The 1,153,433-nt window shown below is 46.1% G+C and overlaps 1 protein-coding gene across 5 annotated transcripts; it reads right to left on the reverse strand.

Annotated features, from left to right (window-relative positions):
• Window positions 1–239,771: 239,771 nt before the first annotated feature.
• On the reverse strand, window positions 239,772–961,784 carry TBX4 (T-box transcription factor 4). 5 transcript variants are annotated; one of them, XM_085649426.1, is made up of 9 exons: window positions 961,423–961,784; window positions 688,647–688,802; window positions 548,173–548,267; window positions 436,557–436,676; window positions 382,050–382,197; window positions 303,909–304,061; window positions 267,570–267,658; window positions 244,065–244,309; window positions 239,772–241,157 (listed from the first exon to the last, which is right to left on the reverse strand). In XM_085649426.1, the coding sequence occupies exons 2-9, from the start codon at window positions 688,797–688,799 to the stop codon at window positions 240,532–240,534; spliced, it is 1,629 nt and encodes a 542-aa protein (XP_085505552.1). In that variant the 5' UTR covers window positions 688,800–688,802; window positions 961,423–961,784; the 3' UTR covers window positions 239,772–240,531. The 5 variants fall into 5 exon arrangements, with proteins under 5 accessions (XP_085505552.1, XP_085505551.1, XP_085505554.1 ...); XM_085649425.1 differs by lacking the exon at window positions 961,423–961,784 and adding an exon at window positions 825,984–827,103; XM_085649428.1 differs by lacking the exon at window positions 961,423–961,784 and adding an exon at window positions 825,659–825,792.
• Window positions 961,785–1,153,433: the final 191,649 nt, after the last annotated feature.

Here is a 1,153,433-nt window from a genome sequence, read left to right on the forward strand (position 1 = left end):
CATTCAGGGGGCTGTAAGTCAGGGGCTAATGCAGGTTTCTTTTTTTTTTTTTTTTTTGGAAAACCTTTATTACAGTTTCAGAGACATACAAATATGGGCCTACAACCAACAGGCCGGCCGCTAATGCACAGTGTAAACCTAGGCACAGCTTAACATTCACATCGATGAAGCAACAAAAGAGCTACCGGAGTGCTAATCAACGCAGCCGGCCGCAGCCGCAGTCCATAAACAAGCAGAGAAAGGTTTCGTATTTTGAAAAAACGAGAAAACATCACACACACACGGCAAAGGGGGTTAATGGCAATAACATGTGCTCCCCGATCAAAGGAGTAAACAAACCCAAGGAGACAGAGGGGGGGGGGCCAGGCAGAAGAAACCAAAGTCGCATGTCGCAGGAGCATATAGGAATGCGCGGGCTAGGGAGACAGAGCAGCATCCATCTCACGCGTCTGGGGCGGGGCGCAAATACCTCCACGATAGGAGTTCCAGGGACCCCACACCTTAATCCACTTCCCAGGCTTGCCTCTCGCCACATACACCGTTTTCTCTCTGAACATACACCAGTCCATGTGTTCCTTCCACGCTGAGACCGTTGGTGGCCTCTGGGAGCCCCACAATTGCGCAATGTCACGCTTCGCTACCATACAGCCCAGAGTCACCCACTGCGTCTGCATCACATTGTAATCAGTCGGCTCCCAGACATTCAGCAAACATCTCCGTGCCACCGGCAACAAGGCAACATGCGTGACTTCTTCTAACACCGCATGCACTCTACACCAAAACCGAGTCACCTCCGGACACTCCCACAGGATATGGAGGAAAGTCCCCAGTAGTCCACAGCCTCGCTTACACAGACCATCCACCGAATACCCCATACGCATCAAACCAGGCCCCGTGACGTACACTCTATGAAGTATCTTAAGCTGGACGAAACGCAAGCGGGCCGGGATAGCCACCTCTTTCGGGGAGGCCACCGCTGACACCCAGTCCTTGTCGTCAAGTTCCACACCGTCGGCAATCCATGTCTCCCGCAATGAGGTCAGCAAACCCATTCGATCATTGATAAGCTTCTTATAAATCAGCGAAATGGTGCTATCCGGCACATAGCCGTCCAATACTCTGTCTTCCAACGGGGAATACTCTGGAATAGCCGCCACGTCCGGGAACACGGAACACAAGGCATGATGAACCTGGGCATACCGAAAGTATTCCCTATCGTTCAACTGATATTCAGTTTTCAGCATGTCGAACGTCTTAAATTTACCTTTCGTCCAGAGATCCCCTACCTTGCTGATACCAATCATATCCCATTTCTCAAAGCCTTTCGTAGTACACAGATAACCCAAACGCTGGGAAGCGTACAATGGCGTTGCCCGAGTCAAGCGATCCCTCCACCCCATCGCCGCATTTGCTGCATGCCACACCTGCACCGCGACCCGCGTCGGGCCAGTCACCCGCGCATCAAGGGATTCCGAGTATAGTGCTCGATTATAATCCCCGCTTGGCAATAACAATTTGTCCATCTCAAAAGCCGGGTTCAAAGCAGGCCCATACATCCCGTGATTGATAGCAGCCAACTGGGAGGCCCAATAATATCGTTTAATGTCAGGGAGAGCGATCCCCCCATCATACCACGGTAGGGTTAGTTTAGCAAGAGCAATCCGCGGCCGCCCATCCCAAAACAATCGACGCTGAAGACACTCCACCTCCCGAAAATAGCGGGCCGGCACTACGTCCATAGTGTTCTGCAGGGCGTACAAAAAGCGCGGCAGCGACATCATTTTGAACAACGCCGCCCGGCCGAGCGGCGAGAGCGGCAGCCGCCGCCAACCCGCCACATCCGCCCTGAGGCGCTGAAGGGGGGGGAGAAGATTCCGTTCATACCGGGCCACCGGGTCCAGGGTTATAAAGATTCCCAAATACTTGAACCCCGACTGCGCAACCTGGATAGGGCACCCCCGTGGAAGGGGGGGGGCCTCCCCGGAGAGAACGTACACACAAGACTTAGCCCAGTTAATGACCAATCCGGAGTTGCGACCAAAGGAGCTCAACACATCCACCAATACAATAAGCGATTTGCGCGGAGATGCAAGATACAAGAGGATATCGTCCGCATATAGGGAGACACGATCTTCGTATTCCGGCGTCCATCTAAGGCCACGCATCGAGGGGTGCCACCGCAGCCACTCCGCAAGGGGCTCCAAACAAAGCGCAAAGAGAAGAGGCGACAGCGGACATCCCTGTCGGGTGCCCCTACCCAAAACAAAGGGAGCCGACACCCGTCCGTTGACCACCACCTGTGCCAGTGGGTTATCATAAAGCAATTTCACCCAACCGATAAACCCCGGGCCAAACCCAAACTTCGCCAATGCTGCCCAAATATACGGCCATTCCAAGGTGTCAAACGCCATGGTAGCGTCCAGGGACGCCAAAATGGCCGGCTCACGGATGAATGGCGCTCTAGCAAGAACGCCATGCAATCGCCGCAGGTTCAAAGCGGTATTGCGATGGGGTATAAAACCGGATTGATCTTGATGAATCAGGTCGCCCACAACCCGGATCAGGCGATTGGCCAGTACCTTGGCAAGGATTTTGGGCTCCGCGTTTAACAAAGAGATAGGCCTGTAAGAAGTACACCGATCCCGCGGCTTCCCTTCCTTATGGATAACAACAATAGTAGCAAGACGTTGGTCAGGAGGGAGGGAACCCGCCGCCTGAGCCTCGAGGAACATGTCCCGGAGATACGGCGCAATCTTATCTGGGCGCAACTTATATAATTCGATGGGAAGGCCATTAGGACCCATGGCCTTACCGGAGGCAATAGAGCGAATGACCAAAGCAATCTCATCCGGCGACGGGGCCGCATCCATCAATAATTTATCCTCATCAGATAGTGATGGCAGAGCAATGTCTGGAAGCAGTAGTCGAGAGTCTTCCTCCGATCGCTCTGAGACCGGAGAATAAACCCCGTGAAAATACTCCGCAAAGCAATCAACAATATCACCGGGGTCCGTCACACGCACACCATCCACCCTCTCAACATCCGGCACCACTCGACTCGCTCTCTCCTTCTTATCCAACCAGGCAATCAACTTCCCGGCCTTATCCCCCATATCGTACAAATGCCCCTGTTGCTCCCTGCTCATACTCCTAGCAGATTCGGTAACCAGCGCCTTGTAGTCGGCCTGCTTAAGCGCCAGCACATGCAGTCTGTCATCCGTAACACCTTGCTCCAAATCAATCTCCAACTCGGTGATCTCATTTTCTAGCCAAACAACCTCCTGTGCCGCGCATTTTTTGGTATGGGAAATGAGAGACAAAGCCTGGCCCCGGAGCACCGTCTTAAAGGCCTCCCAAAGGGAGATGGCGGAAGACACCGACCCCACGTTGTCATTAAAATAGTGTTCCAGGGACTTAACCAGGTCTGCACGGATCGTGGGGTTTCGTAGGTACCAGGGGTTGATCGGCGCCACCCTCCCCTCCGCCCCCAAGGCGATATCTAGGTGTAGCAAAAGAGGGGAGTGATCAGATATACCGCGTGCCAAGTGTCACACTTCCCCGATCATCCCAGCTTGGGCCTCAGGCACGAGCATATAATCAAGCCTCGACAGACTACCGTGGGCCCCAGAGTGGAAGGTATATTGCGCTTGTCCAGGGTGTTTCAACCGCCAGCAGTCTAGCAGTCCCAGGGTATCCAGAAAGCCCCCCAGCCAGTTCTGGGCCCGAGGGAGGTCCCTAGGGGGGTGTCGATCCTCAACTCCGGAAACCACCGCGTTAAAATCCCCCCCCAAGACCAAAACCCCCCCCGGAAGCCCAAGTAGCAGGCGCCCCAAATCAGCAAAGGTGGCCGTCTGCAAGCCCGGCGGCACGTAAACCGTGACCAGCGAAATCAGCTTACCTTCCCACCTCCCCACCAACGCAGTGTACCGCCCTCTGTCGTCATGGAGCACCTCATCCACCACCAACGGGAGAGAGGTCCTGACTAAAATGCCCACTCCCCTCGAGCCAGAGGTGAAACCAGAATGGGCCAGAAGGCGATATCCTCGTCTGCTCATGGCATGGAAAGAGTTCCCTATGAGGTGCGTTTCCTGCAGAAACACGATGTCAGGCGAAATACGTTTCAAGAACTGCAGGACTACCCCCCGCTTTATCCTGTCCCCCAGCCCGTTCACATTCCATGAAAGAAGTCTCAACCCCTTACCCCCCATCCCTCCCAGCACAAACTATCCCCCTCCCGGAGAGCACAATTATAATAGCACAACAAAAAACATTACCCCGCCTTGTGAAACAAACAAACAAACCCCAACCCCACCCCATCAACCCCAACAGAACTCCCCCCTCCCTGCACCCCTGCGTGAGCCCGAACAGCCCCCCCAACATGCAGTGTGCCTGTCGCCCCAATATGAAACTCACTACAAAAAGGACAAGAAAAACCCCAGAAGGAGGAAAGGGCCCCAGCAAGCCCCCCGCAACCTCCAAAGACCACGGGGCAAAGAGTTACAAACTGGAGTCCAGTGCAGCCACAGGTGCAAAACGTTACCAGTCCAGTCCATCGAAAGGATCACAGTTCCATTCCTACTCCGTCAAACCCTCTCCGCTCTCCGCCATCCGACCTTCCCGACCTCGACTCCTGGGTAGGGCATCCAGCCACTCTCCCACCGCCTCCGGCCGGTCGAAGAAGTGTGAGCGACCATCTAACTCGACCCGCAGCTTAGCCGGGAATAGCATCGCATACTTCAACTCCATGTCTCTCAAGCGCCGTTTGATGGCCGAGAATCCCATCCGTTGCTTTTGAACCGCTTGCGTGAAGTCTGGGTAAAAGCTAACATTAGAGTTCTCAAATTTTACTGGCCCAGCCACCCTCGATGCCTGAAGGATAGCGTCTCTATCCCGAAAATTAAAAAGTCGGGCAATGATAGGCCGCGGGGGGGCACCCACCTTCGGCGCACCCCCTGGAATCCTGTGGGCCCGTTCAACAGCGAAGAACTTGCTCAGCCCTTTGGGTGCTAGATGAGTCACCACTAGATCCTCCACAAAAAGATCCACAGCAGACTCCTCCGACCGTTCTGGCACCCCGATAATACGGACGTTATTCCGCCTGGCCCTGCTTTCGGAGTCCTCAAGGCGACGATCAGTCAGGTCACTGGCGAGCTGCAACCTCCGCACCGTCGTCTGCAAAGCGGCCACATCCACCGTTAGGCTCGACGCCGCTTGAGTCAATGAGTCGACCCGGTCATTAGTTTTGGACAGGTCTGCTCTGACCAAAGTGACATCAATCAACACCGAGTCCAATTTATTAGCCAAGGTATCAAATTGCTGGTTCACCATCGCCTTCATCTCCTCAATGGCCCCCATGACATCCAGCAGAGTCAATTCGGATGATGCGCCCGAGGCCTCCTTGGGCGGCTCAGGCGATTTACGTGATCCACTAGGGGATCACTTTGGCTGCGCATAGCGGTCCATATTGTTGGCCTGGGAATAGGCTCCCCTCCGGGTAGACTTGGGTTTCAGCTTATCGCCGTCCACTCTCGTCGTCATCGTCGGCGACCGCCAAGGTCAGCACCCTCCAGCACCCGGAGGAAGGCCAGGACATCAAGGCCACCAACTGAAATAGGCCCGTTTACAGTTCAAGAATCAGGCTATGCACTCCGTCCTTAGCGCTGCACACCCAATGTCCCGACGTCAGTTTCCGCAGATCAACTCGAAACCGAAAGTGAAAGCACGGGGTCCGGAGCTGGCCCAGCCTGGCATGCCGCTGTTGTTCACTTCGCACCCGTGCACTTCACCAACTCGAGTTCGGGACCAAGGCCGAAGAAGGCCGCAAAGTTCAGATCGCCACAAAACCGGTTCCCGGAGTCCAATTTCGATTTGGAAAACGAGTGGCACCTTAGCGCAAGATCATAACCAGAAGCCCATCGAGAAAACCAGGATTATGACAGGATAGACGTGGGAGGTTGCGGAGGCCCTCGGGAGCCACAAGCCTACGCGGCCATCTTGGTTGCGCGCTAGGCTCCTCCTCCTAATGCAGGTTTCTTATTGTTTATTATACAGCATAAATGGGAACTTGGGTATAATATGTAAATGAGTATACTTTGATATAGTGGTCAATAAGAGTTAGGCGACTTTTAGGAGGAGCTATGCGAAGAGTTATCTTCAAATTTGAGCCTTGCCTTGACTTCATCTATTACCAGAGGAACATACCGTATTGCATACACTTTAACTTCAAACACTCATTAAATCCTACCATGGAAAAAAACGAGAGATCATAGCAAATTTGAATAGAAATCAACTTTGCCAGAAAAGAATGAAGCTGAAACGAGAATATAAATCACAATTTTCTTAGTTCTGGGCTATGATAAAACGAAAAATTATGGCTATTTTTTTTTCATTTCTGTTGCATTTCTCTGCAACATCTTCCTCACACTTGGAGTAGGATACTGAGCTTCAGAATAGATATGAGGGACGACAGCGACCACCGACCACTTTGCTTGGAAGTAATAGCCCAGCTATTAAGAGACGATCAATCTGACATCTGTATGCAAAATGTATATCCCCTAGTAGGAAATAATCGAAGATCTATCAAGTGGCCTAAGGTCACAGGCAATATAGAGTTAATGACAAACATCTACAACACCTTCACTGAGGTAGTGGGTGCCCACCTGGAGATAAACGCTTTGCCTGCAACAGCAATGCACTCCACTTTGGCCGCAAAGCTAGAGCCTCTTCTCACTAAATACATCGTGAAGAAATCAAAATCTAACTCTAAACTGGGACCAAAGGTAAACCCATGGTACACAACAAAATGCAGGAGATCCAAGACAACCTTACTTGACACCATAAAGCGGGGAAATGCAGACTCAGTAAGGAGGGCCAGGGACGTCATAGGAGAACATTGGCCACTGCCAAGAGGGATTGGGAGGAAAATAGTTGGCTGGACCTCTTGCAGGCAGCAAAAACTAACAATTCAGCTGAGTTCTGGAAAATCATAGCATGTGGGGGCAAGGACCAAGTAGCTATGACGGAGCATTATTTGGACTAGGCAGTCTGGACAGAGCACTTCACTGCCTTGTACTCTAGCTTCCGGCCCACTGTAACTTCGAGTGGAGACAGGGAGCATGCAAATAATGAAGGGGACAGTGGAGTGATCGCTTTCTCACTGCAAGAAACAGAATATGCCATAGATACCATCAAGCCAGGGAAAGCACCGGGACTAGATAGACTCCCCGGAGATCTATTTAAACACGATAAAAAGCTCTGGGTCCCATATGTCAATACCCTCAGTAATGCAATAACAGCAGGCGCCCCAATACTAGAAACGTGAAAAGGGGGCAAAATTGTCCCTATCTACAAAAAAGGTAGTAAACTCAAACCTGAAAATTACAGGCCAATCAGCCTGATAGACGTTTTAAAAAAGATCCATGCCAGACAGTTATTAAATAGGCTTAACGACTGGATAGAGACTAATAATATATTGTACCCACACCAGGCAGGATTCAGATCATGCACTAGTACAGTAGGTCAAGTCTTTAGACTTTTGTGCATTTTCTGGAAATATAGGAAGGGCTCATCTATGTGGAATTTGTCGACCTGTGGGCAGCTTTTGACCTCATACCTAGATGCGTCTTATGGGACTCATAAAAAAAAACAAAAAGCTCCCCCCAGCCTAGTAACCCAGATAGAAAGGCTGCACAGCGGAAACTATGCTAGAGTCCGCTGGGAAACTTACAAAGCCAATCCCAATAGACAGGGGAGTGAGACAGGGTTGTGTACTCGCTCCCACTCTGTTCTCACTCTATATTAATGACGTGGCAAATTATTTGCAAAAGCAAACACACAACCCTCCCAAATTGAACGGAAACTTGGTACCAGCGCTGCTTTTTGCAGATGATACCATCCTGATATCACAAACTCCAAAGGGGCTACAAAAGATGAATGATTTTAATGGATATTGTGTCACAAAATGACTAGAAATAAATGCTAGTAAAACCAAGTACATGTCCATAAACCCACATAAGGGTTTTAAAAATTACTTCATGTTGGGCAACCAAACATTAGAACACGCTACAAATTTTACTTACCTGGGCATATTATTAGAGTCCAAATTAGTTTGGAAACAGCAAGTAAACCATTCAGTACTACGGTCAGCTCAAGGGACAGGGGCAGTCCTCAAGAAGTATAGTATGTCCACAAGCAAATCAGTGACACCAGCACTCGAGCTATGCAAATGTAAGGTCCAGGTGGCAGCACTGTATGGGTCAGAGCTATGGGGCACTAGCGACGCCAAGCAATTGACGACTGGGGAAAACAAATTTGTGAGGAGCCTACTGGGGCTACCCCCATCAACACCACTTATCCTATTGTTCCATGATCTAGACATAAAAGTGCATAGGGCATCTTACAACTCTGTGACCATTGCTCTACTGGATACGGCTGTGGACAACACCAGAACTAGTAGCATACAGAGAAGGTTTAAGTGAATTACTTGCCTCACCTTCTCTTGGTTAAGATTTGTACAGAAATGGCTCATAAAGCTAGGTCTCGGATCATATTGGACTAACCCACACCACTTAACACCCAGCTGTAAAGTTACACTGAAGAGAATTTATTGGCAACACATATTGAATGCACTCCATTGTGACCCGAGACTGGGAAGGTTAACATCTCAATTCCTTACTATTAAACCAAGTCCGATCCGCGAGGATTTTCTTGACAGTTTACAGCCGCACCTAGCAAGAACTCTATACCTAACGTTAAGATATAATATCTTACAGATCAAGAGTCACACAGCAAACTGGGGGGGCAAGGAAGATGGCTCTCGTACTCTATGCATTACACATGCTCTAGGGTCTACAGAGAACGTAGCACATATTTAGTTTTTCTGTCAGGCCTATGAAAGACCAACGAAGAAATGGATCCGACCGCTATGTAATACAATGGGATTTAGAAAGCATCAAGAGGCACTACAGACAAGACGGAGGTCCTCATCCTCGGCTCCACCCCTTCTGCCTGGGACGACTCCTGGTGGCCAGCCTCGCTGGGAACTGCGCCGACACCCACCAACCACGCACGCAACCTGGGGTTCATCTTGGACTCTTCTCTGTCAATGACCCAACAAGTCAACGCTGTCTCCTCCTGCTTCAACACCCTCCGTATGCTTCACAAGATCTACAGATGGCTCCCCTCCGAAAGCAGAAGGACGGTCACCCAGGCCCTTGTCACCAGCAGGATGGACTACGGCAACGCCCTCTACGTGGGAACCACGGCCAAACTCCAGAAAGACTCCAACGCATACAAAACGCCTCCGCACTCCTCATCCTCGACATCCCCACCACAGCCACATCACTGCCCACCTGATGGACCTGCACTGGCTTCCCGTCAACACGAGTATCACCTTCAAGCTCCTCACCCACGCTCACAAAGCACTCCACGACACCGGACCAGCATACCTCAACAAGCGGCTCACCTTCTACACCCCCAACCACCAGCTTCGCTCCGCCGGCCTCGCCCTCGCCACCGTCCCACGCATCCACCAAACAACCACAGGCGGCAGATCCTTCTCCCACCTCGCCGCCAAGACATGGAACACCCTCCCCATCCACCTTCGACAGACCCAGGACCTGCTGACCTTCAGGAGACTCCTCAAGACTTGGCTGTTTGATCAGTAGCTGCTCCCCCCTCCCCCACAGCGCCTTGAGACCCCCATGGGTGAGTAGCGCGCTTTACAAATGTCTGATTGATTGATTGTCTGATTGATTGACTAAGGGTACTGACAACTAGCACCGCACCACATGTCATATTTGCCTTATCCAGATATTTGTTCAGCAGGATGGACTACGGTAACGCCCTCTACATGGGAACCACGGCCAAACTCCAGAAAGACTCCAACGCATACAAAACGCCTCCGCACTCCTCATCCTCGACATCCCCACCACAGCCTCATCACTGCCCACCTGATGGACATGCACTGGCTTCCCGTCAACACGAGGATCACCTTCAAGCTCCTCACCCACGCTCACAAAGCACTCCACGACACCAGACCAGCATACCTCAACAAGCGACTCACCTTCTACACCCCCAACCACCAGCTCCGCTCCGCCGGCCTCGCCCTCGCCACCGTCCCACGCATCCACCAAACAACCACAGGCGGCAGATCCTTCTCCCACCTCGCCGCCAAGACATGGAACACCCTCCCCATCCACCTTCGACAGACCCAGGACCTGCTGACCTTCAGGAGACTCCTCAAGACCTGGCTGATTGATCAGTAGCTGCTCCCCCCTCCCCCACAGCGCCTTGAGACCCCCATGGGTGAGTAGCGCGCTTTACAAATGTCTGATTGATTGATTGTCTGATTGATTGACTAAGGGTACTGACAACTAGCCCCGCACCACATGTCATATTTGCCTTATCCAGATATTTGTTCAGCAGGATGGACTACGGCAACGCCCTCTACGTGGGAACCACGGCCAAACTCCAGAAAGACTCCAACGCATACAAAACGCCTCCGCACTCCTCATCCTCGACATCTCCACCACAGCCTCATCACTGCCCACCTGATGGACCTGCACTGGCTTCCCGTCAACACGAGGATCACCTTCAAGCTCCTCACCCACGCTCACAAAGCACTCCACGACACCGGACCAGCATACCTCAACAAGCGACTCACCTTCTACACCCCCAACCACCAGCTCCGCTCCGCCGGCCTCGCCACCGTCCCACGCATCCACCAAACAACCACAGGTGGCAGATCCTTCTCCCACCTCGCCGCCAAGACATGGAACACCCACCCCATTAACCTTCGACAGACCCAGGACCTGCTGACCTTCAGGAGACTCCTCAAGACCTGGCTGTGTGATCAGTAGCTTCTCCCCCCTCCCCCACAGCGCCTTGAGACCCCCATGGGTGAGTAGCGCGCTTTACAAATGTCTGATTGATTGATTGTCTGATTGATTGACTAAGGGTACTGACAACTAGCACTGCACCACATGTCATATTTGCCTTATCCAGATATTTGTTCATAGTGGGACTGATAAGGAAAAAAGAGGGACTAAAGCTGTGATGCACCAAAGACTAATGTACTTTCTGATGTAATAAAAATACTTCTGGTCACTTTTACTTCTTATTGAATTGGAAAAATGTTTTTTAAAAAAAATTTATTGTTTATTTTTATAAATTGTATACAATCATATATGCTGCTGCATGGTTAACCACAGGTGGCAAAGATCATTAGTACATTGTGGTTTATGCGGTTCTCCCCTTGCTGGCTAGATGTTTAATAGAGAAGTAGGTGCAGGCGGAAAGGATAGAAAAGTCAGAAATGAGAGAGAGAAGAGGATAGGACAGGCATAGAGAGAGATATACATTCTTGGCTTAAACATTAGTGCCGATATGTCAACTGCAGTTCGTTTTATCTCCACTCGAGACCGTCAAGCTAGTTTCCAAGTCCACACGGTTCGTAGTTTTGCAGTGCCTTGGGCCATGGATCATTACAGTAGGAGTTCTGGTCGGTTTCCTATGGAGGTTCGTAGGGGTCTAGGGACCTGTCCAGAGCTTCCCACAGACCCCTTGTTGACGCTTTCCAGGGGGAGTGTTGCAGCGCCAAGCGGTCCGCTCCTCTGATGTGAGTGACCCAGTTGATCCAGCCTTTGTAGCTAGTTTTGCTAGTGTCTTTCCAGTTGGTTAGTAGCAGTTTGACCGCAGCTGTCAGAAGTAGGTCCATTAGTTCCCTCTCTCTCTCTGAGGAGAGATCAGTACGTAAAAAGGCCGTGGTGAGGGAGGCAAAGCCTCTCGTTAGGTTGCATTTAAACACCTTGTCTATGAAATCAAATACCCTTCCCCAGAACACCTTGAGTGTTGGGCAGTGAAAGATGAGGTGCGCTAAGTCTCCCTTCTCTGTGTTCTAGTTCCAGCTGAGGGAGTCTTCCCTAAGGCCTAGTGTGTGTAACCGGTCTGGGGTCCAGTAGGTTTTGTGGAGAAGCCAGAATTGTGTTTGTGCTAAGACTGGGGTGATCTTGTTACGGGTGGCCGAGGCCCACAGAGTTTTCCATTCATGGTCGTTTAGCGGGGGTGGATATGTTTATCTCTGTATTCGGTTGTTTTGGCGTTGAGTTTGGTGGTTTTAGGGCGCAGTAGTTTGTATATTTGCGAGACTTGATGGCCTAGTTTGTTGATGTTTGCTACATAGCGGAAGATCGAGGGTTGGGTGCTGGCTAGGCTTGTCTTTAACAGGGCTGTTTTTATCTTTAGGAATCTATTTAGTTCTATATCCTCCAGTTGGCGGGTTGCTTTCAGGTTGGCGAAAGTAATGGGGGATGTCCCCTTCTTGAGTTGGTGTGGGTAGGATATACCTCTTCTATCCATGTCTCGTAGTTAAGGCTTTTCCCCTTATATTTGATCTTGCTGTTAGCCCATAGCGATTCTGACTTGGACCCTCTAATGCTGATCTCCATTTTCTTGTCGACCTTTAGGAGTGCTATTTTAGTGTTTTTAAATAGGATTATATTCGGATGGTCATGGCCCTGTACCAAACCCCTTCAGCCTGCATTACTGTAAACGGCTCACTATCACACTATCAGATCCCTTCAAACTCGAGCAAGGAACCAGACAAGGTTGCCCACTCTCGCCGCCACTCTTCCTTCTGACCCTCGAGCCCCTCATTCAGTACATAAAGCTAAACGACACCATTAAGGGGGTCGATATCAAAGGGTCTGTAGTAAAAGTTGCTGCCTACGCGGATGACATTCTGATAATAACAGAACGATAAAGGCTCTAATGTCCACAATAGCGGAATACTCCAAACTATCAGGGTATAAACTAAATAATGAAAAATCAGAATGTAAGCCACTAAACATCTACTGCACGAAAGACATGCTGGGGGAGTCGGGCCTGACATGGCAGACAGGACATATCAAATACTTAGGAATTTACTTTGGTACCGACCTGATAAACACCCTACGCCACAATGAAAAACTACTACTAGGAAAAGTAAAGAACCTATTAGAAGCCTGGTCACTGAAGTTCATAACATGGTGGGGGCGAATTGAAACTTTAAAAATGATGATCACGCCATTGATAAACTACCTGATAAGCATGCTCCCAATCCTCCTCACAGACGATTTCCACCGGAAAATCGATAAGATGTTCACCAACTTCCTGTGGCACGGAAAGAAGGCTAGGATTAGTATTAAGAAACTGAGGCTAACGAAAGCCCAGGGGAGGCGAACCTAGCAGACTTCAAGGTTCTCCAACTAGCCTTCCTAGCTAAACAAGGAATGCAATGGGTTGCCCCGGCACCAGACTACACACCGGTATGGTTACAGGTAGAGAAAGCCATTCTGAACAACCTGAACCCACTAGCCCTACTAACGGCAAACACATACCCACACATGGGCAAAAATGATTTTATGCAATTTTTTAAATGCAAATTTACTGGGGTGGTAAACGGAAAGACTCAGTGATGCACCTACAATATTTTAAATTATCTTAACTGAAATTCCTGATTTTAGATTGTATTACGAATGATTGTATTTCTATGAAACCTTTATGGCCTTTGGTGGAAATAAAGTATTTAAATGAAAATGACTTTTGCATATCAGACTGAAGAATCGTCCATCATTAAATCATACCATGGAAAAAAACGAGAGATCATAGCAAATTTGAATAGAAATAAACTTTGCCAGAAAAGAATGAAGCTGAAATGAGAATATAAATCACAAATTTCTTAGTTCTGGGCTGTGATAGAAGGAAAAATCACGGCTATTTTTTTAAAATTTCTGTTGCATTTCTCTGCAAAATCTTCCTCCTCAATTCAGGAAAGGGCTTATGATGGAACTAACTCTTATATTTTTAATGCGAAAAGGCATAGGGCCCGATTCACAGAACAAACTTAAGACAAAATCCTAAACTTAGTACCATTTTGGTATTCACAGAATGCACTTACTACTTCTGGTATTCACAGAATGAACTTACTACTTTTGCGATTCACAGAATAAACTTACTACTTTTGCTATTCACAGAATGGATTTAAGACTACTAACTTTACGTCCGCACTCGGGCCGGAAATTCCGGCCCGGAGGCGGAGCTTCCGACTCGGAGGCGGAGCTTCTGGCCTGGAGGCGGAGCTTCCGGCCCGGAGGCGGGGCTTCCGGGCCGGCGACGGGGCTTCCGGGCCGGAGGCGGAGCTTCCGGGCCAGAGGCGGAGCTTCCGGCCCGGAGGTGGCCAGGCCAGTGGCGGAGCCCCGCCTCCGGGCCGGAAGCTCCGCCCCCGGGCCGGAATTTCTGGCCCGAGTGCGGACGTAAAGTTAGGAGTCGTAAATCCATTCTGTGAATAGCAAAAGTAGTAAGTTTATTCTGTGAATCACAAAAGTAGTAAGTTCATTCTGTGAATACCAGAAGTAGTAAGTGCATTCTGTGAATACCAAAATGGTACTAAGTTTAGGATTTTGTCTTAAGTTTGTTCTGTGAATCGGGCCCATAGTTTGGAAATATGACAGATTAAGTTTATTTATTTCGAATTTACACGCAGGCTCTTCAGAATGGTAAAATATGTGAATCTTTCTTTTGGCTGTGTGACACTTCACAGAAATCCCACAGGAGAGATTTTCCTTGCTTCTGCCTTGTCTGCTTCTTCTAATCATGATAAATGGCGGAAATGGGAAACGGTTTTGTGTTGTTTTTCCAGGAGGGGAGGTTTCAGTGCTGTAGCTTGCACGCAACTCATAGAAAACCGTTCTGCTTGATGCTGATGCATCACTTGTAAACTGTATAACGTTCAGGCATTAACAAAAAAGAATGCTCTGGTGTTCTTTTAGGCAAAATTGCACTGCAGAATGAGTGTTTCTTCTATTATTCAGTGTTTGTTCTCCTGGGGGCGTTGGTGCTAAGGGAGTGTAGCCCTTTTACCCACAGGTGCACTATATACTTGCTTGTGTGGTATTTCTTCATGTGTGGATTTACAGACACATAGGAGCGCTCTCACTGCCTGGTCCGCAGGCATGACATGCCCTATGGGGACATGGCACAACATCACACAGGAGCATCCATAGGGCCGCCATCCTCGGCAGCTCGTCCAGAAAACCCGCCATGTTAGTGTCACACTGGTGAAGAAATCACACATACATAAGGTTTTATTTACACAGGCCCCTTTTGCAGCAGGGTAAAAATGTAACTATTCTCAGCCAAGGCCCTCTGGCATACATATGATCATTCATATTAATTCCACAAAGTCAAAAACCTACTTTACTGTGCATTAGTGGACCACTGGTTTTAGAAACCCGCGCCACATAATGCTCAGTTCCTTATAGTAACCTGATCTGATAAACGCGTAGGTCTTTTGAGTGAGATCCTCTTTGTAAACCCTACACTTTACTAGCCGTACAGAAATTGTGTTTAAAAAATTTTCTATTTAGAAAACCTAAGTTTGAATATATGTACGTATGTATAAGATATTTCTATAGCAAGAACCTACCTAAAAAGCAGCGGAGCACTTTAGAGGGTCAAATATGTGTGTTTGAGTGGTCGCGCTGTAGAGCGTCAAATATTTTTGGGTGACAGACCAAGCAATTGTGCGTTTGACTGTCTGTGCACTCACACATGCATCCAGTTATTACACGTTTCGGCTGTCTATAATTTTGGCCAGTCCTGAAAAATCCCAGCCACAAAAACAGTGAATGCAAACTTTGGTGCACACTGGAGGGGAGGGGACAATTGTTGCAGGGGTTATCAAATATTCCATATTAAAATCAAATCTCAGACATTTACTGTCAATAAAGAAGTTAAAAATTGTTAACAGAAAGTAGCTTACTTAATTAGATACGCAAGGAAATATTTTTAGGGAATGATGAAATTCATTTTGACATTTTTTAATACATACAACAAAAATAGGTTTCTTCAGACCATGTGCTAGATACAGATATTTGAACAATAGCGGCAAGGATCCTGAATCAAATTCAGATAATACATTGAGCATCTGATTGAATGAGAGTTTATGAAACGTTTTCTGAAGTGCTTCGGTCTCAGGTTTAGAAACCCTGGCACGTTTTCCAAAATTTGAGACAAAAATATATAACTCACATAGCTGCTGTGCCCTGGCATTGGATACTGCTAGACGAAGTCTGGAAAATGCGAAGAAATTATGGAAGGTATGTACAATGAAATGGCACAGTGCCACAACCAATTTTGCTGCGCTGAGCTGTACATTTAAAAAATACAGAGATGCACCGCATTGACAGGAATACAGAATGGATCAAAAAGCAACAAGGTGACTTGGTTTCATTTATATGGGCATGTAAAGGACCAAGAATAGCTTGGAAGAAGTTGCGGAGAAGGTTAGAGAAAGGAGGAGTGGCTCTGCCGGACTTACTTTTCTATTCATGGGCATTTCTGCTAAAAAAGGAGAAGTGTCTCTTTAACTCTCCAAACCCCTTTATGATAGGAGGCTTGTGGTCCACAGTTGCCAATCTGGAGCCGGGAGGGCAGAAGGGGTTTATCTTAAAATATGCCGACCCAATTTTTTTTTAAAAGGTCAGGTTTAAGATTCTGAGGGGGCTAGCAGAGACTTGGTCTAAAGTAAGAAAAATCTTGAAAATTCCCTATCACAGTTTTTTAGCCCCCATCTGGGATAGTCCCAGCTCCCCTGAGTGGACAAAAGACATTCTTGCCAAGCCTCTTATGGAAGGGGGACTTTATCAACGGGACCAGATAATAAGTGATGGGGAGCTTATCTCCTGGGAGAGTTGCAGCGAGCTTACAAATTTTCACCTATCCAGGTTTAAATATGCGCAAATGCAAAGTTGGTTCTCCGACCCATCAACAAGGATAGGTGGACAAAATGATCTAGAGTTTAAGCTGAAGCAGCAACCGAGTCAAAAGAAGGAATTAGTGACCATCTATTGGCTACTGGTGGAAATCGAGGATGGCGATTTTACGCTGCCGGTGGAGCTGTGGGGAAAATACTTGCCGGAATCATCGCTGGAAAAATACTGGCAAGTATCTATCGCTATGCTTTTTAAATCAGTTAAACCCGCGCATCTGAGGAGAAATCATCTCTTTTCCATTCATAGGGCATATTGGTCACCCTTGAAGCTGTCAAAGTTTGGGAGGAGAGATGAAGTCCCCTGCCCAAAGTGTGGTAGTACGAATGCTGACGACGTCCACATGTTTTTAGAATGTATACATTTGCAAACCTACTGGAGCGAAGTGAGTAAGGCACTGTCTCAAATAGAGCCTGAGATAAAGCCTACTAAAGGGCAGGCAAAGTTAATCTTTTACGTTATACTTTTGGCGCGCAGGGAAATTTGCAAGCTATGGGTGTCCCCACTTTCTCCTAGTTTGCACAATTTGTTGGCCTCGATTAAAAATATAGCCACCATAGGTAGGAAGAGTCCAAGAGATGTTAATTCTTGGCTTCCCTTCTTGGAATGGTGTGATGCTCTAAACGATTATAGCTAGGTTTTTTAGAGGTCCTATGATTACGCCTTACCAGCCTCACCAGACACTTGGGTTTGGGTCCTTGCAGTTTTTACCTGCTGGTTGGATAGTCTGAGGGAGAAAGCAGACAAACAGACAAGAGGGTAGATGGAGCGTTGAGTCCAAGGGCCATCAGAAATCTCGACCTCCCCCTCTACTCATACCGACCCGATCTTATATAAGGCATATGAGAGTACAGGTATTCAGGTGCCCGTCAAGATGTGCAAGTAGAAGGACGTCATTGTTTTTTTTCTTTCCACTAAAGAGGCTTATGAGGGCACAAAAAAAAGGAATAGAGCGCATCCCTGTGCTCTCCCATGCACCGGCACTAAAAGAGCAGCCGTGCACCAACGCATGCATCCTTGCAAAGTTGCCTGCATTGCAGGGATAATTGTGCTTGTGCCTTTCCTGCACAAAAACAATCATTAATGGCGTTTTGCTCCTTCTATGTGTGCTGCAGTCATAGGAAGAACAAAAACCAAGGAGAAGTACTTCTCCTCGTTGCGCCACTCTAACGCCTCCCCTTGACAGGTGTTGGTTTTTGGCTCTACCTCAGATTTACCAATCTTTATAAATCTGAGGCAGTGTCAAAAAGCCATGGGCGTTGTGTGGAACACCCACAGCAACATCCATGACACACCCCTTTAATGCGGAATACTACGTGAAAGAGGGCCATATTTGCAAGGCCATGTGAAGTGGCTTTGCGTGGCCTTGTAAATATGGGCCAGCACACAGCGCCACCAGTGCGTAAAAAAATGACGCTCTGGTGGTGCTAGGGGATTGTAAATATGCCCCTTTGTTTTTGGGCACATTTGCAGTTTAAAAGTCTATTTTATCCACAGGACCAAAACCACACACGCACATATCTGCTCTCACGCTCATTACATGCCTGTGACTTTGAATGCATAAAGGGCTCATGCAGTAGACTGTCTAAGGTGCACATACTGACAATAGTGCTGAGAAGTGCATTTGTATAATTGATATGGATTCTAGGCCACGTAACTATGAATGTACGTGTGCTCAGTAGTTTTGTCACTAGAAGATATGTGGAGAAGATTATGTTCTACTAAGGTGGGTAAAACAAGTCTACCTGGTGAAGGTTGGTTTGACACACAGGTAGTAGCTGTGTACCTACATGACATAGACTGTCAGTGTTTTTATTCTTGTAATTTAAGGCAATCCCCAAGCATAAAACCACGCATTTAGTGAACCTTTATATTAGATTACCCGAAGTTAAACCTAATTCCTTTCCTGCTGAAAAGTACATGACGTTTACATCAATTTAAGGAAAACAGTTGTTGGTATTAAATCAAGCTAAGTTCACCATTTGTTACAATAAAACACACCTTTTCAGAAATCAGAAATTCACCTTCCTATAACCTATTGTTGAGCATTTTAAGCCACAGAGGGAAATCATATGTACATTAACTATCACATTCTGAAATACACTCCACTAAGTGAAACAAATACACCACTGAACACACCGCCGCTTAAGAAAACCTGAAACTAATTCAAAACAGACCTTCTGCCACTTCGTACCCGACCTAAAGTTAATAACATTGCACAAACGAAGCTGATTCAGCATCTGAGCTCGGAACAAGGTCTCTCTGTATCATATCACCAGCATGATACCGAACAATCTACACTGCAGCAACAAAACTACACAAAGCAAAAAGATCGTCGGTAAATATACCATAGCCCGGCATTTTCAAAAATATCTGGCTTTTATGGATCTCTCCTCAGCCTTTGACTTTGTAAATAGATCACATCTATGGTCAGTGCTTTTAAAGTATGCTTTTAAAGTATGGGTTGGACGAGGTTTTAGTTCATTTTTTAGCTTTTTTGCACAGGGACTCGAAAGCACGGGTGAGGATTGGCAAGGATGGGGAGGTCTAAGGGAACATTAATATCGGTAGAGGGGTCAGGCAGGGCTGCATACTGGCCCCTCTCTTGTTCATTCTGTATATTAATGATTTACACAATGTTTTATCGGAACTTACTACCGATGTTCCAAAAATCAAAGGCAACATACTCCCCGTTTTATTAAATCCAGACGATGCGGTCCTAATGGGCCGCACCCCAAACGCACTTTGCATTTTAGTTAGTATGAGGCTTTGTTGATTTTATGGCTGGCCTAGATCTTTGCACTAATTGTAAGAAATCGTTTATAATCTGTTGTGGTTCCAAAAAGCACTTTATTCACTCAATTACCTCAGGACCTGAACACCTTTTATGCACTCGCACTTTTCCGTACTTAGGACTAATGTTTTCAGACATTGGTTCTTGGGAAGCTCATCTGGCCCATAGAAGGAATACATGTCTCCCGCAACCAAAAAAGCCTGAGGTAGTGTTATCAATAATTAAAATTTATAAAGCACAGTGCATACCCATGGCTACTTATAGCGCTGAAGTTTGGGGCTACGCAAAAAGTAGCATTATCCAGGGAGAAGAAAATCAATTTTGTCGAAAACTTTTGGGGATCCCAATCCTTCTCCAAATTTTATTTGCCATCAGGAATTACAGCTGCCTTATATTGAGGATTACATTAGGTGCCGTCCGGCCATATTTTGGTTAAAAGTTTGGCAAAATTCGGCAGGGTCACTAACTAGAGAAATTATAACGGATTGCCTTAAATGCAGCAAGGGTGGAGACATACCGTGGCTGGCCGCTGTCAGAAATAGCTTGATAAGCGTGAACCTTGATCACATTTTCCTGAACCCAAACAATATGGAGGGTAAAACTAAAAAGACTCTACAAGAGGCCCTATACAACCAATATAGTAATTTAAGATACGATATGGAACTTGTTAAGCCCACAGTTACAAGGTATATGTCTTTGGCACCTACCAACTGCCCTCCATCTCATTTGCCATCCAGCTATCTCCTACTGAACTTAAGTCGCTGGGAGAGAAGCTTGTTGTTCCGCCTTAGGGCAGGCACCTTAAAATATCTATTGTGCTTTCCTATAGGCTTTAATATCAACCTTGGGCAATCAGAGAAACCAATCAATACTACACTTTTTATTTTTGTGTGATTTTTATTTGTTATATACTAAACAATTCTTGATCCCTTTTTTTTGAGGCAACTACTACTGCTGACTTCAGAATAGCCTACATGGAAATTCTTAACCTTTAAAGTGTAGACTTAACCTTTAGAGTAATCTCCTTTCTGCAGGTGGCAGTTCGTTCACGCGTCTCAATGAGCACCCCTTAAAAACATCAGATTTTACATGATTACATTTAGCTGTTATTTGTTGTGAACCATCATTTTTAACCCCTTCCCCGCTCATGACGGAACTGTTCCGTCATGAGCCACGGTTGCCGTGTGCTCATGACGGAACGGTTCCGTCATGCCACGACCGTTGGCGGCCGCTCCGCCCACGCGGCGCTGTTTCCCCGCCTGTGCGGGGGGACAACGCAACTGGGCGGAGTCATGACGGAACCGTTCCGTCATGAGCACAGCTCAACCGTGGCTCATGACGGAGCGGCTCCGTCATGAGCACAGCGCCACCGCGCTGCCCCCCCGCACCCCCCAGCGCCGCGGCGGAATTCCCGCCGCGGCGAAGGGGTTAATGTTTGGTGGCACCCAGTAGAAATCTTTGCCCAGCATATTATGGTTTATCAAATTTTGCTTATACTTGTACGCACTTTAATATAATATATTTATGCTGCTATTTTCCCACTGTATTTTAACATATTGCGTTGTGCTGTTACTTGTTTGTCTCCGATTGTCCGCATATTAATCTAATTTGTTATTTGCACCTATCACTCTATGCTGCTATTGTCAAGAATAACTGAGCCACTTAAAGGAGTGGTCGTCTTATATTATGTCGCTCTGTTATAATATGAATATTTATAACTCCGATTAGGCTATATATACAAGTCCTTGTTATTTATTGTCATTTATTGATTTTTTATTGAAAATGTTTTTAACGTGACCTGTGCTTTTATGGATATTACGTATCCGAATAAAGATTATTTGAATTGAATTGAAATTAAAAAGATGCAAAGTAAGTTACTAGCATCGGTACAACCATTCAAGTCTAACAATACATAGTTGTGAATCTATTACAAAAATCAAGAGAAAGAAATGCTACACAATAGAAATTCAGAGGGAGGTAGTTCAGACAATTTGAAAGTGGCATAAATCGGAATGGTCTTGTGAATGCTACTTTAATAATGGGGAAAGAGCTGTTCTGTTACTTATACCTAAGTAAGATAGATTACAAGTAATGTCTTGCAACTCAAAATGAGTGTGAACTGATGTAAACTTAATTACTTCTAATTTGGAAATGTTGCATTTAATTTCATTTTACTAATGGTGCTATCAATGATGTCATTGTGTAGTAATGCTGTCACATGTGACTGGTATTTGTTTGGCGCACAGTTTGTCATTGCAATTCAATTAATTATGTTGTATAGCTGTTGATAGGTTTGATATTCCTTCACCAACAAAACAGTTAAAGTGAACTTATGGGCACCTTGATAGGCAGTTACAGGCGAGACTGCAGAAAGGAGGGGGTAGGTACATGGCTGTTTGTTGTGTTATGTGTCACCAGCTTTTGGAAGTACTCTGTAGCCTGGATACACTCCCAGAGTTTATATGTGCAGTGCATTTTCTGTTCCCCAATGTCACCTGGTGCTCTTTTTCATCCCTTCCCCTCCTTGACATGTGTCCCCTGGTCTGTGTGTAATCACATTTTCACATGGTCATCTAGGGTGCCAGAAAATCAAAGTGCACATTGCTTTCCGCATCATGTGGGAGGGTGGTCTGTGACTTGTGTTGGTACCTTGCCTGTGCCATGACCTGTTCACTAAGTTGGGGGTCCATATTTGTTGGCACTGATGATGAGTCTCAACATAGGAGTGTGAGGTTTCAACTGAACACCCTTGCACCATGCATGACCAATGTTGTGGCCTCAGACATGATGTGCATGAGTGGGAGATATGCATAGTGCCATGACGGTTGCTCATGGTACAGTCAGCTCATTCCAGGAACACGGAGCAGTGTGCCACTACAGTCCCCTGAGACACCCTGGCCTCCTAATCATGTGTGTCATCCAACACTGTGCACATTCTCTGTGGGTTCAGCATAGGTCTGCCTCTGTGGCATTGTTCCCTGGCCTAGTTTATATTTTTCCAATGTGTGCTACATGTGTCCTCTGGACAGGGATACACCATTTGGCTTGTGCATACTCACACTGGGCAGTGCCTGTGTGGCTATTCACAACAATATGTTGATGGTTGTTTGTCACAAATATATTATGCCAGCCCCACGAGGTGATGTTGTGTCAATGTAGCAATTGTTGCTGCACAGTTTTTGTAACCCCAATTAAGAGGTGTCACTTCTTGATCTGTATCAATCACATTGACTCAGGTATGGGGGGGTTGTGCGGGAGAGGCCTACGTGGGCACCCCTGATTTTTCCTTGCCAGGTCTGACCTGTGTGTGAGAATTGGCTGTACAAAGAATCACCGTGCAGTGCCCCTGTGATGGTGGCCAGTGCTTAATGTTCGTGCTTTGCAGCCTGTGTCATTTAAAAAAAACCATGATTCCTGCTCATACATTTTTGGCACCTGTGTGTGGTTCAGATGCAACCCAGTTTGGTCTTTGTGTGCTGACATCTGTGTGGACATTCTGGCTTGCCACGAGGGTGTATTCACAGTACAGCTCTGATTTTTTACAACCCAATTGCAGGCCCATTAGCTTATGCATTGTCCTGGGTTTGGACATGTGTGCCACTTCACATGACAGTAGGTCATATGTGTAGCCACAGGGGCATCAGGTAACGGATGGCCATGTGACAACTGACAGAATTCAAGTTGTTAGTCAAAAAATATTGTACCTTGGCACTCACAGCACTTGTCAACAGTTCTTCATGTTTTAAATGTGGTAATTTGATGATTTGTGTTAAGAACACTAATGTGCCTGCATGAAAGATGTCTCCCAAGGAAGTGCACACCGAACGACATTTCCACTTTCATGGAACACGCTGGCACCTTTTCAAAGAAGCCACTGTTAGAATTAAATGGTGTTGCAGATTCTCCATATACATGTTCCCACAGTGGTCTTGATTTTGTGAAACTCCTTTGTTGTTGGTGATACAAACTAACGAGTGTCAAGACATCAAGACCTCCGTGGGCCCATGTATATGTACTTTCTGCAACACCATTTATTTCTAACAGTGGCTTCTTTGAAAAAGGTGCCAGCTTCTTCAATGACAGTGTAAATGTAGTTTTGTGTGCACTTCCTTGGGAGACATCTTTCATGCAGGAACATGAGTGTTCTTTTCACGAAATGGCGAATTGCCACATTCAATACATGTCGATTGTGTAAAGTATTGTGAGTCCCAAGGTACCAACATTTTTTCGTTTTGTGTTCCAAAGTACTTACAGATCTCTGAGTGTGGTGACACCTTGAGTATTGAGGTGTGTTAGTTTACCTTGGGTGCACGACTACTGTTTCTTTCAGGGTAAACAAGAGGTGGCATGACTTCATTGTATTGCTGTGCTCACCTGTTCACAGACACTAGCTTCTCAGTGTATTTCTCATTCAAGTTGTGGCCTGGTGTGGTTTTTTTTTCCTTGTGTCCAAGTGGCATAGTGGGTCTACCAACTGGGCTGTACAGGGCTTACATATGTGCGGAGTAATCTAGCTGTTACTCATGATGCATTGCCTGATATGCACTGTGACCTTTTGTTTTTGTGCTCATGTGTCACATGTAAACAGGTGACTGATGCATTTCGGTTTCTTCTCCTTGCCCACGGCATCATCATCCCAAACAGATGGAGACACCTGCACGGACCTGGAAGAGGGACCCAGCGACAGTGCCACCATTGCTGTCGAGTCCGAGGGAGCCAGTGGCACGGAGGGCGAGTGGAGTCCGTCCGAGGACCTGTCTGGAGGCGATAACACCTACGACGCCGACAGGTCCGACGCTGACTTCCTCGAGGAGGCAGAGGCTGCTACAACACCTGGCAGCAGCCCCACATCTGTCCCCGCCTCCTCCGTTACCATCTCTGCCCTCCCAGTTGCTCCCGTCCCTTCTGTCCGTGCAGAGGCCCACCATGTCTCCTTCGGCCCAGGCACCGCACCCCCTGCCCCTGTCACCCCTGCTGCCCTCAGTGAAGAGTCTGTGGACGTGCTGCGACAGTTGCAGGTTGGGCAGGCATCGGTGCTGACTGTCCTCCATGGCCACACTAAACTGCTCACACAGATGTTGTCGTTCATGGAGGGCATGTCAGCAACAATGTGTGACCAACGCAAGATTCTGCATTCCATGGACTCTTCCCTGACGGCAGCAGTTACTCTCCTGAGCGCTCCATCCCCCCCTACCCTGGACCCATCCACACTTCCCTATCCGATACCTGCCCAACGCATACCCAGACAGTCACGAGCACGCACCCCACCAGACACAGGCATCACACCCCCAAGTAAGGCGAAGAGCACACCTCCTGGCACGCACACTCAGGGGGATGTAGGCACACCCACTGGGTCTGGGGACAGATGACATACAAGCAGCCACAGTCACAGTCCGCAGTCCTCACAACCCTGTCCCTCCAAAACCACTCCCCTTGGCTCCCCTGCCAAACGCTCACCCAAGCAACTCTTTCTGGCTGAGCTGGACCTCGCCCCCGCTGAGCCACCACCCCACAAGCGGGAGAGGAAGACCCCGGGCACGGGAGTTGAGTCCCCCACCACGTCGACCCCCTCCCCCAAGAGCGATGCACCCCATCCCTCGCCCACCACACCCTCCCTTGACCCAGGGGAATTCTCAGGTGCAAGGGTTGTGCTGGATGTACTTGCAGCGGTGTGCAGCGCCGAGCTCGCCTCCACCTTCGGCGCTGACCCAGCGCCGAGCTTGCCTCCACCTTCGGCGCTGACCCACCCCCTGTGGTGGAGACGTCCACCCCTGCACCCACCACACCTACCCTTCCCCCTCCTGTCCCTGCGGTGCCTGGTACTGCCACAAATGATGCCCCACCCCAGTCCAACGAACCTGGAGGTTCATTTGTGCAGGCAAGCTATGGGTAGACGCGGTCCCCTACGTCCCCCCTTGGACTTTACATACGGACTGGCCATTGGCCTGTGTAAATAGTCTATTTGTTGAATTGTTTTTTTTGTGCTGAATAAAGCCTTTTGTTTTACTTTCAACACTATTGCATTTCAGGTACTTGATGTTGGTGATGAGGCTCCTGGAGTTGGTGTTCTGGTAATGTGTTAGGGTTCTGAGAAATGTTTTTGTATGATGGTCATGAGGTGGACCATGGTATATGTGTGCCATCACAATGTCTCAGCAAAGAATCATTGGTAGTGTGTGTTCATTTTGTTTTGAGACATTGTCCCAAGGAGTGTTCCTTCCTCTGTGACACCTGACATCTTCCCTGCAAACAGTTGCACAATTGTTGTGCTGACCTGTGTCAACATTTCCTTTGTTGGTGACGGATCCCTTCATCAATGGCCATGCCTGCTCACCGATGTCTCCTGCTGAATCGTCTGTGCCATCCTAGCTAGTCACTGTACTTGTGTTTTGAGTATGTAGAAATGCCTTCAGGGACAAATTCTCCCTTTTCAGCACTATGCATGTGTGTAATCACGGCCTACCACACAAATAGTACTTGTTATGCAGGGTATTTGGGGCACCTGACTCACAATTGTGGGCATTGTATCTAGGGGAATTCCACCCTATTCCTTCCATGAGAGACAACATCTTGGTGGCTGGACCAGCACCTGGACATTCCTATCACTCCTGGGATGTGCGTGACAGTGTGTGTTCCCTTTGGCTATCTTAGTTTTGTAGGCAGTTACATGACTATACAGCCTTGTGGCATGATATCAGGGTGTGTATTGTGCTGCATCCGCCATGGGTGGGTATGCATGTGTTATTTGTCCTCACACCCACATGTGGTGTGTCATGCAGTGGGTGAAAGACATCCATCCTCCTGGGAGTGGGACACTGCTGTCAGTGATGTGTTGTTATAGCACTATCATCATAGTCCAAAGTTAGGGACGCGTCCATACCACCATGTAGGTGTGGTCATCTGATAATGATGTACACCCCCCCCCCCCAGTCTCTGTCCACTGCTGGGAGTCCTCTGCACCCACCCCCATGTCTCTGTCCACTGCTGGGAGTCCTCTGCACCCACCCCCATGTCTCTGTCCACTGCTGGGAGTCCTCTGCACCCACCCCCATGTCTCTGTCCACTGCTGGGAGTCCTCTGCACCCACCCCCATGTCTCTGTCCACTGCTGGGAGTCCTCTGAACCCATCTTCATGTCTCTGTCCACTGCTGGGAGTCCTCTGCACCCACCCCCATGTCTCTGTCCACTGCTGGGAGTCCTCTGCAAACACCCCCATGTCTCTGTCCACTGCTGGGAGTCCTCTGCACCCACCCCTCATATTGCAGGCCACTGCTGGTAGTCATATGCATCCACCCCCATGTCTCTGTCCACTTCTGGGAGTCCTCTGCACCCACCCCCATATGTCTGGACACTGCTGGGAGTCCTCTGCACCCACCCCCATATGTCTGGACACTGCTGGTATTCATCTGCACCCACCCCTATATGTTTGTCCACTGCTGGTATTCATCTGCAGCCACCCCCATACGGCTGGACACTGCGGGTATTCATCTACAGCCACCCCTATATGGCTGACCACTGCTGGGAGTCCTCTACAGCCATCCCTACATGTCTGGACACTGCTGGTATTGATCTGCAGCCACCCCCATATGGCTGGCCACTGCTGGGAATCCTCTGCACCCACCCACCCACCCCCTTGGAGCAGTACACTGCTGGCCTGGACCTACACACACACCAATATGAAGGTAACATGAAGGGCCAGACCATAACCCCACATTCATGGCGTGTGTACGCCTCGTATCACTATTGTACTGGTGCCGTACGGGTACGGGTGAAACGCACCGTACCCCCGCATTCATTGCGTGTGTACGGCCCGTATCACTATTGTACTGGTGCCATAGGGGTACGTGTGAAACGCACCGTACCCCTGCATTCATTGCGTGTGTACGCCCCGTATCACTATTGTGCTGGTGCCGTAAGGGTATGTGTGAAACGCACCGTACCCCCGCATTCATTGCGTGTGTACGCTCCGTATCACTATTGTACAGGTGCCGTACCTGTACGTGTGAAACGCACCGTACCCCGCATTCATTGCGTGTGTATGCCCCATATCACTATTGTACTGGTGCCGTACCTGTACGTGTGAAACGCACCGTACCCCCGCATTCATTGCGTGTGTATGCCCTGTATCACTATTGTACTGGTGCCGTACCTGTACGTGTGAAACGCACCGTACCCCCGCATTCATTGAGTGTGTACGCCCCGTATCACTATTGTACTGGTGCCGTAGGGGTACGTGTGAAACGCACCGTACCCCCGCATTCATTGCGTGTGTATGCCCCGTATCACTACTGTACTGGTGCCGTAGGGGTACGTGTGAAACGCACCGTACCCACACATTCATTGCGTGTGTACCCCCCGTATCACTATTGTACTGGTGCCACTAGAGGTACGTGTGAAACGCACCGTACCCACGCATTCATTGCGTGTGTACGCCCCGTATCACTATTGTAGTGGTGCCGTAGGGTACATGTGAAACGCACCGTACACACGCATTCATTGCGTGTGTACGCCCTGTATCACTATTGTAGTGGTGCCGTAGGGATACGTGTGAAACGCACCGTACCCACGCATTCATTGCGTGTGTACGCCCGTATCACTATTGTAGTGGTGCCGTAGGGGTACGTGTGCAATGCAACGTACCCCCGCATTCATTGCGTGTGTACGCCCCGTATCACTATTGTACTGGTGCCGTACGGGTACGTGTGCAACGTAACGTACACGTCCACTTCCGTTGTTGCGGTACGCAGGGGTTGCTGGCCACGCCCCCCCAAGTGACCAGACCCTGGTGGTAATGTATGGGCTCCATATTATAGGTTTGGCTTTGGGTATGGGGTATGTTTCCTGCCCCTCACCGCCACCCTGGCCCCTGGGTGTTGTTCTCACCTTCTGCGGCGTGTGCGTCGGTTTCGGTGCACCAGGTCGTAGGCTAAGAGGACCGGGATGACATGTACGATGGGGTTCATGGCGTGTACGTCGCTTACCGGGGCTCCGTTTCTAGGACTCTGCTTTTACGGCTGTTTTTGGCTCCAGTAAGAAAAGAGCCGTACGGAGTGCCGTAGGGACGAATCGTACTTGCTGGGCCGGAAACCGCTGCTTAAATACATCCGGATGTTGCGTACATGCTGTTCCGGATCTTAATCGTTGTTTTTTTTTTACCCGTACGGTCTATTGTACGATTCGTACGGAAATAGGCTTTCTGTACGAATCGTACTTCCTAGTTTGTACGGAAAGTTTACCGGGTATGAGTCGTACGGAGAAAACGCTGCGTCCAACGATTCGTACAGCCTTTTTCTAGGATTGGAATTGGCCCCTTTATAATAAAATACAATAACTATTAATATTACTAAGTTAATATATATATATACAAAAATGTATGTTTAATTTTTTTATGTTACATTTATTATTTATCATTTTTTTAAAAACTTAATAATTCTTACTATGTTTTTATTAATTATATTTAATTTTATATTATTTTTAAGACATTTTTAAAAAACGATATTTTATACAACGATATTTTAAACAACGATAATTTGTTTTCGATATTTTTGTACTTACCTTTGTAAAGATAGGATGTCGATATTCTGTCCATCGATATTCTAGACTTGCTAATCATGTAAGTCGATATTCGGTCCATCGATATTCTGTCAGTGATCCCTCAGGGCGGCATACATGGGGAGGCGCACAAATTCGCTCCCAACCCGGACTTCAGTTATGCTTCAAGTATGGCACACAGCACTAATGGCACTGGGTTGGCGGGGTAAGATCACCCGAGCTACCGCGCTGTAGGACACGGCAAAATTGGACAGCAGGGCTTCAACAAATGGGACCTAATAGACCTGTCAAGAGTAGGGGACCTGGGCACATGGGGAGATGATATCCCTTACAGATCTACAAAGGGACTACCAGTTAGCACACACAGAGGCATATCGCTATCTTCTGATTAGTCACGCCATAGGCAAGACACTGCCAAAGGAAGAGGAGCTTCCAGAGTCCTCCCCACTGTAGGACAGGCTGCTGGATGATTATACAGCAAGAAACGCGATCTCATCTAACCTACTGCAAACTGTTATATAACTCCCCGGAATTCTTGATTCAACTCAGAGCAAACTGGGGGCGGGAGGGTAATGTGGGGAGTTTGGAAGATGATGAATGGCAGGAAACAATTGCATCCTCAAGGGAGGCAATTGTGCGCTCGACTTGTACTAATATTTTACACAGGCCCTAATATGCCTGCAAAACAATGGTTAAAATGAGCAGGACTGAGTCGGTGCAGTACCCTAGAGACTGTGGCCAGGAGGGCACATTTATCCATATGATATGGTGCTGCCTGGCGCTCCAGAATTATTAGAGGGCGGTGACGGCCTGTCTTATAAATGTGTGTGGGGGTGCAAAGTCAATATCGGTTAAGAGGTGCCTGTTAAATATATGGATGCGAAACAGACCTGAACAGTAAGCATCAACACTAGGTGACGCCCGGCTTTATGGTGCCCAAACGTAACATAGCCAGGATGTGGAGGGCTGAGTCCCTGGAGGAGTGGAAAATAGACATGGATTGGTGTAAGCAGGCAGAAAAAGAGGTATACGAAAGCAGAGGCTGCCCAAATAAATGGACCACAATTTGGGGGAAATGGAATGAATATAGGGGAATGTAATGTGCACCTATTGACTAACTTAATACTATTGCGCTGTGTTAAAAGAACATGTGTCATGTGGCTGAAAAATGCTAAAGCTATGTACTACGATACTTGTTGTCATCGCAATTATGTTTTCAATCTTTTTTTTTTTCACAACAAAATGTTATTGTTGACAGCCAAGGCAAAAGGAATGCCTCACACGGCACCTATAATACACGTAGGTGATAAAGATGGATATCAACATTTTCAGCATGAGCATGACAATGGTCACAAAGAGAATTATTCACAAAGAAAAATATTAACAACAACAGAACAAAGAACTGCGCCACGTTGCTTCCGCCAAACAGAGAGAATTGTCGCATATATATGCAGAGTGCGTTGCACCAAGAATCACATCTAGCATGTATATAACACATAATCCAGTGCGCTTTATTCACAGCAATAAGTCTGCAATATCAGGCGGGGGAGGAGGCTCTAGATATAGACCTCTATAGTCGGCTCACCTCTTCCAGATCTTATAATGTAGAAGGCATCCCCTCGCTTCAAACACAGGGATCTCCTGGCCCATACAGAAGTCCAAACCCTTTATCCATTCTCCAACCAAAGGCCTGGATTCCTCCTTCCAGGCTCGGGCAATGTCCCTTTTTGACAACGTAAGGCCTATAAATAAAAGGTAACGTTTGTACCTGTTGCCACCCAGGTCCTCTGTAATACGGAGCATGGCCAGCTTTGGACAGAAGTGTAAACACTCCCCTCCAGAACCTCAATAGGGTAGGTAGGGCAGGACCACACAGTATGTAGGAAGGTACCCTCCATTCACCCACAGCGTAGACAATATGGAGATGCAATAAGCCCAGCATGCCACAACCTGTGTCTTGTGTAGTAAGCTCTTTGGAGATATTTAAATTGGATAAGGCGAAGGCGGGCCGCGATAACCGCACTACGCTGGGACTCCAGAGCCTCCACCCAGTCATCTTCCTCTAAGGGGCCCAAATCTTGTTGCCATGCCTTTCTGGTTCTACTCAGGGTGGTAGGTGTATTGTTGATGATCGCAAGGTATATTTTGGCGATCTTAGGGTCTCCCAACTCCCCCATAAAGACTTTAGCTTCAACAGGGTTAAATTCAGGTAACTCCGTAATGCGGGATATATAAGGGGTAAAGGCATGTCTGAATTGTAAGTAGCGGTAGAATTGTGTGCAGGGCATATCATATTCTGTTTGCATATCAAGGAAGGACTTGAGGGTACAGCCACGCATAACCGCCCCCACTGTGCCTATTCCAACAACCCCCCAGCACCAAAAGCCAGGCAGTCATGCCAGCTCTGGTAGTTGCCCATTATCCCATAACGGAGTTTCCCTGGTGAGCCTCCTCCACCAACCCATCTGGCAAGGCACAGACTTCCAGATCTTGAAGATGACAGCGGTGGCAGGTGGTAGTTCTTTCAACAGTGCCACCGAACAAAGCGCCATGTGTAAGGCAGTATCTCCCAGCAGCCAACGTTCTACAGCATACGCCGGGTCCCCACGATCACCATACCACCATTCATTAAGGACTAGGAGGTGCGAGGCCAGGTAGTACGCAAGAACGTCCGGAGTAGCCACACCATCGGAATAGGTAGATTGGAAGCAGGTCCTCAGCGCAACCCGCGATGCACCACCCCCCGGGCAAGAATAGCGTTCAATTGACGGAACCATGTCTGCTTGATCGTGTAGGGTGATTCTGTTATTGATAAAGAAGGCGGTGTTGATGGTGACCTCAGCTAGGCCTACCAGTGCAAGGGGTTCGCCCTTCTCTGCACAAAGTCCTCAGACCAATAGGAAGAAGTTGGCACAGAAACTGGAATAGAAAATACAAAGTTTAATAAACCTCATGAGGTGGAACCACATTCATACAGCACCCTGTGGTGCTGAATGAATGTAGCACACAGAGTAGAAGAACCATAGGTCTTTTATACCCACACAGGGGCTCAAAAAGAGGGCGGTACAAGCACACATAGGAGAATTACATACATAGATGGTCATACAGAAATGCACAGTCAACAGTAAAGGAGGAGCTAGCAGTTGCTGACTCTGGTAGAAACAACCTGACAGCTACAGGTTAAAAACAGATGTATGGGCAGTTAGATTCTTCTGCACATGTGCAGAGTAGCAGAGTCTAAGTATAGCCAGTCCTTTAAACAGAGCACAAGGGTAAACAACAGTGAAGAAGGAAACAGCCCTTGGTGAGCACATGGCAGACAAAATGGCTGCCAGAAATGCAAAATGGATTCCACAAAATTGACAAGATAGCCTCTAAATACCAGATGGATTCCACTAATGCTAATCCAATCACAGCCAATTTACAACAGCAGGGTAGGGAAACCATTTTAAAAATAGATGATCTGCCAAAAAGAGACAAGGGTATAGGAGACCATACACACGTCCGGTCGCTTACCTGTACCCACAGGGGGGCGAGGTTTTTGTTCTAGGCCACAGACTTGGACGCCAAGAGGAAGACACCCAGGTATTTGAAGCCATCTGGAACCACAACTACTTCCTGCGACCAGCCGCCCAACCGATCCCCGCCCGCAGCGGCCACAGAAATGATTTCCCCTGATTCATATACAAGCCCGAGGTCTCCACATACAGTGCTATGCGATCGGAAATTCCCGGTGTCCATTCAAAACTGCGCATCTGGGCGTCCTCTCGAATCCAGGCCGCCAGTGGCTCCATGGCGAGCGTGAAAAGATATGTGGAGAGTGGACAGCCCTGGCGTGTCCCCCGTCTAATAGGAAAGTGCCTAGAAGCCGAGTCAGCCACCCTAACCTAAGCAGTTATATCTGTATACAGTAGGCGAATAAGCTTCAGTAACCGGGGCCCAATATTTAGATGGCTAGCAGGGCAAAATGATAAGTCCAGTTAAGGGAGTCAAAAGCTTTATTCACGTCCGCCAGAAGGAGCGCGGCGGGGCACCCGAGTCTGGCAACCACGGCTATAGCATTGTACGCACATCTGATATTATGCCGCGTGGCACGACCCGGCATAAAGCCTGCCTGGTCTGGATGAACCAGTTCCGTGATGTGTGGGACTAAGCAAGTGGCAATCACCTTGGCCAAGAGCTTGGCCTCTACATTGAGTACAGAGATCGGGCGGTAGGACGAGAATTGTTCCGGGGGGCATCCAGGGTTCAAAAACAAAACAATTTCGGCATGCCGCCAGTCAGGAGGAAGACTACCACTCTCTACAGAAGCCTCAAGAGCAGCTAAGTACGGTTTTAGGAGTTGCGGATGGTGTTTCTGAAAAACTACGCTGGGGAAGCAAGCTGGCTCCTTACCCGCTCGCATGCTGAGCAGCGCAGTCAGCAGTTCCCTAATGACAAAGGAGCATCTAGTGTGTCTCGCACCTCAACGGATAGGGCCCGAGGAGGAAAGTCATCTATAGATTGCTGGAAGAGTGCCGGGAGCAGGACCTCGTGGGGGGCATTTAAATCTGCGAAATAAGTGACGAAACAATCAGCAATAGCAGACGGGTCTGTAAGAGCGGTCTCATCAGGGTCACGTAAACATGGAAGCATCTGGGGGAGCAGCGTCTGTTGACATAGGCGATGCAACAAGGCACTCGACTTATCTCCCCACTGGTACACCCAGCTGCAAGTGGCAAGCCAGTACAAACGGGCTTCATCGAGGAGATCTTTGGCGTATGTCTGCTGTATAGTCACCAGGTGTCTGCGCGCAAAGCTTCCCTCTGAGCCCCTACATGCACGTTCGAAGTCGATTCACTGGCCCTCAAGTTGCATTAATTTGTTGCGGCGCTGTCAGCATCGCGCCGTACAAAAGGCAACACCTACCCTCCTGAGGGTGGGTTTCAACACCTCCCATAAAATAACAGAAGAGGCAACCGAGCCCGTATTTAAGGAGAGGTATTCTGCAAGCGATTTATGGATATGTGCTCTATATTCAGCGTCTCGTAGCAGCAACGGTGACAATCGCCACCGAAACTGGGAGTGCCTGGGAACTAGAGATAGGAGAAGGGAAACCGGCGAGTGATCCGATAAACCCCGAGGGAGAATATCGGCTGCGAGCAATCTATGGTTATGTGCCCCTGAGAGAAAAAGGTAGTCTAACCATGAGAAGGACTCGTGTGCGCCGGAGAAAAATGTGTATGCACCCGTAGTGGGGTGTAAGGTTCTCCACGAGTCAATCCATCCCAATCCCTGCACCAGTGGTAATAGTTTAGAATCCTGGGTCCCTGTCATACGAGCCGTGGCAAGCCACGTATCTTGCAACAGAGAAAGAACATCGTTCCGATCTCCGCCAACTAGGGTCAACCCCGACGGGAGGTCAGTCCAGAGTGTCGTTTTTTCGACAAAGGACCACAATGGGGAGGGAGGGGGGGGGGGGGTATAGACACTGCCCAGAACAATGGGTTCCCCATAAAGAGTCCCATAGATCACGACAAATCTACCCTGGGGGTCCGACCACGTCGTATGATGAACAAAAGGGACACAGCGGTGTATAAGAATCCCAACCCCCGGGAGCCCCTAGTAAATCCCGCGTGATAGATATGTGTGAAGCCAAACCTCCTCAAGCAAGGTGTCTTGGTTCCCACTAAATGAGTCTCTTGGAGAAGGAGAATGCCTGCCCTATGGTGCTTAGCTTGGCACAGCACTGTTCCTCGCTTGATCTTATCAAGCAGGCCATTTATGTTCCAACTAAGGACTCGGAGCTCCCTATTCCCGCCCCTATCTAACTCCGGTGGCATGGCTGGCAATAACGCAGAGGCACAGGAAGAGCGATGTGAATGGCAATGACAACTCCTAGGTCACACATGGCAGAGATCATAGTGGCGTTAACAAAAAGCAATATCAAAACCCGCATAAAATTCCCAACCACCCCACCCCAATACCTCATTAACATAGAAGTATCTGTCACGGCATGGTCTAGGCCAGAACCCAAACAGGGGGTAACAGCCAGGAGCAGCCAATGGATCCCCTGCACAAGTCTCCTGCCTATAGAGAAACAAAACAACAAAGGGTCAGAGACTCGTAAGACAATGGAAGCCTGCAATAGAAATATCTCGTAAGTGACACAGAGCACACATAGTTACAGTTCTCAGAGCTATATCATTCAGGGCGCTGAGAGTTCTGGTTGATCGTCAGGGAGTCTCTTATTGGACTTGTTGCGAGTCTTGGATCTCTTCTTGGATCGTGATCGACGTTGCTGTCCACCACCCTCTCCTAGGGGACCATGCCCAGGACCACTAGATGATGAGTCGGAGTCAATCCTTGGTGGAGTGTGGGGCTTAAGCCGGACACTCTCCTCAAGCCACTGAAATACCTCCTCCGGGGACTCAAAGAAATGGGTGCACGATTCATATATCACTCGTAAGCGGGCCGTGTAGAGCAGGGAGTACGGGAGTTTAATGTCCCGAAGGAGAGCCTTAGCCTCTAGAAAGGACTGCCTGCGCTGCTGAACGAGTCTGGTATAATTGGGGAATATGAGAATGCACTGCAAGTCATAAAGAAGGTAGTCCCGCGCCCTTGCCTGTTGAAGAATCACATCTCTGTCCCTGTTGTTAAGAAGACGGGCGATGATAGGGCGGGGGCGGGCGCCCAGGGGCGGTTTCTGCAGCAACGCATGGTGAACGCGCTCCAGGACAAAACATGGAGAAAGTGATTCGGCAGTGAGCCAGCTCCTGAGCCATGTAGTGAGGAATTCCACCACATCCGTTCCTTCGCAGCCTTCCGGGAATCCAATAAAGCGAAGATTATTGCGACGGGCACGCCCCTCCGCATCCTCAACCCGCGTTGCCAGACCCCGCGTAAGGGATTCAAGGGTAGACACCTTCTTTGTCAGCGTGCCCACAGTGTCTTCCACATTCGATTTGCGGGATTCCGCCTCCGTAATCCGCTGCACCGCATTGCGGAGATCCTGCCGAAGCCAACATGACATTTGCGCCCACCGCACCTATCTTGGATTCCAATGTTTCCCGCGACAGTGTGATCGCTGCCAGCAGAGTCGCGTTATCTGGCATTTGGGTGCCTGAGCCTCCCAACGATGGCCCCGAGGCCACAGCCCCTGGAAACTTGTCCATAGTACATTGCTTGGAGGATACACCAGGCTGCTTAACCTTGGCCATTATGGCGACTCACAGGGCCAGAGAGGGCAGACCAGCCGTCCGGGTGCTGCAATTTCTCTTAATATGCGCCAAGGATCACGGGCTCTGGGAGCTCAGTGTAGCAGCCACGATGGAAAGAAGGGAGAGCAGACCAGGCGGGGTGACCATACCCACAGGCCGCACCAAGCCTATGCTTGCCCGCTTCTACGAGCAAGGCAACCCCAGCCGCCCCTATCGGGTGTACAAGCACAGCTCCTGTCGCACACTACAGCTGATGCGTCAAAAGTATGCAATGCCTCCCAGTCACCGGTGCCAACTAACGTATCTAGGAGAGGGCATAGCAGCAACACAATACATAGAGCAGTGTGGAAGGGCACCAGGAAGAACAGCGTCCGCACCCGGCACCACCAGCCAGGTAAGTCTTCAAGTAGGCATCTGAGCCGTGCAGCGGCCTATTCAATGGGCGGCAGCACAGAAGTTGCAAACAGGCCCAGACCCCGGCAGACGGCCCCGATGATTCAGGGGCTAAGGTGAGTAGTAATCCCTCTGGGGCATATACCAACAGCCCTCAATGTTCACACTCCCAGCTCTGCAGCCGAGTCCAGCCCAGACACCAGGACCCGCAGCCAAAGTCCTGGCGCCAACTCATCGCCGCCCCGTACCAGGCAAGGACGGGTCAGAGCTGCGCAGGCACCGCCACACGGCCCAGGACGGCAACCCCACTACGGCACCCAGCCGCCACTTACCAGGTTAGCCGCAACGCCAGGGCGAGACCGAACTCCACAGGTGCGAGCCGTCTGCCAGAGCTGGGGCTCCCAATGCAACATCCGCAGCTCCACTCAACAGGCTCTGGCCGCCTCCACGTGTCTCCAACAGGTGGGCCTCTAGGCAGGGAGGCCCGCAGCAGCAAGCATACGGACCCAATCTGGAGGCGGCTCGATGCCTCCGTTATACCCCTGCAGCATCCACTGTCATGCACTAGGCCTCAGCCGCCCACATCCGCAGCCGTGGCGTCACCATCCCAGGTCCCATGCAGGATACAATGGCAGGAGCCCACGAGGTGGGAGCGTAGTCCGTCTCTGTCAGGAAACCACTCCGGCAAGCCCCCATCTCGGATCACCGGCCAGACGAATGGAAGGGAGCTCTCACCGCCACTCTCCGCCAGCTCAACGTAGTCATAAGCTCCCGAGGGGGAGGGCACATGGGATGAGGGATAAGCGTCGACAGGGTAGAAGCACAGCCCACATGCCCTAGGCCATCACGCCGCCGCCACACAGCAATCCCAGGAGAGCAGACCCGAAAAAAACACTACAGCTGCAGTAGGCACTCTTCGACTGCATATGAGCTCCGAGATAGGAGATTAGGCACTCAAAGGCAGGATAAATAGCGGATTAAGGGCAGGCTGCCGGAGCTGTGCTAAAGCACGTACGCCATGCTAGACAGCTAAGCCACGCCCCCGATGTTTTTAATCTTTAAAATAAAAAGATTTATATAAAAAAAGTACCGTATATATGATTCCTAGTTTCATACTTGAATTTTGTGCTTATACATTCACTACATTTTTACTGATTTTTGCAATTATTTTATAACATTTATCCAGCCCTAAACTTCACTTGAAGTAAATCCTTTTAAATATAACAGCATGGATTTCTTGTGTTCGCGCACTGGCGGTGAAAGGCTGGCAAAACTTTCAACAACCATAAGCAAATATGCCTGACAGTCTCTGGCATTATCTAATACCCAGTACGCAATATCGCCAGTTATGTTGAGGGGGATCATAACATGTCTTTTACTTTCGCTCAGAATTATCTGGCTGGCTCAGACCTTTTTACATAATGCTTGTATAAATTGAACAGGGGTCTGAATACGGTCATGAAAAAGACAAATTTGGACACTGAAAAGGTGGAACATTCATTGAACAGTGGACCTTTGTGCAAAAAATGAGATTAGTCGTCAACCTGCTAATGTTTAAGATTATGTTATACGTTGAGGAGACTGCATTTTGAAGTGACTTGTTACTATTTTCATAACCCATAGTGCTATGATTCTGGAGTTAAATATTAAAGCATAGATAGCTCATATTGAAATACATATTCTCTGTTTGTAGATATGTATTATTAGGTATTACCACATGATGTTTTCTTATTTAGCAATTTCTCTTCTTCAATTACTAGTCTCTATATTTGTTTAATTGTAATTTGAGTAGGGAAATGTTTAGTAGGATTTAGTTATTGCCTTCGTAGAAGTTTGTATTAATTTAGGTTTTCTGGCATTTTTATTTTGTTTATAATTTCAAAAAAAGGGCGAGAGGCAAAACATATTTGTTCAAGTCACCTTGGGAGCTTTGAGTATTGTTTTTTTTCCTTTTGCTAGAGGCTGCTCGCATTTTTAATTATTAATTGAGTCTTACTATTTTCATCAGAAATATGTTTCCCTAGATGGATGGCACAGATAAAGGTGCATTGTGTACACTCAAACACATTGCTGATATGAATCAGCAGTCAGAGAAGTCTGACTCTTTTTCAGGTGAAGTGGGAGTGTGCAAAGGAGGAAACACAGTTTAGTGTTCAACATGTGGAACAGTCTGAGGTGAGTGTTTCGTTGAAATTGATCGAGGCGGTAAGCTGCTCTTTTACTGCTTCCTTTGACCATCTCATTTCCCATTTACCCACATGATATAGAGAAGGCCAGGGTATATCTCATGGTGCTGATGTTTTCTCTTGTGCTAGCAGGGAACAAAGAAAGTGCTTAGTTAAGTGTAAGTATATCTCTGAGCCACCTCGGAAGGATGATGATCTGATGCCCTTTCATAAAGGCATCACCCAGAATTCCAGAGGAAGAAGGGAATAGTAGTTAGTTTTCTTCAGGATCCCTTTTTAAGCAGACAGATGATCAAGTCTGCTTTCATAGGAGCCCAGTCAGAAGGGGTCCCAGATCCTTCCAATCAGGGAAATGCATCTGAAGGGGATTACAATGGTTTCTTCGTCCTCTGGAAAATGTAGTCCCAGGAGGGTTCAAAGGGGAAATTTTAGATTTGTTAGGGCAGCCTTTCTTTGATCCCAGCAATATTATTCATCCTAGGCCAGGTGAATGTATCTCTTTCCTTCACATTGCTGATTTCACAAAAAAGTGAATAATATGCCCGATAGAGAAGCTTAATAGAAATAAACTAAAGTTGGAATGGCAAATACCAATCCTTCCAAACAAGCTGTCAGTAACTCCTGGCATTAAACCTACTATGGTAGTCTTCAAATAATGGAAGGATCCAAAGAATTGGATTGATAGGGCTTTGAAAGTCTACCAGGACTAACTTCTGGACATTCTTGGCCTGCTTACTTAAATAATGGGGATGACTGAAGAGGCTGCTGCAACCAATGAGCCTCTAACGTTTCCTGTTCTGGGGGTCTGGATATAAAGATCTCTACATTCTGCAGAATATGAATTCTACTCTTTCTGCGAAAGATAGAGAATCCAAAAAATCTTTGCTAATGTGCATTAACCCAAACTGGTGGAGATGGTGGACAAAGCAATGGGAGCTGCCACTGAGAGTCATCCCTTTGAAGATAAAAGTTTTAAAGGAAATCTCCACTTATGAACAGGCCTTCACGTTGCTGGAGAAAGCCCAGCAGAATTTGAAAAAGGTCTTCGCCACCCAGGTTTTTACCGAAGCTGTCAGAGGCACAGCCCTCTCTTGCAGCTTCCAGCTTTCACAGAGTTTAGACTTTAAACCAAAAAATTTAGGGGAGGCTGTTTCTCCCAAAGGGGGGGAGAAGGTCAGTGGCATGGAAAAGGTCAAAGAGGCAGGGGGCTTTGCCGCTAGATCAATGGTAAGTCGACAAACTTTAACTCTTTTTTCCCCAAAAAATGTTGGATAGCAGACTCACCATTTTCTCTTCCATTGAGAAGAAGCAATTTCAGACCCTTGGATTTTACAGACGGTGAAAAATGTCTAAATAGAGTTCTATTCTCCACCTATTCAATTGGTTGCACCCACCCTTTAGTCTTGCCCAAAGTAGTGAGTGCTCTAGTTTCAGAGTAGGTCAGGGATTGTGGAAGAAGGGAGCAATAGTTTCAGTATTACCAAGGGTTCTTGAGCAACTTGTTTCTGATGAGGAAGGGTGCCAGTGTTTCCATCCTGTAATAAATCTAAGACTGTTTAATGGTTTCATGTTGTACAGACATTTGAAGATGGAAAGGGTACACTCCATGAGGGATTATCTTTTACAGGCGGCTGGATGGCGAAAATACATTTGAAAGACTACTATCTGTCAGTTCTGATCTATCCGAGTCAAAGGTGTTTTCTGTAGTTCTATTGGCATCAGAAAAAATGTTAGTTCAATGTTCTCTGATACTAACTCTTGTTTGTCCCGTGGTGTTTTGCAAAGCTTCTGGAACCTGTCATAGCACTGGGGTATTCCATTAGTTGTGCACCTGGTCATGTTGGTTATGTCGCAGAGCAGAAACAAATTTCTCCGATACTAACGCTTGTTTGCCGCGTGGTGTTTTGCAAAGCTTCTGAACCCTGTCATAGCACTGGGGGATTCCATTAGTTGTACACCTGGTCATGTTGGTTATGTCACAGAACAGAAACGAACTGCAGGTACAGATCGGTTGGATTGTATTGCTGTTGCAGTAGCTGGCGTTTGTGATAAATCCAAAGAAGTCCGTGTTAGTATCAATCAGAGGGTTCAGTTTCTGCATGAGTCAGCATGCATGCAACACGGTATAGAGTCATAATATCGATGTTTAAATATCAATATGCCATAATATCGATGTTTAAATATCGATGTGACACAGTATCGACCTTCAAGAATATCGTCGATCAGAATATCGACATGCAGGTAAGAAATGTTGTTTTTCTTAATATCGAAGTTAGTAATATCGTTAGTCAAAATATAGTTGTTAATAATATCGAAAAAAAATTAGTGTGCTGTATTTTAGTATATGTGTTTAAAGTATAGTTTATTTTTAGAAGGAATTAATTTTATGTTAAGTCATTTTTGCGTATTTTAGTTCCGTAGCGGGTTCTGGGTTTATAGGGGAATAGGGTGGGAAGTAATTTAGTTATAATTACTAAATTAATAATTGTAATTAATTAATATTTTTGTACTTAATAATGTATATTGTTAATTGTGTTAATTAATGTGTTATTAATTAGTTATTAATTGGTTATTAATTATTTATTGGTAAATATGTTAATTGTGTCATTTTTTGAGGAGCGGGTTGTATGTTTATAGGGGAGTAGGGTGGGATGTAATTTAATTATAATAATTAATAAATGTATTAATTATTATTTACGTATTTAATAATTTCTTTTGCTAATTGTGTTAATCAATTTGTTATTACTTAGTTATTAATTATTAATTGGTAAATATGTAAATTGTGTCATTTTTTAGGAGCGGGTTGCGGATTTATAGGGGAGTAGTGTGGGAAGTAATTAAAATGTAATACATTTTTTATATAATATTTAGTTATGGCTATTTTATTGTCTTAATAGTGTGAATTAATTTATTACTGATTGTTTTTAATTTGCTTTTTATGTTAATTGTGTCATGTTTTACAATCTTGGTGGTGTCATTACTAGGGGGATTTGGTGGGAGGTAAATTATTTTTTATTATTTAAGTATTTGTTAATTAATGTTTATTATTTTGCTGGTGTGGGAATAGTAAATTATTCTACTCCGATATCCAACACTTCGCCTACTGTTGCAATTGTTGGAGTGGGAATAGTAATTTTATCCCCTCTGCTATCCAACACTTTCCCTACTGTTGCACTCGTTAGAGTGGGAATAGTAATTTTATCCCCTAAGCTATCCAACACTTTCCCTACTGTTGCACTCCATGGAGTGGGAATAGTAAATTATTACCCTTCGCTATCCAACACTTTCACTACTGTTGCACTTGCTGGAGTGGGAATAGTAAATTATTCCCCTCCGCTATCCAACACTTTCCCTACTGTTGCACTCCCTGGAGTGGGAATAGTAATTTTATCCCCTCCGCTATCCAACACTTTCCCTACTCTTGCACTCCCTGGAGTGGGAATAGTAATTTTATCCCCTCCGTTATCCAACACTTTCCCTACTGTTGCACTTGCTGGAGTGGGAATAGTAAATTATTCCCCTCCGCTATACAACACTTTTCCTACTGTTGCACTTGTTGGAGTGGGAATAGTAAATTATTCCCATCCGCTATCCAACACTTTCCCTACTGTTACACTCTTTGGAGTGGGAATAGTAATTTTATCCCCTCCGCTATCCAACATTTTCCTATTGTTGAACTTGCTGGACTGGGAATAGTAATTTTATCCCCTCTGCTATCCAACACTTTCCCTACTGTTGAACTTGCTGGAGTGGGAATAGTAATTTTATCCCGTCCGCTATCCAACACTTTCCCTACTGTTGAACTTGCTGGAGTGGGAATAGTAATTTTATTCCCTCTGCTATCCAACACTTTCCCTACTGTTGCACTCTATGGTGTGGGAATAGTAAATTTTTCCCCTCCGCTATCCAACACTTTCCCTACTGTTGCACGTGCTGGAGTGGGAATAGTAATTTTATCCCCTCTGCTATCCAACACTTTCCCTACTGTTGCACTTTGTAGAATGGGAATAGTTATTTTTTTCCCCTCCGCTATCCAACACTTTCCCTACTGTCGCAGTTGCTGGAGTGGGAATAGTAAATTATTCCCCTCCGCTTTCCAACACTTTCCCTACTGTTGCACTCCCTGGAGTGGGAATAGTAAATTATTCCCCTCCGCTATCCAACACTTTCCCTACTGTTGCACTCACTGGAGTGGGAATAGTAATTTTATCCCCTCCGCTATCCAACACTTTCCCTACTTTTGCATTCCCTGGAGTGGGAATAGTAATTTTATCCTCTACGCTATTCAACATTTTCCCTACTGTTTTAGTTAATGTAGTGTAAAATGTTGTTTTAAAATTAAATAATTATTTTAATATTTTAATTATATATATATATTATTTTTATATTTGTGTTACAGATGTGTGTATATATATATATATATATACATATATATATATATATATATATATATATATATTTATAATTTTTATTATGTTTCGGACATTTTATTTAATGAAATAATTGTTAGCAATATTGTTAAGTAAATATATATAATAATTTTTATATGTGTATGTTTAATTGTTTTTTACATCACATTTATTATTTATTATTTTTTTACATTTTTTAATAATTCTAACTATGTTTTTAATAATTATATTTATTACTTAATTTATATCATTTTTAAGACATTTAAAAAAATGATATTTTGGACAACAATATTTTAAACAACAATATTTTGGTTTAGATATTTTTGTACTTACCTTTGTTGAGATAGGATTCTTGATATCGATATTCTGTACACGATATTTGTGTACCTCAATATTTCTGTCATCGATATTCTGTCAGTGATCCATGCAACACCCTCCTGGGTGTTGATAGGGGGCCTTGGGTAACGTGTCACCCCTGTAGGTTCCAGCTGGCTGGCCTATTCTTCAAGATGAGGCCCGCGAGTGGTCAGCGGGTGCCGCAGTTCACGAAGAGCGCAGTCTCTGTGTGGTCGTTGCCATTCTATCAAGACCCCCCAAGCTGGCCCAGAAGCACCGCCTGCGCTGCCGCCTTATGCTTTAAAGAGCCCAGGGTCGGGGAGGAGGAGGTGCACTCTGCTTCTTGTGTTGGAGTGCAGCAGAGCTGTGCTCAGCCTTAGGCGGGGAGACGGAGGGCATCCGCGGGTGCACCCGCACTTGAGTTGCACTGCAGCAAGGTCACGGACGGTACAGGGTGCCGGACTGTGGTCTGGATGTGCTTTGTTGCGGTGGAGCGGCGATCGGCGCCCCCACCAAGACGCCAGGCCCAAGGATCATTTTAGCACAAAGCAGGCCCACCAGGGCCTGCCGACACGCACATGGCAGCTGCTGGCAGTAGGTACCTGGGCCCCACGCCGAGTTGGTGACGGCGGACGCAGGTCCCTGTTATCTAGTAAGCACTCCTCGTGGCTCTCTGGTGCTGGCCGGGGACAGGTCTCTCCACAAATCTCTGGGCCCTGTGCTGAGTGGAGATGGTGGCTGGTTGGGAGCACAACACTCCGCAGCTCCCCAGGTCCCGCACTAAGTGGTGCAAGCAGCCGCAGTTGCCCGTTCCCTATAGGCAGTCTGTTACACTTGGGCATCAGTTGGGAGCAGGACATTTCGCAGGTCCCCGGGCCCTGCGCCATGGTGACGGCTGGGAATAGGACACTCAGCAGCACACAGCAGGCTAACGACAGAGCGTGAGCACGAGGGCCTAGCCAGGCTGCAGCTCACTTCTGGCTGCCTGCCAGACTGATGTTTCCACACATCGAAAGGGCATCATATGGTGCATCTTAGATGTGCGAGGCGCCTGGGCAATCTTCCGGCAGGAATTCGGCGGGATGAGGAGGATGATCACAGGATGAAAGTTGGGCCTGCCATGGAGCTCCGTGTTATACGTCCGATGCTGTCGCCATCTTGGCCACACCCCCGACCTTCGCCTTCTTGATGCCTTTCTGCACAATCACAAATTCAAAATGCTCTCCTTGTCCCAGGTTCTCTCTGCTTCACTGGATGGTGGCACTGGACCTGCTAGATGCTTATTTTCACCATCCCTGTCCTGCAGGCCCACAGATGCCACCAGTGGTTCACTATCGGCCACAAGCACTTTCAGTTTGTTGTGCTCCCTACAGGCCTTGACAGTGCCCCTTGAGGATTCACAATGGTGATATCGGTGGTCCATGTCCATCTTTGGAGGTTAGGAGTACCAGTCTTCCCCTACCTTGAAAACTAATTGTTTCTGGCCGGCTCGCCACAGTTAGTTATGGGCCACCTCTAAATGACTGTGAACCTCCTTACAACTTTGGGGTTTCAATCAACCTGTCAAAGTCACACCTGACTCCTTTCACAAAGTCTCCCCTTCATCTGAGCTATATTAGATATAGTCAGCTTTTGAGCCTTTCCTCCAGACGTAAGTGTAGGACTTTTGGATTATAATGCCAATGTTTCAGTCTCTGTCCTAGGTCTCAGTGAGGATGGCTATAAGGCTTTTGGGCTAACTAGTCTCTTGCATCCTGCTCACCGACTATGCCAATTGGAACATGCAAGGTTTGCAGTGGGACATGACGCCTCAGTGGGCCTAGCACCAATGGGAACCTGTCAACTTCTATCCAGGTGTTAGATGGGACAGCAAATGACCTGCAGTGGTGGCTGCCCAACCGCAGTTGGACTAGTGTCAGGCCTGTATTTCTGTCACACATAGAGTTGATAGTGGGAAGGATGCATCACTAATGGGTTCGGGAGATCATCTTGGAGAGGTGAAGATCAAAAGACTCTGGTCTTCGTCGGACACCTGGTTCCACATCAGTTTGCAGGAGTTGTGGGTGAACTGCTTGCCAATGAAGTCCTTCCTTTCCTCCTTTAATGGAGGACGCTCAAGGACAAAACCATCACTTTGTGGTACTGCAACAAGCAGGGCACGGTGGGGTCCTGGGTCTAGCTCCAAGAGACTCTCCGCCTCTAGAGCTGGCTTAATCATTAGGGGGATCTCTCTGGTTGTACACCGCCTAGTGATATCTTTAAAGATCAGCGCAGACAAACTCAGCCAGCGGTGCCTAGCGGATCACAAATGGTAGTTATACCTAGAGGAGGCACAGTGTATCTTTGAACTTTTGCATGTTGCAGTTCCCAAGAAATCTCTCTCTTGGAGATGCATTCCATCTAGAGTGGAGCACAGTACTCATGCATGCCTTCCTGCTGCTACCTCTCCTATCCTGCGTTCTGAAGAAGTTCAGGAACAGCCAGGCCCAAGTCATCCTAGTGGCACTAGACTGGACCAGGAGAGTGTGGTACCCAGTGCTTCTGGGCTTGAGCATCCCTCCTCGGGTCAGGCTGCCACTTCGGGTGGCTCTCCTGTTGCCGTAGCAGATCTGGGTTGTGCACTGAGCCTGTGCAACTTGCATCTCCATGTGTGGAGATTAAGTGGTGACAGTTGATCTCCTTAGACCTTCTTCCCAGGATAGTTGATGTCAACACAGCAGTCAGGCATTCTATAGCGAAGTCTTGGTATACTGGATGCTAGGACAAGTTTGTGGCTTGGTGTGGTACTTGTCAGTTGGACCCATTGCAAAGAAAACTGTCGGATGTGTTGTTCTTTGCTTTGCTTTTAGCCCGGCACAGTCTTGCTCTGGGCATAAGGGAAGGTTATCTCTTCGCCCTTTTGGTGTTTTGACGTTTGCCGGACCAACCGTCCTTATTCAAATAATTTGCTGTCATGCGTTTTCTAAACAGTTTCCAACACATTTCCACCCAATCCCATAGTGAGGCTTAAATCTCATTCTCGTGTTTCTAATGTGTACCCGTTTTGAGCAATGTACAGTTGTCCATTGCGTCTACTGACCCATAACACGATCTTCTTGGCTGCGATAACAGGTGAGTGAACTTCCAGGCCCTTTCGATTCACCCTCCCTATTCCACCTTTTTTCACATAAACTAATGTTAAGAACTCGACCTGCATTCCATCATGCTTCTGACCTTCTTTGCTCTGCCTCGTCCCTCAAAGTGGAAGGGACACTCGGTTTTTACATCAGTCATCCCAGAGAATATCAGGTGGTTGAACAGCTCTTTGTGGGTTTCTCAAGGGCGAAGAAGGGCATTGTGGTCCAGAAATGGACCATCTCTCGATAGATAGATTGTCTGCATCAGGATCTGTTATACATTGAATGAGAAGCAGCCTCCAGAATGTCTAAAGGCTCACTCCACTAGAGGCAAGGTTGCTATCACTGCGTTGGCACATGGAATGCCTGTTGTGGATATTTGTCAGGCAATTATGTGAGCTTCAGAGCACACTTTCACGAAGCATTACTGCCCGACAGTTAGGTATGTCGAAATGGGCGTAATGCCCACTTGCTCCTGCAGGACTTTTTTAATTTGAGCCGTTCCACAAATTCACCACCTTGGGAGGTACTGCTCAGATATCTATTCGAAAAATTGAGGAATCTGTGATTACAATTATCCATCAGAAGAACATGTTTCTTACCTTCGGTAATACTGTTATCTGGTGGAAACTCTATATTACCACAGATTCATCACCGTCCTCCTACCTCTCCATTCTGTGGCACGATCTCTTCCATCAAAAAAAATCCCAAACTAATAATTAGCAACTGGCTCGGTCAGTTTGCCAATGGGTGGTGCGTCTGAGGGTTTGGAAAAGTTACTGAAAGAAACTGATGTCCTTGTGCATGGGTGGTGCATATGTGCGGCTCTGTGCGCCACTACTGAAGCAGAATGACGTTGACGCAGAGTCACACTGCTCCACTTACTAGCACACAGGAGCGTGGCTTTTGAGTTTTTGAGTCTGGCGCATGGGAAAAATTGTAATGGTCAGGAATCTGCAGTTAGATAGAGTAGGCTCCAGAAATGCCCAGACGTGGGTCCCGTGCTCACTACGCCACTGGAGTCAAGCTATCCTGGCTGAAGAGGGGTGAAACCCCGAAACCGGTCCTAGGATGCTTGATTCCTGTCCAGGGAAGACATGGCTTGGCAGTTCGGGCTGGACTGTTCCCATGAGGCACAGGGTCAAGACTGATTTGCATATGGCCATGTCTGAACTGGGGTGGTGTGGTGAGCAAAATAACAATGGATTAAACCCAGATCTGTGACTGGGGGTGAATGTTTTGCCAATGTGCAACATTTCGTCCATCATCTTGTGTGTTTTGCTGTTCGCCCTATGTGGGAAGGGTATGCCCAGACGTGGGTCCCGTGCTCACTACGCCACTGGAGTCAAGCTATCCTGGCTGAAGAGGGGTGAAACCCCGAAACCGGTTCTAGGATTCTTGATTCCGGTCCAGGGAAGACATGGCTTGGCAGTTCAGGCTGGACTGTTCCCATGAGGTACAGGGTCAAGACTGATTTGCATATGGCCATGTCTGAACTGGGGTGGTGTGGTGAGCAAAATAATGATAGATTAAACCCAGATCTGTGACTAGGGGGGGAATGTTTTGCCAATGTGCAACATTCCGTCCAACATCTTTTTATTTTTATTTTTTTATTTTTATTGATTACACCATTGCACAGTTAGCACATATCATCGCACAATCTCCAATAATAGATTTAAATTCTCATAAAGCATTACATATCATAACGTTTCAAAACATCCTACTTATTTAAAAAAAAAAGGTTGTTTCAACACCTGGTAACTCAAATTTATCCCAGCTCCCCTGAAATTATCCTATCAGACCCAAACCCTCTTTCCATTTTATAATGGGGTCCCATATCCTTAATCCCAATTTTCTCCCTATTCTGCCTTTCCGGGCATATATATTTTTTTCCAAATTATAAGTAGATAACAGGTTAGCGAGCCAGATTTGCATTCCTGGGGGATTTTTATCAAGCCATGCCCTGGCTATACAGAGCCTAAAGACTGCCATTGCGACAAAGATGAACTCTCTCTGAATAATATTGGTGTCTGTGACTATCCCTAATAATATTTCGGGGGGATTTAAACTAATCTGGATATTCAGGGAGGCATCAAGAAACTTCTCTATATCTTTTAACACTGTTCGAATTTGCGGGCAAACAGCAAATATATGGATTAAGTCTGCATCAGAGGAGCTACATCTTGGGCATGTGATACCTGCCGTACCCCCCCATTTTGCTATCTTTGCTGGGGTGAAATATAGCGAGTAGAGGGTTTTATACTGCTGTGACTGCAGCGGCGCTGAGCAGAGGAGAGTACGCCCTAGATCCAGTGACTCTTTAAACCAACTAGCCTCACCTGTCAGCTTATCTGCCCACTTTTTACTATACTTATCCATATCGTCTGGTTTCCCTGCTAACAGATTCGCGTAAAAACTCCTAATAGAGCAATCCCCCCCTAATCTTATTTTCTCCAGTATTTCTACCTTACCAAACCCAATCCTACCCCCTGCTTATTCCCCAGAAAGCTTCTTAGCTGCAGAAACTTAAAAAAATCCCTCCTATCTAAGCCAAAACTGTTCACTAAGTCCGTAAATTGAAACACCTCCTCCGTATTCCTCAGGTCTCCCATCTGTACTACCCCCTTCTCCATCCAGCCCGCCATTGTGGTATCCCAGAAAATCTGTCTTGGGAGGGAGACATTTTTATACAACCTAATGTATCTGTTATACCGGCCCAAACCAATTTTTTTCCTCACTGCATTCCATATCTTAATTGCGGCTTGGACTGTCTTAAACCTGGTTCTTTTGTAATACGCAAAGTCAATACATTTAAGAAAAGAATTCTCCACCTCTGGTCCCAACACTATAGAATATATCCTAGATGAATCGTTTAGTATTCTAACGTCCAAACCGCCCCCACCTAACAGCCCACGCATATATTGCAGTGCAGATGCCCAATAATATAGTCTGAAATCTGGAGCTCCCCAACCACCTCTCTCTCTAGGCAGAGACATAAAGCGATATGCCCTGTGAGTCTTACCATGGGCCCAAATAAATCTGTTTAACATATTATCGAGATCTTTAAACCATTTCGCCTCAAACCATAACGGTATTGTCCTATAGAAATACAAAAATTTTGCCAATATTAACATTTTTATAACATTGGTGCAGCCCACTAGAGACAAGTGCATATTATTCATTCGATCCAGATCCGTCTTAAATTTTACCATCAGGGGCGCCAAGTTCTTCTGTATCAGTAAGTCTAAATCCGCTGTAATTACAACCCCCAGATATGTCGCTGAATCAGTGACTCTTTGATCATTGAACACAATATGTTGGTTACATATTATTTGCGTTTTGGAGCTGTTTAGGCTGTACCCCGATATTTGCCCAAATCTTTGGGCTTCAGATTCAATTTCTCCTATGGCCATACTGGGGTTGGGTGTCAATATGGCCACGTCATCAGCATAAGCTAAAGACTTTACCTCACATCCATTCAGACTTATTGGAGGAATCCTTACATTGCCCTCTATTTTCCTTATCAATGGATCCAGATAAAGAGCAAATAGTAGTGGGGAAGATGGGCAGCCCTGTCTAGTCCCTCTCCCTATGCTAACTGCTGCCGATTTACCCCTATTGACTCTGATCCTTCCTGACGGATTCTTATACAGAGTCTACATTGCGGTTATAAAACTATTCCCCAATCCGTTCCACTTGAGTGTTTGCCATAAGTATTCCCATGAGACCCTATCGAACGCTTTTTCGGCGTCCAAGAAAAGTGCCGCGATAGGGTCCCCCAGTACACCAGCCGCATCAAAAGCTGTAATCACCTGTCTAACGTGTTGTGTAGTACCTTTTCCTGGAATGAACCCATGTTGAGTATGACTTACTAATCCCTCTATTACCTCTGCGAGTCTCATTGTTAGTATCTTGGAGTAGACCTTAGTGTCTGCGTTCATCAGTGTAATAGGCCTGTATGACCCTGGGAGTGTCGGATTTTTTCCTTTTTTTAAGATAACAATAATATCCGCCTCCCCCCATGATTCTGGGATCTTGGTCCCCTTCTGCGCTTCAATCATGACATTAAACATGTCCATTCCCATGGCTTGATAAAAGACTTTGTAAAACTCCACCGGGAGCTGGTCTGGACCGGCTGCTTTACCTGCTGGTAGCCTAGTTAATGCCGTGAAGAATTCCTCAAAACTAAAGGGGGAATCCAACCTATCCTTTTCTTCCGTAGATATACCCGGAGGAGTAATATCGCTAAGATAACTTTGAGCCTCACTTATAGATCCTCCCCTACCTCTGGTATATAACTCTTCATAGTACTGCCTGAACACTTCCCTTACTTCAGTCGTTTCAGTAACCCTAATTCCATTTCCATCCGTAATCTCCGCAATATCTGATGCTGCTAGTCTCTGTCTGGTACGTACTGCTAATAAGCGGCCTACCTTCTCGCTTAATTCGTAAGCAACTTCCCTCTTTGTTAAATAATTCTCTGCTGCTTTTTTTGAGATGCATTCTGCCGCCTCCGCCCTAAGAGCCACTATTTTCAATAGATGATCTTCTATTGGTGCCTTTTCTCTTATATCCCGGACCAGTTCCTCCTCTGTCCTCAACAACTTTTGGTAAACCTCCTTAATTTTAAGTCTTGCCTTTTTCTGGGATGAAAACACATAGCTCATCGTCTCGCCCCTAACCCCGGCCTTAAAGGCATCCCATACTACTCCCAAGGGAGCCGTACCTTTATTAATTTCCCAATAGGTCCTAATCCAATCAGTCATGTAGACCCTATATCCTTCATCCTTCAAAAGGGCTCTATCAAATGACCACTGCATATCTTTCCGTCGTATCTGACCCATTCTTATAGTTAAAATCAAAGGGCTATGGTCTGAGACAATATGAGGTTGTTTTTCTATTTGTGCCTCAGCCAACAGGGGAATTGAAATCAAGAAGTAGTCCAATCTTACAAGTACCTTATGAGGGGCGGAATAAAAGGTACTACCATCAATACCAGGGTTCAGCTTAATCCACGGATCGACCAAGGAATTATTTGACACCATATCTGACAATGCCCTATGTGATCTCTTTTTCCTCCCTGCGTAGATCCTCCGTGGCTGAACAAATGAGCTACTGGGATCATGTATATTAAAGTCCCCGCAGCATATAATTGGTTCGGGCCATAGTGCCAACTCGGTGTCTAAAAATTGAAAAAGATCAGGGTCATCTTCTGTCGAAGCATACACAGAAACTATGGTACATTTTTCTCCCTTTAAATTTATTTCCACTATTACCCACCTACCCCATTGATCTTCCATTTTCCTTATCACCTCCACATCAGTGGATCTCCCAAGTACAGCCACCCCCCTATGCTTCGTCCCTTGCTTAGTATTTGCTAACACAGCAAACCCTAGGTGGTCCAAAAGATAGCCCTTAGAAGCTTCAACATGTGTTTCTTGGAGGCAAACCAAGTCTAGCTTGAATGTCCTAAGTAATTCCGCCACCCTAAGTCTTTTACCCGGGTCGTTGAGTCCACAGATATTGATAGTAGCAATCCTACAAGTCATTAAAATACATCATAGGATTTATCCAACTCTGCATACCTTACTTGCTCTATCACTTTGCTGTAAAGGTGTATCTGATACATATGGTATGTCCTCCTCTTTGTGTCTAGTACATATTGTATAATGTGAACTCCCTGTGCGATAGGTTGTGCTCTCCTGTGCTGCTTCTTAGATCCTACCTCGCTTTTTTTTCCCTTTTTACCCCTCTTTCCTCCCCCTAGCCCCCCTACCTCCCCCCCCACCCTCCCTCTGTCCTCTACCCCCCTCCCCCCCTTTACTGGCAAATAGGTCCGTGAGACCTATGTGTAGCCGCGGAAGCGGACGTGGATCGCTCCTCACTCTCCCCCCAATACCTGACCCTCCCATACATCATATACCCCTCCACAATATCTTTATCTTAACTGTTTCTCTTTTTGTGTGTGCTACCCCCTTACCAATAATCCATCCGGCGATGTAGCTATATCTATAAGCTTCCTCTCCCAGTGTGTACACCCCTTTTCATCATGTTCCCAACCCTTAAGAATTAAACATTTCTCTGACTTCTCAGCCCCTTGGTTTCTCAGCCCCCTTTCTGTGTTTTAATCTCCTCTAGGAACTGTTGGGCCTTGATCTCAGAAAAGAAGATAATCGTTCTACCCTTGGAAACTACCTTAAGCCTTGCAGGAAATAAGAGAAACGCCTCAGACCCAAGAGCCTGGAAAGGTTTGATAAGCTGTCTGAGTCTCCATCTTCTCTCTACCGTTACATGGCAGAAATCTGGCCTGGCGAAAAAGGTGTTTCCCTCAAAGGACCTTTTCCTATCGGGTCTAGCCTTGTCAATAATTTCCTCCCTGAGCAGATAATTCCCAACATATATCAGGATGGCTCTGGGATATGCCTGTTGACCTGCCTGCCCCTCGCCCCCTTGGGTTTTTCTGATGGAAAAAGGGAATCTGTGGGCTCGTTGAATCTCTTACTCCCACTCCTAATTTGATTCAGGGAAAGCACCTCTCAGCAAGTTAACCATAAAATGCATAGTGTCGTCTCCCTCTTTTCCTTCCGCCACCCCCAAAATGCGAATGTTATTCCGCCTCTGACGGTTTTCAAACTCCTCCAGCTTCCATTGTAAGTCGCTAGTCAGCTTTTCCTGCTCCAATTTGAAATCCTGCCATGCCCCAAAGTCATCCTCCAATTTCCCAGTCCGCTCCTCGACCTCAGTCACCCTCTCGACGATCCCTTCATAAAGTTTATTGACCTTCTTGAGGGTATTGTGTATTTTTTTTGTGGCTTGTCTAGCCCTTCGACTTTCCGACCTTGCTTCCCCTTGCATCTGCTTAAGTGTGGCGCAGATCATGTTAAAGGGGGCCAAATACTGCGCAGAAATGGGGGTATTATCTAAGAGCTGTGAGTTACCTTCCTCTGAGTAGGATTGGGACGTTGCAGAATAGTCCCAAGCTACCTTCTTCCCCCCTATTGTAGGTGATTCCGATCTTTCACCGTGCCTTCTGCCCTTTACCCTTCTCTTTTTCTGCGTGGTCTCTTTCATAGATGAGTTGGATCCGGAGCTTGTTTCTCCGCCTAACTCCCCCTCCTCTGAGGTGACATCGCTTGTCTGGGAGATATCCGTATCCTCATTGAGTGAGAAAAAACATTCCCCATCAGCTGAGGCTCCCTCTCTCTTTTCCAACTCCATAGTTTTGCTATCTGCGGCCGACTCGACGCTCTTTCCTGCTGAATGGAGGCTGGTGGCATCGTTCTTTGTTTCTTTCCCCTTTTTACTAGCCATCTCAGCTTCTAACTGTCTAAGCGCTTCCATCATGTCCGTGTTTCCAGCTGCCCCGGGTGTGTATATACCGCCAACTGCATCCAGAATTAAGCTTTTACTAGGCCCCTTTGTCATTTTCAAACCACTGCAATTAGGCGATGTGGGTTGCATTACCTTGGTCGCTGTGGCTCCTGCGTTACCTTCTGTGTTAGCTCCACCACCGCCATAGCTACTAGCGAGCGCCGCTGCTGAGACTCGGGGTTGCCTAGCTACGGATGCCTCCGCGCCGGGAGCGTCTACCGTTGCGTCCTCGAGGACGTTCAGACTCCCGGGTTGCTCCGTGTCCGGCTGAGGGCCTTTCCTGGATATGAATACCTCCTTGAGGGTAGGCTGCCTTAATGTCGCTTCTTTACCTTTGATTGTGCCTTGATTTATTCCTGTAGAGATGTCTTTCACGGACTGATCCGTAACTAGCCCGGAGCACGGTCGATCAGTGCTTTCTGCTAGCGTTGAGTCCAATTTTGAACATAACTCAGCGTTCTCCGCTGCCTCTGCCCCTGGTTTTGTCATTTTCTCCAATCTCCTCGTCTTCTGCGCAGGTATTACCTTCCGTATAGCCCCTAGCCCCCGCTGTTGTAATCCCGGGGGTGGGTCATTGCTATTTCTTTTAGAATCTGCATGAATGCCTCTATCACCCGACTCACGCTGATTTGCCGGTATGTCCTGCTGCGCTTTTGTTTTATCCCTCTCCTTTTCTTTGTTGGTTTTCGTTAGCCGCGCCGGCATTCTCATCAGTTGAGCACGAACCAGAGTTTCCCACTTGGTTAATCTTATGAAAAACTGGGTGATTTGAGCTTTAGAGCTAGGATATTTTGTGCAAATCCTGGTCAGACCTGCCTGGAGCCAAACAGCCAAATCCATGGGAGAAGTATATAGTCCTTATACAGCAGCCATCAGGTATCTTGGGAAGAGAGGTCTGGAGCGACTTCTCACCACAACCTCACGGCGGCCATCTTGCCTCATTCCGTCCAACATCTTGTGTGTTTTGCTGTTCTCTATCTCCCACAGGACCTTCATTTTCAGAGGCTGAGTTTGCCGACTTGACTCCGATGCATTCCCTGCCAGCCCTGCTACTTCCATGGACCCGGCTCATGATAGAATTTCATCACCAGAGCCTTCGGCGCTGACACACCCATTCATCGAGCCTCTGATGCCGACTTCGACCATTCCAGAGTTCCCGACCCCGGGATCGGACCTGTCAGCGTTCTTCCATGTGATGCATTCAATCATCACAAAGGCCTCAACACCATCCACTGCACCTTCGGGCAAGGCAACCCCATCGCTTCTGCCACTTTTCATGCCTTTCTAACCAATGTCCTTTGGCGCCACACCCCCAGCATCAATGTTTCAGTATTTTGACCCGGCACTTTGTTCTCAGCGCCACACCCAATGCCATGGACGGCACCGTCCCCACCTCAACTACCACCTCCACCTCCTTTCCTTTGGCTCCAGACACAAGGCAGCCAGTGCACTGTAGAGAGGTCCAGAGTTTACTTGAAGAGAAGGCATGGATTTTGACCCTGTGAATTATTTCTCTGGTGGTCACCCGGATCAGGATCCTTTTGAATTTCAAGGCCTGTCCTCGGCCAGTGGTTTAGATACCTCACGAGAGTTGGCTTTCAACGAATGTCCTCATTGAGGTGTTCTTGCCCTCATCAGCTTCTTCGGAACCCCTACTCCCCTTCAATGATGTAGTACCGGAACCTGTCATGGCGGCACAGGAGATAGTGGTCAATCAGCTTGTTGCCCACATTATCACTCGCCCTGGCAATCCTAACTTCCTTTTCATGCACCCTTCGCCAGAGAGTTTGGTCATCCAAGCGTCCTGCTCAGAGTCCCAAGAGGGAGGTGCCTTCCTTACAGCCTGCTCTGACAGGGAGTCAAAACAGTTGGAGGCCTGAGGCAAGAAGGCAGTTTCTGCAGGGAGTATGGCCTTTAAGACTCTGAACGCCATCTGCCTTTTCACTCGTTACAACCATGCTTTGTAGGACATGGCCCAAATGATTCTCCCTCATGTTTCTGTCGACATGAAAGATCATTTCCAGGAAAACATTGCCAATGGCCAGAATGATCTCGAGATCAGTGGGCGCTGGTTTCCGGAAGAGCAGGTTTTTCACATCAACCTGCTGGAATGGCGGGCGATTCAGCTGGTGCTCAAGGCCTTCCTTCCATCGTAGGTCAGTCTGTCCAGATCTTGATGGACAACCCGACTGCAATGTGGTATGTCAATAAGCAAGGGAAAGTAGGATCTCACCTCCTTTGCCTGGAAGCAATGATACTGTGGTCTTGGGATAACTGCTAACGAATCTGGCTCACCGCCAATCACAGAGCGGAGTCTCTAACAACGTGAGCAGATTACAAGTAGCGTCTTCTACCAGATGTAGTCCAGGACATCTTCGCCCAGTGGAGCAGCATTCAGGTGGACGTATTTGCCTCCCCTGAAAATATTCACTGCTAGCAGTTCTGCGCCCTCCAGTATCCATTGAGCAGAGCCTTAGGGGCGATTTTTGAGTTGAAGTGGAACTTTCAGCTGCATTACGTGTTTCCCCCATGCCCTTGATTCCTTGAGGTCTCAGGAAAATTCACCAAGACAGTGCCCAAGTCATTCTCTTTGACCTGGATTGGCCAAGAAGGGTGTGCTATGCGGTCCTTCTACACTTCTCCACATGTACCCCACTTTGCCTTCCACTATGGCCGGACCTTCCCTCCAAGTTGGGGGGAATGGTTCCGCACCCCAATCTCCAAGACAACCACCTACATGCTTGGTTATTGAGTGGGGACAACCGAGCTCCTTTTCAGCTGTGTCCGGAGGTGATGGACATCCTCGTGTCTGCACGTCACCCCTTGACTTAGTCTGCTTATTCCTGCAGATGGGGAAACTTTGTTGCATGGTGTGTGGATGATGGTGTGGAACCCTTGCAGACCAAACTAACTTAAGTGCTGCCCATTGCGCTTTCCCTTGGTCAGAGGGGGTGTGCCGTTGGCACTATAAAGGGTTATGTAGTCGCCTTGTCTGCTTTCCTCTGTTTGCCGGATCAGTCATCCCTATTCAATCGCCTGTTGTCAGACGTTTTCTTAAAGGCCTGACCAACCTTTTTCCTCCAACTCCCATTGTGGTCCGTCAATGGGAATTAAATCTGGTCCTTACCTTTTTGATGGGGACTCTGTTTGAGCCCCTTCAGAGTTGTACTCTTCATTTGTTGACCCTCAAAACTGTGTTTTGGTTGCCAGCACTTCTACTAGAAGTGTCAGTGAATTACAGGCTCTTAGCTGTCGCCCTACCTTCTTTTTAGATAAGTCGGTGTTGCGAACCAGGACTGTTTTCCTCTTTAAGTTGACCACCCGTTTCCATCTTCACCAATTCATTACTCTTACAACCTTCTACCCTCCATCTCATCCTACGAAAGAGGCGGAGTGGTTGCATAAGTTGGATCCTCGGCGGGTGGTTAATCACTTCCTCAAATGCACCGAACAACTTTGGTCAGGAGAGGAGCTATTTGTTGGCTACTGTGGTGCCAAAAAAGGTAAGATAGTACAGAAGAGGACTGTGTCTCGGTGGATCGTCCTATGCATAATGATCTGCTTCTTAGCCAAGAAAGACCAACCTGCAGGAATTAGGGCCCATTTCACCAGGGCTAAATCGACCACTTCTGCTCTTGATTGGGGAGTCCCAATTGGAGAAATCTGTAAGGCGTCCACATAGGCTTCTCTGCACATCTTTGTAAAACACTACTGTCTGGATTCAGAGGTGCGCAGGGACGGACACTTTGCCAGATCCGTCTTACAGGATTTCCTTGTCTAACCATCCATCAACCCTCCTCCTGGACATGGTATTACTGTGAAATCTGTTCTACATGTGAAGAGTCTGCATGTAGAAGCATCCATCAGAAGAAAAAGTTACATACGTTCTGTAACAATCTTTCTGGAGAATATTCTATCTACCTGCAGAGTCATCACAGACTTGCCCGCGCCTCCCAGTTTGATGGATGTGTTAGAGGAAAAGTTAATAAGATTCCATATTGCATTTTTTTTTGGTACTGCAAATTCTTCATCAATGTCAATCTGCCCTCTTGCCTCGAAGGCTTCGGAAAATGTAGGGTAACTGATGCTGGCACGCTGGGGCTGTGTCTTTATGACCTCGATATTGTCACCTGATGTCACCTGCGGCACTGAGTACAGCGCCCTCTACCGGCGACATTGTTGCTTTGAAGTTTTCTTGTTATATTGTGACACCTGGGGAGTGTTCTACAGGTGAGGAGTCCGCAGGTAGATAGAGTATCCACCAGGAAGATTGTTACTGCAGGTAAGTAACTTTTTCTTATAGAAGACAAGTCATTTGAAACTTTGAGGCCTCTGATGTGTAACACATGCTAATAAAGAGGGGTGTGGAATTTAATAAAAAATCTACTTGTCCATGGGGCAGGTTGCTTCATAAATCTACTTGTCCTCTAACAAAATCCACTTGTCCCTTTTGTGCCATGTAATGCAGCGAAAAATTATGGCAGCAGTCTCATTATATAAGAGCTCTGAAATAGCCTCTTTGATTATGCCAGGACTCCTTCCATAGTAGGGTTTGAATACTAACAATTCCCTGTTAACATGCATGTTTTAAGGGTTTTCACTAACTATTCTCTAATTTTTTCCCATACTGAGAAAGGCTGGAAATGTATTCCTGACAATGGCAGACATCAAGGGGCTGATTAGGATAACCACACCGACCGCTGTGTTAGCTGAAATTAACCGCCCGCAGGTACCACGGCAAAACCGGCGGTCGGATTAGGATGTCCTGCCTGAAACACCCTACTGCGGTGATCTGATTCCAGGATTCACCGTCGGAAAAGCTGAAAATCTGTCCGCGGCAGTCGGATTTCCTGCGGAAAGGCCAAAGACTGCCGTTTATCCAGCGGTCACGAACACATGGAGCTATCCGCAGTATTGCCACCGCCCGATTGGCCGGATTCTCCGCTGCGGTGTGATGGGCTGTTTGAGGCATCGTGATATGACCGGCGGTCTTCACCGCACTCCACACGACGGTCCTTCTCTATTGGCTCCGTCTGCTACCGGTGCAGTCTGAGATTTCTGGCGGAACCACAAACACCGCAGAGGACGGGAAATGGGCTATTAATGCCCATCATAATACGGCGGTTGCAATGACCACCGATGGAGTGCGGAAAACGGCATTTTCCGCCGCCGCCAGCGCGGTGGTTGTGCCTCTGCCCGCCATCCTAATGAGCCCCCAAATGTCTTCCAAGGTTGGGAAAAAAGTGGTTGGAAGGAAAGTGAACTTGCAAAGACTCAGGTTTTTGCCTGAGCAAATCTACACCTGCATATTTGCTCATGCTAAAATGCAGTTCTTGGCCTACTTCTGCAAAGTCTTATGAATTCACGAACGCTGTATATCTGCACTTGATGCAAGGACATGGGTGCACTTTTGAAACTTTTTTAATAATTGGGCCCCTAATTAGGTCTGGTGTTACCCATGACCTGTTGTGTTTGTTACAATTCTGTCTCTGTCTACCGGCTAGCTTCACTGTGAGTGACAGCATTCTGTTCTTTCACAAGGAGCATATCGAAACACAGTTCTTTTGTTCAACGCCAGGAACTACTGTGGCAATGTGTGCTTTTTGAGACCAAAACTATTTTTGCTTTTGCCGATGTTTGTTATAATGGTGAGGGCCCGGCAGCACCCACGCTAATAAGGTTTTACAAAAACCATGCCAAAACAAGTCACGCATTGGCAAAAGCAAAAGGCTGACCAACAATTCCAGACCTACTGGCTTTACCAATGCTTGTTTCTTTTTGTTTCCCATATTCTTATTAAAACTGCTTACACTAATTTTCTATTATGAATATTTTAGGAAATACTGACATACATCAACATATTTTACTAAATGATGCTGCAAAGAGATGGTACCTAAAATTTGACAGTAGTTTAGATACAAATATTTGCGGAAGCTCGAAAGCAAGATTGAGGATTCTTTGCTTTAAAAATAAAATTTTCACCAAAAAAAAGCAAAAACATTTTGCTAATCAGAGAGCATTCTGGGAGCATTATACTCAGCTTCATATTGCTAAACATTGAAAACCTGTGAGTACATTTTTGTACTGGAATCACTGTCAGTAGTGCAGTCTTACAACATTTACTTAAGAGCGCTCACCCGAATAATAAAGGCTTTTCATTACTGAACCATAAATACCAGTTTGAACAGCATTAACACTTGGACACAAACATTATCTTAACTGCAGGCAATGCCTTTCCCTGATCCGTAATGTGGTACTGTAAACTGGCAGCCAAAGGGTTTGTGCTGTAGAGGGTTGGGCCTATTTGCCCAAAGGACAAAGTACACATGAAAACTTGTTGCCCTTGACCCCAAACAATACGTCTCAGGCGTCGGGCTATAGAAATTCCACCTCCCTGTCAATTTTGGGTCCAGTTGGAGCCCAGCAAAAGTAGATAATTGCACTTATTGAAATCTTCTCATGCTGGCTGTTGTAAAAGTGGTGGACAGGGCTGACACCGACTCTTTGTTGAAATTTTAAGATCATATGTTTTCTTAAGAAGGCATTCCATCGACCATTTTGAGTGTTAACGGCATACAATGTTTGCCCAACAAGGCTATGTGTTATTGTGAGAGACTGGAAGGGAGGTAGAAGACAACACCACTGCACATCCCCACTGGGAATGAAATGATTGACAGATTCATCTGTGTGACCAAATGGACAATATAGTTAGCTATGAGGGGAATATGGATTGGAAAACTCAACTCACCACAGCTATATAGGTGCGTAGGGTAAACAGGCTTATTTCATTTCATTGCAATGAGAGGACGGAAGCCACGTACTAAAAGCAACCCTGGGTACAGTGCCTAATTTATTAAAGAATAAGTGCTGGGGTCCAAAGTTGTGCTTGGAAGCCATTCCAATGGTCGACGCTATTGTAGGTCAAATACGAAGGCTGCATAGTCTTGATTCAACCTCATTCCTCTTTAATCCACAACTCTTTACCTTACCCTTGCAGGCTATTTTTCATCCCTGCTTTCATCCTTTGTCACTTATTTTCCATCTTTTTCTTCCTCCTCCTTTCCCCCTTTTGTATTTTTCTCCCTCTTGCTCTGGGACAAAGTCTGCTGAGGCAAAGTAAGTACCAGTTTCCAAAAATGAGTGCCTGTGGCCCCACCTGCCCCCACTGGTTCAAATTAAGCATTGCTTTGCCAGGGTGGTTATCAAATCGGTGGTTGAGAATTGGTCTGCAGAAAAAATTAGTAAGAAAATAAAAAAGACAAAAGTTTATCAGATTTTGACTTTAAAATTGGTGCTCGACGTGAGAACATTCGGGTTGTGCATTGAGTCAGTTAAGAAGCCTGGTAGGTGTCTTAAGGGGGAGAGACAGTTTTTGTAACCCAAGAACGAGGTGGACGTTTTGCAAAATTCAGTACGGCTAAGAGTTGGCAAAGTCTGGCATCTTCACCTTATTACAAGTGGGTATGATGACAAATGCAAAAGGGTGAGTCAGGAAATGGTTTACTTGATTTTGGGATCCTTAATGGTGTGGGTGATGTGGTAAATGGTTTGCATGGTCTTAGTACATAATGTTCCCTAAGGAATCTGGAAGGTAACAAGCAGTGATATATGATTCACTGCCTTTGATTGAAGATGGGCAGGAAGGGAAGGCAGTACAATCACAAAGCAGCATGACGTGTGAGTCAGAACACTTTGAGCAGGACAGTGGTGCTACATGTAACAGACAAAGCAGAAGGCCACTAAAGTGGTGTCAAGATGTATGTGGAAAGTAGGAAGCATGTTTATTTTCATCAATCCTAATCTTCAATAGTCCTTCATCATTATTTTTATCTGTATATTTTCTTGGTTATTTTTTTTTTCACCCTGTATGTTTATTTTTTGTTATACACACGTACTCAACTGTGTTTATTGCTTTTGCAATTCCCTTGTTATTATTGAGGATGTGTTATGAAGATTGGGTTGGTAGAACACAGCTGTATTCAATATGAGCCATGGCATGGAAATTCTGGGGAAAAAGGAACAAGGGGTTCGGGAAGATTGGAGATGCGGTACTGTCCAGGTTACCAGATAAAGCTATGTTCTTCCTCACAAGCTGTGTACCCTTTTGTGAAATTGTACAGTAGAATGATCAATGGTTTCTGCAGTATGGGTCATTCTTTTTCCACATTGAAATTGTGTTATTTTAGGTTTAGTAAGAGTGCAGAGAAATAAGTATTTTCTCTCAGGATTATTTATACAAAGGACGGCGATGTCATAGGTGCCTCTGTGATGTTATGTACTTCTGGATTTCTAGCATGTTGACCTTATCGAACTTTTGAGATTTTCAAGCTTCCTTGTTTTATCTATCAAACTTTTATTTGATTGTGTTTAAATAACTTTGTTGCTAGAGTTTAAAGTAAAGATGTGTTCGTCAGAATCTTCACCTCCCTGTCTTTATTAGAATCCAAACCTCCTATCACGATAGTGGGGGACATTTAACATTGAGTGCACTGGAGCATGAAGACGTCTAAAAGAGTGAGGGTTTCACTCACTGCCCTCTACTGAATGCTTTGATCTTGCGCAGCTAAAAACCTGTTTTGTTTATCCCTGTGCTCTCATACCTAATTATCCTTTTCTATCCTCAACATTTAGATACAACAGATGATGCTGATATGGTTTACACTACTTATTTTAATTTTTATATTTAAAGTTTCAACATCAGATAAGCCCACAAGAAAATAGATTCTGTTGTAGTGATGTTCCATTTATATTGGACCAACACAAGTAATATACAGATAAACATATATGGAACCTCTTGGTGCCACAGATGATAAAAAATTGCAACTTTTACCTCAAGATCTGAATGTATGGGGGCAAAGAAGTGTTTAAACTAGGTATGTAATGTTATGTACCCCAGCCTATTGTTGTGATAGTGCACCTCCCGAGAGCCTCTTTGCCCGTGCTCCTGCAGGTGCACTGGCAAACCCATTTCTTCCATTGCAGGGTCCATACACACTGAAAATGAGAAAACGGCCTATTTCATATAACACAGGAGCAAAATATGTGGCCCTCCGTGTGCCCAACTTTTATTTTATTTAGTATAGGTTAAATGTGTATTGTTGTGGAGAGCTAAATGATCTGACCTGGAAGTACTACTGTACAAGCTATATGCATATTTGTCCTTTACTACACACATTCGTAATTTAATCAAACAATAGAAAAACACATTTCCGTCAGCTAAAACTGGAACCAATACACACATGGAGCTTGAAAATCCAATCCTGTATCGCATTACCGTGCTGGCTCAAAGAGAAAGAAAGACGAATCGCTGGTCCTGCAGACACAATCCAACCCTCCACAACGCTGGCAGCGCCCGTCTAGCCCGATGTTGATCCAGTGTCACGATGACAAATTAAAATGTACACAATGAGCGTCCAGAATAGAGAATATTAGCCCGCACTGATACATCTTCATCATCATCATTCCGGAGCAGGCCGCGCAGGGGTGCGCTCTGTAAACATGGCGCCGCGTCCCCGCGCGGGCCCGCGCGCACATGACGTATCGTCTGCATTTGTGGGGGTCTTAAAGTCGCCGCAGAGCTCTTCCTGCTGGAACGTTCCACCAATGGATCTCCGAGAGGCTCCGAGGGAACCCTGAAAAATTGCATTTTAAGTAAAATGGCGTAGCTTCTTGAAGCTGGGAAAAGGTCCGGAGTTCAAGTTTGCATCATGGGAAAGTGTAAGATTTATATAATAAAAAAGAGAAGGGGCGGAGGTCACATCTCCAGTGACTTTTAACAAGGAGCGTTAATAATAGCCTTGCAGGTCTGGGGTGCTCACTGAAAGGCAGCGAGATGGATTTTATGTAGTGAAACGTATAAGAATTATGTCTGGGTCATAAAATATGGAGAAATATTCTTTAAGTTGCCCCGTCGGAAGTGGCATGAGGTAACAACATAAACGGGGCAAAAAGCTTCAATTCACGTACACCACATAATCCGCACAACCTGGAACGCTGATGAGTGACTTCGCAGCACTCGGGCAATAAGAAGTGGTTTCTGCTGTCCCATGTGCCTCATAGATCCCAAGGGTCATTCAAAGTTGGTGTTGGAGGTGTTTTAGATCCAAGTGACCCTTAGGTGTTATTGCGGGGGATATCAGTATTGCGCAGTGTCAGAAGAGTGCTGGCTAAACAAGGAGCCCTTGTGTTGACCATGTGACCTGCCTGTGGTCTGCACACAAACTGAAGCGTTGTGGAGGCTGATGCAGCGCAAAAGACTAGGGGGCAGATTTATGTTTCCTGGCGCATCCCTGCAAATCAGCAGGGATGCGCCAGGAAAGATGTGTCACGCAAGTTTACCCTTGCGCCACCACAGATGCGCCGCATTTACAATGCAGCGCATCGTGGCGCAAGGATAAACAGATGCGTGACGCATCTGATGGCATAAGGGCGGCGCATTGCTGGAGTCGTGTCGCAAGCACGACGCAACTCCAGCAATGTTTAGGGGCTGCCCATACCTAACATGCTGCGTCATGCCTTACGCCTACTTCAAGCAGGCGCAGGGTTTTGACGCAGCAGCGTCGGAAAAGTGACTCAGTGAAATCTTGTAGATTTCACTGCGTAACTTTTCTGAGGCTTTTCCGATGGAACGCCCACCCTGCATACATTAAACCTGACGCAGGTTTAATGTGGCGCAGGGCTTTACACCGTGACGCATCTCCATAGATGCGTCTCGATGTAAATAGGACGCAACGTGGCGCAGGGTTTACGCCGCCGCTGCGTCACAAAAGTGACGCAACGGCGGCGTAAAAGTGGCGCAAGTCTAACATAAATCTGCCCCAAGATTTACATATTCTCCTTATGTCACAGATTCGTTTTCACAACAGCTCATTCATACACTCATTCATTGGTGGGGACCATAACACCAACACACTTGTCATTCAATCAAACGTACTCGAATCTGTACACAGGAGGAAAAAGGCGCTGGACATGTGGGTACCTTTTTACCTATCAGGATTAAATTGCTTTACATTATATACACATTCTATATAATACAACTTCAGAATCCTGACCTTAACATCAAGGCACTCCACTACTTGGTCGATGGACCAATTAGTTGGACTGGTTTATGGTGAATTAGAACCAGCTAAGACACAATTAAAGCCTAGGAAACATTTGATATTTTCTGTAATCAATTTAAGAACCACAAACTCATTTCTTTTTAATTCAACATTTTTGTTTATCTTGTTTAATTAAACTCTTAAGTTGGCATTTATTTTCTAGAGCTCGCTATTCTATCGGTAAATTCATTCAAGAAAATTATGAACATTCAGAAATTACTTTTAGACATTAAATTTAGAAAAGTATATTTAATCTTTACCAATTTAGAGATGAAGCAAAGTTCAAATCAAACAGGGAGTTATCAGCATTCTCAAATGAAGGCTCCCTCGAACGGACAGTCCAGTCCTCACCAAAGGATAAAACCGGCGTACAAAATACAGGATACCGCGTAGAAAAGTTCAGAATTTCAGCAAAGTCCGAACATCAATCTGGAGCATGGACCAATTCCACACTCAGACTGATAGCATAGAATTTAGGAAAACACAAAGAAATAACCCAAAGATATATGCAGCCACGACCGCGACTCAATGAGAAAAAAAAACGAACGCTGCGGCAACCAACCCTTCCAACTCCTCCGACCCTCAATGATTGATGAGAGGGCTTTTTATATCTTTTTCTGTCTTACTTCATTCTAGATTTTGGGCAGACCAAATGTTCTGGTTGGACAGTTCGGGGTTATCAGTGGTTTTATTAAAATTTGCCCAGTGCAAACTAGTTTTCCATAGTGATTTTTCACAAAGTTCTCAATTTGTAATTTTCTGTTTCGTTCCCAGGCAGGGGAAAAGTGTCTGTATCCTATCCCAAGGTAATAGGGTCCCACGAATAGGTCCTCTCTTTGTCTCTTCCTTGATTTTCATTTGGTCATCCTTTGGCTGGTGGTCAAGTCCTTACTTTCGTCCTTAGCAGAAAGCACGATGTCAGGAGTTCAAGCTACCGTGTGATTTCAAGAGCCATCTGGGCATGCGCAGAGGTCATCACATGTACATGGTAGCATCTGCTTCAGAGAACGCCATCTCGGGTACTGCGGCTTAAGTAGTCCTGAATGCCGACTTAAGCAAAAATAGACATAACAGTAATTAAAATATAGAAATGAAGATGCCAATGTTTAAACCCACACTAATCCCATTATATATTAGTGTTTTCCTAGCTGTAGCAACATTTAAAGCAATGATACTTACCATTTGAAGATTTTTAAAGCACAAACAATCACAAAGCAACATAAATCATGCAATTTTACTATTTCACCACAATCTAAGGTTAGTTTGCATACCATAGTTAATTAATTAATTGTTCTGCCATGCAATTAGCATTTCAGTCCCACGTGTATCTCGTGTTTATCAAGGTGCAAAGGTTGATTAATACATTTTCACTGCAAACATGTTATTGCAAATTAATTTTTAGAATGATTACGTAATTAGTTTCATGCAAATTAGAGGATGTATACAAAATTTTGTTTTACCTGCTCCATCAATCCCCCCTTTGGTGATTTTAAACATCACCACTACTCACTAATTTCACAAAATTTATCTACGGAAATGGTTTTATTCAGTTCCACTTGCATTTGTTAGTTTAAATCATAGTGTTCTCCATACTGTCCTCTTTTGTTTTCTTGTACATATTTTCTTCCAATTCTTCTAATTCTATTTCTTCTATCTCTCTTTCTCTTATTTCTTTCTCTTTCTTTTTCTTGTTTTCTCTTTTTATCTTCTTTTGTAATTTTCTTCTTTTTATGCACTAACATCCTAATCTTAATATTAATACTAAAATAATCACAAAAGTCACAGGTATCAATATTTTTCCCACAAAGGAGCTACCTAATGTTGTTAATAAGTTCTTAATAGTGGAAAAACCCTTACCAAGTTTCTCCCATACACCTTCAACCTCCTTTGGAACAATTTCTTCATGCAATTCAGTTATATTGTTAATATATTTCTTTAGGTTCTGACTTTCGTCAGGAATATAAGTACAGCAATGTTGTACTTTCAGCATTCCACAGACTCCTCCCTCTTTTGACAATATAATGTCAAGGGCAAGTCGATTTTGCATTACCGTAGCTCTCATGGCAACCATTTCAGTATTTACCTTTAAGAACCCTCCACCTGTTCTTGTTGATAAACGATCCACAACTGTAGACAATTTCCTAATTTTATGTGCATTCAGTGATATTCCAATTGCTGGTATCAGTGCTCCAAAAATATCCCCAATAATTTCTGACCAACTCTCCCTCCTTCTACGTGTTAGCTGTCTACCTATTCGTGCAATCCGTCATCTCCCCTTTCCACATGAAATATTTATGGAAAGACCAGGCCTAAGTAACAAGTCCCGTACCAATGGTCCTGCAACCTATAATAAGCTCTGTTCCCACAGATGTAATATATTCCAGGGAATACCGGATCTTTTCCTCCTTTAAATCCCCATCCTCCCATGATTTTGTATAAGTCATGGCACTCACTTGCACCTACAAAATAATTATCATATACAGTATTATCTCTACTTATGCATAACTTCCCTTTCTGGGGCCAATCTAATAAACCATTGCTGGATTTGTTTCTCCCTTTGAATGATTTTCCTTTCCAACATCCCAAAATGTTGTTTCCATCTTTTCCCCAGACAACTTCTTTTGCATTTTATCTCTCCTCTCCTCTACCATGTTCAGGAAAGTTTTCTCTTCTTTTCTTAAACTACAAGTAAGGTTATTCTTAAACACTTCCTCTAAAGTTAATTCTCTTGTTTCCAGGAAAAATTACCCTAGTGTTTTACCAGGAATCACCTTGTTTAGTTCAGGAACTACAGGAATCTGTGAGAAAATATTATCTATACCAGTGTAATAGTATTCTAATTTCCCTGTTTTATAAAACAAACTGGCTAAGACACTACAAGTTATCCCATATGTCAAAGGACGGTGATGATAAGTGACACCTTCTGATACAGATGCAGGTAACTGCATGCATACATAGCAGTCTCTAACGTCCATTGTTTTTACATATTCATACAATAATTTTGAAAAAACATTGTTAGAAAAATTATTTATGGACTTATCTTTGTGAAATTCTGTTCTATCTGCCAATTTTGTGACATGACTGTCATCAGCCTTTTCATCATTAGTTCCATTTACTGTGTGTCCTCCTATATTTTCAAATGTTACTCTAAATCAAATCGTTATTGCTAATATAATCCACACAAGCATTGATAATCCTGTACAACAAAAACACATTTTACACCATCCCCGGAGAAATCCACATGTTGGATTTCTATTTTCATTGTTTGCCATTTTGGTAATGAGCAGTGTCTTTTGACTTAGCCTCTTTTCTTCAACAATTTACTATTGTCTAAACCTAAGGCTTTAGTTGCCTACTTGGTTCTTTTCTGGTCATGTGTCTAGTCCAGCTTATAATTCCTTTCGATTTCTTTTTGTCACTCAATCCATGTATGAATCGTCCTTATCCATAGGTTCACAGTCTTTGTTCAGAATTTCCTGATCATCCGTTTCTTCTCTAGTGTCAGACAAGATAACTCTCAGGATTTCTGAATCTTCTTCTTCTTTGTCCACCTCTTGCACAGTCACTCTTAGACTTTCTTGACTATCAGCTTCCTCTTGTATATCAGGAAGTGCCACATATGTCCATTCCAGTGACTTGTACTTCGAGTTTGGATTCTTTATCCTCTTTGTGCTTTGCAAGTGCTTCTGATCCGTGTCCTTTTGTTTCTCTTGACTAGACACTTCATTCACTTGTTCAGCATTATTATGCTTTATTCTGGTTAGTCGGTATCTCAACCTCTTAATTTTGTTGGGCCAAATATCTTATTTCAAAGGCCTTTTTAATTTAGATCCTTTCCTTTCTCGCTCTGTTTTCCAAGCTCTTTTCCTCAAAATTCTTCCACCTTTACTTTCTGCTTCACTTTCTTCGGATTTCACCTTCTTTGGATTTTATCCTCAAGATTTCAGGTTCACTGTCTGTATCTATCCCTCCTCGTGATTCTTCTACACAATATTACTGCTGACTATCTGTCCCTTGTTCTACCTGTGTGTGTTGGGTCCCTACACCTCCTCGGGGTTCTTCCACAATTACTTAACCCTCACTCTCTGTATCTAATTCCTCACCTTCTATCTCTATGATTTCGGGAGGAATTTCTCTTGTGCTTGTACTCGGGATTTCTTTTCCAGAGATTACTTGTTCAGTTTTTCCAGTATCATGATTTATTCTCTCATGTATTTCTACTGGTTTGATTGATTTTATTGTTGACCGTTCGATTATTTAAAACCATTACAGTAAGAAGCTAAAATTAAAACCCAACCCCCCTTACCCGCCCACCCGTCCCCTCCCCTCCCATGGCCTCCTGTGAGATTTAAAAACCCCATTTCCATCAGTCAAACTTGTATTGCAGGGAACTTTCTGCCTTTAGTCCAGGAACTTAATTTTAATGTGGCGATGTACCATTCATAGTACTTGAGATGGCAGCCAAGGTCTTTTTTGCTCATGAATGTTGCAGTGACACCTTGTTGGCGCATTAATCTAGCTCTGACTTTCATGGGCTTGCGGAAATCGATTATACTCTAGCGTCAAGTGCTTAACCAATCTGGTAAGTAAATTTTGTCGCTCTTGCCAGGTGGTGTGTTTTTATTTCAGAAAAGCACCAATCTGATGCCTCCTTGCAAGTTCTAATGCCAAGAGCTCTGAAAATGGGATGAAGCAGCCTCTGTCGGTCGCAGGTGAGTTTGGGGCAACAGCATAGTAAGTGAAGCTAGGATTCCCATTGGTAATTGCATAGGCGGCATGAAACGGCGCCATCTTTTCGTGCCCATGCTGGATTGAAGTCCCCAATTCTTAGTGACGTTAGCCTCATAAAAAGGATTTTTTGCGTGCCTGGACCCCTAGTGCTTCTCTTAGATATGGTTGGGCTTTCCCCAAGATGTAAGATTCGTCCAATGCCTTCGTACAGGTGTTGTGTCGGAGTGCAGTTAGATCCTTTTCGTAAGAGATGGAGCGGACCTGCCGTCTCATGATGTTTGACCAAGCCTTAAGCGGGATGTCTGTTAGGGACGGACTGTTGGAATCTATGTTTAGGGTCTCTGTTGCTTTACCCAGCTTGGTAAACCAGGGGGAGTCCGCTTCTCTGAAAATTGTTGCAAGATGATATTTGAGAGAGTTGTGCGGTACTTTGAGGACTCTGATATAGAATTTTTTTCATTTCCCTGGAGGGCCAGTTCAGGTCTACCAAGGCCTAATTCCAGCCGTAATCTCGTGTTCCTTGCATTCCTAGGTGATTGCAGCTCAATCTTGTGGGCTTTGACCTGCGCTGCTGCTATAAGTTTATCTAAAGCTCCTGGAAATGCCAAGTGACCGTAGTTAACGGCCAGGATTAGTTTTGCCCTGAGGACCTTCAGCAATGGGTCTGCTGTGGGGCTGGTCAAGCGTTGACTCAGGCGTCTCATTGATAAAATTACGCTGTTGATTTTAGCGGTTAGATGTTTTGAATGAGCTGCCGATGTTGCCCTCTCGTTTAACCAAACACCAAGATAGTTATAGGCTATAGTGGTCCCGATTTGGTGATCTCCCAACTTCCAGACTGCTTGTTTTTTGTGCGGGTATCTGCCAAATATCATTATCTTTATTTTGCCTTGATTAACTGTCAGGTGATTCTCCTTGCTGTACTCCCACAGTTCTTTAAGTGCTGTTTGGAGGCCCACTCTTGTGTGGTCCATCACTACAGCATCGTCTGCGTATTGTAGAATTGCCATTCTCGCCGTGCCCAGTCTTGGTGGAACTAGACTTGCCTTTTTCAGGGCTCCCCCCATATCTGCCGTATAAAGATTAAATAATATGGGGGCCAGGACGCAGCCCTGCTTCAGTCCATTGTTGGTTACGACTTTTGCTGATAGAGCTGTGGGACTTCATTTGACTTGTACCCAGGTCCCCTCGTGAAGGGATATGATGGCTTTCAATAACTTGGGAGGTACCCCTCAGGATAAAATTTCCCCCAAAATTTTGCCCCTATCGACTTAATCAAAAGCCGTACTGTAGTTAATAAAACAGAAGAACAGCGGAGGGTGCCTGACTTTCACAGCACGTTTTGAGAGGTAGGCCAGGGCCATGATGTTATCAGTTGTTGCACTGTTTTTTCTGAGGCCAGTCTGAATGAATGGTAATATTTTGTTGTTATTAGCCCAGTCCTCTAACTCTATCAGTAGTAGTTTGGCAAAAGCTTTGGCTTCTACATCCGGCAGGGCTACTAGCCTGTAGTTTGCGGGGTTAGAGTGGTTGCCTTTCTTGTGAATGGGGAAGAGGATAGATCTTTCCATGAGTGTGGAATTGTTGCCGTCGCATATGAAAAGTTGTATAAGGGGGTGAGGACTGTGGAAAAGAATGATTGGGCTGTTTTAAAGGCCATGGCTGGAATGCCGTTTGGGCCTGGCGCCCCGTCATTCCTCATTTTCCTAATCTCCCTCATTATTTCGGCTTCCGTGAATCCCTCGTCCTCAAGCATCCTTTGTCCTCCCTCTTCTATGTGCCTGGGGAGAGTGGCTATGTGGAAGCCCGTTTCCCGGATGTTCAAAGGGTCATGCTCGGTAGCTAGTGTACTTTTGGTATATAATCCCCTTACGTACTCTTCCCACTCGTTGCTTTCAATATTGTTCTCCTTGCTCCTAGGTTGAGAGCTCAGGCGATTAATGTACCTCCATAGTTTTGCATTATTCTTTTCCTTTAGCAGGGCAAATACTGTGATACTTTTTGTTCCATCTCTTTCCTCTTCTACTCATCTACTTTCCTCCTGAAAGCGGCACTTAGTGTTACTATGGAGGCCCCCTCTGCCGATGTTCCTGTTTTCTTCCTTCTTCTAAGTGCCTTCATTAGCGCTCCTTTACATTGTCTCAGGCTCTTCGATGTTTGTTGGTTCTTTAAAGAGTGAGCCTTATGACAGGGTTTTTTTTACGGGGTTTTTTACCCAGCTTCCGCCATAGGTCTTCTGTCACTTCCTCCCAGCAACCAACCACCTCTGAGTCGGTTTCCCGTGATCCCCGAGCCTGCCACGTTAGTACCCACTCCTGCATTTTCCCTTCGAGAGAAGTTGACCATTTTATTCTTTTGATATCTCTGAAGCGTTCGTCCCCTGTGGTTTCTCCCATCATTTTCTGGAGGTCTGTAGCTTCCATACCTAGTTTGAATCTTGCACATAGAGGCCTGTGGTCACTTTCCCCTCTATCATCGACCTGGAAATCTTCCAGCCTCTCCGCCGTTTTCTCGTTGATTGAAATATAATCTATGGTAGATATATTCCGGAAAGATGGTTTGGAGTACCACAAGGGTAATCTTAATTTCATCAGGAAGTGGGTTGAGTGGAGTTTAAGATTTTTGAGAAGACAAAGCAATGGGCCTGCCTTTTGCTGTTTGTTTTGTTTTCCCGAGGCATTTTCCAAGCTTCTCAAGTTAAAGTCTCCTGCGATGATTACGTTTTAGTGCTCATATTTTATTAATATATCTTCCAGCGTGTTGGTAAAAGATGGCATACTGGCCGTAGTCAGAGCAGGGTTGATATAGCAGTTTATGAGCAACAGATTAAACGGCTGGTGGCCCTCCCTTAACCCGGCAACTGTCATTGCTTGCAGGTCTGGGGAGTTTACTCTTATTTCTGTGGGCTTGAGTTTTCTTGCGTGGCTTATGAAGATAGAGAGGCCCCCCGATGGACGTCCGAAGATGTTTTTTTTTTTGCATTAATCCGATGTTCATGAAAGCCCACTATAGGTGTCGAGGTCATTGACCAAGTTTCTTGACAGCAGATAATGTCCCCTTTTGCAAAGTAGTCCTGTACTTCCTTGGTCCCTGCTTTTTTATTTAACCCTGCGATGTTCCATGATATGAGGGTTAAATCTTGGTGGAGGTCTGAGATTTGGCCTTGGTATTGATCTTCCCGCACCAGCGTTATCCTCCCTTCTCTCTCAAGGACTTGGTTTTTGCTAGGGGTGCTGTTGCCGGCTTTCACTTCTTATTGGCTGATTCGTTTGACCCATTAGCACTCTTCGTAGGTTGTCTCTTTGAAAGATAGAGACATTTATTGGTGTTTTAGGGCATTCATTGGTGTATTCTCCTCGGTCCTGTTGTGGATGGTGCCTTTCAGGATTGATGTGGGCCCCTGCCCCTCTGTTTGAGGTATGAGGACGAAGGGGTAATTAGGTTGAGTGAGTTCTGTTACTTCTATGCCCCAACTAGCGAATTGTTGGGCTTCACCGATGACTGCCTGTTGGAGGGATTGCTCGCAAAAGCCCAGAATAGTTGAATCGCCGTGGCTGTCTCCTTGTGACCTTTTGAACTTTACCCACTCTAGATTTTCCGAAGTGATCTGAGATAGTGGTTTAACATGGCCAAAGAGTTGGAGGATATTAGTTCTGTTTAAGATGTCGTGAGGCCCTGTCATGTGGTACCTGGGGGTGAGCACCACCTCGTAGAATGTGGATGGGTCCGCAAGATTACATGTTTGTATGACCCCTCCCATTGCGTTTGCTGCTTGATTTCGAACTATGGGAGGGTTTGATCAGGGTTCGCCAATGTTCTTCATCATCCACCCAGTTGTTATGTCCCAGCGTGCTAACTGTGTGCTTTTGCTCGATCAGTGGCGATGTAATGTGCTCCATAGGGCCTTTGTGACCCTCCAGTTGAAATAAACCAGTGAGCCTTATTTGTGTGGCGGCATCCTCCTTACCCATGCTGACACTCTTTATGGTTGCTGTTGATGATGACACTGCGGGGTGTGGTAGGTCAGCCTGGTCCGTCTGGTTTTCTTGATCCCTGCCTTGTATAATTGCACCGTCCCTTTCTTTTTCTTCGGCTTTTTCTTTGTTTCCTGATACGCTCTGGCTCATGATCTTCTGTTTGGGATTAAAAATCGGGTATAGTGGTAGTGAGTTGCTTTTCTCCTCAAATCTATGGCTATTCAACATTGCCGGTAGGATGGATCTTCTTTTCATTTTTGTTTTCTTCACATGTTTCTTCAGCTTTTTCTTTGCCCTCCTTGTTAGTGGTGCTTCTGTTCTGGCTTCTGGTTTCCCCTCCATGTTTTTTTCCTGTTCTTTGTCTCATATATTGCCAGAGCTTCCTCTGTGTCGCTCTTTGTCGGGGATGCCAGAGTAACTTGTTTGTTCTTCTCGTTCTCTAGGGTTTTTATTTCCATTACCCTTGCTCTGATGTGTTCGCCCTTGAAGACCACTTTGAGATTGCCTTTTTCCAGTGGCTCCATTATTCCTGGTGTTTTTGACGATTCGCCCCTGCTCTTGGTTAGTGCCACTATGTCCCCCAGAATTTCTGGCAATTCAGCCCACTTGTCTATTATGTCTGCGATTGAGCTTGTCCAAGCTATCATTGTCTGAATATATTTGATTGTTGCCTCCAATTCGTCCAGTTTGCGGCCCTGCTTCTCTAGGCACTGGGGTATTGATAGTAGAAGGTCAACTTGGACCTCCATATCAGGGCCTTGGCTATTGATTTCTGAGCTTCTCTAATGGTTGTCAGAAGGGAGGTGTCTTCTTGATCGTCTTGCTCGTCTCGGTCCTTTCGATCTGTCGATGGGGGCGTCACTGCTCTTTCTTTGCCGTGATTTACTGCCAGGACCCCTCTCCCGATACAGAGGGGAGTAAGTTCCAAAGGTCTTTCAATTGTCTCCTCTAATTTTTGTAAAAAGGAGTTGGTGAAGTCTCCTGTCTCTGGTGAGTCGAGGTGTCGTCGTCCAGTAGATGAGAACTTTGAACTTAGTTGTGAGGTGTTGCACAGATTGCATAGGATCTTTGCCCTCGATGCCTTCCGACATGTCTTCCTCCTGGGGCCGATGGATCAAGGCTTTAATTGGTGAAAGGCTGTGTATCAGGTCATTGGGCTTCATTCCGATCTGAGCGACTGTTGTGACCCTCCCGGGGTCGGAGTTGACCCTCCTTTCTTTATATGTTATGCTGTTTTCATCTGCGATTAGTATTTTACACCCGCTAGAAGGGGGTGAGTTTTGATCTCCCTGTGCCCATGTATCCCGTTCCTGGACCTGGTCCTGGTCCCCTTCATTGGGCAGAAGGTTGCTTCCTCTCCCAGATGGGGGCCTTTTAATATCAAGCTTGATGAGTGCCTGACCGGGTCAAGGTGCTTGACAGTTGCCCACGGTGACCTCTTCCGGCTCGGCAGGCATACCAGTGGGTGGTGAGCTGCCCGGCGTTTGAAAGTAGTGAGTGATGGGCCCTTGTTGACAAGATTGTAAAAGGGGGCTCACGGTGTGCGACTCTTGTCTAGCGTTCTGAGCCGTGCTTCTCGTGACCCTAGATGTTTGACCCTTGGGGACTTCTTTATCAGAGCCAGAGTCAGTGGCCCTCCTCTTTGATTTGAGTAGTTTTCCCTTGAGCATTGCCCTGGTTCTGTCTCAGATTCAGAGCTTGTATCAGAAATTTAAAGTCATCTTCTTAGTGGTATATTTTCTTGTCCAGTAATTTGACTTAGACCCTTTTCTCCTGCTTCTGAGTTTTGTCTTGTTCTCGTTTCTTCTGATTCTGATTTGGAACTGGTATCTGATACTTCCCGTTGTTCCTCTTCAGATTGATCTTCCAGATTTGGGACTCGAAGAGTGTGACTGGCATGAATCCAGTTCTTCACCCCTGCACACTTCACAGCAGTTGTTGTTGTGTTGTTGTCAGAATCACTTATCGTGGTCTTCCCCAGCGTGGAACCAGACAATTTCTTCTGTGTACTTTTGTGCGGACCCAATCTCCAGGACTCAAGTCATGAGCTGGCTTCTTTTCAAGAGTGGTCGCATCTGGTCTAACCTTATTAAACACAGAATGTACCATATCAGCCAATCCTTTGCAATAATCCAAGACAAAGTCATCAGATATAGGCAGCAGTTTGTTGACAGTAATGAAAACATGTCTCATTGCTCTACCCATGATAATTTCATGGGGGCTCAGACCAGTTTTCCTATCAGGAATTGAGCTAATGCTCATCAGAACAAGAGGCAAGACATCTGGCCATTTTAGACCTGTGGCCAAACACATTTTTCCCAATCTGTTCTTTATGGTGCCATTCATTTGCTCCACCACTCCAGAAGCTTCTGGTCGGTAGGCACAATGCAGTTTTTGTTGTACATTCAATGCTTCACAAATCAATTTTATAACTTCATTCTGGAAATGTGTTCCTCTATCTGTTTCAATCGCTACTGGGAAACCAAACTGTTATATTTCAATACTAATGAATAAGGAACCTTTAGTTATCTTAAGTTCCACATTCCAGTTCTTGGAGAATCTTATTGTAGAATGCTGTACTTGAGAGCAGTTGCACTGACTCTTAAGAAGAGAACAACACTTTTGTTGCTGTGCTTAATTATATAGAAATAAATTATAAAACTTATATCCTGGACAGCGTGTTCTTTATAAGTGGCGATGAAGGGAGGAACACCAATCTCAACAATACTGAAGCACAGAAGATTTGTGTTCAAGAACCACGATGCAGACATACATGGATTTGATATACGAGATTTTGTTAAGGAGAAAAGAAGAAACTTTTTGAATGAACACGGAGAAAATACGGTCAGCACGCAAGAAACCGTGAGTCTGAAATACTTTAAAAATAATTTGGAAAGGAAGTCGCGATGGAAGAATCAACGGTAAACCATTACCATTACTAAACTTTCAAAAGTAATCATCTTTTACGGTGCGCGGATCGGCAACGTACTTGTTTCTGGAACGTGCGCACAGAATCTCCGACTGGAACGGAGCTGAGAGAGCGCCATTATCCGACAAGAGGTAACTGGAACTTCTACGTACGTCATCACGCAGAGCAAAGGATTGTGGGATGCGTGATGCCTACTACACGACGTAGCGGCCATTTTATGTTTACATAGTTACCTCCATAGCAAACATTACGCGCTGAAGATTATTACAGCTCCGTTCTTCATTGGGATTGAAATAGATGGAAAAAAATGCTCCAAATTTAAAAAATAAAAAGAGTAAGTGTTGGAATTGACATAGGCTCATATTATGATCTTAACTGCTGTCATTTCACAAGGAAATTAATATTAACCTTAAAAAAAAAAAAGGGGGGGGTGAAATATTTCTTTAGTATTAAATATTCAGAATTACATTAAAACTTAAGTGGTTATTTTACATGCATTATCTACAATATATATTTTAAAAAAGGCGAAAAATGCAGTTTGACCCTCCAGCGAAATTCTTACAGTCCAAAGGTGATCCTCCACTACCGTGGTCAAGATGGAAGGAAGAATTTATTAATTATATGAAAGCTATTGATGGCGACAGAATGGGTGCGGAAAGGAAGAAAAGTATTCTTCTACATTGTTTAGGCTCAGAGGGGCAGATGATTTTCAGAGCTTTACCTGAAATTGTTATTGGTGAGAATCGAGAAGCTACCAATGTCTACAATGAAGCTTTATTAAGAATGGAAAAGAAATGTAAACCTACTCGCAATATAGCCCTGAATAGATTCAAGTTTTATACAAGGAAACAAGAGGAAAATGAGACTTTTGATGATTTTCTAACTTCATTAAGAATCTTGAGTGTACATTGTAATTTTGGAAATATGACGAGATGATAAGAGACCAAATTATTGTTCATGTCAACTGTAAAAAGACACAAGAACAACTATGGGTCATGGGGGATCCCAAACTAGCAGAAGCCATTTCCACTGCAAAAGCCTTTGAACAAACTGAAAAATGGATGAATACTGTAAGAAACGTAAATAATAAGACTGATAATCCAGAAGAAGTATGTGCACTCAAACGTCAATCTGATCTTAAAAATGATTTTACCAATTCTAACTCCATACACAATTCCAGATATGATAATTTTAAAAGATTTGAAAGAAATGACAAGAATTTGATGTGTTACAGGTGTGGAAGCAAAAATCACATGGCTTCGTTTGGGGGATGTCCAGCTATTAAGAGAGATTGTAAAAATTGTTGCAGAGTTGGACATTTTGCAAATATGTGTAGGGACCAAAGGAAGTTCGGTGTGCGACTCTTGTCTAGCGTTCTGAGCCGTGCTTCTCGTGACCCTAGTTGTTTGACCCTTGGGGACTTCTTTATCAGAGCCAGAGTCAAAATCGAGCAAGAATATCATGTTTTTTAGAAGGGACTACAGGAAGTCAGGATGACAGAAGAGAAGATATTTTGCACCAAAATAGAGGGTTTGTTGTCTCTTTGTTTGATAACATTGCCAATGTTAAAGATCCAGATAACATGTTGAGTGCCTATGTGTATCGTTAACATTTCAGGTGTGAGCTTAAATTTGATGGCTGATTCTGGTTCTCCATGGACCATTGTTTCTAACCAATATTTCAAAGAAAAACTTAATGACGTTTTTGACATACAGAGAATTTTACCATCAGATATTAACCCGCTGAGCTATGACGGTTCTCGCATTGATATGGTAGGCTTCTTCCACACTGAGTTAAGCTTCAAGAACAGGAGAGCTTATATACAACTATATGTTTCTGTCAAGGGCATAAATGTACTTGGTTGGAAGGATCAATATAAACTTGGTATTATTTTAAATCTGAGACTTAAGGATCCTGTCACATTAGATGAGTCTATGACCACTGATCATATTTCAGTCACAACTTGTGAAGACATGGGAAGTTTTTTAAAGGACACCTATAAGGACGTTTTTTCTGACTCCTTGGGAAAATTAAAGGATTTCTCACATCAGATCAAAATCAAGTCAAATGCAACTCCAGTCAGACAAAGGATCAGACCTGTGCCCATCAATGTTAGAGAAGAGTTAAAAGACATGTAAAATGAGCTGGTGTCAGAAGGGATTATCGAACCTATTGACTCTTCTGGATGGGTTTCGCCCATTGTTCTAGTTCGCAAACCTGATAAAAATTGAGATTATGTGTGGATTTAAGAGCTTTGAATTCAGCTATCGTTGTAGACTGTCACCCATTACCGAACATTAGTGAAGTGGTGTCTTTATTAGAGGGTGCAAAAAAAATTTCAACGTTAGATTTAAGGTCTGCGTACCATCAAGTTCCACTTACTCAAGAATCAAAATCCTTAACAGCATTCATCACTCCGCAAGGATTACTTCAATATACAAGAATGCAGTTTGGTTTGGCCTCAGCGGCATCGGTTTTTTCAAAGGGTCATGTTTAACATTTTCAAAGATATTGACAATTTCGTAAAATGTTTTCAAGATGACATTTTAATATTTTCCACTAATGAGGAACAACACCTTAAACATTTGACTGAGGTTTGTTCAAGACTAAAACATAGTGGGTTGACACTCAAGGCACACAAATGTAATCTGTTTAAAAAAAAAATTGAATACTTAGGTCACACTCTTACTGGAGATGGGGTCATACCAAAAAAATCTAATGTTGATAGTATTCTAAATGCACCTGCTCCAGGTAACAAAGAACAATTATTGTCCTTCGCGGGCATGTGTGAATATTATAGTCAGTTTGTATCAAATTTCGCATAAAAAATAGAGCCCTTGAGGAAACTTTTGAGACAAAAGACTGTTTTTGAGTGGGGTAAAGATCAACAGGTTGCTTTTACTGTTGTTAAGCAAGACATTGTAAATGCACCCACTTTAAAACCTTTCTGTATGAACAAAAATTGCATCATCACTGTTGATGCAAATTTATATGGTATTGGAGGGGTTTTGTCTCAAAAGTGTGGCAATGAAGAGTGGAATGTGTGTTTTGCATCAAGAACCTTAAACGAGACAGAAAGACGTTATGCTGTCATTGAAAAGGAGTTACTAGCGTGTGTATGGGCTATTGAACACTTTAGAAACTACATATGGGGAAGCAGATTTACCTTAAAGACAGATCATAAACCTTTAGTTAATATTCTTTCACCAGGTGGAGGTTGGAATGCTACTGCGAGAATTGCTAGATTAACTTCAAGGTTACAGGAATATTCTTTTAATATTGAGTTTGTTCCAGGTAAGAAAAATGTCACTGCAGATTTTTTGTCACAACATCCTTGTCAGAGTGAGAAGAAAAAAAAAGATGATGATGTAGAAATTGTCACTTCCATTCAAGACCTGGTTGTTGGTGCTTTTGCAAGGATCTCAGAGAAGAAATGGAAGTCTGGTGAAGAAGAAGATTCTTTATGGAAAACTGTTAAGAGGTATATAGTAGAAGGTTGCCTACAAAAAAACATATTAGTGAGGAACTCATGCCTATGTATCAGGTTGCAGAGAATTTGGAATTGGAAGGAGATCTTGTTTACAAAAATGGGAAGTGTGTGCCACCCTTTGGTGTCTGTGAAACGATTCTGAAATTAGCACACTATTCCCATCCTGGTATGTCAGCCATGAAGCGCTTGATAGGATCATATTTTTGGTGGCCAGGGATGGATCGCATGGCAGATCGCACAGTGAGGGAATGTGATATTTGCATTTTTAGTGAAAAAATGCTTCAACTTAATGTTCCTCCTCTTAAGAATACAGAATGGCCTGATGAACCGTGGAAGAAATTAGCGTTTGATATATCTGGCCCATTTATGACCCTTCCATCAGATTCAAGGTTTGCATTAGTTTTAGTTGACTATCATTCCAAGTGGCCAGAAGTAAAATGTGTCCCAATCTCAACAACTAATGCAGTTTTGGAATTTTTCAAAGATATTTTTGCTAGGGAAGGTTGTCCTTCAACCATTGTAACTGATAATGGTATTCAATTAATTTCTAATGAGATGGAGGAGTACCTCCAATGTCACAACATAAAGCATATCACTACATCCCTGTATGCACCCCATGAAAATGGTCAGGTGGAACGTTTCAATCATGTTCTTAAGTCTTACATTTCAGAGGTGGCTAAACAGAGAGAGGATTAGAAAAACCTGTTGAGGGAAAGATTATGGATGTATAGGATTACCCCACATTCCGTAACAGAAGTAAGTCCATTCCGACTGCTAAAGGGAAGAGATCCTGCTTCTCATATTTGCCCCTGGTGGTTGAAACAGAAATGTAAAAAGATTATAACTATTGATGTGGATCTTTTTGATACTTCTCAAAGGATTGAAGAGAAACAAAATAAGCGTAAACTGTGGTATGACAAAAAGTGGAATACCAAGGAACATAATTTCAGTGTGCGAGATTTGGTTAGAATTAAAAAAACAGGTTTTGTGGGTAAGTGTATGAGTAAGTTTTCAAAACCCATTAAGGTCACTAAAGTCTTTAGGAATAGTCTCATTACACAGGATGGCAAATTGTGGAATGTTAGACGTGTATCTCTCTGTCCTGCAGATTATAACATCAAGGATAGGTTAAGGATAGGCAACAATTCTGGTTCACATTTGTTACAAACTAAACTATCTGACACCACCATTCCTCCTGATGATTCTATTGCTGGTAGAGTTAAAGACTCTACACGTACTAAATTTTTACCTGCGAAGTTACTTGATTTTGTAAAGTATATTAGTTTGGAGTTATGTTACACTTTCTTTCTTCATTTATAAAAAAAAGGAAGATATGTTATATTTCAATACTAATGAATAAGGAACCTTTAGTTATTTTAAGTTCCCAAGCTCACCACAGTTTTCCTTCCTGGGTTAAATTGCTGGCATATGAGACAACTCAGCTATAAGCCAAAACTTTGCATTATACCAGGTCTGTTTAAAAAGTCTAATCATGGCATCCCTGCCTATGTGGGCCTGCCCATGGTACATCCGTGCCATGGTACAGATCATGCTATCAGGCATTACTGGTCTCCATCTCTGTAAACCCAAACTCTGTCTACTGCTCGTTGTGTACATCCTGATTTTATCCACTGTTTCTTCTCCTCTTCCCTGCCTCTTCCTGTTACTGTCTCACTTCATCCCAGGTACTTACGGTGTTAGTTAAAAGCAAGGGACATAAATCCATTTCCTTTTCCCTGTTACGATTTAATGAAGTCTGATTTTGTGCACAGTACTGGGCTAGATCATTGGCAAATTCATTGCCTGCTGACACATAATCGGTTCCTTTCCTGTGTGTGCTACATTTTATAACAGTGATCTGTTTAGGCAGCTGTATCGCCTCAAGTAATTTTCCACCTATTTCTGCGTTTCTAATTGGAGTTCCACTTGACGTCAAGAAACCTCTTTGGGACATAATTTGCCTAAAATCATGCACCACTCCAAACCCATACTGGCTGTCAGTAACCACAGTGACTCGCAAATTCTTTCCCAACTTGCATGCTCAAATCAGTGCAAACAACTCAGCAACTTGAGCAGATCGTACTCCTCTCAAACAAGATGCTTCCAACACAGCCGCTACAATGCACACAGCATATGCAGCACTCAAAATCCCTTCTCCAGTTCTTACGCATGACCATCCACAAACATTACACAGTCACTCTCTTTCAGAGGCACATCTTTTATGTCCGTACGCGGTTTGGTACAAAAATCAAGCACTTGCAAACAATCATGATCAACTTCATCTTTCACTTCTGCATTCACAGCATCAGGTAGTAATGTCGATGGGTTTGCATTAGTGCATCTTACAAGACTCACATTTGTAGCACCCAAAATCACCTTTTCATACTTAGTTAGACGACTATGCGTCATGAAGTGAGTTTTACTTCTTGTCAAAAGGATCGCCACATCATGGGGAACAAACACTCTCACATGGTATTCCATTACAATTCTTTCACTTTGTTCCAGACTTTTACAGGTGGCAGCTACTGCTTTTAAATATCCTGGCAATGCTATCCCACCATTCCAAGAAACATTCTGACTTCTCTCTGTGTCATTGGGGCTCTCGATCCTTTAATGATTTTAATTCTGTCCATTGTTACTTTTCTCAAGCCCTTTTCAATCTTATGACCTAAGTATTGTACTTCTTTCTGACAAACCGCAATTTTGATGGTGATTCTTTAAGTCCTCCATCTGCCAAATGATTTAACAGTGCAACTGTGTCAACCACACATGCTTCTCGCGTCTTCGATGTCACTAATAGGTCATCGATGTGCACTGAACTTTCAGGCATTTTTAAATCTTCCAGTGACTTCTTTAGAATCTGATTAAATATAGAAGGACTCTCTGTATACCCTTGAGGGATACGGCACCATGTCAAAATACGCTCACCTTTCCAGCCACAAAGGGTCCTGTCTGGTCTACCTCTAGAGTTGCGCCAAGTACGCACTCCTCTACCTCTCCTAGGCACTGTCAATATCTCTCTTCTGACTCACTCTCATCGCGCTGCAGCCAATACTGTGAAATGGCACCAGCGCGCGGTAGCTTTGTGACCTGTTCTTTGTTGTAGAATCCAGTCTCATTACTGTATCTTTGAGGATTTACGTTCTGTGGAAAAGGTGGCTTTGGCACCTGACACTGTTGGGTAAAAACCTGCTGCGGTCGCAGCGGTTGGCATCTCACCTGATTCTGCACCTGTGGATTTAATGATGAATTATCACCATTAGCTATCGGTGGCAATTTACACTCGGATTTCCAATGCCCTAAGTTTCCGCAATTATGACATGGCCATTTCTTTTTAGCTTCATCTATGCTAATCTGTCCTTTTCCAATATTAGGTTTTGGTTTTGCTTGCCCTATTCCATTAGCTTGTTCGATTAACTGGGCTTCTTGTCACTCTGCTGCCTTAACCTGTGCCCACATTGCCTTTTCTTTCAACTTACGCTGTTAGGCTTCAATTTCATCACTAAAATATTTTGCATGTCGTAACACTTCGTCTATCTTTTTGTTTTGCCAATCTACTGATTGCTGTTTAATCATTTCACTAACTTCAGGCCTTAAACCATAAACAAATCTGTACACAAAATGACTCAAATCCTTTTCACTTAATTTCTCGTCTTCACTGTATTGTTTAAAAGCCAACAGTAACCTTTCGTAATATGCATGCACTGATTCCTTAGCCTTCTGGTGAGTTCTGTCAATCTTTACCCAATCCGTTTCTTTCGGAGGTACTTTATTTTTCAAAAAAGTAATTACCTGATCATATTTTTTCATTACTTCTGGATCGGGGGCTCCCGTCTTTGGATCCCTAGGATACTCTTGTGTTGGCCAATCTATTGTAATCTTACATTCTGCCCATAAATCTGCCGGCACAATTATATCAAAAAGACCATTCAGCTCTATCCATAACACCTTTGAAATTTTGACAAACCTATCTACCTGTCTGTACCATTCAACTGGTTTTTCTCTCAACCTCGTAAAATCGTTTGTAAATGACAAAATATCCTGTCTAGTCCATGGAACATGTACATATCCTCCTCCAGGAATTTCTCTCATGGGACATTCTGTTACCACTGGCTCTTTATCTCTCATGGGGAAAGCTAGTGAGGCCTTGTCTGTAGTTTCCTCTCTCCTTCTAAACCATCTACTTTTCCATTGATCCACATCACCCCATTTTCTTAACAATGCAATCAATTTTTTTATTTGGGTCAATCTCCCTGCAGTATTCAAGTTTTCAATATCCTTTTAAAAAAAATCTACCCTATATGGTTTCTGTAATGATCTTATTTTTTCAAAAATCTATTCCCATTTCACTCGCTGTCTCTTCTAACTTTTCATGCAAAGTTATGCTTTTACACAAAAACATGAATTCCTCATCTTGGTATGCATTTCATTTTTCAGTTGGAATTGTTCCTACAATTAACTCTTCTAAATTTACTTTTAATTTTGCCACATCTAAAGGTTGTGGTTCTGTATCTTTTTTCTGCAAACCTCGTAACCAATCACTTAATTCTTCAGATGTTGGTCCTACAGGGGTTGTCGCTATTCTCATTTTATCTGCCATTCTCTCTGGGGTTTCGGTTGCTGATTCTGTTGCCATAGGTGTCTTACTTGCTGGACTTTGATTTACCGTTACATTTTTAGGGGTACTTAATCCTGATATTCCTGCAGTAACCTTCCACTCATTTTCTCCTGAACTACTCCTTTCTTTCTCCTTTTGCATACTGCCATTATATGGGACCGTTAAACAATGCTCACTATCCTTTTGTTTATCAAAAGCAGGTATCACTGGTCCTATAGTTACAGGTACAGTCACTGCTTCCATATTCTTTGTTAACTCTCTAATCTTTTCAGTTAATTCCAATATAGTTCTAGCTAATTCTGCAGATTTTTTTGTTTTCAGTTCTTACTGTCTGTGACATTTCCGAATCTTTAAATGGATTATTTTTCCCAAAATTATTCGGAATTTGTCAAAAATGTTAATTCGTTACAGTCTCCTGTAATGGTGCACTTGGCGTCACCAACGCAGAATCCTGCTGATATGGAGTTGTTTTTTTAATAAAACATGTCCTCCAGCACTTCATCCTCCGATTCACTCACTCCATATCTGTAACCTTCTGTCCCTGTGTTATTTCTCTTTTCTTTGAATTTTCTGCCACTCATCTCTCCAGCATTTCTCAGAGGAAACACACCATCAGTCATGCTTGCATTTCGCCATCTTCTCATTCGGTCATCATGACTTTCTTGACCACAATGTCTACCAAATATATAATTATACCTTCTCCCACTCCGATACCTTTCCCCTTCATACATCTCTTCTTCCCATTCAGTCAAAGCCTCAAATTGGGTAGGTCTGGGTTTTGGTTCCAACCTCATCATTCTATCTCTTAAATTTCGTAGTACTGGCAAACTAAATGAACCATTTTCCGGAAATGCTAACACTCCATCATCTTTGGTATACTTTGCCCAATTCTCCAGCCAAATACATGTATGATAACCATATTTCGCTACCATAAAAGATGCAGGCGTTTTCGGTGGAGGAAGTATCTGCCCTTCCCTAGTTACAATCGGCTTATCCTTTTAAAATAGGTCTTTGAATTTTCCAAATCATGATCTTTTCTCTTTCTCAAATGGATCGTAGTACATCATTTTTATTTTTAAAGTTCTTAATCAACTAAGCTCTGCAAATCACTTCTTCACGGCTTCTCCGTATTCTGACCAATCCTAGTGTGATTCTCACTAACGCACCAATCCGGAGCGTCTACGTCACTCTTGTAATTCTCCAATCCCAGCGCGACTCACACTAACGCACCAATCCTTAGCATCTACGTCACTCTGGTAATTCTCCAATCCCAGCGCGTCTCACACTAACGCACCAATCAGTGAAAGCTTTGTCTTTCTACAGCTGACCAATCCCAGCGCGGTCTTTCTGACGTCAGCCTTTCTCCCTACTCCTGCTCTTGCTGACCCCTACTTTACAAAATGTTATCGGCAAACTTTTCTTGCATTTCCTTTAATTAAATCTGTTAGTAACAACATAAAACATCTCCATTGCCTGTTTCGCTAAACCAAAGAGATAGCCTTGTTCATTTACACAAGAATTCTGTCTTTCCAGTAGGCAGCGCTTCCCTCTATCCTACCACAGAATTTTCCGTTATGCTGATAAAGTAGCACTTCTCTCTACCTTACCCTTCTATCAAGCAAGATGCAAACCTGTTTCTCTGGGGATAAAACACATGTGGAGACTACACTGCTCCTGAGAATTAAGGCCAGAGTTTCACAAGAGAACCTATTACTATTCCACTCACATACATTCACACAGAGATTTCCCTAGCATAACACAGTTCCGTGTTATTACACTTCTTGAAACCAGACAATGTTCAATTCCCTCTGACTTCTCTTGCCACATGAATCCACTTCCTACTTTCCGGAAGCTTCAAATTTTCCAACTACACTTAACATAAACAATACTCAACATAAAGTGTTAAACATAAATCGATAATCACCAAACCAATATAATAATAACCGTCAATCTGCTACCATGTAAAACTGATGCAGCGCGAAAGACAAGATTTATATATTTTCCTTATGTCACAGATTCGTATTCACAACAGCTCATTCATACACTCATTCATTGGTGGGGCCCATAACACCAACACACTCGTCATTCAACCAAACTTACTCGAATCTGTACACAGGAGGGAAAAGGCGCTGGACATATGGGTACCTTATTACTTATCAGGATTAAAGTGCCTCACATTATATATACATTCTATATAATACAACTTCAGAATCCTGATCTTAACATCAAGGCACTCCACTACTTGGTCGATGGACCAATTAGTTGGACTGGTTGATGGTGAATTAGAACCAGCTAAGACACAATTAAAGCCTAGGAAACATTTGATATTTTCTGTTATTAATTTAAGAACCACAAACTCATTTCTTATTAATTCAAAATATTTGTTTATCTTGTTTAATTAATCTCTTAAGTTGTCATTTATTTTCTAGAGCTCGCTATTTTATCGGTAAATTCATTCAAGAAAATTATGAACATTCAGAAATTACTTTTAAACATAAAATTTTGAAAAGTACATTGAATCTTTACCAATTTAGAGATGAAGCAAAGTTCAAATCAAACAGGGAGTTATCAGCATTCTCAAATGAATGCTCCCTCGAACGGACAGTCCAGTCCGCACCAAAAGATAAAACCGGCGTACAAAATACAGGATACCGCATAGAAAAGTTCAGAATTTCAGCAAATTCCGAACATCAATCCGGAGCATGGACCAATTCCACACTCAGACTGATAGCATCGAATTTAGGAAAACACAAAGATATATGCAGCCACGACCGCGACTCAATGAAAAAAAACCAAACGGACGCTGCGGCAACCCTCAATGATTGATGAGAGGGCTTTTTATATCTTTTTCTGTCTTACTTCATTCTAAATTTTGGGCAGACCAAATGTTCTGATTGGACAGTTCGGGGTTATCAGTGGTTTTATTAAAATGTTCCCAGTGCAAACTAGTTTTCCATAGTGATTTTTCACAAAGTTCTCAAATTGTAATTTTCTGTTCCGTTCCCAGGCAGGGGAAAAGTGGCTGTATCCTTTCCCAAGGTAATAGGGTCCCACAAATAGGTCCTCTCTTTGTCTCTTCCTTGATTTGTATTTGGTCATCCTTTTCCTGGCGGTCAAGTCCTGACTTTCGTCCTTGGCAGGGAACACGATGTCAGGAGTTCAACCTACCGTGTGATTTCAAGAGCCATCTGGGCATGCGCAGGGGTCATCACGTGTACATGGTAGCCTCTGCTTCAGAGAACGTCATCTTGGGTACTGCGGCCTAGTAGGCCCGAATGCCAACTTAAGCAAAAATAGACATAACAGTAATTAAAATATAGAAATGACGATGCCAATGTTTAAACCCACACTAATCCCATTATATATTAGTGTTTTCCTAGCTGTAGCAACATTTAAAGCAATGATACTTACCATTTGATGATTTTTAAAGCACAAACAATCACAGAGCAACATAAATCATGCAACTTTACTATTTCACCACAATCTAAGGTTAGTTTGCATAACATAGTTAATTAATTAATTGTTCTGCCATGCAATTAGCATTTTAGTCCCACGTGTATCTCGTGTTTATCAAGGTGCAAAGGTTGATTAATACATTTTCACTGCAAACATGTTATTGCAAATTAATTTTTAGAATGATTACGTAATTAATTTCATGCAAATTAGAGGAGGTATACAAAATGTTGTTTTACCTGCTCCATCAAGACCATTTTGCCCCCCAGTGCACGACCCTCGAATCACTTTGCTGCATGGATGTGGACGTCATGCGTTTGGGTTGCCACAACAAAATTGATTCATCACTGTGTTAAGTGGTCAAAACATGCCTCATCCAATGACTTGTGGAGCAGTACCACTTGGGGCAGCTTTTTTTCTGTATTACAGTGAATGTTCGTAGGCCTTAGGTCTGTTCTATTGTTAATTGCACTGCCCGTATTGTTTTCTCTTTTGCTGTCTGTGACTGCTGCTGTCTGTCTTTCCCCTGTGCCTGTATTCTTTCCTATACCCTTCTTTCCTTCTGTTCCCATCGTCACCCCCGTGATCTGTGCCCTCTTTTTCCTTCTGTGCCCCCGTGATCTGTGTCCCGTTTTTCCTTCTGTGACCCCGTGATCTGTGCCCCGTTTTTCCTTCTGTGCCCCCGTGATCTGTGCCCCGTTTTTCCTTCTGTGCCCCCGTGATCTGTGCCCCGTTTTTCCTTTTGTGACCCCCGTGATTCTGTGCCCTTGCCCCTGTGTCGTCCACCGCTCACGTTCCAGCTGCTCCGTCCCATGCTGCCCCGCCCCCCTGACTGTCCATTCGCTACCCCTACCTCCCGCCTCCCAGCTGCTGCTCCCTTCCTCCTCCCCATATATGGCGGCTGCGCAGCGGACGCGCCGCTGGCATGCCAAAGGCGTGCCTAAGGCAAGCCCGTCTGCGCCCGTCCGCGCCTGGACCGCGCCCAGCACCAGGACCACTGGCCCCCGCGAACGTCATGACGCCCGCCTCTGCTACGACTCCAGCACCCTCCACGCACTCAACGCCGGCCGATCACGCACCTGCTGCCTGGCCGCCCCGAAGCGCACCCAAGGACCCTTTTCCTGCCAGAACTGCAGCTTCACCAGCATCCGACCCGCCAGCCCACCTACCAAAGAACCCAACCACCTCAGATGCATCGTTCTCATCACCCGCTCCGCACGCAAACACCCCGTGGAACTCTGGGACCTACTGGACTCCAACACCCCAGACGTCACCTTCCTGACGGAGACCTGGCTGAACCCCTCCTCGGCACCCGACATCGCCATAGCCATCCCGGAAGGATATAAAATCACCCGCAGGGACCGCACCAATGGAGTAGGAGGAGGAATCGCCACTGTCCACAGGAACTCTCTCAAAGTCTCAACCAACACCGACGACACCCTCAGCACCGACGAAAATCTGCACTTCCAGATTCACACCGATCCCAACACCACCCTCAGAGGAACCCTCATCTACAGACCCCCCGGACCACGAGCACAGTTCAGCGACTCCATCACCGACCTCGTCAGCACACACGCCCTCGCCTCCACGGACTACATCCTCCTCGGGGACCTGAACTTCCACCTCGAGAACAACAACAAAACCAACTCCTCCACCCTGATCGACAACCTCGCCAACCTCAGACTCAGACAACTCGTCACTACACCCACCCACTCCGCCGGCCACACGCTTGACCTCATCTTCTCCGCAAGCCCCCACGTCTCCTTCAACCACACCACGAGCTCCAATGGACCGATCACCGCTGCATCCACTTCACCTTCCGGAAACCCACCACGCATCACCGCACCCAACAGATGCCGTGCCACTGCTGGAGCAAAGTCACTGTAGACCAGCTTTCCACCTCCCTCGCCCGGAGCCCACCCACAGATCTGACTGACCCCGACACCGCCGCTCGCAACCTCAAACAGTGGATCAACGACTGCGCCAACACCCTCGCCTTCCTCAAGAAGCCCTCCAACACCCACACTAGCAAGAAAGCCAGCTGGTTCACCGAAGACCTCCAGGCCTCCAAACGAACCTGCGAAAACTCGAAAAAACCTGGATCTGTGAACGAACACCGGAAAGGTACACCTCCCACAAGAACGCCACCCGCAGACACCGCCACCTCATCAGATCTGCCAAAAGGACCCCTTCAAAGACCGCCTAGACAACAACGCACACAACAGCAAAGAGCTCTTCAACATCGTGAAGGGACTCTCCAACCCCAGCTCCAACACCAACGGCATCCGACCTTCAAAAGACCTGTGCGACTCGCTGGCCACCTTCTTCCATCGCAAGATCGCAGACCTCCACGACAACTTCAACGCCGGCGTCACCACCCCGGCAACCACTGAGACCCCCGCTCCCACGACCACCACCCGCACCAACCGCCTGATCTCCTGGACCAACATCAACGACACCATCAAGATCATGAACTCCGCCCACTCCGGATCCCCGGAAGACCCCTGTCCACACCACATCTTCAACAAAGCCAGCAGCACCATTGTACCCCATCTCCGGAAAACCATCAACATCTCCTTCGAGACAGCGACCTTCCCGGAGAGCTGGAAGCACGCAGAGATCAACGCCTTACTCAAGAAACCCAAGGCGGACCCCAAGGACCTCAAGAACATCCGACTCATCTCCCTTCTCCCGTTCCTGGCGAAGATCATCGAAAAGGCCGTCAACAAACAACTGACCAGCTTCCTCGAGGAGAACAGCATCATGGACCCGTCCCCGTCCGGGTTCCGCAGCAACCACAGCACCCAAACTGCCCTCATTGCCGCCACCGATGACATCAGGATCCTGCTAGACAACGGAGAAACCACAGCCCTTATCCTCCTGGACCTGTCAGCCGCCTTCGACACGGTTTGCCACCGCACACTACGAACACGCCTCTACGACGCCGGAATCCAAGAGAAAGCCCTGGACTGGACCTCCTCCTTCCTCTCCGGCAGAACACAGAGCGTCTGCCTCCCCCCTTCCACTCCCAAGCCACCGAGATCATCTGCGGCGTACCCCAAGGCTCAGCCCAACGTTGTTCAACGTCTACATGGCACCACTCGCCCACATCGCACGACGGCACGACCTCAACATCATCTCCTATGCCGATGACACCCAGCTGATCCACTCCCTCACCAAGGACCCCCAAACCGCCAAAACCAACCTCCACGAAGGAATGAAGGCCGTCGCCGACTGGATGAAGAACAGCTGACTGAAGCTAGTTCTAGGGATGATTCAGAGGTCAAACCTACACCTATATGAAGGTGAAAGTGATTCAGAGACTGGCATAGATAATTGTGAGACATCCATTTACTTGCATATACAGTTATACACACACCACCACACTTACTTCTACAGAAACTTACACATACTTAGTCTTTTAAACAATCACTTACAGAAACACATACTTATTCATACAGGAACTCTTCCAATCTCTCACTCTCACATATACTCACTTATATACACCAATAGTCACATATACTAGTTTAAAACATATGTAGTTACTCATAAAGACACTATTGAGACAGTCGTTCACTCACTAACACACCCATGCACACACTCATCCACCCATACAGTCCTGCACACGTGCTGTCTTCAACACATACAAACAGTGAGTCACTCATTCATGCACCTATGCACTACGTAATACCCCCCACCGAACCATACAGACACTCAGACACTCATACTGATACTCAAAAAACAACTAATAACCTATATAGACACTCATGTAGCTACTCACCAACCCATGCAGCCACTTATACACAAAGTGAGAGACTGATACAGATATTTACATATTTAAACATTACTCACTAAGCCATGTATTCACTAAGATACACTTAATCAGTCAGTTATACAATCAATTTTTCAAAAACAAATCATCCATTTAGACACTTATATACTCATTTATTCTTCCATCGACCTTGAGATATACATATATAAAACTTATGTAATTTTCAGAAAAACACACATTCACTGGGTGATGTCATCAGTGATGTCATGAGTGATGTCATTTGAGATGTCATCAGTGATGTCATGAGTGATGTCACTGACCATGTCATGAGTGATGTAATATGTAACGTCATCAGCAGTGCATTACGGGTGCGCGAGTTATAGTTAGCTGAACTAATTATAACGGGGAAATTTCAATGGTTTTGTACGAGTGAAAAGTCCAGCTAACTATAACGCCCCTGAAACCTATGTTTTTTTCAGTGACTTTCTAAGGCTGTTTAAATGCTAATTCCTAACTATAACGTGCCTGAAACCTATGTTTTTTTCAGTGAATTTCAAAGGTTTTTTAAATGCTAATTTCTAACTATGCCTACAGAGATAGGACATGTGAAGAAAGAAGAAAAAACGCACAGAAAGAAAAAAAAGAAATGCAGAAAGAAGCAACAGAAGTCCTCAAAGACGAAGAAAAGTGCAGGAAGAAGGATAACGTGCAGAAAGAACAAACAGAAGAGCAGAAAGAAGCCTTGTTGCAAAATCATCCTGTACCCTCAACTTTTTCAGACGGATACTGGTGGTAACTGAGTCTGACTAACCAGTCCTAGAGCCAGTGCTATGTTAAAATACAATCAGAATACAGTGAAAACACCTACATACACTAAGGAACACTATGCGTTGGGGTCCCCCTGTGATTAGCATGACCTCCTCTGTAAGCCCCTAGTATATAATAGGGCAGGGGATTAAAACTACCTCTTAAAACGCGCGACAGGGCGTGTTTGCACACGTCACCTCATGCCCCGTCCCCTCCCTTCACCACTGTGTAAACGCGCCCTGTGGCCGTTCTAAGTTGAGAGATTAAGTCCCCTTGAACCCTAAGGGTCCCTAGGGTCAAACTAGCCCACTAGGTACCTCCAGTAAGCGCCACAGAGCTGCGTTGCATAGAGGTGTAAAAAGGGGCGTGGCCTCAGAACACCTGTCTGCAACGCAGCTCCCTGGCGCATACTGGAGATACCTGTTGGGCTAGTTGGCCCTCAGGGACCCTCAGTATTGAAGGGGAATTAATTCCCCAACTTACAACTGGCCAGGGGGCGCCTTTGCAGAGTGCTGCAAGGAGGGGGCGTAGCCTCCGGCGCGATGCCGGTTTTTTATTTATTTTATTTTTTTAAGAAGGAGGGCTGTGTGGCCCCCCTTCTTTTTCTAATTTATTGGCCCTGGGGACCCCATCCCCCAGGGCCTGCACCCTAATTTTTTTTGTTTAAACAAATTAATTTGGAAGGGGGCCGCATGGCCCCCCTCCCAGGGCCTTAATTGTCCCGGGGACCCCAACCCCCGGGTCATGGCCTTTTTTTTTTTTTTTCTTTAGGAGGGGGGCTGCGTTGGCCCCCTCCTCAGGCCACTTATGGCCCCGGGGACCCCATCCCCCGGGGCTGGCCTTTGTTTTTTATTATTTTAAAAAAATATATGTTTATAGAAACACCTAGGACATGCTGGACAAACCGTATGTACCTATCACCATGACGATTTGCGTGATATTCATTAAAAGGCGACTATGCATACAATGAATCCACGTGGAATGTATTTACACCGCTAGTGAAGCTCTGACATGTCTGATGCCCTACCGTGCCTAATCCCGGCTCCCCCGCCGGTTGGTACTCTTCAAGTAGACACCCTTGTCGTTTATTTATACAAACATGGGTAGCTATTGACGGGCACATTTAATACACACGCACACCAAGCCATTCAAAGGGGATTTGACAAAAATTCGACTAAACTATGCAAGAAACCCCCCTCACGGTTAATAACACACACATCCACCGCCGGATGTGTAATACTTTTTATTTTACTCTCTGGAAAGGAGATGAACCTCACTTGAGAGTCACAGCGTGTTCCTGGCTGAGCCCAATGCTGTGTTACACCCACCAGTGCCCGCCGAGTGCCACACACCTCTGTGTTGTACTCCATCAGCTAGTGCGTATGCTATGACACTCTCTAGCCCAAGTGCACTGTAACACCACCCCTTGAATATGTCATGCCACACTTGCCTTCGCACGGGTTATATTGCCCCATCTAACGTGCCTTCCTCGATGCACAACGCTATGCCATACATATTACAATCTGGGATCCATATCTTTGTCACAGTGCATATGCAACGTTACACTCCCCAGCACATATTTTATATTACAACTTTAGAGACTAGTTAGGTTACACAACACTGCCCTGTGCATATTACACTCCAAGGCGCATATCGCATAGCACGCGCTAGTGCCTGTGCTATCTCGCGCTCTCCAATGAATCTGTCATTGCGCACAATGTATTGCATATTATATTTCACACCCCGGTTCATCTTATATCACACTTTTTGGTGCATAGTTTATACCATATACTATATCTAGTTTTCATTTTCAATCGTGCTCTCAGGTCTATGTTCTATATAACACTGCGTCCACCTACCCTTTTCACGGGCATTACATTTTGCGATGGGGGGTGGAGGGTCAGGGGGTGTTTCTGCCAAGTGAGCCCAGAGTCACAGTCACAAACGTCCTCTTCTTCCTGAATAAAAGTGAGATTATGCTGCATACTTGTTCATATTTTAAGTAGTTCGCACAGACACACATTTTAAAAACAATAAAGTTCCTAATACCCACCTTCTCTGAACATTTAGCTTGCTGCCCCATCCACCTCCTCCCTATCCTCTGTTGTCGGAATCCATGGACTAGCCTCCTCCCTCTGATGTGCTGCCACTGCCCTCCATTTAGCATGATGTACCAGTCCACTCCAACTGCCCTCCATTGCCCAATTCTATGGCCCATCATTGACCTCCTGCTTAGCCTCTGTGCTTAGCTTGCTGCCCCTATTCTCCTTCCCCCTGCCCTCCGATGTCTTTATGCATGTCCCTGCTCCATCCTTTTTGCCCACCATGTTCCATGGACCTGCCACTCCTATCTACTCTGAGTGTTCTGTTGAGCTGCCACTCCCCTCCCACCTGCCTAGCATTGTCAGATGACTGTAACCTGTCCCTGCCACCTCCACCCTGCCTGTCCACATGCCATGCCCCTATCCCCTTCCTCCTGTCCCCCATGGTCCATTTTCGAGCCACACCCTTCTGCCCTCCCTGGTCTCTTGTGCTGCTACTGCTCCTCCTGCCTGTCCCGCGTGGTCTGTTGTGAGGCCCCTTCCCCTGAACTCTTTTGTCTGTGCCCAGGTCCTGACCCTCCCTTCTATCCTCTATGGTCCTTTGTGCATGCCCCTGCACCCTCCTTCTTGCCCATCATAGCCATTGTGCTGCCACTAACCCTCCCGCTTGCCATGAATGGTCTTCTGCGCTGCCACGGCCCCTCCCACCTTCCCTGTGTGGTCAGCTAGCTGCTCCTGACCCCCTCCCACCTTCCCTCCATGGTCTGTGTGTATGCCATCATAGTCTCACTGTTGCTTTCCATGGTGTGTCTTGTTTCTAGTGCCCATCCTGCCTGACCTCCATGGTCATCTTGCCGCTCCTGCCCTGTGCCCTTGCCCCCAGCCCTCTGTTTCCATGTGCAGACCCCTATTCCCTCCCTCCTGGCTTGTCTGTTCCATTGTAATGCCCCTGATCCGTCCCTCCTGCCCTTTATGGTCTGTTATGCTGCAGCTTTCTCTCCTGTCTGTCCATTATGGTCAGCTAGCTACCATTGCCTCTTTCCCCTCTGTTGTCCATGTGCATGGTCCTGTCCCCTCCCTATTGCTTTCTATGGATTGTTGTGCTTCACTCCCGTCCCGCATGCCCAGTGTGGTGTGTTGTGCTGCTGCAAACCATGATGCTTGCCCTGTAGGGTCAGGTTGGTGCACCTCTCCATGTCCCTCTTGTCCTCTGTTATCCGAGTCCATGTCCCTACCCCAATTCCTCCTGCCTACCATGATCCAATGTACCATACTTGCGAACATTTTGAACTTGGTAAGAGGGAGATTTTGAAAAAATACTGGGGTATTGATTTTCCCCTTTGAGTTACATTGAAAAAGGAGGAGATTGTAGACAGGAGACAGATCAAATAAAGCCCATTTGAGCTTAAAAACATTGGATGTTTCCTGGCTGAAACGGGTCTGTTGGCATGTATGGTTGTACTACCACTGCCTCTTCCTTCTGTCCACAATGGTCTATTATATTGCCACAGCCTCTCTTGCCAGTCCTGTATTGTTGGTTTGTTGCCCCTGCCCCCCTTTCCACTGCCCTCCATAGCCTGTTGTGCTGCCACTGCCCTTCCTGCCTGCCCAGTGTGGTCAAATTGTTGCCTCTGCACTCTCCTACCTGCCTTCAATTTTCAGAGTCCGTGCCCCTGGCCTCTGCCTCTCAACAGTATCCCAATGAACAATTAGATTGCTAACATTCTATATTTATTACAAAAGTGTGGAACGCCTGACGTCATCTTGATGTAATCAAAACTGTAATACCTAGAGCATTTCCTTTAGATATTACATATATGAGAGGGTCTTATTTGCATCAAAATTATGGTTAGTGCTCTAAAAAACTAAAATGAGGACATATTTTCTGAGTTTTCAAATAGCGACAAAGAACTTTTAAATTATTTGTAATCTTTATCTTTTTTTATCCAGTTGACCACTTGATTAAATGTTGCACTTAGGGGAGAGGATGTGGTGTTACTTCCAGAGCTGCAGACTTTGAAACTGGGGAACCAGGTTGGAGTTTCTGCTTCAGCTCAACATTCTGTGATTCTGGTCAAATCACTTAATCTCCCCATGTCTACAACCAAAATGAATTTGATCTTCTGTGATGTAACCAATGCTCATGTAAAGCACTCCAATATCTAACAAGTCTGCACTATATAAAACTACAAAAACACAAAAAATAAGTGTTTTGCCCACTTCTGTCATTGGGCTACATGTGGGCTACATCTGGGTGATATTTGTGCTGCATTTGGCCTCTTTTGTCTTTGGTGGCCATCTTGAGAGATTTATTTGTTATGAAGTTTCCTAATTTCCTCATTTACTGCAGTCTGCTCAGTAGGAAATGCTTTCAGTTTTTTACTTTGATTCCATCAAGAAGGTATTCAGATATGTCACACATTTGCCATAAATTCTGAATGTTAGCACTCTAGTTGCTCATTAGATCATTGTAGTAAAGCTACTGCTCACCACGGAAGTCTGCTGCTGGTATTAAAAGTGCATGTTTCAGTCTGCATATCAGAAATTTTTCATGAAATAGAAGAGGATTTGAGAAGTCACTCAAAATGTGCCCTCATTTTTCTTTCTGCAGCACTAATCATAATTTCTATGGCAAAATGAACCCCCTCATTTTGCTCCTTTGTAAATTAAATGTTTTAAGTGTTACCACTTTATTCCAATCAAGATGGCTTCAGGTGTGCCATACTTTTGTCATAAGTAAGACTGTTAGCGCTCTAGTTGCTCTTTAGAACACTCTGGGAAGCTGCAGTAGAACACAAAGGAATCAACTGACAGTCTCTGCCCTTGTTGGATGTACATGTTTTACTGAGAATGTCAGACTTCATTCTCACATGACTGAGAAAGATAATGTGAATTTACAGAAAATATGCTCTCAGTTTAGCTTATAGATCACCTTCCAAACCTCTGTGGGAAAAGCATGAGAAAATAGTTTTCTCTCAAACATGATTCATGATATCACAGCAGAAGGCTTTTTCACATGGTAAAATCACCTTAGAACACACCACAATTCCTAAAATGAGTATGGTACCATCAACAAATGATTTATAATGTAACTAAAGTCTTAAAACCTTCTATTAACTGCAATGCTTTTTAATGAGGTGCTATCATGTATATTGGTCCCAAGATAGCTGCCAACAGTTCTTGAATTCGACCCGCAGAGTGAATACCTATTAGGCCTCGACATTGAGGTCCTGTACACGAATATCCCCCAGAGAGAAACCCTGAGAGTTCTTGAAGACTTTCTGTATGCTGAAGATTGAGAATACCAAACCCCCTAGGTCCTTTATCTTGAACCTGGCAGAGATCGCTCTCACAAAAAAACCTTTTTGAATTCAAGGGCATTTTGTGTCTGCAGACCCACGGGACATCCATGGGGAGCACATTCACCCCTTGTATGGCGGGTCTGTACGTTGGGGCCTTTGAAAATGAATACATCTATAATGAGGACAACATATGCTCTAACAACATCGGACTATGACGCAGATACATAGACAGTGTTCTAGTGATATGGAGAGAAGATCTTTCAACTGTTAAAAAATTCCTGTTGTGGTTGAATGAGCACAACCCTCTACTGCATTTTACATCTAACATCACAAAAACTGAATGACCTATCTTGGATCTGGTCATTGAACATAAGAATGGAGTGCGCTCCATCTGTGTTTACCACAAACCCACAAATAAGAACTCCCAGCTCTCTTATGATAGTTTCCATCCGAAATCTTTAAGAGAAAATTTACCAGTGAGACAATTTTTCTGCCTACGACGCAATTGCACTGACAGAATGGCCTTTAATGATGAAGCCACCATTCTAACCAATAAACTCCATAACTGGGGCTACCCGCCTAGGGTTATCAAACGAGCCAAAAAGTGAGCCCTTAATACGAACAGAGAAAGCCTCTTGAAAAAAGCCAAAAGAACACCAAATAAGAACAGCATATGCGTCACCACCTTCAACACAGCCTCTGATCATATCAAACGGCTATTACTCAAGAATTGGAATATATTGAATTCCAACGGTCTTGATCTGGAAAAACCATTATTCTCCTTCAAAAGGAGCACCAACCTGAAGGACTTATTGGTGGACATACGACCTACCATGGAGAAATGAACTGGAACCACAGACCAAACATCACTGACCCCAGTGGTAGGACACTCGAGATGTGGTTCTTGTAATGTGTGTCATTTGGCGAAGGCATCTAAAAGTGTGGATGTGGGCTTAACTTACCCATGGGAACAAAGGGTCCACGCAAACTGTAACTGGGAGAAGGTGATTTACATGATCACATGTCAATGTAATAAACGTTACATTAGCATAACAACTAGGAGGGTAAAAACTTGAACAATGGAACATAGGAGTACCATCAGATGCCATAAGTTACATACGAAATTCACAACACACTATCTAGAACAATATCACTTGGTTAATGATATCTCATGGACTGTGCTGGACAAACCCAGAATTTACTTTTCTACTAGTGATAAGAAGAGAACACTCCTACTGAGGGAACAGAAATGGGTGTATAGACTTAAAAGTCATATATCGGGACTCAATGATGATAGTCCCTGGAATACCCTGAACAGATGAGGGGCACTTTACCTTTGTCCTCCTCACTGTTTTGGGATTGACGAAATAGACTTCCCTGTCGCACGAGTCACTTCTAGTGAGCAATTTGACTCCCACGTCCGCAGATATGTCTGCCCCACCACCTATACTTACATTATAGTCACAGCAGTGCTTGGCTAAGGGGGTTTGGTACTACCTGTATACTTGACCCTTATTCCTCACTGAGTCTAAGTGTTTGGTAGATTTATTAATTTACTTATTGCGACCTTTGTCCCTCACTGACATCAGGTAATCATGACATAACTTACGTTTCTGCTGGCTATCTATTTACCTGAGCAGACTTTCTTTTTCAACCAGAGTCTTTTTCCCTATTTAGTGCACGGAAACATTTTGGTTCTAATAACCTGGATGAGACTATCAACCATTTTCCATTAGGAATTGGAGGGTAGCACACATATTGGATGCTCCACGAGTCCTTAAACATGACTGCTTTAGTGCACCCCCTTCTTTCATAATGAAAGCACATTTGCCTTGGATTCTGTTATTATTTTTTTTCTCTTCCCCCGTTTCAATAAAGCTAGTCGAACATGTAGAAAGACACTCGCCGATCACGCGATGACGTCAGCGACGTCCTTCACTTGTGACTGGAACTGCACCTGTATAAAGGGATGGGCAGCAGAGAGCCTCACCACCTTCGCAACGAGGATCTGGAAACTCTCTGAGCGGTGTACCCACCTTGATGTAGTAAGGAGGAAGGGGAGGCGGTTGACGTTCTGGTTTTATTTGAATTTAATTAGTTTTAACATTCCTACATTGATCATGGTAGCTTGGAAACTGGTTCTTTCGCAGGGGCACCGCCAAACAATTCCTGATGGCTATGGCATGACTTTGGGCTGCCGGATATACCCTTGTAGCACGCTATGGGTTTTAGACCTTCTGTCACCCTCATGATTTGTCTGGAGGTCGTATACCAGAAACAGGAACATTTCCACTCTTTTCCTGTCAGTTTCAGTTTTTTGATACAGTTTTTCTCAGGCACTTTTGAGAATCACGCTGGGGTGCTTAGGAGACTTCCAGGCACATGCATCAAACATGCCATTTGCGATTCCTTATTAGCGAAAAATAAGGATTCGCTAATAAGGAAGCACAAATGTCTATGCATGTAGGAATCGCTGAGAAAATAGCAATTCCTACAAATTTGCAATTAAGGAATGGCTCCCCATTCATTCCTATGGGCCTAGTGGCCCATAGGAATGAATGGGAGATTGCATGCACAATTTGCGAGTACCAATAGGTTCTCGCAAATTGCGCATGCAATTTCAAGGGTGAAAGAGTGTCAAAATGACATCCAGTTGCACCCCTGAAATAGTGATATGCACCCATGTTGCGCACACACATACCACAAGGGCATGTGTGTGCGCAACATGAAACTTTGAAAAATGCACTAAAGAGCATTCTTCAAAGTTGTTGCAAATTACCATCAAGTTCAACTTCATGGTAATTTGCACCCCCTATTAGCAAAAAAGCTATTCTAAAGTGGTTCTTGCATTGCATTTAAGGAATCGCAAATTGCGATTGCTTAAATGCAATCGCAATTTGAGAAATCGCAAATAATTGCGAATTCTCATATTGCGAGTGACTTTAACCTTGATGCATCACAAATGCCCTTTTTGCGGGCGCAAACGGACGATTTTTGCGAATCGCACCATTTGCACTTGCAAAAATGGTTGATGCGTGTGCCTGTATGTACCATTTTTCTGTCTCCATATTTACACCATGCAAGTGATTACTCATACTGATAACGTCCAGTATAAATGAATATACATGTGTTTGTTTCTCCTTCAGAGTTTGACTACAAGGGGTCACCCCCACACCTCGCCAGTTCTAGAGACTTTAGCTGTGAAACTCGGTGAGTCCCCCCTGAATTTGATGTAACTACAGTAATATTTAGATGCTTTTGAATGGATGATTCTCTGGAACTTGTCATATGGGTATTGTGGATGTGTAGAATCTGCACATTGTGTGTTTGTGTCCAACTTGGATTACATTGCTCAGATTAAGGTCTACAAGTACCAATGGGCGTTTTTTTGTGTGACGCATGTTGTTTTGTGTTACAAGAGGGCTAGGTAATACCTCTCCCGATAACCTTTAGACAGTTGTGTCTTTGTATATATTAGTGATTACTCTTTTCTTTTACTCTCCTTTTGTATTTCACAGAACACAATTTGTTTGTTGATCAAGGTATCTCTACATTACTAGGAGCATTCTCCACAGATACCGGAGGTAGGATTAGATGGGCGCCGAAAGGTCCTGATGAATGCAGAGTGACCCCTTCTTTATGGGCACACCTTTCACTGCAGAAACATGTTGACACTTTGGCAATAAAGGAGGGGTAAAGGGGACATGAATTTTCTCCTTTCACCTCCATCCTTCACGTTTTTAATCTAGCCAGATGGCCCCTCAATAAATTTGGCAGTGGGTACACATCTGAGCTAGTTATAACTTTCACTGGCTGCACCTTTTCTTTGGTGACACCAACACATTTCATTGTTTGTATTGTCTTCCCCTCCCTGTTACTCCACCCCAGGTGTTGGTCTGCGCGGGGTGTCTGTAGCACGCCCTATGATGAAGCATGTCACAATTTTGCGAGTGAAGGCAGTTTTTCCACAGTGAACACGTGACATTGTTTTCTATGTTTTTTTTATATATATTTGAAAACACAATTATATAAACTTCTTCCTTTCCCTACTCCTCGGTGTGTAATTTAGATTTCACTCGCACATAGCCATAGAAATTCAGCAGCTATAGATACCTAAGCTAACTATAACTTACACCCCGGCAATGCATTGCTTATGACCTCACATATTACATCACTCATGACATGGTCAGTGACCCCAATGATGACATCTCAATTGACATCACTGAAGACATCATCCAGTGATTGTGAGTGTTTTCTAAAGGTTTATGAGTGTTAAATATATATACTAAGGTTCTACAAAAAATAATTTTGTATATTTTATCTACTACTAATTAAGCCTGGGCGGTGCACTATGCTCCGCTCGCGGAGTTTGCGAAGTTTCGGTAACTTCGCGGTTCGCATAGAGCGCAAAGTTTTTGAATACTACGCAATCTACAGCGTAGCGTAGTTGATTTTCTTCCTCGCGTGCTCAATATGCGTTCTCGCGTGCGCGTGAACGACTTACCGTGATTCTGCGTTCGCCGGCTCGATTTTCTATCCGTTTGCCTTCGCCACGAGGTTTGGAATCCGGCCGCATGATCCCGCGAGACTGTGCGAACGCGAACACGTCATTCGGACGCGCTATCTTCCTTCTGGCGGCAGTGTTGGTAAGATCGCGTTCCCAAACATGCAGAAACTACAATCTGGCAAAGAATATCTCTCGAGCACGATAAAACCTTCTCGAAAATGATCATGTTGCTCAGAAAAACTCCTCAGATTGTGATTTGGCCGTAGTCTTTTGTGCAAGGAGTCCTTTTTTTTTTTACTCTTTTTTTCAAGAGGAAGGAAGTGCCCCTGAGTCTCCAACTTCCTGTTCCTGTCCAGCAGGCTCCTCCCAGTGCTTTGTCCATGTGCTGTTCACTTTCATTTGGATTTGGAGCTGGAAGGATCACTTTTTGTGTCTGTCTGCTGCATCATATCATTGGATTGGATTTATTTGAGGACTTTTGGATTTGAGATTTCGTTTTACAAGTAAGTTGGAGAATTGGTGTACGTTTGTTTGATTGGGGCTTGTTTGTACCTACAGTTTTCTGGGATTTTGATCGTTTTTAACAATTATTGTTGTGGGTGGCCTGTACTTTCAGTAGGGGCCTAGTTGTTTTTCTTAGAAATTTCAGCCAGTAGGCCCAGAGGTACCCATGGGTCCATGTTTCTGTGGTGTCTGTTGACTTTAAACATCATGTAGGGCATGGATGGCATAGGATTGAATTGCTAAATGTGGTTGTGGTGTATTTCACTGTTTGGGTGTGTGTGTTAAATACCTTTGTTGAATGTGTGTGTGTGCTTGATGTGTAACTTCCAATCCTTTCGTAGCCCTGTGGATTTTCGTTTTTGCATTTTTGTATTTAAGCTGTGTTGTTTAGCAGGCCTCCTTTGTCTGGTCATATATAGGCCTGCTTCAGTTCATTGTTTTCCATGGCCTGTTTTGACTGTGAGTGACCATGTGGCTTGGGGCCATTTTGTGGTGGTAGTTTAGTAGTGTGCTTCTTTTTCCATATAGGCCTGCATGTCTTTTCTTTGTTCCCCTTGGCTTATGCTTGTTGTTGTTGTGGCCTGGCCATGTGGGTGGCGGCCATTTTGTGAAGACAGGCAGTGTGCTTTTGGCATAGGCTTGCATTGTCTGTCTTCCATTTCTTTTTGTTGTGGGTGGCTAGCGGCCATTTTGTGGAGCCATCCAGGCAGTGTGCTTGCTTTTGCCATAGGCTTCAGTTCCAAGCTTGTGACCTAGTCTGCCAGTAGGCCCAGAGGTAGTCATCATCAAATCATGGGTGCATAAAAACAGTTTCTGTCTTGTCTGTTGAATTTTAACATCATGGATGGCATTGGATTGAATTGCAAAATGTGGTTTTTGTAGTAGAATTTCAGTTTTTGGGTGTGTGTTAATTAAATAGGGCTTTTCAGCCAGTAGGTAGCCCTAGGAGTTAAGCTCGCGTAGTTTTGGCAACTCTGCACAGCGCGACAACGTGGACTTACAGTTTTTGTCTTCTTCGCGCGCACAATATGCGTGTTCAAGCACGCGATAACGTCTTTTTGTACAGTTCGCGATGCCGAACACGCAGAATTTGCAATCTGGCGAACAATATCTCGCGAGCAACATAAAAGCTTCTAAAAAATTATGATTTTATTCATTTTGCTAAAAAAAACTCCTCAGGTTGTCATTTGGCTGTAGTTTTTGGAGCATGTAGTCATTTTTATTTTTTTTACAATTTTTTAAAAGAGGAAGGAAGTTCCCCAGAAACTCCAACTTCCTGTTCCTGTCCTTTGTATTCACTTTCTTGTTATTGTGGTGGGTGGCCTGACCATGTGGGTGACGGTCATTTTGTGAAGCCAGGCATTGTGCTTTTGCCATAGGCCTGCATTGTCTGTCTTGTATTCCTTTTATTGTTTTTGTGAGTGGCTTGGTCATGTGGTGGCGGTCATTTTGTGGGACCAGCCACTGTGCTTTTGCCATAGGCCTCCAAGCTTGTGGCCTAGTCTGCAAGTAGGCCCAGGGGTACTACTCATCAATAATCATGGGTGCCTGAATGTTAAAGAACTGTTTTTGTGTTGCCTGTTGAATTTTAACATCATGTATGGCATGGATTGTATTGTAAAATGTGGGTTTTGGGGTGGAATTTTAGTTTTTGGATGTGTGTTAATTAAATAGGGCTTTTCAGCCAGTAGGTAACCCTAGGAGTTCAGCTCGCGGAGTTTTGGCAACTCTGCACAGCGCGACAACGCAGACTTACAGTTTTTGTCTTCTTCGCGCGCTCAATATGCGTGTTCGCGCACGCGATAACAACTTTTTGTAGAGTTCGCAATGCCGAACACGCAGAATTTGCAATCTGGCTAACAAAATCTCGCGAGCAACATAAAACCTTCTCGAAAATTATGATTTTGTTCATTTTGCTAAAAAAACTCCTCAGGTTGTCATTTGGCTGTAGTTTTTGGAGCATGGAGTCATTTTTATTTTTTTTATAATTTTTTAAAAGAGTAAGGAAGTTCCCCAGAGACTCCAACTTCCTATCCTTTGTATTCACTTTCTTGTTATTGTGGTGGGTGGCCTGACCATGTGGGTGGCGGCCATTTTGTGAAGCCAAGCATTGTGCTTTTGCCATAGGCCTGCATTGTCTGTCTTGTATTCCTTTTCTTGTTTTTGTGAGTGGCCTGGCCATGTGGTGGCGGCCATTTTGTGGGATCAGCCACTGTGCTTTTGCCATAGGCCTACAAGCTTGTGGCCTAGTCTGCCAGTAGGCCCAGAGGTACTACTCATCAATCATCATGGGTGCATGAAAGTTAAACAACTGTTTTTGTGTTGTCTGTTGAATTTTAACATCATGTATGGCATGGATGGCTTTGGATTGAATTGCAAAATGTGGGTTTTTTTCTGTGGTATATTTCACTTTTTGGGTGTGTTAAATAAATGCCTTTTTTTGTGTATGTGTTGTTGTTGCTCTCTGATGCTGCATCCATCTCATGTGAGGCACAAATTTAGGGCAAACAGGCTCCACTACATTTATGTTTTTGTTCTTTGCTATTCTGATTCTTCCTGGGTGTACACAGTACAGTACACCAGGAAAGCCCTGGCCTTGTTGTCAAAGTCTCATAAATGGCTACACTGTTGTTGTTCACTGACTTACTAAGATTTAATAATTGTGACCACCCACCACACACTAAGAAGTTATATATTATATTAGTTTGATTGTACTATCTTTTGAATAATGTTCTTCTGGCTTTTTTGCTTTTAGGTGCACAAAAGACTGAGGAGGAGGTGTGTCGTCATCGCCCATTGTGGTGCCAGACAGACGTCCTGCTGCTGTACATGACGTGATGTGTGAGTGACCTGACCAGCTATCTCTGCATCTTGTGCAACTGAGTGCTGCTGACATCTGAAGAAGATGCCCCCAAAGAAAGCAGGTAGCAGGTACTCCAGTACCAAGAAAGTTGCTATTGAGAAGAAGGAACAGAAGAAGAAGGAAGTGTCACTTAAGTCTGGTATGCCGCCCAAAACCTTTTTTGGGACACCAAAAATTACGCCTCCAGCAGCGGTGTCCGGGGGCCAAGCTAGGGGCAGCACCTCCGCATCAGTGGGTCCAACCCACCAACCCAGGCCCAAGCAGATGAGTGTGGAAGAGGTAGCCAGCCTAATGGTGGAAAGCAGTGATGCTGAGCCTGACCTAAACTGATCGCTATCTCAAAGTAGTACACAATCAACGCAGGAGGGAACACAGCAGATAAGTGGTCAACGACAACAGCCGCAACCACCGCCCGCAATAGTAGTTGTTGTTCCTCCTGAAGTAGGGGCAGTTCAGGAAATTGAGCCTCATGCAGAGGAAGAAGAGGAAACCACACATTCAGATGTTCCTTTGTCTTCCAAATCCCCAGCAAGGAAAAGGAGGGTTAGTCCATCAAGTTCTTCGCCAAGCCCCCCTTCTGATGATCTAGTTGCCACTTGGAAGCCACAACCTGAGTCTGAGAGGGAGACACGTCCCAAGACCAGGCTAGGGAAAAGGAAGGTTCCAGAAAGCCTTACACTTATGGAGGTTGATGTACAACAGCAGGATGATGAAGATGATGAGCCAGTCATCACGAACATCACTCCCGGCCCGAGGAGATGGAGACCAACATTATTACCCTATCCAAAATGGCTGCGAGGGATGTAGCACGCATACCTCCAACACAGGTAACACCAACACGACCTCCATCTTTCATATTTACATTAGCAAAGGGCCGGCAGCGTCCTACATCCAGCACAAGCACCACCTCAGCAGAAGTAGGTAGTGGTACTGCACAGAGTCAAATTCACCGCACACCCTCCAGTTCATCCGGCATTGGAAGTGGCACCTCCAGCAGGAGACAAAAGTTAAGCTCCCCAGTGTGGGACTTCTTTTCGGGTAGCGAAAAGGAGGAGAACATTGCTATATGCTCCATTTGTCATACCTCTGTTAGTCGGGGTAAGCTTGGTACAAACTATGGTACCGGAGGCCAAATGACCCATCTGAAAAAACACCACGCAATCAACAGTGAGGACCACCTTTGTCACATAAAAACTGGAACCATTGCTGTTGGTGGGGATAAACAAGTAGAAGGTCCTCTCACGGTGGAACAGGAAGAAGAAGAAGAGGGAGACATTCTCTCTGGTAGTGGTACACAAAGTAGCCCTGTCCCCAGCACTGCAGTGGTACCGCCCACATCCTCAGCAACATCTCAGTGGCACCAGAGTAAGAGTCAGCCTGAGACACTAAGGAGTACTGCAATGAAAAAAAGTGCGACGTTGAGCCTAACAGAAAGGAATACCACGCAGCCTACCATTCTTAGCATGTTTAGTAGGCCGGAGGGGCAGTACGAACGCAACCACCCAATAGCACGTTTGTACAATGCGAAGCTGGCTAAAATGTTAGCACTGGACCTTCTCCCTTTTTCTTTTGTTGAAGGGGTGGGTTCTCTGGAATTTGTGACAACCATCTGCCCAAAATGGAAGGTTCCCAGCCGCTACTATTTCGCCAGAGTTGCTGTTCCAGCACTACATCACGACGTGCTGGAATTGCTTGGAAAAGCCTTAAAACAGAGTTCAGAGTATCCACCTGACAACCGACATGTGGACCAGTTGCCAAGCCACTGATTGCATGTGCATCGCTGCACACTGGATCTCTTTTTCGGGTGTTAGAGATAAGATATCTGCAGGTATTGACACTGCTGAGATTTTTAATGACAATCGCAAACATGCAACTGTAGCCATGTTTGCTATGGAGAAATCTCATACTGCTGCAAACATTTTGGATGAGTTTAACAGCAAGGTCTTTGAGTGGCTGCGACCAAGAGGGCTTAACATTGGTTTTGCTGCCACGGATAATGGCAGTAATGTAGTTAGGGCCATGAAAGATGGTGGCTATTTCAGGGTCCCGTGTTTGGCACAATGCATTAACATTGTTGTTTAAGACTTTCTGAAAAATGAATGCAAAGTCAGCAACTTACTGACCACCTACAGAAGAATATGCACACATTTCAACCATTCTTTTAAAGCCCGGAAGCAGCTGAGGGTCATTCAACGTGAGCATAAAATGCCAGTCAAAGCACTCATCCAGGAGGTGCCAACATGTTGGAACTCAACTTATTACATGCTTGATCGTCTGTTTGAGCAGTACATACCACTCAATGCTTATGTCATGAAAAGATCAGGGGATCCTACTGTGAAAGGCATGACCGTTGAGATGGCCCAATGGGACCTCATTAAATGCCTGACAGAGATGCTACTTCCTTTTGAGGTCTTCACACGTGAAGTCAGCAGGGAGGACTGTACTATGGGCCAAGCTATCTCATTGTTGCACATGCTGGAGCAAGAGCTGAAGGAGGTGTCTGAAACGTACGCAGGTGTGGATGACAAAGTAGACGCATATTATTTGGCGGACACCTTAGCCCTTTGCATATCTGAAAATACATGGATTCAAAATAACATTGTGTCACATCGACATTACATTACTGCCTCAATTTTGGATCCACGGTACAAAATATTTCTGAACAGTAATGCAGTAATTCCTTTTTCAGAAGTGGATGTTGCCAAGTACAAAACTTTGATAGCTGATGAATCAACTGACTTCAAAAACGAACGGCTCTTAATTAGAGGCCCGCCACCCCAGGCCAGAACAAGTACTACAGGGCATCCAGAGTCAAGTTCTACTTCAGAGCCTGAGAGCAGTGCGTTTGCCTCCTAGCAGTCACCAACACTACCAGCAATAACATCAACAACAGCACCAACAGGATCATCAGCCACATTAAAAAAAACGGCAACTGATTGGTTTCTACGGAAAGGGTTTTGTAAGTCCATTGCTGATGCAAAGGCAAAAGAGGCCAAGCAAATCGGAGCACCCCTGAACATTGAGCGGATGGTCCAGGCCTATCTGGATGACACAACAGAGGTCTTCATGGAGCAAAGCCCATTGGTGTATTGGTATGGGAAAAGAAGCCAATGGCCAGTGCTCAGCAGGCTGGCGATAAAGTATCTGGCTTGCCCTGTCGCAAGTGTCTCTTCTGAGTGTGTTTTCAGTGCTGCTGGTGCCATTGTAACTGTGAAAAGGACCAGTCTCTCGCCCAAAAGTGTTGAGAGGTTAACCATGTTCAAAATGAATCAGCACTTTATATCACCGGAGTACAAAATACGTGAATCACAGCAGGAAGAGGAGAGCGACTTCGATGACATAAGTAGTGGGTTACATGACCTACTTCTGTCCGAACCACCAGAGTTTGAGGACGAGCTCCTCTTCCCTGACAACTAGGCTTTCAAATTGTTACTTTCTTCCTTCCTTTATTTGTGTGTGTATCTGTCTTTCTGGTTCAAATCAAATCACAACAAATCCATCACCACCGTCTCCTCTTTTTATTTCCCTATTGGAGTTGCACGTCTGTGCATTTAACTGTCCACTCCACTCCTCAGAGCCCTGCTCCATCTTCCTGACTCGTCCTAAATACATTTCCAGCAAGCCAGACATTGGATGGAGATGGAGAATAGTACAATAAATGTTGCCTCTAACAGTCCCTTCATAAGAAGTGAAACGTGACTATAGCTATCTTTTGTTTTTGTTTCCGAGCCGAAACTTATCACTGTCAGAAGGCTAGGCATCTGATCTGACAGCCAAAGAGAAGAGCAAGACAGGTAATGATTAATGAATGATGGCATGCATTGCATTGGATGCTTGCTTACTCAGAGCGAATGTGCATGAAGTCGAACTATACTAGTTAATCTACAAAGTAAAAGTGACTCAAGTGACAGTCAATGTTTCCTTGTTGTTTAATAACCACATTGTACTCCTACTACTGCAGGTGCAGGCCAATATCCATTGCAATTTTTTAATATGGAATATAAACTTAATCGGAGTCACTACAGACTGAGTTGGTGTTGGACAACACGTACCACATGGTCATGATGATGACCATACTATCTTTGCACACAGTCAGTCAGTTGGATCGGAGATGATTAATGGAATAACTACGTTTCATGAACTGGCATAAAAGGTAAACACAACAATTCAACAAGAACCACAGCAGACCTAGGCTACATGTCCTTGTAGTGGTGGAGTAGAGTGTAGTGGTGTGACTGACAGTGGCGCATTGATTTAGAGTTGACACAAGGTATCCAAGCCGCCTCAGTCTGAAAGTGTTCTCTCAAGAGTCTTGTCTTCTCTTCTTGCACTCCACCGTAATTGATGCTTTTTTTTATTCAGTTATTTTTCAATCCCCTTTTGTTTTTCCATCTACACTTACAGGCCGGCCTTTACCCTGTGCTATACTGGGAGAAACAACTCACACTTACCTTAACAATCCGCATCATGCAGGCAGTGGCACCCAAGATTGATGTGTGGAGTGTCCATGGAAGGGAGGACCAAGATGAATGACGAGATGCAACTCCACACTTGGACCAGGATAATACAGTAACTTTAGTATCATTTATCAATCATCTTTTAATTTATTTGATTCCTTTTTTCTCTTCAAGCATTACGACTGTGTGTTGTGTTGTTTGTTTGGTAATTGATCCCTACAACTATTTTCTAATTTAAAAGTAAGCCTGGTACAGCATGTAATTTGGGCCTCTCGGAGGGCATACAGGCAAGGCAAATGTCATATTAATATACTGCTGCCCTGTACTGTCTAATTGTGTAGTAGTAGTTAGTAGTACTACTCATTAACCATCAAGTTATCTTCATCATCATGCATGCATTTCCTTTTTCTCCCTTTATAGGTTTTTTTTTTTTTTTTTAAACCTTTATTTGACACAATAAATATATACAAATATGGGCCTACAACCCCAAGGGCCAGCCGCTAGTGTAAAAGGGTTACTAATGATACGAATTACATATCGAGTGCAGTTATTAAGACATGAGCGGGCCACACACGAACAGCATACAAATGACCCCAATACCCATCAGATCAAGAAGAAGGTTTTGTTTTCTGTTTGTTGAAACAAAATAAACAAAATTAAACACAGACAAGGCAAAAATTCCGCTATCGCAAGCATGTGCTCTCGTAGGTGGGGACAGTAACAATAATGCAATATAGTATACCCCAACTTGCGTCGAGGAAATCGGGGGGGGGGGAGGAGGAAAGCCAGCTACCAATCATATAGCCCAATAAGGACCGGGAACATCACAGCTAGGGGGACAATGGTATGTCTAATGTGACCTCCAAGGGGGGGGTGCAAATGTCCCCGCGGTAGGAGTTCCACGGGCCCCACATCCTGCCCCATGCCTTAGGTTTGCCTCTAGCCACATACACCGTCTTCTCTCGGGACATACACCAATCCATATTTTCTTTCCACTTCGACACCGTGGGCGGCCTATTGGAGCCCCACAACTGTGCAATGTCCCTCTTAGCAATCATGTTGCCTAAAGTAACCCAGCGCTCTTGTGCCACACTGCAATCAGTCGGTTCCCATACATTCAACACACATCGCCGAGCCTTGGGATACAGCGCCACACCCGTCACCTCCTCCATTACTGCATGCACCGCAGCCCAGAAACGCGCCACCATCGGTCACTCCCAGAGGATATGAAGAAAAGTACCAATAAGACCACAGCCGCGTCTACACAAACCATCAACGGAATATCCCATATGGAGCAATCGAGGGCTGGTAACATAAACCCTGTGTAGTATCTTCAACTGTACAAATCGAAGGCGAGCCGGTATGGCCACCTCCCTCGGTGAAGCTATAGCGGCGGTCCAGTCCTCATCATCTAGTTCCAGACCATCGGCGAGCCAGACCTCTCTCAGATGCGTGAGGAGGTCTGCACGAGTGTTAATCAATTTTTTATAAATCAGGGAGATGGTACTATCAGGGAGATAACCATCAAGTATGCGATCCTCCAACGGAGAGGACTCAGGGATAGCCTCAGGATTCGGGAAAGCCGAACGCAGTGCATGGCGAATCTGCGCATTACAAAATAATTCCCTGTCATTCAGCTTGTACTCCGTCTTAAGTTCTTCAAACGTCTTAAAAGCTCCCCTCGCCCAAAGATAACTCACCCTAGAAATGCCAATCATATCCCATTTCTCAAAACCCTTTGTCCTCCACAGGCCGCCCAACTTGTCAGAAGCATATAGTGGAGTCGCACGAGACAAACGGCCCCTCCAGCCAGTAGCGGCAGTGGCACAGTGCCAGGCACGTACAGCTGTGTTCGTGGGACCCGTCAAATTGACACCGCCGGACGTGGAATAAAGCGCTCTATTGTAATCTCCGCCCGGCAACAGTAGTTTATCCATCTCGTAGGCAGGATTCATAGCCGGGCCATACGTCCCATGATTCACCGCCACCAGCTGGGACGCCCAGTAGTACCTCCGAATGTCATGGAGAGCTATGCCCCCATCATACCACGGGAGGGTCAATTTAGCGAGAGCAATACGCGATCTTCCACCCCAGATCAGCTGTCTCTGTAAACTCTCTACCTCACTAAAATACCGCGCAGGCACCACATCTAACGTATTCTGTAATGCATACAAGAAACGCGGAAGAGACATCATCTTGAATAAGGCCGTCCGGCCGAGCGGCGAAAGTGGAAGCTTCCGCCAGCGAGCAACATCGGCCTTCAGCCATTGGAGCGGGGGCAATAGATTCCGAGCATAACGAACAGCAGGGTTCAAGGACATATAGATGCCCAGATATTGGAATCCAGAATGCGATATCTGAATTGGACACCCGCGGGGGAGAAGAGGGGGATCGCCCACAAGCACATACACGCAGGATTTCAGCCAGTTAATAATGAGCCCGGAATTGCGACCGAAGGAGTTTAACACATCAAACAATACAATCAAGGACTTCCGCGGGGATGTAAGATAGAGCAGAATGTCGTCTGCATAGAGTGACACACGATCCTCAAAGGTCGGTGTCCATCGAATACCTTTCAAAGATGGTTCCCACCGCAACCACGCTGCAAGAGGTTCCAGCGCAAGAGCAAAGAGAAGTGGGGACAAGGGGCAGCCCTGTCGTGTGCCTCTACCAAGCACAAAGGAGTAAGACACTCTACCATTCACCACCACCTGGCCAGCGGATCCTCATATAGCAACTTCACCCATCCGATAAACCCAGGCCCGAAACCAAACTTAGCCAGCGCCGCCCAGAGATAAGACCATTCCAACGTGTCAAACGCCATTGTGGCGTCCAAAGACGCCAAAATGGTAGGCTCCTGTAAAGAATCCACTCTCGCGAAGACTCCATGGAGGCGCCGCAAGTTCAGAGCGGTGTTCCGATGTGGAATAAAACCAGACTGATCCGGATGAACCAGGTCTCCGATAACTTTAATCAGGCGATTAGCCAACACCTTGGCGAGAATCTTTGGTTCAGCATTCAAAAGCGAAATAGGTCTATATGACGCACAGCGATCACGTGGCTTTCCCTCTTTAGGAATCACCACAATAGTTGCAAGGCGTTGATCGCGGGGAAGGGAGCCGACATCTCGGGACGCAACAAACATCTCACAGAGATACGGCGCCAACTTATCAGGCCGAAGCTTATAAAGTTCAATCGGAAGGCCATTGGGACCAAGAGCCTTACCTGAGCGGACAGAGCGAATCGCCAAAGCTATCTCATCACTTGTCAATGCGGCATCCATCAAATCTTTATCCTCGTCCGAGAGGCACGGCAACGCGATATCTCGTAGCAGTAGGTGAGAATCCTCTTCAGGTCTATCAGAGACCTGAGAGTACACCTCACGAAGGTGCTCCGCAAAACAATTCACAATCTCCTCAGGTTCCGTCACACTCACACCATCGGCACGCACAATCACCGGAACCACTCGGTTGGCACTCTCCCTTCTCTCCAGCCACGCAATCAACTTTCCGGCCTTGTCACCAACATCATACAGGCGTCCCTGTTGTTCGCGGCTCATGAGCTTAGCAGCGTCAGTAACCAGCGCCCTATAATCCGACTGCTTAAGGCGGAGGGCATCTAGCTTGTCACTCGCGACACCCCGTCCAAGATCCTCCTCCAACTCGGCTATGTCAGATTCAAGGCGTACCACCTCCTCATTTTTACGTTTCTTGGCTAAAGAAATCAAAGAGAGGGCCTGCCCACGTATGACCGTCTTGAAGGCTTCCCAGAAGGTTACAGCCGAAGTGACCGACCCCTGATTTTCTATAAAATAATGGTCCAGTGACTTAATCAAAAGAGCACGAGATTGGGGTTTCGCAAGTACCAGGGGTTAATCGGCGCCACCCTCCCCGCCGCCCCCAAGGCAACCTCTAAGTGTAAGAACAGTGGGGAGTGATCTGAAATGCCTCGGGCAAGGTGTGTAACTTCCCGAATCATCTGAGCCTGGGCAGCCGGCATCAGCACATAATCCAATCTAGATAAAGAGCCGTGGGCGCCAGACAGAAATGTATATTGTGTTAGCCCCGGGTGCAGCAACCTCCAGCAGTCCATAAGCCCCATAGTGTTGAGAAAGCCACCCAACCAAGAGTGTGCCCCGGGGAGGTCCCTGGGCAGATACCGATCCTCTCTCCCCGATACCACAGAATTGAAATCGCCACCCACAAGCAGAAGGCCCTCCGGGAGTCCAAGTAACAACCGCCCCAAATCGGCAAAGGTGGTAGTTTGCAACCCAGGGGGGATATAGACAGAGACCAGCAATAAGACCTTCCCCTCCCACCGGCCCACCAACGCAACGTAGCGTCCCCGCTCATCGTGTATGACGTCGTCAACTTCTAGTGGGAGAGAAGCTCTGACCAGAATACCCACTCCCCTAGAGCCAGAAGTGAAACCAGAGTGAGCGACCAAACGGTCATGGCTTGGCAGGAATGTCCTATTAAATGCGTTTCCTGCAGTAACACTACATCGGGAGAAAGACGCTTCAAGTACTGCAGCACCACCCCCCGCTTCAATCGATCCCCTAACCCGTTGACGTTCCACGTCAACACACGTAATCCCCTAACACATCCCGATGCGAATATTCTCCCATCCACAGCGAGAACACGAAACAGAAAACCAATTGCCTTGTAGAAAACTAAAACGACCCCCAGCCCACAACTCTACCCCCACCCACCCAACTCCCGTCACACACCCCCCCACCCTGCACCCCTGCACAAGACCATTCAGCCCCCCCAACTTGCAGTGTGCCTGTCGCCCCAACATCAACCTACTCTGCGAAAAGAAAAAACCCCTAGGAGGAAGAGTCTCACCAGTTACCCCGCGACCCCCAAATTTATGAAGGAAAGAGGATACAATACAAAAACATCAAACCAAAGTCTGAGGTGAACACAATCCTGTCCAGGAGTCAGCACTTGTGTGTTCACAGTTTTCCCTCCGATCCGCCACCCTCGTCCGCGGTCCGCTCCTCATCATTACGGTGACGTTGCTGAGTGTCAAACCAGTCCCCAACCGCCTCGGGTCGATCAAAAAAATAGGTCCGTTCTGCTAATTCAACACGCAACTTGGCCGGGAAGAGCATAGAATACTTTAAGCCCATGTCCCTCAGTCGCCGCTTGACAGACACAAATCCCATTCTTTGCTTTTGGACCGATTGCGCGAAGTCTGGGTAAAAGCTGATATTCACATTCTCGTACTTCGTCGGTCCATTCACACGGGAGGCCTGCAGAATTGCGTCCCGGTCCCTAAAGTTAAAGATCCTGGCAATGATAGGTCGCGATGGAGCCCCCGGCTTCGGTTTACCTCCCGGGACTCTGTGGGCCCGTTCAACCATAAAATATTTACTTTCGGCGCAAGTTTATTCAAGATCAGGTCTTCCACAAATAGAGCGGTCGACTCATTCTCCGATCGCTCCGGCACACCGATTATGCGCACATTGTTCCGTCGAGCCCTACTTTCAAAATCCTCCAGTCTCTTGACAAAGAGATCGTTGAAGGTACGCAGGTTGCGGACCTCGGTCTGTAGGCCAGACACATCTGTTGTCAGGCTTGAAGCCATGAGATCCAACGATTTGACCTTCTCATTAGTTTTCAACAAGTCCGCTCTAATCAGGTTGACATCGATCAACACAGTGTCCAGTTTGTGGGCCAAAGAATCAAATTGCTGGCCGACAGCAGCTTTCATAGCATCAATGGCACCCATGACGTCTTGTAAAGTCAATTCCGTCGAGAAAGACGAGCCTTCCTTGACCCCGTCCGGAGGTCCACTTGATAAACCGGGGGATCCCTTCTGTTGGGTGTAGCGATCCATGTTGTTCGTTTGAACATAGCCACCTCTCCGGGTCGTTCTAGACTTTTGCATTTCGTTGTCCGGCCGGCCTGTCATTACACAGCGGGACCACAAAATCCAGCGCAGCTGTGAGGCGCAGGGATCTCCTTGGGGAGGCCGCTCCAAGCAGTGGCTGGCAGCCCCCTCAGGCCAGCAATCGCCGTCCAGTCCGGGTACAGTCCCTCTGTGAGCACCCGCCGCCGAACTCGCGGAGGAGAATCGAAAGTGAAACTAAAGTGGCCAACTCTAAGATCTAAACCCGTTGTTGTTCGACTGCAACTCGGGAACAATGCCAACCTGAGTCCGGGGCGGCGTCACGGAGTGGGCCTCAATCTTGAAATCCACATATGTACAGTTCCTGAAGTCCGATTGAAATTCCGAGAACGAGAATCACCTCATCATCCGTTCGCCCGTGTTACCCCTTCAAGATCACAGGATAGTGATCAGGATAGACGTGGGAGGCTGCGAGGGTCTCGGGAGCTCTGTGCCTACGCGTCCATCTTGGTTGCGCGCTAGGCTCCTCCTCTGATCTATCTCCCTTTATAGATTTATTGGATAATGGATCATGTTCGTCTTCCAAGATTGTGTTTTACTTTTGTTGTGTCCATGCGTATTGTTTTTCTTTGTCAAACCTTTCCCCAAACCCCCCTTCCCATCCATTCATCAAACCCTAACCTTCTTCCCCCGAGCTGTGTGATTTATATTGAGGTGTGATGTGACTACATTAAATGTACACCAACAATTGATCACATGCTTTCTGGGTTAGATGTGGTGAAAGCAATACTAATTCAATTTCAAGGCAGGGCAAGGATCTTCTTCTGCTTGCCAACCCATGCTCAGTCTATGTACAAGTCAATTTATTTTCCAAAGGGACCCACCTAATCCATCATAATTAATTGCCGGCATTAATTGGACTCATCATCAACATCCTACCACACAGCAGTAAAGGTTACGAATTACGATTGTGTTAAGTGACTCACTCGACACAACTACAGTTCGTACCTTCTTGTACTAGGCTGTCCCCACCACCATTATGTTTTATTTTACTTTAGCAGTTGCAATATTGTTTGTTTGGCAGTCTTCTTCTGTACTGTACTTTACTTTGTTCGTTCTACTACTCCTCCCACATTCTCTCTCAGGCAAGTGCCAGTGTCTACTACTACCACCACAACCATGGTATCTTCTCCATTCTCTTGGGAAACCATGCAGCCATTGCTGTGCCAAACTTAATCATCATCAATCACAGGTAAGATAAGTTTGGTGGGGGTTATAATGGACTAGGAGGAGAGACTGACAGTACTAGTAGGACAAATAACTCAGTAAGGGGTACCGCATCTATTTGTTTGTGTGTTACAAAATCGGCAGATATTTTAAATCAAACACTGGCTGCGGGCCTGCAGCAGCAAGGAAACCATGTGACGTAAATTTGTAAAACAGTAACTCACCCACGAAACATTAACATCGTATTTTTAAGTATAAATGTAATTTATTACCCGAACAAAAATAAACTATCCAACTGTGACCTGACCCACCCCTCTCACTAACCCCAACCAATGTCCAAAACCCAAAAGTCCAAACACTGTCCATAAACCCCAACGCCCAATACCCACTCACCAACAAAAGGAATTAAAAAGGGGCAATCCAACGTGGTCCTAAATTCGGCGGGATTTGAGGTGTTTATCCACGAGGATCTTGACCCGCTCCTCTAGGTGCTCCTCCAAGCGTGCCATCCGGAGGAGCATCTGGCGGAGAAATGCCCTGCAGTTGCATCCAGGGTGGGGAGCAGCAGTGCTAGATGTTATAGAAGCGCGGTGGTGGGCGGCTGCCTGACCGTGGCGCCGTAATACAGGAGGCGGGGCCTGGCTGGGGCCCGGGGCATTGGAGGAGGCTGCAGCTGCAGCCGCCTCCTCCTCCTCCTCTGCCTGAGCCACCAGCCGCCGGTACTCTTCGCAGATGGCCTCCAGTTTCCGGCGCCGGGCCCTGGCTGCCAACTCCTTCCGTGTTGGTTTCTTTTGGGAAGGAAGATCTATATCAAGAAAGAAAAATAATTTTGTAACCAATACTCTTAGCAAAACAGTAACACAAAATTAATTCAACACATAGTGGCACAGTAGCACTAGCAAGCACAGTACATAACATTGGTGATAAGTATCTATCCTCCCACTTCCTCGGCCTCTAACATTTGTGGGAGTTTCAGGCATTATACTAGCACTATGGACTCCAGTACACACCAGTCGTCTTCTTCTTATCTCTAGTTTAGCGAAATTACATAACCTTGTTGTAGCCGGCATGCCAGATCAGTCAGATAAGCTTGCACCCAAGACAAACATACGAGTCATGACGCAGACTCACGTTAGTTTTATTTACTACTACTGTCTGCAGGTGGGGAAGCTCATATTTTTCTAGAACGGGTGGCACTGGCCATACTCTCTCTGTTACATGAGGGCAATTGCTCAATTTCACTTTTACCCTGCCCTGGGTACTAAAAAAAGGCAGATTATTTATCTGATCCAATGATCATTGCTTATATATGGGAACACAACATAAGGTCAGTAGCGGTCGGTGATGGGAGTGCTGCCGGGCGGTGATGTGGGGAGGGGCAGGGTGGGGGGTAGTAAACTATGGATTACGGACAATTACTGGTCAGTAAACATATAAATAAATAAAACAAATTTCGTTGCACGCACTGCATCGCATTTGGCGGTGCAGTGCCAACAATGAAATTTGTTTTATTTATTTTTATGTTTACTTACCTGTATTTGGCCCTAATCCATAGCTTACTACCCCCACCCTGCCCCTCCCCCTCCCCACGTCACCGCCCGCCAGCACTCCCACCACCGACCGCTACTGCATAAGGTACTTTGTTTTCATTGATTATGTAACCAACAGATAGGCCACCCTTTGCAGGCTGGCTGACACAATCGAAAATAAATTAACATAGGTAGGGAGTGGTCCTCGGAGTCGGAGGAAGGCGCTTGATAATATATATATATATGATGTGCTTGCAAACTACTCTGAGTCAACTTTATTCTGAAAATACTACTTATGTTCCCCTCCGCTTTGCTACTTTGGCGCAGTTTCTTTTACATTCTCTTCAAAGTAAGACTCTGCATCCAGTGACAGTCTCCACCTATGCTATCTATGATGAATACATCCATGCATCCATCCATTAAAAGTAAATGTCTATCATTCTTTTTTATATATCTCTTAACAAACCTTAGTGGGTTTCACCAAAACCCACCCATGCGTCCGCTCCTTCCTTGCTTGCCTTGGCTTTGAGTTTGACCCAAACACCGCTGATGATTCTTGCTATCTAGTATCCACCCATACTGTGTCACCCACCCAGGCAGGCCTCTTCTTTCACCTTCCACCCATCCTTCAACAACCCATGCATCTGATCTGATTCCTATCAGCCACCTATGCATGCTTCCAACGTATCCTTCTCTGCCAGTCATATTACATCTTGCCCGTCCTTCCTCCTTCCACCCTTCTTTCCCTCTTTGTTCAACACATCCATCAAGGTCATCTGATCTGACTTTTAGTCTTCTCCATAAAACTTTCACAGTTGAGTTGGAGTCAGATAGAAGAGGCCATTGGTTACTCAACTCGTGCTGCTAATGCTATTGCTAATGCATTGCTAATGCTAACTAAAGTATGTCTTCTTCAACCATTGTATAATGTTCACTACAACTTAATACTTAATAAGTCTCACAGTACAGTGAGTGAAGTGAACACCCTTCCAGCTAGTAGTAATGTCAATAAGTAATTAATATAACTTACCACTGCCCCCCACTGCTGCTGGCTCCCCCCCCCTGTAGCTCCTGCAGGTGTCGCATCTTCTCCTGCCCCCTCTGGAATGGCTGCATCACCATCGCCGCTGGCCTCGCCGCCACTGGTGGTTGGTAGTACGCCTAGAAAAAACATTACACATTTTTAGATGCCTGGATACCTCCCCCTATTTTATTCATTTTCACTAGGAAGATTGAAAAAAAAGTTAATACAACATACATCATCACTAGTCCAAATCGGGTACTAGAGTAGAGTCAGTAGACAGACACTAGTAGTGTTATGGTCCCTAGGGTCATCTAGTCCTACTCTACTGTTGGAAATGCTAGGAAAGTTAGCCTGAGCCATGTAACCATTTTAGATTCATCATGTCTACTCTTTTGTGTATGTTACCTCGCAGCTTGTTGTGCAGTAGACGCCTTTGAGGCCACATGAGTGTTGCGTACAAGTGAAGAGGTCGAAAAACAAGCCACTTTGTTATGGAGTTCGGTTAGTCTGTATTGCTTAGCCATAACATGTTACACTTTTTGGCATGACTACGAAATGCTTGCATAATTGCATTATACTATCTAATACGCACCATTTTTCTCATAATAGGCGGAAGATTCCCTTCTACAAACCAGAGATTTGCAGAGCTTATGATGCATGTAACCAGTATTTCTACGTTCTACGGTGAGGGGTCTCCCAGAATTCACACAGATATTTTGTCTTCTATCATGCACTTGTAAATGTTTACTGTTTGAATCTTATGCATTTTGCTGTTGGAGCTGGCTGTAGTAATTTCATAGAACAACATACAGAGCTTGTTATTTGAAAATAAACCTTTTGAACTTACACATAGACTCTGTGGTATTTGGTGTGGTGGGTTGGACTTACACGAGTGAGTGAGTGAAAGGGTGTTATGTTCTGGGTTGTGTAATCATTGGGTATCTTCGTGTGGGGGTTCGGGACCTAATGAGACACTATAGCTAGTCGATCAGGGGATTGTGGGTTCTGACTGAGGTGTGAGTAAGGTCCAACCTCCCATCACCAACATCCTATTGTCTTGTGCATAGTTCTGTATGTGGCTGAGCAGAATCCCCACAACAGTAGTAGTAGTATGTACTATCCTATCAAAAATACTAGTCAAATATCTGGTTGGGCATTTTGTTGGTGGGAATTCTCAAAGCCTCAAGATTAAGAGGACTAGAAGAGGACAACCCAAAGGACAGGACCCAGTGGCTAGAGCTATTGGTCAATCTGAGTTTTATTCAAAAGAAAACCTTAAATATAGAGTGGCCAACTGGGCAAGCTTAGCTACAGACAGACTAATAGTAGTAGTACAGAGAGCCATAGCAGAGGCAGTTAGTAGGAACTTAGAGGCAGGGATAACCAGAATTTGGAAACAGATAGTCAAGGTCAAAGAAGCTTTTGTAAAAAATAGAATTAGGAAGTGGAACCATAATTAATAGTTCGGAAAAAATAAGGTGTAGTAAAAGTTAGGGAAATATAATTGTTAGTATTAACCACTGGAGGACTTACTGGGACCAGCAGCAGGGCCCTCGGTAGAGGAGCGGTCCTCTGGTTGTCCCGCCGACTCGGACCCCGTCTTCTTGCCCCTGGGTGGTGCTGATCATGTAAGATATAATAAAGAAAGAGACAAACATTAAGGAGTGCTGTGAAACAAATAAATCATTTAAAAAAACGCTCAAAAAACATTTTAGGAAACAACAATTGCAATAAAATTGACCTATCTAATCAGATCGACTACTGGCTTGCGGGATTCACAGACCGTCTACTTATTTATGAACACTAATCCAGTATTCCATAATCATTCTGATTCCAGAATACTAACGAAGCCTAAGTACCACCTGACCTAGACCACCTATTCCAGACGGGCCAATTGTTCACTAAGTCTGCATTTCCATTTTTTTTAGCCTTCAAAAATAAATGCATAGATGAGATGGAGGACACATGCATAAATTCGTGCATACACCAAATTGTTGGTTGGTTGCGTCTGATGTTGTTCTGCTACTGACTGACACTGCTAAGCCTACCACTCACTAAACAAACTACAAAAGGTTCCACGGAGGACTGGGTTAAGCAGCACTCAGTGACAGAGGAGGCGTCACGCAGACCGTAAAAAAATTATGACCTAATGCTAACTAAACCTAGTATCCATCCGCCACTATTTCACAGGAGGACAATAGAAGGACTAGAGTCTATCTAGCAATAGCATTACCTAACTTCAGTTCTCTAAAGTAAACTCTTACATTAATCAGCCCAAGCTAGCGCAAAGTTGCAAACAAGTAAGAGTAGCGCCGAGCACCTGTGTGTTACAATCACAGAAGATTTTGAAACGTAATTTACCTGCAATGTAAGCAGCAGTAATATTGTTATTCATCAAGAAATTATACACAATACTTATACTACTATATATTAGCTACTCACCAAGCCCCACGACCTCGACACCTAGCAGGTCCAACAGGTCCTGCTCCCGATCCAGGATGTCTGACCACCGGTAGGCCAGCTGGTTATGGGTGTGCCGGACCCCTGAGCAGCGAAACACTGCTTGGCGCACCTTCGTCCACCGACGGTGACGCTCCTGGGTAGGGTACCCGGTGCCTGGCCTGCCGCCTGCTGCCAAGGTCAAGGGGAAGTGGCGCTGGATAAAAAGAACTAGGGCGGCCACCTCTGCCTCGCAAAAAAGCTGCCGGGCCTACACCCCTGCAGGGCGCATTCTGCCTCAAGGCAGGCAGCTCTTGGGCGCAGGCGCCTTGCCCTTGGAGCCGGTAGTGCTGCTACCCTTCGCCATGGTTCTGGGGTGTGTGGGAGGTGGAAAAGAAAAGTTACGAGGAAAAAATAAAGTTAGGGGGAAGAAGTAGGTGGTTTTAGAAAGAAGTAATATAAAACAGAAAAGTAAAAAAAAACACAGTAAAAGAAGAAATAAAATGCAAAATATAAACTTAGGGACAGAGAGAGATAGATGATAAATAAAAAAAGTCAGAAAAACTGTGTAAAAAAATAAGGATTGCAAAGATTGAGGGAGGATAGAAAAGTAGGCCCAGAACCATAGCAAGATGGCCGCGCCCATCGCGACCGCATGGGTAAGTTCGCGTGATATTTCCCTGTTTCCCCGCAAACACGCAATAATCGTCGCAAACAAGTAAAACGCGCTCCCGAACATGACATGCGCATTGCGAACACGCTATACGCGACCCGGAACAGGAAATATGGCATCGTGAGCGGGCGGAACAATTGAAAAACAGATAGCCACGCCCATAGGCGACCGCATGGGTAAGTTCATGAGATACTATCCCCCGAGCACCCAAACAGTGCTCAAACACGCACAACGTGCTCCTGAACAAGAATAACGCATCGCGAACGGGCGCGCTGTTGGAGCCGGCCTCGTGGCGTGGTCCTGTTCTCCCTCGCTCAGCGGCACGAGGTCCCATGCACCTCGAGGCTCCTCCCTCTTGGACTACACGTCACTCCACGTGACCACCTCCGTGACCTTGCTCTACCCGGCCTCGGTCCCAGCGAGGCCCGACATCGAGGCGCCCAACCCTGGCCCGGGGGATACCACGTGAGCCCTTCCCACTCCCGGCGGAGGGCAGTATCGATGGGACCCCCAACCGTCCTTCCACACCTAGGTGCGACCGCCCCACAGCTCTCTGGGGCCTGGCGCCTCTCCTGCTGGGCGTCTGGCCGCGCCCTACCCGGCCTCTCCGCCCTCCTGGGCGCAAGGGTCCGGATATCAAAGGGCTCAAGACCTATATCTGGGGCGACCCGACAACAAGAAGTCAGTAGTATCCTGGAGTCGAGAGCCCTGCTGATCGGATCGCGACTGACCCTACGGAGAAAGACTCTTCCTGAAACTACCTGCTGAGCCCTGCTGACGATGTCGCGGCTCCAACGTGCTTACAAGACCTTCACGAACTTTTGGGGCCCTGCTGACGCCGTCGCGGCCCGACCTTGTTGCAACAGACCATCAGAGCCCAGCTGACCTCGTCGCGGCTCGACCGAAGCGGACCTACCACCGGAGCCCTGCTGACTGTGTCGCGGCTCGACCCAAGCGGAACTACCACCCGAGCCCTGCTGACGCCATCGCGGCTCTCCACGTCCGAGCCGCTCTGAGACCAGCATCCAAGGTCTGTCGCAGAGCCTCCCGTACCTGGTTGATACTAAGACTGTCCCGCTACCCTATTCCTTCCAAAGACACTGAGACTCTTATTGGATCTCTCGATCCCGCTGTACATATTGAACGTGCTCCTTTTTTTGTTATATATAAAGAACCAAGATAAGCAACCGATACGGAGTCCTGTGTGGTGGTGTTACGGGGCCTAGTACGATTATAGGAGAAGGACCTCTCCTAGGAGGCTTCTCAGCGGCGCTCGGCTATAACTTGGCGGTAGGAAGGTGCCCGGAGTAGTCCCTCCGACTCCCCGGTGGTCCTCCCTCCAACATTTGGTGGCCAGCGACGGGATCCGAGCCAGACGCAATCGTACAAAGCAAGTAACGCACCCACTACCTAACCAGATGGTAAAAGAAAAAGGGAACCATGGATGGCCAAGAAGCAACCGTGGCCGCAACCTTCCAGCTGGAAAAACTGGAAGAATACACCCACAAAGAACTAAAACAATTTTGCAAAGACAAAGGGATCCCAACCACAGGATTGGGCACCAAGGAGGAAATGCAGAAAGCCCTGAAAGCCTGGGCCGAAGCCGAGGCCACTCCACCCCGCACCGAAGGGACCTCGGCCCGGGACGAAAACCTGCCGACCACAACCCCGACAGATGGGGGGCAAGCCATCCCCGAAGCCCGCCTATCCCACGAAGAAATACGAGAACGGGAGAGGGTCCGGGCACACGAAATGGACCTCGCACGACTCCGGCTGGACGGTGAGCTCCAGCTAGCGGAGAAGAAAATAGCCCTGGAGCAACTACGGCTGCAAGAGGAAATCGAGGAAAAGAAACGGCATCGGGAGCTCGAAGAGAGACGGCTAACCCTCGAGCACGAGAGGAGCCTCAAAGAACTCGAACTGAAATCTAAAACGGGGGAGACCAGCCCCCCCGGGGCCCGGGACGCCCTACCACTGACCGAGCCAAAGGTTCATATCCCCAAGGATGTCGTCAAAGAGTACTACAAGAACGACGACATCCAGCAGTGGTTCCGAGCCTACGAGGTAGCCATGACCTCCCATCGGGTACCCCGGAAGGATTGGGGTGCCGGCCTATGGGGGAGGTTCCTCAGCGAGGGCCGTGATGCCCTGCTGCAACTCCCCGACGCAGTGATGACCTCCTACGATCACATGAAGGAAGCCCTACTCACCCGCTACGGACTATCAGCCGAGATGTACCGGCAGCGCTTCCGGGACTGCAAGAAGCTCCCCGGTACCACCTGGGTCGAGTACGTGGACTTCTTCAGCCGGGCTTTTGAAGGGTGGATAAAAGGGAGCAAGGTCACCTCGTACAAGGAACTGTTCGACCTTATTGTCTGGGAGCACCTCGCCAACAACTGCTTTGTAGAACTAAGGCAACACCTCCTGGACAGTAAGTTGACCGAGCCCCGGAAGCTCGCCGCCGAAGCAGACCGATGGGTCAACACAAGGGTCCCCCGGGTCCCCGTGGGGGACTACCAACGGAGTACCACGGGACCCCCTCGCCAGCGGGGCGGAGGAGGGGGGTCCCACCGCAGCTGAGACTTCCCGGCCGGACCGCCCAGAAGCCCGCCACGAGGCCAAGCCGCCAACCACACGTCCCCGACCCTGGGCCGAAGGGGGACCCCCATCGCCCGACCGGGACCCCGACCACCAGTGACCTGCTTCGGCTGCCAGCAGACCGGCCACTATGCGAGCGACCCGGCCTGCCCCGTGAACCGACGAAACGGGACCGCTGGGCCCCCTCCCCGACAAATAGCCGTCGCTTCCCTGGGGGAAGGAGAAGAAGAGGAGGAAAAACGCGAGGACGGGTCCCCCGAGTGTGAACCAGCTGCCATGTCACTCGTCTGCCTGGGCTCCCGAGAAATGGTGCCCCGAGCGGCCATCCCAAGCAACACCCAGAAGTACCAGCAGTGGGTCACCATCAACGGACGACGGGCAGAAGCCCTCCGGGACACTGGAGCTAGCGTGACCGCTGTCCGCTGCCACCTAGTGACCCCCGAATAAATCCTGCCACATGTCCTATGCCCGGTCCGGACCGCGGACAACACCGAAAGCATGTGCCGGATGGCCAGGATCCCCTTCGAGTGGGGAGGAGTGTCCGGCACCCTAAAAGTGACTGTCCGCGACGACGCCCCCGTGGACTGCCTCCTGGGGAATGACCTAGAGAGCTCCCCCTGGGCCCAGGTGGAGCGCCGAGAGCATCTGGGGATGCTAGGGCTGCCTGAGTGGGCCTGCGCCACCACCCGGTCCATGACCGCCCAACCCGCCGCTGCCGCGGCCACCGACCAGCCTACGGGCCCAGAACTAGCACCCTCCTCCGGCGCGGAGGAACCCGACGATGAGGCCGGACCGTGCGAACTGTCTCCCGACCAGGCCGCCTCCCTCAGCGAGATCCCTGAGCTGGCTCAGTGGCGCCACGATGGGGGCCCCACCCGCGAACAGTTCCAGCAGGAACAGAAGGCCTGCCCGTCTCTCGAGGGGGCCCGACAGCAAGCGGCCGCCCAGGCCTCGGGGGACCCCACGGGAACTCACTGGGTCTATTGGGACAATGACTTACTATACAGCGAGCAGAAAGTCGCCGAGCTGGGAGCCGGCCGGGGGTTGGTGGTTCCCCTCCGGTTCCGGGAGTTCCTCCTGAACCTGGCACATGACGTGCCTCTCGCCGGACACCTCGGGCGGGACAAGACGTACAGCCGTCTAGTGACCCATTTCTATTGGCCCCGAATGAGGAGAGACGTGGACCACCACTGCCGGTCCTGCCAGACCTGCCAGGCTAGCGGGAAAACTGGGGGTCGAGTTAAAGCCCCCCTCCAACCATTTCCAGCCGTCCACACCCCGTTCGAACGAGTGGGGATCGACATCGTGGGGCCCCTCGACCCCCGAACCGCCCTAGGACACCGCTTCATCCTGGTACTGGTCGACCACGCCACCCGATACCCGGAGGCCATCCCACTCCGCACTGTGACAGCTCCAGTGGTGGGCCGGGCCCTGATGGGCATCTTCTCCAGGGTGGGGTTCCCCCGAGAAGTGGTGAGCGACCGGGGTACGAACTTTATTTCAAAGTACATGAAATCCCTCTGGCAACAATGTGGGGTCACCTACAGATTCACTACCCCTTACCACCCCCAGGGGAACGGACTGGTTGAGCGGTTCAACAGAACCTTGAAAGGGATGATCCAGGGTCTGGAAGAGCCCCTGCGGAGGAGGTGGGATGTCCTGCTGCCCTGCCTCCTGTTCGCTTATCGAGAGGTACCGCAGAAATCCCTGGGCTTCAGCCCCTTCGAACTATTGTATGGGCACCCCGTCCGAGGGCCCCTCAGCCTGGTCAAGGAGGGCTGGGAGGCGAATGTCCCAGATGCCCCCCCCGACGTCTACCGGTACCTCCTGACCCTGCGGAACCAGACTCGGAAGTTCCGGGCCCTGGCAGAAGCCAACCTCGAAGCCAGCCAAGAAGATATGAAGCGCTGGTATGACACAAACGCCTCGACCATCGAGTTCGAGCCAGGCCAGCAAGTCTGGGTCATGTCACCCGTGGACCCCTGCGCCCTGCAGGAGAAGTGGACCGGGCCCTTCAAGGGGGTTGAGAGGAAGAGCCCCGTCACCTACCTAGTCGACATGGAGTCCCCGAGGAACCCCCTCCGGGTTCTGCACGCCAACCGGCTCAAGCCCCACTTTGCCCGAGCTGAACTAAGCCTGCTGCTGGCTACTGATGATGGGGCGAAAGCGACTCCGAGCCCCTGCCCGACCTCCCGGGGTCCTCGGGCCAAGACGGTTCCTTGGAGGGAGTCCGCCTCTCCGACACACTGACCCCAGAACAGCGCCATGACTGCCGGAGGCTGCTGCAACCCTTCGCTGCCCTCTTCTCCCTCACGCCCGGGGTGACCCCCTGGTGTGTACACGACGTGGATACCGGGGACAGCCCCCCTGTGCGACATCGCGCCTACAGAGTGCCTGACCGAGTCCGGGCCTGCATACAGACCGAGGTCACCAAGATGCTCGCCCTCGGAGTCATTGAGCCCTCCGACAGCCCGTGGGCCAGCCCGGTGGTCTTGGTGCCGAAGGCCACCGCCCCCGGTACTTCTCCGGAACTCCGATTTTGTGTAGACTACCGGGGCCTGAACGCCGTCACCAAGACCGACGCCCACCCCCTGCCCCGGGCAGACGAGCTGATCGATCGCTTAGGGGCCGCCCGCTACCTAAGTACCTTTGATCTCACCGCTGGGTACTGGCAGATCAAGCTCACTCCCGGCGCCCAGGAACGATCCGCCTTTTCCACCCCCGATGGGCACTACCAGTTTCGGGTGAAGCCCTTCGGTATGAAGAACGCCCCAGCGACCTTTCAGAGGCTGGTAAACAAGGTCCTGGCCGGGCTAGAACCCTTCAGCGCGGCCTACCTCGACGACATTGCAGTCTTCAGCGACCATTGGGCTGCACACTTGGAACACCTCGTCAAAGTCCTGGCCGCTCTCCAAAGGGCCGGGCTCACAATTAAGGCCAGCAAATGCCAGATCGGTCAGGGATCTGTGACCTATCTGGGCCACCAGGTGGGGAGTGGCCAGGTAGCGCCCCTCCAGTTGAAGGTCGATGCCATCCAGGCGTGGGAGCCCCCCGCAAACCAAACCGCTGTCCGGGCCTTCTTAGGCCTCACAGGCTACTACCGGCGATTCATTAAGGATTATGGCAGCATTGTGGGCCCCCTTACGGAGCTCACTTCCAAGAAACAGCCCAAGGTGGTGCACTGGACGCCCCGCTGTCAGACCGCTTTTGAAGCCCTCAAGGCGGCCATGTGTGCTGCCCCTGTGCTACAGGCCCCTGACTACAGCAAGGGATTTGTGGTGCAGACCGACGCATCCGAGTACGGGGTCGGGGCGGTCCTCTCCCAGATGGACGCCGAGGGCCTCAACCGACCTGTGGCCTTTATCAGCCGCCGACTGCTGCCACGAGAACAGAGGTGGAGCACCATCGAGCGGGAGGCCTTCGCTGTGGTATGGGCTCTCAAGAAACTCCGGCCCTACCTGTTCGGCACCCACTTCAGGGTCCAGACTGACCACCGGCCCTTGCGTTGGCTCATGCAAATGCGGGGCGAGAACCCCAAGCTGTTGCGATGGTCCATCTCGTTGCAAGGGATGGACTTCACCGTGGAACACCGGCCCGGCAACGACCACGACAACGCTGACGGCCTGTCCCGATTCTTCCGCCTCGGTGAGGAGACCCCCCAAGAAGATGGGTGACTCTCCCTGCCTTCAGCTGGGGGGGACGCGTGTTGGAGCCGGCCTCGTGGCGTGGTCCTGTTCCCCCTCGCTCAGCGGCACGAGGTCCCATGCACCTCGAGGCTCCTCCATCTTGGACTACACGTCACTCCACGTGACCACCTCCGTGACCTTGCTCTACCCGGCCACGGTCCCAGCGAGGCCCGACATCGAGGCGCCCACCCCTGGCCCGGGGGATACCACGTGAGCCCTTCCCACTCCCGGCGGAGGGCAGTATCGATGGGACCCCCAACCGTCCTTCCACACCTAGGTGCGACCGCCCCACAGCTCTCTGGGGCCTGGCGCCTCTCCTGCTGGGCGTCTGGCCGCGCCCTACCCGGCCTCTCCGCCCTCCTGGGCGCAAGGGTCCGGACATCAAAGGGCTCAAGACCTATATCTGGGGCGACCCGACAACAAGAAGTCAGTTGTATCCTGGAGTCGAGAGCCCTGCTGATCGGATCGCGGCTGACCCTACGGAGAAAGACTCTTCCTGAAACTACCTGCTGAGCCCTGCTGACGACGTCGCGGCTCCAACGTGCTTACAAGACCTTCACGAACTTGTGGGGCCCTGCTGACGCCGTCGCGGCCCGACCTTGTTGCAACAGACCATCAGAGCCCAGCTGACCTCGTCGCGGCTCGACCGAAGCGGACCTACCACCGGAGCCCTGCTGACTGTGTCGCGGCTCGACCCAAGCGGAACTACCACCCGAGCCCTGCTGACGCCGTCGCGGCTCTCCACGTCCGAGCCGCTCTGAGACCAGCATCCAAGGTCTGGCGCAGAGCCTCCCGTACCTGGTTGATACTAAGACTGTCCCGCTACCCTATTCCTTCCAAAGACACTGAGACTCTTATTGGATCTCTCGATCCCGCTGTACATATTGAACGTGCTCCTTTTTTTGTTATATATAAAGAACCAAGATAAGCAACCGATACGGAGTCCTGTGTGGTGGTGTTACGGGGCCTAGTACGATTATAGGAGAAGGACCTCTCCTAGGAGGCTTCTCAGCGGCGCTCGGCTATAACTTGGCAGTAGGAAGGTGCCCGGAGTAGTCCCTCCGACTCCCCGGTGGTCCTCCCTCCAACACACGCCAAGCAACTATGCATGCTTGCGTAGCTACACATAGCTCGCGTAGTGCAATGACATCTTCGCTTAGCTTTGCGTAGTGCGACTACGTGAACTACGCCCAGGGTTACTACTAATGAGTGATACTATTTCTATCATAGATTATGTGAGTGACTATGGGACTGTGTATCCTTGTTTGACTGGGTGTGCGAGTGACTGGGTGTATGAGTGGTTGTATGGGTGAAAAAGTGAGTGTGAGTAGCTGTATGTGTGAATAAGTGGCTGTGTGAGTAGCTGTATATGTGAGAGAGTGGCTGTGTGTGTAGCTGTATCGGTGAGTGAGTGGGAGTGTGAGTGGCTGAATGGGTGGGTGTGTGTGTCTGAGTGGTTGTGTGAATGACTGTATGGGTGAGTAACTGGATGTGTAAGTGGATGTATGGGGGCGTGAGTGGCTGTTTGATTAACTGAGTGGGTCTGGGAGGGGTTGTATTGGAGAGGGACTGTATGAGTGGCTGTATGGGTGAGTGAGTAGACGTGTGAGTGCTTGTATGGATGTGTGAATGGATATATAAGTGGATGTGTGGGGGTGTGAGTGGGTCTGTTAAGAGGCTCTATGGGTGAGTGACTAGGTGTGTGAGTTGCTATATTGGTGAATGAGTGGGTGTGTGAGTGGCTATATGGGTGAGTGTGTGAGTGACTATGGGTGAGTGAGTGGCTGTGTGAGTAGGTGTAAGGGTAAGTGAGTGGCTGTGTGTGTGAGTGAGTGGATATGTGAGTGGTTGTATGGGTTTGTCAGTGGGTGTATGAGAAGTTGTGTGGGGGTGTGAGTGGGTGTGTGAGGGTTTCCTTTTATAACATCAGTGATACCATTTGAGTTCTCATCAGTGATGTCACTGACCATGTCATATGTATTACGGGGGTATAAGTTATAGTTACTAAGGTAACTATAACTGCTGAATTTCTATGGTTTTGTATGAGTGAAATCTGAGCCCAACTATAATGCCCCTGTAACCTTTGTTTTTTTCAGTGAATTGCTAAGGTTTTTTTAAATTCTATTTCCTAACTGTAATGTCCTTTTAACCTTTATTTTTTTCAGTGAATTACAAAGGTTTTTCAAATTCTATTTTCAAAGTATTCTGTCCCTGTCATTTCTTTAGTTAATTTCTAGGGTTTATTTTTAGTACTAAGTATATATTACAATATAAGCATACCTAAAATAGCATAACATTTTAAAAATAATTCCAAAGCCAATCACAGATCTACTTACTTTCTGCTGAAAGTCATTACCTAATTTTAGCTACCTGCATATTTACACCATCCAATGTAATATGTTCTTTTTTAAATTAGATGCTGTACTCTATTTCAACTGCCTTTCATTTTGAAAACTGTCTCATTCAGTGCCAACCTTCTCCTGTGTGCTACTCAGCCTTGCCTTCAAAATGGTTAGAGTGTAGATTGTGGGTCATAGCTTTGTGCTTTGGGCCAGAGAGTGTGCTAGAACGAGTTGCATTGACAGAGACTTGGGTTTGCCTAATGTGGACAATACTTGGGTTGGCCAGAGAATGTTAAAGAGGCATCAATTGCTGCCTTTAGTTGAAAACATTATGGATTGCCAACATCCAGACTTCATGACTGTGCACTGTGGTGGCAATGACCTAGGCACACTTACAGGGGTAAGACTAGAAATCCTAATGAAGGATACCTTTTGTCAATTAATAGCACTTTTCCCTCACACTGCCTTGGTGTTCTCCATTTGCCAAAGGCAGAAATGGAAGTGGTTAAACACATTCTGTCAACAGATAGACAAAGCCAGGAAACATGTCAATAAAACAGTTTCTGAATTCCTCGGAGACCATAACATGGGCTCTATATAGCATCAAAATTTACACTTTGACATGGACGGTGTCTATAGAAGTAATGGAGTTCATTTCACAGAGAAAGGCAGCAGGGTGTTCATTAACAACTTGAAAGACTGCATCCTGTTTTATGTTTAGTTATCATCTACACACAATAAACACAAAGGCTCTTCTATGAGCCACCCATTTTCCCAAACACTGGTTTATTTTCTAATTAAATCCCTTTTTTAATTTCATTTTTGACTTTGCAAAAACGTTCTGAACCCACAAAGCAAAAGCACATATTAAGTACACCCCAAGATAGTTAGGATTTGCGACTATGTGATTAACTCTGTGCATCTGCCAATGGCCGTGTGAGTGTGAGAATAAATGTCTGAGTGGGTTTGTGACTGGATGTGTAAGTGTCTGAGTGAGTTTGTGAGTGGCTGCATAAGTGTCTGAGTGAGTCTGTGAGTGGGAGTATCTGTGAGTGAGTGGGTGTGTGAATGTCTGAGTGGGTCTAACTGAGTGCATGGTGTCTGAGTGGGTCTGTAAGTCACTGTAAGAGTGACTGAGTAGATCTGTGAGTAAGTGTGAGAGTGTCTTAAAGAGTCTGTGAGTGGGTGAATAAGAGTCTAAGTGGGCCTGCCAGTGGGTGTGAGAGGCTCTAAGTGAGTCTACCAGTGGGTGTGACAGTGTTTGCGTGGATCGGTGAGAGGGTGTGAGAGTGTCTGACTGGGTCTATGAATGGGTATAATAGTGAGTGGGTGTTTGAGGGTCCTAGTGGGTGTGTGACTGGGTGTATGTGTGTAACTGGGTTTGTTAGTCAATATGACAGTGTCTGAGTGGGTGTGAGTGCTTTTGTGGGTCTCTGAGTGGGTGTGTAAGTGTCTGAGTGGGTCGGTAAGGATGTGTTAGAATGTCTGAATGCATCTGTGAGTGGGTGTATAAGTGTGAGTGTGGATAAGAGTGTCCCAGTGGGTCTGTGAGGGGGTGTAAGATGGTCTAAGTGAGTCTGCAAGTGGGTGGGTGTGTGTCCGAGTGGGTGGGAGAGTGGGTGTGAGATTGTCTCAGTGGTTCAGTGTGTGCGTATAAGAGTGCCTGAGTGGGTGTCTGAGTGTGTGTTTGAGTGTCTGAGTGGTGTGGAAATGTACTGTTGCATTCCGCTTTAGGTGTCCGTATATCGTTTTTCCTGAAACATATCCTTATATAGACACAATTCACATTGCCCTTTTATAGGCATAAGATCCCAGTCCTTATTTAGGCATTAGCCATTGTTAGACCTGTCAGCCCTAGGGTGGTCTCCCCCTACATTTTTTTCCCTTTTTTTGCCTTGTTACTGACCGCCATTTTTGTTGGACATAGAACTCTGGGCGCCTTACCGCTGCTAAACAGTGCTGAGGTGCAGGTGCTCTCTCCTAACAACATGGTTGCCACAGGCTCCTGCTACTGCGGAGTGGCCACTGTCCTATCTGCGCAATAGTAGTTGGGATGAGGCTGGAACATAATGCTACTGTAACCTTGACTGTCCCGCCTTTTGTCACCACAGAGTCCCCAGAGCCTTCTAGAACCTTCCAACCCCCCTCCTAGGTTGGCGCCAGAACTTGCCGCCATTTTGGTAGGGTCACCTGATCTAGGGGTATAAAAGTAAAGGAGGGAAACCTGACAAGTCAGTTGGGGCACTACTGGACCTGAGGACCCTCCGCTGGAGTATAGGCTGCTGAGCTAGGGAGAGGCTACACTACTGAGGCTGATTGATTCTATGACCTGCTGCCCCAAGATAGATGGGTGATTCTGCCAGCTTGCTGACCTTGCCCTGTGTGAGGGGAACCAGGGATACCAACTCCAGTGTGCCTGCCCGGGACTTCCATCTTTCCTCCCCCTGCAACTAATTCCTGCAAATAATAGCTGCCATCTACTGCCAGCGCCAAGACTGGGAAGCGCTAGGAACCTCGCACCGAAAGCTCCCCAACTAGCACTGTGATCCCTGAGTGCTGAGGAACCTGCGAGCGCTACTGCTGCTGGGGACCACAAGGTAAAGCGCTGTGTCACTCAAGCGCTATATTGCTAGGATCTGCCACTTTCTGCTAGCGCTGTGCCAATTAAGCGCTGTCCCGCAAGAATCTGCCTCTTTCTGCTAGCACTGTGCTGGCGCGCTGCTGTGTGCCCAGGACCTGATGGTGCTGCAATTGCAACTGGAGCCGCACCTCAAGCGCTAACGCTGTGCCCCCGCGCTTTGCCCTGTAGAAGTGCTGTATGCCGAAATAACCGCCGCAGCCCAGGGGCCGAGGAGGGAAGAAGCGCTGTGACCCTGGATGCCGCTGAGGCCCCCGAAGCCCAGGGAGGGCCGCCGCAGCTGCAGTGAAGGACGCGCTAGGGCTGGAGCGCGCGAGAGAGCGTTGCTCGGCAACCGGGGCGCCGGCAGCGTCATCGGGCGAACCCCCAGGAAGCCGCACACCGATTGGCTTCCGGGTCCCGAGCCCGACGGAGGCCCGGAGCCCATCCAGACCTTCGTCAGAGGGGCTCCGCTGTGAGTGGGAGTCCCCAGATCAGCTTCCCTGTATTGGAGAGCCCCGCGGACATCTGGGAATCTTGCTGCCCTCTCCAGGAAAGAGACCCGAGGGAGGGGAGCAGCGGGCTGCCTGGAGAGGGGGCGTCACCCGGTGAATAGGCCGGCGCCACCTGACTTCTGCAGCTCCACCCTCCATCACTGAACCGGTGAGTGCGAGGGGAAATTGAGGCCTACGCCCCGCCGAGGCTCCATCCATTGCATCTGCTGTCGTGTCCTCGGGGGTTCTGCCACGAGCCTCTGCCTTGGGATTGTCAGCTAATGTGAATGTGATCTTGCACTAGAACTGCTACCCGCATGGCATACTAGACTGGGCCTCAATTCCTGTGTACCCATTCAAGGGAGCCTGGCTACCTGTAATGAATATGTGGATGGGGCTGGGTGCTGATATTGAATATATGCCGCCGGAGATAAGTTAATTATTTGATATCACACCTGCATAGGACATGTTACCTTTAGTCAACAGGGCCGTAAGAAATGTTACCTTGACTGAAGATGTGCATCAGAAATGTGGCCTTTATTGACCAAGTTCATAAGAAGTGTTGCCTGTATTACCTGATGTTGTAGAAACCGTTCATCCTGCACTCTGTGCGGACTTTGCAGTTGGGATCCTGACAAGACATAGATAAAGATACTTGTTTTTGTCAATGAACTTGAAGTGGTGTCTATTGCGTGTGCTTTACTGGGTCAGTGTGAGTGTGTGCTTACATTCTAAATTATGCAGAAAGGGTTAAACCTCTCTACGAATTAATCAAACCTGATTTTTCAACAATACATTGGAAACAGGAACACACAGACATCCTGCATTTACTCCAAGCTAACATGTTAGCAACAAATCACTTACAAACATGCGTAAATAAACGCAATTTAGTGATCTGAATAATTTCGGGTCAATACGGATTCACCTATTCAACATTTAATAACGGTGAAAAAGTACCAATAGCATACAAATCACATTTGTATACACAAGCAGGAATGCGCTTTACTTCAACAGAAAAAATACTGACAGCAGTTCAAGCCGCTGTAGCAAAAGAAAGAGCTCTAGCTCAGGGGAAACAAATTATTGTCGTGACTCCAGTACCAACCTTAGAGGCAGTTACAAAAGCGAGCATTCCAAATGCAAAAGCTTCACATCCTAGATGGATGCAATGGGTTAATTCTCTTGCTGCAAGATGTTGAATATGTTTTTGATCCTGATTTAAAAACACAAGCGTTCCTGCAATATGAACATGAATGTCCTCTGCCCACTGAAATTCTGCCTCTCGATCAGTATGAATTTATAATTTATACTGACGGATCAGCACAACCTGCTACAGGGAGTAAGCAAGCTTACAGTGCAGCGTGCGCAATCGTTAAAGGTCGCATGCGCGATGGTAACTTCCGACCAATGGTCACTAAAACTCTTGTCTGTGATTGGGCGTAAGACAGCCTGATTGGGTATGTGAGGAGTGTTTGAAAGTCTGGGTAGGTGTGTGACTTGGTGTATAATTGTATGCCTGGGTCTGTTATTGGGTGTAAGACAGTCTAAGTGAATCTAACAGTGGGTGTGATGGTTACTGAGTGGCTCTGAGGGGGTGTGACAGTGACTGAGTAGGTCTGTGAGTGCGTGTATGACTGTGAGTGGGTCTGAGAGTGGGTGTGACAATGTGTGAGTGGGTCTGTGACTGGGTGTGACAGTGTCTGAGTGAGTCTATCAGTGGGTATGTGAGTGTCTGAGAAAGTCAGTCACTGGGTGTGAGAGTGAGTGGGTCTGCGAGTGGGTGTGACAGGGTCTTAGTGGGTCTGTGAGTAGGTGTGTCAGTGTCTGAGTGGGTCTTTGACTGGGTGTGAGTGTCTGAGTGGATTCTTGAGTGGGTGTAAGAGTGTCCCAGTGGGTCTATGAGTGGGTGTGAGAGGGTCCAAGTAAGTCTAACAATGGGTCAGTGACCAGGCGTGAGAGTGTCTGAGTGGGTGTGTGATTCGGTGTATACGTGACTAGGTATGTGAGTGGGAGTAAGACAGTCTAAGTGAATCTACCAGTGGGTGCAGTGGTGTCTGAGTGGCTCTGTGAGTGGGTTTGAGTGTCTGAGTGGGTGTATGAGTGTCTGAGTGGGTCTGTGAGTGGGTGTGACAATGTCTGAGTGGGTCTGTGACTGGGTTTAAGAGTGTCTGAGTGGGTCTATTAGGGGGTTTGACAGAGTCCAAGTGGGTCTGTTAGTAGATGTGTGAATGTCTGAGTGGGTCAGTGACTGGGTGTGAGAGTGTCTGAGTGGGTTTGTGAGTGGGTGTAATAATGTCTGAGTGGGCCTGTGAGTGGGTGTGATAGTGTCTTGGTTGGTGTGTGAATGGTTGTGTGAGTTTCTGAGTGGGTCTCTGAGTGGGTGTGTGAATTTCTGAGTGAGTCAGTAAGTGGGTATGAAAATATCTGAGTGGGTCTGTGAGTGTGTATATAAGTGTGAGTGGGTATATGAGTGTCCCCGTGAGTGAGTATGAGAGGGTGCAACTGAGTCTACCAGCGAGGGTGTGAGTATCTGAGTGGGTCAGTGAGTGGGTATAAGAGTGTCAGTGCTTCTGTGAGTGAGTATGACAGTGTCTGAGTGGGTCAGTGAGTGGGTACATGAGTGAGTAGCAGTGTAGCTCTGTGAATGTATGTATGAGTGCCGAAGTGGGTCAGTGAGTAGCTGTGAGAGTGTCTGAGTGGGTCTGTGAATGGGTGTAAGACAGTCTGAGTGGGTATGTGAGTGGGTGTTTGAGTGTCTGATTGGGTATGTGACTCAGTATATAAGTGTGTGACTATGTCCATGAATGGGTATATGAGTGTCTGAGTGGGTCTGTGAGTGGGTGTGGAAATATCTGAGTAGATCTGTGACTGTGTGTGACAGTGTCTGATTGGGTTTGTTAATGGGTGTGTGAGTGTCTGAGTGGGTCAGTGACTGGGACTAAGAGTGTCTGAGTGGGTTTGTGAGTGGGTATAAGAGTTTCTGAGTAGGTCTGTGAGTGAGCGTGACAGTGTTTTGATTGCTGTGTGAGTGGCTGTGCCAATGTCTGAATAGGTCTCTGAGAGGGTATGTAAATATCTCAGTGGGTCGATAAGTGGGTCTAAGAATGTTTGAGTGGGTCTGTGAGTAGGTGTATGAGTGTCTGAGTGGGTCTGTGAGTGGCTGTGATAATGTCTGAGTTGGTCTGCAACTGGGTTTAAGAGTGTCTGAGTGAGTCTATGAGTGGGTGTGACAGTGTCTGAGTGAGTCTATCAGTGGGTATGTGAGTGTCTGAGAAAGTCAGTCACTGGGTGTGAGAGTGAGTGGGTCTGCGAGTGGGTGTGACAGGGTCTTAGTGGGTCTGTGAGTAGGTGTGTCAGTGTCTGAGTGGGTCTTTGACTGGGTGTGAGTGTCTGAGTGGATTCTTGAGTGGGTGTAAGAGTGTCCCAGTGGGTCTATGAGTGGGTGTGAGAGGGTCCAAGTAAGTCTAACAATGGGTCAGTGACCAGGCGTGAGAGTGTCTGAGTGGGTGTGTGATTCGGTGTATACGTGACTAGGTATGTGAGTGGGAGTAACACAGTCTAAGTGAATCTACCAGTGGGTGCAGTGGTGTCTGAGTGGCTCTGTGAGTGGGTTTGAGTGTCTGAGTGGGTGTATGAGTGTCTGAGTGGGTCTGTGAGTGGATGTGACAATGTCTGAGTGGGTCTGTGACTGGGTTTAAGAGTGTCTGAGTGGGTCTATTAGGGGGTTTGACAGAGTCCAAGTGGGTCTGTTAGTAGATGTGTGAATGTCTGAGTGGGTCAGTGACTGGGTGTGAGAGTGTCTGAGTGGGTTTGTGAGTGGGTGTAATAATGTCTGAGTGGGCCTGTGAGTGGGTGTGATAGTGTCTTGGTTGGTGTGTGAATGGTTGTGTGAGTTTCTGAGTGGGTCTCTGAGTGGGTGTGTGAATTTCTGAGTGAGTCAGTAAGTGGGTATGAAAATATCTGAGTGGGTCTGTGAGTGTGTATATAAGTGTGAGTGGGTATATGAGTGTCCCCGTGAGTGAGTATGAGAGGGTGCAACTGAGTCTACCAGCGAGGGTGTGAGTATCTGAGTGGGTCAGTGAGTGGGTATAAGAGTGTCAGTGCTTCTGTGAGTGAGTATGACAGTGTCTGAGTGGGTCAGTGAGTGGGTACATGAGTGAGTAGCAGTGTAGCTCTGTGAATGTATGTATGAGTGCCGAAGTGGGTCAGTGAGTAGCTGTGAGAGTGTCTGAGTGGGTCTGTGAATGGGTGTAAGACAGTCTGAGTGGGTATGTGAGTGGGTGTTTGAGTGTCTGATTGGGTATGTGACTCAGTATATAAGTGTGTGACTATGTCCATGAATGGGTATATGAGTGTCTGAGTGGGTCTGTGAGTGGGTGTGGAAATATCTGAGTAGATCTGTGACTGTGTGTGACAGTGTCTGATTGGGTTTGTTAATGGGTGTGTGAGTGTCTGAGTGGGTCAGTGACTGGGACTAAGAGTGTCTGAGTGGGTTTGTGAGTGGGTATAAGAGTTTCTGAGTAGGTCTGTGAGTGAGCGTGACAGTGTTTTGATTGCTGTGTGAGTGGCTGTGCCAATGTCTGAATAGGTCTCTGAGAGGGTATGTAAATATCTCAGTGGGTCGATAAGTGGGTCTAAGAATGTTTGAGTGGGTCTGTGAGTAGGTGTATGAGTGTCTGAGTGGGTCTGTGAGTGGCTGTGATAATGTCTGAGTTGGTCTGCGACTGGGTTTAAGAGTGTCTGAGTGAGTCTATGAGTGGGTGTCACAATGTCTGAGTCGGTCTGTTAATGGGTGTGTGAGTGTCTGAGTGGGTCAGTGACTGGGTGTGAAAGCATCTAAGTAGAGTTGTGAGTGGGTATAAGAGTGTCTCAGTGGGTCTGTGAGTGGGTGTGATAGTGTCTTTGTTGGTGTCTCAGTGGGTCTCTGAATAGATATGTAAATGTCTGAGTGGGTCAGTAAGTGGGTGTGAGAGTGTCTCAGTGGGTCTGTGAGTGGGTTTAAGAGTATCAGAGTAGGTCTGTGAGTGGGTGTGAGTATCTGAGTGGGTCTGTGAGTAGGTATGTGAGTGTCTGAGTGGGTCAGTGACTGGGTATGAATGTCCCAATGGATCTGTGAGTGGGTGTGAGAGGGTCTAAGGGAGTACTGGTGGGTGTGGGTTGGTAAGTGGGTATAAGAGTGCCTTCCTGCATCTGTGAGTGGGTGTAAGAGTGTCTGAGTAGATGTGTGAGTGGGTGTGAGACTGTGTGAGTGGGTGCGTGACTAAGTGTATAAGTGTGTGAGAGGGTGTAAGATGGTCTAAGTGAACCTACCAGTAGTGTGACAGTGTCTGAGTGGGTCTACGGATAGGTATAATCGTGTCTGAGTGGGTCTGTTAGTGTGTATATAATTATATCAGTGGGTACAAGAGGGTCCCAGTGGGTCTGTGAGTGGGTGTGAGTGTCCAAGTAAGTCTACTAATGGGCGTGTGAATGTCTGAGTGAGTCAGTGAGTGGGTATTTGAGTGTCTGAGTGGTTCTGTGAGTGGGTGTGATACTGTCTGAGTTGGTCAGTGAGTGGCAGTGTGGCTCTGAGTGTGTGCATGAGTGTCTGAATGGGTCAGTAAGTTGGTGTGAGAGTGTCTGACTGGGTCTATGAGTGGGTATAGGATAATATGAGTGGGTATGTGAATGGGTGTTTGAGTGGGTGTGTGACTGGGTGTATAAGTGTATGTGATTTGGTCTGTGAGTGGCTGTAAGACAGTCAAAGTGAATCTACCAATGGGTGATAGTTTCTGAGTTGTTCTGTCACTGGGTATGACAATGTCTGAGTGGGTGTATGAGTGTCTGAGTGGGGTGACAATGTCAGAGTGGGTCTGTGATTGGGTGTGAGAGAGTCTGAGTGAGCCTGTCAGTTGGTGTGTGAGTGTGACTGGGTCAGAGACTAGGGTGAGAGTGTCTGAGTGGGTCTGGGAGTAGGTTTAAGAGTGTCTGAGTGGGCCAATAAGTAGGTGTGATAGAGTCAGTGAGTCTGGATAGGCATGTGAGTGGGCCAGTGACTGGGTGTGAGAATGTCTGAGTGGGTGTAAGTGTCTGAGTGGGTCTGTGGGTAGGTGTGAAAGTATCTGTGAGTGTGTGTGTAAGTGTTTGAATGTGTCGGTAAGGAGGTGTGAGAATATCTGAATGGGTGTGTGAGTGGGTGCATACGAGTGTGAGTGGGTATAAGAGTATCTCAGTAGCTCTGTGAGTGGGTGTGACTGTCTGGGTGGGTGTATAAGTGTATGAGTGGGTCTGTGAATGGGTGTGACAATGTCTGAGTGGGTCTGTGACTAAGTTTGAGTGTGAGCGGGTCTATGAGTGGGTGTGACACAGTCTGAGTGGGTCTGTTAGTGAGTATATGAGTGCCTGAGTGGGCCAGTGACTGGGTATGAGAGTGTTTTTGAGTGGCTGTAAGAGTGTCTGAGTGGGTCTTGAGTGGGTATGACAATGTCTTGGTGTGTGAGTGGTTGTGTGTATCTGAGTGGGTGTATATATTTCTGAGTAGGTCAGTAAGTGGGTATGAGAATATCTGAGTAGGTCTGTGAGTAGATGTATGAGTGTCTAAGTGGGCCTGTGAATGGGTGTGACAATGTCCACGTGGGGATGTGACTGGGTTTAAAAGTGTCTGAGTGGGTGTGACATTCTGGGTTTGTTAATAGATGTATAAGTATCTGAGTGGGTCAGTGAATGGGTATGAGTGTCTGAGTGGGTTTGTGAGTAGGTGTAAGAGTGCCTGAGTGGGTCTTGAGTGGATATGACAGTGTCTTGGTGTGTGAGTGGTTATGTGTATCTGAGTGGGTCTCTGAGTGGGTGAGTACATTTCTGAGTGGGTCAGTAAGTGGGTATGAGAATATCTGAGTGGGCCTATGAGTGTGTGTATAAGTGTGTGAGAGTATAAGAGTATCCCAGTGGGTCTATGAGAGGGTCCAAGTGAGCCTACCAGTGGGGGTGTGAGTGTTGGAATAGGCCAGTGGGAAGGTGTAAGAGTATCTGAATGCTTCTGTGAGTGAGTGTGACAGTGTCTGAGTAAATGAGTGAGTGGGTATGTGAGTGGCAGTGTGGCTCTGAATGTGTGCATGAGTGTCAGAGTGGGTCGGTGAGGGTTGTGAGAGTGTCTGAGTATGTGAATGGGGGTAAGACAGTCTGAGCGGGTATTTGAGTAGGTGTTTGAGTGCATGAGTGGGTGTGTGACTCTCTATATAAGTGTGTGACAGTGTCCGTTAATGGGTGTATGAGTATCTGAGTGGGTCTGTGACTGGGTGTGACAGTGTCTGATTGGGTCTGTTAATAGGTGTGAGTATCTGAGGGGGGCAGTGAATGGGTGTGACAGTGTCTGAGTGGGTATAAGAGTAGCTGAATAGGTCTTTGAGTGAGAGTATCTGAATAGGTCTTTGAGTGAGTGTTTTTTTTCACAAGTGAGAGAAGCAGCTCAGTTTTTATCTGATTTTATCTTATACCCCAGGTACCCTAGGAATAAAGTATAGTGTTTGGGTATACCTGTAGGTATTTTTAAATATATCACCCATCTGGTTCCCTGCATAACCAGTAAAAACATTATATAAGAACTCCAATAACATCTTTGGTTGAGTCCGCCCAGGTAGTACCATCTTACCTGGGTGTGGAAAAACGCCAATGATGAAGCATGTCACTATTAGTGAGTGAGGCGTCTTCTCCAATATCTTTGGATACTCCAACACCCATAGCGGTTATGTACCAGGACGAACCTTTTGTGTAGGATCTTTGAGTGAGTTTGACAGTGTTTTGATTGGTATGTGAGTCAGTGTGCAAGTGTCTGAGTGGGTCTCTAGTGGGTATGTAAATACCTGACTGGGTCGATAAGTGGGTATGAGAATGTCTGAGTGGGTCTGTGAGTGGGTGTATGAATGTTTGAATGGGTCAATGAGTAGGTGTGATAATGTCTGAGTGGGTCTGCGACTAGGTTTAAGAGTGTCTGCGTAGTTCTATGAGTGGGTGTCACAGTGTCTGAGTGGGTGTGTGACTGAATGGGTCAGTGACTGGGTGTGAAAGTATCCAAGTGGGTTTGTGAGTGGGTGTAAGTTTCTGAGAGGTTCTCTGAGTAGGTGCAACAGTGTCTTGGTGTGAGTTGTTGTGTGAGTGAGTGGGTCGGAGTAGATGTGTAAATGTCTGAGTGGGTCAGTAAGTGGGTATGAGTGTCTGAGTGGGTCTGTGAGTAGGTTGAAGAGTATCTGAGTGGGTCTGTAAGTAGGTGTGACAGTGTCTGAGTGACTCTTTGAGTGTCTGAGTGGATCAGTGACTGGGTGTGAGAGTGTCCCAGTGGGTGTGAGAGGGTCTAAATGAGTCTACTGAATGTCTGAGTGGGTTGGTAACTGGGTGTAAGAGTGCCTTCCTGGGTCTGTGAGTGGGTGTAAGAATGTCTGAGTGGGTTTGTGAGTGGGTGTGAGTGTCTGAGTAGATCTGTGAATGAGTGCATGAGTGTATGAATAGATCTAGGAGTTGGTGCATGAGTTTCTGAGTGGATCAGTGAGTGGGTGTTAGAGTGTTTGGGTCCATTATTGGGTGTAAGAGTGATTCAATGGGTATGTGAGTGGGTGTGTGACTGAGTGTATAAATGTGTGAGTGGGTGTAAGATAGTCTCAGTGAATCTACCAGTAGTGTGACAGTGTCTGAGCGGGTCTATGGATGGGTATATTCGTGTCTAGGTAGGTCTAATAATGGGTATATAAGTGTATCAGTTGGTATAAGAGTGTCCCAGTGGGTCTGTGAGTGGGTCTAAGAGTATCCAAGTGAGTCTACCAGTGGGTGTATGAGTGTCTGAGTGGGTCAGTGAATGGGTGTGAGTGTCTAAGTGGTTCAGTGAGTGGGTGTGAGAGTGTCTGAGTGGGTCAGTGAGTGGCAGTGTGGCTCTGTGAGTATATGCATGAGTATCTGAGTAGGTATGAGAGTGTCTGACTGGGTCTGTGAGTGGGTGTAAGACAGTCAAAGTGAATCTATCAATGGGTATGAGAGTGTCTGAGTTGCTCTGTGACTAGGTGTGACAGTGTCTGAGTGGGTCTGTGAGTGGGTATGACAATGTCTGAGTGGGTATGTGACTGGGTATGAGTGTTTGAGTGAATCTATCAGTTGGTGTGTGTGCCTGGGTCACAGACTGGGTGTGAGAGTGAGTGGGTCTGTGAGTGGCTTTAGGAGTGTCTGAGTGGGTCTGTGAGTAAGTGTGAGAGTGTTTGTGTGAGTCTGTGAGTAGGTGTGTGAGTGGGTCAGTGACTGGGTATGAAAGTGTCTGAGTGGGTTTGTGAGTGGGTGTGAAAGTGTCTTAATTGGTATGTGAGTGTCTGAGTAGGTCTCTGAGTGGATTTGTAAGTGCTTGAGTGGGTCGGTAAGTGGGTGTGAGAATGTCTGAATAGGTGTGTGAGTGGGTGTATAAGTGTACAAGTGGATATAAGAGTGTCCCAGTGGGTCTGTGAATGGGTGTGAGAGGGTCCAAGTGAGTCTGTCAGTAGGTGTGTGAGGTCTGAGTGGGTCAGTGAGTGGGTATAAGGATGTCTGACTGGATATGTGATTGGGTGCATAACTGTATGGCTGGGTCTGTGAATAGGAGTAAGAAAGTTTAAGTGAATCTCCCAGTGAGTGCAATGGTATCTGAATGGCTCTGTGAGTGGGTGTGACAGTGCCTCAGTGGGTCTACCAGTAGGTGTGTGGGGTCTGAGTGGGTCAGTGAGTGGGTGTGTAAGTGTCTGAGTTGGTCAGGGAGTGGGTGTGAGTGCCTTCTTGGGTCAGTGAGTAGGTGTAAGTGTGTGTGAGTAGGGATGTGAATGGGTGTGACAGTGTCTGCGTAGATCTGTGAGTGGGTACATGAGTGTTTGAATGGGTCGGTGAGTAGACGTGAAACTGTCTAGGTATGTGAATGAGTGTAGGAGTGTTTGAGTGGATATTTGAGTGGGTGCTTGAGTGTCTGAGTTGATGTGTCATTGGGTGTATAAGTGTGAACGGGTCTGTGAGTGGGTGTAACACAATCTAAATAAATCTATCAGTAGTGTGACAGTGTCTGAGTGGCTCTGTGAATGGGTGTGACAGTGTCTGAGAGGGTCTTTTGATGGATGTAGAAGCATCTGAGTGGATCTGTAAGTAGGTGTATAAGTGTGTTATCAGTGGGTATAAAAGTATCCCAGTGGGTTTGTGAGTGTGGGTGTTAGAGGGTTCAAGTGAGTCTACCAAAGGGTGTGTGTGAAGTGAGTGTGTGAATGAGTGGGTGTAAGGGTTTCTGAGTGGTTCTGTAAATAGGTGTCACAGTGTCTGAGTAGGTCAGACAGTGGATGTGTGAGTGGCAGTGTGGTTGCGTAAGTGTATGCATGAGTATCTGAATGGGTCAGCAAGTAGATTTGAGAGTGAATGATTGGGTCTGTGAGTGGGTGTAAGACAGTCTGAGTGGGTATGTGAGTTGGTATTTGGGTTAGTGGGTGTGTGACTAGGTACATAAGTATGTGGATGGGTATAGAGTGTCCCAATGGGTCTGTAAATAGGTATGAGAGGGTCCAAGTGAGTCTATCAGTAGGTGTGTGAGTAGGTCAGTGAGCGTGTATAAGAGTGTCTGAGTGGTTGTGTGAGTGGGTGTGACAGCGTCCAAGTGGGTGAGTGAGTGGGTGCATGAGTAGCAGTGTGGCTCTGAATGTGTGCGTGAGTGCTTGACTGGGTCTGTGATTGGGCGTAAGACAGTCTGAGTGGGTATGTAAAGAGTGTTTGAATATCTCAGTGGGTATATGACTCGGTGTATAATTGTGTGACTGGGTCTGTGAATGGATATAAGACAGTCTAAGTGAATCTACCAATGGGTGTGATGGTGTCTGAGTTGCTCTGTGAGTAGGTGTAACAGAGACTGAGTAGGTATGTGAATGGGTGTATGACTGTCTGAGTGTGTCTGTGAGTGGGTGTGACAATGTCTGAGTGGGCCTGTGACTGGGTGTGACATTGTCGAGATGAGACTGTCAGTGGGTATGTGAGTGTCTGAGTGAGTCAGTGACTGGGTGTGAGAGTGTCTGAGTGGATTTATGAATAATATAAGAGTGTCACAGGAAGTCTGTGAGTGGGTGTGAGGGGGTCCAATTGAGTCTACCAATGGGTCAGTGGGTGGGTGTGAGAGTGTCTGAGTGGGTCTGTGAGTAGGTATGACAATGTCTGAGTGGGTCTGTGAGTAGGTGTATGAGTGACTGAGTGGGTCAGTGACTAGATGTGAGAGTGTCTGAGTGGGTCAGTGAGTGGCAGTGTGGCTCTGTGAGTGTATGTATGAGTTTCTTAGTAGGTTTGAGTGTCTGACTGGGTCTGTGTGTGGGTGTAAGACAGTCAAAGTGAATCTATCAATAGCTATGAGAGTGTCTGAGTTGCTCTGTGACTAGGTGTGACAGTGTCTGAGTGGGTGTATAAGTATCTGAGTGGGTCTGCGAATGGGTATGACAATGTCTGAGTGGGTCTGTGACTGGGTATGAGAGTGTTTGAGTGAATCTATCAGTTGGTATGTATGCCTGGGTCACAGACTAGGTGTGAGAGTGTCTGAGTGGGTCTGTGAGTGGCTTTAAGAGTGTCTGAGTGGGTCTGTGAGTAGGTGTGATGGTGTCTGAGTGAGTCTGTGAGTAGGTGTGTGAGTAGGTCAGTGACTTGGTGTGAGAGTGTCTGAGTGGGTTTGTGAGTGGGTGTAAGAGTGTCTGAGTAGATCTGTGAGTAGGTGTGAAAGTGTCTTAATTGGTATGTCAGTGTCTGAGTAGGTCTCTGAGTGGATGTGTAAGTGTTTGAGTGGGTCGGTAAGTGGGTGTGAGAAGGTCTGAATGGGTGTGTGAGTGGGTGTATAAGTGTACAAGTAGATATAAGAGTGTCCCAGTGGGTCTGTGCATGGGTGTGAGAGGGTCCAAGTGAGTCTATCAGTAGGTGTTTGGGGTCTGATTGGGTCAGTGAGTGGGTATAAGAATGTCTGAATAGATATGTGGTTGGGTGTATAACTGTATGGCTGGGTCTGTGAATAGTTGTAAGACAGTTTAAGTGAATCTCCCAATGAGTGCAATGTTATCTGACTGGCTCTGTGAGTGGGTGTGACAGTGTCTCAGTTGGTCTACCAGTGGGAGTGTAGGCCAGTGTCTGAGTGGGTCAGTGAGTGGGTGTGAGTGGCTTCTTGGGTCAGTGAGTGGGTGTAAGAGTATGTGAGTAGCGGTGTGAATGGGTGTAACAGTGTCTGTGTAGATCTGTGAGAGGGTATGTGAGTGTTTGAATGGGTGTAGGAGTGTTTGTGTGTGTATTTGAGTGGGTGTTTGAGTGTCTGAGTTGGTGTGTCATTGGGTGTATAAGTGTGAATTGGTCTGTGAGTGGGTGTAACACAATCTAAATAAATCTATCAGTAGTGTGACAGTGTCTGAGTGGCTCTGTGAATGGGTGTGACAGTGTCTGAGAGGGTCTATGGATGGGTGTAGGAGCATCTGAGTGTGTCTGTAAGTAGGTGTATAAGTGTGTTATCAGTGGGTATAAAAGTATCCCAGTGGGTCTGTGAGTGGGTGTGAGAGGGTTCAAGTGAGTCTTCCAATGGGTGTGTGAGTGAATTGAGTGTGTCAGTGAGTGGGTATAAGGGTGTCTAAGTAGTTATGTGAATAGGTGTGACAGTGTCTGAGTAGGTCAGACAGTGGGTACATGAGTGGCAGTGTGGTTGTGTAAGTGTGTGTGTGAGTATTTGAATGGGTCAGTGAGTAGATGTGAGAGTGTCTGAATGGGTCTGTGAGTGGGTGTTAGACAGTGTGAGTGGGTATGTGAGTGGGTTTTGGGTTAGTGGGTGTGTGACTAGGAATATAAGTATGTGGATGGGTATAGAGTGTCCCAATAGGTCTGTAAATAGGTATGAGAGGGTCCAAGGAAGTCTATCAGTAGGTGTGTGAGTAGGTAAGTGAGCAGGTATAAGAGTGTCTGAGTGGTTGTGTGAGTGGGGGTGACAGTGTCTAAGTGGGTGAGTGAGTGGGTGCATGAGTAGCAGTGTGGCTCTGTGAATGTGTGCATGAGTGCTTGACTGGGTCTGTGATTGGACGTAAGACAGTCTGAGTGGGTATATAAAGAGTGTTTGAATATCTCAGTGGATATATGACTTGGTGTATAATTGTGTGACAGGGTCTGTGAATGGATATAAGACAGTCTAAGTGAATCTACCAATGGGTGTGATGGTGTCTGAGTTGCTCTGTGAGTAGGTGTAACAGAGACTGAGTAGGTCTGTGAGTGGGTGTATGACTGAGTGGGTTTGTGAGTGGGTATTTGGGTTAGTGGGTATGTGACTAGGTATACAAGAATGTGGATGGTATAGAGTGTCCCAATGGGTCTGCGAATAGGTATGAGAGGGTCCATGTGAGTTTATCAGTAGGTGTGTGAGTAGGTCAGTGAGTGGGTGTAAGAGTGTCTAAGTGGTTGTGTGAGTGGGTGTGACAGTGTCTAAGTGGGTGAGTCAGTGGGTGCATGAGTAGCAGTGTGGCTCTGTGAATATGTGCTTGAGTGCTTGACTGGGTCTGTGATTGGGCGTGAGATAGTCTGAGTGGGTATGTAAAGAGTGTTTGAATATCTCAGTGGGTATATGACTCGGTGTATAATTGTGTTACTGGGTCTCTGAATGGATATAAGACAGTCTAAGTGAATCTACCAATGGGTGTGATGGTGTCTGAGTTGCTCTGTGAGTAGGTGTAACAGAGACTGAGTAGGTATGTGAGTGGGTGTATGACTGTCTGAGTGTCTCTGTGTGTGGGTGTGACAATGTCTGAGTGGGTCTGTGACTGGGTGTGACATTGTCGAGATGAGACTGTCAGTGGGAGTGTGAGTGGGTCAGTGACTGGGTGTGAGAGTGTCTGAGTGGATTTATGAATGATGTAAGAGTGTCCCAGGAGGTCTGTGAGGGGGTCCAATTGAGTCTACCAATGGGTCAGTGGGTGGGTGTGAGAGTGTCTGAGTGGGTCTGTGAGTGGGTATGACAATGTCTGACTGGGTCTGTGCGTAGGTGTGTGAGTGGCTGAGTGGGTCAGTGACTGGGTGGGAGAGTGTCTGAGTAGATTTGTGAATGTAAGAGTGTCCCAGTCAATCTATGAATAGGTGTGAAAGGTTCCGAGTGAGTCTACCAATGGGTCAGTGAGTGGGTGTGAGAATGTCTCTGTAGGTGTGTGACTCGGTGTATAAATATGTGATTGGGTGTCTAGGTGGGTGTTAGACAGTCTTTGTGAATCTATCAGTGGGTACGATGGTGTCTGAGTGGCTCTGTGAGTGCATGTGATAGTGTCTGAGTGGGTCTGTGAGTGTTTGAGTGGGTCTGTGAATGGGTGTGACAATGTCTGCGTGGGTCTGTGACTGGGTTAAGTGTCTGAGTGGGTCTATGAGTGGGTGTGACAGAGTCTGAGTGGGTCTGTTAGTGGGTTTTTTAAGTGTCTGAGTGGGTTAGTGACTAGGAGTGAGAATATCTAAGTGAGTTTGTGAGTGGTTGTAAGATTGTCTGATTGAGTCTTGAGTGGGTGTGACTGTGTCATGGTTGGTATGTGAGTGGTTGTGTGAGCATTTGAATAGGTCCCTGAGTGGGTGTGTAAATATCTGAGTGGATCAGTAAGTGGGTATGAGAATGAGCGGGTCTGTGAGTGTGTGTATAAGTGTGTGAGTGGTTATAAGAGTGTCTCAGTGGGTCTGTGAATGGATGTAAGAGGGTCCAAGTGAGTCTATCAGTAGGTGTGCGGGGCCTGAGTGGGTCAGTGAGTGGGCATAAGAATGTCTGAATGGATATGTCATTGGGTGTATAACTGTATGGCTGGGTCTGTGAATAGGTGTAAGACAGTTTAAGTGACTCTCCCAGTGAGTGCAATGGTATCTGAATGGCTCTGTGAGTGGGTGTGACAGTGTCTCAGTGGGTCTACCAGTGGGTGTGTAAGTGTCTTGGGTGTATTGGTGAGTGGGTGTGAGTGCCTTCTTGGGTCAGTGAGTGGGTGTAAGAGTGTGTGAGTAGGGGTATGAATGGGCGTGACAGTGTCTGCATAGATCTGTGAGTGGGTGCCTGAGTGTTTGAATGGGTCAGTGAGTAGACATGAGAGTGTCTGGTATGTGAATGGGTGTAAGAGTGTTTGAGTGGGTATATGAGTGGCTGCTTGAGGGTCTGAGTTGGTGAGTTATTGGTTGTATAAGTGAATGGTTCTGTGAGTGGGTGTAACACAATCTAAATAAATCTATCAGTAGTGTGACAGTGTCTGAGTGGCTCTGTGAATTGGTGTGACAGAATCTGAGTGGGTCTGTTAGTGGGTGTATAAGTGCCTGAGTGGGTCAGTGACTAGGTGTGAGAGGAAGTGAGTTTGTGAGTGGGTGTAAGAGTGTTTGAATACTTTTATGAGTGAGTGTAACAGTGTCTGAGTGGGTCAGTGAGTGGGTGTGTGAGTGGTAGTATAGCTCTGTGAATGTGTGCATGAATATCAGAGTAAGTCAGTGAGTGGGTGTAAATATCTGACTGGTCTGTGAGTAGATGTAAGACAGTCTGAATGGATATATGAATAGGTGTTTGAGTGTCTGAGTGGGTGTATGACTCAGTGTATAAGTGTGTGACTGGGTCTGTGAGTGTGTGTAAGACAGTCCAAGTGAATCTATCAGTGGGTGTGATGGTGTCTAAGTGGGTCTGTGAGTGGGTATGATAATATATGATTGGGTCTGTTAGAGGGTGTGTGAGTGTCTGAGTTTGTCAGTGACTGGGTATGAGAGTGTCTGAGTAGGTTTGTGAGTGGGTGTTAGAGTGTCTGAGTGGGCCTGTGAATAGGTATGACAGTGTCTTAGTTGGTATGTGACTGGCTGTGCGAGTGTCTAAATGGGTCTCTGAGTGGGTGCATAAATATCTGAGTGGATCAATAAATGGGTGTGAGAATGTCTGATTGGGTCTGTGAGTGGGTATGAGTGTCTGAGGGGGTCTGTGAGTGGGTATGATAATGTATGAATGGGTCTGTTAGAGAGTGTGCGAGTGTCTGAGTGGGTCTGTAACTGGGTGTGAGAGTGTCTGAGTAGGTTTATGAGTGGGTATAAGAGTGTCTGAGTGGGCCTGTGAATGGGTATGACAGTGTCTTAGTTGGTCTGTGACTGTCTGTGCAAGTGTCTGAATGGGTCTCTGAGTGGGTGTATAAATATCTGAGTGGGTCAATAAATGGGTGTGAGTGCCTGAGTTGGTCTGTGAGTGGGTATGATAATGTATGAATGGGTCTGCAATTGGTTTTACATATCTGAGTGGGTCTATGAGTGGGTGTGACAGTGTCTGAGTGGGTCTGTTAGGTGTGTGAATGTCTGAGTGGGTCTGTGAGTGGGTGCGACAGTATCTTGGTTGATGTGTGAGTGGTTGTGTGAGTGTCTAAGTGGTTCTCTGAATGGATGTGTAAATGTCTGAATGGGTCAGTAAATGAGTATGAGAGTGTCTGAGAGGGTCTGTAACTGGATGTATGAATATCTGAGTGGGTCTGTGAGTGGGTGTGACAGTGTCTGAGTGGGTATGTGAGTGGGTATACAAGTGTTTGCATGGATGCGTGAGTGGGAGTTTGAGCATCTGAATTGGTCTGTGAATGGGTGTGATAGTGTCTTAGATCTGTGAATGAGTGCGTGAGTTTATGAGTAGATCTATGAGTGGGTACATGGGTTTCTGAGTGGGTCAATGAGTGGGTGTGAGAGTGTCTGACTGGGTCTGTCAATAGGTGTAAGAGTGTTTCAGTGAGTATATGAGTGGGTGTTTGAGTGTCTGAGTGGGTGTGTGACTGGGTATATAAGTGTGTAAGTGGGTATAAGATGGTCTAAGTCAACCTACTAGTGTGATAGTGGCATTGAGTGTGGGCGAGACAGTGTCTGAATGGGTCTATAGATAGGTGTAATTGTGTATGAGTGGGTCTATTAGTATGTATATAAGAATATCAGTGGGTATAAGAGTATCACAGTGGGTCTGTGAGTAGATGTGAGAGAGTCCAAGTGAGTTTACCAATGGGTGAGTGAGTGTCTGAGTGGGTCAGTAAGTGGGTGTGACAGTGTCTGAGTGGGTCAGTGAGTGGCAGTGTGGCTCTGTGAATATGTACATACGTATCTAAGTGGGTGTGTCACTAAGTGTATAAGTGTGTGACTGGGTCTGTGAGTGGGTCAATGTTAATCTACCAATGGGTGTGATAGTATCTAAGTTGCTCTGTGATTGGGTGTGACTGTGTTTGAGTGGGTCTGTGAGTGGGTGTATGAGTATCGGAGTGGGTCTGTGAGTTGGTATGACAATTTCAGAGTGGGTCTGTGACTGGGTATGAGAGTGTCTGAGTGAGTCTGTCAGTTGGTGTGTGAATGTCTGGCTAGGTCAGAGATTGGGTATGAGAGTGTCTAAGTGGGTCTGTGAGTGGGTTTAAGAGTGTCTAGGTAGGTCTGTGAATGGGTATGACAGTATCTAAGTTGGTCTGTGAGTGGGTATATGAATGTCTATGTGGGTCAGTGACTGGGTATGATTGTTTGCATGGGTTGTTAATGGGTGTAGGAATGTCTGAATAGGTCTGTGAGTGGGTGTGAAAGTTTCTTAATAGGTGCAGGAGTGTCTGAATAGGTCTCTGGGTGTGTACGTGTTTGAGTGGGTCAGTAAATGGGTATGAGAATGTCTGAGTGGGTATATGAGTGGGTGTATAAGTATATGAGTGAGTATAAGAGTGTCCCAGTGGGTCTGTAAGAGGGTCCAAGTGAGGCTACCAGTAGGTGTGCAGGGTCTGAAAGGGACAGCGAGTAGGTGTAAGAGTGTCTGAGTGGGTGTGTGACTGGGTATATAACTGTGTGACTGGGTCTGTGAATGGATATAAAACAGTCTAAGTGAATCTACCAGTGGGTGCAATGGTATTGGAATGGCTCTGTGAGTGGGTGTGACATTGTCTCAGTGGGTTTACCAGTGGGTGTGTGAGTGTCTGAGTATGTCAGTGAGTGTGTGTTAGTGTCTTCCTGGGTCAGTGAGTGGGTATAAGAGTGTCTGAGCGGCGTATGAATGGGTGTGACAGTATCTATATAGATCTGTGAGTAGGTGCATGAGTGTCTGAATGGGTCTTTGAGTGGAGCATGAGTGTCTGAGTGGGTCAATGAGTGGGTATGAGAGTGACTGGGTATGTGAATGGATAAAAAAAGTGTCTAAGTGGGTATGTGAGTGGGTGCTTGAGTGTCTGAGTGGGTATGTGACTGGGTGTATAAATATGTGAGTGGGTCTATGAATGGGTATAGATGATCTAACTGAACCTACCAGTGGTGTGAGTCTCTGAGTGACTCTGTGAGTGGGTGTGACATTGTCTCAGAGGGTCTATGGATGGGTGTAAAAGCATCTGAGTGGGTCTGTGAATTGGTATATAAGTGTGTGAGTGGGTATAAGAGTATTCCAGTGGATCTGTGAGTGGATATGAGAGGTCCAAGTGAGTCTATCAGTAGGTGTGTAAGTGTATAAATAGGTCAGTGAGTGGGTGTAAGAGTGAGTGGTTCTGTGAGTGGGTGTGTGAGCGGCAGTGTGGCTCTATAAGTGTCTCTGTAAGGGTCTGAGTGGGTCAGTGAGTGGGTGTGAGAGTTTCTGACTGGCTCTGTGAATGGGTATAAGACAGTCTGAAAAGGTATGTGAGTTTTTGAGTGTCTGAGTGGGTCAGTAATGGGGTATGTGAATGTCTGAGTGGGTCTGTGAGTGGGTGTATAAGTGTGCAAGTGGATATAAGAGTATCCCCTAGGGGTCTGTGGGTAGGTGTGAGAGTGTCTGCATGGGTTTGTGAATGGGTGTGTGTATCTTGGTGTGTGATTATCTTAGTGTGGGAGTCTGAGTGGGTCTCTGAGTAGATATATAAGTATCTGAGAGGGTCAGTAAATGGATGAAAAAATATCTGAATAGGTGTGTAAATGGATGTATACGTGTGCAAGTGGGTATAAGAATATCCCAGTGGGTCTGTGAGTGGGTGTGAGAGGATCCAGGTAAATCTACCAATAGTTGTGTGAGTGTCTGAGTGAGTCGGTGAGTGTGTGTAAGGTATATGTTTATATAACTGTGTGACTGGGTCTGTGAGTGGGTGTAAGACAGTCTAAGTGAATCCACCAGCAGGTGCAATGGTGTCTGAGTGGTTCTGGGAGTGGGTATGCCAGTGTTTCATTGGGTCTACCAGTGGGTATGTGAGTGTTTGAGTAGCTCTGTGAATGGGTGTGAGTGCCTTTCTGGGTCAGGGAGTGGGTGTAAGAGTATCTGATTGGGGATATAAATGGGTGTGACGGGGTCTGATTGGATCTGTGAGTGGGTGTATGAGTGTCTGAGTGGGTATATGAGTGTGTGCATACGTGTATGAGTAGGTCAGTGAGTGGGTGCGAGAGTATCTTACTGGGTCTGTGGGTGCAATGTTATCTGAGTGGCTCTGTGAGTTGGTGTAGCAGTGTCTGAGTGGGTCTGTGAGTGGGAGAATGAGTATCTGAGTGGGTCTGTGAGTTTGTGTGACAATATCTGACTGGGTCTGTGACAGGGTGTGACAATGTCTGAGTGAGTCTGTCAGTGGGCGTGTGAGTGTCTGAGTGTGTCAGTGACTGGGTGTGAGGGTGTCTGAGTGAATCTGTTAGTGGGTGTATAAATGTGTGAGTAGATATGAGTGTCCGAGAGGGTCTGTGAGTGGGTGTGAGAGGGTCCAAGTGAGTGGCAGTATGGCTCTGTGAGTGTCTGAGTGGGTTGGTGAGTAGGTGTGAGAGTGTCTGACTGGGTCTGTTAATGGCTGTGTGAATATCTGAATGGGTCAGTGACTGGGGGCCCAATTCACAGAACTAACTTAAGACAAAATCCTACACTTACTACCATTTTGGCATTCACAGAAGGCACATACTTATTTTGGTATTCACAGAAGGAACTTACTCATTTCGGTATTCACAGAAGTTAGGAGTCCTAACTTTAGGACTCCTAAATGCCTTCTGTGAATACCGAAAGTCTTAATGTTAAGATTTTTCACAGTTTAGGAGTAGTAAAGTTAGAACTCCTGACTTTAGGACTCCTAAATGCCTTCTGTGAATACAGAAAGTCTTAAAGTTAGGATTTTCCTCAGTTTAGGAGTAGTAAAGTTAGGACTCCTAACTTTAGGACTCCTAAATGCCTTCTGTGAATACCAAAAGTCTTAAGGTTAGGATTTTTCTTAGTTTAGGAGAATTAAAGTTAGGACTCCTAAATTTACTACTCCTAAACTGAGAAAAATCTTAACTTTAAGACTTTTGGTATTCACAGAAGGCTGTTTAGGAGTCCTAAAGTTTAGAGTCTTAACTTCTGTGAATACCAAAATGAGTAAGTGCCTTCTGTGAATACCAAAATGGTAGTAAGTTTAGGATTTTGTCTTAAGTTAGTTCTGTGAATCGGGCCCATGATGTGAGAGTGTCTAAGTGGGTTTGTGAGTAGATGTAAGAGTGTTTGAGTGGGTCTGTCAGTGGTTGTGACAGTATCTTGCTTGGTGTATCAGTAGTTTTATGAGTGTCTGAATGGGTCTGTGAGTAGGTGTATAAGTGTGTGAGTAAGTATAAATGTGTCCCATTGGGTCTGTGAGTGGGTGTGAAAGGGTCTAAGTGAGTCTACCAGTGTGTATGTGAGTGTCTTAGTGGGTCAGTGAGTTGGTGTCACAGTGTCTGAATGGTTCTACCAGTGGGTATATAAGTCTCTGAGTAGGTCGGTGAGTGTCTTCCTGGGTAAGAGAATAGGTGTAACAGTGTCTAAGTGGGTCTGTGAGTGGGTGTGACCATGTCTGTGTAGATCTGTGAGTGGGTGCGTGAGTGTCTGAGTGGGTCTATGAGTAGATACGTGAGTGTCTGAGTGGGTCTGTGAATAGATATGAGTGTTTGTGTGGGTCTGTGAGTGGGTGTGACAGTGTCTTACTTGGTGTGTGAGTGATTGTGTGAGTGTCTGAGTGGGTATGTGAGTGGGTGTTTGAGTGTCTGAGTGGGTGTGTCTGGGTGTATAAGTGTGAGTGGGTCTGTGAGTGGGTATAAGACGGTCTAAGAGAACCTACCAGTGGTGTGACAGTGTCTGAGAGGGACAATGGATAAAAGAGTGTCTGATTTGGTCTGTGAGTAGGTGTACACATGTATGAGTGTCCCAGTAGGTCTGTGAGTGGGTGTGAGAGGGTTCACGTGAGTCTAGCAGAGATGATGCATTGGTTCTGCTGTATACACAGATGGGCACCTTCAGGCCTACATCCAAGGGTCCAGGACTGAGGTGTCACCACTTGGCAGGGTAGGACTCAGATGGCAGAGTGCAGGTGCTGGGTTCAAGGTTGTTGGAGCCTGAGGCTCTAGTCAGGAGTCCAGCCAACTAGTCCTTGGAGTTACATGGGGGTCCTGGGTTCAGCAGATGCAGGTCAATCCTTCTCACCCAGTCAAGAACGTAGCAGGTCAGAAGTCTTTCGGAGCAGCAGTTCAACAGAGTGGTAGTCCTTTCAGGCAGCACAGTAGTCCTTCTCCCTGGCATAGTATCTACAGGTCCAGAAGTGTGCTGAAACGTTGGTGTCTGCGGTCCAATATTTATTCCTGGTTCTTTCCTTGAAGTGGGAGAAGCTTTTAGAGGTTTTCCTGTGAAGTCCACAGGCTTCCTGCCTTTCTTGCCTTAGCTCCAGACTAACTGCAAGGGGTATGCAGCCCTTTGTGTGGCAGCAGGACACAGTCTATTCATGTGTAAGTAAGGCTGTACCCTGCTTTGGTCTTCCATCCTGCCAGTGATGGCCCATCCAAGCACACCTAAGCTTTGTATTGTGTGTGGCTGTGTAGGAGGAATACACAAACCCAGACGGTCATGTGACTCAGAGGCAGGCTACAAGCACTAAACAGCTAAGGCAGGAAAAAGCCAACTTTCTAAAGGTGGCATTTTCAAAATTGTAATTTAAAATCCAACTTTACAGAGGATTTTTATATTACAATTCAAAAGACACTAACATAAACTGGTTACCTGTTCCCGTTTGGAAAGTAGCGCTTATTAAATGCAATAAGGTAACTCCAGTGTTATCCTATGGAAGAGGAAGGCCTTGAAGTAGCGAAAAAAGATTTTAAGAATTTTTCACTACCAGGACATGTAAAACTTAAATCACATGCCCTACTTTTTAAATCTGCTGCACCCTGCCATCTGGGCTGTCCAAGGCTTTCCCTATGGGTGACTTACATGTTTTAAAAAGGAAGGTTTGGGCCTGGCAAAAGGGTTATTTTGCCAGGGTGAAAAGGCAGGTCCGAGACATGTTTAAAGGGCTACTTAAGATGGAGATACAATAAGTGCTACAAGCCTACTTGTAGCATTTCATTTAGAGGCACTGGGTTACATGTAATAACACTTTACCAGGGACTTATAAGTAAATTAAATATGCCAATTGTGTTTAAGTCAATGTTACCATGTTTTTAGGGAGTGAGCACATGTGCTTTAGCAATGATGAAGGGCGTCCGACTCCTAAGGCCAGCAAAAACAAGATCAGCAAAAATGGAGGAGGAAGGCCAAAAGTTTGAGGGAAGACCACCATAAGGCTGACAGGTCTAAAACCTCTTCACTGCTAGAGCTACACTCACCTCCCTGTGCTTAGCTGTTTTTGGATGTTAGTGGTTTACATTTAAACTTTCTAAACTTTCATAACTTTTGTTCCACAAAAGGTACCAACTCCAGATTATCCACATCAAGTTTGCATCTGTTTTTGCAACACCCTGGGCATTCTAACGGTACCAAGAAGGCTTTGTAAATTTCCCTGGGGGAACCAAGAAAAATATTAAATAAAGCAACATTTTGGTTGTTTTTGTGCCGGAAAAATTGGAAAAAGTGCTCTGTAAGAAAGGGTATTTTTTCCCCTAAGAATGGATTCAACAGGAGATTTGCTGTGCTAGGATCACCATCTTTCCACATTTCATGAACAAGCAGACTTGTATAAAAAAAAATTTTTTACTACCCCTTTTACATTTGTCCTAATTTTTGGGGTTTCAGCCAACTTACAGTTTGTGACGGAAACAGGTATGAACTGCATGGAGGATAATGGAGAGCTATACATTTCTGAAAAGTGGACAAATATCTGAATTCAGCAAGGGTTAATTTGTGTAGATACCCCAAGGTTTTCCCAAAGAAAATAACAGTTAAAATAAAACAATTATGAAAATAAGTAGGAAAAAACTATAATTTCTGAATAAAATTTTCATCTGTAACTTCTTGTCACTATGGCTGATTTACAAAAACGATATACCACTACCTCCAACAGACCCTTTTGGTCACTGGGATATGTAGGGTTTTTAAGATCTCAAAAAGCATGCTATAACCAGAGTCAACAACTGAACCGCACCTTACAATGATTTTTCATTGTGCTCTGACTATACAGCAATTCATATAGTAAAATATAGAGAGTAACAAATGGGTATAAAGGAAACCTATGTATTTCTAAAATGTACACTAGATAATAAGTTTAGTAATAGTGGTTATATGTACAACTCTGAATTTGTGGTTGCCAATACAATCATGTGATTTAGATGGCATTTTTCAACATGTAATCTTTATCTTTCTTGCACTCTGGCTTACATTTGGAGCCACAAATACAGAGAAATACCTTTTGGTAATAACAAATGTTCCACTATTCTGTATTCCCACAAGTCTCCTGAAAAAAATGGTACCCCGCTTGCGTGGCTAGGCCTAATTCCTGTGACACAATACTCCCCAAAACACGACCTGAAGACATCACATTTCATCCAGCAAAATCAACACCATTTTACAATGTTGATAGCTGTGGATTTTGGGTCCTAGCTCAGCCGCCACCCAGGAAAACCTAGCATACCCAGACATTTCTGAAAATGAGACATGCAAGGGAGTCCAGGGTAGTGTGACTTGTGTGGTTCTCACAAGGTTTTGTTATCCGGAAGCCCTTGCAAACCTCAAAACGTGGCTAAAACGCACACTTTCCCCACATTTCTGTTAGGGAAGGTCCCAGAATTGGTGAAGATTCACAAATTACTGACTACCCACCATTTCCACACGTCTCCTGAATAAAACAGTACCCCACTGGTGTGGGAGGGTCTATCGGCTGCGACAGAAATGTGTCCAAAACAAAACATGGACAGAAAGCTTTTGCACTCAAAATAAAAGTCAAATCCTTTCTTGCAATTTGGGTAGTCGCAGCTATCATCCAGGGAAAACTATCAATATCAGATATTTCTGGAAACTAGACACCTGGGGAAATCCAGGATGGTGTTTCTTGTGTAGATCTCATAAGGGTTTCATAACCACCCAAAAACACACATTTTACTCACACTTTTGTGAAGGAAAGTTCTAGAATCTGTGTAGATCAACAAGTTTTCAATATAATTGGTACCCCACTTGTGTGGTTGGGCTTACCTTCCAAGTGTAGGAAAGGGCCCTGTTGGAGCCGGCCTCGTGGCGTGGTCCTGTTCCCCCTCGCTCAGCCGCACGAGGTCCCATGCACCTCGGGGCTCCTTCATCTTGAATTACACGTCACTCCACGTGACCACCTCCGTGACCCTGCTCTACCCGGCCTCGGTCCCAGCAAGGCCCGACATCGAGGCGCCAACCCCTGGCCTGGGGGATACCACGTGAGCCCTTCCCACCCCCGGCGGAGGGCAGTATCGATGGGACCCCCAACCGTCCTTCCACACCTAGGTGCGATCGCCCCACAGCTCTCTGGGGCCTGGCGCCTCTCCTGCTGGGCGTCTGGCCGCGCTCTACCCGGCCTCTCCGCCCTCCTGGGCGCAAGGGTCCGGACATCAAAGGGCTCAAGACCTATATCTGGGGCGACCCGACAACAAGAGGACAGTTGTATCCCGGAGTCAAGAGCCCTGCTGATCGGATCGCGGCTGACCCTACGGAGAAAGACTCTTCCTGAACCTACTTACTGAGCCCTGCTGACGACGTCGCGGCTCCATCGTGCTTACAAGACCTTCACGAACCTTTGGGGCCCTGCTGACGCCGTCGCGGCCCGACCTTGTTGCAACAGACCATCAGAGCCCAGCTGACCTCGTCGCGGCTCGACCGAAGCGGACCTACCACCGGAGCCCTGCTGACTGTGTCGCGGCTCGACCCAAGCGGAACTACCACCCGAGCCCTGCTGACGCCGTCGCGGCTCTCCACGTCCAAACCGCTCCGAGACCAGCATCCAAGGTCTGGCGCAGAGCCCTTCTGTACCTGGCTGGTACTAAGACTGTCCCGCTACCCTATCCTCTCAAAGACATTGAGACTCTTGCTGGATCTCTCGATCCCACTGTACATATTGAACGTGCTTCTTTTTTTATATAAAGAACCAAGATAAGCAACTGGTCCGGAGTTCTGTGTGGTGGTGTTACTGGGCCTAGTACGATTATAGGAGAAGGACCTCTCCTAGGAGGCTTCTCAGTGGCGCTCGGCTATAATTTGGCGGTAGGAAGGTGCCCAGAGTAGTCCCTCCGACTCCCCGGTGGTCCTCCCCCCAACATTTGGTGGCCAGCGATGGGATCCGAGCCAGACGCAATCGTACAAGCAAGTAACACACCCACTACCTAACCAGACGGAAAAAGAAAAGGGAACCATGGACGGCCAAGAAGCAACCGTGGCCGCAACCTTCCAGCTGGAAAAACTGGAAGAATACACCCACAAAGAACTAAAACAATTCTGCAAGGACAAAGGAATCCCAACCATAGGATTGGGCACCAAGGAAGAAATGCAGAAAGCCCTGAAAGCCTGGGCCGAAGCCGAGGCCACTCCACCCCGCACCGAAGGGACCTCGGCCCGGAACTAAAACCTGCCGACCACAACCCCGACAGATGGGGGGCGAGGCATTCCCGAAGCCAGCCTATCCCACGAAGAAATACGAGAACGAGAGAGGGTCCGGGCACACGAAATGGACCTCGCACGACTCCGGCTGGACGGCGAGCTCCAGCTGGCAGAGAAGAAAATAGCCCTGGAGCAACTACGGCTGCAAGAGGAAATCGAGGAAAAGAAACGGCATCGAGAACTCGAAGAGAGGCGGCTAACCCTCGAGCACGAGAGGAGCCTCAAAGAACTCGAACTGAAATCCAAAACGGGGGAGACCAGCACCCCGGGGCCCGGGACGCTCTGCCACTGACCGAGCCAAAGGTTCATATCCCCAAGGATGTCGTCAAAGAGTACTACAAGAACGACGACATCCAGCAGTGGTTCCGAGCCTACGAGGTAGCCATGACCTCCCATCGGGTACCCCGGAAGGATTGGGGTGCCGGCCTATGGGGGAGGTTCCTCAGCGAGGGCCGTGATACCCTGCTGCAACTCCCCGACGCAGTGATGACCTCCTACGATCACATGAAGGAAGCCCTACTCACCCGCTACGGACTATCAGCCGAGATGTACCGGCAGCGCTTCCGGGACTGCAAGAAGCTCCCCGGTACCACCTGGGTCGAGTACGTGGACTTCTTCAGCCGGGCCTTTGAAGGATGGATAAAAGGGAGCAAGGTCACCTCGTACACTGAACTGTTCGACCTCATTGTCTGGGAGCACCTCGCCAACAACTGCTTTGTGGAACTAAGGCAACACCTCCTGGACAGTAAGTTGACAGTGCCCCGGAAGCTCGCCGCCGAAGCAGACCGATGGGTCAACACTAGGGTCCCCCGGAACCCAATGGGGGACTACCAACGGAGTACCACGGGACCTCCTCGCCAGCGGGGCGGAGGAGGGGGGTCCCACCGCAGCCGAAAATTCCCGGCCGGACCGCCCAGAAGCCCGCCACGAGGCCAAGCCGCCAACCACACATCCCCGACCCTGGGCCGAAGGGGGACCCCCATCGCCCGACCGGGACCCCGACCACCAGTGACCTGCTTCGGCTGCCAGCAGACCGGCCACTATGCGAGCGACCCGGCCTGCCCCGTGAACCGACGAAACGGGACCGCTGGGCCCCCTCCCCGACAAATAGCCGCCGCTGCCCTGGGGGAAGGAGAAGAAGAGGAGGAAAACCGCGAGGACGGGTCCCCCGAGTGGGAACCAGCTGCCATGTCGCTCGTCTGCCTGGGCTCCCGAGAAATGGTGCCCCGAGCGGCCATCCCAAGCAACACCCAGAAGTACCAGCAGTGGGTCACCATCAACGGACGACGGGCCGAAGCCCTCCGGGACACTGGGGCTAGCGTGACCGCTGTCCGCTGCCACCTAGTGACCCCCGAACAAATCCTGCCACATGTCCTATGCCCTGTCCGGACCGCGGACAACACCAAAAGCATGTGCCGGATGGCCAGGATCCCCTTCGAGTGGGGAGGAGTGTCCGGCACCCTAAAAGTGACTGTCCGCGACGACGCCCCCGTGGACTGCCTCCTGGGGAATGACCTAGAGAGCTCCCCCTGGGCCCAGGTGGAGCGCCGAGAGCATCTGGGGATGCTAGGGCTGCCTGAGTGGGCCTGCGCCACCACCTGGTCCATGACCGCCCAATCCGCCGCTGCCGCGGCCACCGACCAGCCTACGGGCCCAGAACTATCACCCTCCTCCAGCACGGAGGAACCCGACGATGAGGCCGGGCCATCCGAACTGTCTCCCGACGAGGCCGCCTCCCTCAGCGAGATCCCCGAGCTGGCTCAGTGGCGCCACGATGGGGGCTCCACCCGCGAACAATTCCAGCAAGAACAGAAGGCCTGCCCGTCCCTCGAGGGGGCCCGACAGCAAGCGGCCGCCCAGGCCTCGGGGGACCCCACGGGAACCCACTGGGTCTATTGGGACAATGACTTACTATACAGCGAGTAGAAAGTCGCTGAGCTGGGAGCTGGCCGGGTGTTGGTGGTTCCCCTCCGGTTCCGGGAGTTCCTCCTGAACCTGGCGCATGACGTGCCCCTCGCCGGACATCTCGGGCGGGACAAGACTTACAGCCGCCTAGTGACCCATTTCTATTGGCCCCGAATGCGGAGAGACGTGGACCACCACTGCCGGTCCTGCCAGACCTGCCAGGCTAGCGGGAAAACTGGGGGCCGAGTTAAAGCCTCCCTCCAACAATTTCCAGCCGTCCACACCCCGTTTGAACGAGTGGGGATCGACATCGTGGGGCCCCTCGACCCCCGAACCGCCCTAGGACACCGCTTCATCCTGGTACTGGTCGACCACGCCACCCGATACCCTGAGGCCATCCCACTCCGCACTGTGACAGCTCCAGTGGTGGGCCGGGCCCTGATGGGCATCTTCTCCAGGGTGGGGTTCCCCCGCGAAGTGGTGAGCGACAGGGGTACGAACTTTATTTCAAAGTACATGAAATCCCTCTGGCAACAATGTGGGGTCACCTACAGATTCACTACCCCTTACCACCCCCAGGGGAACGGACTGGTTGAGCGGTTCAACAGGACCCTAAAAGGGATGATCAAAGGTCTGGAAGAGCCCCTGCGGAGGAGGTGGGATGTCCTGCTGCCCTGCCTCCTGTTCGCCTATCGAGAGGTACCACAGAAATCCCTGGGCTTCAGCCCCTTCGAACTATTGTATGGGCACCCCGTCTGAGGGCCCCTCAGCCTGGTCAAGGAGGGCTGGGAGGGGAACGTCCCAGGTACCCCCCCCCCGACGTCTACCGGTACCTCCTGACCCTGCGGAACCAGACTCGGAGGTTCCGGGCCCTGGCAGAAGCCAACCTCGAAGCCAGCCAAGAAGACATGAAGCGCTGGTATGACGCAAATGCCTCGACCATCGAGTTCGAGCCCGGCCTGCAAGTCTGGGTCATGTCACCCGTGGACCCCTGCGCCCAGGACAAGTGGACCGGGCCCTTCAAGGTGGTTGAGAGGAAGAGCCCCGTCACCTACCTAGTCGACATGGAGTCCCCGAGGAACCCCCTCCGGGTCCTGCACACCAACCGGCTCAAGCCCCACTTTGCCCGAACTGAACTAAGTCTGCTGCTGGCTACTGATGATGGGGGCGAAAGCGACTCCGAGCCCCTGCCAGACCTCCTGGGGTCCTCGGGCCAAGACGGTTCCTTGGAGGGAGTCCTCCTCTCCGACACGCTGACCCCAGAACAGCGCCATGACTGCCGGAGGCTGCTGCAACCCTTCGCTGCCCTCTTCTCCCTCACGCCCAGGGTGACCCCCTGGTGCGTACACGACGTGGATACCGGGGACAGCCCCCCTGTGCGACATCGCGCCTACCGAGTACCTGACCGAGTCCGGGCCTGCATACAGACCGAGGTCGCCAAGATGCTCGCCCTCGGAGTTATTGAGCCCTCAGACAGCCCGTGGGCCAGCCCGGTGGTCTTGGTGCCGAAGGCCGCCACCCCCGGTACTTCTCCGGAACTCCGATTTTGTGTAGACTACCGGGGCCTGAACGCAGTCACCAAGACCGATGCCCACCCCCTGCCCCGGGCAGACGAGCTGATCGATCGCTTAGGGGCCGCCCGCTACCTAAGCACCTTTGATCTCACCGCTGGGTACTGGCAGATCAAGCTCACTCCCGGCGCCCAGGAACGATCCGCCTTTTCCGCCCCCGATGGGCACTACCACTTTCGGGTGATGCCCTTTGGTATGAAGAACGCCCCAGCGACCTTTCAGAGGCTGGTAAACAAGGTCCTGGCCGGGCTAGAAGCCTTCAGCGCGGCCTACCTCGACGACATCGCAGTCTTCAGCGACCATTGGGCCGCGCACCTGGGACACCTCGGCGAAGTCCTGGCCGCTCTCCAAAGGGCCGGGCTCACAATTAAGGCCAGCAAGTGCCAGATCGGTCAAGGATCTGTGACCTATCTGGGCCACCAGGTGGGGAGTGGCCAGGTGGCGCCCCTCCAGTTGAAGGTCGATGCCATCCAGGCGTGGCAGCCCCCCGCAACCCAGACCGCTGTCCGGGCCTTCTTAGGCCTCACAGGCTACTACCGGCGATTTATTAAAGATTATGGCAGCATCGGGGGCCCCCTTACGGAGCTCACTTCCAAGAAACAGCCCAAGGTGGTGCACTGGACGCCCCGCTGTCAGACCGCCTTTGAAGCTCTCAAGGCGGCCATGTGTGCTGCCCCGGTGCTCCAGGCCCCTGACTACAGCAAGGAATTTGTGGTGCAGACCGACGCATCAGAGTACGGGGTCGGGGCGGTCCTCTCCCAGATGGACGCCGAGGGCCTCGACCGACCTGTGGCCTTTATCAGCCGCCGACTGCTGCCACGAGAACAGAGGTGGAGCACCATCGAGCGGGAGGCCTTCGCTGTGGTATGGGCTCTCAAGAAGCTCCGGCCCTACCTTTTCGGCACCCACTTCAGGGTCCAGACTGACCACCGACCCTTGCGGTGGCTCATGCAAATGCGGGGCGAGAACCCCAAGCTGTTGCAATGGTCCATCTCGCTGCAAGGGATGGACTTCACCGTGGAACACCGGCCCGGCAACGACCACGCCAATGCTGACGGCCTGTCCCGATTCTTCCGCCTCGGCGAGGAGAACCCCCAAGGAGATGGGTGACTCTCCCTGCCTTCAGCTGGGGGGGACGCGTGTTGGAGCCGGCCTCGTGGCGTGGTCCTGTTCCCCCTCGCTCAGCCGCACGAGGTCCCATGCACCTCGGGGCTCCTCCATCTTGAATTACATGTCACTCCACGTGACCACCTCCATGACCCTGCTCTACCCGGCCTCGGTCCCAGCGAGGCCCGACATCGAGGCGCCAACCCCTGGCCTGGGGGATACCACGTGAGCCCTTCCCACCCCCGGCGGAGGGCAGTATCGATGGGACCCCCAACCGTCCTTCCACACCTAGGTGCGATCGCCCCACAGCTCTCTGGGGCCTGGCGCCTCTCCTGCTGGGCGTCTGGCCGCGCTCTACCCGGCCTCTCCGCCCTCCTGGGCGCAAGGGTCCGGACATCAAAGGGCTCAAGACCTATATCTGGGGCGACCCGACAACAAGAGGACAGTTGTATCCCGGAGTCAAGAGCCCTGCTGATCGGATCGCGGCCGACCCTACGGAGAAAGACTCTTCCTGAACCTACTTACTGAGCCCTGCTGACGACGTCGCGGCTCCATCGTGCTTACAAGACCTTCACGAACCTTTGGGGCCCTGCTGACGCCGTCGCGGCCCGACCTTGTTGCAACAGACCATCAGAGCCCAGCTGACCTCGTCGCGGCTCGACCGAAGCGGACCTACCACCTGAGCCCTGCTGACTGTGTCGCGGCTCGACCGAAGCGGAACTACCACCCGAGCCCTGCGGAGGCCGTCGCGGCTCTCCACGTCCAAACCGCTCCGAGAACAGCATCCAAGGTCTGGCGCAGAGCCCTTCTGTACCTGGCTGGTACTAAGACTGTCCCGCTACCCTATCCCCTCAAAGACATTGAGACTCTTGCTGGATCTCTCGATCCCACTGTACATATTGAACGTGCTCCTTTTTTTATATAAAGAACCAAGATAAGCAACTGGTCCGGAGTTCTGTGTGGTGGTGTTACTGGGCCTAGTACGATTATAGGAGAAGGACCTCTCCTAGGAGGCTTCTCAGCGGTGCTCGGCTATAATTTGGCGGTAGGAAGGTGCCCGGAGTAGTCCCTCCGACTCCCCGGTGGTCCTCCCTCCAACATTTGGTGGCCAGCGACGGGATCCGAGCCAGACGCAATCGTACAAGCAAGTAACGCACCCACTACCTAACCAGACGGAAAAAGAAAAGGGAACCATGGACGGCCAAGAAGCAACCGTGGCCGCAACCTTCCAGCTGGAAAAACTGGAAGAATACACCCACAAAGAACTAAAACAATTCTGCAAGGACAAAGGAATCCCAACCACAGGATTGGGCACCAAGGAAGAAATGCAGAAAGCCCTGAAAGCCTGGGCCGAAGCCGAGGCCACTCCACCCCGCACCGAAGGGACCTCGGCCCGGAACGAAAACCTGCCGACCACAACCCCGACAGATGGGGGGCGAGGCATTCCCGAAGCCAGCCTATCCCACGAAGAAATACGAGAACGAGAGAGGGTCCGGGCACACGAAATGGACCTCGCACGACTCCGGCTGGACGGCGAGCTCCAGCTGGCGGAGAAGAAAATAGCTCTGGAGCAACTACGGCTGCAAGAGGAAATCGAGGAAAAGAAACGGCATCGAGAACTCGAAGAGAGGCGGCTAACCCTCGAGCACGAGAGGAGCCTCAAAGAACTCGAACTGAAATCCAAAACGGGGGAGACCAGCACCCCGGGGCCCGGGACGCTCTGCCACTGACCGAGCCAAAGGTTCATATCCCCAAGGATGTCGTCAAAGAGTACTACAAGAACGACGACATCCAGCAGTGGTTCCGAGCCTACGAGGTAGCCATGACCTCCCATCGGGTACCCCGGAAGGATTGGGGTGCCGGCCTATGGGGGAGGTTCCTCAGCGAGGGCCGTGATACCCTGCTGCAACTCCCCGACGCAGTGATGACCTCCTACGATCACATAAAGGAAGCCCTACTCACCCGCTACGGACTATCAGCCGAGATGTACCGGCAGCGCTTCCGGGACTGCAAGAAGCTCCCCGGTACCACCTGGGTCGAGTACGTGGACTTCTTCAGCCGGGCCTTTGAAGGATGGATAAAAGGGAGCAAGTTCACCTCGTACACTGAACTGTTCGACCTCATTGTCTGGGAGCACCTCGCCAACAACTGCTTTGTGGAACTAAGGCAACACCTCCTGGACAGTAAGTTGACCGAGGCCCGGAAGCTCGCCGCCGAAGCAGACCGATGGGTCAACACAAGGGTCCCCTGGAACCCCGTGGGGGACTACCAACGGAGTACCACGGGACCTCCTCGCCAGCGGAGCGGAGGAGGGGGTCCCACCGCAGCCGAGAATTCCCGGCCGGACCGCCCAGAAGCCCGCCACGAGGCCAAGCCGCCAACCACACGTCCCCGACCCTGGGCCGAAGGGGGACCCCCATCGCCCGACCGGGACCCCGACCACCAGTGACCTGCTTCGGCTGCCAGCAGACCGGCCACCATGCGAGCGACCCGGCCTGCCCCGTGAACCGACGAAACGGGACCGCAGGGCCCCCTCCCCGGCAAATAGCCGCCGCTGCCCTGGGGGAAGGAGAAGAAGAGGAGGAAAACCGCGAGGACGGGTCCCCCGAGTGGGAACCAGCTGCCATGTCGCTCGTCTGGCTGGGCTCCCGAGAAATGGTGCCCCGAGCGGCCATCCCAAGCAACACCCAGAAGTACCAGCAGTGGGTCACCATCAACGGACGACGGGCCGAAGCCCTCCGGGACACTGGGGCTAGCGTGACCGCTGTCCGCTGCCACCTAGTGACCCCCGAACAAATCCTGCCACATGTCCTATGCCCTGTCCGGACCGCGGACAACACCGAAAGCATGTGCCGGATGGCCAGGATCCCCTTCGAGTGGGGAGGAGTGTCCGGCACCTTAAAAGTGACTGTCCGCGACGACGCCCCCGTGGACTGCCTCCTGGGGAATGACCTAGAGAGCTCCCCCTGGGCCCAGGTGGAGCGCCGAGAGCATCTGGGGATGCTAGGGCTGCCTGAGTGGGCCTGCGCCACCACCCGGTCGATGACCGCCCAACCCGCCGCTGCCACGGCCACCGACCAGCCTACGGGCCCAGAACTATCACCCTCCTCCAGCACGGAGGAACCCGACGATGAGGCCGGGCCATCCGAACTGTCTCCCGACGAGGCCGCCTCCCTCAGCGAGATCCCTGAGCTGGCTCAGTGGCGCCACGATGGGGGCCCCATCCGCGAACAATTCCAGCAAGAACAGAAGGCCTGCCCGTCCCTCGAGGGGGCCCGACAGCAAGCGGCCGCCCAGGCCTCGGGGGACCCCACGGGAACCCACTGGGTCTATTGGGACAATGACTTACTATACAGCGAGCAGAAAGTCGCCGAGCTGGGAGCTGGCCGGGTGTTGGTGGTTCCCCTCCGGTTCCGGGAGTTCCTCCTGAACCTGGCGCATGACGTTGTTGTAAATTAAAGCAGAATGTGATTAAGCATTTACTGAAAACATTAATGCTTCCCCTTTAATCGTGTTTTCCTCCTTATGTTGGCCGAAGTCCGGACTCCATTTTGTATTGACATGCTGCCACGTGCTCACCACGAGGAGAGTCCGACCTCTGTGTTAGTTGCTCTTGTAATCTGCCTAGCAACAGTTTATAAATAGTCCTCTTGTCCATCTGGCGCATGCCCAGACTTGACCACATCTGTTATAATTAGCTTTGCTTGACCATGTGTTTTCGCGGGCCCAAGGAATGTGTTAGCTCCGCCCATGTATTGATTCAGTATCAAGAATGACCCTAAATGGTAATGTTCTTCGACTTCATGTGGTATCCACCCACTTATGAGCCCCTCTGTTGTGTATAAAAGGGGACTGTGTACGCAAGTTCGGTGTGCTACTCCTTGCAATACTGAAGAGTGTTGTGTGGATTGTAGGACCACCCTTAAGGGTTAATAAACGTTGTTTTTGTACTTTGCAGTTTCCGTGCCAACTTCCTTATAGATTTCGTTACAGAAGAGCGAACCCTTGTCTCTTGCGGGCCTAGCTGGGGCTTGTATTCATCAATTGGCGCCCGTCACGTGGGGCTCATCGGCGACTCGGATGCTCAAAGGACTGGTCGCGACGAAGGTGAGGAGTTTGGCCGGGGACGTGATCACTGCCAGCGGCGTCTTAGCCCTGGCATCCCGAGGTTTTTCTTCCTTCCCTTCCGAGCTGACCATCTGGGTGGCGCCGGTCATCGACTGAGACCTCTTCTGTCGGTCCTGCCGTGAGAGCCGTTTGGGCGATTGTGGAGCTTGGCAGTTGGAACCTGGACTCTTGATTGGTAAGAACCGTTGTACGGTACTTGCTCCGAGTTTTGAAGCCTGGTCTGGCTATTTGAGTTTGATTGATGGTGACTAGTCATATTTTGAATTTGTCTTTGTGAAAAATATATGCGTTGCAACACATATAGGCAGGTAATGTGGAGAAATTTCTCCGGAGCTGTGTAAACTTGGAACGGCGCAACGATTAAGTGCCATTTTTCTTGATAATACTGCATATTTTGCATTATTCCTAGCATGCCTGCTTTTAGCGCACTCCGTAAGTGGTGCTGCTGTTTGGGTAACCGGTTGAACCTCGAGGAATCTGCTCCAGCTCCCCCAGAAGGGACTCCTAATAGAGATATGTATGTGAAGCATGGTCTTTCTTCCATAATGTACAGCACGTTATGGAGGAAATATACTAGGAAGGATCCTGAGTTGCGATGGCCTTTGTATGGATCGTTTGATATACGTAAGATTGAGTATGTGGAACAGTGTATGTGTAAGCGACGTGCTCGTCAGGATATGTTTGAGTGTGTGCGATTATGGGTGAAGGAAGTGCGTGAGCGAGAGAAACGTGAGAAAGCGCTGTTTGATAAGGAGCAACGAAAGAATGATCATATGCGAGCGCAGGAAGCGAAGCATCGGGAGGACAAAGAGCAAACGGACAGACAAGAGAAAGAGCGTAGGCTACAAGTTTCGGGTCAATATGTTGTTCGCCAGCCGCTTTATCCTGTCCTTAATAATCCTGATGATGATTTTTATTTGCTAGATCGCTCTCCGCCCCCTTATGTTGGCGCATCCGCTCCGCGGCCGCAAGATTCTGACCCGGCTTCGGGTAAGGTAGACACACGGTCCATGCTGCCGGCCGAGCAAATGGCTGAGCTTCGGCAAATTTCCTTCCGTGCGCTAAAAGGCAAGGTATCCATGGAGGAATTATTTCAAATTTGGGGGCCATGGCAGGAGAGAGATAAAGTGTATTTTCTGGGTCATTTCGCGGATGAAGTGATTAATGCTTTCCGAAAATATTCTCATGTTTTTGAGCCTGACGAAGTGTCTTCGGATGCCAGAGCAATACGTAACGGTGCTTTTTCTCCCTCTAAGGCTCCTGAGGCGGCTCGGCGGCTGTTCGCCTTGCGGGACGAGGTGCTGGCCCTTCGAGAGAAAGCACGCCAACGAGCGGAGGAGGAGAAGCGGTCGGATTCAGTTGCGGCAGGGGGCCACCCATCCACCTCCCAGTCAGATAAGGATAATGTAGTGCATGCTAAACCGATGCGAGAGGCGGCACCTTTGTATGTTCCTCCTAAGGGAGCAGGGACTAGCTCGGATGTTAACTCCGCCGATGCAAGGGGATATTTTGTATATAATTGGGTTTATACTCCATGGCATAGGGCCGATGTTATGGCATTAAAGAATGCGCTGCCTGACCCCCGCAAGAATCCAGCGGCCTTCTATGAAGAAGTCGAGGGGGCCTTGAATTCTTGCATTATGACCTTAGCGGATATAGACCTGTTCTTTGGCCTTATCCTACCGCCGGATACGTGGCGCTCTGTCCGGAAGGTAGATGATGCGGTTGCCTTCAAGGCCCGGTGGTCTGACCTTGAGGATGAGGATAGGGAGCGGAAGCCTGCACAGAAACCACCCCAGAATATTCTAGATCTCCCTGCTGCTATTGTGGCTAAATTGAAAACAATAATCCCCCCTAAAAAGATTGACTGGAATATGTTAGCGGCATGTAAGCAGAAAGTTGATGAGTCAGTTGCAGATTTCTTCACGCGCTTCGAAGAAACGTTCCATGACTTTAGTGGCCAGTCGCTTACCGACGACACAGGCCGCCACCTTTTCGCGGACAAATATGTGGCCAATCTGCTGCCGGCAGTTGCGGCCCGGTTAAAAGCGAGTGAGAGTTCTTGGTCCTCCGCGACACCGACGGCCCTTCTGACCATCGCTCAGTATTATGAGCGTCAGGAGCACGAGGCGAAGGGCCAGGAGGAGAAGAAATCGAAAGATCTCAAAACCAAAGTGATGTTAGCACAAGTATATGGCCCGCCCCGCCGGGGTAATAATAATAGGGGAAGGGGCGGAGCTTATGGTCCCCCTTCGGGCCGATCTGATTTGAATAAGAACCAATGTGCGTACTGTAAGCAGTTGGGCCATTGGGCCAGGGAGTGCCCAGCATTGCGTGCTTCGCGGCAGGGGCACACTCCGGGTGGCCAGAGAGGTAGAGGGGGCTTCTCGAACTTTAGAGGGAATTCTAACGATAATGTCCGTTTCGACACTGCTGGACAGCACCGAGATAGCTCAAACGTTTTCGATCGCCAGCATCAGTATCATGTATCGGACATCGATCACTCGGGATATCATGATTCTCAGCATGCATAGGAATGCGTAGGATGGGGGTCCGAATCAGTTGAGGTGCCGGTCGATCAGACGGGTCCTTATGTATCGGCTGAGGTTTTAGGTTCTACTGATCAGTTCCTAGTGGATACAGGAGCGACACGTAGTGCATTGTCTAGGTACTTGGTTCCGGGGGCTCCCCCATCCGGCTCAATAGTTACATCGGTAGGGTTTGACGGTACACTCTCCCGAAGCCCTCTTTCACAGCCCCTTGCGTTTAAAGTTGATTGTTTTTCTGCGCCTTGTCCGTTTCTGCTTGCTCCGTACACACCGGATAACATTATGGGCCTTGATATGTTAAAGTACTTTAGGGCTACAATTCGTTGTTCCCCTGAGGGTGTGAGGGTGATTTTAAATGACAACTACCCCCGATCTGGGCGGATGTGTACGATCTCAGAGGATGCGTTGTTGGCTACCCTCCCCCAAGCTTTATGGGCGACTTCGGACACAGATGTCGGACAAATGGTGATTCCTCCGGTCCACATTAGTGTTCAGAAGGGGGCGGTGCTACCACGCCTCCCACAGTATCGTATTTCCCAGGAGGGCGAGGAAGCTCTCATACAGATTGTGCAGGATTTGATCGCAGTGGGAGTAGTGGAAGAAGTTCCCTATAATATCTGTAACAGTCCGATTCTCCCAATTTTGAAAAAGGACACGGATGCAAAAGTCTATCGGTTTATAATTGATTTGAGGGAGGTAAATAAGATCGTGATACCTCAGTACCCGGTGGTTTCCGATATCACGACGTTGCTTACCTTGGTCCCGCCTACGGCGACCGTGTTCTCAGTGATTGATTTGAAAAATGCCTTCTTTTCTATTCCCATTCACCCTGATAGCCGATTTCTTTTTGGGTTCACATTAAACAATAGATCTTATCGTTTTTGTAGAATTCCCCAAGGCTATACAGAAAGCCCTAGTATTTATAGTCAGGCCTTGAAGCGACAGTTGGATTCCTTTGTTTTACTCGAGGGGGTCGCCCTCATTCAATATGTCGATGACATCTTGTTGGCGGCTGACACCCTGGAGTTGTGCGAGACAAGCACGCTATCCCTACTTTCCTTTTTAGCATCCCACAATCACAAGGTCTCTAGGAAGAAGTTGCAATTCTGTAGACCAAAGGTGACTTATTTGGGTCACCTTTTGTCTAAGGAGGGGCGTGCACTCACACCAGATCGTATCCAAGTAATTTTGGACACACCAAGGCCATCCACGCAGAAGGATGTGCGTGCATTTTTGGGTCTTGTTTCTTTTTGTAGACAGTGGATATTGGGGTTTTCACACATAGCTAAGCCATTACTAGCGCTCTTGACAAAAGACACGCCTATCCCAATCCCTTGGTCAGATGAGTGTGATGCTGCTTTTCAGCAATTGCGACAGGCCCTTTGTTCAGCACCAGTGTTAGGGACCCCTGATTATACAAAACCCTTTTCGTTGTATGTGCATGAGAAAGATGGATGTGCATTATCAGTTTTAGTACAGATGCATGGTGATAAGCAGCGCCCTTGTGCATACTTTTCGGCTGTGCTTGATCCTGTCGCCCGAGCATTGCCGGGGTGTTTTCGCTCGGTTGCGGCGACAGCTGTGTCAATACGGCAGAGTGAAGGAATTGTATTGTCCCATAAACTGTTGGTGTTAGTTCCCCATGCTGTGGATGCCCTGCTTAATCAAACAAAGACGCAGCATTTGACCAGTGCCCGTTTAACGGGATATGAGCTGACGCTTTTGGCTCCTCATATTACGTTAAAAAGGTGCGTGACATTAAACCCGGCCACATTGTTGCCATACCCCGAGACACAGCCTGAGGCACAGAAAGCGCATGATTGTATTCTTGTGACTGAGGAACAAACAAAGGGTCGTATTGATCTCCAGGATACGCCCTTTTCAGATGTAGATGGAGAGTTGTGGGTAGATGGATCATGCCTGAAGCTACCAGATGGTACGACTTCAGCAGCATATGCAATTACCACGTTACAGACGATAGTGGAGACAGCACGCATACCGCAGAAATCAGCTCAAGCGGCGGAACTGATAGCGTTAACACGAGCGTGTGAGCTTAGTACAGGATTATGTGTGAATGTTTACACAGACAGCCGCTATGCCTTCGGAGTAGCGCACGATTTCGGCCTACTCTGGAAGGAGAGAGGGTTTCTAACGTCACATGGGGTGCAGATAATGCATGGGGAGTTAGTCCACAATCTTTTAACTGCATTGACATACCCAAAGAAAATTGCCATTGTTAAGTGTAGTGCCCATAGGAAAGTAGTTGATAAGGTTGGAGAAGGGAATGCGTTAGCGGATCGAGTAGCACGGGAGACTGCGATGCAGCCCGGTACTACTGCCATGTATGTAGTGAAGTCACAGGTGGAGAGATGGCATGATGCGAAGGAGGAAGTGCGAGAAATACAAAAGACCGCTTCTGACAAAGAGCGGGAACAATGGGCTAGCGAAGGAGAACTGGATGACGAGGGTTGCTGGAGAAATAAGCAGATGGATAGATGGAAATTACCCACGGCTTTTGTACAACCTATGGTCCAGATGGCACATGGGCTAGCACATGTTGGAGCTTCCGCAATTGTGAAATTGCTTACCCAAGTCTGGGAGCATCCAGAGATTGCTAGCACGGCAAAGAGGGTGGTGCAGACCTGTATGATCTGTCTGAAGTATAACCCAGGGAAAGGCACGCGAACTCCAGCAGGAGGATTTGCGACACCCACTGCACCCTTTGAGGTTCTGCAGATGGATTACATCCAGCTTGAGCGCTGTAACAATTTGAAGTATGTTCTAGTAGTGGTTTGCGCCTTTAGTAAATGGGTCGAGGCGTACCCTGCGAAAGACAATACTGCAATGACTACAGCGAAGCTATTGCTGAAAGAGTTTTTCCCCCGATACGGCGTCTGTAGACTTCTGTGGAGTGATAATGGCCCTCACTTTGTAGCAGATGTTATAAAGTATGTCTTGAAGGGCCTAGGCATCACCCAGAAGTTCCACGCCGTGTTCCACCCTCAGTCTGCAGGACTAGTCGAGAAATATAATGGTACACTGAAGCTTAAGATCGCCAAAATTCAAGCTTCAACGTCTTTGACTTGGCCAGATGCTTTGCCACTGGCGTTATTGTCAATTAGGTCGGTGCCACACTCCCGAACCGGCCTTACACCCTATGAGATTGTATTTGGACGCCCAATGAACATTTGGGGTCCACCAAGGCCTAAGGCTGTGTATGATGTACCTTGTGTGATGATGAGTGATTATCTGGCACAGTTAACGGATAACTTGGTTTCTATTCATCAACAGGTCCGAGAGGCGCTCCCTGATCGGTCTACTGGTGAAGGACATGGTCTCCGGCCCGGAGATCATGTGATGATAAAGGTTTTCGACAGATCGAACAGTTTGGAGCCGAGATGGGTCGGACCTGAGCAAGTCCTTCTTGCAACGAGGACGGCAGTGCGAGTCTCGAACAGGAAGAATTGGATCCATTCCTTGCACTGTCGAAAGGTACCGCCCGGATTGGTGGAGTCTGCCGTGCTGACCGATCAACGAGAAGTCCTAGCAGCAGAGACAGGCTGTGCTGCGGGGCCAAACGACACTGAGGAGCTCTTTTCGGACCACACGACTTCTGGAGGAAGGCGATATCATCTGCGACCAAGGAAGTGAGGTTTCCAGTACCGGGACATACTGTCAGAACGGCCCTTGGGTTAGTGAAACGGAGAGCCGATGAGGCAAGGGGGGGGGATCAGCCCTGCATTAGTGTAGCGACACCCGTCTTGGCCCGCTGGTGAAGAAATCAACCGCTGCCCAAGGGGAAGAGTTCTGACAGACTTTTAGTTTCAGGAAGACATCAGGGTATTGTTTCCTTTGACATGGAGAAGAAGAAAATTTTTTGTGCGTTGGGGTTCATACTAACAGTAGCTATCGTTGGTATAACCACATGGTTTGTGGAGGAGGCAACTCCTGCCCGAGAGACACTTGTGTTGACGACTCCAGTGCCTGCGGAGCACTACTTTTACACATTGCCATACCAAGAGTTGAAGCATCGACAATCCTATTTGAATAACACTTTCATTCAGATGCTGCATCACACCCACGTTGCTACGAACGCTACGAACTGTTGGATATGTGGGATGATGCCAGCCCATCAGAAGAAAGGAGGTACGCCATTCATACCACTTCCTTTCTCTCATAATGGCTCTTGTAGAGCATGGTACACTCTGTTGTTTGCCACTCGAAAACCGACAGTGGGACGATTGCTTTTCAGACTTAATAAAGAATGCCATCAGGACAAGAATGGATATCCACAAGCGAATGGGACAATTTGGGAATGGGAAGAGTACCGACCGGACAATGAATCCATTCCCTATATCTTTACGAATACCAGAGACACTGTGGGGAAGGAAAAATTTGTGATCCAAGTGGCCCAAGCCCAAGCGGACCTGTGTGTCCAGAGTGTGGGTTTTATCCCTGTTGGTGTCAGTGATTGTATAACTGTGTTAAACATTGATGGGTTAAATAATAGCACCTTCCTAGCATCCCATAATACCTATTTCGTATGTGGAAATAAAGGTTATTACCGTTTGCCGGCTGGGTGGTCTGGGGTATGCTATGTATCATTCCTATTACCTCCTGTATTTCTAGCACCCGCGTCATATCATAAGGATTTGAAGTTGTTGAATAATGTGACTGTAAATAGATATAAACGAACTTTATCGATTGATGATGTGGATCAAACTGATACCAGTTTGCAACAGTATATTGATTTCAACTTAGGACTGTTTTTCTTTGTTGGAGCCGCTCTGAATAGTAGGAAGATCCGAAGATTAACAAGAGTGGTAGAAGCTGTGACTAATCAGACTGCTGCTGCTCTTGGGAATCTTACGGAAGAATTACAGATAACCAGGATTGTTGCATTGCAGAATCGTATGGTATTGGATGTGATGCTAGCTGATCGAGGAGGAGCCTGTAAAATTATTGGAAGTAGCTGCTGTGTGTTCATCCCTGATCATACGCCATCCGTTTATAACGCCATTAATAAGCTGCATAAAATAGCAGCTGAAATCCACACGGAAAACGGCACTTGGTCCTTTTCTGGATGGTTTTGGGCGTTGGTTACTGCCTGGGGTTGGAAGGTTCTAACTGGTCTCTGTATTATTGTAGCAATTCTGTTCCTTTTTTGTATGTGTATTCAATGTGGACCATTGTGCTGTTCCGTATGCATTTCATTTTGCATTCCAGATAAGAAAGCTATTGCCGATGTTGCCCGCCAGAAGGGTCTAGCTAAAGAGGTTAAAGGAATGATGATAATTGACATATACGATGATTATTCTTGGAAACCGGATGTCTTCAGTAAATGCTGAAAGGGTCGTCTGTTGTAAATTAAAGCAGAATGTGATTAAGCATTTACTGAAAACATTAATGCTTCCCCTTTAATCGTGTTTTCCTCCTTATGTTGGCCGAAGTCCGGACTCCATTTTGTATTGACATGCTGCCACGTGCTCACCACGAGGAGAGTCCGACCTCTGTGTTAGTTGCTCTTGTAATCTGCCTAGCAACAGTTTATAAATAGTCCTCTTGTCCATCTGGCGCATGCCCAGACTTGACCACATCTGTTATAATTAGCTTTGCTTGACCATGTGTTTTCGCGGGCCCAAGGAATGTGTTAGCTCCGCCCATGTATTGATTCAGTATCAAGAATGACCCTAAATGGTAATGTTCTTCGACTTCATGTGGTATCCACCCACTTATGAGCCCCTCTGTTGTGTATAAAAGGGGACTGTGTACGCAAGTTCGGTGTGCTACTCCTTGCAATACTGAAGAGTGTTGTGTGGATTGTAGGACCACCCTTAAGGGTTAATAAACGTTGTTTTTGTACTTTGCAGTTTCCGTGCCAACTTCCTTATAGATTTCGTTACAGAAGAGCGAACCCTTGTCTCTTGCGGGCCTAGCTGGGGCTTGTATTCATCAACGTGCCCCTCGCCGGACACCTCGGGCGGGACAAGACTTACAGCCGCCTAGTGAACCATTTCTATTGGCCCCGAATGCGGAGAGACGTGGACCACCACTGCCGGTCCTGCCAGACCTGCCAGGCTAGCGGGAAAACTGGGGGCCGAGTTAAAGCCCCCCTCCAACCATTTCCAGCCGTCCACACCCCGTTCGAACGAGTGGGGATCGACATCAGGGGGCCCCTCGACCCCCGAACCGCCCTAGGACACCGCTTCATCCTGGTACTGGTCGACCACGCCACCCGATACCCTGAGGCCATCCCACTCCGCACTGTGACAGCTCCAGTGGTGGGCCGGGCCCTGATGGGCATCGTCTCCAGGGTGGGGTTCCCCCGCGAAGTGGTGAGCGACAGGGGTACGAACTTTATTTCAAAGTACATGAAATCCCTCTGGCAACAATGTGGGGTCACCTACAGATTCACTACCCCTTACCACCCCCAGGGGAACGGACTGGTCGAGCGGTTCAACAGGACCCTAAAATGGATGATCAAAGGTCTGGAAGAGCCCCTGCGGAGGAGGTGGGATGTCCTGCTGCCCTGCCTCCTGTTCGCCTATCGAGAGGTACCACAGAAATCCCTGGGCTTCAGCCCCTTCGAACTATTGTATGGGCACCCCGTCCGAGGGCCCCTCAGCCTGGTCAAGGAGGGCTGGGAGGCGAACGTCCCAGGTACCCCCCCCGACGTCTACCGGTACCTCCTGACCCTGCGGAACCAGACTCGGAGGTTCCGGGCCCTGGCAGAAGCCAACCTCGAAGCCAGCCAAGAAGACATGAAGCGCTGGTATGACGCAAATGCCTCGACCATCGAGTTCGAGCCCGGCCAGCAAGTCTGGGTCATGTCACCCGTGGACCCCTGCGCCCTGCAGGACAAGTGGACCGGGCCCTTCAAGGTGGTTGAGAGGAAGAGCCCCGTCACCTACCTAGTCGACATGGAGTCCCCGAGGAACCCCCTCCGGGTCCTGCACGCCAACCGGCTCAAGCCCCACTTTGCCCGAACTGAACTAAGTCTGCTGCTGGCTACTGATGATGGGGGCGAAAGCGACTCCGAGCCCCTGCCAGACCTCCAGGGTCCTCGGGCCAAGACGGTTCCTTGGAGGGAGTCCTCCTCTCCGACACGCTGACCCCAGAACAGCGCTATGACTGCCGGAGGCTGCTGCAACCCTTCGCTGCCCTCTTCTCCCTCACGCCCGGGGTGACCCCCTGGTGTGTACACGACGTGGATACCGGGGACAGCCCCCCTGTGCGACATCGCGCCTACCGAGTACCTGACCGAGTCCGGGCCTGCATACAGACCGAGGTCGCCAAGATGCTCGCCCTCGGAGTCATTGAGCCCTCAGACAGCCCGTAGGCCAGCCCGGTGGTCTTGGTGCCGAAGGCCGCCGCCCCGGTACTTCTCCGGAACTCCGATTTTGTGTAGACTACCGGGGCCTGAACGCAGTCACCAAGACCGATGCCCACCCCCTGCCCCGGGCAGACGAGCTGATCGATCGCTTAGGGGCCGCCCGCTACCTAAGCACCTTTGATCTCACCGCTGGGTACTGGCAGATCAAGCTCACTCCCGGCGCCCAGTAACGATCCGCCTTTTCCACCCCCGATGGGCACTACCACTTTCGGGTGATGCCCTTCGGTATGAAGAACGCCCCAGCGACCTTTCAGAGGCTGGTAAACAAGGTCCTGGCCGGGCTAGAAGCCTTCAGCGCGGCCTACCTCGACGACATCGCAGTCTTCAGCGACCATTGGGCCGCGCACCTGGGACACCTCGGCGAAGTCCTGGCCGCTCTCCAAAGGGCCGGGCTCACAATTAAGGCCAGCAAGTGCCAGATCGGTCAAGGATCTGTGACCTATCTGGGCCACCAGGTGGGGAGTGGCCAGGTGGCGCCCCTCCAGTTGAAGGTCGATGCCATCCAGGCGTGGGAGCCCCCCGCAACCCAGACCGCTGTCCGGGCCTTCTTAGGCCTCACAGGCTACTACCGGCGATTTATTAAAGATTATGGCAGCATCGTGGGCCCCCTTACGGAGCTCACTTCCAAGAAACAGCCCAAGGTGGTGCACTGGACGCCCCGCTGTCAGACCGCCTTTGAAGCTCTCAAGGCGGCCATGTGTGCTGCCCCGGTGCTCCAGGCCCCTGACTACAGCAAGGAATTTGTGGTGCAGACCGACGCATCAGAGTACGGGGTCGGGGCGGTCCTCTCCCAGATGGACGCCGAGGGCCTCGACCGACCTGTGGCCTTTATCAGCCGCCGACTGCTGCCACGAGAACAGAGGTGGAGCACCATCGAGCGGGAGGCCTTCGCTGTGGTATGGGCTCTCAAGAAGCTCCGGCCCTACCTTTTCGGCACCCACTTCAAGGTCCAGACTGACCACCGACCCTTGCGGTGGCTCATGCAAATGCGGGGCGAGAACCCCAAGCTGTTGCGATGGTCCATCTCGCTGCAAGGGATGGACTTCACCGTGGAACACCGGCCCGGCATCGACCACGCCAATGCTGACGGCCTGTCCCGATTCTTCCGCCTCGGCGAGGAGAACCCCCAAGGAGATGGGTGACTCTCCCTGCCTTCAGCTGGGGGAGCCGGCCTCGTGGCGTGGTCCTGTTCCCCCTCGCTCAGCCGCACGAGGTCCCATGCACCTCGGGACTCCTCCATCTTGAATTACACGTCACTCCACGTGACCACCTCCGTGACCCTGCTCTACCCGGCCTCGGTCCCAGCGAGGCCCGACATCGAGGCGCCAACCCCTGGCCTGGGGGATACCACGTGAGCCCTTCCCACCCCCGGTGGAGGGCAGTATCGATGGGACCCCCAACCGTCCTTCCACACCTAGGTGCGATCGCCCCACAGCTCTCTGGGGCCTGGCGCCTCTCCTGCTGGGCGTCTGGCCGCGCTCTACCCGGCCTCTCCGCCCTCCTGGGCGCAAGGGTCCGGACATCAAAGGGCTCAAGACCTATATCTGGGGCGACCCGACAACAAGAGGACAGTTGTATCCCGGAGTCAAGAGCCCTGCTGATCGGATCGCGGCTGACCCTACGGAGAAAGACTCTTCCTGAACCTACTTACTGAGCCCTGCTGACGACGTCGCGGCTCCATCGTGCTTACAAGACCTTCACGAACCTTTGGGGCCCTGCTGACGCCGTCGCGGCCCGACCTTGTTGCAACAGACCATCAGAGCCCAGCTGACCTCGTCGCGGCTCGACCGAAGCGGACCTACCACCTGAGCCCTGCTGACTGTGTCGCGGCTCGACCGAAGCGGAACTACCACCCGAGCCCTGCGGAGGCCGTCGCGGCTCTCCACGTCCAAACCGCTCCGAGACCAGCATCCAAGGTCTGGCGCAGAGCCCTTCTGTACCTGGCTGGTACTAAGACTGTCCCGCTACCCTATCCCCTCAAAGACATTGAGACTCTTGCTGGATCTCTCGATCCCACTGTACATATTGAACGTGCTCCTTTTTTTATATAAAGAACCAAGATAAGCAACTGGTCCGGAGTTCTGTGTGGTGGTGTTACTGGGCCTAGTACGATTATAGGAGAAGGACCTCTCCTAGGAGGCTTCTCAGCGGCGCTCGGCTATAATTTGGCGGTAGGAAGGTGCCCGGAGTAGTCCCTCCGACTCCCCGGTGGTCCTCCCTCCAACATTTGGTGGCCAGCGACGGGATCCGAGCCAGACACAATCGTACAAGCAAGTAACGCACCCACTACCTAACCAGACGGAAAAAGAAAAGGGAACCATGGACGGCCAAGAAGCAACCGTGGCCGCAACCTTCCAGCTGGAAAAACTGGAAGAATACACCCACAAAGAACTAAAACAATTCTGCAAGGACAAAGGAATCCCAACCACAGGATTGGGCACCAAGGAAGAAATGCAGAAAGCCCTGAAAGCCTGGGCCGAAGCCGAGGCCACTCCACCCCGCACCGAAGGGACCTCGGCCCGGAACGAAAACCTGCCGACCACAACCCCGACAGATGGGGGGCGAGGCATTCCCGAAGCCAGCCTATCCCACGAAGAAATACGAGAACGAGAGAGGGTCCGGGCACACGAAATGGACCTCGCACGACTCCGGCTGGACGGCGAGCTCCAGCTGGCGGAGAAGAAAATAGCCCTGGAGCAACTACGGCTGCAAGAGGAAATCGAGGAAAAGAAACGGCATCGAGAACTCGAAGAGAGGCGGCTAACCCTCGAGCACGAGAGGAGCCTCAAAGAACTCGAACTGAAATCCAAAACGGGGGAGACCAGCACCCCGGGGCCCGGGACGCTCTGCCACTGACCGAGCCAAAGGTTCATATCCCCAAGGATGTCGTCAAAGAGTACTACAAGAACGACGACATCCAGCAGTGGTTCCGAGCCTACGAGGTAGCCATGACCTCCCATCGGGTACCCCGGAAGGATTGGGGTGTGGGCCTATGGGGGAGGTTCCTCAGCGAGGGCCGTGATACCCTGCTGCAACTCCCCGACGCAGTGATGACCTCCTACGATCACATGAAGGAAGCCCTACTCACCCGCTACGGACTATCAGCCGCGATGTACCGGCAGCGCTTCCGGGACTGCAAGAAGCTCCCCGGTACCACCTGGGTCGAGTACGTGGACTTCTTCAGCCGGGCCTTTGAAGGATGGATAAAAGGGAGCAAGTTCACCTCGTACACTGAACTGTTCGACCTCATTGTCTGGGAGCACCTCGCCAACAACTGCTTTGTGGAACTAAGGCAACACCTCCTGGACAGTAAGTTGACCGAGGCCCGGAAGCTCGCCGCCGAAGCAGACCGATGGGTCAACACAAGGGTCCCCTGGAACCCCGTGGGGGACTACCAACGGAGTACCACGGGACCTCCTCGCCAGCGGAGCGGAGGAGGGGGTCCCACCGCAGCCGAGAATTCCCGGCCGGACCGCCCAGAAGCCCGCCACGAGGCCAAGCCGCCAACCACACGTCCCCGACCCTGGGCCGAAGGGGGACCCCCATCGCCCGACCGGGACCCGGACCACCAGTGACCTGCTTCGGCTGCCAGCAGACCGGCCACCATGCGAGCGACCCGGCCTGCCCCGTGAACCGACGAAACGGGACCGCTGGGCCCCCTCCCCGGCAAATAGCCGCCGCTGCCCTGGGGGAAGGAGAAGAAGAGGAGGAAAACCGCGAGGACGGGTCCCCCGAGTGGGAACCAGCTGCCATGTCGCTCGTCTGCCTGGGCTCCCGAGAAATGGTGCCCCGAGTGGCCATCCCAAGCAACACCCAGAAGTACCAGCAGTGGGTCACCATCAACGGACGACGTGCCGAAGCCCTCCGGGACACTGGGGCTAGCGTGACCGCTGTCCGCTGCCACCTAGTGACCCCCGAACAAATCCTGCCACATGTCCTATGCCCTGTCCGGACCGCGGACAACACCGAAAGCATGTGCCGGATGGCCAGGATCCCCTTCGAGTGGGGAGGAGTGTCCGGCACCCTAAAAGTGACTGTCCGCGACGACGCCCCCGTGGACTGCCTCCTGGGGAATGACCTAGAGAGCTCCCCCTGGGCCCAGGTGGAGCGCCGAGAGCATCTGGGGATGCTAGGGCTGCCTGAGTGGGCCTGCGCCACCACCCGGTCGATGACCGCCCAACCCGCCGCTGCCACGGCCACCGACCAGCCTACGGGCCCAGAACTATCACCCTCCTCAAGCACGGAGGAACCCGACGATGAGGCCGGGCCATCCGAACTGTCTCCCGACGAGGCCGCCTCCCTCAGCGAGATCCCTGAGCTGGCTCAGTGGCGCCACGATGGGGGCCCCATCCGCGAACAATTCCAGCAAGAACAGAAGGCCTGCCCGTCCCTCGAGGGGGCCCGACAGCAAGCGGCCGCCCAGGCCTCGGGGGACCCCACGGGAACCCACTGGGTCTATTGGGACAATGACTTACTATACAGCGAGCAGAAAGTCGCCGAGCTGGGAGCTGGCCGGGTGTTGGTGGTTCCCCTCCGGTTCCGGGAGTTCCTCCTGAACCTGGCGCATGACGTGCCCCTCGCCGGACACCTCGGGCGGGACAAGACTTACAGCCGCCTAGTGAACCATTTCTATTGGCCCCGAATGCGGAGAGACGTGGACCACCACTGCCGGTCCTGCCAGACCTGCCAGGCTAGCGGGAAAACTGGGGGCCGAGTTAAAGCCCCCCTCCAACCATTTCCAGCCGTCCACACCCCGTTCGAACGAGTGGGGATCGACATCAGGGGGCCCCTCGACCCCCGAACCGCCCTAGGACACCGCTTCATCCTGGTACTGGTCGACCACGCCACCCGATACCCTGAGGCCATCCCACTCCGCACTGTGACAGCTCCAGTGGTGGGCCGGGCCCTGATGGGCATCGTCTCCAGGGTGGGGTTCCCCCGCGAAGTGGTGAGCGACAGGGGTACGAACTTTATTTCAAAGTACATGAAATCCCTCTGGCAACAATGTGGGGTCACCTACAGATTCACTACCCCTTACCACCCCCAGGGGAACGGACTGGTCGAGCGGTTCAACAGGACCCTAAAATGGATGATCAAAGGTCTGGAAGAGCCCCTGCGGAGGAGGTGGGATGTCCTGCTGCCCTGCCTCCTGTTCGCCTATCGAGAGGTACCACAGAAATCCCTGGGCTTCAGCCCCTTCGAACTATTGTATGGGCACCCCGTCCGAGGGCCCCTCAGCCTGGTCAAGGAGGGCTGGGAGGCGAACGTCCCAGGTACCCCCCCCGACGTCTACCGGTACCTCCTGACCCTGCGGAACCAGACTCGGAGGTTCCGGGCCCTGGCAGAAGCCAACCTCGAAGCCAGCCAAGAAGACATGAAGCGCTGGTATGACGCAAATGCCTCGACCATCGAGTTCGAGCCCGGCCAGCAAGTCTGGGTCATGTCACCCGTGGACCCCTGCGCCCTGCAGGACAAGTGGACCGGGCCCTTCAAGGTGGTTGAGAGGAAGAGCCCCGTCACCTACCTAGTCGACATGGAGTCCCCGAGGAACCCCCTCCGGGTCCTGCACGCCAACCGGCTCAAGCCCCACTTTGCCCGAACTGAACTAAGTCTGCTGCTGGCTACTGATGATGGGGGCGAAAGCGACTCCGAGCCCCTGCCAGACCTCCAGGGTCCTCGGGCCAAGACGGTTCCTTGGAGGGAGTCCTCCTCTCCGACACGCTGACCCCAGAACAGCGCTATGACTGCCGGAGGCTGCTGCAACCCTTCGCTGCCCTCTTCTCCCTCACGCCCGGGGTGACCCCCTGGTGTGTACACGACGTGGATACCGGGGACAGCCCCCCTGTGCGACATCGCGCCTACCGAGTACCTGACCGAGTCCGGGCCTGCATACAGACCGAGGTCGCCAAGATGCTCGCCCTCGGAGTCATTGAGCCCTCAGACAGCCCGTAGGCCAGCCCGGTGGTCTTGGTGCCGAAGGCCGCCGCCCCCGGTACTTCTCCGGAACTCCGATTTTGTGTAGACTACCGGGGCCTGAACGCAGTCACCAAGACCGATGCCCACCCCCTGCCCCGGGCAGACGAGCTGATCGATCGCTTAGGGGCCGCCCGCTACCTAAGCACCTTTGATCTCACCGCTGGGTACTGGCAGATCAAGCTCACTCCCGGCGCCCAGTAACGATCCGCCTTTTCCACCCCCGATGGGCACTACCACTTTCGGGTGATGCCCTTCGGTATGAAGAACGCCCCAGCGACCTTTCAGAGGCTGGTAAACAAGGTCCTGGCCGGGCTAGAAGCCTTCAGCGCGGCCTACCTCGACGACATCGCAGTCTTCAGCGACCATTGGGCCGCGCACCTGGGACACCTCGGCGAAGTCCTGGCCGCTCTCCAAAGGGCCGGGCTCACAATTAAGGCCAGCAAGTGCCAGATCGGTCAAGGATCTGTGACCTATCTGGGCCACCAGGTGGGGAGTGGCCAGGTGGCGCCCCTCCAGTTGAAGGTCGATGCCATCCAGGCGTGGGAGCCCCCCGCAACCCAGACCGCTGTCCGGGCCTTCTTAGGCCTCACAGGCTACTACCGGCGATTTATTAAAGATTATGGCAGCATCGTGGGCCCCCTTACGGAGCTCACTTCCAAGAAACAGCCCAAGGTGGTGCACTGGACGCCCCGCTGTCAGACCGCCTTTGAAGCTCTCAAGGCGGCCATGTGTGCTGCCCCGGTGCTCCAGGCCCCTGACTACAGCAAGGAATTTGTGGTGCAGACCGACGCATCAGAGTACGGGGTCGGGGCGGTCCTCTCCCAGATGGACGCCGAGGGCCTCGACCGACCTGTGGCCTTTATCAGCCGCCGACTGCTGCCACGAGAACAGAGGTGGAGCACCATCGAGCGGGAGGCCTTCGCTGTGGTATGGGCTCTCAAGAAGCTCCGGCCCTACCTTTTCGGCACCCACTTCAGGGTCCAGACTGACAACCGACCCTTGCGGTGGCTCATGCAAATGCGGGGCGAGAACCCCAAGCTGTTGCGATGGTCCATCTCGCTGCAAGGGATGGACTTCACCGTGGAACACCGGCCCGGCATCGACCACGCCAATGCTGACGGCCTGTCCCGATTCTTCCGCCTCGGCGAGGAGAACCCCCAAGGAGATGGGTGACTCTCCCTGCCTTCAGCTGGGGGAGCCGGCCTCGTGACGTGGTCCTGTTCCCCCTCGCTCAGCCGCACGAGGTCCCATGCACCTCGGGGCTCCTCCATCTTGAATTACACGTCACTCCACGTGACCACCTCCGTGACCCTGCTCTACCCGGCCTCGGTCCCAGCGAGGCGCGACATCGAGGCGCCAACCCCTGGCCTGGGGGATACCACGTGAGCCCTTCCCACCCCCGGTGGAGGGCAGTATCGATGGGACCCCCAACCGTCCTTCCACACCTAGGTGCGATCGCCCCACAGCTCTCTGGGGCCTGGCGCCTCTCCTGCTGGGCGTCTGGCCGCGCTCTACCCGGCCTCTCCGCCCTCCTGGGCGCAAGGGGCCGGACATCAAAGGGCTCAAGACCTATATCTGGGGCGACCCGACAACAAGAGGACAGTTGTATCCCGGAGTCAAGAGCCCTGCTGATCGGATCGCGGCTGACCCTACGGAGAAAGACTCTTCCTGAACCTACTTACTGAGCCCTGCTGACGACGTCGCGGCTCCATCGTGCTTACAAGACCTTCACGAACCTTTGGGGCCCTGCTGATGCCGTCGCGGCCCGACCTTGTTGCAACAGACCATCAGAGCCCAGCTGACCTCGTCGCGGATCGACCGAAGCGGACCTACCACCGGAGCCCTGCTGACTGTGTCGCGGCTCGACCCAAGCGGAACTACCACCCGAGCCCTGCTGATGCCGTCGCGGCTCTCCACGTCCAAACCGCTCCGAGACCAGCATCCAAGGTCTGGCGCAGAGCCCTTCTGTACCTGGCTGGTACTAAGACTGTCCCGCTACCCTATCCCCTCAAAGACATTGAGACTCTTGCTGGATCTCTCGATCCCACTGTACATATTGAACGTGCTCCTTTTTTTATATAAAGAACCAAGATAAGCAACTGGTCCGGAGTTCTGTGTGGTGGTGTTACTGGGCCTAGTACGATTATAGGAGAAGGACCTCTCCTAGGAGGCTTCTCAGCGGCGCTCGGCTATAATTTGGCGGTAGGAAGGTGCCCGGAGTAGTCCCTCCGACTCCCCGGTGGTCCTCCCTCCAAAAGGCCCAAAATGCAACATGGACACATCAAAACTTTGCACTCAAAATCAACCCTTATTTAGCAATTTGAGTAACTCTGGGTTTTGGGCTAGCTCAGCTAACACCTAGGGAAACCTACTAAACCTAGACATTTTTCAAAAGTAGACATCTCTGGGAGTCCAGGATGGTGTGGCTTCCACAAAGCTTTCTTTCCAACCATGCCATGCAAACTTTCTTAAAATTACAAGCTTTCCTTGTATTTCTGTGATGTAAACTTCAGGACTCCTCAGGAATTGATAAAAGTCCTACTATCTGGCATTCCCCCACTTGTCCCGATACAAATGCTACCCCACTTGTGTGCCTAGTCTGAGTGCCTGCAGCAAGAACAGATCAAACCAGATAATCCCACTGGACCCTGGTTTAAGCTGCTCCTGTTGCTTGCACTAGACCACAAAGGTAAGATAGTGTTTTAAGGTTTGACCCTTTTTGGTAAGACTCCGATGGTGTGAGAGAGCTAGACTGGAGAGGGCCGACTGGTGCACAGGGCCTGGGCCTGGAGTCACGAGGCAGGCCACGGTCTGGAGTAGCTCACGAAGCAGCCAAGGTCAGTCTGGGGCTGGAAGAGCCAGCAGAGATGGCAGTCAAGCCGTGCCCTGTGGATCATCTGACTCCTCGCCCACCTCCCCTCCCATACTGACACAAGAACATTTTCTTGCCCGGGGTGAATGGCGCTCCAATCCTGTGGCTGGTCTGTGGAAACAGGCTTAAGCTGCTTGGTGCACCAGCTAGAGGATCGGCAACTGAGCCCAGTGCACTGTCCCCCAGGAGAGGAATCATGGCCCCTAAGAGAAGAGTCACTGGCTGAATGTGTAGAAATGTGTTAAAACGAGCCAGAGGTATGAAATACTTCCACTCCAATAGGAACTACACTGCCTCTCCACTGTAGGAGGATGCAGTGGGGGGACACAGCATAACGAGGAAGCAGGCTATATCCTGCAGTGCAGAGGCGCAGGTATTTTCTGCTAGTCCGCGGGAGAAGCCTGGAGAGGTGAGTGGGCAGTAGAAATACGAGGCCACAGGGGAGAGGAGCAGGAATGAGGTCAGTGAGTGCTCTTCAATCTCCCACCTGGTAGGTAGTGGGGCGTACAGTGCACCCCCATCCTTTTTTTGGCTACCACGTTGAACGGTGGAGAACCATGGGCTGAGGAAAGGGAGGTAAATTGACCCAAAATAACAATATGGACTTATATGCAGTGCAATGTGGCAGCAAAACTGAAATGGTCCAGATGAAGGTGGAAGCCCTGGGAGATGCATCACATTAGAGGGCTTAAGAGCCAGAACCATTGTTGAGGGAAATAATGACGGCCATCCATGAGGTCAAGAAGTCACTAATGCCCAAGATAGACCCAGTCACAGATGAGGCAAACCTCTTGCGTGCTGATGTGAGGAAAATAATTAAAAAGGCTGCAAACACAGAGAAAACAGTAACCCACCTAAAAGATTACACCAAAACCCTCAATGCCACATTATAGAAACTACAGAAAGAGAACGCAGTGATCCAAGCACGCCATGAAGACATGGAACGCTGCTCCAGAAGGAATAATTGAAGGGGGATGAGTGCTGAAAAGTGCAAAAAGGCGTTTGTGAAGTTTTTCTTGAAGACTTCATCTTCAACACCCTACAACTGAAAGATATTTTGAAGTTTTTCTCAATAGAGTGAGCACACAGAGCTCCGGTGCCGAGGCCGTACAATGCGAACAACGATAGCACACATTTTCAGTCATATAGACAGATGCAATCATCCATGCGGAAAGAATGCGGGAGCACCAGCAGTATGAAAATAGTAAAATACGCATTTTTGATGACTTTACCCTTTAAATGCAGAGGCTCAGCTTCTGAGAAGTTAAACACATGCTGCGGGAACATGGAACACATTATGATATATCCTACAATAAATACTAAGAGGCATTGTTTAAGACAAGCCGTGCACTTATCCGACACCGGAGGAAGCCTGGGGGTGGCTTGAGGAGGGGTGGTGCCCAGTGGATAGGAAACGGGCAACAAACAGATGAGGAGCGAGGCCCAGACCCCAATGCGGTGGTGGATTGAGGAGGGGGATGCCTGCTTCAGATGCAGCGGTGAAACCAGGGAGTTGGGACAGGCCACTGAACGACCAGGGAGGGAGTGACATGAGCCCCAGAGAACACAGACTTCAAACCAAAGAAGACCGACGGGAGTAATGACGACACAGGGTATGTGGGGAAAAAGGGAAGGCAGATAAATGACGGTGTTTGCCTGTGGTGCACAGGCTGCTGTCGCATTCCCTGGCTCTGGAACTGGCGTCCTGCATATGACTCGCTGGAAGGCCAATTTCCATCGTCTGCAACGGCTACTAAAAGAAGTTACTGAGAATTGCATTTTCCTCCATCTAAGGTTGACCGTGACTCTGTTGGCCTAAGGCAGGGGTCTTCAAACTGTGGGGCGCGACCCCCAGGGGGGCCGTGGAGTGATACAAAGGGGGTCGCGCCTTCCCAGTCACACTTCTGCCCAGGCCCAAGGGCTTTGTTCAGCCCCCCCCCCACTACACTTCCCCCGTCCTGTGTCTCAGCCCGGGCTGCTGCAGTGAAACTTGAGCTGCTGGGGGCTCAGCTGGGCAGTGTCTGGATTCCTATCTCCGCACCCCGTGTTTTTTCACAGGTCTTTAAAGACCATTTGCATTTTAACATGCCTTTGTAAACTGCTTACAGAGGCTTAGGTTTTTTTGCTGGTTCCAGTACCCCCTGGGTCCCCACTGTGCCTATTCCTTACATTTGGATTTTACATTCACTGCCGTAGTGTGAGAATGCATTTCATGGAAAGGAATACAAAGTTGGCTTCCTGGGGGCGCCCTGAGTGAAAGTTTATTGTGCTTTTGAAGCACCTGCTGCAGCGTTTCTTTCCCCGGCAATTACCAGGCCTCACATAAATGTCAAGATAACTTGTGTGATTAAGTATCTTCCTGGAGAGAGATCAGAATGTTGTATAGTTGAGGTTTTGACTTAGGTGATGTTAGTGCAGAGGGTTAATATGCCTGCTGCAAAGAACGTGTACCAAGTAGATTACAGAGTGTGTATGGTGTGAAGAGATCAGCGGGTTACTGCTTTCAAAAGAGACATCCTTTTGTTACTTGCAATTTATAACTTAAAGTCCTAATAGAGAATAGTGAGCTATTAACTTTCATCCTAGAACAGCATGCACACTACAAAGAATACATTATTAGACCATTGATTAATGTTGCAAAAAGGGTTAATTTGGCTAGAAATCAATTCTTATTATTAAAGGAAACTCCCAACTATGCTGTTTCTTTTTCGACTCTGAGTTTGTGCTTCTCCACACCAAGCACTCTTAAACTATACTGCCTACCAGTATGGATGACATGTGACTCCTATACTTTTAGTCCTTTGGCTTATGTAACATTTCCTATACACTGATTTACACACTTATGATTGATTGTCTCTGTGTAATGTGTGTGTGATGCAAAGTGCTCGGACACCCTACACTGGTATGAGTGGCACTATATAACTAATTCAATGCATCTGAGAGTGTGGGGTTATGGAGACTTGGTCACTGTTAAAGGGTGCTAGTGAGAGAATCCGTGGTGGGGGTGGTCATTGTGGGGGGCACCAAAAAACATGGTCGCACAGGGCACCACCAGCACTAAAGCCAGCCCTGGGAAGTATGCACAGATAAGCGCTGATAATACCTCTTTAGGTGACTGCTTTTTTTTGTACCGACTGGGCCACCAAAATAATCTGCTGGCAACCCTAACCATAGGACTGGAAGTTTGTTGCAGGATCAGCACATTATTTATTTCCTTCACCCCCGACCCCCGATTAATGCCGCAATAGTTTAACTTAGATATTAAAGTCTACGCCCCCGTCAATAACATGCTGAGTTACTTCATGGGTCTCGGAATGCACCCTGCATTCAGACAACTCATTCCTCATTCTCGCCCTTTATTGTCACGCTCTCACCTTGCACTCACAGTGATCACAATGCACTCACACTGATCACCATGCACTTGCACCATTCACCTGCTCACCTTGCACTCACAGTGATCACTCTGCTCTCAAAATGCACTTGTCATGCTCACACTATACCTCAACCTGCAGTCACACGAGTACACTACTCATCCTGCACTCATGTGACACTTCACTCACCTGTCCCCCTCACTACTCAATATGCAACTCACTCAAACAAGCCCATCAGTAATCATACATTCATTCATCCCATTCTGAACTTGCATCCGCACCCAAAATGAGAGAGGGCAGCAAGGGAGTGAGAGAATTTGATTGAAGAGGTCAGGGATGAGGAGAAATGTGAATTGCCGAAGAGAAGTATGGACACGCAAGAAGTGAGTGTGATCCAAAGGTGAGGGCTTCTGTTAGAACAAAGGGGAGATGTGAAAGAGTAATGGGGGGACTGGAGAGGTGTAAGATACAAATACACAAAAATTTGAATGAAGAGACGAGGTGAATGAGAAGTGCTGAGGGGCACGGGAGGTGACAGGGCCAGAGAGGCCATGAGATAAATGTGAGAGACTGTTAGAGATGAGGGCAGTGAAAGGACAGAATGGCAAGAGGTGATTAAAGGTGAAGTGAGAGGTTGAATGGGGAGAGTTCAGAAGTTGTAAAAAGGGGTGAAAGAAAATGACCTGCAAAGTGAGAGAGGGATCCGGGGTTAGGAGAGGAGAGAGGGATGGAAGGGAGGGGGTGAGAGGAAAGCTGCATGGGTAAAAGGCTTAACTCTACACAAAACCGCCAGGGTTTTAAGGGACCCCTGCTTCTTCCGGTCAGGGCCAGGTGAGCTTCTAATGTGGCAGCACGTATTGCTGCAGAGTGGAAGGCCCTTCACAAAGGTTGACTTGAAATCTTTCTGATCATAATTGCTGTATTTTGGTTATAAATGGGTACTGATTGGGTGAAATCTTTCCTCAGCGTTACTGTGTGTAACAAATATCAAAATAATGAAGCAATGCTATCCCAAAATACGCGGCATCACATAACCTTATTTACATTTTCATCCCACGCAATTTAGTCAACAGGTTTAGACATTTTTGTCAAGAGGGGGTGTGAGAAGTTGGCCTGATGTATGATGTCACTAGTTATAGTGTACACCTTATATCAGTCCAAATACCCTTATGGTGATTGGTTGTAAAGTCAACCTTATAGACCAGCTATCCTAGTGGTAGCATGGACAAGAGCAGTCTTAGGCTAAACTCTGAATGGCATGTGAAGCCAGCTGTGATACCATATATAATCCCTTGAATACCAAATGAAAGGACACCACAACAGATATATATATAAAATAAAGTGTATTTATTCTAAGCAAACCCTCAGCACTCTTTATGAGATTAGAGGTAAGTACAACACAGTCTTATTAATGCATACAGTAAGTCACACAGGTAAGTAATACAGTTAGGCCCTAGGGGCCACGCAAACCATATACTAAGTAAGTGGTATAAGAACCACTGTCACGGAAATAGAATAGGCCTAGGCCTAGGGAATCGCTGGAGCTACACTACACTAGCGTTAGTTAGGAAGTGGGAGGCCCACGGGATTCGTGTGCAGAGTGGAAACACTCACGCGTAATGCGTAAAAGTCAATAGCAATAGTACAGTTTAGAAAACGGTAGATTTAGGACACTTCCGGAGTAGCTAGGAAGTTGAGACTTGAAAACTAGACACTAGGATAGTCACTATCCTGATGAGCACCGGAGTACCCAAGTTACCTAGCCCACAGGCTGCGGGTGCATAGGGGTGAAGATGCGTCGTTTTCGTCGTCGACTCCTATGGATGCCTGAAGAAAGATGCTGACAGGCAGTCAGGGGAGAGTGTCCGGTGGATCCCAAGGCTGGGATCAAGAAGAGAAGAAACCTGCAAGCAGAAGGGACAGAGTCAAGGTCACTAGCCAGTGACCACGTGGAACCAGGAAGGAACCAGGCGATGTCGTGAAGATTGCAGGTGAAGGTGAAGCTTGTCGCTGCAGCCAGGAGGACCAGGAAGCGTCGAGGACGACCAGGACCCGGAGGCGAGCTGTCCCACGAAGGCTCTTGCTGTCGGCGGCGTCGAAGTTGGACTAGGACTCACCAAGCCTTGGCAAGCGGAACCCACGAAGAACGAAGGACTTGCTTCTGGTGCAGACCAGGAAGGTCTGGGGTGCTTCTTCTTTGCAGAGAAGCGGGAGCCAGTCTGGAGGAGCCAAACCAGCGCAGAAGATTTCAGGGTGCGTCGTCACAAAGGCCACTAGCCAGCGGGCAAGCAACCGGACAGACGCGGCAAGCAGGAAAATGCTGAAGGGCCCCACGCAGGACTCGTGGAGTGTGGGGGGCTGGTCTTCGGTGCAGATGGTGCTTGGGGTTGGGGCTTCTCAATCCCCGGTGCACAACTTCGAGGGTACCTCAGAAGCTGCGCTGTAAGTTACTAGCCACTTTTCCCAGGTAGCCGGTCGCTCGTCGCCTCCACGGATCTCAGCTCTGCTGCAGATGTGGATGAGGGTCGGAGAAGTCTGGAAATCAAGGCTCTGGTCGGGCTCTGCAGTCGGTTCCTCGTAGAACGGTCGCAAAGCAAAGGGTAGTCTCTTGATGGTGCCTGTTTGCACAGGGTAGCCACTCCTTGGCTACAAGGGAGATTCTTCAGTCTTCTTCTTTCGTCGAATGTCGAAGGTCCAGAGTTTCTGTTCAGTTTTGCAGGTTCAGGATAATCTCAAGTCTTGAGGCCCAACTCCCACTCTTATACTAATCTGGGGGGCTGGGATACCTGCTAGGTCACGCCTTAGGGGTGGGACCTGGGAGGGGGTGGTTACACCCACTTCCCTTTGTCCAGTTTCGCGCCAGAGCTGGGGCTGGAGTGCCCCAGCGCCGGTTTGAACTGGACTATGCAAGGAACACCTTGTGTGCCCCAGGCATGGCTCATTCCTTTCAGCCCACCCTGCCCCAATACACTAAAGGCTGTCTGGGGAGGTGCTAGCACCTCCCCAAGCAGGAAACCTATTGTCCAGGCCTCCCTGGCTGGGATCACTCCCAGCAGCAGGAGGTCAGACTTGTGTCTGTGGCAGCAGCATCCATTTTGTGATGCTGAGGCTTTGGTCAGAGGTTACACAGCAAAGTAGGATTTTAACATGTCTCTCCCTCTAGAAGGGAGGAATAATATCCTCATCACCAGGAATGGTATGGGGGTAGTATTCCAAAGTGTTAGACACCTTACACGACATGTTTTGATACAGCCCAACCATAGTTACCATAACCGTTTAAGAGTATAAGGCACTTTAAGAGTATATGGTAGGCTATATCATAGAACAGCTATAAGGACATGGTTCCGAAAGCTGCAGACAGGCTCAGCTCATGCTAGAGCACCATCTCACATGTTACCAAGCACTCTGCCTCCAGGATTGTTAAGGCCTGCCATAGGAGTGACTGATAGGTACACATGTGTCTATATATAAGGGTAGATATAGGCATACTATATCTAAGCAAGGGGTGATTACACGACCTTGCCCCAGCTGAGTGATCAGCCAGTTGTGTCTGATTGGAAGGCCAGACCAGGGGTGGCATAATACATGCTGCAGCCCCTGGGAGGCCTAGGGTACACCTATGCCCTGGGTACCTAGGGTACACTGTACAGGGTCCAATAAGGTGATCCTTACCAATTGGTTATGTACCTAGGGTACATGGAGTCCATTTTACAGAGAGAGCAGACAGCCTGAGACCCTGAATGGCAGGATCTCTGGCCAACTAAGTCGAAAAACCAGCTAGACACTAGGCAAAAAGTTGGGGGTAACCATAGTCAGATATCCACCTTCCTACACAACCCCCCCCCAAACGAAAGGAGATAAGGCTGGCCTTTACAAGGTAAGCCTCTATTGCCTGAGTGGCCATATAAGGAAGAACCAGCACTGGCATGGTTACCCCCTGTCTCATGGTCCACTAAGCAATCCCTCATCCTAAAGATATCATAGGGTCTCCACCATAGGGAATCTCTACCTTTGGTGTGTCTTTGCAAAGTAAAAGGCTGGTGTCGAGATGGAGTACTGAAGTGAGTGTCCTCAAAGTGAGGCCTCAGCTTCCTCCAATCATCCTCCACCATGGATGCCTTTATTTCTCTAACTGAGTTGCACTGTGCTCTCAGGGTCAGCCTCTGGCTACCTAAAGCTGGAGGCTGGGTCCCTTTTGTGGGCTTACTGGAGGGACAGGTCAGGTTTGGGGCCCTAAGGTCCCATGTTTGCCTGTGCCCAACAGAATCCCTCTGGGGGAGGTCCCTAACTACCTGTGAAGGGGATCCCTCAGGAATGTTTTTACCCATCACCTGGCTAGGGCTACTAGCCAGGCAATCCTCATTCTTTTGATGGGGGGGTTCTTGTAGACAGGGGCCCTCTTGGGGTCCACTGGCCTCCCTGACCTCTGCAGCCCTGGGCTGACTGAGGCAGGGTAGAGAGAGGCAGGCTACCTGCACCAGACTGGGTCCCACCTTGGAAGGGGCCACTGACATCAGAGGCTCTGCCAGGACAGGCCTGGCTACCTCTGGGGCAGTTCCTTCACAAGGGGTGAGGTCAGATCCCTGAGGAGGCTGACCTTTTCCTAATGTCTGGGGAGAGGGAGACTTTTCTTCCTCCCCACTACTCTCTGTTTGTGTGGAGTGATCCATAGTTTCAGGCTTCACTACACCTATATCAGTCTGAGTATGGGCTGAGACCATTACAGCCTTGCCAACCTTTTCAGGAAGGCACTCAGTTTGTGTTTGAGCTGTGACTGTCACAGCTCTGCCAATTTCTACAGGGAAGTCTGTCTGTGCCTGGGCTGTGGCTACCACTGCCCTTCCAACCTTTTCAGGGAGGAAAGCTACTTGGACAGGGGTTGTGACTGGCACAACCCCACTACCCTTTTTGGAAAGGCCTACCATTTTAGAATGGGTGTCTTGTTCAACTCCAGCCCAAGCTGAGAGTTCTAAGTCATTCCCCAGCAAGCAGTCCACAGGCAAGGTTGGAGACACTGCCACCCTTTTAGGGCCAGTGACCCCCCCCCAGCTGAGACATACCTCTGCCATGGGATGACTGTTCTGTTTGCCATCAATGTTAGTTACCTGGTATGAGAAACCAGGCAAAAGCTGCTCAGAGGGAACTAGCCTATGGGCCACCATAGTGATGCTAGCTCCAGTGTCTCTGTAGGCCTCAGCTTTTCTACCATTGATGAAGGGTTCCTGTCTGTACCTACCCAAAGTGTTGGGACAGGCAGTGAAGTTGGCAAACCCCATGCCACCATCACAGACAAGAGTAGCTGCTGTAGGGGAATTGGCTAAGCCAGAGTCCCCCTGTGTTCCCCAAGAAAACCCAACCAAATTTTTGGGGGCACTCCCACCACCTGGGGGATTACTGCTGACAGTAATAGGTGGTGTGACAGGAGTAGTTGGAGGAACAGTTTTGTTTTTAGCCTGTGGACAACTGCTGTCAGTTTTCCAATGCCCAGGTGTTTTACACACATGGCAGTAAGGCTTTTTAACTGTGGTAGAGGAGGGAGCTTGAGACCCACCACCCTGTGTGGAGTTTTGGGGCCCTGAGGAAGATTTCTCTTTTGCTTTATCCCCCCCCTTCTCTTGAGGCTTGGTGGTATCTTTCTTTTGGTCACCACCCTGATTTTTAGGCCTAATCCTGGTCCTGACCCATTTATCTGCCCTCTTTCCCAATTCTTGGGGAGAGGTCAAATCTGAGTCTACCAGGTGTTGATGGAGAAGCTGGTTCTGACAATTATGAAGGATCTGCTCCCTCATAATCAAGTTGTACAATCCTGTATAGTCCTGCACCTTGCTGCCATTTAACCAACCTTCCAAAGCCTTAGTGGCACAATCCACAAAATCAGACCAGTCCTGTGTCTGTGTCTTCTGGGTGTCTCTGAACAACAACCTATATTGCTCAGTGGTTAAGCCAAACCCATCTATCAGAGCACTCTTCAGGACTTTGTAATTGTTTGCATCCTCATCACTGACTGTGAGGAGCTTGTCTCTACCTTTGTCAGAAAAGGAGAGCCACAAGATAGCTGCCCACTGACTTTGGGGTACCTGCTGTACTTTGCAGGCCCTCTCCAAAGCAGTCATCCATTTGTGGATGTCATCCCCATTCTGATATGGGGGGACTATCTTGCTTAGGTTTCTATGGTCATAAGACCTATCCCTATCTCTAGGAATGTTGCTGCCACCAGTGGGTTCTGACCCACTTAACTTTTGTTCTCTAGCCAGAGCAAGCTTCTCTTTGGCAAGGGCAAGTTCTTCCCTCTGAATCCTCAGATTAGCTTCCCTCATTCTGGCTTCATGCTCCTTTCTCTCATGGGAAGTCATTCCCCTGTGAGAGGAAGCATTAGAGATGTTAGAGACATGGGAGTGGATGGATTCCCTTGAAGGGGATCTGTCCCTCCTGCTTCTCTGTGTAAGCCTACTTGGGGGTCTGTAAGGGGGGACCCCATGCAAAATCCCATGTAAGCTTAGGTTAGCCTGGCTAAGTCTTCCTACTTGGCCCTGGCTGTCTACCTCTTCATCTGAAGTCTCCTCTGACTCCTCTGTGGTGGGTAGACCCTCCTCTGTACCTAGGGTACCTGCCTGAGATGCCCTAATAATGTCATACTCCTCTAGGAGTTGTCTTAACTGAAGGAGGGTGGGGTTTGCACCCTGTTTTATTCCTCTGGAGGTACACAAGTGTCTCATCTCCTGGAATGTTAAGGTATCATATCTAGAGGGGGTCTTTTGCAGACCTGATCCTCCTGAGGGAGCATCTACTTGATCTCCTCTCAGAGACATGATCTAGTGAGGGTGTGGTGTGTGCACCTACCTACACTAGTTGTATCTACTAAACCTCTCTAGTAGTTGTAGTCAGGGTGTGTTACTCCCTTCAACCTACAACTACAAAGTCCAGTAGGACTTAAGTATAATAATCTATGTTATATGTACCTAGACAATATCTGTGTGATCTTTCAATTTAGTATCTCAAGATTACAATGGTATTACAACAGCAAGCTCAGATCCCAACCGCTGCTCACCAATGTGAGAAGTTGGCCTGATGTATGATGTCACTAGTTATAGTGTACACCTTATATCAGTCCAAATACCCTTATGGTGATTGGTTGTAAAGTCAACCTTATAGACCAGCTATCCTAGTGGTAGCATGGACAAGAGCAGTCTTAGGCTAAACTCTGAATGGCATGTGAAGCCAGCTGTGATACCATATATAATCCCTTGAATACCAAATGAAAGGACACCACAACAGATATATATATAAAATAAAGTGTATTTATTCTAAGCAAACCCTCAGCACTCTTTATGAGATTAGAGGTAAGTACAACACAGTCTTATTTATGCATACAGTAAGTCACACAGGTAAGTAATACAGTTAGGCCCTAGGGGCCACGCAAACCATATACTAAGTAAGTGGTATAAGAACCACTGTCACGGAAATAGAATAGGCCTAGGCCTAGGGAATCGCTGGGGCTACACTACACTAGCGTTAGTTAGGAAGTGGGAGGCCCACGGGATTCGTGTGCAGAGTGGAAACACTCACGCGTAATGCGTAAAAGTCAATAGCAATAGTACAGTTTAGAAAACGGTAGATTTAGGACACTTCCGGAGTAGCTAGGAAGTTGAGACTTGAAAACTAGACACTAGGATAGTCACTATCCTGATGAGCACCGGAGTACCCAAGTTACCTAGCCCACAGGCTGCGGGTGCATAGGGGTGAAGATGCATCGTTTTCGTCGTCGACTCCTATGGATGCCTGAAGAAAGATGCTGACAGGCAGTCAGGGGAGAGTGTCCGGTGGATCCCAAGGCTGGGATCAAGAAGAGAAGAAACCTGCAAGCAGAAGGGACAGAGTCAAGGTCACTAGCCAGTGACCACGTGGAACCAGGAAGGAACCAGGCGATGTCGTGAAGATTGCAGGTGAAGGTGAAGCTTGTCGCTGCAGCCAGGAGGACCAGGAAGCGTCGAGGACGACCAGGACCCGGAGGCGAGCTGTCCCACAAAGGCTCTTGCTGTCGGCGGCGTCGAAGTTGGACTAGGACTCACCAAGCCTTGGCAAGCGGAACCCACGAAGAACGAAGGACTTGCTTCTGGTGCAGACCAGGAAGGTCTGGGGTGCTTCTTCTTTGCAGAGAAGCGGGAGCCAGTCTGGAGGAGCCAAACCAGCACAGAAGATTTCAGGGTGCGTCGTCACAAAGGCCACTAGCCAGCGGGCAAGCAACCGGACAGACGCGGCAAGCAGGAAAATGCTGAAGGGCCCTACGCAGGACTCGTGGAGTGTGGGGGGCTGGTCTTCGGTGCAGATGGTGCTTGGGGTTGGGGCTTCTCAATCCCCGGTGCACAACTTCGAGGGTACCTCAGAAGCTGCGCTGTAAGTTACTAGCCACTTTTCCCAGGTAGCCGGTCCCACGTCGCTCGTCGCCTCCACGGATCTCAGCTCTGCTGCAGATGTGGATGAGGGTCGGAGAAGTCTGGAAATCAAGGCTCTGGTCGGGCTCTGCAGTCGGTTCCTCGTAGAACGTTCACAAAGCAAAGGGTAGTCTCTTGATGGTGCCTGTTTGCACAGGGTAGCCACTCCTTGGCTACAAGGGAGATTCTTCAGTCTTCTTCTTTCGTCGAATGTCGAAGGTCCAGAGTTTCTGTTCAGTTTTGCAGGTTCAGGATAATCTCAAGTCTTGAGGCCCAACTCCCACTCTTATACTAATCTGGGGGGCTGGGATACCTGCTAGGTCACGCCTTAGGGGTGGGACCTGGGAGGGGGTGGTTACACCCACTTCCCTTTGTCCAGTTTCGCGCCAGAGCTGGGGCTGGAGTGCCCCAGCGCCGGTTTGAACTGGACTATGCAAGGAACACCTTGTGTGCCCCAGGCATGGCTCATTCCTTTCAGCCCACCCTGCCCCAATACACTAAAGGCTGTCTGGGGAGGTGCTAGCACCTCCCCAAGCAGGAAACCTATTGTCCAGGCCTCCCTGGCTGGGATCACTCCCAGCAGCAGGAGGTCAGACTTGTGTCTGTGGCAGCAGCATCCATTTTGTGATGCTGAGGCTTTGGTCAGAGGTTACACAGCAAAGTAGGATTTTAACATGTCTCTCCCTCTAGAAGGGAGGAATAATATCCTCATCACCAGGAATGGTATGGGGGTAGTATTCCAAAGTGTTAGACACCTTACACGACATGTTTTGATACAGCCCAACCATAGTTACCATAACCGTTTAAGATTATAAGGCACTTTAAGAGTATATGGTAGGCTATATCATAGAACAGCTATAAGGACATGGTTCCGAAAGCTGCAGACAGGCTCAGCTCATGCTAGAGCACCATCTCACATGTTACCAAGCACTCTGCCTCCAGGATTGTTAAGGCCTGCCATAGGAGTGACTGATAGGTACACATGTGTCTATATATAAGGGTAGATATAGGCATACTATATCTAAGCAAGGGGTGATTACACGACCTTGCCCCAGCTGAGTGATCAGCCAGTTGTGTCTGATTGGAAGGCCAGACCAGGGGTGGCATAATACATGCTGCAGCCCCTGGGAGGCCTAGGGTACACCTATGCCCTGGGTACCTAGGGTACACTGTACAGGGTCCAATAAGGTGATCCTTACCAATTGGTTATGTACCTAGGGTACATGGAGTCCATTTTACAGAGAGAGCAGACAGCCTGAGACCCTGAATGGCAGGATCTCAGGCCAACTAAGTCGAAAAACCAGCTAGACACTAGGCAAAAAGTTGGGGGTAACCATAGTCAGATATCCACCTTCCTACAGGGGGTCCTTACGCCTCAAAATGTTGACAGGGGGGTCTCGGCATCCAAAAGTTTGAAGACCTCTGGCCTAAGGTGTGCATCACACCCCCCATATGCATCAGCATAAGAGTAACTTGTAGATACGGCTCTTGTGTAACGGACAGGTGCTTGACTCTCGTTTCCCCTCTACATTGAGGCGTCGAAACTCAGTGCGATATAGCACAGGACTGTTCCATCGCTCTGACTGCACCAGGCACCGCAACCCCTAGACGAAAGGGCCATTACATGTGTTCTACAGTGTGTGCAATATGTGATACAAACAATTTGCTTGTAACCATATCTTCCCCGTGATGTAAGCTAGCTTGGATACATAATGGGTTGCAGTAGCTAAGGGGCATATCAACAACAACCGGCGATAATTATCGCTCAGCGCTCTTAGCGTGAGGATAATTATCGCCGGCTAGCGTGAATTTTTATCGCTGAGATAGCGTGCTATTAGCAACGCTTATCTCAATAGCGATAAAAATCTACACGCTAACAGGCTAACGTGAGATTATCGCTGGAAACCCAGCGATAATCACACGTTACCTTGTTGATAGGGACAGGCAAACTTAGCCATGATATCCTCCTTCCATAGGATATCATGGCTAAGTCTGAAAATTAGCAGACGTAAAAGAGCAGCGTTAACCACGGTTAGCGCTGCTTTTTTTGTCTCTAACAGGGTTAGCGACATTCTTGATAATAGGAGAAATGTCGCTTAGCGACATTTCTCCTATTATTTTACTCTGGAACGCCCCCTTTGCATCTCATTAGAGATGCAAGGGGAAGCGTAGAGTAAAAGGGTGCTAACATGCAAATTTGCGTATTAGCACCCTGTTGTTGATAGGGCGCTAGTTTTATCTCTGCTTTTTTGGCTTTTAAAGCCAAAAAAGCAGAGAAAAAAGCCCTTGTTGATTCTGTGGCTGCTGGAGTACTTTGCATAATATCTCCAGTTGGTTATTTAGCTGTTTTTTCAGATTCTGGCTAAATTTAGGACAGTTGGATTGAAATCACTGCCGCCTTCTCTGCGTAACTGCTATACTAAGCTAATAAACCTGGGGGGCATTTCAACAAGGGCTTTATCTCTGCTTTTTTGGCTTTAAAAGCCAAAAAAGGAGAGATAAAACTAGTGCCCTATCAACAATAGGGTGCTAACATGCAAATTTGCATGTTAGCGCCCTTTTACTCTACGCTTCCCCTTGCATCTCTAATGAGATGCAAAGGGGGCGTTCTAGAGTAAAATAATAGGAGATTGTCGCTAAGCGACATTTCTCCTATTATCAAGAATGTCGCTAACCCTGTTAGAGACAAAAAAAGCAGCGCTAACCGCGGTTAACGTTGCTTTTTTACATCTGGTATTTTTCTGACTTAGCCATGATATCCTATGGAAGGAGGATATCATGGCTAAGTTTGCCTGTCCCTATCAACAAGGTAATGTGAGATTATCGCTGGGTTTCCAGCGATAATCTCACGTTAGCCTGTTAGCGTGAGGATTTTTATCGCTATTGAGATAAGCGTTGCTAATAGCACGCTATCTCAGCGATAAAAATTCCCGCTAGCCGGCGATAATTATCCTAGCGCTAAGTGCGCTTAGAGATAATTATCGCCGGTTGTTGTTGATATGCCCCAAAGTGCTGTAGTAACGTAACTTTTTACGGGTCAATATGGTAAAACGCCAAGCTAATGATAAATCATCTGATATGGGCAAAGCAAAAAAGCAACCAAAGCATTCTGCAGAGAATTGCACCCTTGACGAAATAAACGTATTAATCGAGGAGGTAGAAGGGTTGCTAGGCTCAAAGATGAAGGAAACCAAATCAGAGACGGGGTGGATGGGGGACCTTAAATCATTCTTCAATACATTTGACCTATGAGCAGCCTCGGGTTGGAGCAGCCGGTCAGTGTACCCACACACTCGGCCAGGCATAGATTGGATGGGGTATTTTCCGACAATGGCTCGTTATCCTTTGCTGACTCATTGCCACTCACATGGTCGGATCATCACGCAGCGTTCAAAATAAAAGTTGCAGGCTTTCCCACGAGGTCCGCAGTGCCCCCTAATTCACGAAAAATTCACCCATTGAATAAAATAGGCTCCACTAACTTTGCAGAGGTTCGTACGGCCTCTACATCGACCCCCTCCACAAGCCTAGATCACACCGCCACAAATTATCACTCTGGGCTAGGTCTGGCTATTAAACAGCTAGCTCCAGAAAAAATCACAATGAACAGGAGAGCCTCTCTGTCGCAGCCCTGGTTCTCGGACAAACTGAGAGAATTTCAACAGGCCCGTAGGAAACAGGAGTGGAAATGGAGGCTCAATTACGCTAGAACAGAAAGAAAACATAACAAACGAAAAATTGGCGAATAAAAAGCCCTAATTTGTAAAGAAAAATCAGCTTATGTTTATTATTATTATAGAAAGATTTTAAAACGCAGTTACCCCATTGGGGTTTCTCAGAGCTACATCAGGATGGGTTTTTTATAGATTTATTACATTAAAACAACCATGCTATGAAATGTCGTTATTGATGGACAGTTTCTCACAGCCTCCGGGATACCGTTCCAGAGGTTTGCACCCTGGAAGGTGAAGAACCAGCCTCCCAAACGCGTGCGTTTAAATGGAGGAGCAAAGCACAGGGAGCGTTCACTAGAGCGTAGTGTCCGAGAAGGTTTTGAGGCTTTCACCAGTTGCTGTAAATAACCTGGACCCCTCCCTGCTTTAGCCATGTGTACATAGCACAGCGTCTTGAGTCGAATCTGTTTTTCTATTGCTAGCCAGTGTAAATTCCGTAGGAGGCCTGACGCAGAGGAATTCTTTGACATCTTAAAAAGCAGCCTTGCTGCTGAGTTTTGGACTACTTGCAATTGTTTGAGAGCAGCATTGTCTACTCCTAGATGTAGAATGTTGCCGTAATACAACCTCAATATCACAAGTGCCTGAATTACCATTCTTTGATCAGAAATTGGTAGTAGCTAAATGATTGTTCGCAGCCATTTTAAGATGGCAAAGCACGTGGTAGCTAGGTGTGTCACCTGTGGTGTCACCTGTGGTTTCATCGTCAACTTATTGTCCACCATGATGCCCAGATTCTTTGCCTTTGCAACCGGTAGGGAACCAGACTTTCCGGCTAGTGTTTTGGGCCCCACAGGGACCGATTATTTCCTAATACCAGAACGTCTGTCTTCTCTCCATTAAGTTTGAGCGACTGATTGTAAATCCACTTCGCGACCAGCATCAGTCCGGAGTTCAGGGTCGCTGCATTGTCTCTGTGCAGATGACAGTGAAAAGATAATTTGGGTATCATCTGCATATGAAAATAAAGTGAGACCACAGCTTTCCACTACGTCCGCCAATGGGTGCACATAGATATTAAATAGAACTGGATTTAAGGATGATCCTTGAACTGCTGAGGTCAGTGGTTGTTGTTCGGAGGAGGCTATTACGAGAACACCTGGAACGACTGGTCTCTTAGAAACAAAGGGGCTTATTTACAAGTCCCTTGCGCCACTTTTGCATCATTTTTAGCATAGGAAATGTGACGTACAGGTGGCGCAAGGGGCTTGTAAATAAGCCCCGAGGTCTTTCAGGAAAGGGTCGTTCCCTGCAATCCCAACTCAGTCAGTCTTTCCAGTAGAGTTGTGTGAGACATAGTATCAAAGGCTGCACTGAGGTTGAGTGATATCAGTGCTGCTATCTCGCCTCTGTCCAGGAGCCCTTTAAGATGATCTGTAACTTTATGTATCAAATAAAAATGGCAAAAAACTCAAACACTGAAGACTCTGAAAAGACCGATAGTTAACCAACTTCGTGTGACTCTAACGCATCTTTCTTTGTAGCAAAGGTGGACAACATTCATAATGTCTTCACTGCAAAGAGTACACCGGCCCCTTCACCGTCTGGATGAGACGATCCAGAGGAGAAATCAGAAGGCCCACCCGGGTGTCAAAATAAGAATGCTGACATCGATTCTGATTCAGCACTCCTCTCATCTTTTTCAACCCTATTGGTTGCTCAAGTTCTGGAACTTTTTGTATCAATAAAATCAGGATCCCCTTAGGACCCCTGTCCTCCAAAATTCGCGCAGCTGGCTCCCATTGTATTAGCCAACCAACTGACAAATATTTTCAATGAAATGATCAGCCATGGCTAATTTCCGAAGGCATGGAAAATAGCAACCATATGGCCACTACTTTAAAAACCGAACTTGTCTCCTTCAGATCCAAATAATTATAGGCCAATTTCACGCCTCCTCTTCCCTGGCAAGATCACAGAGAAGATGCTGAATAAAGAATTGGTAACAATCCTTGAGTCTAACCATCTGCTGGACCACGCACAGTTCTACTTTAGGGGTGAATACAGTACGGAGTCTGCCTTGATACTTGCCTCGGAAGAGCTGAGAACTATTCTAGTATCAGGATCAAATACAGACTTGATCCTGTTGGATCTTTTGGCTGCATTTGATACCGTCAACCATGTTTTATTGATTGACCAGCTTCTTTCTCTTAGTATCAGGAGCTCTGTGCTGGCCATCTTAAAATCCTTTCTCTCTGAGAGAAAACAATTTGTGGCCTTAGATGATTTCCTCTAACACCTTCTTGCCACCATGTGGGGTCCCACATGCCTCATCATTGAGCCCTATGCTTTTTAATCTTTATGTTACCCTCCTGGCAACGCTAAACCAAACATTTAGGATTCTCATTCATTAGCTATGCAGGCAACACTCAGATCGTTGTATCAGTGGCACGTCTTTTTTCATTCTAAACATTTTGAGGATAATTCTTCCATTTATTCAGCAAGACATGCAGAAACTGGTAGTTGCCACACTTGTGCTTTCGAAACTTGATTATTGCAACGCACTTTACGTTACTTTACAGCAGAGACTTATAACCAAACTACAAGTCCTGCAGAACGCTGCTGCGTGCATTCTTCTTAGGATCCCCAAGTATCAATCTGGGTCTCAAGCATTGGCTCAACTCCACTGGCGTCCTATTCTTAAGCGCATTGACTTCAAAGCACTTTATTTTGCGTTTAAAACATTTAATGGCCTTGGCCCAGAATATCTGAAGCAGAAATTTATTTGGTACCGCCCGACTAGAGTCTTGTGGTCCTTCTCAGCCAACAATGTCATGGTTCCCAAAGTTAAGAGAGCCTACTGTGGACGCAGGAGCTTCATTCACTCTACCGCCAAAGGATGAAACTCCCTTCCTCTTTCCCTGAAGAAATGCACAGGTCTTCTTGCTTTCAGAAAAGCCTTGAAAACATGTCCTTTTAACCAATTGTTTTTTACTTTCCCCCTGTTAGGATCCCCTTCATTAACTTCCTTATTTTCCCGTTTGTTCTCTTCACACCTTTGGGCAGTAGTGCGCTCTACAAAAATATTTTTCATTAAATTTCATTACCACTTTATTGAACTGGTAATAGGTAGATAAATATATTTGAACATTTTTGTATATTTTTATAGCAGTTTAAGGAGAATTGTGCACTTTTAAAGAAAATGTTTAAGTAGCACAGGAATTTTTAGGTATTAGCAGGGTACTCCTTAGACTTTTTTGTGCATATTTAAATATGTTAGAAATTGAAAATACACTGTAGTACACTATAGATGTAAAATATAGTGTATTACAGTGTATATGTATTTTCTTAACACATTTATTTTGTTTAATTTATGTTTAAGTACAGCGGTACTCCCGAGGCAGTACCACGGTACTCTGTACATTTTTTTTTAAATATAGAGAAATATACAAATATTGAGGATTTCAAATTGTGGGCTGAGGTAAAAAAATATTTTAGTCTTGCGGGCAAAATTCAAGTCAACAATTGCCTAAAACAAGGCTGCATTATTGCCCCATTATTTTTTCATTTACACATTGCCGACATTGAGGAGACCCTGAAGATCTCGAGGGCTTGTTCCTCTCAAACTGAACAGACTTCGAACATCCATCATTCAGTTTGCAGATGACACTGTTCTCTTGGATTATACAAAAATCAGTCTCCAGTATACCTTAAAAAATCTATGTATGTACTGTGAGAACAACCAGTTAGAGATTTATTACAAAAAGATAAAAGTAATGTCCTTTGGTTCACAAAAAATAAAAGATTTAATTTGGTGTGTGGAAGGGCAAATACTCGATCACCTTTATACTTACACGTATGTAGGTGTTACCTTCCACACCAAAGGTAGCCATAGAGGTCAATTGGCAAGCCCAAAACAAGGCAATTGCTTTCAGATCTGGGATGCTAAAAGTTTAGATGGGCCATCAACCATGCCCCTTTTAAATGTAATGAAAACCAAATGTATTCCATCATTAACCATTTGGATGGAAGCTTTCCCTAACATGTCTTATATATGGTTTACTAAAGAGGAGAGAAAATGGTTTAGGGCAATATTCAATCTCCTACTCCTTGTCGGATTCGGTTCCGACTGACTCGCAGTCGGAGGTTCTGACTGACCGACCGATTATGATGCTTTTGAACACCGTTCGGAAAGTCTCCCATTGACTTCAATGGGAGCCTGTGTTCCGATCGACAACACAGCCTCCCATTAAAAAAAAAAGGGTGGTTTTTAACAACCTTGCATCCTGTGGCAGGCACTCCATGGTGCCTGTCACACTGTGCAGGGTTCTACGTGGCGGTCCCTTTGGTACCCCCATGGCCCCAACCAGAGGCCTCAGGATGAAGGAGGGCCTGTTAGGGGCACCCAAAGTCAGTTTCCGACAGCCTTTTCGTGTCGGCGGTCCGAGTAGGAAAGGATGTCCGAATCCAACATCATATGATGTCGGTCGGAAACACGGTCTGTAGAGCTGTTGGATTTGGCTTCGACGGACTCGGAGTTTCTGAATGCCTTGTCGGACTGATTCGGAATGACCGAACGGTTACCTTTCCATCATAATCGGTTGGTCGGATAGGTTTCCAACACGGCCGGAAATATAGCTTCCGACACAGTTTAGGAAAATCCAAATGCTGTTCGGAGCCTTTCCGGCCAACATCGTAATCAGGCCCTTAGTTTCCCATTGCTATAAACGCATTTTTCACCTAATTATTTTTAATATTGCTTGTTTCCTTATCTTTTACTCCATGTTTTAGGATAAACTGTCCCACACATTGTAATACTTTTATTAACTACATACTATAAACAATATAATTAGGCTAAAATGCTAATTTGCAGAAAGTGGAACTTGGTTCAATCTGCTTCAATAGAAGATTGGATTGTTGAGCTGACTATACTGAAGAGGAGCCCTTGGGAGTCTATAACAATCATGAATGTTTGTATGAAGAAATTTGTAAATAACTGCATTTCTTGGATATGTAACATACACACACGATCCCCTATGCAGAATTATTATTTATGTATATTTTCTTCATCTTCTTTTTTGCCTAATGTATGTGAATTATGTTTACCTTTATGACCTATCCAAACTATTTACACATTGTGGCTTAATGTTTAGTGGTTAGGTCTAGGAATATAGGTGTGATCAATGATATACCCAAAGTGGTGCTTTGTTTCATGTATTTTTGTCAGCCTTCTTCTATAATTTAAAAAGCAGCATGGAACTGGTCACTTACGCAAATTATTGGACTTCATTTGTCTTATGAGTCTGAACTACAGCAGTGGATGCATAAACATTGTAAAGGATAATAGCTGAAAGTATTGTATTGACCAGCTCTGCGTTTAATATTGCTATTAATCTATAATAGAGTTTACACATTCGCGCACTCTCTCACCCATGCCCATTCACAGGCATTCGTCTTTTTGGTAGAGCTTCAGCTGAGAACCGTATCAGTAGTTGCTGATTGCTTGTGGAGCAACCTGATTGGCTGCTCCTCTCTCAATACTACAATTAATGTTCTAATGTAATGCCAACTGTGTTTATCATTCTGTGCTGAAATAGCACGACATTTTAATACTTGACTAATTGCAATGCTTGACATCATGAGTCCACAGATAGCAACATCTTGATTGGTTAATACTTGCTCCCTATCCTTATGTAATTTCTGTGACTAAATAGAATGAGACTCCTGGCCTGATTATTTGTTTGAGGAATGGGTTACTCCATCACAAAAGTGCATTCTCTTCTTTGGTACTTGTAATGAGGCAGATGTGATATCTATCCCTTTTTGTGACGGGGTATACCTTTCAGCAAATTCAAAATCAGACCCATAGCTAAGTACTATTTACCCTACAGATGCTAGTGTATCACTGTCTGTTGTGCACAGGGAGGAAACATGTAATCTCATTACAAATGCATATGGGGTTCAAACAAAAATTAACAAAACATACACTTACACTATAACATTGGGATATTACAGGAATTTTGTGTGGGCAATACTGACCTGACAAAATAGTGTAGCCAGGTTTTTGGTTTTCAGTTCAAACCAATTAAAGTGACAAGCCCCCACCCAGGGAGTATTTGCCTTTCAGTAGAAAGTGGAAAACACTATTTTGCTGCATTTTATTCTGATTTACTGCCCCAGGTAGCAAAGCTGTACAAGTACAACCTCTATCTCTAAGCACTTTTCTGTGATGGATGCTTCGGTAATGACCCACTACAGTTAAGTGAAGCCATTAAATATGCACTTGTGACCATCTGCAAGAGCTGTGAACTCCTAGGACTTATTTCTACAGGGGTTCTGTGAGCCTGGTTAACCTCGTATGGATTGGCTCATTGTTTACTGCATTTTGCTGTGTAGTTGCCAGCGGGCTCCCAGTTCAGCTCTGTGCAGGGTCTCAATCCAGGGTATGCAACACCACCATGATGTCATCCTCCTTCACTGAAAGTGGGATGGCCTATATTTTTTTAAAGCTCAAATATCAGGATTGTAGAAACAAATCTTACTGTGCATACAGATTGTGAGAAGCTGGCCTGGTATATGAGGTCCAGTAATGTAAGTGGGCACCTTGCACCAGTCCAGACAACCCTTATGGTGATTTAAGTAGTTTTAGACAACCTTAGAAGCTATCTAAGCGGTAGCTGTGGAGAGCAGCCTTCAGGATTAGTCCAGAAGGAGTGTAAAGCAGCTTGTTTTTACCGGAATGCAATCGTATAGTATAGATTAAGTGAAAAGAACTATGTAAATATGTATTTATTATATAATACTCTCTAGTATGTTCAAATATCTCCTACATGGAGATAAACAGAGTACACACAATACTTTAACAAATAAACACAGTAAATAGCACATACTACACAGTGGACCCGGGGGGGGACCAAACCATATACTAAGAAAGTGGTATAAGAACCATGAATCGGGTCAAGACAATGTCGAGAGGACATAGAAGTGCTGGGGACCCAGGAACCACCCAAAGTAAGTAGATAGGGACCCCACGGAGAGCGTGTGCAGTCTGGAAAAATGACCGTGTGCTTCGTACAACTATACGTGCAAGTTGCGGTTGGATTTTTAATGATTAAGGACCCTTCCCAGTGGACCCTGAAGAAATCCTGTGGAAGTCAGAAGGTTGGAGAGCTACCCTTGGATACCCTAGTACCCACGTTACCTACGCCAGGGAAGCCAGGTGCATACGGCTAAAGTGGTGTCGGACACCGCAGTCGAACACAAATGCAACCCACGTAGGAAGTGAAGAAGGAGCAACGTCGGGACCAGCAAGGTCCAGGGGACTCACCACAAGCAAGGGAGTCAGGGAGGCCCTGAGAAATCAGGGGAACCCAAAAGAAACAATTGTGACCCTCAAGTGGACCCACAGGCCGGAGGCACTGGAGTCACAAGAGGACCTCAAGCAGCTCACCAAGAGATGCAGGCCTCGATGTGGTGTGGCTGAAGATTCTGGTCACTGGAGGTGCTTGAGGTTGGGGCTAATTGGAGCCCGAAGATCTTCTTGGAAGGAAGCCAACAAGCCTTTGAAACTGCAAGTTGAAGCAGTGCACAGGGGTTCGGTTATTGCAACCCCGACGAGGGATACTGGGCTTAAACTTGGTGAGAGGGCGGGGCAGGCCTCAGGAGCTGTGGAAAAACACCACCTGTGTTGCAGAACATTACGGAGTCTGACGGAGCTCAGGATCAGCAGACCGGTTGACTTAGTGGTAGAGCCTGCAAATGCAGGGGAGGAACTCGTTCACTCCAACGGAGATTTCTTCAAGTGTCTTTGATGCTCCACAGGCCTTTGAAGGTTCCTGTATGATGCACAGGCCCAGACGATGCCGCAGACAGGAAGGGAGACGAAGTGAGGCCCAAACAAAGTCCAGAGTTTTATCCCATGACAAATCTAGGGACCTACACCCAGGTAAGCCCTTAAGTACCCTAGGGAAAGGATTGGGAAGATTCAAGGGACCCTCACAGTGGAGGGTCTGGACAGGGGGGAGGTTACTCCCATGTCCTTTGCCCAGTTTCACGCCAGAGCGGGAGCCAACGGCTCCCAGGATTGGTTTGAACTGGACTATGCACAGGGACACCAAATGTGCCCCTCATGCAGACTGAGTGGCGCTGGCAAGAGGTGGTCACACCTCCCTGTGACAGGATGCCTATTGTTCTTCCTTCCCCTGCTCGAGCTTGGCTCAGCAGCAGAAGGGCAGAATCGTGTATCTGGTCGGCAGCAACCATTTTGGGCTGTCCGGGTCATGAAGGTTGGTACTGGGAACACTGAGAGCCAAACAGAGGGCTCATCCAGTGCTTGGAATCATACCTCCCACACCCTTTACAGTTTGGGAGGTATGATTCCAACATGTTTGATATCAAACATGATAGATTCGTTGCAGCCAGTTTCAAGATGGTTATCATGTAATTACATGGTGCCCCTCTATATAGTATATGGCTGCCTCACTGACAACCCGGGAGAATGGACGTAGGCTGCAGGGGTATCCTGCTCATGCAGGGGCACCCTCTCACTTAGAACCAAGCACCCTGCCTTCAGGATTGTAAAGGCCTTCCAGAGGGGTGACTTATAGGTTTTAAGTGCAGTGACTCTAGATATAGGATACCTATATCTTTAGTAAGTGGTGCAAGCACCAACTTACACAGGCTGCAATGGCAGGCCTGTAGTTACATTTTGAATGGTCTCTCATGGGTGGCATAATACATGCTTCAGCCCATGGGAGACCTCTGGGGTACCTATGCCCTGGGTACATGGGTACCATATACTAGGGATTTTTAAGGGTACCCTCATATTCAATCTGGGGGGTACCTAAGTACTGAACATAACAATTTAGGCAGAAAGCAGATAGACTGGGGTCCTGATTAGCAGGTTCCCAGTCAAACGAGTTAAATACAGCTTAGCACCAGGCAAAAAGTGGGGGTAACCGTAGAAACAGATCCTACTTTCCTACCCAACCCCCTCCCCCCCAAACGTAAGGAGATGAGACTAACCTTGCCCAGTTGAGTCTTCATTTTCTAAGTGGAAATATCTGGAGAGTCCATCTGCATTAGCATGGTTACTCCCAGGTCTATGTTCCACGGTATAGTCCATCCCGTGTAGGGAAAAGGACCACCTCAAAAGTTTGGGGTTTTCACCCTTCATCTGTTTAAGTCATAAGAGGGGCTTATGGTCTGTCTGAATAATAAAGGGAGTACAAAACACGTATGGCCTCAACTTCTCCAGGGCCCAGACCACAGCAAAGGCCTGTCTCTCTACAGCTGACCAACGTTTCTCTCTGGGGTCAACCTTCTGCTGATAAAAGCTACTGGTTGATCCTGGCCCTCTGCATTCAGTTGTGACACCACAGCCCCTACCCCCAACTCAGATGCATGTGTTTGAACAATGGATGTTTTAGAGTAGTCAGGACTTTGTAGGATTGGAGCAGTGCGCATGACCTACTTAAGGTCTTCAAATGCTTTCTGATAGCTAACTGTCCACTTGGCATTTTCTTTGATGTAACATCATTCAAGGGAGTCACTATGGATCCTTATCCTTTGACAAATCTTCTGTAGTACCCAGTCAGTCCCGAGAAAGCTCTGACCTGAATCTGGGTAGTTGGAGCAACCCATTTCATTATGGTCTGGATTTTGCTCTGTAGTTGTTGAACTTGGCCTCCACCTACCAGGTGGCCCAAGTACACAACCTTACTATGCCCTATCAGGCACTTAGTAGCCTTGATAGTGAGGCCTACTTTCTGCAGAACCTCCAAAACATTCTTTAGGTGGACCAGGTGATCCTCCCAGGTGGAGCTAAAGACAGCTATATCATCTAGATATGCTGCACTATAGGCTTCCAGGCCTGTGAGAACTATATTCACCAAAATTTGGAATGTGGCAGGTGCATTCTTCAAGCCAAAGGGCATTACAATAAATTGATAATGCCCACTAGAGGTTGAAATGCTGTTTTTGGTTTGGCCTCCTCAGCTAGTCTGATGTGCCAATAGCCAGCAGTAAGGTCAAATGTGCTTAAGAACTTGGCTGATGCCAAAGTGACAATAAGCTCATCTGCACTAGGAATTGGGTGAGCATCAGTCCTAGTGATGCATTGAGTCCCCTGTATTATACACAAAACTTCATCTCTCTTTTTACACCCTTGGTGTGAGGTTTAGGTACAAGGACTACTGGGCTAGCCCAAGGGCTATCTGAGGGCTCAATCACTCCCAACTCCAGCATCGTTTGGACCTCTGTCCTGATGCAATCTCTGACATGGTCAGGCTGCCTGTAGATTGTTTCCTTGATAGGTAGACTCTCACTTGTGTCCCCTTCATGGGTACACCAGGTGGTTTGGCTTGGAGTCAGAGAGAACATATGCCTGTATTGATTGAGGACCTTCCTGCAAGAAATCTGCTGCTGATCAGTGAGGCTGCCTGCCAAGGCCACTCCATCTACTGAGTCATCATTAGGGTTTTGTGAGAGGAGATCAGGGAGAGAGTCATTCTCTTCCTCCTGGCCCTCATCAGTTGCCATGAGCAAGCCCATCTCAGTCCTGTCAACAAAATGTTTTAGCCTGTTCACATGAAGTACCCTATGGGGACTTCTGGGGGTGCCAAGGTCCACCAAATAGATGACCTTATCCTTTTGTTCAGGTATGGTGTGGAGTCCACTCCATTTGCCTTGGAGAGGTTCTGAGGCCACAGGCTCCAACACCCACACCTTCTGGCCTGGCTGGTAGACTGTCATGACAGCCTTTTGGTCATGCCAAGCTTTTTGGAGTTCTTGGCTAGCCTCCAGAATTTTACTTGCCTTCTTCATGTATTCAGCCATGCGGTAACACAGACCAAGTACATAATCCACTATGTCCTGTTTGGGAGGTTTGAGAGGTAACTCCCATCCCTCTTTCACCAGATGCAGCGGACCCCTAAATGGATTCCCAAACAGAAGTTCAAAAGGGCTGTAGCCAACTCCCTTCTGAGATACCTCTCTGTAGCCAAAGAGAAGGCAGGGCAGAAGGACAGCCTATTTTGGCCTAAGCTTTTCTGGGAGGTCCATGGTCATAGTCATACTCTTTAGGGTTTTGTTGAATCTTTCAACCAACCCATTGCATTGAGGATAGTAGGGTGTGGTTAATTTGTAATTCACTTCACACGCTTTCGTCATTGCAGTGATATAACTTGACATGAAGTTTGTACCTCTGTCAGTTAAGATCTCCTTAGGGAAGCCCACTCTGGAATAAAATCCTAAGAGGGCCCTTGCCACCACAGCAGCTATAGTGGTCCTAAGGGGAATAGCTTCTGGGTATCTAGTGGCATGGTCCACCACCACTAGAATATAACTGTGCGCAGATGCAGTTGAAGGGTTCATGGGACCAATAATATCAATCCCAACCCTCTCAAAGGGAACCCCAACCACTGGAAGTGGAATTAGCGGGACCTTTGTGATGCCACCAGACTTGCCACTGGCTTGGCAGGTGGCACAGGAGCGTCAAAACTCCTTAGTGTCCTCAGACATATGGGGCCAGTGTAAGTGAGGGACAAGCCTGTCCCAAGTCTTACTTTGCCCTAAGTGTCCTGCCAGGGGAATGTCATGTGCAAGGGTGAGCAGGAGCCTCTAAACATCTGGGGTATAACCAACCTCCTGGTGGCACCAAGCTTGGGGTCTCTACCCTCTGAGTACAGACGTCCTTCATCCCAATAGGTCCTATGGGACCCATTGACATTCCCAGCAGCCTCAGCAGCAGCTTGCTGTCTGAGGGGTTCAAGAGAGGGGCAGGTCTGCTGCTCTAAACTCAAATCTGCTTTGGAAGGGTCCCCTGCCCCCAAGAACTCAACTTGATCAGGTTCCAGTTCATCTGGAGCAGTTCCTTCACAGAGACTCAAATCATCTCCTTCTCTTGGAAGGCACCTGGTCCATTGCTCCAGGATCCAGGGCCTGTTCAGTGGAAAGCTGTTTGCTGGTCACAGCAGACACACTTGCAGAAATACCCAACATTTCTGCATGAGTCCTGAACTCTACCTCAGCCCAGGCTAAAGTTTCCAAATCATTGCCAAACAAGCAATCTACAGGTAGGTCTGAAGATACTACAACCTTTTTAGGTCCAGTTACCCCTCCCCAGCGGAAATTAACAACTGCTAAGGAATGGTCAGTCCTGACATTGTTAGCATTGGTCACTTGGTACATTTGTCCAAGTATGATTTGGTCAGGAGACACAAGTTTCTCTGTCACCATTGTGACACTGGCCCCTGTACCCTTGTAGGCCATTGCCTCTTTTCCATTAATCAAAGGCTGTTATCTGTACTTGCCCGGGTTACTGACACTGACTAATAAGGTGGCGATATCTATGTCAACATTACAGACCAAAACAGCCTGAGCTGGAGTTCTGACTAAGTCAGAACCCACCTCAGAACCCGAGGTTAACCCTACTATTCCCTTGTTTCCTGTACCACCACTTGTACTTGTGCGAGGGGGAGCAGTTGCCTTAGGGGCAGTGGTAGTAGGAGTATTCCCCTTGGCTTTTGGACAGTCAGCATCTTTTGTCCAATGCGTTTTCACGTTACAAAAGAAACACCAAGGTTTCTTCTTGCCTTTCTTGGATGATTGTGATTCCCCCCCAGATGCAGGTTTTTGGGGCCCATAAGAAGACTCTTTCTTGTCTTTGCCCTTGTCTCCACCCTTATCCTGGTATGATTTTGAAGAATCCTGTTTCCTCTGGTCATCACTATTGCTCTGATTTTTCTGCTTAACCCTGGTTCTGACCCATTTATCTGCCTTCTTTCCCAATTTTTGGGGAGAAGTCGGATGTGAGTCCACCAGGTTCTGATGCAAAAGCTGGTTCTGACAATTATTAAGGATCTCCTCAGTCATAATCAAATTATACAATCCTTGGTAGTCGTGCACTTTACTTCCAAGCAACCAATCTTCAAGAGCCTTAATTGCACTATTCGCAAAATCTACCCAGTCATGGGTTTGTTCTTTCTGGGTGTCTCTGAACTTAATCCTTTATTGTTCAGTGGTTAAGCCAAACCCATCAGTGAGAGCACTTTTAAAAACTGTGTAATTATCAGCATCCTCTACTCTAACAGTGAGGAGCTTATCTCTACCTTTGTCAGCAAAGAAACACCACAAGATAGCTGCCTACTGCTCTTGAGGGACCCTCTGAACTTTACAGGCCCTCTGTAAAGCAGTTGTCCGTTTGTGGATGTCATCCACAACATGGTAGGGAGGGACAATCTTCTTCAGTTTCCTATGTTCAAAGAAATGTTCCTTAACTCTAGGGACACTGTTGCTGCCATCATGGGACTCTAGTCCCAACTTTTTCCCAGCTCTCTGGACTTCTAGGGACTCTCTATCAAGGGCCAACTGCTCTTGCCTGAGCCTAAGCCTAGCTTTGTCAAGCTCATGGAGTTGGTACCCCCTATCCAAAGAGTTCATTCTCTTACTAGAAATGGAGGTCCCTACTAAATGTCTTGAGGCATTGGATTCTGCAGAGGAGGATCTAGACCTCCTTGGTCTACTCTTCACCTTGCCAGGAGGATCAAATGGGGCATCCTCTAAGCCACCTGTGTTCTCCTCTGGGAGGTCTGAATTGTCGAAGTGAGAGTCGTCAGGTTCCACCTGGTCAGCGTTAGATTCTAGGTCAAAGATGGGCTCCCTTCCTGGCCTTTCTTCATTCCCTGTCCCACCCACTCTTTCCTGTTCATCTGACCCACTGGTTTTCCAGAGGTTATCTAACAGTAACACCTCTAGGAGGCGTTGAGTGTTAGCTCCTTTGCCTCTTTTCAACTTTCTAGAGGCACACCATGCTTTCAGTTCTTGGAACGAAAGTTTACTGTATCTAGTAGTCAGAGAGCCACTGGCATCCACTTTGGAAGACATACTAAGTGTGGTGTGGTGTTGCACCTACCTAACCTAGTGGGAACTAAACTCTCTGAGGTTGGAGAAAGGGTGTGCTATACCCTTAACTACCCAACCCTAAGTTCAGTAGAACGTACTTATTCTAAGATTATGTTATATGTGCCTAGTATTGAGGAAAAGTTTATATAATATGAACATGAGTGCAGACATTTTTTTTTTAATCCACCTGACTTTGTACAACTATTGAGGAATTTTCCATGCACTTCTGACATTGTACATTCTTTTATTTTTTCCTCTCCATGTCATTGGAAAGTACTGAGTGGCTGTTACAATAATTACACTTTGCTAATCATTTGTGTTTCTCTGAGATGGAAAGTCATGCTGGTCTTTTTCCATTCAATTTGCAATTAAGCAATGGCTTGTGGTCACTTATCTTGAAAATGTAGTGTGGTTAGCTACTCTTTTTTATATGTATAACTGGAAGGAATTTTCCAATGGATTAGGGGGAGGGAAGTGAAGGGGTGTAGGCAGACTTGTTTAAAGTATGATATAAATATGAAAGGAGAATTCTGTATGTGGTCATTCATTACCTGCATGGAATAGCTTTTTCCTTGTGGGTCTTGCATCCGTTCAAGCTTGAATAAACTAAAAGTTTTACCTCCGATTCCCTGTACTACTTTTGATTTAAAGTGGACAAGAGGTGCAATTTCTCAAGCGGCGCCCGAACGTGGGGTCTCTACATGGGTAATCCAACACATTTATATCTGTGGCTGAGGTGACACGGCCCGAGGCTGAGGGATCGCTTGGGCCCCTGCTAATGAGACTAGTTTCTCGCAGCTGCCATCTGAAGTCCCGAACTGCTGTCCCTCGGCAACAGGATCTCCCCGGCAGAGGCTCCAAACTGGTCAAGCGAAAAGTGCCTGAATTGCAGAGTACAGAGAGTCAGACGTCTTCAGCAAATACCTGGTGAGATTGTTCTGAGTTATTTTGTAACAGGCGTTTTGTATTATTGATTAGTTATTGGTATTGCACATTTTATTGCATTATATTTGTTCGGTTTCAGGTTGGACCTGATAAATAGGCCTGTATTGATTGTATTGGCAAGTTTTCTCATTGAGATGATCTTTGACTTTAAAGCACAATGAGCAAACTAATGAAATATATTTCACGGTGTCGTTGCTGTTTCATGAGCCCACGCCTGGATGAGTCCCAACCAGTCCCCTTTGAGGGTAGTTGTGCATGGAAGATGATGTCAAAATATGGGACAGGTGTGAACTTGTGGAACAGACTATGGCATTGATATACTAAGGGATTTAAGGATTGGAGCTGGCCGCTGGACGGTTCATTTGATCTAGATAAAATTCAATATTTGCAGCAATGTTTGTTTGAGAAAAAGGTCTGACAAGCAATGTGGGACAGTTTTAATAAATGGGAAAAAACATGCTACAATGTTAGTAATTAAAGAACAAAAAGAGAAAGAACGAGGACAGAAAAAGGGAGTATTGCAGAAAGCCAAAGCATATGATCAATTAAAACAAACTGAAGTATTGAATGTATGGACAGAGAGTTTAGAATGAGTACTAACAAGACATATGTGACACAAGAGAAAGTACATGTGGACAGGGATGAGGTATTAGAGAGACTATTGGAGAATCCCCCACCATATGTCCCACAGGTTCCCATACCTGCTGCACAGGCACAAAATGTACCACTACAAATGGGTCAGCAGGGACATGCACCTCTAGAACCCATTTTAAATGTACCAATCCTTCCTGCTCCATTGCCAGGTCAGCAACTGCCTGTCCCACCCAGACCAATACATAATCCGTCTGCTGTTCAACACCAGTCACAAGCAGGACACGCGATACCTGCACTAAATGTTTTTACTACCCCTCAGGTACAATTTTTAACAAGGCTAGTGACTGGATAAACCCCTTCTGCATCCCAATCTGCTGGAAATACGCCTGCAGGTACTCCACCTTTGGTTCACAAGCATAGTGGTAATTTGAGAGATAGGAGTGGGAATTGGAGGTGCAGACCTAATACTAGATATGGATCACAGAGAGCTGATCCAGAAGAGTTAAAAAGGATAGCCCATAAATGGATGGATGACATAAATAATGCCAACATGAATACTGTTATGTTAACTGTAAATATGTTTGATGTTTTCAGCAAAACTTACTCATTCAATATATGACTGAAAGGATAGAGGACTGGTGGACATGGTGTAATAAAAATACCACACAAGAGGTGTTACACTTGTGGCATGATGCGCAAGGTCACATGATCCCTTACCCAGATGTCCCACGGGCTATTGTACATTGTTTGCATTGGGGTGTTAAGGTTAGAAGAAAATATCAAAAAATGAATGGGGAATATCCCATGAGAGCACCCCTGCTGCTGTTGGTGTTCCTGTTCAGAACCCCATTCCTCAATGTGTTCATACTCCGTGGAGTAGGTATGAATTAATGGCAATAAAGAAAGATTTGCCAGACTTTAGGAAAAACCCAAAGGGATTATATGAAGCCTTTGAATCAGCCACTAAATTATCTAGTTTTTGATGCCTTACTCCCCAGAGAAATATGGAATGGAATACGTAGACATGATGATGTAGCGCACTTTGGACATGCTTGGGTATATTTTTAAAATCTTGACACACAGAGAAGACCAGGAGACGAACCAGATCAACTTATACTTGATTTACCTGATCTTATTATTGCTAAATTGCTACGAATAATACCAAGGGAAGATGTAAATTGGGATAAAATAACAGCTTGTAAACAAAAACCTACAGAAGAAGTCTCAGACTATTTCACTAGGATGGAGGAAATTTCCAGGGCTCATAGTGGTCAGGATTTGGCAACTGTCACAGGGAAAAGAATGTTTGCTGACAAATTTGTGAATAATGTAATGAAAGAATTAGGAGAGTTGATCAGAGAGCACCTGGCAACTAAAGAACCTGTAGATCTTTTGGTAATGGCTACATATTATGAGAATTACCGGAAAATAAAGAAAGAAAAGAATGATAAGAAACTGAAAGAATTAAAAACAAAGGTTTTGTTACAACAAGCAGTCCCATATAGGGGAAGACAAAGGGGAATGGAAAATGTGAGGGGATGTGGACGTGGAAGAGGGGCTGCCAGAGCCTCATCAGCTCTTGCTCAGCAACACAGAGCAGGATTAGGCCAAAATCAGTTTCCCTTTTGCTTTCAAGAGGGTCATTGGAAGGATGAATGCCCTAGCCTAGAGGGCCAAGCAACTGTGGCAAGAGGAAGAGGTCGTTCAGTGCCAAGGGGTACAGGTAGAGGTGACACAAATAGGCAAGATTTCACCCAGCGTCAGAATGACAACAGACGTCAGAATTATTTTGATAGTCAACAAGTTGACAAAAGTTTTTATACTGAAGATTATACTGACATTAATTACAATACCTTTGAGTATTGACAATAGGACAGCAATGGAAAGAGTGGAAAAAGGGTCATGATTCCAGTTAATCAAGCAGGTCCATATGTCACCATGGATATAGAAGGGGAAGTACGCGAATTCCTTGTTGATATAGGTGCTCTTCTCACCTCTGTGGCTCATGACCAATTTCCAGGGGCTCCCCTCTCTGGCACATTGAATACATCAGTGGGATTCTCGGGTATCCCCATCCAGAGCCCCATCTCCAAACCCCTAGATGTTACTAAAGATCCCTTCACCACCTCTGTCCCATTTGTGCTTACTAAAAATTGTGCTGAGAACTTATTAGGTCTGGACCTATTGAAAAGACTGAATGCTAACATATATCGTTCACCTGATGGTGTCTTTCTATCAATAGCTTGTGATAATTTTAGCAAATGTTTTACACTGACAGATGTAACTCACCTACCACCTGAATTACAGGCAATTGATAAAACGGTCTGTGTATCAGGAGATAAAGATGTTGGTAAAATGGACATAGATCCCATAGTAATCACTGTTAAAAAAGGTGTTCCCTTACCCCGCATTCCTCAATACAAAATGTACCGGGAGGGAGAGGACGGTCTCAAAGAGGTTATCTCTGATTTAATAAATGAGGGGATAGTAAAAGAAACAGAAGGAAGCCCATGTAATAGTCCTATACTTCCTGTTCTTAAAAAACCCACAGAGGGAATCCCTCATAAATATAGATTAGTGATTGATCTTCGAGCTATAAATAAAATTGTAGTACCCCCAATATCCTGTTGTTTCTGACATGAATTCTATTTTTAACAGGATTCCGTCTTCAGCCGAATATTTTACTATGGTTGATTTAAAAAAATCATTTTATTGTGTGCCCATTGCTAAAGGAAGTCAATACCTTTTTTCATTTTTAACCAAGGGCGCTCCCTAAAATGTAGACGCGCTCCTCAAGGGTATACAGAAAGCACTAGTATATATAGTCAAGCTTTGAAAAAACAATTAGATCTTTGTACCCCCTCAAAAGGCTCTGTAATACTCCAATACATTGATGAACTATTAATTGCCACAGATACAGAGGAAGGTTGTAAGGAAACAACAGTTAATTTGTTACATCATTTAGCACTCCTAGGTCATAAAGTGTCCTTATCAAAAATGCAATATTGTCAAGGAGGTTGCCTATTTAGGTCACCTTCTGTCAAAAGGAGGGTAGAAGACTGCACCCACAAATAATTGATTTGGTACAGAAAATGAAACATCACCAGACCCAATCTGATGTTCGCGCCTTTATAGGCATGACTTCCTTGCAGGCAGTGGATACCTAATTTCGCTTTAATTGCAAAACCTTTGTTTGCTCTAACATCTAAGAATATTAGTAACCCACTCCAGGTGAATGTGAGCATGCTTTTCAACAAATAAAAAACGCTTTATGCAATGCACCTGCTTTGGGTAACCCTGATTATTCTAAGGATTTTTTTTTATTTGTCCATGAGAAAGATGGCTGTGGTCTATCATTTTTTTTAACACAATCTCATGGAGGGAGGAATAAACCTTGTGCTTATTTTTCCTCCACATTGGATCCAGTAGCTAAGACTTTGCCAAATTATTTGCGCTCGGTAGCAGTTGCAGTCAAACAATCTGAAATATACGTTCTAGGTCACAATTTGACATTTATTGTACCGCACGCTGTGGATGTGCTACTAACCAAAACTCAGACCCAGCCCCTGACCAGTGCACGTTTAACAGGCTATGAGTTAACATTTTTTGTTCCAAATATCATTCTGAAACATTGCAATGTTTTAAACCTAGCCACAATGCTACCACTCCCCAGTGATTCAGGGGAAGAACACCATGATTGTGTGTTCACCACTGAAGAAGCGACAAAGGGACGGGTAGACCTAACAGATACTCCCATATTTGACCCACAGGGAGAGTTGTTTGTGGATGATTCATGTTTCACATTACCAGATGGTACAAACACTGCTGCATATGCTATCACCACTTGGTAGAGTCATGTAAAATACCGCAAATGTCAGTACAAGCAGCAGATGTAATTTGAATTAAGTAAAGATCTGATTGTAAATATTTATACTGACAGTCAGCATGCTTTTGGTGTTGCCCACTCATTTGGGCGATTATGGAAAGAAAGAGACTTTTTGACCTCACATGGTAGTAAGATAAAATATGGGGAGTTAATAGTAAAATTATTGGATGCTCTGATGTTACCAAAAAAAGTTGCCATTGTTAAATGCAGTGCCCATAAAAAGTTATTGATGAGGTAGGTCAGGGAAATGCTTTTGCAGATGAAACAGCCAAGCAAACAGCCAGATCTAAATATAGCTTAATGTATGTTACACGACCAGCTAGAGGGGTCCCTGAAGTACCAATGTTTAACAATACTTTAGAATGTGTTATAGAGATACAACAGGTAGCTACCATGGAAGAGAAAGAGGCATGGTAGATTAGATGATACAGGATGTTGGATAGATCTGTCAGAGAAACAAAGATGGATGCTTCCTAATTGTTATGTTAACGCTATTGTTACTAGGGCACATAACCCAGCTCACATTGGTGCCAAAGGAATAGTGGCAACATTAGACCACGTATGGTTCGACAAAATGATTCCCAGGGTGGCAGCGTCCCATGTCAAAATATGCATGATATGCGCTATTTATAATCCAGGAAAAGGCACCCCAGTCCCGACAGGCCATTTTGCACCTCCAGATTTGCCCTTTGAAATCCTGCAAATGGATTTCATAAATATGGAACGAGTGGGCAAGCTTAAGTATGTCTTAGTGGTGGTTTGCACCTTTAGTAGGTGGGTGAAGGCTTACCCTCTACGAGATAACACAGCCCTAAGTACTGGAAAAATATCCCTGAAGGAATACTTCTCAAGATTTGGTTTGCCAAGAGTGCTCTGGAGTGACAATGAGTCACACTTCATTGGCCAAGTGATGGACCTGGTCTGCAAGGGCTTGCAGATAAGGCAAACATTTTATGCTGCCCACCATCCACAGGCTGCAGGCCTAGTGGAAAGATACAATGGTATCTTGAAAGGAAAACTGGGAAAGTGTGTGCAGAAACAAGATTAAAATGACCTGATGCTTTGCCCATAGCTTTTTTTCAATGTGCAATACTGAACACTCGAAAATGGGTTTAACCCCATTCCAGGTAGTAATGGAGAGGCCTGCAAATGTGTGGGGTGTACCAAGACCTAGGAAATTTAGTGAAATTTAATATCCTCTGCTTGTTGATTATTGTGACCAATTGTCTAAAGAATTGCGTTTGATTCATTCACAGGTGAAGGCCAGTCTCCCTCCTCGTCTTGAAGGTTCAGGTCATAATCTGAAGCCTGGAGACTGGGTCTTCACCTGTCACATTCAGAGGAAATCCAGTCTTGAGCCACACTGGAAGAGATCGGTTCAAGTGCTACTCGCCACTCAGACTGCTGTAAAGTGCATGGGACACAAACATTGGCTGCATGCTCACCATGTTAAGAAAGCTCCATCACCTTTGTTCTATGATCAACGTGTGAAGCAAGGAATTCCTCCACATCAAGAATCTTTTAATGATGGTGAGCTGATTGAAGAAGGAGCAGTAGAACATCCACTGCTCAACTTCACTCCTGTTGAGCCCAAATTGATACCAATACCTCTATTTGAGCAGCCGGATTGTGATTCGCCTAGGTATAATTTGAGACCTAGGACTGTCAAAAACACTTTGAATGAAAAAACTATTGAAAAAACTATCTCTGGAGAGATAGCAACCCATGCTGGTGGTGAAGACCGCCAACATCTGGACCTGTACATAAGCTTGCCCGTGAGGCTTTGATGTAAAGGACACTGGGAACTCTTGATGTTCTTTGGAAGAATAGATAGGGATTTTTTAGGAGGTCTTAGCCACGTTACTTTGCTCTTGGCTTTTAGGTGCTTTTGATTTGGTTCTCTTTTTGGAAAAGAAGAGAAAAAAAAGAAGAATGGTCTGAGTATAAAGACAAAATATTAGAAGCATCACTCCTAAAGAACAGGTATTTGTACATCACACACAAATAATACAATATGGGTAAGACTAGGAGTATTGAACTGAGACGGTTTGGGAATTCACCCTCTAATTCATAGCAGGAGGAAAAGACTCCTGTTTCTGGTATACAACAATTTTGGACCAAGAAAGTGACAATTATTGTGTTTTTGTGTCTTATGATAATAATATTAGGAATGCTAGGGTTGTTCTGGTGGTTAGAAGAAAACCACCCAGTCTCTAAATCAGTAAAATCAGTCACCACACCAATACCAGAGCATCAGTACATAACTCTTGCCCCTCATAAGCAAGCACACCGCTTGCAATATGTGAATAATACATTCATTCAGGTTTTACATAATGCCCATCTTGGATATAATGCTACAGATTGTTGGATATGTGGTTTTCTGCCATCTTCAGTCAAAAGAAAGGCACCTCTTATTCCTCTAACTTTATCCTATGAAGTCCTGCAAATGGATTTCATAAATATGGAACGAGTGGGCAAGCTTAAGCATGTCTTAGTGGTGGTTTGCACCTTTAGTAGGTGGGTGAAGGCTTACCCTCTACGAGATAACACAGCCCTAAGTGCTGCAAAAATATCCCTGAAGGAATACTTCTCAAGATTTGGTTTGCCAAGAGTGCTCTGGAGCGACAATGAGTCACTCTTCATTGGCCAAGTGATGGACCTGGTCTGCAAGGGCTTGCAGATAAGGCAAACATTTTATGCTGCCCACCATCCACAGGCTGCAGGCCTAGTGGAAAGATACAATGGTATCTTGAAAGGAAAACTGGGAAAGTGTGTGCAGAAACAAGATTAAAATGGCCTGATGCTTTGCCCATAGCTTTTTTTCAATGTGCAATACTGAACACTCAAAAATGGGTTTAACCCCATTCCAGGTAGTAATGGAGAGGCCTGCAAATGTGTGGGGTGTACCAAGACCTAGAAAATTTAGTGAAATTTAATATCCTCTGCTTGTTGATTATTGTGACCAATTGTCTAAAGAATTGCGTTTGATTCATTCACAGGTGAAGGCCAGTCTCCCTCCTCGTCTTGAAGGTTCAGGTCATAATCTGAAGCCTGGAGACTGGGTCTTCACCTGTCACATTCAGAGGAAATCCAGTCTTGAGCCACACTGGAAGAGATCGGTTCAAGTGCTACTCGCCACTCAGACTGCTGTAAAGTGCATGGGACACAAACATTGGCTGCATGCTCACCATGTTAAGAAAGCTCCATCACCTTTGTTCTATGATCAACGTGTGAAGCAAGGAATTCCTCCACATCAAGAATCTTTTAATGATGGTGAGCTGATTGAAGAAGGAGCAGTAGAACATCCACTGCTCAACTTCACTCCTGTTGGGCCCAAATTGATACCAATACCTCTATTTGAGCAGCCGGATTGTGATTCGCCTAGGTATAATTTGAGACCTAGGACTGTCAAAAACACTTTGAATGAAAAAACTATTGAAAAAACTATCTCTGGAGAGATAGCAACCCATGCTGGTGGTGAAGACCGCCAACATCTGGACCTGTACATAAGCTTGCCCGTGAGGCTTTGATGTAAAGGACACTGGGAACTCTTGATGTTCTTTGGAAGAATGGATAGGGATTTTTTTTAGGAGGTCTTAGCCACGTTACTTTGCTCTTGGCTTTTAGGTGTTTTTGATTTGGTTCTCATTTCGGAAAAGAAGAGAAAAAAAAGAAGAATGGTCTGAGCATAAAGACAAAATATTAGGAGAAGCATCACTCCTAAAGAACAGATATTTGTACATCACACACAAATAATACAATATGGGTAAGACTAGGAGTATTGAACTGAGACGGTTTGGGAATTCACCCTCTAATTCATAGCAGGAGGAAAAGACTCCTGTTTCTGGTATACAACAATTTTGGACCAAGAAAGTGACAATTATTGTGTTTTTGTGTCTTATGATAATAATATTAGGAATGCTAGGGTTGTTCTGGTGGTTAGAAGAAAACCACCCAGTCTCTAAATCATTAAAATCAGTCACCACACCAATACCAGAGCATCAGTACATAACTCTTGCCACTCATAAGCAAGCACACCGCTTGCAATATGTGAATAATACATTCATTCAGGTTTTACATAATGCCCATCTTGGATATAATGCTACAGATTGTTGGATATGTGGTTTTCTGCCATCTTCAGTCAAAAGGAAGGCACCTCTTATTCCTCTAACTTTATCCTATGAAGGGTCTTGTAGTGCCTGGTGGGAATTGAATTTAGCTTCTTATATCAAAATTACTAATAAAGCAGTACAGAGCCTGCTTCGGGATCACCTTTGTTATCTATGCTAGCCGGATGCTGTTAGAATCTATGGCACTATGGAGGAGAAGGAGGAATTTACAGGCTATGATAACTGCTCTATGTTATTATCCTTTAATGAGAGAAAACTGTCCAAGGTGGCTATGATAACCATACCTGTGAATTGCATAACGCCCCCTTTTGTGTTCAAGGAGAAGGGCCCCTTGCTGTTGGGAATAGTATTTGGTCCCATACAGTGATAATAAATTGTACTCGTTTTCCATCATTTGTGGCTTCACAAAATTGCTCCTGAAATACATCAGGACACTGGAGACTGGACTTGGTCAGGTTGGTTTAGAGAAGTACTGCTCACATGGTGTTGGAAACTATTAGTGATAGCCTTGGTTATAGGAGGGATTATTTTAGGGTGCTGTCTATGTGTCAGTTGTCTTCCCATACAGGGACATAACACAGGCCCCCGCAGCCCCCGCGATGCGGGGGGGCCCCAAGCTCCAGGGGGCCCCATGAGCACAGCACTCTGGCTGCAGGGCTCCTGATTGAGCCCGGAGGGGGGCCCCCAGGGGCCTTGCAGGGAGGCCCACTCAAGGTTCTTTACGTCAGTGTTCCCATATGTTGCAGTATGCTCCTTTCAGCCTGCAAGCCCCCTTCAGTTTCTATTCCACAACAGAATATGCTCATGATGCAAGAAGAAGAAATATGGGATTTAATGAACATTAGTGTTAGTGCCCTCACAGATTAGCCTTCTTACAAAAAACCATTTGTTTCTTATTTTCTCTGTTAACAATCCTATAATGGAGAATATCTGGAAATGAAGTACTGTCATAATATGAGGGGCCAAATCAAATTCTCTATTATTGATTCTCTAGGTTAGTGATAGCAGGCAATTGGTAAATGTTGAACTCATGTTCTAGGACCAATTGAGGAAAAGATTATATAATATGAACATGAGTGGAGACATTTTTTTAAATCCACCTGACTTTGCACAACGATGGAGGAATTTTCCATGCACTTCTGACATTGTACATTCTTTTATTTTTTCCTCTCCATGTCCTTGGAAAGTTCTTAGTGGCTGTTAGAATAATTACACTTTGTTAATCGTTTGTGTTTCTCTGAGGTGGAAAGTCACGCTGGTCTTTTTCCATTCAATTTGGAATTTAGCAATGGCTTGTGATTACTTATCTTGAAAATGTAGTGTGGTTAGCTATTCTTTTTGTATGTATTACTGGAAAGAATTTTCCAATGGATTAGGGGGAGGGAAGTGAAAGGGTGTAGGCAGACTTGTTTAAAGTATAGTATAATTATAAAAAGGAGAATCTGTGTGGTCATTCATTACCTACACGGAATAGCTTTTTCCTTGTGGGTCTGGCATCTATTCATGCTTGAATAAACTAAGGGCCATATTATCAAGAACGGTGCAAAAATTAGCGCCGCTTTAGCGGCAGGAAACTGCTGCTAAAGCGGCGATAAGGGGTTTGATAATATGCCCTAGAGAATTCCAATAGAAGCTCAGGTTTGTGGTCCTTCACACCAGAACCTGGGCTTCTATTGGAATTCTCTAGGGCATATTATCAATCCCCTTATCGCTGCTTTAGCGGCAGTTTCCTGCTGCTAAAGCGGTGATAATGTTTGCGCCGTTCTTGATAATATGGCCCCAAATGTTTTACCTGCGATTCCCTGTACTACTTTTGATTTAAAGTAGACAAGACATACGTTTTCTCAGTATTAGTGATGGTTTTTCAATTAATCAACACAAAGATTTATCTGGTAAAACAGTGCAGGCTTGAATCCCAACCTCTGCACACCAATGTTAGAAGCTGGCCTGGTATATGATGTCCACTAATATAAGTGGGCACCTTGCACCAGTCCAGACAACCCTTATGGTGATTTAAGGTGTCTTAGACAACCTTAGAAGCTCTCCAAGGGGTAGCTGTGGTGAGCACCCTTCAGGCTTAGTCCGGAAGGAGTGTAAAGCTTGTTTTACCAGAATGCAATCTTATAGTATAGATTAAGTGAAAAGAACCACACCAAGTATTTATAAAAATATGTATTTATTATAGAATACTCTCTAGTACGTTCAAATATCTCCTACACGGAGATAAACACAATGCACAAAATACTTTAGCAAAGAAACATAGTAAATAGCAAGTAATACACAGTGGACCCAGGAGGAACCAAACTATATACTACGAAAGTGGTATAAGAACCAACACTCGGCTCAAGATAATGTCGAGAGGACGTCGAAGTGCTGGGGACCCAAGGAACCACCCAAGGTAATTAGATAGGGACCCCACGGACAGCGTGTGGAGTGTGGGAACACAATTGCATACTCTGTACAACTCTACATGTAAGTCGCAGTTAGATTTTTAAAGACTAAGGACCCTTCCCTGTGGACCGTGAAGAAACCCCGTGGAAGACAGAAGGTTGGAGAGCCACCCCACCCGTGGATACCCTAAAACCCACGTTACCTATGCCAGGGAAGCCGGGTGTATACGTGCGAAGTGGTGTCGGAAACCGCCATCAAACCCAATGGAGGACTTCAGGAAAGTGCCGCTGTTGCTGAAGAAGAAAGTGTCCGGTAGAATCTGAAAGTGGATTCTAGATCAGAGGTACCTGCAAGCAGAGGGTACGGAGTCTATGTCACTCAGGAGTGCCCAGGAGACTTGGAAGATGAATGCCCTCTGATGTCGGGTGTTGCAGGATGGGTGATGATGACCTTGATTCTGCAGCTGTGAGGACCAGGTGACACTGAGTAGGACCAGGAGCCGTGCATGAGCTGTCCTACGAAGGATGTCGAGTGCTGAGGGCTCGGTGTCCGGCGGGAGAACCAACAAGCCTTGGCAAATGCAACCCACACAGGAAGTGACCAAGGAGCAACGTTGGGACCAGCAAGATCCAGGGGACTCACCACAAGCAGGGGAGTCAGGGCAGGACCGGAACAATCAGTGGAGCCCAAAAGAAACAAGTGTGACCCACAAGTGGACCCACAGGCCGAAGGCACTGAAGTCACAAGAGGACCTCAAGCAGCTCACCAAAAGATGCATGCCACGACGCACACGATGCGGTGTGGCTGAAGATTTTGGTCACTGGAGGTCTGGGCTACTTGGAGCCCGTAGATCTTCTTGGAAGGAAGCCAACAAGCCTTTGCAACTGCAACTTGATGCAGTGCACAGCGGTTCGGTTATTGCAACCCCCACAAGGGATACTGGCCTCAAACTTGGTGAGAGGGTAGGGCAAGCCTCAGGATCTGTGGAAAACCACCACCTGTGTTGCAGAATCTTACGGCGTCCGCAGGAGCTCAGGATCAGCAGACCGGTCGACTTACTTGAGATGCTTGCGAATGCAGAGGAGTGACTCCTTCACTCCAAGGGAGATTCCTTCAAGTGTCTTTGATGCTTCACAGGCCTTGGAAGGTTCCTGTATGATGCACAGGCACAGGCGATGCAGCAGACTGGAAGGGAGACAAAGTCAGGCCCAAACAAAGCCCAGCGAAGTCCAGAGTGCCCAAACGGTAGAAGAAGAAGTGGTGTCTGATCTGAATCTTAACCTACTCTCAGCTAAGCCCTTAAGTACACCAGGGAAAGGGTTGGGAAGATTCAGGGGACCCTCACAGGGAAGGAACTGGACAGGGGGGAGGTTACTCCCATGTCTTTTGCCCAGTTTCACGCCAGAGCGGGAGCTAACGGCTCCCAGGACTGGTTTGAACTGGACTATGCACAGGGACACCAAATGTGCCTCTCATGCAGACTGAATGGTGCTGCCAAGTGCACCCACCTCACCCCAATACACTAAATCCTGTCTGGGAGGTTGTCACACCTCCCTGTGACAGGATGCCTATTGTTCTGCCTTCCCCTGCTCAAGCTTGGCTCAGCAGAAGGAGGGCAGAATCAAGTCTCTGGTTGGCAGCAACCATTTGGGCTGTCAGGGTCAAGAAGGCTGGTACCGGGAACACTGAGAGCCTAATGGAGGGCTCTTCCACTGCTTGGACTCATAGCTCACACACCGTTTACGGTGTGGAGGTATGATTCCAACATGCATGATATCAAACATTATGGGATTCATTGCAACCAATTTCAAGATGGTCATCGCATAACTATGCGGTGCTCCTCTATATAGTATATGCGGGAGGGGTGACTTATAGGTTTTAAGTGCAGTGACTGTAGATATAGGAAACCTATATCTTTAGTAAGTGGTGCAAGCAACTTACACAGGCTGCAATGGCAGGCCTGTAGTTCCATTTTGAATGGTCTCTCATGGTTGGCATAATACAAGCTTCAGCCCATGGGAGACCTCTGGGGTACCTATGCCCTGGGTACATGGGAACCATATACTAGGGAAAGTGGCAGAGTGCACAACTGTTTCATACATATTTGATCCTTCTTAATTCTTTTAGTTTGTAAGCGTGCGAACCAGGAATCGTGAACTGCCCAATCGCGTGTGTAAATATACTTAAGATAATGTGGCGTCGTTACTCCCCAATCCGGTCGCACAGCGTTGCTTGATGCATAACATTAATACTACAATTAATCCACTTAGTCGAAAGTTTTATTCAAATTTTATCCACAACTTTTCATCAGTTCATCATTGTTCATCCGGTCACATGATAGATACTTATGGTTACATATTGTCCTTAATGCTGTAGACATGCCTCCTGGACTTATCTTAAAACATGGAATGTTACATAAGTATTCCTCCATAGATAATCTTTGTCACCCAATGCATTTCGGGCCTTTTTCGGCCCTTCGTCAGGGGTTATCTACAAATTTAAAACTCTTCTGTTAGACTCTTTCTTACATTATTCATGCTGATAAACATTTATTCAAAATGAGAAGAATGTGAAAAGTGCAAGCCTCAGTTCGCTCCGTTCTCAACGTTTTGCCCGCTGAATTCAATGTATTTACCACTAAATTAAATGTCCGATCTATCTTCCCCTCAACCTTCTTTCGTTTTTTTACCATCACTTTATACACACGCTACTCAATTCACATATTTGAAAACATTGTTGTTAATCCAAATGTCTCTTTTAGTCAGACCTGCTAAAGCCAACCCTTACCTTGAGCAAACTTTTTGGCGACTGGTTTCATCCTGTTCTAAACCATTCTGAATGCCCGACTGTCTCACTGTATTTCACACACCTGTGTCACGCCCCGCCCCTTCATACTCATTTCCTCTCCCTCTTGTGCTGAAAACTACACAGCCCAGAGTGCACTACGAAAACATTTAAGTGAACCCTTTTATTTCCTGTTCTGCCGCCTGTGCTTCAACTTGTATGTTATACTTTCTCGTGGCTTTTATTTAATTTGTGTCATGCTGTTTTAAGTGAGACTCCTTCACTCCACATTCTTCCTTTGTGTTTAAAACCACTTTTGATAAAGTCTGTTCTCTGAATTCACTACATTCCCTATCCCCTGTACTTTCGCTACGATGTATGCCTTCCATTCCTAAGCACGCGTCACCTAACACTGTTTGTGTTAATTTTAAACATATCGTTTTGCAAACATTTCAACATTGAAATTCCCCGCCCACTTAACCGCGGTCACAATCTACACAAATTAATAATATACATTCAAAAAAGGTCAACAATGAGTCCAATTGATGATAATCCATTTTGCTTTAAAAATGTAGTTCATAAAATTCTTTATCAAAGAAAGGTGTTTTGGTCGTCTACCATGTAACAATATAATTTTTGTAAAGTTTATTCTCTGTAGTCTATGGGTGCAACTCGTTGGGCAGGCAGTATAATGATACTTCATCAACAAGAAAGTGGCAGAGTGCACACCTGTTTCATCCACATTTCATCCTTCTTAATTCTTTTAGTTTGTAAGCGTGCGAACCCGGAATCGTGAACTGCCCGATCACGTGTGTAAACATACTTAAGATTATGTGGCGTCATTGCGCCCCAATCCGGCCGCACAGCGTTGCTTGATGCATAACAATAATGCTACAATTAATCCACTTAGTCGAAAGTTTTATTCAAATTTTATCCACAACTTTTCATCAGTTCATCATTGTTCATCCTGTCAAATGATAGACACTTATGGTTACATATTGTCCTTAATGCTGTAGACATGCCTCCTGGCCTTATCATAAAGCATGGAATGTTACATAAGTATTTCTCCATAGATAATCTTTGTCACTACCATTTTGGTATTCACAGAAGGCACTTACTCATTTTGGTATTCACAGAAGGCACTTACTCATTTCGGTATTCACAGAAGTTAGGAGTCCTAACTTTAGGACTCTTAAATGCCTTCTGTGAATACCGAAAGTCTTAAAGTCAGGATTTTTATCAGTTTAGGAGTCCTAAAGTTAGGAGTCCTAACTTTACTACTCCTAAACTGAGAAAAATCCTAACTTTAAGACATTTTCGGTATTCACAGAAGGCATTTAGGAGTCCTAAAGTTAGGAGTCCTAACTTTACTACTCCTAAACTGAGAAAAAACCTAAGTTTAAGACTTTCGTTATTCACAGAAGGCATTTAGGAGTCCTAAAGTTAGGAGTCCTAACTTTACTACTCCTAAACTGAGAAAAATCCTAACTTTAAGACTTTCGGTATTCACAGAAGGCATTTAGGAGTCCTAAAGTTAGGAGTCCTAACTTTACTACTTCTAAACTGAGAAAAATCCTAACTTTAAGACTTTCGGTATTCATAGAAGGCATTTAGGAGTCCTAAAGTTAGGACTCCTAACTTCTGTGAATACCGAAATGAGTAAGTGCCTTCTGTGAATACCAAAATGGTAGTAAGTTTTGGATTTTGTCTTAAGTTAGTTCTGTGAATCAGGTCCAATATGTTTAAAATGAACACGTACAGTGTTAGATGACACGTACATAGGAATGGAAGGCATACATCATAGCGAAAGTACAGGGGATAGGGAATGTAGTGAGTTCAGAGAACTGACTTTATCAATAGTGGTGAAAAACACAAAGGAGGAATGTGGAGTGAAGGAGTCTCACTAAAAATAGCATGACACAAATTAAATAAAAGCCATGAGAAAGTATAACATACGAGTTGAAGCACAGGCGGCAGAACAGGAAATAAAAGGGTTCACTTAAATGTTTTCGTAGTGCACTTTGGGCTGTGTAGTTTTCAGCACAAGTGGGAGAGGAAATGAGTATGAAGGGGCAGGGTCGTGACCCAGGTGTGTGAAATAGAGTGAGACAGTCGGGCACTCTGAACGGTTAAGAACAGGATGAAACCAGTCGCCCAAAAGGTTGCTCAAGGTAAGGGTTGGCTTTAGCAGGTCTGTCTAAAAGAGACATTTGGATTAACAACAATGTTTTCAAACATGTGTATTGAGTAGCGTGTGTATAAAGTGATGGTAAAAAAACGAGAGAAGGTTGAGGGGAAGTTAGAGCGGACATTTAATTTAGTGGTAAATGCATTGAATTCAGCGGGCAAAACGTTGAGAACGGGGCGAACTGAGGCATGCACTTTTCACATTCTTCTCATTTTGAATATATGTTTATCAGCACGAATAATGTAAGAAAGAGTCTAACAGAAGTGTTTTAAATTTGTAGATAACCCCTGATGAAGGGCCGAAAAAGGCCCGAAATGCATTGGGTGACAAAGATTATCTATGGAGGAATACTTATGTAACATTCCATACTTTAAGATAAGGCCAGGAGGCATGTCTACAGCATTCAGGACAATAGGTAACCATAAGTGTCTATCGTGTGACCGAATGAACAATGATGAACTGATGAAAAGTTGTGGATAAAATTTGAATAACACTTTTGAATAAGGGGATTCATTGTAGCATTAATGTTATGCATCAAGCAACGCTGTGTGACAGGATTGGGGCGCAACGACGTCACATTATCTTAACCATATACTAGGGACTTATAAGGGTACCCAGTATCCAATCTGGGAGATATCTAAGTACTGAACATAACAATTTAGGGAGAAAGCAGATAGACTGAGGTCCTGATTAGCAGGATCCCAGTCAGACTAGTCAAATACAGCTTATCGCCAGGGAAAAAGTGGGGGTAACCATAGAAGCAGATCCTACTTTCCTACACAGATGACTTGAGAATCAATACTGCCCCAAAAAGTGCTGCTCCCAACACTCATTTTTTTTAAACATATTTTATTTTCTTGGTACATTACATGTGCAAAAATTCCCATTTTAGTACCATACAGTGCTGTCCCTTCGCCTTATGCTACCTGTTTCCTTTGCATTTGTCATCCCTGAGTGTGCATCTGTATTTGCAGGTATTTTCTGGTTGGCTAATTGTGTTTGAAATTCTCCCCAACTCCCGCTTCCCTCCCCCTCACTGCAGGCCATTTAGAGACTCCACTTCCGCTAGTTGTCGCTTTCCTTGCTACTCATGGGCTACCTGTGTAGCCTTCATGTTTTCATCCCCTTATCCCCCCTAACACTGTCTGCCTTGATATGTTTATAAGTTAATCTCCCCGGGTTCCAGCTCTGGGTTGCCCTTTGGGCCCTGTCTCCTGGGGCTTCCCTGTTTAGAGTTCGCCGTTGGGGTGGTGTTACCAGATTCCTGGTCGTTGCCTTTCATCTCTTCCACCAATGCCTCCCATGCCTGGGCCCTCTATTCTGCCTAGGCCCCGTCTTGCGTCCCTCATTGGAACTCTGCTCTTGCAGCCCACCCACTTCTCTAGCTCCCACTTCCACCTGGTGATGCTTGGGCCATTTGGTGCTTTCCACCTACTGGTGATTTCCCGCTTGGCTAAAATAAAAGCCAGGTCCTGGAATTTGGCAGTGGCTTTGGTCTTGGTTGTGTGTGGGAACATGTTGAGCGGGCAGTGTGCTGGTTTGCATAGTACTACTCTGTCCGTTATTTGGGCCGTTTCCGTCGTCACCTCCTGCCAGTAGTGCGCCAAAGCCCACATCATGTTGATGAAATCCGCTCCCACTTCCCTGCACCTCGGGCATTTTACATCTTCCCTATGAAAGTATCGATTTATTAGCTCTGGGGTAATGTACTCATGATGCAGTTTGTAAAAGCTAATCAGCCCAAATTTTGCGTTTCTGGACACCTTTGGTGCCCTTTGCAGTATGTTTTCCCAGTCTTTGTCCTCCAGGGGGCGTCCTAGATGCTCCGCACAGCGATTTCTCAAATCATCCAATAGCTTAGCAGAGTCTCTCCCGATCGCCCTATACAGACATGTGACTGCCTTTATGATGCCCCGGCTACCCCTATGTACTCGCATGAGGCGTGCCGTGGCAGTTCGGGAGTACCCATCAGGTAGTGTTGTTGCATCGCCCCCGTGACCGCCCTGTGGAGCTGAAACAGGCCCTGTGGGATGTCCCAGTCAGCACTGAATTCCTCAAATGGAAGCAGTTCTCCGTCTCTATACAAATCCCCTACTTTCGTCGCCACTGCCTGTACCCATTCATCTAATCCTCCCCATTGTCCCCCGAGTGGCAACACCCTAATCGTTATTAGTGGCACTTCCGGTGAATATGGGTGTCTCGCCTGCGTCCTCTGGAGGCATCTGCTCCATTACCGCTGTATCACTCTATGCTCATTGGTATGTATGTGCTGTGGCTTGGCGGTCCTCATTAGTGTGTGGAGTAATCTATCCATCTCCGGAGTGAACGGTGGCACCCCATTTCTGAGGAAATCCTCCCTGCTATCCATTGGGTGAATCTCTGCAGCTGCTCTGCCAGGTAGTAAGCCTCGAATTCCGGAGTTGCCAATCCTCCCTCTGCCGATGGCTGCTTTAACGTGGCCAGGGCCACTCGTCGTCGTCCAGTCCCCCATATGAAGGCCGAGAGGCACGAGTCCAGCTCCCGGAACCATGCCTTGGGGATCCACACAGGCAGTGTGACAAAAAAGTACAGCAGTCAGGGGAGGGCCACCATTTTTAGCAAGGAAATTCTTCCCGCCACAGAGATAGGGAGCTTCCCCCAGAATCCCATGCTGTCTTTTAAGGCCCTCAGTGCCCCCCCTCTAGGTTTCCTTCTTGTACATCCTGGGGCGAGTTGAAGATCCTCACTCCAAAGTATCAAAGGCATCGGGGCTTCCACCTAAGGTCCCTCAGCCCCTCAGGAGGGTGTCGGTCTGTTACCATTGGGAACAACCTGGATTTATGCAAGTTTACTCTGAGGCCCGAGAGAGTACCAAACTCCTCCTTCATATGCCTGGCCCCATGCAGGTCCTCCCCTGAGTCTTTCAGGAACAGCAGGAGGTTGTCAGCGTATAATGCAATATGGTGTACTTGTCCTCCCAGTCGTAACCCCCCTGTATCTTTCACCCACCCTTGCCACACAGGCCAACGGTTCCACAGCCAGGGCGAATAGCAGGGGGGTGAGGGGGCATCCCTGGCGAATGCCCCTCTCCACCTGGTACTGTTCCGAGATCGTGTAGCCCATGCGTACCCTAGCCGTTGGGCCTGCGTACAGCAGTCCGCTGCTTCCAACACTCATGTTCTTAGTTGTACATTATGATGGTAAAACATCATGCCTCTAGAAGCCACAAAATCCTCTTACAGAAAGATCAGAGCCCATATCTGAACATGCCTAGCGCCCATGCACAGGTCCAAAAGGGTTCCATCACCGGTTTTACCGAAACTGTACTACCTATAATCATATAACTTAACTCAGAAAAATCTATGAGTTAGTGTATGAATTGCACAGAGTAAAACTCTGAAACATGAAGAAGCAACCACTGTTCTGTTTTAACAAGTACATGCATCAGACAAAGCAGTTTTGTAACCTGGGCACTGATAAACATAATACAGCCTTAGGATACCTAAATTCAACATTGATACCAACTGCCACCACGCCAAATTAAAGCTTGAAACTTGTGGTGGTGAACCAAGGCTTGACACTTGGCATCGTTACCTTTGCAGACCACAGTGTCTGCATTTAATGGAAACATATTGAGCCATGCTCTGTCTTTCCCACTAGATGAAAAAAGCGCTTTAAAAGTACACCTTGTTCATAACCCAAATGTAAAGTGCTTTGTGCAATACCCACAAATGGCCAGCAGAAACACAGCCCCCACGCTATCAAATAAAAAAATACTCACTTGCTTACTTGCTTGGTAAAAATAAATGTTTAGCAGCCCTCGCATTGATTTTCAAATAATATACAATCATTCAGCGGAACTGCAGGTCAGCATTCATTAAATCTGGTACTAACCTTGAGATGCCCACTGGAGGGTTTTAAGTTGTACAAGAGTTGCAAGTTTGGTAACACCCCCCCACTGAGGGGAAATAATTGGCATTCCGAAACTACGAGTCCCAACATGCAGTATAATGAAAACTTACCGAAGCGGCCTACCGGAAGGCAACAATGATAATTGCTATGCAAATAAAAGGACCGGAAAGTTGAGTGCTGAAGCCAAACCAAGCCTATGATCAAGGATCGGAAGGGTCCGAAACGCGTTAGGCTGGGACACTTATCTTCAAAGTGAAATGCCAGACCTCCAGCTAAAATAAGTGAATATCGTCACCTGCAGGGGAGTGGTCCTGTGCTTTGGGGCAAACATGGAGGGGAGATATTGCGGCGATTCCGGCCGTTCGAGACTGCACCAGCTCTGTATGTGACTTGTATATCACAGGTTCCTATTTTAATTAAATACCTCCATGCCAATAGGGCACTGACAGTGTGATCTGCATTCCAGCAGAGTACTGGAATTAAAACTTAAAAAAATGAAACAATTACTCTCAAAATACCATACTATAGACATGTATTTCTAGTGAAAAGGAAATATGTTTCAATTTAGCACTGTTTAAAAAGTATTCATTTTGCCAAGCACTTTGAATAAAAAATAGTAATCTGATTACTTTACAGGACAAATAGATTTCAGTAACATGTTGCCTCTTGGGGAAACCTGTGATCATGATGGGCAGCCCTGCTCATAGGTGTTGCCATTCTCTTACTTTCCACATTAGAATTTGAATCCTTTTTGCTTTTCACAGATGCCCATACTGTTTTAGCTAGCTTCTTCCAGAGGAAGCATACATGTAGACACATTCACCCACATATACAGCACGTATATTTTTTTCTACTAAACAAGTTTTAATTTTTATATCAAGAGGTGTGCGAAAAACCAATAGAAAACTTTGAAAACCCATGTAACATTTATTGTTAATAAGTAATTCATTTGTAAAAGCAAAGCTGAGTTTGACACGTGGCCTGCATTCGTGATATATATTTATATATATATATTTATATATAGATTTATATATAAATAGTTATTCAGCATGCAAAAATTGTAGTGATTCCTCATGTTTGGCAAACAAAGAAATTCACACCGGACACCCATATCGAATGCTGATTTTATGTTAACTGTATCAGGCTGGACGAGCCTATTCTTCAGTGGACTTAAAAAAAACGTTTTCAATATGTTCAATTTGGCAAGACTGAATTCTTTGCAGAATTAGTTTCAATGAACTCATTGTTCTTGTTACATATTGCTTTAGGAGGTTCACATCTATGCGTCCATTAATTGCAATCCCTTAATGCATCTGGGACATGTTGATGGTCTTGCAGAGAAGCAAAAGTCTTGCTCATCTTGAAGAGAATAGCAAATATCCCATCACTTGTGTAAGTGTTGACACGTACTCCATACTACGTTGTAGAAATATTGATGTTGCCTAAGTTTGGATCTGAATGCCATGTCCCTTTCACCAAACCAGGACATGGGAAAGCTGCAGTTGCAGAACTCGGTCTGTTTCTGTCCTGTGTTGTACAGTCGACTGCCATAAGCATGTAGGCAACAATCTCACACAAAAAAACACCTGAACATGGAGACATGGTTCTGAATATCACATAATCAAATTTCCAAAAATCGGACTAAAACTAGACACAGATCGTTGTATAAATATGATCTGGGGATTTACAGTTAGAATGTGGATTGTCGACCTCCCCCAAAAACTGTGGGGCGAAATATTTTGTTAATAAACAATAGGTTCTCCCAGGCACTTTATGCAAATTTCACTGGCTCACAGGCTACCCACAGGCAAAAGGCACAGTAAAAGTAGCGAACTTAAAGGTGATAAATGGCCGTATGTTCATGGAGGGGACAGTCATCCGTCCGGCCAGTTTTCTACAGTTCCCATTCCGGAATGATACTGCAAAGAGGATTCTCTGGACAGGGAAAAGCTCTGTGCATAAAGGAATTCATTGGTGGTGTTTAAGTGGGGGGAAGGTGCTTTTCTCTCGCACAGGGATGGGTGAACTCTTTCCCTAGTGAAGGAGGATGGAGGAACCCTTTCTCGACCTTGAGAGTGGGGGAGCTGGTTGTAGACGCTGTAGGGGGAATCACCTGGGGGCTGCGAGCTCTGGCCTGTGATGGTGGGGAGACGCGGCATCATGGTGGCAGCAGTGAAGTGGGTGGGGAAATGCTGGTAGGGCACGGCTTCCATTGTCTGAACGCTATAGCTGGTGTAAGGCGCCACAGAGGTCCACATGTTACAGCTCAAAGGAGGTGGTGGAGGAGGCGGCAAGTCTTCCACGGTGGAGACGCCTGCGATGTCTGGTCCTGAGCTGGAGAACATGCAGGCTTCCCTTTGAGCCACCTCGCTGCGGTAGGATGGGCTCAGCATCTGCTGCTCATACGGAGGTGGAGATCGGAAGTAGTGATCATCACCCACCGAGGATGTAGCCTCCAGATAGGACCGCTTGCAGGAGAGATCCAGGTGTCGTGCACTCTCTGTAATCAAATAGCACATCTTCAGGTTTGGTAAATGCAATATTTTTTTCATATACTTGTATTACATACTTGAAAGAATACTGATCTATTGTCAGTTGTTACAATGCTGGTGTCACTTGAGGAATCTAAATTCATACGCAATACTAATTTGTCAATATAATTCTTTATGAGTGCTATTCAAACACAATATATTTTTGTTTGCATAATTAACTAACTTTTCAAACACCAACATGAAAAAATAATCAAAGAATTTCTTATAGGTATTCAGTAGAAAAAGTCAAGCCAAGTATTTTAATTATCAATATTTTGTTGCTAAGTTCATATTGGCACTGCTGATGCAGATTGTATTTTATCTGGAAGAAATGTATTAGCAAATTTCTCAACCAGGGATGCCCTATAGACAACAGCATCCTCTACCACAAAACCCTTAACAATGACAATGAGCTTGTCAACTACATTCTAATGGACATCCAAGTTGGCACCAACCTTATGAATGATAAAACCCGTGGTAAATGACCCTGCACTTGTCAGCTGCAAACATGTTGATGACTGATACACCACCAATACAGAGGTATTCACCAACCATGTCGTTCCAGGCCCCTCAGACCCAACAACCCCCTCCACCACTCCATATGAGCTACAATTGCTTCCAGCTGGACCATGTATTTCACCAATTAAGGATACATCACAAATCCAGGCCCACATTTTGTAAGAGGCTTCTTCTGAGAACAACAGATTTAGGAAGAAGAATAGGAAGACAACTTGAATGATGCTGAAGAGGAGGTCAACTACTTTGTACTGGAAGATAAGGAGCGTCTACAATGAACAAGAGGAGGAGACATTTTATTACCTACATCCTTCTTACTATAGGCCATATTATGACAATGCCCCAGAAAATATGCAAACTCCATCTTTGGTGTAGGTGCCTCTGCATGCCCTTGATTTGTTAAGAACAATGATGCAGGCTGTGCAAAAGCGCTCTGCGGCAGTTAGCTATCACGTATGAAATTTTAACCTCAGTATCTGCGGGGATTTGTCATACATTCCAGCAACAACCTAGGGCTTCTCCCTTACAGATGTACCACGTGTAAACCAACATAAGGAAAAGGGGAAGGGGTGACAGGAGAAAGAAGATAAGGAAGAACAACAGCAACAAATGAGGGAAAAGCCCTTTCATTTCATCTCAGTCACAGCTCAACCCTAAGGGGAAGAGCTGGGTGGTTTTCCACCATATGACACAGGTAAATTTAACAGCCTAATAGAGAGACTCTTTGGTAAATTTAATTCGCCTTGAAAATAAATCGGCAAAGGGCAATCAAGGCTATTCCCGTTTAGGACTGTAATTAGTAAGGCAGCTCTTGCAAATGAAAAATTCGGCCACTTACACAGTCAATAGCATATTCAGGGAAGAGATGGAGAGCCCTGGCATGTATTCTAAACTAAGCCAAAGGGGACTCTGGTATTATATTCACTTTTCAATGTAGATCCAAGGCACAGGTGATTCTGTCTGAAAAGGGGGGTAATACTAATTTTTAACAGTTGGCTAATGCAGCCATTGGCAAGAGCAGCTAGTGGCACAGTGCCTCTGTTCATCCAGTGGTCTAATCTAAAATCAACATGATGGCAATCTTTGTTTGGCAAGCATATCAATGAGGCATTGCAAGCCACCGTGGTAATAGGAACATTCATTGCAAGTCACCATGACAATATAAGCATGTCATAAGCTTTCCCTTCACTACAAAGGAAGATACCAATACCAGACCTCAAGGAAAAGGCAGTTGCATATAAACCGGGGCTTGAGGCAGTATTGGTAACTTTCCTAAAACAATGGTTAGCAACAAGATACCAAAGAGGTTAGCCAAGATCACAGGCACCTAGTACTACCACAAGCCAATGAGTTGTATCTCTAACCAAATCACGGCAATTCACATGACAGAAGCACATGATTCCTTGGGACGTTCCCCTCTCTCTGCCATGTTGTAGTGAAGCAGGATTGTGAATCGTTTGGGTTTTTAGTAGGACGCTACGTCCTATCAAAGGATGCTAGGCACTATTCTCTTTGAGCATTCTTTGGAATTTGTCACAAAGATTCCACTCTTGTCACACAAATCTTCAGTGTTTCACTAACTGATGATTCCAAGACGATGCCATTGAAATCTTTCAATACCTTTAGCTGACACTACTGCCTGGACATGCATCACAAATGAGAGACCACAGTAGCACAGGCGGTGCTGCACAACGTCTTTCATTAAGGTGATCCTCATTCCTCCCATCCGCTTCATGCTTCAAATTCTGTTTGGTAACTACAACTGAAGTATGTTAATCTTAGTATAATCCACTGCAGGGGAAGAAAAGGTTAGCTGTGTGTTGGTCCTCCATCATAGATCTTTATGCAACCCTTCCTACTCATCTTTTCCTTGTGCTGTATTTGTCACTTGCACCTGCTGGGCGATAATCGCTATGCCTTCAGTGCATTCGCTGGCTCGGCAGATGCACTGAAGACTTTCGGTCCTACTCAGCAAATGTTTCGGTTAAATGAAACAAATCCCTAAGTGGCTGTTGGTCAGCAATTAAACCATCATTTTTTAGCAGATGTCCTACCTCTGCCAACTTCTAAATAAGGCATTGGGTTTGGTGGCCCCAACAACAAATTGGAAAAGCATAGGCAGATGTTCATGGTCTTTAAAGATCTTTCCGTGTTGTAAATTCTTATCTTTACTTCCCCAAAAATATGGACTAGCCACAGGTAGTCATAGCTGTGGGACATTTTGGAACTTGAGATAAAGGCGAGTTACATTTTTAAAAAAGAAGGGTGGTTTAACATAAAAAGTTTTTGGGGATCTTTTACATATGGGTTACAGAAAAAACATATTGTACAGTACTGTAGTAAGTGCCTAGATTGCTTACCCCTTCTTTTCAGGCAATGGTAAAATAGTCCTGAATCTCGCTGGGCAGCAAAGCTGTTGAGTGGCAGGTCCTGGGCATCTGAGGCAGCAAACTGCATATGGGCTCCATTCTCGTACTGGTAATGCTGCAGGCCCTGGTGGTTTCCATGCAGTGAGTTCAGGTCAGCTTTGCCCGATAGCTGCGCATGATGGCTGGACACCAGCCGCTGCCTCATGATGCTTTTAGAAATCACTGGATACTCCTTGCTGAAATGCAGGAAACACAGCCTGGTTAGAAATTGTGAACTCATTGAGTTGAGGACAAAGAGCATGTTCTGAGGAGCGAAGAGACCTGATAACATAGGGTTCAGCACTTGGGTAAAGAGTTTCTAAAACCATGTCATAAGAGCTTGAACTAATGGAGGGGTTCTTGTCAATCAGGGAAAGCTATTTTAATTTGATACTGTTTTAGTCTGGGAGTCGGTGGAGGCTTTTCAAGAGAGGGTTGGCTAATTCTATCTTTTTTTTTAAACCTGTCCCAGTCTCTCTCGATGGTGCAAAAGACTCCATTTTGAACTGCATCTAAATGTTTAAACAGATCATACAATCTGTTTCAGTAATCCTGACCATGTACACCATAAACACACATAATGGTCCGACGGAGGTACACAGTCTCGAGTATATGATCTACTGAATGTGCTGGTGGCCGGCAGCTGCCTATGAGGGATATAGTGTTCATTAGAGAAGTGCTGTTGAGTGCCTGTTTTGTAACCGGTGTATGAGTGGTCAATATTTTGGGGGGATGTTCTACTTTATTTCTGTTGATTGAACATGAAAATAATAAAAAACCTCTTGGACATCTATGATTTTACAATGGGATTACCTAGATAAAAGGTTGTAAGTGCTAAAAAGTGAATTTTAATAGGATGTATAATGATGGCTGCTTAACTTGGCAAAGCGCCCGCTAGCTCATCCTTCCTTGACGCACACGCACTTTAGACTTATTGAAGAGCATAATGCCCAAATGTGAACTTTAACACAATGCATAATGATGGCTATTAGCACTGTTTTATCCATTGAATTATGTATATGAAATTTTTATTGTTATGTGTATGCAATGGTTTTAATTAATCTTACATAATAAAATTATTTACTTACGAATTTACTTAGATAAAAGTACATTTTCAACGTAGTGTCACAGGTTAGTGTTGGGACCTTACACATGCACTGCATGGGATGAAACATAAAATGAAGACAAATTTATGCAATGTATCATATATCATATAAGACTCACTGCTACCTTGGGAGTCTGCCGTGTAGGTGGACGGGGAGAGGGGGTCGCAGATTAATACAAAGTAGCCTTTTAGCCGAATGCACTGGGCTATATTGGCTTTTAAAAGCCTGCTTCTGTATTATTGGCCAGGATTTCTGCTGTACATAAATGGCTAGTGCAACCTTCTGCCGTGCACTATAATGATATTAGAATATTTTGTTATATGAGGCTTAATGTCCGTCTTAAAATCATTCTCTAGGGAGACACAGGGGATTTCAAAGTTCTGTGGCTCTTGGAAGATTTTCCTTCCCTTCTTTCATAGCAGCTGATGTCATTCATGTCAGTTTTTGCCATCCTGCTTACACCTTTGTGGGCGGCCCCAGCTGGAACTGACTTGAGAAAGACTTGAGGCAGGAGTTGTGGAAAGAAGGAATGAGTATGCCTCTCCTTAGTCTCTGCCAAGTTAGGGTTGCCACGTGCCCAGATTTCGAGTGACCGTATTTATAGTTCCAAATTCAGAGGCGCGGTTTTCAGCAATTTTGTTCAGGTTTCCCACTGTTCCTGTGGACCTCGGTCATCTTTATCTTCGCAAAACACCCATGATTAGTCAAAGAAAATAAAAATAGGCCACAGGCCACTCTGTGTACAAGGGTAGTGCGTAATATCTTTAGCCAACAAGTGGCTCATTGTGTAGATGGCAGCTGTCACTTGCAACTGATTACACATAGGACTCTGCAGTAAGTGCATTACCTACCTGAGCTATATTTTCCCTGGGAGCCACTAGATATACATAGATCTTTGTAGCAGGTTCTTGAACCCTTAGCTTCTGGGTCATTTTCATACTGTGGTAACCTTATGGCACCCGTATGGGTGGATCATCCATTGGGCACCAATAGCCTCTTGTCTTTTAGTCAAGGGGACTGCTTTAGGCCACTTCTTTTAGCAGCCAAGGCTGCAAAGTGTTTTAGTTTCATCATAACGGATTGCTAAAACACTTTGTTCAATTCTTATAAAATTTAACTTTTTCATTTTTCAATATTTTTCGACATGGATACCCTCCACGATACCACACTCTGTTTACTTTTCTATGCAAACTTCAATTTGTAAACCCCAATGCATTTCGGATCAAGCATATCCTCCTTCAGGAGAATTAATTCTTATAAAATTAAACTTTTTCATTTTTCAATATTTTTCGAAATGGATACCCTTCACGATACCACACTCTGTTTACTTTTCTATGCAAACTTCAATTTGTAAACCCCAATGCATTTCGGATCAATCATATCCTTCTTCAGGAGAATTTTTAACATAATCCCCAGTCATTTTACAGATCAAACAAAAATATATATATGCCTTAAATACTGTTCTAATGCCTAGATTCATCAACATAACTTCGGCAATACCCGTGAATAAATGCAGTTAAACCTCAGTGGTGGTTTTAAAACTACATCCGTATGAAAATAAATTAACCAAATCACTGCGTTTTTTATTAGTTGTTTGTCCGTGTGTCTCAGTTAAAAAATAAATTCCCCTTTGCATCTCTCATTACTATGAACCGCACCACATGTGAATATTTAGTTAAACCAAAGAGTGCATGTGTACTCAAAATACACCTGTTCATTTTTCAATATTACAAATGGTAATTACAATATTTACTGCTCAAAACTAAAGAATTGCAATCTGCTCATTTATAGTGCGGAAATCGGCAGCGTGCAACCCGTGGAGTGCAGACATCTTCGGCAATAGCGTCTAGACGCTCATATTAGCCCTAATACCCAGCTCGGACCACATGATGAAGTGCTCCCACTATGTACCATTTTGAAGTGGTTAGTGACTTGTAACGTACTCCAATCTGGTGTTTCAGCGGTTGCCATTTTAGAATGGTTAATACACCCTCTATGTGTGCAATATACAGAATTAAATGTGGATATATGTAGTGACTACACTTATGTATATGTCATCTTTATAAACTGACAAATGGCACAACATTATATAAGTGTGGTGAGTTCGGCATCCTGACTGTTGTATGTCAGTCATCTCAGTAGAATTCCTACATTTAAATTAATATACCCAGACAAACTCTTCTTTTTCATATATTCAGATCATTAATATTGCATTCTGATAAGAACTCATATCATTTCGAATTGAGGAGCTCTAACCCTCATGTTGTTGTTTTTTATGTTTTTTTCCCCCAGATATGATAAAAGCCTCCAGCCAGTCGTAGCTCGTATATAAAAAACAACATCAAGGAACAACTGCACCCTCCCATTGTTATAGGGCCCTAAAGTGGATTGTGGATAGATACCATCCGTTGTACTGGTATTACATCTTCAAGATTACTACAGAAATGACGACAACACTTCTTCTCGAAATCACCATTAAATAAACAATGAAGACAGAAATCCATTAATAGATGCTTAAAACCTTCTAACTGTGCAAAAATGGCATCTTTACAGTGCAATCGTACTTCCCCTTGGCTATAAGGGCCTAAAGTGCAAAGTGCTAAGGTGCTAGATTTTTGTCAATATATCCCCCTTGACAAAAACAAATTCCGGACTTTCATCTATAAGGATCCAAAGTGCGATGTGCTAAAGTGCTACATTTTTGTCAATATATCCCAATTATCAAACAAATTCCAAACTGCTAGAAATGTTTGTTGTTGCCCCAACCGGTTTAAAAAACAAAACAATATGAGGGTTAGAGCTCCTCAATTCAATGCACTTTAATGTAAATAGTGTTCGTAATTATGTGTATTAAGAGGCAATCAGGTAATTATGTGTATTAAGAGGTGGAGAGGTGTGGCTCACTGGTTAGAGGCGGCAGACCCGTAAGCAGAGGACAGCCTGGGACCAGGGTTCGATTCCCGACGCGGCAGGGTCGTGGACCAGGGTCAGCGGGCTCGATAATTCTCGCCTCGGTGCCTACTCCAGTCAGGGACCACACTCGGCAACTCTGGGCATTAGCTTGCCTCATCTTCACAATGGCCCCCCCAGACCGCCGGGGATGCTTGGTCGCACCTTAGAGATACCCATTAGGGACCATCTCTCAGGGTGAGCCAGGACGGGTTCCCCAGCGGTCGAAGCGCGGAGATACTCCTTCGGGAGTCGATTCTAGCGCTATATAAACCCACAATTAAATTAAATTAAATTAAATCAGTATTCAAAGCATTTTAATAAATATGGGGAAAACTCATTGTAGTGTTTAAAAGCCAGACTATTAAGTAGTTCTTAATGTATACATGGCTTTGCTAGACTCATGTGGCATGCCGATTAATTTGGGCATGTTCTTCCAGGTTTTACGGGTTTCAGATGACAAATGATCAAGAATGTGTATCAGTTTAAAGTGTGGATTTGTTTCTTATTCCTGACGATCAATTTTTATTATAATGTTGTTATGTCCTTTGCTCTGCTCTACAAAAATAAAAATCATTTTTAAAAAAGAGCTCATATCAAATAAATGCAATGACACAAGCCCATATTCCATTTTCTTGCAAACAACTAATTAAAAAATTCTAAAAAAACAAAACATTTCTATTCAGTTATAGAGGCCCTTAAGTTGTATGGTGTCCAGTTTTTTCATCCAAAATATTTCTATTTGTAATAATTATCTGGTGGTGTCCATGCCCGGTCTTTTACCACTATCTGGCTTCCAGTGAAAGAAAGAGTCAGCTTTAAAGCCCTCTGCGTCGTCCACAAGTCCCTGCAGGGGAACGGGCCACTATTAATCTCGACTATGATCCGCCCCTACAAAGCGAGTAGGAAACACCGCTCGGACGAACTTCACTTAATTGAAGTCCCAAGAATTAAGAGGGCCAAAAGCAGTGGGCGACTTTTTTCCCTCAACGCAGCCAAAGTCTGGAACGCGCTGCCGCTACATCTTCGCAGGGAACCCAGCCACCTTGTTTTCCGAAATCAACTGAAAACACTTCTGTTTCCCTAAGTCTCTCCGTCTCTGATTGCTAGTCATGCTCAGCGCTGGGAGGCCTCCGGGTAGCCATGCTCTATACAAGTGTACTTTTCATTTCATTTCATTTATCTCCAGGATTTGAAAATGTAACTGTGATACGCTGCGTCTTTGATCAGACCAATGTGTTGCCAACGTTGATTTATTCACTTTTCTTCGGATGTTACTTTTATGTTCTGAAATCCATATTTTTTATTTTCTTTCCATTTTGTTACAGATGTCACTGAACTAAATATTTTCTTTGTTTTTTCTTTGGCTGTCAAGGGTTCCCGTATTTGTTAAAGACACTGAAAAGGATCTGTAGGTGGTCAGACCAATCTACAGAGATGGGTTCACTGGTCACTAGGTGTGGCATTCTGAAAATCATAATGTCCAGAGTGGAGCCCTTGCAGTGTGTGGGCTTCTGGCAGTGTTGGTTGAGGTCATTGAGAAATGCAGCAAAGTTGTCAAGAGGATTATTTCTTTCGGAGCAGCAGTGAAGTTTGGCATCACTTAGAAAAAGAATATTGTCTGAGCTGATTAATTTGGCAGTAAAGAATTCAATGCGCTCTTCAATGAAGGAGTTGGTTTGTCTGGGTTGGTTTTAGATAACGTTTTTCATAAAGTTATTAGTGACAGCATGTGAGGAGACTCAAGCGATAAACATTCGAAGGATTGGAAGCGGGTATTATTGTGTTGCTTGGAGCTTAGTGAGTTTCGGTGAATGACTGCTAGCCCCACCTTGTCTGCCTTCCCAGTTGCATATCAAAATGGAATAAATGGGAGACATGAGGAGGGGAAGCACACTGTTTGTAGTATCGTTGAGCCAAGTTTCAGTGAGGACCATGATGTTGATGTAGTATTTAGTGTTCGTGTCTGAGATCTCGAGGCAGTGCTTGACTGCCAAGCAGCAGTTGTACATCATGTAAATGAGGGAAGAACTGGAGTGTTTATGCACTGGTTGTCTGAGAGGTACAGTGGAAATTAGTACAATATTGGGGGCATAGGTTGTAATTTTGGGTGAATGTCTGGTATGAATCATGGGAAATGATGGTGGGGACAGGTAGACCGTTTTGTTTTTTGCCGGTGGCCTGAGTGTCAGAGGATTTGGTGCTTTCTTAACTTTCTACACGTTTGCTCAGGTCATTATCTTTGACTGTAGAGTTTGTCTGTTTGGGTCTGGGAGAGCGGTTGTTCCTGCGGCTTCTGATTGGAAATGACCTATTGTTCTGTGCTGGGTGTTATGAGTACGAGGTGAGACATATAAGCGTGCTACTGACCCGAGAAAAGGCCTAAGTCAGGAGGTCTATTTTCACCATAAGATGCAATATAGAAGAAGGGAGTTCCTTGCAAGGAGGTGAACTGATATACAGAGCAAGGTTGAGGCTTGTAATATTCTTTAGTGATATGCTTCAGACTGAGCTTGTGGTTTTTCAGAGTCAGGAATGTGAGGTGTCGATTGTTGGGTGGTCGAAGTGGAGGGGTAGAATATGTTTGGAAAGTCGAGATGGGGTAGGATACAAGACAGAAGTGATGGGTCTGAGAGTGGGAATGATATTGTCAAGCAAGGCCATGATCTTGTTGTTTGCTTGGAACATGATTTTCCCATTTTTGTGATGGATATAATGCAAGGTTTTGGGGGAGGCTGAATGGAGAAGTACTTTTCACTTTTCGTCCAAAGGGAGTACTTGACATTGCGGTGCAACTAAGTTTTTTTTTTAGGGAGATGGACCATAGGTCGGTGTCATGAATGAAGAGGAGGAAGTTGGTTTTGAGGGCACCTTTTTGCATGCAGTGGTACTGGTCTGCAAAAGGAGTTTCTGAGAAGTTTCTAAAGGTTTTGTTTCATGTTTTTCCTCAATTATTTAGAGAGATCTGGGGGAAATTGTGATCCTGAAAGCATTTCGAAGTCGATGGGGCATTAGGTAGTGTCAATGCCACGGTTAGGAGGTGTATGGAAAGAGCCAGGGCCCAGCATTACTTGTTGTTTTCTGGCAGTGGGCATACCGACACATAGCCTTGCCCTGTGTATGCTAAACAGTGAGGTCCTGCATTTTTTGTATGAGACCAGGATTATTGGAGTCAATCTGACCAGCACAGAAACCTGTGTAGAAGTCCTAATATCTAACCTTCCCAGTGATAGACCAATCAAGCAGGGGTAATTATTGTACACTTACAGTCGCAGAGCACTGAGGCACATGGAGGGGAGCTAAGATAGCACTTTCCATGTGCTAAAATCATGTAAATCTTGGAGCCAAGGGCCCTGTAGTGATGACACAATAGTAGTCTTCTTTCTGTTTGCCTGATTTCTAGGTAATGCGGATATTAATGGGTCTTGAATATAGATTGGCTTTCTTAATGGGGAGCTGGGCATTTGGCCTTCTTTCTTTAGTTGATAGGCCATATGCTGAGCTTGGCAATTGCCCTTTTTAGGTCTCTTCGAGACATTTAGTGAGTGGGTTTTAAAAGTGCAACCAGAGGCTTTTGCTGGCCTCAAGCTTGCGGACACGCGCGCAGCCGCCAGCTTTCAGCGCCTGATCGCGATCAGTTTCACTTTCGCGCGCACACAACTCCTGCTTCTCCCCCACCACAGATTGCTTTCAGATCACTTTAAAGTTTTTTATTTTTTATTTTTTTCAGTTACGTTGTTATGATTGGCGTTAGTTCGCGGTTCATAATTGGCTAATTAAACCTCAGTGTAAAAATCTTAGTTTTTATTTTGAAACTTAAGTGCGTAAAAAAAAAAACTACGGACGGGTTTTCCTTACCGGCACTTGAAAGAAGGAAGAGGATGTTAATGCTTGTGATTGCCTCGTGCATTCTAATTGTGTGGTGAATGTTCACCTGCTAAATGAGCCATCCCGGACTGTTGCAACTCTGGGTCTGAACTCACAGACCACAGTGTGGCTGACATCTGGTGTTTGCTATTAGAGTTTTTGCGTAAGGGTACCAATGTTTTCGGGTATTACAATCTTGGATATGTGTGGGTACTTTTTAAACCTCATCTTTCACATTTGGAAAGTAAGTGTGCCATAATTACTCGTACTTTCGTTTTTCCTTCCCTCTCGGAGAAGACATGCGGCTATAGCTTAAGCTGGATGAAAGCTTGAAATTGACCACTTAAGTAGTGCTTCCTTTGCAACAATAAATACATAAGTGCAGGGTCTAAAGTTTTTCTTTCAAGCCTTCTGTCGGTGCCGTTGCATGCTAAGGTTAGAGAATACTGAGGCTGTCGAGCGTTGATTGCACCTCATGCTATTTTCTTACAACACACTACACTTCTTGTCTGTTATTCTCACTCTTGCATGTGCTTTTTCATCCCTGCTTTCGGCCTTTTCACTATTTTACTCTTTCGCCGCCTCCTTCTTTTCTCCCTTTTCTACCTTTGCCTTTCTTGCTCTGGTTGAAAGTAAGCTGATAAACAATAAATTGCGACCCCCAAAAATAAGTGCTGGTGACCACGATCAGCAACCGCCAGCACAAATGAAGGACAGCTCGAAAGTCATTAGTATCTCCCTAGTTAGTGCTGATGACTAGGGCGTCACTATGTTGGTTACACTTACAGAAGCACTGCTCATCGAACCTGGTTTAGGGAGCAGGAAGCGATGCATTTAATCCTCAGGGCATGGCATCCGTTAGCTTTGGGCAGCCGACTGGCTGGAATATTTGTTGTATTATATTTTCTTACTACTCACCCCTTAGGTTTTTGGTTGGCATATTTGCTTGATTGTTTTCCTGGGGTGCCCTACTTGAGCTTATGGTTTGGATGTTTGTTTCATTCAGTTGTCTCAAGACTCCTCCATTGAGAGGCGCGCACCAATGGGCTGCATCTTGTGAACTAGGCTGGTGCTGGGTATACATCAACCGTTTTTTATGCTTGCTTGATCCCAAAATTTGGTGACCATTGTACACATAACACAACCACCATCTGCCTGTTTTTTGTCTATTTTAAAACACAAATTTTATCGGGTTTTTGCCAACAGTATCACCCAGTCGGGCCAAGTACAAACATCTTATGCCGCATGATGAAATGTGTATCTTTATCCCCAACAAGGAGACCAAAAAATACATACACTTGTGCACAGTGAACTTCTAGTACCCCCTCCCCCACCCCGATGCAGCTTCCAAAGTCTCATACAATTGTGGTCTAATGAGTCTGCGCAACCCCCTGAACATCCTGACCATATTGTCTTATTTCGGCATCCAATAATTTTTTTGTCTATTTTGATTTGTCACCCCGACCACTGAATATATTTCTTCTATAGCCTGTTTCATGTTCGTCTAAAATGGGAATTCGAGAGTATCAAGGGAATTGTGTACCTAACTAGTACAATTGAATGAGAGGATTGTGTACTTAACTAAAACGATCAATTTGTGAAATTTATTTTTTTCACTGACTAAAAATATGATTCTGTATACGAAATAGAAAGAGTTGCCAAATACTCTGCTATTGTGATTTCATAGTGAATTGGTTGGGTGCATCTTGGGCTGGTGCACCAGTTCAGCAGTTGAAAGGTGTGTGAGTTTTCATTGCTTAGGCCCATGATGGAGTTGACCTTAGAATAAGGTGTCTCAATCGTGACACATGTTTTTTTCCCCAGAGCATGTGCTCTTGCATCTTCTCAAGGATGCTCATAGTCATAACTCTTCCTGTGAGATATTCACTTATTCTTCCCAAAGAAAACCATTTTTCATCACCCTTGGTGCTCCAAGACATTGACGTAAAACAAAGCTATCCATATATTTGAAGCCCACGCTTATGTCTGTCCTTTCCAACAGTGGCTGGCAGCCCGATTATCCTTCTCTATGTACATGGTGTGTGGCACCACAATGCGCTACCCATCCTAAACTGATCGTACGACTGACTGTGTATGCGGGTGCTCTTCAAGTTCTAGCTCTCTGTGAAAACCCACATGAAAGTGGTTATTAGGACTAGCTTCTGTCAGCCTAAAGCACAGTTTCCCTTTCTCGCACGGGCGCATAGAGTCCAGGCCGCTATCACACTTGTTCTGCCCCATTTGAACTATACTCCAAGTGGCTGATAAACTGACTTTAATAAGCCAAGAATGCTGCAGCCAAATTGCTGCCATCAATAACATGTTATGTTATGTTAGAGATTTATAAAGCGCCTGGTTACTCCAATTCGGAGTGTCCCCGCGCTGGATTCCAACTGAAAGCCTGGTGAGAGAGCCAACTAGAAGCTGACTAGTGCCCTAATGATTGTCTGAAGAAAACAAGTTTTCAGATTTTACCTGAATAGAACTTCAGAGGGTTCTAGTCTGAGATTTAGAGGGAGCAAATTTTAGAGTTTGGCTTCCAAAAAACGAAAACACCTGCCACCTAGACATACTCTACGAATTTTAGGGATTACCGTCCAAACATAAAGCGCAACGTGTGTATGAAAGCACACTTTCATACCTTGTAGCATCTTCTTGGTGCAGTATAACAGTTCTTAACCAACTCAGTGCCACTCCTTTTGTTGTCCTTGGAAGGATGAAAGACAGAGTAGACGTGCCGGATTTCGACCTCTGACCATAAGGTCATACATAGATCTACCTCTCTACCTCTACCTCTACCTCTCTACTTCTCTCTACCTCTCTCTACCTCTCTACCTCTGTCTACCTCTCTCTATCTCTCTACCTCTCCCTCTCTACCTCTCCCTCTCTACCTCTCTCTCTACCTCTCTCTCTTTACCTCTCTCTCTCTACCTCTCTCTTCCTACCTCTCTACCTCTCTCTACCTCTCTCTACCTCTCTCTCTCTACCTCTCTACCTCTCTCTACCTCTCTACCTCTCTCTCTCTACCTCTCAACCTCTCTCTACCTGTCTACCTCTCTTTACCTCTATATCTCTCTCTACACCTCTCTACCTCTCTACACCTCTCTACCTATCTACACCCCTCTCTCTACACACCTCTCTCTACCCCTCTCTCTCTACCCCTCTCTCTACACACCTCTCTCTACACACCTCTCTCTACCCACCTCTCTCTACACACCTCTCTCTACACACCTCTCTCTACACACCTCTCTCTACACACCCCTCTATACACGCCCCTCTCTACACGCCTCTCTCTCTGTCTTTCTACACACCTCACTCTCTCTACCTCTAAGTGGCAGCCGGAGCCTGATAGCACTGCTTGTCCTTTTAAGAAAAAAAACAAGCATTGGCATAGCCAATAGGTCTCGCCTTTGGGCCTTATAAGTGTTTAACCATGCAACAGTTAATGTTGTTGCACCAAGGATATTGTGCTGCATAACTAAATACTTATAAGGTCCCAAAAGCGAGACCTATTGGCTACGCCAATGCTTGTTTCTAAGGTGGATAGTGCATGTTCCAGGGTTATGAGATTATAGTAGGTAAGATGGACACCACCTGTGTAGAAAACACCTCTGTGTCTAATTAACTGAAGGATTCGCTTCTGAGCTGGGTGGGGAGTCTAGAGATGGGAAGCAGACAGGCCGATGTGGTCATTGAGCTTTCCAAGCCACAAACTGCAGCAGTGGAGCAGGGCCAAAACCAGCCTACCTGCTTTTTGAGATTGGTTCTAGGCCTCCTGGCTCTAAACCTCCCTTGAGCCTAAGACCCAGATCTTCTCACTTGCCCAGCTTCCTGGGTCAGCCAGGGGTAGATTGCGGTAGCCAGGCTCTTTCTTTCAGTGTGGCATGGAGGGATTTGCTGTGATGCTGTTCAGTGGTGGCCGGAAGATCGGGGATGCCCATCTGCAATGGTCGAGCATCATGGGCTGCGGGCTGTGAAATCTCTGCATGAGGGGATGTCCTGTGGTGGGTCACTCCGTCGTTCTTTGCTGGCAAAACAGAAAGATAAGATGGATGGTGGCCACAGGTTTCTGTCTTCCCTGGGTTACATGGACGTGGTTTGTGGCACATGTAGGGCTGACAGGAGTAAGGGGCATATCGGCTCTAGTCTCTGGAGAGAGCACAGGTCCAGGTTCTTTCTGCATTTGTCGGTCCTGGTGCAGGGACAAATCGATTCCTAGGAGAGCCGTCTGGTTCTCGAATGAAGTGTGTGTCTGGCGACCGGGGTGTTTTTTCTTTCTGTAGAACTTCTGCTTTCTTTGTGATTAATTTCAGTTGGTGAGAGGCTTTGGATATCCCGGGCCTGAATAGGATTTGAATCAATGGTGATCCTCAGCCTATGGAGCTCATCACAACGTTGCTCTCTCGTCAGCCATCTTTACTTCATCGTGATATCCTGATCACTGTTTGAGTGTGTGTTTGCTTGTTTGTCTGCACACGTTTGTGTGGGTGTATTTGGGAAATGTTCCCACTGCCCCTCCTCAGTTTTTTTATATTGACCACAAAAGCATTGCATGCAAAATTCGAGACTAATAATTAATTAGATTGTTTAAAAAAACAGGAATCCCTTTTTCAGAAGATTTAAGACCCCTGTCTTTCCCTGTTGGTGCTGTTGCTGTCGTTGCTCTTTGCCCCTGTGTTCCTTTAGTTCCGCTATCCCCGTTGCCCGTTTTTTTCTCTGTGCCCACCTTCCTTCGTGTCCCCTGCCTCCGTTTCCCGCCGCTGCGTCCCTGCGGCCCTGCCCCCTTGCCTCCCATACGCCACCCCGCTCCCGCCTCCCAGCTGCTCCTCCCTCCCTCTGCCTCTCATATGGAGGCCGCGCGCAGCGGCCGCGTGCCCGTCTGCGCCCGTCCGTGCCTGGACCGCGCCCAGCGCCAGAACCCCTGGCCCCCGCCGGAGCCAGAAACCTCGACTGAGATACGACTCCGCAGCCCTCAATGCACTCAACACCAGACGGCCACACGCCTGCCACCGTGCCACCCCGAAGTGCACCCACGGACCCTTCACCTGTCAAACCTGCAAATTCACCTGCCTCCGAACCTGCCCCCTGCCAGCCGGATCAAGCAACAACAACAACCACCTCAATGCATCCTCCTCAACACCCGCTCCGTCCACAAGCACGCCATCGAACTTTAGGACCTCCTCGACACAACAGCACCAGACGTCGCCTTCCTCACGGAAACCTGGATGAACGCTTCCTTGGCCCCCGACATCGCCAAAGCCATCCCGGACGGCTACAAGATCACCCGGAAGGACCGCGTCAACCAAACCGGAGGAGGAGTCGCCATCATCTACAGGAACACCATCAGCGTCACGACCAACGCCGAAGACACACTCTCCACCGCCGAACACCTACACTTCCAGATTCACACCGACCCTAAAACCACCCTAAGAGGAACGCTCATCTACAGACCCCCAGGCCCACGCACACAATTCAACGAAACCATCACGACTTCATCAGCCCGCACGCCCTAGCCTCACCAGAATACATCCTCCTTGGGGACCTAAACTTCCACCTAGAGAAAAACAACGACGACAACCTCGGACTCAAACAACTGGTGAGCTCCCCCACCCACCTCGCTGGCCACACGCTTGACCCCATTTTCTCCGCCAGCAACCACGTCTCCTTCAGCCACTCCACCGGACTACACTGGACCGACCACAGATGCATCCACTTCACCTTCAAAAAGAATACTTCCCACCACCGCACGCAACAAATCCCCCGCAGATGCTGGAGCAAAATCACCACAGACCAGCTCCTCTCATCACTGAGCCAGAACCCGCCAGCCGACACCACTGACACCAACGTCGCAGCCCACAACCTGGCACAGTGGATCACCAACTGCGCCGACGACCTCGCCCCACTGAAGAACCCCCCAGGCAAGACCAGCAACAGGAAAACCCCTTGGTTCACAGACGCCCTCAAAAAATCAAAGAGATCCTGCCGAACCCTCGAAAAATCCTGGCGCCACGAATGGACAACAGAAAACATGACAGCCCTCAAGAACGCTACTCGCAAACACCACCAGCTGATCCGCACCACCAAAAGGTCATCGTTCAAACAGCGGCTAGACAGCAACACCCACAACAGCAAGGAACTCTTCAACATCGTCAAAGAGCTCTCCAACCCCAACGCCAGCAACAACGACATCACACCGTCACAAGACCTCTGCAACTCCATCGCCACGTACTTCCACCGCAAGATCGCAGACATACACGACAGCTTCGGACCCCAAGCTCCGCCTCCAATCACCGACCCAACGACCCCCACCACCACCCTCAACGCCTGGACCCCCATCAGCACTGAAGACACCACCCTCGTCATGAACACCATCCACTCCGGCTCCCCCTCGGACCCCTGCCCCCATCATATCTTCAACAAAGCCGACACCATCATCGCACCCCACCTCCGGAACGTCATAAACAACTCCTTCACGTCAGCCACCTTCCGTGAGAGCTGGAATCACGCAGAAATCAACGCCCTTTTGAAGAAACCCACAGTGGACCCCAAAGACCTCAAAAACTTCCGCCCTATCTCTCTTCTCCCCTTCCCGGCTAAAGTCATTGAGAAGACCGTCAATAAACAGCTGACTGCATTCCTCGAGGCAAACAACTCGCTCGGCCCGTCCCAGTCCGGATTCCAGGCCAACCACAGCACCGAGACCGCCCTCATCGCAGCCACCGACTACATCAGGACCCTGATGGACAACGGAGAAACAACCGCTCTCATCCTCCTGGACCTCTCGGCAGCCTTCGATACTGTATGCCATTGCACCCTAATAACCCGCCTTCTCAACACTGGGATCCAAGGAAAGGCCCTGGACTGGATCACCTTGTTCCTCTCCGACAGAACCCAGAGAGTCCGCCTCCCTCTCTTCCGCTCGGCGGCCACCAAGATCATCTGCGGCGTACCCCAGGGCTCCTTGCTCAGCCCCACCCTCTTCAATATCTACATGAGCCCCCTCGCCGCCATCGCATGCAAACATAACATCAACATCATCACCTATGCCGACGACACCCAGCTGATACTCTCTCTCACCAAAGACCCAACCACCGCCAAAACCAACCTCCAGGAAGGAATGAAAGACATCGCAGAATGGATGAAGCTCAGCGCCTGAAGCTGAACTCTGACAAGACGGAGGTCTTCATCCTCGGACAATCCCCATCCGCCTGGGACGACTCCTGGTGGCCCTCAGCGCTGGGCGTCGCACCGACACCCTCGGACCACGCACGCAAACTGGGATTCATCCTGGACTCCACCCTCACGATGACCAAGCAAGTCAACGCCGTCTCGTCCTCCTGCTTCAACACCTTGTGCATGCTCCGAAAGATCTTCAAGTGGATCTCCACCGAAACCAGAAGGACAGTCACCCAGGCCCTCGTCACAAGCCGACTGGACTACGGAAACGCCCTTTAAGTAGGAACCACTGCCAAACTTCAGAAACGACTACAACGCATACAGAACACCTCCGCACGACTCATCCTCGACATCCCTCGCCACAGCCACATATAAGCCCACCTGAGAAACCTGCACTGGCTCCCCATCAGCAAGAGGATCACGTTCAGGCTCCTCACCCACGCACACAAAGCGCTCCACAACACAGGCCCCGAATACCTCAACAGCCACATCTCATTCTACACCCCCACCCGCCAATTCCGCTCAGCCAGCCTTGCCCTCGCCACCATCCCAATGATTCGCAGAACCACCGCCGGAGGAAGACCGTTCTCCTACCTGGCAGCCAAGACATGGAACTCCCTCCCCGCACACCTACGAATGACCCAGGACCATCTCGCCTTCAGGAGACACCTCAAGACCTGGCTGTTCGAGCAGTAGCAGCACCCCCCCTCCCTTCAGCGCCTTGAGACCCTCACAGGTGAGTAGCGCGCTCTATAAATGGTCTGATTGATAGAAAAAAAGCACCTTTCAGACGGATGAAGCTGTCAAGTGTCTTTCTAACAAGAGTTTTTTCAAATCTGTTTTCATTCGTTTAAAAACCAAAGAACAATCATGACATATGAATTGCACAGGCAGGTAAGCACTTATACATTGTAGGCCTTAACAGTGGAGAGAAAAGCATTATAGATACCATTCATAGTATCAAGTTCCAGGAGATCTATAATACACCAGTCGAACACATAGGTAATTTGTAACAGTATAGAGAATCCATTCGTGGATACCCAAACAATATATATTTTTTTCCTCTGTCTCTTAGTCAGTGTACAGGCGATGTCCCAATAATGTGTATCAGCGCGGCTATGTCGTATTGGTAATATCAATCGGGTGTGCAAGGAGATACAATTTGAGGGGGTCCCATATGTCTCTGGGCCTCAAGGCTAGTGGTAGCAGTTCCGAATATGTGAGTGTTTGATCTTGCCAGAATAGCATATCTTTGAGCCATTCCTTAAATTTAGGGGCCCTGTCCCGACCCCACGGACATGCCACCTTTTGTTTGGCCAGTAGCAGTCCTAGGGAAATGAAGCGCCCGAATCCCACCTCTACAGTCTCTGTGTAGTTTAGAAGTGCAGTCAATTGTGTGGCTTGGATCAGGAGAGATGTCATTTGTTGTAATGCTGCAAACACCTGTTTCCAATATTCTAGGATGCTGGGGCAACTCCAAGCAAGATGCAAAAAGTCTGCTTTATCCACCCTGCACCTGTCACAGCGGTTGCTGTTCCTCAGCTTGTATCTACACATTTTAACAGGAGTGAGATAGAAGATAGATACGATGTAAAAATTTATAGTGTATAATACGTAGGCGGCAACTAGCTGAGACCTGTTCTGTTTGTTTACAACAGTAGAGCCATTGTTTTTCAGTAATTGCGTGGCCCAGTTCCGTGCCCCACTTCTCCTGTACCTCACTGCGTAGCGGGCTTTGCCTGGTATAAATATTATGGTAGAGTGTAGATACAACATGCGAGACCTGCTCAGTACTCACAAGCGTATGTAATGGAATGAGCATGTTCGGTTCTTGTGGGTGTGACGGTGTGTATTCTCTAATGCCTTGGCGTAGCCTAACATATAAGAAAATATCCATAGGGGAGGGAGTAGATGTAGTGAACATCTGCTGCATGGTGTGGAATTTCCCTTTCAAGTATAGGTCACCCCATTTATTTATGTCAAATTTAGTTTGGATTTGTTTAAAAAAAACTCAACTGTAACAGCAGCATTTGTGGATGATAAACCAATTGAAGTTTAGGGGAATATAACATGGGAACATGCATGTGCTTGGCTATGCGTTGCCATGCTTTTACTGTGCATGTGACTGCCGTAGGGTTGGACTCACGAAGATGGGGCATGCTTAGGAGGGCCCCCTCTAGAGGTATAGGAGCAGCCAGCCACTGTTCCACCGCCACTTGCGGCATGTACTTAGGTGGATGGAACCAGTAATGGGCATAATGGGCTTGTACACACAAATAATAAAGTTCCAAATCTGGCACATCAAATCCCCCCGAGAATAGGGCCTAATAAGAACATCCCATCCAAATGTAGGTTGTTTACCGCCCCATAGCAGTTTAATCAGTTCTGTGCGCAAAGTTTAAAAAAAGTATCTACTGGGGTTGAATGGAATATTCATGAATAAGTACAAAAGTTTGGGGAGAATAACCATTTTAATGAGGGGAGCTCGGCCTGCCATAGAAAGGGGAAGGGCGATCCATCTCGTGACACTACTAGCGATTTGTTCTAGAGTTCTGCCATAGTTTAATCGCATTAGCTCCTCCCGATCCAAGGTATTTCACCTCCATATCACACCATTCTATTGGGAAGTCAGGTTCGAATGATATAGAATGCGGTAGTAAGGGGGGACATTTGAGATTTCTTCCAATTAATATGTATACCCGACAGTTCACCAAAACGGACACATTCTCGCAGTATGGGGTTTAAATTCTGCTGAGGGGCTCTAATGTACAGAGTGATATCATCGGCGTAGAGGGAGATGAGTATGGGACGCAACTGGCAGCTTGGAGCTTTGTGGTGTAGTCTCACTTTGGCAGCAAGTTGTTCGATTGCATGAGCAAACAGGAGCGGGGAGAGTGGGCAGCCTTGCCTAGTGCCCCGTGTGATGGAGAAGGGTGAGGAAACAGCCCATTGATCAGAACCCTGGCTACGGGAGAGCTATACAGTAATTGTATCCAGCCTAGAAATCCTTTGGGGATGTCCATATGTTGCAATATGTAGAATAAATGATCCCATTCAAATGAATCGAATGACTTTGTGGCATCTAAAAAAACAGCTGCACGTGGAAGGGTGGAGTCAACATTGTGCATGATGGAGAAGAATGTACGGAGACTGGGGGATGTCGCCATTCCCGGGATGAAGCCAGCCTGATCCGGCAGTACTAGTTTCTCCATCAGGAGGCTCAGCCGATTGGCAAGTATCTTGGCAAGTATTTTTGCGCCATTATTGATTAAAGAGAGCGGCCTATAGGAATCACACGCATTTGCAGGTTTATTTGGTTTTAGGAGGGAAGTGATGAGCGCTTCCCTTATAGAGCACAGGAGAATGCCTGTTTCATGTGCTTCTTCGTATACCTCTTTAAGAATAGGTATCAGTTGGTGTATGTATGTTTTGTAAAATTCTATTGGAAGGCCGTCTGACCCTGGGGCTTTTCCAGACTGCATTTGCATGATGGCCGTGCATATTTCATCCGTCTCAAAAGGTGCCGAAAGTAATTCTCTCTGGGTATCCCCAACCATCCGATAGCGACATCTTGTAGGTAGTCAGAGAGGTCTAGTGGATATTGTCTGCGTGTACTGTATAGATGTGTGTAAAATGAAGTGAAGGTGGCTAATATTCCCCACTGTCTCTATATCACACCCCATCTTCATCCGTTAGTTCCGCAATGTAATTGGAGAAGCAAGGTTTGCGGATCCCTTCTGCGAGTGCCCTGCCTGGACGTTCCCCTTCACCATATCTATGCGCTGTAAAATATTTCCCTCTGAAACGTGTCTCCCTGTCTGCAGTATCTTTGTAATTCGAAAGCGTATCTCTGAAGGTTGCCTGAATTTCACCGTTAACATAATTTCCCATTTCCCTTTCCAGATGCTTAAGCTCTTCCTCCAAGCGATGCAAATATCGCCGAATATCAAGCAAAACACCAAAGCTTTTGGCCATGCAAAAGCCACGTATAGTGACCTTAAAGGCCTCCCAAACTACGCCAATATGTGTGACACAGCCTATATTTCTGTGAAAGTTGTCAGAGATTTCCTGTTCTAATTCGGATTTAGAGGCCTCATCTAGTAGCGTTTCCGGACTAAGCCTCCAACTTCTGGGGGCCTAGTGTACCGTAGGTGGGGATAATGTCAAGCAAACCAGTCCGTGGTCAGAGTACGTCCTGGCTAGATGTGTGGCGTCAACTATCCATGGGCCAACACCCCGAGTGACCACCCAGAAATCCAATCTGGCCGAGGAAGAGTGCATTATTGAGTAATGTGTTCCTTCCGCGCCCTCTGGGTAAACGTGCCTCCAGGCATCTATGAGGCCGTTATCAGCCATCATATCTAACAGTATACTATGGGACTTAGTGTAGTGGTGTGGGAGAGGATTATATCGGTCTTTAACGGGGCTTAATACCGTATTAAAATCTCCTCACTATATCACATGTGTAGAGCCTATTTCAAGTATCTTCCCCCATAGTGTGGTAAAGAAGTCTGGGTCATCTGTATTCGGACCATAGCAGCATACCAGTGTCACAGAGTGTGACTCCAGCCTGCCCCAAATCATGCAGTACCTTCCGTTTTTATCTGAGAACATGTCCTCCAGGATGAACAGGGAATTATTTTTTATCGGGCTCGCAGTGCCCCTAGAGTATGAGGAGTAGGACAAAGAAACTCTATACATGGCCCATTTGTTGGCAAAAGCCAGGGAGATCATAGGGTTAAAGTTGGTTTCCTGGAGCATAGCGATGTGTATACAGTGTCTATCTAGGTAAGACTGGATCTGCATGCGTTTACGAGGCTCCCCCAGTCCCCCGACGTTCCACTTTAAAAGGCGTATCTTCAGAGTTTCGGTATCTTGAGTCATAGGGGAAGCATTAAATGAGTGTCATTAGAGTGTATATAGCGTCCACTGCCTAAGGTGCACTGTGCATGGTTTAACAAATCATTCCGTATAAACATGTGTCTGAAAAGATTGTTAGCAAACTTTCCCAGTCCCCATCCCTCCTCCACCCACAACAGCAACCCCAACATGCTGGTATTTAGACACCCTCCACCTCCTGTAGAACATAGCGAAGCATAAAACTCTTAAAGTCCCAAGTTGCGAGGGGAACGCCCTTTAGGGGGTACAGTAGGGGGCACACAAGGTTCCCTCCTCCCATCAGCTGGTAGCTGGACCAGACTTAGTCCAGAGTGGGGGGGAGAGTGTAGCCCAGCTTAGTCCATGGGTGGTCCCATTAATTACAATATGTTGTCATTTCTTTCCGCCTCCCAAAAGTCTCTGTTCATTTCCATGCTGGCGAGGTCGATCCGGACAGAGCATCTTGTGACATTCGTGGAGAAGACTGTCGCTTAACACGCTTAAGAAAATATTCCACCTGTTGCACAGTAGTGAAGAAGTGTTGCTTGCCCTGATGCGTGATGCGCAAACGTGCAGGGTATAGTAGGGCATAGTCAATTTGTGCCTTGCGTAGCTTCAACTTGACTGGGACAAATTTCCTTTGCGCCTTTTGCACTGCTGGGGTGAAGTAGAGGTATATAGTGAAGTCATTTCCCACAAAATACAAGCGTTGTTTCTCCCAGGAAAACTTCAGGGCAAAGTCGTGGTCCTGATAGTTTAGGAACCGTGCGATAATCGGGCGTGGCTGAGTTCCCGGGGGAGGCCTGGGGCCTAATGAGCGATGTGCTTGTTCTATGGTCAAATGCTGTGAGAAGGCCTCAGCTCCAAAGGTGTCACGCAGTAGGCGTTCAATGAAGTCCTCCATCCTTCCAATGTTTTTACTTTCTGGCAAACCTATAATGCGTACATTATTATGGCTACTGCGGGCCTCCAAGTCTTCATTTTTGCCGGCGATGACCTTTAGGATCTTATACATTTGAGCAACGTGTTTTTGCAGTTGGGTCGCGTTGTCTTTGCCGTCCGAAATGAGCCTCTCCGCTTCCACTATTCTCTCTTCATGCTTGTCCGGCTTGTGGACGATGGAGTCCATTTGAGTGTTCATGGAATCCATTTTGGGCTCTATAGAGGTGAGGCTTTGTTGCATTACAATAATGAGGGCTTTGACATAATCGTCTCAGGAGGTCTCAGGGTCGTGTAGCCTTTCCGCCCCTGCATTATCCAGTTCATCAGCACTAGAGCAAGTGGTAGTTTTTCAGGCTTCAAAGGGCAACTTTGATTGCTTGCCGTCCATTTTCCCCATGGTGGATCTCATTCAGAATGACAATGAACACGTCGTGAGTTCATGTACAATACTCCCGGCACTCAAAGAGACTGCGAGCGCCAGGGGCGCAAAAGTATCTGCGAGTCCAGCAATGAGCAGTGTTTCCACACTGCCAGGCGAGTGCGTCCCAACACTTGCTGCTTTCCAGACTGTTGTGTGCTCGTATGTCAGCCTGGTCCTGTGGTTACTTTATGGTGCACCGCTTGATCAAGTGTGCAATTGATTGGGAATGCACAGATTGTATTGGTGGGCCGGGAGTAAGTGCACAGGCTCTGGGGCACAATATAGTCTCTGGTAGACGCCACTGCACAGTCATTTACCCCGAGCTGTGGGTGCGAAAAAGGGTATGTCGCCCGCATTAATTTACAACTGTTAGCACCATGTGGGGAGACATGCCATCGCGTATATATCAGTGCCACTGTATGTAGAACAGGTAATAACCTGGAATGTCATGTTCAGTTGTTGGGGTCTTTCTGATTAAATGTGCCCTCAGGAGCCACCAGGCTCGCTCCGCGTTTGTCCCCTTTCAACTCAGTGTCCAGTAGAGCGCATTCAATCTGCAGCGCCGGTGCACTCACGATCTGCCACCTCGCCAGCGGCCGCGGCAGCACACGCCAGGGCCGCGAGAACCGGAACAGGCGCAGGCCAACACAGCGGGGGCTCCCTCAGCGCCTGACACTCGGCAGCTTCTTAACATCACCAGCGCACAGGAGTCGTAACAGGCAGCAATAAAGGGGATGAAAGTTCCGGACTCACTTGTGCGCTGGTGCGGTGCCAAGCAGTGCGGCCTTGCCGACGCGGCCCAGTCGCCACGTGGGCACCGGGGGCTAAATTGGTAGGAGGAGCCGGTGTGGCGTTCCACAGTGCACAGCAGCAATCTCGCGGCGCCAGGACTGCAGGTGCCTACACAGTCCTGGGGTTCCACGGGTCCGCAATTTCGGTCGTAATGGGTTGCGGCAGGACTCACAGGCACGCGACTCGAGTCTATGCTAATGCAGGTAGTCTTGGGCAGGATATTAGCGAGGATGTTGCTGCTGGGCTGCCAGAGTCTCACGGCAGTGTGGCCATGTTGGTCATGCACCACCTAGCGCCCCTGTCTTTCTACACAGAAGCACTCCCTACATTAGATTATTATTCATTATTATTCATCGTTGTTGTGACTGTTATATGTATTTTTATCATATTTAATTGTGGCAATTACAATATAGCATTTATTACTAGTATTATTTCTTCAACTGCTTTTGGAAATTGTTTTATTATTAGTGAATTAAAAAAGTCAAAATTTGAAGAAAATATCAATTTTGCATGGTTGCATAATTATAAAATTAGACACAATTAGGTTGAAGGAAAACTTTTGCATCATTCTAGTATCTAGAGGTTGAATACATTGTCCATAAATATAAATTTCTAAATCTCACTTGTAGAAAACACACGTCTGAAGTAACCCCGGGTGGAGCTGGCGTAGTGAGACTACGTGGAGGTCCACAGAGTTGGGAGAAAACTATGTGTAAAACTCCGCTTCCCTCCGCCACCCGCCTCCACCCCCCCATTAAAAAACAGTTAAAGATTAATTAAAAATTAAATAAATACACACTTATCTGCACTGCGGCGTCCCCGTGCTGTCCTCTTCGCCATCTCTCTCCTCCGTGGAGTACTTCTTGAGAAAACTCATTTCACACAAGACATCTTGTGAGAAATGCGCGCGCATGCGCAGTTCTCTCAATATGTACTCCACGTTGGAGAGAGATAGCGAGGAGGAGGAGGGCAGCCCGGGGACGCCGCAGTGCAGGTAAGTGTGTTTTTATTTAATTTTAAAATAGCTTGTAACTGTATTTTTAAAGGGGGTTGGGCAGCTGGCTAACTCCACTCCGCTGCAGAGTCGGTGTTTTACCCTATACTCCGAGTTCCCAGCGGAGCGGGCAAATCTCCGCACACTTTGATGGCGGAGTGGAGGATAACGCCCAGGGTTAGTCGGAAGTTCACTTTTCCAAATGTATAATTAAATGTTGATGGATTAAAATTAATATAAATAAGCCGCTGCCACCTTTTAACGCTCTCTGTGTCTGTTTAACATAGATTATGTGTGTTCGATGGGACTTCTTTGATCAGTATTATACTCACCTTTGCAGACGTGCCACGCGCAGGTCACTGTCATCGCTCCCCCTGAAACCTTTGGCAAATGGGTTGTTTTCAATTTTCAGCTGTGTAATCTGCAAAAGAAGACATATGCATAAGTGAGAGCCAATGGAGGGATAATTTTCTCATGACCTTGAAGAACTCTCTTTCAAGAGGTCTAAGACACCAAGTTAAACTGTAGAATGGGGTACTTGGAGTCGAGAAGACGTTTGGAGCTGTGTGGGTTGGATTTCTCTTTGTGGAGGATGGGTTAGGATGACATATCTCCTCCAGTTCCATCAATCATTTTGGTACTAACCATAAAACGGCAGGAAGCTGCTTCTCGGGGCTATCCTTTTATCATAAGCGACCGAAAGATGCAAAAGAAATGCTGTTCAAAGTTAGGATTTAAAAAATATTTGGTCAATAAGAAACAACAAATTTTAATCAAAAATTAGTGCTCTGCTGTTCCCGATAGAACCCTGTGGTGCAAAGTGGTTTTGCCTAAAAAATATTGTACAGAAAAAAGAATAAATATGAGCTCATTATAAACATTGATTTATTACAAAAGCAATTTGCAAATAATTTATTATTGCAATTTCTGCACACCAGTCATGCTAAAACAGTGGTACCAAAAGCCAGCATTGTGGTTCACAGAGTTAACACTCGCCTCTGACAACTGCTGTGATCTGTGGATAATGAGTTTTAATCCTGGCAAGGCCACGGCAATATTCCACCCGTCCAAGGTGGATAAGTGGAAAAACAACTGATTTGTGGAAGTGTTATAGAAAGAGCTCGGTTAAAAAGTGAGCATTTCCTTTAATCAAAACAAGCAATCAGCCCAAGTCAACAGAAGTTCTTGAATCGCTTCAGGGTTTATGCTGTCTTTTCTACCGGCCTAAGCAAACTCAAACCACAATACATTCCCACCTGTCTACTAAAGGCATTTTTCAAGATAGAAGGATTGCTCCTAGGGATGCCCTTTTTTTGGCTGATGGGTCTCTTCCAAGCTTGGCCTAAGGATCGTTTTTCTACTTTTTTAGGTCTCAGCTACATACAGCTTCAGCTTGCAATACATTACATATATTTACAGTGGGTTTTAGCTCTGCGTCTGGCTCACGATTGAATCATTCTATTGCCTACCTCACTTTCCTGCTCCGGACTCAATTGCTTTCTTCCTATTCGTGTATTTTTACCGCACAGGAACAATTTGGTCTCGGGGATATTTATCAAAATGTCACGCAGTGCAGCAAGACATCTTGCTGCGCTGTGTTACGTGACAGGAAGAGGGCAGCAATGAGCCATACTTAACATTATATGGCGCATTCCTGTCCTCTTCTTGCATTGGAGCACTGTATGCTGCCAAGCACCAACACAGACACCCTGACACCATAGTGAAAGGGCATGGATTGTTTTTGTGCAGAAAGAGGCACCTGGAGGCTTTTTAGGTCTCGCTGAGACAGCGAAAGCTGTCTCTTTGAGACATTTTGTAAGTGAGTTTTTAAAGTGCTTCCCCTGGCATAGAGCTACAGTGCACGAGGCGTGCACGCGCGCAAAGCAGCCATATGGCTTTACGTCGCTCTCCCTCATAGCCCCTCTCCGCCTCCTTCCCTGCTGCTATTTCACACCACACTCCCGCTTCTCTCCCCCACCCCCCACCATCGCGTCTCGCGCTTTGTTCATTCTCCCCGCCCCTATCGCGTTTTGCGCGGCCAATGCTCGTTTTTCATTGTCATTGCGGGCAGCTTAAATTGCACAAGCGCGGTCCGCTTCGGCCGCGCTTGTAACATTGTGACTTCTTCAAAGAGCTTGTTTAAATATGCTCCGTCCTCGCTTCACGGCTGGCCGCGGCGCTTTCCATTACAGTGGTACCGGTTTGTTGTATTTACTGTAAAGTATTTTAACACGGTAGGCGTTATGTAGACTGTGAGCACTACTTTCGTTATTCCGTTTCTCTTACTGCAGGAACGACTGCTTTGGTGCCTTCTTTTACCCCCCTCCCTCTTCCCTACCTTCCCCGCTCCCGTTGTCTGTGCTTTGTTAATCACCCCACCCTCCCGCTTGTATCTCCGTGTTGGGCAACCCCCCTACCCGCACTTCCATGTTGTTTGGCTGGGATGTGCGATCTTGCGAGAGGCGCGTTCATTTCATAACATTCAGGTGCCCCTGGGGCACCCCCCAGACTGACTTTGCAAGTGTCAGGGGCCGTGGTGCAGGCCAGGTGATGGGGCTGCTGCTGTGCCATGCGCCGTCGCTGCTGCTATTAAGGTGCTGCCAGCGCTCCTTTCAGAACCCAGCCATCACGGGCCTCTCCATGCCCCCTCGCTGACTCACTGCTGAGGATCACACCTCCAGAGCAGCGACGGCATCTCCCCAGCCATCATGGGCCCCTCCATGCCTGCTCGCTGACTCACTGCTGAGGATCACAACTCCAGAGCAGCGCCGGCATCTCCCCAGCCATTATGGGCCACTCCATGCCCACTCGCACACTCACTACGGAGGATCACACCTCTGGAGCAGCGCCGGCGTCTCCCCAGCCCTGTCAGCATGTCAGCTCCCAGCAGATCAAGGGCCGCAGTGGTCTGTGGTGCCGAATACACCGGGAAATAAAGGAATGGACACAGGGGTTACATTTCTACTCAGGCTCCAGGTCCTGTGAACGTAGAGTGACTTCACTGCTCTGAGATTTATGTAATGTTTCACTTTGCCACCCCCCAAAAAAGTTTAAAACTTTTTAAAAGTGTTGTATGCTGGCAATGTTGAGAGCTTGCGGCGTGTGTAATTTTGATGAGAAACGATGCAACATTCATTTTTATGCTTGAGAATAGCTTATTTCATAAGCATAAACTTTCAACTAAACGTGCACAGCAACACTACATGAGGTAATTACCGTCTTTTGAGAACTTAGACAACTATTTAGAGAATTTGAAAACGGGAATAATGCAATCGGTCTCGCATTTCATTAAGTTAAAGCCATTTGCTTTGCTGTACAATACCATTAGCAAAGCAAATGGCTTTAACTTAATCAAAGGCGCGACCTATTGCATTTTTAACACTTGAAACAAAGCATGCTGCTTCTCTTGGCCGGAGACTGGCACCCCGCCTGAGATCACTTATGGCCCCCCAGGGGGGCTCTCCCCCCAGTTTGAAGGCCTCTGCTCTACACACTCTTGCTCTAGATAATGAATTCTTTCCTTAGGCTTCAAAGATCTTTTTGCAAGGGCGGACTTGGCATGTCCTGAAGACATGTTTCAGTTTCCCAATGCCATGTGTTAGGGGCAGGGATTACTTTGTAAAAAATAAATTAAAAAATAGGCAGGTGTTCAATTTTTTTCTTAGGCGGATGCCGCTCACGTCCCCTCGACACCCATCACCTTCTTACTTCACAGCCCGCATAGGGCATGCCAAAACAAAAGCGAGCAAGCCAGTTTCCCACAAGGGGAGTGGTGTCTACCACCAAAAAGTTTTCCCCAGGTGCTTTCCATATTTCGAAACATTTGTAATTCCTTCACACACTTTCTCAGAGAATCGTAATCACAGTTGGCACATATGTGACCATCACTCTATGCACTCTGAAGAGAGGCAAAGGATTGGATGCCCATGCAGCAAAAACACCTTTATAAAAAGCATTTGCAATGCAATAGGTCTCGCATTAACACAAGTTTGAGCTATTGACATTGCAAATAACAATGCCTTTTATTTTTGTTTTCTTTTTAAAAACATAAATAAAAGGCATTGCTATTTACAATGTCAATAGCTCAAACTCGCGTTAATGCGAGACCTATTGCATTGCAAATGCTTGTTCCTCTTTCTATGTGTGCTGCATCGCTATGCCTGCCCTGTGTAAGCGTACCATTTTGACGCATTCCAAGGTGTACCACTCATGGGAAATCTGGGAATGCGACAAAATCCATGGGTGTGCCTTGGAACGCCTCCCTGAGGCAGAGTAACTCAAGGCAGCAACTTGAGCTGTCTTGCGTTACTCCAGATTTACCAAGCACCGCAGGGATACACAAGTTGGCCTTGCGTGGCTTGGTCAATTTCAACTAGGTTTTGCGTCGCCCTTGTGTTACCTTGCGTGGTGCAAGGGCAAAGCAAAACTTTGATAAATATGGCCCAAAGTGTTTTGACTGGATGATTTTTATCTTTCTACTGCATGCTTAAAGAGAATATATTTTTCTTTTGTTTTGAGCTCTCCCTGGGACTGCATGCCTTTCCGGAATCTCTCTCCCATTTTTCTCTAGCTCCTCTCTTCTCCCTGAATGTTCTGTTTTCACCCCTCCCCACTCAATATTCTTGTCCTTTTCCGCACTTTAAAATGAAACCCATTTCACGATTACTGGCCAGACATGTGCATGCGTATTTGCACATGAGTTGCCATGCCACTGCCAACGAGCATTGGCAAAGCGAATAGCTCGGACATTTAAAGCCAAGACCCTGTGGCTTTGCCAATGCTTGTTTAAAAAAAGTTTTCTGTGTGCCGGAGAGAAATAAATGGTCTTGTATTAGCTAGAGCAGAATTGAGTTGAATACATTACCCAGACTTTCAAGCCCTATATAAAACAGCAATCACTTTTTTTATAGTGGTTCATACCACGATTATGCCATATCTAAGCAATGTAAATAAAAGATTTTACTATTACACAGATTTTACCCTAGACGTCGCCTTCCTGACAGAGACCTGGCTAAACCCCTCCTCGGCACCCGGCATCGCCATAGCCATCCCGGACGGCTACAAGATCACCCGCAAGGACCAAACCAACGGAGTGGGAGGAGGAATTGCCATCGTCCACAGGAACACTCTCAAAATCTCGACATACACCGATGACACCCTCAGCACCGCCGAACACCTGCACTTCCAGATCCACACCGACCCCAACACCACCCTCAGAGGAACCTTCGTCTACAGACCCCCCGGACCCTGACCACAGTTCAGTGACTCCATCGCTGACTTCGTCAGCACACACGGCCCTCGCCTCCACAGACTACATCCTCCTCGGGGACTTGAACTTCCACCTCGAGAACAACACCGACTCCAACTCTTCCACCCTGATCGACAACCTCGCCAACCTCGACTCAGACAACTCGTCACAACACCCACCCACTCCGTCGGCCACACGCTGGACCCCATTTTCTCAGCAAGCTCCCACGTCTTCTTCAACCACACCACTGAACTCCACTGGACCGACCACCGTTGCATTCACTTCACCTTCCAGAAACCCACCACACACCACCGCACCCAGCAGATGCCTCGCCACTGTTGGAGCAAAGTCACCGAAGACCAGCTAACCACCGCCCTCGCCCGAAGCCCACCCGCAGACCCGACCGACCCCGACGCCGCAGCCCGCAACCTCAGACAGTGGATCGACGACTGCACCAACACCCTTGCCCCGCTCAAGAAACCCTCCAACAGCCACACCAAGAAGAAAGCGAGCTGGTTCTCCGAAGATCTCCAGGCCTCCAAGCAAACCTGCCGAAAGCTAGAGAAGAACTGGATCCGCGAACAAACACTGGAAAGCTACGCAGCCCACAAAAACGCCACCCGCAGACACCACCACCTCATCAGATCTGCCAAAAGGACCTCCTTCAAAGACCGACTAGACAACAACGCACGCAACAGCAAGGAGCTCTTCAACATCGTGAAGGAACTCTCCAAACCCAGCTCCAACACCATCGACATCCCACCCTCGCAAGACATGTGGGACTCGCTGGCCACCTTCTTACACCGCAAGATCGCTGACATCCACGACAGCTTCAATGCCGCGACCGCCCCAGCAACCACCGAGACCTCCACCCCCATGACCACCACCCACACCAACCGCATGATCTCCTGGACCAACATCAACGACGATGACACCATCAAGATCATGAACTCCATCCACTCCGGATCCCCGCCAGACCCATGCCCACACCACATATTCAACAAAGCCGGCACCACCATCGCACCCCATCTCCAGAAAGCCATCAACATCTCCTTCGAGACAGCAAGCTTCCCAGAGAGCTGGAAGCATGCCGGGATCAACGCCCTACTCAAGAAACCCAAGGCGGACCCCAAGGACCTCAAGAACTTCCGGCCATCAACAAACAACTGACCAGATTCCTCGAGGAGAACAGCATCCTGGACCCGTCCCAGTCCGGGTTCCGCAGCAATCACAGCACCGAAACTGCCCTCATCGCCGCCACCGACGACATCAGGACTCTGTTAGACAACGGAGAAACCGCGGTCCTCATCCTCCTGGACCTGTCAGCTGCCTTTGACACGGTCTGCCACCGCACACTACGAAACACGCCTCCACGACGCCGGTATCCAAGAGAAGGCACTGGACTGGACCACCTCCTTCCTCTCCGGCAGAACACAGAGCGTCCGCCTCTCCCCCTTCCACTCCGAAGCCACCAAGATCATCTGCGGCGTACCCCAGGGCTCATCAGCCCAATGCTGTTCAACATCTACATGGCACCACTCGCCCATGTTGCCCGACTGCACGATGTCAACATCATCTCTTACACCGATGACACCCAGCTGATCCTCTCCCTCACCAAAGACCCCCACACCGCCAAAACCAACCTCCATGAGGGAATGAAGGCCGTCGCCGACTGGATGAGAGACAGCCGACTGAAGATGAACTCGGACAAGACGGAGGTCATCAGCCTCGGACCCACCCGCTCGGCCTGGGACGACTCCTGGTGACCGACCGCACTAGGAACAGCTCCAACGCCCACCGACCAAGCATGCAACCTAGGGGTCATCCTCGACTCCACCCTCTCCATGACGTAGCAGGTCAACGCCGTCTCTTCCTCCTGCTTCAACACCCTCCACATGCTCCGCAGGATCTACAAGTGGATCCCCACCGAAACGAGAAGGACGGTCACCCAGGCCCTCGTCAGCAGCAGACTGGACTACGGAAATGCCCTCTACGCAGGAGCCTCGGCCAAACTCCTGAAATGGCTCCAACGCATCCAGAACGCCTCCGCACGCCTGATCCTCGACATCCCTCGCCGCAGCCACATCACACCCCACCTGAGAGACCTGCAGCGGCTCCCCGTCAACAAGAGGATAACCTTCAAACTCCTCACCCACACACACAAAGCACTCCACAACACTGGACCTCAACAGCCGACTCAGCTTCTACACCCCCACCCAGCAGCTCTGCTCCGCCGACCACGCCCTCACTACTGTCCTCCGCATCCGAAGAGTGACCGCCGGCAGCAGATTATTCTCCCACCTCGCCGCCAAGACATGGAACACTCTCCCTATCCGCCTACAGCAGACCCAAGACCTACTGACCTTCAGAAGACTCCTCAAGACCTGGCTCTTCGAACAGTAGCAGCATTCCCCCACCCCTCAGCGCCTTGAGAACCTCACGGGTAAGTAGTGCGCTCTACAAATGCTTTGATTGATTCATTGATTAGCAGTCAGTGGGGATAGAATGTTTAATGTGCTTTGCTGGGATATAAACATGTGCCCTTCAGATCTCTGTATGTCTGTGGCAAGCGATGAACTCACTCAGACATCCAAGCGGATATTAAAGCCATGAAAACTACAGAAACCATTCATTCTAAATAAATGAATGGTCTCTCACCGAACACCTCGTGGCCTTTTCATTGAGACTTCGCGATCGGTATGTAGCCTTTTAGCAACCGTGACAAGCACCCAGGCACGTTAGGCCTCCAATGCAAGTAGCTGATTATTAGTTAGGACATTTCAGTAAATTCCTGAGGTCAGCAAGTAATGTGTTTCTGGGCATCCAATGCCACAGTAGAAGGTACAAGAGGCTGTGATCAGGGGTGCGTCCTTCTTCAAAAATAACTTGTATTTGCTCTGCAATTAACAGTTGTTAATTGGTTAATGGTAAGAAATCCTAAAGACTAAGGGCTAGTCCCAGAGGGAGTGCGGAGTACATGGAGTAGAGCTCCCGAGGTACTGTTATAAGTACCCTCCTTACCTGCCTTTGTGAATTGGCCCCAAACCATATAAAATGGGAATGTTCTGCAAATAATCATCATATACTATTGGGATACACAGAAAGGGCTGCGGCCTCTTTGATTCGTCAGTCATTGGGAGTCAGGCATTCCGAAGCCTATTCACGAAGCCATGTATGAGCATGGACTAGAGGGCTCTGCTCCACCCCGCTACTTACTGTACTCATACATGCTTTTGTAAATCGGCACCACTAGGTCACTGCCCCCCTCCCCAATGAATATGTTGGTCTTACTGCTTACTCCTTTACCTGGAGTAAGACAACCCCTCTCACAGAGAACTCCCTGTGCATAAGGTCCCTCTCACCAGCGCCGCTTCAGACATTTCTAAAGGATTCCAAGACAGCGGAACCTCGTGAAGCTCTTCATGGCAGAAGTGGTTTCTGCCATGTGTCCCTGCAGTGAGCTTCGGCCATGAGAGCGTCCAACATGACCCGTGTGTTTGCTCCGTGTGCACATGCTGGCGTGATATCCGAAGGATACAGTGGCGCTGTCTCGCGTGCTGTGCTTCTCCCTCAAGCTCACATGGCTCGCAGGAAGCTTTGGACACTAACATCGCGGTGTTTTCCTCCTCGACTAGTTCAAATCATCGCATTCTCGGGGCACAATGAGGCAACCACGTGCATGCCCGTCTGCTCCGGAAGCCTCTGCACCCGAGTTTAGCCGCCCTTAGATTACGGGAAACCACGCCTCTTGCAGAGAGTGGCAGGGCTGGGTCTACAGCCCTTTTGGCTGCTATCCCCCTCCTCATTCTATTAGTCACTAATGGGATCATACAGACCTGGCATATGTCTTGCGGTGTCTTTATGACTTAGCTTGAAGCTTTAGTCTATGTTTATTTCATATGCGGGGCCCCGAGTAGGAGAATAAAATGCCTGTCTTTCAGATTCCAACCACAAGGAAGGCTCTCAGCTGCAATTTTATGGTCACATTCCTTGTGTGTCTCGCTGAATACATATGCTGTAATTACTTTTCACTTCAGATTTATGAGTGAGCTTTTCTCGGCCTTATTAGATTTGCTGGCTGCTCTGAATGACATCTTAAGAGTTTATGAGTTCTCTGAATCATTAGTTACTCTCCTGGTCAAAGTTGCGAGGATAACTTTTAAACAATGTGCTTTCAAGCTTCTGACTGCTTCTCACCACTCTGCGCTTTCATGTTTGATAAAGATTTGTTTGCCTGCTATGCATTTCCTGTTTATTAAGCTTCCAGCCAGTCTAGGATTCTGGCCTCCTGTTCTGCTGTAGGCCAGTTCTTCTGCCCGTGGCCTGCTGCCTCGTGGTCTTGACCCGATCTATCGTCTAGTACCCTATGCCCTGCTGCCACGCGGCTTGGTACCTCCCTTTATGAGAGAAGCAATACTCAAGCTTTTGGATGACCAGCACTGATGCAAAGGTGAACCTTCTTGCTTCGGGTGGTCTTCGAATCTGTAGCTGGCTTCATTATATAAATGCTTTGCTGAAGGCAAGACATTGCAAGTCAGTGGTTGCAACTCATTGGAAACCAAGCCAGACATCATCAGGTCATTATTACTTCCCACTGCACTTATGCTTTTGTTTAAGATGGAAACTTTACACCATCTCTTTCTTCCTCTGCATTGCCTCATATCTCTTTCTTCAACTCTCTCTCGCTCTCTTGAGATCTGTAGTTTTTCAAGTTTAAAAGAAACAGTGAAATGTTTATAGCATCATATTGATGAAATATTGCAGAGATTTCTCTGTTAAGTGAACATCTGAAGCGATGGACCTCTACCCCGTCTCTATCATGTATTTGACTACCTCTGGCGTGATCAGAATAGAGTTCAAAACCTGGGAACTCCTGCATCTCTTTCCACTTAAGACATATGGCGTCCAGCCCTCTTCATGCTCTCCCCATGGACATTAATATTTGATTAGTACATTTCCTGATGCAATCGTCAAGCCAGCAGCACAGCCACTCATATACCTATGCATATGCCCCAGAGTAAGCGCTTACGTTGCTCCTACTAAGCTTACGGAGGCCCGACCTCTGGATTTAGTAATTGCCAAATGCCCATGAAACACTAGAGAATCATCTCAAACTTAACTCATCAAAAGCTGAAATTCTCACCTGTAGACCCTGGCAAAATCACAGCCCTCTATCCTTATAGCCTCTATAATTGGCACAGCCGCAGAGAACATTGAATGAAGAAAAAAAAAAACTTAGTGTAATCATACACTCAAGCCTCTCACTTCAATCCCAAATTAACAAAGTGACAAGAGACTTGTTCTATACAATGAGGATACTGTGACTTGCGTTCCCTTACCTATGCCGGTCAAACAGGATACAGGCATCACTTGCCTTCGTGATATCCCACCTAGACTATGCAAATGGGCTGTACGCAGGACCCTTTAGAAAATTAAGCAGTGAGAAACAAAAAATCCAAAATGAGGCAACAAGGCAAATTCTTAACTTAAATAGATCACACTGCCCTGGCTCTCTCAGCTTTTTACTGGCTACCTGTGGCAAAAAGAATATACTTCAGAGCTGTTTACATTGAACAGAAGGATATCCATAGGATGAGACCACATTTTTTATAGTTCAAAACTCAGTTTATAAAAAAGGAGAAACCTAGGTCAAGGACATCCCTACCTTTAATCATCCCCCTTATACAAAATATTAAAAAACGTAGGTGGAAGCTCTATCTCAGTGCAGACATGGTAACGTTGGAATATACTCCTCGAGGGCTAAGAACCATCAATTAGCATTGAGAATTCCAAAAAGAAATAAAGAGCTAGCTTTTCTCAAACAAAGGCCCTGATTGATTCTCAAACCATAGTGCGTGACAGGTCTGAATATGCTCCATGTTTTCCTATCCTCACATTCCTGCCTTTACTACATGTGAAGGATGCACGTACATGGCGCTGCTCCAAGTCTGAAGCACACTCTCTGTAACTCACACAACACTAGTCTTCCTCGCTCTCCATCACAAAGGGTCCAAACATCTCTCCTCCCTCTTCAGCCGGTACATTCCAGGCAGGTCACTCAAATCCTCTTCAGCTAGGAAAGCATCTATGCCCAGGTTCAGGAAAGTCAGATAGAGCGGTCGGTCCATCTCTTGGGCTGCTGCCAAGTTATGGGATTCCTTGTCTGCCCACATCGCTAGACTTGACTCCTTTGCTTGATGGATTAACTCAACAACCTGCTAAATACCTTTCATATTACATTACTCATTACGGGCCCGATTCACAGAACTAAAGACAAAATCCTAAACTTACTACCATTTTGGTATTCACAAAAGGCACTTACGCATTTCTGTATTCACAGAAGTTAGGAGTCCTAACTTTAGGACTCCTAAACTGAGAAAAATCCTAACTTTAAGACTTTCGGTATTCACAGAAGGCATTTAGGAGTCCTAAAGTTAGGAGTCCTAACTTTACTAATCCTAAACTGAGAAAAATTCTAACTTTAAGACTTTCGGTATTCACAGAAGGCATTTAGGAGTCCTAAAGTTAGGACTCCTAACTTCTGTGAATACCGAAATGAGTAAGTGCCTTCTGTGAATCCAAAATGTAAGTAAGTTTAGGATTTTGTCTTAAGTTAGTTCTGTCAACAGGGCCCTACATGTTCTATGACATTTTGATACCATCAATGCAACATCTGAAATGACATCATTGATGACAACACTTTGCATGGCGGGGGTACGAGTTATAGTTACTTTAGGGCATGAGTTACAGTTACTTGAGATAACTATAACTGGTAAATTTAGGTGGTTTTATTTGGTTAAAATGGAATTTTTTAATTGGCATTTTCATCAAACTATAACGTCTCTTTAAGGTTTGTTTTTTCAGATATAGGCAAGTCAAAAAATGCTTTTTCAATGGAAACATGGTCCTAACTATAACTACCTACTGGGGACGGCCAGTAGGTAATATGTATATATTTATATATACATATTACCTACTGTCTTTGATGTCGTTTCACGAAAATTAATTAAATTCTCTGAAAGAATTCTCATCGGTAGACTTGTTGAGCGTGGAAAGTTTCGGGGTGATCTGTCAAGCAGGGGCTGATAAAAAATAGAGTTAAAAAAAGGTGCATTGCCCATGTTAATTCCTATACGACTTGTCAATACGCCTACAGTCGGAACCGCTGGACGGAATTACACCAAATTTGTCAGAAAGCTAGATTTCGTTACGCAGATTCCGCTTTTTCTTACTTGGTGTAAATCTGTTCAATAGTTTTTGAGAAATTTAAGAAAATACAGTTAGTGATATCTGTGGCAGCGATAACTTTGCAAAAACTAACGATCTTGTACAGGTAAATGCAGAGATCTGATTGGCTAGAACACTTCAACCAGGAGTGTTGGCAGTCATCTCGACTTGAGCCCTGTCCAAAACAAAATGTAAAAAAAAAAGAAAAGGGGCCAGGGTAGGAATACCCGGACCCCATAAAATTGGTCCAGGGGTCCCAGAGGGACCCAACATGCCAAAAAAGCATTTAACAAAACCAACAATTGCTGCCTAATCGCAATAATCGTGGCAAAAAATGTAAAAACAAAAGCATGTGTGAACACCCGCACTTGATTTTAAATAACTCCCAGGTGGGCAAGGTCCCGGCGACCTATCATAAAAGTAGGAGGGGGGCTCACAGGGCCCCCGTCCTCAGGCTTATCAAAGCCCCCGGGACGCCACCTCCTGAGAGAATTGGTTATTATGTATGCAGGGGGTGACCACGTGACACCTCCGGACCCCGGGGACCGCCACCTCCTCCGGGCAAATGTTTATAACTAATTTGGGGGGGACCACGCAGCCCTGCCGCAGCCCCAGGGAGCGTCACCTCCCGGGGTAAATGTTTCTTTAGAAGTGTAGAAGTGTGGGGGAGTAACATGGCCTCCCCGTAGTCCCAGGAACCAACACATCCCGGGGCTAAACTTAAAATTAATGCGGGGAAGCATAGGACCTCTCCCCACAGCCGCGGGGACTCCCAGTTCCTTGGGGCTAATTATAAAATGAATCCAGGCACACTGCATGCCCTCCCCGCCGCCCGGGGACCGCCACCTCCCTGGGGCTGAAAAACATTAATTTAGGGGGTCCATCACGTCCTGTGGCTCACCACATCCGTGGGGCTAAGTTGTATATTGGAAGGAGGCCATGCGGCCCCCTTCGTGAAGCAATACATGGGCCTGGGGACTTCACCCACCAGGGCCACCACTTGCCATGTACTGGGGTGCTCAAAACCAGTGAAATTCATCAGTTATAGTTACTTGAGCTATAACTATAGCTTACGCGCCCACAATGCACTGGTTATGACCTCAAATATTACACCACTCATGATATGGTCAGTGACATCATTGACAATATCTCAAATGACATATGTGAGGTCATAAGCAGTGCATTGCGGGGGCATAGGTTATAGTTATAGCTCAGATAACTATAAGTGCTGACTTTCACTGGATTTGTACGAGTGAAATCTGAGCGTAACTATAACGTCCCTTGAACCTTTGTTTTTTTCAGTGAATATATATATATTGCCACAACTCAAATTATCCGTCGCCTGCTGCCGACAAACGAGAGCGGACCCAAAGATAAGTGCAAATTTTCTTAGTTAATTTGGCGCATACAAGTCTCGCCATTATATATATATATATAAGTTGTGTGTGTACATAGTATATATATATGTGTGTGTGTGTGTGTGTGTATATATATATATATATTGTTCTAAAAGTGATTTTCTTTTTGTACAAAATAGCTCTTCTGTCCTTATTGTGCCTATACTGTATATAACTGTACTACATACTGTTTCTAGTCTCAATCATCACACCACCTACTATGAGCTAGGCCTCGACTGCCACGTCTAACTATCCTGGAGAATCAAGAAGATTTTGGAGGTCATCTTTCTGTTACAGGCTGAGTACAAAGTGTCCTGGCTTTTAGGGATTAAACTCAATCTACTTTTGACACCGGAAAACAATGATTTGTATGTGAAAAGACTGGAGACAGTTTCCAAATGACCTCAGAGCAGTGGTCATTCAAGTTTCATAAGCTTTTTTAGTCCTCTGTACTCGCTCATAAAAGTCCCCTGGTTTCTTGCTTACCTATAATAGCAGTTACAAAATATTTTATAGTTTTAAAAAAAAGATTCAATAGCTGCAAGTGATAATATACCGTAAGGGTATCCTACTATAGAGATGTGCTTTGCTGTTGTTAGTTCCTAAACAGGCCAGAAGCGGAAAAATTATGTAAAAGTTGCATTATATGTCTTTTATCAACCGGGACGAATATTTATTAATATATCTGTCTATCAATTTATTATGTAAGCACTCTCCAATCATAGTTCGGAAATCATGTAACAAAATTATAGTCTTATTAATTCAGAATCACACATTGGATTGACTAGTACTCGATATCAAAGCATCCTGTGTCCACACCTAGCACCTTAGATACTCAGGGCCTGATTTATAATTTGAGTAGACGGCCTGTCCTCCGCCAGGGTGATGGAGTAAATGACTCCTCCGTACTGACAGAGGGGCCACCCGCCAAATGATGAAATGTCCGCTGGCCCAGCAGAAATTTCAAGCATTGACAGGAATCACCTTCACGTTGAGTTCTGCCAGTGCACTGTAATGTTGTCATATGGCTCCATCAAAGAAAGTGGGATTTTCTTATTGAAAATAAAAAAGACAATGCCCTCTCACCATGGGAGCTTCCTCCCATGGCAAGGGGGGCTCTGTGCACTTCTCTGTGCCCCTTACCACCAGATTTTTTCTGGTGGTGATGGACATTGAAAAATGGCTATAGGTCTGACCATCTAAATTAGGTGGGCGAATTTATAGCCAAACCTCCGATGGCCCGTACTCCGCCAGGCCATCGGAGGAGTTTGACCATGCCAGAGACAGAGTGGTCTCCGCCATCATCAAACTATTGTCTGCCCGAATTTAAATGGTGCGGAAAGACCATAGTCTTGGCTGGTAAGGAACTCCGATGCTGTTGCGACGGAGTTCTCCCTCCACCACGATATAAATCAGGCCATCAGACAAGCTCCTGCCACCAGGTTCCACATCTTACCACTGGACCACGTTCCTGCAAATATTATGCATTACCTGGAACTACACTTGGTACTACACTAAACTTAGTTTCTATGACTAAAGTTGAAATGGCTAATAAGTTAGGCAGGACAGGGACACCTAGTAGGTGAGGAATGGAGATGCTTAGGGCCCAGAAACATCACCTCTGTTTTCCTTCATTAAGTTTAAGGCCATTTTGCCTTGGTAAATATGCTCTTGCAGTCAGATTGGAATCTAGTTTTTTAAAAGTCTGTCACCGCAGGATGAAACTGGGTGTCGCCAGTGTATGAAGAAAAATGTAGGCCCTGGCTAAGGAGTAACGTGAAAAGATGTGTAGTAAGTTCCCTTTAGAGTCCACAATGGTTCTCCCTTATTTTAGCCTAACAAACAAGTTACTTACCTTCGGTAACGATATATCTTCTTTTTTTTAATTACATTTTTTATTGAGCAAGGCATTCGGTACAGAGAATATATAATCTACTTCAGATCATTAAAAATAAACATTTTGATGAATCAGATACGATAACTTCTAATTAGCGATATACAAACTAAGTAGCCTAAAGTGCAGCAACCCACATGGTTGCAGTGATTCTAAAGTGCAATATCAATTAAAGTGCAAGTGCATTTTTATCACAAATAACAGCTATCATTCCAACATCAAGATCGAATTATTATTTTTATTTTTTTAAAACAATATAGCTGAAGCAGCTGTTATCCTCACTAATCCAGAATAGCCGTAAGTCGAACATCTAATAAAGTGCAATTGTGAAATAAGTGCAAATGCTTCTAAAATACAATGCCAAGTGGCTATAGCATCAAAAATATAAAACCAGTGTTAAAGTCCCTCTTTTAACTTTTCTAAATCCATAAAAAACTTCAAATTTGTTTCAAATTTTCTAATAGCCCCAATCCATCTAGCATAAGCTTCTTAAAATTTTCGAGACCTCTTCATTTTATTGAACCATTTCAAATGGGAGGGGGCTTCACTAGATTTCTAATTCTGGAGAAATAAAGAACGGGCTACCGTACAAGAAATGAATAAAAAAGCTTCCTCGGCCCCTGTTAACCTCATTCTGTCCCTGCAAAATCCAAATAAAACTGCCTCGGCCTCCACCAAAACAGTCTTTCCGATTATTAATAAAAAAAAATTGCCTCCCAAAAGGGCCTCAACGGTGGACATGAAAAAAAGATATGGTGCCATCCGCCTTCCCCGTCAGCCTGGCAACTGAAGCACTTATTCTCCACTCCTGGAAATCTTTTTTTTAAAGTGGCCGGAGTTAAGTAGAAAAGCCACCGAGATAAGAAGGACGTCCTTTTAAAATTTGCAGCACGCAACGATTTACTTCCTAGAAGACACAGAGCCTCCCAATCATTCGATGAAAAAGAACATCCTGTCTCACGATCTATTTTGCCAAGTGGCTCTCTAGCACAGAGGTTTGATCCGGTTTATATAACAACCAGTACCAGTTCCCCACACCACTCACTCTCACCCCATAAAGGGCTATCACTAGTTGATTTGGAGCATCAAAAATGGCACTCGTGTTTTTTAGAAAGTGAGCGATTTGCAGATATTCAAAGAAGGAGGGTTTTGGATGGTTTTCCGCCCTTCCCATTACCTCTGCCCAGAAAATCGCCCTGTTTTGAATTATAAAATGTCTTAGCTCAAATAGACCACAGCTTTCCCAATTATTGATATGTCTTAATCGGAACTGGAGGCCAAAGCTAGCAGCTTCTCTCAACTTTAAGTATTGGAGACCAGAAGAGCCCGTCTTTTTAAAAAACAACTGGAGTCTAAAAATAAGATCTTTCAAAGTCTTATACCTAGTTTTTTTAGGAAGTTTGGAAGTTTTTAAAAACACTCGGGTTTGTGAATCCGATTCTTGAATCATTCTATCTAAAAAGAAGCTATCTTTAGTACAATTAGATCCCATCAGTCCAGACACTAGGTCTAGAAAAGCTGCTTCGTAGTAAGTTCTCAAATGAGGCAAAGCTAACCCCCCTTGTGCAATGGGTAATTGAACCACTGTCAACTTTACCCTTGAAACTTTCTTTCCCCAGACACATTCTCTAAATAAAGTTTCTAACTCTTTAAAAAAAGACATATTTATTTTGATTGGGACATTAGAAGAGAGAAATATTAGCAACGGAAGTATAGACATTTTAATTAAGGAAACTCTACCCACTATCGATAAGGGGAGTATCAACCATTGTTCCAAAAGTTTCTTGATTTTCTTAAATAATTCAGTTTATATAGCTATTGGTACTGGCTAGACACATATATCCCAAGATATGTAATGGGATCAAGGCTAGTTGCTTGCATTCTTAAACAAGATGGAAAAGAATTTACATTTGTATTAAGGGCAAGAACTTCGGTTTTATTTGCATTTATTTTATAACCACCAATTAACTCAAAGTTCTTGAATTCCCTTAAAACGATTTCAAGGTTATCTTTGTCCGGAGATAAATATAAAATTATGTCATCTGCAAAAAGTTTCAGCTTAGACATGCCACAAATAGGTGTTTGAATAGCCGCATTATTTCGTATTTTAATTGCAAGAGGCTCTATAAAAAAAGTAAAAAGCAAGGGCGAAAGCGGACAGCCCTGTCTGGTCCCACGCTTTATTTTTATAGTCCCTGCTTGTTTTGAATTTATAACTACCTGGGCCGTGGCCCCCTGATAGATATTGCGGAGCATTTTAATAACCTGAGCAGGGAAGCCAAACCGTCCAAGGGCAAAAAACAGGGTACTCCAATTCACTAAATCGAAAGCCTTCTCGGAGTCGACCATAACGATACTTGCTGGGATAAAATTTGTATTAAAATAATCCAAGGCATGTATTAAAAACTGTGTGTTTGCCGTCATCGATCTACCCCCAATAAAACCAGTCTGATCACTATGAATTGTCTCTTGGGCGGCAAACAAAAAGCGCCCTGCCCACACTTTCATTAAAATCTTATAATCTGAATTCAGAAGACTGATGGGCCTATATGAATTAACATCCGCCGGATGTTTGTCTTTTTTAACGAAGGATACAATTATTGATTGTTTAAAACATGTTGGGACCAAACCTCCCTCTTTTATATAATTAAATCATTTCTTCAGGGGAATAATCAATTCTCCTAAAATTCAATAGGGAAGCCATCTTGTCCACATGCTTTTGCCCCAGCTGTTGCTCTAATGGCAGCCATAATCTCGGCTGATTCTACATAGGATCCCATTATACTGATCCGGTTGTCTGAGAGTTTAGGAATGTTCATATTCATGAAGTATTCCTTGATCCGCTCTTCCACCGCAAGTTATTCAGTCGAATAAAGTTGATGGAAATGTGCCAATTGTTTTTTGTTTTTATTAGAAGTATCTTTTCTTAGGTCCTGAATAAAATTAAAGTCCCCTCAACAAATAATCTGGCCGGGGGCTCCTATCCAAAACTCATTAATTTGAACCAGAGCTGAAATATCATCCAGCACAGGACCATAATAATTTATAAAATTCAAGATCTTCCCCAGTAGCTTAATAACCACCCATATCCATCTCCCATATACATCCCTATGTATTTGTAAAAATTCCCAAGGGAGTTTTCTGGAAAAAATAAATGGCCACTCCTTTCATGACTAAACCTGCCGATGCAAAAAAGGCATTAGAGAAGAACCTAGGTATAAATAACTTAGGGGAATTGCTTTTTAAATGGGTCTCCTGTAAAAACAACACATGGGGATTAAATTATGTCAACCATCTAATAAGAGCACCATACTTCTTAGGATTTAAAATTCCATTAACATTAACTGATAGGATCTTACAATTACTAGTCTCTATTCTAAGATCTTTAAAGCTTTACGTTGTATGTTTCCTTTACCTTTTGCTCTTGCTCTTTTTTCTGCAATAGACCTAATCCCACCCCAACCCTTGAAAAAGAAACCCCACCCCCAGGAATGTGACGAAACCCCTACCGACCACGCTATCCACATTCCGCCCCTCCCCTCTAACCTCATGGGTGTCATGGATTTACACCCTAAGTGACACCGCTGACCCCAGGACCCCCCAGCAATACAATACTTTATCACTTTGTCGAAATCAGATAAATGAAATAAGACTAGGCACTAACGAGGGATCTATTACTTGCTAGTACTGAGGATCCACACAGCTTCCAGAAACTACTAATATGTCTTCTGTTACTGGTATTATATCCAGAGAATTGTGGTCCCATTACCCTCAATTTTCAAAAGTTGAAAGCATCAACACCCCTCCATTGACCACCGTCTTCACCACTAGAAGTCACAAGTACTTACAAAGGAGTGAAAGGTGAAAAGTGAGTGGGCCCCTCACGTACGCACCACCAAAGAGGCTGCCAGCTGTTTCTCACTGGTATGCCCACGTTTTCTCATCATTGGATGCCCACTCACAGGAAACAAAAGTTTAAAGACCAGTGAGGAGAAAAAAGGGAACAGACCCCAGAAGGAACCTGTTTCCATCAAAGAAAAGTAAAGAGAACAGAGAGAAACCCGTGTATTGCAAAGAACAGATGTTCGATGCAACAATCTTTAAAATTGAGTTAAAGACTCCCGTGATAGTCACCCTCTTTATTCAGATCGGAGAGCCTACTCAAAATTAAAAACACTGAATGTTGTAAACCTTTGTAAAGGAGGCCAACATGTTTCATTGCCACTTAACTGTGTTCTGGCAAATTCGTCAGTGCAAGGGTTTCAAACACCTCACTGGATATGTATATGTCAGTTGCAGGAGGGCTGTTGAGAAATAAAACCAAAATCAAACCTGTCTATTTCACTCATAAATGACACACTTCAACCACTTGTGATTCTAGTCACCTATATAAACACAGCGAATATTGTTGATTAAAATCAAAAGAGTGTTTACCATGCAGAGGCGGAGGGCATTCGTACCTGCCTCTACTATGCCACTCAGGGTTCGATTAAATATTTTACCCCTGGTATTTAAGGCTGCATTTCTGTCAGCTAGTTAACCACCTGTGGAAAAAGAGACAACCATCAGATCGCGTCTAGATATAGTGTATGTACATCAACCTTCTTCCGTTATAAAATCCTCAGACCTGGAGCTCCCCCACTGATGTTCAAGGGTTCATTCCGAAAAACGGGTCGTATTGACCCCTCATAATCTCCAGTCATCAAACCTTCTTCCGTTATAAAGTCCTCAGACCTAGAGCTTCCCCCACTAATGTTAAAGGGCTCATCCTTAAAAACGGGTCGCATTTGACCCCTCACACTCTCCAGTCTACAACGCTGGTATTCAAGCCAAAGCATCGACGCCCTGTATATCTTTTACTGCCCGGATGATACGCCCCGCTGGTTGTGCCCCCAATTAGCACTGAATGTCAGCCAACTGTCCCGTTTAGACCTAGCACCCTCTTTATACATGAGAATGTCGGAAAAGCCCACTCGCACACTCCTCACCGCAATCCTCAAGTGAAAGCGCCGTATCTCGTCCCTGCTTCACCTTCCTCGTGTGGAGCCGCATCTGATATTTACCGGGCTGTGACACGCCCCTCTGCCGCCCCACGCCTCACGTAGCACGGATCGCGCTCCCATCGAGCTGTAGTGCTACACTGGCGGCCATCTTAGAATGTACACGGTGATGTTAGAAAAGGGGTCTTTAAAGACAAAAGGAGTTAGGCCGAAGCATGGAAATTATAATGTTGTGGGTGAAAACTAACATAATGAATATATATGTATCCTCTGGTCTATAGAATTGTTATACTACCTTAAGCCCGGCACACACAAAGGTATATTAGTGACAAGGGGGCATAAAAATCTTAATACAAGGATGCACGCTAATCAGTGATATTGCATCCATCAGGACACTAAAGTATGCCGGCTGGTCTGCAGGGAGCCCATGAACCGCCACAGAACAAACAAAGTGTATGATGCCCCTGGTAACTCTGGTTATATGAAAACATGTGAGGTGTCAATTCAGTTATCTCAATGAAGTCACAGTCAACAGGAGACCCGCCAGTCCCTGCCGTATTTAAACATATGTACCCTAAGTCCAGAGGACATAAGATGTTACTGTTATCATTGAGATAACTGTATTGACACCTCACATGTTTTCATATAACCAGAGTTACCAGGGGCATCATACACTTTGTTTGTTCTGTGGCGGTTCATGGGCTCCCTGCAGACCAGCCGGCATACTTTAGTGTCCTGATGGATGCAATATCACTGATTAGCGTGCATCCTTGTATTAAGATTTTTATGCCCCCTTGTCACTAATATACCTTTGTGTGTGCCGGGCTTAAGGTAGTATAACAATTCTATAGACCAGAGGATACATATATATTCATTATGTTAGTTTTCACCCACAACATTATAATTTCCATGCTTCGGCCTAACTCCTTTTGTCTTTAAAGACCCCTTTTCTAACATCACCGTGTACATTCTAAGATGGCCGCCAGTGTAGCACTACAGCTCAATGGGAGCGCGATCCGTGCTACGTGAGGCGTGGGGTGGCAGAGGGGCGTGTCACAGCCCGGTAAATATCAGATGCGGCTCCACACGAGGAAGGTGAAGCAGGGACGAGATACGGCGCTTTCACTTGAGGATTGCGGTGAGGAGTGTGCGAGTGGGCTTATCCGACATTCTCATGTATAAAGAGGGTGCTAGGTCTAAACGGGACAGTTGGCTGACATTCAGTGCTAATTGGGGGCACAACCAGCGGGGCGTATCATCCGGGCAGTAAAAGATATACAGGGCGTCGATGCTTTGGCTTGAATACCAGCGTTGTAGACTGGAGAGTGTGAGGGGTCAAATGCGACCCGTTTTTAAGGATGAGCCCTTTAACATTAGTGGGGGAAGCTCTAGGTCTGAGGACTTTATAACGGAAGAAGGTTTGATGACTGGAGATTATGAGGGGTCAATACGACCCGTTTTTCGGAATGAACCCTTGAACATCAGTGGGGGAAGCTCCAGGTCTGAGGATTTTATAACGGAAGAAGGTTGATGTACATACACTATATCTAGACGCGATCTGATGTTTGTCTCTTTTTCCACAGGTGGTTAACTAGCTGACAGAAATGCAGCCTTAAATACCAGGGGTAAAATATTTAATCGAACCCCGAGTGGCATAGTAGAGGCAGGTACGAATGCCCTCCGCCTCTGCATGGTAAACACTCTTTTGATTTTAATCAACAATATTCGCTGTGTTTATATAGGTGACTAGAATCACAAGTGGTTGAAGTGTGTCATTTATGAGTGAAATAGACAGGTTTGATTTTGGTTTTATTTCTCAACAGCCCTCCTGCAACTGACATATACATATCCAGTGAGGTGTTTGAAACCCTTGCCCTGACGAATTTGCCAGAACACAGTTAAGTGGCAATGAAACATGTTGGCCTCCTTTACAAAGGTTTACAACATTGAGTGTTTTTAATTTTGAGTAGGCTCTCCGATCTGAATAAAGAGGGTGACTATCACGGGAGTCTTTAACTCAATTTTAAAGATTGTTGCATCGAACATCTGTTCTTTGCAATACACGGGTTTCTCTCTGTTCTCTTTACTTTTCTTTGATGGAAACAGGTTCCTTCTGGGGTCTGTTCCCTTTTTTCTCCTCACTGGTCTTTAAACTTTTGTTTCCTGTGAGTGGGCATCCAATGATGAGAAAACGTGGGCATACCAGTGAGAAACAGCTGGCAGCCTCTTTGGTGGTGCGTACGTGAGGGGCCCACTCACTTTTCACCTTTCACTCCTTTGTAAGTACTTGTGACTTCTAGTGGTGAAGACGGTGGTCAATGGAGGGGTGTTGATGCTTTGAACTTTTGAAAATTGAGGGTAATGGGACCACAATTCTCTGGATATAATACCAGTAGCAGAAGACATATTAGTAGTCTCTGGAAGCTGTGTGGATCCTCAGTACTAGCAAGTAATAGATCCCTCGTTAGTGCCTAGTCTTATTTGATTGACTGATTAGTGAGTGGAGGGCGGCTAGGCACATACCCTCTCAAGCTCCTTTTTGTATTTGAGGCACTGAGCGGCGGATCAGCCGTGAGAGCTTTCTTTATATTTTTGTAAAAAATTACTGTTTATTGTAGACACATCAAACCACTACAGTGGAGCTTTGGTGATTTTTGGACACCTGCTAGCTGGAAGAGCACCTGTGGAAATTTTTGATAACATTACCTGCATCAGTGATGGACAGAAATTGCTTGGCGTTCTCGGATGACCAGATCGCCGCAATTTTATCAGGTCCATCATTGTTCCCTGATTCCTCCTTTACAAACATAAGCTCAGCAAGGGAAGAGTGGGAGAAATTGAGCAACATCAAGAAACGTCAGGTGAGGGTGGCCCTTCATGGGGCCCTTATGACAGAGTATCTCCGTGCTGGAGCAGCTCCTGCTAGTCTGCTGGTTAGAATTGAACCACGCATTTTTCTGGAGGACAAGAAATTCAGATTAGATTGGAGTTACATTGCCAATAAATGCACAAGGGACTGGCTAATATTAATTATTAACACTGCAAAGAGACTGAGTGACGAACTACTAGTAGAGATTCTAGAACTAGAAGAAAACCTTAAGAAAGACACCACAATTACAGACGCAAAAGAGCAGTTAGCACGCATTCAAGAAGATCTGGCGGATTATAAGCACTACATGGTCAATCAGAAGATCAAAGGTTTGAAGAGGAATCTCGAGAGATACACCCATGAATGGGCTTTCCCCTATGTAGACGATAAGCACTACCAACAGGGAAGTGAGACTGTACCACAAACTAGCTATTGTGGGAGGAGGGGTGGCAGAGGAGATCAGAAGAGGACCCCTTATAACTGGACCTTTGAGAACACCTCCAGCGAAGAGGAAGAGACTGCACAAGCATCTAATCAAGGGGGAGTGCGCTTTGATCCTCAGGTTAAATCTAATGAGGATTTGGGGGCTCTAGTACGTTCTTTTTTAGGACAGACCAACAGAGGCAACAGAGGGGGAGGTCAGAGAGGCAGAGGGCGTGCGAGACAGGGGTACAATCAAGGACAACAATGGCCCATGTCCTCCCCACGGATAACCCGCAGCCGGGGCAGGAACCCGGTGTAAACAACATAGTGATGAACCTGTCTAACTGTGTATTAACATCTAGTGAACTGCATGTTCTTAACAAGGGACTTGGTTATGTGCCCACTCCACGTCATGACGCCTTCAAGTGTAGAACAGAGTTTCATGAAACGATGAGAAAAATTAAACTTAAAAAGTTTTTTGCCAACAGAGAATTAGAACCTCAATCCTTGTTTTCCACGAATTTAAGACGCCCCTCCCAGTTCTGCCCACCCAGTTCGTCAGCTAGCCCTGAGGTGACAGTATTTGAACAAAAGGTGTTGGAAGAAATCTCCACCCTGGAACAACTTGATCAGCAGGAACGTGCTTTTAGTAATATGAGCCGAGATGACTGGGTTGCCCTTAAGTCACTTCAAAATAACACCTCTATAACCATAAAGAGTGCCGATAAGGGTGGGGCCATTGTGGTGATGAATACTTCAGATTATGATTTGGAGATACGCAGACTCTTGGGTGAGCGGAAGAATTACCATCCTCTCACCAGGGATCCCACTCATGAACTTATGAATATAATCACCACTATGGTGGCGGATGCCAGAAGTAAGAACTGGATCACAAGTAAGGAGGCAGATTTTCTTGTCAACACTAAACCTAGAACACCTGCGTTTTATGTGCTTCCTAAAGTACACAAAGCCCAACGGCCGCCCCCTGGACGGCCGATAGTCTCGGGCATATCTTCCATTCTTGAGCCCCTCTCCCAATTTGCTGATTTCTTTTTACGCGAATCAGTGCTCAAACAGCAATCATATGTGCAGGACACTACGGATATATTGAATATCCTGAGTAGTTTCGAGTTTGATGCCACACAGCAGTTCCTAATTACAATTGACATCGAATCCCTGTATACCAACATTCCCCAGGAAGCCACGCTGGTGGTAGCAGCGAGGGCCCTGGGGAAACAGGAGTGGTTTTATGATACGCCCCAAACGTTTGTGCTTCAATGCATTGAACTTGCACTCACCCGGAATTACCTCTGTTATAAGGATGAGTTATTCCTTCAGGTGTCCGGTACATCAATGGGCGCTACCTTTGCGCCTAGTCTGGCCTGCATTTATGTGGGCCAGTTCGAGGAGCTTTTTCTGTACCAGGCGTCTAATCCCTTCCAGAGACATATATGTCTCTGGAAGAGATATATTGACGACGTAATCTGTATCTGGGAGGGCACTGAAGAGGCCCTCTTGCAATTTTTGCACTGGCTTAATAACCTTGACCCCTGTCTTCAATTCACCTGGACAGTGAGTAATGAGTATGCAGTATACTTAGATCTTGACATCAAGGTGCAGGGAAGCAAGCTGTCTACGACGGTTCATCAAAAAGGGTCTGACAGGAATTCCCTGCTGCATTACCAATCATATCATCCCAGAGCACTACGGGATAACCTTCCGGTTGGTCAATTCTTTAGGTATCGCCGCAATTGTTCCACTCTAGAGAGTTTTTCCCAGCAGGCAGAGGAGCTTTCTGGTAGGCTAAATTAAAGAGCCTATCCCAAAAGGATCATCAGCAGGGCACGCAAAAGAGCTTTGAATACTCCACGGGAGGCTCTTCTAGAAAGAAGCCAAAAGGAGTCAGCTGAATGTCTGACGGTGGTCATGACGTACGATCCCCTGGCCACCAAAATAAGACAACTCATCAGGAGACATTGGCCATTGCTATCCACTGCCGATTTCAGAATGCCCCAACCCAGATTTGCATTCAAACGTGCTACCAACTTAAAAGATAAGTTGGTACATTCACGCTCACGAGTGACCCAAGGGAGCTCCTCGATCCCAGCCGGTCACTACCCATGTGGGAGTTGTTCGGTTTGTAGTCTCACGGATAAAACTAAATCTGTAACACTCAACAATGGAAAAATCTGGTATTTGAATAAATTTTCAAATTGTAACACCATGAATGTTATCTACAGACTAACATGTCAATGTGGGCTACACTATGTGGGCCTCACAACAAGGAAAATCAAAATTCGAGTACAGGAACATCTAAGTACGATTAAAGCGGGGAAATTAACCACCCGCCTGGTGCAGCATTTCTTTGAAACTAAACACGACATACAAGCTTTAAGATGGGTAGTTCTGGAAAAGGTAGTGGCCAGTAATGACTGCATTGAACAAATCTTAGCGACTAAGGAAGCACGCTGGATTTTTTCTGAGAAAGTTGATCAAACGGGGCTCAATGATCGCATAGAATGGAATAAGATCAGCAGGTAAAATATCCTTCATACTTGTAATCAACAGTGCGGGTTCTGGTATGGGATGGTGATACCCCTACAACAGTAACATCTTATGTCCTCTGAACTTAGGGTACATATGTTTAAATACGGCAGGGACTGGCGGATCTCCTGTTGACTGTGACTTCATTGAGATAAATGTATTGACACCTCACATGTTTTCATATAACCAGAGTTACCAGGGGCATCATACACTTTGTTTGTTCTGTGGCGGTTCATGGGCTCCCTGCAGACCAGCCGGCATACTTTAGTGTCCTGATGGATGCAACATCACTGATTAGCGTGCATCCTTGTATTAAGATTTTTATGCCCCCTTGTCACTAATATACCTTTGTGTGTGCCGGGCTTAAGGTAGTATAACAATTCTATAGACCAGAGGATACATATATATTCATTATGTTAGTTTTCACCCACAACATTATAATTTCCATGCTTCGGCCTAACTCCTTTTGTCTTTAAAGACCCCTTTTCTAACATCACCGTGTACATTCTAAGATGGCCGCCAGTGTAGCACTACAGCTCGATGGGAGCGCGATCCGTGCTACGTGAGGCGTGGGGCGGCAGAGGGGCGTGTCACAGCCCGGTAAATATCAGATGCGGCTCCACACGAGGAAGGTGAAGCAGGGACGAGATACGGCGCTTTCACTTGAGGATTGCGGTGAGGAGTGTGCGAGTGGGCTTATCCGACATTCTCATGTATAAAGAGGGTGCTAGGTCTAAACGGGACAGTTGGCTGACATTCAGTGCTAATTGGGGGCACAACCAGCGGGGCGTATCATCCGGGCAGTAAAAGATATACAGGGCGTCGATGCTTTGGCTTGAATACCAGCGTTGTAGACTGGAGAGTGTGAGGGGTCAAATGCGACCCGTTTTTAAGGATGAGCCCTTTAACATTAGTGGGGGAAGCTCTAGGTCTGAGGACTTTATAACGGAAGAAGGTTTGATGACTGGAGATTATGAGGGGTCAATACGACCCGTTTTTCGGAATGAACCCTTGAACATCAGTGGGGGAAGCTCCAGGTCTGAGGATTTTATAACGGAAGAAGGTTGATGTACATACACTATATCTAGACGCGATCTGATGGTTGTCTCTTTTTCCACAGGTGGTTAACTAGCTGACAGAAATGCAGCCATAAATACCAGGGGTAAAATATTTAATCGAACCCCGAGTGGCATAGTAGAGGCAGGTACGAATGCCCTCCGCCTCTGCATGGTAAACACTCTTTTGATTTTAATCAACAATATTCGCTGTGTTTATATAGGTGACTAGAATCACAAGTGGTTGAAGTGTGTCATTTATGAGTGAAATAGACAAGTTTGATTTTGGTTTTATTTCTCAACAGCCCTCCTGCAACTGACATATACATATCCAGTGAGGTGTTTGAAACCCTTGCCCTGACGAATTTGCCAGAACACAGTTAAGTGGCAATGAAACATGTTGGCCTCCTTTACAAAGGTTTACAACATTGAGTGTTTTTAATTTTGAGTAGGCTCTCCGATCTGAATAAAGAGGGTGACTATCACGGGAGTCTTTAACTCAATTTTAAAGATTGTTGCATCGAACATCTGTTCTTTGCAATACACGAGTTTCTCTCTGTTCTCTTTACTTTTCTTTGATGGAAACAGGTTCCTTCTGGGGTCTGTTCCCTTTTTTCTCCTCACTGGTCTTTAAACTTTTGTTTCCTGTGAGTGGGCATCCAATGATGAGAAAACGTGGGCATACCAGTGAGAAACAGCTGGCAGCCTCTTTGGTGGTGCGTACGTGAGGGGCCCACTCACTTTTCACCTTTCACTCCTTTGTAAGTACTTGTGACTTCTAGTGGTGAAGACGGTGGTCAATGGAGGGGTGTTGATGCTTTGAACTTTTGAAAATTGAGGGTAATGGGACCACAATTCTCTGGATATAATACCAGTAGCAGAAGACATATTAGTAGTCTCTGGAAGCTGTGTGGATCCTCAGTACTAGCAAGTAATAGATCCCTCGTTAGTGCCTAGTCTTATTTGATTGACTGATTAGTGAGTGGAGGGCGGCTAGGCACATACCCTCTCAAGCTCCTTTTTGTATTTGAAATCAGATAAATGACAAGCTGGCAAGCACATCTTTCAATTAAAGAAAAGAGACCCCAATTGTTACCACATCTCAAATCAACATTTGGGCCATCCTTCTAAGCACAAGAACCTTGCAAAAACTCCCCCCTCCTCTTTTTTCTCCCCCCCCCGCATCTAACTATTCCTCTAAGCCCGAGATCCTTGTGAGATCTATTTTAATAGTGCCTGAGCTTCTTCCAAATCAGAAAACATAAAAAATTTCCCCTTGACTAAAACTTTCAACTTAGATTGCTGGGCGATTGATGCTTGAGCGCCGTTAGCTTTAAACAAATGGAGGATCTTAACAAACTCTTTCCTTCTGCGCGCAGCAGCAGCAGTCATATCAGAAATAATACAACATTTATTTGTTTCATTTACTGAAAACTGTCTCTGCTGAATAGCATTTGTCAATATTCTTTCCTTCACTCGAAAATCTGCAAAGTTTAGCAGTATTGTTCGTGGCATCGTAGAGTTGGGGAAAGGATGGGCTGGAACTCGATGAGCTCTGGTAATAGTAAGATCTCCTTCATACTACGGGAGAACTTTCTGCTTAATAAAAGAATTGACCCATTGCAGGGTTTGAGGGCCTTCAATACCTTCCGGAACCCCAACTATCCGGAGGTTGGATCTTCGAGAATGATTTTCAAGTTCCTCCAGTTTGTTTTCCAGATAGCTCTTATTTTTACTGCCATTTTTACTTCACCAATTACCATGGTCATCTGGTCTGCTAATACTGAGATTCTAGCTTCCGCCTCCTGGAGTTTGATAGGAAAGCATGACATTGCTTCTTCAATTTTCCCTAGCCGTTGGTGCAGAGTGGCAATTTCCGCTTTCTGCGTACTCTTCATCTCGCGAACTTCATCCAATATTAAGTTCAACATATTCTTGATATCCAATTGATATTCACCGGCTGCCTCCATAATTAGGCAAGGATAATTTTTAGCTCTATCGGTACCAGGAGAGCTATTTCTGACCATACTATCCTTATAAGACATCTGGCAACCTGGCAGGGTCAAATCCTGTGATGACGAAAAGGGTTGTAACTTAGATTGAAGGATTGTCGTGTCAACAGGGGTATTTATTACAATCTCTACTTTTGTCTAGTGATTCCTGTAGTCGGGGCTCGCTTGTGACGGGAACAGTCGTTTCCATTGATACAATTAATGAAGCTGCCTACTCATGCCTAGGATTTTGGCCCATACCAGCCTCCAAAACTGTCAAACGTTCCGGTTCCAAATTACATTGTGATTCCTCCCGATTGTTAGATGCCAAAACTAAAACTGATACTGGCAGTGCTGGTATTTCTGAGGAGTCTTTAGAAAGTTTCGGAGCTAAACCAGAGCTTGGGCTTAGGAAGGATGATGGTAGGGTAGCTTTCTTCAAGAATAGGGAAAATTGCTTTGCTTCTTTTTTTTCCTTAGGGACCTCTGCCAGCGAGTTGTCTTGTTGGGGCTCGGTTAAAATAGCTGCGGTTTCGGACATATTTGTTTTATTGACACATGATTTAACCTGTTTCGGAGATGTAACTGGAAGCAGGTCGTCGTCCGAGCTCTCAAGAGAGCTGTCAAGACCACATGAGTTGATGTTATCTTCCTTACTAGCCAGCCGGGCCAACCGGCCTGCTTCTTTTGCTTGGGCTAGTCGCGTTTTGGCTTTAAGACGGGCAGCGGCGTCTGTTTTGGCAGCAACATTTAGATGTTTCAGAGGTTTACCAATTTCTCAGCCTTTCCTGTTCTTAATTACCTCTGGCTGTAATGTTCTCTCTTTTTCGTCTCCTTTTCTTTTTTTTCCCCTTTTTCTAGCCTTTAGCTGCCTTACCCTGCCTTTATTCGCCTTAATTTACAGCTCCCAAACGCTGTCACAAGAGGCCCCCTAACTCGATATTGCCTATTAGATCATCTGCTCCGTAAGATATGACCGTCTGCAAAAAATCCAAAGATTCACCAAAGCGTTCTATTTGTCTCCTTATATGTTCAAACAACCTTCCCTGCAATGCCTTCTTCAATTAATTGTTTCTTCCATCTCTAACAGGCAATCTAAAGGCATTACAGGCGGGAGGGGACCAGCAGTAACTTTGTATCTTAAGGCGGAGGACAACAACCAGCAGCCAGCAGTGTACAGTCTTCCTCGGTCCATCACAGCGAGCAAAGTAGAGGGGCAGAAGAGCCAACGCTGCGTATGAGCGAGGCAAGGCAGCAGCAAAGCAACCACGAAGAAAAAAAGAAAAAAAAAAGGCCACAATTTCACCAATGTCCGCCTCCACCTCACCTCCTCCACAACACTGCCAGGACGACAAAGCCGCCGCTCACTGATCCAGGGCGCTCGACGGACCACCCGTCTGAACACACAGCGCCGTCCGCCGTCCGCCCCCGAAATCGGCAAAATCAGCCGCAAAATCAGCCGCCTCTCAGAGGAAACGCATCCAGAACAGAAACGCCGGCCCGGCGCGAGCAGCCATTGCCGGGGGGTGGGGCCGCGGGTCACCTATGGCTATCTGGAGGCGTGGTTCTCCATAGCCTCTCCCTCCCGCTTAGAGGAGCGGTAACGATATATCTATATTAGGTATGGATTCCTCACCACAGAATTACCCCCAGGCGTCAGAATGGTTTTGGAGAATTTTTCTTCAGCAGTACCCCTGCGCCTCAGTAGGTGGCGTTGGTTGACTCCACCTTCGTCATTAGCGTCGTGGTCGCCGGAATGACGTTGCAGTATCTACCGCCCCTGCTTGCTGACGTCAGTTCTTTACACAATATTCCACGCCAGAAGCGCAGAGCCATGCAAGACACTGACCACTGGTGCACAAAACTAGGGCCCTGAAAGGGAGTCCCTTACGCTAGAAGTCGGTTCGCAAAATGGGGAGGATGGGTGAGGTGGTGAGGAATCCATAACTAATATATGTCTCTTACAGATATATCTTTACCGAAGGTAAGTAACTTGTTCATCTGAAAGAGACTATTAGTTATGGATTCCTCACCTTAGAATAGATATCCCAGCAATACCAACTCCTGAGGTGGTTCTGCGAACTAAGTTCACACCAGAAAGTCCTGGAGAACTGAACGGTCAAAGAAACTGTCTCTCTGGACTTGGCTGTCCAGGCAGTAGTGTTTAGTAAATGTGTGCAATGAAGCCTACATAGCTGCCTGGCAGATGTCATGAAGGGGGACTCCACGTCCCAAAGCAGTAGCGGCTGCCATCGCCCTGGTGGAATGGGCACTCAACCCCACTGGAGGTTCCTTTTTTGCTAAGGAATAGCAGATTTTGATGCAAAGGACGACCCATCGAGAGATGGTCCGTTTTTGCATGGCCCGAACTTTCTTGGCACCCACATAGCCAACAAAGAGCTGGTCATCCACCCGGAATTGCTTTGTGCGATCCAGATAGAACGAAAGTCCACGTTTTGGATCCAGACGGTGGAGTCTCTCTTCCTCTTTAGAAGGATGCGAAGGCGGGAAGAAGGTGGGCAAAGTGATGGTCTGTTCTATGTGGAAAGAGGTAACCACTTTGGGAAGGAAAGAAGGCCTAGTGTGAAGGACAACTTTGTCTGGATGAACAGCCAGGAAAGGAGGTTTGGAAGAAGGGCCTGAAGCTCACTCACCATGCGAGCAGAGGTGATGGCAACCAAAAAGGCAGTTTTAAGTGTCAGAAGTCTGAGAGGATATTTATGTAGCGGCTCGAAAGGAGCGCACATAAGATAGGTCAGAACTAGGTTTAAGTCCCACTGGGTATAACCAAAGGAATTTGAGGATACAAGTGAGTAATGCCCTTAAGGAAGCGATTTACAATAGGGTACTTCAAAAGAGAAGGCTGGTCAGGAAGCCGAAGAAAAGCCGAAATGGCCGAAAGATAGCCTTTTAGAGTGCCCAGAGCAGAGCCCTGCTAGGCCAAAGAAAGAACGAAGAGGAGAACCTCTGAAAGGGGATCCACAGCCTTTGCTGCGCACCATGCCACAAACTTGTTCCATCCACAGGGAATCACTGACAGAATATCGAAAGTCAGAATATCGACCTACAGAAATATCGACGCAAGAATATCGAAGTCAAGAATATCGAAATCCTATCTACCTTATGGTAAGTACAAAAATATCAAGAAAAAAAATATCGATGTCAAAAATATCGTTGTTAAAAATGTTGTTTTTTATTTAAGTTAAAAAACAATGTAAAATAAAGTAAATAATACATATCATTAAAATAAACATAGTTAAAAATATTTCAAAATGTTTAAAAATTATAAGTAATATATATATAATGTAAAAATAAATTAAACATATACATATAATATATAATCCAAATCCAAGCCCCGGTAGCTCTGAGCTTTTCCATGGCGGTCCCGGACGGGCTCCGGCTGCCCTCTCTTATCACAATGCCAACTCTCCGTTATTCAAGGAAAGAAGTCCAGGACACCCAGGAGTGCTTCTTCAAAGTTTATTAAGGCAAGGTGACGCCTCACCAACGCGTTTCGCTTATAGCTTGTTCACGGTATGGCGAAATCTCTATTGCACCCTCTTTACATACAATGTTATAAAAAACACAAAGGTAGGACTAAATTAGACTGATATATTCATAGGCTAACTTGGGTTCCATTTTAGAGTGGTTTTCAAAATCAAATAAAAATACCAATATCATTTATCAGCACATTATTTGCATGTGGATGAAGTACGTAAACTAAATGCATTTGTCCAGCGCTGCAGTTCGTGAAACATTTGAAACACTAATATATATATTGTGTTTCACTACCAGTTCAATTTGGCCCCAGTGGGCAAATCCATTGTATAATATCTAGCACTTATATAGAGATGTCAACTAATTTTAGCCATTCATTGCGGCAATAATATACCAATCCATATTAGATACATCATACTTAAACATTGTTAAGTTATTAAAACAATGGACAAGGAATCAGACAGGAATTATGCCCAAGTGGGCTTTTAGTAAACCTGTGCGAAAAACCAATTAAAGAGCCTACATCTAGGAACAAACAAATATATATATGCAGTTCCAAATCCATACATTAAATTACTGGACGCCGTCCACTTGCAGTTCTGGCATAGGCCTTTGCTAATTGTGTAAAAATTAAAAGAGGGGATAAAAAGAGACAAAGAAACATCTTGTTTACTTTGTGCTTCTCATATCAATATTCAAATTACCAGCATATACACAATGGACCTAAGCAGTTGGATATCATCAAAAAAACACTTTGGGGCCGATTTCGATCTCGCTCGGAATAGCTCCGAACGCGATCCGGACGGGAAAAGTACGAGCCGTACGCGTGTTTTCCGACCGACTCGTACAACTGTACAAGCAAGCAAGTACGATGTGAGAGACGTGAACACGCCTACCGAGACGTTTCCGGGTCCGAATCACTCCGTACATGTCGTTCGTAAGAGAACCGTGTCGTGCAATAGAGGCGATTTCCGATCGAGCCAGTACGATGCACGATTTGGACAGCCGGATCGAGACGGAGTTTCCGACTCGTAAAAGCTCTGGGAAGAGAAATTCAGGGGTCCGCGCCGGACCCCCCTTCACCTGTAGCCTTATGAGTCAGTCACAGGGGGGGACCCAGGGTCCCCCCAACACGGTGCAGGTGAAACAGATGCGTCCCCACTACAGGGGGCACCCTTTGGTGCAACATACCTTTTTCGTCAATGGGAGCCTATGTACGCATCATATAACAGGCTCCCATTGACTTCAATGGGGTTCCGAGCGACCCGTGTCCATAAGCGCATGTTTGCATCGTACTCGGGCGTTCGGAGCCCAGGATTGTGAGTCGGTCGGAAAGCACTCCAGATCCGACTCAGTTGGAGGACTTTCCCAACGAGATCGGAATCGGCCCCTCAGTGATTCACTGAAACCCAGAGATTCACTGAAAAAAATGTGGTTAGAGGGAAGTTATGGTTAGGATTGGTAGTAACAGCTTAATATATAAAAACTGCATGTAAATAAACAACACAAAGCAATTGATAATACTATGTCCATAGTTATCTCATTGTGGTGCTATTGGTAATGTGATATGTAATCTGACTTGTATGCTCATTGATGACATGCACAGTCCCATCTGTTACATCGTAGGTGAGATCATGAGCACTGCGTTTGGTGTGTGAGTTTTTTTTTGTTAAAGTATTTTATTGATTTTTCCAACCGTCTCATCAATAATTCACGGGTACACACAGTAACATCGTGTATGATGCCCAATCGGCAATGCACATATCAGGAGAAACCATTCTCCAACTTTTACTACCCTAACCCCATCCCCTGCCTCCCTCTCTACCCCCACCCCCCCCCCTCTGTCAGCATGTTGGTGTGTGAGTTATGGGTTGCCATGATTATGAAATTTCCTGATTTACCTAACATGTTGATAACATGTGACAACATATAGTGGCATAAAAATCAAAAACATTCCATAGTGTGGAGCAATTCATTTATTTGTCATATATTTTTGTCCATACAATGCTAGTAACTTCATTTTATAATTGATATGGAATGGGTATATATATATCGCTTACTCTCTTTGATGAGGTGCTGTAGTGCTTTATGGCCGAAACACAGACCTGCGTCAAAGGAGCAGTAATCAGAGGGCTTGATCCAGTATCTAGCTCTTAAATGCCCAGGCATGCTCCTTTTTATCCAGGGATCCCAGGGGCCGTATTACATAAAGTGCCCCGGTGACATAACGGGCAAGCACGCCCGCTTTGTGCACTCTGGAGCACTTTTGTATTACAGAAGGGACCGCAAACACTTCTGCTGCCTCCTCTGTAATACTGATAGTGCTGGCGCACATGTAGCACCAGCTCTATCTCAAGAAGGCATTTCCTCATTTGCATGGGGGCGTGACCTAATGCAAATGAGGATATCACTTTGTCTCTGTGCCAGCGCCATATTATTCACGTGGGCGCAGAGGCAAACATGCCTTTAGCAAGCTCACTGAAAGTAGGCCACAGAAAGATGGTGTGCTTTCAGTGCTTCTCCTAAAGGCTGTGCTCTAGAGGGAAGAAAAGGGGTTCTATTGACCCCCCCAGACGTCCTCTTGCAGGCAAGTTTAGTCACTTATTGCACCCACTTGCAAGAGGATCTCCAATCCCTCTTGAAAATGCACGCGGGTGAAACAGCCGCTCCGTATTTCACTTGAATGCACTGCACCCAGGGCAGAGCTAGTTCAAGGCTGCCCTGAGGGCAGCGTATTCGCTATAATAGGGCGCTCTTTCCCTGTTTTACCATGTGCCCCTGTTTTAAGGCATGCAGTGGAATAAAGAGGGAACGCGGGTCCTTATAGTCATAGTGGCCCAGGTCCTTTTCAGCAACTTAGTCCACAATGACTGTTCAAAACCTCAGATGAGGTAGGTCCAAGCTCTTGGTCCTCAAGATGTAGTCACTTCTGGAAGCGTAGGAGGACAGCTATGGTTCTATGTAAAGTGCCCTTTATTATCTTTGTCGAGCTCCTCTAGGAATGATTACAATTAAAACATATTCATTATGTCGTTCAACAAAAACTTTAAATAGGTCAGTATTATAGCCTTACAAAAATCTTAAAAAACAGAGCCCCACCATTTATCATTTTTCCACGAATATCATTAAAACAGATAAGTATATATTATACAGAATATTAGTATTCTTTTGAAAATTCTTCTACATAAATAATATGTCACAAAAAAGCAAAACGTATTATTTCTTCATCCTGGTAAGATTGGCAACATTTCTAACATTTCGTGCGCACAAATGCAAAACATGTTTACTCTTCACAGCCCCTTGAATATCCATCTTCTGGTCTTCTGCACAGACACGTCCTTCTGTCCAGCCTTGCTGTGTTGCAATTCCATTCTCGCCTGGATAGGTGGCAGTGACTCATTCAAACTAGCAGTATTTGCATTTCTGTCTTATTAAAAATAGATTGTAGTGCTCATGTACTGCCAAGTAACTGTAAAAATATCTACATTCATTCAACTAGATTGACTGCTATGAAAGTAGCTTTACCTTATGGTTCTGATAGGACGTCACAGAGATGAAGGAAGTTTCTGGAAACACGTGTGTACAGAAGGCAGTGTTTTTAGAGCCAAAAGCATTGTTTTCATCTGCTTTGACGATGTGGAGTCGGGGCTGGTATTTGTGCATCGAATTTAGAATGATCTGTGAAAAAGAAAAAAATGTAGCTTTAAAAAATATTATTTGCATCATATTTGCAATTCAGTAATAGAGCAAAATGGAAACAGCAGCTCCTTCATCTGTATCTGAGTGAAACCAGATGTGTATTGTTAGGGCCTAGCCTGCGAGTGCATGCATGCAACTCGCGTGCAAGATACTGTTGTATCCAAAAAGGGCTTCAAGCCCGCCCATTGTTTTACCATTTTCTGGATATAGGTCCCTCTTCTTTACAGCCTCCTTAATGGGCCAGTGCAATCATTACTGTGGGGCAGGGGCCAAGCGCAGAGTGATTCAAGTTAATCTGTGCCCGTCCGCTGCGCCCGACCTGAGTGGGGTACTATTTCTTCCCCCGTCCAACTCCTCCAGCCGCCTCCATAGACTTGCTCCTTCTTTCCCTTGTTATATGTGCTGTTGGCATCTCTGCTCACTGAGGCGGTTGCTAGGTCACTAAAAAGCGAGGAGGTTATATACGTGAACTGTCACTGAAAAGATTGCAAACTCTCTAAACAAACGAGTCTGGTGAGAACAGGCGGGTGCAGACACTTTACAGTAAGAGCCACCGGGTAACTAGTTAATAATGGGGAAAAACCTGACATGGAGAAGAAAAACTTTCTTCATGCTTTTTTACAGCTGCGCCCGAGACTGGCATGCTGCTGCCTTTCTTGGCATGTGGAAAGCTGCTTCTCCTGCTGCAGTGGAACATATATTTTTATGTTTAAAAAATACGATTTTCTGTACCAACCTGAGTGTGCTTGGGACATTTACAAATCAGTGTCACTTTTGGAGTAGGATTTCCACAAAACAGAATGACTGTGGGGCGTCATGGTTCCAGTCGGGTCGTTTACCAAATGTTTGTATTCTGGAAGTTGTCGTTTTTTTCTGATTTAATTAGAGTAATTCATTTTCAATCATTGTTCTGCTGTCCGTCAGCGCCATCTGGACACTGATCGTGGGACCGGCAGTGTCATTGTTGGGGTACTTGAGTGGGACCACCATGGGGATGGATATGAAGCTTGGTTGTCTCGTCTAAGAGCATTTCATATAGTCCTTTTTTTTCTTTTTACTTTGCATTCTAGTAGCATAGCTCACGAGCGCCCGTGTCTTCTATATCCCCCCTTCAGAAGTGAAATAGCCCGAGCTGCTAAGTGCTCATTGCCCTGTGATCCCTTCACCCAGTACTGGTACTTTAGGCAATGGGACTTTGCATTCTGGGACTTGTAGTTTCATCGTTTCAGGTGGCAGATGTCTTTTAATTTAGATTATTTGTACTGCACACCTTTCCTTTTAATTGCGTTAATGTATCTATGTTTCTTTGGCTAGGGAAGAATGCATCAGTCCACCAACTCAGGGGCCCGAACGTCTCAGTACGCTGCTGGCACAAAGTCCGGATTAGCTTTAGGTGTTACATGTGTGAAGTGGGACCACATAGCAAAAAAGTCTACCCTCTATTCATTGTCAATGAGAGAGTGAGAGGAAAGACAGGAAGAGAGGACAGTGAGGTGAGAAAAATATGGAAAGAGCGAGTGAGTGTATAGTAAGATCAGGACTACGTGAATTATCTGATTTTGCAGCTACTGCATTTTCTGCATAATTTCAGATTTGACAGATTGTTTTTCTATTGCTGGCGATAGAGCGGGTGTGAGTTATCTACACAATCCGTGTTACACACCCTCCGTCTGACATACAATACAAATTAAAAATGCCATGACGCGGCCAGCACTTTTGAAAAACCTTTCAGCCGTGCTGCTTTGCAACATGGCTAAAAACATTGGCAAAGCTAATAGCTCGCATAGGCAAGACCATTTGACTTTGCCAAATGCTTGTTTTTTTCTGTAGTGAAGGTTTCTAGTAAGAGCAATTTTGATTAAAAACACAATCTATTAGGAGCAATTCATTCCAGTACAAAACGTGTTGTTTCCCCTCATAATACAGTGTATGAGATATTTTGTCTAGTGATTCTCTGTATATTTTGTTGCATGCTTTGAAAAAAAATGTGGGCCTGTTTCAGTTTTGTTTTTCTAAAAAGATGCTGTAGAGTAAGGTACATAAAAAACTGTACTGGGGTCTCCAAAAAGAGTAACATCCCGAGTTATTGTTGTTGGCAATCACTGGCGGCCCTTGCGGGTCTGCACTTGTTCAGGGCAAGCTTTGAATGCCTACAAGAACAAGCCAATAGGTCTGGCCTATGCTTTGCCACTATGCTTTAGCCATGTTGTACACCAGCGTGGCTGCTGTTCAGCGTGGCTAAAAATTAATGGGGTAAAGGAGAGTGGTGTGGAGTAGAGTGTCGTAGAGTGGAGTAGAGTGTTATGGAGTGTTGTGGAGGGGGTAGAGTGGAAGGGTGTAGTGTGGAGTAGAGTGTCAGAAAGTGGAGTGGCATAGTGTCGTCAAGTGGTGTAGAGTGTGTTTACAGTGGAGTAGGGTGGCATAGAGTACCTTGTCGTAAAGTGAAGTGGCATGGATTGGCGTAGTGCAGGAGAGTGAAATGGCATGGAGTGGAGTCGAGTGTTGTAGAGTGGAATGGTGCAGAGTAGAGTGGAGTGGCATAGAGTGTCATAGAGACGAGTGGCATAAAGTGGAGTCGAGTCACGTAGAGTGGAGTAATGGAGTGCAGTAGAGTGGAGTACTGTGTCGTAGAATAGAGTGGAGTAAAGTAGCATGGAGTGGCAAAGAGGGAGTTGTATAGAGAGTCATAAAGTGGAATAGTGTTGTAGAGTGTAGTAGAGTGGAGTGACATGTGGTGGAGTAGAGTGTCAAAGTGGAGTATCATAGAGTGGAGTGTCGTAGAGTGCAGTGTCGTAGAGTGGCCTGGAGTGAAGTGGCGTAAAGTACAGTGGTTTTAAAGTAGACTGGCATAGAATGCACTGGTTTTGAGTAAAGTAGTGTAGAGTGCATTGGGGCAGAGTGCAGTGACAAAGTAGAGTGGCATTCAGTGCAGTGGCGTAGAGTAGAGTGGGGCAGAGTAGACTGCAGTGGCGCAGAGTGCAGTGGTATAGAGTAGATTGTTTCAGAGTAGTGAAGTGGCTCAGAGTGGATTAGTGCAGAGATGTAGCATAAATTGGCATAGAGTGCAGTGGCATAGAGTAGAGTGGTGTAGAGTGCAGTGGTGCAGAATACATTAGAGTGGTGTGTAGTGATGCAGAGTGTAGTGGCATAGAGTGTAGTGGCATAGAGTGCACAGGCATAGAGTGCAGTGGCATGGAATAAAGTGGTGCAGAATAGAGTGGTATAGAGTATAGTGGTACAGAGAGCAGTGGCATAGATTACAGTGGTACAGAGTAGAATAGAGTGGCGTAGAGTTCACGGATGTAAAGCACAATGGTGTAGAGTGGCGTACTGTGCAGTGGCATAGGGTGTTGGAGAATACAGTATAGAGGTGTAGAGTGCAGTGCTGCAGAGTAGTTGACATAGAGCGCAGTAGCATAGAGTAGAGTGGTACAGAGTAGAGTGTGGTAGAGTAGCGTAGAGTAGAGTGCAGTGGCACAGAGTTGCATACAGTGTAGTGGCATAGAGTGGATTATTTCAGAGTAGAGTGAAGTGGCGTAGAGGGAAGTAGTGCAGGGTAAAGTGCAGTGCCATAGAGTGGTGGCATACAGTAGAGTGATGCAGAGAAGAGTGTCATAGAGTGGAGTAGCGTGGTGTAGAGTAGATCATTTCAGAGTAGAGTGGCACAGAGTGCAGTGTTGCAGTGTAGACTGTCATTGAGTGCAGTGGGGTACAGTAGAGTGGCATAGAGTGCATTGGTGTGGAGTGCAGTGGTATAGAGTAGTGTAGAATAGAGTGGCATAGAGAGCAGTGGCGTAGAGTACAGCAATTCAGTTTAGAATAGAGTGGTGGACAGTACAATGACATAGAGTACAATGACATATGGTGCAGTGGCGTAAAGTATTGTAGAGTACAGTAGAGTACAGCACTGCAGAGTAGAATAGAGTGGCGTACAGTACAGTGACGTGGAGTACAATGGCATATAGTGCAGTGGTGTAAAGTGTTGTAGAGTACAGTGGCGTAGAGTGCAGTGGTGCAGAGTATATTGGCATAGAGTGCAGTGGCGTAGAGTGCATTGGTTTTGAGCAAAGTGGTGCAGAGTGCATTGGCGTAAATGTAAATGTTGTAGACTTGTAAAGCGCACAGCTACCCCAGCAACGGGGCGTCCCGGCGCTGTAGACCGCTGGGGAACCCGTCCTGGCTATCCCTGTGAGATGGTCCCTTTCTGGGTATCTCCAAGGTGAAACCAGGCATCCCCGGCGTCTGTGGGGGGCCGTTGTAGAGATGAGGCAAGCTTAATGCCCAGAGTTGCCGAGTGTGTTCCTGGTTAGAGTAGGTACCGAGGCGAGAATTATTGAGTCCGTTTTGACCCTGGTCCACGACCCTGCCGCGTCGGGAATTGAACCCTGGTCCCTGGCCGATTCTCTGCTTACGGGTCTGCCGCCTCTAACTAGTGAGCCACACCTCTCAACTGGAAAGGAGTGGCATAGAGTTAGTACCTTTTACCTGGTTCCCACCAATCACGGGCTCACACACCCTCTCTACACAAACCCGAATACGTCCCTGGCCCAAGCTCCCCGTAGAGGATTGGACTAGTGAGTTAGAAAAAACCATACCAAATCAAGACCCGACCCAGTCGTAGCTAACAGAAGTTTATACACCTGGATTAAGAACTCACGCAACTTTGTGTTACCTAAAAAATCAATTCAGAAGGAAAGTGGACCTAACAAATCTGCATGGTTTTCCACTGAACTACGCCTCCTGAAAAAGCAATGTAAAAAATTAGAGAGAACGTGGAGATAAGATTTCTCACCCCATAAGAAATCACAATACAGAGCGGCCATCGCAACATATAAAGCAGAAATAAAAAGGGCCCAGGCCGCCTATTATGAGGAAAACATTTAACTATCAGCCAATTCCTCCAGAGAAACGTTACTAACGCAAAAAAAATACTAAAAGTCCCCGTCCCCCAGTGGCACCAGACTTATCCGAACGACGCTGTAATGAACTTGCTGAATTTTTTTCCACCAAAGTTCAAAACATCGTCAGGTATCTCCCCCAACTGGACTTTGATTTAACATCCAAGCCCTTGGACTCTGAACCATATGAGTGTAATTTTCAGCTTGAGACATACACCCCGCTCACCCAGGAATCACTCCTACCCATTTGTTTTTCTGTTAAGAGTGGGTCACCACTTGACCCAGCACCACCGAACATTCTGAATCTGGTAGCACCTACAGTCTCCCCTCCTATCACCAACTTGATCAATGCTTCATTAGCATCTGGATAAGTCCCACAAGACTGGAAAAAAGCAATGGTAAAAGCATTACTAAAAATGTCTCACTTGGACCCAGCTAAATTGGGCAACTACTGCCCTATTTCGCTCCTCCCCAGAATCAGCAAAATTGCGGAAAAAACTTCAACAAAATACTATCTGCATTCCTTGAATCCCACAAACTGCTCCACCCCTCACAAACAGGCTTCCGCCCCTGCTAAGGCACAGAAACTGCCTTGTTAGCCATGGTGGAAGAAGCTAGAAAGATTCTCGATTCCGGAGGATCCTCTGCCATAATCCTCCTCGACCTAAGCGCAGCCTTTGACACGGTGAACCATCGCACTCTGGTTCACCGTCTCAAGAAGGTGGGAGTGGCAGGTACGGTCCTATCATGGCTCCAATTCTTCCTGGAAGAAAAATACTTCCAGGTATTCGAAGGCGACATTCTAACCAAACCCTTCCCGTTGCAGTGTGGAGTTCCCCAGGACTCATCCCTGAATCCCACTCTTTTTAATGTATATATGACCCCTTTGGCGGATATTGTATCCCCCTTTGGAATCCATATAGTTACATACGCTGACGACACTCAGCTGGTCGTAGCACTGAACCAGGCTGAACACTCACCCACTGATCTCCCTTCTTGTCTCTGGGAAGTTGCTAATTGGATGAGCCTATCTCACCTAAAGCTCATTGGTGACAAAACTGAGCTTATGCTGCTTGGCAACCAGTTAAGTTTTAAATCTAGCACCATGTGGCCAGTCTGCATGGGCCCGGCACCAGTCCCAAAAACCGAGATAAAGAGCTTGGGTATCTGGTTAGATCAAGACCTTACCTTCAAAGCCCAAGCCAGGAAAACTGCCGCCGCGTGCTATGGCCTACTCAGAATGACCCGGAAAGTACTCCCCTTACTTCCCCGCCAAGCTAAAAAGCTGCTGATCCAGGCCCTAATTCTGTCTAGGTTAGACTATGGCAACGCTCTCTACCTAGGGGCCCCCATCTCAGTAGTCGCAAAATTGCAGATCGTTCAAAATTCGGCAGCTAGATTGCTTACAAACAATCGCTGCTCAGCAAAGCCCGCCCTACGCTCCCTTCACTGGCTTCCGGTATAGGAGAGAATTCACTTTAAAGCTCTCTGCGTTGCTCACAAGTCTTTAGGAGGAAATGGGCCACCCATTATCAAAGCCTTGGTCAAACCTTACAGGGCCACCAGAAGACTCCGCTCCGACGACCTCCACCTGGCAGAAGTGCCCAGAATCAAGAGGGCCAGAACGGGTGGCCGTCTCTTTTCATACAATGCTGCCAAGCTCTGGAACTCCCTTCTGCTCTCCCTTCGTAGGGAATCTAACCACCTTGCATTTCGAAACAGCTAAAGACCTGTCTTTTCACATAAGGGTCTCCTCCTCTTGGCCGTCGCTGCAGCGCTGGGATGCCTCCGGGTAGCCATGCGCTATATAAAAGTCTTTTTCATTTCATTTAATTTCAGTAGATTGTCTCAGAGAAGAGTGAAGTGGTAGAGTGGCGTAGAATGCAGAGTAGATTAGAGTGGCATAGAGTGCACTGGCATAGAGTGGAGTGGTACAGAGTAGAGTGCGTTGGCGTAGAGTGTAGTGGCATGGAGTGCAGTGTTACAGAGTAGAGTGGCACAGAGTCGAGCGGCGCAGAGTCGAGTGACGCAGTTGAGTAGTGTAGTCTGCAGTGGCAAAGAGTGCAGGGGTGCATAGTAGAGTAGAGTGCATTTGCATAAATCAGAGTGGTGCAGAGTAGAGAGGTGTGGAGTGGCGTAGAGTGAAGTGGCACAGAGTGGAGTGACGCTGAGTGCACTGGCGTTGAGTGCGGTGACACTAAGTGCAGTGGCGTAAAGTACATTATTTCAGAGTAGAGTGGATTGGTGCATGGTAGAGTAGAGTGGCGTAGAGTAAAGGGGTGTACAGTGCAGAGTACATTAGAATGGCGCAGAGTGGATTGGCATAGAATGCACTTGTATAGAGTGGAGTGGCACAGAGTAGAGTGCATTAGCGTAGCGTGCAGTAGCATAGAGTTAAGTATTGCAGAGTAGAGTGGAATAGAGTGGAGTGATGCAGAGGGGAGTGGCAAAGAGTGCAGTGGTGCATAGTAGAGTAGAGTTCATTAGAATAGAGTAGAGTGGTGTAGAGTAGGGAGGCGTAGAGCGAAGTGGGGTAGAGTGGAGTTGCGAAGAGTAAAGTGGTGCATTGTAGAGCGGAGTGATGCAGTGTGGAGTGGAGTAGTGTAGGGTGGAGTGGTACAGAGTAGAGTGTCGTAGAATAGCGGAGCATAGCCTGAAGTGGCGCAGAGTGGCATAGAGTGCAGACAATACATTTTCAATTAAAATGATCGTTACATTTGCACAGACATGCACTTTTACTGATACAAATATACAGCATACAAACGATAATGTGTTGAAATGTAATCACCTAGTGTATTTATTTGTTTTAATTGTGTTAAAATATTTATTTATATCTATTTGTTTGCACCACACTTCATTTGTGCTTTTTTAATTCTGATATATTCTGAAATAACTGCACATTTCATTCAGACATTAAAATGTTGTTGTGTGCTAAAAAAACATAACATCCTACAGCGTTCCTCAAGCACACCCCCAGAAGACAGCATGATTGTCACATAAATTCTCTCACTTTGAAGTCAGAGAAAGAAAAATAAATACCAAGCTCCCTAGAAGATAGAGTCTGACAGTTGACCTCTGTCTTTAAATGCACAGTGAATGTGACAAGATGGGAACAAGATTTAAAGGCCTGTTTACGGAAATTGAACACTGGTGAAAGAATGCAGTAAAAGGAGTTTGGTGCAAGAGAAAGGACAAACCAATCTGGACAGCCTAAAACAAATAGCGACAGCAAATAGAAAGCAAGCAAATGTGAGTTACAAACAACAAAGCCAATGGTAACCAATGGGAGGGATGCATTCCCAGGGAAGCTTTTCAAATGTCCCCAAGATGTCGTCAGCAAATCAGCCAGCTGCACTGTCTGGAAAGCTTCGACCTAAAACAGACAGAAAGTCTAGAACTAAATGTCATTTTACATTTCACAACTCCTGCGCTTTGGCACTATGACATAGAACACCATTATCTTTTTTCAGCCCACAGCATGTTGCATTTTGGGGCTTGTAAGTTTGCTTTAAACACTTTCATTATGGGCTCAAAACCCCAGTATGCAAAATTGGTTAAATGTGTTGTGCAAGACGTGGAGCACTTGTCATCTTGGTTTTAAATTTTGCACAGACTACCTCTCCATTTTAAAAACTGCTTATTAGACGTGGAAAACAAAAAGTAAACCCTTCTCAAATATTTTGTGAGGGGTTACTCATTCACTCACATCATACAATAAACAATCATTGGCAATGTGGATCAATTTTTTTCTTTATGCGTAGTGGACGTTTTACACCAAGCTTCACAACACAATACCGGTACAACATGGACAGCGGCAGCGCAACCTTCCCTAACATAACCAATAGGTTTCACCTCTGGGACCGCATAAGTGTTCAGCCATGCAAAATATTATCCTGGGTGCTGTGCTGCCAGGGATTGAAGACCTATTCAATTACTACACAGTGGGTCATGCAGTCTGATTCAGGAATACATGCTGCCCTCAGGAAACATTTATGGACACATTCCAAGGTTTTTTAACGCACAGACAGAAAGACAAGTGCCTTGATGCAAGCCAACAGCACTATAACATTCTGTGTGCAACTGCGTCACTAGAGGATTGAACATCCTATAAAAAAAGAAGTGAAGTACTTTCCAATGGCAGAGACGTCACATGCCTCCTCTCGCAGGCCTCTAGACACCAGGCGTCCTTCTCCAGAGTTTTCTATTCAAAGCACTGCTCGCATCATCTGTCTACCAGCAAGCCACCAGCCCTGCCCTCTGTCCCAGCCCCCTGGGTATAGGAGCACTGGACATAGCAACAACAACAAATGTCTGTTAGAGAAGAAATAATGAATAAACAGGGCCATCGTCGGCATTACTTAATCTAAAAAAAACAAAAAAATTAAACGGAACTTGTGTAATGAAACTGCCGCTTTTGTAAAGCACTTCAATACCTTTGGGTCAGTCAAGTTCACGCTCTATAAAAATGTCCCCAAAAATGAATCGGACATTGTGTAATATAACTAGCGCTCATGTAAAGCGCTCCAACACTTTTGGGTTGCTCGTGTTCAAATCATATAAACAAGCGTCAGAAAAAATGCAACGGGAATTGCCCAAGCCTTGCCCTTAAGTGTGCTGCAAAGTTGGGTGCTGAAGGTCAGGCTACCAAGGCTCGTTAAAATAAAAAGCAGCAAGGGGGGAGGGGTTTGGGGAAATCCTCGCACTTTGAAGTCAGAGAAATTTAAAGAGCCACCCTCAAAAATAACATCTAAAGAGTCTGACATTTCAACTCTGTATTTGAACAGGATGGGGACATTAAGTGACGGGTGTCGAAGCTGAACCACCAAAGATGGGCAAAAAGTGACACAAGCAGGAATCAAAGAAAAAGTAGTCCACCAAATGAACACATAAACTCAGAAGCGTAATGTTAAGAGTAACTGGGCAGTGCTCTGTGGGAGGAAACCAAACACAAAAAGGAGGGACAAAAAGGAAGGATTAACAACTAGCATGCAAGTATTTTTGAACGACAATCGAAGGGAGGAATAAAAAGGCAACAAGAGGGCTGTAAGCCCACAGAGTGAATATAGCATGTCTCGAAGAGACAGCGCATGAACTGCCTAGGCTCGATCTAAAAATGGGTGGAAGTAGTAAAAGGAACTTCACACGATTTTCTCACACGTACAGAACAGGTACAACACAGGAAGCTAACACACTAATGAGGGAACGAGAGGTGTTAAAGTATGATTATAATGAACAAACATACAAGAAGTACAAGACTCCTGCAAGTAACAGACAATCCTCTTATAGAATTACCATACATTCATGTACTTGCATAGGATGATGAACTCTCACCTACCTAGTGCTTCATCAGTGGATTTCATATCTTCTACTGGGAAGCATTCAAGTGTACTACTGTTCACTGGTTGTACAGTTTGTCAACTATGGCTTCTCTAGTTTTTCACTTTTTATCAGCATTTATGTTCTACCTTTACTAAATTGTCGGATCTAAATAAAAATTGTCTGATCTATATTAAAATTGTATGTGGGTGAGCTAATATGTGTTTTACTGGTATCTCCTTACTACAGGATTAAAAACAGGCAGGCCAATCAACAGATTACTTTTCTTTTCCACAAAATATGTTTCGGTGCTCAGATATGCCATTATTCACCCAGATGTCTTTCACAAGAAGGCAGGTATCTTGCATCAAATACCGTGAAATAATCACTGCTTCAAAGGGCATGTTCACCAGCCTCAGAAGGGGGCGGGCGATGGTGCAAATTTCCTGAGGTCCCACTCTTTAAAAAAGTCTTGCAATTTGCTGTTTGTAAGGCTGTCATGTTTCGCATGGTAAGTCATTGTAGTCTGCGCTATGAAACAGGCATGCCCACATTGTCAAGAATACTAGTCTGCAGCACACTCTGCGTTGAAGCTTATCTGGAAAAGCAGCTCCATGATGGCTGAGGAGAATAGCTCTTAGCTCAGCCTGAACCTTCGCCCCCGCTACGAATATCACTGACTGCTGCTCTATTTATAACTTTTACATAAAAAAGGTGTATTTCGGATTGTTTCACTTTAGTACTTTACATTATATCACTGGTCTAAATGACCTGTATTAAAATGACTGAACTACGCCCTTTCTCCTGTGACACATTTATTAATGACTTAACCTCATCGCTGCTTATGACGGAGTGGTTCCGTCATGCGCGTCGGTCGCGCTGTGCGTATGACAGATTCACTCCGTCACGACCCCGCCCGCTCAATAGAACCTTCAGCACGGCACGGTAATCCGCGCCGCGCTGAAGGGGTTACGTTGTGTTGTTTGTTCTTAGTAAGTCTTTAGTATTTTTAGGAATATAGCAACATTATGATCTAATAAACCCTACACGAGAAGGGTTGTTGTACAGAGTACATCCTGAATTATTTCAAGGTGCTCTCAACATGAGAATTATTGTGCCGTTCAGATCCTGGATGGATATCAAATCCTTTCCCCCTTCATCCCAGATGACAATTTTATTGGTGGCCCAAGAGGCAAGTCGGGTGTCTTGTGCCTTCTATTCAAGGCCTTTATTGTTGTTATAAATAGAGCAAAATTATGGTATATTAAACTATATACATGAGAGGTTTTTGTACAGTGCGCCTCTTAAACTGAATTATTTCAAGGTGTTCTCAATTGTGATGATCACTGAAAAGGAAGCAGAGGGAAGAAAAGTAATTGTCCAGGGTCACAAAGTTTGGTCAAGCTGGGAAGCTGAGATTGAAACCATGATATCTGAGTCAGTGCCCCACTACCAGTTTTGCTCTGGGTCCAAAAAAAGCTAGTGACTGAACTGGTCAGGTAATGTAAGTGTATTCAAAATATCTCTTGGTTTTTGTGAGATGGGACAACTGTAGTTGAAACACCTCGCTTCACAGAACAGCTACACCTTGGGCAGAAACAGTGCAAATATCCCTCCTTCAGAAGACAGGTGTAGCTAGGCTTGCATCAACACAAGCAGGTTACAAACCAGGCAGCAGCAGTGCAAGCTTCACTGCCTCATCGACTAGTGACAGCATAGCAATACAAGCGTCCCACTCTCACAGAAGGCAGTAAATGCGTTCTTCCATTTCCCGCCGAACAGATCCAGCAGTGCAGAGTAGTACAAGCTTTAATTGCTGACAGAACATGTACACTAAAAGCGTGAGTGACATGTAGCTTAAAGACAGATCTCTAGAGTGGGTGCTTAGCTCACTGAGAGTAATGTATAGGAGGATGTGTGAGTGAATATGCGAGTTCTGACACCATTCTCACTTCCACTTTAACATCCTGAAAATCCTGCTGCTGTCACACACAGACCTAGTGTTTTTGTTGATTCTTCTTTTTCATTGATTGAGAAATTGTAGTAGCCTAGTAGGCCACTGTTATTTGGAGAAGCCTCTCCACAGTTTAAATAACTATGCTCTAGACAGGCACACAGGTGCCAACCTTTTCGAAAAGGTTTTGAACATGTGCGCATCAGGCTCTGTGCATTCCCAGCCTCTGTACTTCACCTGTTCAGAACGTTGAGGTCCTCTGTTGTGGGGGTGGTGACAGTGAAAGTGAGCATGAAAGAGAAAATGTATTGTAGACAGATGGTGGACAGCCCAGGTGACATGAGATGTATTGTTATGTTATGTTATGTTATGTTAAAATAAACTTATATAGCGCACAGCTACTCTAAAAGAGTGTCCCGGCGCTTTCCACAGGCGGCTCCGTGTGTGATAACATAACAAGAAAAGAAAACGAATACTGAAAGAAAAGAGACAGACCCCGCAAAGAAAAACAGTTAAACATTAAAAAGCCAAGTCTTCAGGCTCTTCCTAAATTGGAGTAGATTCGAGGTGCTGCGTAGCGCCAATGGCAGAGAGTTCCACAACTGGGGTGCCTTAAAGCTGAAGGAACGGCCCCCAGTCCGCGCCTTCCGCACACGTGGCACCACGGCAGTAAAATGAGATTCGGACCGCAGTGAGCGGGCAGGACGATAAAGGTTCAATCTACGCCGAAGATACCCAGCCCCTAAGCCAAACAGGGCTTTATGCATCAACGTAAGGGATTTGAACATAATCCGCTTACGGATAGGCAGCCAATGAAGACTCTGCAGCAGCCCAGAGGCTCGTGACCGCCTATGCAAGCCAAAGATGGCGCGGGCAGCAGAGTTTTGTGCCACCTGCAGGCGTTGGACCAGGTAGTCCGGGAGGCCAAGAAAGAGGGCATTGGCATAGTCGAGCCGGGACCCGATGAGCGCCTGTACTGTAATCCGCCTATGCTCCGCAGAGAGCAATGGAAGAAACTTGCGGAGCATCTTCAGAATACCAAAGCAGGTTCCGGCCAGACCCAGGATGTGCGCTTTCAGTGATAACTTATTGTCAAGTTTGACGCCAAGATTTTTAGCGACCACAGATGATTGAGCCGGAGGGCACATTTCAGATGGCCACCATTGCCGCCACTCAGGGTCGGTGACACAGCCGAAAAAAAGGACCTCCGACTTACTAGAATTGGCCTTCAGGTTGTTATGCTGAAACCAGTCGAATACCCTGCCCAAACAACCCCGAATACTCTCTCCATCAAATGGTTGATCTTTACCACAGGTGAAGAGAAGTTGCGTGTCGTCGGCGTAGGACACAATCTGGGCCCCGAAAGCCTCCACCGCCGCCGCCAGGGGGGACATAAAGATGTTAAACAGTGATGGGCTCAGCACAGAGCCCTGTGGAACCCCAACCCCCAAAGGCGGCATCTCGGCGGAGCTCTGGGAGACCCAGATCGTCTGGCGGCGGCCTTCCAGGAAAGACGTAAACCATTTGAGCACCGTCCCCCTAATGCCGATGTCGTGGAGCCTAGCGAGGAGCGCAACATGGGGGACGGTATCAAAGGCCGCCGACAGGTCCAACATGACTAACATGGCCTTGCCACCAACATCCAAGGTCTCTCTGATAATCTCGGAGACCTCCAACAATGCCGTTTCCGTGCTGAAATTGGGACGGAAGCCGGATTGGGAAGGATGGAGCAGATGGTTAGACTCAAGAAAGCTCGACAAGACGCCATGAACATGTTTCTCGGTAATCTTGGCCAGTGCCGGGAGAAGTGAAATTGGCCTATAATTTGGCCAAAACCTCGGCATCAAGGCCCGGCTTTTTCAAGAGGGGGATCACCATCGCCCTCTTCCAGGTGGCAGGCACCCTTCCCTCCCTCAGGGAGGCATTGAGGATGGGGTTAACCAGGGGATTCACCACCGCCGCCATCCCGGCCAAGAATTTGGCAGGGCATGGGTCAAGTGGCGAGCCGGATTTAAGGCTGGTAAGCAGCGCCCGTGACGCCTCGCAGGTGACTGCTGGAAAATCTGTCAGCACTGCGGTAGGCATGGGCGGTAGCTCACGTTCCGCTCCGGGGCCACATCCACCATCCTCAGGTCTCTCCGAGAAGGAGGCCTGAATTGCCTTGATCTTATTAGTGAAAAAGCTGGCGAGATTACACGCCCACGTCTCCGATGGCACTAGTGGAGCTGGGTAGGACCTGGGGGTCGTGAACTCCTTCACCACCGTGAAGATCTCCTTGCAGGAGTTCGCCGCCACCTCAATCCTCTTGGCAAGGTATTCTTTTTTGGCATCTAAGATGTCCCGATGATAGGCCTTAATGGCCGCCCTGTAGGCGAGTTTGTCCACCTCGTTGTACTGACGGCGCCAGGCCCGCTCAGCAACCTTGCATTGGCTACGGACCAGCCGCAGCGCCTCCGTGAACCACGGCGCAGATTGCCGTACAGCCGTAGGCCGAGGGGCTGCCATTGGGGCAAGATCGTCAAGCCTTTCAGTCAGCCACGACTGCAGAGCCTCCGTGTCTCTATCCAGATCACCCGAGAGAACACAAGGATGTTCCGCGAGCGCCTGCTCCAGCATATCAGGTGTCACTCTATGGAGCGCTCTCGAGGCCGATCTAGGTAGCATGGGGGCGATGTTATCCGGCCGCCCATTCTCACACACAGAGAACCTGATCAGCCTATGATCCGTCCAGAGCACAGACAGAGTCTCTACATCGTCAAGCGGAACTGATGAAAAAACTTGATCGAGGGTATGCCCTCTCTCATGCGTAGGGCCTGACACGCAAGGTAATAGCCCCAGAGGAGATGTAATGTCCAGCAGTTTGGTAGTGTCCGGGTCGCTTGTGACATCTAGATGGAAGTTGAAATCACCCGCCACTACACAATGCTGTGTCGTGAGCGCCAGTGAGGGATTGAAAGGTAAAGTAGTGGTGAAGCCCTCCTGAATATGAAGGATGGTAAGGTCTGGAAGTTAAAGGGTGGATGTGTGTTTGTTGGGGAGGTTATGACTGGTATTGTGTAATTGCGTGGCCATCAAGGATTAAGTCATCAAAGATGGGTGATGATGGTGTGAGCCCGGTCTTCTGTGAAAGAAAACATCTGAGTTTGTGTTGGGGATGAGATCAGTAATGTTGGTTGGCTGTCCGTCGGCTGAGTGTATGATTATTAGCAATAGAGCGAGGTAGGAATACTGTAGACATGGCATTGTGTGTATTTTTTCTGGTGATGTGGATGAATTTGTTTGGCAATGACATTTGCCATGTGTAGGACTTGGCCCTAACTTTTAGCTTTCCCCCTAGACCTTTTTCTGACATATTGTTGCCAACTTAGATGCTTTGGACACTTTGCCACTGCTAAACAGTGTCAAAGTGTAAGTGTTCCCTGTATAAAATAATGGTAATTGGTTGTCCATGATTGATATGTTTGCCTTACTCAGTGAAGTCCCTAGTAAAGTGTACTTTGTGTGCCAGGGATGGTAATGCAACAGCTAATAGTGGGCCCGCAGCACTATTTGTGCCACCACACAAGTAGCCTTAAAAAGGGAACTCAGGCCTGCCATGTTGTTTTGTCAAGTGCATTCACTTGCGAGACCTTATCCTTCCCTTTCTGTGTACATCAGACACCCCTATGGTAAGTCTAGGGTACCCCCTGGACATGGTGCAGTGCATGTGAAAGGTAGGACATGTACTAAGGTGTGTGTCATGTCCTGACAGTGAAATAATCTCCATTTAGTTTTTCACTGTTGAAAGGCCACCTTGGCCATAGGATAGAATGGGAAGGCTGTGTAATATATTTTCCAGCCTATCTTCCTAAAAGCTTAAGATGGAAAGGTGAAGTTTAGTATACTTGAACTCACAATGTAATAACACATCTTTTTATGTAGGTGGTTTTTGCATTGTGTGTTGAGAAGCCACTCTTTTAGAAGTGGCTGAGTTTTTGTGCTCTAACATTTCTGTGTGTCTCTGCCTGGCTGTGGATTGACTGTCTGGATTTGAAAGCAATAACATTTGGGGAATGTCTTGACCCAGGGGAGGAGGTGAGACAGCAACAGGCTGACCTGCATCTGGAGTATAGGGGGAGGAGAAGCCCTTAGAGGTGAAGAGGCCTGGGTTGCTGCTATAAAACAATTGGCTCATCTCCTGCTAATTGATTGAGAATCCAGACCCCCACTAATCAAAGAAAGAAATGTGTCAGTGGCAGGGAGGCACCCAGAACTGGTTTGAACAGGGGTCAGTGCCCCCTGAAGCACAAAGACTTCAAAGCCATTGAGGGGTATAACTATGAGAGCTGCAGCCCCTGTACTTTGGAGAATGGCTTGCTCAAGTGTGAACAAGACTGGAGCTACTTTGTGGTCAAGAGGACCTTTGCCAAGGAAGAAACAACTGAAGGGACTGAAGGATAGGACTGACCCTTGCTGTGTGATCTGGGGTTGGCCTGCAGTTTGCTGTTTCAGCCAAGGAAAGGCTAAAGGGACTTTGCTGTGTGCTGTGTACCCCTGCTTGAAGGACTTTTCTGTGTGATGTGTCCTGAAGAACTATCCCCAAGGGCCTGAGGTGAGCTGGCTCCCTGTTTGGAAACACAGGAACATAAAAGTTTCTAGGAGAGTCGCAGCTGCGCTGTGGGAGAGTGCCTGTTGCAGTCTGAGACCCTCGTAAGAACTGCCTGTGATCATGGGCGCCTGGTGTCCAAGTGAGTCTCAGTGACGCTGTGTGTGTGTGCTTTGTGCAGCACTGAGACCTTCAGGAGGATCGACCTGTGATCGGGGGCACCTGGAATCCAAGCAAGGATCTGCGACGCTGTGTGTGTGTGCTCTGTGCAACCTGAACCCCGTTTTGAGATTTGTCCAGTGATCGTGTGCACCGGAATCCAAGTGAGTCTCATGGATGCTGTGAGCGTGTGCGTTGGGCACAGCGAGACCTTCGTGAGGATTTGCCTTGTTATCGTGTGCATCGGAATCCAAGAGAGTTTCATCGACGCTGTGAGCATGTGCGTTGTGCACTGTGAGACCTTCGTGAGGATTTGCCTTTTTATCATGTGCACTGGAATCCACGTGAGTCTCATTGCCGAGTTGTGCACCGGGAGACTTTCGGGAGGATTTGCCATGTTGTTGTGTGCACCGGAGAAAAGTGAGTCTCAGCAACGCTGTGCGTGTGATCTTCGTGCAGCCTGAGACCTGTGTGTGGAGTGCACAGTGATCGTGCACCCGGAGTGAAGGAAGACTCAGTGATGCTGTGAGCGTGTGCTTTGTGGCAGCCTGAGATCTGTGTAAGTGGAGCAGCCGGCTCCAGCCGCCATTGCCATTTCACAAAGCTGCTTGGAGGCCCAGCCACTGGACGAGGAGAGGAGAGTGGGTTTGCGCCCCCCAGGTAATGTGTGTCTACTCCTGGGGCGGGGCGCGGAGGGAGACGCTCTATGCCTCTCTCTCGTGTTGGCAGCACGAGCCTGTGCTTCGGCTCGTATTGCGGCCTATATTGCCAAAGGGAGTGGCGGTACAGGGGCCAGAGTGCGAAGCTGCACTGGAATTACATTGTACTGTGTTGGGGGCAACTGTGAGAGGCTGACTGCAGGTCAGAAGAGGAGGCAGAGAGACCGCCTAAGGCCCGGTTATTGGGACCTGAGTGTACTACGTAGTATTCCATTTCTGAGAGTGGAGTACTTGACTGACGTATTACACATTGCAACATTTCTGTAAAACGAACTACTTGTCGTATGACGCATTGCCTTGTTCCTGCATAACGAACTAACTGATTAGCGTATTGCGCATTGCATTATTCTTGCATAACGAATTATCTGATTAGTGTATACGCATTGCCTCATTATTGCAGAACGACATATCTGGTGGTTGAATTACGCATTGCATTGTTTTACCTTGCAAAGTGCCTGATTGTTGCGTTATGCATTGCATTCTTTTCATTGCAGAGTGTCTGATTGCCACGTTACGCATTACAGTATTTTTACATTGCAAAAGTACCTGATTCTAGCATTACGAACTGTATGACATGTGATTGGGAGTACAGGAGAATGTTTAGAAGTGCTCATTGACATCGCCAGAATTTACAAGGTCTGGCTGGCCTAACAGCCGGCCAGTAGAAATATTACACAACCTCATATGCTGGTTTTATGTCGTGTGGTCTTATCGTATATCTTTTTACATGAAGTTTATACTCATTTTATAAAACTTGTGTGGAGTCTATTTGTGGTGTCATCATTGGATTATTGTGAGCGTGGTTGCGAATACTTTACACATTTGCCTTAAAGATAAGCCTGGCTGCTCGTGCCAACCTACAGAGGGGGTGAGCGGGGCTATCTAAGAAGGTGACCTTTCTTTCCCTGACTTTGGAACTCGGGTCCCTACTTGGCCTAAGGTACCTACCTCAGCCAACTAGGGATCCCGGGTCTAACACCATGATTGCTCAACAAGCTTTGGTCCAGACACTATGACTGAAGGTGAACCTTTGAAACACATCACAACAGACACTGAAGCGAAGGGTGGCCTTGAAGTGTCTCGCTGCCTATTGCCTTATAATAGGTAGTTCCTACCAGCTGCATGGACTTGATGACGTTTTGGAAATAAAATTAAAATCAGATGTTAGAACATTTTAATGAAGCTTTTTGCATTTGTTGGTGCTCTCCCTCGATACCTGCCTTGTAATCCCAACTTCCACACTTAATGAAACTTGGGGACCCATACCAAGTAACCAGCATCCTGTGCATCATTTCGCTTATCTGTCAAAAATGGGACATTTATAATTAGGCTGCCATCAGCTATTTAGTTCAGTTTACAAATCACTAGAATGGTCCCAACATGGGCACGTGCAGTAATGCTTCGAAGTTCTTCAGCATTGTTGGTATTCTCGTGTGCCTTGTTGGCCGCATCAGTTTTGTATTTGCATATCATTCTTACTATGTTTACTTATGTGTTGTACACTCTTAATTAAGTTCCATGTTTTACATTCAGCAGTTGAAGTTGCGTGACTCTCCTGACGAAGGCTGGACGTTAGTGCGTGAGCTCGTGCAATAGAGTCTATACCTCTACCAGTTCTGCATCTTCTTGGTCACTACAGCCGTCCCCAGGGGAGACTGCCTCTTAGTGACGGTCTTTCTGTACTAAGTACATGGTGAAGGACCAGCAACATGTCAACACATCTCCCCATGCACTGCATCTATCTGCTACAGTGCCATGAAATCATCAAAGACCCACCATCATTATACCTTTAAATGTACCCCTTCCCCCTCAGCAAACTTGGAGATGGAGAAGCAAGCCTGTCTAGCCTGCTTCATACTTAGTGATTACATTCAATATGTATTTACAGGGTAGCAGTCGACTGCCAATCCACTCATACACCCACAAACATGCCATTATAGCAGTACACCCCATTGCCTACTATAACACACACACACACCCGTTCAAATATCAATACACACATCACACCAGCATAGTCTTGTTACACACAAACACACCCCATCACAATGCAAATTAACACACACTATCACACCCCATCTCACATTGGTCCACATGTGTCAAAATAAAACAAGTTACTTACCTGTAACTACAGTTATCCAGTCTTGGTATCTTTCATAGATTCACATGCCTGAATCATTCCCCGTCGCCGAGGCGGGAGACCCACGGTAAATACAAAAGTAGTTCCAAACCATAATAGTAGTAGTAGGCCCCAAAGAAAAGGCCTGAGGCCTAGATCTTAGCAGCCTATCTACCTCATTATGCCAAAAGAACCAAAAAATTGGTACCAACCAATCAGCTATCAGCACCCTCTAGAACACTCTCAGCAGAGCCAGTTCTCCTCAGCTTTACCTTAGCACAAGTGGGAAGTAAGTGTCCCAAAACATAGAGAACTGACTCTACGGGGAGGAGGGTGGGTGCATGTGAATATATGAAAGATACCAATACTGGATAACTGTAGTTACAGGTAAGTAACTTGTTTTCGTATCCAGTATTGGGGTATCTTTCATAGATTCACATGCCTGAATCAGAGTAGCAAGCAGTATACCAAGTATACAGTCGTTTGCGGATGGTGGGAGACTAGTGCTGATAAACTCCCAATTGCATCCACAACTTGTTAACAAAAGGTATAAGAAACGAAACTTTAGAATTCAAAAAACATTTAACATACACAGGGAAATGAAACATGCACCGTAATAACATTCTATGTCAGACATGCCATCATTGTAGAAAATGTCAGCGTCATGAAAAAATGCAAGCCATAGATAGCATTTAAAAGACAGAAAAGGTACTTGAAACTGACCTCAAAGAAAAAGATGACGTAGGACAGCTTGTCCAACTGCTGCATCATCCTGATGTGTAGATTGAAGGCAGTAATGTCTCGTGAACGTGTGGACATTCTTCCATGTCACAGCACGACAGATATTTTCTCAGGTCACCCCAGCAAACAACGCTGTAGACGCTGCCACCGTTCTTGTGGAGTGGGCCTTGACTTTCCTTAGCAATTACCTGTTAGCCTTGTCATGGCAGAAATGGATTGTAGATGCTATCCATCTGGCAATTGTGGCTTTTGTGACTGCAGTTCCCAGAGTAGTTTGGCCGTAAGCCACGAACAACTGGTCAGATTTTCTAATGCTCTTTGTTTTTTGAAGGTAGAATTTTAAACATCTTTTATTATCAAGAGAATGTAAGGCTCTTTCCGCTGGTGTAGATGGATTTAGAAAGAAAGTCCTTAATTTTACCGGTTCATTGAGGTGAAACGGTGATGGTACTTTAGGTATGAATGTAGGATTAGTCCGGAGGGTCACGTAGTCCTGAGTGAAATGTAGAAATGGTTCCTTTATAGTGAAGGCCTGAATTTCACTCACTCTTCTAGTGGATGTCAGAGCCAGAAGTAAGGCAACCTTCCAGGTGAGGGATTTGAGTTCGGCCTTGTGGATCTGCTTGAATGGGTGTTTCATTAGTTGCGTTAAGACAGTGTTAAGTTCCCACTCCGGTGGAGGAAGCCTTACCAGAGGAAACGCTCGGAAAAGTCCTTTCATGAATTGTTTGATCAAAGAGGATGAACATAAAGAAGGAAGTTGAGCACCCTTTCTGAATCTGGAAAAGTGCGGCTAAATGGACTCTGACTGATGAGAAAGTCAGCCCAGACCTTGCCAGATGTAGCAAATAAGAAAGGATCTGTTCCGCAGGATCTTCCACCGGGTGAACATTGTTAGCCTCGCACCAACAGCAAAAACGCTTCCATTTTAGATGGTAAGTCTTAATTGTGCTGTAAGCTCGCAATTTTGTCAATATGTCACGATAGTCCTGAAGGATGTTAAGGTCCTTGAATTCTAAGAAATCAGGAGCCATGCGTGTAAATGTAGAGACTGAGGGTCCGGGTGAAGCACCTGACCTTTGTTCCTCGACAACATTGTGGGTGTCGGAATAAGACGGATCGGCTGGTCCTGGGATAATAACAGAAGCTCTTGGAACCAGTACTGGCGTGGCCACCGGGGTGCAATCAGGATGAGACGGCAGCCCTCCAATTTCATCTTGCGTATTACCCTCTGGATTAGAGGTATTGAGGGAAAAGCGTAAACACAAATCCCTGACCATCGCATGGACAGGGCATTCCCCCTTGATCCCTGTTTAGGGTATCTGCTGGCGTAATATCTGCATTTTTTGTAGTTCTTCGTTGCAAACAAATCCAGTGCCGGCTTGCCCCAAGCTCGGAACACCCTGTGCACTTGATTCTGCTCTAGCTCCCACTCATGGCAATCCGATTGGGACCTGCTGAGCGTGTCCGCCAGGGTATTTTGGAGACCCCTGACATGTTCTGCTCTGAGGGTTATGTTGTGGAGTGTGACCCATTCCCACAACTCCTGAGCCTCTCTTGACAAAGTTGCCGATCTTGCCCCTCCTTGCTTGTTTACGTAAAACATGCTGGTGGTATTGTCGGTCCGGACCAGTACTGATGAACCTGCAATCCTTGGAAGGAAAGCTTGCAGGGACAGGAACATTGCTTGCAATTCCAGGCTGTTGATATGTTGTTTTTTGTACACTGGAGACCACTTTCCTTGTATTTGTAAATCTTGGAGATGACCTCCTCATCCTTCCATGGAGACATCCGTTGTGAGAACAAAATCTGGAGTATCCTGTATGAAAGTGAGTCCTTCTGCTAAGTTGGGCATCCATGACCACCAATGCAGAGCGTTTTTCATGCGTGGTGTGACTCTGAGGATGTCGTCGAAGGAACCCACGGCCTGTTGCCACTGAAGGTGTAACTCCTCCTGTAGAGGTCTCATTCGGAGTCTTGCCAAAGGGGCGAGATTTATTGCCGAAGAGCACATTCCCAGGAGTGAAGCAAACATGCGGACAGAAACTGACTTTCTTCTGGAAATCAGAATTGACAGTTCTTGAAGACGAACCTGTCATTCGTGAGATAAGAATGCCCTGCACTGGACCGTATCCAGCAGAGCTCCAAGAAATGGAAGGACCTGCATCGGGCGTTACTGAGATTTGCTCCTGTTCACAGTTAGCCCCAGAGAGTTGAAAAGATGAAGAGACGTTGTAATGGCCATCTTGACTGTTCGTTCCGAAGGACCTTTCATTAACCAATCGTCCAAATACGGGAATACTTGGATTCCCCGGGATCTTAACGCTACTGCTACAGGAGCTAGGCACTTTGTGAAGATCCTTGGAGCCGATTTTAGTCCAAACGGGAGCACTTTGAACTGATAATAGGCGCCAGCCACAGTGAAGCGAAGATATTTGCGATGTTTGGGATGTATTGGGATGTGGAAGTAAGCATCTTCCATATCCAGAGAAGCCATAAAATCTCCCTCGTTGAGACAACCTAGAATCTCTGAAAGTGTGACCATGAAAAATCCTTGTTTTTTGAGGAATCTGTTCAGGTTGCGAAGGTCTAGAATCGCGCGCCATTCCCCTGATTTCTTTTTGATCAGAAAAAATCGAGAATAGAGACCTGTCCGTTTCTGATGTGATGGAACCTTCTCTATTGCATTCTTGAGGAGCATTGTTAAAGCTTCCTTGAATAATAAGTGAAGACGAGGGGGAGGGGGTCCCTTGGGCGGAGTGGTGGGTGGCTTGGTGACAAATTCTACGGTATGACCGTTGTTCACCAGGTCTAGAACCCATTGATCTGAGGTAATTTCTTGCCACTTGTCCACAAATGCTGAAATTTTCGCGTCCACAGGAAGGGGAATAGGTGTGGTAGGTGCCCTGCGGAGATCACTGCTTTCTGTTGGCGTCCCGCCCGTGATTTTGAGATCGTCTTCGACCGCCCTGATGAGAGAAACCAGATGTGTTGGATTGCCTGTATAAAGATTGGTAATTTTGTCTATATTGGGGCTGGTATTGTCTGTTTTGCTGGTTTTGGTATCCTCCTCTAGAGGAAAACCCCACGCCCCCTTGCGCCTCTGAAGGTTCCGCGTTTGTACTGCAATGACCCCAATGATCTTGCCGTATCTGTATCAGTTTTTATTGCCTGGAGGGGTTCATCGATGTGTTTCCCGAACAACGATTCGCCATCATAGGCCATGTCCAATATTTTCGTCTGGACTTCGGGTCTGAAAGTGGTGGCCTTTAGTCAACCCTGGCGTCTGAGTACTGCCGCACCAGCCAGCTGGCGAAAATTTGGATTGGTCCATGTCTAGTGCGGAATCTATGGTTTCAGATGCTGTGCACTCTCCCTCTAATAGAATTTTTTTTGCTTCCTGTCTCTTGTCTTCCGGAATGAGCTCAATAAGTCCAGCCATCTCCGACCACATTTGGCAGTCATAACGCCCTATTATTACTAGGGAGTTAGCTGCTCTGATGGAGGCAGCTGCCATTGTCGAAAACCTCTCGCCGATCAAATCAAGACGACGCCCTTCCTTGTCCGGCAGTGTAGTAATGGTTGTTGCCTGGTTCTTAGATCTTTGCTGGGCAGCCTGGGAAATGACCAAATCTGGTCGAGGATGGCCAATGAGACAGGATGGACTATTGGCAGGAGCACGGTATTTCTTATCTATCCGTGGAAGCACTGCTGGCACAGATGCAGGAGTTTTCATGATTTTGATCCCTTCTTTCCAGATGCAATCAATTATCGGGACAGCCCTTGAAATCTTTCTGGATTGCTCCTTAAAATCATGTAGGAAACATTCAGTTTGTTCCACCGTGACAGGCAATTGAAATCTAGCAGCAGCTCGCTGCATTAGATTATGAAATCCCCCTATATCCTCTGGGGGTGAATCAGATGGTAGAGGAGTTGGTGGTGAAGGCATAGGGATAATATAAGAATCCCAAGGATCTGCCGGAATGGTATCTGGAAGTTCACCCTTTTCAACTTCCTCTTCGGAGGACGTGTCCTGACCCTGATGAGGGTCTTGAGGAGGGTCTGGAAGCTGAGGCGTTGGAACAGGAGCAAAGGAAGGCAAAGGATCCGGAACCGGCACAGGTGGTGGTGAACTTGTGGAATGACTTGCTATGGGGGAAAACGCTGTCTATAATCTGCTAGCATGGCTTGCAGGTCTTGTATTAGAGTTGGAGGCAGATGGCTCATCTCACTCTGGCGAGGTTGTCTATGGTAAACTCTGTGATGTGGGACGACAATGTCCTCTTGATAATATTGTTCTTGGTAATCCTCCTCCTCCTCATCATCCTGACATTTGATGTGTAGCTCCGAGGGATGATGAGCTATCCCAAATGGTACTTCATCCTCTTCGTCCTCGTAATCATCATCCTCTTCCTGCACATATGTCTCCAGGAGATGTGAGGGAGTAAGCAGTGAAATATTGCTATATTCGTGTCTTTGAAATGATTTGAGCTGAAAACTCCTAGATGAAACAGGTGTTGAATGAGTAGGAGCCATAGGCAATGCAGGTGCCGCAGTCGGAAAAGGTAAATCCACAGTCGATGGAATTGTCGTTGACGGGCTCTCCGTCGATGGATTCGTCGTCAACGGGCTCTTTGTCATCGTCGTCGATGGGATCGTCGTCGACGGGATCATCGTCGCCGGGCTCGACGTCGACGGAATCTTCGTCGACGGGACCTCGGTCGACAGGCTCGACGTCGACGGGACCTTCGTCGACGGAACAGTCGGCGACGGGGTAGTAACCAGCTGCGTTTTCGTCAACGATACTACTCTCGTCGACTGTGGAGGCTTCGTCTACGGCAATGTCGTTGATGTGGACTTCGACGCTGACTTCGTCGACGAGGTCTTCGCCGACGATTCCTCGACGACGGGTTTCTTTGACAGGATAGTAATCCTCGTCGACAGTATAGGAGAGGTGATAGACGTCGTCGAGACAGTCTCCGTCGACGTAGGAGCAGAAGAAGTGACAGAAATCATCGACGAAGGAGGGAAAGCCAGAGATTTTGAAAGGCTTTTACTCAGAAGTCTTTTTAGAGTCCTTGAGAGCAGAGTCCTGAGGAGAGTGCGCTGACCCAGAGGAGATGGGAGGAGTCCTCTGAGAAGGGCCAGAAGTAGAGTGGGAAGATTTATGGTGTTTTTCCCCTCGCTTGAAGAGCTGTCCTGAGACCTAGCTCTCTTGCTGGAAGTTGAGGCTCTATCATCCTCTTCAGCCGAAGAGGATTTAAGCCATAACAGCACTCTCGCTTCCCTACCCTGTGAGTCTTATTAGGGAAGGTCCGGCGAATTTTGCAATCTTTTGCTTCATGTTTAGGGTAGAGGCAGTAGATGCAGTCCATATGCTGGTCATCAACATGGACTCTCTCCTTGGAATAAAGAAGAAAAAACTGAGTTGCACTCAGGGAGACTCCCTTCCACACGACGTGCAGTGAAAATCTGAGGAGAACTGGCTCTGCTGAGAGTGTTCTAGAGGGTGCTGATAGCTGATTGGTTGGTACCAATTTTTTGGTTCTTTTGGCATAATGAGGTAGATAGGCTGCTAAGATCTAGGCCTCAGGCCTTTTCTTTGTGGCCTACTATTACTATTATGGTTTGGCACTACTTTTGTATTTACCGTGGGACTCCCGCCTCGGCAACGGGGAATGATTCAGGCATGTGAATCTATGAAAGATACCCCAATACTGGATAATAGGATTTTGCGATTACCAAATAGCGATTTCTACCAAATCGCTATTTGGTAATCGCAAAATGCTAAGTATGTAAAGATTCGCCAAAGATTTGGGCGATTTCTTAATTTTACCCAATAGCGATTCGCTAAATAGAGAATCGCTATCAGGTAATATTACTCTATTCGTTCCTATGGGCTGAAAGGCCCAAAGATGCGATTGGTTTTGCATTAGCTAATTAGCGATTATCTAACTGGTAATCACAAATTAGCGAATGCAAAGCCAAGGGTGCCCAGAGGCCTAAGGCCCCCCCTGAAGCATCCCACAAAAACATTATGTGCACTTGTAAAACGCACACATACCCTAGGGACATGTGTGAGCTACATGGCACTTTGAAAAATGCAGTTTTGTGCATTTTTTAAAGTTTTCACATGGTTACCATCGACTTGAGGTTGATGATAATTGCATTTTCCTAAATGCACAGTTTGCATTTGGAAAATGCTTCATACATGTGCTTACAGAATCGCAAATTGCAATTATTTAAATTTGCGACTGCAAAGCCTTTCATACATCACTAAAGGCTATTCTGCATTCGGAAACAGACGAATTTTGCGATTTGCACTGTTTGCAAATGCAAAATTGTTTCCTACATGTGGCCCATTAACATTTCCCACCACACACACATATTGTCACACACAACCAATACCATCACACACCACATTCCATAACTTCTACACACACACACTCAGACCATGAGATATCACACTCACGACGTCACACCAACACACAGAAAGAAGCTTGCACTGCTACTGTCTGTGCCACTGCTGCTGGTCAATACCTGTCCTATAATGTGGTTTTACTATGGTCGCTTGCCCTGCTGCTCGCCATACTGTAACTGCATAATGCATTAGTGAAGCTAAAATGCTTATGGTGGGGCCAGGCACATGCAGAAGACACAGAAGCAGCATCTGCAGCTGAAATCAGAGAGAAAGCATGTGGGCTTTGAGGATTCATACCTGCCAGAACCAAACTCCGCTACTGTAACTGCTTTTTATATCACTAAAGCAGAGTTTTTTTTGGTTTTACTGTTGACATTTTCCAGACATCCCAGAAGAAAGATTCTGGAATTTCCAACATTTTTATGAGCTGTGCATCGGTTTCTGTTAACCATTGGGTTGCCATGTTTCAGTCAGAAATCTTCACCTTTGATGCTTCCCCACCACACTGTTGAAATCAACATAACTCATTAGAATGTATTTTCAGCGGCAGGGAAGAGTCTTTAAAGTGGAACAATAAAGTAACTTGTGGTCAGGCAGTGGAGTCAACGGTAAAGCTGTGTCATTGAAACGAATATAGCAGCTCTTTTTGCCTTAATTTTCCTTCTTCACGTTGTGCAGGGTGGGCTTTGTGCCCAATTGTTTTCTGTTGCCTCAGTAAGCCCCTTTGGTTGTCAATAACCAGTTGGTAGGGTTTCAGAAGCTGGCCTTAAAAGCCCTTCTTTGACTCCTATAGAAGAGCCAGTCCCCACAGGGGACTCCAGTGGCCAAGAGTTAGTCTGTGCTATTGCAGAAATGTTCCACTTATTTCTAGCCAGTGATGGGGGTCACTGCTATAGTTTATCTCTATCTGCGGTCATCTCAGACTTCTATAGAGTGCATTCTATTTTTAAAGCAGATGAATACTAGAATTTGCCTCAGGGTGTTTTTTCTTGAATTAAATGCCTAGCTCTTTACAAGTATACAAAAAAGTATTACTATGTTCCAAAAACTTACAAAGCTACAAACAGCCATGGTTACATTCATAATAAACATACAATACCAAACAATATCTACTAAAGGACTGCTTCTGAGTAGTGCACATTTCTAATGCATTCATGTCCTATTAAAGATGCTGAAATACTGTCTGTGGTAACACACATATTAAACCACCCCAACACCTAAAACAATCTTGATTATCCAAGTAGCCAAAAGAAAGCAGTAAACAACTCTCATGTCTAATATACTATGATAAAGGTCTAATATTACTTATGTACGTGATATTCCATATGTATATTATATATTCACTGAAAAAACCATAGGTTTCACACATGTTATAGTTAGCTGGACATTTCACTTGTAAAAAACCAATGAAATTCCCCCGTTATAGTTAATTCAGCTAACTATAACTCGCGTGCCCGCAATCCACTGCTGATGACTGTAGGAGAGTAGGGTCTGCAATCCTATGATCACCCAGATTTTTTGCTTTTGCTTCATTGGTTTATGACTTTCCCCGGCTGTGGGCCTGCCAATCAGACCCACAGCCTAGCAGTTCTCTCTCGAAATTAAACACATGTACATTAGGTGCATCCACCAATTGGAACTGGGCCGCCTTGTCAGTCCCTGTCTCAGCATACCACAGGTATCCAGGGCATCGGTGTACCCAGGGCCTACCAGGGGCTGCAGCATGTATTATGCCACCCCTGGAATGGCCGCCCAAATCTGACACAACTGGCTGCACGACAGGTGGGGCAACGTGGTGTAATCGCCCGTTGCTGTAGGTGTAGTATTCCTACACCTAACCCTAAAATGGACACATGGATTCCTATCAGTCACTCCTATGGCAGGCCTTATCAATCCTGAAGGCAGAGTGCAGGGAATCATGTGGGACGGTGCTCTGGCGCGAGCTGAGCCCGTCGACGGCTTGCGGAACCAAGTCCTAATAGCCGTTCCATGGTGACGCGGGCCAACTACTTTTAAATGCATTATAATCCTCGCGGTTATTTGCTAACTTTGGCATCGCATCACCTACACATGTCGAGTAAGGTGTCATACGAATTGGAATACGAACCCCTCGCCAGTTCTGGCGACGGGGTTAGCATTCCCCCCTTTTAGAGGGGCACGACATGGAAGTAACCTTGAACCCCGGTTAAAGTTGACTCAAGCCTCAGCATCACAAAATGGATGCTGCCACCAGACACAAGTCTGACCTCCTGCTGCTGGGAGACCTTCCAGCGAGGGGAGCTTGGACAAAGGGTTTCCTGTCGAGGGCGGTGTTAGCACCATCCCAGACAGGGTTTGTGTATCCCAGGTAGGCAGGGCTGAAAGGAAGGTGATTGCCAGTGGCACCCCGGTGCTCACTGTGCATAGCCCGGCTCAAACCAGTTTCGGGGGCACACCAGCCCCTGAGCTGGGGCGAAGCCGGACAAAGGAAAGGGGTGTAACCACCCCCCTCCTGGCTCCACCCATAGGTAGAACCTAGTCACGGGCCAGCCCCTTTTTCTTAGAATAAAGGTAGGAGCGAGTCCCCTTCCCAAATTGGATAATTCTGAATCTTGAACTACTTTCCACGAAAGGAACTCTTGACTATTTCTGAAGACTCTCCCTTGTGGCTAAGGAGTAGCCACCCTGCACCAGCAGGCACCACCTAAGCGCTTGCGGGGTGCTGTAAGTCTCTCCTACGGATCAAGACTGCCCAGCTCGACGAAGCCCGAGTTCCTGCCATCTCTGACCTTTTACCTACCTCATCAGCCCAGCTGAGAGTCGTAGGTGTGACGAGACCTGCGGGACCGGCCATCTTCAGAACCTGCACGACGCTTATCTAGCACGCCCACCGAGGGACCCTCGAGTGAGTGCACCTAGGGTTTGAGAAGCCCTAACCCTGAGCAGCTCCAGCACCGAAGTCTGCCTCCCCAGCATCCCCGAGATCTGCGTGGGGGCCCTTCCGCTCCTTGCTGTTCACCGCGTTGTTCGACCACTTGCCGACCGGCTTGTGGCCCTCTTCACGACGCACCACGTTTGTTTCATCACTAGTCTGGTTGCTCCAGACTGGCTCTTGCTCCCCTTCAACAGAGGAGTACCACGGACCCTCCTGGTCCACTCCAGACGCCATCTTGACTCCACCGCGTGGGCTTGCCACTGCCAAGATCCGCTGCCCCATTCCTGGGCCCAGCATCATCGACAGCAGACACCTGCTTGGGACAGCTCGCCCTCCATCTTGGTCGCCGCCGCGCCTCCTGGTCCGAGGAACGGCCGAGTCCAACGTCATCCACTCACCTGGTCGAGGTGACTTCAGCCGGTACCCTCCTGGTGCCCACACGATCGCTGGCTAGCGGTTGAGAACTGAGTCCCCTCTGCTTTCAGGTTTCCTTCATCACCGATCCAGGTTTGGATCTCGCTGAACATCGACACTGGTCGCCTGCCAGCAACTCTTCTTTCAGGCTCCTGAGACTACAACGAGGACTTCCGACATCTTGCCGAACCTTCCACAGCCGCAGCCTCTGGGCTAGGTAACTCGAGCATTTCGGTGCTCCATCGCAGGTTCGCTTTACAAGTGTCCAGTTCCTTTTACGTTTAGTCCCACTGATCGGATCACTCCGGAATCAGTCACTTTAGACTTTCTAACTTCTCCTCTTCCACTTGCAGTGTAATGGTTTCGTGCCCTCGGGCATTTGTGTAAATTGTGCAACCAGAAGTATTTTCCTAAGAGTTTTGTATTGTGCTTAGCTCCCTGACTCATAAAGAGCCAGGGTAGTCTTGTTATAAATAAATATCCTTTATTTTCATAACAACTTGTGTGGTGTCCTTTCACTTGGTGTTCAAGGGGTATATGTGATGGTAAACAGCTGGCTTAACACGCCCTCTAGAGTTTAGCCTAAGACTGCTCGTATCCACGCTACTAGGATAGCTGGTCTATAAGGTTGACTTACAACCAATCATCAATAAGGGTTGTTTGGAATGATACACAGTGATCACTAGAATAGTGAGCACTACATATCAGGCCAACTTCTCACAATGACGACACATATTACATCACTCATGACATGGTCAGTGACATCACTCATGACATCACTGATGACATCTCAAATGACATCACTGATGACATCACTGATGACATCATCGATTGAGTATGTGTTTCTGAACAATTTTAATATGTTTAATATATATAGGGAAAGGCCTGTTAAAGAATAAGTGGGTGCACAAGTGTGTAAATGGGTGATATTCTGTGGTGCGTAACTGACTCTATAAGTGAATCATTAAATGTATCTTACTGCAGACTAGTGACTAAACTGTGTAAATGTTTGTATGTGTCTGTATGTTGGTGTATAAGTGGCTGCATGGTTTTGTGAATAGCTATATGAGTGTCTATATGAGTTATTGATTGCTTGTCTCAGTATCTGTATGGGTTCCTGAGTGTTTGTGTGGGTAGGGTGTGTGTTACTCTGTGACTAGATGTGTGAGTGGGTGATTCTATGGGTGCATGGTTTTAAGAGTGCATCTGTGATGGACTGTATGGTTGACTGAGTGTATGTATGGGTGTGTTTGTGATTGAATGTATATCTCAGTGGTACATTTGTGACTAACTACATATTTGAAAGGCAGTATATATGCGTGTAAGAGTATATAAGTGGGTAGATGTGAGAGTGTGTGATTGTGAGAGTGACTGTATGGATGAGTGTGTGCTTGTATCAATGATTCTATAAGAGCGTAAGAATGTGGTACTATTTTTATGAGTAAGTGAATTTGAGTGTGTATAACCGCATAGGTGAGTAAATGGGAGTGTGATTATTTGCATGACTGACTAGGTGTGAGAGTACCTCTATGGATGACTGGTGGTGTGTGAGTGTCTATATAGGTGTATAAATGCATATGATATTCTTGTATGGAGTGACTGTAAGTATGAGTGACTGTACAGGTGAATGAGTGGAGGTGTATGTAGACCTAAGAGTTAATAAGTGGGTATGTAGTTATTGGTATTGCAGTATGTATGGTTTTGAGAATGGAACTCTGAAATTTTGAGTCGGTGTATCAAAGGTTATATTAGGGTGTGAGAAGATGTGGTAATTTATCACATGGATGACGTCATCAGTGATGTCATCAGTGATGTCATTTGAGATGTCATCAGTGATGTCATGAGTGATGTCACTGACCCTGTCATGAGTGATGTAATATGTGACGTCATCAGCAGTGGATTGCGGGCGCGCGAGTTATAGTTAGCTGAACTAACTATAACGGGGGAATTTCATTGGTTTTTTACGAGTGAAATGTCCAGCTAACTATAACATGTGTGAAACCTATGGTTTTTTCAGTGAATTTGCAAGGTTTTTTAAATGCTAATTCCTAACTATAACGTGTGTGAAACCTATGGTTTTTTCAGTGAATTTGCAAGGTTTTTTAAATGCTAATTCCTAACTATAACGTGTGTGAAACCTATGTTTTTTTCAGTGAATTTGTAAGGTTTTTTAAATGCTAATTCTTAACTATAACGTGTGTGAAACCTATGGTTTTTTAAGTGAATTTGCAAGGTTTTTTAAATGCTAATTTATGAATGTATTATTATATTTTTTAAATATTTATTTAACAATAAGCTACCTATGTACATAGTTATAGATTGACTTTATCCTGTAATATGGAATGGCTCAGCTCTTTTTTTATTTTTTTTATTTGGATGAAGTTGAACAGCATAGTTAATATCTTCTATAAACTTATAAACACTTTAAAATATATATATATATTTTTTTAACGGTTTTTGACCGTGCGCGCACGGTGCACGCATGCGTACGTGCTCCGTGTGCGCATGCGTACGTGCTCCACGTGCGCATGCGTACGTCGTGCGTGCTCCATACGCACGTGCTCCGTACGCGCATGCGCGCGTTCTCCGTACGCGCGTGCCGCGTGCTTCATACGCGCATGCGTGCGTGCTCCGTGCGCGCACGGTGCCCGCACGGTGTGCGCACGGCAAGTCATGTGATTTCGAAACAACACTTTTCATTGGTTTATAGTAGTTTCAGGTCATGTGATTAAGAAACAACACTTTTCATTGGTTTATAGTAGTTTCAGTTCCAGAAACTTCCAACACCACACCCACTCTCCTCATTATTTCTTCTGATTCCCTGGAAGAAAGAGCTGAGCAGCTTTTCCAGTACTCCAGTACTTGAGAATGGCAGAGCAGCAGTCATCTTCTGGGAGTGAGCAGGAGACCCTTGTGAGACAGAGGAAACAGAAAGACTCTTTTATCTGGCAATTTTTTAGATTTCCAGAGGGGCAGAAGAAGGTGAATGCTCCAAAAGTCACCTGCACTATTTGTGGTGTTGTCTTATCAAGAGGAGATCCTAAAAAGAAATACTCTTTTAGTATCTTCACTACGATCAGGCACGTTAAAGGAGTACATCCTGTGGCTTTTGCTCGAGCTGCTAGAGACAACCCTCCAGCAGCTCAGCCGAGCACATCCGTAGCAGCTCAGCCGAGCACATTATCGGCAGCTCAGCCGAGCACTTCATGTGCGGCGGCAGCTTCACCTGCTTCTGTTCCTCTGGATATACACCCTCTTTTCAAGAGGGTGCATATACGGTGCAATGCGTGCAATGCTCTTCTCTCTTATGGGGACACCAGCATTCCTCTAATAGAGAGCAAGATACAGCAGCACACATGCGGCACCCTATAATTTTTTTCATTTTTTTGTTCCTCTGTTCCTCAATTAACACAACGGCTCTTTTTAGAGCCACCTAACATCTAAACACTTAAATTTGATTTTTAATTCTATTTTTTTTATGATTTATTTACCGCCGTGTGCGCACCGTGCGCGCACCCCGTGATTTTTTAACAAAAAATAAAATGTTTTTTTCACCCTTCAGGGTCCTTCAGGGACCCCCTGACAAAAGCTAGGGGGTCAGGAACTCTGTACCCTGCCCCCTATTGACGTTCTCCACCTTTCTTTTTTACTGTCACACACAAAATGGCGGACAACACTTCCTGATTTCGACGATTCGAATGTTGACTGACATGTAACCACCAATCACAATTACGCTCGCGCACGTTAAGGTGCGCGCACGGTGCACGCACGGTGCGCGCACGGTGCGCGCATATAGATATTTATGTACTTTTAACTGCAATTTTCTCAGGAACTACTGAACAGATTGACACCATATATGCAAAAGGCACATCCCTGACCTGAGGACTACCTCTTTGCCCAATTTCAAGTAATTCTGTTCAGCCGTTCGGGCTGTACCTTCGACTAAAGGTCCTATGGGAAAATGCATGGGGAAAACGCGTTTTGGGACCCCCCTTTTTTCTCAGCCCCCGCTTGACGAATCACCCCGAGACTTCCAGGGTAGGAGCTGAGTGGAGCGCCCTATTAGTTTTGAAAATTTCGCAAGGATCCGTCAACCGGCGCCAAAGTTATTCAAAATAGAATTTTCAGATTTCCTGTGGAAACACGGTCCTAACTATAACTATCTACTGGCGACTGCCAGTAGATAATATATATATCTATATATATATATATATATATATTTTTTTTTTTTTTTTAAGGCTGAAGTAGAGAGAACACAGAGCAATGCACCTAAAGACACCAACTGCCTGGTTCTCAAAGAAAATGGATAAATCTAAAGCTACGTGTAGCTCACACCTACGTACTGGGGTAGATCATTCATTTTCTGGGAATTTGTAAACATCCCAGGAGTATGTCTAGAAGGTTGCACTGGTTGTAAGTTTCCATGCATTCTACTGGGAATGTTGTGTGACATTTTTCTGGGCTGCCCTTTCCCAATATGGAATTGCAAGTGCAGTATAACTCCACATAGGTGGAAGCCAACCCGTGGTGCACGAATGTAGTTTTGTAATTTTTCATTTGTTTCTCTATTGGTAAAACATTTTTTCCCCGTTTAGAACCTCTTTTCCTTGTGCCTCCCATAAAGAGCATGCAATCCACCCCTCTCCTGACAGCAACTCAACGACCAATTCCATGGTGGGATCAGATAGTAGTTTGAGAATGCCCACAAACTCACAGGTTTTTGGGCATTCACAAACTTTCAAGGAAAACCATGCTTGATCCACACACTCCCAAACCCATGCGTCTGATTTATGCCAAGGAATTGTACACAGTATTTGTAAAACTTTCTACAGGAGTATAAGAATTTACGCCTAAAAGGTATCATTTTGGATGCCTCGTGGGTGTACGTTTACTGCAGAATATGACTTTGTGAATCAGGCCTTGGGTGAGCGTATTTTCTATCACATATTTGTGTTTGTGTCTGTGTTTTACAATTATGTGTGCGAATGAGTGTGGCATTTGTGTGAGTGCTTAAAAACCTCTGGAGAATGGTACAAAACAACATATAAAAAGAAGTTATTATTATTATTAGGGTACATGTTTGCAGAATATTTGTGGTGTTGTGTGGCAATGAATGTAGCTGTGTATTTTGTGATGTATGAACGTGTAGGAGTACTGGTGTGAGGTTATGGTGGTCTGATGTTTGGGGTGTGTGTGTGCATGTACTGTCTGTGTGCTGGAGACGACATTACAGTGTGCTTGTAAAATTGTGTTTCACATTTTTGATATCGTTATGAGGCCGTGTAGCAAGGAGCATCTTGTACATACTAGCTGGTCCAAGTTACTGTTTTCTTTTTAAGTTTTGTAAACACTGCAGAGTTCATCTGCTATTTCCAGGCAACAAAACTTGAATTTATTTTAAATGCATTAAAAAGAGAGCAGGGATATCAATGCCCAGACGTGAAAAATAAAGAAAAATCCGATCGTGTCTGAATAGCTCGAGTCAGGTTGTTCATGACATGGTGCTAAAAGCAGAAACTCCAATGCTATGTACATTAAGACTAGAATTTCAACTCGTTCCCCTAAACTAATGGACAGTCACTGCCTGACAAGCATACTAGAAAACTAGGAAAAAGCAAAGCACAGTACAATGACATTTTAAAGGCTCGTGGTCTAATTTAGAGAAAGCAGTAAGAGAGGACCTAACAAAAAATAACAGTTTCACTGCCTGCATCCCTGGCTATGTCACCTCCGCATTCCCTGCAACCCGGTAGTGGACATGACGCCTGCAGCGATTCCTGTGTTTCCGCTCTTTTTCTCCACCAGAGTTAGAAGTTACTACAGTGTGGTCATGGTGTCAGAACACTGTCCAATCTAGGCTGACATGTCTGCCACCATATTTTGGCAGTGTTACCTCTGTGAAAAAATACATGGAAATGACGGCAGACTCTTATGGAGAGAAAAGATTCTGTTCATAAATTGGTGAAACACTTAACCCCGCCCCCAAGTATGTTAGGTAGGCTAATTGTGTGGGCACTGATAGAGTATCCCCATCTTTGGGGGCACATTTCCGGTGCGCAGATTTGGACACAGTACCCTAAGTTTGGTGGTACATTCCAGGGCTTAGATTTGGTTTGGAAATTCCGGTAGCAGTTATAGTCACCAGTGGATTTTCCACCAGATGTTTTCTTCCCAGATTGGTTCCATTAAAGCTGGTATATATTGTTTGTTGGGATATCTCTGCAGCCGAGGCAAAACACTTTATTTTTCACTCTTTTCTTAGTACTATTTATGATACCAGAAACACAGTCAAAACACATTCAATAGGACAGTGGGATAGACGTTCCGTCACATTTACAGATGGAATGTCTGCCAATCAAACCTCTACTGGCTCTACTGGCCTAGTTCAATGTGAGGGTAATCTGGAATCTGCCATACATAGGCAGGTGACGCCCCTTTTCCCACTCTGTCACTCCACCTCATTTAGAGAAGGGGTTCTTCTGTCAGAAACCCCAGTTCCGTGGCCCATCAGCTTCAGGGCCACTAGTGTTTCAACATTAGAAGCTCCCCTCTCCCTAGGGTAGGCTTTTCGCTGCTGATTTCTCCTAACCGTGATCAGCTTTCAAGACATGATGGTTACAAATAAGAAAACAGCAGAATCGCCCCTCATGTACTAGGACCAACGACCATGAGCTTTAGCAAAGGTTGTTTTTTTCCAGAAACAAAACCTCGCTTTGAAGACTTGTTTCTTAAAAATAAAAATATACCGGTAGGGCCACCTTGGTAAGGCGCCCAAGCTGGCATTACATTTTTACCATGCCATATTCAACAAAAATACCTCACAACAGTGGAGAACTCTTACTGTGGTAGGTGGCCTGCAGGTATTTGGCAGAGGTAGAATCTCAGCTACCCTAGTGGATTGGCAGAGAGATGGCAAAGTATAAATGAGGCTATAAATCAAGCTGTCAATGTCAGCAATATCGACTGGTGCACTGGGGTCACGTATCTAATTAGAAGGTGTCTGGCTAGTCCAAATGAGAGTGTTTGTAAGCTGCTAAAACTGATAAATCCTAAGGGTAAGTCCATTAATACCAGAATTAAACTAATTTGTCAAAGCTACGAAAATGCTTGTGCATAAAAACAGTGGTCTCTAGTAAACCCCCAATCTACAAACATAGCATTAGCAATATTGACTGATGTGCTTGGGATAAGGTAAAGAATTAGATGGTGTCTGGATGGCCCAAGAGAGGGCATTTATGAGATGTATTACTTCTCTACTCTGGTGTAGGTGAATATATGAACAGGGATCGCATATTTTTCAGTGTGAAGATGCATACAAAGTATCAAACTGTCTGGCTCCTCTGCAAGATCTACTGTTTCTGCTCAGACATTTCCTTCATAATGTTTCTATATAACTGTTTTTTCCCCATATCATGTATAGTTATACAGCAGATTCACAGTATCTTGAGAGGATTTGTTTACTGTAGCTACAGTCGTTATATCACTTTTTCCTTGACAGCACAGCTTTGAGTTTCCAGTTGTGGATGCTTATTTGAGCAAAGATGGTGTTTGGGAGATGTAGTCTTTATTTGATTCGATTGAACTAGGTGGACTAAAGCACCTAATAAACAGAAATATATCATGGGAAAGTTCAGGACTAAACTAAACATGGTGTCTTGCCGACATGGCGTCGTCTAGTACCCTATGATCAACAGGCCTTTGAGTAGTCTTAAACTGACCACCATTTCCTAATAAAGTCACCAGTCTATTCCCAACCTATTTCTGTCCAACCCTTTTTCTAGGTCGAGCCTAGGCAGCGCGCATGCGCAGTTTTGAAGACATGCTATATTCCTCTGTGGGCTTTAAACACGCCCAGAGCTTTTCATTGGTCGTTTTGTCTGTATTTTGAAACTCCTTTGGTGTGGTTGGTGAATAGTTAACATTTTCCCTGCCTTTTGGCTGTTTTGCTCCTGCACTGGGGACTTCCCATGCTAAATGGATCCTTTCACTATCGGCCATGTGTTTAGCTTTGGGGCACTCCTTTTTAAAGATTTTATTTAGCCTTCGTTGCAACTCTAATGCACTTTGTCTAATCTCGCAGCAGCAATTCCATTTGAGCTGCTCATCGAAGTCCCGTTCCTTGGACGCAACAGGTTACAAATAAGTCATATTATACGGACACACTTCTCTGCACATGCTCCCCCCTTTTTGTTCTCTCGCACCGTGGGCTTCTCTGTAGCCCCTGCGCTCCATGATGTTGTATATTTCTGTGCAGCTCACATCCGTATTGCCTGCTGTGGTTCTCTGCCCTCTCTCATCCCTCTGCTTTCCCTAACTCAAAAAGGGAGAAGAAATGCATGTACAGAAAGGTGTAGTGCGGAACGAGATAAACCACTAAAGAGAGAGTCGGGGGAATATATAAACGGCAACCCTACTACCCCCCCAAGCAAGATAATCCAACCACAAAAGAAGTAGGTTGCCTTAACCAACATAGTGAGCCAAATCCCAAAGGCTGGATGCGGATGCTGTCTATTGCAGGTCACGTGGGGCCTTTCAGCCCAAGGAGGACATAATTAATGGAAGAGGATGCCTCATACACAATATGGTGTCATGCTTCATCATAGGCATCCTCTCCCCACCCTGGTAAGATGGTACTACCAGGGAGGACTCAACCTCCGTGAAGACTTGGCGGTAGGAGGGAGTTCTTACATAAAACTTCCAGGATAAGATCGGGATCCAGTTTTATCAAACATACCTTCAGGTGCATTGGTTATCACCTTTATTATTGAGGACCTGAGGTACAGTAAAAACAAATCGAGTGATGGAAACCTAAAAGAATGATGACTCTAGTCCATCTTACAGTCTGCCAGCATGTTTCTGCCCATACGAATAGTCTACTAGGTCTGGGGCATTCATCAGGGCTGTTGGATCCCGATTACAACAATACTGGGTGTCGTCCGTTTCCCTACATGCCAGTGTCAGGGAGTACACCTAAGATATAACACAAATGAGTCCTACCCGGGACACTAATGCGCAATTTGTCTTACACCTGCATATGGAAAATCAAAATACAAAAGTGGTAGACCCGGGATCCCTGATTGGCTGAGGTAGGTACCTTAGGCCAAATCGGGACCCACGGTTCCACGTCAGGGAAAGGAAGGACACTTTCTGAGATAGCCCCCGCTCACCCCTTTGGTAGCTTGGCACGAGCAGCCAGGCTTTCAAGGCAAATGTGTATAGTATTTGAAATCACGCTCACAGCAACCGAATGATGACACCACAAATGTACTCCACACAAGTTTCATAACGAGTATAAATTTATATAAAAAGATATATGATAAGACCACATGATATGAATCCAACATATATGTATTTGTAATATTCCTCCGGGCTGGTTGTTAGGCCAGCCAGCCCTTGTAAGTTCTGGCGATATTAATGAGCACTTCTAAACGTTCCACTGCAGTCCTAATGCAATGCTGTGCAGTTCTTAATGCTAGAATCAGTCCCTTTGAAATATAAAAATAATGCAGTTCGTAATGATAGAATCAGGCACTTTGCAATGTAAAAATAATGCAATGCGTAACACTAGAATCAGGCACATTGCAATGTAAACATAATGCAATGCGCAACGCAACAATCAGGTACTTCGGTATGCAGAAACAATGCAATGTGTAATACACTAATCATGTAGTTCGTTATACAGGAATAATGCAACGCGTAATACACTAATCAGTTAGTTCATTATGCAGCAATAATGCAATGCGTAATACACAAATAAGGTAGTTCGTTATGCAGCAATAATGCAATGCGTAATACACCAATTAGCTAGTTCGTTATGCAGCAATAATGCAATGCGTACTACACCAATCAGGTAGTTTGTTATGCAGAAATAATGCAATGTGTAATACGGCAATTAGGTAGTTCGTAATGCAGAAATAATGCAATGCATAATACACCCCAGCACCGATCACGGTGCCTTCAGCGGTCTCTACGCCACTCGTGCTGACTTGCAGTCAGCCTCTGTCAACAGTTGCCCCCACACGGGTATAGTGTATCAAAAAGTGCAGCTCCGCACTCCGGACCCGGTACTGCCACTCCTTAGGCAAGTACAGGCCGCGACACGAGCCGAAGCAGAGGCTCGCACTGCAGGAATGACCTCACTCTCCTCTTCCAGCGACTTGAGCCTCCGATGCAATCTTTGCAAATTCTGAGCAGTGGGACTCGGACCCTCCCTCGACGAGGTTGGTTCGAGGTCTCGCACTGGCAACGGCGGGCTTAGGCCGGTGGCTCAGCTCCTCCGGGGCTGCCAGTCTGGGCCGCTGACGCTACGAAGATCTCAGGCTGCCACAGGGCACACGCACAAAGCGTCGCTGAGGGTGCCCGATCAAAGGGCACTCCTCACGAAGGTCTTGTGGTTGCACGAAGCATACGCACACAGCGTCGCTGGGACTCACTTTAACTCCGGGTGCACGATAACAAGGCAATCCTCACGAAGGTTTCAGGCTGCACAAAGCACACGCACACAATGTCGCTGAGACTCACTTGGACTGCGGGTTCACGATAACAAGGCAATCCTCAAGAAGGTCTCAGGCTGCACAAAGCACACGCACACAGCGTCGCTTAGACTCACTTGGATTCCGGGTGCGAGCGATAAGAAAGCAATCCTCACGAAGGTCCCAGGCTGCACAAAGCACACTCACACAGCGTCGCTGAGACTCATTTGGATTCCGGTGCACACGATAACATGACAATTCTCACGAAGGGCTCAGGCTGCAAAAAGCACACGCACACAGCGTCACTGAGCCTCGCTTGGACTCCAGGTGCCCACAATCACAGGGCACTTCTTACGAGGGTCTCAGGCTGCACGAAGCACACGTACACAGCGTCGCTGAGACTCTCCTGGAAACGTTTGTATTCCTGAGTTTCCGCAACAGGGAGCCAGCTCACCTCGGGCCCTTGGGGATAAGTTGCTTCAGGACACAGCACAGCAAAGTCCTTTCAGCCTCTCCTTGGTTAAAACAGCAAACTTCAGGCCATCCCCAGAATACACAGCAAGGGTCAGTCCTTTCCTTCAGTCTCTTCAGTTGTTTCTTCCTTGGCAAAGGTTCCTCTTGACCACAAAGTAGCTTCAGTCTTGTTCAATCTTGATCAAGCCATCTCTCCAAAGTTCAGGGGCTTCAGCTCTCATAGTTATACCCCTAAATGTCTTTGAAGTCTTTGTGTTCAGGGGGGCACTGACCCCTTTTAAAACCAGTTCTGAGTGCCTCCCTGCCAGTGACACCTTTTTCCTTTGATTAGTGGGGGTCTGGATTCTCAATCACTCAGCAGGAGATGAAACAATAGTTTTATGGCAGCAACCCAGGCCTCTTCACCTCTAGGGGCTACTCCTCTCCCTACACTCCAGATGCAGGTCAGCCTGTTGCTGTCTCACCTCCTCCCCTGGGTCAAGACATTCCCCAGATCATATCACTTTCAAATCGAGACAGTCAATCCACAACTAGGCAGAGACACACAGAAATGTTTAGAGCACAAAAACCCAGCCACTTCTAAAAGAGTAGTTTCTAAACACACAGTGCAAAAACCATCTTCATAAAAAGATGTGTTATTACATTGTGAGTTCAGGCACACTAAACTTCACTTAAGCCTTTGGGAAGATAGGCTGGAAAACATATTACACAGCCTCCCCATTCTGTCCTAAGAGCAAGATGGCCTTTCAACAGTGAAAAACGAAATGGAGATTATTTCACTGTCAGGACATGGTACACACCTTAGTACATGTCCTACCTTTCACATGCACTGCACCCTGCCTAGGGGTTACCCTAGACCTACCATAGGGGTGTCTGATGTGCATAGAAAGAGAAGGGTAAGGTCTGGCAAGTGGGTGCACTTGTCAGAACTACATGGCAGTTTAACAAGCTGTGCGCAGGCACTGCAATGGCAGGCCTGAGTTCCCTCTTTAAGGCTACTTGTGTGGGTGGCACAATCAGTGCTGTAGGCCCACTAGTAGCAGTTGCATTACCAGCCCTGGCACACATAGTGCACTTTACTAGGGACTTTACTAGTAAGGCAAACATACAAATCATGGACAACCAATTACCATTACACTTTATACAGGGAGAACTTGCACTTTGACACTGATTAGCAGTGGCAAAGTGCTCAAAGCATCCAAGTTGGCAACACCATGTCAGAAAAAAGGTAAACCAAAAGGTTTAGGGAACTTTAGCCAAGTCCAACAAAAAGTAAGTGAGATAATATTGATGTGCTGAACACACACGCCAGAGGGCATACTTTAGTGAACCCCATTACTCTGAATGCAGACATCCTTTCGTGCTTTTAAGCCCTCCCAAAACATGCAATTAAGAACATTTTGTGAATGTGGGTGGACAATGCAATAAGGATCCTCCCTCTCATGTAACATGGGGTATCGCTACATAATTATTAAGAGAGGGCTCCACATGTCCATGCTGTACATATTAGTCATTGAACCTTCTAAAAACTGATCTCGGGATTCGATATCCAGCATTTTGAAACTGTGTCAACTATAATTATTAGTGAAAATAATGGTAGAACACCTACTTCTTAACCTAGGCTTTAGGGGATACCAGAGACTCGGTCAAACACTAATGTAGATTTGTTACAAATAAGGAAGGATAACATAAGTAGAACAAAATTAATAAAACAACTTATAAGGTACAAGAACAACAGGAGTTTTTTTATCATCCTTGTTTTTCCCTATCGATGAACGATTATGGCTGCTGTAAAGGAATACATCCATGGCAGAATTACATATGGTAGCTTCGAGTGTTCACCCAAATGGCGGCTAGGGCTCCATCTGCCAATACTGTGTTGGCATAGGAGACCTGAGCAAGGAGCTCGTAAAGGACCCTTGCACATGGAAGCCCATCAGCCATTACTAAGTTGCGCAATGCAATGGCTCATAATTATAAATGTGTCATAAGGTAACTTGCGCATTGGTTAGATCTGTACTAGCTCTAGAGGTAAGTAGGCAGATACGCCGCCGGTTCCTCAGGCAGACTGATAACCTGCCCCGTTAGCCACTTATTACTGTATCTCCACACATCTATATGTTAAGGCTCGGCTAGTAGATATTATAATGGTTCAGCATGCAGAATGATCGTCTAGGGGCACCTAAACTAGGGGCCCACAAGCTGTAGTTAGATTCGAGCCAGCGTGTGATCAAAAGGAATACTTGCATGCCATCGAATCAATCCCAGATATATTTAAGAATAAAAGTAAACAAATCTTTAAGTGATTGTATAAGGCAGGTACATACAGCCAACATTTAAAGCAAAGCATCTATCAGCCCAGAGAGCCAAACTTCACTGCAAGGCAACCAAGGGGCTTGTGGTCGGTATACAAAAACCCCAAAGTCAGGTACACAGCCCGCCCCCAACTCCTTACTTCGTCAGAGGGCACGCCACGCTGTAGCACCTACACCGATCTGCTCCATGCCGCTTGGTACACTGTTACCATAGCAGGGATTGGCTAATGTACTTCCTGGATGCGGGGTGCTGGCATGAACGTGAGGGCGTAGCCGGATCATTGACGACGCTGGCAATGTAGGACGTGCTAATACTCCTGGTGTCTGGGTAACGTAGTTTGATGGAAACCATCATTCTACTTCTAAGCCTCAGATCATAAGGGCATGTAATGATGGGTCGAGTGACAAAGCAGAGGACCTGAGGTAAGGGGTTTTGTCATCACAAGCCATACATTCCTCTTGTAATAAGCAGCATTGGGACTCTACAGTTGGTTATACCGGTACCATGTAATAAAGAAGAACTTATGATGATTCCATAGTCCTCATTGGGAGGAATGTAAGCACCGATTTACACATTTTAAGTCACCTATTATATTTCAGTGATAGAATTAACTTATCAACCCACCAGTAAACTTTCCCATGGGATATCATCACTGAGTCCAAACCAGTCTGTGCGGAGCCTGTTCTCCCATCTCTGCTCAAAGAAGAGAAGGGCGTTTGTCATGTCCGTGTTATTTTGTGACTGTTTTTCCACAACAGACCACTGTAGATGCTCGGCATTGTGGCGTTTCTTGATATAGTGGGCAGTCAGCTTGGCAGCGTCTCTTTTGCACCTAATTAGCACAATCAATAATTTCCGAGGAAATTCTTTCTTCTGCTTGAAGAATTTTCAATGCGTCTGCTCTAGATGTTTCTGGTATAAGGTCTATAAGAGATGATATGTCAGACCACATTTGGCGGTCGTAACGGCCCAAGATAGCTAAAGAATTGGCCGTACAAACTGTAGTTGCAGCCATAGTGGAAAACTTCTTGCCAATACCATCCAGGCGTCTACCCTCTCGGTCTGGCGGTGCAGATAATGGAGACGATGGGTTTCTGGATCAACGCTGTGCTGCCTGAGTAATAATGGAATCAGGCTTTGGTTGCATAATGAGACAAGCAGGTGAATTTGCAGGGGCTTTGTATTTCTTATCTAGCCGCGGTAGCAGCTGGAATAGAATTAGGATTTTGCATGAGCTTGAGGCCTTCTGGCCAAATAAAATCGATAATGGGAATAGAACAGACTTGTTTTTGAGGTTGATCTTTAAAATCATACAGGAAACAATCTTCCTCTCTGGTGGTCATAGGAAGGTGGAATCTTTTTGCTGCTCTTTCCTTGAGTAAATGAAAACCACCAATGTCGACTGGTGGAGAATCCAGAGGAGCTGGAGCAGCGGGAGATGGTGTTTGGATTTGATAGTTGTCCCATTCAGAAAGAAGGGATCCGTCATCCAGCTCACCCTCTTCCTTGTCACCGTCATCATCATTCTCGTCATTGTCCTCCTCTATGATTTGAGGAACATCATGATGTTGAATTCTGGTCGCCGACGTAGGTGTGGCAACTGATTCTCTAGTTGGAAGAGGTTGTGGAGGTACTTGCGGCGTTGGGGAAGCCTGCACAGAACGTGGAAAACGGCGGTAGTAGTCATCCAACATGTACTGGAGGTTGGAAATAAGACTTAAAGGCATCTGTGCCATAGGAAGTTCCTGCGCAGGTTGTGGGTCACAAGTAGAGAAATCTTCCTCTTGTAGGTCATCATCATCATCAGAGTCCTGACATTTTATAAGAAGTTCAGAGGGACTGCGAGCAGCCCGAAATCTGTCATCCTCAGATTCCTCATCGTCAGAAGAAAATAATGCAGCTGGAGGTTGAGAAGGAGCTTGAATTGGCATTAGGGTATCCAAAGAGGAATGTCGCCGTTGAAGCAAAGAGCTTGAAGTCTTCAATGGTACCAGATCCATGGATGCAGTTGTAGCCGTTATCGTTGATGATAAACGTCGTTGTTGAAACACCGTCGACGACAAAGCCACTGTCGACGACAAAGCCACCGTCGACGACGAAGCCACCATCGACGACAAAGCCACCATCGACGACGATGCCACCGTCGAAGACAAAGCCACCGTCGAAGCCACCATCGACGACGAAGCCACCATCGACGACGAAGCCACCGTCGACTAATGCTTTTTTCTATGTTTGCTTGCCATCCTCGACAAAGTCAAACGCATTGTAGACAAAATAGGTCTCACCTTAACAGATACTAACGTCAACGGTGAAGATGCCGACGACAGGATCATAGCTGGCTTCATAGACACAGAAGTTGAAGTCGTCGACGTAGATGCGACAACGGCAGCTCTCGTCGACGATGGAAGCGTTGATGAGCTCGTCGACGAGATAGGCAGTTTTTGAGGTAAAAACTGCGCAGATGGAGTCTTTGACGCCTGAGAATCAGATCTCGGGGTGTAAAAGGTGCAGAATGACTCAGAGGGGGAGAAATCACCCCTTTTGAAGTTGAAGGTTGGATAGTGGGCTTATCCACATGATGTTTCTTCACCACTTTAGGTTTTGGAGAAACCTTTTGATAGTCACTTGTCCTCTTCAAGGATGAAGATGTTTTGATTGATGACACACTCTCCACATCTGAGAGAGGATTCTCTGATGTCTTCAACTTCTGTAGCCACAGAAGGAGACACCCTTCTCTGTCCTTTAGAGTCTTCTGAGAGAAGGTCCTACATATCTTACAGTCCTTTACCTGATGTTCAGGATATAGGCAATAGATACATTTTTTGTGAGGGTCTTCAGAAATAAGTCTCTGTTTACTACAGCTTCCACAAGGTCTGAAGAGGGATTTCTTGCTAGTAGACATCATAAAGCTAACTTTCTGAGAAGAAATGAGAAGAAAAACTGAGCAAGCTCAAGGAGACTCCCTTCACACGACGTGCGGTAGAAAATCTGAGGGCCTGAGCCTCTGAGGAGAACATTCTAAGAGGGTGCGGACGCCTGATTGGCTGGAATTTGGACTAAAACATAATGACAGTAATATGTTATAGAAATGACAAGCTGTCTACCCATAAAAACTCTATGGTTTTACTTTCTTTTATGCCTATATTGGCTTATGTTATTACTACATTGCTATGTTATGTACCGTGGGACTCCCACTTCGACGGCGGGGAATATTTAAGCATGTGAATCTATGAAAGACACCCCAATACTGGAGAATAGCCTGTTGCACTCCTGTCTATACATTTCCTTAGGGAGGATCACAATCACCCCTCCCTTGTCTGCTGGTTTGATAACAATTGACTCATCCTCTGATAGCATTCTGAGGGCCTCTAGTTCTCCCCTCTTGATGTTTTGAAAGGCATTTTGGGGTGTCCTCTCAATGTCCTCCAGGCCTGACGTACTGCCTTTTCAAACGCCAGCACTACAGGTGACATGGCCGAGTTTGGTGGTGTAAAGGTAGGCTTACACCGTAAACCTTTATTCTTCTCTTCAACCGGTTGATGAATGTTTTGAAAAAAGACTTTCAATCTAGTCTTACGCAGGAATTCAAACAGCTCCTGTTGGAGTTGGAATGTGTTGGCTGAGGGTGTAGGGACAAACCCAAGACCTTTGTTCAAGGCACTTGTCTCATCACTACTCAACGTGCATTTGCTCAGATTGATGATGATATCATCACTAATGTCTAGGACATGCTTGTGCCTAGTACCTCTTCGCGGAGTGTTGTCACCTCTTGTGGAGTGTCTCTGTATTGCCAGGTCACTTCTTTCCGTTTCCCCCTTCCTCTCGCCCTTCCTCTCTCTAAACAAGCATTTGCAATGCAATAGGTCTCGCATTATTAAAGTTTGAGCTATTGTCATTGCTAATAAGAATGCAACACCAATAGTTCAAACATTCAGTAATGCGAGACATATTGCATTGCAAATGCTTGTTAACTCTGGGAAGAGTTGCGAAAATGCAAACTGCGTGTTGGATTGTTCTAGATGGTATAAAATCTTGTATCTGAAGATCCTTTATTGAAGACAGATTCATGAGAGATAGAAAGAGCCATACAATACAGACCCTGTAGGCATAGCTTTTCCTAATTCTGGCCTGTTTTCTGGGCATGATTCCACCTGCGTTTTGCAGATGAATAAGTACCTGAAAATAATAGGACTCTTGCAACCCCGTTTCGTACAAAAGCAAGAGTTTGCGGATGCATCCAGGACTTCAGGGTCCCTGGACTAAGCTCCTAGTAGTTATAATACGAAATATTTCCTAGTGTTGTATAAGGATAACAGTTAACCACTTAAGATCGCAGTCCTCAGTGAAAAGATGCAATACAAATTAAACAACATCCCTCATCCAGGAGATAAGTGCACTTTGTAACCTGTGCCACCCATGCAGGCCGCTCTGATCTACTTTGGTTTTAATACTGTAGTGCAGTAATTTGTAATATATTAGAATTTAAAACTTACACTGCACTTTTTCACTGTGCACTCTTGCATTTTGTGTTCAATAGTATATTTACACCACATTCAGAAACAAACATTAAATCAAACTACTGAGCTGTTTAAATTGAATGGGATATGAAAATGTCTTGCTCTTCTCCTTGATCCCTTTGACTTTTTGACAGACTGGTGTATATGGTAGTTGTAAAGAGCAAAGCTAGCCAAAAGGCAGCGAAGCGCTGACTGTAATGTGCAATGATGGGGTCTCCATAGCAACAGCGGTATATTGGTGATGTTACAGAGAAAGGTGTGGTTTACAATGCCACTTCTGCAAGAGGGTAAGGACGACGTCACTAATGAGGGGTTAGGAGGCTGGAGGATAGCCCACTCTTTGACTAAACGTAAACAAATGGACTGTTGAAATTAACATATAATTGTGATGACATCACTGCTCAGCTGTAATATGTCTGGAACACATGGACATGTCATCAGGGAGTTAAACGTGTCATTAACCAACTATTAAGTATAATAACAATAATGGTTGGAAATAAAACTTGGTGTTAAAAGTATTTGCCCCAAGATAAGGAATCGTTGACTTGACAAGCGAGAAAACATCACCTTAAAGAGACTCCATACATAGGGACGCCAGGTGCAAGGCCGCACTGTGTTCACCCCTGGTCATGGAACCGGCCCTGAAGAACTACATCCCAACCCTCTCAGACTTTATAACCCCCAAGTGCAACAAAAAAAGAAATAGAATGCAAAGTCTTCACTAGATTCGCCCTTTGAGATTTATCTTCCACAAAACATCACCAAGTTATTAAAGCAAGATGGCATCGCTCTGTGGTGCATACAGCCACTTCTAAGAGATGGAAAGGCCGTTGGTGGGGGCTTGGGGTTCAAGCACCCTGCTGCTGAATGCTTCAGTGCGCAGCATACTGTAAATCTCAGTGTACCCCAGAACGGGGAGCTGCCTTGAGTTTTCTGGTTCTCCATCACACAACAAGCTTGCGCCTTTAAACACACGTTTCTCTCACATAAGCTCGCCCTTTTCCCCCCCTTTTGCTTTCGCACATGAACAGACCGTTTTGCTGTCAGTTGTCCTTACTGATGAGTGGCTGCTAAGCTGGTGTTTCAGTTTGTTTCTCGCTGTGCTGCCTCGGAACATCTGTCGAGAGTTTTATGTGCTGGCAAATCCCGGGAACAGAGACCTCCCGACTCTCCCTCCCCATTGGCACATGGCTGCAGCGATCCTGGTAACAAGCACCGGGTCAACCTAACTCGGTGGACAGGATGCGAGAGGAACACAAGACTTGAATTCCAAACAGATCACACACACAAGAGCACCAGGGTGGACAAAGCTGTGCCACTGCGGTCATGATGGGGAGACCAGAATTTTAAAGCAAAAAAAACGGGATCTTTTACAACCAGTGGTGCGCGCGCACCACAGAGGAGCGGGGGCGAGGAAGTGCGGCAGCGAGGTGAACGCGCGTAATAGACACCGATGGGAATGGGCAGAGCAAAGGCGGGACATGCGCCCGCCTTTGCCCAATTGCGTGACTTCTTTTTTTTTTTAAAAACACGCTAAAGCCAATTGCATCCGGCGAAAGTAAAACCACACGTACAAGCGTGTGGTTAGCTTTCAGAACCCCCTACATGAGGTCTCACGCTGCGCGAGCAATGCTGCGCACTGCAACGCTAGGCGCGAGACCTAAAAAGGGGTCGGGTGTTGGTGGGGTAAAACCACTGCATAGTTTGTGGTGGGTATCAAGGCGCTGGTCCAAAATTAGGAGGGGCTCCTTAGTTTGTGCCCCATCCCTAGGGGGCCTCACTCCATGGATGGAAAGGTCTTGTCTGAATATTAGAATTTGGGAAACCTCTCTGTCTATTGAGCCCTCTCTGATTTTATCTCTTCCCTCTCCTTTGATGGGTCTCTTCACAGTATTCCCAGTCTGAATCAGATGAGGTTCTCCAGTATGATGACCCCTCAGAGTCTGTCTGTACTTTGGGGACAAAGTCTGCCTTTGAGTATGGATACACGGACTCATGGGAGAATTTTTTAAGATCTTTTTGGAATTTGGAGATCTTATGTTGCGTAAGATATTCCCTAAACTCCCCCAGTGTTTTGTCAGTTTCCTCAAGTTTATTTTTGAAAACAGTTAAAGTCAATCCAGATTTTAAATTGTGCCCGCATGCTTTTATCTGGATCAGTAAAGCATCAGAGTGTCTCTTGGCAGTTCTAATGAAAAGAATAAACCAGTCCAGTCTTAACGAATAGCGGTTTGAAACGGCTGCCTTTCTCAGCAGTTGAAATAGGAACCAGTCAAGGTGGTGTCATAAAAGGAGGGGCATGGCTATGATCAATGCATGAAGCAGCCTGCATCGGGTGCTTCCCTGCAACGGACAGCGACGGCACGGGCAGATTGGAACCTTAGTCTAGTCTCTTTAACAACAGCTTGGAGAAAAGGCTGCGTACCAGACTCAATCCTACTTACTCGGGACATAAAACCCTCTCGGATACTTCAATACCCATGACCATCTCACAAAAACAGACATATTTTATATTTAGGGAACCGAACCCACCCACTTACCAGGGGCGGTGGGTGAGACTTTAAAGTGGTGGGGCGCAAACGAATTAGCATACAGCACCGTAGCGAGCGAGCGCAGCGAGCGAGGCCGAACCCCAAAAGGGGGGTTTGGGGGGGTTACCCCCCCCAGAAAATTTTGAAAAAAAAGAAGAAAAATCGGGCATTTTCAAGCAAATTTGAGAAAGCAGGAAGGTTAATAAAGCAATTGTGAAAGTGCAGTTATTACATTAATAGATGGCATAACATAGGTAGCTGCTTATTCAGTATTACCACAGAGCTTCATACATTCTGTCCTATTATGCTCAGGTGCTGAATTCAGACTATAAGACTCATGGAAATCTCAGCTCTAAGAGTAGAAGAAGTTGCACAGCAGTGTAATTGGAGTAAGTGGGGTAGATTGGAGTAAGTGGGGTAGATTGGAGTAAGTGGGGTAGATTGGAGTAAGTGGGGTAGATTGGAGTAAGTGGGGTAGATTGGAGTAAGTGGGGTAGATTGGGGCGGAGTGGGGTAGATTGGGGCGGAGTGGGGTAGATTGTAGTAGACTGGAGTAGATTGGGGTACATGGGTGTGAAGTGGGCTAGAGTGGGGTGGGGTAGACTGGAGTTGAGCGGGGTAGACTGGTATATTGGAAAGGGGTAGATTGGAGCGGGGCAGAAAGGGGTGGGGTACATTGGAGTGGAGCTGGGGTAGTCTTGAGAAGAGCGAGTGGAGTTGGGGTGAAGTGGAGTTGGGGTAGACTTGAGAAGACCAGAGCGGGGAAGGCATGGGGTGGGGTAGTTTGCTGTGGAGTAGACTGGAGTGCAAGATTGTGGGAGAGTGGAGTGGGGTAGATTGTAGTAGAGTGGAAAACATTGAGAGGATTGCAGAGAGGTAGATTGCAGTAGGGTAGATAGGCAGACTGGACTGGTGTAGATTGTGGTTGAGTGGATTGGAGTAGATTGTAGTGATGTAGATTGTAGTGGAATGAGGCAGGTTGGGGTGGATTGGCCAGGAGTGGAGAGGGGTAAAGTTGGGTAGACCCTAGTGGGGTAGACTGTAGTGAAGTGAGATAGAGTTGACTGAAATAGATTAGTAAAGAGTGGGGTGGGTAGAGTTAAGAGGGTCAAATGGTGTTGAGTGGCTTAGATTGGAGTGGCATAGAGTGGCATGTCAAAGTCGAGGGGCATGTCTCTGAATCAAAGGGCATAGACTGAAGGAGAGTGTTGCAGAGTGGAGCGGCGTAATGTGGAGTATCCATCGTGTGGTAGCACACTGCCTTTACAGACAACACATTTCCAATTGAAATGACCATAACATTGGTACAGACATGCAGATTTTTAGCGCATAAATGATAATGTGTGGAAATAGCATTGGCTAGTGTATTGTGTTTTAATTGTATTCAAATATTTGTTTCCAGACTCCAATACAAAAATTAACTTCATTATCTATTTATAATTCTAATATAGTGTGAAATATCAGCACTTTTCATATTTGTTGTGTGCTAGAAAAAACCCTTTCCATTTCATAGCAAGATTTCACATAACTCTCTCACTTCGAAGTCAGAGAAAGAAAAGTAAACACCAGGCTCCCAGAATGAAAGCGGCTGACATTTGACCTTTGTATTTCAATGACCAGCAAACGTGACAAGAAAACAAGTGCAAAAGGGTAATAGCTCAGTTCATCACCCAGTGAGACAACTGCAAAGCAGAAGCTAAGGCAAACACAGGCAATCACAGATATTGAAGTGCAGTGTCTCACAGTATGCATAATATATCAGAAGCCCACTAGGAAAGGTGCAATAAAGCACACAATACTAGAGATTCATTGTCGACAATCCTAGAGTCACGGAGTAAGTCATTTTGATTACGCTGCCATCAGATTGACCCTAATCATAAAGTGTACATTTTGAATGAATCCCATTCAGCAGAGATTTAGAATATAACATATTTGACACATACCTAATCCAGTATAAAATATTCTCTCATTCGCAAATCTAAGAAAGGTACCTTAAGACATGGAAATACATAAATGCATGATATATGTATTGTATCACAACTAAAGCATTACCCTAAAGTGCTTAAGTGCAATCATGATTATGCGGTGTCAAAGTGTATTCTTCGCTTCTAGCCACACCTTCGCATGACTGCTCTCAGTTCACCAGTCTGTGTGTTTTAATTACTACAGGCCCCCCTGCTGTCCCCGCTCTTGTTAAGGACCCTTGATGCCACAGTGGAAGAATACATTTCAGGAACAATACAGAGCTAGGCAAGCAGAACATTAAAAGAGTGCCGAGCCAGAGTCCAGGCAGTGCTCTGTGTGGTGTATAATTTGCCATGTAAACATATGCTAAAGGCTCAAATTTTAAAAAGGTAGATTTGTTTAACTTGGATGCGTTTTAGTTCAGAGACCTAGAATTAATTTCTGCATGGACTGGAATTTATGAGAAGTTATTGGTTCTAAATGTCAACTTTGAAACATTCATGCCTGCGAGGACGATGCTTTTAGTGAACCAAGAGGCAAGTCAGCCGTCATGTGAACACTGCATAGGTTTTTATAACATAGGGGGTATTATTAAAGTCTTTTAAACAAATGAGGTTGTTGATGACACATCCTTAATTGAGTTTTAAGGTAGGATGATAACAGAAAAGAAGGCACAGTGAAATAAGTTAATGGGCCAGGGAAACACACATTTTGCCAAGCAGATATACCATTTGAAACCAGGTTTCTTGGTTTTACGTTGCAACATTTAGCCTCTCGATGAGGCGGCGTAGTGACAAACATAAGTGTGTGGGTGACAGAAACCACAAGAAGACTTGGCGTGAAGTTCCAAGAACACTTCTTTCAGAGCCAGAGCTCAACATCTGGCTCTGGCCTTCAAAGGCTCACCTACCTCTACAAAAGTAACTTTGAAATATCCAAAATACTGACATTTTGTTGCAGGATCAGCTTCACAATCATTATAATTATAGTTCCAATTACACCTAAACTGTCAATGACGGTTTCTTCCTGTCGAGGGATGAATCCTCCTGCATGGACACAGCTCCACGAATGACCCTACACTCACACTGGTCACGATTCCCCCAGCACTCGCACTGGTACTTCGGTTACGCATTTCTCACACAGCTCATCTTTCACGCTTCCCGTCCTGAGACAAGACCACACTGGTCACCCAGTTCTCACATGGGCACCCTATTCACCCTGCACACACTACTCACCCTGTACTTCCACAGGCATACCTTTCACCCTGCACTCACACTGCTCACTCCGTGTCACCCAGCACTTACACAGGCACACCTAACACAGCATACATTTAATTACCCAACTCTCGTGAAAGTGTACATACTTTGAATATCTGTTCTTCCTGCATTAGTGCATGCCTACTCTCCGTAACTAAAATACCAGTGCAAGAGGGGAAGAGTGCGCTGAGGAATAGCACAGGAAAGAAGACTGAGTGGGAACCAGAGGTGGCTGAGTGGGAGGTGGGATTAGTCTTAGGCCCTGAGGAATCAGCCAAAAGGGAGTAGATAAAGCAGGCAAAGGCTGCTGGAGGGCAGCAGCACAACAGATGAGGTTCAAGCACTGCAACTGTGGCTGTGAGCTTGTGTGGGAATCGAGCAGGGACTGATCGTTAAGGGTATAGCGCAGGTGGGGTGGAAGAAATCCCATGCCCAACACTGAGCCCCAATGGATTTCATAACGACCACTATGAAGGAAGGAATAGGTCACCTACAGCCACAAGTGCTGTTTTGCAGCTTTTGAAGAAATGATGTAGACCGGCATCTAGGCTGGTTTTCATTCTTTTCCTTTAATGCCTTTAGTGCGGCATTTCTACCTGCACACACTGTGCCCTTGACTTCCAATGAAATGTAGAATTCAGTGAATAGTGATTAACGGACTATATAGACTTGGGTGGCACAACGAGTAAAGTTGGTCACTCTGAATACATAACCTTTCTGGTTGAAGGCATGTGCCAGACCCAGTTTAGGGGCTGAGCCACGGCCATAGGGCAGGGGTGGTTCACCTCAGATCTCCTGTAATCTGTCCTACTATGGCTTCGCAAACTAGGCCAAGTACAACCCCGTCAACACGAATTTCGGTGGTACCGCTGGTGAACAGCCACAGGCTTCTCAGGAAAGTAGGGCAGGGGTGTACAAACTGAACGCTCCGCAGCACAAAATTGTAGGTCCAACCCACTGCTTTAATTTGATACGAAAAAGGACTTTAATAAACACTTAAAACGGTATATGACAGCAGTTACAAATCAGCCGGCCCAGCATTTCCCCATGTTTCCCCAACCGATCCTACCTGTGTGTCCTCAGTCCTCAGCCACCGTCCAGTCCACGAGTCACGATGACCACGAGGCTCAGGCGACGCGCACAAAGTGAACCCGACCGTTACCGGATCCAAGCAGCACGCTTACCTTACGTCAAGCTCGGCATCCAATCAGGATTGCCCCTGCTCATGCTGCGCGGTGACCGGCCAATCCTGGCGCAGTGGCGCTGCATGCAGCGCCAGGATTGGCTTGGAGGGCACAGTGACTGCTCGCCCTGTCGCCCTTTTGCTGCCAGCGCTGCCGCCAGCAGGTCCTGCACCCCCCCCACCCCCCCTACTAGCTAATGGGGCCGGCCTGGGTGCGCATGCTCGGGCAAGTTGCTGCCCGAAGCATACATGCGGGGAAAGGGGGAAAAAAAACGTTTTTAGACCTGTCAATCATCCGGCTTCAAATCAATCACCACACCAGCCAGCCCGCCCCCCTGCACACTCCCGATAAAGTCGGGTGCTGCCCGGCGCCGCCGGAATAATGTGCGCAGTAAATGGTAATTTGGACATTATATTTTAATTATTTAACGCGGGTATTATTTAACGCAGGTCCAAGCAGCAGGGCTGGTGGGGCTACGCCCCTACGCCCCAATGGACGCACCGCGGCTGCCACTTACGGAGACGACGAAAAGAAACACCGGCAAAGAAACATGCACCTCACTCAGAGTCGCTACACTTGTATGGGGCATCAGAGCCAATAAGAAATGTAAAATTGCTTTTTAGCCAATCACCAGCCAAGGAAAATCTCTGTGGACTCTCAGTCAATAAAAAGCTAACAGAGCTAATTTAGCCATTCCCACAATACATGGCTCTTCTAATCAATGCAAGATTGTAACACTCCTCCAACTAGAGGCGATCGATCGGCTGTGCGCGTTCCACTCCCCGCTTCTTTCCGCTTTGTTTATTGGGCGAACTCCGTCTGTTAAAATAGTAATTAAGGACAGCGGATATCCACTTTTGGAATACAGTTCAGTCTAGGGAAATTGTTGACAGGTGGTCACTGCCCTGACCGAAGCATGGTGTTCCTTAGTTTGTCCCCTTGCATCCAGAGCAGAGGCCCGGACCGGCACGGGCAGGTGCAGGAAGTGCTGAAACATCCCCGGTGAGCCAGAAACATGGAGGGACTGTTCTTGACCTCTGATTTCTGGGCCATGCACCGCTCGCCCTTCATTTGCAGTTTTAGATTGCTCTCTTTATCATGGCTGGTGAAGAGGAACTGAAACTGTGTGTTTATTTACCTCTTCAAAGTTGCATGTCACTTTAAAGAGTGCATTTAAATGTGTAGTGCATTCCATGCTTCACAGTAGGATATGACAATTTACCAGAGAGAAGGTGTACTGTGCCTTGTGCTTACAGTTAGTAATAAAAATCGATTGTGTTAGTAGCATTGCATTGGAATTCCTAGTGTTTGTCAGCTGCTGGTCAGCGTTACCTACTTTCGTTGATTTAGAGATCTATCTCGTTTGAATTTTAAAATGACTTTATCATATTTTCATTATATAGCTTGGAAGCCCATCTTTGGGTGTGTGTGGCCGTTACGAGTGGTACGTGAAGTAACAGTAGATGTTGAAGCACCCAGAATAATGTGCTGCATGGCTAAATACTTATAAGGTCCCAAAGGCGAGAGGCCAGTGCTTGTTTTCCCCTCTTACTATCAGGCCTTCTTTCCTTTGTTGCAGAAGTAGTGTGACTTGAACGTTCGGTGCTGAGCCCCATTGCTGTGCAGCACTGGAGATGCCAAGTCGGTGAAAGGCTGAGCATGGGCATGTCCATCCTTCTGCTCCTCACCCGTGCATGTGATGGGTAAACGAGGGGCCTGCAGCGTAGTAATACTAGCACATACCACTTGCTAAGACAGTCCTGTACTATTTATATATAACTCTCAATATTCCTCATTTGGCGGCCTACACAGTTTCAACAAAGACTTTTGCAACAGGAATATAAACGTGCTGTACTACCTAACCTCACTTTAGAGTCCCTAATAATACTTGTATTTCCTCCAGGCACTGCCATGTTTGGCAACTAAGGGGCTTCAGATAAAAGGAGATTAGGCCCTCATTCTGAGTCATGTGGTATTTCTGTGGAAGATATTGCTACACCATTGCAGAATTTTCCAAGTGCAGGAACCTAATAAGTTTCCACACACCTTTTCTTCCTGCTGAATGGAGGAGGAAAATATGAAAGGAAAGGGTCCCAGAATCAGGAACCGCGCGCGGGAATGTGGGCCGTAATTCCTGGTCCCAGGCCCGTGCCCAGTAACTCGTAATGGCCGGTTACTGGGGGAAGATACAAGCAAGCGGCTCTGTCAACAGCCACCTCAGGGTGGGATTGTAAGTGATCTGCCTGCGGCCAGACCACGTGGTCACTGAGAAGCCAAGATCAGACCTCAGGCCCCTGGCTCTGCAGAGGACGCCCATTCCTTCTTGTTTCTAAAAGTTATACTTCTGTGCACTGCTTTGTATACATTTTGCAATATGTTCTTTGTCAGACAAAAGAACAATAAATCTGCATCGCCAAGATTATGTCATCTCACGACATATGTAAAGGGATGACTGATGCTTCGCCCTGAACGCTTTACAATTAGTCTTCAACTTGCTTTACAGCAGCTTTGAAGAGAAGCGCATTGGCCTCTGAGGGTGAAGCCGCCACAAGTGGCCCTTCTGGCCGCCGAGGGGTTGCAGTAAAACACGCCAGGGTGAAGGACCCGTGCGATCCATTCAGTTCATGCTCGGCACGTCACCCTTCAGCTGTGGCTACCTGTGTACATGAACCGAGGGATTCGGAAAGGCCGCAGCGACAGCTCCTGTTCTGTCAGCGCCTCCCAGATATGAGATCACTTTCTGGAGGCAGCAGTGCTTGTTTCCCAAGTCCATCCATCCTCGCGAGATCCGTGCACGAGGATAAGCAAACTTCTCCTGCGCGCGGAGACTACATCATCCAATTCGAAGACATCGTTTGTCTGCCTTCTATGTCTAATTCTGAATCGCACAGTCAGCATTAACAGTTTTAAAAAGAATAAGCTTTGTTTATCTTCAGTTGAAATATACACAGTAAACAATAATTGCTATTTATGTTGACTATCTATTTGTCTTTTATTTTTTATATGTATGTTAACATGTAGAAATAAATGTAGCACAGAGCTTTACAGAAATTAATGCAAGATAGGGGTGTGCAAAACTCTCGTAATTACACAAAACGATGTAAAATTCTGCAAAAAAAATCTTCGTCTAATGCTATATTTTATCGTGAAATGAGGAACTTTTTCAGCGTAGGAAGCCCAAAATAACACAAGTTCAATGAACAACAAATGCTCGCCTTGTTGCCGTGCTTCTGCAGTAACATTTTGTGGCAAATGTGGTGTCATTACGCCATGTTTAGAAATGGCGTAATTATGTGAATTTAACATAACAAGCATAACATTCGGGGCCATATATACTACTAAGTGGCGGAGCGTGTCGTTAGCCTCCTGGGCTTACCAACACGCTCCGCCACTTCTGAAACCCAAGGCTGCACCATATTTCCAAGAATGTGGTGCAGCCTTGAGTTTCCCCCTGCGATGGCGCAAAGTTCCACAAATTAGCACCAACGCAGGCACCCTTGCACCAGTGTGCAAGGGTGTCTGTGTGCAGGGGAGGTTTGTTTATGTACAGGAAGGTGCCCCTTCCTGCACATAAACAATCCTAAAAGGCCACTTTGGAACTTACATGTGTGCTGCTTCGTGCAGCACACATGAAAGTTACAAAATGGCATTTAAAAAAAGGTTCGTTTATGTAAAGGAAGGGATAACTTCCTGTACATAACAAATCCATGGCATTTTGCTTTTTCCATGTGTGCGGCACAAGGCAGCACACATGGAAAAAGCAAAATCGAGGAGAAATAATTAATTTCTGCTCGTTTCGCCATCTTAAGACCAGGGTTTTCCTGGTCTTAATTTGATGCTGCCTCCTATGTATGCCATCCTTGTACATAGGGGGCAGCGTCAAATCCAATGGGTGTTGCGGTAGAACGGCCACCACAACACCCACTGCACGCCCCTTTCACGCTAAGCATAGCGTGAAAGGGTGCCTTATCTACAAGGCAGCGTTAAGCCACATTAAGTGGCTTAACGCTGCCTTGTACATAAGGCGCAGTCCCTATCGCCACAGGAACGTCATAAAAAGTGACGTTCCCATGGCGATAGGGGCTTGTACATATGCCCCTAAATTTGCAAAATCATATGACATTGCTCCACTTAAATGGAAATTTTGCCCATCGGCACACGATCTACTAGCACACGAGCAATTCAAAGTTCGGGTGGGGTCCCTTCCCTACATCTCATTGAGATATCTTGGTGGTTAGGAATTGAGTCAGGCGCGAGTGCTGCAGGCTCATGACGATCCACTGCCCTTTCAGCTCCCATCTCCCAAAAGTTGCTTTCCGTAAGCCTTCAATAATTTCCGGGTAGCGAAAGCACAATGTCCCCAGTCAAGTATGGTCCATACATGACTAGGAGGCAAACTACCAAACTTGGAAGCTGCAAAAGTAGGATGACATACTAATGAAGACAAAAATAAATACAAAAAGAAACGGTTGTGATTCCTAGAAGCTAGTTTGGAGCCATGCCTGCTGCTACTTGACAGACATTCACTCATCATCACTATGATCCTCCAGAAGAGCTGGCTAAGTATGCAATATTTCTTGTGTTTTTTAAGAAAACAAATTAAGAGAATGCAGTGGATGCCAAGGTGAGCATATAGAACGAAGGTTACTACTAAGAGAAGAGTTTGCAAATATTCTCACATTTTTGTTAGCTTTACTCAATACAAATTCTATTGCATTGTATTGTATTGCACTGTACTGCGACATTTATGTAGCGCTTACTATCCCTACATGGGGCACTGAAGAGCTTGCCTACATGGGATTTAGTTTAATTTCCTACCTCCATTATTTTCTATGGAAGGGTGTTGCAGTACCAGTGACTGGACGTGTGGTGCTGGTTTTACAACTGTTTTTCAGTAGTAACTTACACTCTTATTTGGTAAATAAGCAAAAAGTACTAAACTTACTCAAAGGTGTAAATTACTCAAGAGTGTACGTTACCTTTGTAAATCAGGCCCGTAGTATGTAGCTAGTTGGGACCTGCAGAGGTGGACTAGATTCGATTCCTCCGTTTGGCCAGCAGTATGAGGCAGATCTTCTTTAGTTATACCATAGGTGCTCCGTTTGTGATGGCTGGTACAGTGCTGTGTAAAGGGCAGAATCCGTAGCAGATATGTCTCATGTGAGTGTAAGAGGATTAAGCAGTATAAGAGAGTTATGGAGCCTTTAGGAACATCAGTCGGCTACCGACCACTGAGTGTTATGTATTAGTATTTTTGGGGGCTAAAAGGTTTATATATGAATTGCCATTATTATGTAATACTCAGACTAGCCATAGCCTATCCCTTCATAACTTACCTGGATACAGAAATTACTTCGCTAGTCTGACTGTTCCATATCTGTGGGCTACAAACTGTAGATTATACTCAAAGGTGTGTTTATTAGTCTGGTTTTATTCCAGGATTGTGAAATGATGTATTGTGATATTAATTCCATATGCTTTCAGAAAACGTGACAGTCATGCAGTGAACTCAGCCCACTATCAGGTTACCCACCCACTAAGTCACCACACACCTGCATTCACAGTGCAAGCAGCGCCTCTCTAATCAACTGCCCTTTTGAGCCATAATTCTTTGGCATGTGCACATACAGTATTCAAGAATCGTGTACTCTGACATCAGAAGCAGATTTACACATTTGAACAGCACCATTTGCCCTTGTATACTACATTCCAAGCACTCTGCATGTGCAGGTGCCAGAGGAAATGGCATTTCTCCCCAATATCCGCTGCAGGCCTAATCCTTTCTAATAGGAGATATTTGTGGGACTTAAATGATACATGCAATGTACCTCATGGGGGAAGGACGCCACCTCACGAAATGGCTGTACAGAGGTATTAGAGCACATACTGGGACCTCCCCACTGACATACGTACGAAGTGGGCCTTGAGAAGGATCTAACTGACAAAGAATGAAATATGATAGTAGAATACCCCCAAAAATGACCCCATAATGCCAAATTCAAATTCATCTAATATATGATATTGCACAGGGCATACATACCTCACTCCGCACCGTCTACAGCGAATGTTTCCTGCCACGCAACACCACTGCCCTAGCGGAAGCCGATATGCTACACATGTTATGGCTGTGCCCGGTGCTCGCTGAATTCTTGACAGCGGTAACCAGAAACGTTAACTCGGCGACTGGTTTCCCAGTACCGAACACAGCCGGTAGACGGTAGTTGCCTTCTGGCTATGACCCGGCGTTCCAAAACACACAAAGAGCAACTTTGTTTTATTGACCTAGCAGTGCTAATGGCTTAACGCTCCCTAACAATAAGGGGGAAACCAGCAAAATCTCCATCAGTTTACACATGGCATAGAGAGGTGGTGCAATGGGGTAGTGCAGAAAGTGCTGCTATCCGGCGCGAGGAAGCCCGTGGGCTGCGCAAAACATTAATTTCGATGGACTGGGACACAATCATGTAAGCTTTTAAGGCACTTGAACCTGCACCTGTCCCTGCAGCACAGGATGAGTAGATGTCTTTATTAGACCAGCCCCCCACACGTACGCAGCAACCGTGCACATAGCTATGCAACACAAAGTTACCACATAGACATGTCCAGCCTCTAGGCAGGGAGGGGGGAGCAATAGCCGGCGCTAGTTGACAAGATTATGTGTTAGCAGTAGGGCCAGTAGAGTTGGGGAATGGGTGGGAGGGGTGGGATAAGTTACGTAGTTTTTTTTCTTTCTTTTGTTCTGCTCCACTTCCTGAAACTTTACTAGTGCAGTTATCTTGAAATGGGAATGTCCTTAAACATGCAAGAGTTCAGAGGTCATACCCCAGCAAATTTATGGAACTAGTATTGATATTAACAAACGGTAACCAAGAGGATGTGTATCTCAAGAGAAGCATCAACCCACCCATGTTAAACCCAAAATGTGGCATATCTATGTAACAGAAAAGGGTTTGCTTGCAGAAGGGAACAGCACAGTGCTTAATTTGAGCCTGTGGTTTCCGGTGCTCAGCACCGGCACTTAATCATCAACACCGGCGCATCAATGCTGAATCTAATTATTCCATGTTTTTAATGAACATCTCTATTCTTTAGTGACAAAGCTTTTAGGCCATACACACATACAAATGAGGGCAAAGTTCTCTAGACCTGTCAGAAATTAGAGTCTCTTCAGGATGGAGCCGAGCATGTGGGATTCCCAGGATCCTATAAAAGAACCTACCAGCCTTTATTCAGTGCTTTGCAAATGTTTCCAGAAACGTTCCTGAAGATCTCAGCCAGTGCATACACCTACTGGTTTTCAGCCTTTCCTGGGCTCGCTCATCCCCCCTTTGATCTTCCTTATTCTATTTTATCTTTGTCAGTCCTCTTTGCTCCTTTCATCCACCTATGTTTTCAAGCAGCCTCCTGCTTCAACGTTGGGATTCATTTGATTTCTTTGGTTTAAATTGGTCCTGCTCAGCAGTAAGTCTGCTTCTAACACATGTTCTGGTACTGTTACCAATATTTCTTACAACACTGGTTTATCCAGTGAATATTCCTTTTCTCCATTTCTGACTTTCATGAAGGATAATACCTTAAGCACAGTTTACGCTACAGTCATCCTGATGCTCAATGCTGTTTCTCACCAGAAGGTATTCTTAGTCTTGGACTGGGGGCTGCCAGCCTCTGCTACTTCCAAGCCTGATATTCTAGTGCAGCAGAGTTTTTCTGGGAAACGGCCCCTACAACGCGGCCGTTTCCATGCATTACCATAACCATGCATGCATTACAATGCATGTGTGGTTACCACGAACAGCCTTTACCACGCATAACTTTACTACGAGATACGTAGTAAAGGCATGTGTGCTAAAGGAAAAAAAAGAAAAGGGGGGGTTGGGAGGTCTCCCCCACCAAAAAAAAACAAAAATCGTGCGATTGACAAGGAGGGGGGGGGGTGATTGGGAGAGTGGGGGGGGCTGCCCCCCCCAAAAAAAGCACCTGTTTCCCGTCGCGATGTTGAGAAATGAATAAAAAAAGAACATTCATGAAATAGGAACCTGCACTTACCACGAACAGAAGACAGGAATTCACAAACATCGGAACGATTTCACAGGATACAGGACCGGAATAGCAGCAGAAGATTGAGAATCTCAAGCGAAAACCTTCTTCCTTTAAACGCATGTTCGGCTTCAGGTCAGAACATACTTCATTGAGTCCTTTTTCGCTTTCTAGGATCATCGCAGATGCATTTTGTGGTTTGTTTTAGAGGTTGGTGGAAGTCAAGGTCTGATGTAAGGCATGGAGCTGACGGGTAAGGACATTTACTTTACTTTAAATTAATTCTTTATATATGTTAATGGAGGATAATTATGAATACAATACGTTATAGAAACTGATTTTAAAAACATTTCAAATCGTGACTAAATTTGTATTTTAAAATGTAGTTTTGAAAATGCCAAGTGACCTTATTTGAAAGGAATTTCAGCCATCTTGCTTGGGGACACGTTTGTAGAGGGTCACTGAAAGTGACGAAAGAAAAACGTTAAAAAAAGTTACGTGACATAATTCAACCAATCAAAGTAATTAAGTACATTAGAAGGGAAAACGTGGTTTTAAGTTTAGGGACTAATTTGCATTTTAAAAGTAAGCATGGTAAAATGCTGCGTTGTAAAAAGCTGCGTGGTACTGCCACTTGCGAAGTAACATTTGCGTGGTTTTGCCATGCGTGGTAATTGTTTGCGAAGTAAAATCATACAATCAATTTTTCTGGTAACGAGAAGGGTCATATGAAATCTTGAGGAATCCTTTATTATTAGGCTTCTTTCAGTCAAGGGATGTGCCTTTCTCCACACTTAAGCAGCAGCTGTGCCACTGTTCTAGGTGTATATGACTGTACACCTGCCTTTGTGTGTGAATATAATAAGGACACCTCACGTCTCTCATCAGAGAGTGTTGAACCGGAGCACCATCTCATGTCTGTGGAGCAAGGAAGAAAAGGGCAAGTAACACAAGTGGCAGCGGCTCCTCTGAAGGCACAGAGATATCTAAATATGGGGAGGCGCTCACCATAAATAATCCTCTTTGTCCTCTCACCTACAGATTTATTGTACTGTAATCCTCCTTTATGCTTCCTGTTTGCTGCACTTGGTCTGGGTTCTATTGCTGCAACATGATTCTGACAAGCATCATTTCAGAGAGACACACATTGTGTACCCTCTGTTAGCAGGGGTAGGGACCTGCTGAAGCCTCTTTGACAGCCTTCGGGGAAATTATCTCAATTAATGAGTTGAGAATGTTATTGATCAATTTATCCTTGACCATGTCCTTTTCTGTTTCTCAAAACTCTGTAGCCCTTGATGAGAGAGGCAAGGGCTAGAGGACAGAAGCGGAAAGGGTCAAGGGAGGGTGTGAGATGCACGGCTGCAGAATGTTTTCAGGGGATACCAAGGGTGGTTGGTGATACCAAGGGCTGAATTTTTTTAAATCCCTAGATTTAGGATCTCCAAGGTAAGGCCAATGCTCCCTAACAGGCATCTCATTTCCACACAAAGAACGTGTAGGGACCAAAGGTAGAAGCGGTGAATGATATAGCCTTCAGGAAGAAACTACACAGGCACAAAAATATCCTAGTAGAGGTGGTTTGAAGCTGAAGAACATTGCCTCAAGAAATCCAGCACAATATTCTGAGAACAAGACTGGAGTACCAGGAAACGGGTACGAGCTCAAATGAAGACACAAATTACAACTGCGTTAGAATGCAATAACTTCTTTCCTCGCTGACTTACATATCTAAAAAAGAGGCAATGACACACAGGAACAGGAAGTCTAAATCCACTACGATGGACTGAAAAATCCTTGTGAAACTGCTGTAGTCTCCATCTTAAATTGGTTTTTTATTTTAGTTTGTTAATAAAACCTGAAGTAACACCGTTCTAGAATCTATTGACCTTATTTATACCCTCACAGCTCTTTTATGTGACTTATTAGTAATCTACAAGTCCAAACCACATCCATTACACTGGTCTCTCTTCTGAGACCCGAAATGCCATTACATTGCATGCTATAGCACCGAGTGCGCCACTAAACACAATCTGATGTCCATACACTAAATGCGTCAGTTGACCAGAGCCACTGTTCAGTGAAACCAGAATGTTTTTGCGAAGGCAGCTTGTAGCCATCTGACTTGTGGGGGAACCCAGCATGGCAATAGGTTCGATCCATACTGGTAGCCAAAGGCTGCCAGTGTAACTCTCATAACAGGTGGTGCAAGCTGGGCAGTCCCACACCAATCTACTGCACTTAATACCTATCTGCCCCAGCAGTTCTCTGACAGTCAAGATGTCCTTTGCCCACTTGATGCAACACCTCAGTATGCCCATTGAGTCCTCGGTTGAAACATGACTCCCTGGAAAAACCATCCCACCTGGAGGAGGAGGAAAGGTGACCTCAGTTTAATTTGAGCCCATGGTTGCCGGTGGGTGCCACCAGCACTAATTTTGGGGACTGGCACTTACTTTTCCATATTAGATGTTCCCAGAGAGCAAAAGAGGGAAAAACGCAATTCGGAAAGTCAGAGGAAGAGAAAGACTGAAAAACAATCACAAAGGGAGAAAGTTGGAACCTGGAAGAGACCACAGAGTTCTGCCCAGGAGCTTCGACCACTGGCACTCTTTATTTAAAAAACTAAGGGCCTTACTAAGAGTTCAGCAGTCTGTGAACCGTTGTACCTGTGTCTAACCGCTGCAAGCTTGATGGTCCGACTGCCGTATTACGAGATGAGCGGATTGCTATTACAAAAACTGCTGCTGAATCGCTAACACCGCCAGCACACCGCAGACCAATGGGGTTGCAGTCAGGAAAAAGCAGCTGCAATAGGGCGGTACAGAGGACTTTCACAGCTGTCCGTATTATAAGTTGGCTTTCCGAAGAGCCAACCGCGGCGGTGGGACCGCCAGCTTCAAGTTGGCAGAAAAAAAGGGTTTGGGGTGCGTACTCGCCCCTTTCCTGTTCTACTTGTCAGAGTTCGACGTGGATCCCTTCCTCCAGGTCCCCCCTTCACAGCAGCATCTACGCCCCAAAGAATACAACCCTGTTTGCGGCAAAATAAAGGTAAGTTCATTTTGTACCATATACTCAATGCCTGGACTGCCCACATATGGGCTAGTCTCCGGCAATAGGTAGGTGGTATTTTTTCACATTTAATATGCATATGTGTACATTTAACACGTGTATTCGAAATGTACACACAAGCATTGATAAATATGGAAAACCATTGCCCACCGCCGCAAGACCGGCCACAGGTACATAGCGGGGCTCACTGTCAACTCGTAATACGGTGGTCGGAAGACCGCCAGTGCTGCGGTCTTCTAGCAGCTGCGGTTTTCGGGCAGACAGACCACCAAACTCATAATCAGCCCCTAAGCACTGGGTGACCTGTACCCTTAGTGCTGATGATTGGTTGGATTGAAACTGAAAGTGGGCATTAGGCTATTGCTCACACACTGAAGAAGAACAGAGACGTCTGAGAGAAGAGAGTGATGAAGAGAAGCATGGGAAATGCAAGAGGCACATTTGACCATAATAGCCAGCACTACTGCATCATTTTACCATAGCGCACAAGGACTTTTTCTGGCACACAAAACCTTATTGTGACACTGGTGACACAAGCAGTGTACTGAGTCCCTTTTGGCATAGAACCTTGAGCTGTGTATCAAGTCAAAATCAGCCTGTTGATAAACCAATTCTAAAAATGTATTGCCTCTCTTAACTAGGCACCTGGACTGAACCCATTGGGCCTTAACTGAAATAAGCCCAGTCTGATCGTTTTTCTGTCTGTGAGTCCCCTGGAGCTGGCGCTGCTCATGGAGCCCGAGCAACGAAAATCAGGCCCTTCACTGAAGGTGTGCAGGAAGCCATAAACTGTTGGAGTTCTCTGTTGTGGCTACATTCTTACTACAAACTCGTTTCTGGCTATGCATTTGTTTAACATAAATGCTTGAAATCTGTATCACCGCTTTCTAGACTCGATTTGTAAAGGTGTATGGTAAGGTCGTGTAATATTTTGTTTAATTAAGGTAACTGTCAGAAGCAATACAAAATCTAGATGAATAGTAGAAGATATTTAGAGAAATCTAGAATATGTGAGAAGATTAACTCACTGTGTCAAACTGAAGATGTGCGGCCAATAATTAGCAAGGTGCAGTGTGCCTTGTATCATCAGGCCACAATTGTTAGCAACTGGCAAAAAATAAATAAGAGGCCATAATGTAACCTGCTAAGTCTACGCCTTGGGTTTCTCCAATTGTAATTAAGTAAAATAATAAGATTCGCCTTTATATCAATTTTTGCTCATTGAACAAAAACGTGGGTGGATTGCCATCCGTTGTCTTAAAATCAGTAAAATGAGGATGGATATGGCTGATGGGTGTTTTTTGCCTTAGATCTATGCACTGCACACCACGAGATTTGAACTGATGACGGATGAGACCATTAAATGTGTCTGCCACAGCAGTGGGGGCACTCTAAAGTTTGAGGATGGTCTCACCTCTTCATCAGCTGTTTACTTAACATAGACGCATGTTTGGTGCCTCCTTTCACGATGATATATTGAACTTCTGTACTATGGACCACGGTACAATGTCACATTAAGTTATTATTGCAATGATTTGTAGAAGAGAGCTATATATGAAGGCATTATAGATGCTCCACTTTGCAACCAATTGAAACATGACTAGGGTGTGTGGGCACTGTTTATGCAGGCATTGGGATTGTTAATAAATCATAGCCAATACTATCTTTAATTCACACCTCTCAAATCACTTCCAGATGAAAATTTACCAGTAATTGAGGAAACACCTTTCAAAAGAATTCAGCAATTCAATGAAATCCAGAAGCCTGAATTCGGAAAAAATTAGACTCACAGAATTAAAACTACACATTCTTGGGTTTAAGAGTTGGCAAGAGTCTCAAACATCCTGGATAGGTCATACAAAGGAGGACCGAGCAATATTGGGTGGGTCATGTAAATTAGCATACAGTCTGCTGCCCGCCACTCTATGCTTACTTTATTGTAGTCTGACAAGGACTCAACCGTGTTGCTTTTCGATATGTTTTCTAAAGCAGCCAAAATGTCTATTAGATTGTGGAAAATTCAAAACTGTTCATGCTATATAGTATGGGTTAGCTGGGGTGTGATGACATGTAAATCGTGTCTGCTGGACCATTCGTCAGCTGTGAGATCTACAAAATGAAGTTATTCTGTCATTGTTTGGACATTAGCTTAGATGCCCTAATTAGCTAGTCATTTGCTCCGCCACACAGTTCCATATGTAAACAGCAAAGAGTGACATGCATTTTTTAAATATTCCATACAGGTTGTATTGTGTGTGGATTGTGCTCTTAACCGAAGCATGACTTCCATCCCTGTTGGGCAGTGACTGGGCACCAATATGCAAACACACTTAAAAGTACTGATGGGATGCATTTGAAAAATAATATTTATGCCAGAGCTACATGGCCTGGTAGATCATTCTAGAACCTGACATAACTTCAAGCAGGACTACTATGGAAGTGAAATATATTCGTATGCCAACCGTTCTCCTAAGAGCCTGTGTTTGGAGCTATCATATTGATGACATATGGTGGACCCGTTTCAATGTAATCGCGATGCAAAATTTCTATCTGACGTACTACTCAAATAAATCAATAAAAGACGTTTTTGAAAACAGTCTAAATGAATCAAGCAAAAGTGCTCATCCTTCCTCACAGTCAGATCATAAAACATCTCTTTACCTTCAAGAAATGATACATTCAGAAAACAACTGTATAGAATTACACCAAGCTTTACACAAGGAACTGCCCTTGCTTAGTTTGGTACAAATCCATGCAGTCATTTTTGAGAAATAACTGTTTAGAATTCTATTTGTCTGGGCATGAAGAGGTTAAAATATAGAGCTATCTTGACAGTTGAAAGGGTGTATTTTTGATTTGCCTATAGTCTTAGCTCTATTTGATGACTTTGTCATGAAATCTGGCAGATGATTAGCGTGTTTAGTTTAATCATGGTATTTTAATATTTGTGCAGAATTGTCAGGGGTGGGCACAGTTAAAAGATTGAGGGTCAAAAAGTGGAAATTTGTAAATAACTGTGACATTATTTGATGAATCCACATGAAATCTGGCAGACATTTGGCATACTTAGTCTTCTGTGGTTATGACAAGTTTTGTGTAGATCAAATTGGGTTGAAACATGTTTATGTGCTAATAACTAATGTGCTCCTATATAAATAGGCATGAAATTTGGCAGGCTGTTAGCATATTGGGTCTAGTGCATGAACTTCGCGTTTCATGCAGACAAGGGGGGAAAAGTTGGGGAAAAAGTTAAATGGCGGGGGACAAACAATGATTTAACTTTGACACAGTTCTACAGATCTGCACAACACGTGGCAGCCACTTTTCACATTCAGCAAACTCTTGATATTTCGAGTTCCATGCAAATCTGTAATGGGGTGGTTAAAAAAGCAGAGTTTAACCCAATTTAACTGTCCTAGAAATGTTTCCTCCCAGCTACAGGAAAACACCCTTAACGGGAGTTTTCCAAACTTGACATGAAACCAGTGCTTTATTCACAGAAGTACGTTTGCTTTGTTTGGAAATCAGTCAGTAGTGTTTGAGAAATTAGCATTACAAGAATGTGTAGGTGGGCTCTGTGGACGGACCTCAAACCTGGTTTCATAGACTCCCTGTGAACCGAAATAAAAAAAAAAATCCCTCCCGTGGTCCAGGAAGCCTTTTGCTCCTGCCATCCATTACAGGTCTGTGGTAACAAAGTAGGGTCTGCAAACCATTAATAATATTTTTTTAAATACCATCTTAGGCCCCAGGCCAGACTGTGCACAGCGTTTGGCCTCCCATGGAGGGTTGAACGATGCAGGCAATCCCTGCTATGTACAGCCAAAGGGCCTGCGTAGCAGAGTTGGTCACCACTGAAGGGTTGAGCACAGTACCAGGCCTGCTGTCCATGGAGCAATGCCAAAGTCTGTGTGTAACGGAATTGGCTGCAACGGAATTGGATGCGCATGGATTGTTGGGTGCTGGGTCTGCTCAAAGGCCAACCTCCATAGAGCATTTCTGAATGCTATGCACAGTGGGACATGGTCCCCCAAGGAGTATTGGGCACTGAGTCTGGCTGAACACCAGGCCCGAGGTTAACCCACACTGTGAACGATCAAAAGCCATGTGCAGATATAGATGGAAGTAAACAGCAGGTTAACTACAAGGAACAGTTAGGAGTGGTATAGATTAGTAAAACCCACAAATTCTCTTGCCACATAGTCCTAGGGCCCGATTCACAGAGCTAACTTAAGACAAAATACTACCATTTTGGTATTCACAGAATGCACTTACTACTTTTGGCATTCACAGAATGCACTTACTACTTTTGGTATTCACAGAATGGATTTACGACTACTAACTTTACGTCCGCACTCGGGCCGGAAATTCTGGCCCAGAGGCGGAGCTTCCGGTCTGGAGGCGGAGCTTCCGGCCCGAAGGCGGAGCTTCCGGCCCGGAGGCAGAGCTTCCGGCCCGGAGGTGGGGGTTCCGGCCAGTGGCGGAGATTTAGCCATGGCCAAAATCTCCACCTCTGGGCTGGAAGCTCCGCCTCTGGCCCGGAAGCCCCGCCTCCGGGCCGGAAGCTACGCCTCCGGGCTGGAATTTCCGGCCCGACTGCGGACGTAAAGTTAGTAGTCGCAAATCCATTCTGTGAATACCAAAAGTAGTAAGTGCATTCTGTGAATACCAAAAGCAGTAAGTGCATTCTGTGAATACCAAAAGTAGTAAGTTTAGGATTTTGTCTTAAGTTAATTCTGTGAATCGGGCCCCTAGTGTTCCTGATAATGGTAAAGCTCTGCAGGGTGGTTTGTGGACTGTCATTATGGTAATGAAACCCGCATTTCACCAGGAACTGAAATGTTCATCCTCCTCAGCTCTTTCCTGGAAAGTTTTAGGGTGATCTGTCAAGCGGCAGCAAAAAAAGGGGATTCCCAAAACGCAATTCCCGCATGCATTTTTCAAAGGAAAATTGAACAGCAATACTGCATAAATGGCTGAACGGAATGACACCTAATCTGGCAGAAAGATAAAGTTTGATACATAAAGCATGCATTTTGTGATTTGGTGTAAATCCGGTCTGTAGTTTTGAGAAAATAAGGTTAAAGAACGTTATATTTCTCGACGATTGGGTTCTCCTGCAATCACGCAACTTCAAATAACAGAGCGAACTGCACTGGTTAGCCAAAGGGTCTTTTTTCCTGTCGGCTGCCTCGCTCCAGCGGGAGCAGAAGGCTTTGTGCTCTGACTGGCTGGTTGCAACATAAAGAGAAATGTTGCAGGTGCCTTTTCAGGACACGCGTACTCGGTCCCAGTGTCCTGAAAATGTAAACAATAAGCTATAACGGGACACGGTAGGGGTACCCTCACCCCCTAGATCTTGGGGGGGTTCATAGACTCCCCAGGCCAAATCTGAAAAAGTTTTTAGGGGGTTTCTGCAATCCAGTGGGTGTCCCACAAGAGCCAGAGCAGAAAAAAACAAAGGTTAAAGTGACATTATAGTGAGGTATGGTAATAATATCTTTCTTTGTATTAAGAAAAATTCTGAAATTTACTGGAAAAAAACAAATGTTAAAGTGATATTATAGTTATGTATGGTAATAATATCTTACTTTGTATTACAAAAAACTCAGAATTCACTGAAAAAAAACAAAGGTTTAAGTGACATTACAGTTAGGTGAAAATGTCAGCTTAAACATAATAGTTATTTCAAGTAACTATAACTCACGCCCTCGCCGTGCACTGCTTATGACCTCACATAATACAACACTCATGACATGCTCTGTGAAATCATTGGTGACATTACTGATGACAAATGAACTGATATCATTGACGACAACACCGTGCACAGCGGGGACGCGCGTTATAGTTACTTAACATGGTATGTTGTCCTGTCATGTATACCTGTGTTAACAAAAGGTTTTTAACAGAAACCATGATGAAAGGAGTTACAGTGGAGAAGTGTGGCTCAATGGTTAGAGTGGCAGACCTCGATGCAGAGCACTGGTCCGGGACCAGGGTTCGATTCCCGTCGCGGCAGGGTCTCGGGCTATAAATTCCGCGGACTGGATATTCTCGCCTCAGTGCCTATTCTAATCATGGGTCCCACGCTGCAACTCTGGGCAATAGATTGCTTAATCTCCACAACGCCCCCCCCGCGGCGGGATGCCTGGCTTTCACCTTGGGGATGCCCAGTACGGGTTATCTCACAGGGAAAAACCAGGACGGGTTCCCAAGGTAAGCGCCAAGATGCCCAAGGGTAAGTTGAGCGCTATATAAGAACACATAATAATAATAATATTGACAAATCACTTTGAAGAGACCTCCTAACTACTAGGAGAATTGTTTCCTGTGCCAAGAAATGTTTACATGCAATGTGTGAGGCATTAAAAAGTGTTTTTCTCATGTCAATTTTGATACTGTGAGAATAAACTTCACCACTGCAAGAGAGGCACTAATATACTGCCGCGATCAGAACTGCCCATCATGCCCTAGTCGCTTTCTGAATCATCCAGCGCTTCTCCTGACGAGCATGGGAATGATGTAAGTAACGGGGCAAGTCCACGAGAAGAGACGCCCCAATGGAATCAGGCAGCATTCAGGACAAGATGCTGTGCGAGCAAGCATTGTTGTTCCGAGTCATGTCTGCATGGATTTTGAATCTTTGAGTTAGCATCACTTCAAGTTCCTAGTTTGGATCAGCTGTTTACCTCATATGACTCATGTATAAATATTGACATTGTTCTGGCACCAGCAAGTAGTTTGGACTCTGAGACTGAATGTTATTTAAAACTATTGTTTATAGGAAATGATCTTTAGGTTCAATCAGACCAGCAGCCATTCGGGCTGGTGATTGTTCTGATGAATAGCGCCAATGTAGGACGGATCACGTGTGTGAATAGACTATATTACTGTATGTTTCAAAACCCTTTGTTTTTTTGTGTTATGGTCGTTTGAATTATCACTGTTTGCATAGAGATTTATCTACAGCAAGTTGGATATAAGGTATGAATGAAGGATATCGCATACTATAGGGTTACTTTAACTATGTTGAATCTGAAATAGGGTTTTGAAAAAGTGGTTTCAGTGATCATTTCGGTAACCATTGTGTGTACTCATAATAGAACCACAGTAGGAGAATATTGCATAAGGTAACTAACAGAAACACACTATTTGCCTACACAAAGACTACCTGGACCAGGAGTAAGTCCAAACAAAGGCGTACAAAGTTCAGAGGTTGAAGAAGCTGGAAGTTAGCAGTGTTGTGCTTTTTTCTCAATACCATCCCCCTTATGTTTTTTTCTCAATCTCAGTCACCTTTCTCCCGCTGGTCAACCCATACCATAAATTCAATATTGCGAGTACTGGTTCTACTGGCAGGGACATGGGGTTCCATTGGCATTCTCTCATTGTCGTTCATGCAGAATGAAGCACCAAGCTGAATGCTTATTTGTTCTTAAAATAAACTAACATATGATCTTTGCACTGTAGTAATAAATGGATGTAAGATATAGGTACACAGCTTTTTGATCCTAGCCACCATAATTATTATATATACACGTTACAATATACAGCATATGGAGATGTGCTTTTGTAATTATTTAAGGGTACTTCTGTCATCAAATTCAGGAAACAATGGTCCATACCCAAAAAAGAAGTAGTGCAAGGGTTTTTCAGATACTGCTGGCAAAAAAAAATGTTACCGATGTTGAATCTTGCCCCCAAAAGAACCATATTTGCAGTTCCAGCTGCAACGTAGTGCTCCTCCTCCACCATCATGAACCTGGCATGATTTTATCAACAAACGACTTTTTTTCAACGCTATTGTGAAATAGTGGGTGAGAATGGCTAAGAACATAATCTTGTGGAAATAGAAATCTTCCTTTAAACATATAATTGAAACATGGCTCATGGGAATAGCTTATTGGCACAAGCTGAAATATATTGTTAAAACTGAGAGTTCAAATGGACCTATTCCATATTACTGAGACGTATATGATATGTTATCAGTCACTCATCACTTTACTAGCTCACACATTCTTTCCTTCTTCTGTTTGAAATGTTTTCTGGGTATTGTCCAGTCTATATTTATTAGGAGTAGAGCCATTAGGTATAGGTTTGATCACATTCAAGTCGTGTTCTACTTCATCCTATATTAATAGTCATGTACATGCTAAAGATTTTATGTCAACACCAGAGGAGATCATCATGTGTTACTCTTTATTGCCACTCCTGACAGCCCTTTAAAGAATACAAAACTTTTTCTTTTTAAATTAACACTAGCACTTGAATGCTCCTCCTCTTTGCAAACCCCTTCGCATTTAAATCCGTGTCCTCTTTTAAAGCATCTCCTTGGCAGCTAAACAATTGAGCATTTTTTTTTACCATACAATCTGTACCTTGTTTCTTGAGTTTAGGTTCAAGAATGATCTGGCAGTTATGTGGTCTTGAAGGAATCTTTTAGGTTAACATGAGGAGTAGGATTGAGCATGTTTTTGTAGGTTTTTATTGGACCATACATAGCGTCTTACATTTTTGGGGACTGGAACAGGCAATGTGTGTTAGAGGAAGTATCTTTTTACTACTATAGGGATTTATACTAAGTGTGGTCAGTTAATAAGATGTGCATTGGTATTAAAAAAGGAGGCGGTGCATGACAGCACGGCCTGTTGGTGAAATGCCTTACCATTTCAACAACTTGCGCAGGTGAGGCAGCGGTTGATTCTGTAATTGTCTCAAGTGAGGGCTTCAAGTAGTGCATGTACAGAACACAACAGCGTATGCGAGCATGACGTTTTGGACACTAAAGATGATATTCAATAGCCACTGGGTATAATTGGATTCTTTCTTTTGATGTAAGAGGCTATTCCTTTTCAACATTGCTACTGTATGGAGCATGATCGACCAGCAGGCATGTAATTTAATTCAATATAACGTTGTGTTATAATTCACATTATTACAAATGTGTTAAAGGCAATGATAAAGTCCAGATCCGATGATAGTAACGGAAATGTTATTTTTTTATTCCATTTTTGTGAAGTCTTACATGCAATGAGAGTGGATAGCATCAGGCAAGGTGGGCAAATGTAACATAAAGGATGGATAGAAGACAGAATGGTCTGCAGTAAAGTGGAGAACTTCTGATTATTTACCTTTGAAAGAGCCAGGGCCCAATTACGACTTTGGCGGTATGGGAAACGGGCCACCACGCCGTCGCCCCTCTCCCACACCGCCAAAGCTGTGAGAGCACCGTCCTCCAGATTATGAGTTTTCTGGCATCTGTTGGGCGTTTCCTTGGCGGTCTCACGGCAATGCCTCTGAAATAGGGCACTGGAATGGGAGTGTCAAAGGCAGTTCCTGCATGGCATGGACAACCGTGCCTCCCTGCATGTACCCCATAACCCTAAGGCAACTGGGGGCCCTGTAGGCCCCCCTTTGTTTCCTCTCCGCCACAGTTTTCTTGGCGGTAAGACCATCATGAAAACTGTGGTGGAGAGGAAACTCGTAATATGATAGGCAGTTCTGCAGCGGCACTGCCAACCATATTGTGGTCTCAAGACTGCCGCAACACTGGCAGGTATCCCATGGTGGTCTGATCCCCCAACTTGCAATAGGGCGGTTGGACCGCCGGTGCGGCGCTGCCCGCACTGCTACTATGATTACGGCGGTCCATTAGGCCACTGTAGTCATAATCAGGCCCTCAGTTCTTCAATAGTTTGTCTAGATTTGAGGTGGTTTGGGGTGGCCTACCTGTGCAACAGGCAGTGAGATCCATAGCTTGGATCCCAGCAGAGAGGAGGCTCTTCTGTCTTTGATGACATACCCTGCTTTGAGTAGCTCTTCTCATCAGAGGGAATATTCTGTTTGGGCTGTACAGTTTTGTAATTTGTAGAGATTATTTACAGATATATACGGACACCCAGCCAGCCATAGCCCAGTTCTCTGCTGCCCTTGGTGGAAGAGGACCATCCAGCATATCTGACAGCCCCTCAGCAGATACATTTTAGGCAGAGCAGTTTGCAGAGTGGGTGCTGTCTTTTTCTGAAAACTTTGTTGTGTTTCTCAAACAAGCTACCCAGGCAAGGTTTTGTTTTAGAAAAACATTTAAGCAATGACCCTGATGTGCAATTATTATTCTCCCTGCATGTCATGGCCATTGATTGATTTCCCTGCAGGGTACTGCCATGGCGTGCAAACACGATGACCATCACTGTGACGGATGGACGGATGGACGGATGGACGGCCATGGCGAATCACCACAGGTGGAATCAGTTGAGGCTATGCCATTGAAAACATTGTGGTTCCCACAATCCTCCAAACTGAAAATGACCTCCTAAGTCTTTTGGGATACTTTACACGTGGGCCTTTGTGAATGGTCAATGCTGCTTAACCTGATAAACAATACTTTCAATGAGAATTACTGACAAAATGTAGCCAGTAAAGAGTAGTTAGTTTGCGCAACGTGTTGTATACACACAATTTGGATCAAGAATCTAGCAGTTGCATTGTGATCTTGTTGTAGTCATTGGAGTTGGACAGTCTGTGTGGCCTGTGAGAGAAAACGATATCTGCAAACAACATACGAGTGGCTTGACCTCCATGGGCACCCAGCAGGTATTGAGTCCCCAGCACATTACAGGAACACGCTGCTGGAAATCCAGCCCACTCCCACACAACCCTGCCCACTGGGTACACATCTACACAGTGCCAGGAACCAAAGGTGTGTGTGTTTTTATTAAAGTTTGCTATGAACAGTTGTTGAGATTTATAATTTAGGAATGTGGCTCAGTGCAGCGCCAGGTGCTTCCCTTCAGGGGCTGACCAGAGGCAATGAGGGACGCAGATTGCAGTGAGATTGTACATGCCGAAGAGCGATCTGTCACCCTTTCATCAAAGCTGCACCACAGTAAAAAAAATAAACTGAATGGAGCTGTATATACAGCGCGGAGCCCCACTCACTGATCAAACCAACCAAGGAGCGGCTCCAAATGTCACCCCTTGACTCCACCACACAGGTTCTTTCAAAGGCCCCGGGCTGGAGGTTTTCAAGAAGTACTTGACCCTTTCAACAAATCAGGGCAATTACACAAATAGAAAAATCCTGAGAACTTACTGCTTGTAAGTATTTAAGCAACAGATGGACGCGTACCTCTCTCCTCTGCTGAGGAAATGCTTATGTCTGAAGGGTGCTTTCATCAGACAATAGTTTTCAAAATGATTTGGCCAGCCCATCCCCTTTTTCATTCCAGTTTTATAAAGTCACTCTTCATTTTTCCATCGAAAATGCATTACACTGAATTTGGAACAAGGAGCAAACTGTACAGTGGGGATTTCTGTCTGACACATTTACTCCCTTCTCTGTTTGACCCCAATCACTTCATCTTTTTGGTGGGTTTGTGATTTTAGTGAACTGAGAGACTACCCTAAACACTAGAGACAGAGACGTTATAAGGAATGGGCAAAGTGGGCAGTTGCCCAGGGCCCCCGCCTTCCAAGGGACCCCTAGGAAAATGAACTTCTCTGTGTTTCACATGTGTCTATTTCTCCAGCCCAGCACTAAACGTTATAATTCAATACTTTTTGGAATCATAGGGCTTGAATCAGCCGAAAATAGATAATAAAATGCAAAGTTGTCCCGTAGAAGGCCCCTTAAAATATGCCTTGCCCAGCATGACACTGACCTGAGGAGTAGTGGAAGCACCTGTTTTTGAACCGTGCCCAGTATGGTAGGAATCACCTTTAGAAGATTAACTAACTCACGCACACGCAGACCACACACACACCTGTTCTTTTATTTTAAAACAACAGTTTAATATGTTAGTTCGCAGTTCACTGGGTTGCCCAACTTTCGGAACAAGAGCATTAACTCATTTCCTACAGCTAAACTCTAGTGCTCTTCCTTGCCATCCCCATGCCCAGTGTCTTACATGTCCGAATGGATCCAGGTGGTTGTTGGTCAGTTTCAGCTTCTGAAATGAGACAAGCTGACGCATCCAGTGAGCCCCAGTTGCAGGTGAGTCTGGATGGACGTAGAGCCTTCCGGGCATGGCAGGCTCGGCCTTCCCGGCAACCATCCTGCAAAACAAAGGAATTTGGTACCTTTATATTTGAAAAAGTGCACACAAGGAACTGAATCGTCTCTTGATCTTTAAGTATCAGGTCTTGTTATTAATCAGTTCAAGTATTCCTCTTTTATTAACCTCTTCCAGAGGACAGCTGAACTGGACCAGCAATCTGCACCATGCCAACTAATCTCTGCAACAGGCACTCATTCTGCTAAGCTATGGTACTGGCCAGTTCGTAATTGAAATCTGGCCTGTCACAGGGCGATCTGAGAGTACAAACTGTGGAAGCTTCACTGAGACTTTTTTTTTTATGATCTTTATTGGTTTTCAACAATTTGTACAAATAATATACGTTTGGCGATAATCATATGCAAGCATTACAATGACAGTTGCTTAAGTAGCATAGGTGGGATGTCAAGGATATCTAGTACAGTGAAGGTTAACACTTTGTTAGCATTGGTCATCTTACAAATTTGCAGGAGAATTTATAATCATTCAAGTACATAGGAAAAGGAATTTTCGTTACTTCATAAACCAATCGAACCATTAACTGTATATGAGTGAAAGAAGAAAAAAAAAGCACATAAGATCGGTCTCGTCTGGTTGGTCCGAGTGTAATTTCGGTTGCTGGTGGTGTGGGTTCTCAGAGCTTCATATACGCTTCACTGAGACCTAAATTAACTTTCAAAAATTAATTTTATCCGACGGCTCACACAGTGGAAATTTGGTGCCAGCCGACTAGATGTTTTGGCTGGACGGATGTACTGACCCAGGCCACACCACTGTGGTCCACTCAAAAACTAGGACTTTTGTGTCATCAACCAGGATTTGATAAATGGGACACAATTGGAATCTCCACTATAGGCCATCTAGTGAAAAAGGGCAAAATCCTTACATTTGGGGAGTTAAGGGAGAAGTACAAATTAGCTCAGGGGGAGGCTTTTCGCTATCTGCAGATCCGTCATGCCCTTGCAGCATCACTCTCGGACATAGGGAACTTACCAGAATCGTCCATTTTGGAGGATCGGTTGCTTTCAGAACCGATCTTAAACAAAGCTATATCACTAACGTACCGAAAATTATGTAATAATTTGCCAGACCCGTTCCACACTCTCCGAGACAGGTGGCAAGCTGACGTGGGGCACATTGAAGATGAAGACTGGTAAATAGCACTAATGTCCCCAAGAGAGGCAGCTATCACTCTTCGTCTCCGTCTGATCCAACTAAAACTTCTACATAGAACGTATCTCACTGGGGTCACACTAGCAAAAATGGGAACTAGACAGGATACACTATGTCTGTGTGGTTGTCACCAAGAGGCAACCTTTTACCATACCATATGGGACTGTCCACTAATACGACCCATATGGGAAAAGGCAACAAAACAAATGCAGGACGAACTAGGGAAAAAGATAACCCTAACACCGCCAATGGGGCTCCTTAACATCTGGGAGGCGACTGACCTTACAGAAGTGGAACAGCAACTGGCTACTCTGGGGTATACCTTAGTGAAACGTGCAATAAAAATGCAGTGGGGCATGGCGGAAGGGCCATCGACAAGGATTTGGGCACGCGACCTAGATAAATGTATGATTGCAGAAAAAAAGGTATTTAAGTCTAGAGGATGTCCCAAGTAGTGGGATAAAAAATGAAGCAAATGGAAAGCACACCAAGGGGACTTGTGGATCTCCCCGACCAACGAAATGGAAATGTTAAAGCACAGTGAGTATTCTTTTGAAACAAATGACTGAATAACCACACAATGTCATGTATTATGTACCTGATGTAACAAGGCTGCAGTGTATGAATACCAATGCCTGTGAATTGAAGTTTTGAAACCAATAAAAAAATTATTACAATTTTTTTATTATTTCATAAACAAATTTCTATACTCTGACTTTTGCAGCAAATAATGCTCGAAAGAAAGCAAATAATCTTTAACAGGAATTACCTGCCAATCAAATATAAGAAATCATCTAGGATAGCTAGAAACATTCTCTCAGTTGATGTCAATCAGTGATAAGTAAAGGCAGCCCACCAAGATATCTCCCCACCTCTCTGCAACCCCTCACCCTTCAACTTAGTCAACACACGGACGCATTGCAGATAACTAAGTGAGATACAGCATTTAATTGCTTTCAACTCCAGTGCAGAATAGTTTGGGTGTTTTGCTTTTAAGGTTATGTTCTTACTCATATCTTACATTGTTATGTCTGTTATGTACTGTATGTTTTCATAATTTCAATAGTGCATACGTGTGTAAAAACTCCACGATTCCATACATTTATTTCCAAATCACAAAAAATCTGTTCTAATGCCAAATCTTTGGAAATGCAACATTGAGTGGTAACACAGAATACCAAAAGAAGACACACTGCCTTATCAGTCTCTTGCACTTAAGGGTACTACTTTGTATTGTGATGTGCGCCTTATGGAAGAGCAGAATGCTGTCACTCACACGGGAAGTTAGCCAGTGGGTGAAGTGGGCTGACCCATCACCCTATGTCATGTGTTGTAGTGGTCAGAAGAAAATGTGAATGTTACCATAGCAGACTGATGGATGAAGAGGGTCAGCTGAAAGCCCACATTTCATATACTTAATTGTAGTGAAATCAAAAGGTTTGGCTAAAAAATACCTATATATTTGTTTTTTTAGCTGTTCGAAGAAACAGTCTTATGTAGGGGAAAGGTGATTTATAATTGCCTTTGATCCTCATCACATGTAGCTACTCTTATTATAAGCATTAGCAAAGCAAATAGGTCTGGCTTTAACACAGACTTGCCAACTCATACAATGCCACCGTGTGTTACATGATATCAGCTCTCCTCACATAGTCACACAGTGAGGAACTGATATCACATGGAGGGAGGGAAAACACCTGGAAGCCAGTGCACAATAGTGACCTTTCAGTTGTTTTTGGAGGCTCTGAGTAGCTGATGTCAATTAAGAAGTGTGAAAACATCCCAGGACATCGGTGGCAGCAGCCTTCGCAAGGTTTTGTTCCTTTTTTTTGGGAGTAGGGGCAATCGACGGTGCAGGGTGCCTCTTACAGAAGCAGTTCTCTGCAAGAGGCCCAGCCCCTTTCACAGCCACCCCTCTCCTCACCCTGTGAAATGTTTTACTAAGTTGGCAGGTCTGTCAATGTGTGAAGACGTAACCATGGGCATTAAAAAATGCTATTTACATGTATGGAACATATAAATGGGGATTATCAAATAAAAGCCTTCCCGGTTGGATTTGCCAATGCTGGGAAAAAGAAGCAAAAGGATAGCTTACAGCATAGAATGCATATAGTGGATAAAGCACTAATTGTGACAATCAGCATGACTGTTTAGGCAGCCAGGAGATAACATTCCTCTGCTAGCTGCTCAAGTTGGAGTGCACTGGCTCTGAAATGTTGGAGGACCTAGACTAATGTGTGTTGAAGCTGTGTAACTTGATAAGTTTGATAATAGATATGAATAGAATGATGTCATAGTGGGACTGAGGGGGGAACGTAGCTTTTTGAACCTTTGACATTTGTGTTCATGGTACTCCTCAGTGGGAAGATAAATTATTCTTTGATTTCCAGGGCATAGGCACAACATATCTGGAAGAGAAGTCTAATGGTGTGTTGGATAGGTGATTGTCAAATCTTGGCTTCCTAGAAGGTCTAATAATACATATTTTGTAGTGCTTTGTTATAAGGATGATGCAAGTGGAACAGGGTGGCTAAACCCAGAGGCATTTTGGAAAAGATATCTTTGAGGTATGGTACCGGAATATCATCTGACATAAATATTGTGCCCTAAATATTGTATACAAAAATATTGCCATGTTGGGGATAATAATAGAAAATATAAACGCAATGTGAAGATATTTTAGTAAACTATATTTGGAACACTATATTTATGTCGAGCGATATTTCTGTAGCTCAAAGTCTAACATAATGCCATTTATGGTAAATACTGGAAACAAGCCACCAGCAGTGACAAAGTGAAGAGTGTGGTGAGGGATGTGTCTAGAGGGAGGCTTTCTGGTAATTGTTTGATAGGCTATTAAACCTAGTTGATCATGATAGGGAGTTGTAAGAACTACCATAACGGAAAAGAAAGGCTTGTAAGTATGGAAAAGGCTGTGAGACAAAACAATCCTAGTGAATTCGTCTCCTCTCAACCCGAGGCCGCCTAAAACGATTTTTCATATTTATAACCTATGGTCAGGGGCCTTAGCGCGCCCACACCACCAAGGTTCACCTTTTTCCGGTCCTGACGAATGCCTCATTAATGATTACACATAGGCTGAAACATGTTGACCAAGCACTAGTGGATATTGCTGAACAATTTATTTAGTCATTTTATCCCACACTCTGTTTTTATACATGTCTGATTGGCTATTAATAAAATTAATTTTGTGACACAATCAAGACATTTTTAACTCACTTTCACTGAACACACAAAAAACCATCTCCGCAGCTATTCTGGCGTCGAAGCACACCAAGGTGGCATTCGGCCTCTCCTGGTGGGGCCCGATGATGAAGCATGGCACCGACCAGGTTGGTGAGTGATGGCTTTATTAAGAACCTATTTGGATTCTTTACTTGTGCTCTATTCATATATTTAATAAAGAGGCATACTCTTCTGTTGTTTTTGAATTCATTGCTTGGGGGATTAAGAGTGTTCCTCATACAATTTCCCTCCCTCTCTTGTAGTTTTTATGATGTGAGACGAAACAGACATACTTGCCAACAATCTTTGATCAAAAAGAGGTAGGATCAGGTTTTAATATTGCTATTTGGCATAATGAGGACCAGAAATGATATCACATGACCTTTTTCACTGTGATAGTATCAGTGTGCACAGCATCATGAGTAAGGATGACTTGGTCCGGCATGAGGGGCTGCTGTCAGGCCCGGCAATCACACCACTACTGGCAGGAGCTCTACTATATAAATCAAACACTGCCTATGGCAGCCAGGGGGCCCCCTGGCATCCCTCATACACCATGACCTGGTTTGCACATCTGAAGCCTCTTTTTCGCTACTCTTCCACCTTTAGCGGTACTCTGCCATCACCCCTGTTTCATGTACTGGCTCAAAGAGCAATGGTTTAGGCGTGCGGCCTTTGGCTGCAGGCTCTGGTTTTGGTTAAGGTTTTGTTGTTTGATACCTGTTGTTTTCATTCCCATTGCTCGAGCGACAGTTATTTACTCTTCTTGTAGGCTGGAAAGGATGAATGGTAAGGGTACTCGACTATAACTCCCCCTTCCTTCACCACACAAATTTGGAATTTCCCTATGGCCACTAAACGCACCATGTGATTTCTCACACTAAATGTACTGGAGATATATTCAGCAAACCGCTGTTACTCAGTATATCCTTACATTAAAAGACAACAGGCATACATTAGTTTTCCACAGGATACACAACTCACCAGCGATGAACTACAACACCTTAGTAGGCGATGGAAAAGTACGGTCCACAGCACATCATTTTCTGCATTTGCACGGGGTGCACTGCTAAGGATACGCCCTGGTACCCACTTTCAAACCCAAAATATAGTCATCGATAAAGAGGGTGGATTTGTTCTTGTTGTGGGCTGGTTAGACAGGGAGCATGTCCTTCTCGGTTGTATTTACAAACCAAACTCATAACAAAAGGGTTTCTGGACAACTCAATCAAGAGTCCTAGCCCAATAGGTAGGTATCCCATTGATACTTGGTGGCAATTATAACAACATACTGGATGTCTCTCTTGACCGTTCACACCCCCCACTCCTTCATGTCCCAACTCACCAATATTCAAAGCAGTTCTCTGATTGGGCACAACTGTGGCCCCTTTGTGATATATGGAGAACCCATAACCCACACCTATGTATTTACTGTCATTACCTTACCTCACACAATCTTTATGTCCGTTTAGACCGTTTTATGAGCTCCCAGAACATAGTTCCATGACACCTCCACTCAGATTATTTAGGTTGTCCATTATCAGACCATGCCGCACATACTGTAGACATCGAGTGGGGTACTCCTCACCCACCGGTTCATACTTGGAGTTTATCGAAAGGTATGATGGACAACCCAAAATGTTGTGATACCCATGATAGCCACAGAGCTTAGTACTTTGAGGAAAATCAAGGCACATCCCCAATCATGCTGTTGAATGGGATTCCTTTAAAGCTGTCGCTAGGGGCTTCTGTATTCAAAACATAGCTGGGGTTCGCAGGGAGTTGACTAGGGCCCTCTGAGACATGGATAAGGCTGTGACTGTATTGGATAACTGCCCTCTTCTTGATGCCATGATGCGCCAAACCCTGATAGATGCCAAGAAACAACAAGCTGGCTTAGTAGAACGCCACTGCTGTTATAATCACATAGAATACACAGCTCGCATACATGCTGCAGGGATAAGCCCTGTTGTCTTTTGGAATGGCGGCCCAATGGGAAACTTTCCTGAATGACGGAAATTTCCCAAGCCACAGGCCTAATTTTGAGATCCCAATCAGCTATACTATAAGCATTTAGCTCATACTATGCCGCGCTATATAAGGTACCTCATGTTCTACTCCCCTGGCACAATTAGACATTTCCTAACACCCTCCCCCTGCCCACTATCAATGCTTTGCTACGAGAGGAGCTAGACAAACTCATCACTATGGCTGAGGTTAAGAAAGCAATACATGACCTTGTGTGTAATAAGTCCCAGAGATTAGACGGGCTTCCAACTGAATAGCACTATTGGGTTTCTATCAGCCTGGCCCTACATCTAGTCGAGGTGTACAATGACGCCCTCACCACTGGTGCGCTCCCAGCTTCTCTCCAGGAGTCTCTTCTAGTGTCCCTATTGAAGCCTGTTTGGGAGTCCACTTGCCTCGCCTCCTATTGCCTTGTGGCCATTTGGGCGTCGATTATAAAATACTCTGCAAAGTCCTTGTGGATCGGTACTTGAGAGCACTTCCTATCCTCATCCACCTCGATCAAAATGGATCTGTACCTGGATGCAACCCATCTCATAATATTAGACGTCCCTTCTATGTGATGGATCAAACCTCACTGCGATACCAACAGGCAGCATTTCTCATACTGGACCTCGAGAAGGCCTTTGATTCTTTGTCTTGGGAGTACCTAATTCAGATCCTACGGGAAGCAGGCTTGGACCTTCGTCTGCTGACCTATACAAAACCTCCGACATTTATGGCGCTCATTGGTCTCTTGATTTCATCCTCCTTTCTAATAGGTCGAGGTACACGTCAGGGCTGCCCACTTTCACCTATCCTATTCACAACCGCCATGGAGCTCATCGCATTCGGAGGGTCAGCAGTGGGGGATTCTCCTAGACTGAACCACACATGCCGTGTCACTCTATACGGTGACTTGTTATTAAATATTCTAAACGCTTCAGGGGACATGTCTTCAATATCAATTATTTTTCAGGACTTTGCAGAAGTCGCTCGTCTCCAGATGAACTGGGGAAAATCATGTGCTTTTCCATTTTGCAGTGATGCACCCTCACAGATAATCAAAATAGGAGATACTCCGCTAACCTGAATGACAACTACAGTCCGTTATTTAGGAGTTCATCTATATCAATCCCAAAAAAGACTTGTTTAAAGGCAACCTGAAACGAGCCTACTTAGCTCTTAGATCTCAAACCCGCTTCTGGCAGCGGCTTCCCCTTGCATTCACAGACAGGATAGCACTTTTAAAAATCATTGTCCTCCCCACCTCCTTTATTATTTTGTAAATGTTCCTGAGTTCCCACAACGTTGCTTTTTCATCGATTTGGATCAATTGTTGGGGGGACCTATTGTAGCACGATGGGAGGCATTGTGTGGCTCTTCAAAAACTTCAACTTCTGATGGGTCAAGGAGGGCTTGGGGCACCATCCTTTGAAATTTATTACCTAACGGCACAGCTCTAGTGGGCATCCTGATGGCTGGCAGGAAATAACCTCTATGAGACAAGCACGGGAGACGGTCCTCTTCCAACCTATATAATACGCCCGCTCCTACATCTCACCAGTAAGATACATCGCGCCTGGTCCCTACATGGGTGGATCCCACGAAAATGTCTAAGTAGGGTTATCCAGCTCATGAGCAAAATGACCCCATAATTCTCCAAAATCCCTCTCCAGGGCCTACCCAGTGAGACATACTCTTTACCTAATGGGGGGGAGTTCGACATCTCATCACATAGCTATTCAAAGCTTTTAGGGTAGACTCAGGCACTCCTCTGGTTCACCTTCGACACCTTTGAGAGGAGCACTTAACAAGACATCTCCACAACAAAGAATGGTCTAGAGCGCTGGTTCCCCTGAGGCTGTTTTGAAGAACGCTTTTTTAATAACATCCAGTATATGATCCTTCATAGGGCATATCTTACACCCTCTCAATTAAATCGTATGTTCCCCACAACAAATTTCACTTGCCCCAGATGTCTCACCCAGGTTTCTTACCTTCAGCATATGCCGTGGTACTGCCCCAACATAGCAAGCTTTTGGCACGCTGTACATACTTCATTAATCATGGTCACCAAACTCACCACATTGAATTCATGGGAGACTACCACTTTCGGTATTTTCCCCAGACAAAAGAATTGCAGGGTGAGGGTATGCTTTGCCAACCTTGCCCTCCTGTTGGCAAGTGTTCCCTGGCTCTTTCCCAATGACATAAGGCATTACTCAGATGGGGTGAGGCAGAAAGTTCTGCTCTGCAATGGGAGAAGGCCTGTCGTATATGGCGACACACTGTAGCTAAAGCCTGGGATATCATGCTCAAACAGTACAAGGAACTGGCTGAAGAGGACCCCCTTCCCTCACCATCCCTGATTTAAAGGCCTTTGGTCCCCTGATACTGTCCCCCATCACAACATGTCAGAGTTCATACCCGCTCTACATACCCCCTAATTTCTGTTTCACATTATTATACTGTTGTCGCTTGTGCTCCATCTGGTTTCTCCTTCCAAGTTCTGTAAGTAGTCCCCCATTATTCATTGGGCTCCCCTTATCCTTCTAGGACACATAGGGTGACATGACAGCACGCAGCTGAAGGATTCTGATATTTCTTAGTATTACGAGCCTGTGCATTTCAATGTGTTGCGCAAGCTGAAAATCACATTCTATTGTTACTTGCTATTTGTTTTACATGCTATTTGTGATGATCCTAAAACAGCTCTGGTTTCTTTCATGTATCAAAATTGAAATGTACCGAAAGAATACTACCTATTTTTGTTCTTATCCTGCAGTAACTGTTAATGTCTATAGTTGATAAAAGCAAATACAAGGAGATGATGGACGGAGCGCTGAAACTTTTCAGACACTCACCACCAGTCACAGATCTGGGTTGAATCCATCATCGTTCTTTAGCTCACTTTGCAACCCCTGTGCCTCATGGGAACAGTCCAGCTCGAACTGCCAAGCCATGTCTTTCTTGGATCGGAAACAAGCATACTGGGACCGGTTTCGGGATAACAGCCCTCATCAGCCAGGCTAGCTTGAATCCAGTGGCAAAGTGAGCAAGGGACCCACATCTGAGCATACCCTGCCAACTTAGGGCAAACAAAGCAATCACAAGGAGATGATGGACGGAGCGCTGAAACTTTTCAGACACTCACCCCCAGTAACAGATCTGGGTTGAATCCATCATTGTTCATTAGCTCACTTCGCCACCCCAGTTCAGACACAGCTATATGCAAATCAGTCTTGACCCTGTGCCTCATGGGAACAGTCCAGCCTAAACTGCCAAGCCATGTCTTCCCTGGACCGGAAACAAGCATCCTGGGACCGGTTTCGGGCTAACAGTCAATCAATCAAGGGTTTGTTGAAGCGCGACTACTCACCCATAAGGGTCTCAAGGCGCTAGGGTGGGGGGGAGGTGCAGGTTCCATTCCATCAAGGAGGGGGTCTGTCGAAGAGCCAGGTTTTTAGGTTTCTTGCAAAGATGGGGAGCGATGTTGTCTGTCTGAGGTGGAGCAGAAGTGCGTTCCATGCTCTGGCCGCGAGGAAGGACAAGGAGCGGCCTCCCGATCTGGCCTTTCTGATGCGGGGGGCCCAACGAGGAGCAACTGCCCGATGATGAAGCATGACACCTCTTGGGGTGTGTGAGGGCAACAAGAGACAAGACACGTTCTTCCCCTCATTTTGTGGGTCCATTTAACTTAGAATCTTTCCCTCTTTTTATCTTTAAGCACTAGGGTATCTGTTTGCACCCTATTGTTGGAACAGTGTCCTTTCATTTTTTGTTGTATGTAATTTTGGGAGCACGGACACTGGACCATTAACTGGCTCTCAGGTCCCCCCCTCTTTTTGATAGTATTAATGCGTGAAATTTGAGTCAGCTGTTCAGGTATGCTGGTCCGGTGCTGTGTAGGGCCTTGTGTGCATGGGTGAGTATCTTGAAAGTGATTCTCGCCTCGACGGGGAGCCAGTGGAGTGTGCGCAGGTGCTGGGAGATGTTCTGGATGTTCTGTAGCTTGCGGATGAGGTTTTTGTTTATTCGGCGTAGAGTGCGTTGCCGTAGTCGAGTCTGCTGGTGACCAAGTCTTGAGTGACGGTCTTTCGGTGTTCGAGGGGGATCCATTTGAAGGTCTCACGGAGGAGGCGGAGGGTGTGGAAGCCAGAAGACGAGACAGAGTTGATTTGGCGGTCCATTTTGAGCTCCGAGTCCAGGATGATTCCCAGGTTGCGTGCGTGGTCCGTGGGGGTTGGTGGGTTTCCGAGGGCGGAGGGCTACCAGGTGTCGCTCCAGGCGTCGGGTTTTGGGCCCAGGATGAGTACTTCTGTTTTGTTGGTGTTTAGTTGTAGGCAGCTGTTTTTCATCCATTTGGCAACGGCTTCCATGCCTTCTCGAAAGTTGTGTCTGGCGGTGTTGGGCTTGTTGGATAGGGAGAGCATGAGTTGGGTGTCGTCTGCGTATGACACGATGTTGAGTCCGTAAGTTCTGACGATGGGGGCGAGTGGTGCCATGTAGACGTTGAAAAGCGTCGGGCTGAGGGAGGAGCCCTGGGGGAGTCCGCAGGTGGTAGGTGTAGGGTCCGAGAGGAAAGGGGGGAGTCTGACCCGCTGCGTCCTGCTGGAGAGGAGTAAATCCAGTAGAGGGCCTTATCCTGGATTCCTGCATCGTAGAGCCTGCGTATTAGGGTGCAGTGGGAGACTGTGTCGAATGCCGCTGAGAGGAGGATGAGGGCTACTGTCTCGCCTTTGTCCAATAGGGTGCGGATGTGGTCTGTTGCAGTGAGGAGTGCGGTTTCCGTGTTGTGGTTTTTTCTGAAGCCGTACTGGGAGTTGTTGTGTTCTTCAATGAATGTGGCGAGTTGGCTGTTGATGGCTTTTTCGATGACTTTCGCTGGGAATGGGAGCAGGGAGATGGGTCTGTAGTTTTTGAGGTCGGTGGGGTTCACCAAGGGTTTCTTCAGCGGGGGGTTTGACCTTGGCGTGTTTCCAGTTGTCGGGGAATGATGCGGTCACCAGGGAGCGGTTGATGGTTTGGTGGAGCATGGGTGCGATGGTGTTGGCGGCTCTGTTGGAGATGTGGTGGGGGCAGGGGTCCGTGGGGCCCGTGAGTGGATTGACTTCATTGTCTTCAGTGTGTCTTAGGTGGTGAGGGCTGTCCAGTTGTCAATTGCTGGTTTCCAGGCGTCTGGGGTGGTTGGTGAGAGTTCAGTGTGTTGGTTGACTTTGTCGAAGTTGTCGTAGATGCTCTTGATATTGTGGTAGAAAAAGGTGCTCAGTTTGTCGCAGAGGTCTTGTGAGGGAGGGATGTCGGTAGACTCGCTGGTGGGTTGGGCGAACTCCTTGATGATGCTGAAGAGTTCCTTGCTGTTGTGCACGTGGGTGGTGATTCTGTCTTCAATCGTTTTTTTCCTCGTTTCTCTGATGAGTTGATGGTGAGCGTTGGTGGCGGCTCTGAAGTTGTTGTGGGCTTTCGTGGATTTGGTGTTCCTCTCCGCCTTTTCGAGGCGGCAGCAAGTGCGTCTGGACTCTCGAAGTTCAGTGGTAAACCATCTGGCTTTCTTGGCGCGGGTATTGTTGTGTTTCTTGAGGGGGGCTAGGGTGCTGGCACTGTCCGAGATCCATCTATGCAGGGTTCAGGCTGCAATGTTGGGGTCGTCGTTTTCTGCGATGTTAGGGGTGGAATTGTTGAGTGAGGAGGTGAGCTGGGCGTCAGGGATTTTGGTCCAGTTTCTTCGTGGGAGCAGGTGCTGGTGTCTGTGGATGGTGGGTGTTCTGAAGGTGAAGTGGACGAAGCGATGGTCGGTCCATGGGAGTTCGGTGGTGTGGCTGAAGGTGATGGAGTTTCCTGTAGTGAAGAGGGGCTCGAGGCTGTATCCTGCTGAGTTTGTGTGCTCGGTCACGATCTGGCGTAGTCCAATGTTGTGGAAGTTGTCCAGGAGGGATGTGGTGTTGGGGTCCAGTTGGTTGTCGAGGTGGAAGTTGAGGTCTCCCAGCAGGGTGTAGTTGTTGGATGCGATGGCCTGCGGGGAGATGATGTCCGTGATGGAGTTCGCGAAAGGTCCGCGGTATCCAGGAGGTGGGTAGATGAGGGTACCACGGAGGGTGGCGGTGGGGCTGGCCAGTATCTTGAAGTGAAGGTGTTCCATCAGTTCTGTGGGCTCGTCGTGGAGTGTGCTCTGGCGGAGGCTGGATTTGTGCACGATGGTGATTCCTCCTGTCGGGTGGGTGGGGCAGTCCTTCCTGGAGATCTTGCATCCTTGGGGGATGGCGATGCCATGTCCAGTCCTGAGGTGGTGTTGGTCCAGGTTTTGGTGAAGAACGCTACGTCCTGGGTGGTGCTGTCGAGTAGGTCCCAGATTTCGGTGGCTTGTTTGTGGAGGGAACGGACGTTGAGGAGAATGCATTGCAGGGTCTTCGGTTCTTTTGTGTTCTTGCGGGCAGGTGGCGCTGGCTCTGTGTTCTTGGCGGTGCTGCAGGAGTGCCGGCAGCGGTAACAGCTGAAGGGTCCGTGGGTGTCGGCTGGTGATGCTAGCTTGCAGTTGTTGTTGCGGCCTGGGTTAAGTGAGTGGAGTGCCGCCGGGTCATAGCATTGGCAGGGCAGAGGTCCAGGGTTCCTGGTCATGGTCGCGGTCGGGTCGCAGACGGGCGCAGACAGGCTTGCCTTTGGCGCACCAGTGACGCGCCCGCCATTAAGAAGGGGTCGGGGAGGGCAGGACAGCTGGGAGCGGGGAGGGGAGCTGGATTGGGCTGGTCGCGCTAGGGGGAAGGGCCGCGTGGGCAGCAGCGGCGGGGAATTCAGGGATCAAGGAAATAAAGGAAAGGGGGAAAATAAGCAGAAATAAGGCACAAAAGAGCAGAGATGAAGAAAAGTGCAAAAATAGAAGAGGGCAGAAAAATGGTTGAAAACGAGTGAAAGAGCAGAGCGAGAGGAAGGAGACAGAGGTCTACCAGACCACCAGGGATGAGGCGCAGGGAAACCTGCGGGTGGAGGAGGGCTTCGATCACCAACACACGAGAGTGCAAGTGCAGGGGCAGGTCTCACTTAATGGTGGAGCTACGAGGGAGGGGGAGCAATTTCACTAACAATGAGTCAGTGGTCTTGCTCGCCTGTCCCGGTAGCCGCCACCATTAAGTAGGGGTCGGGAAGGGCTGGACAGCTTGGCGGAGGGAGCGGGGAGGGGAGCTGGACTGGGCCAGTCGCGCTAGGGGGGGAGGGGCCGCAGGGGCAGCAGCAGCAGCGGGGAAATCAGGGATCAAGGAAATAAAGGAAAGGGGGAAAATAAGCAGAAATAAGGCACAAAAGAGGAGAGATGCAGAAAAGCACAGAAAGGTGAAAAATAGAATTGGGCAGAAAAACAATTGGAAACGAGTGAAAGAGCAGAGCGAGAGGAAGAAGACAGAGGTCCACTGGACCACCAGGGATGAGGCGCAGGGAAACCTGCGGGTGGAGGAGAGCCTCGATCACCAACACACGAGAGTGCAAGTGCATGGGCAGGCCTCACTTAATGGTGGAGCTGAGAGGGAGGGGAAGCAATTTCACTGACAATGTGCCCTCATCAGCCAGGTTAGCTTGAATCCAGTGGCAAGGTGAGCAAGGGACCCACATCTGGGCATACCCTGAAAGCCCGAAACCGGTCCGAGGATGCTTGTTGCCAGACCGGGGAGGACCTGGCATGGCAGTTCGGGTTGGACTGTTCCCATTGGGCGTGAATGTATGACATTGTTCTTCATTCTGTCCATAAATTGTTTTTTTGCACTTGTCACCCCGAGTGGGACAGGTATGCCCAGACGTTGGTCCAGTGCTCTCCATGCCACTGAAGTCAAGCTATCCTAGGCTGCTTGTTTCCAGTTCAGGGAGGACCTGGCATGGCAGTTCGGGCTAGACTGATCCCATTCGGCGCAGGGTCGACTGATTTGCATATGGCTGGGTCCAAACTGGAATGGCATGGTGAGCAAAAAAACGATGGACTTAGGCCCAGATCTCTGTACTGCGGTGAATGTATGACATTGTTCTGCATTCTGTCCATCAATTGTTCTTTTTGCACTTGTAACCCCGAGTGGGACGGGTATGCCCAGACGTGGGTCCCGTGCTCTCCATGCCACTGGAGTCAAGCTATCCTGGCTGATGAGGCTGAACGCCCAAAACCGGTCCTAGGATGCTTGTTTACAGTCCAGGGAGGACCTGGCATGGCAGTTCGGGCTTTACTGTTCCCATTGGGTGCAGGGTCAAGACTGATTTGCATATGGCTGGGTCCAAACTGGAATGGCATGGTGAGCAACAAAACTATGGATTTAGGCCCAGATATCTGTACTGGGGTGAATGTATGACATTGTTCTGCATTCTGTCCATCAATTGCTCTTTTTGCACATGTCACCCTGAGTGGGACGGGTATGCCCAGACGTGGTTCCCGTGCTCTCCATGCCACTGGAGTCAAGCTATCGTGGCTGATGAGGGCTGAAAACCCGAAACCGGTCCTAGTATGCTTGTTTTCAGTCCAGGGAGGACCTGGCATGGCAGTTCAGACTGGACTGTTCCCATTGGGCGCAGGGTCAAGACTGATTTGCATATGGCTGGGTCCAAACTAGAATGGCATAGTGAGCAAAAGAAATATGGATTTTGGACCAGATCTCTGTACTGGGGTGAACGTATGACATTGTTCTGCATTCTGTCCATCAATTGTTCTTTTTGCACTTGTCACCCAGAGTGGGACAGGTATGCCCAGACGTGGGTTCAGTGCTCTCCATGCCACTAGAGTCAAGCTATCCTGGCTGATGAAGGCTGAAAGCCCAAAACCGGCCCTAGGATGCTTGTTTCCAGTCCAGGGAGGACCTGGCATGGCAGTTCGGGCTGGACTGTTCCCATTGGGCGCAGGGTCAAGACTGATTTGCATATGGCTGGGCCCAAACTGGAATGGCATGGTGAGCAAAAAAACGATGGATTTAGGCCCAGATCTCTGTACTGAGGTGAATGTATGACATTGTTCTGCATTCGGTCCATCAACTGTTCTTTTTGCACTTGTCACCCAGAGTGGGACAGTTATGCCCAGACGTGGGTCCCGTGCTCTCCATGCCACTGGAGTCAAGCTATCCTGGCTGATGAAGGCTGAAAGCCCAAAACCGGCCCTAGGATGCTTGTTTCCAGTCCAGGGAGGACCTGGCATGGCAGTTCGGGCTGGACTGTTCCCATTGGGCGCAGGGTCAAGACTGATTTGCATATGGCTGGGCCCAAACTGGAATGGCATGGTGAGCAAAAAAACGATGGATTTAGGCCCAGATCTCTGTACTGGGGTGAATGCATGACATTGTTCTGCATTCTGTCCATCAATTGTTCTTTTTGCACTTGTCACCCTGAGTGGGACGGGTATGCCCAGACGTGGGTTCCGTGCTCTCCATGCAACTGGAGTCAAGCTATCGTGGCTGATGAGGTCTGAAAGCCTGAAACCGGTCCTAGTATGCTTGTTTTCATTCCAGGGAGGACCTGGCATGGCAGTTCAGGCTGGACTGTTCCCATTGGGCACAGGGTCAAGACTGATTCACATATGGCTGGGTCCAAACTAGAATGGCATAGTGAGCAAAAGAAATATGGATTTTGGACCAGATCTCTGTACTGGGGTAAACGTATGACATTGTTCTGCATTCTGTCCTTCAATTGTTCTTTTTGTACTTGTCACCCTGAGTGGGACAGGTATGCCCAGACGTGGGTTCAGTGCTCTCCATGCCACTAGAGTCAAGCTATCCTGGCTGATGAGGGCTGAAAGCCCGAAACCGGTCCTAGGCTGCTTGTTTTCAGTCCAGGGAATACCTGGCATGGCAGTTCGGGCTAGACTGATCCCATTGGGCGCAGGGTGAAGACTGATTTGCACATGGCTGGGTCCAAACTGGAATGTCATAGTGAGCAAAAAAACGATGGATTTAGGCCCAGGTCTCTGTACTGGGGTAGATGTATGACATTGTTCTGCATTCTGTCCATCAATTGTTCTTTTTGCACTTGTCATCCCGAGTGGGACGGGCATGCCAAGACGTGGGTCCTGTGCTCTCCATGCCACTGGAGTCAAGCTATCCTGGCTGATGAGGGCTGAAAGCCCGAAACCGGTCCAAGGATGCTTGTTTCCAGTCCAGGGAGGACCTGGCATGGCAGTTCGGGCTGGACGGTTCCCATTGGGCGCAGAGTTAAGACTGATCTACATATGGCTGGGTCCACACAGGAATGGCATGGTAAGCAAAAAAACGATGGATTTAGGCCCATATCTCTGTACTGAGGTGAATGTATGACATTGTTCTGCATTCGGGCCATCAATTGTTCTTTTTATAGTTGATAAAACCCAATAAAAATTGTTTAACAATCAATGTACACTGCATCATGACAGTCAGGAAGGATACTCCCTGGTCCTATGCATGTTGTAGAGACAGTGGCTGGCAGTAGCTATTCTGGCTACATACCAGTTTTAACAATCTTTCACAAAGCTAATAACTCTAGCCATGACAAGCTGGTGCAAAGGTTACTTATTTATTTATTTTTTATTGCAAGCATATGCCACAAAAATCACAAGAAAATAAAGGAAAACAAGCATGTGCTTAGCCATGGCAACCATAAGCTTGCAATAATAAAATCAAATTTAAAAATGATTTTGCAATCACATATCTTTTTAATAGGACAGTATGGATGTTCCCTGGTATGCAGGAGATACTGAAATCCTTTCAACTTTTGAATTACATCACAAAAACATATGATTTTTATTGATACACAGAAAATGTGCTATTGTCTTTGAATTCCAGACCTACTAGAAGCACTGATGTCACAGGGCTGTTGAACCACACTGTAAAATGTTGTGATAAAAGGCAGAGGCCTCTTGAGGTAGGGGTGGGCAGGTAGCAGCTCCATGCTTTACTGTGCTTTCTCGAGGTCAGAAATCAGCACAGACTGTTACTCAAAAACACAGATCCTGAAATAGACATTCCCTTTCGCAAATATTAAATTGAAAGTGCTTTACAGACACAGGGCCTGGTCTAGAGCTTGGTGGAGAGTACTCTATCCGTCAGGATGGAGGAGGACATTAAACCTGACACACAATGTCGGCTGGCCCAGCGGTCATGGCCGATTCTGTCAAGGTACAAAAAGTTTGGTGAATGCCTGCGTCGAAAGTTATTCACCAAACGTTTACCAAGTTTTTGTTTTTCAAAAACAAAGTCCGTAAGCGAGAGTGTGTTTGTGAAAAACAAAAAACTAATGGTACACACACACAGGGAAGTTTATTTTCAGTCCCTCACTGCCCACTCTAAATAGGGTGGGCGGTGTAATGCCCTTCCCCTAGTGGTCCCTACTTCGCTGGAACGTAGGAGGTAGCTTTACATCGGTGCAGCCAATAGGGGCTCAATCGGTGAAGTACTCTGTCTGACAAACTAAATTATCCTCACAATCCTGTTGTCTTCACTTAAACTATCCATGGTGATATTTAAAGTGATATGAAAAAGCACAGTCCCCCCTTCACTTTCCCTCACATCAATACCTTGATTTCCAGTCAGACATCAAGACACTTTTAGTTTAATTTCCTAGCGATGCTTCTACATTTAACTCCTGTTGCCTTCGCTAACCATTATTTTTATTTATTTCCCTGCAGTAGGGGCATTGAATTGTAGGAGCGGTAGGTTCAGAGGCTACTATTTGTATGCGGTGGGAGTCAGGGCTCGAGTCGGGGTACCACGCGGGTGGACGGCGTCCCCCAACTTATTTTACCGGGAGCTCGATAACTGGAGCCATTGGAGCCACACATTCACTCTTTGGCATCTCTGGGACGAGATAGGAGCTCATTCAGAATGTGCTGGCTTCTCTGATGCAATCGCATCTAAGGGGTGAGCGAGGGGAGGCAATGAGTCTGATGGTGCAAGCCACCTTTCGTGACGTCACTTCCTGACGTGAAGTCAGCGTCCCCCCACTTCTTTTTTAGGACTTGTACCCTGGTAGGAGTGAAGAAAAAGCAGTAGCCTGCCCCGTAAATCAATATGGTTGGCAAGTTTGCACACACATATACACAAAGGAGGGCAACACAGGACAGACACAGATCCATGAATGCAGTCAGGTTGCAGATTTAACAGGTATCTACAAAGTGTTTCCACATTGAGCACTCTGGACCATCAGACAACTTTCTAAATGCTGTGGCTGATTTCACGTATCATTCTGGGCAGAGATCATTTAAGAAAGACCACAAGCTAAAATTTCTCAAGGATGACTACCAAGATGGCCTGCAGTTAAGAAAATTCCCTTTCAATGAGTCTTCTTGAATTCATAGTAACAGCATCACTGCACACTACACATGATAGGGAGTCAACCAAATAACTTAGTAGGATGGAGAATCCAACTGGACTGGAAGAAGCCTTAAAGTCTAAATATTCTTCTTATTGTCATCACTCCGCTATAGGGTGGAAGACCCACTAAATACTCAACTCTAGCTTGAATCAGATGTTTGGCTCTGACTTGGCCTAGGTCCTCTAGAGATCTTGGGCTAAAAATGGGCCAAGCTTTCCTAGAGCTTGTCTCATCCCCTGCCTCCTGTAGGCACTCACGTTATTCTAAAAGCCACCTGGGATCTGCAGAGGAGGGGCTTGGCTTTGAATTTTGGTTACCTCCATAATCAAAATGGTAAACGTCACAGACAATCCCCTCGCTGCACATAAGGGAACCTCAGATTTAAGAGCCTTTGTTTGATGATTATGGGGCAATCATCATCATTGAAACTGGATTTGGTTATTAAAAACCATTTGAGTGCACAAAACATAAAAAACAATACAATAAAACGAGTACAATTCCTCAGAATGAGGCGTAATAAAAAAGCAGTGCAAAGCTCAAACGTCATAAAACCAAAGGTGAGAGAAGAGCACAATGTTGGGTTATCAGATAGGACAGGTGGCTATACAGCAGCGTATAAGAACTAAAGTGCAAATGCATGTGCGAAAATACAGGAAAGTGCAACAGTATTACAGTTTAAAAGAGTTTATGTTAAAAGATTGTCCATTTTTACCATGCACTCTGAAGATACTTCATTACAACATGTACGGCTAGTGGGTCTTGTCCTTTTTAAAAGCGAACAGCACAGAAGGCTGATCTAATAGGCCCAACTTATGACATGCTATGATAAACCATTTGGAGTGGCTTGCTGAGTCTGCTGGTCTCGTTATAATAAGAGCAGACACAGCATACGGCCGAGCTCCCGGTGTTGGCTAACCAAGTGCTTGAAAATGCTGCAAGGGGAGGAATGAGTAGCAACATTTTAAGTAAAGGGATATTGCGGAAGCAAGGCAAATGGTATCTAAAGATTTTTCATAAGAACGAGACACTTTAAAAAGTAAAAAGGGGGGGCGTAGCTTAGGTGCCCAGCGTAATGGCCGCACATCGGTGAGGCTCTGTGAATCTCCAGGCCCTGCCAGTTAAAATCCGGTATAATATCCGCGCAACACCCCACAAGTGCATTAGAGGTCCAAAGAATACCAGCGGCAGACAATCCAAGCCACTGCGAAGAACGAGGGCGTGTTAAAAAGAAGAAACACGTTGCGGCCTAACAGCACCAGAACGCCTCAGCCCAGAGGCGCAACTAGATCCAAATTTCGGGGGGGGCTGAGCAAAAATTTCGGGGGGGGCTGAACTTTAAGCAATAGGCAGAGTGGAGCTGCAGGGGCTCTTAGAAGGGGTGAAACAACAGCAAGGCCTCATTAACATGCAAATGGTCTTTTTAAAGACCTGTGAAGTGCTCGGGTGCGGCTTCTTTTTTGCCCGGGAAGATGTCTCATACCGGGCTGCCACACACGACGGGGGGGCTGAAGCCCTGTGAGTCCAATGGGTGTTGCGCGCCTGCCTCAGCCTCAGGTAGAAACTCACGCCGCGGTACACTTCCAGCAGTGATTGGCCCTGTGGCGACGGCTGTGTGTGTGGTGCCCAGAAGAGTACCTGTGCCTATATCCCCCTAGCAGACGACCCTGAAAGGTACAATCGACAAGGAACCAAGGACAAAAGGGTGCGCACTAACCAAGAACTGTGTGAGGGCGGAGACGGGCGTGGGGCGGCAGTAGGCCTGTAACGATCAGAAGGAGGACGACGGGCAACTTCTGTAGATCATCGGCCACACCGGGACAATAGAGTAAAGGCGCACAAAACTGGGAAAAAACAAAAAAAACGGAAGGGACATAAGCTGTGCGATTAGCAGCCCCTGGCGGGGGGAGATGACGGAAGGCTCATCGCAGCAACAGGCAAAGGATCCCAAGTGCCCTGGGTTAAACGAGACCACTCGCTTCCTCAGTGGAGGAAAGCGAAGTAAGGTTCAATAGTAATCCCGCAGGGCAGGACACCCATTCACCTCCATTCGGCCTGGATCTCAAGAACTGACCAGTCGCCTGGCAATCGGACTGGGCGTATTACAAAGGTTCGTGTGGACCATATGAGACTACATGGCAGTAGGCAGAGGAGGGCCTACTCCTAAATTTGTATCAAGAAAAAATCGGGGTTCACCCAAATCACCCTCCTTTACCTGGGCGAAATACTAAGCACAACATAGAAGCAAGTTGGCAAGGAGGAAACAATGTCTATCTCTTAACGTCTAAGGAACTCTATATTTCCTTTTGAACAGTACACAGTCCTGTTGTCAATTCTTATATATTAATTAAACAGAGTCACATACCACAAGCACATTTTTTATATAAAAAAATATTTTAGTTATCTTCATTAGTTTTCGTTATTAGTTATACAGATTCTTAGTCAACAATATTTTAACAATCTTTTTTCTTTCAAACAGCTAAACATAAATACAAATAGATACACATCACAAAAATATATTCTTGCATTCCTACACCCCCTACAAAAATAGAAAGCAATGGTCGCCTCTTAAATAAAGGAGATCCACTCATGAGGTAGTCAACTCAACACACGAGGTAATGATCCCTCTCCAAATAACAAATCATAAGTGTGCATTCACTAATAAGAAAATAATCTCAATTATGTTAAGACTCCTCTTATAAAAGACTGTCGACGTGTGCTCGTTTCGGCCTCGTACTCCTTCTTGGCCTCCTCAGGACAAGGGTAAGGAAACCTACAGGAACACAAAATGACATGTAGTCCTAACATAATTACCACGAAACATACCCAAATATCAAAATACTCCTGTCCAATCACTCTATGTCTCCTACCGCAGACCACCGCACCACTCGTGAAGGATAATCTAAATCAAAAGACTCTCACCCACCAAGGGCCCAGTGACTAAATACATTCTTATAACACAAGTATTATCAAAGGATCGTGCTACTGTGCAGACTTTCGTGTGGTACCAAAGTGTTGAACAAGTCCATGCATAATTATCTTGGAGTCTAGTGTCAATAGGTTCTACTGTATGAGCCAAATAAAGTCCTCATAAACACTCACTTCTCGTAACCAATCCAAGTGCCCTGCAAACAGGGCTCCGTCCACAGACGGTCTCAAAATCACCCGGACGCCCACTGCAAAATATAGAGGGCAACTCTCCGTATAAGTAACCAGAAAAGTAGAAAAGTAAACCTAGTGCGTTCATAAGGTTTCATATACCATGACACTTACCTTCGTTACTTAATTATCTCAACAATCGACGGGGTGTCACTCAAAATACAGATGCTCTCACCCAGCTAGTTGCGGATTATTATGCTGCAAATATAAACATAATAAATTTGTATCTGAGGCTAAAATTACCGTATTCTAAAATATCGCCTCCGCGCCGTGTCACAGCCATCCTTACCTATTTCCTACAAATGGGCGCTGAGATACGGGGGACATTCCGCCTGTGTCGAAGAGGGATGTATGACATTACAACGCAGGTTTTTACCACGCGTGCAGTTACATCGCATGCGTTACAACGCATGCGATGTTACAACGCTATGCCATTCCAATGCAAGTCTTTACATCGACTTGCGCTAGATGGCGTGCTAACATTAAAAAAGTGTAATTTACTATTCCAACTCCAGTCCACTTAACAGTAGGGAAGGTGTTGGGATAGTAAACTACACTATTTGTAATGTTAGCACGCCATCTAGCGCAAGTCGATGTACAGACTTGCGTTGTAATGGCAGAGCGTTGTAACATCGCATGCGTTGTAACGCATGCGATGTAACTGCACTGCGTAGTAAAAACCGCGTTGTAATGGCTGTTCCCCGTCGAAGAGTGGCAAACATCAGTGACTCAACTGCCTAGTGAAAAGAGTGGAGCCCACAATACCCAGACACTTGCGGCTGGGACAATATAAGAGCCCTCTGGGAGAACTCCGGCAGGCCGAATAGATACATCGTCCCAGGCGCGAGCGGCGGGCTGTGTTCACAGGGACTCTCACTGGGGACTAACCCCCCCGGCGGTCATATCAGGTGCAAAAGGGCCAAAAAACACACTCCAAACCAAATTGTATTAGTTCACGTCCCAAAAGTTGGCAGATTCAGATTCAGCGCAGAGGGGAAACGCAGCTAAAGTAGATCCTGATAAAGGGGACCCGACATTAAAAGATGTCATGGACGCCATTGCAGGTGTGCGAACATCGTTGGAACACAGAATGGATTTAATCACTATCGAGATGATGCTGATGAGAGCAGACCTGCTGAAGACAAGCGAGAAAGTTAAGGCCATAGAAGCGACCACCGAGGAGCTTGGTGAGGAGACCAAACAAATTAGACAGGAAATTAAAGAACTCCAAATTGACAGAAAGCAAGCTTGACGACTATGAGGGTCGCCTGAGGCATAACAACGTGAGAATAATTGGAGTACCTAAAAAATCAGAGGGCCCAGCTGCAGATCTCTTTGTGGAGGATCTAATTATCAATGATTAAAGGAGGAGGAGTCAGCGGCCGAATGTCCGCTTGGAGCTGATGCCCTGTGTTGACCCCGCGTACTTCGCCCAGAGTGGCACTCCATCGCATCCAACCCTCACAAAAAGTTATGATTCCGTGATCGGTAAATACTCGGACCAGCAGCAGGGTTGAAAACGGCAGGTCTAATGGACCCGGGAAGTCTGTTATTGGTTGCCAAGATCCCCGGGGCCTGGCACACAAAATGGCGCCTGAAGACAGAGAAATCGCCTATGACTGGGCTGGAAGTCAAGCAGCCTTGACGGCCTAGACTGACCACTGGAGAAGCCCCCGAGACGATCAGGCAATAGTCGCTGACCCCATTTGCTGCAATGGTCCTCCTCTGGGCATGCCGCCTGAAATGAGACCGCGCCGTGGAGATATGGAGCCAGCCGAAACAGTGTATCCGACGCCAAGCAGTGAGTTCACCCGGGAGCAGCAATGCGGTGCTGTGAACCTACTGGCCCCCACCCCCTTGTAACTGAAGTTTGGAGACCCGAGTAGTATCTGGAGCAAATGCAGGATTTTGTTCTTATCGACCGGGGACCGTAACACTCCCGTGGTTCTGCATGCCTGTCCGGGAGATCGGGGAGACTAGTGCTTCGATCGCCATTGCAAAGCGATTTGCTCCGATGACTGGGGGAGCGGGATACTGACCCTTGACCACCCTCTGCCCCCCCTTGCCTCACGATTGTCGGGATAAGGAGCACTCTTTAAGTGCCGGCGGAGTCCGGACAGGGATAACAACGGGTAGCACCCCTCTCTGACTCCAAGGTTGTGACCAAGGCAGGGACTATCCCGTCAGAGAAGAGCTGTGGGAGCCGCGAGCATTGGAGGGCCGTGAATAAAATCGAAGCTGGAGCTGGGCATATTCCACCAGAGTGCAGGGGATGCAACAACACGGCCACAGCAAAGGAGGTTATAACATATATCTTGGCCCACCTGACCCCAAAATGGCAGACGTCCTCCTTCACTCAGGAGGAGTTCAGGAGGCTTCCCTGTTGTCCCATGGTGATAAGGAAGACGAAAGTAAGGCTCCCTGTAATGTCATGTGCAGATGTGAATTGAAGGCACTGGATCAGCGATACAGGGGAACACATAGCCATTGCCTGACCTTAAGATGGCCACCATGTGACATTATTTACTCAAGGGGTCCTCCATCTCAGGCACTAATCGTACCTGATTGGCACTCATTGTTTAACCACAGCCCTTATCTGCCATATAGCCTTAGGCTGTCTCAGACGGGATGGAGCTGATGCTGGGGCCCGATGCTCTGGAGTTGCTGCAAGATTCATAAGTGGCCGTACTCTACCCCCCAATTTCCCTAAAGTATGTCGCTTGGCCTCCTCATTTTAAGGATTTCTCCCCCGGGACCCATTTTAATAAATCTCAATAAGACGCCGAGATGACCCAGCGCGTGTTGGCACTGGACCAAGCGACTATATAATCCCACCTGGGTTATGGTCCCAATTACACTAACCTATTAGGCGCCCATGAGGTACTTTTCTTCCACTGCCGGTCTACCAGAACTGATCTGCTTCCCAGCCGCCTGTTTCTACCTCCCTCCCATATTCCCTCTTTCCTCTATTGGGGATTTGTTCCTCTATGTTTAATTATGCAACTGTAACTACCTTAATTATGCAAAAAGGTTATTCTTGCTATTCCTGACCGCAGAAACCTGAGTCCTTCCCAGAGGCTAGTCTATGGTGACCACATGAACTAGGTTCTGCTCCCCTCCCAGCACAGGTTAGAAACCTTGGGGTAAAATACAATGCTCATCTCACTTTAGAGCCCCAAATTAAGTCCTTACCTGCTACTTGTTTTGCTACCCTTAGAATTCTTAGAAGCAACAGTAGGAAGAAGGGAAATAGGTCTATAATTGATGAGAACCTTAGGATCAGCCAGCGGTTTTTTTAGCAGGGGAAGCAGTAGCGTGTGTTTCCAACAAGCAAGAACTTCACCCAATTCTAGACAGTTATTCAGCAACTCATTAATGACAGGGTTAACCACATCAGAGTCCAAATGTAAAATAGCCAGAGGGCAGGGGTCAAGAGGAGATCCCGACTTGCAGCTAGGCAGTTCCCGGTGAGCCTTCTAAGGAAATAGAGTGAAACCTTGTGAGAAGATAACCTGAATGAGTGACAGCGGAGATGCCCACATCAGATAAAGTCAGCAGTATGAATTGATCATAGAGGTTTTGAATGTTCTTATGGAAAAAAATCAGAGAGATCTTGGCCGAGTTGCAACGAGGGGGAAAGAACATTCAAAGAAGAGAGAGAGTGTGAATGTGCGCAAGAGAATAAATTAAATGTGCGAGAAGGAGTATATGGCAGAAGGGGGCAATCTTAGAGCATCACCAGTGATACCAGTCACACATTCTCTTTTCTAGTTGGCATGGCTAGTGTTGGGTTCTTTTATAAACAACAACTGATTGACCTAGCCTACTACGTTAATACAAAGCTCAATAATTGCTTCTATTACTTAATTCATATTTTCATAAATTGCTATGTCTTTACACAAGTTACAGTTTCCACTTTCGGTGGCCGATTGTAAGGAGTGACACCCATCTGTGGCTCCTCTGAAAGAATTCAAACTACAGTTTGACGCATGCTAAGAAGCATACGTGACTCGGTGCATAACTATGTACATTCCAAACTTCCCTGGAATTCACACCGAAGGGATACAGATCGGAGGCTGCAACAGTCATAGATTCCCATGAGTAATGATATCTGTAAATATTTACACATAGCGAAAGGTAGTAAATCGTTATTTCTGCATGTGGAGGTGAGCGTGCCGTAAGGATGAATCCCTTCCCGTACATCTTAAACTATTTTGGGTGTGTCATCTCATTTCCACCATGAATACAGATTTAAGATCTCAAAGAAGGTGATAAAGGACAGCATCCTGTTCGGTTCACCTCACTCATGCTGGTGCAAATTACGATATGGCTGGTCTGCTTAGAGCAGCCCCTTGAAGAGCATGCCTTCCAGCATTTTCCTGTACTGGGCAACCATCTACAGGCCCTTAGATTGATATGTTCCTGCAGCAACAGGATACAAACGTTCTCTTCCACTACATAGGCTGTGATAGCTTTTTTCCTATGGTAAATAAATACCTACTTATGAATAAAAGTTATTTTTCATAAATCCTCTTAGGAAACAGCTATATTAATCGGCCACATACAATTGTGATATTTATTAAAATATAATTGAATGGTGAGCACAGTTCTTCTTTAGAATACTCCAAAGCTTATTTTATTAAAATTTGCTTTTGCTCAGCCTGAGAACAGGGACTATGATTAATTCAGTTCTGCCAGGCGCTCCCTTCTCTAGTGACACTAAATAACGTTTAGATGGGCTGTGATTTACCTTTCGTTGAAAGAACGATAGATTGGCCTGTGGCAATCGTCTGGCAGGAAAGCAGGGAAGTGGAACGTTTTCTAGGAAGGTTTACTCATTTTGATAGGACAGCCCCATGGTGGGAATTCAGTGCCCACACAATGACACAGTGGCCCAGCCACACTCAAATACCTGAGAACAGTTTTTTCTGGGATTGTTTGCAGTAAAGCAACAGGAAGCACTGAAAAGAAGGCTAGTTTGGCTATGGGAATATTCTTGGGATTAGATTAGGAGGTCGCACCAATCACTGATCAGTGTCCACGATATGGGAGACTTCCCATCTCTTTCATTACGCGACAAAAACTAAAACTAGACATGTAGTAAGAGCGAGAACGTGCTGTCTGAAGCTCTCTGTGGAAGTACTTCCTCACTAGTAATCAAGAACTGGAACTGGAAGTGCTTCTCAGATGTCAGACGAGCTCATCATCTGTGATCCCAGAGGCATAAAGGATATGAAGGGCATATTTCCATAAGAACCAGAAGACCAGTGGACATTGGGACATGTACTGGAGTCCTGGCTGGAGTGAGTGGTTGAGCCTGTCTTCAACAGCTTTTGGGGACCTGCTATCCTATAAGCTTCACAGTGAGTAGTGTAAAGGTGACTGGGGAAGGGGAATCCAGCATCTGAAGTACTGGAGACTCCTGTCTGTGGTGCTAAGGAGACATTCAGGACTTATATCTGTGTCCCTGGAAGGCAGGGGACACCATTGAAGAACTCAGACCAGAGATACAAGACTTTGGCTAGCAGGAGTCTACCACCTCCGCCGTGGGAGGGACTGTAGCATGAGCCCCCTCATAAGATTGCTGGGAAGACTGTAAACATTTGAGTATGCCAGAATTAAAGGTCGCTGACTGTGCCACATGGCATCTGTGAGGCAGAACAGTATTTCACACATAGACTAACATTGATTGTTATACCCTCAATTTCCGATGGGTTAATTTTTACAACTTCCTCTATCCAGTGTTTTCTGTTTAGTCTTGTTTTGCTCATTACATTGTTAAGTCTTGCCTACAGTCAGCTTTTAGCTCTCTGTTGCCTATTGCGCACAAACCAATAATGACAGCAGACTTTGGGTCAGCCCATTGCTTTTCATGTGTGGGCTTTCTTGTCAATCTCATTTGCTTGCTACTATTTGATGGTTTTTCTTACTCTTCTTGGGCTTCCCCTGGAACATAGCTTCTTTACCATCCTTGGTGTGCGCGGTGTAGGTGGCAGTGTCCAGGATCACATTTCTTAGAATGACCTTGAGCACAATGCTGGTCTCCTCATAGATGAGGCAGGAGATGCACTTGACTCCTCCATGGTATGCTAGGCTGCAAATGGTAGTCTTGGTGATGCTCTGGATGCCATCTTGAAGCACCTTCCTGTGTCTCTAGGTGTCCCCTTTGTTGAGACCCTTTCTGTGTAACAATTTGGCTGGATAACTTGTACCCTTCCATTGCTCACATTCAGGTAACTACTTTTTTCTTTTGCCTTTAGCACTTTATGGGGGTGGATGTGTTTTCTTGCTCTCTTCCCCATTTGTAGTTTCCCCCTCACATAACAGCCTCCATGCTGCTGCAAGATCTCTTCTCGAATACTCGGGCGTGGTTTAGGGACCATGTGTTTATATTGTTGTTGCCCACCTCCTGACTTTCCAGAACTCAGACTGATGCTTCTTCCCACAGCTGATGGTCAACAAACTCTGCAACTACATGCCCTACCCTACCAGTACCGAGCAGCACGCGCCTAACAAATGGCATGAAAGAATACTGATAAACTGCAACAGAAAACTAAATCAGGCACTGACATGTGCTGTTTAATACAGTCAAACCTGTAGAGCCCTCACCAGCCTGGGAGCATGTAACACACCACGCCACATACGGAGCTCTGGTTTCCACGTCTTTATTCGTCAGCATGCAACCATTTATAGAAGGCACTGCATCACAAACTTTATTAACCAAATCCAGCCACACCCATTATATTATGTAATCCTTGAAAGGAGTCTCCCAAGGTCCACTAGAGTGTTCATGCACATAAACTCAGGATACATTATCTCCCTCTTTGTTAAATAAAAAGTATGAACAAATATATACTGTTGGACTTGGGGGTCTCTAGTTGGCACAGGTATGCACTTGTGACAAATAGGGACCCTCGTCTCTAGTCAGGGTAAGGGGGTACACTCCCAAAATAACCCCTGCTCACCCCCTTGGTAGCTTGGCACGAACAGACAGGCTTATCTCAGAGGCAGTGTGTAAAGCATTTGCGAACACATACAGTAATCAAGTGACAACACTACAGATGGACACCACACAGGTTTTATATAAAAAATAAGTGTTCTTTATATAGATATACCACAAGACCATTAAACGACAAAAATACACAATACTGTTACTTTAGATGCTAGAATTTTGCTTAGTTCTCTTTAGTTCTTAAATGTGACACTTTAAGTCAATGTACCTTTTAGATGCTACACGCAGTGCAACGAAAGTGTTGCAACGATGTTGATGCGATGAAGATATTGGTGCAAAGAAATAAAGATGTGCAGATCTTCCAGATGCGATACGCTTCTCCGATATTGCGAGAAGACTCGATTCGATGCTTCAGCTGCAGCGGCGACACACTTTACGCGATGCGACGACAGCGGCCTTGGCAGCGGCACTCTTCTCTGACGTTGCAAGACGCTTCCGCTCGCTGCGATGCTGCAGTGGCGACATCCCTTTATGCGATGCGACGACAACAACTCCGATGGCGGCACGCTTCTCTGTGGATGTGAGGCGCTTTTCTTGATGCGGTGCAATGCGACAACTACGATGGCTGCGATGGCGACACGCTTCTTCCTCGATGCGAGACTCTTCTCTTGATGCGGTGCAATGTGTCAGCTACGATGGTTGCGATGGCGACACGCTTCTTCGGCGTTGCGAGACACTTCCTGGATGATGCGAGACGCTTCCGCTCGATGCAATCCTGCAGCGGCGACACACTTTACGAGATGCGACGACAACAGCTCCTACGGCGGCACGCTTCTCCTTCTTGAGTTGCGCTTCCAGCTCCTTGCGACACGCAGTCTCTCAGAAGGCCCAACAACAGCAGCAGGCACTTCCAAAGAACTCTGGGGAGCTGGGGGGTGAAGTCTGTTGTTCCTGAGACTTCAGCAGGAGGCAAGCTCTTTTACAAGCCCTTGGAGATCCTTCACAAGTTGAGCAAAAGTACACACAAACTTCCTTTCTCCTCTCTTTGGCAGTAGGCAACCACTGCAGGCCAATCCCCCAGTTTCAGGGATAGTTCCTCCTCAGCTTCTTCTTGGTTCCTGTCATCAGCAGAGGGTTCTTCTTGTTTTCCCAAAGTGATCTAAATTCTTGGGATCAGGGTCCCAATACTTATACCCCAAAATCCTTTGTCCTCTGAGGTCAGAGGGGTCTTTGCCTTGTTCAAACTGGTTCTGGTCAGTCCTGGAACACTTTGTTTACCTGACTCCTTCTTTTCCTTTCAGAGTGCAGGGCAGAGACATCAGACGCACCACAGGAGGTGGAGCCAGCATTGTGGAGGGAAGGCACAGCCCTATTCAGGTCTCAGGTGCAACTCCTTCCACCCATCTAGATGCAGATCTCTCTATTCACCACTGGGACACCTCACCTCACCCTGTCTCCTGGAATTCCCCAGCCCTGTCTCTCAAACTCCAGACAGGGAATACACAGCCTAGCAGAGGCAGGTTTGAATGGTTAGACAAGAAAATGCCTTCTTTCTAAAAGTGGCATTTTCAAACACAGAATGTTAAAACCATGCCACACACACCAGGGCATGTCCTACCTTATCCTTACAATGCACCCTGCCCTTGGGCCTACCATAGGGGTGTCTGATATGAAGAAAAGGGAAGGTTTAGGGACTGGCAAGTGGGTGCACTCGCCCAGTCACCATGACAGTACCAGACTGCACGCAGGCTCTGCAATGGCAGAACTTAGACACACTTTTACAGGCTGCTTCTGTGGGTGGCACAACCAGTGCTGCAAGCCCACCAGCAGTATTTGGATTTACCAGTACTGGGTACACCTGGTGCACTGTACTAGGGTCTGACAGGTAAACCAAACCAACCAATCATGGAATCACAAATCATACATCAATTTACAATAGGGAGCACTTGCACTGTGGCACTGGACAGCAGTGGTACAGTGCCCTGAGCAACTAACACCAGCAAAAACATATGAGGCAACAGCGAAAAATGGAAGGGAGACCCACGCCAATGTGCCAGGTCTAACACGTGTCCCCTCCAGCTGAAATGTGGGGAGAACTACCCTACCTCCTGGGAGTTCTCATCACTAAGGTGGACAATCTGGACAGACCATCAGCATTGGCGTGTTCTGTACCGGGTCGATGTTCCACCGTGAAATCCATCCCCTGTAGGGAAATGGACCACCTTAACAGCTTTGGATTCTCACCCCTCATTTGCATCAACCATCGGAGGGGCCTGTGGTCTGTCTGAACCCAGAAGTGATTCTCAAACAGGTATGGTCTCAGCTTCTTCAGGGCCCAGACCACAGCAAAAGCCTCACGCTCAATAGCACTCCACCTCTGTTCCTGTGAAAGTAACCTCCTACTGATAAAGGCTACAGATTGATCTAGGCCCTCCTCATTCATCTGTGATAGAACAGCCCCCTCACCATGCTCTGAAGCGTCTGTTTGCACTATGAACTCTTTGGAGACGTTGGGTGCCAAGAGCACGGGCGCTGTGCACATAGCAATTGTTAAGGCCTCAAAAGCTTTCTGACAGATGTCAGTCCAAATCACTTTCTTTGGCTGCTTCCTGGAAGTCAGCGCTGTCAAGGGTGCAATAATGTTGCCATACCCCTTGACAAACCTCCTGTAGTAACCCGTGAGTCCTAAGAAGGCTCTCACGTCTGTCTGGGTTTTGGGCGGCTCCCAAGCCAGGATGGTTTCAATCTTGGGCTGCAGGGGGGCCACCTGGCCGCTCCCTACCTGGTGTCCCAAGCACACCACGGAACCCTGCTCGATCTGGCACTTACTCGCCTTGATCGTGAGGCCCCCTCCGCAGTGCCATCAACACTACTCAGAGGTGGCGCAGATGTTCTTCCCAACTGGCGCTGAACACTGCGATGTCATCCAGGTAGGCGGCCCTGAACAAGTCCAGTCCAGCCAACACCTGGTTGACCAACCTCTGAAAGGTGGCAGGGGCATTCTTCATCCCAAAGGGCATCACCTGGAACTGGTAGTGCCCATCTGGTGTGGAGAATGCGTACCTCTCCTATGCCCCATCGGTCAAGGCGATCTGCCTGTACCCAGACGTTAAGTCAAACGTGCTGAGGTACCGTGAAGCCCCTTGCCGATCTATCAGCTCATCAGCTCTGGGGATGGGGTGTGCATCAGTCCTGGTGACTGCATTGAGCCCTCGGTAGTCCACACAGAACCGGAGTTCGGGTGTGGCACCCGGCGCGGCAGCCTTTGGGACCAAGACCACTGGGCTGGCCCAAGGACTGCTAGAGGACTCAATTACCCCTAGCACAAGCATCTTGGAGACCTCCTCTTTGATGCAAGCCCTTACCTTGTCAGTCACTCTGTAGGCCTTGTGCCTCACAGGTCTACTATCCCCAGTGTCCACCTCATGGACGCACCAATCAGTGACACCAGGGACCAGGGAGAACAGATCAGAAAACTGTCCCAGCAACTGGTGGCAGTCATTCTGTTGCTCAGGGGTCAGGGTGGAAGAGAGGTTGACACCATCCACTGACCCATCTTGCTCTCTGGCATCTGTTGCCAAGAGCATGCCCACTTGGCACCTCTCCAAGTGGGGCTTCAAGCGGTTGACATGCAGGACCCTCAAGGGGTTCCTGGGAGACCGCAAGTCCACCAAGTAGGTAACGTGACTCTTGCGCTCCACAACCTCCAAGGGGCCGGTCCACTTATCCTGGAGCGCACAGGGCTCCACTGGGGCCATGACCCACACCTTCTGTCCAGGCTGAAGCTCAACCAGAGTGGCATTCTGGTCGTTCCACCGCTTCATCTCCTCCTGGCTGGCTTCCACATTCGCCTCGACGAGTTGTCTGAAACACCTAGTCTGGGTCCTAAAGGCCAGCATGTAGCTATATACATCCTGGGGAGGTTTCCTGTGAGATTGCTCCCAGCCTTCTTTGACCAGACTTAGAGGTCCTCTCACTGGGTGTCCATAGAGAAGCTCAAAGGGACTGAACCCTAGAGATTTCTGTGGCACCTCACGGTAAGCAAAGAGCAGGCATGGTAAGAGGACATCCAACGTACGCCTCATAGGTTCCTCAAGACCCATTATCATGCCTTTTAGGGTTCAGTTGAATCTCTCAACCAACCCATTTCCTTGGGGGTGGTAAGGAGTGGTGAACTTATAGGTTACACCACACTCCTGCCACAGGGACTTCATATACTTAGATATGAAGTTAGTTCCCCGGTCAGACACTACCTCGCGAGGGAATCCCACTCTGGAGAAAATTCCCATTGGTGCTCGTCCCACCACGGGGGCCGTCACTGTCCTCAGAGGTATGGCTTCTGGGTACCGGGTGGCATGGTCCACCAAGACCAGGATGAACCTGTTGCCCATGGCTGTCTTGGGGTCCAGTGGCTCCACAATGTCAATACCCACCCGTTCAAAGGGGGTGCTGACTACAGGGAATGGCTGGAGAGGAGCCTTGCACTTCCTCCCACTCTTTCCACTTGCCTAGCAAGTCTGACATGTCCTGCAGTGAGTGTCTGAACTCCTGCGCATTTGGGGCCAATAAAAATGGGTGACAAGCCTTTCAAAGGTCTTGTCCTGCCCCAAATGTCCTGCCAATGGAACATCATGAGCCAGCCCCAGTAGGAAGGCTCTGAAGCGCTGGGGTACCACCAGCACACGGGCTGACCCAGGCTCAGCAACCTTAGGCTCTGTATACAGGAGATCATTCTCCCAGTAGATCCAATGTGACCCAGACTGATCACCTGCTGCCTGGTCTGCAGTCTGCTGCCGCAGACCCACAAGAGAAGGGCATTCTTTGTGCTCCTTGCAGAATTCCTTCCTGGAGGATCCTCCTTCTTGCTGCCAATGGGTCAGCTCAGGCAGGTCCCCCAGTTCGGCTACCAGTTCCTCTGTAGGATCCAGGGCATCCCCCTCAGGGTCTGCTCCCTCCTGGACCGTGGGAACTTCGGGGGCAGGTTTCCCATGCCCCCTGCCTCTACTCTTGACGGCAGGTACCTGGGCCTCCCTCTCAGGCTCCAGGTCCTCTTGAGCACCTTTACTTGCTGCCATTGACTGGGTGGTCACACACGCCCAGTCAGGTAAACCCAACATTTCTAGATGAGCACTTCGCTCCACCTTCGCCCAAGGGGAGCTCTCCAAGTCATTCCCTAACAAACAGTCAACAGGCATGGCAGGCCTCACAGCTACCTGAAGAGTACCAGAGACCCCCCCCCCACACTCAAAGGGAACCTGAGCCACCTTGCAGTGATTCTCTGTGTTGTCAGCAGCAACAACTGGGTAGAATGCTCCAGGGACAACCTGCTCTTGAGACACCAGGTGACACTTGACAGCTGTTACACTGTCTCCCGTATCTCTAAGAGCTTCCACTCTATGGCCATTGATGGTCACCCACTGCCTGTATTATTTAGTGTTATAAGGCAGCTGGGTCCTGGGGACCACCTCACAGTCTCCTAATGAGACAAGGGACATCTCTGTGGGACCTCACCCACCTTGGGCACCCATCTCCTCACCCAGGCCTACACTAGCCATCTGCCGGGGGGCTGCACCAGTGGGTGCTGGTTTTCCAAACAGGCGACACTTGGGTTCATTGGCAAAATGACCCAGTTCTCCACATTTGTAGCATTTTGGGGGCCCTCTTTGAACAGGTGGACCTGTCGGGCCCCTGACGGTTTCTGCGGGGGAGGCTGAGAACCTTTCCCTTGGTTCCATTGGGGATTACTTTCGGGCCTCCTATGGAACTCCCACTGTTTACCCTTGTCCCCCCACTCTTCTGCTGGGGACCCTGCCCACTCTTGGCTGAGTCGCCCACGTGACCCTTGTGGAACCTGGTACTGACCCAGCGGTCCGTCTCCTCAGCAAGCTTCCTAGGATTAGTCAGCCGGCTATCAATCAGGTGCTGGCGTAGCTCAGGAAAACAGTTAATTGACAAGTGCTCCCATGCAATTAAATCAAGAAGTCCCTGAATATCATCAACTTTGCTACCCTTCAACCAACCATCCAATGCTTTGCAGAAAAAAGTGACATATTCAACATAGGTACTGTTTGCTATCTTTGTGCAACCCCTGAACCTCTGTCTGTACATCTCAGGGGTCAAACCATATCTAGACATCAATGCATCTTTCATGTGGGGATAGGAATTATAGACATCAGAAGGCAAGTCTAGCAGTGTGTCCCGCCCCTCACTAAGGAACCGCCCCCACAACCCCGCTCCCCAATCCTTCTCAGGTACCCGGTGGGAAGACATGGCTACCTCATAGGCCTTGAACCACTGCCCAATATCATCATTTAAAAAAAATTCCTTCACCACATCCTTAGGGATGTACACTCTAGATTCCACAGGCATTGATGGTGTGCTGCCACCAGAGGGAGCAATATCTAAGCTTTTGGCTTTCAACACCAACTCCCGCAAAACCTTTTCATGTTCAAACTGTAGCTTCTTCTCTTCTAGGGCTAAATTTCTACTTTGCATTTCAAATTCTAACTGCCCACTTAACTTGAGCTTGGTCAGCTCCATTTCGTGCATCCTGCAATCTTTTCTATCTGCCAACTCCTCTGGAGATAGACGTTTACCAGAATCACTGCTACCGGCAGGGGAAGGGGTTCTCCTTCCTCTTGGACCCACTGGGCCCTTCTAGCTGCTCCTCTGCATTATCATCATCAGTGGCATTCCTTGCTTCTACCCAGGCCCTCAGCGCCTTGTAGAACTCTGCCTTATTTTTACATCCAGTAGTGGAAACATTAAATTTCTTGCAGAAGAATTTCAGCTGTTGTACTTTGTAGCTTTCCAGTTTCTCTGCTTCCCACCCCCACTCATTATCAACAAAGACTATGGATGCTGCTTTCTCCACCATGGTTAAGCTTGGCAGTACTCAAAAATAGAAAGTCCCAAAAATAAATCTACCAACAAGTATTGGTTGCGTTATAGTCTGCACTCACTAAGTAGTGTTCACCAATCACTGTACCGGAGTCACAAATGCAAGTCCAGAATCCTCACCGCTGACCACCAATGTTAGACTTGGGGGTCTCTAGTTGGCACAGGTATGCACTTTGTGAAAATTAGGGACCCTCGCCTCTAGTCAGGGTAAGGGGGTACACTCCCAAAATAACCCCTGCTCACCCCCTTGGTAGCTTGGCACGAGCAAACAGGCTTATCTCAGAGGCAGTGTGTAAAGCATTTGTGAACACAAACAGTAATCAAGTGACAGCACTACAGATGGACACCACACAGGTTTTATATCAAAAATAAGTATTCTTTATATAGATTTACCACAAGACCATTAAACGACAAAAATACATAATACTGTTACTTTAGATGGTAGAATTTTGCTTAGTTCTCTTTAGTTCTTAAATGTGACACTTTAAGTCAATGTACCTTTTAGATGCGACACCCAGGGCAACGAAAGTGTTGCAACGCTGTTGATGCGATGAAGATTTTGTTGCAAAGAAATAAAGACGTGAAGATCTTCCAGATGCGATACGCTTCTCCAATGTTGCGAGAAGACTCGATTTGATGCTTCAGCTGCAGCGGCAACACACCTTACGCGAAGCGGCCTTGGCAGCGGCACTCTCCTCCGACGTTGCGAGACGCTTCCGCTTGATGCGATGCTGCAGCGGCGACACCCCTTTACGCGACGCGACGACAACAGCTCCGACGGTGGCACACTTCTCCGTGGATGCGAGGCGCTTTTCTTGATGCGGTGCAATGCGACAACTATGATGGCTGCGATGGTGATACGCTTCTTCCTCGATGCGAGACTCTTCTCTTGATGCGGTGCAATGTGTCAGCTACGATGGCTGCGATGGCGACACGCTTCTTCGGCGTTGCAAGACACTTCCTGGATGATGCGAGATGCTTCCGCGCAATGCTGCAGCGGCGACACACTTTACGAGATGCAATGACAACAGCTCCGACGGCGGCACGCTTCTCCTTCTTGAGTCGCGCTTCCAGCTCCTTGCGACACGCAGTCCCTCAGAAGGCCCAACAACAGCAGCAGGCACTTCCAAAGAACTCTGGGGAGCTGGGGGGTGAAGTCTGTTGTTCCTGAGACTTCAGCAGGAGGCAAGCTCTTTTCCAAGCCCTTGGAGATCCAAGTTGAGCAAAAGTACACACAAAGTTCCTTTCTCCTCTCTTTGGCAGTAGGCAACCACTGCAGGCCAATCCCCCAGTTTCAGGGATAGTTCCTCCTCAGCTCCTTCTTGGTTTCTCTCCTCAGCAGAGGGTTCTTCTTGTTTTCCCAAAGTGATCTAAATTCTTGGGATCAGGGTCCCAATACATATACCCCAAAATCCTTTGTCCTCTAGGGGCAGAGGGGCCTTTGCCTTGTTCAAACCGGTTCTGATCAGTCCTGGAGCACTTTGTTTACCTGACTCCTTCTTTTCCTTTCAGAGTGCAGGGCAGAGACATCAGACGCACCACAGGAGGTGGAGCCAGCATTGTGGAGGGAAGGCACAGTCCTATTCAGGTCCCAAGTGCAAATCCTCCCACACATCTAGATGCAGATCTCTCTATTCATTACTGGGACACCTCACCCTGTCTCCTGGAATTCCCCAGCCCTGTCACTCAAACTCCAGACAGGGAATACACAGCCTAGCAGATGCAGGTTTGAATGGTTAGACAAGAAAATGCCTACTTTCTAAAAGTGGCATTTTCAAACACAGAATGTTAAAACCAACTTCACTAAAAGATGTATTTGATCATTCTGAGTTCAGGCATACTAAATTCGAATTTCTACCATGTTCCCTGAGTCAGTTAGGATTATAAGATGTAATAATCAAACTGCCCATTCTGGTCTTTGGAGAACAGGTAGCCTTGCAATAGTGAAAAACGAAAATGGCTGTAATTCACTATTAGAACATGCCACACACACCAGGGCATGTCCTACCTTATCCTTACAATGCACCCTGCCCTTGGGCCTACCATAGGGGTGTCTGATATGAAGAAAAGGGAAGGTTTAGGGACTGGCAAGTTGGTGCACTCGCCCAGTCAGCATGGCAGTACCAGACTGCACGCAGGCTCTGCAATGGCAGACCTTAGACACACTTTTACAGGCTGCTTCTGTGGGTGGCACAACCAGTGCTGCAAGCCCACCAGCAGTATTTGGATTTACCAGCCCTGGGCACTCCTGGTGCACTGTACTAGGGTCTGACAGGTAAACCAAACCAACCAATCATGGAATCACAAATCATACATCAATTTACAATCGGGAGCCCTTGCCCTGTGGCACTGGACAGCAGTGGAACAGTGCCCTGAGCAACAAACACCAGCAAAAACATATGAGGTAACAGAGCAAAATGGAAGGGAGACCCACGCCAATGTGCCAGGTCTAACATATAGACATTACAACTCTTCGAGCCTTCCAGGTCTACTTGTACGAGATAGAGGATGGGTGCCTTCATCTGACATCTCTAGAGAACAGTTGAATGCTTGTCTTGGGTAAATTTGCCTCACTCTGGTCTGGAGCTGATGAACATTGAGGCAAAGGTTTAAACCAAGTCCCTGGTTATGGATTTTCCAGGTTGTTGGGCAGTTATCATATGTCCTTTGCTTGCCACTACTCTTAGCGGTTCAGCATCAAATCAAGTTTCCGTCTTGCATGTCTATTTTTGCTGAACAAAAACTTGGTCTCCTTTCTCGAAAACCGTGTCTCAATTATGTCTACGCTTGTCAGCGTAGGCCTTCATTTTGCACTTGCAAAAGATGTCATTGACACAAATCTCATCCGGGTCTATTGACCGGCTGGTGGACCATTGAGGTATCTTCGTTCCACGAGCTCTCCCGAACGGCAAGGTGGCAGGACTGTCATAGAATGTGGAGTGGAACGGTAGGCATGAAGGGCTGGGTGCAGTGCAGACTTGAGGTTGATTCCTTCCAGTGAAATCGTTCAACAACGTCATGCGCCTAATGTTTGATGTTCAAATGATTAAGAAAGTCTTTGAACTCTCTGCTATTGAAGGGTGGACCGTTGTCACCCCATGTTGTGAAAATGTCATCCAGCCTTTCGATGACTCTGTCATGTGTGGTTGATGATAGGTCTTCCACTACAAGAAGACATGAGTACTCATTGACAAATACCATGAGATGATGTCTGCTGTTGAGAGGTCTGAAGAAATCAACAGCAATCCTCTCCCAAGCTTTCTTAGATAATCATCAACACGCGGTAACCCCATTTGATCCCTGAGGGGCCCTTTTAGTTGCAGCAATGCCATGATGTCCTTTGTGTACCTGTTCAATAACTTGCTGCTTTCTGGGATAACTATTCTTGCCCCTTGTAGTATGACACCATCATGTGCAACAGAGAATTCTTCAGAAACATTTGTGAATTTCTGGTATTCAACATCATATGTAAGAGGTCAACTATGCTTCCTCCAGAATTGTTTTGTAATAATTTCCTTGAGCTTAAGTATGTCTTTATCAATATTAGTAGCTGTCAGAATGTGATCAATAGAAGAGCTTCAGATCAACTTGACTTCACTTTGAAATTGATGTAGGCCTCATCCGCTTTGGACGTTGCACTATGACGCTGTAGCGGAACTTATGAAAAATAGTCTGCAGCGTTTAGATCTTTCCCCAGTTTGTGCACAATAGTGTAATCATAATCCTGCAGAAGCAACCCACAGCTCTCGATGTGAGTGGGCATCTTGGCTTTTGGATTCTGAAAATGGTGAGCAATGCTTTATGATCTGTGACAAGGGTGGAATGCTTTCCGTACAGAAACACTTGTAAGTGATCACACACCCATACTACCGCTAAGCTTTCTTTCTCTGGTTGAGAATAAGCATGTTCCGTCTGAGATAGACTCCAGCTAACATAGGCCACAATGTGTCTCTGAGCATCAGGTTGTCCATTATGTTGGTCAAGGATCGCTCCCAACCCCATGGAGCTTGCATCCACCACAATATCTATTTGCAATTTTGGATCAAAGTGAGCCATTTCAGTTGCATTTTCACTTGAGTGTTTTATTTTCTTGAAACTTCGGTCACATTCAGATAACCATTCAAATGGAACATTCCTGCTTGTTAGTTCTCCTAGGGTGAGATGAATGAAAACGTGGGTTTGCGATTTCCTAATAGCATATATTTGCGATTCGCTATTAGGAAATCTCAAACTGCAATGTACTACAGTCTGTTTAACATTGCTTGCAATTCCCAAATAGGTTGCACGGGACCTGCCTCATTAATATTCATGAGGCACGTTGTAATCTGAACCCATTGGGAATGGCCTGCACTCCCAGGGATGGTGGCATGCAGGGGTCAGCAGACCACAATGACTGTAATTGCTTTTTAAGTAAAGCATTTTTTATTTGTTTTTGTAATGCAGCTTGTTTTCCTTAAATGAAAACGGGATGAATTTCAAAAATAAAAATGAACAGCTACCTTTTCATTTTTTAAGAGCAGGAAGTGGTCCATGGGACCACTGCCTGCTCTAAATAAATGTTAGCGCCCACATTCACAAAAGGGATGGAGTCCCTTGGGGACCCCTTACCGTTTGCAAACTGGTTATCACCTCCTTCACGGAGTGGGTAAAATTTGAATGTTTCACTCACAGTGAAAAAGTACCAGGAGCTGCCATCCCCAAGAAGGATCGCAGCATGGTCACATCTTCTGGAGGGTAAGCAGATGACAATGCCTGTACCCTTTAGGTGTCAGAAGTCACCCCCTCTTCAGAGAAAATATGCCCAAAGAATTTAAGTCTGTTTCTGTGAAATTCGCACTTCTCATCATTTAGTGTGAGTCCTACATCAGCATGCAGACGGTACACTTGTGTGAGTGCTTTGCCATGTTCCTTTCATGTAGCCCCAAACAACAATATATCATCACTGTAATTAAAAGCATGTGTGACAGGCTGAATTATTTGATGAATGACATCTTGAAAGATTTCTGCAACTGACGACACACCTAAATGAAGTCATTTATATCTGAACAAACCAATATGGATTGAAAAAGTAGTAATATACCTACAGTTTTCTTCCAGTTCAAGTTGATGGTAACCTTTGTTCAGATCAAGGCTGGAGAAGACTTTGATGCTATTCAGCTGTGTGATCATGTCTGCAATGTGTGTACTTGGATGTCTTTCTCTTTCGATTGCTTTGTTGACCTGTCGCATATCAACACAAATGTGCACTGAACCTCCACTGTCCTTTTTGGCATCACCACAATCTGTGAAACCCACAGTATCGTACCAATAGAGCGTTCGATTATGTCATTCCTTAACAGTTTTTCTAGTTCTTTCTCAATGGCTTCCTGTAAGTGAAAAGCAATTTGACGGTGTCTGTGTGGAATGGAGCGAATATCTTCATTAATGTGAAGCTGCACCTTCATTGTCTTAAGTTTCTCAAGTCCATGAAACAATGTCGGGAATTGACTCACCATTTCAGAATGGGCATCAAGGTTTTATTTTCAATTAACTTTATTGGTTTTTGGGCAATGTTACATAACCAGTGTAGTGTGGAAGTCTCACTTTAGTACATAGTGTCAAGTTCCACTGCTCAGTTTCTATAAACAAAGATATAGATAGGAATTTCAAATGCAGTACAGGTGAATCACATGTTATTCACAGCAGTATTTGGCAAATTGGAAATAATCAAACAAGAAACATGTTTTACAGGATCTGGTCTGACATGAACAAGTAAGTAAGATCCCAGGATGACATCAATAATAGTTACAACTAAGCATCATTGGTAATATGAGTCAGGCAGCTGTCCATATAACAACCCCAAACAGTTTTTTTTAAATAAAACTAACCCCCCAACTTACCCTCGCTCTTGTGCATAGTCTCCGTTGCTGATACAACATAATGCCATGATAAGTGGTGTGGGGGTGCCCGTGAAATAACCCTCCATAATCTAAGGTGTTTCTATTACTCATTTCAACCATGTTAGATTGTATATAGTACTTCATGTGGGCCCGCCTCTGGGGGTGGCCGGACCCTATGGCTTCCTCAAATTGGACAGCATGGCCAACCAAACTCGCAGGCCATTCTCAAGCGTGTCATCTTTACACGTGTCACATGCGTACCACTTCCGCAATCGCTCACTCAGAAACATCGTTCAACCATGCCAGATATGTAGGGGGTATTGGGCTAAGCCATCTTTTCGCTATACGGCTCTACACAAAGACCAAGCTGAGGCAACAAACTTTCTACAAAATTCTTTTGAACAGGAGGAGGAAGCAGGCCCAGTAACACCTGATGGATCTCCAGTGGCACTGCCCAACCTGAAGCCCTATTCAGATTAGGTAAAATGTCCTGTCAGAATGGGTATAGGAAGTGGCATGACCATATCATGCATATGAAGTGGGCTGTTGGGCCCCATAGCATGCACAGCAGTCAGATTGGGTAGGGTATATAGCGTGCATGGTCTGCAGGGTAAGATATGTTTGATTTATAAAGTTATATTGCAGGAGCTTGAATCGTGCATTGGAGCTAACCGTCCGCACTCCCTTGTATATTTTTGGCAATTACTTAGCCGCAAGAGGATCTCCCAGTATTTCCTCCCATTTGGTCTGTACATTGAGTGGCAGGAGTGGCAGATAATCTCAGAGCGTCCTATATATATGGGAGATTAGTCTACGGCAATGGGCATTCAAGTTTTAGTTAAGAGAAATCAGTCCTATGTCAGCAGCAGCATTGAAACTTAATAAACACACACTCAACAAAGTACCTGGGAGTACATGAATCGGCGCTTGCACTATTGTTTTCTTGTGCTGCATGGTCTCCACAAAGAATCCCTTGCTCCGCAAGGATGTAGTGTCATGATCTCGCCCGCTTCCTCGCTCCCGACGAACGGAAGCGAGGCTTTCCACTGTACGAGACTCCTCCACCCTACCGGCTCCAAACAGAGTAGCGGTCTAGTGTCTGAGATCGACTCTGCCACTGTCATTGGCCGGCCCGCACTTCTGGCGGGTTGCGTACTTTAATCCCACAGACGCCCACGCCTGCGCTTCGGATTCTTCCACGGAGCTTCGCCGGATACGCAGGAGCGTAGCGAAGGCTCTACCCGCAACCAGACCTTCCGTCTGGACCGCGCATGGGCGCCTACAGCTGCTGCTTACCGGGACTCGTGTAGAATCTCCCTCGCCTTTGTTTACCCTCCCAGCGCAGGAGCGCTGTCATCGTTGCTTCTCCGCGACTCGTGCGACGGCACGGAGTCGTACTCTCCTAACCCCCTCAGCGCATGCACGCTTTCACCCTTGGCCATTACCACGACTCGTGCGACGGCACGGAGTCGTACTCACCTTGCCCCTCCTTCACAAGCGCAGGAGCGCTTCCACCCTTGGTCACCCACGAGCACTTCACCACGGACCTTTCCACGATTCACCGTACCCACAGTGAACAGCGCAGGAGCGTAAGCTTCTGTCACACTGAAGCCTTCTCTCGCTTCAAACACTGGAGTGCTTGACGACTTGCCTCATCTTCCCTGCGCAGGAGCGCCACCTTTCAGGTAACAATTGCAGGGAGCGATAGCCAGGGTGTTAGTGATTGCGTACCAGTGCTTGTGTCTCCTTCCCTTCCCTGGCACCGCGCTTACCCCTATCCTTTCTGTCATCATTAGGTGGGATTCGCGCCAGACCCAAGACCCCGAAAAATCACGGGAGGTGCCCCATCACGACACCTCACCCTCACCTGCTTCTTGGCAGCCTCCCCCAGTTCCCTCTCTGGCCTGGTTAGTGCACTCGGTCCTTCCAGGAGGAAAAGGGTCCAGGAGGGGGTTGTCCTTGTCATCCCTGTGGGATTTCTCCACAACAGCAAGGTAAGAATTGTGGGGACCGGACAGAATCCGAAGCCCACGTATATATATCCCACCCGGGTAACATGGACAACCCCGACGTTACCTTGCAGGACATAGCGGCCATGTTGGTTAGCATCCAAACCGAGAATCGTAGTCTGAGACACGACCTAACCACCCTACAAGGTCAAATAGGTGCGGGGAACATAGGGCCCTGGGGTCCCTCTTCCACACGCCCCCGGCAAGAAGGAATACTAAGGCCTCCTACATTCAATCCGGGGGGCCCCCCGCCATCTCTCTCGACTGCTTCCGCCCCCATTCAGGTCATAGCTCAACCCACCGCCCAGCTGGCCGCACCAGAACGTTTCTATGGGGATAGCGCGAAATATAGTATATTCCTTAACCAATGCCATCTGCACTTCATGGCCAGAGCATCGGCCTTTCCTGATGACGCCTCCAAGGTCGCATTCGTCCTATCGTATTTGGGAGGCGACGCCGCGCAGTGGTCCATTCCATTGGTAGAGAACGACGAACCTCTTCTATACAACTTTCCGGTTTTTAAGGAAACCATGCGTCGTATGTTTGCCCGCCATACATTCGTGCAAGCGGCAGACAATGAACTACTCAATCTAAAACAAGGCAACACCGACCTACTACATTACATTACCACCTTCAACCGTCTAGTGGTGGAAGCCCGTTGGCCAGATTCGAAACAAGTGTCGGTGTTCTATAGGGGCCTAGGTGAAGAGTTGAAAGACCTCATTTCGCAAATGACCGACCCACCAGAAGAGATAGGCCCATTCATAGACATGGTAGTAAAACAGAACTATCGCCTACTAGAGCGGAGAACAGAAAAAACCAAAGGAGGAGAGGCCAGAGTCCCTGTGTATAGAGACATACCAAAACCCCGTGATAACCCTGAGCCTATGCAGATTGGGGGGATCCGTGCCCCCTTGACAAAAGAAAAAAAGGAAAAAAGCCGGAAACAGAATCTATGCCTCTATTGTGGCAAAAGCGGCCATTTCGTGCGGGAGTGTCCTGCAAAACCCCGCCAACCCAGAGAGAGGACTTCGGCAGTTCTCCCGATCACCCGAGGAGACAGGTTGGGAAACGGGACATCCCAGTAGCGAACGGGGTCTGTCTACTGGGACTGTTGGCAGAGGAAAAACAGACCCCAACCCTTTGTGCCAACCACAATCACATGGGCTTGCCGGTTGTCTTGCACTCATCGATAGGCCCATCATGGCACGTCGTAGCCTTGATTGACTCAGGAGCAACCGGAAACTTCATCGATGCCCAGTACATGACGGGCCTGGGCATGCAAAAACGAACCAAAAGCAGGCCCGAAACGGTGAAAGCAGTGGACGGCACGGATTTGACCTCAGGACTAATCCGATACCAAACCGAGGATCTGGCAATGGTGCTGGAAAATCAGCACACAGAGACCATCGCCTTTGACATCATCGATGCTCCTCAGTTTCGGCTCATATTGGGCCTTCCCTGGCTGATTCAGCACAATCCCCTGATCCATTGGGCAACTGGCAAAACCGTTTTGGACTCGGTCCATTGTATTCGCTATTGCTACCCCTCGGAGAAGAAAACCATATCGAGGGAGGTCCAGGCTTGTACTCTGCCACGGGATGGAATGGGACTAATTACACACCAGACAGTACCCAAGGAATACCAAGACCTGGCTCCCGTATTTGACGAACAAGGCGCTAACACCCTACCTCCACATCGCCACTTCGACTGCCGCATTGATTTAATACCAGGGTCCACGCTTCCCTGCAGCCGTGTTTACTCCCTCACGGAGAAGGAAAATGAGCATCTTCGCGCCTATCTCAATCAGTACCTACAGAATGGGTTCATTCGCCACTCCAAATCTCCTGTCTCTTCCCCTCTCTTCTTCGTGGCGAAGAAAGAAGGCGATCTACGCACGTGTATTGACTTTCGGGCGATAAATGCCATAACCATTAAGAACAGGTACCCCTTACCGTTAATACCCGACCTACTGGATCAAGTGAAAGATGCGGCCATCTACACGAAGCTGGATCTACGAGGGGCCTACCATCTTGTCAGAGTCCGTGAAGGGGATGAGTGGAAAACCGCCTTCCGAACGCGGTATGGATTGTTCGAGTATCGGGTCATGCCCTTCGGACTCTGCAACGCCCCAGCCGCCTTTCAATATTTCATTGATGAGGTGCTAAGGGGATTCATCGACAAATGCTGCATCGTGTATATCGATGATATACTGATTTACTCCACAGACATGAAGGAGCACCTTCAACATGTACGGGCGATACTCCAGCAACTACAGCAACATGGACTGTATGTGAAGCTAGAAAAGAGCGTATTCCACACCACAACAGTGGAATTCCTGGGACACATCCTCACACCAGAAGGCGTACAAATGGACTCCAGGAAAGTCGACGCCATATTACAGTGGCCATCCCCAAGCTCCGTGAAACAAGTCCAAAGGTTCCTTGGATTCGCAAATTACTATCGACGTTTTATTGCAGGCTTTTCCCGGATTGTTACCCCCATTACTTGTTTGTTGCGAAAAGGGACACGTTTCCAATGGAACGCCGGAGCGGAACGGGCCTTCCAGGACCTAAAAAACAGGTTCACCTCAGCTCCGATACTGAAGCATCCTGATCCAAACCGCCCCTTTATTGTGGAGGCCGATGCCTCACAGAACGCCGTAGGGGGTGTCTTATCACAAAAAGACAGCAACACCAATCTACTCCACCCAATAGCCTACTATTCCCGGAAACTACAACCAGCTGAATGCAACTATTCCATTGAAGATAAGGAGCTCTTGGCCATAAAAACTGCGTTTGAGGAATGGCGACACTACCTGAAGGACGCCAAACACACGGTAACAATATTCACCGACCATAGAAACCTACGGTTCCTTCGATCAGCCAGAGCCTTAACAGCGAGACAGCTACGATAGACGCTATTCTTCAACGAATACGATTTCCAGATCACCTACCGTCCCGGAAGGGAGAATGCCAAGGCGGACGCCTTGTCCAGACTAGAGGAAACCGAAGACCAGGCACCCACCACAGACCCAGTACCTGTCATTCCCAGCCGATGTTTCCAGGGGACGGTGACCTCATCCTCCCTTTTATCCCAGCTGCACCACGATTTACAACAAAAAAGACCTAAAGATTGGATCGGAAACATCCAAGACCTTACAGAACAAGATGGATTCTTGTTGAAAGGAGGACGGTATTATTTACCTCTACCTACCCACCAACAACAAGCTCTAGTTCAATGCCATGATCACCCCCTCTCCGGTCATCCTGGATACCAAAAGACCAAAGACCTGCTGCAACGACAATTCTGGTGGCCTACCCTGAACCATGACACACAGGCCTACATAGATCGCTGCATCATCTGCACACAAGGAAAGACGACCTCACAACCCATAGTAGGACTACTGCGGCCCATTCCTGTTCCCCCATGCCCGTGGCACACGGTCTCGATGGACTTCGTAGTGGAACTTCCTAAAACCACTATGGGATACACGACTATACTAACTATCGTAGACCATCTAACAAAAATGGCACATTTCGTACCACTACAACGCCTTCCTTCAGCTGCGGAATTGGCAACCATTTTTATGCAGAACGTGATACGACTACATGGAATCCCGTCAGTACTGATAACAGACCGTGGAACTCAGTTTGTGTCCAGGTTCTGGACGGAAATCTGCTCTCTTTTGCACATGGAAGCCCGTTTGTCATCCTCCTATCATCCCCAAACGGATGGACAGGCAGAGCGAACAAATCGTACCATGGAACAATACCTCCGTTGCTTGCTGCTTTCCTTGGACTCAGAATGGTCCAACGTGTTGTGGATGGTGGAATACGCATATAACAACAACAAACACACTGCCATCGGGGTGTCTCCGTTCTATTGTCTCCAAGGGTACCATCCCAGAACGACCCCCTGGGAAGAGGCACGGACCTGTGGAATTCCTACCATACAGGAGCATCATGCCTTCCTCCGTACCATATGGCAGCAAGCCCGATTTGAGTTAGCCAAAGCCAAAGAAACGTACAAACATCATGCAGACAAACACAGACAAATTGAACCCACATACGAAGCGGGGGATAGGGTGTGGGTGTCCATCAAGAACCTCAACACGCAAGGGCCTAAGAAACTATTGCCCCGTTACATAGGTCCCTATCCCATAACACGGGTTATCAACCCGGTGGCCATGAGGCTATCACTGCCTTCTCACATGAAAGTTCATCCCGTCTTTCATGTCTCTCTCTTACGCCCTGCCCATCCTGACAGCTTGATAGCGGAGCCCTCTCCTCCGGTTCCTGTGGACGACCACGTGGAATACGAGGTGCGGGCCATCCTTGACTCCCGTAGGACAAAGGGGAAACTCTATTACCTGGTGGATTGGAAGGGGTATGGTCCTGAGGAACGCTCCTGGGAACCCCTTTCGCATGTCCGTAACGCACCTGCCTTAGTTCGTGCCTTCCATGCTCGGCAACCCCTGAAACCCCGTCCTGTTATCCCTCTTTGAAACACGGGTGGGGCTGTTTTAGGGGTGGGTGCTGTCATGATCTCGCCCGCTTCCTCGCTCCCGACGAATGGAAGCGAGGCTTTCCACTGTACGAGACTCCTCCCCCCTACCGGCTCCAAACAGAGTAGCGGTCTAGTGTCTGAGATCGACTCTGCCACTGTCATTGGCCGGCCCGCACTTCTGGCGGGTTGCGTACTTTAATCCCACAGACGCCCACGCCTGCGCTTCGGATTCTTCCACGGAGCTTCGCCGGATACGCAGGAGCGTAGCGAAGGCTCTACCCGCAACCAGACCTTCCGTCTGGACCGCGCATGGGAGCCTACAGCTGCTGCTTACCGGGACTCGTGTAGAGTCTCCCTCGCCTTTGTTTACCCTCGAAGCGCAGGAGCGCTGTCATCGTTGCTTCTCTGCGACTCGTGCGACGGCACGGAGTCGTACTCTCCTAACCCCCTCAGCGCATGCACGCTTTCACCCTTGGCCATTACCACGACTCGTGCGATGGCACGGAGTCGTACTCACCTTGCCCCTCCTTTACAAGCGCAGGAGTGCTTCCCCCTTGGTCACCCACGACTCGTGCGACGGCACGGAGTCGTACTCACCTTGCCCCTCCTTCACAAGCGCAGGAGCGCTTCCACCCTTGGTCACCCACGAGCACTTCACCACGGACCTTTCCACAATTCACCGTACCCACAGTGAACAGCGCAGGAGCGTATGCTTCTGTCACACTGAAGCCTTCTCTCGCTTCAAACACTGGAGTGCTTGACGACTTGCCTCATCTTCCCTGCGCAGGAGCGCCACCTTTCAGGTAACAATTGCAGGGAGCGATAGCCAGGGTGTTAGTGATTGCGTACCAGTGCTTGTGTCTCCTTCCCTTCCCTGGCACCGCGCTTACCCCTATCCTTTCTGTCATCATTAGGTGGGATTCGCGCCAGACCCAAGACCCCGAAAAATCACGGGAGGTGCCCCATCACGACACCTCACCCTCACCTGCTTCTTGGCAGCCTCCCCCAATTCCCTCTCTGGCCTGGTTAGTGCACTCGGTCCTTCCAGGAGGAAAAGGGTCCAGGAGGGGGTTGTCCTTGTCATCCCCGTGGGATTTCTCCACAACAGCAAGGTAAGAATTGTGGGGACCGGACATGTAGAAGCTGACCCGGTATACACTTTTGTTCTTGTAGGTGTGATACGTGGTATCAGAGACAGGTCTTTGTACTTTCTTGCTGGCATGATGTTTATCGATGCACCATTGTCTATAATGAAAGTTGTAGGGCCCCATTCACCTTGAGCGTGAATTTAGGACAATGTCCCAAGGAACTTTGTAGCTTTAAGTGGTAATTCTCTTCAGACTTGTGTTTTTTCTTGCAAACGACCAATCCTACATGCGCACGTCGATCTGTGACCTACATCTTCATCGCACATCCATTTTCCTCATTATCACTCAATGACATCAATGAACTGCTGGACGATGAATATGATAACGATCAACTTCATTTTGTTTCCATTTGCCTTAGTTTATGTTGCCATTTGGCCTTCTGTGAGTGGCTTGAATGCTTCTGGAACTTTCTGGTGTGCATCTTCTCGTGCTTTGTGGCCCACTTAGTTTCTCTTTCGCTTTGCAAACTGTTATGGAATGGTTTTCCTTCCCACAGCCTTTGAATATTTGTCCGATAGCAGGACAGTTACCTTCATGTGGAAAGGAGAATCTGCAGTGGAAACACAATTTTCTTTTTCTTCTGACACATCGCTCGGTGGGCCTCTGCCTTGTGTTCCTGCTTACTTTTCATGATTCATCCATGTGTATTTTGGTGCTTTACGCTGTTCAACAGCCTTCATTCATAAAGGCATAGAGCTCCAACACTGTTGAAGCCATATCATTACAGACTGCAGCTAAAGATCCTTCTCAGATGTAACATAAATACAAAAAAATACCACAGTTCAAATGGTGAACTAAGGCCTTAAGGTACCATAAAGTTCAGAGTGTTCTCCAAAATGCATCTTTTGTTATGTTTTGAATACCCATCTCATCTTTAGATGGTTTAGTATGGTTTCCGAAACTATGAACTATAATTGAGCAACAGTGGTTCAGATGTACAACCATTAGGAATACCAATTTCTTAGTTGCAATTATCTCCAAATCGCAATTAGTAAATCAGTATTTCTAATGTACACATTTTTGTATTCCCAAATAGCAATTCCTAGTAGGTAACAAATCAACTTACCTCATAAATATTAATGAGCTAGGTCACAATTTTCAACCCATTAGGAATCGCCGCCGTCACTGGGATGCTGGCCTGCTGAGGCCAGAAGACCACCATGTCTGTGATTGCTATTTATTAAGGAAATCTTTTTTGATTAATTGCAGCCCACTGTCCTTAAAGGAAAATGGAATGTGTTTATAAAAGAAAAAAATGAAACTTTGAAGTTTCATTTTTTAAGAGTAGGCAGTGGTCTTTAAAAATACTTTCACAACATTCTCTAAGGGGAGGAATGCAAAGGTGAATGGGTTACCACCACTTTTAGGGCTAGATGTATGAAGCATTTTTGCATTCACAAATGGCCAGATTCGGGCTGTTTGAGACCGCAAAAATGCCTTTTTCTGAGGTACAAATCCCAAATTGCCATTCGGTAACTTGTTATTGAATAGCAATTAGGGTTTTGCGGTTCGGTATATGGAGGGGTGTGTTAAGGGTGTCCCTTCTTAATACCGATTGCATTGGTATGTACAAAAGTTTTGCAACCAAAATGCAGTTTCAAAACGTTAGCAAAACGCTAGCAATTTACCCCCAACTCAAACTCAGAGGTAACCCATTCGCAAATGGAAAGGGGTCCCCAAGGGGCCCCTTCCCATTTTAGAATGGGTGGGAAATTATTTTTTAAGAGCAGTGTCAACTCTTAAAAAATGAAACTTCAAAGCTTAATTTTTTTCTTTTTAAATGCATCATGCTTTCCTCTATGGAAAACTCCATGAGTTTCATCTACAAGGAGTAGCGATTTCCTAATTGCGATTTGCAAAAAAACACAATTAGGTAATCGGTATTCCTATTTCGCACATCAAGCCCTCAAAATGGTGGTAAAGTATTGCGACTGGAATTCGGTCACAAAACAGTAATACATACCATACTGATTCAGTATTTGGAGTACCGAATCGCAAATGCAAATGCAGATTAGATGCATTTTGTACATTTAAAAAAGCATTTTTCCAGTCACAAACTCAGACCGGTTGCGACCAGATAAATGCTTTGCACATCTGGCCCAATGTGCTTAAGGCTAAATTATTAAGTGACACAGTAAATGGCATGCTACTTATGTGGGTAGTGTTTTTATCTTCACCCACAGTCACGTTAACACCCTGCCACTTTCCTTCAAATAAAGTATTTCTTAGGAATTCAACAAACACACAGCAATATCTGTATTTCAAGTTGCAAAAGTATGTAATTAGATTATATGACTAGTAAGTAACTAAACACCTAGACAAGTATGTTGCAGCTTGCTCCCAGTTACTTTAACCCCTTCGACGCGCTTGACGGAACGGTTCCGTCATGCACGTCGGTTGGGCTGTGCTTATGACGGAACCATTCCGTCATGGCCCCGCCCGCGCACGGAATCTTCAGCGTGGCGCGGAAATCCGCGCCGCGCTGAAAGGGTTAAAAAGTGCTCTGGTATGCATTTTATAAATACTCCCAATTAAACACATACACTAAAAACGCTTAAATAAGAGACTATGATCTAAGATTCTCCATACACTCAGCCAACCAAAATCTATTTCACTTCCACGGTATATGGTAAAGTCGAATGGTATTTTGTATTTACAGTAACCATCTTTGTAACTCTGCACCCCCAAACCAAGGTAAAACATATATCATTGAAGAGAAATTGGAGAAAAAAATCTTGCCTTTAAGCTACCACCTCTGAGATCAAGGATTGCCTAGAAAAGATACAGAATGGCATTTATAGTTACACAGCCAAGTAACAGAGCAGCTGGTGTGGTAGTGGCAGCTCCTCCCCACCAGCCAGGGCAGCCCGCCTCATTTAAAATTGTCCACTCTGGTCACTGTTCATTCTCGCACCTGCATGATGGGAACTGCTTCGATGCTATGCTGGCATGATGGACCTGCCCCTGTCATTCCAGAAGAAGGATTCCCAGAGCACGGCTCATCTTCAGAAATTACAAATTGAATGCCCCCATGCGTCAGGAGATTTCTCTCACCACATGGGGGAGCTTTGACGTTTTTCTTATAAAATGATTATGATGGAGGTCATAGACAGAAACAACAAAGGCTGAAATACTGTAAAATGGCTGCATTATGTTGGGTAGCGGCTCCAACTTGATCCCCACCTGCAACAGCGCTGCGGAAAGAGTATTTCCAATAGCAGGGAGGGCAGCGACTTTGCAATCAAAAACACTGCGTTACCCCACATGCTGAAGGAGGCAGGGGCCAGAGAAGGTGGGAAGATGGGACGTCTGACCTGTTTTTTTAACAGACGCCCTGCACCGCCCCCGTCTAAATCATGCACACAGTCTGGGTTGCTGCACTGCACAGGTTTCAGCACCAGGCCTTTCTGTGACTAGCAGGGTTACCTCAAAATAGAGGTAAAAATGTACAACATATTAATGGTGGGGCTGGAAGTACATCCAGAATTTGAAATAAAATGTATTGGCCCGATTAATTTCGCCTGATGATTAATTATTTTAGAAAGCTTTGAGAAAGATAGTGATCGTCTAAGATATAAAATTAGTTATTGAAGACACAAAATAACCTAAACAAATTTGCCTACCCCTTGTCACCGTTTTGCCATATACATATATTATAATAACAAACTTTTGATTAATTGAATTTAGAAGTGATGATTTACATTTAGCAAACTAGGAACTTTATTTTTAGATACATGATCAGAATTAAATTTCGGTTGGATTATCCACTTTGTGTGATAATCTTAATTCCTGATAGCGAGAGTGAACCCTTTGGTTCTGATGCACAACACGCATCAATTTTGCATTTTCCTAGTTATTTAAAGTCTGCCTCAGTTCACTGCCTTAATTGTCTAGCCTTGAGTCAATATTAATGGGGCCACTGGACTGGTCCAGCTGCAAGACCACCGACCACATGAGTAAATCTTACGATTTCCCCAGGCCTACCGATTGCCTTCTGCCCTATCCTTTCAAGATCATGTCCTGTGTCTGTGTCAACCTTCCGTTACTGTTTCCCAAATTCAAAACTGTGGATCTGAATTTTCATGCCATGCTCTGTCCAAATTGCAGCTGCCGCTGCTAATTGTATGGCTTACTCATCATGGAAGACATTCGTCTTTCTAGCACCAACCCAGGCGTTCACCTCTTGGAGGCATAGTCTCGGGTGTCTTATGTGTAAAGGGAGCCATAACCACATCTAATGAGACGCAAATGTGAACGGACTATTCGCTGCCAGAATAACTTAGCCCATCTCCTTTGCCAAAAGTGATTTTCCTTCATTAAGTCTAAATTGCTTTAGCTGGACACCAAATCAGACTTTGCCATAGCTTGATTAAGTAGTTTGGCATTGCTTACTGCCAGTGGCAGTGGGGCATTCTCATGCTTCGATTAAATGTTCCGCTTCAAGTATGTTGTTTAACCTCTCGTTTACCCTCGTGGGTTTACATTAGTTCTGTACAACTCTTCTAAATCTCAAACTTACTGCTTTTTCTTGTTCATGAAGTGGAAACTGGGATAATTGACACAAAAAGCAAAGACATCTGGGAAAATAATATTCTTTTAGACCACACTTTGCACTGGGACAAACTGACCTTAAAGCATCCCATTCGATGGCAACCTTTCCAAATGGGATCAGGAGAATGATAAATAGAGCTCTTCAGTGCTGTCCATTGAGGGATCATCTGGTATGTTCTGCAGGCACAACTGGCAAGGAGAAATCCTCTGGACCAAACTTTAAATACATTGATGACACCATTGAGGCATAATGTGCTTAGAAGCCCTGATGTAATGCTCAGCTTAAAATTTGAATTTTAGGGAAGAGGGGACAAGATGTGCTAATTGAAACTATCCAATCAGGGATTCACGTTTCCTTTGGGTATTGAAATCTGAGTAAAAGTATAAAGGAGGTCGAAAATAACCCGGCTAGCATAATCTTGCATTTATCACTGTAGCATAACAAGTTAGACGAAGTTTGAACTCAACACCAACTAAAAACTAAAAAATCCATGTAAAACGTAATATTTTGTTATTTGGGAGCGCCTTACCATTTGTTGTCACAGAATTTGTACCGATGATCATCCGCTGGAACAATGTCGATCAATAGAATGTACTTGGTCTTGGGGTTCATCCCTGTGACTTTCACCTTATAGCTGGGGAACATCCTCCTTAAAAAAAGAAAAGAGTTCTAAAGTAAGTACGAGATGTCGTTCCAACGTAAGGGCAAATTTAGCTCGATCATTGGAGTCAGCACCATATAGCATAGGTTTGCATAAGATACTAATCTGCACTGGTTCATCTGCCACCTTTCATGTCACTGAAGGGATGCTGTGTTATCCAGAAATTATGTTATTCAAGTATTCAATGACTAATTTGATTTTTACAACCAAACATAGCCCTTGCTTCTGCTGCCAAGAGCTTTGTTACTAATACAAAATGTCAACATCATTAGTCCATATAGTTAAGGTAATATGGATATATCAAGTAATATATGGCTGCATACAGGATTGGGGTAATTTCAGTCCAGCGTGAGGTGGTGTTGGGCTCCCACATTGAAAACTCCCACAACTAGGATTATTGTCATTTGCTTGTGCATATAAACAGCAGTCAAGGTATGGTTAGCATTACAATACTGTGAACTAATGCCCCACTGTATTGTCTCCATGGATTCCCCCACTTGCCTCTTAATGTTGTTGAAAGGCTCATTAAAAACACATCATTTTTAAATAATTCCTGAAGAGTAGGGATCAGGTAGAGCTTTCATAGAAGGACTGCGAGGGATGTATGACGTTACAACGCATACATTTACATCGCGGTACACTACATCGCGGTTTTGACAACACAAGTCGTTACAACGACTTGCGCTAGATGGCGCTCTAGGACAAGGAATAGGACTTAGGAGTAGTATAATTTACTATTCCAACTCCAGTCTACGTACAGTAGGGAAGGTGTTGGATAGTAAATTATACTATTCCTTGTCCTAGAGCGCCATCTAGCACAAGTCGTTGTAACGACTTGCGTTGTAAAAACCGCGATGTAATGGCATCGCGATGTAATCCCCGCGTTGTAAACGATGTTTCCCGGCTGCGAGCATTTCAAAGAGGATTACTCCAACGTGATATATCTGGTTCCCGGGACCACGATCAGACGTTGCCTAAAAGGTTAGGGGAAATGTCCTACCTCATTTTTGTTCCTTACCTAGAATCCATAAACCTATGCCACCAATCTGGCTTGGAAGCACTACTGAATTTACCACATTGTCTCCACATTTAACCTTAAGCAATCTCCACTGCTCAAAGATATCACTCAGTGGCACAGCTCAGCGCCTAAGCAATAATGGTTGTAACATTAATAACATAATCAAAACCATTCACTTCACCTTCCAATCATCACTGAGACCTATTTCAATGGTGTTAAGGTCATTGCCTGTACAGACTTTTACTGTTGAACTATAACATGCTGTGCAAAAACCGAGCTGTAGCAAGTAGCAGCAGAGCAGCATTGGTTGTTTCAGGTGTGATAACATGTAAGGAGACGTTAGGACCACGCTTTGACCATTGAGGCACATAGTGGGTCGATCAGCACTTCTTTCATGACCACAGTCAGGAGAACTTAAGGAACTGTTGCACATATAATCAATATTTAGCTGCTTCTGCGTTCCAGGGGTTCTGAGCATCTCTGCTGATGGCCCTACCAAGCCCTACAGAAGTGTTTCTACAGATAAAGGCTGCTTTGTCCTTACATGTTTTGCTAGTAAACCACCTACAATGGCAACGACAAACTTAATTTAAACACTGTCACACATATACTTCTCTCTATTACCATCCTTCCAAGATGTGCTCTGGCCAGGATATGCAATGCTTTAAATATCATGCCATGAATCAAATGCGGCCAGTCTAAGTCCAACAAAGCCTAGACCAACACATTATTCGGACATCCTTGGCACTCTGAACGATCATGGTAGGTCTCTGGAAAGGTGATGATGGAAAATCAGTACTCCACTGACTGCATATCCTGCATCATCCATGATAGAAAGCTATAAGCTTGACGTTCGTATATCCAGCAAAGCATATCTTTAGATTGTAATTGCTGAAAAGTACTTAAACAAATTGTTCCTCACAATTAAATCTTCATCTTTAAAGAGAAATCACTCTAAACCAACCCCTATGTTTCTGGCCTTATAGCAACAACTAGGCATTATTTTCAACTGACATTTGAATTTCACTGGCCAAGTGACACTTCTCCCGCTCTCACTCGACATCCAGCTTATCCCAGACTTTCCTTTCTGAGATCTACCCTATTCTGAAATCCAATGATGCAAAAGGCTTAAGTTATGTATCACCCCCTGTGACAGTTGTAGCTCCAAAGTGACTGAGATCAGCCTCTTGTTATTATTCTCCTTCCTGGTCTGACATCTACTTATAGTCTCAGAGAAACTCCCTCAACCTTACGCATGCAGTGATTACCTCGTCCATGAAAAGCTTACCATTGCATTATTTAGTGTCCTGTAACCTCCAGATCTAAACCTCTGTGCGGTTTCACCTCTGAAACTATTGTCAGTGGGCAGTTCTCCTGCTATCCATTTAGCATTCACCATTTTGCTGCACTGAAACCACTCTCAAGTCATCATGGAATGCACTCACGGACAGAGAAGAGGGAGGTGCATATATCCTAATCATGCTTGACTTATACACAGCCATCCTTACGGCTGAAGAGAGCATCTTTCTACCTCGACCATGGCACTCCAAGGGCATCAACAGTACAACTCTGCAATGGACCATCAGAATTGAGATCTATGTTCAGGATCAACATGGATACAGGTCAGGATCAACATGGATACAATGCTTAATTTGTAAAAGAATAAGTGCCGGGTTTGCTCCAAAGCCTGTGGTCAGTATTATCGAAGGCTGGGGTGCCAAATGCTGAGGTTGCATGATCCTGGTTCCATCTCATGCCTCTTTCTTCTACCACCTTACACTTTCTACCACTTTATTTCACCCTTGCTGGTTTCTTGTTCAGCCTTACTTTCTAACATTGTCACTGTTTTTCCCTCTTTCTCTTCTCCCTTCTTTCACTTTTTTATGTTTTTCTCTCTCTTGCTCTGGATCAAAATCTGTTCAGGAAAAATAACTTCCTGTCCACAACAATGAGTGCCAGTAGGCCCCACCCGCAACCACTTGCTCAGATTAAACACTGCATACAATATGTGCCTGGTGAGTTTGTCTGACTTAATCAGGGACATTTTTACATATTTCAGTGCGAGATTACCATGCCTTCCATGAGGGTCCGGCATAGTAGGGTCACAACTGGAAAGGCAATCGGAAGAGCTACCTTAAAATAAGCCGCCTGTCCAACTCCATTTCCACTGAGGCCACATTTACTGCATGATTCCTCTTGAAAGAGGAGACCATGCTTATTAATTATAGCGAATGTCCCTTCTTCTGAATCAGATCCTTACAGTCTCCCTAAAAATGACTCCAATGCTAATCAGTTTTTTTCTTTGACTTCATCATATAGCTGTACTTTAGGAGTAACTGTCCATATGCCAGCAAGACAGCTCAGATGTAATTTTTTTTTTTTACTGAAAAGGATTGCTCAGTGCCCTAGTACATCCACATCTAAAGAAAGACATGCAAAGAAAAATGCAACGTTAATCTTCATGGCAGCTAGTTTATTAAAGTTTTCATCAGAATGCACTAGTGTAATATTTTGCTAGTGCATCTTCTACTAACGAAATAAATTAAGCATGCACCAGGATTCACAAAAAGAACTGGCTCAAGTGAGAAGGGACAGACACATTTCGCAAAGAGTGTTGCCTTTACTATACAGTCCGTACAAGCACCTTGGTGTATGACTTCGGCATCCGTATCCATTGGTCCCCTGTGACCACATGGATCAGGGACGATGGCCTGCCAGAACCAGCAGACTTTTGTTAGTCAGTCCTGATCCTTGTAGGGACCCTCGTCCAAACATCTCAGGTAGTTATAAAATAGATCAGTACTTCTTTGAACAGTGAAGAACTAAAGAACAAGTTACTTACCTTCGGTAACAATGTATCCTTAAGAGACATACATAAATTATAGATTCCTTACCTTAGAATAACCCCCAGGTGTCAGACTGGATCCGGAGAAATTTTCTTTGTAGCAGTACCCCTGCGCATCAGTAGGTGGTGTCGGTCGACTCCGCGTTCGTCGTCGGTGTCAAGGTCGCCGGAATGACGTTGCGATATCTACTTAGATGCCGCCCCTGCGCTCTGACGTCAATTCTGACACGAATTTCCAAGTCAGTTCGCAGAACGTGGAGGATGGGTGGGCCGGTAAGAAATCTATAACTAATGTATGTCTCTTACAGATACATCGTTACCGAAAGTAAGTAACTTATTCATCTGAAAGAGACCATTAGTTATAGATTCCTTACCTTAGAATAGATACCCCAGCAATACCAACCCCAGAGGTGGGACTGCGAAATAAGTTCACACCTGGAGAACAAGTTCAGTCCTGGAGAACAGAACGGCTGAAAAAGCCGACACTCCAGACTTGGCTGTCCAGGTAGTAATGCTTATAAATGTGTGCAGGGATGCCCATGTGGCTGCCTGTCAGATGTCAACCAGCGGAACGCCACGTCCCAAAGCAATGGTAGCTGCCGTCGCCCTGGTAGAGTGGGCGGGAGTCCTACTGGAGGTTCCTTTTTAGCCAAAGAATAACAGATCTTAAAGCATTGGATGACCCATCGAGAGATGGTACATTTGTGCACTACCCGACCTTTCTTGGCGCCCACATAACCCACGAAGAGTTGATCGTCCACCTGGAAGTCTTTAGTGCGGTTAAGGTAGAAAGACAGCGCACGTTTTGGGTCCAGACGGTGGTGTCTCTCCTCCTATTTCGAAGGGTGGGGAGGCGGAAAGAAGCTGGGCAATGTGATGGTCTGACCTATGTGGAAAGAGGTAACCACTTTGGGCTGAAAAGAGGGCATAGTACGGAGGACTTCTTTGTCCGGATGGACAGCAAGAAAGGGAGGTCTGGAAAATAAGGCTTGAAGCTGACTCACCCTGCAAGTAGAGGTGATGGCAAGCAAGAAAGCAGTCTTCAAAGTAAGGAGACAAAGAGGACAATTATGTAGTGACTCAAAGGGAGCACACATAAGATAAATGAGGACAAGACTCAAGTCCCACTGGGGCATTACGAAAGGAGAAGGAGAAAAGAGAGGAGTAATGCCCTTCAGAAATCTGTTAATAATTGGGGACTTGAAAAGAGAAGGCTGATCAGAAAGGCAAAGAAAGGGCGAAATGGCCGAAAGATAGCCTTTAAGAGTGCCCAGAGCAGAACCCTGCTGAGCCAATGAAAGAATGAAGAGGAAAACCTCTGAAAGAGGGGCAGAAAGGGGATCCACAGCCTTTGCTGTGCACCATGCCACAAAATTGTTCCATTTACAGGCGTATACCGTTTTAGTGGAGTGTGCACCTGGCAGCCAAGATGACATTACAGACTTTGGGAGAAAGGTCGAAAGCTGTCAACTGTCGTCGCACAATCTCCACGCAAGGAGGTATAGACTGGACAGGTTCGGGTGGAGGACCGTTCCCTGCGGCTGCGACAGAAGATCCTCCCAAAGAGGCAATCTGATCGGAGGATCGATGGCCATGCTCTAGAGCTTGGGGTACCAGACTCTTCGTGCCCAGTCCGGAGCCACAAGAATTACTTAGGCCCGTCACACTTGATCTTCTTCAGCACTCTGGGTAGAAGTGGTACAGGTGGAAAGGCGTACAGGAGGCCGCAATTCCACTCACGACGAAAGGCGTCGCTGAGCGAGTGCTGCCTTGAAAACTCCAACACGCAGAACTGCTGACATTGCGTGTTCTCTTCTGTGGCAAATACATCTAACCAAAGCTCTCCCCACTGCTGAAAGAGACCTTGCACCACCTCCGAGTGAAGACGCCATTCATGATCCATCATGCACCGGCGGCTGAGTTTGACACCCCCTGGCGTTCATGGAACCTGCTAGGTGTTGAACCACTAGGGATATGCCCTGATGTTCCAGCCATGTCCAAAGGCGAAAAACCTCTTGACATAGGGTCCACAACCCCACGCCGCCCTGTTTGTTGCAGTACCACATGGCAGTGGTGTTGTCTGTGAACACCTGCACTACTCTTCCTTTGACAGAGGGAAGGAATGCCTGCAGTGCAAGACGAATCACCTGGAGCTCCAGAAGGTTGATGTGGAGCCTGGACTCCGCCAGAGACCAGAGGCATCTGATCTCCGCCTCCTCCATGTGGCTGCCCCATTTTAGAAGTGACGCATCCGTCACTACTGTGAAGTCTGGTTGGGGAAAGGAGAGGGATCTGCCGCTGACCCAATCCTGGTTCGTGAGCCACCACTGCAACTGACTTGCAGTTCCCTCGGAGATCTGGACAACATCGGAAAGATTCCCCTGATGCTGCGCCTACTGGAACTTCAGGTCCCACTGCAGAGCCCGCATATGCCATCTGGCATGATCTACCACGAGGATGCAGGAGGCCATGAGGCCCAGCAGCCTCAGGGTCATTCTCGCCGAAATCCGGAATAGAGGCTGAAACATCGGTATCGTAGCCCAAATTTCTCGGACTCGCTGCTTGGGAGGATAGACCCGAAACCGCGCTGTGTCCAGACCGCTCCGATGAAAAGGAGCTTCTGAGAGGGAATGAAGTGCGACTTCAGCACGTTGATAGTTAACCCCAGCGAATGCAGGAGGTCTCCCGTATTCTCAAGGTGGGAGACGACAGCCTGGGGCGAGCCCACCTTCAACAGTTAGTCATCAAGATTGGGGAAGACTGGAACCCCTGATCTGCGCAGATGTGATGCCGCCACCGCCATCACTTTCGTGAACACCCGAGGGGCGCTGGTAAGGTCAAAGGGGAGCATGGTAAACTGAAAATGTTCGTAGCCTACCGTGTACCATAAGTAACAGCGGTGGGCAGGCAAGACGGGGATGTGAAAATAAGCATCCTGCAAGTCCAACGCTACCATCCAGTCTCCAGGGTTGAGGGCAGGCAAGACCTGAGCAAAGGTTAACATCTTGAACTTCTTCCGGAGGAAGCGGTTGACGTCTCAGAGGTCTAAGATAGGACGTAGGCCTTTGTCCTTCTTGGATACCAAGAAGTAGTGGGAGTAGAAACCATAACCTACTTCTGACAAAGGGATGGGTTTGATAGCTTCCTTTGCCAAGAGAGCCATAACTTCCTGGTGGAGAAGGGCCAAATGATCCTCCGACATACGATGGAGTGTAGGTGGCATAGAGGGAGGGGTAGCCTCGAAGGGGAGGGAGTAGCCCCTTCGGACTCTCATCAAAACCCACCTGTCCGACCTAATATTGTGCCAGTGGAGGAGGTGATGGCTGATCCTGCTGCCCACTTGCAACTGGTGACCCTAAAAGATCAAACTAGGAAGGTTTGGAGGCTGCTGCAGAGGGGGCATTGGTGGACTGGCCCACCCTTTGGCCCCCAGACAAACGACGCTCGGTCCCACGTCCCCGGCCACACAGAGGCTGGGTAGCTTGCACATCCCAATGGCTCTGGGTGGAACATGGTGGGGCACCCCTTCCGTAGCTTCGAAAGAGGCAAAAGACAGACTGCATGGGGCAAGAAGTGGCTGTGAGGCCCAAGGATCTGGCCGTAGCCCTAGAGTCCTTGAAACGCTCGAGCGCGTTGTCCGCCTTGTCACCAAACAGGCGATGGCCATCAAAGGGCATGTCCGAAAGGGTAGATTGGACATCCTCAGAGAAGCCAGACATTCTCAGCCAGGCATAGCACCTCAGGGCTACCAACGTGAAAACCATTCTACGCAGTGAGTCAGCGGTATCCAGCCCACACTGGATGGTGAACTTTGCTGCATCTCGACCCTCAGCAACAGCGTGGGTGAGCACAGCCCGGGCCTCCTCCGGGCACTGTGGCACCTCAGTCAGGAGATTAGTCCTGACAGCCACTGTAGGACGCTCGAGGCCCAAGGCCTCAGCCGCCCTACGCAACACCACAGCGTAGGAGGCTCCCTCCTCCGAAGCCATGGTAGGGGGAGAAAGCATACCAAGGTCTGGGTTGCATCACCCAACTCCTCTCTCCAGTCAGGTTCCTTGAACTGATCTGCTAAAGGGCAATAGACCCCTTCTCACCCTCCTGTGGCTGCCACTGAGGGTGGTAGGGAACGCCAGGAATGAACAAAGGGACAAAAGTACCCTCCGGCGCCAGTACCGATGTCGATTGACCACATCAAGGGTGAGGTTGGGTTCGACATCGGTTGGGGCACAACCTGCGTTGGGGCATCATCACCAGAATCGGTGCCGGGGAAGGTACCATGAGGTGGACCGGCACCAATCTGGATCCAGGCCTGGATCCATAGGGGCCCTAAGGCGGCGGGGCTGGAGCTGCCGGCATCAAAGGCCCAGGGCCCTCAGCTGAGGTTGTGGGGCCCAAAGGTGCGCCTGCGGAGTCAGGCTGCCCAAAGATGCTATGCAGCGCTTTGCAAAATTGACTATGCTGGGTAGGGGACGCTCTGGGAAAGGGAGGGAAAGCACGGAGCCATCCCAGGGGGCTCCAAGAAAGGAGCCAGAGAGTGACGTCGCTCCGGGTCCCGCGTCGTGTCGGCCGATGGACGGGGAGAAGGTGAAGAGCGATGATGCTTCTTTGCCTTCTTCTTGTGCTTTGACTTACCCGAAGAGTGCGAAGACTTCGATGACGAGTGGTGATGGCTCCGCGACCGGTCCTGCGACATTCCCCTCGAAGGTTAGTCAAAAAGCGACTAAGGGGCACGCTCTCTTGATCTGCGCTGGCTGGCGCAGAAAAAGAATGAACTGACGTCAGCGTGCAGGGGCGGCACCTAAGTAGACACCGCAATGTCTTCCCGGCGACCACGATGCCGACAATGAACGCAGAGTTGACCGACGCCACTTACTGACATGAAGAGGTACTGCTACAAAAATATTTCTCTGGATCCTGTGTGATGCCTGGGGGTAATTCTAAGGTAAGGAATCTATAACTAAGGGTCTCTTTCAGATTTGTGTGATACTGAATTCATGCTGGGGTGGTGCACTACACAGGAATTCAGGGTGCCATGACCTATCCATGCTAAACTCCAATGTGTCGGCTAGTGCATTGCAGCATGTAGGAGTGAGATCCTGGTGAATTCCCTGCAGGCTAATTCATTGCTGTGAATTCTCATGTTCACTGCAGCCATGATTCAGGAGTATTCAAACCTCTGTGCAGTGTTAGTATGAGACTGGTCGTTGTGACCTCCCATCATGCTGCCCTACCCCAGTAATTGCTGCAGCTCTGAAAAGGGGCAGCACCAAACATGACCTGCCCTAGATAGCACCCAAAATGAGCTTCAGGTGTACTCCCAACCTCTGCTATGCCCATCTACCCTCTCCAGGAAGTAGAGGACAGGCAGAAGAGTGTTGCTTCTGTTAATCCCTTGCCAGGAGGAACCCTTACCAGCATCTGCTGTGTTCACTGTAGGGAGTTTCTGCAGTGGCCAAGGGATCCCAGTGGTCAACACACCAGTCCTCTTGGGAGCATTCAATGTAGCTCCATTTCACCTAAGTGAATAAGAAATGAGGGACAGCTGAGCCAAAAGTATACTCACGTTCCATAATCTTTTTGCATTGATGTGCAAATTCTTGTATTTTTTTTACTTCCCCAATCCTTAGATGTGTATGTAAATGTTGTGACTGAGTTATTGAGGTTTTACACATTTTCAAAAATTACAAGAGGCATTTATCGTGCTTGTGCATCCGCAGTTCCTTAATGGATGTAACAAAGTATTTTATTATGAGTTCCTACTTTGGATACACAAGCTTCATGCAAAGGCAATATTTGAAATACAATGGTAGAGTAACTACTTTTGTGGAATTAATGATGTGTACTGCATGAATCGCCCACAGTGATTAGCGGCTTCAGAGAACAAGCCTCCCTCCGCCTGCCTGATTAGTCTCCCCGTAGTATCAGACTCGCCCTTCCCCCATCAGCTTTGTATCAGTGAATAGCATCAAACTGAATGCACTGGTACATCTCTTACTGAAAGCACATGAAGGCTTTGATCGAGCCTCGCAGTGCATTTATGTTTAAAAAAATCATACTGATGTCACATCTAGTTCAGGCAGCATGGTAAACGGAGGTCAATTGCTTCCTGCTTGCCTTCCACTGAACCATTAGCCCCCACACACGTCTATATACTGTGCACTATGCATTAAACCCTCAGTCTATAAAGGAAGCAGTGATTTATAGTCCAGAGTTTGCCTTAATTGACAAACCCCACTTTATCAAAACACCTTCAAAGGCACTAAAGAGCCCTGGTTTTAGAGGGGCTTAGGGATGAAAGATCACGGATGCTGCTGATCCCCTGTAAGGAAGCCTGGCTCTCCAGGTCAGCCTACAGACAGGCAGGCGGCAGCCAATTAGGTACTTGAATATCCTGCCCATCTGAACTATGCCTGCATTAAACATCTCATAAACCCGGGCCCAATGCCTAGAGACAGAAATACTGAGCAGAGAACTGAGGTTCACCAGTTCACAGGAGTGAACTTGGTGGGCTATGTACCAAGTTGAAGTGTCTGAACAGAAAAGGTCTGAGTCCCAATTTCATCCAGGCTGGATTATTAGTTTAGCAGAGCGCGACCATGGTTTTCCCCCCGTGGGTCCTACCGACTGCAGTGCTTTCAAGACACTCGAGCACAACTGTAAACCGTGGCAGCTATTCACACATTTCCCCTGTTCTTGCCTGTCTTCTTTGGTCAGCTATACACCAGTGTGTTAAATTTAAAGTGTATTTGTGGTGCACAGGACCTGTAAAGGGGACACACTAGTCAGCCTGGTGAACAGGTTATAGCATTATATCCCCGGCAGCGAGCTTTGATCAGCTAACCACGTTGGGGTCAGGTCAGTTCATTCTATAAAATGTATATATACAGGCAGACACGCTTTAGGGGTGCAGGCAGTAAGGTTGCAGAAATCCTTCCCACTGCGCCTGTGTCAGTAATTGCTGTTAGCGCTCAACAAATTGGCAGTCATCAGTAAGTCAGTATTTGAATATGACTTAAAGCCAAATGGTATGCGGAAACTCTTTGAAACTAATAAATATAAAACTCCAAGGTGTGAGACTCAGTTTGGGTGAACGTGGGCATGGAGATTTGGCCAATTGTGAGATGGCACTCGATGGTGGACAGGTGGACTTCAGTTGTCAGTACAACTCTCATTTTCCTGTGGCCTTTTGACACTCATGACAGAATTCGGGGATTGGTGTTCCAGGACGAGCACGCTCCAAAGTGAAGCAAGGTGAGAGCAGGGTGCCAGTGGATGTGGTGGTGGCAGGCAATGAGTGTGGCAGCTTTCACTAGTGCTCCAGTATTTTTAACCTGGAAAACACATATGAAAAAGTTCAGCAAAGAAATCCAGACCAGGCAGGATCTGAGCCACCCTCTATGGCCTTTGCATCATGCCATGCTGTCAGACAGATGATGCACTGTGTCAGAAAGATGAGAGCTGTACGGAGAGGCGAGGTACCAGGGGATATAAAACAAAAAATATCTTGATACTTCAGTCAAAGAGCTTATAAAACCACTCTGCCTATTGTACTGCAATTCGCCACTGTAAATAGGGAACTGTATTTTTCATGCCCTGTGAAAATGTGCAATTGAAAGCCATGAACCAGGAAATCACATTTGACGCCCATCTCTGCTCAGTTCCCCAGGCCAATGCTGTGGTCAAAGTCAACAAAAACTTGAAACAAATACATAAAATCATTGAAAGAGTGACTGAAGAGACCAGTATAGCGTAACTGTTGGACCTCAATCCTCAAATGATTGTGTTATGTTATGTTATGTTAAAATGAATTTGTATAGCGCACGTACACCCAGAGGTTTCTTGGCGCTTAATTGTCATGATAGAGCGCAGAGGAAAAACTAGTTGCATGAGAGTGCAAACAGCTGTGTTTTCAAGGCCTTTCTGAAGCTTGTTAATACTTATTAATGTATCAGCACGTGACTGATTAATTCTTAACCTTTTGTAGTTGCGGCACCAACCTGGTGCACGCTACTGTATCGCACTCTGTAATTGACGTTTGATTTGGTATGCTGCAACCTTGTAGACAGTGTGTGTGTTAATGGCCGACACTTTTGGCTAGCAAGGCTGTACTCCCTCTTGAGCCGTTCTGAGAATACGGAGCACATTTGGCAAACTCATTTCCATTAATCACTAGGACTTTGACATTGTTGGTCACACTTATCCTCAATTTCCAAGAAAGGTGTGAGCGTGGCTCGAGTTGAGCTATATATAAAGGGATCACATATGGGCACGATGTCCAGACGTACCCACACACAGCAATCCAAAATATGGACTTCACTTTAAAAAGCTGAGGCGCCTCCTGGATCACTTGGCCAATTTCTTGTAGAACTCGCTGTGAGGGTGGCACAGGTCCAAGCCCACCCGAGCTGCACAGAGCAGCCAAAGAAATCCACCTAGGACATACGAGTTCTCAGAAGAAACCTGTCATCATCTTAATGATGGTGCACAGTCTACACAGCTCGTTTGTTTGAAGGCTCCAGGTGGAGCCACTTACAAAGTAGCACAAAACTATAACAACATTTGTCAAAATCCAACAATAAAAGTTGAGATTTCCTTTTCACGCTCAAGTGAATAGAACTCATGGCAGAATCTAATAGCACCTGTGTTATGATGTGCAGACGTTTAAGCCGAATTGTTTCTCTTCACATCCTGCCAAGAATCTACAAAAGCATTTTACATATTTTCTGTTTGTATCTTTTTTAACTGTAACTTAAATGCATTTATATTTCAACATTCGATCGGCATTTTGCACCACCAGCAATTTTCAATTTTGCGAAAAAAAACAAGCAGAAGCAGTCAAGATGGACATTATCTACACAGACACCATGACAAGGATATGAAATTGTCCCTTATATCTCTGCTCTGTAGGTTGACCTGTCTAGAAGTGCTCCGGATGTTTGCAGATAAAAACACGGAGGCACGAGATTGTAGAATACAATTATGTAGGATCAGAATTCAGGACTCTGAGCTCCACAGTTAACACCTTAGTCACCCCACGTTAGGTGCACATTTTGGCTTATAGGAAAGTGGCAGCCCACAATGTTTGAAAATGTTGAGATGTTCAAGTGTAATCTCTGAGATTATACCCATCACAAGGACTCCTTGTTTATCTTTTCTCTTTAGTGGAATTACATCAACACTTTACTTCTGTTTACTCGGGTTCCCTATAACCGGAGACTTTGGCAGATTGCCTTCTTTTTGGGAAATTTGTGGGATGATTTTGGTGCTGTTGGATGTGGAACACTAAATTATTGCAACTATGGGAAGGTGTTGTCTTTTGGTCAAGTTATCAAATGAGAAACAAGTAGATCTAAAATCCACTTCCCTTTTTAACCAAATTGTGAGAGCCCAGAAAACTCCCTTTTGCCCATGTACTCCAGTTCAATAATATTTTTAGTCCTTCACATACCAGCAGAAAAAGGACCACAGGAGCACAAGAATATACATTCTGACCAGTACTCCCTCGACGGTGCTCGGTAGTGGGTCCAATCTAGCTAGTAGGTTAGAGACTGATTCAAATATTAGCCAAAGGTATGAATGTGACCAGCCTTTCAAAAATTGATGTCCATCCTCCAAATAAATTGAAATCATAGGTGCCCAAATCGCTCCATTTCCAAGGCTACTCCCTCTGAATTCTCTAACGCAAAATACCTCTGCCTCAAACCCAACTTGAAAAGGCAGAAAATGTCTGAAGGCCCACCTGATCCACTCGCCTATGGATCCTTCTATGTTGAACTTTGCTAAACCTTCTGCTTCCCTACCCATTTCTTCACAGTAACTGTGTTCTCTGAAGAGGTCCTACGGCTATTCAATCATATTACAAAAAACACAAAATAAAATTATTTCCATTAAGCCTTGACCTAGCCTCCAAGACTGCAGTCAAGGGTACCAGCTAGTATTACTTTTTAGAATAGAAATTTGGAAACAGATAGCAACCCATAGTGAAAATCCCTCCTATTACATTTTCAACTGGACAGGTGTGTCAAAATCGGTATCATTGTTTGCTCAGAGTCATATTTTTATTTTAAGAGGCTGTTAGACCTTACAAACTTTGGGTTTTCTTCCCCCAAACTCCTCTCTTATTTTTTCTAATCTCGCTTTGGCTGGCCTTAGGACTCTGTGCACTTTACCACTACTAACCAGTGATAAAGTGCTTGTGCTCTCTCCCCTAAACAAGGTAAAATTGGCTTATAACCAACTGGCATATTTAATTAACTTGTTAGCCCCTAGTAAAGGGTACCACATGTACCCAGGGCTGTAAATTAAATGCTTCTAGTGGCCCTTCAGCATTGATTGTGCTAGCCACTTAAGTAGCCCTTCTAAAAATGCCTCAGACCTGCCATTGTAGCCTGTGTGTGCAGTTTTGAAACTGTAATTTTGATCTGGCAAGAGTAACCTCTTGCTAGGACCAAACCTTCCTTTTTAATACATAAATAAGTACCCCCTAAGATAGGCCCTACACAGCCAAGGGTGCACTGTATTTAAAAAGTGGCACTTGTACTTTTAAGTTCGGCATGTCCTGGGAGTGATAAATCCTAAATTCGTTTTCCAATACTGCAAGGCCGACTTCTCCCTTAGGATAACTTTGGGTTGCCTTATTACATTTCATAAGTGATAACTTTACATTGGGAGCATGTACACAGGTCGAGTTTGTTGTCAAAAGAATAGTAATTAAAGCACTCTTTAATGGTAAAGTCGGATTCTTAGTCACAATTGTGAAAACACCACTTTTAGAAAGTTGATATTTTTTTGTCCCAACCATTTGATGTCTGCTGCCTGTATCCTAGGTCATGCGACTAGATGTAGTTGATAGTTGGTCTTTGTGTATCGCTCCCAGACGGTGAGACAAAGAGAAGCTAAGTGTTGGCAGGATGAGCCACTCTGAGTTAACGAGGGGTAGGAGCTGTCACCTATCACACTTGCACAAAGGGTTTGACAATGGTCTATTGTGACCCTAGACAATCTGGGAAGAACATGGAGGCAGAGAATTCCAAGTACCTCTGGGGGACGGGGGAACCTATAGAAGCTTCTCTACTTCAGAATGGGCACCAGGTATTGGTGCCCATTCTAAAGTAGAGGTACTGGACGTCAGACCCCCAACTCTTCAGTACACATCTGGATCTTTGAAAGATCCAGAAGAATTACTGCTGTGTTGCTCTGCTGCAAGAATGACTGAGTTAAAGACTCGACTTGCATCTTGAACCCAGGACCATCAGAATAACTCTAAGTGCTAGTTGGCTGGCCTCCTGATTAGAAGCCTCAGGGACAGATAAGCTTCCTCCATCTTCTTCCCAGCATCTGGACTCTTCCAGCTGTGAATACTACCCTTCCAAATGGTCCCACCCCAGTCCTAGACCTTTAGAAGTGGGCCTGAAGGTGATCTACCAGCCCTAACTGTGTTCCCAGCAGAACCGATGCATCGGAGCTGCAGCATGACTTATCACCGACCAGAAAATCCATATCGGAGTATCTAGGCGATGCATTGCCTCATTAAACTCCGCATCGGGACTACTGCATGGTTTGTCTCCGGCACAGGACTTTGCACCGCTGCCCACAGCCTTCCAGAAACCGCCACTGTGAAATGCATCCTTGACGCAGGCCTTCGCATCGCAAGCCACTCATTGATGGCATAGTTGAAGACAACACAGGACTCCACATCGCAAACCCCGCCACTTCTTCTGAACTGGCCAGTGCACGATGCAACTAAACGCAGGACTTCACATCGCAAGCTCCTCATCTGCAGCATCCTCAATGACCACACAGCTTTGCAGCTCCTAGGAATCGCACTGCGGATCGCGTCCTCAACGAGGGACTCTGCATCACTCCGCAACCTGGATTTAAGGTACTCTTATTCAGATGAATACCTGTTGTCAGCCCGTGCTCCATCGCGGTCAGTCTGAACCTGTGACTTTGCCCTGGTCCGGTGCATCCAGATATCCACAGTTGGCTAGTTGCACTTTTTGGTACTAGTTTCACTTACATTTTTTAAATTACATATCTCTGGTTCTGTTGATTGGATTTTTTGTCTTAAATTATTTATTAAATTTTACTAATGTGGTGTGGGTTTTTCTTGTGTTGTGTTTCACCTGATCGCTGTTTGAAATGCTGCATAAATAGTTTACAGATTTTTTCTAAGTTGACAAGTATTGTGGTTTCTGCATGAGTGGTGTTTCAACCCACCAACCATTAACCCAATTTCTTACAGAAGTCATTAGATATATATAACAGAAAGAATAATAATTAAAACAGGAGTTTTTGATCGGACAATCACAAATCAATGTACTCTTTTATAAGGCCTTTCGTTCCTTTTGGTTGTTTATCTTGCTTTAACCCCATTTTGCTGACATTTGCTTTTACATTTAGGCCACTTGTGAAAATAAAAACAGTGTACCTTTTACTATTTGCATAGGACCTCTACTCAACATTGTAACTCGGCGATCATTCTTGAGGTCTTCGTGTTTTTTTTTCAAACTTTGAATGGTCCAGGTTTTTTACAAATGCCATAGCTTCTATTCAATGGAAGCTGAAAATCATCCAAAAGGATTAGGTCGCCTTTTTTTCAACAGTTGAGACAAGGCTGGCCACTGAAAACCCTGGACCATTCCTTTATCACTAAAACTTCTCATACCAAGATACTCTAGTTACATATGAAGCTACTCTTCGGGTTTGCACAGGATGGAATAAACACTGGCAGAGAGTGGGTCTCAAAACTACCAGTGAGATGGAATCGACAACTATCCTGAGCCAATGCTGTTCACAGACATGTTCTTGATAGTGTAGTCAAAGGATGTGCTTGGGGTTCTATGGAAAACATGAGGTGCGCTCCTCCCACTGGTGTAGCTGAAAAATGGTTGCACTATGTGCGAAATATTTCAGCGTGCAGAATTACATAGCATAGGCGACTGGCTGCCCTAGCCCTTTGTAGGCCGTGAACATGGTGGCACAGTGTCAGAACACGTGTACACTGCCAATCAACATCAGGCTTTTGTAAATACCCTAGAAGGTATTGGTGAGGAGGCAGCACAATATCTTACTACAACCCCTCGTATGAGGAATCAACAGGGGTCATATGAACAATTTGTAGACAAACTTTCTGATCCCCTACTGAGGACACATTACAAGAGCTCTGGATTGTAGGGCTGGTAATACTGCGCCTGGTGTGACATACTGTAGCTATTGGTAATTCAGGGTTCTATATTGCTGGGGGATCACAGTTCGAGCCCCTATAGTTATCTAAGGAATAAAGAATAGCATAATGAAATCAGTACTACTTTAACGATTTCTGCATCTTAACTTTTAATCTTTTTACTTTTAATAGGGAGGGATGGTGAAGCTCATTTGCATCTGCTGTGCACTTTTAAGGATGCATCACATGGTACAAAAGTGACCTCTGCAGCAGTGGGCCAAAAGTCAAATGAAAAGTAGGTTTGGTGGAAAGTTTGGTGAAGTTTTGACCCCTGTTTAGTGCCATGCACACTTAGCGTAATATGGCCTTTTGGTTAGGGCTCTCAGGACCAACATTCAAAGATGTACTTCATTGTGGACTTACTGTGAAAAAGAGGAAGAGACAAACCCAGGAAAATCATCTCCTCAGGACCCTGAAGTAGGAAGTACACACCCCCCACCATATATGTATCTGCACTCACCCCTACTGTCCTTGATTAAGAGTTACAATGGTGACGTCTGATTGGTCAGGTCCATAAGAGTACTACATTTCTGCATTATCGACACATTATTAACTCAAAAACGTGGCAATCACCAGTTAAAACGAATATGAACAAGCCCACTCAGTCTGTCTTGAAAAGATTTTCTGATTTCAAAATAAACAAAAAAGTGAGAGCAGTGTAAAGGTGTAGGCTGAGAAGAAGTAATTTATTTTGTTTAGAATTTTTTTTTAAGATGGGTGTTTCCCTTAGAACTGTATCTTATATCAAACATGTTATCTAAAATGTAGCATTGTCAACTGTTCGGCAGCATAGAGTCTACCGCGTATGCCCTAGTCTCCCTGTGTACACTCTTACCTCACTTTCCGCCTATCTGAATAGTTCCTGACTACCTCAGTCACTATCGCTATTCAACATCAAGTTGACTCGGCTGGCTGGTCTCGTTATGTTGTGCCATTTAAACTTCATAATTTCAGAAGTCACCAGTGCTGCCCGATCTTCATTAAAGGTTGATGTCCTAGACCTGTTAAGTGCTAATTGAACATCAACCGATTTGCAAACAGGAATTCATTTTGCAGCAATGACTGATGCAGACAGTTATCAGTCGCATTGCAAAGTGTACATTTGCAGAGGTTTCAAAGCCTCCTGTCTCCTCAATATTACTGATGCGAGCAACATTTTCGATTCCTTGTGAGTGCCTGCAAACGCATCAAAGGATGCTTGTGGGGGACAGCAGACACGCCACCCCAGTGCTTGCAGTCTCTGAACAGCCCTTTCCCTTAAAAAGAGCATGCGCTCTCCCTCGCACCACCCTGAGAACCATGGGGACAGGTGATTTTTGAGAAGGGATTGTATCTGCTTTAACGGGTATCTGCAAATGCGGTCGCAAACCATTGACTCATTTCATATCAAATTGCAAAGGATGGAGATGCTCTTTACAGGCCCCTTTCCACTGTGATTCAGTAAGGGTTGAAACGTATACGCTGTGGATTGGAAAGCGTTTTCCAACCCACAATGTCACTTTTGTACTTTTCAGCATACTATTTTGAGGTTGCAGAGCCTGTGATTTCGCAAGTCGCATGCTTTGGGACAGCAAAATAGTTTTGAGCATTGTGCCCAAGTTATCAGTATATTCTGTTCTCTTATTCCTCGATTTCTTTAAAAACAGTGCCAGGCAATCATGATTCCCTGAAATATATGTCAATCAATCAATCAATCAATCAATCAATCAGCATTTGTAAAGCGCAGCACTGTCACCCATATCTGGGTGTTGAGGATGCCGTGTCTCCACTGAAAATCCAGGTCTTGAGTCTCTTCCTGAAGTCCGCTAGGGCAGGTGATGTTCGGAGGTGTAGGGGCAGGTCTTTTGAAGTCTTAGCGATGTAGGAGAAGGAGCAACCTCCGCGACGGCTGTGACAGATGTGGGGGTATGGGCGAGAGAGGAGGAACGCAGGTGTCTGGTGGGTTGACGGCATTTCAGTTGAAGGTTGATGTAAGATGATCATGGAGGGCTTTGTAGGCATGCGTGAGTCTGTGTAATCGATAGAGCATCATTTCTTTCCCAAGCCAGACTTTCTCAACACTTTTGTTATTTTCCCTTTGCTGTTATATAGTGACACATTCTTAGAAAATAGGTCAATGTTTCGCTAAATGGAGTATGACACATACACTTGTCTTCGTCACTTAGTATATAAACTATTTGATATCTTTATCACTAGGATCATATTTTTCCTGGCCCTGGACAATGGGACATTCAGTTCAGAGCTATCACAAGAAGATCCATCTACACAATGAACCACATTCCTCTTGTCAACAAGAGATCAAACACAGACTCTTCACTTATCAAGCTTGTCTGACAAACTCACCACTTAGCTAATGTGGGAATATTCCAAGCACACTGTGAACATATTCTGATATGCGGGAGGGCATACTATCCACGTCTGATTTTGCACAATGGTGATTTTGATTCGGTATGCTATCCTTAACCAGAAGCATTGTACTTCATTTACCCCTGAGGTTCATAGACTGGAAATAAACGAATTCATATACCGACTCCTGCCCAGAAAATGTGATCGTATGATAGCTCCAAAGTGATACCCTCATGTGAGATCATTTCCAGTACCTTAGCCATCACTAAAACTGCCATGAAAAACATACAACCTATTTGACAAAGAGTAAACATAGGCACAAGGAAGAATCACAGAGGGCACAATCAAAAGAGAAAAAAGCAACGAAGGTAATAATAAAAAAGACAACTCGATACATTACAATATTTTTAACTGTTAATTTTCCAACTAGGATTGGATTTGGCCCAAGAGGGTCACAAAGTAATTAGTCAAAAGATTTGACACAATATTGCTTTTTCCTGTGTGAATTTTTTTTTCAAACGCATAGCAGCACCAAAGTGAATTTACAGAGCGTTCCTTCCAATTGTGTGCAATGTTGAGCCCTTCAACTGTAGTGATAATGTTATTAAGTGGAGAACAAATCTCTTCATCATACCTTGTCCCTAGCATTCAGCTCGGTCTTAAAAACAAAAAAAAATGAGATTCGAAGACTATTACAGGTATGCAGGTTTTGAGTGTAAATACTATAGTTTCAAAATAAATTAGTAAATTAATAAATGGAGGGTACAGTATAGTCCTTTTAAAGAGTTAAACTGTGCTGATATCAGAGTTTTATGTTTCTCAATCCGATCAAAGTGGAAGGCTGGAATTGCTATTTCATTTGCATCCTACACCCACACCACAACCTGGCCTCCTTCGTTATATCACCAGCTCTGCACGTCATTTTGAAGTCGGTAACCACTGAATGACTGCCAGAGAAGCTTCTACTGTCTCTGTTGGCAGCCTATCATTGGAGGTATCCTGTCTCCCACATAGCTGCTACTTAATTTGTAATAGAATGAGTGCTTGTGCCCAAAGCTCTACTCAGAAGCCCGCGAATGGCATTATTAAAAGTCGGCCTGCCAAATACCAGGCTGGTAATCTTGAATCCCACTCACACCTCTTTAATCCACTTCCAGACTCTACTGTTACTGTTAGAAGGAAAATATTAAAATCATATGCTCTTTCGTTATAAGATTTAAGATAGAGCCAAAAAACCCATAAGAACACATCAAATGTGAACTGGATCACTGGGAGCTCTCCTGTGACATACTACATGGGAGTAGGCCCCTGCTTTTGAAATGTTTGTATTTCAGATTGCAACAAGCTCCGATATACTCTAGCACAGGTGTGGTTAACATGTGAGTAAGGTTTGTGTGGTTAACATGTGAGTAAGGTTTAAAAAGGGTGGTACGTCCCAGGGCAGGAATTCTGAGGAGACAGGGCAGGTCAGGAACACGCCACGTTACGGATGGGGGCCGAAGGATGGGAGGGGGGACTGTAATAGTGACCATGCGATGGGGGGGGGTGGGAACCGGGAGGAGGGGGCAGGGGGTCGGGAGGGGGATAGGAGGGTGGGGGGATAGTTCAGGTTTGAAAGTAGGTGTAGTATGTTCTTCGTTTAACAGTAAAGCAAAATGGATTGTGCTGTTGTTATTGTGATACATCTGCCTGGCTGACGTACCTGGAGGTCAGGGCTCAGCAACTGTAATGCAATCATTTAATAAAATTTGTTTAAAAAAAAAAAAAAAGGTGGTACCTGAACCAAAAAACACATTCGTATGCAACGGAGGAGGGCACAAAGGGGTCGTCGAATCACATTGTTGCCATTTTAGGGATTTTTCTCATTCTGTTTCTCACATCTCTCTTCGGACCACTAGCCACACTCTGAGAAATATTCACAATGCACCGTCCAGCCTCACCCTGCCGGATAGTCTGCTTAGGCACAGGAGTATAGCCAGAACTCGCCCCACCTGCAGGATGGGCAGGTTGAGTATTGCTGCTGGAGAGGTGTTTTCTCTTAGTTGGCAGGCCAGACGTCACCAGTGCTTATCCTGTGCTAATCCTATTATTGCTGTCCTCAAACTTGGATCTGTTTTCCTGTATTTGCCTGATGATAGGGGCTCCGGAGGGGGAGGTCCATGAAGAGTACTGAAGGTGCAGCGAGGCACGGACTATGCTTTCTTTCATTGACATGTTTGTCCGTGCCACTCATTCCCCCTATCACCCCGAGCTCCTCACAGGACATCTATGCACAGTCACAGCCGGCGGGAGCCCGGTGCTTTGATGCCACTGGTTGATTGGCCTGATCCAGGCCATCGTTGGAGGATCAGAGGGGCAGTCAGCCATGGGCTGTGGAAGAACAGAGGGGCAGTCAGCCATGGGCTGTGGAGGAACAGAGGGGCAGTCAGCCATGGGCTGTGAAGCGTGCCAGTGTGCATACATCAACAGCCACCAGGCGCCTGTTTCTCTCCATCTTTGTAACAATGTTTGTGTATTCAGTTCCATTATCTCTGTGTTTTACGTGCAGTGAGGAAGGGGGATGTGCAGGTGCTCTGCTACTCGCAGCTCTAACATGTGAATGCGTATAATGTTTTTGCAGCAGGGGGCGCTAGGCTGAGCCACTGTGAATAAGGGTAGCTGGTCGGTGGCTTTCAGCAGCCCACCAGTTTCCATTTCTTGCCGGGTGTCCCCACAAGGAAGCACAGAGCCCAAAGTGAGTTTGGAGTGACATAGTAAGGACACCATTGACAACAGCAGCAACGTCGTCACTGCTGAGTCAAGTCAAGTGTTTATATTACTTTGACTTTGCTCAGTTCTCTTTGAAAAACAATCATAAGTAAAGTATCCGCATTTCGTATAATAAGCAAAAGTTCCGAATCGGCCAAGTCTACATGAAGGCAAAAGACACAAAATGACATTGAAATACTGTGCTTAATCGATAGGAGCACACGTCATGCAGACTAGCATACATAATGCCTGCACTTACACGGATTAAGCCTGCTCGATATTTGGCTCTGGAGGCTATGAACGTAGGAAAGGGTACATGACGTTCCGTGGTGCCAATAACATTTCTAAGCCCTGGATCTGTTACAAACAAGCATTGAAATCAGCAATTGTGAAGCAGACTCATCAAAACAATATAATTAAAAACAGTGACATGAACAAAGTGAGACCAACATTACTAATGATTTTTTTTAATTTTAGAGCGAGTGAAACGTTGTCTTTATAAATATATTTGCAGACAGTTGTTATTTTTCACTTGTGAATTATGGAGCTGACACCATCTGACATGCTCATGGCAGTCTGTGCGATGGAGCCCAGATGAAGCAATAGGCCTGTGTTCTATGTATCATACGTAACAGCCTGCAGAATGTGAAAACATTAACCCACAAAGCTATCTTACGTAAAATACAACATCAAAGACATACCTTGCAAAAAACAAGCATGTGAAACTCCTATGAACAGTAACTCATCTACTGGTGCAATAACAATTAATTTGTGAACATATTGTGTAAACACTGCAAAATACAGTCTCTGGCAAGTTTTTGTGGCAGAGAAAATTATAAACACTGATAGCCACAGTTTTTGAGAATTTGGGAAAACACTGTAAAATGCCTATTGGATTTCACGAATAATAAACACTAAAAACAGGAAAGCCCACACATCACCCTCCCAATCAGGCGAATAGTAGAGACACTTCAAGACTCTTGTATTCTAGAGTTCCCTCAAATGTAATGTACTCAGAGGCAATATTTTCACTCCCACCCTGGCCCTTGCAGGTTTCAACAGAAACACCTGAAGGTGAGTACAACTTCCAGTGGAAAGCTCCAACAACAGGATGCGCTTCCATCTTTGACATAGTGTTATAACTGGTTTGTGACATGCCTTTAAGGCATCTTGGAATGGTGAGTTGTTTAGTGTTCTTTGTTGTTTCACCCTGAGTGAGAGTTTTGCAGTGGTCATCTGGAGAGCCAGGGCCTTATGGGTCATCGTTACATTTTTGGTGACAATTAGGCCTGCAGCTCAGGATACCGCAGCCTAGGAGGTGATGCAGAATTATATGCTGAAGAAAGTATGCAGAGGAAAAAGGACAAATACGCATACTGTAAACACATGACATACTGCCTGTCTTAGAAACTGGTCAGATACAGTGTAGAATAGAGGAGCAGCATTGCTTACAGCTTGCAGCATATTGTGGATCCACCATGATCAATTTAGGGTCTCTGGCAGACTCCGGCATAGGATAGAGCTGATATCTATGTACAAGGCTGCACAAGGGTGCACTGTCTCTGGGACACTCAGAAATTAAACCATGTTACAGCCACAATGAACCTCTGTGCACCAGATCACTGAGCATGAAAAGTTTGAAGCAACATTCAGATACTAACCAGCACACTGACACGCACTAACACTATAGCCCTTCGTTATAGAAGCAGGCAGATGACTACAGGAGTGATCCTCTAAGTGCAAGGACATCCAAGGGGAAGGACACTCTAATATGTTCGATGTATCTGGCATAAGAGGATCCAAACCTCGTAGAAGACATTAGAAGAGAGCGCCTTAGCAGCAAGGACTAATGCATAAGAGACACTACCTGTGTAAGGCTACACCTGGAGGAAATTACTAAAGGAGATAATGTACTCTTGAAGGTTTTGTTTAAAATAAAAGGAGGAAAAAACAAACACTAATTGTTGTAAACACATAAATGAGCACAGAAGAAAATATATACATATTTCTATGTTTAGAATAATATGGAAAATCATACTATTATTATTCCCCCGCCATGTTTTTTATGCAAGCAAGAAGGACATAACTGACCAAATGTGAGCGGTTGGAATTTTTTGAGAAATACAATGAAGCACTAAAAGGGCAAGACTTCAGACCATGGCTGAAAAAAATCTTCACTGTTAACTACTTTAGGCAATGAGGGTCAACATATCTTCAAATAATTACCAGTTGTTGCGAAAGATAATGGCCAGCTGATTTTAAAGACACACATCTATATAACCTAATGGTGGTCGCCAGTAGGTAGTTATAGATAGGAAAAGGGTTTTTTGTTTTGCCATTAACTTTGTTGCTGTTTGAGGAATCTTCATGACATTTTCTAAATTAGTACAACGCTTAGCATAGCTGCTGCTGTGATGAAAGGTTCAGGGTGATCCATCAAGCAGGGCCGAGAAAAAGGGGGGGATCCCAAAATGCATTTTCCCCCTGATAATTCCCACAGAGATTTTAGACACTGTTATAGCACACACGCTGGACGACTGGTGTGATTGGTTGTAAATCCATTCAGTAGTTCTTGAGATATTAACTGTAACCAAATTTGTATATCTAGGGATGCCGAACTTCCGCAGATACGCGCACCAAAGCAGGTCCCTGATTGGCTGGCCACAACCTGAGAGAAAAGTTGCAGCCACCATTTTATATCTCGGGAAACGGTCTCCGAGGCTGAAAGGTTGCTTGCATACTAATTGAATGGGTCAGGTGAGAGCTTTCTTGACCAATTGTATATGTTATAAATTAGGGGAAAGCATGTTTAATGGGCAGTAAAATGCCAGAAATATTTTTTTAAGCCATCCGTGAGATCTGTGGATCCATTGGGGGGCTCAGCGCGCCACCCCAGGGTAATCCACGATGGATCTGCAGATCTCGCTCACAGCCAAAAAAATATATGTGTACTCTCACATTCTCTGTGACACCCATACAGACACTCTCACACCAATTGACACACCCATACAGATACTCTCCCACTCACTTACATTCCCATATAGACACTCTCATATCCACTGACACCCATACAATCTCACATCTACTCACATACCCATACATACATTGCTGCAACCACTCTGACATCCAGACACTGTCACAAAAACTCACACACCCAAATAGACACTCTCATGCCCACTCACACACCCAGTCACAGATCCACAAAGGCATTGACACACCCACTCACAGTGCTATGCTTGCACTTTCACACCTACTCAGAGTCCCACACAGGCAGTCACACACCAACTCACAGACCCATGCAGGCACTCATAGACTCATTCACAGACCCATGCAGGCACTCGAACACCAATTCACAGACCCACTCGGACACTCAAACACCTACTAACAGACCCACACAGCCACTCACAGACCCAATTAGGCACTCTTACACCCACCTATTCACAGCCACTCACACACCCACATACAGACCCACACAGGAAGTCTCACACCCACTCACAGGCATTCACAGACCCATTCACAGACCAACACAGGCAGTCAGAGAGCCACTCACACACCCACATAAGCATTCACATACCTACTTACAGACCCACATAACCACTCACACACTCACTCACAGATCCACACATGTACTCTCACACCCACTGACAGAAGCACACAGGCGCTCACAGACCTACTGACAGAGCCACACAGGCACTTACACACCCAATCAGAAATCTATGAAAGCACTGACAGTACTACTCACACACCCACACAGGTACTCACAGACCCACTCACAGACCTATGCAGGTACTCACACACCTACTCACTGACCCACACAACCACTCACAAGCCCACAAAACCACTCACACACCCACAATACCACTCACACACCAACTCACAGACCCATACAGTCACTCACACACCCACTCACCAACCTATACAGTCCCTCACACACCCACTTTCAAAGGTTACAGGTTAAAGTTAAGAAATAAAATTAAAAAAACCTTTGAAATTCACACAAAAAAATAAAAGATACAGGGACGTTATAGTTAGGCTCAGATTTGACCTGTTCAAAGCCACTGAAATTCAGCAGTTATAGCTGTCTGAGCTAACTATAACTTAGGCCCCTGTAATGCACTGGTTATGACCGCACATATTACTCATGACATGGTCAGTGACATTACTGACGACATTTCAAATGACATCACTGATGACATCATCCAGTGAGTGTAAGTGTTTTGAAAACGTTTCTGAGAGTTAAAGATAAATACTTAGGGGCTCATTACGATGGCGTAACGATCACCACCGCCGAGACGGCGGTGGCGACCGTTACGATATCGTAATAAGAAATACCCCCCGCCAGATCATGATAGCGGTGGGTATCGTGGCGGATGCAAAGTCCATCTGCCGCTTTTCCGCCGGTCGGCAACCGTTTTGATTGCCGGCTGGGCAGTGCTGAGCCAGTAATATGGAAGCGTACCTAGCAGGCACCAGCAGCCATATTATGATGTGGGCTGTAAACAGGCCCTTCCATGGCGGCGATGCCGCCATGGAAGTGCTGGCAGGGATTGGCTTTGGGGGCCCATTGCGGGCCCCTGGGGGGTATGGGGTGCACTTGGGGGGTACCCATGGTACCTCCCTGCTGTTCCCTGCACCACCTTGAAGCACCGCATGGGCCTGCCACGTGGTGCAGGGAAATGCTGTGCATGCCGTTTTACTATTGCGGATGGTGCTGCAGCCAGCAGCACCGTCTGCAATGGTAAAAGGTCAGGATGCGCCTGCCAGTATGGCGGGCGCATCCTAATTGGGCTGGTGGGACCGCCGCACATCTGGCGATTGGTCCCATCACTGTCATGGTGGCAGGCGGACTGATGGTCGCCTGCCATCATAATGAGCCCCTAAGCTACTGCATATTTTAAATTACTATTCTTTCTGTACTACTGATGAGTGATACTATTTCTAACATATGTCATCTCAGTTGCCGTGTGATTGTCTGAATCTGTGTGTGAGTGTGGCTGTGTGAGAGGCTGTATGGGTGAATAAGTGGTTGTGTGAGTAGCTGTACTGGTGAGTGAGTGGGTGTGTGATGAGCTGTATGGGTGAGTGAGTCGGTGTGTGAATGGCTGTATAGGTGAGTGAGAGGCTGTGTGAATCTCTGTATGGATGAGTGAGTAGGTGTGTTAGTGACTGTAGGTGAGTGAGTGTGCGAGTGACTGTATGGGTGAGTGTGTACTTGCATCAGTCAGTGACTGTACAGGGGAGTGAGTACATGTTAGTATCTGTATGACTAAGTGAGTGGGTATGTGGGTATCTGTGGGTGAGTGAGTGGTTGTGTTAGTGGTTGTATGGGTGAGTGAGGGTGTGTGTAAGTAGCTGCATGGGAGAGTATAGGAGAATAAATTAGGGTAAGATTATCTGTATGGGTATGTGTGGCTGTGTGAGTGGCTCTATGGGTGTCTAAGTCAGTGTGTGAGTATTGTATGGGTGAGTGACTGAATGGGTGTGTGAGTGCCTATAGGAATGTGTGAATGGATGTGTGAGTACTTGTATGGGTCTGAGAATGGGTATGTGAGTTGTTGTGTGGGTGTGTGAGGGTGTGAGTGGGAGTGTGAGGTATTATGTGGATGATGTAATCAGTGATGTCACTGACCATGTTATAAGTGATGTAATATGCGAGGCCATAAGCAGTGCATTGCAGGGGCGTAAATTATAGTTAGCTCAGGTAACTATACCTGCTGATTTCACTGGTTTTATATAAGTGAAATCTGAGCCTAGCTATAACGTCCCTGTAATCTTTGTTTTTTTCAATGAATTTCTACGTTTTAAAAAAAATTCTATTTCCTAACTATAACGTCCGTGTAACCTTGGGTTCTTTCAGTCGCCAGTAGATAACTATAGTTGTGGACCCAGATACCATAGGAAAAGCATTTTTTTGTTTTACTAAAAACTGATGCAGTTTGACGAATCTTCACAAAATTTTAAAAACTAGTTTGCCACTCACTTAAGCTGCTGTCCTTTGGGGTGATTCGTCAAGTAGGGGCGTGAAAAAGGAGGGGGGGTCCCAAAATGCTATTTACCCATGCAATTTCCTATAGGAATTTTAGACCCAACAACAGCCTGAACTGCTGAAAGGAATTACATCAAATTTGTCAGAAAGCTAGATCTTGGTCCAGAAAGATCTCTCTTTGTAACTGGGTATAAATCCATTCAGTAGTTTTGGGGTTAATAAAGAAAAAAATGTATGTGTATAGAGACACGTCGGTTCCGCAGATCCGACAGATCTCATACTGAGATATGATTGGCAGCCACCTCTTCATCCAGTAAGTGGAGCAGCCATCTTGGGACTCGGCCCGAGTCCCATAAAATCGCAAAAAAAAAAAAACAACACAAGGGGGCAGGGTGGGAATACATGGATCTCTTAGGCCTGGGGCCAAAAACAATTTTTTTTTTAATTGATGCGAATTTGCAGAGGATCTGCAGCAAAAAATTTAAAATAAAACAAGCATGGTATCCAGCGCTTGTTTCTTTTTGCCCCTCGGGTGGACCAGGTCCTGGGGGGATTCATAAATATTAAATGGGGGAGGGGGCATATGTGGCACCCCTCTCCAGTCCGATTTTAGCACCAGGGACCCAATTCCCGGGGCCTGGGCAAGATTGAGAAGGAAAGGGAAACCAATAGCCCCCTTTCCAGGCCGATGTCAGGCCCTGGGTACCCCATCCCGCCAGGCATGCAGCCCCCACCCCCTCCTCGGGTCGATTTCGGCCCTGGGGACTTCGGTGGAATAGCAAAGGAAATAGCATTAAAATACCATAGAAATTCACTGAAAAACAACAGTTACAGGGACATTATAGTTAGGAAATAGAATTTAAAAAGCCATAGGAATTCACTAACAAAAGGAAGGTTACAGGGACATCATAGTTAGGTTCAGATTTTACACACATAAGACCATACAAAAATTGAGCAGCTATAGTTAAAGTTATCTCAAGTAACTAGTCAGCAGAGCACCATGCCTGTGACCACTTTTCAGTAAAGTATTTTCTTTTCCTCTTGAAGGAGATGGGCTGCATTTAAAAAAAGCTTTTTCTTTAATGTTTGGAAATCGTTTGTTTGAAAGATGGGTGCGGCCCCCTGGACCACATCTTACACCCAAACAAACTTGTTTTTATTTTCACAAACGGGAAGGGTTCCCCAGGGACCCCTTCCTTACTGCAAATGGGTTTCTGCAACAATTTAGGAGTCAGTAACTTTTCAATGTTTTGCAACCGGATTATGGCAGCAAAACATTGATAAATAGGGAACCAAATTGGTATTTGAAAGGGACGTCAAAAACACCCCATTCTAATAACAATTTGGGATCCTTTTTGAAACACATTTTGTGATTCAGTAAAAGTTTTCTGAATTGCTATATATGCGTAGAATATAAGGAAAAGGGGTTTTGCATTCGCAAACTCTCTGATTTACTGATTCAGAGGGTTTGCGAATGCTGAACCCTTCCTACATCTGGCCCTATGCTGCTGTGTTAACATATTTCCAGACTTGGAGTTTTCTTTCCAAACCAGTGTAATTTAGTTCTTTAGTTTCATGGCAATTATCACGTCTGGAGTCATCAATTTTATTCATTTTATTTGTCTGTGAATATTAGAGAGAAACTCATAGTTGGAGGCCAAAGCCATGTTTCAGAGGTCTCAGCATTTCCTAGTAAACAATTAAAAATTGCCCTACTATCATTACTAAGAATGGTAATAAAAATAAGTATATTTTCAACATTTTTCTGCACATAATTGAAATTAGGTGTACAAATACCTTCATTTATGAGTATAAGCTCTTGTTTAGTTTTGATAAAACACAAATTTTCACTCGCTAAAAAGATTTATTTCCAGCATGGTGTAAATGTATGCATGAGTAAATATTCTCACAGGGCCAGATTGCGGATAGTGCATGGTGGTGACGCCTACCTAAGTAACACCAACAAACCTACAAGTGTGACACACACTTTCTGAGTCTGAGTCTACTACTGAAGATTTGCTCCTTGAAGAAACAGAAAACGGGCAGCCAGTGCACATGCCCCTGTGCATTACATTTCTCACATGAAAATGGACAACTCTTGCATTTGTAATTGGGGAAATACGCATGTGAGTTCTATGGGATATCTGTGACAGGCAGAGCTTGTCAGCACTACTCTTGGAGTTATTTTCAAAATCTAAAAACATTATAAATTTACTCCAAGTATATCTCCTGCTTCTTTTGCGATTCCGGCCAAATAGTTGGCATCATAATATAATAATGATACTAATAATTATAATAATCTAAAAGCATGTGTTTTAAAATAAATATGCATACACATAGTTTATGATTGTGGCGGGATTATGTCCTTGAATCCATAGCTAACAGCTGTAAAGGGGGGCATTTCCCAATTCATTTTATGTATATATCCAGCAGCTACTAATCCATGCAGAATTTTAAATCAGAATATTTTCACACTGTGAAATATTAAGGGGGGGATGTTTGATCATCTAGGTGCTATATATTAAGACTAAGAAGCATTTTTCACTGATCCAAAGGCATTTCTGTTATGAGATATTCTTTTATGTGTGCAAATGCTAGCTCCATTGCCATTAATGAGGTCAGGTCATATCATTATTGCAGCATTTTGCTGCTTGCATGATAAGGAATGTAGAAATCAGATTTTTCTCCAGCCCATATAGCTGATCATTTTTGCACCATTGCAACATTGGACACTAATGATTGTGAAATAAGTGCAAAAATATTCAAGGTATTTTTTCTGCTTACTAACCCCTCTACAAGTTGAATTAGGAACTCTCTCGTATGCCTTATGTCAGGCTATGTTAGGTTGTGTCTAATTTGTTAGCGCCAAGAACCCCTATGCCACCCTTCCCCGAAGGGGAAGTTGCAGTGCTTTGTAAGCTTAATAAAATAACACAGCACTACAGTTTTTAAGAACGAAGCATGTTAGTCCCTTAAGAACCTATGTATTATACTTATTTTGTATAATTTATCCCGCATTCATAATAAGAAACGGAACAAAAGGATTTTGACTTAAACTTACCTTCATCTTTCACATTATGAACGAAACTATTTGTGCAATCCCTTACTACGTAAACACACAAAAGAGAGCAATTGATTCATTTTTTTTAATGTTTGCCATAGTACAAACATATTTATGTAACATGTACTGCTCAATTCCTGATTAATAAGATGCAAAACTATGCAAAAGATCATTTGCACCATTATTGTAAAGCAATAAAGTTTAAGTCTGGCCCATGGCCACCACATAGTACTTTATTAAACGTTTTTTTATTTCAGAATTAAAGCAAAGGCAACAGCTTTGGCCATGTGCACACTCAATGAGCAACATTTTAGCTGTTTGTATGTCATTTATTGTTAAAAAAAAATACTGTCTGTCAGAAATATCATGCTCTAAATATCGTTTAGAAAAATGTTGTCCCATTGATTGTAGATTTTCTATATTTAACTCCAATGGGCGGTAGTGTGATTATGATGTTTTAGTACCATCCCACTTTACTCCTGCGTAAGCGAAGCCAGAGCTTGAAAGACCCTGAGGAGGAGCATGGAGGGGTCCTGAAAACTCAGAGATAAAAGCACAGAGGTCATCGGCAGAATGATTAGAGGTAAGTGGAAACCAACAAGGTACAGAATTCCCAGAGTCTCGACTTCCCCCACGCACCCACCCGAGTTAACAGCTGCGCCATTCACCAACTGTGAACAGGCCAGTATAATGGCAGTGATGGAGTTGAAACGGGACTCAGGACGAGAAAGAAACAGAAGGATCAAGCAACCAGGAATACAGGTGGCCTGAAAGCGAAAATGTGGTATTAGCATGAGGAGGGAACCCACAGTGGCCAGAAATGGAGGTCCTTTCGGGCTCAGCAGCCAGTGCCCCTGTGGCAGTGCCCAAGTGGTGAGAGGCACTTCAAACTTGGAAAAATATAGACCCACATTGCGCAGTGGGTGGCATTGAGATATGCCACTGACAAAGATTTTTTGGTTCTGTCCATGAAGGGTGGGAAGTCAGGCTTTAGGGAACAGGCTACATATTATTCTCCACTGCCACTCATAGCTGCCCGGAATGGCACTGCCCATTCTTTGCCTGCCTACCTGCACTTTAAAACGGTGACAAAGGTTAAACAGAATTTTTCAAAGTCTTTTACTTTGCAACTTGTCACACCCTTAAACCATATTTTACTTCTGTGGCAAGTGCTACACCATCAATCTGCTGATTTCTATATATTATATATAATTAAAGATATCTGTGTAGCAAATTATTGTCAATATTATGGTCTTGTTGCATTTCCTTAACTAGGGAGTTCCTCTATGTAGGCGCCAAGGTTACCAATTAACTATGTAGAGGATGCTTAGTTACCAGGTTGTTGGGCTAAGTGTGACCTATTTAGGTATGGACTGGTGTTGGCGCTGATGGTCTGCTAAGGGTCGTGCATCATGTGGTATCTGAGTACAAGTGTACTGGATGATATGGTTTGTTCCAGATGTAGATGACAAGCAATCCGATTTAGACTAGATACACAATTACCATGGTGTATGGATGAGGTTGAACTATGTCAGCAGGTATTAGAGGTTGTGTGTGATGGCATGCAATGCGTCCTGGATCTTGTCACATACGGTGAAGCCTTAGATACTACATGCACATGTACCAGATTAAGGTGTTTGAAGCAGATAGCACGCAAGCTGCAGTCAAATAAATGAGTTCCTGCACAGGTGCTTGGATGAAGTGCTTCCCATGCTGGATTTATCTGGTGTCCTGTGTGGTGGTCTACAAAGTGTCATGGACTGTAGTGTGCACACTGTGCCACTGGACGAAATGCATACATATGCAGGCACATTGAGGGTTAAAGAAATTGCTAGTTGTGTGCCACTGCTGTGCTTAGGGTAGCCTTCAAATGTTATGAATTTCAATGTACGCTGATGTTTGAAGCACTGGCGGCCAGAACAAACAAGCCGCAGTTTTATGTCTTACTTACATTTAAGATCTTCTCCGTTCTGCTTCCCACATCCATCAGATAACCTTGCCTAGCTCTGGCAACACACAGGACATAACCTTTAACACTCAACGTCTGACAACTTGACTTTCACACCAGGTACTGACTAATGGTCACAAACCTAACTAATCTTTATAGAAACTTTGCCCCTATGTAGGTTTTAGGTAACTGCACACTGCTGTTGTTTGACTTTTTAGAAGTGAAATGTCTTATTCTCTTAATGTCTGCGTGCTTCTCTTCCCTGCCTACACAACTGTGTGAAGCTCTGCATGGTGCCTTGAGTGATCTGTAGTCTGTCTTTCCCTGGTTTAACGTCTTTGGATGCTAGCCAATTTTCTTTTGATTGTATGTGCTATTTTAAAATAAGTTTGTTATAATATTAAATGTAATGTATAATAATTTAATGTTGTAAATTTGAAATAATTAGTTAATATGATCATTTGTAATGTTAATTATACAGGAAATATTTATTAGGTAAGACGATGATTTAATCAATGTTTTTATTTTTTAGGATGTTTTACGTTGGAGTAGGGATAGTAAATGTAACCCCTCTAGTGTCGAACAGCTTCCCCAAAATGGTTTAGATTGGATTGGGAATAGTAAATGTAAAAACTTTAGTGTCCAACAGCTTCCCCTAAAGGGTTTAGATTGAAGTGGGAATAGTAAATGCAACCCATTTAGTGTCCAACACCTTCTCCAAAATGGTTTAGATTGGAGTGGGAGTAGTAAATGTGGGCAATGTATTGCCCAACGCTTTCCCTGAAATGCTTTGAGTTAGATTAGGCATTTATTGTTGAACGCCTTAAACAAAATTGTTGAGACTGTAGTGGGAATAGTAAATGTAAACCCTTAAGTGTTTAACATCTTCCCTAAAATGGTTTAGATTGGAGTGGCAATAGTATATGTGACCACTTTAGTGTCCAAACATTCCCCAAAATGGTTTATATAGGAGTTGGTTTTGCAATTTTCACATACTTAATTCATATTTATATTTGTTATAATAATAAAGTTACATAACACAGTTTGTAATTTTTACTTATTTTTTATATGTATTTAATATATATGTATAATTGTTTTATTATATATACTTGTACATATAAGAAAAATATTTTTATAGTTAAATAAACATTATTTTAGTACAGTTTTAGTATTAAATACTGATAATATTTTTTAACATTAATACCGTTGTTATACATATAATTTTTATACTATTTTATATGCTTTTTTAAAAGATATCCTAAATAATGCTATATTGTATTTATAGTACTATTTATTTCATAATTTAAATAATTGTTTAATATTTTGATATCACTTTTTTAAAAACATGTTTTACATTATTTACACATGTTAACCTGCGTCGGCCCTTTCCTACGGACCCTGTACAGTTCCTTGCACTGAATCAAGCTCTATTGACAACATTTGCCAATCTTAAAGCCAAGATGCCTCCTCGTATTGAGGGTTGGGGTCTAAGATTACAAGAATACAACTACACAAATGTTCACCATGCAGGGAAAGATAGAAATCCTGCTGATTATATTTCAAGAGTGCCATTACAATGCCCTGGAACCCCAACTAAGACAGCTGAAGCCTACTTAAATTTCATTGTAAAATCAAGTACACCAGCTAATTCCCAGACCATGTCATAAGAACAAACTGTCACTGCTACGAGCCAACATAATGACATGCTGAATCTGAAAAACATTATTGATCACCAATCTTGGAAACAGCACTCTCGACTGCTCACCAGTGACAGTGAGTACTTAAAATTCAGAAATGTCAGAGATTAACTGTCTGTAACTCAGGAAGGCCTCATCTTGCGACGTACACAAATTGTCATTCCAAAGAGACTACAGCAGCAAGTAATTGAAGTAGCCCATGAAGCAAATAGAGAAATAGTTGCCAGAAAGAGATCTTTTCGAGAAAGAGTCTGGTTTACTCATCTCAATGAAAGGTTTGAAAGAGAGTTAAAGGCCTGTCACTTATTCAACTATTTCTCATCTCATCTTACTCAGCACCCAGTGGGGTAATGAAAGTTGAGGGGGCCCCCCTGCCATGCACATGGAGGGGCCCCCACTCCAGATTCAATCCGGATATAATGCGCCTGAGTACTGTGCTGACGGGGTCCCCTGCAGCTCGGGGGCCCCCTGCACCACGGGGGCTGCAGGGGCCTTTGTTATGCTCCTATCAGCACCCGTTAAACAAGTCATAATTGCCTGACCATGCTTGGGAGAGAATTGCTGTTTATTTATTTGGTCCTCTTTAGAATGGACATCATTTAATGATCATTGTTGATTAATACTCCCATTTTCCACTTATAGAAGATCTTTTATCCATCATTAATGACAAGATTATTGAAAGATTATATGGCATCTTTGAAACATGGGGTGTCCCTGTGATCCTGAAATCTGACAAAAGCCATCTCAACATAAAGCATCAAAAAGTGCCCCTCTTTGACTCAGGCCAATGGCCTGGTAAAACAATTCATTAGTACTCTAAAAAAAGCTTTGCAGCGTGCTGCCTTACAGAACCTCGACCTCAAGGTTGTTTTGAATACCGCTCTTGAAGCTTACTGATCGACCCCTCACTCGACTACAGGGGAAAGCCCTTCAACCATAATGTTTAGGAGAGCCATGAAGACCAAGTTACTTCAATGATCCAACCTCAGATCAAAGACTGAGAAAGACATTTGCACAAAAGATTCTGGTCACAAACGGAAAATGAAAATCTATGCTGACAAGCGACGTTATGTGAAAGATATCATTTCTAAGAGAGGCGATTGAGTCCTACTTCGACAATCCAGAAAACAAAAATCTGATGCTGCTTTCGAGACTCATTACTGTCACAACAACCAAAGGACACATGATGACTGTCCAAAGTCCTGGGAAGTCCCTTACCGCTGATTCTTCTCACTTCGGAGATGTGGCTCATTACTCACCAAACGTTAATGTCACCGTAGAGACTGGGTCCAGACAGACAGTTAATGATCCTGCAACTGCTGTTGATTCCACCTCACCTATGCATATCACTGACACTTTGACTGCCAGATCCTGGGTTCGGATGAACTGATCTGGACATGTGATCGAAGCGCCATAAAGGTTTATTGAAGAGTTATAAGTGCATATGTATTTGCAATTATTTGTGAATTAATTTATTTTGTTTATTTATTTAGTGTAAAAAGTTATAACTTTTGATTTAACAAAGGGGGAGACGTAGTGTTGTGTAAATAAAGAATGACAAATCTCTTGGTTCCTGATGAATTTCGTAGACCTGTGACTTAAGTGTTGGAGGGTAATGAAGAGAATGCAGGTTTCGAAAGTTGAGTTTTTGGTAACACGCTGAAGACTAAAGACGTATATAACTACTCTACGTGTGTGGTGTAGTCATTGGCGAGCCACGAGTAGCTGGTCTGGGCAGGTCGCTACACCACCTACAGACAATAAAACCAGCCTTATACCTTCTACTGCCATTATAAACAGACTATAAAAGATGCCTTTATGAACAAATAACTCCCAGTTTTTCATTCTACTGTGTTCACTCCACCTACCAATACCTGTGGAATTCACTATTACGCTTGATTTTTCTCTCATTTACTTCTGTATCACCATTTTGTGGAAAAGAGCGAAGGGGTTAGAATATAGTAAAGCAGAGAAGTCTGTATGAAGTGAAATAGATTCCCAGACCTATGTCATCGCAGTCATTGCGTGTCAGCGATATACGGTCTGGCCCCAGAGGTCGATTTTCCTATTTATATTTCATTTAAAAAAAAGAACCGAAGGGCACCAGAGTAATCTTCACAAAGCTCTAAAGAAGTTACCTAATACAAAAACGTATCTTCCTTAAATTAATCGTAGGGTCAAAGATAAAAACCTGTAAACACAACACGCATTTGACATTCCAAAAATGTAATGTAGCCGAAAAATACGTGTGCAGTATTTAAAATAGGAAAGAAAGCTGCAGCAGATAGATCCACGCACTGACAGTTATGAATGAAGACGTATCAGCGGCAAATCAGCCGTTACCGTATTTAAGGTCTCATGATCCTGGGCCATATTTTTTGCTTGTTTTTGCATAGAGAAAAAGTCCAAGCTGCTAAAGTGGCAGGACTCGTATAATTGTTAAGTGCTTTTTTAATGGCATTTAAAATTAAGCTGCGGCATATGGAGCTCATAGAGCGCCGGCCTGGCCTCTTTTATAATGTTTCTAAGGATCAACCTCTTAAATAAATACAGAGAGCCGAAGAACCACCATGTAATATACACAGTTTGAATTCTGAAATGATAACAGAGACAAGAATCGTCTGAGAGGCGGGGCGCGCGCGGTGCTCAACTTGCAGGAAGGTTCCATATCTCGCAGAGGCGCGCGGTCCTCAGTGAGACAGCGGGCCGCCTCGCGCAGCCGGAGGGCAGCTCCAATGCGCGCGCTCTGAAGGCAGGAATCACGGACCATCGGCCGAGCCAGCCGAAGGATCCGTTGTCACTGCTTAGCAGGAGACCTCCCGAGTGATGCCTGCCTGGCAAGGGAAAGCGGGCGGCGTGGAGCTGCCCGGGGCTGCTTCGGTTTAATAGTAGTAGCAAAAGCCTATTAATCGCAGTTTAAGCTTGTGAGACAGCCGTCAGTGGAAAAACCGAGATTAATATGTTTTTTTCAATTTTTGTACCTAGATAGTGGAGATGGCTTCTTTGGTTCCGTGGGAGAGAAATACATATTAAGTCTACGCTTTCAGTTTCCACAAGCGCACTGAGTTCAGAAGGGGGCAGAAGGACAGATGCGCCCAGCCTTCTATCATGAATCACATCGCCCTGCTGCAGAAGTCTAGGAGGGTGGGGAAAAATGCGCGATAGATCTTTTCTCATAGAGGCAGAGGAGTAACACACATGCCCCCGCGGGGGGGGGGGGGGGGGGGCAGGGCTCGGCTGTAAAGCTGTGAAATATGCACTGGCACAATTTAAAGCCTGGGGAGGCCGACGCGTTTCTCCGATCAGAAAGTAATTAACCCGTAACATTTTCTCATTTACTGTTGCAGGTTGACATGGCCCCCTTAAGCCTCTTGCTGATAATAACTATTGTAAGGGGACTTGGAAAACACAGCAGGAATTTGATGGCACAGGACGGGGGGGGGGGGGAGAGATAACAAGGGGAGCAGCAGAGAAGGCATGCACGAGGAAGAGAACAAGACAGGTTAGAGAGGGAAAAGCGGGGAAGGGAGAGGCGGCGAGGAGAGGGGGGAAGAAGACAGCGAAAGTGAAAAGGTGAGAAAGACAGCTAACAGGTGATGAGAAGACAGGGATGTCCAAGAGTACGAAAGAGGAAATAATAATAATAATTATCCACATTTGTAAAGCGCGAACAATCACCCGTAAGGGTCTCTAGGCGCTGAGGTCCGTCGGGAAGATTAAGCAAGCTATTGCCCAGAGTCACATGGTGCTGGGCTAATCTGCAGCCGGCGATCGAACCGTGATCCCCAGATTCGGGCGTCAGTCTCCCTGGCCGTGGCGCCACACCTCTTCCCTGGAAAGGTTACAAAGAAAGAGGGAAAAGGAAGTAGAGAGAGAGACTAGCAAGATGACTAGAAAGACGAGAGGAAAGCGTCAGGAGAAAGAGAAATGGGGGGGGGGAATTGAGGTGGTGGGGAGAAAGTGAAAAAATGAGGGAAAAGAGGGCGATAGGTGAGTGGAAAGCGAGGGAATGAAAAAGAGGTGAGAAAGAGGGAGAGAAAAAGAGAATATCAGATGTGAAAGACAGCAGCGAGAGGGGTGACATAGAGGTGTGAGAGAGAAAGTGAGTGAGAGAGAAAAAGAAGCGAGGACTGAGGGGAAGAGAGCCAAACAGAGAACAAGAGAGCTAAGAGAGATGGATGAGAAAGAGACAACTAAGAGGTGACACAGATAGGGTGACAGAAAGGAAAGTGATAAAGAAAATGAAGGAAAGATGATGATGAAGGTGATAAAGAAAATAGAGGAAAGATGTCCCGAGAGTGGGTAGGATAGGTAGGAGATGAGAGAAAACAGGGCATGGCACATTAAGAGAGTCCATGTCAAGGAAAGAAGTGAGGCAGGCCAAGGGGAGATGACGTAAAAAGCAAGAGAGAAAGAGAGAGACAAAGAGAAAGTTGGCAATAGGACAACAGCGAGATTAAGGGAGAGAGATTTTGAAAGGAAGAATGACAGGGGTTAGAAAGTATATTCCATTTGCCCGAGCCTTTAAAACCAGTGGTTTGTCATGCTTCACTATGGCTGGAACACCCCATATTGCAAAGATGCCATCTATTCTGTCAATGACTCGTTATTGCATCAATCAGTCAATTAATCAAACAGCATTTGTAAAGCGCAACACTGTTACCCCTAGGGGTACATTGGTGCTTTGTCTCCATCAAAGAGAAAGGTCTTTAGTCTCTTTCTGAAGTTTGCTGGCGAGGGGGCTGTACGGAGCTGGAGGGGAAGGTCGTTCCAGGTCTTGGCAGCAATGTAGGAGAAGGAGCAGCCACTGCTACGGATGCGGGTGGTGTACAGGAGCGCAGGTTTCTAAAGGATTGATGGAAGTTTAGTCGATGGTTGGAATAGGCAGGTCCTAGGTCATGGGGGGCTTTCTAGGCGTGCATGAGGATCTTGAACTGGCATCTCTTCTGGATGGGGAGCTAGTGGAGGTCTCTCAGGTGGGGGCAATGTGGGTTCATTTGGGGAGGTCTAGGAAGAGTCTGGCTGCAGCATTCTGTCTGGTCAGGAGTATTCTGAGGAGTTGGGTGGAGATGCCAGGGTAGAGTGTGTTGCCGTCGCTGAGGCGGCTGGTGATGAGACCCTAAGTGAAGGTCTTTCTGGTGTTGGTTGGGATCCATCTGAAGATTCTGCAGAGCATGTGGAGTTAGTGGAAGCAGGAGGAGGGGACTGAGTTGACTTGTCGTTTTATGGTCAGTTGGCTGTCGAGGATGATACCGAGGTTGTGGCATGGTCGGTAGCTGTGGGTGTAGGTCAGAGTTCTGCAGGCGACCAGCTTTGGTCCAAAGCAGAGGTTTCCTTCCCATAGATCAGTACTTCAGTTTTGTCAGAGTTGAGTTGGAGGCAGTTGGTCATGGCGTGCGGAAGTTGGTTTTGGTGTTGGACGGGTCCTCGGTGAGCAAGAGGATCAGTTGAGTGTCATCTGCCTAAGAGATTATGTTGAGTTCATGGGATCTGACAACGTCTGCGGAGGGGGTCATGAAGAGGTTGAACAGGGTGGGGCCAAGGGATGATCCTTGTGGTACTCCGCATATGATGTCTTTGGGTGGAGAGGTGAAGGGAGACAGTCGAATGCTCTGTAGGGTCCTATAAGGAAGGAGGCGATCCACTTGAGGGCGTCTTGCTTTATGTCTATTTTGTAGAGTCTGTTGATGAGGGTGTTGTGGGAGACGGTGCCAAGCACTGCGGAGAGGTCGACGAGGATCAGGATGGTTTTGTGCCAGGAATTTGGTGAGCTTCTGGTTGATGGCAGTTGAAAGTAGACAAAAGATCTTCAATTAATGGAAATAGTGACTACTCGTCCATTGTCACCAGCAGATGATATCCATTGTCGAGTGGAGAGAAAAAGTCAAAGGCTAATCTCGCCCATTCATGCTTTGGGAGTTCTGAGATGCTCAAGGTGTGGTGAGTGTTTTTTGTAGAAAGGCAGTTGCATAGAAGACAGGCCTTTAGTTCCTTTTCAACCCTGTCATCAAGATAAGGAAATCAGACTCAGTCTCGGAGACCTCATTTTGTGGTAATATGTCCTTAATGGGTCATTTCAATTATTTTCTGTCAGAGACTCTCCGTAATCAGAATTCTAGACCCTCATAGGATAACTCCTTCCTGAGTTATAAACAGTTCATCCTTGACATTTTTTTATTTTTGATATTCACCATCACTGGTGAGCGGTCAAGTGTGTTGGTTCCACGACTGATGTGTAAATATATCTTTCATCTTTAACATGTCCCTATCATGACTCATGGCAGTGATAGTCTGAGCTAACGAAATGGCAGCTGGTGCGTTTGATTTTACAGCAACATTGATATAGGCCTCAGCTGTCTTGGAGGAGAGTACCGTGACCTTGTATAGGTGCTCTAGAAAAGTAGTCAGCAGGGTTCTGATCCTTCCCTGGACAATGCACAATGATATCATTATTCTCTTGTAACCGTAGTCCCTGTCATTCAATGCGAAGAGGCATTTTAGACTTTGGCTTGCCAAATATAGTCAGCAAAGCTTGATGATCAGTTACTACAGTAAAAGGCTTTCAATACAGGAATACACAGAAATGTTCACAATCCCATATCACAACAAAGATTTCTTTTTCAGGTTGTGAGTAAGCACATTCTGTATGGGACAAACTTCTACTTCCATATGCCACAATATGCCTCCGAGCATTGGAGTGTCCACTGTGCAAGGATAGCCCCTAATCCGACTTGGCTAGTATCAACAACAACCTCTGTATGAAGTTTCAGACTAAAGTACGCCATTTCCATAGCACTTTCAATGGCTTATTTAAATCTTTTAAAGCTTTTCTCACATTCATGTGACCAATGAAATGAAGCATTCTTTTTCATCAAGTCTCTCAATGAAGCACTTACAGTGGCAAAGTCTTGTATGTATCTGGAACAGTAACTGGCCATGCTGAGAAATGAACGCACCATAGAATCATCTTACGAGATATCAGCATTTGACAGTTCTTGTACTTTAGCAGGATTTGGTGCAATACCCTTATCAGAAAAGATATGGCCAACAAATTATAGCTTTGTCTTATGGAACTCACACTTGTCTATATTCAAAGTCAAACCTGCTTCAGCAAGTAAATGACATACTTGTGCAATACTTTATCATGTTCTTTTAGTATAGCTTTGAAAACCAATATGTCATCGCTGTAATTGAACGCATTCATGACAGGCTGTATAATACGTCAAATGACATCTTGAAACAGTTTGGCAGCGGATGACACACATAAGCTTAGTCTTTTTTATCGAAACAGACCAACAAGTGTAGAAAAGGTTGTAATGTACCTGCAATTTTCTTCAAGTTCATACGGATGATAACCTTTATTTAAATCAAGGCGAGAGAAGACCTTTGCACCATTTAAGTGCATTATCAAGTCAGCAATATGTGGACTCGAATGTCGTTCTTGGTCAATTGCCTTGTTTGCCTGATGGATGTCAACGCATATACGTACAGCTTCTTCACTGTCCTTTTTAGGCACCACCACTAATGGAGAAACCCATGCTGTTGGACCAGTTGAACGCTCAATAATGTCATGCTTAAGTAACGCTTCAAGTTCCTTTTCTTCACCTTCTTGCAAATTACAAGCACTTTGTCTATATCTGTGATCAACAGGACGGATGTCCTCATTAATGTGCAATTTTACTTTCATAGTCTTAAGTTTTGCCAAACCATGAATAACGAAGGGAACCGACTTACTATTTCGTGGTGAGCATTCATGTTGTAGTTCACGGAAATCAGTCCCATATCAGTGACTGTGCTGAAACTGAGTTGACAGGCACTTGACACAGTGCATTGAAGAACATGAATTTGTGTTAACTGATGTCGCTGCTTGACTTCGGGGGGATGTCGAGCGTGGATTCTGGGATGGTCTGGTCGCCATTTTGTCTTCGCGCCGTGAAGCACTTGCCCTTTCCTTTGCTTTACAAACTGTCACAAAAATGGTTTACCTTCCCACAGCCTTTACATATCTGTTCAAGAGCGGGACATTTGCCTTCGTGAGGAAACAAAAGTCCTTATCAATTTGTGCCCTTTAGCCTTTTGTTTTGGCTTACTTTTCACACTTATGACAGATTTGTTCTGGGAACCTCCGGCCTCCATGTCAGCAGCTTGTCTATCCACACGCTCTTCAGCTCTGGCAGCCATTAACACTTGCTCCAGCCTAAGAGTATATCTCAGCATCCATCTGAATGAATCTGACAAGCATCTGTCAATAACTCTCAGACGCATAGCTTCTTCATCATTAAATTAATTGAACTTACAATGTCTGATGAGTATGTCAAGTCTCTCCACAAATTCATCAATGGTTTCACCAACTTTTTGACATACTTGGTTGAAGATGTATCATTCGTAATCAACATTTGGCAATGGATTAAACTTGAGATTCAACATTTCTTTAATCTGACAATATGTGATGTCTTCATCAGTTCTTCGCATTTTCTTGATGACTTCTTTTATACCATCAGCAGAAAGATTTTTATGATATTTGATAACTTATCAGTCGCTTCAAGTGCATCAATGAAATAATCAAATTTCTCCATCCGACCAGTCCATCTATCACCAATATTTTTCTTTTTTGCAGTCTCAAACAGTATTGTGATTTCAGGAAATCAGCAGCATTGTAACCAATCCTGGGAGTGGTTGATACTGAGAGTGGAGCTCTCTCCATCTCCCTCGATGGTTTATCTTGAATAGGTTCATGTGAGCCACCTCTCGGGCTTTGAGATGTGATGGTCTCTGCATCATCCTTGATGACTTTTGAAAAGATGACCTCGGTCTCTGCCTCCATTGAAAAAGCAGCATTTCACTATACCAAAGATTTCAGAGTCTTTGGTTATTGTCGCATACCTGTCCAGCACAAACCCTGTGCTTGGTCTGGGTTGCGGTGCCTGGCACTGAGATCATACCGACTCACTTTACTTCAGATTAGTAAATAACTGTTTTATTCTTTGACGTCTCTTTGCGTGCACTTTGTCTTTACCAATTTTAAATTGTAACGTTATCTTGCAACTTGTGATTATTAATAGCTGCTCTTTGAAAACTTAGTTGTATCTGCCTTTGCCGTTAATGCTCCTGATTACTTATGACTGTATATTGCGTAGCTGCTCGGTACCTTTATGTACGGTCTGACTAGCAGGTTATTGGTTACCAATATGTAGATTTCTTTGCAATGCTTTCCTTGTTTTCAACTTCTTTACAGCGACTGAAGTTGGTTGCGCTTTAACTCCACATGCGTTATGCATCAATTCCATACTTCGACTGCAACACATGTGGCATGCATGAGGAGTTTGCTTGGACCACAGCAAACTCTCTAGGAGAGCACTGTCGATCTTCAGGTTACTTATCCCCGAATTCATCGTCAGTTGTAGCATCTTCCCCAGCCAGGGTACCCACCAATGACTTCGCAGCACACAGAGCATAATTTTACATATCTTTATTCCTCTGCGTGTGACTGCAAACTCAACATTCTAAACCAGCATCCCACTCTAACACTTACGTCACAGTTCTACGGAGTCCATCAGGAGCCAAAAGGGTTCCATCATTTCTAAGTCACAAGACACTACACCTATGAGTAGTTATTGTGTGATTTTGGATATTTCTATGGGGAGCTAAACATTGTTTTTAGAAAGGAATCTCTGCATCTGCTGCCTGCGATGCCTTCCATTCAGGGATGCGGTAGAGCACTGTGGGGCGCAAGTTTAAGATGTGATTATCACATCTGTACAGATACTCTCCCTTTTTGAGACATATTATCTATTTACACTAAGCCTTTTCAAGTTGAGGGCCTCAGGCTGATGCCAAGACCATCATCCATGCAAGCACAAAAAGGCCCAATGCTTGTGTTTATAATAAAAGATACAGCAGGAAAGTGTATGTGTATTCAGTGTTGCACTGATCTTCAGTCACCAGTGGGCTACCCTTTATTATGCTACTGGCGAGGGGACATCACCTGAAGTCAAAATGTCTGCTGGAGAAGCTGAGGATTTGCTCAAAAGAGCCCACAAGACTGCCTGCTGAGAAAGGGGAGGAGAGTTTCTGTCTCTGCAGAAGGAGTCACTGTCCAGGAGGAGATGCCCATGTGCTCCTAAGGAAGGGAACCCCAGAGAAACCTGACAGCCCTAGAGATTGTGTCAGGTGACCCATGCAGTGAAAAGGTTCCCTCCACCACTGGCTGAGTGGAAAGTCCAATCTGCCTAGCAGCTGATGCTGCCTGAAGATATCACCATGAGATGATTCATTCTCAAGTCCACAACTATGTCTGCTCAGCGTAGGCTGGGAGCCATTGAAGAAGAACTTGGGACTCGAAAAAAGTACACATCTTCTAGACAGGGGATGTGGATCCACTGTCTCAAGCTTCAGAACTGGTTTGGGTTGGTTCTCTTTCAAGTTTTCACCTCAAGCTGCTCATCTGGCACAACCGTTATGTAAAATTATGCTTTTCACAGCAGATAGCACTGGGGTGTCTCCAAACAGGCGCACCCCATAACATGAGCACACTGAGGTGTGAGGTTTCTCCATCTGGCTGTCATCCGCCTTCCTGAAGCAGAACCAGATACAGACAAAATGGCAGACCTGACTTAGAAACCTCCTAACCATGAACAGCAGAAACTGTAGTCTCACCCCTACCAACTAACACATGGCAGTGTCCAGGAAGAACTAATCAGCAGACCCTTTTATTATTTTATTTATTATTATTTTATTTGTTTTCATTCAAATTTTGTTATTTCTATTCACATTTTGTTGAACTACCTCTGTAAAGGTTCCAGCCAATAGCGAATCCTACTGACTTTACCACAGGCGTAATTGTGAACAAAATTCGTAAGGATATTGGTGTACTGTTGTATTCACATTACCTTCCAAATCTATCAGTGGCTCGATGTACATGTTAAAGAAATGCGGAGAGAAGGATGACCGTTTTGGCATTACGAAACTGGTCAGTGATGTTAGGAGAGATTGACACCAATGTTATCTGTCATCGAATTATTTGGCATTAAAACTAATAATGTTTACATCTTTATGTTGTGAACAAGATCTCACATAAAACCTAATTATTAGGCTGATTGTAGTTTGCGGCGTTTCTAGGTCTGTAACCTTGTGTAGTTTTTCCATGCAAGTTAGTCCTATTTCCTTGAGAGCGCTAGTTGGCACCGAAAATTAATTTGCCGCCACCTCACTAGTTAACTTTAAAACTGTTTTTCTTGTGATTTTGCTAGTTAGAATTTTTTTTGTTTTGTCTAAACAACTTAAAAGGGGTGCTTGAGTCCAGAAATAAACGTGTAGCTCCAGATGCATAACATTTGGCAGACTACATCTAATTACCTTAGCTTTTGCACAATTTATGGGAAGTTTGTGACAGAAAAGGTAGCATTTTTGCCCAACTCTCATTAAAATCACACATTTCTACAGAAGGAAATTTCCCAAAACCAACTGGTTTGCAGCCTACAGAGAAAGGTGGATCTCTCCCACATTAGGGTTCTGAAATGTTGAGGGGTAAATCTCTTTGGCCTTCAATACAAGTGACCCAGCAGGGGATGAGATTGTTATTCCACCTTTTGAAATCACAGGGAGTGGAATTAAAATGGTGTGATAACTATCACCTGTGCGATAACTAGCGCCTGTTACAAGTTGTGCTCTTTAAAATGGGGCATGACATTCACATTTTGCTGATTTATGCACAAAAATCTACATGTACTGGTATTTACCAGCCATTTTTAGTACATTTTGGCAAGTTTGATCTGCCAAAATTCACCTCAGGAAAATTGAGAGAATGCAAAATTTAATGTGAAACTCGTGATTTCGATCCTTGAGCAAACAGGTTTGTGCAGAGATCAGAAAACAGACGGCCAATGAGGTCAATAAAGTCTTCCAAAGCCCTTAGCATTGTTTTTAAAAGCAGATCGGCTAGTGTACACCTTAGCACAGGGGATACACACTCATGAATTTTAGGATGCCAACATGTGACTTACATTCCCTACATCATTAATCATTATTCACACCAATTCATATTTTTCTTTGAATTGCCAGTCAAGGTGTTTCATAATGCTGGAAAACACAGTTGCTATCCCTGAACTAAATAAAACACACTAGATTTACACTGGAAGGATGGAAGTGTTGTTGAATTCTAACTTATGGCCTACACATTGCACATATACCTACAGCAAATGTGTTAACAAGCATTGCAAGTTTCAGAGTTCTTTATGATAAAGGGATGTCATGAAGGTTCTCGGACCTCAAATGCTGATCCAGCTTGAACTTTCCAATCAATGCAAGTCACCGGATAGATATTTTGAGGGAAACTGAGCACTGTTTGAATCAAAATGAGGGTAATATGAGGGCTGAACCCTTCAAATGAGGATCACATCCTTATATTGCATATTTTGCATATGCCCTTTGCTGGTTAAACCTCCTTTAATTTTTCTATATGCCAACGTCTATTTTTAACATTATATGAAGCAACTCATAAAGTGAGGACCTGTGCCACATACAACTCTGTGAGTGACTGGGGGAGTTTTAAAATATATCCATTTGATGGCAAACTGCCTCTGTATGGTTTGTAAAGCTGTGGTTCATACGAGGCAAAAGCCGGATAGTCTTTTGGTTGAGTTTTGTATCCCTTGAAATATGCAAAGGAGAAATGCATATACCCAAGATAAAGTTGGTAATTTTAGTCCAAAAGGAGGTTGATGATCCTCTGCACACATTGCTGGAATCCTCATCTGTGGGACCAAGGTGAGGTTGGAGCTAAGATTAACTACTAGGTTTTTGGCACTGCTGACTGGTGTAGGAGTGTTTCTCAGTTCTTGTACTAAAAAAACTTGGGGCATGGTACAGTTTCCGCATGATGGATTTCAATCTTAGTCGGGTTACATTTAATGTGGTTTTAGCTTAGCTCTTAATTAACACGATGCAAGGCCCTAGAGAGTGACCACTGGTGTAAATTTGTTTTTACAACTGGAGGATGATTTGGATGTCATCCGTGTATTTGTAGCATTGAGGTCATTATACCATGTGATAGGCTGAGATGGGCATTGGAGAGGAGCTGAGCTATCATGCAGCCCTTGGTGCACCTGAAAGGATATTCATCAGTGAGGAATGTAAAGAGGAGCAGGAGACGATCTGTATACTCCCAGAAAGAAAGAATATCACCCCTGTTATGGCTTTCCCCTGGATGCATTGTGTTACATTCTACCGAATGAAGCAGAAAGTTCCAGGAGTATGAAAACTACTGCCACATCCCTATCCTTAACTTGCATTTAGCAACCCGTCGGTAGTTTACGGAGGAACAGGTGTGCAGACCATGTTTTTTGTGCAGGATTTTCCTCATGTAAGAGGCTTGTAGTCCTCTGGGAAAATTAGTTTTTTAGTGATTTGCCAAGTATAGTCCTCATAACAGCAGCAGTTAAAAACAGGGGAACAAGTGGGATTCTGAATTGCTGCTGGTATCAGCTAGCTGCAGGACGTGGGGGCTCCATGAAGACTGGTCTGCTGGAAACACCCTTCATTTCTCCGCAATCTAAGTGGTTGATCTGGGGCCTGCGATCTCAGTAATTCATATAGCTCCTTGGCTTTGTCTAGGAAGTGAGGTGCTAGTGAGCCAGCAGACTTTAGAACCGGAATGACATATGTTGTGTGATTCTGTTGGATTCTTAATTTCAGAGTAGAGATGACTTTGAAATTCTTCATCAAAATGCAAGATATTCTAGGATACTGCTGGAGCAGTAATTTAGTTTAATTTTCCTAATGGACATCTTCAGATGCTGCAGATATAGTATATTGTGCGGCTGATTAGTCCCATTCACCTTGTGCCATACAATACAATTGAGCATCAGAAGCTAGCAGCTATGAGTGTGGCTGAATCTATTGTGGGTCATTTTAGTGGATAGGTTCTAGATATTAAGCACCCGGCCTCTATACATTAAGCACCCAGCCTCTAGACTCCCAGAGGAACCAGTGAAACGAAGGTGGCAGTGTCAGCCATCCACAATACAAATAGCTGGTTTTTAGACCGGCAATGCATTCCGAAGCGAGTATGGAAGGGGCCAGTCCTTCACCCAGACCACTAAAAGGTTTTTCCAAGCACAGCTGGGATTCATAGCTTTCTGCACAGTAAAATATCTGCTCTTTGTTGATAATGGGGTATCATATCAGTTTACAAAGTGTGCACGCCAAGCTAGTTTATATTGTTCATAATATTGTCCTATATTGCCAATTAGTTGTTCTAGTAACATTATATGCTTCGAGGCCGAAGGATGAGTGGTTTGTGAATGTCACCAAAACCTTAAGATGGCAATAGAGAACCATAATATTTTATGCATTGTGTTTTAATGGTACAGGTTTATTTTGTGGCAGTTAGCATGAAAATAATGTTTTTTCAATCGGGGAAATGTTTAATGAAAACATAATTTAAATCAATATTTGACTGTTTGTAGAAAAAGACAAGACATATACTTAATTCTTAGTTAAGAATGTAGACTTTGAGGAAAAAACAACCTATGCTTTGCTAAAACACATTCTTCCTGTAGGAGTGAGAGACAGGTGACACTATTCTGTGCAAGGTACAGCTAACAATCCACACTGATGAATGAAAGAATGAAAGAATGAATGACTGATTTATAGGGAACACAGCTAGTCCAAGGAGTGTCCCAGAACTATAACCACGAGAAGGGTATTGCAACTATCCACTAGAGTGATGCAAATAGGTGGGCCTTAAGTACTTTCCCAAAGGACATTTTATGGGAAATGGTACAGAGTGAGAGTGAAAGTTGATTTCAATCTTTGCTAGCAAGGACCATTAAGAAGCGTCCCTCTTTCCTAACCCAATTAGATTTCAGTACCATGACTAACAAGGCAAGGGCAGATGGAAGAGTTCTGGGTGGATGGTAATGCACAATTCTACCGACCAGATACTGAGGGCCGCGCTTGTAAAAGGCCCAATGAATGAGAGTAAAAGCCTTAAAGATAATAATTTTCTTGATAGAAAGACAGTACAAATGACAAAGCTGATGAGAGTTAGACTCCCGCTTGGGCACGTCCAAAATAAGGTATGCAACCGCATTTTGTATTACTTAGAGCTTTTTAATCCATCTTTCTGATACGCCGAAATAGAAGATATTCACAATATTCACATGTACTGGAAGTTATCAATGAATAGACAACGTTACTATGAGCTGCTTGTTGGAGAATATCCAGGAACTCTCTGATCGAGTGGAGCAAGGAAAAGCAGGTCCCCACCACAGACAGAATCTGGGTTAAAAAGAGTGTTTATCATCTAGCCTAGTTTTAAGATTTTTGACGATTGATATGGGTGCTGGTCGAAGCAAAGTAGGTTCAGCACCACAGACAGACTCTGGGGTCAAAAAGAGAGTTTATCATCTAGCTTAACTGCAAGATTCTTAGCGATTGATGTGGGTGCTGGAGGGAGAGGGAGGTCCTTAGGCAAGCAGGTGTTTAGGCAGTGCTGCCTCACTTGTCCAAAAAATCATTTGCAATGCAATAGGTCTGACATTCACGTTTGAGCTATTGGCATTGTAAACGACAATGCCTTTTATTTATGTTTTGGGTTTTAAAACATAAATAAAAGGCATTGTCATTTACAATACTAATAGCTTAATCTCTCGCAAATGCAAGACCTATTGCACTGCAATAAAGGGCCTTCTCGACCGCTTGTTAGATTGTAAATATCAGAGGAAGAGACCGGCCTGCAACGTCTTCAAAGTAGTGATAAATAGTGCAGTGAAGAAGATGTGTAAGTGTTGTAAATTACACAGACACAAAGTGTGAAGTAAGAGTTACATATGATCTGAGCTGTAAACACAAGTGCTCCAACACCTTTCGCTCCGCGATTACACTGTCGCGTCTGAGGAGGAAGAGCAGGAGCGGGGGGCTATTTCCTGCCCTCTTCGTGTTTTGAGTGTGCAGTGTGGCATTGCGTAATGTCATTCCTATTTTTGGCCTGATAAAAAACACTCCAGCTGTAGTAGGGCCCTGGCTTCACCTCCTGGTGAAGGGCGGGCTGTGCCTTATGGCAGGCATGGAGAAAGGGAGGGATGGTCTCCGTTGCAGCTCTGGCTTGTACAGAGCCACAGTTATTACTAGTGAGCGAGAGACGCTGAGGTGGTGGTATTGGTGGTGGTGGTATTGGTATTGGTGGTGGTGGCGGTGGTATTGGTGGTACTGGTGGTGGTGGTATTGGTGGTGGTGGTATTGGTGGTGCTGGTATTGGTGGTGGTGGTATTAGTGGTGGTGGCATTGGTGGTATTGGTGGTGGTATTGGTGGAGGTGGTGGTATTGGTGGTATTGGTATTGTTGGTGGTATTGGTATCGGTGGTGGTGGTACTGGTATTGGGGGTATTGGTGGTAGTGGTATTAGCGGTGGTTTTGGTATTGGTGGTGGTTTTTCTGGTGGTGGTATTGGTGGTGGTAGTGGTGGTGGTGGTATTGGTGGTGATGATATTGGTGGTGGTGGTGGTGGTATTGGTGGTGGTGGTATTGGTGGTGGTGTTGGTGGTGGTATTGGTCGTGGTGGTGGTATTGATGGTGGTATTGGTAGTGGTATTGGTTGTGGTGGTGGTGGTATTGGTGGTGGTGGTATTGATGGTGGTATCGGATTGGTGGTGGTGGTATTGGTGGTGGTGGTATTATTGGTGGTGGTGGTATTGGTGGTTGTGATGGTATTGGTGGTGGCGGTATTGGTGGTGGTGGTATTGGTGCTGGCATTGGTGGAATTGGTGGTATTGGTGGTGGTATTAGTAGTGGTATTGGTGGTGGTATTGGTGGTGGTATTGGTGGTGGTGGTATTGATGGTGATGGTGGTGGTATTGGTGGTGGCATTGGTTGTGGTGGTATTGGTGGTGGTGGCATTGGTGGTGGTGGTGGTATTGGTGATATTGGTGGTGGTGGTGGTGGAATTGGTGGTATTGGTTGCAGTGGTGTGATATTGGTGGAGGTGGTATTGGTGGTGGTATTAGTGGTGGTATTGGTGGTAGTATTGGTGGTATTGGTTGTGGTGGTATTGGTATTGGTGGTATTGGTGGTGGTGGTATTAGTGGTGGTGGTGGTATTGGTGGTGGTGATAATGGTGGTGGTATTGGCACTGGCGGTGGTATTGGTATTGGTGGTGGTATTGGTGGAGGTGGTATTGGTGGTGGTGGTATTGGTGGTGATGGTGGTATTGGTGGTGGTGGTATTGGTGGTGGTTGTATTGTTGGTGATGGTGGTATTGGTGGTGGTCCCGGTGGTATTGGCGGTATTGGTAGTGGTATTGGTGGTGGTGGTGGTATTGGTGCTGGTGGTATTGGTGGTGGTATTGGTGGTGGTGGTATTGGTGGTGGTATTGTTGGTGGTATTGGTGGTGGTATTGGTATTGGTCGTGCTATTGGTGGTGGTGGTATTGGTGATGGTGGTATTGGTGGTGGTATTGGTATTGGTGGTGGTAGTGGTGGTATTGGTGGTGTGTTGGTGGTGGTGGTATTAGTGATGGTGGTATTGGTGGTGGTAATGGATTGGTGGTGGTGGTATTGGAGTTGGAGGTATTATTGGTGGTGGTGGTGGTGGTATTGGTACTTGTGGTGGTATTGGTGGCAGTGGCGGCTCCGCAAAGGAGTGCTGCAGGGCAGTGGGGCGGGCTGGGGAGGGGCAGGGTGGGGGTAGTAAACTCCGGAATTGGGCCAAACAAAGTTGAGTAAAGAAATAAACAAAACTAATTACATTGCGCGCACTGCAACACCCAATCGGCGATGCAGCGTGCATTGTAATTCATTTTATTTATTTATTTCTTTACTCAACTCTTTTTGTCCCAATTCTGGAGTTTACTGCCCCCCACCCTAGTCCTTCCCCACCCCGTCCCACCGCCCTGCAGCACTCCCTCGAAAAGCTGCCACTGATTGGTTGTGGTGGTATTGGTGGTGTTGGTATTGGTGGTTGTATTGGTGGAATTGTTGGATTTTGTGGTATTGGTGGTGGTAGTGGTGGTGGTGGTATTAGTGGTATTGATTGTGGTGGTGGTGATATTGGTGGCGGTGGTATTGGTGGTGGTATTGTTGGTGGTGGTGGTTTTGGTGGTGGTGGTATTGGTGGTATTGTTGGTGGTGGTGGTTTTGGTGGTGGTGGTAGTGGTGGTATTGGTAGTGGTGGTATTAGCACTGGTGGTGGTATTAGTATTGGTGGTGGTATTGGTGGTGGTGGTATTGGTGGTGATTGTGGTATTGGTGGTGGTGGTATTGGTGGTGGTGGTGGTATTTGTGGTGGTGGTGGTATTGGTGGTGGTGGTGATATTGGTGTTAGTGGTATTGGTGGTGTTGGTATTGGTAGTGGTATTGGTTGTGGTGGTATTAGTGGTGGTGGTGGTATTGGTGGTGGTGGTATTGGCGGTGGTATTGGCACAGTCGGTGGTATTGGGATTGGTGGTGGTCGTGCAATTGGTGGTGATGGTATTGGCGGTTGTATTGGTGGTGGTGGTATTTGTGATGATGGTGGTATTGGTGGTGGTATTGGTATTTGTGGTGTTGGTAGTGGTGGTATTGGTGGTGGTATTGATGGTGGTGGTGGTATTGGTGGTGGTATTGGTGGTGGTGGAATTGGTGGTGGTATTGGTGGAGGTGGTATTGGTGGTGGTGGTGGTATCGGTGGTGGTGGTGGCAGTGGTGGTATTGGTGGTGTTGGTGGTACTGGTGGTGGTGGTATTGGCAGTGGTGGTGGTACTGGCGGTGGGGGTGTTATTGGCAGTGGTGGTGGTGTTCGTGGCATTGGTGGAGGTGATGGTGGTATTGGTGGGTGTGTTGGAGTTGTTGTTAATAAAACAGGCTTTTGAAAACAACCCGTCAGCTGGCTTTAGTACAGATGACATGTATTGTAATTGCATTTATATAGCACTTACTACCCCTGACGAGGCATCGAAGCGCTAACACAGATGTGCTGTTGTCAGCTTCAGCCCATAAGCACAGGATTATGTGCTACCTGGAATTCACTTGACTTAATTTGCTAATCATGTCTAGATCCATTTACTTGGGTGGGGGGGGGTTTGAAACAGACACAAGATAATGCTGGGTTAAAGTGATTGGAAGCAGGTGCCCGTGTTACGGGGGCAGCCGTGCTGCTTAAAGAAACACAAGCGGTTTTAGCTGAAGCAGCGCATGTCCAGCCTGCAGTAAGAGAAACTCAATAAAGTAAATAGTGCTTACAGACTAAATAACAGGTTGCGTGAAACAACTGAAATAAAGGGGCCAGTCGCCATGGGAGGGTACAAATGAAGACAAGGCCATACTAAGGCGGGACTAACGAGCCTATTAACGAATCCGAAGGCAGCATTTACGAAAGACAATGACACAAGCCAATGAAAAATATGAGAGGAGAGTGGGCGCGGCTTCTCTCCCATACTCTACTACAGCAGTCTTGTAGAGCGAGCAGTGCATGTGCACTGCCGCTGGGCTCGACCTAAAAAGGAGAATGGTTCTCACACACCTAGTGCAGGACATCCATCAGACAAGATCTGAAGATGCTAAATGTGTCTATGGAAGAAGGAACAAAGGTGAGGAGCAGCTGGGTATCATTGGCATATGAAATGGTTACCAAGCCATATGATTTGATGAGTCATATATATTTTGAATACTATTGGGTTCAGGGAGGAGCCCTGTGGCAGCCCAAAAGCTACCCGCTTGCTCGACGAGGCATATGGAGAAAGGCATATGTCCTGCTCTCTCCGTTCAAGGAAGGATGTTAGCCAGCACCAGGAAGGGTCTCGAGTACCCACCTCCATCAAACGTTGTGAAAGGATTGAGTGTGAAATGTTATCAAACTGATTGAAACTAGAATGTTCCGGTTTTGTTTACCTTTCCTGAACATTTTTTTTCTTGAGCAACCGATGGATGGGCTAGGATTCTGATTCCAAGTTTAACACGTCCCATAACAAAGGTCCCAGTACACTGAGTACTCTTCTTTCATACGTCGTTAATCGAATCAGTTTTTATAAAACAGTATCAATAATATTGTGCAGTGAGACAATCATTGTGATCATCCGCGGTCAACATAATCTTCTATCCAGAGTTCCAGGACATAAGCAAGGTACAAGCAAAAGCACAGATGGCAAATTTTTGAACAAGGAAGGCACAGATTTCCGAAAGCCAGAAATCAAAAGCATTCTGGTTCCTAGTAATCCGACCATTTGCTATTTCAAAACACTTTTCTTTCCTGACTACTTGCAAATTGTATTTTAATATTAAGAGTTCTGTAAAGCACAAGGTTGGCAAAAAGAGAAGTTTTCTTCAAATTCACCAAAGGGACAATTTTACTTATCTGGAAACAGCTTATCTTTTGCCTCAATGGCACTAAATTTGGCATATATGGAGCACAAGTCAGGTGTATCAATTATCAAAACCAATGGTACTTATTTTTTCTCAAAAGAATGAGACCTAACTTCACTTGTATGTACCATGACTAACTATATATATATATATATCCAAATGAATGTTGCTCGAACAGTGAAGCGCCTCACACGATGTCTTGTTTCAACCTTTATTGATCGGAAGGCAGCAGGAAGCTGCACCCCTGCTGACTGGGCAGGTCTGGTCATTCTCACGTTGAGAGCACCACCAAGAACGACGTTGCCTAATCGGATGGCACAAAAAAACAAGAAATACGGCGCCACGATGACCCAGCAACCTGAAGGATTGTGTATTTTGGAAGGTGCGAGTTACAGTTGCTACCACAAAAGGTTTTTACTCACCTGAAGACCACATTAACCAGAATGCACGGTATGCATACGCCCATCGGGGCGGGCTCATGAACTTTAAAACTAGCACGAGATGCAAAGCAGCTGTCTCTTTCCCCCATTAGCCTGCCATTGATGAAGGGAGAATTGCTCCGGAAACGCGTTTGTCAGGAGGCTTTAAAAAACTGTGCAGGGACAAGTGCGCTGTGATTTCCTGCTGCCTTCCGATGAATAAAGGTTGAAACAAGACGTTGTGTGAGGCGCTTCACTGTTCGAGCAACGTTCATTTGGATATATATATAGATATATATATAGATATATATATATATGGCTGAAAGCTTGCCTGCCACTTCTTTCCACACGAAATAAGGCAAGAGTAGACCCAAATTATTCGCAGTGATGATTTATTCAGCAATCACCATGTCACCATGACACGTTTCGGCCGGTAAAACGGCCATGATCACATGTCCTGTATGTCCACATATGTATGTATGTATGTATATATATATATATATATATATATATATATATATATATGTATGTATGTATGTATATATATATATATTATCTACTGGCGGTCGCCAGTAGATAGTTATAGTTAGGACCACGTTTCCATAGGAAATCCGCAACATTCTATTTGGAATAACTTTGGCGCCGGTCGACGAATCCTCGCGAAATTTTCAAAATAGGTGGGGCGCTACGCTCCGCTCCTACCCTGAAAGTCTCGGGGGGATTCGTCAAGCGGGGGCTGAGAAAAAAGGGGGGTCCCAAAACGCGTTTTTCCCATGCATTTTTCCATAGGACCTTTAGACACAGCTACAGCCCGAACGGCTGAACAGAGTTACTTGAAATTTGGCAGAGAGGTAGTCCTCAGGTCAAGGAAGTGCCTTTTGTAGGTCTGGTGTAAATCTGTTCAGTAGTTCCTGAGAAAATAGCATTTAAATCAATATATATATCTGAGCCAGCTTACGGTGCGCTTACCGTGCGCTTACGGTAAGCTTACCGTACGCGTACGGTGACGTGCGCGAGCGCGATTCTGATTGGCTGTTAGATCTTAGTAAACATTCGAATCGGTCGAAACCAGGAAGTGTCGGCCGCCATTTTCTCTCTCGCACTCTGAGGGGAGTGGAGGAAAAACAAAGTCCGAAAACTGTAAAAGCGGCTTGATAGACAGCTCCCAACCACCCAGTCATTGTTATGGTGTCCCCAAAGAACCCAAAACGCAAAAAATGTAAATTTTTTTATTTTCGAAAAATCGCCGATTACGCTTACCGTACGCGTACGGTAAAAAATGTTTTTAAAAAACCCAATATCCACGTTTTCCTTACCCCGTGTGCAAAAGGTGCCCGAAGGACAACTTTAGTGCATGGCATATCGTTTATAAAGACAATCTGTAGTTAACCATTAACAACGATGTGCCTAATACGGCCTCCGTGTGCGGACGGTGCGCGAAGCGCATCGTGCGTACATGGCTCATTTAGCGTAACGTGGGCACGCGGTGCGCGTAGCGCACCGCGTGCCCACCGTGCGTGCACGGCACTAACTGCATAAAGTGGGCGCGCACGCCACGAACGGCGTAAAGTAACTTAGCATTTAAAAAACCGTACAAATTCACTGAAAAAACCATAGGTTTCACACACGTTATAGTTAGGAATTAGCATTTAAAAAACCTTGCAAATTCACTGAAAAAACCATAGGTTTCACACAAGTTATAGTTAGCTGTACATTTCACTCGTAAAAAACCAATGAAATTCCACGTTATAGTTAGTGCAGGCAACTATAACTCACGCGACTGCAATCCTCTGCTAATGACATATGTGTCTTTATGAAAAAAAAATATTTGTAATATATGTATAGCTAAAAATTTATGGAAGAAGACATGGGCAAATAAGTGTCTAAATACAGTATTAGCATCAGCAGAGGATTGCGGTCGCGTGAGTTATAGTTGCCTGCACTAACTATAACGTGGAATTTCATTGGTTTTTTACGAGTGAAATGTACAGCTAACTATAACTTGTGTGAAACCTATGGTTTTTTCAGTGAATATATATATATATATATATATATATATATATATATATATATATATATATATATATATATATATATATATATATATTCAAGGTACTTAGATTTAACGAATAGTAAATCTATACTTCTATACATGCTGTTACCTTTCGCTGTTTTGTCCCTCAATATTTTGTCCATGATATTAGTGTGCCATGTATTCTTGTAGTTGATATTCCAGTGTACAATCTCCCGGCCCATTGCTTAATTTGAGCTGGTGGTTTCTGGTTTTCTGGTGCTCAGCACCGGCACCTAATTTGTCTGCCACATGGTTGCGCTGTCTTGTCACTTCTGGAATGAGAACAGCAGCAGCCGTTTATTAATTAAATTTAGATTTACAATTACTTATACCTGCCTCCCAAGCCATTCTTATAGCTTTAGGGGCCTAGAATAGTGTGAATTGTCACACTTGTACGAGTGTGATGGTTAGTAGCTGTGTTTGTACTGTCACTGGCAGCTGGCTGGGGCAATGTGTGGTGCAAGCTGCAGTGGCCTCCCGACGAGAGCCCCAGCACTTATTATTTTACAAATTAAGCACTACTCCTGCCTCAGTATTGAAAGCATACATATCTCAATGACACTGCAATACTTGCCATATATCAGCCAGCTTATAATTTTAGTTTTGGCCTAAAAGCGTTTCTAACCAAATTCATATTGTTGAGATGGAAAGGGGTGGGGGTGCAGTGGTATTGCCTGTGGTGGCAGGCTGTTAGTGGTGTATTGGTCTGGTTTGAAATTTATATCGTCATGCCCACTCCTCACATTCTGGTTGACAGATGTATGGCACACCAAGAGATAGCTTCTTACTGTTGGGCCACTCTGCGTCATTGACACAAATAGGTAACACTATGAGATATCATTGTTGCCCCATCTGGAAAAGATTGTTACCCATCAGGTGAGCCCAGTAGGCATATCTCACACAGGGAGCACCATCATGGGAGTGCTGGAGGGTGGCACCATGCGGTTTCAGCAAACATCCAATATGCTGGTAAAGTAAGGGATATGCCAATCTGTCATATATATGTATATCATATATATCAGTAGCAGAGTCACCCTACTGTACTGCACCGCCCAGTCTCATTCAATAACCACACCCTTTCATGGAACAACTCCAAGCGGAAAGTCTATGTCATAGAGCCAAAAGACATCATATTTGACAAATTCTTCAACAAATAAGCACGAATAAATGATTTATACAAATGTTGAAAACTGGAATCTTTATACAGTTCTAAAGCTTGTGAAAGCTTCCAAATCCCACCCAATAAGAACATCAGGCTGCATGCATGACTTCAACAGAATGCATTTAGCTATGCCCCTGCCCTGTGAGGGAATGCTCTGCCTTCCGAAGAGCCAGGCTGATAGTTCTGTTGTCTGAAGTGGAAGAAGCCCGAGCATGGGTGATATGGAGCACTCTTAGGTCCAACGTGTTTGATATGTTAATAGAGGTATCGAACCAAAATGTGTTAATTTTGGACATGATGGTTCAAGTGATAAAAACCCGTCTCTGGTGCCCGACATCTTATACAATTTGAACAACTGGCTCTGAGACCTAATTTTTGTAGCCCTAATGGTATGCTGTGGATGCATTGCAGAAATTTAAAAAGGATCAAACAGGATATGTTGTTTGGAGCAAGAGCTCTTGTTTGTCCTCAACAGAGCTTCTAATCTCCTTCAGTGATTTGATGGGATAAGTCCACCAAGCCATTTAGTGAGCCTGTAACAGAGAAGATATCTAGTGCAGTATGATCTGCTATGACTTTAATGTTTTTGTATTTAATGAGCTGCCACCTGGAAAAGGATCACCTGCCTTCACCATACCCATGGAGTGTAGCCAGATTATAGTTTTGCTCGCCCGATGGAAAGCGATAAGGGAATGTCAGATGCGTCAACAGTTGTGCTGGGAAATACAGTGTTCTAATGTAGAGTCCATCCCATGCTTGAATTGTGCGCACCCCTGTGTTTATTGTTGCAGGTGCATTGGGAGACAGTATGTGCTAGAACATATGACAGTGGAATCGAGGCCACCCATCCCCTTCTACCGCCATGTGGGGCCTGTAAGTAGGTGGACTGTGCCAGTAGTCTATGAAATGTGCCTTTGCACTTAGATAATAAAGCTCGAACCATGGGGTGGTAAAGGTCCTCCGTTCATATGAGAGAGTAAGTAGTTCTCTTATGAACTTGGGATGTCCTCCTGCCCAGGACAGCGCAACCATAAGTGACCTAAGGAGACTGAAGAATTGCTCGGAGCGAGAAACTAGCTGCCAGCCATAATGAGAGGAAAAGAGCTCCAGGGCATCTCAGACATCTGTCTGTAATCTCTGTGGAACCGGACAGACAGTTTTTCTGCACACCTGTAGAATGTGGGTAATCCGCTATGGACATTTGTGAAATCCAAATACTCTGGGTAACCTGATGGCTAAGCATGCTGTCTGTAACATATCTGTAACCAGATGGAAAGTGTGCTACTTGAGTTATCTATTTGTAATACAAGTATGATCTGTGGGATAGTTGGTGTCACAAAGAGTCTTCTGTGGTGGACCTTCTAGACTGGCATCCTGGTGCACAGTACCTTAAAAGATGAGAAGAAAGAAATGGGTGTAGAGTGACAGAAAGAGGCAAGCGTCTTTGGGCCTGATTTAGAGTTTGACAGACGGGTACTCCCTTACAAATGTGACAATTAATCCGCCCGCCGGTTAATATATTTTGCAGATATACATACAGTGACAGCGACAAAACAAACGATGCCATATCTCTTTACTTGCCGTAACTACAGAGTATGCTCTAACAATGAGCTGAGTTATCATTGGGTAGTGGCAAGCGTGTTCCAGTATGAGGTCACCAGTTAATATGAGGGTCTTAGCAGGGGTGGCAACAAGCCTGAGCAAGGGTAAGGGTATTGGAAGTGTGGGTTATGGGGATTTGTCAACTGGGGATAATTGGTAGCCAAAAGGTGGGGGGAGGATCATAGATTGGGGGGGGGCAGTGAGTAGGGTGGGGTGTAGGGGAAGGAGAGATGGGAAGGGTCACAGTATCCAGGGGGCTGCAGTAGTTGTGGAAGGTTCCCCGGGGGATGGTGGATAGGCCCTTGGGATCAAGCTACTGTAGAAGGCGAGAGAACCCAACTACAGAACCCCCTGGGCTCCTTCTGGGGACCCTCAATCATACCTGCTCTATGGGCGCTGGGGGTGAGGTAAGCATAGAGATGTTAGTTGGTGAAGATGTTTCTATGGGGGCTGGGGGGTCTGTCAGTCAGGACAACAGGCTCTCCCAGATATGGACCATCGGTCAGAGGCCCCTTGTCTCAACCGATCAGGGCGATGGGAGCTTCCACCTAATCGTGATGGATTATTTGGCCACAATGGGGGACAGGTTAAAAAACAAGTCACTGTATTGCAGTTTTTGGGGCGTTTGAAGATTTTCAGGGTTCACGCCTCCCATGTGTCAAACTCTCCCACCTCCATGACCATTTCAAGACAATGGAGCACATCGTCCAAGAATAGGCGAATATGAAAGAAGTATCGTAGGATATGCTTTAGACCTGCGGCAGGGTTGGAGCACCTGGCACACCCGGGAATATCCAAACGATTCACTGGGAGGAGAGATAGCTCTATGGAAGACATACAGTTGAATAAGCTGGAGGCAGGCGTTCATGGAGACCTTCTGGCTCCCACCTGGGCCCACTACTTCTCATGAAGGGCTCTACCAAATTCCGCTCTCACACCTCCCAGAGGGTCTGTAGGAAGGTCTGGGAGTGCTCTGTGAGGGCTCCAGAGATCCAGCTGATCAAACGGTGACTACTCCCCATGGGATATAGTGTTTGAAGGAGAGAGTGAGTCATGGGTTTATTGGCCGAGCCCCCCAAAGATCACGAAGTGTGGAAGTCAATGCAGCATAGAGCAGGCATTGGCCTTCATGAAGTCCAAATTGGTCTTTCAGAACTGTATAAGGTTGGGACTAGTCATGTTAGAACAGGCCCCCAAGTGTGATCAGCCGAGCCTGGGCCAGGGGTGCAAGTGGTGGGTGGTAGCATGGCCATCAAGGTGCAGAGACCCAGTAGGGGGACAGCCACCGCGTATGAGGTTCCCTAGGCAAGTAAGCTGTTGCACTTTGTGTAGATACTGAAGGGTCACTCGGAGCAAGCTCGCAGGGTCTCGTGAGGGCCGGGCCAGGAAAGTAGTTGCTGAAAGAGAGGCACCGGGGTAGTGGGGGATGGGACGCAGCAGTGTATGCAAGGTAGCCACCCGCTAACCAAAATAACATCCACTATATTTGGGCCGCCCAAAAATAATGTTGAAAGTTGGTGGCCCGAGGCCGCCCCACTCAGGAGGGTGTTACGAGAAGGCCGGAGAAGGCCATGTGCCTGGCTATCTGTGCCATAAAAGGGCTCCTAGGGGAGTGTGTAGTCCTCGGAAAAATGCTTAGGAGAGAGTCATTGGACGGTTTGTAAAATAATAAAGGAGGCTGGGAAGCATCGCCATCTGGGAGACGGCAATCCTACCCATTACAGATAGGGGGAGCGATTTCCAAGACACTACCTGAGAATGGAGGGTTGTCACCACTGCTGATAAATTGGCATTTAATAGGTCAGGATGGTATAGCTTACCCGGATACCTAGAGCTCTGAAGGAAGTGGGTTCGCAGCAAATGGTACCCTCTCTTAGTTCGACATGTTGCAGGGGCGCCGCCGGGGTCTGCGGGAAAATGCGGAGCCATCACGACGCTCTGAAGTGAAAGTGCAAGGCAGCAGAGGTATCGAGACAGCCAAAGCTATTCTCACGCGAGGTACTGCAGAGTTCAACCTTCGGCAATCACATGAGTCAGAAATGTAATCCGGTGACACAGGGCCGTTCTACCTCCCAGGAGCCCTGGAACAGACAATGAGAGCAAAACAACCAAAGCCGCTCTCTCTACTGTTTATTTAATTTCATTCAGTGTCCCTTATCTATTTTATATTAGCACAATGTTTGCGAAATGAGCTGTGCAGGATAATCGCCTGGTGGGGGCTGGCCTCCGTCCGCAGAATGTTAACTCCCTCACTGACCACACAGACAGTCGTGGAACAGATCCAACTTTTCCCTCTCCCGCTTCTCACATTTTTCTACCCCTTTCCATCTTCCTTCTTTCTGGCCGTTTAAACGCATTTTGGCTCTAATTGCACTTCTCTGTCTTCTGATTGCCTTTTTCCATAATTCTTTTTCTTTTTCACTCTTTATTTCAACCAGCTTTCATATCCCCTTGTTCCAATCCTTACTTACCTTTTTTCAATTTTTCTTTCTCGTCCCGTTTTTTTGTTTTTCTTGTAATTGTAATTGCATTTACATAGCCCTTACTACCCTTGACGAGGCACTGAAGTGCTTTATGGCGAGAAGCACCCTATTCCAGATCCCTTCTGTTATTCTTTTGTTCGTTTTTCTGATTGTTTATACTTTTACTATTTGTTTGTCAAAAGTTTTCACTTGTTTTGGTTGTTCATTCTGTATTTAATCGTTGATTTTTATTTCGTCCTTTAAATGTCTATTTTGTCTTTTTTTTCTCTCACTCTCTCTTTCTCTGACTTCCTCAATCTTTATTTGTTATTCTTTATTTGTTTCTCTTTTCTCTTGCATCATTCTCTTTATTTTAATAGTTCTTACTTTTTCCATGTTCATTTTATTCACTTACTAGAGGTCAAGGAGTTTTGTATTGTCTGTAGTCTCTTCAGGAGGTGTGAGGTGATTCCTACGTAGTGTTTGTAGTCCAGGCTGATGGTGACGAGGGCCTGCGTGGCGGTCCTTCTGGTGTTGGCTGGGAGCCACCTGAAGGTCTTGCGGATCATGCATAGAGTGTGGAAGCAGGTGGATGAGATTGTGTTTACCTGTTTTTTCATGGATAGCTTGCTGTCCAAGATGATGCTGAGGTTGCAGGTGTGGTCTGTTGGGGCGGGAAATGGGCCGAGTTCAGCAGGCCACCAGGTGTTGTTCTATGGCGAGGTGTTGTTCTTAAGATGAGGACTTTCTAGTTGCCGGGAGTTGCGTTTGGTGGATTTCAGCTCCTTTTGGAAGATCCTTTGGATTTGGCTGGTTTGGCGGGGGGTTTGTGTCGGCGTATTCTGTGATCCGCTGGGAGAAGATCTTCGCAGCCTGTTCTGGGTTGGATGTTGTGCCTGGGAGGTGGGAGTTGAGAGTGTGGTTCCACTGGTCTTCTGATATCTTTTTCCAGTTTCTGCATGTGAAGCCCGTGGGCATGGTGCCAGCGTTAATAGATCCTGAGATGCTGAAGTGGACGCTGTAGTGGTCAGTCTAGGTGAGTGGTGAGACATTGGTATACTTGACTCTGTCACTGGATGTGAAAATGGGGTCGAGCATGTGTCCTGCGATGTGGGGAGGGTTGCTGACAAGTTACTTGAAACCAATGTTGCTCATGCTTTCTAGGAGGTCAGTTGGCTTTGTGTGGCTGGGGTCGTCGAGGTGGAAGTTAAGATTCCCTAGGAAGATGTAGTGCTCGGAGTTAATGGCGATTAACAGTAGCGGCTCCTGGAGGGAGTGCTGCGGGGCGGTGGGCGGGGCGGAGGAGGAGCAGGGTGTGGGGTAGTAAACTACGGCATATGGCCGAACAGAGGTAAGTAAACAAATAAATAAATAAAACAAATTTCATTGCGTGCGCTGCCTTGCCAAATGCCATGCAGCGTGCGCAACAAAATTTGTTTTATTTATTTATTTGTTTACTTACCTTTGTTCGGCCGTATACCATAGTTTACTACCCCCCACCCTGCTCCTCCCCCGCCCCACCGCCCCGCAGCACTCCCTCCAGGAGCCACTACTGGCGATTAAGACAATGAGGTCAGGGATGGTGTTGCAGAAGCTGAGGCGAGGTCCTGCTGGTCTGTAGGCGAGGGTGCCTATGATGATGCTTTTTCCATCTGTGTGGAGTTGGAAGTTGAGATGCTCTATTATCAGTAATCTGAGGAGGTCGTGCAGCAGATGGTGTCCTGGTAGATGCTTGCAATTCCACCTCGGGGTTTGTTGGTTCTGTCCCGGTGCATTATCTTGTGCGATGGCGATGGCCGGCATGGAGGTGGAGTTCAGTCAGGGCTCGCTGTAGAAGATGACGTCCTGGGTGAGGGACAAGATCTTGTCCCAGATCTTTGTGGCGTGTTTGCTGAGAGATTGAGCAATTGGAGTTGTGCCGTGGCGGTCTTGGTCAGCGTGGTGGTTGCAGTTATGTTTGTTGTGTTTTCAATGTTGTTGGTTGCTTTGGTGTTATAGGTGAAGCAGCAGTGCTGTCAGGAGAACAGTCCTCTGGTGGTGCGTGGAGATGTGTGGAGCAGTTGTTGTTGTAGATGTGCCCGTGGTCCAGTGTTTGGAGGTCTGTGGTGGTGTAGCTACGAGGGGTGGAAGAGCCAGGGTTTCTGGCACAGGGAACAACCCAGGCACGGATGAGAGCATACAGGAGTGCCTTTGGCATGCCCACTGTGCAGCTGTGCTGTGGCCTCCATTAAGTAGGTCCTGGGGGGAAGTATCCACACAAGAACACCTTTGTCATAAACTCTGAACTATTAATTCCTAATAAGGAAGATCCGGTGTTAAGGCATGGGGCACTGAAGGCTATTGTATATTTTGATTCGGGTAGGTTTGAGGTAGACTAGCCAGAACTACTGCCCTTGAAGTCTTCTGAGACTTACTGAAAACTCCTTTGATCAGATCTGTCATTATGTGCCACCTCCTGAACTCCAGTCACCGGGGCTTGTGACATCATGCCTTTTACTGCGACACTCAGCAGCACCTCAGACCACAACTGCTCACCCAGCCTTTCCTTACTTACTCCTTGGAATACTAAAACGCCCACTTAAAAAAGAATCCCCCCAAGAAGTGCCTTGGGATCAGAAGTAAATCCATACCTACTGCATCATAGGCAGTGCATTTGTGAGAATTTATCTCCTTATGGATCTCGATATGAAATGCTGTACATGTGATCAACAGTAGTAGTAGTGGTCAGGAAAAAGGGGTTGGAGAGAGGTGGGTGAGGGCATAAACAAACTGTGTGAAAGCAGGAACTGAAAAAGTACACTACCATAACACAGATTTAAATACCATTGTAATGAACCTACTATCCCACTTAGTGCTGGTAGGCATTGATGTATCATGGGTTGTTAGACTCAACAGCCTTTGGTGTGGTATTCCCCCAAAGCTTTTGCTTTATCATCTCCTGTTTGCTGAATTTCGATTTGGCTTCAAGACTCTGCACACTCTTCCACTGCTAACCAGTGCTAAAGTGCTTGTGTACACTCCTTTAAACATGGTCAAATTGGCTTACAACAAATTAGCACATTAAATGTACTTATAAGTACCTAGTAAAGTAGTACTACATGTACCCAGGGACTGTAAATTAAATGATACTAGTGGGTCTGCAGCACTTATTTTGCAAACCACTTAAGTAGCCCTTTAAAACATGTCTAAGGACTGTCAGTACAGCCTGTGTGCCCAGACGTGGGTCCCTTGCTTGCTGTGCCACTGGGTTCAAGCTAGCTTGTCTGATGAGTGGTAATACCCCGAAACCGGTCCCAGGATGCTTGTTTTCTTCCCAGGGAGGACCTAGCTTGGCAGTTTGGGATGGACTATTCCAATGAGGAACAGCATCAAGACTGTTATGCATTTGGCCCAGTCAAAACTGGAGTGGCATGGTGAGCAAATGAATGATGAATTTAACCCAGATCTCTTGACTGGGGGTGAATGTATGATTCATTCAGTATTCCGTCCATCATTTGTTTGTGTAACACTTTTAGAAAGTTGCAATTTTTTTGTCCTAACCTTTGGTGCCTGCAGCCTGTGTCCTGGTTCACATGACTGTGAATACTTGGCATTTGGCCTGTGTATTCATCCCAGACAGTGAGACAAGCAGGATGGACATTCCTGACAGAATGGGTGGGGCAGAGCTATTCCCTGCCCCACTTACATTTCAAAGGGCTGCCTCCAGTATCCTCACAAAGGAACTTGACGCCAGCCTTTTGTCACCCTAGAACTTCTTGAAGCCAGGGCAGGGGAAGAAAGGGGAAGGAAGGACATTTCTAGAACCAGATGTGTGTAAATATTGAACTTCCTTAGGCACTCATCAGTACACTCCTGGACCTGTGGTCAATGCAGAAGGACTGCCTTGCTCCCCAGAGGACTGCCCTCCTGCTTGAGGTCTGCCTTGTTCCCTAGAGGACTGCCCTGCTGCTTAAGGCCTGCCTTATTCTTCAGAGGACTGCCCTGCTACTATCAGAGGAATGCCCTGCTGCTTGAAGCCTGCCTTGTTCCCTAGAGAATTTCCATGCTGCTTGAAGCCTGCCTGCCTTGTTCTTCAGAGGACTGCCCTGCTACTCAAGGCCTACCCTGCTCTCTGTGAAGGAAGACTGGACCAGCTCACTTCCCAGGCTAACCTGAGTGACTCCAAGGGTCCATTGGCCGACCTCCTGTTCTGACCTACAGGGACACATCTAACTCCAGAGGCCTCCCTGAAACCACTGCTGACGTGCTGCAACTGGCCCTGCCTGGACCTGCCACTGGACCTGCCTGAGCCCTGCTGGCCTCTGCTGGAGTGAGTTCCTGATCCCTAAAAGGTGCCTCCCCAGGTCCTGAACTCTTGGCTAGCACCAGTTGAGCTCCACCTGTGAAATCCCAAAGTTTTAACTCTTCCTTTAAGAAGGTTACTTTTTCAGTAGGACTAACCTGGTCCCTCTATCCATCCCGCACTCCATCACGGTTGGCTTAAACTTGTGATGTTGTCCTTCTCTAGCATGACCAGATACTAGCAGTTAGTGCTTCCTGCTTCTTGGCGCTATTTTTACTAAAACCTTTAAAACTGAATATCTCTTTTTCCCCTTATTGTTTTTTTTTTTGTCATTTTAGTCTCTTTTTATTAATTAAAATGTTCCCTATTTTTCTAAATTGGTATGGGAGTTTTATTGTGTTGTGTTTTAACTTTATTACTGTTTAAGTGCTGCAAAACTTCTTAACACATTGTCTCAAAGTTAAGCCTGACTGTTTTTGTGTCATGCTACCAGAGAGTTAAACACAGGGGGCCCGATTCACAGAACTAACTTAAGACAAAATCCTTGATCTGGCTTGATCTGGCTTGATCTGATCTGGCTCTCCTCCTTTCTGAGGGAACGCACTCAGGCGGTCCGGTTAGGCGACTTCACGGCCACTCCCCTTCCTGTCACTTGCGGTGTTCCCCAGGGATCCTCGCTCTCCCCCTTACTTTTCAACCTTTACATCTTTCCTCTCATCTTTGCACTACAGCAGCTGGAGGTCACCGTCTATAACTACGCGGATGACCTCCAGCTCATCTTTGATCTGTCCCCTTCTCCTCTCTCGGTCTCCAATTTCCAGTCAACCCTGACATTCATCAGTGACTGGATGAACCACAACCACCTTAAGCTGAACCCGGATAAAACCGAGCTGGTTCTCACCGGTGGTTCATCCAGTCCCTGGAACTCTCTCTTCTGGCCCCCTTCTCTTGGCCCTGCACCGACCCCCTCCACCACGGTCAAAACACTTGGTGTCAAAATAAACAGCCAACTCACTCTCCACTCACAAATCAGTTCTGTGGTGTCCTCCTGCTTCTTTTCTCTTCGCACTATCCGCACTGTCTCCCGCTTCTTTTCCCCCCAGGCACTTAAGATTATTATGGCCGCACTCGTGATATCAAAATTGGACTACGCTAACGCTCTTTATCACGGTATCCCCGCTTTCAGCTTGCGTAGACTCCAGACCGTTCAGAATCAAGCAGCTCGGCTTGTGTACGGCCTCCCTCGTTATCACCACTCCACCCCCCTTCTTAGAGAGCTTCACTGGCTCCCCATAAAGGAACGGGCCCTATTCAAGATCGGGTGCATGGTCTTCCAGGCCCGCCAGGGCTCCGCCCCTGCCTTCATCTCCTCACTAATCAAGTCCTATTTACCCACAAGAGAACTTCGATCTTCCTCCAGGTCCCTCCTCCAGATCCCTCGCTTCACTCGCAAAAAGTGGGGCGGGGCTAATTTCTCCACCCTAGCTCCAACCTTCTGGAACTCACTTCCTGACCACCTCCGGTCTGCCACCCAGTATCTCCCCTTTCGCAGAGATCTGAAAACGTTCCTTTTTAACCAAGCCTTCCCCATTTAAACCCCCTCAAATTTCCCTTTCTTCTTTCCCTGGTCTTCTTGTTTTCACCTCAGTTGCCGATCTCCCCAGCGCCAAGAAACCGCAAGGTGTATGCTGCGCTTTACAAGTATTTTAAATTAGAATTAAATTAGAATTAGAATCCTAAACTTACTACCATTTTCGTATTCACAGAAGGCACTTACTCATTTTAATATTCACAGAAGACACTTACTCACTTCGGTATTCACAGAAGTTAGGAGTCCTAACTTTAGGACTCCTAAATGCCTTCTGTGAATACCGATAGTCTTAAAATTAGGATTTTTCTCAGTTTAGGAGTCCTAAAGTTAGGAATCCTAACTTTACTACTACTAAACTGAGAAAAATCCTAATTTTAAGGCTTTCGGTATTCACAGAAGGCATTTAGGAGTCCTAAAGTTAGGAGTCCTAACTTTACTACTACTAAATTGTGAAAAATCCTTAATTTAAGACTTTCGTATTCACAGAAGGCATTTAGGAGTCCTAAAGTTAGGAGTCCTAAATATACTGCTACTAAACTGAGAAAAATCCTAATTTTAAGGCTTTCGGTATTCACAGAAGGCATTTAGGAGTCCTAAAGTTAGGAGTCCTAACTTTACTACTACTAAATTGAGAAAAATCCTAATTTTAAGACTTTCGGTATTCATAGAAGGCATTTAGGAGTCCTAAAGTTAGGAGTCCTAACTATACTACTACTAAACTGAGAAAAATCCTAATTTTAAGACTTTCGGTATTCACAGAATGCATTTAGGAGTCCTAAAGTTAGGACTCCTAACTTCTGTGAATACCGAAATGAGTAAGTGCCTTCTGTGAATATCAAAATGAGTAAGTGCCTTCTGTGAATACCAAAATGGTAGTAAGTTTAGGATTTTGTCTTAAGTCAGTTCTGTGAATCGGGCCCAGGTTAATTAAGTGAATTTTGTGGTTCACCTTAACATGGATGGTAGTTGTTGCTTGAGAATGGTCTTCACCCCTTTGCATCAAAAATCCAATTTCCTACAGGGGTGATAACATCAAGGAACAGGAACTTCACAAGTGTGATGGCAGCTGGAGCTCTGTGCCCCAGGCCATCGCTTTTTGGGGCACAATGTATCTGTTCCAAAAACACAATGCAACGGTACAGCCACATCACTAAGTGGTAAGAAACACTGTGTTTTCCCTTTACCACGCAAACCTTTTTTTTAAGCACACAGTGCACCTTTGGTTACAGATCAGAGAGGGGACCCGTAAAAGCATTTGCTCCGTGCCACACAAAAAGCCTTCTGACAAGGCTGCTAAGGATCATTTCTGGAACTTCGATGGTATCCTGGATAGCACACTTCATGCTCTATGTTGCATGCCCCAACCACCTGACTGTAGCAAGTCAATATCTTCATTCTGTAAAGCCTGGCAGTATCCTGCCTGCCCAGCCATGGCCCGTGCAGGTAACAGTGGTGAGGCGGGGTGGGGGGGATTTTGATAGATGACGATGAGGGAAAAATTATTGTTTATTTTATTTTCCCTCGTGGACGTCTGTCGAATCCCTCTCCAACCCGGCCCACCGCTCTTACCTGCACAGGCCGCTGCTGTGCCTGCCACAAAAATGAAAAACTGATGAGTTTAATCTAGCTTGGCTCTTTTTCAGGAGGAAAGGCCCAGGACACCTAATTTCGAAGTCGGACCAGGAGCAGCTTCAGGTGAAGTTTTGTAAACAGTGGGTGAGCCTCAACTGTACATCCTCATGAGGAATCCAAATTCAATTTGTGCAACTCTGACTCCCAAACTAGTGGTTAAGAATCTGGGTGTAAAAATTTACAATGAAAGTGCACGCTACTTCTACCGTTGGGTCATGCTTTCATGTGCTTGATCTTCTTTAGAAGGTATTCCCCATTTTGCCTCTAAATACGTGGAAAATACTTATCCAGGCACTAGTATTAAGCAGCCTGGACTATTGCAACTTCCTGCTGATCTCAGCAAATGAAGCTTCTTTAAACAGGCTGCAAGTAGTTCAGAACACTGCAGCTCGCCTGGTATCTAATCTTCCTCCTCGAACAGCCTCCCTCCCCCTTCTGTGACAGCTACATTGGCTGCCTGTGCAGAAGCGGATTAGGGTTAAGGTCTGTTGCACTCTGCACAAATCTCTGAATGGCAAATGCTCTAGCTATTTAGCGGAGAAACTTACCCATTACATGCCACCCAGATCTCTCCGATCAGGGTCCAAATCTCTTCTCGTTGTTCCACGCTATAAAAAGTCACGGTTAGGGGGTAAAGCTTTCTTCCACCTGGCTCCTACTTTTTGGATTACACTCCTTGTACATCTGCGACAATGCTCTGATCACTTACAGTTTAGAAGACTCCTCAAAACCCTTCTATTCTAATCTGTTTCTTCTGGGGCTGGCAGTAGCAATCCGACAGCGCGGAGTTACCCCTTGGGGGGTGATTGAGGTGCTTTACAAACAAATAAATCAATCTCAAATCAAATCAATGAAACTCTTAGCATCTTGGTAGCCAGGATTATGTACCTGTGCTAGCCCGCTATAAGGCGTGGAAGCTTTGAGTGAAAGATGATCCCTGGTGAAGGCAAAACATGCAGTGATTCAGGCGTCACAGGTGCGAGCAAGTGTCCAGGTCTGTCTTCACCCCACGCCCACAACAATGTCTGACGCCCACCCCATCTATACCCTCTCGGTTTCCTCCATTCAGCACTTCTCAGACATGTCAAAAGAAATCGTTTTTGCGGCAGCAGAAATATGGCATTGAGTGCCGAAGGAGTGCAGTTTTATGCAGTGCTAAACTGATGCTATGGTACAAAGGGGGAACCTCGGATAGGGCAGTTGGCTGCTTCCACGGCTGGAAATCATGAGATGGGTTTCAGCACAGGTAGCCCCTAAGGAGCAGCACGCACATTTCAAACAGGCACATGAGTCCTTTGCTGCTGCAAAGAAAAAACGCGCCTGTGAATTCTGCCAGGTCCAGAAGGATTGCAATATTACTTGACTTTCTCTTCAAAACCGTCTGTTAAAGCTATGGTTTTTTTTAGCCACGACTTTTAGAAACTGTATTGTAAAGTAAATTGTTGTGCTCCGTCTGAAAATCAACATTTCTTGAGGCTGAACTGCCACGAAACCGCGGCATAAAGCGTTGGGACCAAGCTCGCTAAATGACCTCACTCAATGCAAAACGTTGTAGTTACTACAAAATTCTCAAGGGATCATTTTAGGCCCTAGACCAACCCCTGCTTTATGTACAGTTTTCCCACCAAAGTGATGCATGAGTCTTACAATGCCTTCATCAATCACAGACAAGGTTAATCAGTGTTGGAGACATATAGGAGCGATTTGGTTGACTTCCCAGAGAATAGTTAAGCCGAGTGAAAGGCGGTACTGGCCTAGGCCTTTTCAGTTTCTGCTACTCAGTAAGGCCTTATCATCCTGCTGTGAGGTGGTTCTGTGTGTATATCAGCCTTTCTATAAAGAAATGCTTGCCATTTTGGTCCTGATGCCACCACCCATCCTTTCACCCCTTCCTTCACACAGCTAGGATATTTAAATGTCTCTTTCAAATCTCTATTTTAAACCTCCACAGTAGTCCTATTCCTGAGGTTCTTTAATGTCTCCTCTTTACCACCTCTACAAGTATTTTACTTTTTAAACATAATTTATTGGCATTTTTATTTCTTTTCACATATCAGTATACATCCATTTAAACATCACTAGCACATCACTTGGTTGTTCCGCAGCGTACTCGCTACCTAGTTGACAATAGTTCCTGGTGTTTGTACTCTTCACTATTCATCGTTGTTCGTTACTAGGGATCATATTCCTAGCAATGCTATTCTCCTGATTTCCGTTAAGAACTGTCCCTCCCCCCAACTCCTCAACTAGTCCCCCCTCCCACCCCTGCGCTGCTGTCGACTAAGAAATCTATGGTGCTCTGGTGTGTGTGCGTGGTCTGGATCTTCTTCTACTATGGCCAGGTGTGTTGGGCCGTGTGCTTCTCTCCAGGGCTACTGGTTCGACCTATCAGTGCATTCCATGATACTCATGCTGTCCCCCCTCGGGGCCTACTTGGGCCAGGCTCACAGGTCGGGACGGTCCCTGAGGTGTGCCAGGCGCAGAGTCCTGTTCCTTGTTCCTTATGTCATAGAGTATTGTTCCCCACGCCTGTGCCCTCTCCAGCCTCCCTATTCCTCGTTCCGCATTTCTGAGCAATATTCTGTGCTCACAGCCTGCCCATCTTGCTAACTCGCTCTTCCACCTGTCGACCCCAGGGACCGCTGGAGCCTTCCACCTGCTGGTCAGTTCTTGCTTCGCCAGTATGAAGGCCAAGTCCTGAAACCTCGCAGTCACTTTAGTTTTCGCTGAGTGGGGGAACAGGTTGAGCAACGCGTGGTTTGGTGTGCATGGTACCACACTTCCTGTGAGTCGTGCTGTTTCCCGAGTCACTTCCTGCCAATATATGTCTAAGTGTGGGCAACTCCATATCCGCAGCGCGGGCAGCCTGCATCATCCCTATGGAAGTATTGATTAATTCTATCTGGGGTGATGTATGCACGATGTAAGGTATAGAAATTGATCAACCGAAATCGTTCGTTACGGGATACTTTAGTAGCCTTCTGAAGTGCATTTTCCCATTCCTTATCCTCCAAAGGGTGTCCCAGGTCTGTTTCCCATTTGGTTCTCAGCCCCTCCAGTGGTTTTGTGGAATCCCTCCGAAGAGCTCTGTAGAGGCATAAAACCGCTTTGATCACACCGCCCGCCAGGGTAATGTATTCACATGTGGAGTGTGTGGGTGGTTCTGTTCCCCTCTTCCAGTGTCTGCGCATGGCCCCCGTGACAGCACCATAGACTAAAAAGTGCCCCTGAGGGATGTCCCAATCCGCGCGAAATTCCTCAAATGTGAGCAGTTCTCCGTCCCTATAAAGATCACCTATTTTGGTCACTCCTGCTTGCAGCCATTCCTCGAGCCCCCACCAGTGCCCCCCATGTGGGAGCGCCTCAAGTAGTGTCATCGGCATCTCAGGTGAATAAGGGTGCTTGGTCTTTGTTTTCTGTAAACATCTGCTCCAGCAGCGCCTCAGCATTTTGTGCTCAGAGGAGCATACCCTTCGCGGTTTAATAGTGCTCATGAGTGTGCTCAGTACGTCTGTTCTATCCGGGGCAAATGGCAGCAGTCTACGGTCCAGGTCAAGGCTCCCCGCCACTCACTGTGTAAACCTCTGAAGCTGTCCTGCCAAATAATAATTCTCCATTTCTGGGACTGCGAGGCCCCCGTCAATTGTCGCCCTCGTCAGCGTGGCTAGGGTAACCCGTCGCCTACCAGTCCACCAGATAAAGGCTGTGATAAGAGAATCTAGGGTGCAGAACCACGCACTGGGGATCCATATGGGTAGCGTGGTGAAGAAGTATTGCAGTCTAGGAAAGGCTATAATTTTTAGTAAGGAGATCCGCCCCGTACTGATAGGGGCAGGCTCCCCCAGAAGGCCATACTGCCCTTCAATGCGCATAGGGCCCCTCCCACGTTTCCTTCTTGAACATCTGCCAGGGTGTGGTACACTTTCACTCCTAAGTATCTGAAGCAGCGGGGTTCCCACGTCAAGCCATGTAAATCCGCTGGGGGCGGGGTATCCCCTTTTATTGGGAATAGTTGGGACTTCTGCCAGTTGATGTGCAACCCCGATAGGGCCCCAAACTCCTCCATCATGTCTCTAGCTCCCCTCAGGGCAGTCGTGTCATTTAAAAACAGTAAGAGGTCATCCGCGTATAGCGCTATATAATGTGGTTGATCGGCTAAATGCAGACCCTCATAGTGCATCCCCCTGCTACCTCTACAAGTATTTATACTCCTGGGATATCTAAATGTCTCTTTCGTATCTCATCTTTTCCCCTGCACACTATTCTTACTCCTGGGGTACTTAAATGTCTCTTTTGTATCTCTACCATTGTCACAGTATTCGGACTCCTCAGATTTTTGAATGCCTCTTTCGTATCTTCTTTTTACCATGTCTACAGTATTCATGTTCCTGGGATATTAAAATGTCTCTTAGATAGCTCCTATTTACCATCCCCCCTCAGTATTCATATTCCTGGAGTATTTCAATGGCTCTTTCATATCTCCCTTTTACCACCTTCACAGTATTCATACATCTGGGGTATTTAAATGTCTCTTTCACATGCCCTGTTTACCATCTCCAAAAGTATTCACAATCCTCTGGTGTTTACATTTCTCTTTCATTGCTCCTCTTTTCCGCCTCCATATTAATCGTACTCCTGGGGTATGTAAATATCTTGTTCATATTTCTTCTTTATCACCTCCATAGTTTTCATATCCCTGATATATGTAAATGCCTCTTTCATATCTCATTTCTATCACCTACAAATTATTCGTATTCCAGAGGACTGTAAATGTCTTTGTCATATCTCAAATGTATCATCTTCACAGTATTAATACTCCAAAGTTGTTCAAATGTCTCTGTCATATTTTGAATAAATGAATGAATGAAGGAACAATTCTAAAGCGGTTGGTTACCCGGGGGCATCCCAGTTCCTTCACAACTCGTAGACTGTGGACAATAAAGTACATCCATCTCAATCGACCCATCGCCACAAGCCTGTTCTGCAGCCTTTTATCGAGGTTTTCAACCTATGTCTGGGCCCAAAACCAGCAAATTGTTTCTGCCAATATTTATCTGCAAAATTGCCTTGCAATAAGACCCCACTTTACAATATGCTAATCAGTGCAGCTGAAGTTGTGGAAAGTGGTGTGGGGTACCACTGGAACTTAAACTATATGAGACTTGTGTTCTTCTAACAAGTCCAACAATAGACCCAAGGCTTTCCTCCAACTGCACAAAAGCATCCCCAACTCTTCAACATCAAGAAGAACAAAGCGATTGATTTAGTAGTAGTAATAACAACAACACCACCACCAACGAGCATTATTATTATTTAATCATATTGATATGTATAGGCTATTTGTTTTTTCTAACCCTTACAAGGCCTAAAGCAACTTTTGGGGGTGTAGAGGGGGAGGGGCGAGGTTTGGGGAGGGAGAGGTGTTATAAACTTTAGGGTGGACAAAATTAAACACAGTACCTGCCATTGATTTGCCTCTTTTGTCTGTGACTCCACTATGGTTTAAGGAGTCCAGTCTGTAGCATCAAAAGAGCCAGCACATTAGAGGCACTGTTGTGTCACAAAAGAAGAGATATTTGGAGTCCACTCAGGAGCGATGGAGTCCCCACCCACTGCTGGTGCAAATAGAGTCTGCCCAAGAGCCACAGAAGTCCCATCCACTTGATGTACCCTGGAGCAAGTGGGAGGGGCTGTAGGGACACTGGAAGATTGTCTTTTTCTATGTGCTCAGGCTGGCGGTTTCAGTAGGGAAACCCACTGAAATCACAAGCCCACCATGCCGCGAAGAACGGAAAGACAGAACATGACCATGCTGAATCTCCTGTTTTTCTTCCAGCAGCAGCCACGAGCATTACTTCTTCACAATGCAGATACATTACAAGCGAGAGGGATCCACGAGTGACCCAGGGTGACCTTCTCCCATCTTATGATCCTCTGTGGAGGTAGGCTAGGGCCAGGGGACTTCCACCACACTCAATCACAATGCACCTGCACAACGTCTCTTACCATATAATATTAATCAACATAATACTAACACTACTCCTACTAATTATTATTATTATTACCGTTATTACAAGTGATATTATCACTATTACTTTTTTTGTTATTCTTCTTTCTCTTTGTGTTTTTGCTATTATGTTAGTCCTGTTATTATCACTAATAACACCACTGCTGCTATTACTAAAAATAAATAAGTGTATGGCAATGATAATGTCATTATTGGTATTTTTTCTCAAAGCTGCTAGTATTAGCAATAATAAAAACAGCAATGATAACAAGAACGATGATCATAGTAGAATATTACCTTTTTTATTGTAATATATAGTTCGGTTAGTGCAATGAAAGATAGGAGGACTTGGCGAATTTACATATTTAAACAGGACTAAACCTATCAACATACCTTTTCTTGTGCTCATACCGCAGACCCAAAACTAAAACGTCTCTCCGTGCCTGAATAACTGGTGACTTTACGTCCTAACCCGAACTTATGTTATTGACCAGGACGGATAAAAGCCCGAGCTGGCCCAACCTGGGCTCGAACTTGTGACCTTCAAGTTACACAAACATTTGAAATAAGTTATCTGACCTGATTAAGGACCACGAAGAACGGATTTATTTTCTTTTTCCATCCACGAAAATCTTCAAAATGTTCTCCCACATGTTGGACATTTATGAATGTCATTTTCAAACACCGTCCAGCTGTTTCTCTTCACCTTTTCTTTTTTAATGGTCTTTGCTTTTGATCGATTCCCTCGTGCAGAAAATGCATTAGAGATGAAAGAGAAACGCGCCTCTCCACTGCTTCTTCACATGAGGGTCCTACAAATCCCCAGCCTTCCCCGGGCCCGGCCCGGGTCCCCTCCATCTCTTATCAGCCACACTGGCCGGCAGTGATGCTCTGTATACAGAGGGAGACAGGGCAGGGAGCTTTGAAGTGAAGGCCTAGTCCATGCCCGCGCCCGGCCTCGGAACAGCAAACAGAACAGGTTCAGCAGGAGTTCTCATCGCTCCCTCGTTTTTCAAACTCAATTTCACTGTCACAAACACAAGCAACATTGAACTCACAGCCTCGTGGAGAGATAGGGAGACGGCGCTGATGGCTGCACCGCGGCCTCTTGATGGGAAGGTCAGACGAGAGAAGCAATTTTCTCTTTGTGGGGTTTACATTCAGCATTGTTGGCAGGCCATTATCGGCTTTGCTCCATTGGCTATCACACATTAAGAGGAACTGAATACCCTAACTTCAGGCATTTGATATTATTTCCTTCATGAGGGATGTTCGTAAAGTATTTGCTGTGGTTTTGGTAACCTAATTCTAGAAGACAGACGATGTGATTGCTCATTTTTCATACAATGTGACTAACTTGTATTTAAACGTGCCCATTTTTTATAGATCAAGCAACTAGAGGCCACGAGATTAGGGGATTTCCCCAGGGGTAGACCCACACACTTCATGTAATTCAGTTCTTTCTCCAGGTTCCCACATTTTAGACCCTTTTTTTACGCCTCACCACTTTCAAATGTCACCAGCCACCACTGCACATAACCATTAACTGCCTCTCAGGGGTGGAGAACCATTAAACACCTCTCAGGAGAGGAAACTGGTAGCTATCTGAGTCTTCTGGTGAAACCCAGTGGTTTCTCCTATGTCCCATCTTTTCCAGCTGTTCAAAGCAGTTGATAGGCTGTCAGCATCTGTTCATTATCACAGTCATATCTAGTACATAAGCCAAAATCCAAAAGCTTAAATGTGGAAACTAAAAAAGCGGTGGCTTTTGATTCTCAGACAAGGTCCTAGGATGGATGGAGATATGAGATTAGTAGGTAAAGTAAAGTGAATGTCTCATTGGTGAGCAGTGGCAGCTTCTTTTGTGGACATTGACCCTAACTTGGTCCTAACACTAAACTGACTGTAAATGTAAATGAGAGTATAAGTCCACCATACTTTGAGAATAGCATATTAACCTCTACTGGACTGGCCGCAGCTAAGGAAGTTGTCATGCCTTTCTATTCGCCTTAGTAATTCGAGATCAAGTTATTTTAGGTGTAAGAATAAAGGATAAACTATATGAAATGGTATGGAAATATCTTGAATCTTATTGTTTTAATAGGAATTTAACATGAATATCTATCTTGTAGTTAGGACTGATGTTAGTTGAGAAATCTTGTGAGTATCCAATTGGAATGTGGAATAAAGCACTCCTAGGGTGTACACATGTAATTGGTTTAGATCGTAGTTCGTCAAGGTAAATGGTGCAGGGTTGGTAACCCTTCTGAACACAAGGGTGTGTATTGGTTAGCAAAGCGATATTTCCCTTGGGAGTAACGTCCCCAACCTTGCACTCCTGAAATGAATTTCAATAAAGTTTTGTGTGGTGATTTTCAATATATTCTTTTCTTTATTTGAAGTTTTTCATAATTATAATCACTTGTTCATAATCAATTATTTGAATTAATTCCATACTATTGGTTTCATAGTATCAATGTATGCCCAATGCATTTCGGGCTTAGCCCTTCTTCAGGGGACTTTTTCTGAAAGTACAAGGATAAAGATAAATAAACTAAACACTTGAAATTATTATTGACATGTCAAACATTGATGAGGAGACATTTAAAAATGCTAGAATAGAGGTCTGCCTGAAGTTCACTGTTAAGGCCCGTGGGTAAATGATGTGTGCTTCTATACGTATTCAGAGAGTCAATAAATGCGTGTTCATTGCCTTTTGTTAATAAAGAAAGTTCTTGTGCGTTTAGTTGTGAAAAAATACTCTGCTTGAAAAAATGTTCAAAACAAACGATAAAAGTGATATGTGCTATGAAAAGAACACTCTCTCGAATGCTGTGTATCTGGTTTTTCTGACTGAAAGTAGCCAGTGTGGTTTACATGATAATATTCAGCTATTTAAAAAATTCCTCGTGTGCTGTTTTTCTGGCGTGTTGAGCGATGCTCGCATTCTGTTTTTCTAGCGTTTCAAGTGGTAATCTAATGGCGTGGTTAACGATTGTTATTCAATGACTGTAAAGTGTGCTCGTACTAACAGAATGAAGTGGAAGGTGTGTCTGACCTGATTAATGGCTGTCTTCCTTACATTTCAAAAACCAAAGGAAATGATGGACGGAGTATTGAACATTGCAAGCACTCACCCCCAGTCAACTGATCTGGGTTTAATCCATCACCATTCTTTAGCCCACTCTGCCACCCCAGTTCAGACATGGCCATATGCAAATCAGTCTGACCCTGTGCCTCATGGGAACTGTCCAGCCCGAACTGCCAAGCCATGTCTTCCCTGGACCGGAAACAAGCTTCCTAGGACCGGTTTCTGGCATTTCAGCCGTCTTCAGCCAGGCTTGCTTGAATCCAGTGGCAAAGTGAGCAAGGGACTCACGTCTGAGCATACCCTGCCAACTTATGGCGAACAAAGCAAAAACCGAAGGAAAGGATGGACGGAGTGTTGAACATTGCAAGCACTCACCCCCAGTCAACTGATCTGGGTTTAATCCATCACCGTTCTTTAGCCCACTCTGCCTCCCCAGTTCAGACATGGCCATATGCAAATCAGTCTGACCCTGTGCCTCATGGGAACAGTCCAGCCCGAACTGCCAAGCCATGTCTTCCCTGGACCGGAAACAAGCTTCCTAGGACCGGTTTCTGGCATTTCAGCCGTCTTCAGCCAGGCTTGCTTGAATCCAGTGGCAAAGTGAGCAAGGGACTCACGTCTGAGCCCGAAATGCATTGGGCATACATTGATACTATGAAACCAATAGTATGGAATTAATTCAAATTATTGATTATGAACAAGTGATTATAATTATGAAAAACTTCAAATAAAGAAAAGAATATATTGAAAATCACCACACAAAACTTTATTGAAATTCATTTCAGGAGTGCAGGTTGGGGACGTTACTCCCAAGGGAAATATCGCTTTGCTAACCAGTTGAGAAATCTTCCACCCATGACATACATGAAAACGCAGATAGCAATGTCATATCACACAATTATTACATTTTTACAGATACAGGTAAAATTAGGATCAATGTACTATTATTTTTAAAATATTTTACCTATTTTTGTTGTGCTTATTTAAAATTACATCTAATCGGAAGAAAAGTTATTTGAGATTATTATACATCTTCTTTGCCTCTTAGAGAAAATATAGAGCCCGATTCACAAAAGACAGTGCCAGCTTTCCAGGTGTATTTCAAGAATGTTTTGTGAATTAAATTTTTTGCTGCTGTAACTGTACATCATGTACAATTACGTTTGCTGGCACTTTTTCCACAGGGAATATACTCTTGTCTGTGGAAACCCCCTTCCTCTTCATCCTGCTCCAGAATTAAGGGCGTTCCCTTTCCTTTACCTCCATGTAAATGTCAGAAAAGCGAAAATACTTGTATTCAGATCACAATATTTAATTGAATGTACACAATATAAAAAGTATTTAATAACAATTGTACAAACCTACAAAACAGGCATTTCACAATGAATACATCAAGTTTAAAAAAAATCAAAAGCCAATTCTTGGTGCAATCATAACAATAAATACATTCTCTAGAATGTGACTAGTACAGCCATTGTGCAGTAGCATCTCTCAAACCTATCTCGGTGAAATAAAGCTTTTCTTTTGAATTTAGAACTGCCTTTACCACTTTCTGGCCTAAAGTACTAAAGTATTGCAAAACTTCAGCACAATCTTCAAAATTATAACCTAAGCTCTCATAAGAAATGTTTTGTGACCGTATTTTCTAAGTTCTTAGTTTAGTGGACATGTAAACAAAAATGTTTAATTATTTCTAGAAGGTCCTCACAATGTAAACATTTATCTGAGCTCCCATGACCAATTGCCCACCTAACAGCAGTCATAGCAACTGAAAACAATCAATTTCTGAGTTTTACATGAAGTTTGAGTTATGGAAGGACATATGTCCAATTGAAAAAGGATTCTCTTCCTGACTTACAATGTCTATCTCAAATTCTATTATTTTGCATCTATGCAATTTGCCAGTCATCTCCTCCTAGTCCATTCCCAAACTTGGGTCTTAACAATCAATGAGCCCCTTCCCTTCCTTATAGGCTTTACAGTACTTGCCATGAGCAAGATTAGAGTTTGTTTTACATACTTTAACAAAGGTAAAAATCAGCACATCAGAACTCCACAACCCCTTAAATTCCCTCTTATAAAGTCCAAGATGTATGCTTCACAATATCCTGGTCCTCAAAAGTAATGGCCTCAATGCAACCTTTAGTTCAAATAATCTGATTTATTGTTCACGTTTGAGAGGAATAACCAGTGTCATCTTGGGAAGGGCCAGGAGTTGTTCCAATAACGAATTCTCTTATTTGTATAAGTGTGGCAGCGACCATATAACTCTGCCCCAAAGAACAAATTACTTGGGCTTTATAACAGATCAACATACTCCCCTCTTACCAACTTCTAATTTAAAGTTAATGTTGTCGCCCATCTACATGTGAATGTTTCAGATATGCCTGTGTCTGGTCAGTACATAAAGCAGAACTAATACATCTGATGCCCAGATAGTCACACCAAGCTTCTTCATCTTTTTGAGCAATGGCTTTTTGGGTATCTATGATTACTGTTTTTGTTTCGACAGATTGACCTTGGGTCTATTTTCAAGGTAAATTGTATTAAATAAACGTAAAAGATTTTGCGCCCCCCCCCACGATCTTAACACGAGTGAGAAAGAAGAACTGCACCATCCGCAAAGACTAAAATAGAGTTAGGACAACTCACCCAAATCAAGTACCCTCATGGTGTACTATTTACACATCAAACAGCAAGGGAAAGTGCGCAGCTTAGTCATCAACTATTTACAACAAATATTTGAGTGGATAACCAAAAGGTATATCTACAGTTAATTGAGAAAAAAGCATAAGGAGTGATTCTGCCAAATAAATATGTGCATAGGTAATTCTTTTGTGATGTGATTGTGTAAATAAGTGGCATAACACCTGTTTTTTAAGGGCAAAAACAAAGTGAGTTCTACCTTTCTTGATATGGCTGGGAAGCAGAAGGTCTCATGCTCTGTAGGTACTATTGGATAGGTCAAAGTTTCTACATGGCTGGCTGATTAACTCCTTCAGCTTGCGATGTATAAAGTATGCAAAAGAGATTCTGTATCATCAGGCATTTCTGAGAATGTTAGTCAGTCAGTCAACACTTGTTTATTTAGATCATGGCCTTTAAAACACAATACAAAAGCTTATTTAAAACATGTTAAAATTAAAATTTAAAACATGGTAAAATGAAATAAAAAATCTGTCAGCATTCACTAAAAATTATTCCTTCTGAACATGTCACATCCAGAAAATTCATATTAATTCTAAGTTTGTTCTGAGTTGCTTATTAAATACTTCAGTTAAATGTGTTTTAAACATCTCTTTCTTAGGTCTATTAACCATTTACAATCTAGAAATATGTGAATATAATTATACTTTGTTTTCAACACACATTTACATTTTCTATCATTTACTGCAATTTCATTCAAGACTTTTGTGCACATATAATAAGGGTTCAATCCAATTCCAAGCAGTGCTGTGCAAATATAATGAGGGTTCAAACCAATTCAAAACTTTAAGATCGCATTTCTCAATTCAGCGTAGGGTAAATCTTCTATATTAGGATAAGTACAGCTATTTTGCATAGCTCTCCTATATGTTTCATTGAAGATTTACTATATAAATACTTTACATCTTTAGTCCTTGAGCACATTTTAGTGTAGACAATGCATTTAGTACATTTGTATTTACTACATATATTGATATATAATTGATATATATTATCCCTGTTATTATGTTTCGTATCATTTAAGCCCATCATAGGTCAATATCTATAATCCCCTCTCTACAACAAGTAGCAATTTTGCTATTTATACAGCTTTGCAATCTTCCCTACCATCTTAATGTATGGCAGCAAGCAAGTAGAATCCATGCTATTAGATCAGTCACTTTGATCACTGATGATTTTGCTTGGGTTACAAGGTTGTTTTGCATTTCTAGCTGATCACACTGATATCTGCCAGCCAAAAATAAAATCTCAGCTCCACATTGTAACTGAGGTTGTAACAATTCTTAGTAAGCAGCTAGTACTGATATTAATGGTGGACCACCATAATCCTTGCTAAGCTTTTTCAACCCCACATCAGATGAAGGAGCTTTAGCTGTTTGGGTCTCAATATCAGTGTTCCACTGCAAGTTCTTGCTGAACCACATACTGAAGTACTGAGAGAGACACGCTCTCTCACATTTTTTTCCCTATACACCACAAAACGTTGGTGTGGCTGGAGCTTAATACCATTATTTTCGTTGTGCTTAAATTTATCACCCATTTCTATTCATACAATTCAAGTTAAATTGAACTAAATTCAACTGATTTCCTCGGTAGTCCTAGTCCTATTTAGGTCATAGCAAAGATTACAAGATCATCGGTATAAAGCAGACAGGGACATGAGATCCGTTCATCTTATGCCTTAGGTATTTATTTTTCCTAAATCAATGGGCAAATCTGCTAGGGTAATTAAAACAACAGTGCAACCAGTACATATCCCGGTCTCAAGCCATTTATGACCAGTAGCCTACGTGGGAGGGTGTCAACATTGTCAATTTCCACTTTTGTCCAGTTACCGCTATTGAAGTCCTTTAATATTAACGTTAAGCCCTTGGGATCTGTAGTTTGATTAACATCACCCATCATTGCTTCCTATCACTAAGTCAAAGGCAGGTCTAAAGTATACAAAGCAGCAATATAGATTAGCCCTTTGCTGCACTGTTTATGAAACCAGCTTGTCTCCTTGTATTGTACTGTGCTCCTTATTTTCTCCTGGTGATTGATCAAAAATATGATCATTCACATTTCAAATACAGTACATTATCATTAAGAACAATAATAAAATGTGCATCAATATAAAAAACGTAAAAAATGTTTACAATACAGTAAAACAGGCTACTAGATTTTTGTTTTTTGTTTTTTGAAATCAATGTACATGCATCTGAGAAATACCACTTAACCTAATTAAAATTATGGCACAAGAACATGTTTGCTCATTTTTAGCCTTTTCCACCATGCAAACATTAAAAACCTCGAGACAGCAAATACTAGCCAGCTTGTAGTATCTGATTTAAATATACGTATTGCTTCCAGTGGACAATTAAAAGATAAAATACGACATACAGGGGCCAGCCAAGTTCAGCATAAAAGTGCTTGATGGTTTCGGGGGAAATATGGCATAGAGGACACAAAGGATTTACAGACATGTTTCCCCAAGAGCTCTTCAATGCATTCAAAGGAAGAGTTCCATATCTAAACTGAACATACAGGGCTCGTGCCTGGGGGGGGTTCAATATCATCCAAAAACCCTTCAAAAGCAAATACTCCTTTGACATTCAAGAACCCCGCAGTCAAAGTGCCATGTCAACCCTTTCTGAGATCATTAGATCCCAAAACCTTTTTTTAACAAGGGGGACCGTGAGTTTGGTCATAGATCCTGGATCCTCCCAGAGTTGCACCATTCCAATTTTTAAAAACCAGAGCTTGATCTTACTAAACCACTTGATGCGGCCTGTTTGATTATGCAGGGCAATCAGCTCTACCATTGCCTCCCTCAGGGGCACCTGAGTTTTACTTATCCACACCCTGATCCAAAATAAGATTGACCTCAAAGTGGCATAATGATCTATAGGTTTTAAGCCAAGATCAAGTCTAAGTGGCAATAGTGGTGTATTCACTGGGAGGTTAAAAATGGCTCTGATAAATTTATTTTCAGCACAAATTAAGTCTGTCAGGTTTTCCAGCCCCCACAGTTCGGCCCCGTACAGGGCCGCACCTAGGCCCTTAGCCCTATGGATTTCAATAATGGGGGATATTGGCCGAAAGGGGGAAGCTCTAGCCCTCTGAACTATAGCACAGTCAACATGCTGGAGAGTCGCGATGCTCTTTTCTATCTGCGGAGTCCATGCCAGCCTATTGTTAATACGGATACCCAGGTAGTCAAAAGAACTAACCCGCTCCAAACTGTGCGTGCCCAGGGTAAGTTTTCTCTTATTTGATTTATATGGGTTAAAAATCATTTATTTAGTTTTTAGCCCATTTATTTCTAAACCCTTATCTTTACAAACTAAGGAAAATGTATTTAGGAGATTTTGAATACCACGTGGTGTTCTGGCAATAAGCAGTGTGTCATCTGCAAAAAGCAGGCAAGGCACTGCCTTGCCAGCCAGTTTTGGAGGGTCGCCACTACAGTTAAAAACTTCTCCTATTAAGCCATTGATATAAAGGATAAACAGTGTGGGGGCAAGAACGCATCCTTGACGAACGCCCTTCTGAACAGCTATGGCGTTTGTCAGAGTGCAATATTTCTGGCCCCATAATTTGTTCTTGTTGTAAATCATACAAAAGCAATAAATGTTCTTCATTTATCCAAGTAGCGAGTCTTTTGGGAAGTCCTTCTTTATAGGGAGAACCATTTGTTTATTCCACAGGAGTAGAGAGCTTTAATGAAAATTGTAGTGGGAGATGATCGCTCCCATTTTTGGGCAGAATTTTGAAGCCTACAATTAAATCAAAGAGCCAAGCGTTTAAGCACATGTAGACTACTGGACAACATTGACTGACATTAATAAATGTTTGTCTTGCAGGACTATCAAAGGGAAATCGACCATAATAGAAAACATTCCCCGCGAAAATAAGAAATTTAACATATCAGTGTCTCTCAATGAGGTTGAACAATATAAGAAAATGGCTGGCTTTACGGTATTAGTAGATAATATATCCTTATAGTAGTGACTGATTTATTGAGTGTTTAAGCAATGATTCAAATCTCCAGTCATTATAATAATACATCAAGGGTACATATTAAAAATCTTAAACAAGCCATCAAAATGTAGACTGTTTTTTTTCTGTACATCTGTGGTTTGGTTGGATTTATGCATACATTAGATGGTTGACATTGGAATTGATTTTATACAAAGTGATAAGAGTTGCTATGGCGCAACTGCTTTTGGCATTTATCAGTGATATATTACTACCAACTATGAAGGATATAAGAGTCATAGGTCCTCCTGAAGGTCGACCTAAATTGTTAGATAGAGCACCTTTGTGCATTTGTGAAACCCTTCTACCTCTGAAGTTACTTCACACAGCCAAGTCTCCTGAAAACAAATGATCATATAATGTAAATGGGTTGATTTAAAACACTCTAATTCCTTTAATTTCTTAAATCCATGTATGGTTGTGCCAAGATCTTAAATTCTAATTCACTCCACTCAGTACACTCTTTTCCATATCTGAATCAGTTTACTCTCTGGAGCAGGTTAATCGTTTTTCATCTCTATAAGTATTATTCCAGCATTCCATCTTTTATCTTGATATTATCACCCTTAGAATATCTTTATTTATAAAGGGGACGGGATGTGGCACAGCGGCCAGAGCGGTAGACTCAGGAGCTGGGAATCTGGGTTCGAATCTCAGCGTCGGCTCAACATCCTAGGATTCTGGGGAAATCAGTTAATTTCCCCATGCCAATGGACAGTACCTGGATACCCATATGGGTGATAAGTCGCACTATATAAATCTCTATATATATATTTAAATAGAACTCCAGATACACACACACACACACATATATATATATATATATATATATATATATATATATATATATATATATATATATATATATATATATATATGAGAAGAAAGAGGGTGCCCCCAGGTGAGCCGCTGGTGGTTTGTAGAGCTGAACCCCTTGATGAAGAGCGTCTGCTCGAAACGCGTCGGGGACGCGCTGGACTCTCCCTACTCCCCCTGAATCCATGCTTACCTCCTGTGTGTGCGGCTCACCTGGGGGCACCCTCTTTCTTCTCACATATGCGGCCGGCCCGGTCGCGAGCTGCACTGCCGCTGATGGGAGCGGATCCGTTGCTGATGATTTTTGGTGGATACGGAGCGGGAGCTGTGTGGTGGCATTAGAGGGAGCACCTGGCTGAGCAACCATACGAACTATCTATACTGCAGCCTGCCATGCGGCCCACTTGGGTAACGGCGTTTGGACTTCCAGTCCCAGAATTCCTGCTATAGGCTCACCTGAGCGTGCCTTTAAATTGAAATAAAAGAAGGACTGGAATGATGCCTCGCTGGTGGTTTGTAGAGCTGAACCCCTTGATGAAGAGCGTCTGCTCGAAACGCGTCGGGGACGCGCTGGACTCTCCCTACTCCCCCTGAATCCATGCTTACCTCCTGTGTGTGCGGCTCACCTGGGGGCACCCTCTTTCTTCTCACATATGCGGCCGGCCCGGTCGCGAGCTGCACTGCCGCTGATGGGAGCGGATCCGTTGCTGATGATTTTTGGTGGATACGGAGCGGGAGCTGTGTGGTGGCATTAGAGGGAGCACCTGGCTGAGCAACCATACGAACTATCTATACTGCAGCCTGCCATGCGGCCCACTTGGGTAACGGCGTTTGGACTTCCAGTCCCAGAATTCCTGCTATAGGCTCACCTGAGCGTGCCTTTAAATTGAAATAAAAGAAGGACTGGAATGATGCCTCGCTGGTGGTTTGTAGAGCTGAACCCCTTGATGAAGAGCGTCTGCTCGAAACGCGTCGGGGACGCGCTGGACTCTCCCTACTCCCCCTGAATCCATGCTTACCTCCTGTGTGTGCGGCTCACCTGGGGGCACCCTCTTTCTTCTCACATATGCGGCCGGCCCGGTCGCGAGCTGCACTGCCGCTGATGGGTGCGGATCCGTTGCTGATGATTTTTGGTGGATACGGAGCGGGAGCTGTGTGGTGGCATTAGAGGGAGCACCTGGCTGAGCAACCATACGAACTATCTATACTGCAGCCTGCCATGCGGCCCACTTGGGTAACGGCGTTTGGACTTCCAGTCCCAGAATTCCTGCTATAGGCTCACCTGAGCGTGCCTTTAAATTGAAATAAAAGAAGGACTGGAATGATGCCTCGCTGGTGGTTTGTAGAGCTGAACCCCTTGATGAAGAGCGTCTGCTCGAAACGCGTCGGGGACGCGCTGGACTCTCCCTACTCCCCCTGAATCCATGCTTACCTCCTGTGTGTGCGGCTCACCTGGGGGCACCCTCTTTCTTCTCATATATATATATATATATTATCTACTGGCGGTCGCCAGTAGATAGTTATAGTTACAACCTAGTTTCCATAGGAAATCTCAAAATTCTATTTTGAATAACTGTGGCGCCGGTTGACGAATCCTCGCGAAATTTTCAAAACTAATGGGGCGCTCCGTTCAGCTCCTACCCTGAAAGTCTCGGGGGGATTCGTCAAGCGGGGGCTGAGATAAAAGAGGGGTCCCAAAACGCATTTTTCCCATGCATTTTTCCATAGGACCTTTAGACACAGCTACAGCCCGAACGGCTGAACAGAATAATTTGGCAGAGAGGTAGTCTTCAGGTCAAGGAAGTGCCTTTTGTAGGTTTGGTGTAAATCTGTTCAGTAGATTCTGAGAAAATAGCCTTTAAATCAATATATATATCTGTGACAGCTTACGGTGCGCTTACCGTGCGCTTACCGTAAGCTTACCGTACGCGTACGGTGACGTGCGCGAGCGCGATTCTGATTGGCTGTTAGATCTTAGTAAACATTCGAATCGGTCGAAACCAGGAAGCGGCGGCCGCCATTTTCTCTCTCGCACTCTGACAGTGGTTTAAAAAACAAAGTGCAAAAACATGGAAAGGGGCTGTTTAGACAGCTCTCAAGCACCTAGCCATGTCGAGGGAGTTCCCAACTATCCCCCAAATGAAAAAATGCAATTTTTAAATTTTCGAAAATTTCGCCGATTACGCTTACCGTACGCGTACGGTAGAAAATAATAAAAAAAAAAAAACTATCCACATTCTCCCCTCCCCGTGAGCAAATGGTGCCCGAAGGGCCCCATTTGTGCATGGCATATGAGACATATACAAAACATATTTTTTACCTGTCACAACGATGCTTATCATATGTCCTCCATGTGCGCACGGTGCGCGAAGCGCATCGTGCGTTCATGACCCATCTAGCGTAACGTGAGCACGCGGTGCACGAAGCGCACCGCGTGCTCACTGTGCGCGCACGGTGCGCGAAGCGCACCGTGCGCGCACGGAACGAACTGCGTTAAGTGGGCGCGCATGCCACAAATGGCGTAAAGTAACTTAGCATTTAAAAAACCGTACAAATTCACTGAAAAAACCATAGGTTTCACACACGTTATAGTTAGGAATTAGCATTTAAAAAACCTTGCAAATTCACTGAAAAAACCATAGGTTTCACACATGTTATAGTTAGCTGGACATTTTACTGATAAAAAACCAATGAAATTCCAATGAAATTCCCCCGTTATAGTTACTGTAGGCAACTATAACTCACGCGACCGTAATCCTCTGCTGATGACATATGTGTCTTTATGAAAAAAAAATATTTGTAATATATGTATAGCTAAAATTTAATGGAAGAAGACATGGGCAAATAAGTGTCTAAATACAGTATTAGCATCAGCAGAGGATTACGGTCGCGTGAGTTATAGTTGCCTATGGTTTTTTCAGTGAATATATATATATATATATATATATACTATCAACCTTTCTCAAGGTCTGTTCTGTTTTTGTTGTACTTATATGGTTTGTGCACCTGAAGGACTCCTAAACCTGCATGCTTTTTAAAAAAGTGTTAGGCGTACATACTAAGGGGCTTATTTACAAGCCCCTTGCACCACCTGTACGTCACTTTTCCCATGTTAAAAATGACGCAAAAGTGGCACAAGGGGCTTGTAAATAAGCCCCTAACTATGTAATTTTATCTTCAGGTCTCATTTTTATCTCTTAGGCCAAACTTTCATTGTTGGCCTTCACGTGAGCCTATTTTGCTATTAGGGAGTATAGCAGAATCTTAGAAACTTCTCTAAATTCTTGGTGTTTGTTGGAAGTAAATGCTCTCTATGAGGAGCAATTAATTAATGCCTGTAATATCTGGGAGTGATTACGTGGATTTATTTTTCCACCTCTCTTGCCATCCCTGACTCTATTGGCAATTGAACCAGAGGTTTTTCTGAGCAGATTTATTTTCAGAGATGAAATTATTATTCACCCTCATACTTTTCTGTGTTTCATATAATAAAATCCCTTGTTTTTCAGGGATATGGTTAGAGCAGTCAATATTATTCACTCTCCCTGAATCCTTACCTTTGTTTACTGTCTCACTAAGGAAAGCATACGTGTATTTATTTATTTTTATCTCGGTTGCTATTGTTGTTAGATGATATGTGTGTTTTGAGATGCCATTGTTCAACACTGTCGCTTCAAAAATTCCCTGTAACGTATTCTGCATTAGCATCACAACATCCAACACTGATTACAATGGTGATGCTGACGTTTTCAAGTTTAATAGGGAGTGGGGGTCACCTGTATCAAATGTCACTCTATAAACATGGAGATAATTTTCCTCAAAATTCATAACCTGCTCTATCATCTATTCTGAAACTACTCCATCTCCATTCATATTAATACTGTTTAAGGTTCCCTTTGCAGGTATATGATCTCTGGATCTAAATGGGTCTTCTATAAGCCACAGTGATGATGATAATCTTGAGTTAAGGCTCCTGGGAAAATCTATCCTAAACTCTATAAAGGCAACACTGGTATGGAGAAAGTTACATTCTCATCAAGCATAGCTCTTACGTCCTTCAGTTTATTGATTGCATTTGTACTTGATGTTTCATTTATTTTGACTTTCAAATTTTTGCCCACAAAGCTTTTTACTGATCTAACTACTGGCAACAAATTATCTGTCACAGGAATATGAGCTCCAACACCAACCATACTGATCGCATTACCTCATTTGAGGGTTTGTTCCGTTCTCAAAATCTGTGGCTACACACATGCAATTTCCTCTTGTGAGAGAGTTTGAGTTTTGGTGATGCTTATGTTTTTCTCCTATCAGGCCTTTTCTCCTTGCACACTTTTAGTGGTTTTGATAATTTGGTCCTGAAGGAAAGCTTGGGTATGGTTCTCCTATACCTGGTAAAACTGGGTGTGTTAGAATTGACCCTCTAGCAACCAGACAGTGGAATTCCACGAAGTATTTCTTCTCTGAGTGATTCATAATCAGCTCCAATGCGAATGTGGTAGTCTTGAAAAGTGTTCTAGTACCTAGATCGAAGTTTTACAACACAAATCTAGCAATACATTCAGCTTGGATAGATTGCTTGAGGAATCTAATATGCAAAGGAAACTTTGCCCTGATGTTAACTTTCTAGACGGGAGGTGGTAGCGAGCCTTCCTGCACTAAAATACCACCACCTGACACCAGCTACAAGGCAGTGGAGGAAGAAGGGTTAGCACCCATCAGATCACAATTTTCTTGTCTATAACGCTGTCAGTTGCCTGCCAAGCCTCTGACATGTAGAAATGAGATGGCATATAATGTCAAGAACACCCAAAACACACACAAACGATTATTGCAGAGAAAGTACAAAGGGGTAAATCAGGTACATTACAGCTAGCTACTTGCACTATCTTTATTCATTTTTATTTTCTATTTGCTAATGTTAACCAAATATAATTGAACAGTTCATCTATGAACTTTCATGTAATTATCATATTTATGTCACCCCCCCATGACGGGAGAGGGACACAACCAGAGGAGATCCTTCGCAGACCTTAACCAGTGCCCCCCACCATGCTAACTTTCCAGTCCTCCTCCCTACCCCCGTCCCCTGCAAAGCAAGTACGAATGGCTTCCCATCAGCAACTCCTTGAGGCCTCTGTCGCACCGGGGGGGGGGGGTGGCTGGGGGCAGGGACACCTCATGCTGTGACAGAAGGAGCAGCCCATCGTCATTATGCCTCTGGCAATGAGCCGAACTGAGGTGGGTCAGGCTCAGTATATGGATGCAAAGGCTGTAATAACAGCCTTTTAAGCTGTGCACTTGCAGTGGAGACAGGGATGGCCCTGGCTGATTGGACTGCTTAGTCCACCCCATATTAATGGTCCACCAACTGACCTTGGCAACAGGCCCATTCACCCATGCCTGATTGCCCACCTTGCCAATCCAAGCCTGTCTCCCAGTGAGAACCCCTTCCTCCATGTCTTAAGGTACATTCTTCTGCTTCATTATTACTGCCCAATTGGTGAGCATGCTATCTCTCTATTATTGTTCATTGCAGTTTTGCTAAATTCAATTATTTCATCTCAAGCAGATGACTCTCAGTCAAGTGACCCTTCATTTCAATGGTTGCAAGCCAATTCATTGTACTATATGATCCGTATGCTTTAGTTTGCCCTACTTTATACATATCTTATTGCTGCGTCCTATTTAGTGAAAGATGCAGACACTGTAATGTATTTATTTTTTCACTATATATTTTGCGGATGCGTTTGAATCCCACTTATGATAAACCATCTCCTTTATTGTGCCCTGGGACCAAAGTACATATATCTTGTACCCTCTACGCAACCCTGTTTTCATTTTTTGTGTCTCAGTCCTGATGTTGACTCTGACAAATCCTTTACTCATGGGCTAAAATGTCAAAATACCCCATATCCTGGACTGTCTCTATGAGGCTGATCTACGGAACAACTTAGTGCATCTAATTTTCTTATAAAAAGAACATAGGTTTAACCAAAAATATTGACAGCCAATGCTTATATATTTTTGTGCAATTATCTGGTGAGTAACTTTTTTAAACATATTTTTTATCACTTGAACCTTGAGCTGTTTCACTTTGCACCTTTTTATAGCACTCGTGTTCCATGTGAAATGTGTGAACTTTGAACTACTGAAAATGTAAATACCCTGTTTTCACTTTTTCTGTGTGCGTATTGGCCTCTAGTTTATGTAATTTATTACAAATGGGATTTTAATCACCGGATCCATTACTGGGTTTAGGATACTTAAACTTTTTTAGGCATATTGAGGTTAACGGATGCGGCTTCAGATTTCTTATTTTTATATTTTTAACTAACTCCAAAGGACCACTTCTTTAATATTACTTTGATTATTCTTACGTTCAACCTGGCATCCCCAGCGCCTGATCACAATACCTGCTAGTAAGAAGAATCTTCATATGCTCAAGTACAAGCTTCCAATGTCCTTCAGAGATTGCTAGTTTACACCATGGCCACTATAAATGAGACAGCACAGGAGTGTGGTCATTTGGAGCTTAGTGCAGGAGGCGCAGTAAACTCCCCACTATTGAACTTTGATCTGCTGTACTTATGTTTTAAGTAGGTGAAAAGCTATTATTGTGTGGCTATTGCAGAAGGGTTGTCAATGGTATGAATGTCGTGAAGAAATGTTTTTTGTGTGTGTCTTAACAAAAACTTCTCACAGTTATTATAAAATCAAGCTTTCTTCATATTATATGAAAAAGAAGATGATACTATGATATTATATATATATATATATTCACTGAAAAAACCATAGGTTTCACACATGTTATAGTTAGCTGGACATTTTACTGATAAAAAACCTATGAAATTCCCCCGTTATAGTTAGTGCAGGCAACTATAACTCACGCGACCGCAATCCTCTGCTGATGCTAATACTGTATTTAGACACTTATTTGCCCATGTCTTCTTCCATTAAATTTTAGCTATACATATATTACAAATATTTTTTTTTCATAAAGACATATATGTCATCAGCAGAAGATTGCGGTCGCGTGAGTTATAGTTGCCTGCACTAACTATAACGGGGGAATTTCATAGGTTTTTTATCAGTAAAATGTCCAGCTAACTATAACATGTGTGAAACCTATGGTTTTTTCAGTGAATTTGCAAGGTTTTTTAAATGCTAATTCCTAACTATAACGTGTGTGAAACCTATGGTTTTTTCAGTGAATTTGTACGGTTTTTAAAATGCTAAGTTACTTTACGCCATTCGTGGCGTGCGCGCCCACTTAACGCAGTTCGTTCCATGCGCGCACGGTGCGCTTTGCGCACCGTGCGCGCACAGTGAGCACGCGGTGCGCTTCGCGCACCGCGCGCCCACTTTACGCACGCACGCACGCACGCACGGTGGGCACGCGGTGCGCTACGCGCACCGCGTGCCCACCGCGTGCCCACGTTACGCTGGATTGGCCATGTACGCACGATGCGCTTCGCGCACCGTGCGCACATGGAGGGCATATTATGCGCTTCGTTGTGCAAGGTAGACTTTTACATTTTAAATTGGATATATATGCCATGCACAAATGGTGCCGTTCGGGCACCATTTGCACACGGGGTGGGGAGAGTATGGTTAATTTTTTTTTTTTAAACTTTGAAATTTTCGTTTGAAAACATATGCCCTGCACAATTGGTGCCCTACAGGCACCATTTGAACACGGGGTGGGGAGAGAATGGTTAATTTTTTTAAAAAAAATACTTTTTACCGTACGCGTACGGTAAGCGTAATCGGCGATTTTTCGAAAAAAAAATAAATTGACTTTTTGTCCTTGGGGGTTCTTCGGGGACACCTTCATCAAGGCTAGGTGGTTAGGAGCTGTCTAAACAGCCCCTTTACATGTTTTTTGCCTTTGTTTTTCCTCCCCCCCTCAGAGAGCGAGAGAGAAAATGGCGGCCGCCGCTTCCTGTTTTCGACCGATTCGAATGTTTACTAAGATCTAACAGCCAATCAGAATCGCGCACGTCACCGTACGCGTACGGTAAGCTTACCGTAAGCGCACGGTAAGCGCACCGTAAGCTGGCTCAGATATATATATTGATTTAAATGCTATTTTTTCAGGATCTACTCAACAGATTTACACCAGACCTACAAAAGGCACTTCCTTGACCTGAGGACTACCTCTCTGCCAAATTTCAAGTAACTCTGTTCGGCCGTTCGGGCTGTAGCTGTGTCTAAAGGTCCTATGGAAAAATGCATGGGAAAAACGCGTTTTGGGACCCCCCTTTTTTCTCAGCCCCCGCTTGACGAATCCCCCCGAGACTTTCAGGGTAGGAGCGGAGCGTAGCGCCCCACCTATTTTGAAAATTTCGCGAGGATTCGTCGACCGGCGCCACAGTTATTCCAAATAGAATGTTGCGGATTTCCTATGGAAACAGGGTCCTAACTATAACTACCTACTGGCGACCGCCAGTAGGTAATATATACATATATATATATATATATATATCTCTAAGGGCCTGATTTAAATCTTGGCGGGACTACTGCTGTCCTGCGTCGATCCCAAGTACTCCGGCAAGCTGATGGTGGTAGATGTTGCGGCAATAGACCGGAGAACGACGCCACGGAGGTCTTCTCTGCTGGCTAATAGTACTCCGTCACCATCATGCCGGCGGGTTTGCGTCGAGCAGATTTAAATGTTCCAGTTGTGCTGTGCTGGAGGTGTCCTGGCGGGGGTGTCCTAGCAGAGTGAGACCATGGTGATGTGGAGACAGGTAAGTGCTACTCATCATTATCATGCTACACATATATGTTGTGAATGTGTCATAATGTATATGTAGGTAATGTGTTATGGACATTTTTGGCACATATTGCATGCCACAGAAACTTACACACACTATTGGTATTGGTCCACAGGGACCACAAGCACGACACCCACAACCATCAAAACAACAATATATTTTATTAAGTGTCAATACAGACATGCTAATTTTACCTTGATGAGTAGGAAAATTAACACAAATGCATTACACCTAAGAAGAATCTTGCATGTAAGAACAATAGAGAAGTACACGAGGCTACAGCATGTCAATACACAATACAGAGGACAGTTGTACAAGTAGCTTACCGTAGATCTCGGCGACAACAGAGTCATTTAGCATCGTATTCGAGTTAGCGCAGCAAAGGAGGGACCTCAATGATGAGGTACAAAAGGGAAACAGAAGCGGGACACAGGAAAAAAGGTACGCTTTTACTTTATTTCCTTAGATTCTGCCAACTCGAAGTAGGAGGGATTTCCGCCGCAGTTGCCACGGTGGAAAGGTATTGTATTGTATTGTAATTGCATTTATATAGCGCTTACTACCCCTGACGTGGAGTCGAAGCGCTTTTTTGGCGACACTGTAATCGGGATGCTGGGAATCAGGGCTGGCATCCCGCCAACAGTCGCTTTTGCCTATACCACCGTTGGCGCGGTTGAGAATTCCTGGCGGACTTCTTAAATCAGCCCTCCCTGAATTAAAAAACTGGGAACTAGAGAGAGAAGTCCAACGAGCCCATCGGTTCCCCCTTACTCAATCCAGGAAAACACTGAATCAATCTAAATTTCCAAGGGCAATGCTGGTGTTCTTTGGAAATTTTTTACTCCGAGAATCTATCTACGACTTAGCCCGCCCTACAAGCAAGAGAGAATACAATGGCACTGTCTTTTTTGTTCGACCAGATTTTGCTCATGCGACTGTTGAAAGGAGGTGGAGGCTGAGGCAGCTTTTTTCCCCTTTTGAGCAAACTGGCGCAAAGGTTTTCCTACAGAACCCTGCCAGATTGAAGATAATTTTTAGGGGCTCAACCCGCAGCTTTACGAGCGAAATACAGGCCGAACAATATCTTAAAGAAATCTCAGAGACTGTAAAGAAGAATGCCGGTAAATGATCAAGAGGGAAAAAAGAAAAAAAAAATACACGCAGGGCTGGAGGGGCAGTTGCACTGAGGCGCCGTGATCAATCGACGCCCACACCTGGATCCGACTGGATCAAGGATGCCTCAAGGGGGGATGCTTCAAGGGGTGGTAAGGGAGGGGTGGGTGGGTCTCCGGGGGAGAAAAGGGGGGGTAAAATCATCATCAGAGAAAGAAAGGGAACAGAAATGGAGGGAAAAAAAGAAAAATGATGCACATAGTCACAATTAATGTATGTGGTTTAAATGATGCAAGAAAAAGAAGAGAATTGAAAGAATATTTCAGAACACTGCAAGCTGATTTAATCTGTGTTCAGGAGACGCACATAGAGATCTCGCAAAAATATTTATTGGAACAACTGGGGTATAAAGTACTGACTTGTACGACTCAGGGCACTAGAACACGCGGGGTTGCAATATTAGCACGTGGAAAAAAGATTACATTAAAAAAACAACAGGCAGATAGACATGGTCGCTGGGTTTTAGCGGATTGCCAAATTCAAAATTTTAATTTTACTCTATGCTCTATCTATGCACCAATAGTTGATGACCCTGAAACTTTCATTCATATAAATTCTCAATTGCCCAATTGGCCTCTCCCCATAATACTATGTGGCGATTTAAATATAAATGGCCTCAATGGGTTGTGGAAAGAAAATCCTGCAAGATTTATTGGTAAAAAGAAGAAAACCCACAGAGCGCTAATACAGCTCATGCAGGACAATGGGCTGATCGATATTTGGGAACATATAAACGGAGGGGGAGGCTGCACATACTATTCTGCCCCCCATAAAACTCTAGCCCGGCTAGATTATTTTTTGATTTCCCCCTCGATGATACCGATGGTGAAAATTAAAAAAATGCCTAGATTGATGTCAGATCACAACCCGCTCTCCATGGAGATCTCTATACCATACTCACAGAACAGAATAAATAGCTGGACCTTTGAAAGAGCTTTGCTACTGGATGTAAATTATGTTACTTACATGGAAATTTGGCTAAAAGAATTTCTGAAAAACAATAGGGGCACAGCATCACCGCAAATAGTATGGGATACTATGAAGGCAGGTATTAGGGGGGAAACCTTAAGTTACTCTCTTAGACGGAGTAAGCGGGAAAAAGAAACCTTAGAGAAAAAGATAAATCTAGTAGCAAAGCTAGAGGAAGAACTGGTAAGAAGTATAAGAGAGAAAGAGGATGTGACAAAAGTAATGCAAAAACTAGCCTTGGCTAAAGCAGCAGTGGGTGAAGTATATGCTGAAAAGGCAGCTGGTAAATATTTGGCCAGGAGGGAAGAGCAGCATGAATATAGCGAACAGGTAGGACGAATCCTAGCGATTAGAACCCGGCAGGCTGCCACTCAGGGGCAGATAACAGAAATGACTACGGAGGCAGGGACAATAGTAAAAACACCAAAGGAGATCTGTGCTGTATTTCAGAATTTTTATAAGAAATTATACAGTCAGAATAATGGGGATCCAGATCTAGCGAAAATTGACGAATATTTAAACTCTGCCTCCCTAGATAAGCTTACAGAGGAGGATAATAACTCCCTCGAGATCAACTTTACCCCAGAAGTACAAAGAGCTTTTAAGGATCTCCCATCAGGAAAAGCAGTGGGACCCGATTTTATACCGTTAGAATTCTATAAAAAGTTCTATTTAATCTTCGAAGCAGACATTAATCGACTCATGGTTCTAATACAGAATGGTGCTGCACCTCCGGAGTCTTGGGGAGAAGCTTTAATGGTAGTGTTTCTAAAAAAGAATAAATGCCCTACGGATCCTGGGTCATATAGACCAATTAGCTTAATGAATAGTGACACTAAGGTCTATTCTAAAATCCTGGCAAACAGGCTGAGCTTGGTAATTGGTAAGATAGTCTCACCCTGGCAGCACGGGTTTATACCAGGGAGGGGCACTGCCGATCACATCAGAAGGGTCTTCGCGCTGCTGGATGGTACTAATGTCTCACGAGACCCTATGTCCTTAATATTGCTGGACGCTGAAAAAGCTTTCGATAGGGTCTCGTGGGACTTTCTTTGGGCAATAATGTATAAATATAATTTTGGGAAATTATGTGTAGGAGCATTAAAAGCCCTTTATAGAAGCCCGAGCATCAGTCTGAGAGTGGGAGGGGAGCTGAGCGAGGCAATAAAAATCGAGCGTGGAACTAGGCAAGGATGCCCCTGTTCCCCTCTACTATTCGCCTGTTATATAGACTCATTTATTAGACACATAGAAAAAAATAAAAACATTTGTCCAATAGTGCTGAATGGATATGAGACTAAAATATTGGGCTACGCAGATGATTTAGCAATTACATCATCAATACCAATAATAGCGATAGGGGAAATCGAGAATGAGGCAAAAAAATATGGACCTCTATCAGGGTATAAATTAAATCAAGGAAAAACACAAATAGTGGTAAATCAATTTGCTCCGATTAACGATGAGAGAGTTGTAGAGTCCGCGGTTTATTTGGGAGTTACTATTACATCTGACCTATCTCAGGTTGTGGAGGAAAATCTGACCCCAGTAATCAAAAAGGCAAAATTAGACTTAGATAGGATGGACAATTTACGTTTAACAATCATCGGTCGCTGCAATGTTATAAAGATGGTGTTTTTGCCTAAAATTCTATATTTATTCCGTACAATTCCTTTATCATTTTCTAACAATTGGTTTAAGGAAATAGAGGGGATTTGTAATCGCTTTATATGGGCTAAGGGCAGAACTCGTAGAGCCATAAAGAGGTTGGCACTCTCTAAAGACCGGGGGGGCCTTGCAGTACCTGACTTTAAGGCATATTATTTTGCGTCAGTCCTTCAGTATTGTAAAGGACTTCTCGGCGGGAATACGAAAGACATCTGGAGGGGTAGGGTTGGCATTCCGGATATATATGAGCTCTTGATTTGGGACTCTAATAAGGGACTTCTCACATTCAAGGAACTAAACTACTATAAAAGAACAAAATTTAAGCTGTTGGGGGCAGTCATATCGGTTTGGTCAATGATCCGGAAGAAAATTAAATTAGGGAGAATGAACTTCTATACCCCTTTATATATGAATGAACTCCTCCCAGAAGTATTCCATGATCAAGTGATGAGGCGCTGGGATAATCTTGGGGTTAGTACAATCGGCGATATCACGGATCAGTCAGGGTTAATTTCATTTGAGAGGGCACAACAGCTATATAACTTGGATCGGAGAGATTTTTTTAAATACTTACAGATAAGATCGGTTTTGCAGAGGAAACAGGCAGGTAACTGTAAGTATGCTAGGGTAGATCTGATGGAAATTGTTCAAGATGATGAGGGATGTTCAATCTCTCAACTCTATGGTGTATTGTGCGAGTATAATGAGGATGATAGAGGAAAGGTATTTGATAAATGGAGAACTAAACTAGATTTAGCCGGGAATGAGGGCGAAAAATCACTTCGGCTTGGAAATTCTATCCTGAAGGTTGCAAACCTGCAAGCACAATACTTTAAGACTTTACATGAACTATATTATACACCACATAGAATAGCTCGTTGGGGTGGTACTATTGGGATCTTCTGCCCAAGATGTCAGAGTTTGGAGGCAGACACGATCCATATGTTTGCAGCATGCCCTAATTTAGATCCCTTTAAACTAGCTATAGAAAACTTCTTTAAAGATGAATTGGAGATTTCAATTAAATTAACTAATGAGATTATGGTTCTTGGAGTGGCAAAGGAGGGACAGGAGATACCCCATCAAGAATTTTTGTTTATTGCTATGACGCTGAGCCGGCTTTGTATCGCAACGGTATGGAAAGACTCTAATCCCCCTTCGTTTCAACAATGGCTCTCAAAATTATTAGCTATTTACACCTTAGAGAAATCTTTATATGAAAAAAAAGGAGCGAATGCAAGACAGCTTGGGAAACGGGTATGGGCCCCAGTTGAAAAATGGAAACTTAAACTAGATGGTTAATCTAAAGGGTGATAAGTACATGCTTCTTCTTTCAAGTAATTATAATTAAATTATGTATTGCATCATGTTGTTAAATTTAAGTGATTAAGCTGCAATTGAAGGATTTCTGTTGTATTAGATATATATGTCAAAGCAATTAATTGTTTATACTTTATTTTTCTGATGATGAACAATAAAAATATTTTAAAAAAAAAAAAAAAAAAAAGAGAATTCCTGGCGGAGTCGGCGGGATTCTGGCGGTCTTTCGTCTATGGACCAGCCAACATCTAAATACGGCAGGCAGGAAGACCGTTGAAAAAGTGTCCACAAACTCCTTCACCCACGAAGGAAGGCGCGCTCACATGATTGGTAATATTTAAATCTTTTATTTAGCATTTCCATCGGACATCGCACCTGATGCGTTTCAGTCTCAGCAACCTTTCTCAAAGGTTATAGTCCGGCATTACCATCGTTGCAAAACCTTTCCGTCCCAACAGGTTGCTGATTTTATACTGTTGGTCCCCATTGGACCTCCTCGGTGGTGTTACTTTCACTGCATTGTGGGACTTGTGGTTTGCACATTTCCAACCCTCCAGTGGGTGAATGCCTGGTCTACAGATATCCGTTTAATTATTATTTTCGTGCTGTTTTTCCAATCATGCTCCCTCGCAAGCCCACTTTGAAGGCTGCGCGGACCCCTACCTCGGCTGGTCCGAGGTGGCTGCCAATACCCCTGTGTGTCTTCCGACTGCAAACAAACTTGGTCCAATGCGGGGCATTATGGCGCTCTTGTCGGGTGGTGCGTCCTTTTCGGCAGGAACGAGCCGATATTAATGTCCACAAACTCCTTCACCCACAAAGGAAGGTGCGCTCACATGATTGGTAATATTTAAATCTTTTATTTAGCATTTCCATCGGACATCGCACCTGGCGCGTTTCAATCTCAGCGACCTTTCTCAAAGGTTATAGTCCGGCATTACCATCGTTGCAAAACCTTTCCGTCCCAACAGGTTGCTGATTTTATACTGTTGGTCCCCGTTGGACCTCCTCGGTTGATGCTGTGGGGTCCATAATAACCTTCTGTAGTTGTAAAAATTAACACCTTTGTTTTTAGTGATAAGAACACCTATTTCTGAACCTCCACTGTATGTTAGTCTACACCGCGTCATCACTGTTTTTTACACCTGTGTCTTTGCTTTCGGTAAAACCACTCAACAGATGTACTAAAAACAAAGGGAAAGAAGAATTCATTCAAAAAAGGCATTGTTACCTTTTTTTTACATGAAGACAAAGTATGAGACAGTGAAGAGATCGTGAGTGTTATTTAAAAATGATTTCACCTTATAAATAACTGTCTGCTTTGGCAGTGATCTGACTCGCATTACATGTATGAGTTCCTGGCTTCATGACATCTCCTGCAGCACAAGGCACGCCTTGGAGGGAGCCCAAATCCCACACTGTAATCTTCATCACTTACAAGTAATTTATGGTCAAGTCCCTTTAGTTAGACTAGTTTCATACAAATTTCAGCAACCATCCCAGGAAAAAAACAAAGGGTTGCTTTCAATGTTGGGCACCAAGACTGAATTCTTCATCTCAAAACTGTGACCAGACCCATAGCTCGAGTGCGGGGCCCACACGCCCTCATATATTTACAACTCCATTGGCTTCCATCAACTCCTGAGCAGGCTTCGAATATCTTCATATCAAAGGCCTTATAGAAACTGCTGTGTACCTTGCAGGCAAATCTGATACCTAATTGAACAAACTATAGAGGACGGGCATGTAGAGTAGCTGCTCACTACGACTGGAACACGCCATTCTGTCACTGTTCCCTCACATCTGAGCAGCTGCTAACACTCTAACACGGGAAGCTAACACAACTCAGTCACTCTCCTTTAGCCAGGCATTGTTAACCAGCTGGGTAGTGGCAGCGAATCTAAAGCTGGAACTGTGTTCCCGTGTGGTCTCTGTGACTAGTCTTCCTGTGTCTCAGTGCAGAGAGACACATAAAGTCTCCTGACGTTCTGTGCACATGGCCTTTCAAAGAGCGGCCCTTTCTTCACTCTTCGGTGCAATCCGACTTCAAGTAATAGACTTCATGGCTAACCAATAATTCCTTTTGTCCACGTTTTCCTTTGCTGGCAGCAGGTGTCGGAAGACTAACAGAGCACAGCTGGAATAGCACACCAGGGCTCCAGGCAGATCAACCCACCAGGGAATGAAGATTTAACTTGCCACTTCATAAGTTGCATATAGATGAAAGTTGTGACATTCTCAAGCTCTGTCTTACAAAGATCTGTAGCTATATGCATGTTCGGTAGCAATGTCTTTCTCTGTGTGTAACTACAATTAAATATCCATTTGTATACTACACACTAACACACTATTGACTTCATTTTTATACCACTTTACTTTACACTTATGCTTTTTCCAAGCACGGTAAATAACAGGTGTTGCTATTCCTAAATGTAATTGAGTAACAGGACCCTCATTATCCCTTTAGATGAGGTAATAGTTACATCTGCTACCGGATGGAGGGGGGGATTCAAAATTGTGGCCGTGTTACATTCTTTAGTGAGCATTCTAATCACCGGGGTATTGTGCCAATTAATAACCCTATTGTTGCTTAGTAATAAATGTAAATTCTGTCCTACACAACTCATTTTACCAATCTCAGAATTTTGAACGCTCGAGTTGTCATTCAGATTATATGCTGTTTTATTTATGTATTTATAACGTTTTATATAGCACGAACATGACCCTTGTGGGTAGCAGAGCGCTTTCCAATGTTCAAGGCGACATGTATAAAAACATCATCATCAACGACAGGATATGGTATAGGAAAATCCCCCGTAGAGACACCTCAGGACCTAGCAACCACAACAACTCAACAAAAAAAAACATAGGCTGTGAGAAAAAAGGGATAAATCGTGTCCTAGGGTATAGTTTATGCGTCTACTGGAGCTTTGTTCATCAATATCCTTTTAACGTCTTTCTTGAATGAAGCAGTTGAGGGGTGCATTCTGATTTCAGGGTGTAGTCGTACTTTTCCACATGTATAACTTGGGACATGCAGGTTACATAAGGATCTTGGCAAATGTATGAATCCACTAAGTTATCTTACATGCAGTGCTTTTTAATATAACAGTGGATATATTAATCGACTGAGTTAACATACATAAAGTGCTCTGTAGAAGGCACACTAATCATCTCAGCGGCTTCACCAGACAGCAGGCATTGCTCTAACTTGTGCTCGATAATCAGCTTTCTACCCTCGGACTTGTTGGATAAACAGTAGGGCCTGCAGAAGGTTTCTCAACAGTCTAAGCTATCTTAAAGTGGAGTCTGTAGGTGGCACGTTCAGTCGGAACAGCCTTACTTTCATCTTTCCCATGTCAAATATTTAGGGACAGGGTTTGTACAATGAATGCACCACCAGCTGTGTCTGAAGCACCTGCAAATACCAACCACCTATGAGACATGCATCACAAGCAGTGCATGCAAACACCCCCAGTGACAGATGTGGGCACTTCTTCAGGAGTCGTGGGGCAGACAGGGGTAAATGGGCTCAAATTGTAATAATGAAAGTCTTTTGCCACTGGTACCCACTGGCATACTATCATATGGTATCAAACTATCAACGAAATACTTACTATTAACGAGGAGGCAGCTAGAGCTGGTCCTTTCTCTCATTGGTTGTGTAGTACAAGGTAGGACTTTGGCACTCATTGGGTAACTAGAAGGTAATGCTCGTATATTACTCCACTGGGTCTCGTCTACCCTGGCCAAAGAATTCCTGGCTAGGCATAGTGTGGAGAGCCACAAGCAACAGTTCCCCAAGGGATTTCAGTGAGTGATCTGAGCCTAGCGCCAAGCCTCTTAAGGCAAATTAGTTTATCAGATAAATTCTCGGAATGCAGTTGTGCCCCGTCAGCACTGAGTAGCCACAGGCTCTATATCTTCTTGGCAGAAAACTCGCAAGGTGCGTTTGTGATTTCTGTGGGTGCCACACGATTACAGGAGCTTCCGCTTCTAGGGACACTGCAGAAACACCAGGTTCTTAAGTCCTGCCACACACCTGGAAATACAGGTTATTCTCTGGGTAACACGATCAGCTTCCAGTTACCCCTGACTCAGCTCCTTGCATTCAATCTCTTTTAGGCACCTCCATCACCCATCCTCAGTAGCCAGTCAGCTCCTTCCTTTGATGCAAACCTCAGGCAGTGCGTATCCAGGCAGGTTGCAGAACTTTCAGGTTCCTCTTCATGAACCTGGTAAAAGTTAGTTGGTAGTCAGTGACTCCCAAACCTGGCACAAAAAATAGTTTTTGTCAGTCTCCACTGCTGAAGGACCCAGAGTTCTGATAAAGAAAGCATGGAACCATGGCTGATGGTTCCATACTTATAACAAGTTAACAGGCAAAGTTTGTGCTTTCCAGCCCTATGACATGCTGTAAGCAGTTCTTGGCTTTTGCTTATTCCTCCAAGGCTGGTCCAGCCAGAGTTCTTCAGATGTTAGCAAGAAGGTGGATGAACCAGAGTGGTCTCCTCTCAAAAGAGATGCAAACCTGGGCAGAAAGGAGGGGGAGCCTTCTCCACTTGACTACCTGTTAACTGGCAGGTATAGGATTTCTATGGACCGATGGAGCAGGAAAGGACAGAAACTTTTCCTACACTTCATTGTTTCCGCCACTCCACACATTAGACTCTGGTACACTCCAAAGGCCTCAGGAAAGCCTTAGAGAAGCCCCTCAATCTGCATTGCTCTCTGGCAGGCTCTCTTTAACCTCCCTCTTGTGTACTACACTTGTGATGCTATTCAAAATGGAATCCTTGTTGTCACAGTTACGCACAGCACGTACACTCTATGGTCACACTGCCACACGTGTACATGTTAACCACACATTTGCCATGCACATGTAGTGAAAAGCCTGGCTGCAGAGGACTTTAAACAGGGGAGGACAGTAGTCCACTCTTCACAGTGCGTGTGACATACTCAGTAAAGAAGGCCTCACATGGCATGCCCCTCTGGACCACAGAGCCCAGGGATGGGTTTCACTCCATGTGGCAACTGCCCCTCAGTACACACTCGTGATTCTCAAGGGTGCTGCAGCCTAAACATTCAAAAACCCATGGAGAACTCACTATGGGGAGCTTACGGGAGGGGTGCACACTGCTGAAAGCCATGCAGGACCTTTTCCATCCCAAAGGCAACTATGAGAACTGGATTCATTGCTGCAGTACAAGCAGGCGCCTCCTCCTGTACTCTACCAAGCAATCTCAGCAGTGAATCAGTTTGGACTTTGGACCAATGACCAACACCAGCACACATCACAACCACTCAGCCCTGGGAGTTGCTCTAAATGTTTTGTACAGACTGGAACAGCTACAGTATGTAGTTAAATACCCGCCACTCGAATCAGTCTTTCTCCCTATCATTTTCTCTCTTCCTTCAATATTTCTATTTCTCTTTTCCTCTCTCCATCCCTCTATATTTATTTCTCCTCATCACAGCTTTTCCCGTCATTATCTCTCTCCCGGTCTTTCTTTTTCTATCTCCTTCAATTTACATTGCTCTTTGTGTGTGTGTGTGTCTCTCTCCCTCGCACTTTTTCCTCTCTCCTCTCTCTCGCTGTCTCTTCCTCTATTTGAATTCATTTGTGTACCCTTTTGGGTCTAAAAGCTTTCTAAATATGGAACACAACAGAACTGAAAGCTTTGTCAATTTCCACGTAAAAAACATGAATTAGAAACATGCGGGATACTCTTGAGCCCTCATGCAACATCCAGCCTTACGGAGCCGGTAAGTGGTTCGTACACAAGTTATAGAATTTGACTTTAGCCAGGGCATTAAGTGGGATAATAAGTGGAGGTCTTTAAAATGGGCACTGCCAAAGGAGCATAACTAGGAATTCTTTACAAGCAGCGTGGTCTATTTAATTAAAGGCCTAAACATGTGAACTCGAATCATGGGTTTGATACCACCTGCCACCTGGCCAGCATTGGTGAGCCTATATATGTCTTCTGTTATTGCATCTAGACTTATCACACAACAATGAACACATAAACTTAAAACAAGCCAGACCTCTTTGATTAGCCAATGCTTGCTAACAATGTTTCATATTCAATATCAAATGCACGAGCAATAACAATTATATTGTTTTGAATATCTGGAATTTAAATGTTTCAATTCTGACAAAATGAGATGCTGAACAATTGTGGAAATATGAGATTGTGAATTAAATATATTCTTCTACTTCTTTGATGTATATTTACACTTTTACTCTGTATGTACTTCTTTAAGTCCTCTCTATGTTGACATCTCTTCTATAGGAGACGGTGCCGTCCGGTACTGCAGGGGTCCTTTGAGGAGTTTTTAGCGTTTTTTTAAACGTTTCACTACTTTTAAAATTGCTTTTATTTTTAATTACTTGCTGCTATTGGGGCTTTGGTGTTCTGCAGTGCTGCCTCCTTGTTCCGCCGCAAGCATTTCCTACTCAATTATTGCGGAGGGAGGCAGACACCATTCTGGAGTACACACTTCCGGTTTTCCAGAAAGGAGGGGCAAGTGGGCAGATAGCGGTCTAGTGTTCCTGCTAGCACCGCTATTTATCTCACATGTGTACGTGAACGCGCAGCAAATGCGCGCAGCGGGTGCACCAATGGCAAGCCCGTCTGCGCCCGTCCGCATACGGACAGTCCACGGCACACTGGCCGTCTTAACACAGAGGAATCTAATACTATCTCCTACTCTGCAGAAGCACTTTGAAAGCTTAGAAAAGGTGAGAGTTATTGTCATTGTGCACGTGCTATCTTCCCCTCTGAGAGTGGGCAGGCACACTCACGCCACACCTGCACCTCGTGTGGCTACTCATGCCCTTCTGTTTAAGTCCATCTATTAATCATATAGCTGGCAAATCTAAAAACTTATCGGCCACCACCACCATAGGAAAAACAGAGAAGTACAAGGAACTACTGGTAAATGCTTGCTCCCTTATTAAAAACAGAGTGGAATTTGCGACGTTAATAGAGGAGTTTGAACCTGATTGGTTCTTTACAACTGAAACTTGGGCTAATATAGCCTCAGGACCTGACCTAATTGATGCTATCCCGGATAACTACTCTATCCAAAGGGTAGATAGGGTGGGATGCCTGGGTGAGGTGGGGGGGGGGGGGGGGGGTAAGAATTGATTTTAAGTCACAATTTAAATGCCTCATTGAGTCACGATTGAATCCCCACACCTGTGAAGCCATTCACTTCAAACTCATTCTTTCAGCCACCTGAGCATTTGGAGGGCTGCTGATTTACAGGCCCCCAGGACCTAGAGCACCGTTCCTTCAAGAAGTAAAACAGCTTCTAGAACCAGTTATAGCAGAGAGCTGGCTGACTATCATGGGGGACTTTAATTTTCACCTAGAGGAGAGGGACAAACAAGATTCTAATGCTCTTTTATAGATGCTCTCTAGCATCGGTCTGCATCAACTAGTAACAGCTCCAACTCACAGAGCGGGGCACACACTGGACGGAATCTTCTCCAATGATCTAAGAATCACCTATCAAAATACCAAACCTATTTGTTGGTCCGATCATAGTCTTTTTATTTTTCCCTCTCATCTATAGCTGTTGACCACAGAACCCCTCACCCCCGAACAGATCTAGAAGCTGGAAAGGAGTCTCGGCTGAGACCCTAACCAACACTCTAAATAATACTCCCTGCATAATCCAAGAGGATCCTGATCTTGGGCTGATGCCTTTGCGACATGGCTGGAATCTGTAGCTAATATACTGGCACCTTTGAAGTTACATGCCTGTAAAAAAAGTCGTCCTTCCGCCCCCTGGTATAATGACAGACTCAGACGGTTAAAACAAGGCTGCCGTCGTTCTGAGCGAGCCTGGAGAAAAATCCTAGAGGAACAAGAAGGAACGCTATACAAATCATGTATTAAGGAATACAAACTTGTACTGGCGGAAGAAAAATCCAAATACTGTACATATAAAATTGAAAACTCATCTTCCACTAAAGATTTATTCAAGCTAGTACAACAGCTCTTGACCTCTCAACTCACAGCAGAACCAGAGATCTCACAAGCGTTCTGCAACCAACTGGCCACTTTCTTTCAATCTCAAATCATGGATATTTACACAGGCTTTGATCCAAACTCCGGATTGTCCACTAAGACACCGGTATCCAGCAGGCTTACCTTTGGGGTGCCTTTGGATCCCTGTATCAAGAACAGAGGTCTCTCAAAATTCTCTGATCTCTCGCCCCTACTTGTTGCACAATGTCTCCTGAGAACGCATGCAGGATCACCCATGGAGGCTTGTCCACCAGCAGTTCTCCATTTGGCAGCAAACACCATAGCAGAGCCCCTCTGTAAACTCATGAATAATGTGATTCTATCCGAAATTCATCTGCATAGTTGGAAACAAGCCATTATTAGGCCTCTTCTAAAAAAAACTAACCTAGATCCAGGGGACTGTGAGCATTATCGGCCCATATCCTCGCTTCCTGTCCCTGAAAACATCTTGGAGATGCATCTCAATAATCAGCTGATGGAAACTGCAGAACAACAATCATGGCTTCATGATTCTCAGTTCGGATTTAGGAAACACCATGGTACTGAAACTGCTTAAATATCTGCCACTGATTATATCAGGTGCACTGTAGTTGAAGGACAGGGGGTGGTGCTGATTCTCTTAGATCTGTCAGCAGCATTTGATACCATATCACCTATTTTGCTTCAGGACCGACTCCAGAGTCTTGGTGTCTCTCATCAAGCACTAGCCCTCCTGTCCTCATTCCTGACAGGTAGATCTCAAAGGTTGAAACTTCAGTATTTTCACTCGGATTCCTTTGTCCTACCTGTGGAGTACCGCAGGGATCTTCTCTGAGCCCCACACTTTTTAATCTATATGTGGCACCTTTAGCAACCGTGATTCACTCATTTGGATTGGAGGTAGTGTCATATGCTGATGACACACAGATCATGGTTACTATCCCCAAAGGCTCATGCTCAATGTCAGAAAAAATTCTCGGGTGCATGACGAAAGTGGCAGAATGGATTTCTGTTAACTTCTTGAAACTTAATGGGAAGAAAACAGAAGTAATGATATTCGGATCAGGGACATCAAAGTGGAACAGCAAGTGTTGGACTCAATCCTTAAGATGCTGTCCTGTCCCAAGCAAGAAGACTAAGAACCTTGGAGTTCTGTTGGCTATTGAACTTAATTTTAATGTTCAAATGAACCGTACCATCACTACGTGTACCTGGATCCTAAGGATGCTTAAAAAAATCTTTCTTCTCATCCATCGACCAGCACGAATACAGGTAGCACTGGCCTTGGTAATGTCCAGACTCGATAACTGCAACTCACTATACCTGGCCACTAATAACAGTATCCAGTACAAACTTCAGGTGCTGCAGAATACACTGGCAAGACTTGTTCTGGAAATTTCCAGAACACACTCTGCCGGGAAGGGACTAGAATCCCTGCACAGGCTCGCTATCGAAAAACGTATTAGCTTCAAGTCACTCTGCATGGTATACAAGTCACTCTATCTTCCCTACCCGTCAAGATTAAAAACAATGTTCAGCTGGCACTCCCCCAGTAGACTCCTTCGATCTTTGCTTCAAATGCGACTGGTGGGACCAAGAACCAAAAAGAGGAAATGGGGGGACAGAGCATTCTCGGTGGCATCTAGCAAACTTTGGAACTCCCTTCACCTTGCCCTTAGGGCCATTCCACTTCTTTTACCAATCAGAAAGGCTCTTAAGACCCTTTTTTTGCGGCCTAGCATCTATCGGGGGTAATTTCCTCTTCAATCTTCTGCTGTACGGCCGGTCTCCAGTACCTTGATGCCTTAAGGTGATTGTTGCGCTTTACAAATTGCAAACCAAATAAAAAAATCTAGTAAACACACACACACACTCTTCCTGCCGGTACTGAATTTTCTGTGTCACTCCTTCACACTCTTTCTCACAGAACCACAATTACATTTGGCACATATTTGACCACCACTCTGTGCTCTCTCCGAGGCTACAGACTAGCAGAGCACGTAGTCTGAACATCTTTATGAGCCAGTGACAGACAGTGTGAGAAACCACAGCTTTGAATTAATCTCACCAGTTGCAGAAGCCAGAATGCAACAACGAAGGTCAAAGGTAATTTCATTTCAGTTAATAAAAACCATATTATAATGTATATTGTTTTATTTGTACAATATATTATGATTTTTATTAACTGAAATAAAATTACCTTTGACCAGAATGCAACAACAAAAATTATTAAAACAAAAAAAACGTAAGCAATGTAGAAGATTACATTGTGAAATTATTTTTCATTAAATTTCATAACAATTACTCAGAATTACATAAAATTTCACATAATGCTCTTGACTTGCTAAATTTCTTAGGATTTCGGGGCACATTGAAAACTTTGCTGAGGCCTATTCAAAACCAACATAGTTTAGAGAACAGAACAAGAGCAGAAAGAAAGAATAAGTCAGCAGAAAAGATAACACAAGATATTTCCACCAACCTGCCCGCTTTGGTGATGATCATTTCTGTGCCGGCTTCATGAAACTTCTTCCATAGTTCTTTCTCGTGAAGGTACACTTTGATGTTTTCTATGGTCTAAGCACACAGACAGAAAGGGGGCATGAATCAGCTAGACGTCTTCTGCTGGTTCAGCAGGATTCACAATCAGGTCACATCATTTCAAAGCATTTTGTTCACGTAGAATTCATAATATGCGTTTTAATCTTAACCATGCACTGTGAGCAGGACAAACATAGAAAGTGCTATATAAATACTGATACAATACACTAGAACGCTGGCAGGTAATACCGATTGACACAGACTATGGAAAAGTGCACTAGCCACAGGTTTGTTGAAATTGGGACTCGGCCAGTAAGTACACGGATCCATTTATATATGTTAATTGCAACAACAACAAAAAACCTTATTCCTAATTCCCCAGGTCCATCTAGTCTTCCAGTATTACTTTCTGTTGCAACACTGTAGATCATACTGCCACAATTAAATTTGCATTCACGCTGGGAGTACCCTTTTTATGCCTTTTTGAGTTCTGTGGTCAGTTTGCCCTCACCCCTCATGTAGGAAGGAGGTTCAATTCCATTTCCATTTCCAAGCTTTATTTCGGTCATTATAGACCATAAAAGCAGAAGATAAAATACATAGATCACTGGATTTGGGCAATAAAAACATCAGTAAACATTACAAAATGTAACCAGGATGCAAATGGGTTAGTCAAGTTTCATAACAGTTAAAAAGATGTCAAAATTTAAAAGGAGGTTAAAACAATGTTTTTTTGAATTGATAGTGTTAAAACAGTAGAAAATACAAAAAGGACATTTAACATATGCGGCGGGAGTTTAAAAACTTATGGCGCCTATGCCACATAGAGTTGAGGAAACAAGACACAGCAAAAACAATCGGAGGATGAGTGTCAGTTCTCAAAACTCTAAAGGCCTCCAGACACTGCTTATACCCCATGTTCCTGCATAATGGTAAAAGCCAATACCTCCTGGCTGCATTATAGCCAGGACAGAAGAAGAAAACATGACTGTTACAGCAGGACATCCAATGGGCGAAGCTTTTGACCATTTGCTTGTAAATGCATGAACCGGCAGTGAACCCAATCTGAACTGGATATATAGTTTCCTCGACGTGAATGGATGAACAACATCAAGAAAAGACTCAAATAGATACTGGTCTTTAAAATTGAGGAAGTCAGAAGTTAGCCGGCCTAGTTTTATGCTCCCCTGAATTTCAGCAAGTCTAAGCAGTCTGTAAGCTGTAACTAGTTCTAGCCGTGATATTGTCGGGGACACTTGCTCAGGGTGGGTCCATAGGCTTGGCCGACCTAATCTAAAGCACAGGTCTTTTATGTGTACAAACCAGGATAGTTTTCCCTCCCCTGGGAGTCCCAGAATCGCCTTGAGTTCCGACTGGTAGGCTGTTAATTCGGGGGTCGCCCATAGTCTACGCCAAAAAGTCAAGGGTCCTCTATGGGTCTAATCCCGAGATCCATACGTAAGAGGATGAGAGGGGTGCTTGGCGGTAGACCCAAGAGCTGCCTCATAAACTTGTTCTCAGATTTAGCCAGTCCACCTTCAGGAAGATGACCCCAGAGTTCTGCCTCATACATTATGGCACTCCTGATTTGGACTTTATAAATCTTAGCCAGCGGTCCCGGCTGTCTAAATGGTGAGTTCCTGTATGATTTTACTATTCCCCCAGCCATCTGTGCTAGCCTTAAGCCTGCCTTTTCTTGCTGCGGGCCCCATCGAAATGTTTCAGACAGCGTAACACCAAGATAATCAAAGACAGCTACCCTCTCTAGCTGGGTACCATTTAGGGAGGGATTTGGGCGAGATGTTTTGCTTGGGTTAAAAACCATTTGCTTGGTTTTTGATTTATTGATCTCCAACCCCCTATCTTTGCAAAATAGAGAGAAGCTGTCAAGGATCCTTTGGATGCCCATGGGAGACTTGGATAGTAACAAAGTGTCATCCGCAAACATCATTGCTGGCACCTTGTCACGGACCAGCTTTTAGGCATCATTGTTAGCTACCTCATTTAATTGGTCCACCAGAGCATTAATAAAAAGACAGAACAGTGTGGGGGCCAGAACACACCCCTGCCTTACACCTCTATTTACTGGGAAATGTGGGGTTAATTCCCCATGTTTCCCGTATCTCACCTGGGCAAAATTTCCAGTGTGCAGGTGCTTGATCAAAGACAGCAAGTAGGGCGGAATGCCCATTTGCTCTAGAACCACCCACAGTTTGGCTCGGGGTACCAAATCAAAGGCTGATTTAAGATCAACGAAGATCAAGTAGAGGCTCCCACCCTCTATTGTCACCGTCTTCCAATATAATAATTGCAGCCTGAAGATTTGGTCAATAGTAGATATGTTTTTACGAAAACCAGCCTGGTACGCACTCAGAATTTCGCACTCGCCCACCCAGGACTGGAGACGCTCCAGAACAATCCTGGCAAACAGCTTCTGGGTTACGTCAATCAGGCTGATTGGCCTGTAATTAGTGGGCAGGAGGGGTGAGCACTTCTTTATACTGGAAAAATGTCAGCCCCTAGCCAGGTGTCCGGGATTTTCATGCCATTTAAAATGGCATTAAATATTACCCATAGATAGGGGCCCCAGATATGGGGTTGTTCCCGAAATAAATCCCCAGGGATCTTATCTAAACCAGGGGCCTTTCCAAGGGGAAGCTTCCCAATTGCGCTCAGCACTTCAGTCAGAGTGAACCCTACATCATTTTCAAGAGGATTCCCTACTGCAGTTGGGAAAGTTCCCTCGATGGGCTGTATAGTGTCCTGTGTGGAATACAGCGATTGGAAATTAAGTTTTCAGGCGTCTGCAGCAATGTTCGGCTCAATAGGTGAGTTCCCTGTGGAGCTATCTGTACGAACCAGGATCCAAAACGCCTTCATATCCCGGTTGGTGAGTGCCTGTGTGATTGCATTCCATCTTTCAAACTCCCAGTTCTTTTTGGCTAGCTTTATACTATCACTATATAGAGCCCTCTTTGATTTTATCAGGGATCTATCTTTGGATTTTATAGCCTCTATAAGGGCGCCCTTTGCCATTCGGCAGGATTTATTAAACCAAGTGGATTTAGGGCTCCTCTTACCCTTGGAGTGCATCAGGGGATTGAAGATGTTGGCCAGGCTAGTGGTCAGATCCACATGTATAGCCGTGAGTTGGGCGATGGTATCAGGAGAATTAAGTGTCTGGGCAGCCTCCTCCATTGCCAATAAAGGTGAAATAATTAAAGAATAAAGGGCAGCAGCCTTGCCTGGTGACTTCTTCAGGCTTTCCCATTTAATTTTCCTTCTGTTATTCACTAGTATTAAGTTGCTGCCAGAGGGGGAGCTAGTAATTGAGGGATTGTGAAGATCCGGAAGCTTAAGCTCAAGTACCAGAGCATTATGGTCGCTGTCGTGTCTCAGCAAGACAGCAAAGTCGACAACCCAGTGCCATATGCTTGTTTCCACTAGGATATAATACAATAAGGATGATTGCCCTGGTCTATTAAAGGTAGGCTTCCCTTGTTGGTCTGACTTAGTACGACCATTACATGCCCTCAGTGCGCGAGTTAGTGTTACTGCACTGATCTGGAGAACCAAGGGAGTCCAGGCCTTTACCGGAAGAATTTGCGGTTCGGGGATTAACCAAAGGGAATCCTCAACATTAACGGAAGAGTCAGTAAGAAGGGCTACAGGCTCAAATTGACAATTAAAATCTCCTCCTATAACCATCCTAGTATTCAAGGGAATTAGTTCAATAAATGTATTCAGCATATCTATAGTTGAGGATTCCTGTGCAAAAGTTACCGGGCGTGAATAGATGTTAATAAAGGCAATTCTCGTCCTGGTAGAAAAAGTAAGGAGGGTACACTGGATGTCATCACATGAAGTGTTCAACTGTTCAACAGTACAGTCCAGATGTGTAGCAACCCACGTGCCTAAGCCCCCCGATGGTCTGCCTCTACCCCCCAGAGTGGCTAGGACATTAAAAGTTGCATAGCCCCTCATAACAGTGTCCACTTTTGCCCAAGTCTCCTGGAACATACACACATCATAATCTTGTACAAACTGTCTCCAGTCAGGGGTTTGAAGTTTATTTTTAATACCAGCGATGTTCCAAGTCAAGACCCTCAGTTTGTGGCCTGAGATCGACATTACATCATATACTTTATGGCCAGAGGGATTAGGGGTTTGTGTAGTCTCTGGCTCAGGCCCAGGGTCAGATGCACCCACTTCCACTAGGGAGCTCTTCCTAGCCATACTTGAAGTTATAAAATCAGGGATAAGAGCAGCTAGGTTGTTCAACACATCTAAGGTAGCACCATCGTAACCTTGAGGTCCCTGATGAGGTTCATGTTGGGACTCCCCTGGTGCATTTAGTGACACACCAACAATACCCTGAGGCTGTATCCCAATGTTTTTCGATTTAAACTCTCCCCCATAACCCACGGCTAGGAGTAAGATCAGATGGTATCATGAGTCAATCCACCTCTTCAAGGGCCCCAAACCTATTTGCTACTGCAACATTGTACTGGATTATGGGGAATTGGCCTAGTGTTGGATGGAATTGGAACCAGTGTGTTGGAACTCTAGTGCAAGGGGTCCAGGGTGGTGGATAGTTGCAAGAATAGAAAAAGTCCAGGGTGTGTGGCTGAATTCCTATAAGCGGTGTATAAGAACAGGAGAACTGATCAGCCAGAATTTGGACTGTCTGGAGATTACTAAAATTGATAACTATACAGTCTCCTTTGATTGGTTTGGGGTTCTTACCAACCCAACCCACTCTTCGAACTAGTAATATCTCACCTGCCCTGTCATAGGGAAACTGTCCATGCCTGGTGAGCCAAAAAAGGCACTTATTCCTCAGTTCCAACTGTGTTTTTCTTTGGCCTGGTTTGATTTCGGGTACACCGGTTAAAGCTATAACATAGGGGAGTGAGGCTGGGGGTAGATCTATTGTTGGAGTGGCCGATAAGACAGGACCTGAGTTCTCACTCTCTGCAGGGTTAGGCCTTTCCCTGTCTATCAACTGGTCAGAATGGGCAAGTCTGCTTCTACCTGGGCCTTCATTGTTAGGAGCGGGACGGAGCTCATGTTCCCAGTAATGAGGCTCCTGGGGCCAGGAGTTGTCCTCCGTATTTGGGCCTGGTGGGTGCCAGGTTCCTCACAGTGAGAATGAGTGTTTCCCTCTTGCACAGTGCTGCGAGCCACTGCCTTGACAGCACTCGTTAGAGCTGGACAAGATGGAGCGCTGGAGGGGCCACATCTATCTAAAGGTCACAACATCTCCCCCTTTGTGGAAAGAAAGAAAGAAACCAACGGGAGAGAGAGAAAAGAGAGAGAGAGAGACAGAGAGAGACAGAGATAGTGTTTCGTTTTCTGACCCCCACCATTACATTTCCTCAATTAGTCTCTTTGGCCTTGTGCTCACTCTCTTTGGGCATAGCCTTTCCGTGCCTTCATTTGGTACCTCTTCTTGTCTCTCGCTGTTGTGTGTCATTCTTCCCCTGCTGTCCATAACTTCCTCTTTGTCATGTGTTGCGTTGCTCTTGGATGCTGTATCTCCTCCGTTCTCATCTGATGTCTTGAGCCCCTTGAAATGTGAGCTATTTCTGGTGATCCGGTAGGGACCTAAGGAAGCTGTTATCATTGGCCCTTTGACATTTATTATTATCAGCGGTTCATCTAAGAACGGGCTGTTTGATTTTCTTGACTGACGTTGGCGCACCAGCACTGAGTCCCCTTGCTTCAGTTGTGATGATGTGGCATGTCTCCTGGCGTCCGCATATAGTTTCATTTTGTTTTTCGCTTCCTTATCTCTTGCTGCAATGCTATTGTGTTCTGGTGGTGCGCTTGCCTCTAGCTCGGGCAATCTTGTTCTGCTTGTCCTCCCTAGCACCAGTTCTGCTGGGCATCGTCCCGTGGAGCTGTGAGGGCTGTTTTGGTAGTCCCTTAAAATTTGGCAGAGTGCCTGGCCTACAGATATTTGTGCCGGTTTTGCTCTTTGGACTGCTTTCTTGTTGTTTCCCATAAATCTTTCCACCATGCCATTTGCTTGTGGCCACAGGGGCGTTACCTTCCGGTGGTGAATGCCCAAGTAGGCCATGAATTTGCGATACTCCTCTCCTGAGAAGGGAGGCCTATTGTCTGTCTTCATTATTTGTGGGGAGCCCCAGGCTGCAAAAATGTAATCCAGTATCGGCAATGTTGCAGTGGCTGATGTTGACGAGACGTGTCGTACTATGGGAAATCTGGAGTACACATCAATGAGCACTAGCAAGTAGTTGCTAGTGTCCAATGGCCCATAGAAATCAGCTGACAATGTTGTCCACACTGCCCCTAGAAGCTCTGACATCTGTAGCTGCTCCAGCTTTGCAGGCTGTCCCGTTATTTGGCATAGGTGACAGTTTAGGATGGCGTCTTCCACCAGTCAATCTAAGCCTGGTAACCATACTCTTTCCCGTAGCATTTTTTGTTGTTGCTACTATTCCTCTGTAGGACTCATGTGCCAGGTTTACAGTCTGTTGCCGCAATGCTTTTGGCATAACTATTCTTGTTCCTCTTAGTATGATTCCTCTTTCCGTTTCTGAAAGTTCCTCTTGTATGTTTTTGAATGCCAGCATTTCTTCCCTGCTCACTCTTTCTCCCAAGGGGCTGTTGTTGTTTACGTGTCTCCATCTTTGCTGTCGTATTGTGTTTTTTTTTTTAATGTTTTTATTTATTTAAACTTACAATCAAAGAAATCATGAATACATGATACAAATTGGTTGTTGGGCAATAGCATTTGGTGTAGGGCAAAGAATATAGCAACTGTTCCTCTGAAAGAGAACATGAGGTTAGAGTCAAGTGTTATATACATATATGTGCTAAGGGTCACATCCAAACTTATCCACACTTATCAACAATAGGTCAGGTATCACAATTTTCAAGGATCTTTCCCCGATCTTCCCAGTGGCAAGTTCAATCCCTCCTCCTCCTCACCCAGTTCTCAGCCATAATATTTTATCCATGGCGCCTGGATCTTTCAGAATTTTCAAGGACAACCCCTCGCTTTGTATGCCACTTTCACCGCAACGATATACCGATATAAACATATTCTCCATTCTTTGAGTGTAGGGAGTCGGTGGGCACCCCAGCACCGAGCTATGTCTCTTCTGGCTACTACCGTCCCCAAGTTAGCCAATATGAGTTTATGACGCGGCAGGTTCACATCCGTGGGGATTCCTAGTTTGAGGAATCTTGCTTCCAACTCAAGTTGGGCTTCCAATATATTGTTTAGTTCCTTCACTATCTTACTCCAGTATGTTTGAACCCTACTGCACTCCCAGAGAGTGTGTATAAATGTACTGCATTCAGTGTGGCATCTGAGGCAAATCAATTTATCTGCTCTCCCCATAGAGTGTAGCCTTGCTCTGTCAAAGTAAGTCCTGTGCAGGATTTTATACTGAATGAGCCGTAATCGTAGTTTAATCGCCACTTCACGTGGGTGGAAAAGGGCGGCCTCCCAGTCAATGTCTTCCATTGGGCCAGTGGTGAGTTCCTATTTAGCTCGAAGTGGGCCTAGGTTGTCAGGCATATTGTTAATTAGTATTTTATATGTCAACAAGATGGTTTGAGTCGGAATCTCTTCCTGCAAAAGTCTGCCTTCTAATGGGGCATATTCCGGCAGTGTCTCTGTGTCTAGTCCCTCTGCTTGCCAGGCATGTTTCAGTCTGAGATAAGCATAGGATTGAGTGTTGTAAAGCTGATATGTGGATTGAAGCGAGGTGAATGGGGCCAATGTGCCTTTCTCTAGTACATCCCCTATTTTGGAGATCCCTATTAGATCCCACTGTTTAAAGCCTCTCAATTATCGGATCTCGGACAGTTTAGTTCCCTCCCATAAAAGGGTCTCCCTTGTTGGTTTCATGTCCTATTTCATTTGCTTCTCAGCACTTTTCCACACCTCTAACACTCGTTGCACTGCTGGTAGGAGCTGACTACAGCCTTTACCCCTGTATATATAGTATAATTGTGGGCGTTCGCGGAATTGTAACCTTTCCAACCTGTAAGTGGGGTGGTCTCTCAGAGTGTGTTTCCATTAATTAATTCCAATGAGATGGACCACTCTGTAGTAGGCTCTGATACCTGACAGGGGCAGACCCCCATTGTACGGGTTTCACTGTACCGTTTGCAGCGCTATTCGTGGATGGGCCCCGTCCCATAGAAGTAAGCGTAGCTTGCTGTTGAGGGTTGTGAACATGGTCTCTGGTATTTTGCAATAGGTATTTTTCTAAATATATAGCAACTGAGGGAGTGTGATCATCTTGTACATAGCGGCCCCCCCCCCCCATGATCATCAGGGGGAGTTTCCTCCACCTCTTGACATCTTCTTGAAAGTTCAAAAGAATTTGTCTGATATTGTACTCTAAGTTAGTTGCTACCTCAGTGGTAATATGGAGTCCAAGATAAGTGATCCCCTCTGTGGACAATCGTAGGCAGCGCGGATAGGTTTGGGGCTCCACCACCCTGCCCACCGGGTAAAAGGTAGATTTAATCCAATTAATCTTGTATCTGGCGTGACGGCCATATTCCTCAAAGATTTGTAGCATTTTGGGGAGTGTCTCGGCTGGGTCTGTAACATATAATAAAATATCATCCGCATATATCGATATGCGTTCTTCCTCTAAAAATCGGGACTCGTCTATGAAACCACCCAGTCCTTGGCGGGCTCGAACTACACAGGCCAAAGGCTCCAATACCAATATGAGGGCAAACAGTAGGGGAGACAGGGGACAACCCTGTCTAGTGCCTCGTTGAATCGGCCAACTCATCAAGATGACCCCGTTGACCCGGACTTTAGCCTCAGGAACATTGTATAGAAGTGCCAACCATTCCCTAAATATTGGACCAAATCCAAACTTTTCCAAGCTGCATCTCATAAAGGGCCAATGAATGGTATTGAACGCCTTCTCGGCGTCTAGTGAAACGAGCAGATGGGGGCTATCCAATTAGCCAGTCGTCGTAGGTTAAAATGTGTGGCTCACTTTGGCATAAAACCGGATTGGTCTCTATGTATCAGAGGGGTAATAACTGTCAAGAGGCGCATCGCAAGAATGCTGGCCAGAATCTTTGTCTCAATGTTGAGCAGATATATGGGTCGATAGGACCCACAGTCTTCCGGAGGCTTCCCTGTTTTATGAATTACCACCAGAGTAGACATTCGGAGATCTTTTGGGAGAATCCCTTGTTCTTTTGATGTCTTAAACATATTTAGTAAGTGTGGTGCCAGCAGGCTACTATTTAATTTAAAAAATTCTCCCGGGAGTCCATTTGGGCCTGGGTTTTTTTCTGACTTTTGGCGGCCAATGGCCTCTGTCACGTCTTCAAGAGTGAGGTCTCCCTCTAGCCTGTCCCTCTCCTCCTGGGAAAGTGAGGGAAGCTCAATTGAGTCTAAGTATTGGGTTATCTGTGCCTCATTCGTGTGTGATTTCGCTGCATATAATTCCATGTAGTACCGTGCAAAGGCCCCCGCTATATCTTTAGATGTGGTGTGCGTATTTGTTTGTTCTTTAATGGTCATTATCCATCTCGACTCAATTTCTTTCCTGCCCAGCCACGCAAGCAGTTTTCCCGCCCTGTCGCTTGTCTCATATAGCCGATGTTGGACTGCCAATTGTTGAGCCCTCACCTCTCGAGTCGCTAGCGCATGATACTCCCTTTTGGTTATCTCAATTTGGCAAAGGGTATGTCCAATTAATATACAAAAGAGGGACGATGGGCTTTTGGCAAGGTCCAGCACATGCGCCCAGAGTCATGAGTAAAACAAGCAATATGCTGTTCCTGATAGTTTAAAACTGAGTCAGTTAAGGGGATCTAGAATTGCTCGGCCATGAATGGTTCAGAGGTGGGAATCCATTTTATTGGAATATGGGGCCCCCACACACCCAGATGGGTGTCATGCCTCATCATCGGGCTGCTCCTCGTCGGGTCAGCGCTGCAATACCCAACAGGCTGCCAATGAGGGGCACTTTGGCGGAGATCTTTTTTCCAATAGCCGTTTGGTACCATTGGGGTGAGGGGCCTTGTGAGTGAAGATGGCAGAATGTGTTAGGTAAGTGAATTAAAACAGGGTTGGGAGTCCTGTAGCATAGAGGTGGGTTTCATTTGCACATATGCTTAAAATTTGCAGGTAGAGAAGTTTTAAAGCATGGGCAAAGTGGACTCTGGCCTATTTCTATCCTCCCCCCCCTTTAAAAGGGCCATCTCATTAACCTTTCAGAAAAGCCCCACTCTGTCTAGAGTTTAAAAATAATATTTTTTGGGGGGACCAGGCTGTTTAGCTAGTCAAGCCCCTGCCTGAGCAATGGTGTAAATTAAATACCTATTTTATTCTGGCTTGATTCAGCAAGTTTTACTCTAATTTTTAAAAGCGCCCAGGCTCAGCCTTTCTGCGTTGGCCTTTACCTTTAGTCAGCATGTGACACTTACTGTGCAGTAAAAATTGGCATGGTGTGGTCTCTCCGTGAGTGCACCTTCCTTTTGGACCTGCTGCTAGGTAGTGTGTTCACCTTGCTACTTCCTGACTCTAAATATGTTAGCTCATAGCACAGGCAGTGCAGTAAACAAAAGCAACCATCAGCACAAACCCAAATGGCTCTGACAGACTAGCTACAGAGTTACAACATAGATTGTGGGTAGAAGGTTTGGTCGGACCACTAGTCTTTCTGCTTTCCTGGCAGGTAGGTCATGTGTTAATGTTCTGTGCAGTGTACTATGCTCGCTCTCTTTAATTGCACCGTCGGGGCACTGACGGGTCGGTGCGATCACAGCCTAACACTACCTGGCACAGAGTTCCTGTTCCTTACAGAGCAAGGACAGGAGTGCAATAAACAAAAACAAAAAAGGCACTCTCTTTATGGACAGGTCCAAAAGGTGAGACACCAGTTCACAGAGCCACATGCAGCTGACTTGTTCAGACTGATCATCTTTCTGGTGCTTGCCAGCCAGAGAAAAACTGTTTGCTCCAGGGTTGGGCCCAGATATAGCCTGACAAAAGAAGACGGTTGTCAAGGAGCCCATTAAAGTGAATGGGCTGAAAGTGGACAGAAAATTCAGAGTTGTTCTGAGATGGGGGCCCCAAATTATGTGTGACCTGGGCCCTCAAAAATCTTTAAGAATCCCCTGTTTGCAGGGAGGTTTGCCTTGCATGTTGAACATTAGAGATGTGCGTTTAGTAGCAGTTTAGGGTGTACAATTCACAGGTGGCTTTGACTCATGTGCAGCTCAAGGGATTAGGACTCAATCTTTAGCAGCGCATGGGGGGAATTGGCTTTTGCTTTATGCTGAATGCTCTCTGGTGGGATTGACATAACACCTATACTATAAAATGCATAGAATGATTTAATTTTCTGTGCGTTTGACTATGAGATTTCCTTTTTCCTTATGCTCTACAGTTCACAGGCAGGTTTGACTTGAACTCTGCCCAGGACAGGAAACAACCATTACAACACAGTCATACATCGCATGCCATTACAAAGTGGGTTTTACAACGCATATGCCATTATAACGTAAAATTGTACCACGCATATGCCCGAACAACGCATGCCATACAACGAATTTCGTGGAATGGAAGAGGCGTATGCATTTTAAATGTAAGTGTTAAGTGTTTGTATATACAGGTGTGTATGGGTTTTTAGGTTGGGTATGAGTTTTTGGGTGGCAAGGGCATGTTTAGGGTGGGTATGGGTTTTGGGTGGCAAGGATAATTTTAGGATTTAGGGTGGGCATGAGTTTTTGGGTGGAAAGGGTATTTGTAGGGTTTAAGATGGGTATGGGTTTTTTGGTGGCCAGATTAATTTTAGAGTTTAGGGTGGGTATGGGTTTTTGGGTGGCAAGATTAATTTTAGGGTGGGTATGGGTTGACGGTTTGTGGGGTTTAATGGAAATTTTGTATATATATTCAGAGGGCTGCTGTCGGGGGGTGCCCTGATAGTGTTGGTGCACCTCCTGAGAGCTTCTTTGCAATACGGGGCGGGCGCAGAGGCAAAGGGATTCCTCATTTGCATGGGGCCATGTCTCCATGTAAATGAGGGAACACCCTCTTGAGGAAGTGCTGGCGCGGTATGTACACCAGCACTTTCAGTATTACAGAAGGGGACGCACAAGCGTCTGCAGCCCCTTCTGTAATATCAAAGTGCCCCGGGGCGCGCAAAGCGGGCGCAAACGCCCATTGTGTCCCCAGGGGCCTTGTGTAATGCTGCCCCTAGAGTCCATCTCAATTTGTTTTTGCCTTTGCAAAATGATCTACCTCTACATGTTTCCCATCATTAGCCTTTCTTTTTTTTTTTATAACTCTTTTTATTGCAAAAAAAATGGCATGACATGGTTACAATGTGACATTTCACAGGTGACTAGTAACATACTTGCAGGCAGTACATCCATATGGAAGTAGACCCGTTGACATAGGACCGATATCAATGATAATATGTAGCTAATGCGCAACATCACTATCTCCCCCCAACTCTGGGTGGCTCACAGATGTCTCCCCGATAGGAATTCCATGCCCCCCATATTTGTGACCATTTTGCCAGACACCCACGGGATTCGTATATGGCTTTTCCGTTACCATACTCCAGTCCATATCGTTAGCCCGATCGGCGGTGGTCTTGGGGCTCTCCACAGTCGTGTAATATTTTGTTTGGCCACCATGAATCCCATAGTAGCCCAGATTCTCTCCTTGGCAGTCAGATCAGTGGGATCCCAAATGTTCAATAGCACCAATTTAATGTTACACTGCACCCGTTTCCCCAATACCTCTTCCATCATGAGCACCACGCTCCCCCAGAACTTCTGAATCCCGGCACACTCCCAGAGAATATGAATGAAGGTGCCCTCCTGCCCACACAGTCTCGCACAACGACCATCTTGGGTATACCCCATACGGACCAGTGAGGTCCCTGACAAATACACCCCGTGGAAAATCTTTAATTGGACCAATCGGAGTCGGGAGGAGATGGCAACCTCATGGGGAGAAGCCACCGCAGCCCGCCATTCCTCGTCGTCCAGACTCGCCACGTCGTTGTCCCATTTACCTCTCAGAAGAGTCAGGGGATCTGTCATGTTATTAATGAGCTTTTTATAGATAAGTGATATAGCCTTTTCAGTCAGGTCACCGTCTAGGATCCTATCCTCGAGGGGGTAGGAGTTAGGCAAGATGGTACCCATTGGGAGAGCCGTGAACAGGGCGTGTCTAATCTGTAGATACCGGAAATATTCTGTTTTTGCCATCTCGTAACTCAGCTGAAGTTGGGAAAAGGGTAGGACTGCACCCGATTTCCAGAGATCCCCAACCCTGGAGATACCGATGAGATCCCATTTATCAAAGCCCTTATAGTGAAACAGCTTACCCAACTGATCACAATGCCAGAGCGGCGTGACTTGGGTGAGTGTGCCCTCCCAGCCCAGGCTCCTATTTGCGTCTTTCCACACCTGCATGGCATGTCGAGTCGGGCCAGATAGAGCGGGATTCAGAGACCGCACGTACAACGCACTCTCAAAACCACCTCCCAGGAGGAGCCATCTGTCGATCCAAAAAGCCTAGTCGTCTTGCGGTCTATATTGGCATTGGTTGATGGCAGCGAGCTGTGAGGCCCAATAATACCTTTTGGCGTCTGGGAGTCCGATACCCCCATCAAACCAACCTAGCGTGAGTTTATGTGTGGCGATACGGGGGGTTTACCCTCCCACAGCAAATCACGAACTACGCTATCAAGTTCTTTAAGTACGAGGCAGCAACTGGGAGTGGGGTGTTCTGCAGTGCGTACAAAAGTCGGGGAAGAGACATCATCTTAAATAAGGCTGCACGTCCCAGGAGAGTCAAGGGCAGTGACTTCCAATGCTGAACATCAGACTTGAGACGTATCAGTGGCGGCCGAAGATTGTGGTCATAGAATTTAGAGAGATCTTTGGAAACCCATATTCCCAGATATTTGAAGCACTCCTCAGCCTCTGACAACTGGCAACCTCGGGGGAGTGAGGGACGCCGTCCGTAGAAAACATAAAACACTGACTTAGAACAATTAATTGTATACCCTCCCGAAAACTCAAAAAATTACTAAGACCACGTTGAGCGACGCTACCGGGGAGGTCAGATAAAGCAAGATACCGTCCGCGTATAACGATATGCGGTCCTCCCAACCGTGTGTCCATCTAAGGCCCCTAATGGCGGGATCCTGACGGATCCACGTCACCAGCAGCTCCAAAGCCAAAGTAAAGAGGAGCGGTGACAATGGGCAACCCTGTCGGGTGCCTCTACCAAGAGAGAAGACGGGCGATTTCCGATTATTCACGACCACTTGAGCCAACGGTTGATGGTACAGAAGACGCACCCATTTAATAAACTCAGGACCAAAGCCAAATTTATGAAGCATAGTAAACAGGTAAGGCCACTCAATAATGTCAAAAACTGATGCGGCATCCAGGGATACCACAACTGCATCCTCCCTGATCGTGTCCGCCCGGCAAAGTACTCCGTGGAGCCTGCGGGGGTTGAGGGATGTATTTCTCGCCGACATAAACCCTGACTGGTCGGGGTGGACCAGACTGGTGAGAACCCGGAGCAAGCGAGTGGCAAGGACCTTCGCAAGGATTTTAACTTCGCAATTAAGCAGTGAGATAGGTCTGGAGGACGAACTTTGGTTAGCGGGCTTGCCCGCCTTAGGGATTACGATGATATTGGCCAGTCTTTGATCTTCAGGAAGGATCCCTATCTCTTTACTCACCCTATACATATCAGTGAGAAACGGGGCTGTCTTATTTGCTGTTATCTTGAATAACTCAATGGGAATCCCGTTGGGGCCCGATGCTTTTCCTCCTCGCAGGTCATGCATGGCTTTTTCAACTTCAAGTACTGTGATATCTAAATCAAGATCAGAGCTCTCCTCCTTAGTGAGAGCCGGCAGTCTAATATCACGTAGGAGAGAGGAAGCCTCCTCCTCAAAGTGTGTGGTACAGGAAGTGTAAAGTGAATGGTAGTACCGACCAAATGTGTCCGCAATGTCCTGTGGTGCAGTAATGCGGGTTAGGGGATCCGTGACAATTTCAACCACCACACGCCGCGCCCCCTCTCTACGATCCAGCCAAGCCAAGAGCTTACCTACCTTAACTCCTACATCATAGATCCTACTTTGTGTAGCTCGGAATTGTGCCTTGGCCGCATCTGTGGCTAGGTCAGAGAACTCCTTGATTTTAATACGGAGGTTCTGACGCACATCTTCCGAGTCTTGCAGCCCTCTGTGCGCTCAAGATCTAAGATTTCACCCTCTAATCGTACCATATTCGCAGCTCTCTCCTTACGCTGTCCAGCAATTTGACTCAACACAAACCCCCCAAATAACCATGTTATAAGCTTCCCAAAGTACCACAGCGGAGCTGACCGAACCCAAGTTCTCCTAAAAATACAAATCAGACTCACTCAGAACCTTCTCCTTGATGACAGGGGTCGTGAGATACCAGGAGTTGAGCGGCGCAACATGACCGACCGTGGGTTCGCCCACCTCCAACCAGCACTGAACAGGGGAGTGATCTGAAATTCCCCTAGCCAGATGTTGAATGTCCTTGACACAATGAAGGTGGTGCGTATGTGTGAGCACATAGTCTATACGTGACATACTACAATGGGGTCCCGAGAAGTGGGTGTATTGGGGCTCGCCGGGGTGCAAGCATCTCCAGATATCCTCAAGGCCCATAGACCCCAAAAAACTATGAATTTGTTTACGAGAGGGCGGTAAGTCTTTCTGGGGCCAGTGGTCTAGGGAATCAGAGACGATGGAATTAAAGTCACCCCCAATTAGTAGCCTCCCATCCGGCAGGCCAAGGAGGAGATCACCGAGATCAATAAAAGCCTGTGTGTGTAAGCCCGGTGGTTTGTACACAGAGATCAAATGAAGTGTGGATCCCTCCCAAGTCCCGGAAATGGCAGCAAATCTACCCAGAGGGTCAGTTCGGATCACATCCACATTTAAGGGGAACGATTTACGGACTAGGAGGCCCACACCCGGAGAGCCCGAACCAAATGCTGAATGAGCTACTAACTGGAAGCCCCAGCGTGACAGTGCCTTACAGCCGTTGCAAGCAGATAGGTCTGTTGCAGAAAAACTATGTCTGGTGAGTGCTGCTTTAAAAATTGAAGGACAACCCCTCCCTCGTTTAATTTTGTCGCCCAGTTTGTTTACATTCCAGGATAGTAAGGTAAGTTTCTGTCTACGTGTCAAACCCATTATCCACTCATAATGATGTACGATGCCCCAGTAAGGAGCGCTGCGTAAGGTGTATGCGGAGAAGAGCCGATATGTCCCCCAGTTCTCTCGACAGTGAGGACATCCAGAACAGTGAGCCTATGTCTGCTTTGGCGTGTAACTGGTTACATAAGTCATGCCTAAAAAACAGCACAATCACAACACAAAAACAAACACAATTCCAACCCACCCGCTCCATCGACCCAAAAAACATACCCAACGCCCCCCTCCCTGCTCGATGGCGCAAAAAAAAAACGCCCCCCAAACTAGCAGAGTGCCTATCGCCCACCCTCCCAAAGACCTACGGGTTCGTGTAGCCTAACCGAACACCCGTCCCACGGAAATTATTAAATGAGAATTACATATAAACAACATAAAGATACTAAACACCACATCCCATGCCTAGAAAACATTAAGGCAATTGTATAGGAGCAGTGGGAAACCATGAGATTCATGGAGAGCCCAATCTGACAAAGGCATCAACAAAAGTCTGGCTCAGTACTGACAAGACGTCCGGTGCACCCAGAGGAGTCAACAGAGCATCACAGTCTTCTGGCAATACATAGACCCACACCCCCAAAAAGAAGCATACAGACCAGCTAGCCAGCACCATCCGCCGCGTCGATCTGCTCCCGGGGTGACGTACCACCATCAGAGTTCCGGGCATCGCCACCTGATCCCGCACCCCGGGAGTGGTTGTTCTTTCAGCCAGCCTTATGCCATCCATCGAGCCAGTCCCAGGCCTCCTCAGGGGTAGCAAAGAACCACGTTTTCCCCTCTGCTTCCATCCTCAGTTTGGAAGGGAAAAGCATAGCATATTTCAACAAAGCGCCTTTTTTACCTCCAAGAAGCTACGCCGTTGACGCTGCACCCTGAGGGTCAAGTTCGGGAAGAAGGTGATGGGGCTGTTCTGAAACTACACTGGGGGAGGTCGATCGGGCACACTGCAGGATAACATCCCTGTCTTGGTAGTTGAAGATCCTGGCAAGGAGAGGACACGGAGGCACCAGGCTGTGTACTGCCACCCGGCACACGGTGCGCTCGTTCCACCGAGAAGAAGTAAGAGAGCCCCTTCGGTTTAAGGTGGATAGGGATCAGTTCCAGGTCTGCAGATGGCCCCTCCGCTCGCTCCGGTACCCCAATAATGCGAACATTGTTGCGTCTGGAGAGCCCTTCATAGTCATCCAGCTGCACCTCCAGTTTTGAGGCGTGCGCCCTTACTTCTTCCATCTGCCTCTGTAGTGTGGACGTGTCCTCAATAAGTGACGTTGTTTTAATTTCCACGTCTTTCAGTCGCGAGTTCATGGAGCGCATGTCTGCCCGAATAAGGGATACTTCGGTAGACACAGTATCTATGCGCGTTTCCAAGGAGGTACGGACCTTCGTGATGGCTTCAAGTATATCCTGCAGCGTTGGTTCCTTCTGTTTCCCACCAGCCTCCGGTTTGTCTGAGACGGCCGCCCCTCCTTTTGGGCTGGCACCAGGGCCCCTCTCCCATACATACTTCGATAGCTTAGTCTGGAGGGCCGCTTTAGAGCTGCGCCCGCCGGCCATGGCGCGCGCGGCCCTGACAGGCGCAATGCAGGCCTAAGATTGCAGGGAGACTAGTCCCGCAGATGCCTGGTGTTAGAATCCGGGTTCTCTGGTTGGCACAGGTAGGTACTTCTGACAAGCAGGGAACCTTTCCTCTAGTCAGGATGAGGGGTTATACTACTAAAACAACCCCTTGCTCACCCTCTAGGTAGCTTGGCGCAAGCAGACAAGGCTTATCTCAGAGCGTTATAGGTTAAGCATTTGTGAACACATACAGTAACCAAGTGACAACACTACAAATAGACACCACACAGGTATTTATATTAAAAATAAGGTTTCTTTATATAGGATTATCACAAGACCATTAAACGTTTAAAAATATACAATACGGTTGCTTAGTTGGTAGAAGATTGCTTAGTTTCTCTTAAGTTCTTAAATGCGACACTTTAAGTCAGTGTACCGTAGATGCGACACGCAGGGCAATGAAAGTGTTGCAGCGATGCAGATGCGTTGAAGTTCTTGGTGCAAAAGAAATAAAGACGGGATCTTCCAGATGCGTTACGCTTCTCCGATGTTGCGAGAAGGCTCGACTCGATGCGTCAGCTACAGCGACGTCACCCTTGACGAGATGCGACGACAGCGGCCTTGGCAGCGGCACTCTTCTCCGACGTTGTGAGACGCTTCCGATCGATGCGATGCTGCAGCGGCGACACCCCTTCTGCGAGATGCGAGGACAGCGGCTCCGACGGCGGCACGCTTCTCCGTGGATGCGAGGCGCTTTTCTGGATGCGGTGCAATGCGACAACTACGATGGCTGCGATGGCGACACGCTTCCTCCTCGATGCGAGACTCTTCTCTCGATGCGGTGCAATGCGACAGCTGCGATGGCGACACGCTTCTTCGGCGTTGCGAGACACTTCCGGAATGATGCGAGACGCTTCCGCTCGATGCGATGCTGCAGCGGCGACACTCTCTGCGAGATGCGACGACAGCGGCTCCGACGGCGGCACGCTTCTGTTCCTTGCGTCGCGCTTTCAGCTCCTTGCAACACGCAGTCCCTCAGAAGGCCCAACAACAGCAGCAGGCACTTCCCAAAGACTCTGGGGAGCTGGGGGTGAAGTCCACTGGTCCTGGGACTTCGTTCAGGGGGCAAGCTCAGTTCAAGCCCTTGAAGATCTTTTCAAAGCACAAGTTGAAGCAAAGTCTTTAGCAGTCTTTCTCCTCTCCTTCAGCAGCAAGGCAACCACTGCAGGCCAATCCCCCAGGTCAGGGACAGTTACTCCTCCTACAGCTTTCCCAGTTCCTTCTCTTCTGGCAGAGGTTCTTCTTGTTTCAGCAGGATCTGATCTAATTTCTTGGGAGCAGGGTCCCAATACTTATACCCCTAATTCCTTTGTTCCTCTGGGGTTGAGGGGCCTTTGCCAAGTCCAAACCAGTTCTTGAGCACTCTGTTGACATGACTCTGCCTTTCTATTCAGGGTGCAGGGCAGAGACATCAGCCGCTCCGCATGAGGTGGAGCCAGCATTGTGGTAGCAGAGCACAACCCTATTCAGAGCCCAGGTGTACTCCTCCCACCCATCTGACTGCCAATCTTCCTATTCACCACCAGGCTGCCTAGCCCTGCCCCTCTGGGTTTCCCCAGCTCTGTCACTCACACAACCAGAAAGGCAGATACACATCATAGCAGAGGCGGGCTGAAATGGTCAAGCAAGCAAATACCAACTTTCTAAAAGTGGTATTTGCAAACACAGAATATTAAAATAAACTTTACTAAAAGATGTATTTTATTATTCTGAGTTCAGGCATACTAAACTCGAATTTCTACCATGTTCCCTGGGTCTGTTAGGATCATAGAATGTAACAATTCTAACAGCCCATTCTGGCCTATGGAGAACAGGTAGCCTTACAATAGTGAAAAACGAAAATGGCGGTAATTCACTATTAGGACATGCCACACACATCAGGGCTTGTCCTACCTTATGCTTACAATGCACCCTGCCCTTGGGCCTACCATAGGGGTGACTGATATGAAGTTATGGGAAGGTTTAGGGACTGGCAAGTGTGTGCACTTACCCAGTCAGCATGACAGTACCAGACTGCACGTAGGCTCTGCAATGGCAGACCTTAGATACATTTTACCAGGCCACTTCTGTGAGTGGCACAACCAGTGCTGCAAGCACACTAGCAGCATTTGTATTTACAAGCCCTGGGCACTCCTGGTGCACTTTACTGGGGTCTGACAGTAAACCAAATAAACCAATCATGGAATTCAACCAACATATACATTTTAAATAGGGAGCACTTGCACTGTGGCACTGGTTGGCAGTTGCACAGTGCTCTGAGCGGCCAACACCATAAAAACACATGAGGCACAGCGACAAAAAGTGGAAGGGAGACTCACGCCAAGGTGCCAGGTCTAACACCTGTCAATCACAACCCCCAGGCCTCCTCCACCAGGGCCCAGAGCCGCGCGGTAATGCTGTAGGCGAAGTTCCAATGGTGAGACGTAACTCCTTATTAACACATGCGTTGGATCGTGTGTGCCAGGCCAGCTCCCGCCCTTGCTTACCTCCAGGGCAGCAGGGTCCAACCCCCAATGGCAATGTCAGTCCGCAGGCCCCTCAGGGCCAAATATGGCCGCCAGGATTCACAGGCACCGGTTCCCACTATCAGCTGAGCGGGCGATCAAGCACCCGGTGCAGACTGTGGGACAAGCTCCTCCCTGCATGCACACGAGGGGCACAACGCCACAGCAGGCCCAGAGATCACTGCACGCGGCGGATGACTTCCCGGGTCCTCAAAGCAGCAGCGCAAGGAAAGGCACTGACCATCCCCCACCGGCACGTCGTCCCGCTCCTGCCGGGCAGCTCCCCACAGCCTCAGGGCACAGCGCCCTCAATTCCTCACTCTGTCCTCCCCGTGGGACAGCGCCGAGCAGGGCCGATCTCCAGGTTTGTTTCCCACGGGGCCCCCGAAGATAACCAGAGCAGCCGCTCCGCCGATGATCGGCCGGGCCAGAGACGAGAGCCGCGGCGTGGGAGGGCCCAGGCTCCGCTGCAGGTCGCTGCCACCGATACTCCACCACGGCGTTCCGATCTCCGTAACTACCGATCGGACGCTGCTGAAACTTGGTTCCCCTGCTCCCGTGATGTAACAAGGTGCTCCGGCACTATGTCAAGCTAATCGTCGGATATCTATGTGACGGATATTCCCTTGGACGTGCACGCTCTGACAGCGCCGCCTCAGCAAGCAGCCATTCCTCTCTGCGGTTGGCCACGCCTTTCTTAGTGTTTTGTTTTGTACTTCCTCTGAAAATTCAGTGCTTAATGCCCTTTCATTATGTCTTATGTGCTGCTTTGATGTCTTTTCCAAGCTTTTGTAAGTGTGAATGCATTTGATAACATTTACGTAATACACACCACACTAAGAAGCAACAGAGTGCATTACATATTTTTTAAATGTTTTTCTCCAATCTGCTTGACAACGTCTAGCTTACATTTTTTCATCTTCCAATTTGTGTTAAAACGAAAATGGCCTATGTATTTAAATATTTATTATCTGTAAAAAAAAAAGTTACATCACAGTGATTATGGACAATCCTGTCTACAATTTCTTTTTGTTAATTTTTGAGGCAAAGCTATTTGTATTGTAATGGAAATATTTTCATCCCAAACACCATACCACTACTATGATCCCCAAAATAACCATTTCTAGACTCTTGCCTCCACTACCCCTCCTTGCATCATAGCTCTTTCGCTATGTAGATCCCCCAAATAAGCCTTTCTAAACCCTTCCCTCTAACTCTTTCCCCTCCACCTCCCCTTTACTCATCCCAAACCCCCTCCTACTGCTATGAATTCCCCTCCACCCCCATCAAAACGGGGGGGGGGGCGGGAGGGACAGACAAAAAAAACTTCCTAGACCCTTCCCTCTTCTATCCCCCACTATTCCTTTTCAATCCAAGTAACAGACTAACATGTCCACTGCTCAAATTAATTTCATATTTCCCTATACTAATTCCCCACTAACCCTGCGTGGGTTCCAGAGTAGCATGCTACCCGTCAAAAAGCGCTTCAACACCTAATCAGGGGTAGCAAGCACTATTCAAATGCAAACATTCCCTCTTCCATCCCTCCACTATCCTTTCAATCCAAATAACAGACTAACATGTCCACCACTCAAATTAATCTCATATTTCCCTAGACTAATTCACCTCTAGTCTTGCTTGGGTTCCGTGGACTATGCTACTCGCTGAAAAAGCGCTTTGATGCCTCATCAGGGGTAGCAAGCGCTACATAAATGCAAACCTTTCCCTCTTCTATCCCTCCACTATCCTTCTCAATCCAAATAACAGACTAACATATCCACCACTCAGATTAATTTCATATTTCACTATACTAATTCACCACTAATCCTGTTGGATTCCAGAGTAGCGTGCAACTTGCCCAAAAAGCGCTTTGACGCCTCATCAAGGGTAGTAAGCGCCATATAAATGAAATTACAATACAATACAATACTTCTAAATGCGTTACACTTGTTCCCTTGTTTAGGCCTGACTGCTCGAAGTCACAGATACCCAGGGTTGGGGCAGTTTACCCTGACCATAGTGCTTGACAGATGGCCGAGCACAGTATATTAAGGCCAATGGGATCCCACTGTTAAGGGGCAATAGCAGTGTTTAATGTGTGCCGGTGGTTTCCGGTGCTCGGCACCGGCACTTAATATGCATTTTTTCTCCCCATTCCGGCGAGCTCAGCATCACCCCAATGCCAGAGTCTACCTGTTCCCCGGTATTGGCACTCCAGCAGGATCATCATCACATCGCTGCCAGCAGCTGCATATGTCCCAGTACTGGCTCCGTGACTAGAGATGGACTGGTGCTTGCGTCTGGCTGCCTGCTGGCACCGAGAGGCCTGGCTGTATGTAAGTGCCAGCGCCTGCCCCCCTCATGCATCCCAGGTGCGCCCCTTTTCCTTACATCCCCTCCAGCCCAGCACCAGACACTAAACGTATGTGTCCCCCTACTTCCTGCCCTGGGCATTCAGGGCCCAGTTCTACCGGCCCGAAGAGATATGAGGCGTCTCTTCTTCACCCCCTCCACTCTGCGGTATAAAGTCGTGATCCTTCCCACATGCCTGCTACTCAATCTGTGTCAAACTACACGCTCCTGCTGTCTTGTCGCTGCAGTTAGGGGCCATATACGGCATGACGTCATAGTGAATTTACAGTGCAAGGGACATCCACCCCGGTTTTCACAAGTGTGCATTTGTATCTTCCAGACTTCTCTCGCAAAAGTTAACAAATGTTTATTCCAGTCGCCTGCCTCTGGTGATAGAATACAAAGAGGCGCGAGACAGTATTAGATATGGCACATCTTAGCTCTTAGGTGGTGGTGAAAGCACCCAGTACACAAATATGCAAAATTCAAGGGCGCCACAAATACCGTTTTTGAGCACTGGGACTTAGTGGGCAATAGTGATGTTTCGAGCGGTAGTACAAGCTGTAGCACAGTCTTTGCAGCTCCGTGACAGCAAATGAACGAGGCTGTGGCCTTGGGCTTCAATGATTTATGGGGGTGTTTCGTGGTGTTTACTGTCCTTTGTGTTTTTAACATTTTGTAAGCATATTTGTCCGGCCTGTCGAGATTATTGTAGACTCTCTGTTTAAGTTATAAACTTGTACCTGTATCACACGTTTGTTGCCAGGTGGTTCCCCGCCTAACTTGGTTCCCTCAACGTTGTAATCCTCTTGCGCGCCACTGCACCACCCTTGCACACTTCTACCCTGGCTTTGTGTTCCACAAATTAGGTGGGGACCTCTTCAAGTCTTGACAACTGAAATATGGATAATTTGTGTGTGGCCTTATTTATAAAAAGTCACTTTCAAATGTAACCCTTTTTTCCAGAGACTCTTGAATGCGTGAACGGGGGAAGCGTGGGACTCTCGCGATGATTTACTCGTTCCCTTAACTCGAGTGTTAACCTCTTTCAGCCTGTTATACTCTCACAGCAACGACCAGTGCTGCGTTCCTTCTCAGACTCGCAGGCAGGCAGTGATCTCCCCCCTTCCACAGCGTGACGTCACCCCACCTTTCCCCTGAGGTGTAGAAGCACAGACTCTGGCCCGGGCACACTTTCCCAGCAGTCAGCTTTCACTGCAGCTGCTCGCGCTGCTTCAGCCTGCCTGAATGAGGCCCACACTGTCCTCTCCTCTGCCTCGCAATGTTTGTAGTGTTGGGTAAGCCTGCTCTGCCCTTGATAGCTCTGCACCTGTTGAGTGAATAACTGGTGAACGAGCACTGTTGCTGTCCATGGTGCACCTATGCCTAGCTTCAGAAACCCTGACTGGGGCCCCAGGTGCTGTGTGTGTGTGTCCTCTGTGGAAAGGACCTCTTCCGGTCGAGAGGGCAACTTTCACTGTGCTGGGGAAACTGCACTGTCCCATTAAAAAGTTAGTAGCCCTGCCTACATTTACTGGCGCGTCTCTCCCTTCCTTCACTCTGTGTGCATTATGACTGTTTAGGAGGGTAACAGGGATTTGACTCTGACCATTCACTCCTTGCCAACTCTGGTGAGACTTTCCAGTGCCTATATTCTCCCCAACATAGACTATAAGGTTATTCACAGAACACATTGATTTGTGGCAGGCCGAATATGTAAAATGTGCTAACACCTGCAAACACAGGCAGGCTCAAATGCACACAGACTGTTTGTACGATGTCGCTGTGTAATCTGGTGGGTGGCGCTTCAAGTTTGAGGAATAAAACCTGGGCACAGAGACAGAAGGCAGAGAAATGGACAGGATGCACAATGACGAGGTACGAATCTTGTGCATTTCTCCATTCCTGTGTTACATGAGTTAACACCTTATACGTAAACCTACTGGCTGGGTCACTGGAATTATATGGCAGGGGAGGGTCAAATTATGTGGCAGGGGTGAGTAAATTATGTGGCAAGAAATTAAAAATTATGCCGCATTATGTGGCACATTTTGTGATAGTATTACTGAATTATTTTGTCATTTTTAAACTTGTTAATACTATATGGGCATTAGTTGCACCTAATTAGTACCAATTTAACATCCAAATAAGCAGTAAGCTACAAAAAGTTGCACAGTCAACCTTTGCAAAGCACTTTCCACTGCGCTGCAACACGTGTCGCTGTGATTTTACTAACTTTTGAACTGTTTGAGCTAGAAACAAAATGTTATCTTTTGATACAATCTGCAGATTATGCAGCAGATGATGGATTATGTGCCAATTGCGGCAACTCTACAATTATGCAAAAATTGCCATGGCCACACAATCACATAATTCCAGTGGCCATGCCTGCTGGCTTTGCCAAAGTTTCTGAAGCCTTGCTTGGAGGGACTAGCCTGAAAGGATTTGCCATGTATGTTTCTGTGTTCACACAAATTAATGTATTAATCAATGTATCGACTTGGAAACTGTATGTGGCATAGCAAAGTCCCAGCATGTTTTCCATAGTTCCTAAAATAGCACCAATGCTTTCATAAAAACAAGTACAGACAACAAATCATGAACAATATAGGATGAAAAATATTACAGTAGGAATATCAAATTCGCTCTCCTCCTCGGCTGTTTGGCACAACAGATCCTGATTCACACTGACTGTCTCACTGCCATTGAAGGGTAGGCAGCAAGCCTAATCCACCTTCAGAAATTCTGTGATCGTGCGGTCGTGCTATGTTTATCACCATGTTTAAGCCGGTAAAGGGAACGTACAGTCATGTTTTTTGCGACTGTAAGGTATTCCTAACACTCACTTGCAGTCCCGTGAATTGCATGACCAAAACCCCAGGTCAACACACAATTTGTAAGTGACTCAGTCAGTCAATAGCTTTTATTCAGCTGCAACCATAAAAAGATAAAAACATCAGCATAAAAGCAGGAAAAGGTACAATTAATCAAGCAATCAATGCAACAGTCTAACAAAAAGGCAAAATCTTAAAGGACACAAAATCATACAGGTATCTAGATAGAAATAAATAACGCATAAAAACGTATCACTTTATATCAAAACAACGAAAAGTAAATTAAGAATCCTATTTAAAATATGTACGATAAAAACAGGGGACTTTGCCCAGAAAAATAAGGCTAAAAAGTCGTGGGCTCTAAAATGTCTTGCGACGTTTTTCTCTCCTTATCCTAGGTGCTTGTCCAAAATAATTAACTAATAACAGCGTGGCAAATAAGCTGCAACTCCAAACGCTGTAAAGGTTGCAAACTTGAAATGTGAGATCTAAGACCATATGAACACAGTATAGGGCGTAAAAGTTGGTGCCTCGGTCTAAAATAAAAACCACAGAAAACATAAAGTGAGTAAGAGATTGCTTTGAACTGTTGTCGCAGGAAAAGCAGGGTAAAGTAAAAAACCAAGTACCCTGAGGCGTGAAGGCTACTAGAAAGTGCAAAGTGCCTACTCTGAAGTGGGTCAGATAAAATCTGAGTTGTTTTTTTTTTACTCATAATACATATGATTCTATCCCTTCATTGGGTTTTATCTCTATGCATCCACAGACTGAGTTCATGGATTGACTGTTGGAAAACCTAAAATGATTTCTATATTTGTAATAGAGAGATTTCACCAAGCTGTTTGAGTTATTATCAATTTAATTTGGTAAATAAAACAAGTCTGGAATATCAAGGTCGGTGAAAACTCTCTTAACATAACCAGGGGATAGAGTCCATGTGATCTTGCCTGATGCAATCTTCAAGGACTAATCAGAAGAATTTGGTTTGGGGAGAATACCTCATATTGAGCCATTAAATGAGGGGTGCAACCCTCACTATATTCTCCAAGAAAGGTAACCCAAGTTCAAGATGGACAATAAAACTGGCGGTGCTCTTAGGAGATGCTAGAAGCCTGCACAAGTATCTTCTAGACTTTGCAAGCTCCCCCGATGGTATAACCACACACATCAGCCCCATACATACCCAGGGAAAAGCATTTACTTTTATACTGTAAAATTAAATTATTTATAGGCTTGTGGCCAAGTTTCCTTGAGAATACGAATATTGCATCAACTGCCCTGGCGAATTTACAGGCTCTCTGAGTCAGAATCTTATCCCATCTCAAATTTTCCTCTGACATAATGTAACAGTAATTTAAGTTCTGCACCTTGGAAATTGGGGTTCCACCTATATTATGTTTATGTGAACGTGTTTTTTATGGACCACAGATTATAATATATGATTTCTGGTGGTTAATTTTTAATTTTAGCTCCCCATAAATTCATGAAAGGGGTCAAGTAGTGTCTGCAGTCCATGAGCGGTGTAGGCAATTAAGACTGCCTCAAACGCTTAAAGTAAAACGGAAACTGGGGAACTCTCTACCATTGAAAGTTCCTTTCCTCTTGTCACCAGCACTGAATCAAGGGAATTATTATAAAGAAGAAATATAAAAGGAGCTAAAATGCAGCCCTGTCTGACGCCCTCTACTGGACCTAAAAGATGGGGTACATTCTCTGTTTGGAGTGTATCAGACCTGTGCAGTCCTTCCCCATACAGCCGTTTCAAGAGGTTAATCAAGGAGTTTTCAATGCCTACCTTGCCCATCATAAGCCATAGCTCGTCTCTATCAACCAAGTCAAACATGCTGGAGAGGTCCATAAATGCCATATGGAGGGCACCCCCCCCCCTCCACGCTTTCACACATCTCCTGTTAACAGGAGCAAGTTCAAGGTTTGCTCAACTGTACCAAGTACTGGGCGAAAGTCGCATTGCGCATTAGAGTACATTTTTTTTTCTACCGAGTATTCCAATTTTTGAAGGACTACCCTTCCTAAGATCTTCACCAATGAGTCCAAAAGAGAGATAGGTCGGTAACAAGTTGGTTTACTTCTATCCCCCTTTTTAAAAATTGAGACACTAGCAGGCTCCTTCCATGAGTTTGGAATCTCTCCTCTAATTACACCTGAAATACTTTTATTAACAGGGATGCCCAGAATGTAGAGTTCTGTCTAAAGACATCTATGGGTACCCCATCTGGGCCCGGCGCATTACCAGCAGGGGACTTTGAAATGGCTCTAACCACTGCGCTTACTTCAATAGATTTACTTAAGGCTGATGGAAGATTCAGTGTGCCCAAGTACTTGGGGTATATGGTCATGTCCATGGCTAATCTCTGAAAATGGCAAACCCACTCCTCATCGTGAATATGTCATTCTGTTCTGGGTTGTTTATCATCTGAGAAAAAGGGCCAATTTATGACTTCCAAGAGGGCCCTAGAGTCCCTTAGTTCTGAGGCCGCTTGGAGTCTTCCTATGCCTTCCTTCTTAGCTCCTGGTTTCTCTCGTCTAAAGTTGACATAATATAAGCCTAGCCTGCCTAATGTCCTCAATATTGCGAGGTGAAGCTTTAGTAACCACTTTTTAAATGTTTCAGAGCAGCGGTTCAAGCAATGTTTAACCATTTATAGAGGGTTTAATCCTTTTACGCTTTGTGCCAATTAGATTCTCAAAATATTTGAAATGGTTTCAATTACCCTATTTTATATGAATGCCTTTGTTTGAACAAAGTTGTAGATCGAGGGAGCAGCTAGGCATTTGTGATTTAACCAGGGGGCATTTTGAACCCACGGAAATAGGGTTGTGATCATTAATATTGGAAGAAAAAATATAAGTATCCTGTAAATATGTCACTAAATCTGATGACGTAATGAAATCGTTTGTGGAACCTTTACCTTTACCTGTAAAGGTTGGGGGGTGAAACTGTCCCTCCTTGAAAAAATCAGAGTTAAAAGGTAGGTTTTGTTTAAGAATAATTTGATTCAATGCAGCCCCATATGGGGTATGTATGAAATGTGTTAAACTTTTCCCTTGCCAGTCATTGACTTCATAAACACAATCTCCCCTGAGAGGCCAACACAGAATGTTGAAATCACCCATTCAAATGGTAGCCCCCCTATCCGGATGTCCCACATAATAATCTACAATAAAACAAGACAAAAGCGGACCTTTGGAAGTGGCAGTCCCTCTTGCTCAATCCCTTGGGCTGGAGTACCCTCGTTAAAATGATGGTACTTCCCCGGTTCTTGTATATTTACAAAATGTCTCCCTTCATCTTCCGGGGAGCTGGTTCCGTGAACTTGACGATATCCTTACCCGGTTTCTCTGGGGGGGTGGGAGACCACGTATGTCCCTGGCGCATTGCCGTATACCTCCCTATGACGGGGGCATGGGAGTCACCAATCTCCACCTGTACTACCTGGCCACGAGACTCATAGTGATCCATGATTGGTTCGCGGGCGGCTGGTCCGATCCGGTGTACCAGGTGGAACTTCGCTCGATGGGGGTTCCCTCAACTCCAGGCTTACTTATATGGAGCTCCTATACCCCGGGATCTCCCCCCAGTCACCAGGACAGTTTTCCTGGCTTGGCACACGGCGTTGCGCCACAGGAAGTGGGACCGGAAACTCACTAGACAGATGCCTCTGTGGTGTGGTACGTGGCTGCGGGAGACCTTGTCTCTTTCGGACTTTAACCGTTGGGACAGCATCTGGATCTCGCTTCTCGGCGACCTCTGGGTGGGGGACCATATCAGATCCTTTGAGGGCCTGCAGCAGCGCTTCTCCCTCCACCCCTCCCAAGTATACAAATACTTGCAACTTAGACATGCGCTATGCGTACACATTCCGTCTCCCATCTCTCTCCCGGAATTCAGCCCTCTACAAGCCCAGGTGATGATAGGGAATTTGGGTAGAGGTGGGGTGTCTCGGATCTACCGCTTATTGGTGAATAACGGTCCCGCTTCGTTAGACTCCCTGCGTGGCCGTTGGGAGGGGTGGAGGGGTGGTTGGGCCCCTTGGAGGATGCGGACTGGAGGAACGCCCCTATGGCTCCTAAAACGCTGACGACCTCCTCTAAGCTGAGGTTAGTCCAACTCTATTACTTGCACGTGGCATACCTCACCCCTGCGCATCTCTACAGTGCCCGCCTGCGCTCCTCACCCAATTGCACACAATGCGATCATGCTCCTGCAGACTTCTACCACATGGTCTGGCTATGTCCGGTCCTGGCGGCGTTTTGGGCAGGGGTGGAGCTGGAACTTACACTGACCCTGGGGTGGGAGGTCCCACATGACCCGGTGCGCTTGGGGGTGCTCTTGGGGGTGTTTGACGGCCTAGACGGTTCCCGAGCAGATAAGCGCTTTCTCGGAACGGCGGTGGCAGTGGCGAAGCGGGACATTACGGCACTCTGGTCCCAGGCCAAGCCTCCTAGTGTCAGGCGGTGGAAACGGGGGGTGGACTGGTGTGGGACCCAAGAGGAATCCCTCTTTGAAGCTCGTGGTTGTTCTGAACTTTTCCAGAAGGTGTGGGGAAAATGGTTCAAAAAGGTTGCGGATGTGTAGGCTTCATGTCCCTTACGTGCATTACTTTACCCTGCTGTATGACTTATGCTCCTTTGTCCCTAGTTGTGTGGCTGTCGACTCTCGTCTTAATGTATTTGATTCTGCTACCAATGTATTGTTTTGGTATGATTTTAACTCAATAAAATTGATTATCAATAAAAAATAAAATGATCCAAGTCATCAATTATTTCAATAGGAAGATTAGTACAAATAATAATAATAATTAATTAAAACATCTAAAATACAGGGAATAACAGGCGTACAATTGACAAGGAGTGCACAACAATTATTTGACTTTAAAATGTCTAATTCTTGAAGAGATGAGAACCCATAGGTCCCCCTTCGGTCTGCCTGATGCAGACGGCGTGACTGCTACACACAAAGTTTGAAATCCGTTTACGTGTAAAGTTTTGAGGGCCCAAGACTCTTGGCAACATACCACGTCATGATTATTGACTATTTTCAGCCAGTCCTCATTGTCCATTTTCTTGCTAACCCCCACTATGTTCCATGACAAGAAGAAAAAGCAGCCTGCCCTGGCGGCTTCAACTTGAGCACTAGTTCTATTCAGCATCTCTCCCCTACAAATGTTGGAACCAGCAACAGGGGGGATAATAAAGAGGGTGTGCGAGGAACCAAAGGAACATCCAGTCATTCAATATTCGACAAGATTGAAAGTACTGCACAACGGTGTTCATGCACAAAAGGGATAGTAGATTGAGCAGCCAGGTTAGAACCCAGTCTAGGCCTTTTTGTAGCCGTAGGTGGTGAACTAGACAGCTGGTAGAAAAAGCCAAAAGGTACAGCACGGACCTTACCCAAATTGGCCACTAAATGGTCCAGTCTATGTAACAATAAGTTCACCAGACGTGGATTTCTGAAGTTCACCACTGCACATTCACCCTTTGAGGTTTTGGGTGAGTAACCAAGCCACCCAACCCTCCGAGCCATGAGAATTTCATTGACTAAGTCAGTTGTCCAACCTGAACTGATCTTACACCAATAGACAACTTTATTTTTCAATCCCTGCCAGTCTTTGTGCATGCCTGTGCCCACAATGGGGGACACCTTCTGATACGCTCAGGACTTATTTGCAGGTAGGCTTCGTGCCCTCTGTTTGCAACTACGTTACCCTTAATGCTAGAAGGCTGATGATGTTGGATAGTACTTTGTTCATAGGTGGATTTCGAATGATTTGGATGTAAAACCGTATGGAGTACCACATGGCGTACAGAGGAAGGCAGTAGCTGGCCAGATAAAGTAGGGTTGAAATCCAAATTTTCATATACGGAGAGGGCTTTTGACGTGCGTGGCCTGCCCAGTCTGGGAGTAGGACTGACAAACATGATGAAAAAAATCTGTTAGGGCTTGTACTCTGTCCTCCAGAGCTGGTTAGTGACCGAAACCTAGTGAAAACTCCAATTGCGCCTGATGTTGCACAGCCCTCAGAATTAAGCTGTAAATGTAAGAAGGATGTTGAGGACCACCTGCCCTGTCTTTCATCCTGGGCCGAATGCTCATTCGCATTTCAGTGGATTGAGAGGTGCAAGGTCCTGCAGTTCCTTAGGAAAGTCAGTCCTGAAAGGCAGCCTTACAAAGTTCTAGCACCTAAGAAAAGTAGAGCCAGTTCATGTCTAGGCGTTTCTTCACATCACAGAGAGGGTGTCTGTGGCTCAGTTTGTAACAACCTCAGGTACTTTCAAGTAGCAGGAAGATGGCTTGTCTTTTCTATACCAAAGGTGGTGTGTGCTCCTTATTCAGATTTGCTCTCAATGTTTGGATCAGTTACATTTTGCTGCAGTCAGTTATACACCCTATTTAGGACGTCTAAATAGGCCGGGACTGCTTTAGGTTTGCTTGTGTTCCTGGTCAGAGGGGACCTGACTGACCTGGCCTGGAAGTGTTCAGGCAGCACTGTTCCTATTAGAGCAGGACCATGCCTGATTTGCATATGGTAGGTTCCTGTCTGAGGTGTCTTACCATGCCTGATTTGCATATGGTAGGTTCCTGTCTGAGGTGTCTTACCATGCCTGATTTGGAAATGGTAGCTTCCTGTCTGAGGTGTCTTACCATGCCTGATTTGGATATGGTAGGTTCCTGTCTGAGGTGTCTTACCATGCCTGATTTGCATATGGTAGGTTCCTGTCAGAGGTGACATAGAGGGCAAACAAATGATGGACTGGAACGTGGCCTCAAGTAATTAACGGTGGCCGAGATTAAGTCAAGCAATCCACCCATCACAATATTGTTTTTCTCCTTGTGGACAGATAAACAGCCATACGGACCAGCGACTTGAATTAGTATTAAGCTGCTTCCTGTCTCTCAGACTGGGAACATTTCTCTATAAGTAATACTGATGAAATGGCTACTTTTACCATTCCTTTATTTGCACGATCACTTTTGGCTATTTCACTGTCTCTGACCACATCTGTGTTGTACGAGCAAGTAGTTTATGTAACCGAGGCACACTCTACCTTTCATGCTCTCCTACGACTGAAATAGGCCAGTCTGCGCTTTAAAAAAAATCTAAATAAATATTAAATTAAGCTGAAACCCAGATTTATATTGTTTTCACTCAGATCTAGAAGCACCTGGAAAACATTTCTACGAGGAATAAGCTATAGCAGGTTGCATGCAGTTCTGGAGAAAATGGAATGGCATTCCCAAGACGTCGAATCCTTCGTGATGAATGCCTTTCATGTTGAAAAATGTTCCCTGAAGCCCTTTTCCAGAATCTTTTTTCAGAGAAATTCCCCGTTTCCATTAATTGGGGTAAAACCATCTGTTACACCTTCTTCCTTCTTGCTGTCTACCCTTTATTGGCCTTGTGTGTTGGAGAGGCCACGCTCATACCCTCTCTTCTCTGTTCTTCACTTCTTCCTTCTCGCTATAGCCACATTGGATTCCTCCCTTGTTCCCTCCGCCATGTTTATTTTTTCCACAGTCCTGATCTCCGCCTATATACTCTTTTGCCTCTCCTTTTACCTACAACCCAATACCTCTCACTCTACCTTCAGTCTAGAACCTCTACATCTACCATTATTTTACCCTAGTACCTACTCCACCGACAGCCAGTCGGATCCGCGGCTTGATCGTACAGCTAAGGTGCTATACATGGCGGAGAGCTAGTAAAGACCATATTCAGAGAAGAATTAATTAGTTCTCATATCAGGTCTGCCTCTGTTATATTTTTCGAGGTCTTCATGTTTATTTATCATGTTTTGATTGTTTTTGGTTTTTATATTTTCACTAGACTTTTGAAAAATAATTTTCTAAAAAATAACGCCTCAATAAAAAGTGTTACCATTTTGCTATAAAATAAGAACACTAAAAGCGGCCGATCACTGTTAGTATGGTTTGAAAATGTCATTCATTAACACTTCCTCATCTATAGCAACAATTCTGATGTCCGCTTTCTTCCCAGAGCTCAGAATTATAATCACGTTTCACAAAGGCCACTTGACCCAACTTGGCACTCAACATCTCAGAATGAATATTTTATATTTGTGACGCTTTAAAAAGGTATATGGCAGATTTATTTTCAGAGATCCTTCGTACAGACACCTCACAGATACGTCATGGACATAAAGATGGGGCCAGATACTGCTGAACTCTAGTCCAATGATTTCCCAGAAGCCCTTGGAGCAGACATAGATATATATAGATTTTGGCAAAAGAAGCAACTCTGCGGAATAATTTACCACTTCTTCTCCGGGAAATTAAATCCAAAAACGCTTTTCAAGAAGTTCATAAACTATCTCCTTCGTGCAGCGTTAAAGAAAACCCCGTGTTTTTCTCATTCTCCAATAACATTTTGATTCTAACCCGTCTTCCTTAAACCCTGATGAAGAGTCTGCAGGAACGCATTTGACAGGATAGTCACAGATACAAACTCCCTATGGACATACATTGGGGATGACCAGCCTTGCCTTTGTTACCCCAGGCACTGACTGACCATCTTATGAACCTAGGGGCATATTAGCAAGGGCAATATCGCCGCTTTAGCGGGACCTTTCCTGCTAAAGCGGCGATAATTCTATCGCCCTATCAGCAAGCTGTCGCTAACAGCAGTTAGCGACAGCTGACGAAAGTGACCGGTTTGGGTGCCGCTTTACATGTCAGCGACATTTATCGCTAATGACATGCAAAGTAGGCGTTCCCGACCAACAGACCTGGTGAACAGCCGCTAACAGGCCTATCGCCTATTAGCAAGGAGGCTCTGGCCCTGGTTAGCGGCGTGAAAAGTCGCGCTAACCGGGGTCATCGCCGGTTTTTTAACACCTGCTATTTACCTGACTTAACCATACCTAACATGGGGGGAGGATTATGCTGATACGACCACAAGGTCGTATCAGCAAGGTTTTCCCCCTTCCCAATGCAACATCGCTGGTTTTGTTGCGATGTTGGCCCTTCCCTCCCGCTGGAATATTTATCGCCATAGCGCTATTTGTTGCTAATACAGCGTTAGCGTGGCGATATATTCCAGCGATAGCTGGCGATAAAAAATTTCACACTGAACGCGCTCTGCGATATTTATCGCAGTTTGTTGCTAATATGGCCCCTAATCATTAGCCGTTGAGGAAACTATTTCAACTTGCATTCAGCTGAAATCAGCGCAGAACAGGGGTCGGGCTGAAGAATTTTAGACATAGCTGCTCACCCTACCCAGCTGGGCTCAAACTGCTTCGTTAAACTGTATGTTTTTCTATGAGCGCTCTCAAGTAACCGAAAGGCAAACTGTATTGGAACTAAGGGGCATATTATCAAGGGCATTATCGCTGCTTTAGCGGCACTTTTTGCGATAAAGCGGCGATAATTTTATCGCCCTATTAGCAAGCCTGCGCTAACATGCGTTAGCACAAGCTTTCTGGCGTTAGCTGCCGTTTTTTTAATCGCCTTGCATGCCAGCGATATGTATCGCTGATGACATGCAAGGTAGGCGTTACTTACCTAAATTTCATGGTAAAAATCGCTAGCAGCACTTCGCTGTATTATCAAAGATGACCCGTCATACAATAATTCGTGCTAACCCCGATGTGCGCAGGTGCTAAAAACCTGACTAAAGCCAGATACCCATCAGAAGACCCACAGACATCAAAGAGGTAGGGGCATATTAGCAGGTAAGGGCGATAATTATCGCCCGTGCCAAGTATCTCTTTGATGTCTAGGTATCGCCCGAAAACCTAACGCCTCTTAGCGGGAGTTATCGCGCCCTTTCCCTGACACTATCGCCTCTCACAGTGTTGATAATACGTCGGTAAGAAGCCGAAAATTATCAGGGCAAGGAGGCGATAACAAAACTCCCTATACTTGGCACGGGCGATAATTATCGCCCTTACTTGCTAATATGCCCCCAGATGAGTAAATAAGCTCTCGTGGTGATTACTCTCATATTTAGAGTAAAATCGGGACTTTCAGGGATTCCCAATGACTCCCAGGAAGTAGACCTGTGTATTTCCTAGAACACTCCAATGCGCAAAATTTATGCATTCAAGAATTTCCACCAGATGAAACGCCTACTTGCATAAATAAAGCAAATGTCCATACACACTTTTATTGTTATCTCTCTACAAAGAAAATATTTTTCCTTTGGGAAAACACCTTCCATTGCACTCCTAAAAATGTGGGTGTATTATCATCCATACCCTGTTCCACTATGAAAAGGCATTTACTCCTCACGTTCATGGGAGTAAAATGTGTAGTTTTACCCCATCCAAGAACACTCGCAATCTTGTCCTTCAACTTTTAAATGCATCAATTTCAGACTACTGGCTGAGGTTACACATTTGAAAGTGCACCTCACGAATATAAAATTCCACCAGTCCTTTGACTCAGAATGTGGAATAATTTATATTGACAAAGTACTGCTATATAAACTTAAGTGCTACTCAATTGTGGGTGCATGGCTGTGAGGGCCAAGATGGCGGACGCCTAAATTCGAACCTCTGCACCGGCCTGACAAAATCCTGAAAAACTAGCACACCTACGGGGACCATCGGAGCTTCTGAGGCCCACGGACTGTTTGGGAGCCACTGGACTGCTCCTGAGGGGGTACCGGAGTGCGGGAGGTGGTCAGCACCCTGTGGCTGCTGGCTAGAGAGGGATGCAGGGACGGCCCGACTAGGAGGCACCTTCCCCCCCTCGGGTGGCGAGGCGCATTGGGGAACCCAGGAGGCATAGCCGATTCGTAGATGCCCACCACCGGTTTCTTGAGGTGACAGGGGGGTGGTGCAGAGTGCAGTAGCCCAGACAGGTGGCGCTGCCTGGGGACCCGGCAGTGGCAGAAGCAGGGCCTCCACCATGTTGACTCTGCAAAGCTACCGGAGTGGCTGGGATCGCGTGGGTGAGCCCTGGGGACCCTCTTTGCCCACTCCTAAACTGCTCAGGGACAGCGGAGTGGAGTGCAGTGGACCGGCTAAATCAATCAGAGACCCTCACAGCAGCAGTGATCGGACCCAAGGCATGGGGCTTTGGTGGGATGGCCGAATCAGCTGAAACAGCGGCAGAGGCCAGCCAGGGTCCCTTGGGAGCGTTAAGCCGAGGCCTAAGCTTTAGCAGACACCAGTATCACAAGGGGCACCCTCTCCCTTCAGATGTGAGCGCTTGGTCAGACCTTGAGGTTACCCTCGCCTGTGGCTCCACATGGTTGGAATAGAGGACAAATGTAATGATCGTACAATTGACTTTTATAGTTTGAGTGGCCAGCCGTTGCTGGGCTGGTCTAGAGCCGGGGAGTTGGGATTTCAGTTTTATGTTTTTCTTCTGGTTGATAGTCTTGGGGGAGTGAATGCGGGAGGGAGGGATGCAAGGGGGGGAGAGCGGGGACACGACATAGCCACCATGACATCCCCAGACACACTTTTAAATTCATGACATTGATTAGTAAATACATCTGGTTGAGGGCCAGCTGTGTGGAAACAGGTAGTGCTGGGGAGGGTGTATGTGCTGAACCAGGACCACGCCCCTTTCCTAAGTTCCCTTTTGACGCAAGTAAGCCATTTGGCTAAGGGTGCCTTGTTCCTTTGGGGTGACTTTAATTGTGTCCATGATACTACACTGGACTGATCAACACCCCCCAATGTCAGAGGTGCAGGCCCGGAGGAGGGCGGAGGGCTTCAAAGAATGGATGACACACTGGGACATGGAGGATGTGTGGCCCACGCAGCATGCACTAGACAGGGAGTACTCGTACCAATGGAGCATGTGTCAAGTACACACTAGACTAGATCGTTATGTCTGTTGTGGGGGTTGTATCGGTCTGTAACATACCTTGACCACATGCTCTCTGATCATAGTCCACTCCTGCTCTCATTCCAACCAGTTGGCGAGCTCTCCAAGATATCTACTTAGCACATGCAATTCGCGGCCCTTATGGATCAGATAGTACAATACTTTAATACGAACACTGGGACAGCTTCAAGTAGCCTGATAGAATGGGAAGCCTTTAATACAGCGGTTTAAGGACACTGTATGGGTCAAACAGTGGGCATATGCCGGAAGCTATATCTGGAACTCACACGCCTTGAAGAAATGCTCCAAAGGTTAGACAATACCCAGATGCTCTCACTCGCCTGTTAGATCCAGGGAGCAATATAATACCACACTGGAGCATCTCAGGTACCATAACTACATGGACTACATTGCTTGCGCTCACAAGGAGGAGGGAAGACCTGGGAGGCTCGTGGCCTGGTTGATACGCCCGGAAAGCAGGGGCACATCCATCACCTGAGTGTAAGCCCTGTGGGGAGACACATATACTCTCCCACAGAGATCAACTCGGCGTTACTGGACTATTATGTGCTGCTCTATAGACCTAACTGAGACCCCTGTTGCCCTTCTGGACCATGTGGCACTCAGAGGCCTCCCGGAACCGAGTCCAGGAAATAAAATCTGCTCTCAAGAACATGGCTACTGGCAAGTCACCTGGACCAGAAGGGCTCCCTTTAGAATTCTATGCTACATATACTGAGTTGCTGGTGCCAAGATTAGAAACTCTGTATAAAGACGCCCTTGAGCTGGGGAGACTTTGGGACTCAACAAGAGACTGCTGTTGCTGTTGCCCAAAACTAAAACCCCTGATGCCGGTACAGCGAACTTCAGACCCTCTCCATGCTGAGTTCCGATTTCAAGGTCTTGAGTGAGGCACTATCCACCCGGTTGAGGCTGTACATGACGACTCTGAAATGTTCAGATCAAAATGAGTTTATCCCTGCATGCAACACCTCCCTCAGCATCCGAAGACTATAGCATTGTCCACAACCAAGATCGGACAATCCACCCCCAGGCCATGATCATGTCAGTAGACCTAGAAAAGGTCTTTGATACCGTGCGGTCTGACTTTCTGTAGGCAGTCATGCTTCACGTGGGGATGGGCAAGATAGGTGAGACTGCTGTACACCAACCCCATTGCACGGGTAAAAATGAGTAGTACGGCTTTGGACCCCAATGACATCTTCCGGGGAACAAAGCAGGGATGCACGTTGTCCCCAATCCTTTTTGCTACAGCGCCTTTGGTGGAGCGAATCCAAACTGAGCACCGGGCTTGGGGGCAACACGGTGGAGGGGAAGGAACATATCATCTCTCTCTATGCCGCCGACCTGTTGATTTATCTGAAAAATGGGGAGGAGGACATTCATTTTGCACTGTAAATCCTGGAGGAATATGGGGCCTTCTCAGGCTATTGCAGGAGTTGATCTGGGACGGATGCCAACAAATGGTCCCAGGCCAATTTATTACATATCAGGAGATCTTAAGGATGGTCCGTGATCTCTGGGGGTAGAGGGACACAGAAGTATCGACCCACGCACTTCTACAAGTACTGCTGACGATGGGGACAGGGAGGCAGCTGATTACATGGTTCTACCGGGCTCTGAACAAAATGTCTAGGAAACCTCTGAAAGCCCTTGTGGGATGTTGGACTACTGAACTGGGTTAAGAAATCAAGGACAATGAGTGGGGGCAGTTACAGCGGTACCACCAGAAAGTGTCTCTTAACACCCAACCTCAAATATATTCAGTACAACTACACTCACAGAACACACTTGACGCCACACAGGATCAGGGAAATATATGGAAGTAAACCTAGGCTGTGCCCCAGATGTGCGACACTAGACGTGGATTTTAGACACATAACATGGGGATGCGCCCACCAACGGGAGTACTGGGGGGCAGTCTTCAAAAAACCTACAGTGACCCTGAGCCCACCCAAGAGATTACGATGAAGGTCTGTCTTTTGGGTGCCTTCCCCAGAACAAAGCCTAAAAATGTAGGGAACAGATTCTTGGGCCTGGTGCTGATACTGGCAAAGAGGAGAATAGCCATGACCTGGTAATCAACGGGGGGCCTAGAGTTGAGACATGGACAAGGGGCATAATGTTGTGGGCTCATACGGAGGAGGGAGGAGGCCCGTGGGGGTCCGCAGACATCCCACAGCAGACCTGTGGTTGGAGGTAGTGGATGAATGGCAGAACCCATTTGGAAGGGGAGACTCAGGCAGAAGGACCCCGCATGGAGGGTAGAGACATAGGACAAGATGAGCCTTCTGGGGAGAACCTGGGAACTGGAGGGATATAGAGAGGTGCGATGAATGCCCCTGGCATGTAGGTGAGAAGGCACCCGCGAACAACTCCCTCAGGGACGGATGTGGTTAGACATGGGGAAAGGAAGGAACAGGTGGTCTTGGGGGTCTTCCTCCCTCCTCCATCACTGTTTCTTTCTGTGTCCCCCCCCATATTGTTGTGGTTCCCCCCCCCCCCCCACACTGGACCCGAGGAGGGAGAGGCTACACCGCTGCCCACAGCACTGGCAGGTACCTCTTCCGAGACGTAGTTAGAAGGTTATAGGCATTCCTACAGGATAGTTTGGTAGTTTTCTACATAGTATACACTCACACTTGAGAGCTGGTTGGCGACATCACAACACAGAGTCCCAGGGGAGACTCAGGCACAGGCAATGAGAGGAGGCAGGGATAAAACCCACATGCACCCCCACACACCTTTGGGCCACAGTGGCCGTTCAAAGCAGTCTATGACAGATCAACCCATGGGTCACACAAAAACAGGGACCTTGGCAATGGTGGTGGGTTGAGGCGACACACGTTACAGACAAAGCCGGGAATTTGTGTATTATGATGTGGAATGTTATGACATGTCTTTTCTACGGAATGCCAATTAAAAGACATTTTTTGGAAAAAATACCACTTAGGGGCCGATTCCGATCCGGGTCGGAAGGGCACCGAACGCGTCCGGCCGGAAAAACTACGAGCCGTACGCGTCTTTTCTGCCCGACTCGTACAGCTGTACGAGAGAGCCAGTACGATGCGAGCTACATGAAAATCACCGACCGAGTCGTTTCCGGGTCCGAACCACTCCGTACGTCTCGGTCGTAAGCTAACCGTGGCGTTCAATGGATGCGATTCACGACCGAGCCAGTACGATGCACGCGTCGGACAGCCTGTGCGAGCCGGATTGTCCGGCTCGCGAAAGCTCTTGGATTCTGACTTCGGGGGTCCGCGTCGGACCCCCCGACACCCGCAGCTGTACAACTCGCACACAGGGGGAGACACATGGGACTCCCCCACACAGGCATGTACGATGCAGATGGCACCGACGCATACCCACTGTAGGGGGCGCACTTGTTCGAGACGTACCCATTCAGTCAATGGGAGCGCATGTACACGTCGTACAACTGGCTCCCATTGACTTCTATGGGAGTCCGACCGAACCGAGTCCAACAGCATACGTGCGCATCGTAATCGCTCGGTCGGACTGTAGGGGTCCGGCTCGGTCAGAAAACACTCCGGGTCCGACTCGGTCGGAGTTCTTTCCGACCCGGATCAGAATCGGCCCCTAAGTTGTATTAAAAAATTGGAAATTGAACCCTAATGATCATGGACATATCATATTAAAGTGCCTAAATGGATATCTATATTCACAATTCAAACGTTTAAACACTTCTAATCCTAAAACATTTGATGTAATGATTGTTCTCTTTTCTCACCAAACAGAAGCACTTATTTTCGATCTTCTAGATGGGTCTTTCTGTGTCTTATACTGGCTGGTTCAGTAGCTAATGACTGACAGACTGGCATCAATTTACTTTCATTAACATATTTATGCACTTATTTATATAGTGCGGCCCTCCCCACATGGGCAGAGAGTGCTTCACAGGAACAAGAATAATGATACAGAGAGAATGAAACAAAAGTACACATAAGCAATGTGCAGCTAAGAGAATTTAGAAACAACTGATAAATTAGGGGATAATTTAGAGGCTCATTCAAAGCAGAAAGTGCTTCCCGTCAGTTCAGTAAAGCCAATGGTCTCCACTCTCCTGGTGGAGGAAAGCCCAACCTATTGTGAGCTTCCAATCTGCCTGGTGGGAATTGCACTTCCTACAGAGTAACAGGCAGAAAAACGTGTTTTTCAAAAACAAATGCACAAAGTGGGAAAAAAAACAAGCCAGTAATCGTCATGTCTCGCACCAGGTCACAGATTTCTATTGGTGGAGCTAGCTGAGGCTCCCCAGTGGAAACATTTCGGTTGCCCCACCATTACCCAGAGGTGAGGTATTTTCTGGGTGTGGTAAATACCTCATATTCCAAGTTTTTTACTTGGAAAGCAGGCATAAGATTTGAAGTGGTTGTTTATAACAGTGATGGGAGCTGATCGATTTTGAAAGTGGTGGGGCATAAGATCAAATAACTAATTTAGCCATGCGAGTGAGCGAGTGTTTGAAGGCTCTCCCCACAAGAACATTTGCAAAAATCTATCAGGCACATGCATCAAAAGAAAAACCGGTCGCAAACAAGGGCAGATTCTCAGAATCTGCCCCTTTGCGACCGGTATTTTTGCATTTGGGATGTATCATCCTAAATGCAAAAATCGCAATTTAAGTAATCTCTAAATTGCGATTACTTAAATTGCGATTGCATTTAAGGAATCACAAATTGAGATTCCTTAAATGCAATGCATTAAATTAAACAAATTAGCGATTTCGCTAATAGGGTGCACAAATTACCATGAAGTTGAACTTCATGGTAATTTACAAAACCTTTGAAAAAAGCACTTTTGTGCATTTTTCAAAATTTCATGTTGCGCACACACATGCCCTTAGGGCATGTGTGTGTGCAACATATGTGCACAGGTCAATTCCAGGGGTGCAACAGGGTGTCCTTTTGACACCCTTGCACCCTGAAATTGCATGCGCAATTTGCGAGTACCTATTGGTACTCGCAAATTGCGCTTGCAATTTCCCATTCATTCCTATGGGTAGGCCCATAGGAATGAATGGGAAGCCATTCCTTATTTGTGACTCGCAATTTGCAAGTCGCAAATAAGGAATGTGTAGGAATCGCTATTATTATAGTGATTCCTACATGCATAGGATTTTGCGACTCCTTAACTGCGAATCCTTAATATTCGCAATTAAGGACTCGCAAAATCCTAGCTTGATGCATGTGCCAGTATGTATATTGGTGCAATTTCCAGTGCTATTTCTGTGATAAATGGACCAAAATTGCAGGTTCAATTACTGGTATTCCAAGCAAGGCGCACAGTGCTAATGACTTAAGCCTTTAAAAAACATGAAGTCAAGATGTGCACTGTATAAAAAACGCAGTTACAGCCGGTGTAGTTAAGAGCGGTTGGGCGGGGTAGGGGGGAGTTGACAGACGACAATGATTGGAAAAAAAAACACTTGCGCTCCCCGCATCGCTCACTCAGCGATCCGGAAGGCGCAAGGTAAGTGGGTCCTTTTCTTTTTTTTCCGTTTGCCCTCATCGTCTGCCAACAGCCCCCCACACCCACCCCAACCCCACCCCACCGCTCTTACCTGCACTGGCTGCAACTGTAAAAAAGGTTTCCCTTTTGGAATAGTGCACATCCTGAGGTATCGTATTCAAGGAGCTCTCGAATGTGCTAATTAAGTCATTAAAAGACACACAATTGATGAACGGCATGCAGAACAAATCAAAACATTCACCCCCAGTCGATAGATCTGGGTTAAATCTATCATTCTTTTGCTCACAATTAGGGGTGGGCGGAATTTGCGGAATTAACCTTCGCAAATTATCGCGAGAATGTTTAAAATTATCGCAAACAAGCAGAAATATCGCGAAGATGCGGAAGTTTTTTTCCGGCATGTTCGCGAGATTTTCTGCATGGTTGCGGGTCGCCAACTTACCCATGTGGTTGCTTGCGGGCGCGGCCATCTTGTTTTGAGTTGTTCTCGCGGTGCATGATCGCGAGAAGAAAGACGTGGTCGCGCGACGCATGACGTCACTGCGGGCGCGAACTGTCGCGAGACAGCGCAAATGGCTAAAAACAATACAACATCTCATGGAGAACGCGACCGGATCAAGAAAACTTGTCGGCGAACGCAGGGATTCAGGTAAGGCGATCGCGCGCGCGCGAGAATGTATCATTTTACAGCGCGAGCAAGAAACAAATTATCGCCAAGCTGCGGAAACCGGAATTTTTGACATTTTCGCGCTCTCCGCGGAACGCAAAAATGGCAAATTATCGCAATTTCCGCGAACGGAACGAAATTTTTGCCCAGGCCTACTCACAATGCCACCCCAGTTTAGACCTGGCAATATGCAAATCAGTCTTGACCCTGTGCCTCATGGGAACAGTCCAGCCCAAACTGCCAAGCCAGGTCCTCAGTGGACCGGAAACAAGCATCCTAGGACCGGTTTCGGGGTTTCACCCCTCTTCAACCAGGATAGCTTGATTCCAGTGGCACAGTGAGCCCAGGACCCACGTCTGGGCACAGTGAGCCCAGGACCCACGTCTGGGCATACCTGGCGCACTTAAGGCGAGAAAGCAAAAGACCCACAATTGATGGACGGAATGCAGAACAAATCAAAACATTCACCCCCAGTCGATAGATCTGGGTTAAATCTATCATTCTTTTGCTCATCATGCCACCCCAGTTTGGACCTGGCCATATGCAAATCAGTCTTGACCCTGTGCCTCATGGGAACAGTCCAGCCCAAACTGCCAAGCCAGGTCCTACCTGGACCGGAAACAAGCATCCTAGGACCGGTTTCGGGGTTTCACCCCTCTTCAACCAGGATAGCTTGATTCCAGTGGCACAGTGAGCCCAGGACCCACGTCTGGGCATACCTGGCGCACTTAGGGCGAGAAATCAAAAGACACACAATTGATGGACGGAATGCAGAACAAATCAAAACATTCACCCCCAGTCGATAGATCTGTGTTAAATCTATTATTCTCTTGCTCACCATGCCACCCCAGGTTAGACCGGGCCAAATGCAAATCAGTCTTGACCCTGTGCCTCATGGGAACAGTCCAGCCCAAACTGCCAAGCCAGGTCCTCCCTGGACCGGAAACAAGCATCCTAGGACCGGTTTCAGGGTTTCACCCCTCTTCAGCCAGGATAGCTTGATTCCAGTGGCACAGTGAGCCCAGGACCCACATCTGGGCATACCTGGCGCACTTAGGGCGAGAAAGCAAAAGACAAACACTTGATGGACGGAATGCAGAACAAATCAGAACATTCACCCCCAGTCAATAGATCTGGGTTAAATCTATAATTCTTTTGCTCACCATGCCACCCCAGTTTAGACCTGGCAATATGCAAATCAGTCTTGACCCTGTGCCTCATGAGAACAGTTCAGCCCAAACTGCCAAGCCAGGCCCTCCCTGGACCGGAAACAAGCATCCTAGGACCGGTTTCAGGGTTTCACCCCTCTTCAGCCAGGATAAGTTGATTCCAGTGGCACAGTGAGCCCAGGACCCACGTCTGGGCATACCTCGCGCACTTAGGGCGAGAAAGCAAAAGAAACACAATTGATGGACGTAATGCAGAACAAATCAAAACATTCACCCCCAGTCGATAGATTTGGGTTAAATCTATTATTCTTTTGCTCACCATGCCACCCCAGTTTAGACCTGGCCATATGCAAATCAGTCTTGACCCTGTGCCTCATGGGAACAGTCCAACCCAAACTGCCAAGCCAGGTCCTCCCTGGACCGGAAACAAGCATCCTATGACCGGTTTTGGGGTTTCACCCCTCTTTAGCCAGGATAGCTTGATTCCAGTGGCACAGTGAGCCCAGGAACCACGTCTGTGCATACCTGGCGCACTTAAGGCGAGAAAGCAAAAGACACAAAATTGATGGACGGAATGCAGAACAAATCAAAATATTCACCCCCAGTCAATAGATCTGGGTTAAATCTATCATTCTTTTGCTCACCATGCCACCCCAGTTTAGACCTGGCAATATGCAAATCAGTCTTGACCCTGTGCCTCATGAGAACAGTTCAGCCCAAACTGCCAAGCCAGGTCCTCCCTGGACCGGAAACAAGCATCCTAGGACCGGTTTCAGGGTTTCACCCCTCTTCAGCCAGGATAACTTGAATCCAGTGGCACAGTGAGCCCAGGACCCACGTCTGGGCATACCTCGCGCACTTAGGGCGAGAAAGCAAAAGACACACAATTGATGGACGTAATGCAGAACAAATCAAAACATTCACCCCCAGTCGGTAGATCTGGGTTAAATCTATCATTCTTTTGCTCACCATGCCACCCCAGTTTAGACCTGGCCATATGCAAATCAGTCTTGACACTGTGTGTCTTTTGCTTTCTTGCCCTAAGTGCGCCAGGTATGCCCAGACGTGGGTCCTGGGCTCACTGTGCCACTGGAATCAAGCTATCCTGGCTGAAGAGGGGTGAGACCCCGAAACCGGTCCTAGGATGCTTGTTTCCGGTCCAGGGAGGACCTGGCTTGGCAGTTCGGGCTGGATGTTTCCGTGAGGCACAAGGTCAAGATTGATTTGCATATGGCCGGGTCTAAACTGGGGTGGTATGGTGAGCAAAAGAATGATGGATTTAACCCAGACCTCTTGACTGGAGGTGAATGTTTTGATTTGTTCTGTATTCCGTCCATCAATTGTGTGTCTTTTGCTAACTCAGTCATTAGCACATACGAGAGCATCTTGAAATAAATGAGTTCAGGATATGCGCTGTACAAAATATGACATAAATATATTGCTCAATGTCACCAAGCCGTGTCCTTGGCTCACTGTATTAATGCTGTATTAGTCGACCTGTAACAAAAAGAACATGGCAATCTGACCACATACGACAGTCAAAATATAGAATTAGCTGGAATGTTCCTCTAAGATGTTGTAAAGACTGACTAGGCAAATAACCCTGTGTACCACATAAATGAAACAAGCGCACTAGAGAGCTCTGGTTGGAATGCGGCAAAGAGTGCCACTCACTGATTGTGTTGCTTCAAAAAATGGCACTGAGTGCTCTACGAAACTTACTTTTAGACTTGGCTGAAATGCTGAATTAAATGCTATTTAATCTGGACATAACTGCTTTGGCAAGGGAACTATTATCAGCTGCACACTGAATAAAGCAGCATGAAAGGATAAAGAAAAAGCGCGTAAACCATTTTATATTTGAAAAATGCAAATCAAACACCATCGTTAAAAGGGCATGCATAGCAAGGTTATACATTGGAAAAAGAATCCTCTGACACACCTGTTGTAAAGCGCGTTTTGGGCACTGGTACTGAGTTTGATTTTACAAATCTTGTTAAACCCACCCTTTCCCAATTTGCCACAGGGTGGCGTCAGGAAAGCTTTCTTACTCCACCTCACCCAATGGCAAATTGTTAAAGGGTGGGTGTTTGCTTGAAGCCTGTGATTGACAAGCCGTCCCGGGACATACAGAGTTGATGCCATGGAAACCGGGGCTGCTTCCAACCTGATGCTGTTGTACGTCATTAGATGGTGGTCTCTTTAGACCCCAGAGAAGTGCAGGCAATGACTGGTACTAGGTCAGCCCGACCTGCTCAAATTAAAACAATAAACATGAGTTAGCACATGCGCACCAGTGCCTGGCTGCTTGCCCTGACTCTTGTGTCAGTGAGAACAAGAGAAAGGAAAGGCAACCAGGCACTGAGGGCATACCCGGCATATGCTTTGTTTTATTAAGAATAGGGAATGTTTTGCGGATGGTAATTGCTTAATTACCATTTTGCTCTAAGCAATTACTGTCTGCATAAATTACAAAGCTGGCAGCTGGTTGGGCGGTGCCTCAACCCTCTCAACCAGGAGCCGCTGCTTTACAACAGATCATTTTGCATATTTGTCTTTTCCTCAGATAGTTGCGCCAGGTTTAAACTACCTGCATTTATCAGGAGAACACTGTGAGGGTTTGATAATTATCATACAGCGCCTAATACATATAAATATGCAAACCCATTTTTACATGAGGAACAGAATTTAGCCTTGAACTTGTATTCAGGCCTTAGTCTTTTAAACAACTTTGAACAAGTGGATTTTCAGGTTTTTGGGGACAAAGAGCAGTTTGGTGGTAAGTCCGAGAACCTCTGTAGGCGAATAATGGTCTTCGCACTTGACAGACAAAATCTTGATTCAGGGCTTTCATATGTTTTTATTTTCTGAGTGTACGCTTGATTTACTTATGTTTGGCATACAGGTAGCTGTGTAGACTCAGATGTAGGGATTTATGGATAGTGCAAGCTGATCTGAAATATATTCTGGTTTCAAGGGGAAGCCAACGAAGGTAATTTTATTCTATTCCAATTCTGTGCCAAACTTATATAGCACATAGCTACCCTTAGGCATCCCAGCACTGATAGTGTGGCACAGACCAATTAGAGGAGTTTAAGAGGATCTATTCTGGAACAGCCAGGGCTTCACTAGCTTCCGCAAAGGCAGTTCTATTTTGGCTGATCTCAGGAAAAATGTGAGGCTATTTCAAAGCTCAGCTGCATTGTAGGTGAAGGAGCGACTGACACATCTTGCTTTCTGACCCTGGGTACTGTGGCAAGATGGGCCAAGAAGGATTTCAAAGTTCTCCCTGGGAGATGAGGATATAGCAAAGTGCGGGAGATTGGAGGCCCTTTATCAAGGAGTGCCCTATGGGCAATACAGAGTGATTTAAATGTTATCCTTTCGCCACCGGGAGCCAGTGAAGGGAGGTGAGGGCTTGTGCGGCACATTGATGTCTATGTAGGTGGAGTAGGATACAAGCAGCGGAATTCTGAACCACCTGTCATTTTCTTATTGTGGCCTTTGGGGCTCCCAAGAAAAGAGAGTTCCTATAGTCCAGGCGAGAGAGGCTAATGGCCTGGATCACCAACCTCTTCGAAGTAGGGGTAAGATTTTTCATAGGATTTTCAATGGACCATAACATATGGAAGCAAGCTTAACTGCTTGTGTGTTAAAAGTCAAGGACTTATAAAGCCACATACCAAGATTCTTTATGGCTGTTTTTGGGGTGGGAGGGGGCCTAGACAACTTGACCACCTCAAATTTGGCAAGGGGATGAGATTATTACCAAGAGTCATGAGGTATGATTTACCTCAGATTAACCTAACGCATGAGCTATTCATCCAGCCTGCAACTTTTTCAAGACAGGTGTCTAGTGCGTGGAAATGGGAGGTCGGGCTTTGCGTGTGAGAGAAGACCAGTTGAGTGTTATGCCAAAGGGGTGGACAACATCTGAAAGTGGCCTCATGTATGCAATAAAAAGAGTAGGGCTCAGAGACAATCCCTGGGGTACATCACATTCAAAGGGGAAGGTATCTGATGTAGAGTCTCCATCGAAAACCTGAAAATACCTGTTTTACAGAAAGGATCCGAGCCAGTCAAGCGCAGGTCCAGAGATTCCAGAATTCTGTAATCTTTCAGCACAAGTATTGTGATTTACTGTATCAAATGCTGAACTGATGTCTAGGAGGATGATGGCTGCTGTGCCTCCTTGGTCTAGCAGTTTCTTAGCTTCTCCACCACTTCCAGAAGAGCAGTTTCTGTGCCGTGGTAGGGTCAAAATCCGGTCTGTGTGGAATGAAGGATTTCATACTTTTCCAGGAATCCAGACAAAGAAAGGTTAACATGTTTTTCTACTATTTTGCTTATCCCTGAAAGTAGGGAGATCAGACGATAATTTCCACAGTCAAGAGGATACAAATTAAACTTCTTTAATAGTGCTTTAACCTTGGCATATGTCCATGCCACATGGACTAATCTAAAGCCCTGGTCAGGGAGAGGTCCGCCATTTCTCGGAAAGTAGGAAGTATCTGATCGGCTGCTTTAGGTAAGGTACGTGGTGGGGCAGGATCTTTGCGCGAGCTGGATTTAATTTTACTCAAGATTTCTAAGAAGCTGTCTCACTTCAAAGATGGAAAGACACTGAGCATAGGAGGGTTTAAACCCTGCATGTCTACCCTATAACTTGGATTGCAGATATCCACAGATGGTTGGAAGTAGGATTCAGATGGTTCAATTTCTTGCTGCCTTTCAAAAGTCAAACTGCAGCACAGAGAACGGTTTGAAGGGAGCCAGTGCTTATTTTACCAATGCTGCTAGCAAACCAAAAGTTAATTATTTCGTATTTTCAGAATAGAATCTCTCTTGGAGTACACTAATGGATTGTTTAGGTCAGAATACCACAGAATAACATGAGGTAAACATGTTTCATTCATGTTTCCATAGACATCACTGCAGATGCAGAAACATGAACCCTCCTTGTTTATTGAAATTTCCTGAACAGCCAAACCAATTTTCTTTATGACTGTTGGTGGGATTTGAAGGCAAGTTTCAATATATATATTTGCATAATTCGCAGCTTTGAGTAAGTCCCTGTGGGTATGAAGTGCGTCCGCTGTGGATGTTCGATTATTCATTATCAAAATAGAAAAATAAAATTTTGGAACAAAACACGTTTGGAGAGTTTTGTTCTTTATGGACTACTTCTACACTGAACTGATTGAATTGTTTGAAGGATTACTTTGTGCTCAGTAATCTGATGAGCATTGAATGTATTATGTTATAATGACAGGATTGGATCTTGAGGTAGCTGGATCCACAATGTATGCAGCAGTCCAAAACATTGGAGTACTAATCTTGAGTCCTGGATCACCTATGAGTACTAGCTACTACTGTACATCATTTGCATAGAAAATAAATCCCCATCTAACTGGGCAGCTGCAGGCAAAGAGAAAGCACACTTTGAACCAGCTTTATCACCAAATAGAGAGGAACTATTTTTAGGTAGATGTGAAGAATGTGCATAGGCTTTGTGCAGTTACTGAACTTGAAGGGAGCCAATAGGCAAAGTAGGCTGACCCATTGCCCCATGCTGTATACTGTGGTGCGGAAGCAACACGTTAATGACAGTTTAAATGACCAATGGACAAGGCCTGGTGACCAAAAGCGCCTCTATGTTTATGCATCATGCTTTAATTTGTTGTAAAAACAATATTAAGGCATGACAGCTCAAAGGCTAGCAGGACCCTAGCAGTGAGGTGCCTGAGAGCAGCCATTGCTATTGCCTGCATCATGGCAAGTGGAAGGATACCATGAAATGATCTCAGCAGCCCACCACAGTGATGAGATCTTGTTTTTTATAGAGCTTCATGCCATACTTCTGCGCTCTACCGTTTCTAAGCACTGTAAATAACAAGTGATGTTCATTAAGGGAGATAGGAGCCAGCGAAAGATGCCAGAGCCTGGCAAACCTGCTGGTCCACTGACGAACTCACAGACATGTACAGTTCCACAAGCTATCCTCCTGGCCGCAGCCACACGACAAGGTGGCCAGAGACATCTTAAAGGTGATGTGTAGCATTTTAGAACCCCTGCTCCCAAAATGAAACAAAATAGAATGAAAGGTAAATGCAGCAATAACCATATAATTATTGAGATAAGGATTGGAGAAATAATACCGAAAACCCCTCTCCTTCGTCCTGGCCCTATAGCGACGACACTACCAAATACCAGCTGACACTGCCGCAGCACCAGCTTACTCGCAGCAAATGTGAGTTTGTGTGCACAATACGCGTCTGTGCCATGAACCCTTGATACAGGCCTAAGTAACCAGACCCTTAGAACACGTTTGTTAAAGGACTGGATGGCGTGGCTGGCATTGGTGCCTTTTTTATAGATGAATAAACACATATATAAATCACCGAAAATACAGACTCTTGAAGCTGAGTCGTGGGAGCCAAGTATCCACATTTCAGACTTCTAAAAGATGATATGGCTAATTTAAAATAAATACATAAATATATATTTCTTTTTGCTGTCCTGTAAATCATTCAGGGGTCAAGTCCTACATTAGGCTAGACTTCTGGCAACTGATAGCGCATTCTGATCCATTCTAATAACAAACTGTTCTCCCTGGAGTAATGACTATTACAGAATGAACATTTTTAACTGTGCTAGTAAAGCACTCTAGTGCTTTGCGGGGCGCGTTCTGTGCTGCATAAAAAGTTCAAATATGTAAGTCACACATTGAAGCTATTGGAAGTTCAGTATGCTGGAACCTCGTTCATTCAGTAATCCATTCTTTGAAGAGGCATGAGACGATGGGAAAGAGTGAATGAAGTATGCAGGCTTTTTAAATACTAATAAAAAAATCTTGAATATCTATGTAGAATGAACATATAAATCGAGGCTCTGGCATATATATATACGGATGTATATGGTGGCTTGTATATCCATGCTTGACACTCTCTCAATATGTCTTTTGTATAGTCTTTACTGGACCGCGGCTCACTCAGACTGTGCCTTCTGTCTTGATGTGGCCCCCCATTTAACACTTACACACCCCTTGCTTGGATGTCATGTGTGGGTAGCCAAGGGTAGCAGGGGCTTCCTATGTCTTGCCCTTTGTTACCTCTACCGCTGACCTTGGTGCAAATGGTCTCAGTGTCATGAACTCAAAGACATCTCTTTACTGACTGTTGTTTCAGCTTTCCCCCTAACTCTACAGCAGCCCGTTGGTGTTGTGCTACACATGGGACAGGGGTCTACTCTGCTGCAGCATTTGGGTTCCAACGGTACATGAAGTCACTACGTCTACCACTAACATTTGGTGAATCAACACCAATGGACCCTTCCAGAAGATCCTCAGTTCACCTAGTAGCCCTACCACTTCACTCTTATGTCTGCATCAGAGTTGCTGATATCAGTAAAAGGTCTCATTCTGGTTCCTCTCCTGCCCCGTCCACTCCCTGTTTTTTAGGCTTCAATCTGCCTTGTACTCTACTTTCAACATCTCATTTCTGTTCTTTTACATTTTCCTTGCATAACTCTGACTGTTTCCGATTGTCCTCTTCTCAGCTTTGGATTTATCCTCAAACTCTTCTCAGGTCCCAAATCGTCCTAAACTGAAATCTTGTAATTTGCCACCCCCCATCCTTCCTTCTGGCTTTGGACTTCCATCTCCTTGCACACTCGGTGCCACCTTTCTCTCATCTCTCCCCTGTACTGCCCTACCTACATCTTCTGCTTCCATCGCTTTACTGCTACTAACATTTGTCCCTTTATCGCTTAGAGCTGCTGCCATATGCATCTTCACCCAGAGATCCAGACGGTGGAACTATACCCAACAGGAATGGTAGAGAAAGGAGGGATACGAAGGCTGGCTCTTCCTTGGTTGCTACATTTTTGCGTAGTCAGCGTGTTAGTATAATATGAATATATTGCAATTAGAGCTGAGCGAAGATGTGAAGAGTATCTTCTCAAACAATCTTTTTTTCATTTAAAACTATTTTTGTTTCATTTCAATGAAACTGTAATATAAATGTGATGCATAATGATCACAAAACATTTCAATTGAGCATATGATGCATCTTCACCAATCTAATCTTAACACTGATTCTTTTTATAACATTCATATATAAAATACTTCATTGTAAATCAAAAGCACAGCAACTCCTTATTAAATCTTTAGATGTATCCGATAACAGAAGGTTTCATTTTTCATTCTCTTATTCTTGATTTTTTTTGTTGACTTAATGACAAAGTGAAACTTTCAGGCAACAGCTAGTTTACGAAAGGGAAAACTGTGCATAAAAGGCTTCACTTGTAGAAAGCAAATTCGATTGCAAAAATGTTCTTCCAAGAACATTTTCTTGCAAAATGTTTTTGCTGGGCAACTTTCCTCACAAGAAGTTGATCAATGCTGATAAACTCTGTAAGCTCCGCAAAGTGAAAAGTTTGGCAACCTTGCTAGACTTGGAGTGCCATGCTCAAAACTTTGAAGAAGCAACTCATTTTCATGCTTTCTAAACACATCCTCTTCAGTCCTACACTGAAAACGCATTTATTCATGCCCTTGAATGGAGTAAATATCCATATGTTTTTAGGATATGAGCACATCCACCTTTTTACGAGCTGCAGTGGGTTGAAACACTTTTTCCGGTAGGCCTGCCAAGAGACACCCACAACCCCATTCCTAAATCTAAATTTGCAACTGCAGAAATTTCTTCATACTAGCAGAATTTCTGCATTTGCAATGCCACTTGCAAGCATAACATTCCACCATTTCACAGTCTCTAAAAAAGGATTGGAACTTATCATGGTAACCACGGAAAAGGGATTTTTTTGTGCAGTCAAGTTGAATTTAGGTGTGCAAAACATTTGAGAATTGGGCCCTTTGTAGCTAACATGTGCACATACTAGCCCTAGAGAAAAGCTATGATTTCTTTCCCAGCTGGAATAAGGACCGCCTTCTTCAATGTTCCTTTAACTTATATCTTCATAAGTAAACACTGATGAGTTGCAGATCACAAAACATTAATGGGCCTTTTTGAAGTCTGTCAGTTTTTCTGCTTGGTCTCTACCTTAACCCCATAGTTACTGATAGCAGAGACATCTGTAACTCTGAGGGGTCAGAAGTTCTCCTGATTACGGTATTTGGGTTTAACATGCAGGAATTGGTGCTTCCTCACTGGTTCCCCAGATGGTATTGTTCTTTCAGCAGCCGAAGATTCCGGGTGAAATACTCCTGAGCTGTGGTGTTTCCTCTGATCTCATTATCCTGATGGGGCAGGTAATCCTAATGTGATCTGTAACTCCTGTGATCGGCTCCATCAAGACTAACGGGAGCAGCAACAAATCATAAAGACTTCTGCATTCTGCTTAGGTCCCTATACAAGGAAGGCCCTCCTTTTTTGAGATCAGTAGCTACTCCTTATATCCCTGAAAGGTCCGTGAGATCTTCCTCAGCCAATCTGCTGCAGGTCCCCAAATGCAGGAGATCTTGCTGGGGCAGACGCTCCTTTTCCCACCAAGCCCCTAGGCTGTGGACCTCTCTCCTCTTTGGCCTTCGTTGGCTACCATGCAAGCTTTCTTATGGCAGGTCATTGACAGCCTGGCTCTTTGGCAACTAACCCTCTGATGATCACGTCCACATGATGACTGTTCCAGCGATAGGGAGGCCTTATGGTAGACATGCACTTTACAAGACCTTCAGAATAGAATAGAATCATGAATGTGGCCATCAAAACGTTCTGAGCCGTATCTCTGTTGCCCAGAAAAAAAGACAAATAGTAGTCTAATACTTCACCATCCAAGTAGCGCCTTCAAAACTCACACCTTTTTGGTGTTCATTTAGGGGCAGATTCCGATCCTGTATTTTTTTTCCCGTACGACTCGTATCCGTATTTTTTTACGTACGAATCGTACAAGTACCGTACAAACGGTGAAGTACGATTCGCACGGGAAAAATACATACGAATCGCCTCGGGCAAAGTCTACGAGACGTCCCCAGACAGTTTTCCGTACGAGTCGTAAAACTGAAGTCCGAGCGCACAAGTCCGATCCGTACCGGCGTTCCGAATGCACAAGCGTATGGAAAACGTCCCGTACGGAGCGAACTGTGTACGACCCCTACCCCGGGTACACTTGTGCCCGGGGTACGAGTCGTACGGCCCCCCACCCAACCCCTGTATGTACAGACCATACACCCCCAAATGTACGCGCCGTACCCCCACCCCACCCCCCGTATGTATGCACCGTACCCCCAGCCCCATATGTATGCACCGTACCCCCACCCCACCCGCGTATGTACGCGCCGTACCCCCAGCTCCGTATGTACGCGCCGTACCCCCACCCCACCCGCGTATGTACACGCCGTACCCCCAGCCCCGTATGTACGCGCTGTACCCCCAACCCCCCTATGTTATCACGCCGCGTACATACGGGGCTGAGGGTATGGCGCGTACATACGCTGGTGGGGTGGGGGTATGGCATGTACATACGGGGCTGGGGGTACGGCGCGTACATACGTGGGTGGGGTTGGTGTACAGCGCGTACATACGCGGGTGGGGTGGGGGTACGGTCCGTACATATGGGGGTGGGGGGTACGGTCCGTACATATGCAATGTTGGGGTACGCACCGTACATGATGACACGTATGATGTGGGTGATGGCGTGTACGTCGCGTACCGGGCCCCCTTTTCCTCATGCATCGTGGCGTACTTAGCTTTTCCGGCACTTTTTGGCTCCCGTAAAAATATAGCCGTGCGGAGTGCTGTGGGTACGAATCGTTCTTGCTGGTCCGTAAAACGCTGCCTGACTCCGTGAGGACGTCGCGTACGCGCTGTCCAGGATCGGAATTGCATGTATTTTTTTGCCGTACGGTGTTTTTTACGATTCGTACGGAAATGGTATTTCTGTACGAATCGTACTTGCTGGTTTGTACGGTGGAATTCCCGGGTACGAGTCGTACGGAGAAAACGCTCCGTACGACCATTTGTACCCGGGTTTTACAGGATCGGAATCGGCACCTAAATTGGGATTTTTAAAACTATTTAGTGATTTACAGTGCACACCAAACTAATTATACAAAATATTGTTTGCCTAGCCATCTGAATCATTTGAGACCTATATTAACGGGTACTTTACTAACAAGCTTTCAACTTATGCATCACTTGACATTTCATATTTTTTATTTTTACACTTCTATTAAACCTTGAGTATTTGATTGCTGAAAACTAATTTCAGGGGTTCAACAGCTAACGACTTATTTGTTTGAGAATTGAAATCAAAAAGTTTTCAAAGAGTTTTACAAACCGTATTCTACACTGTGATTGGCTTAATTAAAGATGCAGGCACTCATGTCACATCAAAGGGAGAACATTATTCTTTTAGGCCATCTACATTACCCTTTGGCCAGTTCATTACATTTTCTTTTCTTCTAACTACTCCAAAAACACATGTGCTCAATATTGGCTGACTGTTTCTTATGGACCTTCTCTTTCATCAGCTGGGGCAGAGCTTCACTACTGAGCTAATATTTCAAATACTTCAAAACCTCCAACCTGATAAACAGGGTCCATTGATAAGTGTATAATCCAGAATGGCATTTCTACCAATATGAAGAGGAGCATACTTTCAGGTTGAGATATGATATAAGTCTGAACAGAAAAAAACAAGAAGTGTAGAATTTGTGCAAAAAGTAAAGGATCTGTTTCATAGTAAGACTAAAAATAGTATGTAACATTTGTGCAAAATGTAGAGTATCAGTTTAACAGTAAAAGTAGTTAAATTTAGTTCCTGCTCACTTAGAGCTCTGCCATTTATCCAACTCCTCTGCCTTCTACATCCCTCTTTTGTGTGTAACTTCCTCAAATAATGGGCTTTTTTCCTTCTTCAATATGTACTTTCTTAACCTTGTCCTGATAACTAAATGTGGTCTAACCTACGGAAGCTGGCAAAATGGTATCTCTACAACTATGAGACCTTCTGAAATGTATAGAATGTTGCACAATGAAGGTAACACAAAGGAATATGAACTATATTGAAATTCATGTGAATTGAGTTGTAATGAATTACGATGTACTCCAATTATATTAAACACTTTGAAATACGTGACAATAGATAAAACGAATATGCTCTCTGCTTAAACAAATAAGGCTTGTTTAATTGAATATGGTCCACATTGAAATAAATACGACATACACTGAAATTATTATAATATGTATTGAAATAAATATGACCCATCAACAAAGAAATATGGCATGCATTAAATGAAATATGGCCTATGCTGATATAAATATGACCGTAATGAAATGATTAAGGCATGCATTAAAGACAATAGAACCCCCAATGAAAATATTTTGACGTGCCATAGGACTCAAGCTGTATCTCACTAATGAGACCTAGGTAGTGCTAAACTGGTCCGGGGTGGCTTGTGTTCCCATCTAGAGGGGACCTGGTCTTGCAGTTCAGGCAGGACTGTTGTTTTCGTATTAGAACCAAGATGGATTTGTATATGGCACAGTGGGAGAAAAATTATGGATTGGAATGTGGCCCTGAGTGATTGCCAGTGGCTGAGATCAATTCAAGCATACCTTCCATAACCTTGCTGTTTTTGCAGTAGAATGCTGAAATCCGAGCAAAAGTAAGAGAAGATGAGGGGTGAAACCCCAAAAATGGAGGGAGTAATCATTTAAAATAGCTTTCAAGACCCAGTGGTCGGAGGAAACTGTCACATGAGCCGGGTAGACAAAAACAAACACTTCACCCCTCGTGATCTTATATGACCAATCAAAGAGGAATCACAGTGGCTTGGCAGCAACAGACACTGAAGAGGATGTCTGATATATGTATAACCTCTGCCACAACCTCATTCTCTAGAGACAGGAAAAGGCTGTGTGGGTTGTTGTAAGGATTGCTTCTGGTTATGGGCCAGGTCCAAAGAGAAGCTTCAAAATTTCTGGCACAGGGAGTGAGTGATAGTCCTGCTATCTTTGAAACGCTCCAAGGCTGAGTTTGCTTTTTCTCAGAACAGCATGGAACCATCAAATGGTAAATCCATCAGGGATGCTCGTATGTTGCCAGAGAAACCTGTAGCTCGCATCCGGGCACAACACCGGAACACTACATTGATGCCCGCAGCACAAACAACACAGCCCTTGGTGCTCAATCGGGCCCGTAATATGTGATTGGCCACATCCTGGATCGTGCACCATCTGGGTGAATAAGTTCTGAATCTCATTGGGTAGAACAAGAAAACTCTAGCTTGCCATATCCCAGAGGGCATATGGTGCGGCATGGTTCAAAGTCTATGGTCTTTGCAGGGGACACACTTCCTAGCACACAGTCAAAACATTTTTGGGAGTCACTGAACATTGATGAAAAGTTCAGGCATAAGCTCTGGATCTGTGTCAAAAAAGGAAAACACAGAATCTAACATCTCCTCTCAGGGGTGGAACCTATACATGGTTCTGAACAGCGATTTCCAAGATGAGGTGGAACTATTGTCGACTCCAAGGGTGCCATTTACTAGTGTGGGAAAGCAATTATAGGAAACATTTCCAGACCCAGTCTGTGTCACGGGGTAAATAAAAAGTTAGAAGTATGCCTTTACACCGGCAGCTTCTTTTTCACCATTACGCTCTTCTCAATTGTCATGTTTAATCTTCAACCCTCATCCCCCAATCCTCACCCCTCTCTCCTTATCCTACACATCATCCCTAATTCATCATCCATTATCTCCCACTCCTCAACTCTCATATCTCATCTCATTCCTCATCCGTCACCAAGCAGTTCAATCAGTAGAACCAGAGATATACAACTGTGAACATTTCTGTGAAAATAGCATCAAAAAACACAAAGGCCCAACTGTGGATATCTGGTTGTGCTGGGACAAAGTCATAAGTTCAGGTCTACAGCAATGGGGTGTGGACTGGCTACATGGACCCAGTTAGGCCAGCTGAACAAAGTACCTTAAATCCTGGTTTACGGAGTATTAGAAGGATCCTGATCGAAGATCCGTCACGCAGCCGTAGCGATGCGTTACTTCTGGGGTGTGGCGAGACTGCGATATGAGATCCTGTGTCATCGTCGAGGATCCCATCGATGAGGGCTTGCGATGCGAAGTCCAGTTTCGAGGATGTGTCGCGCACTCGGGACGAAGCGCAGGTTCAAAGGTGCCGAGGGGCTGTGATGCAGGGTCTGTCATTGCAGCTGAGGCTGCTGTCAACGAGAGATACAAGGGCCTGCGCCTAGGATGGGTTGTGCAACGGCAGTTCTGAAGAGGTTGCGTGCTGCGATGCAGGTCTTTACAACGGGTCTAATCCACATAGCAGCAGAGATGCATCAGTTCTGCTTCAGGTTTTGCCGCAGAGGAGATGTGGTAGTTACGCTTTGGATCTAAAGCGGCAGGTAGAGCACCCTGGGCTAACTTCCAAGGGTCCAGCACTAGGGTGGCATCACTTGGCATGGTAGACTCACAGATGGCAGAGTCTAGGTGCAGGGTTTCAGATCAGGAGGCCAGCAAACCAGCCCTTGGAGTTACTCTGGTGTTCTGGGTTCAAGAGATGCAGGTCCAGTCCTTCTCACCTGGGCAAGAGGTCAGCAGGTTAGCAAAGAATGGCAGCAGTCCTTCAGATCAGCGGACCAGCAGAATGGCAGTCCTTACAGCAGCACATCAATTCTTCCTCCTGGCAGGGTATTCACAGGCGCAGAAGTATACTCAAGAGTTGGTGTTTGAGGTCCAGTACTTATACCCTTTGAAGTGGGGAGAAGCTTTTAGAGGCATGCTTTTGAAGTACACAGGTGCCCTGCCTTCCTGGCTCCAGACGAACTGCCCTTTGCAGCACTTTGTGTGGAGAGAGGACACAGCCTATTCAAGTGCAAGTGGGGCAGTGCCCAGCTTCTCCCTTCCATCCTGCGAGTGATGGCTCATCCAAGCACACCTATGCTCCCTATTGTATGTGGCCGTCTGGGAGGAATACACAAAGCCCAACTGTCAACTACACCTAGTCATGTGACCCAGAGTCAGACTTCAGCACCAAACGACTAAGGCAGGAAAATGTCAAATTTCTAAAAGGGGGATTTTCAAAATTGTAATATGAATCCGACTTCACCATAAGTTACGATTTTTCATTACAAATTCCAAAGACACCAAACATGAACTTGATACCGGCTCCCATTTGAAAATTACATCTTATTAAATGTAATATGGTAACTTCAATGTTATCCTATGGGAGAGGTAGGCTCTGCAATAGTGAACAACTAATTTAAGAGTTGATTTTACAACCTGGACATGTGAAACTTGAAAGTACATGTCTTGCTTTTCAAATACAATGCCCTCATTGATGTCCAGGACCTACCCGAGGGGTGACCTAGGTGTATTAAAAAGGAATGTTTGGGCCTGGCTAAAGGTTTATTTAGCCAGGTTGAAAAGGCAGTTTAAAACTGCACACAGAGGCTGCAATGGTAGGCCTGAGACATACTTAAAGTGTTACTTAAGTGGGTGGCACAATCAGTGCTGTAGGCACACATGTAGCCTTACATTTATAAGCCCTGGGCACAGATAGTGCCAATTTACTAGGGACTTATGAGTAAATTAAATATACCAATTAGGTATAAGTCAATTCTACCTTGTTTTAAAGAGAGAGCACAAACAATTTTAACATGTGCAGAGTCCTACGGCCAGCAAAAACGAAGTCAGCAAACAGGATGTCTGAAGGCAAAACGTTAGAAGGAAAACCACGCTAAGAATGCCAAATCTAACACTCATGATCCGTCACTCATCATCCCTCACTTCTGGTATGCAACCTCTCATACCTCAATCCTTTTCATCACTCTTCATCATTCACTGTCATTCTTTATTCCTCATCTTACTCCTCAACCATCACCTATCATTTTGTTTGCCTATTTTCTGAGTGCTCTTTGCTCATTCTTTATTCATCTGTTCATATCTCACCTCTCATTCCTCATCCTTCACTGCCTCAAGCTTCTCTTGTTGCATGTTCATCCAAAATAAGCTCCTCACATCATACATACTCAAGATCTGGTTGCCTGTATGCTATCGATCCAGATGCCTCAAACTCCTAATATGGCACTCCCTTCATCTCATGCTTTTCAGCGCCTGTATATGTACCCAATGCATTCACAGTTTGCCTATATGCCCCCAAGTCTCAGTCCTCTTATACAATGTACGTGTACACGTCTACCAGTCTACATATGCATGCAAAGCTCCAATACCCATCCTGAAAGTCCATGAGTCTCAAGCTTCTAAATTTTTATGTCAATATACCATAAATTACTCCCTGCCATGTGCCTGAAAATGCTCACACTATATGTGCATGTTCACATGCTCCTCACTCTGCATGCACATTAGCACCTAGCACCTCATATTCCATATTCTTCTGCCTTAAGACTTAAGATGTGTATATGTGGACCCACAATGCATGTCAATGTGCCCTTGGTACCGCATGCTGCATGTTTATAGGACCTAAGCATGAAGTGCCTTATGCTCCTTGTGCTTTATTCACATTCATCACATTGTCTAATCATAAGCATCATATTCTCCACACAACAGTTCTGATTATGAGTAGAACAGAAATTAGGTACAGTATTAATGCGTGTAATATGTCAATTTTCTCCTGCTAAATATGGGTACAAGACCTGAAATTATAACTTTTTTGAAGGTCCCATAGAATTAGGAACACTGACCAAGATTACCACAACCGTTATTTTTATATTTTGAATTACCAGTCAGCATAGCATGTGAAATCCTTGTTCATCCTCAGAGGCACAATGCCAGTAGGAATTGACATCAAAAGCCATTTAGCTAGCCAGCGTCACTGCCGGTGTGTAGTTAGACCATCTGACTACATCCTAGTCACACAAGCACCATACAGGAAGCAGATTTCACTGCTGAAAGCCAGCCTCAAAAAATACATTTACTGGCAGCCATTGTTAACCATACAATCGATTTCAACCCTTCACTACAAACAGACATCTACAGCTGAAAACCAGTACGCCATCTAAAATGGCCTCTAAATGCACCAAATTCAGTGAGCCTAAACTACAGATAATGAATGAGGAGCCTGGACCAACAAACCATATGCACCAAATGTCTAGCGCCCAGGTTAAAACGATTAGCAGCAGATAGCTCAGAAAGTCAATGTGGTGTTGTCTCATCGCCAGACAGTGGAAGTGCGCAAGAAGAGGTTTCAAGACCATAGGACATCTAGGACCTCCTCTCAGAACACAGGCCTGGGAGTCTTGCAACTCGGAGAAGAACTACACCCTAGCTGAAGTTAACCACCCAAGAAGGAGCAGGTTCAGAGCATAATCTGAATAGTATTGAGGACGCACAAGGTGGTGCAGAAGTAGGAGAAATCGAGGATTCCTGGGAGTGCCTGGTATACATTGTCTGTACTTAGCCTAGCACAAACCATACTATAGGTAAACATGACATGTGCATTAGAAAACACTAATTCCATGAGACATACGTATAATACCTTAGTGTTGGAAGAGTGCCCAGAGCTAGATATGTAGTTGCATCTATCAGGCACATCACAAATATGATAACCGAATGAGAGACAAATGCCATGCCTCAATTGAAAGCTTCAGAGTCATCCATCATATGCAATGTTCCCTAAGACTGTGAGGGCTGGTAACATACAGCAGCAATGTAGTGCCTGGAAATATATCACTCATGACAAAAAGGGCAAGCAAGGTGGTGGTTGACAGTCCCCTGAAATGTTGAAACACTGCTCGGATGTACCCCTATATTCAGACAGCAGTCATGGCATCGTGTAATAATTGTTGCATGCTCTTACTTGCTATCATTAAATAATTCCTACTACTGTTGCCTCCAACTCTACATCACATTGCACCTCATCTGAAAACCGCTGCACCAACTGCTTAAAGCACATCAAACATAGATGCCTCTGGGCCTGGATGCACTGCACCAACATGCATCCGGTTCACAGAGTGGAAGGTTCGCCAGTGCTAAAGTATTGAGTGTCAGTTCAGTGTCCCAACATTCATCTACTGCTACCAAGCCATAATAGCAGTCAGTGTTGCTATCACCTAAGGAAAGGGAGGTATGGAATTAAGAAGATGTGCCAGTGCCAGGTGAAGAGGTGGAGGCCTGAGAACCACATGTGGGTGTTAACATACTGTGATGCATTGTATTAATGCAGTGTCTATTGGAATACCTGCAAAATTGAACATTTGTCTGGTACATGAATTTAAACATCGACATTTGCGTTTACATACCTTGACTAGGTGCTCTCACAGTTTGCGGAGTTGAGACAACGTTCCTATAGAGGTTTGCAATGGTTTCCACCTGACTTAAGCAGGAGGAAGACGGGAGGAATTTCATCGTGTCCCTCTGGTTTTCCCACATCTTGTCCTACAATTGAATCTTTTTTTTCTTCATGCGATTTTCCCACTTGCAGTATTGCATCTGAATTTATCAGTATAGTAACAGTAATTCCGAACTCAGGGAAACTGGCTAAAATACCACATTACGGTCAAATTGTTTATTGGAACACATGCAGCTGAGCAGAGTGACATGAATGCATGAAACCCTTAGTAGTGGTAATTCCACTATGCCTGATCTGTAACCGGGCCCCTAAATTTACTTGTGTAACATGTTCTTACACTCACTATCTCTTTGCTGTCTGCATGATCAATCTACTCACACTCTGTTTCACATACCACAAAGTCCCCAGGCTCCATATACCCAAACGCCTCACACAACCAGACTATGGGCCCGATTTATATGTTGGCGGGAAGGAAACTCTATTGCAACTGAGTTTCTTCCACCTAACATAGTGGTCAGTTTTCTCAGTTTAATTTTGAGTGGACCATCAGTTGGTTACAGCAGACTACTCCATCTCTATCATGGCCAGCCGTCTTCGGCAGCCCGGGGAGTAAAGGTCATTGCAGAAATGGCTACCTGTCCACCCACCCATTTTAGATGGGTGGACATTTAGGGGCTCATTACGATCGTGGTGAATCGGCCACCGGTAGCCTGCTGGTGGCAGGTTCACAGCCAAATTGTGGCCATTCCCCGCCTGCCAAATTATGATGGCATAATAATCAACAAGGGAGTCAGGCCCACTGGGACAAGGGTCGGGTAGGGCCGTAAATTCAACAAGACAAAAATGGTTACCCGAACCTTTACATTACTTCCAGCATCGTTTTTAACGCTGGAAAGATCAACAAACCAGAATTTTGTTTAGTCCGGTTTTTATTTACCCGTATTGTTTTATCAAAAATTCATTTATTTTCTGAAAGTTTATACAGAGAAAGACATGTAATCATATCAATAAAGAAATACATCTGTTATTCAAAAAGATTTCTTTTAACAGCTGACTTCACATAGTACGCAAGACACATTTAAACATTACACGCAATGAGACCAAACAAAAACTACTACCAACAAAAGACAGAAAAAACGAAACTCTTAGTTTACACTTACTATTCACAATATATAGTTCATTAATTTTCATAATCATCTTATTACAATCAAAGGGAACAATGTTAAACAGAGGGGGGAAAAACAGTAAGACTCCCTCAAACTCTGGAAGTGTTTATTTAAGGTTCCTCAATGACAAGAATGCCAACGCGTTTCGAGTCCTAGTCCTAACGATTCAAGGACTCTCATCAGGGCGTCTGAATGTCTAGATTCGCACTGGGCTTCATTCTTGGGTGCAATGATGGTTTTCTAAAACAATAATAAACTGAATTCTGCTATTAAACGTGCTCCCTGAACTCTTTTTTATTACAACGACAACTTTCACTGTCTAAATTTTTTACAGAAATGTACCTGGCATGAAGTGATTGTGAAGTCCCCAAGTGACAACTCTATGTTGGAGACCAGCGGAAGTGCTCTTTGGACCCTGTCTGGGTGAAGTACAGCTTGGTTGCAGTGTGCTTTAAAATCTCTACAAAATAAATTGGGATACCTCCATTGTTTCCACACGATACTAACCAAAAGTAAAAAAATGTCAGGCAGTTTTCTGGCGGACAGGAATTGCGTCCACCACGGGTCCGCCACAGGCAATCGTTCGGATAGCCTGGCGGACCCACGAAGCATACCTAGAATGGTGGCTAACAGGCACCGTCGCACAAGTTACTTACCTTCGGTAACAATATATCTGTAAGAAACATTAGTTAGTGATAGATTCCTTACCTTAGAATTACCCCCAGGCATCAGATTGGATCCTCCCGCTATACTAATGACCCCCTATGTGTTTGTTTTCCAAAAATTGTAATACAATAAACGCAGGACGACACTGTCTGATCCCTAAGGATTTTAAAATTGTAACAATCCACGTTTTCCTTAATTTGTCATAGAATCTACAAAATAAAACAACATGTATGGTTGATTGTTCTGAGTAGTTATGGCAAGGACACAAATGCATTACTCATGACCAGTCATTCATGTTTAGGAATCTTACAAACTTGTGGAAAATCCCAAGTCTGAATCTGGTCAATAAAAAACCTATCATAGCCACTGGGTACCATTGCTAAATATGGTTGAATACTAAAAGTTGTTAAAATCATTTGGTTGGACAACACAGTGGGCTTTGTGATCTCTGCCGATTATCTAAGTGTGTCTAATAGCATGAGGCACTATTTTTTTTAGCTCTTTTCTTGTGATCGAGGACATAGTACTAGGCTCGGTGCAGTAGTTTAAATGGCCACGGTCACACATGAAGTCCTGAACATACCTTAGCGATAGGATGGTTAGAGCCCCTTCCAATTTTAAACTGTCCTTTAAGATGTCCTGATTAAGCATGTTTTTTGTCCATGACCAAATCCTATGCCATAAAAGAATGAGCTCCATTTTTATAAGGTCTGCGATGTATGGCATACCCAATTCAGAATGGCAAACATGCGATGATATGCTACTCGGGGTTGCCAGGATATACCTTAAGAACACGTTTTCCATTATTTGTAAGGGGTACACATCGACAAAGCCGCAGACCCCTGCCCCATACATGGCCGTGGAGACACATTTTGCCCTATAAATCTGTATAAGCTCTACCGGCGGCCTTCTACCCAGCTTTCTTGAAAAATTAGCAAGGGCAGTTGTGGTCTTTAAAAAAGACAGGTTTTTAGCTAGCACCGCTTGGGACCATGTATCATTCTGATCAAAAAGTATACGAAGATATGAAAATCTCTTAGTAAACCCTATCTTCTGTTCATCTATATACATATCCCTACACTTTTGACTGCCATGACCACACCTCATGATAAAGGTTTTCGAGGTATTCACCCTAAGACCAATGTTGCACATAAAAGCTGAAAAGCTATTTAAAACCCTTTGCAGTCCCACTTGAGTGCGCGACATCAGAACTGCGTCATCCGCATAGAGGAGAGCAGGTATTGGACGTCTATTTGGGGGAGGTCTTGGCAGTCCTTAACCAGTGCTTCGCCCACGCCATTAATATAAAGATTGAAAAGAAAGGGGACTAGCACGCAGCCTTGCCTTACCCCCTCCTTATTGGCAACGGGGAAGAGCACTCACCGTTAACACCGAATCACACTCTGGCCTTAGCATCACCATATAACTGTTTAAGAAAGTGGATAATTTGCTTTTCCACCCCTAGGCCCTCAAGGATCTTCCACAGCTTGCTATGCCTGACACAGTCGAAGGCTGCAGTGAGATCCACAAATGCTAAAAACAACTTACCCTTCTTCACCTGAGTTTACTTTCCTATAATAATGGTTAAATTTAAGATCTGTTCGACGGTTCCTAGGCCCTCACGAAAACTGTACTGTATATCAGAGATAACCTTGTTATCCTCGGTCCAATCCTGTAGCCGTTTAAGGTTAATTTGACCTGCCAATTTTACCAGGGAGTCTAATAATGATATTGGCCTTTAACAGCCAGGATCCTGACGATCCCCTTTTTAAAAATGGGCACTATGATCGATTCTGCCCAACTAGTTAAAAAGAGGGAGAAACAGCTTGCATTGATTACCTTGGTTATTAGCGGGCCCCATAGTATCATATTTGACTTATATAAGTATACAGGGACCCCATCGGCCCAGGGGCCTTACCACCCAAACTTGCTGAAATAGCATGATTTACTTCATCCAGAGTAAACTGGAGGTCAATATATTGAGTCAAGGGTACCAGGGCATCATCCCCATAGTGTTGGATGCCTGGAGCATCGACACTCACAGCACCATTATACATCGTGGAGAAGTGCTCAATCCATTGTTCTTCTGTGATGGCTATTTCAATGGTCTCCCGAGTCGGCGTGGACGAAGTGTAGGATTCAACGTGTCCTATATCGGGGATACATAACACTGCACTACTCAGTGTTATAATCCAGCGCCGACGCGTTGGAGCCCTTGATACACCACTACGGGGTGCATTAGAATTTTTCAACATAAGTAACCACTTATTAGGGTGCTGTAAAAGTGGTAAGTGCTGTAGCAGCTGCTATCACTACCAGTAAGTGTGTGAACTTTTTTTGTGGTCCTGATGAATTGCGGTTAACCAAACCGATGCAAGAAACATGTTGACCAGTGTAGCGTAAACCTGACACCTTTACTGCAGGGATACGCGTTTTTTTGTTTTAATCAAGAGTGGGACCTTCTCTATTAAACTGCTGTTATTTTGGGCCACCACTACTTGTTTTAAAAATTCCACTAGTACACACTGCACTTAGGGCCCTCACCCACACTACACCAACCGGCATCTAAGGAAAAAAGATCTCCATCAAAAGGCGCCACAAAGGTCGCCGATCGGGGATTGGGGCGCCGCCCCGATTTGGAGCAGACCTGATGATGAAGCATGACATCTAGATTGCTGGATGTGTGAGGGTCTTTTTCCTGAAGGAGGTAACTCCTCCTGACTTACATATCACTATAGGCCTCTCTCTTATCACATCCATGAGGAACAGCATACATCTTTATACCTGTATTTCAATGGTCAGACCATCTACAGGTGTCAATAAGGAAGTTTTCACTGTTTTCCAAAAAGCTGAACTATCTTTAGATAGAAAGGCATCATGCAATGCTATCCAAACGTTCCTTGAGCGCTAGCCTATAAGCCCCTCTAGCCGGTCTGATATCGCTTGGATTTCTTGGAGTCTTACGTATTTCATACTTTAGATTGGCATAGGCTCGTGTACACTTAGAGTCAAACCACCCCTGTTGTTTCCCTTTTTTGCTGTTCTGAACAAATAGGGCCTCCTTTATACCTCCCGATATTTCTTGAAAGGAAGTTAAAACACTGTCAGATGGCGCTGTTTTACTCAAGCAATCATCAAAGGCTAATTTACACCTACTTATCACCTTTTTTAATATTTCTAGGGGGATACACCATCGACCAGCACAGGGAGTAACCATTTGTATGGTCAATAGTTAGGTTTTATGCGACGTGTACAGTTTCATCCCCTATACCAGATGGTCTTTTCGGCAATGAGACAGTGATACTCAATGGAAAATGATCACTCAATGAGTTATCATGTGTAGTAAATGATTGAAGTCTGCATGCGTGACTATTTGAAAACAGTATATAATCTACAGTGGAAAGGCAGCCTCTTCCATTAAAAGTATAACTCATCGGAGCAGGCGTAACACATAGCTCATTCGCAAACCCCAAGTCAAGACCAAATATCACTTCATTATATAGTTCCCCCAATTTTGAGTGTCGAAAGTGAGTATTGCTAATCCCATCCTCATTTGTAAATCCACATAATTTCCCACCATCATTTGAGCATAATGAAGAATTAAAATCACCTCCCAAGATTATAAACATGTCCTTTGCATTATCATTATAAATTGTTTTCAAATCATTGCATAATTATTTCACAACTACTCCAATTTGATCCGGAGGAATTTTATTGTAAAATGTTGTCAGGGCAATACAGTGCTTCCTATAAACATAGATTAAACTCAGTTGGAAATAAGTCTCTTCTATATGCATTTCTATTTTTTTTATGTTCATCCTATTAGAAATATAGGTGCATAACGCTCCCTTTGCCCTTCGACAAACCGCCTCAACAGCTGCGGTGTGACAAGTTTTAAAACCATTAATGTGTATTATGTCTTTTACCCTGGTTTCCTGAAAACACATTATATCTAAATTCAAAATAAAGTCACACCATAAAAGATTAGTCAACTTTGATCGTATACCTGAGATGTTCCAGAAGACCAGGTTGCAAGAGATACTGTGAATGTTACATCAGGGCTTTGCTGCTGCGATATTATTAGGACTTAGTGCGCAGTTGGTAACTAATCCCTGATCTAAATGTGTGGGTTTAATAAGTTTAGAGCGCACAATCAAATTACTAGTGCCCAATGACTCTTCTCTGGGTTTAGGATGAGCTGGTAATAAAGGGTGGTTAATTATATCTTTTTGTGCCTACTCAGGAGTGGTTCCACCTTTGGATACATTATTGGACCTATTACTGTTGAGGTCATCCTTAGGAGTACGGTAAGGGTCTTTAGGATGAATTAGTCAGTCTATATCTTCTAGGGTGTTAAAAGTATCAAAACGATTACTAACAGGGACCCTGTACCTGTACTGCGTATTACCTTGATAGTTCTCCACAGGGTTGGTCCATAGTACTTTTGGGGGTTGGTAAAAATACCCTAGAGGTAAGATATTGATTCCATAGTAGAGTAATTGCCAGCCCTATCAAGGATAGACTGCACAATCCTTCTAAAAGTTAAACCCACACAATCACCTGCTAGGTGCTTGTTTGTTTTGCCGACCCATCCTATTCTTCTAACCATTTTAAATTCCGAGAAGAGAGTGTCAGTTAGGCCAGTTCTGGTGCTCAACAGGTGTAGTGACTTATTCCTCAGAGCTGTCCAGTGTTCAAGGGCGTGGGGAAGGAGAGGGGGGACAATTGAAAACACAATCGTATAAGGGGTTACTTCTGGCGGAAGATGCAGGGTCTGATTTGGATTTATAGTAACACTCAGGTTAGGCCTTTGAGAGTTTTGTGTGTTAGTATCTCTCCCTACATCACCCAACAATGGTATCCGTATATTTGGTGTGGGCCTGTTAGAGGTGTTAACAGCCTGTATACACGGGGTAGTGGGGCCTACTATACTAGGCAAATGCCCAGTATGTTCTGAGGATTGTAGGAAGGGCATTTGCCAATGACGAGCTACAGCTTCAGCAATGCTATTATTGGTACTTGCGTAGGCCCCTGTTCCCAACACCAGATTTACCGAAGGCCCAGAACCCCTGCCAGGGCGTATGTCCTGGGAGACTGGACAGGTATTTATAATCAGCCCCTCCAAGTCTGTCTTCGATTTGAGATCGTTTTTGTGACACTGCATCAATTAGAACAGATATCATAGTCTCAAGCTTTTTCCAGAAGTCCACATCGTTCAGTCTTGGAGGTAATAAGGCGAGTTCATTAGTCCTCGGTGCTAAACCGGACCCCAGTTCACGGTCTCCATCTCCAGTTATAGCTTCGCTACTCATTACTATTGTGGATTTTTATTTCTGTTTCTGTTTCTGAGGACCCCGACCCTTTCTTTTTTTACATGGTGGCTCACTATTGCTGTCTCGTCTAATTTTAGCCACCTGGCCCAGTGTAACTATATTGGGCCTGGTTGCTAACTCAGGGGGTGAAGAGATTTCAAGATCTGACGACGTATGTTGTATTTGTAAGACTTGGAGGGGAGGATCTTGGGGATTATTGCCCGAGGAATGACTGATGAGTGGAGACCGTTTCTGCATAGACAGAGGCTCCATTGAGAGCTGGTGCTCCGTTACCTCTATCTCATGAATGAGGACTGACTCAGCCCTCATGAGAAATGCATCAAGTGTCCCCACAACTCCCGGCCCCCGCTGATCATTGATAGTCTGTCGTTTACTCATTTTGGCACCCCTTATAGTGTTAATAATAACAAGTGGCACAGTACCTCATAAAAATGGCGCTTAATAATCCCGGGGTCCTAATATTAGAGGGACGGCCCAGCCTCTTCCGGTCTCGGATTGGTGCAGACGGGCCCGCACTTGGCCCGGGAGCACCCGCGCACGTCCCGCGCTGTGGGAGCCCGTGCTGGAATATAAAGCACCTCCTGGCGCTATGGATGGCGTTGGCAGCTTCTTGCTACAGGGTGGCCTGGCTCTTGTGGTTCCGGTTGCAGCAGAGGCAGCAGTGGCAGAAAGGTCATTACGGGCGTCCCGTGCTGCGGAAGCCCGCGCTGGAATTCACATTCATTTGGACATGGGCCATTTTTATTTTAACAAGTTCCATATTTATTTCAGCACATGTTATATTCATTTTAACACTTGGCATATTCATTTTAAAACGTGTTATATTTATTTCAACCCATGTCATATTAATTTCAAAACATGTTATATTCGTTTTAAGCCACGTCATATTCATTTCAATGCATATTATATTTGTATCACAACATATTGGGGTCGATTCCGATCCTGGATTTTTTTTTCCCATACGACTCGTATCCGTATTTTTTTACGTACGAATCGTACAAGTCCCGTACAAACGGCGAAGTACGATTCGTACGTGAAAAATACATACGAATCGCCTCGGGAAAAGTCTACGAGACGTCCCCGGACAGTTTAACATACAAATCGTAAAACTGAAGTCCGAGCGCGCAAGTACGATCCGTACCGCCCATCCGAAAACACAAGCGCATGGAAAAGGCTCCGTACGGAGCAAACTTTGTACGAGCCCTACCCCGAGTACACTTGTGCCCGGGGTACGAGTCGTACGGCCCCCCCAGCCTCCCACCCCTCCCGCGTACGTCCGCACCATACCCCCCACCCCCGTATGTACGGACCGTACCCCCCACCCCCCCCTGTATGTACGGACCATACCCCAGGCGTATCCCCCACCCGCGTATGTCTGCACCGTACCCCAGGCGTACCCCCCACCCGCGTATGTCTGCACCGTACCCCAGGCGTACCCCCCACCCGCGTATGTCCGCACCGTACCCCAGGTGTACCCCAATCCTCGCGCATGTACGGTCCGTACATACGCGAGGATTGGGGTATGCCTGGGGTACGGTGCAGACATACGCGAGTGGGGGGTACGCCTGGGGTACGGTCCGTACATACGGGGGTGGGGGGTACGGTCCATACATACGGGGGGTGGGGGTACGGTCCGTACATACGGGGGGTACGGTCCGTACATATGCAATGTTGGGGTACGCACCGTACATGATGACACGTACGATGTGGGTGATGGCGTGTACGTCGCGTAGCGGGCCCCTTTTTCCTCGTGCATTGCAGCGTACTTAGCTTCTCCGGCACTTTTTGGCTCCCGTAAAAATATAGCCGTGCGGAGTGCTGTAGGTACGAATCGTACTTGCTGGTCCGTAAAACGCTGCCTGACTCCGTGCGGACGTCGCAGACGCGCTGTCCAGGATCGGAATTGTATGTATTTTTTAGCCGTACGGTGTTTTTCACGATTCGTACGGAAATGGGATTTCTGTACGAATCGTACTTGCTGGTTTGTACGGTGGAATTCCCGGGTACGAGTCGTACGGAGAAAACACTCCGTACGACCATTTGTACCCGGGTTTTACAGGATCGGAATCGGCACCATTATATTCATTTCAGTGTAGGTCATGTCCATGTTAAGCTATGTCAAAATATTTCAAATAGTGGTATTATTATTTTTAATGAAAGCCATATTCATTTCACTGCATTTCATCATCATTTCAGCATAGGACATATTAATTTTAAATTTATGCATCGCATATTCATTTGAAGATGTGGCATATTTATGTCAACACATATAATCATTTCAACGTATTCATATTTATTTCAACAGAGGCCATATTGAATTTATTGCGCGTCATGTTTATTTAAGTCTAGATTATATTAATTTTACCTATAGTCATTTTATTTCAAAGTGCTTCAAGTAATTTCAGTACATATCTTTTTCATTTCAAGATTTGGCACATCCTCTTCAATGTGCGTCATATTTCTTGTAATGGCTTCCATATTCATTTAAATACATTTCACATTTATCTTGGTATAGGCCACAATCCTTTTATTAATTGACATATTATTTCTGCACATCTCATATTTATTGGAATATGCAACACATTTTCTACAATGTGGCTTGTCAACATTTTTTGTATTAATTTCCACATCATATTCATTTTAAAGTATGCCATATTCTTTTGAACACCGGTCAAATTCATTACAGTATGTGTAATGTCCATATTAAAGTGTCTCATTTCTTTTCAACCCGTATTATATTTACTGAAAAAGATAGTGGTCCTGATTTACATACTTCACTTTTGCCTAAGTTTTCACTTTGGGAAAGTATGCTACTTTTCAGTATATACTAAGTGCACTTTTATAGTAACTTACAACTTTGTAGTAACTTACACTTTTGAAGTAAGCCCGGCAAACCAGTGGTACTGCAACACCATCCCAAAGAAACTAATGGAGGTAGGGACTTAAAATTAAACCGTATACGGAAAATATTAAATTAAATTATTTAAAATAGTTAAAAATATAAATATATATAAATTGATGTTAAAAGATATGTCAAACTAGTGCATATTTATTATCTAATTATAAAATATTTAATGACGTTTTTCTTAAATATTTAATGACGTTATTCTTAAATATTTTATAATGAAATAATAAATATTATGTACTATTTACATGTGTATGTGCCTGTGCATTGTTGGATGTACTCCAAAAGTGTAAGTTCATCCAGAAATGCAGTTTCTGAATATCAAAAAGTAATAAACTTAGTCAAAAGTGTAAACATACTCAAAGCTAGGGGTGGGCGGAATTTGCGAAATTCACTTTCGCAAATTATCGCGAAAATGTTAAAAATCTCCGCAAACACGCGGAAATATCGCGAAGATGCAGAAGTTTTTTTCCCGCCCGTTCGCGGTATTTTCTGCGTGGTCGCAGCTCGCCAACTTACCCATGCGGTTGCTCGCGGGCGCGGCCATCTTGTTTTCACTTGTCTCGCGGTGCATGATCGCGAGAAGACGTGATCGCGTGATGAATGACGTTACTGCGGGCGCGAACTGTCGCGAGACAGCCCAAATGGCTACCAACAATCCAACATCTCGTGGAGATTGCGGCCGGATCGGGAAAACTTGTCAGCGAACGCGGGGATTCAGGTAAGGCGATCGCGCACACGCGAGAATGTATTATTTTACAGCGCGAGCAAGCAAAACATTTCCGGTAAAATGCGGATTGCGGAAATTTTGACATTTTCGCGCTCTCCGCGGAAAGCGAAAATGTCAAATTATCGCAATTTCCGCGAGCGGAACGGAATTTTAGCCCAGGCCTACTCAAAACTGCAAGTTCCGTTTGTGAATCAGAGCCAATACCTTTATTTTAACGTGTCCCAGTCATTTAATTAAAGTCTATATTCTTCTCAGCAGATCATAGTAATTGCAACGTGTCATACTAAAATTAAAAAGGGTAATTTACTTCAGTGAATGTCATTCTTGTTAAAATGTTATATTCATTTCAGTGATTGTTATATTCTTTTCAGTAATGGCCATATTGATTTCAGTATTTTTTATTACATGTTATTAGCTTTCTTTTTTGCATACAAATATCATATACCAAATTTAAAAAAAAAGGAGAGCTGGGGGTTCTCTCCACTTCCAACGCTATAACAATATACCACGACAGAGAGCACTAACTGATAATAGTTTTAGCTGTTCTCATTCCCATGTGGAGATGGTCCCTTTTTGTTAAAAGGACTTTTACCTACTGGAATTTCCAGTGACATGCTTTATCATTAAGTCCTTACCAAGAGGCTTAGTTGGACAAAAGATTTATGGATCTCTGGGCATGAACAAAGTTTAATCATGATGCCTACTACAGATGAGTTACAGCTTGGATTTTTTCTGTTATTGTGGGATACTACTTGTACAATCTTGTCAGGGTCAGGTATGTCTTATGTAAGACCGTTTATTGTATCTGTTTGAACCTTAAATTATGTGACACTTTATTTGAGTGTTATGGGGTCTCAATCAATTCTTCCTCCCTACCACAATCTCAGTTCCAGGTTAACTTTAGAGCTACCAGTTTTGTATTAGCCATTTGTAGTAGTGTCTGATATAGTGATGTTATTGATTTGGATGTACTAATTATGGTGAGGATTTCATCAAGCGAGTCTGAGGTTCACTTGTGCCAAATGCTTTTGTGTGTTTGATGGCATCAACTTTTGTATGTGCTAGGAATAGACCCTTGTGTAAAGGATACAATTCTATAGTTTTTGGAACTTTAGAAGTGTGAAGTCTTCAAAGGAGTAAAGTATGTGCAATTTCCTCACTTCTCTCCCTTTTGTCCTATCTATCTTGCTTGAACTGCCCTTTAATTAAGCAAACACCACAGTGGTATATGCCTCCTTAATGTTGGTTTTCTAGTGGATCATCAACAGAAATATATGGCTGTGGTTATGAGTCTATGGCTGGTATTTGGTTTGCCATGACTATTTAACATTTTCCTACTAATGGTTATTTGATTACATTTTTAGGCATTGTGCTTCATAGAGGTTCTGGTCTTCAGTGCCCACCAACTTCAACTACAATGCTGGGTAGTACAGCTTGTCGTATGGGGCACTTAGTGCTTCAACAGTCATCCGTAATTGAAGTTTTTTCAATGCTACTCTAGCCCATATTATATAAAGAAACACGGTGGACACCTACTTAAATATTTGTTTTGGTAGTTCCACTGAGATATTAACAAAGTGATACACCACAGCTGGTGACCAGCAGAACTCGGACCAACGCCCACAACAACACACCACACACGCAACCTCAGCATTATCCTTGACAGGCAACTGACAATGAAACAGTAAGCCAATGCAGTCGCCTCCTTGTGCTTCCACACCCTCTGCATGCCCCGCAGAATCTTCAGATGGATCCCAACCAAAACCAAAAAGACCATTACGCAGCCCTTATTACCAATCGCCTTGACTACGGCAACCCCCCCTATGCCAGAATCTCCACCAAACTCCACAAAAGGCTCCAGACCATACAGAACACTGCAGCCAGAATCCTCCTGGACCTCCCCAAATGGACCCACATCACACCCACCTCAGAAACCTCTACTGGCTCCCCATCCAGAGGAGATGCCAGTTCAAGATCTTCACGCACACCTACAAAGCTCTACACAACCAAGCAACATCCTTCATCAATCATCGACTGAACTTCCACCTGCCCGCAAAACACCCGCGCTGCGCCTCACTCGCACACACCCCCGCATTCACCGCAACCACATCGCTGCTCATTCTCCTACATAACTGCAAAGACGTGGAACAACCTACTCCTCAACCTACAAACAGCAACCTCCCTGATGGACTTCAGAAAGATTGAAAGAGTCAATAGGGTAACCCTGTGTCCCTCAGAACATGGATATGTATACAACAAACTACAAATGGTTCTGATGGGTAGAACAATTTCTTTAAACTCATGTAGTATTAATCATTCTTTATAGACTTCAGGATCGAATACGAATGACACGCGATATTTGGAATAAAAGTACATTTTTACTTTTTCTCTGTAAAGCATATAGTCATATACAACTGTCAAAATTCAATAATCATCAAATGACATCAGTGAGAAAGAATTGAGTGAATGAAGTGACAAAGTGACATAAGTGTCTGGGTGCAGTTTATACATAAGGGATACGACACATACAAATATATACACAATATACAAGAGACAACTAAAAGATGGAGTCTGTTTTTTTCCATTGTAAGTGAAATGCCTCCAGTGAATGCTAAGTAGGCTTATTAATTTTTGGGACCGGAAGACCTAATGGACATAGACTGATAAGTACGTTGATGTTTTGACCCAGATAAGTGTACAAGTAGGTAAGCATCATAGCGGGTCTTCTTCCGGACGAGCAGACAACAAAGGAAGACAGCCTAAAGGGAAAGTGATTCATGTTTGAGTCACGTGTGTTCCATAGTTGAGGATTATCATTAAAAAACCCAGACAAGTAACTGGATTTACTCACCAATTCCAAGTACAGTTAAACAGACCCAAGGCGAGGTGAGTAATTAAAGGATTTTGAACTGTGGGAAAGAGAGATGGGTAGACACTGGTAAATAGTGCCTGATTTGACCATTGGATAGAAATTATGCAACATGGTATAGGTCACTCACCACGCAGCAATGGTCAAGGTGCCTCCAGTAGTGAAATTAATTGACTGAGGGCGCGAGAATGGTAGTGCGTGGACTTACCAATCTCTATATCGTGAAGAGAGACCACCTTGAAGGTTGAAGTCTGGGGGATAAAAAAGGGGAATTGGATCAGTACTGTGTAAAATAATAGGTGTAAAAAGCAAAAAGCATGCTAAGTGCTGTAACTCAAGACATACCGCAGTGGGTTAAATCAGAAGGTACTGACTGACCCAGACCATCGAGTTGGATTAGAGCTGCAGAGTAGAAATCACATAAAAAAAATAATTTAAGAGATAAACCGATTGACTAGATTAATAAAAGGCTCCCGCAGTAGTCAGGCTTCTGACATACCTTGTAACTTTGTGTTGCGCTTCACACAAGTGATGGCAATCTAGAATCTTCAATACATTTCTGGGGGAAGGGAGGTTAAAAATGGTTTGAGTCTATGAGATCAAACATTAAAAGGTAATTGAAGCAATTAAACTGAGCATGCCGGTGGGACATACCTTTCTGTTCAGTTGCACAACGGATGTGTGTACTCCTATGTATCGCGGAAAGGTCTTGCTCGCCCAGAGAAACAGATGTGAATTAAAGACTTTGCGGACGGCACGTTGGCGTGACATGAGTCAGTACTTGTGTGCACGCACTGGGGCAGCAGCTAGGTGTGGGTGCCTGACTCGGTGAGACATATTATCAGGGGCATGGCAGCTTACGGTGCTCTACGTAGCTTTAGCGGTACTGCCGATTAGACATCGTAAACGCATGCATACATGGCTACATTAAAGACAGTTCAGTGAGTTATAAACTTTGTTTCAGAACGTACGATAAACAAAGAAACTGGTTCAAAAGGTCATTCGCTGTAATACGGATGCGATTTATGTGAGGTTTAATATTTTAGGTGCTAGTCAATTAATATTTTAGGTGCTAGTCGATTAATATTTTAGGTGCTAGTCGATTAATAGTTTTCCTCTTAGTCGATTGGACACGTGTGCTGGAAAATACGTGGAGTTCGAAACATTGAATAAGAAATCATGGCTGGGGAATTTGTGAAGAAAGAGAGCTTATAACTTGTAATTTTCACTGTAACAACATGACGGTGTGGAGATACATTAAAGAAGGCATTCTGCCAGACCAGATTCATGAAATTGCGTGGAATTCGAAACATTGAATAAGAAATCATGGCTGGAGAATTTAAAAGTATGAAATAATTTGTGAAGAAAGAGAGCTGATAACTAGTAATTTCCACTGTAACAACATGATAGTGTGGAGATACATCAAAGAAGGCGTGCTGCAAGACCGGTAATTATCTTGTTAATTGGTGAGAGTGTGCTGTCTCATACAGTACAGGAAGTACAAGGAAACAAGTTTAAACAGTTTAATTGATGGAATAGAGCGTGTGGTTTTGACAATGCATTTATTCATTGGATCTCATTTCAAAAGACCTAGCCACTTATCTATCATGCTTATCTAAACTGGGTATGGAGTCAGCATCTCACAACACTGAAAAAATGGTACGTAACATAATGAATGTTCAGTAAGGAAGAGTGCAACTCAAATGTAACATGGAAGACCACTCAAAGCTAACATAAACAGTTGTGGGTGAAAGAGAGCTGGGTAGGGCACTATCGCATAAGGAATGGACGGATATTTATTATAGGGCCCGACACAGCATGTAGTGTTGCTAATACCAAAACAGCCACAAAAATCGCAACCTATTGGTATTTGACGCACCAGCATCTTCACAGAGGTAACCCGACACGAAGCCCACTATGCTGGAGAGACTGTGGTTCAGCGGGCACTTTGACCCACATATTATGGGAATGCCTTTAACTATTAAGCTATTGGGAACAAGTGCTAGACGACATTGATACTCACTTTAATACCCAAATTCCACGATTACCAGCCTACATGTTATTGGGTTTACCCAAGTCTCTCACCTTCCCACTTAGATCATTGAGGGGCAGGCAGATGGCACTAGCGCTGCTGGTGTCTGTACAAACCATCCTGACTCAATGGGGGAAAGCAACACCACCCACCTACGTTGGGTGGCTCCATAAACTGTGGGGGATCCTAGGGATGGAAAAAATCTCCCTCTCACTTGCCAACCCCGGGCAGCCTTCCAGGACCTGTGGAAGCCCTTTCTCTCGCTGCTTACTTCCGAATTTAAGGAACTCATGTGTCCGAAATATTTAAGATTTCTACGATTGGCAGACCCACCGCAAACCACGGAGCCAGAGGATGGTAAAACTCGGGCTAGTCGGGGATAAAGGTCCCGGACTACGGGAGGCGGCCAGGAACATTAACTGTGAACACATGTGGCTATTTGGAGGGGGGGGGAGGACTTTTTGGAGGAGGTTTTTCATGTTTGTGGATTCTTGTTATCTTTATGGCCTTAACCGCCATTCCGGTGGTACGCACAGCAATCAGTATAGAATGTCTTTATTCTGATGTTGGATGTTCTTTTCTGAAACTAATAAAGAAATCTAAACTAAAAAAAAAAATTTAACATGGACTGCAACTCAATTATAACATGGACTGCAACTCAATTAGAACATAGAATAAGATGCTGTCCCAGGGAGAGGCAAAAGTAGGTTTCAATGTAACACAGAATGTAAATGTAACAATGAACACAGACGCTATCACAGGAGATGTCAACAGTCAGTTTTGAAATATGTTCATCTATGTTGTAACTGGCCAGCTGCCTATATATTTCCTCCATCTCGTTTAAACCCCTTGCGACTGTGTCCAAAGTATGTATCCATTTACATTCTTTAAAGTCAAGGGAGGATGTAGTGTTGCCACCTCTAAGATGGGGGGGCAGATTATTTCCAATACCCACCATTTCAGACTGTCGGATAGATGGCCCAGGCAGGAAAAGTGCTCCACTAAGGGAGCTCCTTGCACCTTGCATCTAATCCTGCTGCAGTGCTGCAGGATTCTTGGCTTCCTGGGTGGTTTTTCCAATGTACACTTTATCACATGGGCATTTGACATTTGCATATATGACATTGGCACTGTTACAATTGGTGTGGTAATATGTATGCTCGGGTTTGATATGTGAGTGCATTACCCTCAATTGTCAAAGTACAGGCTTTACAATGGCCACATTTGTAATGTCCTATAAGGTGTGGTAGGTTCAATTGCATCCTAATGTCAGGTGTTCGTGGAGTTTCCAGATTGGCACTGACGACAAAGTCCTTGATGTTTTTGCCTCTTTTAAAAGCAAAAGTCGGGTCCTCTGCTGTCCCGATTTCAGTTGCCACTAGGTTCCAATACTTCTTCAGAACTTTCATGACTTCTTGGATTAAAGGTAGTGACACAAACCAGTTTCTCCTTGTGCGTTTCCTTGGGTTTGACTTCCAGAAGGGTGTCACGGGGGTAGTACCAATCCCTTTTTCTCGCTCTTTTGAGTAATCCATTAGGGTAGCCTCTGTGGCTAAATCGCTGGATTAAGATGTCAGTATCCTTGTAGGAGATTCCTCCTGCAAATATAGTTTTTCTACCCAAAAAACAGGGGTTTGGTATTTTTGGGATCACAGAAAAGCTAAATGTTACATTGAAGCTGCTAACGTTTGAAATATTCTTCCCGAAGTTGATCAAAGTAAATTTTGCCCATTTCCGAATTCTAGTAGAAGTGTTTCAAAATTAGGTTTAACTCATCTTTATTAATTACACAAATGTAATGCACTATTGTAAGAGTATCCAGAAACTTCCACTTCTGGATCAAACGAGTTAAAGCATTTTGAAGTCACATAGACTGAAGTGCAAGCAAGCTTACAAAAACACCTTCAACTTTCTCTTCCCACCCACCTTTTTGCCTCTCCCACCAACCATCCACCATCAAAATAAAGGTTTATATTACTATTCACGATAGTTTCACTGCCATCATTCGGATGCAGTTCATAATCGTATCTCACAAAAGACACATTCGAGATCTCCTCCATTATGAGCCGAACTCTCAACCCATTAGTTTAACAGAGGTCTCTCTTGTCTTTGGCCAGAGAGAGTACGAGTAGACTCAAAATCTTCTTGAATGTTTTGTCTTTTTTGGGTGGACCGGGCAAGTGGGATAATATGTTTGGCCTTATATTCGTTCTGAGACAAAATTCATCTGTTATCGTACTGTTAGACCCAGGTTAGATCTCAGACCCATTAGTGTCTCTCTGAAAAAAACGTCTTTTACTTGAACAGAATCCTTGTGTATCCTCTTTTGGTGTCTTGATTGTCATCCTGCTACCTTAGCGATGCCTACCTACACTGAGAGGACCTCGGTGTTCATCTGTACCATTTTTTCTTGACCTAGTAGGCAACTCTGTTTCATTCCGTGCTGCGGTGATTTATTCTCTCTGGGTGGTTCATCTAAACCCAAGTCTGTACACTGTACACATTTTCTTTGCGAGCTGAGGATGGTGGTTTCTACATTTTGGGTTTCCCCACAGAAACACGCATCAGCACTCCTTGAATGGGTATCTGAAGAACACAATATTGTTGGAGGGTGTTGAAGAATATTTCAAATGTGATAAGCTGCCAACCGGAGCCTTTATGCAAAAGTACACTATACAAAATGAAGATCACTATGTATCTTGGCTTGAGATATAATAGAAAATATATTTGAAGTTACATGGTAGTATAAAGGGCACCGATGCAAGTAATTACTTGTGCACAATCATTATTCTATGAAAATGTTCTTCTGGATATATTCTGTGGTTAGTCTTCAACCCTAGCATTTGATGTTTTAAATAGTATGGATGGGGAGTGGTATGATTAGTATGAATGAAGTATGCCAGTGATATGATTGGGTGTGAGAATTAATTTTATTGTATGTAGGGCATGGTTGGAACTGCTTAGAGAGTATTTTGTCATCATTGTTCGTCTTTATTTGTTGTGTACAGTCAAAAACATTTTTGTAAATGTATATGTGAATTCAACATTTACAGTCTGAAAATTTGAGACACATACAGCTGTATAAGCCAATACATATCTTTTCTCAAATGTTCCATTCAGTGGCATGAATTGTTGATTGTGATGGCTCCACTGTTATCATTTTGGTATAGATATTCAGGAGTGACACCACTATTAAATTATTGAGCTGGCAGATTTTGATTGTTGTCTTTTTTTCTAATATGGTGGACCACTTTCACCTTCCTGAGGACAGACCAAATATATTTATCTCAAAATATATGTATTTGGTTTTACATGAGAACCATAAAAGTACACATTGATATAAATAACATACAATGTTTTATCTTGCATTGAAATTGATAAAATTGATAAAAATGTAATACTTTAAAAACGAAATCACTTGTCTCAAAGCCCTCCCCGGTGGCTAATCAAAGTTAACTTGAGTACTGTAACAAAGGCGAGTAATTCCGTTATTAGAAGTCTACTTTGTGAACCACCCTGCCAATGATTGGTTTGCCTGTTGTTACTCTTGATTAATCCAGGCAATTCATAATTAGGAATTTGATGGTACAGACATGAAGGTTAAAAGATAAAACATTAAAAACAATTCATCCTTTGTAAATATTACAAGATTACCTTTCTAAATTGTAATCCCTACCGGCAGTCACAACCTCACATGTTTTAAATAAAATTCATAATTCTGCGCGATCGGACAGCAGCACAAAAAAAGCTGATTAAACAAGCAGCACATATTTCATCATCTAAAAGACCTTATAATGCGAGAATGGCTTGAGCAGTATAGCTTATGTTTTTCACCCTCCTTAGTGGGACCAAGAAGCTTTTAGAATATAACATATAAAAGTTACAATAAAAGTGGAAGTAGTTCATGGACTGGGTGGCACCGTCACTGCTTGGGCATGTCATCACATCTAGATTAGTCTGATATCCTATTGGGAAGCACAGTATGTATTTTACTGTGTCTGCCCTGAACCTAAATATTAGGGAGCGCTCCCAGGTCCTCATAGGTTTCTGTATGTAACTAACTGGTGTAACCTCTGCTATCCAGGAAAAGTCTTTCTCACTCGTCACTTTCAGTCACTCTTTCACAGCCCTCTTATTATGTAATTGTGCTAATAACATTATTGAAACTTCCTTTTTGCTAGGTCAGCCATAGGATTGACATGCCTCTGTTACATTTCAGACAATTGTTGATTATTGCCCTAGTTAGTGGAGCGTCCCCATTCCGCCAAATAGAAAGCCACAACAACACTGGTTTGGTTCGTATGAGGTCACTCATCTAAGGGATCCCGAGTTCACTGTGGCAAATGAAATTTGAAGAGGATCCTGGTATAGCCAGCAGTCACTTGCAGAAGTTGTTTTCCTCCCTCTGTATTGGTGAACAATGAGCGTAACCCTAGACGCCAGCCCCATAAAAAGCTGTGGGGGAGCATTGTGCAGTATACATTTGCAATACCTGGGTCAGAGGCCAACCCCTGGCTGGGCGTGGTAGACTGAGGATGTGAGCCTAAAGACCTGGCTAGTTTCGCCCTACTTTGCTGGACATGTGCTACCCAGGATCCTCTTTTGCTAAAATTTACCCCCAGGTACCAGAATGTTTTTGTGCTTACCAAAACGTTTTGACCAACTGCTATTTTAAGGCCTCCACATCTTTTGGTCCCACAAACCATTATGTAAGATTTGCCAAATTTCCTTACGAGGTCCAAATTTAACATGAACTCCACAAAAGTATTAACTAGAGTTCTTAGTGCTTTTGAAAAACGAGCCATTAAAACCGCATCATCTGTGTACAGGAGTGCAGGAAGTGGAATAACATTTGCCTTTGGAACATCTAAGGTGCTGGCTACTAACTTAGTGGTCAAATCGTTAATATAAAGGATGACTAATTACGGTGCAAGCACACAGCCTTGCACCACTACCCGATGTGTCTTGATAATGTCTGACAATTCGCCTTTTTGTTCGTACTGTACCCTGGCAGAGGTATCACTTTAAAGCACAGCAAGAATGCCGACAAGCGTCCCATCCATTCCAATACCAAGGAGATGCTGCCAAAGCTTATTTTGATTTATGCAATCGAAGGCCATGGATCCATGAATCCCAGGTAAAGATTGGACCGCTTGGCCACCATATACTTGCTGATTATCTGGTTTAAATTTAAGGATTGCTTGAAGTGCCAATGTCAGCCGGAAAACCATATTGGCATACGTCCAGAATTTTGTTTTTGCATGCCCAATCTAAAATCCTATTGTCTATAACGAGGCCAAAACATTTGGCCAGTATATTGATCAAAGAAATTGGGCGATAGAAATCAGGCTTAGCCCGGTCACCTTTTTAAACAAAATGTGTATATATATTACCTACTGGCGGTCATCAGTAGGTAGTTAGAGTGCGGACCAAGTTTCCATAGGAAAAGCATTTTTTGACTTGCCTATAACTTTGGCATTGGTTGATGAAACTTCACAAAAGTTTCTCAAAAAGTGTCATAGTGAGTCTTGTGCATGGGAAGTTTCGGGGTGATCCGTCATGTCATCAGTGATGTCATCAGTGATGTCACTGATCATATCATGAGTCATGTAATATGTGAGGTCATAAGCAGTGCATTGTGGGGGCATAAGTTATAGTAGGCTCAGAATACTATAACTGCAGAATTTCCATGGTTTTGTATGAGTAAAATCTGAGCCTAACTATAGCGTCCCTGTAACTATATAGATATAGATATATCTCTATCTTTCTCTCACTCTCTCTCTCTCTCTCTCTCTCTCTCTATATATATATATATATATATATATATATATGTGAGCAAGGCCACATAGTTGGCCGAAACGCGTCTTCCCGTTTCATTTGCACTGATTCTATGATTTAAATAAATACGACACTGCGGCTGCAGTTTTCTACAAAGAAGAAGGTGTCTGTCTCTCTGTTCATGGTGCCGAGAAGCGCTTTGGAGTGGTACTTGGATATATATATATATATATATATATATATATATATATATATATATAGCCAGTGAAATGGACTACATGTCAAGTATACAGTCATTCGAAGCTATGATTCAAAAGTGGCTTTGTAAAGGCATCTTATCAAGAGATTAATTCAACTATCTACAAAACAAACATCCGCGGATCCCCACGTTTTACTATCTTCCAAAAATCTATAAAAACGCCACTAGTCCGCCATGGAGGCCGATAGTCTCCTCCATAGGAGGCCTGAAGGAGAACTTATCCAGATGCATAGATTATTTCCTATCTCCCCTAGTTTTACAACTGCCACCATACACCCGTGACAAGAAGGATTTTCTGAGACAAATCCAGGTAATTGAGTGGGAAACTGATTTTGTTGTGATTACTCTGGATATATTGAGCTTATACACGAGCATCAGGCACACGGATGGACTGGAGGCGATTAAGTACTTTTTAAAGGGACGCCCTCTGAGGTTCCTGGAGCATAACAACATGTTAATCAAATTCATTGCATTTTCCAGGAGCAGAGTTATAACCAGATACTAGGAAAGGCGATGGGCACCTGCTTTGCCCCCAGTTACGCAAATTTATTCGTGGGCTGGAGGGAGAAGCAGGTGGCCTGGGCTAATACTATGGATGAATGGGTGGAACAAATTGTCTGCTGGAGGAGATATATTGATGATCTCTTCATAATTTGGAGAGGGTCAATAGAATCGGCCAATCAATATATCTCCTCCCTCAATGACAACTGGCTGTATTTACAATTCACTGGAGAACTGAGCACTGAACAGGTGAATTTCCTGGATTTGAGGGTGTTTGTTAAATCGAATAAAATTCATACAGCCCTCTACAGGAAAAAAATGGCTGGAAATTCGGTTCTGCATAGGAAGAGTAGCCACCCGATGAATCTGATACAAAGCATCCCCTATGGGGAATTGCTGCGGATCAAGAGAAACAGCTCTAGAGATGAGGATTATGTGCAGGCAGCTCAAGAAAGCATTTCACGCTTCAAAGCGAGGGGATATTCGCAAAAACTTTGAGAAAAGCAGAACAAAAGGTTGCAGGAAAGAAAAGAAGAGAAATATTACAGAATGACTGTGTACAACAAAAAGAGGGAACAACAGAAAACAAGTTTAGGATGATCATTGGCTACTCGAATATGGCGCACACGATTAGAGCCATCCTACATAGGAACTGAAGAATATTAAAGACCGATACCACAATAGGGAGAGATTTTCCATCAGAACCTAAAATAACATTTAGAAGAGCAAGGTCTATAAGAGATCACTTGGTGGAAAGTCATCTGGTGGAAATAAGGCCAGAATCGGGCTTACAAAGCCTCTGTGGATCTTTCCTGTGTGGGAAATGCAGGGCATGTGCCACGAGCAAAAGGGTCACCACGTACAATATAAGTGGTACTGACACAGAGCGAAAAATAACTAAATTTATGACGTGCAGTACCCCGTATGTGGTATACTGTTTGGTCTGCCCATGTGACTTATGCTACTTGGGCAGGACAATAAATCCAGTTAAAATGAGGATCCTAGAACATCAAAGAGCCATTACGAGTGTAGATACCAATTATCCAGTTGCACGTCACTTTGGGAGTCATCGCGAGAGCAACAGGTCACTTTTACAATATTTTTGCTTAGATCACGTCCCGAAAAACATAAGAGGGGGCACAGAGAGAGGTGCCTGAGGAGACTAGAATCGCGCTTTATTATTGATCTGCAATCTAAATCCCCAGGTGGCCTCAACAGTGGGGAGGATTTAGCAGATCATTTATGATGTTGGGAGAAGTGGCCTTCACCTGAACACGAAACAGACAAGCACACTAGGTACATATTGGAGGACAGAGGATACACAGTTATGTTGGAAAACTCATCTGTGGGTTATAGTGTCAACACCTAGCAATAAAGAGCCTATCCAAGGCAGTATGGGAGTACAAATATGTAAGCCCATACAGGGCAGAATAAACTTTTCTTTTAAGCAACAGATAGCCAACTCAAGGCAGTACATAGTTACGAGTGCGTAAGCCCATATAGGGCAGAATCAAGAAACGTACTGGTATAGCAACAGTGGTAATAGAACTTTGAGTAGATATGACAAAACTATTAGGAAATAGGCCAATGCGCAAATTTCACTTTGGGACTGTTACACTGTTAATGTATGAATATACTGATGCCTAGAATTGCGTGGTATGACGATTTGAAAAGGTTAACTGTGTAGTCAAGAGCATGTCTATGATGTTGCAATAGGCAGTCAATGAAATGAATCAGAATATGACACGCTCGAAGATGGCGCCCGTTTGTATTGAGTGTTGATGTCCATCTTTCATTGCAATGATTACAGCATGAGATAAATGTTGCCATAGAAACGGCGCCCATCGACACAGACAAGGGCTGACGCCGAAACACGTTTGTTTGGAATACTTAATCGCTAAACAATCCAGAAGATGGATTTAACTTAACGTAAGTGCTGGTCCTCATTTACCGTGTAACAAGCGCGTAAGGAGTTGTATATATAGTGGAGTATTTTCTAATTAGCAGGTCAATACAATGTTATGGTCACAACAAAATGATGATGGAATTAGTGTCTTGACAATTATTATTTCCTGTTTGGTAAATTTTGCACCTACAAAAAAGGGGTGTTGCGATGGGGGCCTGCTTTTCTCCCAGCTACGCATGTCTTCACGTGGGCTGGTGGGAGGAGCAGGTCCTCAAGCAAACGCACAGTTCTGCTTTCACTGATCATGTTCTTACATGGATGCGTTACATCGATGACGTTTTTATCATATGGAAGGGGGATGAGCAAAGTGCATTTGAATTTGTCGAGAATATTAATATCAATCATGAAAATTTAAAATTCACTTCTAATATAAATAGACAACGAGTAGATTTCTTAGATGTCAATATTTATATACGTGAAGGACAAATAGCAACTACTCTTCACGAAAAAGCACTGCTGGCAATTCTATCTTACATGCCAGCAGTGCGCAACCCAGACATGTCATCAATAACATACCGTATGGTGAGCTATTAAGGCTCAAACGCATCTGTAGCACGGAAGAGGATTTAGCACATTGTACCACACAGGCCCTAGATAGATTTAAACTAAGAGGTTACAAAGATGCCATTCTTAAACAGGCAGTGCCGAAAATGAAAGCCAAACCCAGAGAGGCTTTACTAGACAATGATATAACAACTGTACATGCTATAGACCTAGCAGTTAAGGGTACGGATGGTATTCCCAGATTTGTCACAACTTATAATCGTCAAGAAAGGAAAATTAGGTCCATCATTACACAAAGCTGGCCTATACTCTTGACTGATGGGGTCTTAGCCCCCAGACTCCCCAAAGCTCCAACTATCACTTATAGGAAAGGACCCTCAATGAGAGCTCAAGTTACCAAAAGCTTTCCAGAATTGAGCAAAGACTCCATGTGGTGGCAGCCCCGGCCGGGGTTTGTCAAATGTTCCAGCTGCAGAGCCTGCACGTTTGGAACAAATACTACGCAATATGCCACCCCCTTTTGTCCAGATATGATTAAAATCGAGGGAACTTACAACTGCAAAACAAAATATGCAGTATATGTTCTGACATGCACCTGTGGCTTGAAATACGTTGGTAGTACCAAGCTGCAGGTGCATGTCAGAATCCTCCAGCATCTTCGAGCAATCGTAAATAACGATAGCTCATATCCTGTTGCAAGACATTTTAAGTCAGTCCACAATAATGACTTGCAATGTCTCAGGTATTTGGTCGAGAATGATTTTAGAATTGGACAGTAAGGTTCCCAACGGGTTAAATACCATGGAGGATTTATATCATTTTTTATAACATGACATTTATCTATAATCATATATGAGAGAATAGTTTCTGCATTAATTATTCCAGCTGCTTCCCTGCAGCATCATCGTTTTTTATCTCTTTTCTTATTTGAGTATTAATACAATAGATATTAGTTTCACACTTTTGGGATTTTTATTGAACTCACGTCAATTGTATTTTAAGGTGATATATACATGTTGACATAGAATATGGTTCGGTCATTCTATATCCAATATTTCATATGTTGGGGTCAACACTTAAAATAAGATCTTTCAATTTGGGAGCAAAAAAAGAATTCAGAAGCATTTATGCTGCCTATTCAATGCTTAATGTTCCGAGAGACAATATTGGGTATTGTTTTAAGATCAATTCATTGTTTGCGTTATTTGCACATACATTTTTTGTAAATTGTTTACAAAAAGATGGCTTGATTCAGATTAGGGACATAGATAGCGTAATTTGCACACATTGTAGTAGTTATATATGCCTCATTTTGCACATATTTATTCGCAATATTTGCACATGAATTTGCATTAGATTTGCACATTTGTCCTCTTTTTTGTATTGTCATGCACTGGCGTATAGAAAAGTTTCACAATTGAAAAGGACAAACAAATTGCTTCCGTACAGCTTACATTATGAAACAAGTAGCTTAGAAAAAAAGAATTTGCATTTATGCTTATTAATTGCCTATGTTACAGTTACATTGTAGATATTTATGTGTCTTTATTGTCAGACTCCAGCAGAATGAACTTACGATATACTCTTCATTCAAATAGAATAAAAACTGAACCAAAGTGTTAACAATATATTTGTGCACACAGTATTTTTTTTCATGTTTATTATCCCACGTGGTGAACACAAAGCATATTTAAAAAAATGGCGGACTATGTACTGACGATTTGTGAGCAAGGGCAACCGCCCGAAACGCGTCAGATTTTTGCAACTCTTGAAATAAAATCCATCTTTGCCTTATTTCCGGGATTCGTGGTGTCTCTGTTCGCCGTGGAGGAGGTGCAGGGACATCGTGGTTTATTGATATATATATATATGCAAAAACAACAGTTGATGGACAGAATGCAGAACAATGTCATACATTCACCCCAGTACAGAGATCTGGGCCTAAATCCATTCTTTTTTTGCTCACCATGCCACCCCAGTTTAGACCTGGCCATATGCAAATCAGTCTTGATCCTGTGCCTCATGGGAACAGTCCAGCCCGAATTGCCAAGCCACGTCCTCCCTGGACCGGAGAAAGCATCCTAGGACTGGTTTCGGGGTTTCACCCCTTTTCAGCCAGGATAGCTTGATTCCAGTGGCATGGAGAGCACGGGACTCACGTCTGAGCATACCCATCCCACTCGGGGTGACAAATCCAGAAGATGGATTTAACTTAATGTAAGTGCTGGTCCTCATTTACCGTGTAACAAGCGCGTAAGGAGTTGTATATATATATATATTCACAGAAAATGTCATTTGAGATGTCATCAGTGATGTCATGAGTGATGTCACTGACCATGTCATGAGTGATGTAATATGTGACGTCATCAGCAGTGCATTGCGGGCGCGCGAGTTATAGTTAGCTGAACTAACTATAACGGGGGAATTTCAATGGTTTTGTACAAGTGAAAAGTCCAGCTAACTATAACACCCCTGAAACCTATGGTTTTTTCAGTGAATTTCTGAGGTTTTTTAAATGCTAATTCCTAACTATAACGTGCCTGAAACCTATGGTTTTTTCTGTGAATTTCAAAGGTTTTTTAAATGCTAATTTCTAACTATGCCTACAGAGATAGGACATGTGAAGAAAGAAGAAAAAATGCACAGAAAGAAACAAAAGAAGTGCAGAAAGAAGCAACAGAAGTCCTCAAATACGAAGATAAGTGCAGGAAGAAGGATAACGTGCAGAAAGAACAAAAAGAAGAGCAGAAAGAAGCCTTGTTGCAAAATCATCCTGTACCCTCAACTTTTTCAGACGGATACTGGTGGTAACTGAGTCTGACTAACCAGTCCTAGAGCCAGTGCTATGTTAAAAGACACTTAGAATACAGTGAAAACACCTACATACACTAGAGAACATTATGCGTTGGGGTCCCCCTGTGATTAGCATGACCTCCTCTGTAAGCCCCTAGTATATAATAGGGCATGGGGATTAAAACTACCTCTTAAAACAGGCCACAGGGCGTTTTTGCACACGTTAACTCAGGCCCCGTCCCCTCCCTTCACCACTGTGTAAACAAGCCCTGTGTCCATTTTTAGTTGGGAGATTAAGTTCATTTGAATCCTGAGGGTCCCTAGGGTCCAACTAGCCCACTAGGTACCTCCAGTAAGTGCCACAGAGCTGCGTTGCAGAGAGGTGTAAAAAGTGGCACGGCCTGGACCACCTCTCTGCAATGCAGCTCAGTGGCGCTTACTGGAAGCACTTGGTGGGCTAGTTAGCCCCCAGGGGCCCTCAGTATTGAAGGGAAATTATATCCCCAATTTAAAACGTGCCATAGTGCGTGTTTGCACACGTCACCTCAGGCCCCGTCCCTTCCTTCACCACTGTGTAAACGCGCCCTGTGGCTGTTCTAAGTTGAGAGATTAAGTCCCCTTGAATCCTAAGGGTCCCTAGGGTCAAACTAGACCACTAGGTACCTCCAGTAAGCGCCACAGAGCTGCGTTGCAGAGAGGTGTAAAAAGGGGCTTGGCCTCAGAACACCTGGCTGCAGCGCAGCTCCCTGGCGCATACTGGAGATGCCTGTTGGGGGCGCGTTTGCAGAGTGCTGCACGGAGGGGGCATGGCCTACGGCACGATGCCAGTCTTTTATTTATTTTAGTTTTTTAAGAAGGGGGGCTGTTTGGTTCCCCTTCTTATTCTAATTTATTGGCCCTGATGACCCCATCCCCCAGGGCCAGTCTCCTAATTATATTTTTTTGACCCCAATCCCCAGGGCCGGCCACTGTTTTTTATTATTTTTAAAAAATATATATTTATAGACACACCTAGGACATGCTGGACAAACCGTACGTACCTATCACCATGACGATTTGCGTGATATTCATTAAAAGGCGACTATGCATGCAATGAATCCACGTGGAATGTATTTACACCACTAGTGAAGCTCTGACATGTCTGATGCCCTACCGTGCCTAATCCCGGTAGACACCCTTTTCGTTTATTTATACAAACATGGGTAGCTATTGACGGGCACATTTAATACACATGCACACCAAGCCATTCAAAGGGGATTCGACAAAAATTCGACCAAAACTATGCAAGAAACCCCCCTCACGGTTAATAAAACACACATCCGGATGTGTAATACTTTTTATTTGACTCTCTGGAAAGGGGACGAACATCACTTGAGAGTCACAGGGCGCTCCTGACAGAGCCCAATGCTGTGTTACACCCACCATTGCCTGCCGAGTGCCACACACCTCTGTGTTGTATTCCACTAGCTAGTGCATATGCTATGACACTCTCTAGCCCATGTGCACTGTAACACCACCCCGTGAATATGTCATGCCACACTTGTCTTCGCACGGGTTATATTGCCCCATCTAACGTGCCTTCCTCGATGCCTATGTTATAACGCACAGTGCTATGCCATACATATTACAATCTGGGATCCATATCTTTGTCACAGTGCATATGCAACATTACACTCCCCAGCACATATTTTATATTACAACTTTAAAGACTAGTTAGGTTACACAACACTGCCCTGTGCATATTACACTCCAAGGCGCATATCGCATAGCACGCGCTAGTGCCTGTGCTATCTCGCACTCTCCAATGAATCTGTCATTGCGCACAATGTATTGCATATTATATTTCACGCCCGGTTCATCTTATATCACACTTTTTGGTGCATAGTTTATACCATACACTATATCTAGTTTTCATTTTCAATCGTGCTCTCAGGACTATGTTCTATATAACACTGTGTTCACCTACCCTTTTCACAGGCATTACATTTTGCGATAGGGGGTGGAGGGTCAGGGGGTGTTTCTGCCAAGTGAGCCCGGAGTCACAGTCACAAACGTCCTCTTCTTCCTGAATAAAAGTGAGATTATGCTGCATACTTGTTCATATTTTAAGTAGTTCGCACAGACACAATGTTTTAAAAACAATAAAGTTCCTAATACCCGCCTTCTCAGAACAGTTAGCTTGCTGCCCCATCCCCTTCCTCCCTATCCTCTGTTGTGTGAATCCATGGACTAGCCTCCTCCCTCCTGCCATGCATGGTCTGATGTGCTGCCACTGCCCTCAATTTAGTATGATGTACCAGTCCACTCCTCCTGCCCTCCATTGCCCAATTCTATGCCCCATCATTGACCTCCTGCTTAAATTCTGTGCTTAGCTTGCTGCCCCTATTCTCCTTCCCCCTGCCCTCCGATGTCTTTGTGCATGCCCCTGCTCCATCCTTTTTGCCCACCATGTCCCATGGACCTGCCACTCCTATCTACTCTGAGTGTTCTGTTGAGCTGCCACTCCCCTCCCACCTGCCTAGCATTGTCAGATGACTGTAACCTGTCCCTGCCACCTCCACCCTGCCTGTCCACATGCCATGCCCCTATCCTCTTCCTCCTGTCCTACATGGTCCATTGTACTGCCACACCCTTCTGCCCTCCCTGGTCTGTTGTGCTGCAACTGCTCCTCCTGCCTGCCCCGTGTGGTCTGTTGTGAGGTCCCTTCCCCTGAACTTTCTTGTCTGTGCACAGGTCCTGACCCTCCCTTCTATCCTCCATCGTCCTTTGTGCATGCCCCTCCACCCTCCTTCTTGCCCATCATAGCCATTGTGCTGCCACTAACCCTCCCACTTGCTATGCATGGTCTTCTGTGCTGCCATGGCCCCTCCCACCTTCCCTGTGTGGTCAGTTAGCTGCCCCTGACCCCCTCCCACCTTCCCTCCATGGTCTGTGTGTATGCCATCACAGTCTCACTGTTGCTCTTCATGGTGTGTCTTGCTTCTAGTGCCCATCCTGCCTGACCTCCATGGCTATCTTGCTGCTCCTGCCCTGCCCCCTTGCCCCCAGCCCTACTCCCTCCCTCCTGGCTTGTCTGTTCCATTGTAATGCCCCTGATCCGTCCCTCCTGCCCTTTATGGTCTGTTATGCTGCAGCTTTCTCTCCTGTCTGTCCATTATGGTCAGCTAGCTACCATTGCCTCTTGCCCCTCTGTTCTCTGTTGTCCATTGTCCATGTGCATGGTCCTGTCCCCTCCCTCTTGCTTTCTATGGATTGTTGTGCTGCACTCCCGTCCTGCATGCCCTGTGTGGTGTATTGTGCTGCTGCAAACCCTGATGCCTGCCCTGCAGGGTCAGTTTGGTGCACCTCTCCATGTGCCTCCTGTCCTCTGTTATCCAAGTCCATGTCCCTATCCCATTTCCTTCCATGATCCAATGTACCATACTTGCGAACATTTTGAACTTGGTAAGAGGGAGATTTTGAAAGAAAACTGGGGTATTGATTTTCCCCTTTGAGTTACATTGAAAAAGAGGATATTGTAGACAGGAGACAGATCAAATAAAGCCCATTTGAGCTTAAAAACATTGGACGTTTCCTGGCTGAATCGGGTCTGTTGGCATGTATGGTTGTACTACCATTGCCTCTTCCTTCTGCCCACAATGGTCTATTACATTGCCACAGCCTTGAAGGAGGGTAGATTTTGTATCACAGGGGCCCCCTGGCCCGTTCTGTCCACACCTGAAGTATGAGACCCTTGTCCTTGCCCTGCCAGCTGCATTTGTAGGCCGTATTAAATTGACCAGCGGGTCCTGTGTTGCTATATAATTATCCTGAGACATCCTTACCACTCAGCCAGCATAAAACCCCTGTGTAGGCCCTTCTGTTCAATATGTAGGCCTCTTTGTTAAATTGACCATAGCTCTGCAATTTTAGTGTATAGCAGTCTGAAGGCAGGTCTGCGAGGCCTTCTGCTCCAAACTAGTAGCCCCCACCCTACCCGAGTGCTCCGTGCTCGGTATCAAAGTTCAACATCCCCCTGAAGCTGTCGACATACAGTAGGCTGCATCCTGGACTGGTACTTGCTTCCTGGGCAGGTTTCCCGCTTTTAAGGAAGTGGCAACCGCAGAGCGTCAAGTTAGGAGAACTGATGAGATTTTATACATGAATATATTGAATTCCCGTACAATACCCATTATTTTCTGCTTGCTCTATGGAACTTACGATAAGCGATTGGCCTGAGAGACTGACCTTTTCACCCAGTCCATTGTCAGCATTAAGTGGGTAAATGACGAAATGTCTGGTAAAATCTGCAGACGAAGCTTTTGGGTAGCATACGTAGGTAGATGTAGCGTGCAAAGGAGCCCACAAAATGATATAAAAAGGGAGCACCCACAGATATCGACGGACTACCTCGCCGTCTGTATGTAGGTTAACAGGCAGTGCAGGTTTTCCCCAAGAGCTGGGAGCTCTTGTCTTCCTTTGCTTAAAATGTCTTGCTCTGCTTTGCTTGAAGTATCTTATTCTATTTTACCTATATGAAATGTCATGTTATGTTTAACCATTGTTCTCTTTACTTTTGCATTTAAAAGATTTTGTATTGTAATTGCAGGAATACTTGCTCTAAGAGTAAACGTGAGTGTTCCTAGGTAACATTTTCCTTGGTGTAACTTGTTTCTCATGATGCATTTATAGATGTGTTTTCTCTCTCTCTCTGTCAGTACATTAATTGAGATACAGAGAATATCATGACAGCTGTATGATTATCTGGATTCTGTATTTTGTACTTTATGTCTCTATTCTGCGGTTTCTTTGAAGTTGCATCTTCTCATTAAACTGCCATTGTATTCTGCCTCCAATTCCATGTCTCATATGTCTGTTTTCTTCATTTTTGGAGCAAGCGTTCCTAGGCACCCCGGCTCAAATTAAGGTGCCCCTTTTGTCCCTGACTCACTCTCCTGCTCAGTTCTGTGGTGGCTCCCGGGGATCTGGGGACCGCCCCTAGCTTCCTTGACCCGTAATAGATCTTCCCTCCAACAGCCTCTCTTGCAAGTCCTGTATTGTTGGTTTGTTGCCCCTGCCCCCCTTTCCACTGCCCTCCATAGTCTGTTGTGCTTCCACGGCCCTTCCTGCCTGCTCAGTGTGGTTAAATTGTTGCCTTTGCACCCTCCTACCTGCCTTCAATTTTCAGAGTCCGTGCCCCTGGCCTCTGCCTCTCAACAGTATCCTAATGAACAACTAGATTGCTAACATTCTATATTTATTACAAAAGTGTGGAACGCCTGACATCATCTTGATGTAATCAAAACTGTAATACCTAGAGCATTTCCTTTAGAAATTACATATATGAGAGGGTCTTATTGGCATCAAAATTATGGTTAGTGCTCTAAAAGACTAAAATAAGGACATATTTTCTGAGTTTTCAAATAGCGACAAAGCACTTTTAAATTATTTATCTTTATGTTTTTTATCCAGTTGACCACTTGATTAAATGTTGCACTTAGGGGAGAGGATGTGGTGTTACTTCCAGAACTGCAGACTTTGCAACTGGGGAACCAGGTTGAAGTTTCTGCTTCAGCTCGACATTCTGTGATTCTGGTCAAATCACTTAGTCTCCCCATGTCTACAACCAAAATGAATTTGTTCTTGTGTGATGTAACCAATGCTCATGTAAAGCACTCCAATACCTGACAAGTCTGCACTATATAACACTGCAAAAACACAAAATAATAAGTGTTTTGCACACTTCTGTCATTGGGCTATATTTGGGCTACATCTGGGTGATTTTGGGCTACATTTGGGCTCTTTTGTCTCCGGTGGCCATCTTGGGAGATTTATTTGTTATGAAGTTTCCTAATTTCCTCATGTACTGCAGTCTCCTCAGTAGGAAATGCTTTCAGTTTTTTACTTTGATTCCATCATGAAGGTATTCAGATATGTCACACATTTGCCATAAATTCAGAATGTTAGCACTCTAGTTGCTCATTAGATCACTGTAGTAAAACTACTGCACCATGGAAGTCTGCTCCTGGTATTAAAAGTGCATGTTTCAGTCTGCATGTCAGAATTTTTTAATGAAATAGAAGAGGATTTGAGAAGTCACTCAAAATGTGCCCTCATTTTCTTTCTTCAGCATTAATCATAATTTCTATGGCAAAATGAACCTCCTCATTGTGTTCCTTTTTAAATTAAATGTTTTAAGTGTTACCAGTTTATTCCAATCAAGATGGCTTCAGGTGTGCCATACTTTTGTCATAATGAAGACAGTAAGCGCTCTAGTTGTTTTTAAGAACATTCTGGGACATTCTGTCATTGGGCTATACTTGGGCTACATCTGGGTGATATTTGGGCTACATTTGGGCTCTTTTGTCTCTGGTGGCCATCTTGGGAGACTTATTTGTTATGAAGTTTCCTAATTTCCTCATTTACTGCAGTCTCCTCAGTAGGAAATACTTTCAGTTTTTTACTTTGATTCCATCAAGAAGGCATTCAGATGTGTCACACATTTGCCATCAATTCAGAATGTTAGCACTCTTTTTGCTCATTAGATCACTGTAGTAAAGCTACTGCTCACCAGGGAAAACTGCTGCTGGTATTGAAAGTGCATGTTTCAGTCTGCATGTCAGAATTTTTTAATGAAATAGAAGAGGATTTGAGAAGTCACTCAAAATGTGCCCTAATTTTTCTTTCTGCAGCACTAATCATACTTTTTATGGAAAAATGAACCCCCTCATTTTGTTCCTTTTTAAATTAAATGTTTTAAGAGTTACCACTTTAATCCAAGCAAGATGGCTTCAGGTGTGCCATACGTTTATCATAAGTAGGACTGTTAGCGCTCTAGTAGTTCTTTGGAACACTCTGGGAAGCTGCAGTAGAACACAAAGGAATCAACTGACAGTCTCTGCCCTTGTTGGATGTACATGTTTTACTGAGAATGTCAGACTTCATTCTCACATGACTGAGAAAGATAATGTGAATTTACAGAAAATAAGCTCTCAGTTTAGCCTATAGATCACCTTCCAAACCTCTGTGGTAAAAGCATGAGAAAATATTTTTCTCTCAATCATGATATCCCAGCAGAAGGCTTTTTCACATGGTAAAATCACCTTAGAACAGAGTTCTTCAAACTTTTTGATGCCGAGACCCCCTTGCCAAACCTTTTTAGGAGTAAGGACCCCCTCCTGACAATAGTTTCTAGAACTTGGTACTCCTCATCATCGACAACCATAAACGCCCCCAATTCCCACACAAAATAATTTTTACAGTGTGGAAATAATGTTAGACAGTGTTTAGCCAACCAAAGGCCAGTGAGCGTGGGGGCGTGGTCAGAGGTGTAGCTAAAAACAAAGGTATGAGGAGGGGGCCAGTGATCTTGATGAAGTAAGTGGGGTGTTTGGGGCCTCGTTTCCAGCTTTTGGACGGAGTTCCCCATGCTGATCGGGTACTCCACCTTTAAACGATTTTCGTTTCTCTTTCTCGCCACACATATAGTGTGTGACTACAGGTCCAGCCCCCCCACGGGATTCATGTTGCTCACTCTGAAAATCTCATTGTAAGCATTGTATCATTTTCTTTTTTCATGTTATTAAAACCACGAACATACCGATAACTCGACACTATTGATCAAGGGACTGAAGCGTGCGACACATATCTGGTCAAACAAACCATAACTGACCATCACTAACTCACCATACACATAGGTCCTGATGAAAGCCAGCATACACAGCAGTCTGGCTGAAAGATGTAGACCTCATTCTTATGTTTACATGATATTGGAGACATAATTGTAACTCCTCACATATCTGCCTTGTTGTTTTAAATACGGCCAAGGGCCCATTATTAAAATCCTTTAGTCAATCGGGACCCATTGGACAGCTTTTAACTCACATTCATTCACTTTACTGCACTCTCACTACACAAAACCAGCTCTGCTGTAGTCAGGCGTCGAAGCACACCCAAGTTTCATAAAAAACAAAAGGTTTTTCCTCCCGACATGGACATCGAGCTTCCACTAATAAGCTAGTTCTCATTGATATTTACCTATTGTACCAGGGGAAGTGAACTAGCCCACATTATTCCCCTCTCAACCGTTTGATTATTAACAAGCTAAAAATAAAGGGCCTCATTTATGAGGAATTGGCGTTGGGCAGCGCCAGAAGTAGTCTTGCTGCGGTGCTCTGCGCCAATATGAAAATGCAGGAATGCATCATATTTATCAAATACGGTCCATTCCTGTCCTTTCCTCTTGTGTTGGCGCACAAATTGCTGCCTAGCACCAACATAGGCAGGATTGTTTTTGTGCAGGAAGGACAGCTTCCTGCTCATAAACAATCCAGAGAGATATTTTCCTCTTTCTATGTGAGCTGCAAAAATGCAGCACATATGGAAAGAGGAAAAAACAAGGAGAAATGTTTTCACTGGGGAGGCATATGTTTTTGGTGCTGCCCCAGGTTTAAGTGATTTTGTAAGTATGGGGCAGCATCAAAATCCATGGGTGTTGCATGGGAACACCCACGCAGCGCACATGGAACACCTCCTTGATGCAGAATTAGACAAGGCAGCATCTTGCCCTGCTTTGTCTTACTCCATATCCATGAGCCCATGCAAAGCCATTCAAGGTGACTTTGCGCTGCCTCATAGATATGGTTGAGACGCTTGCGCCTCCAGAGCGTCAATAAAACTGGTGCTCTGGCAGCGCAAGCCTCTCATAAATGAGCCCCAAAATATTCTGTATGTTTTTTTTAGGTCTTTCACTATCAGGTACCTACATATAAAATAATGGGCATCGTAAATAAAAAAATAAATGTAAAAAGACGTTACTCGGTGGGAAATGCACTGTAGTACATTTGAAACCTCTATTAGTTAATGCACTGCAGAGGTCTGTGTGTAACCAGAGAGACACATAATTAAACCTTAGTTGGTGCATTGGAGAATAGGGTATTTTTAGTGCTATGAGTATGGAAGTCTTTATTTTATACTTGCATTACACACAGTGAAATATAGACTGATACAAAATGTGTAAATAGTTTTACAATAAAATGGTTCTTCTAAAATGTAGATTTTAGGAATACCAGGGCTTATGTAATGCAATTTATATTTTAAATAACTGTCGCTTCAACACCTCCTTAGTGGTAGTAAGGGCTGTGTAAGTGCAGTTATTTTTTAAAAGCAAACACTTCACAGCCCATTTGTTAACTCTTTGTTCTACCACTCAAAAAAGCAACTCTTTGTCATCGCAATGCTATGAGTGATTCATGGGGTCCCAAGCACCCTTCACACTTACAGATTAACTAATTGGGCACATTTGCATTTCTTTTAGACGATCAGGCACCCTGGTGCAAAACCTTTATACAGCACAGGAGACTCAGATACAGCATTTAACGAGCGAACTTTGCTGTTCCAGGAGGGCTGTCTTTTTTCCAAACCGAAAGCAAATGTTTTAGAATCCAGGCAAAGTGAGGCTGGGGAATGCGCGACCCCCTTCCCAGGACTCCACGGCCCCCCTAGGGGTCGCGACCCACAGTTTGAAGACGTCTGCCTTAGAACATACCACAATTCCTAAAATGAGTATGGTACCATCAACAAATGATTTATAATGTAACTAAAGTCTTAAAACCTTCTATTAACTGCAATGCTTTTTAATGAGGTGCTATCATGTATATTGGTCCCAAGATGGCTGCCAACACTTCTTGGATGAAGTGCTGACAGCCAATCAGATCTCAGGATGAGATGTGTGGTTAGGCTCCGCCCACATATATATATGCTTTTAAATGCTATTTTCTCAGGAAATACTGAACAGATTTACACCAAACCTACAAAAGGCACTTCCTTGACCTTATGGCTACCTCTCTGCCAAATTTCAAGTAATTCTGTTCAGCCGTTCGGGCTGTAGCTGTGTCTAAAGGTCCTATGGAAAAATGCATGGGGAAAACGCGTTTTGGGACCCCCCTTTTTTCTCAGCCCCCGCTTGACGAATCCCCCCGAGACTTTCAGGGTAGGAGCGGAGCGTAGCGCCCCACCTATTTTGAAAAATTCGCGAGGATTCGTCGACCGGCGCCAAAGTTATTCAAAATAGAATGTTGCGGATTTCCTATGGAAACAGGGTCCTAACTATAACTACCTACTGGCGACCGCCAGTAGGTAATATATATATATATATATATATATATATACACTGAAAAAACCATAGGTTTCACACATGTTATAGTTAGCGGAAATTTTACTGATAAAAAACCAATGAAATTCCCCCGTTATAGTTACTGCAGGCAACTATAACTCACGCGACCGCAATCCTCTGCTGATGCTAATACTGTATTTAGACACTTATTTGCCCATGTCTTCTTCCATACATTTTTAGCTATACATATATTACAAATATTTTTTTTTCATAAAGACACATATGTCATCAGCAGAAGATTGCGGTCGCGTGAGTTATAGTTGCCTGCACTAACTATAACGGGGGAATTTCATTGGTTTTTTATCAGTAAAATTTCCGCTAACTATAACATGTGTGAAACCTATGGTTTTTTCAGTGAATTTGCAAGGTTTTTTAAATGCTAATTCCTAACTATAACGTGTGTGAAACCTATGGTTTTTTCAGTGAATTTGTACGGTTTTTTAAATGCTAAGTTACTTTACGCCATTCGTGGCGTGCGCGCCCACTTAACGCAGTTCGTTCCGTGCGCGCACGGTGCGTTTCGCGCACCGTGCGCGCACAGTGAGCACGCGGTGCGCTTCGCGCACCGCGCGCCCACTTTACGCAGTTAGTGCCGTGCACGCACGGTGGGCACGCAGTGCGATGACAAAGCAAGAAAGCACGTCAACAAATCTGTTTCTGCTTTCCTCCGTGACTATGGTATGGGTGCCATTTACCACAACAACTTGCGTTATGACATGCAAGACATTTATAGAGGAGATGGTGTGCACTTCAATGATGAAGGGAACAGAGTCTTCCTCTTGAACCTTAGACTCTGCATCGGTACTTACTTGTAGGTACCACTAAAAAATCATTTCATAAACACAACGGCTCTTTTTAGAGCCCCCTAATATCTAAACACTTAAATCTGATTTTCATTTTTTTTTTTTTTTTTTTTCCTACCGTACGCTTACCGTAAGCTTACCGTACGCGTACCCCGTGATTTTTTTTAAAATCAATAAATGTTTTCTTTGTACTTTTCTGTCCTTCTTTGACCCCCTTACAAATGTTAGGGGGTCTGTAACTCTCCTCATTGCCCCCTTTCCTTGTTTTCACTCTTTTTTTTCAGAGTGAAATACACAAAATGGCGGCCGCCGCTTCCTGGTTTCGGCCGATTCGAATGTTTACTAAGATCTAAGAGCCAATCGGAATCGCGCTCGCGCACGCCACCGTACGCTTACCGTAAGCGTACGGTAAGCGTACCGTAAGCGGGCTCAGATATATATATTGATTTAAAGGCTATTTTCTCAGAATCTACTGAACAGATTTACACCAAACCTACAAAAGGCACTTCCTTGACCTAGGGACTACCTCTCTGCCAAATTTTGAGTAATTCTGTTCAGCCGTTCGGGCTGTAGCTCGTTCTAAAGGTCCTATGGAAAAATGCATGGGAAAAACGCGTTTTGGGACCCCCCTTTTATCTCAGCCCCCGCTTGACGGATCCCCCCGAGACTTTCAGGGTAGGAGCGGAGCGTAGCGCCCCACCTATTTTGAGAAATTCGCGAGGATTCGTCGACCGGCGCCAAAGTTATTCAAAATAGAATGTTGAGGTTTTCCTATGGAAACGTGGTCCTAACTATAACTACCTACTGGCGACCGCCAGTAGGTAATATATATATATATATATATATATCACTGAAAAAACCATAGGTTTCACACATGTTATAGTTAGCGGCAATTTTACTGATAAAAAACCAATGAAATTCATTCCCCCGTTATAGTTAGTGCAGGCAACTATAACTCACGCGACCGCAATCCTCTGCTGATGCTAATACTGTATTTAGACACTTATTTGCCCATGTCTTCTTCCATTAATTTTTAGCTATACATATATTACAAATATTTTTTTTTCATAAAGACACATATGTCATCAGCAGAAGATTGCGGTCGCGTGAGTTATAGTTGCCTGCACTAACTATAACGGGGGAATTTCATTGGTTTTTTATCAGTAAAATTTCCGCTAACTATAACATGTGTGAAACCTATGGTTTTTTCAGTGAATTTGCAAGGTTTTTTAAATGCTAATTCCTAACTATAACGTGTGTGAAACCTATGGTTTTTTCAGTGAATTTGTACGGTTTTTTAAATGCTAAGTTACTTTACGCCATTCGTGGCGTGCACGCCCACTTAACGCAGTTCGTTCCGTGCGCGCGCGGTGCGCTTCGCGCACCGCGTGCCCACTTTACGCAGTTAGTGCCGTGCACGCACGGTGGGCACGCGGTGCGCCACGCGCACCGCGTGCCCACGTTATGCTAGATGGGCCATGTACGCACGATGCGCTTCGCGCACCGTGCGCACATGGAGGACATATGATGCACTTCGTTTTGAAAGGTAAAATTTTAATTTTTCACATCTGTTAAAAGCCATGCACAAATGGTGCCATTCGGGCCCCATTTGCACACGGGGTGGGGAGAGTGTGGATAATTTTTTTTTTTTAATATTTTTTTACCGTACGCGTACGGTAAGCGTAATCGGCGAAATTAGCGAAAAAATAAAAATTCCGTTTTTGGCCTTGGGGGATCTTTGGGGACTCCCTCAACATGGCTAGGTGCTTTGGAGCTGTCCAAACAGCCCCTTTACATGTTTTTGTGCTTTGTATTTTAATCCACACTCTCAGTGCGAGAGAGAAAATGGCCGCCGCCGCTTCCTGGTTTCGGCCGATTCGAATGTTTACTAAGATCTAAGAGCCAATCAGAATCGCGCTCGCGCACGCCACCGTACGCGTACGGTAAGCGCACCGTAAGCGCACCGTAAGCTGGCTCAGATATATATATTGATTTAAAGGCTATTTTCTCAGAATCTACTGAACAGATTTACACCAAACCTACAAAAGGCACTTCCTTGACCTGAGGACTACCTCTCTGCCAAATTTCAAGAAATTCTGTTCAGCCGTTCGGGCTGTAGCTGTGTCTAAAGGTCCTATGGAAAAATGCATGGGAAAAACGCGTTTTGGGACCCCCCTTTTATCTCAGCCCCTGCTTGACGAATCCCCCCGAGACTTTCAGGGTAGGAGCGGAGCGTAGCGCCCCACCTATTTTGAAAAATTCGCGAGGATTCGTCGACCGGCGCAAAAGTTATTTAAAATAGAATGTTGCGGATTTCCTATGGAAACGTGGTCCTAACTATAACTACCTACTGGCGACCGCCAGTAGGTAATATATACATATATATATATATATATATATATATACATACACTCCCAAAATAGATTCCAATTATTTATTATGGAATGCAGCAAAGCCAGCAACATACAGAGAATTCTTATTTTTTGTGACAAAATATAAAGTCACACAGCCAAAGATGTAGGCATCCACATTTCCAAGCACTTCACTTTCAATTGCAGGTAACTACCACATTTCTGAACATCACTTTAAACGCCCAGGCCCCAAGTCGATCAGAGGAGAGATCACTCCTCTCACCTGGGCCTGGACCTGGGGGTTTAAAGTGAGGTTCAGAAATGTGGTAGGTACCTGCAATTGAAAGTGTGGATTGTTACATCGTGGCTGCAGTGCTGAACGTATTGAATGGTAAATATCTATATGTACTGCAGTCCACATCACACCACAATACTCTTTATTGGTGCATTCTGGGTATTGTAGGATTCAAAAACAAGGAAACTACAAGAGTCCATCAGGAACAGCTGTGGCTACTTTGTATTTGTATATCTATGACTAAGGCTCATGGGAGCCAAAACTCGTCAGATGTTACCGCTCCTTTCGATGCCTATTAAAATGCCTCGATTTCCAAGTAGAGTTGCAGCGTGTCTTTTGGGTGATATATATATATATATATTCACTTAAAAAACTATAGGTTTCACACATGTTATAGTTAGCTGGACATTTCACTCATAAAAAACCAATGAAATTCCTCCGTTATAGTTAGTGCAGGCAACTATAACTCACGCGACCGCAATCCTCTGCTGATGACGTCAGATATTACATCACTGTATTTAGACACTTATTTACCCATGTCTTCTTCCATTAATCTTTAGCTATACATATATTTCAAATATTTATTTTTCATAAAGACACATATGTCATCAGTGATGTAATATCTGACGTCATCAGCAGAGGATTGCGGTCGCGTGATTTATAGTTGCCTGCACTAACTATAACGGGGGAATTTCATTGGTTTTTTACGAGTGAAATGTCCAGCTAACTATAACATGTGTGAAACCTATGGTTTTTTAAGTGAATTTGCAAGGTTTTTTTAAATGCTAATTCGTAACTATAACGTGTGTGAAACCTATGGTTTTTTCAGTGAATATATATATATATATGATTTTATTCAGTGTTTCCCTACCTTGTGCTTGTTTGGCATAATCAGTGGTACTAAGAAACATCCCCTGCCACTGTTCTTCATGTACGTGAATCCCCAACTCATTCTCCCATGCTTATTGGAAGGTCATCTCATGGTCCAGTGTTGTACTTTGAAACACCCAATACAATCTAAAGCTAACACATGCATTGTCTACTCAGTCTGTAACATACTTTTCAATCACCCTGATAACCCTGGCGGCTTCACATTTTACTTCTGATTGTGATACCCAATAGCACACTGGTGTATACCATATACACTTACTCTCAGCTATCTCATACTCTTGTTTGAGATCCTCAAACCCTTCACATGCCTAATTGCATACGTGACACCCAGCATGAGCAGTCTCTTTTTCCTATTCAGGAAATCCCGAGTTTGAATTGTTCCATAAAGTACTGGGGACTTATAAGGGTTCCCATTTTGCTTTTGTTTGGTTGTAATAGTCTCCCTGCCAGGGTGTGGAACAACATACACCACCTCTTCTCTGTGTCCTCCTTCATATACTCAACTTGGAGTTGGTAGCTTGTCAATAGTAGAGGATTTCTGGAATCTGCAGACCCACTTCTCTGTGCTCTGTTCATTCTTGACCTCCCTCCCGCCCAGATATATCCCTCCAGAAGTTCTAAAAGTCTTGCTTACCTGATCTCCAATTGCAAGGCTTGGGAAACATAAAGTATTTTGATACCAGCTATCCCACCCATGATATTGTGTACAAGGTCCAGCTTTGCAAGGCCCTCGATCAACTGGTTCAGTGCTGTGTAATTCCTCCTCAACATTTCTTCTGTTATGGTCGCTTTGTTGGCACCTAAGTAGCGTAGATGAAAGGTGGACCATGGAAACAGCATGGTCCATTTTATAAGGCCTTCTGATCCCCTATCCAGTTACCGTAAGGTCTCTGACTTTGTCAAATTAATCTTAAATTCTGCTACTGCCTGCAATCTAGCTAAGTCTTGCAGCTGGACATTTGTTGAAGTGATGAAGCTTTGCAAGGTCAAGAGAATATTATCTATGAAAAACATTATTTTACATGTATCATCCCTAAATTAATTCCCTTAATGTTCACTCTCTCTCTAATGCTTTGTGATACCAAATCAGGATGGACACAAATAGTAACAGTGATAACAGGTACTCTTGCCTTGTGCCTCAACAAACAGAGAAAAGCCTCGACAAGTGGCCATTCACCTAACAATCAAATGCGGCGAGTCATGACGATTTTATGATTTTATTACCCAGCCACTAGGCGGCATTCATGAAGGCCCTCTGTGGTCCTGCCTTTCTCTCTCACTAGGGATTTATAAAATTCTACACCTTGCACTCCCAGATTCACTTTGTAGTGCAGTCTAGGCTTATGCACCACCTTCCTGATGAATCATGGTCCCTCTAGACATTGGTGTCTCCAAACCCTGTCCTGATCACGTCCTGGCAGTTGGACTCTATTCTCTGTCTTGATTCCTGGATCCCACAGCCTTTCTCACCTCTTTAAATGTGCATTCTAGACGATGATCCCTGAGCTCCGTCCAATACTCCGTCCCTGGCTTGCCTGTGCCCTTGTTTCCTGTTTTCCCAGGTCTTCTCCTTTCCAAGTCCCAGCTCTGCCTTCCCTTCATTGGTGGTTCCCTGATTCCTTGCACCTGGTTGATTCCTTGGACATGGCGCACTCCCTGCACTTGTGCTTCACCCCTGACCTTCCTGCTATTTCTGCCTGGTGAGGCCAGAGTGTAGCGGCTCACAACTTACCTTGCTGCTGTGTCTCCTTGCTCTCTCGCTGATCCTGCTTCTATATTCCAGGCTTGCCTTTTAATTTCTGCTTTCATTCTTATTTGATTTTTTGTTCCTGTTCTGATTAGTAATTTGTGGCTGTTGCCTGTCTCTTTTTCGTCCTGCCTCTTCATTCCTTTGTTTGCCTTGTGCCTAGTTCTGACTGAGCACATCCTGACCTGTCTTGTGAATGCATATTCTTTGCCTTATATTCTGTATTCCTGTTCTGACTGCATATACTTGTCTTGTTCTAGTTGGTGTGTAGATTTCCAGTATTCATGGTTCTGTGTATTACAGTCCTGCCCCTGACCCTTATTCCAGTCCAGCTTTTCTCTGAACACAGTTTCTTTTTCTATTTACCTTCCACTGTTCCCCTATGTCTTCTTGTGTGTTATTTTATTATCCTGATTTTAATTATTTCCAAGGGAACCAGTTAGATTCCACTGCTTGTGTCTTTGGCACAAAGAACCACCCAAAGCTCTGACTTCATAGGAGCTGCTGGGAGTCTCCTTGAACTCTGTGAGATTAATCTACTCATTGCCTTCTTGTGAGATCCTTTTCACCTCACATAGAGATCACATCAGAGGAGCAGACAAACTATCATTTATAATAGGTGTCTATTGTTTCCCTTGTACTCGTTTGTAGTAGTATTAGTGTTATCTTATAGTTTTTCCTTACAGACGTCCCAGTTCCCTATTCACCACCTGTTCCAACCTGCTTCAAGCCTCATCATCTGTTCTGCTTTCCTGACAGACTTTAAGTACTTTCTTGTTTATGTGTTTAACCCCCTTCTCTGGAAAGCCCTTGTCCCTGCAGAGAGCAAGGAACTCTCTGTTACCTTTCCTTGTCCTTAACTCAACTAGTGTCACTGGCAGACTTTCCCAAACTTCGCTAGATGCCTGACAACCAGGCCAAAATCCAACTCTATAGCTCCTCATTAAACACCATATGTGATAGCAATGCTCTCTTGAATGCTCAATCAGCCATATCAAAGGCTTTTTCGGCAATCACATAGAATAAATCACTAGCTAATTTTCCTTCTCCTCAATGTAAACCAAGTTGAGTACCTTTTTAGTATTGTCACCAGTTTGTCTCTTTTTGATAAAGCCAACTTGGTCTGGAAGAATAAGGTTTGGCATTATTTTGTCTAGTATAGCTGCAACAATCCCTATGTACATAATCTATATTTAGGAGGGATACAGGCCTGTATAAGGCACAGGATTGTGGTTCCTTTCCTAGTTTTAGTAGGAGTGCAAATGTTACATCCCTCATGAAAAGGGTCACCAGGTTTATTTTACAGAATGAACTGAAGAGTACAAGGAGCGGTCCTAGCAGGTTCGAGCCAGGCTTGAACCATTTTTAAAAAAATCCCATTGGTTTGGTGCTATCGCCATTTCCAATTTATTTATGGGCAAGAGAATTTTCAGCTTTGTTACTGGTAGTTGTAACCTGTTTCGGTCCTCTGCTGACAGTTTAGGCAGAGAGACCATGCCATGACACTGCTTCCTTATTTCATACACTTCCGCACTCATCTTTATTGCACAGCTGTTGGTAAAAGTCTATTAAAGTTTCAGGTTTTCCTTCCTCCAAGTATTCTCTTTGGCAAGGAAATCTCGTTATTTACGTAACATACCTACATACTCTTGCAGTCCTGAGTTTGTAAGATAGACGTGCCCTTTTTATTGCCTCCTTCATGCGTAAATCCTTAAGTGATTAACTGGCACATGCATCAACAATGCCATTTGCGATTCCTTATTAGCGAAAAATAAGGATTCGCTAATAAGGAATAGCAAAAGGCTATCCATGTAGAAATCGCTTACAAAATAGCGATTTCTAAACATTCCTTAATTGCGACTCGCAAATTGCGAGTCGCAATTAAGGAATACCTCCCCATTTATTCCTATGGGCCTAGAGGCCCATAGGAATGAATGGGAAGACTTTCTCAATTTGCGATTCTCAATTAGAGATTCGCAAATTGCTCATGCAATTTCAAGGGTGCCAAGGTGTCAAAAGGACACCCTGTTGCACCCCTGAAATCTGCGTATGAGTACATCTTGCACACACACATGCCCCAAGGACATGTGTGTGTGTAAAATGGAACTTTGAAAAATGCACTTTAGTGCATTTTTCAAAGTTTTTGCAAATTACCATGAAGTTCAACTTCATGGTAATTTGCTCCCCCTATTAGCGAAATCGCTAATATTTTTACTTTAATGCATTGCATTTAAGGAATCTCAATTTGAGATTCCTTAAATGCAATCGCAATTTAAGTAATCGCAATTTAGAGATTACTTAAATTGCGATTTTTGCATTTGGGATGATGCATCCCAAATGCAAAAATACCGGTCGCAAAGGGGCAGATTCTGAGAATCTGCCCGTTTGCGACCGGTTTTTGCTTTGATGCATGTGGGCCAAAATGGCATACTTTGACCCGGACTTGTCTAATTAGCTATCTGACCTTGTAGCACCAACACTTTTTGCCAGATTCAAGGGAATTTGGGTTTATGGTTTCTTTCCAACTCCACCAATTCCTGTCTCATGGATGCTCTCTGTGAATCTAGCCATCTCTGCTATGAAGCAGCCTATGATTACAGCTTTCACTACAGATACCACCCTTGATTTATTATGGTGCATATATTCCTTGATCACTTCCCTGACTATGCACGCTACTAACTGGACTGAAAATAAGTAGTCTAGAACTTTCCGACCATTTTTCTACCCCAATGACATCACCTAGCCCTAGCATGGTGTTAGCATTGATCAAGGGTCTGATAGTGTGAGCGGACCTTGTTCAGCTTCCTGTAAGGCTCCTAGCAGGATTGTTCAAGAGCATGTTATCCATATCTGCACACATTTTATGTGTGTGAGAGTAGGGTGAGTAATCCCATCACAAAGAACGTTTCTGACTCCAGATACCAGCCAAACCCAAATCCAGCAATTGCTGTCTTTCCTTCAATGTAATAACACTTGTCCTCCTGATCATTCCTCTTCATGTCCGCAGGAATATATAAGTCAAAATCTTTTCCTATCATAAGCAGCCCGTAGCTTTCGCCACCACCTTCTGTAGTGTTGCACATAAGGAATTCTCCTTGCCCATGTCACAAAGATAACTTGAGGCTCAAGACAGCCAGAAATTAACAACAACAATCTACCTACTGGGTCCCTCATAGAGGTCCACACAGTATACGTAAAACGTTTGTCCACCGCCCTGGCCTACTTACTACTGGAGGCCAAGTAGTACATTAGAGAGTACTATGACTGGGGCCACTTCAGATCTACTAGTTGCAAATTCGTCTCTGGCAAATACTTTGTTAGTTCTTTACTTAACTTGTGTACAGTTGTGTTTCAGGGGACCACCCGGGATATTGCTTTCTGCCTCCATTTGCCTCCTACAGAAAATTTTCTGTTGCAATCTTGTCCCAATGTACGGCTGCCACCGTTAACATTTTAACCCAGCTTCCCAAAACTTACTTCTCAAGTGTCCACCGGTTCACTCCATAACCCTAGTGTATGTATTTGATGTAAATGTAATTGTTTTCAATACATTTTATATAAAACACTTGTTGTTTTTATAGGGATTTGCTTACCTGGATTTGTATTTTACATTGTATTATATTTGGCTATGTAAATTAACTTATGTTCATTTATTTAATGGTCTATGTCATTCTTTAATGACCTTTACAATTTTTGTATTTTATTTTGTGTTTAGTTTTGTTTTAAAATATTTATATATTGGTTATCATTTTATAATTTTGTTGTGAAATATGTGATGTTAATTTTAATAGCAACAAGTACTCCATAGATTTCTTTACTTCCTTAATGCAGTTAGGTTTGGAGCTAGAATCATATTTCTGAATCCCCCCAAAGTCCAACACATCCCCCATTGTGGCCATGTTTAGAGTTGGAATAGTAAACCTAATTTCACCCCAGTCCCACAGTCCAACACCTTCCCCAATGTGCTTAGGTTTGGAGTGGGAATAGTAAATCTGGCATCCTCCCCAAAGTCCAACACTTTACCCAATTTGGAAGAGTTGGGTTTACCATGTACACTCAAAATGTTGACAGAGTACATTACCTTCACCAAGTGGTCATGTTTGGAATATGAATATTAAATTGAATACCCCAGAAAGTTTTTGGAGTGGTAATAGTTCATATAATTCTCCAAAGTCTAACAATGTCCCCAATGTGGCTATGTTTGGATTGGGAATACTAAATGTGACACCAGCAAACACCCAACATTTTTCCCAAAGTAACTAAGTTTGGAGTAGGAATAGAGAATCAAACACCCAAAAAGTCTAACATGTTCCCCAGTGTGGTTAATTTCAGGTAGGAATTGTAAATCCAAGCCCACCAAAGGACAAAACGTACCTCAATGTGGTTAGGGTTGGAGTGGGAATAGTACATCTGACCCTCTAGAGTCCAATACTTTCCCTAATGTGGTTATGTTTGGAGTGAGAACACTAAATCGCACCTTCTCCCCCAAAGTCTTACTTTTTCTTAAAGTGGTAGTATTTGGAGTGGGAACAATATATCTGATCCCTCTAAAGTCCAAAGCTTTCTCCAATGAGGCTAGGTTTGGAGAGGGAGTAGTAAATATAATATCCTCCAAGAACCAACAGTTCCCCAAAGAGGAAACATTTTGAGTGGGAATAGTAAATCTAACCACCTTGTTTCACATCCTACATTTTCTCTAATGTGATTAAGTTGAATATTAATAGTAAATCTGATACTCCGCAAAGTTTAACACTTTCCCCAATATAACAAAGGTTGGAGTCAGTATAGTGTATCCGACACTGCCCAGAAGTACAACCCTTTCTCCAATGTGGTTAAGTTTGTAGCAGGAATAGTAAATCTAACATCCACAGAGTGCAACACTTTCCCCAGTGTGGCTATGCTTCAAATGGATATAGTAAATGTGATACCACCCAAAGTCCAACATTTCCCAAATGTGGCTAAATTTGGGGTGGAATTTTCTAACCCCTCAAAGGTCAAACACTTTCCTTTTCACTTAACTCCAAGGTTTTTTACCACAAGTTTAGGGCAAGGGGTGGGACCTAGTTCCTCAGGCCACCAACTGGGCGACCACAACACGGTAGCATCACTAAATAGCATTATTTCGGATTTGGTAGCGTTAAGTTGGAGAAAATTCAATTTCATCCATTCAGCTATAGATTTCATACCTGCGCTAAAGATGGCTTGAATGTTCGGGCAGGATTTATCAAATGAAAGGAGTAGCTGAGAGTCATCGGCGTATGATATAGGAATGAACCCCAGTTTTCTCAACAATCTAGCTAGGGGCACAACATAGATGTTAAATAAGGTAGGGCTCAAGCATGAGCCCTGGGGTACTCCCTTGGTAACCTTGGTTGTCTTAGAGTGAAAGGGGCCTAGGTTGACTGTCTGTGTTCTATCAGATAGGAAGTTGGTAAGCCAATTCAGGGTATTCCCTGTGATACCTATGTCTTCCAGTCGATTGAGTAAAATATAATGGGATATGGTGTCAAATGCTGCGGAAAGGTCAAGCAGCACCAAGAGCACTGCCTGACCCTTATCCAGCAGCATTCTGATGTCGTCTGTGACTGCCACCAGGGTGGACTCAGTGCTGTGTCTGGGGCGGAAACCGGATTGTGAGGGGTCAAGACTGTTAGTAGACTCAATGAAGAGTGAAAGATGTGTATTGATATGTTTTTCTAAAATTTTGGTGTGGCGGGGAAGGAGCAAGATGGGTCGATAGTTAGTGACAACATCTGGTGAGATTTTGAGATTCTTTTTGATTGGAAGTATCTGTGCTGCTTTCCAATCTGAGGGGAGAGCTCCATCCCTCAAGGAGCTGTTGAGAATATTATATATGGGGTTGGCAAGCTGTTTGGCCAAGGTGGTTGTCAGTTTAGCCGGTATTAGATCTAATGGGGATCCTGATTTAGCACCTTTTAAGTGGGCTTCGGTGTCTTGTTCAGTAAGAAGTGGGAAATTTTCTAAAAAGCTGGTTGCCGGAATAATGCGGGGAACTTCACGTTCTAATTTAGGGAGAGGAAATGTGAACGAGGTGATTTTATTATAGATCGTGTCAATTTTCTGGGTGAGATGTTCAGCGGTATTATCGCACAGAGTTTGGGACGGTATGAAAGCCGTGTCGCAGGCCGAGGGGTTAGTGAAGGTTTTTTAAATCTGGTAAAGGCATTTCTGGGAAGTTCCAGCTCGTTCTAGAGAGGCACCGATATGGGTTTTTCTTGCATTTTTTAGATTGCGATGGTAGCGGCTGAGAGCCATCTTAAATTTTTATTTGTCAGAGGGGTTTTGGGAACGACGCCAATGGCGTTCGAGTTTTCTACATGAGCTCTTTTCTAGCCGCAGGGGGGCCGAGTACCATGGGGCCTGACGGCGTTTAATGATAGTAGGACATTTTTTCAGGGGGGCTAAATTATCTAATGTTGCCCTTAGGCTGGCATTGAAGGAGGCAAGGCGTTTCTCTACATTATCGGTGTCCACGTGCAGAGAAGAGTGAAAAGTGCCTGCAAAGAGTAAAGGTGTGATAGAGTTCCACTTCCTATAGTTTTTTTTGGGATAGCATTTGGAAGTGGAGAGGGCATTTTGAGTTTTAATCCGGAATTCGACCATGGAATGGTCAAAGGAGTCGTGGCAACATAAGATATGTCGGGAGAATTAGTTAGAATGATGTCTAACGTGTGTCCTGCCAAATGGGTGGGGTCTTTATTTATTACGGTTAGGTCGAGAGCCGCTAGTTCGAACAAAAAAGATGAGGCATCCGGATTGTTATGAATTTCGCTATGAATATTGAAGTCTCCAAGGAGCAGAAACTTTTTGGATGAAATGACATGCGGGGTGATGAATTCGATGAGCTGTGAGGTGATATTTGTTAATGGACCAGGCGGGCGATATACTATAGCTCCTTTCCAACTAAGGTTATGGTCCAGCTTCATGCTAAATACCATTATCTACAGTTGATCATTACTTACTTGGTCTAAGACTGAAATAGTAGCAGGATTTTAATATGTTATTGCTATTCCCCCCCCCCCCCATCCTATGCGGTCTGTCTAACTTTAATATGTGGTATTTGTGTCAGGAAGTGCAACTGCTATGTCAGGGTTGGAGTGGGGTTTGGTCCAAGTTTCTGTAATTAACCCTATGGTTGGATTATAGGAAGACAGCAGGTCCCATATATTGGCGGCATGTCTAGGCAACTTGGCTTTAGGACTCTGGGCACTTTACCACTGCTAATCAGTGGTAAAGTGCAAATGCTCTCTCCTCTAAACTATGGTATGATTGGTTTCTCCATGATTGGCATATTTGATTTACTTAAAAGTCCCTAGTACAGTGCATAACACGTGGCCGGGCCTGTAAATGAAATGCTGCTAGTGGGCCTGCAGTACTGATTGTGCCACCTACATAAGTAGTCTTTCAAACATGTCTCAAGCCTGTGTATGCAGTTTTAAACTGCTATGTCGACCTTGCAAGTTCACTTACTTGCCAGACCCAAACCTTCCCTTTTATTACATGTAAGTCACCCTAAGGTAGGCCTTAGGTAGCCCCATGGGCAGGGTGCAGTGTACTTTTCTTTTTTTATACTTTTTTTTTAATTTTCAAAAAAATTAAAGTACCATACAAGTTCAACATATAATTGACACATGTTATCCATTACTTTCCATCCTCGCTTACATAGCATGTCACACACAAAGATGCAGCTAGTTCTGTCCTGTAGCACATGTGAACAGATCTCCAGATGCCTTAAGAGTTAACTTGCTACTCTGCAGTGGTCGCTGTGCCTATGCCCAACTCGGGACTGTGGTGGTGCATCGTGTATTGCTTGTGGGTCAACTATGTCCGGTAGTTCGAGCATGTAAGTGTGAAGCAGCTGCCATATGTCACGTGGTCTAGATGTTGGCGGCTGCAATTGTGCGAATAGATCACTAGTCGTATTACAGTGCACCAGGCTATTAAGCCATGCCGCATGCGTCAGCGGGTGCCTGCCTCCCCAGTGTATGGCCACTTCCCTTTTAGCAAGCATTATCGCCACTGTCATGAGTTTCGCGTTGATTTTGGGATATCATGTACAAACCCTACTAGTGCCTGTAATGGTGTGGTTGTGAGTTCAAGTTGTATCATGTGTGACAATTCCGAAGGGCGCAGTGTACTTAAAATATAGGATAAGTACCATTGAGCCTTACATAAGCAAAATGTGTTTTTCATTACCACAGGGCCTATCTCTTGCATAGGCTAGCATTGGAAGTGCCTTGTAAAAAGTGCCCAGGTTCTGATAGTAGGATGCAGGTGAAGTCCTTGCTGTCCCTGAGACAAGAGGCAAGCCCAAATAAGCCATTGGAAAATCTTTAGATGCAGGACATAGAGAGTAAAGTCCAGTCCTTTCACTGCCAGGCAAGAAGCAGCAGGCAGTAGTCCAACACAGCGAGGCAACGATCAAAGTGGCAGACCCTCCTGGTAGCACAACAGCTCTTCTTCCTAGCAGAAAGACCTCAGTCCAGAAGTGTTCTGAGTATATGGTGTCAGAGGTGCAGTACTTATACCCATTTTGACCTTTGAAGTAGGGAGAACGTTCTTTGTAGTGCAAGGGACCCTGCCCTTCTTGGCCCTGGCTCCAGACACAATACAGGGAGTAGCAGCTCTTTGTGTGAGGTCAGCCACAGCCCTATTCAGGTGTGTCAAATCCTCCATCCACTCAAGCTAAGGAAGACCCACCAACCCATATGCAGGGCACACCTCAGCCCTCCCCCTTGTGTGACTGTCTAGATGGAATGCACAAAGCCCAGCTGTCACCCTGACTCAGATCTGTATTCTAGGGACAGAAAGAGGCAAAGAATGGTTAAAGTAAGAAAATGCCAACTTTCTAAAAGTGTCATTTTGAGTCCTGGCTGAAGGATGTGGCCTTTTGTCAGGAACAACTGGCCAACTTCTGGGAACAAATGTTGCCGACATCTCGCCCTAAAGATATTTGGGAACCAGTGCTACTGTACTTAAGGCTCTGAGATGCCACCTCCCCCCCTTTCGCTTGCAGAGGCGGACTTACCTGCTGGCACTCGGACTCTGCAGCGGCAGTGCCCCTCTAATTGCACCTATATCTTTGAGGAAGCTTGATCCTCTCCTTGATGTGCTGCAGTATAGGTGGAATGCTACATAACTCTACAATTTGGAGAAGTCCGTACTTCGCTAAGCTCTTTTTTTTTATCTCACCGACTCAGTAACTTTGTCAAATCTCTCTTTCATTATTTGTCAGCATGGGATAGTGTATTGCTTCTTTTGACCTGACCTGCTGACCCCCCCACTCCACTTCATTTTCCCCTTCCCTTCCTCCCTCCCCTCTTCTTCTTCCCCCTTTTGTTCTTTCACTGTTTACTGTTTTGAGGCCTTGCCTCTATGATGTTCTTTATCTCAAATGCTAATAAAAATAAAAAATAAAACTTTGGATTGGGAATAGTAGATATTATCACTCACCTCCCACACCTTCCAATACTTCCCCCAATGTTCGGAGTAAGACAAGTAAATGGTACAACCCATGCCAGCCAGAGTCCAACACATACTCAATGGGGTTACGTTTGGATTGGGAACAGTAAATCAGCTAACACCCAAAGTCCAAACTTTCCCTGATATGGCTAAGTTTGGAGTGGGACTAGTACATCTGACCCCACCGGAGTCCATATTTTTCTCAATATGGTTACGTTTGGAATGGGAATAGTTAATCTGACGCCCCCAAGGTCCAACACATTACAAATGTGCCAATGTTTGGAGTGGTATTATCCCTGACCTCCCATGTACCCAGAGTCCAACACTTTCATCAATGTAGTTATGTTTGTAGTTAGAACTGTACATCTGACACTCCAGAGTTCAACACATTCCCTAGTATGATTACATTTGGAGTGGAAATAATAAATCTAACTCTCCACTTCCCCCACAAGATCCAAAACGTTCCGTAATGTGGCAAAGTTTGGAGTGAGAGCATTAAATCTTCAACCCCACTCCCCCAGAATTCAACACTTTACCCAATGTGGTTACATTCGGAGCGAGGCTGTTAAATCTGATACCCCCTTACCACAGAGTCCAACACTTTCCTACAAGTAATCAAGTTTGGAGTGGGAATAGTTGATCTGATTGTCCCCAAAGTCCAAACCTTCCCCAATGTAGATTAGGCTAGAGTAGGAATAGGACACCTGACCCCTTCTCAGTCCAACACTTACTACAATGTGGGTATGTCTGGAGTCAGTATATTAAATCTGACACCCCCGAGTCAATCACTTTTCTAAATGTGACTAAGTTTGGATTTGAGATAGTAAACCTGACACCCCCAGAGTTCAACAATTTCCGAAATGTAGCTGTTTGCAATGGACATTGTAAATCTGACACCCCCAAAGTCTAAAACGTTATCCAATGTGACTATGTTTGGAGTTGGATTAGTAAACCTATCCTCCACTACCCAGTTCAAGGCTATCCCCAATGTGGTTAAGGTTGGAGTTGGAATGGAAAATGTATTTCCCCTCCCCCAGACACCAAGCCTAAGTCCAACACTTTCCACTATGTGGCTATGTTTGGAGTGGGAATAGTAAAAGTGACCCCTCCAGATTCCAACACTTCCAGTGTGGGGTCGGAATAGAAAATTTGAAACCCCATACTCCATCCCCCCCAAAGTGCAACACTTTTCACATAGAGTACATCTGACCCCACAGAGTTGAACACTTTCCCCAGTGGAGGTATGTTTGGATTTGAAATAGTAAATCAACCCCTATCTCCCTCCACCAAAGTCCAACATTTTCATCAATGTGACTAAGTTTTGAGGTGGAATAGTAAATGTGGCTCCTATAGTGGCCAATATTTTCTCCAGTGTGGTTACGTTTTCAATGTGAATAGTTAATGTTATACCCACAGAGTAACATACTAAGAATAAACATTTTTCTACAATGTATGTTGGTATTTTACACTTATTTTATTAATGATGTAGGACACAATTTACTGTAACATTTTTATTTATACATTACATAATGAATATTATAATGAAACGAGCTTTGACATTATATGAATTAAGAATATGAATATATATAAATAATTTGTGTTACATATTCCCATACAATTTCTTATTACTGTATTAATAAAAAAATGTAACAATGTTTAACATATTTTCATTGTATGTTTGTTATATACTAATAGATACTGTAAACACGTTACATTATATTTGTCCGTATTTTAACATATACTTACATTTATATTTACATCTTTTGACCTATTTTTGACATTTTATTTTTTTTGCATTTTGAAACTATATTATTTATTTCAAATTTTCAGCCATTTTTTACTGGTTGCTTTATTTTGAAATCGGTCTTTTTCTCTGTAGTTCCTTGGCTGATATCCACATTATCAGTTCTTCATTGTGATTTCCTGGTCTAGGTACGATTATTTTTGGTAACTAACTTATAAGATAATTAGGTGTATAGGGGATAGATTGTTAGTTAGGTTAGATATTGTAAGTTATTGTTGTTTTACCGTTCGAGTTAGTTACTATGGAGCCTTGTCATATACTGTGCATGTGGTAGGTACATTTGTGTAGTGCTTCTAATGCATGTCTACATTAGGTGTGTATGTTATATTTTCACATTATTCTAAGAGTTATTAGTAATGTTTTGAGGGCAAGTTTCTGTGTTTTCTTTTTTACCAGATTTGTTAATTTCATGGAAACATTAGTTTTGGATAGGCGTCACATTTAAGTTTTTTTAAACAAGAAAAATTAATTGGCATGTTTCCCACCTCTTTAATGTAGTTTTTCTTGTTCTCTGTGAGTTTCCTGGGGCGTTTATTAATTATTTGGGTTATGACGAGTGTCAATGGGTTTGATATGGTCTATTTGGAAGGATTTCCCTTTTTCATAATTTTTTTCTGTATTTTGTGGGGGTCATCTATTTTAAATAATATAATTATTTTGACTTCTTTTAACCCCTTGTGTGCGGGTTTATTTCTCCCGCTGTGCACGACGGCCGGGAGACGTCGTGCGCACACAAGGGGTTAATGTGTAGTAATTTTATGTGTTTGAATTATTATGTGTTATTTATGTGCTTTATTGATATTGTGTTTTATTGATGTATGGTGTATATTTGATTGTGTTTGTTTATTATGTTTTGTAGGAATGTAGAAAACTCCATTTCATAATGGAGTATTTGTTGCACTGTGTATGAATTATAATAATTGAAATGTATTGTTAGTATTGTGAAGTTATTTTCTTAAATATGTTAGTCGGTGCAGGCACCCAACCCTAGTATTTTCAAAATAGCCCTAGAGGGGGAACAGTTTTCCCTAGTTTATTACCAGAATGATGAAATGAATAGCAAAAAGTCGCTGATTTATTTAAATTTCAACACCCCGCCCATTATAGACCCTTGCGTTACCAGACTGATATGGGAGCAATTAGGACTCTCACATTAATCTGGTTCGAACCATTCTCTCTAGAGAAGGTCAAGAGGTCTCTGGGTTTGGTGAAATCAGGCTCCCCTAGATATATGCCCTCCAAGAGTTTGCTCTGGCAAATCAATCTATATTCAATTTTCCGGTGGAAACAGGCACAATTCCCTCTGAATGGAAAACCGTGCAAGTCCTACCGATCCTAAAGAAAGCTAACCTGGACCCAAACATCCTATCTAACTACTATCCCCATATATCTGTTACCCCTTCTGGGTTCATTGCTAGAAGGCCTATTCGAACAACTAATTAACAGCCTATCTAGAAAATAATCAAATTCTGGACTCTTCGCAGTCCGGATTCAGACCGGGCCATAGCACTGAAATGGCCCTACAAGCAGTCATCAATTCTTTGAGACTCTCTCTGGATGCAGACACTCCTTCCACGCTAGTGCTGCTGGATCTCTCCGCAGCTTTTGATACGGTCTCTCACTCAAGACTGTTAAAGAGGTTGAGTGAGATTGGTATTCGAGGGTCTGCGCAAAAAATGGTTACATTCTTGAACGAAAGATCCCAAACAATCCCTCTTGCCCTTATACCTCTTGTAAGATGTGTCTGGATAAGGGTGTACCACAAGGCTCATGCTCCAGCCCCACCTTGTTCAATATATATATAGCACCCCTTGTTAAGATCGTTGAGCTTTTTGGCTTCTGAAATATATCCTATGCTGACGACACGAAGCTGACCTTCATTTTTGATTCTGAATTAGAACTAACCAAAGATCGCTTTGCGAAAGGATTGTTAGCCATCTCCTGTTGAATGACTGACAAGTATCTACAATTGAACACAGACAAGACCGAGATCATGCTGTTCGGCAAAGCCATCACCCTGTGGTGTAATGAGCGGTGGCCCTCTCAACTAGGATCAATCCTATCTCCCAAACAATCTGTGAAGAACCTTGGCATAATAATTGATCAAGCCCTCTCTTTGAAAGATCATATCTTGGATACCATACGCAGGTGCTACCATAATATACGTGCCCTATGCAGAATATTCCCCTTTCTCCCACTGTCTGTGAGAAGAACATTAGTTCAAGCACTGGTAGTGAGTCGACTAGACTACAGGAACACTCAACCAGCTGAAGCCAATGAGATGCTCGTGGCTAAACTAAAGATAGTGCAAAATACAGCAGCTAGACTTATTCTCAAACTTCCGCCAGGTACCCCATTGGTCCCTTCATTGAAGTCTCTGCACTGGCTGCCAGTAAGACAAGCATTGGCATAGCCAATAGGTCTCGCCTTTGGGACCTTATAAGTGTTTTGTCATGCAACAGTTGTTGTTGCACCAAGGATATTGTGCTGCATAACTAAATACTTATAAGGTCCCAAAAGCGAGATCTATTGGCTATGCCAATGCGTGTTTGTTTTAGAACATAAGTTCATACACATCAAGAGGAGGCACTTTATCATATTTATTTGGACAGACCTGCCATGTCAAAAAATGAAGATTTTTCCGGTCAACAGTATCCACTAAGGAGGCAGGTGTAAGACTGATAAATGATAAAAATTTAGTGAGTGACACAATCGGCTGCCTCATGTTAAGAGTGGCACATTCATCAGAGGTCCCACCTGCCAAACGCTTTCACTTCATTCCTTACAAATTATTCTATGTAGTTTAGGGCAGTAATGTTGGGTTAATGCTGCAAGGTGTTTTTTGTCAATTGTACATCATTTTCAAAATGGAATAACATGTTTGAAACTGTAGACATAGAAAGGGTGCTTTGTTTCTGCATTTAAAATGCATTTGATTTTAACCATTTATTTTGATGGCTTTATACATGGTAAAAAGCGTTCCAGATTGCAGGACACAGACGAGCCAATACTAATGCGTCTGACAACCGATGAAGCTCTATGATGCAAACATTTGAAAACAGCAGGGTGGCACAGCTGTCAGTACATGGAGAGACTTTGGTGCTGACATGAATAGTGCCAGTCTACCCTGCAAACGTAAACTACATAAAGTTCAGATTGCAGGCTGCAGATTCCTGCATCTACCTGAAACGGATTAACAAGAAAGTCACATAGCCTTTTCACAAATGAGCATATACATCCACTTAGAAGCACATCCTACAAAGTGAATAAGTGACGGACAGACCAGCAAAGTAAATGGAAAGCAGGAATCTTGGATAAAATTGTCCAGTTCATTTGATGATGTAGTCTCTCAACTCCTAAGCAGAAAGGCTACTTAAAATGACAAATAACAATCCTTTAAAGAAGGAAAATAAGGAACAATAGGTAGAAGCTAACGAAGCAAGCACAATATTTTCACAGAAGGGCACAGCAGCAGAGGCCAAAACATAGACCATTTAGGCACCAACTGAAGGATGCACGCCTTCACATTTTGAATATTCACAAAAACTGGCAAATAAGATAAAGATTTAAGTAAACAAAAAATATTATGGCAAAGAATGGCAGGAAATCCAACCCAAAAGACTCTTTGATCTATAGTTCATGGACAAAACTCTTGAAGCAGTGCAACGTTTTCTGAAGCATACAGCTCATGGACAAATAAACCTTGAGAAAATCTAACTGAGCAACCCAGGGAAAAGTCAGAGATAACCGAAAGTAGCAGCTTAGATGGCAAGTATACTGTCCTTCCTTGAAGCACATGCAAACATATGAAACAGTGGAGAAGGGAGAGTGCTACCTTTAATGTTGCCTCTCTATCGTGCGCCTGCTCGCTGACCACAGAAACTCTAGAATATCACCGAACATGTACGGGATCCTCATTGACCACTATTAACATATTTCGTTCGAAGATGCATTAAAGTAAAGGTAGTGTAAGACGCAGAACTTTTTACCTTTGACTACAAAATAAAACAGCCAATGAAACCCTTCATTGTGACAGTACATTTGACTGAAAATATGGAAACATCACTATTTCTAACATGTTACTCATAAACACAAGCATTGGCCGCGCGCCCGTGAAAATGACACGGCCGCGCGGCCTGCGAAAGTGAAAGTGATCGTGGACGCGATCAAGCACGGTGGAGGTAAGACACATGGCAGCTGCGCGCGTGCACGCTCACGTGAACACAAGCTTGTCGCCAGCCAGCAGCACTTTAAAAACTCACCTACTAAAGTCTCTCCTAGCAGCGCATGCGCACGGACTCAGCGAGACCTAAAAAAGGAGCATTTTTAAGATCTGCTGCCTCACATATAAGGCTGTTAGGGGCAATGGCCCCAGCTACCTACAACAGACAGTTACATTGTATGTACCCACCAGAAGTCTGAGATCCAAGGAAAAAGCCCTGATGTGTGTCCCCTGCATCTGCCTGACTAGATGTGGTGGGAGAACCTTTTCTTACCTGGCCACTGTTTATTGGAACAGACTCCCTGGGCATATTTGTACCTGTCTGAACTATTGCTAATGTAGGAAATCATTGAAAACCTCCCTTTTCCAATGAGACCTCTTCTTGTAGATGCTTGCCCGCTTTTGTATGCAGCGCCAAGATGCTCACGAGTGAATCGAGCGCTATATTAAATTTAATTAACATAACATTAGCAACATGTTATTGTGCTTTGCTACCTCTGCAATAGGCATACTGCCTAAAGCAATTACATTTTTAATTTAATAAGCAAATTCAGTTTGTTGCATAATCTATGCTCAGTGTTGATTTTTGTAGGTGCCTCAATATTGACTGATTTAAATGATGGTAGTACCCTTGAATGGCTGTCTGTGGGTGCACTTTTAAAAAAGTGGTAATCATGGCTTGTTCATAGTCAATAATGTTTTTTGGGTTGTAAATGTTCATTGCTTTATTGTCAGCATTTCATTATATGTTGAACTTTATCTGGAAGTAGTTAATATTTTAATTGAACATTGGTATTATGATATTTACCCTGTATCTCTGAGACTAGTGGGGGACAACATTTAAATATTCCATCACTCATAAAGTTTTGGCATTGTGTTAGAGTTAGTAAGTTGTTATTTGTAGAAAAGACAATAATTCTCTTCTAAATTATTTACATTATCATACATTAGAAAATCTTGGTTAGAATCTATTAGTTTCATATTTCAGGGATTTCTATTTTTTCAAAGGTTTTTGATGTGGTTGGGGTTTGACTTGCTATACTCTTGGTTCTTGTTAAAGTGTTTTTAAGTTTCCTATAAATGGCAGTTGTCCTGTGGTTTCCTCAGGAACTTGGGGTATAGTGTCCTGTATGTTTGTGAGGCTAAGTGTTTGCGTCTCTTATTATATATCATCTTACTTGTATTTCTGTGATGTTTGAGATTTCTTATACAGTCTGCTATGTTCTTTGTTTTGCCTTTGCTGTAGCAAGCACTGGAATAATAGTTAATGTATTTCCTGTACATCATGCGTCCTTTCATTGTTACTACTTTCTTTTCTGAAAGTGTTCCGGCTATAGCTTAACAGAGGCTTTCCTTTGTGTGAAGTTATATATGTTGCTGTTTCAGACATTATATCTGTGGATATAGGAGTATGGAAATCTATGTTTATTTTCTATGAAATATGAATTAATGCTATAGATGTTATTTCACTTTTAATACATATTTTACATCATCTAATCATATTTATGTCTTTTCTTCTTTGTTGGGATTGTAGGTTCTATTTGTTGAATATTTCTTATTTTCTCTCTTTCAGATTTTCTTCTTTTTTAGTTTTACTGTTCAAAAGTAAAAATGTATTAATCATTTTTGTTTATAAGTATTTTTAAATTGTGTTGTAGCTTTAACAGTTGACTGTTTTACTTAAAAAAAGCTTTATTTAGTAATGGGATTTTTAGTATAATTGTTTGTTTTATGCATTTAACTTAAATGTTGGTACTCTGCTGTACTGTGAATTTTGTTTTGTTATTTTGGTGTTTTCTTCTTTTTTGGTGGTTATCGTTGGTCTTTTTCAGTCTTGGTATCTGTATTTTAGAGATCTAATTAAATAACTAAGTATAAGTGGTGTTTCTTTTTTTAATTAGTTTGATATACTTTGTTAGTTTGGTTATATGCTATTTATTTATTTTCGTGAACCTTTTTTCTTCAGTTTGGTCCTTCTGTGTAGGGCAGAGTGGTACACTCCTGCAGTAGTGGATTCATATGCAGCAGTTGGTTACACAATTTCTTTCTCTATTTCTATTGCTTTTTAAGAAAGGGTTTCTATTTACTATTTTTGTAAACATTACATTGGTTAACCCCTTGGGTGCTGAGGATGTGCTGGACACATCGAGTGCTGAGGACGTGTCCAGCACTTCCAAGCCTCCACCCACGGGTAAAGCGCTGGTGCTCCCCCAGTGGGCACCCCCCATCAACTGCCCCCACCAACGTTCCCACTACCACCCCGACCCTTGCGATCTGATGAACATCAGCGCACTCACAGTGCACCAATAGGCTCAGGGGAACACTGGAAGCCATTTGCTTATAGCGTGTTGAGGGAGGAGGTCCTGCTTAAGGTAAGTCCTCGCTCCCGGGAGGTGTTAGGATGTCAGAGAAACACCGGGGGAAAGGAAGGAGTCCCTGTGTTTCCCAGTGGAAGAGGTGTGGCGCAGCGGACAGGGTGCCTGGCTCAGGACCACAGGGTTCACGGTTCGATCCCAGGCTCCGGCGGCAGGTTAGCCCAGCACCATGTGACTCTGGGCAATAGCTTGCTTAATCTTCCCGACGGCCCCCAGCGCCGGAACACCTCTCCATAGGTAGCGGTGCGCTTTACAAATGCTGGCATTTAAAGTGCATTCCTGCTGCGGGATAAAGGGTGGGCCCGCGACCCTGCAGCAGGCATACACCACCAGACACAAGAGAAGTTGTTTCTTGATTGTGGGGGTGGCTCCTTGGGCAAGGGTCACTCCCTTTTCATATTACTGCATCTTTGAGATGTTTTCCACCCGCTTGGGGGCAGATAGGCCATCTTTTAGGCTAATCTGCCCCCTGGGAGGGAAGCCACTAAACACCAGGGAATTATTTTATGAATGTGTATGGGGAGTAGCCTTTTGGGCACGGGTGGTTCCCTTTTGATATTATCGCATCTTTGGGCCATTTTACACCTCCCCACAGTGGGGCCAATATTTTAGGCTGATCTGACCCCTAGGGTGTGGAAAGTCACTAAACACAAGGGAACTGTTTGTGTGTGTGTATGGGGAAAGGTCCCTTGGGCAATGGTCGCTCCCTATTTTGGCCATTTTACGCCTCCACCAGGATAGATCGGACATTTTTTAGGCCGATCTGACCCTCGGGGTGGGGTGAAAAACCACTAGAAACCTGGGATTTTTTATTTATGTATATGAGGAGCAACGCCTTGGGCAAGGGCCGCTCCCTATATATAAGAGATCATCTTTTGGCCATGTCCGTCCCCACACCCTGGGGCCATCTTTTAGGTCGATCTGACCTATAAATGTTGGAGAAGCGGCCCCTTTGGCACAAGGCACTTCCCAGTATGTCCTACACATGTCCTTTATTTCAGTTCCCAGCTTTCAGCATATCAGATTTTTTTGTATGTTGATCTGCCAACTGTGGTGAAACACCACTAGACATCAAAGAACACATTGTTGTGTGAAGAATTGGTGTTTGGCTGGCGGTATGTGTGGACTGGCATGTGCCTGACTGTTTGGCTAACGTTTGGCTGGTGGAGTGTGTGAACTGGTGTTTACGTTGTGTTTGGCTGGCAGCTGGAGTAGGGGTCACTCCACACTGGGATAACCATTTTTGCCTTCTTTTTTGTGCCCCACTTGGGGGCAGATCGGACGGATGTGACGCCTATCTGCCCCCAAGGGCAGACTTGTGTTTTATGATGCTAACTGTTTTCTTTCTGGTCATCATATGCATTTGCCAACTTAATGTTTTATTTCTTTTTATTGTAGTTCAAAGCTTTTGATTTCATTGCTGGCAACACCTACTTGCACTTTTGGCACTGATGGATCTGCAGTTTGTGCTGTTGCATGTGTTTGGCAAGAAATCATTTTTTATACTTTTTACTTCAAATGAGTATCACTGCCATATATAAATGCATTTTTTTAAACGGTCTAATAATTGCAGCATATTTAGCTTCTAATTTATTGTGTGTGAAATTCTCTTTGGATTTGTGCAAGATGTGTATTCTGTTGTCTTGTGTGTAATTTTCTTTTGTTTTCCTTTCTAGTGGGTTATCGCTGGTGCTTGCTGTGTCTGTGCACAGCACGGCCAGTGTAGGTGCTATATAGTCTAGCTGTCTGTGGCAAGTGAGAGGTATTTTTGGAGTATAAAGCTCATTATGTGGTTTGTAATGATAGTTTTTTCTAGATCATTATAGTTCAATTGTTATTTTTACTGTTTGATACAGCTACAGTTTGTTGGGTTCAAAATTGACACAGTGGCCCTGATTACGATGTCGGGCGGACTCACGTCGGCCCAACACCGTTGCAGAATGGGAACCGACCTACCGCAGGTCGGCGGTTCTGACTGCATCATTTGGATGTGACTGTACACAGTACGGTTGGAAACATACATTTTTCTATGGCAGCTTGTGCAGTGGATGGAAAACGCCCGCAACATAAGCTCCCATAAAAAAATGGATGTTTCAAAACATTCCTGCATTGTCCGGCAGGGATGTTTAGGGGGCACCAGGCCGAATGCAGAGGGCCAGGGGGCAAGAGGGGCCTGCTAGGGGCCTCAAAAGCCAGTTTCCTACTGCCAATCTATGTCAGAAAGGCCGAAATGGATTGGCTGACGGGCTCAGCATCAGATTCCCCCGGCCGGTTTAAACTCTGACCACCATCATCATAATATGGCTTCAGACATTAAACCTATAATGTCGGTAGGAAAGCTGCCCATAATACGACTGCCCAGCAGGTTGTTGGTTTGCTTTTTGAAACTAGCTCTAAGACTGATTCTAAGGCACAGGATCAAGCTGAAGATTCTGGTAGTGAATTTTCTGGCCGAGAGGAATCCTCTGATGATGAATCTACTATTAGAGCTGATGAAGTGCCACTTTTACAAGATGACACTGATATGGCTGTAGTGTAATAAGAGCAAGCTGGATTGCAGACAAGTGCTGCCAGGCTTCCCAATGAAAGCCTGAACCACAGTTTGCCCCTAATATGCTGTAGCCTGTTTTGCTTGCCTTTAGTGGTATAGCAGGGTGTAAAGTCAATACAGAAAACGTTTTGCCTATCAATTTTTTTGAACTGTTTACTGATAATGTGTTTTAGGTTGATATTGCTGATTAGGCTAATTTGTATGCAGAACAGTTTTTGAAGATCAATAGTGCTGCACTTAAGGCCCACTCTAGAGCTACCCGGTTGACTTCCACAAATCTCCATGAGATAAAGCAATTCTAGGGTTTACCTTTGCTGATTAGGAAGCCATAACTTTCTTTATATTGGTGTACTAGCCCCTTGATGGCAACGGCTACATTTCCAGCAACCATGGGTCGCAACCGGTATTTACTTCTGCAGAGGATGCTGCATTTTGTGGATAATGCATTGCCACAAGATCATCTGGATTGTAACTGTCGCTTCAAGATTCAGCCTGGTCTTGACCATTTAGTAGATAGTTTCCCAGAGATCTATGTTCCAGGAAACGCTGTGGATGAATCTCTGATCCTGTTCAAAGGTCGTTGGGTTTTCAGGCATTCCCAGCAAGATTGCACTTTATGGTATTAAGAAGTATACGTTGTGTGAAAGTGCCACTGAACATGTGAACAATGTCAGAGTGTACAGTGCAAGGCATTCTTCAATTGACCTCCTGGTTGCCCTTTCACTTTTGGAGTCAGTGACAAAATGTGTGGGAACTTGCAAGAGGACTTTTTTTTTTATAAAGGTCACCATTTATACTTAGACCATTTCAATACAGGTGTGCAATTATTTCAGGAATTGTTCAAGGGGGACGGTTTGGCGTGTGGCACCGTCTGCTGTAACTGTAAAGGTTACCCAAAAGAGCTTGTGTGTAAAAACAATTCAAAGGGGACAGAGCAGTGCATTGCATAGTAATAAACTTCTTGCTTTGGAATTTTCAGATAGAAGAGATGTTCACATTTTATGTTATGTTAACAAGTTATTGCATAGCGCACATACACCGGATTTGTTTCATGGCGCTGCTCTAAGAGGTGCCGGATTCCTGGAGACTTACTCATAAGCTTGTCTAAACAGCCAAGTCTTGAGGAGTTTCCTAAAGCTCAAGAGGTCTGTGCAAGATCTAATTTCGGAGGGAAGGGAATTCCAGTAGCTGGGAGCTAGTACAGCGAACCTGGCACCGCCCACACGTTTCAGTTTGAAGGAGGGAATAGATAGAAGATGCTTATGTGCAGAACGCAGATTACGCATGGGAATGTGCCTTTGGATAAGGTTATCTGAAGATAAGGCAGCATACCTTGAAAGCACATCTCTGAGGAATAAGGAGCCAATGCAGCTTCCTCATGAAAGGAGTGACATGTTGCCACCTCGGTTGCTGAATAATCAGTCACGCTGCCTGTTTCTGTACCAGTTGCAATTGTTTAATTAAATAAAGAGGGATACCAAAGTATAAAGAGTTGGCGTAGTCTATATGGGACATAACCATAGCCAGAACTACCTGAGTTAAGGCTTACTGGGCAAGAAATCTACTGATTTTCTTTAATTTTTTCAACTGGTAGAAGCAGGTTGAGATCACTGAGCTAATTTGGGTCTTCATTATGAGCTCACAGTTGCTCGTTACCCCCAGACTTTTGGCAGAAACGGACGAGGTGGGAGATTGTCCTAATTCCTTAGGCCAAAATTGTGGGCTCCAAGGGTTGCATGATCCCCCTGTTAGGACCAGTTCAGTCTTGTCTGGATTAAGCTTCAAATGATTGCAATTCGTCCAGTTGCGGATAAATAGCATAGTGGATTGAAAATCACGGACCAATTCGGGAGAGTCACTAATTGAGGACATTAGTTGGAAATCATCCACATAGTTGAAGGTACAAGCTTTCCTCTCTTTCAAGGCATGTATCAGAGGGAGGAGATAGAGGTTAACCAAATGGGGGGGATAATGAGGAGCCTTGCGGGACTTGTAGTCTTCAACTTTGGGGCTGTAAACTGGGCAGTGCGGACTGACTGAGAGGTGTTTTCCAGAAAGGATCCAATCCAGTTGAGGGCAGATCCCTGGATTCCTGCGTTTCCGACAAAATCGGCCAATATCCCGTGGTCAACCGTGTCAAAAGCTGCGGAGAGATTCAGCAACACCAGAGTCTGTGGGAAGCACCTATCGACCTCCTTCCGAAGAGTGTCCAATACAGTCAGTATGACAGCCTCTGTGGAGTGTGCTGGGCAGAACCCTGCATGATGTGGACCAAGATACTCAGACTATTCCAAGAAGGCAGAGAGGCATCTGGCCACGTGAGCTTCCAATATCTTAACCAGGAATGGGAGCAATGAGATCGGGCGGTAGTTACTCAGGATTTGGGGATCCGCCCCTGGCTTCTTCAGGAGGGGAACAACAATTGCCTCCTTGAAGGTGTCGGGAACGTAGCTCTAAGATAGTGACTCATTCAGAAGGGATAGGGCCGGCCCGGGAAGAGCGGAAAAAACTTCGCTTTAAAGATGTGGTGGGCAGCAATCCCTAGGAGAGCCTGATTTTACTTTGGACAACATTTCCAGGAATACCTGGCTACTTATTTTCTGAAACTGTTCAAGGAAACAAGAATTTATTGGCATAGTGGCGTATGCCTCAGGGATTGGGAAAGTAGGGATGCTAGCCTTAATTGCTGTGACTTAATCAATGAAAAAAGTGTTCAAAGAATTGAATAAAGTTTGAGAACTATTCATGATGAAACCACTTCACCTGTGACTGTTTGGGGTCAGGTTGCAGAAGTGATCAAACTTGCGTGCATATTAGACTATAACAAGCACCTGAGAAGTGTAGATAGTGTATATCAAAGATTGGAGCCTTACACTGCTGCTCAAAAGTCATACATTTGGTATAAAAAGTTGGCTGTACGTTTCTTTCATTTGATGCCCTTCAATGCTTACGTTGCTTCAAAAGATTGTGCTCCAGATACAAGATAACGTTTGTACAGTTTAAGCAGGCTGTAATAGACAGCCTTTTTGAAGCTGAGCAGGTGTTTCTAGAGTCGGAGTGGTGGAGGCTGTGGCTAAATTGAAAGATTGCCACTTTCCTGAATACATTCCTCCCAAAAAAGACTTTCCCTGTCGGGGATGTAGAGTCTGTGCCCGAAGAGGAGTACGAAAGGAGAGTTGAATGTAATGGCACAAGTGTCCTTCTAATCCTGGCCTATGTGTGCTCACATGTTTTAAATTGTACCATACACAACTCATGTAATTGGAGTAACCATGACGGTAAAAGGAAACTGACTGTGGTCTGTATTGCTGTATATTGTCTGTTTGGATACCTGGTTGGCAGTGGTTTGATGTGTTTAGTTACACCTGTTGCATATGCAGTCAGTTGGTATTTCATCTTCTTCCAATAGGTCGGTTCTTTTTATTTGAAAAAAGAATGCTGTTTTAGTTGGATGTTTTATTTTTTCCTGTCTGAACTTTGTGTGTGTGTGTGTGTGTGTGTGTGTGTGTGTGTGTGTGTACATGCGCGTGTGTGTGAGTGTGTGTGTGTGTGTGTGTGTGTATATATATATATGATATCTTCGTTGTGAGAGTGTTTTAGAAATGAAAGTGATGTGGAGCTTCATGGTGATGTCTGAGTGGACAGCAAGTCACTACACACACACACCGCTACCGCGATGGTTATGTCTAGACTGGCATGTGACTGGTGGTGTGCTTGTTTGGCTTCAGGTTGGTGGTGTGAATGAGCTGGCATTTGGCTGGCAGTGTCTGTGAATAGTGACTTGCTGCTGGTCACTACACACACATTGCCAGCCAAATGCCAGCCCACACACTCCGTCAGCTGCCAGGCGGTGTTTTTGCTGTGTCAGTCCTGGTGGTGTATGAAAGTAATGGGCCCTTGAATGGCACTGTTTGTTGATGTGAGTGTTGTAATGTGTTGGGCCAGTGGGTAGCGGTGTAAATGGCTTTGTGAATGTGATGGATAAAAGGTGCATGAATGGCCTGTAAAGCGATTGATGCCTTATTGTGGCTTTACAGCTCACCAGCTGTAAGTCATTAGTTCAGTATTCTGAATTATCCCATTAACAATGATTTTCGTGAAATCTCTTGTTCATAAAATGTACATTTTGAACTTTTCAATCACCTTTGTGCCAAATTCAACCAGTATGTATGTGTGCTTGAGTAGTAGATGGTTGTACAGTAATATTTATATTTTCTGTCTTTCTCTGCCAGGGTGTACATTGTCTCTAAGACAAATCTACCAACTCTAGATATTTTCAGAAATTAGACACCAGAGGGACTCCAGGGTGGCTCGCGTGGCTACCTCAAAGTACTGGCATCTGTTGGGAGCCTCAAATTTCATGCCACTGAGGGTTTCCACACATCTCCTGATATTGTTTATTGGGATAAGTGGGAAATTGCAGGATGGAAGGAATTGTGTGGATTCCTGCTGACTGTTTGAGGTTTGTAGGGTATTGTGGGTAAAAACCTTCATGGGGCCCAAGCGAGACACACCTCTCTGGACTCCCCTGGGTGTCTAGTTTTCAGTTTGGGTTTGGTAGTTTTCATTAGGTGGCCATCGCTCCTCAGCCCAAAAAACACTGCTATACCTATTGCCAAATCAGATCATTTTTGTGACAGGAAATATTGATGTCTCTACATTATATTTTGAGGCCTTTCCTGTTGCGGACTCTAGGCATACCCACTCAAATGAGGTGCCATATTTATCAGGAGACTTGGGGGAATGGTAGGTGGTAGGAAATTAGCTTCTACCTGCAGATTCCAGTACTTTTCATCACAGAAATGTGAGTAAAATGTGTTTTTAGTCAAAGTTTCAGGTTTTCAAGGGCTTCTGGTTAAGAAGCACTAAGCCTACCCACATAAATGTGGAGCCATTTTTATCAGGAGACTTAAGGACTACAGAATAGTAGAACAACTGTTATTATCGATTGTACTTCTCTGCATTTGTGGTAAGCCAGTGTGTAAGAATAAAGACATTTTGAGCAATGCCCTCTAATTCTCATGCTAGTATGGGTTCCCACAAATCTAGAGATGAGCAAATAACCACTGCTTCTAAACTCCATATCTTGTGCCCATTTTGGAAATGCATAGGTTTCCTTGATACCTACTTTTCACTCTTTGTATTTTACCATATGAATTGCTCTACACCGGTACACAATGAAAAACTATTACATGGTGTGGCTCAGTTATTGGCGGATACCTCGAGTTCTTGGAAATTCACAAATCCTATATATCCCCACATCCAAATTGGTCTATTTTCTCAGTCCCTTCCAATGGAATCCACAAACCATGGGTACCTTTTAAATCCCCATAACGTTGGACAAAACAGACATAATTTGGTGTGGATACCTTTGTGGAAAGAAATGCATGGATGCCTATGCTTGAATTACCCAATAGCCAAAAAAGGGCTTAGCATTCTAATGGGAAAAGGCTCAGTAGCCAAGGGGTTAAATGTGTAGTTACGGATTGGTTTTCTGTTACCTTATATGGTGGACTCTAAGTTTTATTAAGACCATGTATATGTATCATATATTCATATATTTATTTAGTTATATCATATATATAAATATATATTTTTTTATTTTTTACAAATATTTTCATTGACAACATTTTTGTTTTCATTGATTGTTTTTATTGTTTACTTTGTATTTTATTGTTTTTAATATGTGTAATAGCGTATGTTTCTTGTAGGGTTATATATTCTTGTGTTTTGATGATTTCCTATAGTTTTTACAACAATATTTTTGTAATCAAAATTGTGGTATTTTCTGTTCAATATCAAGCTTCTTTATATTTTTTTGTTATGCAATATGTTTGTATCTTGAGATTTCTGCAGTCAAGATTTTGTCACAGAAGCATGTCTAAGATCTGGTAAGCCTACTTGATTGATTTGGTCATGGTTGGGAGCCTTTGTAAGTGAACAAGACTGTAAATGGGTGCCCACAGTAGTACTATACTTACATCTGTCCCCTGCTAAAGGAGATATTATCATTTGACATCAGTTTGGTCATCAGAAAATCATAGTATGCAAAGGGATGGAACTTCGCTATGATGTCATATGGTGGCATTTACCAGTCCTGTTGGTCATAGTAGCTCTATGTACCCTATCTAGATGAAATGTAGTGCTACCAGTAACTTCCATTATGGCCTCAAAAAGACCCTCTACACATGCTTTGACATCTTTGCCCTCCGGTCGCCAGTAGGTAGTTATAGTTAGGATGCAGTTTCCATAGGAAGAGCGTTTTTTCATTTGCCAATAACTTTGCCGTCATTTGAAGAATCCTCGCAAAATTTTGGAAACTATCAGGGCAGTCACTTCAGCTTCTGTCTTGAAACTTTTTGGGTGATCCGTCAAGCAGGGGCCAAGAAAAAGGGGAGGTACCAAAACTCTTTTTCCCCTATGTTAATTTCCATAGGAAACTTTAGACACAGCTACAGCCCGAACTGCTGAACGAAATTACACCAAATTTGGCAAAACGGTCGCTTTTGGTCCAGAAAGCACTCTTTTTGTTAAAAGGTGTAAATCCGTTCTATAGTTGCTGAGAAATGTTAAGATTTCTCAGATATACAACTGTGGCCGTGGTGGATCCGCAATCCCCACCCTCCCAATCTTGTCCTGAGATCTGATCATCTGCCAACCCTTCAAATCAGGAAGTGCTGGCAGCCATCTTGTAATTCGGTTGAACCGAGTCACAAGAAAAAATATTTTTAAAAAAGGTAAGAGGGGAGGACCCACCCCTAGGCCTCTTGGGTGGGTCTTTCATACACGCACTCCTACTCCCACACAACCATTTACAAACCCATTCCTAACCCATACCAGTACTTACACACCCATTTACTGATTCATCAATCTACACACACACCCACCCACTTACCCAAAAAGCCTCTCCTACACCCACTCACTCACTAATACTGCCGCTGGCATATCCACTCATACACCCATACAGCTACTCAGTCACTGAGTCAGTCACCCATAGAGCTACTCAAACACCTACTCACTCACCCATACAGTCTATCACACAGACATTTATTCGCCAATACAGTTACACACAAATTCACTCAACTACTCGTATAGATACTAACACATACTCACTCACCTATAATGTCACTGACACAAGCAGACACTCATCCATACAGCCAGTCTTGCATTCACTCACTCACCCATACAAACACTCACATACCGCATCACTCACATATACTGCCTTTCACATACCCAGTTACTCACCCATATACCACTAACACATGCACTGACTAACCAACACAGCCATATACACACTCAACCATACAGACCATAACACACGTACTCACTAACCCATACAGCCAATGATTTACCGTTGTTCGAGGAGAAGTGAAGCAGCAGTTGTTGCAGCGCTCGGAGTTCAGCGGCGGAGTACCTTTCGGTGGTCAGACAGGCAGGGTTTCTGGCTATGGGTGCGGTTCAGGCGTAGACGTATGCAGTCAGGCTTGCCTTTGGTGCACCTTCGGGACATCACCTGACCTTTTAACCCACACCAATATGATTCTACAGTTCTTTGCTTCCACAAAAATATATATTGTTACCATGGTATTAATTCGTAATGCACTACATTGACATACAACATTATTGTAAAGCCTGGCCTATTGGCATTGGCAATGCTTGTTTTTACTTTTGAGGTATATGATATCACCACATGCATTGCCTGCAGCATACACAAATGAGTGCAATCTACCAGACCTTTCATGATACTCTTACAGTGTGTCTTTACAAGTTTTAGACTAGCCTGATTTCAAAATGAAGCCATAATTTTAGCTAGGTGGTTCAATAAAGGGGACCATTTTAATTGGTGGTGCACAAGCCAGTTCTTTGTCCTAGTCTCACCCTGATGATGCGCCAAAGGCAAGCCCGTCTGCGCCCGCCCACTTTCGGATCGTGGCCAGCGCCAGGAATACTGCCTAATTTTACTCAAGTATGACCCTATAGAGAGAGGCTTCGTTAGCTTTTAATAATACTAAGCCGAATTGCACTACTCACCTAAATGTTGACAAATGAAAAGGCCCCATTTCCTGTAAGAGAAGTAAACTTGAACTTTTAGCCCTCACTCCGAACAAGTAAAAAAGATCGAGTGCACCCCAAATTTGCTGGTAGGTGGTTTGATTAACGCTCGGCCTTTGTGTAAGCACGCCCAAAACATCTATGATATGGTCTTAGATCTTAACATTGATTGCCTTTTTGTCACAGAAACATGCCTCAGGAGTGGTGCACTCCAGACATTGTCCACGCCCTCCCCCCTGGATATTTAATACAGCGACAAGATAGACTTGATCACGGGGAGGAGGACTTGCTATAATATATCACAACACATTCAAATGCTCTACATTCGAACTTATACGTCTTAAAGGTGCAGAAAGTCTTGGCTTCTGCTTTCAAGTTGAATGCTCAGCCTCCTTCTCTGGAGCATTGATTCATCGCCCACTGGGCCCAAATCTTCACTTTTTAAATACCTTGGGAGACACTAATCCCTTTAATTCTTAGATATTCAAATGTCACCCTTGTAGGGGATTTTAACCTTCATTTAGACTGTAACAATGGACCTGGAGTTATACATTTCTTAGACACCTTAGAAACGCTGGGCCTAGATCAGCTGGTATCTTCCTCCACACATTGTGCTGGACATACCCTTGATGGGATTTGCTCAAATCTTAGCACTCTAAAGGTTAATTCTCCAGTTTCCTTATCATGGCCAGACCACAAGTATATTCCCTTTGGGATTAGACATCAGTGCACTAATACCCCTTTGGTCCCACCTTGGACATCCCCAAAACTGTGTGTAAATGGAATAAAATGCTAGTCAATACGGACCTCAACACTGATGCGTTAGCTTGCAGGCCCCTCCTATGAGGGGATCCAACATTAGACACCCAGTACTTCAATTCCTGGATGTCTACGCTCAGTAATATCTTTGCTCCTCCAGTCCCTTCGAAAAATAAATTTACTACAAAAGTCTCAGCCCCATGCTATACACAAAAGCTGACAGAATTACATCTGCATTGTAGACAGCTAAAGCGTAGATGGTCCAGAGGTTACAAACTAGAGGAGCTCATTCAATTCAGAATGGCTCTCAAAGCCTACCATCAACAAATTAAAGTAGAAAATAAAGTCTACTATACTAACCTACTTACGCTAGCTGACTCAGACCAAAAAACAATTTTTCAAAAGTGAAATCATTTACCCACCCTAAAATACTTGAACATGATATCCCTCCATCACAGACCCTCTGTAATCAAATTGCCAATTTTTTTAACAGAAAATGCAAAATCTGCCAAACGATTTCAAGTCGATAACCCCTTCCCCCACAGACGTACTATCAGAATCCCAGAGTGATAGACTGATTCTTCAATAGTTTTATATCATTAGCATGGAACAGTCAACCAAGCCATTCTCTCCTGCAAGTCAGGATCCCCTTTAGACCCCTGCCCCTGGAGGTAGTACAAATTATTAAAAACATCATCAACTCTGTCTTTAACAAGATAATTAGTTCTTCACTTTCATCAGCGGAAGTACCCTTGGACTGGAAAATCGCAGCAGTCAAACCCCCTAAAAAAAAACAACTAGCATATCCTGCTATCCTTTCTAACCTCTGGCCCATTTCCCTATTACCCTGCCTCAGCAAACTTTCTGAGAAATTAGTCAATAATGAACTGACTTCTTTTTTAGAAGAGGCTAATATTTAGCATCCAAGCCAGTTGGGTTTCAGGCCCAAACATTCTACGGAATCTGCACTATTACATACTATGGAGACCCTCATATTTGCCTTGGACGAGGGGAGAAATGCAGTGCTGATCATATTAAATCTATCAGTCGCATTTGATACCGTCTCCCATGACATGCTGGTGCACTACCTTAAGAACTACGGCATTTCCCACCTGGCTCGGGCCTGGCAGAAGTCAGTTCTTACCAACTGGAGGCAAGCACTCACTCTTGGTCACTACCAGTCAGTTGAGAAACCCTTGTACTCTGGTGTCACGCAGGGCTCTGCCTTAAGCCCAGTGCTGTTTAATGTATACATGGCTTCCCTTATAAAACTGGTATAATATTTTAATATGGAAACCATCTCTTATGCTGATGATACTCAGTTAATTCTAGTGTTCAACAAACACTCTACCAATGCAGAAGAAAATGTCCAACTATGTCTCCCAGAAGTCTTTTGCTGGAGGCAATGTAATCACTTAAGAAGTAATACTCAAAAAACTGAGATCATGCTACTAGGAAAGTCTAACATTTTCACTCCAAGCCTATGGTGGCCTAAGGATACTCCTCCCACTCATAACAAGGTACATGTAGTAAAGAATCTAGGAGTGAAACTTGATACTTTATTATCCTTTCATTCACAAGCTTTAGCACTGGCCAGAATGTGCTTCCAGCTGATAAAATCCCTAAAAAGGTTCTTTGACTTGCTCCCGTGTAGGGCAAGAAAGACAGGAGAAGTGGTTCTAATTACTTCTAGACTGGATTACTGTAATAGTCTGTATGCAGGTGCAAACAAGTCAATCTTTAAAAAACTTCAGACAGTTCAACATGCAGCAGGACGTTTAATGCTGAAAATACCACACCGCTCCGCAGCCTCAGAAGTCCTAAAATCGCTACACTGGTTACACATTCCTAAAAGAGTGTTATTCAAGATCTTGGTAATGACTTTTAGAGCCTATAAAGCATCAGGACCTAAATACTTAATGGCTAGGTTTACATCTTATGTGACGACACGCCTACTCAGATCCTCCTCAGTGAATCTTTTTAAACCTCCACCTTTTAGATGCACATCAAAGGGGGGGAAATCAATAGCCGTTCTAGGGGCCACAGCCTGGAATCTACTCGCCAGCCTTCTCCGTCTCATTCATTCAGAACTAAGCTTCAGGAAATCCCTGAAAACCTGGATTTTTATAGCCTCAGACTCCCTGTGTCTCTGACTTATCTGATACCCACCGCACCTTTCGGAGCTTTATGGATCGTCCCGCATAGTGCCATGATGCTCCGTTGTGACAGTTGCACTTTATAAATAATATCTACATACATATATACATGTGACATGTTGATGGCCATTCAGAGCAGTCTGTGGCCTTTATAGGCCCATATGTGTGTATTGTGCGATTTCCTATTAGGAAATTGCAATTTAGCGATTTCGTAATTTGCCATTTCCTAATAGTGATTGCGACTCCTTAGAAATCGCTATTAAGAAATCTCAAATTACATACCTTGCGTTCTGCGATTCCCAAATAGTGATTCGCGATTTGGGAATTGCAAAATGGAAATTTCGTACATATGGGCTAAAGTGCCAAGAACACCAAGACGCCCTACTTCCAGTTCTCTCTAGTTATGAAAGTGAAGTCATTTCTCCCAGAAAGCGACTTCAGAACTGATGTTCAAGTCCTTGCCTTGCACTTAGATAGTCACAATGCCCTGATTCGCTGCTTTCTTGGCTCCTCACTAACCCACATAAGAGAAACCTCTGTGTCGTAGAACACCTTATAATGGGCCTGAAGTAACACGGCCAACATCCTGAAGAAATTCCATTGGCTTCTCTTGCTGCCCTGCCCTATCTTCAAAACCACCTCCATCATTTATGTAGCCTCTATGACTGGCATCCCAGCCTAGCTGGCTGACATGCTCATCATTTCTGGTGGCACATGGCACACCCGCAGCCATGACACTATTAGACTGGGGACAAAGAAGTGCAAAAGAGAAAGAAAAAGTCCATAGATATTCTCAATCTCTGAAACCGTGATCTGGAACATCACAGTATCTTTTCGAGCAACAGCTATCTAATTTAGGAAAGAGCTAGAGATAGGACTTTTTAAAGAACACTTCATCTACTGTTGTAACAGTCCACTTTTACTCTTAAAAAGAAGATAGCCCTCCAGTCACACCTTGACAGTGCCTTTCCCTGTGACTATGTACAGCGCTTCAATGGTTTTCAGTTAGGTCCACACTATATTAATACCACATATATAAATGAAGCAGTGAAAGGCATTTTGTCCTTACAAGGCTGAACTGCTACCCCTTAATTCTAGGGCTAAACTACAGAAAACAAGGGATTGTGAGATACCGTTTGTAACGTGGCATTATACGCCTTTAAATTTGTGCGACAGGGACATATACAAGCAACTGCAGCATTTAATGTTTTATAAATAATATACAATAAACAATATGATAAATGCACTGGCTTATTTTTGCTTTACGCAGCGATGTTTCCATGATCTTGCTTTTATAAAGTGCAACACATATTGTTTAAACCTTAAATTGCAGACTTGCTTCCATACCTTTGCTTTCAAAACAGTTTTTTTGTTATACCTTTCGAAAGTACAGCTCTCTTTCACACAAAAATTATGATGAATATATGTTTAAGTATATTTTTAGGCGTGTCGAAGTTTTGTAAATATTAGTATTAACGACTATCTAGAAAGTTTGACTGTCGTCATTGATGTTTTTCTAAAGTGCGACCAATTCAAAGCCGATAACTTTTGTTTGAGGTAGCAACAATCAGATTTTGCTATGATAAACATGAAGAAAAAATTCTATATCTTTTCACCTACCTACTGAGTTTTTGTGATGTGGGCTTCCTGAAAAAAAGTGACAGAGACAGAGATAGGACATAGGCCTGTAGGCATTTATCGTTTGACTGGAAAACTGGCATATCTGGTGGATATTCGAATTTATTTTTCCTGCATCTAATTTTGACACATGGTGTTTAGGACAATTGACAATATGTGCATTTCACACAAAAATTAAGCAGAAGCAGTGCTACTGGTCAAATAAAAAAAATTAAAAAGCGAACCAAAACCAGTGCGGACTGTAGGACATAATTAGAGCTTCTATGGAAACCGCGGCCAAGTGCCAACTTCCCAATAGCACTTCATTACATTCCAGAACACCACATACGACGCGATACATAAGAAAACATCTATCACTGGACAACTAGAAGTTTCACGAGGATGTTTCTCACCACTACATGCCCACAAAAAACAAACATCGTGGCTGTAAATATACACAGGCCAAGAAGCACTGTGAGTAACTGTGTCACTGCGTCCATCAACTTTGATCGATGGGCACTCTGCAGCTGTCATATCCGGTGTAAAGGGACGGGAGATGACGAACAGCAGCGCGCACTACAAGGCCTTGAGCGGAGAAATGTCTTGAAAGAGGCCTGGTGTTACCTGCTCGGGGTCCGGGCCCTGGGGGCTGCTCAGGGAGGTGTTCAGGGCAGCGACTGCCAGGGCCGGAGAGCCTCCTGCCGTCTCCACATGGCCGGCCGCCTGGGCTGCTGGAAACCCTTCGTCGCTCTCAGACAGGCCTTTGTCCTGTAGCATTTCCTGCAACAAAGAAACGCACCTTGTTAGGCCCCAGTCCGCGTGGACGTGCACAAAACGTTTCATGGGTTTAAAGTTTAGTGTTGTTAGTGGATATCTATATTCTGTCAGCCACCCTGATGCATGGAGACTAAAATAACAACGGGAACTTCAATGCCGAATTCTACAGCAATAACAAAAAACACAGCTGCCAACAACACACCCGCTTCAGTTGGGAGACTTCCGTGTTTTTTAAAGAAAGAGATAGCTTTACTTTAGGTTACCTCCCTAAAACTGCATCCATTTCAATGGAAGTCAATGAGGAAAATAAATTCCGCTGAATTTGCGTCCTTCTTATTCGTGTCCTAGCTCGTCAATCCTTTATTTGTTCCCCCACCCCATGGAGCCTAGCCTCTTTACAATCTCTTTTGATTGACTGCCTTTTTCTATGTTTCCCACTGCTTCCTCTTCAAGCGCTACTTTTATCTTTTTGGTTAAGCACTCCATAAGAGTACATGTGTTTTCCAGCTGTCTCCCTCATATACTTCTGTACAGTTGCACTCTATGTTGTTCTGATCGCGTGCCTACCAAATGAATCGGCTGGACGCATAACTGAACTTTCATGAAATGGTGACAAAAACATCGCAAGTCTGTTTTTAACAAAACATGACCTACATATTACTATGTTGCTCAGAGTCTCAGTCTTGGAACAGAAGCTTACCACACAGATGTTGGAGAAGAAGGGACGTGGTCCCGAAATGTGCACTGTGCTCCGCTGATCTTGGATGATTTGCATAAACTGCAAACCTCTGCAAACTACAGAGAACACACATCAGCAACCCTTAGAACATGTTTAGACATTTCTCTGCTGAAACTTCATAATACAAAACTGGAGACGCAAAGACTGTGGAATGGCAGAATGAGTTTATAAACTTCTGTCCAGAAATTGTTGAAAAGACGTAGAAATCGGTGCTTAATTTGAGCCATTGGTTTCTAGGTACCCAGCACCAGCACTTAATTGTCAACACTGGGGGCCCGATTCACAGAATTAACTTAAGACAAAATCCTAAACTTACTACTTTTGGTATTCACAGAATGCACTTACTACTTTTAGTATTCACAGAATGGATTTACGACTACTAACTTTACGTCCGCACTCGGGCCGGAGCTTCCGGCCCGGAGGCGGAGCTTCCGACCCAGAGGCGGAGCTTCCGGCCCAGACGTGGAGATTTCGGCCATGGGTAAATATCCGCCACCGGCCGCAATCCCCACCTCCGGGCAAAAAAGCTCCGCCTCTGGGCCGGAAGCCCCGCCTCCGGGCCGGAAGCCCCGCCTCCGGGCCGGAATTTCCGGCCCGAGTGCGGATGTAAAGTTAACAGTCGTAAATCCATTCTGTGAATACCAAAAGTAGTAAGTACATTCTGTGAATACCAAAAGTAGTAAATGCATTCTGTGAATACCAAAAGTAGTAAGTTTAGGATTTTGTCTTAAGTTAATTCTGTGAATCGGGCCCTGGAACATCTGAGAGTCTGCCACATGGTGGCAATGTTTGTCTAATTTAGAGACAGCACAACCACAGTTGTGTATTAATTCAGTATGCTGCCAAAGCCATTCTTATAGCTTTGGGGGCCTGGAATAGATAGAATTGTCACAACCATAGGAGTGTGATAGTTAGTAGTTGTGTTGTTACTGCAGTTGGCAGCACTGACAGTGGCAATGGGCAGTGCACTCATGCTGAGTGTCCTGGCCCCTATTGTTTTACAAATTAAGAACTGAATATAGTATATTTACTGAAGAATTCCTGGTACATTAAAAGGTGGGTAATAGTACTAAGAATACAAGGTCAAGTCTGAAGGAAGTGAGTGGCTGCAGAGTTAAGAATAGGCAGAGAAACCAACAGATTGCATGAAACTGGCACAAAGATGCCAACAAGTTCTTTGATTATATATCATTCAAAAATGGGAACATAATAGAGACAGAGAAAATTAATGACTTCTCTAATCCACTTTTTAGCAAAGATCAGATCTCAGCAAGATTATGATACTGGCACAACACACCTTTAAAATTGGCAGTTGTAATTGTGAAATCTTAGTAGTCTAAAACTGGCATTGCTCTTGTGTTAGTTCATTATGAATTGCTGATGCTCCCAGACTAGCATCCAGACAAACAGGTGAAAAAGTACAGAAACATCAAGAAGGCTGAAAGTATAATGTTAATGACAGATGTTTGAGGGGTGCGAGAGAGCCGGCCCTCATGATTGCTGCCCCTATGTTAGGTTCTGCCAGCTGAGGCCCATATGGTCATTTATCCCCACGTACAACATCAATTCTTCTTTTAGAAGTACGGTCGGAGACTCCAGAAGAGAAATACTGAGGCCATAGGCCTGTAACTTGATCTGACAACGAGACTCACAAGTGTGAGGCCTACTCGGCCACCGTTTGGCAACCTCACCTGCAGCAGGGTAAGCCTCATGCACTAAGAGAGGATCGTGCTTTGGAGTCGGGAGCCGCTTATCGACAGCCCGCGCTGCATGCTGCGTGCGGGGGCCCGAGGAATCAATATTGCAAAGCCCGACCTGCGGATCCCCTAGGGGTCAGAGGGGTCTGGGGCCTTGCAGCAGCATTAAGGGGCATATTAACAAGGAACAGGGAAAATTAACGCTAAGGGCGCTTAGCGCTAACTTTTGTAACGCCAGCTATCGCTGGATAATATCGCCTGGTTATCGCGTTATTAACAACGCTAACCGCCTAGGCGATAAATAATCCAGCGATAGCGGCATTTTGGGAGGTTATCGCTGGCAATGCAGCGATAAAACTACAAGGATAGGGATATCCTTGTTGATAGCCCATGGTGGACTTAGCCATGTCATCCACCTCCCATTGGATTACATGGCTAAGTCTGAAAATTAGCAGACGTAAAAAAACAGTGTTAACCGTGGTTAGCGCTGCTTTTTTTGTCTCTAACAGGGTTAGCGTGAAGCTTGATATTAGGAGAAACGTCGCTTAGTGACATTTCTCCTATTATTTTGGTGTGGAACGCCCACTTTGCATCTCATTAGAGGTGCAAAGGGAAGCGTAGTGAAAAAGGGTGCTAACATGCGATTTTGCATGTTAGCACCCTGTTGTTGATAGGGCGATATTTTTATCTCCGCTTCTTTGGCTTTTAAAGCCAAAAAAGCGGAGATAAAGCCCTTGTTAATAAGCCCCTAAGATCGCCCCCCTCTGCCATGTAGGCGCAAACATCTGCCTGGTAGAACCTCCAGAAAGTGGCTTGTGGCAGGCAGCTGCACTTTGCAGGCGCCTGAACGATGAAACTGCAAGGGGTGTGTTGAATACATTCAGAGTGTAAAACATTCCGAGTACTACACCCCCCTTTCCTTCTACCCAACAGCAGAGAACAAAAACAAACGAAAATAAAGGGAGAAAAGCAAAAACAGGAAAGCATAAAGCAAAGAATGTCAAGAACATGCCCCTTATACCAATAAATAGCATATTGGCGCTCTAATTACGAGAAAAGCAAGAGAAAAGTACAATGCGCAAAAAACAATACAATTAGTGAGCCCCAGTGAGTGAGGCACCTTCACCATGTTTGCACATAATCCTCAAATAGCGATGAGGTCTGCAAAGCCTAGAAGAGCGAACTCCTCTGGCCCCCTTGTGAGATGAAAGACCATCAGAACTGGGAACATGAGCATCACCAGCGCCACACTCCACACGCTCATCCCCAGCACCATATTTATTGCTGAACAACTCCTCATCACTCATCAACATGAACCCATTCAAACCAATATGGGGCCTGATGCAATCATGCCTTAGCACATTATTATCCACAACACCCCCTTTTTGATACAACTCTACTTTGCGCTTGTTCCATTTGTTACCATTCACCAGAAGCACATAACGGTCAAACACTATTTTTTACCTTGAATGGGCCCCAGAACTTAGGTAACCAGGACCAGTTGTACAAATCTACCACTAACTCCCTTGACGTGGGGCACGCAACGCAGCATACAAACAAGCGGAGTTCACTGTAGCTCTACATCTGTCATGGTCTTTAAGTCTCTCACTACAAGCGCCCAGAACTCAGCCACCCTCCTACATCCCCAAGCGAGATGCAGAAAGTCAGCGTCCGCCTGTCTGCATCGCGCACGGCAGACAGACTCACGCAGTCCAAATCTATACAACCGTGCAGGAGTATAATACACCTGGTGTATATATTTAAAATGTATGATACGTAAGTTTCCATTCATGATAAGTGTACCCGTTAATTCTCACACATACTTCCAATCTTTCTCCGATATCGGATCAGGTAAACAGGCATTCCATCTCTCCCTACTTCTGTCCAGCTGACTAATACATTCTTCCTTTATCAACCTATACAGCCTAGAGATCAGTTTTTTATTAGTGGGAGTAGTAAGCACGAATTGTAGGGACAACAATGTGGGAGGTTCCAAATGGTAGGTGTCGTAGTGAGCCTTAACCGCATGTCTAAGTCTGTGCATCGCGAATCTAAACAACAACGTTGGATTGCTGATATATTGTAGGGTGTCCGGTGTGAGAAACGACCCTTCTGGGTAGATATCCCGCTTCAGTTGAAAGCCCGCCTCTTTAAGCAGCCGCATCGATGGTGCTTCATGGGTCACCGACAGTGCAGCATGATGTTTTATGCACATGGCTGGCGCGTACAACGGGAGCTTACGCGCCAGACGCCCTATTTCCTGCCAGGCAGCTATTGTCGTGTCCACTGCATTTATCTCCGTTTTCGGGGTTCCACGTGCCCGGTATGTTATCATGCTGTGTAATGGAATTGGCTATACATCCCCCTCCTCTACCGCGACATGTGGAGTAAACGCATGCGGTCTCATCCAATAAAACGTATATTGGGCTTGCGCATTCAGATAATACTTTGTACAATTACAATCCCTCTGCTAGGACACAATGGTACAATACTAATACAACACATCAAACAATTATATTCAACTACAAGAATCACCAAATGTTAATCACATTTATTATATAAAAAAATATACATATATTTCATTAAAATCAATTTCCATAGACATTTTAAAACACATTAATCACAGCATTCAAGAGTTATCAATTATCAACTCATGTACATTTAATAACCTGTTATGAGCCCGCATAACAGAAAACAACAGAAGACAGTGCACTTTGTCATATGTTACACGTCCTATTGGGTCATAAATGTATATCCGTGGTTTGTGATATATCGAGCACAATTATATCTACAACAGAAGACCACGGTTCTCCCTCAGATTGTGTTTTCCATTCAGATAATAAACATAGAAGTCCGGCGCCCCAAACCCTCCTTTATCATAATCACTAGTGAGAACCGACCATTATACACGGGCATGTTTGCCTCCACAAACCAACCGGAGCAGGTTCCCTGGGAGAGTGCTAAAAAAAACCTTCGACAGCACAATCGGGATATTAGTAAACAAGTACAAAAACCGCGGCAGGATCACCATCTTTATTAACGCAATACGATCCGCCAATGAAAGCGGTAAGGTTACCCATACGTCCACCTGCTGCTCCATTTTGGTGTACGCCCTCCCATAATTCTCACGTATCACCTTATCCGGGTCTCGGTGGACCCAGACTCCAAGATATTTTATTGGATCCACAGACCATACCAACGGGAAATCCATGTCCGGCTGTACCGTGGACTCCGTCAGAGGAATAACAACGGATTTATCCCAATTTACGATTAGGCCCGATAAACGACCAAACCTTATATACTCCCGCAGCAGCTGTGCCAGGTACCTGGTGGGTTCACGAACAAAAAGCACCATATCATCAGTATATAATGAGATGGTAACTGGGCGATAGTTAAAGTTTAGCGCTGTTTCCTTATGTCTCTGCCTAATAACGCATGCCAGAGGCTCCAATATAATTGCAAAAAGCAGCGGAGACAAAGGGCAGCCTTGACAAGTGCCCCTCTTTATATCAAACGGGTCTGATGTCAAACCGCCAACACAAACCCTGGTCGATGGATCCGCATATAGCACCCTGATCCACTGTGTAAATAAAGGTGGAAAACCCATGCGCTGAAGGATAAAAAACATATATTTCCACTCGACCGAATCGAACGCCTTAGCTGCGTCCAGCATTACCGCCGTGGCCAACATGCTTGGCTCCACGATATGAAACATGGAAAATATAGTCCGAAGATTGTGGGACGTGGATCTATCAGGTATAAAACCCGACTGGTCCGGCAGTACCAAGCACGGCATCAGGGGTTGTAATTTAACAGCTAAAATCTTGGCAAGGATCTTAGCATCTATATTAATCAGTGAAAGGGGACGATAAGAGTCACATTTATCTGGGGGCTTGTCTTTCTTGAGCAATGTTATAATCAGCGCCTGCCGCAGTGACGGCGGTAGTATCCCCGACTCATGTGCCTCAGCATACACCTCTAGCAGATACGGAGTAATCAAATCAGCATATGTTTTATAAAATTCAACCGTTAGGCCATCCGGCCCCGGCGCCTTTCCATTGGGCAGGGCTAGTATAGCAGCCTTAATATCCTCGGTGTCAATAGGCAAGCTTAAATATTCTCTATGAACATCGGACAGCCAAGCGCACGCCACGTCTTCCAAGTACCCCTCCAGCTCAGCCGCTGTTGGATGTATAGAGGTCCATGTAGAAGTCGCAGAATTGCTCGGTAATGGCGAGTGGGTGATAATGCTCCTTCCCTTGTGGGTCCGTGATCTTATCTATTTGTGGTTGCTCCATACGGTCTCTAACCTTGCTTGCTAGTGTACGCCCTGGTCTCCCTCCCTCTCCGTATCTTCTCGCCGTGTGCCTATGAGAAATGTATCGTATTTCAGTTTCAGCTAAGGTATCATATTCCAAGATCTGCTTGTGTATGCGGGCCAAGGTGTCAGCTGATGGAGCCACTGCGTAGCCACGTTCCAATACCTGAAGCGCAGTCTCAACTTTGAAAAGCTGCGCCCTAATATCTTTCAAAAGGCCCGCCGCGGTACCTACGCACACCCCCCCTGATCGTTGCCTTGAAAGCTTCCCACAAAGTGGAAGCATCATCCACGGAACCCTTATTAATTAGAAAGTATTGTTCTATGGCCTCCCGCACTGTGGCCTCATACACTGGATCGATTAACGTCTCCGAGCGCAGCCGCCACGTGTGTGGGCTATGCATGGCCGTCAGGATCTCTATGTCTACCTGTACCGGATTGTGATCTGATAAAGTGTGCGGCAAGTTCGCAACCTCCAGGACCCAATCTGTCGCATCCCCACCCAGCAGCCAATAGTCTAGACGCGACCAGCTGTTGTGTAGCGGCGTCGCATGTATTCCCTCATTCACTAGGGTATTTCGTACCCTCCACACATCACTCAATCCAAATTCAAGCATAGCACTCTTCACGCACTGGGCTACTCTAGGAGTTCGGTGTGACATTGGATTGGATTTATCTAGTTCAGGGTTCAAGTATGTGTTTAAGTCACCTCCCCACAAAATATTTGCTTCCGGCCAGACCTTCAATTTAGCATACATCCGTACAGAACACTCCGGATCATCTACAATAGGCCCGTACATGCTGATTATAGTTACCAAAGATCCTCCCAGCTTCTCTTGTACCACTGCGCATTGCCCCTCTTCATCTATATATGTCCGGGCAGGCATAAAAGCAATGCCCTGTTTAATCAGAATCAGCGAGCTTCTGGCATATGATGAAAAAGAAGCCGCCAGTTTAAATCCCACCCATCTTCCAGCAATACCTCGCTCTGTATGTTTAGTCAAATGTGTTTCCTGCAATAAAGCTATATGTATACCATGGCGAATCAAGTAGGCCAACACCTGACGTACTTTCTTAGGAGAATTGAGGCCCCTCACATTCCAAGTCAACAACCGGTATCGCTCACCCATATTGGAACTTGATGACCCTGGGCAAACTGATAATTAATGCGATCAGCAGCAGAGGGGCAATGTCATTGCCACATGCGGCCCCCTCACCACAGCGACCAGCTCTCACTCCAACCGACATCAATGCTACAATCACCCAAATAAAACATAACACATACCCCCATCGCCCCACCCACTCCAACGTCCCAATTAGGTCGAGACCATCTCCATCCCCCCTCCCACACATTTACCCCATCTTCCATACAACTCAACAAGTGGGGAACACCTGCTGGGGGGGGGAGGGAACGGCAGCGAACACTCACTCCGTGGTGAGACTTGCCAGACTTTAACTGTGTGGTACACCTGTGCGTTATCAACCATTAATGTAGTCAACGTCCAAGACGCTGACCCAACACAATTCAATATAACTACATGCAAACATGAGACAAATATATAGGGGAACCGTCCCCTATCTACAGCTGTTCAAACAGACAAGACCAGATCAGCAACCGCCCGCAACTCCATTATAAATCCACCCTTGACCATCAAAAGAAAAACAATGTCATCATTCCTAATCTGTGTCTACAAGATTCGGTGAGGCTGATGGGCTCCCCATTCCGCTCTGCTGAGGCCTAGTCTTGCAGATATGTTTTGAGAATTTCAGGGCTGACTTCGAGTCTGTGAAAAAATGCGCTTGCCCCTCGTGAGAAATTTTCAATTTGGCAGGGTACAACATTGCATATGGTACAGGGGCAGTCTGCAGCAGCTTCTTCACCGGCACAAACTCCCTACGCACTGCCTGCACCGCAGGAGTGTAGACTGGAAAAAAAAGGACAGGTTGTCTCCCTTATAATTGATGGGGCTCTTAGCTCTGAACTCCCGCAGAACAGCGTCCCTGTCGGCGTAGTTCAGTAGGAGTGCTATTATCGTGCGCGGCGGCGCCCCCAGTTTAGGTCTGGGGCCCAGGGAACGGTGTTCCCTCTCAACAATCATTACTGTGGATAACACCAAGCCAAACAGTTCGCGCAGCAGGCCATCAATGAATGTCTCCATTGGACTGGGAGAGGGGCAGGGCATCTGCAGGGAAGCAGGTTCGTTTCCAGACGGAGAACCATGGAGAAATATCAACCAGACGAAAGGTGTACAGATGGTAGAAAAGGACAACCCAGTGGTGAATATTTCATCGTACACACTGACTGAAGATGAGGAGCGCATTCTATCTAAGGGGCTCTCTTTCATACCCACATCTCATCCAAATAACTTTGACACTAGGGTTGAATTACATGCCTTCTTCAGGAAGATCCGCTTGAGATACTTCTTTAAACATTCTGTGTCTGATCTATCACAATCGGTTACAGGATTAAGGGTCCCCTCCACGTTTGTCCCGCCCACCAATGCAATGACCAGCAAGATCTTGGCATATGAAAACATGGTATTAACCGACGTGACAAAATTATTGGCAACTTACAAACACACCATCCCCAAGACCAGTAAATTGGAAAGGACGGCGTTAACCAAATTGAAGAACAACAAAGATATTGTTATAAAGGCTGCCGATAAAGGCGGTGCCCTCGTCATCCAGGATACAACAGCATACAAGGATGAGATTTTGAGACAGCTCCAAGATGGGGTAAGCTACTCGAAACTACGATCTGATCCAACTAAAGAACTGGCAGAAGAAATTATGAAAGTTACCTCTGAAGCATATGGACAAGGCATCCTTAGTAAACTTGAGTTCGACTATCTCAACCAGAAATATCCTCGATTGCCTACCATATATACTTTGCCCAAAATTCATAAAGATTTCCACAAACCACCTGGACGCCCCATTGTTTCAGTATGTGGCTCCCTACTGGAACCATTATGTAAGTATGTGGATTTCTTTTTGAAACCACTGGCGGAGAAAACTGAAGCTTATCTAAGGGATACGATGCAGACGATCAATCTGGTCGACCAATTACCCTTTGATCCCAGCGGCCAGCTACTGGTGACCTGTGACATCGTGTCCCTATACACCAGCATTCCCCAGATACCTGCCTTGTCAGTGATGAGTGAAGTTCTGAATACCCGACCATCTCCAATGAGAGTTCCAACTGAATTTATAATCTCACTTTTGACGATTGCCATGAAGAAAAATTTCTTTGTCTTCCAAGGAGATTACTACGTTCAGACTAAAGGTGTAGCCATGGGAGCAGCCTTTGCTCCAGATCTAGCAATAATCTACATGGACCACTTTGAACGGCGATTCATCTTTAACAACAATCCATTTTCTGGCAAGATCAATTTATGGAGACGGTACATCGACAATATATTCTTGATTTGGAATGGCGACGCCATGGAATTGGCGGTCTTCCATGGATGGCTTAATCAGTGCAACGATAACATTCAGTTCACAATACACTCTGATGCCAAAGAACTTGCTTTCCTGGACATCAAGATTTACAGTGAGGATAACAAATTACACACAACACTGTATCGGAAACCTGCTGAACGCAATTCTTTACTCAGATACAATAGCCACCATCCACGCGGACTAAGAGATAACTTACCCTTTGGACAGTTTTTGAGGATCCGCAGAAACTGCACTAAAAAAGATGACTACCTTGTGGAACCTGAGGATCTCAGCAACCGACTACTAATGAGGGGGTACCCGAGGAGATTGGTTAAGAAAGCACGCAAGAGGGAATGGTTCAATCCCAGAGAAACCCTCCTTACACCCAAGGCCAAACAAGATGTGGCATTGCAGAGAATGATTTGTGTCACCACTTTCTCTACACGAAGCAATGCAATTAAGAAAGTGATTAATCAACACTGGAAATTGGTGGCTGATGACATCGATCAACCCAACCCGCCGATGCATTCCTTCAAGAAAGCCACAAGCGTGAAGGACTATGTAGTCCACTCTTTCCTGGAAACGACAACTACACCGACTATCCAAGAACTTTGGAGTTTGCCACCAGTGATTGGACATTTCAAGTGTGGTCACTGTAAGGCCTGCGAAACAACTGACACAATAAAAAAAAATTCCTATAGAGAACACTCGATTACTCTGAGTTCATTCACTAATTGCAACTCTGTGAATGTAATTTATGGTATTGGATACCCTTGTGGGTTACTCTATATCGGACAGACACAACAGAAGGTCAAATCCAGAATTCTGCAACACCATAGCCGAATCCGGTGTAATGTGGTGGGTGCCCCCCTTGTTGAACATTGTGTCTCAAAAAATCACAAGCCGGATGATCTCAAATGGTTGGTACTTGAAAAGGTGAAAGTGGGTCCCAGAGGTGGTAATTTGTCGGCTATTCTTAACGTGAGAGAATCTAAATGGATGACACGAATGGACACTGTGGCTAATGGGCTGAACGAACTTGATGGTAGCAACGCCCAATTAGCGGTCCTTCGAATTTAATTCTTTATGTATTATATGTGGATATGGTACATCTGTCCCCCCTAGTTCAAGGATTTAACCTTTTGTTTCTTGTGTGAACCTATCTAATTTGACACGTTACAAACTTAGCAACTTAAAGATTTTCATCCATGTAACTACATAACAATTTTTTGACCTGTATATAAAATAATTTTTTGAAATGTGGCATGATAAATTTTAATTTTGAATCGATAGTTGTTACCATTTAACTATTACGTATACGCAGCACAACGATAACCTATAACGTTTGATTGGTTGGGTCATTAATGTTATCTACGTTGTATGCTGGGCTCTGACAGTCAATTTACGTATACAGAAACATTAATATGTGCTTGAATGTTAACCATTCTGTCTTACTTGTTTCAATTCAATATTTTATTATTTGTCCTACAGAGGAAATGTTAAACCATAAGACTTTGTTGATTCTTTACCTCTATTCTTCCGTTAACCACACATAGTCTTTTCTCCATTACGTTTAAACAACCGGCATCTAGCGCCAGCACGGTAACGGAGATCACGAGATGACCTCGCGTTTTCCGACATAAAAATACGAGCCTTCGGCGCGTCTTTCTATTCACTTGTATAGCGGAAGCGAGATCCAGGGTAAGCATATCCTTGTAGCTCCCAATTAATTGTTTAAATCTCGACAAACTGTCCGTCAATCCTTGAACTGCCCCGTGTGGTCTTTTATTCAAGTGCCCATTTGTCAATTGCCCGCATTTTCCTCGAGTGCCGTGGTACTCCCCGACACGCTTTTATGATTGAATGCCCCTTAGTTTAATGCCACTGTGACCCTACCGGTCTCCCGCATGGGACAGGCACAGAGATGTTTTTCGGAACACCTCTTAGACTTAGTTTCTCTTAGCGTAACACGGTTGGGCATTACTTGTGATTCTTTCTGATTCATTTATATTTTTTGACGACTCAAGTGCAGGGTCCCTCCCGTTCCACCGATTACTTATTCTCTTCTCTAACTTTTTTCCAGATTCACTCCCCGATGGCGAACTAGCAGTGATTAATCCCAAGCCGCCTTTCCGTCATAATCATTTTTGAATAACGATCCGGTAGTGCTGATCTTTGAGAGCCTTAGGATACAACCCGACAGAAAAGTTTCTTTGCGGTGGACTAATTTTTTTCGCTTACTGTTGGAGCGACCCCCTTTTTTGATTAAAATATTCTTGTTCTGTCAACTGATCTACCTAATTTGATTTTAGGTGACCATCACTCTCCACGCCCTTGCTGTTACCACCGAGGAGGTTGAACCCCTCTTTCTTTGACGATTTTCGGACGTCTTAGAGGCCTGTCCTTTGACAGACATGGTAACTTTCGTTGATTATTTTAATTTACTTATTCAGTCCCTTAGAATAGAGATTGCTTAGTCTTATACTCGTTCAATTTTGTTTCTTTAGGTGCCCACCCTCCTTCCACATGTACCCTAGTCCTGATGAAGACCCCATCTCGTAAGGTCGTAATGAGTACCTACAACACACAAGGGGTCGAAACGTCGACATAACACCATTGCCAATATTGTCACAAGTACAGGATGCACTGTGATCTTTTAAATATATGGCATTCCTCAGAAATGTTGATCTTGTGACTATGATTTGATCTGTATGTAATATGCGGCTGTGATTCAAGTATGCCGATCAATTTGTTTGTATATTAATGTATTTATCAGTGTGTTCACTTCCTTTCAAATCCCACACTCATTCACTCACCCCCTTACCTCTTCTTCTGGGCACTTTTATCGCTTTAACAATTGTTGCCTATATTGTGTATTTCAGTTAAACGTTTATAACTGTTCGATGTGATTAAATGGCATTCGAACTTCCTTGAGTTATTTGGTCAACTGTTTTCTAATGTTTTGTTTTGAATGATTTGTATGCTGGGACCACTTCCTTCATACTGTTCCATTTTGGATATGGCGGTGGATTCTGGCAGGCCAATTATACGAAGATTGTTGCACCTAGAGCGCGCTTCCAAATCCTCATTTTTTGCCTTTATGACCTCTAAAACCTCCATCTGTAGAATTTGGGTCTGGGATTCTGCTTGCGAGTCCTGCTCGTCCGATAGTCTGTTTTCCAGGACATCAAGTCTATGCTCATGCTTGTCCACCTTCTTCTTCACCACATCAAGACCAGTCGCCAGCGCGTCTATTTTGCTGTCTATTGATTTCATCCCAGAGCGTAGTTCTAACAGGATAGTCCTGGTATCGTCCTCTGAGTCATCCACTGTCCCTGAAGTACCCTGCGCCCCAGGCTGGTCCCCCATGGCTTCGTTTGCGCGTTTGTTACGGTTATTTTCAAACTGAAGTCGTCTGTTTGGGGTCAGATTTTCCCATAATGGTGGAGGTATATGAACAGAGTATAGCGCTCTGTCCCCGCCTCGGCTCTTCTTGTGGTCAAAGCGCCAACACTCAGATCCGTGGCGTCAGTAGTTCAGCTCCCCAGCCGTGCAGCGATGGTATAGCAGCCTGCAGGGATGCGTGCCGTTTTCACTCTCAGGGGGTCAGCGTGGCCGTGAGCCAAACCCTCAGACGACTCCTTCAATCACCACCACCTAGGCAATGGCCAATCAGGCCCCAGAAATTGCCCCCAGACAGGATGAGTCTATGGCGTTACTATGCTATATCCTGCAGCGCCGCAGTAACGGCCGATGATCTCCACTAAAGTTCCCCGCTGTTGTCAAGTAGGAGCACGGCTGCTTTGCCAAGTAAAGTTCTGCCTCCAACTGCTCAGCCCGCACCACCCAGGATGCACCCAGGCCGCGCCAACCCCTCTACATGTGCCTGGGGAACGCACAAGGCCCCCCCCCCGCAGCCCAGAAGCAACAGCAGAGCCTTGGACACCCCAGCCCGCAGATGCAGGCTTGGTCATGTACCAGGGCGTTCAGACTGGCACCCCCACACCACGGGGCATCAAGCCGGCACAGCTCCCCTCTGATAAGCAGTGGTGGTACCACTACACCGCACCTAGCACAGTCAGCCCGCCCTGGCCTAAGTACAATGCAGGTGCGTCAAAGCAGGGCCACGCAGCCCGACCCACACCCGGTACAGTAAACGGCCCACTTCCCACCTACCGCACCTCCTTCAGGTCTTCAGGCGGTGCCGAGCTCCGTCTCGGGTCAGGTTTGCAGGACGCTCTCAGCAGGGCTCCTCCCATCCCGTAACGGCGGCTGCAAGCCTCTGGGACTCTTCCTGCCTTAGCCCTATCTCGCACAACACTGACTGTAGCCCCGTCTCAGGAGCAAGTCACTGCCGGCGGAGCGCCGGCGCGCCCGGTGCAGCGCGCCATCTTAAAGGGATCAGTACACGAGCGTGTGCACCGCACCGTCTCTCCTTTTCAGCAGTCTTCTCTTGCAGCAGGGCTGCGGGCAGGGGCCATTTTCTTAACGGCCGATCAGGGGAGTCAAATGTCGATTACAGTGTGTTCCTCCACTTCGACAGGCTCAAAAATCTCCCCGATCGTGCCAAGGGGAAAACGTCACCGATGCATGCAGTTTTTTAGCGGCACAAGTGTCCATAATGCATGGGATTTGCCGAATATTTGGGTCTGGCGAGCGGAGCTCCCTCAAGAGGCAGCCATTTCTCCTCGCGCCGTAACCACGCCCAACTTAGATAACCTTTTGCATAGCCTACCGTGCCTTATTTTGACCCAGTCCCCAGCACACACACTTTTACCATCGAACCGGACACCTTCTACACCATTTTCCTCATGACAAGAACTCCTTAGCCACGCATGGATCAATTAAGTGTCTAGCTTCCTTCCACGCATTTTCTCAAACAGAGAAAACCTAGTCACACTATGCGCTGTAGTGCGATGAGCCCACACCATATCCTCCACCATTACTTTGACATCCTTCACACTCTGAATAGCCATGGATATGGTACCCTTCACTAAGCGGTTGGCCCACTCCACCATGCCACTGGCTTGGGGGTTATAAAGTGATGTGCGATGGTGGGTAATGCCACACTTATTCAGAAAAGATTTCATTTTGTGCGAAACAAGTTGCGTACCATTGTCAGTAACAAAGACACAAGGCAACCCTTCCTCTTGAAAAATACCCTTCAACATATTAACCGTCCTTCTACTGGTCACATCATGCATAAATCTGACAATTAGCCATTTGGAATGTACATCCATCAAAACCATGGCATTCCTCAATCCCTCCTTCAGCATCGGAATAGGCCTAATAAAAATCCAAGCATACAACCGTACTCCAAGGTGCACCAGGGTCCTCGATGTGCCCTTGAGCTGCATGAACACCTGTCTTAAGCCTTTTTTTGCTCTCCCTACACACTTCACAATCCACTTTCCACGACATGATCTGCTCAGACATATATGGCCACCAGAAATTCTCTCTCACCCGTTTCTTTGTCATAGTTTGGCCAAGGTGACCCTCATGTGTCAACTTAATGATCGAGCACCTCAAACCTTCAGGTGGCACACATTTGTCATTCCTCATTATAACGTTTGTGTCACTCACACTCAACTCATACGGAATCTTCACAAATGGTCTCACTGAAGGAGCCACTGTGCTCTCCCTTCGCTCACCCTGCTCAACACTCCTAAGGACCAAATCCTGATCCATGAACTTACGCCACTCATCTGCCGAGAATGAGCTATCAATGCACTTTTCCACATTGCCCAATGAAGTCACAGCTCCGTCCTGATCCCAAGCAGAAACATCATGACTATTTTCCCCTGAACCTTTCAAAGACAAACGTGACAGGCAGTCAGCCTGTGCATTTTTCCACCCCGGTATGTGCGCAACCCGGTACCGATACTCCTGAAGTCTGGAAGCCAGTCCAGCCAGCCTAGCCGAGCCCTTATCTGCTGCACCGACTCAAAACTTTGACCAAGGGTTTAAGGTCTGTACGAACACAAACATTTAGACCCGACAAAAAGGTCCTAAAATGCTCAACGGATCAGGCTACTGCCAAAGCTTCTGCTCTATGACAGAATGGTTGCTCTCACATTTCGTCAACGAGCGCGAGGCAAAAGCTAAAAAAAATGTCAGAGCCCTCATGTACCTGGGACAAAACTGTCCCCAACCCACGCACATTAGCATCTACTGCCAAAACTGTTTTAAGTTGAGTGTCAAATGGTGCAAGAATATCTGCCCCACAAATGTCCTTCATTTTCAAATCAAATGGTTTCTGTTGAACATTGCTCCAATCAAATGTGCACCCCTTCCACAACAACATTCTGAGATCTTCAGTTTGCCGACAAAATTGTTTACAAATTTGGCATAATACTCGATCAAGCCAATGAATGATCGCAGATTATCTTTATCACAGGGAATAGGTGCAGCCCTGATAGCCTCCAACAAGTTAATGTTGGGACCGACACCCTACCCGAAATAGTATGTCTGCGGTATTCTATTTCCTCCACTAGGAACCTACATTTATCCTTCCACAAGGTAAGGCCCGCTTCCCTCAGCCTATCCAAGACATCTCTCAAGGTGTTGTTGTGTTCTTAGATAGACCCACCAAAAACTAGAATATCATCCTGAAACAATTGTACGTTATCCAATCCCCTGAAAACTTCAGACATGATCCGCTGAAAAACACTTGCGGCCAAGGAAAATCCAAAGGGCATTCTCGTAAAGCAAAAAGTAGCTTCCATGGTGATAAAAGCAGTAATGTTCCTAGAATCCTCATGTAACTTGATCCGGTGGTAAGCACTTTTCAAATAAAGTTTAGAAGAGTACTTACCGCCCTTTAGCAATAGAAAATGTTTGTTAATATTGGGGAGTGGAAATGTGTCGGTTACTACATGCTGGTTTAGGCTGCGAAGGTCCACCCAGAACCTAAGCTTGCTATCACTCTTTTAGGCAATTACCACCAGAGAGACCCATTCAGACGCCTCAACTGGCTCAATAACCTTTTTCTGAGTATGTCCTCTAACATTCTTTTTACCTTATCCCTCACAACTACTGGCACTCAATTTGAGCTTAACAAGGATAGTACCCTCCTCCAACACAATTTTATGGGTGTACCCTTTAATTTCCCCCAGCTTCTCACTAAACATGACTTCCATCTCACCCAAAACCTCTTCAGTGGTAACACCAGACACACACAACACCTGACCAGGTGCATGGGGATCAATAACAAAGTGCAGGTCAAATTGACGCCTCCATCCCAATACTGGTGGTCCATCATCAGCCACATATATTTTTCCCACAACCAGTCTTCATTTTAGCTCAATAGGAGAGGAAACATAACCTAACATGTCTATTCTCTGTCCCTGGTAACCCCTAGGATTAATGTCTTTAGGCAAGAGGGGAACTAGTGGCCACTCTTTCTTCCACATCCATTCCGACACGATCGTGTATAATGTACCGGAGTCCACCATCAGTTCCACTTGTCTGCCAAGAATTCTAAACAAAGCTTTTGGTCGAACCCTTCTGTCACTTTCTTTACTTCCAGGAAGGACCATCAACATGCGATCTTTATTATCGTCCTCCCAGCTGAACTCATCTGCAAGATTTGGTAGAGTCTTTGCACACACGGGCATAGTGGCCTTTATGCCCACATCTTCTGCACTCTTTGTTTGAAGCAAAACACCACTTGGAATCACTAGTATGGTAAGCACTCCCACACCTGGAACAGCCCTTAGCTCTAGCCCCCTTCTATGCTCTGGAATTGTACTTGCTGATAGTACCTTTAGTTGTCTCTTGCTTTTTCCCAATAGCTGTTCCCCTTCTGCAACCTCTTACTTACCCATCTCCTTCATACAACGCTCGGACTCTTTCACTACCTTGGCAATGGAGATGGCTGTTTTCTTTGCAGCCCACTGTCGCTCTTGTGTTATTTTGCTATGGCACTGGACAATCAGTTGGTCCCTCATCAACTGATCTGTCATTTGGTCAAACTTACACTTTATTGTCAGTATACTGTTTCATGATGGTATATGTCGGGCATTTGCCCAAGTAGTACAATAAAATTCCAATAAAAAATGTTTTACAAAAAAACCCCATAAACTTTATTGCAGATCCACATTAGGTCTGAGACAAATTCATCCAATGATTTACCAGCTTTTTGAGGTCTGGTATAAAACTTGTACCGAGACATTACAATGTTCTCCTTCTTGGCAAACCTTTTCTCCAACCACAACTTGGCCTCCTTGAAAATATCCTCAACAGGTTGATTGTCACTACCCGGCATCTGGGGTAAGTATCTAAAAATATGATAAGCCTCCTTTCCAATGGTGCTCAACAACAATGCGTTCTTCCTCTTCTGAGTAAATTCCTGGCCATCTAGTGCTACAATGTAATTGTCACAAATATCAATCCACTCCTCCCACTGCATGGATGGTTGGCCTGGTTGTGCCAGAAATGGGAGTGGTATTACAATTGAGGAGCCCTTTACACCAAGAAGGGCTGTCACAAAATTGAATTCAAAAACTTTTCCCGAAAATGAAATCGGTACACCAAAGACAGATGTGAAAAACAAAGTGCTTTTCCTCTGACCTCCACAAGGAGTGTAGCCCTTTTCTTTCAAAAGACAAGAGGCCGCATGAGAAAGAGAACCTGTCTTCTGATGTGCCACAAGAGGCATAGCCCTCCTCCTCTTCAGTAAGAAAGGGTCGCTTGAACAACGAGGACCTTTCCTCCAACGAGTCACATGGGCGTGACTCCTCCACTGGAGCCAGTGTGGAGTCGTGTGAGCAGCTCACTTCCCTGCTGTCGGTGCTACGCTTCAGGATTGGTACGGCCCAAACACCACAGGAATCCTCCCACGAACAATAAGGCAATGGCACTATGCAGCACGCATCAGCCCCCTATTGTTCAAGGCGTCAGCGAGTGGGGCAAAATGCTGATGAAACCACGAAAGGCCTTCACACATTTAACGTTTAACTGATGCAGACAGCCAGCAACAGTCTTTAGGCGCTGTGGGTCTTACTCACTGCGCACTCCAGTTAGATCAAGATTGGGCCTCGTACTGAAGCTGCATCAGAGGTTACGTTCGTGCACAGCACCGTGCATGGAACGGCTGCTATAGGCAGGAAAACACCGACTCAACTCACACCTCAGTCTTGTCCCAGTGTCACATAGAGTGGCTGACGATCGTCGCCAAAATGTTGAAGTGACACCTTCACACGGTTGTAAAGGCAAAGAACACCTTTATTTATGAGCGCACAAGAAGGAGTGTGATTCTCCCTTCGCTAGCCACAGGGTAACTGACTCTAGTGGAATCCTGCATCAATGCCATTCTACAGCCCATCACAGCATGACATCACAGTAAAACATGGAATACATTCAGAGTGTAAAACATCCAGAGTACTACAGGGTGCCAGAGATGAACCATAAGAGCCAAAAGCTACGGTGGCCAGGTGAGGGCACAGCGGCTGGGTGCAGTGCACTACAGGGGAGAAGAAAAAATACAAGCCCACACAGATGTCTGCAAGGCCCAATGCTCGTTAGAGACAGGCGAGCCAATTAGAGGCCTGATATGGACATGCTGGGAATTGAGGATGGCGGTAGCCAGCCCTAGCAGGACCCCGAGAGCTGCTGACAGGCAGCACATTAGAACCTTTTCCCCCTCGAGATATAGAGCTGACCCGCCCTAAATGAGAATGATTGTTCAGCTTCAGGACTGCCTGAAAGGATTGCCTGTTGCTGCAGTACCACTATTGAGGTGGCAGACGAGGGGTCCCGAGGCCTGCTCGTGTCTCTCCTGGTTTAATAGGGAAGGCAGGACCCGAACCCTGTCGAGGCAGTGCTGACACCGCCTTTGCTTGAATGATCTGGACTGGTGAAACTGCGAGTTCTGCCTGCCCGCCCGCCCTCTTTGATACAATGGGCAAGCATGACTAGAAACAAGTGAAGCTGCCCTTCGAGAGTAAAAGATCAACAAGGATGGTGAAGGAGACTCAGGGATGGGGAAAATCGTCCTGTGGGTCGACCCCGGATGCACAGCCTGAACATGACATTAGACAACTACTCGTCGTAATGCAACAGAGTCTCCACAAGATTGACACAAAATCTGACCCCCTCATGACTAGGCTAGAACATATGAAAGGGCGAACAGACAAACATGATGACTGCCTCGTCCAGGTTAAGTGCAGAGTGTCTGATATAGAGGATAGAGTTGCAACCCAATAATGAGCAATTACTCAGAGTAGAAAATGTTGTTGCGGTGATAAAGGCTAATACCGAAAACCTGGAAGTGCGCTCCAGGAGGAAGAATATCCAGATACTGGATCTCCTCGAGTCTACAGCTATGGATCAAATGGAAACTTTTCATGAGATCATTTTGTGCTCCCTGTTCTCGGACTCCCTCACACTTATGTTCTCTGTGAGCATGCACATTGCTCCCTGGGATGAATGCCACCCCCGGGGGCCCCTGCTCTGCTCTTCATTGCGTGCTTTGTTAAATTATAGTGGTCGAGACATAACCCTGCGCCTTGCTAGGGAAAAACAAGAACTTCACTACCAGGGGAATAGCCTATCTATATAGCCTGACTTCACTCTGTCAGTGCAGGCAGCCAGGTGGGACTTCCTGTCATTCAAACGACTCCTTATAAGAGCCAGAGAGTCATATTCCCTGGTCTACCCTGTTAAGCTGTGTGTAGACGTGAATGGCTGGCCGCGATTTTTTACTGATCCGAAGCTTGCTCACAAGTTCTGCTGTAAATTTGCTAGCACTTTCACAGAGGGGGGAGCCTGTCCCCGATGGCGAGATGGGAGGATCCCTCACTAACAATGACTAACTGCCCAGCCGCATACTATCACTCAATGAACTGGGATTGCCATGGAATGCTGCACTCTTCTGCTGAGTGCATAGCTCTCATTTGATGTGCGCTGTGGCATAGACCTGCTCCGAGACTGTGGAATTAAGACACTGAACTGTGACGGCCCGCCACAAGAGACTTGGTCATCATAACTACACCAGGATGGGCCCAGCCACCCTCCACTGCAGGAGAGTGATGTTTCCCCAGCCATCTGACTACCTGAGGGATGTATCCCAGTACACGTATACCTTGTTGAATCTTGTTTGTCAGTGTGCTTCAATGGGTTGTTGACATGGGAGGGAGGGAGTCTATGTTTTCAACAAAATTTAGTTTTTGGCACAGGTGGGGAGTGGGAATGAGAGACATTTTATGCAATAGCATACAGCAGCTACACTTTCCGCCACGGTCCAGAGAGAGTGGCGACAAACAAGAAACGCTGTGCCAACTTGGGCCTCCAGGAGGCCTTACAAATGGAGCTCAAGAGGCGTGACTCCCCAACACCTAAAATCACACAGTGAAATTTCCATCCTTGAATATAAAGAGGATAAACAATGCTCACATAGCCAGGCAAGTCTTTGCTTACATAAACCAACATCGTGTAGAGGTGGATTTCCTACAGGAGCTCCACCTGACGGCTAGTGCACAGCATAGGATAAGGTCAGGGTAGATGGCTTAAGTGCCTGTTGCCTTTCATTTAGCATATGCTCAGGGTGGCAATAGTGATATGTAAGGGTACTCTATAGTGCACTAGCAAGGTAATATGCAACAGAGAAGTTAAATATGTCATTATATGGGGAACTTGGTAAATATGTGATTATCCTCTCTGTTTATAGGATCACTACGGATGACCATTAATTCTTTATGGAACTGTTGCACTGTTCAGGCCACAGCGCCAAAGTGTAGGGAGGAGACTTTAATGTGATATTGGACCCGCTACTTGAAAGATCCAGCACCACTATCTGACCGCAGCCTGCCAGCTACACAACATAATCATAGAAAATTATTTGGTTGATGGGTGGAGACTCAGCTATAATGATGCCGCTAAAGGCATGTGCAACATCTACCACACAATATGTGGTCTCGAACAGACTACTGACTAATTTCTAGAGATCCCTGCCTAAGTGTCAGGTGGGTGGAACACTTGCCGAGAACGCTCCCTGATCATGCCCCAGTGCAAATAGAACTGACTGCAGTTGGGGGCAGACCTGGATGTTCTTGTGCAGGCTCCCACCTGGGCACTCTAGGACCTACAATTTAAAGAAGATATCTGCACTACTATTGCAGAATATTTTACTCAGATCTTCCAAACAGTGACCTCCAGTAGTACCCTGTGGGAGGCCTTAAAAGTTGTTATTCAGGGGGCCTGTATATCCACGCAGCTGGGAGTCTTATAGTTCCAGCGCACACACTTCATTAACTTGGAGTCTAACATCCGTGCACTAGAACTACACCATTGAACTACTGGCGGCGGAGCAATGTTAGCAGACATAAAAAAGAAACTCATTAAATACAACAAGATGGTGGGCAGGCAAATTCACTATCTTAGTAAGGAATCTAGAGCCAGACACTATGGGGAGGGAGACAGAGCCAGTAAAACCTTGGCTAGGCTCCTCCAGAAGTCTAGAACTAGTGTATACATAACTAAGATTGTAGATGAATAGGAAGAGATGCATCATAACACAGATGATATTGCACAGACATTTATTCGCTTTTATAGTACCCTATACCAATCCACAGCTAACCCGTCTGTGGAACATAGCAATGCCTATGTTGACTCCATACAGGTCCTTTGGCTAGACAACGCACATAGGCAATATCTTGTCTTGTTCACAGTTCAGGATAGTGAACAGGTGACCCGTACCATGCTGAGTTATAAAGCGTCCGGGATGGCTGGTCTGTCACCCACCTTCTACAAGGAATTTGGACATTTGCTAGCCCCCCCACCTACTTGCAGTATATGAGGAGGCCTTCAGACTTGGCAGACTCCTGTCTTCCCAACAGATCCTTCAGCGCAGCCCCGTATAAAAAATGAGGTCATCGCCCCAATTTCCAATTTCGAGAGGTACCCGGCAGAGCTGTCCACTGTCCACGCTATTATTTTGGTTAGCCATGGAGCCCATAGCAGCCCAATTGAGCCAACATTCCTCACATTGCGGCCTCAACTTCACTTCTAGACGCTTAATAATCTCTATGTACATAGAAGAAAACAGTGCCCGGGCACACGCGATTGCCACACAAAGAAAGGTCTATGATTTGGGCAGTAAGGCCACAAACTGATTGCCTGGCTGGAGAGGAGGGACAGGAACCGCAATTGGTTCTCTGCGATTAGGACCGCGGAGGGTACACAGAGTGGTACAGGCGGGGAACTGACGGAAGTCTTTGCCACATATTATGAGAACATTTATCTGTCCCAGTCTGTCCCAGTCTACACGGGGGGAGACAGATTGTGTTGAGTTCCTAAGGGACGTCTCCCAACCGACTCTTGGATCAGAGGACAGAGTGGCGCTGGACTCTGACTTTAAGGTGGAAGAAGTAGAACATGCCACGCATGAGCTGCAATCAGGAAAAGCAGCGGGCCCGAATGGGCTCCCACAGAGATGTTTAAATGTGTGGCAGGTAAGCTTTCCCCGCACATTTTCAATATGTTCTTAGAGGCATTTGAAGAGGGTCAACTCCCTGAGGACACGAGAATAGTGGTCCTCCTCAAGAAAGACAAACCTCATGACCTCTGTAGCTCCTACAGACCTATCTCCCTTCTGAATGTTGAAGCCAAAGTTCTGGCCAAGATCATTGCAAATCGTTTGAGCCCTGTCATACAATATCTGATCCATCCAGATCAATCTGGCTTTATGACGCACAGGAGCACTAGGTTCAACTTGCGACGCCTTTACGGAGTCATGCATATGACCCAAAAGCAGCCAAACATGCCGGCAGCCCTCCTCTCACTAGATGCGAGGATGACATTCGACAGCATCGAGTGGTCCTACCTTTTTGCTGTCTTGGAGAAGGTGGGCATTGCCCCAAATCTGCAAAAGTGGTTTTGGCTGCTATACACCACTCTGATGGCGCGTGTCAGGTTCAACAGAGTTGTTTCCAGAGCCTTTGCGCTCCACAGGGGGACGCAACGGGGTGCCCATTGTCACTGATGTTATTCGCGTTAGCATTGGAACCACTGGCAGCCTGTATAAGAGGAGATCCGGTGGTAAGGGGCATTGATGTGGGGCGGGGGCTGGGAAGAACGCATATCATTGTATGTGGACGATATCCTTCTTTATGCTCACAGACCACGGAAAACATTCCACAGGCTCATTCACATAATACAGTCTTTCGGCTCCTACTCGGGATACCGCATCAATTGGGACAAATCCGTAGTATTCTCTCTGGCGGGCGATCCTCCAGCATTAACTTCGGCATGCTCGGAGCGTGTGCAGAAAAATATGTTTAAGTACCTAGGTATCTGGATAACAAAGTCAGTGGAGGAGTTCATGCAACTTAATTTGCTGGCACAACTCAACAGACTACGGGATAACGCAGTTCACTGGAGGGGGATCCCGGTCTCCCTGATAGGCAGAGCTGTCCTCTTTAAAATGATGGCCCGCCCACATTTACTTTATGCAGTCCAGAATACCCCATATCGAATACAGGAAACATTCTTCCGCGCGGTCGAATCTGAACAGCGCTAAGTTGTTATGGGGGGAGGGGGGCAGTCCTGGAATTGCGCTCAAGAAGCTCCAGAATGGTGTGTATGAGGGAGGTTTGGCAGTTCCGGAAATTAGGAAATATTACTAGGCCTCTCAACTCATTAATATCAATGGATGGGTCTTTTCTCCACTCGAGGAACCAGCATATAGGGTGGACCGATTGGTGCTGAACAACCAAAGCTATCTAGCGGAATTGTACCGGGGGGTCGGGGCAATGTACACCTCCCGACACATACAAGGACGGTTATTGACATCTGGCATAAGGCAACTAAAATGACAGGCTGGGAGAGGAAACTCAAGGAACAGACACCTTAATGGGAGGGAGATCTTTTGAAAGAATTAAGATGGCTTCAGGGCTTCCGGAAATGGAGCCTCATTGGGATTGACTTACTCAGGGACGTCTCGAAGGGAGGCAAAATGGTTACATTTCACACCTTACGGGAGGATTTTCAATTGGGGGAGGTGAATTCCTCATATACCGACAACTGCGTCTTGCGCTTCATAGTCATCTGAAAGAAGGAACTGTGCTACCGGAATAGTCTCCCTTGGAGGATAGGCTCCTCTTAGACCCCATGATTGATAAAGCAGTGTCCCTTACTTATAAAAAAAACTTGTGAACAACTCCCCAGACTGCGTGGGTTCCTTGAAGGAGGCCTGGAAATTCGACTTGGGACTTCTGGAGGACGACGATTGGACGGAGGCCCTTCAGAGTCCCAGAGAAATAGCCATTAGAGCAAGCTTTAGGCTTGTCCAACTTCGCATTCTTCACAGATCATATGCCTCGCAAGTGGTACAGTTTCGTATTGGTGGTTGTGTGTATGAGCTGTGTGCGAGGGGGTGTGGTGAGAAAGGGTCCTCTTCCATATGTTATGGTCTTGCCCAAGATTCAGAGGTACTGGAGGGGTCTGATCTGCATAATGGAGGCAGTGGTGTGAGAGAGGGTCCAGTTGGAATCTAGATGGCACATCCTGGGCATCAGGGAGAGATCACATGGCCACAGTGGGCCAAGTTCTGGCTCGCCTTAGCATTTGGGTCGCCAAGCAGAATATTGCCCAGGCATAGGGGGCAGCAGAGCACCCGACACTGGTAGCATGGATGTGCGATATGGACTGGTGCCATAGGGTGGAACAAGTGGTCTATCAAAACTGGGGATGCCCCCGCAAATGGGAGAAAATATGGGGGCATGGGCACAGTGTAGAGACTTGTGAACGTCTTACATGTTCTCCTATGAGAGATAGGCGGAGAATTCCATCTAGTACCGCAATGAAATATGCAGCATGTATTTGAGTTTGATATATGGAGGGCTACGGGGCCACCATAAGTTAATTCCATAACCCGCAAATGTCTGTCTATGTATTTTTTGTCTCTGAAGCTTGTTCTTTTGTTCATTAAAAAGAATTTGGAGAAAAAATAATAATCTCTATGTACACAGATGACATAATAATTTATATACAAGATCCCAAAACACACCTCTCCCTGATAGTTCAGGAATTAATTTGCTCTGGAGGCCTGTCTGTGATTACAATAAACTGGTCCATGTCAATTATATTCCCCCGGACACAGGTTACACACAGGGTCACCCCTGAGTATCCAATGGGCCAGACACACTCAGCAGTCAAATAAATGGGTATATGGATTAGTAGAGACTTTGGTTGACATATGGTGGGAAAACTATGGGAAAACACTAACATGAGAGGAAGAGAGAGTGCCGCTTTGGAATAAACTGCCTTTGTCTATGGCAGGTAGGATTGTGATTGCCAAAATGATAATCCTTACCAAATTCTTAGATCTTAAATGTACCCCTTCTGCTCACCATATATTTCTTTACGCAACTCAGATCACTACTTTACAACCTGTCATGGGCAGGCAAACAACTCAGAGTCACATGGGAGCCCCCATTTGTGTATTTCTGGCACCCCCCAGTGACCATTGAACAGCATCTCTACACCTTTTGAGAGCCTATCATGATGGGGGGGGCGGCTGTCCTGGGAGTTCCCGGAGGAATGCAGTGCTACGATCCTCACACCAACTCATCATCTGTTGACCATGATATGTTACTATGTTGTGTGCTGACCAGATACCCAACTTTGACATACTGCTGTCAAATGGGAATTAAGTCTGTTTGTGTCTTTATTAATAAAAAAGTGCAATAAAAAAAGTCTGACATTTATTTTTTTATTTTATTTTTAATGTTTTGTATAGCGCTAACAAGACCCAATCGGGTACCAGAGCGCTTAACATATGCAGGTTGACAAACAAATGGGACGACAATAGGGGCAAAGCAAGAATAAAATACTGTAACCGTAATGTACAACAGTAATAACATGAACGTGGAGAAGGATGTCAGAGCCAAGCCATTCCAGAATATCATAGGTAGTCAGTGGCCCAAACAGGTTGGCCGGGTCTGAACTTTAACCCAGAGAGGAAGTCATAAGTAAAGTTTTCACTTCCCTTTTGAAGGACTCTGTTGATGGAATCAGTCTAATTTCCGTAGGTAGGGAGTTCCAGATTCTCGGGGCGACACCTGAGAAGCCACGATTGTAGGTTTTTGTTTTTTTAAATCTGATTAGGTTTCAACAGCAAGGTGCTGGAGCTCCTTGAGGAACGGGTACCTCCTGAAAGGACTAATTTATTTGCATGGTATAGAGAAGTGTTGAAATGAAGTGCTTTGTGGGTCATGCATGCCAGTTTTAGTTGTATCCTTGCCTCGTATGGTAGCCAATTTAGAGCTTTCAAAATCAGGGAAATGTGGTTGGATTTTTTGGAGCCCGTGATGATCCTTGCTGCAGCGTTCAGTGAGGCCCTGAGAGGGGCCAGCCTGTATCTAGGTAGACCACAAAGGGTTGCTCTGCCATAGTCGAGTCAGGAGAGTACTAGTGCTCGGGCGGCATTAAGGGTTTGAGTTTCCTAAGAATGCTCAGATTAAAGTTTGCTCCTTTGGTAGCAGCGCTGGTGTGTGCTTGCATGTTCAAGTTTTTATCCAGCTCTATTCCCAGGGATCTCGTACAGTCTATGATATGTGGTGTGCAGTTAAGAGCGGAGAGATTATTTATAAATTTCTTCACAATGAGGTCTTGATTGGGCGGGGAGATAAAGAGGAATTCCGTTTTGAGGGCGTTCAGTTTGAGATGGTTGAGGGCTAACCAGTTTTGGGTTTTGTGCATGGTTCCATTGAGAGTCGTGATATCGTCCGGTGAAGAGATTTTCAGGTATAACAGCGTATCATCGGCATTAACATGTGGTAATGTATGTTAGATGCTTTGAGGATTTCAGTAAGAGGTTCAATGAAAAGGTTGAAAAGGGTGGGGGAGAGAGATGACCCTTGGGATACCCCAGAGTGCAAGGACTGGGATTGGAGAGGGTTTGATTGGTTTTGACTCTTTGAGATCTGTTATGGAGAAATAAGGCAAACCATTTTAGAACTGTGCCAGAGAACCCCATCCTATGTTCCAAAACGTTTAGGAGGTTATCATGCTTGACGGTGTCAAAATCTGATGAGAGGTCAAGTAATAAAAAAGGCATGATTCTTTCCGGTCAAGCATTGTATGAGCGTTGTCCACTATATGTGTGATGTCCATTTCGGTGCCGTGACCCTGACGGAAGCCAGATTAGAATTGATCCAGTAATTGGAATTCTTCAATGTGGTTACATAGTTGTACCTGAACTCATTTCTCAAGGAGTTTTGCCAGAGTGGGGATGTTTGTGATAGGTCGGAAGTTGTTCAGATCCTATGGGTCAGCCAATGGTTTTTTAAGAATAGGGAGCACCAGACGGACTTTAAGCAGTCTGGGATTTTACCTTGAAGAAGGGAAGCATTAATAATTTTGGGCCAGAGAGAGACTAGTGACCTTATCAGATTTTTGAAGAGAGAAGAGGGGAGGGGATCATTGAAGAGATTAGAGGGTTTAAGGGTAGAGAGAATGTTGTAAATGGATGTGTCGTTGAGGGGGGCAAATTGACTCCAACAGGCATTGTTTTTAGGGGAGTGACTTGCAGCCAGCTGGTGCTGCGAGGGGAGGGGTAGGTTTGGTATACGTGATAGGTCGACCAGGGCTGAGCTTAGCTCCGAATCGATCTTGGTAGCTTTTTCAAGGAAGAAGGCAGCAAACATCCTCGCAAATTGTTTGCGTACTGGAGCTGAGTGTTGTCTGGGTGGTAGTGTTGTTGGATTGACGTTTAATCAGATCAAACAGCATTTTGGGGCAGTTTTTGGCATTGTCCAGTTGCATCTGAAGAAGGACGCTTTCGCCGTTCTGATGTGTTTGCTGTACATATTCCTTTTCAGCCTCCAGAGCTTAAGGAGTTCCGGCGATGGAGAGGATCTCCATGCACGTTCTGCAGATCTCAGGTTGCGTCTGTCTGAGTTTAAACTGTCATTGTACCATGGGTTGGACTCTTTGTTGGACTTTCTTTTCAGTTTTAGGGGAGCAACTACATCCAGGACTTTCAGTATAGAGTTGTTGTAGTATTCAGTGAGTTCATGAACGTCTGACATAGATGTAGGAGGAGGCAGGGCCAGATTACATCAAGAGACGAGCTTGTTCACTTTTGTGTTTTGCAGCAATCTTTTCCAGTGTCTCTGTTTCTTGGGTTGGCCATTCTTAATTTTCCAACGGTCTAAAATGAGGAAGGTGATGTAGAAGTGGTCCGACCAGTCACAGGGGGTAATTGATTCCAGCTGAATGGAGTTGGGGTTTGAAATGATTAGGTCAAGGGTTGCGCCTAGGTTGTGCGTTGGGTTGTCACTATATTGAGTCAAATTGAGGTGCATCAGGAAGTTTTTAAGACTGTTCACCGCCTGCTCATTCGGGTCATTCCAATGAAGATTGAAGTCTCCTATGAATATCTGGGGACAATGTCGCCCAACGATGGATGAGATGGTTTCTATTATTTGTTCGACTAAAGGGAAGTTGTCACCCGGGGGATGGTAAAAGATGTGAAGGTTGCATACAGTTGTGTGTTTGCTGATAATGTCTATAGAGATATATTCACATGAAGAGAGAGCTGCAGCGGAGATTGCTTAGCTGAGAGTCTGTTATGGAATATAAAAGCAATGCCACAACCCGTACTTTTAGCTCTATCAAGTCTGAGTATGTTGTGGCTCGGGGGTACTAGGATGTCAAGGACAGGTCCAGATGAGTCATTTAGCCAGGTTTCAGTGCGGATTAGTAGGTCTAGTTCCCTATTTAGGGTGAGGTCAGCGATGTTGGTAGCATGTTTCACCGCAGACCTACAATTGAGCAGTATGCATTTTAGATGTGATTTGGAGTCAGTTTGATAAGGGTGGGTAATGTGAATTTGCCTAAGGTTATCAGTGTTAAGGCCATTGGAGTTATGTCTAGGAGCCCTATGGGGGTTAAGTGGAATCGTTTGGATGGACCCTGGGGGGGCTTGAATGAGTCCAGCTGCTCTAGTAGGCTTTAGTGTCGTGGGTAGCATGGGTTCAGGTATGTTTGAGTTGTCCTTTAGGGTAGAGTTGTAAGTTAGTAAGAGGGAGCGAATGTCCTGGTCAGATAGGAGTTACTTGCATCTAATGGGTCTGGAGGGGTTGTTAGGGGAGGGAGTGGTGTTCCAATATCCTCCCGAAGAGGGCAGCCTATATCCCATCTTCCGCTCAAAGGGCTGAGTTTGGAGTGTAGGAGGTTAGGTGGTCACAAACAGGATCATTTGCGACACATTGTAGGACGCTAATTCCAGGGCCAGCTCAGAGGTGGTGTTTATGAGCTTTACGTGGAGAAGATGCTCTGCTAATAACATAGTAGAACATTATTCTGGCAAGCCCCATTAGTTGAATGGTTTGATCATAAAATCATGTGTGCAAAAATGTTATTTGTTGGTGGGAGCCCCTATCTAGGTATATTAGCGGGAAATGTGAGGCACATACAAACTAAAAATACGAAGTACAAAGAAGGTATGGAAAAAAACGTCAGTATCCACTGTTTGAAACTATAGACATAGTAAAAACAGTTTTTTCGATGTGCTGCACCCCAAAGGTGTCAAAAGAACAACTAAATTGCTCTTTCATAGAATAAACAAATTATGGATGGACCTCATGTTACCATAAAAATGGAGGATCCCTTGTCACCTTCTGAACATCTCCCAAACTTCTCATCATCAGTGTATTCCAGATAAAAGTTGGATATTGACCGCAAGAAAATGAGGGAGAAAAACAGCAGAAAGAAAAACGTTTCTTTTTTTTTTTGTTGTTGGCTCCACATAGGCCACCTCACTGACGATTTAAACGTTTGGATGATTACCGCCCCCAGGTTGCTTATTTGCATATTTGATTTCATAAGGAGGATTACTATTTATTAGTTTTGAGACTCATACAAAATAAACCTAATACGAGTATTGATACTGTCCCCACTTACATTAATGCAACTTTTTGTCCATATGTCTCACAAAGAAGTAACTTCAAATGGTAAAAACCTGCGTATTAAGACTGACCACACTGTCTAAAATGCAGAAAACACACATGTGAATCCCAATGGAAAATAAGGTAACCTAAAATATGTTATGTCCTCTATACATGCCCCAGGGTACTGCGCAATCTAAAATCCAAAATAGATTGGCCCAGTTCTTCAAATTACACTGGAACCGGAGATCCTGGAAATTCAAATGAGTATACTTTGGAGTCAGAGAGGTACATAGGCTGGGCACTGTGGCACAAACCAATTAGCAGTGGCCTCCCTAGCAAGGGAGGGGTGTGAGTAAGATTCTCCTGCGAATCATTTTTAGACTATAAATAACTTCCATAATCCATTGTTTTTTCCAGGTGTGATGCAGAGGGTGAGGCGCTCTCTTTCTGGGGGATATTGAGGCACCTGTCTGTAACTCTCTGTTGGTGAGGGTTACTTTCAATGGGACTGGAAGTGTCAATTTGGTAGTGGGAAGGCAGGCTGCCAAGGGCCGACATCAGAATAGCTGATCAAGGCAGCTACAGTAACTCATCACAGTATTGATGCAGATGTTTTTCACCAAAATTAGTTGTTTTTTTGTGGTTTCATCAGGGTCAAGTGAAATGTCAAAGCTAAGTTTAAGACTCTTTTACTGTACATAATTTTGATGACCATATGTACATCCAAATATGATTTGCTGATATTTGCCAGAACAGCCTACGAAATGCATTGTTGTGGATCACCTAAAATGTTTTTTAAATGGCTTAAAACCCTACTTTTTCCACTAATTCTCTGAGTACCAATAATTAACCATGAAAATGGATTAGGTGACAAGAATTAAATAGTTATGTGATTAATCCTGTTGCCTCCAAATGTTGTGTTCCTCCGTTTTTCTGGACCCTCTCACATCACCCCTTCCCTTGCTGTAGTTGCCAGGTGCTTCGCCAATAAACAAATCAAACAAAATGCACCACACCTTCATTCACATGCATGCCATTTCTGGCGGGAGACTACAGATTTCAAGTAAGGGTGTGCGGTAAACTCTGCTCCGCAGGTGGAGTTTTTGCAACTCAGTGCTCCGCTTCGAGTGCGGACCTTTGACTAAAACTCTGCCAACGCCTGTTGCGTAGCGGAGTTTTACCAGCGCCCTTATTATTTCAAAAAAATAATCCTGATATAGTATTGCCTGATCCTAATATGGCGGCAGAGAAGGCACTACACCTCATTGGTTGACTTGCGCAGATCGGGGTAGGCTCGGGTATATTCTGCCAGCCAAACGTGTCCATTCTCGGTTTCACCCTCTGGCCCTTGTGTGGTGTCTGGCTTTCCACTGCTGTTGGTTGGTGGGGAGGTGGCGTTGTCACTGGTCAGAAGAAGTCATCATTTCCGTGCTCCCCGCTCCCCGGCCATTTGCCTATCCCAGTGTGCAAGTGCAACCTTGCTTTGTCCCTCTGTACTCAAGTAACAAGAGGAGAGGAGACCCGACCACTGTCATGACTTCCAGTTATTGTGAGTACTGCACTTCTTGCTTAAAAGCATATGAATTGTTAAGGGACGCGACCCCCTCCTCATTCCAGCACAAATGTGCTCTTCACTCCCCTCTAATCAGAGAAGATATTGATTTATTGAACTGACATTGCGACTCCATCTAACCTAATACTACGCTCTCTCACGGAACCCTGCCTAATGCTGCAGAGCTTTGCAACAACTACGCGTAATCACGCGTAGTGCAACTCTGTGAGCTCCGTGCACCCTTAATTTCAAGGCTGATCTCCCGCCTGCTGATTTCTGCATGTAGAAACCCGATTCGGAGTTTTGTAAAACTGGAAAAAAAAGAAAATTGTTGATGCCTGTCACGCACGCTCTCTTCTCCCTCCTCCAATAATTTACCTGTAATATCGAAGGTTAAGGCTTTGAACTTAATTCTTGGAGAGGAAAATTCATTTCCCGGATTGTTATTTTTTTAAACACCCACTTGCCTCCTCTAAAATGTTGGCATGTATGCATTTACACTCATCCTCGTGGGCCGTTCTGTAAGCTGCCCATGAGTCCTGAACGCCTCGTTCTCGGCAAGTTCCCCACAATAGCTGAACATATTGGCTGGGAGTTTAGGAGAACATAGATGTTTTGTTCAGCCCTTCTAATTGTCCTAATCGCCTCTCAAGAATAGGCTCAAACATGCTCAAAGGAGAGAAGAAAAAATAGGCGCTTGGTGAAACGTACGAATGGTCCACAGCCAGAATCATATTTGGAGGTTTCCAGGGGTTATCAAAACCCAACGAAAAAAACGTTTACCCTGTGTCAAGCTGGCTTTCAAACAAACATCTTAAAAAGTTATCAATCGTATGTTTTTTTTCACTCTTTCTACGAGGCTTCTCCTGAGCCTTTTCATTTCACTCTTTTTTCAATTCTAAGCTATTTTGATCCCATTAAAATTAAGCTCAATTCAAGACAATGTATACACGATTTTTCCCTACGTTCAATGCCAAAACCTTGCACAAAAAGTATTGTCCACTATCTCTTCGTCCTCCTCTATTCATCTATACTTACTAGATATAAAAAATATATGCCTCACAGTAGAACACATTTTGACAAGCCCAATCCCCAATAGAAAATACGTTGACGTCAAGCCCCACCTTGCAGCTCGAGCAAGTACACATTTCAGGTTTTATAGGCCTATCTATCCTGTTCGTTTTTGCCTCACGTAGTTTTTGGCGGGGCAACGGCTGCGCCAGACTGAAATATCTCTATCCAGCAACCTCTGTGACGCACGGGCCGCCGTCGACCGTCGAGAAGCTTCCAAGAAAGCATGCTGAACGAGTCTACCTTTGGGGCGCCGGTGTGCTCGCCTTCTCTGTGGGGCAGCTGCGGACTCGAGGCAGCCTGACGCGAAAGGTAAGTGCGCGTGTCTGAGTCGACGGTGGCTCGCACATTTGTTTTGAAGAGAACGTATGCCCGAAGAAAAGTTGCCACCTGGTCGGTTTTCTACCGGCCTGCCTGGCCAGTATTTTAATGTCCCTGCTGATATAAAAAATCCAAAGTTCATACTTTACTCACACATACTATCTTAGTACATACTACCAGTACATACTTTAAACAGTTAATGAAAGAAGAAAACACGTTAACGAGTTTAATGACCCCTGACTGATAATTAATGAGACCGAAATGCTATGTTACTATTAATACAAACACTTTTATACAAAGTATTACTTGAGAGTGATATCCAGGCCTTTACAAAATGTTAAAACGAAAACAAATGGCGGGTATTTTTCTTTGTAAAGGTAACTCTAGCCTGAAGCCATTTCTTCAGTCTAGAAGGCAATGTTTTGTGGCAATTCTCAATATTTAACTTTTTCTGTGAGTAGCAGCTTATGCTTCTACTCTTTCACTTCGACTAAAAAAGAGAGCACTCTTTGAGAACGAACGAGAAAGGGAGTATGATTAGGGATAGTAGCACTTCAGGACCTTCTTGAGGTCATATCGCCAATACTTTACAGATTATTTTAGCATCAGTCATTCAGAAGTTAATTCAGGAAACTGTAGCCATGAAAATGCAGAAGCACCACAGTTCCTCTCAAAGACATTCACATTAACTAGCTTATTATTTACCAGCTCTCCTTGCCCCATTCATAATTATTGAGGATGCCGTGCCCGGACAGCCCCTTTCCCCGTAAATTCAATCTTTAATCTAGTCTGTTGAGGATGTATTGTAGTAAATGAGCGAGTTGGACTTCCAGTGAAGTCCTTTGTTTGTGTTGGTGTACCACTCTGTCACCGGCTTCGAATGTTCAGAGCCATATTTATATGACGTCAGTGCCGCACCGTGTCACAGGCTCATTCTGCCGTGGCTGGTGCGCGCACTGCCCTGTTGGTCCTGCGGGCCCTTATTTATGGAATAATAAAGATCCATAATTACTTCACCTATGTGCAGGTAACTTCTTTTTACAACATAGTCCTACTTCTGTTCAGTCAAAGTCCCTTCTTCTAGCTAACACGTCTGCCCCATTCATAATTATTGAGGATGCCGTGCCTGGGCAGCCTCTTTCCCCGTAAATTCAATCTTTAATCTAGTCCTACTTCTGTTCAGTCAAAGTCCCTTCTTCTAGCTAACACGTCCTACTTTAACTAGTAAATATTTAGCAGGGCCTTACACGGGAGGCAGGGGAGGAGTGCTTGACTCGGAGTAATGCGTTAATTACCTCCTCAGTGCTCCTTGTTCCAGTCATAATGCTTGAGGACATAAAAAAGCATCCTGAGCACTGATAACATTTTCCACAGTTATGTATATCCATTTGTTTCTTTTCTTTTCTTGCATACAATTACTTCAATTACATTTCAACGCAACTGTAGCAACATTTAATTTAGTTATCCTTATTTAACTCTTACCTGCAGTGTGACACAGAAGTGTTCGGTAAGGACCAAGTTGCTGCCCTACACATCTTTTGTAGGGACTCCAGCTGATTCGGCCTTGGGAGGTGGAGTCCGATATAATCAATCAACTTTGGAAATTCGATGGGACAACACACCCTGCTAAAATATATTGCTGTGGGATAGCCTGTTTGACCCATCTACTGAGGGTATGTACTGTAACCTTTTTACGCTTATTCTCAGCACTGTGTGCCAGGAACAAAGCATTAGAACTTTGATACTCAAAGTACTGCCCGGGTGCCGCAAGCGGCCATCCTGACCTTTATATGCAGCCCCCTGGGCAGCAGCAGCTATGTGCTGCTGTTTACCCAGCTCAGCACTGACATGGAAAACATTTTTAAATATACAGCAAGCACGTATTTAAAGGTTAATTGCAGTTAGGGAAATTATGAAACCAGGCCATCAACTTTAGGAACACCTTAATTTTTAGGTCTCGTCTGGCGTTAGCGCGCATGCGCTGCTCTCGCCATGACGAGGGCCTTTTGGAATCGATACGGATTCCAAAGCGTGCACGCGGGGAGACAGAAGAGACAGAAGATGTGCACGCAGGGATTGGATGCTTTACTGGCGGCGTGATACTCTGGGGACTATTTTTTTTTTTTTTTTTTTGGAAGACCTTTATTGATAGAAAAAGGGTAAATACAAGTCAACAAGGAGCCCGGGGGGGCTCACACATACGGTACATTACAACTTACTGAAAACACAGAGGATACATTACAGAAGGACTGAGGTCTAGTTTTAAAAGTTTTCCTTGTAGGATAGACATAAGTAGGATATCGTAGCACAACAAGTCAATACTGGTGTTGAACAATCAGGATAAATAATCTTATAGCAGTAGAACACACCAGAGTCGCTGCGTGGCACCCAGAAAGGAACGTCTGAACCCCAGGGAAGGAAAAAGGACAAAGAATAGAAGGCCCATAGAACAAAAAGGAAAAACAAAAAAGAAAGCAACCCCACCCCCCAAGTGCCCCCCACCCTGCACCCCTGCAGCTGGCTACGGCCTTTCCCCCCCTAGCAGTGTGCCTGTCGCCCAAGAAAAGGAGTCCCGAAATATAGAAAGTAAGAAAAAGAGAGAATCCGAAAACTCTCATAAAATTGAGAAAGGTGGGGAGGAGCCCACTATTCGTCCCCCAGCTCCGCCATCTCGCACCCATAATAGCAACAGTAGTCTAACACCCAATAGTAATAACATGCCCGGTATGACGAGAGAACTGGGGTCACAGCCGCAGCGCGCAGGGTACGTAAGGCAGCAACACCCAACCGAAACATCCAAAATATCAACAAGGAATCTTCAAGCCATGATTGATAAGCGTAAGCCCCCGCGATAGTCTTCTAGCACCACCGATACATGTCCCGGTCACTCAGAGAAAACTAGTTCCCCGGCTGCCCCACCCACAAGAACGATGCAAAACATTTATCAACGGAGGAGGGCCAACCCGAGAGAACAAAAGAAAAAAAAACAACAGACGTGTATCCGGCCATCACCTCCCGGACCCCCATGCAAACCATACCCAAAGTCCAGCGTTCTCGTCAGTCCAGCACAGTCCCAGGAATGTAGTTACCGGTATCAGGGCAAGAAAAAGACAAACTCAACCCTGACCCCTACGTGCCAGTGCGCCAGCATAATGCAGTTGCGGCGTCGCCCCGTAGAGTAGGAAGAGCATCCGATGTGAACACCCAGAGAGATGGCAACAGCCAGTAATCGCCATCCAAAGCAGGACAGTGTTATCCCCAAGAGTGCAGTACGGGTAGGCGTACAGTGATAGTCCACCAAAATTGGGCAACTCACTCCCGGGCAACATGTTCAAAGTAAGCAGAGCGATCTTGTCAGCAATACCCGCTGGCGGTGGTAGTCCTGGCATCCGACGGCGAACCTCTAGGTTCCGTCCAAATATGGAATGCACTGTGTCCTCCATAGTTGCGACAGTCCGAGCGGCGGTGATGTTAAGTTCACTCACAATCAGTTCCTCTACGTCTCCCCGGAGAGGCTGCACACGACCGCCGAGTCCAGGGCTCGGCGATCCGCTCCGCGCACAGCCGCCCGTCCGGTCAGCCAAGGAGAGAACGGGCACAGCGTCGTCCAGCCGGCGCTCCAGGTCACGGGCGCTGGAACAAAAAGCAGCGCGCATAGCAGCCAAAGCTTCCAGGACGTCGCCGATACTCACAGGCATAGCGTGAGAGGAAGAGATGCCAGCTCCCCGTCCCCGGAATCCGCAAGCGTGTGGCGACCCTCGAGCCCAGTCTTTAGCATACATGGCCAGGCGTCGTTTAGTAGGTCAGCTCCCAGAGAGACAGCGCCAAACCACAGGGACAGGGCAGCAACCTCCAGCCCAGCGCCACGCACAGGGACAGCACAGTGACGGTCCAACCAGGCGCCGTGTATAAGCGCCGATCACTCAATAAAGATGGCCCCTTCCATTACACTTCGTAGCGAGAGATCAAAGAGGAACTTCCAACAGGGGGGATACATTTGTTGCATCGGCGGTGGTGAAGCAGCATAGCGGCGAGACTCCAAAAGAAACTGTTGCGCTACTCCTGGGAATCTCGGTGGCCTGTCGCGTCTTCGCCGGCGATTTCAGATTCTCCTGTAATGGCCGCTGTTGTTGCCCTCCAGCCGGACGCCACCGAGAACAAAGGACCGGACCCACTCCGTAGGCGTCTGCGGGAATTCAGGGCGTTTCTTCACCCCCGGTGCAGGAGGGACGACGGGGAGCCCACCATCGGATGCAGCGTCGCCTCCCCGACCCGTTACCGCACAACAGGCACGAGTCAGCAATCAGGAGAGGAAGCGGTACGGGAGGGAAGCGGACGAGTCGGCGGAGCCGAGGGCTCAGGCGGCCATCTCTGTTGCCGGCTAGGCTCCTCCCCCTCTGGGGACTATTTATTTTTGCCGCCAGTAAAGGCAGTCCCCGCGTGCACATCTTCTGTCCATCTGTTAGACTTTAATGCATGTAGTACATACTGCCATTTAAAGTCTTTACTAAAATGCTCAGCATGGTTGGATAGCGATAAAGGGCGCGCATCTGATGAATTGCTGTCCTCTTGACATCTGTGTGGACTTGAAATTCGAGGTGGTATCGATTTCTGGGAGCTTAGAACATGTACTTTGACGAAGGATTTCTAAAGCGTTATTTTAGTTTTGTTCACTAAATGTAAGCGAGGCACGTGCTCTAAGTGGACGAACTTCAATTATTTTTTCTTTTGCTGCTCTAACAGTTTTATATAATTGGTTTGTAATTACAAATGCCCAGCTTGTAATGTTTATACATATGGCCTAAGTAAAAAATATTTTCTGATCAGATTGCTCCCTGTTGTTAAAAGCAATTCCACGTTTTTTATTTTTTCCAAGATGCCACATTGATAATTTTCCAAGCGTTCAGTCTTTTGACAGCTGCGGTCTCATCTCCTTCCGAGTCGATAACGCAACATTGGTGATGGTACAGTGACACTTTAAGTCCCGCATCCCCAAACCCCTTCTTCCAGATTCAGTAATCACCTGTCCAGCCTGTTCCACACATCAGTTTTCTGGTCGCAATATCTATAAATAAAATGCGTCTGAAAAACCATCCTTCACAACTCTGCAACTTTATCTGAAGTCAACACCAAGATGGAAGCCTGATTTCTTCTTCATTTAAAAGGGGCATTGAAAAGTGTACCGTCTATTTACACTGTTTGTGTAAATACTCCAGAGTATTAAGTCTTTTGTCTTCTATGCAGGCTTTAGAATTAGCATTCTTTGTTCATTTATCTGGGGCTGCTCTCACCTGTTTATCATTGCTGGATGTGAGTCTTTTCCTGTGTATGTGTAGCCTCGCGTTCACGTTCATCCGGTTATTGAAGGTTGCAAACTCCAAGTGCTGTTATTGTAAGTAGGATTACTTTGCACTTTCAGAATTCCTTTGCACTTACATAGTACTTAATGTAATGCAATATTCCTGTAAGTTTTGTGTTAGATGCTGCCTGTTAGACCTGTCAGCCCTTTGGGTGGTCCCTCCTCATCATTATTTATTTTGTCCCACTTTTGCCTCAAACCCTGTTTGAATTTTTCCTTTTTGGGAACCACCAGACTTTTTAGTGTTGCTGCAGATTCAGGGAGCCATTTTACCTACCCCTGAAACTTCTGTCTGAGGGCCTGGAGCACAAAATGGTGGCCACCTGTGACATCACCAGCATCCACTGGAACCTACCAGCACCTTCCAGAACATTCCAGGAGATTCCAGAACTCTGTGACAGTTGGAGACCGTTTAGAATGTTGGGAGGATAAGAGAGGCAGTTGGCAGTTGGAGCTGGCAGTTGGCACCTGACTGGTGAAGAGAGAGGAGCACAACAGTGAAGGAGGAAGGAGTGAAGCAGCAGGGGTGGAAACTTGTGCCTGGAGTGGGGTCCATAAACCCACCCTTGATACTTGTCCCTACTGATGGATCCCAGCCTATAGCCCTGTGTGGGAAGAAGACAGAAGAAACTTATCCTAAGGACCTGGACAGCAGGAACAGGCCTTAGAACCAAGAAAGCAGCAAGATCCTGACCTGGAAACTGGTTTCCCTGGAGTCCGGCGTCGAGTAGCCTAAGACCTGGAGCCCGAGGTGGAGAAGCGGCGCTGACTGAAGTAGCAGACGTCGTACCCGGAGCCGCCTGAGGTCGTGAGAGGGCGCCGACGGAGGTCGTGAGGAATACCAGAGGTCGAGGAGGAAGTGAACCGAGGTCGAGCGAGCGGCGTCATCGGAGGAGTGAAGTCCGCCCTCCGGAGTCGTCGGAGACCGAGGTAGAGGAGCACCGGAGGTCGGGAGTGAGGATCGCACTCCGGAGTCGCCCGGAACCTGTGTGGAGGAGCACCGGAGGTCGGGGGTGAGGATCGCACCCCGGAGTCGCCGGAAGTCGACATCGAGGCCAGGCCGGCTGACGTCATCGGAGCCGAGAGCGCCATCGGACCGGAGCCGCCCGAAGTCGACATCGTGAAGAGACTGCCCGACGCCGTCGAATCGGAGGTCGAGATCGAACCGAGGCCACCGACATCGGACCGGAACCGCCTACCGGCGTCGTCAAAGAACTGACATTGTGCCGAGGCCGCCGAGACCGAACCGGAGCCGCCTCACGGCGTCGACACGACTTCAGCGGCGTCGGAACATCAGAAAAAGGGCAGTAAGTGGAGTAGAGGGCGCCTAAGGCCCTGTGGAGACCTGAGAGACTGCTCTAAGGGGCTAGGGAGGTGCTGAAACCAACCTGACTGTGCAAGGGGTGAACTGGGACTAACCTAGAGAGGTTGTGTGGAGAGAGAAAGCCAGGGCACTGGTATTCCCCCCTTTGATCTACCTCAGTTTAGGCCTCAGCCTTGTCCCAGCCAGGGAGTAGGCCCCCCTCAAGCCTTCCACAACCCTACAAGCTGTGCCTGGGCCATATCAGCCCTTAAGAATTGAAGTGTCATCTGATTACATGAGTGTTGCTGTATACTTTGAATTATTTATTGGGGATACTGTATTTATTGAGTTTTTACCTATTTATTGCTGCACTATATTTATAGGTCCACAGGACTTGTTGGTGTACAATATTTATTGGTACAGTATTTATTGCCTCAAAGTATTTAATTGTCTGTATATATTGCACTTGTATTTATGCCCTGTTATTTATGATCACCCCTATTTATTTCATCAAACAGCCAATATTTATTTGACCTGCACTAATTGAAACTTGTATATTGTGATTGACCTATTTATTTTTCCAATCAGCAACTAAGAGAAAAAGATAAAGAAGAATATTTTCATAATTTTTACGGTGTAGAGTCGTTTTTGGAACGGATGCACGCATGGTTATTGTATGGGTATATTGTATGCTTAGCACTGCGCCTGTTTCCTGACCACTCGAGCCAAGCTACCACAGTGTGTTCGGGGAGTCCACCACCACCCCTTCTAGTGTGGGAGTGGGTTTTCCAACATAAATTGGTGGCAGCGGTGGGATAGAGCTGTGCCTACATATACTCAACAATAACTGTGGGTAGTCCATAGGCCTACACCGGGAGTTTTCTCACAGCGGCCTTCCTAATTGTGGGTTTTTGTTTTTTCCAAATTTACTCTGGTGGTGGGAGGAGGTATTACTAAAGGTACCCCCCTACATTGTTACTGCACAAAACCTGTCCTCTAACCTGAGTGGGCAAGATGGAGTTTGTACTAGAAAATCTAGAAACGTACACTGTGGCCCAACTCAGGGAGTTTTGCCAGCGGGAGGGGGTGTACTGTCCCCCAGGAGCAAAGAAGGGTGCACTCCAAACCAGCTTAAGGGCTTGGGGGGAGGCACGCCGAGAAAGCAAGGCTGAGGAGGAAGACAGGGATGGAGAGCCTGACCCCGAGGGGGCTGAGATGTACCAACCTGAGGTGGGGAACCTGTCAGCAGGGCCCAGGACACTTTCTAGGAAGGGCAGCACTGTCTCTAGCGGGGGCTTATCCAGCGTGGAGTTGGCAGATCGGAGAGAGAAAAGACAGCTCACATGGGATTTAGCAAAGCTGGAGAAGGAGAAGGAGGAACAGAGGTTGGCTCATGAGACGGAGAAAGAGAGGATGGCTCATGAGATAAGACTGAAAGAGATAGAGCTTCAGATCCTAAGAATTGGGGCACCAACTGTTCCTAATGGTGGCAGCAAAGACCAAGAAATCACCAGGGAATCCAAACCTTACCTGCCAAAGGACATAGTAGCTAGCTATGGGGCGGGTGACGACATCGCCAAGTGGCTAGCAGCCTATGAGGTCTCGTTGAGGGCCCATGGGGTTCCAGTGAAGTATTGGGGAGGAGGATTGTATAGGTACATGCCTCCAGCTGGTAGGGATGCTTTATTGGCCCTCGAAGAGGATGAGCAGACCCACTACCCCACCATGAAACTGGCGCTCATCAGAAAGTTTGGACTAACACCTGAAAAGTACAGACAGAAGTTCAGGGGTAGTCACAAACTGGGCACACAGAATTGGGTGGACTTCCTGGACTATGCAAAGAAGGCACTGGAAGGTTGGATTCAGGGCAGTGAAGTAAGGAACTACGAGGAGCTGTTTGACCTAGTACTGAAGGAACACCTACTCGAGAAATGTTTCCCTGAACTGCGGCAACACCTGGTGGATAGCAAGCTGACCCGCCCCCGGAAGCTTGCTGAGGAGGCGGACATTTGGGCTAGTACCCGGGTGTCCACAAGGGGGACTGGAGGGGATACTCAAAAGGCCGGACAGGGCGCCCCCCAGAAGAAAGAAGGAGGGGAAAAGAAAAAGGAGTTCTCCAAAGGCCCCCAAAATAACTTCCAAGGGAAGGGAACAGGACTCACCTCTAAGGCTAACCCACCCAGAAACCCTAATCCTGGCCAGAGTCAGCAGCCAAGGGTTGTCCATTGCTACGAGTGCGGTGGCGTTGGACACTATAAAGGAGATCCGAAGTGTCAGAAACGATCACCCCCTCCCACTGGAGGAAAGCCCCCCGGAGTAGCTAGTGTAGTGCTCGGGGAGGAGATGCCTTTAACTAAGGGAAGGGAGTGGGCGGGTGTCACTTTAGTGTCCCTGGGAGAACGGGAGATGGTTCCTAAGATCCAGGTGCCCGCAAATACCGCAAAGTATGGGCAGTGGATCACCATCAACGGCCAAAGAGGGGAGGCTCTGAGAGACACAGGAGCCAGTATGACTATGGTGCGTAGCCAACTGGTGTCTCCAGAGCAGGTAATTCCCGATGTACTCCACCCAGCCGCGATGGCTGACGGCAGAACAGGTCACTATCCAGTGGCCGAGGTTCCCTTTGAATGGGGGGGGGGTTGCAGGTTCACTTCGAGTTGCCGTAAGCCCTGCCGTGCCAGTCGATTGTCTGCTGGGCAATGACATGGAGCACAATGCGTGGAAGGAGGTGGAATACCGGACTCACACCGAGATGCTGGGTACACCTGACTGGGCCTGTGTTAGCACAAGGTCCGAGACTACCCGAAGAGGGAGTTCATTCCGGCTGGAGCCTGGAACAAAGGCCCAGCCAGCTGCCAGTCAAGGGAAGAACCGAGGACAGGAGGAGCCTGCCTCGGCGTCTCCACCCCGTAGGACGGATAGGCCACCGGAGGTGGTGGGCCAGGAGTCTGCGGAGGGGGATGTTACCAACCTGGAGGACTTACCCATCCCGGCCGAGTGGCACGTGGAGGGAGGCCCGTCCAGGGAGGAATTCTGCCAGGGCCAGAGGGAGTGCCCTACCCTTGAGGGGCTGAGGCGACAGGCCGAAGCCCAGGCAGCAGGGAACGTTGAAGGGAACTACAGTGTTTACTGGGAGGATGGCCTCCTCTACAGTGAACCCAAGGCACCCCTACATGGAACGTCACGAGCCTTGGTAGTTCCTCAACGTTATCGAGCCTTCCTTTTAGAGTTGGCTCACGAGATACCATTGGCAGGACACCTGGGGCAAGACAAGACCTTCGCCCGTCTTGTCCCACACTTTTATTGGCCTCAGATGAAAGTGTCGTCCGATACCTACTGCCGGACATGTGTGTCTTGCCAAGCCAGTGGGAAAACAGGGGTGAAGCTGAAAGCTCCCCTGGAACCACTTCCTGTCGTTAGCACCCCCTTTGAAAGGGTGGGCATCGACATTGTGGGTCCATTAGATCCACCAACTACAGCTGGTCACAGGTTTATCCTGGTTCTGGTGGATCATGCCACACGGTACCCAGAGGCAATACCTCTGAGGACCATAACAGCACCTGTTGTGGCTAGGGCCCTGATGGGAATCTTTACCCGAGTGGGTTTTCCCAAGGAAGTTGTGTCCGACAGGGGGACCAACTTCATGTCAGCATATATGCGGGCAATGTGGAAGGAGTGTGGAGTGACCTACCGGTTCACAACTCCTTACCACCCCCAGACCAATGGTCTGGTGGAAAGGTTTAACAAAACCTTGAAAGGCATGATCAGAAGTCTGCCTGAAAGCCTGCGGAGGAAATGGGACGTCCTCCTACCCTGTTTACTCTTTTCATACAGGGAAGTGCCACAGAAGGGAGTGGGCTTCAGCCCCTTCGAGCTTCTGTATGGGCACCCTGTACGTGGACCTCTTAACCTGGTGAGAGACGGATGGGAAAGAACTCCCAGAAAGCTCCCCCAGGATGTGGTGAGCTACATGCTGGCCTTCCGGAGCCAAATGGCTAAGTTGTGGAAGCAAGCTTCTGACAACTTGGAAGCCAGCCAAGCAGTAATGAAGGCGTGGTATGACCACAACGCTCACCCGGTGGAGTTGGAGCCTGGCCAGAAGGTGTGGGTGATCGAACCAGGAGAGCTTAGTGCCCTCCAGGATCGCTGGTCAGGACCCTTTGAGGTGTTGGAGAAGAAGGGTAAGGCTACCTACTTGGTGGACCTGAAGACCCCTCGTCAGCCCCTGCGGGTGCTGCATGCCAACCGCCTCAAACCCCACCACGAGAGGCCCGAAGTCATCTTGATGATGGTGACTGACGGAGGAGAGGACGTGGAAAGCGAGCCTCTCCCTGATCTGTTTGCGTCTCAAGAAAAGGATGGGTCGGTGGAGGGAGTGATTCTCTCCCCATCTCTAACTCCTGAACAGCAGGAGGACTGTCGCCAGGTCCTGGGGCAGTACTCTTCGTTGTTCTCCCTTGTCCCGGGTAGGACTCACCTGTGCGTCCATGACGTGGACACAGGAGACAGCCCACCTGTGAAGTCCAAGATCTACCGGATGTCAGACAAGGTGAAGGCCAGCATTCATAGTGAGGTCACTAAGATGCTGGAGCTAGGAGTGATTGAACCTTCTAGCAGCCCCTGGTCCAGTCCGGTGGTGTTAGTACCAAAAGCTGCACCACCGGGTGCCCAACCAGAACTGAGGTTCTGTGTGGACTACCGGGGACTGAATTCAGTGACAAAAACTGATGCTCATCCGATCCCTAGGGCGGATGAATTAATTGACCGGCTGGGAGCTGCCCAATATCTAAGTACCTTTGACCTTACTTCGGGGTACTGGCAGATCTCTTTGACTGATGGAGCAAGGGAAAGGTCAGCCTTCTCCACGCCCAATGGCCACTACCAGTTCTGTGTGATGCCCTTTGGGCTCAAGAACGCACCTGCCACGTTTCAGCGCCTGGTAAACCAGATCCTCACCGGAATGGAGAGTTTCTCTGCTGCTTATCTGGATGACATAGCCGTCTTCAGTAACAGCTGGGAGGATCACTTGCGTCACCTGCAAGCTGTTCTCCAGGCCCTGAGACAAGCTGGATTGACGATCAAGGCCAGCAAGTGCCAGATCGGGCAGGGGTCGGTAGTGTACCTTGGACACTTGGTGGGTCGGGGAGCGGTGCAACCCCTCCAGGCGAAGATCGAGGCCATCATGGCCTGGGAACCCCCCAAGACACAGACTGAGGTCCGAGCATTTTTGGGCCTCACGGGATACTACCGCCGCTTCGTGAAGGGGTACGGTACCATCGTAGCCCCCCTCACGGAGCTCACGTCCAAGAAACAACCTCGACGGGTAGTCTGGACGGAGGCCTGTCAGCAGGCCTTTGTGAGATTGAAGAAAGCCATGTGCGAGGCCCCAGTCTTAAGGGCCCCAGACTTTTCCAAGAAGTTCATTGTCCAGACAGATGCATCAGAACATGGCATTGGGGCAGTGTTATCGCAACTCAACGAAGAGGGTCTGGATCAACCCGTGGTCTTCCTATCCCGGAGACTACTTCCCAGGGAACAGAAGTGGAGTGCAATAGAGCGTGAAGCCTTTGCAGTGGTATGGGCTCTGAAGAAGTTGCGGCCATACCTGTTTGGCTCGCACTTCCTGGTTCAGACCGACCACAGACCCCTTCGTTGGCTGATGCAAATGAAGGGGGAGAATCCCAAGTTGTTGAGGTGGGCTATTTCCCTACAGGGGATGGACTTTCAGGTGGAACATCGGCCTGGAGTGGACCACGCCAATGCAGACGGTCTCTCAAGGTATTTCCGCCTTAGTGATGAGAACTCCCAAGGGGTTGGGTAGCTCTCCCCACTTTCAGCTGGGGGGGACGCGTGTTAGACCTGTCAGCCCTTTGGGTGGTCCCTCCTCATCATTATTTATTTTGTCCCACTTTTGCCTCAAACCCTGTTTGAATTTTTCCTTTTTGGGAACCACCAGACTTTTTAGTGTTGCTGCAGATTCAGGGAGCCATTTTACCTACCCCTGAAACTTCTGTCTGAGGGCCTGGAGCACAAAATGGTGGCCACCTGTGACATCACCAGCATCCACTGGAACCTACCAGCACCTTCCAGAACATTCCAGGAGATTCCAGAACTCTGTGACAGTTGGAGACCGTTTAGAATGTTGGGAGGATAAGAGAGGCAGTTGGCAGTTGGAGCTGGCAGTTGGCACCTGACTGGTGAAGAGAGAGGAGCACAACAGTGAAGGAGGAAGGAGTGAAGCAGCAGGGGTGGAAACTTGTGCCTGGAGTGGGGTCCATAAACCCACCCTTGATACTTGTCCCTACTGATGGATCCCAGCCTATAGCCCTGTGTGGGAAGAAGACAGAAGAAACTTATCCTAAGGACCTGGACAGCAGGAACAGGCCTTAGAACCAAGAAAGCAGCAAGATCCTGACCTGGAAACTGGTTTCCCTGGAGTCCGGCGTCGAGTAGCCTAAGACCTGGAGCCCGAGGTGGAGAAGCGGCGCTGACTGAAGTAGCAGACGTCGTACCCGGAGCCGCCTGAGGTCGTGAGAGGGCGCCGACGGAGGTCGTGAGGAATACCAGAGGTCGAGGAGGAAGTGAACCGAGGTCGAGCGAGCGGCGTCATCGGAGGAGTGAAGTCCGCCCTCCGGAGTCGTCGGAGACCGAGGTAGAGGAGCACCGGAGGTCGGGAGTGAGGATCGCACTCCGGAGTCGCCCGGAACCTGTGTGGAGGAGCACCGGAGGTCGGGGGTGAGGATCGCACCCCGGAGTCGCCGGAAGTCGACATCGAGGCCAGGCCGGCTGACGTCATCGGAGCCGAGAGCGCCATCGGACCGGAGCCGCCCGAAGTCGACATCGTGAAGAGACTGCCCGACGCCGTCGAATCGGAGGTCGAGATCGAACCGAGGCCACCGACATCGGACCGGAACCGCCTACCGGCGTCGTCAAAGAACTGACATTGTGCCGAGGCCGCCGAGACCGAACCGGAGCCGCCTCACGGCGTCGACACGACTTCAGCGGCGTCGGAACATCAGAAAAAGGGCAGTAAGTGGAGTAGAGGGCGCCTAAGGCCCTGTGGAGACCTGAGAGACTGCTCTAAGGGGCTAGGGAGGTGCTGAAACCAACCTGACTGTGCAAGGGGTGAACTGGGACTAACCTAGAGAGGTTGTGTGGAGAGAGAAAGCCAGGGCACTGGTATTCCCCCCTTTGATCTACCTCAGTTTAGGCCTCAGCCTTGTCCCAGCCAGGGAGTAGGCCCCCCTCAAGCCTTCCACAACCCTACAAGCTGTGCCTGGGCCATATCAGCCCTTAAGAATTGAAGTGTCATCTGATTACATGAGTGTTGCTGTATACTTTGAATTATTTATTGGGGATACTGTATTTATTGAGTTTTTACCTATTTATTGCTGCACTATATTTATAGGTCCACAGGACTTGTTGGTGTACAATATTTATTGGTACAGTATTTATTGCCTCAAAGTATTTAATTGTCTGTATATATTGCACTTGTATTTATGCCCTGTTATTTATGATCACCCCTATTTATTTCATCAAACAGCCAATATTTATTTGACCTGCACTAATTGAAACTTGTATATTGTGATTGACCTATTTATTTTTCCAATCAGCAACTAAGAGAAAAAGATAAAGAAGAATATTTTCATAATTTTTACGGTGTAGAGTCGTTTTTGGAACGGATGCACGCATGGTTATTGTATGGGTATATTGTATGCTTAGCACTGCGCCTGTTTCCTGACCACTCGAGCCAAGCTACCACAGTGTGTTCGGGGAGTCCACCACCACCCCTTCTAGTGTGGGAGTGGGTTTTCCAACACTGCCTATGAGTTGTAGAATGCACATCCATTTCTTTGTTGGGTCTCTGCTTTGCTCCCTGCACTGGCGTTATCATAAGTTGAATCGCTGTCTCAGTCTCACTTGGTTCCTAGCTAAGGATTGAATGCCTGGTGCTTGTTAACCTTGAAAGAAATATAAAACAGCCTTTCCTGTCTGTAGCGCTCCTTAAGCAGAGACATAATGCAAAATGTTGGGCCCCCCCCTGCAGAATGTGAAGAGGGAACCCTCAAAATCTCATATCTTAAAGATATGGATTGACCTTTGACTGAATGGGGGCCCACTGAAGTGTTGGGAGCCCCCATGCCGAAGGGGCTGCAGGCCTATGTTACACCCTTGTTGTTCCGTACTTTGTAAATTTTTTGTTTAACATCATTGAAACACCCCATCTGATCCTACCCTTGGACATCTTGTTGGCACTTTATCAGTCCTGTGGAGGAGAACTTTGATCTCACCGGTTGAGGGGGTTCGGTTGCTGATCACCGCCATGTTTTACTACACTTCCTAGAAAGGCAGGAGACCATGCCCACAGCAAGGTAGCACAATTCCCCCCACCCCCATGTATGATAGTGGCGGGGTCTGTGCCGCATAGGGGCATACAGTCATACAAACAGCCGCAGTGCTGTTGATCTCTTATTGTGTATATCACACAAAAAGAGGGGGGATCTAGGAGCCAGAAAGGTCCAGTGTCCATGCTCCCTAAATTCAATATCTAAACCAAGAGGACACAGTTCCTATGGGCGGGTGCAAAAAGTCACCAAGCCTTAAAAAAGAAAAAAAGGAAAGCAGAGTGTGAAAACTTCCTAGATTGGAACCCACTCATGAAACTGGAAGACCACTCTTTGTCCTCTATTGCCCTCACACACCCCGAAGGGTGTCATGCTTCATCATCGGGCGGTTGCTCCTCGTAGGGCCGGCGCTGCAATTCCCTACGGGCCCCGCGAAGGGTCTCTTTGTCGGAGATCTTTTGAGGACCGCCGGATGGTGCATGTGGGTGTGTGGGGAGTGGGTTGTTGATGGAGGGTAAATGAAGTGCGTGCTAGTTGGTGTGAAAAATATGTAAAAAAGGGTCATCATGCAGCAAATTTTATTAGATGTACCCTTAGCAGGCTTTGGACTGCTGAAAAGTTATGACCCTAGAGGCACGCTAAGCCCAGGGGTCATAGGTCATAGGTCAACATGTTTCGCGCTTCTTCCGCCTATAAGAGGTCGATGGCGCTTCGTCAGGACCAAAATGTTAAAATTAAGTGCACGTGAAGGTTGGTGAGACATAATAAAATACCCTCAATACCGCTCTGGGCCACAAACTGTGTTCCTCAGTGTGGTCACAGGTTGATGATGAAAAGTGGGCTCCAGGTCAGTATCACAGATAAACATTGAGGATGGGGGGGTGAAGCCACATAGGAAAAGGCAGCATATCAAGACGGACAACTCCAGGACTGACAAGGGCACGAGGAACAACAACCTCCAGGGATAATGAGTACGTAAGGAAGAAGGGATTGCATAATATATAGGCTAGCACACAATCCACCTCAAAGGAATGCTACACACACTGGAGAGAGACACTTTTCATTTCGTTTCCCTCTGATTAAATGGATATTAATTCATTTACGGTCCCTTCGTGTTGCTATATGCCAACGCGTTTCGAATCCCAGGCAAGAAGTACTGAGGCGCTCATCAGGGCTTCTTGATTGTGAAACGTTGATGTCATCTAAAGAATGAAAGGTGCACAAAAAAGGGAACTCCATTTAAAAAGAATCTTTTCTAGCATTGCTCGCTCTCTCCATTACCTTCTACATCCACCACATTCTTGTGGACAGCATGATGGAAGCTGCTCACACAAGTCCCACGCGCTCAGTGGGTCTTGGATTGAACTCCGACCCTGCAAAAGTGAAACGATATTCTCATGTGGTATGCGAATGAATCTTCCAGGAAATTGTCAATTAATCTGCAAGATTCCAAAACCAACCCATCAGGCTGGAGGCCGCACTCTCTAGCATAAATGCCAGATGCGAACATATTTTTATGGAAAACTGAAGCCAAACGAACCAAAACGGGTGCGTTCCTCCCGCAGCGGTAACGTTATTCGCGTTATTTCTGGATGCTTCACAACTATGCAAAGACCAAGGGCGTCTGTTAGAGAGAACCATTAAAGCAAACACGAGCCATTAACTAAACGGCCGCCTCTGTGTCAACTCACTGTGGAATCTAATCCCTCCTTGCGTCTCTATCGCACGAATCCAAGTCGGGCCAACTTGGATTCGTGCGATAGAGACGCAAGGAGGGATTAGATTCCACAGTGAGTTGACACAGAGGCGGCCGTTTAGTTAATGGCTCGTGTTTGCTTTAATGGTTCTCTCTAACAGACGCCCTTGGTCTTTGCATAGTTGTGAAGCATCCAGAAATAACGCGAATAACGTTACCGCTGCGGGAGGAACGCACCCGTTTTGGTTCGTTTGGCTTCAGTTTTCCATAAAAATATGTTCGCATCTGGCATTTATGCTAGAGAGTGCGGCCTCCAGCCTGATGGGTTGGTTTTGGAATCTTGCAGATTAATTGACAATTTCCTGGAAGATTCATTCGCATACCACATGAGAATATCGTTTCACTTTTGCAGGGTCGGAGTTCAATCCAAGACCCACTGAGCGCGTGGGACTTGTGTGAGCAGCTTCCATCATGCTGTCCACAAGAATGTGGTGGATGTAGAAGGTAATGGAGAGAGCGAGCAATGCTAGAAAAGATTCTTTTTAAATGGAGTTCCCTTTTTTGTGCACCTTTCATTCTTTAGATGACATCAACGTTTCACAATCAAGAAGCCCTGATGAGCGCCTCAGTACTTCTTGCCTGGGATTCGAAACGCGTTGGCATATAGCAACACGAAGGGACCGTAAATGAATTAATATCCATTTAATCAGAGGGAAACGAAATGAAAAGTGTCTCTCTCCAGTGTGTGTAGCATTCCTTTGAGGTGGATTGTGTGCTAGCCTATATATTATGCAATCCCTTCTTCCTTACGTACTCATTATCCCTGGAGGTTGTTGTTCCTCGTGCCCTTGTCAGTCCTGGAGTTGTCCGTCTTGATATGCTGCCTTTTCCTATGTGGCTTCACCCCCCCATCCTCAATGTTTATCTGTGATACTGACCTGGAGCCCACTTTTCATCATCAACCTGTGACCACACTGAGGAACACAGTTTGTGGCCCAGAGCGGTATTGAGGGTATTTTATTATGTCTCACCAACCTTCACGTGCACTTAATTTTAACATTTTGGTCCTGACGAAGCGCCATCGACCTCTTATAGGCGGAAGAAGCGCGAAACATGTTGACCTATGACCTATGACCCCTGGGCTTAGCGTGCCTCTAGGGTCATAACTTTTCAGCAGTCCAAAGCCTGCTAAGGGTACATCTAATAAAATTTGCTGCATGATGACCCTTTTTTACATATTTTTCACACCAACTAGCACGCACTTCATTTACCCTCCATCAACAACCCACTCCCCACACACCCACATGCACCATCCGGCGGTCCTCAAAAGATCTCCGACAAAGAGACCCTTCGCGGGGCCCGTAGGGAATTGCAGCGCCGGCCCTACGAGGAGCAACCGCCCGATGATGAAGCATGACACCCTTCGGGGTGTGTGAGGGCAATAGAGGACAAAGAGTGGTCTTCCAGTTTCATGAGTGGGTTTCCAATCTAGGAAGTTTTCACACTCTGCTTTCCTTTTTTTCTTTTTTAAGGCTTGGTGACTTTTTGCACCCGCCCATAGGAACTGTGTCCTCTTGGTTTAGATCTCTTATTGTGCACTGGCCTGAATAGGCCAACCTGTTAATTGTTGTGCTTTTCACACTGCCCTACTACTTTATGCTGCTGTACTGTTCCACCAATACAACATTTTTGTGCATAGTACTTGCTCTCTGGTATCAGAAGGCAGAGCCCGCTGCTGACACACCACTGCTGACACGCTGCTGCTGACACCACTGCTGACACACCACTGCTGACACCGCTGCTGACTCGCCGCTTCTGACACAACTGCTGACACAACTGCTGACACCACTGCTGACACCACTGCTGACACCACTGCTGACACCACTGCTGACACCACTGCTGACACCACTGCTGACACCACTGCTGACACACCACTGCTGACAAACCACTGCTGACATGCCACTGCTCACACACCACTGCTAACACGCCGCTGATGACACCACTTCTGACATGCCGCTGCTGACACACCGCTGCTGACACGCAGCTGCTGACAACCCACTGTTGACACGCCGCTGCTGACGCCTCACTGCTAACACACCACTGCTGACACACCACTACTGACACACCACTGCTGACACTACGCTGCTGACACTACGCTGCTGACACTACGCTGCTGACACTACGCTGCTGACACTACGCTGCTGACACGACGCTGCTGACACGACGCTGCTGACACGACGCTGCTGACACACCACTGCTGACACGCCACTGCTGACACGCCACTGCTGACACGCCGCTGCTGACACGCCGCTGCTGACATGCCGCTGCTAACACGCCGCCGCTGACACGCCGCCGCTGACACGCCACTGCTGACACGTCACCGCTGACACGCCACTGTTAACATGTCGCTGCTGACACGCCACTGTTGACATGCCACCGCTAACACGCCGCTACTGACACACCACTGCAGACACATCACTGCAGACACATCGCTGCTGACACATCGCTGCTGGCGCACCACCGCTGACACACAGCTGCTGACGTCGCTGCTGGCGCACCACTGCTGACACGCCGCTGCTGACACGCCGCTGCTGACGCGCCGCTGCTGACACGCCGCTGCTGACGCGCCGCTACTGACGCGCCGCTGCTGACGCGCCGCTGCTGACGCGCCGCTGCTGACGCGCTGCGGCTGACACACCACTGCTGACACATTGCTGCGGGCTACGCTGCTGACACATCACTGCTGACCCCTTCTGTGCACCTCACTGCTGACACGCCACTGTTGTGCACCTCACTGCTGACACGCCACTGCTGTGCACTTCACTGCTGACACGCCACTGCTGACACGACACTGCTGACATGCCACTGCTGTGCGCCTCACTGCTGACAAACCACTGCTCTGCACTTCACTGCTGACACACCACTGCTGACACACCACTGCTGATACACCACTGCTGATACACCACTGCTGATACACCACTGCTGATACACCACTGCTGATACACCACTGCTGACACACCACTGCTGTGCACTTCACTGCTGACACACCACTGCTGACACACCACAGCTGTGCACCCCAGTGATGAAGGCAGAATTAAATGCAGCCAAATTTGGAAAAGGTGGGCATGCACAGCACAGACCCACGTCATCTGAAGGAGTCAGGGCAAGGAGGAGGGTGCAAGAAGCTGTCAGCACCGCTATGATAGGAGGAACATTAGACAGGTGCATGAAAGACAAGGACGAAATCCATTTGATCCGAAAGCGGAGTCACGCGGGCGGGGGATAAGAAGGTGGGTGCAACTAAAAGAAGTGTAGTAGGAGGAGGCAAGAGCTTGATGTGAAGAAACAACTAGCTCCGTAGAGCAGATGGAGGACAAGGGGTGCTACCGGGTGGACGAGGCTTTACAGAGCAGATTAAGGTTGCTCGGCCCTCACTAAGGATAGTCGCAGGTGCAGGTAGAAGTGATGTTTGGCAAGGATTGTAGGGGGAGAGGACATGGGAGAGTTACACGAATAGAACAAGCATTGAAAATGCATTAGGTCTCGCTTTTGATTAAGTTAAAACCATTTTGCTTTGCTAATGGTATTGTATAGCAAAGCAAATGACTTTAACTTAATGAACGACCTATTGCATTTTTAATGCTTGTTAAAGACAGCCACTAGATATACATGCTTTTGCTTCCCCAACACCAACTTTTCACCCCCGCTGGCATCAGTGGGACCTCGTTCACACCATAGACCATACTTTGCGGCACCCCAGAAAATGTTTGAGAGTACCCATGCACTAGAAGAACAAAAGTCTTTACCTTCTTGAGTAAATCAGTAAGTAATGCTTTTTAATGTCCAAAGATGCCAGAATATTACTTTCTGAATCATGTTCAGTTATTTCTAATCTTTTAGCCAATGTTATGGCTACAAAAAAAAAAAAATCTCTTTTGCCCATAACCGTGACCGGTCTGCTGCATCAAAATGTTCAATTAGGTTCTTTTGTAAAGCCTCAAGTATGATAGATTGGTGTATGAACTACCTGTCTTTTTTTAATATGAAATATGAAGCTCTTCTATAACTTAAAAACTAGGGAAAAGACTTCGAAAATATCCCCACAAGCTTCTACAAAACTTTAAATTGCCGTCCATGGGGCCGACAATGTGGAGATAGATAACCCTATTAAGATGCCTAGCCTTGGAGGGCATTGCCTAGCTGGGTAAGATGGCGGATGTCTGAGAGATGCGCTCCTGATTCACTGGTAATATCCTGTTTCATCCCAGGGCTCAGTGCTGGCAGTCATTATCATACTTGAGCATAAGGGCTCCCTGCACTGGCTGCAATCCCACCCGGGCCGATATTTGCTGCCACTGGCTGCAATCCCACCCGGGCCGATATTTGCTGCCACAGGAGCCCCTTTGCAGAGGCCAATGATGTCAGATACGGGCCTGACGTGGGGGGGGGGGGGGCGGGGGGGGGGGGGGGAATGGATATGCAGAAACGGTTGCAATATTCAGACCACAAACACTAAAATGGCACCAAATAGCACTACAAAGACTCAAACCATGGAAAAATCCACCCAAAAGACCGCATGCATCGGGTTTAGAAGGTGGTCCCCCAGGACGACCATAGTATGGCTGCGCTCTCTGCATCATCCAGATCAAGTGCACAGACTGGAACCGCCATTATAGGCAGATTGGAGACTAAACTGAGAACTTGTAAAGACGCAGTTGCTGCTTGTCAGTCCGCTATCTGAAATTTATGTGTCGGTCAGCTAAGCACTTGAATGATAAAAACCTTGTAAGTAGAAGCACCCAGCTTAAGACTCTGTAAGAGAGTGGACTGCGACAGCACCAACAAATTAATTGACGAAGAAATTACCAACTATTTAAAAATTGCACTTTTTGTGTTAGAATGGCCCATATTCTTAGAAATAATCACAGCTAATTAGTTTAAGGTGTAGCACTTGACATGTAAGCTATAAACAATAATTTCTACTGAACAGCTGTGGCTGCAGGTTAATGCTTTGAAACTTGGGAAAGATTCTTATTAACGAGCCACGTATAAAAGAATACTTTTTAGCTCAACAATTAATGGAATTGTTTAATGTGTGTATGCACTTAGGGGCATATGTATCAACATCACCATTTGCGATTCTCAAATAGCGATTTTTAAAGAATCGCTATTTGAGAATTGCAAAACGGGATGTATTTAAAAAATTGCAAACTTTTTGCGATTTCTTAAAATTCCTTAATTGCGATTAGCAAATTGCGAAATCGCAATTAAGGAATACCTGCCCATTCATTCCTATGGGCCAGGAGACCCATAGGAATGAATGGGAAGTAATTCTCAAATAGCGAATCGCAATTTGCTAATCGCAATTTGAGAATAATTTCAAAGGTGCAAGGGTGTCATGATGACACCCTGATGCACCCCTGAAATTAGCATGTGTGTGCATATGGCGCACATACATGCCCTAAGGGCATGTATGAGCGCCACGTGGCACTTTGTAAAATTCAAAAAAGTGCTTTTTGAAAGGAAATCGCAAATTACCACCAACTAGAAGTTGGTGGTAATTTGCGATTTCTTAAGGATAATTCGCACAACATGGGTGCTTTTTACATATCATTTAAGAAATCGCAATTTGCGATTTCTTAAATGCTTACGCAAAATTAAGAAATCGCTAAATTAGCAATTCCTTAATTTTGCGATGGGATTTGCCTCATACATCCCGATTACCGATTTTTAATCGCAAACGCTGTTATTTTGCGAATCGCAGCGTTTGCGATTAAAAAATCGTTTCATACATATGCCCCTTAGTCCTTTAGAGACACTGGCAGCTGAAAATGGATCCTTAGGCTATCCGTTGCACATGGCTAAGATGGTGTACTAGATTTTACAAGTGGAAATGTAATATCTTTTTATCATTGTCTTCTATTTTTAGTACCCTTTTAATCTTTTTTTAACGGTTTTAATTAACTGATACATATAAAGAATTATTAAATTCAGGCAATAAGGGACTCTCACACAGCCCTGCAAAAAAAAATCTACGCTAATGGCAGAGATGTAAGTCTACTCTGAACACATCATAGGAAACTCTCAGACAGATGGTGGAAACCAAATGTACTTTCGCCACAATGATGAAGACAAATTTATAGAGTGCACAGATGCTCCTGGGAGTGTACCGGCACAATGAGGCCGACCGTGACAGCTCTACAACTACAAGTACATGGCATGCACCGGGAGATACAGACCTTAGAAGAAAGGGCAGAAGACGCGGAAGGGTGGTCTCGCCGCAACAGTATATTAGTGGTGGGCCTTCTTGAGCGAATAGAATCCCCTTCGGTGGAGTTGTTCCTAGTGGGCTGGCTGCTCAAGACGGTACTTCCAAACACTCAGTCTGAATTCTTCACGGTTGAAAGAGCCTACGCAGTGCTGTCAATGCCTTCCCCTTCAGGTCACTGAACTATCGGGACAGTAATGATAGCCTACAAAAGGCCAGTACGTACGGTCTCTGGGACTTAAAGGAACATGAAATCCACATCTTCCACAGTTACATGACCCTGAAACATTGAAAGAGGCAGGGTTTTTTTCGAGGCCAAACTGATGCTGAAAAGTCTAGTGATACAATATGGCACACTACAAAGAATTTTTCTTATCCACCCTGCATGAAGCCTGGACATGGCTGAAGAGTGCAAAGCCATGATGTAGCCCTTATCCGGAAAGCCAAGACCGAAATCACATGGAAGCAATGATGTAGACAACATGGGGGCAGCTGCCCTCAGGGTTCCTGACGAGGGAGCAGGCTGCGGCGAATAGGCTGGCGCTGGCCTCCAATATCCACACTTGAAGAGAACCAGTAGGTCAATCGGAATCAAGCGATGCAGAGGGGACAACATCTGGAGGACCGGGGACACTGATGTAGGTCCCCCCTATATCGGCATATGAACTAATTTGATTCTGGTGGACCAACTGATGATCAACATCAAGGGAAATCCCTGCTTGTCTCTCGCACTCAAAGAGACATATTTGAGGCCATTCAACTGGATTTTACTGACTGACAGCCCGAGACACAGCTGTTATCCTAGACAAGGTGGAGTGTTAGCATCACTGCAGTAGACCACAAGATCACACCCCCCCCCCCTTGAAACTTTGCAAAGATGTAAGTATATATGCACCACAGTTAAGTTGACGTGTTTATTTTTGGTTCATTTATGATCAGTTGGTTGAATCGTATTTTTCCTTCACGAGGGACAATTAAATGTAAGGATGGCTTCTTGTACACGTTTTTAAACAATTTTTCTGTTGAGTGAACATGTGCACTTCATATTTTTTCAGAGGGCCTTTTTCCCACACACCACTAGCAGGGTGTTGGTTGCAGGCATACTGCAGATGTTCTTTCACTATCCCTGGGGTGGTTGATGAAGACACTAACCGAGGGCTATAGTGTTGTTTGTTTTTAATGATCTATCTGACATGAATTTTGAGTGCCATCCCCTGCCCTTCAATGATGAGAAGAGGGGTTAGTGGGATTGCATTCCATTGGCCTATTGTGGAAGTTTTACGTGAGGTGACCAGGTGCACCTGGTGAGATACTACATCTTTTTGCCCATAAACACCCCCAGTCTTTCTGAACCAGATGACGACAATGGTTAGTACATACACAGTGAAGTCCTGCTTTTTGGGGACCCAATTTATCTGTGAAGTTTGAAAAGTCTCTTGTAGGGGTGTGGGAAATAGTTTTTTTTTTTTTTTTCGCTATCACTATTTCCTTGGCGATGCACCATAGGGTATATTTCTTCCTCAGGCAAAGAAAAACATAATGGCCTGCCTACAGGAAACACATATGTCAGCCCCAGAATTACAGAAGTTAGAGTAGCGCTGGAGAGGAGAATCACAAGGCACTGTGTTTTCAGATTTCTCTAGGGGTACGCTGATCGAGATTACACCTGGGGTCCCTATTACAATCATACTGATGGTAGTCAATTGGGAGGATAGATTCACAATAATCAAAGGGGAATTGGACGGGGTGCCAATACTGATTGATAGTGCGTATGTACCCAATACCAGACAGGTACAGTTCCTCTACACCCTATCCATGCACCTGATTCGGACCATTGGGACTCTTCGACTATGGGGGGAAACTATAATTTAGTGTTCGATTGTGGCCTGTATCGCTTGTTACCATCCCCCCATCGGGTCCAGGAAGACAGCTGGTGCAGGGTTTCCGCACATGGGCTATTAGATGGGAACTAGTGAATCAGTGGAGAGTGGTACACCCAGAGAGCCGTGCATTCTCCTGTTATTCAGGGGTACGTATACTACAAATGAAACTAGATAGATTTATGGGCTCCACAGAGTTAATATCATACGTACCGTCAGTGACAGAGGAAGACATCTGCCCTGTAATAGCTGATTTGATCAAGGAAGAGGTTCTAGTACATATTGTTAATATATTTAACACCCCAATTCTTCTGATATGCAATGTGGAGAAAGCTAACATGTACAGGTACGTCCAAGACTTTAGGGCTCTAAATTATGTGGGGATCCCTAACTTCTCTGTGGTCTCTAGCCCTGCTTCCATTCTCTCCTGCATCTCTTCCTTTTTCCAAGCACTAAAGAAGGATTTGGACATGTTGGTTTTCCCCTCGGAGGAAGGGGAGGGTTTACTCTAATATGATGATGATTTACTGTTCAAATCTGTCACTCTAGATCAGTGCAATGAGGACTCAGTCAATCTCCTCACCAAACTGATTGAGGAGGGACATAAGGCTTCAAAGGAAAAATTGCGTATTTTGCATTCCCCAAGTGCAATACCTGGCCAAATGATATATGCTGGCAAGCGCCACCTGTTCTTTGAAAGAGTTTAAGCCATGGGTAAGTTACCCTGCCCTATCCTGTAATTATTTCCCAGCCACATAACTCTTTAGGATGGCAGAGTATTGGAGACAATATATGTTGGGTTATGCTGAAATGGCCTAGGCTTTACAAGAATTTCTCAGAAAAAAACACCTTCTGAATCCTTGCAGTGATCTAGTGAATCTGAAAATGAATTTGTAAAAAATAACACAAAAACAAGCAGTGACTTCCATGTTTGCCTTGTGGCTCTCTGATTATGCTAACCCCTTCACTCTGTATTGTCATGAACAAAACAGATTTGCTCCTGTGGGGCTGGTAAAGTGTCATGGAGATCAGAAGTGTATTACTCCTCAACTTTGTATCTAGTCGCGGCTGGACTTCCACCTTGCTCATAATCTGTTGGTGCAAATCTTGTTGAAGCATCTGAAATATTGTGCTAGCTCTCATCTCTAACTGTTGCAGTCGCTCATTCTATGGTTGTGTTTCTCTTACTATAAAAACCCAGTATCACTATGGCATGGTTGTCCTGATATTAAATATTGTTTTTGTCTGCCTCTAATATTAATTTGCTCCACTATCCTGCTTTGAATCCCGCTATTCTGATGCCTAGTCTTGAACATGGAGACCTACATCACTGGTATGACCACTACGGACGTTACTAATCCACATATTGATTTAACTGACGGGCCCATCAATGAATGTAATTGAATTTATTTTGGGGATGGCTCTTGTCTCAGAAATGAGGAATGTACCCTAGTTGCACTGTATATCAAGTTGTGGAAAGCTGTAACTTACCAAAAGTGAAAAAAAATTCCAAGTTGCAGAGCTCATCGCTCTCACTTGCGCTTACATTCTTGCCAAAGAAAAGACTGTTAATGTGTACACGGATTGCGTTTGGAGTAACGCATGCCTTTGGGCTCTTATGGATGCAAAGAAGTTTCTTGACTTCAGCAGTTACCCCTATAAAAAACAGGCAGTATGTTCTGAATTGTTTGTATGCCTTACAATTGCTGGAAAGGGTAGCATTGAAGTGCGCTGCTCACCAGCACCCTCATGATAATGTTTCAAGGAGCAGTGTCCGATTATATTCAGCTGCTAAGAATGCTGCTTTGCCCAAGCAATTACCATCTCAGGGAGATTGTGATTAATCCAGTTTTATTATCTTCACTGTGCGTATCTTACTCCTAACAGACGTCACCGAGCAGGGCACCTTCAGAGTTCCGACTGCCCACGATGCACAGACACGCCCACAGACTTTTACCATATGACCTGGTCATGCAGGGTCATAATGATGCACTGGAAGCGAGTGGTTGAGGAGCTGACTAAGGTACTGGGGTGGGAGGTTCCCCTTACGCACCGAAACGTAAACTTGGGAGTGATGGAGGGCACAGGAGGAACAAGAGCAGACAAGGCCTTCTTCTTAGGTACAGTCAGTATGTTGGCTAAAAGGGATATTGCCGCTAAATGGAAAAACTCCCTTCCGCCCACGATCTCCCAATGGAGCATACGGCTGGGCTGGTGTGCTGCGTAAGAGCAACCGTTGTACAAAGCCCGGGGTTGCCCAAATAGGCGCAAGAAGATATGAGGCAAGTGGTTGGGCATGTTGCTAAAAGGCAAATGGGATTGGCTTTGGTTTGAGATATGGTCTGCGTTGTAATATATATTCTAAGCAATGAGTTGCATGGAAATTATGTCACAGCTTTATGTGTTGGCTGAGTGTACACCTTGTTAAAACCCAATAAAATTGAGTATCACAAAAAAAAGAATGCTGCTTTGTCTAAAACTGCTGATGTTGCTGTATATGTCGTGAATACTGATCTGTTTCCTGTGCCGATGATAAAGATTTGTCTTAACTGCAAAAGAAAGCCTCTGATAGTGAAAAGTAATCCTAGATTAGGCAGCAGTGTTAAAGAGACCCAGAGCGGGAGTGGAGACACAGCATTGGGTGTGTGGTTGCACTAAAATTTCTACTCCCATTCTTTCCAGTTTGTATCATTGAACAGCTTACGTTGGTAGGGACAGCATGATACCTGCTGCTGCAACCCATTAGTATGTGCCCTTCTTTTCTTCTGTTGCCCATTGTTGTGTTGTGGCCAACCCTGTGCCGCATGCCTGGCATTTAGTGCTGGAAAAGGAGGTAAGGCCACCCTGCTGCTCCCCTTTCGGGCTCCTTTGTTCATATCTTGATTGTGGGTTTCAGCTACCTAAATGTGTGAATTACTCCTCATTGTGGTATGAATGTTTTCAGAATGGGTGGAAATGTACCCCTATGCCCGAACATATGTAATTACTGTACCAACCCAATTCAGCTGTGATTGGGCAATACGTTTTGAGTCTGCAGTAGTGAAGACAAATCTGAGCCTGTTGGAAATAGTCATGGGCCAACCCATGATGCTCCCCTTAATTGCCTGTCTGCTCTGCTAAACTGGATCTGCAGTAAAATGATGATATTGTTTTACAATTTTGCAGAAAACTTATAGAATGTCTCTACAGTTTCCATTCTCAGGTGAAAGATATCTTACCTGAGTGTCCTACGGAGGCCTGCCACGCCTCCAGGATTGTGACAGGGTATACGTCCTCATATATCACAGGTAGACTACTCTGCAGCCTCACTGGCGTGGACCTTATTGAGACTGCTTATCATGAGCACAACTGTTAAATGCAGAGAACTGTTAAATGCAGAGGGCTGGTGACTTAGACCTACTCTTCTCTCAGCAAACGAGTCAGACTTTCTAGAAACAATGCTGCTCCTACTGCTGTTTCAAGGACTGAGCCTATCCCTGGAGTATCTTCTGAAACTATTTCTGCCATAAACTTGTCACCTCCTGGTGGGTCGAAGTCTCCGTGCCTATCTCCTTTATATGCTCCACCACCACATGATGATACCCCAAGAGCGTCTTATCATTACGGCATCCATCCGCAGTTAAGCAGCTTCCTCCTTCTAGATACATGATTCTGCTGTGGGTCTGGCCTGCTATCTTCCTTGCTGCTTGGAGGGTCTGGCTGGTGGTGGGGTGCATCTTCGTAATGGAATTATGGAATTATTCCAACATCGAACTGCGCTGATGCCACTGCTTGACCTACATGTGCGTGCTGGAAAAATACAGGCAGACCATTAACTCTTCTTTCTGCTGTATTTGCACACACATGCCTGGTGATGGAGGAGATAGCATTCCTTTGATCGTCGTGCCCAAAAGCTTCAATGACCCTTGCCTTTAGCTTTTCCTCCAAAGAAATTGACTGCCAGAGTGTTCCAACATCTCCCACTCTTCTTTCCCATGCCGTGAAAGGTTTGATAATCCTTTTACACATAACATGACAGACGTGATTCATCTCACAATGACCGAGGATAGCTTTATTTGTGAGCATTGGGGAGCAAATGTCTCCATTATCTTTGTTGGACATAGCCAATGTAATTTAACAGTAGAACACATGCCTTTTGATTTACCTCACTTTAAGTGACACCTTACCCATGGACTGTTGTTTCTCAAACGTCACCCCTAGGGAGGTCATGCATATTTCATTTGTAAATCACAAGCTTACCCGTGGACTGGGACTTGTCCCGGGAATATGCCCAAGGCTGTCTTCCAGCTATAAGACACTTTGATAATCATGCCGTAGAACGAAGAGGAATAGATGGCCTGTTTCAACTACCTCCTGGTTCTTCTCCACTATAATTCCCATGTACAGTATACCGGCCTTTGAGGTATGAAGATAGTTCGTCCTGATTGGGGTGGTTATCCTGATTGCTATTAAATTGATCCTGTGCATCACCAAGCACTATTGCAAAAATAAAGGCACTGCCAACACATTTTATATTGTGTATATGAAGTATATTCTCTCCTCAAGGCTGCTTTGCCCTTCCTGGAGAGGAAGATCTTGCCACCTGCACATTAGATACGTTTTCTCTGAGAATAAGTTTCTGTCAGGTGATCATGCTTCATTGACTTGTACTGAGAGAAAATGTACATATGCTAGGTTGATTTTATTTTGAAATTTAGCTCTTAGCTCCAATTAACTGTTTTCTGGTAATTTGAAATGTCAGTTGTCTTTGATCTTTTGCTTTGCTATTTTGCAATAAATGCTGGTTGGATTTAGAGCTGCCTGACTTGTTGTATTATTGGTTTGTTGTTTGTCAAACTGTTCTCAGGATTTGTAAAAGAACACTGTCTGCCCCCTGATTTCGGACTCTGCCTTAAAAGGAACTGTTCTTATCATGAAGTGTTTGAACAGGCATTCTTTGAAAAAATGATTTATTTGATGAGGGGGTTCAAAATGGAAAACGCATTTTCTTCCTCAGCCGATTTCGTCACCAGATTATCAAGCTGTGTATCGGCCAGTTTATTGCTTATGAATAGAAGATAACCCTTGTGACTGTGCTATCTTCCATAGTTTCAACTACAAGATCCTTCTGCCAGGAATTGATGTCCCAGCTGACATTAAGGCAGCCCTTTACAAGTCAAAGGTGGAATTAGAAAGACAAGTTAGTAATCGTACGTAACCTGAGATGCATATGCGGCATAAGTGTTAAGCCTCAAAGCAAAATATGGTGCAGAGTATCCTCTTTTGAAAACCCTGCCAAGATGATTCCTCCGAAGACAAGAAGGATACTGATGCTGTACTTGTCAGTACAGTATTCACTTATTGGACTTGGGGAAAATACTCATCAAACTCTTCCAAATGATATCTCTTTGGAAATTATGCTTTTTCTAAATCTTTCCATTCTTTAAGCACATTGTTTTGTATCACATCATGAAAAGGTAGAGCATCTGCTCGAGGGGTTGTGTATTGTGCAAGAAACACTCTCCCTCTAGCTTGGGTTTTTCCTGCAATTTTAATACATCTTTTGTATGCGCCATGAGCGCCAATACCTGCGGCCCATGGATATATTTTCCCTTTTGGGCCATCATCCATATCCTAATAAGTTTTCATTCTCTGTCATTTTTTATTGTCAAAAAGGAGCACATCATGATTACACAGGTAAAAGAAAACAAAGAATTAATTCAGATCACATGAAAATAAAGTGTTATGCACTTTTCCAATTAGCCCCTATGAACTGCAGAGTGTATAAATTCATTCTAACAAATTGGGCCACATTCCAGATGAATAAGCGGTATTTAAACCACCGCCCTCCTAGACTTTGATTACCAGCCTAATTCATATAGCATATGCTGAGATCACAAATTAATTACTATTGCACTTTATTCGTATGCATCAAGTACCCACGTTAAACATAGTCTGCATGTCCTCCCATCAGGCAAAGTAGGAAGAGCTGTAAACAATTTGTTGGCCTGAAATAATAACTTAAGTCACCTTAACCATGAAGTACATCTGCCCTCCTGATAAAGAATGGAGTTCCCCTTGACCTGTGCTGCTAGATCTGTGAAAAAACAGACCACAACTTCCACTTGACCGCTTTTATGACCCGGCTTGACCGAGTAGCGGTGAGACATTTAGTGGGGCAAGCCAGTCCCTCCAGCCGAAATTGTCTTCGACCCATGCTATAATTGGGGACCAGATCTGGGCCCTCTGCTTTCAAGCACGCCTGCTCTTGCATGTATACAAGGTTCTCTCTAAATTGTGTGTACGAAGCAGCCGAGAAAATTACTGCTGTATCGTAGGCAGTTCCCTCTCTTTCCAGGCCGTAGCTTTCAGAAAGCATGCTACTGCAGTGGAAACAAACATGAAATACAGATGCCCCGAATCCCCTGAAACACAAAGGTCAATCCTAAATAGTATCAATGATGAGCTAATTTACACCTCAGTACTTTTAAAGATCTTAATCCACAGATCCTCAATGCCTTTTATTAACGCCTGCAGCTTTGTGCAGTCATAAAACATATGTATCATATCAGCAGGTGCCTTCCCACACCGGAGACATTTATCAACAGCCCGTCTGCCCCAGCTAAACAGTTTAGCAATTGAATATAGTTTTAAAATGCTGAGTCTCCAGGCGTGCTGTTAATTGCATCTTCATCCCCTTCTCAATGTTAACATCCTAACCCCTTAGTCCCCCCCCCCCATGTAGCACCTTGGGATTCAATTGTAATTGCCAATTCCGATTTTTTTAAAACCGGTTCCAGATCTTAAATGCTGCTCCCATCATTTTGAATTTAACTTTTTGTTGTAGCTGGGTTCAATATGTCTTAAAAAGCAGCCCTTAGCTCTACTACCCAGGGCTAGTTCATAAATACTTGGGGGACCCAGAACTAGGTGCCTGATGGTATCCCTTGGCTGAAAACAGATTTCCCATATGTTGCAGCAATGCTGCCCAGTAGCACAACTTAAAATTGGGAACGGCCCACCCCCCTTGGGCTCTCAGAAGAATCATATATTTTAAAGTCCATCACGCCCTGGCATTTTGTTAAACAAAATTAGAGCACAAGGCATTAAGCTTTTTAAACTATGATGATTCCAAATCCAAGGGTATGGCTCTAAAGATATAAAGCCCTTTTGGGAGAAACATCATTTTTAGTCCATTACAACGGCCAACTAGGGAAAAACGGAGTCCATTGATCCACTTAAGGTCTTGGCTAGCCTTCCCTAAAATTGAATCCGGACTCAATTTATAGATAGAGCCGACATCCATCGAGATTTGTATCCCCAAATACGTGGTATTAGCCACCCTCTGATTGTCTATCAGGCCGATGTCACTTGTACAGACTAACTGGGTCTTCTCCCTATTTAAGTCATACCCTGAAAGTAAACCAAATCCTCCTAACGCTCTTTCTATTTCTACTAAAGTAGTCTGGGGGTCAGGTGTTAGCACCGTTACGTGGTCTGCATATGCTAATACCTTAGTGTCAAAGCCATTCACACTCTGGTTTTAGCAACCGAATCTGAGCCAGCTGATTTATAAAAAAAGGTCAATGTAGGGAGCGAAAAGAATGGGAGTGCAGGGGCAACCCTGCAGTGTACCCCAGAAAATCTGAATCCTGTCTGATTCCTGACTCATTTATTTATTTATTTAAAAGTTTTGTACAGCGCGAACATGACCCAAGTGGGTATCAGAGCGCTTTACATACGGTTGATGAAGACATAGGAAAACAGCTAAAGGATAAAAATCAAGGTAGAAGTAGGACAATAAGCAACAAGAGCAACAAGCATTGGCATAGCCAATAGGTCTCGCCTTTGGGACCTTATAAGTGTTTAGCCATGCAACAGTTGCATAACTAAATACTTATAAGGCCGCGAAAGTGATCACGATCAAACATTAAAGCGGTGCGGCCGCGAAAGTGAAAGTAATCGCGGTAAAGCGCAGCGCGCGCGCCCACGCACATGCACTGTAGCTCTAGGCTGGCCTGGTAGCACTTTTTGGAGCCCTCTCAATAAGTCTCGCTAGACCAGCGCATGCGCTGGGTCAGGCGAGACCTAAAAACGACATTTATGATGGACAAAGGAGGGGAGGAAGAAAAGTAGGGCAATATACATCAAGAGCAAAAATGACATTATGGCAGGCGACAATGGGTCGCAACAAATGACATGTAATAGTTTAAACAGCTAAACTGGCTCGATGCAAAAGGAGAAAAGAGGAGAAAGACCCACAGTTTGAAATTTAGCGAAAGGGTGAAAAATTAATACTTTGATAGCCTTCACTAGGCCTGGCCCAAACCCTTTATGTCTAAGTACACCCCAGAGATACCCCCAAGACACTATTGCATGCCTTCTCGACATCAAGGAGTATCATGGCCAAAGCATCACCTACAGTCGCGGCCATGTCGAATACTGCAATGGCCCGGCTTACATGGTCAGTAGTCCCACGCCCAGGGATAAATCCATGTTGCCATGGTGATACTACTTTGGTCACTATCCTCCCCATAAGAGTGGCTAAGATCTTTGAATACAATTTTTTATCTGAATTGAAAAAAGGTATCGGCCTGTATGGCCCTGGGTTATCTGGAGGCTTTACTTTTTCCACAAAAAAACCCCTAAAATATTGGTACCCCTCCAGGAGGCTTGTGGAATTCTGTCTGACTGGACTCCCAAAACAATTCTAATAAATCCATATCTAGTACTGAAAAAAATATTTTATAAAAATCCAAGGGTAGCTTACCTGGCCATCCGCTTTGCCCGAGGCCAATTATTTAAAGGCATTGACTACTTCCTCCAGGGTTATATCTGCATCTACTGTAGCGCCCTGCCCTGGATCTAAGTCATCATCTTTGACTGATTCAAGAAAACACCCTATCTGGCCACAGGAAGGATATTTATCTGCCGAGGATATCCTCCTGTAGTAATCCTTGAATACTTTAACTATAGATTTCAAAGTAGTGGCTATGGTCCCATCACTACCGGTGATTGAGTCAATTCCCCTATCTGCCTCCTGCTGTCGAATACGCAGGGCCAGTATTCTGCCGGCCGACTCACATTATTCATATGCCTTTGTCCTATGGGCCTGTAATTTCTCTTCCAGATTCCTTGAATAATGGCTATTAATCATAGCTTTCACTATCATAATTTGTTAATGAATCTCTTAGCTGTCCTGGCCTGTATGTATCATTTCCATACACTATGCCTATAGAGTAGTTACTTCATCGCATAATCCCTAATTTCCTTAATCTGTTATTTCAGATGGAATGATGCAAAACTGGTTGTCTCACCCCTCACCCTTGCCTTAAATACACCCCATATTGCACATACAGAAGCACTATGTAGATTTATTTCCATGAACTCCCCAATTCATGTTTTTCATATGGTCTATGTATTTTGAGTTTAATAGTAACTTTCTGTCAAATGTCTAATTGCCAGGCGTTTCCCTGCCCCCATACCCAACAGTTATGGTCCGAAAAAATCTTTGAGAGTCTTTTCATGGTCGATGTCCCTACCATCCCTGAGGATATCAGAAAGTAGTCTAAACGGACATTTTTTTATGTGGGTGCGAGAAATACATGTTGCCGGGATCAAAGGGATTCAATTTCTCCCATATCTCAACGAATCCATGACTTCTCTCAAAAAGCGATAATGCCCGGCTTTCTCTCTGTGTATTTATTTGTCTGCTTGCTGCTGTAACCAACAACGAGATGTATATTAAAATCTCCACACTTAATCAGGGGTGTTGGCCATGAAGCTAGCTCGACCTCCAACTCCTCCCAAACTGCTGCCATGTCAAAATTAGACTTTTGTATAGAGAAGATGGTAAACTTGAGTTATGAAACCAACCCCCCCCCCCCCCCAGTTGAATCTGTTTGTGATGTGCATGCTAACAGGGAATAGCCCCAGACCTGTAATAGATCCCTCTTATCCCAGGATAGATGATTCTCCTGCTCACCTATGAAATCCGGAACCCACATTCTAAGTATTTCAGCAACTCTATACTTCTTACACTTATCATTGAGCCCACAGACATTGACAGAACAAATACTCATTTCACCACCCTGAATCCAATAACATCTATGTAGAGCCTAGCCATCCACTGACTGTATACATTCTCTCTAAACAACGCTAGGTGATCCTCCAGTCTGTTCCCTAATTCCGCGGCTCTGGACAGAGCCAAGAGCCAAATCTTCACATAATTTCTCTTATCCATGCTCACTTTTTGTTTTTTTCTTTGTGCACTACCCCTCCCACACAACCCCCTCCCCCACCCTCATGTCACCCAGCCCCTTCCTATCCCCCTGCCCTTCACACTCCAGTGAATCCATCAGACCACAGATAGGTCTGCTGGAAATGGCCGGGCTCTCTCTCCATGCACCCCCAGAGCCATCGAAAATGCCTTGCAACAAAATAAAAACGAATATACTGAAGAAAAAAAGTATGAAAAAAGAAATGGAAAAAATGAAACATTTCGTACCAACAGTGCCACAAACATCAGTTTGCCTGAACAGTCAAAGTTGCTCTTGCCCAAGCTGTTGGTTCTTTTCTGTGATTAAAAATGGAAGTTATAGATCATGGTGAAGCTCTGCCTGTTAATGCTTGCCATCCAAGAACTCTTTAGCTTTAATTTAGAAGGTGAACACTCATGTTGTATTATTCCAAATGATCTTACGTTTCACAGGATTGATCAAAAATGCCTGTGCGCCCCGTTTATCCTGTAAAAGCCTGATTAATTGCCTGAGCCACCATCTCTGCTCCACAGTTACTTGGCAGAAATCAGGGCAAACAAAAAACAAGCAATCATCTACAGTGTGCTTGCCTCAGCAAAAAATTACCTATGTATATTAATATTGCTCTGGGTTTAGCAACATTGCGATTCGCCTGGCTCATTACCATAGAAATTCAATGAGCGCCTTGAATCTCATTTGGACAGTTCCAGCCCTGAAACTTGGGAAAGGCTCTCTGGAAAAGATCAATTAGAAATGCTCTTGTGTCGTTCCATCCTTCCCCTCTGGATCTCCTAGAACTCGAAGATTATTTCTCCTTTGGCGGTTTTCTGAATCATCCAGTCTCCATTGCATATCTACTAGTTGCTTTGCAAACCTTAGTAAGACCTTTGGCAGCAGCGATGTCCGTCTCCAGAGCATTGGTTCTCAGTTCCAGATTAGCCATTCTTTCAGCGATTGTGGGGCATGTTTTGGGACAAAACCCTGCTGCTTTCGGTCTCTGCGCGAGGTTTTTGTCACATGTCTCATCTCTGTTGGACATAATGGTCTTATAAATGAGTTCCAAAGTCAGCTGATTCAAATTCAGAAGGACCCAGGAATCACCAGTATCTTCTATGGCTGCATGCGCCGTTTTTTTTAATTTATTTTTTTAATTTATTTTTTTATTTTATTTATTGGCATTTCAAAAAACAACATTGCATACAAATACAAAAAAAAACAGCCAGTCATTTGCTTATGCAATACAGGGTTGCAGTTCCATTACAAAGTCATGTGTACTCTGATCTCATTGATATACATAATCACTCTGGAAGACAGTCCCAAACCAATGGTAGGTGTAGCCAGTATAAAGGATGCAACATCGCCCTCAGCGCAAGAAATCAGATCAGGGTATAAGGCCTCTAAGATTGCAAAATACAAACAGCAAATAAGACAAGCAGGTACATTTACATTTAGTCACATCTCCAAACTTTAGTTCACACCTCACTCTGACCCCTGCAAGGTTAATCTTGGGGTCCTACGGCGTCCATGGTCACTTGATGCTCACGGGCCCACACCACCAAAGATTCCCATATATCCTTGGGTCTTGAAGCAGAGGGCATGAGTTCCCAAAAATTGGTCAACTGTGAGTGACCAAACGTGATGTCTGTAATCCAATCATTCTTCCCCAATGTATGGCAATTCGTCGCTTGGCAAAAAGAAGCAATAATGCATGCAATTTCCTGAACTTGGCAGGAGTGTCCTTGACATTTCCCAACAATCCCTGCAAAGGAGTGTGGTCCTCCGCCAGTCTAGTTATCTGGTGAATGATGTGGAACACATCGGCCCAATATTTCCCTAATCTGGGGCAGTCCCATGCAACATGTAGAAACCCGGCTGGGGCACTTCTACATTTCCAGCAACTGTCATCCTCTTTGAGACCTATATGATGTAAACCAACAGGTGTCCTATAAAATCTGTGTAAAAATTTGAAGTGGACTAAACGAAGTTTGTAGTTCAGGGAAAGTGCTGTGAGTTGACTGCAGCAATAAAGCCACTGGTCTTCTGCATGCGATTATATTCTGGTGATTAGTCTGCGAGGGGAGGCTGACTTAAGAACATTTTCTAGGGCACTAAGGGTAGGCGGGGCGTCTGGAAATGTATCATGTAGAGATCGACATCAAATTTAATAAACTCTCAATAATGGATCTAAGTTTACCCCTGGATCCGACACATACTGGGTGACGTCATCCGCATATAGCGAAATTAACAGGCTATGGGCACTAAACCCAATTCCCTTAGCCGTATGGGGTTGCCTAATCCATGCCACCAATGGTTCCATCGCAATCGCGAATAGTAAAGGGGATAACGGGCATCCTTGTCTGGTACTTGGTGAAATGCTAAAGGGTGCCAAGAGGAGCCCATTCACTCTTACACGTGCCATCTGGCGTGTGTACAGCAGGCGTATTAGATTGATAAATAACGGACTAAACCCCATATGGCCAAGTACTGTAAATAGATATTGCCATTTCAAAGTATCGAATGCTTTTGTAGCATCGAAAAACACAGCGGCTGCCTGTAGTTCTAGATGTAGGTAATGTAACACCGAGAATAAAGGCCTGAGGTTTTGGGACGTCGACCGTCCAGGGATGAACCCCGATTGGTCTGGAAGGGCCACCAGTGGAAGCAATGGCTGCAGCCTATTAGCTTCACCAATATTTTGACATCTACATTTATTAGCGAGAGTGGCCTATAGGAGTCCAATTCGTCAGCAGGTTTCCCCGGTTTTAAGAGGGTAATTATAATTGCCTCCCGCATTGACTGGGGCAGGCCACCTGTTTCACGGGCTTCTTCAAACAACTTGAAGAGGTGGGGCACTAGTTCCTCAACATTTGTTCTATAAAAAGCAGTGGTTAGGCCATCCGATCCTGGGGCTTTATTTAATGGTAGTCTTTTTATACACTTTGCCACATCATCTACTGTAAAGGGACAGCCCAAGTATTCTCTATGCCACTCGCTGAACCAAAGTAGTCCAATCGAGTCCAAGAACGGCATCAGGCCTTCCGGACTTGATTCCTGTGAGGTAGAATAGAGCTTGGTGTAAAATCTGGAGAATTCGTCAAGTATAGCCTTCTGTCCCCTGACTATAAGGTGGTCTTCAGTTTTTAACTCAGTAACGAATGCAGAGGAACGTGGGGGTTGTAACATTGCTACCAGCGTCCTCCCTGGTCTGTCTCCCTCTCCATAGCGTCTAGCCTGAGCGTGTTTACCTAGGAATTTTACTTCTCTGTGTGGCTCTTCCTCAAATTCAAGTAGTCTTTCTTTCAGCAGAGCTAATTTAGCTGACTCGCCTGATGCATAGAATTGTTGCTCCAATTCTCTAATCTGTTTTTCAAGGGAGTCTAGTGTTCCCCGAATGGCCTTCAGCACCCCCGCTTGTCATGCTATACAATTCCCTCTTATTACAGTTTTGAAAGCTTCCCATAGTGTAGCGACTGTGTCTACAGAGCCTGTGTTTAGTGAAAAATAATCATTTATGCCCCCTCTAATTTCTTCTTTAAAAGCTTAGTCTAATAGGGCGTCTTGGGGTAGTCTCCAAGTAAACATCCTTGGTATAGAATGTGGTAGTTCTAAACGCAATAGACATGGTGCATGATATGACAAGGATCGGGGAAGATGTAGGGCCTCTATAGTCCACGTAGCCACATCCCTAGAAACCAACCAATAAGCTAACCGTGACCATGCCTTATGATATTCGGAAATGAATGTTCCTTCCCTAACCTCCGGATGGACCCTTCTCCAGACGTCAACCAAGTCTCCATCTGATAGTATGGCATTCAGGGTGGTGCTAGCCAAGGGATGTAGTGTTCGTGATATTCCTTTCCTATCTAGTACATCATCAAGAATGGCATTAAAATCTTCCCCCCCCATATAATAGTATTGCAATGTGTCGCTTTCACTTTAGCCCATACAGTTTGAAAGAATTCCGGTGTGTCCGTTTTGGGGCCATAGATCGCAACTATCACCATTGGGTTACTAGCCAGCATGCCTTGTATTAATACATACCTACCCTCGGGTTCAAGTTGTTGTGCACCTTCCTTCCAGTCCAGTTCCCGTCTAACCAATACAGTGACTCCTCTAGCATAGTTAGAATAGGTAGAGGAGTATATCGATCCCCATCTGGTATGGCGCAGTTTAGGTGAGGCAGGATTATTTAAATATGTCTCCTGCAGCAAACAAATATCAATCTTATGTCTGAGTAAATAAGAGTGTACTAATCTAGCTTTCCTACCATAATTTAGCCCACAAATGTTCCAGGTGAGAAAGCTTAAAGAGGACATCGGGCATCTATAACAGCATATTGCGAGGAACCATCAAGAGCGGAGCATAAGACTTTATGTAATACAACATGACCAGTAACAGTTACTTTAAAAAGCATAAATCTGGCAAACCATAAAACGTCCCCTTCCCCCAACCCACCACCCACTCCAACCATCCAATCAGGTTGCAGAATACCCATCCCAAACATTGCTAACGATACAACTACTATTAGGAGCTCTCCCGCAGAGGCGTGGTGTCACCGGCATACTCCCCCGATTTCTCAGGGTGGCCAAGAATATGTTGGTAAGTCGTTTCTAACTCTTACAACATTTTAAAATCTTAATTCTCCAAATCGCCGATATCAAATGCAGTAGGCGCATAATTACCCCTTCAGATTTGAACCTATATCAATTAAACAGTTTACGGATAGCCCCAACAAATAGCACTGGCACATGTAAACCCCGCAGAACCAGCAATTAGTCTCAACAGCATTATAGATCAAAAAACCCAATATGAAGAAGCATATAATGAAAAACAGCGGTCCATTTGTAACAATCAAAGATCAAACCATGTCGTCTGAAGCCGCCTTCGTGACGATCAAGGGCACGCTGGAGCACGATCTGCATCAGTCATTATCACTTAGACTATTCTCTTCAGTTGCCGACCCCTTGGAACGTTGTTTAGGCGCCTTCCCTCCTATATGCTTTGCGAATTTGAGGGCAGATCCAGCATCCGTGAAGAAATGATCAGATCCATCATAAGTCACTTTAAGTTTTGCAGGATAGAGAAGTGCATACGGAACCTTGGCCTGCAGCAGTAGGCGCTTAGCTTGAAGAAATTCCCGCCTCGCCGCCTGCACTGTGGGGGTGAAGCCCGGGTAGAAGGAGATCGTGTTGCCCCCATAGGTTATTGTCCCTTTACCCCTGGCGAGACGTAAGACAGCGTCCTGATCTTGGTAGTTTAGCATCTTGGCTAAGATGGGTCTAGGGGCGGCGCCCACCAGCGGTCGAGGTCCCAGAGCACGATGCGCCCTCTCCACGGCGAAGACTGGTGAAAGATGCGGGTCAAATAGCTCGTGGATGAGGTCTGCCACGTACGTCTCCATCTTCGCAATGGCTGTAGTTTATGGTACGCCAGTAATGGGGAGGTTACTCCGGCGAGACCTAGCCTCCAAATCCTAATTTTTAGCGCGTATTATGCCAATCACTTTGTCCATATGGAGGAGCTGCTCCTCTGTCTCTACTTGAAACTCACGATAGTTCGAGGCCCTATTTTCAAGCATGTCCAGCATAGTCTTGTGTACTCCCACCTGCGTCTTAACAGCGTCCAATTGGGAGGTTACCGTATCCAGTTTGGAGTCTATATTACGAAGACTGGTCCGCATCTAAAGCATTAAAGTACGCAAATCCTCCCACTGGTCTTCCGCGGGCTGGTCCTGCTGCTTCTCCATTCCTGCCTCTGACTCCTGCTCCGCAAGCATCGTGTTACTTCTCTGCTCAAAATTCAATTTCGGTTGTTTTGCATCTGGCTTCCCCATCGTTCAGATATTCGCAGATTCAGGCTCAGCCTGCACTTTGCGCTGCTCTGTCCTATTAAACAGGTGATGGAGTCCGATCATGGCACCGCCAAATCCACCGCCCAACTCCCTGCGCCGGATTGTTGCAACGTTGTCTTCTCGTCTTCAATGGGGCCAGAGTGGCAAGGGGGGAAGTGTGCAATAGGAGGGTCAAGCAACGCAAGGTGACTCGCCTCCCGGTTTGTCAGACTTCACCAGCCGGGAACCTCGGTCACAGAACAGAGGGGTTGTCTTCTTACAGCCCAGGAAAAGGCTTCCCCTCCAGGTGATCCCAACCTCTGTTCAGCGCAATGGACAATCACCTACTCCCATGTGCCACGGACCGAAGGCCACACTCCGAGCAGCGCGGTCGCGGCCCTCAGGATTTGCTACCATCCACCACAGTTCACCAGAGCCTCAGCAAGCTCCGCAGCTCCCTGGCGTGCAATTCCACAGCATCGCTTACTGCATATAGGGCGCAAGTTCATTCAATTATAGGGCGCCACATCCTCCCTGTAGGAGAGTAGGATCTGCACCTTATGTTCCCCCCACTTTTTTTCTGATGTTAACACTGGTTTGTGGCTATAGTCTGGCTGGGACCCTGCTAATCAGGGCCCCAGCCTCTCTGTTCTCTCTAAACAACTTGGAGTGCATATTAGATGCACTAGTGATTGGATACTGTGGTACCTTATGAGCCCCTAGTATATGGTACCTTAGGTACCAAGGGCATAGGTACTTCACAGGCCTACCAGGGGCTGAAGCATGTATTATGCCACCCCTGGGAAGCAGACTAAATCTGACACCACAGGCCTGCTACTGCAGCCTGGGTGAGGTAGTGTTAGCACTCCGCACTGAGATATAGGTACACTATATCTCTACCTGCACACACATATAAACCTATCAGTCACCCCTAAGGCAGGCCCTATCAATCCTGAGGGCAGGGTGCTTGGTTTCCAGTAACTGGTGTGGGAGTATTATCCCTCCCTTCTAAAGGGATAGACATGTACCCACTGTGGAAACACGGTAGAATCCTAAAGAGCCCTGGCATTACAAAATGGATGCCACCAGTCACAGACACTGGGCTGCTCTCCTGCTGCTGACCGAAACTCGCAGTGCAGGAGGCCCAACAATAGGCATACTGTCACAGGGAAGTGTGGTCACCTCCCAGACAGTGTTTAGTGTATTGGGGCTGGGTGGGTGCACTCCTAGAGTGCTTTGAAGTCCTGCACTGGGGGAGCAGTAGGCTCCTCTGTGCATATGCCAGCTCAAACCGGTTCAGGGGCTACCAGCTCCTGCTCTGGCGCGGAACTGGACAAAGGGAAGTGGGTGTAGCCACCCACTCCCCTGACCCTCCCATAGGTGGGGTCATAGAGCTAGTCCCTCCCTTCCTTGTAGTATAAGTTAGGGAACCCTTGACATTGCAAACTAGATATCCCTGGACGACGCTCTGAAGATGAATCCTGGACCTTCGACGTTCCACTACCTCTGGAAGACTGAAGAATCTCCCTTGGAGTCAAGGAGTGACTCCCCTGCTTGGCAGGCACCCAATCTTTTAATCAACGGTCGCAAACTTTCCCGCTCCCGCCGGAGTTCGAATTCCCTGCATCCTAAGAAGAGAATTTCCTGACTTCTCCAAGGCCATCGTGAGTCCCTAGGGACGCTGAGGCGAGTGGACCCCACGAGTGGCGAGGAACCGCATTCCCTGGGTACCGTGCACTATTTTCAAGTGCAACCCCTTCACGACGTTCTACGAACCTGTGCTTTGGACCACGCGTGATCCAAGCCTCCAGCAAGATTTCCACCGAAGAGCAGAGGCCTACCCGGTCCCGAGTGACCGTGGGCCCCTGTTGAGTGAATCCTCCCGAGGCGTCTTCGCGATCCCTTGCCGGTTGGCTTGTGGGTCCCCAGAAGACTTTTCTACAAATCCAAAGGGCTCCCCTGGTTGCTCCAGGCCTGCCCTGACTTACCCTCGCTGGGTGAGTCCCTCAGACCTTGCTGGTCTGCACCGCTGACTTTTTACACTTTCCATGAGACTTGCTGTTGCCAAGGCTTGTTGGCTCCAATCTGGTCGCTGACACCGCAGTAAGCTGCAGACTTCGTGGGACACGTCGAATCCAGCTCCTGGTCGTCATCGACGCCTCCTGGACCTCGTGGCTGAAGAGTCAAGACACCCGTGATCACCTGAAATCACCCGACGACTCTGGGCATCCATCTTCCTTGCCCCGGGTCACTGCCAAGTGACTTTGAACACTGTCCCCTCTGCTTTCAGGTCTTCTTTCTTCTGAATCCAGGCTTGGATTCCACCGGACACTTCTCCTGTCTTCACAAGCAGCAAGTCTTCTTTGGCTCCCATTGAAAATGACGCAGCGACCCGACACCAAAAGACACCTATGCACCCGGCTTCCCTGGGTGAGGTAACTCCAGCACTACGGTGCTCCTGTGGGTGTTGGCTCTAGAACTACTTACCCTGTAAGTGACTTGCTTGTAGACTCTCCCGAAGTATCCTAAAACTCTAAATTTCCAATCGCGACTTGCTCCATTGAAGTCAATTGGGATCCGCGGCTGTGTTCTCACACTGCATGCGTCTCCCGTGGGTCCTTTACATACCTACCTTGGGTGGATTAGTGAGGCCCCAGCGCTTCTGAAGTCCCTAGGCCTTGTCCCTTCTCAAGTCGTTATTCTTAAGTCTCTTTTTTAGTATATGGTCTGGTACGCCCCTAGGGCCCCAGCCATATTTGTGCTTAACTTGTTGTGAAGTGTTGATTTGTGCATATGTCCTTGACTTCTAATCTAATAAAGAGATTAGTAGAGTGTGTCTAGTAATAAATACATATGTATTTTATATATATACCTGTGTTGTGTCCTTTCATTTAGTGATTCAAGAGATTATAAGGTAAAACAAGCTGCTTTACATTCCTCTTAAGACTTAGCCTGAAGGCTGCTCTCCACAGCTACCACTAGAATAGCTTTCTTTTAAAGGTTGTCTTAAACCTATCTACCATAAGAGTCGAATTGTACTGGTGCAAGGTGGCCACTTTAACTTGTGACCAGCATATACCAGGCCAACTTCTCACACTCCCCATCAGTCGCTAGGGCCCAGTCGCACACGCCTTCTCCCCACAGCCCGGGGTGCAGTTACTATAATTATTAGTGCCTCGGTTAAGTGCCGTACGACCTCCGGCAATTCCGACCAGCTCCTCCATCTTACCTAGAGGCAGCCGATCTTCTGCCGTCTCGCATGGAGGTCAAGGCCCATCACGCCTCTGAAGCTGCAGCGTCGATTTTGGCGCAGTCCGACTCCTGTACCCCTCACCAGAGCAGAGCGGGTCTCTCCCGCTGGTCGGGTGTCCTTCGTCCGTCGCCAAAGCACATTCAGCGGTAATTTTCAGCTCAGCGGGGACCGCACTTCACGGGCTGTACACGAGGGGTATGTTTGCATGAAATATGCTCACCAACTGCCAGGATAATGTAAGGATAGTGTCTTGGCCGGCGGAGCTCGCCTAGCTAGCAGTCATTTCGCAGCACGGCAAGCCACGGCCCCGGCTGCATGCGCCGTTTCATGTCAACATTCCCACTTTAAATACTTTCTGGCTACTGTCTGACGTGTACCTCTTCTACGAGCCATGCAAAATGTTTATGGAATATTGCTCTCCTGGGAATCGCTAGATCCGCTCAAGATACTGCCTTTTGAGTCAAAGGCTGTGTCCGAGTCCACATCAGACCACTGTGCCCTTAGAAAGTGAGAAAAATACACCTCTGAATCAAGGTCCAGACCACTAGGTTTAAGGCAGGTCACCTCCTTTTTGTGTTTGTCTGTGTGAAGCAGGGTGTTTAACAACCAAATTGGTGACAAGATAAGCCTTAGCTGTCCTTAGGCTGATAGCTATCGCCTCCGACTTTCTCCTGCGCTTTCTCTGGCATGTCTACCCCGCTGCCAGTGTATGATTTATTATCCTGTACATTTATCTATTGCATCTACTTCATTTTGTCTTGTATATTTATCTGTTACATTTTATGAATTTTATAAAGGGGGAGGATGTGTGATATCTTGTATATTTATCTATACATCTTCTTCGTTTTCGCTTCTATATTATCTTTGCATCTGGTTGGTGGTGATACTTGGTGCGAATCCATTGTGCTTTGTACGTGTGGGTTTGTATCCCATCCTTGGTGCCAAAATGTAGTAATAAATGATCCAGTAGCCGAGATGTAGTTTTATTAAGCCTTAGTTGTAACTTGGTAAGTTCATGTAGAGCAGCCCCACCAGGAGCAACCTGCCTGCTGCTCAGCCCATACTCCAACTGTCACACCTCACCTCACAGGCACCCAAACATTCCATTCATCATCACCACACCAACATTCCACGCAGCACATTCACACTGGCTGAACAGCTAGGGAAAAAGCTACAGGATAAATACATATACAGGATACTACACAGTGACTGCTAAGTCCAGAGTATAGTCTAGCACCTGCTGCTCCCCTATTTCACACAATGAAAACTGGCTGAGTTACCTCTGAGTCTCTGGCTGTCTACCCAACTGGTAGCGTTATCACTGCGCCCACCTCACAGCTGTGGATGTTGTCTCAGGACCCTCCTGCTTAGGTAAAAGGGAATATGCCTCCTTCTTAAGATCACCCTAGCTTCCCCAGAGGTTTCTGGAAGAAATCAGCAATTGAGTGGCAGGTGGAGTGGGATCATGCTTTCCTTTCTTGTCAGCTGCCTCTGGTTTCAGCCCCGCCGGTTGCTCCGCCTTGCTGTACTTGTAGAGCCTACAGTGATACCACTGTGGCCCCCCATCGTGCTAACTGGAATTGGAAAACTCAGTGCGCCTAATCCCCCTCTCGTCTTTGTATTGCCGGTGCTAACACCAGTCAACATGGGCTCCATACATTTCATTGCACGCCGTTAAGGACGTCTGAAGTATGCCGAAATCAGCTTGTTTAAGTGCACCTCCCAGTAGGAGCTTTTTCAGGGCTGCAGCATGTTCAGTCTTCCTGACCATCTCCAAACCCAGAAAATCCAATACACACCGAATGGCAGCCGCTGCACCAGGGAGCATGCTCAGTGTCTTCAGTCACAGCTGACTCTGGCAACAGCCAGATGGAGAGAGCTACACCCGACAGCTGCATGCACTTACCATCTTGCTTTGGCAGATTGTGTCTACCCTGACTGCTTATTTGACCTTTTCAACTTACCATCCATTCTCTGTCTTTTGTCCATCGATTCCACTGTTGCTGTATTCACAGCTTCTTTTATCAGAGATTTTAACTCTGACCTTATTAAGGAAACCACCTCTTCTTCCAGCTCTGTATCTGTTGCTGGGCTGTTTCTTTTTGTGAGCTCTTCTTATGCTCCATAATTCTGCCATGAACTACAGCCATTTCTCTAGACAAAACAGAGACGTTGCCAGCTGCCGAAAGCATACTATTTCTAATGAGCTACAGGACTTGACACTTCAATACGTATGAAATCCCCAACCAACACAAATTGAAAATTGTATGTGATTGCATCCTGTACTCGGCCATCTTCTTCATCCCTATGCATGCTCATTCTGAGCAGCATTCAGTGACAAGGGAGCTGTCATGGCTGTACGCCACCAGCTTTGCTTATCTGCATTTACCAAAACAATTCAATTAACAAACTTAAACTTTTCTCTCATTGAAACTGAGTCCTGGGTGCTACAGACTGGAATCAGCAAGATGTAGTAGCAGTATGAGGATCTAACCTGATGCTCAAAATGCAAGTAAGACTAGTTTAAAGAGCAAACTGGCATGGAAAGGGGTTGTCTAGTGGTAGGGCCTCCTCAATTATTTGGACTGGGACGAGGTGCGCTAAAGAGGAGGTATTGATGATTCTTCTTCCACCTTTTTGGAACCTGAAGTTGGTGCTTCCAATTCAGACAGGTACTTAAGGATCTGCAATACTTAAGTAGAGGGAAGTGTAGATCAGCGTCCTACTTGATCATCCCAAAAAAGCTACTACTTGTTGAGTATGGGGTACTTTTCCCACAATGTGGCAGACCCTCAACCTTTTCTCTTTCTCTCCAGGGCAAAATCAAAGACTTGATGCTCAGGTAATGGAGAGACTTGGAGCACCTTAACATCCCACGTGTTTGACAATGCTGATAAGGTGCTGTCAAGTTCAAACAAAATTAAGTCCGTTCTGGCTACGCTTATTGGGTGTGCATCAGTCAATCTGGAAGATTCTAAATATTCTGATTCTGTAAATGTGAAAATTGAGAGGACACTGAAGAAATTCTATGCTGCCAACAACCTGAAATTGCTAGCAGGCACTTACGCACCTTGTTGCACAATCTCTGCTGAAGGATTTTGAGTACTTTTCTGAATTATTGTTACACATCTAACCACAAGTTAAATTTCTTTTGAATATATCATGTGACACAATTAGGGTTTCAGCTTTGACTAATGGTGCCTCAGTTTCAGCTAGACGCCGCATATGTTCAAGAGACTGGAAGTCTGTGACTTCATCCTTTCTGGAAGTTACTTTTCTGGAAAAAGAGTGCTTGGTGAACAGCTTGACCAACCAGTGTTCAAAGCCTTCAAATACAGGAAACATACCCTGCTTTACAAAGGAAAATCCTCATCTTGCTCTTTTGGTGATTCCGACAGGTATTCCTACTAAAGACTTTTCTGTAGAAGACTCTTCAGCCCAGTAAGATTGAGAGAAAAATCTGAGAAGTCAAATAGGTATTTTCAGCTAGCATGGCAGAAGAACTATAGCCCTCGACTAGCAAGGTAAAGGAGAAGATCGGCGTCCTGTTGGAAGTTGTTTTCAGCACTTCTTGAAGGTCTGGGAAGCAGATTCACTGATCCGTGGGTGCAGAATAACATTCACCGACGATAGGTTATCAAGTTAGACTCTTTCCCTCCAAGTTCAGGTTGCATCCCTACGCCTATCTTCAAAAACAAAGCCAAGAAACAGGACTTGTGAGAAGGAATTATTGTTATCATTGTCATTATTAAAGAAACTAATTGTAAGACCAGTCCTACTTTCATAGCAGGGTGAGGGTTTTCACTCACCTGATGGAGAAGGTGTTAACAGGTTGCATGCCGGTACTTAACCTAAAGGCTGCAACACTTGGATGAAGAACTCTCATTTCAATATAAAATGATTGCAGAAAATAATACTGATGTTCCGGCCTGGAGACTTCCTGATTACCTAGTATCTACAAGATGGATATCTCCTTGTGTCTATCTTCCCAAGTCATCAGTGGTTTCTGAGATTTGCAGTAAAGAAACATCACTTCCAGTTCACAGTGCTTCCATTTGGTCTGAAATCAGATCCCAAAGTGTTCATGACAGTCTTAATGCTTCTGGGCATTCTTCATTAGGAGGGTACATCCTTCAGCTGTACTTCAAAGATTGGATGATTCATGCACATTCTAGAACTCAGATTGTTCTGGACAGAAATGCAATCTTGAATGGATTGATGGATCACAGTTTTCTGATAAAATGGAACAAGTCTGAGTTTTTTTGTTGTTTGTTTACCCTCCTCAACCAGGCAATCACATTCTCCATACGTCACATAATTCAAGTTGCGTCGCCGTGTCCACGATAGCCCGAGCAGCAGCAGTGGGACGCCGGTCCGGGCCTCCCGACCTATCTAGCCGCAGGTCTAAAACACAATTAAAATCACCACCCCAGAGTTGGGGGATCTTACCATAGCTCCGCATCCTCTCCAGTAACGCTGCATAGAATTTAGGATTGTCATAGTTCGGGCCATATATGTTGGCTAGGATCAAGTCAAGCCCCTTCCCACTAAATCTCGAGATAGCGAATCTACCCTCCAAGTCCGTGACTAGCAGTTCTAGTTTAAGCTCAGCTTTCAGGTTAACCCAGGTGATCACACCACGGGCGTGGGACGTGAACCCCGCTACATGAGTATTTCCCTGCAGCCCACTGCTATTGAGCATTCTGCTATTAATAGGCAAGTGCGATTCCTGCAGTAGAGCAATATCTATGTCATGTCTAGTTAGATATGCCAGGACCTTCCTGAGCTTCCTATATCCATTCAGGCCACGGACATTCCAGGTTAAAACGTTAATCCTACTGGTTTGTGTCTGTGCCATGTTTACTGGTGAAGAGCCTTGCAGCAACCAATCCGAATGCTTGGATGCCTCTCTGTGCTACTATATTGCAAAGTAATCCACACATGATCAGATCTGTCAACTCAACATTGAAAGCAGTACCTATATTAGGTCTCTGTGTCCCACACCCCCCACCCACGCCATGCATACCCCAACTCAGCAATGGTGAGAACCCCCTGTCGATCCCCCTGTATCATAACAAAAATCACAATTGGCAATTTCAAGCAACAAACAAAAACGGTAATACTCCAAGTTGTGGTTCACACAGGTGGGCGGATGTTGCCTGTACCTGCTTGCTTCTATCGCTCGGTAGGCGGTACGCCTAGTCCATCCACCATCAAGTGAGTATTATGCATCAGTCTACCAGCTCAGCAGCTCCATATTGCATAGTAAAACAACGTCAAAATGCAAATCTCAAATATGTGGTTCCCGCTAAGATCTGAGCATTTCTGAACTACCTCATAGTGCCCATGGGATTGCAGCTGACCCGTTCCCGCCCTACCCCCTCAACAATGGCAGCAATACAAGAACCACGTAGTTTACAACTCCCATACCACCACAAGCGAAAATCTTATCTGCCTGATTGAACGTCCCAACCATTAGTCTTGGTCATCCAGACTGCCTCCAGCAGCTCCCTCTCGGACAGACAGTTTGTTGCTGTGCGTTCTGTCCTTTGACCATTCCTTCCATGCTTTCTGTAATATTTTAGGGTCCGTAAATATACAAGATTGACCCTGTCTATTCACACGAAGTCGCGCTGGATATAGCATGGCATAGTTCAAATTTTGTTTACGTAATTGCTTCTTTAGCAGTGCAAATTGTCTGTGTGCCTCCTGCACGGGAATCGTGAAATTCGGATAGAGCAAGATAGTAGACCCCTCAAAGTGCAGAGTTTGCTTCTCCTGAGCCACTTTTAATGGCTTGTCTCTGTAATTCAGCAGTTTGGCAATAATGGGCCTCGGCGCTGCACCAGACGGTGCTTTCAGGCCCAGCGAGCGGTGCACACGCTCCACAACAAACATCGAGGGGAATGTGTCGCGGCCCAGCAGTCACCAATAGCTCCTCCACAGAGCGTTCCATGTTCCCCACATTGGTGGATTCCGAAAGTCCCGTAATTCGAATATTACTTCTACGGGACCGAGCTTCAAGGTCCGCCGCCTTGTCCTCTATAGTTAGCAGCAGTTTCCCCATCTGTTTGTGCTCGGAGTCCATTTCTGTCTGTGCTTCCTCCACTTCCGTGACTGCGCTCCCTCATATCGAGCCGCTCTGCCTGTTTGTCCATATGTTCTGTCATTCGGTCCATGCGGTATGCCAAAGAGTCTATTTTACTATCAATGGTGGACAAGCTCTTTTGCATTGCGGCCAATACGGTGCGAATGTCGCCCTCTACTGGCTCTGTCGTGTCAGAATGCTCGTTCAAGCCGTCCAACGGCTGCTCCCGGAGCCTGGATCTCCTTAGCTCGAAGTGGAGCTTGGGCTGTAATATATCCACCTTCCACTCACTTGTGCCAACAGGATGTATGCACTCTCCACAGTTTCAAGTTATAGCTGCTATTAATTTACAGCTGGGGCAGACCTTCACAAAACTATGTCCTCAAGGAGAGACACGGTAGGCTACGTACTCACTCAGCAAAGTGTCTCGAGTTTTGCATCACACTGGGCCCAGCGAGACCTCTGGCCACTAACCCGCAACACTGGGTAACCCCCGAAGGCTGAGGAGTGGAGAGGTTATGGCTGCGTCAGTAACGTAGCAAGTGACCAGGCAAGACAACAACACAAGTTCAGTTATGTGCGGGGAATAGAGGGTGCTCATTGTATATGCCAGTATCCAAGCGACAGCCGCTGCACTGTTAATTCATCAATCCGCCTGGGTCGAGGGGAAGTCCTCACCTCTCCTACCTCAGATAGTTCGCTTCGCGAAGCACGTCTTCTTAGTGTCTCGAGATGGCCGCGCCAGGCCCAGTACGACCCCACAGAATCACGCCACTGCTTTTGGAACAAGTCTGAGTTGGCGCCTTCTGAGGATCTGGTTTTATAGGACCACATTCAAGACAGATTCAGGAATTGTGTGTTTTCCAGAGCAAATATTTCTGAAGATGAGGTATAATCCATTACACAGCTCAGGAGAATTCTCCGTCAGGAGCCTGGTTGCAGGTCCAGGAGGACATGGCTGCATCCCTGGCACTGGTTCCTTGTCAAAGTTCTATTTGTAGAATCTGGTGAATCTCCAGAATCTCAGGACTATAATAGCACAGTGTAGATGAAACCTATCTTCATAGGAGAATTATATTGGTGGGTGAATCCAGTGTACCCTTGAAAGAAGGCCGCTTGTTGCATCTAAAAATGATAATATTAACCACAGACATCAGCAGTGTTGGCTGGGGTGCTTGCGTGGAGGAGAGACCTGTTCATGCAAAGTGGATAGGGCAGGTAAGGGTATTATTCCTGTAGTGAGTTGGAAATTATTCGAAGAGCCCTTCTGGAGCTTGTTCCTCTGCTGGAGAACAACAATATTTTACAGAATAATAGCCAAATTTTAAATTTACAGACAGGGACAGACAAGTTTGAAAGCTCTTTCCAAGATCACGTTAGCAGTTTTTCGACGGGCAGAGGTTCCACTAAGTTCTCTTCTTTCAATTTACATTCTGGGAATAGCAGGAAATCAGCTCAGTTAATGAGGATTTTTCCATCTTCTCCGGATTATTAGTTGAATCCTCTTATTGTTGCAGAAATCGATCAGAAATGAGAGTCCCTTGTAATATTTAGGTTTGCATCTCACAAGAAGGTGATTGATTTGGAGAAGGCATGGGGGGGGCTCAGCTTTTTTTTATACCATTACCCTATTCTCTCTGATTTAGAACTTGTTCTTAAGAATAAGAAGGGAGAATGCTTTAGCCATTCTAATTAGCTTGCTCATTCTGGTTTCCTCTGATGATTTAGACGATAATTCGTCATTCTGATTGCTTGCTTATTCTGGTTTCCTCTGATGACTTAGACAATATTTTGTCAGGGATGGGTGCTACCAATAATTCAACTGCCCTAGCTTTTTCCAGATCAAGTTCAGGATGTTCTTTTTAAGTTTGCGCTTAACAGTTTGAAGTTGAGTGGATTGGTCTACAAAGAAAGGGCTTTACTAGGGAGTTTTTCCAGATCTGTCTCAGCATAGTCTTTTTGTTTACACTTACGTTTAGAATTTGAGTGGGTTGGTCTACAGAGTAAGGGTCTTAGTAGAATGCAAGCTGTAGTGGTGCAAGCTTCCAGAAGGCAGCCAACTCGCAAATTTAATTTTTTGCAATGAGAATCTTTTAGAAAGTGTTGACAGAAAAATGAGTTGACCCTATTTTGTGAGGGTATTTTAATGTTTTCCTTTCTGCAGAATGGCTTCTCTAAAATTATGAGGGTGGCTGCTTTGAGAATTCAGTGCAATAAGTATACAAAATAGTGATGGTTGTAATGCTTAAATTCATCTCTGCCACTGGTGATCACTCAGCCTGCAGCCCAATCCATCGGTATTTTGCATACCATGCCCCCTCAGTTTGGACCTAGCTATATGTCAATCAGTCTTGACCCTGCTCCAATAGGAACAGTCCAGCCCAAACTGCCAAGCCAGGTCCTCCCTGAACCAGAACACAAGCAACCCAGGATCGGTTTGCCTTAGTTATGGACTCATCCGCGTTGTTCCAGTGACACAGTGTGCACAATACCCACGTCTGGGCATACCTCCCCCACTTAGGGCGGGGCACTTAGCAAGTAGAGAGTATAGGTGCAGCCGGGGTTTCTTTAATTCTTTTACGATACATGTGGCTTCTGTTCATCGAAAATCTTCTATAACATTTATCTGGTAACAGGGTTGTTTATGTTCCGGTTCAGGGAGGACCTCATCTGCCAGTTCGGGCAGGACTGTTCCCATGAGGAACAGAGTCAAGACTGATTTGCATATGGCTGGGTCTAAACTGGGTCTAAACTGAGGTGGCATGGTGGGCGAAAAAAATCCACATATACTTTAAAATTCCTATAGTCTCAGCATCAAAAAAAGTAGAAGATATGACCGAAACAATAGTAAAGTGCAAGATCTCAGTTATTACCTATGTGAATTAAAGTATGGCAGCATAAAACCATTTTTTTATGCAGTACTAAAGTACTAAGTCTCAATTATTGCAAAAGTAGATCAAATACGATAGCCTCTGACCATGCACCCGGCTATACCAGAGTTGTGCAAGGAAATAAAGTAGTGATCCCAATAATCTCATTATGCTCCTTATGTGATGTTCATTAAGTCATACTGAACTTAATAACCTAAAAAAAGAGTGGGCTTTAACCTCCGCACCCTGAGTTCCGCATATTGTTACCAGAGGAAGAGCCTATACCTCTCCTTGAGAGTGCAGTTCAAAAAATCAGAAGAGCACGAAGCGGGGAGTTAATACCTCTCCCACCAGGGGAAGATTTAAAAGTCTCTGTCTTGTCCCCTATTCTGACAGAGGACTTCCAATCCAGTTGGTTAGTGGAGACCAAATCATGACCCCGCGTCCTCCAGCCTTTTGGCCCTTACACCCATATAGGCTCCTTTCCATGTTAAACATTGCCAAAACCCATGTCCTCCATTCTGGCAAGGTTGGAGGATCGGACCTTTACCATCTTGAAGCTATGCACATGCAGGCCCCTGCCATAGCCACAAATATCAAATATAACCCACTTTGAGTATCTGGAACCTTCCACTAGCCATAACATCATCATCTGGGGAGTTTGACCTTTATATTGAAGATCATACCAATGAATGTCCTAATTTCCTGTATATGTGTTTAGCTCTGGGCAAGAGGAAAATATATCTGTGATTTCAGCCTGTTTTATTGCATATCAATGGCATTTAGCATTAGGCTTCTTGCCCCACCTATGTAACTTATCCAGGGTATAATGTAAATCAAATACAGTCTTGAAGTGCTGGCTGTTTAGTCCTGCAGTTTACAGTGTCTTGCTCCGACCTCTAATGATCTCTTTAAAATCCGTCCATCTGCTACTAATGTTTCCTCCCAGTTAGTATTCTGAACCTATAGGTCGTTGTGTAGAGCTTGTGTTAATAGATTCTAAATTTGCCCGATCCTAGTTCCGTCATCAGCGGCTTCCATAATGGGGATTTTACTTACTGAAACTTGATTCTTGCCCATCCTGCAAATATTTTTAAAAAATCTCTTGTTAGGCCACACTTTTCCTGCATCTCGCTAAATGAATATAGCTGCTGTTTGTCATAAAAGTCGCAGAGTCTTGTAATGCCATTCTGCTCTCATCTTTTATCCATATTATCATGTAATATGGAGGGTAAGGCAAGAGAACTCCATAAAGGTGTATACTATATACTGAATACATTTAGTGATGCCTATTCACTTGCCGTCGTATTCTTTCATCGGCGAGGGAAGATTACGAGTTGAGCTTATCCTTGAGAGCTATGCATCCTCCCTCCAGCCCCCTGGCTCACCTATGGACTCCGTACAAGCCACTGCTGTGGGGCTGACCACCACCGCCCGCCTGCCATCTCCCGTCTGCTCTCTGCGGCTAGCTCCGGCACGGTCAGGAAGGATGACAGGCTGACTCTACCCCAGTACTCTATGCCACCTTCCTGCGTCCCCCGGCTCACCAACGGATACCGGGGTCAAACCAGACGAAACGCTGCTGTGGTGCTGACCGCTACCTCCCGCCTGCTTTTTTGCTGCAATCTTCCTGTGACTCAGACTCAAACTGGACTCTTGGGCTACTGCCTTTTTTGGACACTTGCCATGTATGTGGCAGCTCCTCGGGTGGGGGCGCCGTAGGCTTTTGATGTAGACTTTTGACCCCGGTCTGGGTCTGCTGTTCCGCCCCGCTGTGCTCTCTTTGAGCTAGAGGTTGGTCTTCAAGACCCAGGGCTATGGTGCCTGCATGCCCTGGGGCGTCCCACGGAATGTGCGGTGCCCGTTCAGCGACTGAGGGCCGGACTAAGGCTGGCATGGAGTAAATGTGGACTGCCCTCCCTTCCCCCCCAGAGCTGCAAGAGCATCATTGAGGGACAACCCAGGAGATTTCCTCGGTCGGACGACCAATTTTAAATCTGCTTTGTTCGCGGTCTGAAACCAGCTTACTCAAGGCTTCTTCTTTAGACATGGAGACTCCAGCAGGCTGCGATTCTCATCTGGCGGACAGACTAATGGTAGTTGTACCTAGAGGATTACCTACGCCCTACCTGATGCCTGTAACAATAGAACATCGCCCTGCTCGTTTACAAAGTAGTAGTTTTGCTGGGTTTACAGCTACCGCTGTTAACGCTGCTACTGTTGCTACTGAGGCAGTATTGGGTCAATTGCATGAAGATTGTTGTAACTAAATTCCAAATTTCTCAAAAAGCACCCCTTGAACCCCAGCCTTAGCTCGTATACAATTGGTGTTTTAGTATGGTTTATATCGTGTGTCCTGCCCGTGATCAAGATCCCTTTTTGCTGCAGCACACAGGACCAATAGTAAAATGTGAAACTAGGAGCTGACCTCCGCCCCTTTCATCTCGGCGGTGTGTGTCACGTGATGTGGGACTCCAGTTGGGGCTCCAGACATACACACAGCACTCATCAGCATGGCCAGGTGGACACTGGTGCACCACCAGCATTTGCGGAGACTATAGACTTACGCACAGACTAGCCAGGCTTGCACTGAGACTGTCCTTTGTTCATTAGGTGCCTGCCCCCTCTCTTGGTTACTGCCCCTTCTGTAAGTTGGGGCTCTAGCATACCGTATCACCTTAGAGAGATGCAATTTATTGCGACCGCCCAACGGGCAGAGCAATTTCCCTGCTGGTTGTTTACCACCCCTCCAGGCCAATCACGGTGATCCCCATAAGGGACACTTGACATGGCGCACCTGACTAGGTTTCTACTGGTCCAAAAATGTGTGTAGTACATCACTTGTAGCACTGAGACAATTAGGTCACCCACATGCTTGTCACTCAAGGAGTTACATGATGCTAGACTGGACAGCGCCCACACCAAGACTCCAGAAAATGATCAAACGCCTGGCAGAGAAAGGCGAGGAGGAAGGATGGATTACCAAGAATTAATGTGACTTCTTACAACTGAGCAACCCCAGGACACCATATTTCTATGTGCTTCCTAAAATTCACAAACCCACAAGACCACCACCAGGGACACCCATGGTGTCAGCAATTGGGTCGGTTCTTGAACCTCTCTCGCAATTTGTGGACTTGTGTTTATGTCCATATGTAGCTAAGGTGCCATCCTACCTACAGGACACGAGGCCCGTACTAAATGTCATCAAAGTATTGGTCTTTGACCCGAACATCCATTACCTGGCCTCATTTGACTTGGAGTCGCTCTACACAAATATACCTCAGGATGACACCCTACAGACAATTAAAACACTTCTGGACGAGAGACCTGAGGAGGATATGGCACCAACAACATTCATCATGGATTTAGCCACTTTGGCTATGAAAGAGAACTTCTTTCAATACCAGGAGTCCCTCTTCTGGCAAATATCAGGCACATCCATGGGCAGCACCTTTACGCTGAGCATGGCAAACCTCTACATGCACCAATTTGAAACCACCCACATCTCCTCTCAAGAGAACCCATACAAACGGTACATCACTGTGTGGAAGAGGTATATAGACGATAGTCTGGTCATTTGGGAATATGACCTAGAATCCCTCCAGAACTTCTCTTATTGGCTCAACAGTAGGAACGACAACCTCAGATTCACGTATGAGTACAGCAAGACAAGACTACTGTTATAATAATCCAAGAAACGAAGATATTTGAAGAAAAGAAGTGGGTTTATTTCTATATACAGTTCCTCAAACTGCCATGCCTAACGCTCCTCAGGCGGATTGCCATCATTTTAAGTAGCACTCCTGCTCGCATTCTAAGATGGAACCACAGTCTCTGGCAGAGGGGTGGAACATACCAAAAGGGGAGAACTATGGTACAAGTAGGAAAGATGATATATTTTGTGCAGAGCATTTAACATGAAATAAGGAAAGGTTTAAACATAAAATATATTGTGCAGAGCATTTAACGTGAAATAGGGAAAGGTTATAACATCTACCTTTTTTGGACTTGCTACTATACCCCAAAGATGGGAGTCTGTGTTCTGAACTATATCGCAAACCCATGTCAAGGAACTCACTACTCTGCTATAACAGCTACCATCCACGTGCCCTAAGGAACAACTTACCAGTAGGGCAGTTTCTCAGACTAATAAGAAATTGCACTGAGCTGGCAAAATATAGAGCCCATGCAACAACACTGAGTGCCAGCCTTTCACAAAGATTATACCCTGCTCACCTGATCAGGAGAGCCGAGAAAAGAGCTTGGAATAATAACATAGAATCGATGCTGGAAACATACCCAAAACCTACATCAGACAGACTGGTGTGTGTGACAACATAAAACCACTTGACTAAGACAATCAAGAAGGTTGTTGGGAAGAACTGGCCAATCCTTAACATAGGAAACAGAACACTACCCAAACCTCTGTTCGCATTCAAGAGGAGCAGGAACATGCGGGAAATGGTGGTATACACTAGACCACTGACCAACATCAAAAAACCAATCCTGCAACTCCAGTGGTCCCTACCGACCGTTATTGGACACTATCCATGTGGCTCATGTGCAGTCTGTCCATATACACGACCAACACGAGACATAAACTTAGGACTACGCACCCCTTGGACATTTAACAAACACACTAACTGTAACACCGAGGGAGTGATTTATCTCTTGAAATGTCTGTGACCTCATCTGTATAGGCATGGCTACACCCAAGGTGAAAACTAGGATCACAGAACATCGAAGCTCTATTAGATGCAACAAGACGAATACCAAACTGACGAGTCCCTTCTCAGACAAAGGACACACAGCCAATGATATCTTCTGGCTGGTTCTTGACAAACCCAACTACACCAGTAACATGGGCCCAATAGAGAGGGTTCTCTTTCATAGGGAGCAACATTGGGTCTTCCGTCTTAAAAGTGACAGCAAGGGACTAAACAACCAAATCCCCTGGACTTCCCTATCCAATTGACATGAACACTCCCAGCAGTACACTGGGTTTGTCTCACGCTACACTGTGACCCAGGGCTGACTCTGTTGTGTGTACATGCCAACCCCACCATGGGTCGCTAAACAGGTTCCAGATAGTAGAACACTGTCCCTGTCCACCACTGCGTACTGAGGAAGCCTGCCCTTATGACAGATCCCCCAGCCTTCCATACAGTTCCCCCTGTTGCAGGGATTCTGCTTATGCGCAGAACTATGCGCAGGAACCCAGGCCCTCAGTGAATTGCGGTGTACCAAAAACTCACCTCAGAACCCAGATCCCCTATCCGGCCAGCATCAGTGTCCCATTCGTTATCCGAGGTTTAGCTCGGCGGTCCCAATGTATAGACAACCCAGAACAAGCGACTTAGTATATTTCTCAGGAATGGTGGGAATCAGAAAGACCTTTTCGTAATTATTCTCGTACCAGTCCACAACAGAATAAACAGAGACACGGGAAAAGTTTAAAGAGTTTATTTTATAAACCTCGTGTCCTAATATGCAGCAGTTTGGCTAACATTAGCAGACAAACGATTAAAATCAAAACCATCAGCATAGTTACAATACCATAGAAAATGAAAGGAGCAATCATAATAAAATGACAGTGGCTCTAGGCCACCTTCCTTTCTCTAACACACTAATAGTATTATTAGACTAATAAAAGGTCTCTAGGCTTGAATGGGGAACCCCATACCGTATAGATCAGCTCAGAGAGTTCACATCACAGGATCAGCTATGCTCTGCTCCCAGGAACGCTCTTCTTCCGAATGTGTTGAAAACATGTAACACTGCAATATTAAAAGCATTCGACTTTCAGGTATTTGCAGCTGCGTGCGTGTTATGGCTAAACTAGTGGGCCGATCAACCTGAACTCAACAACATGCACCGTCTAGCGATCCAGACTGTTTCTGTTACACTGTGTACAGACCAAGGTCGCTATTCACTGTTTAAGATGTTAACAACAGACAGTTCTCATGTGAAGCAAAGTCGAGTAAGCATTTCTCAATTCTAATAACATGTGACTACAGTGTTGTGTGCAAAAGCAGCAAAAGCGGCAAGATGGCTTTCTAACATCTAACGCGGTTATGCTAACTTAGCGTTGTACATAGGTAGATAACGATCATCACTACACCCCCTCGTGATCGGACCACTAACCACTAGGGGCGCACTTGCAAGAACGCAGAGTTCAAGTTCGATAGAACGGAACAAAGGGCATGAACTATAAGTCCGTATAAGGGAAGTGAAAAGTTCGAAAAGAAAAAAATCAATGGAAAAAGTTAAAACGCAGTAAAAAAGCATGTAGAAGACAAAAAATCGATGACGGACTGATTATGGAAAAGAAGTACAAAAGTCAATCCATCAATGTATAGGCACAATAAGTTGCAACTGCTTCCAAGAGGAAATCATTGGAACTTTCCGCAAAATTATCTGCCATCCAGTTCAGGACGGGGAAAGAACAGACATGTTCCTCAACCACCGGAGCCTCCAGCACCTGGCGAGGACAACCGGGGTGCACCTCAAGGTAACTGTTCGTTAAGAAGTCAATCGCCGCGGCTCCGATGTCCCAATTTCCAAGAACTCCATGCGCTGCAGCACAGGCCATAATCCCGACACCAGAACAGTCCAACTCGTGAGCCACTAAGGGGCTCATAAGCCGATCATAATCCGGATCAGGAGACACCGGGTTTGACAGACACAAATCCAGAGCCCATTGGAACGGACAATCTAGGCAATGAAAGACAGGCTGCACACAAATAAAGTAGGCAAACCGGAAGGACAATCCATAGGCTACGCTCGGAGTCGCCAGTGGTAAAGCGCAATAGAATTCAATCATCTGGTTACGAAGATGGTGCAGCCGGGGAAATGTTGTCATGCCACGCAAGTTGTGCATCCATAGCGCAAGGCACAGAGCAACAACAGTATTCCAGCTACGAGGGCGAGAAGCAAAGGGAGACCTCCGAAGACACTGGAAAAAATAGAATGAAAAAAGGCCGGGATCACTCCAAAAATAGTTTGAAAAGAGGTCACGAGGCCGGAGCCCACGATTTAAAAAAAAATGAGCTACGCCACTTGTGGATGAGGCATTAAAGATAGTCTGTATCAAGGTCCCAAAATGAAGTGGGAGATCAGTATTCAAAAGCGCTTGCACCTCAGTGCGCGTGTTAGCTACGTGAAGGACAAATGTTTCCCGGGACGAAGTCAAGGCGACTTCTTTTTGAGACAATAGAGCCCTTATTCTGCTCATCTTGTTGAACTCTGCTTTCAAGGTTGGAATTGAAGGCCATATGGATACATCCAGCCGGCCATGCGGGGGTGGGAAAAGGACGTTATTACAGCAAACTTCCCTCTGTGATACAGTCACGATGTAGGGAATTCCCACTAACATCCCACAGCAAGCTTCATTATTTAATAGCAAATAACTACTGTTAGCAAGCAGCGTAAAAGATGGAGTAATAACTGGCACCGGAATCCCTTTCAGGACGCAAGCTAAATTAGGGGCATGCACATTACATGCACCATGCAATTGAATGTGCCTACACACAACCGAGTTATCCGGTGCGGAAGTGCACTCTTCACCTTTCAAGTAAACCTCCTTGCCGTCCCTCACAAATGCAATATAACATAATGTTTCATGCATAAACTAACCTTAAACAGGGGAAACGGTAACGTGATCAACCCATGTACTAGCCACACGGCAGAATTCAATTCAGCAACAGAGAAAGGCAAAGGTTCTAATTTTTCAATGTGAAGCAAAGAATATGTAGCATCTTTCATGGACATGAATTGCTGTTTCGCAGTCAAATTAAAGGGAAGGAATAAAGATGAAGTATTCATGTAATCCCAAGGGACTTTCCCTGCCTTCAATGTTTGCAACGTCCATGCAAACTGCATAATGGAACGCAATTAATTTTGACCATGATACAATACAGACAAATCATCCTGCACAATGTCGACCACAGATGAAACAATATTATCTAAGGTATAGATTCTGGAAGACAGGGTGTTAATGCTATTATCTATTACAGCCAATACCTTTTCCATATTGGCCTGATCAATAGCACGTAATCTGGAAGCAGCCTCAACTTGTGACAACTTCCAAACTTCGTTATAAACAGCATACACCCATCGTTTGGGCCTGCCGACTGCAGGACCCTTAACAAAATCATTCAAATCTATTTTGTCATTTATTCGCGCTAAATGGAGTTTAACAGACGCCAAAGTGGAATGTTGCAGCCAAGACTGGCATAACTTCCCTACTGAGTAGGTAGTTACAGTATGAGAAGATTCAAAACGGGGGTCCTCACGAACCTGTGTATACCCCTGCTTCAAATCCAGAAACCTATGTTGACAGGAGTCCGAACTCGTTTGCCACACCAACCACCCCTTCGGATTCAATTTAGAAATATTGAAGGACGTGTTGGAAACCTGTGTCTGCAACATATCAAGGGACAGATCCGTATGATTAGCCCAATTGGGATAAGCACCCAGATCCGGCATGGAGGGAGAATTTAACTTTTTAGACGTAGCCAATCCAAAACAGGTTGTCTGAAAAATCGAGGAATTTAAAAATAACATATGATTCGGGATGAGACAGGCACGATGCAATGCCTCTGTTCCCTGTACTTGCCATCGTTTGGAGCCCCAAACCGATTTAAGATCGATTGTAGCTTTCCACAGATCATACCCGCCAATTGCCAACTCCGTCCATAAAGGACTTGGAATACAATAATTTGGTGTGTGTCAGTCTAACTTTAGAAGCAGCCTCAGGCGCAACCTTAAAATAAAAGGAGGCCGGATGGACTACACTAAAATCAGAAAAATAAGTGAATTTTTCCACTAACTTGGCAGAGCTGCCCATCCTAGGGGCGGGGCAGTGTTCCCATTGTGTAAAATTTACAACATTTCTAAACGTATTTGCTTTGTGTAGGAAATGCGTGTCATAATGTTGATAACAAAATTGTTCATCATAATTAGCAGTATCTAAATACAAATCCTCAGCATCAAATGCAGCATAATATTTCAAATCAGAAAACAGCGCTTCTATGGCTTGAACATCCCAATCATCTGAGTGAATGTTCTGCTTCACGACATCGCCCATAGAAACACGAAATACATTTGGCACATTAATCACTTCAGTGGGGCCATGAATTTGAAATTTAACGGCATCCCAAGCGATCCCATCACGTACAGGCCAGGCAGTAATGTTCACAAAAGTCTGGTCCCTCTTCATAATGTATGATGAGGAGTGTGGGGCCAAAGTTCCATTAATTAGTCGAATTGTTGACCGTTCATTCAGGTAGTGTCCATTGATAAGTCTAAAAAACACTACCACAAAGCCAATCGACATAAACAAAAAAACACAGATGAGCACCAGCCAAATGTAAGTCCAAGGGGGTATTAAAAAATGTCTTTTGAACCAAGCCACAAAAATTGAAACCTTGGACGGGGCAATGGAAGTCCCTGAACGAGAATCAAAAGAGTCTTGTGAGAGGGCAACTGTGGTGGATTGTAAAACAGGCAAGGTAACATCCGCAGGATAAGCATACTCAACTTCTTCAAGCACGCCACTAGGTGTTTGTGGCAACAAGGGACCAGTAACGGCATGCATCTCGATGGCAACATCAGGCACTATGTCAGAAGCACGGGTCACAACAGAATTTCTCAGCATCGAAGGGCAGGAAACCGCCGGAGTCATACTAAGAAGAATCGGCCACTCGTTGTAGTTTGACATTGTCAATCGAAATGTACCTGTTATCCTTTCGACCAGGAAGTGGAGGTAAAATGACAGTTCTTGTACCCTGCACTCCAAGCACTGGAACCGGTGCACGATAAGAGGGGCCGAACTCCTTCTTGTTCTCCACCTTCTCACGGACCAGATCACCAACTCGGGGTAGCCAGCCGACTACCGGAACCTGAACTTCAGCTTCAGATGAGGAGGGTACGTGTTCCTTCGCTAGACTGTTTCTAGCTTCTTGTAGAGTCTGCAATACAGCACAGTGTTCATCTACGTCAAAGGGTGCGGCTGACGCCGCCATGTCTAGACCATCAAGGTCTGGAACAAACATTCGAACACCAAAGATCATCATGTATGGGGTCCGCCCACCCAGAGACCTTCTAGGGAGATTATTAAGTGCACGTTGTACGTCATACAAGTGGGCTAGCCAGTTCCGGCCAGTACCCAAAACTCTGGCTGTCAAAGATTGCTTTAAGTCACGGTTCATTCGCTCCACTACACTATTGCCCTCAGGCCGGTATGGAGACGAAAATTTGACCTGGACCCCCAAATTTCTCATGGCCTCTTTGTACGCCTTAGAGGCGAACGCCGGGCCCTGATCAGAATGAAAGGTACCACACGCAAAACTTCCAACAAAGACACGCAAATCCTTTATGACAGTGCGAGAATCAGCACTCCTTTGTGGCCACACCCACAGAAAACGTGTGCACGAATCCACTGCAACCAAGATGTATTTGAAAGCAGTATCAGAGGTAAAAGGACCGCAGTGATCTAAATAAACACAACCCAATGGTGTACTAAATATGTACAACTGAGTTTGTGGTGGGCGTGCAGCAGAAGAAGGTTTAATCTGCTGGCAAATGTCACAATTAAGAACATAAGGTCTGGCCTGTTTGTACAAACCGCACCACCAGTAACGTTGTTGTAGCAAAGATACAGTAGCCGCAATGCCGGCATGCGCGGACGCCATGCCCTCGTGGGCTGCTAATATCAAAGAAGGTCTGCAGTCCGCGTTGGGAATCAATCTGTCACCAACGTCATTAATCCTCACTAATGGGACTTTATCAGGACTTAAGCGATAATGGTAACGAGCAGGGAAACCTTTCGGTGGCTTCGTGCCCTGCTCTGTAGCAGCAATAGCTGCCAAGATGTCATCATCGATCTTACTTTTGGATCTTGTAACTGCTGCTACTAAGTATGTTGCCACTGCTGTTTTTGCCGCCTCGTCAGCTAAGCTGTTGCCGACAGCATGGACACCAACTCGTTGGTGACCAAGAGTGTGAATAACATTCACGAGAGGCAGACGGTCTTTAAGATCTGCCACTCGAACCCAAAGCAGTTTATGCTTAATAGTGCTACCTTTGGAATCATGATAGTCATTCTGAGACCAAAAATGCAGATTGTCGTTGTAAGATTGAACACAATAAAAGGAGTCACTCACAATAAGAGTAGTGACTCGGGGATCAGCAAACTCCAGTGCAAGCACTAGAGCACGAAGCTCCGCCAACTGAGCAGTACAATCACCCAATGACTGCGTGTGCACGGCATCGGACAGGAATTCACCATTTACGAAAGTACCGACTACAATTGCGCAAGCCGCTGAATAGGCGTGCTTAGATCCAGTTGCGGGTTGCGCAGACCCGTCAGTGTATATGACACAATGGTAATCCTCGAGCAGGCGCAGGGACAGAGGAGCCGGATTAACGAATTCATACTGCAAAAACTCCTGAGTCTGAAGCGCCGCGTCAAAGATAAAAGTGACGTCCGGCGAGGTCAAGGAAGTGGCCCATTGTATCCACCTTGGATGCAAAGCTTTAGAATTCGGTACACTCACTTTCGTCACTGCCTCTAAGGCAGGATAGGGTGTTACCACCAACATGCGTTTCCCTTGCGACAGCGCTCGTTCTTTCAGAATCGCCATCTGCACCGCTGTCAGAACTTTCTTGACAGCGGAAAAACGCAGTACAGCAGAAGTGTACAAGTGAGATTTGTAAGCAATTGGGACGGTGTCGCCCTCATTGAACGTTAAGTATGTGAAACCAACTGCGCCGGGCACGATTCGTATGACCAGGTTAGTGTGGTTATCACGTGTCAGTAAGTACTTAGAAGCAAGAAGATCAGCTTGCAATAGCTGCAATATAGCTGAATGCTCAGGCAGCCAACAGGATTTGGAAAAAGTAGGTTTACCAAGGCGTAAAGCGGCTTGATACGCTGGGCATAATCCGGAATGTAAGTTCGACCGAAATTCAGAAAACCCAGCAGGGATTGCAATTTTTTCAGTGAAGTAGGAGCACGGAGGCATGCGCACTTTTCTAGAAAGTGCGGAGCCAATCCTCGACCTTCATTGTTGAGGTCGTACCCCAAGAACACCACTGTATATTCTGCTATATGCGACTTCGCAAAATTGAATTTGTAACCGAAGTCTGCAACAAAACAATAATGCGATCAACGCGACGGAGATGCGGGTCCAACTCGTCATCCGTGAGATAAATGTCATCCACGTACGAGTACGCATCCGGGTCTACACCCTCCAAGAGGGAGACCACGCGAGCGGCAAAGACACCTGGGCTGTTCTTATAGCCCATTGGCAATCTGTTGAATTGTTTTTGTTTGCCACCAGAGGTGAACGCCGTCCACTCACTACTAAGAGAGGACAGGTTATGGCAATAAAAGCCATTGGAAATGTTAAGTGTGGTTTTAAACCTTTTTCTCACGAGACTATCGACGATAGCCGAACTGTGGGTGTTCTGTGCTGCTCAGGTCCGGCAATGAGAGTTAAGGTGCCGGTAATCCAAAACTAGGCGGTATGACCCGTCAGGCTTCGTCACAGTAAATAAGGGATTATTCATAGGTGACACACATGTTTCGATTACTCCCTGATATTCCAATTGTTCAAGGATCGACGCTACGTGAGACCTAGCTTCACGACGCATGGGGTAATGGGGTTGTGGTTGGGGCGTAGTCCGCAACGGAATCTCATGGCCGGGGGACAATTTATCCCAGCCAACCTGAGTTCGATATAACGCAGGCGCTTGCACCTGAGCCCATTCCCCGGCATACTTATCAGCTAGGACCTTAGGCACTGTGTGCGCAAAGGACGGGAGGATTACCTCCTCCCCTCTAGGAGCAGCCAAAACGAAAGCCGGGGGCCAATCCGCCTCCGCCAACAGAATATCATAGGTAGTGGTCAGATTATCCCAAAAAAAACCTTGAATTGTGCGTTGTATGTCACCTTCAATGTGCATGACTACATTATACAGTCTATCAGGGGGAGACACTCGAGTGTCAGCAGTTTCAATATTCACAAATATATCAGTTGCTGTCGCCACCAGATATGGACGCAGTGCTTGTCGCACTACTGTAACTTCCGCCGCGCTGTCTAGCAGCGTTAGCGCCCATGTCAGGTTCAGAAGCTGCGTCCGTACCATCTGAGGCATACCTCGCTGTCAGTGCAGCAACTTTTTTCTTCTGAAACGGGGGTCTTTGACGTGCAGAGTCTTCTTGCTTGCCCTTGCCGTCAGTCTGTCGGGGCTGCTCACGTTGCTGTGGTGCACCCCGACTTTTGCCACCCCCTCCGCCACCGGACTGTGAAGCCGATGTTTCCTGTGAAGAACGAGGAGAACGTTGGTCAGAAACCTGAAATCGATCAGGTGACTTAATAGTAGCACGATCACGCAGATCATAAGTGCGCTCACTACTTGACTGTACTGGAGAGGCAGGACCTGACCCCTGTTTCTGTTGCTGCTTTTCCTGCTTTTTCGCCCTCCAACTTTGTTTTGGAAAATTAGGGCGATCATCCTTACCGGATGAGTTTGCCTTCGTCTGCTGAATCAAATCAGGATTCTTCACAGTTGGGTTAACACCTAAGGCGCTACGACCAACTTGTCTATAGGCGTTCGCGATAATTTTCGCGAATTCCCTCGGCTTGCCGTCTTCGTTCACTGTCTCTAATTTATTAAGCACTTGGAATTGCATAGCATCTCCTTTGAGGTTACCCATGATCATGGTAGCAACCACATCGAACACACCGACAAGCCGCATTCCCAATTCAATAGCAGCCTCCGCACCATGATTCTCTTGAACACGTTTAATCACGGAGGGCAGTACCGACAGAGACGGAGTGCCAAAGCACTTCGAGTATGTCGCTGCAAAGACCTTACCCCAGTTTTCGCAATGTGCCATATCTGGGACTAAGTCTTTAGGCAAAGCAATGGTAAGGATCCTGTGCTTCTCCACAGGAGATGTACGCAGGTAAACCGCTTCAATTTGATTTCTCAGCAAGCCAATAAGGGAAATCATCCCTATTTTGGGGTCGCTTGCCCACTACCGAATTGACCATAACAGGACTAATAACCACCGCATGGTGGTCCGTTGGTTGTCCCGCAACAGCAGTAGCGACCACCTGCACGTTGCGCGACACGTACTGCACTAGAGCCCTATGTACTGTAATAAGGGCAGTGTGCAGTACACGCAACTGATCCACCGTTACCTGCAGGTAGCGGGGATGAGGCGTATATCCGGCTAACACCGGCCATGTGGCCCCTGGGATTGACAAAGGGCCCATTCTCGCCGGTGTAACCGCATGGGGAAGGGCGCCGTTAAACCAAATGTTATGCTGCCAGGCAGAAATAGGAATTTCTTGAGTCCTATATGGCGTATAGTTGGCTGGTAGTACCGTGGGAGTATAACTGTGGTAAGTATCATCGTCCTCACTCACCGCCGGCAAAGTAACCCAAGAGTAGAACAACTCAAACGGGAACAACGCATCGGCACTTACTACAAAAATCACAGCCATACCATCGTCTGACACCCCATACTGCGCCAGATGACGTTTCAGAGGCCGCAATATCGACCGCCATTAGGACACAAACAGTAAATCTACAATATATCAGTAGCACTAGGGTTCAGATTAAATAACCTTTTTAATTATCAAGCTTGAATGAACCTATTTAGTCGAAACTCAGGTAGGCTAAACCGTCACTCCCGTTATCCGGAAACCAGAGTGAGGGTATTGTGGACTAATACAAGCACTACTAAGGCGTCTCAAATCAATAGACCAAACGTTAGGTGTGCCATGTTGCAGGGATTCTGCTTATGCGCAGAACTATGCGCAGGAACCCAGGCCCTCAGTGAATTGCGGTGTAACAAAAACTCCCCTCAGAACCCAGAACCCCTATCCGGCCAGCATCAGTGTCCCATTCGTTATCCGAGGTTTAGCTCGGCGGTCCCAATGTATAGACAACCCAGAACAAGCGACTTAGTATATTTCTCAGGAATGGTGGGAATCAGAAACACCTTTACGTAATTCTTCTCGTACCAGTCCACAACAGAATAAACAGAGACACGGGAAAAGTTTAAAGTTTATTTTATAAACCTCGTGTCCTAATATGCAGCAGTTTGGCTAACATTAGCAGACAAACGATTAAAATCAAAACCATCAGCATAGTTACAATACCATAGAAAATGAAAGGAGCAATCATAATAAAATGACAGTGGCTCTAGGCCGCCCTCCTTTCTCTAACACACTAATAGTATTATTAGACTAATAAAAGGTCTCTAGGCTTGAATGGGGAACCCCATACCATATAGATCAGCTCAGAGAGTTCACATCACAGGATCAGCTATGCTCTGCTCCCAGGAACGCTCTTCTTCCGAATGTGTTGAAATCATGTAACACTGCAATATTAAAAGCATTCGACTTTCAGGTATTTGCAGCTGCGTGCGTGTTATGGCTAAACTAGTGGGCCGATCAACCTGAACTCAACAACATGCACCGTCCAGTGATCCAGACTGTTTCTGTTACACTGTGTACAGACCAAGGTCGCTATTCACTGTTTAAGATGTTAACATCAGACAGTTCTCATGTGAAGCAAAGTCGAGTAAGCATTTCTCAATTCTAATAACATGTGACTACAGTGTCGTGTGCAAAAGCAGCAAAAGCGGCAAGATGGCTTTCTAACATCTAACGCGGTTATGCTAACTTAGCGTTGTACATAGGTAGATAACGATCATCACTACACCCCGACGCCCGCTCTAGCTCACCTACTGGAACACCCGGGTGACAGGATCATGCAGGCGATAGGCACTTAGCCTACATCATGCTTCCTGGTACCAATGCCTCCTCCTTTAGGGTTGAGTGGAGACTCTTGTGGTCCGCCTTTGGGCGGGGACCACTCCACCCATGCGGGACCCAGCATGGTACCCTTCAGGTCTGTTCACCCCTACCCTCCATGCCGTAGATCATAGGGGATTGACACTCGCTCTCCAAAGATCACGACCTAGACGAGGCGCCTGCCTCACAGGGTTTCCTTATACTCTGGGTTGTTAAGCCCTGGTCATGTCCGTAATATACACTTGGGAATGTACGTGCCCAATTAACAGTCTCATCGCTCAGTTCCCTGACCAGGCTTCCTGGCTTCCACCGCCGGGCTTTGAACTAGCCTGTCCACCACAGTGGCACAAACTACATTTCCCAGAAGCCCACACACCACATGACCGGGCACACGCATCGGGATGCGTCACGCCCAATTACGACTGAATACTTTAGATGCCAGGAAGAGCGGCTCACGACTCTCGCCTGACATCTCATCAGAGGAGGCACCAGAACTGACAGATAAGTGCCTCTCCTTCTCTGGGCAGACCCGTGGTTCTGACCTGCTGTCCAGGTACACCACCAGAACTGGGCTATTTCCGTTTCTTCTTTTTTGTTAACTTCACTTTGGCCATTATGAGCACGTCTTGTCCTGTAGTTATCCCGAGCTGGGTTTCAAGACTATCACCACCTCCCGACCGTTGGGCGGATCGCCGGCTACATACCGGCTGAACTCACTTCCCAGCCTGAGCCGTGCTACACTGCGCACGGTCTCCCATTTTGCATGACTCAGGACCACCCTTTCTTTCCCGACCTCCTCCCCATACATCGCGAGGATGTGTGTCACGTGATTTAGGACTCCAGTTGGGGCTCCAGACATACACAACACTCATCAGCGTGGCCAGGTGGACACCGGTGCACCACCAGCGTTTACGGAGACTATAGGCTTACGCACGGACTATCCAGTCTTGCACTGAGGCTGTCTTTTGGTCATTAGGTACCTGTCCCCTCTCTTGGTTACTGCCCCTTCTGTAAATTGGGGCATTAGCATACCGTATCACCGTAGAGAGAAACGCAGTTTTTGGCAACCACCCAACGGGCGGAGCAGTTTTCCTGCTGGTTATTTACCACTCCTCCAGGCCAATCACAGTGATCCCTATAAGGGACCCTTGACATGTCGCACCAACTAGGTTTCTGCTGGTCCACAAATGTGTGTAGTGCATCACGTGTAGCACTGAGACAATTAGGTCACCTACATGCTTATCACTCAAGGAGCTACTTGATGTATGACGCTGGACTGGACAGCGTCCTAGCTTTTCATGACTATCCGTTGAGAACTGCAGTATTTGCCTTTTCTGTTGCAATTAGAGTAACATGCACGTAATATCTGGACAACTACAAACCAATATGTTGTATGCACTTACATCTGGGCACCACGAGATGGTACAAATGCTTGTAGAGTGCACGTGACTATAGCACACATTAGGTAAGCATGATTAATTCATGATAAAATGGAGCACGGTATGCACTATGGGTTTGAAGGTATGATGAAGTCTGATTATATTAACATGACCATCTCTCCACAGTTCACAAATCCCTCTGAAGAGAAGAGGGACGTTGAACTATGGGCCACACAGCTCCAGTGGTGGCTTGTGTATTTTCTCCTTTTCACTTTAACCACTTTTTGCAGAGTGACTTTACTATAGGGCCTGACGAATGCCTTTTGGCAGAAAGATGTTGACCTTATGAACTAGGGTATATCTGTTGAAACCCTAATCCTCTTGCATTTTAAATATGTCACTGTGACCACCCAATACACTTTCAGTGGACCCAGCTAGACATTTTTAAATCACATTTTTCAGTCCTCTCTGCACTCTGCCCTTCATTCATCTACATTTCTACGCTCATCTTCTGAGAAAACACCTCTGCTCCTCTCCTCAGGGAGTCATAGCCCACACTATGGTGTGATGAGGGAACCCATATGATAAAGCATATCACCTAACGGTGAGTGAGGGTTCTTGTCCAGAGGGATTTCTCCCCCTCCCTCTGTTTTGACAGAGCACTTGTTCTCCATTTTCTGTCCTCCTTTTCTTCCCTTGACATATAGCCAGACGTACCTCTATGTGAATCGTATTATAAGGGACCTTGGTTGCCTGGCGAAGGAGCTTCGCTAGCAGCAGGAGGGGGTGCTGTCCTGGCTCCATAAGAAAGGTTTCCTCCTGGTCTACGCCCTCCAGCCATTGGGCCACCCATTGTAGTTGTGCAGGTAGTTGATAAAGTTCGAAGCCTGGCGCCCCCAGAGGCCCCTCACTCATAGGGCGCCGCAGAGTTTGTAGCAACACCCTCTGTCTTCCAGCCCTCCAAATAAGATCCCACACCAATGCATAGAGCGGGCAAAACCAGGCCATGGGAATGAGTATTGGCAGATTAGCAAAAAAGTATAATAGGCGGGATAACATGACCATCTTGGTCAGTGATACTCTAGCCATTATAGGAAGGCGCAAAGTGCCCCAGAAGGTCACGTTGGGTCGGAGTGACCGGATTGTCCAGACAAGGTTACCCTCCTTCAAGTCCTCCAGGGAATGATAGATTCGGATTCCCAGGTATTTAAATGTGCCGGGCCCAGTTGAGTTCAGCGGGGAGGTCCCATGGTCTTGGTAGCAGTTCTGCCACTGCAAACAGATGTGTTTTACGTTTATCGACTTGCAGTCCTGACAGAGTTCCGTAATCCTCAAGAAACCCAACGGCCACCTCAGCCTCACCCCTTGCGTCATTTAAGTAAATCAGTAGGTCGTCTGCGTATAGCGAGATAATGTGGTCCTGCTGCCCACTGTCAGTCCCAGTCCGTCTCCCCCCAAGCGGAAGAGCGCTGCCAGGGGCTCAATCGCCAGCGCTAACAGAAGCACGGATAGGGGGCATCCCTGACGAGTGCCGTGCATTATCGCATATTGTGAGGAGATAGTCTTACCCGTCCGTACCCGAGCTGTGGGGCGGGCATACAACAGCTGAACCCATTTCAACCATCCCGGTCCAAATCCCAGTCTCCTCATAACCTCGCAGAGATAGGCCCAGCTCATGGTGTCGAATGCCTTCCCGAGGTCTACTGAAAGGAGTGAAGCCCGTGGGAGAGACCTGATGATACAGAACCGAGTACAGTCTCCGTAAGTTGTACGAGGTCTTGCATGACGGGATAAACCCATTTTGGTCCGGGTTTATCAGACCTCCCATGTGTGGGAGTAGCGAAGACGCCAACATTTTACTCAATATTTTAAAATCTGTATTAAGCATGGATAATGGTCTAAAGTCTCTCACTCCAACGCCCGGGCCGGGCACCTTGGGGAGGGGGACCACAGTGGTGTCTGCGTGGAGTTCGGCAGGTGACCCAACTCAAGAGCTTCGGCATATAGGGTGACGTATTTCATGTAAAACACTGCCGGGAGGCCATCCGGGCCCGGCGTCATACCGCTGGCTAGCGATGCGATGGCCCCTCCAACCTGCTGGATGGTTATGGGACCATCTAGCTTTTCCACAATCTGCTCATCAATGGTACTGAGGGGCAGCGGGGTCAAGAATGCGTAAATGTCTGTCTGGGCTGCCTCCTGTGGGTCTGAGTATAGTGATTCATAATAGCTCTGAAACACTCTGTTAATCTTGTCCGGGTCGAATTCAGAAGTACCTATATCAGTCTGTATGTGGGTGATTGGGGCACCTTGGGTCTCTGGCCTAATTAACCATGCTAGCAGACGACCCACTCTCCCCTCCTCCCTCGTACCCTATCCATATATGCCCTGTAGTCGTGCGACCGGAGCCTCTCAAGGACCTCAGTGTGCTGTTTACGCATGGCTAATAGGCATGTGTATGCATGAGCCCCTGTCCCCTCCGTGTTAACCAGTGTGTGCAAATCTCCCTCGATAGTCAGGTGCTCCCGATGTAGCTCCCTCTGGATACCAGTTGGATGTCCCATACAGTGCCCCCTCACAAGTACTTTGAATGCCTTCCATTCCAACAGAGCTGACGAGGCAGTATGAGGATTATCTACAAAAAATGTATCCGCCAGTGCCTGCAGGGATTCACTGAACGGAACATCCTCCAATGACGGTGGGTAAAGCCTCTAGGTCGGGATCAGGGGTCTTCGCATAGGGGGTTGGTATGATATTATCAAGGGGCTATGATCCGAGAACGTACGAACCAAGTATTCAGTGTACTTGATGAAGCAACCAGTCCGCGGGCAGCACCAGAAGGCATCCAGCCTCGTGTGGAGTTGGTGCATGTGGGAGTAGAAAGAATATTCCCTGTGTCCCATCCACTCCCACAGATCTACTGCTGTATGGTGGGTCTGGGTCCCGGGCAGTGGGGATGGGAACGGTCAAGCACCACATCAGCCACACAATTAAAGTCCCCACCCAGAATCACCTGCCCCACCTTGATGTCAGCCAGGTGGGTGGACAAGCCAGCCAGGTAACTCAGTTGATCGGTGTTCAGTGCATATATTCACCCCAATGTAATTTCCCGCCCCAAGAGTTGCCCCGCTAGCAGTACATATCTACCCTCTCTGTCTATCATGGTGCGAGTGGCCTCAAAGGGGACCCCCGGTCTGACCCATATCCGCGCCCCACGGGCAAACGCTGAGTAGGTGGTGGCGAATACCTGCCCTCGCCATCTCCTACGCAGCCGGTCTACCTACGCCTGAAGAAGGTGCGTCTCGTGCAAGAGAGCTATCTGCACACCCTGTCTTTTCAGGTAGCTATATATGTTGTGTCGTTTGGAAATTGACCCATCCCTCTGATGTTCCAAGTAAGCAGCTTCAGCTCCTTGAGCGACATATTTGTTTTGACTAAGTACCATCCTCCCCCCTCCCACGGCCCCCACCCTGTCTTGGTCTCTGAAATGGGTGGAAAGCGTGCCTCAACCTGATTTGAAGATTTGGGCAAAATACACTCAAAATAACACCAAAATAATCAGCAACACCCCGATCCCAGGGCATGGATACATCTCTCTAGTTCAAGATAGGCTCACACAAGCCACGGTAAGTGTCTAAAGGGGGGTCGTGGTCTCAAAAGATAATGCGCTCAAGTGCACCGAGTGATGATTCCTGGTGTGGTGCCTGCAGTGCACGGCCCCAATAATCCTCCAGCCTTACGGCTGCACCATTTGCTGGAACTGTTAGTGATCTCATCATAGCGTCATGGGGGGAGGCCCATGGGGGGAAAAAAGGAAGGAAGGGGGGAAGACCTCCAGCTAAATAATCTCATCTGCAGTTGTGGGCGTCACTGTGGGTAAGTCAATGCTGGCCTCTTCAGAGGTATCCAAGTCCGAGCCCCCGGATCCCTTGAGGGAAGGTGACCTAGACCCCGATGAGGGGCCACCGTCTCGGACAATCTCGGTGACTGCCTGTAGGGCCGCTTCTCACTCCCGCTCGGTCTGAGAGGGACTCTGTTTCTTTGGGATAATGTGTTTGGACTGCTGCTTAGATCTCTTTCTGGTTTTGCGGCTTTCTGTTGTGAGAGGTCGACCTCGCGTGCTCCGGGGCGGTCTCGGTTCGGTATGCCTCGTTTCAGTCCCTAGCCTCTCTAGGGTCCTCACCGAAGTGTGTCTTGCTGTCGAGGACCACATGGTGGCGCGCAGGAAACATGAGGGAGTATTCGACCTCCTCCATGCGGCTCCAGGAGCAGTTAGGCGCTCTCTGCAGTCAGGGCAACACCACTATGTTTCCAGTCCTCAGCATCTGCTTGGGCAGAGACCCTTTGTCCTACCCCCACCCAATCACACATCCACCAGACCCTGACTTGGGCCCCCGAGGACCGGCCAGGCCCGCCCAAGCCGGAAATCCACACTCCTCTCTCCTCCGGACTCCTATCTGAGCCCCGACCAAATCACCGCCCGAGGCACGGAAACCAGCAAGCCCCCCCTCCCCCGCCACACTCCCCTTCTTCGGGCCCCGACCCAGGTCCCAAGAGCACTCACTGGTACTCCGTCTGTGCCCAGGCCACGGGCCGCCAGGATCTGAAGGTCCGCCGCCACTCTCCACTCGGCTCCTATCTGAGCCCCGCGGGCGTGTCGCCTGCTCTCACCTCTGCTCGATCTCTGCTGGGCACTGTACAGATGAACTTGCCGCAAAGGGTGGGGGGGGGAACCATGCTTGGCGACACAGTGATCGACACGCACACTACAGTTGCTAGTTGGGCCGGAAGTCCCGTGCGACCTCCGCTCGTTTATTTAAGCTCTCTGGAGAGAGAGTGTTACAATGTGTAGTTGCCCTTCCGGGCTATAGGTCGCTTAGATTTGACGACTAGACTGTTACATCCCATCCTAAGTTAGTGTTCTTCCAGAATGTCAACATGCAAAATCTGCCAGTCTCTGACTCGGTCTGGGATTGGGTCTCAAGTTGTATCGGTGTTGCGTGTCACGTTGACTTATCACCGGGCTGGCTGCTGACGCAGTTTCCCTGGTGTTGTCTTGTCCACATTCTGCGGATGGAGTGACAGGTTCATGGTGTCTGCTCGAAGTATCTTCTATACGCAACGGCGAACTGCCATTGGTAGGGTACTCATCACCGAGGCCACTGGGATACTGCGGCTCCTCATTGTCTGGCTGTACTTGCTTGAACCAGGATATGTTCCGGGTGATGGTCTCCCCTTCTTTCGTAGAAGTGACGGCAGTCCCGTTGATGTTCAGTACTGTCCACAGTCCTGGCTCGTACAGTGTGTGGAATTTTCCATCCTGTGATGCCCTGGAGAAATCCTTCCCACGATCCTTGGCGTAGAGCTTCCAGCACTTTCTGTAGCACTGCGTCTTTGTCTGTTTCTGTCTGTTGGGCAAGCGCAGCATCCATGACTGTTGCTCTCGCATCGGACACTTTGTGCGATCTTGCTAGGATAAGGATATCTTCTAGGGTGATTCCTGGCTGTCGCAGTATGAGGGTCCGAAGATGTTTGTTGCGGCACCCTTGGATTGCTTGGGCTCTCACCTTTTTATTCTGGTCACCATCCGTGCATGTACTGACCAGTTCCCGCAGGCGAGCGTGGAACGTGTCCATTGTTTCGCCTTCCCTCTGACGTTCCTGAGGGAGCTTGAAACGCTCGTAGTCGGGGTTGAGTTGCCATTGGTAGGGTACTCATCACCGAGGCCACTGGGATACTGCGGCTCCTCATTGTCTGGCTGTACTTGCTTGAACCAGGATATGTTCCGGGTGATGGTCTCCCCTTCTTTCGTAGAAGTGACGGCAGTCCCGTTGATGTTCAGTACTGTCCACAGTCCTGGCTCGTACAGTGTGTGGAATTTTCCTCCGTTACGACGGTGACGCACTAGGACAGTGCACCCTGGTGCTATGACTCGGGATCGTGCTCTTCTTTGGTGGCTAGCTTTGTCATTGGTCACAGTCCGTCGGCTTTGTGCCTCCCCTGGATTGTATGGTTCTGGCACCCAGCCATCTGCCACCGGAATGGTGTCTCGCCGGGGCCCGGCCAGCATCAGCGCTCACGGCGACCGTTGTGTGGTGCAGTGTGGGGTACTTCTGTATTTCCTTAGAAACCGGTGAAGGGCCACTTTAGGATCCGACTGTTCTGCTACTGCTATTCGAAGTATTTTGTTGAGTGTTCGCATGAAGCGTTCTGCTTCACCATTTGCTTGCGGCCATTGCGGGGGTGATGCAATGATGTTTGACTCCCAGATGTGATAGCAGTGCTTTGAACTCTCCTCCTTGGAACGGTGGTCCGTTGTCGGTCTTGACTACCTGAGGCAGGTCAAACGGGGCGAGCGCTTTCTCCAGTACAGGCTGTACATAGTTGAAGGACGTGGATGGTATGACTTCCACGAGAGGGTACTTTGTGTAACTGTCTACTAAGACAGCAGTCACTCTTCCGTCAGGGAAGCTCCCGAAGTCTAGACTCACCCATGACCACGGAGAGGGCGCGGGATCCTCTGTTATCACAGGCGCTGGTGCCTCGGGCAGCTGGTGAGTTGACAGGCACGGCAGTTCCTAACAACGGTGTCCACTGCCGCTTCTAAACCAGGGAACCATACTTTTTCCCTCATGCGCGACTTCATCCTCACGGTTCCTTGATGGCCTTCATGTGCCAGAACTGTCGCTCGTTCTTGGAGGCCTATGGGGATGACAATCAGAAGCGCTTAGTTAGTCATGGACTCTCCACATTTTCCCCAGCCGGGTTTGGTCTTCTTCGTTCCATCCTGTGATGCCCTGGAGAAATCCTTCCCACGATCCTTGGCGTAGAGCTTCCAGCACTTTCTGTAGCACTGCGTCTTTGTCTGTTTCTGTCTGTTGGGCAAGCGCAGCATCCATGACTGTTGCTCTCGCATCGGACACTTTGTGCGATCTTGCTAGGATAAGGATATCTTCTAGGGTGATTCCTGGCTGTCGCAGTATGAGGGTCCGAAGATGTTTGTTGCGGCACCCTTGGATTGCTTGGGCTCTCACCTTTTTATTCTGGTCACCATCCGTGCATGTACTGACCAGTTCCCGCAGGCGAGCGTGGAACGTGTCCATTGTTTCGCCTTCCCTCTGACGCTCCTGAGGGAGCTTGAAACGCTCGTAGTCGGGGTTGAGTTGCGGGTCGAAATGGGCATTTAGCGCCCTGACGGCTGCGTCGTAGTCAGTGGGAGGGCCTGTGTTCGGAAGGTAGGCGAACAGTTTGTATATTTCCTCCCCACCAAAATGGAGCAGTAGCGACCTCTTGACTTCGCCGTCCGTCTCGCGAGTCGCGGTGAAGTAATTGTTGAGTATGCCGATCCACACCGTCCATCTGGGCGACGCCGTGGCAGGGTTGATCAGTTCGCTGAACGGAGGCAGCGCTGCAATCTGGGAGTGCTGTGACGTGGGCTGCAACATTTGTTGAGCAGGGGCCGCGTTCTGTTGGGCTGCTGCTGTGGCACCCAGGTTTGACATGGTGGTTTTTCAGGGGACGTCAGCAACGTGGTACTTGCTGTTAAGGCTAAATGTGCGAGGAAAAACTGGCTGGATATGCCTTGTCACCAGAAGTCAGCCTTCTTCCTGTCTCCCAGAATGCTAGGGTGATGGGACCTGCTCTTCTTGCCTGCTATTGTGTCTTCCCCAAAACACAGCCAGACACGTGTGCCCACCAGCGAGAGGCAAACAGGTGATTGCAGGGCCAAATGCTCAAAACACTGCAGCTGCAGCGGTGAGAGCATGCAGTATCGTTGTTCCACCAGCAGGTGGCGCAGCTCGGCTCCGTGACGGAGCAAACAGAGGACCTGGCAGGCAGAGAAGCGCTGCCGAGATAAGTGCGCGTGTGCGCGGTGTGGAGGCGGTGTGAGAGCATAGACTCACGGTTGGCAGGGTGATGGAGACGCAAAGGCCGGCGGGGTGACACCTCTGGAGTCCTCACGGTCACACGAGACCAACGCGGTAATTGTATTCCGCTGTTCGCATGCGGCCGCAGGCTTTGGCAGGAGCGCGCCGGCTCCCGGAGATGCAGCACACAGAGGAAATGCCGCGAAGGGTCACAGCTGGTACCGGGGCACACGACAGATGCACCGCGGTGACCAGGTACAGATGACGCCCACCCTTCTTCGCCAGTGTAGAGATGACCTTGCCGCAAAGGGGGGGGGGGGGGGGACAACGCTTGGCAACACAATGATCAAGACACGTACACTACAGTTGCTAGTTGGGCCGAAAGTCCTGTGCGACCTCCGCCCGTTTATTTAAGCTCTCTGTCCACGCCTGGCCAGAGAGTGTTACAATGTGTAGTTGCCCTTCCGGGCTATAGGTCCCTTAGATTTGACGACTAGACCGTTACAGGCACCTCTCACTGCCGTCTGTATTCAGGGCGCCACGATCCGGGCCGGTCCTGAAGTTGTCCCCACACTGAGGCCGGTCCACTGCCCAGGACCAAGCCAGGCAGGGAGCCCAGTACTTGCGTCGCCACCTCACGCTTCCCTGGGAAACCATGGCAGGCTGGCTCTCCTCTTTGCCGGTATGGCTCCCACGCGGGGCCGAGGGTGCCGACCATAACCTCACCCCGTTGGCCACCGTGGCCCCACTAGCTTCAGGGATTCCATCTCCGGCATTACTCCGGGGCAGGGAATCAATTTCTGTACAGCCAGACTGGGGATTGCACCAGGGATTGCAGCAGATTTATGGCAGGCTGGTGCAGAGCTCTTTGCTAACCTGTCTGCCATCTTCATCCGCTAAGCCACGCCGCCCCTGCTAACAGAATGTTCACCAAATTTTATTGACATTGGGTAACTTTCTTGGTTTGATGAAAATCCTTAGAGATATAAGCCAGAGTGTGAATGTCTAATATGCATATTAAAGCATGTATATTTTTCAAGTTGTTCACAATTTCATAGTTTGCTACCAATATGTGCATAGTGCCCATGCACAACACGCTGCACTCACACACTACACACTCACAGGCATTGCATTGGGAATAAAAAATAAAAAAAAGTAGGAAAAAACAGCATGGCTGGAGAGCCTTTGCTATGTTATTCATACGTTATGAATATCTGTCCCACGCCTTTTTGACAAGACTTTCATAGATTAAAATAAATAAGGAATTTCGCCCCAAACTTCACTGACCTAGCCAACGCCCACCCTTAGACATCTTACTTAAAATCCACAAACCTAGGTGACCATCACCATGGAGACCCATTATCTCAGGGATTAGTCATATTTCATGCCACTTACAGGTACTATACAATGCCTTTTACCTATACAGGCTTTGTTTTGCTTTGGTTTAAGCCACATCATTACGAGGGCTTAGCTTCTCCACATACGTAGTATTTGTATACCCCGTCTTTGGCACTTGTAGCACCTGAATTTTAGCATCTAGTATATAAAAATACACTGCTTGTTTGTGGAATGCATCTGTGCAGACATTTATTCATTCACATAGCCACTGAGGGGGTGCTCATTTGAGGGAGTAGCTGCGGGTGAGACTGCTCATAATGTCACATGTCGACTATTAATGTGGGACAGGGATCTTATTGAGGCTTCCCCCTTGCTATTTTCTAAACATTTTGGAGGTTGAGAAGTATTACTGCACTTCTCTAACAGTGCGCATAGATCGAGTGGCGTGTGTGTTCCATTCTTACTGCCCCAAACATGCCCGCTATGTGCACCGCATAATCAATATTGATACTATTATCTTTTATAATTGTGTTGTACAGCTTCCTTGTCTTGATGGCCTCTTCAGGCTTTAGAATAAGCAGAATTCCCACGTTACGGTTAGGATTGCTTATCACTGCCTGCATTACTAGTGTTGTTGGTCGGCGATTTCTCACTCAGGTCTAAGCACATCACTTTGGCAGTGGACTTTTGTTTGTTGTTCTGTTCCTGAATGCTTTTAAGCTTACGTTTTGTCTTTTTACAACTGTGGACCCTATAACAAAGAAATTGTGGTCCATATTCTGTAACACCAGGCCAGGCATATTACATATGGGCCAGCACCAAGTTTTATACTTATGTTTGTTATTTCAGAGTGACTATACCAACAAGTCCTGATGAATGCACTGAACCCTGAGCTGGATCACTCTAGGAGAGAAACATGTTGACCTTGCAAAGGGAGCATTTTTTTCAAACTCCGTCACTTCACTTTTAATCCTATCGACTGGGGGTACCAGAATACAACTGACACTACCACAAGATAGTTTTACTCTCACCACACTCTCTCTATATATAGCACTCTGCCTCTCAACCATACGTAGCGCTCACCTGAAACTGAAAACACCTCAGCTCCTCTCCATTGGTGAGTTGTAGCCCACACCAGGTACCATTAAGTGCACATGTGATGAAGCATGCCACGCTCAGATGGATGAGGGTTCTTGTCCTAAAGAAAGCATTCTCTCACATACAATAATAAAAGTAAAAGGGTCCCCATCGTACTGACTGTAGTGTTGATACTACAGTCAACACTGAGGGGAGCGCAAACTGTGGACTGCATGTACCATAATGCAAAGGAGCAAACTTTTCTGGGATCTCATGTAGTGTCCGGCCACCCCCTTTTCCTTCCCAAACTGATTTTGATGACCTCCTCTACCATTTATCACACGTTCCTAAGGTTCCTTTTTGTAAAAATTGCATTCTGGCCCATTGATTATACTTTATCCGGCCCAAGCCGTATAGTACGGCCCCAGCCGTAGAGTATGGCCTGGGTGCGGAGAGTACGGCACGACTGCAGATCTGAAGATACGACTCGTAAATTACCTCTGTGAATACCAAAAGTCGTAAACTTAGACTTTTGTCTCAGATTACCTCTTTTCTGTTTGTTTTTCCCAGTGTTGGGTATAAACAGAAAGTTTTCTGTGACTGCCAATCAGATTGCGGTGTCTTGAAACCTCAATAGACTGCCAGAAAAAAGCTACTTAGTCCAATGATGTGCCTTTTTGTAAATGAATTTGTGAGGATCCGCAAATTACCGACCCAGATAAATCTAAAATGTAACCTCTTCATGCTCAGTCCGAAACACATTTTAAACAATAATTACCTGAGAATTTGCCGAGAACTACTTAATAGATTAGCACCAAATCAGGCAAAGGCACTTTGTTCAGTAAATTTAGATTGACATGGCAAGTGCGGTGTAAATAAATTCAGCTGCTTTTTTGTACAGTGGCACAAAGAATCCTGAGGGAGTTAAAATAGGAAATATCACTTTTGGGACCACCAGTGCTTCATTTTAGCCAGTGGTTGCCGGTGGGAGGCACCAGCACTTTTTCGGGGGGAGCAGCACTTACTTTTCCTTATCAGACTCTTGCTTAGAACAAGAGAAAGAAAAACACACTCGGAGGAAATAAATAGGACAAAAAATATGGAAAAACAGTGATAAGGGATCAAGCAGGGATGAAAATAAAACCGAAGGAGTGAAATATTGAGGCAGGAAGGGCCTGGTTTTGGATTAAAGAGGTGCGAGATGAATTCAAGGCTATGCAGCCTTGGTATTCAGCATCACCAATATTCGTAGCTAGCTTGGGCTGCAGTTTGAACAAAACTTGGGAGAACGGCATGTACTATTTTACAGATTAAACATTGGGAACCACCCTATTTTAAGGCCTCAACTTGACAGATCTGCAGAAAACTTGCCATTGAGAACCAAAAGTAGACATACTTTTTTAAAAATGTGTGTACAGTTTTGTTGAACGGCGTCAAAGTTAGTTAGAAAAAATGCCTTTTTAATATTAAATAACTATGAAACAGCCTCTGTAATACGTACACACACACGCACATACACTATGCATTTAAGTTATTTTATTGCACAAAAGCAGTGATATTAAAACCCATATTTCACAGGAAACCATTTCCTTTGGGACATATTTCAGTTTTCTGTGAAATATGGCTTCTATTATCATAATGACATCTCTCAAAACACTGCAGAGCTTTAACAATGTTATGGGCACTAGGAATATGCTGTAAGATTATCTCAATTATGAGGCAAAGGCGCAAATTATGCAACACTTTTACTTGCAATATAATTTTCATCCTTTTGTTTTAAGGCAAAACATGTTTGTGATATCTGCAAATTGCGCATGTTATGTGGCAAATTATGTGGCAAAATTCATAATTATGTGATAAACTTTGTAGCCAAAGAATCACGTAAATCCATTCAATCTCACCATTATCCATTGTTTCAACACTTTCTTCATAAGAAGTCCACTTAAACATATGAATTCCAATTAGTGCTCATTGTTAGCTACTCTTTGAAGAAACTGACTTTTCAAGCTAACTACCCCAAAATAAACATGTAGTATCAAAAATAGGGAATGAGTAATATGTGTAACATGGTCTGATATTATCTCTTGGGGGTCTGGTGACATTTACAAACCACTCATGATTCAATATGTCATAACCTCTGGGTGACAATATTGGACCAAATGACATTTATGTAAACCATATTTATATGTTGTTCATTTGTGTCAAATGACGCCAATGTTGTTAGCAAATTCAAAAGAGTTATTATGAATAATATCTTGATATTTTTCTCATTGGAACAATTCTTTGTTGAATAGAAGGTATGTTGCTTTACTTTCTTTACTCACATCACAAAATAATGTGTGCAATAAAAACATAATTTCTCATAAAAACTTCATTTAGATGAATGCCATGGTCATGATTGATTAAAAACCTTACATCCACATAAATGTACTAGTTATGGTGAGCTAAGCTAACATACTATTCAATACTCATGACCTCACACATGAAGTTACAGATGAGCACAAGCAACATAATTAGTTACATCTGTGGCACTATCACACACCGCTTTTTACCCCAGTATTGGAACTTTCATAGATTCTCATGCTTTGTATCATTCCCCGTCGTCGGAATGGGAGCCTCGGTAACAAAAATATATATATATATATACATATGTATAACCATAGAAACAAAAGAGAAAAATTAGGCCCAGGCCTCATCTCATTTTGTAGTATATCACCCTCTTTGTGTAAAAGAGCCCAAACTTTTGCCAGGGCCAATCAGCACAGCCTCACCCTCTGGAACCTTCCCGAGAGAGCTCAGAGCCTCAGATTTTTCTACCGCACGTTGTGCTAGGGAGTCTCCACTGAGCTCTGCTCAGTTTTTTTCACAGAGTTACTTTTGGATATCTTTATTACCATCTTTTGAGACAGAATGTCAGAAAAGGAGAAGAAAGCTTTATTTAGGGCTTGTGCCTCTTGTGGGAAGAAGAGACTGTTTGTGGAAGACAGGCATGAGAACTGCATATACTGCCTGTACCCGGAACACAAGGCCACCGACTGTAAAATCTGTCGGACCTTCTCGACCAAGACCTTGAGAGACAGAGAGGGGCGCTTGCTGACGTGGCTGCAGAAGATAAAGACCAGGGAGGTCATTTCTTCGGATGAGGAAGAATCTATCTCTGGCACCTCCTCCAGGAGATCGAAGAAGAGGGGTAGGTCATCGCCCTCCACTTCTGCGGAACCCCCTCTCAAGGTTCCTCTCAAAGCCCCTCACGGGATCTCTGACAGGTCTGAGGAGGCTGGTCCCAAAAAATCTCCTCACGACAGTGTAAAGGAGAGGCAGGGACGGGCTACTGTGGACATAGCCCCTAAGGACAATAAGGGGGTTGCTACATCTACCCCTCCGTCCCAGAAGGAGAAACCTGTAAAGAAACAGGCTGCAGAAACTCCTCAGTTGGTGCCACTGAAGAAACCGCGTCCGTCGACGCAGGCGGCAGCAGGTACGTCGACGACGATCTCCTCAATTAAGCCTATTTCCATGGGGTCGTCCACGAGACCGTCGACAATATCTACTTCGTCGACGGCGGTGTCGACGACGAAGACCACGTCGACGATGACGACGACGACGAGTTCGTCGATGTTGATGACTACAAGTTCGTCGACGAGACTGTCGACGGGTGCTCCGCCGACGATGAAACATACTACGTCGACGAAAAAGAAAACTCCGTCGACGACTGCTCCGTCGACGACTGCCCCGTCGACGGCTGCCCCGTCGACGACTGCTTCGTCGACGACTGCTCTGTCGACGACTACTCCGTCGACGACTGCTCCGTCGACGAGGATTACAGGACTGTCGACGGCCTCATCGTCGACGACGATTTCAGCTCCGTCGACGACAGTTGCCTTTCAGTCGTCGTCGAGTACGTCGACATTGGAAATCCCGTTGCCATCGACTCCGTCGACGAGACCGCCGTCGGGACCGTCGACGACGAAAAATTTGGATTTTTCAACCCAAAGATTAGTGATTACACCGGACATGACTTCCCCTAGGCGGGTCACGCCTTTGCCACCATCCATGCTTCTCGAGGACTCGGAGGAGGATGAGGAGGATGGGCAGTTTGGGGACGCATACAGCCTTTCAGACCTGAATGTCAAACAGCAGGACACAGATACGGAGGAGTTTTATGGCCCAGAGGGGCAGGAGGGGCACCAACAGGGATTACGCCCCCGCCCTGTAAGGCAGGACCTAATTGCCTTGCCAGTGGCTTTGGTGTCGGATTTGCAACAGATGCTGCAAGACTACAGATCTCGTTTTCCAACGTTGCCGGATCGCACTCCAGTGCGTCCTTCTCCTTTGGAAGTGCCACGTGACATACCAATGGACTTGCCACCCCTACCAAGAGAGGTACCTCGGTCCATTTCACCAGTGCTGCCCTTAGTGGTTCCCCAACCTTCAGGTGCGGAACCTGCTGATGACGCGGACGATGGAGATACGGACGAAGACGACGAGGGAGAGGTGATCCCACTTACAGATCCAGGGGATCCAGATGGGGACCCTGATGATACACAGGATCCTGATGCTGTAGGCCGAGAGACAAATATATCGCCTCCGGTGGACATTGGTGGTTTCCATAATTTGATGGAACGGGCATCCAAGAGGTTTGGTTTGCCCTTTACGGTGGAGCAGTCCGACTGCTTCCTATATGACTTTAAAGCCCAATATAAGAAGTCTGTAAGATCAATTCCCATTATAGAACATGTCTGGGATGAGGGATTGAAGACAATGCAGAATCCAGCAACTGTCATTCCGGTTCTTCCCCGGCTGGAGAAGAAATACAAGGCACCAGAGGGCAGTCCTGCGTGTCTTCTAGGACAACCTAAGCCGGATTCTGTTATTTCACAAGCTGCTCAAAGTAAATCTAAGAATCCGTCCACTCCTTTAACCACGCCTCCAGATAAAGAAGGCAGAAGACTGGACAATGTGGGTAAAAGATTCTCCACCATGGCCAGCTTGTTGGTGCGGGCAGCAAATTCTCTGGCTATTCTGGGCAGATACGACCGCCAGATGTGGTGTGATATGGAACCATTCCTGGACCAGCTACCAGAAACTAGTCAAGACGAAGCCAGACAAGTGCTGATGGAGGGAGAACGATGCTCCTCGGAAGTCATCGACTGTGCGATGGACATTGCTTCAACTGCTTTCAGGGCTTTGGCGGGCTCTGCCGTCTTGCGCCGCCAAGGCTGGTTGAAGGCGACTTGGTTTCGCCAGGAGGTCCAGAATAAGATCTTGGACCTCCCCTTTGACGGAGAGATGCTTTTTGGAAAGCATGTGGATGACGCCCTCCAAGGCATTAAAAAGGACACCGATACAGCTAAGTCCTTAGGCTCCTTGACCTACCGCAAGGTGCCATTTAAGGGGGCACGTGGTCGGGGGTTTTCTAACTACAGAGGAAACCAACGGCAGTATTCCTCTCAATCTGGACAGTCTTATAAAGGACAATACTCCAGCCAGCGCCAAGGACAGTCGGCGTCTTTCTCTCGGCAGTCCCAGAGAGGACGTCAGAATCGTCAGGGACGAGACAACGCCAAGAGGCAATAGCGGCCTCCTGGCTCTGGCTACTGTTCCTCCCCTGCCACAAACACCGGTTGGGGGCAGGATATCTTTTTGTCTGGACAGCTGGGCGCGTTTAACATCAGACCGGTGGGTCTTGAACATAGTTCAGAGTGGCCATACGTTGGAGTTCCAAGATCTTCCTCCAACAAGAGCTCCAGACGCCCGTGCAGCGAAACATCTCCGACTATTACATCTCGAAGCCCACCAGCTTTTCATCAAGGGGGCGATAGAGCCCGTGCCACTTTCACAAAGGGGCAAGGGGTTTTATTCCAGGTTCTTCCTGGTTCGGAAGACGGAGGAGGCATGGCGTCCTATACTAGACCTCAGGGAGCTCAACACCTATCTCATCAAGCTCTCTTTCAGGATGGTCACACTCCAGGATATTCTAAAGCTGCTCAATCCGGGAGATTTTTTGGCATCCCTGGATTTAGAGGATGCTTACTTTCATGTTCCGATCCACCCAGCTCACAGGCAATATCTACGCTTCACAGTAGGCAAGAGCCATTTCCAGTTCAAGGTGCTCCCGTTTGGCCTTCGGTCGGCACCCCGCATTTTCACGAAGATGCTGGCACCAGTCGCTGCTTTCCTGAGGAAGCAGTCCTTGGAAGTGTTCCCGTACTTGGACGACTGGCTCATCAAGGCTCCATCGTTCAGGGCAACGTCTCAGGCTGTGTCAACTTGCATAAGATTGTTCGCCCATTTGGGTCTTCAGCTCAATGTGTCCAAGTCGGAACTGATACCCTCCAGGTCACGGAAGTTCCTTGGGGCAATTCTGGACACGAGACGATGCACGGCTCGTCCGTCAGAGGAGCGTCAGGGCAAACTGGCCGCTTCTGCTCGTCTACTACTACACAAGAGACATGTATCGGTTCGACAGTACAAGTCCTTGCTCGGATCAATCTCATCCTGCATACCTTTGATACCGCATTGCAGGCTACATATGCGTCCTCTACAGGAGGAGCTGGACAAACAGTGGCGTCAGGCAGAAGGATCGTTCAACGACAAAGTATGGATAACACCTGCCATGCGCACGGCTTGCGAATGGTGGCTGGGGAAGGAAAACATCGCAGGAGGATTAACGTTCCGAATCCCTCCTTCTCCTATGGTGGTCACCACGGATGCTTCCCTAGAAGGGTGGGGAGCTGTCCTCCAGGAGCTTCAGGTCAGCGGTCACTGGAGTCCAGCAGACAGACTGCGCCACATCAATCTTTTGGAGCTGAGGGCCATTCACTTAGCCTTGCTGGCGTTCCTCCCCAGACTTCAGAACCGTGCAGTGCTGGTCCGGACAGACACTACGGCCATGCATTATATAAACAAGCAAGGGGGAACGAGATCACGGACGCTGTCCAAAGAAGCTCAGGTGATCTGGGAATTTGCCATCTCTCACGGGATCACTCTGCGAGCCGAGCACCTGGCGGGGTGTCTCAACATCACAGCGGATGCTCTAAGTCGGCAGACGAAGGTGACGCACGAGTGGGAGCTGGATCAGGCCACTCTGGAAGCAGTGTTCAAGAAATGGGGCACTCCGACCATAGACCTCTTTGCGACCCCGGAGAACGCCAAGTGCCGGTTTTACGCAAGCAAGGTTCCCCAGCGAGGGTCTCTGGGGAATGCCCTTTCGATTGCTTGGTTCGGCGCATTTTGCTACGCCTTTCCTCCGATTCCCCTCATTCCTCGAGTTCTCAGGAAGGTCAGGGCAGAACCATGCAAAATGATCCTCATTGCTCCAGCATGGGCGCGGCAGTTCTGGTTCTCGGAACTCCTACTTCTCTCCCAGGATCGCCAGATTCGCTTGCCACTGATTCCATCTCTGTTATCGAGAAATCAGGGCCAAGTCCTCCATCCGGATCCGGAGTCACTTCACTTGTCAGCGTGGCTCCTGAACACAGAGAATTCCGCCATCTGAATCTGTCTCAGGAATGCAGGGATGTTCTATCTCAGGCACGGGCACCCAGCACTAATAAGACCTACAGGGCAAAGTGGAAGAGATTTTGCCTTTGGTGCCAGAGGAATAAACTCCATCCTTACAAATCCCGGCCACATCAGATTCTGCCCTACATCCTGTCTCTGGCCAAATCAGGTCTGGCGCACTCTTCGATCAAGGTGCATCTGGCTGCCTTATCCCGCTTTCGACGGAAGACATCGGGGCCATCTCTATGGTCTGCAAGAATTGTTAAGCAGTTCCTTAAGGGGTTATTTCGGATGTATCCTCCGGTCCGGCCACCTCCGCCTATCTGGCAACTTAACCTGGTACTGGCTCAACTGATGAAAGCGCCCTTTGAGCCGATTCACAAAGCGGACTTGAAGTTCCTATCTTGGAAACTGGCCCTTCTCCTAGCATTGACTTCGGCTAGGAGAGTTAGTGAACTCCAGGCTCTCTCTATAGTGGAGCCTTTTCTACAGTTCAAGAGGGATGTCATGATTTTGAGAACCAACCCAAAATTCATCCCGAAAGTGCCTTCGGAGTTTCATTTGAATGAACCCTTAATTTTGAACTCCTTTTTTCCGCGTCCTTCCACTCAAGCGGAACGAACATTGCATTCTTTGGATGTCCAAAGATGCCTGAAATTCTATCTGGAGCGTACACGCTCTTTCAGAAAGTCTACTCAACTATTTATCGCCTACAGTGCACCACGGAAGGGGTTACCGCTCGCCAAGAGTGGCATTTCCCGCTGGATCTCCAGTGCAATTCAGTACTGTCATCAGGCTGCGGGCAAACCTTTGGATAAGAGGGCCCGGGCGCATTCTACGAGAGCGATGGCGTCTTCAGTGGCTCTCTTTGCTGGAGTGGCGATTAAGGACATCTGCAGGGCAGCAACGTGGAGCAGTGTACACACCTTCACGAAGCACTACTGCCTGGAATCGGTGGGACGAGCTGACGCTGCGGTTGGTCAAGCAGTCCTCCGGAATCTTTTTCAATGAGAGGTGAGCTTTCCCTACAATCCCTCCATCCTGGTAAGCACATTTGGTTTCAGTAATGGTTGTTTTATCATGTGCACTGAGATGATTTTGTAAAGCCATGTAATTACCGAAATGTGCTTGTCGTGATCTACTGCTTGCTATTCTGATACAAAGCATGAGAATCTATGAAAGTTCCAATACTGGGGTAAGAAAACAAGTTACTTACCTGTAACTTTGGTTCCCCAGTATTGGTAACTTTCATAGATTCTCATGCGCCCACCCACCTCCCCTGGGAAAGCTCTGCAGGCTTACTAAGATAGTGGCTGTTGGCACAACGGCTACGAAAATCTGAGGCTCTGAGCTCTCTCGGGAAGGTTCCAGAGGGTGAGGCTGTGCTGATTGGCCCTGGCAAAAGTTTGGGCTCTTTTACACAAAGAGGGTGATATACTACAAAATGAGATGAGGCCTGGGCCTAATTTTTCTCTTTTGTTTCTATGGTTATACATATGTATATATATATATATATTTTTGTTACCGAGGCTCCCATTCCGACGACGGGGAATGATACAAAGCATGAGAATCTATGAAAGTTACCAATACTGGGGAACCAAAGTTACAGGTAAGTAACTTGTTTTCTTCATTGCCATCATTAGTTACCGAAGTAGCCAAGTAGTCTTTCACCCTAGAGCTGATTGGAGTTCAATACTTAACTGAGTCTAGTAAGTTCAGACAGCAAGGCCAACCCCAGCATTAAACTTCACTTTCCTCAGAGCCTGCCCTTCCCAGGAGACTGATGGTGCGAGGCGTGATCTTTGGCAACGTTGTGCACCCCTATTGAAAGACTTTATCTGCTGTTGACTTTGGCCTTACCCCCTGCATCCTGGTAGCAAGATAGAGCCTTCACCATGGACATGTGCTCATTGACCACACACCAGGAGCCGAAAGTGCTCAGACTTTGGACATGACAAGCATGCTTTAGGCCTCCTAACCTGTGATCCGGGTCCCCTGGGGGTCTGCGAGGCCTCTTTATGAAGTCCGCAATAGTTTTACACAATTAAATATTAAGATTAATATTTTAAAATTACGAAAATTATATTCAAATAAAAAGCAAAATTGAAAATTTGAAAACTTTCCCAAATTTGATTGTGAATTAAACTAAATATCCCAATATATGGGCATTTGGTGTATACGTGTGTTTTTGTATTTTCATGTATTGTCTTGAGGTTCAAATCATTGAAATTGTTTAGGCTGCGGGTTCTAATAATGACTCAGTGGGGGCCCTGGATTCCTGTAATGATTCAGTGGGGGTCCACAGCAGTCAAAAGGTTAAGAACCGCTGCTCTAGCAAAGCCTAGCTCTATGCTGCTTACCATTTCCCCCAAACCTACTGCTCTAGAACTTTAGTATTTCAGTTCACTGTGAGGACCTGGGTTCAGCACCACATCCCCCATTGCCCACTGGGCACATCCCTTGGCTTCAGCTTTTGTACATCTAGATGCTCATGCTAGGATACAGATAGAAAGAATATTGTGTTTACACTACCAGTCAAAACATTATTGAAAGATCATGCCAATTTGTCTGTGATATGTGATGTCATTGGTGATGCAATCGATGATGCCAATTTGTAAGGTGATGTAGTACATTTAGGGTGGATTTATGGTTGCTTAACCCACCTTAACTGGGTAAAGCCAGTAGATTTGGGGTATTAGATCAGAACTGTTGCGCTCCTTTAACTGAATGCTTTAAGCATAATGTTTTTTTTATTACACGTTATTTTCTATATGTGTAAATAAGTATGACATCCTTTCAGCAAAATGTTTTTCAGTGATGCCTTTTATTGTGCTACACTTTCTCTTGGGGACAAAGTTTCCACTGAGCAGAGGGTGTGGCCTTTGTTCATGCCCTGCATCGAGTATGCATCCAAAGCCTGTTGTGTACAGCCTTCCGCCATGCCCAACAAGCTTTTAGCTCAGAGTTTGGCCTGTGGTCATACCCTATATACCTGCCACTCAAGTCTGCTACGCATGGTCTTTAGAAATGTGCAGATGACTCGGAGCACAGAGCGTGGCCTGCAACCCTGACCAGGCCATGCCCTGTGCTCAGTGTCACTGAGCCCAGATCCCAAAGCGTATGTCCTGTGAACACCTAATAGCAGGCCCACTGCCCACACCCAGCACCTAGCTCCTCTGCGCCAGAGCCTGCTGTGCACAGCCTTTAGCCATGCAAAGTGAGCTAGGAATGTAGGTTGCCGCCTTCGTGCTTCCTCTTCACTTCATGTCCCTGTCCTAAGAGCACTGCCTTTGGACGTACCTCATGTTCTGTGAACAGGGCATCACCTTCAGGCTCTCACTGTGCCCAGTCTCGTTGCCCATAGTGTGCATTTGTGTGCTGAAGATGTTTTTTTGTGTTAAGTTTTTGATCTAAATTTAGTTGCGTTCAGAAATTGTTTTTGTGAGGAGTTTGCTATCTATTGGTAATTGGGGTTGCTATGCATTTGAGTGTATAGTAGTGGGCTCAAAATGGTGTGCGATCGTTGTGAGATCAGCCTCTCCTGCAGTCTATAAACAAATTACAGAGGTTCACAAATCCTCCGTCGCCGATAGTGGATATTTCTCATCCCTCTGCGGTGTCACCTGGGATTGGTCGTCAATATTTTTTTCCGTTAGCCTTGGGGTCATAACTCACCACTGCATCATGTAATGGTTGCCAGAGAAAATCCTTTCAATTTTTGAAAACCAATCAGATTTTAGCTGCTCACAAACGGATTTCTGTATTTCGCTAGCAGTGAACTGTCCAATGGAAGTAACAGCTTCTTAGCCTGTTAGATTGGTTTTTCATTTAAATGCTCCATTCATAGACCACAGTTCATGAACTGCAAAACGACCTTTGAGGGTGGTGTGGCATCTTTTTTCTACGAATTTCACGAAAACTACTGAACAGATTTACAACAAACAAAAATAACGATCTATTCAATGGTGTGATACATTCATACCAAATTTGGTGAAAATCTTTTCAAACGTTGTAGCAGCACAAACTGTTAAATGATCAACCCAGGTTTAATCATGTAGAATTCTTGTTTGCTTTAAAATAAAAAACGCACTGTTCATTGTTCAGAAATACATGCCTCGCTTATACCCGAATGTAAATCTTGGTAGTGTGTGGTCTTTAATTTGTTTTGCCAGCGCCCTGTGGTGACAAAATCTCATATATCTGTAAATTCCAATTTAACGTGTCTTTTAAACAAACCTAGTAGTGTGTGTCTATTCCACACATTCCCTTGATTGACATGTAGGAGAAATCTCTTTTATGCTCAGTCTCTGGTGTACGGGAGGCGTGGTTCTACTTCCCTCCCCTGCCGCGGTTCGAAATGTGTGCGCCAGGGATATAGATGCAGTTTCTGGATGCAGGAAAGTCCCGTAAAGAGGGTCTGTAGATCCGTCAGATCCATCTTCCAGGTGAGTAGATCATTCTGCCACTGGGGGTGATACTCTCCATTAAGTTACCTTATTTTAAAATCAGAGTGTTAGCTGTCTGTGGCATGATGACTGGGAGAACCACGGAGTTGAGGCTGGCAACCGAGTCTCTGGATTGCGTCTCTGAGAGATTGTCCTGCGCCAAACTTTGAGTCGGGGAGCATTGCTCGGCCCACCAGGATGATGCCATGGTTAGGGCCAGAGACTGTTCTTCCTTCGCCTGTGCCGGTGATGGGGTTCCACTCAATGTAAAGGCTCACGCTCTCTATTGTGGTGCCTGTTTCCCCTCCTGGGTCCATCCTCCCACGTCCTCTCTGGTGGCAAGGCTGAGTTGGCCACATCATATCAGCGTTGTTCCATCCAGTCCTACCCATCCGTGGGCTCAGTGTAAAAGTAGCTAGTGTTATTAGCCATAACTTTTAGTTTGGCGGAGAATAGTAAAGAGTACAGAAGGCCAACCTCCCGGAGCTTCCTTTTATTCCTAGGAAAGATGCCCTGTGTCGTTGTACAGCCACTGTGTAATCAGGGAAGAGATATATTCAGGTATTCTCGTATAGAATTGGATCAGTGGAGCTGGTCGCCTGAAGGATGGCTTCCTTGTCTCAATAATTCATCAATCTTGCAACTAGCGGGGGGCCTGCGGGACAGAACTCAATGGGCTTGCTTTATCAGGAAATGTGGAGACAATTTTCCTGGTGCTATTGTCTTTGACAGCCATTCTTAGACGAATTGCAAGGGTCAGACTCCTGCGCGTCTCCGGAAAGCCCACTGTGCGGAGGTTATTGTGGCAGGACCGCCCTTCTGAGTCCTCTGGCTAGCCTTCATGTTATGTTATGTTAATGGGTATTTATAGAGCGCACAGCTACTCAGGAAGAGTGTCCCGGTGCTAAGAATTTCTAAGTCTTTCATGCTAAGGTGCAAGCTCGCCATGGCGTTCTCCAAATCTTCCACCCGAGTTCTGAGTTTCCGTTGGTCCTGTCTGAGCTGTCCCATCTCCAATGCAACTGCATCAATCCTGCCCCAGAGCTCCTATCTTGAATCAGCAATTGCCTTGTCCAACTTTGCTTCTGTGATGGTCTGCGGCACAGGGTCCTGGCTGGATGCCGCATCTGAGCAGTTCAGGCCTGTCGCACCTTGGCGCTCCACAGGCTGGGGACCCATAGAGCTGTGTCGACCTATGAGGCAGCTGGATTCACACTCCAAGCAAAAGCGAAGCAGCAGATTTCGCATTGAGGGACAAAAGGCTCCAGCTAGTAACACCCTACACAGGAACCTTCACCATTCCACGAGACCTGCCAGACCCCACGCTCCCCTCAGGGGGGCAGACACTGGGGCGGCATGCGTAGTCTCTTTGGAGTCGCCGCTATGCATGAGGAGTCCAAGCCAGTCTTATGAATCACTCTTCTCCAATTGTCTCAATAAGGCTCCAATCAGTGCACCATAATTGCGCTGTTGTGCCCGAGAGTGGGGAGAAGCCTTCAACGTATGGTGATAATCCACCTCAGTGACGCCTGGACCTTGCTCACCCCTCACTCTTACACTGAACCGACCGTAAGAGGGGGTAAGAGAAGTCTGGGCCCTGCAGCCGGGGGGGAGCACAGTGGGATGGTACAAGCAGGCAAGCAAGAGAAACCAACGCCGTCCGTTCTGGGCAGCCCCATGATATGTTGAGGGCCACTCCTACTCTGTAGGCACCAGGGAATTCCAACGGTGAGGCAGTCCCTAGATTTGCTGTGAAGGGAGGGTGTCTCTAAGGAGCCCCCGTGGTGCGTTGGGTTCCCAGTGACGTAGTTCCACGTCGACCCTGAAGAGCCAGCCGGGTTATTTGGTGGTTGCAATGGTCAGTGCGATGTCCATCTCTTCTAAGTGGAAATGGGAGAACCCCAGTAGGTATGGCCCCCTAAACTTTCCCGGGTGGCGGGCTTCTCAAGCCACAGTAGAGCAGGGTCAAATCTTTTGGGTGTTTGCTCGCCGTGTGAGTATTGATGTTGCAGGCTGGAGAACTCCGCATCCAATCTTATTGACCGGTTGCTACAGGAACAATGTAAGTGCCTGAGTGCACTAGACCTCGGGGTGGAAGCATCCCTTCTTATCTATTGCCCTCCCCTGCCAAAAAGGCACTCTCGCTGTGTTGATGTTAGCCCCTCAGTGCACCAGTCGTGATAGGGTTGGTGGGGGGGCGGGAGTGCCTCATCATCTTCAGCGTCTCCTCTGACGAAATAATCACTTACCGTGTGGCCAGGCAGGGAGCAGTGGGGTACTCACGTTGTGCTTTGATTGGGTGGCCGCAACATGAAGCAAAAAAATAATGTATAAGGAGGATAGGGTCTCAGAGGACCGCCCACCCCCCCAGGGTCCCAAACTAGAATTTTTTTTGGGGGGGGGGAGGCGGGAAGGATTCATAAATCTAGTGGGAGTCAGCGAGCTCCATGGAATCCCACAGGAGTTCCACGAGGCACGGAGCTTCGCTGATTCCCATGGAACACTGCGGTATAGTGAAAAGTTTTTTTTAAAAGGTGGCTGGGCAGTGCAGCAGGGAGGGTGGGGCTGCCCGTAGGGGGTTGGCTGCCTGCGGGGTGTTGGGCACAGGCTCTGAAATTCACCTAGTTATATTTTTCTCAAGTAACTATAATTTGTGCCCTAAAATAACTTTAACTCCCGCCCTCTCCATGCTCTGCTAATTACCCCACATATTACATCACTTGTGACATTCTATTGCATCATTGAATATATCATGCAACATCTGAAGTGACATCATTAAAGACAACACTGCATAGCGACAGTGCAAATTATAGTTGCATTTGGGCACGAGTTATAGTTACTTGGATAGCTATAACTGGTGAATTTGTGTTTTTATGAGTTTAAAACATTTCGTTGTCAGTGAAATTTTCACCTATGTTAATTTAACCTTTGGTTTTTTTTGGGGGTGAATTTCAAAGTTTTTTATGTATTGTAAGATATACTTACAATTCCTAACAATAGTGTAACTTCACCCTTTGTTTTTTAAGTGAATATATATATATATCTGTACATATGTGTTAATTCTTATATATGCACGCACACAGTAAGAGAAATACGTAACTTTCATCTCTGATGAATAATCCACACTTTAAAGCTTTCTAGCAGCTGGACCAATCGCAGAAGTCTGGCACGCTCAGAGGTATTGGCACAGGGGTCTTGAGTTTGAAATCTGAGACAGATTAGTTCATTTGCGTCTATGGTAACTGCATATGAAGTGAATATAGCGGGCGTCAGGCAGTGTTCTACGTATACCCCTGTTCTAGGAATAACAGCAGCGCGCACACGCCTGCGTGTCGAATAGCGCTCCACTCGTGGCATTTGATTGAGAAAAAAGAAGTCGATCAGGTTGATGGAATAAAGTGTTCCAGGTTTTTTTCATTCGCAATTACCTTACCGAATGGAGGGACGACCTTTCAGCCAAGAGCACCTATGTTTGTTTTATGTTCTAAAATTGTAAACCTATTTTACACATGCCTGCACGTGCGAGACCACACACAAATACAACCTTTGAATTCGACGTCCTTTATTAAGTTACGGGGACAAACCAATTCGCTTTGCACCCTTCAGAAACACTGACGTTTTATCTCATACATGTATGTAGTGTAGGGTTGTGTTTTTGTAGTGTCCTTCCCTCGTGGCGGCATGCCTGGCAGCCTAAGGAACTGATCGGCACTTCCAGCACCATGTGCCAAAGATCTCGTATCTGGGGGTGAAATTAATGCATAGCACTTTATAATGAATATTGATTACATTGGGAGGATGTTACAGTAATAGTTGAATAGCTTCTCTATATGCACATCATCTCAAATTAAATTATGTGTGTGTAAATCGGTGGTGGTGTGCGAAATCGCGTAACTTTTTCTCTGGTGAAATTCACGAACATTTTGCGAAATCATGCTTTACCTAGCAAATGTGGTTTGCCGGGATCCCGCATCACTGCGTGTTTTCTACCCAAGCATGCAAATCTCACGAGATACTGGCAGGAAAATGGTTAGAGCAGAAAATATATTTTCACAAAACATTTTGTTTATTTACAGTCTCTTGCTGGTATCTTGCGAGACATTTTTAGCTAGGTGCTTGCTCGGTTAGAAAAAGTTACATGAAGGTGGGTAATGCTTAATTTCGAGAAATGTTGTGGATTGCACATAACGTAAAGATTCAGGAATTTCTCTGTCTTAATTAAATTTCGCCCAGACCTACCAATTAGCCTCATTCATATTCATTGTAGCTATCCTGAAATCCTGGCTGGATTTTAGTTTTCGGTGAGTTCAAAATGAAGATCCATAATTCCGAAGATTACACAAACAGCGGATACCATGTAAAGGGGGCTTCGGTGACTAGTGGTGACGTTTGAATCACCTTATTATAAATTGTGATCATAGTTTGAGATGAATGAGCTGAGTAATTGTAGCGAGGAAGTTGAGAAGAAAGAGAGCAGATATAGTCTCTTTCCAGGATGTAATGGCGATATTATAAAATAATGTAAAGGGCAATATAATCTCTGTTTGCCTTTGGAGTCCACTGCATGTTGGGCATAATGTTGGATAGTACTACTGCAGTCTGTTGTTTGGGTAGAAAAACAACTAATTCAATTGGACAGACCTTCATTTAAATATTACAGACTGAAAGGTATGAATGTATACTTGTGATATAAGACCCACTGCGACCAGACGGTTGTGAATATTCTGGCATGTAGTGACAAATGATTCACTGATTAGATTTGACTTGCAAAACCTTATGGATAACGTGACCAAGAGCCAAACTTGTGTTGGTGCAGAAATACCCAGGGGAACTAATCAGGCCCAAGTTTGTGAACATTAATGTTCTGCTTTCCACTCCTAGTCGGTTGCACAGCCAGAGGCCCAGTTCCCCTGTCGGTCCATTTTTGTAATGAGGCCAGTGGCTGAAAAGTTTGCCTGATGTAAACAGGCAGCAGACTGGCTGACTTAGATAAAAGGAGCGCTCCTTTTAAACTTGGGTAGAGACAGGGCAGAGCCAATAAAGATAAGGACTGACAGCTCACCAGGACTGCTGCCCATCAGCCCTGAGTTTACAGTGAGAGCGCCGTCTGCATGTACAGTGACGCACAGAATCCGAGGCTGGGGCTTCCTGCTGACATCAGCATTCATTCAAGGGGTCCAATCGGGAAAGGCGTTAAGAAAACGAAGCTTATGAATGACCCATAGAACTGGGAGACGAGTTAGCTGTTCAAATCTAGATTTAAATAATAGGAGACTTTCATTGTATTGTATTTATGTCTATTTCAGGTTTTTGATAAAGCTATAGAACAGGGAAGTGCAGTTTAGGCAATATTTGTAATGAAGGGGGAGCCTTCAACACAAGAGCTGTTGTACACAGAAGTGTGTGGAGTGAGGGCTACCGTTGGTGCTGGCTTAAAGGAACCAGAATGGGATGTGGAGTGAAAATATGCAGCAGTATTCACAATGCAGAACACATAGGTAAGATTTGAGGCACAAGAAGGGGTTTGTCCAAATTCACACAGTTTTTAGTCAGTTCTGAATCCGGGATCAAAAGACCGGTCTCTTCTCACTCGGATATATACCAGGTTTTTTATTTTATATTTAAGTAACTTAAATTTCAACAACAGATTGTTATACACATACATCCCATCTCATTGACAGTGCAAATGAAAGTCGTGTCATATTAGCAAAACACACTTTTGTCTGCACTGGGACTTTGAACTGCTGCTATGTGAATGAAAAAGGGAAGGTGCTTGCTTTTGTTATTAAACTTTTGAAGGCAATATTTGTCTCCAAAATATACCGAACACCGCAGGCCTGCAGCATTTTAAGGCCTTCTTCCTCTTAACATAGGACTGAGGTGTAGGCCTGGAGAGGACATTTAATGAAGAAGCTTTGACAAAAGAACTTTAGGGAGTTGCGTGTGTTGTGAAGGAGACATGTGCAGATAGGTTCATACAGGAGTGGTGGAAAACGCACACACACTAGAGTAAATAAAATGTAGTTACACTCAGAGTAGTCCTCCAAGAAGCAAATTTTGGCCATTATGAAACCGCCATCCACCACCTCATGATGCTCTGAAAGGTATTCCCACTAATGCAGACCTTCTGTCCCGTAATTTATTACTGCTGTGAAGTTAGTCCATATTGGCGCCGCAGAAAGAAAATAAAAAACGCTCCAGATTAAAAGAAATCGGGCAGTCCAGTTGTGTGTGAATGTGAAAAGCGTGCCAATGGTGCCATACTACCCCTGTGCTGAATATCTCTAAAAACACCATCGCCTCCTCGAAAAGAAAGGGCCCGCTTTAAAATCCTGTCCACCCTAGGGCTCTATTATTTGAAGAAACGGATGCCTCAGTACACACTGGGCACAACCTCAGATGAAGCAATGACAGGCCAGTCAGCCAAATCAAATTTAAACAAAAGAACCACCGGGACACACCATGGACGTGCAGGGGCCATTCCTCCAGAACATCCTCGACATGCCTTCGGGCCAACCTCCCACATTCAAGGGCCTTAAATGGTTCCCAAAGAGTCACGTGCCGCCCCACCCCTAAAACCAGCACCAAAATAAACCCCCGTCCTCCCATGTTTGGCGAGACAGGCCGCACGACCTTAGTCTGGACTAAGCCAACACAGACGACCATTATACAAACTCTGAATGCCAGACAATGCTCACTCGACAGTAGGGATATTTATATGGTCTCACATACTGCCCGTTCTTGGGCTACACAGAGACTGCAAAGTCACACACTAGTCTATTACAAAAGAAACAACATAGATGTGTTTTTCACAGCATAAGTGATTAGTTCCTCTGACAATATAGAAGTCACGCCCATCCCGCTCGAAAATGAGGTGCGTATATTATCATGAAAAAATGTATATGTTGTTGTGGGCAGTCTGATCAGGATGCATAAAGTTGAACGGATTTTTTTCTTGCAGCCTTTATTAAGTTCTTTTTAAATCTTTGCAGTATTGTGAAGTTGCAAAGTGTTATGCTTTATGCACATATAAGTAAGCAAATGTAACTTTTGCACCAATTTATTTCACAAAAGAAAGCTTTCAAGAAAAAAACTGCATACTGTGCATAGAAAAACACTGCAAAAGGTAAGCTTGCAAAGGGAAAAATCCACATACGTTTTACATTTTGGATGGGTGTGATTGGGGTGGAATGATCTTCTAGGGGTTAACAATTATTTTGCAATGTGCATAAAAAACTTTGTACAGGTGACGGCAATCTCAGAGAAACTTTGCCAACTGAAAAAATCTTTAACTTTGCAAAACTAGATGTCATAAAAAAATACATTTGTACTCCATAGAATTTGCTTTTTTTTTTTTAAATCGACATATTTGTGCTAACATGTTTTATTTTTTTACCACGCATGCTTTTCTGTAAAGCAGATAATATTAGACCACTCTGTGTAACACGTGCATTTTCGCGTTTTGCAAGCTAGTATGCAAAGAAAAAAAAGCATTATCCTACTCCGCTTTATTTAGACCAGTGGAGCAGCACTCTATATCTGCGGAGAAAACATTATCCCTTAATTCTTATAGTGTAGGTGACTTCACGTGTTTGGATCCAGATAAATAGAGAGATCTTATTTGTAGAATTGTATGAATTAATTACTATCCTAAAGATTCCTCAAAGAATATTTAGACTACTTTAAATTATACTTCAGTGAAATATCACATTTCCTCTGGTTTTATTTAATTTTTGTTAAGGTTTGTTTACGGCAGCCAAGATAGAAGCGAACAAAACCACTGCGCACGCTCTAGTATGAATTCGGGTCTAAATTATTACGTTCTTTATGTTTTTTAGTATGTTACCTTTTGTACTCATATATATATATTTTAATAAACGTGATAATGTTGCGTCCGTGCTTACTGCACCCTTTGCAAATAATACTGTAAATCTCAATGAGAAAAAAAAACATTCAACCGATTCCCAAAAATTCCAGTCACCATCCAATCTTCCCGTCTTTCCAAAACAAATAAGACGAATCGTCAATGGCCATCGAATCTAACAATTCTATTTTGGGGAGAAAAACTGCCATCTAGAAACTAACCAGCGTCCGCCCTTTGTAGATAAATGTTCTGAGGATACACTTGCTGAGCATTTTTTTTTATTTTGTAACAATACAATGATTATTTTTGACAAATTATAATGCGAATTGTTATTGATTCTAATGATGATAATAATGCAGGTATTACAAATATTCACCATTTATGTTGTGGTGTATGACGTACTGAACAAAAGTTATCTCATTTGCTCGTAAAGAGTAGTAAAGCATGTCTTTGTGCACGTGAAACAACATTAAACACGGGGGGTGGGGGCTAATTCCACAGAAAGTATTGCATTCCAGAGTCAGGTGTGAAATCTCTAGCGCCATGAGACCCTCACGGGTGATTTGCCGCGCTTTATAAATCCTTGATTGAATAATAAACTGTACAGAGTCGGAATTAGCGGCTCTAATTCATGTGCATCGTATAGGTGGAATATACGAAATAACCAGTACTACGTCATAATTGCACGAAACCCTAAGAGAACTTTTTGCAAACGTCACTAGAACCGCGAGATGTAGTATGTATGAGCAGCAGGTTTCCCGAGCCATGAATGCCGTCGCACGTGTAAAATATAACACACGTACGGACATATAAGAAACAATGCGGTAACCGATGCATGTCTCTGGAAAGCTCAGTAGGTTGAGTGCCTGCTAGCACTGGTGGTCGGGCACGTGGGTGGGTAGATACATGCTCATGCTCAGTAGAGTGAGAGTCCTGAACAGAAGCAGCTCTGGCAGAGGCTTGTGGTCCCCACGAGTGGCAGTCTCCCTCGAGTCCCGCCCTAGCTCCTCGTTGTGACTGTCAGCATCGCTCCCTCACAGGTTTCCGAATCTGACGCTTCCCTCCGGGAGGAGGGCCCGGGTTACGTCACGTGACTCTGCCTGCACCTCATGAAATGGGAAAGCAAAACATGCGAGCACCTCCGGCAGGGGGGAGCCGTACAATAGGATGTGGGAGACCTTTTTGAAGATTGGTAAGTGATTCAGTTCATGAATATACGAAAGAAATGCCAAGTTTTTGCCCCCCTGCAATATGGGAAGGGTAAGTAAGCCGTTCTCTGAAATCGTGATGCAAATGAGTACAGTAGCTAGCCCCTCAACATAACTAGGGTCCGCCCCCTCCGCCTTTCTACGAGTCAATCTATCTGCACACACCTAACTGCACCAACACGCCCACCAATAAGACACCAGCTCTGTGGACGTCAGACGATTGGTCGTTCTCAAAGCAGGCTGGAGATGCAGCCATACCCTGCTGAGTCTGGCCGCACGAACCCTGGCATCCGGGGGCGGGGGTACATACAGTGCTTGCCTTCTATGGGGAAATCTCACGTGACCCTTAAGTGCTTTCACCCATACCTATTCCTGGGGACTCTCATCTGGGATGACGGCAATGAGAAAAAAAACCATTGGAAGGGGTACCCAATCAAAAGGCGCCGGGGAGGGGTGCAGATTATTCCACTTCAAAGTGCGGGGGCATGGTCCTATGCGGGGGAGGGGGAGGTAGGTTCAGAGACAATGTGCATTGCGCCTACAGGCAGAGCCCCATAAACTATTGTAACATCGTGCAGCTATAAAGCCCACATCACATACCCGCGCGCTTTGTGGCGCAGTAAATAACACGATCTATATATAACGCATTTTAACCACTTCTGAAGGATGAAAGGCTAACACGTTCATGGGCACTGTTTTAAGGTGTGGAAAGGATGCGAGATTATCTGAATTGCGGTGTGTATGTAGGTTTCTGGAAGGGGGCGTTTGGACTCCTGTGTCTCAAGGTAAAACATAAAACCCAACATTCAACCAGTCCCTAATGGAAATTATACCAGCGTGTCAAAGCGCGACTTGGAGTAATAATCTGAGTACTATCAATATAATAGCATACAAATATGTTATCAATAATAATTATATAGTATAACTTATCAATGGTAATATAATATGGTGAATATAATAATAATACGAGTAACACGTAACGATACATGGAACTCCCAAATAAATACTGCCATAATAATAAAATAAACGTAATATTACTAACAATAATTAAATAATGGTATAACTTTCATTAGTAATTTTTAAAGCCTTAATACGAATTAAGCAAACCACAATAAGCCTAATATTGATTGCGAAGACAATAATAGCAAGAATGTGCATTCACCGAGGTTTACCTTTACCTTTCCGGTTCACATGGCACCAGCCCCGAGCTCTCTTTGACCCTTGGCGTCAATAGGCGCATGTGAAGAGACAGGCAAGTGGTTGTCAGGCTATGGCGGAGGTGGAGAAAGGGAGAAATGCTGCTTAACGGTTCCTCGGCCGGAGCACCTGGATGGAACAGGCCGACTAATCTGGCATCCCACATATTTACACTGTTAAAACAATCCCCCTCCCCCATCCGTCCTATGGTTTGTTTGTGACTCTGAACGTGACCCAAGGCAGTGACCCGGAAGCACATGTCAGGCTGCACACCTGAGGCGGTCACAAGGTGACCAGGACACTTACAGTGACTGCAGTGAGGTCTCTAAGGCCGCGTGATCCGAGGCAGCATCTCCCAGCTCTGCGCCCAAGGCCTGGCTGGGTGGGGGTCTCTCACCGCTGGGCTGCCGGCAAATATTCCTGCTGGTTTGTTGGCTTTCCTTGCTGGGTTAGGCTCCTTCTTGTGACGACGACGTCTCTCTTGCACTCCGAGCTGTCAGTTCTGCTGCGTTGGTTGCGATGTCAATATATTGGTGTCTCTTCTTGTGATCGAGGTGTTGGTGTTCCCTTCCAGGGTGTCTCTTTCTGACGAGGCAGGGATAATGTGACAGTCTTCGAGTCCGGTCTGTTGGTATTTCAGTTTAGCGTGTCTGTGAGATGTTTAGGAGAATGCCGCACCCAGCGTCTAGTTCGGATGTCTCGTCTTGATGTCCTCAGCGGCGCGCCTAGAATTTGGAGTGCCTCACCTTGAGAGCTGGATGTCTGTACTCGATTTAAGGCTGCCCCTAATAAAGTTGTGACTGAACTCTACGCAAGCCTGAGTTGACCGGGAAGAAGGGGACTCTTAGAATGGGAATCTCTATGGGATCAAAGGGAGTCCCTCGAGGAACCATGGATCTCTCATTGATGCCCTAAGGCCCCGGAAATCTCACAGGGGTCGTCATTTTATCCTCTTAATTCTACGTGAAGAGTCGGGGCTGGAAAGAATCTCTGGAGAGCCCACGTTGTGCTCTGGGGCTCCGAGATCAGGAGAAGGGGGTCTGTCAGGTTTTCTGGAGTCTGTTTTCCAAAGCGTCTCTCAAATACCCCGGGCGCTCCTCATTCGCCCAGAAGGTCTCAGATGTCCAGACGCCCTCTTATGTCTCTCGGTTGTCTAGGGGGCACTCAGAAATCTAGAGCGCCCCCACATTCGTCTAGAAAGTCACCAAATGTCCAGAGGGGTCTGGACTGTCTCGCGCGGTTAAGACGGGGCGTAGATCTCTCAGGGCTCCAGTGGTAGTCTCGCCGCTCCCGCTACGGTCGCAGGACTGTCGCTCTGTCCGGGGTTCACTGTCAACTTCCGTCCTACGAGCCGCTTTCCCCTCCCGGGGGCTGCATGCTGATCATAGAGACAGACGGACAGGCATCCGCTAGTCCCCACCGAAACTTTTTCCTTGATCTTCAAGAAAAAATGTTGCCTCCAGATAGAGTTTTTGGCCTTTCTCCGCCAGCCCCCTCCCTTTGCTCCCCCTCTGCTGCTGACGTTGCTGCTGTCAATCAACCCCAGAAATGTTCAGTTCCAGCCAGAGTCTGTCCCGGGAGCCCAGGACTGCAGAGTTGTAGGAACCAGGACAGCAGACACCAGCCTGCCCCCCCACCCCCCGCCCCCCCATGCCACAACCCCTCTAGAGGTCAGAGGCAACCCCCAACAACCACAGTGTGCAGACAACCATGGAGAGAGGAGCCGAATCCATGAATCCAGCCCGGCCGCTGCCTACCGATACCGTCTGCTTATTGGTGTTACATCACAACTCTCATCAAACACCCGGGTGACGAGCATGGCATGTTTCATCGGTTACACACAAAGCACACACAGCGTGTGTATACATACACACATATGTTTGCATGCACAATAAACACACTTAGGACGCTCACATATAGACATTTACCTAGATAGCTAGAAGAACAGATAGATGGATGGACCGATGGATGGATAGATAGATATTTTGTGCAATATGACCTATACCTAATCATTTTTCAAAATTAAAGGCCGTTCGCACGTGAAACCGTGTAATTTCTATATTGCCATTGAAAGGTTTGGTGACATCATAAACTATAAAGCCAGAAGTTATGTGACGTGTAAATGTCTTCAGCACCCTGAAACGACCATTTAGGGAGATTGCACCTTACTAGTTAAGTGTTTTCTATACTACATGTTTATTTTGGGAAGCGAGTTTGAAAAGGTGCTTTTTTTTCAAGCAGGAAACATGTTTATTGAAGGCAGTAAGTGAATTACCGAATTATAGTAGTTTGTTTTCTTTAGGAAGAAGAGAAACAATACGTTTAGTATGCGGAATTTTAGGAAGAAAATATCTTTGGCTTTGTTGAAAACACATTTTCAAGGTGGGGGGGGGGGGAGGGAATAGTTAAAACTAGATTTGGAATGTTCAGTTTTCTACCTTTTATTTATTACTAGATTCTGTATAAAATAATGGAGCATGATCTACGCCAGTGGAGTTCTGCAATTGTGTGTTTTTTTACGTTTACTACATAATTATGGATTTCTTGCGCCTAACATAATTTGCATATTTTAACAGCAAAGTTTTGTTTCTAGCACAAATTGATTAAATAATACTGTCGGAGTGTGTGTGACGCGCAATTTTGCTGTTCTTGACAATATAATTTAGATAACCCTGTCACATTATTTAGTCTATCACTGGCGCATAGTCCTAGTGTCCCTAGCAGTAAGTCTGCAAAGTAGTCTGGGGGCTGTTGTGATGATGAAACCATATTTCACAGCGACCCGTGGAATATTTTCTCTATTTAAGGCTGTTTACTATATATATATATATATATATATATATATATATATATATATATATATATATATATACATATATATATATATATATATATATATATATATATATATATATATATATATATATCTCGCAGTGATATAAAAAACTATATTTTACTTGACCTGTGAAATAGTGAAATACAGATTTCTTCATCATCATCATAACGGCAGGCCCCGAACTACTCTTCAGAGTTTTGACACTGTCGGGACTGCTAGGGTTATGTGGCATAGAGGATCAATTTATGCACTATGGTTATCTTAATTAAGCGGTAAAAAATGCTAATTATAAGGCACATTCTCTGTCAGTGTTTGTTCCATTTGAGATAGAAGCAACACTGCACATTTTTGCCAATGACGTGGCAAATGCAAACTGCCCTAAAATAAATACATACTATAAAAAATACATAATGGTTGTCATATATAATACGGTCATATATTTCAATCTCTGGGTTCTGGTGACATTTTCAAACCACTCGGTCTTCGGCCTCACCGTTTAAGATATCACCAGAACCCTTCAATGGCAATTTTGCACCATATTACCCAGTTAGCTGTTATTTATTCTCTACATAAGCCTGATTGTGCCTGGTGATACTGCACTTTGTAGTACATTTGTCGTGCGCAAGAGAAGTGACCTCTTTCCTAACACGGGGTCTTCCATAGAATACACGAAATAGGATATAGCACGAAACTGAAAAGTGATCCTGATTTTCTGAGGAAAGCCCATTAAGAGCTGTGAATTTATTTATAATTTGGGCACGTGCAGAACTATAGAAGTAATGTTCATTAAACATCTAATAATCGTGAAGTGCATTACTCAAAACGTGAATTTGAACGTATGATACACAATAGTCAAAGTGGGCATGAAGCATGCGTTGGTAGCTATACCTTACTCTTGGAACCGAGACAAATCAATGCACTTTCTCTCAGATATATGTAATTTCAGTAAGACATATGCACATTCAGACAAACATGCTCACCTGTTCTAATAAACGTATATTCAAAAGTGTATATATATAAATATATATATATATATATATATATATATATATATATATATATATATATATATATATATATATATATATATATATATATATATATATATATATATATATATACACACTAAGAGAACTTGTATTAAAAGAGGCCATATGTTTTCCGGAAGAGAAACTATTGCACATGCACACCATATAACAATTGCTACCTGGGCGGGAACCCCACAGACTGCATTACACACTCACTCAGTTAATCTTACTCACTTTAAAATAAAAAGAATGACATTCTTTAAAGAAATTATTAATTGGGAGTTACAGTTCACGGTGCTTTGAAGTGCAGACGGAAAATTTCCCCAGTGAAGTTATTTAACGTTTATTATGATGTGGGGTGTGCACATCTTCGCCTGCGGAAGAAGATACTGCAAAATAAAATTTCCATACGACAATTTTCGTTCAAACCGCTGTCTGCAGTAATATTACCCCACTAGAAGAAAGTTCTTGAGGGGTTTAAATTCCTGCACAACCTGCTCTGAGAGAATATTTTCACCCACTTTGCTAAAACGTTTTTAAGCTTCACAGATTTCGGAAAATCGCAGTTTGTTGTATGTTTTAATATGTTGTTTTGTCTTAATAGAATAGGGCCGGGGTTATTCCGACCCCCTAATCCAAGACAATTGTGTGGATATCAATGCATGCATCGAGGGAGGAGTGTGGTACTCTTGGGCTCATGGTTGGGAGGGGACGTTTACATTCAGGGCGGGAACTCGTCAATACCTGGCCATATCAACACCCGTATTGCATGGGAGAGAGAGTTGTCTGATAAATGTATTTATAAGTAAATGCACATATTTGAATAATAAAACTTGAAATTTAAAAGATAATAAATAAATAGACAAATACATTTATGTTAATTGTATGAGTTTAGATTACTAGGCATTTTCATCTAGTAATTAGCCCTGCTACTGCTGTATTGTTCCATATTTACATTTCAATGTCTCCGTTTCCAGCATCTTGATATGGCATTGAAATTGGTGTGTCTAGATTTCCAGTAAGTTTACCTTGGTCTAATATTTCTAGGATTCAGATTTTTCGATATTGCACTAACATCACAATGTCTAGGATTACAGTCTCTCAGCCTGTCTCGGAGTTTGCAAAGCTGAGGTTTTCCATTTCTTCAACTTGTTCTGTGGTCACAGTGTCTAACTTTGCAACATATAAAGCAGGCTCTGATGTTACATTATTTACATTTCTAATATGTTCACGTGGCCCTGGGATGAATATGTTCATATTTCTAATATTTTCACACAAATCTGATGTCACAAAGTGTGTTTCTTAAATGTTGGCCTTGCTGTCCACTGTCGTCCTTTTCATGATATTTGCTTAGCTCTTAGCCCAAGGGCTAGGCGAAGGCCTAGGTTTCCAATTCCTTCACTTGGCTTTCATGTTAAATGCTTTTGCTCATAATATTTTCACTTCAGATATGTCCAATATAATCACCTGACTGATGTTACAGCACTACATTCCAATGCATTAATTAGCCATAACCCACCTATCTTCTCTCCTATCACTCATTAACTTTATGCTTTTCTTTGATCCTGTGCAGCGCTCCGCTGCCTTTTGTTTAGGTTTGGAAATACCATATGTGTAGATGCCTAATATTATTACCTGCTTCTGATAGCACAATGTCTGGGCATCCAGTATCATTTCCTGACTGATGTCACATGTTTAGATGCCAAGTATCATCACCTCTCTCGATTTCACAGTGAACTGGGGCCCAGTTTCTCACCAGATTCTGATGTCATAATGTCGAATATTCTAAATTTTCCTCTGTTTCGGATGTGACAATACCACATAAAAACAAACCAATACCATTGATATGGTGCCTTCAACACTGACATATCTATTTAGGCACCAGCAGGCTTTCCCTAAATACCATCGTTTTTTAATGGAGGACTGACATTTTGGATAAGTGACTTTCCTGAGCTCAAGTTGAAGATCAAGGCTTGCAACTCTTTTTTCCCAGAGCTTTTTTGATAAATTTGTCTTTGGATCCTAAAAAAACGTCCAGCACATTTGTTCTTAACCTGAGTCTCCAGGGAAACAAACCCAGCTGGTAAATAAGTCAACAAATGTTTGTGAGAGTCCGGAATCTCGCTTGGCTGACAATGGCAATGACAATTTAGTCTTCCTACAGTTGACCTGACATGCTTATGGTAGGCTTAATCCAACAGCCACCTATGCATCAGAATTTAATGTCCTTCTTGCAGTCTTACCAAGACCTTCTGGAATGCACCCACAGGCAGTGAACAACATTAATTAAGCCCTTGCTATGGAGATACTTTTGTTTTCAGATAGCAGCGGTTTGGCTCACAGGTTGCAACGTCTACTTTTCTAATACCTCCACCTGTCTCTGGTGTGAAAATATCCAGGCTTCCAAACTCTTAACTTGGTTCTGGGTTATAATATTTTCACCTAACTCTGACATCTCAGAGCCTAGCTGGGAATTATCACTTCACTCTAAACTTACATTGTCTAGGTGTCAAATAGCTTGCATTGTCTCGGTGTCTAATATCAACACTTGTGTCTAAAGTCTCAATGTCTAGGTATCCAAAAGCATTACTTGGCTCTGAAGCCACAGGGCAGCCCATACTCTGTTAGGTATACCATTGAGAACACGTGTCTCCACATTTGAGGGCATTGCACTGGCTCCCTATTAAGAAGAGGATTATCTTCAAGACCCCAGTACTGGTACAGCAGGCCCTCCATCAATCTGGTGGTGGGTACCTCAGAGCAAGGATTATTTCTCATGCTTCAACTAGATGCCTTCGCTCAGCCAACAATGTTTTGGCCAAAATCCCTCGTATTCAGCCCTCCAGGGCTGGTGGGAGGTCCTTTTCCTTTTTAGAACCATCTACATGGAAAAACTGCCTCTGAAAATGTGGGCCATTGCAGACTCTGCAAAGTTTAGGAAGAAACTGAAAACATGGCTCTTCATTCAGGATTAAAGGTTTGGGTCATTTGATGGTCAATTTCTGTGGTTCAGACCCAAAAGGACACTCCCTGGAGTAACAGAGCACTATACAAGTACCCTTTACATTACAGTGTGTAGACGTCCAGTAGTATCACTTGACTGGTCACCCCGATTCTGTTGTCACAATGTCTAGGTGTTCAATATCCTCACCCGACTGATGTCTCACTGTCCCAGTAGCATCACCTGGGTGTGACAGCATAATGTATAGATTTTCAAAATATACATGAGTACCTGATGTGGTATTTTTTAGGTTTTCCTCGTAGTCACCCGCTCTGAAATCGTAACATCTACATTTGTAAATCCTCAACTTGCACTTATATCATGGGATCTAGATTCCTAACATCTTCACCTGAATCTCGTATCTTCATGTCTAGGTTAATAACATCTTCGCCTGAATCTCTTGTCCGAATTTCTAGATTTAGAAAATCTTCTCCTGGCAATTCTGTCACATTGCCTAGAGTCATAATATATTTACTTGGCTCTGATGTCACAGTGTCTTAAGTTTACAATATATTTTCCTGGATCTCCTGTCCTAAGGCCAAGTTAATAACATCAATGTACGATCCCTATATCTTCACCTGACTATCATGTCAGAAGGTCTATGTTCCTAATATCTTCCCGTGGTCATAATGTTACAATGCCTCGATTCCTAACATCTTCACCTTGAGCTTGTATCCCAATGTCTAGGTGTAAAATGTCTTCACATAGTTCTCATGTCACAATACTTAATTTTTTTATATTGTCTCATCACCTTGCTGCAATGTCACAATGTTTAAGTTTGACACACTTCCCGCCACCCACATTGGCACATTGTATTGAAGGTGCTAAAGTAAATTGTATAGTCGGTATAGTGTGTATATATATATATATATATATACACACACACACACCAAAAGATTACAAACAGGTGATCAGCTTGCATATAAATATCAGATTGATTGTTTCCTGGCCTAAAACCCTTACGTTACTATCAATCTGATATTTAGTTAAGTGTATATCATTGAACTAACAGGTTCAAGCATGTTACATATATATTCATTGCTTCACTAGGAGCTAAATTCGTGAGTAGTCATGCGCTGATACAAACGCTTGTGGTTCTAAATGCATTTTCAGTCTCTGTCCTGGCACATGAGCTTTTCGTAGACTTACACTCGTGCACAGAGTGAAGGAGGGGCGCTGGGAAGGAGGGTTGGAATTAGCTGCGCATGACGAAAGGTGTTTGGGACGGCAGGACTCCTGTCTAAACTCATAAATTCCAAATACATGGATCAAGCATTGTCTGTTGTGTGACACACGGTTTCTAACTGCCACGTTTCCCAGTTCCACGTGTGAGTAGTTAATCCGGTCCCAAAATTCGAAGAAAAACTGAGACTGGCATAACTAGTCACGCGTGGACCTGGGAAACTTGGCAGGTAATAAGACTGGACTCTTCCCCTGGGCGCAGTTCCCACACGCAGCACTGTGGCCCCTGACAGCAGATCCCCTAGAGGGAATTATACTCTTATAATACACAGTAGACATAAATCATGTTGTAGGGTTTTACGTTTTTATTTCTGCATTTGGCCTTTGTATAGCTTAGAAAAATATTTAGTTGTATACTTGAGTATTAGAAAATATGACCACTAAAGGATACAAAGAAAAAAGTCTAATATAGAGTTCCGAGTCAAGGAGGGAGATGTGTAGATCTTTAGATAATGTGAACCGAATACCCGCAAGGCCCACACCATTCACTTTGATTCTTGGTCCTAAAAAGCAGTGACTGCCTCTCCTATTAGTACTGGAGTGCTATTGTTTCATCAGAGTGATTACTGAGTGTCTCATTTGCATCAGCGATGGCCCAGGGATCCTGAGAAAACAGACCGAGACCCTATGCAGTGGACCAGTCAGAAGATGCATGATTGAGCGTCCGCTTATCCCCGATAAAATGACAGGCACCTTGTGCAAGAGAACAGTTTAGAGCAAATATCCGCAAGGGCACTGTTACCCAGAGGGGAAAAAAGCAGATATTCACCTTGTGCAAGAGAAGATTTAGTGCTTGGATCAACGAAGGCACAGTTATCCAAACCTTGTGCAAGACAACAGTTAGAATATGTGAGGGCCCTGGGTATCCAGAGAAAAAAGACAAGAACAATGTGCAAGAGAACAGTTTAAGCATGAATGACTGAAGGCACCGATTATCTAGAGAAAAGAGATAACCCCCTTGTCAAAAAAACAGTTAGGACGTGCATCAGTGAGGGCCCATTTATACAGAAAAAAAGGCAGACACCTTTCGCAAGAGAACAGTTAGAGCATGCCCAAGAAAAGGACCAGTTATCCAGGGAAAAGGGCGGGCACCTTGTAATAGAGGATAGTTAGAGCATGCGCAAGAGAAGGACCATTTAAGAGCATATATCAGAGAAAGCCCAGTTATCCAGGGAAAAGGGCGGACACCTAGTGATAGAGAACAGTTAGAGCATGCCCAAGAGAAGGACCAGTTATCCGGGGAAAAGGGCGGACACCTAGTGATAGAGGACAGTTAGAGCATGCATCTGCTAGGGCCCATTTATTCAGAGAAAAAGACAGCCAGGCACTTTATGCAAGAGAACCATGGACTATATACTTCCGGTGCTTCCGTGATGAGGACAGTGGCTTTCTTTATAAACATTTTTACTTCTCATGATGTCCATTTGCTGAACAGCTCAACTTGTTGGGTTGGTAAAAATACTTATCTTCTCCTTCTAGTTCTGCTTGTGGGCTCACGTCTTGCTCTCCCTCAGGGGTGATCTGATAAAGTTTACTTTTATTTAATGGTATTTTTCTTGCTGTAGCCAGACAAATTGCCTCTTTAATATGTATATCCTGATATTGGCCTGTCAAGAAACAGCCCCCCACCTGTGTGTCTTCTGCCACAGAATCTCAATTCGTTTTTTGTTTCGCCCCTCTTCTTACCTAGTACTGACTCAAACATGGGGTTGAGCGTTTCCACCTACACCTATGTAGTACCCAAGCAGGTAGATGCAGAATATGTAGGTGCACTTGTAGGCTAAGGCTGTGTGTGTGTTTGTGTGTGTGTGTGTGTGTATATATATATATATATATATATATATATATATATATTTTCACTGAAAAAAAACATAGTTTCACACGCGTTATAGTTGGGAATTGGCATTTAAAAAACCTTGCAAATTCACTTAAAAAACCATAGGTTTCACACATGTTATAGTTAGGTGGACATTTTACTCGTAAAAAAACAATGAAATTCCCCCGTTATAGTTAGTTGAGATAACTATAACTCGCGCGCCCGCAATCCTCTGCTCATGACGTCACATATTACATCACTCATGACATGGTCAGTGGCATCACTCATGACATCACTGATGACATCATCCTTGTGATAGAGTAGCGGTCGCGCGAGTTATAGTTATCTGAACTAACTATAACGGGGGAATTTCATTGGTTTTTTACGAGTGAAATGTCCACCTAACTATAACGTGTGTGAAACCTATGGTTTTTTCAGTGAATTTGTACGTTTTTTTTTTTAATGGTTTTTCACCGCGCGATTTTTTAAAAAAAATTAAAATGTTTTTTTGTGCCTTCGGGGTCCTTCAGGGACCCCCTGACAAAGGCTAGGGGTTCAGGAACTCTCTACCCTGCCCCCTTTTCATGTTCGCCACCTTCCTTTTTCACTCTCGCAGTGAAAACAAACAAAATGGCGGCCGACACTTCCTGATTTCGACCGATTCGAACGTTGGCTGACATTTAACCACCAATCAGAACTACGCTCGCGCACGTTAGGGTGCGCGCACGGTGCGCGCATGGTGCGCGGCTATAGATATGTATGTGCTTTTAACTGCAATTTTCTCAGGAACTACTGAACAGATTGACTCCATATATGCAAAAGGCACTACCCTGACCTGCCAAATTTCAAGTAATTCTGTTCAGCCGTTCGGGCTGTACCTTCGACTAAATGTCCTATGGGAAAATGCATGGGAAAAACGCGTTTTGGGACCCCCCTTTTTTCTCGGCCCCCGCTTGACGAATCCCCCCGAGACTTTCAGGGTAGGAGCTGAGCGGAGCGCCCCATTAGTTTTGAAAATTTCGCGAATATTCGTCAACCGGCGCCAAAGTTATTCAAAATAGAATTTTCAGATTTCCTATGGAAACACGGTCCTAACTATAACTATCTACTGGCGACCGCCAGTAGATAATATATATATATACACACACACACACACGTTTGATGTAATTTGTGAGCATTTTTTTAAAAACATATTCACTTTTTCAGTGTTAAATAATTCTACAATTACGGGTCAAATACTATGTGTTTTCCCTGGGTTGCTTGTGGATCGAATTGTTTTTTCCGCACACATTTTAGGGTAAAACAGCAGTATTCTTTATATAATGAAACACTGCACTATAGACAGAAAACCAGTGCACAATTTGAACTGGGGCTGTTTGCAGAACTGAAAGAGACCCTTGTCAACCAAATTACCTCTCTATATGCCCTTGCCATACTGCTTAGACTAAATGTACCCCACACATAACGGCTTGACACTGTTGTATTTAATATGAAAACTGCTTTGTTACTATTAGACTCAACAGTAAGATCGTGAGTCAACCACCCCCCCCCCCCGCAGTGAAATGAAAGTGAAAATAAAAGTTAAGTACACACACACGATGCCTTTTTATATTTGATGAAGGTTGTTTCTTCTAATTTCAAAGCAGATTATGGTTTGTCTCGCACTTTACATAGTTGGAATCAAGATCCTTCTTAGCTTTTCGCTTTTTTTATTTTAATGTTTCGCTTCAAAACCAAGCAGCCCTGGGGAGTGATGTGCACTGCCATATCCGGGCTCAAAATATGTCTGTGTGCCAATTGGTTTGTGGTTTGTATGCTTGCTTTCTGAGAGGGTCGATATGAAAGTAATTGTGTGCACGTTTGTGCTTTTGAATTTGTTTGTATATGTTTGCGTACCTCTGTGCAAGATTGTGTGCGACTTGTGTGGTTATAAGAGGGGAGTCTGCATGTGTTGAGACTTTGGTTGTAATTTTCTCTTTGTGTGTTTTGATGGTGTGCGTGTTTGTGCCTCGGTAGGTGTGTGCCTCTGTAGGTGTGTGTGACTGTGGGTATGCATATTACCCCCAGGTCCCTCCGTCCTCGTCCCATTCCTTACAAAGTGGAGATTACTATCTCCGCGACAGAAAAAAAAGAACAGGAGCATGCTGGGATACCTAACCCACTCCCTCCCGCTGGGAGTACATAAGCGGTACCAGCCCAGCATGCAGCCTGTTCTTTTTTTCTGTCTTCCGACAGATTAGGACGTGCTGATCTTACCTGTGATTTCTTCGTTGGATGTCTCGTGGGGCTGCTGGGCTGTCCTCGACATCCTCTTCCGCGTCTCCTGGCCTGCTGGGCTTGCTGGGAGTCGCGTTGATTGGCGCCCGGACCTTTGCGGCTGGGGCGCCGGATGTCCGGATTCCTTCCGGGTTACCGCGCGCGTCCTCCTACGGCTTGGCCTGGCTGGAAGACGCGCTGCTGTGGATGAGATGGGAGCCCAGGGGCTGCGCCGGGCGGTGCTCCTGGTCTCCCTTGGTGTGCTGCTCGCCTCCTTTCCTACCAGTGCCCCTGCTGTTCCTGAGGTTGGTGCAGGGATGATGCTTGATGGGGGTCAATGTCTGATCGGTGGCTGCAGCTCTCTTCCTCGCCCGGCGCTGGTGTCTTGGAGGGCGCCTGGGCTGGGTCTTGGGGGCAGGGCGCTTTTGGTGTGCTCTTCCTGCCCCTGTGGTGAGTACCGCATAGCGGTTCCGATTTCTTCCATGCTTGTTCCTCTGTCTCTGTGCTTTGCCTGCTGGGTCTGGCTGTGCACGGTGGGCTGCTTCGGCGGTCTTGGCTGGGGGTCTTGCTTGGCTGCTTCGGGGGTATTCTCGCCGTGCTTGCTGCCTGGCGATTTTTTACTCTGGGGCCTGGCGTCCTCTGGTCTCACCGTTTGCTGGTTGATTCCTGTTGGGGTTTGTCCGTGCTGGCTTCTGGCGCTCCCTGTTCCTGCTTGCTGGGTTGGGGGCGTTGCGTGGCTTTCTGCGCTGTGTCCCTGCCTTGCTTCCCGATGCTGCGGGGGGGGGGTGGTGCTTCCTCCTCCGGTTCTGGGTTCCCTGTCATCAGGAGCTATAGCTCAATGGTGAGTCTTGTGCCTACGGTTGTAAAGGGTCTCACAGGACAAGGGTTCGAGTCCCGCACACTCTGTCTGAGTGGCATAAGGTGGCAAAGTTTCTCTCTCATCTTTAAAGCTCCTTGTTTCCGCTTGCTCGACGCTTGTTGCTGAATGGCGTCTGGGCGGAGGGGTTGGGGGACGGTCTCTGTTTTATGGGGTTGGCCTGTCCCCCTGGTGGGTGCCGTTTTTCTTTCTTCCATGTGCTGCGCTCTTCTGCTGTGCTGGCCTGCGGCCTTGGCTCCCTGTTTTCCACTGCTGGGGGTGTGCCGGGGCGGGCGGGTGCTGTGGCTGTCCCCCGTTCCCCTGTGCTCGCTTCTGCTCCCCTGGGCTATTTTTATTTTCTGGTGAGGTTCGTCCTGGTTCGTTCCTCTGTCCTGTGGGCTTCCTGCCTTCCTGCCCTACGTGCTTCTGTTTCCCCCTGGTTGGTGCTTGGTTGTCTGTTCGCACGGATTCTTCAGCCTGCTGCCTGTCCGCCCTGTTGGTTCCTGCTGTTCTTTTATGGCCAGCCCTGGTGCGTGCCTGTCTGGGTGCCTGCCTGCGGCTCAGGCTGCTGGGCGCTTCTTGCGTCCTTCCAGGGGTGTTGGTGTGGCCCGTGCTCGGGGTGCCTTGTTTTTTTCTGCCCCCCTGTGCCTGTCCGGTGCTCTGAGCTTCAACGTGTGGGGTTTCCTGGCCTGTGGCCTTCCCTCCCTGCTGGCGCCTGCTCCTGTCTTGGTGTTGCGGCTGGGCACGCCGGTGCCCTTGTGTCCGCTCTCTCCTGCCCTCCGGCGTATATTCCTGCCTGGGTTGGTGGGCTCCTTCCCCGGCTGGTTCCCTGTGGGTGTTCTTCGTGCTGGTTGTGGTCGGGGGGGGTGGGCCTGTGGCCCCCGGTGTTCCCCCGTCTGAGGATCCTCCACTTTGCGCTTGGCCTCTGCTTGTGTTTGGCTGGGTTGCTCCTTGCATCCTGCATCTGGGTCCTTGTTGCTTCCGGACTCCCTGTTTCTTGGGTTCTCGGGGGGGGGGGAAGGGGCTGTTGTGCCTTCCCTCTGTTCCGGTGGATCTTGGCCTTGGTTGGCTGTTGACTCCGGGGCATTCCTGGTGGGCTTTCTGGCTGGTGTTGCTGCTTGCCTCTTCCCTTTTGCCTGGTGCTGTGTTGTGGTGCGCTGGGTTGACTGATGGGGTTTGGTTTCCTGTTGTGGTTTCCTTTCCCCTCGTGTCTCTTCTTTGTGGCTTGCGGTCGTTTGCCTCTCGCTGCCGCTCCTTTGCCTCCTGTGGTGGCTGGGGGTTGTGGGTCTTCCTTGGCTTCTGCCTGGGTGGTTCCTTGTTTCTTGGGTGCACTGCTTCTGGGCCTCTCCCTGTTTATGGGTTCGGGTTGCCCTGTGCCCTTCTTTCATGCTTTGGGTGCCGCTCCCGATGTCCTCCTCGCCGTGCCTTATCTTGGGCTTGGCCAGTGGTTTTGTTGGTGGGACTGCCGGTTGTGGTCTAGCCTCCCGTAGTGTGTGGGCCATGTTGCTACGTCCCCGCTCCTCTTTTCGGCCTTGTGCTGGTGGTTGGCTTTGCCTGGGTCCTGGGGCTCTGGTTTTCCCCTTGTGGGCCTTTTCCTTGGGCTTGGGGGTTTCTCGCTCCCGTACGGCCTGCTTTCGGCCTGTGGTGTCTCTGGCCGTTGCTCTTGCTGGCTCTGCGTGCTTTGTTCTTCCCTTTTTGGGTGTGTGCCCGCTCCCCCTGGGGGTTGTGCGCCTTTGGTTTCTCCGGGCTCCTCTCCTTTGGTTTGGGGGTGCCGGGGGTGTTCCGGGGTGCTGATGTGTTTCCTCCCTCCGGTCCTTGTTTTTGGGCCTGCCTTTGCGGGTTCCCTGCCTGGGTCCCTGCCTGTGTTCTTCCCTGGCCGCTCGTTCTCTGGTGCTTTGGGCCTCTTTTGGCCTATTGCTGGCCGGTGGTTCTGGCCCTGTTGGTCTGGGTGCCGGGTTGGTCCTGTGTTCTTTCCTGAGCTGCTCCTTTGCGCCTGGCTGGTGTGCTGTGACCTCTGTGTTGGTTGCCAGTTGTGGCTTGCCGGTCTCCCTCTCTGTTCCCCGGCTGCTTCTCCTCTCTTGGTGGCTTGGCTTGCTTTGGTGCCGGTCCCTGGTCCCTTCTTGTTTGGGGTTTTTGGGTTTGGGTCGGTTGACCCTTTGCCTCTCCTTTCGGGTTCTGCTGCTCCAATTTGGGGCCTCCGGGCTGGCTGGCTTGTCCGTTGTCCGGTTGGCTTCTTGGGTCTTCTGGGCTGCCTGCGTTGTTGGGCTGTTGGCCTCCTTGTTGGTCGTTCCTGTTTCGCCCTTTTTGGGGTACGCCTTAGGAGGTTCCTTGGTGTCCTCCTGACCTATGGGTCGGCTCTTGGTTGGTGGGGGTTTCTCCTTTCCGGTTCTGGGGTTTATTTCCCCGATTCTGTGTTCAGCCCTTGGTTGTTCTCTCCTGGCTGTTCGCTGACCGTGTGTGGAGTCTGCTTTGGGTGGCGCTTGTTGCTCTCCCTGGCCTTGCTTAGGTGGGTTCCTGGGTTCGTGTCCCTGTGTCTCCTGCCTTTGGTTGCCTCGGTCCTGGCCTTTTGACTGGTTCCTGTGACCGGGTTTTTTTTCCCCCGACGTGGCGGCCTTGGCTGCGGCCTTCCGGTGTCTCTGCTGGGGTTGACGGCTTGTCTTCCTGCCTTTTGGCCTGGGCCTTCTGTCCTTTCCTCTTCGGTCTTTGAGGCTCTGCGGGTGTCTTCCCCTGATGTGTTGGGGTTGGTCCTGTGAATGGTCGCGCTCGGTGTTTTCCGAGTTTGACGTGCCTCTTCGTTCTCCTCTTCATTCCCCTCGCCTCTTGGTGTGGTGTTTGTGGATTGGTCCGGCTGTGGGTCGCCTTCTTCTCTGTTCTGGGGGGTTCGCTCTCTGGCTTGCCCTACTATGTTCCTTCCTGGGTCTTTGGCGTGTCTCCCTGTGCGTCATGCTCTCGGGTGCTCTGCGTTGGGCCTGGTTGTGCTGTTTTGTCCCATTTGCTGCAGCTGCTTGGTGCTGCCTGGGGCTGTGGGCTTCTCCCTTGGTGGTTTTTCTCCCGGGTTGTTTGTCCTTCCTGGTTGGATTGCTCCTTTGGGGCGCTTCCGCTTCTCCGGGGTTCCCTTTCCCTGGTGGTTAGGGGTGGTGGTTTCTCTTTCTGCCCCTCTGGGGGTTTCCTTGGGTCTTGCTTCTGAGTGCGGGGCCTCCTTCGGGCTTTCCTGGGGGGTCTTGTGTTCGTTTGCGGTCCTTTCTCGCTAGTCCCCTGCTTCTTTTGGGGTCTGGGTTCTTTTCGGCTTGGTTGGAGGCATGGCTGGTTGTGTTCTCCTGCCTGCTTTTCTTGTGGGCTCCCTATTGCTTCTGTTGGGGTCCGTTTTTCTCGGTCTGGTGACCCTGGCTTTGGTGGGGTTCCGGTAGGCCGGGTTCTCTGCTTTGGTATTCTCCACTTTGTAAGGAATGGGACGAGGACGGAGGGACCTGGGGGTAATGTCCTATTACTTACCGGTAATCTTCATTACTCCTGGTCCCGTAGTCCTCGTCCCATTCCTTACTTCCCTCCCTCCCTCCCTGGCGGCCGGCCTTCCGGTTGTTGGCTTGGTATTTTCAGGCTGCATGCTGGGCTGGTACCGCTTATGTACTCCCAGCGGGAGGGAGTGGGTTAGGTATCCCAGCATGCTCCTGTTCTTTTTTTTCTGTCGCGGAGATAGTAATCTCCACTTTGTAAGGAATGGGACGAGGACTACGGGACCAGGAGTAATGAAGATTACCGGTAAGTAATAGGACATTAACTTTATACTCATGTTTGTATGTGTGAGAAGTTGTGTTGAGGAAAATTGAGTTGTGTTTGTGTGTGCCTGTGTGTGCTATTGAGTGCTTGCGCGCGTGTGGGTATATGTTTGTGTGTGTGTAACACCCGTAATAAAAACAACATACACAAAACACTCGGTGCTCCCCCGATAACATGAAAAGTAGCTCTTTGCGCCGTCCAAGCACCGGGGGCTGAACACTCGCAGCAAACCTTGAGAAATGGTGTGTTTTGCACAACATAAAAAAAAGGGCACAGCAAACCAAATATCCAGATCCCACCCAAACATTTCAGCAGCAGGAGAGAGGGATTTACAGTGCAGAGGCAGCCAATGAGCTCTGATCGTTATACACGGAATACAAGTAAGCCGGATTATTTAATTTTAAAGCCAAAATTATTACATTAAACTCCATTTTCCCACAAATCCCACAACGATTGCCAGCATGGAAAAGTTGTCTAGAGGCAAGTAGGCCTGCCTATCGTAAGAGGTGTGTGCAGCTACCAGCGATGTGTCTGTGTCCGGGGCAGTGGAGTCCATGGGCAGCAGGTACCCGGATGGGATGAAGTATGTGCGCGCCCAAGTATATTTAAATATCTTTCTGTGCGTATGTGTGTTTATTACATTTTTATACATATATTTAAATCGGTGTGTGTAACATGTGGCTCAAATACATAGCCCTCCCACTGATGTTTCCCAAGGATCCTGGGATGATTTGCTCGATGCGAGGATTGGAAGTGTGAGGCTGCAAGGAGGTAGGTACTAAGGTGTTGGAAGCCCAAAGTTCTCTTTGCTACTTATCGTTTTTATGACTTTTATAGTCATGGACATTTGGAACTGAAACTGGCACATCAATATCCCCCCAAACGATACACAATATGGCAGCTCTTTAGTTATAACGCACTCATTTTTTTTTTTTTATAACATCCGACCCTATTTCTTTTGCTCTTTCTTTCGCCCTTTCTTTCTACCGCTCTTCCTTCTCCCTGTTTCTCTTACTACCCCATTCCTCTCTTTCGTTCTCGCTCACTTGGCTGTGCCTTTCAGTCTCTCGCTTCGTTGGCGCGCCACTAGCCCCCGCCCTCCCTCAGTTCCTCCCATGTTTCCTCTCTTTTTATTCCCCAATTCACCTGTAGTTTATCTCTCTTCGTCTCTCTCAATCGCTTGGTCTTTCTCAGCTTCCATACCCTTCACTATTTCCAATTTTTTGGGATCATTGGAGAATCAGGCGTTGGCTGTGTTGGTGCGGAAGTGGACTGGGGAGTATTGGTAACTAACAGCATCGTCAACCTATGGTCAGTTTCTCCTATAGAAAAGATGTAATGCTTCAATTACTTACCGGTGCTTGTATTACTCCGAGTAAGTTTTCACCCTAATTAATTATTGAATTAATTAATTAGTGGGGGAAACGTAACGAGGAGGTAATGTTAAGAAAATTAAGATTTTTTCAAAAAAACAATAAATAACTGGACGTCGTGTTTTGCTAATGCATTCCAAAATAACATTTAAGAGATATTCTAACGTCTTTTAAAAAAAAAAATAATTCTGGTTATTTTTTCACTGTGAAATTGTTTTTAACATAAAATCTTGTAGATTCGACGCTCCGACAACTCTGAAAAGATCCTAGACTTCTGTTGTACTCTATTTCCCGGAATATTAGAGAATCCATCATTAAGGATCTTTTCCAGTGTCTGCGTTTCGGGTTCGTTGGTGTGTATCACATTGTGGTTTCCTAAGAATTCACACAGAATCACACCTTTGAAGCGCGAATGGGGAATGTTTCCGGTTCGATATAATTCTCCCTCGCAGAGCTCCACTCTCTCCCGCAGGTTGGACGACAGACTACGGGTTCGCCAGAGTTCGGGAGGTTCAGACATACAGAGTACGCACGGGTTCGGCAGCACACGATTTTAGTTTACTACGGTTCGCACAGAGTTCCCAGCTGTATTTGCTGTGCGGCTTCGGTGCTGTTGGACTGAGTTTGCTAGGCTCGGAGTTACATTCTTTGTGCGTGGGGATTTTTTCATCATAACCTTTAAATACAGGTTCACTTCTCTCTTTATAAGCAACTATGACGAGTCCAATTTTTCTAGGTAAGTTGCTCATGGTCTACCGTCTCCTTGTCGATCTTTGTGATTTGCTGGGATGCTTGGAATGATCATTTAAACAAAGAAAACACGATTAAATATTCAGAAAATAACACGTTTAATATGTAAAACTCCCAAAAATAGGACGAGCTGTATACACTCATTTCTTAAAGTATACCTTTAGGTTCCCTTTTTACCAGCAATTTTTGTTGGAAAAACACGCGTTTATTGCGCAAGTAAAGAAAATTACCCCCGAGAGTACGAGCACGCCCAGGTACGGGGCCACTGAGCAGAAAAATGAACCAACCTTGGTTTGTCCAGGAGGAAGAAGTAATTAACTAATCAATATCGGAGGCGCGTAAAACAAAAACAAAAGTCAAAATAATGTGGGGTCTGTAATATTTCCCAAATGAAAAGATACTTCGATTGCTTTTTCCGAGTTTGATATTCTTTATTTAATCTTTGTTTCAGGTTTAAACGACGTAAATTATCTTTTTTCTGTACTACGCGGTGGGGGCAGATTGTTGGTTCTCACATGAAGACAATGCTGTTTCTGCGGTGGAACGAGGCGGGATTGGTAGGAGCGCGGAATCGTTTTTATGTATTATTGGTTTTATATAGCGTGAACAAGTCCCAAACGCATGCAAGAGTACTTTACAAAAGGGCAATGTTACAACATGTGGGGTTGAAGAATAAATAATGCAAGTTTATAGCACATTTTTGTTACATTCAACAATTTGAACTACAAAATATAGAAATGTGCGTGTGTGTATAATACCCTTAGGTAAATGGGTATGTGTGTGCGCAAATGCTTGTATATACAGTAGCTTCTCTAGAAGATATTTTAGGGGACATAAAAAAGGCAACAGATAAAACGGGGGCCCCCTACAACCGACATTCATGCGTGAAGATTGTGGCATATGTGAAAAAAAACATATATATATATATATATATATATATAGATATACATTGTCACTGCAAAAAAAAAAAAGGTTTAAATGATGTTAAAGTTAGATGAAACCGTCAGTTAAAAGATTTGGTTTTAAACTAACAAAACCACTTCAATTCACCAGTTATAGTTATCTCAAGTACCTATAACTCATGCCTTAAGGTAGTGGTTCCCAAACTTTTTCGACCAGCGGCTCCCTTGACCCACTGGCCATTGCCCGTGGCTCCCCACTGTTACTTTTTTGGGAGAGTGGGGTGAGGTGGATGAAAGCCCGGCCTCGGGAGTACTTGCATTTTTCTCCCTGAAAATAATTGGGATTAAGCTGATGAAGGTATAATAATCATATAAGCAGGGTGTTTTGTATTACTAAAATATTCGTAATTACACTTCTTAGCTTATGCCTTTTTCAGAGTACCCTCTCAAACTTTTTTATCCCACTTACTGTTCTAGATAGAACCCCTATGCTTGTAGGCCCCATTGACAAAGTGTTTCTGCGCTTGAAGAATATCTGCATGCACTTCCATTTCTACCCATGTCATATATGACAACGCACCCGTCTTAGCAGGGTGACTCACGATTTTTTTAAACCACATGCAGCTTTTTTGCTCTCTCCTCCCTAAAATTGCCTCCAATCAGTGCAAGTAAATAAATTCCTCTAATTTGTAAAAAAAAATTTTAAACGTCCCTCTTTGTTTCCGAATGTTGGCATTAGCCATAAATGGCGTCTTACTTCCCTGTGCTCAAGGAGAGAGCAAGCCTGTCTGGAAATGTGTGTGTACTGAAAGAAATGTGTACTGGATGTAGCTATAATTCAAGTACAATACTTAACAAGCATTTGCAATGCAGTAGGTCTCGCATTTACGAGAGTTTAAGATATTGGCATTGTAAATGACAATGCCTTTTATTGATGTAATTTGATAATTAACACATAAATAAAAGGCATTGTCATTTAGAATGCCAGTAGCTCAAACCCTTGTGAATGCGAGACCTATTGCATTTAAAAGAAGGAGCCGCCATTGTCCTGGGCTGCTTGTAAAGTGAGAGCGCGCATGGCGCAATGAATGTTGCAGGAAAGCATGTTGTGCCTGCATTAGGAGAAACTCATCAAAGAAAAAAGAGCTTACAGATTAAAAACGACATAACATGTAACAACAGATGTAAAAGGGCCAGTCCTCATGGGAGGTTACAAATGTAGATAAGGCGGCATTAAGGAGGGACTAAGAAGCCTATTAACGTTGCTGTGAACGTTCGCAGAGTTTTTTTATCGCTGTTCATATTAAATTTAGATTGCTCTGGTGTTGTGTGTCTTTGTACTTGTGCATATAGCTTGCACTGTTGCTCTCTGTGCTATACATTTTGCATTAGTGAAACTCCTTAATATTTCTATATGGTGTGATAAGGCGTCAGCTTCAGGGCACTCCTGTTGGTGACACCCAATGACGGCTAAACACATTAAAATAGAGCTTTTCGGGGTATGATGCGTCGTACGGTAGCAGTGGAAATTTTCACAACTTCACGCTTGCACTGATTTAGGCACCTGTTAATTCTGCCTAAAGCGTGAGGAAACCTGTAAACAGAAACTACAATGATTTGCTTTGCCAAATGCTTACTTATAGTGCTTCTGACTTTGAAGAGATCTCTGGCTCTGCTAGTGCATTCGTTTTCGAATTTAAATAGCTCATATTACCTCCTGACGAGGCGCTGAAAGTCACAGAGACCCGGCCCACTTAAAGCCCTGGAAATAGCGCTTTCTATAGCTGAGGTAAGGCAGTAAGTTCGGGCTCCACCAACAAATTACAAGAAAATGTAAGAACATAGGCTCCTATTTACCAAACCGGGTTCATGCTAATGGCTAAATGCTATTTTTCCAGTAGCACAGAAAATCCTTGCCCCAGTCCTGCTGCCGGTTTTATTGTAGGGTTTCATAAAAGAAGTGCCTGTAAGAGAGGTTCATACTCTAAAAGTCAGTGTGGTGTCTGCTTTCCTGGCTGCACCTCACATACAACAGGTAAGCACAGGCAGCCGCAATTCGCTTCAGTGACACACAGAACAGGTGATGCAGCTGCTTTCCTTAAGTATACAACAGGTACAGTAAAAAATAATGAGCTCTAGCTTCCCTGGAAGAAGACCCCCCCCCCCCGGGCTTTAAGTGGGATGAAAAAAACTGGGGGGTCTCTCGAAGGGGTGTGGCTACTGTAATTAAGGGTGTTGCTTAAAAACACGTAAGCTAGAAATCTGTGCTTAGCATAGTGTGCCGCCCGACTTGTATTTTTCTGTTTGTCATTGCATCCAGATATGTGTCAACAAGTAACATCATACCTAAAACAAGTCAGGAAGATTGTCTTTGTCAATGGTTGTTAGTTGCATAAGATAAATTAGCAGCAACTATGGCTTGTATATAATATTGAAAAAGCTTCCACTTTAAGCCCTGGTGACACCACAACGATGTTGCTGCTCTTGCGTTTCAAAAAGAGAAGGGAAATCCAGAGAGGAAATGACTCTCTTTAAACGATTTCCCTTTCCCTACAACGCTCACCTGGAATGACGTCATGTCATAACTTCTCCACTAGTGAGAAGTGAGCAGTGTGAGCACACCCACATCAATGTGCCTGCTGTCACTGCAGTCAGGGCCAGGGCACAAAACAGAGCCCGATAGAGACCCGTTTTGAGGCCCCCTTTAAAAAACTGCCGGTGACACCTGGCCCACTTAAAGCTTTGCCCTCCCACCCACCCCCCCCAAAAAAATAGCAACCACTGCCCCCCTGTTTTCAGCTGTTGATTTCGGTTCCTAGCGCCAAGATACCTATACTAGTGAGCGAATGCTTACATAAACACATTTTCCAGTTTCACTGCACTTGCAGCTGCTTTGTAGTGTATACACTGAACAGGTATAGTGTGAGCAATCGCAGCGGGCAGAGTTTCAGAAGCATTGCCACTTTTTCCCAGAGCAAGAAGTAGAGTAAGATGGTCTCTGTTGTAAATTGGCAGCGATTGGATTAGCATTAGCGGAATCCATCTTGTATTTAGAGGCTATCTTGTCCATTTTGTGGAATCTATTTTGTATTTCTGGCAGCCATTTTGTTTGCCATGTGCTGCCACGTGATCACCATGTGCTCTGTCCTCCCTCAGTGTTGACTGCTCTTGTAATCTGCCTAGAAACAAACTATATTTAGCATCTTCCACCTTTGCACATGCCCAGTTGAGTTTTCAGCTGTCCTTGCAGCTGTTAGTAGTATGTAACTGTCAGGATGTGTTTACTAGGATTGGCAAACTGTTAACTCCTCCTACTTGTCGACTGTGCATTTCTATATGACCTTATAAGTGCATAAAACCTTCTTCTGTACTTGTACCGCCCTCTTTTGAGCCCCTGTGTGAGTATAAAAGGACCATGTTCCTTCTGTTCTGTGTGTTACTTCATTCAATACCGAAGGGTGCTGTGTGAATGTAGTTCCACCTCATGAGGTTTATTAAACTTTGTATTTTCTATTCCAGTTTCTGTGCCAACTTCTTCCTATTGGTCTGAGGACTCTGTGCAGAGAAAGGCGAACCCCTTGCACTGGTAGGCCTAGCTGAGGTCCACTTCTACAAATTGGCACCCAACGTGGGGCTCGTCGGCGATTCGGATGCCCAAAGGATTGGTCGCGACGAAGGATTGGAATCTCGCTCTGGACGCGATCGCTGCCCGATGAGACCTCAGTCTTGGCAACCACGGCGTTTTTCCTTTCTTTCTGATCTGACCCTCCAGGTGGTGCCGGTCCTCGACTGAGATCTCTTCTGTTGATTCGCCGTGCAGTGACCATTTGGTCGATTTTAGAACTTGGCAGTTGGAACCTGGACACCAAGTGATTGATAAGAGTCGTTCTGCGGCGCTTGCTGTTGGTTTTTATGCCTGGGATTGGTAAGGTAATTTAGTAACACTTACTGCGGCTTTTGTATTTTGGAATTTGTGTTGGCCAACTTGGATTTCTATGTGATTCATATATAAATTGCAATTTATATAGGCAGGTAATGAGGAGAATTTTCTCTCTGAATTGATTTGAACGGCACATCGTACTAAAGGTACCTTAAGTGCTACTTTGATTATAATACTGCATATTCTGCACTATTTTTGGCATGCCTGTTTTTAGCACACTTCGTAGGATGTGTTGCTTTTGTAGTGGTACCAGTTTAAGACTCGATGAAGCACAACCGGCCCCCCCGGAGGGGACGCCTAATAGGGATATGTATTTTAAGTATGGTCTTTCTTCTATAATGTACAGCACATTATGGAATAAATACACTCGTAAGGATCCTGAGTTGCGTTGGCCTATGCATGGGTCATTTGATTTACGAAAGATTGAGTATGTGGAACAATGTATGTTTAAGCGAAAGACTAGGCAAGATATGTTTGACTGTGTACGAATGTGGGAGAAAGAAGTGCGTGAACGAATGAAGCGTGAGCAAGCCTTGATTGAAAAAGAACAGCGAAAGAACATTTATGCAAATGCATTAGAGTTTAAAAACAAAGAAATAAAAGAGTTAAAAGAGAGAGAAGATAGGGAGCGCAGCTTACAGGTAACTGGCCAATACGCTGTTCGGCGGCCCCTTAATCCTATACTTAATAAACCACAAGATGATTTCTTATTATTAGATCGTCCTCCACCTCCGTATACTGTTCCTTCTGTCCCTCATGAGTCAGATGAGGACTCCGGTTCGGAGGAACACAAGGCACGAGAAAATCTTTCTATGTTGACCGCTGAGCGTGCGTCCCAGCTTAGATCTGCTGCTCGTAAAGCAGTTCGTGGCACTGCCCCCGCCTCTGAACTTCTAGATAATATGAAAGGGTGGCAGGAAAGGGAGCAGGTGTATTTTACTGAGGTGTTCGCCGCAGAGGTCCTTGAGCTGTTTAGGAAATATTCTGAGGAGTTAGAGCCCGAAGATGTAGCAGATAATTGTAAGCAAATGCGTGATGGTCTTTTTGTTTTCTCCCAGGTGACTGATACAATCAGGCGTTTGGTTAAACTGCATGTTGATGCAGTCCGTTTGCGAGAGGAGAAAAAGGTTGCGGACGTAGCTGCACAGACATCTCAGACCGGCATGGCACAAGCTTCTATCTTCGGAACAGATAAGACTATGATAGTTCATGCGAAACCCATGCGGGAGGCCACACCTTTGTATGTTCCTCCTAAAGGACAGGGTACAAGTGATGATAAGGCTTCTATTGCTGCAAAGGGTTATTTTATTTATAATTGGGTTTACACTCCTTGGAATAGGACGGATGTCATGGCACTTAAAACTGCATTGTCTGATCCGCGGAAAAATCCAGCCGCTTTTTATGAGGAAGTAGAGGGTGCTATTAGCTCTTGTACTATGACTTTGCCTGATATTGATTTATTTTTCGGATTGATATTACTGCCTGATATGTGGAGAACTGTTCGTAAAATTGGTGATTGTGCAGCTTTTGGGGCGTTATGGAAAGACTTAGAACAAATGGATGTAGAAAGGGAACCCGCACAGAAGCCATGTTGGTTAATTTTAGATCTTCCCGCAGCTATATTAGTTAAGTTAAAAACGATTATTCCCCCTAAAAAGATAGATTGGACTGTTTTAGTGTCTTGTAAGCAAAAGGCAGATGAATCGGTCTCTGATTTCTTTATACGCTTTGAAGAAGCATTCCACGATTTTAGTGGCCAGTCATTGACAGATGACACAGGCAGACATCTGTTTGTCGATAAATATGTTACAAAACTGTTGCCAGGAATAGCTAGTCGCCTAAAAGCCAGTGAGAGTTCATGGACTACCTCTTCTCCGGTTTCTCTCTTGACTATGGCTCAGTATTATGAACGTTACAACAAACAAATGATGGACGGAATGCTGACAATGCAGACATTCTCCCCCAGTCAAGAGATCTGGGTTAAATCCATCGTTCTTTTGCCCACTACACCACCCCAGTTTAGACATGGCCATATGCAAATCAGTCTTGACCCTGTGCCTCATGGGAACAGTCCAGCCCGAACTGCCAAGCCATGTCTTCCCTGGACCGGAATCAAGCATCCTAGGACCGGTTTCTGGCTATCAGCCGTCATCAGCCAGGATAGCTTGACTCCAGTGGCGTAGTGAGCACGGGTCCCACGTCTGGGAATACCCATCCCACTTAGGGCGAAAAGCGTTACAACAAACAAATGATGGACGGAATGCTGACAATGCAGACATTCTCCCCCAGTCAAGAGATCTGGGTTAAATCCATCGTTCTTTTGCCCACTACACCACCCCAGTTTAGACATGGCCATATGCAAATCAGTCTTGACCCTGTGCCTCATGGGAACAGTCCAGCCCGAACTGCCAAGCCATGTCTTCCCTGGACCGGAATCAAGCATCCTAGGACCGGTTTCTGGCTATCAGCCGTCATCAGCCAGGATAGCTTGACTCCAGTGGCGTAGTGAGCACGGGTCCCACGTCTGGGAATACCCATCCCACTTAGGGCGAAAAGCGTTACAACAAACAAATGATGGACGGAATGCTGACAATGCAGACATTCTCCCCCAGTCAAGAGATCTGGGTTAAATCCATCGTTCTTTTGCCCACTACACCACCCCAGTTTAGACATGGCCATATGCAAATCAGTCTTGACCCTGTGCCTCAATTGTTATTTTTGCATTTGTCACCCCGAGTGGGAAGGGTATGCTCAGACGTGAGTCCCTTGCTCTCCATGCCACTGGAATCAGGCTATCCTGGCTGATGAGGGCTGAAAGCCCGAAACCGGTCCTAGGATGCTTGTTTCCAGTCCAGAGAGGACCTGGCTTGGCAGTTCGGGCTGGACTGTTCCCATGGGGCACAGGGTCAAGACTGATTTGCATATGGCTGGGTTCAAACTGGAATGGCATGGTGAGCAAAAAAACGATGGATTTAGGCCCAGATCTCTGTACTGGGGTGAATGTATGACATTGTTCTGCATTCTGTCCATCAATTGTTATTTTTGCATCAGTATTATGAACGCCAGGAATTAGAAGCAAAGGGTAATGAGGATAAGAAGACTAAAGAATTAAAACCGAAGGTTATGTTGGCTCAGGCTTATGGTCCGCCTTTTAGAGGTAGTGATAGAGGTGGACGTGGATCTTATGGTTTGTCTTTCCCTTCTTATACTCGTTCGAATTTGTCTGTTGACCACTGTGCGTACTGTAAGACATTTGGGCATTGGGCTTCCGATTGTCCAGCACTGCGTGCTCAGCAGTGTCCACGTGGTCGGGGACAAATGAGAAATTGTTCAGGATATTTAGGACCTAGAGGAAGCACAGGTGATCACGCTAGGTTTGATGCTAATGTACGAGGGAAGGATGGGTTTAACACTTTTGATAGAAGGAACCAATATCAAATGTCCGACTACGTGCCATCTGATTTTCAAGATTCTGCTTATGCATAGGATTGTCAAGGTTGGGGTAAGGAATCAGTTGAAGTTCCAGTAGATCAGAGGGGTCCCTATGTTACAGCACATGTTTTGGGTTCTACTGATCAGTTTCTGGTTGATACAGGAGCTACTCATAGCGCCTTGTCTAAACAATTGTGTCCAAGGGCTCCCCTGTCTGGCTTAACCATTACATCGATAGGTTTCGATGGAACCCCTTCCCTTAGCCCACTGTCACAACCACTTGCATTCCATGTGGATACATTTACTGCTCCTTGTCCTTTTTTGCTTTCCCCGAATACACCAGACAATATTGTGGGTCTTGATATGCTCAAGTATTTCAGGGCTACGATACGATGTTCTCCAGAAGGTGTACGTGTTATCTTGAATGACAACCATCTGTGACGGAGAGAGCTTGTCTAGTTAAAGAGGATATTGCATTCGCTTCACTCCCTAGTACTTTGTGGGCTACTTCAGACACTGATGTAGGGCAAATGGTTATTCCACCAGTACATATTAGTGTCAAGGAGGGCGCTGTGCTGCCACGTATGCCTCAATACAAAATTTCACAGGAAGGCGAAAAAGCCCTCATACGTATTGTCCATGATCTCATTGAAGTGGGGGTTGTTGAGGAAGTTCCTTACAATGTTTGTAACAGTCCGATTCTTCCTATTCTGAAAAAAGACACTGACACTAGGATTTACCGATTCATTATTGATTTGCGAGAAGTTAACAAGATTGTAGTACCACAATACCCCGTGGTTTCTGACATAACAACACTTCTTACTTTGGTTCCTCCGACAGCAACTACATTCTCTGTGATAGACTTGAAAAATGCTTTCTTTTCGATCCCTATTCATCCTGATAGCCGATATTTGTTCGGTTTCACTTTGAATAATCGATCGTATAGATTACCCCAGTATTGGAACTTTCATAGATTCTCATGCTTTGTATCATTCCCCGTCGTCGGAATGGGAGCCTCGGTAACAAAAATATATATATACATATATGTATAACCATAAAACAAAAGAGAAAAATAGGCCTAGGCCTCATCTCATTTTGTAGTATATCACCCTCTTTGTGTAAAAGAGCCCAAACTTTTGCCAGGACCAATCAGCACAGCCTCACCCTCTGGAACCTTCCTGAGAGAGCTCAGAGCCTCAGATTTTTCTACCGCACGTTGTGCTAGGGAGTCTCCACTGAGCTCTGCTCAGTTTCTCAAGAACTCTACTATTTGTCAACTTTATTTGCCATCTTTTGGGACATAATGTCAGAAAAGGAGAAGAAAGCTTTATTCAGATCTTGTGCTTCTTGTGGGAAGAAGAGACTGTTTGTGGAAGATAAGCATGACAACTGCATATACTGCCTGTATCCGGAACACAAGGCCACAGACTGTAAGATCTGCCGGACCTTCTCAACCAAGACCTTGAGAGACAGAGAGGGTCGGTTGCTGACGTGGCTGCAGAAGCTAAAGACCAGGACGGAGGTTCTCTCTTCGGATGAGGAGGAATCAATATCTGGTACTTCCTCCAGGAGATCTAAGAAGAGGGGTAGGTCAACACCCTCCACCTCTGCGGAACCCCCTCTTAAAGCCCCTCACGGGATCTCTGATAGGTCTGAGGAGGCTGGTCCCATGAAATCTCCTCACGGCAGTGTAAAGGAGAGGCAGGGACGGGCTGCGGGTGTGGACGTAGCCCATAGGGACAAGAAGGAGGTTGCAACATCTTCCCCTCCGTCCCAGAAGGAGAAATCTGTGAAAAAACATGCTGCAGAAACTCCTCAGACAGTGCCAGTGAAGAAACCGCGTCCGTCGACGCAGGTTAAAGCAGGTACGTCGACGACGATCTCCATAGTTAAGACTGCTTCCATGGGGTCGTCGACGAGACCGTCGACGATATCTACTTCATCGTCTACGACGGCTGCTTTCTCGTCTTCGACGGCGGTGTCGACGACGAAGACCACTTCGACGACGACGAGTTCGTCGATGTTGCTGACGATGAGTTCGTCGACGAGACCGTCGACGATTGCTCCGTCGACGATGAAACATACTCCGTCGACGAAGAAGAGGGCTCCGTCGACGACTGCTCCGTCGACGACTGCTCCGTCGACGGCGATCCCGGAACTGACGACGTCCTCATCGTCGACGACGATTCTAGCCCCGTCGACGACGGTTACCTTTCAGTCGACAATGTCGTCGTCGAGTTCGTCGACGCAGGGAATCCCTTTGCCTTTGACTCTGTCGACGGGACCGTCGACGGGACCGTCGACGACGAAAAATTCAGGATTGGCCATCCAGAGATTAAAAATTACGCCGGACATGACTTCTCCTAGGCCGGTCACGCCTTTGCCACCATCCATGCTTCTGGATGACTCGGAGGAGGAGGAAGAGGATGGGCAGTATGGGGACGCCTACAGCCCTTCAGACCTGAATGTGAAGGAACAGGACACGGATACAGAGGACTTTTACGGTCCACAAGTGCAGGGGCACAGCTTGACACAGGAGATACACACCCGCTCTCTGAGGCAGGATATGATAGCCTTGCCAGTGGCTTTAGTGACGGATTTGCAAATGATGCTGCAAGACTATAAAGCTCGTTTTCCGTCATTGCCAGCTCTCACTCCGGTGCGTCCTTCTACGTCTCTAGTGCCACGTGACATGGCAATGGACTTGCCACCTCTGCCAAGGGACATACCTCGTACCACGTCCACGGTGGTTCCGTTGGTGGTTCCTCAACCTTCAGGGACGGGACATGCCGATCAAGACACTCAAGATTTAGACACTGATGACGACGACGACGAGGGCCAGGTGATCCCTCTTACTGAGCCAGGGGACCCGGATGGGGACCCTGATGACACTGGTCTGCAGGATCCGGATACTGTGGACAGGGAGACAAATATTTCGCCACCAGCGGATATTGGTGGTTTCCATAATTTGATGGAACGGGCATCAAAGAGGTTTGGTCTGCCCCTTACAGTAGAGCAGTCCGACTGCTTCCTATATGACTTTAAAGCACAGTACAGGAAGTCGGTCAGATCGATTCCCATCATAGAACATGTCTGGGATGAGGGAATCAAAACGATGCAGAATCCGGCGACGGTCATTCCGGTTCTTCCCCGGCTGGAGAAGAAATACAAGGCCCCTGAGGGCAGTCCTGCATGTCTCCTAGGACAACCTAAACCGGATTCCGTTATATCACAAGCCGCACAAAGCAAGTCAAAGAACCCGTCCACGCCGTTAACCACGCCTCCGGATAAAGAGGGCAGGAGGTTGGACAATGTGGGGAAAAGGTTCTCCACCATGGCCAGCTTGTTGGTGCGTGCAGCTAATTCGCTGGCGATTCTAGGAAGGTACGACCGCCAGATGTGGTGCTACATGGAGCCGTTCATGGACCAGCTACCAGAGTCCAGTCAAGAGGAAGCCAAGCAGGTTCTAATGGAAGGGGAAAGATGCTCTTCGGAAGTCATAGACTGTGCGATGGACATAGCCTCTACTGCTTTCAGGGCTTTGGCAGGGTCGGCGGTTTTGCGCCGTCAAGGCTGGTTGAAGGCGACCTGGTTTCGCCAGGAGGTCCAGAATAAGATCTTGGACCTTCCCTTTGACGGAGAGATGCTTTTTGGTAAGCATGTGGATGACGCCCTGCAAAGCATAAAAAAGGACACAGACACAGCTAAGTCCTTGGGGTCTTTGAACTATCGCAAAGTGCCATTCAGAGGAGCACGTGGTCGGGGGTTTTCTAATTACAGAGGAAACCAACGTAATATTCCACACAATCAGGACAGTCCTATAAAAGTCAATACACCAACCAACGCCAAGGACAGTCGGCGTCTTTCTCTCGACAGTCTCAGAGAGGGCGTCAGAATCGTCAGGGACGAGACAACGCCAAGAGGCAATAGCGGCCTCCTGGCTCTGGCTACTGTTCCTCCCCTACCAAGAACACCGGTCGGGGGCAGGATATCTTTTTGTCTGGACAGCTGGGTTCTTTTAACATCGGACCGGTGGGTCTTGAATATTGTTCAGAGTGGCCATACGTTGGAGTTCCAAGATCTTCCTCCAACAAGAGCTCCGGACGCCCGTCCATCAAAACCTCTTCGACTATTACATCTCGAAGCCCACCAACTTTTCATCAAGGGGGCGATAGAGCCCGTACCTCTTTCGCAAAGGGGCAAGGGGTTTTATTCCAGGTTCTTCCTGGTTCGGAAGACAGAAGATACATGGCGTCCTATACTAGACCTTAGGGAGCTCAACACCTATCTCGTCAAACTCTCTTTCAGGATGGTCACTCTCCAGGATATTCTACGACTACTCAATCCGGGAGATTTTTTGGCGTCCCTGGATTTAGAGGATGCATACTTCCATGTCCCGATCCACCCAGCTCACAGGCAATACCTACGCTTCACAGTAGGCAAGAGCCATTTCCAGTTCAAGGTGCTTCCGTTTGGCCTTCGGTCGGCACCCCGAATATTCACGAAGATGCTGGCACCAGTCGCTGCTTTTCTAAGGAAGCAGTCCTTGGAAGTTTTCCCGTACTTGGACGACTGGCTCATCAAGGCTCCGTCGTTCAAGGCAACGTCTCAGGCCGTGTCAACTTGCATACGGTTGTTCACCCATTTGGGTCTTCAGCTCAACATGTCCAATTCGGTGCTGATCCCCTCCAGGTCACGGAAGTTCCTTGGGGCTATTCTGGACACGAAACGATGCACGGCTCGTCCGTCAGAGGAGCGTCAAGGCAAATTGACCACTTCCGCTCGCCAGATGCTGCACAGGAAATATGTATCAGTTCGACGGTACAAGTCCTTACTCGGATCAATCTCATCCTGCATACCTTTAATACCGCATTGCAGGCTTCATATGCGTCCTCTGCAGGAGGAGTTGGACAAACAATGGCGCCAGGCAGAAGGGTCGTTCAACGACAAGGTGTGGATAACACCTGCTATGCGCAAAGCCTGTGAATGGTGGCTGGTGAGGGAGAACATCGCAGGAGGTCTAACGTTCCGGATCCCTCCTTCGCCTATGGTGGTGACCACAGATGCTTCCCTGGAAGGATGGGGAGCGGTCCTACAGGAGCTGCAGGTCAGCGGTCACTGGAGTCCAGCAGACAGGCTACGCCACATCAATCTTTTAGAGCTGAGGGCCATTCACTTAGCCTTGCTGGCGTTCCTTCCCAGGCTTCAGGATCGTGCAGTGCTGGTCCGGACGGACAACACGACGGCCATGCACTATATCAACAAGCAAGGGGTAACGAGGTCGCGGACTCTGTCCAAAGAAGCTCAGATGATCTGGGATTTTGCGATCTCCCACAAGATTTCTCTACAAGCCGAGCACCTAGCAGGGTGTCTCAACATCACAGCGGATGCTCTAAGTCGACAGACGGAAGTGACTCACGAGTGGGAGTTGGATCAGGCCACGCTGGAGGCAGTGTTCAAGAGATGGGGTACTCCAAACATAGACCTCTTTGCGTCCCCGGAGAACGCCAAGTGCCGGTTTTACGCAAGCAAGGTTCCCCATCAAGGGTCTCTGGGGAATGCCCTTTCGATTGCTTGGTTCGGCGCATTTTGCTACGCCTTTCCTCCCATTCCCCTCATTCCTCGAGTTCTCAGGAAGGTCAAGGCGGAACCATGCAAGATGATTCTCATTGCTCCAGCATGGGCCCGGCAGTTCTGGTTCACGGAACTCCTGCTTCTCTCCCAGGATCGCCCGATTCGCTTGCCACTGATTCCATCTCTGTTGTCGCGAGATCAAGGGCAGGTGCTCCATCCGGATCCAAAGTCACTTCACTTGACAGCGTGGCTCCTGAACACAGAGAATTCCGTCATCTGAATCTCTCCAGGGAGTGCAGGGATGTTTTATCTCAGGCGCGGGCGCCAAGCACTAATAAGACATATAGGGCAAAATGGAAGAGATTTTGCCTATGGTGCAAGAGGAATAAACTCCATCCTTATCAGTCCCGGCCACATCAGGTTTTGCCTTACATCCTGTCACTGGCTAAATCAGGTCTGGCGCACTCTTCAGTCAAGGTGCATCTGGCTGCCATATCCCGTTTTCGACGGAAGACATCGGGGCCATCTCTTTGGTCCGCAAGGATTGTTAAGCAGTTCCTTAAGGGGTTATTCCGGATGTTTCCTCCGGTCCGACCACCCCCTCCTATCTGGCAGCTTAACCTAGTACTGGCTCAACTGATGAAAGCGCCTTTTGAGCCGATTCACAAGGCGGACTTGAAGTTCCTGTAATGGAAGCTAGCCCTCCTCTTGGCATTGACTTCGGCTAGGAGGGTTAGTGAACTCCAGGCTCTATCGATAGTGGAGCCTTTCCTGCAGTTCAAGAGGGATGTACTGATTTTGAGAACCAACCCAAAATTCATCCCGAAAGTGCCTTCGGAGTTTCATTTGAATGAACCCTTAATTTTGAACTCCTTTTTTCCGCGTCCTTCCACCCAGGCGGAGCGAACATTGCATTCTCTGGATGTCCAGAGATGTCTAAAATTCTATCTCGAGCGCACACGCTCTTTCAGAAAGTCTACTCAGCTATTTATTGCATACAGTGCACCACGGAAGGGGTTGCCGCTCGCCAAGAGTGGCATTTCCCGCTGGATCTCCAGTGCAATCCAATACTGTCATCAGGCTGCGGGCAAACCTTTGGATAAAAGGGCCCGGGCTCATTCTACGAGAGCGATGGCGTCTTCAGCGGCTTTCTTTGCTGGAGTTGCGATCAAGGACATTTGCAGGGCAGCAACGTGGAGCAGTGTACACACCTTCACGAAACACTACTGCCTGGAATCGGTGGGACGAGATGACGCTGCTGTTGGTCAAGCAGTCCTCCGGAATCTTTTTCATTGAGAGGTGAGCTTTCCCTACAATCCCTCCATCCTGGTAAGCACATTTGGTTCAGTAATAATTGTTTGTACTGTAAACGCAGAGGGTATGTAAGGCCATGTGTCTTCCAAAATGTGCTTTTGTGGTTTACTGCTTACTATTCTGATACAAAGCATGAGAATCTATGAAAGTTCCAATACTGGGGTAAGAAAACAAGTTACTTACCTGTAACTTTGGTTCCCCAGTATTGGTAACTTTCATAGATTCTCATGCGCCCACCCACCTCCCCTGGGAAAGCTCTGCCGGTTTACTGAGGTAGTGGCTGTTGGCACAACGGCTACGAAAATCTGAGGCTCTGAGCTCTCTCAGGAAGGTTCCAGAGGGTGAGGCTGTGCTGATTGGTCCTGGCAAAAGTTTGGGCTCTTTTACACAAAGAGGGTGATATACTACAAAATGAGATGAGGCCTAGGCCTATTTTTCTCTTTTGTTTTATGGTTATACATATATGTATATATATATTTTTGTTACCGAGGCTCCCATTCCGACGACGGGGAATGATACAAAGCATGAGAATCTATGAAAGTTACCAATACTGGGGAACCAAAGTTACAGGTAAGTAACTTGTTTTCTTTTGTAGAGTTCCTCAAGGCTATACTGAGAGTCCTAGTATTTACAGTCAAGCATTAAAAAGACAACTTGATTCTTTCGTTTTGCCTGAAGGTGTGACTCTCATACAATATGTCGATGACATCTTGTTGGCAGCCGATACCCCTGAACAGTGTAAAAAATGTACTTTGTCCTTGCTTTCTTTTCTTGCTTCCCATCATCACAAAGTGTCACGAAAGAAATTGCAATATTGTAGACCGAAGGTAACCTACTTAGGTCACCTTCTGTCTAAGGAGGGATGTGCACTCACACCAGATCGCATTCAAGCTATTTTAGACACACCAGTGCCCCGTACTCAGAAAGATGTCCGTGCATTCATTGGTCTTACTTCTTTTTGTAAGCAATGGATATTAGGGTTTTCACACATTGTTAAACCCTTGCTAGCACTTTTGACTAAAGATACTCCAATGCCCCTCCCATGGACAGATGAATGTGAGACTGCTTTCCGACAGTTACGACAAGCTCTTTGTTCAGCACCAGTGTTAGGTACTCCAGATTATACGAAGCCTTTTACAGTTTATGTACATGAGAAAGATGGATGCGCATTGTCAGTTTTAGTGCAGACACACGGTGACAAACAGCGTTCCTGTGCATATTTTTCAGCAGTACTTGATCCTGTTTCTCGTGTGTTACCTGGATGCTTCCGTTCAGTTGCAGCAACAGCTGTGTCTATACGTCAGAGTGAAGGGATAGTTTTGTCACATAAGCTGTTGGTGCTAGTACCCCATGCGGTAATGCACTTTTAAATCAGACAAAGACGCAGCATTTAACTAGTGCTCGCCTGACAGGATACGAATTGACATTGTTGGCCCCTCACATTACACTGAAGAGATGTGCGACACTAAGCCCAGCCACTTTGTTGCCATATCCGGTGATTCAGTCACAGGAGTCTCATGATTATATATTCCTTATTGAGGAACAGACAAAGGGTCGTGTCGATTTGCAAGACACGCCCCTTTCAAGTGTTGATTGGGAACTATGGGTTGATGGGTCCTGTTTGAAGTTACCAGATGGTACAACGTCAACTGCATATGCAATTACAACACTTCAGGCGGTAGTTGAGACAACTCGTATTCCACAGAAGTCAGCTCAGGCAACTGAGCTAATAGCTTTGACACAAGCGTGTGAACTTAGTACTGACTTATCTGTGAACATTTATACAGATAGCCGCTATGCTTTCGAAGTTGCTCATGATTTTGGTCTACTCTGGAAGGAGAGGGGCTTTCTTACATCCCACGGGATGCAAATAATGCATGGAGAATTAGTACATAATCTCTTGACTGCTTTAACATACCCGAAGAGAATAGCAATTGTTAAATGTAGCGCACATAAGAAAGTAATTGATAAGATAGGACAAGGCAATGCTTTTGCAGACCAAACAGCCCGTGAAACTGCCATGCAGCGAAGCACCACGTCTATGTACGTAGTGAAGTCACAGGCTGAACGCTGGCATGATACCAGACAGGAAGTGCTAGATATGCAGAGATCTGCTTCTGCAGAAGAAACTGAGCAATGGTCTAAGAAGGGACCATTGGACGATGAGGGCTGTTGGAGGAATAAAGAGATGAGCAAGTGGAGATTGCCTACAGCCTATTTACAACCTATGATTCATATGGCACATGGGCCGGCACATGTTGGAGCCTCCTCGATAACGAAATTGCTCACGCAATTTTGGGAGCATCCAGAAATTGCCGGCACAGCTAAAAAGATGGTGCAGCCTTGTCTGATTTGTCTTCAGCATAATCCTGGTAAAGGGACACAAACTCCTACAGGAGGGTTTGCTACGCCAACCGCACCTTTTGAAGTTTTGCAAATGGATTACATCCAGCTTGAGCGCTGTAACAACTTAAAGTATGTTTTGGTAGTGGTATGTGCCTTCAGTAAATGATAGAGGCATACCCTACAAAAGACAATACAGCTCCCACTACAGGAAAGGTACTTTTGAAGGAATTCTTCCCTAGATTTGGTGCTTGTAAACTTTTATGGAGTGATAACGGACCCCATTTTATTGGGCAAGTTGTCGAATATGTCCTCAAGGGATTAGGGATAAAGCAGAAATTTCATGCTGCTTTCCATCCACAATCAGCAGGGCTAGTGGAAAGGTATAACGCCGCACTTAAATTGAAACTGGCGAAAATACTGGCTTCCACATCCTTGAATTGGCCAGACACATTACCTTTGGCACTGTTGTCCATTAGATCAGTGCCACATTCGCGATCTGGTCTTACACCATATGAGGTGGTGTTTGGAAGGCCTATGAACATTTGGAGAATTCCTAAACCACGTCCCATACATGATGTACCATGTGTATTGATGAGTGACTACCTATCATAATTGACTGACAGTTTCATTTCTATTCATCAACCGGTTCAAGAAGCTCTTCCTGATAGGTCTGCAGGTGAAGGCCATGGACTTCGACCTGGATACTAGGCGAGGATCCGATCATTCCAGAGGTCGAGCAGCTTGGAACCGAGATGGCGCGGCCTGGAGCAGGTGCTCCTTTCAACGAGAACTGCGGTCCAAGTGACAAACAGGAGGAACTGGGTGCACTCCACACACAGCAAGAAAGTGCCGTCTACCTTGGTGGATCCTGCTGCCTTGATCGACCATCGGGACATCCTGGATACAGAGAAAGGCCAAGCCATATCACCTGACGAACCTGAGGAAGTCTTCCCGGACCACACGATTCCTGGAGTATCCCGATACCAACTGAGACAACGGAAAGAGCCTGCAGCGTCGAAATAGAATGGTTGAGCAACTGCCCTGGGTTAGTGAAACGGAATGCTGATGTGGCAAGTGGGGGATCAGTCCTGTATAGTGTAGCGACACCCGTCTTGACCCTCGGTGAAGAAACCAACGGCTGCCCAGGTATAAGAGTTCCAACGATTGTTTTCAATGACAAGCTGATCATGTCCACAATGAGATCAACTGTTGCTAAGAGAAAGATAATTTGTGCTATAGGGTTTGTTGTTGCTATGGTGGCTGTAGCAGTAATAAACTGGTTCCTTGAGAAAGTGGCTCCTGCTCGAGAGCTTTTGATCGCCACTACTCCAGTATCAGTTGAACACCACTACTTTACGCTTCCCTACCATGAGCAGAAGCATCGACAATCCTAGTTAAATAATACCTTTATCCAGATGTTGCATCATACTCATAATGCCACAAATACTACCAACTGTTGGGTGTGTGGGATGATACCTGCACATCAAAAGAAAGGAGGAACACCTTTTATTCCTCTTCCCTTTTCTCATAATGGTTCTTGTCAAGCTTGGTATGCGCTTTTATTTGCATCTGGAAGACGTACAGTAGGCGGGCTTCTTTTTCGCCTTAATAAAGTATGCTACCAAGATAAAGATGGTTATCCTCAAGCCAAAGGGACCAAATGGGAATGGGAAGAGTATCAACCAGACAATATTTCAACACCATATGTCTTCACAAATATGAGAACAATTTGTGATTTCTGTTACCAGAGCTAAAGCAGATCTATGTATAAGCAGTATTGGGAGAATTCCAGTGGGGAAAAGCAAATGTACTGTAATTCTGACTATTGAAGGTGTAAATAACAGTAGTTTTATAGCCTCACATAATACCTACTTTATCTGTGGAAGCCACGGATATTATCAACTACCTGCTGGGTGGTCAGGTGTGTGCTATGTGTCCTTTCAATTGCCCCCTGTGTTTCTGTCACCTACATCCTACCACCGGGACCTTAAATTATTTGACGATATCTCTATAAATAGATACAAAAGGACAATATTAAGTGCTGACGAAGTAGACCAAACTGCAACAATATGTCGATTTTAATTTAGGTTTGTTCTTTGTGGGTGCTGCATTAAACAGTAGGAAAATAAGACGATTGACTAGAGTTGTGGAAGGTGTTACCAATCAGACAGCTATAGCACTTGGGACCATTACGGAGGAGCTGCAAATTGCAAGGATTGTAGCTCTCCAGAACCGAATGGTTCTAGATGTGGTTCTGGCCGATCGAGGTGGTGCATGTCGCATCAACGGTAGCAGCTGTTGCGTATTCATACCGGATCACTCACCTTCAGTATATGACGCAATATCAAAACTGCATAAAATTGCTGCAGAAATTCATCCAGAGACTGGTACTTGGACTGTTGCTGGATGGTCTTGGACTCTTGTTTCTGCTTGGGGCTGGAAGCTACTGACTATCCTGTGTGTAATGATTTTTTTTTTTTTGAAAACTTTCTTTATTGGCATTTATAGATAGTATAACACACGGGCACAGGCGATATCGGCATTAGCACATAGGTTTACATTTCAAGTGCACCCGTGCACAGTCCATACAATCGTGCAGCCTTCTGGCCCCTCAAGCCGTTCGTCGCTGTCCCGAGTGGGGCTGCAGATGTGTGCCCGGGCCAGCCTCTGGGTGCACCCTACTGGAGCGCGCCATAATCGCCTCGCCGCAGGGGTGCCAAGCAGTAGGACTACCCCCCCTGTGAGGGGCGTCGCAGGGGCTATGGAAGTGCAGCCAGTAAGTAACCATGAACTAACTGTGGGCGGAGAAACCGGGGAAAGGGAGGGTGCACTGTGTCGCCTTTCGGGAGTACTGGGAGCTGCGCGCTCATACGCTGGACCATTGTGTGGGAAAGGACCGGGGGTAGTCGCGCACGCGGAGGTGAGGAGGGGGGCAGGGGGGGCGGGAGCATCCAAAATGGCCTATGAGGGCTCTGGTCGTGGGGCCCGGGGGGACAACCATCCTGTGTGTAATGATTACGATACTTTTTACATGCTGTGTATGTATCCAATGTGGTCCAATGCTTTGCTCCATTTGTATCTCTGTCTGTATACCTGTCAAAAGGAATGTTGCAGAAACAAAGGCCCAACAAATGTTGAATAAAGAGGTGGCCGAAATAATGCTAATAGATGTACGGGATGCATATTTAGATTACCCCAGAGGAACAAATGTCTTCAGCTAATGCTAAAAGGGTCATCTGTTGTAAATTGGCAGCAATTGGATTAGCATTAGCGGAATCCATCTTGTATTTAGAGGCTAACTTGTCCATTTTGTGGAATCCATTTTGTATTTCTGGCAGCCATTTTGTTTGCCATGTGCTGCCACGTGCTCACCATGTGCTCTGTCCTCCCTCAGTGTTGACTGCTCTTGTAATCTGCCTAGAAATGAACTATATTTAGCATCTTCCACCTTTGCACATGCCCAGTTGAGTTTTCAGCTGTCCTTGCAGCTGTTGGTAGTATGTAACTGTCAGGATGTGTTTACTAGCATTGGCAAACTGTTAACTCCTCCTACTTGTCGACTGTGCATTTCTATATGACCTTATATGTGCATAAAACCTTCTTCTGTACTTGTACCTCCTTCTTTTGAGCCCCTGTGTGGGTATAAAAGGACCATGTCCCTTCTGTTCGGTGTGCTACTTCATTCAATACCGAAGGGTGCTGTGTGAATGTAGTTCCACCTCATGAGGTTTATTAAACTTTGTATTTTCTATTCCAGTTTCTGTGCCAACTTCTTCCTATTGGTCTGAGGACTCTGTGCAGAGAAGGGCGAACCCCTTGCACTGGTAGGCCTAGCTGAGGTCCACTTCTACAGTCTCTAGCACCGTAAACCTACATGGCCACACAAGTGACACATCACGGACAGATGTTGAGCAGGTACAGCATACGCAGCAACATTACACGCGTCCTTACATACACAGAGTTAGAACACTGGCCTTAGCAGTGCAAGCCTTCTTCAAATGTAGTAGAGGTAGGAGTATTGCAAGCTTCCGAGCACACAGGGGGAGTCTAGCACAAGGAGCAGCATAGCAGGTGCTGTGTCGTCGTTCTTCAACACATTCCCTATGTATTTCATGTTTCTTCGACGTGTTCAGTCTGCATTTGATTCCTAAATATGTAGATTAAAGGACTTTACAAAACGGGGTGCACACAGATGACTTTATCCTGTACTAAAAATACGTAACCCTGATTCGGGCCAAAGAAACTGGCTTAAAGTATTCCACATTCTCCCTGCATTAGAATCCTGAAGTAGATTGATTGCTGTGATTAATAGAGTTAGCATTAGGTTAAAGGATATCATTCAGAACACATTACCTGAATGAGATTAGGCTGAGTGCTGTGATTACACCACTCTGCATTTTGTAGCAGTGGATGATAACTCCTTTTGTACTACCCTCTGCTTGATTACTTAATGAGATCACTTTGACTGCTTTAAACTAAATTAGGATACAAAAGGGTTTAGTAAAGACCACCTAAGTTGAATCCCAGCAGCGCAGGCTCATGTGTCAGGACCTCTTCCGGTGGGGAGTAATCTTGAGCTGAAGAAAAAGATGCGTCCCAATTAAAAAGATAAGCAGGCTTCTGTTGTTGATCATCAGTAACTCTGTTAGTAAATTTCCAGGGTCCCCGAAACCCACAGCTGATACCCAGTGCCTTTCAAAAAGGGAGGAGACTTCAGCACCACTGTCCATTTGCCCCGATTTCATAGTTAATACGAGAAACGTAAAACTATAGGTCAATGAATGCAATTTTCTTGTGTCTGAAAAGCCAGGACCGGACGTGATATGGAACACCTTGGCAGCCGAGGTGCCCATGAAGGGCGAGGCCCTTGGGAGCAATGTAACAGGCTTTGTCGGAAAGCTTCCTGTGTAACATTGGCCCTTTAAGTAAGCAAACGTGTGGGCGGAGCGGGTAGTTCGTTTCCACGTAAGTAGAGTGCTTGTCACAAAGGTAATAACACTCTTCTAGCGCAGAGAAGAAGGAAGCTGCGACTTGGGTACAGAACATGGAAAATAAACTTTTATTTCCCCCGCGTGGCCTGCTGTTTGTCCTCCCGCGTTCCTATAATGCACTTAATCTGTGTAAATTTGATAAATTTTACTTTCTCAGTTGGCAGATTTTTTTATTTACTGTGATGGAACAAAGCATGTTTTTTTTTAACACACGTCTGCTGCATAATCTCTTTGCAGTGTGCAGTGTGACTCCTTTACCCTGCACAAGCTCTTGAGTCTGAGAGAGAAATTTGCATTCTGGGACCCGTAGTTTTACGTTTCTCCGAATACGCTTGGGGGTTGCAAGTCAGAGTATACAGAGCACTGAAAGTTGGCTAGAAAGCCAGGAATACCTGAAACGGTCATGTGACTTGGGTGAGTCCCATGTCCGCCACAAATAAGCGAGTAATCCTAAATCAGAAAGTAGCGTTTAGCATTTGAAAGTCAGAGGGAAAGGAAAACAGAAATGGGCATCAGTGCTCAATTCCTGGTTTTCGACATACTGCTGTGCACGTGCGAACCTGCCTTGTTGTGGACAATTCCCACTCACCGACCACCACCGCAAATACTGGTAAGCACTTCAATAGAAAAACATAAAATATTGAAAAATTAGAGTTAGCGAGCCGCACTGAAGAAAAGAAAGATGCGGCTCGGCAAACATCAGGGCGAACACAGGGATGCCCAGAGTGAGGGACCGTCCGTCGCGCAGCAGTTAGAGCTGACAACGTGAGAGCTGGGGGTCCGTGTTCGAGCCTCGGCGTCGGCACATCCTGCTGATTATGGACAAATCACTAAATCTTTCCCCCTGGTCGCCCTAAATGCACTAATTTTAAAAAGATGGTGTCGGGCTGTCCACATGGGCCGTCCTAAAAGTGAACCAAGAAGCCACATTTCCAAGCACGCGCCATCGTTTACCATAAACGATGACGCGAGCCATCGGGAAACAGGGGCGGGGCTTCAAGTCAAGTCTGAATCTGTATCGATTCCAAAAGGTCCTCGCGTGGCAAGACCCGCGCATGCGCGCTGCTAACGCCAGGCGACACCTAATAATACTTAGGGGCCGATTATGATGTCGTTCGGATAGGCTACGGATGGGATTTGGATTCTCCGAATCCAATTCGGAACATATGTTTCCAACCAAATTGAATACATTTCCGACTGACCGATTACAATGCAGGGAAACTGTTCGGGCTGTCCGATTCGGTTCCGATCGGCATTTGAACCGCCATAGTCGTTCGGAGCCAAATTGTACAGCTCTATGTACACGGTTTCTGACCGAGTGATTACGATGGCCTATTCTGACAGCCGTTCCGTATCAGTTTGCCTAACACGAACCGGCTGTCAGAATCTGACTTTAGGAGCCTGTAGCAGGTCTCGCCTCTGTAGGCCTCTGGTTGGGGCGCGTTGAGGTACCCATGGGTCTCCTCTTTGCAAGATACACAGTGTGGCAGGCACCATGAGGTGCCCGCCAAAGGGTGCAAGGATTTTTCCCCAACCACCCCTTTTTTCAATGAGAGCCTGTGTTCTCGTTCAGAACATAGGCTCCTGTTGAAGTCAATGCGAGTCCAACCGAACGATGTTGGGAAGCATCGTAATCAGTCGGTCGGACTTGCAGAACCCGATTCAGTCGGAAACCATTCCAAAACCGATTCGGTTAGAAAACTAGCATCGTAATCGGCCCCATAGTGTGTTTAATAGACAGGACAACTGTACTTTCCTGATAACTTGCGTTGATGTAAAATGCATTTGGCAAAATACAAAACTATTAATAAGTCTAACAAAATAAATCAGGCATCTTCCGCTTACTTTGGGAGTGTTGGAACGTGGGGATCCAGTGAAATCTGGAGGTCATCTCCCTCAAAATGCCATCAATTAAGCACTACTTTACAGCTTTAGGCACGTCAGTTACAAATCATCGACATCCTGCGTTTAAGTCTAAATATTTTAACTGAAGGCAACAGACACTTCAACATTAAATGCATTAAAGTTCTTGGTGCGTGTCTCCCCAGGCTAGGTTTGGTGTCCCCCCAGGGAGCCACGACGCACAGCTTGTTATTGATGATGTCATGAGTGATGTAATGTGCGGGGTAATTTGCAGTGCTTGGCAATCCGCTTTTGTACTTTGGTACAGGACGGAAGAAAGCCACACCGGTGCTTTGAGTTGCTACAGCAGAATTATTTGCAGTGGAAAAACTGACTTATTTTGACCCTCCCGAGCCTTGATCACACAAAACAATGGTCCAACAAAGTGCATTAAAGTTCAAACCTTTTTATTGGGTTTATCTTTTAATAAGTACTCTCGTGGACATCCAAGAGGCCAGTGAGGAGAGTAACAGTGGGGTAGAGAGGTTGCAAGGAGGAGGGAAAGGGGGAATGCGGGCTAGAACTGGGAGTGGGGGATGGGGTAAGGTAAAGTCCACTGTAGGAGTAACGCAGTGGAGTAAGTGCTCAATATGAGTTATGGAGTCAGACCAATGGTGATAATGGACCAGTCACTCTTGTAGTGTTACTTGTGTGCTCACTACGTTAGTGAGCCTCAGTACACGTAGGTACATATTGCATTTAAGTTCTCTGAACTCTTCCGCCAAGAAATGGGCACATTTTGTTGAACTGTGGGAGGTTGTTCTCTATGGATGTTGCAAGTTTCTCCACCCCCACCACATCCCATAACTTATGTAGCCAGTGTGAGTGGATTGGCGTTTTGTCAATTCCCCTAAGCCTAGATGGAAGGTTTACATCATAGGAACAGCATAGCTCTTCTCCATGGAAAGGGCTCTCTCCAAGTGCATGTTAAAACAACATGCATCCCCATAATATCAAAGCAGGAGTCTCCAGCAGCGCAGCTGTGTTTAGCATGTTTTGTCTAGGTGCTAGGGACTGACCAGAACAGAATAACAAGGGGCATTGTTTATCAAACTTGCACATCGTGTTCAGACTAAACTCCAGGAACTTAGCAGAGAATGTGAAAAGCAGACAGTTCTCATGTGAAAGGCATAAACAGAGTCTTGCGAAATAAAGAGCATGTAGTAAGGTGCGCAAAAGCAGTGTCATGGCAGCAAAGCTCATGCTAACTTAGCAATGTCGACAATGACCCTAATGGCCATATAATAGCTCCACAAGTATGTCTTTGTTTGGTGTAGAGAGGATTTGACTAAGAACAAGAAGGAGAAGCAGCCAGGGATAGAACAGCCGCACTACCTGAGAATGTCACCTATATTGTACTTATACAAATATGTTGCCCACCTCAATGATCAGCTGCTCATTGACCAAGTCCTAGACATGAATTATAGACAGAACGAGGGGCAACCACAGTTAATTAGCGAGCATCATAGATTTAAGAGACGAGTAAGTAAACGGTCGCAAGTCTTGGTTGATGAATTAGTTCCTTTGCTTTAATTCCTTCTTTTTTCTTCTTTTTTCTTATAAAGGCACAGCTAACGCGTTTCACCTTGAAAAAGGCTTTGTCAGGTCAAAAAGTATTAAACACTCTGGAAGAACAAAGATTCTCTTCAGTGTGTAGTCAAGTGCGATCAACTCATTCACAAATACTAAAAGGTATTAACTCCACATTCTTACAACAATACTAGAAACGTGAGGAAGTAGGTCACTTTGTACCCTCCCACTTGTCATATCCTCATACAATTCAATAAATAATTTGTCATAGTAATCAAGACGGTCTTCCTTTCATTGCCGGTCGGGCAATAATTATGAAATTGTATGAGGATATGACGACAAGTGCGAGGGTACGACGTGACCTACTTCCTCGCCTTTCTAGTATTGTTGGAAGAATGTGGAGCCAAGCTACCAAGGGTTGAGCATAGGAATAATTTTCAAAGACATATTCTGAGCCCTATACTGTGTTAGTGGCCTTATTGCCAGTGGCAGATATACATTTGCCTCTACTAATAATCCACTTTTCAACAAGGACAACATACAGTAAGTGAGAAAAATCGAATTCAGCTCTGATATTTTCTCCTGGGCAATGTACAAATAATGTAAGGTTACCCATATGGGACCAACCGTTTGAGCTCGGTTAGTGTAGAGCTCCTTCCACCCTCTACCAAAATTGCTAATAAAAAAGACTGATATCAAAATCAGTAGATTTAAGAAATATCGCTAGTCTCCAGTTTTTGATATGCTATTTTTATGGAGTTTTCAGATTCTTAAATGCCTTGTTTTAGGCTTGTTTTACGTTTTTCATGCTTTCAGCTTTCATGTGTTTCAGCATTCGTTTTTCAATTCTGTCTGCCTCTTCAAAAAAGTCAGGATCTACACTGCACAGCCTTTGTGTACAGACAAATTCACCTAAAGAGATGTTAGATATTTAATGTTTCAGATGTGAAAAAGTGGAATGTAAAATCCCATTTACTGATGTTGCTTTCCTGTATAGTTTACTTTCCATTTTACCTTCCAATATAAAAATTTCAGTGTCGAGAAAAGAATTGTGAGAGTCCTGTATCCCAAGGTAAATTCAATGTTCATATCATTGTCATTTCGTTTCTTTTGATAATCATTAAGGGCCCCATTAGTATGGCGGGCGGCTGCCAGGGGTGCGGCGGTCCTGCACTGCCAATTAGGACGCGACCGCCACCCTGGCGGTCGCTGTCTGCATCTTTAACATTGCGGCGGGTGCCGCAATGCCAAAGAGGCATGTTTTGTGCATTGCCATGCACAACGTGGCATGCACCGCGCGGTGCCTACCACCTTGAGCATGGCAATGTAGAGGGGTTCCATAGGTACCCCCCAAGTGCAGCCCTCCACCCCCCGGGGGCCCGCAACCGGCCTCCAAAGCAATTCCTGCCAGACTTTCCATGGCGGCGATAGGCCTTTGTGTAAACCCATGCTAATATAGATGGCGGTGCCTGGTAGGCACCGCCACCATATTAGTGCCGCAGCCCGCCCGTCAATCGTAATGATTGCCGACCGGCGGAAAAGCAGTGGACTCACTTTGCATCCGTCGCGAAACCCCCCGCCATTGTAATATGGCGGGGGGTTTCACTCGTTACGATGTGGTGGCGGTCGCCACCGCCGGGTCGGCGGTGGTGAACATCACAACATCCTAATGGGCCCCTAAGTGTGGGAAATTACCATCTTTTGCATGGTATTGGGAAGAGCAGCCCATTGTGGTGCCGGCTGTAGGATCTTCTTCATGCATAGTAATGGCCTGCTATCTGTGGAAACAGTCTCAGAAGCCAAAATGTAATGGGCAGTCTAGAATTTCTCCAGAATGTTGTATCCAGCAGGAAGGAAAAAACTAGAATCTTGAAAAACCTTCCAGCTGATCAGCCCAAGCAGCAAGAGACGAGGAAATTACTAGCAGGAACTTGAGAAAGCGTTGAATCCACAGAGTCCAATGAGTGAGCAAGCAAGCAGAAACAACTGCGACGCAACTGGACTCAACTTAGACCCTTTTCTATAAGACGTCATGAATTGCAAAGACTTCTCTGCATGTAGCATTGCAAGGAGGACCTCTCATGCAGGAAATAGTCATGCAAGAATCTCCTGCACGCTCCAGCCTGACTTACAAGAAAGGAAGGTGAGATGGTGTCCGAGGTGACACGATGCTGCGGAATTCCTGCTAATTGGGGAAAGCAAGGCAGGCGGGAGCCCACAGGGAGACGGTCTGTCATGAGTGAAAATGTTAAGGAAACTTCATTACACTCTGCCTTCTCTCAGAAGCTCCTTGGTTTTGGGAGAACTTAAATGAAACTGCTTAACCAAAAGAGGGGCATGAATGATCTGCTGGTTCCCATGAATGATCAGAAAGATTGTAGCTCTTCCAAGCAATAAGATATTGAAGCTTCCCTTTAAAGTATCTGGAATAACATATCTCCTGAACCTCATACACAGGTTGTCCATTAACAAGTAGGGGAACTGGTCTTTTTTCAAATTGATGTGTTTTATGATGAGGATTGTGTCTTAGGTGGCAAACATGAAAGGAAGGATAAGCCTTCCAGAAAGGTGGAAGCTTCAGTCGTACAATGACATTGTTTATGACCTTAGAAATTTCCAAAAGCCCATAATATCTAGGCGAATACTTAAACCTACAAACAGAGCGAGGTAGGAGGTATCCAATCTTTGTCCCTTATTTTGTAATAAAAACAGGTCTCCTATTCTTATTGGCCTATAATTTGTGTTTAGATTTAGCAATCTGTAGGTTCTGCATTAATTTCTCTCTGACGTTTTAAACCTTTCTAAAGAAGTTTGCACTGCAGGTACTGAATCATCTGCTTCCAAGGAATCTGGAAAAGGATGAAATCCTGTTAAGGCAAAGACCATAGAGAAGCCGGTGGAAGGTCAGAGTGAGTTGTTGCAGGCAAACTCCGCTGCAGGCAAGAGAGACTTCCAGTTGTCTTGGGTAGGAGAAATATAGCACCTTTAAAACTCTTCAAGAGTTAGATTGAACCTTACTGTTTGCTCATTGGCTTGAGGGTGGAAACCGGAAGTTAATGCTTTTTGGATTCCTAATTTGTGACATAAGGATTTCCAAAGTTCATAGACATATTGCAGTCCACAATCATTGCAAGGGAAGCCTGTGAAGTCGGAATATGACAAAGCAGAAGGTCCCAGTCGTTTGTGAAGCAGTTAACATTTTACGCAGAGCAGACAAGTGAGCTATTTTAGTGCATGAATCCACAGTTACCATTATAATGGTGCAATTCTCGCACAGAGGTAAATCCAAAATAAAGTCTGGAGAGATGATTTTCCAAGGATTAAATGGAATTTTTGGTGTTACTAATAATTCTGCTTTTCTTTGTGTTTTAGAATTATATTGGGCGCAGATATCGCAGGAGTGGATGAAGTTTGTCACATTGTGATGAAGGGGTGGCTACTAGAGTTTTTTTTAAATTCATTTTTCAGTGATTCTTTGTCCTCTATGTCCTGATATCTGTGAGTCATGGCAGAGATTGAATATTATTCTTTATGGATGTTTTGTGGGAATAAAAGTTATTTATCTGAAATCCAGTTGCATTCTTTATCTGAAATCGAAAAAGTTATCCTTCGTCTTGAAGATTAATCCTTTTAATCTCTTGACGGATTGTTGTCAAGAAAGGAGGGAGTGACTGAACAAATGAAGGCTTATAGAGCAGTGATCCTCTCCATGGTCCTGAAATTCTCTTGATCAGAATAACGTCTACTCTAGACAAAGAGTTTGGAATAGTATTTTCTGATTCAGGTATGTAGGTAAGAAAAAAGTTGAGTTGTTGAAAGAATAATGCCCCCAATACTTGCTTATTTTAATATTCCTACATTCCACCTGTTGCAGAACTTGAAGACTTCTATGATCTGTGTGGACTGTTACTCGAAATCGAAAACAAAGTAAAAAATGTCTCCGTTCTATAAAAAATGCATTTATAGACAGAAGTTCTTTCTCCAGTAGTTTCTTTCTGCTGGAGAATTTGTTTTGGAAAATGAAGTTGATATGATGATCTCCATTTTGAGGGAGTGGAATCCAGACTGCTCACATCAGTCTCGAGAATGGTGGGCTTAGAGGCATCAGGTAGTTGGAAAATAAGGAATCAAATGAACTCTTAAGCTTTTTGGAGGCTAGGATGGCAGTGTTATTTCACTGAAAGGTCTTGTTCTTTTTGAACAGATCTGTGATTGAAGAGACAAGTTTAGAGAAATTCTTGCTGAATTTATGATAGCAATTTGCTATGCCTAAAAATATATTTTCTTTCATCAAGGCAGCAGTGGGCCAATCCAGAATGGCTTGAAACTTCTTAATATCCATTGTTATTCCTCCTGATGAAAGATGATAGCACATACAGTTTACAGAATCTATTCCAAACAGGCATTTATCAAGTTTAGCCATCAGCTTGTTTTCTCTCAGACACTGCTGGACTTGCTTGACCTGAGATGGATGATCCATTAGGTCTTTAGAAAAAAATGGATATCATCTAAGTTGACAACCATTGTCTGGAGAATCACATCTGAGAAAATAGCTTTCATAAAACGCTGGAAAACAACAGGGACATTACAGAGGTTGCACACCATCATCTGATATTTAAAATATCCAAATGGTGTTCATAATGCTGTTTTTCACTCATCACCAGTTTGAATGCAGATCAGGTGACAGGCTTCTCTCAAGTCGAAATTGCAGAACACTTCAACTCCTTGAATAGCATCTAGAATATCAGAAATGAGAGGCAAGGAATAGAAGTCCTTGGTAGTCACTAGAGTTGAACCCCTGTAAATCTGTGCAAGGTCAAAGTTCAGAAGTACCTTTTTTCAGTACAGAAAATAAATAGGCTGAAGCAGGGGATTTAGATGGAGTAATCAGAGCATTCTATAGGTTACTACATTAGGGCTTGTCATTCCATAAGAGACAAGAGATAAGGAACATTAGCCTCAGGAAGGATTTCAATGGCACATTCACGTGGGGGGCTCTTGGAACACATCAAGGAATTCAGGGTTGATGTCAGGCATTTCAGACAGTTGAGCAGTTGACTGGGAGGAACTGTTATGAACAACTTTAGAATTTCAAATGTACAATGAGAGGCACAGAATTCTGAGACCAGGAACAAGGTTTTGTGGACTAGCTATCCAGTTGATACCGTAACTAATAGGAAAACAAATCAAAGGTGAGTTTCTTATAATTGGCAATAATCCGGAGGAGGATTGGGGAAGTCAAGGTTTGATTTTTTTCACTGATTAGGCCTGAAGCCCCTAACGTTCAATCAACAGCTTCTACTGCAACTGGAACTTCTTTCCTTTGAAATCTGATGGGCATTAAAAGATTTTGAGGCTGAATTATTAGTTCTCTTGCAGCTGTACAAAGCTAGAAGATTTCAGAGGAATAGACAGGGGTGTCTGATTCACCTCTGTTACCTGTTCTAGGGGAGCTTTCTAGTTTTCCAACTCCTTAGGATGACGAACAGGGTGTACAGGTCAAGAACTTAGAAGATGACCTTTCTGTGCACAATATAAATATAGCCCTTGTTTGTGTTGCCTTGTTCTTTTTTCGCCAGTCAGAGGACCTTTAGTAATACCCAACTGCATGGGTCCATCTTCAGGTTCGTTCAGAGACCTTGGATGGTGCCCTTAATGAGGATCTGGAAAAGAGTTTAGACTGAGGTTGTTTGTAACGATTCAGTTGTCTTACTTGAAGACAACTGTCAATCTGGATGTAAAGTTGAATAAGGCCTTGTAAGGAAGCTGGCTAAGCAACCCTGGAAAGGTCGTCCTTCAACTCATCCTTCAGGACCTTTCAAAACAATGTGAACAGAGCTGAGTTAGGCCAGTTAATCTCCCTAGCTGAGCTCTTGAACTTGGAGATTATGGTGTACAGGCCCATAGGCCCTTGGTTAGTGCCAAAATCTCCTCTTGGGCAGGATAATTAAGATTTTTATTGTCAAACATCATCTTGAATTCCGTAAGGAATGTAGGAAAGTTATTGAGAAGAGGTCTGGCAACTGAAACTAAAGGCATAGCCCAGGCCAAGGTATTTCCTGTAGAATTACAGACTACAAAGCCCACCTCGGATCTATCAGAGCCGTACATGTGGAGCATAAAGGTGAAAATGAACAGAAAGGCCTTCAGTTTCCTGGGGCTCCCATCACATTTTAATTCGACAAAGCCAGCCAGAAGAGGATCCAAAGAACCTTGTTGTAATACAGCAAGGGATTGGGGCAAGGAGATTTTTACAGTGGTCAGAATTTTGACTTGGAGAGTCAAATTGTTGAGTGCTGTCAGCAGTTCTTGGACCTGATCCATCTATCACTTCTGCTTGCATCTTTTTAAAAAAAATCTTTTTACTGAACAAGTAACAATCTTCAGATAAACATCATACAGATATTATACAGCCACATAAACTTACATGTATTCCCTGAACACCATGTTGCATCATACATTGGTTTTCACAATTTTGCTGCTGACATCAATGCTCTCCCACGAGGTATCGCTCATCTGTTGAATCTAGGGAGGCTTGTAAGTGGCCCACAGTCCTCTGCCCAAAGACCTCTGTATTTTGCCCATGCTCCCTATAGCTCCTCCCATTTGCGTGGACAGCCCCTGCTTTGATAAACTGATTGTTCCGCCATATAGCACCAATCCATATCTCTTTTCCAGGCTTCTACTGATGGGGCATCTCCTGCCCCCATGCACCGGCGATGTTTCGTTTGGCCACCCCCCTGCCAATACAAGCTAGGCTATGGCCCATTGCGGCCATGTTGTCTCCCTAGTTACTCCTAGAATATGCCACCTGGGCTCCGTCAATACTGGTTCTCCCACCACTTTAGACATTACTCGGGACAAGCTCTCCCAGTACTTTGGATTATGGGGCAGTCCGACAAAATGTGGACAATGACCCTCTCTCTCCACATCCCCTCGCGCACTCCTCTGACATACAATTACCAATACGAAATTGGACCATTCGTGAGTCGTAGGATCGATGGAGAATGCGGAGTTGGACATAGCTATTTCTCTGGGACTCAGTAGGGCCTCATCCCAGTAATCCTCTTCAAGGAGACCAATATCTGATTCCCAGGCTTCTTCTGCTTGCATCTTAACCTGTCAAGAGCATATATTTTTTGCACCAGATGTAGGGCCTTCTTCGTGCGTAGGAACAGCCTACTCTCTCTTAGGAAACAAATCCAGAAGCCAGAATGTAACAAAGTCTAAAATTGTTCCAGAACGTATATCCAACAGGAAGGAACGAACACGAGTCCAGAAAAACCTTCTAGCTGGCCATGCCAAGCAGCAAAGCAAAGAGCAAAACCACAAGCAGGAACTGGAGAAAGAGGCAAATCTGTGGAGTTCAGTGAGCGAGCAATCAAGTAGTAAAAATTCTGATTCCACTGGAGTCCCCTTGGACCCCCTTATATAGTTCCATACAAGACGTTATACAATTCAAAGCATAGTTTCGTCCATCTTAGATTGGTACTCAGTAGTGGAAATTTAGGTGCAAAAACAATAGAAACGTAATTAGACTGCTCAGATTTATGAAAAAAAATATGTGATAAGTATATATAAAAATGTAGGCAACCACAATAAGGGAAACCGTCTTAAAGACACCATGAATTGTTTAGACTTCCCATGCATGCAGCCACATACAGGAAATACTCACTTCAGAATTTCCTGCACTCTCCAATGTGATGCACAAGGATGGAAGGCAAAATGGCAGACAGGATACCATGACTGCAGGATTCCTGGCTGTCGTGCAAGGTAAGGTGGGTGGGAACCTGCAGGGAGCCAGCCTATTGTGAATGGCAAGGGTAAGGAAAGTTCTTTACAGGTATTACCCCCAGATTTGTGTCTTGGCTGTTGTTAGCCTTAGAACTCTGTGCCCTTTACTCCTGCTAACCAGTGGTAATGTGCCTGTGCTCCTCCCTTTAAACATGGTAACATCGATATACACCTGATTGTTTTTTTTATTTGCTTATATGCCTGGTATATGGTACCAAGTGTACCTAGGGCCTGTAATTTAAATGCTATCAGTGAACTGCAGCGCTCATTGTACCATATACCACAGTCGCACTGTAAAGCATGTCGAAAGGCCTACCATTGTAGCCTGGCTGTGCAGTTTTAAGGTGCAAATGTGGCCTGTCCAAATAACCTCTTCTTAACAGGCCTAAATCTTACTTTAAATATTATTAATTCACCCCTATGTAGGCCTTATTGCCCATAAGCAGCACACATGGCATATAAAAGCATGACATGAAAAAGTTTAATGTTAAACATGTCTTTACAGCGAATAGCCCCTCAAAATAATTTTCACTGTAGCAGATTTGTGTGTAGGAAAGCACTGGGATCCAATAATAAGTTTAATCAATGTTATCTCTGCCTAGGAAACAACTACAAACGGACAGAGACAAAACGCCTTGGGTGTCTGTAGATGTTGTACCCTTGAAAGGATGGCTTGTGGCCTGTGCCCAAGGATATGATTGACTTCAAAGAGGCCTACCCTGTTGCAATCAAATGTAGCTAACACCCGGCCTGTACCCTTCTTTTGTATCCCCAGCCAGGCCAGCCCCTATCATAGTGGGCCTCTTGTTGACATCAGTGTCAGATCTGCTGGGGTGTTTCATATGACACTTGCATTGTGTTGGGATGTACAAGTCTTTCACTTGGTGATGGACGTGCACTCCTGCCCTGAGTGCCTCCACTGTAATTATGTCTGGATCCCTAATGCTGATTTTTTTATGTCATTTGAATTTGAGGATTTATTTGTAAAGCGCAGCTATCACTCGGTGAGGAGTCTCCTGGCGCTAGCGTACAGGTGAGGAGGAGAATTCCAAACTAGAAAATCAGATCAGAGGAAAACAACATTCATCAGATGTACCAAAAATCCATGTTTTTAAAGCTTTCCTAAATAAAAGTTCAGTGTTACATGATCTAAGATGAGCAGGAAGCCTATTCCAGGCTCTAGCCCCCAGATACGCCACTGTCTTAGCACCTTTCAATTTATATCTGAAATTAGGCAATTTAAGCAAATTTTCTGAAGAGGACCTAAGTAGTCTTGTAGTTGTATATGGGACAAAACGTGTTGTCAGAAATTTAGGCCCCATATTAAATTTAGCTCTAAAGGTGATCAGGAGAATCTTGAAGAGAATTCTCTTATGCACTGGGAGCCAATGAAGGCTGTTTAAGGCCGCAGAGGCTGAGGATCTTCTGGGGAGTTTGAGCACTAATCGTGCCGCTGCATGTTGCACCACCTGTAGCTTTTTTAAAATAGCTTTATTGACACCTGCCAGGAGACCATTGCAATAGTCAATGTGTGAGAGTATCAAGGCCACAGCCACAGCCACAGATTTTCTTGCTGGCAGGGGGAGAGACTTGAAAAAATAATTAAAGATTTTATCAGACTAAAACACATTCCCGCCACTGCTTTAATATGCGGTAGGAAAGAGAGGGAAGTATCAAATTGCACTCCCAAATTTCTAGCTACATTCACCACATCTGGCGGAGGTGTTGCTCCATCAGGCCACCATTTGGATGGCTGGAAAAGGACGTCAGTCCCTATCAGGAGGATTTCTGTTTTGTCCGTATTGCATTTTAACTGGTTGTTCCTCATCCATTGAAGAACCACAGTCAAACAGCGTTTAAAGTTTGTTTCAGCCTCCACGGAGCCATTCTCTATGGACAGGATCATCTGGGTATCATCTGCATATGACATAACCTCTATCCCGAACGATCTAATCAAAGCGATAAGAGGGGTCATATACACATTAAACAGCAACGGACTTAAAGAAGATCCTTGAGGGACTCCTGCTGTAATGTGACGTTTTGGGGACAAAAACGCACCCAAGGTGACTGCCTGTCTCCGATTAGCGAGGAAAGACTTGATCCATTTTAGCACCGTACCAGAAATGCTGTTGCATTCGAGACGTTACAACAGGATGTCATGAGAAAGGGTGTAGAATGCAGCCGACAAATCTAAAAGAATCAAGACCGCTTTCTTACCTCTATCGGCAATCATTTTAAGGGTGTCAGATATTTCCAGAAGGGCCGATTCCGTAGAATGTTTAGGGCGAAAACCGGATTGAAGCGGGTGAAGGATTTGTTGCTCTTCCAAGAATTTGGGTAATTCTTTATGAACAAATGTCTCCGTTATTTTACCTAACAGAGGAAGAAGAGAAATTGGACGAAGGTTTGCAAGAACAGAAGAATCAATGTTTTGTTTCTTTTTTAATGGTTTTACCAACGCAAGCTTCCACTCGGCTGGGATAATACCTGTCCTAAGGGAGGAATTGACTATATGATTAATGATGGGATTCACTATCTCAAGCATTTTATGAAGAATCGGCGGGGGGCAGGCATCCAGCGGCGAGCCTGATTTGCACCTTTCAATTGCCACAAGTGTCCTTTCTAATGGGACTGATTCAAAAGTGCAAATAGAGACAGTGCTTTCCATCAAAGGAGAGTCAGAAACATAATCAAGATTATGTACTGGGAAATCTCTTTGAATTTTGAGAGATACTATCACACAGTTTCTGTGAGGGCGGAAGTTCCCTTTGTTCACTTTAGGTTTTATAAAGGACTTCACAATCAAGAAGATAGTTTTCTGGTCTTCCTTAGCTGTGTTTATTTTATTAGTGAAAAATTCTTTTTTTGCCAATTTAATCTGAAGAAAGTAATCTTTCCTACCCTTTTTGAACACTACTTTTTGTTCCTCGTTGTATATCTTTCTCCACTGTCGCTCAAGTTGTTTGCAATGCAAACGCGCTTGGACCAATTGGGGCGTAAACTAAGGAGTTTTTAAGTTTTTTTTGGCTTGTTCCACTTCTCCAAAGGAGAAAGTGTATTGCATACGTTGGATAACCAGGACTGGAATGAGCGTGAATCTGTCTCTGTATTGCCTGTCAAAGCCGGCGTGAGAGCCCTTGCCAGAATCGATAAATTAGGATTTTTTGCAATATGTGCCCATATAGGCCCCTGATGAAGTTCCTTAAGAGACTTCTCCCTATGACACTTCTGGGGGATCGTGATCCTAAGGGGGACAAAGAAGTGGTCAGACCAAATTGGGGAGAAGGGGTATCCTCCGAAAGCCAGGTCAGGTTAGAACACACCCCATCTAAAGTATGTCCCGCCAGGTGGGTTGATCCCTTCACTAATTGTTGAAGCGAGAATAAATCTAATATTTGGAGGAATTTATCTGTGCCAGGCTCAGAGTTACCCTCCAAATGAAGATTGAACTCACCTAAAAGTGTGAAGTTTGCATATTTAAGAAGAAGATAACTCAATGAATCCCTGAGTGAATCGACAAACTTAGTGCTTTGGCCAGGTGGCCGGTAGATAAGGGCACCTGAAAAACATGAAGTGGCATTGAGGGAGAGGCAAAAGCCTAGGCTTTTTGCTTCTTTAATAGTATCGAGCTCAAAATAGGTACAGGCAAAGGAATCACGTAAAATAATAACCAACCCTCCACCTCTACCTACCAATCAATCTTTCCTATGTATCACATAGCCAGGTGGAACGGAGTCAGCAACATCCGGACTATTCTTCTGATATAAGATCTCTAATATCTTGACTATGTTTGCCCATAGATCTAGCATTGATTAACCCTCCTTTGAGCTGGCCATCATCACTGGAACTAATCAGCCCAGATTTAGATTTTAGATTGTTTATGCCAGTGGATAGCTCAAAGGGGAGATTGAGCCTGCATTTATAGCAGGAACATGCCCCTGAAATTATATCAGGAGAAATAGGATGTTTACAAATGACCTTAGAATTTAAAATGTTCAAATCCTCAGCAAGATATGATATTTTCCGAGTAGTTTGGGCGGCACAACCCGTCCTTGTCAGGGGCGGGTGCCGACGGGCTTGCCGCCGGCGCGCCACCGGCGCGTCCGGCCCAGCATGGGTTTAAATAGCTGGCTGGCGCGTGAGGCTTCGTTCCCCGCCCTTTCCCGGAGGGTAAAACAACAGAGATGTTGATTGGCTGCGAACAAAAGGTGTATGCGCTTCCCTCCAATCGAACGGCAGCAAGGCCGGCGTTGGACCGGGGAAGCGGAGACAGAACACAAAAGAAAGACACAGAAAAAAGGGTCTCAGAACCTCATGTACAAAGTGTGCAAAATCGCTAAAGTTAAAATATGCTTTCTAAAATTACAAACAAGTCCTTCCCCAAGAGTGTGCAAGATCGCTAAGGTTTAAGTACGCTTTTTAAATAACAGGTCATTCCCCAATATAAAAACAAAAGCGAACAATTTTCAAATTAAAAAAACAAGAAGAGGACTTTCCTCACCATACGTAATGGGTAAACACTGATCATGTGTGTGCTAAATGACATAGACCTGTCTCATGGATTACTGTCTTTTTGGACTGGGAGGGGCATTGAAAGCCCACCCTAATAGTGATGAAAAGCTACTGTTTTACCAGGTGTTAAGCAGCATGAACGCGGTGATGGCAGCATACTGTGTAGTGATTAGTAGGAGTGAACAGTTCCTTTTCACCTGTGTTACTGGAGTGAGTCCTACAGGCTCACTCATTTAAAGTTCCACTGCTGTGTGTTTAATTCACCCTTGATCTACATCGGTGCAGTGCATAGAATACATGAAGGATGTAATGCTGTGCAGTGTGTAGAAATTATATAAATATGCTTGGTTTATGTGTGCCCGTGAGTAGTACAATACATGGGTTATTCTGGATTCCATTTTGGGAGACCCAAGGCTAACTGGAAGAAGATGAGGAGATAGAGGAATCCTCCAAGACAGATTTGTGGATTGCCACATTCCTATGAACTGGGTGGGAGACATTGGAGGAAAGGAGAGCCAGGCTCTTCAGTGCACTTCAAAGGATACTCTTTGACTGAGATAAAGCTCACTAAGAACTACATGGGCACCTCTCAGGAAATAGATGGGGCTGAGAGAATCATAAAAAGACGGGCTGAGAATCCTGGGGTAACTTCTTGATACACATATCACTGTGGAAGACATCCAGATGTGAACCATTAGTCACTCCTATGGTATGTGCTGTGGGGCTATCAGATTTGGAGTCACTCCTACTGTGACAGACTCAGAGGAAGGGAGGGTCAGAGGAGAGGGCACTTCAAAAGGAAGCAGGCCCCAACATAAACTTAGAAGATTCAGACTCTAATTCATGTTTGGTAATGGACTATAAGAAGGGGAGCTTGAGGTCACCAAAATTGTCAGCTGTCAAGTATCCAGACAGGCTATGTAAGGAGGAGAAGCTCTGCAGGACTTCCGCCTGTGACCAGCACTGGGGGACAAGGCCTGCAGGTCTCCCAGATGGTTGAGGGGACTTCACCCAGGGACTTCAAGACTACCTGTCCCTGAAACACCAGTGCTACCTGCTTGCCAAGTCTAATTATGACCTGTGAGGAAGAGAAGAGCACTGCAGGAGTGATGTCCAGTGGGTATCCTTTCGATTAGATTCTAGTAGCGAGGTGTGATGAGTTGGCTCATCTAGTCTTTTAACGTATGCTGGGAAAAGCCAGCGACCCTTATATGCCAGAGGAGGGCTGCGATGAAGTGAGGCGGGACTGTTGCCGCACTAACGGGTCATCGCCTGTGTGCAGGTTAAGTCGGCAACTGCCAATGCCAAGTGGGGTCCCCCGTGAATAGTGTTACCATGCCAATCTGCCCATAGCTCATGTGCAGATCTAAGTCAGTGATCCTGTATGGCAGGTGGGGCCACCGTGAAGCTTACTGTCCTACCGATTAGGGCATCACCCGTGGACATAGTGGAGGTGGTGACCCTGCATGCCGGAGGTGGCCACTGCGACTAGGCAAGGAGCGTAGTCTGGTTGAGACCGTCATTAGAGAAGGAGGTTGCTGATGTGACATGAGCGGACCCAAACCCTGACTGAGGGCCAACACCAGGAGCATGGTAGCCCCTGGGGATTTACCAAGTATCGGGGGAGCATCAAGAACCCCCTGGACGCTGCCTGCACAGGACCATGTGTGAGGAACTCACAAATAACTGACTGCTGCGCCTCCACAAGACCACGTGTGAGGAACTCATGGATAACTGATTGCTGCTGCTTCTGGCCTCCGTGTGAAGAACTTACCAGAGATGGCCGCTGCAGCTTCAGCACTCGCGAAGGGGTCATACTGGAACACTCCAGTTGCTCCTATTCTGCTGGTGCAAGTAAGACTGATTTATGGGCCAGTCGTCCCCAGTAGAACTTTCCTGCCATATAGCGCTTCGGCGTTAAAACACTTTTGACCTTAATAAAGAGTCTGAGTGGGTCCCCTGAGACTCAGAGTACTAGTGGGTCTTAACCTGAATGCTGTCTATAGAGGAATGTGTGTGTGTATATATATATATATATATTCACTTAAAAAACCATAGGTTTCACACATGTTATAGTTAGCTGGACATTTCACTCGTGAAAAACCATTGAAATTCCCCCGTTATAGTTAGTGCACGCAACTATAACTCACGCGACCGCAATCCTCACATCACTGTATTTAGACACTTATTTACCCATGTCTTCTTCCATTAATTTTTAGCTATACATATATTACAAATATTTTTTTTTCAGAAAGACACATATGTCATCAGTGATGTAATATCTGACGTCATCAGCAGAGGATTGGGGTCGCGTGAGTTATAGTTGCCTGCACTAACTATAACGGGGGAATTTCAATGGTTTTTCACGAGTGAAATGTCCAGCTAACTATAACATGTGTGAAACCTATGGTTTTTTAAGTGAATTTGCAAGGTTTTTTAAATGCTAATTCCTAACTATAACGTGGCTGAAACCTATGGTTTTTTCAGTGAATTTGTACGGTTTTTTAAATGCGAAGTTATGTATTTTTATTATTTTGTTTAAAGTTTTTTCACCGTGCGCGTACCGTAGTACCGCCAGTAGATAATATATATATAAAATCCCCTTTGGGGAGCTCTTGCGCATCAAACGCAATTGCTCAATAGAAGATGGGTATATAAAATCAAAATATTTGGCCCTTAATAGATTTCAAGAAAGAGGGTATTCAGAGGGGATGCTACGAGAGGCGGCTAGAAAGTCAGACACAATACAAAGAAAGGAACTTTTATTGGAGAAGGATAAAACAATAAGAGGCAGACAGGAGGAGCAGAAAATAAAAATGATCACCGATTACACAACCAATTCGTCAGAAGTATACCAGATATTTCGTAGAAACTGGCGTATTCTTAAAAATGACAGCATGTTAGGCCCATGCCTTCCACCATCACCCCTCTTCACATATCGAAGAGGCTCTGCTTTAAAAGACCATTTGGTCAGGATCCACTTCATATCAGGACAAAAATAGAAGGATATGGTTACAGGATTTTATCCATGCATGAGGTGCAAGGCATGTAAGAACAGCCATAAAGTTCGAGAGTTCCAAATACCCGGTAGGACAACGAAGAGGATAGTTAATAAGATGCTTAATTGTAACTCTGAGTATACTGTTTACTGCCTCTCCTGCCCCTATGTAAAACAGTACAATACACCCTGCTAAAAATGTGTTGGAAAAACATGCGGGCGATTAGGAACATGGACCGTACATACTCGGTGGCCCGCCATTTCAAAGATAAACATAAAAGCAATTCCAACTTAATCAAGTTTTTTTGTTTGGATCAAGTGCCCAAAGGAGAAAGGGGAAGGGATAGAACAAAGAAACTCAGGACACTTGAGTCCAAATATATAATTGAGCTGCAAACAAAGAGTACGAGGGGATTAAACAATGAGCAGGAATTATGGGTGCATATATAATGAAACTAGATGTATTGCCCCTTAGAGGTCACAAATTCAATAATAAGCTCCCATGCCTAAAGGGCTTGATAACAATAATCAAGGATGATCCTACTCAACCGATGGACATGTACCCCAAGGACATATATTCAAATCTTAGAAATAAATATGAATTACATTTATAAAATCATGCCCATTCAGGGCTTAATTTAAATTTTTTGAGGAAGATATACTTCATTTTTGCATGAATGAGCTAATTTGATTAATGAATTGATTTATATCATTGCTGTAATTGGGGCTCCAAGTGAAAGGACGGTTGGAATAATTACTGACATTTATGATGGTTGGACCTGCAGTTGAATTTGAAGTTATATTGTGATGAAACACTAACCATTCAAAGATGGCCAACAAAAGAACATACCATTGTGAGTTTTTTGTCCTTTGTTGATTTCACTGACAATGAATTGCTTCCTTTTTCTGTTTCGTATATTTGAAATGGAGGAATAAAATCGAGCCACACCGACCATGAGAAAAGCGTACGTGCTGAAACGCGTCTGTCTGGAGTTTTTTAACGTGTTGGCAATAAAAATCTAACAAGGATATTCCTGGTGTGCACCTCATTGTTTGTGGTCGCTACGAGACCACCGTTGTGGAATATATATATATATATATGTACTATTTTTCCATGAAAGCAAATATTTGACTGGACAGTCATTGCTGTTGCTAAACGTGTTTTGAGTGTGAGCCTGTGTTCACTCCCCTGTGTCCACTTCTCCCCCATTAAGCCTTAGACTGTTCAAACCGTACTACTACTGAGTCAAGTGCTGTAAGGGTATTTGCCCAGTTGCTCGGGATCCATAGTAAGTCAGGCTCCGGGACATCAGGGGTTAAGGGCCTCAACTCCAATGGTTGGGCCCAGTAACTTCTGTTTGCCCTGTGACCCTCTGAGCAGAGTTGTGACAGGGTGCAACTCAAATAGGCCTTACCTGTCACAGGCAAATGCTAACTGATAGTTTGGTATGACCCTTCTTTTGTCCCCTCTGTCATACAGGCCCCAATCACAGTGGGCCTCTCCTTGATATTACAGTGTAAAAACCTGTTGGACAGGTCTGCTGGGTTTACGTATAACATTTGAGGCGCACTTCAAAGGTGGGAAACAAGACGTCGAAACAGTTTGTATGTATCTACTTTCTGGTTGCTGAAAATTCAGTTTTGGTCCACTAGACTTCTGCCTCAGGTTGTTGTGGATACAAGGACTTCTTCAAACTTGATTTTGGTTTTAGAAGTGGGAGTAAACCGATATTGCCATAGTACACTCCCCACACACACACACACACCTCCAGCCCTCAGAGCCCATGTTTATTGTGGCTGAAGGCTTCAGCTATCATGAAATTCTGTTAGTGGGTAAGATTAGCTCTAGGAACCTTTACCCCTTTGGTTAGGGCATCCGCAGGAGTCACTCCCACCCACTAACTCATGCATGGCATAAATGTGGCATCTCCAGGCAACCATTTCAGAAGTCTTCTGGACCTGAGGAAGATCAGAAGTGGACTGAACCTGCTGTCTGTAACCTGACAAGAGCCCTGAAGGACTGGACCTGCTCTCTTTTTTTGTACCCAGGACAAATAAGTGGACTCAAAGGGTCATGAGGCTGACCTCCCATTCAAGCTATTTATGAGCGCAAAAGTACAAAATTGCATCGCCCTTACGAAAGCAATTAATGAACTTGCATTTGTTGGAACCACATGTCCCAGAAGGCACTATACTTGTCGAGCCCCATTGAGGGTAAGATTCGAAATAAAAGACGCCAGTGATGTAATCAATGCGAGCCAGTGATGCCATCTTGTGAGCAAAAGCCCAGGAAGAAGAGGCGAATGCCTCGAAACGCGTCGGCTAGAAATGCTGGCGGTGTCAATGCAGATTGCATCGAAGTGAGGATGATGTCGAGTGCCTTCCAATGCTTACGGGCACCTTGGAATACAAGATATATATATAAATAAATATATATATATATATAAATATATATATATATATATATATATATATATATATATATATATTACCTACTGGCGGTCGCCAGTAGGTAGTTATAGTTAGGACCACGTTTCCATAGGAAAACCTCAACATTCTATTTTGAATAACTTTGGCGCCGGTCGACGAATCCTCGCGAATTTCTCAAAATAGGTGGGGCGCTACGCTCCGCTCCTACCCTGAAAGTCTCGGGGGGATCCGTCAAGCGGGGGCTGAGATAAAAGGGGGGTCTCAAAACGCGCTTTTCCCATGCATTTTTCCATAGGACCTTTAGAACGAGCTACAGCCCGAACGGCTGAACAGAATTACTCAAAATTTGGCAGAGAGGTAGTCCCTAGGTCAAGGAAGTGCCTTTTGTAGGTTTGGTGTAAATCTGTTCAGTAGATTCTGAGAAAATAGCCTTTAAATCAATATATATATCTGAGCCCGCTTACGGTACGCTTACCGTACGCTTACGGTAAGCGTACGGTGGCGTGCGCGAGCGCGATTCTGATTGGCTCTTAGATCTTAGTAAACATTCGAATCGGCCGAAACCAGGAAGCGGCGGCCGCCATTTTGTGTATTTCACTCTGAAAAAAAAGAGTGAAAACAAGGAAAGGGGGCAATGAGGAGAGTTACAGACCCCCTAACATTTGTAAGGGGGTCAAAGAAGGACAGAAAAGTACAAAGAAAACATTTATTGATTTTAAAAAAAATCACGGGGTACGCGTACGGTAAGCTTACGGTAAGCGTACGGTAGGAAAAAAAAAAAAAAAAAATGAAAATCAGATTTAAGTGTTTAGATATTAGGGGGCTCTAAAAAGAGCCGTTGTGTTTATGAAATGATTTTTTAGTGGTACCTACAAGTAAGTACCGATGCAGAGTCTAAGGTTCAAGAGGAAGACTCTGTTCCCTTCATCATTGAAGTGCACACCATCTCCTCTATAAATGTCTTGCATGTCATAACGCAAGTTGTTGTGGTAAATGGCACCCATACCATAGTCACGGAGGAAAGCAGAAACAGATTTGTTGACGTGCTTTCTTGCTTTGTCATCGCACCGCGTGGCCACCGTGCGTGCACGGCACTAACTGCGTAAAGTGGGCGCGCGGTGCGCGAAGCGCACCGCGTGCTCACTGTGCGCGCACGGTGCGCGAAGCGCACCGTGCGCGCACGGAACGAACTGCGTTAAGTGGGCGCGCACGCCACGAATGGCGTAAAGTAACTTAGCATTTAAAAAACCGTACAAATTCACTGAAAAAACCATAGGTTTCACACACGTTATAGTTAGGAATTAGCATTTAAAAAACCTTGCAAATTCACTGAAAAAACCATAGGTTTCACACATGTTATAGTTAGCGGAAATTTCACTGATAAAAAACCAATGAAATTCCCCCGTTATAGTTAGTGCAGGCAACTATAACTCACGCGACCGCAATCTTCTGCTGATGACATATGTGTCTTTATGAAAAAAAAATATTTGTAATATATGTATAGCTAAAAATGTATGGAAGAAGACATGGGCAAATAAGTGTCTAAATACAGTATTAGCATCAGCAGAGGATTGCGGTCGCGTGAGTTATAGTTGCCTGCACTAACTATAACGGGGGAATTTCATTGGTTTTTTATCAGTAAAATTTCCGCTAACTATAACATGTGTGAAACCTATGGTTTTTTCAGTGAATATATATATATATATATATATATTCACACATACATGCGACTTGTCCACCAGGCCGTCCAATTGTTTGGTCCATAGGGAGCCTGACGGAACACATGTCCAGGTTCTTGGATTATTTCCTTTTTGATTTTGTCAAAGAACTTGCTTCATACACAAGAGACACTAAAGACTTTTTGACAAGGATTGAAAGTTTGATTTGGGATGATGACATGGTTATGATAACACTTGATATCTCAAGTCTGTATACGAGCATTGACCATCTCCAAGGAATAGAAGCTGTGAGATGGTTTTTAGGAACTAAACCTATGAATCTAGCTGAGCACAACAAGATGATAGTAGAGTTTGTGGAATTCTGCTTGGGGAATAATATTTTCCTTTTCCAGGACCAACTATTCAAACAGATACGCGGTACTGCGATGGGCACCTGCTTCGCCCCCAGTTACGCGAATCTTTTCGTGGGCTGGTGGGAGGAGCAAGTGGCCTGGGCAGCAGGGGAGAACGCACAATGGACCCATAGGGTTCTGAGTTGGAACAGGTACATAGACAATTTATTTATCGTCTATAGAGGCACAGAACAATCAGCTAGAGAGTATATTGATGTTCTCAATACGAATAACCTCAACCTCAAGTTCACAGGTGAAGTGAGCACGGAGGTGGTAAATTTTCTGGATTTAAAGGTATTCCCTGCAGACAGAAGACTGTGCACGGCATTGCACAGGAAAGCGACTGCAGGGAATTCCGTGCTGCATGCACGTAGTTGCCGTCCAGGGAAAACAATAACTAGCATCCCATATGGCAAACTATTTAGAATCAGAAGGAATTGCACACGCCCTTGTGACTTTTTAACAGCAGCTAAGGATAGTATGAGTAGATTTAAGGCTAGGGGTTACCGTAGAGAGACTTTAGAGGAAGCCATGTCAAAAGCAGAAAGGAAACCCAGAAAAGACTTGCTAGTTGGTAGTACATTTAGTAAGGAGGAAAAAGAAAAAGCAAAATACACCAAAACCAACAGCTTGAGGATGGTTACAGACTATTCAGGGGATGCCTTGGAAATTAGGAAGATCTTTTCAAAACAAACTCGCATATCTTAAGATCTGACCCAGTGATAGGGAAGGATTTGCCCAAAGCACCCCTATTAACTTTTAGGAGAGCAAGATCCCTACGCACTATATTAGTTCATAGCCACTGTGAGAATGAGAGTAAAGCACCACCATTTGGAAAACTAATGGGATTTTACCCATGTCTCAAATGCAGGGCATGTAAAAACAGCAAAAAAGTGCTGGAGTACACTGTACCAGGAATGAGGGAACCGAAGAAAATAAAGAGTCTGATCAATTGTAACACTACCCACACGGTGTACTGTTTGGTGTGTCCGTGTGGGTTGCGTTACATCGGAAGCACTATTCATCCTACAAAGATCAGAATTTTGGAACATCTCAGGGCCATACAGAACAGGGATCCCACCTATCCGGTGGCGAGTGATTTTGAGATGTTTCATCAGAGTAATAGAGACCTTCTGAGCTTCTTCTGTATGGACCAAGTGCCCATGAATGTCAGAGGGGGCAACAGGCAATTACAGTTGCTCAGACTGGAGTCACGTTACATTACTGACAATCAAACTAAGAGGCCAGGTGGTCTCAATAGTGGTGAAGAGATGGCTGTGCACTTATAATACTTTCTGTATAAATGTGATTCTGGGAGTTCGTACGGTACTGAGATAACAAAGTGATTGAAAATCTGTTGGGGTATTCAGACATAAGGGAAGGTAATGCACCTTTAATATCAGGTGGTAGAGACAGAGGGCAAGCCCATTCAGGGCGAGAGTGTTGTAGTGTCCAGTACTTACCATGTTTCATTGTCGCACAATTGGAAATTTGTGTACTATTCAAGCCCATTCAGGGCAAGATTTCATTATGTCTTATAAGTGTTCTCAATGTGTGACTTACAACATCATTGTTTGAATATTGTTTGATTTATGTTTAAACAGTTTCACTTCATCTCTTACTGAATTACCCGCTTAATAACGGCCGACACCTTGACTTGAGCATGTCAAGGTGTCCTTTGTTTATGTCAATCAGTACTGCTGTATTTAAATCTGTGTCATTTCGCAGCTGCGGCAGAAAATTAGACGGGAGTTGGGATGTTGGAAGCACTATACCCTATCGTGGCTAGGTAAGATAGCAGCGGTCAAAATGACTATTCTCCCCCAAATTCTCTATTTATTTCGCACCATCCCCCTACGACTGCCTCCGGGTTCGATAAGACAGATGCAATCAGATCTTGCTCAATTTATCTGGAACGGTCGGAAGCCACGAATGAAGCATAGGTTGGCGACGCTCCCTCCGGAGAGTGGCGGACTCGGGCTTCCCGATCTGCAGGTATACTTCCAGGCGGCCCAGCTGCGCTATCTGGTCGAGTAGAGCCGCTGGGAGTCCGACAAACATTGGTTGTTCCAGGACCAGGCGGTAGCTGCCAGGCCACTGCAGGAAATCCCCTTTCTCCGCAAGTGCCACAGACCCCCTAATTTATATGCTTCCTACATAAAGCGGGTACCCCTGGAGATATGGGACCAAACAAATATTAAACACGACTGGGCACTCCAGGACCAAGTCCGCTCCGCAGCTGACAGAAATCTTCTTCCTTACGAGAGGTGGCTTATTACCCGCACGTCCGATAAAAAGCTTATATCAGACTTATACCGGATGCTACAGGCCCGACACGCACACACCTTCTGCTCAGGGCGAGCACGTTGGAAAAAGGATCTAGGCCGAACGCTCAGTCATAAAGAATGGCAGGAGATCTATTATAGGGCCCGCCACTCAGCGTACCACATGGGGCACACTGAAACCCTCACAAAAGTTGTGACTTACTGGTGTTGCAGGGATTCTGCTCATGCACAGAACTATGCGCAGAAAACCAGGACCTCAGTGAATTGTGGTGTACCAAAAAACTCACCTCAGTACCCAGAACCCCTATCCGACCAGCATCAGTGTCCCATTCGTTATCCGTATTATCTCGGAGGTCCCAATGCATTGACAACCCAGAACAAGCGACTTAGAGTATTCTCAGGAATGGTGGGAATCAGAAATACCTGTTCGCTATTATTCATATATCAATCCACAACAAAGTAATCAGAGACATGGTAAAGTTTAAAAGGTTTATTTTATAAACATCAGCATTGTTACAATACCATAGAAAATGAAAGGAGAAATCATAGTATAAATGACAGTGGAATACAGCCACCTTCCTTTCGCTAGTAAACTAATATTATTAGACTAGTAGAAGGTCTCTAGGCTTGAATGGGGAACCCCATACCGTAAAGATCAGCTTTATGTGGATCACATCACAGGATCAGCTTTGCTCTGCGCCTGGAAATGTTCTTCTCCAGAATGTGTTTCAAACGCATTCAAACTGTAATATTCAAGGCTCTCGACATTCAGGTATTTGCAGCTGGGTGCATATTATGACTAGAGAGTGAGCCGATCAACCTGGACTCAAAAACATACATTGTCTAGCGGCTCAGAGTGTTTTGCACATTATGTTCAGACCAAGGTCGCAGCGCACGTCCAGGGAGGTGAACAAAAGACAGTTCCCATGTGAAGAAAAGGCAAGCAAGCAGTTCTCAAATAATAACATGTCTCTGCAGTGTCGTGTGCAAAAACAGCAAAAGTGGCAAGATGGCTTTCTAAAAGCTAACACGCTTATGCTAACATAGCAATGTATGTATCTAAATCACTACCTTCACTACACCCCCCCTTGATCGGACCACGAACAAATAGGGATACAAAAAGGAACGCAGAGTTCAAGTTCGACAGAGCAGAACCAAGTGCATGTATTGGAAATCCAAATAAAGAGCAGTGAAAGTTCGAAAACCAAAATGGAGGGAAAAAATAAAATGGGAAATCAATACATCATGCAAAAGCTCACCGAGCCCAGATGTAGGAACATACAAAAAAAAATGTGTGGTTTGTGCAAGGGAATCTGGCCGATAATGAAGTCAATCCATAAACTTGTAAGCACAATACGTAGCAACAGCTTCCAAAAGGAAGTCATTGGAACGAGTTGCAGAAGTGTCCGCCATCCAATCTAACAAGGTAAATGAACAAACATGTTCTTCGACCACTGGAGCCTCTAGCACGTTCAGAGGACAACTGGCGTGTTCTTCTAAATAACTTTGTGCCAAGAAGTCATACGCTGCCGTTCCGATGTCCCAGTTCCCAAGGACTCCTTGTGCCGCACCACAGGCCATAATCCTAACACCAGAACAGTCCAACTCATGAGCCACTAATGGACTCATTAGTCGATCATAATCCGGGGCAGGAGACACCGAGTTTGACAAGCACAAATCCAGAGCCCATTCGAAAGGACAATCTAGGCAATGAAAAACAGGTTGTACGCAAGTAAAGTAGGCAAACCGGAAGGATAATCCATAGGCTATGCTCAGGGTTGCCAGTGGTACAGTTCCATAGTCAAGCATCCGGTTACGAAGATGGAGCAGCCGGGACAGGCTGTTGCGTGACACACAGTGTGCAGACATTGCGCTGTACGCAGACCAACAGCAGCATACCAGCCACGAGGGCGAGAATCAATGGGAGCCCTCCAAAGACGCTGGAAAAGTAGAATGAAAAAAGGCCGGTATCACACCAAAAATAGTTTGGAAGGAGGTCACGAGGCCGGAGCCCACATTTTTGAAAAAATGCTCTAAGCCAGTTGTTGACTAGGCGTTAAATATAGTTTGAATCAGGGCACCAAAATGAAGTGGGAGATCAGTATTTAAAAGAGCCTGCACCTCAGTACGGGTGTTAGCTACGTGAAGGAAAAATGTTTCACGTGACGAAGTCAGAACGACCTCTTTTTGAGACAATAGAGCCCTTATTCTGCTCATCTTGTTGAACTCCGCCTTTAAGGTTGAAATGGAAGGCCAGATGGATACATCCAGCCGCCCATGCGGGGGTGGGAAAAGGACATTTTTACAGCAGACTAATCTCTGTGATACAGTCACAATGTAGGGAATTCCCACTAGCATTCCGCAGCAAGCCTCGTTATTCAAAAAGCAAATAACTACCGTTAGCTAGCAACGTAAAAGAAGGTGTAATAACTGACACTGGAATCCCTTTCAGGACGCATGCTAAATTAGGCGCTTGCACATTGCACGCGCCATGCACTTGAATGTGCCTACAGACTACAGAAGGATCAGGTGTGGAAGAGCATTCCTCACCCTTCAAATAAACCTTTTTACCTTCTCTCATATACCTGTATGTAAATGGGAGTGACCATACTTCATGCAGGTACGCAGTACCCAATGGTTCATATCTGCCTAGGGCATAATGTTTCATGCACAAACTGAATTTAAACAATGGAAATGGCAATGTGATTAACCCGTGGATAAGCCACACAGCTGAGTTCAATTCGGCCACTGAGAAAGGCAAAAGTTCCAACTTTTCAATATGCAGTAATGAGTATGTTGCATCTTTCATGGACATGAATTGTTGTTTCGCAGTTAGATTAAAAGGAAGGAACAATGATGAAGTATTCATATAGTCCCAGGGGACTTTCCCAGCCTTTAACGTTTGCAATGTCCACGCACACTGCATTATAGAACGCAATTGATTCTGACCATGATATAGAACAGACACATCATCCTGCACGATATCAACAACAGATGAAACAATATTATCTAATGTGTAAATTCTGGAAGAAAGGGTGTTAATGCTATTATCTATAACCGCTAGCACTTTTTCCATATTGGCTTGATCAATAGCTCTCAATCTGGAAGCAGCTTCAATTTGTGATAATTTCCAAACCTCGTTATAAATAGCATACACCCATCTCTTGGACCTGCCACCCACAGGACCCTTAACAAAATCATTCAAATCTATTTTGTCATGTAATTTAGATAAATGAACTTTAACAGATGCCAAAGTGGAGTGTTGCAGCCAAGACTGGCATAACTTACCAACTGAGTAGGTAGTCACCGAATGAGAAGATTCGAAGCGGGGGTCTACACGATCCTGCGTATACCCAGGCGTCAGACCCAAAAAACGATGTTGACAGGAATCTGAACGTGTCTGCCAAGTCAACCATCCTTCAGAGTTGAACTTAGAAATATTGAAGGATGAATTAGTAATGTACGACTGCAACGCATCAAGAGACAGATCTGTATGATTATCCCAATTCGGGTAAGCGCCCAGATCTGCAATAGACGGGGAATTCAGTTTTTTAGAAGTAGCCAATCCAAAGCAGGTGGTCTGAAAAATAGTCGAATTAAAAAATAACATGTGGTTCGGGATGAGGCAGGCACGATGCAAAGCTTCTGTTCCTTGTACCTGCCATGGTTTAGAACCCCAGACAGATTTAAGATCAATAGTACCTTTCCACAGATCATAACCCCTGACCGCTAAATCATCCATAAAGGATTTGGAATATAATAATTTAGTGTGTGTCAGCCTAACCTTCGAGGTAGACTCCGCTGCCAATTTAAAATAAAAGGCGGCAGGTTTTGAAACACTGAAATCAGTAAAATAGGCAAATGTGTTCACTAATGTGCTTGAGCTGCCTAACGTTGGCGTTGGACAATGTTCCCATTGTGTATAATTTACAAAATTACGAAACGTATTGGCTTTATGTAAGAAATGATTGCCATAATGCTGATAGCAAAACAACTCTCCGTAATTAGCAGTGTCTAAATACAAATCTTCAGCATCAAAAGTGGCATAATATTTCAAATTAGAAAACAGTGCTTCTATGGCCTGAACGTCCCAATCATCAGAGCGGATGTTTTGTTTGACCACATCTCCCATAGAAACACGAAATACATTTGGTACATTGATAACCTCAGTTGGACCATGAATCTGAAATTTAACAGCATCCCACGCAATCCCATCTAACACAGGCCAGGCAGTAATATTCACAAAAGTCTGGTCTCTTTTCATGATGTGTGATGAGGAGTGTGGGGCTAAAGTTCCATCAATTAGTCTAATTGTAGATCTTTCTTTTAGGTATTGTCCGTTCACAAGACGAAAAAATACCATCGCAAATCCGATGGACATAAATAAAAAAAAGACATATGAGCATCAGCCAAATGTAAGTCCAAGGGGGAATCAAAAAATGGCTTTTAAACCAAACAGCAAAAATAGAAACTTTTGATGGGGCCCTGGAAGTCATAGAGTTAGTATCAAAGGAGAAACATGATTGTGTAACTGCGGTTGATTGTAAAACGGGTAATGTTACATCTGCAGGATAAGCATACTCAGTATCTTCAGGTAGACCACCAGCCGGTGGTAGCAATAAAGGATCAATAACTGTATGCATCTCGATGGCAACATCAGGCATGGTGTTAGGAGCCGGAGCCAAAACAGAATTTCTCAGCATCGTAGGGCAAGGGACCGCTGGAGTCATACTAAAAAGAATCGGCCACTCGCTGTAGTTTGACATTGTCAATTGAGATGTACCTGTTATCCTTGCGACCAGGAAGTGGAGGTAAAATTACTGTTCTTGTACCCTGCACGCCGAGCACTGGAACCGGGGCACGATAAGAGGGGCCGAACTCCTTCTTGTTCTCCACCTTCTCACGGACCAGGTCACCAACTCGAGGTAGCCAGCTGACCGGAATCTGAAGTGCAGCATCAGATGTGGAGGGCATGTGTTCCTTCGCGAGACTATCTCTAGCCTCTTGTAGAGTCTGTAACACAGCACAGTGATCATCTACGTCAAAGGGTGCAACAGACGCCGCCATGTCTAGACCATCAAGGTCCGGGACAAACATTTTTATGCCAAAGAGCATCATGTATGGGGTCCGCCCACCCAGAGACCTTCTAGGGAGATTATTAAGTGCACTTTGGACGTTATACAAATGGGCTAGCCAGTTCCGACCAGTGCCTAAAACCCTAGCTGTCAAGGATTGCTTTAAGTCACGGTTCATCCGCTCCACTACACTATTACCGTCAGGTCGGTATGGAGACGAAAATTTGACTTGGACACCCACATTTTTCATGGCTTCTTTGTACGCCTTATGTGAGAAGTTGACCACGGCTATTAGGGTTTGGTCCCGCAAGCCGTCGACGGGCTCAGCTCGCGCCAGAGCACCATCTCACATGATTCCCAGCACTCTGCCTTCAGGATTGGTAAGGCCTGCCATAGGACTGACTGACAGGAATCCATGCGTCCATTTTAGGGTTAGGTATAGGAATACTACACCTACAGCAACGGGTGATTACACCACCTTGCCCCAGCTGTCGTGCAGCCAGTTGTGTCAGATTTGGGGCGGCCATCCAGGGGTGTCATAATACATGCTGCAGCCCCTGGTAGGCCCTGGGTACACCGATGCCCTGGATACCTGTGGTATGCTGATACAGGGACTGATAAGGCGGCCCAGTTCCAATTAGTGGATGCACCTAATGTACATGTGTGTTAATTTCGAGAGAGAACAGCTAGGCTGTGGGTCTGATTGGCAGGCCCACAGCCGGGGAAAGTCGTAAACCAATGAAGTAAAAGCAAAAAATCTGGGTGATCATAGGATTGCAGACCCTACTCTCCTACACCTTAGAGGCGAACGCAGGGCCCTGATCAGAATGAAAGGTACCACACGCAAAACTTCCCACAAAGAAACGCAAATCCCTGATGACAGTACAGGCATCAGCACTCCTTTGTGGCCATACCCACAGAAAACGTGTGCACGAATCCACTGCAACTAAGATATACTTGTACGCAGTATCAGAGGAGAAAGGACCGCAGTGATCCAGATAAACACACCCAAGTGGTTTATTGGATATGTACAACTGAGTTTGTGGTGGACGCGCAGCAGTTGAAGGTTTAATCTGCTGGCAAATGTCACAATATAGAACATAAGAGCGAGCCTGTTTGTATAACCCGCGCCACCAGTAACGTTGTTGTAACAGAGAAACAGTTGCTGCAACGCCGGCATGGGCAGAGGCCATACCCTCGTGAGCCGCTGATATCAGAGATGGTCTGCAGTCCGCGTTGGGAATCAATCTGTCACCAACGTCATTAATTCTCATTAATTGGAGTTTATCAGGACTTAAGTGATAATGGTAACGAGAAGGGAACCCTCTCGGGAAATTACCTCCCTTCTCTGTAGCAGCAATAGCTGCCCAGATGTCATTATCGATCTTACTTTTGGATCTTGTAACTGCTGCTACTAAATATGTCGCCACTGCTGTTTTCGCTGCTTCGTCAGCTAGGCTGTTTCCGACAGCGTGGACACCAACTCCTGGTGCCCAAGAGTGTGAATTACATTCACGAGAGGCAGATGTTCTTTAAGTTCTGCCACTTGAACCCAAAGCATTTTATGCTTAATTGTGCTACCTTTGGAATCACGATATTCATTTTGAGACCAAAAGAATAGATTGTCGTTAAATGACTGAACACAGTAAAATGAGTCACTTACTAAAAGAGTAGTGACTCGAGGATCAGCAAACTCCAGTGCAAGCACCAGAGCACGTAGCTCCGCCAATTGTGCGGTACAATCACCCAATGACTGCGTATGCACGACATCAGATTGGAATTCACCATTTACGAAAGTACCTGCCACGATTGCGCAAGCTGCTGAATACGCGTGCTTCGACCCCATCGCCGGTTGCGCCGAACCGTATAAATGACACAATGGTAATCTTCGAGCGGGCGCAAAGACAGAGGAGCCGGATGAACGAATTCATATTGCAAGTACTCCTGAGTCTGTAATGAGGCATCAAAGATGTAAGTGACATCTTGCGATGTCAGAGAAGTGGCCCATTGTATCCAACGTGGATGCAAAGCTTTTGAATTGGGTACACTGGCTTTCGTAACCGCCTCTAGGGCAGGATACTGTGTGACCACCAACATGCGTTTTCCTTTCCGACAGCGCTCGTTCTTCGACTGAGGAAAAGCGCAGTTCAGCCGAAGTGTACAGGTGTGATTTGTATGCAATGGGGACTGTATCGCCCTCATTGAACGTTAAGTACGTGAAACCCACTGCGCCTGGCACAATTCTTATTACCAGGTTTGTGTGGTTATCTCGCGTCAGTAAGTATTTTGAAGCAAGAAGATCAGCCTGTAATGATTGCAAAATGGCTGAATGCTCTGGCAGCCAGCTCGATTTGGAAAAAGTAGGTTGTACCAAGGCATATAGTGGCTTGATACGCTGGGCATAATCAGAAATGTACGTACGACCGAAATTCAGAAAGCCCAGTAAAGACTGTAATTTTTTCAATGTTGTAGGAGCACGCAGACATGCGCTCTTTTCCAGAAAGTGAGGAGCTAAACCTCGACCCTCATTGTTGAGCTCGTAGCCCAAAAACAACACTGTGTACTCCGCAATGTGAGACTTCGCAAAGTTGAATTTGTATCCGAAGTCTGCAAACATGACAATAATGCGATCAACGCGACACAGATGCGGCCCCAATTCGTCGTCCGTGAGATAGATATCATCAACATACGAGTACGCATCCGGGTCAATGCTCTCTAAAAGAGAGACTACACGTGCGGCAAAGACGCCAGGGCTATTTTTATAGCCCATGGCCAATCTTTTAAATTATTTTTGCTTGCCGCCAGATGTAAACGCTGTCCACTGACTACTAATAGAGGACAGGTTATGGCTGTAAAACCCATTTGATATGTCAAGTGTGGTTTTAAACCTTTTACGCACAAGACTATCAACTAGGGCAGAGTTGTGGGTATTCAGTACCGCGCACGTCCGGCAATGAGAGTTTAGGTGCCGGTAATCCAAAACCAGGCGGTACGACCCATCAGGCTTTGTTACAGTGAATAAAGAGTTATTCATTGGTGACACATATGTTTCAATAACACCCTGATAATCCAATTGATCAAGGATTTCCGCGTCGTGAGATCTAGCTTCGCGGCGCATGGGATATTGGGGTTGTGGTTGAGGCATAGACCGTAAGGGAATCTCATGGCTGGGGGACAATTGATCCCAGCCCACCTGAGTACGATGCAAAGCCGGTGCAAGCACCTGAGCCCACTCTGCGGCAAACCTTTCAGCATGTTCCTTTGGCACAGTATGCGCAAAGGACGGGAGGATAACCTCCTCCCCTCTAGGAGCATCTAAAAGGAAAGTTTGGGGGCCAGTCCGCCTCCGCCAAGAGAATGTCATAGGAAGAGGTCAGATTATCCCCAAAAATCCCTTGTATTGTGCGTTGTATGTCACCTTCGATTAAGAGGACTATATCATATAGTCTGTCAGGGGGAGCCACTCTAGTGTCCGCAGTTTCTACAGTAACGGACGTGTCAGTTGCTGTCGCGTCCAGAAATGGACGTAGTGCTTGCCTCACTACTGTAACCTCCGCTGCGCTGTCGATCATCGTTATCGCCCATGTCAGGTTCCGAAGCTGCGTCCGTACTGTCTGTGGCATACCTCGCTGTTAGCGCAGCAACCTTCTTCTTTTGAAACGGGGGACGTTGACGTGCAAACTCGTCTTGCTTGCCTCTACCTTCAGTCTGACGGGGTTGCTCACGACCTTGCTGGGCACCCCGACCTTTGCCACGTTCACCTCCACCGGACTGCGAGCCCAATGTTTCCTGTGAAGAACGAGGAGAACGTTCAGTAACCTGAAATCTATCAGGTGACTTAATACTAGTGCGATCGTGCAAATCGTATGTGCGCTCACTAGTTGGCTGTGTGGGAGACGCAGGACGAGACCCCTGTTTCTGCTGCTGCTTTCCCTGTTTCTTTTGTCACCAATTTTGCTTTGGAAAATTTGGACGATCGTCTTTAACAGACAAGCTCACCTTAGTTTGTTGTATCAGGTCAGGAATGACTATAGTTGGTTTAACCCCTAAACAACTGCGGCCAATTGTTCTATACGCCTCCGCGATAATTTTAGGCAACTCTTTCGGCTTATCGAGTTCATCGACGCGGGCTAAGCCATTAGCCACTTGGAATTGTACCGCATCTCCCTTGAGGTTACCAAGGACGAGAGAAGCCACTACGTCGAATACTCCGACAAGTCGCATTCCCAACTCAACCGCCGCCTCCGGACCGTGATTATCTTGTACACGTTTAATAACGGAGGGGAGCACGGCCATAGACGGAGTGCCAAAGCACTTCGAGTAGACCGCGGTAAAAACCTTATCCCAGGTGTCACAATCGGACACTTCTGGGACCAAGTGTATCGGTAAACTTATGGTGAGGATTCTGTGTTTCTCCACTGTCGTAGAGTGTGGAAACACTGCTTCCAGTTGGTCAAATTTCTCAGCAAGCCAATAAGGCAAATTGTCCTTATTCTGGGGGTGCTTGCCCATCACCGAATTAACTATGACTGGGCTAATAACAACCGCAGGATGACCAGCTGGTAGACCCGCAACAGCAGGTGTCCCCACCTGCACATTGCGCGAAACGTATTGCACCAAAGCCCTATACTGTAACGAGGGCTGTATGGAGTGTACGCAATTCATCCACCGCAATAGTCAAATAGCGGGGGTGAGTCGTAAATCCGGCCAGCACCGGCCATGTGGCCCCTGGAATTGACAAAGGGCCGAGTCTAGCCGGTGCAACCGCATGGGGAAGGGCGCCATTAAACCAAATGCTATGCTGCCAGGCTGAAAGTGGAATATCCAGTGTCCTGTATGGCGTATAATTTGCTGGGACCCGTGTGTGAGTATACGAGTGAAACGTATTATCATCCGCATTCACTGACGGCAGCATCACCCAAGAGTAAAACAACTCGTAAGGGAGTGACGCGTCCGCACTCACCACAAAAATTACAGCCATCCCATCGTCCGGTACCCCATACTGCGTCAAATGACGCCGCAAAGGCGTACGACTATGTGCTGCAATTTCGACCGCCATAAGGACACAGAGAAGAACAACAATGGATTTTACAGTAGCACACGGGTTCAGAAATATAAAACACCTTTTTAATTTACAAGCTTGTATGAACCTATTAGGTTACTAACAGGTAGGTGAAATCCCGTTATCCGGAAACAGGAGTGAGGGTGTTGTGGACTAATATAAGCACTACTAAGGCGTTTCAAATCAAAAGACCAAACGTTAGGTGCGCCATGTTGCAGGGATTCTGCTCATGCACAGAACTATGCGCAGGAAACCAGGACCTCAGTGAATGGTGGTGTACCAAAAAAGTCACCTCAGTACCCAGAACCCCTATCCGACCAGCATCAGTGTCCCATTTGTTATCCGTATTATCTCGGAGGTCCCAATGTATAGACAACCCAGAACAAGCGACTTCGAGTATTCTCAGGAATGGTGGGAATCGAAAATACCTGTTCGCTATTATTCATATATCAATCCACAACAAACTAATCAGAGACACGGTAAAGTTTAAAAGGTTTATTTTATAAACTACGTGTCCTAAGATGCAGTTCTTTGGCTAACATAAGCAGACAAATGATTATAATTAAAACCATCAGCATTGTTACAATACCATAGAAAATGAAAGGAGAAATCATAGTATAAATGACAGTGGAATACAGCCACCTTCCTTTCGCTAGTAAACTAATATTATTAAACTAGTAGAAGGTCTCTAGGCTTGAATGGGGAACCCCATACCGTAAAGATCAGCTTTATGTGGATCACATCACAGGATCAGCTTTGCTCTGCGCCTGGAAATGTTCTTCTCCAGAATGTGTTTCCAATGCATGCAAACTGTAATATTAAAGGGAATCATCGTTTACATCGCGGTGATTACACTGCAATGCATTTAGAACGCTGCCGTTACAACGCAAGCGTTACATCGACTTGCACTGCAGGGCGCTATAACCTAAGGAATAGTAAGATTTACTGTTCCAACACCTTCCCTACTGTACGTAGACTGGTGTTGGAATAGTAAATCTTACTACTCCTAAGTCCAGCGCCCTCCAACGCAAGTCGTTGTAACGACTTGCGTTGTAAAAACTGCGATGTTACATGCCGCAATCATTTTGATCGCGTTGTAGCATCACATATTCAATATTAAATGCTCTCGACATTCAGGTATTTGCAGCTGTGTGCATATTATGACTAGAGAGTGGGCCGATCAACCTGGACTCACAAACATACATTGTCTAGCGGCTCAGAGTGTTTTGCACATTATGTTCAGACCAAGGTCGCAGCGCACGTCCAGGGAGGTGAACAACAGACAGTTCCCATGTGAAGAACAGGCAAGCAAGCAGTTCTCAAATAATAACATGTCTCTGCAGTGTTGTGTGCAAAAGCAGCAAAAGTGGCAAGATGGCTTTCTAAAAGCTAACGCGCTTATGCTAACATTGCAATGTATGTATCTAAATCGCTACCTTCACTACACTGGTATTACACCCCAGAACGCCTTCATTTCATGGATCATACTAGGGAGGCTACGTGCTGGCGGGGCTGCGATTTAGTGGGAACTCTGGTACATTTATTATGGGAATGTGACCGTATACAGCCTTATTGGAAACAAGTGTTAGATGAAGTGGACAAACACTTTGAGTCAGAGATCCCACGTTTTCCAGCATATGTTCTCTTGGGCCTCCCGAACCCCCTGACTTACCCACTGCGCTCCCGGAGGGGCCGACTCATAGCCATTGCATTGGGCTCAGCGATACAAAATTTGCTCACCTATTGGTGTACTCCGCACATTCCGATATTCACGGGGTGGTTATATCGCCTCTGGCATGTACTGGGCATGGAGAGGCTGACATTAACGATTGCAGGGGAGGGATCCAAGTATATTGCGTTGTGGCAACCCTTTCTATCCCTACTAGCCTCTGAATTTCGGGAAGTTACCTGTCCCCGATACCTCCGTTTATTACGCCTTTCTGACACAAACTGGGGCAGCGTTGACCGAGCCTAGTTGTGTCTCAATAACTCCTGAGGTGGACAAGGAACAGGGGTGGGGGGTGGGATGGACGTCAGGGGGTTTGTTATGTTTTGTATTGTTGTCATTTGTCTTTTATTTAGGTAGGTTTCCCTACCCTCCCAAGCACCCGCAGTTGTACTGGCGGATTTCGCCTGACACTTCCAGGACATATATATAACGATATCAATGGCATAGTGTCTCAACCTAAGATTCCCTGTTTCCCTTCATTTCATTTTGTGTGACGCTATATGTTGGCAATTTCAATAAAGAGATTTAAACAATAAATCTGTGTCATGTCGGTGCTGTCCTCTATTGATAAAGGCGGCAAGCCAAAACGCGTCTGGTCGTGTAGATATAATTCCAAATAAATCTGGAGTTGTAACGTTCCTGCGAGTGCTGGTGCATCTTTGAGTACCGCGAGCTGTGGATTTTAAATCCGCGCGGTGTCCGTCACCGCACATTAAAGCACCCGATCGCGAGTGCAAGGGAAACAAGACGGAAAGTGAGCGTGGTGATATATATATATATATATATATATATATATATATATAATACACTTTGGGGAACTCTTGCGCATCAAACGCAATTGCTCAATAGAAGATGGGTACTTAGAATCAAAATATTTGGCCCTTAATAGATTTCAAGAAAGAGGGTATTCAGAGGGGATGCTACGAGAGGCGGCTAGAAAGTCAGACACAATACAAAGAAAGGAACTTTTATTGGAGAAGGATAAAACAATAGGAGGCAGACAGGAGGAGCAGAAAATAAAAATGATCACCGATTACACAACCAATTCGTCAGAAGTATACCAGGTATTTCGTAGAAACTGGCGTATTCTTAAAAATGACAGCATGTTAGGCCCATGCCATCCACCATCACCCCTCTTCACATATGCAAGAGGCTCTGCTTTAAAAGACGATTTGGTCAGGATCCACTTCATATCAGGACAAAAATAGAAGGATATGTTTACAGGATTTTATCCATGCATGAGGTGCAAGGCATGTAAGAACAGCCATAAAGTTCGAGAGTTCCAAATACCCAGTAGGACAACGAAGAGGATAGTTAATAAGTAACTGAGTATACTGTTTACTGCCTCTCCTGCCTCTCCTGCCCCTATGTAAAACAGTATGTTGGCAGCACAATACACCCCGCTAAAAAAAGAGTGTTGGAACACATGCGGGGGATTAGGAACATTGTCTGTAAACCATCTGATAAGGGGGGTAACGTCGTTTTGATGACATTTGAAAATTACCAAAGGGAAGCATTAAATCAACTTAATGACACATCTAGTTATATTAAGATAACACGCAAAGACTTTGAGAGCAGTATAACATCTTATAGGAACCTTTTGAATAAGTGGTACCATAAAGGGATGCTATCTAAAGAAGAATATGGTTTTTTGGAATGCAAACATCCAAAATTACCTACATTTTATCACCTTCCTAAACTGCATAAAGATCCCTTAAACCCCCCCGGTCGCCCAATTGTTTCCTCCTTAGGAAGTTTAACTGAACATATGTCTAAGTTTGTAGACTTCTTTCTGTCTGAACCTGTCACCAAGCTTACTTCCTACATTAAGGATACTAAGGATTTTTTTAAACGAGTGCAGAATGTACATTGGGAAGATGATTATGTGATGATGACCCTTGATATATCTAGTCTGTACACTAGCATTAATCACGATCAAGGAATTGAGGCTGTTCAGTATTTTTTGAACAACCGATCAATCAACCTGGTAGAACATTATATTATGGTGATTGAGTTCGTGAGATTTTGCTTGTGCAATAACATTTTTTTGTTTCAGGATGTCTTGTTTAAACAGATACGGGGTACCGCGATGGGGACCTGCTTCGCCCCCAGCTACGCGAATGTGTTCGTGGGCTGGTGGGAGGAGCAGGTAGCCTGGGCGGAGACCAACGTACATTGGACTCAGAAAGTCATTAGTTGGACAAGATACATTGATGACTTGTTCATTGTTTTTAAGGGTACTAACAAATGGCGAATGATTTTGTCGGAACACTTAACAATAATGACTTAAACCTTAGATTCACAGGAGATATCAGTAAACAATGTGTGAATTACTTGGATCTAGTGGTGTTCCCCATGGAAGATAGACTGTGCACTCGTCTGCATAGACAACCGACCGCTGGGAATTCCATATTACATGCCCGAAGTTGCCATTCCGAAAAGACTATAAGTAGCATTCCTTATGGCGAACTCCTTAGGATTAAGCGAAATTGTTCTCTTGATAGTGATTACCAATTGGCAGCAAGAGAAAGCATGAACAGATTCAGGTTGAGAGGTTACCATCAAGACATCCTAAATGAAGCAATCAAAAAAGCGGAAGTCAAGTCTAGATCTGACTTGATTAAAGATGAGGATCACATCACCAGACCAGTGAAAGAGAGTGACAACAAATTTAGGATAATTACTGATTATTCTGAAGATACCCAGGTCATCAGGAAGATATTTAGAAAGAACTGGCACATCTTGGAAACTGACCCGGTTATAGGTAGAGATATGCCTAAAGCACCATTGTTTACATTTAGGAGAGCGAGAACGCTACGTGATGACCTAGTACAGAGCCATTGCAGTAAAGAGAGGATAACATCACCTTTTGGGAAAATAACAGGATTTTATCCGTGTCTCAAATGCAGGGCTTGTAGAAATAGCAGGAAGATCACTCACTATAAGGTTCCAGGTCTACAACATCCCAAAAAGATCAATAAGCTAATGAATTGCAACACTTGTTTCACTGTTTACTGTCTGGTTTGCCCTTGTGGCTTATGCTACATAGGGAGCACTATTCACCCAACTAAGGTACGCATTTTAGAACACATGAGGGCCATCAATAATAAAGATGTGTCGTATCCAGTGGCAAGACACTTTGAATCTTTTCATCAGAGCAACAGGGATCTGTTGAGTTTCTTTTGTTTGGACCATGTACCACTAAATGTTAGAGGGGGTGACAGACAGTTACAATTAAGAAGACTTGAATCCAGATACATTATTGACATTCAGACCAAAATGCCACTTGGCCTGAATAGTGGGGAAGAGCTGGCGGTCCACCTATAGCTGAAATGTATATGCATGAGGTATCTGCTCTCTGGTATAATGTGTTATTTAAATTGTTTTTCAACATATGGTAGGACAAAACCCATTCAGGGTGTAATGTTAATTATTATGAAGGCCCATTCAGGGCAAGAATTGCATTGTAAACAAGTACAATGTTTGCACGTTTAATAATGGCTGCCAATTTGGACTGAAGTAAGTCCTATGTTGATGTCTATGTTACAAGTGAAGTATTTATGTCCATTGAAAGCCGACGCCTCTGGCAATTGACAAAGGTGGTAGCCGAAACGCGTTTTGCTGTAAGTTAGTCCTGTGAATAAACTTGGACACTGTTCCCGTGAGTGCTGGTAATTTTATACCTGGAGCTTCGACTGAGCGCGGTATCCGTCACCGCGCTGAGAGCACCCGACCGCGAGTGAAGGGACGAGACGGAAAGTGAGCTGAATATATATATATATATATATATCGACCAGAAGAACGCTCCTTGTGAGACCACGGACCCGTGGAGGGTGGTGTGTACTCCGGAAGAGCACCCGGTATTCCAAATTTTTGTTCGTCAAGTTGCGATAAAACACACTCTCAGGCTCCAAAGTAAGTACCCAGTGGGACGTTTATTTCCACGCTACGCGTTTCGGCTAAACAGCCTTGTTCACACGATGGAAATTAATGTCAATGTCACCATTTTTATAAACACATCGTACTTTTCGAGGTAGTAAACATAAAAGATGGTTTTGTTACAAATAAACACACGCTGATATGGTGCAAATGTCGCGGCCATGTTTGCATGGTTAAATAGCATGGGATTTCCCAACTGTGAATACATTTTGTACTGTGTGCTGTGTTTACCAATATAGTTGAATTCAAAAGTTGAACAAAATATCTGCACATTGTAAATTGTAAATTTCCCGACAAAGTTAGTATCAATCAATACTGCATAATATTTCAAGTGGGCATATATTGTGCGTGAAACGTATCAATAAAGTTAAATACAACAATGCGCAGGAAAGGTGTGCACATTGCAATGACAAGTAAGCATACATCGTATTTGTTATATAATGCAAATTCACAAATGTAAAACCTCTTGAAGCACGAAAAGCATGTTGGTTGAAAACATATATTTTCCGTGAAGTTGTGTGAGAATCTAAATGCCGATGTGATTGTGAAAAAATGTAGTGATTCTCAGTGAAAATCCTGGGCTAAATCCCAACATGCATGTATCTGCTGCAGATCTATTGGTGGAGACTAGTGACCTGGTTCAAGTTACAGCACCGTTTGGGGAAGGGTGATTGTAATTACGGACAAGTGCCCATGTTGTGTGATGAATGAAGAGTTGTGGAATTAAAAAAAACAAACAAAAAAAACAACCTCCATTAGTGTATCACATGGCATCAACCTCCTGGAAGACTAAGTGTTGAGTCCAATGTCAAAAGTCAAGGATCATGCTGGGAAAATCCATAATCCTAAATCCGTTCCTAGTTTCCATCACATGACAAAGTCTATGGTGCTCCACAAAGGCTGGAAATGCTTCACGGAAAAAATGCTGAAGTGACATTTATTGAATTAGAAAAGATACCGTATTGTGTTGTGCCTTCGGAAAAAAGGGTGGGGACCCGTGAATGTGGTGCCACCCGTGTGGTATGGGTCCCTGCCTTTCCTCCTGTAGTGAAAAGAAGAGAAAAGAAAAAGAAAAAGAAAAAAGAATTGTAAATGTGAATATTTGAACCTCTGAAGGTGTGCTAAAATAAACAGATTAAAATATGTTCCTGAGAACATTCATGTGCACAATGATAAGTATTGTTTCTTTTTCATTTTCTTATGCAAATAATATTGTATTCAGTAAATTCATGTTGTATCATGCACAAAGAAAACATTTCTTTACGAATAATGGAGAAGGAGCAAGATGACAAAGTAAATCGAAACTATTTTTCATATAAGTGTATTCGTAACTCTTCATCAATGTTGAGCCCCCCCGGGGATTTGGTCTGGAGGTCAATAATCATTTTTGATTCTTTCTGTCTGAGTTTTAATACCCTGTTTCCACCCCTCGGGGATCTTGGGATGTGTTCCATGGCAAAATAGCTGAGACATGAGTTGTCCGAGAAATGGTGTTCTTGGAAATGACGGGCTACCGGATACTGTTGGTCACAATTGCTGATAGCCCTCATATGCTCCAATACACGTTTCTTTGCAGGGTGAACTGTGCTTCCTATATACCTAAGTTTGCACGGGCATTCAAGACAGTATATAACAAACGGGGTACCACAGGTAAGGAACTGTGAGATGACTTTGTTCCTGCCACCCCCATCCCTGTAATCCTTTTTCATGCTGCTGTTCCTGCAGGCTCTACAGTGTCCGCAGGGAAAGAAACCTTGGAGTCCCTGGTTCATCATGGTGTTGTATATAGTGACATCACTGTGTACTAACTTGTCTCTGAAATTGTAGCCTTTTCTGTAGGTGATGTGTGGTTTCTCACTAATGATGGTACCAATATTGGGATCACTTTTGAGAATGTCCCAATTCTTGGCCAGTATGTTCTTTATGTCTTTGGCATTTCTGTTGTATGTGAGTATTACCCTGGTTGTCTCTTCCTGTTGTGTGGGTTCCTGTTGTTTCTCTCTCATGGATCTAAGAGTGTCAGTTCTTTCTATCATTTCTACCTTCCGTACATCAAGCATTAGATCTGTGGAAAAAGAAATTGGCAATCGTCCCGTCACTTTTTTAGACGAGTACCGGAACCTACGGAGAGGTCGGAAAACTCCGCGGGGACCAGCAACAACGAAACCCAAATCACAAAGAGGACGCGGAAGAGGAAGAGGCACAACAAGAACCGACGGAAACGAATACAACAGAGGTGGAAGAAGAGGCAGAGGAAGGGAGCACATGGGACAACAAGCCAAAAGCTCAACTGTGACAGAATGATGGATACCAATACGGTAAACAAAACTATTTTGAACCTTTCACAGAGAGAAATCACTAATATTGAGAAACAAACATTGTGTCTTGGCATGTCCTTTTGTCCCACACAACCCTTCAATTTTGCGGAAACTCGCGTTGACATGTTCAAATTTATCCGCAAATTAAAACTAAAGAAATGGCATATACTAAAGCCTACCAGACCCCCCAATCAATCGGGCAGGACCAATAACGCACAAGAACTAGATTTGAACATCAGTGATGTGGACAACCTTATAATGCTACAACAACTAGAATCCAATGAAGGGATGGATGATACCCTTCCCAACACAGCAGTTAATCAACTTCTAGATACCAATGACATCACACACAACCAAGTGGCCATGACGGGTTTCAAACCCCGTTCAACCTTCTATCCACCATTAGGCCATGACAATATAGACACATTTCATGAAGTGGTGAACATGCAACTTATTAAATTCAGACAAAAGAAATGGTTTAAAACCCAACAGAAACAAAACCTCACATCGGCACAAAGAGATGCCCTGACTTCCTTAGCCCAGGACAGCAGTATTATCATTCGCCCCGCGGACAAAGGGGGTAATGTGGTAATATTAGACAGAGACAAGTACATTACTGAGGCATTACGCCAAGTACAAGACAAACAATTCTACACAGTCATCAACAGGGAAATTTATTCCAACAGCGTGGAAGAGATCTGGGAAAAACTAAATAATTGGAAGGATTTGGGGATTCTTGAATGGCAGGAATATTGTTATCTTAAACAGGACTACCCTATCCTTCCAGTACTTTACTTATTACCAAAAGTACATAAAGACCCCATAAATCCTCCAGGCAGGCCCATAGTCTCTTCCAGAGGTAGTGTTTTGGAGAACATCTCTAAATACGTCGATTTTTTCCTCAGAGAGTATGTTAGTGGTCTGCCTTCTCATGTTAGAGATACCAAAGATTTCCTTGACAAAATCGAAGGTTTAGAGTGGGAAGAAGAATATTTGTTGGTCACCATGGATGTCAGCTCTCTCTATACCATAATCAAACATGAACATGGCATAGAGGCGTGTAGACACTATTTAAGAACACGACATATCAGATTCAAAGACCATACTGATATTGTTTTGGAAAAGATGCAGTTTTGCCTCACACACAACATCTTTCTATTTGATGGCACACTGTACCAACAAACAACTGGTACAGCGATGGGAACATGTTTCGCTCCATCCTTTGCCAATCTGTTTCTTGGCAAATGGGAGGAGGACACTCTAGTGGACACACATTTTGTCCCAGAGAGACAGAAAATCAGGCTCTGGCTCCGCTACATCGATGATATTTTCTTGGTGTGGAGGGGTACAGAAACTGAGGTCACTGAATTTATTGCAAGACTCAACAACAACGAATTTAACATCAGTTTAACCAGTACCATAAGCAAAAATGCAGTTGAATTCTTGGATACCAAAGTAGAAGTACATAACAACACCATCCAAACCAAGCTGTTCCGCAAGGATACAGCTGGCAACACATTACTTCATGCCCTCAGCGGCCACCCGGATCCTCTAAAATGGAGTATTCCATTTGGGGAATTTCTCAGGGCTAAACGCAACTGCAGCACACCAATGGGGTACAAAGAAGAAACGAAAATCATGCTTGAAAGGTTCAAAATCAGGGGTTACCCAACATGGGTCCTGAACAAAGCACTACGGAAGGTAGAAATGATAGAAAGAACTGACACTCTTAGATCCATGAGAGAGAAACAACAGGAACCCACACAACAGGAAGAGACAACCAGGGTAATACTCACATACAACAGAAATGCCAAAGACATAAAGAACATACTGGCCAAGAATTGGGACATTCTCAAAAGTGATCCCAATATTGGTACCATCATTAGTGAGAAACCACACATCACCTACAGAAAAGGCTACAATTTCAGAGACAAGTTAGTACACAGTGATGTCACTATATACAACACCATGATGAACCAGGGACTCCAAGGTTTCTTTCCCTGCGGACACTGTAGAGCCTGCAGGAACAGCAGCATGAAAAAGGATTACAGGGATGGGGGTGGCAGGAACAAAGTCATCTCACAGTTCCTTACCTGTGGTACCCCGTTTGTTATATACTGTCTTGAATGCCCGTGCAAACTTAGGTATATAGGAAGCACAGTTCACCCTGCAAAGAAACGTGTATTGGAGTATATGAGGGCTATCAGCAATTGTGACCAACAGTATCCGGTAGCCCGTCATTTCCAAGAACACCATTTCTCGGACAACTCATGTCTCAGCTATTTTGCCATGGAACACATCCCAAGATCCCCGAGGGGTGGAAACAGGGTATTAAAACTCAGACAGAAAGAATCAAAAATGATTATTGACCTCCAGACCAAATCCCCGGGGGGGCTCAACATTGATGAAGAGTTACGAATACACTTATATGAAAAATAGTTTCGATTTACTTTGTCATCTTGCTCCTTCTCCATTATTCGTAAAGAAATGTTTTCTTTGTGCAAGATACAACATGAATTTACTGAATACAATATTATTTGCATAAGAAAATGAAAAAGAAACAATACTTATCATTGTGCACATGAATGTTCTCAGGAACATATTTTAATCTGTTTATTTTAGCACACCTTCAGAGGTTCAAATATTCACATTTACAATTCTTTTTTCTTTTTCTTTTCTCTTCTTTTCACTACAGGAGGAAAGGCAGGGACCCATACCACACGGGTGGCACCACATTCACGGGTCCCCACCCCTTTTTTCCGAAGGCACAACACAATACGGTATCTTTTCTAATTCAATAAATGTCACTTCAGCATTTTTTCCGTGAAGCATTTCCAGCCTTTGTGGAGCACCATAGACTTTGTCATGTGATGGAAACTAGGAACGGATTTAGGATTATGGATTTTCCCAGCATGATCCTTGACTTTTGACATTGGACTCAACACTTAGTCTTCCAGGAGGTTGATGCCATGTGATACACTAATGGAGGTTGTTTTTTTTTTGTTTGTTTTTTTTAATTCCACAACTCTTCATTCATCACACAACATGGGCACTTGTCCGTAATTACAATCACCCTTCCCCAAACGGTGCTGTAACTTGAACCAGGTCACTAGTCTCCACCAATAGATCTGCAGCAGATACATGCATGTTGGGATTTAGCCCAGGATTTTCACTGAGAATCACTACATTTTTTCACAATCACATCGGCATTTAGATTCTCACACAACTTCACGGAAAATATATGTTTTCAACCAACATGCTTTTCGTGCTTCAAGAGGTTTTACATTTGTGAATTTGCATTATATAACAAATACGATGTATGCTTACTTGTCATTGCAATGTGCACACCTTTCCTGCGCATTGTTGTATTTAACTTTATTGATACGTTTCACGCACAATATATGCCCACTTGAAATATTATGCAGTATTGATTGATACTAACTTTGTCGGGAAATTTACAATTTACAATGTGCAGATATTTTGTTCAACTTTTGAATTCAACTATATTGGTAAACACAGCACACAGTACAAAATGTATTCACAGTTGGGAAATCCCATGCTATTTAACCATGCAAACATGGCCGCGACATTTGCACCATATCAGCGTGTGTTTATTTGTAACAAAACCATCTTTTATGTTTACTACCTCGAAAAGTACGATGTGTTTATAAAAATGGTGACATTGACATTAATTTCCATCGTGTGAACAAGGCTGTTTAGCCGAAACGCGTAGCGTGGAAATAAACGTCCCACTGGGTACTTACTTTGGAGCCTGAGAGTGTGTTTTATCGCAACTTGACGAACAAAAATATATATATATATATATAAAATACACTTTGGGGAGCTCTTGCGCATCAAACGCAATTGCTCAATAGAAGATGGGTACTTAGAATCAAAATATTTGGCCCTTAATAGATTTCAAGAAAGAGGGTATTCAGAGGGGATGCTACGAGAGGCGGCTAGAAAGTCAGACACAATACAAAGAAAGGAACTTTTATTGGAGAAGGATAAAACAATAGGAGGCAGACAGGAGGAGCAGAAAATAAAAATGATCACCGATTACACAACCAATTTGTCAGAAGTATACCAGGTATTTCGTAGAAACTGGCGTATTCTTAAAAATGACAGCATGTTAGGCCCATGCCATCCACCATCACCCCTCTTCACATATGCAAGAGGCTCTGCTTTAAAAGACGATTTGGTCAGGATCCACTTCATATCAGGACAAAAATAGAAGGATATGTTTACAGGATTTTATCCATGCATGAGGTGCAAGGCATGTAAGAACAGCCATAAAGTTCGAGAGTTCCAAATACCCGGTAGGACAACGAAGAGGATAGTTAATAAGTAACTGAGTATACTGTTTACTGCCTCTCCTGCCCCTATGTAAAACAGTATGTAAAACAGTATGTTGGCAGCACAATACACCCCGCTAAAAAAAGAGTGTTGGAACACATGCGGGGGATTAGGAACAGGGACCGTACGTACTCGGTGGCCCGCCATTTCGAAGATAAACATAAAAGCAATTCCAACTTAATCAAGTTTTTTGTTTGGATCAAGTGCCCAAAGGAGAAAGGGGAAGGGATAGAACAAAGAAACTCAGGACACTTGAGTCCAAATATATAATTGAGCTGCAAACAAAGAGTACGAGGGGATTAAACAATGAGGAGGAATTATGGGTGCATATATAATGAAACTAGATGTATTGCCCCTTAGAGGTCACAAATTCAATAATAAGCTCCCATGCCTAAAGGGCTTGATAACAATAATCAAGGATGATCCTACTCAACCGATGGACATGTACCCCAAGGACATATATTCAAATCTTAGAAATAAATATGAATTACATTTATAAAATCATGCCCATTCAGGGCTTAATTGAAATTTTTTGAGGAAGATATACTTCATTTTTGCATGAATGAGCTAATTTGATTAATGAATTGATTTATATCATTGCTGTAATTGGGGCTCCTAATGAAAGGACGGTTGGAATAATTACTGACATTTATGATGGTTGGACCTGCAGTTGAATTTGAAGTTATACTGTGACTAACCATTCAAAGATAGCCAACAAAGGAACATACCATTGTGAGTTTTTTGCCCTTTGTTGATTTCACTGACAATGAATTGCTTCCTTTTTCTGTTTCGTATATTTGAAATGGCGGAATTAAATCGAGCCACACCGACCATGAGAAAGGCGTACGTGCCGAAACGCGTCGGTCTGGAGTTTTTTAACGTGTTGGCAATAAAAATCTAACAAGGATATTCCTGGTGTGCACCTCATTGTTTGTGGTCGCTACGAGACCACCGTTGTGGAATATAGATATATATCTATATGTACTATTTTTCCATGAAAGCAAATATTTGACAGGACAGTCATTGCTGCTGCTAAACGTGTTTTGTGTGTGAGCCTGTGTTCACTCCCCTGTGTCCACTTCTCCCCTCCCCCCCCCAATAAGCCTTAGACTGCTCAAACCGTACTACTACTGAGTCAAGTGCTGTAAAGGTATTTGCCCAGTTGCTCGGGATCCATAGTAGGTCAGGCTCCGGGACATCAGGGGTTAAGGGCCTCAACTCCAATGGTTGGGCCCAGTAACTTCTGTTTGCCCTGTGACCCTCAGAGCGGAGTTGTGACATGGCCTCACCTGTCACAGGCAAATGCTAACTGATAGTTTGGTATGACCCTCTTTTTGTCCCCTCTGTCATACAGGCCCCAATCACAGTGGGCCTCTCCCTGATATTAGTGTCAAAACCTGTTTGACAGGTCTGCTGGGTTTACGTATAACATTTGAGGCGCACTTCAAAGGAGGGAAACAAGACGTCAAAACAGTTTGTATGTATCTACTTTCTGGTTGCTGAAAATTCAGCTTTGGTCCACTAGACTTCTGCCTCAGGTTGTTGTGGATACAAGGACTTCTTCAAACTTGATTTTGGTTTTAGAAGTGGGAGTAAACCGTTATTGCCATAGTACACTCCCCACACACACACACCTCCAGTCCTCAGAGCCCATGTTTATTGTGGCTGAAGGCTTCAGCTATCATGAAATTCTGTTAGTGGGTAAGATTAGCTCTAGGAACCTTTACCCCTTTGGTTAGGGCATCTGCGGGAGTCACTCCAACCCACTAACTCATGCATGGCATAAATGTGGCATCTCCAGGCAACCATTTTAGACGTCTTCTGGACCTGAGGAAGATCAGAAGTGGACTGAACCTGCTGTCTGTAACCTGACAAGAGCCCTGAAGGACTGGACCTGCTCTCTTTTTTTGTACCCAGGACAATTAAGTGGACTCAAAGGGTCATGAGGCTGACCTCCCATTCAAGCTACAGGGATACATCATGCTCCAAGAGGTCTTATTGGCAACTGCCCAGCGGATCACTGGCAACTGGACCACGACAGGACTATGCTTACCACACTGTGAGTCCCTTACGTGCCTCCCCTGAAATCCTGAATGGCTTTAAAATTGTACTGTGTTATGGATTGAGACTTAAAGGACTAAAGTCCGAAGGTAAAATCTTTTACCAGATCGAACTTAGCTATTATATCTGGCCTACGCTCCATCTCGATCAGCATCAAATTGTGCCTACGTCGTGTTCTACCATGGCCATTGACTTTTATAGGTTTTATGCTCCTTGCAACTGTTTCTGCTTAAAATGTTATACTTTATATCTCCTGTTCCCCATATTGGATTGTAGTAATTTTGGTGTGATTTTGTTTATTAAATAGTACTCTATTTTTGTAATTCAATTTGGGATTTTTATTGTTTTGCACTTCTGCTTTTTTACTGTTTAGTACTCCCTATCTACTTTTTACATTGCCTCTAAGTTAACCCTGTCTGCTCCGTTCCTTGTCTCATCTGCTACCAGAGGATTGAGCTCAAGTTTATTTAGCGACTTTAGAAGTTTAGTATGACAAATATTGTGATTTTTACTTGAGATTAGTATTTATACCCTCATCTAATAACCTAGTTTGTTACAGTGAGCAAGTTTCACCCTTACATATGACAGAAAACGTCATCTATGAATCTTAGCCACCGTAGTAGCTTTTGTTCCATTTTTTGTAGATTGAGGCATAAGGATCAGTCTCTCTCACAAAATGCCCATGGAAAGGCAAACGATGGGGCAAAACATGAACCCATTGCAATCCCACTCATTCGTTGGTTTAAAGTGTCATTTCATAGAGAACAACATTTTTCATAAGCATAAATTCGGTAATTTTTAATAACATGGTACTGTGCAGTAATACATCAGAGGGTCTTGTGCACAAAAAATGTGGGAAGCATTTCAAAACCATGTCGTGATGTACGCAAGTGTATACAAACTTGATGTCCATGGTAACAAATAATATCTCTTTTTCCCAAGTGATGTCATAAATTGATTTAGGAAAATCAGTCATATATTTTATATATGGAGGGATACTTTTGACCAGAGGTGCAATGTGGTTGTCAATAAAATGAAAATGTTTTCTATCAGTGGTTCATTACCTGACACTAGAGGGTCTCTCTTGTGGTTGTTCTAGATTTTTATGACCTTTGGGAAGAAAAGTAATCACTGGCATTTTAGCATTTCAAATGTTGAGATATTTGTATTCGTTATCATCAGTGATGTCAATATCTTTCCATTTACTGAGGAGATCATTAAATGCATTCTTACTGTGATTCTGTTCCAAGTAGGGGGCCAGTTTGTAATAGGAAGCCTCTCTAAGTTCATTCACAGCTTCTCTATTATAGTATAAAATGTTTTGAATTACAATACCTATGCCATTATCGACTGATCTGATAACTGTGTTTAGATCTTCTTTCAAAGATTGCAAAACTAAAGTTTGTTTTTTAATCAAATTAAGAACATTTGTGTCAAAGATTTAATTTTTAACATCTTTGATGATGCAATCCTGGAAGATATAATATCTTCTTGATCTATCTTTGATTAAAAAAACATGGATTTAGGTTTCAAACCACTATAATGTATGGTCAACATCTTTGTCTAGATTCGTATCTAATTCTTGTAAAGAATCATACTATTCTTCTTTAGACTAAATAGTTTGTGTGTCTAGTAGATCTTTTATTGTCAGTTTGAAAGTGGTTAAACCAATGCATGGCGCAAGAGGTTATGGCTGAACTACTTCAGAGAATCTTTTGAGTTTTAAATGTCTAATAAAAACGTACAAGGTCAATTTTAGTTCTGAAAAAATTGAGGTGTTTAGAGGAGACAAAGTTAATTTCCTTATTTAACCATATTAATTCAGTTTGAGTTAGATCTCGTTTGGACAAATTGTATACAATCTTTCATTATTCTTCTGTCCCTCTCTGTTCTGAGATCTCGTTTTCACCTGTCTTCCTTTATCTTCCTTTTTTGGGGGGGGCGGTTTCGTCCTTGACTTCTTTCTGTTTTTTGTTTATGTTTCTTTATATATCTTTGGATTGCATTAAGCTTCTGTCCATTGTTCTTATGCTCCTGATTTCCTCTAAAATAGGATGTTTGTGGTAGAGTTAATGGAACTTGTATAAGGTTCCTTGTCGATAGCTATGCCACTCACGAAAGTGCTTGATGTGAATTATTTTTAATTATCTATAAGATAAAATTATCTTTATCAAGGATGGATTTATCATATTTCTTGGCATAGGAGTAAATACTTCCAGATTGGTAATCCCTTATATCCCTATCCAATTTAGATCTTTCTTGGTTTGCATCTCTTCCTGAAACTAGTCTAAAATTTTGTTTAAAAACTCAAAGTTCGTCTTTGTAAGATCTTCCGTGTAAAGATCTCCAATCTCTTGTTTAAAAGTAGTAATCTCTTCGTGTAATTTCTTGATAATTCTGCGAGCCTGGTCTATCAACACTCTCGTTTAATCAAATGATGTGTCTTGTAGTTTTTTTTAATTATTGCTAACCCATTTCTTCAGATATATAACTGTTGCTGAGGGAAACATGTTGATGTGGAAGACCCCTGAGGTTCATTTTCTTCTCTCTGTATGTTTTTAAAGGATTGTGCCTCCCACCATTTAGAGCTTTGATTGATGTATAGTCTTTCTGATTTCTAAAATAGCTGTTTGAGACTTTTAGGCCTTCATTTGACGAAATGACAAATGAGTGGACTTTGTGTTTTTGATAAAAACAACCTGGGTAGATTCTTGTACTTTAACTGAACCGTGGAGGGGAGAGTTTTTGTAACCACACTCCAAAATATACAGGATTACTTTAAAATTGTGTTGTGCAAGTCAACAAACTATATCTTAGAAAACCGATTGGGTAGCAGGAGAGGTGATGGTGCACCCTTACACCTCTTTCACAGAAATTAAAAGAGCCAAAAGTTTGTAGATGCCATAATGTAGCAAACTTGTGATAAGCAAAAGGGGATATAAGCCAACCTAGTGATCGCCAAGTTGGAACATACTAGTTCCAGAACTAAGAAGAGCTTGCACACCACTTCAAATAAAATAATATCCTCAAGAATCATTCATGTCATAAATCGGTGCTTCAAAAATGTGCCTTTTATTGGTCTTTTTCACAGAAACTTTCAGTCAGTAAAACTTCAAGTCAAACTTTCCTGCCAACTTTCATTCAAAACCATTATCTGTACAAATAATTTTAATACTCTTCGATAATTTTTGATTTCACCATAATGTTTGGACTTTTTGTGGTTTGTTAGATACACTTTGTTGATTGTCTTTTGGCTTATTGCACTTCTTTCCTATAAAGTACATTTGTCAAATGGTGAATACTGTCATTTTGTGGCATGGTCAATGAGTTTGTCTTCTATTTGAGTTGTGTAATACTTTAGTGAAATATGATTTATGGGTACATTTTCTATCTGATGAAGTAGTGGGGGCTACGTGCACATATGATGAAATATGTGTTGCCTTGAGATTTTGACTGGAAGTTGGCTAGAAGGTTTGACTTGAAGTTTTACTTAGTGGACGTTCACCTAAAGAAGATCTATAAAAGGGAGTTTGAAGCACTGATATATCACATGGATGATTATTAAGGACTTTATTTGAAGTGGTGTGCAAGCTCTTCCAAATTATATTTCATACCTGCTGCAATACCCATATGAATTGTGGAGAAGTGTACTGCACAGTACGCATTCCATAAACAAATTTTGGGTGCTACTCAGAGTATGTGAACAAGACATGCCTCTAAAATAAATTGAGGTGCATTTGCACTATACAGAAAGGGTATCACTATACGTAAGCCACCTCTGTACTTTGAAGAGGGCAAAGCTGCAGGACTGTGCCCTACCTGTATGCAGTGTGTGCATTATATACAAAGCATGGCAAAAAGCCATGTCTTCTGTGTACAGTACACAGGGCACGGCCACGGACCTCGATGCATTAATAGTACATATATGACATGCCAAAGTGATTGCCCTGTGTATGCACGGATGTAATGCACACAAGATTTTACCTACAGAAGTGGCAGTTGCTTTCAACACTGCAGTCCTGAATACATGTTTCTTCATATGCCGAAGTGCAGAAGCCCTGTCACACATAGTGGTTGCTAAACTACAAAAAACCTCAAATTGACTCCAGTTCTCTTTGCCGATGTCAGACTCATCTCCCACCTCTACATCTGGGTGAATATCTTTGAGGGATTCCATGCAAAACAGGTACAGACCAACTGTGGTCAATCACCCTTTGGAGTACTCACTTGCGATTCAAGCTAAAGCAAGGAACTGTAGCAGACCTAATGTGAATCTGAAAATACCTACCAGATGACATGGAGAGGAGTCTCTCAGTGATCCTTATGCTTTTGGACATGTCGGCAGCCTTTGATAGAATCAATTAGGGGTGAGCTTGTCCATGCTTTAGTGTCACTAAGATACTTTGTCCAGGACAGCATACAGTAAGTGAGAGTAAGCTAATTCAGCTCTGATATTTGCTGATGGGTTTCTGATTCTTACAGGAAACCGACCTGCACCCCTCTTCTTCAACATCTACATGCAACTGCTGGTCCAAGTCATCAGACACTTTAAAGTAAAGTTTCACGTATATGTTATTGCCCCCAAGTTAGGGTATATAAGGAAGCAAAGCGGAGGTGGCCCACATCATCCTGTACCCCTGGTCCAATTCCATTGGGCTCTGTATAAAGATTTGTATGCAAAATGAGTGGCTCGCTGAGTGCAGAGATAAAACTGAAATTATAGTACTGGGTACCGGTGCAGTCATCTGCATCCCTTATAAAGGAATCCTTCTCTGGGTGTCATCTTATTCCAAATGCACACAATCGCACTATACTCTTTGAACACAAACTGTACCTTAACCTGCAAATCTGATAAATCATCACAGTATATCAATAGCAGCTAAGGCTGGCCATCACTGCCCACTTCATTGCCCAATCCACATTAGATAGAGGCAACACAGGCTTGCTACAAGCCTTCATCATTGAGGCAAGGCTGATTATTAGCCTCAAACGAAGATTGCAAGTCCACTCCTAAACATCTACACTCCATTCCTGATGATGTTGGAGTATAGTTCAAAGCACTTTGTACTGTTTGACTTCAAAGTAAAAAAGAACCTCAAAATTCAGACGAAATGACAGTCTAAAGAGAAAAGGGTTGGTGGGCGAAACCTTGCCCCCTTAAAAACCACTGTATAATTTGTTTCAGTGGGTTGTGTCACTCAGTTTTGGGGACTGGTCATATTTTTTTCATCAATTTTTGACCCAGTGCAAGAAAAAGGGAGAAAATTGAAAAAGAGGGTCGGACATATAAATACGAAGAAGTACCTACAGGAGTGAGATAAAGAGACAGGGAGTGTAGAGTAGTGGAAGAAAGAGGCAACTGCCGGCGGAAGGCTCTGAGAAAATCTTTGGTCCTTATTATTTATTTATTTATTTATTTTTAAAAATGAAGTAATGCAGGATCCCCATTATAGAAATCACTCCTGCTGGTTTTGGGAGGATAACGGAACCACAAGAAGTATAGAATTCTGCAGGAATCTCAGTACTTTGGTTTAGTCAGTGGCTCCTACCGTTGTTGTTGTCCGTTGTACTCTCGCTCCTTATTCTAATCTCCTCTCCCGCTACATTCTCAGCTTCCCTGGTCTTCTCCTGTCACACAGTCCTCAGCCTATTCATGCTCTCACCCCACCATAGGTTCGTGATATGTAGTGTGTCACAAATTCCCGTATAAGGTTCCAGAGAATCGAGCGAGACCTACACAAGCACTTTTGATGAGAGGACGTTTGTATACAGCTACTGTAATATTTTTCTCATTTCAGTTTTTTTTTTTGCAGAGAAAGCACCAACATCATCTAAAAGATAGAATCTATGTTGTAAAATAAAATATATCCAGCCCAAGAAAGTTTTTTAGCACTAAATTATTACCAAAAATACCTAAATTATTACTAACTCAGCGCTACTCATTTAATAAATCAGGTGGATAAAAGGCTTAGTGGACTGCTATGACTCGAAAACGTGACCTTGATGTGATATACCAGTTTCTGCATGACTGTATAAATCCACTGAGTCAACATACATAGCTTCTTTTACTAGACCAGGTTTGTTTAGGTTAGACACGTTTATCCGAAAGAAACACGTTAGTTATAGATTCCTTACCTTAGAAATACCCCCAGGTGTCAGACTGGATCTGGAACGTTTTTTCGTCAGCAGTACCTCCGTGCATCGGAAGGTGGCGTTGGTCAGCTCCGCATCCGTTGTTGGCGTCGTGGTCACCGGAATGACGTTGCAGTAGCTACTTAGATGCGACCCGCGTACGCTGACGTCAGTTCTTTCTTTTTCCGCGCCAGCCAGCGCAGATCCAGGAAGAGCGGTACCTCCAGTCACTTTTTGACTGACTTTTTTCTCGACTTTTGTCGACTTCTTTTTCGATTCTTCGACTCCGAAGGTGCACGAGGGATGACCGGCTTCAAGCCATGTTGTTCCTGTCATCGGATGATGTCGGTGACGGAGCAGGACCGCCTGTTTCTTTTTTTGCCTGGAGCGCGACCACAAACCCAAGTCGTGCTCCGACTGCCGGTCGATGGCCCCGAAGGCTTTGCGGGAGCAGTCCCGAAAGCTGCTTGAGCACCGGCAGTCGGCTCCGCGCCGTTCGAGGTCCGGTCGCGAGGGAGGTCGAGGGACCGGTCGCGGAGCCACCACCATTCGTCCAAGTCCTCAAAGTCTTCACACTCTGGGTCGGGTAAGTCGAAGCTTAAGAAGAAGTCGAAGAAGCATCATCACTCTTCGACTTCCCCTCGTCAGTAAGCCGATCCGACGATAGACGTGGGTGCTACCCCTCCTGTGGCTCTACCGCCGCGGAGCCCGACGAGTCGACTCCATGTTTCCCTCCCTTTCCGGGACCCGGAGCGACTCCCACCCAGCTATGTAAGTTCTACGAGGCGATGCATGCCATCTTCGGGCCGACCGACCCTGCAGGCGCGCCTTCGGGCCCAGCGGATTCGGTTGAGGGCCTAGGCCTTTTCCGCCGGTGGCTCCGGCCCCGGTGCCGCTGGCCCTCCTTGAATCCAGGCCTGGATCCGGATCCGCTGGGCCCGAAGGCGGTTCACCTGATTACGCCTACACCGGCGCTGCATTTGTTGTCCGATGCCGGATCCGGTGCTGATAGGGGTTTTTGTGCCCCTGTTCACTCCTCAGGTCTCTTTTCAACCACAATGGCACCCAGAGGATGAGGAGGAGGACTGGGAGGGGTCATGTGACGCTCTGACTGACCAGTTGGACAGTGAACAGGACTGGAGAGAGAAACTGGGGATGCCAGTGGTCTGGACACCTCCCCTGACCTTGGCATGTTGTCTCCTCCTACCATGGCTACGGAGGAGGGAGCGTCATATGCAGTGGTGTTGCGTAGGGCGGCCGAGGCTCTCAACCTCGAGCTTCCTACGGTGGCCATCAGGACTACCGTCCAGACAGAGGTGCTTCAACTGGCTGCGAGCTCTTCGGAGCCCTTGCTACCGTTTAATGAGGCCCTCACCGACGTCCTTTTGGGCACGTGGTCCAGGCCCAACACAGGGTCTCCCGTGGACAGGATGATTGCCCGACGCCACCGCCGGGCTCCAGGCGACCCCACTTTCCTCTCCCAACACCCCGCCCCGGAGAGCTTGGTAGTCCAAGCCTCCATGTCCAAAAGCACCTTCCCTACCGCTCCATCAGAAAGGGAATCCAAGAAGCTGGACCACCTTGGAAAGAAAATGACTCAGGACTGCGGTCGGTAAACACCGCATGTCTCTTGGGCCGTTATTCCCACTTGTGGGATACGGTGGCGCAGGTGCTGCCTTAGTGTCCGCAGGAGGCCCGGGCAGTGCTCTCTCAGGCTGTCACCACCGGGAGGGATACGGCGAAGTTTACCATACGTTGTACGCTGGACACTGCCGACTCTCTTGGTAGGACCATTCCAAGGGCAGTAGCGCTTCGTCGCTATGCCTAGATGAGGTCGACTGGCTTTTCAGGGGATGTCCAGAACACCTTGATGGACATGCCCTTTCATGGCCTTCGCCTTTTTGGTGACAAAGCAAACAACGCTCTAGAGCGTTGCAAGGGCTCACGGGCTACGGCCAAGTCCTTGGGCCTCTCCACCCGCCCTGTGCAGTCTGCTTTTCGCCCCTTTCGTGGCTACGGAAGGGGTGCCCCGCTACGTCCTGGCCAGAGCCACAGGCCACAGCAAGTTACCCAACCATCACGCGGCCGGGGACGTGGGACCAAATGTGGTTCTGGGGGCCAGCGGGTAGGCCAGTCTACCAACTCTGCAGCAGCCTCCAAACCCTCCTAGTCCAAACTTTCAGGCCCATCCAACGCCAGTGGGTGGCAGGATTCGCCATCACCTCCTCCACTGGTGCACCATCACTTCGGACAGGTGGGCTTTGCTACTCCCTCCCCTTGGAGACTAACCCCCCAGCCATGCCACCTACGATACCACCGCATGTCGGAGGATCATTTGGCCCTTCTCCAGCAGGAAGTTATGCGTCTCTTGGCCAAGGAAGCCATTGAGCACGTTCCTGTCCCAGAAGTAGGTTGTGGTTGTTACTCCCACTACTTTCTGGTCCCCAAGAAGGACAAGGGCCTGCGTCCTATCTTGGATCTCAGGGACGTCAACCACTTCCTCTGGAAGGAGAAGTTCATGACGCTTGCTCACGTCATGTCTGCCTTTGACCCGGAAGACTGGATGGTAGCGTTGGACTTGCAGGACGCCTATTTTCACATCCCGGTCCTACAGGCCCACCGGCGCTACCTACGGTTCACGGTAGGCCACAAGCATTTTCAATTGACCGTGCTCCCCTTTGGCCTTACCGGTACAAAAGGGGGTATGATGGACGGAGCATCAGAACCAATCAAACACTCACACCCAGTCAACAGATCTGGGTTTGATCCATCACCGTTCTTTAGCCCACTCTGCCACCCCAGTTCAGACATGGCCATATGCAAATCAGCCTGACCCTGTGCCTCATGGGAACAGTCCAGCCCGAACTGCCAAGCCATGCCTTCCCTGGACCGGAAACAAGCTTCCTAGGACCGGTTTCTGGCATTTCAGCCGTCTTCAGCCAGGCTTGCTTGAATCCAGTGGCAAAGTGAGCAAGGGACTCACGTCTGAGCATACCCAGCCAACTTATGGCGAACAAAGCGGTACAAAAGGGGGTGGTGATGGACGGAGCATCAGAACCAATCAAACACTCACACCCAGTCAACAGATCTGGGTTTGATCCATCACCGTTCTTTAGCCCACTCTGCCACCCCAGTTCAGACATGGCCATATGCAAATCAGCCTGACCCTGTGCCTCATGGGAACAGTCCAGCCCGAACTGCCAAGCCATGCCTTCCCTGGACCGGAAACAAGCTTCCTAGGACCGGTTTCTTGCATTTCAGCCGTCTTCAGCCAGGCTTGCTTGAATCCAGTGGCAAAGTGAGCAAGGGACTCACGTCTGAGCATACCCTGCCAACTTATGGCGAACAAAGCGGTACAAAAGGGGGTGGTGATGGACGGAGCATGCGAACCAATCAAACACTCACACACAGTCAACAGATCTGGGTTTGATCCATCACCGTTCTTTAGCCCACTCTGCCACCCCAGTTCAGACATGGCCATATGGAAATCAGCCTGACCCTGTGCCTCATGGGAACAGTCCAGCCCGAACAGCCAAGCCATGCCTTCCCTGGACCGGAAACAAGCTTCCTAGGACCGGTTTCTGGCATTTCAGCCGTCTTCAGCCAGGCTTGCTTGAATCCAGTGGCAAAGTGAGCAAGGGACTCACGTCTGAGCATACCCTGCCAACTTATGGCGAACAAAGCGGTACAAAAGGGGGTGGTGATGGACGGAGCATCAGAACCAATCAAACACTCACACCCAGTCAACAGATCTGGGTTTGATCCATCACCGTTCTTTAGCCCACTCTGCCACCCCAGTTCAGACATGGCCATATGCAAATCAGTCTGACCCTGTGCCTCATGGGAACAGTCCAGCCCGAACTGCCAAGCCATGCCTTCCTTGGACCGGAAACAAGCTTCCTAGGACCGGTTTCTGGCATTTCAGCCGTCTTCAGCCAGGCTTGCTTGAATCCAGTGGCAAAGTGAGCAAGGGACTCACGTCTGAGCATACCCTGCCAACTTATGGCGAACAAAGCAAAACCAAAGGAAATGATGGACGGAGTGTTGAACATTTCAAGCACTCACCCCCAGTCAACTGATCTGGGTTTAATCCACCACCGTTCTTTAGCCCACTCTGCCACCCCAGTTCAGACATGGCCATATGCAAATCAGTCTGACCCTGTGCCTCATGGGAACAGTCCAGCCCGAACTGCCAAGCCATGCCTTCCTTGGACCGGAAACAAGCTTCCTAGGACCGGTTTCTGGCATTTCAGCCGTCTTCAGCCAGGCTTGCTTGAATCCAGTGGCAAAGTGAGCAAGGGACTCACGTCTGAGCATACCCTGCCAACTTATGGCGAACAAAGCTTTGTTCGCCATAAGTTGGCAGGGTATGCTCAGACGTGAGTCCCTTGCTCACTTTGCCACTGGATTCAAGCAAGCCTGGCTGAAGACGGCTGAAATGCCCGAAACCGGTCCTAGGAAGCTTGTTTCCGGTCCAGGGAAGCCATGGCTTGGCAGTTCGGGCTGGACTGTTCCCATGAGGCACAGGGTCAGGCTGATTTGCATATGGCCATGTCTGAACTGGCGTGGCAGAGTGGGCTAAAGAACGGTGATGGATCAAACCCAGATCTGTTGACTGGGTGTGAGTGTTTGATTGGTTCTGATGCTCCGTCCATCACCACCCCCTTTTGTACCCCTTTGGCCTTACCAGCACCCCTTGGGTGTTCACGAAAGTGATGGCGGTGGTTGCAGCTCATCTGCGCAGATCAGGGGTTTCAGTCTTCCCCTATCTCGACGACTGGCTGTTGAAGGCAGGCTCATCCCAGGCAGTTGTCTCCCACCTCCAGACTACGGCTGACCTCCTGCATTCGCTGGGGTTCTCCATCAATGTGCAGAAGTCACACCTGATTCCCTCTCAGAAGCTAGTTTCGGGTCTAACCTCCCGAACAGCGAGTACGGGATGTTCAGGCTATGATTCCGATCTTTCAGCCTCTGTACCGGGTTTCAGTCAGAATGACTCTGAGGCTGCTGCGCCTCATGGCCTCCTGCATCCTGCTGGTCAATCATGCCAGGTGGCATATGTGGGCTCTGCACTGAAGTTCCAGTGGGTTCAGCATCCGGGGAATCTGTCCGATTGCGTCCAGATCTCGGAGGGCACTGCTCAACAATTGCAGTGGTGGCCCACGAACCAAGATTGGGTCAATGGCAGATCCCTCTCTCTTCCCCAACTAGACCACACTGTGGTGACGGATGCTTCCCTTTAGGGATGGGGCGGCCACATGGGAGAGGCGGAAATTAGAGGCCTCTGGTCTCAAGGGAGTCAGGGCTCCACATCAACCTTCTGGAGCTCTGGGCGATTTGTCTTGCACTGAAAGCATTCCTTCCCTCTGTTCGGGGAAGATTAGTGCAGGTGTTCACGGACAACACCACCGCCATGTGGTACTGCAACAAACAGGGCGGGGTGGGGTCGTGGCCCCTATGTGAGGAGGCCCTCCGCCTCTGGACATGGATGGAATATCAGGGCATATCCCTGGTGGTTAAACACCTGGCAGGTTCCCTGAACGCCCGGGCGGACGAACTCATCCACTGGTGCATGATGGATCACGAATGGCGTCTTCACTCTGAGGTGGTGCAAGGTCTCGTTCAACAGTGGGGAGAGCCTTGGTTAGATCTATTCGCCACCAAAGAGAACGCGCAATGTCAACAATTCTGCTCGTTGGAATTTCCAAGGCAGCACTCGCTAGGTGACTCTTTTTGTCACGAGTGGAGTTGCGGTCTGTTGTACGCCTTTCCACCTATACCACTTCTGCCCAGAGTGCTGAAAAAGATCAGGCGCGACCGGGCCCAAGTCATTCTTGTGGCCTCGGATTGGACACGAAGTGTCTGGTATCCCGAGCTGCTCAACATGGCCATCGATCCTCCAATCTGACTGCCTCGTCGGGAGGATCTTCTGTCGCAGCAGCAGGGGATGGTCCTCCACCCGAACCTGTCCAGTCTCCACCTCCTTGGGTGGAGTTTGAGCGGCGGTATTTGACGTCTTTTGACCTGCCTCCTGAAGTCTGTGATGTAATCTTGACAGCCAGGCGCCCCTCCACTAAGATGCTATAAGCCTGCCAGTGGAACAAGTTTGTGGCATGGTGCACAGCAAAGGCTGTGGATCCCCTTTCTGCCCCTCTTTCTGAGGTTCTCTTGTTTCTTCTTTCTCTAGCCCAGCAGGGCTCTGCTCTGGGCACTATCATGGGGTTTCTTTCGACCATCTCTGCCTTCCCTCGGCTTCTAGATCAGCCTTCCCTTTTCAAGTCCTCAGTTGTAAGTCGCTTCTTGAAAGGCATAACTCATCTCTTTCCTCCTATTCCCTTCATTATGCCTCAGTGGGACTTGAACTTGGTGTTGACTTATTTAATGTGGGCTCCCTTTGAGGCACTTCACAACTGTCCTTTAAGGCTCTTGACTCTCAAAACTGCGTTCCTGGTGGCCATCACATCTGCCAGATGAGCTCCAAGCGCTTTCTAAGCCTCCTTTTCTCCCTATACATCCGCACAAAGTTGTCCTTAGGACTCGTCCATCCTTCCTGCCTTCCACACCGGGCAGGCTATCAATCTGCCCACCTTCTTTCCGCCTCCGCATCCTTGGAAAGAGGAGGAGCGGCTCCACTGTCTGGACCCAAAATGTGCGCTTTCTTTCTATCTGGATCGCTCAAAACAGTTCCGGGTGGATGACCAACTCTTTGTTGGCTACTTGGGTGCCAAGAAAAGTCGGGCTGTACACAAGTGAACCATTTCTCGATGGGTCGTTTTGTGTATAAAAGTATGCCTATCTCTGGCTAAAAAGGAGCCTCCAGTGGGGCTGCGTGCCCATTCCACCAGGGCGACGGCAGCCACTACTGCCTTGGGAAGAGGAGTTCCTCTGAATGTCATCTGTCAGGCAACTACGTGGGCTTCACTGCACATGTTTACCAAACACTACTGCCTGGACTGTCAAGTCCGGAGAGACGGCTTTTTGGCTGTTCTGTTCTCCAGGATTTTCTGGTGTCATCTTGGTTCACAGACTCACCACTAGGGTTGGTATTACTGGGGTATCTATTCCAAGGTAAGGAATCTATAACTAACGTGTTTCTTTCAGATGAACAAGTTACTTACCTTATATACGAGAAAAAGCAGCTGGGTAAAAGAGGATTGCACTGACAGGACTAGACACAAAAGAAACAAAATATTGCCCACCTCAGATGGTCAGCTGCCACTTGACCACAAAGTTCAACATAAATTCAAAAGGGTATGAGAGGCAATATATATACAAGGTAAACTATAAGTATGTACAGAGAGCAAAAGAAGGAATTCCACGTTGTTGTTTTATGATCTTAAGGTGTCTTTTATTGAAGATGCACTCGATTTTCGTATGTAGACAGCCAACGCGTTTCGCCCAGACATGGGCTACTTCAGGGCGATAGTATAGAGTAGTCTGTTCGCCAGGTAGGTTAAACAAGGTCCAAATTCTAATCAAGTCCGCGTCGGGACAGTTGAAGTAAGAGGAATTAACCTTTCAAGTTAGAAGCAAGAATAGTCCAATAGTTTAAGAAGACTCAGGTATTCGCCTTTGTTGATCCGTAGTAGATGCAAAGAGTATTTGTAAGAAGAGCTCCGTATAAGAGCTGTGTCCAGCAACCTCCCAATAACAAAACGGAGCGAGTCGCACTCACGTGGTTCGGGATGGTCTCATCTGATTGGCCCTTCCCTTCCATTAAACAATCAATCCGGGAGCTCCATCGTGGCCTTTACCACGCCCGGACTCATTTCTCCTGCTTGAGTGTGTACCTCGCTGGCTCTTATGCCAATCTTAACACACGTGGGCACAACCCCGCCCTCTGTGAAGGTGCCGCTTCGATTGGCGCTCGAAGGTAGCACCCACTTCCAGGCTGCCGAACCTTGCTTTTTACATCGGGCACATTCGGACACCGGACAGTCTACATTTCTAGCTCGTTGAAGGTACTATTCGCAAAGAGAGCAGGTCAGGCAAACCTCCTATGTTTACAGTGTCGCAATTTGGGACACCGGATTTGTAACCTGGCAGATAATTAACTCAATTTCACAGACGGTTTCCTCCGGTTTTTCCCAATTAAGAGCACTATAAGAGCCACATCCCTCCCCACACACAGTCATCGTGGGGGAGGAGAGGAGCACACACGTAGGTGCACAGGCGGGAGACGTACCTGGGTGTAGTAAGTGGATAAATGTTATGGAAAGGAGTTTTTACTCTTTTCAAACTATGTGTTAACAACCTTTGTATCTATGCAAAAAACAGTTTTAAATTTTCTCCTACCTCTAGAGTTTGACCAAAGGGGTCTTCCCTCCCTCTGCCCATGGGGCATTTAGATCTCTATTACAGAGTAAGAGGTTCCCAGGCTCAGGTAATATGTCTTCAGAAACGTGCACCAAAGTTTGTCACGTGTTGCACACTTAGCCACTCGCCATTAATTAATTGTGCATGTGGTCGTCAATTTTGGCATAAGTGACCATACAGGGTGTGAGAAGTTGGCCTGATGTATGATGTCACTAGTTATAGTGTACACCTTATATCAGTCCAAATACCCTTATGGTGATTGGTTGTAAAGTCAACCTTATAGACCAGCTATCCTAGTGGTAGCATGGACAAGAGCAGTCTTAGGCTAAACTCTGAATGGCATGTGAAGCCAGCTGTGATACCATATATAATCCCTTGAATACCAAATGAAAGGACACCACAACAGATATATATATAAAATAAAGTGTATTTATTCTAAGCAAACCCTCAGCACTCTTTATGAGTTTAGAGGTAAGTACAACACAGTCTTATTAATGCATACAGTAAGTCACACAGGTAAGTAATACAGTTAGGCCCTAGGGGCCACGCAAACCATATACTAAATAAGTGGTATAAGAACCACTGTCACGGAAATAGAATAGGCCTAGGCCTAGGGAATCGCTGGGGCTACACTACACTAGCGTTAGTTAGGAAGTGGGAGGCCCACGGGATTCGTGTGCAGAGTGGAAACACTCACGCGTAATGCGTAAAAGTCAATAGCAATGTTACAGTTTAGAAATAGATAGATTTAGGACACTTCCGGAGTAGCTAGGAAGTTGAGACTTGAAAACTAGACACTAGGATAGTCACTATCCTGATGAGCACCGGAGTACCCAAGTTACCTAGCCCACAGGCTGCGGGTGCATAGGGGTGAAGATGCGTCGTTTTCGTCGTCGACTCCTATGGATGCCTGAAGAAAGATGCTGACAGGCAGTCAGTGAAGAGTGTCCGGTGGATCCCAAGGCTGGGATCAAGAAGAGAAGAAACCTGCAAGCAGAAGGGACAGAGTCAAGGTCACTAGCCAGTGACCACGTGGAACCAGGAAGGAACCAGGCGATGTCTTGAAGAGTTGCAGGTGAAGGTGAAGCTTGTCGCTGCAGCCAGGAGGACCAGGAAGCGTCGAGGACGACCAGGACCAGGAGGCGAGCTGTCCCACGAAGGCTCTTGCTGTCGGCGGCGTCGAAGTTGGACTAGGACTCACCAAGCCTTGGCAAGCGGAACCCACGAAGAACAAAGGACTTGCTTCTGGGGCAGACCAGGAAGGTCTGGGGTGCTTCTTCTTTGCAGAGAAGCGGGAGCCAGTCTGGAGGAGCCAAACCAGCGCAGAAGATTTCAGGGAGCGTCGTCACAGAGACCACTAGCCAGCGGGCAAGCAACCGGACAGACGCGGCAAGCAGGAAAATGCTGAAGGGCCCCACGCAGGACTCGTGGAGTTTGGGGGGCTGGTCTTCGGTGCAGATGGTGCTTGGGGTTGGGGCTTCTCAATCCCCGGTGCACAACTTCGAGGGTACCTCAGAAGCTGCGCTGTAAGTTACTAGCCACTTTTCCCAGGTAGCCGGTCCCACGTCGCTCGTCGCCTCCACGGATCTCAGCTCTGCTGCAGATGTGGATGAGGGTCGGAGAAGTCTGGAAATCAAGGCTCTGGTCGGGCTCTGCAGTCGGTTCCTCGTCGAACGTTTCACAAAGCAAAGGGTAGTCTCTTGATGGTGCCTGTTTGCACAGGGTAGCCACTCCTTGGCTACAAGGGAGATTCTTCAGTCTTCTTCTTTCGTCGAATGTCGAAGGTCCAGAGTTTCTGTTCAGTTTTGCAGGTTCAGGATAATCTAAAGTCTTGAGGCCCAACTCCCACTCTTATACTAATCTGGGGGGCTGGGATACCTGCTAGGTCACGCCTTATGGGTGGGACCTGGGAGGGGGTGGTTACACCCACTTCCCTTTGTCCAGTTTCGCGCCAGAGCTGGGGCTGGAGTGCCCCAGCGCCGGTTTGAACTGGACTATGCAAGGAACACCTTGTGTGCCCCAGGCATGTCTCATTCCTTTCAGCCCACCCTGCCCCAATACACTAAAGGCTGTCTGGGGAGGTGCTAGCACCTCCCCAAGCAGGAAACCTATTGTCCAGGCCTCCCTGGCTGGGATCACTCCCAGCTGCAGGAGGTCAGACTTGTGTCGTGGCAGCAGCATCCATTTTGTGATGCTGAGGCTTTGGTCAGAGGCTAACAGTTGAAGTATGATTTTAACATGTCTTTCCCTCTAGAAGGGGGGAATAATATTCTCATGTCCAGAAATGGCATGGGGGTATTATTCCCGAGTGTTAGACACCTTACACGACATGTTTTGATAAAGCCAAACCATAGTTACCATAACCGTCTAAGATTATAAGGCACTTTAAGAGTATATGGTAGGCTATATCATAGAACAGCTATAAGGACATGGTTCCGAAAGCTGCAGACAGGCTCAGCTCATGCTAGAGCACCATCTCACATGTTACCAAGCACTCTGCCTCCAGGATTGTCAAGGCCTGCCATAGGAGTGACTGATAGGTACACATGTGTCTATATATAAGGTAGGTATAGGAATACTACACCTAAGCAAGGGGTGATTACACGACCTTGCCCCAGCTGAGTGATCAGCCAGTTGTGTCTGATTGGAAGGCCAGACCAGGGGTGGCATAATACATGCTGCAGCCCCTGGGAGGCCTAGGGTACACCTATGCCCTGGGTACCTAGGGTACACTGTACAGGGTCCAATAAGGTGATCCTTACCAATTGGTTATGTACCTAGGGTACATGGAGTCCATTTTAAAGAGAGAGCAGACAGCCTGAGACCCTGAATGGCAGGATCTCAGGCCAACTAAGTCGAAAAACCAGCTAGACACTAGGCAAAAAGTTGGGGGTAACCATAGTCAGATATCCACCTTCCTACACAACCCCCCCCCAAACGAAAGGAGATAAGGCTGGCCTTGACAAGGTAAGCCTCTATTGCCTGAGTGGCCATATAAGGAAGAACCAGCACTGGCATGGTTACCCCCTGTCTCATGGTCCACTAAGCAATCCCTCATCCTAAAGATATCATAGGGTCTCCACCATAGGGAATCTCTACCTTTGGTGTGTCTTTGCAAAGTAAAAGGCTGGTGTTGAGATGGAGTACTGAAGTGAGTGTCCTCAAAGTGAGGCCTCAGCTTCCTCCAATCATCCTCCACCATGGATGCCTTTCTTTCTCTAACTGAGTTGCACTGTGCTCTCAGGGTCAGCCTCTGGCTACCTAAAGCTGGAGGCTGGGTCCCTTTTGTGGGCTTACTGGAGGGACAGGTCAGGTTTGGGGCCCTAAGGTCCCATGTTTGCCTGTGCCCAACAGAATCCCTCTGGGGGAGGTCCCTAACTACCTGTGAAGGGGATCCCTCAGGAATGTTTTTACCCATCACCTGGCTAGGGCAACTAACCAGGCAATCCTCATTCTTTTGAAGGGGGGTTCTTGTGGACAGGGGCCCTCTTGGGGTCCACTGGCCTCCCTGACCTCTGCAGCCCTGGGCTGACTGAGGCAGGGTAGAGAGAGGCAGGCTACCTGCACCAGACTGGGTCCCACCTTGGAAGGGGCCACTGACATCAGAGGCTCTGCCAGGCCAGGCCTGGCTACCTCTGGGGCAGTTCCTTCACAAGGGGTGAGGTCAGATCCCTGAGGAGGCTGACCTTTTCCTAATGTCTGGGGAGAGGGAGACTTTTCTTCCTCCCCACTACTCTCTGTTTGTGTGGAGTGATCCATAGTTTCAGGCTTCACTACACCTATATCAGTCTGAGTATGGGCTGAGACCATTACAGCCTTGCCAACCTTTTCAGGAAGGCACTCAGTTTGTGTTTGAGCTGTGACTGTCACAGCTCTGCCAATTTCTACAGGGAAGTCTGTCTGTGCCTGGGCTGTGGCTACCACTGCCCTTCCAACCTTTTCAGGGAGGAAAGCTACTTGGACAGGGGTTGTGACTGGCACAACCCCACTACCCTTTTTGGAAAGGCCTACCATTTTAGAATGGGTGTCTTGTTCAACTCCAGCCCAAGCTGAGAGTTCTAAGTCATTCCCCAGTAAGCAGTCCACAGGCAAGGTTGGAGACACTGCCACCCTTTTAGGGCCAGTGACACCTCCCCAGCTGAGACATACCTCTGCCATGGGATGACTGTTCTGTTTGCCATCAATGTTAGTTACCTGGTATGAGAAACCAGGCAAAAGCTGCTCAGAGGGAACTAGCCTATGGGCCACCATAGTGATGCTAGCTCCAGTGTCTCTGTAGGCCTCAGCTTTTCTACCATTGATGTAGGGTTCCTGTCTGTACCTACCCAAAGTGTTGGGACAGGCAGTGAAGTTGGCAAACCCCATGCCACCATCACAGACAAGGGTAGCTGCTGCAGGGGAATTGGCTAAGCCAGGATCCCCCTGTGTTCCCCAAGAAAACCCAACCAAATTTTTGGGGGCACTCCCACCACCTGGGGGATTACTGCTGACAGTAATAGGTGGTGTGACAGGAGTAGTTGGAGGAACAGTTTTGTTTTTAGCCTGTGGACAACTGCTGTCAGTTTTCCAATGCCCAGGTGTTTTACACACATGGCAGTAAGGCTTTTTAACTGTGGTAGAGGAGGGAGCTTGGGACCCACCACCCTGTGTGGAGTTTTGGGGCCCTGAGGAAGATTTCTCTTTTGCTTTATCCCCACCCTTCTCTTGAGGCTTGGTGGTATCTTTCTTTTGGTCACCACCCTGATTTTTAGGCCTAATCCTGGTCCTGACCCATTTATCTGCCCTCTTTCCCAATTCTTGGGGAGAGGTCAAATCTGAGTCTACCAGGTGTTGATGGAGAAGCTGGTTCTGACAATTACTAAGGATCTGCTCCCTCATAATCAAGTTGTACAATCCTGTATAGTCCTGCACCTTGCTGCCATTTAACCAACCTTCCAAAGCCTTGGTGGCACAATCCACAAAATCAGACCAGTCCTGTGTCTGTGTCTTCTGGGTGTCTCTGAACAACAACCTATATTGCTCAGTGGTTAAGCCAAACCCATCTATCAGAGCACTCTTCAGGACTTCAGCCGACTGGACTACGGAAACACCCTCTACGCAGGCACTACCGCTAAACTCCAAAAGAAACTCCAACGAATCCAAAACGCCTCAGCCAGAATCATATTAGACATCCCACGCAACGAACACATCTCTGGTCACCTGAAAGACCTCCACTGGCTACCCGTCAATAAGAGAATCACTTTCCGACTGCTAACCCACGCACACAAATCACTCTACGACATCGGACCAGAATGCCTCAACTCAAGACTGTCCTTCTACACCCCCTCCCGCCAATTACGTTCCTCCAGCCAAGCCCTCGCCACCGTACCTCGCATCAACAAGACCACCATGGGAGGCAGATCCTTCTCTTACCTGGCTGCTAAAACATGGAACTCACTCCCCACTCACCTTCGCCTTACCCAGAACCACCTAGCTTTCAGAAAGCAACTTAAAACGTGGATTTTTGACAAGTAATCCTCCCCCCCCCCCCCCTCCTTAGCGCCTTGAGACCCTCTGGGTATGTAGTGCGCTTTATAAATTCTCTGACTTGACTTGACTTTGTAATTGTTTGCATCCTCATCACTGACTGTGAGGAGCTTGTCTCTACCTTTGTCAGAAAAGGAGAGCCACAAGATAGCTGCCCACTGACTTTGGGGTACCTGCTGTACTTTGCAGGCCCTCTCCAAAGCAGTCATCCATTTGTGGATGTCATCCCCATTCTGATATGGGGGGACTATCTTGCTTAGGTTTCTATGGTCATAAGACCTATCCCTATCTCTAGGGATGTTGCTGCCACCAGTGGGTTCTGACCCACACAATTTTTGCTCTCTAGCCAGAGCAAGCTTCTCTTTGGCAAGGGCAATTTCTTCCCTCTGAATCCTCAGATTAGCTTCCCTCATTCTGGCTTTATGCTCCTTTCTCTCAGGTGAAGTCATTCCCCTGTGAGAGGAAGCATTAGAGATGCTAGAAACATGGGAGTGGATGGATTCCCTTGAAGGGGATCTGTCCCTCCTGCTTCTCTGTGAATGTCTACTTGTGGGTCTGTATGGGGGGACCCCATGCAAACTCCCATGTAAACTTAAGTTAGCCTGGCTAAGTCTCCTTACTTGGCTCTGGCTGTCTACCTCCCCATCTGAAGTCCCATCTGACTCATCTGTGGTGGGTAGACCCTTATCTACAGCTATGGCACCATCCCTGGCAGCTCTTTCAGCATCATAGGCCTCCAGAAGCTCCACTAGCTGTCTAAGGGTAGGGTTTGCACCCTGTTTTATTCCTCTGGAGGTACACAATTGTCTCATCTCCTGGAATGTGAATGCATCATACCTAGAGGGAACCTGTCTAGGATTCTCCTCTCCTGAGGGAGCATCAGTGTGATCTCCATCCAGGGGCATGATTCTAGTGAGGGTGTGGTGTGTGCACCTACCTACACTAGTTGTATCTACTAAACCTCTCTAGTAGTTGTAGTCAGGGTGTGTTATTCCCTTCAACCTACAACTACAAAGTCCAGTAGGACTTAAGTATAATAATCTATGTTATATGTACCTAGACAATATCTGTGTGATCTTTCAATTTAGTATCTCAAGATTACAATGGTATTACAACAGCAAGCTCAGATCCCACCGCTGCCACCAATGTGAGAAGTTGGCCTGATGTATGATGTCACTAGTTATAGTGTACACCTTATATCAGTCCAAATACCCTTATGGTGATTGGTTGTAAAGTCAACCTTATAGACCAGCTATCCTAGTGGTAGCATGGACAAGAGCAGTCTTAGGCTAAACTCTGAATGGCATGTGAAGCCAGCTGTGATACCATATATAATCCCTTGAATACCAAATGAAAGGACACCACAACAGATATATATATAAAATAAAGTGTATTTATTCTAAGCAAACCCTCAGCACTCTTTATGAGTTTAGAGGTAAGTACAACACAGTCTTATTAATGCATACAGTAAGTCACACAGGTAAGTAATACAGTTAGGCCCTAGGGGCCACGCAAACCATATACTAAATAAGTGGTATAAGAACCACTGTCACGGAAATAGAATAGGCCTAGGCCTAGGGAATCGCTGGGGCTACACTACACTAGCGTTAGTTAGGAAGTGGGAGGCCCACGGGATTCGTGTGCAGAGTGGAAACACTCACGCGTAATGCGTAAAAGTCAATAGCAATGTTACAGTTTAGAAATAGATAGATTTAGGACACTTCCGGAGTAGCTAGGAAGTTGAGACTTGAAAACTAGACACTAGGATAGTCACTATCCTGATGAGCACCGGAGTACCCAAGTTACCTAGCCCACAGGCTGCGGGTGCATAGGGGTGAAGATGCGTCGTTTTCGTCGTCGACTCCTATGGATGCCTGAAGAAAGATGCTGACAGGCAGTCAGTGAAGAGTGTCCGGTGGATCCCAAGGCTGGGATCAAGAAGAGAAGAAACCTGCAAGCAGAAGGGACAGAGTCAAGGTCACTAGCCAGTGACCACGTGGAACCAGGAAGGAACCAGGCGATGTCTTGAAGAGTTGCAGGTGAAGGTGAAGCTTGTCGCTGCAGCCAGGAGGACCAGGAAGCGTCGAGGACGACCAGGACCAGGAGGCGAGCTGTCCCACGAAGGCTCTTGCTGTCGGCGGCGTCGAAGTTGGACTAGGACTCACCAAGCCTTGGCAAGCGGAACCCACGAAGAACAAAGGACTTGCTTCTGGGGCAGACCAGGAAGGTCTGGGGTGCTTCTTCTTTGCAGAGAAGCGGGAGCCAGTCTGGAGGAGCCAAACCAGCGCAGAAGATTTCAGGGAGCGTCGTCACAGAGGCCACTAGCCAGCGGGCAAGCAACCGGACAGACGCGGCAAGCAGGAAAATGCTGAAGGGCCCCACGCAGGACTCGTGGAGTGTGGGGGGCTGGTCTTCGGTGCAGATGGTGCTTGGGGTTGGGGCTTCTCAATCCCCGGTGCACAACTTCGAGGGTACCTCAGAAGCTGCGCTGTAAGTTACTAGCCACTTTTCCCAGGTAGCCGGTCCCACGTCGCTCGTCGCCTCCACGGATCTCAGCTCTGCTGCAGATGTGGATGAGGGTCGGAGAAGTCTGGAAATCAAGGCTCTGGTCGGGCTCTGCAGTCGGTTCCTCGTCGAACGTTTCACAAAGCAAAGGGTAGTCTCTTGATGGTGCCTGTTTGCACAGGGTAGCCACTCCTTGGCTACAAGGGAGATTCTTCAGTCTTCTTCTTTCGTCGAATGTCGAAGGTCCAGAGTTTCTGTTCAGTTTTGCAGGTTCAGGATAATCTAAAGTCTTGAGGCCCAACTCCCACTCTTATACTAATCTGGGGGGCTGGGATACCTGCTAGGTCACGCCTTATGGGTGGGACCTGGGAGGGGGTGGTTACACCCACTTCCCTTTGTCCAGTTTCGCGCCAGAGCTGGGGCTGGAGTGCCCCAGCGCCGGTTTGAACTGGACTATGCAAGGAACACCTTGTGTGCCCCAGGCATGTCTCATTCCTTTCAGCCCACCCTGCCCCAATACACTAAAGGCTGTCTGGGGAGGTGCTAGCACCTCCCCAAGCAGGAAACCTATTGTCCAGGCCTCCCTGGCTGGGATCACTCCCAGCTGCAGGAGGTCAGACTTGTGTCGTGGCAGCAGCATCCATTTTGTGATGCTGAGGCTTTGGTCAGAGGCTAACAGTTGAAGTATGATTTTAACATGTCTTTCCCTCTAGAAGGGGGGAATAATATTCTCATGTCCAGAAATGGCATGGGGGTATTATTCCCGAGTGTTAGACACCTTACACGACATGTTTTGATAAAGCCAAACCATAGTTACCATAACCGTCTAAGATTATAAGGCACTTTAAGAGTATATGGTAGGCTATATCATAGAACAGCTATAAGGACATGGTTCCGAAAGCTGCAGACAGGCTCAGCTCATGCTAGAGCACCATCTCACATGTTACCAAGCACTCTGCCTCCAGGATTGTCAAGGCCTGCCATAGGAGTGACTGATAGGTACACATGTGTCTATATATAAGGTAGGTATAGGAATACTACACCTAAGCAAGGGGTGATTACACGACCTTGCCCCAGCTGAGTGATCAGCCAGTTGTGTCTGATTGGAAGGCCAGACCAGGGGTGGCATAATACATGCTGCAGCCCCTGGGAGGCCTAGGGTACACCTATGCCCTGGGTACCTAGGGTACACTGTACAGGGTCCAATAAGGTGATCCTTACCAATTGGTTATGTACCTAGGGTACATGGAGTCCATTTTAAAGAGAGAGCAGACAGCCTGAGACCCTGAATGGCAGGATCTCAGGCCAACTAAGTCGAAAAACCAGCTAGACACTAGGCAAAAAGTTGGGGGTAACCATAGTCAGATATCCACCTTCCTACACAGGGTTCTTACTGTTTTTCCCTCTTCTACTTACTTTTAAGACTTCGCTATGAGTCCGTATCATCGTGGAGTGTGACATTGGTCACCCCACCTAATGGCCTCTTATCACCGCATGGCTGGTAAGACTGGAGCCCATTATCTTTAGTTCCTGATGAATGCCACGGACCCAACCGGGCCACACGGCAGAAACATGTTGACCGCGACCGCACCAATGACGGTGGGGAGGACAATAATTTCCCTACTCCACCGTTCACCTGCTTTTAACACCACATAGCTGCCAGTCACATTAAATTTAATATGGTAACTATAATGGTTTTTAAATTTCACTCACTCAACACGGGCCCCCACTTAGCTTAGAAGTGCATCCCTGTCGTCAGGTTTATGCCCGCCCTCCACCAAACCGAGTTTTTAGAGGGCGAGGATTGGTCAATGATGAAGCATGACACCAGGTGGTGTGTGAGACCAGTCCGTCACATTTTGTGAGATGTCCACACTCACAAGTTAAACCTCACCTAGGTCACTTAGCTGGGAGCGGCCTCATTTTGTGTTGAACATTGTATGTTGGAGGCTGACCTGCTCCTGGTGCCCCGTGCCTCTAGTTCCCTCCCCCAGGAGACCCTGTGGATAGTATGGTTATAAACCTATAGGTTTATAAAGATGACACCTCTTTTTAATCTGAAATGCCCAATAAGAACAAAATCCCTTGCTATTCATAAAGCCCTTTAGTGAACACAGGTCATATTTTATTTAAAGCATTTTAATACGGGACTCTACCAATTTTTAATACAAGAAGTGCTCTGTTGGGACAAGTATATCCCAATGTGGTGAATGCATGTGCACCTCTGCCCTTAGTTCCGGATTAAGTGTGAAACTGGTATACTGACTTTTTGTTTGACCCTGGTGTCCTGCTAAGCTAGTGTGTAAGCAGAGGCCTATGCCTGTCCCTGGTACTGCGAGGTACATGATCCGTTCTGTGACCAGAAGGGGCTCACCAAGTCAAGTGTGCCCTCATTGTGTTCATTAGACTACTGTCCATGCACTTTGTGAATCACAGAAAAGCCGCTGTGTCAATGTACTGAGATTTGTGAATATAAAATATGACCAGTCCTTTTTCTATGTGTCAGGATAGAGCAGTGTCTACTGACCCCTCTCATGTACAGTTCCACGGTTATGAGAGCCCCAGATCCTTTTGCGGATATTCTGTGTACAAATTGAATTTTTGTATGTGAAGTAAGTATGTGGTACAAGTATAGTAGTAGAAATCTGTGTGTGGTGAAGGTCTGAGTACTAGGACCAGCTAATCCATTTTAGATGGACCCTGGTTAAGCCTGGCATGAGATGGAGGATGGAGGAAGCTTTCCCAAACAGTTGAACTGTAGTCCTGTGTCTGGTGAGTGGAGATCCAGATTCTGAAACGAGGAAGGATGGAGACTGGGCTGCTGTTAGACGTGCAATGAGGACTTTGCTAGCAAAGGGCTGCTGTTTCTTTTTCCAGAGCATTTCAATTTGGAAGATGTTGGTGTGGGACTGCAGTTTCTGTTGTTGAAGGAGTTAAAGTTTCTAGGTAGGCCCTGCGATTTTGTCTGTCTTTGATTACTACTTCAGGATGGCTGATGACAGCCAAGTGCAGAGATCTGACACTCCATTGGACCCTTGGTGTGGATTCTCCTGCATGGAACCAGTATCATTGCTACCTCCTATGAGAGCCAACACCTTGCCTAAAGGCAGTGTATAAGGAATGGCCTAACAATTACATTTGAAAGAGGACCAAAGCAAACTGGTTCGCAGACTGTACACAGAGGATCCACATTAATTGAATGGAAAATGTGTGTAACGGTTGGATCTAAACCATCCTACTTTGTTCAAGTCACAGGTTCTTCTTAGCCAAGGGAGGAAGTACTCCTCAGAGTACTCGAGATCTTCTATGTGATTAGGGCCGATGTGTGCATGACAGCCAGTCTTTCAGAGGTAAGGGCACATCCACTGAAGTCTGCAGCTTTCTGGAGAAGCTACGGGTCTGCCTAAGCACCTACAGGAGTCTGGCCCTGCAGGAGGAGAGACTGTCCAGGAGGAGAAGCCCAGACATAGCTGACTACCAACACAGAGTGAAGCCAGTACTGACCCAACATGAAGGGTCCCTTGATCCCCTGCTGCAGTTTCTGCTGTGAGCTGTGCAAGAAGTTGTTTGCCAAATCATTGTGTTGCTCGGCATTCCCTACGATGGCCTGGAAGGCCAAATGCCATCAATGGTGCCCATATGGAGGCCGAACTGCCGAAGACGAGCACCCACCCCAGGGGTTACAATTGTTAAAGCTGACCGCCTGCTTTCTTTGCCCCCAAAGACCTCACCAACCAAAGACATGCATCTGCATGCTTAGGAGGCCATGCCATTTGATTAACCAGCTGCATGCTCTGTTCAACTCTTGTGGTTCCGAGAAGCACATAACCTCCATTCACGGTCTCCTGACTCCGGAACTAAGGCTCAAAAATGCAAGGTCACTGAGCATGTAAGGCAATGCTGGGCCTGCGCAAACTGTGAGAGTGTGCCTAAATGTACAAAAGGAATTTTGCCCACTAGAATGATAACCTTTGCATAACTAACTTGCAAATCTCTTACATTGGGGGTCGAACCATGTCAAAAACCTGCTTCCATGTCATAGTTTCTCCAAAGTACTCTTGAAGTTATAAGCTATGTGCCTGTGTTTCCTCCCATTGCATTGCCATATAGGTGTTAGGCTTCAGATGGCCTCCAGCCAGGATGATACTTAAAAGAAGGGCGGATGACCCTTTAAACCTGGCCTTTTTTTGTTTCCCGATGGAAATGAAAATAAGGATGCCCCCCTTGCTGCATGCAGGTTGGTGCACTGAGCTGAATGCAGACAATGTCCAGGCACTACTGAATTGTGTCCCGGTGGCAGAAAGTTATACCAAGACAAATTCTGCATATTTCCTGGGTCATCCGGATCCCATCTTCTCATAAGCTTGACAGAAAGAATTTCAGAAGAGCCCTCGTGAGCTATGCATTCCACCCCACCCGTGATCCATGAATTATGGTATACTTGACCTGCCCCAACTTACCGCGTTTTCTGTTTTCATTTGTTTACATTTCTGTGTCCCTGGGCAAACACATGAAGGACCAGCCAACTGGCAACACAAACTCTATATCAAATATAAATAAATAAATGTGAGTGACTCTCCTTTTTTCAAAATTTTCTTGGCGGTGGGTGCAGAGGCCAGACAACGATTTGGGTGCCGCTTTCCTAAAAAGGTTAGCGAGGCAGAACCTAGTGAACAGTTTTGAAGGTGGTACAAAAGGCTTTGGCTGAGTCCTCTGTTGTACAAGCATCATCTGACTAGTTTTTAAGATGAAGTTGATGAATTTCGTGCACTTGACGCAGCTGATAATTCTTGCTACAAAGTGTTGTATCACTTTCATGCTTGTGAGACCCTTCTGAGTCCCGAAGTTGTCTAGCTCACAGCCCCCTTGTCTGGCTATCAACAAGATTATGTATAGTAAACTATATAAAAGGATGTGTTTAATCACCTGACTCATAATACTGTAGATGTGACTTGTGTTGAATTTAGAGGTGAAGTCACTGGTTTTCTCCAAAGGTGATTCTGAAAGTAATACTTTTAGACCCCAGCTGGAGGGCATTCTAAATAGGGTCTAAATAAATAGCCAACTTCTACGCAGCTGGTTGTCGTTGTAATTCGTTGTCCAAATAATGTCGATAAGCTCTTCACTTGTGTGTGGACATTCCTCGCCGGGATCACCGGCATGCACCCTGTATCATGCTTATTTTGGTTTAAATGTCCATTTATATGAAAGGTCTGTTCCTTTAAAAAGTCACCTGACTTCTGCTCTTGCCACTAATAGCATTAATAGTCTGTCTGTGATCATCTGCCCCTCGAAGTTTGCGCTTCAGCGAGAAACTTTAGCCCCGGCCACAAAATCGTAATGAATGCTTCCTCGTATTTGGCAACATACACACACAAACTTCAACAGAACACATTACACAGGCCACTGTAACGTGCAAGACGCTTGGATATTCACCTAGCAGATGTTTAAACACTAGGCAAAGCCCTCCGGCCATCATAATCAAACAGGAACACTGCTCAGTGAATAAGACCGAGGAACCCGAACAATACGACTAGATAACAATACCTTTAACACATTATCACGAGCTGAATCAGATTTCAGGCTTTGGTGATAACTTCATATCCATGTGGAAAGTCACAGGACTTCTGACAGCGCAACATTGCCCTAAGAAGGCAGAACTTCTCTACTGTGCACCGGTGTGCACGCAAGCAACTTGGACAAGGAGTGTTTTCCGTGAAGTAGTGTTGTGAAAGCACTCTTAAACTGAAGGTTGAAATCGCTTTTTTTTAATTAAATGAATGCGCAGGTTGCACGTGTGGCATGAGGAGGTGTAAGGGGTGAAGATACATGGCAAGTTGGGGTGAAGCATTACAGCGGGCAGGAGTGAAGCAAAATGAGGGTTAGAATACTGGTGAAAGAGAGCAACTTGGACTGCAGGTGGGGGTGGCCAAGCTCACGAGCGAGAGAGCAAAAGTAAATACAGGTGGGGAGAGAAGCACATGGGTGAGAAAGAGTAACTTGCAGTGGGGAAGAGAAAAGCGCATGAGGAAAACAGCAGGAAAACACATGCACTCTCATGTAGTGCTTAAACAAAAAAGGAACAAAGGAATAGCGACTCGCAAACTGGTTTGCGAATGGAAAAACGGCTGTATGTCATGTATGAAAGCCATTTGCAAACAAAAATAGCGATGCGACCGATTTGTGAGTCGCTATTTTTTTTGCAAACGGAGATAGTGTGTTGCTACTAGATAATCTGTAATAGTGACTCGCTAATGGGATGTGTGAGTGAGTCGCAAATAGTGAATAGTTGCTCTTTGGCTCGTTTGCACATACAATCTACCACCAATTTAAACCAGATGGTGTGTATGCGAACTATAAAAGCTGGCTGAAAATGCATCACTGCTGTCCACAATGGCTGCCCTATACATGATAGCAAGGAGATGCGCTGGCAGTTCAACAGAGGAGGAGGCGGAAACAAGAGAGGATATTCTGGCTCAGGCTGACCATTTTGACCAAACAGAGGGAAAGATATATGACAAATACAGGCTAAGTAGCACTGTCATTTTGGAGTTAAAACCACACCTAGAAAGGAGTACTCTGCAGCAATTCCAACCCCACCCATGTCAGGTATTAGCCACTGGAAGTTACCAGGGTGAGGTAGTTGTTGCAGACAGGGTGTCGCAAAGTGTGCTTTTGCATTTCTTCTGCTATTTCCTCGATGCCATGCTGCGAATGGTGATGAAATTTGCATTGCCAAATTGCAATTTTTCCTGATAGCAAAATGTCCCTAGGTCATAGGGTGTATATATGGGACACGTGCCCATATGTTCCCCATCCCATCTCGAAAATCCTTTTAGGTACCGGAAAAGCATGCATTACCTTAATATACAAGTGGTTTGCAATGTCCACAACATAATCACTGACATGGTATCACAATATCCAGGGAGCACCCATGACTCCTACATGTTCAGGCACAGCTGTATATACAGTAGACTAGAAAGTGGGGAGTTTGATGACAGATACTTATTAGGTACTGACAAATAATGTAGATGCTGATATGTATGTGCCCAATCTGCACAAAATGTATGTTGACTCACATTTATATATATGTTTCAGGTGACAGTGAGTATGCCCTACGTCCCTGGATCTCACACCCTACCTTTCTCCCACCACCCAAAATGAAAGGCGATACAACACTGCACATAGATGCACCAGAACTGTGATCGAGCAAACGTTTGGACTTTTCAAATCTTGTTTTCGCTGCCTCCACAAGAGGGGATGGGGGCCTTGTAATGCAGACCAGAAACACGTTGTAAGATTGAGGCAACATGTGCCATCCTACACAGTATTGTCTGCAGGAGAGGCCTACACATTGTGGTATCTGAATCTGAATCAGAGGAGGAGGTTCCTAGTCCACCTGTTCAGCAGCCAAAAGAGGAGAACAGATAAGTGGAGGGGAGGGTAGAAGGCGCAGGCACAGGGAGCACACTGCTACACATTACTTCACAAAGTAAGACATTCTCAAATTCACAATACTGTAAAAACAAATGCCAACACACTTGATTGATTGCTCAAAGTAAAGGAACTTTTAATGGCAGCTGTTACCAAACAGTTGACAGACTGTCATTCTCAATAATTCTGATACCATGTAGTCAACATGTAGGTCGGTTACAGCACCGACAACAAAAGGAAAACGACAACAAAACCTAATTTATTTTCTAGGAGTACAAGTGATATATGAAGTGCCACCATGTTGATGTGCAGGAGTGCAACTGGTACTGCGTCACAGAACTCGTGCATCTGTGGCAGAGATGCTGCTGATGCTATACAACTCACTGTCAGGAGCCTCTGCACCCACACCACTTGTAATATGTGCTGTTTGGATTGTCTCCACTTCAGCAGTTATCTGGCCAAGGCTCATTAAGACATCCCCACTGAAGTAGCCCATCTCTACCTGAAGCATCACAGTACACTTGGGTAGTGTAGTAGTGCCCTGTGCGAGTCTCCCAATGTCCCTGGTAATGGCATCTATGGACACAGCACTGCTCCTCTAGCTGTGCCTTTGAGTACTCCTGTTCCCCCGACACCTCGGTGCAAAGTTTCTATAGGTCACCTGTAAGTTGGTCCATTTCTGTGCCCATGCGGGCCTGATTGTCATCCAACTGATTGGCCACTTTGCTGAACCCCACTGTTATGGACTGTTGCATTTCCCGCAATTCACGGTTTACCATTATCATCTGTTTGTGCTATAGCATTGATGCCTCAAGCCCACCATACACTGCCTGTTGTTTGGCAGTCGCCTGAGACCCAGAAGCCTGCGACATGTGGCTATGCCTAAGGGCATGCAGAGTGAAGCGCTACTATCGAGACCTTATAGGTGGCTGCAGGGTTGGATTCGGTGCTGTCACTGCTGGAGTGGCCATGAGATGTAGTGGGCAGACTCTCAAGCACTACTGTTTGTTCTGCCTCCATTTGTGCATGTACTTCACCCTCCTCTGTTGGGCCTTCAATGTCTTCCCCCTGTGCATCTAATTGGATAAATGGAGATACCATTTAAAACGTTACGTGTGAAACACATTCTCATTGGTTGTACAAAATTACTCAACAAATATCTGACAGTGACTACACTGTTTCTGTCTATGACTACAATTCCCATAGTGCACCATGTGGGATATTTTGGGCATAGAAGGATCCCATCCAGAGCTGTCTGTTTAAATTTATTTTACATGCTTGTGGACACCAAGTTCAAGTACAGAAATGCTGCCATAATTAAAGTTTAGCACTTACTTTGCGAGGGTACAGGCGCAGATGTGTCCAGGGTGGCAAATCCAACCCCAGCCTCTGGCTCCAGGGTGTTCTCCACCATTGCCTCCAGGGTGGTGGGTGGGGGTGCAGTAGAGGGTCTGCCTCCTGTCTCACATGATTCACTCGGGCGTGTTGCAACCTTTTTCTTTGTGCCGGAATTGATGTCATACCACCTCTCGCAAATCTTTTGAAGTATTTGTTGAGTATAGATGACAATACCATTAATATCTCTAATATGCTCAATAGGCTTAAATCTGTTCTCGCCCTGCACAGGCCGAGCCAACAACCTGCCTGCTCTACCTCCCTTGATATGGTTCAAACCAAGATGCTCACTATATGTTAGAGAATGCAGTCCCTCTGATACGTCAGCATTTCTCCCTTTCAATCAACAGACTGGAATTTCCCCTGTGGATTATGTGATAGTTTATTTTCCAACGTGGACACAGAAGTTTCTAGGGTTGTCAATTCCCTCTCAAGTATTTTTGTAACTTCCACCACTTGACTTAAGCAGTGTCCCCACACCGCCATTTTAGAGGCCTCCCATGCAGTTTCTACTCCAGGCGTTGTGTGGTGATTCAGAGTAGAGTATTCCCTAATATTATCTGCTGCAGGGTCCCAGAAGGCAAGACCATGTAGGTGTGGAATTTGGAGTCTCCACGTGGAGATCGGTGAAAGTCTTCTACTCCACTTAAGGGCCATAAAGGGGGGATTATGGTCAGAAAATGTGTGGCCAAGGTATTCCATGATGATGGTTCCTGAGATTGAATGATTGTGGTTTTTGTACAGGACAGACCTAGCCAAGAGGCAGCGGCGTATACATCTAAGGGACTGTGATTGAAAACACATTGTGATCGAAGCACATCACTATTTGGTTTGTCACCCCAGGGGACTACGTAAAAGGTATTCTTGGCTCACTTTAGTATGAGTTGGTGTTTACTTCAAAAACCCCACAGCAGATGCTATACTTGGAACTTTTGCTTGAAATTGACAATGGAGCCTAATGATTGTACAAGTATATCGCCTGACCGGCTTCTCCCTGTTATGTTATGTTATGTTATGTTAATGGGTACTTATAGAACGCACAGCTACTCAGGAATAGTCTCCTGGTGCTAAGAACCTCAAGGCAGGACTGCTACTGTTACTGAAAAAAGGGGGGAAAGTTTAATGTTGTTGCCAAAATATTCAGGTTTTCAGCTGTTTCCTGAAGGTAAGTAAGTCAGGCACCTGTCTCAGTGATACCGGCAGGAGGTTCCACACACGAGCAGCCTGTACTTGGAAGGAGAGGCCACCGGTGTGGGTGCGGAAAAACTTGGGAACAATCACCTGCTGTCGAGAAGAAGATCTCAGGGTTCTGGCAGGGACATTGTGTAGAACTCTTCCTGATCTAATGAGCGCCCATATCATGAAAAGCCTTGAAAGCCAAGACCAAGGCTTTGAAGCGAATTCTCTTCTGGACAGGAAGAGATCCGAGCTCTGGGTCCCAACATGAGGATCGCCCTGGCGGCTGCATTCTGGACCACCTGAAGTCTACTTAGTAGGTACTCGGGGAGACCCAGGTACAGGACGTTTACATAATCCAACCTGAAGACAATGAGGGCTTGGACCACGGTCTTCCTGTGGGTAATGGGTAGTAAAGGGAGACATTTCTTTAACATTCGTAGAAGGCCAAAACAGAAACCAGCAACTGCATGAATTTGAGCTTTTATGGACAGGGTGTCAGCCAACTTAACCCCCAAGTTCTTAACTGTATTAACTGGGGTTAAAGGAGATGGCATGTCTGATGGCCATCACTGTCGCCAGTCGTTGTGAGGTGAAGAGCCAAAGAAAATTATTTAGGATAACTCAGTGTTATATTTTAACTGATTCTACCTGAGCCAAGTGAAGACCCCTGACAGGCATTTGTTGATCTTCTCACCTATGAAGTCCTCGCCCTTGTCGCATGTGAACAACAACTGCGTGTCGTCAGCATACGAAATTATTGTCACACCACTTCCTTTCGCCAAGGAGGAGCCATTTATAGATTAAAAAGTGTTGGGCTCAGGATGGAACCCTGAGAGACACCCACCTGCATGGGGGGAATGGGAGCAGTGAAGGGAGGGGACCAAATCTCTTGGTGTCTATCCTCCAGAAAGGAGGTGAACCATTTGAGCACCGTGCCTCCCAGGCCGCACTCCTGGAGTCTATGCAAGATACAGTCATGGGGCATGGTGTCAAAAGCCGCGGAGAGGTCCAGCAAGATCAGCACTGCTTTGCCCCTTTAGCTAATATTTCTTTATTAGATTCAGAGATTTCAAGCAAGGAAGTTTCTGTGCTGAAGATGGATCTAAAGCCAGATTGGCTGTGGTGGAGCAAATTATTAGTTTCCGCGTATTCTGTAGTCCCCAAATTCACATACTTCTTGAGAGCTTAAGAGAAGAAAGGAAGGAGTGATATCGGTCTGTAGTTGGAAGCTACCAGGGGGTCAGCAGAGGGGTTTTTTGAATAGTGGGAGGATTTTCACCCTTTTCCGTCTGCCTGGCACCTGGCCAGTTACCAGCGAGGAGTTGAGGACGATGTTGGCGCCTGGATTAATAAAATCTGCTATGGATGCCAGCACTTTGGCTGGACAAGGATCAGAGGGAGAGCCTGACTTAAGGCCTTTCAAAATCTCGAGGGACGTCTCCAGAGGAATGGGGGAAACTGTGTAAAAGAGGGATGCTGGAGGGTAGCGGGACTATACTCCCTCCCTATGTCCGAACGGATTCTACAAAGGAGTCTTGGATAGTTTTGATTTTGTCATGACTGTATAGTGCGAGTTGATTTGTCCATTCGCTAGTGGGGGTAAAAACTCGGTGACCGCTCTCGGGGAGGAGAAACTTTTCACTTTTTTGAAAATGTCCTTACTTTGATTTACAGCTGACTCGATTTTAGCTGAAAAGAAGTTTTTTTCTACATACATTTTATTGTAGTGGACCTTTAGAGCATGTTTATAGATTTCTTTATCCTCTTCCATAGATGGGATGATGCATTATTTTACTTATTTATTGAGATATTTGAATAGCGAGATTGGTTCGCATTTTGACGAAAGTGTCTTTTGCCAAATGGGACTTCCATTTTTTATGCTATTAATCCATCCCTTGAGCATTAGAGTCAGAATATTTTGCGTCTCAATCCTCTTTGGTCACTTTAGTTCATAGTTTTCAGTTATATCAGGATGTCGTAGTCAGACTATTGCCTGCATGAACATTATCTCCTAAATATTGTTTACAAAGGTATCGTCCCTTTGGACTTAGTAATAGTAAATCAACATGCAATTGTATGACATTTTTGTAAAACAATATTTAGGACACCATATTTATGTCAGACAATATTTCTGACTACAATGTTCTGAGGTTCAACCAGAAACATTGTTCAGCCGTTACAGACGTGTACCAACTCAGGTGCACAAATAAAGAGGTGGAATCAGGTAGCATCCAGTCTTAAGCCTGAACTGATTACATTATATTCACACAAGGGAACTCAAAATACTTGTTTTTCAACAAATCTCTACAAGTGAAAGCCACCCAAGCATCACAGCCTGTATCAAAAGATGCCCAACCAGCAGGTCTTGCCTCTGGTACTGGTAGTGACAGGAGGTGATTGTAACTACCTAAGACTTCAGACTCAATAACATCCCCACTGTGGAGTTAACACCATTTCACGTCCTGTTGATGGATGCCCCACAGCAACAAAAAAAACTTCAGGAATATAAATTGTGTACTGGATCCAGGTCGGCTGAGAAAAGATGGTCTTTCACTTGCAGTGTAGAACGTTATACTAGTTAGCACACTTCGAAAGCGAGGTCCGTTCCTGTCATCGCATGTGTGCAAAAACGTTAGCCAGCACAGAGATGCAAACTCGATTGAATATCAAATGGCTGCACCTCTGAAGAAGTCCTTAAAAGGGATGAAACTGATTAATTGACCCAAGCGGGGCAATAGAGAAGTTTAGTCCAGGTTCAGACCATAAATAAGTATTTGAAACGTCAGCTTTCAATTTTGTCCCGATAAAAAAAATATCCCTGGGGCGTGCATGCGCACACACACACACTAATAGTAAGTACACATGTGTGTATAGTTAGATAGCAAAAGCTTGTAATATCAAATAGGAGGACAACGCACAGGAAATTGATTTACTGAGTGTTTTCTCTAATGCAGAAATGCATGTTTGTTTTATTGTACAACAAAGAAAAAATAAATGTATTATGTGTGCACAACACATTAAATCCCCTGTAGGTTTTCTGATGCATACAGGCAATCACATTTGTATTGCTTTATGGATTTTGCTATTTCAATGTTTGTCTTAAAAAGAGGATCAAATAAACCTCGTTGGTCACAGAGCATATGCCTAGTTTCTCTGGATAAGAAACTGCCAAATCTCAGACAAGCCTCACAGTTAATAAAATGTGCACTTCCTGAGTGGGATTTTAAGGTTATCTTCGACTACCTCATCTGCTTCATCACTTTGGTTATCAAGCCATCCCGCGAGTATTCTTGTTATGATCTATTAAGTATTCTTTTGTCAGTTCATTTGGGTTTTACGTAGTTGAGCGTATATATGTGTTTCAATTTGTGTAGAAGGTTGATAAGTGGGTTCATAGCACTGCTGGACTCAAGGTGGCAACGAGGCATTAGGGTATAAAGGCGAGAAATAAAAGAACGAGAACAGACTGAAGATTGAAAAGCAAATCTCAGTGCCCCCATAGTTTGTTACACAGCATTTGAACAAGAACAGACAAATGACCACCCATCTGCATAAACAAGCAATACACATTACCCGAGGAAAGTAGAAGGCATGTATTGTTGCAGATTATGTCTAAAAGGCATGATTAGCCGTGCTGGATACCTAAAAACGACATACTTCATTGCACTGGTAATGATTAAGAGGATCCATAGGGGATATGTATTGTGCCATCTGTGAACCTATAACAATAAAAGAATTACCGCTTTTCGAACAAGGAGCTATCGCAGCAATGTATAACCTGGCCTTTCAGGATATGGCAGGTGGCATTAATAGTTACTATATGTTTATATATTTAAATAAATGTGTAGTATTTAATAACGAAAGACACAAGGGGACAAGAACTCATCACACATTGAACAGAAGAACAACATAACATTCATAAAGAATTGTGTGATGAAAGCCTACGATCTAACAATTGTGTCATAATCCATTCAAGTATGAAAGGAGTGAAAGATTGCTTTATGCCATCTTTCATTCCTTTCATAAGCATCATTTTAATATTGAAAACATATATATAATGTTGATTAATTGAGGAGTAGCTTGTGAGAGTGGTTGACTATGATTGGTTATGTGTTCATTGTCTATTGTTGCGACAAACTTGGCTATTAACCTTCATGTGTCCATTGTAGATGATTGGTAATGATGTTGTACATGGGGGTGCTTCTTCATTTGCTGATCTAGTGGTAAAAAGGTCGACAATGAATGTTTCATTAATATCATTCATGTAAATGGCATTATAGTTAATTGATGAATGTTATTCGTGAATAAATGTTGAATGTAATTGCTTAAAGAGATCAAACTAATGGATCGAAACGACTGGCATTAACTAATCTTGTTAAATAGATATTATGTATGCATGGAACTATATGTGGAATGCTTGGTTGTGTACATGCACCCAAATTAATGTTCATTATTTTGTTTGTAGTATTGGAGACTCTATTAATTAATGAAGACCAGTTTTTATAGTTTTAATGACTTGAAACATAAACATCAACATTGGTTCTGCTATTATTAATAAGACTATACCTCCCCTACTTGAATGAATTGCTTAAATGTAGCAGGATGCAATTTTTAGATAGAAGGCCTTCATCACACAATTCTTTATGTATTTAATAATGCTTTCCATGTTTAATCTATGATGTTTTTGTGTGCTGGCTTCTTGGCACCTCGAATTTGTTGTTTTTAATATACATACCGTGTTTAATTGGGGCTGGTGGTTGCAGATGGGGCCACTGTAATATACCCACAGCAGTCCCCTGAGACTCATTCAAGGTGGAAGACCTCTTCGTGATTTAGAGGAATCCAATAATTGATAGCAAAAACATGTCTGCATACAGAAAATATACGCGTAACATTCGAGACCAGATGGAATATAAATCAACAACTCCTCTTTTTTCTGTCTATTGTATGTTAGAAAATATATATATTGGCAATTCGCCTGCAGTCAAAGGCGAACCAAGTGCAGACGACTCAGTGCTCAAACCTGAAAGAATATTTACAAATACGTATACATGAAGACACTGTACAGTCAGTCCCCTGGTTCAACATAATATTTCTTGTTATGAAATTAGGGGTGAGGTGAAATACTTCACATTCCCTCCTATTAGAAAGAGTTTGGACAACAAAAACCGGGAGTGGGGGTCTCTGTCAATGTTTCGACCCCGTACAAGTAAAGGGTCTCATCAGGACCAAGTCATCTGACTCTTCAACCACCATGTCAGTTTGGTTGTGTCTCTGACAACAATTCCGTAGTAGTATTATTAATATTCAATACTCTGTATAATACGAATATCAGTATTTGGTTAGCAAGCGGCTCAGAGTCACCCAAACAATCCATGAGCGGTAGGCACATCCAATTCACTATTAGCCGCCCTGCATGCGCTACTCGTAGACACGGGTCCGAGGATGCCTTCCTGTATATGTATTTGTAAATATTGTTTCACGTTTGAGCACTACGTCGTCTACATCTTGCAAAGGGAAAAGTCTGTTGCACAAAGATAGCTGAGGCTGTCACATTATGGCTGTCCCACTAAGGTAGAAGAACGTCAGCTGCACAGACGGTGCAAGGCTGGAATGCCCTCCAGTTGGAAATGCATCTACTAGAAGGCCACTATTCTTTGCACGTGCTCTGAAAGCATGGCTCTTCACACGGTTCCATCTAAAATTACTCTAGTCTCGCAGGTGTGTTGCCAGTGTAAGCAAGACTTTGTATGTTGCTTCTCACCTCCATGACACCCTTTGTCAAACAAAGACCGCCATTAAATAACATATAATAATTTAACATACTTCAAAGTGACGAAAATCTAGCTATCCGTTCATTTCTCTAGCCAGTTGCCAACTGGGGCCAAAGTCTCTTAACAAGTACGCACTTGTCTATCTACCCAGCCACAGCTTTCAGCATATGTGTTCAATTACCCGTTTTGTGTTATGTTACGGTATGCCCAGTCATTTCATGGCATAGTCAATCAGGCAATCAAAATATCTTTATTTGGTCAATAATCATGACCATAAAATCGCAAAATAAACCAATCTACATTCTGCAACAAAAAGATAAAAACATTTAAAATAGATAAATGGGGTCAAAATTTCTTAAAAACCGTTCACCATCACCATAAACCATTCCAATCAGAATAATAATCCATAAACTCTTTTAAAACCAATTGGCATAGTATAGCATGGTATGCTACATTAATTTATATGGTAGTGGCATGCTGACATAGTGGCCCAGGCCACCAGATTCTACAAGGCTAGGTTGATGACTGGATCAGGAGTCATTGATGAACACCCAGATTTGTCAGGCACTTTAAACTTGTATATTTTATCAATATCACTCAAACTACGCATTGCTTCTGATCTAGTAAAAGATTTAATTTGGTATATGTTTGTCCCACGTGTTGGACTCCCACAGTATGTCTCATTGGAGACAAACAAAGGATGGGATGAGCTAGGGGTGGTGTCAGACTACTATGTAAATTATATTCTTGCGGAAGGGCACATGATTTTCTGCATAAATCTATAAGCTTTTTGTTCTTTAGCAATCAGACAGCAAGAGCATTAGTTTCCTCCACAATCAAGGCTCCCACCATTGATATAAGATTCCACGTCCACTTCACTCCATGTCAGTATGGACATAGAAGAGTACCCTGTCTACCAAACTGATGTTCTGCCGCTCTGTTTAGAGTCGGGAAGAACATCATGGCTCCCTCGGTGGAAACCTTGCACCGAGAGTCTGTCGGTGTAAGTACCTCAATCCATCTGCCAAACTTTCTGATCTACTTTTTTCTGTTTGGGACCACCAGGGGAAAAAATACCCCCATTCCTTAGGAGAAAACTTCCATAGGAGTCAGGGTTGTCTATTTTTTTTTCAAAGCAGACTCCTGCGTTGAGAGTTTATTTTTTGCAAAATAAAAAAAGTTTGTTGAGGGACCACATGAAACACGCCAATTCCGGCTTCTTTGAAAGCATTGATATCTCTACCAAGTGGAGTTCTCTAAATATGGTGGGCGCTAGTCCAGCCAGGGCAGCAGAGGCATTACCTTTGCTGCCCAGGGGACGGCAGCCCGCCTGCTGATCTCTAAGTGAGGCCCATAGTTTTCAGTCCTGGGCCTTTGTGTGTCAGCCTGTTGCATTCTGGGTGCTGCAGTCTTGGTTCCTTTCATTGTACTCTTAGAGTGGCACACCTGATCACAATGAATTGTGGGTGCAACTTTCAGGACCAGAAACAGTACCTGTAATGCCATGGGATGAGGTGGTCACCCTAGGAAACTATGGCAGAAACAAAATAACATCCCCTTAACTAGTCCAGCATTCATTCTAACGGCATAGAAAGCATCAGGTTGGCATGTTTCTTCCTTGGTATCTGTGTCCTAGTCAAAGCTGTCTGCCTTTGCTGTGGTTTTCCAACTTCAAAGATGGATTCCTTGTGTTGCAAGCTAACAATATGAATTGGTGCAGGATCTGAGATTGGTAGTCAGCCGTTCCTTGGACGCATTTTTGTAGATTGCACGATATTTAGCCTGCCGGATCTGGGTGTCTGGAATTAAACCTCAGCTCTTTGGGGTGCTGTCTTAAGGCAACACCAGGCCCTGGAGGGAGGCGGGCAAAATCAGGCTGTGATGATATTTTAATAAGCAACAGTCAGCAGAACAGTAAAATACAATGGCAAAAATGGGGCGAAAGGCTATTTTTCATCATAAGTGATATGAACGACAACGTATTTTTTAGGTGAAGGCCCAAAGGTTGATGCTACGAACTGAAAATGTTACTTTGTATTGTTGTCTGAACAGTGTGAAAATATTTTATGTGCGAGTGTTCTCTATATTATCAAACAAAGCCACTTATTCAGTCAGTGCCAAGAACAGCAAAGGCATGCATAAGGTAACCATTTGGGAACGCCTGTCAAATGTCGCACAAGTGAATATTATTATGTTTTCTTAAACTTTTTTGTTAGTACCAGTGATATAAAAGTAAGCCACCAATAACTGCACTGAATGTGAATCTGACAGTGCTGTTTCAGAAATGGTATTTACTTTATTATGGGCACAGAGTAATCAAACCCTTTCAATTAAAACATGGATGCGAGACTCTCAACCATGTCTACATAGCAGTACATTGTGGGCAGCAGAATTGTTTTTTCTCAATTAAACGGCGGTTATGTTAATGTGTATGTGTTTTTTTAATTAGTTTAAAAATATGTAATTGCATCCAGGCTGCTTTCAACAAACTAGCTTGGAAAAAAACTGTAAGTGGCCCAAAGTACTAGATAACTCCTGAAATAAAATCAATACAAATGCAGTCCACCAGAAAGGTACAGGCTGTAAAAACACTCATTGTTGTTACTTATTTGTAAAAAAAAAAAAAAAATTACAAATCCTGTTAATGCTTGAACTCTGCACAAAAATCCCAAGATAACATATTTCTCGGACTACTTTTCTAAGGAAAAGGGCTTTGTAGAGTATTCAAATAAAATGTATTCCATTTGTACTTCCCCATACATAAAATTAAATAAATTGAAAGTGTGTGTGTGTGCGCAAGTGCCTAAAGATTGGTACAGAGACATGGCTTTATATCTTCAGTTAATGATATTTATAATTTGTATTACAAATTTACAGGATACACAGAAGCTGAAGTCTCGCTTCTCTATATATTTATATAAGGAACAAAAGGCAGTTGTTTTAAGCTCCGTATTTCACGGGGAGGAATTAAATAGGATCTTGTATATATACATATATATATATATATATCTATAACAGTAGGACTTTCGGGCACAGTTGTGACATTTTCATGAGATTGTGGGTCTTTATATGGCATGCAGTGTATTGCATGGCAATAATATCTTATCCCACACATCGACTTATCACTACATTGCAAACTAAATACATAATTACTATGCTTTATTCCACCTGTAGTTGGTTCTGAAGGCAAGTATACAGAGTTAAGAATGATCATTTTATACTATATCATTGTAGTTCGATATTGATGACTGCGATATAGTGGCATACAGTATTTCAGGCACCAGCATGTGATGAAGAACGGGTGGGAACGTGAAAATTGGACATTACAAATCCCACCACACTGTTTCTTATATGTGTACGTAATGCTGGGTGATAAAGTGGTTCTCTAGAATTACACATTTCTTTGCCAAGAATCCAGGTTTCCAAGTTGCAAGGGCGACAACTTCGCCACTAGACCACATCCCCTCCATTATTTTAGAAACGTTAGTTCATAGGTCATTTCCTGCCTTACTTGAAGTCCTTCGGGGTGATTAAACCTTCATTTATAGTGCAATTAGAACTACTCTTGATTTACACGTCAGCCCAGAGTGAAATATTAGCCAAACATTAAGAGCCTCAGACAAAAAACATGAATATATGGAAAGTGCAATTCTTTTTCAGCATCTTTAAAAGTGGTCAGCCTGAACTGAAGACGAAGCTTTGGGGCTTTTTAGACTGGGGATAGTCACCTCACAAGAGTGCAGATGGTCTGTTGAACACTTCAGCAACAGATTTCCACCGTGAACGTATTGTAGGGTATGTTGTTCATATTTACACTCAAGGAAGACTCGTATCCTATACACGGAGGTGTGGCCAATACCATGAAACATGCAGTGGTTTCATAACCTATTATTTACACAAACAATGGTGCTCAAATTCATTATTTTGCCGTGATTTACAGATATTACATCATTCCAGTGAATTATGAACTTCGACCAATGGTTAGCCTGAGTATTATTTCTCTTAAACAATGTGGAATATGTATTGTAATTGCATAAATACTGTTTTTACCGCCCCTAAGGAGGCACTGAAGTGCTTTGCGATACTTCGTAGCCCAAGGATAGTGGTTAACCCAGTGGTTATTAATTATTGATATTCAATTTTTGGCTGTTGTGTTAGCCTTGTGTTAACTGAAGCATTTCCTCCAGTTTCTAGTGGTGGATAAGGTTAACAGGAGTTAGGTGAAATTATTAGAGTCATCTCACACAAGTCCAGTAATTCGTGGTGAGCTTGGGTTTATTACTGTGCCGCCAGAACCCCATGGTGGCCTCATAGGAGCACACATGCATAAACAGGTAAACATACAACTGGATGTCTGTATGTTTGCTCACACACACATGCACACATTTATATTTGGAGAAATGCACCCTGAAGTGACATCTTCAAGTACCATTTGTCAGCTACTTTTAATAACTCAATAACTGCTTCGTGTCCATTTCGTCATAGATTTCTTAACCCTTTGGTGGGCAGAAACCCCTGACTTCCACACGACAAAAAAATCCATCCAGGTGGCAATAATAATATTGATAATTAGGTTGTTGGCATTGGTAGTTGCCTGAATATTTTAGTTATTGTAATAGCATGAACTAGTATCAGTAGCATTGTTTTTATTTGTATTGTTGATGTTTTATTCCTTCTGGTAAAACATGTCACTTGACATCCCCTGGAGGCTAGTAACAGTTTGTTCTGCAGCGAGGATTGTGCACCCTGTCCCTATCTGTAGATCAATTATGCAGCTCTCTGGGAGTCAATATAAAATATTTATTTGCAAACCATTAACTAACCGTTATAGATCATGTATTTAATATGTACTCACCGGCAATATCTCAATAATATTGGCCGCTTCCGACTTCCGGAGAGCTGTTCTTGTTCTCAAATTGGAAACTGTTGTTTTATTTCCAAACAAATCACTTGGGATTTTTTAATCTGCGTTACAGTCCTCTACAGACCAGGTCTATCTGCCATTTGAAAGGAAATTTAAGTATGGATGTGTAGTGTGCATATACACTATACCTCAGCGTGTTTATCCACCTACCGTTCTATTTGCTTATAGAAATACGTTTAACTATGTGTGTTTGCACAAATAAACACATGTATTAGCGAAACAAAGAGGGTCTTTTAGTAAAAAGTTTAGCAAAACTATAATTACAGAATCGCTATCACTGCGCTTCTAATTTATCGCAAGTCCGAAGAAAACAGGCAAAGTACATTTATAGATCACAAATTACGATATTTTCGTTTTTGTTATTTTTCATCAATGACACAGAATTAAAATGTGTTACGTTGCGCTGATGTATATTTATATAAATGTGTGTATATATATATATATATATTATCAGTGTACATATATTATCAGTGTATATATATATATACAGTATATATATATATATATATGTATATACACACACTCACACACACGTATAGATAGATATACCCGTTGACCACACATGCATTTATGTCACAAATCGAAACTATGCCGACATTACCTTTTTAGTTTTGCATTGTTCTTTAGAAAGACCCTGGTGTTAGAAAATACTCTTTTCAGTGTTCATGTTTTTATGTGCATACATAAGCACATGCTAGTGCTCCGTGTTTACGGCACTCTCTAGCTCAAGTCTGACACAGCACAATTTAGGAAACCGCGATGAGTGGCCGGATGGATGAATGGCCGGACGGAGGGATGGATGGATTTGGGTGGATGGGTGGGATTGGGTGGGTGGATTTGGGTAGATGGGTGAAATGATGCCCACCTACACACGCACAAAGCCACACTGAGTTCTGACAGCAGTGGAGAGATGGCGCGCGAGCCGGTGTGTAGGACACAGACGCTTACCACCGTTAACGTGCAGACATGTCAGCGCATTTCAGAAGTGTAGTGGAAACGAAAGAGTTGATCTGCGTGCAGCAATAGGACAGCCTTTCAGAAAGGAGCTGCGCTCCGGATCTTACCGGTTGGAGCAGAGAATGGCCTCCTCCGGTGCTCCCCGCTTCAGGATGGCAGAGTAGCCTGGCTCCCCTGGCATGCCCCGAGTAGAGAGTGCCAATGCTGGAGGGCCCCTGATCCCTGGTGAGGCGCCGAGAATGTCATCAGCTTTAACTTGAAAGGGGACTTCCATGCGCCATGGCTCCCCTGCCCTGTGAAGCAGACACTGGAAACAGGATCAGCTTGGGCTTCTATATTACACCAGCAAAATAAAAAATATATATATATTAATATCTACCAAGAAGTAGAATCAAGGGTACTGCAGCGGCAGCTCCGAGGGGAAACCTGACCCAGCTCTGGTAAGAACCGGCCTCAGACTGCACGAGAAATAGATATGAGCCTTCTGATGACATGCATTAATGGGGCGATGGGAGGGGAGGCACCCGCATAAAACACAGTCGACATCAGAGGGGAAGATCTGATAGGCGAAGGGCGCTATTAAAGCTATGTCCAATATCTATCTCCATCACAGAGCAATAGAAATAGAAAAAATACTTACACTCTCTTTATACATACATATATATATATATATATATATTTAAATAAATATGTTCTTTGTTATTCAAATTTATTTAAGATATAGTGAGTATTTTTACTATTTCTATTGTGTGTGTGTGTGTATATATATATATATATATATATATATATATATATATATAATATATATATATATATATGTGTGTGTATATATATATATTCATGTATTTGGAATAAACTTGAGCTAAAAAAAATTTGTGTCTATAGAATTTCACTTTCTAAAGTATTTGAAATATTACACGACCTGGCACTTAAGTTGGCCGCAGAGATTGTTCTCAGTGTTGCATATTTCCTATTGTTGGATTCCAAGACCCCCCCCCCCCCTCCCAACAAAAAAACACAATAGAGTAGTCCCAACAAAGAGTGTTTTTTTGCGGAGTTGTATATCTATTTTAAAGGTGTTGGACCCCAGCTACATGAGACCCCCTGTTTGAAGTACCTGCGAAGGGGGGAATGGAATTGAGATATATTTTGGGGTACGCTGTTTTGTTCCTCAGAAGTGTTGATGGGCAGACTGGGCCCCAGGGGCCAGTGTAGGTCATATTATATATATTCAACCTGTTGTGTGAAGGGCATTGACTCCTTCCCAGCCCTCAGCCATGGTGACGGACCTCACCCCTACTAAAGTGTCCAGGGAGGAGGGCATGTGCCTGCGAGCTACACCAGACTCATGAGGTGGGGGGGGGAGGGGGGGGAGAGACTTTTGGTGTATGTGTCGTTTGCGGGGTCTCGGTCCGTTGCTGCCTTCATCTCTCAAGACTGAATCCATCTTGGAAGTCCTGGTGGTGGCGATGTGTAGGCTGACGTGTGTGGAATCGGTGTCGGTGAGTTTCTGTGCCGACTTGTATTTTGCACTTACAAGCAGTAGTATTTTCGAACTTCAAACCCCATATTGCACGGTAAAAATGTGGTAACCCTAAATTATTCTTAATGATTCGCAGAAACAGCTAGATCTCTGTAAATTACGGGTTTCAAACAACCGAAATATATCGGTTAGCAAATGACATAATTGTTTACTAGAGTCCTTGTTTACGCTTTAATGTTTAAAAGTCCTTGTCCATTTAAACAATATGTAATCGATAAAGTGCATTATGATCCAGGAGAGCATTTTCGTGGTTCTGGTCATATATACAAATCAGTCGGACTGCAGCCCCCTGCTTCATTTGTGCCGGCGGTTGTAGGTGGAGGGCACCGGCGCTCATTCTTGGAGGACAGGACTTCTTTTTATCAACAGACATTGACCCAGAGCCAGTGAGAGACAGGAAGAGAAGGGACAAGGAAGAGACTGGGGATAGTGGCAAGGGGAGAAAACAGTGACAAAGAGGAACAGGCAGGAGTGAAATAAAGAGGCCGAATTTTTTTTTGGGGGGGGGGGGATGGGGAGGGCAAAGAGACACGAGGTGGAATCAACATCAAAAAGCATTGGCATCCAGCAGTCCGGCACTGTGCGGAGCTGTGGACGACTTCTAAGAAGAAGAAAAAACTTTGGGCTGTGGTCCTTCTCTTATTATTAGTAGTAGTAGCAGCAGTATTTGCACCCTTCTTAGTAGTAGTAGCAGTCGTAATATCATGTGTTTTACAAATGGTTCACTGCTTCACCCACGTGGCTTACTGACTGTTGTCACCAGCCCCCACCAGAGGCGTTGCTGCACCAGCACTGTGCAAACGCGACCAGTACCCAGCAATTCAGCGTGTGTGTATAGGGTGTGACTTTTGTGCACGTTGACGTGTATGGGTGTGTGCATGTTTAGACTTCCTGTTTGAATATATGTGTGCATGGTGTGTTTGCGCTACTGCACCACACGCGCATCAGGGCGCCTCACAGAGCACCCCTGCGGATCACCTCACAGTCCATGATAAACCCAGAAGCAGAAAGCTGCACAACAGAAAACATCGCGTAGCTGGTGTCACTTTCACAAATTCAGACAGACGACCGAAGTCTTTAGGACTGGAAAAATCAAGTCATTCATCCGAGGGATGGCATTTTTTGTTTTTTGTTGGGTGGATTGTGTTCGGCGGTCCGAAGGTAGCAAGTTCAAAACGCTGGGTGTGTCACCGGTGAAGGCGTCTTACTGGGGAAGGGGGTTTTTACCGTTTGATGCTTTAGGCTAAACATGCATTGTTGCGACTGAAAAATATTCAAGTAAAATAGTCGTTCTAACTATTTAAAGCTTCATTAATATGTTTTATCTTAGTGTGAAAGTTAATTTAAACCACATAGAATCGACAGACGCACCTAATCAAATATACTCCAATTACCTGGCACTGGATATGTAGACCCACCTATTACATGAGGGAAAAAAAATCTAATCGCTTTATTGTGATTATAATTCTTAATGGAAGCAGTATAGTATGATGAATTATAATGGTTAACTCATAGTAAATTAAAGTAGTTGTAATACTAATAATGTGGGTAATAATGCGAATCATGATATAAATCAACACGTCATCCTCATTATCTCGTTCGCTGCACACCTTTCCGTGGGGGGTAATCTTTGGAGCTGCTGAACCCCTCTGTTCAGGCGCTTTACATCTAGCCCTGCCCCAGCAGCCACGCTGCGCCTCCTCCTTCAGCGTGGGCGGAGGCACCCCAATTAAAAAAATAGTTCGGCAATAGTGAGGAACAAAACATAATTCGTGCTCTTTTTGCTTTAAACGTGCTATCTCATCTGAAGGTGCCCTTGTTTTTAATATATTTTTAAGGTTAACTAGGTGGTTCGTGAAAATGTAAAAATCTCCGCTTTCTACAGAAAGGAGATCAGACCACTAGAAATGATTGGGCGCTTTTCATTGTGACATAAGACTCCCTTAATTAAACGCCGGGTGGCGGAAGCAGAACCTGAGGGAAAAAGCATTGTTGACGCGCTGACGTCATTAAATCATACCTCGGGGCGAGCGCGCGCACCTAATATCTTCCATAAATACTAAGGTCGATGACTTACGCACGCTGCATCTAGATGGTGCGCGCCGGCACGTCGGTAGAGGCTGCAGCGGGAAACAGCTGTCCCACTGCACGCACAGGTGCACGTCTGTGTAGGTGTGCGTGAAGACCAGCATGGGTGGATTGTGCCAGGGTGATGCTTCCTGAAATGGGTGGATGGTGTGATAGTGGGCGGACGGATATTAGACAGACATAGACTTTTAATGAAAAGTTCACTGTTTAGGCATCCATATGTCTATGTTGCGTGCTCGAACACAGTGGCATGTTTTTCCAGTGAGATTGCTCAGATTATTGCTTTAAACGCTAAACTGTGAGGCGGATATTATACCTTTTAATTTCCGAGAGCATGGTGGGGGGGGGGGGGGGGAGCTGCAAACGTTCTGGATCCAACTCCTGTTCTCTCACCTGTATGAAAATTCGAATTTGCCTTAAGCTATAAAAATTCGAATTTGACTTAAACTCCTGCGCCAACATGTTACTGATAATTCCTGTTTATTTTCAATCTTGTGAAATAATGAAATCGAATGCTTCATAGCAATCCTGGGCAACCCTTCTTTTAGCGGGAAACTCAGACACCGCCGCAAATAAGAACGGACCTATTTAGCTTTTAGAGTTGATATTTCCGTCCAAATGGTCGCTGCCTCTTTGGCTGGCGGACGTGGGGCGTTAGCACTGTGTGACATCTGGCATACAATATTAAAACGCGCGCTCCCTTCCCAGCACCCCTGCGTCCCGAAATGCGCACTGTGAGCAAACCGAAAGACGGTAGGGGGGCGCTGGATGACCCCTCTGAAGGCAGTATCAAAGGTCAGAGGTGAGGGCCCTGAGAACTGTCCCCGAGATGTGATTTGAACCCGTGGAGCCTCCGGCCTTGGTGAACGAACCCTTAGATGTGCATTAAACCGGTGTCCAAAGCTTGGAGTCTGCGGCCTCAGGAACCGACCAATGAGATGTGCATTGAACCGGTTTCCAAATATTGGAGTCTCTGGCCTCAGGAACCGAGCAATGAGATGTGCATTTAACCCGTGTCCAAAGCTTGGAGTCTCCGGCCTCAGGGAACGGACCCTGAGATGTGCATTGAACCCGTGTCCACAGCATGAGAGTCTCCGGCATTGGGTCTACTCCCGAGATGTGCATTGAATGAACCCGTGTCCAGTGCCTGCAAGTCTCAGTCTTAGGGAAGGAACCCTGACGGGTTAAAGCTTGGAGTGTCTGCTGTCAGGGAAAGAACCCTGAGATGTGCATTGAACACGTGTCTGAAGCTTGTATTCTCCGACTCCAGGAACATAGTCCCGACTCGTGCATTGAACCCGTGTCCAAAGCCTGGTGTGTGTCTTCCGAGACCAGCCCCTAGATGTGCATATAACTCATGTCCAGAGCTTGCAGTCTCATCCCTCAGGGACCAGCCCGTAGATGTCCTTTGAACCCCTGTCCAAAGCTTGGAGTTTCCGCCAGGAGGTTACGAGCCCTGAGATGTACATTGAACCTGTGTCCAAAGCTTTTATTCTACTGCCTCAGGGACTGTTCTCTGACACGCCCATTGAACCCGTGTCCAAAGCCTGGACCGAGCTCTTAGATGAACCCATCTTCAAAGCCTGCAGTCTCAGGCCTCAGGGGGCGAACCCGTGGCCAGAGCCTGCAGTCTCAGGCCCGAGCCCTGCGAAGTGCATTGAACCCATGTTCAAAGCCTCCACTCTCAGGCCTCAAGGGCCGAACCCGTGGCCAGAGCCTGCAGTCTCAGGCCTCAGGGCCGAGCCCTGGCTGCGATGTGCATTGAACCCTTGTCCAGAGCCTGTAGTCTCCAGCCTCGGAGACGAGGGGCTGTTGTAGCGATTCCCAGAGTTCACTGCTAGACGGCCCTGTCTGGACTCTGAACTTTCATGTCCTAAGTGAGTTATTCGAGGAATAAATCGTGACGGGGCAATAAATCAGCAGCGCTACCTGAGCACAATAAGCTGCTGTCTTTGCAGGCACGATAAAAACCGGAGGGGAGAACCCCCCCTCAACCCCCCCCCCCTTGTTTGTCTTTTAAGAATATATCTGAGCGTTGATTATGAGAGCTCCTTCCAGAGCCTAATATACAGATTTCTTCTCTACAGTATCAGTTTAAGAGCCGAACTAGACTCAAGCCTGGAATACAAGCACGAGCGCACACCGAAATAAATCACACTGACTGGCCACGGACTATAGCTAGGCAAGGGCAAAAACACTGACGAGCCCAAATAATAGAAGGCAATCAAAAATCAAGACACGTAAAAAAGGAATACTGACAGACTCTTCATAAATGCACAGGGAAGACGGTATAAGCACATTGAAACACATCTAGTAGTTACATGCAGACCCCTCACTTAAACGCATGTTAATACACAAATGAACACAGACACATATAGACGCACGCAAAGATAGACATTACACACCACACGTACATAAATATAAACAGTGGCAGGTTTCATAGACACTCAATAAACAAATGATAACCCCCATGCATAGAGCTGTAACTATAAACAAAAGCAAAGACGGAGACACGGACACATAAGAGACACAGAAAACAGGCCTATATCAATATGCATAACTACATACAGTGACACAAATAGCAAATCCAAAGACACAGAAACACACAGACATCCCTCAAAAAAGAAAAACCTCAAACAAACAATCAGACATAAATACAAGGGCGACGTTAATAAACAGACACACAAATACTGTACGCACACATACAGTCACAAACACAAAAATATATGCACAGACACATACAAACACAAAAGAAAATAGAAACACATTCACACGTAAATGTAGACAAAGACGTATAAAAAATACAGTCACAAAAACCAACACACTTTGCAAAACCAAAGATCTCAACACCAATAAAGTGCAAAACACAGAAATACGGACACGTATTGCAGAAAGAGAATCTAAGCGTAGAAACGCATGCATCCATATACAAGAGCAAAGACACATTTTACAAACGTAGGTAAATGCAAAGAAAAGCAGTCAGCAAAAACAGCGCATTCATACAAATAAAATGCAAAAATAAAGCAAAGCAAATTCACGTAAGAGGCAGACAAAACTTTACACACATCCACAGATTAAAAACAAACGCAAAAATGTTAAAATGAAATAGAAAAATTCAGACAGGCACCGTTTAACATACAGAAATGCTCAAGGAGCTATACCTACACAGATAACATTACAACACAAAACAAATACCTCCAAATACCATTTGAACGTGAATCGTACAGAAACTGTTACATTACATATAGGTTGATAAAATGCCCTCAAGTGCAAGAACAGATATACATAACACATAATAACAATACCACTGTTACAAAAACAAAGACAGCACAGACAACACACATAGCAAACAACATGTATCCAAATATTACTTCTAGGAATAAGGGCTGTTCAAGGCACCCTCGCCCGATCTCACTGTTGTTTCCAAAACATTTACCCAACTAAAGCAGTTTTTATACAATGCCCACTGCCACGGTTCTGAGCTTCACCGCACTCTAGAGACTGCAGAGGTGACACTTGCCCGGCTTCGTGGCACTCATTTCAATGGTCACCGAAGGATGAAAGGCTGAGGCAACTGATGAAAGCCTGAGCTGTTCACGAAGACGCTCTTGTGATGTACAAGTTATGTTAAGACCTCTGCCATAGAGCCACTAACCCACCGCGTTATCTTACCAGATTTGCGTAGGAGGTGCGCGCCAAATATTATCACACATGTCTGCCAAGAACCAATGCGTCCAAATATGATTTCAACGCCACGGTTTTAAATCATGAAAAAACCTTTTGAGTGAGCATGTTTGGGGAGGGGAGGCGAGCCCGGGCTCGGGGATTTTCCCAGGGATATTAGCGGCCTGGCCTCATTAGGACACGGGGGCGCCCGGCAGTTAAAGCCCGACCCGGCGCAGGAGATGTAAACAGCGAGCGGAGTGCCTGCAACGACTGTCAGGGCCCGCTTTGAACTGCTGCCTTCACATTCCGATACACGCGGTTCTCAAGCAATACGAAAATACGAGTGTTATCCTCCGTGTGTCGGTCACATCGAAGCTCATACATCTTCCGCTCCCGCCGGCCGGGCTCACGCCGCACGTCTGCTATCTGGGACGCAGTCACGGAATATAAACACGAGATCAGAACATTCTTCTAAAATTAAAATGCGCTTTATTGTCGCGGCGCTTTGATTCTTAACCGCTTGGCTCATTCTAAACCTGTTTTATCGGGGTGTTGGCTCAAGAAAGGGGCGGACAGCGGCTTGGCTGCCAACGTGAGTACCAAGTAGCGCGTAAAGGGGCTCTGGGAAGACCCCCAAACGTCCCTCTTTCAGATGCAGCGAGGGTCCCGCGGAAATGCTGTTTCGTTTCTAGTTTTGCTTCGGAACCATCGGTCAGGTTTCTTTGGGTTTGAACACTGTACTCACAGCGCGCGATATTTAAAATAGGGCCGAAAGGGCCCTTCCAATCTTGGGATGGAACTGGGCAGGGACTGGGAGGGGGAGAACAGGGGGCGCGCTCAGCGATCTGGGAGATCCCTTGAAATAACTGTGTGAGGGCCCGCCAGTGGGTGTCTTCCAAACCGAAGACAGAGCGATATTTCTCTTATCCGGGGACTGCTGACGCGGGTCGTGCGCGTCTGGCCCGCCAACTCTTCCAAGGATCCCGAACCGTCCTACACGTTCGCTCGGGGTTGGAGCATCGTCGTCAGTTTGCAACTATTCCGAAGTGAAATAACTGGAAATGCGTTTAGACCAATAATCAGGAGCCACTGCAGCACACCGTTCCAAACCTCACAGACTTTATGTCTCTGGTAATAAATAACAACAATGATAATCAAGTGTGTAGTCCCCATGGGACTTAATCCAAAACCCTTTTGCTTAAGAATGTGTACGTTTTAAGGGCTTGAAAATTGGAAATACCTTCCATGATTTCAAATGATGTACTATCTCGACCCTGACAGGATTAAATAAGCTCATTGCAGGGTCATGAAATTGGCTTGTGCCAATTTATTAAAGTTATTACAACCTTTGCCAATTTCGAAAAAGCTGACCTTTTTTATTAAAAAAAAAGCTGAAACATCCTCCAAAACGTTTTGTAGGAAAGAAATCTTGAAAAACCTATGATCTGAGAGCGAATAAATTCCCTTTCGGGACATTTTGTGAGTCCACGATTTCTCCTGAAGAACTATACATTTGCACACTTCAATTCAAACCTGTAACCTGTAGCCCCCACACTGATCTGAGTAGCATGCATACATCCGGCGGACATAACTTACTGTCAAGGTGCAGGACTCACGCGCTGGCGACATAATTATCTATTTATGCGTTTTTATATAGAGCATACTTTACCCAAGGTGTCAGAGCACTTTACAATAGGACGAATAACGTTACACAAGAAATTCAGAGTAGCTTGATAGTAGGTGACAATACGTATATCTACTAAGGTTACTTATAGTGAGAGTTACATCTTTACAAATTACATATTTGCAAAAGATTACATATAAAAAAAAAGTTGGTGTGATCAGGGTTTACACAAATATATAGACATAGTTACAGAGATGAAGCGGTAAATCGTAATAGCTCTTGTGAGTGTCAAGAAACACTCGGGGTCACGCCATAGAATTTGAGGGTTTATGCCTGGTGGGGACCTTAGCTGGAACAGTTATTGATAAAAATGTCCTTGGGAGAGAACCGTTTTAAGGTCAGTTTCGAAGATCCTGAAAGAGATGGTGATGCGAAGGTTTGGAGGTAGCGAGTTTCAAATTCTAGTCGCATTATCTGAGAAAGATTATGCCATAAATCTTTCCCATTTGAAAGTTGGAGGTTCGAGCAGTAGATTTTCAGTATTGCGTGATGGTCTGGAGCTACCTGATATTTTGAGTTTATTAGCTAGTTAGGAAAGGGTGAAAGTATGAATGGCTCTATCAGTGGCGTAACGTAAATTGAAGGGGCCCGCCTGCCAGGTACAAAGAGGGGGCCCCCTTCGGATTTAATCCGGAGCTCTCCGGCGTGAGTACAGTGCTGAGGGGGCCCCCTGCAGCTCGGGGCACACCCGCACTGCAGGGGATGTGGAGGCTTGTGTTACGCCCCTGGGCTCTATGGGTGATACAAGCAATCGTGCACATTGATCTAGCTTCAATAGGAAGCTAGTGAAAAGTTATCAGCATAGCTGTGATATGGTTGTTTATTTTTGCTCCATGGACGAAACACCTAGCCGAACGGAGGATGGATTTTAAAGGAGATAGGTGGGTCTTGGGGAGGCCTTCAAGGAGAGACTTACAGTAGTCCAGCCTCGAGAGTGCTGAAGATTGAACACGAGTGTTCAGGTCTTGTTCAGGAATGAAACGTCGGATCCCCCAGAGAAGGTGCAGTTGGAAGTGTGCATTCTTGGCCATGTTGTTGATTTGGGTTTGGAGGTTAAGTCTTTTGTCCATGATCACACCTAGGGGTTTGACACTGTCAACTGTGGTAGGTTTGCTGTTAAGAATGTTCAGATTATGCATCCATGATTGAATATGAGGCGGAGAGTTTGTGGTTGCGATAAGAAGGAATTCGGTTTTAGAGGAATTTCACTTTTAGGTGATGAGACGTCATCCATAATTGGATGGAGTTTAGGGTGGTGACAAGGAGTGAGATGTCTTATCATGTTCATTTGAACGTGCCCTCCACACTGGAAGTGTCGCACAGAGGGGTTGCACTAACCACGTTAATTCAAACCAAATCTCCACACTTGTAGCTGTACAGATGGTGTCCATACACAGATAGAAAGAGGTCAGACACTGAAAGTGTAACAAGCTGTCTGTTATCTGCTTGCCCTGCAGGAAGGAAGAAGGAACTGCCACAATCTGAAAAGGCCAAAGCAACAAGGCCGACAAAACGTAGGACTCTAAATATTACGCACGCGTCAATATTTAATACATTTTTTTTGTATATAAATACATACACTGATTGATTGCCAAGTTGGTGAAATGTATAATGTTTTTAATAGCAGGTTGGCAGAGGCTGCTAGGAAACATGCTCGCACACACTGAGTTACATCCCTGAGATAGCTATTGTGTTGAAAAGGGAAACCTGATCACCTACCTAGATGGATCAGTAGTTTGAGCTCCTGCTGCAGAGATGTAGTCAGAGTACAGGTATCAATGAAACGAGTACTACAGAGTGGCATCATAATCACCGTCAGTTCCATTAAGCATTACATTTGTATTTCCTTCTATCATTATAAAAACAAACTACTAGCTTTAATTCTTCGAAAGAGGTAAGTTGGTATGCAGGGCTGCAACTTCGCTCACACTCTCTCCCAACACTCCACGCGTTTCCACTAGCACTGTAGGTACACTGAACCATGTTTGGAGCTTGTCCTTGTACCCCAGTCTTCTCAACCAACATCTGTCACATAGAAAACACTAAAAATGCTCCTTTTTGCGTGGTCACCCCAGTTTGTTGCTCAATTGTATTGCTGGCTCTTAGATTCTGCTTACTGGGCTGCTGCCCTCCAGTGCTCATTGTATGTGTTCTGACCCCTAAAATATGTAAAACTTGGCTAACACCTTACAGGCATATTTAACTCTCCTGTAAGGCCAGAGTATATAGTGTAGAAACTATAACCATGGCATGGAAAGTTAAATGCCACCTGTGGACAGCAGCATTTATTCCGTCATTAACTAGTGTGGTACAGAAAAACATGGCTTCAAGCCTATCATTGCAGCCTGACTACTTCAGTTCAAACCTGTAACCTGACATGTCAAAATAAGCCTTTTGACAGGGTGAAAACCTTAATTTGAAATATGAATAAGTCACCCCTATGTAGGCCTTGTAGCCCACAAGGTAAAGTGCATGGAGCTTAAAAGTGGGACATGTAGAAATGTTATATTACCATATGCCTGCAGTGACAAGCTCCCAAAATCAATTTTCACTTTGCAGGCCCTTGCTGTCCTATGAGAAAGTACAGATTAAAATATCAAATCTGCCATCTTGGGTTAGGGACAAGCTAGAAAAATAATGAAATCATTATTTTTATTATTAATTGAAAATCCCATTTAATAGGACATTTCGATTTATTAATAGGTATTTAGGAAAAATAACTTTTGGAAAGTTATATTTTTCCTGGCAGAAGCTCCAGGAGGCCAATTTGCGTTAGCCTGATAGCAGCTGCTCTGTCAGTGCTGGATCCTAATGAGGCTAGAAAACAGCTCCCTGACTAGAACAATGGCTGAGGCCTGGTGGCATGATGGGCTGGGTGTAGGGCAGTTGGTTCAAATCAGCTGAGGAAGGATAGCCTTGGAGGTTCCAGAAACGTCAAACCCTTGAAAGGGACAGAGGCAAAGCTTGTCCTTGATAGTTTAGAGTTAATGAAGACCTAAATAAGAGGAAACCTTTGTTCTTTAGGCCCAAGATAGACAGTTGGGCCATAGCCCAGTAGGAGGGGGAGCAGGTTCCAGAACAAGATTTGTGTAGCCTAGGAGGGGACTGCTCATTTACCTAAACACACCTCTGACTGGCACTCAGGCTCCCTCCAAAGGTAGATGGCCTGGGCCACCTTGGGTTCTCCCTAGAATAGTGCATTTTTCTCAATTTTTTAGTACAACACACATGATGTGTTACAGAAGTGTGTAAGGTTGTGCCCGTGAACTTTTTCTCAATCGATTAGGCAGTGTCTAGGAGTAACCACTAAACAGTGGCTACTGAACTGTACAAAAATGGGACTCACTACCATCCAATCACAATATTTTGTTGACCAGTGTCAGAATGGAAGAAGGACTGCTTCCCCCTGCAGTTTAAGACCTGTGGGAAGACCTGAAGGGCTAGGCCAGTTACCACTTCTACTAAGGTCAAACAAGTGCACTCCCGGGGTGATTTGGCTGACCTCCTTTGTGGCTATTCGGCTGGAACAAGCTTCCAGAGGCTTTTTTCCTGGAGTGACCAGTTGCAACTAGAAGAGGACTAGACCCTGCTGGTGGCGTCTGCTGGAGTGAGTCCTGACTCCTGAGTTCTGTCCTGAGGTCATGGAAGGCTTGGTGGTGTCCAGAAGGACATCCTCTGATATCTCAGACAAATTTGGACTTGCAAATAATTTGAATTTTCAGACCTCTAGAGGACGGGTACCAACTACCCAAGTCAATCCACCCAAGTTATGACCTCCCTGGAGAAGAAAATCAGGTTGGTCCCGCTTTGAGCTTTTTGCCTGAAAATCTATTTCAGCAGACCCTTGCGTCAAGGCTATCTGACTCTGGTGCAACCTTCTGACTACAGTTTGCTGCATTGCCCCTTTGAAGGAATTCTATCTCCAAAACAGAGACTTGAATCTGAAGGTAGAAATCTTAACCCAGTGACGGTGCCTAGAGTATCCGGCCGACTAGAGGATTACCCTACGCGCAGAATTTGGCTTTTCCCTTTCAGAGCTTTTCCTGCCAAAACCAACAGTTTCAGTTAGACCTCTCTCAACGTCTGTCTGACTTTGAAGAGACTTTGCTGCATACAGCCTAGTTGCTTGTCCCGCTAGATGATTTTGACTTCAATTTCAGAGACTAAGTCAGAGGGCAAAGTCTTTGACATGGCGTATCTGCTTGGTGTATGTGACCCATGCGCTATTGTGGTCAGGCTGAAATCATGCCTAGGGCCTGGTCAGCTGATTGGCACTTTTATTTTTCTTAGAACTTTTTCTCTTCAATCTTAAAAAAAATTTAATTTTGTCATTATTTGTTAATATACATTTTCTCTATCCTTATAAATTGGACTGATATTTTTATTGTGTTTTTGACTTTTTAACTGTTATGGTACTTCTAAATGCTTTTTACCTTTTTTCTAAGTTAAGCCTGCCTGCTCTTTGCCATAGTTATCAGGGGTTTAGCTCAGGTTTAAATTACTGAAACATTTGGCTGGATCTTATAGGTCTGATGTCATTACTTGCGTGGGATCTTCCATCCACCCTAATAAATAATTCACTTTCTTACAACATCCAGCATTGTTCCAACCACCCACCTATGAAAGGATGCCTCAGGAAGTGATCAGAGAGCTTTGTGTGCTTTGAAATGCATTGGGCTTACCAGGGGAGCTTCCCCATAGGGGATTCTCCCCTCCTGCAGCATGAGAGTCCCTGTCTCCATGTTATGACCTGTCTGCCTCACCCCCTTACTCTGATGAAAATGAATACATTAGACGCTGGCGTCCTAAACCTGACGCCCACGAGGCAGGTCCGCGTGGTGATGCACCAGACTCGATCTTCTCAGATATGCTGGACCAAGATCATATTTAGCATCCCTGCTCAACTGAGTAGATTCCAACTGATAAGATTACCGCTTACATGACAACTCAGCCCCGCAAACACATTGGCAAGGAGGTACACAACAGACAGTGAGCAGAATGCCCACACCCTCCCCAGTGGAGGGTAAAGTTTCACTTACCCCAGAGATCGATGCTAAATTGGCCACCTTCCTAGCAAAGTATATAAAGGACCCCCAGAAAAGCATTGGCGCTCCTGCCAAGTCAAACTTCTAGATAAATGCAGAAAGGAAAATTGATGGACAGAATGCTAAACAATGTCAAACACTCACCCCCAGAGATCTGGGCCTAAATCCATTGTTTTTTTTGCTCACCATGCCATTCCAGTTTGGACCCAGCCATATGCAAATCAGTCTTGCCGGTGCTGTCCATGGGAACAGCCCAGTGCTTAATTTGTGCAGATGGTTTCCGGTGCTTAGCACTGACAATTATTTCTTAGAGCCTGGTCTACACGCAATATCGGCTCACTAGGTTCACACGGGCTCCCCGGTGAAGAGCTAATATCGCACGCTAAATCCTTGCCTGCCTGGACTCAGTGTTGCTCGATTGGGCTGGATTTGTGTGTAATATATTTAAATTTGGAAAGCACTGCCACCCGCCTCATCACGAAGCACACGTATGACAGGCACAAGGGAACCAGTTTGACCTAGAAGCTGAAGTGGTGCGCTCGGGAGACACCATTCGTCATTCAGTGAATACAACTGCAAACACAGAGCTCTAGCCTGTTTTTTATTGATGAGCGCTCCGAGCTCCCTTTGCTTTTCAGGGGACGAAATATCCATTCGCAGGTTGATAAGCATCGTGGTGTGAGCAGCATTAAAAGCGCACTGGATGCTGTATTTGAACCTGTCAGCAAACCCTTGTATGGGTTGTTTTGTCGTTACCATGGATCAGAACATTTGTAGCACTAAACTACACAGGACACAACTTTTAACAACACGCCTTTCACGTCTTACTACAGTGGTTATTTATAAAGCATCTCATGCCAGTAGTTCGCAAGCTTTCTTGCAAACTAGAAAACTGTGAGGTCGCCTTTACCCGAAATGTTCCCAAAAAATGTCTTAGACGTTTGTGCAGCCCCGCGTGTTTGTACACTGATTTTGGGAGCGCTGGAAAGGTCGTTCATTTGTGTTGGGAGTGGAGCAAAACGCATTGATCTTTCAGGAGGCAGGCTGGTGCCATTGACACTTAACGGAAACAAAATATTTCTCGTTGGCACACATCTTTGCAGACCAAAGGTGTGCACAGGTGTGCTGTTTTTCTTCTTCACCTTGGCATCATTTTATATTTACATAGTATAGTATTATGACATAAAATTATAACAAACCAGTTAGTTTAAAATGTAATTATTCAAGGAGGTGTTTACCGACTACTAAATTTTCCACTTTGATCTTCAAAAGATGCTTTGGCCAGTCAAGAGGGAGATTAAAAAGGTTTATTTTCCATATAGCGTCAGTGTTTGTTTGTTCTGCCAGACAAATCACGAAGATGTAATAAAACGTGCTTGCTTAATGACCTAGCACCATTGATTGTAGTGGCCTAAACTCGGGGCCACTAGACTTATGCAACAACGGAGCCCCAAATTATGGGGCAGAGCTGGCTAAATTATGCAGTAAGAAAGAGCAAATAATAAGGGACATTCTGCAGTAATATTGCTTTGCTATTTTGACAGCTTAGCACATAAATATTGTCTCAGAAAAGGATTAACTCATTTAGTACCAGTTTAATACTTAGATAACAGTTGGAAACTGAAGGGCTGACCAGTTCGCCTTTGTAAATGGTTCGAGGGTCTGCCTCCATGTGGCTTCAAGTTTGATGCTTTTTTTAAGTAACACTGGAGCTGTCAAAGTTAGAAACACATTTTTGTTGATATGTAGGTGATGGAGTAGATGGTGGATCATGTGACAGATGCAGTAAAGCCATAATTATGTGGAAATCCCTACAGCTGCAGAAACGCAGAATTCAAGTGGCCCCACTTACACTGGATGCCACATATAAGGAGGGTCACTGGCCCATCTCAGTGTTATTTGTTTCATTGTGCTCCATCGGTCTGGCACTCAGCAAACTGAATAGTCTCCTGCAAATTGGTTGCCAGGATAAAATGCATAAGTCAGGGAAAGCTACAGAATGCCACCAAAGATCAGGTTTGCTGAAATTATTTTTTCTTTAACTGTAGCAATTTTATCTTCCCTTCACATTGTACAAAACTTTAAGTCTCCTTTAGAGTTTTGATGTCCTGTCCACTAAACCTTTGCTTTCCCTCCTCTATTTAGAGCCTGTAGGAGCAACATGTTTCTACTGGCAGAGTCTGTGCTGGCTCTGATGTAAGAACTCTTTGACGGGTATCACATCTGCCACTGGGGCATCACTCAATTTATGTCAAACTGTCCGTCCTATTTAGGATGGAGATCCTGGTGTAGATTTTTCCTGTTTGAGACAACCAGGGCAAGCCTGTTCGTTCGGAAAGGGAAACCAAATAAATGACCCTCTTACACTGGTAGAAAACTCCCTGCATGCCAGGGCCATTATTCCCCTTCTTTCAGTAACTAACTTGAGATTTTGCAGTTTGTTTTTGAAAAACTAAATTCGAGCTGGTGCATTCAGCATAGGGCCTGCTAGTAAAGCGCTTGTCCTTTCTGCGCAGTCGCCACAGTGATAGCTCCACCGAGATCCCTTACTGCCTGGCAGCGAAACCTGTAAATATGGTGTGCGGACATCCTCCAGGGAAGTGAAGGACCTGCCTCCGTAGACTAGGTGGCCATTTGCCAAGCTCTAAACAAACCCTTAGTCTTTAACTGAGAGTTGGAAAAAAGTTAAACCATGTTTGTCTTAAAAGCATATAATCTAAATATAAGTAAGAATGCAAGGTGCTGTAAACAGAAGGTTAATGGTTATGCAGTGGACGTTTTAATACAATTTCTGAATTGTGACATATTGCTGATGACAGGTTCTTGATGGCCTTTTTTTTTTTTACAATTCAAATAGTTGTATTTTGGATATACCAGGATCCATTGCCCAGTGAGATAAACCAATTAATTGCCTGCAACTGTTTTAACTAAGGTCACTGTCATATATTCACCTATTGCATCTGTGTGAGGTATAATTGGAAGTGAATGAAATATGGGCTGCTATGGTTTGCAGTGAACCATTGTGTAATTTAGCCAATCTGAACCAATTGCTCAATTCTGCCATCCTATATTTTGGAAGAAAGCAGCTAGGGTACTTTTACTTAAAGAATCACAGATAGAAGAAAGAGTACAGTTTTCATTTATGGGTACAGAATTAAATGAACTGGAAGTGATGTGACTTGTCCCTGGTTCTTTCACACTGTGCCTGCAATTTGCTTGAATGTTGCTCAGAGACTAGAGCAGCGGTACTTAACCTTTTGACTTCTGTAGACTCCCATTTAATCAGAGTCTGGGGACCACCACTGAATCATGATTGGAATCCAGGCACCCCAATGAGTCATTACTAGAAACCGGGCTCCCTGTTGTAAGCAATTTCGATGAACTGCAAAAAAAAACACAAAAATACAGACACAAGCATTCATCAAACAAGTACACAAAGTTTAATTGTGTTGTTTAATTCACAAACAAATATATAAAAACAATGTTAATACTTATACTGACTGCTCCCATGAATGAATGTGAGGATACCAACTTAATTTTTACCATCCAATTTCAAATTCCTTCACATTTACAGAACCTTTTACAAATATAAATTTTACATTTTGCTTCTTTATTTATGTTCTCTTTACTAACTTGTAAATATCAATTATTTTTCTAAACAGTCATGGACTCCCTAAAATAGGACCACAGGTTCTGAACCACTGGATTAGAGGATTGCTCAGGATTGTGTTACAATTAAACTGGTAATAGATGGCTATGTTCCATGCCACTGCTAAAGATATCTGGTTGAAGAAAACTTGTTTTTCTGTTCCTCCAAATAGGAAGTGCATTGAGAGCAAGGATATCTGGTATACCTGCAACAGCATGTACTTGCCTACTCACTTTCTGTCATGCTTTGTATTTCTTCACTTTGTCCCTGAGCTGCTTATGTGAAGAGTCAGGTCTTCAGCTTCTTGCAGAACTCAAGAAGTGAGGAGGTGGCTCTGATGTGTTGAGGCTTGTGGATGTGGGTGGAGCCAATAAAGGAAGTGGGTGGAGCCAATAAAGGAAGTGGGTAGAGCTGGGGAAGTGGGTGTGGCATCCTAAAAAAAATGTGAGCACATGCACTTAATATTTTACAAATTAAGCACTGGAATAGTCCAAACCGATCTGCAAGGTCAGGTCCTCCCTGGACCAGAAACAAGTATCCTAGTACCAGTATTCGGGGTACCACCCCATATCAGCCAGGATAGCCTGAATCCAGTGCCATGGCAAGCCCGGGCCCACGTCTGGGCATACCCATCCCACTAAGGGTGATAAATGTGAAAAAAAACAATTGATGGACGCAATGCTGAACAATGTCATACACTCACCCCAAGTCAGAGATTTGGGCCTAAATCCATCATTTTATTTCACCACCACGTCATTCCAGTTTGTACCTCTGCATATGCAAATCATTCTTGACCCTTCACCCTATAGGAACAGTATAGCCCGAACTGCCAGCCAAGGTCCTCCCTAGACCGAAGACAAGCATCTTAGACGGTTTCGGGGTATCACCCCTCATCAGCCAGGATAGCCTGATTTCAGTGGTATGGCAAGCATATGTCCCACGTCTGGGCATACCCTTCCCACTCAAGATGACAAATGCAAAAAGAACACTTGATGGACGGAATGCTTAACAATGTCAAACACTCACCCCAGTCAGAGATCTGGGCCTGAATCCATCCTTTATGCCCTCACCACTCCATTCCAGTTTAGACCAAGCCATATGGAAATCAGTCTTGACCCTTGTCCCCATGGGAACAGTCTAGCCCAAACTGCCAGGCTAGGTCCTCCCTTGACCAGTAACAAGCATCCTAGGACCAGGTTCAGGGTATCACCCTCATCAGCCAGGATACCCTGAATCCAGTGGAATGGCGAGCAAGGGACCCACATCTGAGCATACCCGTTTAATTGTCATTGAGAAAGATGCCTGCCATTCAGGATGGGGCGCCACTTGTGGAGGATTATCTAGTGGAGAAAACTGGTCGGAACAATAACAATAACCTCACGTCAATTGTCTGGAACTTCTGTGAAAAACAATATATAAAAGGGAGTGCATAGAAAGCCCAATGATTTGCTGAGAGTTCACTTAATCCAATATTAATCCAGATTGTTCAAACACATAAGTTCTTCTTATAGATCCAATATAATGCAGAAGCCATGATATAATATCTCAAATAAAGTCTTTATTCTTCACAACATCAACAAAAAAAGTTTGATATTATTTGGCTGAAATGTCTGTCTGGTTCCTTTGCCATCAAATGTTGGGCCAAGTAAAGGGCTCACTGTTGTGTGCTATTGAAGATGGGTAATGTGCCAGCTGTGACATAGATAAGCCATCTGGGTGGCACACGATTGAAAATGTTAACAGACATTGCAAAGACCGGGTAATTTTGCCTCTTCAATCAGGTTTCGGTAATGGCAGATTATCTCCCCGGACGTGCCAGCAACGTAGTGCACTGTCACTCGAGATACCTCTGGAACTCCAGCATATGGAAACCAGACCTGCAAGTTTTCAGCACTTTACACAGGTCTAGCCCCCTTCTCAGTGGACCTCTTTGCATCCAGATTAGATAATCAGATGGAGACTGGATACGGAGATGACTGATGTCTTCCTTCAGTATTGGCGACTAGAGACGGGGTATGCCTTTCTCCCTTTCGTGATGATTACAAGGATTTTAGCACACAAAGTTCAACTGGGCCATGCACAATCTCCATTTTAGCTATATATGTTAACTTGATATCTTTTTCTAATGGTGATTTTTTACATGCTTTGCATTTACACAACATTGCACTTAGAATTTATTCTGCATGCAGACATTCCTTAGTGAGCATTTTATCTTGCTGCTGGTACACTCTGTCCAAGTCTAGGAATATTGAGTGCGATGCCCTTTCATTTGGTTGACCGGTTGGAGACAGCTTTAAGACTCCAAACTAACCATCGCATCAGCTCTGCACCTTTGACACAGTGCGATTAGATCAGTAGTTTTATTACATAAAGTGCCTCTGAGCCAAATTCGGGAGTGGAGCATTCTGCTGGGATTATCCTGGAACGTTGTGCACTGTGACAGAAATGCAGCCCAGCTGACTCTAACCTTCATCCTGCAAAGGTTGATAGCTTACTCTACACCAGATCGTCTTCCTGACACATCATGCACGGGTATGGGGGTTTGGGGTGTCCCAAAAGATCTGGCAGAGGGTACTCCCACTATGCTCTTTATAGTGTAGGTAGTATTGAATAGGAGTATACACATAATCATAATCACACATTAATGTTATAATGGTTGAACTACTTATCTTTTCAACCATTCTTGTAATGCTGATTACAATGCTTTGTTCCATCCTCCTAATAATTACAGCTCACGCTTTCTATAGAAAAATACAATTGTTCCAATAAATGTTTGAAAAGCCAACTCGTATCTTTCTTGAGTTTACCATGGCCATGTGAGAGTAAAAAACGAAAGGGTAGATCTGTTTCCACAATTTTCTTGGGAAATTAGGGTGGTACCAACTGGTATGCAGGAAGGGTAGGGGTTCAGATGGGGCACTGAGCTAGCTAGGAATTGGGCCAACATAGTCTGATGATATGTGTGGACCCAGTCTCTATATTCTGACAGTTATGTTGCCCAGATACACAGTCCTACTTATTTTGTAGGAACCATATGACATGGTGCCACCAATGTTCTAAGTCAGGTACTTCTTGATTGTGCCTAAGGTTCCTTTTTCACCTTAAACGGATACGTCTGTGGTGTTAAGGAATAATCCTCCTCAGCTTAATAGGAACCCCTATTTTCGTTTGTAGGTCGTTCAAGCTTGAATCTTTAAAAGGATCAACCCACCTTAGTATTTTCCTTTCTTTGAATTCCATTAATTAAATATGGTGCAAGCAGCAATTAGTCCTATTAATTGCAGACATGCTGTAATAGCATTATTACAACAAGGGCTCCCTCTTACAAGGGGAGACGTTACCTTTGTTGTTGAGGCCCACGAAGCGTATAAAACAGGTTTTCTATTCATAGATCACTTTTCCTGCAGCCGATGCCAATACACAATCATTTCACACATACACTCCAGCTGTATTACCAGCCCAATATAGTGCTTATGAATATTTAGACATACCATTAACATATCTGAAACATCATAATTGGATCCAAGGCACCCTCCCACATGAATTAAACAATGTAAGACTGGGTCCCCTCAGCAATGAGGGAGCAACATGTCCAGTCCTATCCGGCTGTACACCATATCCAACTTTAAATGTTGTAGAATTATGTGCTCTGTACACAGGCCTAGTTAGACTTTACAGACGCTTAACACAGTTTGTTATACAAACAATAACAACAAAATAAAATAGGGCTGTTGAAGATGTGCCTGCAATTAGTCTATAACTATCAGCGCAATTAAGGTAAAGATCCCGCCAGACTTGACGAAATTCTATTCTTGATTGCTCAAAAACAAACCAGCTTGAAGCACTGTGTTTCCCTACATGGGACCCCAAAAGAAACATAGAATTCTCACTATTTGCCTACCACTTGGTATGGTTTCCCTAGTAGATGATTGTGCCACCCTGGGCACAGTTTTTGCTGCCGTATATACCATAACACATGGTGCACCATCAATTGTTTGGCCTGAAGTACTAAAAGAAATTCATAATGTATACGGGGCTGCCCCTGCCCTGGATTGGGAATGAGATTTATTGGCGATTACACCACAGTCGTCTGAATTATTTCAAATAATACAAAAGGGGAGGCAGCAGCATGGGAGGGCCGCCAATGCCTCACCTAAATTCCTATTGTCGATCAAGAGTGCAAATTAGCAAAAATTATTGCTGAGCCCTATTCATCTACAGGTCGAGATAATTTGAGAGCCAGACTAAAAAAGCCACAGCTTAAGGGTAATTATGCTAAAGAAAACACCAAACAGGCACCGGAGCCTTCTAAAAAAACGCTAGGATAAACAGAAAAATAAAGAAAAAAAACACTGGGTAGATCTCCACAGCCGGAGTCCACTGAAACACGTTATGACCTTCATATCAGTGATTCACTTAAACATGTGAATCAGTATACTGATTCACATCCTTCTCATTCCTTTCAGGACTTATCCGGCAAACGCTTGGAGAGAGGAGGATGATCAGAGTGCAGATAAGAATGTGAAACCGAGAAAGGACTCACAATTCTCATCTGACATCATCATAAAAAAAGGAAGATAAACTTCCTCAACAAGAGCCCCAATTCAAAAAGAAGAAAGTAGCAGGTATTTCCACTAAATATGGCCCACATATTGAGAACACTACTGGTGAGCAAGACGTAGGTATTGACCCTGCTTGACAGCGCAGCAGAGGTCACGATACTTCGCCAGAATCTTCAAGAGTTTGTGGTTGCAAGAGCAACTAATTAATTTATCCAAGTTAAATCACCAGATCAGCAGGTTAGCCCTTCCAGCAGACTGTATGATTTAGACATTCAAATTGATTGTAACATACCACGTACTTTTAAAGTAATATTTTGGGAAAATGTAACCAACATTTATAACATTTTCTTGGCTGAAGTGGATTGGCCGCCTGAGTTTGTTAGAATAGTCCCACAAGGAGAAGATATCATAATAGCATTCTTTTCTGTTCTTGTTCCTGAGGTTGTCAAACAAGTGAATGCTGCAGAATGGGCTCTTGCACAAGCCCCGGCATTATACTGCAATCATGCTGCTTTGCTGGATTCTTGGATTGCCGTGCTTTTGCCTTGCTGAGCTGCCCTGCTGCTTGCTGTTCTCCTGCCTGGTGAGATGAACTGGACCTGCATCACTGAACCCAGAGTGACGCCAAGGGCTTGCTGGCTTGCCCCATGTTTTAAGTCTCAAGGACATCACAGACTTCATCTCATCCTGCTACAGCTCCTGGAGTTTCCCTGCTGCAAGTCTTGCCCTGCCAACTGGTGCCAATCAAGCCCTGGGTCATTGGAAGTGGGTATAAAGTGCTGCTTCCATCAGAACCCATGCATCCTCATCAGAACCAGTGCACCCTCATCGTTGCGTGGAGCAAACCTGACGCATCACCTTCGGAACCAGCATATCACCTTTGGAATTGAAGCATTGCTTACTATGGGAGCAGCAACCGCGCATCACATTTGGAACTAGCGCCTCGCACTCTGAATCGATGCATCGCCGCAGTTGCATGGAGAAAATCTGCGCATCTCGTCCACTGCAAGGCTCAACACCGCTATATCGCTTCGGCTGCTCCTCGCATCCTCTTCGATGACGAGGCATCCCAGAGCAAGGTACTTTTGGTTCCATGGGCCCAAGTGGGTCCCTGTATCTGGCCCGCACTCCATCATGGTCGGCCTGAATGTTTGACTCTGCCCGGGTCCAGTGTGAAGAGATATGCCATTTAAGTGCTTATTACTTCTACGTGCCATTTTGCATTTATTCTTTAAAAAATCATATCTCGACTTCTACTTGTTGGATCTTTTTCGTTTTGGTCTTGTTTGATTTGTAAAATTCAGCTCTATTCGTCTAACCTGATGTCAAGTCTTTTTTTTAGTATTTTCACTGGGTTACTGTTTAAAGTGTTACATAAATACTTTACACGTTGCCTTTTAAGTTAAGCCTGACTCCTCTGTGCCAAGCTTTCTGGGGTGACCACAGGATAATTTCGGGTGTGTTGTGACCTACCCTGACTAGAATTGTGATTCCTGCTAGGACAGGGTGCATACCTCTGCCAACCAGAAACCAAACTTCTAACATTAGTGATCAGCGGTGTGGATAGGACTTGTGTTGTGTGTAGAGAAGAAACTACTTCTGGCACATGAACTGAGTCTAGAAGAGCTGGGCATCAAGGCCAGGCAGTTTGAGTCCAGCAGTGAAAATGTCGGCATTCATGCAGTACCTGATGGAGACAAGAGGGTTCGTATACCCAAGGATATGTTGCTCCCTAACCAATCCTGGGTAGAATTTATTGATTACTCCAGTAAGGCAATGAATGGCTAGGTGCACCAAGGTTAGTGATTTAAATGTATTGGACCATTTGGTCATGAGAGCACATGCTCAGTATCTGTTTTCCTGAGTTGCGCCAGCAGCTAATTGACAGTAAGCTGACTGCCCCAGAAGGCTTGCTGTGGAGCCGCACCTCTGAGCTAGCGCCAGAGTGTCCTGAAAAGTATCTGGGGGGGGGGGGGATACCCACAAAGGTGGTCAGGGTTCCCAACAGAAGAAAGAGGAGGCGAAAAACGTAAAAACAAGTTCTCAAAAGGCCCCCCAAAATTATTTCCAAGGGAGCACTGGTAACTAGTCCCCAACTGATCCTAAGAAGGAGGGGTTCTTTGACCATAAGACAGGGAACTTTGTACCCCAATGTACAGAGTGCTACAAATATGGGCACGACAAGGGAGACTCTAGATGTTCCAAGAGGGCACAGCCCACCAGTAGTGGGCAAACACCAGGGTTGGCGAGGGTAATGCTCTGGAAGGAGGTAGTCCCAGCTAGTTTTGGAGGACAGACCGAGGTGGCCCTAATTTACCTGGGGGATAAAGAAATGGTGCCAAAAAGCCACATGCCTTCAAATACTTCAAAGTATAGGCCGTGGATCACCATTAATGGGCAACAGGTGGAGGATCTACAATACACAGGAGCCAGCATGACAACTGCCAAGTGTCAGCTGGTCTCTGCAGAGCAGGTCCTACTGAACACATTTCACCAAGTCATAGTCACCGACAATCGCGATAGACAGCTGCCGTTGGCTCTGTTTTCCTTTGAGGCGGGGAGGGGGGGGGGTTCTCAGGTTCTTTGAAAGTGGCTGTGAGCCCTGCCATGCCTGTTGATTGTTTGCTAGGCAACGACCTGGAGCACACTACCAGAAGGGAGGTAGAGCTCAGATCTCTTGGAGATGATAGGATTGCCTGGGTGTGTCTTTATGACCTCACGAGCCATGGCTGCCCAGAAAGGGAGTCAAGGATGTTTGGAGCTTGGAACAGTGGCCCAAACGGCTGCCAAGGAGAGGGGCAAGGAGCATGGGAAACCGGTCCCTGAAATTCCTGGGGATTGTGGTTGACAGTTTACTAAGGAGGAGGCTCCCGAGCCAGGGAAGACATTGCCGCCCTAGGTGACCTACCTGAGCTTGTCAGCTGGCATGTTGAGGGTGGGCTCACCAGGTAGGAATTCTTCCAAGCGTAGAAAGAGTGTCCCATTCTTGCGGGCTTGAGGCACCAGGCCTCAGCCCATGGAGCTGGTGAAGCCCCTGGAGATCACCAAATCTACTGGGAGAACAATCTCCTTTATAGCAAGCCTAAGGTTGCTGGTGCTGGGGCAGCCCGTGTGCTGATGGTCCGCCAGTGTTACCAGACCTTCCTACTGGGTTTGTCTCACGATAAACCCCTGGCAGGACATTTGGGGAAAGATAAGGCCTTTGACATGCTTGTCTCCCAATTCATTGGCCCAGAATGAAGACAGTCTCAGATGCATTCTGCAGGTCCTGTCCCACCTCCCAGGCCAGTGGTAAATCAGGGAAAAAAGTGCAAAGCTCCCCTGATCCCATTGCCTGTCGTTGGCACCCCCTTTAAAAGGGTGGGTATTGACATCACTAAACCTTTGGACCCCAAGACAACCTTAGGCAACACGTTTGTCTTGGTCTTGGTGGACCATGCCACCTGCTACCCAGTGGCCATCCCTCTGAGGTCAGTGACTGCACTTGTGGTGGCTAGATCTCTGATGGGGATCTTTACCCGTGTGGGGTTCCCCAAGGAGGTAGTGTCTGACAGAGACACTTACTTCTTGTCTGCATACATGAAGTCCATGTGGGATGAGAGTGGTGTAACTTGCAAGTTCACTTCACCCTATCACCCCCAAACCAATGGTCTTAGTGAGAGATTCAAAAAGAATTTAAAGGGCACGATTATCAGCCTGCCTGAACCCTTACGCGTAAGTGGTACATCCTCTTTCCATGTCTTCTGTTCACCTACATGGAGGTGCCACAGAAAGGAGTAGGGTTCAGCACTTTTGAACTACTCTATGGACACCCTGTGAGGGGACCTCTGTCAGGGAGGGGTGGGAGCAAGCTCCCCAGAACCCCCTCTGGTTGTGGTCAGCTACATGTTGGCCCTGTACAACCAGATGCACCGCTTCTGGAAAAAGGCAAAAAGTAATCTAGAGGCCAGCCCAGAAGTCATGAAACTCTAGTACGACTAGATGGCCACACTGGAAGTGTTTCAGCCTGGCCAGAAAGTGTGAGTCATGGAACCAGTAGAACCCAGGGCTCTCCAGGACCGCTGGACTGGTCCATACGAAGTCAAGGAGCGTAATCAGGAGACCACCTAGTTGGTGGATCTCCAGACCCCTAGAAACCCCTTAAGGGCACTCCACGTAAACAACCTCAAGCATCACTTTGAGAGTTCCGAAAGGAGCATGCTCCTTGTGACCAATGAGGGAGTTGAAAAGGAGATTGAGCCTCTCCCTGACCTCCTGTCTGCACAGGAACCCGATGGGTCTGTGGAGAGTGTCAGCCTCTCTACGACCCTGACCACAGAACTGCAGAGGAGCTGTTAACCAGTCGCTGAGATAGTTTGCCTCACTTCTCACTCACCCCTGGGCTCATACATCTGTGCATCAATGATGCTGACACTGGGGACAGCCCCCTGTAAAGAACTATTTACAGGTTGTTAGACAGGGTGACAGACAGCATCAAGAAGGAAGTCTCTAAGATGTTGGCATTAGGTGTGATTTTGCCCTTTAATAGTCCCTGGTTCAGCCCTTTGGTATAAGTACCAAAGACTGCCCCACCAGGCACCATACCAGAAACTCTGGTTCCGTGTAGACTACAGAGGACTCAACTCAGTCACTAGGACTGATGCACACCCCATCCCCTGAGCTAATGAGTTTATCAACAGGGTGGACGCTGTCAAATTCCTCAGTACCTTTGATTTGACATACATCAGGGTACTGGAAGAATGCTCTTAGTGAGAGGGCCAAAGAAAGGTCTGCCTTTTCAACCCTAGAGGGTCACTTCCAGTGTTGGGTGATGTCCTTTGTCCTTCTGGCTGATAAAGAGGTCTTTTGTAACACCTACGATAATGACATTGCTGTATATAGTTTCAGCTGGGAGGAATAACGGCATCACCTCCACAAGGTGCTTTAGGCCCTGCAACAAACAGGCCTGACCATCAAAGCCTGTAAGTGCCAGATTGGGCAGGGATCCGTGGTGTATGTGGGACACCTGGTAGGTGGAGTCAAGGTGTAGCACCTCCAGTCCAAATTGAAACCATCATGGCCGTCAGCCACCTAAAACCCAAACAAAAGTGGGTGCCTTCCTAGGCCTCACTGGCTATTACAGAATATTTGCAAAAGGCTATGGCACCATTGTTGCCCCCTTAACTGAGCTGACTTCTAAGAAGCAGCCCAAATTGATGATCTGGATAGAGCCTTGTAAGAAAGTCTTTGACTCTCTCAAGGAAGCCATTTGCACAGCACCTGTACTCAGCCCCCTGACTTCTCCAAGGAATTCATAGTGCAAAGAGACGCTTTAAAGCATGGCATAGGGGCAATCTTAGCTTAGCTGAAGGAGGAGGACATTAGACCAACCAGCAGCCTTTCTTGGTATGAGGCTACTTCCACTGGAACGGAGGTGGAGTTCCATTGAAAGAGAAGCTTTTGCTGTGGTCTGGGCACTGAAGAAGTTGAGACCATACCTGTTTGGGACTCACTTCCTGGTTCAAACTGACCCGAGTCCCACAGATGGCTCATGCAGATGAGGGATGAAAATCCCAAACTGCTGAGGTGGTCTATATCCTTACAGGGAATGGACTATACGATGGAGCATCGCCTGGGGAGAGGTCACACCAGCTCTTATGGTCTCTCCAGATTCTTCCGCCTTGGCGGAAAGAACTCCCAAGGGGTTGGTTAGATCTCCCCACTTTCAGATGGGAGGGACACATCTTAGACCTGTCAGCTTTAGGGTGGTCTTCCCCCAACATTCTGTCCACTTCCCTCAATTTTTCTGACCTCGTTTTGGCTGGCTATATGACTCTCTGCACTTTACCACTGCTAACCAGTGCTACAGATGACTAGGATGTGACTACTGTCAAAACCATGCATTCTGAACAAATATCTAATACAGTATTCAAAACTGAATATTTATATTGAAATTCTGTTGATTATGGTGAAATGTTTTGTTGCCATCACTATGCACACCTTTATTTACACAGAGCTAGTACTCACCATGAAGTTTTTAATTACACACAATGGGAACATTGCCCCACAGCACCAGTGGGTAGTTCAAAAACATACTTGAAAAAGTTAGCATATTTTCTGGTAATGGTCCTTTAGATGTAGTTTGTTATTGTTATGATCTTACCCGTTCCTCAGCGAAGTAAAATATGCTGACCTAAACAAATTAATTTATTTGGACTCGTTTATTTTCAGCTGGCCATACAAGTTATGAGCTTTGGAAGGAAAACATAGAGTTAAAATCGATTTGGGGAACACAACACTGGCAACTACAGGGCAAATATGCTTTGTTTAGAGCTGGTGTAATCCCTAGACAAATAATTTTTCTGAGCGCGACAGTACATGAAACTACCTGTCTTGGTCTGGCAGAAATTAAAGATATGAAAACACATAGCAGTTATTCTTTTACACATTTTGACAATTGGCAGCACTTTTCAAATCTTACAGAAGAACAGCTCAATGACATGATACAGAATGGCACATATAACTCTTCAATTTCAGGTTCAGATGGGTGGTTACTGTGGCCAGTTGACACTAATGGTTGTCATGCATGTTTAAAGGTTTAAAGCTAGGAGGCCAGAGATGTGCAAACAAAACATTCAGCAGCAGGTCCGGCTGTAGCGCTGGTGCTGCCCAGTGTAACAATCTTTTTTGGCACCCCCATGACCTCTCCATTGGGTTTCCTCATTACCACCCATCCAAAGTGCCTCTCATCTCTCCATAGCCCCTCTCTCACATACATTTAATTTGTTTTAAAGTGCTGGTAAAGGCTGGCTGTTCTTTGCAGCAGGCATATTAACCCTCTGCGCTATTTTATGATGAGTCAAAACTGCCACTAGGCAAAACTCTGATCTCTGTCTCTAGCAGGAACATTAATCAAAAGAATTATCTTGACATTTTTATTGTTGCCTGAAAGCTAGATGCACAAGGAACTCTGCAGCAGATGCTTTTAAATCGTAAGTTATTGCTAAACACAGCGGTCTCCTGAGGTCTCTGCCCCCTCTCCAGGTCAGCGCCCAGTGCGGCCACTCTGGTCGCACTTCCCTAAGGCTGGCCGTCTTCAGAAGTTGTTAATGCCTATAGTGTAGGAAAGTTAGGCCAGCAATGGTTACAGCATTCCACTTTGTCTGCAGTTAAGGAACATCTGTCTCTCTTTTCTGGATGACATGGATTTACAAGATTTCTTACTCCGTCCTAGGTCATCACGTTCTAAACACTTTATATACGCACTATATAATGAACTTTGGAAAGTTTCTTAGCAGGAAGCTGCTGAATTCATGAGAACTTAATTGGGCAAATTTGGAAAAAGCATTGGCTATTGTGCACAATAGCATGAATACGTTGTCTACTCGCATTTGTTCTTTGAACATTATTGTATCATCTGCATTTTATATTATACAGAATGAAAGGGCTTTCCTTCAGCATGGGCAAAGTCAGCTGAGATCAATTATTCAATTGAGTTGGACATTGCTGTTTTTAAAATCAAACTGTGTGCCCTGAAGATATCTGAATGCAACAGAGTTGTTTTTTGTTTATAATTTAACATGCACACAAAGGCTGATGGCAAAGAAAGATGCTACTTACACAATGCTAAACTTAGAACATTTAGAAAAGCTGCCCTTTGCTTTAGCAGAAACACCATCAGCCATATGGCTGAGCTGTGGGTTATAATTTCCTTGTCTATTTCAAAATTTCGTTTTACATCGTGTTGAAACATTTTCAAAGTAAGCAGATATGAAGATTTGGGGGAGATTTTTTTTACACAAGACCTGGTTTCTGCCTTTCAATTACAGGTGTCTGTGTGGAGAAACTGAAGTTTATCTAAGCGGAAACAAATTTTAAACTTCGTTCGATCATTCATTACTTTGTAAAGAGGTGACACTCCATGGGGCATGTAATGCTTCCATGGCCAATTTGGCGTTTTAGCTGAAAAGTGTTGCAGTTGCCTTGAACCGGCCAGTGGTCCGGTTGCTTTCAAATGGAAGCTATTTGATACTGAATGACCAGGGTTGTTGTGTGATAAAACTGGGAGTGCCGTATGTGGTGATGGTTTCCAGGGTCATGACCTGTTGTAAAAACATATTAGTTCCACCCACACACCAAACAAGGGACATTACCTTTTTTATTAATTTTTATTGATTTTTAATCATCAGGCTTATAACATACACTGCCGTCCTACCCGGGTGGCAGTATCACATGCACAAACCAATGCATAACATTCCATGACAGGAGTATGTGGTTCAATGCTATAGAACCTAATGTCAATACAAACCGTACATGATAGCAGATCGCAGATACAGCATGGGCATTAATAAAAAATGGCATACTCTATACCGTGCAATCCAGTTATGATGGGTAAATCCTACAGTAGGCCCCCTCCCCACTATGGAAAACAGAAACAACAAGAACCCGGTCTACCAGGCACCCAATGGCAGTAACATTGAACTAGGGACGTTACCTTGTGGCCATCTATTCCTATTTTTAGCTTAACTTTGATAAATTAAGCCAACTGAAAACCTTATTGTTTCATAGGGACGTTGCTCTAACATCTGCTGAAGAGATGTTTGATCTCCATGTTGCAAGATCTTCTTCCAAAATACAATCGCTACTGCGCACAAATCTGCCACAACATTTTGGTGACCTTGTGCACCGCATATTTATTGCTTCAAATACAGCAGGAGTGGCACACTTTTTAAAAGTGTTTGAGTCTGGCTTTGCTAGCACATTTCACACTGTATTTAAAATTTCGTCCTTCTTTCATCTTTTGGTTTCCAGTGCACTTGGAGGCATGCCGCTTGTGTTATTCCTGATTGTTCGACAAGTGCTTGTAGTGGCTCCACGACTGATCTCGGAACCTTCCTCTCAGCTGAGATTGTGAATGTCACGGGTGGTCATCTGAGACAGGTGAAGATCAGAGGACTCTGGTCACCAGCTCAGCATGTTGGAGCTTCAAGCAATCTGACTGGCATTTAAGGTCTTCCTTACTTCAATCCTGGGAAGGCTGTTTCAGGTGTTCACAGACAGCACCACCGCCATGTGGTACTGCAACAAACAGGGCGGGGTGGGGTCGTGCGTCCCTTGTCAAGAGGGCCTTCGCCTCTGGACATGGCTGGAACATCAGGGCATATACCTGGTGGTTCAACACCTAGCGGTCTCTTTGAATGCCAGGCAGACAAACTCAGACGTCGATGTCTAGCAGATCACAAATGACATCTCCATCCAGAGATGGCTACGGTCGCTTCCAAGAATGGGGAGAGCCTTGGTTGGATCTGTTTGCATCTGTCAAGAAGCGTAATGTTAGCATTTTCGCACGTTTGAGTTTCCACTGACAACGCTTCACCTTCATGCGTGGAGATTGGGTGGCGACAGTTGACAGCTTTCGACTTTCTGCCAGAAGTCTGCAATGTTATCTTGGCAGCCAGGCGTCCCTTCACCAAGAGGGTAAATCCCTGCTGTTGGGCAAGTTCATGGCATGATGTAAAAATAAGCAAGTTGACCCCTATCTGCACCCCTTTCCTAGCTTCTCCTGTTTATTCTTACTCTAGCCCAGCAGGGCTCTGCTTTGGGCACATTAAAAGCCTATCTTTCTACCAACTTGGTATTTCTATGGTTGCCAGATCAGCCATCCAAGTTCCCTTCTGTAGATAGGTTCTTAAAAGGTCTCCAACACATATTCACACCTTCACCCTTCTTTATGCCTCATGTGCGCTCCTTTCAAGCTGTTACACAACTGTTCTATCAGGCTCCTCACTATACAAATGACCTTTCTCGTGGCTATAACATCTGCCCAGAGGGTCAGTGAGCTACAGGTTTGTCATCTTGGCCTCCATATCTTACCATCTACCCAGACAAGCTGGTTCTTTGGACTAGGGCATCCATCCAACTCTTACGTAGGCCAGTCCAGCACTCTGTTTACATTTTATTCTCCTCCTCACCCTCTAAAGAAGAGGAGATACTCCATTATCTGGACCCAAAAGGAGCATAGTTGTTCTACCATGACTGTACAAAACAGTTCCGGGTGGAAGATCAACTATTTGTGGGATATGTTTGAGCCACAAAAGGAAATGCGGTGCTGAAACGTATCATCTCGCAGTGGATAATACTCTCCATCATAATCTGCTACACATTAACCAAAAAACGTCCTCCTGGAGGTTTGCAAGCTCACTCTACCAGAGACAAGACTGCGACCTCTGCGTTAGCTAGCGGAGTACCTGTCCTGGATATCTATCAGGCAGCAATGTGGGCTTCCCTACACCCGTCGAAATGAGCATTTTGCCTGCTTTGCCCATTCGGTCTTGCAGGACTTTCTAGTATAATCTGTGTCACAGTCCGACTTCTGTGGATTCAAAGGTAAGGAATCTGTGGCTAGAAGTCTCTATCAGATGAACAAGTTACTTACCTTTGGTTACGCCTTATTTGGTAGAGACTCTGTTTAGCCACAGATACCTTACCGACCCACCCATCCTCCTTGCTCTACTAACAAATAAAGAGTAAAGGGATGTTCCCCCTTTAAGGGTCATAGTTTTGCGGAGCAGTGGTCAGTGCTCATTATGGCTCTGTGCTTCTGGTGTGGAAAGTCGTGAAAGAAAACTGATGTTAGAGCTCTGGGGTGGTGCCTAGAAAGGCATCACGCACGTCACTTCTGGTGTGGACGATGCCGCCGCCGCCACACAAATTCGAACGACACCACATACCGGCGCACAGGTGTACTGCTCACAAAACATTTCATAATCCAGTCTGATGACTGGGGATAATTCTAAGGTAAGGAATCTGCTGCTAAAATAGAGTCTCTACCAGTTAAGGTGTTACCGAAAGTAGGTAGGTTATTTGTTAAGATTTAGGCTCTAGATGATATTTTGACCATGTCAGAAATGTTCATTTTATTCTCATTATTTATAACATGCTTTCTTGCTGTATTATATTTTGTATTATTGTTTTTGAGAAACAGGTTATTCCTGTAGTACTAAATACATTTTACTTAAAAGTATTCATTCTTCTTAGTGCAGTGTGTGTGATATTGAACTAAATTGGTTTATTACTGTTACCACGGTGCCCCTGATACTTTCATAGAGATTGTTAATAACCCAAAAGCAATACCTCCATTTCATTAACACATTGAATAGTGTTCTACGGGGCATCAATAATTTGTTTTTCACATTCATCGCTGGTGCGTTGAGCCGATTTCACCCGTGTCATCCATGTGTGTGAAAGTATGCCTTGTAGAACTACACTGAAGTCGTAATTTACGCAGTAATGAGGCCTCATTCTCAAAGCATGGGCGGAGAGGACTACCAGATGGTACAGTTCGGCCTGGGGAAGATGGCTGTGTTGGTGTGTGCGACGATACCTCGATCCTGTGGGGTCTAGCATTGTTCATGTGATTAATTTTCTCTCAGAGCTTGCTCTTCAGGGGATGGCTTGTTGGCTGGTAAATACCTCTCGACCTGCCATCTCGGCAGGACACCTTCCCATTGCGGGATTCCACTGAAGTAGCATCCTTTGGTAAGAAAACCTCTTAGTGGTATCAGATTGTCCCTTCCCCCAGGACCGAGATATTGCAATATGTGGGACATCAACATGTTCTGAGCCTATTCCTTTCTTTGCCACATAACAAAAACCTGAACAGAAAAGAACTGTCTAGTAAGCTGGCATGTTGGTGTGTATGGTGTTGTGCAGACGGATATCGGATGTGAGTGCTCTAGATATATCTGGAAGAATGTATACTCCATAGGTGGTCACGTTTATCCTCTGTAAAAGTACCAAGACTCACACTAGAGTGGTATCTTACCCAGCCTCCACTGATTATCCAAAATTGTGTGTGGTGGAATGCTTGAAGGTTTACGATTGTATGACTGAGGAAGGCAGACTGAAGTAAGAATAACAGTTACTTATTTAAATTCAAAAACTTTTCTAGGTAGTTTTGTCTACTACCATCTCCAGATGGGTTAGATAGGTCATGAAAGAAGGAGGTTTATGCAGGAAAATATTTTGAGCCCATTCTGCAAGAGGTGTCATGGTGTAAAAGGCTTTTGCCATAGGAGCCCGGCTAGAGGACATTTTGAATGCTGCGGATTGGTCCTTGGATTCCACATTTAAGAGTTTCTGTATTAAACCCATCATGAGTATAGCCTCCCTGGTGGTAAGTAAGCTTTGAACTTGCATAAAATGAAACGTTTCCTAGCAATTGCAAGGAAAGTTTAGATTCAGTTGTTAACACACAGGCACATTTTATACCTTCCCATAGAAGTGGGGCACTCTATGTCTCCATCCCACATGATATGCATAATGTCTGCTTATGGATGTTGAGATTACCTACATTATTCAGTAAGTAAAACAAATCACGTTCATATGCCATTGACATGTTAAATGAACTGTATTGTACAATGATGACAAAATGTGAATAGATAAATATAATTTATTGACAATAGGATTTTTATTCTTCACAGTAACTGAACAAAGGACAGAACAATTCATCAATTGTAAATTCCATGGCGGTTGTTGTGCAAAGAAAGAGGAGGGACCGGATACACTCACTTCTCTTCAAGGGATAGAGGACCGTTGGTTGGCTGATTCTGTTACTTCTTTTCCCTGAAGCTTTTTAGATATATATTTGGTTAGTTATGGTTCGGTGCTAGAGAGAAATAAATAAGAAAGTTATGCCTAATCCTCATTTCTGTGTCCTTAATAGAATTGAAACTTTCCTTTAAGATTGCTAGGAAATCTTTCATTATTCTTAGTCTCAGCTGTCCTTGTCACTCTTATTACCTTTGTCAAAATCTTTTTATTGACTTTAGAGAGCAACACAACAATTATAGCTCCACCCGAGCACAGTACGTATGCCAAGAGTTAAAGATGTTGAAAAGAATACACAGCATGTTCATAAGGTCTCGGCATAACTTAAATATCTTCAATCATTTCCCTTCTATGATACAAAGCTTACATGTTTCAGGATGCAACTACGATTTGCGATCAAGAGCCCATAAAAGGCACATAATTTGGAAACAAAACAGAAATAGTTAAACCATACCATGGTGGCTTGTGCTAATGATCCAAATGGGACTGGGGGTGTTACAGGGCGGGTGACGCCATCTGGGTCCGCCAGGTTCAAGGGTCTCCAATGCCAGCCCCGGTGGGATAGCGCTGTAATCACGTCGGAGATGTCGTTGGATTCAGGAAGCCCCAACTGCCAGGACAGCCAAGGGTGACATCCAATTTGTTATATCTGAAAGAGGTGGAGGGCTCTCAGTCTGGGTCCACAGGCGAACAAGGGCAAACTTTCGGACAGATAGCTCACCAAGGGATTCCAGACATAGTCAAATTCCCTCTGTGTGTCCTCAACTATGTCCGTTATTCGCTCAAGGGCCAGCGCCCGCCAAAGTCGGGCATGCCATTGCGTGATGGAGGGGGCCTCTGTTTTTTTCCATGCTGCAGCTATTGCCTGCATCTTGGCCCCTCCTAAGCATAGCCACATAATGGAACGATCCCTTTGGGCTTGGTATTTCAGACTGGGGTCCCGCACTCCCAGAAGAGTGTGCTCTTTGGTGTCTGGGATTGGGTAGGCCAGGATATGTTTAATTTAGGAGAGTATATCTCTCCAGAAAGGTTGGATAGAGGGGCAATCCCACCAGATTTGACAGAAGTCTCCCAGCAGCCCACACCCACCAACATTTATCTGAAGCATTAGGGAACATAGTGTGTAATTTCTGGGGATGTAGGTACCATTCATACATAATTTTGTAATGAGCTTCTCTTAAGAACATGGAATGGTTATATTTAGTAATGTCTTTGTACAGGTAGCCCCACTGTTTCTCCCCTATGAGGGTGGGCCACAAAGCATCCCAAAATCTTCGGTGCTGTGGAGTCTGCTGGGAACCCACCATCAGAATGAGGGAGTACAAAAATAATATGAAGACTTTAGTTGTAGTGCCGGATTGCACACATTTATCAATTGGGAGCAGATCTATGGTCGCGGCCATACGCACCTGAGAGTTCTGGCACCCAGTGTTTGTGCTGTAAATAATGATATTCCACGTGAAAGGTGAAAGGTGGTCAGGCAATATGTACTAATCTCTTTGTCACTTTATCTCCTTGAACAGATACTACGAGTCTGATTTCAACCGTATGTATTTAATTTTGATGCTCACACATTAGGTGTGCATCTGTTCTTTATTATATTATTTCTTTAGTATAGGATTGTTTTTCTCACAGTGGTACGCATGGGGCTGGTCCCCATGTGGTCCTGAAGAAGAGGTTTAGTGGACACCTCGAAACATGTCGACCAAATACTTGGGACAGTATACACATAACAGTTACACTTCCTCCCTACTATTAACCCCTTTTTATCCATACCAACTAGGAGCAGGAATAAATTAATTGCTCACTAGCTAGATATTTGTAGCATCACCATTACCACTCTCCCATACACTGCACTATACATTTTTTCACAAAAAGTGCTCCTACGTAGTTCCGCAAGTTGCAGCACGCCCCAGTAGCTGTCTGGGATGGCCCCAATGATGAAGCATGTCACCAAGGGGCAACCCTTGGTGAGTAAGGGGACTCAAGAAGAGAATTTTCTCTTCTTAGATTGGGGGGTGCTGTTTCGAACATTTAGCGGAAGCCCTTCCCTTTGGTTAGGCTCTCTGATCTGTCATTTACAGATTTGTTAATAACTATACACAGTCTGGAGGATGAACCTAACGTCTACCTCCATATCACCCCTTTTTTGTTTATAATAAATTTAGTTGTCATCTTCTTTAACTCCGAAAACAATTCTTTATCGACTGTAATCGGAAGGCCCTGGCAGAGGTAAAGGAGACAGGGAGGACATTCATCTTGATCGCGTTTATTCTACCTATCCAAGTAATAAATGCAGATCCCCATTTTTTTAAGTCAGTTTTAAGCTGTCACAGAAAGGGAGTGAAGTTAGCCTTATAAAGATCTTTTAGTTTGGGGGTGATTTTGACGCCCAGGTATGTAATTTCTTTGCATACCCAGCAGAAGGGGGAAGTCTCTTCGACCCTAGCCATCATTTCTTGGGGCAGCATTAGATTGAGGAAGTAGGATTTAGACAGATTTACTTTGAATCCTGCAACTCTTTTAAAGAGACTAAGTTTGGCCTGGATAGCCAGCAGTGAAACTAGCGGGTCGGAAACGGGCAGCAGAACATCGTCTGCAAATAGCAAGATTTTATGTTCGTCTGCGCCAAACATGACCTTGGATGTCTGGGTTTGCCCTTATCTGTGGTGCCAGTGGTTCGATGCAGGGAGCGAAAAGCATGGGGGAGAGGAGGCAGCCCTGTCTCGTGCCCCGCGAGAGTTGAAAAGATTCAGAGGATTCTCCATTTACCAGGACTCAGGATCTGGGAGAGTGGTAATTGGCCAGCACCATTCCTACAGACGATTCACTAAACCCAAATCAGTGTAGCGTGCGGTTTATGACGGACCAATCGATGCGGTTAAACGCTTTCTTCGTGTCCAATGAGAGGATGTCCTCCGGGATGTGTTTTTTCTGCACTTTCTTGATTAGGTGCAGAATCCTGCATAGGTTGTTATGGGTCTGCCGCCCCTTGATGATACCCGATTGGTCGGGGTGAATTAGTGCAGGTAGTGCATTTTCGAATCGATGGTCCAATATTTTTTAGTAAAGTTTAGGGTCCAAATTCAGGAGGGTTATAGGCCGGTATGAGGCGCACAATTGTGGGTCCTTCCCTGTCTTGTGGATTATGGTGATAAAGGCCTCCCCCATGGTAGTAGATACCTATCGCGTGGCCACTACATCATTGAAGAGGTTTGCCAGGTGGGGGGTTAACTCAGGTGCAAATGTTCGGTAAAACTGGGCATTCAGCCTGTCGGGCCTGGGGCTTTCTGAAGTTTAAGGGCGTCTATCACATTCTGTACTTCTTCTATTGAAATAGGTTTGCTAAGTTCTATGTTGATAGCTGGGGAGACCTGCGGAAGTTCCAGGGAGTCCAAGTACCCAGCCTGGTCCTGAACTGTTAGAGTGTCAGCAGTATAAAGGGAGCGATAAAAATCCCAGAAAGCGTTCGCTTTCCCCTCTTCGTCAAAATGGGAGACGCCAGCGCCATTGACTATTTGTTTAACGTATTCTTTTTCCTGCTTCGCTTTGAGCTGACGTGCCAGTAGTGGGCCTATTTTGTTACCCCATCATACTCTCGGGCTTGCAGGCATAAAATTGATTTTTCCGACTTGTTGTATATTTGGCCTAGAGCTTCCCCTTTAATGCTGTTGCCTTCTTCAGGGTTTGTACCAACGGGAAATTTTTATGCGCTACGTGAGAGGTATCTGTGGGGTCATTTGTGGGAAAGAATTCTTTAATCGACCTCCTCAGTTTATCCCATAGGAGCCTGTCTCTGCTAAGAGTGTTGGGAAAGTACCACCTAAAGTGTTTAGAGCGTTGGGCTGGCCAGTTGAATGCTATCTCCAGAGGGGCATGATCTGAGAGGCTTATCGAGTGAAAGTGAGCACCTGAGAGCGAGTGGTAAAGCGATTGACTGATAAAAATATGGCCAATTCTGGAGTAAGTTCTATTGGAGTGGGAAAAAAATGAATAGTCTTGAGTTGCGGGGTTAAGGCCCCTCCATGTATCTATCAGACCGATGCGTTGTAAAGAGGCCTTGAGTGACTTGCTGAAGACCCCTCCTGCTGATCTAAGTGGGTGAGTCGTGTCCAGGGATGGGTCCCAGATAAGTCTGAAGTCCACTAGTAGGATTATGTCCCCAGTGGCGAACCTCTCCTGTGTCGATAGGAATGTGAGAAGGAAATCCAATTGCCCCATTTTGGGTGTGTATACCCTGGCTATGGTGCACGGTCGTCTCCTCAAGTCTACCCTGACCATAAGAAACCTCGCCGCAGTTTTAGTGGTGTGGGTATGGAAGAGAACTGAGGAGTGGAAAAGGAGGGCGACCCCATTCTGTTTGGTGGTGGTTGAGGAATGAAAAATTAATGGGTAGGCTTTATGTTTCAGACGAAGGTCTTCGCCTTTTTTTGGGTGGGTTCCTTGCAATGCCACTATCCTAATGTGATGATCTCCCAGGAATTTCCACAGGCGATGCATCTTATTGGGGTAGATAAGCTCCCTTACATTCCATGACATGCAATTAACCACCATTCAACATGGGGAAAACAATATCTCTGCTCGGAAAGTCCAGCTAGTGGCTCGCCTCGGGCGCTTTTCCCCCAATCTCCTTTCCCTTCCCCCCCTCAGTAGCCCAGTCATGGCAGGCACCTCTTTGAACACCATGGTAAAAAACGTTAAAAACAAGGCAAAACAGTAACTTTGAGCTGAGAAGTCCTCCAAACAATATGAGGACCCCACTTTAAGTAGCTGCAGGGGCGAGCCCACTTCCGCTCTCAGAGCCCCGTTTGCATATCTTCTGGGACACTTGACGCCTAGCACATCGTCATATTTGAGTTTGAACAGGGCAGAGCTATTACCGGGCAATAAATGTCAAATGCTCTCCACTATCAGAGTCTCGGGAACCCAGGTCTTCGGGTGTGGGGAGACCCCACCACAGTTTTCACGCCTTACACCACCTTACAATGTCGCCGGCAAAGTCAGATCCATGGGGCGAACTGAGACCGTGTTGAAACAAGAGGCCAGAGCCTCCGCAAGTGTCATCCCTTTGTCTTCTTGCCGCCTCTCCTGGGTGTCTGCCTGAGGCCGAGTGAGCGTTGTTGTCAGCTGATCCATTCTTTCATCTCTCGAGGTTGTCGCCTGTCGCAGTGAAGTGATCTTAAGACCCAGCAGGTCCGCCGCTTCTTCCATTTCTGTGAAGTGGAGTTGTTTATTGTCGAACAGAAAAGCTTTGCTGAAAGGGTAGGTCCACAATACTTAATTTGGCGTTCCCTTAGGGCGTCAGTGATCGGGCGGAATTGTTGCCAGTAAAGATTAAGGTCCTTAGATCTAGCAATCAAAAGAAAAAGCGCAATATACTGAGCCAACCTAAAAATAGATCAGAGTCAAAGATGGCCGCTAGGTTAGGATCGAGTGAGCAGCAGGTTAGCGCTCTAGAGTTCCACAGCAATCACCAAGATCCAGGTGTCAGGCCATTGTAGTGGCGCACTTCACCAAGGTTCTGAGGAGAAAAGGTCACCCTGAAAAGCGTCGCAAAGTTAGTGAGGGAAATACTTCGGCGCACTAGTCTAGAATTCAAGTTTTGGGTCCGGAGTCGAGGAGGAAGGCATTTTCAATTAAGACTGTTCGAATATATTGTTAAAACGAAGGAGCATGCGCTTCTATTGAGGAGAGTTTCATATGCCAGGCATGCGCATGAGGTCACGGTAAATAATTTGAAGTGAAGGCAACATTCTACGTCACGTTAAGCAAGCGACGAGCGCAGAGTCAAGTTAGCAGAGAACAGCGTTCGTTCTATGTCCGCAGCGCAAGCGGAGAGTTCAGAGTCAGCACAAGTCATAATTGAAGACGCGCTACTCTCCTGTAAATATTAGCGATATCTAGAGCAGCTTTCTACCGTTAAGGAAGAGATAATAGGAAACAAGAGCAGTGTAAAGAAATACTGTTTAGAGGTACTAAAGGCAGCTTAAAAAAGGGAAGTGTCTACAAAGAAAGATTAAAAACAGAGAGCAGTGACACACCAGAAGCCTAACTGAGAGCAGTGACTCACCAGAAGCAAATTCAAGAGTGAAGATAATACTTTTATTAGAAGCAAGAGTAGTAAAAGAAGAAAATCTACTTATCCATTCAGAATCCAGTTCGAGGCATACTTCCATAGCATATTGGGTGAGAAGTCTGTAAAATTAAAAGAAGCATAAGAAATAGGGTGGAATAGTAGACTAACATTTTCTAATAATTCTAGTTAACAGCACCACAGGAGATAACACACAAACGAGCCAAGATTAAATAGAAGAGAAGCATTGGTCACTTCAGACGGGGTAGGTACACAGAAAAGGAATTCACAAGATATAGAACAGATGAGTGTTAGAGACAGAAAATATAACTAAATGTGAAAACTTCTTTTACAGTACATACTCACCTGTCCAGCCAACAAGAAGATAGAAGAAGATAGAAGGACGTTTATACAGAAGAAAGAAAAAGACGCAAAGTGACTGTCTCTTCTCTGTCCCATCCCCTTTACCCCCTTGGGTTTTTTCGGTGTACTCGCTTTGAAAGAGCGCGTCGCCGGGAAAGCTGGGAGAGGCATTGGGAACTTGCGACATTCTGCTCCCGAGCGTTAGAGAAGAGCACTAGACCTGACAACCAGTAAGTGACTGGCTATTATCCCTACATGCCATGCCCTGTCCCTGTAATTATTTTTTAGGCTACCCCAAGCTAATTCGTCCTTCTGAGTCAGCTCATTCAAATCAAAATGAAAAAGAACACACTAATTATGCTTACTTATTTAATTAGTGAGAAAATTGCAAAATACGTTTTATGTGAAAAATACTGCATTCAATACGTTTTCTCCATGAGATTGGCCCTTCAGTCCTATACACTCAATTTAATAGCGCTTAACTAATGTGGAAGCTGAAGACCAATTTGCGGCTTGACATATTTCAGACAAAGTATCACCCTGATTCTCAGGCCATGAAGCCACCACACCTCTAGTGGTTCTGTCCTGTATTCCCTCTGGTAAAAGAGTATTAGACTAGAAGTAATACAGATCAGTAGTTGTACTGATCCAAACACCTCAGAATAATACTGGTTGCCTTTTTGCCTTGGTTACCACCACCAAATGTCACAAAGTGATGTTCAGCTTTTTTATATCTCGCAGTGCACTGTAGGTATTTAGAAAGTGTCCTTTTTACATCCAACAAAGGAAGAAGGATATGAAAGAACACTGGTAATAAGATATCTACCTCCCTATGCATCTGCATCTTGCAAGTCAAAAGCAGGATTATGTTTAAGCAGAACACCATTGTCTAGTATCTTCAAAAATGGAAGATTCTCCAAGCTCACCAAACCTTCTGGCTGATGTGACTGCAATCAAGAAAGCTACTGTTAAAGATAAATACCTGGCACAAAGTGCTGTGGTGGTATTTACTTTCCAGTGCAACTCAGAATTTGCATTGTAAAATTGGCCAAAGTAATGTAAAGTAGCACTTTGCGGCAAGGGGGCTTTCCATGGGTGGTACATGGGCATTTCCTTGCGTCCACCGATGGCTTTTGAGTGAAAACCCTATCTACTAACAACTGGAGACAGGAATTTACACCAAAACATTTTGCCTTCTTGAGACAGGTGTAAGTGAGTTGAAATGCTTACATTTTTCCTTACTTTTCAAACTTTGTATATTTACTGCACTGTACAGCACACATACAAAGTAGGAAATGTATTAAAGCTGTTTTTGTACTAGAAAGTTTCCTTTCCAGTACTAAACCTATGCTTAACAAAACACACACCCCCTTTCGCTCTGCTGCAAAGATGTCTGCGTTAGCACATGGCAGCCTAAAGTGCACTAATGCTGAGGGAGAGAAAAAAAGCACCATATCTTAGTAGATATGGCTCTGTTTTCACTCTTGCTTTCATGCAACACAGCAGCTTTAGTTGCTGTGCTGCGTTGCATCACATCTTAATACATTTACCCCTTTGGGCCAACTGACATTAAAGGCTTAAACTTTACTCCCTGAAGACCCCTTAAATGGCGAGTGGCGACAGCCGGTTGTTTTTAAAACCCACCAAATAATTATTGAAGAATATATGAATTTTCACATTTCACTGAAGAGATTTATAATGACACCATTTCCCAAAATTTCTCCACTGCTTAGAGTAAGACTTCAAAGTAGAAAGATGACTGGAACCCTACACGACCTTCGCTAAATGTTCCAGACTGACAGTTAGTTTTAGTACCCCAGTACTGTGTTCGAAGAGGACAAGGAGACAGAGGTATCCACCAGGGAGGAAAAAGTCAAAGATTTCAGAAGAAGGAATCTAGAATGGCAAGGCCAGAAAGGAAGAACTGCTATCACGTCAGCTGCCTGCCTCTGCATTTTCAAGAGTAACCTAGGGATAAGTGGTATTAGTAGAACAGCATATAAGAGATGAAGAGGCAAAGGTGAAGATAAAGCATCTACTTCCCAAGCTTCTAGAACATGATAGCGAGAGAAGAACCTCAGGAGTTGTGTGACTTCTCGGGGTGTTAAAAGGTCTAGAAAGAGAAGGAGTGAGAGCCAGAGTTTGGGATGACACAAAAGCTCTGATTAGTATGCATGCTATTAAATCCTATTCTCTTGATCTGAACAGCCTTTAGTGAATGAATATAATTCTCTGACGATCTTCCAATCTTTAAAGCTACCAATTTGCGAGAGGTGAATTGTGGTCCTCCTAGTCGGTGTATAAACAATGTTGCAGTCGTGTTATCTGTCTGAGTAATCAAATGATAAGTAACAATGCTCTTAATTGTATCAAAACATGATGAATCTATTAGATACTTCTAGCTGAAGATTCCTTACCTTAGAATATCTCCAGGTGTGAGACTGGATCGGGAACATTTTCGAGCAGTAACCCTGCATGCTGGTAGGTGTCGTTGTCAGCATAGTCTGTGCCAAGAGTGATTTTGTGGTTCCTGTAGGTATGGGAGCCACCCCGGCACTGAGGTCAGTTCTTTACTTTCTGCACCAGATTTTTTTTTTTTGTTGAAACATTTTTTATTGTTTTCCAACACAACAATACAACAATCAACTCTCAATCCCCGCCCGTCCAGGAAATACCCCACATATACTAGCTTCCCCGACTCTTCCAAAGACGGCTCAACCTTCCCACCCGGTCCCTTACCCCCCCTCCCCCTCCCCCTCCCTCTGTCAGTGTGCCCCCATCTTCTACCCCGGTCCCACTCTCGATGTGTCCCCTCCCCCTGGTCAATACAATACAGGGGCCCAGCCTCTCCCTAAACCAACAGGACCTTCCAGCTAGCCCAGCCCAAAGTGTAGGCGGTCAGGGCCCGCCGTCTCGCCTCATTACTTTCTGCACCAGATAGTGCTGATATACATCTGGAGGTGCTGACGGATCACTCCCTCAAGCTCCTCGCTTGCCGACGTCTGTCAACTCTGCAATACTTCGGGTCCCGATTGTGTGGAATGTCCTGGGACTGTTCACGGAGCTCTTCCTGACATTTCGTCATGGCACTCCAAATCGTCAGTTAAGTCCAGCCGTGGCCCGTGCAGGTAAGAGTGGTGGGGCAGTGGGGCCTGGTTGGGGGTGAGATTCGACAGATGACCACGAGGGGAAATTAAATAAATAATAAACTTATCCTCATCGTCGTCTGTCACCCCCCTCCCAACCTGGCCCAACCACTCTTACCTGCACGGACCGAGGGCTGGGTAAGTTCTTCAAACATAAGAAATCTAACAGTCGAAGTCTTCCAACTAGACAAATGGGCTTCGGCACTCCAGGCCCTGTGAGTCAGCAAAGCCTAAACCCAGGTAAGGTGTGCGCTTTCCCAACATTCCCAGAGCTGGAGCAACCCCTGTCCAGTTGAAGGAATTCTATGAGGCCATGTGCCTCATATTTCGGTGTCCCAGCCCCTCTGGAGCACCCTCAGGCCCTACGGGTGCGAGAGGTACCCTTAGTGGACCCACGCTGGCGGGCTCACTCTCTGCGCCAGTTGGCAACATTGATCCCATGCTGGATCTGGACCAGAACTGCTGGTGAGACTGAGACCTTCTTCGAAGCCTGCTCCAGTGCCTACACCACCGATGCTCCTTGGTGGCGTCGCCCCCATCGTTATTCCAAATTCTAACAAGGAGCTGGATGGGTATCGTCTGACGCCGATTCCTGTGCCAACTGGGCCCATGCAACCCAGAGCAGAGCCAGTGCATTATTTGTTTGTTTGGTCTGGAAAGGGAGACAAATGGGAGAGGTCTATGGATCCTTATGGTTCCCAGCTTTCCGATGATGAACAGGACAACTGGTACGAGGTACTGGTAGAGGCCAGTGAGTTGGGCATCTTATCTGACACTGGTCTGGTCTCTCCTCCTACCATAGCTATGGAGGAAGGAGACTCTTTTGCAATGGTGATGCTTAGGGGTCCAAGCTCTGCACAGGGGCTCCTGTGCATAGGATGATTGCCCACACCATCGCCCCACTCCTGGGGATCCCAGTTTTCTTACCCAGCCTCTCACCAGAAGAGCTTGGTGGTCAAAGCCTCCACATTCAGAATTTACTGCGGCGCATTCCCTACCACTCCTCTGGATATGGAATCCAAGAGGCTGGATAACTTTGATAAGAGAATGTTCTCTTCTGCCACCCTAGCACTGTGGTTGATGTTCACCTTTTGGGCCGTTATTCCCATATGATACGGGACTCGGTTGTGCAAGTGCTGCCTATGGTCTCGGATGTGGCTTGAACCATACTCACCCAGGCTATTTCTGATTGTAGAGATGTAACTAAGCTCACCATAAGATGTGGCCTTGACACGACTGACTCACTGGGCAGAGGGATTTCATCGTTGGTGGCCTTGGGGCGCCAGCCCTGGCTGAAAACGACTGGCTTTCCAGGGGATGTCCAGGCTTCCCTCATGGACATTCCTTTTGATGAGAAGGTGGACTCAGCACTGAAGTGTTTTAAGGACAGCAGAGCTACGGCCAGGTCCCTGGACTTGACTATGGCTCTTGCCAACCTCAGTCCACCTTCTGCCTCTTTCGTGGTCACGGAATGGTACTCCAACTGCACTCATTCCCTCCCACCCACCACAGCCCACAGGTGTAGAGACCTGTGCGTTGTTTGTGAGGTGCCATCTGGCATCCAGGCATGAACCCAAAGGGAGCCATGGGTCTGAGAATGTGGTATGGTGCAGGGAAGGGGAAATTTGGGTTTGTGCCCCTGGAGAGGGTGAGATCCGGACATCCAGGAAGCATCCGTGACCACTGGGGCAAAGGGTGATAATACTGTATTCTTAGGTTATGGGTGGGATAAAGAGAGAGGCAGGGGTCTTCTACATCACCCAGCACCATGATCTTAACAGGCGTAGGGGGAGTATGCAAGCCGTCTCCATACTAGTAGGTGTATAAAGGTTCCTGATATGGGTAGGGGGCTTATGATAGGTGTTGGGCCTTGCAAAGGAGTGGGAGGGGTCCAAAGCAGAGACAGTGTATGGCGCATCGGCTGCACCTGCATGTCCAGGGAGGAGGAAGGGGGGTGATGGGAGGGGCGGTTGCAACTGGCAATAAGAAGGGTTGGGGAAGGGAGGTTAGTGTGGGTGAGGATGGGATGTGAAGGAAACAGAGAGGGGGATATAGTATGCAGTGTTGCCACTATTGGGTCCATCAGAGAGAAAAGGTGCCAATGTCTGCCAGAATATTTCGGTCTGAGCTTGTAGATTATAGCTGATGCGTTTATGGGAGGCCGTTTGCGGGGTGGCCACGAGCCAGGATTCCTGCGATGGAGGCACAGGAGATCGCCATTGCCGAGGGATACATATCTTGGCCGTGGCATTGCCTTGTGAAGAAGGTGACGTTGTGGTTTGGTGAGGTCTGGGGATGTGCGCATGAAGAAGAATGGTTAAGGGGGTAAGTGGGAAGTGCAGAGGCATGGAGACATGCAGAGTCGATCCGATGTATGTCCAGAAAGATTGGATCAAGGCACGTTCGCAGAGGATATGTGTAATGTTGCAACGTACATTCACGCACCTCCACCAATTTGTATGGGAGAGAAGGCCTCCCCTGTTTAGTTCAATGGCGTCCAGTGCCATTCGTGTAGCATTTTAAAGAGGCAGAATTTGAGACGGGCCTCTCTCGTGCCCTTGTCCAAGGCTTTCAGTAAGTCATCTCATTCGCCGTCTTCCTAAGTGACCTGTAGGCCGGCATGCTATTTGGCCTGGAGAGGTCTTGATAATGGCGCGAGAGGACAGTGTGCCATACAGTCCGGATATTACCCCTTTTTGGCGGCCCCATAGGTGCAGGTAGCTCACAACAGGTGATGTCCCCCTAGGGACTCAGTTTGTGCCGGAGGCAGTGGTGCATTTGCATGTAGTGCCACGATTGTCAGGGGTGTAAGCCAAACTCCTCACTGGTTTGACATCCCCGTCAGGTATTCATTTATCAAGGGTATGGATTCCGTCTTCCCTCCATTGAGTCCATGATATAGTCTGGCCATCAATTCAGATGCAATCGTTGTCCCATAGAGAGGCTTTCTTGTGCAGCCCCGGGTGTAAACCAATTGTGCGGTGTGCCCGATGCCAGGCCATTCGAATAGTGCTCAGGACCAGGTTTGGGGACCCAGTTTTGGCAGCGAAGGTTCCGTAGAGGACGGCCAGGCCCACCTGTGTTGAGAGAAGATACCGTTCGATCTGAACCCACCGGGGTGGGTCCGAAACCCCCGGTAACATATATGGGAGAGATGGCGGGCTAGAGCATAGTGTTCGACTGACAGCAGGCCCAGCCCCAGGCCTGCGCTAGAGCGACACACCCTAAGTTTGGCTGCAGCTATTCTGGGTTTAGAGGACCCCCAAACAAAAGACTGGATTTGAGTTTCAATGAAGCGAAGTGTGGACAGAGTACCTGGATGGGGAGAATTCCAAATGTGTATGTAAAGCATGGTAGCGTCACCATCCTGACTGCCTGTACCTTGCCCCACATGGGGAACCCCAGTTTGGACCATTTCTCAAAGTCCCGGGTCATCTGGGTGATCAGTTGGTCTATGTTGTCCTGGACCATGCACTCTGTGCCCCTGTTTACTAGTATTCCCAGGTATTTGAGTCGGGAGGACTGCCACCGGAAGGGGTAGCCATGTATTGCTGCCTTGGTAGTGCCGATTGAGAGTGGTAGGACTTCGCTCTTGTCCCAATTTATTTTGTAACCGGAAAGAGAGGAGAAGTTGTCGATGCTACACATTGAGGCCGGTTGTGAACGTTCAAGATCAGTCAGGGTAAGTAGACGTTGTCAGCGTATAGGTCACGGTTACTCATAGTACGGCCCGCGGGCCGCCAGCGGCCCGGCAAGCCTTCCTTGGCGGCCCACAGCCCGGACTCTGAGACTCTGCTCTGTGGGGGCCGGGGGAATCCAGTGATTGTCAACGTGGAGCTGCAGGGGCCTAAGAGGTGAAATACAACAAAGCTTTATTAACATGTAAATGGTCTTTTAAAGACCTGTGAAGTACTCGGGTGCGCTGTGTGTGTGCGCTGGGAAGCTGTCTCAGTGCGGCTGTGTGCGCGCGCTGGGAATCTGTCTCAGCCTGGGCTGAGGGCTGACACACAGGGTGAGATGACAGAGGGTGACGGAGGGAGGGAGAGGTAGACAGAGGGAGAGGGAGGGAGACAGAGGTTGAGAGACGGTGACAGAGAGAGGGAGACAGAGAGGCGCAGTCTGGGGGAGACAGAGGGAGAGGGAGGGGGAGGGAGGCAGAGGGAGGGAGAGGAAGGGAGACAGAGAGAGGGAGGCAGAGAGAGGGAGGCAGAGGGAGGGAGATGGAGGGAGGGAGACGGAGGGTGACAGAGGGAGGGAGGGAGAGGGAGACAGGGAGAGAGACGGAGGGAGACAGAGGGAGGGAGACAGGGAGGGAGACAGGGAGAGAGACAGGGAGAGATAGAGGGAGGGAGACAGAGAGAGAGACGGAGGGAGGGAGGGAGACAGAGGGAGGGAGGGAAACAGAGGGAGGGAGAGAGACAGGAAGAGATAGAGGGAGGGAGACAGAGAGAGAGAGGGAGGGAGACAGAGGGAGGGAGACAGAGGGAGGGAGGGAGGGAGATGGAGGGAGATGGACAGAGGGAGGGAGAGGGAGATGGAGAGAGGGAGGGAGACGGAGGGAGGGAGATGGAGGGAGGGAGACAGAGGGAGGGAGGAGACGGAGGGAGGGAGACGGAGGGAGACAGAGGGAGGGAGGGAGACGGAGGGAGGGAGATGGAGGGAGACGGAGGGAGACGGAGGGAGATGGAGAGAGATGGAGGGAGATGGAGGAAGAGGGAGGGAGACGGAAGGAGAGAGACAGAGGGTGGGTGACCGGGAGGGAGACAGGGAGAGAGACAGAGGGAGGGAGAGAGACAGGGAGGGAGACAGAGGGAGGGAGACAGAGGGAGGGCGACTGTGGGGGGAGGGCGACAGTGGAGGGAGGGCGACTGGGGGGAGGGTGACAGAGGGGGGAGGGCGACAGAGGGAGGGCGACAGTGGGGGGAGGGCGACAAAGGGGGGAGGGCAACAGAGGGAGGGAGACAGAGGGAGGAGGGAGACAGAGAGGGAGGAGGGAGACAGAGAGGGAGGAGGGAGACAGAGGGAGGAGGGAGACAGAGGGAGGAGGGAGACAGAGGGAGGAGGGCGACAGAGGGAGGGTGATGCAGGGAGGGAGACGGAGAGAGAGAGATGGAGGGAGAGAGAGACAGGGAGAGAGAGAGACAGAGGAAGAGGGAGGGAGAGGAGGGGGGAGGGAGGGGGAGGGAGGGGGACGGAGAGAGGGAGGGAGAGGGAGGGGGAGGGAGGGAAAGGGAGGGAGGGAGAGACAGGGGGAGAGAGGGAGGGGGAGGGAGACAGGGGGAGAGAGAGGGAGGGAGAGGAAGGGTGAGGGAGGGGGAGAGAGGGAGGGGTAGGGGGAGGGAGGGAGGGGTAGGGGGAGGGAGGGAGAGGGAGAGAGGGAGGGAGGGAGGGGGAGGGAGGGAGGGGGAAGGAGGGAGAGGGAGGGGGATGGGATGGGGGAGGAGAGGGAGGGGGAGAGGGAGAGAGAGAGAGAGATGTGTGTATGCCAGGTCTGGTGGCTCAGTGGACGAAGGCGTCTGCTGCAGGGACCTGTGTTCAACCTCATGGTCACAATTTTTTTGCTTTAGCCCTGCCCCCCTCTGACCCCGCCCCCACCGGTGCGGCCCTCGGCCACAAACCACACTGTAAATTTGGCCCCCGAGAGAAAGTTTGTGAGTACCCATTGTATAGGTAGACCTTGGAGTAGGCAGCGCCACTCCCACTACGTCTTCAGACTGATGAATTGCGTAGGCTAGAGGTTCCATGGCTAAGAGAAAAATGAGTGGCGATAGGGGCCTTCCCTGACGAGTGCCTCTCCAAATCAGAAATGGGTCTGACAGGAATCCACCACAATTTACCTGGGCTGTGGGGCTGTCATATAAAAGCCGGAACGTGGCAATGAATTGTTCTCGTAGGCGGAATCTCTCCATGGCCGCGAAAAGGTAGTCCCACTCAATGCGATCAAAGGCCTTTTCAGCATCCAGGGAGAGGGCCAGCACGTCCATCGGGGCATCCTTGGCTGACCAAAGAGTATGTGCTAAAGTACGCAGGGGGTTTCTTGAACGCGGCCCAGCAGTAATCCAACCTGAGTATGGTGTATCAAGGACAGGCGGACCTTACCTAAATGGGCTGCCAGGATGCTGGCCAAATCTTGATATCTCAATTCAGTAGGGAGATTGGTCTGTAACTGCCATAAAGTAAGGGACCCTTTACCTGTTTGGGGAGGACAGCATTCACCGCTTTGTTGGACAGGGGACCCAGGAAGGATTCTCATTCGGCCTCTTGAAGTGCGGCATGCAAGGTGTTAATCGCTTGCTCCCCTGACCATTTATAGAATTCCGGGGGGAATCCGTCGTCCCCTGGTGCCTTATGATAGGGCAGTTTGAAAACCGCAAGTGCTACTTCCTCTCTCCTGATTTCCCCCTCTAATAATTTTCTGCCCTTGTCTGAGAGACGGGGAAGGTCCACCTTGGTGAGGAACGCACTTAGACGTTCTGCACTGGCTGGTGTTCCCGGGGTATAAAGTGACTTATAGTATGCGGCAAATTCGTTCAATATGTCCTGGGGGCGTGTAAGGACTTTTCCCCTCTTTGTGTGTATGGCCCAGATGGCCATGACGGCTTCCCGCTGGTGCAATTGGGCCGCTAGTAGGCGGACGGCCTTCTCTCCCTGCTCGTAATGCCTGCCTTTCACGTGCTGCAGGGCATCTTCAGCTCAAGAGATCTAACGGTTATTGAGTGCCATCCGGGCCTGTTCCAGGCTCCTGCGATGCTGCAGAGTGGGTTGGGAAGAATATAGCTGGGTGACCTGGGGAGCTGGGTTCGAGTCTCGGTAATGATGCTGAACTCGACCTCGGACCTGGGGAGCTGGGTTCGAGTCTCGGTAATGACGCTGAACATCCTGTGATTCTGGGCAAATCACTTAATCTCCCCGTGCCTAACAAAAAATGAATGTGTGTCCTCATGTAACATAACTGGTGCTATGTAAAGCGCTCTGATACCTGATTGGATTCGGGTCAAGTTCGCGCTATATAAAACTCTGCAAAAAAAATAAATATATATCATGCTCCAGTTTTGTCTTCCGTGCAGCTGCCTGCTTGTTGGCCACTGTGGCATCACGCATAAGCTGGCCCCTTATGGTGGCCTTCGCCGCCACCCATAGTGTTCTATCTGAAGGTGCCGAAGTAGCGTTGTCCACAAGGTAGTTGGTGGTATGAGTTTGCAGTTGGGATTTTCCCTGCAGAGTGTGGTACCATCGTATGTGCATCTGTCATGGCTTGTGTCCTGGTAAGGCAAGGCCCAGGTCTAGGGACAGTATCACTGGGGAGTGGTCCGAGATTGCTGCCTCGAGGATGTGAGACTCCTGCACCCACGCGACTGTTCTCTGGGAAATAAGAAAATAATCCAGCCTGGATAGCGTGCCATGAGCTAGAGAAGTTAAGGTGTAGTCTTTATCCGTGGGGTGGCTGAGGCGCCAGTGGTCCACCAGTCCTTTGTCCCTCTCGTTGTGTCTGTCTAGCGATCCGGAAGGTTGAGGGTGGGGGGTAGGGGCAGCGGGTGTTGGCCCCGGTGGGGGAAATTGACGGGAAGGTGCAGGAGTGGTTGGATAGTTGGGGAGGGGTAGGTAAGGCAGAGGAGGTCTCCCAGGACATGCAGGTATGGAAAGTGGGAGGCGATCGGAGATAGTAACCTAAATCTAAAGGAGGGGAGGGACTTAGGCTGTGGTGTCCAGAGCCGTGCGTCCTGATGTGGGAATGTATATATTAACAGAGGGAAGTGAGAGGAGAAGGAATGAGAGGGATGTCGAAGGGTGGGGGGAGAGAGGATGGAGGAGCCTGCTCCCAATGAGGGGCAGGAAGGGGAGAAAGTCTGGTCTGTGTACCATGGGTCTTAACCTGTGGAGGCAGTGCTTCAAGGAGGATCCCATCAGGAGCCAGGGCCTTATTCTGTGTACGCCCAGAAGATGTGTGTAGTGGGTGGTGTGGCCATAGGGAGGAAGTGGGTGTTTTCTTGCATTGCCTCCCTCCGTGTGATACCAGGTCCGCCTAGCCCTCTGTGGGGGTGGAAAGCAACGTCCCTGGTGTGTGTGGGTGTAGAGGAGGGGGGGGAGATACAGCGAAGTTAACTTGCATGGGGGTGTGAGGGCGGGGGGACAGGAGAGTGGGGTATATGGTGCAGGGTTAGTGGCAGGAGTGCTTACAATATTGATAACAACAATAATAGCAAAATAGTCAGCATGAGATAATGCAACAAGCAACAAAAAATGCAAATGACAGAAGGTATGATACTCAGCTGTCCGTCTTCCTGCCCCTCGCTCAGGGTTGCAGGCCGGGTCCGCCAGGTTCAGAGTGTCCGTGGAGAGTTCATGGCGCTCATCCTGTTGCGGGGTTGAGTTTCAAGGGGGAGTGGGATTTGTCTCTATCGTGTTCTTGTGTGAGAGCCGCTACTGCCTGGAGGGCCTGTGTTTTGTCCCCATGTAAGCGTACTGGTCTTTCAGGATCCCTGCCACCTTGTCTAGGTCCACTATTGGCCATCCGCTCGACCCCGGGAGAGGGTGGATCATGTTATCGTCGTGCGGCTCAGCGTGTGCACTGGTGATGTCCATATCTTGCACCTGGCGACTGTCCAAAAAGAGGCGGAGATCCTCTGGTTCATAGAAGTCCTTGGACTTGCCATCTTTGGCAATCCTGAGTCGGGCAGGTTCGAAGAGGCCATATTTAATGTCCATTTGGCGCAGACACGATCGGAGGGAGAGGAAGGCTAGCTGGCGATCGTTGGTCTCCCTGGAGAATTCCGCTGCCATGCATATTTTGTGGCCTTCATAGGTAAAGGGACCATGGGCACAGGCAGCGGTGAGCAATTGGCTGCTTGCTCATGGCGCAGAAAGCAAACAATAATGGGATGTGATCAGGTCACTGCGTCTTTCCGTGGCAGTCCGAGGCGGTGGGCGCTTTGCAGTTCTATCAGGGGTTCGAAAGAGGTATTCGTGAGTTTTGGGATGATGCCACACAGGAAGGCTTCAACGTGGGGGCCCTCTGCTGTTTCCAGAAATCCCAAGAACTGAACATTGTCTCTCCTGCTGCCGTCTTCCAGGTCAATCAACTTGCTGTGCAGGAAGAGAAGTTCTTGGTCGCAGTCCGGTCCTTCATTCAGTCAGCCCTCCACCGCCGTCAGTCTCCGGTCCAGCCCTTCCACACAGGAGTAGAACCCCGCGATATCTGAACGTGTAGACTTTGTCTCGTCTGTCAGGGCAGAGATGTTAGCATCCATGCCTTCCAGTCGGCGGCCTATCGCCGAGATTTTGTGCAGGATGCATTCCATGGCACTCTCTTGTGCGGCTGAGGGTGAGGCTTGCGACGCCGTGGCCAGGAGGGAGGTAGGACCCTTCGCCGTGGCCATGGCTGACGCTTGCTTAAGGGCTTCCGTGAAGCGGAGCTGTCACATGGGTTTTCCGGATGGTTTTCCAGAGGGTTTGCCGGTCGAAATCCATCTGTAAGTACGTTAGAGCGTACCTGTCCAGGAATGGTGGTCGACCTTTTGTTCCCACACCCTCCAACCCGACAGCAGCTGTGGTGGCGTACCCTCGGGGGTAATGGTGGTCACAAGAGGTGCGCGGGCCATGTTTGCCCAGGTCAGGTGACGGCAGAAGGACAGCAGGGCCAAAAGTGTCAAGGCGTCTCCTCGGTTACCCCAGTCAAGAGGCTCTATAATGACTGTGACTCTCCTGTATCAGGCACGCAGGACATGCAGGAGCCCCTTCTGTGTGGTGCAGGTATGTCTTCTCTGTTGGTAGTGCCTTCCGTCAGGCCTGTGAGGGGTCGGGTTGGGAGCGTATGAGCCCGCAGTTCATGCCTAATTTTCAGGTAACCCTGGGTCTTCTGCAGTGCCCTCCTTGCGAGCAGGCCACAGGGGTGATCCCATGGACTGATAACGTGGCAGTATAAGTTTGGCGTGGGCAGAGGCATCCGCTGCAACAGCTGCAAGAGTCAGTGTAGTCGGGAGGGCGAGCACCAGTCCACGTATTCCGCATATCGGAGCAGGACAGAGCCCCAGTTGGCTCCAGGATGTGAAAGGCGAGTGAGAGAGGCTGCTGGCGGCATGCCTGGCAGTGCCGTTGATGCCGCCTGTCCTTCAACAGGTGGGAGACAAAGCATTCAGGAGCACGGCCCAGAGCTCCCCTCCCACTGTTCCATCAGTTCTGTTACCACAGCTGGCCACTCACCCAGTCCCTGACACACTGGTGGGGAGGGGCGGCGGGTAGTAGAACTTTAAGGGACCCAGTAATTCCAGCTCTCGCCAAGAGTGGCTCTTCTGGGCGCAGTTGGCAGAAGTGGCCTGTGATGTCATCAGGAGATGCCGTTAAGGGTCTCACAAAGTTGGCCGTGGCATTGGCGTCACTCCATGCCTGGGGCGCACCGCCAGAGATCCTATTGTGGTGCCAGGGGGCAGATGCGTGCTGTCTGCCCCTGCTGGGGCGGGGCGGTTACATATGTGTGCCGGTCGCAGCCTGCCGGTGGTTAAGTAGAAATGGGCCGTTACAAGGGGGCCGAAGCTCTTATTCCACCCATAGGCCCAGGAAGCACCCCCCGGTCGCCATCCGCTGCTGATGCTGAGGGCTGGTTCCGAGGCCCCTCTTGAGTCGGTGTCCCAGTGATGGGAGGCAAGCATTGGGCAGGGCTGCCGCACAAGGGCTGAGGTCTCGCTCCAATCTCAGGCATGGCGAGCGTGCACCCGACCTCTGGCGAGATGCTGCCGGGGCACAAGGACAAGCCGGTGCCCTCCGGGCTGTTGTGATGGGTCGAGGGTGTGTCCGGGAGAGAGGGTCGGGCTTCCTTACCTCACTCCCGCACATCAGACATCGTAGGCGAAATCCAGGTGGGCCGATGCAGCAGGGCAGAGGCTACGTTTGCGCCTCGAGACCCCGTAGAGGCTCGTCCACCTGCAGATGGCTCGCAGCAGGGCATACGGGCATGGGAGGCGGTCAAGACACCTCACTTGGGCTCAGGAGGTGATGGAGATCCCGATGGGGTGGGTCGCAGAGTGTACCACCCACTGTCAAGGCCGCTGGCACTGTCCGGAACCCAATTCTCGGTGGAGTTCCAGCTTCAAGTGGCCATCTTAGTCCGCTGACTATGCCCCCCCAATCTAAACAGCTTTGCGTGCTGGGGATTCCAAGGGGACTCACGCTTGGAAACGCTTTTCACCTTGAGTGAAACACTGGCCTCCTGTACACCTTTCCACCAATAACCTTCCTGCCCAGATTTCTCAAGAAGATCAGGAACAACTGAGTCCAAGTCATTCTTATGGCTCTGGATTGGACATGGAGAGTCTGGTATCCCAAGCTGTTGAGTATGACCATCGGAACTCCACTCAGGCTGTCTCTTTGAGAGGATTTTCTGTTGCAGCAATAGGGGAGGGTCCTGCACCCAAACCTGTGCACTCTCCACCTTCATGTGTGGAAATTGAGCAGCGACAGTTGACAGCTTTTGTCCTTCCTCTCAAAGTCTGTGATCTTATTCTGTCAGCCAGGAATCCCTTCACAAAGTTGTTATATGCCTGCATTGGGATAAGTTTGTGTCATGGTGTGCTTCCCACAACATTGACCCTCTTTCTGAACCTTTATCCAAGGCTCTTTGGTTTGCTTTATCTTTGGCCCAAGAAGGCCCTGCTATGGGCACAGTTGAAGGTTATCTCTGCCAATTTTGGCATTTTTGCGGCTACTGGACAAACCTTCTCTTTTTAAGTCACCTGTTGTGGCTAGGCTCCTTAAAGGCATGTAGCATATGTTTCCCCCACGCCATTCATCAAGCCTTAGTGGGACCCCACCATGTCCTTACCTTTCTGATGTTTGCGCCATTTGAGCCTCTTCACAATTTCCCTCTTAGGCTATTGACCATTGAAACTCCTTTTTAGTACCCTTAACATCAGCCATGAGGGTCAGCAAATTGCAGGCACTCTCTGTGCACCCTCCTTACGCCACTTTCTACACGGACAAACTGGTTCTCTGGACACGTGCCTCCTTCCTTCCGAAGGTTGTAACTCCCTTTCATGTAGGTGAGATGATCACCCTGCCTACATTCTTTGATCCACCTCATCCATCCAAAGAGGAGTCCACTGTCAGGACCCAAAAAGAGCGTTGTCGTTCTATCTTGACCACACAAAAGACTTCTGGGTGGATGATCAACTCTTCGTGGCCTATGTAGGAACTAAAAAAGGGAAGGTTGTGCAGAAACAGGCCTTCTTGAGTTGGATCATTTTATGTATTAAAATCTGCTATGCATTGGGCAAGAAGCAACCCCCTGAGGGCTTGCGGGCTCACTCCGCCAGAGCCAAGGCTGCAACTACTGTTAGCACGCTGCGTTCCCCTCCTGGACATCTATCAGGCTACAACATGGGCATCCCTGCACATATTTACCAAGCCCTACTGCCTGGACAGTCACTTCCCCTGTTGAGTCCTGCAAGATTTTCTGATTTCATTTGCTTCACAGACAAACCTCTTGAGAAGTATTGCTTTGGCATCTTTTCTAAGATAAGTAATCTGCAGCTATAAGTCCCCATCAGATGAACAAGTTACTTTCATTTGGTAGCGATTTACCTGATAGAGACTCTATCTCGCTGCAGATTCCCCACTCTGCGAACCGTTTACGATGTAGGCGAAACTCTTCTGAGGGCTTTAGCTTGTCACACCAGTGGTCAGTTTTCATCATGGCTCCACGCTCCTGGCATGAAAAGTTGCGAAAGTAACTGCCTCAAGCTGGCTGGGTTAGCACCTTTATTCGTACAACTCACGTCACTTCCGGTGGCAATGCCGCCAATGCGGACTAGAACGAAGCCACCTACCATTGCGCAGGGCTACTGCTCGAAAATCTTCTGGATGCCTGGAGATATTCTCAGGTAAGGAATCTGCGGTTAGATAGAGTGTCAAACGGTTAAGGTGTTACCAAAATTAAGAAACTTATCACTGCTGATAGTCTCTCCGAATTTGCGTGTTGCTCCAAATCTCTGGAGGGGAGTAAAGAGTAAATCCCTTGTTCAAAGTTCAAGGTGTCAATTGTAACAGAATACTGATCTGATCTGTTGCAGGAATCTCCTTTTTCCAGTTAATGGAACCAGATTCCCTCCATGTAGGAGTGGGCGGGGAGGCTATAGACTATATTGGCGATGAAAGAACTGTCTTGTGGGCTACTGGAAATGGGACATAAGTTTGAGCCCTTGACCTCCTGGTCGTGAGTGCTGCTTCCCCGCTGCTGCTGCCTCGCTCCATGAGACTGGGACACTGCTATTAGTCCTCAAGGTCTCCAGTTTGGTTGCGCTGGTCTCCAGTTTGGACCGCTTACCCTGCCGGATTGCGGAGGTAGTTCTGGCATAGCCTAAAGTATTGGTTAATCTAAATTTTATTGGTTATTGGTTAATCAAATTTTTGTAGTTTGGATTATGTTTTGTATTGATTTTCTTTTGGTTACCTGATACTTGCTTTTCCCTCTCCGCCCTCTTCAGCAGTTTTTTCCTGCTCCCGCCAGTTTCCCGCTTCTTGTCCTCCCACCTACCTGACAGCCCCCCACCTCCTACGACTATTTATGGAGGCCACACAGCAGAAGCGCTGCTAGCATGCCAAAGGCAAGACCATCTTCACCTGGACAGTGCCGAGCACCTGGATCCCTGGCCCCTCCACCCAACGAAGCTCCACTGATGTAGATTTCAGAGCCTTGGACAAGGGACGCACCACCAACCACTACTGCCGGACATTCCCATGCACCACCAAAGGACCATTCTCCTGCCGCCAATGCCACTCCACCTTCAGCACTGAAGCAACCAACAACACCAGAGGCACCTCTAACGCAGCCATATGACCAAGACCACCACAACACAACTCCAATGCATCCTACATAAGGCTTGCTCACTCTGCAAACACGCCACAGAGTTCTGGGACACGATCTCTTTCCTCACACCAAATGTCATCTTCCTCACAGAGACCTGACTAAACCCCACCTACACTCCAGGCATCGCCATCCCCAAAGGCTACAAGATAACACAGGGACTGAGCCAACAAACACGGAGGGGAATCACCATCATCTACAGGGACACTGTTCAATGCATGGCATCCTCTGACGACTGAACACCGATAATAGAACACCTCAACTTCCAACTCCATACAGACAGAAAAAGTATCATCAGAGGCACCCTTGCCTACAGACCACCAGGACCCGCCCCAGCTTTTTTACAACACCGTCCCAGATCTTACGCCCCCTCACAGACGATTCCAAGCAATACATCTTCCTCGGGAATCTCAACTTCCACCTTGATCTTACGCCCCCTCACAATCGATTCCAAGCACTACATCTTCCTCGGGAATCTCAACTTCCACCTTGATGACCCCAGTGACATTACCACCACTGACCTCCTGAACAGCATGAGCAACATCGGCCTCAAGCAGCTGGTCACCTATTCCACTCACTGGACACACGCTGGACCCCATCTTCTCTTCCAGCGACAGTGCGGCCTGTTCCGGCACAGCGCCCCCCAGATCCACACGAAGGGACTGGAAAAATGTATCAGAGGACCAGTGGAACAACACTCGGCTCCACCACTCAGACTCTGCACACAACCCAGAACAAGCTGCAAAGAACTTCTCCCAGTGGTTTACAGTATGCACCAATGCCATCACCCCCGCCAAGACAGGCAAGGCCAATTAACCCAGCAAAAGAGCTAGCTGGTACACTGAGGAACTGCACTCCACCAAATTCAGCTGCCGACAACTTGAAAGGAAGTGTTGCCTCAGCAAGAAAACTGAACACCACTCTACCTTCAGGACTGCTCTCAACCAATATCACAGCCTCCTGAAAGAAACCAAAAAGAACACCCTGGCACACCGCCTCAAAACCAGCACAAACAACTTCAAAGAACTCTTCACCATAGGTAAGGGATTCCCAAATCCTGTTGCCGCCAAGAACAACATCACTCCCTCACAGGAACTGTGCGACAGCCTTGCTAACTTCTTTCACAACAAGATCTCTGCGATCTACGGAAACATTGGACACCAACCCTCCTCTGCCAACACCATCTACAAGCTCACACCCACGAACACAAACCCAGAACACTATCTCACCCACTGGAACCTACTTACACCGCATAATACTATCTTCATCACAAACTCAGTGCACACGTCTTCAACCTCAGAGGCAAGACAATCGGCGATGAGCTCAGGAAGGTCCTGAACACCTCCATCACCGCTGCCTTCTTCCTGACGACTGAAAACACGCTGAAGTGAGGCCCCTCCTGAAGAAACCATCAGCCTACCAAGCTGAACTAAAGAACTACAGGCCCATCTCTCTGGTCCCCTATCCAGCTAAAGTCCTCGAGAAAGTGATAAACCAGCAACTCACCTAACACCTAGAAGACCATAACCTCCTGGATCCCTCACATTCTGGATTTTAAGCCAAGTAGTGCAGAATGCTGCCGCCAGGCTGGTGATGGACCACCCTAAGTTCCATTCAGTATCTGCCACTATTAGAAGCCTGCATTGGCTCCCGTTGGGGAGGAGAATTGTGTTTAAAGCCTTGTGTCTGGTCCACAAGGCTGTTTACAGAAAGGGGTCAGAAGACATCAATAAAATGTTCCAAATATACTGTCCTGGCAGGGGCCTCAGATCTGCAAATAAGAACCAGGTCATTGTTCCTAGAGCCAGATGGGGGGGATGGGGCTTTCTCTCTGATAGGGGCCAACTTGCGGAATTCCCTCCCCTCCACTGTTTCTTCTTTGGAGTCCCATCTGGTCTTTCGGAAGTCCTTGAAAACCTGGCTTTTCACCTGTCCGATTGCTGTGTCTAATGTGAATTTTAAGTGCTTTACCGTCCAATATCTCTTACCATGATCCTGTTCCGCAGCGCCTTGACGCCCCTGGGCTAAGTTTGCGCTATATAAAATTTATATTCATTCATTCAACTACAGCACCAAGAGGGCCCTGATTGCAGTCACCGATGACATCAGAGTCCTCCTGGACCACGGAGAAACAGCAGCCCTCATCCTCCTGCACTTATCGGCTGTGTTCGGCAGCGTGTCCCACCACATCCTGATAAACAGACTCTACCACATCGGAATCCAAGGAAACACCCTCAAATGGATTGCTTCGTACTTCACCGGCTGAACCCAAAGAATACATTTACCTCCTTTCACCTCAGAGCCCAAGAAGATCATCTGCGGGGTCCTCCAAGGATCATCCTTCAGCCCAACCCTCTTCAACACCTACTTGACCCCTCTGGCCGACACCGTCAGATCACACGGACTTGACATCATCGTCTACACCATTCACACACAGCTCATCCTCTGACTGTCCGAAGACCCCTCCACCACAAAAGCTAACTTCGACAAATGCATTACGAACATCACGGACTGGATGAAGGACAACTGTCAAACTCAACACAGACAAGACAGAAGTCTTCACCTTCAGCAACAACGCCTTGCCATGGAACAACACGTGGTGGCCTATGAAGCTCAGCATCCCCTTCCCTCCCGCCCCAACAGACTATGCCCGCAACCTCGGCATCTTCCTGGATAGCAAGCTATCCATGAAGAAATAAGTTGACACAATCTCTTCCGCATACTTCCACACCCTTAGCATGCTCCGCAAGATCTTCAGGTGACTCCCGACTAACACCAGAAGGCCGACATTCAGGCCTTTGCCACAAGCAGACTGGACTACACTTGCCTCCTGAGAAAAACTCCGCACCATACAGAACTCAGCAGCAAGACTCATTCTCGACCTCCCCAGAAGGACACACATCACACCCCATCTCAAGAAGTCACACTGGCTCCCTATTCAGAAGAGATACCAGTTCAAGATGTTGACCAACGCCTACAAGGCCCTGCATACATCAACAAACGTCTGACCTTCCGCCAAAAGACTAGACTCCTTCGATCAGCCTCCCTCTCGCTCGCAGACACCCCTTCCCCCCCAAATCCGTCAAGCTCACAGCAGAGGAAGCTATTTCTCTCACCTGGCAGCCAAGGACTGGAACAACCTCTCCCTGCACCTCAGAATCGCTCCATCGCTCCAGCAATTCAGAAGGTATCTAAAGACCTGGATGTTTGGTTGACCAAACCTCCATGCAGCAGCAAATAGCTCCAACGCCTCAAAACCCTCATGTGTGATGTGCCTTGCTCTATAAATGACTGATTGAGGAGTTGTGGGGGCTCTTACTGAATTACTTGACTAGAAAAGGTTTTGTTTATCGATGTCCTAAATCACTACGATGCTTGTGCTTCACTGAGTGACTTCAGGAGAGCGGGAGGGATGTTGCAGTCGGAAAATGCCTCATAGAGATCCTACGGAGCACCTTCTGACCTGTTTGATATTGCTGGCTCTATTTGTGGAATCTTGGGGATTGGGGTGGAAAGAAAAAGTGATTGATAGATAGACTGCTTGCATTAATCTCAACCACTGGCAATTACTTGGGCTGCATTCCAGTCCATCGTTATTATGCAAACCATTCTAACTCAGTCTCGACCCACCCATATGTAAATTAGTCTTGGCCCTGCTTCAATAGGAAGAGTCCAGTCCAAGCTGCCAGACCATGTCCTCCCTGAACTGGAACCCTAGCAATCCACTTACATCCATTGTGTATAACACAGAATTCAAACCAGGCATGTCCATTTGTGACATTCAGATCTGGAGATTTAGGGCCTCTTTCGACCTACGAGATGGTGCTTTGAAGTCATTCAAGCACATCAAACACAAATATAGGGTTCCCGAATCTGAGGACATCAACTATTTTTAAATTAGATACTGGGTTGTGCAACCTCACAAGAAAGACGGCACCACCAGGACTCTCACATCCTTCTAAAAATTCCTCAAGCGCCTTACGTTGATTAAGCACCTGGTCGCCAAAATCTAAATTATCCTCAACTCTCATAAAACGACATGCAAAGTGTCCTTCCAAACACAATGGAAAAAAGACCTTAATATCTCATTCAATCCTAAGCAATGGCACTAGATTTCTGAGACAGAATATTTCTTGCCATCTCCCGGATCCAAGGTCAAGAGATTGGTAAGTGTGCTGAGCTGTCCCTGTTTGGCAGACCATCAGAGGGCGTCTAACCACTCCAGTCAACTGTTGACAAACGGATCTCTCATTTCTATTTGGCAGCCAAACACACAATCCACTCCTTAAGGGAAAACCCATCATGCTAACGTACGATCTCTAGTGCTCACTGAAGCTCCTACTATGTTATAGCTTCCAGTTATCTCTTATGTGAACAAGGACTTTAGGTAGAGGGCATGTCCACAAAAGTTGCGAACCCTGGGACTACTCAATCCTTCACTGATCCCCTGATTTGGTTCCTCTGTATTCTTCGAGGACTGATGACTTACAGCTGTCTTCTCATGTATGGAGGGGGGCCTGGCACGGGGGGATAGGAAATGTGGGGGGTATGTGGCAATTGTTTACTAATGGCTGCCTCCACCGACAGTTATGAAGGTCAGCCTTTCCTTTGTCTTGTTCAGAGAGAATACAATAAAATCCTTTGAACTAAAGTGCATATGCACAGGGAAATTGCACAGCGCGGTTGAAAATTTTGCAGCGCCTAGTCATTTCCAAAATTCAGGGATGCACCCTATTTACAAGAGTATGGGGCGCCCCTGTGTTTTCCCTTACACTTGGCTAAAAAAATGGCTGCCTAGCGCTAACACAGACACCTTTGCACCATAGTGTGAGGGTGCCTGCATTGCAAGGATAACTGTGATTTACTTACTACTCGATGTGTGCTGCATTCTGCAACACACATAGAAGTAGTAAATCGCCACTATTTAATGATTGTTTTTGCGCAGGAAAGAACACCTTCCTGCAAAAAAATAATCATTGATGGTGTTTTGCTCTTTCTGTGTGTGCTTCAACATGCAGCATGCATACAAAAAGCAAAAACGAGGAGAAATAAAAGTATTTCTCCTCATTGCACCAATCTAATGCCTGCTTTTGCATGGCGTAAGATTTTGGCCCTACCTCAGATTTGCAAACCCTTGTAAATCTTGTGCAGCGTCAAAAAGCAATGGGTGTAGTCAGCTGCTTTCGTGATGAAAGCAAGAATGCTATCATGTTGACTGTGTGATTGCTCAAATTTCAGCACAATCTGTGTGCAGTTGGTGAACGATTCAAATAAAAAAATTGTTTTTTAATCTGCTCCTCCAAAGCCTGTTGAGCATGCGGCACAACATGGGAGGGCCACCGAAAAACCTTGCTTACTGTTGCTTTGGGGTGGATGTAATCATACCAAGTTTCAAAATCTGAATTCTATTTAATCACAAATTACAGCAGAATTGCTATTAAGTAGTTCATTAAATTGCCGCATTGCTTTGAGTCAGTGGATCATCAGCCCATGGTCCAACGCAGCGGCTCTTTGAAAGGCTCATGATAATCAGCAGTGAAGGTCTATCCTCATCAAACCTTTCCAGGAGATTGTCAAAACCTTCTAGTTCCAATTCCATGAAGTTAGTGGTACTCATACTGACTCATTCTAAATACATCAAGCTGTTTCAGGTGAGTCCATAGCTATTTTGTTGTGAACTTCGTAAGAACTTTGCTAACCATGGAAATCTCTCCTATTAGTCTGTAGCAGTTTTGTGACACAATATTGACATTCTGTTTTTTGATGCAAGACTACCTTGCTCGAGGTCCCATGGACTGTTGTGTCTGCTAATGATTTGGTGATAGCTCTTGTAAAGGGATCAAGATTTGATTTTGCTTGCTGTTTAACTGAGACAACAATGAAGCAGTGGGACCCAGGGGAGCACCAGATATAGCATCTGGACAATCAACACCACTTCCTACCTGGGGGGCAACAGCGAGTGAGGGGACAAAGGGCATTGAGAGCTAGGCTAGAGCCCTAGTGTCTGAATGAGAGCTTGGACATCATGTGTTTTCTTTAAAAATTGCAAAAGGCATAGAAGAAAACCTATGGGAAGAGACAATAATGTGCTACATGCAAGGGAAGTGGCACAAGTTGATGATAATAATGGTAGACTTGTCAGTAAGGAATTGCACTTCAGGGTATACTTTTACTGTGTGTTTCATTAGAAGGTCCTCACGGGCATATTTGGGTATGGTGTGCATTTATGCTTTAGCGTGTGAATAGGAATGTTTTATGTTTGACCTCAAACTGTATTAATCATATGATATTCACATATTGCTTTGTCTATAGAGTTTATTCTTTTGATGAAGTGTGGGGATCCTAAAATGCACTGATGCTTAATGTGAAATGTCATTATCATTCGCAGTAAAAATCATTGAATAATGGAAATATCTGAAAGAAACACGTTAGTTAGATTCCTCACCTTAGAATATCCCCAGGCGTCAGACTGGATCCGGAAGATTTTTTGTCAGCAATACCCCTTGCGCGTCGCTAGGCGTCGTCTGCGGCTCCGCGTCCGTCGTCGGCGTCGTGCGCCGGAGTACTTAGACGCTGCCCTCGCGCGCTGACGTCAGTTCTTCTTTTTTCCGCGCCAGTAAGCGCAGATCCGGGAGAGCTACCCCTTTAGTCAATTTTTGACTAACTTTTTTGATCCTTTTTGATCGTGTCTCGACACCGGTGCCGGTAGGATGCCTGGGTTTAAAGCCTGTACGGACTGTAACCGATTGATGTCGGTTACGGACCATCACCGCCGGTGCCTTTACTGCTTGGGCCTCGATCACGACGCGGAGTCGTGCTCGGACTGCAAGGCCCTGACCTCGAAGGCTAGACGGGAGCGGTCCCGTAAGCTTCTCGAGATTCGCCACTCGGCTCCGCGCGCCTCTCGATCCCGGTCTAGGAGGAGGTCCAAGGATCGGTCGCGGAGCGGCAGCCGACATCACCATCGGTCGTCGGGATCCAAGTCTTCGGGTAAGTCGAAGCATTCCAAGAAGTCCAAGAGGCGACACCGCTCTTCGGACTCCCCTCGCCGGTCGCGCGACTCGGCCGAGGGTCAGGGTGGTTCCACCCCCGCGGCTCCGGCGGAGCTGCAGGCGCCGCGCACGTCCCCATACCCTCCGGTCCCTGGGACTGACGCGACGCCGGCGGAAGTCAGTGCCTTCCTCTCGGCCATGAGGAAGCTGGCTCCGCCGTCGGCGCCCGCTGGTGCGCCTTCGGGCCCCGCGGACCCGACTGGGCTGCCTTGCCTGCCGGTGGCTCCGGCCCCGGCGCCGTTGACGGCTCCGGCCTCGACGCCGCAAGCGCCCCTGGGACCCGTTCTCGAGTCCCCGTCGACGCCGGTCAACCTCGTCACGCCTCCTCCGCCGGCGTCGACACCGGTACCACCCCCGACGCCGACGTCGAGCCCCGGTTCAGTCCCACTCCGGGCCCGGCGCCGGTACGGCGTCGATGGACGCCGCGATCGGCGCCGCTAGAGACACACTTTGTCTACCGCCGGGCTCCGTTACTTTCTCCTCTACACCAGGAGTCGGATGATGGGGACTACTGGGAGGGATCCGAGGATCCTATGGCCGCTCAGGCCCAACTGTCCCAGGACTGGGCAGATGAACTGGGGGAGGCCAGTGGCCTGGATACCTCGCCAGACACTGGATTCATCTCTCCTCCGACTGTGGCTTCGGAGGAGGGTGCTGCTTTCTCTGTGGTGCTGCGCAAGGCGGCCGCAGCCCTTGGGCTCGAGCTACCTGCCGTGGCTGTGAGGACGAACGTCCTCACTGAGGTGCTTCAGTCTGCAGCAAGCTCCACTGAGCCTCTGCTGCCATTCAATGAGGCCCTCACTGACGTTCTACAGGGCACCTGGTCCAAGCCCTCCACAGTTCCTCCTGTGGACAGGAACGTCGCCAGGCGCCACCGCCCTGCTCCGGGCGACCCCAGTTTTCTGTCCCAACACCCTACCCCTGAGAGCCTGGTTATCCAGGCCTCCACCTCCCAATCCTCTTTCCCGACCGCCCCGCCGGACCGGGATTCCAAGAGACTAGAGCAGTTTGGCAAGAAGCTGTTCTCCTCCCTTAGTTTGGGCCTGCGGTCTTTGAACACCGCTTGTCTCTTGGACCGTTATTCCCAGTCTCTGTGGGATGCGGTGGAGGACGCGCTGCCCCTGTGTCCGGAGGAGGTCCGGACGCGACTTACCCAGGCTCTGGCCGATGGGAGGGATGCCGCGCGACATGCTATACGATGTGGGCTTGACACCACTGACTCGCTGGGTAGGGCGATTTCTACCTCAGTGGCGCTTAGACGTCACGCCTGGCTGCGGTCCACGTCATTTTTGGGTGATGTCCAGAGCTCTCTCATGGACATGCCCTTTGATGGCTCCCGCCTTTTTGGCGAGAAAGCGGACAGTGCGCTGAATCGCTTTAAGGACTCCCGGGCTACGGCCAAGTCCTTGGGCCTCTCGGCCCCGCGGTCGCAAACTTCCGCCTTTCGCCCCTTTCGTGGCCAAGGAAGGGGTGCCTCCTCACGTGCGCCTAGCCACCAGCCGCAGAATCAACCTGCGCGCGGTCGCGGACGTGGTTTCCGCCGAGGCGGTTCTGGAGGACGACGAGGTCAGCCCACATCCACCCCGGCAGCATCCGCCTCAAAACCTTCCTAGTCCGAGCTTTCAGGCCCATTCCACGCCAGTGGGCGGCAGAGTTCGCCATCACCTGCTCCACTGGCGGTCCATCACATCGGACAGGTGGGTGCTGTAAATCGTCCGAAGGGGCTACTCCCTCCCCTTCGAGACGACCCCTCCAGCCATGCCACCGCAGCACCACCGTATCTCGGGGGATCATTTGAATCTTCTCCACGAGGAAGTTTCGGCCCTCTTGGCCAAGGGGGCCGTCGAGCGCGTTCCGAACCCAGAAGTAGGTCGTGGTTGTTATTCCCACTACTTTCTGGTTCCCAAGAAGGGCAAAGGGGGCCTACGCCCTATCTTGGACCTCCGGAACGTCAATGCCTTCCTCCGGAAGGAAAGGTTCAAGATGTTAACTTTGGCTCAGGTTCTAGCTGCCCTAGACCCTGGAGACTGGATGGTAGCGTTAGACTTGCAGGACGCATATTTCCACATTCCCGTCCTGCCGGCCCACCGGCGTTACCTGCGGTTCACGGTGGGCCAAGAGCACTTTCAGTTTACCGTGCTCCCCTTCGGCCTCACCAGTGCCCCTCGGGTGTTCACGAAAGTGATGGCGGTGGTCGCAGCTCATCTGCGCAGATCAGGGGTCCCAGTCTTCCCCTATCTCGACGACTGGTTGTTGAAGGCGGGCTCGCCCCAGACAGTCGTCTCCCACCTCCAGACTACGGCGGATCTCCTGCATTTGCTGGGATTTTCCATCAACGTGCCGAAGTCACACCTGAGCCCCTCTCAAAAGCTCCTCTTCCACGGAGCGGTTCTCGATTCGGCGCAGTTCCGGGTCCATCCACCGGAACAGCGGGTCCGGGATATACAGGCCCTGATTCCCATCTTTCGGCCTCTATCCTGGGTCTCGGTCAGGCTAGTGTTGCGGCTTCTGGGGCTGATGGCCTCCTGCATCCTACTAGTGCATCACGCCAGGCGGCGCATGCGGGCTCTGCAGTGGGACCTGAAGTTTCAGTGGGCCCAGCATCACGGCAACCTGTCCGACCATGTCTTGATCTCGGAGGGCACTGCACAGCAGTTGCAGTGGTGGCTCACGGACCGCGATTGGGTCAAGGGCAAGAGCCTCTCCCTTCCCCAACCGGAGCATGTCGTAGTGACGGATGCGTCCCTCCTGGGATGGGGTGGCCATATGGGAGAGGCGGAGATCAGAGGCCTCTGGTCTCCGGCGGAGTCTCGTCTCCACATCAACCTGTTGGAGTTGAGAGCGATCCGACTTGCACTGAAAGCCTTCCTTCCCTCTGTCAGGGGAAGTGTCATGCAGGTGTTCACGGACAACACCACCGCCATGTGGTATTGCAACAAACAGGGCGGGGTGGGGTCGTGGACCCTTTGTCAGGAGGCTCTGCGCCTCTGGACATGGCTGGAACACCAGGGCGTAACCCTGGTGGTCCAACATCTGGCGGGCTCTCTGAACGCCAGAGCATACAAACTCAGCCGCCGGTGCATGATGGATCACGAATGGCGTCTGAACTCCGAAGTGGCACAAGGTCTCTTTCAGCAGTGGGGAGAGCCTTGGTTAGATCTATTCGCCACCGAAGAGAACGCGCAATGTCAGCAGTTCTGCGCGTTGGAATTTCCAAGGCGGCACTCGCTCGGTGACGCTTTTCGCCACGAGTGGAGTTGCGGTCTGTTGTACGCCTTTCCGCCTATACAACTTCTGCCCAGAGTGCTGAAGAAGATCAGGCACGACCGGGCCCAAGTTATCTTGGTGGCTCCGGATTGGGCACGAAGGTACTGGTATCCCGAGCTACTCAGTATGCTGACCGATCCTCCGATACGTCTGCCCCTTCGGGAGGATCTTCTGTCGCAGCAGCAGGGGACGGTCCTCCACCCGAACCTGTCCAGCCTCCACCTCCATGCGTGGAGATTGAGCGGCGGCAGTTGATGCCATTTGACTTGCCTCCTGAAGTCTGTGATATCATTCTGGCAGCCAGGCGTCCCTCCACAAAGACGGTATACGCCTGCCGGTGGAACAAATTTGTGGCATGGTGCACAGCAAAGGCTGTGGATCCCCTTTCCGCCCCTCTTTCTGAGGTTCTCCTCTTTCTTCTTTCTTTGGCCCGGCAGGGCTCTGCCCTGGGCACTCTGAAAGGTTATCTTGCTGCCATCTCTGCCTTCTTGCGGCTTCCTGATCAGCCTTCTCTTTTCAAGTCCCCTGTAGTTACATGCTTTCTAAAAGGCATTACTCACACATTCCCTCCTGTCCCTTTTGTAATGCCTCAGTGGGACTTGAATCTTGTTCTGACATTCCTGATGTGCGCTCCCTTCGAGCCTCTTCACAATTGTCCTCTTCGTCTTCTGACTCTTAAGACTGCTTTTCTGGTAGCCATCACCTCGGCTAGACAGGTGAGTGAGCTCCAGGCTTTATCTTCAAAGCCTCCTTTTCTGTCTGTTCATCCGGACAAGGTTGTCCTTCGGCCTCGTCCCTCCTTTCTTCCGAAAGTGGTGACTCCATTTCATCTTGGGCAGTCTCTCGGTGGGTCGTTTTGTGCATCAAAATTTGTTACTCCTTGGCAAAAAAGGACCCTCCTGTTGGGCTGCGCGCCCATTCTACTCGGGCCACAACGGCTACTACTGCTTTAGGACGGGGTGTCCCTTTGCAGGACATCTGTCAGGCGGCGACGTGGGATTCGCTACACACGTTTGCCAGGCATTATTGCCTTGACAGCCAAGTCCGGAGGGATGGCTTCTTTGGCCGTTCTGTCCTCCAGGACTTTCTGGTGTGATCTTGGTTCGCAGACCCACCACCGGGGATGGTATTGCTTGGGTATCTATTCTAAGGTGAGGAATCTAACTAACGTGTTTCTTTCAGATGAACAAGTTACTTACCTTCGGTAACGATGTATCTGTAAGAAACATTAGTTAGTTAGATTCCTCACCGACCCACCCATCCTCCCCGTTCTGCGAACTGACATCTAGGGTTAAGGTTATCCTTTTCAGGCCCCTAGATTTTATTTTTGGCACCAGTGTCGGTCTTTGCATGGCTCTGCGTTCCTGGCGCGGAAGGCTATGTACAAGAACTGACGTCAGCGCGCGAGGGCGGCGTCTAAGTACTCCGACGACGTCATTCCGGTGCACGACGCCGACGACGGACGCGGAGCCGCAGACGACGCCTAGCGGCGCGCAAGGGGTATTGCTGACGAAAAATCTTCCGGATCCAGTCTGACGCCTGGGGATATTCTAAGGTGAGGAATCTAACTAACTAATGTTTCTTACAGATACATCGTTACCGAAGGTAACTAACTTGTTCATTAAGGAACTGAACTTCACTGTAGGGGTGGGCGGAATTTGCGAAATTAACTTTCGCAAATTATCGCGAAAATGCTAAAAATCTCCGCAAACACGCCGGAAATATCGCAAAGACGCAGAAGTTTTTTTCCCGCCTGTTCGCGGTATTTTTTGCTTGATCGCGGGTCGCCAACTTACCCATGCGGTTGCTCACGGACGCGGCCATCTTGTTTTCACTTGTCCCGTCCTCTCGCGATGCTTACTTCCTGTTCCGGGTCGCGCAATGCATGTTCGCGCCCATTCGAGGTAGATATTTCCTGTTCGCGACCGCTTTTACTTGATCGCGTTGCTTTTTGCTTGCTCGGGGAGAAAATATTGCGCGAACTTGCGCACGTGGTCGCAATGGGCGCGGCCATGTTGTTTTTCACTCTATTGCATGGTTCTGGGGCCTGATTTTCAATCCTCTCCAAATCTTTTCAATCCTTTGTTTCAACCCACTTTTTTTTATCTTTCTTATTTATTATTTCTCTTACTATATTCCAGCTTCGATATTTTTTGTTTTTGTCTCCTTTTTTTGTTTTTTAGCAACTTTTTCTCTTTCTATTGCCTGCTATTATTTATTTCCTTTACTTCTTGAATTTTATTACCTTTTCTTACCCCAGAACCATGTCTAAGGGTAGGGCTGGTCGCCGTCGCAGCCAGAGCCGCGACCACCTTCCTTGCGGAAGGCGGCGCCCACAAGGGGTGCAGGCACGGGCCTTATTTGGGGAGGTGGAGTTGGCTGCACTAATTTTCTTTGTGCAGCGCCACCTCCCCTCAACCCTGGCAGCAGGTGGCAGGCCTGGGTCTGGGTACGGCCTCCGGGAGCATCGGCAGCGGTGGGGGAAGGTGCGCCGGGCAGTGTCGCGCTTCTCTGGGGTCCGGCGCACCCAGGCGCAGCTGATGCACCGGTGGTCTGACATCCTGGACCGTGAGCAGGACCTGCTGGACCTGCTAGGAGTGGAGGTCCCGGGGCTTGGTGAGTACCTATTTAATTATTACTACTTTGTGTCTGTTCTTCTGCTCTGTGTTATATATTGCGAATATCTTTTTTTTCTTCCAACCAGCTAGAATGTTGCTGCTTACATTCCAGGGTATGACACAGGTGCTCTTCTGCGCTACTACTAATCTTACTTGTTTGCAACTTTGCGTTTGCGCTCACGTGATTCGGTACAAGTTTATTTTAGAGAAATTAAGTTACGTAATGCTACAGTGACTCTAGTCCACTCCTTACTTTGTCCTGTCACTAATAGATAGGAGCGGATTGATACTTAGGTTTAGGTACTTTGTATAAGTTTCTAATTTGTTAGTGGTATGCGTGATGCCCCCTCAGTTACGTGACGTGCTGCTAGTACGACTACGGCAGTCTTTATTAGAACCTTTTCTAGTTTGTTCAATAAGTGGTGGTAATTGGCTTAGCACTAGCAGAACATCAGCATCAATCAATCAACCCAAAATTTGGTGTATACAAAAAATGTAGTCATGTGTCCTCTTTTTGACCATATGCATTGTTGAGGAATAAAAGAAGTGGAAATGCATACTTAATGTACAATTGGCATGCCTGGAATAGGTGGGCTAGGTTGGGTGGTACGTCATACTTAGGCTTAGTTGTAACTTAGTATTCTGGAATCAGAATGGACGACAGGATTACTGTTGATAAATAGTAACTTAAGTAGTCAATCCGCGAATCCCCCAATACTACTTGTTGACCAGATGAGATCGGTCAATTTAGTTATTGCAATTGTTGTTTACATAAGTGTTTTTTGACCGTTGTTGAATAATATTGTATTTGTTTGACACCATCCATCAATGTTTGTCTCTTTCTTATATATTTCCTGTTCATCAGCACCCAGGAGCAGACAGACAGGGAGTGGGGGTTCGGCGGGGCAACAGTCCGAACAGCACCAGGAGGACGCCAATGAGGGCTCCTCTGCTGGCCCCAGTAAGTCTTCTTGTTTTTAATAATATTTCTTATTCCATAACTTTTACTGCACCATATTTTTCACGAACTATTGTTTCAGTTTCCAAATGCTGTTTTTTTACCAACAATTATCCTTCTATCTGTACGGTTTCAAAAATCTTATCCCTGCCTCTGCTATGATGACTCTCAGACAGTACCACTACTACTATCAGTCTGTCTGTACTGTAGTAGCTAGTCTTGACCAGTTGGCCAGTGCCACTCTTTATGTGAAAGGTTGTAATATAAAACTCATATTCACCAGTAGCTCTAGCCATTGAGTCCAATCCTTTGGGTCGTCGTCTTGTACTACTTCTAGTCTTATTGATCTTGAGTCTTTGTTAATCTTGAGGCTTTGAAAATTCACAGCAACAAAAGCCCAACCAGATTTATTACTAGTTTGATATGATAGCCTATAGGACATACTACTACTGTTGTAGGGATCTTGCACATACACAGACCTTTGCACAAGAAAATAGGATGTTGGTGATGGTAGGTTGGACCTTCCTCACACACCACAATCAGAAATTCAGCACCCACCACAATTCCACTGCTCGACTATAGTACTGTCTTGTCATAACTATTAGGTCTCCGAACCCTCCCCCCAAGATACCCAACAAGTAGACAACCCAGAACATAACACACCCAACCTCTCAGTCGTGGAAGCAATGCACATGCACACCCTTACTTTAATTTGCTCACTTGTGTAAGTTAGTCCACACCAAATACCACCACGTCTATGTAAGTTCAAAATGTTTATTTTGAATTGAGAAGTTCTGTACATTGTTTTATTATAAAATGCAGCACCAACCGGAAAATCAATAACATTAAAACAATAAACATTGTTACACTTATACAGTTGGGAATTAAATCATGATAACTGAACAGTGGTGGAAGGCAGCACCAGCATCCCCTAGGAATGTAGTTTATATAAATTTATAAATGAAGATGTGAGTGAAGGGACCCCTCACCTTAGGAGAACCTAGTACTGGTAGTTGTTGCATCATTCAGAAGCTCTGCAAAGCTCTGGTTCGTAGAAGGGAATCTTCCGTCTGTAATGCGAAAAATGAAATGGTGTGCGTTAGTATATTGCAACTTGCAAGCATTTCTCAGCCGTGCCAAAAAGAGTAGCGTTTATGGATAAGCAATATGGACTAGTAACTAACAGTACACCAGTACTTCCTAAAAAAAGTGGCTTGTTACTGTTTTTGTTGACCGCTTGTACGCAGCGCGTAGACTAGACAGTAGCAGTGTGAGGCAGGTCATGTGGGCTCAAAGGTGTCTTATACTAGAAGCTGCAAGGTAACGTCATATGTGCAAAAATAAAAGACACAAAGGTAAAATGGTAGCATGGCTCGGGCTAATTAAGCAAAGGCTACAATAATGACCATATATAACTATTAGTGTCTACTCTACTACTACCTGATTTGTACTAGTGATGTATGTTAGTATTAACTCATTTTTCAACTTTGCTACTGATCAATAGGGGGGAGGTGTATATGACGCCTAATCAATGTTTAATGTTTTCTAGGCGCACTACCGACCACCATTGCCGGGGCCAGCGAAGGCGACGCGGAGGGCGAGGATGCGGCAGTTGCTGCAGATAGCAACGGAGCGGTAGGGGGAGTGGCAGCACCAGTGGTGGGCGGTGGTAAGTTAGATTCATAATCCTTAACTATTGTTGAACTTGACAGTACACTCACTGCAAGGGTGTACTGTATGTATATGTATACTGTACTGTTGAGAATTAGGGCCCCATTAGGATGGCGGGCGTATTGCCCCCGCCGGGCCGGCGGTATTCACCGCCAACACCACAGGGGCAAACCTACCGCCATCCCTGTAGAAAAGAGTCAGACCCCCCCCATATGTCAACCAGGCGGAAAAGGGTTCAATATGGCATTGGTGTCTCTCTGAACACACCGCCAGCCATATAATCTGCATTTTAGAATGCCTTTGCGTGGCGGCATTGCCGTCCGCCACGGAAAGGCATGCAGACATTGCAGAGTATGCTTGGGGGCCCCCATGGAGGGTACCTACCTATGCTATGGTACCCCCCCTGCCTTTCAAAGCAAAACGTGACAGGCTCCGTGCGGGGCCCATCATGTTGTGCTTGGAAAAGCAGCACAACATGTATTTTTAGCATTGCTTTCGGCACCGCCAACCAGAATGTAAAAAAACCAGGATGCGCCCGCCACTGTGCCGGGCGCATCATCCTAATTAATTGTCCCCACGGGACCCCCACCCTTTTTAGCATGGTGGGCGGACAAAGTCCGGCCGCCATCCGATGTCGTAAGTAAGTATGAGTTGTTGGGGACGTTTGAAGAGTGAACTAGAAGACTACAATCCCTTTAATTTGCATAGGAGCGGGAGTATTGAGTAACCAATGGCCTCATCTATCTGATTTCAACTCCGCTTTGAAAGTTTTATGGAGAAGAGCACCTGGTGCACTGTTCAACTAAAAAGTGAAAGACGGGTGGAAGTAAGAAGGACGGGCGAGATTTAAAATGTTATGTACTACTGTGCTTTATAGTGCTACTCTACCATGCCACTATGTGTATAAATAATTAACTTGTCTTACTGTTTTTCTAAGAGTATATTTTACAATTGTCTTGTTTTTTCTCTTTTTGATACACAGTTACTCCCAAACTAAACCGCAAGGAGTTGGCCGCCAAGGCACGGCGCCGGAAGCTGGAGGCAATCCAGCGGGAATACCGGCGGCTGGTGGTCTTAGCCGAGGAGGAGGAGGAGACTGCGGCAGCAATTCAAGCCTCCTCCAGTGCCCCGGGCCCCAGCCACCGCCCTCCAGCGGTACGGCTCCACCGTCTGGCGGCTGCCCGCCGCCACCGTAGTGCCATCTCCGGTGCCCCCCCCCACTGTGGCTGCAACTGCCACGCCCTAAGACGCCGCGTCGCCCGTCTAGAGCACCAAATGCGTGTCCTCCTTGAGTCCCGCCCCACACCTTAGTCCCTGTCATTAAGTTCTGCCCCTTTTTTAATTCTTGTTTGGGTGGGTGGGAACTTGTTTGGGCGTTGGGTTTGGGATTTTTTCTTTACGGACTTTTTCTCCTATGGACAATTGGACATTGGTTGGGGTTAGGGAGGGGGGTGGGTCAGCTTTTGTGGGTTTAGTTTATTTTTGTTAGGGAAATTAAATATATTTTTATATGTTACATGCAATGTTGTTAATGTTTTGTAGGTGGGGTAACTGTTTTACATCACACTGTTTCCTTGCTGGTGCATGGCCGCCCATAGCCTGTGTTTGATTTAAATAATTGGCTGACTGTGTAAGACACAAACAGATAGATGCGACACACCTCACTGATTGACTTGTCCTTCTAGTACTTTCAGTCTGTCCTCTAGTTTATGCATTCTTTATCTGGACTGGTGTGTGAAAATGAAATCATTGACAACATGTTCATTATTAATTCTGCCTCCCCCAAACTTCTCTCTTACCTGTGCTTGATGTTTATGTCCAACTGTGGCACAGCAATGGCTGCATGGTGAAGATGGTTTCCTTTTTCTAACATGCCATGATTGGGGTGGTGGTGGTGGTAGTATAGTACTAGTAGTAGTAGACACTGGCAGGGCGGCAGCATTTGCAAAAAAAGAAAATGAGACAGTCAATCGCCTTTGAGAGACTGTTAGAGGAGTAGTAGAATGAAGTACAGTACAGAACTTACCGAGCAACAATAATATGCTCAAATATTAGACAACAAAACATAATGGTGGTTGGGATAGCCTACTAGACAAATTTACAAACTATAGTTGTGTCGAGTCACTTGACTAGGCCTACAGCCTAACAGTTAGTGCTGTATATGAGGAATGACAACAAACAAATCCAATCAATGCCGGCAATTCATGCTGAGGTATATGTTCCTTTGTTAAATAAAATAACCTAAAATATCCTACTCATGGGTGGGCAAGCAGAAGAAGATCATCGCTCTGCCTTGGAATTGAAGTACTGTTGCTTTCGCCACATCCACCCCAGCAAGTGTGTGATTAAGTATTGGTGTACATTTAATTTAGTCACACCTCGACAATAAGTCACACAGCCCGGGGGAAGAGGGTTAGGGTTTGTTGAATGGATGGGAAGGGGGTTTTTGGGAAAGGTTTGACATAGAAAAACAGTATGCATGGACAAACAAACGACAATCATTGAAGACTACCATATCCATATGTTAAGGGAGAAAAAGGAAATGCATGCATGATGATGAGAGACCCGGATTACATACACTTCTAGTTCTTGTTCTGTTGTTCCGGCCTTAAAACTTTTACAGATAGCAAATAGAAATTTTAAATATTGGTAGGGAAGAATCGTAGACAGAGAGCAAACCTAATGATGATAATAACAACTTCAAGAACACACTTTTGTAAAGATTGTGTACAAAATATTAATCAAATTAGTTAAAAGAAGATAAAAGTGGATACTGTTACTGTGTTGTCCTGGTAAAAAATGTGGACTGGATTTGCATCTCAGCATTCCTCTTGGTCCTCCTCTCGTCCATCAATCTTGGGTGTGTCGCCTCGCCACTCGCCACTGCCCGGCTGGAAACAAAAATGTCGATTTATTGGTAAGGTAAGTGTGCATTGTAATGTTTTCCAAAGTATAGGGCAAGGCCCGGCCTGTAATTGTAGATGGAAAACCAAAGGGGATATTGAGAAACAAAGTTGAAACAAATGCACAAGTTATGGTGTAGTGCAACAAGAACACTTTCCGAGGTGGCATGTATGCATCATCTCTACTCTAGTCTGTTTCCAGCATTGACCTTCAACAATAACAGGCGAGATCAGGCCCACAGTGCTTAGCAGTAGCACATCCTACGTTAAGACTTTAGAGTACTTATTTTTTTTTTTTTTTTTTAAAGAGTTGGACAAAGGCAAAGCACATTATCCATTCCAAACATAGCATTTTACAGTTTAAGTTAGTAAATCAATGCACAGCAGTCATCCCACCGCTACACTCTATTCCACTTCTACAGACATTTGGGTCTGCTGTGGTTGTTGTTGACGTGTTTACCTTTAGGCTTTTAAGTTTATGCCACTCATGAAACGTCCTCCTGACTTCATCATTATCTCTGATACTTTTACTGACTGACTGTGAAGATCGGCCTGCAGTAGAAGTAAAATTGTTATTACACAACAAGAGTAGAAATATTATTGGTTTGAGTCAGTCTTTAGTGTGTACAGAAAAATAGATTACTAGTACACTTTGACTTCACTTTGTGCACAACAAACAAACAACGAAAACACAAAGACCAATCGCTCAGAATCAGGTGTCCAATGCATGCCATTAATTGTCATTACCTGTTCCTTCTCATTTTAAGTTAACGGGCCGTCTATTTCGCCATCATCATGATGGGCGGTGCTGTTGTGTCATCATACTCATTGCGCGGATATAGTGAGTCCCCTTCCTGTATTGAATTAAAAGCAATTTCTTATTTGCAAGAAGGGGAAAATTTAATTCACCTTGAGTTCAGTTTAGTGTGTTCTGTAGAAAGTTGATTAGTGGCAGTGCACAATTACATAAATTCATGCACAACAAACACAACAAAATCATTCAGTCTGCCACTCTGCGTCCAATGCATGGCATCAATCATTACCTGTTCCATCTTATTTTCAGTCAATGGCCAGTCTCTCTTATAGCTATAGTAGTCATCTGATTCATGCTCCACTTCTTTTGGCAGGACTAGGAAAGTTTGATTTTTTTCTTGTAGTACTATTTTAGCATCATTCATGAGGGCAAAGGATTTGGGTGGGAGATTCAGTATGATGGAGCGGAGGAGCTGGATTTGGAGGACTGTACTGTCAAATTGCAGACACCTGAAAATTGTATATTAAATAAGAAGAGTAGAGGACGGTGGTAATGGATTTGTTGAGATTCACAAGTTTGTAACCGGAACGACAGACACACAAACAACGGTGGGAAAAAAGGGAGGAAGACAGTAAGTGCAAGCCTAATTGTCAGGGAAGTATAGCTTGTCCTCAAACTCTGGGGGGTCAGCCAGTAGTAGGTAATCATCATGTGACACACTACTTCCGTCACCTGAGCCGCTGTCCTCATCTTCCTCCATTGCTTCATGTATTGTGTAATTCGGTGGTATGAAGTGCTGATTCATTTTGATCATTGTTAACCTCTCCACATTTTTGGGCGAGAGACTGGTCCTTCTCAATGTTACAATGGAACCAGCAGCAATGAAAACACGTACCGGCGAGACACTTGCGACATGGCAAGCCAGATAGCTTATCTCCAGCCTGCTGAGCTGTGGCCATTCAGACCTTTTCCTATACCAATACTGCAATGGGTTTTGATCAATGTACAGGGTTGCTGCTGGTATGCTTTCGTGCTGTTTTTTCTGTGCATCAGCACTGTGCTTATTAATGCCTAACTTTACATACCAATCGTGTAATGGTTGTACTCGGCCTAATGATCCAGGTATTGTTTCTGTGGTCGATAGTGATGGTGAGTGTTGTGATCCAAACGCACTGCCCTCAGCCGACGAAGTTGCACTTGATCCTGCATGGCCTGCTTCACTACTTCTTGTGGGTTGATCTTGCGGGCTTTTAATTAGCAGCCGTTCGTTTTCCAACTTACTGGCTGCTTCAGCTATACAACTTTTGTAGCGGGCAACATCAATCTCGGAAAAAGCAAAGAATGTCTTCAGTCCAAGTTTTGCACGTGGATCCAGAATTGTGGCACAAATGTAATGCTCTTGTGACAAAATTTTATTTTGTATCCTTACTTTTTCAGCTAAGCGCCGGGATAAGCTCTCCACCAAGTCATGGGCTTGCCTTTTGTCCTCTACACCTTTGTATGATTCAGACACATTATTCAGCTGATGCTCTAGCATTTGCAATAATGGGATAGCTTGGCACATTGTACAGTCCTCCTTGCTGACTTCACGTGTGAAGACCTCAAAAGGACACAGCATCTCAGTCAGGCATTTAATTAGGCTCCATTGATCCATCTCAAGGTTCATGCCTTTAACAGTAGCATCCCCGCTTCTGTTCCAGACATATTCATGGAGTGACCTGTACTGCTCATACAGACGATCAAGCATGTAATACGTTGAGTTCCAACGTGTTGCCACCTCCTGGGTGAGTGCCTTGACTGGCATCCTATGTTCACGTTGGATGATCCTCAGCTGCTTCCGAGCTTTACAAGAATGGCTGAAATGAGTGCATATTCTTCGGCAGATGGCCAGTAAATTGCTGACTATGGGTTCTTTTTTCAGAAAGTCTTGAACTATAATGTTTATGCAGTGCGCCATACACGGAACCCTGAAATAGGAACCAAGTTCCATGGCCTTAAGTACATTACTGCCATTGTCTGTGGCAACAAGACCAATACCAAGCCCTCTTGGCTGCAGCCATTCCAAAACCTTGCTGCGAAACTTGTGTAAAATGTTTTCAGCCGTATGAGATTTCTCCATGGCAAACATGGCTACAGTTGCATGTTTCCGAGTACCTTCAAAAATCGCAGCTGTGTCAACTGCACCTCGTGCAGATAGCTTATCTCTAACCCCCACAAAAGAGATCCAGTGTGCAGTGATGCACATGTAATCTGTGGCTTGGCAACTGGTCCACATGTCTGTTGTCAGGTGGATATTGTGCACAGCACTCTGCTGCAAAGCTTGTCCAACCAATTCCAGCACATCATGATGTAGTGCTGGAACAGCAATTCTTGCGAAATAGGACCGGCTGGGAACCTTCCATTTAGGGCAGATGGCAGACACAAATTCAAGGAAACCCACCCCTTCCACAAATGAAAAAGGAAGAAGGTCCAGCGCTAACATTTTAGCCAGCTTCGCATTGTACAATCGTGCCGTTGGGTGGTTGCGTTGGAACTGCCCCTCCAACCTAAACATGCTCTCAATGGTCGGCTGGATTACTTTCCTTTGTGGTGCTGTTTTCATGAACCCACTAAGGCTCAACGACACAGATTGTCTCATTGCGGTACTCTGTCGTCTTCGTGTCTCACTCTCAGCCTGACTCAGAGTGTGGCTCTTACTGCGGTGCAACTCTGATGTTACTGAGGAGGATGTGGGCGTTCCCACTGCACTACTGGGGACAGGGCTAGAAATGCCTCCCTCTTCTTCACCTGCCACCGCAATAATATCGCTCCCTGATTCATCCTGACCAACTTCAATGGGTTGAGTTTTTCTACTTTCTATTAACTTAAGTAGGTGATCCTCCCACACGATAGTGTGGTGTATTCTGAGATGACTTGCTTGTCCTCCGGTACCATAGTTTGTACTAAGCTTACCACGCCGAACACCTTGCCGACAAATTGAGCATATAGCAACGTTCTCCTCCTTGGCGATAACAGAAAAGAAGTCCCAAACTGGGGAGGAGAACTTTCTGGCACTGCTGGATGTGCCACTTTCAATACCAGATGAACTGGAGAGTGTGCTTGAAATGTGACCCTGTGCACCTAGACTGTGACTTTTACTACCACTACCTACTGAGATGGTTGAGCTGGATGTAGGTCCCTGCCGGGCCTTGGAAAATATGGCAGCTGGAGGTAGTAGTGGTGTAACCTGTGTTGGTGATATCCGTGCTACATCCCGCTCAGTAGCAGCCTTTCTGGATAGGGTGAGAATGTTGGTCTCCAATCCCTTTGAGGCGGGAGTAATGTGCGTGATGATTGGCTCGTCTTCATCAACATCATCATCACCCCCCTCTTCTACATCTACCTCCATAACTCTAAGTTTGTCTGGGACCTTCCTTTTCAGAAGCATTGTCTTGTGGCGTATATCACTCTCAGACTGAGCTTGTGGGAGCTAAGTGGCATCACGATCATCAGAAGCAGGGCTTGAAGAAGAAGATGATGGACTAAGCCTCCTTTTCCTTGCTGGTGGTCTGGAAGACAATAGATCTTCTGAAACAGTGGTTTGACTTTGCTCCACTTTGTCTGCAGGAAGCTCGATTTCCTGAAATGCCCCTCCGTCAGGAGCAACAACTACTATGGTGGGCTGATGCGGCCGCTGCTGTTCTGAGGTTCTGTAATTCTCGGGTCTGACTCCATTTTGGTCTGTGCCACCATTTTGTGTTGCCCTCACGTAGGCCTGTGAAGGTAGCCTGGCGAATAAAGTGGCCTGGCCTTCTTAGTTCATGTATACATTAACTAGGTTTCTTTTTGACTCTGAAATGAACTGTAAGAAACTGACCTCTGCACCTGAAACTGACCCCGCAAAGCCAATTTCCCTGATCGATCTTTGTCTGAGATTGCCAATCAATGTTCAGGACATCGTTAACTTTTAGTTTCCTTGCACATGCGTTATCTTGTTCAGCATCTGTTACCGTTTCTTTTTTTATGTTTCTTCATTACATGGGTTATGCTTTCAATTATAGGTTTGTCCGGCTTGTGGAGATTGAATTTGGGACATTCCTAATAATTAACTTTTGGGTTGGGATACTGTAAATTGAGTTTTTGTTATGTGACACTTTGTTTAAAAATGTACCTTATTGGCTAGAATTTTGTGCAGTGAGTGTACATTTATAATGTGAATATTGGGTATAAAAGGAGACATCTCTCCTTAGTAAAATAAGCAGTCTCCTGAGAATTTACACCGTGATGTATTTCTAGGATCACTGTTACTAGCTGCAGCTAATAAACTTGGTCTCTGATGCCATCCGGAAGTATTCCGTGTCTCTATATACCAAGACAGGTGAACTTGAAGATCTTAGGCGTGCCCCTGACGCCGCTGGGTTAAACCCCGGTTCTTCAACTGGCGCCCAATGTGGGGCGACTTCAGCGGTACTGGTCCAAGCCCGAAGATTGTGAGGAGCCCCGTGAGGAAATTCTGGAGGACGGCCGCCACTTCATCGACCCCTGCATGTCGACGTGGACCGAAGGTTTTTTCTGCGATGCTTCCCCTTTCTGACGGCTGCGAAGGACTGCTGCCCTGACTGTCACCCTGTCTTGGACCCTCTTGTGATGATTTGTAAGGCGAGACGTTAGACGGTCTTCTGGTGGCGTGACAGACATTTTGGTTAAGTATAAGTGGGTCGCTCCCACGACTTTGTTTTGTTTGTTTTGTTTCTTGGTTTTGATTCGGCCATTGCAATAGTCGAAGCCGGGGGGTTCGTATATTTGCGAGTGTATCATTTTTGATAACCCCTTGAAGTTTGAAGCAAGACTAGTGAGCTAAAAGATGCCTGGTTTTAGCAAATTTAGGAAATGCTTTTGTTGTAGTTGTAATAGGGATTCCCGATTGGAGGACTCGTGTCCGATACCTCCGGTTGGAACTTATGAGCTCTATTCAAAGCATGGTGTAGGTCCCATTACCTTTAATGAAGTATGGGTCCATTATACAAGGAAAGATGGTGTTTTACGATGGCCCCAACATGGTAGTTTTGAATCAGATGTTTTAGATAACCTAGAAGTTGCGCTATTTAAGAAGAAAGCCCGGCCGGCGATGTTTGACTCTTTCCGCCTTTGGCGTAAGGAAGCCAAACAGCGAGAAATTAAGCAAGCTAAGAGAGATAGGAAGGAAAGGAATATATCGGTAATGCAAGCTGCTAGGCAGTTTAAAGAAGATGAAGAAGATCGTGCGATTGAAGAGTCAGATAGACAACATTGCATGGCCATTGACAGATGTTACCCGGCTTTGCCACCTCCCCTTTCAAATGTGACTGTAGACCCTGAAAAGGATCCTTTGATGTCACATTTACTGAGATTACCACCCCCTTATGTGCAGGGTGCTACTGCACCTCCGTTACCTCCAGTTGTTGCACCCCTTGTTGTCGTTCAACCCCCTGTTGTAGTTCAGCCACCCGTTGCTTCACAGGTGGTTCTTCCTCCCCCGGCACAGCCCCCTCCATGGCAGCCAGCCTTGCCACCAGCCTTGCCACCAGCCTTGCCTCAAACTCCTTTGCCTTACACTCCTTTATCTTCGACTTCTCTTATTTCTGTCCCTACGTCTCTGTCACCTCAAAACACTTTGTCTCCTGTCCTCATGTCAACTTCTTCTCCTTCTGCTCGGCAACGAATGACTGAGACTGTCACTAGTCTTTTGTCTCCCTTCTTTGGGTCACTGAATATGACCCCTGTTTCTGAACGTAAGCAGAGACGTAGTCAGCTCCCTGTTTCCCGAAGAGCGGGCAGTCTCCTTGCTCGTAGATGGGTTTCGAATACCTCCAAGTACAGTCCACAAGTGGTTATGGATATCTTCCTACAGTGGGAGGCACCAAAACAAAGGTATGTTTTTGATGTCATGTGTACCTTCCTTCGTCAGGAGAGAGAAGATAATGAGTTGGGTTCAATTCCACTGGAATTGCTTAATGTTCAGTCTGAATTTGCTAAAGGGACGATAGTGGGTTCCGATGTTGAGGAAGCGGTAGAGACACTACTTACTTTTAGGTCTAGACTTCCACCTCAGTCATTGTTCGAACCTGACCCTTCTATTAGGAGAAAAGTGAAGCAGTATCCTATGAGGGAGGTTCCCCCTGTATGGAGAGAGGCAGTTGTGGCTGATGCCGCTCATGGTATTGCGGCTGCACCGGCTCATTTTCAGCGAGTGTGGGTGCATGTCCCTTGGAAGAGAACTGAGGTCCTGGCTCTTAAGCAGACTTTGCCTGACCCCCGTAAAAATCCTGCTGGTTATTATAAGGAGTTGTCTCAGACAGTTGATGCGTGTGTTATGAATTTAGCTAACATAGATATGTTGATGGGTAATGTAGTTCCTCAACCTTTGTGGGCGAAGATCCGTCACGAGGATCACGCGCCAGAGTTAGGAGATATGTGGGTCAATATTACTGCTGCAGATGGTCGGCAGGCAGGAGGTGCCAAACCTGAATCATTAGTTGCAGAACTACCTGGTAGGATTATTAATTTAATGAAAACTATGATGCCTCCTCTGCGGGTGAATTGGGACAAGTTAGCAGCATGCAAACAAAAGAAAGACGAGAGATTTCTTCACTAGGTTTGAGGAAACATTCATTGATCATAGTGGTCAGGATATGAGTACAGAAGGTGGTCAGAGGTTGTTTGTAGATAAGTTTGTTTTTAATTTACTTCCTGAACTTTCTAATAAGTTAAAGGACTCTGAGAGTTCATGGGCTGTTTCTACTTCGGCTCAGATATTGGCTACTGCACAATACTATGAGAATAGAGATAAAGATGAGAAGGCTAAAGTAGAGAAGAAGACTAGATAATTAAAAAAACGAAAGTTCTTCTGCAGCAGGCTTATCCGCCTCGCCCTAATCAGCGTCAGTTTCAGCAACCTTCCCAGTTTCAGCAACCCCCACAGTTTCAGAAACTGTTGCAGAAGCCTGAGTCTTTTGCTTCGCGACTCCCGCTAGGCCCTAATCAGTGTGCTTATTGTAAAGAAGAAGGTCACTTCAAGAATAGTTGCCCGATCTTGCTACAGCGTGCGAATGGTATGTCTGGTCTGAGAGGTCGTGGTGGTTTCCAACAAGTACCTAGGGGTAGGGGACGTGGTACGTTTCCCCAGAATGAACGTTCCTTTTCCCCTCAGAATTCTATGAATTAATTTGACCGACAGAATGTTCCGACCGTCCAGTCCGCTCAGTACTACACTGATGATTATTATGTTGGAAGTGAGAGTGCTGGTTTTAATGATAGTTAGGACAGCCATGGACAAAGGGAGGGAGTAGTGTCAGTTCCAGTAGACCAGAGTGGACCTTATGTTGAGGTGATTACATCAGGTGTGGCAGAACCTTTTCTTTTGGATACTGGTGCAGCAAAGAGTTCTATCATGCACTCTAAACTCCCCGGCGCACCTTTGTCTGGCTTGACCAACGTTTCAGTAGGATTTTCTGGCGCCCCAGTTCGTAATCCGGTTTCTTGTCCTTTGCCCCTTTCTATTGGTCCTTGTGAATTGGAGGCTCCCCTTATTCTAACGACGGGCTGTGGCGAGAATCTGTTGGGTTTGGACTTGTTGAAAAGATTGCATGCGACATTACATTGTTCTCCTTCGGGAGTACATCTTACGGTGGGTAAGAAAGTGATTTCCCCGATGTATCTGTCTAAGGATCGCCTTCCACTGGAACTGCGTTCTCTCCCTGATACACTTTGGGCTACAGGTCCCAATGATGTTGGTCTCTTGCAGATTCCACCCTATGTTGTTACCCTTAAGTTGAATGCTAAATTACCTCGCATTCCCCAGTACAAAATTTCCTGTGATGGCGAAAGAGCTCTTTTAGCGATTATCTATGATTTGGTTGAGAAAGGTGTGGTTGAAGAAACGAGAGGTAATGTGTGCAACAGTCCTGTTCTGCCTGTCCTTAAGCGTACTGACTCTTCTCAGCCACCTGTGTATCGGTTTGTGATCGACCTTCGAGAGGTCAATAAGATCGTTCTGCCACAGTTTCCTGTTGTCCCGGACATTACTGCTTTATTGACTATGATCCCTGCCTCAGCTGCTTGGTTTTCTGTTATTGATCTGAAGAACGCTTTCTTCAGTATTCCGATTGCTGAGGAAAGTAGGGATATTTTTGGCTTCTATTTAGGAGGCCGCAGTTTCCGGTTTAAGCGCTCTCCTCAGGGTTATTGTGAGAGTCCCTCCATTTACAGTCAGGCTTTGAAAACTCAGCTTGATACTCTTGCATTGCCTTCTGGTGTTACTCTTATCCAGTATGTTGATGATCTATTGGTTGCTGCTGATGATGAAGAGATTTGTAAAGAAGTTACTCTTTCTTTGTTGCGACACCTGTCTGACCTTCATCATAAAGTGTCACCTTCGAAGTTGCAGTATTGCCGCCAAGAAGTGACCTACTTAGGTCATCACTTGTCGAAGGAGGGAAGGCGATTGACCCAGAGCGTATTCAAGCGATTGCCCAAATGACTGTGCCATGCACACAGAGAGAGGTGCGTGCCTTCTTATGTATCACCTCGTATTGTAGACAGTGGATTCCGAATTTTTCTTTGCTAGCGAAACCTTTGTTGGCACTTACTCTTAAGGACACACCACACCCTCTTCCTTGGTCTGACGAATGTCAGAAGAGTTTTTCCGAATTGCGTGATGCATTGTGTTCTGCTCCGGTGTTGGGTACCCCCGACTACAGTAAACCTTTTACACTTTATGTACACGAGAGAGAAGGTTGTGCGTTGTCAGTGTTGACGCAACAATTTGGAGACAAGCAGCGCCCATGTGTGTATTTTTCAGCTACTTTAGATCCGGTAGCTAGGGCGTTGCCTAGTTGTCTAAGAGCTACAGCGGCAGCGGCTGTTTCTATCCGACTGTCTGCTGGTTTGGTATTGGATAATACATTGATTGTGATGGTCCCACATGCAGTGGATACCCTATTGAATAGAACGAAGACTTAACATCTTACCAGTGCGCGTTTGTCAGGTTATGAGTTGACGCTTTTGGCTAGCCATGTGCACATCAAGCAGTGCAACACATTGAATCCAGCTACATTGTTGCCGATTTTTGTAGAGACAGATGCTCAGGAACAGCATGACTGTTTTCTCCGGACAGAGGAGGAAACGAAGGGTAGAGTTGATCTGAAAGATACTCCTCTTTCGAATCCTGATGGTACCCTATGGGTAGATGGTTCGTGCTTTAAGCTTCCGAATGGAGAGACGACTGCAGCATATGCTGTCACAACTTTGCACACGATTGTTGAAACAGCACGTATTGCACAGAATTCAGCGCAAGCAGCGGAGTTGATAGCATTGATTAGAGCGCGTGTGTTGTCAAAAGGAAAGAGAGTGAATGTTTATACTGATAGCCAATACGCATTTGGCGTGGCTCACAGTTTTGGTCGCTTGTGGAAAGAGAGAGGATTTCTTACTTCCCATGGTACGAAAATTCAGCATGGACAATTAGTGAGTGAACTTCTCGAATCACTTACTTTGCCGACCCAAATTGCGATAGTGAAGTGTAGTGCGCATAAGAAGGTTACGGATGATGTGGGTCAAGGGAATGCGTTTGCAGATGAAGTAGCGAGAGAAACGGCAAAAGATGTGACGAGTCGGATGGATGTTGCAGGTCCTGCCAGATGGGTTGTGGAAGGAGGAATGTGTGAAGATACAACAGAAAGTGTGAAGGTGATTCAGGCAGAAGCTACTGAGAAAGAATTGAGTATGTGGAGAGAGAGTACGGGAATGTTGGATTTAACAGGCTGTTGGGTTGAGTTGTCAGAGCACCAGCGATGGTTGTTGCCGGATGCATATGTGCTTCCGGTGGTTACTATGGCTCATGGGTTGGCTCACATTAGTTCAAAAGGGATATGTAAGTTGTTGGCTCCGGTATGGCAGAATGGTGGAATTCCTAAGTGTGCTGAGAATTTGGTTAAACACTGCATGATTTGCTTGATGCATAATCCTGGAAAGGGAACCCCAACTCCAGCGGGTCATTTTGCTCCTCCAACGTATCCGTTCGAGGTGCTGCAGATAGTTTATATTCATATGGAAAGATGCAATAACTTGAAGTATGTCCTTGTGGTTGTTTGTGCCTTTTCCAGATGGATAGAGGCCTACCCCCTAAAGGATAATACTGCCTTGTCTACAGCCAAGGTTTTGCTTAAAGAATTCTTTCCCAGATATGGCTTGCCGAGGATGGTATGGAGTGATAATGGAAGTGAATTCGTGGGTCAGATTATGAAGAAAGTATGTGCGGGTCTGGGTATTAAACAGAAATTTCACGCTGCGAATCACCCCCAGTCAGCAGGCCTGGTCGAGTGCTATAATGGCACTCTGAAGCTGAAGTTGGCCAAGGTGCAAGCGAGCTCTGGTCTTACATGGCCCGATGCCTTACCATTGGCACTTTTGTCCACGAGAACGACAGTACATTCTCGCATGGGACTTAGCCCATACGAGATTGTTTTTGGACGCCTGGCGAATGTCTGGGGTGTGCCGAGGCCTAAGAAGTACAGTGATATCGAGTACCCTATGTTGGTTGACTACTTACATGATTTGACTGCTAAATTGCGTGTTCTTCACCAACAGGTCCATGACACGTTGCCTTCAGTTTCTGTAGACGCAGGCCACACGATTCAACCTGGCGACTGGGTTCTAACCAAGAATTTCCAGAGGTCAAAGAACTTGGAACCAAGATGGACCGGTCCATACCAAGTCCTGTTATCAACTCGGACTGCTATTAAGGTGTTCGGCAAGAAAAACTGGGTACATGGTACCCATTGTAAGAAGATACCTTTGCCCTTACCGTACGATAAGTGGGTCCGGGAAGGTGTTGCCGATTCCGAGAGTGAAAAGGTTCCGAGATTTGTACCTTTTAGCGATGCACATCTGGAATGGACTCAGTCAGAACGTGCGGATGATAAAGTCTTGCAAGAAGCTGTGCCGCCGTGTTTGAGACTTGATACTACGCACCTAGAGACACTCTTTCAGGATCAAACTGTGCCTGGTAAAGAACGCTACAACTTAAGGTCTAAAAAGGACAAATAAAATTTGAATTTTTTTGTGAATTACACTCTTTCAGACAAGAGACTATTTTCTTTTTCTTTTTCGAACCACCATCCGGGTTCAGCTGCAGGGTCGCGGTATAAGAACTTAAGTGGTGGCCCGCGTATTGACGAAAGGTCTGCGGTTCTAGGGACGTCTAGGACGCCTGGACGCACACTTGAGTGAAGAAGGAAAATTGCCGCGAGCAGCACGTTAGAGGATGGAGTCTGTTGTAACTGAAAGAGATGTTGAAAGAATAGATCTTAAGACAAGATTTTGTACATTGATACAAAGCAAATGTTTTATAATATTGTGCTTTTTGATGTTTTTAAGTATCACATTAGCTTGTGTGGGTTGGACTGTCTATGCTACACAACAGACATCTGCACCCACCTCCCAACCTATGCTTTCTTTCACTACTGTTTCTTTGCACCAGTTTTATACGTTGCCTGAACATGAACAGACAAGGAGATCAGAATTTGTCAACAACTCGTTTATACAGTTGTTGCATCAGCATCAGTTAGTAGTAAATACCACTAATTGTTGGGTTTGTGGTCTTATGCCTCATACGACAGATAAAGGTATGCCATATTTGGTTTTGCCTTTTTCTTTTAATGGGTCTGTGTGGGCTTTTCAGACCATGTTTATCTATGCAAATGAGGTACGCCCCTTACGTTCCCTTAAAGATAACTCGAGCAATAGTGCCTTAATAAGGGGAATAGTAGCTATGATCCGAGATATTGATGCATATAATGCTATCCCTAAGGATGAGATGCAGGCTTACGTTGGTTGGAACGTGACTGGATATAGTACCAGTTTGACAGAGAAGGAGAGGCGAAAAAGGTCTCCCCCTATTTGGATTGTACCCCACCGAGGCCACTTTTGTTTTCAAGGTAATGGTCGGAATCCGAAAGCTCAGCTAGGTAAGAGTGTGTGTGCTGAAACCTATGTCTATCCATCTCGGACTTCTCCACCGTTTGTGCCAGCTAAAGGCACATATTTTGTTTCTCATGACAGAGCCTACACATGGTTGCCACCTGATTTTTCAGGAACGTGTTATGTGGCGTTTCTACTTCCCCCTACATACACTACTGCTTCAGACTATCATAGAACGAGATATGGTAGAGGTGTCTTCAATAAGGGAGATACCGCAGCACACGAAGTAGGAGATTTCTTCATGGGCTTCTTGCCCTTTTGGGGTCCTATGATCAATAGTAGGCATATTCGACAGCTTGTCCGCGTTGTTGAAGCTACTATTAATGAGACAGCAGGTGCTCTTAGTAATGTTACAGCTGAGCTTCAAGCGGACCGCCTTATGACTTTGCAGAACCGTATGGTATTAGACATCATACTTGCAGATCGAGGAGGAGTATGTAAATTAATTGGATCCAGTTGCTGTGTTTACATACCAGATAATGCCCCTACAGTGTACCATGCCATCTCTAGGTTGTATAAAATCTCTGAGTCTATCCATGTAGACGAAGGAGACTGGTCATTGACGGGATGGTTTTGGGGACTGCTGTCCAAATGGGGATGGAAGATTTTGACATTCCTTGGTATGGTTTTAACCATCCTTTTCTCTTGTTGTCTTTGCATTCAGTGTGGTCCCGCCATTTGTAGTCTTTGTGCTACTATGTGTGTTCGGAGACCTGTCCTGAGAGAAGTAGAGAATAATAAGATGATACTACAGCAACACCTTAATGACATAATGAATATCGACATAGACCTAGATTCAGATTAACATGAGTCTTAGGTTATTGCCTTCGTAATGGCAAAAGGAGGGTCTGAGGTTCTGTAATTCTCGAGTCTGACTCCATTTTGTTCTGTGCCACCATTTTGTGTTGCCCTCATGTAGGCCTGTGAAGGTAGCCTGGCGAATAAAGTGGCCTGGCCTTCTTAGTTCATGTATACATTAACTAGGTTTCTTTTTGACTCTGAAATGAACTGTAAGAAACTGACCTCTGCACCTGAGACTGACCCCGCAAAGCCAATTTCCCTGATCGATCTTTGTCTGAGATTGCCAATCAATGTTCAGGACCTTGTTAACTTTTAGTTTCCTTGCACATGCCTTATCTTGTTCAGCATCTGTTACCGTTTTTTTTTTATGTTTCTTCATTACATGGGTTATGCTTTCAATTATAGGTTTGTCCGGCATGTGGAGATTGAATTTGGGACATTCCTAATAATTAACTTTTAGGTTGGGATACTGTAAATTGAGTTTTTGTTATGTGACACTTTGTTTGAAAATGTACCTTATTGGCTAGAATTTTGTGCAGTGGGTGTACATTTATAATGTGAATATTGGGTATAAAAGGAGACATCTCGCCTTAGTAAAATGAGCAGTCTCCTGAGAATTTACACCGTGATGTATTTCTAGGATCACTGTTACTAGCTGCAGCTAATAAACTTGGTCTCTGATGCCATCCAGAAGTATTCCGTGTCTCTGTATACCAAGACAGGTGAACTCGAAGATCTTAGGCGTGCCCCTGACGCCGCTGGGTTAAACCCCGGTTCTTCAGTTCTTGTTGCGGCTGCTGCTGTTCTTGTTGCGGCTGCTGCTGTTCTTGTTGCAGCCGCTGCTGTTCTTGTTGGGACTGCTGCTGTTCTTGTTGCGGCTGCTGCTGTTCTTGTTGCGGCTGCTGCTGTTCTTGTTGCGGCTGCTGCTGTTCTTGTTGCGTCTGCTGCTGTTCTTGTTGCGGCTGCTGCTGTTCTTGTTGCGGCTGCACACTGATCTGCTGAGTTTGCGCCTACGTTGAACTTGATTGTGTACTACTTTGCGGAAATGACATTTCTTCAACATCGCTGCTCGTTAGTAGACTGGCTACCTCTGCGACACTAAAGCCCTTGGGCCTTGGTTGGTGGGGTTGGACCGCTGTGCTGCTCCCAGCTTGGTTCCCGGACAACGCTGCTGCAGGCGTAACTTTTTTGGTGCCAAAAAAAACATTGGCCGGCACACCACCAGTCGTGGTTAATGGCACTTCCTTTTTCTGTTCCTTCTTCTCACCAGCAACTTTCTTGGTACTTGACCTGGTACCTTTCTTTGGGGCCATCTTCTTCAGATGTCAGGCAGGATGCAGATGCACAACAAATTCTGGTCACACGTGGACGTGATGCGCAGCAGGACTTGTCTGGCTGGCAATACAACGGGTAGCCGGGTGATGCTGATGACACCTCCTCCTCTGTCTTTTGTGCACCTAAAAGCAAATAAGCCAGGAGAAGAACATCAGTGAAATGTTGCATTTGTTGTTGTGGTTCAGTTACTTAGTACTGTACTAGTGCAAACAAAAGATAGTCTAGCCATTTATGACTTTTTTTTTAACTAGGGCTATGTTATACTACTGTGTACAGTCACACACTACACTCTCAGGAAGGATAGGAAAGTTAATAATAACCACCAAAATAAAAATGTAATGGAAGCTGGGTGGACCCTATTTGCCATTAAATTATTTGAGCATCTCAGCATCCATGGAGCTGCTGCTGGCAAAGGGGGTGGATAGATGGAAGCAGTTAGCCAAATAGCCAATAGGAAAACCATGCAGGCCTATGGCAAAAGCAGGACACTAATAACTCCCAGTCCAAACACAAAAAAAGGCCACCACCCACATGGACACTCATAAATCACAAACAAGCCGGGGGCCTGGGAAACACCAGGAGCTGACAAAAGGCCTATAAAAGCCTGGTAAAGGATGCATGCTAAAGCACACTGCTCTGCCTTTTTAATGAAACAAAATGGAAATACGAACATTCACAGGCCCCAAAAAGGTCTGCAGGGTGCATGTATTGCACACCAACACACCAGACACATACAACAAAAGCATGTCTTTAAGACAACCAACATCAGAAAGGCCACCTAAAGGCCATCCATGCCCTAAATGATGTCTAAAAATTCAACAGACCACACAGAAAACACTTGATTAATAAAGCTGTGGCTACCTGCTCTGATCCTAGTGGATGAAAATGCAGGCCTGTTGGCAGACAAGGCCAGGCAAACTTGCAGGCCTAGGCTTCAAAATGGCCACCAGCCACATGGACAGGTCCAACAACATCAGAAAGGCCACCCCAAAAAAACACACTTCCCCAACTCAATCCAATGCCATCCATGCCCTAAATGATGTCTAAATTCAACAGACCACACAGAAAACACTTGATTAATAAAGCTGTGGCTACCTGCTCTGATCCTAGTGGATGAAAAAGCAGGCCTGTTGGCAGACTAGGCCAGGCAAGCTTGCAGGCCTAGGCTTCCAAATGGCCACCAGCCACATGGCCAGGCCCAACAACATCAGAAAGGCCACCCCAAAAAAACACACTTCCCCAACTCAATCCAATGCCATCCATGCCCTAAATGATGTCTAAAAACTCAACAGACCACACAGAAAACACTTGATTAATAAAGCTGTGGCTACCTGCTCTGATCCTAGTGGATGAAAAAGCAGGCCTGTTGGCAGACAAGCCCAGGCAAGCTTGCAGGCCTAGGCTTCAAAATGGCCACCAGCCACATGGACAGGCCCAACAACATCAGAAAGGTCACCCCAAAAAAACACACTTCCCCAACCCAATCCAATGCCATCCATGTCCTAAATGATGTCTAAATTCAACAGACCACACAGAAAACACTTGATTAATAAAGCTGTGGCTACCTGCTCTGATCCTAGTGGATGAAAAAGCAGGCCTGTTGGCAGACAAGCCCAGGCAAGCTTGCAGGCCTAGGCTTCAAAATGGCCACCAGCCACATGGACAGGCCCAACAACATCAGAAAGGCCACCCCAAAAAAACACACTTCCCCAACTCAATCCAATGCCATCCATGCCCTAAATGATGTCTAAATTCAACAGACCACACAGAAAACACTTGATTAATAAAGCTGTGGCTACGTGCTCTGATCCTAGTGGATGAAAAAGCAGGCCTGGTGGCAGACAAGCCCAGGCAAGCTTGCAGGCCTAGGCTTCAAAATGGCCACCAGCCACATGGACAGGCCCAACAACATCAGAAAGGTCACCCCAAAAAAACACACTTCCCCAACCCAATCCAATGCCATCCATGCCCTAAATGATGTCTAAATTCAACAGACCCCACAGAAAACACTTGATTAATAAAGCTGTGGCTACCTGCTCTGATCCTAGTGGATGAAAGCAGGCCTGTTGGCAGATAAGGCCAGGCAAGCTTGCAGGCCTAGGCCACCAGCCACATGGCCAGGCCCAACAACATCAGAAAGCCCACCCCAAAAAAAACACACTTCCCCAACTCAATCTAATACCATCCATGCCCTAAATGATGTCTAAATTCAACAGACCACACAGAAAACGCTTGATTAATAAAGCTGTGGCTACCTGCTCTGATCCTAGTGGATGAAAGCAGGCCTGTTGGCAGTCAAGGCCAGGCAAGCTTGCAGGCCTAGGCTTCAAAATGGCCACCAGCCACATGGCCAGGCCCAACAACATCAGAAAGGCCACCCCAAAAAAACACACTTCCCCAACTCAATCCAATGCCATCCATACCCTAAATGATGCTTGAAAATGAAATACATTCAAAAAACACCAAAGGAACAGTTGCTTCATCATGCACACACCTATGAGGCCATGCCCATGACTAGCTCGGGACTACTACTACCCACAAAATTTTTAAAAAAAGGAATGATGATAGTTACCAAAAATAAATTGTAGTTACAACAACTGCAATGCCCACAATCAAACAGACACAACAACCACTTACTTGTAAAATATCCTATTCAAAAAATCCTCAAATCCAATTGCAATGATGCATCAGACAAAAAGAGTGATCTTTCCAGCTCAAAATCCAAAGGCAGAATGAGCAGGAGATGGACAAAGCACTGGGAGGAGCCTGCTGGCAGGAACAGGAATTTGGAGATTCTGTGTCACTTCCTCCCTCTCCCCACCTTTTTAAAAAAGCACTCCTTGCACAAAAAAGGACAGCCAAATGTCAATCTGAGGAGTTGTTTTCATCCAAAATCATCATTTGCAGAAGGTTTCATGCTGCTAGAGCTGATATTCTTCTCCAAATTGAAAATTTTACATGTTCGAGTTCTCGAGCTTCACATTACTTCCGCCGGATGTCGATGGCGTGTCGAAAATGACATGATCGCATTTTCTCGCTCCCTGTCGCGTTGGATATGACGTGTTCGGGGTCTCTTTCTCCTTTTCGTGTTCGATTAGACGTGCCTGCGTCCTCACACTCTTGCTCGCGGTGTAGAATTTCGTGTTCGAGATCTCAATCTTCTCATACTCGCGCGGTGCGTGATCGCGAGAAGAATGACGTGATCGCGAGACAAATGACGCGATCGCGCGACAATGCGAGCGCGAACTGTTGTGAGACAACGCAAAATGGCTACCAACAATCCAATATCTCGTGGAGAACGCGACCGGGTCGGGAAAACTTGTCAGCGAACGCGGGGATTCAGGTAAGGCGATCGCGCGCACGTGAGAATGTCTTTTTTTACAGCGCGAGTAAGAAACAAATTATCGCTAAGCTGCGGAATGCGGAAATTTTGACATTTTCGCGCTTTCCGCGGAATGCGAAAATGCCAAATTATCGCAATTTCCCCAAACGAAACGGAATTTTGGCCCAGGCCTGCTTCACTGAAGCCTACTGGTCGTACAGCATGTACACTGGATCAAGAAGAAATGACCTCTGGAACACCTATGATTATTTAGATGGGACCTAAAAGCAGTTAAACATTGTTCTGGGAACTTGGAGCTTGATAGATACGTTAAAAATGATAGTGTTGCCACCTCTCCATCAAACTGCTGTGAAGGTTTTTGGGGCAACAAAAACAAGGTGATGGGTGAAATGCTTGAATTAATCTGAGCAACTGGGTATCTCTGCATTTTAATCCATCGTTTTTGGCCCACCATGCCACCTCAGTTTGGACCCAGCCATATCCAAATGAGTCTTGACCCTGCTCAAATGGGAACTGTCCAACCCGAAATACCTGGCCAGGTCCTCCCTGACCCGGACGGAACACAAGCAACCCAGTAGCAGTATTACCCTTATTAGGGCTCATCAGACAGGAAAAGCTTGGTTCCAGTGGCTCAGTGAGCAATGGATCCACGTCTTGGCATACCCGTCACACTTAGAGCAACAAAAACAAGGTGATGGATGGTATACTTGAATTAATCTCAGCCACTTGCAATTCCTCACACTGCATCCCAATTCATTGTTTTTCACCCACCATGCCATCTCATTTTGGACCCAGCCATAAGCAAATCAGATTTTGACCCTGCTCAAATGGGAGCAGTCAGGGCCGGACTGGGAAACGAAACCGGCCCTGGCAAACTGCTTGGCCTGCTCCCCCTCCAGGGGAGAGGGAGTGCGTCCGAGCTGTATTCTAGGGCCGGTTTCAGCAGATTTTGTTACCGGGGCCGATATTACTGGCCCCTGGTAATGAAAATGACCCCCAGGGGCCCAAAACTGGCCCCACCCTAGCGGCCCACCGGGGAAATGCCCGGTGCCCTCTGCGGCTAGTCCGGCCCTGAGAACAGTCCAGCCCGTACTGCCCGGCCAGGTCCTCCCTGAACCAGAATACAAGCAACCAGACAGGTTTTGCGTTTTTAGGGCTCATCAGACAGGTATCGCTTGATTCCAGTGGCACAATGAGCAATGGACCCATGTCTTGGCATATCGATTGCACTTAGGGCATCAAAAACAACGTGATGGGCATAATGCTTGAATTAATCTCATCTACTGCCAATCAATCGGGCCGCATCCCAATCCTTCTTTTTTGCCCACCAACAGTCCTGCTTTTTTGCCCATAGACTGTGAGTGCTACGATAAGTAGAGAAATGAAGACCCGACAAGGCGTAATGCTTTCTCTTTTTCTGTCTCTACTTTGTACAAACCTATAACACAACGAGGATAAGTGCAGGACGCTGGGAATTAACTGTGGTCACAGCTTGTGAGACAAGCATTGGCATAGCCAATAGGTCTCGCCTTTGGGACCTTATAAGTGTTTAGTTATCCAGCACAATATCCTTGGTGCAACAACATCAACTGTTGCATGGCTCAACACTTATAAGGTCCCAAAGGTGAGACCTATTGGCTATGCCAATGCTTGTTTGTACAGGGTGTCACCAGTTTGTTCCCCTGCCCCTCACCTATTCAGACTTCTGACGATAAGGACAACAACAACAAAAAAACATCCAGAGGCTAATGAACTCGATTTAATATAACCTCCACGCACAAAGCTAGTAAATTACTGGCTCAGACCACTGTGGGCACATATCTCTATGCTTTTAGTTTTATTTCCTGAATGTGCCAGTCTGCATACAGACTAACCTTCTCTCCTAATGCCCTCCAAGTGACTGCCGCACTCAAGCTACTCTCCACTGGGCCCCATTGAAACCGGATTTCTCCTTTCAGTCATATCTTGAAGCTGTAGGGAAACCATATAGGCATGCGCCTGGGCCATTTTAGAGGGAGCTTAAAATCGCATATAAGTTTAGCATATCCTCGGCCACAGCAAAGCGGCACAAGATTCAATCACTTAGGTTACCGGCTGCTAGTAGGAATTAAAACGCCTGGCCCTGAAACAAACTCTGATGGGTGCCATGCCGCACAAACCAACCACCTACAAAGCGCAGCATACAATTGCATCGTAACCGGGCACTTAGCCTTTCATACTTCTAGAGCCTATAACTAGAGGCAGGCGAGTGTTTACCTACATTTTTTGTGCTACCCGGCCCAGGCCCCTGACATGGAAGCAAGCGTGTGGCTTTATCGTCAATCTGGTGAAAGTTGTAAAGCTAGGCTGCAGAGACTGTAAGCTAGTTCTCAGATTTCGTCACACACCTGCAAAGTGCGCACACGTTTCAGTTGTGCTTCTAAAGACATTCCCCAATACAGCCTGGCCCCTCGGCTATTGGCAACATGTGAGATGCTTGCGGTTCGGCCCGCCAGTGCGTTCTTTCTGATAAAGGCGTGATCGATTTTGAAATTTGAGTGTAACGAACTGACAAGCAATGTTTTACTTTGCTCCTTCCTCTAAAAACATCTACTGTTGGTCTCGGGAGCAAGAATACCTGAACTTGGGGGAGGAGCCTAGCGCCGGACCAAGATGGCCGCGTGAGCTTTGAGCTCCCGAGACCCACGCGCCCTCCGTCGACTATCCTGTCTTCAATCCTGTATTATATGCACGGCATCTTGCAGATGACTCGTTATGGAGGCGATTGATGCCGCCCGAGTTCGGATCGCCCACCGGGAACCGGAGTTGTGCACGGCGGAAGATTGAGGCCTGTCTCCGAGGGATGCCAGGGGCTGGCGTTGGCAGGATGCCCGACCTCTAATTGAACAACAGCGGCCAGGCGAGGTGTGAACTGTCGGACGGAGGATCCCGTCCTTTCACTTTCACTGTCTCGCCCTTTGTCTGCCTTGGCCCGGGAGTGCTTTCGGCTGCTTTATTATCCTCTGGACGCTCTGCGCCCTACCCTGGCTGGCTATTGCAGATCTGACTTCTCCTGCTCCCTCTACCTGAGAGAGGGCCGTCTTTTTGCACCGGACTGCTTGGAGCCGGACATGTCGGGTAAAGCAGAGGTGGATCGGCTGAAACCCAAGGCTACCAGGCGGGGAGCCTATGCTCAAGCTAATAATATGGATCGGTATGCCCAGCAGAAGGGGTCGCCTGGTGGATCGAGCCAGTCGCTGGATGGACAGAAGACTGCCTCACCCCCGGCCTCGGAGCTCTTGTTGCAGGACGTCATGGGCGCGCTCGAAGGGATGCAGGCCTCGATTGGGAGACAGTTTGATGCCCTGGCGCACAAAGTGGATACCATCTTGGTGGACGTTAACCTGATCCGCGCGGACTTGGGCAAAACTAATGAACGGGTAAAAACCCTTGACCTCAAGACCACGGGCCTCGCTGACGATGTCTCGGAACTTCAGACTGAGGTTCGTAAGCTGCGGGCCGAGAGTGACCTCTCCGCCCGTAGGCTCGAGGACTTTGAGAGCCGGGCCAGGCGCAACAACGTGCGCATTATCGGAGTCCTCGGACGAGGTTTCTGTGGACCTTCTCGTGGAGGACTTGCTGCTTAACCATCTGAAGCCTAAGGGCCTTGGGAAGTTCTTCGCAGTTGAGCGAGCTCACAGAGTGCCGGGTGGGAGGCCCAAGGTGGGAGCTCCACCGAGACCGATTGTCGCCAGGCTCTTTCACTTCCGAGATCGGGACGCTATCCTGCAAGCATCTCGGGTGACGGGCCCGGTCCCTTTTCAGAACGCGTCGGTGAGTTTCTATCCTGACTTCACCCAGCTGGTGCAAAAGCAAAGGCTGAGCTTCCTGGGGGTGAAGAGACGGCTTCGGGAGAGGGACCTGAAGTATGCCATGCTTTTCACTGCCAGATTACGGGTGGTGTATGAAGACCGAACTTTCTTCTTTGAGTCGCCTGCTATGGCCGGTGAATGGCTGGACGCTTTGCCCCGACGACGGACTGGTGAGGATGCCGCCGCAGACGGGGACAGTGGCCGGGATGGGCAGGGTTGATGCCTTTGGAGCCGGACTGACTTGATTTGGTTCCGGATGATGACTTGAACTGATTGCAGTACAATACGGAGGGTTGCGGGAGGACGATGGGAGCTCTTTCCTCCCTCAGGGTACTTTTTGTAGATTTGGGTTTTGGTAGGGCGACAGGCACACTGCAAGTTGGGGGGGCTTTGTAAGCTGCAGCAGGGGTGCAGGGTGGGGGGGATAGTTGGGATTTTGGGTTTGTTGTTGGGGGGTTTGTTTTTGCAAGGCGCAGTAATCATTGTCAGGATTTTTCCATGGTGGCTCTTCGGGTGTGGGGTGGGTCTCTTGTGGTGTGGGGATGGGGGGTAGGGGTTTAAATGTTCTTAGCTGGAATGTTAATGGTTTGGGGGATCGCATTAAGCGGGGGATAGTCCTGCAGTTCTTGAAACGGTCTTTGCCGGATGTCGTCCTACTGCAGGAGACACACCTTATAGGTAATACTTGCCATGCTCTTAATAGGAAAGGTTACAAATTCATAGCTCACTCGGGATTCTCCTCTGGATCCAGGGGTGTGGGCATCCTAGTTAGAGCTTCACTACCGTTTAAGGTGAACTCCACCATTGTTGATGATAGGGGGAGGTTTGTGGCGGTGGCGGGGAGGTGGGAAGGAAGAACTTTGGTTTTGGTTTCGGTCTATGTCCCTCCAGCCCTGCAGGCCTCCACGTTTACAGATCTGGGTAGGGCCTTGTTGGACCTCCCGGAGGGTATGCTAGTGGTGGGGGGTGATTTCAATGCTGTCGGCTCTGGGCTGCTGGATAGGTACCCGCCCAGGGACACCGGGGGGGCTCAGAAGTGGCTTCCAGACTTTCTAGACACACTCAGCCTGGTAGACTGCTGGAGGCTCCGGCACCCCACACAGAGCCAATACACCTTCCACTCCGGGGCGCATGGTAGCCTCTCTAGGATTGATTACCTGCTCACCCTGGCTGCGCATGCCTCATTGGTATCTGAGGCCAGGCATATGGCGCGGGGCATATCGGATCATTCGCCAGTGTGGGTCCGGCTGGATGTCGGGCGCGAGGGAGGGGGCAGGGTTGCTCCTATTAACCCCTGGTACTTTCTGGACCCCAAGATGCGCAGTGCGCTGTTGAAGACAGTTGATCACTTTTTTAAGGACAACCAGGGGTCCGTTGACTGGGCCGTGTCGTTGTGGGAAGCATTTAAGACCGTGCTGAGGGGAGAGGCCCTCTCCTTGGTAGTGGCAGCCAAGCGGCGGAGAGATGGCGAGGTTATGCAGGTTGATGAGGAGATCGCGGCTTTAGAGGTGGCCCTGGAGGAGGAGGTTACAGAGGCCTCACTGCATGAGCTGAGCCTGAAGCAAGCCGAATATAAGGACCTGGTGACGAATGCCGCCAAGACCCTCAGTAGGGAACAGCAAGGCCGCTTGTATGATGTTGGGGATAAAGCCGGGAAGCTCCTAGCTTGGCTGGACAAAAAAGAACGGGTTAATAGAATGGTGCCGGAACTGACGAGAGAGGGGGGAGAGGTAGTTGTTGACCCTGAGGGGATAGTACAGTGTTTTTCGGATTATTTCCGTATGGTTTATGCCTCAGTTTCGGATAGGGCGACCGAGGACTCGCTTGACCTCCTGCGGGACATCGATCTGCCCTGCCTGTCTGACGTAGATAGGGACGACCTCGATGGAGACATAACGGTCGATGAGGTGGCGGGTGCCATCCGTGCGCTGAACTCGGGTAAGGCCTCAGGCCCTAATGGTTTGCCGATTGACTTGTATAAGCTGTTCCCGGATAGGGTTGCCCCTCACCTGCGCGCCATGTTTGTGGAGGCGCGGGGGGGTGGGTCCCTTCCGTTGGACCAGAGACTGGCGACGATTGTTGTAATACACAAGGAGGGTAAACCCCGAGATAAGTGTTCCTCCTATCGGCCAATATCACTCCTTAATGCTGAGCCGAAAATTCTGGCTAAAATTCTGGCAGGCCGCTTGGTCAGGGTGCTCGGAGACTTGATCCATCCGGATCAATCCGGCTTTATCCCGCACCGTAACACTGCGTTGAACCTTCGGCGCCTCCATGGAGTGATTGCCAGAGCGGGCACGATCCGAGAACCAGCTATTGTGGCATCTCTCGATGCCACGATGGCTTTTGATACGGTGGAATGGGCATATCTGTGGGCAGTGCTTGCCAAGTTCGGCTTTGGCCCTGGTTTTTTGAGCTGGGTGAGGTTGCTGTATGAGGGTCCCCTTGCGAGTGTTGTGGTAAACGGGCGGGCGTCGACTCCGTTCCAGCTTGGGAGGGGAACTCGGCAGGGGTGCCCCTTGTCGCCTTTGTTGTTCGCCCTTGCCCTCGAGCCGCTGGCGGCGTGGATACGCTGGCATCCGGATATACGTGGACTTAGGTGGTCGCCCGAGCACGAGGACCGTATATCGCTCTATGCCGATGACATCCTGTTATATCTCGCCTCACCCAAGAACTCGCTTATAGTGGTTTGTGACGTTCTGACGTCCTTTGGCAGGAACTCGGGTCTCGTCATCAATTGGAGTAAATCGTATTTGTATGTTCTGAGCGGCGAGGTTCCGCCTGTCCCGCGAACGTGTTCGATCCAGATCGCCCAGCAGGGCTTTGTGTACCTGGGGATTTTTATCTCCACTGACTCCACCCTGCGGTATGAGAGAAACCTGCTCCCCCCACTGGCGCGCTTGCGGCGGGATGTTGCGGGCTGGCGGAAGCTGCCACTCTCTCTCGTTGGGCGCGCCGCCTTGTTTAAAATGATGTCTCTCCCCCGGTTCCTCTATGCCTTGCAGAATACCCTTGATTGGGTACCGGCCAGTTACTTTCGGGAGGTTGAAAGCCTCCAACGATCGTTGTTGTGGGATGGAAGGCCGCGCATAGCGATTGCTAAGTTGACGCTTCCGTGGTACGATGGGGGTATTGCGCTTCCGGACATTCGACGCTATTATTGGGCCACCCAGTTGAGCGCGATTAATCATGGTTTCTATGGTCCGGCTCTAAGCCCCGGCTATGCCATGGACCGATGGTTGCTGCGTGGCGGTAATTATCATAGAGCGTTGTACTCTCGGGCGCTGGACTCGTCCCTCACGGGGCCCACTGGGGTGGCGGTGCGCGTGTGGAGGTTGGCGACTGACTTGTTGGGCTGGAAGGATAGGCTCACCCTAGCTACCCCGTTGTTTGAATCTGAAAAATTGGGGAGGCTCTGGCATACGAAAGGTTTTGATAAATGGGACTTGATTGGAATCTCCGGAGATTTGCTGATTAAGGGGAGGGTGAAGTCCTTTGAAGAGCTGCAGCAGGAGTATGAGTTGGGGAAATCCGAGTTCTTCCGCTATGTTCAAGTGCGTCATGCCCTGCGATCAGTTCTCGTAGACGGTGAGAAGGTGCCTGAGTCCTCTCCATTGGAGGATCGGATCCTCGACGGCCATATGCCGGAGAGTACGATTTCTCTCATATATAAGAAATTGATAAATGTTCGGGCGGACCTGCTGTTGGGGCTGAGGGACCAGTGGACTAGGGACGGGCTCGAACTGGATGACGAGGATTGGCAGTCTGCGGTCTCCTCTCCTAAGGAGGTCGCGATCCCATCACGACTGAGGCTGGTGCAGCTCAAAATACTCCACAGAACCTATGTCACGGGGCCTAGGCTGGTTCATATGGGATTCTCTGAGGAGGGTTTATGTAGGAGGGGCTGCGGTATGGTGGGTACTTTTATGCATATCATTTGGGAATGTGGCGTTATCATGGAATTCTGGAGGAGAGTCCATACGGTGATGGGGGAGGTGACGGGCATTGTTATGCAGCCGGAGGCGCGGTGCTGTCTCCTGAATGTTTGGGGGCCTACCGATCACGATGAGGGACAGACCCAGTGGGTGACCCTGGGTAATATGGTGGCTAAGCGAGACATCGCGCGCCTGTGGGGCTCAGCGGGTCCCCCCACATTGACTGCGTGGAAAGAAAACATGGACTGGAGTATGCTGAGGGAAAAGACAGTATATTGTGCTAGAGGGCGCCCCCGGAAGTGGCATGCCATTTGGGGGAGGTGGAACCAGTATAGGGGGGGCATATGTCTTGCCCCTGATTTGGATCCCCCCGATGAACAGCTCTCTCCTTAACATTCTTTCCAGCTTTTGTATATATCTCCGACTGTTAATTGACTTTTTGGGCCTCTGCTTTTCCCCCCTTTTTCCTCTTAACACAGTGTTGTGACTGTTAGACGAGGGGGGTCTGCTCTCCCCTGAGGGGCAATCACCAGTGGGATTCAGTGTCCATCGCCTTGCTGGGGTTTTGTGTGAGTTTGTGTTTATTTAAAATAGAACCTTTTTTGCTTCTCCTCTATGCACTGTGGACGTTTCTTTGTTCTGCTTTCTCAAAGCTGCCGAACCTCCGGGATGTCGGCTAAATAGCTGTGTCCATGTTTTCAAGAATAAAGGTTTTCCAAAAAAAAAAGAATACCTGAACTTGGAGGAGGTGAGCGGTGTAGGGTTGCCACCTGGGCAGTTTTATTTACTGGCATGGCCAGTATTTTAATGTCTCGATCGGTAAACAAAATCACCTAAAGCCGGTATTTTTTTCTTCTGGTGTGTGTATACTCAACATACCAAAAATAAGAAGAAAGCACTTTAAAATGCATTCCAGATGCTGTAACTGATAGTGTAAGTAAACATAGGCAGGCACGCCATGTAAAAAACAAGAAACCAGTGCAGTCGCGAAAGCCATAGCGCCCGTGCTGGGGACATTAGTACAAGTAACCTGATACTGGAATGTACCCTGCCATGCAGCTGACACACTGCGCTCAGCTGATGACTGAGCTCGTTCCCGAGACATAGGCTATGGGAGGGAACATTTAAAGAAAAAGTGGGACATACCCATGCCTTTGGCCTTTTGCGTGCTTTCTTTTGTGAAAGCCTTACTCAATGGCCAATCAAATGTGTGGGCATAAAAATATAACACACGGGAAAAGCTCTAGGGAGTGCTTACAAGAAGCCTCCCATAGGGTAGCGCATGCGCGCTGCGCTAGGCTCGACCTAAAAAAAAGTATGTCTTGAGATTTTTATTTAATCCAAGGTGGACTCATGCCTTGAGCTTGCCTAATGCCCCAGCCAAATGCAGTATCTTGTCACGACGGTAAATTTGTTGGTCGGAAAGGCCTTAAGAAGTGAGTAATTGGTAGCCACCAATAATAATAAAAAGACAATAACTCATGACCACAAAGAAGAAAAAAAACACGGGGGTGCTGATGAATATTAGTGCTGCGTTTAAGAGGAGGTTTTAAAACTTGCTCAGTTATGCACACCTCTTATACCTTCGCCTAAAAAATATTATATACAGGAAGTAATAACGAGTAGAGGCAAATATGGCAAGGAAGTGTGGATTAGTGTCAAGGCAACACATCAAATCTGTTTCATCTTTAGAACTTTTCAGGTGTAAATTGTGCGTTAATGGTACCGACAGAAAACTTTTACAAACGTAAGTGTAGTGATGCGATTTTAGGGTCTTTTCCACTTATAACATCGCTGCCTGCCTGGGAACCATGGACTGGAAAGGGTTTTTGTAGAAAGCGATGTCATACATGTATTTTATATATAGTGCACAATGGAGTGTTCAACCGTTTAAAAAGCGCCTACATCCTTGACTGAAAAGTTAAGGGAAGAGAGCTGCCCCACGCCGGCTGGTGAAGCCAATCAACTTGGGTGAGAAGAGCGCTGGTTCCTGGCGTCACAGCCAAAAAATCACAGAATTCCTCACATTGCGATCAAAGACATCGCCTTCTAAGTTGGAGACGCGCAGGGCCAGGGGGTTGTCTATCTTTCCAACGCGGCTGTTCCCCACACACGTTTTATCACTCCTCTTTTTTTTAAGAGCCGTTTCACGCACAGACAGGTGCTGAACTTCCTCTGGGCTCATTGAGGAGAGACAGGTCCACCGACTCCACAGAGTTCCTCTTCATCACGTGCAGACACGCCACGTCACGTTTCTTCTGTGCTCTCTAAGACCCTGGAACAGGCACGTGCCGTCGCTGGCTTTAGCTTTCAAGGCAGAAGGCAGAGCCAGCACTTGTGGAACAGGGCACGCAGAGAGGACAACATCAATGTCAGAGTTAAGAAAACAAGCATGACATTCTCTTAGCGCCAAGGGTAAACAACTGCAGCCGGTGGTAGCCTTCCAGGCGCACTGCATTGATTTAAGAGGCTCGGAAAATGTGTCCGAAGGTCAAAAATAAGAAACCGATACGGGGTTTGGCTCCTAAACAGCAAGGCCAAGCCAACAATAATCAAATAACAAAAAAACGCTAGTGCACTGGCGTTATTTTGTTATTTGGTTATTTGAAGGTCAAAAACAGCACAAAAAGCGATCTTTATGAGATGGCATGAATGTCATTAAATACAAAGTGTCCAGAGGCTCAGCTGCTCCTGCAAAGTGCATGTAAACACGAGTGACAGCTAGCGCTATTCAAAAGGATATATGAATTAAAATGTTTGTGATATCTGATCTAGGGTGACCAACTGGCATTGGTGCAAATTCAGGAATGTGAGTGTAAAAATTCAGGGCAAAGGGTCAAAATTCAGGACACAAATTCAGGACAGGAGGTCAAAATTCAGGACAAAACTTCAGGACAATAGGTAAGTTTTACAGACACATCAGAGGAGGTCGCGCAATAGTATATAAGTAAGCCCAGCCATATCCAAACATATTCAACCATTTGCAAACCTATCCATCATGTATCCTTCCATTTATCATTTCAATCATCCATCCTTTCACTCATCCATCCATTATCCATTCATCCACCCTTTCACCCTATCCATCTGTACACGCATCCATTCACTCTTCTACCTATCCATCCATTCACTAATCCATCCAGCCATTTACCCTTTCACCCATCCAGCCATCCTTTCACTTCCTCATCCATCCACCTAGTCACTCATCCTTCCACCCATCCACCCTTTCAGTCATCCTTCCACCCTCCCTTTCTCTCTCCATCGACCCTTTCACTTAGCCATCCTTCCTTCCATCCATCTACTCATCCACTCATGAATCCATCCATTGACCCTATCACTCATCCATCCTTTCTCTCATCCATTTATACTTTCACTCCTTCACTCATCTATTCATCCTTTTGTCCACCTACCCTCCCTTTCACTCACTCATCCATCCTTACATCCACCCTTTCACTCATCCTTCCATCCATTCACCCTTGCACTTATCAATTCATCAATCCATCCATCATTTCACTCATCCATCCACCCACTCACTCACTCATCATCCACCTTTTCACTCATCCATCCTTTCACTCATCTATCTACCCTTTTACCCATCCAGCTACCCTTCCACCCATACATCCAGCTATTTACCTTTTCTCTCATCCATCCTTCCACTCACCCATCAATCCATCCATCCTCTCTCATTATCCAATCTTTCATTCACCCATTCCCCTTTCACTAATTCATCCAGCCATCCACCAATCCCTTCACTTACTCACTCGCTCACCTTTTCATATTACTTTTGAGCTGAGCCTTTTTGAGAAGAGGCCCATCAAGAACTTCACCCTCGCTGCAGGAGCCATTCCAGGACTGGGACAGAAGCCACCCAGGGCGGAGACAGGATCCACCACAGGGGGGGACAGGAGCCATCACAGGCGGGGGGGACAGATAGGAGTCACCACATGGGGGGACAAGAGCCATCACTGGGGGGTGGAGGGGCAGGAGCCATTACAGGAGGGGGAACAGGATCCACCAGGGTGGGCACAGGGGTGGGCATGCAGTATTCTAGTATCATCTTGGTCTCTTCCAGGGTGGGGTAGGGCTCCTCACCCCCCTCCTGGACAAGACAAGGAGACAACAGGCTCTCTTTCTAAAATGTTAGTTTTGCTACCCCCCACTGTGATGTACAGTACTTAAAGGAGATACTCCAAGAGAACTGATTTAACTGCTTGTCCTCCATACTTTGTTAATCAGTGTGGGTGTGATTGTGCCATTTCTTTATTTTATTACATTATAGACTGCATGTTTGAAGAACCGATGTTTGCTTACAATTTAGTAACAGTAATTAAGCTCTGTGAAGAGAACCACGTGCTGCCTCGGTGTAATCAGGGCCGGTTCTACGATTTTTGGGGCCCTGGGCAGAAAGGGAATGTGTGAGGCCCCTCTAAATTGCAGAGAAATGACACATTCAGGGCTGTTTGCATCTGAATAGATGCCCCTGCTCCTGAAGCTGCAGCCCCCCCCCTCTCAGTCACATTCTCACACCTCTTAACAGCTCATCAAGGGCTGAAGGTGTGAGAGTTGCCATCCCGCTGTGCCTCTCCAATGCTGCTAGGTATCTGAGCTTTGGTACTGCATCGGAGTCTGTTACACCCGACCTCAACAGCATCGGAGTCAAGCAGGGAGGTGGGTGGAAGCTGTGCCAGCTTTAGGGTGGTGCGATCGGTGCCCGGCTAACATTACGGACAAATGGTGTCCGTTAAAGACTCCTTCACGGACAACGGACAGACGGCCGAAATTACGGACTGTCCGTGAAATTTACGGACGGTTGGTCACCCTAATCTGATCACTGTCACGTGAACGAATTGCGTGTCTGTGTAGATAATTTCAGTGTGTTTGTGTGTATGTATGGATGCTGTATGTGCGTACACAAGCGATCTGTGTGTGCAACACATAAGTTTAGGGAAAGGAAGTCATAAAATGCCAAGCTTAACATTTTCTAATTTGATTTCACTTTGTTGGAAGTAAAACCTAGGATGACCAACTGGCATGGGTTGAAATTCAGGACGGTGAGTGTAAAAATTCAGGACAAACGGTCAAAATTCAGGACAAAAATTCAAGACAGGAGGTCAAAATTCAGGACAAAATTTCGGGACAAAAGGTACGTTTTACAGACACATCAGGGGAGGTCGCGCAATAGTATATAAGTAAGCCCATCCATATCCAAACATTCATCTATTTGAAAACCTATCCATCATGTATCCTTCCATCCATCATTTCACTCATCCATCCCTCCAGCCACACTTTCACTCATCCATCCATCCACCCTTGCACCCTATCCATCCGTACACTCATCCATCCACTCTTCCATCCATCCATCTATTCACTCATCCATCCAGCCATTTACCCTTTCACCCACCCAACCATCCTTTCACTTACTCATCCATCCACCCAGTCACTCATCCTTCCACCCATTCACCTTTTCAGTCGTCCATCCATCCTCCCTTTCTCTCACCATTGACCCTTTCACTTAGCTATCCTTCCATCCATCCATCTACTCATCCACTCATGAATCCATCCATTGACCCCATCACTCATCCATCCTTTCTCTCATCCATCCCCTTTTCACTCATTCACTCACCTATCGATCCTTTTGTCCATCTATCCTCTCTTTCACTCTCTCATCCATCCTTTCACTCATCCATCCATCCATTCACCCCTTCACTTATCAATTTATCAATCCATCCATCATTTCACTCATCCATCCACCCATTCACTCGGCCATCAGCCACTCTTTAACTCATCCATCCATCCTTTCACTCATCCATCCACCCATTTACCCATCCATCTACCCTTCCACCCATACATCCATTTACCTTTTCTCTCATCTATCCTTCCACTCACTCATCCATCTATCCTTTCTCTCATTATCCATCTATTCACCCTTTCATTCATCAATTCACCCTTTCACTAATCCATCCAGCCATCCCTTCACTTACTCACTCGCCCACCTTTTAATATTAATTATGAGCTGAGCTTTTGTCTGCAGAGTTGCAGACAGAAGAGGCCCATCACTAATTTCAACCTTGCTGTAGTTCCTAAAGCAAGGGGTGGGGTGGGGGTAGGGTTCACTATGCCTCTGCACATAGGCAATCTGAAAAAGTGAAAGTCATGAGTCATGTATGATTCACAGTGCCAAGCCATGAGGTGACTGTGACATGGTGTTGTTTCCAGGGATTTAAGCGGGTTGAAAAATGGGGGGAGGAGGTCTCTCCAAAGGTGGTGTTTGATGTAATTAAGGGTGTGGCTTAAAACACCTAAGCTAAAAATCAGTGTTTAGCATATTGTGCGGCAGGACTGGTATTTTGCCTCTTCTGTCATTGTGTCCCGAATATATAACACAACAAGTAACTTTACACCTACAAAAAGCCAGAACGATTGGCTTTGTCAATGGTTGTTAGTTGCATAAAATAAAAATGCAGCAACCATGGCTTTGTTGAATATAATATTCAAAATGCACTTTTCTAAAATGATGAGACTGAAAGAACTCTAGCCCCTTCGTTTTAACTTGTTTCCCCACCTTCTTTGAATGAACTAGATTCTCACGTCGCAGCATTGTCTTTTTTGCATATTTCTTCCATCTGACAGAATGCCCTGCCCTAGACCAAGGCTTAAAGAGGCCCCCCACATGCTGTAAGAGCCCAGGCTGGCCAGTTGTCTCTCTGTATGTGGCAATCAGCCGCAGACAGAATGACAATGGGCAGGTGGGGCTGCTCTTGTGCTCCCAGGAAGAGTGCGAGGCGCCCCCATCAGGGAGCTGAGGCTTCACACAGGGGAACAGTGCTGTTCCCCAATGGCCAAAATTACGGACAAAAGACGTCAGTAAAAGGGATCATCATGGATAACGGACTTGAGATCCAAATTACGGGTGGTCAGTGAAATTTACGGATGGTTGGTCACCCTACATGAAGTACAATAAGTAGAAGAACAATAAAAACATATGCAATGCAATAACAATGAACTATAAAAATGAATGCAATGCTTTAACAAGAAGCATTGTGTGGTGAGGGTTGTGGTGGTCCTTAGGAGGCGTGTTTTAGCTGAAGACAAAAAGTGATCAGGAAATGCCGGTAATTCAATGAAATTGGAGTCGAAGTTGCTCTGTAGAAAGCCGAACGGAAAATATAAGCGCAGCAGCGTGGCGCTCACCTGCTGTGAAGACAGCGTGTTAAATTGCTCGTACAGGTGCCTATGTGCAGGCATAAAAGGGTTCCTCAGCCCGTCGCCAAATCGTGTAATGAACAACACAGAAATACGAGGAAACGAAGAAGGCTTTATTCAAGATATTCAATAATACAGACAGCACAAGACCTCATCAGCCTCCCGTCCTGGCTAAAACTGTCTTCTCTCCCCAGTGTTCCACCTCCCGCGAACCCACGTTTCACCCGCCAGATTCCACACGGGAACCCTGTTAAAAGCGAGGAACATAACACTAAAGCTAGCTGGGAGACGGAGGTTTGGGCAGACTTGACGCAAGCAGCTGAATCCGGATTCTAAGCAAGGACATCTTAAGCATTTTGGGGTCACTGGCCAAACGTATTTTGGGGGCTCTTGTTTGGAACAGCTCCAAATTTGTGACCCAGTTTCAGCTGTTTCCTGCCATCTTTGCCCAGGTCGCTGACAGTGCATAGGCACACTCGTCCAGATTCTAAATGTGTTTACATCTATATTCAGGGATAGTGAAGTGTGTTTCAATATTGTATAACAGCAGTAGCTCACTAATATTACTGCAAATAATCTCTGCTTTCTTATATGTGAGGTCCTGTTTCGATGAGAAATAAACATTTTATATGGATGTTGCATGAAACATAAACACAACATTTGTCTGCAAAATGCCTGTAATAGACTCTCACACATCACCCACATTAAAGGAGACTGATATTTAAAACAATCTGTTTAAGAATTATTTAAGGTCATCAGGGCAAGACTCTATGCATAACAGAGCGGGCCCCCTGAAAGTCTGGGGCCCTGGGCCAGAGCCCACTTTGTCCATGCCTTAAAACATCTCTGATTCTAAGGCATTCTGGAGCATTATATAACATGGTAGCCGCTCCTCAGCATGTCCAGTTGCTTTTCATGTTCAGCTGCATAGGTGGGAGGGTCACTTTGAGAAGTTGTACTCCTCAGTTAATGCCGAGGAAGGAAATAGAGGGCATGGTAGTCCTGGTTGTATTCTAAACCAAGTAGATTGCCTTGAAATAAGTAGCTCGGATTCGTTTAGAGTGCTTAAATCAATTGCAGTCAGTAAGGCTCCAGGTCCAGACGGCATCCCAGCTGATCTTTATGCTTCAGAGCCTGAAATTTGGGCAGTTTACCTAAATACTTTATCAAGGGCAGTTTTAAAGGGAGGACTCATTCCTGAGTCTTGGCGCAAAGCCCAGATCATCCCAATCTACAAGAAAGGGCGTTGAAAAGAACCAGGAAAGTTTAGACTGATAAACTTAATTGATGGACCCCAGACTATCTTTTGTAGGCAAGTCCTAGGAAAGCTGACACACTCGATACAAACTAATAATATACTGTCAGATTTGAAAGCTGGATTTAGACTGATAACCAGCATTTTAGATCAAATCTTGAGGTTTAGTATCATATATTGGAAGACAGTAATACCTGGTAAAGGCCATCTCTACGTTGCTTTCGTAGATTTAAAATCTGCTTTCGATATGGTTCCTCGAAGCAAACTGTGGGATGTTTTAGGGAGCATGGGAGTTCAAGTAAATATTCCAGACATTCTTATAAGACTCCATGAAGACAACCACGCAAGTGTCAGGTATGGGAAAAAAGGAGAGCAGTCTGACTATTTTAAAATACAAGGGGTGGTGCGTCAGGGCTGTGTTTTAGCCCCAACTCTCTTTCCTCTGTTCATTAATGACCTGGAGGAAGTTCTAAATTTCCATAACAATGATGCCCCTTAAATCTGCTATATGACAGTACTTACACTGCTCTGCGCAGATGAAACCCTTCTTATCTGAAAAACGTGGGGGGCCTCTAGGCAGTGCTAGATTGTTTTTTTCTGTTCTGTGAAGACCATGGGCTAGAGCTGAATGTCAACAAAACAAAACATATGGGAGCCGATTCACAGAACTAACTTAAGACAAAATCCTAAACTTACTACTTTTGGTATTCACAGAAGTTAGGATTTTGTCTTAAGTTTGACTTAAGACAGACTTAAGACAGACTTAAGACAGATTTAAGACAAACTTAAGACAAACTTAAGACAAACTTAAGACAGACTTAAGACAGACTTAAGACAAACTTGAGACAAAATTCTAACTTAAGTCTGTCTTAAGTCTGTCTTAAGTTTGTCTTAAGTCTGTCTTAAGTCTGTCTTAAGTCTGTCCTAAGTCTGTCCTAAGTCTGTCTTAAGTCTGTCTTAAGTTTGTCTTAAGTCAAACTTAAGACAAAATCCTAACTTCTGTGAATACCAAAAGTAGTAAGTTTAGGATTTTGTCTTAAGTTAGTTCTGTGAATCGGGCCCATGGTGCTCAATCCTTACAGGTCTACCCAAAGCAATTTACAGGGACATAATACACCACTTGAGTTAGTTAAGGATTGTCTTTATTTAGGGGTAACATTGTCCCGTAATTTCAGCTGGAAAGCTGAGGTTAACAATGTAGGAAAGTAGTATCTGCTTCTTATGGTTACCCCCACTTTTTGCTGCTGTCACACTGTTTTTGGACTAGTCTGACTGGGATCCTGCTATCCAGGACCCCAGGCAATCTGCTTTCTCCTGTAAATTGATATGCATGTCATTTAGGTACACTCCCGATTCGATTCTGGGGTACCCTTATCAGTCCCTAGTGTATGGTACACCATGTACCCAGGGCATATGTACCCCAGAGGCCTCCCATGGGCTGAAGCATGTATTGTGCCACCCCTGAGAGGCTATCCAAATTGACACGACCATTCTGCTACAGCAGACTGTGTAAGCTGGTGCTTGCACCACTTAAGATTTAGGTTCACTATATCTATTTAAATCACTACACTTAAATACCTATCAGTCACCCCTATGGCAGGCCTTATAAATCCTGAAGGCAGGGTGCTGGGTTTTACGTGAGAGGTTTCCCCTGCATGAGCAGAGCCCCTCTGCAGCCTTCGGAGAACATTCTCAAGGGTTGTCTGTGATGCAGCCAGACATATATGTTTAAATGCATTATAACCTAGGGGTAAATGCTAACTTTAAAAACGGCTGCTTAGAAACATGTTGTGTTTGGTGTCAAACACCTTGGAATCATACCTCCATGTCAGTAACTGGCGTGGGAGGTATGATTCCACCCTTCTGAACGGACATATGTGGGTCACTGGTATACCTGTTACCAGCTTTCTCAAACTGGGCAGCACAAAATGGATGCTGCCAGCCACAGACACGATTCTCCTCTCCTGCTACTGAGCCAAGCTTGCGCAGAGGAAGGCATGACAATAGGCATCCTGTCACAGGGAGGTGTAACCACCTCCCAGATAGGATTTAGTGTATTGGGGCTGGGTGAGTGCATTTTTAGAGTGCCAGAAACTCTGAACTGGGGGCACATTTGGTGTCCCTTTGCATAGTCCAGCTCAAACCAGTTCCAGGAGCCATTTGCTCCTGATCTGGCGTGAAACTGGACAAAGGACATGGGTGTAGCCACCCCTCTGTCCTGCCCCTTCCCTAGGAGGGTCCACAGAATGTTTCCAACCACTTCCCATGGGTATAACATGGGATACCTGACTACAGGACTTTAGATTTTACTTGGACAAGATTCTGCTAAGAGGAAACCAAGTACTTTGTCTGCCTGCACAACGCTGGACGACTGAAGAATCTCCCTTGGAGTAAAGGAGTTACTCCCTTGCAAAAGCAGGCACTTAAACGCATTTGACCAGTTTGCTTCTCCCAAGCTCCTGAGGACTCCGAAGATTTCAGCAACACAGGATGTGGGTTCCCAAAGGTCCCTGAGGTTGATCTACGCTCTCAGTGATTCTGAGACCAGTATCCCTCGTGGGGACTGAGCAACCCGAACCCCTGTGCACCGCGTTCATTTGCAGTTGCATATGCTTAGTGACAATTCCAGAGCCTGTGCATTGGACTCTGTGTAGTCTTGACCCCGAGCAGTATTTGCACTGAAGATTTCTGGCCTCCACTCCACGAGTGTCCTGTGAGCTGGTGCTTTGCATACTTGCGTGAGGTCTCCTTGCTATCCCTGGTCCGTTGGCCTGCGGGTCTTGGCAAGGGTCACCTTGCTAATTCTTGGGCTTACCTGGTTGCTCCAGACGTGCCCTGACTTTCCGTTGCTTGGAGAGTCCCCTGGACCTTGCTGGTCCTCAACGTAACCTATTTCCTCTAGGGGCGTGGCTAGGCGCGCGGCAAGATGGCCGCACTGTAGTGTTGCTCCGCCGGCCGCCTTTACTATCATTAAATATCCTGCTTCTACGGTGCCCATTGCCGGGTGCTGATGTGCTAGATCGGATGCCCTGGACGAGTGCTGCTGGAAACTGGCTCTGTCGGGCGGACGGAGTGGCCAGGGGCGCACACAGCGAGCCTCGCTGGGATCGCCCGAAACGCTGAGCGAAGAGAACTCGCCTCCGATCCTGGGGGCGGAATCGAACGCCCCGCTTTGGCTGGCGCTGAGACCGGAGAAGCTGGTGGTGGCCGAGAGCGGCAAACAGCGGCGCTGGCAATGTGGACCCCGTGGCTGCACACGCACCTGCCGAAATCACCGGAGGCGCCCGGCTGCCGCCGGAACGGGGGACGCGGAAGACGGGGGCTACGCGAGCCGCCGGCCTTGACCACGTGAGTAGGCCTTGCCGGCTAGCGGCGCGTCCCCTCCTACGAACTCGGGGCAAATCACACGGATGAGGCCTGCAGGATCCCTGCTGACAATCGGCTGCCCAGAACGCTGTTGTATGGAGGTGGGGAGACCCTGCTGGAAATGCCCGAGTAGTATGACTGGCTGATCGATAACCATTGGGTCTCTACCTCCGTTGTTGTGTCCGCCTACACTCTATATGGGACACTGCATTGTGCACACCATTGGGCACTTGCGTGATTTCAAGGGGCGAGCTGACGGCTGCTGGAACTGCGACTCGGAGGCTGCTGTGTCGCGAGGCGGGCATCGCACTGGAACGTGGTGGCGACGGGGGCCGGAGTGTCTGGTGGGGCTCATTGAATCTGCCCGCGCACGACCACCTTGCTGATTCTGAGGCGGAGGGACGGGTCGTTACCGGACTTTAGCGGCAGTGCCTCTGAAACTTGCCGGGCCAACTCATATTGCGACCACGGTCTGGAGGGTCTGCGACAGCGACACCACGGACTGGCCCTTTTTCCTGAGTGCTTTTCTGGGTGGTACTCCTATTATCACTGGGGGAGATTGCTGAACTTCCACATACAGAGCACCGAATATTGCAGATTGTTAGAGGCGCACACCGGAGCAATCAGTACTGAACATCAGATCTTCTCTGACCCCTAGGTATTCTACCACCATCTCCAGATACAGACCTGTTGGGAAAGCACCGCGACCATGGGCAAACCGGACAAGAATCAACCGCGTCTAACATTTGATACACGCAAAGGGGGTAAAACCCTACACACGGGGGCATCGGACTCAGAGCTGGATTCGAACGCGCCAGCCCCTACCGCCTTGGAGAAAACGCTATCTGCTATTCAAGCTAGCCTGCAATCTATTGATGGTAAGATTGAGGCCCTTAATGGCCGCATGGACTACATATCATCAAAATTAGACAAGCAGGGGGTGCGGATTGGTGAGGCGGAACAGCGTATATCGGATAATGAAGATGGTCTACAACAGGTCGCTGCCAAAACCGCAGACAATACGCAGCTGCTGGCGGTGATACAGGCGAAAAACGAGGACATAAGGCGCAATAATGTACGTATTTTAGGCCTGCCGGAGTCCACCAACGTGGGAAGACTTGAAGATTACGTCGAAGCCATGATAAGGGATATTTGTGAGCCCAAGTATCTATCAGCCATGTTCGCCATTGAGCGCGCCCACAGATCTCTGGCTACTCGCCCTCCGCCGGGTGCCCCCGTGCGGCCTATTACTACTGCTGAACTTTAGAGACTGGGACACGTTGCTACGTATTACTCGACAAAAGGGCACTACCAACTATCAGGGCAATGTCCTCTCCTTCTTCCCGAACTTCACTGCCGCGGTTCAGGCGGCGCACAAAGAATTTCAGGGAGTCAAAAAACTCCTGCTGAAAGAACGGATTCAATATGCAATGTTATATCCGGCACGCCTCCACATTGGTATTGACGATGACGCCAAGATATTCACGAACCCGAAGCTGGCCATAGATCACGCCAAAGCACTGCGATGGAACAACGTCCCTCCACGCCAACCGCCGATGTTGATGAATGATTATGGTGCCGATTACGATCTTGTAAAAACCGGGTACGAACCGTCGGACGGAGCATATTCTCCGTCCGACGCGTACCCGGTCGGAACAAGATACAAACATGGAAGTACGATTCGCACAGAAATACTATTTCCGTACGAATCGTACAAAACACCGACCGACGAAAATATACATACAAATATGATCCGGGAAAGCGCCGACGTGACGTCGGGACGCACGCAGCCTGCCATTCACGAACCAGGAAGTACGATTCGCACCGACATCATCCCGCACGGAGAATATTTTCCGGCAGCTAAAAACTGCCGGGAAATCAGGACGACGCAAACAAGGAGTACCTGCACGCGACGGACAGATATGGACCCGAACCTACGTGTCATCCCGGCCCTCATAGCAGTCGACCTCCTCTACAGGTTACGACGCAGACGCCGCAGAAGGTCAGAACAACAAAGGGAGGGAGGGAAGGGGGGGCAGGAGCAGGGACAGGCCACAAAACCCCCACCCAAGTCACACAGCACACATGCCCTGGACATACCTGACCCCCAGACCCTGGTCACTACAAGGGGTTGGGGGCGTGTCCAGCAAAGCCAGCGTCCGCCACAACGGACGTGGTTGACGACGCGAACCGGTAACACAACAATACAGGTACGTCCCGTACCCACGCCTTAAGAGCGTGGGTACGAGTCGTACCACGCCCACACCTACGTCACCCCAACAATGGCGGGACGGCTGTACCCACGTGGCAAAGGCCTGGGTACGGCCCGCACAAGCATGCAACAGCGTGGGTACGGACATGTATGGCCCGTACCCCCACCCCCTTATGTATGGAGCGTACCCCCACCCCAACCGTGTATGTACGACCCGTACCCCCACCCCCGTATGCATGGAGCGCACCCCCATCCCAACAGTGTACGTACGGACTGTACCCCCACCCCCGTATGTATGGAGCGTACCCCCCACCGTGTATGTACGACCCGTACCCTCACCCGCGTATGTATGGAGCGTACCCCCACCCCAACAGTGTATGTACGGACCGTACCCCCGTATGTATGGAGCGTACCCCCACCCCAACAGTGTATGTACGGACCATACCCCCGTATGTATGGAGCATACCCCCACCCCAACAGTGTATGTATGACCCGTACCCTCACCCGCGTATGTATGGAGCGTACCCCCACCCCAACCGTGTATGTACGGACAGTACCCCCACCCCAACCGTGTATGTACAACCCGTACCCCCACCCCCATATGCATGGAGCGCACCCCCCATCCCAACTGTGTATGTACGTACCGTACCCCCACCCCCGTATGTATGGAGCATACCCCCAACCGTGTATGTATGACCCGTACCCTCACCCGCGTATGTATGGAGCGTACCCCCACCCCAACAGTGTATGTACGGACCGTACCCCCCGTATGTATGGAGCGTACCCCCACCCCAACAGTGTATGTACGGACCGTACCCCTGGTATGTATGGAGCGTACCCCCACCCCAACAGTGTATGTACGGACCGTACCCCCACCCCAACCGTGCATGTCCGGGCCGTACCCTCACCCGCGTATGTATGGAGCGTACCCCCACCCCAACAGTGTATGTACGACCCGTACCCTCACCCGCGTATGTATGGAGCGTACCCCCACCCCAACCGTGTATGTACGGACCGTACCCCCACCCCAACCGTGTATGTACATCCCGTACCCCCACCCCCGTATGCATGGAGCGCACCCCCCATCCCAACTGTGTACGTACGGACCATACCCCCACCCCCGTATGTATGGAGCGTACCCCCCACCGTGTATGTACGACCCGTACCCTCACCCGCGTATGTATGGAGCGTACCCCCACCCCAACAGTGTATGTACGGACCGTACCCCCATATGTATGGAGCGTACCCCCACCCCAACAGTGTATGTACGGACCGTACCCCCCGAATGTATGGAGCGTACCCCCACCCCAACAGTGTATGTACGGATCGTACCCCCACCCCAACCGTGCATGTCCGGGCCGTACCCTCACCCGCGTATGTATGGAGCGTACCCCCACCCCAACAGTGTATGTATGACCCGTACCCTCACCCGCGTATGTATGGAGCGTACCCCCACCCCAACCGTGTATGTACGGACTGTACCCCCACCCCAACCGTGTATGTGCGACCCGTACCCTCACCCGCGTATGTATGGAGCGTACCCCCACCCCAACAGTGTATGTACGGACCGTACCCCCACCCCATATGCATGGAGCGAACCCACACCCATGTATGTTCTAAGCGTACATATCCTGAAATAGGAGGGTTGGGTGCAGAGTCCACCCAGCAGTGCCCGGACACAGGAGGAGTGTGTGCAGAGTGCTCCCAGCAGTGCCCAGACACAGGAGGGGTGTGTGCAGAGTCCTCCCAGCAGTGCCCAGTCATAAGGGGTGTGTGCAGAGTCCTCCCAGCAGTGCCCAGACACAGGAGGGGTGTGTGCAGAGTCCTCCCAGCAGTGCCCAGTCATAAGAGGGGTGTGTGCAGAGTCCTCCCAGCAGTGCCCAGATACAGGAGGGGTGTGTGCAGAGTCCTCCCAGCAGTGCCCAGTCATAAGAGGGGTGTGTGCAGAATCCTCCCAGCAGTGCCCAGTCATAAGAGGGGTGTGTGCAGAGTCCTCCCAGCAGTGCCCAGTCATAAGAGGGGTGTGTGCAGAGTCCTCCCAGCAGTGCCCAGACACAGGAGGGGTGTATGCAGAGTGCTCCCAGCAGTGCCCAGACACAGGAGGGGTGGGTGCAGAGTGCTCCCAGCAGTGCCCAGACACAGGAGGGGTGTGTGCAGAGTGCTCCCAGCAGTGCCCAGACACAGGAGGGGTGTGTGCAGAGTCCTCCCAGCAGTGCCCAGACACAGGAGGGGTGTGTGCAGAGTCCTCCCAGCAGTGCCCAGACACAGGAGGGGTGTGTGCAGAGTGCTCCCAGCAGTGCCCAGACACAGGAGGGGTGGGTGCAGAGTGCTCCCAGCAGTGCCCAGACACAGGAGGGGTGGGTGGTGCAGAGTGCTCCCAGCAGTGCCCAGACACAGGAGGGGTGTGTGCAGAGTCCTCCCAGCAGTGCCCAGACACAGGAGGGGTGTGTGCAGAGTCCTCCCAGCAGTGCCCACACACAGGAGGGGTGTGTGCAGAGTGCTCCCAGCAGTGCCCAGACACAGGAGGTGTGTGTGCAGAGTGCTCCCAGCAGTGCCCAGACACAGGAGGGGTGTGTGCAGAGTCCTCCCAGCAGTGCCCAGACACAGGAGGGGTGTGTGCAGAGTCCTCCCAGCAGTGCCCAGACACAGGAGGGGTGTGTGCAGAGTCCTCCCAGCAGTGCCCAGTCATAAGAGGGGTGTGTGCAGAGTGCTCCCAGCAGTGCCCACACACAGGAGGGATGTGTGCAGAGTCCTCCCAGCAGTGCCCAGACACAGGAGGGGTGGGTGCCTAACACTCACAGCAGTGCCCCTGCAAAGAAAAGGGTGGAGTACCCACAGATCCAATGCCCACAAATGTCAGTCAGGTGCACAAAGATCCTGCAGAACATGTACCACATGTGTGCGAGGCTGGGAGTATACACATGCATAGCACAGAAAAGAAAACATGTCCAAATGAAGTCATGACCACAGTCTACATACACAAGTACAGTGACCACCAAGGACGCCACAAATGATGCAGGTGGAGACATCACTCAGCATGCATGGCCCAAGTCTAACGAGTCCGTCACACACCCAGCCAATGTAGACACAGCTCAGCACCACATATTGGAATGACCCTGCAGGGAAGATGTCAGGTCACACAGAGGAAGGAACACACATTGGGACGATGTCACCATGCAGTAACTGCTTACATGAACAAAGTTATGTAGCCAACAGCTTGTGATGGCACACAGATACCAGGGTCCACCCTATGACCAGCACAAGACTACAATTCCCACACACCCAACACATTACCACCACCCAAAATAATGGAGCAGGTCCACCAACAGCAATACCAGACAGACAGTAGTGTACTAAGGAAAAAGAAATTGCTTTATTCAGCATCCAAAAATCTGTTTGTCCCTTGAAGGTTCAAAATGTACAATACCCATAGGGCAATCCAAAGTTCAAATCCAGGTGGGGGACACAGTGGGACGCGTGTCCCCTAGCTTGTCTGCACAGTCAGACTCCTTTGTCTTCCAGAGGGGGGGGGCATCATGTGGGGGGGAAGGACCAGGCACCGCAGGGACATGAGGGCGAAGGGTAGGCGTCGTGGGTGCAGGGACGGAGGACTCCACCACAGGGGGTGGGGTAGCGCCAAAAGCGGAGGTCAGGATGGCGCTGCACACCTTAGCAAGGTCCTCCAGCGACTCCCCTGCACCCGAAGGAACCACAGGCCCCAAGGAGGGGGGGGGGTCGTAGGGATGGGTCGCAGCGCCACTGGAGGAGGGTGTGGACAGGGGGGGGACTCAACCACCCTGACCGGGGACTCCTTTGACCGCTTGCGGGGTGGTGTCACTGTGGGGCTCAGGGACAGAGCGGCCATGAAGGAGTCTTTGCTGGATTTGTGGCCAGGAGAGCTGAGGGGAGGGGATTTGGAGGGAGTGGATTTGGTGGAATGCAGACTCCCACTCTGGCTGCGTGTCTTACGTTTGCCCCCCGACCCAGTGGGTGTGCCTACTTCACCCTGTGTGTGCGTACCAGGAGGTGTGCGTTTGACCTTCCATGCTGGTGTGGTGCCTGTGGCTGTTGTGGTGGGTGCATGCTGACGTCTGGGTGTACGTGGGACAGGCATGGGAGTGGGAAGTGTGGATGGGTCAGGGGTAGGGGGTTGGACGAAGCGCTGCAGGAGACCCACTGCTGCAGTCAGTGTCGAGTCAATGGACCTCAGCAAGTTGCGTTGGTCAGCCTGCGATGAGAAAATGCCCTCCAAGTATGCCTCCATGTTGTTCAGCACTTGGCTGTGGCCATGGAGGACATTAAGCATCGCAGCCTGACCAAACTGCAACTGCCGCTGGATGTCCACAGACTCGGCATTGGCGGCAGCAGTGGAGACAGGGGCAGGGGGTGCGGTGCCTGGCAGGAAGGAGACATGCGGTGACTGGGCACGCTGAGAAGGGACACGAGCAAGTGGGAGGCGGCTGATGGCAATGGAGGGGGCGGGGAGAGATGTTGTGCCGCTGTCAGCTGCTGGTGCAGCCTCCGCCCACCCGGAGAGCTCATCCTCGGACCCGTCAGCTTCATATTCTGTGGTGGCAGTGGACAGGTCCTCGGCCTCACTCCCCTCCGCCTCAGTTCCACTCGATGTGCCAGCCAAGATGTCACCGCTGGCACTGGTGCTCGGTCCCTCCGCTCCGTCTGTGCCGATGTCTCCCTCCGTGTACCCCGACGATGCTGTGGGCAAGGTGAAGAGACAGCAATTAATCATACACCTGTATACATATGTCACATGAGTCCAATCTACATAGGTTACAGTGCATAGCCTGAAAAGAAAGATGAGTAACATCTACAAAACAAGGTACATATGTAGGCCCTGCAACACAGAGTTGGTTGACCCACCATGCCACTGAAAAACTATGGAGAGCATGACACAATAGCAAATGACATGAAATGGAGTTTGACAGAGGAGCCAGGCTGTGGGGACAATCCAGCACTGCATCTGCACCACACAGCGTTGCTGAAAATAGGGATGAGCAGGGACCATATCCATGAACTTTAGGCACATGCTGCATAGGTAATACAGAAAACATGCCCACTATGACTGGCTCACTGCACCTTGAGTGTATGTACAGACAAACATCACACACTGGCCAGACCTAGCAAGGAGATATCAGGTTTTGACATGTAGGCTTTGCCCGCACCAACCACCCCCTACATGAGACAATTTGTTGAGACACAGGAAGCACTTACATCTCTTAGTCTGGGTGAAATACACATGGGCTGGATAAATGCAAGATTGGACACCAAATACCCAAGGTGCGCCTGTCCAAATAATCATGTACAAATGGTCATCATCAGATGATTGTAACAAGACACACAGGCACTGGCCACCGTGAGTATGAACAAGGAAAATCAGATCAGGCTGTACAGTGGACACTTGTACTACATTTGACGTCAATATACATGGTGCCAGGGGACAATGGCACAGAGCACAACCTATGCTGTAGACACTGAGAGTGTCCACATTTTGTGATGACACACATGACACCTAGGAAAACATGCCCCAGGGGACAGTAGTGGCCACACAACTCCATGGTCCTGAATGGGAATGACTGCAACACACGCCACCATCCCTGCACTATGCGTATCGCACACTCATGCACATCATGTCACAGGCCACAACATAGGACATGCGTGCTGTAAGGCATGACACTTGAGAGACTAACTCCCATGTCTGGACTCAGCATCAGTGCCAACTGACATGGAACCCACAAGTACTGAACTGGACAGGGCACAGGCAAGGTCCCAAAACCTGTTACACACCACCCCCACACATGATGCTACAGGCATTGTTCACGTGGATAAACTGCCAGCCTAGATAACCTTGTGAAGGAGTGACTACACACAGACCAGGGAACACATTGCAAGGAGGGGAAGGGAGGCAGGAGAGCACCGCTATACTGTGGGTAACAGGATCTGCACAGCACCTTTAAACCCTGGCAGTGTATCCATGCAACTGTGCACTTACAAATGCTGGTGACACACAACAAACACACATGTACCTACCCCCTTCCTGCTGCTGCTTCTCCTGTAAGCGCCTGTCCAAGTCTGGAAAGACCACCGCCAGCACACGCTTGTGGATGTGGGTCAGACGGCGGCGCCCGCGGTTCTTATGGGTCTCAGGTGAGTCCCCCAGCAGGACCCGTGCGATCCTCCGCGTCCAGCACCGGATATCCTGCCAGGTGCCGCTTGCGACCCTCCGTCCTCCTCACGGCACTGACGGCGTTCATCCAGATCTGCTTCTTGGCAGAGGCGCCTAACTGTGAGGATGAACAAGTGACGCTACATCAATACACCTGGCACATGTCACAGAGACACATATTAGAACAAATTTGCTGTTTACAACAAGGCATAGTATGCATCCAACGCATTGCACCTTTGTCATAGGGACATGATCCTCTGGGGAAGGGCAAAAGCAGAACGTGCCATTGAAAGTACACAGGTGGAATGAGGGCAACGACACAATCAATGATCCAGGCTCACACTGTGCATCACAAGCTACACCAGGATTATGTGCAGCACCTCAAAGCAGTCACATGCCACAGGCCACTGACGCTACCTCAGCAGAGTACACAGACACACACAGGCACAGGACATTCACCTGCCATTGCCAAATGCAGCTACAAACCTCACTCTGCACATGTGCCACTAGACGGGGGGGCTCACAGGTGTGGGGCTGGCTCTGCACATCAGACACACAGCACTGCTCCCTGCTCACATCAGATGGGCAGGGTATATCCATCCCTCATGCAGCTTGGGTGCTACACTCCACATATGCACCCACCCACATGACAGGGGACTTACTCACACACCGATGTCCAGGTTACGAACACATCATGTGGACACTCTCAGCACAGGTACACAGAACTAACACACATCTGTGGGTACAGTCACCTGTCACACTGGGCTGACCACAGAATCACATGAGGACTGTAGAGGCTACATTCCCAGGAGGATAAGACAGGCAGAATGTGGCATGCACCATGCAGTGATTGTCACAGTAAACACAATGCAAGTGAGGACGGCAGACATGCACCACAGCATGCTCTGGCTGGGAGACATCAGGCATTCCCCCCCCCTGGGACCCCCCCTACAGTACATTGCATGTGTGTCACACCTGGACACAATGCCAGAAGTCACAGTCACAAAAAAGGGACACAGTCTGTGCCAGTGGACTCTGCACTCACCTGATACCCTGGTCGCCCGTACAGCAGGGGGTACTGTGGGAGGATCACATCCAGCAATGCCAGGTTCTCCTCCAGGGTGAAAGGCTGTGCCCTCTCCACAGACCTTGACATGGTTCCAGGGAATCAGGAGCAGCAGCTGGGTCGTAGAATCCAAAGATGTGCAGGCAAGTGCTCTCTCATAGGACCTGGCTGCCTTATATCTGCCTTGCTGGCCTGTTTCATGCACAGGAGTACAGAGTGATTGGTCACTCACATTTGCATCCTATGTTTCCTCCAATCCCTTCAAACCTAGCACAGTCAGTGGGTTTTGTTTTTTTCTTGAGCATGATGTCAACTCCAGAACCACATTGCAACAAAGTAGATTCATTCAAACTGACTTTTGCTGTGCACCTGCAGAAAAAAATTCATACTTTAAACTTGGTCTCCATGACAACCAGCATGCATGTAGGCCTTTATACTTGTCCCTCATGTGTCCCCTATGTAATTTGGAGATTCACACACAGGTACGGTGCGTTCCGGGGCCCTAGGGCACCCCAAATGCACAGCAACGGCCCGTACAGGCGTGTGTACGGTCCGTATCACTATGGGTACGCATACGCGAGCACACCCATAGTGATACGGACCGTACACGCGCCTGTACGCTCACTATCACTATGGGTGTGCTGGCGTATGCGTACCCATAGTGATAGTGAGCGTACAGGCGCGTGTACGGTCCGTATCACTATGGGTGTGCTCGCGTATGCGTACCCATAGTGATACGGACCGTACATGCGCCTGTACGCTCACTATCACTATGGGTACGCATACGCCAGCACACCCATAGTGATAGTGAGCGTACAGGCCCGTGTACGGTCCATATCACTATGGGTGTGCTCGCGTATGCGTACCCATAGTGATACGGACCGTACACGCGCCTGTACGCTCACTATCACTATGGGTACGTATACGCCAGCACACCCTTAGTGATACGGACCGTACACGAGCCTGTATGCTCACTATCACTATGGGTACGCATACGCCAGCACACCCATAGTGATAGTGAGCGTACAGGCGCGTGTACGGTCTGTATCACTATGGGTGTGCTCGCGTATGCGTACCCATAGTGATACGGACCGTACACGCACCTGTACGCTCACTATCACTATGGGTACGCATACGCCAGCACACCCATAGTGATAGTGAGCGTACAGGCGCGTGTACGGTCTGTATCACTATGGGTGTGCTCGCGTATGCGTACCCTTAGTGATACGGACCGTACACGTGCCTGTACGCTCACTATCACTATGGGTACGCATACGCCAGCACACCCATAGTGATAGTGAGCGTACAGGCGCGTGTACGGTCCGTATCACTATGGGTGTGCTCGCGTATGCGTACCCATAGTGATACGGACCGTACACGCGCCTGTACGCTCACTATTACTATGGGTAGGCCTACGGCAGCACTCCCATAGTGATAGGGAACGTACACCAGGCCCTCAGAGCGAATGTACGGTGCCTTTCACACATCACAGTGGTGACAGGCAACACACAGGAAGGAATGGAGCTGACATACTTGTCCATGGATGGACATCAAGGCATTGTCTGGGCAGTACTACATATGTGGGGCACAGGTGTGAAAGGCTGTGATGTGGCACATTACTCCTGAGTCGAGAAGGCAATAGATGTATGATGAGATGTGTACAGATGTCATGTGTGACGGTGCAATATGTGCCAGGCATGCCCTTCACTCCTTTGACATGTGTGCATGTCGTAATGCACACTTGGGATGAGCGTCACTGGCATGGCACAGTCAACAACACACGCAAGTGTCCCCTGATGCCCGCTACAGGGGACACCACTCCAGACATGTGACTACCCACTGTGCACGATGTGTCTATGTCATGTATGTGTGGTGTGTTCCCATTAGCTTGATGTTGGTGTTCCCTCAAAAGCATCAGCTGTTGCAGCAACCAACATGTGTCTGTGTGTAGATGGACATGGCACACTGTTACGCACACCAGGCCACATGTGGTATCGGATGTGAGGTGTGTATGTATGCATGGGACACGGAGTGGCGTAACAAGGACCTGTCTGCTTCCTCTCAATGTATGTGTGGTGAGTCATGACATGTACACCTTAATGGCAAGGTGTGTGGGCTGTCCTAGTGTAATGTCATGTGACCTGTGGCTCTAGTGTTCCGCTACCTGTCTCTGCAATCGACATCCTACTTCTGCTGATGTGTTGATGTATGTCACTCCTGTGTTGCATCTGGCTGTTCACTCACACTGGGACACAGCTAGTCCCATGCCATGGCATGTGGAGGTTCACAATCTCCGTGTGTAGCTGGGTCTTGGTAGGAGTGTCACCTGGCAGCCATACGTGTCCAGGGCATGTAGCACATACCTGACTCCGTATGTAGCATATGTGTATTGACAGATTAACATGTGCTCAGTACATATAAATTGTTGTCGTAGGCAACTCACTCTTCCTTGTCACTTCCAAATTACTGCAGAGCGCCGCCTCTTCCCCGACCAATTCCGGACTTGGCTGACATGCGGGAGAATGACTGTATACGCTGCTACCGCTTCCCCCAACCGTTGATTGAGGAGTTGACGGCAAGGCTGGCACCACACCTGCAACCGCTGCACAGGTATCCTACGGCACTGACACCCAAGCTGAAGGTAATGGCAGCCCTACATTTTCTTGCCACGGGTACCTTTCAATATACCATAGCTCATGTTGGTGGCATGTCCCTGAGCATGTTCAGCCGTGTGCTGCATGATTTCCTAGAGGCCATGTTGCTTCACCTGGATGAGTTCATCCATTTCCCAAATCCTGAACAGTTGACTGGGGTCAAGCGTGGATTCTATGCCCTGGGAGGGATGCCCCATGTCATTGGGTCCATAGATGGGACACATGTGGCTTTGGTACCACCACAGGCACAGAAGGTAGCATACAGGAATCGCAAGCACTACCACTCCATCAATGCCCTTGTGGTGTGTCTGTCCAACATGGTGATTTCACATGTCTGTGCTCGTTTTCCAGGATCAGCACACGATGTCTACATCATGAGGCGTAGCAGGGTGCCTAAAATGATGACGCAGCTGCGCAACGAACGAGCATGTGTTGTTGGTGGGTACAGTCTGTCTGTCCTGTATTTTGCATAGACTTCCAGCCCGTCATACTTATGTCCATGTGGTTTCCATGTAGGGGACGCTGGCTATCCCAACATGCCATGGCTGATCACACCTCTCTGCAACCCCAGCACGCCGGCCCAGCTCTGCTACAACACCGCCCATGGCCGGACCAGGCGAGTGATAGAGAGGACATTTGGCCTCCTGAAGAGCCGATTCAGATGCCTCCACAAGACCGGCGGCGCCCTCCCATATGCCCCGGCGAAGGTCTGCAAAATCTTCATGGTCTGCTGCATGCTGCACAGCATGGCATTTGAGAAAGCTGTGCCACTCATCCTGGATCAAGATGATCAGGACCATCCACCCGTGGAGGACGAAGGGCTTGGCAATGGGGCTAGTGATGTGGAGGATGTGGTTCCACAGGAGGACATCCGGAGTCGGCTCATACGCGACTTCTTTGCTTAGTGGTGAGTACCAGTGTCTGAGTGTGCACGCATTGGTCCCCGTGTGGCATGTGTTGTGATGTGTGTGTCCATCTGCATGTATGCCACGTGAGTCAGAGGTGTGTGTGGATGTGTCACTCGAGTGATGGTGCCAGTGATGTGTGTATTTCCCCAGTCATAATTGTGACCTAGCATGTTGTCATCCTTACATGTGTCGAGTACATGCACATGCAAGTGGCTGTGCTTTTTGTGGCTGACTTTTTGTGTGTCTCTCATCCCCAGGTACTTGCGCATGCCGTCTGCTGGTTGCATTGTTGTGGCACTGCTATTCCTCATGGACACGTCATCGTGTGCTGACTCAGCGTTACACGCACGGACAAGTTTGGAAGTCTCCTTAGGGTAAGGGATGCATCAGGGGTGTATTGGGTATGGCAGTTGTTTACGATGTGTGCACACTGCCCCTGTCGATGTTTGTTTCCTCTGCAGACATGTCGCTTCACCATGGGACACATTACATGTAGCTGGGTACACCTGAATAGATGGTCAGACTTGTTGACAGTCATGTGTGATGGGATAGTGGATTGTGATGATGGCATCAATGTGTGTAACACTGCCCTCGGACACATACGGTTTGCATTGGCTTGACATGGTGTGGGACTTCCACATCAGAGGATCAATGGTGTATGGCAGCCTCTCCGCGAGCAGCAGGGGGTGTTTAGCTGTTACCCGACACTTGTGTGCCAGTTCCATGGCTATCACGCATTTGTGCTGCAGAAGGGGGGTTCCAGTGTTGGACCCACATGTTCCTCCACATGACCTGTGTATGTCTACTCCGAGTTGCCTCTGCATTCCCGAATACATGACTAATAAAGGTGTCCCTATGCCTCCAAGGTGCCTCTTCTCAGTCAATGCTGGTGTGTTGCCACGGGGCATACGGCATGTCTGGCATGGTTTTCCGTGATAGTGGCTATGTGTCTATGTGTAGAGTAGCAAGATGCAAGCTGTTTGTGTGGGATTAGACTCTGTATTGTGCATGATGTCCATGACTGTGTGTGTATTGTGACATGTGCCATCCCCATGCATCCAACGTTGGCCAGGCCACCATTCTCTGCATCCACCTGACTCAAGCTTGCAGGACATGGTTCTGCCACCTGTCTACACATACCTGGGTGCCCCCCAGGACACTCCACATGATCCCTGACCTCTGCGCATGACTGTCGCTGTACTCAATATGTCTGTCGGCACGGTCGTGCGGCCACCCCCTCAGCTGGTTGGGCCCATCACGGGTGTGTATGGTGCTCCATGTCTGTCTTGCCTAATACATTGTGACCCATGTGTGTTCTGTGCCAGACTCAGGCCCCAGGGTATGGATGGTTGAAGTCATATGAGAACTCAGGCATGGTTAGACTTTACAAGACACATGTAAGGTAATAATGCAAAATGTAGGCATCATCTCTTGATCGTGTAAGTTTTTATTTGTGTTGGGGTACGTGGGGGGGGGGGGGTATGACAAGAGGGGCTTTCCGGGTGTGTGGAATCCAAAGTTCACAGAGGGAGTTGGTGTCCTTGCCATTGGAAATCATCAGAGTCCATGCCACAGTCTTTGTCAACATTGGTCAGACAGTGACCAGCAAGTCCATGTGGCAGAGAATGTCTTTTGCTGATGTGCTGCTGTTGGTCCAGTGGGCCAGGTGCCAGGCCAGGTGTCCTGGGAGATGGTGCTGTTGCACCGACCCTCACGGTCTTTTCCGTGGACGACCCGCCCTCCTGCGGGAACCCTCAGAAGCAGGCCGTGACGATGTTTGGGATGCTCCGTCGGATGTCTCCTCCTCCTCCTGATCCCTCCCTGTGGGTGGTGATGTTCTTGGCCTGGTGGCACAGGGAGGGTTGCCCATGTTGTCGGTCATCCGACGGAGTGTACGGTGAATTCCCGTGAACACCGTCACGAGCTCAGCCTGTCTGTCCTCCATCCGCCCTTGGTGTTGCAGTAGACAGGCATGTTGCTCCGCATGTTGCTGGGCCTGCTGGGTCTTGATCTCCTCGAGGGTCCCCTTCATCTCGTTGAGGGTGGACACAACCTGGCCCATGCCCGTGGTGTCCTGCCGGTATGTGTCCAGGATGTTTCTGACATGGGAATATACCGGTTCCCCAGCCAACTGGTCAGGCTCGCGCCTCCGCCGTCCTCCACTCCCACCACCCCTTCCCACTTGCACCTGGCCCGCCCTTGTGGGCACATCGGGTCTCCGGGACCCCTGAGGGGTGGCATTAGCGTTGTCGCCTGCCTCCTCCTGGGTGCCCGGTACACCGTGTCCCTCCTGGTGTGCCTGGCTGCATTGTGGTGGTGGGGCAGGGATCCTGGGTGTTTCCTGGGATGTGGCAGGAGTGGGGGTGGTGGTTGGCCCAGTTGTACCTGACGCAGTTGCTGCAGGTGGTTGGACACCAGAGGGGCCAGGTTGGTCGGGGTCGTCCACAGAGTGGTGAGAGTCGTCGCTGCCGGTGGGAGCGTCATCCCGCAGAGCCGGGTCCTGTGAGTCTTCCCCCCCAGTGTTAGGGGGTGATCCACGACGTTGACCTGTGTGTGAGAGAGACAATGTTATTTATGTTCCATGCAACATCCATGTTTCATTGGTTTCAAAGTTGGCACATTTCCTCTGGGTATTTGGATATGTCTTGCATTCCACTCACAGTGCACTTGTGCATGAGTATGTCCCTTGGCCACAGCTTTTGAGACTTTACCTATGTGTGACACAGTCTTACTTGCTGCGTCAATTGTGACTGCAGTCAGCAGTGGAGTGAGCAGGTGTGGCGAGCCATGCATTGGCGCCTTCCGTGTTGCACTGTACGAGGGCACATGGAGTTGTTCCACACACTTATATAATGCAGGTAGCTGGCGTTGTACTGGTGCACAGGTTGAGACATGGCCCAGTATTTAGCCATGGAGAAGAGAGGGGGATTCAGGCACTGGCCACCCTTGTCTACATGCACGCAGTCCACCTGCTGACGAGCAGACATTCCCACACCACCCAAGGCTGAATTGGTCTCCCTGTGTCTCCCTTTCTCACTCCCTCTGTGTCCCCCTCTCCCTCCCTCCCTGTGTCAGCCTCCTCCCTCTCTCCGTCTCCCTGTGTCTCCCTCCCTCTCTCTCCCCCTCTCCCTCCCTCTGTGTGTCACCCTCTGTCACCTCAGCCCAGCTTCCTAGGCACACACTTTTTGCAGATCTTTGAATGGCCCTTGGCTTGTTCATGTGAGTTTGTTTCTGATCTCCAGAAACCCATTGGGTGTAGTGTCTGTGTCTGTGCTGCTGCTGTGGTGGTGTGTGCTGCCACTCTTTCACAGTGTTGGCTGTTCATTAACTGCTGTCATGTGCAAAAAGTGCCTTCACCCCCATGTCTTAATGCAAGGCGTCCGCCATTTGCTGGCAAGTCTTTCCTGTGTGGGGACACACTGTTTGTCTGGCTGTGACCTAGGCCATAAGGGCAGAGGGCATTGTTGTCTGCTTCTGAGTTGCACTATGGGATTTTTGGGGCCCACACTCCCGCCATCCGGCTTACCGTGTCTTGTGTTGGTGTTTTCTGTGGCCTGTGACTTGGCATTGTCCAGCTGGGTGCATGGGGCATGGTGGCGCTAGTGGCATGGGCGTGTTCATGGAGTGTGGTTGAGTCATGCGATAGCTTGGGGTGGTTGCGTGCATGATTGTGTGTTTGGTTGTGGATTACGTTCCCCCCATGTGAGGTGAGTTGTTTGTGTACTCACCCGGCTCTCGGAGTCCTTCTACTCCGTCCACTGACACCACTGGCAGTATGGCCATCACCCTCTCCTCCCAGGGATGGTATTGTACGCGTCTGCGGGGCGGCCCTCCTCCAGTGATGTTGGCCTGGTTGTGGTCGTTGGTCATTTTGGCTCGGACCCTCCTCCGCAGATCGTACCACCTGGCTTGGCATTCATGCCTGGTCCTTCTGGTGGACGCAACAGCATTCACAGCATCGACAATCCTCTGCCACATGGCAGTTTTTTCGGAGATGCTGGTCTGTCTGACCAATGTTCCAAAGAGGTGTGGCTCGACTCTGAGGATTTCGTCGACAAGGACCTCCAACTCTTGGCTAGTGAACTTTGGATTCTTGTTAGTGGGCATGGTGAGGGGTGTGGGTGTGGATGGTCGTGGGGGGTGTGGGTGTGGATGGTTGTGGGTGTGTGGGTGTGGTTGTGCAGGTGTGTGTGTGAATGTGATGAGGGGGTGTTTGTGAAGGTGGGTGTGTGAAGGTGTGCAAGTGTAAGGTGTAGTAAAGGTTCAAGTACGGTGCTGTAGGTTGTCTGTGGGGTCTGGCAGCAGTGAGTCTGTTGCAAAGGCTCATGGTTTGTGTGTGTGGGCCCTTTTTATTGGTCCATTGGTGGGTGTGGCTGTGTTTGAACTTTGGGTGGGTGTGTTATAAGGAGTGGTTGTGTTTTGGGCCTCTGTTTGGGAGTTTGGCAGTTGCAGGTCAGTGAATGTGTTGTATTTGTGCTTGTTGGACATGTTTTGTGGCTTTGTGCCATTCGAATAGTGTATTCTTGTGTTGTTTTGCTTTGTCCTGGTTGTGTACGTGTGTTTTTACCGTGTGTACGGTGTGTACATCGGCCATTTTGTTGTACAGTGCTGTCCTTGTCTCTGGCTTGGTACGACTCGTACATGCACGATGTTGGGTAAAGGTGCTGGTGTTGGGGCCTGGGGTGCACTCCGTACTTAGAATGTTGGGTCGGGGTACGCTCCATACATACGCGGGTGAGGGTACGGGTCGTAAATACACGGGTGGGGTGTGGGTACGGTCCGTACATACACTGTTGGGTGGGGGGTACGCTCCATACATACGCGGGTGAGGGTATGGGCCGGACATACACGGGTGGGGTGGGGGTACGGTCCGTACATACACTGTTGGGGTGGGGGTACGCTCCATACATACGCGGGTGAGGGTACGGTCTGGACATGCACGGTTGGGGTGGGGGTACGCTCCATACATACGCGGGTGAAGGTACGGGTCGTACATACACGGTTGGGGTGTGGGTACGGTCCGTACATACGCTGTTGGGGTGGGGGTATGCTCCATACATACGCGGGTGAGGGTACGGCCCGGACATGCACGGTTGGGGTGGGGGTACGGTCCGTACATACACTGTTGGGGTGGGGGTACGCTCCATACATACGCGGGTGAGGGTACGGCCCGGACATGCACGGTTGGGGTGGGGGTACGGTCCGTACATACACGGTTGGGGTGGGGGTACGCTCCATACATACGCGGGTGAGGGTACGGGTCGTACATACACGGTTGGGGTGGGGGTACGCTCCATACATATGCGGGTGAGGGTACGGGTCGTACATACACGGTTGGGGTGGGGGTACGGTCCGTACATACGCGGGTGGGGTTACGGGCCGTACGTACGGGGTGTACATACACGGGTGGGGGTACGTCTCGTACATACACGGGTCTACATACACGGGTGTACATACACGGGTGTACATTCACGGGTGGGGGTACGTCTCGTACATACATGGGTGTACATACACGGGTGTACATACACGGGTGTACTTTCACGGGTGGGGGTACGTCTCGTACATACACAGGTGTACATACACTGGTGGGGATTCGACTCGTACATAGGAGGGCTGGGGGGAGTGTTGGGCGCGTATGCGGGCACAGGTCTCCATGGTTGCTATGGGAGTTCGGTGCGGACGGTGTTTTTTCCATCCGGTTGTAACATCGGACGCACGGGATGGATCGTACTTGCGCGGTCGGACTTCACTTTTCACATTTGTACGGTAAATCGTCCGAGGATGTGTCGGACACATATTCCGACCCGAGGACGTGTGGGGAATTATTCCCAATGCGATTCGTATGGACTTTTTACCATGCGAATCGTACTTGGCAGTTTGTACGGCACTTGTACGATTCGTACGGTAAAAAGACCGGATACGAGTCGTACGGGGAATTTTTTTACAGGATCGTAATCGGCACCTAAGTCTCTGCCTCCGTTGTTGGTTATTTTTATTTTATTTTCTGTGTTCAGGTTGTTGGCCTCCAGATTGAGGGTGCACACAATTGAAGATGGTCGTCTATATGGTGGCTGATCAGCGACCCCCTCTGAGTTACTGAATTGCATTCATACTTCTCCCTCTATAACAGGTTGTAGACATGTCTGGATACTACATTGGAAAAAACAGGGCGACACTGCCCCCGGGTCCTGGTTGCTCATAAGTGAATATGGTCTCCACCTCCTGTTTATTGATATGCTAACAGGGTTGATGTGTGACATTATCTGCTGTACAGGGGGCGTCGCTTTGATGGTTAGGAAAAGATAGTCGACCTGCACATTATGGTGCCGATTCCGATCCTGGAAAAAATGTCCCCGTACGAATCGTATCCGGATTTTTTTCCGTACGAATCATACAAGTACCGTACAAACTGGCAAGTACGATTCGTATGGGAAAAAGTCCATATGAATCGTATTGGGAAAATTCCCCCACACATCCTCGGGTCAGAAAACGTTTCCGACACGTCCCCGGACGATTTTACGTACAAATGTGAAAACTCAAGTCCGAGCGCGCAAGTACGATCCGTACCGGGCGTCCGATGTTACAACTGCATGGAAAAAACACCGTACGGACCGAACTCCTATAGCAACCATGGAGACATGTGCCCGCATACGCGCCGAACCCCCCCTGCCCCGTATGTACGCGCCGAACACCCCCCCTGCCCCCGTATGTACGCGCCGAACCCCCCCTACCCCTGTATGTACGCGCCGAACACCCCCCCTGCCCCCGTATGTACGCGCCAAACACCCCCCGCCCCCGTATGTACGCGCCGAACCCCCATCCCTGCCCCGTATGTACGCACCGAACACACCCCCTGCCCCCGTATGTACGCACCGAACACCCCCCCTGCCCCCGTATGTACGCGCCAAACCCCCACCCCTGCCCCCATATGTACGCGCCGAACACCCCCCCACCCCCGTATGTACGCGCCGAACCCCTACCCCTGCCCCTGTATGTACGCGCCGAACACCCCCCTGCCCCCGTATGTACGCGCCAAACACCCGCCCGCCCCGTATGTACGCGCCGAACCCCCACCCCTGACCCCGTATGTACGCGCCAAACACCCCCCCTGCCCCTGTATGTACGAGCCGAACACCCCCCCCTGCCCCCATATGTACGCGCCGAACACCCCCCTGCCCCCGTATGTACGTGCCAAACCCCCACCCGTGTATGTACGGACCATACCCCCACCCGTGTATGTACGGACCGTACCTCCAGCCCCCGTGTATGGATATGCTAACAGGGTTGATGTGTGACATTATCTGCTGTACAGGGGGCGTCGCTTTGATGGTTAGGAAAAGATAGTCGACCTGCACATTATGGTGCCGATTCCGATCCCGGAAAAAATGTCCCCGTACGAATCGTATCCGGATTTTTTTCCGTACGAATCATACAAGTACCGTACAAACTGGCAAGTACGATTCGTATGGGAAAAAGTCCATATGAATCGTATTGGGAAAATTCCCCCACACATCCTCGGGTCAGAAAACGTTTCCGACACGTCCCCGGACGATTTTACGTACAAATGTGAAAACTCAAGTCCGAGCGCGCAAGTACGATCCGTACCGGGCGTCCGATGTTACAACTGCATGGAAAAAACACCGTACGGACCGAACTCCTATAGCAACCATGGAGACATGTGCCCGCATACGCGCCGAACCCCCCCTGCCCCGTATGTACGCGCCGAACACCCCCCCTGCCCCCGTATGTACGCGCCGAACCCCCCTACCCCTGTATGTACGCGCCGAACACCCCCCCTGCCCCCGTATGTACGCGCCAAACACCCCCCGCCCCCGTATGTACGCGCCGAACCCCCATCCCTGCCCCGTATGTACGCACCGAACACACCCCCTGCCCCCGTATGTACGCACCGAACACACCCCCTGCCCCCGTATGTACGCGCCAAACCCCCACCCCTGCCCCCATATGTACGCGCCGAACACCCCCCCGCCCCCGTATGTACGCGCCGAACCCCTACCCCTGCCCCTGTATGTACGCGCCGAACACCCCCCTGCCCCCGTATGTACGCGCCAAACACCCCCCCGCCCCATATGTATGTGCCGAACACCCCCCTGCCCCCGTATGTACGCGCCAAACCCCCACCCCTGCCCCCGTATGTACGCGCCGAACACCCCCCCTACCCCCGTATGTATGCGCCGAACCCCCACCCCTGACCCCGTATGTACGCGCCAAACACCCCCCCTGCCCCTGTATGTACGAGCCGAACACCCCCCCCTGCCCCCATATGTACGCGCCGAACACCCCCCTGCCCCCGTATGTACGTGCCAAACCCCCACCCGTGTATGTACGGACCATACCCCCACCCGTGTATGTACGGACCGTACCTCCAGCCCCCGTGTATGTACGGACCGTACCCCCACCCGTGTATGTACGGACCGTACCCCCAGCCCCCCGTGTATGTACGGACCGTACCCCCACCCATGTATGTACAGACCGTACCCCCAGCCCCCCGTGTAAGTAGGTACTTACAAGGGGGGGCTGGGGGTACGGTCCGTACATAGGCTGGGGGTATGGTCCGTACATACATGGGGGGCTGGGGGTACGGTCCGTACATACACGGGTGGGGGTTCGGCGTGTACATACGGGGGCAGGCGGGGGTGTTTGGAGGGGTGTTTGGCGCGTACATACGGGGGCAGGGGGGGGTGTTTGGCGTATACATATGGGGGCAGGGGTGGGGGTTCGGCGCATACATACGGGGGCGGGGGGTGTTCGGCGCGTACATACGGGGGCAGGGGTTCGGTGCGTACATACGGGGGCTGGGGGGGTGTTCGGCGCGTACATACGGGGGCAGGGGGGGTGTTTGGCGCATACATACGGGGGCGGGGGGTGTTCGGCGCGTACATACGGGGGCAGGGGGGGTGGTCGGCACGTACCTACGGGGCAGGGGGGGTACGGCGCGTACCGGGCCCCCTATTCCACTGGCATCGCGGCATACTTAGCTTTTCCGGCACTTTTTGGGTGCCGTAAAAATATTGCCGTCCGGACTGCTGTCGGTTCGAATCGTACTTCCTGGTTAGTGAAGCGCAGCCTGAATGCGTATGAATATTTTCGTCAGTCGGTGTATTTTACGATTCGTACGGAAATGGTGTTTCTGTGCGAATCGTACTTGCATGTTTGTAATGTTTTTTTCCTGGGTACGAGTCGGACGGAGAAAACACTCCGACCGACGGTTCGTACCCGGTTTCTCCAGGATCCGAATCGGCACCTATGTATATGCTTTGCGTGTATTGAAATGGGCTAACTGCTAGGAGCACACGATAATGAATGGCGGCCCCCTTCCCGCTCTGTTGGAAGGCGGTCGAGCCCGCTACGTCCCCCACTGGGTGTCCCCCAATACTATTTCGCATTGATTGATTGTGGGTTTGTTTTATGCTTTGTTTTCCTTTTTTGGATTTGTTAATGGGATCTGTCTTTGGCAAGATTGGTTTGCTAAAGTGGGTGGGGGGAGGGAGTTTGATGCAGTTCCAGATGATTATGAGGAATATGGTCAGAGTGTTTACTGTGAAAAGTACGCTGAACACACAATATGGTGAGGGTCAAGAGAGGGCGGTCAAGTTTACAGCAGAACGTCTACACACGGTTAATGGGTGAAGTGTATAGGTTCCTGACATGGAATATTCGCGGGTTTAACACCCCAAAAAAAATACGACAAGTACTGTATTATCTGGATAGGCACAATGTACAGATTGCCCTTTTGCAGGAGACGCATCTGACTAAACGCACGGAAGCTAAAATAGCTCACAGATGGGCGGGGTTTCGGTTTGCATCCTCCTATTCCGCCTATGCGCGAGGTGTGCTTATACTGATTAAAAGAGGTGTTTCATTGGATCACTGACGAAACATCGAGAATAAGAATATCGAATTGCCAAAATATCGAAGGAAAAATATAGAATGCCAAAATATCGAAGCCCTAACTCCAAACAGGTAAGTACAAAAATATAGAATCCTAAATATCGTTGTAAAAAATATAATTAGTCACAATATCGAATTTTTTTAAATGTCTTAAAATTAATGTAAAATTAATTAAATAAAACATAATTAACTGAAACATACTTAAAAATACTTAAATTACTTTAAAATTAATAAATAATTAATGTAAGTAAAAAAAATAATAATACATATATATTAACGTAATATTTATTTTAAAAATGCAATATTTTTTGCGTAGGATAGCGGGCGGGTAAAATTTACTATTACCACTCCAGTAAGTGCAATAGTAGGGAAAACGTTGGATAGCGGGAGGGTAAAAATTACTATTCCCACTCCAGAGAGTGCAACAGTAGGGAAAGCGTTGGATAGCGGGAGGGTAAAAATTAGTATTCCCACTCCAGACAGTGTAATAATAGGGAAAGCATTGGATAGCGTAGGGGTAAAAATTAATATTCACACTCCAGAGTGCAACAGTAGGGAAAGCGTTGGATAGCGGGAGGGTAAAATTTACTATTCCCACTCCAGTGAGTTCAATAGTAGGGAAAGCATTGGATAGCGTAGGGATAAAAATTACTATTCCCACTCCGAAGAGTGCAACAGTAGGGAAAGCGTTGGATACAGTAGGGCTAAAAATTACTATTCCCACTCCAGAAAGTGCAACAGTAGGGAAAGCGTTGGATAGCGTAGGGGTAGAAATTACTATTCCCACTTCAGAGAGTGCAACAGTAGGGAAAGCGTTTTATAGCGGGAGGGCAACATTTACTTTTCCCACTCCAGTGAGTGCAACAGTAGGGAAAACGTCAGATGGCGTAGGGGTAAAAATTACTATTCCCACTCCAAAGAGTGCAACAGTAGGGAAAGCGTTGGATAGCGTAGGGGTAAAAATTACTATTCCCACTCCAGAGAGTGCAACAGTAGGGAAAGCGTTGGATAGCGTAGGGGTAAAAATTACTATTCCCACTCCAAAGAGTGCAACAGTAGGGAAAGCGTTGGATAGCGTAGGGGTAAAAATTACTATTCCCACTCCAGTGAGTGCAACTGTAGGGTAAGCGTTGGATAGAGTAGGGGTAAAAATTACTATTCCCACTCCAGAGAGTGCAACAGTAGGGAAAGCGTTGGCTAGCGGGAGGGTAAAAATTACTATTCCCACTCCAAAGAGTGCAACAGTAGGGAAAGCGTTGGATCGCGTAGGGGTAAAAATTACTATTCCCACTCCAAAGAGTGCAACAGTAGGGAAAGCGTTGGATAGCGTAGGGGTAAAAACTACTATTCCCACTCCAGAGAGTGCAACAGTAGGGAAAGCGTTGGATAGCGGGAGGGTAAAATTTACTATTCCCACACCAGTGAGTGCAACTCTACGGTAAGCGTTGGATACCGTAAGGGTAAAAATTATTATTCCCACTCCAGTGAGTGCAATAGTAGGGAAAGCGTTGGATAGCGTAGGGGTAAAAATTACTATTCCCACTCCAGTGAGTGCAATAGTAGGGAAAATAATAATTTAATATTTTATTAAAAATAAATAAATTATTAATACCAAATAAAAATATTAAAATTAATTACCAATCACACAATATGTAATAATTAATTTATTATAAATACCAATGTTTTTTTTATATTAATAACCTATTAATAATTAATTAACAACCAACTAATTTGCAATACCAAAAATTAATAAATACAATTAATACCAATTAATAATTAATTAAGAGTAAATTAATTAGCAATATACAAAAATTAGTTCAATAATTAATTACTTACAATTAAATTAATTCCCACAATATTCCCCTATAAACCCACAACCCGCTACAAATAATAAATTAATACAATTAACATAATTATCAATTAAACAATTAATACTAATTAATTACCAATTAATACAAGTTATTTACCAATTAATAATTAATCAACAACCAATTAATTTTCAATACCAATTAATAATTACCTAATAACAATTAATTTACTTCCCACCCTATTCCCCTATAAACCCACAACCCGCTACAGAAGTAAAACGCAAAATTTAATTAAAAATAATTAATAATTCCTAAAAATTATTATTTAATGTACTATAATTAAATTACTTCCCACCCTAATTCCCTATAAACCCACAACCCGCTACGGAATTAAATTACTCAAAAATTAAATAACATAAAATTCATTACTTTAAAAATATTCAAACATACATTCCAAAATGTATACATACTTTTAACACATATACAAACACTTAAAACACTATAAAAAAATTCGATATTTTTAACAACTATATTATGACTGCCGATATTACTTACTTCTATATTATTTAAATCGATATTTTATTTCTTACCTGATTTTCGATATTCTTCACCACTATATTTTGGCAATTCGATATTCTGTCCATTCTATATTAAAAACTCAATATTCTGTCCTGTCGATATTTTGAATTCGATATTAGGGTGCCGATCACGATCCGGTAAAAAATGTCCCCGTACGACTCGTATCGGGTCTTTTTACCGTACGAATCGTACAAGTGCCGTACGAACTGGCAATCACGATTCGCATGGTAAAAAGTCCATACGAACCGCACTGGGAATCATTCCCCACACGTCCTCGGGTCGGAAAATGTGTCCGACACGTCCTCGGACGATTTACCTTACAAACGTAAAAATCCAAGTCCGACCGAGGAATCACGATCCATCCCGTGCGTCCGAGCCTACAACCGTATGGAAAAAACACCGTCCGCACCGAACACCTATAGCAACCATGGAGACATGTGCCCGCATACGCGCCCAACACTCCCCCCAGCCCCCGTACGTCCGACACGTACCCCCCGTATATGTATACCCCCACCCGTCTAGGTACATCCCAGTACGTTCCAGTCGTACCCCCACCCCAGTACGTGTCGTACCACCGTCAATGTACACCCCAGTACGTTCCAGTCGTACCCCCACCCCAGTACGTGTCATACCCCCGTGTACCTACACCCCAGTACGTTCCAGTCGTACCCCCACCCCAGTACGTGTCGTACCACCGTCTATGTACACCCCAGTACGTTCCAGTCGTACCCCCACCCCAGTACGTGTCATACCCCCGTGTACCTACACCCCAGTACGTTCCAGTCGTACCCCCACCCCAGTACGTGTCGTACCACCGTCAATGTACACCCCCCCTGTACGTGTCGTACCACCGTCTATGTACACCCCAGTATGTTCGAGCCCCACCCCCACCCCAGTACGTGTCATACCCCCCGTGTACCTACACCCCAGTACGTTCCAGTCGTACCCCCACCCCAGTACGTGTCATACCCCCGTGTACCTACACCCCAGTACGTTCCAGTCGTACCCCCACCCCAGTACGTGTCGTACCACCGTCAATGTACACCCCCCCCTGTACGTGTCGTACCACCGTCAATGTACACCCCCCCACCCCTGTACGTGTCGTACCACCGTCAATGTACACCCCCCCACCCCTGTACGTGTCGTACCACCGTCTATGTACACCCCAGTACGTTCGAGCCCCACCCCCACCCCAGTACGTGTCATACCCCCCGTGTACCTACACCCCAGTACGTTCCAGTCGTACCCCCACCCCAGTACGTGTCGTACCAACGTCAATGTACACCCCCCCACCCCTGTACGTGTCGTACCACCGTCAATGTACACCCCCCCACCCCTGTACGTGTCGTACCACCGTCAATGTACACCCCCCCACCCCTGTACGTGTCGTACCACCGTCTATGTACACCCCAGTACGTTCGAGCCCCACCCCCACCCCAGTACGTGTCATACCCCCCGTGTACCTACACCCCAGTACGTTCCAGTCGTACCCCCACCCCAGTACGTGTCGTACCAACGTCAATGTACACCCCCCCACCCCTGTACGTGTCGTACCACCGTCAATGTACACCCCCCCACCCCTGTACGTGTCGTACCACCGTCTATGTACACCCCAGTACGTTCGAGCCCCACCCCCACCCCAGTACGTGTCATACCCCCCGTGTACCTACACCCCAGTACGTTCCAGTCGTACCCCCACCCCAGTACGTGTCGTACCAACGTCAATGTACACCCCCCCACCCCTGTACGTGTCGTACCACCGTCAATGTACACCCCCCCACCCCTGTACATGTCGTACCACCGTCTATGTACACCCCAGTACGTTCGAGCCCCACCCCCACCCCAGTACGTGTCATACCCCCGTGTACCTACACCCCAGTACGTTCCAGTCGTACCCCCACCCCAGTACATGTCATACCCCCGTGTACCTACACCCCAGTACGTTCCAGTCGTACCCCCACCCCAGTACGTGTCGTACCACCGTGAACCTACACCCCAGTAGTTCCTGGCGCACCCCCAACACAACCTCCTAAGTACGGAGCGCACCCCATGCCCCAACATCACAACCGCATGTACGAGTCGTACAAAGCCACACACAAGGACATAATCGTACAACCAAATGGCCCATGTACACACCGTACACACGCTCAAAACGCACGTACACAACCAGGACAAAATAAAACAACACAAGAATACACCATTCGAAAGGCACACAGCCACTAAACATGGCCAACAACCACTAAAATAACACAATCACTGACCTGCAACTGCCAAAAACAAACAGAGGCCCAATACACCACCACTCCTTATAACACACCCACCCAAAATTCAAAAACTGCCACACCCACCCATGGACCAATAAAAAGGGCCCACACACACAAACCATGAGCCTTTGCAACAGACTCACTGCTGCCAGACACCACAGAACCAGACTACAAGCTACACCACACCTTACACTTGCACACCTTCACACGACCACCCTCACAAACACCCTCTCATCACATTCACACACACACACAACCATCCACACCCCCCCCCCCCAACATCCACACACCCCCCACACCCACACCATCCCCACCCACACCCCTCACCATGCCCACTACCAAGAATCCAAAGTTCAGTCACCGAGAGTTGGAGGTCCTTGTTGATCAAATCCTCAGAGTCGAGCCACAGATCTTTGGAACATTGGTCAGAAGCACCAGCCAGGCAGCCAAAACAGCCATGTGGCAGACCATCGTCGATGCTGTGAATGCTGTTGCGGACACCAGGAGGACCAAGCAGGATTGCCAGAACAGGTGGTACGATCTGCGGAGGAGGGTCAGAGCCAAGAGGCAGGAGGAACACGACCAGGCCAACGCCACCGGAGGAGGGCCCTCCCGCAGAGCCGTACAGTACCATCCCTGGGAGGAGAGGGTGATGGCCATACTGCCGGTGGAGGCAGTTGAAGGAGTAGAAGGACTCCGAGACCCGGGTGAGTACACAAACAACGCACTTCACATGGGGGGAACTGCAACCACAACCAAAATTACTAACAGGCACGCAACCACCACAAGCCATCGCATGACTCAACCACACTCCATGAGCAGGCACATGCCACTGCTGCCACCATGCCCCATGCACCCAGCTGGACAATGTCAAGTCACAGGCCACAGAAGACAACAACACATGACACGGTAACCCGGATGGCGGGAGGCTGGGCACCAAAAATCACATAGTGCGACTCCAAAGCAGACAACAATGCCCTCTGCCCATATGGCCTAGGTCACAGCCAGACAAACACTGTGTCCCAACACAGGAATGACTTGCCAGCAAATGGCGGACGCCTTGCATCAACACATGGGGGTGAAGGCACTGTTTTGCACATGACAGCAGCTAATGAACAGCCAACATTGTGAAAGAGTGGCAGCACACACCACCACAGCAGCAGCGCACAGACACACAGCAGACAAAATGGGTGCCTGGAGATCAGAAACAAACTCACATCAACAGGCCAAGGGCCACTCAAAGATCTGCTAACTGTGTGTGCCCAGGAAGCTGGGCCAAGGTGACAGAGGGTGACACACGGAGGGAGGGAGAGGGGGACACAGAGGGAGGGAGAGGGGGACTGAGAGGGAGGGAGACGGACAGAGGGAGGAGGCTGACACACGGAGGGAGGGAGGAGGCTGACACACACAGGGAGGGAGAGGGGGACAGAGAGGGAGGGAGAGGGGGACAGAGAGGGAGGGAGACACAGGAAGACGGACAGAGGGAGGAGGCTGACACACAGAGGGAGGGAGAGGGGGACAGAGAGGGAGGGAGAGGGGGACAGAGAGGGAGGGAGAGGGGGACAGAGAGGGAGGGAGAGGGGGACAGAGAAGGAGGGAGACACAGGGATAGCAAATCAGTCCTTTGGTGTGTGGGAATGTCTGCTCGTCAGCAGGTCGACTGCGTGCATGTAGACAAGGGTGGCCAGTGCCAGAACCCCCCCTCTTCATCATGGCAAAACGCAGGGCCATGTCACAACCTGTACACGAGCACAAGGACAGCCACCTGCATCATATAAGTGTGTGGATCCACTCCATGTGCACATGTACAGTGCTACAAGGAAGGCGCAAATGCATGGCTCGCCACACCTGCACACTCCACTGCTGACTGCAGTCACACTTGACGCAGCAAGTAAGACTGTGCCACACATAGTTAAAGGGGCCAAATTGGTGCCCAAGGGACACACCCATGCACAAGTGCACTGTGAGTGGAATGCAAGACAGATCCTAATTCCAAGAGGAAATGTGCCAACTTTGAAACGGATGAAACATGGATGTTGCATGGACCAAAATTAACATTTTCTCTCTCACACACAGGTCAACGTTGTGCTGCACCCCCCAACACTGGGGGGGAACACTCACAGGACCCGGATCTGCAGGAGACCGATCCCACCGGCAGCGACCACTCTCACCACTCTGCGGACGACCCCGACCGACCTGGCCCCTCTGGTGTCCAACCACCTGCAGCACCTGCGTCAGGTACAACCGTGCCAACCACCACCCCCACTCCTGCCACATCCCAGGAGACACCCAGGATCCCTGCCCCAACACCACAATGCAGCCAGGCTCGCCAGGAGGGACACGGTGTCCCGGGCACCCAGGAGGAGGCAGGCGACAACGCCAATGCCACCCCTCAGGGGTCCCGGAGACCCGATGTGCCCACAAGTGCAGGCCAGACGCAAGTGGGCAGGGGTGGTGGGAGTGGAGGACGGCGGAGGCGCGAGCCTGACCAGTTGGCTGGGGATCCGGTATTTTCCCATGTCCGTAACATCCTGGACTCATACCGGCAGGACACCACGGGCATGGCCCAGGTTGTGTCCGTCCTCGAGGGGATCAAGGTCCAGCAGGCCCAGCAACATGCGGAGCTAATAGCCTGTCTACAGGTACACCAACGGAGGATGGAGGACAGACAGGCTGAGCAAGTGACGGCGTTCCAGGGGATTCACGCTACACTCCGTCGGATGGCTGACACCATGGCCGACCCTCCCTGTGCCAGAAGGCGGAGAACATCACCACCCACAGGGAGGGATCAGGAGGAGGAGGAGGAAACATCCGACGGAGCATCCCAGACGTCGTCACGGCCTGCTGCTGAGGTTCCCCGCAGGAAGCCGGGTCGTCCACGGAAAGGACCGTGAGGGTGGCTGCTACATCACCATCTCCCAGGACACCTGGCCTGGCACCTGGCCCACTGGAGCAACAGCATCACAGCATCAAGAGACATTCTCTGCCACATGGCCCTGCTGGTCACTGGCTGACCAATGTTGACAAAGACTGTGGCATGGACTCTGAGGATTTCCAATGGCAAGGACACCAACTCCCCTACTGAACTTTGGATTCCCTAATCCCGGAAAGCCCCTCACTTTGTCCCCCCCCCCCCCCCCCAATAATAAATCACACTATTAAGAGTAGATGCCTGCTGGTAGCATTATTACCTAACATGTGTCTTGTACAGTCTAAACATGCCTGAGTCATCTGTTCACTTCAACCATCCACACCCTGGGGCCTGAGTCTGGCACAGGACACATGGGTCACAGTTTATTAGGCAAGACAGACATGGAGCACCATACACACCCGTGATGGGCACAACCAGCTGAGGGGGTGGCCGAACAACCGTGCTGACAGACACATTGAGTACAGCAACAGTCATGCGCAGAGGTCAGGGATCCTGGCCAGTGTCCTGGGGGGCACCCAGGTATGTGTAGACAGGTGGCAGAACCATGTCCTGCAAGCTTGAGTCCGGATAATGCAGAGAATGGGGTCATGGACAACGTTGGATGCATGGGGATGGCACATGTCACAATACCCACACAGTCATGGACATCATGCCCAATACACAGTCTCAGCACACACACACAGCTTGCATCTTGCCACTCGACACATTGACACATAGCCACAATCAGGGAATACCATGCCAGACATGCAGGATGCACCGTGCCAACACACCAGCATTGACTGAGAAGAGGCACCTTGGAGGCATAGGGACACCTTTATTAGTCATGTTTTTGGGATTGCAGAGGCAACTTGAAGTACACATGAACACATCATGTGGAGTAACATGTGGGTCCAACACTGGCACCCCCCTTCTGCAGCACAAATGCGTGATAGCCATGGAACTGGCACACAAGTGTCGGCTAACAGCTAAAACCCACAGCTGCACACGGAGAGCCTGACATACACCATAGATCCGCTGATGTGGAAGTCCCACGCCATGTCAAGACAATGTCAACCGTATGTGTCCGAGGGCAGTGTCACACACATTGATGCCATCATCACAATCCACTATCCCATCACTGATGACTGACAACCAGGCAGCCCATCTATTCAGGTGTACCCAGCTGCATGTCGTGTCCCATGGGGATGCCACATGACTGCAGAGGAACCAAACCCCGACCGGGGCAGTGTGCACACATCGTGAACAACTGCCACACCCAATACACCCCAGATGCATCCCTTACCCCATGGAGACTTCCAAACGTGTCCGTGCCTGTAACGCTGAGTCAGCCCACGATGTCATGTCCATGAGGAATAGCAGTGCCACAACAATGCAACCAGCAAACGGCATGCGCAGGTACCTGGGGAAGAGAGACACACAAGAAGTCAGCCACAAAAAGCACAGCCACTTGCATGTGCATTTACTCGACACATGTATGGATGACAACATGCTAGGTCACAATTATGACTGGGGAAATACTACCATCACTGCCACCATCACTCCAGTGACACACCCACACACACCTCTGACCCACGTGCCATACATGCAGGTGGAGACACACATCACAACGCATGCCACACGGGGACCAATGCGTGCACACTCAGACCCTGGTACTCACCACTAAGCAAAGAAGTCGCGTATGAGCCGAGTCCGGATGTCCTCTTGCGGCTCCACATCCTCCACATCACTAGCCCCATTGCCAAGCCCTTCGTCCTCCACGGGTGGATGGTCCTCGTCATGTTGATTCAGGATGAGTGGCACAGCTCTTTCAACTGCCATGTTGTGCAGCATGCAGCAGACCATGAAGATCTTGCAGACCTTCGCCGGGGCATAAGGGAGTGCACCGCCGGTCTTGTGGAGGCACCGGAATCGGCTCTTCAGCATGCCAAACGTCCTCTCTATCACTCGCCTTGTCCGGCCATGGGCGGTGTTATAGCGGAGCTGGGCCGGCGTGATGGGGTTGCGGAGAGGTGTCAGCAGCCAAGGCATGTTGGGATAGCCAGCGTCCCCTACATGGGAAGCACATGGACATCGTTAGAACTGGTGAAGCGGTCGTGCTGGTCGGCTATACAGAATACAGGACAGACAGACTGTACCCACCAACAACACATGCCCGTTCATTGCGCAGCTGCATCATCATATCAGGCATCCCGCTACGCCTCATGATGTAGGCATCGTGTGCTGACCCTGGGAAACGAGCACAGACATGTGAAATCACCATATTGGACAGACACACCACAAGGGCATTGATGGAGTGGTAGTGCTTCCGATTGCGGTACGCCACCTCCCGTGCGTGTGGTGGTACCAAACCTACATGTGTCCCATCTATGGACCCAATGACATGGGGCATCCCTCCCAGGGCATAGAATCCACGCTTGACCTCAGTCATCTGTTCAGGGGTTGGGAACTTGATGAAGTCATCCAGGTGAATCAACATGGCCTCCAAGAAATCATGCAGCACACCGCTGAACATGCTCTGGGACATGCCACCAACATGAGCTATGGTATTTTGGAAGGTACCCGTGGCAAGAAAATGTAGGGCAGCCATTACCTTCAGCTGGGGTGTCAGTGCCGTAGGATACCTGTGCTGCGGTTGCAGGTGTGGTGCCAGTCTCGCCGTCAGCTCCAGAATCAACGGTTGGGTGAAGCGGTAGAGCCGGATCCTGTCATTCTCCTGCATGGTAGCCAAGTCTGGAATTCTTCGGGCAAGAGGCGGCGCTCTGCAGTAATTTGGAAGTGACAACGAAGAGTGAGTGCACTACGAGAACAACTCATGTCTACTGAGCACATGTAAATCTGTCAATACACACATGCTACATAGGGAGTCAGGTATGTGCTACATGCCCAGGACACGTATGGATGCAAGGTGACACTCCTTCCAAGACCCAGCTACACACGGTGATTGAGAACCTCCCCATGCCACGCCATGGAAATAGCTGTGTCCCAGTGCAAGTGCACAGCCCGACGCAAGACAGGAGTGACATACACCCACACATCAGCAGAAGTGGGATGCCGATTGCAGAGACTGGTAGCGGAACACTGGAGCCACAGGTCACATGACATTACACTAGTCCAGCCCACACACCTTGCCATGAAGGTGCACATGTCATGACTCACCACACATTCCTTGTGAGGATGCTGACATGGCCTTGTCACACTACTCCGTGTCCCATGCATACATGTGCACCTCACATCCGATAACACATGTGGCATGGTGTGCGGAATAGTGTGCAATGACAATCTACACACAGCCACATGTTGGTTGCTGCAACGGCTGCAGCTTTTGAGGGTGCTACAACATCAACCTGATGTAAATCCCGGACACATATATGACATAGTCACATTGTGCACTGTGGGTAGTGACAAGTCATGTGTCATGACCCCTGTACCGGGCATCATGGGACACTTCCGTGTGTTGGTGTCCGTGCCATGCCAGTGACGCTCACCCCAAGTGCGCAGTCCCACATGCACACATGTCAAAGGAGTCAAGGGCATGCCTGGCACACATTGCACCCTCACACAGTACACCTGTACACATCTCATCATACATCTGGTGCCTTCTCCACTCAGGAGGCATGTTCCACATCACAGCCTGTGACACCTGTGCCCCACACATGTAGTAATGCACAGACGATGCCTTGATGTCCATTCCTGGACAAGTATGTCCATCCATGGACAAGTATGTCCATCCATGGACAAGTATGTCCGCCCTATTCCTACCTGTGTGTTGCCTGTCATCACAGTGATGTGTAAAAACCGCCGTACTGCTGCTGAGAGGGCCTGTGCATGTTCCAAAATCACTGTGGGAGTGCTGCCGTATGTGTACCCATCGTGATGGCGAGCGTACAGGCATTTGTACGGTGCGTAGCACTACGAGTACGCATACGCGTGCAGACCCATAGTGATAGGGCCGTACACACGCATGTACGCTCACTATCACTATGGGTCTGCACGCGTATGCGTACCCGTAGTGGTACGGACCGTACACACGCATCTACGCTCACTATCACTATGGGTCTGCACGCGTATGTGTACCCGTAGTGGTACGGACCGTACACACGCATGTACGCTCACTATCACTATGGGTCTGCACGCGTATGCGTACCCGTAGTGGTACGGACCGTACACACGCATCTACGCTCACTATCACTATGGGTCGGCACGCGTATGCGTACTCGTAGTGATAGTGAGCGTAGATGCGAGTGTACGGTCCGTACCACTACGGGTACGCATACGCGTGCAGACCCATAGTGATAGTGAGCGTAGATGCGAGTGTACGGTCCGTACCACTACGGGTACGCATACACGTGCAGACCCATAGTGATAGTGAGCGTAGATGCGTGTGTACGGTCCGTACCACTACGGGTACGCATACGCGTGCAGACCCATAGTGATAGTGAGCGTACATGCGTGTGTACGGTCCGTACCACTACGGGTACGCATACGCGTGCAGACTCATAGTGATAGTGAGCGTACATGCGTGTGTACGGTCCGTACCACTACGAGTACGCATACGCGTGCAGACCCATAGTGATAGTGAACGTAGGCATGCATGTACGGGCCGTTGCCATGCATTTGGGGTGCCCTAGGGCCCCGAAACGCACCGTACCTGTGTGTGATGCTCCAAATTACATAGGGGGCAAGTATTAAGGCCTACATGCATGCTGGTTGTCATGGAGACCAAGTTCAAATTTCGAAATTGTTCTGGAAGGTGCACAGCAGAAGTCAGTTGGAATTCTTCTACTTTGTTGCAATGTGTTTGTGGGGCTGACATCATGCAGGAGAATGAAACCGATAGAGAACCCACAGACTGCTAGGTTTGAAGGGATTGGTGGAAACATAGGATGCAAATGTGAGTGACCAATCACTCTGTACTCCTGTGCATGAGACTGGGCAGAAGGGCACATATAAGGCAGCCAGGTCCCGTGAGGGAGCACTTGCCTGCACATCTTTGCATTCGTCGACCCAGCTGCTGCTACTGATTCCCTGGAACCATGTCAAGGGCTGTGGAGAGGACACAGCCATTCACCCTGGAGGAGAACATAGCTCTGCTGGATGTGATCCTCCCACAGTACTCCATGCTGTATGGGCGACCAGGGTATCAGGTGAGTGCATAGGCCACTGCCACAGACTGTCCCTATGTTGTGACTGTGACTTCTGCCATTGCGTCCAGGTGTAACACACATGCCATGTACTGTCGGGGGGGTCCCAGGGGGGGGTGCCTGATGTCTCCCAGCAGTGCCCTGAGACAGGAGGGGTGTGTGCAGAGTCCTCCCAGCAGTGCCCTGAGACAGGAGGGGTGGGGGCCTATCACTCACAGCAGTGCCCTGAGACAGGAGGGGTGGGGGCCTATCACTCACAGCAGTGCCCTGAGACAGGAGGGGTGGGTGTGATGCACAGTGTGAGCCTTGATCATTGATTGTGACATTGCCATCATTCCACCTGTGTACCCACTGTGGCACGTACTGCTTTTGCCCTCACCAGGGGATGATGTCCCTATGACAAAGGTGCAATGCGTTGGCTGCATGACATGCCTTGTTGTAACCAGCTAATTTGTACCCATATGTCTCTCTGTGACATGTGGCTGGTGTATTGATGTGGTGTCACTTGTTCCTCCTCACAGGTAGGCGCCACTGCCAAGGAGCAGATCTGGCTGACCGCCGTCAGTGCCGTGAGGGGTGTGGATGGTCGGAGGCGGAGCCTGCCCCAGGTGAGGAAACGCTGGCAGGATATCCGGTGCTGGACGCGGAGGATTGCACGGCTCCTGCTGGGGGACTCACCTGAGAGCCACAAGAACCGCGGCCGCCGCCGTCTGAGCCACCTCCACAGGCGTGTGCTGCCGGTGGTCTTTCCAGACCTGGAGAGGCGCTTACAGGCGAAGCAGCAGCCGGAAGGGGGTAGGTACATGTGTGTTTGTTGTGTGTCACCGGCATTTGTAAGGGCACAGTAGCATGAATTCACTGGCAGGGTTTAAAGGTGCAGATCCTGTTTGCCCCAGTATAGCGCTGTGCCTCTGCCACCCTTCCCCTCCTTGCAATGTGTTCCCTGGTCTGTGTGTAGTCACTCCTTCACAAGGTAATGTAGGCTGGCGCTTTGTCCACGAGAACAATGACTGTAGCATCATGTGTGGGGGTGGTGTGTAACAGGTTGTGGGACCTTGCCTGTGCACTGTCAAGTTCACTGCATGTGGGTTCCATGTCAGTTGCCACTGATGCTGACTCCAGACATGGGAGTTGGTCTCTCATGTGTCATGCCTTACAGCGCGCATGTCCTATGTAGTGGCCTGTGACATGATGTGCATGAGTGTGCGATACACATAGTGCAGGGATGGTGACGTGTGTTGCAGTCATTACCATTCAGTAGCATGTAGTTGCGTGCCCACTACTGTCCCCTGGGGCACCTTTTCCTCAGTGGTGTATGTGTCATCATAAACGTGGCCAATCTCAGTGTCTACAGCGTAGGTTGTGCTCTGTGCCATTGTCCCCTGTCACCATGTATATAGACGTGCTATTTTGTACAGGTGTCCACTGTGCAGCCTGACCTGATTGTCCTTCTTCATACTCACAGTTGCCAGTGCCTGTGTGTCTTTTTATACTCATCTGAGGATGGGCACTGGTACCTCATTATTTGTACAGGCGCACCTTGGCTGTTTGGCGTCCAATCTTGCTTTTTGCCTGCCCCTGTGTGTATCACCCAGACTATGAGATGTTGGTGCCACCTGTGTCTCAACAATTTGCCTCGTGTAAGGTCTTGTTGGGGCGGGCAATGCCTATGTGTTAACTCCTGATTTCCACTTGCTGGGTCTGGGCAGTGTGTGATGTGTCTGGACACACACGCAAGGTGCAGTGACCGAGTCATGTTGTGCATGTTTTCAGCATTACCTATGCAGCATGTGTCTCAAGTTCATGGATATGCTCCCTGGTCATCGGTATTTTCGCCAACGCTGTGTGGTGCAGATGCAGTGCTGGATTGTCCCCAGGGCCTGGGTGCTATGTCAGACTCCGTTTCCTGTGTTTAGCTATTGTCTCATGCTCTCCATGGTATTTCAGTGGCATGGTGGCTCAACCAACTGTGTGTTTCATGCCCTACATCGGTACCCTGTTCAGTAGATGTTAGGGATCTTCCTTTTCAGGCCATGCAATGTTACCTATGTAGATTGGACTCATGTGACAGATGTGTACAGGTGTTTGATTAATTTCTGTCTCTCCACCCTGCCCACAGCATCGTCGGGGGACACAGAGGGAGACATGGACACAGACCAGGCGGAGGGACCGAGCACCAGTGCCAGCCGTGACATCGGGTCTGGCACATCGAGTGGGACAGAGGCGGAGGAGAGTGTGGCCGAGGACCTGTCGACTGGCACATCAGACTACGAAGCTGACAGGTCCGAGGAGGATGTCTCCGAGTGGGCGGAGGCTGCACCAGCAGCTGACAGCGGAACAACACCTCGCACCGCCCCCTCAGTTTCCACCAGCCGCCTCCCACTTGCTCGTGTCCCTTCCCAGCGTGCCCGGTCACAGCATGTCTCCTTCCTGCCAGGCACCGCACCCCCTGCCCCTGTCTCCACTGCTGCCGCCAATGCAGAGTCTGTGGACATCCAGCGGCAACTGCAGGTTGGTCAGGCTGCGATCCTTAATGTCCTCCATGCCCACGGCAAAACCCTCACCAACATCGAGGCTTTCTTGGAGGGCATTCATTCATCGCAGGCTGACCAACGCAACTTGCTGAGGTCCATAGACTCCACACTGACTGCAGCAGTGGGTCTCCTGCAGCGCGACCTCCCCCCACCTACCCCTGCCCCATCCACACTTCCCACTCCCAAGCCTGTCCCACGTACACCCAGACGTCGGCATGCACCCACATCAACGGACACGGGCACCACACCAGCAGGGAAGGTCCACCGCACTCCTCCTGACACGCACACACAGGGTGAGGTAGGCACACCCACTGGGTCGGGGGGCAAACGTGTGACACGCAGCCATAGTGGGAGTCCGCATTCCACCCAGTCCACTCCCTCCAAATCCCCTCCCATCAGCTCTCCTGGCCACATCTCCCCCAAGGACTCCTTCATGGCCGCTCTGTCCCTGAGCCCCACAGTTACACCACCACGCAAGCGGTCAAGGAGGTCCCCGGTCAGGGTGGTTGAGTCTCCCCCCCTGTCTCCACCCTCCCCCGGTGGCGCTGCGACCCATCCCTCTGACCCCCCCCCCTCCTTGGGGCCTGAGGTCCCTTCGGGTGCAGGGGACTCCCTGGAGGACCTTGCAAAGGTGTGTAGTGCCATCCTGGCCTCCGCCTTTGGCACTGACCCACCCCCTGTGGTGGAGTCCTCCATCCCTGCACCCACAACGCCGCCCCTTTGCCCTGATGTCCCTGCGGTGCCTGTTGCTTCCCCCCCCCCTGATGCCCTCACCAGTGTGGAAGACGATGCCATTTAACTGTGCAGGCAAGGTAGGGGACACGCATCCCACTGTGTCCCCCATCCAGCTGAGAATCATTGACTGCCCTATGGGCTTTGTGAAGATTGTACTGCCTGCGATCCACGGACATTGTGCTCATGCTGAATTAAGCTTAATTTTGTTTTCATTATCACACTACTGCTATGCTGGTATTGGTGTTGGTGGGGCTGCTACATGGTTTTGGGTGGTGTGTAAGGGTTTGGGTGTGTGGGATATGTAGTAGTGTACTGCTCATTGGTGGGACCCTGTGATCTGTGTGCCATCACAAGGTGTTGGCTAACTTTCTTTGTTCATGTAAGCAGTTACTGCATGGTGCACTTGTCCCAGGGTGTATTCCTTCCTCTGTGGACCCAGCTTTCTTCCCTGCAGGGTGTTCCCAATGTTTAGCGCAGAGCTGTGTCTACATGAGCTGTGTGTGTGACGGAGCCCTTCTACTTTGGCCATGCATGCAGGGCCATGTCTCCACCTGCAACAATCGTGGCATCCTTGGTGATCACTGTACTTGTGTGTGGAGTCTGTTGACATGAGTTCATGGGGACATGTTCCCTTGTAGCCAGTATGCATGTGGATAATTCTGGCCTCACACACATGTGTTACACCCCTCCTGTCTCAGGGCACTGCTGGGAGGACTCCACACCCACCCCCCCTGTCTCAGGGCACTGCTGGGAGGACTCCACACCCACCCCTCCTGTCTCAGGGCACTGCTGGGAGGACTCCACACCCACCCCTCCTGTCTCAGGGCACTGCTGTGAGTGATAGGCCCCCACCCCTCCTGTCTCAGGGCACTGCTGGGAGGACTCTGCACCCACCCCTCCTGTCTCAGGGCACTGCTGGGAGGACTCTGCACCCACCCCTCCTGTCTCAGGGCACTGCTGGGAGGACTCTGCACACACCCCTCCTGTCTCAGGGCAATGCTGGGAGTGATAGGCACCCACCCCTCCTGTCTCAGGGCACTGCTGGGAGGACTCTGCACCCACCCCTCCTGTCTCAGGGCACTGCTGGGAGGACTCCACACCCACCCCTCCTGTCTCAGGGCACTGCTGGGAGTGATAGGCACCCACCCCTCCTGTCTCAGGGCACTGCTGGGAGGACTCTGCACCCACCCCTCCTGTCTCAGGGCACTGCTGGGAGGACTCTGCACCCACCCCTCCTGTCTCAGGACACTGCTGGGAGGACTCTGCACACACCCCTCCTGTCTCAGGGCACTGCTGGGAGGACTCTGCACCCACCCCTCCTGTCTCAGGGCACTGCTGTGAGTGATAGGCCCCCACCCCTCCTGTCTCAGGGCACTGCTGGGAGGACTCTGCACCCACCCCTCCTGTCTCAGGGCACTGCTGGGAGGACTCTGCACCCACCCCTCCTGTCTCAGGGCACTGCTGGGAGTGATAGGCACCCACCCCTCCTGTCTCAGGGCACTGCTGGGAGGACTCCACACCCACCCCTCCTGTCTCAGGGCACTGCTGGGAGGACTCCACACCCACCCCTCCTGTCTCAGGGCACTGCTGTGAGTGATAGGCCCCCACCCCTCCTGTCTCAGGGCACTGCTGGGAGGACTCTGCACCCACCCCTCCTGTCTCAGGGCACTGCTGGGAGGACTCTGCACCCACCCCTCCTGTCTCAGGGCACTACTGGGAGGACTCTGCACACACCCCTCCTGTCTCAGGGCAATGCTGGGAGTGATAGGCACCCACCCCTCCTGTCTCAGGGCACTGCTGGGTGGACTCTGCACACACACCTCCGATTTCAGGATATGTACGCTTGGAACATACACGGTGGGGGTACGCTCAATGCATTCGAGGTGAGGGTACGAGTCTACTTACACTGGTGTGGTGGGGGTACGCTCCATGCATACGCGGGTGAGGGTACGGGTCGAACTTACACTGTTGGGCCGGGGGGTACGCTCCTTGCATACGCGGGTGGGGGTACGGGTCGTACTTACACTGTTGGGCTGGGGGGTACGCTCCTTGCATACGCGGGTGGGGGTACGGGTCGTACTTACACTGTTGGCATGGGGGGTACGCTCCATGCATACGCGGGTGGGGGTACGGGTCGTACTTACACTGTTGGGGTGGGGGGTACGCTCCATGCATACGCGGGTGGGGGTACGGGTCGTACTTACACTGTTGGGCCGGGGGGTACGCTCCTTGCATACGCGGGTGGGGGTACGGGTCGTACTTACACTGTTGGCATGGGGGGTACGCTCCATGCATACGCGGGTGGGGGTACGGGTCGTACTTACACTGTTGGGGTGGGGGGTACGCTCCATGCATACGCGGGTGGGGGTACGGGTCGTACTTACACTGTTGGGCCGGGGGGTACGCTCCTTGCATACGCGGGTGGGGGTACGGGTCGTACTTACACTGTTGGGCTGGGGGTTACGCTCCTTGCATACGCGGGTGGGGGTACGGGTCGTACTTACACTGTTGGGGTGGGGGGTACGCTCCATGCATACACGGGTGGGGGTACGGGTCGTACTTACACTGTTGGGCTGGGGGGTACGCTCCTTGCATACGCGGGTGAGGGTTCGAGTCGTACTTACACTGTTGGGGTGGGGGGTACGCTCCATGCATACGCGGGTGGGGGTACAGGTCGTACTTACACTGTTGGGCTGGGGGGTACGCTCCTTGCATACGCGGGTGAGGGTTCGAGTCGTACTTACACTGTTGGCATGGGGTGTGCGCTCCATGCATACGCGGGTGGGGGTACGGGTCGTACTTTCACTGTTGGGGTGGGGGGTACGCTCCTTGCATACGCGGGTGAGGGTTCGAGTCGTACTTACACTGTTGGCATGGGGGGTGCGCTCCATGCATACGCGGGTGGGGGTACGGGTCGTACTTTCACTGTTGGGGTGGGGGGTACGCTCCTTGCATACGGGGTGGGGGTAGGGTCCGTACATATCCGTCCCCACGCTATGTGATGTTTGTGCGGCCCGTACCCAGGCCTTTGCCACGTGGGTGCGATCCGTCCCGCCATTGTTGGGGTGACGTGTGTGGGCGTGGTCCGACTCGTACCCACGCTCTTCAGGCGTGGGTACGGGACGTACCTGTCTGGTTGTGTTGCCGGTTCGCGTGGTGACGGACTTCCGTTGTGGCGGTCGCTGGCTTATCAGGACACGCCCCCACCCCCTCGTGGTGACCAGGGCATGGGAGTCAGGTATGTCCAGGCCATGTGTGGTGTGTGACTTATGTGGTTGTTTTGTGGCCTGCCCTGGTCCTGCCACCCCCACCCCACCCCACTTTCCCCCCTCCCTTAGTTATTCTGACCTTCTGCGGCGTCTGCGTCGTAACCTGTAGAGGAGGTGGACTGCTATGAGGGCAGGGATGACTCGTAGGTTCGGGTCCATGTCTGTCCGTCGCGTACTGGTACTCCTTGCTCGCGTCGTCCTGTCGCGTACGGGTCCTCCTTGATCGCGTCGTCCTGTCGCATACGGGTCCTCCTTGGTGGCGTCGTCCTGTGTGTCCGTCACGTACTGGTCCTCCTTGTTCGCGTCGTCGTCTGTCCGTCGCGTACTGGTGGTCCTTGTTCGCGTCGTCCTGATTTCCCGGCAGTTTTTGGCTGCCGCAAAATATTCACCGTGCGGGGTGACGTCGGTGCGAATCGTGATTCCTGGGTCGTGAATGGCTGGCTGCGAGCGTCCCGACGTCAGGTCGGCGCTTTCCCGGATCGCATTGGTAGGTGTTTTTTTGTTCGGTCGGGCTTTTTTACGATTCGTACGGTAATGGTGTACCCGTGCGAATCGTGATTCCTTGTTTGTAAAAATTGACGACCGGGTACGCGTCGGACGGAGATTATGCTCCGTCCGACGGTTCGTACCCGGTTTTTACCGGATCGTGATCGGCACCTAGGTCTGTTTACCGTTTCATTTATACCCACACACACTTACACTGATTCAGAAGGTCGGTGGGCTATGGTGCAAGGCAAGCTGGGCATGACCTAAATCACGATAATTAATATATGGTCCTGTAGTGGATGACCCTTCACCTTTTATACAGATGCTTGCTATGCTACGCACTTGGACGGACACAGCTATTCTCTGGGGGGGAGATTTCAACACACATCTCAATCCCCAGGTCAACAAATCGAACCCAACAGGCGCCCGCACACTTAAGGTGGCTCACTGCGTCCGCGAGGCTATGGCAGAACTAGGATTGGTGGATGTTTGGCGGTTGCGGAATGGGCAGGCACAGGTAGGCACACATGTCACACCCTCTCATAACAGCTGGTCCCGCCTAGACTACTGGTTATTAAATGAAGATGCGAACAAGTGGGTGACCCATGTCAGCAATCTGCCCCGCACCCTGTCAGATCACAACCCTGTATATCTACACTTGCGAATCCCTACTAATCCCTATCGCCCCTTCACATGGCGCTTCCGAGCTGAGGCATTACAAGACCCTATTTATAAGGACAACATTAGAACCGCCATCACTAATTACTTCGCCGAAAACACGGGGTCAGTGGACAGTCAGGCATCATTATGGGAGGCGTTCAAAGTGACAATAAAGGGTGTCTGCATCAGTACCACGTCAGGCATCTTGAAAGATATTAGAAGTCAGCTCGCTAAAACGGAGACTGCTCTTAGCAAGTTGGAAAAGGAATATTGCGCGACACAGTCTACTGCTACGCTCGCACACATACAAGAACTACTAATGGAATATGAAAAGTTAGCAGACACCGTAGCAAAATATAAGGGGAAAAGATTTGTGGCTAGAGCATATAGCGAGGGAGGTCGGCCAGGTAGAAATTTAGCCGCCAAATTACACTATCGGGCAAACCATCACCCGATCGACAAAATCGTCGATTGTGACGGGACGGAACATTTCTCTCCACAGGCCATTGTGGACCAATTCAGGGACTGGTATAAGAGGCTCTACACAACACAGGGCTGTGAAGATGAAGCTGGCATGGCGGAATATCTATCGGACATACCATGTGCATGGCTATCAGACGCCCATAGGGAATACTTATCTATGCCTATAGACGAAATTGATGTCAGAGACGCTATTCTCTCCCTCCCCAACAATAAGGCACCAGGGCCAGATGGCCTAACGGCAGAATTTTATAAGGCATATGCAGACCTTATTGTCCCACACTTACTAGAAATGTACGCTGAGGCGCATGAGGCTGGCACCCTGCCCCCATCTCTGAGACAAGCCATGATCATAACCCTTCTCAAGAAGGACAAGCCGCCTTCTCTCTGTGAGTCCTACTGCCCCTTGTCACTGATTAATCTAGACGCAAAAATATTGGCAAAGATACTGGCCACTAAGATTCAACCTTTGATGACCAGACTGGTGCTCCCAGATCATTCTGGGTTTGTGCCGGAAAGATCCACTTCTCACAATTTGCTCACTATATTCTCCATGTTCCACATACTTAACCCTGACCTGCCGGCGGCCGCTGTCATGCTCGATGCGGCTAAAGCATTTGACACCATAGAATGGCACTATATGTTTCATATATTACGTAAAATGGGTTTTCCAGGGGTCATATTGCAGTGGATACGGATTTTATACGCTGGCACATCAGCCAGAGCACGCGTGGGCAGCCATACTTCTGCGCCATTCCGGATTGGGTGGGGTACGAGGCAGGGTTGTCCGCTGTCCCCTCTCCTGTTCGCCCTTGTCCTTGAGCCACTTGCTTGCAAGATTAGACAATGTCATAGAGCATCCGCCCTCAACTTCAACCATCGGCCCGTCGGCATATCAATGTATGCTGACGACATAGTCCTGTTTATAAGAGATCCCCAGCAGCATCTCTCCCCTGTTCTTCGAGAATATATTAGATTCAGACTGTTCTCCGGACTCACGATCAATTGGGACAAGTCGGTTGTTATACCATTGATGACGATTACGTCCCAGCCCCAACTGGAATACCCCTTACTATGGACGACAGACCCTTTTAAATTTCTCGGGGTATGGGTACATCGCGATCCCGAAGTAGTGATAAGAGAAAATTATGGTCGAGCCTATGACACACTGGTTCGACAGGTAGATGGATGGTTACACTTACCGTTGTCCCTGGCGGATCGTATTGCTGTGATAAAATGGTCGTCCTTCCCCGCTTTCTATATCTGTATTGTAATATACCGGTCAAACTGACTCAGCAATTTTTTAAAACACTGCGCACCCAACTGCTTCGTTTAATCTGGGGTGCACGACCGCCTAGAATTAGCTGGCAAACACTAACACAATCATATGACAAAGGGGGTTTTGTAGCGCCAGACTTCTATGTATATTATCTTTGTGCTTAGGCCCAGTATGCGTATTATTGGTTCAGAACGCACAACTTTGTTCCACATGTTGCGGTGGAGGATGGGGACGCCCATCCCATTCCGCTCAGAGGAATACTTGCACACGTTGCTAGGCATACACCACAGACGGAAATCAACACACTGGACATGACCATTGCTGCCTGGCAGTCGATTGGACGCAGGGCACACAAACTACCACTGTATGCTCCTGCGCTACCTCTGACGCATCACGCGGAGTTATCTGTCACCCAGGAGGCGGGTCCCCTAAAATCACTAAAAGAAGCTGGCATCACTCACATGCAGGATTTATATAATCAGGCACACTATCTCGAAAATAGTGATTTAGATTACATACAGAACCCCACATCTCTGTTTGTGTACACTTACCATCGTCTAAAATGTGCCATAAGGGATCACTACCCGTGTTTTCCTGCTGAACCTCCAACGTTGAAGTCCTTACAGTTATTACTAGTGGCCCCAACTAAGAAAAAACTGCTTACTAAATTATACAGGGCTGTGCAGGAGGAGACGATTACTGCCCATGATAAAAGTCTCGTAAAATGGAATGATGTATTGGACCCCCAGCTCACGGGGGAGGAGTGGGAGCGTATATGTCAGTTGACGGGCCGCCTTACGCCCAATGGGAACCTACGCATTATTAATTTCAAATTCCTGCATCAGGTATATTACACCCCATCCAGGCTACACAGAATGGGTTTGAGGGAGGTGGATCAACGCAAACGATGTAGACAGTCGGGTGCGGATTTCTTGCACATCGCCTGGAGTTGTGGCCCGGTATTTAAGTATTGGGGGGAGGGGCTGGACCACGTTCACAAAATGACAGGGGCTCTACTTCCCTGTACGCCTACAGTGTGTCTGCTGACTTATGTCCCTCAATTGAAAGGCATTGCGGGCAGATTTGTAAGGGTTGCTCTGCTGTTAGCCAAACGTCGCACCTTGTTCACATGGGACAGTGCAGCTAGTCCGAAGCTGGATGGGTGGCTGAAGGACATGGTATACTGCAGGGAAAATCTGGAACTATACGCAGAAGAGTTGCCTGTGCCGAAGGATATCTGGGGTCCGCTCAAACATTTCCTTGTGGGAGCACCATCTATGGATGCTGATTGACATTTTAGCACCATTTATATTGCTGCTGCTGTTGATACGCGGGGTTACCGCAGGACCTACACTGTATCTGTGTTATATACTCTGGCTATTGTGGAATTATCTGCAACTGTACTGCAGTTGTAATGTGATGTTCATTATAGTTACGCTGCTAAGGATGGCGGCATGATGTATTGTATTTCAAAATAATAAACAGATTACAAAAAAAAAAAAACCTGTTTCCTCTGACCGCGTGGGTTGCAATTGCCAAGGCTTGTTGGTGCTCCAGCCAGACATCGACCCCTCAGCTCTCGACATCCTTTGTGGGACAGCTCACCTCTGGATCTGGTTGTCCTCGACATCCCCTGGTCCCCGTGGCTGCAGAGTCAAGCAACCCTTCTTCACTCCTGAAGCACTCAACATCAGTGGGCATTCGACTACCGTGCCCCTGGTTACCTGAAGTGACCCAGACTGTCCCCTCTGCTTTCAGGCTCTTCTCACCTCGAATTCAGGCTTGGATTCCACTGGACATTCTTCTCCCTCCTGGCAGCATGACTTGTTTGCAGCTCTCCATTGAAAACGACAAAGGTTTCCGACACCACTTGGCCCCTATGCACCCGGCTCCTCTGGGATAGATAACACGGGTACTTCAGTACTCACTGGTGGGTTGGCCTTAGAAGAAACTCCTAAGTTCCAAAGGGTTTGCTCTTAGAAGTGTCCTCAACTTGTAATTTTTCAACTGCGACTTTCCCATAGAGTTGTACGAAGTACACGTCTGTGTGGGAAGAGGTGTGGCGCTGCGGCCAGGGCGACTGACTCCGGAATCTGGGGATCACAGTTCGATCGCCGGCGGCAGATTAGCCCAGCACCATGTGACTCTGGGCAATAGCTTGCTTAATCTTCCCGACGGCCCCCAACGCCTAGAGACCCTTACTGGTGATTGTTCGCACTTTACAAATGTGGATTATTATTTCCTTACTGCACCTGTCCTCCGTGGGCTCCCTGTGTCACTCTTTTGGGTGGTTCCTTCGGGTCCCAGCGATTCTACGTGCTCTAGGCACTGTGTCTATTGAAGTCGTTGTTGTTATACCATATTTTTTAGTATATGGTTCGGTCTCCCCCTGGAGCCCACTGTGTATTTAGCTATTTACGAATGGTCTATTGATTTAGTATTGTGTGCTTTATGCCCTAGTCTCATGTAGAGAGTGTTATATTAATAAATACGTATTTTTATATAAACGCTGTGTGGTTCTCCTTTCATTTAATCATTTAGGAGGTGATATCCTGGTAAAACAAGCTGCTTTACATTCCTTCAACATTAAGCCTGAAGGCTGCTCTCCATAGCTACCACTAGGATAGCTTTCAATAAGGTTATATTTGACCTCGTACATCATAAGGGTCGTGTGGCCTGGTACAAGGTACCCACTTTAACTAGTGGACAGCATATACCAACCCACCTTCTCACATTGGTGTGCAGCGGTTGGGATTCAAGCTTGCTATTGTTTTATTACCAGATAAATCTCATTGAATGATTAACTGAAAACTGCTAAGTATTAGGTTCATATAATACAATCAAGATTAGAATAAAGTAAGTTCTACTGAACTTGGAGTTGGGCAAGCCAAGGGTCTAGCACACCCTTTCTCCAACTCAAGAGAGTTTAGTCTCCACTAGGTTAGGTAGGTGCCTAAACGACATACCACTAGTATGTCTTCTAGAGGAGAAGCCAGTGGCTCTCTGCCAACTAGATACAATGGCATCCATTTCCAGAATTGAGAGCCATGTGTGCATCTAGGAAGTTGAGGGAGAAAAACAAACACCCGTCTCATTGAGATTTTGCTTCTAGATGACCTTGGAAAGACCCCAGGGTCTGATGAGGTAGACAGTGTGGGTGGGGCAGGGAATGAGGAAAGGCCAGAAAGTGAAAACTTTTTTGACCTAGAATCAAACCCTGACAGGAGAATCAAGATGATTCTAACCTGGGCAACTTGGATATTTCTTCAGGTGGGGGAGAAGGCCCCAGTGTCCCTCTCTTCACTCCCCCGGGAAGAGTACAGAGTTTACCTAGAAGATCCAGAACTTCCTCTGTGGAGTCTAATCACTCAGGTACTTCTGTAGGGACTCCTTAGGATAAGCAGTGCCAATTTCTGGAGCTTGAGAGAGTCAAGCTCAGGCTCAAGAAAGAGCAATTGGCCCTAGACAGGGAATCCCTAGAGCTCCAAAGAGCAACAAGAAGATTGGGACTAAAATCCCATGGTGGCAGCAACAGTGTCCCTAGAACTAGAGAGTATTCCCATTACCATAGGAATCTGAACAAGATAGTCCCTCCCTATCAAAGTGAGGATGACATCCACAAATGGATAACTGCACTAGAAAGGGCCTGTAAGCAGTAGGCAGCTGTCTTGTGGCTCTCCTTTGCTGACAAAGGCAGAGATAAGCTCCTCTTTGTTAAAGAAGAGGATACTGACAATTACTCCTTCTTTAAGAGTGTTCTCATTGATGGGTTTGGCTTAACCACTGAACAGTACAGGATTAAGTTCAGAGGCACCCAGAAGGCACAGACTCAGGACTGGGTTGACTTTGTAGATTGTGCTACTAAGGCTCTGGAAGGCTGGTTACTTGGCAGTAAGGTGTGTGATTTTAAAGGATTGTACAATTTAATTATGAGGGAGCAGATCCTTAATAATTGCCAAAATCAGTTGTTGCATCAGTACTTGGTTGGTTCTGATCTGACCTCTCCCCAAGAATTGGGAAAGAAGGCAGACAAATGGGTCAGAACTAGGGTGAAGCAGAAAACTCAGAATCAAGGTGGTGACCAAAAGAAGCAAGATGGTAAAACCTCAGATAAGGGTGGGGAAAAGGGTAAAGACCAGAAGCCTTCACAAGGTCCCCAACAACCTGCATCTGGGGGGGGTCACAGTCTAACAAAGGAAAAGGCAAAAAGAAACCTTGGTGTCATATCTGTAGAGAGAAGACACATTGGACACAAGATGCCAGTTGTCCAAGGGCCAAGGAATCTACTCCAGCCACCACTGCCCCTAAGGCAACTGTTCCCCCTAGCTCAGTTCCAAGTGGTGGTGTACAGAACAAGGGTATAGTAGGGTTAACCTTGGGATCTGAGATGGATTCTGGCCTAATCAGAATTTCAACTCAGTCTGTTTTAGTCTGTGATGGAGGCATGGATATTGCCTCCTTATTTGTCAGTCCCAGTAATCTGAACAAGTACAGACAGCAGTCTTTGATCAATGGTAAGGAGGCCATGGCCTACTGGGACACAGGTACAAGTGTCACAATGGTGACATAAGATCTTGTGGGCCCTGAACAGATCATACTTGGTGAGGTGTACCAAGTGACCAATGCAAGCAATGTCAGGACAGACTATTTCTTGGCAGTTGTGAATTTCGCCTGGGGAGGGGTAACTTGCTCTAATAAAGTTGTGGTTAGCTTAGACCTCCCTGTTGAATGCTTATTGGGCAATGATTTAGAAACTTCAGCTTGGGCTGGAGTGTAACTCAGGACACATGCAGAAATGCTGGGTATCCCTGCAGATGTGTTTGCCATGACTAGGAAACAGGCAAAAATGCCTTCTGCTGAACAGGCCCTGGATCCTGAAAAGATGGACCAGGTGCCTTCCAAGAGAAGGAGCAGAAGGGGTAAGGCAGTGTCTTTCCCCCTGCCTCAGAGTGAGGATCAGTCTCTTGAGGGAGATGATCTCAGTCCCTGTGAATGAACTGTCTCAGAGGAACTTGAACGTGATCAGGTTGAGTTCTTGGGAACAGGGGGCCCTTCCAGGGCAGATCTGAGTCAGGAGCAGCTGAGCTGCCCCTCTCTTGAACCCCTCAGACAGCAAGCTGCTGCTGAGGCTGCTGGGAGTGACAGTGGATCCCACAGGATCTACTGGGAGGATGGACTTCTATTTTCAGAGGGTAGAGACCCCAAGCCTGGTGCTACCAGGAGGTTGGTTATACCTCTGAAGTTTAGAGGCTTCCTATTAACACTGGCACATGATATCCCATTGGCAGGACACTTAGGCCAAAGTAAGACCTGGGACAGGCTTGTCCCTCATTTTCACTGGCCTCACATGTCAGAAGACACAAATGAGTTTTGTCGCTCCTGTATCACTTGCCAAGCCAGTGTAAGGCAGGTGGTACTACAAAGGCCCCCCTGATACCACTACCTGTGGTGGGGGTTCCCTTTGAGAAGGTTGGGATTGACATTGTTGGTCCCATGGATCCTCCAACTGCATCTGGGCACAGATTCATATTAGTGGTGGTGGACCATCCCACAAGGTATCCAGAGGCAAATCCCCTTAGGACTACCACAGCTCCTGCTGTGGCTAGAGCTCTCCTAGGAGTATTTTCCAGAGTGGGTTTCCCTAAGGAGGTAGTATCAGACAGAGGCGCAAACGTTATGTCTGGTTATATGACTGCTGTGTGGAAGGAGTTGGAGTGAATTACAAATTCACCACACCCTATCACCCACAATGCAATGGGTTAGTTGAGAGATTCAACAAAACCCTCAAGAGCATGATAAAAGGTCTCCCTGAAAAGCTTAGGCGCAGATGGGACATCCTTTTGCCCTGCCTTCTCTTTGCCTACAAATAGGTTCCTCAGAAGGAGGTTGGTTACAGTCCTTTTGAACTTCTGTTTGGACATCCAGTGAGGGGTGCCTTATGTTTGGTTAATGAGGGGTGGGAGTTACCACTCAAACAAGACATAGTGGACTATGTACTTGGTCTCCGCTCCCGGATGGCTGAGTACATGAAGAAGGCATTCAAAAACCTTGAGGCTAGTCAGGAATTGCAAAAGGCCTGGCATGACCAAAAAGCTGTTTTGACTGTATACCAGCCAGGACAGAAGGTATGGGTGTTGGAGCCTGTGGCCCCAGCAGCTCTCCAGGACAAGTGGAGTGGGCCCCATACCATTCTTGAGCAAAAGGGAGAGGTTACCTACCTGGTGGACCATGGAACTCCTAGGAGCCCCCACAGGGTGCTCCATGTGAACAGGCTCAAGCCATATGTGGACAGGGCAGACATGGGCTTGCTCATGGCTACTGATGAGGGACAGGAGGAAGAGAGTGATCCACTCCCTGATCTCCTCTCACAGAACCCTGATGATGGTTCAGTTGATGGTGTAACCTTGGCAGGCAGCCTCACTGAACAGCAACAGACTGATTGCAGGAAAGTCCTCAATCAGTACAGACATATGTTTTCACTGATTACAAGTCAGACTACCTGGTGTACACATGAGGTGGACACAGGTGACAGTCTGCCTGTTAAAAATAAGATTTACAGATAACTTGATCATGTCAGGGACTGTATCAGGACTGAAGTCCAGAAAATGTTGGAACTGGGAGTGATTGAGCCCTCAGATAGCCCTTGGGCTAGTCCAGTAGTCTTAATACCAAAACCTCACACCCAGGGTGGTAAGAGAGAGATGGGGTTCTGTGTTGACTACAGGGGACTCAATGCAGTCCCTAGGACTGATGCTCATCAATTCCAAGGGCAGATGAACTAATTGAGCCAAGTTCTTAAGTACATTTGACCTGACAGCTGGTTACTGGTAAATCAGATTAGCTGAGGATGCAAAACTAAAAACAGCATTTTCAACCCCTAGTGGGCACTACCAATTTGTGGTGATGCCTTTTGGCTTGAAGAATGCACTTGCCACATTTCAATGGCTGGTGAATAAAGTTCTCACAGGTCTGGAAGCCTATAGTGCAGCATATCTAGATGATATTGCTGTCTTTAGCTCCACCTGGGATGATCACCCGGTCCACCTGAGAAATGTTTTGGAAGACCTGCAGAAGGCAGGCCTCACTATCAAGGCCACCAAGTGCCAGATAGGGCAGAGTAAGGTTGTATACCTAGGCCACCTTGTAGGTGGAGGACAGGTTCAACCATTGCAGAGCAAAATCAAAACCATCATGGATTGGGTTGCTCCAACCACCCAGACTCAGGTCAGAGCTTTCTTGGGCCTGACTGGGTACTACAGGAGGTTTGTCAAAGGTTATGGCTCCATAGTGACCCCTTTGAATGATCTAACTTCCAAAAGAATGCCTAAGAAAGTTCAGTGGACAGTTAGCTGTCAAAGGGCATTTGATGACCTGAAGCAGGCCATGTGCACTGCCCCATTCTGCAAAGTCCTGACTATTCCAAACAATTCGTTGTTCAAACTGATGCATCTGAGTTGGGGGTAGGGGGTGTGTTATCACAACTGAATGATGAGAGTCAGGATCAGCCAGTAGCTTTTATTATCAGAAGGCTGGCCCCGAGAGAGAAACGTTGATCAGCTATTGAGAGGTAAGCCTTTGCAGTGGTTTGGGTTCTGAAGAAGTTGAGGCCATACTTGTTTGGCACTCACTTAATTGTTCCGACAGACTATAAGCCCCTCTTATGGCTAAAAAAGATGAAGGGTGAAAACCCCAAACTTTTGAGGTGGTCCATTTTCCTACAGGGGATGGACTATAGAGTGGAACATAGACCTGGAAGTAACCATGCTAATGCAGATGAACTCTCCAGATATTTCCACTTAGAATATGAAGACCTTCACTAGTCAAGGTTAGTTTAATGTCCATACGTTTGGGGGGGGGGGAATTGTATAGGAAAGTAGTATCTGCTTCTTATGGTTACCCCCACCTTTTGCTGATGTCACACTGTTTTTGGCCTAGTCTGACTACTGGGATCCTGCTATCCAGGACCCCAGTCTTATCTGCTTTCTCCTGTAAATTGATATGCATATATGTTAGGTACACTCCAGATTGGATTCTGGGGTACCCTTATCAGTCCCTAGTATATGGTACACAATGTACCCAGGGCATAGGTACCCCAGAGGCCTCCCATGGGCTGAGGCATGTATTGTGCCCCCTCTGAGAGGCCATCCAAATTGACACGACCATTCTGCTACAGCAGACTGTGTAAGCTGGTGCTTGCACCACTTAAGATTTAGGTTCACTATATCTATTTAAATTGATATGACCAGTGCACCACTTAGATATAGATATCAGTCACCCCTATGGCAGACCTTAAAAATCCTGAAGGCAGGGTGCTGGGCTTTATGTGAGAGGGTGCCCCTGCATGAGCAGAGCCCCTCTGCAGCCTTCGGAGACCATTCTCTGGGATTGTCTGTGATGCAGCCAGACATATATGTTTAAGTGCAGTATAACCTCGTGGTAAATGCTAACTAAAACGGCTGCTTAGAAACATGTTGTGTTTGGTGTCAAACACCTTGGAATCATACCTTCACGCCAGTAATTGGCGTGGGAGGTATGATTCCACCCTTCTGAAGGGACATATGTGAGTCACTGGTATACCTGGTACCAGCTTTCTCGAGGCAGCACAAAATGGATGCTGCCAGCCACAGACATGATTCTGCTCTCCTGCTGCTGAGCCAAGCTTGCACAGAGGAAGGCATGACAATAGGCATCCTGTCACAGGGGGGTGTAATCACCTCCCAGACAGGATTTAGTGTATTGGGGCTGGGTGGGTGCACTCTTAGAGTGCCAGAAAGTCTGCACTGGGAGCACATTTGGTGTCCCTGTACATAGTCCAGCTCAAACCAGTTCCAGGAGCCATTTGCTCCTGCTCTAGCACGAAACTGGACAAAGGACATGGGTGTAGCCACCCCTCTGTCCTGCCCCTCCCCTAGGAGGGTCCACAGAATCTTTCCAAACCCTTCCCATGGGTATAACGTGGTATACCTGACTACAGGACCTAAACGCATCTGACCAGTTTGCTTCTCCCGAGCTTCTGAGGACTCCGAAGATTTCAGCAACACACGAGGTGGGTTCCCGAAGGTCCCTGAGGTTGATCTGCCCTCTCAGTAATTCTGAGACCAGTATCCCTCGTGGGGACCGTGCAACCCAAACCCCTGTGCACCGCGTACAGTTGCATATGCTTAGTGACGATTCCCGAGCCTGTGAATTGGATTCCGTGTAGTCCTGACCCCGAGCAGTATTTGCACCGAAGATTTCCGGCCTCCACTCCATGAGTATCCAGTGGGCTGGTGCTTTGCAGACTTTTTTGAGGTCTCCTCGCGATCCCTGGTCCGTTGGCCTGTGGGTCCTGGCGAGGGTCACCTTGCTAATTCTTGGGCTTACCTGGTTGCTCCAGATGTGCCCTGACTCTCCATTGCTTGGAGAGTCCCCTGGACCTTGCTGGTCCTCACCGTACCCTGTTTCCTCGGACCGCGTGGGTTGCAGTTGCCAAGGCATGTTAGTGCTCCAGCCGGACATCGACCCCTGGGCTCCCTGTGTCTCTCCTCTGGGTGGTTCCTTGGGGTCCCAGCGATTCTACGTGCTCTAGACACTGTGTCTATTGAAGTCATTGTTGTTATACCATTTTTTTAGTATATGGTTCGGTCTCCACCTGGAGCCCGCTGTGTATTTCGCTATTTATGAATGTTCTATTGATTTAGTATTGTGTGCTTTATGCCCTAGTCTCATGTAGAGACTAGTAGAGAGTGTTATATTAATAAATACATATTTTTATATAAACACTGTGTGGTTCTCCTTTCATTTAATCATTTAGGAGGTGATATTCTGGTAAAACAAACTGCTTTACATTCCTTCAATATTAAGCCTGGAGGCTGCTCTCCATAGCTACCACTAGGATAACTTTCAATAAGGTTATCTTTGACCTCATACATCATAAGGGTCGTGTGGCCTGGTACAAGGTGCCCACTTTAACTTGTGGACAGCATATACCAACCCACCTTCTCACAAACAAGGTTCAGTAGGAGATTGGGGAAATCCTTAAGATGGTTAAAAGTTGAATTCTAACCACTTAACTCCAGCCCTAGAACTCTACAAAATGAAGGCAAAAAGCGCCGCTCTTTACTGTGTTGAACTCTGGGGCCACTCTAACACCAATGAGCTGACTGTGGTAGAGAATAGATTCCTCAGGCACCTAACTAACCTCACGCAGAGCATTCCCAGTCCTCCCTTCCAAAGATATGGGGTTGAACACAATTTCTGTTACAATCCAGCTGAGGCCTCTAGTATTTTGGTATAGGCTCTAGTCTACCCCTGAACTAGACTCCTATAGGCAACCACTTAAGGTGCTTTCAAAATCAACGGACCACACAAGAATTCCTTGGCTGTCCTACTTACAGAAAATGTTTTATGCTTTAGCCCTTGAAGCACTTTGGGATAATCCAGAAAAAGCCTCTTGTTCCAACGACAAGTGATTAGGGACCGGTGTAGGGAATATCTCTTGGGAGAAAATATAAAAAATTGTACGACCAATTTCTAGATCATAAGATTATGCCATTTTATGAAGCTTCGTTTGATGTCCCATACAAGGCTTACTTCCAAGGCAGTTTTATCTGCAGTTCAGGTATGGGTCACATCCATTATTACAGTTTACCTCCAGATAGGAAATCATTAATAGGCTTTTCAAACTTTGCCCAGCATGTAGTAATGGTCCTTGGACTACCCCACATTTTGTATTTTTCTGTCTTGCCTATTGATCACCGCGTAAGAAATGGATTATCCTTTTGCATTAGTTTCTAGGCCTTGGAACTGCTGAGATAGCCCTTAGGATCCTGAAGTCCGACACTAGGGACGTGATTGTGTTCGGTATGGCTAAATCTCTCCATGCCACTTGGCTGATCCGCAAGCGGCTAGGAGAATCAGCTGAGCTGTAGGAAGTAGCACTATGTAAACAAAGGCCGTGTTCTTTTTTTCCCTCTTTCGTACTGTAAAACAGCACTTATACTAAGATTCAATCTTTTTGATATTGAACAGTGATTGTTAAGGAAACATCCCAAAAGAAAAATAGCTTTTTAGGAAGGTTATCAAGTTCCATCGGGATTTACCAAGCTGGCCTTGTTTTCTATTGAAAATATCCCAACCAAATTGTAATAATGCTGGAATGTATATTTTGTACTACTACTATGAGCTAGCAGTTATATTTTTCTGTATGTTTTGTGGATTTTTAATCCGAAATAAACTATATATATTTATATATATATATAAGCAAAACTTTACTTTCGCTTCACCCTCAGTCCTGGGGTTCGTCGCATCAAAGGAAAGCACGGCACCACAGAGAACACTCAATTAGGTGCCAATTACGATCCAGTAAAAAATTCCCCCGTGCGACTCGTATCCGGTCTTTTTACCGTACGAATCGTACAAGTGCCTTACGAACTGGCAATCATGATTCGCATGGGAAAAAGTCCATACAAACCGCATTGGGAATCATTCCCCACACGTCCTCGGGTCGGAAAATGTGTCCGACACGTCCTCGGACGATTTACCGTACATACGTGAAAAGTCAAGTCCGACCGAGGAATCACGATCCATCCCGTGCGTCCGAGGTTACAACCGTATGGAAAAAACACCGTCCGCACCGAACTCCTATAGCAACCATGAAGACATGTGCCCGCATACGCGCCCAACACTCCCCCCAGCCCCCGTACGTCCGACACGTACCCCCCGTCCATGTACACCCCAGTACGTTCGAGTCCTACCCCCCACCCCTGTACGTGTCACCCCCCCGTGTACCCACACCCCAGTACGTTCAAGTCCTACCCCCACCTCTGTACGAGCCGTACCACCGTCTATGTACACCCCAGTACGTTCGAGTCCTACCCCCACCCCTGTACGAGTCGTACCACCGTCTATGTACACCCCAGTACGTTCGAGTCGTACCCCCACCCCTGTATGTGTCGTACCACCGTGTACCCACACCCCAGTACGTTCGAGTCGTACCCCCACCCCTGTACGTGTCATACCCCCGTGTACCTACACCCCAGTAAGTTCGAGTCGTACCCCCACCCCTGTACGTGTCGTACCATCGTGTACCTACACCCCAGGACGTTCGAGTCCTACCCCCACCCCTGTACGAGTCGTACCACCGTCTATGTACACCCCAGTACGTCCGAGTCGTACCCCCACCCCTGTACGTGTCGTACCATCGTGTACCTACACCCCAGTACGATCGAGTCCTACCCCCACCCCTGTACGTCTCACACCCCCGTGTACCTACACCCCAGTACGTTCGAGTCCTACCCCCACCCCTGTACGAGTCGTACCATCGTGTACCTACACCCCAGTACGTTCGAGTCCTACCCCCACCCCTGTACGTCTCACACCCCCGTGTACCTACACCCCAGTACGTTCGAGTCCTATCCCCACCTCTGTATGAGTCGTACCACCGTCTATGTACACCCCAGTACGTTCGAGTCGTACCCCCACCCCTGTACGGGTCGTACCATCGTGTACCTACACCCCAGTACGTTCGAGTCCTACCCCCACCCCTGTACGTCTCACACCCCCGTGTACCTACACCCCAGTACGTTCGAGTCCTACCCCCACCTCTGTACGAGTCGTACCACCGTCTATGTACACCCCAGTACGTTCGAGTCGTACCCCCACCCCTGTACGGGTCGTACCATCGTGTACCTACACCCCAGGACGTTCGAGTCCTACCCCCACCTCTGTACGAGCCGTACCACCGTCTATGTACACCCCAGTACGTTCGAGTCGTACCCCCACCCCTGTACGGGTCGTACCATCGTGTACCTACACCCCAGTACGTTCGAGTCCTACCCCCACCCCTGTACGTCTCACACCCCCGTGTACCTACACCCCAGTACGTTCGAGTCCTACCCCCACCTCTGTACGAGTCGTACCACCGTCTATGTACACCCCAGTACGTTCGAGTCGTACCCCCACCCCTGTACGGGTCGTACCATCGTGTACCTACACCCCAGTACGTTCGAGTCCTACCCCCACCCCTGTACGTCTCACACCCCCGTGTACCTACACCCCAGTACGTTCGAGTCCTACCCCCACCTCTGTATGAGTCGTACCACCGTCTATGTACACCCCAGTACGTTCGAGTCGTACCCCCACCCCTGTACGGGTCGTACCATCGTGTACCTACACCCCAGTACGTTCGAGTCCTACCCCCACCCCTGTACGTCTCACACCCCCGTGTACCTACACCCCAGTACGTTCGAGTCCTACCCCCACCTCTGTACGAGTCGTACCACCGTCTATGTACACCCCAGTACGTTCGAGTCGTACCCCCACCCCTGTACGGGTCGTACCATCGTGTACCTACACCCCAGGACGTTCGAGTCCTACCCCCACCTCTGTACGAGCCGTACCACCGTCTATGTACACCCCAGTACGTTCGAGTCGTACCCCCACCCCTGTACGTGTCGTACCACCGTGTACCCACACCCCAGTACGTTCGAGTCGTACCCCCACCCCTGTACGTGTCATACCCCCGTGTACCTACACCCCAGTACGTTCGAGTCGTACCCCCACCCCTGTACGTGTCGTACCATCGTGTACCTACACACCAGGACGTTCGAGTCCTACCCCCACCCCTGTACGAGTCGTACCACCGTCTATGTACACCCCAGTACGTCCGAGTCGTACCCCCACCCCTGTACGTGTCGTACCATCGTGTACCTACACCCCAGTACGATCGAGTCCTACCCCCACCCCTGTACGTCTCACACCCCCGTGTACATACACCCCAGTACGTTCGAGTCCTACCCCCACCCCTGTACGAGTCGTACCATCGTGTACCTACACCCCAGGACGTTCGAGTCCTACCCCCACCCCTGTACATGTCGTACCATCGTGTACCTACACCCCAGTACGTTCGAGTCCTACCCCCACCCCTGTACGTCTCACACCCCCGTGTACCTACACCCCAGTACGTTCGAGTCCTACCCCCACCTCTGTACGAGTCGTACCACCGTCTATGTACACCCCAGTACGTTCGAGTCGTACCCCCACCCCTGTACGGGTCGTACCATCGTGTACCTACACCCCAGTACGTTCGAGTCCTACCCCCACCCCTGTACGTCTCACCCCCCCGTGTACCTACACCCCAGTACGTTCGAGTCCTACCCCCACCTCTGTATGAGTCGTACCACCGTCTATGTACACCCCAGTACGTTCGAGTCGTACCCCCACCCCTGTACGGGTCGTACCATCGTGTACCTACACCCCAGGACGTTCGAGTCCTACCCCCACCTCTGTACGAGCCGTACCACCGTCTATGTACACCCCAGTACGTTCGAGTCGTACCCCCACCCCTGTACGTGTCGTACCACCGTGTACCCACACCCCAGTACGTTCGAGTCGTACCCCCACCCCTGTACGGGTCGTACCATCGTGTACCTACACCCCAGGACGTTCGAGTCCTACCCCCACCTCTGTACGAGCCGTACCACCGTCTATGTACACCACTGGGCACTGCTGGGAGTGTTAGGCACCCACCCCTCCTGTGTCAGGGCACTGCTGGGAGGACTCTGCACCCACCCCTCCTGTCTCAGGGCACTGCTGGGAGGACTCTGCACCCACCCCTCCTGTCTCAGGGCACTGCTGGGAGGACTCAGCACCCACCCCTCCTGTCTCAGGGCACTGCTGGGAGTGTTAGGCACCCACCCCTCCTGTCTCAGGGCACTGCTGGGAGGACTCTGCACACACACCTCCTATTTCTGGATATGTACGCTTGGAACATACACGGTGGGGGTACGCTCCATGCATTCGAGGTGAGGGTACGAGTCGTACTTACACTGGTGGGGTGGGGGTACGCTCCATGCATACGGGGTGGGGGTACGTGTCGTACTTACACTGGTGGGGGTGGGGGTACGGTCCGTACGTCCGCGGGTGAGGGTACGAGTCGTACTTACACTGGTGGGGTGGGGGTGGGCTCCATGCCTACGGGGGTGGGGGTACGTGTCGTACTTACACTGGTGGGGGTGGGGGTACGGTCCGTACGTCCGCGGGTGAGGGTACGAGTCGTACTTACACTGTTGGGGTGGGGGTACGCTCCGTGCATACGGGGTGAGGGTACGAGTCGTACTTACACTGGTGGGGTGGGGGTACGCTCCATGCATACGGGGTGAGGGTACGAGTCGTACTTACACTGGTGGGGTGGGGGTACGCTCCGTGCATACGGGGTGAGGGTACGAGTCGTACTTACACTGGTGGGGTGGGGGTGGGCTCCGTGCATACAGGGTGAGGGTACGAGTCGTACTTACACTGGTGGGGTGGGGGTGGGCTCCATGCCTACGGGGGTGGGGGTACGTGTCGTACTTACACTGGTGGGGGTGGGGGTACGGTCCGTACGTCCGCGGGTGAGGGTACGAGTCGTACTTACACTGTTGGGGTGGGGGTACGCTCCGTGCATACGGGGTGAGGGTATGAGTCGTACTTACACTGTTGGGGTGGGGGTACGCTCCGTGCATACGGGGTGAGGGTACGAGTCGTACTTACACTGGTGGGGTGGGGGTACGCTCCATGCATACGGGGTGAGGGTACGAGTCGTACTTACACTGGTGGGGTGGGGGTACGCTCCGTGCATACGGGGTGAGGGTACGAGTCGTACTTACACTGGTGGGGTGGGGGTGGGCTCCGTGCATACGGGGTGAGGGTACGAGTCGTACTTACACTGGTGGGGTGGGGGTGGGCTCCATGCCTACGGGGGTGGGGGTACGTGTCGTACTTACACTGGTGGGGGTGGGGGTACGGTCCGTACGTCCGCGGGTGAGGGTACGAGTCGTACTGACACTGTTGGGGTGGGGGTACGCTCCGTGCATACGGGGTGAGGGTACGAGTCGTACTTACACTGTTGGGGTGGGGGTACGCTCCGTGCATACGGGGTGAGGGTACGAGTCGTACTTACACTGGTGGGGTGGGGGTACGCTCCATGCATACGGGGTGAGGGTACGAGTCGTACTTACACTGGTGGGGTGGGGGTACGCTCCATACGTACGCGGGTGGGGGTAGGGTCCGTACATATCCGTCCCCACGCTATGTGATGCTTGTGCGGGCCGTACCCAGGCCTTTGCCACGTGGGTACGATCCGTCCCGCCATTGTTGGGGTGACGTGGGTGTGGGCGTGGTACATCTCGTACCCACGCTCTTCAGGCGTGGGTACGGGACGTACCGGTCTGGTTGTGTTGCCGGATCGCGTGGTGACGGACTTCCGTTGTGGCGGTCGCTGGCTTAGCTGGACACGCCCCCACCCCCTCGTAGTGACCAGGGCATGAGTGTCAGGTATGTCCTGGGCATGTGTGGTGTGTGACTTTGGTGGGGGTTTTGTGGCCTGCCCTGGTCCTGCCACCCCCACCCCACCCCACTTTCCCCCCTCCCTTAGTTATTCTGACCTTCTGCGGCATCTGCGTCGTAACCTGTAGAGGAGGTGGACTGCTATGAGGGCCGGGATGACACGTAGGTTCGGGTCCATGTCTGTCCGTCGCGTACGGGTCCTCCTTGTTTGCGTCGTCCTGTGTGTCCGTCGCGTACTGGTCCTCCTTGATCGCGTCGTCCTGTGTGTCCGTCGCGTACTGGTACTCCTTGATCGCGTCGTCCTGTCGCGTACTGGTCCTCCTTGTTCGCGTCGTCCTGTCTGTCCGTCGCGTACTGGTGGTCCTTGTTCGCGTCATCCTGATTTCCCGGCAGTTTTTGGCAGACGGAAAATATTCACCGTGCGGGATGACGTCGGTGCGAATCGTGATTCCTGGTTCGTGAATGGCAGGCTGCGAGCGTCCCGACGTCAGGTCGGCGCTTTCCCGGATCGCATTGGTAGGTTTTTTTTGTTCGGTCGGGCTTTTTTACGAATCGTACGGAAATGGTGTTCCGTGCGAATCGTAATTCCTTGTTTGTAAATTTTGACGACCGGGTACGCGTCGGACGGAGAATATGCTCCGTCCGACGGTTCGTACCCGGTTTTTGCCGGATCGTGATCGGCACCTCTGTGTTTATTTAGCAGGTACACATCAGGAACACGCACAAAAAAGACGGTCGACGCGTTTCGGCACTCAGCCTTCAACTGGACCATAGAGTCTTAAAGTCCAGAGTGTCTTTTTAAAGTGAACATTTACAAAAAAAAAATGGTAGAAAGTGAAAACATACTGGACGTAAATTGCATCGACGATCATATTATATCATTTCAAAGTAAATGTGAGTTTAGATCAAAAAGAACTACAATAATTTATCCTCCATGGTGGCTGCTGATAATCTAGGTATTTTTTTAAGAAAATTATTACAAGTAATATGTAACAATTGGAATTGAGGATCAGTCACAATAACGGTAAAGTACCTTTGGACAATAGGTAAATCAATAAAATTTTTGACAATTGTTAATGATAAGATCCTGCTAGACAATGAATATCCCCAGGGTCAGTGATTATATCATAATTTTTAACCACTCATTTTTGACTTCCTAGGTGAAGATTCTCATAAAGTATGAATTGGTATAAATTAGCAAGGTTAATTAGTTGTCAAAAATTCATAATGCTATCAACCAAAAATCAACTGAAAACAGATTCCAATTATTACAGAGTAAAGTTCCATGTCCTATATCAGCAGTGATAAAAAGAAGAAGGATGAGATGGAGGGAGATGCAGTGAAGACTAATGACGATTTACAGTTTTAGATCAACAGTGGAAATTATGTACAAGAGCAGGGGGGGGCGGGAAGGGGCCCATCATGAATAGTCAGTTCAAAAATCTCAAAGGTGCACATGTAGTTCGGCATCCAGGTTGTGTCCTAATGGGTTTTCTGTACCCATTAGTAAAATCATTCTCGACTCTGCTCTTCTTAACTCAAGAATTCGGTTTCCACCCCTTTCTTTCTGTTTGACAATTTGAATGCCAGAGTATTTAAGTTGGTTACTGTCACTGGAGTGGAATTCAAAAAAATGTTTGGCCACAGGATATGTAAAGTCCTTATTCTTGATTGCGCGCAGATGTTGCAGGATGCAGAGTTTGAGTTTGTTGATTGTGCTGCCTATATAATATTTTTGACATGGACATTCCAATCTGTAAATTACATATTTGGATTCACATGTGATGTGGTCTTTGATTTTTTCATTGTGTCCATTCTGTAGATGATAAGAAGTAATGTTTTTACCCTGTTCACACGCCTTACATTTTGAACACTTCCAGAATACCGGTGGGGTTAACCATGATGTGGTAGTTGGCAATTTTATTTCAAAGTGGCTGTGTGTAAGAATGTCTCCCAGAGAGGCAGTTTTTCGATAAGTGATATATATATATTCACTTAAAAAACCATAGGTTTCACACATGTTATAGTTAGGTGGTTATTTCACTCGTAAAAAAACAATGAAATTCCCCCGTTATAGTTAGTTCAGATAGCTATAGCTCGCGCGCCCGCAATCCACTGCTCATGACGTCACATATTACATCACTCATGACATGGTCAGTGGCATCACTCATGACATCACTGATGACATCATCCTTGTGATAGAGTGGCGGTCGCGCGAGTTATAGTTATCTGAACTAACTATAACGGGGGAATTTCATTGGTTTTTTACGAGTGAAATAACCACCTAACTATAACATGTGTGAAACCTATGGTTTTTTAAGTGAATTTGCAAGGTTTTTTAAATGCTAATTCCCAACTATAACGTGTGTGAAACCTATGGTTTTTTCAGTGAATTTGTACGGTTTTTTAAATGCTAATTTATTTATGTATTATTATTTTTTTTATATATTTATTTTACAATAAACTACGTATTAAAAATGTTTTTTTGTTGGTTTTCACCGTGCGTGCACGGGCGCGCACCCCCGCGATTTAAAAAAATAAATTTTTTTTTTGCCTTCGGGGTCCTTCAAGGACCCCCTGACAAAGGCTAGGGGGTCAGGAACTCTCTACCCTGCCCCCTTTTCACGTTCGCCACCTTCCTTTTTCACTCTCGCACTGAAAACAAACAAAATGGCGGCCGACACTTCCTGATTTCGACCGATTCGAACGTTGACTGACATGTAACCCCCAATCAGAATTACGCTCGCGCACATTAGGGTGCTCGCACGGTGCGTGCACAGTGCGCGCACCCTGCGCGCGTATAGATATTGATATGCTTTTAAATGCTATTTTCTCAGGAAATACTGAACAGATTTACACCAGACCTGCAAAAGGCACTTCCTTGACCTTATGGCTACCTCTCTGCCAAATTTCAAGTAATTCTGTTCAGCCGTTCGGGCTGTAGCTGCGTCTAAAGGTCCTATGGAAAAATGCATGGGGAAAATGCGTTTTGGGAACCCCCTTTTTTCTCGGCCCCCGCTTGACGAATCACCCCGAGACTTTCAGGGTAGGAGCTAAACGGAGCGCCCCATTAGTTTTGAAAATTTCGCGAGGATTCGTCAGCCGGTGCCAAAGTTATTCAAAATAGAATTTTGAGATTTCCTATGGAAACACGGTCCTAACTATAACTATCTACTGGCGACCGCCAGTAGATAATATATATATATATATATCCATCAACAAAGGTGCCTGCTAAGGAAGAGCCCACGACCGGTGAGTTTTTAGCTGCAAAATCTTTATTGAAGGCACTGCAAACAGGGAAACCTGATGACAACGAAGGTAAAAACTTGCTCCCGACGCGTTTCGTGCTCGATAGCACTTAATCATGGGCTGCGGGTGACGCTCCAGCAGGTCTGACAGACTCAACCCACTTGGGATTTATCTTCACTATTTGTTTGGGAAGCGGCAGGCACCTTTGTTGATGGATGTATTGCGGTTCCGCCTGGACCGCGGAAGAGCCCTGCTGTGTATGCAGACCTGCTGGAGCGTCACCCGACCTTCCAGCGAAAGGAAACTGGTGGCTGTTTATTGAAGGAGAAGTCCGTTGCAGCATTGGAAGACTGACAGACTCAACCCACTTGGGATTTATCTTCACTATTTGTTTGGGAAGCGGCATGCAGCCCACTGGGGTGACACAGGAGACTACACGATCCATGATGCCACTGTGTGGCCACGCCCAATGAGGCGGGATCCTCGTCAATCACAGATGCCATAAATTGCGTTCTGCCGCCCTCCTGAACTTTGAACATTGCAGCCCATGATTAAGTGCTATCGAGCACGAAACGCGTCGGGAGCAAGTTTTTACCATCGTTGTCATCAGGTTTCCCTGTTTGCAGTGCCTTCAATAAAGATTTTGCAGCTAAAAACTCACCGGTCGTGGGCTCTTCCTTAGCAGGCACCTTTGTTGATATATATATATATATATATATATATATATATATATATATATATATATATATATACATACATGTGTGTGTGTGTGTGTGTGTGTACTTACAGCACCGCAGCTGCTGTTTAGCATTGCTTAAAGTTAGACGAACAGCGCTATGACATTGCCTTGAGGGGCATTTGTTTACTTACTATGGGAATATGTTCTGAGGGTAGATTTCAGTGGGGTTAGAGGTAGAGGGAAGTGAGGGTTAATTTGAGAGTTGATGGGTGGGTAAAGGGAAGTGATGGGAATGAAGGTTCAGTGGTGGGCAGAGTTAAATGGAAGTGAGTGTTAACTTGAGGACTCAGGGATGGGTAGAGGTAAAGGGAGGCGGGGTGAACTGAGGGCTCATGAGTGGGTAGAGGTAAAGGGAGGTGAGGATGACTTGAGGGCTCAGGGATGGGTAGATATAAAGGGATGTGAGAGTGACCTTAGGACTTAGTGGTGGGTAAAGGTAAAAGGAAATGAGGGTGACTTGATGGCTCTGGGGTGTTTAGAGGTAAAGGGAGGTAAGGGTGAAACATAAACCTTTTGATATCACCATGTTTGATGCCGAATACAACATCCTCGTAATTACTAAAGAGTTAACAAACTAATAAATAAATATGTCACAGATTCAAATGTTAATTCAAAACTGATATACTGTATGGCAACAGTCGTAAACAAAAAGGGTATGTTTACAGCTTCATCATCAATAAAAACGACAGGTGGGCAAAATGTTTGTTTCGTAAATTAGTTTCATGCAACAAAGTTTCATTATTGTTAGATATTTGCATTCAGCTCTTGGAAATACCACAAAGCGCAGGCTTCAATTTCAATGGTTTCAAGTTGTCTTGCAAGCATAAAAAAAGGACCACAATCATAAGAACACTAATCAAGAAATCAATCAGTACTTGGTCCATGCTCCAGGGAAAGAAAACAAACATATGACAACAAAGTGAAGCCCAAGTGAAATCAACAGGAGTTTACACATGCTTACCAATGAAAAGGAAGACAACATGACTGACAATTAAGCCAACCCATGGGAGAGGAGTTGGCCTAACGGCTAGGGCGGTCGACCTCAAATCTGGGGAACTGGGTTCGAGTCTCTGCAATGACGCTAAACATCCTGTGATTCTGGGCAAATCTCTTAATCTCCCCGTGCCTAACAAAAAAGTATGTGTCCTCATGTAATGCAACTGGTGCCTACGTAAAGCGCTCTGATACCTGATTTGGGTCAAGTTTGCGCTATATAAAACTCTGTAAAAAAATGCTGAGTAATAGGCGGGCTAAAAGTCCCTTTTAGAGTTTTGCTTTTAGAAACAATAATTCATCACAAACTACAGTGCACGCGCTGTCTTAGAGAAGACCTAACACTAGAGCGGAGGCCAGTAGGTGACTCTTATTAACAGAAGATAGGTAAAAAGACCCATCCTACCACTATAAGACATCTCACAGCAGGAACCAGAGTATGACCCACTGACAGTGTTGTGTTCCTTTTGCCTAATGATGTGCAATGCAAAGGCATCAGGTCTCTGATACGGTGAGCAGTCTACATATCGACTTTTTAATATCGAGGGACATAAATATCGAGTTAAAAATATCTAAAGTACAAAATATCGAAATAGATAATATCGATGTGAAAAATATCGTATTTTTTTTTTTATTATATGTCGGTGTAAGTGATATCGTTAGTAATAATATCGACATGTTAAAATATCGTTATTGTATGTTTAGTAAATATTTTGCAGTTGTTTGTATAAATTGTTAAAATGTATATAATATGAGAAATATTTATATTGTTTTAGGGGCGGGATGTTGGGTTATAGGGGATAAGGGTGGGGAGTGTTTTAAAAATATTTATTAATTTTGTAATATATTTTTAAATTTAATTAGAAAATTTGAAATAAATTTGGCATTTTATGTTTAATTTTAGGAGCGGGATGTTGGGTTATAGGGGATAAGGGTGGGGAGTGTTTTTAAAATGTTAAATTTTTTTGTAATATATTGTAAAATTTAATTAGTAAATTTGATTTCAAATTTGAAATTTATATTTAATTTTAGGAGCGGGATGTTGGGTTACAGGGGATAAGGGTGGGAAGTGGTTTAAAAATGTTTATATATTTTTGAATTTAAAAAAAAATGTATTTATAAATTTTAAATGTAATTTAGAATTTTATATTTAATTTTAGGAGCGGGATGTTGGGTTACAGGGGATAAGGGTGGGAAGTGTAAAATTTTATTTTTAATTTGGAATATTAAATAAAATTTATTTCACAATTTGGAATTAAAATGTGTTTTTTATATTTTCTTTTAGGAGTGGGATGTTGGGTTATAGGGGATGAGGGTGGGGAGTGTTTTAAAAATGTTGATTAATTTAGTAATAATTTGTAAAAAATATTTAGAAATTTAGAATAAAATTTAGAATGTTATATTTAATTTTAGGAGCGGGATGTTGGGTTATGGGGATAAGGGTGTGGAGTTTTATAAAATTGTGTAAAATTTTGGTAATATTGTATAAAAATTATTTATAAATTTTGATTTAGATTGTAAAATTTAAATTTATTTTTAGGAGTGGGATGTTGGGTTATAGGGGATAAGGGTGGGGAGTGTTTTAAAAAAGTATTTTAAATTTGTAATATTGAGTAATTTATAATTAAAAAAAATATATTATAATATAATTTTTTGGGATAAATTTTAGATTGGGTAGTTGGATTTGTAGAGGTTAAGTGTGGGTATTGTTTTATGTAAAATTTTGAATAATGATTAAAACTAACCTTTTTATATATTTATATTTATATATTTTTATTGCACCTACTGTAATTAAATACATATTGGAGTGGGAATACTAAATTAATTAAGATCAGTATACATGATCTAGTGTAATTAAATATATTTAGGAGTGGGAATACTAAATTAAATAAGTTCAGTGTTTTGCACCTACCCTAATTAAATATAGATTGGAGTGAGAATAGTAAATTTATTCAGTTCATGTCCAGCACCTACCCTAATTAAATATATTTTGGAGTGGGAATAGTAAATTAATTAAGTTCAGTGTCCAGCAGCTACTCTAATTCAATATAGATTGGAGTGGGAATAGTAAATAATTAAGTTCAGTGTCCAGCACCTACCCTAATTAAATATAGATTGGAGTGAGAATAGTAAATTAATTAAGTTCAGTGTCCAGCATCTACCCTAATTAAATATAGATTGGAGTGGGAATAGTAAATTAATTAAGTTCAGTGTCCAGCACCTACCCTAATTAAATATATTTTGGAGTGGGAATAGTAAATTAATTAAGTTCAGTGTCCAGCACTTATCTTAATTAAATATAGACTGGAGTGGGAATAGTAAATTAATTAAGTTCAGTGTCCAGCACCTACCCTAATTAAATATAGATTGGAGGGAGAATAGTAAATTTATTAAGTTCAGTGTCCAGCACATATCTTAATTAAATATAGACTGGAGTGGGAATAGTAAATTAATTCAGTTCAGTGTCCAGCACCTACTCTAATTAAATATAGATTGGAGTGAGAATAGTAAATTAATTAAGTTCAGTGTCCAGCACTTATCTTAATTAAATATAGACTGGAGTGGGAATAGTAAATTAATTAAGTTCAGTGTCTAGCATCTATCCTAATTAAATATAGATTGGAGTGAGAATAGTAAATGTATTCAGTTCAGTGTCCAGCACCTACCCTAATTAAATATATTTTGGAGTGGGAATAGTAAATTAATTAAGTTCAGTGTTCAGCACCTACTGTAATTCAATATAGATTGGAGTGAGAATAGTAAATTAATTAAGTTCAGTGTCCAGCACTTATCTTAATTAAATATAGACTGGAGTGGGAATAGTAAATGAATTAAGTTCAGTGTCCAGCACCTACCCTAATTAAATATAGATTGGAGTGAGAATAGTAAATTTATTAAGTTCAGTGTCCAGCACTTATCTTAATTAAATATAGACTGGAGTGGGAATAGTAAATTAATTAAGTTCAGTGTCCAGCACCTACCCTAATTAAATATAGATTGGAGTGAGAATAGTAAATTAATTAAGTTCAGTGTCCAGCACCTACTGTAATTCAATATAGATTGGAGTGAGAATAGTAAATTAATTAAGTTCAGTGTCCAGCACTTATCTTAATTAAATATAGACTGGAGTGGGAATAGTAAATTAATTACGTTCAGTGTCCAGCACCTACCCTAATTAAATATAGATTGGAGTGAGAATAGTAAATTTATTAAGTTTAGTGTCCAGCACTTATCTTAATTAAATATAGACTGGAGTGGGAATAGTAAATTACTTAAGTTCAGTGTCCAGCACCTACTCTAATTAAATATAGGTTGGAGTGAGAATAGTAAATTTATTAAGTTCAGTGTCCAGCATTTATCTTAATTAGATATAGACTGAAGTGCGAATAGTAAATTAATTAAGTTCACTGTCCAGCACCTACTCTAATTAAATATAGGTTGGAGTGAGAATAGTAAATTAATTAAGTTCAGTGTCCAGCACTTATCTTAATTGAATATAGACTGGAGTGGGAATAGTAAATTAATTAAGTTCAGTGTCCAGCACCTACTCTAATTAAATATAGGTTGGAGTGAGAATAGTAAATTAATTAAGTTCAGTGTCCAGCACTTATCTTAATTAAATATAGCCTGGAGTGGGAATAGTAAATTAATTAAGTTCAGTGTCCAGCACCTACCCTAATTAAATATAGATTGGAGTGAGAATAGTACATTTATTAAGTTCAGTGTCCAGCACTTATCGTAATTAAAAATAGACTGGAGTGGGAATAGTAAATTAATTAAGTTCAGTGTCCAGCACCTACTCTAATTAAATATAGGTTAGAGTGAGAATAGTAAATTTATTAAGTTCAGTGTCCAGCACTTATCTTAATTAAATATAGACTGGAGTGGGAATAGTAAATTAATTAAGTTCAGTGTCCAGCATCTACCCTAATTAAATATAGATTGGAGTGAGAATAGTAAATTTATTAATTTCAGTGTCCAGCATTTATCTTAATTAAATATAGACTGGAGTGGGAATAGTAAATTGATTAAGTTCAGTGTCCAGCACCTACCCTAATTAAATATAGATTGGAGCGAGAATAGTAAATTTATTAAGTTCAGTGTCCAGCAATTATCTTAATTAAATATAGACTGGAGTGGGAATAGTAAATTAATTAAGTTCAGTGTCCAGCATCTACCCTAATTAAATATAGATTGGAGTGAGAATAGTAAATTAATTAAGTTCAGTGTCCAGCACTTATCTTAATTAAATATAGACTGGAGTGGGAATAGTAAATTAATTAAGTTCAGTGTCTAGCATCTATCCTAATTAAATATAGATTGGAGTGAGAATAGTTAATTTATTCAGTTCAGTGTCCAGCACCTACCCTAATTAAATATATTTTGGAGGGGGAATAGTAAATTAATTAAGTTCAGTGTCCAGCACCTATTGTAATTCAATATAGATTGGAGTGAGAATAGTAAATTAATTAAGTTTAGTGTCCAGCACTTATCTTAATTAAATATAGACTGGAGTGGGAGTAGTAAATTAATTAAGTTCAGTGTCCAGCACCTACCCTAATTAAATATAGATTGGAGTGAGAATAGTAAATTAATTAAGTTCAGTGTCCAGCACTTATCTTAATTAAATATAGACTGGAGTGGGAATAGTAAATTAATTAAGTTCAGTGTCCAGCATCTACCCTAATTAAATATAGATTGGAGTGAGAATAGTAAATTTATTAATTTCAGTGTCCAGCATTTATCTTAATTAAATATAGACTGGAGTGGGAATAGTAAATTAATTAAGTTCAGTGTCCAGCATCTACCCTAATTAAATATAGATTGGAGTGAGAATATTAAATTTATTAAGTTCAGTGTCCAGCATTTATCTTAATTAAATATAGACTGGAGTGGGAATAGTAAATTGATTAAGTTCAGTGTCCAGCACCTACCCTAATTAAATATAGATTGGAGTGAGAATAGTAAATTTATTAAGTTCAGTGTCCAGCAATTATCTTAATTAAATATAGACTGGAGTGGGAATAGTAAATTAATTAAGTTCAGTGTCCAGCATCTACCCTAATTAAATATAGATTGGAGTGAGAATAGTAAATTAATTAAGTTCAGTGTCCAGCACTTATCTTAATTAAATATAGACTGGAGTGGGAATAGTAAATTAATTAAGTTCAGTGTCTAGCATCTATCCTAATTAAATATAGATTGGAGTGAGAATAGTTAATTTATTCAGTTCAGTGTCCAGCACCTACCCTGATTAAATATATTTTAGAGGGGGAATAGTAAATTAATTAAGTTCAGTGTCCAGCACCTATTGTAATTCAATATAGATTGGAGTGAGAATAGTAAATTAATTAAGTTTAGTGTCCAGCACTTATCTTAATTAAATATAGACTGGAGTGGGAATAGTAAATTAATTAAGTTCAGTGTCCAGCACCTACCCTAATTAAATATAGATTGGAGTGAGAATAGTAAATTAATTAAGTTCAGTGTCCAGCACTTATCTTAATTAAATAAAGACTGGAGTGAGAATAGTAAATTAATTAAGTTCAGTGTCCAGCACTTATCTTAATTAAATATAGACTGGAGTGGGAATAGTAAATTAATTAAGTTCAGTGTCCAGCACCTACCCTAATTAAATATAGATTGGAGTGGGAATAGTAAATTAATTAAGTTCAGTGTCCAGCACCTACCCTAATAAATATATTTTGGAGTGAGAATAGTAAATTAATTAAGTTCAGTCTGTAGTGGGAGTAGTAAATTAATTAAGTTTGTTAAATAGCAATTATTATAATTAAATATAGAGTTGAATAGGAACAGTTAAATGACTTTGTTTTAATTTACAATAATTCTGTAGATTTTAGTTTTTGTTGGATAAAACATAGAAGTTATATCAGAATGCAAATTGCAATTTTTTGTATTAAATAGTACAAAGGAAAATATGATTTTTTTTATAGTTGTTGGAATGTATATTAATTACAGAGAAAATATTGTTTATTATTAGGCATATTATAATAATTAAATCATTAAAATAAACATGTAATAAAATAATTACTATTTAACATTTGTATTATTGTAATAATTTTTTTATAATGGATATATATTTTTGTAATGTATATTTTGGACATTAATATATGAACAGACAAAATAATTTTTCTGATTTTTATAGCTGTTTAATATTTTTTAATTTATATTGTGTACTGTAAATATTTGTACACTTTATTTGAATTTATAAGAAATTGTATGTTTTGAAATATATGATTAATATATTTTAATTATTAATATTAATATTAGATAATTAATATTGAAAATGTTTACATTTTATAATAGTTCTTTTTATTTTTAGTTCTGGTATGTTGTAGATACAATATATTAATTATATCATGTTCATACATTTTTTTTGGTAATATATACATTTTTATTATTATATTAGTAAATATATTTATTTTATTATATTTATTATTATAAGTTAAATAATTTTCACATATATAAAATAAATAGGTATTATTTTTGAGTATTTTATTGTAATGTTTTACTAATTTTTAAAGTAATGTGTAATGTTAAATAAATATTTAGGACATTTATTGGTATTTTTTTAGTTGTTATGTTTGTTTGGGTCTTTTATTTAGTAACCGCTCGCTGTTGTTTTGGGTTATTTTGGTAGAATCCAGGTCGCGGTTGGGAGCTGTTTCGCGTTTGAGAAGGCAAGAGTTATTTTCTTTATTATTAAATAGTTTTAAGTGTTTTGTGGAAGTAGTAATGTTGTAATAAGTGTGTATGGAGTGATGTTTTAGAAGTTAGGGTGTTAGTAATAGTTTGTATACGGTTTTATAATTTACGTTGTGTTCCGTGTTTGCGGCTTTGTTAGTGTTTAGTTATTTAGGTGTGTTAAAGTTTTATAGTGTTTGAATAATGTTTGTAGTGATGTTTTTAGGTGCATTGTGTGTGGGTGGGAATGTTTGTTTCTCTTTTGTAGGTTTTACGGAGAAGATATTTTCATCTCTTTCAAACACCGTTTTTTTTAAAGGAAGTGTGTTTTAGTTGTGTTTACTAATATTTATTTTACACTTCCTTTATTGTTCGGGTTTCCAGGAGCGGTTATTTATCTTTTTAATATTTTTCGGGATTTTTATGGTTATTGGATTGTCGTTTTTTGGCCTAGACGATTTTTTCGAAAAACAGTTGTATTTTTCCATTTTATTTGGGTTCATTTTTTATATCTATGGATTTTGAACTACCTGGATTTATTTGGAAGGAATGTTATTATCCTATTGGAGCAACTAGACAGGTAAGTTGATTTAAATATTTTAATTGTGGGTGGGCAAATATTCTATTTTTATTATTGTTGTTGTGTACTTGTTTTGTTTAATTATGTTGTCTAAATATATGTAGATATAAATTATTTATATATTTTAGACCACATAATTAAATATGTGATATAATAAAGTGGTTTCTTTATGTTGTGATAGTTGTTTTAGTAGAATTGTGGGTTAATATTTTTGAAATGGTTTAGAAGAGAGTTTGAGCTATTAAATTTAAGTACTCAAGTCCTCTTGTGGATGGGTATAGCTGTACCTGTTGTTGTAGGTAATTATACATTTGAGTAGTTTGTCTAGATTGTTTTGGTTTTAATTGTAGGACAGATTGTTGCATTCTTAATTCTTGGAAACGTTGTTCCTTTTGTATGGCAATTAGTAGTTTTTGTAGTGTTGGAGTTGTTCTCCCAGTAGAAGTTAGGAATGCATTATGCCAGCCCTCGACTGCGTTGTTAGTTTTGGATTGTTGGTTGAGTGTACTTACATATACATTCCACCAAGGTATTTGGAACTTTGGCTGACGTCTATGGCCTGATCTGTGTAGTCTCCCCACCCAGGTATCCTCAAAATAATCTAAGAGGGGAGATAACTTTAGTTCATTTTGCTTGTAGAATTGACTTTCTAATAAAAGATTGTAATGTTCTGCAACATCTGTGGTTGGTACATAAGCTAGGGCTGTTAGAAGTTTTATTTGATGTGCAAAAGTTATGTTTGTGGCATATTCTACACTTAGTTTAGATTTTTGTAAATGTCTTCATATACATTGGTTTAGATGGAAGTAACATCCTTGGATAGATGTATGGGGGTACAGTTTTAGAATGGAATTTATCATGGCTTGCTCAAAGTCTATGATAATTCTTTGAGGGGAAAAATCATTTGATTCTTTTTTTATTTTTCCTAGCATTTCATTATATGTTGTGTGTTGTTTGTTAGGTAATAGTGCATAGATTAAAGGTATGGAAGTGTTGTGATATTGACCGTGTATTGTGTAAAGCTGGTAGAATGGTTTTGGGCATATTGTAAAGGTGCCATCCATCATCCATGTTTGGCATTGTTGGAGTTTAGTTATATTGTTTGCAGTAGCAAACATTATGGTTCTTTTTTCTGTACTTTTGTTATCAAAAAAAATAAAGGGTTCATTATTGTGGGTGATGGTTAATTCTGGTGGAATGATGATATCTTGAAAAGTTTTAGGGGATGGTATTGTTGTTGTGGTTGATTTGTTGGTCCTAGCAATTGTTCTTTTTATAGAAGCAATTGATGGTAATTGGCCTCTTGCTTCTTTGGGCACTCTAGGTAATAGTTCTTTTAGGATAACACTTGTAGCAGTTTGTGAACCAGTGCTTAATTCTTTTATATTTTCAAGGGTTGATCTGACTTCTATTTCAGAGAGATTGGGTGGATGGTTATGCTCTCTAGTATATAGTACAGTTGTTTCTCTTGTTGTTGCTCGTCCGTAGCATTTGTTTGAATAATATTTAGAACACTTCCAGTTTGTATATGAAAATATATGCAATAGTACTTTATATATTTAAATGAAAATAGCAAAAAAAAACAATTTTTATATATACTTACCAAGGTGCCGATTACGATCCGGGTAAAAAATTCCCCGTACGACTCGTATCCGGTCTTTTTACCGTACGAATCGTACAAGTGCCATACAAACTGCCAAGTACGATTCGCATGGGAAAAAGTCCATACGAATCGCATTGGGAATCATTCCCCACACGTCCTTGGGTCGGAAAATGTGTCCGACACGTCCTCGGACGATTTACCGTACAAATGTGAAAAGTGAAGTCCGACCGCGGAATTATGATCCATCCCGTGCGTCCGATGTTACAACCGTATGGAAAAAACACCGTCCGCACCGAACTCCCATAGCAACCATGGAGACATGTGCCCGCATACGCGCCGACCCCGCCCCCAGCCCCCGTACGTACGTGTCGTACCCCCCCGTGTATGTACACCCGTGTACGTTTCGTACCCCGTGTATGTACACCCGTACGTACGTGTCGTACCCCCCGTGTATGTACACCCGTACGTACGTGTCGTACCCCCCGTGTATGTACACCCATGTACGTTCGAGTCGTACCCCCACCCGTGTATGTACGGTGCGTACCCCCCCGTGTATGTACACACGCTGGGGGTACGCACCGTACATACACGGGTGGGGGTACGACTCGAACGTACACGGGTGTACATACACGGGGGGGTACGACACGTACACGGGTGTACATACACGGGTGGGGGTACGACTCGAATGTACGGGGGCTGGGGGGGTACGACTCGAACGTACGGGGGCTGGGGGGTACAACACAAACGTACGGGGGCTGGGGGGGGTCGGCGCGTACATACGGGGGCTGGGGGGGGTCGGCGCGTACATACGGGGGCGGGGGGGTACGGCGCATACATACGGGGGCGGGGGGGGTACGGCGCGTACCGGGCCTCCTACTCTGGTCGTTTCGCGCCGTACTTCGCTTTTCCGGCACTTTTTGGGTACCGTGAAAATATCGCCGTCCGGACTGCTGTCGGTCCGAATCGTACTTCCTGGGTCGTGAAACGCTGCCTGACAGCGTCCCGACGTCACGTCGCAGCATTCCCGGATCACATTCGTACGTATATTTTCGTCGGTCGGTGTTTTTTACGATTCGTACGGAAATGGTGTTTCCGTGCGAATCGTAATTCCATGTTTGTGAAGTTTTCCGACCGGGTACGAGTCGGACGGAGAAAACTCTCCGACCGACGGTTCGTACCCGTTTTTTACCGGATCGTAATCGGCACCCAAGTGTTTTTGGTTGTATTTGAATGAAGATGTTCTTTGTAGACAAAATGCTGTTTAGTTGATGTAGTCTCTGAAAGTTAAAGAACATATAGGTGCCGATTAGGATCCTGGAAAAAATTTCCCCAACCCAATTGAATCTGGACTTTTTTCCGTACAAATGGTAAAAGCGCCGTACAAACTGCCAAGTACGATTCGTATGGGAAAAAGTCCATACCAATCGCATTGGGAAAATTCCCCCACACGTCCTCGGGTCGGGAAAAGTCTTTGACACGTCCCCGGACATTTTTACGTACAAATGGGAAAACTGAAGTCCCAATGCGCAATTACGATCCGTCCCATCCGTCCGATTGTAATGCGCAATTACGATCCGTCCCATCCGTCCGATTGTACAACTGCATGGAAAAAAGACCGTCCAGAGCGAACTCCCATAGCATCCATGGAGATGTCCAAACAAGTGCCCGGTACGCGCCGTACCCCCCTTCAGCCCCCCGTATGTACGGAGCCTACCCCTCAGCCCCCCGTATGTACGGGGCGTACCCCCTGGGGGTCCGCACTGTACATACGGGGGGCTGGGGGGTACGCTCCGTACATACGGGGGGCTGGGGGGTACAGGGGTACGCTCCGTACATACGGGGGGCGGGGGGGGGTACGGCACGTACCGGGCCCCCAAATCAGCTCGCATCGCCGCGTACTTAGCTTTTCCTGCACTTTTTGGGTGCCGTAAAAATATTCCCATCCGGACTGCAGTCGGTGCGAATCGTAATTGCTGGTATGTAAAAACATGCCTAACTCCGTCCGGACATCACGTCCGCGGTGTCCCGGATCACATTTGTATGTATTTTTCTGTCGGTTGGTCTTTTTTCCGATTCGTACGGAAATGGTGTTTCCGTACGAATCGTAATTGCATGTTTGTAAAGTTTTACAACCCGGTACGAGTCGGACGGAGAAAACGCTCCAACCCACGGTTTGTACCGGGTTTTTCCAGGATCGTAATCGGCCCCATATTGTTTTGGTTGTTTTCGTTTTTTTAAGTGGGGTGGTATTGCTGTTTGGTATAGACTATAGGTGT

This window comes from Triturus cristatus, chromosome 3_2 (assembly GCF_964204655.1).
Source record: "Triturus cristatus chromosome 3_2, aTriCri1.1, whole genome shotgun sequence".
Lineage (NCBI taxonomy): Eukaryota > Metazoa > Chordata > Amphibia > Caudata > Salamandridae > Triturus > Triturus cristatus.

Bases quoted from the DNA above. Each gene is read 5' to 3' on its own strand.
- TBX4 (XM_085649426.1), bottom strand. From the start codon at position 688,799: ATGCTACAGGACAAAGGCCTGTCTGAGAGCGACGAAGGGTTTCCAGCA. The intron at 382,198-436,556 runs GTAAGGCGCTCC...TTTGTTTTGCAG, and splicing joins AAATTCTGTGACAACAAATG to GATGGTTGCCGGGAAGGCCG. The intron at 267,659-303,908 runs GTAAAGCTACTT...CTTCTTTTGCAG, and splicing joins CGTCCTATCAGAACCATAAG to ATTACACAGCTGAAAATTGA.